Source organism: Macrotis lagotis, chromosome 4 (assembly GCF_037893015.1).
Source record: "Macrotis lagotis isolate mMagLag1 chromosome 4, bilby.v1.9.chrom.fasta, whole genome shotgun sequence".
NCBI classification, from domain to species: domain Eukaryota; kingdom Metazoa; phylum Chordata; class Mammalia; order Peramelemorphia; family Peramelidae; genus Macrotis; species Macrotis lagotis.
In genome coordinates, this window is record NC_133661.1 from 240,480,955 (window position 1) to 241,634,387 (window position 1,153,433).

The window sequence follows — 1,153,433 nt, forward strand, 5'->3', positions numbered from 1 at the left end:
GGAGCTATGAATTATTTGGTCCCAACCTGATAATACTGTAGGTAATATCTCTATCTGTTTCTAATCAAAAATATTCTTCCCAGCCACTTTATTGTGCCTATCTTCTCATCTAGGTGAAATATAATCTCTCCTCTGTAACACTGAAAAGATTATACAATTAAATTAGTCAAACCTCTCCTCCCCTAGAGTTCCTATAAATAATTGTATAAGCATCCACCCTACCTTGAATTTTAAGAAATTATTGAAACAAAACCCCTGGATTCATATCCTGCCTTATTCCCTGTGTGACCTTGAATGATCATCTCATCTCTCAGGACCTCAATTTCCTTATCTGTAATATGAGGAAGTTGGTTTAGATGATTTCCACAGGTCCCTTAGAGCTCAAGATCTAAAAATCCAATGACTATAATGGGGCATTTTTATCAATGATACGTTAAATTCCTCATTCCTGAGAAATAGGAAAATACAGTGTATAGTCTTACAAAAATGAGCTGGATAATAAAATTAGTCACAATCCATACTGAAACAAGATACTCTATTCTCCTTCACAAAGTTGTAACAACAAACACTTATATGTTGCTGATTTAACTTTTATTCATACCCAAGTTCCACAACAAGCTGATCTTGCTGAGGGTGAAACATGTCTCCTATACATTCTTTTCAACGGTCCCCAAGGATCATATTTAATCACTTAATGCTTGTATTAAGATGTCTGATTAAGACAGGGTCTCAACCTTTTTATGTCATAAACCCGTTTGGCATACTGTTTGGAGTCTATAGAGCCCTCCTCTGTATATCTTTAAATACCTAAAATAAAACCTATAGGATTTTAATGAAACTAAATAATTTCAGTAAGAAAAATGTATCTTTTCAAGTTCAAGGACCCCAGGTTACGAATCCCTAGATTGAGGTCTAAAAAGCAATTAGATCATCCTGAGTCCTGAAAGGTTTGAATCACTCACCTGTAACTATAAATGAGCCCTCCTGTTCAACCCCACCCCTTTCCTCCCTTTAGAGTTCTTATAAATATTTAAATAAGTATTCCCCTCTAACCTACAATTTAAGAAAATGTTACTGTGACTATTGCAACTGCAAAGGCAAAACCCCTATTTGGGAAATTCCACACATTAGGTGAACTGCATCTATAATTTTTGCTTGCTTGCAATATTTCTGAACAATATTTCTCAAGGGCCCCATCCTACATGTTTGCCAAGGCCATACAGGCTTAGGCTATTTGCCAAGAAACCATCCCACAAGCAAACCTGTGACCTATCCAAAACAAAAAACAAACACAAATCCTAAGGAGCTTTAAGAAGCAAGGAAATTTTTTCTAAAGCAAAATCTAGAAAGTCTTAATCAGGGCTCTGAGATAACACTCTAGAAGGAAATATAAAAAGTCAAAGATGGTACTCAAATTGTACCATCTTCATCCACAGATCTTTTTTTCTTTGTTTCAGCACATGCTAATGTATGGGGAACAGATAAAAGCAATTTATTTGGAATTATGAGATCTGTTGTTGGGGCATGAATGAATGATGAAAGACATTATAGTAAGAAATTTAAGGAAGGAGGTGGAAGGATGGGAAGAAGGAAAGTAAAAAAGGAGTAAAGAAAGGAAGGGAGGGAAGTAAAGAAAATAAGGAGGAGAGGAAAAGGGAAGAAAGGAATGAGGGAAGGAGAGAGGAAGAGGGAAGATTTAGAGATAGCAGATAAACACCAATGAGTCAACTGGTCTGACTTAAAGGGTTCATATTGAACAATAGTCATAGACAGGAATTAGTGAGATTGTTTTTGGCTTTGGAGACCAGGCTAAGAAATCTGGATTTGATACATCTTGATATAAGATAGAAGAGGTATTAAAAAGACAGAAAATAATCATTCACTGAACAACACCTGAGGATTTTAATGAGTTTCAAGCACAATCAATTTAAGTGTGATGTCATTCAGCTGTATTCTGCTGTCTATGCCGTCTAGCCTACTCAAATCTACTGTGTTGTGGATAGGTCAGTGCTTCACATTTTAGGAAGGATTTTGATTAGCTGGTAATCTTTGAAACTATGCTATATTAGTATCAACTGATGAAACTCAGGATGTTGACCCAAGAGAGGAAAAAACTTGAGAAGCCAATGATAGCTGTTTTCACATTCTTGAAGGGCTATTATGTGGAAGAAGGAATAGACTCATTTTGTTTGGTCCCTAAAGGTAGAAGTAGCAATGGTAGCAAGTTATAAAGAGGCAAATTTAAAATTTTCTAGCAAGGCTTTCCAAAAGAACAATGGATTGCCTTGGGAAGTAATAGCTACCCTTCATTGGAAGCCTTCAAGCAAAGGTTGGGTGATCACTTGTCAGACATATTGTATAGGATTTAATGTGTATTCTTTTTCAGGCAATGATTTGGTCAGCTTAAATTATAGAGAAAACTTGAAAATAAATGGTTATATATGTATATTTTATATATCTATATCTATATAGATATAGATATATATAATCAATACTGAATAGCTGGAAGGCAATGTTATAAGGTGAGACACTTATGTTACAGGAGTTGGGAAAGAAATTCTGAAATTTTTCTTTCAAGGATGAGCCTTGGAGGAGCCCAGAAATTCTAAGAAGCAGAGAGAAGAGACAATTCTAGACACAAGAGAGTGTAGAGATGACCTCTAAAATTCCTTACCATTCTGAAATTATGTGCTTCCTTTATAGAGAACTACTGTTTTTCTGTCCTTTATGCTTGAAGAGGACTATGACATTAGGAAGATGATGCCATGACTTGTAAGATGAATTAACATGGTGATTGAATCTTAATAAATACTCTATCCATTTATCCATCCATCCATCTATCCTTCTACCTTCCATCTTTCTCTCTGTCTTTTAACTTCTCCCATCTCACTCTCTAGAACTAGTGCTGCTAAATAAACCAAACTAAATAAATCCAATTCTTCTCACACATCACAGATTGTTATCCCTCTCCCAGTTAAACTCTACCAATTTATTCAACTATTAGAAATTGTTAGAAGCAGCACTGGTCAGGAATGCAGCATCTTCTGGAGAAGGCCATAGTTCACTTCAGTTTCTGGAGAAATTTGTGCCCCTTTTAAGATTGAGAGTTGTTTTAATTGAAACAATTAACATCTAGCCCTGGAGTTGAAATAGCTCAGGATTTATTTTACAAACCTGCAAGGTTTGCAGATTAAAACCTTTCTCTGAAAAGCCAGATTATAAGCAGTTTGAGGACAAGGTGAATAACAAAGGACTAAACTAGGTGAAAGAGAGAGAGAGAGAGAGACAGAGACAGAGACAGAGACAGAGACAGAGACAGAGACAGAGACAGAGACAGAGACAGAGACAGAGACAGAGAGAAACATCCATAAGAGCTGACTTAGACTCAAGTGAGTCTGACCACATGGAGGCCCATAGTTTTTCATTGGCCTAGACTGGGAGCATGTGGCTCTAGCTTAGAGAAAGACAGTATATCTGTCTTGAAAGGGGAAGGTGGGAAAGAGAGTTTCTCTTCCAGGTCTCTGAGCTTACCAGATTTCCTCATGTATAAGACACATCTTTTTTCCAAAAAATTTGGTATCTAGGAACTTGGAGTGTCCTATATAGTGCTTGTAGACTTTTTTAACTTACATTTCCTGCTTTTATACTCTTCTTGTCTTTGTGCTTATTGTTTAGCATTTGTTAAGGGTATATTGACTTATGTTTTGCCACCTTCTGTCCAGAAATGGCTCAGGAAGATTTTTATCCAGTGCTGAATTCAAGTTCATACTTGTGGTCAGCCCCAGACCAGAACCCAGGCAGGAGAGCAGGCAGAGCCTTTCCTTAAGACAGTGATTCGTCATCAAATACAGATGAGGACGAGTTCATGCATGGGAGTTTTGACAATGATGAAGAGTTGAATGAATTTTATGATGAATAAAACTTGAGTTCAATAACTTTATGTAATACATTTAAAAAAAATTTCAGGCCCCAAAATTAATGTATGTTTTATACATGGGGAAATATGGTTAATGAATCTCCAAAGTGGTTTGGACAGGGGTGGTGCTTGGGGAGTGATTTAGTGATTTAGCACCTAACTCCAGGTACTCTACAATAAGTCCTTTGAGGAGGGGGGCAGGACAGCACTCATTGCGCATGAGCGACTCAAGGACACAACAATTCTTCCTATCCCAAAGTTGGTGACCTTCAAGTCCAACACATCTCTTCTTGAGGTTCAAGATGACTGTTGCACCTACATAAGCTTGGCCAAGTTCAGAGTAAAAGTCAAAAGGAATTCCCTGCATTGATGCATATTTTCTTTGCATCTCAACCTCAGAGACTTGAATGCACAGTGATCTCTAATAAAAGTCATGTATCAATGCTCTCTCTAAAAAAAGAAAGAAAGAAAGAAAGGAATTCCCTTCATCAATTGTATTTTTGAATCAAGGGAGTCTGGTTTCACATAGGCAGGAATTTTGAAATCTAGACCTCTAATTACTCATACCCACACAGTTCTCTTAATTCTAGCAAAATGATGGTTGAGCCATGACTAGTGGAATTCAGGAAAATTTGTTCCACTTTGTGCTGTTCTACTCACTAACTGAATGACCTTGGACTAGTCATTACACACTTTTAGGGCCTCATCTGGAAAATGAATGAGTCACTAGATGGAGTCTCTTCTAGCATTTGTAGACTATGACTCATTTAACTTTGCCTCCCTAACCTAATCATGATATTGAAGATACAATGATGGCTATTAGCTAATCAATGAGGAGGTTGTTTCAAGGCTTCCTGGTCAGCTATATTTGACAATATAAAAGACATCATAACATTACATCAAGCTACTTGGAACTGGGGCATGTGGGACATAGAATAGGCTCTTCCTCCCCCCACCCAGCTCCATCTATTACAATAGGTCTCAGTGGTCCCCAACAAATCATGAGTTCATGGTGTAGTTTTCTGATCATTATTAGGGCAGGACCTTGATTCCAAACTATGGTCTTCAGAGAATTGAGGGGGCAGACTTCTGTTTGTTAGTGGAGTAAGACCTCCTTGATTGAGAATTGACTCCCTCCTTGGAAAAGGCCACCACCTAAGTTGAGCTTCAGAGCTAGTAAAATTTGAATTGTAGAAGAAATTGTAGAAGAAAAAAGAAACATTGCCTCACAATTGGGGGAGGAGTTGAGCAGTAGATCAAGATCCTAGCAATAAAGAACATGCCTGGGAACATGTGACCTGATAAATTAGTAATAGGTAGAACTTTAGGGCACAGGTCCCCTGATCTTGTTCTTTCCTCTCCCAATCTATCTGGGGAAGAGCATCTTCTCAGTTTAGTCCATCCTCTCCTTAAGTAGATTAAGGGATCAAAAACTTTGGGGTATTCCTCTCCCTGTCCCCTGGAGTTAGAAGCAGCGGGGAGTACAGTGGCACCTTTGTGCAGAGGTAGAAGACTACTTAGAACACCAACCATCAAACTTTTTTTTACTGGTTCCCTCTTTCACTCTCCATTTCCTAGGATTTAGGAAGTCCACATGGTCTCAAATCAGGTTAGCCCCAACTAGAAGGGATGTTTGCCTCAGCCTCTGCTCCTAGCTAGCATTACAAGCGTCAACCACCATGCCTAGTTACTTTCATCCTCTCCTTTCAGAAGGAGAGGTCTGTGGTTGGTTGACATTGTATACACTTTCATATTAGTTAATATTTTGGTTAGATTTGCTGAACTGCTTTTCCCTCTCTTTTTTATGTATGTGAGGAATGGCAATTTAAGTAGGGGAGGGAGAAGGGATATATATTTTTGAACAAGGGTGATATTAAAATAAAAGATATCAATAAAATTTTAAAAATTAATTCTGGTTTAATATATTGGACCTGAAGGAGCAGTTACTACAAAATATAGGAACATGGTCTTAGTAATATATGTGAAATAACTCTAGTCAGACCAGGTAGCACATTTTCTGCCATTATTTATCTAACCTCATTATTGACATTTATTGGGTAAGATTCTGTGGTAGGCATTATGGATGTAAATGTGCATAAAACTCAATTCCAGTTCTCAAGAGGCTTACATTCTAATTGGTCAGACAACACAAATACATGAAAAGGTAATAGCAATATAAGATAGCATATAGAATCATTGTATTTTAGAACTGAAAGGTAAATGAGAGATTATGGAATCCAATCTCATTTCATAGATGAGGAAACTTAGGTTAAATGCCAAATGACTAGGTATGGACTATGGAAGGTAAGTAAGGAAGAGGTCATTAATGGGTGGAGTTTTCAGTAACTCATTCATTTATTAAGGAAGGGGTGGGATTTCAACTGTGCCTAGATGGAAGCATAAGACTAAATAATAAGACAAATGTAAATGAAAATAGTTCAGAGAATTGACCTCCCATTCATTAAATTGGCAAAGATTAATTTATTCTAACAAGCTTTGTTAAGCAACCACAATGTACAAGGTACTTGGAATACAAAGACAAAACAAAAAGAATCTGGGTCATTAAAGGGCTTATGGTTTTACTGGGGACACTGAATACAGATAAGTTAACTTAGAGTTTATAGGAGAGAGAAAGCATAAATAATAATTGAGAAAAGGTGAGGCTTCTTGGAAACAATGGCAGCCAGGCTTAGCACTGGAAGACAGTTGAGAATTCAAAGAGGAAGTGGGGAGAAGGAAAAGTGCAAAGGAGGTTCACTTATTTTCCAAATTACTTCATATTATTCTAACACAGGGTATGTTTTAGACAAACTGACCTACTTGCTGTTCCCTGAATTTGATGTATCATTTCTTATCTTTGTGCATTTACACTTGTACATGCAAAAATATTTATTAAACTTCTTTTTGTGGTGGCAAAGAATTGGAAGTTCAGTACCCAAAAACTAAGGAATGACTGAACAAGTTACGGTATATGAATGTGACATAGGATTATTTAAGGTACTATAAGAAATGATGAAGGGAATGGTTTCAGAGAAGCCTAAGAAAACTTTTTTCAACTTATTCATAGTAAAATGAATAGAAGAAGAATTTCTACAATAAAACTAGTACTATAGAGAGAAAAATAATTTTCTTCATTTAATATTTATTTATTCTCATTTTTTACAAATAATGTTTTTATACATTAATAAGATATTCTTGTCTAAGAGTAAACAAAATACCCCCACCTCCCCAAAAATTATAGACTCACTTGAGCAATAAAATAAAGGAGAGAGAAAAAAATTAAAATTAAAATTAAAAAATAATAGTAAGAATTGTAGGTATGGCCAGGTGGCACAGTGGATGGAGCACCAACCCTGGAGCCAGGAGCACCTGAGCCCACATCTGGCCCCGTACACCCAACAGTCACCCAGCTGTGTGATATGCAAGCCACCCCAACCCCACTGCCCTGCAAAAAACCAAAAAAAGAAAAAAAAAGACCCAAAATAAAATAAAATAGTAATAATAGTAGGGGTGGCTGGGTGGCAGACAGAGCACTGGCCTTTGAGTCAGGAGTACCTGGGTCCAAATCCAGCCTCAGACAACCAATGATCACCCTGCTATGCGGCCCCAGGTAGGCTGCCCAATCCCATTTGCCCTGCACCCCCCCAAAAAATAAAAATAATAATAATAAATGTGCTTCTGTCTGTGTTCGAACACCACCAACTCTGTCATGGGTGGATCACATTCTTTCTGATAAGTCCATCACAAAATTTACTTCCATATTTTTCCACCATTGCCACTGCTGATCGCAACCCCCTCCTTTCATATTTCTCCACTACCATGTACTATATTTTCTCTCTCCTTTCACTCTGACTCTGCTGTAGGGTAGCTGAGTGGCGCAGCAGACAGATCCCTGGCCCTGGGGCCAAGAGGCCCCAAGCCCACATACCACCCCTTAGGCCCAGCATCTACCTGGCCCTATGGTCCTGGACAGGCCATCCAATCCCAGCCCCTTCCAAGCAGTAAAAAAGAAAATGTGTTATATCTGACCACTCTCCCTCCATGGTCCATCCTCTCCTCCATCACTCACATCACCCCCCTTCCCCCTGTCCCCCCTTCCTTCTTACTCCAGATGTCTATACCCCATTGAGTATATATGCTGTTTCCTCTCCTAGCCACCTCTGATGAGAGTGAAGATTCCCTCATTCCCCCTTGCCTCCCCCCCTTCCATATCATTGCAATAGCTCATTGTAATAAAGAAAAATATTATTATATGAAATATCTTGGCCTATTCTCCCTCTCTTTTTTCTTTCTCCCATTACATTTCCCTTTTTTCTATTGACTCTATTTTTACACTATATTTTATCTTCAAATACAGCTTTCTCCTGTGCTTCATCTATAAAAGCTCCTTCTACCTGCTCTATTAACTGAGGTTCATATGAGTATTATCAGTGTCATTTTTCTATGCAGGAGTACATGCAGTTCATCATCATTAAGTCCCTCATATTTTCCCCTTCTCCTCCAATCTCCATGCTTCACCTCAGTCCTGTATTTGAAGATCAAACCTTCTATTCAGCTCTGGCCATTCCAACAGGAACATTTGAAATTCCCCTGGTTCATTGAAAGTCCATCTTTTTCCCTGGAAGAGTACATTCAGTTTTGCTGGGTAGTTGATTCTTGGTTGCATTCTAAGCTCTTTTGTCTGCTGGCATATTATATTCCAAGCCCTATGAGCTTTTAATGTAGTTGCTGCTAAGTCCTATGAGATCCTGATTGCAGCTCCACAGTATTTGAATTGTGTTCTTCTGGCTGCTTGTAATATTTTCTCTTTAACTTGGGAGTTCTGGAACTTGGCTATAATATTCCTAGGGGTTGGTCTTTTGGGATCTCTTTCTTGGGGGGATTGGTGGATTCTCTCCATTTCTATTTTGCCCTCTGCTTCTAGAATATCAGGGCAATTTTCCTGTAGTAATTCTTTGAAAATGATGTCAAGGCTCCTTTCCTGATCATGACTTTCAGGTATTCCAATAATTTTTAAATTATCTTTCCTAAATCTGTTTTCCATATCAGTTGCTTTTTCAATGAGATGTTTCACATTTTCTTCTAATTTTTCATTCTTTTGGTTTTGAAGTATTGAGTCCTGATTTCTTGTAAATTTAGCAATCTCCCTGAGTTCTATTCTTTGTCTGAAGGATTTATTTTCCTCAGAGAGCTTTCTTACCTCTTTTTCCATCTGGCCAATTCTGCTTTTTAAAGCATTCTTCTCCTCAATAACTTTTTGAACTGTTTTATCCATTTGACCTAAGCTGGTTTTTAGCATGCTATTTTCTTCAGCATTTTTTTGGATTTCCTTGACTAAGCTGCTGACTTCATTTTCATGTTTTTCCTACATCTCTCTCATTTCTTTTCCCAGTTTTTCTTCTATCTCCCTCATTTGATTTTCAAAGTCTTTTTTGAGCTCTGTCATAGCCTGAGCCCAATTTCTGTTTTTCTTGGAGTCTTTAGATGCTGGAGCTTGTGCTTCCTCATCTTCAGACTGAGTATTTTGATCCTTCTTTGGCTCATAGGCAAAATATTTCTCAATGGTATTCCTCTTTTTTCTCTGCTTGCTCATTTTCCCAGCCTAAGCCTGCTTTTGGGGTGCTTCCTGAGCTTTTGGGACACTCCCACAAGGATCTCAGTGTTTGAGGCTCTGTCCTCCCTCCTGGTCTGTGAATGACTATAAGCACCCCCGCTTTGCCACAGAGCTGAGGTGGAGGGGCCTGCTGTTCTATTGGGGGGGGGGCTAGACTGCAATCAGGATCTGAATGTGGTCAGAACCCCAGAGTCCTGTTCCAGGGACAAAGGACAGAGCTCTGCAGTCTCTCTCCACTCCCCTCCCTAAGCTCAGCTCATGCCCTGGGGGCTCCTGCTTACCAGCTCTGCCTGCTTCAGTTTCCTGGATCTAGACTGCCTTGGCCATGCTGCTTGCTGTGTGCCCCGAGGGCTGGGCCTCACATGCTCGCTCTGGCAGAGGTCCCCCTGTGCTGTTCCCCCAAGTTGTGCCTGGTCCTCCCCAGGACATAGATCAGAAAACTCTCCCTCAGCTGTGAGCCAGCTCCCAGCACCCTTGGGCTGCCTCCAGGAGGCTGAAGTTCTTTCGCTCTGGAGGGCCACCCCTCCAACCCCAGGGAGCAGAGCCTTTCTGCTCTTTTCCAGGTTACCTTGAGTAGGAAAACTGCCTCACTGGGTCCCTCTGTGGGTTCTGTCTCTCGAAAATTTAGTTAGAGTCCTTAGTTTATAAGTTTTATGAGAGAGCACCTAAGACACGATCCTCTCTTGTTGGCATCTTGGCTCCGCCCATGAGACAAAAATCTTTGAAAGACTTAGGAATTCTGATCAACATAACTAACCATAATTCCAAATGTCTTAAAATGAGCCATGTTACTCTGATAGAGAGAGAGATGGTGAACTTGAGTAAAAATTGAGACAAGTATCTTTGGACATAGCCAAAGCAAGAAATTATTTCACCTGCTATACATGTTTGTAGTAGAGGTGTTGTTTTTCTAGTTTTCTCAGTGGTGGAGATGCAGGTGGGGGTGAGGCAAAGGTGGCATGGGAGAGGGAGACATGGAACTAAAATAAAATAAATATCAAAATTATGTATACATGTGTATGCATATGTGTGTGTGTGTGTGTGTGTGTGTGTACGTATACACACAAAATTCTTCATACCCTTTTTACCCAGAGATCCTACTATTCAATTTATATCTCAAATATGTTAATAACTACATTTATTATTGTATTATTGTTGAGCTAAAAGTTAGAAACTAGAAACATAATAAATATCCAATTGCAGTATATCAGAATCATTAAAAAATGTAACAGTATTACTGTGACATTAGGAATGACAAATATAAAGAATTATGAGAACTTTTATTTTTAAGTGATAGAGAATAAAGAAAATTAAACCAAAAGAACAATGACTATTATAATGTACTATAAACAAACAAAACATCTAAAATACAATGGCAAATGTTGATACCAAACCATCAACATTAAAATATAAGTCTGTTTTCATGGAATGGTTTTGTGGGTGTATTTCAAGCATATCTGCTGTATATAAAGGTATCAATAAAAAAGATTGAGCTTTTCAAAAAGTAAAGAATAAGAAAGGAGAAGAGGAAGAACAACATGAGCAAAGGCAAAAATATGCACAATATGCATATGGATGTTTATACTTATTCAAAATGATAAGAGAATAAAGCTGAGCCATTATAATGTACTAAAACTATGCTATAATATATTATATATGCATATATTTATATATATGTATGTATATGTATATAAATATACTAGATATGTGCATATGTAGGTATATATGTGTTCTCAATGGAGGAGTGTCATGGGAGTGAGAGAATACATATCTGAAAATAAAATACAATTTTTAAATTCCTTTTTTTTAATTTTTGCTTTTTTTGCAAAGCAATGAGGCTAAATGGCTTGCCCAAGGTCACACAGTTAAGTAATTATTAAGTGTCTGAGACAGACTTTGAACTCAGGTCCTCCTGACTCCAGGGCCAGTGCTCTATCCACTGTGCCACCTAACCACCCCTATACTAAATTGTTTATATACCTCTTTTCACCCAGAGATCCTATTCCTCTTGTACCCCCAAATAGATTATCACTACCATAAAAGACTTATATAAATAAAATATTCACCATAGCATTACTGATAACTAGAAGCTCGAACACAGTGCCCAGTGATTAAGGAAGGTCTGAATCAAATGTCATATATAAATGTAATGGGATATGTATGCATATGTACATATGCAAGTATACAGATAATATATGTGCATGCATATATGTATATGTGTGTGGTATATGTATATGTGTATGTCTATATATGGATGTGTGTATGTATAGTGTCCCAAATGTCTTAGTGTAGTTTAATAGCTTAAATAGCTGTTAAAGATTAAAACTGCTCCAAGACTTTTGGGACCTCCTGGATATGTATCATCAGCCCCTTGCACAGGCATTATGGATAATCTCTCTTCTTTAAGAGGTAATAGAATATTGAGATACTGGAAAACTAACTTTCATTCTGGAGTCTGTTTTAATTGGCTAAAGAGATACTGAGAGGGCAGAGAGTAAGACCAAGAAAATATCATCCCAGAGGAAACCGTCTTGACTCTATTCTTATAAAGAAATGTTCTGAAGATTATTATTGAGAAAAGAATTTAGATAACAACCTAAAATAGATAATGTTGTTTCCAAAATGGAGAGAAATTCAGAGTAGTATTGATGGTTAGAGGCAACTCTGTGCTCTGTCTTAAAGAGACTACTTTATAAATAATTGTTTTATAATTTGTCATACCAATAATAAGTTACCTTGACGTTTATTTAAGCCTAGGAAATGAAAGGCTTTAAAAGAGAGAAAAATAAGTTAAAGTTTATGTATAAAATGGTTTCTTGAATAAATTATATTTAAAGAACTGAGGTAGGCTGAGAACCAATTGATTTTTTTTAAGAAAGATTTTATTTATTTTGAGTTTTCCCCAATCTTGCTTCCCTCCCCCCACCCCACCCCACAGAAGGCAGTCTGTTAGACTTTACATTGTTTCTATGGCATACATTGATCCAAATTGACCGTGTTGGGAGAGAAATCATATCCTTAAGGAAAAAAAATTAAGTATAAGAGATAACAAAATTACATAATAAGATAGTTTTTTTTAATTAAAGGTAATAGTTTTTGGTCTGTGTTCAAGCTCCATAATTCCTTCTCTGGATACAGATGGTATTCTCCATGGCAGATATCCCAAAATTGTGCCTGATTGTTGCACTGATGGATGAGCAATTCCATTAAGGTTGATCATCACCCCCATGTTGCTGTTAAGGGTATACAATGTTTTTCTGCTTCTGCTCATCTCAGAGAGCCAATTGATTAATGAGAGTTATTGCAATTTTAAATAATTTATGAGGAAATAACCATGCCCCTTAATTTTAGAACCAGAGAAGAAAATAAACAAGAAAATGAACCAGTAGCAGAGAGAGGGTTGAGCTTTCCACCTGCACTATATATGGAGTTGGGGATGGGATGTTAGCCCTAGATCTTGCTACCATTGGAACATAATGAATTAAGTAAATTTAACTGAAATAGCTGAATGCTAGGTAAAGGAAGCTGAAAGCATAGGTAGGGAACCAGATTATAGAAGGCCTTGAATGCCAGGATAAAAAGTTTGGAGTTTAATTTATAGAAAACTGGTAGCCTTTGCTAAAGTCATTAACCAAACTTTTTTGCCTTGTGTGAGACATGTGTCATGATTTTGTACAAGATAAAATGTGAAGAGGTTAGTTGGAAAGTGGTGAGTAAGTTTGATGAGTGAAACTAATTCTTTTAAACCCTGAAATGGGAACTCATTATAGAATTAGAATCATATCTAATCTAATTCTCTCCAGAGAAGGAAAGTGACTGAGCAAGGGTCACACAACCAGCACAGGAGTATAGCTTAGACCTCCTGACTCCGGTCTAGTGCTTTTTCTACTACATCACAACCAACATAACCATTGTTTCAAGAATGTTCACATAACACTAAGGTCTTAAATATACTTTAGGACAGGGATTCTTAAAAAAAAGTAAAGGTAGTTTAATTTAATTGGATTCCTTTGAAATCCTGTTTTTTTAAAGCATTTTGTAAAAGTTCCATAGACTACTAGACTGCCAAAGGAATCCATGATACAAAAAGAAGTTAAGAACTCTTGTTTTATTGGATTTTTTCAGTTCTATAGTCTGTTGCCTCCATCCAATATAGATAATTTGAGAACTGAACTGGCACCACTCAGTCTGTTGTCTTTCTTTTAATAATTCATTTTTATTTTTTCAATAAGCAAGCATTTAAAAGTTAATACAGAGGGGCAGCTAGGTGGCACAGTGGATAGAGCACTGGCCCTGGAGTCAGGAGGAGCTGAGTTCAAGTTCAACCTTAGACATTTAATAATTGCCTAGTTGTGTGACCTTGGCCAAGTCACTGAAACCCCATTCCTTAAATAAATAAAAATTAAAAAAAATAAAAGTTAATATAACCTCTCATAACTCCTGAAAAATAAAGCCCTTGGTATGTATAGGATATCTACCATCATCCATAATGTTCTTTAACATTTGTAAAATTTTTTTCTTTTAAGTCTCACAACCCTCCAAGGTAGGTGCTTTTGTTATCCCCATTTTATAAATGAGAAAAACTGACATTAAGAGACTTGCCCAGGATCACACAGCTGATGTTTAAGTTTCCATTTGAACTCAAGTTTTCCTGAATCTCAGTCTAACACTCTTAGCCACTGTACCACATAGCCATATAATTCAGCAAAATAAATTCACACATTGGTCATGTCTGAAAATGTCTGTCTGTAATTTGAGTTCATCACTTCTTTCAGGAGGCAAGTGGTTTATTTCATTTTCATTTGTTTACCATTTGTTGATCAGAGTTGTAAAACTTTCAAAGTTGTTTTCCTCTGTTATCACTTATAAATTGTTCACTTTGTATCAGTTCATAAAAGTCTCCCCAGTTTCCATTGAAATTGTTCATTTCGGGGCAGCTAGGTGGCACAGTGGATAGAGAACCAGCCCTGGAGTCAGGAGTACCAGAGTTCAAATCCGGCCTCAGACACTTAATAATTACCTTATTATGTGACCTTGGGCAAGCCACTTAACCCCATTGCCTTGCAAAAACCTAAAAAAAATTGTTCATTTCTAGATTATTACTGTGATCTACAAAATGACAAACATGACTAAAGAGAAACATAAAGATCTATATGAAGTGGAGCTAAGAAAATATATACAACTTCAACAAAGTAAACCAAAAGATAATTCACCAAAAAATGAATTATAAAATTGCAAAGAACAATATATATCAAAAGAAGACATATGATAAGACAGCCCCATTCCCCATTACCCTTTTCAGATATGGGAGGTTCATGAGTATGGTGTAATATATATATATATATTTTTTTTTAAGAAAATTTTTATATATATATTGATCAATTTTGTGATATTTTTCTTTTTTATTTTCAAAAATAGAATTATATGGAATTGACTAGTAGATAATGGGAAGTTATTAAAATAATAGAAGTCATCTAAAAATTTTCTATTTTTTATTTTTATAGCACAATAATATTTGATTACATTCATATCACACCGCTTATTTAGCTGTTCCCCAACAGGTCATTTGCTTAGTTTCCAATTTAGGGCTATCATGAAAAAATTCTGTAAGTATAGCCCTTTTTCTACTTCTTGGATTTCTTTGGGGACATTGGTTTAGTAGTGGTATATAGTTGGATTGAAGGGTATACACAGTTTAGCAACATTCTAGGCATAATTCCAGATTGGTTTCCAGAATAGATGGACCAATTCATAGCTCCACCAACAGTGCACTAGTATATTTGTTTCCCACAGACCATCAATGTGTTGTCACTAATTTCCCTTAAAGCTCAAAGAATGAGCAGGTTTGTTTAAAGGACAATGACTACATTCATTTCCTAGCATAGGCTCCTCTGATACTTTACATAGTCTCGTTAAGCTTGCAATTACTCAGCATATGACCTTGGTCCCTTTTACTATCCTGCCCAAATGTTCTACACCTTCAGTTTTCTCATCTCCCAATAGATGGTGTCTCATATCTTCTGAATACATTCAACCTTCAATGACCCAGATAAAGACAAATCTTATAACTCCCTGGGTTATTCAAAGTTCCCTTGTTTGGTCCTCCATATAACTAATGCAACTAGAGATATTTCAAAAAAAGGGACTGAAATTGGATCTCTTTTTTGCACTACAACTTTGCAAAACTCTGACCTCACAGAATATGTCCAGTAGTCAAAAGCATACATCTCCTCTGGCCTACAAACTCCCTCCTTCAAAATTATGCTAATGTGCCTCCAGCCCCATCAACCTCTCCCATAAATCTAGATAACTCAAAAAAATTTCATTCACCTACTCTCCATTATCTTTTCAGACTACAAGGGAAGGGTTACTTCTTGTGCCTTTCAGTGGGGAATGTCATAATTGAGAGTCAAGCACTCAAAAACACCAAGAAAGAATACAATTTTACTGTCCCCACAACATTAATAAGTGTAGAAAAGGGAATGTTTGGCTTCCCACAAATTGTTCTGTTTAGACAATTGTACCCTAAAAGATGAATTTCTACATTCATAGGATAAAGTTATCTTTAGTGGTAATACATTAGTAATAAAGTGGTAAAATGCACTAAGGAGAAATTAAATGCCACTTCAGAACTTGTTATTCCCTAGCTTTGTCATTTATCTTGGCCCAGTCACATTTGCTATTTTTGTAGCAAAATAATAGTATTAAATGTTGCTCATATGCTTGAGAGGAAAATATTGCAAGTTCACTTTATTAGGTAAAGAGAAGGAAAATCAGTCTAAAGTAGTTTTATCACAAAGTCCTGTTTTCATACAAAGTAATTTCCATCTAATTAGAGGTTTCTGAGGAATAGAAATTCAATTTATACTTAACAAATTATTATTTTATATGTTATATTCTCATTGTTTCAAAATGCCCAAGTCCTTTCAGAAAGGAAAAGGAGAAAACATACCAATTTCAACTTGTGGAATCATTTTTCTTCTCTATTTATATCTCAAAGGTAGACTTCTAAACACCTGAGCACTGAGAATATGGCCATAATTAAAGAGGCTGCTATACTCCTTTCTGATTGTGAGGAATAAGATTCTTTCTCATTCACCTATTTGTTTCTTAAGTATCCACCAATTTTCTAATATCAAAGGTTGATTTAGTTGGTAAATATTTTTTCCTCAGGAGTTATTCTATCAAGATTTTTTTTAGGTTTTTGCAAGGCAATGGGGTTAAGTGGCTTGCCCAAGGCCACACAGCTAGGTACTTATTAAGTGTCTGAGACCGGATTTGAACCCAGGTACTCCTGACTCCAAGGCCGGTGCTTTATCCACTACACCACCTAGCTGCCCCTTCTATCAAGATTTAAAGATGGGAAGGGCAGCTAGATGGCACCAACACTGTAGTCAGGAGGACCTGAGTTCAAATCTGACCTCAGACACTTAATAATTACCTAGCTGTGTGACCTTGGACAAGTCACTTAACTCCATTGCTTTGCCAAAAAAAAGAATTAAAGATGAAGCATAGGCACAGGCTAGTTGCCTGAAAATCTCCTAGCAGGGCCAGGAGCAGGAATTCAGAGCTCCAAGCTAAGCCAGCAAACATGGGAGCATTTAAAACTGATCTTGGACTTATCTTCTGCCCCACCTCACCTAGAAGTATGGAGTATTCTCAAGGACACTGGAGTATGAATTTTGTGACACCCCCTCAAACAAGAGATCATCCATGGCGTGTTCTCAGTTCAAGGGAGTAGTCTCTGGGATTGCAGTTTCAGGTCCCATGGCTCTCAGCTAGGATTTGCCTAGAGCAGATCTCTGAAAGAATAAATAAATAAAAAGAGCTATAATGATACCAGATTTGCCCAAGACATAAATTCCAAAGAAAAATAATTTCAAAATCCCTATGTAATACAAGGGAGTCCAGCTGAAATACATCATCCCTAAAGATATAGTTTTAGAAAACAATTTGCTACTCACAAGAAAAAAATGAAAACAATTTGCTAGCAGAACTAGATTTGATATGTGACCTCAATGTCCATAGTAGGTATGGCATGGGGGAAGGGGAAGAGGAGTGCAATCCAAACTCCAAAGTCTCAGAAACCCTCAGGGTTCAAACACATATGTAGTCTAAGACAAAGAGTCAGTATGATATCAGCGGGGAACAGACCTGTTAACTATAGGACAAGTAAAGTCAGAATATTTTCTAAATTATTTAATAAGGAATGAAAAATACAGAGCAAGGAAGTAGAAATGAGGAGTAGGGAAGTAGAAAACTTAACCCTAACATTACCATTTCAGAAAGAAACTGAAAGCAGGAAAGAGATTAGGACCATACCAGTCCAACTGGTTTTCACTTAATCATAACGTACAGACAAAGCCTCATTGAAAAACACAACTCTGCCTGAAGATTAATTATAATTTCTAGCAGAAATAAGGCAGGTTTTTTTAAGAGTGAAAAATTATATTTTAAGTTAAGTGGTAAAATAGAGAAAAGAATTCTAAAATATAGGCAATCTAAGGAAAAGAGACTAGAGATTTAACCACCTAGAGCAAGCAATATAACAGAAATTAAAGAATCTGTGGGACAATAAGAAATATTAAATCAAACAACAGACCTGGAAAACATATTAATTTTATTAATTATTATTTGAAAGACATGACCCAAAAAAGAGTCTGGATTTCATATTTCAAGGAATCATGAAAGAAAATTGTATAGACCCAAAAGGAAAAGTCAAAATATATAGAACCACTAGTCATCTCCTGAAACACCAAATTGAAAAATCCCATGAATGTCATAGCCAAACAGGTTAATTTTTTTTCCTTCAAGCAACCAGAAAGAAAAACTTTTAAGTATTGAGGAGTCATAGATAGGCTCACACAAGATTTCACAGTTGCTACACAGAAGAGTGAAAAAAAAACATGGAATGCAATATTCTAACAGGCAAAAGATAGAGGATTACAACCAAGAAGAGCTTATCCAGAAAAACCAAATACAATCCTACAGAGGGAAAAAAATGAACCTTTGGAAGACTTCTAAACATTCCTGATAGAAAGATCAGAGATCAATAAAAATTTTGAAATATAAACATGAGAGACCTTGGGTTCTAATCCTGGTTCAGGCTACCAACTTGCTGATTTCTCCTTATGAAATCCTTTTTTCCCTCTCAGAGAACCATGTTTATGATCTGATATAGCATATCCACTTTCCCCCTGTTGTAAGGTTGCCTTCCAAAGGGACAGGGTGGCAGAGTTAGGGAAGGAGAAAAGGATTTTAAACAAAAATGAAGAGACTGGAAGCAAGGTGGAAGTCCCAGAGATCAAATCATTGACTTTAGAGGGACAGAAGATATGGGTCATAAGTCCCAGCACCTAGAAAGAAGGACCTCAGAGTCATGTTATATATAAGGTTCTTCCTTACCAGAATCAATTCTTATGTACATTTTGACAGCTTCACAGATGATGAGAAGCAAATAGTATCCCAGGCTCATAAAATGAGAGTTAAAAGGGACTTCAGTCCCTGCCAACAAAGAAAAAAAACAACAGTCAGAGGAATTTCTGTTTTCTACTGAGTACCCTGGAGTCTGAGTTCATCTCTGGACCAAATAAAAAAGATGTATCCAGAGTTCTTTAGATTTAACTACAAATTGATCCATCTAGAATCATGAGTTGGCTATTGATTAATATGGCCCAAAAGAGAGGTTATAGATGTAGAATGTAGATTGAGATTTTTCTTTTCTTTTTTTGGGGGGGGTGAGGAGTGAGGTGAATATGTAATGAAGGAATTTGTTTTGTTTGATTACATTTGTTTGTAATAGAGGTTTTGTTTTCTTCCTTTCTCAGTGCTAGGGGACAGAGTTGGGTATGGAGGTAGATCAGAGTGACAGAGGTTGTATTTTTGTAGATTGAAAAAGATATTAATTTTGAAAAATCATTTGGTATATTTCCTACACTCCTCACAGGAGGAGAGACCACTTTGGGATTTGGGCAGGCCTGGAAATTCTGCCTTTGAAGCAATATATGTGTGTTTCCTGGAAACTTCCCATGTCTCCTCAGACATCTCATCTCTCATCTGGCTATATTCATTTTGAACTTCTTTGACTTTGCTGCATTCATTTTCAAATCCTTTGGCTTCTCCACCAAGCCTTCTTTTGTATAATGTCTTCCCTACTAGATTTTAAGCTTTCTGAGGGCAGAAACCACTTTTCTTTTTCATATTTATGTCCCTAGCACCTGAAAGAGTGCCTGGCATGTTGTTCAGTCATTTTCCAGGTGTATCCAACTCTTTGTGACTCCATTTGGTATTTTCTTGGCAAAGATACTGGAATAGTTTACCATTTCCTTCCCTAGCTCATTTAACAGATGAGTAAACTGAGGCAAACAAGGTTAAGTGACTTGTCCAGGGTCACATGAAGTGTCTGAGGTCATATATGAACTCAAGGAGATGAATTTTCCTTACTTCATACCCAGCACTCTATCCATTGCTCAACCTAGCTGCCTCTAATCTATGCCTGGCATTAATAAATGTTTATTGATTATTGATAAGGAAAGCTGTGGGTCCACAGGTACAAGTAGATGTATTATTACATATTGTCATTACTTTTATTGAATCTATACTAATAATAAAACTATATTTAGACATAAAATGAAAAGTTTACAATGGACCATAGAGGCAATCTAATTAAAATCCCTTATTTTACAGATTGGGAAACTGAGTTCCACAGAGGTTGAGTGAATTATGGAAGGTCCATAATCAGCAAGTCTGCAATAGGATTTGAACCTGGATCTGTTAGACTATAAGTCTGTTTCATGGAATAATAGTACCGTTATACCAAGATTATATGATTTGGGGCAGCTAGGTAGCACAGTGGATAGAGCACCAGTCTTGGACTCAGGAGGATCTGAGCTCAAATCTGGCTCATATACTTAATAATTATCCAACTGTGCGACCTTGGCCAAGTCACTTATCCCCATTGCCTGGCCAAAAAGAGAGAGAGATTATATGGCTAACATTCTGTGAAAAAGCAAGTTGAGAAGATGGGAGTTCAAAGCCGATTCTGATTGAGTAAATCTACATTTGACTACACAATCTGAGAATAAGAGAGAACTCAAAAAGAGTAAGAGTTAAGAAAAAGTTTCTACTCTGTGAAAACCATTTCCTTTTCTCTTTTTCTCAGTGGATAATGTCATAACTACTTGGAAGAGTGTGGAACTCTAAGTCCTTGATCATTCCCTACTGGAGGAATTATAGATAGGTAGCCTTGGAGTCAAGAAAACCTAGATTCATATCCCACCTTAGATATTTGCTAGGTATTTGCCAATGGGCAAGTCTCTTAACTTAATTCCTTTTAGTCTCATTTTCCTGATCTATAAAAGTGAAGGATTAGACTTCAAGGACCTTTAAGGTGTCTTATAGCTCTAAATCTATGTTCCTATGAATAAAATCAGGTTAGTGGCTAACAGAGCTCTCTGGTGAGTAAAGGAAAAAGAAATTGAACTAGTTTTTTTTTTCTAGTATCAAGACTCTTATGACAAAAGTTAGAGGTAGATAGTATCTAGACAGAGGTAGATAGTATCTAGAAGCTAGCCAGTAGTGGGAGTGGAAAATTTTAAAAAGAAATGTTTAGAACTTGTAAATTTACATAAGACTCAAAAACATGTAGCCTTACTCTCAAACCATATCCACTCTATCAGAAACTAGGATTCCAACTCTGGCTCCTCTGATTCTGATAAGTAAATAGTTTCTTCCTTCCTTTTATTTTTTCTTTTTTCCTTCTCCTCTTTTCTTTCTTTTTTCTTTCTTCTTTTCTTTCCTTATCACTTGATCCAGGAAGTGAACTGAACTAACTGTATGTTAACTTTCATTTCCCTGTGGTGTGCTTGCCTACCATCTCTACGCCATCTAAAACTTCAGCTCCACCTCTGGTTCTGACAGGTGAACCTTTTGCTTTCTCTTGTCCAAGTCCATTTCTCCACATAACTTCCTATATTCTATTCATCATACTCCCACTTGGGTACCCTCTTTCCACCTGCCCCACCACTTTCCAACATCCCTTTATGTGCTGTTTTCTTCCATTAGAGTAAAATTTTCTCAAAGACAAAAATTATCTTACTTGCTTATAGTTGTATCATCAGCTTAGCACAGTGTCTGGAACAAAGTAAATGTTTAACAACTACTCTATCTGATTGTCTGTCTTATTGCCTGCCTGCTTCCATCTCTCTATCTATTGATCTATCTATCATCTATTTAACTAAGAGTAGCTATAATTTACAGTAAAGCTTAGCAAAAACAAGATAATTTTAAACCAAATGCGCTTGAACAGGGGAGGAAGTAATACTGAGAGGGAGGAAAAATGTTAAGGAAAGCCCCAATAAGATAAGCTTCCTCTAGCCCAGAGGAGCTAGAAGATCACTGAAAAAGGAAGAAGGGTAAAGTTCTGAAAACTTGTCAGAGATAAAAGGGGAAAAGAGAAAAGAGTTAAGGAATGCTTAGAAATTGGACTTCTATATGACTTTTTTTTCCCCACAGCATGACTACCCTACATGACAAGCCTTAGACAACACCTGAGAGAATGTTCTGTTTTCATTAGGGTTGACTTAGGAATCTGTTAATGATAGATTGAACCTACTGTAGAATGCCAGTAAGTAGTGGTCTATCTCAGGAAAAGTCAAGGAAAAGGCTGCTATAGATAAAGCTTCATTCAAGAGACCTCAGACACCAAGCATACCATCTTACTTCCTTTAGCAAATAGTATGGCCTGGCCCTTAGCCATGAAAATTGGCCACAAAAAAGATAGAAAACTGAGACTCTTAATTCCAGTAATTTTTCTTTCCAATGACCTGCAGAAAACACACCTTGTTTGAATTTTTACCAGTGTTAAGTAACTACATGTGCACAAAATGGAAATTGATAGAGAAGGCAAAAAAACTAGAAGAATGACTCTTTAGTCTCCATTTTATAGGGATATGCTTTAGAAAATCTTTCAAAGAGAAAACAATGAGGAAAAGAGTTTGAAGAAGCAGTGAGTTCTCCTAACCTAGATATATATGAAGGAGACAAACTACAGTGAGAGCAATTTTATTGTTATCCTTTTTAAGAGTACCAACCTGATATGTAAGGTTGAAAGATATGCTAACTTTCCAGGACATATAATTGGTACACAACAGAGAGTCTTCTGAAGTATGTCAAACTCAGAGTCCTATAACCATCTCTGTTGAAAGGCAGTATTATAGAGTTGTTAGAGAGTCAAGCTTAGAACTCATCAAGATGATCTGGTTTCAAATATTACTCTTGATAAATGTTGACTGACTGTGTGACCTTGGGCAAGTCCCTTAAACTCTGGGCAACTTTATAAAATTGTAAATTTCAGGGAAGGAGATAAGCTGCACAGGTAGATTGAGTTTCTGTATCTAGGAATTTTCCATGCCAATTAAATCCGATCCAACATATAGAAATGAATGAGACCAACAGAAAGAACCTAGAAAATGTTGCTAAGAAAACCTAATGGGGGGCAGAGCCAAGATGGAAGCATGAGACAGGCTTTCCCAGGAGCTCTCTCCAAAATATTTCAAGAAATAATTAAAATTATGGCTCTAACTAAATTACCAGGAGACAGAACCCACAGAAAGATCCAGTGAGACAATTCTCCAGCCCAAGGCAACCTGGAAGACCATGGGAAGGCTCTGTTCCACAGGATTGGAGGGGGCAGCAGTGCCACTAGGACAACCCAGACAGAGCAACAGAGTTCCAGCCCTCTGGGAACAGCCCATGGGGTGCCTGGGTCTCTGGGAGTGCCAGCTCCTGTCAGCAGAAGCAGTTTGCTGACTTGCCACCCCAGGGAACACCAAGCACAACTTGAAAGATCAGCAGGGAGACCTCTCCCAGAGCAAGTGCCAAGCCAGTGTGGCTCTCCTCAGCATGGCTGCAGCCCTCAGTGCAGCCCAGATCCCAGGAAATGAAAGCAGGCCTGTGGACCCATCAAGCAGGAGTTGCTTGACAGCTGCTCTCTAAGGGCTCAGCCCATGTTAGCTAAGGGAGTGGGGGGAGCTGCTGAGGTCTGTCCTCAGTCCCTGGGATAGGACTTTGGGCTTTGACAACATTCAGACCCTAGCCGTGGTCTGGGGCCCTAGAGAAGTGAACTTGTGGCAATTCAACAGACCAGGAGAACAGTCAAAGCTTCACATACTGAGGTCCTTGCAGGAGTCTCCCAATAATACTCAAAAACTCAGGAAGCACCCCAAAACCCCAGGTACAGGCTGGGAAAATGAGTAAACAGGAAAAAAAAGGAACCTGATCATAGACAGTACTTTGGTCCCATGGAAGATCAATGCACACAATCTGAAGATGAAAAAGTCCAAGCTTCTTCATCTAAAGACTCCAAAAAGTATAGAAGTTGGGTTAGGTCTATGGCAGACTCAAAAAAGATTTTGAAAATCAAGTAAGGGAGATAGAGGAAAAATTGGGAAGAGAAATGAGAGATGCAAAAAAAAAACATGAAAGCCAAATCAGCAGCTTAGTCAAGGAGATCAAAAAAAAATGGTGAAGAAAATGGCATGTTAAAAACCAGTTTAGGTCAAATGGATAAAACAATCCAAAAAGTCAATGAGGAGAATACCTTAAAAAGCAGAATTGGCCAGATGGAAAAGGACATAAGAAAGCTCTCTGAGGAAAATAAATCCTTCAAATGTAGAATGGAGCTAAAGGAAACTGATGACTTTGCTAGAAATCAAGACACAATAAAACAATTTCAAAAAATTGAAAAGCTAGAAGAAAATGTAAATATCTCATTGAAAAAAAAACACTGGATCTGGAAAACAGATCCAGAAGAGATAATTTAAATATTATTGGACTACCTGAAAGTCAGGATCAGAAAAAGAGCCTTGACTTCATTTTTAAAGAATTTCTATAGAAACTGAGAGAATCTACCAATCTCCTGAAAGAGACCCCCAAAACTCCCCAAAAAAACCAAAACAACCCCCAGGAATATTATAGCCAAGTTTCAGACCTCCCAAGTCAAAGAGAAAATATTACAAGCAGCCAGAAGGAAAAAATTCAAATATCATGGAGCTACAGTCAGGATAATACAGGATTTAGCAGCAACTACATTAAGGGTTCATAGGGCTTGGAATATAATATTCCAGAAGGCAAAAGAGTTTGGAATGCAACCAAGAATCATCTACCCAGAAAAACTGAACATCCTCTTCCAAGAGAAAAGATGGACTTTCAATGAAAATGGGGAATTTCAAATGTTGCTGTTGAAATGGCCAGAACCAAACAGAAAGTTTGATCTCCAAGTACAGGACTCAGGTGAAGCATAGAGATAGTAGAAAAGAAGGGTAAATTATGAGGGATTTAATAATGATGAACTTTATGTATTCTTGCATGGGAAGATGATACTGATAATATTCATATGAACCTTCTCATTTATTAGAGCAGTTTGAAGGAGCTTTTATAGACAAGACACAGGAGAGAGCTGAATATAAAGCTATAATATATTGTAAAAATAGAGTCAGTGGGTGAAAGGGAAATGTACTTGGACAAAGGGAAAGGAGAGGTAGAATAGACTGAGATATTTCATGTAAAAGAGTCAAGAAATATCTTTTGCAATGGTTTGGAAGAGGGAAAGAGGGAGTCTTCATTCTCATTGGAAATAGCTCAGAGACGAAACAGCATACTACTTAATAGGGCATAGAAATCTAGAGGAAAAAGGAGAGAAGGGGGAGAGGGGGAGAGGAGAGGGGATGGAGGTGATAGAGGAGAGAGTAGATCATGGGAGAAGATAGTCAGATATAATATAACACATTTTCTTTTTTTACTTTTTGCAAGTTGCTGGGATGGGGGGGCCTTTCTGGGATCATGGGGCTGAGTGGGTGCTGGGTCCTGGTCACAGGGTCAGTGCTCTATCTGCTGTGCCACTCAGCTGCCCCATAGCACACTTTTGAAGAGGGACAGAATGAAAGGAAAGAGAAAATATAATAAATGGGAGTGTGAAGGAATGGATGGAGGGAATTAAAATCAGTAACTGCAACTGTGGAAAAATATGGAAGTAACTTCTCTTACTTAACGATAAAAAAAGTGATCCACTCCAGAGACAGAGCTAATAGTATCAGAACATAGACGAAGCACATTTTTTTCTCTTTCTTTCACTTTATTTCTTGTGAGGATTTTTATTTTTGTGGGGGGAAGGGGGATTATGTTTAGTCTTACAACAAGAATATTTTTGAATGTGTAAATAAATAAAAATGTAAATTAAAAATAAAAAAATAATTAAAAAAGAAAACCTGGTAAAGAAACTGTCCTTGTAAGAAAGGCAGATTTGGAAAGTGTTCAAGAAGATGGTTTGTGAGAAAGGAATGTGGATTTAAGGACCATAGCTGTAGATAGAAGAATGATGGGTTCCTGACTGGGGATAGAATTCAGCTAAAGAAGATCAGAAAAATAATATTTGCTTGGAGATTTGTGAACCTAATCAAAAAGGTTTTAAACTGAAAAATAGAAGGGGAAGAGAAGACTGTCCATCACTTTCTCTGAAAGTTAACACAGAGAATAACAAGAATCATATAGAAAGAAGAATATCAGAAGAAAAGATAGCCAAGAAGAGCAGCTATGAAAAGCTCATGGCCTCAGATGCCCTAAAGCAATACAAAGAATGTATAAAAATCAAGGTCAATTAAAGATCTTAACACAAGGAGGTAAAATTAACCTCTTTGGTATCACTTAGTGAGATATGACACAGGACTTAAATATGACCTAACTCAGAAACAATAAATTAGGTAGAAAACTGTCTGATCGATTAAGATAATATACACTTTTAAGGAAATCTATTAATTAGAACAAAGAAAGGACAACCAAATGATACAGAGGGTAGAGTGCTGGGCCTGAAATCAAGAAAACTAATCTTCCTGCATTCAAATTAGCTATTTGACCCTGAGCAAGTCACTTAACCCTGTTGGTCTCAATTTCCTCAACTGGAAAATGAAATGGCAAACTGTTCCAGTATCTTTGTCAATAAAACTTCAAACGGGATCATGAAGAGTGGGACACAACTAGACAACAACAATAAAAACTTTCAAGCCAGTCAAGACTTTTTTGGATCCTCATTTATCATATGCTATATTTGCTATCCCTTCCAGTTTTGTGTCATCAGCAGATTTGATAACCATGTGGTAACTAATCACATTCAACTCATTGATTAAAATATTAATCAGCACAGGGCCAAGGAGACATCTCTACTGTGCATGGTAGTAGCTATTTGAGTAGAGGGAAGGAGATAACTTTAAGATGGAGATCTCCATCAGTGCTGACATAAATGAACTTTTTGGTTTGAGTCAGTTAATCATTTCTGAATTCTCTTAGTTATACTATTGTCTAGGCTAGTAAGTGATCTTAAAACTTTTTTGATCATGAACTCCATTCAGCAAAATTTTTTACCAAATACATAAGTAACATATAAAAAGTTCATGAGACATAATTTATGGGTAATTTCATCATCTGATTTATTTTAGCTAGTGAATAATTAATAATAGGGTCTTTTATAAATCAAAGATTGGATCATGGTGGCTTCTTGACATTTATATGACTTTGGAAGAGCAGATGTTGTTCCTTATAGATGGCAATCAACTCTGATTGAATGTTTAATAGAAAAGTGAATATTATAATGAGAAGTGGATTTATTCTAATGAGAGGGTGAGGGTATGACTGATCTTCTCACTCCCAGACCACTTTGGGCTATCTGGACAAAGGTTTTATCTCCACCAAAGCCTGAGTAGAACACCATGGGGTTCCCCACTTGGGTGGGATATCAATAAGATTGAGGAGAAAGTTAATCCAATCTCATTATCAATACTGTCCTTCAGAGGCTGGTTGAATAGCCTATAATGGGCTAATTTCTAGGGCAGCTAGGTAGTACAGTGAACAGAGTACCAGTCCTGGAGTCAGGACCTGAGTTCAAATCCAGACTCATACACTTAATACATTGCCTGATTGTGTGACCTTGGGCAAGCCACTTAACACCATTGCCTTGCAAAAAAACTAAAAACTAAAAAACAAACAAATAAATAAATAAATAAAATTTAATAGAATGGACAGTAGTACCAGATACAAATAACTATGTATATTATAAAATTTACAAAAAAAGAAGTAAAAAGTGAGAAAAAAATGAAACGATATTGATCCTGGCCAACTGTGGGCCATTGCATTTTATTGAGAAAGAAAGGGACGTGGTCCCATCTTCCTTTTAGACAAATCACTTTGGCAGCTATATAGTATAAGAATTGGAAAGAGTACTGGCCAGATATGAATCAAGACAACTAGAGATGGCCCTGGATGCAAGTCAATCAAGGTTAAGTGACTTGGCCAAGATCACACACCTAGTAAGTGTCAAGAGTCTGAGGCTGAATTTGAATTCCTGTCTTCCTAACTCCAATGCTCACAGGTAGCACCAACCCTGGGTTCAGAAATTTCCTAGCTGTGTGACTTTGACTTTACTTAACCCTGATTGCTTCACATCCTAATTACCTAGCTGTGTGGCCTTGGGCAAGCCACTTGACCCCGTTTGCCTTGCAAAAAAAAAAACCTAAAAAAGAAAAGGACAAACATCAGGTAGGGAGTAAAGCTATTAGAATATGATCTACTGGAGGACAGGGATTTTTGTTTTGTTTTGTTTTTGTATCCTCACAGTGCTTTGAACATTGTAGGTATTATAGCTAGTTGTTAAGTTGAATTAAATTGAATCAAAGTCATTCTCTCTAGCCTACATAACATCTAATCTATACTCTCTTTTTTGAAAACTGGGACACTTGTTCTTCTCCAGTCTTCTGACAAATACCGTCTTCTCTGAAATCTTTCAAAGATCACTGACAGGTCAATTATAACATTTTCCAACTCTTTTAGTACCTAGGAATATAATTCATCTTGACCTGGTGACTTAAACAACTCAAGAATAGTTATGTGCTCTGTTATTACCTCCTATTTATCTTGTATTTTCATTCCCAATGGACCGTTTTTGTTCTGTCCTTTTTAGTCCAAATATCTTTTTCTTTGACAAAGAAGACAGAAGTAACATAAAAGAAACTTAAATGATTCTTCTTTCACTCAGCTATCCAGTTATGTGAATTGCCAGTTATCTAGGCCTTTCTATTTTTTATTATTACCAGCTATCTAGTCCTACTGTTATACTCTGCAAACTCATGGGCATTACCATCTGTTCTGTTGATGAACCCTAAGGACCACTGGGTCTCTCTATCCATTCTGCAGAAAAATCTCTATGTGTGACCTTCCCCAATTACACTGTAAACCCCTTGACAGCAGGAACTATCTTGTTTTCTATTTGTATCCATTGTTTTTTACACAGTGTAAGTATATAGTGATTAATAAATTTCCTTCTTTTATTCCTTCCTGCTTTTCTTCCTTCCTTTAGCATATCTTGATTTAAAAAAAGCATTCTCCCTTTTTTTGATCCCATTCTTTCCTTGATCCTTCTATTTTCATAATATAGCTTTAAGTACACAAATACACACATATGTACACATCCCAAATCTTTTTGACATTCTTAGCATTCTTCCCTAGCCTCAGCTCATTCTACTTTAAGATTTCTTTTATTTTTGGGGACTGTTATATATTTGTATCTATTCTCCATTATTTGTATTCATTCTCCATATTTGTATCCATTCTTCATTTTTAAAATAGAAGTTGTTTATCCACACTGGTCTATTTAAATAGCCCCCCACCTCATTTTTCATCATTAAAATTATTTCTGTTAGTACTTTTAGAATTTAATACTGAGTTTTCTACTTCTCCTAAGTTGGCATCCCCTCTAGAATTTTAGGTCAGGGGATCTTTCCTATTTTTTTCTCTGAAATTTACTCTCCCAAAAGTTAGGGTTTATGTCAGAGTAGATTTTTTCTCTCCTTTTTCAATCACAAATTTTAAAATATAATAGTTGCTTTCTCTCTCCTACCTCATCCAAACAATGTTAGTTCAGAATAGCCATTCTCTTCACTTCCTCCACTTTTGAAGGATGAAATTATTATTATTATTATTATTATTATTATTATTATTATTATTATTATGGCAAATCAAGAAGGCATTGGCTGCTCTGCTTTTGTCAGAGAGATTCTCAACAGATGTCTGGAGATTGAAAATCCCACATCTTGTCTCTTTGCCATACTTGTAACCTGTTCCCCAAACTCCTCATCCATTTCACTCCGGGGAGTTTATAGTAATAAATTCCCAAGGCACTATCACTTGTGTTTTTCTCTTCATTGATTTTGATGTTATCTGATGTTAACAGATATGATGTTACTGGACTCTTAACTTTTTAAACTATTCTGAGTTTTTTTGAATGAATATAACCTAGAGTATTGCTCCAGAAATGTCTTATCTCATCATCTTAATTAAACTAAATTTTTCTCTTTGTGTTGATTGTTATTCATGATTTTTAAAATATAGACATCATAGACATTTCTATAGAGGTCATGTATTTTATTGCTGGATTTTTTTTCGATTTCATCTTCCATGAAATACTAGGCTTCTCTTTTGTGGGGGGGGGTCATTTTTGCAAGGCAATGAAGTTAAGTGACTTGCCCAAGGTCACACAGTTAGGTAATTATTAAGTGCCTGGTGCTGAATTTGAACTCAGCACCTCCTGACTCCAGAGCCAGTGCTCTAGCCACTGTTTTACCTAGCTGCCCAAGGCATCTCTATTATTACTGCATTGTAATTCTTTTCTTTTCAACCACTAATTTGGTTGGTGTGCAGAGCCAATTTTTCCACTCTGTCCCTTTTCAATTAATAGATAATTGAAATCCAAGATACATGAGGAGAGAAAAAGAAGGTATGCATCTGCCTTCAGTGAGTTTTGTTTTTCAGGCATAGATAAACTATATCCTAAGATACTGAAAAAAAAATTGCAGATGTGACAGCAGAAGAGTTTCCACAGCAAGAGAAATGGACAAATGTTTTCCATATTTTCAAAATAGGGAAAAGGATAGAATCCACCTATAGAACAGTAGGGTAGAAGGTTAAAAGTCTATTGAAAATTTCAGTGAAAATTAATTACCAATTAATAACTTGAAAAGATTGATATCTCCTGTATTTATGTATTCATATCCCATTGAAAATGATAAAGTCTCAAGGTATGATTTCATTGCTATTAACTGTTGCTACCTCTTTGAATCAAGAAGTTCTTTCTATGTCAGGAGCTTAAGGGACTGAGATCATCCTTTATATATCCAAGGGATTTCTGGTGATCTATCTGCCCCTTTTTATAAAGAGCATAAAATAGTTGCTCCATTGAGTCCATTGAGTCAATCAAATCATGCTCAGGATGGATAATCATTCACCTTCAACAAGGTGTAAATAGACCAACAACTACCCAGGCTCAAGAGATGTACCCATTCTCTTCATTAGGGATAAATGGGCATGTTCACATTTGAGGGCCTTGGTTTCCTCATTCCCAAATTGATGTTGTTGTATTAAATGATCTATAAATTATCTTCCACCTGTAAATCCTATAAATGCATTTTGAGGAATACTGTTCTACCCCAAAAAGAAAAAACACAAGCATAAAAAATAAAAACAAAAATCTCCAATTGTTTTAAAATACTCTTTAGAATCTTCCTCTTTTAAAATATTTAAACTTCCTTTCAAGCATTTGTGAAATACCATGTATAATCTATGCAAATTTAATGGTAAATTCAGTTGGGGATCTACAATAGCATATTTCCTAAAATATAGATTGAATTTATTGCTATAACCTTGTTAAGAGTAACTCAATGAATAAAAATTTTCTAGATATTGCAGAGACATTACAAAGAAACTTTTCTAAGTACTCTTAAGAACTCAGAAATGGCAGAGCTTCTGCCAAGTTTCTGATGGAGACAGTGGTCTAATTGAAAGACAATTAGATTTGGAATGACAGGAGATGAGATTGAATTCTGACTCTTGGATTTACTATTGGTGAAACCTTAGAGCAGTTACCTAACTTCCCTGAAGTTCACTTTTCTTATCTGTAAAATAACCAGGTTTTCCATATTATGTCTAAGAGCCCACCAATTCTAAATCCTATGACTGACTCATATCTGTAATAAAATAATCTATCTGAGCTATTTATACTTTCTTGAGTTAATGAAAAAAAGGTCAACCTTATATTGTTAGTCAGTTCTCCCATCTATTTTCATACTACCATTTCAGGAGAGATTCTCATAGTTGTCACCAAAAAAACAAAAACAAAAAAACAAACAAAAAAATCAAATCAATCATACATTTCAGGAAGCTGTTTACACTTTCCAACTGTAAAGAAAATTAGCATTAAAATATTACGGTAATCTCTCATTCTTCCAACTAATAACATCCTGAGTGAATAGCATATTGGGTAGAGGGCTGACTTGAAAACCAGGAAGACTGGGGTTCAAGTCCTGTTTCTGATAAATGCTAGTGACATGATCATGAGTCATTTAATATCTCAGGGTTCCAGAAAACTAAGACTAAGCTGTAGCCAGCTGGTCTCCATGAAAGAAGTTTTTTTAAATAAACAAGTTTCCTATCCAGATCAATCGCAGGTCCTGATCAAGAAAACCAACTTCTCCCTCAGAGGCTTATTAAAAAGATCAGATGGAAGAAGCATAGTATTATGGGGGGGAAAAGGTTGATTAGGGCGACCCACAGATTTGGGGTTTGTGCCATTACATCCTTGGTCATTCTTGAGCCTTGGGATTAGAATATATCCAAATTCCTTTACAGTTTCACAATCCTTTGGTTCTATTAGTAGGGATATTGTATGATAACAAAGTCTAGCTGAAAGTAGAATTCACACAAAGTCCAACTGCTCAAATGAAATCCCTCTATCAATACTCTAGATATTTTTAGAACTCTCAGATTTTTCCATTCTTTATTATAGTCATTTTTTGGTGGGGTGGAAGGAAGGAGGATTGTTTCTTTAAACTTTTTGTATAAATATTACTGAGTTATTTATCAACATGATAGTTTTCTCCAATTATTGGAAGGCTAGTTAAATTGAAAAGGGATTTTAACATAAAGCTTTCCCCTCCTTCAGCTTACCTTGTCTATGGACTTCCATATGCACTTGTACCCTGCAAGAGAATTCAAATTCAAGACAGAGACTTAATCATTTTTGTCTTTATATCTGCAGCACCTAACACAATGTCTAACATACAGGAGACTTTTAATAAATACTTGCTTACTGATTGATTTTATTTTTTTTTAGGTTTTTTGCAAGGCAAATGGGGTTAAGTGGCTTGCCCAAGGCCACACAGTTAGGTAATTATTACGTGTCTGAGACTGGATTTGAACCCAGGTACTCCTGACTCCAGGGCTGGTGCTTTATCCATTGCACCACCTAGCCGTCCCTACGGATTGATTTTAAAATAAATGTTACATTCCCCATATTCCAGAATAAGAATAAGGATTTCACAAAAGCATAAAATATTCTAAATCAGAATTTGAATTTACAGTTCTCTTTACTGACCTGTAGAGCCACATAAGCTTTAAATTCTAACTCATAGCTTAATCAGTAAGTCGAGTAAGCACAGAGTAATCTATATCTATTTATCTATCTATCTATCTATATACATATATATACATACATATATATATATATATATATATGTTTTTGCAAGGCAAATGGGGTTAAGTGGCTTGCTCAAGGCCACATAGCTAGGTAATTATTAAGTGTCTGAGACTAGATTTGAACCCAGGTACTCCTGACTCCAAGGCCGGTGCTTTATCCACTACGCCACCTAGCAGCCCTATCTATATATTTCTTAACAAAGATGATTCTACCACTTGTTTAACATCTTTTATGGCAAAAGTTTCTGTGTATAACATGAAGAATTGCCCTCCAATCTTTTTGAGGAGTCAACAATCATCTAAGGATTGCATATTGCTATTTCTTAGAGGCCCTTAGCATACAGCAAAACCTACAGAATACAAATCATAAAGCTAGACATAAATAATTATACAGTATTTGGTTGAAAAATGTTTTGTTGGCAACTAAAATGAATTAGTAGGTGTTATTTGGACCAGGAATTCAATAATGTTCTGCTGGCATTAAGCACAGAATAGAGTTTATCATCAATAGGTTCACAAAAGGGGTGTGTGGGGGATGTTCAAGGCCCTGATATAAGGTCTTGCCAAGCCCTTTTCAGGGCTGCTCATTCACATTAGTGTCCACCTGTTACCCAACTCTTACCTATGGCTCCAAGAAGCTATAGCATGCACATTTCAGTAGACAGGCTAAATCAAGTTGTGAGTAACCCACAAACCTGTTGGTGAGCTGAGATGTCAGCAGCAAGTATGTGAAGACTTCCTGAGGCACAATGAGTGGATGAGAACAAGGCAGCTGAAGCAGATACTCTGTAATTCTTGGAGCTAGGCAGACATCAAAGATGTCATGGTCCTCCAATGTATTCTAGGCCATTACCAATCTTCTTGACTTTTATCTTGCCACTGGACCTCAATGGCTCTGAAAGAAAGAGTGAGGTTGATGACTTTGTGCTGACTCTACCTCACTTAAATCTAATTCACCCCCAAGTCAAGGCATCATCCCATGATGTCATTGGTTCTCTTAAAAAACGAGGAATATTTTTGATCAAAAAATACTTTTTGATGATACTTGTATATAGCCACAAGTACATTTAATTTGGTCAAAGTCTCTGTGGCTGTGATTTTTCTTTTTTATGTATATATACAAATGTATATACAATACATAATACATATGTATTATATACATGCATATAGATATGTGTGTATAACATATTAAGTTCTATTATTTCAGCTAACACCTCAATTTACCTTTGTTTGAATCTTCTGGTTAATTCTCAGTCAGGTAGAGAAATTCAAACTCCCATTTCCCCTTCTATTATTCTCTCTTATTTACCGATGGCTATTTCTCTAGACTTTTTCTTTTAAGAAAACCTCAAATAGCTAAACCAATATGTCTGCTCTGTTTTTACTTTTTTCAAAATAACCTCTGTAAGAGAAAGTCCTTTGTGAGACATAGTTACACACCAGTAACTCTACTAGTTCTCTGCAATACTCTGTCACAATCTGTCACAATCTCCATGAATCACAAAGGAAACTTAGTTAATTAAATATAGCATTAATATGAATTAGAGTCATACCATAGCCCAAATTTTGCCCAGAATCAAAAAGTATTATTCAGTGCCTTCTGTGAGGTAGGGACTATGCTAGGTACTGGATAGAGAAATACTAAAGTGAGACATTTTTGCTTTTGTAACTTACCATTTATTAAAAGAAAGGACAAACATATTTTATAAGTTACTTATATTAGTTATAGAGTTTGTTCATCTGTCCCCTAATTGCATGGTACACAGTTTCTTATTTTTTGCTATTACAAATAGTGTTGCTATGTGTATTTTTTTTTATAGAAAGGACTTTTATTGTTATCCATAACTTCCTTGGGATATAAAATCAATTGCCAGGACAAAATTGGAATAGAGAGGATAGATAATAATATTATAATTTTTCTTGAATAATTCTAAATTGTTTCAGAAAATGATTGGACTAACTTAAATTACAATAGCAACAGCATAGTGCACTAGTTTTCAGAATATAGTTTGATGATCACCAAGAACTTTTCGGGGGTCTGTGAGATCAAAGCAATTTTTATAATAATACAGAAACTCAATTTCTACTTTTGTAAATATTGGTAGATATCACTCACATGCACAAAAATTCTTTGAGGGAATCCACTTTGCATGTTCTGGTTTCAACTTCATGGAACAAGATGCCTTTCCTAGCATAAATTCATCACTTCTAGACTAACCACCTTGCATTTAGCTCAAGCTCAACCATAATTAACTCCACCTCCCTTATTCTCCTCTCTCAGACTGGAGGATTGAAAGGCAACCTTCTCCCAATAACTTCCTTAATGGAGGGCAGAAACTGGACTATCAATTCACTTCATTTGGCATCTGCTGTCCTGCCTAGAGACTCCTCCCTCAGCCCCCAGTCAGGTGGTCCCAGCTGTCCTGTCCCCCTTTCCTTGCCCCACACCTTTCCTGCCACCTTTTATGTGTTGTTTTACCTTTGAAATTGTAAGCTTCTACCGGACAAGGACTTTCTTTTTTTAAAATTAGTTATATCTCCTTCTATTAGCACAGTAACTGGTACATAGCTGGTACATAAATGTTTACTGGATTGGATTGGGTTCAATAATTTTTAAGATGTGTAAAAGAGTCTAAAGACCAAAAAGTTTGAGAACACCTGGCTTAGTGTGACTTTTCCTTGATCAAGATCATCCTTCAATTTTTTCATCATTTACTATTTATGACAATTTGATTTTTATAACATTTTTCTGATAGTAACAGTTTTAAGTAATTTTTAGATGATTGTTGATAGTTTGAATTTCTTCTTCTGAGAATAGTTTCTTCCTGTGTTTTGGCAAATTATCAACCAAGAAGTGAATAGCTTTTAATCTTACAGATTTTTGTTGATTCCCTAAACATTTTGCTTATCAGTTTCTTATCAATGAAGGGCTGTTATTTTGTTTTTATGGCAATGATTTTCCTAATTTTCTTTCTATTCTAGATCCTTATTTTATTTGTGCAAAAGCTTTTTTATTTATATATAATTGATGTCATCTATTTTGACTATCTATGTAGTGTTCTACATGATAGCTGACTGTAAATTCATTTCTTTTCATTAGGTATGAACAATAGAACCATCTGTATCTTCTAACTTATAAATAGAAGAACTATTTTATATTTAGTTTGATTATCTATTCAATTGAATTCAACAAATCTTTATTAAGCACCATATTTTGCACAGTATATTTATTAATGTGTGATCCCAAAGAATTTTATTTCATTTTTAAAAGGTGAATACATAATATTTATTGAATATCTAGACATAAGACATTATGTTATTTGTATTTATGAAACTAAAGATCTTAAAAGATAAATTTTTTAAAAAATTAATAACCAAACTTTTAAAAAAAGAAACTTTGCAAGGGTCTCATTTTAACCAAACTTTTCTCCTTACCCTAAAATACAAAACAACTTTTCAGCCTTAATTTTTTGGCTAAATATTTTTTTCCTTCAAGACCTGGCTCCCTTTGCCATGATTAAGAATTAATACCAGGGGCAGCTAGGTGGTGCAGTGGATAGAGCACTGGCCCTGGAGTCAGGACTACCTGAGTTCAAATTCGACCTCAGACACTTAATAATTACCCAGCTGTGTGACCTTGGGTAAGCCACTTAAACCCATTTGCCTTGCAAAAAAAAAAAAAAATAAGAATTAATTACCAGAGGTACATTCAATTAAAATTTTAACTTTTTTGTTTTTCTTGTCCATAACAAACAGAGACCTGAGGCTGAACATGATGAATTGAATCATGGAAAACAAATTAGACAGAGAAAGAGGATTAAAAATACCTAATAGACTGTTCCCTGATCAAGTTGCAGTCCACTCAGACTGAAGTGGTGTCCTATCCTAGTAGAAACCTGGTTCTACCCAGTGGCTATGCTTGCTCAGAGTATGGAAGCGAATTGTAGAGGGAACCAAGTAACTAATCAGTAATCAATCATTGTATTGATTATGCAATTATTGTGTTCTGGAGAGTGTGCTAAATTAAGTTAGGGATACCAAGAAAGGCAAAAACCAAGTTCCTGACTTCAAAGAGGACATGCTTAATGGAGGAGACAACATGGAAATGACTATATACATGTAAAATACATACAATATGAATAGAAGTTAATCTCAGAGGGAAGGTATATTAGAGAAGGAATGGAAAAGCCAAGAAATACTTCTAGAAGATGGTAAGGCAAAGAAGCTAGGAGGAAGAAAGGAGAGCATTCTAAGAATCATTAATATCATTATTATATCTAACATTTATGGTGATTAGTACCCATATGTCAGATACTATGCTATGAACTTTATAATTATTATCTCTGATCCTAACAGAAACCCTGGGGGTGGGGGGTTTCTAGTAATACCCTCAAATTATAGATGGGGAAACTAAGACAAATAGAGATTAAGTAACTTGACCAGGATCATACTAGTGAATGTCTAAGGCAGGATTTGAACTTAGATTTTCCTGACTCCAGGCTTATACCCAGCTGCCCCCATCATCATCACTACCAATATCATCAGTATTATTTCCATTATGGGGATGAGGAAATGGAACCTCAGAGAGGTTAAGTAATGAAAAATTTACAGTTTAAAGAATAAGGAAGTATCCTTTGGTTCTAAAATTAAATGTTAAGTTTGAGATGTTTACTGGTCATTTAGTTCAGCTGGCTATGTGAAAACGCAACTCAGAAGAGAGCCTAGGATTGGCAATACATCAATTCAGGAGTTATCTGTATAGGTTTGATAATTGAGCCCATGATATGTGATAAAGTTGGCAAGTGAGAAAGTAGAGAGAAAAGAACCCAAGATATCATCCTAGGGGATACCTATGGTCAGGTACATAGATGATGATGATACAGCAAAGAACATTAACCAGGAAAGGCCAATCAGCTAGATGGAAGAGGGACCAAGAGAGAACAATGTCACAAAAGTTGAGGAAGATGAGAATATCTAGGAGGAAAAGAGGGTGATCAGTGTCAAATGTTGTGGAGACCAAAAGCAAAGACTGTGAAAAGGTCATGGGATTTTACAATCAAAAGACTATAACCTGAGACATCATATTCAACTGAGTACTGGGTCAGAAGCTGACATTACAAAGAATTGAGAATTGAGTAATAAAAAGGAAGTTAGCTTTATCTTCTTGGGGATACTCGTCATTTATCTATTTGGGTATGACTCTGGTTCATATAAATTTGAACCAATTTCCTATATATACTAGATATTAGAGAATAACCAATATTTATTCATTGTAAAGAAGTTTACAGTTTATAGTTTCCCTCCTAATTTTAGTCATATTAATAATACAAAATCATTTCAATTTCATGTACTCAAAATTGTTCACTTTATTCCTCTAATCCTTCCTGTCCTATGTTTAGTTAATGGTTCTTCTCCTATCCGTAGTTGTGAAAAGTGTCTAATTTCCCAGATCCTCAAATTTGTTTCTTGTAACCTTTTATATCTAGATGGGGCAGCTAGGTGGGGCAGTGGATAGAGCCTTGGAGTCAGGAGAGCGGTTTGAATCCAGCCTCAGACACTTGACAATAGCTGTGTGACCTTAGGCAAGTCACTTAACCCTGAATGCCTGACATCCAGGGCAATTTCTAGTCATTCTGATTTATATCTGGCCACTGGACCCAGATGTCTCTGGAGGAGAAAGTGAGGCTGGGGACTTAACACAGCAAGCCCCCCTCCCTCCTTCAAATCCAATTCACATGCTTGTCATAGTATCACCTAACTGATGTCATGGTCTTCACTGAGAATAAAAGACAAACATCATCATCTAGGTCAACCATGGTGTGCAATGGTCAAAACCTACTTTCTTCAGACTACTAGTTTTCCTAGCAGGTTTCACCAAATAATCCATATCTCATTAGTTGAGGTCTTTAGGTTTACCAAGTTCTTTGCTATTATGAAGCATGAAGTTTCTAGATCTTGTCTTTCTAATCTGTCTCACTGATCAACTTTTCTATTTTTTAACTAATATAGAATAATTTTGATAATTAATATTTTATAATATAGCTTGAGCTACACTATTAGATCTTCCCAGTTTTCCTTTGAGATTCTTTGAGATTCCTTTGAGATTCTTTTATTCCCTCAGATGAATTTGTTAATTTTTTTCAAGTTCAAAAAAGCAACCTTTGGGTGTCTTGATTGGTATTGCACTGAATAAGTAAATCAACTTAGGTTGCCTTGTAACTTCATTATATTGGCATTGCCCAACTGGGGGAATTGTGGGGATTGAGTGAACCACATTGACTCCATTTTGTGACTCAATTCTAAATCTATCTCAATTCTCTTTCTATTCAATTAAGCATCTAGTTCAATTTCTGTCTTCTGAGAAAACTTTATTCAATCATGGGAATTGTGAGAAAACTCATTGCATTGTTTAAATCTAGTCCTGAGTAGTTGGAAAACTGGATTACCTCTACCTATTGCTTAGAAACCCTTAATTTAGGACTATGCTGCCCAGAAACCCAGGCATATCTGAAGATTGATGCAAGAATTTTCTCACTTTTATACATCTCAGGAAACCATATGTCTTACCTGAAAACTGGCACCATCCTGGTTAGTTTTTGTTTCCTTTTTCCTCTGAATGACTATGAACACTTGAGAGGCACCTTATTTTTTTATTTCTTATAATTGCACATGTTTACCCTCCTCCCTTCAATTTGGAAAGTCCTTAAATTGCTTCCAGTTAGAAATCAGATTACTTAATCTTGTATCCTGGTATATAACCATTGTTTTCTTTTAATGCATAATTTGCTTACCCCTATATTTGGATTTCAGTTCCAAGCTGAGGAAGCTTGGTCTCAATTTGTTATGTAATTGGTGTTCATTGATTAATAAATCAATATACTTGAAAGTTTAAACCTTTGATTCTTTAGTTATTTCAGATTTCATCAATCATACAACCATGAGCAATTAATATTTTGTCAGTTATTAAAGTCTGTCTTTATTTCTGTAAAAGTTAAATAGTTGCATTTATATAGTTCTATGTGTGGCTGGGTGGACTCCCAAAGATTTTTTCCCTCTTTCTATTTCTTTCTGCTGGTTTTGCTAGAATATAGAAACAGCGAATATTTGTGTAGGCTTATTTTATATCTTATTATTGTTAAAAATTATTGCTTCAATTAATTTTTAATTGAATCTATAGGGTTCTCTAACTGAGTCATTATATTATCAGCAAAAAGCAATAATTTTTTCCCTCTTTACCTATACTTATTTTTCATTTTGTTGCTACAGTCAGACTTTCTAGAACTATGCCAAGTAAAGCGGTGATAATTGGCATTCCTACTTTACCTTGATTTTAATAGAAATGTCTCTTATGTCTCTCTGTTACATATGGTCTTGGTTTTAAATAGATACCATCATATTAAGGAAAGGAACATTTATGCATATATTTCTTAATAATTTTAGCAGAAATGTTTTCAAAACTATTGTTTTATCAAAAACTTTATTTCTGCATTTCTTGTCATAATCATGATTTTTTCTAATTTTTGTTTATTAATATGAACTATTATGTTTTTCTTTTCCAGATACTGATCCAACCTTGAATTCCCAATATAAATACAAGCTGAATATAGTGTACAATGTTCTTATTGTGTTTTTGCAGTTTCTTTGTTAAATACTTTATTCTATATTTTTCAAGTCAATATTTATTAGGAGTAGTGAACTATAGTTTTCTTTCTCTGATTAGTCTTTTTCTGGGCTAGGGATCAATATGTTATTTGTATCTTTAGCATAGGCTCAGGCACCACAAATTCAACTTTCCCTTAGAATTTTCAAGTTGGATCCCATTTAGGTTTAGGAACAATCCAGAGGGACTAGAAGATAGTTTCTCTAGAGAATGGGGGGAACAGCTTTTCTAGTGCTGGAGTTTGATGTGTTTTTTTTCCAGATTATCTGTTGGTATCAATTAGTTTTTAGAAATGGGTATAAACTGATTTTCCAGGATGGAGTCAAAATGGTGGTATGACTCTAACATGCTTCCAGGATTTTCCCTGACCCAACTTTAAATGAAACCTCTACATAGACCTTAAAGCTAAAGATTCAATGAAAAAAAACAAGTTCTCAACTCAAAATATCATGGAGGACCTTCAGGAAATATCTGTAAAGGGGAAACAAAAGGGAAATATGGTCCAGTGTAGGTGGGAGAGCAGGAAAGCCAATGAGAGACTCTCAGCCACAGTACAGTCCAGGTTCCAGCTCAGCAAACCAGCTTGATAGCAAGCCAGCAGGGAAGGTCCCAACTCCAGACAAAGTCTGAGCCCTGAAAATGCTGGAGTCACAAATGGGACAAGGTTGGGAACAAACCACTGCTTATGAGAAGCCTGGGCATAAAGGAGGAAACAAATCTCTGCATAGGTAACACCTGGGCTGCCTAAGCAACACCTTAGCAAGTGATAAGCCAGGAATCAGATCCTAGCCCCAGCACAAAAAGTTTGGAACTACAACTTTCAAGTATATTGGTTTATTGAGCAGAGATCAATATTCACAATAAGCAAAACAATAAAAATAAAAAGAACATTAACCATAGAAAGTTACTTTTCAGATAGGGATAATTAAAATGCCATCTCAGAAGAAGAAAGCAGTGATAAATTGAGTTTATGAATTGTCCTCAAATCCAAAACTCATGGAAGAGCTTGAAAAGGAATGTAAAAGCCAAAGAAGAAGGGAATTAGAAAAATGGGGAAAAAAATAGAAATGAGAGCCAAGCAGGAGAATTATGAAAAATTGACTGAAGAAATCAACTCCTTTAAAAGTAAAAATGACCAGAGTAGCCAGGTGGCGCAATGGATACAGTATTGGCTCTGGGGTCAGGAGTACCTGAGTTCAAATGAGGCCTCAGACACTTAATAATTACCTAGCTGTGTGGCCTTGGGCAAGCTACTTAACCCCATTGCCTTGCAAAGCAAACAAAAAAAAAAACAACTAAAAAAAGAGTAAAAATGATCAACTGGATAAAGAATGTAATTCATCAGAAAATAAAGTTGACCAACCAGAAAAAAAGAATATAACTCATCAAAAAGTAAAATTAATCAACTGAAAAAGGAAACACAAAAGCTAACTGAAGAAAATTATTGGGAGCTAGGATCTCTAAGCTGTTTGGCACAGTGGCGGCAAGAAGACTCAAGGCAGTCACACCACCTGATGGAACAACATTTCCTTCTTCAATATATATATACATATATATATATATATATATATATATATATATATATATGGATTCCATGTATACCCATATTTATAGGTCTATTACTGATTGCAAAACTTACTCATCCTAATAGTGGAATGACTATAAGGGAAGGATTTCAGAGAAATTCCTTGAATAAAACAGATTGTGAACTATGTCCAAATTTAACAGGATTGCCTCTCCCTGAGACATACAAAAGGCTTCAACATTATGAAATCTTTGGAAAATACAGCACTTGGAGTTCCAGGGAGATGTCAGAATATATACAGGGAAAACAGATACAAGATGGGTCAGATAGAATTCCAGGGAAATTAACAGTTTTGCCCCCCCTTATCATATACAGGAATATATGATGAAAATGGTGAGAGAATAGTTAGTGTAGGTGACCAATATGTGAACTCTAACAGCCTTAGTTTATTGGGAAAGAATAAAATGTCATAGAAACCATAGAGTCTGCCAACAACGGCTGAAAGGAAAATTGGTTATTGAAGGAGTCAACGGATGGGTGGACAAACATAACTACCCTAACTATAGGTTGTCAAGGGAGCATATCGAAAAACACTACATATATGGCACAAAAACATAAAAGCATTCCATTAAACAAATTATATTAAAGATTATTATAAGGAAAGTTCTGTTTAATTAATAGCTTTACTATGCAGCAACAAACTAGGCAACAGGCAGGTTGAGGTCATCACGGTCTGAGCAGGGACAAGAAAATTAACTACATGATTGATAATCACACTTGTAACTATTACATGATCAAACTTGTAACCATATGAACTATATGATTAATGATAAAAATTGTACACTTTTGTAACCAAGGAAATGATTTTAGTTTGCTTGTTTGATATGATTCTGAGACTATAAACATAAATCTAAGCAGCTGACAGTCAGTCAACCTGCTCCTGCCTTTAGCCACTTGTTGACTCAACTCATTTTTCTGACTCTATCCCTCCTGTCAGGTTCTAAGGATCCTGTGGAGGCTGGACCCCCGCAGAAAATAAAGGTCTAAAAAATTAGATTTGGACAAGTAGAAACTAATGACTCTATGAAACACCAAGATTCCATCAAACAAAACCAAAAAACTGGAAAAATAGAAGAAAATTTAAAGTGTCTTTTAGGAAAAATGAATGATCTGGAAAATAGATCCAGGAGAGATATTTTATGAATTATTAGAGTACCTAAAAGCCTCCATCAAAAAAAAGAGCCTGGAAAATATCTTTCAGGAAATTATCATGGAAAACTGTTCTAAAATCCTAGAACAAGAAGACAAAATACTCCTTGTAAGAGTCCACAGAACACCTCCAGAAAGAGGTAGATATAGAATAAAAATGGGTATAAACTAAGGAGGCATAGTATGAAGAGTTGGTACAAAACATTCTTCCTTATTAAGGGTACACCTTTCTGCAAGTACATATAGAGAGAGTCTAGGGAAAAGTGGGCTCAAGTTTAGAGCATTATAATATAACAAAAGGTTAAGTCATTACTCCTGAAGTTATTTTTTTCCAAAGTCCTCTATCCTTCATGACATCCTAACAAAATTGCCCTTAAGTGTGGTATAGTTTTGTGCTATGCCCCTTGTAGAATTCTACAGCTGTCTTTTCTCAGTGTGTGTAATTTGTCCTTACCTCCTAAAGTGGATACTACAATCATTGCATGGATACTCATGGGAGGTCTAAGTCTTTTGGACCATTTGAAGTTTGAAATGTCTTCCTCTGTTCAAGGACAAGGTGGTAAAAAGACAGATCTCTCCCTTTTTACCCCGTTCTCCAAGTGATTTCCTCTCAAGGGTTTGGCCAGAGTAGCTTTTATCACCGAGCTGGTCAAGCAATATAATGCTTGGGATTTCAAACTAACTTGGAATTGTATATAAAATATATAGGGCATGAGCAAATTTTTATTTATTCTCTTCCAATATACTATCTTTTCTTTCTCCCCCACTCCCAGAGACAATTGGGGTTAAGTGACATATCCAAGGACACACAGCTAGAAGGTGTCTGAGATCAAATTTGAACTCAGTTCCTCTTAACTCCAGGTCCAATGTTCTATCCTCTGCTCCACTTAGCTGTCATTTAATTTCTTGTAATGACCAAAAGCATTCTATGTCTTTCCAACTTAATCAAGTAAGCTGTTTGTAATTTATTGTCCTTGAGTTTCTGATGGGTTTAATAAGAGATATTTTCACCTGACAGTGGTATCAGGGCAAAAGTATTTGATTAAGTAATGTGAGTGACTGATTTGTTGATTCATTTGATACCCACACTTATCCGTCATATAAGGAATTCAATTGGATACCTTCCTTGATATACATACACACACAAACATATATACAGACACATACATATTCATATATACATACATATACACACATATATTTTAAAGATAAGGAGTAAGTGAATAATTTGTTAAAGATTACATAGTAATTAGTGGAAGACATGGGACTATAACATAGCAGATAAAAGCATGGTGTGGTGAAAAGAACTCAGAAGACCTGAGTTCAAATTTCAGCCCTACTATATTTCCTACACTCTGGGCACTGGGAAAGTCGCTTAAAATCTCTGGGTCTCTCTTTTGTTATCTCTGTCAGTGATGGTGCTTGGATTAGATCAGGGGTTCTTATTCAGGAGTTTGTGAACTTGTTTTCATTTTTGTTTTTAATATTTTGATAATTATTTCAAAATAATTGGTCACCATTTTATTTTTATGAATTTAAAAACATTATTCTGAGAAGGGATTCATAGGTTTCACCAAACTGGTAATGGGATCCCCTGAAACAATAAAAAAAAAGGTTTACACACGCACACACACACACACACACACACACACACACACACACACAGAACTCTGAGGTCCTTTAGAGTCAGGGATACACAAGTAAATGTTAATAGTTCTTCAAAAAGCAGGGCATATTGAAAAGTCAATCTATATAGTAACATTTTCCCCATCATTTTCCTAAATCTAGCAAATTTACAAAACAATAAAGCCCTGATTTGTAGTTTTTTGTGGATTTAAAAAGTTAATGATCACACTGAAAATTTAACAATTGGCTTTCAGCCAATTGTTGTGCTGATTCCAGCACACTTCTGCTTACAACTTTAAATGCCTGGATTCTCTCATAGTTTCTAGTTCAATGCTCATCTTATTATGTCATACTACTTCTGTACCAACTTACTTATTTTTGTTAATCTGACAACTGTGGCAAACTTTCTTTATTGTCTGTGAGAAACAATCCCAAATCAGCTTTGAAAAAATGCATAGTGTCTTACTTTGAAAAAGCTCATATGGTATTATGGTACTCCTTTTTTTCTGGGCTTTTATGGAATGTAAACTATCCCTCCAGCTGTCAGTTCCTTATTCTGCCAACTCTTTTTTTCTTTACTAAAAGAAAAAAAGGAAGGAAAAAAGAAAGCACTAGATATGGAAGGCTATAATTAGTGTAAAGACCAAAGAAAGGAAGAGAAATTAAACATTAAATTTAATTGTAGTGGTAGAGCTGAAGAAACCAAAAGTTTAAGTAGTTTAAATGCTTGTTGAAAAGAATTGAATTACAATAATTTTTAATCTGTGCTGTAGGACACAAAGTTTTTAAAGTACAAAGATTAGTTGGTATGGTGCCTTTATCTTGAGGCCAAGAAGCTTTCATTTTAACTTATTGTACATATTAGTTCATAGGTGCTCTCAATAATATTTAAATGGGTCAGTAAAATTAACTTTATTTTATAAAGTCAAGAAAATAGGAGCACAAGGGAGGTCAAAAATAAGTGATATCTTAAGATACACCTCCTAGAACTAGTTTGAATAATTTGCACTTCCTAAGGAAGAATACTGTTTACAAAATATCTCTGTCAACCCAAAAATCAATAATTCATTTAATCATGTGGTTTTGAAATTGATTACTGCCAATCTTTAAGTAATTTGCTGCAAAATTCAGCATATTCTTTCAGGAAAAAAGATGGACATTTAATAAAACAGGTGATTTTCAAACATAACTGATAGACCAGAATGAAAGAACAGAAAGTTTGATCTTCAAATACAAGATTCAAGAGATATGAAAAAAGGTATATGGAAAGAAAAAAATATTAGTCAATAATACCAAACTGCTTACATCCCTATGTGGGAAAATGATACTTGTAACTCTTGAGAGTTATATTTCTATTAGGAGTTGAAAGGAGTATATTTAGAGACAGGGTGAGGGTGTAAGTTGATTATGATATGATGATATTTGTAGCTTGAGTATTTCTATTAGGACAGTTGAAAGGAGTGTATTTAGACAGAGGATTTGGTAAATAGGTATGAAACAATTAAAACATTAAAAAGGATTATACTGGGAGAAGAAAAGGGAGACAGAAGAGGGTATATAACTTCAAGTGAAGAAGCTCAATGGATCTGTTATAGTAGAAGAAAAGAAGGGGAGGATGTGAGTAAAGTGAATATTACTTTCAACGTATTTGGCCCAAAGCAGGAATAACAAGCATTCCCACTTGGGTATAGAAATTTATCCTACCCTACAGGAAGAAGGAGAGGAAAGGGGAAAGAAAGGAGAAGGAGGGATTGATAGAAGTAAGGGCAGAAGGAAGGGTAAAAAAGCAGGAGGGGAAAGGGGGAAGAAGAAGAATGAGGGCAGATTGAGGGAGGCAGTGATCAGAAGAAAACTACTTGTTAGACTTCCCTTATTTGATTCATTTGCTATTGCAAATGATTCAGAATATAAAATTAAAAAAAAGATTATTTCCTTCCTTCAAATGCAAAGTTTTAGTGGTGAGGAAGAAGAATGGTAATTGACCTAAGGAGAAATTAATTCCATTTTCTCAGAGAAAGAGAGAGAGAGAGAGAGAGAGAATATCTGGTTCTCTACAAAGTGCTCCCAACTTGAGAAAGACAACTGAGAAGGTAGATTTGATACTGTCAGAAAATGTCAATAAGAAAACTAAGGTCCTAATCCTTCAAGGCCACACTAAACCAGATTCTCGAGGAACAATACTATTTGGGGTTTAGTCTAAAGAGTAGAAGTAAAAATGTACTCAGAATACAAATATGAATGAGGTATGACCCAGGAAGTTTTATGTCCATACAAGAAATGAAATCTTAGATGAAAACTACCCTTACATGTAGCTGGAAAAACATATGAATACAATATTTAAATATTTTTAAAAGAAATGAAATTTTAGTATGATTATACTTATTATTATTATAGCATAATATAGTAATGATATGATATAATATAGTATTATTATAATTAGCTGAGAGTCAAAACGTTGTTGGGACATTTGGAACAAGGCTTCTTATGAGTTATTTTACATTTTATCTCAATGCTATGTGGGCTCTTTCTTTTTCATGATTTCTCTTTATCTGAGTGGCTCTGTCCCTCTTGGCAGATCTATCTCAGGTACTATTTTTGCCACAATTGCTTCAGTAACCAATCCTCCCCCTTTAGGTGCCTAAGGACTAGAAAGCTTCCAGTTACCTTTTGAAATCTCAAAAGGTCTTATATCAAAAGAAAGAAAACACAAACATAAACTGGCCCCATTCCAGACACAGCCATGAATTCACAGCTTGTGGTTTATACTTGGATCTGAGACTATAATACAGCTAGAGATTATAGGGTTGCTAAGATAACTAGCATATCTTAGTTGCAGAGTCCTAACAGAAACTCAGCAGAAAGTCTCTTAGAATGGGATGAGTGAATATGATTAGAATAGGAAGAAAATTTAGTGATATCCTCAAGAGCATGAATGAAAAAATAAAGCATTTATTAAATACTCATTGTACAAAGATAGCTAAACATTAGGAATACAAATGGAAAATTAAGGCAGTCCTTGCTAGGAAGAGTGATTATTTGCTCCCTAGAAATCCTATAAATCTGTTTAAGATCTAGAAAAAAAAATGACAACTATCAGGTGAGTTTAGGTTTTCCCCATCCCCCAAAATGGGGGTGGGGGGAGTACAGTTTTAGTTACAGATCCAAAAAGTTCAACCCATCTCCCTGGAGGAACAGAGCAATGGAAAAGTATTGAACCCCAGGGCAATGCATGGAAAAGGAGGGAGAATATGATTAATTAGAACTGGAATCAAATCACTCCCACTTCTTCATGGGAATGGAGGAATAGAACAGTTTAAATTATCAGAAGTTAGAAGAAAGATTTCAAAAAACAATCTGTTTTTTTTTTTATTTTTGTGTCCCAAAACCTGCCAGGTAGAATCTTATCTCTGCAACTAACTGCATATTATTGGTTACCACATTGATGGAATGTGTTGTACTGATTAATCTCTAAGGTCCCTTCCTGATTTAGTGTTCTATTATTTAAAATACCCCTTACAGGGTTATGTGAGGTGCAGAGTTCACGTAACAGAGTTGGAAAAGGGTTGAGTTTTCAACTAGCCATTAGAGGCAAGAATGACAGAAACATGAGTTTTTAAACTGGATTTTAGAACTAAGTGATTTTCAAATGTATTTAAAATTATCATCTTTCAGTGTGTTTAGGGAAGAAATAACCTTTATGCAAGTCACTTAAGCTCCAAACCTCAGTTTCCTCATCTGTCAAATGAGAAGGTTGGAATAGATAACCCTTAAGATTCCCTCCTTCTAGACCTATGACCCTATTATAATCTTATTTCTAAATGAAATATCTAATAATTTCCTAGGTATTTTTGATAAAATTTTGATCATTCTGATAAACATTTTCAGGGCTTCATATTTTCATCTGGTATATGATACAGATAAAAATTCCCCCTTTCCCCATTTGTTGATTGATCTTTGGTCCTGTTACAGCCAGGCTGTGATAAAATGAAAATCTGTGAGAGAAAGAATTCTTTCTATAGGAGAGAGTTTAGGTGAGACCCTAGGAGAATTCTTTGTAATGTGAAAATCCAACTCTGGAAGTGGGTTACCTGTCTTCTTGAGGGGAAGCAGAGGAGAGAAGATGAATCCATTGGGATTAGAGTGGTAGTGGTAGCACAAAAATAAGAATAGAAATAAATAATTGAAGAGATTTTAAGAAATAGTCATGAAATATACTCAGAATAAAAGTTAGTTCCAGAGACTTCTAAAGGAAGGCTCCAGAGGTACAATTCTAAAATAAGGTTTAGAATGTTTCAGGTAGAGCAGTTTTGATTTTAAGGCAGTAGCAATAGGATCCAGTTTCTCCAAGGAAATGTTCAACCTGGGAATCCAAAGAGCTGGAAGAAGAAACAGGAGGACCCAGGACTTATCCAACTGGGAGGTAAAATAAGAGAGTGTCTTGGAAGAGACTGATTAAGGTTTTAAGCCTGTGCTGTGTTAATTGAGTAACATGAGATTGTATACCTATACCTAACCTTTTTTACATATAATGTATGTGCAGCGGTCTTTCTTCTACTGTAGCCAATTATGAATTGAATGTATACTGTGTACAGTAGTGGAGATGAAAAATCTGGGTTCCCCATCCCAGTCCAGGACATCTATGGAGGGAGAGAACCTGGCTCATCTCTTGAGTACCGGCAGCAGAGAGTTTCTCAATAACACAGCTGCCATGGGAACTGGACCTGGGAGCCCTATTTGGTAACTCTCTTGGGGAAACCTGTTTCATCACCTATAATAAAAATATTAAACTTTTCTTTAATTTTTTTAGGGAAAAGGTCCAAAGGGAGAAGGAAAGGGGTGTAAACCTCAGATACCTAATTCAGACAGAACTGGATCCCTCAGGACAGGAATAAAAACTCTTATTTTTTATTGTCGTTAAATTTGATGGTAAAAATGACACAGGTCACAGATGATGAACATGCTTTTTGTTTTGCTAATGTACTCAAATTTTCCAATACAGGCAAAAATAAGATAAAACATATATAATCTAATAAATCTAATTTTACATTGTCTAAGTAGGATGATATTTTTTGTTTAATTTTTCCAAAATATTTTTACATCACTTGTTTCATTATATTCTCCCAACATTTTTGTGAGGCCTACAATCAAACATAGCAGAATTTCTAAACTATAATCTCTCAAACTTTACCTGTTTACTCTTAAAAATTTTCCTAGGTTATCAAGTGGCTATGATCCTTTCTCCTCTCACTCTGAACTTTTCATATCAACTGCCTGATTTTCTGGAGGCTTGTCCTAGTTCAAATGACTATAAGACTGGAATAGCTGGACACAATGAGATTTTAACTGGTATCATTATATACATTTGACTTGACTTTTCATCTTTTCTCCTCATTACTATTCATATATATATTCTCTCTTATGATGCTCCCAGTTATGACATTCTAAGGGACCTCACATTAATGAACAATAAAAACAGAGAAATTAGCAATATAGAAATAAAATCAATCTACATTTGTACACAAATTTTTTCCCATTTCTTTATTTTTCCAACTATATGTAGTAGAAGTTTTCAACAATCTTTTTTATACTTATTTTCCCTCTCTCCTTTGCCCCTTTACCACAAATCAATCCAATATAGATTCTATATCTTTAACCATGCTAAATATCGATCCATATTAATCATGTTATGAAAGAAGAATCACATCCAAACATAAAAGAAAAAATTAGAGAGAGAAACAACATAATTCATAAGCAACGATTTTTTTTTAAATTGAGGATAGTAAACTTTGTTCTACATTTAAACTCCACAATTTCTTTTCCTGGATATGGAAGTTATTCTCCATCACAAGTCTTTTAGTATTGTTTCTGATTATTGTCCTGTAGAAATGATCAAATCCACCATAGTTGATCATCATCCCATGTTGCTGTTAGTGTGTATAATGTTCTTCTGGTTCTGCTCCCTTCATTCAGCATCAGTTTGTATTCTGAAATCCTATTTCTCATGGTTTCTTATAGAACAATAGAACCCCATCACATTTATATACCAGCCATTCCCCAATTGATAGGCATCCTTTCAATTTCCAAATTTTTCCACTACAAAAAGAGCTACTATAAATATTTTTGTACATAAATTTTTGATGACTCTCCTTCTAGAGACTACTGTGCTGTGCCTCTCAAAATTCAAGACTAAAAACCATAACCGATATAAAATAAGCTTATTACTCAATTTAATTATAATATCATAACAAAAGATAGGTGATTTTCCTGGGGAAATGATGGTTAAAAACTACCTAATATTTGTGCTTTAATTAACATAGACCTTTAAAGTTGCAAGGCACTTTTATAAAAGCCTAATAGTAGAGCCCAGGTAGCCCTGGGGAATGTCAAATTTTTCTGCCTCATTTCTCCTACTCAGATAATATAGGAACTTGAACATCTGATCTAACCCTCCAGGGGTATAGTCACTAATTCCCATTACAGTAGGTTGACAAAGTGCAAGATTATTTACATGGTTAGAAGAAATAAATAGAATTAATTTCAGAATTTAAAGAAAACAATAATATCCACCTGTGAGCATCTTGCCCCCAAAGTCTGTACTGTTTAAGCCAAAAGTTTAACACTTTTGTTTTAACTATATGGAAACATGCAACCTATGGACCTGTGGACCAGTGAACCTCTCACAGAGTGTAGAACATTACTGAATGTGGCCAGATTAAAATATAATTGGGAAATATTTAACAAATAAATAAAAATATGAGTCATCCACAGTCCCAATTGTGCAACTAAAATGATTTTCTTAAAGTTCAGTTCTAACCACATTACCTTCTACTCAATAACCTCCACTGGCTCCCTATCAGCTCTATTTAGCATTCAAAGCAGTCTTTCATAACTAGCCACCTGAAAGAAATTATTATTAATACCAATGATTTAGGTGAACCAGAGTTCCCCCCTTTTTTCTAAAATCCTGATTTCAAAATTTCAGTCTCTCAGAATTGAATTTTAAGAAAATCAGTTTAGTGGCTAAATGGAGGATGGATCAGAGTGGGCAAGAGTTTTAACCAGGCTCAATTAGTGGCCTATTGCAATAGTCCAGGCATGTGGTGAGGACTTGTGTCAGAGTGGTAGCAATATCAGAGGAGAGAAGGAAGTATGTACAAGAATAATTGCGGGGCGGCTAGGTGGCACAGTGGATAGAGCACCGGTTCTGGAGTCAGGAGTACCTGAGTTCAAATCCAACCTCAGGCACTTAATAATTACCTAGCTGTGTGGCCTTGGGCAAGCCACTTAACCCCATTGCCTTGCAAAAAAAAAAAGAATAATTGCAAAAGGTGAAATTAATAGGTCTTGACAACAGATTGGATATAGGTGAGAGGGAGGAATTGAAGATCGAACGTTATACACACTAAAAGTAGAACCAGAAGAACATTATATTCACTAACAGCAGCATTGGATGATGATCAGATATGATGGACTTGTTCACTTCAGCAGTACATTAATCAAACACAATTCTAAAAGACTTGTGATGGAAAATATCATTCATATCAGAGAAGGAACTGTGGAATATAGCTTATATAAGACTGCTTTCTCCCAGGGGGACAGAGAAGGGAAAGGAGGGAGGGAGAAAAATGTAAAACTCAAAACCTTGCAAAACATGATTGTTGAAAACTACTTTTGTATGTCGTTGGAAAAATAAATAAACAAACTATTTAAAAAAGAAATAAAACAGGCCATTGAATTTGGTAATTGAGAAATCAATAGTCATGTAAGTAACAAAAGGAAGGGACTAGACTTTTTTTGAACCTCACAACCTATCAAAATTCTCTAAAATATAAATTATGCACCAAAGATAAAGCAACTTCATCTATCTCCATGGTCTAAGACACTGAGAATCACAAACCTCAAAACCTAGGAATTGATGCTCACAGACCCTGAGCTCACTCACTGCCCCCTTCCCACCCTTCCATGCTATGCAGCAATGCTGCATTAGCTGAACCAAGGACTCAACTTCAGTTTACTACAAAACTCACTTCCTTTCCATCTTTTGTTTTTTAGGTTTTTTTTGCAAGGCAAATGGAGTTAAGTGGCTTGCCCAAGGCCACACAGCTAGGTAATTATTAAATGTCTGAGGCCGCATTTGAACTCATGTACTCCTGACTCCAGGGCCGGTGCTCTATCCACTGCACCATCTAACCGCCCCCTTTCCATCTTTTCAATGTATGGAAACCTAGATCCAGTGGAAGTTTGTGGGGCCTCTCATATGGCCTGCAGCTCTTCAGAAGCAAATGTCCTGTGTGTGGGGGTTGTGAGATGGTGAGGTGGTGTGGGGGGCAGGATTAAATCTCATAACTCCAGTACTACAAACTTCTGAACTACTCATGCTGGGGCAGACAACTTTGCAGTAGTGAAGAGAAAGGCCTGGGGTATTATGGGCAGAATCTGACAACACCTTGTTTAAGGGTGAATCTATATTTTTGGTAAGGACTACATTACATCATGGGAGGGTATGTGAAAGTGGTGGGGGGGATAGAAATATAGGATCAAATCAAGGGCTTACAATGAGAGAAAGTGACTCTTGTGGTTTCAGAAAGAGAAGAGCTTCCTTGCTTGGATAGTGGGAGGAGGTTCCACCAATCCATGCTCTAATGGGTGAAGAGAGATGTTCTGTGACAGGAGATGTGGTCCTTGCACTCGGTATGGCTCAGGGTATTTGATGATTGAAAAGTCTACTCCTCCTGGAGTGGGAAGAAGTGGAGTTAAAGTGCAGGGGCCAAAAGGCACCTGGAAGAGTTAAAGACCAAGGACATAGTAAGGAGAATTTTGAGGAAAATAAGGAAAGAGAGTAAATTAGAAGCCAGCATAGTTTAATGGTAGGCTGCAAAATCAGCAAGATGGAGAGGAAGGAGCCCTACCGTGAGACTGTTCTCTCTGATTGGCTTTATTTTAGGAATGAAGAACAATGGAAAGGGGAATACACAAGCTATGGCAGAACCCACAAGTAAGTGGTAGAAACTGCCTAGAAGAAAATCTAACAAAATATCTTGGAAGTTCTGATTGCATGAAAAATATATAGAAAAGAGAGAGATCAGAAAATTGTAGGGATCATGAAGCGGGAAACAAAGGTCTTAAGTAGGTAGAAAAAGAAGATGGATAATAAAGAAAGTGAAAGAAAGCCCTTTTGAAAAGGGGTGCAAAAATGAAATTAAAAAAAACTGAGGAGAAGCAATCACACTATTTGAAACCTACATTCAAAAAATTTAAAAAAGAGGTAAACAAGAAAACTAAATTATGTTCCAAATGCTTTAGCATCCAAATTAATAAAGGAAACATTATCTGAGCTACAAGAAGACTTAGACTGTAATACAACAAAAACAGGAAGACTTCAATATCCCTTTCTCGGTTTTGCAAAAGTCTAACAGAAAGATAAACAAAAAGGAAAATATGGAACTGAACAAATTGCTGAGGAAACTAGAGTGAAAAGACATGAAATCTTCCAAATGGAATGGTAAAATAATATACATATTTTGGTATCATGAACTTTTAACAAAAAACTGATCCTGTCCAAGGGAACAAATATATTGTAAATAAATGTAAAGAAAGGCAAAAAATAGTTATTATAGATCATAGATTATCATTATATCATTATAGACCATAATGCAATTAGAAAGAGTAATTGGTTTGGGGACCTTAAACCAAAGATACAGGCCCAAATGGATGCTTATAATGAAATCCTAAATAATGAGCAGGTCAAAGAATAAATCATGGAAACATTTAAAAATATGTAAAAGAAAATGACAATAATGAAAAAAATACCAAAATTTCTGTGATACAGGGGGAAAATAATATCCATACAAATATGTTAACATACAAAAAGAGGATTAATGAATTGAACACACATTTTTAAAAATTAGGAGGTCAACAAAAAAAAAAACCTAAGTCCAAAAGAGAAGATAATAAAAATTATTGGGGGAAATAAACTGGAAATAAGATAAAATAAGAAAAAAAACCATAGAAATGATAAATATCATAACAAAATGCAAGAAGCAATAATAGAAAGGAAAACCCCAATTTAGATACCTACCAAACGCATAAAATATCTGGGAATCAAGCTACCCAAGCACAGAAAAAACTTATAAGGATTCTATTAAAAGAAAGATGAACTTTTAGTGCTCACAGCTAATACCAATATAATGAAATTGACAATATTACCAAAATTAACTTAAACTTTTAATGCTATACAAATCAAATTCTTAAAGATTTATTTTATAGAACTCCATAAAATAATAACAAAATTTATTTTGAAAAAGAAAAGATCTAAAATATCAAGGGAGACAATAAAAAAAAAGGAGGGAAGAAGAGAATAGAATATTTGGACTGCAAACTATATTACAAAGAAACAGTCATTAAAACCATCTGGTTTTGGAGTAGACTGGACAAGAGAGATTCAGAAACAATAGAACTTAGTAACCTCATTTGATTAGATGGAAAACATAAATTAACTAGGTAAAAAATATACATATTTGGTAAAAACTTTGGGAAAACTGTAAAGAAGTCTGGCAGAAAATATTTTAAATAAACATGTTTTACCATATTCCACAGAATAGTCTAAAAGACACATGCCATTAATATTAAATATCACACTATTAAAAAATTAGAATAGAAATAGAGTATATATGCCTCCCATTACTATGGATAGTATGTCTTAACCAAACAAGAAAAAGGGCCAATTGCAAAAGATAAATAACTTATTTACTTGAAACTGAAAAACTTTTGAGCAGACAAAATTTATATACTAGTGTAAGAACATATAAGTTTATACTGATTTGGGGTTGTTGTCTATAGTTCCTTTCAGCATAATATACTAGCGTAAGAATTTATATAATATTGTAAATGACTAAAATCCATTTTCCCAAAGTCTAAGTGGTCAAAAGATATGAAAAATTGCAAGTATTCACAACTGTATGAAAGAATGCTCTAGGGGTGGATAGGTGGGGACAGTGGATAGCAAAGGCTTAATAATTACTTAGCTGTGTGGCCTTGGGCAAGCCACTTAACCCCATTTGCCTTGCAAAAACTTTTTACAAAAAGAATGCTCTAAATCACTAATAACAAGAGAAATACAAATTGAAATGACACTAAAATTTTATCTTATACTTTGCAAATTGACATTCAGTGTTGGAAATATTGTATAATAATATGCACACTAATATATTTTTGGTGGAGCTATGACTATTTTGGAAAACAATTTTGAATTATACAAATAACATAACTAAAATATCCATATACTTTGAATCAGAATCTCCATTCCTAGGTTTATAATCCAAGGAAGTCATTAATAAGAAAAAAGTCCCCATATATTCAAAAATGTTTAGAGCAGCACTTCTTGTGAGAGCTAGGAGTTTTAAATAAAGCAGATTTTCATCAAATGGGGACTGGCTAAAAAATTGCGTTACATGAATGTAATGGAATATTACCATATCGACATATGTGATGAATACAAAGAAACATGGAAAGATCTATATATACACTGATGCAGTTTGAAGTAAGCAGAACCAAGTAAACAACTAGACACCAAAAAAATCAAAAGTAATTGTAACAAAATTATAATGAGCAAGTAATTCTTGAATGAAGAGATATGAGAGGACCCATGGAGATGGGATGGTCACAGGTATTAGAAGACATTGCACTGTTTTCAGACTTTCATTTTACCTATCAGTCATGTTGATTTTTTTCTCTCTTAAAACAATGCTTTTTTTAAATATGAGGTGGCTCTAGTAAGAAGAAAGGGAAAGATACTTGAGATAGCTATGATGATATAAGAAAGAGAAGATATCAATAAAATCTCAAAAAAGGGTGGGGGGTGATCATTGATAACTTTGCTCTTTCCTAATCTCTCTCTTCTCTAGAGACATTTAGTCTTTCCTTTGATTCATATATACTCCAGTTTCTAGAATTCATAAACTCAGAAACTATTCTCCAATTGACTGAGATAGCTTCTCCTTTATACAAAGTGCACTGTATTTGATCCACTGTCTCACATAAGGCCTTTGATTTAATGAAGTGTACAGTTCAAAATTGTGGTATATGGATGTTATGGAACACTATTGTTCTATTAGAAGCCAGAAGGGATGGGATTTCAGAGAAGCCTGGAAATACTTGCATGAGTTGATGCTGAGTGAGATGAGCAGAACCAGAACAATTGCACATCCTAACAGCAACATGGGGGTGTGATGATCAACCTTAATGGACTTGCTCAATCAGTGCAATAATCAGGGACAGTTTTAGGGTATCTGCAATGGAGTATACCATCTGTATCCAAAGAAAGAATTGTGGAGTTTAAACAAAGACTAAAGATTATTACCTTTAATTTTAAAAAAAAAAAGCTATCTTATGTATTACATAATGTTGCTTTATATATTTTTTTTCCTTAAGCATATGATTTTTCTCTCAACACAGTCAATTTTGACCAATGTATAGCATGGAAACAATGTAAAGACTTCCAGTCTGCCTTCTGAGGGGGTGGGGGGAGGGAAGTAAGGTTGGGGAAAAAATATAAAATTTAAAAATATATAAAAATATATAAATTTTTTAAATGTTCAGTTAAATAATACATGAACTGATTATAAAAAAAGAGGATACAGTTCTAATTGTTTTGATTAAAGCAGCTGGGTGGGGTAGCGGATAGACTACTGGACCTGAGGTAAGTTAGCAGTACTGGTAGCAGTAGTAAAAAAAATGTTTGTACCCTAGTCAAGGCATCAGAACCAAATGGAATGATCTATATTTCACTGTTATACTATTATAAACTCTTAAAGAATATTCAAATATAAAAATATAATCAATTTTTGGTACTTGTAGTACAATGTTGAATATATATTACTAGGCCTTCTACAAATGCTTACAGAAGTTATTAAGGGGCATATTTAAATTTAAGTAAATAGAAAGAAACTGCTCTATCAATAATTTTAATTCTGTTGAGGGAAATTTGGTTGTGTCTATTTACTTACTGGGTTTTGGGGCACCTCTTCTTCAAAGAGCTTAAGTATTAAAAAATAATTTTAACTGTATTCATGTGTGCCTGAGCCACTGGAATTTTTTAATTCTCCTCTTCAAGTTGTTTGACTTGCTCATGAACGAAATTTGAGGCAGAGCCATCAGCCTCCCTCTCTCCTCCAGTCATTGGAGTAGTGGCAAGACAAAGTTCAGACAACTGGCAACAGCCCCCTAAGATCATAGATTTAGAGTTGGAAGGGATTTTAAGTCTCAACCCCTTATTTTGCAATTAGGGAAACAGAGGCCAGAGAGATCCAGTGACTTTATATACAGCTAATAAATATGGGGGGGGGGGGGTCAGTAAAGTGATATAGTGGATAGAGCACTGAGTTTGGAATCATCTGAGTTCAATTTGGCTTCAGACACTCACTAGCTTTGTATCAAATCACTTAACCTTCTTTGCCTCTGTTCCTCACTTATAAAATGAACTCTAGAAGATAATGGAAAACCACTGCAATATCTTTGTCAAGAAAATTCCAAATGGGGCTGGGAAGAATCAGAAATGATGCAATAACAAAAAGTATTTGAGTCAAGATTCAAACTTGAATCTTCCTGGCTTATTCCTTACTCTACATCACACCTAGTTACCTCTAAAAATGATTTAACCCCGAAGGGATTATCAAATGATTTTTAAATGTTATATATTCTGAACCTGTGGTATGTTGTTGAGAGCAATGGACTTGGATTCTAATTGTAATTCTGCTATTTATTACTTTATGACCCTGGGAACTCACTTCATTGTTTCATTTTCCTCACCTACCAAATGAGAGGGTATTACTTTAGAACTCTAAGGTTCCTCCCACTGTAAGTGCTATGATCTTATAATTGAAAGAAATGCTATGTTCTGGATAACTTGCTACTCTAATTAACTGAAATTAGAACACAATAAAACTCATATGATTATTCTTTTTTTAAAATTTTTATTAGGTTTAAAAAATTTTTTTTTTTTGCAAATGAGGTTAAGTGGTTTGCCCAAGGCCACATAGTTAGGTAATTAAATGTCTGAGGCTAGAATTGAACTCAGATCCTCCTGATTCCAAGGCTGGTGCTCTATCCATTGCGCCACCTAGCTGCCCCCTCATTTGTTTATTCTTAGATGATAGATGGGACCCACGCTTTTAGGGAGTTCTGCTTTCGTGTCTGCTTTGCTGACCCACCACATTTAGGTGGGTCATTTAGGGAGACATTTGGAGAGAGTGATAAGCTCTTGATTCATTTGAACTTGATCTCATTTCTATAAAACTGTCATTTCAGCCTTGTTCATTGCAAAATACGATCCTTCCCCCAATTCCCTAGATCTACTAATTGTACATTTCAGAATCATACACAATGATTAATAATATGATGTCCAGTTATGCAATTGTGAAAAAACTTCTGAGTTTGGTGGCTTTCTGGTATTTCGCATTCTGGTTCAATGGGGCCTTTGACTTCTCAACTTTAGATGGAAGGTTAAAATCAGGGGGTGTACTTCTACTTTATTTTTTTTAGGTTTTTTTGCAAGGCAATGAGGTTAAGTGGCTTGCCCAAGGCCACACAGGTGATTATTAAGTGTCTGAGGTCGAATTTGAACTCAGGTCCTCCTGACTCCAGGGCTGGGGCTTTATGCACTGCACCACCTAGCAACCCCTGTACTTTCTACTTTAAACACTGTATTTTAGAATTTTTACATAATGCCATTGTTTTCTTAAGTAACAACAAATAATATAAACCTATTGATTATGAGAAAATTCAGGACTTAAGCTACTACTTAATAAGAATACCAATTCATGAGACAATGTTCCTTCACATACAGTAGATTAAAAATGAATATTTGGGGGGGGGGGCGGCTAGGTGGCGTAGTGGATAGAGCACCAGCCCTGGAGTCAGGAGGACCTGGGTTTAAATCCTGTCTCAGACACTTAATAATTACCTAGCTGTGTGGCCTTGGGCAAGCCACTTAACCCCATTTGCCTTGCAAAAAAAAACCCCTAAAAAAATGAATCCGGCAAAAAAACATTTATTAAATGCCTATATACCAGTTCATGGAAGAAAAAAGGGCCCTTGCTTTCAACATCACAATCTAATGAGGAAGACAATATGCAAGCAATTATGAACAAACAAGCTTCATACAGGAAATATTAAGGAAAGGCTTCCTGCGTAGAATGTGAGCCAGGGAAGCCAGAGAAACCAGGAGACAAAACGATGAGGGACTGAATTGCAGACATGGAGGACTGGTCAAGGTCCCAGAATCGCCTGTTTTGGGATGGGGGGGTGGAGTTAGAAGATGTAAAGAGGGAACAAGAAGAGCTTTGAATGCCAAAGTTTTTTATTAAGCACTTGATACAGGACAAGCACAGCGTTAATTAGATAAATTAAAAAAAAAACCCAAACCTATCCTTTTAAAGAGTTTAAAACGGTGGAGGAACTTCGGTCGGCCTAGTCAGCGATGCAGAGTGGTTCCAGAATTTGAAGGGGGGAAGTTGAGGCTGCTTAACTTGGCTTTTTTGTTGAGTAGAGATTAATTGGGGTGTAAATTCTACAAATAATAAAACCGGTCAAGGTTGATTTTGTGTATTCTTTATAATGTCGGAGCACCGAGGACTTAATTAATATTGCAAGCCAAATGAGCGGGCAGAGAAGCTGAGTGACTCTAAAATGATGTTGCTATTTCTACCTCCTCCGCCTGATTTAAAACTTCTCCCTCCATCGGCGCCGAAAGCAGAGCCCTCATTTCCTTGTGCGGGAGCGAACACCGCAGCAGCTCCTTCCGGGGAAGCGTCACGCGGGGCCGCGGGGCCGCGGGCCCGGCGGCGGCGAGAAGTCCCGCCGGGTGCCTCGCTTTGGGCAGCGATGACTCCGCAGATCGAAACTTAAGCCGCCGGCGGCCCACTCGCTGGGACGGGAAGGGGCGTCACGTGATCTCCGGCCTACCCCAAGGCCGGAGCTAAACGAGGCTGCCGGCGCGCGGCACTTCTGAAATGCCGCCCAGCTCCCTCGGCGCGCCCCCGGGGGACTAGCGAACGGGTGACCGCCCCTAGGTGCGCTAACCGCTTCGATTGAAGCTCCCGCCTTTCCCTTCAGCCGCTTTAGCCGGGTTTGGGTTTGTTTGTTTTTTTTTGTTTAACTCTTATCTTTCCAAAGTCAAGGGACGCGGAGAGAAACTTCCGCCCGGGTCGCGGCGGAGGCGGACCACGTGACCCCGGCACGAGAGGCGATTGGAGCGGGGGGGGGGGCGGGAGTAAGTCGGTCCATTTCCCAGCTCCCCAGCCCCGCTTCCCTTCCCACCTTCACCCCGTGCGGAGACGTCGGCCGAGCGCGAGTCGCTCCGGCAGTCTCGCGCGCCCCCACGCGTGCGTGCGCCCGGCCGCTCTCGCGGTGTCTCGCGCCGCCCCCTCCCACTCGGCTCCTTCCCTCCTCCCCTTCCCTCCCCTCCCCTCCCCTTCCTCCTGCCCCTGTCTCCGGACGGTGGTGGCTCGCGCAGCTCGTTGGCTCACTATATAAAGGAGCGAAGCGGGCGGAGAAGACGGCTGGTGGCTGCAGCCCGTGCGGCGGCGGCGGTAGCGGCGGCGCGGGGGGCGGCGACCGGTGGCGGTTTCGCTCCTTGGCCCCGGGCGGGGGGCGGGGAACGCTCCCCTGGACCCCCGAAGGGTCGATTTTTTTTTTTTAAGGGCGATTCTCGAGGATATCAGCTCCCGGAGGAAACCCCCCCCCCTTCACCGCCCCCCCCTTCCCCTACTCCACCTTCGGGACTCGATATCTTTTTTTTTTCATTTTTTTTTAAATCTCGGTGATTTGGTTACAGTCGGGGTCTTTTTTTATTTTTGTTTTTATTTCTTTTTTTTAAATTTTTTTTTTTGTTGTTGTGTTGTGTGTGGAAATGGCGAACTCGGCAAATACAAACCCCGTGGTAAGGATGTGACTCGGTGACCGGCGGCGGCCACGGCCGGAGCTGGGTGGCGGCGGGGGCGGGCGCGGGCCGGGGGCCCGGGAGCCCCCTCCCCACCCCCACCCCAGCCTCCGCCGTCGCCGCCGCCACCTCTTCCCGCCGAAGGGAAGACCTGGGCCGAGGGCGGGGGAGGGGGCCGGGGCGGAGGCAAGAACGGGGGGCTCCGGGCGGCGCAGGGTGGGGACCTGTGCCCCGTCCCTGGGAGGAGGGAAGGGGCTCGAGAGGGGTGGGGAGAAGCGGGCAGCCGAGCGGAGGTGGAGGGCTCCGCCGGGCTGCTCAGATTAGTCACCACTGGAGCCAAAGAAGAGGCTGCAAACTTGGGGAAGGGAGGGCAGGAGGGCAGGGACCCCCTGCGCTCCCCCCAAACCGCCTGCAAATGGCTTTGGTGGAAAGAGGAGAGTTGGTTTTGTTTAAAAAGGTGGTGGTTGGGGGGGCTGGTGGTAGAGGGAGGAGTTTAGGAAGGAGTCTGATCCTCGGGGCAACCAGGCTCCAGACAAGTAGGGCGAGAGAAGTGGCACCGGGAGCCCCAGAGTCCCCGGAGCGGGCCCGGCCCGGCCCGGCCCGCTTGGCAGCGCACTCCTGCTTCCTTAGGAGCCAGGGGGAGAAATCCGGGTCTTGGGAAGAAGCTTAATCTCTCAGACCCCGCCCCGATCCAGTTTGCTGGGGGTGGAGGGAGTTATTTCTTTTATTTCTTTTTCCTTTTTTTCCTTTTTTCTTTCTTTTTTTTGAACGAGGCGCGAAGTGTGAGGCGACCCTTGAGTTTTGTGGTGATTAGTTTCTTTGGAGCTGGATGGGGCCATTTTACGGTTTGAAAAGGTTGAAAAGCACTTGTCCCATCTCCTTTAGAATCGTTAAAATGGCGAAGGGGAAACAAAATCCCGTCATACCTTCTACTAGCAAGAGGAAAAAAAATTACAGTAACCTAAGGCACTCCCTTTGCCTTAAACGCTGCCTTATTCTCCCCCCCCCTCCATCCCCAACCATCCCCGTGTCCTTTTATTTTTTTGTTACTTGCAGTCACATAGGTTTGCAAAAAGCAGTCACATAAATAACCTTTGCAGTCACCAGTGCAATGTGATCCTCGATCCACCCGATTCTCCTTTATTATAAGACTAATAACAATAAAAAATGACATTCCCCACCCCAAATGCCGCAAACAAACCCTCTCTGCCCAGGACCGTACCGTGGAGACTTGGCCCCCTTGTTTGCGACTCTCAGAGAGAGATCGATCCATCATGGCTGCCGCAGCTTCCCCTGCTTTTCAGTCCCTGCTCCTTGTGGTCCTCCTCCCTTTGGCTGCCCTGTTTATATAGAGCCATTGCGCTCTCTAATATAGACTCTGCCAGGATGGGAAGGTGCTTTTCAGTCCTACGTCACCGGCTCTCCATTTAAACACCAGATCAGGCTTTAAATAGTGAGAGCTGCGGAGAGCGAGCCTGGGAGGTGCATGCTCTGGAGTGAGAAACTGATTCGTGCACAGCATAGTGTTTTTTTCCCCTATGTGGTCTCTTCTTGCACTTTAATTTTGCAGTTCTTGGGTCCACTCTACATAGCTCGTCAACGCTGGCTTTTTGCTGCAGTAACTTGCTTTTCTTTCTGCTTTTTAAACAATAGGAGTCTGTGGTATTTATTGATGACTTTGTGTGTGTGTGTGTGTGTGTGAGAGAATTCAAAGCAGAAAAAAAGTAAGAGGCCTCCTTTCTTTTTCCTTCTGAGTACACTCAAGTTTTTCGGGATATTTGGAAGTGGGAAATAGACCACATTTGTTGGAATGTCAGTGGAAAATATAGAACAGTTTTTGTCCAGTATTGATATTTTATAGCATGTTTGATTACAGATAACTTTAAAACACTTTAAAAAATAAAGCTTCCCAGTTTATTGAAAATTTTTAAAACTGTAGAAAATACTCTTGAAATGTGTAATATATCCTAAGTTCTTGTGTTAAATCTTAAATTAATTTGCCTTCCATCTTGAGAAAAAATAGTAGTATCTATTGAATTTTTATTGTGCATAGAGAGAGGCTTTGGAGTACCAATACTGGATTTAAAAGAAAAGTTAACAGACTTGCATTGGTGAATTGATAGATATTTACGTTATCCTCCTGTTACAGAAGCAATTCGAATTTATTTTGCATTGTATTTGTATACAGTGTAGAAACAGATTTTAAGAATCTGTCATTTGCTTCCCCTAAAATTTGAATGGACCATATAGGTATTTTATTGCTTTATTTGATACTTGAGTGTACCAACAACTGTATATATAGCATTTTTTGTAAATGGAACAAATTATACACATTGGGGAATAAGAAGAACTTTTTAATAATCCTTGACAATTATGTAACTAACTACATGTATTATTTAATTTGCTCTTTATGACTCCTGTCAGGAAGTATAAATATTTGGGCTGTTTTATTGATGAGAAAACTAAAGGCCAGGTTGTATTGCTAAATAGTTGAATGGTTTGGGATTTGGAGACAAGATGAAGTGTTTCAAATCACACCTTTGCTACTTAGTATAACTGCAACTAGTCCTCTTGTCTCTTCATCAGTAAAAGGAAGAGTTGGACTACATGGCCAATAAGGGACCTTCCACTTGTAAATCTTTGATCCAATACAGCTGCCTCCCTTCTGTAGTAAGTTATTTGGTAATGGAAATATTCACAGTCTAATTTATCCAGTTATAAAGTTTGGTTTTTAAATGTCCTGTTTTCCTAAATTATGTGTATCTCTGTATTTGCCTAAAGCTGTTTGTGTGATTGTTTGGTATAGTTTGTAGCTTTCACTCAAAAACTACTAGGAAATGTTTTTAGAAATGATTCTTAATCTGAATGATCTCTGAAGTACCTGAACACTGATATTTAAAGAAACCTCTTCAGCATATGAACAAAGACGGCTAAATTGTTCCATATTCATATGCTTTATGAAAAAAATTATTGCATCTATAAGAACAAAGGTCATATGTCGTTTAAGTCCTTTAACATAAGATAAAAATTTCATCAGGGACAGGACAAGTGTCCTTTTCCCCCTCCACCTCCCCCACAAAATTAGATTCATTAAATATGTATCAGAACAAAGAAGTTCCTTATAGTAGTGAAGAAAATTTGTACTGTGTAGTACTTGAAGAATTGGAACTATTTCTAGGTGCCTATAAATTACCTAGTTCTATAAGCTAAAAATTCCTATATTGATTTATAATCTGGGGTAATTGTAACAATTTATAATTTAGCATACAGCTTAGTTTTTCTTCATAGGATCTTAAATAGCCTCATTGCCATAATCTTTAATGAGATTTTATGGTGAAACCAGCCTGGGGAGCAAAGAAGGCTACTATAAAAGAAATGAAATCTTCATATATGTGCATAATAATACAGTAGAAGTAGTTCCCTGGTTAAATTCTTTTGTGAGGATATATTTATGTTGAACCAGTCCATGTCCTTATCAAAGAAGTTTTTTTCCTAGATTGAGGGTACTTAATCATTTTTTAGTCATGGACTACCTTAGCAGTCTTGTGAAGCCTATAGACTTTTCAGAATGTTTCTAAATTCAAAAAATATAGAATTATAAAGGAAGCCAGTTATATTGAAAGTTTTTTTTTTAATTCTTTTTTTAAATTCAAAGAACCTATTTTAACTCTCCTAGATGCTCTTGTGACCAGTGCTATTTGTGATTATACCATTAATAGGAATCTTTCTGAAAGATCCAGGTTGCTCTAGGAGTTGTAAATGAGATAAAACTCCTGACCTTAGCATCATCAATTTCATGTTTTTACTAATTTCTTCTTAAATTAAAAACAATGAAAAGCTATTTTCAAAAGAGAACCTTACAGGAAGTTTAACAAATTCCTTTTGAAAACTGTGGAATATGTTATGATGAGACAATTCTGTTTCACATATATAGAGCTGGAAGAGATGAGATTTCCAGGGTCATCTTCTCTAACCCTTTCATTTACTGTTTGAGGAAAATGAGATCCTTACTCAGCTATAGTTATAGGAAATTCTACAGCTAAGCCAGTAATCCAACCTTGCATTCCAGGTGTAGTACTTTAATGCTTATTTCTTTTTTTAATTTTAAGGGTTTTTTTTTTTGCAAGGCAAATGGGGTTAAGTGGCTTGCCCAAGGCCACACAGCTAGGTAATTATTAAGTGTCTGAGACCGAATTTGAACCCAGGTACTCCTGACTCCAAGGCCGGTGCTTTATCCACTGTGCCACCTAGCCGCCCCTTTAATGCTTCTTTTGATCTGATTTGGCTGTTTATATTAAAATATAAAAGAACCTTCTACCCCATACCCTGTGTTTCTTCTTTGAGCTTTTGATTCTACATTTGCTATGTAGGAATGAAAAAAGCAATCCTTAAGTGCTTAATGTATGCAAAACTATATGCAGTCATTAAGTGCAGGGTGCTGGAGAGACAAACCACAGTAAGACCATCCCCTGTGTCAAGGATTGCGGAGATGTTTGTGGAAAGGCTCCATAGTTTTTAAGAGATTGCAAGAAAAAGATGATAATGCCTTTTTTTTTTTTGGTTTTTGCCAGGCAGTGGAGTTATGTGACTTGCCCAAGATCTCACAGCTAAGCAATTATTAAGTGAGGCCAGATTTAACTCAGGTTGTCTAATAATATTATCAATTTTTAGATGTTGAACTAGTTGACAATGCCCAGGATTTTTGATGGCCAACACTTTCTATTCTGGTTCTTTAATAGCTATGCCTGTAGCACCTTGTGGGAGCAATTGCCCAACTACATCTCCATATGAGTTGCTTCCCAGGATGATGACTGGGCAGTGGGCTACTATTCTCAAGGGTCTTAAGGGAGGTGGTGGTTTGACTTGCATAGTACATGGTAATTCCCATCTCTCCTTCTGGCTGCTTTGCTGCTTTAGCTAGGGACTGGCTTGCTTACCCGTTGGGGAAGTTGGATAGTAGATAATTGGAAAGGACTGTTCTGTTCTCCACAGGAATTGCTTCCCTGGATATGATACTTTGTAAGGACCAGTTATCTCAAGAAAACTTAAGAACAAGACTAGGTTTTGTTATGTTTTATCTTTCTTTGAATCCCTAGTGCTCAGCATAGTGCCTCACATATGGTAGCACCCCTTTGCGTGACAGTTGGGTGGTAGGTAGTTGATGGTGGTGGGAGTGAGGAAGAAAGGAAGGCCCCTTCTCATGGTTTCTAAAACCCTCAGTGCTTAGAAGTTGTAGCCTGTACGCAGACTATTCCCAAGGCTCTTTGGTTCAGGGTACTGGGAGCAGTAGATATTTCGAATCTGAGGGCATATGTTGGTCAAAGTATGGCAGTGATGTGTCTTGCCTGGTTGATGGCTTCATTCCATCTCTTCCTCAGGCTACCTACCTTCCTGCTTCAGTTAGTAACCTCTTTTTATCCTAGATATAACTTTTCTCTCCTCTCTTTTACAAATGGGAAAACTGAAGCATAAAGTTTGTAGTAAGCTAGCTATCCACTTGTCCAGATTTAAAACTCAAGTGTTCCTTGTTGTCTATTATCCTGGCTTTGAGCCAATGCTGGGTTGAGTTTATTCTGTTTTGTGATTTCAAAATGGAACTTCAGTGTGGATAAATTTGATTCCATGGATTACTTTAGTACATTAAAAATAATTTAAAAATTCATTGTAGATGCTAAATGAAACTTCATAAAGCAAATGTTATGTTTTAACTGCGAAATAAGTTCCTGATCTTTTTTTGAATTGCACATATCCTTGCCGTGTTCTGTGTTTGGGAATACAAAAAAAAAAATAAATAAAGCATCCTTATACCTTGCCCTTCAGGGAAGATTGGACCTTTAGTAATTTACAACCTAGTTGGAGATATATAGCCTATAAACTTAAAAAGTAACAATGTGAGGTTGAACATGTTTTGTCTGATTAGTAGTATACAGTTTAGCATTTCCTAGCCCTTTCCCTCATCTTTAAAATGATTTTCCAAACCTAAATTTATTGATTTTTACATAGTAGACAAAGGGTAGTCTGAGGTAGTTAATAGTGACCTGCCTCAAAACCAGAAAGACCTGGGTTCAAGTCTCAGCTCTATTACATCCTGGCTTTGTGATCCAGGGCAAGTCACTTGGTCTCCCAGTGTTGTAGAAAATGGAAACTGAATTTAAGTTTCAAAGTATCTGCTCTCCTGTAATGGTAGAGGGAGTTTCTTTATCTTGGAATACACTACTTCACAGGTTCAAGTCCCTATTCCTATCCTTACACAGTAGAAAATCAGAATTGCCCATTATCACTCAGGATTTGTTTTCTAGAGTATTGGAACAATTTGGTAGAAAATATGCTTGTATTCTTAGATTATAATACTGTGTCATTCCCCCACCCACCCATGATCCTCCTCCAAGTGGAGGAGGAAAGTAGAATTGATTTTGGGGGTTATGTAGAAAAGAGGCATGGCATATACCCCTCTGAACACAAATGGGGGGGGGGGAAGGCTTAAGAGTGTGGAATCTAAACCAGAATGCCAAATGGAAATGACTGTGAGAAGTCAGCCTAAGGCTATCCAGAAACAGGAGTCAAATGATTATACTTTTCAGGTCCTAGGTCTGAAACCCAAAGGTCAGACTGACAAAGCCTGGCAGGGAAGCTTTGGAAGGTTTGTTGGTGGTGGGGGGGCGGTGTGGGGAGGAGCTGGGAAAGTGTCAAAATAAAGTAGAGTAGTGACAGAGACCAAATCTGAGCAATTTGGAAATATGTTTTTGATCACAAGAATTAGTATTTGATATTGAGATGCTAGAATTTGTATTGCTTATTCTGGTATGCAGATTTTTATGTGACAATGAATTGTTTCAATTTAACTGAAGGATTCAGTAAGTGAATAATCTGTGGATATAGAATTTACCCATTATCTTAGAAATATTTATTGTTTTAAGCTAATCAATCAAATTGACATAACTCTCCAATCTTTATGGTAATGTTTCCCAAACTAATCAGATATTTTGTAAAATGACAGCTACATTAATTATTAAATCCAATATATGTACTAAATGAATTCATTCTTTTCATTTTCTTTTTTCTTTACAGCCCAAACTATATAGGTCTGTGATGGAAGATGTCCTCAATGATGTCAGGGAAGTTTTTCTGGATGATGGAGTAGATGAACAAGTCCTTATGGAATTAAAAACAGTGAGTTGTCATTTGTTCTAAAGCATTTACAATCATACTATTGCTTGCCAAACATGTTAAGACAAATCTTTACATGTTTAAAGATTTATATTATAAATGTTAAAATCATAATCTGTCCCAAATATAACTTTGAGAAATTGCTTTAGTTTTCTGAAGATTAGATTGACATTATGGTGTATTAAAGTGTTATAGTGTGAATAACATCTCATAATTTTGATTACAAGTCTTTTCCATTTTTTAACCTACCTCTTTTTTCTAAGGTTTTATGAGGGTCAAGTGATAGGTTTTTCATGTCTCTGTTTTATTTAGTATCTCTAAAGTGAAGATCGTGATTATGTCTGGGAATTTCCTTAAATTTGGATAATTAATATTAAAATATTTTGATTCAACATTTGTATCATCCTGTTGGTTGGTATGGTGATATGTTACGAAGTGCAATTTTTTTTGCATTATTATTTGTAATTCATTATATGTAATCCAGTAACAAAATTATAAATTAGGACTTGGCTAACTGGTGAATGATGATCTTGATTATGATGTTTAAACTTCAAATCTGTACTCTCTTTTAATACCTTTGTCTTGTTATATAACAATTCAATTCAGCAAGTAAATTTATTCAGTGTCTGTTATTCAGTACACGTAGGAAGTACAAAAATAATTGACATTGATAACTGTCCTAGTCTATATTATATGGCAAGTGATGAAGAGAGGCCACAATTAATTTTTTTCCCTATAAGATGAATCTTATTTTTATGGGACCGTAAAACTTGTGTGTTAATCAACAAGCATTTAAGCGCCTTCTGTGTGCTAGGAAGTACTGGATATATGAAGAATGAAACAGTTCCTACTCTCCCCAGACTTTTTTTGTGTTTTTTTGCAAGGCAATGGGGTTAAGTGGCTTGCCCAAGACCACACAGCTAGGCAATTATTAAGTATCTGATGTCAGATTTGAACTCAGGTACTCCTGACTCCAGGGCCAGTGCTTTATCCACTCTGCCACCTAGCCGCCCCAACAGTTCCTACTCTCAAGGAACTTTTGTTCTATCAAATGAGATAATAATAGTAAAGTGCTTGGCATATCTGGCACAGAGTAAGTGCTATATAAATGATGAAGAAAGTCTGTCTGCATTTAAATATAGATGGAATAAATATAAAGAGAATGAATACAGATGAGTACAAGATAAGAAGATTACTAGCTATTGGAGCAATCAGAAAAGGCTTCTAGAGGATTCCATGAAGTAAAGGTGAGAAAGGAATGAATTAAAGAGCCAATGTAAAGGCCCAGAGAAAGGAGATGCAGCATTTATGTATCACATGGGAAGGGGAGTAAAGAGTTTTAAAGGCTAAAGGAGTATATATTTTATTCTAGAAGCAGTAGGGAATTTATTGAGAAGGAGAATGATATAGGCAAATTCACCTTTAAGGAAAATGACTTTGGCATCTCTGGAAGTTTTGAATGGAGTCCATGAATTTAAGGCTAGGAGGCTGTTAAAATTAACTAGGTTAGAAGTGATGAGTAGAGAGAAAGGATGAAGTAAGAATGATATATATAGTAGAGGTGGAAAGATTTGGCAAATAATTGGGTATGTGGTTTGAGGGAGTTGATAATGCCAAGGTTATACACTTTGGAGATTGGAAGAAAGTGGTGCATTCTACAGTGTTAGGAAAATTTGGAAGACTGAGTTTTGTTTTGAAGATGTTGAACAATATATATGAACAATAGTACATATCATAGTACTTGTGGGCTGCCTTTTCTATAAGAGTTCATGTTTCATGCACTTTTAATCAAGGAACTGGTCATTTTGAGTCTTTGGTCTGCTAAGGGAAATTATAGTATGTCTGGCTCTATCCCACTTGAGCTTCAGAGTTGGAGTGATCAAACTTGCCTATGAAGGGATCAGAAAAGGCTGCTGAAAGGACTTGCTCTTGGGTATACATTGCCTATATGTCTTTTCTCTGCCCACACATTAACTTTGGCAAGCAGGAGAAATTGAGTTTAAATTGAGGAATAGTTTTATCATACCATAAAATAGTCAGCTTCATGAGCCAGCAAATTCTGAACTCTTGAACTCATCTGGACCTTTTGTAGGAGCAAGAGGACAGAGAGAGAGAGTGAGTGTGAGAGTAAAACTGGGGAGAATTCTTACTGGTTTTATGTATAAGTAACAGCCAAAGATTCAGCTTAACTGGAAACTGGAAGCATCGTGCCACGTAGAGCAGTGAGTCCTGCAGAGCAGTGCCCCTAGTCAACACATCTCATCCAGAGAGGAGCAGCCTAGGGAAATCATAGGAAGACAAATCTGAGCTTTCTATATCATGTGCTTCCCCTTGTGAGGACCTCAGCTTGTGGGATCCCTGTACTCATTTAGTTTCCTCCTTAATGATGTTAGTAATATTGTTGCAGTAATGTGTCTCCTAAGTTTATGATGGGCAGCACATCCTTTTTACTGTACTGCTTCATTAACAACTGACATTGAAATAATTTTATCTTCTGGTTGATTATTTAATGAAAGGTAAATATGGCAGTATGTCTGTCAACATGAGTTGGGACTAGACTGGTAAGGTCTTTAAAGGGATAGCAAATGCTCAATTATCAGGCAGATACTTAGTGACCTGGATAAAGACAGAATTGGCCTGTTTAAACTTCTTTAAATATTAGCTCTGTTGTAGCAGTAGGCTTACTTTTGCATTTTATAGATAAATTTTTTTAGGCTTGAGTTTTTTTGAAGTAACTTAATATAGCCTTTTGCCACATCTTTTTTGTGAAGCCAAGGAATTAACTACTTCTCAATTGGATTAAGGAATTTCTCTTAAACAACAAGAACTCATGTTTTAGACTAGTGATACTCCAACTAAATATCAATCAGCAAGCTCCAGCCTCTGAGGATATAGGCTTAAATGAATCCCATTTAGGAAGCAAAATTATCTGGCCTCCTTTTTCCCCCCTTCAAGTCTAAAGCAGTAGTACTTGAAACTATCTTCAAAACTGCTATAATAATACTGACTTACTATAGATGTGTTTGAGAAGCTAGTATGTTCTGCTTTAATAAAGAAATTATAGGTATTAAAAAGCTACCGTCTTATTTAATCTGTGTGTCTTTACATGTGAACGTGTTTCATGTTATAGGATATAAATTCCTTGAGGGAAGGGATTATTTCTTGTAAGACTATATCCTCAGAGATTAGAGATGCAGCATTGTACAGTGAACAGCTATTGATAGCTCCTTGTATAGGATACACACAACTTTTATAGGATTCAATACAACTGTAAAATGTGAACTATGACTTTGATACTTGGATATCAGTAGTACTTAAAACCTAGAGCTATCATATGATATCTATCATAAATATTTCCTTACCTCTAGAACCACCCACCCAATATAGAGGTCTCATTTGATTTATCTTCCTGAGTCATCCTCTTCTTAGTTTTTGCTTTTTTCCCTTTAATGCCTCACTCTGCTCTTTAATCTTCATTCTCTTGTCCAAGAATTCATCCCCTCTGGGCCAAGACTTCCAGTGACTATTGAATAAGGCCCTTCTGGAGATGTGATTATTTTGTATTTAGAATTAGTCATATTCATACACTTTAATGAAAAATGTATTCCTTCAAAAAGTTGAGAGCAACCAGGAACCTCCACAAAGGCTTACTTAGATGCTTTTTCATGGGCTTTTCAATGCTGTGAGTGCAAGTTGTCAAAGATTCTGTCATAGTTGAGAGGACTTTGAATTGCACCTGATGATAGCTTTTCTCTGTGGATCAACCTAGCTAATTATTGCAACGGCTTTTTCCACACACACAAAAAAAACACCATAAAATTCCAAAATGATCCACAGACCAGACAACTGAGAATTGTAGAGTTCTTAAGTTGCCTATAAATGTTAATTTAAGTTTTGCTGCCTAGAGTGAGATTTTTGTTGTATTGATGAACATGTTTATATACTGTTGAAATAATTGAATTAACAGTATTCCTGATTTGATTGCTATACAGCTATAAATAATTTGTGTCATTTAAATGGAAGAATAGTTTAGACTTCCCTGTCATCAGAGGTGAATAAAGGATTTCACATTATTTTATGGATTTGTCTTGCCCAGAATTTCTTGTATGAGTAAGATAGTAGACATTGCCACAATAGATGAATAAGTAGAGGTCTAGGAAGAACTTAACAAATCCCTCTAAATTAAACCATATTTATTTTAATACTTGGTGATTTCAGTGAGAGGATTGTATTTGGATGTGGTGAATATAATATTAAGATTTCAAATAGATAATATATTCCATTTCCAAGCCAGCTGCCCCCCATGTAGGCTAATCATTAATATCATTTTTTTTTAAAAGATGAATATTGGGGCAGCTAGGTGACGAGTGGATAGAGCACCGGCCTGGAGTCAGGAGTACCTGAGTTCAAATCTGGCCTCAGACACTTAATAATTACCTAGCTGTGTGGCCTTGGGCAAGCCACTTAACTCCATTTGCCTTGCAAAAAAAAAAAAGCCCTAAAAAAAAATCAAAAAGGATAAATATTGAAAACTGAATTACCCACAACTATAGCAGGGTGACCTAATTAAAAAAGATGTGAACCAATCTCATAAACAATTCTTTCTATTCGATGATTCATTTGGACATATTCATTTAATTTAAGGTTACACAGAATATGATTAAAAAAGGAAGATAGATTACTAATGGACAACTGGAAAGAGATACTTAATATGTTTCTTTATCAAGGAAATATTAAATAAAATTAAATAAAATATTAAAACTGATAAAAATAGAACAAACACGTTTAAGAGGGAATTGAAGCTCAGATAAATTTTTTCACTTCCTTACTACTTTGAATATATTTTAATTATGTTAAATAGTTGTCATAGCAAGTAGTCCACAGTATCATTAGAAATGATCCCCTCATGCAAATACCAATCTTGCTGAGTAGAGAGTCAGAAATCAAAAGCAATGGCCCAAAATTACAGGAGATAGTAGAAGATTGAATTAGTGGTATTACCTTTAATTAAACAGTGTAAAGCTGATTGAGGTTAAACTGATGTTTACAATCAATAAATATTAAGTACCTACTAAATTCAAGGCCCTTGGACAGAGCTTGACATGAGACCCAGTCAGTTCAGCCAAATCATTTTGAGAATATTTGTTAATAAAACTAAAGGGATAGGGAGAAATTAGCATGAAAAGGAGTAGATCTGCTTTTCTATCTATAACTATTTTTATTAATGACACTAGTGGAACATATTTAGAATTTAATTACCTCAGTACTCAGTATACTGTGTGTTTAGCCAGATCTCCTCTATGTCTTTTAAATTTCATCACTTAATTTTAACCCATCGTTGTAAGTGTGGTCTTTTGGATCTCATTGTTTTCACCTCTTCTATTAGCTGTTTCTCCTAATTTTGACATTTGTATTTTTGATGAAAATGCCATTAAAAACTTTGTCAAAGCTATGTGGGGCAGAAGGTAGACCTAAATGACATGTCTTAGACAAGTTCCTTTGGGTGGATACCAGTGACTCAGTAATCTTCTGGAACAGTTTAGCTAGCTAGCAGTCTACTGTACTAATTTTATTCATTCCACATTTATCCATCTTATTCACAAGGAAATCATGAGAAATGATGTCAAATGTTTGCTGTTTATTTATATGAAGACTGTAATATTTCCCTGCCTGCTAACCCAGCAGAAAAAGAAATGAAATTAATTTGGTATGATTTGTTCTTGATAAACCAATATTAACTCCTAATTTTCAGGCTTTATTTTGTAAATTTTCACACACCTGTTAGAAAATTTTTGCCAGTCAGGGCAGCTAGGTGGCATAGTGGATAAAACACTGGCCCTGGAGTCAGGAGTACCTGGGTTCAAATCCAGTCTCAGACACTTGGTAATTGCCTAGCTGTATGGCCTTGGGCAAGCCACTTAACCCTGTTTGCCTTGCAAAAAATCTAAAGAAAAAAAATTTGCCAGTCACTAAGAAGAATTGGGACAATGTTTATTCATTTCTAGACCTTAAGCACCTCCATTCTCATGATACCCCCCCCAAAAAAATTGCCTTGTCTGTAAGATCTCTGGAATGTAGTTTGTCCATGTCAAGGATATTTGAATATATTCAAAATAATCAGATAAGAAACTAAAAAAGAGAAAACACCTGAAGCTTCAGTTTTAGCATTGTTTCCCTCAATAGAGTAGAAAGATAAATGTTAAATGGTCCTGTTTTCTTTCTGTTGTTTAACATATCCTGGGGTATAACCTTCTGTAATCCTTTAAAAAAAAAGATTTTTTTTTGTCCTTAACACCAAATAAAATATATTTCCATATACATACTAGGATAGAAAAGGGGAATTATACATGTAACTGATATTTCTATCATGCACAATTTGCTTTTCCTAAGTATATAATTTGTCTTCTGCTTTCAAAACTATCCTGCTTGTGTTTCTTTCTGCTCTTTCATGTCTTTTTTTTTTAACTACACTACTGCCATTCTCATTGCAAAGAAAAGGAATAGGGGGTGGAATCAAGATGGCGACCTAAAGGAAGGAATTTCTGGAAACTCGTTCCCCCAAAAACTACAAAATTTGTCAAATTATGACTAGCCAAAATTTAGATGGTCAACCCACAGAAAAACTGAGTGGTACGATTTCCCAGTCCAAGACAACTTGTAAGTTCTGCAAGTCTGTTCCCCCAGGACTGGGGGTTGGAAAAAGCTGCAGTCACAGCATAGCACAATTGGGCCAGGTGCCTGGGTATGTGGCAGAGGGGATAGTTTCTAGACTTCTTGGCCAAGGGATCAATTGCGTCAGCTAGAAGGGGAGGTGAGAGAACTCTGCTGTGGCAGATTGAGTGCAGAGCAGAGGGAAGCGCCAGCCTCAGAGCAGCCCTGTGGGGAGAACCTGCAGCAGGTGTCAGCAGAGCCACCCACCTTGTCCAGGCTCCCAGCCCATAGACGGTAAGGGGTCAGGGAGAATCCAGAGGTCTCTCTGCTCTCCCTCGGAAGAACTCAGTTGTTTTCCCACACTCAGATTCAGGTGGCAGTTTGGGCTTCTGTACTACCATAGCCAAGCAGTAACTATCCTCACAGCTCCAGGGTAGAGGGAGAGCACCTGTGGTCATCAATATATCAAAGCACAGACAAGAAAGCAGTCAGAACCTCTCGTAAGACCTTGGAAGAATTAAGGTCCCTGATGGGATGTCCCAAAAAACCCCCAAAGCCTTAGAAGTGCAGTAAATCAGTCATAGTCTCAGGAAATGAGCAAACAAAAGAAAAAAATCTGACCATAGAAAATTACTTTGGCCCCATGGAAGATTCAGAAGATGACAAAATCGAAACTTTTGTACCCAAAACCTCCCAGAGAAATAGAAAATGGGCTTAGGTTATGGATGAGCTCAAAAAAGACTTTGAAAAGCAATTAAGGGAGGTAGAGGAAAAATTAGGAGAAAAAATGCAAATAAAGCATGAAAACCAAATCAGCAACTTGGTGTGAAAGAAATAGAAAAAAATACTGAAGAAAATAAAATGTTAAAAACCAGTTTAGGCCACATGGAAAGAGCAACACAGAAGGCAAATGATGAGAAGAATGCCTTAAAAAAGCAGAATTGGCCTGCTGGGAAAGGAGATTAAAAAAAGCTCTCTGAAGAAAATAACTCCTTCAATTGCAACAAAAACTGATGACTTTGCGAGAAATCAGGAAGAAATAAAACTATTCCAAAAAAAAATTAGAAATAAGTGTGAAATATCTCATTGGAAAAAAAGCAAACCAACCTTGAAAACAGATTCAGAAGAGAGAATTTAAAAATTATTGGGCTACCTGAAATTCACGATCAGGCAAAGAGCCTAGACTTCATTTTTCTTTTCTTTTTTTTTTTTATTTAAAAAGACCTTTATTAACAGGTGCTTGCAGTTTGTGGATTTTTGAAAAAATTAGGTGTACTTTTATACAAATTAAAAATGAGGTTCTTAAAAATCTCAACTTGACCAGATATGAAACAATTTAAAAACCTTTAAAGGTGTATTGAGAAAACCAGGCTTTTTAAAAAACATGTTTGTCATTCCCCAAAAGAGACTTTTTTTAGGTAAAAATAATAAAAACCCCATGCTGCATAGATAATGCAGAGAGTTCTAGTTATCTGGTCAATTAGCAAAAAGCAAGCACTTAGGTCTTCCGTTCCAAATCTTTTGTTCATTTCTTATTGCTGGAATTTCATATTCTTTATTCTTGTATGATGACTAAACCAGATGATGGTAGAGATGGTAAGCCGGCATTTACTGAGCCCCGCCCTGCTTAGCCTTGGGAGCTGATGTATTCTTAGCTGGTAGTTTGGCTGCTTTTGTCTTGTGGTTTAGGGTTCTCTGGGCGTCTGCATTGGTAATTGAAGTTACAGCGATAACCAGTACCGATGTTGAGGTGGCTGCTGACCCTGCGTCTCATCTCCTTGATTCTCTTTGTCTTCTTCATTACCTTCCTCTCTAGGCTTTCTTTTGACAAGGAGGGCCCCTGCAGAATCGTGGTCTATAACCCCAATACATATTCTGTCTCACTGGTCTACCTTGTTCTCCTGCACCCTGGTTGTCAGCTCCCTCCATGACTTCTCCCTGCACAGGAGGATTGGATTACTGTGGTCGAAGCCCATAGGGTCTCCGCATGTAGTAAGGCGGGAACCGTCGCCTGCGGTAGGGACGACGTTGTTGAGGCTGGCCTTCTGGAGTGCTCTCTGATCCCTCTTTCTTTTCCCCACTCTCACTGTTCTGGTGATTCTGCTGGTAGTTCCATGGAGGACCCCTACGATGTGGATGATGTCTGTAATGGTTACGGTCAGCTGCATATTTACTGCCTTGTACTGGAACACCACCAGGGCCTGTAACATTAGCTGCCTCTGCACCCTTTTCTCCTTAAACAACATCAAACTCCACAGTCTCTCCCTCTCCTACACTGCGAAGGTACTTCCTGGGTTTATTCTTCTTTATGGCAGTCTGGTGTACAAATACATCTTCCTTGGTGTCATTCCTGTTGATGAAACCATAGCCATTTCTTACATTGAACCGTTCTATTGTTCCCAAAACCTTCGTTGCGATGACCTTCTTGTCCCCACCAGCGAGCACCGCTGATGTGAGGCTGCCGGGGCTGCCGCTCTCTCCACCGCTGCCAGTGATGCCGGGCTTGGTCTCGGCGGTGCTGAGGGCAGGGGCGGGGGGGTGGGGGGGACGGGCAGCTGCTGGGTCTCGGCCTCACTGCTCATGGTTGCGATGATGGTGACTGGGGCCTGCTGTGGCAGCGGCAGCTCCTCCCGGGATGTGATGGTGACTAGGCCGGCGGTGGAGATGGGTCCGCTCTCCACTCCCGCTACTGATCGAACTCTAGACTTCATTTTTCAAGAAATAAATAATACAACAAATTTTCTCTGAGATCCTAGAAGCAGAGGATAAAATAGAAATTGAGGGAATTCACCAATCACCTCCTGAAAGAGATCCCAAAAGAAAAACTTCAAAGAATATTATAGTGAAACTCCAAAACTCCCTCAAAGAGAAAATACTAAAAGCTGCCAGAAAACAATTCAACTACACAGGATTATACAGTATGTGGCAGCATCTACATTAAGGGCTTGGAATATGATATTCCAGAAGACTAAAGATCTTGGTTTAGATCTGAGAATCAAGTACCCAGCAAAGCTGAACATCTCTTTCAGGGGAAAAGATGAACTTCCAAATGAAATGGGACTTTCAAACTTTCCTATTGAAACATCCAGAGCTGAGAGTTTGATCTACAAGTACAGGACTTGGGGGAACCATGGAGTGGATGAGAAGGATAAACTATGAGGAGCTTAATGATTTTGAACTACTTGTATTCCTACATGGGAAGAAGAAGCTGATAAATTATATGAGCTTCCTCAGTTAGAATGAACATATATGAACAAGGCACAGAAAGGAGCTGAATATAATGGTGTAACAAAAAAAGATTGAGTCAGTGGGTGATAAAGGAAAGTACTGGGAGGAAGAGAAAGGAGAGGAAGAAGGGGCTAAGGTATTTCACATAAGAGTCAAGAAAAAGCTTTTATAATGGAATGGGGGGATGCATGAGCCTTCATTCTCATCAGAAATGACTCTGAGAGTAAAATAGTATATACACTTTATAGGGTATAGAAATCTTCTTACCCTAGAGAAAAATGAGAGGAAAGGGATGGGATAAGGGGGAATTAGGGGGGGTGGGAAGGGGAGGGAGTAGGTGATAGAAGAGAAGGAAGTTGGTGGGAGAGGGTACTCGGGTAAAACACATGATAGAACGAAATAGATGAGAGTGGGCAGGTATAGAGTGGAGGCACATACAGCTAGTGATAGCAACTGTGGGAAAAATATTACAGCAACCTCTTTGGTGGCTATGATGGGGAACGCAACTCATCCCAGAGCCATTGGAATCTGTACATAGATTGAAGTACACTTTTTTTCCTCTCACTATTCGTGAGGTTTTTCATCTTTTTGGGATGGGGGGGTTATGATTACTCTCAGAAGATTATTATAATATAAAATTAAAAAAAGAAAAAGAATAGTAATACTTTCATAATAAATATACCTCATTAAGCAAAACAGATTTCCACATTGTCTTACTATTTGTGCATCTTGAGTCCATCAGCTTCTCTATCCAGAGATGGGGGAGGGAGGGTAGCATGATCCATCATCGTTCCTTTGAGATCATAATCCGTCATTGCACTGATCAGTGTTCTCAAGTCTTTCGAATTTGTTTTTCTGTATAATGTTATTACGATTATATAAATTGTTCTAGTTCTGCTCACTTCACTATCAGGTATAACACATCTTCCTAGTTTCCTTATATCATTCATACACACACACATACACACACACACACACACACACACACACACACATATTTTGATTAGCCATTCTGCAATAGACTGGCACCCCATAGTTTCCAATTATTTGCTGCAACAGAAAAAGCCATATGCTAAATTTATTTTTGTATATGAGGTTGCTTTCCCTCTTTCTTTGTTTTTAGCATATACACCTGTTAGAGGGATAGCTAACTCAAAGAGTACTCGCAGTTTAATAGGTTTGAGGATATACTTCTAAATTGCTTTCCAGAGTGACTGGACTAATTTCTAATGGGATTAATAATCCAATAGCATGTTTGCTTCCCTAGAACCCTTTCAGTAATTATATTTTCCTTGTTTGTCATCTTTACCAAGGCTAACCTTTCCTTAAAGAATGATTGGTCACAGACAACTTCATGGCACAGTAGATGAAACATCAGGCCTGGAGTCACTTACAGAACTCAGAGATCCAACCTTCCTAGTTTTGTGACCTGAATAAGTTACTTGACCTGTTTGCTTTGGTTTTCTCGACTATTTTTTTTAGGGTGTTTTTGTTGTTGTTGTTGTTTTGTTTTTGGCAATGGAGTTAAGTGACTTAAGGTCATATAGTTAGGTAACTATTAAGTGTGTGAAGTTAGATTTAAACTCAGGGCTGGTGCTCTATCCGTTGTGCCACTTAGCTGCCCTAATTTCTTCAGTTTTTAAATGGGGAAAATAATAGCACCTACTTTGAAGGACTGTGTACAGAACAAATGAGATCCTAGTTATAAAGTACTTGGCATAGTGTATGGCACAGAGTAGATACCATACAATGCTTATTCCCTTTTCCCTCTTCTGTTTCCTTGCTCTGTACATAAAACACACGTCCTTTTTTAGTGCTTCTAGCGCTTTTGGACTCTTCTATTCCTAAATATTCATAATGGTAACTTTCTCTGACATTTAACTTTACTTAAGTGTTATTAATCGGTTTTCTTTGCCTACAGAAACAAGATGGTAATATCAAATTCAGGGAATTGGGGGTTTTGTTTTTAGTAAGCATGTAAAAAATTCATTTTATACTTGTTACTTTTTTCAGAAATTAATTCTGGAATTAATTTGGAAAATTGAATAAAATATTTTTACTAAAGCAGGAAGGAGAGGGAGGGAAATGAAATGATCTTTAGTCAAGGTTATTTTTGGACACTGTGTGATTCTATATTGATGCCAAACAAAAACTTTAACTTTTATTTAAATATTAAGCTTATTTGTATGAAATTCAGATTTTGCAAAATTAACCAGCAAATCAGTGACTTGTCTCCCAAGGATATAAAGCCTTTACAGGAACTATTAGGCCATCATTCCTTTCCCTAAAAAATGCTCTCCTTCCTAGCCATTTCTTTTTTCCAGAGGGAATCCCCTTTACTTGGACTGCCCCTCTTCTACCCATTTATGATCTTGAACAAATCCTTCTCTCTGGATCTCATATTTTCTCGTGAAATGAAGGGACAGAATGAGATAATCTCTAAACTTTCTTTCAATTCTAAATCCTTGATCCTAGAAGTGGAAATTTCTCACAGAAAAAAAAATATTTTTAAATAACAATGATGGCTCTAATTTTATGTAGTTTTCACAGCTTTCAAAAGATGACTACAAAATGAATAGTAGTTGTACTTTCATATTTCAATAGAATTTGGATCTTGTTGATGTGAGACCCCTTTCATCTCAGGTTCATTTTTTAATTTCTCTATTCCTTCTCATTTGATGCTATAGTTTTATCTATATCTTTCTATAAATTTTCCATACTGGATCTCCCAGTCTCCTAGAGTATTAAGAATGGAGAACTTTCTATGGTTTATCTATTTAATTATACTCAGAAATGTCTCTTGTGTTTTCTCTTAGCTAGCTCTGAGCCTGGAATCAGGGAAATCAAGAATGCAAATCCAGCTTCAGACACTTACTGGCCAAGTCATTTAACTTGTCTGCCTCAGTTTCTTCAATTGTAAATGGAAATACCAAAAGCCTCTACCTGTCAGGATGGTTGTGAGATTAAATTAAATAATAATGTGTCATGTGGTGTTAGCACAGTGCCTTACACATATTAAGTACTTAATAAATGCTTGATTTCTAATCTTTCCCCTTCTCATCTGCAAATCATTGTTAATACCCTTTAGATTCCTTACGATGTTTGTTTCAGTGGTCCTTTTGAATCATCTGCAATGCTGATCGTTTTGTGATGATAGTAATATGGTTTTGCAAGGTATAGAATTGCTCAGAATACATTGCTACTTTAAAAATAGTTTTTGTGAAAGGGATCCTATGAAAGCATTGTGAAGTTTTCCAAATGTATTCCAGTTAAGTAGATTGGGTTCACCTTTTGATTATCATGCCTGTGTCTGTTAGTCTCTTATGTGCACTCTCTCCTTAATTCAATTGGTTGTCTATCCAACCGCATTTCACATTTTATCACTATAGTACGTAATTGGTGCTTAATAAAAAAATACTGATGAATTCCTCTTAACATTTGGATGTCTAGGGGCGGCTAGGTGGCTTAGTGGATAAAGCACCCCCTGGAGTCAGGAGTACCTGGGTTCAAATCTGGTCTCAGACACTTAATAATTACCTAGCTGTGTGGCCTTGGGCAAGCCACTTAACCCCATTTGCCTTGCAAAAAACCTAAAAAACAAACAACAAAAACAGTTGGATGTCTTTCTGTATCTTAAAGTATGTGTCCAAGAACAAAGATGCAAAGGTATAATGAAATAAATTATCTAACGAATATTGCTTCTGAGAGTAATGAATCACTAGTGTGATAAAGCAATCAAAAAAATTTGTCATCTTAGACTGCATTGAAAGGCATAGCCTTCAGGATTTGAGGATTGATTACTATCTTGGTTATATCACATCTATAATACTGTATTCAGTTTTAAGCTCCACATTTGAAAAAGGACTTTGATGTGCTGGGGAAGTTATTAGTCAGAATGGTGAAGAGCTTGAGGATATTTTGAAGCAATTGAGGATGCCTGAAGCAAGAAGACTTTGGGAGAGATTACAGTTGTCCATTCAGCTCATTGCTACATTGTCATGTAGACTAGGGTTTGGACTTGTTCTACTTACCTCTGAAGGCAGTAGGAATAGTAACTCAAGAATTGCCAAGAGGCAGATTTAGGCTTGATTTTCATGGGGGCAATTTGTAAAAGTTAGAGCTAACCTGAAATGGATTGGGCTGCCTTGGAAGACAATTTTCTAGTAAACTTGAGTTTTCAAGCTCATTGACCCCAGGATAAGAATAACTGGTCTAGACTCATAAAGATTTTATAGCTAGTGCTAGGACAGTAGGCAGGTAGACTTACTGATGTTATTTCCGTGTGTGTGTGTGTGTGTGTGTGTGTGTGTGTGTGTGTGTAATGCATTGTTTTTACTGCCTCCAGAATAAAATAAATTTCATGTATTTGGGTAATCCAGTCACTCTTAAAACTGGGCCATTCTTGTATTAATTTCCAATTTATCTTTTGGTTTTATTTATAATAAGAATATTAATGAATAATTAAATAATTAAAGAATATTAATTAATATTTCCCTATAGTCTCATCACCACCACCTTAGTGATTTAAAGATCATGATTAAAAATATTAACATTTTAAATTATTTTAAATGATCTTGAAATTGTGATTATTAATATCTTCATCTCATTTTTCTGCCACTAAATCATAATCTCTGTGAAAACAAAAGTTTGGGGGGAGGCACATAAAATGGTGGACTGTGTTTTATGTTTATTAGGATGGTGGTTTATTGTGGTCAAACTCTGGTGAATTGGTATATTTATAGTCAGGCTGGCCTCAGCAAATGTGTTTTGCTACTGTAAGCTTTCCTAGCTTGGTAGAACCTGCAGGCCTGTATGCTGCAGAATCCTGCAGTCACACCTCCTGTATTACGATAAATCCTTTGAGTTGGTCTTTGATGGAGGACAAGCACTGTTAACCTTCATCTCATAGATGAAGAAAACTATATTCAGCAGTGGCAAATTGACTTTGCTAAAATGACAGAGCTAGTAGAGTTCAGCTTATTGAGTCCAAGTCTAACACTGTTTTACCTGATCCAAATTGTTTCCTTATGCCAAAGGGTAACTATTACTGTGAATGACAAAGACTTGTGCTGGTTGGCCTTAAATTAAAGCACCCAATGATAATACTATTCCTTGAGGCTGATTACCCTCAGGACAGAACTTGATCCAAAATTGGAGATTAGTGGTATACATATTCCTTAGTCATTATGCTTACAGTGATAGATATCTTGTTACAATTTCCAACATTCAATAATTTTTTTTGTTGTTTGCAAGGTAATGAGATTAAGTGACTTCCCCAAGATCACACAGCTAGGTAATTATTAAGTGTCTGAGGTCAAATTTGAACTCAAGTCCTCCTGACTTCAGGGCTGGTTCTCTATCCACTTCCCCATCTAGCTGCCCCTCAATTGTATATTGGTAATTTTTTGATATGATTTTTAATATTCTTCCTTAATCTGTAGCATCTTAAAAAGTTGATTGCTTTGGGCAGGTTTTTGCAGATAATTCTTTTTTTTCTTTTACAAAGTAATGAACTTTTTTTTATTTATTTTTTACTTTTTTTTAGGTTTTTGCAAGGCAAATGGGGTTAAGTGGCTTGCCCAAGGTTACACAGCTAGGTGATTATTAAGTGTCTGAGCCCAGATTTGAACCCAGGTACTCCTGACTCCAGGGCCAATGCTCTATCCACTGTGCCACCTAACCACCCCCTTTTTTAATATTTTTATTATTTCTTTTTTGCTATTTTAAAGATTTTATTTTGAGTTTTACAATTCCCCCCATCTTACCTCCCTCCCTCACCCCCCCACAGAAGGCAATTTGCCAGTCTTTACATTGTTTCAATGGTATACATTGATCCAAATTGAATGTGATAAGAGAAATCATATCCTTTAGGAAGAGACATAAAGTATAAGAGATAACAAGATCAGACAATAAGATATCAGGGTTTTTTTTCCTAAATTAAAGTTAACAGTCCTTGGTCTTCATTCAGACTCCACAGTTTTTTCTGGATGCAGATGGTAGTCTCCATTGCAGACAACTCCAAATTGTCCCTGATTGTTGCACCAATGGAATGAGCGAGTCCATCAAGGTTGATCATCGCCTCCCATGTTGCAATAGCTGCTTTCTCCAGAGTCCCCAATCTGATATATTTTATAGAAATTCTAGCAATGGAATGAAAAAGAAATTAAAAGCATAAAGAGGGAGACTATTCTATTTGAAATGAATGGTTTTCAGCCATCTGAAGCAGAGCTATGACTTGAGGAGGAAAAATTCTGATTCCAGTCTTGACTTGATTCTTGCTGCTCACTCTTCCCTCATTCCTTATAGGAGAGTTTGTCTAGAGCCAAATCAAAAGCATGTGAAAGGAAGTTGTATGTCACCTCATGACTAGAAGTCTGGAAACAGTTTGTTAAGGTTTTTAAATGTCAGACGCAGAGGGGGTGGCTAGGTGGCACAGTGGATAGAGCATTGGCCCTGAAGTCAGGAGGACCTGAGTTCAAATCTGGCCTCAGACACTTAATAATTAGCTAGCTGTGTGACCTTGGGCAAGTCACTTAACCCCATTGCCTTGCAAAAAAAACAATCAGACACAGAGGAGTTATATCTTAATTCTAAAAATAGTAGGGACTCACTAGTGCTTCTTGAACAGGAGAGTTATAGGGTCAGACCTTTGCTTAACAAATGTTTTAGCAGCTACATAGGGGATGGATTGGAGAGGGGAGAAACTAGATTAGAAGACATCTGTGAAGACACTTCAATTGGGTTGACCAAAATTTGTTGTTAGAGTGGACACAGATGTGGAAGGTGGAAGGGTGTTTCATAAGAAGCTTATAGGTGCCTGGACTAATGTAAAGTCGAAAGATGGTAATGTTTTGTGAAATTAGAGTAAAAACACATGATGCTTTATGAATCATCTTACAATCTACTTGTAGGTTTCCTTGTTTTTCTATTCTCCTGTCCTATCCTTCCTCTCTGCCTCCTGTTAATGAGGGTAGAGACTACATAGCATCTAAATGTACTGTCTCTCCATTCATCTAAGTATTTTGTACTTAGTATGTCAGAAAACAGAAACAGAAAGTTTACCCTGTAATAAACTCCTGATGCCATAATTGTATTGAGGCATAATATAGTGACTGATAATATCATTACTTTTTTAGCATCAAGAGGTTTTTACATATTAAATGTATTGTATTTAAAGAGTAAGAAAATTATGCAGTCTTATTTAAATTTTTGTATTAAAATTGTTAATACATGTTACTTATATATTTGAGTTACTTATGTATAATGGTTGAATAGATGGGATGCCAGCTTTTAATAGTATAGTTGAAGTTTTTTTTTAGAGGGAGTGACTAAGCATATTATCATTATGCCTAAAGTAGAAAAAAATAAAGTTATCTCTTTTATCATTAATAATCGAGGATTTAAAAACTCTGTGAGGAACCTGGGAGTTCATAGAGCCCAATCTATTTCTTTGATAGATGAGTTTCTCTTTTATCTCCATTTATTTAGTAAGTATAAATCTGTAGTGTGATTTATATTTACTGTTGATATTGACAACATACAGAATTTTTATTTCTGCTTATCTGTATTTAGCTCTGTTTTTCTTTTACCTTAGTTATGGGAGAATAAGCTGATGCAGTCTAAGGCAGTGGATGGATTTCACTCAGAAGAACAATATTTAATACAAGTGCAGCAGCAGCAGCAACAGCAGCAACAGCAACAGCAACATCACCATCATCACCACCATCAGCAAGCACAACCCCAACAGACTGTGCAGCAGCAATCTCAAACCCAACAGGTCCTTATCCCTGCATCACAACAAGGTTTGTATGAAATTGGTTTCAGACATTTAGATGTCTCTTTTCTTTTTCTTGAAGGAGAGATTAAATTTGAAAGAGTTAAACCAATCATGGTTAAATAGTGCTTAGTGAAACTAAAAAGTGGCATGAAATATTAATGTTGGCTGATGGCCCAGTTTCTTTCTTTTGGCTCAGTAATGTGCATATTCATTTACTCCTCCAAGATTAGTCTAACAAGGGAGCTACTATCATAATACTTTGCTCTTGGTGGGTACTTAAATATTTGTTGAATCAAATTAATGCCTAGTCTCATTTCAATAGGATCAAGATTTAGAGGTGGAAAGGACCTTAAAGATAATCTATCATTATCCAAAGGTAATATTTATTAGCTCAGCCCCTTCACTTTATAGAGGAGAAAACTGAAACCTGGAAGAGTTCATAACGGAACTGGAATTTAAGCCTATGTCTTCTAATTTGAAACTAACAGATGAAGTCTGAAATATCTGAGGATACAAAGGTTCAAGCTTCTCATCATGGAGATTTTAAGTCAGTGTAAACCAATTGCATAACAAATTGGGATCAAGCCTCCTCCTTTTACTGGACCCCCAGATACAGGGGGACATTTTTATGCATTAAATGAAAACAAAAGGATAACCAGGTTACACAAGATTAGATTTCTAATTAGAGGAAAGATTAGGGAATTTCCAAGTTGGGAGGAGGAGAGTAATCAGGTACAACTCCCAGAAATTTAAAAAAAATTGTCCCCACACGTTTCCAAGTGTCTATTCAATTAAGGAATAAGGATGCAGTAACTGATTGACAACTTGGGTTGTTTAAGATGTATTATTGTGAGAAAACTCCTTCCCACTATTTTTGGATCTGATCCTGCTACTAGTCAGCATAAGTTAGGTCCTTAGTTAAGGGACTCAAAGCAAATAGGTAGAAGTAGTCCTCCTTGCCAGCCAGATCTAGATTGAAACAATGCAATAAAATTTTCTTACAGAACAAAAATTGGACTAGACCCATAATTGAATAGAAAGGGAACTGAGCTAGCTCCAGAGTTGTCACAAGGTGGAGTAGTCAGTATGATTGATTTAATTCCCATACTGCCCACAAAATTAAATGCGCATTCCATTATTCTTTGCTCTTAACTATCTGTGAAAATAACAAATTATATTTCACAATTGAAAAATACCTTCTATGTCAAAAGTTAAGACAGAAATAGTTTTTTAATTTTTCCTTGGAGAAAGATTTGTTCTATAATAGTTAAGTCAGTTACCTGTGTTGAGTTGCAAAATGAGTGGGTTGAATTATATGCTGATTAATAAGCTGTTTCAGCTTTAAGAATTGTGATTCTAATCATTTGACAATATGACTAAGAAATTTATTTCATTTTGTAAAGAACCTTTATCATTTGAAACATCACTTATGAATTTCTTTATAAGTTCAATTATTTTCCAGTATGTGGTTTCCATAAGATGGGCTAAACTTGAATAACAAGAAATATCCTAGTTAATTTTATGCCCTTGATTTTTGTGTAAACAGAAAAGGCATACAAATTTATAAACACTTGTGAAGTAGTATGGTAACTGCACTTTGGAAATGTGATGATTTCATCAGTTTTAGGTAATGATTTAAATCACAGCACTTGTGATTTTTTAGTCTTGAGTCAGCTTTTTTGAGTTGCTGTGACTGAAAAAAAATTTCACCTGGTGACCCATCTTTTGTTGATGAATCTGACCCCAGTTGTCTAGCCTGGTCTTCAAATAGCGGTTTAGGTTGGGTTTTACTCTCCTGGCATAACCTTACTTCCATACCAAATGATGCTAGGACTTTCAGTGAAGTGTAAATAAATAGTATTTGATGTAATAAGTTGACATAAATATTGTTAGATATTGGAGAATTTTACTCTTAGTTTACTTAGAGATGGAGGGGATTTTTTTTTCCATTAAACAAGTAATTTTCATTTGATAATCTTGAAAGACATTTTCTCCTTTCCGGTTTGATGACTGTTCCTCCTATTGCCTAGAGCTCTGGCATTAGGATTTTAAGTCATCATACATTAAAATTTGACTTTCTTCACTCAGAGAATATTTGGGATAAATGGGTTATCCTTTTCTTCTCTGAAATTTGCGGAGTCAAACACTTAAGTATTATACACTATTGGGGCAGCTAGGTAGCACAATGGGAATAGAGCACCAGCCCTGGAGTCAGGAGGATCTGAGTTCAAATTTGTCCTCAGATACTTAATCAGTTATGTGACCTTAGGTAAGTCATTTGCCTTAGCCAAAAGAAAAGTATTATACACTGTCTGCTATATATATAAAAAGTAATTTTTTTAAGGAGAAAAAAGAAAAATCGGCATAATTAAGCAGTACAATAAAGTCAGAAAATATGTGCATTGGTCAGTATCTCTTCTTTTGAGCATTCTCATTCTTTATAATTTTGCAGCATTCACATATACAGAGAGAGAGACATTCATTTTGAAATAATGAAATGTCTTTAATACCTTTTAAGGTTCCCAACTCTTTGTAAAGTTCTCACATATGAGTTCTTAAAACATTTGTTTTCGTTTTGTTTTCAGCAGCACCACCTCAAGTTATTGTACCAGAGTCTAAGTTGTTACAACATATGAATCCCTCAAGTATGGTAAGAATCATAATTTAACATTTTGATCAATTGTACCTTAACTTCATTCTAAATAGAATTTTTATTTATTGAAAGTTGGTACTTCATAGGAATTCTTCTTTCTAGCTAGCCTTACTAGCTATTCTTGATCCCTTCTATCAGTGCTTTCAAGTTGATGTAGCTTTTTAGAAATGGTGGTTTTTAAGTGAAATAAATGGGGAGAGGTTAATTATAATAGTTTGTACATACATTAAACACTCCATAAATATTAACTTATTGATTATTTTTTTCCCCTACCTCTATTCCTCTTTCAAATGTGATCCCCTTGAGAATAAAGATTCTGTTTTTGCTTTTCATTGTGTCTCTCATGCTTAGCTGGCATTTATAAGAACTTAATATATGGATTGTTGACTAGATTGTTAACATCCTCTTGGCTAATACCTAAATAACCGTTGTAAAGTTGATTAAGACTTCTGATATTTTTAATCTATTTCCTTCTTGAAATTTATAGGAAAAGGATTATTTCTAATATTTTGTGATGTAGATCTCAATTATATTTCTAATATTCATTAGTTTAGCCACTCCTTGAGTTATAAACCCTGTCTTACTCTTGAAAATACAGAAACTAAATGCCATTCTACTTGTCCACCATACTATTTTTATAACTACCAGGTTTTTTGTTGTGTTCATACTGCTAACTATTTTGTGGATCCATTTTTTAAGAATTTTATGTGACTTTAAAATAAACTATTGTAATACAGATCTTAAAATACCCTAAAAATTTGCTGGCCCAAGGTGAACTAGACCTTCCTTTCTAACTCTTCTTTGCTCTTTATCCTTCCCTTTTTTCCCCTCAGGAAAGAGAAATTTTAGATGTTTTGAAGTATAGTTATCTATATTAAAGATCCTCTGTCATAAATTTAAATTCTTTGGGAGTGTCCAAAGCTTTCTGGTGTCCTAGCTAAGATCCTTGACTATCATTTTCCTCTTTTTTCTAGAAGTAATCTTCAAGATAGCTTTAACCTTGCCCATTTTTTCTAATTTTGTTTTTTTTTGTTTGAAATTGCTTTTTCTGTTGTTTGGTTCAGTATTTATATTTGAGATCTGATTTTATTTTTACCTACTCCCCCTAGAGTGCTGCTGCCACTGCTGCTACCTTGGCACTGCCTGCTGGCGTCACTCCTGTTCAGCAGATAATTACTAATTCAGGTAATTCAGGTAATTCAAAATGATAGGTCTATTTGACATCTCAAAAATTAACACTATCACTCAGTCTTGATTAATAAATTTATGGTTTCATTTAATTAGGAGGCTGAAAGTAATTGAGTTTTTAGTGCCTATTTTGTGCATTCACTATAACTTTTTATTATTTCTCAATATAAATTCTGTTCATGTAAATATCAGAGGAGAATGTATACAGTGATATTGAGCACTAAGATCTGAACTTGACCATAGTTTAACCATGTTCCATATTATTATTATCATCTTGCTTAAATGGTCTGAAAGGAAAAAACTTTAGTGTCCGTCAGAGACAATTTATATAAATATACATATATTAAAATTATGTCTGTATATATTTATAAGTATTAGAAGTTTCCCCTGTAAGTTAAAATCCTGATCCAGGTTAAGGCCTTGTTGCATTTTCCTGGCACACTGAGAGTCAGATAGTACAGCAAATTAAATATTGAACCTGGAGTCAGGAATATTGAATTCCAAGTCATATTGTTTAAGAAACAAAGCATGTTCATTTACCAAGGTAAGTCAAAATACAAAGTATAGGATAAGGTTTTTAATTTGTCAAGCAGAAAAATATTTTAGAAGTATTCCCTTGGAGATGATTTCTTCTTCAAAACTAAGATCATATCTAGGGAATAACATAAGGATCACTTTTTTTTTTTTTTTTTTTTTTTGGCTGTATAGCTTTAAAGAATAAATGCTCTGATTAGTATGCCATGCAGCATTGAATAGACCTTCTTGGTCAGAAGGACTTAGATTCAGATCCCATCCCTTGTATTTTCAATGACTATCCAAAGTCATTAACCTCTTGTACACTGGACAACCTGGTAAGACTGTAAGTTGCGGAACAGCTGCCAAATCTACTCTACTCAGGGATTTCTTGGTGAGGCAAATATTCCTGACTATTGCAATCACTTTTTCGATAAATTAAATGTAACTATGTTGGTGTGTATACACACAAACAGGTATAATTTCTAAGGTTCTTAAATGAACATTTTCAATAGTCTGGCCCTTTGATTTTGCTGTTAATTTACTTTGGTTATTTACTGTAAAATTAATTTAGCTATTCCTTGAGGTTTAAATCCTATCTTACTCTTGTAAATACAAAGACCAACTACCCATTCTACTTATCCACTATACTATCACTTAAATGTCAGTCTGTTAGGCTATTAGGATTCCATTTTGAATGAAGCAATCTTTCCACTCAACCTCTAGTAGTCTGAAAAAATGTCTAAACGTAATGCAAGTAGGATCATGGGATTTAGAGCAGGGATTCAAAAGCCTTTAGATTTCTTCCCAGACTGATCTTTTCCAAATGTTGTATTGGAATGCTGTTATCATAATATACATATTTTTGAAGTTAACACCCTTAAGATTAAGATTAAGAATCCCTGATTTAGACACTACCTAGTCCAGCTTTCTCACTTTTTCAGATAAGGAAACTGAGGCTCAGAGGAGTTGTTATAAATTAGCAGAGAGAGATCGGATTTTAAAGTCCCAATTTCCTACTCACTCTAGATTCATCCTCTTAATAATTAACTAATAGAATCATTCTCTGTATTTCAGTCAGCAGATTGAATACTGTAATCAGATCAATTTGACTAGAATTTGGACAAAATTAGAGAAGGGAAAAAATATAAGAGAGAAGAGTCTAGAAGAGTATATTAAGTATAGATGATAACACTGAATTCAATTTTTAGATCTATTAACTAACTAGCATATTCTGAGAGCTTTTCTGTGAAGCCTATTCAATCTTAACTTCATAGGATATACACATCATGGCTTAAAAGGTAACTTGAATAACTTTTTCTTGTTGTTATAGGCCAGATTCTACAGGTTGTCAGAACTGCCACTGGAGCGCAGTACATCCTTCAGCCACAGCAGTCAGTGGTTTTGCAGCAGCAGGTTATACCACAGATGCAACCTGGGGGAGTACAAGCTCCTGTTATACAACAGGTAATAGAATCTTCAATGATAAGGAATACCATGTCTGTATATGGCACCTACAAGTGGTGTTAATTCTCACTGGTGTTAATATTGATTTTAATTAGTTATGGTTAGTGATGTTAATTCTTAGAATTTAAAGATTATAATAGTTGTCCTTCCTCATTTGGCATAAAAAACTACGACCTGTTCTGCCAAAGACCTTCCTTAAGTAAAACTAAGTGGTTGTAGCAGAGGTAGAACTAGCTTGCCAGGTGTCTAAGAAATCTTTTTGATTTGTGTAGTATCTCTCCATCCAGAGTATTAATTGGCAGAATGGGATTCTCACTGGCAGAAAGGATACTGAGAGTCTCCTGGCTTTCTTTTTTTTTCAGACTTGTTTCAGCTTCTAGAAAAAGACTTCTTTTCACAAAGAAAATTAGTGCTTATAACTTGGCATTTTGAAAATCTTACTATGTACTGAAACATTGAAAGTTCTGAGATTCAAAAATACTTAATATTCAAGTCAAATAAATCTTAAAAACCATCTCCAGGGAATTGTGTTAGGTTCTGTGCACACAAAGATGAAGCTTGGAGAGAGAATAAATGTATTCAAAGTAATTATAATACAATTTAAAATAGACCAACCACGTGGTGTGTGTCTATGTGTATGTTTACAGAGAATAAATCACTACTAATTGAGGAGATCTTGGAAAATTTCAGAGAATCTAGGACCTTTGTTGGTCCTTAAAATATACAGGAAGATTTCACAGGATAAGGAAGTTAAGAGTTTGAGCTGAGTAGAAATTAGGTTTATGATATAAAGGCCAAAAGGACTACTTCCATTTTCAAACTGTTCTTTGGCTTGAAGTACCCACAATTTCTGGTTGTTTTCTTCAGATTGCATGCATCTGCTTATATTATGGTGGTAACAACCTCTTAATTGGTCTCCCTGCCTAAAATTTCTCACCACTCCAGTCCAGCCTACTGTCTGTCTTGCTGCCATCATTACTGCCAAAGTAATTTTGGTTCCCTTAATTGACTTAATTAAATTTGGTTTTCTATTGCTACCAGGATAAAATGAAAATCCCTTGATTTGACTTTTAAACCCCTACATAACATGGTTCCAGCCTTATCATTTTATCTTCGTGGAATATTACTCTGCCTCCTGTACTCTGATTCTTCCAAATTGGTCTTTTCTTTGTTTCTCACTTAAAGCACTCCATCGCCTTTCTCCACGCCTTTGCCCTGACCATCCCCTATGTCTGTAACATAATTTCAACAAGCAGCAGAAATGTTTCAAGGTTTAATTTTCCTCGTTTCATCTTATTTACAACTTACATGCTTATTTGATTTATAATCTGTCATGTTGCTTTCTTCTGTATTTTTCTCTTTGGTTTTGTAAAACAGTTTGAGACTACAAGTTTATAGATCATATTTTAAAAAGGGAGGAAAAATACTCCAGGTGATATCTGAATTCTGAAAACATTTCTACAATTCTGCTCAATAGCTGTCTGTTGAAGCTGGTATTTTTTCAAGTCTTTGTTGAAAATATGAATGAAGTGTACATAGACTGGTGGGTTGAATTTGGGGCCATTTATGTTACTGTTTTTAAAAAACAAAACAAAAAAAACTCTAAGATACAGCTTAAGCACCCTCTTCTTCGTGAAGTGTTTCCTGATTTCCCTCAATTGCCAATGCCCTCCTTATAAAAAAACAACCTTGGGGGCAGATAGGTGGTACAGTAGATAGAGCACTGACCTTGAAGTCAGGAGGACCTGAGTTCAGATTTGGCCTCAGACACACACTTAATACTTACTTAGCTTTGTGACCTTGGACAAATCTCCTAACCCCATTGCTTTAAAACAAACAAACAAAAAATAAACTTTGTATTTAATTGCTTACGATATATTTGTATTTGTTTTGAATGTAAGCTCTGTAGGTACTTTACATCTTTTCCATTAGAATATAAGCTTTTTGCAAGTAGTTTAAATTTTTTTATACTTGATCTCCAATACCCAGAAAAGAGTAGGAGCTTACTTGTTGTCCAGGTGTTGAAGCCAGCCAAAGTCATCTTTAGGTAACCTTTTAAGCCCATACCCTTGTCCCAGGAGTTTCCTCTTACATTTTGTGGCCAAATGGTCAGATATTATGATGGGAAAGTCTGTCTGGATCTAGCAGTATTTTGAGCATTGTTGTACAAAATTGTGTGTGTATACATTCACACACACCCCCCCCCCCAAAGCTACCCCATGAAGAAAGTGGTTTTTTCCTACCTTTTTTTTCTACTGGCCAATTTGCTTAATAAAAGTAGGCAATTCTTACCTGCTAAAATGAATAAATGGTTTTTAATTTCACAACAAGTGTATGAAGAATGATTTGGAGTGGGGGGAGACAGTGGCATCAAAAAAGCAGTCAGGAAGCTATTTTGTAGTTTCAATGAGAATAATGAGGGTTTACCCTAGGGCTGAAGAGGTGGAAAGAAGCCAAGTAGATAAGAGAAGAATTAAATCCTGAGGTATTCAGCAGTTGATAGATAATGACAAATGCCAGATGAGTCAAAAGACTAAAGAATCATTGATGACTGGAAGAATAGTGATATAATTAAAAGAAAGACTGCATTAATGTCAATCATGAGGACATTTAGTAGAGTTAATCCTGTACTGTACAACATTTTTATCAGTTACTTGGATGAAGGTATAAAATGGTATGTTTATCAAATTTGTAGGTTCATAAGACTGAGGAAAATAGTTTAAAGCATTGACTGTGATCATATCCAAAAAGATCTTAACATGTTAGAATTATGTACAAAATTTAATATAATGGAAAATAATTAAGGATCATTATTATAAAGTCTTTAGCAGATTAAAAAAAATTTGTAAATATAGGACAGGAAAAGGGAGTGTGATGAATAGAATGCCAGGCCTGCATTCAGAAAGACTCATCTTTCTGAGTTCATATCTGGTTTCAAACATTTACTATTGGTGCTGGGTTGACAGTATGCTAGTTGTTTGACCTTATTTGCCTCAGTTTTTTTATCTGTAAAATGATCTGGAGAAGAAATGGCAAACCATTCCTGTATCTCTGTTAAGAAAACACTAAATGGAATCATGAAGATTTGGACATGACAGAAAAAAAGACTGAACAACAACAATGAAGGACAGGAGAAACATGACTTGAAAATATTTGCTGTGAGAAAAATAATAGGGACTTAAGGAACTGCAATCTTAGTCTGTTAAATAATATATGATAGCTAGAAAGGGAATAATGTTTAAATGCACATATAAATGAATAAAGTCCAAAGTAAGGTAGGTTGTTAAAGTCTCACTGTCCTTTACTACAGTATGTGCATGTCATTTTTAAGTACCACATTTTAGAAACCAAAAAATAATTGGAATTCACAAATTGTACTCTGATTTACATGGCAAGGTAGTTGCTTAGGGTCAAGCCCTTCTCCATCTGAAGCCGTGAACCAGGACTAGAAATTGAATCTAGAATAGTGATTAAAGTTCTATGCACTGCTGCAATCTATTATTTTGATCCATTTCTGGGGGTCTTAGTGAATTCCTTGGTTCATGCAGTCACTCACCAGGAAGTCCTTGGCTCTAGGCCTTGTCCCCCTAAAGCTGCTTAGATAAATTTAAACTAACTTCAGACCTGTCTTCTGGAAATTGGCTGAGTTTCCTTATTACATCACTACCACAAGGTGATTTTTGTCCCCTAGAGTATCTAGACTTGAGTTAGCACTGACCTCAATCCAGTCTTGTTTCCTGGATCCTCTGGCATTATTTTATGGGGAAAAGGATCTCATTGGTATTTCTCTTTATTTTTGGTGGTACTCTTTAGTGTTACATTTTTCTTCATCATGTGATACAGTTTGTGCCCATGTGAATCACCAATGTGGATCTTAGTGACTTTTGACAAATTTATTTGGCGTTTTCTCCATCTAAGTGTCCTGGAAGGATAACAAACTTTACTCTATTGTCATTCTAGAACTTGACAAATTCCCAAGTTTTAACTTAAAAAAATGATGCAAGTAAACCTTGAAAATAGAGAATGGAGAAAAAAGAAAAGAAAGCTGAGACTAGTCATGTGAAATATCCATGTGAAACTAGGAAGAACAATCACTGAAGAAAACTGAGGACAGTGTAATAGTTTTAAATTGTTAAACTTGAGGTGAAAAGACTATAGGAAAGTTTGCTTAGGATAATAGAAATAGCATATTTGTAAAAAATAAATAAAGAATCAGTAGAGAGATAGAGATTCAAGAGGAAAGAGAATGGGAATGATAGAAAAAACTTATCAGAGGAGACCAGAAGAGATTAAAACATGAGTGCAAGTGGCCAGGTTTGCCTTTGCAAGGAAGAGGACAACATAATTAAAATATAACTCTAATTTTCCTTCCAAATTACCATCTCCCTAGCTTGCCTGTTTCATTTAAATGGACCACTGTTTTCAGTCAGCTAGGTGTCATCCTCAATTCTTCACTCCCACTAATCCATTCCATGTCAAATCAATTGCCAAGCCTTGTTAGTTCCTTATTTTGTCCCCTTTTAGTTACACTACAGCTATTTTATTACAGGTCTTCATCATCCATACTGCTGAAATAACCTCTTGCTGAATCTCCCTGAATCCTAATTTCTTCCCTTTTAATCCATCTTCCACATTGCTGACTAATAGATTTTCAGGTCCAATCGTGTCATTTTCATGTTCATAAAACCTCAGGGGCTTCTTGGTTGGTTGACCTTTTTTCTCAAAGAGGACCAAAATGACATGACTATGTTAGTCTTATGTGTGTCTGACTGTGGTTGATCAGACCAGTATGACCTTTGGGTATACATAGTTCATGTGAATGCCTGGGTAGATTCTCTAAACTTGTGCATCACAAATTTCCTTTGAACTATTTCAATTGTTTGTTCATTGAGCACAGCATCCTCTTTGATGAGGGCATGCCATACTATGCCAGTGTCTCCCATGTTGCTTCTTTACTACCTTTGTTTTTGTTTTTTTGCAAGGCAATGGGGTTAAGTGACTTTCCCAAGGCCACACAGCTAGGCAATTAGTAAGTGTGTGAGGTCAGATTTGATGCTTCTTACTACCTTAATAAAATATAAATCCCTCTTAGGCATTTCTAGTATTAAAGGTCTTGATAATCTGACTCCAGGCTATTTTTCTTTTCCCATATTACTTTAATAAATAATTATTGTTCCTCATATAGAACTTTCCATTTCTTCCTTCTCATACCTTGTATTCCCTGTGCCTGGAAGGCTTCCTTTCCTACCTCCTCCTACCTCTTTTAGTAATCTGTGGCTTCCTTCAAAGTTCCATCCCTTAGTGTAGAATCCCTACACTGGTTGTAGAATTCTCTATATTTATTTTGTATCTATTGAATTTATTTATCTGTGAATATATTAATGTTTGATAGACTAAAGCAGAATGAGAGGAATTAAGGGAGTTTTGTATAATAGGAAGGGAGGGCAATGAGGGAGTTCTGGGAGCTTTTAATCTTTCCTGTAAAGTTGTCTCAGTAGTTCACTGAGATAAAAAGGGGTAAAGCAACAGAGCAAAGGGAAAATAGAGAGGAGGTTTGGGTCTTGTTAAGTTTTTTGATAGAAGAAATGTTTTAAAAGGTTTCCATATAGTGCTGAGGAAGAAATTGAGGATAGCGTAAGTTTTTTTTATGAACTCAGTTATCATGAATGATATGATATGATGAATAAGTACCAATGAGATTTTAATATTCCATTTCCTTTTGTGTCAGGTTTTGGCTCCTATCCCTGGAGGGATACCACCACCAACAGGTGTCATTATACAACCTCAGCAGATCTTATTTACAGGAAACAAGACGCAAGTCATTCCTACCACAGTGGCAGCTTCCACTGCAGCACAAGCACAGATCACTGCAGCTGGTCAACAACAACCACAGCAGCAACCTGCCCAGCCACAAGCTCCTTTGGTGCTACAAGTAGATGGGGCTGGGGATACTTCATCTGAAGAAGATGAAGACGAAGAGGAAGATTATGATGATGAAGAGGAAGATGATAAAGAAAAAGATGGAGGAGAAGATGGACAAGTTGAAGAGGTAAGTTTGGGGAAAATTTGGAATTGAAAAACTTCTTAGAAAAAGTTGAAATTGAAAAAGTTCTTCATTTATCTTAACTGCAGGATAGAGCTTGAACTAGCTAAAGTGAAAATATTTAATACATACATTTCTTTTTAGTTTAAGGTCCTATTCTGTAGATTTGTAGATTCAGTGATTATAGTGAATAGTGATAAGATTTATGGCAGTTAAGTCATAGCACTTAGGTCTATAGGGATAGTTAAAATATATCAATTTCCACACTTGAACTCCTAGAATAGAACTAAATATGCAGCTTCTTTGATATTGCAGACAGATTGTCAGTACATTTTTTCTTGATGTTACTACATATAATTAAGAATATTGAAAAATGAAAATCAATCCTAGATAAGCAAATTATCTTTCAGATAAAGAATTTTTCTAAGTCTCTCAAATTGTTGATTTTAGCAATTAAAATTGGAAATGGTAAATTATGCTACCATTATATTCATGTGTATACTTTCAGAGAACTTCGGTAGCGTTTGATGCTAATTATAGTTGAATTTATTGTTAGTAAATTAATGTGTGTCTTTTCTAGGAACCCCTGAATAGTGAGGATGACGTGAGTGATGAAGAAGGACAGGAACTGTTTGATACAGAGAATGTTGTTGTGTGCCAATATGATAAGGTAAGGAGTTTAACAAACTGTAGAAGTCATTGATTGAAATTTATATTCTTGGCCTTCTTCCTACTACAAATGCTCACCCATTTGATTTTAAGAATGAAAGTAAAAAACCTTTTAAATGGGTATTGCAGTAGAATAAGCAGAATGAGGAGCATGTATGAAGAAAGGTGGCAATTGGAATATTGAGGAAATTTAGTAGAAGTGGAATTAAAGACCCATTTAACTGGATAGAAGAGGAAAATGAGAGAAGAAAGTACTAAAGGTTACTTTTGGATGAATAATGGGAGATTAAGTGTGTGCTATAGAACAATAATAATAATAGTATATTGAAGAAGATGAGTAGATTTTGTTGTTGATTTTCCAGATCCTACTAGACCTTCCAGGTAGAAATCTCTTGGATACAGATAAAAGTACAGATCTGGATGATTCAGGGGTTAATGTGCATATGAATGAAAATGAAACCTTGAAAGTGGATTGTGTGTAAAGGAAGAAAGAAGAAAATTGTTGGGGAATACATTAAAAGATCAAGAAAAGATTTAAGAGGCAGCATCCAAGATAGAAAAAGCATTGGAATGGTAGAACAGAATAATGTTCTGTCCCTGAAGCTGATGGGATAAAAAAAAAAAGTATATACAGGAAGCAATTATCAATTGAGTCAGATGCTATTGAGAAGTCAGAAGCTATTGGATGAGACTTCTGAAGTATTTAGAAACCTTTGAGAGAGTACTATGGCGAGTGAGGAGCTAGATAATCAGCATTTATTTAGGGCTGATTCTTGTGCTAGACACTAGGAAAAACATGAAAGAAAAAAGGTGAATGGTATTTGGATGTAGAGTCAAAGGAAAGCCAGTTTGTAAACAGCAGAATAGGGAAAGAGAAATGCAAAATAGATTTTAAAAAAAAAAAGATAGCAGGAATAAGATCCTGGAGGACATGGAAGGGAATGGGATCCAGGGAGTAGGTGGGTAATCATTAGCCTGATTAAAGAGTACCATCAGCAAGGAGACCAAGTGACCTGGGGGGAAGAATGTTGGATTTGGAGTGGAGACATCCTGGGTCCAGGTCTAACCTTTGATAGCTGTGTGACCTATAGGCAGGCATATCACCTTTCCAATCTTCGCCTTTCTGTAGGTGGAAATAATGCCTCCAATACCTTCTTCATAGGGCTATAATGATGCTCACATGAAATACTGCATCCAAAATACTTGGCGAAATTTTAAAGTGGCATAGATGACAATTCTGTGACTTGTAGGATGGAGGAGCTAATGGGGGGGGAACTGAGGTATGAGGACTATAGTTGAGTTGAAGAGGAATAGGAAAGCAATACTGTTCTTAATTCTTCTCAGTTCAAAGCATGTGTATTGTGCATTTCAGAAACAAAAAACTAAACTTGAAGTTAGTTGCAGAATAAAAGTATTTACAGCTTATTGTGATAAAGTATTGGATTTGAATTTAAAAGTCAGATTTGAATTCTACTTTTTGCTTACTACCAATCACTTTATGAAAAATTCTTTCTTTCTGATACTTTATGAAAAATCTTGCCTTCACACCTAAAATGGGGAGGGGGGAGTTGATCACTTCTAGTTTCAGATGATGATTATTTCAATATGTTTCGCTGTGCTTTTAAGTTAGGTTACTTTCTTTCACAAATAGGAATAATGTATCCCCTACCTTTAGCCATTTTACTGATTTCTCCACCAGAGGGCACCCAAAAGAAGTAGATGAAAGACCGAGCTCTAAAATACACTAAAGTACTTAGTATCATTCATTATATCACAGCAATAAATTAAACTTCTGATATCAAAAGTCTCTAAGTGTATCATTTAGGTGTATGACATTCATCTCCGTATGTTTTGCTCTGCTTTAAGTTAATTAGGATACTTTCACAGTTGTCAATCACTATATCTGCAAATGTATGCATATTAATATATACTTACAACTGGAATACAAATTGATATGAGAGGATATAATAATAGAGAACATCTATCTGAAGGATTGTCATGTATAAGAGAAATTAGATAGTCTGAAGTTCAAGGAAAGAACTCTAGACCTATTGAGTAGAATTCCTTCCATTGACTTTTTTCCATAACAGTGTCATATTGGAAGAGGATATTTTACAATGCTAGTATAATTCTGAATTGGAGTGAGCTCAAAAGGATTTTTAGATTTGAAAAAGATATTCCATAAATTGAATTAGCTAGCTAGGGAGATTGTTTGGAATCATCAAGATATATTGTTTAACTTAGGTGGTGGCAGCAATGGAAATAAAATTAATAAAGGACCTATTGAAAGAAAAATGGATAGAATTTGGTGACATTTTTGAGGTACAAAAGAAAGGTAAGTAGTTTGGTAGGAAATCATAGTATTTAGAAGTAGGAGGAAGCTTAAAGATGGTTTGGTTCAATTTCTGCATTTGCAGTTGAGAAGATGTTAGGTGACATAGAATCAGATTTTGACATCAGGTCATTTGGCTCAAATTCAGTCTTTTTTTCCCCCCACGTGATGACACTATAGCAAGAGTTTTGTGAGAAAGGTGGGGAGAGAGTCCACAGGTTTTATCAGACTGGCAAATGATGGCCATTGGCATGAGGAAAAAGTAAAAAGTATGAAGATTATAAGTACCCCCAAAAATTGTGAAGAAATTTTGTGATAAACTTGAATTAGAAGTGATTTGTTTTTATTATGACTCTTAGATTAGGCATTAGGGACAAGGAAGTAAAATAGTATGGATAATGGAGATCTGTTTAAGTTTTAAAGTTTTACATTTCTACTTCCTTTCCCATCAAAATTTTTATATAAAGTATAGTTAGAATTAGTTGGGTTTAGTTTTTCTTTCATTTTCCTTCTCTGCTGAAAAAGTCATAAAAGATGAAGAAAAGTAAATCCTCTTTATTTCTTAGCTTTATTGTTTAAATTTGAAGGTAGCTATAATTGGCAGGAATTTAATAAAATTCATCCAAATGAGGCAGCTTAAGACTTAGTAAATAGATGCCTTATTCTGTATTTAGGTTACACACACACACACACACACACACCCCTATTTCAGTGTATAAGATAATATGTAAGAAAGCATTTGTAGGACAGAGATAATACAGTTGGTAGATAGCTTAAGATTTGAACAATAAGTTAAAAACTCATAACTATAAAATAAAGATAATTTTTACATTATTGACTTTTTTAAAGACCTACTGTTCCTTTTTGTATTTATACCACACTAATTTCTTCCCTCATAGCTTTATGTTTAGTAGATTTGTGCCTGGGGCTAATCACTTGACCTCTGAGCTTCACTTTTCCATTTCTTTAAATGGAGGTTATAGTGTCTCACAGGATAGTTGTAAAGAAAGCTTTTGTAAACTTTAAAATACTGAAATATTACTTTATTGTAGCTCTTAGATTATGTATAATGAGATAGTGAAGATCTATTTAGTTTAATTTTTAAAATTTACATTTCCTACTCCATTAAAATTCTTAGAAAAAGTTGTTTTAGATTTGCTCTTTTATTTTCCATTCTTATTCTCTGGTAATGTAATCATAATAAAGAACTCCCTAACCCCTACTGAATCCTTTCTTGTTTAAAAAAAGAAAGGTGGGGGGGGAGGGGACATTAAGCAAAAAAATCAACTAGACACAGTGACCATGTTTGACAACATATATTTAATTCTGCATTCATAATTTCATTCTCTTTCCCTTTTTTCCCTTCCCCCCCATAACACACACACTGGAAAAGGGGTGAGATAGATTTGTTTTTGGTTTTCTGGGGACCTAAATTATTTATGATTTACAATTTACAGTTCATCATGATTTACTGGAATATAGTGTCTAATTTCTTAATTTAAAAAAAATTCTTACTGTTTTTGTACCTTTTTTATTTGTTTAGATCCACAGAAGTAAAAACAAATGGAAGTTTCACCTCAAAGATGGCATTATGAATCTTAATGGAAGAGATTATGTATTTTCCAAAGCCATTGGAGATGCTGAATGGTGAAGAATTGCCTTTTTTTAAAAAAAAAAAAAAAGAAAACATTAAAAAAAAGGATTTCTTAAATCTGGACTGGTTGAAAACTTAGGACATATACTTCAACCAAAATTTACTTCTGCATGACAGAAAAGTATGGTAGAAGCAAAGCTACTGGAACAAAGATTGACCATGACAACGTAGACACTACTTCAGACTGGCAGGCCATGGAACTGTAGCACCTGGCGTTGTTGAGAGCTGAGTTTTGTTAGGAATACCATAATTATCACTTCAAAATACAGGTACCTACAGCCAGTAATTAGCATGTAAGGCTTTGTTGCCATCTTTCTCCCTCTAACGTGTTAAATCAGAAAATATTTCTTGGAACAAATTGAAAGAACTCTTCCCTTTTGATAGACTTACCTGGAACTTCTTGTGTGTGGTCATTATATTGATTAAATTTGTGTGGGGACTTTTTACAAAAGGGAAAGAATTATGGTGTTGAATTAAAATTCTCTTGTATAAGGAAAAGATTTAAAATTCTATTTGATAGGTCTTAAGTAATTTTATTTGCCATTCTCCCTCAGAGATATTCCTTCTATACCCCTACCCCTTCCCTTTCTCAGCATCTGTTTAATAGGGAAAAGATTATAATCAATGATAATGTTCATAGGATCATAGACTTAGAGCTGGAAGGGACTTCAGAGGTCATCTTAATCAGAACCTCATTTTATAGATGCCGGAATTTGAACCTAGGTCCTTTGCTGGATTTTGGACTCACTCTTATTATACCATATTGCTTCCCAATTAAAATTCATTTTTGGAGACCACGTCTTTATTTGACCTAAAATTTTATACCTCAAAATTAAGTTTTTAAAAGTCTGTTCAGTAATTGAAAAACATTTTATAGAAGTTGAGAGAAAATAACAATGGTAAGTTTAATTTCCTTAAAGAGGGCTTGTCTCCCTTTCCTCATCCTTTCCCCCTTTTTTAAAGCCAAATTGGCTCCTCAGGAATAGTTCTATTTCAAAGGTACCATCTGATTGAAGTTGTATATACATGTGCATATACATTGATTTATTCCTATAATTAGACTGAAATTTGTCTTGGTGAACTTACTCTCCAAGCTTTTATTATATAGTTGAGGGTGAGGACACTGATTTTATTAAACAACTTAGTTACTATAACTAAGTTTTCTTCTGCTTATTGGGAAAGAATAACAAAATTTGACAGCAAAAATCTAATTCGTCAAATTAAGTTTTTTGGCAAGTGACTTTTAGGTAAAACCTTTGTGTAAATGTCCTTGTTTACATGATGACCCTCCTTTTAAAACCAGGCAATAGACAATGTAAATATCTACTCCAGTTTGTTTAGAAAGGCACTGGGGTGTTGGGGCTAGATAGCAGTCACAGTTCAGTGACTCAAGAACCATGTAGCTGTAGTACTGTAATGTTTACTATGTCAGCTACTTGGGAGAGGATCAATTACTATTGATTAGCTAACTGAAAGGACTTCTTAGTCTCTGCTCCTTCTGAATAATTAAAATTTTGTCATGGTTTTGATCGACAAATTTCAAGTATATTTAACTTCCTGTATATTTATTAACAGCTTTTCTTTTCCCTCTCCCATCATAGTCTTCCTTTTACTTGCCTCTCAGAATGTTTGCCGCAGTAGCTTACGGGAAAATCTTAAAGTACGTTGCAAGGAAGAAAACTGTGATGAGCCATTATATGGGTTTTTTACACCACTTAGATCTCTAAAATTGTCTACTCACCAGAGAGCCTAATCAAGTTACTGCCCCTCTTGTCCTTGCTTATATGTTATAAACCTCATTATAAAGTTGGTTTCCAGTCACATTAATAATAATGAAGTACTGTTTTGATGTAAAAATTTTGAGTATGATTTTTATTTTGATTTGTCTTAATTTAGGATATAATCTAAGTCTTTTTTAGAAAAAAAGTTTGTTTTTAATTACCACTATGCTAAAAGCACATGCAATTTTTTTGGAGGTCATTTATATGCTGGGGTGGGGTGGGGGAACCAGACTCGTTGTTACCCTAACTTTTTTTGAATTGTCAGGTAGTAAGCTGCCAAATAGGTTTGTTTACCCAAAAAGAATCAATCATCTACCTTGAAAAGTTTAGCAATGCTGCACACAATTGAACAAATGAAACCTTTTAGCTACTTTGCAATTTTTACTACTGGAACCCATGATACAATATACTTATTCTCTTTAATGTCTTGGGTCCTCTGTGGTAGGCAGATATCTTTTTTGTTCATACAGCAGCATTATAAACTGACCTGTCACTATACAATATTTTGTGATATGAATAACCACTGCGTTCAAAGTAATTTTTGGATTATTTTGAAGCAGCTTAATAACCATTTGTATTTGCACCTGTGTCTTACATATTAATTATGGCATGCTTGGCAAATGAGGGATTTTGTTTTAATTACCTGTGAAGTTTTTTGAAAGCCAGTCAAACAAAATGACTTACCAAATTGTGCTCTTACATATTGCTACTTCAAGTGTTCCTTTTAAATCAAACTTTTCAATTTTATTTTGTAGCAATTTGCTGTAAGAATGTAGCTTGCTTACCTTTTATTGTACTTGAATTTTTAATCATGGTTTTAAATATTGTAATTGAACAGACCATTTCATTAGGTTCCATAGAAATTGTCATTCCTTTGAAGAGGACAAAGAATTCCCACTTTAATTTTTAAAATTAATATAACTTGTTTATTTGAAGTAGAAGGAATAGTTCAGTATTAATATTACGGAGATGAGAGGTTTCAAAAGTGGTAAGTTTAGATTTGCACAGATGGTAACAGCACCTTTTAACTTGAAAGAATGGGGAAATATCTTTAACATTAATCATCAGCGCTAATGGACATTTGCATAGCAACTGGATAAAGTGTAGAAATTTGTGCCTTTCAGTATACAGATTCTTGGTTGGTGGTCATTTGAATAAAATGGACCACTTGAATTCCTGAGAGCACGTTTAATTTTTGCAGAGTTCCAAATGTATATTAAAAACTCTTAATGTGCAATTAATTTCTAAAATCAAATAAAAAAATGTCTGCTATTGAGGGGAATAGACATATAAGGAACTTTATATTGGACTGTTATATTTTTAATGTTCAATTTTTTTGTTATTGCTGAGTAATTAAATTTCATCCTAATGTTACATCCATGTTGTCCCTTGCATTGAAATCATAGGCCACATTGACATAGTCCTAAGTAATACATCATGATTTCAAAAGTACATGGTGATTTTACAGTGTGTTTTTTGAGAAGCATAGTTCTAATATTCACTGTTCTTAGAAAGCAGCATGAAAACATGATGCATACATGTTTTCCTTTGATAGAGTGTAAAATGAAAAAATCAAGGTTTGGGCTTTCTTTTTTTCCTTTTTTTTTGTTTTTGATCTTTTTTGGGGGGATGGGGGGGATGTGGATTCCCCTCTGTTGAAAGTATTTCATGAATACCCAATAGCAATAATGTCACCACAAACTACTTCCAAAGGGGAAATATTCATAATCCCAGTACAGGTAAATAGACTAAATACACTTCCATAGGAGTTTCCTTTTAAAAAATTGGTAATTTCTTCCACTTGAAAAAAGTTCCTTCATTTGCAGATCGATTTCACACTGAATTTTTTTTATTATTTTAAAGTTGTTTTACAGTGTTAATTGACACTTTTATTGGCATTTAAATTTTTTTTTGGCAGAAACTCCTCATCCCCTGCACCAGTTTCACAATAACCCATTGCAGATTTTCAGATTCAGTGGTTAAATATAGGATTCTCTCTCTCCCTCTCTCTCTCTCTCTCCCTCTCTCTCCCTCTCCCTCTCCCTCTCCCTCTTCCCTCTCTCCCCCCTCCCTCCCTCGATTCTTATCCACTATTATGCCAGGGAATTGATAATTTAAATTTTATGTTCATTTTTACATAAAGTTGTTCTCATTTACCTTTGGTCAATTGCTTTGGCTTTCAAAAAAGTTATTTTGGCTTTTGAGAAACAAAAGGAACTTTTTATGGGAGAAACTATTTTGGGTTATTTACACCTCAAGTCCAGTGGTATCAAGATACCAATGGATTGCTACAATATTTTTTTGATGGGGGGGAGAGCTAATACCCTTTTTTTTTTTTGGCTGTTCTGAGCTACAATTGTCAACTGCTGTTGTACATACTATTATGTGTACGGGGTAAATATATTTATTATGTTTGTAAAAGTCATTCTGTACAATTACAGATCAAGGTTGCTCTTCTGTGATATACAGGATATTATGTTTCAAAGGCCATGCTTGGAATACAATTAGAGAACTTAGTATTTTGATGTACTAAGACCTATTTTAAGTTTAATATTTTGCCTTTGCAAAAACTTTAATTAAAGATGTTATTTAAAAAAAACAAGTTTTTTTATTTTTATTTAATAATAAATTTTATTTTAGCACAAAGATTACTACATGAAGTTATTTCCTGTGGTAAATTAGGCAAATTCTTCAAATAATAGTAATTGGAGCAAACTGATTCATGATGGAAAATTATTATAATTTTAATTAGTGAGAGAGAATATTAATCTGAATAAATACATTTCTAAATATTGAATAATTTTTGTGTCTTCAAGTACATGTAGCAAGTAGTATTGAATTTTAAAAATAAGACCATAATTAACGAATAAAGCTTAAAGTCAAGATTTAGAACTGAAAGAGGAACCTACAAAGGGATCTAGTGTATTCCTCTTTTTTGTAGATGAGTAGAGGTCTGAAGAGGGAAAATGACCTTTCCCAATGTTTCACAGACATATTGGCAGAGCTTGGATTTGAAACAAGGTAGGTTTTTTTTTTAAAAGAAAGAAATTGATTTTTTTTATCCTTACATTTCTTGTTGATTTCTTTCCTTACTCCCTACCAACAAGCCATGCTTTAAATTAGACCCAACTAATATATCAAATAAATCGGATGTTATAATATGTGGTATTCTTCCATAATCCACCCTGGCTAATGCAAAGGAATGGGTGAGTGAGAGGCATCTGTGAGGGAAGAATGAGAACATTTTCTATCTCCCTCCCCAAAACAACTTGTCTTGCATAGAAAACTTGTTTAAAAAGCTAATAAAACACTTCTATTAACCTTTTTGTGGGTTGTTAGCCTTACCTCTTACTTTTACAATAAAAATCACAGGGTAAATTAGGGTTAGTCTCAGAGGGTGAGTAATGTAATAAGCAGCAAGAAAAACTTTTTGCAGAAAGTGGGTCTTTACCTGAAACTTGAAGGAAGTCAAAGAAAGTAGAAGGTGAAGATGAGAGGGGAGTTCCAAGCATGCAGGAAAGCCCGTGAAAATTTCTGGAGTCAGGAGTGTGTTGTTGAAGGAATAATTAGATGTGTCACTAAATCACAGTTCATGTAAGAGTTAAGTATAAGAAGACTGGAAAGGTAGGGAGGACGAGCCAGGTTATACAGGACTTTAAAAGCCAAACAAGATGATGATTTTGGAGATAATAACAAATCAGTAATTTATTGTAGGTAGGGGAGTAACATTTTCAGGTGACTTTAGGAAGATCAATTTAATACTTCTGTGAAGTATGTACTAGATTGAGGAGACTGAGCAGGTGGACCATCTACTGGGTTATTGCAGCAGTTAAAATTTAAGATGTGGGCCTCTGCTAGTAGTGGCAGTGTCAGAAGAGGGAATGGGATTTATATGAGATGTTCTGAAGGTTGAAACTATAGAACTAGGGAAGTGATCAAGGAGGGGTGTGTGAGAGGGAAGAGTTGATGATGCTTAAGTTGCAAGAGACTGGGTAATATGAAAGCTGGAAGTATCTTTGAAACAAATAGGGATATTGAAGGGGGGAAGTTCTTGGAGAGGGAGAGAGAAAGAATTGAGTGTTAAGCATAATTAAGTTTAAGATGTCTTATGTGTCACCCAGTTCAAGTTGGAGATGCAAAATGAGATAAGGAAAGAAAAATGTAGAGAGAGGAGGGTAATTGAAGGTATCAAAGACTGCAGAAAGGTCAAGAAGGGTGAGATTTGAGAAAAGGTTCTTAGATTTGGCAATTAGCTCTAGTAACTTAAGAGAAAATAGTTTCAGTTATTCAATGAGGTCTGGAGCCAGACTAAGTTAAGAAGAGAATGAGATAAAAGAAACTGGAGGTACTGCTTTTAGTTTTGTCGTGAAAGAAGAGGTGTAAGGTTAGGAATGGATTGGGTCAAATGAGAATTTAATGAAGATAGGGGAAACCCGTGGCCATGCTTTATAAGCAGTAGGAAGTAACCAGTAGACAAGGAGTAATTGAAGTGAGAGAATGAAGTTAGTGGGGGGGGGGGGGGCAATTTGCTAGAGAAGATAGGAAAGAAAGGCCTCACTTGGGCAAGTAGAGGGGTTTTGCTTTTACATTGAAAAGGGTCACCTCTTCGTAGGAGATGGGTGAAAGCAGAGGTAGTAGACCTGAGTGATGTGAGATAAGTGGAATAACAAGCCTATGGTGAATGTCCTCTTTTTTTTTTTTTCAGTAAATAGGCAAGTGTCTCAGCTGAGAGTGTGAGGGGACCTGAAAAGCACCTACCAAAGTGCCAGAATACAATTAATAAAAGAACAGTGCCAGCTGTCAATGAAGTTAAAAATATAAAGTGGGAGATAACACACAAAAGGAGGACAGAAAGTAGGGGACAGGATAGCAGGGGATACTTGGTGTGGGTTAATCTTGTTCTTTAGGGCAGAAGATGTAAGATAAGAGTGATCTGAGAGTCTGCTTTCTATCCTTGCAGATGAAAGATCTGAAGTTTAGGTCATACAGGTAGTCAGCAGCAGAGCCAGTATTTTGATGTGCTTCTACTAATTCTAAATTCAGTGCTCTTTTTAACAGTCTTTTGATGTAAAAAAAAAAATAGAAATTCTAGTCATTCTGAAACTTTTTGTTGTCTCCTTTTCATTTTTTGAAAAATTTCACCTCTTAATACATGCAGGTTTTTTTTTCCTCCAGTAACCTCTGACACTGTTATTATTGTTTCAGAGGTAGTTCAACATAAATATTCTGAAAAAATAAGTTCATGCAATTTCAAAATAATGGAGGACTAGAGAGAGCTACAGTTTTTTTTTCCCTTGGCTATCAGAATGACTAGAGAATTTTCATTATTTTTACATCAACAAAAGACTGAAAAAATTTTATTAAATTGGACAAAGGGAGAGATGTTATACTGACAAGAACTACTATTTTTTTAATTAGAGAAAGGATCAAAAAGGAATTCTTTAATTTCAAAGAGCAAAATAAATTTTAGGCACAATTAAAAATGAACAATACTGACAATTCAGTAAAATCAAATTAAAACTTTTTTAGAGTTTATTCTCTGAGTATTCATATTAAGGGAAAAGAATATTAATAAGTTGAGTGTGAATCTTTTTAAAAATGAAAACAAATTAATATACCCAAGATGAGCACAAAAGGATTGCTAAAATCAAATGGGAAATTAACAATAAAACTTAAAACCAGTAAGCCATTAATTAAATTTATTTATTTGTTTATTAGGCTTTTCAAGGCAATGGGGTTTAAGTGGCTTTGCCCAAGGCCACACAGCTAGGTAATTATTAAGTGTCTGAGGTCGGATTTGAACCCAGGTATACCTGACTCCAAGGCCGGTGCTCTATCCACTGTGCCACCTAGTCACCCCCGTTAATTAAATTTAAGAAGAAGAAAAATCATATAATCAGAATCTAAAAAAGAGAAGGGAGAAATTACAGCAAATAAAATTATGAAGAAATGGACAAAAGTAAAGAAAGAGCTACTGATCAGTATCCTGGATTAAAAAAACAAAATATTGGCAAACAAAATACATGTCAAAAACCACCTGTGTGACTTTGGACAAATCACAATTTTCTTAGACTTCAGTTTTTTATAGAATTATAAAAGAAAATTGGACTAGATTTAATGTTCATGACTAGATCAAATTAATACAAAGAGATGATAATTTACGAATCTATAGATTTGACTGCTGATCAAAATGCTAACAGTATATAATTTATGTTCTTATGGAGGAACAAAATATCAGGATTATCCATGGAAATTAGAGGAAAAAGGAAGTGGGAATGATTTCATTTCCACATTTTAAATTATACTATGAATGGCCTGCTGTTCATATAGTCCTTTAAGGTTTAAAGTATTTTACAAATATTATCTCAATTTATCCTATAATAATCCTGAGAGGTAGGAATTTATCCCCCTTTTTAAAGATGAGGACATTGAGATTGTGTCCAGGATCACATAGCTAGTAATTTTATGATGCAGGATTTGAATTTTTAGTTTTCTTATCTACTATTCCACCTAACTGGTAACCAGGAAAAAAAGATAGAGCAGTGGAATGAGTTAAATGAGAGTGAAGTAGAACCAAATACACAAAACAGAAAAAGCATTGTAAAACAAAACTGAATAGTTTCAACAAAAATAGGAAGACAAAGATTTCATAGTTTCTTTGTTTATAGCAAAACAAAATCATAATCTAAAAAAATTGTTTTATTTTTCATACTGGCAAAGGGACATAGTTTTAATAAGATGTTACTTAAAAGAAATTGAATCAAAATGGATGAATGTACTTTTATAAAAACTTGTGTAACAAGAAGCAGTGAACTCTAGAAGGAAAGAAAAACGTTGAAGGAAAGGTCTTTACTCATTTCTGTTGTCTGGCACCCAAAATTTTTAAAATTAACAAATTTATGAGTCTTCCATAATAATCATAGAACATGAATCATCTGATTTTCTAAAGAGTCAGTCAATAAGCTTTTATTAAGCATTGTAGTGAATAAAACTTTTGAGAGACAGTTTCCAGCTGAAAAATTGAGTGAGACAGAGCAGGTAAGAGACAGTGTCAGTAATTAGGTAGCAGTTTAATTAACTTTATTGTAAGGAAACTATTTGTAGATCATGGGATTTCTCCTGATTGGAAGTCCACCTTGTAGTTCAGACAGAGAATATATACCTGATCTTCAGTGGGAAGGAGTAAGGAAAGTGGATCATAGAGCAATCAGTTTGGGGGCTTCCCAGGACAAATACAACAGTCATAACAGCTGTGATATAGGTGTTCTTGATTGTACAGTCATGAGGGTACATAATATTTTTGTTTGGGTACAATATACAGTTCTTTGATTCACTTCACTTAACATGGGCAAGCGCAGTTCAGAGAAAGAATGAAGACTTGTCATGATTAAGGAATCTCCAGGCTGCTAAAAATTTAAATAATTATTAAATTCATTATGAATATTTCAATATAAATAATCATTCTCTTGACATTATAAATTGATGATCAGTGATTTCTCTTGGTGACCAAAGACACCAAAGGGAGACTCTAAAATGCAGTCTGATAGGGAACTTCCCTGATGGAGGAGGTAGGCTAAAATTCTTCAGCTCCTTATGCGGAGAACATGTCTTGAACTTGAGTTTTGGCAGCTACAAATCATCTGGGCTATAGGGAGTCATTTCCATCTAGAATATTCTGGCTAGTTTTTCATGAGCTGGGTGGTGCTAAACTCAAATGGGGGGGGGGGGGGGTCCAAGGACAAGAAAAGCTCTAGCTAAAAGCTGTATTTGTTTTTAATACAATGGACAAGTTCACTTACCTTGGCAGTGTACTTTCCAAGGAAGTACATACATATTGATGATGAAGTTGACATACATTGCCAGGGCTAGCTCAGTGTTTGGAAGACTGAAAGAGCCTGAGAGAGAAGAGTTATTAGACTTATCAAACTGAAGGTTCACAGAGCCATTGTGTGTAAAATTGCTGTGAAACCTGGCCTGTCTGCCAGCACCATGTCAGGAAATTGAATTATTTCCATTTATATTGTCTTAAGAAGATTCTGAAGATCATTTGGCAAGACATTTGGGTCCTTTCTTGAGCTAAATTGCGAAGCATTCAAACATTCATGCAGAGAATCAACTACTCTTGCCAAAAAGAACCTACACAGGGCAGGCACTCACAAGGGGGTCAGAAGAAGCAATACTGAGACACCCTGAAGGTCTCTCTTAGAACTTTAGAATTAACTGCAGTTTGGGAAACACTGGCACAGTCTTGACCAGCAAGGTGTGCATGCATCAGAGAAGGAGGGTACTACTGCATTCTATCAGCAAGGCAGAATTGAAGCTACTCAAAAGAGCCATGAGATGCAAAAGTTTAGAGTAAATACCCCAGCTGATCCCATGGACTGTTTGTGCCTGACTGGTTGAACATTCTGAGTTCATATTGGTCTGATAAACCACAGAAATTTGTCTCTATAGTGATGTCATTTTGATCTTCTTTGATGATAAAGGACGAGAACCAAACAAACAAAAAGTATGGCTTCCTGCCCAAGTAGATGCATTGGGACTGGGAAATTACTTTACACCCTTCTAAAACTGCCTGACTTTTCAGGAATTGGGCCTTAACAGAAATAGGAGGAAAGGGATTGCTCACAAATTAAAAGTTAGCATTAGTAGGTGCTGAGAGGAATATTATACTAAGTGCTTAGTACTTTACTAGATGTTATATAAACACAAACACAAATGACTAAGAGAACTTGTATTCTAAAGAGGAAGAAGCAGGTACATTTATCAGTATTACAAACTAGTGACCCAGGATCTAAGTGCTATTATTCTGTGGAGAGGTCTCAGTTCTGGGCTCATGTAAAACAGATCATGTCCTTTGAAGGTTAACTTCAAAATCAAGGAGAATCTGGCTCTTATGTTTGGATCATTATGTCCCTACCCCAGAGTAGGAGTGATTCATATCTAAGGTCTACACCAAAAGGAATTAAGTCTCTTCCAGAAAACTACTCAATATACAAAGTAGCTAAGCAATAGAACAACCACTTAATTCCTTTACCTTAAAAGAAATGCTTAAAACAGAAAAGATTCATGAGCTCCCAATGACAAATACTTAAAATATGATACAGTAACCTGACTTTCATTATGCTCTCCAAAGAAGTAAGGAATACCAGAAAACTTGGGATTTTTAAACAAAATTTTCGTGGCTTTTGTCTGTACCAGTTGCACAATCCACAAGTTGAGATGTATTAGCAAGCCATTGCAAGATTTGGGCAGTTTTCATCTTCATCTTTAGCATTCTCTTGGTAACAGTCATTTCCCCTGAAAAGTTCCCTTCTGAAATCAGCAGGAATCTGAATACATGAAAGGCACTCATCTTGGAATGGTTTATGCTCAGGGAAAGAAATACGAAGCAGAAGAGATAATTGGGAATTTTACATGTGCTTTAAGCAAGCCCATATTCTCACTGTCACGAATGTATAGTCACCTTTGCATTTGGGGTAGGAAGGGAGAGAGATCTCCTTCCTCCAATCACTGGAATTCTGAAGGAGGTATCTAATGCTTGAGTTATGACTGAATAAATTATGCTTTGTAAATGTAATGGAACATGTCATAATATTGAAGTCTCAAAATTATGAAGAACAGTACACCAAAAAAATAAAATAAAAAGCACCGAAAAGAACAGTAAAACACAATCACTACAAGACCAAAACCAAAGACAAAAATAACAGCAAAAGATTCATTTTATATTGAGAGTAAAAGAAAATAGTCATAAAATAAAAGGAAAGCAAAGATGATGTGGGTACCATTATGATTAAGTCAATATATCTTTTTTTGGGTTCAAGTTTAATCTGCTTAGGAAAATAGTCACAGCCCCAGAAGATTATTACTCATTTATTTTAGATTATCTGCATTTTGTTTTCTTTTACTCATTTGTTTAATTGGATAGCCAGTTTTCAAAAAAGTTTAAATTGTTTTTCTAATTACATGTAAAAAATAATTTTTAACATTTTAAAAAAAATTGAGTTCCAAATTTTCTCCTTTACTCCCTTTCCTCTTCCTTGAGATGGCAAGCAATTTGGTATGTTTATACATGTGCAATCATGCAAAAACTTTTCCATATTAGTGATGTTGTACAAGAAAACATAGATCTCCTTTCTTCCACCTTCTCTTCCACAAAAATAAAATTGAAAAACAGGTTTTGTTCTGTATTAAGATTTCAGCAGTTCTTGCATTGGAAACAGTATTTTTCATCATGAATCATTTGGAATTGTCTTGAATTGTTATATTGCTAAGAATAGCTAAGTCATTCATAATTGATCATTGAACAATATTGCTGTTACTGTGTTTGATCTAATTCTGCTCAGTTCACTTTGCATCAGTTCATGGAAGTATTTCCAGGTTTTTTTTAATCATCCTGCTCATTTCTTTTTTTTGTTTTGTTTTGTTTTTGCAAGGCAGTGGTTATTAAGTGACTTGTACAAGATCACATAGCTAGGTAATAACTGTGTGAGGCCGAATTTGAACTCAGTCCTTCTGACTCCAGGGCCGATGCTCTATCCACTTTGCCCCCTGCTCATCATTTTTTAAAAGTATAATAGTTGTCCATTACAATCATATGGTTGTTTAACCATTCCCAAATTGATGAGAATCCCCTCAATTTTCAGTGCTTTGCCACCATAAAAAAAGAACTTTTGTAAAAAATAGGTTCTTTTCCTTTTTTTTCTTTCTTTGGAAATAAGATCTAATAAGATTGCTGGTCAAAGGGCTTGCACATTTTTATAAATTTTGACCAAAGTTCCAAAGGTCTCTAAATGGCTGGCTTAGTTCACATAATTCCTCTATCCAGTTGGATTAGTGTCCCAATTTTCCCACACCCCCCTCTAATATTTATAATTTTCTTTTTCTTTTATATTAACCAATCTAATAGGTATGAAATGGGTATTTCCAGTTTTCTAATGAATAGTAAGTAATTTAGAACATTTTTATTTGATTTTGATAGCTTTGATTTCTTCATCTAAAAAAATGCCTGTTCATATCCTATGACCATTTATAAATTGGGGAATGATTTATTTTCTTATAAATTTTACTCAGTTCTTTACATATTTGAGAAGTATGACCTTTATCAGAGATAACTTGTAAAATTTTCCCCAAACTTTCTACTTTGGTTGCATTAGTTTTATTTGTGCAAAAACCCTTTTAATATAATCAGAAACATCCATGTTACTTCTAGTAATGTTCTCTGATTCTTGTTTGGTCATAAATTCTTCCCTTCTCCATAAATCTTGAATCTTGACAGTTAACCTATTTATGCTCTTCTAATTTGCTCATGATATCACTCTTGTTATATGGTATGAAATATTGGTCTATACCTAGTTTCTGCCAAACTGTTTTCTAGCTTTCCTACCAGTTTTGTTAGCAATGCTTCTTGATGAAAACCTCTATAAATTTATATTTGAAAAGAATTTCAAGGTGCTATTATATAGGTGACATCATAAAATTATGTCATAAAAATGAACATGACCATGCTTTAATAGGTCAGAAGCAATTTCTGTTAGCATTGTTGTCACTTCTGAGTCTGCTGCCTTGGTGCAGCCAATTTATCTTTTAGGTAGGGCATAATTAAATTAAATACCACATTTAAAAGAAAGGATAAAGATGAGAAGTCAGTATATGTGATTGTAGTAGTTCCAGCCTAACTTTCATAACAGGCTTATATTGCTTGTAAGTTTGGGCATGAACCTTATGTCTTTCTCTGGGTTCTAATAAAATGGATCACAAAAGGAACTCAAACTCAATTGTGTTGGGAAGGTTTATGAATTCTTGTTCAGTACTAACTCATATGTGTGTTTCTTCAAGTTCTGCTTCTGGAATGTTTCAAATTAATAGAGAGGACCTGTTTAATCTTAACATAAATGTACAAACATTCCCAGGTAACAAAAAGGAATTTTCCCAACTTGAATGACTAACATAGACTTTGGCTTCAGATTTACTTATGATTTCATCATTCTCCCCAACAAAGCTTTCCTTTTAGTCACTCACTATTACCTGTCTTTCTTTTCTCCCAGTTTATCTAAAAAACCCTATAGAAGTCTCATCTAGTTCGGATGAATTTCTAATTTTCTTTTTCTAAATAAAGAGCAAGAGGACACCTAAAAGTGAAAAAACTACCCAAGAAGCAGTTTTCTTTTAAAATTCTTCTACCCCAGATAGGTTTGATTCCAGGGCTCTAAACTTTAAAAGGCTAAAAAAAAGTTTGGCTTTGTAGCAAGGTTGAATTGCAGTTAAATGACTTGGTACAGAGATGTCAGAGTCAAATAGAAATGAGACCCAAGCCCTAAGAAAGCATTCCTGACCAGCATATTGACTTAGAAAACCATAAAAAAACCATGAACTGGGGCAGCTAAGTGGTCAGTGGATAGAGCACTGACCCAGGAGTCAGGAGTACTTGAGTTCAAATCTGGCCTCAGACACTTAATAATTACCTAGCTGTGTGGCCAGCCACTTAACCCTATTTGCCTTGCAAAAACCTTTTAAAAAAAAAAGAATAAAAACCATGAACTATATTTTAAATTATTTTGTTAAATATTTCCTGACTACATCTTAACCTGGTTGAAGTCACTTTCAAGCATGTTAAGGGTCACAATGCCCCCTCTTCCCCACCCCCCACAACCACCCAGTGCTGTGTGACACTTCTGGTATAGTGGATAGAGTGCTGGACCTGAGTTTAAACCCTCTGTCAATTAGTAGCTGTGTACCACATGATTCTGGACAAGTCACTTAACTTCTTTCCATCTCAGTTCTCTCATCTGTAAATAGGGATAATAATGTTAGCACCTATCTCATAGGTTGTGAGAATCAAATGGGATAAAGTGTATTGCAAACCTTAAAAGTACTATATAAATAGCAACCATTAATTTTCTAATCGAGAGCATGTTTATAACTGTGATTTCTGCTTCTGGTTGACATGTGGTGACCTAAAGAAAAAAGAATTTTGCATTTTGATATGATGTGGCAGACACTGAATTGTCCCTTAATGCTCCCCTAACCCTGTCATAGACAGGTATGAGAGAGGGGTGCCAGGTCAAGATAGCTTCCAGTTCAGTACCTCTTTTTTAAAACTTTCTAAGTATCATAATACCAAAACTTTCAGTAAGGGCTGGGGACATTTTGCCCCCAACATCATGGAGATTGTGCCTATGTGGTAGCAAATTCATGGGACCAATTAGGTGAATTACAAAAATTACCTGAGTTTCTAGCCTTTTTTGTTTGGAAGTTTAGATGAAATTAGATGAAATCTTCTATTATAAGATGGGCATGATCAAGCCTGGAAGTGATTTTGTGAGTTCTTGAATAAGAGGTCTAGGTTTGTACTTTGAATAATTGGGGGGGAAGGAGTCTCTTGCAAGTGCAACACACTTATGGAAAATAGCTACTAACAAAAGAATTGGTTTGGCCCTGAACATTTTTCCAGATATATGTTAGTAGGAGTGGACCCAAAATAGCAGAGAAAATCTAGGAACTTCCTTATGCTCTCCTGGTCTTCCCTCAGGAGTAGCATTAATCAAGCTTCTAAACAGATTCTGGAATGACAGAATCCACAAAAGAAACAGATTGTAACATTTTTCAAATTGTTAGTATCTGGAAAGTACTTCAGAAAAGGTCAGTCTCACTAGGATAGAGGGGAAGGCCTGGTTCAGCACAGGTTGTAGAGTGGAACACAGCACAGGGAGCTGAGACCAGCTTAGATGGGGTGCAGAGGAGTCTAGCCTGAGACTCTCAGCCATAAGCAGAGATTGTAGTATAAGTTCCTGGATTTGGCTCAGCAGGCCTGCTGGAAGGGCTCCAACATAGGTACCCCAGATCCCCTGTTCAACCAGTATGACTGGATTGGATGTCCCCTGCCCAGTGAGCAAGTTACTAGCATTCCCAACACAGAAGGTCTGCAAGCAGCCCATCCCCTCAAAAGAAGCTTTGGATGAGTAAGAAAAGTCAGAGAAAAACTTCTGATAGAAATCCACCTTTTAAAGATAAGAGCAAAAACATCATTTCAGAAGAGTATAGCAGAAAAAATAGCACCAGAGAGGAACATGAATTGATCTCCAACCTAAAAAAAGATTTCTTGGAAGAGCTCAAAAAGAATTTTAAAAATCAAGTAGAAAAACTGGGGGGAAATGCAAGGAGAAATTCAAGATCTTGTAATAGGAAATACAAATATGAATTGAAGAAAATAAATTATTTAAAAAATATAATTGGGCAAAATGGACAAAGAAAAGAACTCTAAAAAATAGGACTGAACCAAACTGAAAAGATTCAAAAACTAACTGAAGAAAATAATTACTTGAAAAATAGAATTGGACAAGTTGAAACTAATGCCTCTTGACATCAAGAATCAGTCAAGTTGAGCAGTTAAGTGACTCAGCAGATAGTAATGTTCTCTGATTCTTGTTTGGTCATAAATTCTTCCCTTCTCTATAAATCTTGAATCTTGACAGTTAACCTGTTTATACTCTTCTAATTTGCTCATGATATCACTCTTGTTATATGGTATGAAATGTTGGTCTATACCTAGTTTCTGCCAAACTGTTTTCTAGCTTTCCTACCAGTTTTGTTAGCAATGCTTCTTGATGAAAACCTCTATAAATTTATATTTGAAAAGAGAATTTCAAGCTGCTATATAGGTGAGCACCAAAGGACATCATAAAAATGAACGTGACCATGCTTTAATAGGTCAGAAGCAATTTCTGTTAGCTGGAAATTTCTGGAAATTAAGTAAATATCCTTCAATTGGGGAATGGCTTAACAAACTGGTATATATCTGTCATGGAACACTATTGGTCTATTAGAAACCAGGAGGGATTTCTGGGAAGCCTGGAAGATTTCGCATGAACTGATGCTGAGTCATGGAGTCAGGAGGACTTGAGTTCAAATTTAGCCTCAGACACTTAATAATTACCTAATTGTGTGACCTCTGGCAAGTCACCTAACCCCCATTGCCTTGCAAGCACATTCCCCCCCAAAAAAGAACCAGTCAAGTAAACAATTTTTAATGAAATAGAAGAAAATGTAAAATTTTAAGCTTATTGGAAAAGGAGAGAGATAATTTAAGAATTATTGTACTACCTGAAAGTCATGATCAAAAAAGAGCCTGGACAACATATTTCTTGAAGTCATCAAGGAAAACTGCCTTGATATCTTAGAATCAGAGAATTAAAATAATCATTGAAAGAGTTCTTCAATTACCTCTTAAAAGGTGATCTCAAAAATGAGAATATCAAGAAATATTGTAGTCAGATTCTGGAATTATCAATTCAAGGACAAAATACTGTAGTCAGTCAGAAAGAAACAATTCAGATACCAAGGAGCCACAATCAGAATTATGCAGGACTGATAGATATATAGTAATATTTCATTAAGTGTAGAACCAAGGAGAAATGGAAAATACCCAATTAGAAATATTTTGATGAGGTTAAAATAACAGTCTCCCAGCAGATTGTAACAATACTTATGTTACTAAATTCTGTTCTAAATTGTTCTGCTAATGTATAATATGATTCTTTATGCTTAGCATTTCAGAAATTACCTATTCCATACTTGCTTCATATTTTCTTCTTTTGGGGAAACCCTAGATATGAGCCATAGTTTTAAATCATAATTTTTTATCCAGAGTGCCAAGATAAAGGATTATTTATATGAAGAGAGTGAATTTAAAAAGGGAGCCTACCACTTCTCTAAAGACTAGGTTCCCCCAGGATTAAACTCAGTTCATCCACATGCCTGGGTCCAGAGTGGAGATAACCATTATTGGAGAATGAGTGGAAGTGGGGCCCAGCAATAGGTCTTGAATATTAGAAGTGAATGAACCCTAGGTTGTCACCCAGCAGATCATATTTTACTCTGTTCTATGTTTACAATATTCATTCCAATTTTTATAAAGGACTTTTCTAGTAAAGATGACGAAGTAAAAAATTTGAAGGGAAGCACACATTTCTTTTTAAAAGTAACAACATAATCACAAAAGAGGGGGAAAAGGATTTTAAAAGCATATACAATAAAATAATCTAAAATAAAAATGAGCAAAACAACAACAAATTACCAATACAGTGGAAAAATATTATGAACAACTAAAACTTGTGTTGTCATCAGAAATGACTCAGCTGGAAAATGAAAAGAATGTAAGAGGCAGTGTTTGATAGGAAAATATAGTACACCCTCTGGGAGAGGGGGGTGTTCCTGAAAACAGCTGCAAAAACCCTCAAAAGCTTGGGACAGTGCCTACTCCACCTGGGAAGCACAGCCCCACCTTAACAAAGAGTTAAAATCAAATCATAGTACCACCTCACACCTCTCAGACTGGCCAATATGACCAGAAAGGACAATGATCAATGTTGAAAGGGATGTGAGAAATCTGGGACACTAAATGCATTGTTGGTGGAGCTGTGAACTCATTCAACCTTTCTGGAGAGCAGTTTGGGATTATGACCAAAGGGCAACAAAAATGTGCATACCCTTTGATCCAGCAATACCACTACTGGCTGAAGAGATGATGAAAAAGGGTAAAGACAGCACTTGTACAAAAATATTTATAGCAGGGGTGGCTAGGTGGTGTAGTGGATAAAGCACCGGCCTTGGAGTCAGGAGTACCTGGGTTCAAATCCGGTCTCAGACACTTAATAATTACCTAGCTGTGTGGCCTTGGGCAAGCCACTTAACCCCATTTGCCTTGCAAAAAAAACCTAAAAAAAATATTTATATCAGCCCTGTTTGTGGTGGCAAAAAATTGGAAATTAGTGAATGTCCTTCAACTGGGGAATGGCTTAGCAAACTGTGGTATATGTATGTCATGGAACACTTGTTCTATTAGAAACTAGGAGGGATGGGAATTCAGGGAAGCCTGGAAGGATTTGCATAAACTGAGGCTGAGCGAGATGAACAGAACCAGAATAACATTGTACACCGTAACAGCAATGTGGGAGTGATGATCAACATTAATTGACTTGCTCATTCCATCAGTGCAACAACCAACGACAATTTGGGGCTATCTGCAATGGAGAATACCATCTGTATCCAGAGAAAGAATTATGGACCTTGAGCAAAGACTATTATCTTCAAATTAGAAAAAAAAAACATTTTATTTTGTAATTTTACTGTCTCATACTATATTTTTCTTCCTTAAGGATATGATTTCTCTCTCATCACATTCAACTGAGATCAATGTATACCATGGAACCAATGTAAAGACTGCCTTCTGTGGGGGGTGGGGGGAGGGAAGCGAGATTGGGGGAAAATTGTAAAATTAAAAATAAATAAAAATATTTTTACATATAATTAGAGAAAATAAAATATTATTTTAAAAATATTTTTAAATGTTAATGTCCAAAAGATATCTCTAACTCTTTATAGAACTCATTTGGGAGAAGGGGACAGCTAAATGGAAGAGTGGATAGAGCACTGGCCAGGGAGTCAAGAGGACCCTCTTTCAAATGTGAACTCAGGCCCTTAATAGCTGTGTGACCCTGGGTAAATCACTTAACTCTGCCTCCAAAAATTTAAATAAAAAAGAGCAAATTAATCCCCCCCCCCCCCAACTCATTCCTCTTTCCTAACTTCCCTGTTTCTTTGGAGGACCCACCATCCTTCCAGTTAATTCCTCACTTGAATTCTTCCATATTCAGTCTGTTGCCAAGTCTTGTAATTTCTTCTTTCATGATAATTCTTATGTAGATGCCCTTCTTTCCACTCTCACAGTTGCTATTCTGATACAGATTCTCATCATCTCAAAACCAGACTACTTGCAGTAACTTTCTGGTTAGTCTCCTTATCTCAAGTCTATCCCCATTCCAGTCCATTCTCTCCACAAGTTGTCAGATCTTACTGCATTCTTCCATCTTCTGTAATTCCATAGCCATCATCTCTGGTTATGGAATTGCTGATAAAAAAGTAGATAACTGATTAGTGCTAGAAAAAGAGATTTAGAACTGGAAAAAAAAGACTAGAGATCATCTAATCCAAGTCTATTTATTTTTCATAATCTTTAAACAAATTTTTTGTTAAGTTTCAAACTCTCTCCTGTCTCTCCTCTACCAAGAAGGCAATAAATATGATATTAATTATACAAGTGAGATAATATAAAATATTTCTATATTAGCCAAATTGCAAAAAAAAAAAGGAAAAGAGAAAATCTTTAATTTACACTCATAGTTCATCAATTCTCTCTCTCTGGAGCTTGATAGCATCTTTCATCCTGAGTCCTTTGGAATTATTTTGGATTATTGTTTTAATCAAAGTAGCTAAGTCTTTCATAGTTCAACATCATTACAGTATTGCTGGTATATTGATCATTCTTCTGCACACCTCATTTTGCATAAGTGCATATAGGTCTTCCCATGTTTTTTTCTGAAACCATCTCCCTCATCATTTCATGTAGCACAAAGTATTCCATCTCAATCATATGCCACAACTTGTTCAGCCATTCCTCAATGAGGGACATCCCCTCAATTTCTAATTTTTTTGCCACAACAAAAAGAGTTTTTATAAAGATTTTTGTACATATAAGTCCTTTTCCTTTGAACTCTGTGGTATAGGCCAAATAGTGGTATGGCTGATTCAAAAGGTATGCATAATTTTGTAGCCCTTTGGGAATAGTTCCAAATTGTTCTCTAGAATGGTTGGTTGGACCAGTTCATAACTCATTCAGTGTACCTATTTTCCCTTAGCCCTTCCAGCATTTGTTATTTCTGTTAGGTGTGTGGTACTTTAAAGTGGTTTTAATTTAATTTAATTCAATTAATTTTAATATTAATTTAATTTAATTTCTCTAATTAATAGCGATTTAGATCATTTTCTTCATATAACTATGTATAACTTTGATTTCTTCTGAAAGCTACCTGTTCATATACTTGACAAATTATCAGTTGAGGAATGGCTCTCATTTTTATAAATTTGACTCATTTCCCTATATATTTGAGGAAAAAATGCCTTTATCTGAGAAACTTGCTAAATTTGTTTTTATATAATCTCATGGTCTACCTTTTAGCATAATGTAGGTTCTCTAATTATCGCTTTTATTTAGAACTATTTTTGCTTTCTTTTTATGAGATCACAATTGCTAATCCCTGCTTTTTTTACTTCAACTGAAGCAGATTAGATTCTGCACCAGCCCTTTACTTTAACTGTGTATATGTGACTTTTGGTTTCATGTGTATCTCTTGTAAACTATACATTGTTGAATTCTGATTTCTAATTCATTCTGCTATCTTCTTCCATTTTATGGGTGAGCCACATACACATTCACATACATATATCTGATTTCCCTTCATCCTATTTTCTTCTGTTTATCTTTGTTTTAATTCTGTTCTTCCTGAAAAATCTGTTTTGCTTCTGCCTAATACCTCCCTTAATACACTATCACTTTTATCATCCTCTCTCCTTTTTCTTATCCCCTTTTTTCTCCTATTTCTCAGTTGGTAGGATAGACTCAACCCAGTGTGAGTGTCTATCTGTGTGTGTGTGTGTGTGTGTGTGTGTGTGTGTGTGTGTGTGTGTGTATGTGTATTCTTCCCTCTTTGACCTGGTTCTGATGAATGAGGTTCAAGCATTGCCTATCCCCCCCCCCCCAATTTTCCCCTCAACTGTAAAAGCTATTTCTTGGGGGGGGGTAGATAATTTTCCCCATTCTGTCTCTCCTTTCCTCCTTTTCTCAGTACATTCCTCTTTCTCACCCCTTCATTTTTTTTAACATCATTCCAAAATAATTGACACAAATCCATGCCCTCTGTTTATGGAGACTACTTCTAACTTCCCTAATAATGATAAAGTTCTTAGGAATTACATGTATTATCTTCCCATATAGGAATGTAAACAATTTAACTTCATTGAGTCTCTTATAATTTCTCTTTTACAAAACCTTTTAGAAACCTTTTGTTTCAAAGTTATATTTTCTATTCAGCTCTGGTGTTTTCATTTCTCTGTATCCATTTTTCCCCTGAAAGATTATACTTAATTTTTCTGAGTAAGTTATCCTTGATAACATATTTGGCTTCTGGGATATCGTATTCCAAGTCCTTCATTCCTTTAACATGAAAGTTGCTAAATCTTGTATGACCCTAACTGTGGTTCTAGAGAATTATCAACTATCAATATCAATTAACAAGATTAATTGTAATATTAATTATCAATATCAACTATCTAGTAAGAATATTTAATTAAACCTAATTCCTTTTTTTTGGTCTCAAAAACAAAAAAGAAACCTTCACTTAGTAATATTTGAATTTAAATTGTGTTCCCTAGGCATTAAGTGTCTATAATGGGAATCAAAAGACAAAAAAAAATAGTTCCTGATCTCAAGGAGCTTGAACTCTGCTGGTGAAAAAAGGAATAGAGATAGAGAAAATATATACACCATGTACAGACATGTATGCATATGTTTGTATATATTTGCATATGTATGCCTATATATTTACTGTATACTAGATATAATACCAGATGCAGGTACTATATATACATATATATATATATATACATATATATATATATATGTATTTATGCTGTTTGCTATTGTGCTATATATATTTTTATAGTACTGTAGATGTACTATACACTATAGTATTATATATAATACTAGTTAACTGTACTACACACACACACACACACACACACACACACATACACAATATTTATTTATCTCTATTCAGATTACTTTTACCTTGAAGGAGAATCAAATTCCTTAAGGTCAGGAACCTTTTTTTAAAAAAATTTTTAATTCTCAGTAAATTGTATACCATGAGTAATTTATTTCTGGGAACTTAAATTCAAATATTACTTAGTGTTTGAAGGCTTTCTTGGGTTGGAATTAAATGGTATACACATACACATATACATGTATATATATATATATATATATATATATATATATATACACATACACATATTCACACACAGAAAATATCTCTCTCAGACCCATTTTTCCTCTCTGTAAAATGAGGTTAGGTTAAATTAAATTAAATACAGATTATTTTTTTTCCTAAATCTAAAATTCTATGACTGTAACTATTTCCCTGCCTCAAAGCCCATTTTTAAGCATATTCCTCTCTCAACTCTTACTCCCACTGGTAAGTCTGGTCCATAAAGTGAAGCTAGTTAGCTCTGTCCCAGCGTAGCAAACCTTGAGAGTGGGGAGGTGAAGGGCATGGTTTTAGACACACCTATGCTTTTAACAGCAAGTTTTGGATTTGTTTTTCTTTTATAGTTTTCCTCATTTATCAACTTGACTGAGCAGAATTTAGTAAAGGCTTAATTTTCCCAACTTTCTTTTTTGAAATTTCTTATTTATGTTTAAGAGAGTGGAGGATACTCTGAGTAAAAAGTGCACATGGGTTAAATTAGAGAGTCATAGCCAATCTGTTTAGGATGAAGGGCTTCAAAGGAACTGTTCAGGACTCTCATGTGGAGGGAGACTGAAGTCAAGCCAGGGCTTTAGTAGGGGAAAATGGGTGAAATCAGGTAACATGTTAGCTCACCAGACTGCACTGAATTTAGAAAAAAGGGGGACAACATAGCTGTTCAAAGTAGTAGGTTCAAGTCTCTGCCCTAGTCTGTGATCCTCTTCAACATGGTTGATTATTTGCTGGGGAGATGAATATCTCGGGCCTTCCTGATGAACTCTAAAACACCTGGTGTGATTCACTTGCCCCTGGCAGCAGGGGAGTTATTTTGCAAAAAACTGGGCAAATTAAACTAGATTGATGTCATCTCTTCTTTCCTCTCCCTGGAAGAACAAAACAAACTATCAGTTATACCAGTCACAACTCTTCTAGCAAAGTATTAGCTAGAATACTCTGTTTATCCATAAAATGAGTTACAACCATTGGTTAAAGAGAGCTTGAGAGACCGAGAGAGCTTGGATGCTGAAAGACTGCCTAGACTGATGTCATTGTTATGTAACAGTGCCACGTACAGGAGAGGCTATGTGGTACAGTGAATGGAGAGGCTTGCCTTTGGCACTTATTGGCGTGGCACCCTGGCAAGTTACTTGTGGCTGTAAATTGCAGGTACCAATCTATATTGTTAAAATGGCCAGATTGATTTAGGATAAATATCCATTTTGAGTATATTATGGAATATAATGTAAGGTGTTGGTATAAATATAATTTCTGCCAAACTGCTTTCCAGTTTTCCCAATAGGTCTCTTCAAGTAGGAAGTTCTTAAACATAACATTTTTGTTCTTAAATTCATTGAAGGGGGCAGCTACAGTGGATAGAGCACCAGCCCTAAAGTCAGGAGGACCTGAGTTCAAACCCAGCCTCAGACATATAATACTCACATAGCTGTGTGATCTTAGGCAGATCATTTAACCCCATTGCCTTGAAAAAAAAAACAAGCAAATTTATTGAACATGGGGTATTGAGTTTGTTTCTGATCTTTTGCTTAATTTTGCCTATTTCCATGGATCATTTTTTATTGTAAATTTTATTTTTTTGCATTATTATAATAGTCTTGTAAAAGTAAACATAATCCCTCCTCCCACAAAGAAAGAGAAACTCAAGAACATAATGTGAGAAGAAAAAAGAATGTGCTTCAGGCTGTATTCAGATACCATCAGCTCTATCTTTGGGATGGGTAGCATTCTTTAACATAAGGTCATTAGAGAAATTGCTTCAATTTTTTGCCCCCAGTTGCTATTGCTAGCTGTATTTCCCTTCATTCTATTCTACGCCATCCCCTATTCTTTCTCTCTCCTTTCCATCCTATCCTTCCTCAACAGTGTGCTCTATCTGACCACCCTTTCCCATGCTCTTCCCTCTCTTCACCCCCTCCCTTCCACCTGTCCCCTTTATCCCATACCTTTTCTCTCCTATTTTTCTCTAGGATAAGATAGATTTCTATAGCCAATTGAGTGTGCATGCTATTTCCTCTCTGAGCCACTTCCTATGAGAATGAACACTCACTCATTCCTCCTCACCTCCCTCTCTTCCATTCCACTGCTAAATCTTTTTCTTGCTTCTTTTATGTGAAATAACCCATTCTATTTCTTACCCTTTCTTCCAGTACATTACTTTTCCTCCCATTAACTCCATATTTATAATTATTATACCTTCATATTCAAAATGTTCCTGCGCTTGTCTACATATGCTCCTTCTAACTGCCCTAATAAATGAGAAGGTTCATAATAAGTTTCATTTTCCCATGCAGGAATACAAGATGTTCAACATCATTAAATCCCTCATAATTAGTCCTCCCTGTCCACCCTCACTGTGTTTCACCTGCGTTCTATACTTGAAGATCAAACTTTGTGGTTGTTTTAACAGGAAAATTTGAAAGTCCCCTGTTTCACTGAATGTTCATCTTTTCCCCTAAAAGAATATGTTCAGTTTTATTGTAATCCAAGTTCTTTTGCCTTTCAGAATATTATATTCCAAGCCCTATCAGCCCTTAAGGTAGATGCTGCTAAGTCCTGTATTATCATGATTGGAGTTATATGATATTTGAATTGTTTCTTTATAGCTGCTTGTAATAGTTTCCTCCTTGATTTTGGAATTCTAGAATATAGCTATAATATTCCTGGGAGTTTTTATTTTGGCATCTCAGGCAGTAATCAGTGGGTTCCCTCAATTTCTATTTTACCCTCTGCTTCAGGATATCAGGGCAGTTTCATGGATTATTTCTTCAAAAATGAAGTCTGGGGCAGCTAGGTGGTACAGTGGATAGAGCACTGGCCCTGGAGTCAGGAGTGCCTGAGTTCAAATCTGACCTCAGACACTTAATAATTACCTAGCTGTGTGCCTTGGGCAAGCCACTTAACCCCATTTCCTTTCAAAAACCTTAAAAAAAAAGAAGCCTAGGCTCTTTTCCTGGTCATGACTTTCAGGTAGCCTAATAATTTTTAAATTATTTCTTCTGAATCTGTTTTCCAGGTCAGTTGTTTTTCAATGAAATATTTCTTTTCATTTTTCATTCTTTTTTTTAATTTAATTTTATTGTTTCTTGATTTGCCACAAAATCATCTGCTTCCCTTAGCTCCATTCTACATTTGAAGGAATTATTTTCTTCAGAGAGCTTTCCATCTGCCAGTTCTATTTTTAGGGCATTCTTCTCATTGACCTTTTGGACTGCTTTTTCCATTTTACCTAAACTGATTTTTAAGATGTTATTTTCATTAGTATATTTTGGTATCTTCTTCATCAAACTGCTGGCTTTGTTTTCATGATTTTCCCTAATAGCTCTCATCTCTCTTCCCAATTTTTCCTTTCCCTCTCTTGTTTGTTTTCAAAATCTTTTTTGAGTTCTTCCATAGCCTGTAAGACTAAGTCTTATTATTCTTGGAGGCTTTGGATACATAAACTAGGACTTTATTATCTTCTGAGTGTGTGTTTTGATCCTCCATAGGACCAAAGTAATTGTCTGTGATCAGATTCTTTTTCTTCTTTTGCTTGCTCATTTACAACCTATGACTTAATTTTAACTCTGTTAAAGTAGAGTTCTGCTTCCAGAGTGGATGGTGCACTGTCCCAAACTTTTTTTTTCATTTTTAACATTTTATTTGTTTTCCAATTATATACAATAGTAATATGTACCAATCTTTTTTTCAAGGCCCTGAATTCCACAATTCCCCCACACAAACAGAAGGTTGTCTGATAGTCTTTACATGGTTTCCATGCCATACATTGATATAAATAGAATGTGTTATAAGAGAAAACATAAGAGTAAGCATAAACCCCCTCACCCCCCCCAAAGAAGATGAGAAACCTCAAGAATGGAGAGAGAGGAAAAAATTGTACTTCAGTCTATGTTCAGATTTCAATGGCTCTGTCTCTGGGGTATGTTGCTTTCTTTATCCTAAGTCCACCAAAGAAGTTGTTTCAATATTTTTCTCACAGTTGCTATTACTAGCTGTACCTCCACTCTATTTCTACCCGCTCTTGTTTATTCTATTCTCTCTCTCTCTCTCTCCTTTCATCCTGGCCCTGTCCAAAAGTGTTGAATCTGAGTAGCCTTTCCCTCCATCTCTCTCTTCTATCACCTTTCCCCCCCCCTTCCCTCCCTCCCATTCCCCCTTATCCCATCCCTTTCTTCTCATTTTTCTCTAGGGTAAGATAGATTTCCTCATCCTATTAAGTGTGTATGTTATTTCCTCTCTGAGCCATTTCTGATGAGAATGAAGGCTCACTCATTCCCCCTTGCCTTCTCACTTTCCACTTCATTGAAAAAGCTTTTTCTTGACTCTTATGTGAAATTTCTTAGCTTCCTCTTCATCTCCTTTTCCTTCCTCCCAGTACTTTCCTTTATTACCCATTGACTCAACTTTTTTATTATATTATTTATTCTGCTCCTTCTTAAGTGCTGTCTATATAAGCTCCTTCTAACAGCTCTTATAAATGAGAAAGTTCATATGAGTTATCAATATCTTCTTCCCATGCAGGAATACAAACAGTTCAATATCATTAAGCTCCTCATAGTTAGTCCTTCTCTTCCACTCCCTTTATGGTTCACCAGAGTCCTGTACTTGGAGATCAAACTTTCTGTTCAGCTCTGGTTGTTTCAATAGGTAAGTTTGAAAGTCCCCTATTTCATTGAGAGTCCATCTTTTCCCCTGAAAGAGAATGTTCAGTTTTGCTGGGTAGTTGATTGTTGCTTGTAAACCAAGATCTTTTGTCTTCCAGAATATCATATTCCAATACCTGCGAGCCCTTAATGTAGATGCTGCCAGATCCTATGTAATCCTGACTATGGATCCTCAGTAGTTGAATTGTTTGTTTCTGGAAGCTTTTAGAATTTTCTCTTTGATTTCGGAGTTTGGAAATTTGGCTATAATATTCCTTAAGTTTTTCTTTTGAAATCTCTTTCAGGAGGTAACCGATGAATTCTCTCGATTTCTATTTTACCCTCTGCTTCTAGGATTTCAGGGAAATTTTGCTGTATTATTTCTTGAAAAATGAAGTCTAGGCTCTTTTCTTAGTTGTGGCTTTCAGGTAGCCCAATAATTTTCAAATGATTTCTTCTGGATCTGTTTTCAAGTTTAGTTGTTTTTCCAATAAGATATTTCACATTTTCTTCTAATTTTTGCCCCTTTTTTGGAAGAATTTTATTTTTTCTTGCAAAGTCATCAGCTTCTTTTAGTTCCATTCTGCATTTGAAGCAGTTATTTTCTTCAGAGAGCTTTTTTTATCTCCTTTCCTATCCCCTGGCCAATTTTGCTTTGTAAGGCATTCTTCTCCTCATTTGTCTTTAGTTTTGCTTTTTCCATTAGGCCTAAACTGTCTTTTAATATATTGTTTTCTTCAGTATTTTTTTAATATCTTTCACCAAGCTTTTGATTTGGTTTTCATGATTTTTCTGCATTGCTCTCATTTCTCCTCCCAATTTTTCCTCCATCTCCCTTAATTGCTTTTAAAAGTCTTTTTTGAGCCCATCCATAGTCTGAGCCCACTTTCTATTTCTCTTGGAGGTTTTGCATACGGAAACTTCAATTTTGTCATCATCTGAGTATGTGTTTTGATCTTCCATGGAGCTAAAGTAATTCTCTGTGGTCAGATTCTTCTTTTTCTGTTGTTTCCTCAGCATTTCCAAGGCCTTAAATGTTTTTTGTGGGGGGGAACACCCCACTAGGACCTTTATTCCTCCAAGGTCTTATGCTCTTTTGCATGTGCTTTGATATGTAGATGGACCTAGCCCTACCCTTTGCCCTGGGGCTATAAGAAGGGATGCAGCTATGTCAGTATGGAAGCCCACGCTTCAACCTAGATCTGAGTGTAGGCAAACAGCAGAGTCCTACTGTGAGGGAGAGCAGAGAAATCCCTGCAGTCTTCCCTTATCGTCTCTGGGGGCGCAGTCTGCTTTCTCCAGATTCTCGCTCCAGATTTTGTGTCTGTGCTCCTCACTCCACACTCATTCTGGTGGAGCACAGTTCTCTCACTGCCCCTTCAAGCTGTTGCTAGTGATCTCTGGGCTGTGCTGGGCTGGACTGGGCTGGGCTGCCCTGGGATGAGTGAAACACACCTTTCTTGCCTCACTTCTAAGTTATCTTGGACTGGAAAAATATATCACTCAGTCTTCCTGTGGGTTCTGCCCCTCTAAATTTGGGCTGGAGCCATCATTTGTTTGTTTGGTTTTTTTGAGCAAGATACAGTAGGAAGAGCTAGAAAGAGAAATCCCATTCAAAGTAACTTCAGACAATATAAAATACCTGGGAGTCTATTTGCCAAGACAGAGTCAGAAACTTTTTGAAAACAATTATAAAACACTTCTCACACAAATTAAATCAGATTTAAATAACTGGGCAAATATCAACTGCTCATGGATAGGGAGAGCTAATATAATAAAAATGACAATTCTACCAAAACTAAACTACCTGTTTAGTGCCCTACCAATCAAAATTCCAAAAAATTACTTTGATGAGTTTGCAAAAGTTATAAGTAAATTCATATGGAGAAATAAGAAGTCAAGAATTTCCAGGAGCTTAATGAAAAAAAGTGCAAAAGAAGGTGGCTTAGCCCTATCTGATCTAAAATTATATTATAAAGCATCAGTCATCAGAACTGTTTGGTCTTGGATAAGAAACAGAGTGGTGGATCAGTGGAAAAGACTAGGTGCAATAGCAGGAAACAATTATAGTAATCTGCTGTTTGATAAACCCAAAGAGTCCAGCTATTGGGATAAAAACTCTCTCTTTGATAAAAACTGCTGGTAAAATTGGAAGTTAGTATGGAAGAAACTTAGATTAGACCAACACTTCACACCCTTTACCAAGATAAGATCCAAATGGATACAGGATTTAGACATGAAAAACAAAAGCAAATCAGAAGATCAAAGACTAGTTTACCTGTCAGATCTATGGAAAAGGGAGCAGTTTATGACTAAGTAAGAGATGGAGAACATTACCAAAAAACCATTTAGATGATTTCGATTACATTAAATTAAAAAGCTTTTACACAGATAAAACCACTGTAACCAAGATCAAAAGAAATGTAGTAAATTGGGAAACAATCTTTACAACTAATGATTCTGACAAAGGATTCATTTCTAAAATATACAGAGAACTGAGTCATATTTTTTTTTAAAAAGCCATTCCCCAATTGACAAATGGTTAAAGGATATATGCAAAGGCAATTTACAGATGAGATCAAAGCAATCCATAGCCATATGAAAAATTGCTCTAATCATTAATTATTAGAGAAATGCAAATTAAAGATTTTCTGAGGTACCACCTCACACCTCTCAGACTGGCCAATATGACCAGAAAGGATAATGATCATTGTTGGAAGGGTTGTGGGAAATCTGGAACAATAATGCACTGTTGGTGGAGCTGTGAACTCATCCAACCTTGCTGCAGAGAAACTTGGAACTATGTGCAAAGGGAAACAAAAATGAGCATACCCTTTGACCCAGCAATACCACTACTGGGTCTATACCCTGAAGAGATGATGAAAAAGGGTAAAAATGTCACTTGTACAAAAATGTTCATAGCAGCCCTGTTTGTGGTGGCAAAGAATTGGAAATCAAGTAAATGTCCTTCAATTGGGGAATGGCTTAGCAAACTGTGGTATAGGTATGTCATGGAACACTATTGTTCTATTAGAAAACAGGAGGGACGGGATTTCAGGGAAGCCTGGAGGGATTTGCATGAACTGATGCTGAGTGAGATGAGCAGAACCAGAAAAACACTGTACACCCTAACAGCAATGGGGTTGATGTTCAACCTTGATGGACTTGCTTGTTCCATCAGTGTAACAATCAGGGACAGTTTTAGGCTGTCTGCAATGGAGAATACCATCTGTATCCAAGTAAGGAGCTGTGGAATTTGAACAAAGTTCAAAAACTATTCCCTTTAATTTAGGAAAAAAACCCAGATATCTTATTGTCTGATCTTGTTATCTCTTATAGTTTTTGTTTCTTCCATAAGGATATGATTTCTCTCTCATCACACTCCATTTGGACCAATGTACAACATGGAAACAAATTAAAGACTGACAGATTGCTTTCTGGGGGGGGGGCTGGGGGGAGAGAAGCAAGATTGGGGGAAAATTGTAAGACTGAAATAAAATCTTTAATAAAAGGGAAAAATGTGAATAAATAAATAAATAAATAGAAAAGGAAAAACTACTAGAAATAATTAGCAATGATAGCAAGGTTGCAGCATATAAAATAAACTCTCATAAGTCCTCAACATTTCTATATATGACTAGCAAGATGCAGCAGAAAGAGCTAGAAAGAGAAATCCCATTCAAAGTATCTTCAGACAATATAAAATATCTGGGAGTCTATTTGCCAAGGCAGGTTCAGAAACTTTCTGAAAACAATTACAAAACACTTCTCACACAAATAAAATCAGATTTAAATAACTGGGCAAATATTAACTGCTCATGGATAGGCCGAGCTAATAAAAATCACAATGCTACTAATATTAAACTACTTGTTTAGTACTCTACCAATCAAAATTCCAAAAAAATTACTTTAAGAGGGAGAAAAAACTAAGTAAATTCATATGAAGAAATAAAAAGTCAAGAATCTCCAAGGATTTAATGAAAAGAAAATGCAAAAGAAGGTGGCTTAGCCCTACCAGACCTAAAATTTTATTACAAAGATTCAGTCATCAAAACTGTCTGGTGGGGTGGCTAGGTGGCGCAGTGAATAGAGCACCAGCTTTGGAGTCAGAAGTACCTGGGTTCAAATCCAACCTCAGACACTTAATAATTACCTAGCCATGTGGCCTTGGGTAAGCCACTTAACCCTATTGCCTTGAAAAATCTAAAAACAAACAAACAAACAAAAAACTGTCTGGTACTGGGGTGGCTAGGTGGCACAGTTGATAAAGCATTGGCCCTGGAGTCAGGAGTACTTGAGTTCAAATCTGGCCTCACACACTTAATAATTATCTAGCTGTGGCCTTGGGCAAGCCACTTAACCCCATTTGCCTTGCAAAAACCTTAAAAAAACTGTCTGGTTCCTGGCTAAGAAATAGAATGCTGGATCAGTGGAAAAGACTAGGTGCAATAGCAGGAAATGATTGTGGTAATCTATTGTTTGATAAACCCAAAGAATCCAGCTATTGGGATTAAAAACTCTCTCTTAGATAAAAACTGCTGGGGAAATTGAAAGTTAGTATGAAAGAAACTTAGATAAGAACAACACTTCACACCCTATAGCAAGATAAGATCAAAATGAATACAGGATTTAGACATAAAAAACAATATTATAAACAAGTTAGGAGATCGAGGAAGTTTACCTGTCAGATCTATGGAAAGAGAAGCAGTGAGGAGCCAAGATGACAACAAGAACGGATCCTGTCTTAAGGACTCTAACTAAACTTCTGAGAGACAGAACCCACAGTGGGACCCAAGGAGGCAGTTCTCCTACTCAAGGTAACCTGGAAAAGAGCAGAAGGGCTCTGCTCCCTGGGGTCGGAGGAGTGGCCTGCCAGAGGGGTGGCCTGGCAGAGCGAAAGAACTTCAGCCTCCCAGAAGCAGCCCCAGGTGTCTGGGAGCCCTGGCTCACAGCAGTGGGGGAGTCTCCTGAGCGACACCCTGGAGACCACTGGGCACAAAGTGGGGGAACAGCAATGGACCTCTGCCAGAGCCAGCATGCGAAATTCAGCCCTCAGGGCATGTAGCAAGCAATGTGGTCTTTCTGCAGCCCAGATTTAGGAAACAGAAGCAGGTGGATCCAGTAAGCAGGAGCCCCCAGGGCATGAGCCCATTGAACCTAGGGAGGGAAGTGAAGAGAGAGACTGTCCAGCTCTGTTCTATGCCCATGGAACAGGACTCTGGGGCTCTGACCACATTCAGATCCTGATCACAGTCTAGGCCTCCACTATAGAACAGCGGGCCCACCCCACCTCAGCCCCATGGCAGAAGGGGGCGCATATGGTCATTCACAGACCAGGAGGGAGGACAGAGCCTCATACACTGAGATCCTTGTGGGAGTGTCTGAAAAGCTCAGGAAGCACCCCAAAACCAGGCTCAGGCTGGGAAAATGAGCAAGCAGAAAAGTAAGAGGAACACCATTGAGAAATATTTTGCATACAAGCCCAAGAAGGATCAAAATACTCAGTCTGAAGATGAGGAAGCACAAGCTCCTACATCTAAAGACTCGAAGGAAAAAACAGAAATTGGGCTCAGGCTATGACAGAGCTCAAAAAAGACTTTGAAAATCAAATGAGGAAATTACAAGAAAAACTGGGAAAAGAAATGAGAGAGATGTAGGAAAAACATGAAAATGAAGTCAGCAGCCTAGTCAAGTAAATCCAAAAAAAATGCTGAAGAAAATAGCATGCTAAAAACCAGCTTAGGTCAAATGGATAAAACAGTTCAAAAAGTTATGGATTGCTTTCATCTCCTCATCTGTAAATTGCCTTTGCATATCCTTTGACCATTTGTGAATAGGGTAATGGCTTTTTGTTTTAAAAATGTGACTCAGTTCTCTGTATATTTTAGAAATGAGTCCTTTGTCAGACTCATTAGTTGTAAAGGTTGTTTCCCAATTTACTACATTTCTTTTGATCTTGGTTACAGTGGTTTTATCTGTGCAGAAGCTTTTTAATTTAATGTAATTGAAATCATCTAATTGGTTTTTGGTGATGTTCTCCAACTCTTCCTTAGTCATAAACTGCTCCCCTTTCCATAGGTCTGACAGGTAAACTAGTCCTTGATCTTCTAATTTGCTTATAGTATTGTTTTTTTATGTCTGTCCTGTAACCATTTGGATCTTATATTGGTAAAGGGTATTAGGTGTTGGTCTAATCTAAGTTTCTTCCATAGTAACTTCCAATTATCCCAGCAGTATTTATCAAAGCATTTTATCCCAATAGCTGGACTCTTTGGGTTTATCAAACAGCAGATTACTATAATCATTTCCTGCTAATGCACCTAGTCTATTCCACTGATTCACCCCTCTATTTCTTATCCAATACCAAACCATTTTAATGACTGATGCTTTATAGTATAATTTTAGATCAGATAGGGCTAAGCCACCTTCTTTTGCACTTTTTTTTATTAAGCTCCTGGAAATTCTTGACTTCTTATTTCTCCATATGAATTTACTTATAACTTTTGCAAACTCATTAAAGTAATTTTTTGGAATTTTGATTGGTAGGGCACTAAACAGGTAGTTTAGTTTTGGTAGAATTGTCATTTTTATTATATTAGCTCTCCCTATCCATAAGCAGTTGATATTTGCCCAGTTATTTAAATCTGATTTAATTTGTGTGAGAGGTGTTTTATAATTGTTTTCAAAAAGTTTCTGACTCTGTCTTGGCAAATAGACTCCCAGGTATTTTATATTGTCTGAAGTTACTTTGAATGGGATTTCTCTTTCTAGCTCTTCCTGCTGTGTCTTGCTAGACATATATAGAAAAATTGAGGATTTATGAGGGTTTATTTTATAACCTGCAACTTTGCTAAAATTGCTAATTATTTCCAGTATCTTTTTGGATTATTTCTTGGGATTCTCTAGGTAGACCATCATGTCATCTGCAAAGAGTGAGAGTTTTGTCTCTTCCTTTCCAATTCTAATTCCTTCAATTTCTTTTTCTTCTCTAATTGCTGAAGCTAACATTTCTAATACAATATTGAATAGTAGTGGTGATAATGGGCACCCTTGTTTCACCCTTAATCTTATGGGCAATGCCTCTCCCCTCTCCCCATTGAATATAATGCTTATTGATGGTTTCAGATAGATACTGCTAATTTTCCTAAGGAACAATCCATTTATTCCTACACTCTCTAATGTTTTTAGTAGGAATGGATGCTGTATTTTGTCAAAAGCTTTTTCAGCATCTATTGATATGATCATATAATTTCTGATTAGTTTATTGTTGTTATAATTGAGTATACTAACAGTTTTCCTAGTATTGAACCAACCCTGCATTCCTGGAATAAATTCTACTTGATCATAATGTATTATCCTAGTGATAACTTGTAATCATTTCACTAAGATTTTATTTAAGATTTTTGCATCTATATTCATCAGGGAGATATGTCTATAATTTTCTTTCCCTGTTTGAACTCTTCCTGGTTTAGGTAACAGCATCATATTGGTTTCATAGAAAGAGTTAGGCAGAGTTCCATCTTTCCCTATTTTTCCAAAGAGTTTATATAGAATTGGAACCAATTGTTCCTTAAATGTTTGGTAGAATTTACTTGTGAATCCATCAGGCCCTGGAGATTTTTTCTTAGGGAGTTCAATGATGGCTTGTTGAATTTCTTTTTCTGAGATAGGGTTATTTAGGTATTTAATCTTCTCTCCATTTAACCTGGACAACTTATATTTTTGTAAATATTCATCCATTTCATTTAGATTATCAAATTTATTACCATAGAGTTGGGCAAAATAATTCAGAATTATTACTTTAATTTCTTCCTCATTGGTTGTGATTTACCCTTTTTCATTTATGATACTAGCAATTTGGTTTTCTTCTTTCTTTTTTTTTAATCAAATTGACCAAAGGTTTCTCAATTTTTTGTTTGTTTGTTTGTTTGTTTAGTTTTTGCAAGGCAATGGGTTAAGTGTCTCGCCCATGTCCACAGCTAGGTAATTATTAAGTCTCTGAGGCCAGATTTGAACTCAGGTACTCCTGACTCCAGGACCAGTGCTATATCCACTGCGCCACCTAGCTGCCCCTTTTTTGTTTTTTTTTTTCATAAAACCAGTCTTTGGTTTTATTTATTAGTTTTCTTGCTTTTGATTTTTATTATTTTCTTCTTTAATTTTTAGAATTTCTAATTTGATATTTAATTGGGGGTTTTTAATTTGTTTTTTCTCTAATTTTTTTAGTTGTATATTTTGTTCATTGATTTCCTCTTTCTCTAATTTATTCATATAAGTGTTTTAAAGATATAATATATCCCCTGACAACTGTCTTGAGTGTATCCCATAGGATTTGTATGTTGTTTAACTATTGTCATTATGTAGGATGAAATAATTAATTTTTTCTATGGTTTGTTGTTTTGTCCACTCATTCTTCAAAATGAGGTTATTTAATTTTCATTTAGTTTTGGCTCTATATCTCCCTGGCCCTATATTGCATGTGATTTTTATTGCATTTTGATCTGAGAAAGATGTATTCACTATTTCTGCCTTTCTACAATTGTTTTTAAGTTTTTATGTCCATGATATCAGGGCAGTTTACACAATTGTTGTGTATGTGCCATGTACTGAAGAAAAGAAAGTATATTCTTTTCTATCCCCATTCACTTTCCTCCATAAGTCTATCATGTCTAGGTTTTCTAATAATCTATTTACATCCTTAACTTCCATCTTGTTTATTTTATGGTTAGATTTCTCTAAATCTGAGAATGGGAGGTTATAGTGTCCCACTAGTAGAGTTTTGCTGTCTATGTCTTCCTGTAGCTCCTTCAACTTCTCCTCCAAGAATTTGAATGCTATACCATTGGGTACATACATATTTAGTATTGAAATTACTTTATTGTCTAGGGTATCTTTTAGGAGGATATAGTTTCCTTCCTTATCTTTCTCTGCTTCAAATGAGTTTCTTGTAAGCAGCATATTGTAGGATTCTGGTTTTTAATCCACTCTGCTATTCATTTATGTTTTAAGGGAGAGTTCTTCCCCTTCCCATTCAAAGTTATTATTACTAACTCTTTATTACCCTCCATGTTATCTTCCCTATGTTTGTATTTCCCTCCCTTTCTCCTTTATCCATATTCCCCAGTATTTTGTTTCTGAATACTACCATGTTCAGTGTGTTTGCCCTCTTATATCCAACTCCCCTTCCCTTTTCTTCCCCTTTCTCTTTGCCCCTTCTTCCCTCCCTTTCTTCTGTTGATTCTCCCTTTCCTCCACCTTTCCTTTCACCCTTTTAACACTTGAAAGGTAAGATAAGTTTCTTAACTTAACTGAGTGTATGTATGTTAATTTTAAGCCAATCTGATGAGAGTAAGTTTCAGGTGGTTCTCACCTCCTCCCTTCTTTCCCTCTATTGCAACAAGTCCTTTGTACCTCTTAATATAATGAGAATTACCCCATTCAGTCTCCTCCATCCTCCCATCTCTTTACTGTCCTCCTTTTTAAGGAGGTATTGTTTTAAAATCATCTTATCTGAGTCACAGAAAGGTTAGGAGTGTCCATCACTTCTGGCTAATTAAATTCTCTTTAATAGAGTTACAATTCTCTAGTTAATAAAGTCTTTCTCTGAGGTTTCATCTTATTTTATAACAGTTCCCCCCCACATTATTTTACCTTTTCATATGTCTCTTGAGTCTCCTGTTTGAAGTCCAAACTTTCTATTAAGTTCTGGTCTTTTCATCAGGAAAAGTTGGAAGTGTCCTATTTCATTAAATGTCCATCTTTTGCCCTGGAAGAGAGGCCTTAATTTTGCCAGATAATGGATTCTTGGCTGCATTCCAAGCTCCCTTGCTTTTCAGAATATTGCATTCCAGGCCCTTTGATCCTTTAATGTTGATACTGCCAGGTACTGTGTAATCTTTACTGTGGTTCCTTGGTATATAAATTGTTCTTTCTGGCTACTTGCAGGATTTTCTCTTTTATCTGATAGTTCTGGAATTTGGCTACAATATTCTTTGGCATTTTCATTTGAGGATCCCTTTCCAGAGTGGATGAATGTGTTGTTTCAATAACTATTTTGTCCTCTGGTTCCATGATATTAGGGCAGTTTTCCATCACTAAATCCTGTAATATTGAGTCCAAGCTTTTTTTCTCTTCAATGGTTTCAGGAAGACCAATAATTTTTAGGTTATTTCTTCTCAATCTATTCTTGAGGTCATTGGTTTTGCTGATGAGATATTTTACATTTTTTTAATATTTTTTTCAATTTTTTTGATTCTTGCTGTTTCATGAAGTCATTGGTTTCCACAGACTCCCTAATTTTTTTAGGGAAGAATTTTCTTCATTTCCCTTTTGCAACTCCTTTTCCAATTGGTCAATTCTGTTTTTGTAAGAGTTTTCCATTTGATCAATTGATATTTTGAGAAAATTATTTTCTTTTTGCATTTTCCAGTTGTATTTTCCAAGGATTTGTTTTCTTGTTGTGAGTTTTAATCTTTTCTTGGGTTTCTTTTCCCACATTTTCCAATTGATTTTTAAACTCCTTCCTGATTTCTTCAAGGAAGTCTTTCTATGCTGGAGACCAATTCATATTCTCTTCAGAGGTTCTACAACTCTCTGAGTTAGGGTCTTTTCTTTCTAGGAATTTTTCTATGGACCCTCCTTTCTGCTGACTTTTCTTCATTTTCCTAAGATCTTGAATTGGGGGAGGGGCTGGCTCACAAAAATTTGGTTTTGGGATCCCTAGGGGCTTTACTTACTGGGTTCAGTAACTCCACAAGGGCCATTCAGTAGGGGTACTAGAGGCTTCGCTCACTTGAGTGTACTATCTCATCCTGGACAGTAAGGGGTGCTAAGAGCCTGGAATTTACCCTCCAGCCCTTCCAGTCCCAGACCATCAGTCCCACTGCCATGCCTCCACTCTCTGGTTGTTTCTTGGAGACGTTTCCAGAGAGAAAGTCTCTGGAGCTAATCTTAGGTTAGTCTGGCTCTCACCCCACCCCCACTGGCTGTCTGCTCTCTGTGCTCACCACACCCCCACCCCCCATCCCCAAAGACAGACCTTGAGGTAGGTGTTTTTCTCCTAGCTTCTCATTCAGGATTTTGTCAATTGGATTTCCATTAAGGGGTTTGTTTCATATGAGGGAAGACCAAGGGACCTTAGCACTGGGCTGGGCTTCTCTCTGCCATCTTGGCCAGAAGTCCATTGATCGCTTTTTTTTAAATATACCAAATAATTTTGAAGATCAAAAAAATATTCACAATGGAAATTCTCTATACTACAATAGCACCCCCGTCTTTCCTACCCTTTATTCTGAAGATCTCCCAAATTATATGCATAATAATATTTGTGTAAGGAGAGGAATCAAATGAGTCAATTATTCCATCTCACTTAATTTCTGATAACTTTATTAAGTGATTAAACTAATTTTGAATCAATCAGTCAATCAAAGGTGTGGGTATTATATAAAATAGCAAACCATTTCAGACCCCAATGTTGGATTCTCTGGAAGCTTACAGGAGAGAGTAGCTCCAGCCAAGCCTCTGAGAGGGGGATTGCTTGGGGCTAAAGACTGGGAGAGGACCTTGTGAACTTTTAAAGTTGAGAGTATTTGGACTTCACATCCTCAACGCACCCCAAACCAGCTGCTGGCAGTGTCTGTATTGGAGGATGATCAGTATGGGCATGAGGATGAAGAGAGCTGACTTTTATATAGCACTTACTGTGTTCTAAGCACTGTACATTTATCTAGTTTCATTCTCACAGCCACTCCATGCTGTGGGTGTTGTCATTCTTCTCATTTTACAGATGAAGAAAATGAGGGAGACATAGGTTAAATGACTTAAATGACTAAAGTCATACAGCTGGTAAGTAGAAAGTCAGATTTGAACAGTGTTTTTTTTTCATGATTCCAGGGCCAGAGAACTTTATCCACAGCATTACCTAGATCCTCCTTGAAGAAAACTGCTTTAGAATTCTACCAAGAGCCCAGCAGACAGCCACCCCTGGCCTAAGGGAAGCTTTAGGAGTGCTTCCCAAAAGGGAGACAAAGACTGAATGACCACCTTTCCAGAGGCCACCATGCTTGAGCCACTCTCCCCTGAATTCTGTCCTGGTGGCAGAATGTGTCATAGGAAGAATTTTGTATCAGTTGACCTTAGCAAATAACCTTTTCTAAAAGCTCATTGAGTTGGCCTCACTAATGGATGTCAACTCACTGTGGCAAGCAGAAGTTGCCGGGAGAACGCAATGCTCTCCTCCATGCTGCATTTAGCTGTCAAGAGGATTATGATTTTCATGTTGATGAATATATTTGTAATGAATATATTAATAATTTCAATTTTTCAGAGCTTCCTTTTTCATAGGTAGCTCCAGGTCTGGGAAAACTGGAAAAACAAAGTAGCAGAAGTAATCTGTCTATCATGTCACATCCTGCCTTATTCCCTGACCAGCACTTGCCTGTGTCAAGTGAAGTGGACTAATGTAACCTGTCATGTTCTGCAGAATTATGGGGAACTCACAAGACTATACAATCAGCTTAACCATTCCCAAAGAGCAGAAGAACTGCTTTGTTGTCCTACTTGGATGGCCAAGACCTGATGAAATCTTTGTATTGTCCTAAATGGTGGACTTGTCTGAAGATCATCCAAGCCCCGAATCTGATTGTTCTATGAGCCACCTTCCCCCTCATGATCATGTAGATATTCTCTGTCTGAACTACAGCAAGATGGAGCTCCAAGGAAGGAGTAATCCCATGAGTTGCAAATTGGTTCCTTGCAAAGAAAGTAATTAATTAACTGCTACCTGATCTACTGGCACTTGTTTCTGGTCTGCTTTGTCATGCCCAGATTAGAAATGGCTCAGTAGAAACTTGGTTAACAGTTGGTGTAAAGTAAACCATCTGGCCAGAATTGGAAAATGAATCTCACTTAATCACAATGGTCCAACTTGACCATACTAATAGAATATGTTTTATAATCAAGGCTGGCATATAGTTGATGATACTTATGTCAGTTTGAGACTTGACATGATTCTGGCTTTGTTCTAGACCCCCTTAATTGTCCAGGCTAGGATACAGTCCATACATGAGTTGGACTTTCCAACCTGATGGGCTCATCATCTGATGCCATCTCCTTTATCATTTTTTAAAGTTTTTTCAAGGCAGATGGGGTTAAGTGGATTGCCCAAGGCCACATTGCTAGGTAATTATTAAGTGTCTGAGGCCAGACCTGAACTCAGGTGCTCCTGACTCCAGGGTCGGCACTCTATCCACTGCACCACCTAGCTTCCCTCTTTATCATTATTTTTGATATTTTCTTGCCAAAGATACTGGAGTGATTTGCTATTCCTTCTCCAAATGGAAAATTGGTATCAGAAGATAATAATATTAAAAGTAAAATTGTAGCAGCCGCAGTAAACTTTATATATCACTATGTGCCAGACACTTTGCTAAGTCCTTTGTAATTATTTTAAATCCCATAACTGAGTATATCCCAGTGCCAATTCCCTGACTCCTTCATAGGACCCCCAATAGAATAGAATATTGAGTACACCTAAACTAACTTACGTTTAGACCAATGAGAACATATCCCAGCCCTAATTCCCTAACTTTTCTTTAGGATCCCATTAGAATACAATAGCCAGCATAACTAAATTAACTCCTGTGTAGACCTGCCAGGGATGTGGACCCAGAGCCCTGGACCATAAATTACAGAAGGAGCTTTCCTTTGAGCAACCCATGTGCACCACCCTTAGGTGAAAGAAATCAGGTTAATTGTCATACCATTATCATATGTTAATACCACTCTAAGTGGACTTTTCTGTATGCATTCTAGGTAACCACTAACCACAGCACAGTTCCACCAAGCTTATTTTGCCCCCTCATAGAAATAATCCTCCCCTGCCACCACCTGTTGAAAACAAGGCCTTTGAGCCCTTTAAAATCCTTGCATTGCTTCAGTAAGTTGCTAACTTCTCATGCCAGGAGTCTAGCCTGATTGTCATTAATAAAAGTTGAGTCTTCTTTAGAGGCAGGGACAAATGCTCAAAACTTATCACATCAACCTTGGGAGGTAGGTGAAATTGTTATCCCCATTTTATGGAAAAGGAAACAAAGGCAGAGGTAAAGTGACTTGTCCAAGGTCACACAGCCAAGAAGTGTAGGAGGCTGCCTTTGAACTCAAGTCTTTCTGTCCCCATGTTCTATCCACAGTGGCACTTATGATCCTTAAGGGACTTGTTCAGACTGAACAGAGCAAAGGTAAAGTGACTGTTTAGCAATCCTGAAAAATGTTTCCTGTTTTAAATATCAAATCCCTTTGGAGAATATAATAGGAGTTTTAGGTCACTTAGTCTTGTTTTTAAGTCTTCAGCATTGTACTTTCTTGAGTTTACATTGTAAGCTTTTCTTTTATTTGGAGGAAATAACTACCTACCTACGGTGGATTTGTTTTCTACGCTGAGTATCTTTCTGATATCTGTTAGTGAGAAGTAACTTGAGTCAAACCTAAACTTTCTTAAAATGATTTTCCCTAAAACTGTGTGGGGATATAATGAGCCAGGGAATGAAGGAGTTTGGATCTCCTCTGCTGGTCCAAGACTGAACCTCAAATTGGTATGAAGTTTGGGTGACTTTCAGTGAAAGAGAGTACCCAGAGCTCTGGGCTGGTATCGGTCTTCTGTTAAATCTACCCCTATTCCATTTGGCTTTGTATTCACCATCCCTCGATCAGTTGCTATCCTGTGAGAAGGAAGAGTAGGAAGAATTCCTCATTGCTTTTCAGCTGCTTAGAAATAAGTCTCTGCAATCAAATATTTAAAAAACCCAAAACAAAACAACTTGAAACTACATTACTTTATCAATGAACAATACTTGAATATAATAATGCCAAAATCCTTTCATTAGGAGATTCCAATGACCACTGTTTAAGTGTTATTTCATTGTCATTGAACCTTTTGGATGTTCAGTTTCTTCATCTTAAAACTGAGATAATAATATTCATTATATGTACCTCCCAGAATTGTTAGATATTTGTACTATACGAAAAATATTTTGTCAACATAAAAATCATTTTGGGGAGAAATTTTATTGATTTCTCATGTGTATTTCTAACATAGCAAAGCAGGTTTCTTCATTAAAGAAGGCAGTCAACACCAAGAAGAGATTAGCCTGGTTAACCAGAGACATGAACTTGGAGGAATAATGCAGAGCCTATTTAGTGCCTTTTTAGGAGTTCCATGAAGTATTTCATATTCTGATGTTTAAGTCCCAAGCTCCTAGCAAAGTATAATAATAGGTTGTATGAGTAGTTTTATGTTACTGACTTCTGATTTAAGTCTTTCTGTCAATGTGAGTTTGTGAGAGCCTTTTATGTGTAGGAAATAAATTCTTGTCCAATATTTGAGTTATATAGTTCCGTACCAGACAAGCGTCAAAATTAAATGTTAAATAATTAACTCCTGTGTATAGGGATGGATAGGGGAGGGGGGCTGGAAACTAGTGCATCAAAGATTGAGAGGAAAAGTTATATAACTTATTGAAAGTCTAATAGTTTTAAACCCTGTTCTGATTCCAAGTCCAATTTTTTTTTTCCCGACTATACGAAGTTGTAGTAGAAAGCTTTGGATTTCTTGCTTGGCCATCTCTACTAAATTTAAATACAAACACACTTTCCATCTCTGTTTCAGAAGTCTAATCTAGAGAAATAAAACACTGTCTCAATGTCTGACACATAATAGTCACTTAATATTTATTGACAGGTTGGGAATGTACATTTGTTCACTAAAAATTGAAGGCTAACCTGGTTGGTTCAAGCAATATTAGCCTATTCCCATCTTGTAGAATAAAGTCAACTAAAAAGAGGAACAGCCTATGCTTAGCACTATTGCTTTCTGAATGAGCCTGCAGAATCTGAGTGTGATGTTGACTAGGAATCTTTAAAATGATGGGGGGAGAGAGAGGAAGAGAGGGGGGCAGGAGGGAAGGGAAGAGAGAGAGAGAGAGAAGGAAAAGGAGAGAGACAGGGATGTAGTCTTTCAGGGGAGGACTTTTAGGGCCTTTAGAACACTGATGAGTGAGAATTGGCAGGTCTGACACCTACCAGTGAGAACCACCCCTACCCCCTTCCTCAGTGTACTGGAAAGTCAAACAAGGGAGCTGAATGCATTTCACAAATTGTAAGTGGAACTATGTTTCACATCTTAAACTACTTAATATGTTTTTCCCCCAAGTTCCACTCCTTGATAATGACCCTTCAGTTCGTAAATGCTTACTCAACCTCTAGAAGCACAGACTCTCAGACTGACTGGACTGATTTTTGCTGAGATAGGGCCAGCAATAAGTACCCTGTGATGCAGGTATGCTTTCTTGTCCCCTTTAAAAGGTCATGTGCCCTTTAACTTAGCTATATACACTGTTGAGTCTAGACGCAATAGAAATTAAAGAAAGAAGAAATGAACCTTTATGTACAAGAGTAGTTATAGCAGTGACTAAAAACTGGAAACTAATATGTATTAACAGTTGAGGATGGGTTAAGTGGTGGCACATGAAAGAGATGGAACATTATCTTGCTATAAGAAATAAACAGATGAGGGGCAGCTAGAAGGTGCAGTGGATAGAGTATTGGCCCTGAAGTCAGGAGTTCCCGAGTTCAGATCTGATCTTGATACTTACTAGCTTTGTGACTTTGAGCAAGTCACTTAACTCTATTGACTCACAGAAATAAGGAAAAAAGAAAAAAATGAACAGATGATTTAAAAAAGAAATTAAAATATATGAAGCAGAATCAGGAGAAAAATTTCTACTACAACATTAATATAAAAATGAACAATGTTGAGGATGTTTATAAAGTAATGAATGAAATGTGCAGAACCAGGAGAATAATTTATACAATAACTACAATACCAGAAAAACAAAACCAGGAAAATAGGGGTTTTTTGCAAGGCAATGGAGTTAAATGACTTGTCCAAGGTCACACAGCTAAGTAATTATTACGTGTCTGAGCTGGATTTGAACTCAGGTCCTTCTGACTCTAGGGTTAATATTTTATCCACTACATTACCTAGCTAATCCTAGCAGAATAATTTATACAATAACCATAATAATAGGAATATAATACAGCTTCAAAGTTGTAAGAACTATGATCAATACAAAGACTATTTATGATTCTGGACTGATTATGAAGCATGTTAAATATTACAGAGAGGTGACATATATATGGTGCAGAATGAGGCATGCATACATACAAATATACACATACACACATATTCGTATTCTAGAATTGAGGGAATTTGTTGTGCTTGATTGCTTCTTTGTCACAAGAAATGTGGTTTTTTTCTTCTCAGTGGGATAAAGGGTGGGAGGGAGAAAAATAGATTTATGTTCATTTTTTTAAAAAAATAGAGAGATGGAGTGGTGTTATAGATTTGAAATGCTACATGAATTTTCCAATGAAGACAATGAAGTTTTACTTCATTATGAGATACTGCATAAAGTGAGAGTAATCTGAAAATGTAATGTAAAAATATTTTTACATCTCTGGGTCAAAGGTTGCTAGATCTCTTGTTCATGTGCTGCCAAAGAAAAGAAACATCTGATCTATTTTGGGCTGCTTCAGCTATTTGGAACTTAACTCCGGGTAATTTAGAATGAAACCTAAAACAGGAAATAGATAATATAGGCCTTAGTGCATAGGAGACATCAAAATTCCATGCATTAAAGTTCTTCATTCCATAACTCAGATCCTGTTTACTTTTATTTTAGATATAATTCTAACACCAGTGGTTATTTGTTTTCTAAACCCCAAATAATTTTAAAGTAATGAATTAGAAGGGAGGAGAGGGCTAGTACAGGCTGGCTTATAGATAGCAGAAAGAAGTGACAGTTGCCAAATTGAAAAAACAAAAAACTTTAATTAGTTATAATCTTGAATTGTTAGGGAAAGGTTTATTTAGATTCATTGTAATCTCTTTAATGAGGTTTCCATCAAAGTAGTTTAAAACTAGTGATTGAAGTCTTGGAAAATGTGACTGTTTCTTGGCATCTTTTATTTTGAATTTATATTTAAATACCTCAATAGTTATGTTAGGTTGAGTGAGAAACCAGGAGTCATAAAAGACTTCCTAATATATAATGAGGTTGAGTAGTCTGCTCTTGCAGCATCTTGATTTTTTTTTTTTTTTGAAACTGGGTCTCTCTGTCTCTCATTTCCAATACTGCTTAGCCCAGAAGCATTGGTCTGCTCTGTTTTTCTGACCTAGGTTGGCTTATCTCTTCTTAGACAGCTTGACTGCCTTCGGCTATTTACCATATTGATGCCAGACTTAGCGTGGACCTAATAGCTGTGTTACCTTTAAGAAGATAGTTTGAATGTATGAGGGGCAGGTCCTTACCTAGCAAAGACCACAGCCACAATTTTTGGAGCTCAAGCCATGGAAAAAGAAACTCTCCTTAGTAATTGTTGATGGCATATAGTCATTTCTCCTCCATGAGGACAGATCCTTGGCTAGTATCTGGGAGCTGACTTCTAATAAATGAAAATAGTCCAGAAGACATACAAACTCAAATGACTTTATGTTGTAGCTTAGGCCATAGGAAAGTCCAAGCACATGCCGGAGGTGCATGCTCATTGTTTCCATTCCTTCTTCAGGGAGAAGTTGCAAATGGTAAAAACAGGTAAATGGTCTAATATCTATTCCTTGGTCTGGACCAAAGAAAGAACTTCAACATTTGTTGAAACTATTAGCACTTCTCCTACCCTGGCTCCTTCTCTGCCAGAGCACTTAAGGGACAATTGATAAATCAGAGAACTATCTCAGGAGCAGTGATTCCATCTTTGTCAGGGGGTAAAGTTGGAGAACCTCACATTTTTACCCTCACATAGCTTCTTATTTGAGTAGCTTACCTAGATAATGCTTATGGTGACCAACTCTGACCACCACTTTGAATCCATCAGGATATATGTCTCCTGCTAAGATGCATTAGAATGCTTGAACCTGCTGCTGGCCAAAGAGTAAACATGAAAGTTTTTATTTTTAAAAATGTGGTCTTAAATAGTACCTATAGAAAGGGGTATATATTGGAGGAATGTATCAGTGTAATAGAAAATCAGCCATCCTTGGAGAAATTGTAATTACAAGTGACACATGGCTGCCTCCCAGCACTTTAGAATTGGGGCTAATGGAGTGGGGCAGAATGATTCCCCTCCAACCCCACCCCACCCCACACGCCTGTTAGGACAGGGAGCCCCAGGAAGGGGCACTGAGAGTGACATCACTGAATGGGCGAAGGGCTGTCAGCTGTTTGTCATCATCAAAACTGACTTTCTGGGTTTCAGTGCTGATCTAACCCACACAACACACATACACACACACACACACACACACACACACACACACACACACACATATGCACATGCGTGATTGAATCCTCTCTGCTAGCCTTTCCTGCCTGAATCGTGGCTCTCAGGTGGACAGGGGCCTACACTGAGAAGATGACTTTTGTAATTGCAGAATAGAATCTTTTAGGCTCAAAACAGCTTGTCCCTTGAAAAGGGTGTTTGGACAAGGGGGACTTGCAGATCCAGCCTGCAGCATGGCCCTCAGGGCAGGGGTTGTCACTGTGCCCTCAGGCAGCTGGGAATGCTGCTTGGTGGGTGGCCCAAGAGTGTTGTTGCTATGACAGTAGTGGCCAGTCCTACAGTTGTTTTTGTTCAGTCATGTCCAGCTCTTCCTGGTCCCATCTGGGGCTTTCTTGAGCGAAAGTGAATGATTTACCATTTCCTTCCCCAGCTCATTTTACAGATGAGGAACTGAGGTGAATAGGGTTAAGTGACTTGCCCAGGGTTACACTGCTAGGAAGTGGAGGTTGGACTTACTCAGGTCTTCCTGACTTTAAGCCAGGTCCTCTGTCTACTGTATCACCTTGCTGCTGATGCATGTCTGAATAACAAAAACAACACTATTATTATTGTGAGGCTTAAAGTAGTACAGGTCTTATAGGAGACTCATCCTTCTTTCTATCTCTGGTCTTACTAGGAGGGCAAAAAGGTGGTGCAGTGTCTAGAGCCCTGGCCTTGGAGTCAGGAGGATGGGAGTTCAAATCTGGTCTCAGAAACTTATCTTTTACTGTGTGACCTTGAGCAAGTCACTTAACCCCTGATTGCCTCATATCCAGGGCTATCTCCAGTTATCCTGATTCATATCTGGCCACTAGACCCAGATGCCTGTGGAGGAGAAAATAACGTTGGTGACTTAGCACAGCCCCTCCTCCTTCACTCAAATCCAGTTCATGAGTTTATCATGGCATCACCTCCCTGATGTCATGGTCTTCTTCAAAAATGAAGGACAGGGGTATCTAGGTGGCATAGTGGATAAAGCACTGGCCCTGGAGTCAGGAGGACCTGAGTTCAAATCGGGCCTCAGACACTTAATTACCTATCTGTGTGGCCTTGGGCAAGCCACTTAACCCCACTTGCCTTGCAAAAATAAAAATGAAGGACAAACATTATTATTGAACTCTATTTAGCTTCTCTTTCCAAGGAACTGGCAAATATCAGTGTCCTTGTTGAAGTCAACCAATGTATATAAAATACTGCTAAGAGTTATCTCAATCTAACTTGATTGAAGAGAAAAAATAGATATGACTACCTATGTTCTTCCTATTCTTTTTTCCCTCAAGGAATACAATTGTACTTCCACTAGATATGATAGATCTCTGTAGATTATGGAATAGGAAAGAAAAATTTTCAACTGCAGGAAGCACCTCACAAAAATTGACAATGCATTAGGTATAAAAATCTCATAAGGACAGACAAGCAGAAATATTAAAAAATTATGTATCATAGTAGAATAAAAATTTAATAATGATAATACTATTGAAATGTATTTATTCAATGCCATCTTAATAAATTATTAGGTGATTGATTTATAGAGCTAGGAAAAATTGGTAGCAAAATTTCATCTGGAGAAATAAAAGGTCAAAAATCTCATGGCCATTAATTTTGTAAAAGGGGAGGAGTGGAAACCTTCCAGTGCCAGATCACAAATGTTAATCATCAAAACAATTACATACTTGTGAAGAAATAGAGGTTGATCAATGGACAGATTAACTACATAATATAAAAAAGCAAGCACACTAGCCTTTGATAAGTATAAAGATTTCATCTATTGGGGCAAGAACTATTTGATAAAATCTATGGAGAAAATTAGAAAATAGACTAGCAGAAACTAGGCAGTATATCAGACCATTTGCCAAGATAAGCTCCAAATGAGTGCATTTAGTTAGACATAAAAGTTGACATCATAAACAAACTCAAGAACAAGGAAGAAATTACCTTTTAGAGCTGTGTGGATAGAGGAATAATTTAGGAACCAACAAAAGATAGAAAAGATCACAGAAATTAATATAGACAATATGATTATACAAAATTTAAAAGGTTTTGAATAAAAACAGTGCAGACACAAATAGAAGAGAGAAAAGGGGGGGGTGGAACCAAGGTGGAGGCCAGAACCTACAGAAAGACTGAATGATACAATTTCCCAGTCTACAATAACTTAGAAGTTCCAGGGGAAAGGTGTGTTTCACTGGAACCGGGAGTTGGAAAAAGCCCCAGCAGCAGCATAGCTCAGCTCAGCCCAGCCCAGCCCAGGGATCACTGGGAACAGCTTAAAGGGATGGTGAGAGAACTCTGCTGCACCAGAATGTGGAATAAGAAGCGCTGACCTCAGAGCAGCCCTGCAGTGAGAACTTGCAACAGGAATCAGGGGAAACCAGCCTGCACCTCCAGAGCACAGCCCACAGATGGTAAGGGGGTTGGTGGAGACTGAAGAAATCTCTCTGCTCTCCCTGGGGAAGGACTCTGCTGTTTTCCTACACTCAGATCCAGATTGCAGTTTAGCCTTCCATACTAAGATAGCAGGGCTCCTCCTCACAGCTCCAGGGCAGAGGGGAGCGCCTGTGGTCATCCACATATCAAAGCACAGGCAAGAGAGCATAAGACCTTGGAGGAATAAAGGTCCCAGTAAGGTGTCCCAAAAAAACCCCAAAACCTTGGAAGTGCTGTGAATTAGTCTTGGGCTGAGGATAGGAGAAAATAACAGAAAAAGAAGAATCTGACCATAGAAAATTACTTTGGTCCCATGGATGATCAAACACATACTTAGGTGACAACAAAATTGAAGCTTCTGTATCCAAAACTTCCAAGAGAAATAGAAAATGGGCTCAGGCTATGGACGAGTTCAAAAAAGATTTTGAAAAGCAATTAAGAGAGGTTGAGGAAAAACTGGGAGGGGAAAAATGAGTGATGGAAGATAAATCATGAAAACTAAATCAGCAGCTTGGTGAAAGAAATACAAAAAATACTGAAGAAAAAATATGTTAAAAAACAGTTTAGGCAAAATGGAAAAAGCAAAAAAAAGGCAAATGAGAAGAATGCCTTAAAAAGCAGAATTGGCCAGCTAAAAAAGGAGATAAAAAAAGCTCTCTGAAGAAAATAACTACTTCAAATGCAGGATGGAACTAAAGGAAGCTCATGACTTTGAAAGAAATCAGGAAGAAATAAAACTTCCAAAAAAGTAAAAAATTAGAAGAAAATATGAAATATCTCATTGGAAAAATAACCAACTTCGAAAACAGATACAGAAGAAATAGTTTAAAAATTATTGGGCTATCTGAAAGCCACTATCAGAAAAATACCCTAGACTTCATTTTTCAAGTAATAATACAGCAAAATTGCACTAAGATCCTAAAATCAGAGGGTAAAATAGAAATTGAGAGAATTCACCAGTCACCTCCTGAAAAAGATCCCAAAAGAAAAATTTCCAGGAATATTATAGCCAAATTCCAAAACTCCCAAGTCAAAGAGAAAATTCTAAAAAGATGCCACAAATAAACAGTTCAACTACCGAGGATCCATAGTCAGGATTACACAGGATGTGGCAGCATCTACATTAAGGGCTTGTAGGGCTGGAATATGATATTCCGGAAGGCAAAAATCTTGGTATACAACTAAGAATCAAGTACCCAGCAAAACTGAACATCCTCTTTCAGGAGAAAAGATGGGCTTTCAATGAAACAGGGGACTTTCAGACTTTCCTATTGAATCAACCAGAGCTGTACAGGAAGTTTGATCTTCAAGTACAGGACCCTGGTGAGCCACAGAGAGGGTGGACAAGAAGGACTAACTATGAGGAATTAATGATATTGAACTGTTTGTATTCCTGCATGGGAAGGAAGAGAAAGGAAAGGAAGAAGGAGCTAACATATTTCACATAAGAGTCAAGAAAAAGCTTTTTCAATGGAGTGGAATGGGGGAAGGTGAGGGGGAATGAGTGAGCCTTCATTCTCATCAGAAATGGCTCAGAAAGGAAATAACATGCACACTTAATAGGGTAAAAAATCTATCTTATCACAGAGAAAAATGAGAAGAAAAGGATGGGATGGGGGGAATGGGGGAGGGAAAGGGGGGAATAGGTGAGAGAAGAGAGGGAAGATTGAGGGAGAGGATACTCAGAATCAACACCCTTTTGGACAGGGCCAGGATGAAAGGAGAGAAAGAATAGAATAAATGAGAGTGGGGAGGAATAGAGTAGAGGGAAATACAACTAGTAATAGCAACTGTGGGAAAAATATTGAAGCAACTTCTCTAGTGAGCTTATGATAAAGAAGGCAGCTCACCCCATAGAGCCATTGGAATCTGCACACAGACCGAAGTACATTTTTTTCTCTCTCACACACTATTCTTTAGATTTCTCATCGTCTTGGGGGGGAGGGGAGTTTATGTTTACTCTTATAATAAAATTATTGTAATAATATAAAATAAGTCAAAAAGACAAAAAAGAAAAGAAACCAGGAGGGATGGAAATTCAGAGAAGCCTAGAATGATTTACATGAACTGATGTTTGGTGAGTGAGATGAGCAGAACCAGAGGAACACTGTACACCTTAACAGCAACATGGGATTGATGATCAATCTTTTTTTCTTTTTTTTGTAAGGCAAACAGGGTTAAGTGGTTTGCCCAAGGCCACACAGCTAGGTAATTATTAAGTGTCTGAGACCAGATTTGAACCCAGGTACTCCTGATTCCAGGGCCGGTGCTTTATCCGCTATGCCACCTAGCTGCCCCATTGATGATCAATCTTAATGGACTTGCTCATTCCATCAGTGCAACAATCAGGGACAATTTTAGTGTATCCAAAGGAAAAACTGTGAAGTTTAAAGAAAGGCCAAAGACTATTGCCTTTATTTTTTAAATTATCTTATTATGTAATTTTGCTTTTTTGGTTTTTTTCACTTAGTATATGATTTTTCTCTCAACACATTCAATTTTGATCAGTGTATTGCATGGATACAATGTAAAAACTATCAGACTGCCTTCTATGAGAGGTGGGGGGAGGTAAGCAAGATTAGGGGAAAATTGTAAAATTCAATGAAAATAAAATTTTAAAAACTGAAAAAAAGGAGAGAGAAGCACATAAATAGAAAAAAATTTTCAGTAAATTTTTCTGATACAAATTTAAATAGGAAATTGATTCATATCTGTAGGCATAAAAACCATTTCCCAACTGATAAATCATCAAAGGATATGAAGAAACAGTTTTCTGAGGAAGCAATCCAAGTTTTAAATGGCCACATGAGTAAATTATCTCAATCACTATTAGAGAAATAAAAAATAAAATAATTGAAGTTTCACTTCACATCCATCACATTAGCAAGGTTGAAACAAAAGGGAAATGGCAAATGCTACAGGTTATGGGAAAACATATATTAGTATACATTAGTGTATTAGTGTTTGGGGAAACATATATTAGTACACATTAGACTATGAACTGGTCCAGCAATTCTGGAAAGCAAGTTGGTTGAACTCTGCCCCAAAATAAATATGTGTATACACACACACACACACACACACACACACACACACACACACACATATTGTCATTACTAAGGCAATAGCCCTAAGATATAGATCGATAGAGGAAAAGGACCCATATAATTAAAGGAGAAAAGGGTTTAGGACAGTGGAATTTGTATGTGTCTGTGGTGTGTGTGTGTATGTGTGTGTGTGTGTGTGTATTGGCATGGAATTGGAAACTGAGGTGTGACCATCAATTGACCAAACAAATTATGGTGGAGATAAGGAAGGAGAGCATGCCAAGCACAAGAGATAGAGAAAATGCCCAGAGCTGAGAGCTTGTTTCAGAAATAGCAAGGAGGACAGTATCACTGGATTGAAGAGTGTATGGTAGGAATTAAGGTTTAGGAAGACTGAAAAGAGAGGGAGCTGGTATATAAAAGGCTTTGAATATAAAAGACTTCTGAATGAACAGAGGATTTTATATTTGATCCTGGAGGTGACAGGAAATCATTGGAGTTTTTTGAGTAGGAGAGTGATGTGGTTGGACCTGTTCTATATGAGAATCATTTTGGTGTTGAATGGAGGATGAATTGGATAAGAGAACTGAGATAGACAGACTCAATATCAGGCTATTGCAATAGCCCATTAATGAAATAAGTGATGAGGGTTTGAACCAGAGGGGGCAGGAGCATCAGAAGGGAGAAGGGGGAGTATTTGAGTTGTTGCAACAGATCAGATGTTGGGGGGAAGTGGGGAGAGATAATTTAGGAATGGAGGATGACATATAGGTTGTGAGTCTGAGGAACTTGGCAATGGTATTGCCCTTAGGGAAGTTAGGGGCTTGGGAGGGTTTAGGGAGAGAGATAAATTCAATTTTGGACACATTTTATGGAATAGACAATTCAGTATGCCTGAAAGTCAATTAGAGATGCAAGATCGGAGGTCAGCAAAGAGGTTAGGCAAGATAGGAAGATTTGAGAACTATCAGTGTAAAGGTGGTAATTCATGAAAACCAACCCCTAGACTTTTACCCTTGATCCTATCCCCTCACACTTCTTTAGCAGAACTATCATCCCTTTCCTCTTATATCCAAACTCTCCCTTTCTACTGGTTCCATTCATAGTGCCTACACTCAAAAATTACTTCTAAGTCCTTAAAAAAGTTCTTACTAGTCATTACTATCCTCGCTAGCTATCATTCTATATTTCTCCCCCCCATAAAAAAGCTTTCTGTATGCATTGCCTTAATTTCCACAACACTCTTTGTCTTCTAAACCCTCCACAATGTGGCTTCTGACCTCGTCACTCACTTGAAACTTATGCCCCAAATTACCAAAGATCTATTAAATTGCCTTTCTCAATTCTTATCTATCATGTCCCCTCTGGAGCATTTGAAACTGTTGACCAAACTCTCCTTGTGAAATTATCTTTTTCTCTGAATTTTTGGTATTCCATTCTCTCTATTCTCCTTCTACATATCTGGCTGCAGCCTTCTTTGCAGGATCATAATCCATCTCATGTCCCCAATTGGTATATTCTTGAGATCCCTTTTCTTCTCCCTTTCTACTCTCTTACTTGACAATATTATCTTCTCCCTAGGGGTTTGATTAGTCTCTACGCAAATGACTCTCAGAAACACATATACACATACATACATACTTATATGTGTGTGTGTATATATATATATATACATATATATATATATATATATATATATATGTATATCTTAACCTCAGTTTTTTTCCTGAACTCCAGTCCAATGTCAACAAGAAATTAGTGTACATTTTTACCAGAATGTTCATAGATACCTTAAACTCTACATGTCCATAATAGAAGTCATTACATCTATCCTTAAAATCACCCTATTTCTGTTGAGAAGATCATTGTCTTTCCAGTCTTCCAGGTTTACAACTTTGGTGTCATCCTTTATTACTCACTCATCCCATAAATAAGATCAATTGTCAAATCTCACCAGCTTTCTCTCTGCCTCTTTCAAATCTATCCCCTTCACTCCTATAGCCAAACCTATAATTCAGACTATTGTAATAGCTTTCTGTTGTAAGAGAAGCCAACCCTGTAATTCAGACTATTGTAATAGTGATCTGTTTGTCTCATGTTTCTTTCCACTCAAACCCAATTCAAACACACTCACAAAAATAATTTTCCTAAAGTGTAGCTTTGATTATGTCAACCCCCACAACAAGAGAAACTATAAAATCAAGTAAGAACTCCTTTACTTTGATTTTGAGTTCCAAAGTTCTTGAGTTCTTTTCTCTTAAGAATGGTTAGATCAGTTCACAACTCGATCAACAATGCTTTAGTGTCCCAATTTTCCCACATTTTTTTAGTAGTTATCATTTTTCTTTTCTGTCATATTAGGCAATCTGATAGGTGAGAGATAGTAAGTACTTCAGTTTTAATTTGCATTTCTCTAATCAATAGTGATTTACAGCAATTTTCTTAATATATGACTATAGATAATTTTGATTTCTTCATCTAAAAGCTGGTTGTTCATATCCCTTGATCATTTGTCAATTGGGGAATGATTTTTCTTCTAATAAATTTGACTCATTTCTCTATATATTTGAGAAATGAGGCCTTTATCAGAAACACTTGCTATAAAAATAATTTTCCAGTTTTCTTCTTTCTTTCTAATCTTACTATATTGGTTTTCTTTGTATTAAAAACTTACAAATTTTATACAGTTAAAAGTATCCATTTTACATTTAGTAATACTCTCTATCTCTTCTTTGTAATAAATTATTCCCTTCTCCCAAGATCTGACAAGTAAACTATTCCTTGTTCTCCTAATTTGCTTATGATATCACCCATTATGTCTAAATTATGTACCCATCTTTATCTTATCATGCTATGTAGGGTGAGGTGTTGGTCTATACCTTGTTTCTATTGCATTGTTTTCCAGTTTTCCCATCAGTTTTTGCCAAATAGTGAGTTCTTATCCCTGAAGACATATGAAGTCTTTGAGCTTATCAAGATTATTATAGCCATTTACTCTTGTGTCTTGTGTACTTATTCCATTTCTTGTATATCTATTCCACTAATCTACCACTCTATTTCTTTTTTTTAGGTTTTGGGGTTCTTTTGTTTGTTTGTTTTTTTGGCAAGGCAAATGGGGTTTAGTGGCTTGCCCAAGGCCACACAGCTAGGTAATTATTAAGCGTCTGAGGTCATATTTGAACTCAGGTACTCCTGACTCCAGGTCTGGTGCTCTATCCACTGTACCACCTAGCTGCCCCCACCACTCTATTTCTTAACCATTATCAGATAATTTTGATGATTACTGCTTTAAAATATAGTCAAAGTGAATTTCTTAAAGCACAAGCCTGGCCATGTCATACCCCTATTCAATAAGTATCAGTGGATTCCTATTACCTTCAAGATCAAATAAAAAATCCTGTTTGGCATTTAAAGCCCTTTACAACTCCATCCCTTTCCTCCCTTTCATCTTCTGAAACTTTAATATCTTCCATGTGGTCTACATTATAGCTACACTGGCCCACTTAGTGTTCCTTGCCCACATACTTCTACACTGAATTGTCCTTTGCCCTCTGAGATTATTTTCAATCAACTCTCTATATATCATGTATGTACATAGTTATTTTTATAGTTTATCTTACTAGAATGTGTTCCTTGAAGGACTTTCTTTGTATCCCCTGGGCAAAATAGCGTATGGCCCATAATAAATGCTGAGTGATTATGAGAATCATTAATAAAGCCATTCTCATTATTTTATAGCCATAACTCATTTATTCATTAGGATTCTTTTTACAGTTCCATTGTCCACACCTTCATAAGCTCATCAGAAAAACAATATGTAATTTACATTCTGTCAATGTTTTCACAAAATGACATTTATAAGTTAAGCATAAGGTCTCTCGCTAACAATGGATTATCATTTACAATAGAAATAGGCAAGATCCTCATTGGCAAAGGTATTCATTCTTCTTCTAGTTGGACATTCACCCCTGTGGTCTTTAGTTATAAAACATACATTAGACACAAAAAAAGAACCTTGGAGTTAGAGAGGGGGAGATTGTACACAATCAAGGCAATACTTTTTTTAGGAAAAAGGGAATTTAAAGCATGAAAAAAATGTATCATATTCATTTTTAGTAAAGATTCTGCTGTAGTCACATTTTTCTAGGGCTATGCTTTAAAAGCACTGATTCATATATTCACATGAAAGCATGTTATTTTATTGAGACAAGATATTGTAAAATGTCACAGACAAACACACAACACAGAATAGTAATAAATTCAATAAATTTTATTTACTTACTGTCAACTTGGAAGGTATTTAGAATTTTTCTATTCAAATGTGAAAGTCTTTAAATAATCTGGCACTATGAAAGTTGTAGTCATATTTGATAGTTGAAATAGTTTCATTTGGCACACTACCTTGACACAATACAGTCTGAGAACAACAAAAAAGCTTACATTTTGTGCAGAGTTAACGAGCACAGAGAAAAAGATGACTTCTGTGCTTGGGATCTTTCAGCAGAGAATGAGTGCCTATGTACAGGTCAACAAATGAAAGCATTTGTTGATAAAGATCCCTAAATTACTGGCAATTATAGAATCTTGGTAAAGAAAAGGAGGATTTTTATATAAAGTTCAACTATACCTGATGGAATTTTCAGATTCTAAGGAAAAATTAACACCTATGTACAGATTTTTTGACATCATGGTTTTAGGTGGAATTGTTTATCTACCTTTCTGTTGCTTCGTGATTTGGTTCAAATTTTGCTTAGTGAAAGGATCAATTCTTGAGAATGTATTAGCTACTTGAACTGGGTTTTGTTGTTTTTGTTCATTCTTCTTTCTTGAAGGGGACCATGGCCTTAGGGATGTGATGCCATGACATGCAAGTGAATTGGATTTAAGGGAGGGGAGGACTATGCAAAATCCTCAGACTCACTTTTTCCTCTGGAGACATCTAGGTTTAGGGGTCAGATATGGATTGAAATGACTGGAAATAGCCCTGGATATAATGACCTTTTTAAGCTAAGATCTTTAACAGATCTCATTTTGTCTGAAGCACTGCACATTCAGTGATTAGGCTAGGTAAGAAAAAAATGAAAAAAGTAAAGAATGATAGGATGGGAAAGCTTTGAGTATCCACTCAAATAGTAATATACTATTATTCTTTACAATTCACATTATTCAATTATATGAATAATTTAGGCCAAAATATTTTGTAGGATTTCTTTTTTGTCATAACAATCTCCAAGCAATTGTCTTACATGGTCTAGTTGCTAACAATTAAGATTCAGCCCAACTCATTATTAGAATATTCCCTATCTGGTTTAGTAATCTTAAGAACCCTGTGACTGAGGTAGAGTGGGTGGAAACTTGTACTCACCTGTCCAGGGTCCTCTGAGAAATAGAGGGTAGGTCTAAAGTAAATAGGAAATTCTCTCTTGGAATTCTAATGGAAATTGGTATCTATAGGAGTCCTATCATAGAGTCTTAAGATTCATCCAGTCTAAATCCCTCATTTTAATAATGAGGAAACCTTGGGCCAGAGATCACACCACCTGAGAGTGGTAGTGTGAGACTAGAACTAGAGTCTCTTGACTCCCAATTCAGCACAATTGTTTCAGAAAACAATACTTTAATGTTCCCTTAATCTAGGAAAAGGAGAAGCAGTAAAAAACAGGGCTAAGGAGAGATGGCATTAGTAAAATTTAGTGAACTTTATCTTGTAGAAACTTAAAAAAACTTTTCCTAGAAATAATAAATAAGGAAAACTATATATTACCTAAAGGGTCAAAGTGGTACTTTTGTGAGCACCATAACAGACACTTGTGCTAACCAGATATGATTTCTATAATTCCATTATTTTTACTAAAACCCTCATTGGAAAGTTAGGCTTTTAGTCATAGAAGCAAACCTGCAGAGCCTTCTGGACAACCCAAAATGACTGGATTCCTGGTAGGTCCTTGAATAGAGGATTAAGTGGTTTCAAGATGCAACTAAAGTCAGAAAAAAAATCTTAAAAAAGTCACTCTCTTCATAGTCTTATTTTTTGACCTTGGATTCAAGTCAACTTCAGTTCTTTGTGATGGAACCAAGCACTGCAAAGTTAAACAACTCAAAGGAGCATATAATGCACTGTGTGGCATCAACCATGTCCTTGGAGAATGTCTGAGTGCAGACTCCACATGATGATCGGTGGCCTCATAAATGGGAGGATCTCCGCTCTCATAGTTCTACTGACTTCTTATGGCCCCTTTAGAGAATTTGTCTTGGGGGAACAAATTAGTTGGGAAATCTGCCTCAGAAGATGGATCATTTTGCTGTCACCTAAGTTTGAGGTGCAGTCTTGTCATGATAATATTTCTTTATTTTTCCTAAGGGTGTTATCTTATGAGGAAAGATTAAGTTAAAGTCATTCATGTGCAAAATATATTTATTTTGTCATTGTAAGAAATGAAGAAACAAAAGGGAGACTAAAAAAGTGTGGCTTAGAATGAGAATGCTTCATTTAGGAAATCAGGATTCTGTCAGTTGGTTTATCATTTCTAGATGTTTTAGAATAAAGGGTGAGCTTATAAAACTGTCAGTTTGCAGTCTACCTTGAGTTGGTCCTGCTTGTCTTTGTCTAGGTGAAAGTTTTCAAATAGTTCATAATCATCCTGCACATTGGCAAGAGCCTTCCCTGCTCCTCGACAACCTTTCTGGCCATTCATACCAATGCTATTCTTTGGAGAGATTGTCTGCCCTCGGTAGACTTGAGCCTGGTGCTTACAGATGCCAAACTTACTCAGCAGAATGAAAACATCTCTCCGGAAGGCCTTGGTGAATATTGCATAGAGGAAGGGATTGGCACATGAGTTAAGTGGGTAGAAAAGGACCAGTAGGATTTTTGAGTTGCTAATAGTGATAAGGGGTTTGTTCATGACTGCTGACAAAGCATAGAAGGAAATCGGTGCCATGCACATGAAATCTGTAAAGATGAGTACAGCCATCCTCTTGGCAATCTTGGTATCTTTGTCACCCGGGCTGTACTGGGGATTTCGGACAGTGATGTAAATTTTTACATAGCAAGCACAGATGATGATAAAAGCAACGATGTTCAGCAGCAGGACCACAATGATGTAGGTGAGAGCGAGGGGCGTTTCTGTGTCCATGGGAAGGCAGATGCTAACTTTGACATAACTGCTGACCCCCACCAGTGGAAGCAGGGCTAGGAAGAAACAGCAAACCCACCCACCTAACATAATGATATATGCATGACGAAGGCGGATCTTCCTGTCCAGGCGCATGGCAAAAGTGATGGCATACCAGCGTTCTAGTGTGATAATGGTCAGTGTGTAGACAGAGAGCTCGCTGGCAAAAACGGTGAAAAATCCAGCTGTGTTGCAACCAGAGCCAGTCTGCCAGTCGATGGCATGGTTGTAGTACTCAGAGCGGGTATAGAGGTCAACAGAAGCAATAAGGAGCAAGTAGATCCCCATACAGAAGTCAGCAAAAGCCAAGTTGCACATGAGAAAACGTGGGACTGTAAGTTTGTAATGACTGGTGAGAATAATGAAGAGGACAAAGAAATTGCCAAGGAGAGCCAGCAGGTTGACAAACCACACTATAATTCTAAGAAATTTATATCCCATTATATCTTCACAGGGGTTGAATTCATCTGGCTCTGGGGAGCAAGCCACATCCTCATTGCCTCCACACACAGTGTAGTCATAATGGCTATCAAAGGCCTGCAGAATGAATTCTTGAGGGTTTTTAAGTTCTTGGCCAAATCCAATATTCTCATCCTCCTGATCTTCAAAGAAGACATAATAATGGGAATTGCTGTGGAACTCCTGACCTGTGGAGTCACCCTCATATGCTGCATCTGTGTGGTTCCGTTCCTCTGAATAGTCTTGGTAGACTGGACCATTCAAGGCACCAACAGACTTCTTCTGACGCAAGCTCTGAAAGCTGCTCTGGTTGCACATTAGTGACTCTAGGATTCTGAAAGGCAACAGAGTTCAGTGACTTGATTCCTGCAAGGAATCCTGACAGGAAGCAGAATTCCAAACTAAACCCAAGCATCCTAACAACTAGCACTATTTTCATTTTGTCTCATCTCTAAATCTGAGGTCAACTAATTTTCATGATATATAGAATAAAATATCTAGAAGCTTGGTTTTTGCTATCTATGTTGGAATTGAGGAAGAGCAACATGATTTATATTTGGGATCATCTCTCCCAAATATCACACACTAACTAAATACATTTTCCTGATCTCTCCAGTTTTCCTGCTGCTATTAGCAGTTAGATAGGTCTTCCCTGCACTACTTTTCATTTTTCTTTTTGACCTTGCCCCCATAGTTGGGTTCAGGTTTATTACCAACAAGATAGATCTGTGCAGGAAGAAGATAGATATTTAGAGATAGGGCAGGTAGTGAACGCAGACAGAGATAAGGAATCGTGGAAAGGAAGTAAGGGAGTGTGAGAGGTATAATGTGGATGGGAGGAGAGGAGGATAATCAAGCTGGGAAGGATGGGGAGAGATTCACTCTTTTGAAGAGTGACACAAGGCATCACTTGGTGAAAGCTGCTTAACCTGCCTTGAGGAATTAATACAAGTTGTTTGGGCATTCTTCATCATGATGACTCATCTAAATATAAGACAAGTAAGGGACAGGGACCATGTCTATTTAACTTGCTTTGCAAATGTCTGCTGAATCCAGTGATGCTAATAAAACAAACAACTTTCAATTGTCATGATAATTATAGGGCAATCACAAAGACCTGGACCTTTGATATCTAAATCAAAGATGAGCTGATAGTCCAAATGTGTTTATTTCTGATCCTTATGTTCTCTCTTCTACCCATCGAGCACAATTGTAGTATCATAGCTTTAGACCTAGAAGAAGCCTTAGTTTGTCTAGTTAAACCCCCTCTTTCTTCAGATAAGAAACCTGGAGGCTAGATTCATGGCACACTTACCCCTTGTTTTTCTTTCTATTCTTGAAAGCACAGCAGTGACTTGGATAGGAAAGGTCAGCCCGTGTCAGGTGAAGGAAGCTCAAAGAAAAGGGAAGCTTCTTAAGAGTCCAAGTATTTCTTGCTATTAGTTCTTTCAGATGCTCCAGACCCTTAGGTGGTAGGGTAGTAATACTAGTGTAGGAGACATCCCTGTGAGTTTAAAAGCATATCAGTAAGGAAGCATACTTAGCAGGGAGATTATGTGTGTATGTGGGTATCCATATGTTTAAATTTTTTTTAAAAAATTAAGCATTTGGGGTGGCTAGGTGGCGTAGTGGATAGAGCACTGGCCTTGGAGTCAGGAATACCTGAGTTCAAATCCGGCCTCAGACACTTAATAATTACCTAGCCGTGTGGCCTTGGGGGAAGCCACTTAACCCCATTGCCTTGAGAAAAAAAAAATCTAAAAATAAATAAATAATAAAAATAAAAATTAAGCATTTAACAACCAATAAAAGAGAATATTTTCATGTACAAAGTACAATAGAAAAAGAGGAATAGAGAATAGAAAGATTATATGTGAAACCATGAATCTTTATTATTTGTAGCTTGATTTCATATATATGTGTTCATGTATATTCACAGAAGTGGTCAGAAATGAGACTAGAATTTAGGTCAGATTTCAGGTTTTTCAAAATATGTTTCCCTAGATTTCAAAGCTAATCTTCAGAATTATAGGATCAGTCAGGGATTTCCTTTCTACTGCCCCTAATTCTTAGGCTAATCACTCTCAGTTCATTGGTCAAAATTTTGAAAAGTCCATGTCGGCTCTACTCTCAAACTTTTGATTTAAACCCCAATACTGACAGAAAGAAGTTCCCTGTATTTCCATTTTACCTGTCTCTCAGCTATTGAGATCCCAAATTCTACAAGTTGGATCTTTTAGACACTTTAGTTTTGAGGGACTCCCTCTTCACCCCATGCTGGCACACTTAAACCTTTTGTTGAGTCATTTCAGGCCTGTTTGACTCTCCATGACTCTTTGGGGTTTTCTTGGCAAAGATACTGGAGTATCTCCAACTCTTTTTACAGAGGAAGATCTCAGACAAATAGGGTTAACTTGCCAAGGGTCACACAGCTAGTAAAACTGGATTTGAACTTAAGTTCTCCTGACCTCAGAGCTGACACTATCCACTATACCACCTAGACCTCTTTCCTCTGAGGCTATTTCCTCCAGACTAACTTGTTCAATTTGTTATTCTGTTTAGAAGACTTGTGTTTTCAGATGGTCTCACCTCTATCTTCTTAATCACTGGCTGATGGGGGCAGAGCCAAGATGGTAGGTGAAATCAGCATTTCCTAACAACTCCAACTCCCCAAATCCCCCAAAAACAAAGAATGGCTCTAGTCAAAATTTAGAGTGACAGAACCCACAGAAAGACTGAGTGATACATTTTCCCAGTCCAAGATAATTTAGAAGTTTCATGGGAAAGGTGTGCTTCACCAGGATCAGGGTTGGAAAAAAAGCCACAGTGCAGCCCAGCCCAGGGAAGCCCAACCCAGCCCAGCCCAGAGATCACAACAGCTTGAAGGGGTGGTGAGAGAACTCTGCTGCACTTGGGTGAGTGTGGAGTGAGGAGCACTGGCCAGAGAAACCGCAGTGAGAATCGGGAGAAAGCAGCCTGTACCCCTAGAAATGGTAAGGGAAGTCTGCAGAGATTTCTCTGCTCTCCCTGGGGTAGGACTCTGCTGTTTGCCTACACTTAGACCCAGGGTGCAGTTTGGGCTTCCATACTAAGATAGCTGGATCCCACCTTATAGCCCCAGGGCAGAGGGCAGTGCTATGGTCATCTACATATCAAAGAGAGAGAGAGAGAATAAGAGAAAGCATAAGACCTTGGAGGAATAAAGGTCCCAGTGGCACATCCCCCCACAAAAAAACAAACCCAAAGCCTTGAAAGTGCTGTAAATTAGTCTTGGATTGAGGAAATGAGTAAACAACAGAAAAAGAAGGATCTGACCTTAGAGAATTACTTCAGTCCTATGGAAGATCAAAACACATACTCTGATGATGACAAAATTGAAGCTTCTGTATCCAAAACCTCTGAGAGAAATAGATAATGGGCTCAGATTGTGGATGAGCTCAAAAAAGACTTTGAAAAGCAATTAAGGGAGATGGAGGAAAAATTGGGAGGAGAAATGAGAGCAATGCAGAAAAATCATGAAAACCAAATCAAAAGCTTGGTGAAAGAAATACAAAAAAAAAAATACTGAAGACAATAATATGGTTAAAAAACAGTTTAGGCCTAATGGGAAAAGCAAAACAAAAGGCAAATGAGAAGAATGCCTTAAAAAGCAGAACTGGCCAGCTGGAAAAGGAGATAAAAAAAATCTCTCTGAAGAAAAAAACTCCTTCAAATGCAAAACGGAACTAAAGGAAGCTTTTGCAAGAAAGCAGGAAGAAATAAAACTCTTCCAAAAAAGCCAAAAATTAGAAGACTATGTGAAATATCTCATTGGAAAAACAACTGACCTTGAAAACAGATCCAGAAGAAATAATTTGAAAATTATTGGACTGAAAGCCATGACCAGGAGAAAAGCCTAGACTTCATTTTTCAAGAAATAATACAGCAAAATTTCCCTGAGATCCTAGAAGCAGAAGGTAAAATAGAAATTGAGAGAATTCACCAATCACCCCCTGAAAGGGATCCCAAAAGAAAAACTTCCAGGAATATTATAGCCAAATTCTAAAACTCCCAAATCAAAGAGAAAATTCTAAAAGCTGCCAGAAACAGACACTTCAACTACCGAGGCTCCATAGTCAGGATTACACAGGATCTGGCAGCATCTACATTAAGGGCTCATAGGGATGGGAATATGATATTCCAGAAGGCAAAAGATCTTGGTTTACAACCAAGAATCAACTACCCAGCAAAACTGAACATCTTCTTTCAGGGGAAAAGAGATTTTCAATGAAACGGGACTTTCAAACTTTCCTAACAAGATGACCAGAGCTGAACAGAAAGTTTGATCTCCAAGTACAGGATGCTGGTGAACCATAGAGAGTGGAAGAGAGGAACTATGAGGAACTTGATGATGTTAAACTGTTTGTATTCCTGCATAGGAAGATATTGATAACTCATATGAACTCTCATTTATGAGCTGTTAGAAGGAGCATATATAAACAAGACATAGGAAAGTGCAAAATATAATGGTATGATGTGGTAAAGGGATGGAGTCAATGGGTAATGGGAGGAAGGAAAAGGAGATGAAGAAGAAACTGAGAGATTTCACATAAGAGCCAAAAAAAAAAAGCTTTTTCAATGGAGTGGAGGGGGTGAAGGCAAGGGGGAATGAGTGAGCCTTCATTCTCATCAGAAATGGCTCAGGGAAGAAATGACATACACACTTAATAGGGTGAGGAAATCTGTCTTGCCCTGGAGAAGGATGGGAGGAAAGGGATGGGATAAGGGGAAATGGGGGAGGGAAGGGGGGGGAATTGGTGATAAAAGAGAGGGAAGATCAAGGGAGAGGGTACTCAGATGCAATACACTTTTGGACAGGGCCAGGATGAAAGGAGACAGAATAGAATAAATGAGAGTGGGGAGCAATAGAGTGGAGGTACAGTTAGTAATAGCAACTGAGGGAAAAATATTGAAGCAACTTCTCTGGTGGACTTCTGATAAAGGAAGCAATTCACCCCAGAGATAGAACGATTGAAATCTGAACACAGACTATATATTTTTTTCTCTCTCTATTCTTGAGGTTTCCAATTTTCTTGGGGGGAGGGGGTTCATGTTTATTCTTATGTCTACTCTTATAACATTCAATTTACACCAATGTATGGCATGGAAACAATGTAGAGATTGTCAGACAGCCTTGGGGGGGGGAGGGAAGGAGTGGGGGAGGGAAGGAAGAAGGGGGGGGAAATTTGTAGAATTCAGAGCCTTGCAAAAAATGATGGGTACATATTACTATTGTATATTATTGGAAAACAAATAAAATGTTTTAAAAAATCACTGACTGATCTAATTGATAGATGGTACCTTCTCCCCAATAATTTACTACAGGTGTCATAGTTATGTCCCATACACCAGAGTTTTTTTTTTTAAGCAGATAAGTCCTTCATTGAAGCCAATAATCTCTGTGCCTCACTATATTCCTGTCAAGTCGGTCTGTCCATGACTTAGTTGCTTAAGATACTACTCTTGGCTAGAGAATTTGATCAATCAGTACTTCTGTTAATATATTATCCCTTTCAGGTACCATATTTGCATTTTTTATTAAATATTTTATTAATTTATTTTTCCAACTACTTGTAATGGTAGTTTTTATCAATTATTTTTTGCAAGGTTTTGAGTTTTACATTTTTCTCCTTCTTTCCCTTCCCTCTCTTCTCCCCTTGACAGAAAGCAATCTTATATAAGCTATACATATATAACCATGCTAAACACAGATCATATTAATCATGTTATGAAACCAGAATCAAATCCAAATTGGGAAAAAAAAACATTAGAGAGAAAAAAAGACATAATACATAAGACAACTTTTAAAAATTAAAGATAGTGAACTTTGGGTTTACATTTAAACTCCACAATTCCTTCTCTGGATATGGATGGTATTTTCCAACCCAAGTTTTTTTAGAATTGTCTTTGATTATTATATTGCTGAAGTGAGCAAGTCCATCTGATTATCACTCAATGTTGCAGTTAGTGTGTGTAATGTTCTCTGGTTCTGCTCACTTCATTCAGCATCAATTCATACAAGTCTTCCCAGGCTCTCCTGAAGTCCTATCCCTCATGATTTCTTATAGAACAAAAGTGTTCCATCACACTCATATACCACAGTTTTTTTCAGCTATTCCCTGATTGATGGGCCTTCCCTCAATTTCTGATTCTTTGCCACTATTAAAAAAATGCTATAAATATTTTTGCACCATGGGGTTTCTACCCTCTTTTGTGATCTCTTTGGAATACAGACCTAGTAGTGGTATTGCTGGGTCAAAGGGTATGCAGTTTTGTTACCCTTTGGGTGCAGTTCCAAATTGTTCTCCAGAAGAGTTGTATCAGTTCACAACTCTAGTATCAGTGCACTAGTGGCCCAGTTTTCCCACATCCCCTCTAACATTGATCATTTTACTTTTTTAGTCATATTGACCAATGTGAGCTGGTACCACAGAGTTATTTTAATTTTCATTTCTCTAATCAATATGATTTAGAGCATATTCATATGACTATAGATAGTTTTAATTTCTTCATCTGAAAACTCCTGCTCATATCCTTTGATCCATTGAGAAATGACTTGTATTCTTATAAATCTGACTCATAGAAATGAGTCCTTTGTAAGAAACACTAGTTTTAAAAATTGTTTCCCAAATTGCTACCTGCCTTTTAATCTTGGTTCATTTTATTTATTCAAAAGCTTTTCAATTTAATGTAATCAAAATTATTCATTTTGTATTTTATAATGTTCTCTATCTCTTCTTTGGTTCATATTTGCATTTTAGCAAAAAAGTCTTTGATTCAAATCCTAACTTTATTAGCTATGTAGCCATGGACAAATAACTTAACCTCTCTGAGACTTGTTACTTTATAAAATAAGGACAATGATATCTGTTCTATCAGCTTCACAGAGTTTCCTATAACCATGCAAATAAGAACAATACTATATAAGGGCTAATTATGTTAAGCAGCATTTTTAGAGGCAGTACCTCTATTCTCTGCCTCAGTTTCCTCCCCTGTAAAATGAGAGCTTGGTCCAGATTACTTTGTAAGTTGTTTTTAGCTCTAAATCTATAATTCCATGATCCTGTGAATTTAATGGCAGTCTGGAGCAAAAGTCATTTTGGACAAGTCATCTTTTGCTTCCTCCAGTGATTATTCTATAAACATATGATTCTTTTAGGAATGATCTTACCAAAGCATGTAAAGGACAGTTGGTATCCCCTTTTTATAGAATCAGTAATTGTTTCCTGAATGCCTACTATATGCACAGATCTGTGCTAAGAAATAAAGACAAAATTGAAACAATTTCTGCCCTCAAAGAATTTACATTCATTTTGCGGAAATGACAGAAACACTGATAATACAAAAAAGCTAATGAGAGAATAAGTAGTCTGCTCACATAGTAAATCAGTAATGGAGAGAGCCATCACAAGAACCTGAGATTTGGGTTCTCTGGTTCAGTATTCTAAGGCAGTTCATTCTTAAAAACCTCCCATCAAACACTCAAAGTCATCTAACTGGGATAGATCCTTGTGTATTAGCTCACTGAACCTCAATAAGAATTGTATAAATTGTGATTAATCATATAGTCAACTCTTGAATTTCTGCAACTTATCTTTGTTATACAGTATCTGTGACTTTCTTCTCTTGGGAAGAAGTCTCTTCTAACTATAGAGGTCATAGAGCTCATTTGTAGGGTCACTGGTATCTCTGGCTTTTCTATGTTCTCTTTGTACGATAAAACCAAAAGACTGATTTTAGAGAGTCCGTGGATTGGGGCTGAATATTTAAAAGTATGTTATTGATACTTAATGAAGAATACACAAAAATGACAATCAAATTCAACTGGATATTCATAGTGGCCTCCCATTTTGTGTATTGACTCTGGAGTATAACATTAGATCACACATTATATTTAATTTTTTACATTCTTATGATCTTCTAGCAATATCCTGGGGGAAATGATGCAAGACAAAAGTATGGGAAAGGAATTCTTAATTAAATATATAACAAATTACCTAATGCTCTTGAAAAGAGCATTAGATTTAGAATCAAAGGAGTTTGGTTTGAATGATGCCTCTATAATATTGTACTCATTTGGGAAACTCCTTTACCTTTCATTGATCAAATGAGGGAGGTCTGAACTGGGTACTGTGCTAAGAGTTGGGGATACCAATACAAAAAAACAAGATGAATCTTCCTTCAAGAAACTTACATTGAATGGTGTGATGATAAATGCTTGACAGTCATCTCTTCCCCCTCCCTCCCCAAAATTATGCTAACATACTTTTAAAGTTTCATTTGTACTATTAACATTTTTTCTATTACTTTCTTAAGATGAAGCATTCAGCAAAACAATATATTAAGCCTTGATTTGTAGCATTTATGAGGTGTAAATGTTTACACTGGAAATATGAGATGTGCCTCCAGCACATCCCTGCCTATATTCTAATTGAAAGGAAGTAGTGGCTAAGAAAGGGTGTTTTGATTTTAGGAGTTAGAGGGATATTAATAGAATAATAGGGCAATCCACTGAAATGTTATTTCCAGAAGTAATAATAATAATAATAATAATAATAATAATAATATTGATTTGATTACAGTTCTATAATCAAAGAAGCAGAGATTATGTTATTTTTCAACTTTGTATCTCTAATATTTAATATATGTAGCTTTTGTGTGTGTGTGCTCCAAAACAGAGACTTGTTTTCATTTTTATTTTTGTCTTTGTATCTCCAATGTCCAACATAGAATCTAGCACAGTTAATACTTTTGAAATTTGACTTTTTGAATTTTGTATTTTATTTTTCTCCAATTACATACTAAAACAAATTTTAAACATTTTTTAAAAGTTTTGAGTTCCTGTGCCCAAAGAGCAATAAATCTATGCATACCTTTTGATCTAGCAATACCTCTACTAGGTCTGTATCCCAAAGAGATCACAAGAAGGAAAGAAGATACATATATACAAGAATACTCATAGGCACTCTTTTGTGGTGGTAAAGAATGGGAAATTGAGGTAATGCCCATCAATTAGGGAATGACTGAACAAATTGTGGTATATGAATATAATGGAATATTAATGCTGTATAAGAAATATTGAGCAGTCAGATTTCAGAAAGTCCTGGAAAGACTTATATGAAATGATGTTGAGTGAAGGGAACAGAACAAGGAGAACATTGTACACCTTAACAACAACATTGTGCAATGATCAAGTATGATAGACTTAGCTCTTCTTGCAATACAGTGATCAAAGACAAATCTAAAAGACCTGCAATGGAAAATGTCAACCACATCCAGAGAAATAACTATGGAGCCTGAATGCATATCAAAGAATATTATTTTCACATTTTTAAATTGTTTTTTGCTTTTTTCCTTCTCATGGTTTTTCCCTTTTTTGTTCTGATTCTTCTTTTATAGCATGACTAATATGGAAATATGCGTAATTCAATTGTACATGTATAATCTATATCAGATTACTTACTATTCTAGGGTGGGGGGAGGCAAGGGTGGAAAGGAGAAAACTTTACAAAATTGAATGTTGAAAATTATCTTTAAGGGGTGGCTAGGTGGCGTAGTGGATAAAGCACTGGTTTTGGAGCCAGGGTTCAAATCCAGTCTCAGACACTTAATAATTACTTAGCTGTGTGGCTTTGGACAAGCCACTTAACCCCATTGCCTTGCAAAAAAAAACCTAAAAAAAAGAAAAACAAAGAAAATTATCTTTAAATATAATTGGGAAAGTACATTTTTAAAAAATTTACGTTTTGAGTTCCAAATTCTATTTCTCTTCCTTTCCCTTCTTTCTCCCTAAAACAGTAAGCAATTCAATATAGTTTATACTTATGCAATCATGTAAAACATTTCCATATTAGTCATTTTGTACAAGAAGATTCAAATGAAAAAAGAATGAAAGAGAAAAATAGTATTCTTCAGTCTGCCTTGAATTTTGTATTTTCAAAAAAATGCACTGATCATCTTTCTGCTTGCTCTTATAATTCCATCTAAGTATTTATTATTAAACTCAATTATTCAGATGATTCAGAGAGGTCAAGAAGTTGAGAAAAGTTATGGAGTCTTGGCAATAAAGTCATTAATGACTTGGAGAGAGGAGCTTCTTTCAGTGCAATGGTCCACATAAAAGCCCAATTGCAGGAATACAAGGCATGAGTGGGTGGGGAAGAAGTGGAAACAACAAGCAAGTGCATGATATTTTTTCTTAAATATTGGGTAGTGAAGGAGAAGAGGGAAAAAGGATAATAGCTTGGGGGAGATAGCTGGGTCAAGGGAAGTTTTTTAAAAAAATATTTTAATTACAGGATGCAGAAAAAGAGCTTTGTACTCCATGAGAGTTTGCCTTAAAGAGTATTATGTGCATAAGAAACAAAAATCCATCTAAGCACAGTTCTTTCAGATGGATTGTAGTTTAGTGCATAGGTCATGGGAACCATCTCAAGTTGTATTGATTTGAAGTGACTAATATTGTATTTTTTGTAGAGTAAAAGACTTACAAATATGCAAGGACATGATTGTCACTCCTGAATACTGTAGGGGGAAATTACCTGTTCATTTTTATTTTTCAAGTCAGTGTTAATGAGTACAAAAAATTCCTCAGGTAATGCAGAGTAAATTTTTAATAACTTAGCTAAAATATTTTTGGAAATTAAATATCCTACAAAATAGAATATATTTCGGGTAGGCTAGGTGGCACAGTGGATAGAGTAGATAGATAGATAGAGTGGCCACTCCAGTGGCCCTGGAGTCAGGAGGACCTGAGTTCAAATCCAGCCTCAGAAACTTAATAATTACCTAGCTGTGTGACCTTGGGCAAGGAACTTAACCCCATTGCCTTGCAAAAGAAAAAAAAATAGAATATATTTCATTCCAAATAATTTTTTTGTTCATCTATTGTACAGTTTGGGGTTTCTATGTCACTACTTTCATTTTTAGCACAAATAATTGGTAGTTGATTTATGTGGTATGTTCTTTCATATCAAAACAATTCTTGAGAACATAATACAAGCAAGGCACTGTGCTATATGATTTGGAGGATAAATAGAATGATTATTGTGCATTTTGATCTTACAGTCTAGCATGGGAGATGGAGAGAAAAAACTATCTAAAAGAAATGATGTGTGCATGTAATAACAGAGAAAATTGGAGGCAATGTGAAATAATTAAAGGATGTTGATTTGTAGGCACAGGACATCTAACTTCAAATCCTGGTTCTGTTCATTGCCTACCATGTTACCTTGGGCAAGTCACTTAATTCCTCTGGACCTCAGTTTTCTTAGCGATAAATGTAGAGGTTGGACTAGTTGACTTCCAAGGTTCTTCTACCTCTAGCTCTACTATGTTCAGTGAAGGGAGATACCTCCATTTGGGAAAAAAGGCAGGACTCATGAAAGACCTGCTACTGAGCTGGAGAGCCAAAGAATTGAACTTGTTTTTCCCTTTTTAATATCAATCAAGTAAATATTTATTATGTACTTACTATGTGTTGGATATTGTATTAAGCATTTGGGACATAAAGAAAGGTAAAACCTGTGTCTCCCTTCAAGAAACTTAACATAGAAATAATCAGGTACATACAAAATATAAACAAAGAAGGTACTGGTAATATCACTGGTCTTAAAGAGTCAGGAACCTAGGTTGTCATCTTGTCTCCAGTATTTATTAGACATGTGACCTTCATTTCTCTTAGCCTCAGTTTCTTCTCTGGCAAAATAATAATATTGCTTATACTACTTAGATCATAGGGCTGTTTTGATATTTTCAAGTACTTAGTAAACTTTAAAGTGCCATAGAAATAATAACAACTCTAATAGCTATTTATATGAAGTGCTTTATAATAATTCATTTTTTGTTTAGAAATGAGATCTATTTAATGTGAGCTACCTTGTGACCTTCAGCAAGTCCTTCTGCTTCTTTGGTCTCCTGGACAAGGTTATCTGATGTCCCTTTAGATCTAAATCTCTCCTCCTGGTGAAGATCATCTCATTAGCTCCTAGACCTCTCATTCCCCATCCCTTGTCCTAAGCCACTGCTCACCTCCATCCCCTGACTTTGGAAGGTATGTTCAGAGCCAAAAGGGATGGCAGAGTTACACCGTATATTAAGATATAACTACCAAAAAATAAAAAAAAAGATATAACTATTGGACAGACAGCAGCTAGGTATTGCAGTGAATAGGGCACTGAGCTTGGAGTCAGGGAGACTTATCTTCCTCAGTTCAAATCTGGCCTCAAATACTAGCTGTGTGACCCTGGGCAAGTCACTTGATCTCTGTTTGTCTCAGTTTCCTCATCTTTAAAATGACCTGGAGAAGGAAATAGCAAACTACTCCAGTATACTCTTTGCTATGAAAAAAACCTTAAATCATTTCTTATCTGTCAGTTATTAAATGACTAGCCAGTGGGTGGGTACTCACTTGCATAAAATATTACACTTATTCAACTCCAATATTCAAAAGATTGTTCAATAAGTTATAATGGCAAGCTTTATATTTATATATCATAGCAGCCTTAGGATTTTGGTACCCTTCCTCCAAGATTCATTGGTTGCTTTAATTGTCCTATAGCCAGGAAAACTCATATTTGAATCATTCAGTTCAGATATCATGACTATATATTCCTTGTGGCAATATGTTGTCAAAACAAGATTTCTGTGTGCTACTGTGGACTTCCCCTACTTTTAAAATATTTCTGAAAAACAGTATTTTTATGCATACTCTTAGCTATGTATTCTACTGTTTTGTAATTAATGTTATTCAATTTTTATAGTAATGTTTGACTCTTCATGACCCTTGTATGGTTTTCCTCTCAAAAATACTACAATGATTTGCCATTTTATTCTCCATTTCATTTTTACAGATGAAAAAACTAGGACAAAGAGAGTTAAGTGACTTGCCCAGGATAACACAGCTAGGGAGTGTCTGAGGTCAGATTTAAATTCATGAAGATGAGTTTTTCTGCTCCAGGCCCTGCATTCTATCCATTGTACCATTTACCTGAAATTACTCTATAGAATCGCCTCAATCTCTGTGGCAGCTGTGTGGAGCTCTGACAGGTGTGTGTGTGTGTGTGTGTGTGTGTTTGTATGTACACATGTGTGAGCATGTGAATGTGTGTGCCCGTGTGTGTGTGTGTGTGTGTGTGTGTGTGTGTGGTTTAAGTGTCTGATTTCTTTTGGGCTGAAATACTCTAGTTAAATTCTGAGCAGCATTATTCACTAGCCATCTACCGTGCTTGGTGCCAGAGATGTTCGAAGAATGAGGTCTCTTGGGTGGTGAACAGGGTGGTTGGGGCAGCCAAAACTACTTTGTGTGTTCCTCCAGCAGGGACATCTGCCTTTCTTTCCCTTCCCACCACAGCTGCTCTGAGTACTCAGCTTGATGTGCATGGAAAAGAAGCATAGAATTATATTAAATCAAATTGAAAGAGTACTTTGGTTTAAGGTTTTTTCCCCTTTGTGTGTGGTCTTTGCCTTAAATGACTAGGTAAAATGAGGATAAACACAATAGGGATGCTGAGTTAAAGAAGCTGATGCTCAATTCAATTTTTTTTTAAACAGGACAATGTATTGTTAATGGAGCTGCAAATTTGTCCAGCCAATGACACTTAGTCACCAAACTGTGCATTCTCTTGACCCAGTGACAAAACCACTACACTCCTATTCCAAAAAAAAATTTTAAAAAGAGAACAATGACCCACATACTCAAAAACATGGGGCAGCTAGGTGGTGCAGATATATCCCTGGGTCTGAACTCAGAAAGACTCACCTTAGCTCCAGTCACCCACCAACAGAGTTATCCAGGGCAAGTAGACAACACTCTTTGCCTGTATTTCCTCATCTGTAAAATGAACTGGAGAAGGAAATGGCAAACAATTCCAACATCTTTGCCAAGAAAATCCCAAATGGGATCAAAAAGAGCCAGACTAAACTTTAAAAAAAGTAACAAAAATGTTCAAAATACTTATGGCAGCTCCTCCCATGGTGGCAAAGAACCAGAAGCCAAAGGGGTGTCCATCAATGCTGAACACATTATGATATACCAATATAATCAATATTTGTCTTAAAAAAAATGACCAAAGGGACAGTTCAGAGAAACTTGAGAAGACTCACAGGACCTGATGCAGAATGAAGTGAGTAGAACCAAGAGAACAACCTATACAATAACAACATTGCAAATAGAAACTGTGAAATTGTGAAAGACTTAAGAATACCTATCAATATAATTACCAATCATGATTCCAGAGGATGAGCCCTGAAACTTGATACCCATTTCCTAATAGAAAAGCGAGTTTCAGTATACAAGGGGAGAAAAACATCTGTGAACACATCCAATTTATTTGACTTGACATATTTATTAAAAATGTCTTTCTCCCATCACCCTTTACTCCCCCTCCCTTTTTTGGCAAATAATATTTTATTACTTCCAATTATAGGTAAAGATTGTTTTCATGTTCTTTTTTTTTTACAGGGCTATGGGGTTGAGTAACTTGCCTAAGTTTACACAACTAAGTGTCTGAAGCTGGATTTGTGTCCTACTGACTCCAAGGCCAGTGCTTTATCCACTGTGCCACCTAGCTGTCCCCAATATTTATTTTTTATAATATTTTGAGTTTCAAATTTTTTCTCCCTCCTTCCTTCCTATTCCCCCTATCCCAAGATGGCAAGCAATCTGATATGGATTACACATGTGCAATCATGTAAACATAAGTCATGTTGCGAAAAAATAAACATAACAAGAGAGAAAATCCACAAAAAAGTGAAAATAATAAACTTCAATCTATGTTCAGACTCCATAGTTCTTTCACTGATGTGTATTATATTTTCCATTATGAGTCCCCTGGACTTATTTGCCGAGAAGAGCTAAACCTATCACAGTTGACCATCACACAATGTTGCTGATACTTTGTATAATGCTCCCCTGGCTCTGCTCCCTTCACTTAGCATCAGTCCATTTTCTTTCATAGCACAATAGTATTCTATTACATTCATTTACCACAACTTTTTTAGCCATTTCCCAATTGATGGACATTCCTTCCCCCAATTCTTTGCCAACCAAAATAGCTGCCATAATCAATATTTCCCATGTAGTTCCTTTCTCCCTTCCCATGATCTCTCTGGGAAAACTGCACAGTTTTATAACCCTTTGGACATAGTTTGAAATTGCCCTCCAGAAACACTGTATCAGTTCACAACTTCATCAACAATGCATCAGTGTCCCAATTTTCTCACATCTTCTCCAATATTTATCACTTTTTCTTTTTTTGGTTGAATTAGCTAACCTAATCAGTGTGAGGTGGTACTTCAAGGTTGTTTTAATGTGCATTTTTCTGATTAATAGGGATTTACAGATATATAATATAGATCATGTATAATATAGATTTAATTTCTTCATCTGAAAACTGCCTCTTCATATCCTTTGACAATTTATCAATTGGGGAATGATATGTATTTTTGTAATTTGACTCAGTTCTCTCTATATAATTGAGAAATGAGGCCTTTATCAGACACTTGCTATAAAAATTATTTCCTGTCTTTCTGTTTTCTTTCTAATGTTGGATGCATTGGTTTTGTTTCTGCAAAACCATTTTAATTTAATGTAATCAAAATTGTCTCTTTTGCTTTTCATAATGTTCTCTATCTCTAGTTCTGTCATAAATTCTTCCCCTCTTTACAGATCTAACAGGTAAACTATTCATTGTCCTCCTAATTTGGTTATGATATCACTCTTCATGTATAAATCATGTAACCATTTTGACCTTATCTTGGTCATTTATTTGTAGTGTTTTTAATAGGAATGGGTGATAGATTTTGTGAAAAGCTTTTTCCTAATATAAAGCTAATAGTTTTTCTAATACTGAATTATCCCTGCCTTCCTGGTATAAACCTCACCTGGTCAAAGTATATTATCCTCATGATGAATTACTATAATTTCTTTGCTAATATTTTATGTATAATTTTTGTATCAATATTCATTAGCGAAACTGATCTTTAATTTTCTTTTCCTGTATTGACTCTTTCTTATTTAGGTATCAGCACTATATTTATTTCATAAAAGAAATTTGATAGAATTCCTTCTTTGTCTTTTTTCCCCAAATAGTTTAAATGGTGTTGCAAATAATTGTTTTTTAAATGCTTGGTAGAGTTCATTTGTAAATCCATCTGGACCTGGATATTTTTTCTTATATCCACACCCTCTTCCTAAGTATACTGCAGCTAATTGCCCTAATAGCAATAACAGCGCTATAACTATCATCTTCCCATGGAAGGATATAAACAGTTTAACTTTATTGAATAACATGTTTTTGTTGTTGTTTTCTCCCCTTTTATTACATGTAATTTTTATTACATCATGGTTTGAAAAGGCTAAATTTAATATTTCTGCATTTGATTGTGAGGTTTTTATGCCCTAATATATGGTCAGTTTTTGTGTGTAAGTTCCAAGTACCGCTGAGAAAAAGATATATTCCTTTCTATCCCATTCATTTTTCTCCAGAAGTCTACCATATCTTACTTTTCTAAAATTCTATACACCTCCTTAACTTCTTTCTTGTTTATTTTGTTATTAAATTTATCTTGTTCTGACAGAGGAGATTGAGATCCCCTACTAGTATAGTTTTGGTATCTATTTCTTCTTATAGCTCACTTAGCTTTTCTAAGAATTTAGATGCCATACTACTTTATGCATATATGTTTAATATTGATATTACTTAATTATCTACAATACCTTTTTACAGGATGTTTCCTTCCTTGTCTCTTTTAATTAGATCTATTTTTTCTTTTGCTTTGTCTGGAATCAGAATTGTTACCCTTACTTTCTTTTAATTTAAGCCAAAGCCTAATATATTCTGCACCAGCATTTTATCTTTAATTTGTATGCTTTTCTCTGCTTCAAATGTGTTTCTTATAAACAGCATATTGTAGGATTCTGGTTTTTAATCCACTCTGCTATTCACTTTCATTTTAGGGGACAGTTCATTCCATTCACAATGATAGTTAAGGTTGTTACAGTGTATTTCCCTCTATTCTATTTTTCCTCCTTTTTTTATACTTTTCTTTCTCCTTTCACCCTCTCCCTCCTCACCAGTCCCTGACCTCTGCCTCCATCAATTTGCCCTCCTTTCTATTAGCCCCCCTCCCTTTTCTTTTCTCTTTCCCTCTTCCTTATAGGATAAGATAGATTACTAAACTGTGTTCCTTCTTTGAGCCAAATCCCATGAGAGTAAGGTTCAAACAATGCTCACTTATTCCCTTCTTTTCCTCTACTGAAATATATCTTTCATGCCTCTTCATTCTGTCTTTCCTTTCTTCTTCTCCCAGTATAGTCCCGTTTTTCACTCCTTATTTTTTTAATTTTCACATCAAAGTCAAATTATATCCACGCCCTCTTCCTAAGTATACTGCAGCTAATTGCCCTAATAGCAATAACAGTGCTATAACTATCATCTTCCCATGGAGGGATATAAACAGTTTAACTTTATTGAATACCATGTTTTTGTTGTTGTTTTCTCCCCTTTTACCTTTTTATGCTTCTCTTGAGTCTTGTATTTAGAGGTCAGATTAACTGTTCAGTTCTGGTTTTGTCATCAGGAAAGTTTGAAAGGCCCCTTCTCCTTTGAATGGCCTTCTTTTCACCTGAAAGATTATGCTCAATTTTGCTGAGTAGTTGATCTTGGTTATATCCAAAATCTTTTGCTTTCTAAATTTTCATATTCCAAGTCCTTCAAGATTCTTTAATATAGGAGTTGCTAAATCCTGTGTAATTCTGACTGTGGCTCCTTGATATTCGATTTTTTTACTTGCTGCTTGTAATATTTCCTTCTTGATCTAAGAGTTCTAGAATTTAGGTACAATATTCCATGGGCTTTTTTCCCTTAATAATTTTTTGAAATATAATGTCTAGACTCTCTCTCTCTCTCTCTCTCTCTCTCTCTCTCTCTCTCTCTCTCTCAATCATGGCTTTCAAATGGCCCAATAATTTTTAGATTATCTCTCCTGGATCTATTTTCCAGGTCAGTTGTTTTTTCCAATAAAGTATTTATGTTTTCTTCCAGTTTTTATTCTTTTGATTTTGTTTGACTGATTCTTGATTTCAATAGCTTCCACTTGCCCAATGCTAATTTTTTTTTGGAATTATTTTCTTCAGTTGGCTTTTAAATCTCCTTTTCTATTTGGCCAATTTTGCTTTTAAAGGATCTGTTTTCTTCAATGGATCCCCCCTACCCCCATTTGACCAGTGCTATTTTTAAGGCATTATTTTCTTCAGTAAATTTTTGTTCTTTTACAAGCTGTTGACTCTTTTTTTCTAATTTTTTTAAATTAAATTTTTTTTTGCAAGGCAATGGAGTTAAGTGGCTTGCCCAAGGCCATACAGCTAGGTAACTATTAACTGTCTGAGGCTGGATTTGAACTCAGGTACTCCTGACTCCAGGGCCAGTGCTCTATTCATTGTGCCACCTAGCCGCCCCTGTTGACTCTTTTTTTCATAATTCTCTTGTATAATTCATTTTTCTTCCTGATTTTTCTTCTTCGTCTCTTCTCTCTTCCTCTCTTATTTGATTTTTAAAATCATTTTTTGAGCTCTTATAAGAGGATGTTTTGGGCTTGAGCTAATTCATATTTTCTTTTGTGACTTCACATGTAGACATTTTGACATTGTTGTCCTCTTCTGAGTTTATATTTTGATCTTTCCTGTCACCATAGTAACTTCCTTTGGTCAGGGTTCTTTTTTGTATTTTTGCTCATTTTTAAAAATTAAACTCTTCCCCTGAGATATAGAGGACACCAACCCAAGCTACTTGTGTTGGGGTCAGGAGCTTGGTCACTGACTTTCTGCACTGGGTCCTCTGGGCTTGTGACTTGCCCACTGCTCTGGGGGTCTGGCCTAGTCACCCCTTTTATATCCTGGATTCAGGGGGTGCAGTTTGCTTGCTGCACTGGGGTTGGAGGCCTGTGGCCTTGGCTGCTGATTTGGGCTATGACTTAGAGCCTCCTATTAGTTTACTTGAACACCACCTCCCCTGGGCTGTGCTCCTCTTTTACCTAAGTGGGACAGACATTTCTTGAAGTGCTTCTAAGTTATCTTGGGCTAAAAAATTATTTCATTCTGGCTTTCTGTAAATTCTATCCTTCCAGAATATTTTAGAGGCTTGATTTAATTCTGTTTCCAAGGGAAAATGAGGAAAGCTTAGGCAACTTCCTGGCTTCTCTCTGCCATCTTGGCTCCACCTTTTGCTCAATTCAATTCAGCATTTATTTGGAACCTACTCAGAAGGTACTGTTTCATCCTACTGGCTTTATTAGTTATAATACTCTAGTTATTTATATAGTCAGGACTGGTCCTAATAGAGGTTAATGACTTGCCCAGGGTTACACAGTTCAATGTCTTGAGACCTGAGTTGAACTCATCTAGCTGCCTCCATATGGACTATTTGTACCCTCTGTGGTAGAGCCTTACAAGCTTGTATTGATGTGATCAGCCTCAGCCAGACAACTCTACCTTGACCCTGACATAGTGATACCATTTTGGTCATCTTCAAGCACAAAGGACAACCACCAACCAATTGGTCCTAAACAGAGGTAGAAGAATATTTTACAATTAAGGATGTATCACTTGCTTCCCCTCTCCAAGTATCCTTTTCCCATTGATTTCCTATGAGGAATGAAATCCCCCCATATTATGTCTGTGTATCACTACCACTGTGAAAATATGTATGTATGTATGTATTTATTTATTTATTTGAACTAAGGGAAAAAAATAACCCAGATTGGAGAGCTAATTATTTTCTTGAGACTTTACTTTTACTTTTTAGGAAACATCTAAAGTAGTGAGTTGAAATAACAAAGATTAATTTCAAGTTAAATCAGGTATGTTATTTTGAGACTTACAGACATAAGATTATGAGAAAGTGAATATGATGTGAAAAAATAACAATATAGTACATAAAAAAAACTTTCCTGAAAGTGAGGAGGTCCTGGTTCCAAGTAGGATTCTGATATACAGGTTAGGTGATTTTGGGCAAAAATCATTTAAATTCATAGTATTTAAAGAAACTTACTGAGATCATAAGCTTAAGAACAAATACTGATTTCCATTAGTTGAGGGAATTTCTTCATTGGAAATTCTTTATACCATTAAGATTATAAGTCCAGGGCTATTTACCTACCTATCTCTGCCCCCCCATCATGGTATCTTGGAAGAAGTACTAGACTGGTATAATTCTTGTCCCTCAAATTTCTTTACCAAACTTTCACAGGGACTATAATAACCAATGCTGGGCATCATCCCTGCAGAGTAGAGAGGAAATGCTTCCAAAAATCCAGAGTTTGTATAGAATGAAGTATGAAACAGATGAATGACAATAGTGGAAGGCAAAAGAGAGAGGCAGGAGGAGCATAAGCCCTGAGTGGAGGTGACTGCTGAAGACTAAAAAGGCTTTCATTTATTATTTCACACTTTTGCCTTGGGAAAGCTATGAGTAGAAGCTATTTCCCAAATAATAATGTTAGCATTCATATGGTTCTTTAAAGTTTGCAAGTCATTTTATGGACATAGTATTTTCTTCTCAAAACCACCCTGTTGTTTTGTCATTGTTATCTCCATTTTACAAATGAAGAAACCAAGGTTTCTTTACAGTGACTTTATACAGTCACAGAGCCGATAAAGAATCTGAAACCAAATTCGAATTCAGGTCTACCTGATTCCATAATAGTACCTAGCTGCTTAATATACAAAGTTTTCTTCCAAGGGTAATAGGAAATCTCTGAAGGATTTAATTATAATTTAGCTTTGTAAATAAATTTTTGGAATCAGACAAGTTTGACATGGAAGGATTGAAAAGAATAGAACAAGGGGCATCATTTATTTGAGAAGCCAATACTTTGAGATCCAGGATTTTCAAATTAGTCCTCAGCAGATAAAATGAAGTAAAACAATGTATCTCTAACAGAAGAATAAAGGGCACGATTCTGCAGATGGTTTGTCAAATTAGGTTTGTATTTTGGAATTTTCAGAATTCCAGTTATTACTAAGGCAGAATAATATGATGAAAAAGAACATAGAAAAGTCAAAAAACCTAGGTTTAAGTCATTTCTCTGCCCTTTATTAATCATGTCACTTTAAGCCTTGGTTTCTTTATTTTTGAAAAAGGAGTGGTAATACCTATGATAAAAATGAATCAGATACAATGAGAATGTCATGAAAATGTAACAACATTCTAGAAGGTGAGAGTGTTGTTATAAAAGACTCTTTCAATGTGTTTTGGTAGCAACAACAAATGCTTCATGTTCAGAAGAAAAACATTTTACTAAAAACTAAGTGAAAACTGGTTTGTTTATGAAACTTTAAAAAAGTACTAGACAAAAGTAGTGGGAAAAAATGGCATCAAACTCCCAAGTCAAATTAGAGGCTTTGTTTTGATAAATAAAATTAGACCTCAGATCTCTCTGCTCTAACATTGGCATCTGCTTTAAATTAGGCTCTGTTTTCAAGAAATGACCTTAAAAATGTTTTAAACCAAAAAGTGAAAATTTAGCTATTTTTGTTTATTTTAAGAAATGACTGTGATGTTCTGTCCTCTTCACCGGATAATAAGGAATAAGACACAATTTCCCACTTCTCTTTTCCCTTAGAAGGAATTTGAGATTTTATTCAGTGGGATTTTAACTACTGAGGATGATTATTTCTCATATAGCCACTTAAAAAGTCTGATTCAAATCAACAGATTTTTTTTTCAACTTTTTACATGTAAAAGATTTAGATGCCATGGGAGATATAAAGAAATATTACATATAGTCCATGCTCTCAAGGAACTTGTCTCATTAGAAAGACAAGGTATAAACTTGTGAAAACTTACTGAAATGTATAAAAACAAATTTGAAGATTTGTAATTTCTGTAATTTAATTAGTGTATATGTAGATCTTCTAGCCATAAACATCACAACCACCTCTATAATCTTTCCTATAGGAATTGCTGAGGGCAAAAATTTCATCACCCTTCTGCCTATTAGGTTATGGGCCTCTCTAAGTCTTGGTAGACTGGTGCTTAATCAATAGACACATATATGCATACATATGTCATATACCTCATATATATGTATGTATATACAGATGTATTTCCTTGTTAGTTCTGTATTTGAAGTATTTTCCACTGTTTGAATCCTATCTACAATATGTGCACAATACTTGCCTCAAGACTTCCAGATTTAGATAGCCTATTCTATTTCTAAACAACTCTAGATAATAGGAAGTATATTATTTTTTACACTGAGCATTCAGATATGCCTTAAATCTTCTCATTTTCGGGTTAAGCTTCCTCTGTTTTTCCAACCTACACTTTCTTAGAACAGCATTGATTTTCTTCCCCATCCAGGTTACTTTCTTTTTTATATATTCCTCCAAATTGTCAATGTCCTTCTTAACAATTTTATCCCCCTGCCTCAGTTTCTCTATCTATAAAATGGGAATAATAATAATGTCCCCCTCCTTTCCATGTTTGTTGAGAAGATAAAATGAAATATTATTTTTAATCACTTTGCTAACTTTAAAGTACTATACAAATGTGAGTTATTATTGTCATTATTATAATATTTGACACCAAAAATAGGTCATTATGTTCCAGATATGATCCAGTCAGGGAAAATTACATCATCTTCCTTGTTCTGGAAACTTTCATTCTATTGATGCTTACATGGATATCATGAGAGATTTTGTCAGATGTCTTACTGAAATCCAGGAAAACAATGTCTGAAATACTTCTCTAATATACCCCTTTGGTCTTCCTATCAAAAAATAATATGAAGGAAATCTAGTTTGACCTGTTCTTAATACACCAATTTAAGCTTATGATTGGTTTTACTTCTCTTGCTCAGTGCCTCCAAGTGCTATCTTAACAAGATATTCTAGAATTTTTCCAGACTCAATGATCAGCTTATAAACCTATAGTTCCATAGTCAATCAATGATCAGCTCATAACCACCACCCCCAGTTTTGAGAATAAAAACTTTATCCTATTTCCAGTCTTCTTGCAGATCCTCTGGGCATTGCTCTTTATCTAAGATCATAGAAAGTGGTTCAACAATAATATTTGTAGGTTCTTTCAGTTCCCTGCAATAAAATTCAACCAGGGCAGATATCTCAGATTCATCAAGGTCAGCTACATGCTTTCTTCCCTCACAATGGATTTTTTTAAAAAATGTCTTCAAATTTATTTTTTATTTCAATTTTATTTTCAGTTCTGAGTTTTCTCCCTCCCTCTTTCTCCTCCCCTAACTCATTGAGAAAAACAAAACTCATTACAAAGAATACTTTGGATTTCAGTTCCATGTAACCATTTTTATTCTGTCCTCATTCTTAAGATGACTATCTTTGATAGACAAAATACAAACAAAATAAGACTTGAGAATTTCTGTTTTCTTTGTGTCATCTATTATTATCATCCACCATTTTTTCCTCTTGGTTTCTCTGGCTTCCTACAAGGCCCAGCTAAAATCTTAGCTTTAACAGGAAGTCTTTCCTAATACCTCTTAATTCCAGTTTCTTCCCTCTTTTGAAAGTTTCTAATTTATCCTATATCTAGCTTGTTTACATATTGTCTCCCCATTAGACAATGGGCTCTTTGAGATCAGTGACTGGTTTTTGTCTTTCTTGGTATCCTCCAAACATTATCACATATTTGGTGGAATTATAAATCAATGCTTATTGACTGACTGAGCCTAAGCACCAATTCTAGCTAAAACAGCATAAAACTTTTAAAGTCCTTATTATTTAGCTCAGTTCATTTTGAAGTTCATTTGTAGTTTACTTGCTTTTATTTTTATATTCTGTATAGTTTTGTTGTTGTTGTTGGACAGTAGATATGTGATTTTATTGGTGTAGGGAGCTTCCAGGGAGAAAAAAAATTGCCAGTCATAACCCAATCTATAGTATAAGAAGAGACCTGGCAAAGTGAGAGTCTAAGTGATTTTCTAGAGGCTTCATGATCTGTATGTATCAGATGCAGTCCCTGGAGCTAGGTTTTCCTGACTAGAAAACTTGGTCCCTATTCACATAATCATATTTATTGGAAAATCTCATCAATGAGTCCTCTATGTAGCCAAATTGATTTCTTTAGAAATATCATTAGCATCTTATCTATTATCAGATTTAATTCTTGAAAGCCCCACATCCCTTGAGAAGACTTCTCTTATAGAGCTCAGGTTCTGACTATAGTTTACTGGAATTCTCCCATATGCATTCTCTTAAAATGTCAGTTAAAGAAAAGACTATTTCCAGCAGTCTTCTCTTTATTTATCAAAGAAAAGTAGAAACATAAGATTTATAACTGGAAGAAACCTTGGAGATGATTTAGATCAATTCTTTTATTGGAAACAGGAGGAAATTCAACTCAGAACCAAAGATTTAGAACTGGATTGGACCTTGAAGCAGTAATTCTTTTTTTTAATTATTATTTTTTAAAATTTAAGGCAAGGGGGTTTCATGACTTGCCCAAGGTCACTCACCTAAGTAATTATTAAGTGTCTGAGGTTGAATTTGAACTCAGGTCCTCCTGACTCCAGGGCCAGTGCTCTACCCACTGTACTGCCTAGCTGCCCCAGAAGCAGCAATTCTTAATCTTTTCTGTGTCATGGACCACTTTGGCAGTCTTATGAACCCTTCTCAGAAGGGTTTAAAATGTTTAAAATAAAATACATAGGATTACAAAGGAAACCAATTTACATTAAAACACAGTTTTCAAAAAAGCTAGAAAAACAAATTCACAGATCTCAGATGAAGAACATCTGACTGAAAGAATTTTTAATACAAACTCTTCATTTCACAGATGAATAATCTGAGGCATACAGAAGCTAAGTGGTTTGTCCAAAGTTGCACACATGTAAGTAACAAAGCCAGGACTCAAATCTAGTCTGTCTGACTCCAAATCTCTAGCTCTTCCCATCATACTCTGCTTGCTAAGTGACTTGTCCAAATTCTTTTAGGTTAAAAAAATGGCAAAAACTTGACCCTCTGCCTCCAAATCTCCTGCTCTTTGATTTTTTAAGATGGCATAGTCCTTCCATAGTTGCTATTATTTTCACTTCAACTAATTCTTATATAATGGTCAGAATCATGTCAAGAATAGCAATTCTCCCCTCCACCAATTTTCTTCTATTGATTGAAAAATGATGTTATTGGGACAATTTTAAAATTTTAGATTTTCTGTTTTTAGCAGAAACCTTTAGCATTTGTCAAGATAATTTAAGTACTCCATAATGACTATATGTAGCCTCTGTACCAATAACCAACAAATATCTATTAAATGCTAAATATTTGCTAGTCACTACTACAAGCTTCACAATATGCAACAGGGACTGGTCATTTCTGGCCAGCATATAATATTTCCAACCATTTCCTCTTCAATTGGTTCCTATTCAAATGACCTATCCCATGTTAAGGCCTCTAGGAGTTGCAAGAGATAGCAGGATTTAGGAAGACTCTTCTTCCTGACTCCAAATCTGGCTTCAGGCACTTACTAGTTCCTTCAGGAACACTGGGCAAGTTTACACTTAACCTAATTGTCTCAGTTTCTCAACTGGAAAGTGTTCTGGAGAAGGAAATGGTGAACTACTCCAATATCTTTACCAAGAAAACCCTAATCAGAGGTCATGAAGAGTCTAACCCAACTGAAAAATGACTGAACAACAGCAACATGTTGCCCCACTTTAGTTCATGAATTTCCAGACAAATAATCCTTTTGATGAATAATGATACACCACAATCCCTTTCTTCTAAACTATTTCTTTTAAAGAAGGCATCACTTTCCATGGAGTTTTCTAAGGTTCAGTCTCTATGTGATCATATTAACTTTCAATATCAAGAGCTCACTTTATTACTAGTGCCTATAAATTATTACATAGATGGATAAGGAAAATAGCATGATATCTGCCCTTCTTCCACGATTGTGTTGCATGAATTTCTGGGCACCTCTACTGCTCTCTTTTTTGTCATAATGTTTATCCTTTATGACATTGGTTCCCAATTTAGTGATCTGTGAACTCTTGAGGATTTGTGTTAAAAGAGTCATAGTAAATTTTAGTAATAGATTATATTTATATATTATTAAATTATATTATATATTAATAAAAAAGTAATAAATAGTTATAGACTATTATTAATAGTATATTAAATTACCCTAAGGGTTAACAACACATTTGGTTGTTGTTAAAAGGAGTTCATGAAATAACAAATACTTCTGCTCCATGGTATTGAAGTCTAGCAATTTTGCTAAAACAAAACAAAACAAAACAAAACACAAAAAAACCCCAAAGTGATTCTCTCCATTACCTATCTGAAACAAAGAGATTGGATTCAAATCCTTCTTGTGACACATAATGGCTGCATTGTATTAGTTAAATTATAAAACCCTCAGTTTCTAAAGACTATATTAGCTGCAGAGTAATTGCTGATCTGCTTTGGTAGATGGAGTTTTCTCCCCATGGAGTTTTATATATCAATGATCAAAAACAAACAAACAAGCAAATAAAAGTCATTCCTGCATCATAAGATAATTGTCTAGAAAGTAAAGTTTTTTTCTTCATCATCTTCTTCATCAACTGTCCACTTCCTATATCCTACTATTTCTTCTAAACTCCTTGCCTTCCCTCAGTAGCCATGAGGAAAAACACCCCTCATGCCCCTAATAGCTTCAGGTTTTTGGCTGGAATTTCATTATTCCCAGTTTCCTTCTGTCAATACCATTTTATCCAACAGAAACGATAACTTTATAGATTTAAAGCTAGAATGGACCTGAGGGGTCATCTAGTCCAACCTTTCATTTGATGGATGAAGAAACTGAGACCTGGAGTAGTTAAGTGAGTTGTAGTTAAGTGAGTTACAGTTAAAGTCCAATTCCTCCCATTGCAAATTCAGTGTGTACTTTCCCATGAGTAACTCAGGTTTGACCATTTATTCATTTCTTTGAAGAGAATCTATGAATCATCCCTCCTTTTAGATGCAATTGCTTTGTCTTCTGAATTTATTTATAATAAGACTATTTATATGCACAGGCATATACATACATATATAAACATATGAGACAAAATCATGTGGTATCTCTATATATAATATATGAGTGTATATATCTTTTTATATACCCATACATATTTGGTTCAGATCATTCAGTAATGAACCAGTTGGTTATTGTTTTGACCTTAGTTTTAAAATTGTAGATAATTAAAAAATTAATATAGGTCTTGACAACCTTGGTTTTCTTTTGTACTACTGCGTCTATGGAAATTGAAATGGGATGCAAAGATCTGAAGTCTTTGAATCTTGATATGCTTTATGGATTGTTGTTATATTTTTAGTTGTTCAGTCATGGCTGACTCCTTATGACCCTGTGGACAGCATCACACCAATATTGTCCGTGGGGTTTTGTGGCAAAGATCTTGGAGAGGTTTGCTATTTTCCGCTCCAGTGGATTAAGTTATATAGAGGTTACATGACTTGCTTGGGGTCACACAGCTAGTAAATGTCTGAGGTAGGAATTGAACCCAGGTCTTCCTGACTCCAAGCTCAGCACTCAATCTATAGAACTACCTAGCTGCCTCTGAAGCCACTGCTAAGAATCCATCACATAATCTGGTGGTATTGACTTGTCTGCCATTATACACTTCTAAAAATGACTGCTCTAATCAAAATCATGCAATTAAAAACCAAAGGGCTTATGAGAAAAATGGTGTTGGGGCACAATCAAAAACTTTATCTGACATAACAAAAATGTCACCTTCTACCCTGCCTCCTACCCCCCCCCCAATTTATTCTATTCTCTGTCTCCTTTCACCCTGTTCCTCCTCAAAAGTATTGGTAAAAGAAAAAGTATTTTGGTTCTGAATATCACACCCCATCCCATCCCCCTTCATTTCCTACTTTCCTGTAGGATAAGATAGAATTCTATTCTAAATTGATATTTTTTCTCTATATATTCTATACCAGTATGATTTATTTTTCTCTTTGAGCCAATTCTGATAAGAGTAAAGTTCACTAATTCCCCCTCACATCCCACTTCTTCCCCTCCAAAGTAAAAGCTTTATCTTGTCTCTTTTATGTGAGATAATTTACCCCATTCTACTTCTCCCTTTTCCTTTCTCCCAGAACATTACTCTCACCCCTTAATTTTTTTAAGATATCATCCCTTCATATTCACCTCAAGCACCTTGTGCTCTCTCTGTAAAGTCCTCCTAATTGCCCTAATGAGAAAATTTTCATGAGTTACCAGTATCAACTTCCCATGTAGGACTATAAACAGTTTCACATCATTAAGTCCTTTATAATTTCCCTTTCCTGTTTATCTTTTAATGCTTCTTTGAGTCTTGTAATTGAAATTCAAATTTTCTGTTTAGCTCTGGACTTTTCATCAGGTAAGTTGGAAAGTCCTCTATCTCACTGAATGTCCATTTTTTTTTCTCCTGATAGAAGATACTCAGTTTTGCTGGGTAGTTGATTTGTGGTTGTAATCCAAGATCTTTTGCCTTCTAGAAAATCATATTCTAAGTCCTCCAATTCTTTAATATAGAAGCTGTTAAATCTTGTGCTAGACTGACTGTCTAAGATATTTGGATTATTTCTCTCTGACACCTTGCACTAATTTCTCCTTGACCTGGAAAATCCAGAATTTGACTATAATGTTCTTGGGTATTTTCATTTTAGGATCTCCTTCATGAGGTGATTGTTGGATTCTTTCCATTTCTATTTTACTCTTTGGTTTTCCTTGGTAATTTCTTGCAGAATGATGTCTATGCTCATTTTTAGGATCATGACTTTCAGGTAGTTCAATAATTTTTAAATGACCTTTCTTGGATCTATTTTCCAGGTCAATTGTTTTTCCAATATATATTTCATATTATCTTCTATCTTTTCATTCTTTTGGCTTGGTTCTATAGTTTCTTGATTTCTCATAAAGTCATTATCTTCCATTTGCTCAATTATAATTTTTAAAGGAATTATTTTTAAGGAATTATTAATTTTTAAGGAATAATAAATAATAAATTTTTAAGGAATTATTTTTCTTCAGTGAGCTTTTGTACCTCCTTTTCTGTTTGACCAATGCTATTTTTTAAAGAGTTTTTCCTTTGGTGTATGTTTTATGCCTCTTTTACCAGTTGACCTAGTTTGTTTTTTCTTGAGTATTTTTTGGGGGAGGGGTCCCCTTTTCTAAGTTGCTGATTCATTTTTCATGATTTTCTTGTATTATTTCTCTTCCCAAATTTTCCTCTACCTCTCTTTCTTGATTGTCAAAATCCTTTTTGAACTCTTCCATGACCTGAGATCAATTCATATTTTTCTTGGAGGTTTTGGATGTCAGAGTTCTGACTTTGTTATCTTCTTCTGAGTATGTGTTTTAATTTTTCTTGTCATCATATTAACTTTTTTTTAGTTTAGCTTTTTTTTTTTTTGCAAGGCAATGGGGTTAAGTTACTTGCTTGAGGTCACACAGCTAGGTAATTATTAAGTGTCTGAGGTCTGATTTGAACTCATGTCCTCCTGACTCCAAGGCCCATGCTTTCATATTAACTTTTTATAGTCAATTAATTTTTCTATTATTTCTCATTTCTCTAGCCTATGACTTGATTTTAACTCCTTGTCAAATAAGGGCTCTGCTTCTAGGGTGTAGGGCACACTGTCCCAAGCATCTGAGGTTTTATAACAGTGTTTTTTCAGAGATACTTCTAAGAATCTATAAGTTTTCAGTTCTTTCAAAGTGATATTATCTATTCTCTGGGCCTGTGCTCTGGTCTGTGAGGTACCTGCCCTGGAATTTTGAGAAAGGGTCCTTGTTCCCCTGTAGCCACAAGCTCTGGTATGCTAGTGCTTTTTCCTCATTCTTGGATGGCCAACCAAAGACAGCAATCAGGATTTTGCAAAGCAAGAGAGTCCTGCCTTAGGGCCTACAAAGAGACCCCTTTAATCTCCTTTTAACCTAGTGTTTTATCCCCTTCCTGTCAGCTGAGAATTCTGGAATCAGCTTCTGCTTCTGTTGCTCCTGATTCAGTGGCTCCCAAGACCACCAAGGTCTTGGTTTGTGGGGGCCAGGGTTATACTGCTGAGGCCTGCTCTGTACTGTTATCTCTCTTACCACGGTGCAGCAGATCTTCCCATTGACTTACTAAGTTATCTTGGACTGAAAAATTGTTTCACTCTAACTTTTTAATGTCTTTTGCCATTCTAGAATTTGTTTAGAGTCATTATTTAAGGATATTTGGAGGGATTAGGGAGAGCTCAAGAAAGTCTTTGCCTTTATTCTGCCATCCTAGCTCCACCAGAGATAACATATTTTTGAATAATCATGTCAGATTAACTTATTTTATCCAGATATTCAATAACACATGAAACATTATCCAAGAAAAGAATAATAGAAATCTACTTGTCCTGGGATTGTTTCTATCTGAACTCCATTTATTGTAAGACTAGAAGAATGATTATAGTAGTGATATTCAAATTTATATAAAACTTCAAGATTTATAAAATACTTTATATTCAACCATTCAGAATAAAATAATTTTAGATTTAGAATTGAGCTCATTGACCATTTAGTCCCCTGTTACCCTCCCTCCCTCCCTAAGAAATTTCACTATAGCCTAAGAAACATGGTGGATAGATAGTTGGTCTCAGAGCCAAGAAGACCTGAATTCAAGTTAGTGAGTTCCTGGACAAGTCACCTCAAATGCTCAGCACTCTACCAGACAGTTCTTTATTAATGGAAGCTCCATTGGTAGAGGGAATTTCCTTCTCTGGAAATTCCCTACACTCAGGTCTGGTCCCTATCCCCATCCCCACTACAATATATCCCAAAGTTGTTACATAACTTCTTGATTCTCCCAGTAGGGGAGTTAACCCACTACCTTCCACGGCATCCATTCCACTTTTAGATAACTCTGTATTATGAGAAAATTTTCCTTAATATCAAGCTTAAATTCATCCCTTGCTCTTGGTCCTTCCTTCTAGGATTTAAATAACATGTCAAATCCCTTTTCCCCATATTAGTCTTTAAATTATTTGAAGATGGCTACTATGGCTACTATGTCCCTCCTTGTTTCTTCCCTACTTCAGACTAAACAGTAACAATTATTTCAACCAATTCTCTTATATTTGTGATAACTTTCCTCTGGAGACCTATCAGCTTATCAATGTCCTTCCAAAAACAGAGCATCTAGAACTGACCTTAAAAATCCAAACATAGGGGCAGCTAGGTGGCACAGTGGATAGATCACTGGCCCTGGAGTCAGGAGTACCTGAGTTCAAATCTGACCTTAGACATTTAATAATAATTACTTAGCTGTGTGACCTTGGGCAAGTCACTTAACCCCATTGCCTTGAAAAAAAAAGAAAAGAAAAATCCAAACATAAATTGATCAATGCAGAATACAAAAGCACAAAATCATCTTCTGATTCTTGGAAGCTAGGATTCTCTTCATGACAGCAAGATCATATTAGCATTTTTTGCTGCCACATCACATTAATGAATACCATTGCTCTGACTGTCCAGTAATTATTTCCTCATCCCTCAATCTTTTTCAGAAAAAAATCTATTACCTAACTTTGTCTCTTCCATCTAGTAATTATGAAATTGATTTTTTTGAACCAACCATGAGGTTTTACATTTATTCCAAAAATATTCACTTAGTATTATTAAGTGGGCCATGTAAATATTATTTCATATCATACCCAAGAAACCTGAGATTTATAAAGAATAAGTGCCTTGCCCATGATCTAAAATATTTTCTCATTTCCAGTATCTAGCTAATAGCATAAAGGTAATATATACTATCTCTTTATATATGTGCTCGATCCCTAAAATTAACCTCCATAATGGCAAGGAATACAGCCTAAACTTTTTAAAAACTTTTATTCCTGGGCACAGGCTGCCATGTTTTATTCCTGACCACAGCATGTGGCAACTATGGGCAATGATATAGAGGCAGCTAGGTGCCACAGTGGATGGAGCACTGGCCTTGGAGTTAGGATAACCTGGATTCAAATTTGGTCTCAGAAACTTATTAGCTGTGGGTCTGTCTATATCAGTTTCATCAACTGTAAAATGAGGATAATATATCACCTATCTCCCAGGGTTGTTGTGATGATCAAAAGAAATAATACTTGTAAAGAACTGGCACCATAGTAAGAACTTCATAAATATTTTTTCCCCTCCTTTCCCTTGAATCCACATGACTGGAGTGGCTTGATCAGGTTCTACAGCAGAGAATTAGGAAACTCTCAATCTTAGCACTCTAGGATAGGGTTTCTTCAAGGAATATAGCTCTCCTGAAGAAACAATGCCCTTGGTCATCTAGAGAGTATGGAGTACTGGACTTGAAACCAGGAAGACTCATCTTTCAGAGTTCAAATTGACACTTACTGTATGTGTGACTCTGGGCAAATAACTTAAACCTTTTTTGCCTTGGTTTCTCTTCTGTAAAATGAATTGGACAGGGAAATGGCAAACCACTCTAATATCTTTGCCAAGAAAACTTCCAAAAATGGGGCCATGAAAAGACAGGCAGAACAGAAATGATTCAACAACACAGCAAACACATTGAAGTATGACAACAGTTCACTATACAACATAGAATAGCAGTAATTTACCCTTAAATATCACACATAAAAATTAAAAAAAAAGAAAAGAAACAATACTCCTGCCCAGCATTTTGAACCAGATTACCTTTCCTTTGTTTTACTTACAGCAGGGTAGGTCCACTAAATACTCCCAAAAAAGCATCTTCATCAATGACAGTCAGATATTTGTTCTTATTTAAGTATCTAAGGGGGGGAAAAAAGATGTGTATCAGGACAAAGGTTATGTAATTGCACCAAAACTATAGCAAAGGACATGGGATAAAATGTTCTCTCTCTTTACTGATGGATACTAGAAGCTTTTATCTTTGCACAGCAAGACCCATAGTACTTTCTCTTTTGAAAAACCTTCATACTTCTGAGGAGAAAAAAAATGAAGAATTTAAAAGCAATTAAAATTTTTCTTAAAGTGGGGGGGGAGGAGCATTTGAAGCAAAAATTTTACTCCCTATTTTTGATGCTGAAGCTTTTAAGACTGCCAAAGAAGGTTTGACTTTCTTGATGTTGAAATAAACTGAAAGGGAAGAAAAATATGTACATATTCCCATTACAAGTGAATTTGGAATTGAGGAACTAAAGGGAATATAGATTTTTTTCAGTGAATTCAATTTAAATTTTTTTGATATCTCTTTTTACATCATCTTCCTTTCTGAGTATGTCCCTCCTTCAACATTCCACAGAGACCCATTCCTTGTAATAAAGAACAATGACACTGGTAGAAAGAACTTAAAGTGTTGCCAAAGGTTATGAGGTCTTAGTCAAGAAATAGTATCATTGGAGGATAGTTTATATTTTCCCTACTACTACCCATTGACAGGATTATTAAAAAAAAAAGTCAATTTTGGATGTAAATATCTAGCTAAGAAGATGGAATTAGATGGCAGCATGTATAGAGTACTGAGCCTGGAGTATGGAAGACTCATCTTAAAAGAGTTCAAATCTAGGCTCAGGAACTTAATAACTGAGTGACCATTGGCAAGTCACTTAATCTTGCTTGCCTTACTTTTTTCTTATATAAAATGTTTGGATACCTAGATGGCATAGGAGATAGAGTGCTGGGCCAGGAGTCAGGAAAATGCACCTTTCTGAGTTCAAATCTGGCTTTAGACATTTATTGTGTGTCTCTGGGCAAGCCACTTAAACCTATTTGTCTCAGTTTCTTCATCTGTGAAATTAGCTGGAGAAAGAAATGGCAAACTACTCTAGTAATCTTTGCCAAGAAAATTCCAAAATAGGGTCATGAAAAGTTGGAAACAACTGAAAAATTATTCAAAAATAACAAGAAAAGAAGATAGAGAACAAGATTGGGATTCAGGTTTCTAGATCTTAAAAAATTTAGGAATTGCAGAATCCTGCTAAGGATGGAGCATATTTAACAAGGATGATAAAAAAAGTATTTGCCTGGAATGTTTAAAATATATTCAAAAGTTTTTAAATTTTCAAAGATTGGTAAGGAAGAAAAATGTGTTTTTGCTTATCTACAGAGTTATTTTTCAGAGATTAGTTATAACAAGGAAAAAATAGTAACTGAGATACACATAAGTTAATAGAAGACAAGAGCAAGGAAAAATCTGCATGTCTATAAACAAACACTAAGTTTAATCAACAAACAGGAAATAGAGATTCTAATACGAGGAAGCAAATTCAACTTCATAGGAATCACTAAGACTTTGCAGGATAAAACTCAAGATTGGCTTATGGCTCTGGAAATGAATATTTTAAAGAAACAGGCTAGGTAAAAGAAGAGTGGGATAAGTTAGGGTAGCACTGCATATAAAGAATGTATTCTCATGGAGGCAGAGCTAAGACGGTGGAATAAGGTGAGGCACTCTCCTGAGCTCTCCTCCAAACTCCTGCAAATAACTTTTAAATAATGACTCCAAACAATTTGTGACAGAACCCACAAAAAAAAAAGATGGAACCGATGAAAAAAGATGGAAAAGAAACAATTTTTCAGTCCAAGACAACTTAGAAGTTCAGCAGGAATGGTATGTTGTACCAGGGTGAGAGAGGAGCCCAGACCAGCACAGGCTATGCCAGGACTGAAACTGGCCCCAACAAACCAAGAGCAGCTCTTGGATGCCACTGAAATCATCATCATCATCAGCAGCAGCAGCAGCAGCTGCTGTTTCCAGAGTCAGTCCCACAGACAGTAAAAGGTTTGAAATAACTGGTCAGAAGGAGGTTACAGGGGTCTCTTTGCTAGCACTGAGCCAGAATTCTATTGCTTTGCCTATAATCAAATCTGAGTAGTGGTCCCAAGACAAAGAGAAACACTAGCACACCAGAGTTTGCAGCCTCATGGGAACAATTCCCTAGAAGTATCTCCAAGAATAACTGCACAAAAACTCTGAAACTTGGCATGGACTGGATGTCCTTCACCTTGAAAACAGGACTTTATTTTGACATAGTTAAAAGTCAAGTAATAGGCTAGGAAAATGAGCCAACAGGAAAATTATCTAACCGTAGAAAGTCACAAGGGTGACAAGGAAGATTAAAACCCACACCCAGAAGATAAAGTCTAAACTACTACATCTAAAGCCTCCATGAAAAATATGAATTGGTCTCAGATAAGAGTTCAAAAAGGATTTTGAAAATCAAGTAAGAGAGGTGGGTGAAAAATTGGAAAGAGAAATGGAAGTGATACAAGAAAAGGGGGTCAAAATTTGGAAAAGGAGAAGCAAAAAAAATAACACCTGAAAAACAGACTGGACCAAATGGTAAAAGATGTTCAAAAAAACCAATGAGGAGAAAAATGCCTTAAAAAGTAGAATTGGTCAAATGGAAAGGGAGATACCAAAGTTCACTGAAGAAAATATTTCCTTAAAAATTAGAATTAAGCAAATGGAAGCTAGTGACTTTATAAGAAATCAAGAAACAATAAAGCAAAGTTAAAAGACTGAAAAAATAGAACCTGAAATATCTTGTTGGAAAAATAACTGACCTGGAAAATAGATTCAAAAAGAAAATTTAAAAATTAACAGATTCCCTAAAAGCCAATATCAAAAAACAAGCCTAGACAACATCTTTCAAGAAATCATCTGATATGTAGAACTCAAGGGTAAGATAGATATTGAAAAAATCCAACAATCACTTCCTGAAAGAAATTCTAAAATGAAAACTCCTACAAGTATCACAGTCAAATTCCAGATTTCTCAAGATCAAGGAGAAATTATTGCAAGTAGCCAGAAAGAAACAATTTAAATATTGTGGAGTCATGGTCAGGATAACAAAAGATTTAGCAGCTTCTACAATAAGGGATTTGTGGGGGGGCTTGAAATATGATATTCTCAAGGGTGAAGGAGTTTGAACTACAACCAAAAACCAGCTATCCAGCATAACTGAATATCCTCTTTCAGGAGAAAAGATAGATATTTAATGAAATAGGGGACTTAGAAATCTTCCTGATTAAAAAGATCAGAGTTAAACAGAGAATTTGAATTTCAAAATTGGGACTCAAGAAAAGCATTAAAAGGCAAACTGGAAAGGGAAATCATAAAGGACTTAATGATATGGAACTGTTTATATACCTACATGGAAAGATGATACAGGTAACTCAAAAGAACTTTTTCATTATTAGGGCAATTAGGAGTATAGAGAAAGAAAGGGCACAGGATTGAGTTGAATATGAAGGGATAACATTTTTTAAAAAAGTAAGAAATGAGATAGGAATATACTAGGAGAAAGGGAAAGAAAAAAGTCAAAATGGGGTAAATTACCTCACACAAAAGAAGCAAGAAAAAATTGTTGCATTGAAGAGGAAGAGGAATGGGGAGACAGGAAATGAGTGAACCTTACTCTCATCAGAATTGTTCAAAGAGGAAATAACAAATACACTCAATTGGATATAGAAATCTGTGGAGAGAAAGAAGATGAGAGAAAGGGTGGTACTGATAGAAGGGTGGGAAGATTAGGGGAGAGATAGAAGCAAAACACTTTTTGAGGAGGGACAAGATAAAAGGAGAAAGATGATAGAAAAATAGGAAGGAAGGCAATTAATAAATGTGAACAAAATTGAAGCAAGTTTCTCTTTTAAAGGTTTCATTTCTCAAAAATAGAGAGTCAAATTTCTAAAAATAAGAGCCATTCTTTAATTGTTAAATGATCAAAAGATATGAACTCAGATTAAGTAACACAAAATTATCCATAGCTTTATGAAAAAAATGCTCTAACTCACTATTGAATGGAGAATACAAATTAAAACAATACTGAGGTACTATCTTATGCCTATTACATTGACTATTAAGACAGAAAAAGAAAATGAGAAAAAATGAAACATTAATGCAATGTTAGTGGAATACTATTGCTAGATCTGTAAACCAAAAGAAAAAAAAAACAAAAAAAGGAAAAGTATCTTTACATACAAAAATATTTATAGTAGCTCTTTTTTGGTGACAAAGATTTGGAAACTGAGGGGATGCCCATCAATTGGGGAACAGATGAACAAATTGTGGTATGTGATGATGATGGAATACTATTCTGCTGTTAAAAATGATAAGCAGTGGGGCAGCTAGGTGGTGCAGTGATAGAGCATCGGTCCTGGAGTCAGGAGTACCTGAGTTCAAATCCGGCCTCAGACACTTAATAATTACCTAGCTGTGTGGCCTTGGGCAAGCCACTTAACCCCATTGCCTTGCAAAAACCTAAAAAAAAATGATAAGCAGGATGCTCTCAGAAAAACCTGGAAAGACTTATAGGTGCTGATACAAAATGAAAAATACTCTGTATTAAAGTAACAACAATATTGTAAGATGATCAGTTATTAATGATTTATTTAATCTCAGCAATATAATGATTCAAGACAACTCTGAAGGATTTATGATGAAAAATGTTATCCATTCCCAGAGAAAGAACTGATGGTATCTGAATACAGATTAAAGTATACTTTTTTTACTGTCTTTATTTTCCTTTTTCTTTCACAGTATGACTATTAAGAAAATGTTTTACATGACTACACATATATATATATATAGCTTTTATCAAATTGCTTGCCTTTTCCATGGAAGTGGGGGTGAAGACAGAAGGGAGAGAATTTGGAATGAAAAGTTTTAAAAATGAATATTAAAAATTATTTTTACATTTATCTGGAGAAAAAGTAACAAATTATTTTTACATTTATCTGGAGAAAAAGTAACATACTTTTTTAACTTTTTTTTTGTTTTTTTGTAAGGCAAATGGGGTTAAGTGGCTTGCCCAAGGCCACACAGCTAGGTAATTATTAAGTGTCTGAGGTCGGATTTGAACTCAGGTACTCCTGACTCCAGGGCCGGTGCTTTATCCACTACGCCACCTAGCTGCCCCAAAAAGTAACATACCAAATCAACTTTTACCCCCATCACACACACAAACACACACACACACACACACACACACACACACACAAAGAATGTATACTCATTTGAGAAAACTCAAGAACCAGGGTGGATAACCATGGTAGAGAGCATCTGGATGAAAATCAGTGGAGGGAGAAATGAGTGATTTTTATCATTATAGAATACTACATTTTTAAATTAATTTTTATTAAAGATATTATTTGAGTTTTACAATTTTCCCCCCAATCTTACTTTGCTCCCCCCCCCCCCCCCCACGGAAAGCAATCTGTCAGTCTTTACTTTGTTTCCATGTTGTACCTTGATCCAAATTGGGTGTGATGAGACAGAAATCATATCCTTCGAGAAGAGACAAGAATTCTAAGAGGTAACAAGATCAGACAATACGATATCTGTTTTTTTTCCTATATTAAAGGGAATAGTCCTTGTACTTTGTTCAAACTCCACAGCTACTTATCTGGATACAGATGGTACTCTCCTTTGCAGACAGCCCAAAATTGCTCCCAATTGTTGCACTGATGGAATGAGCAAGCCCTTCATGGTTGATCATCACTCCCATGTTGCTATTACAGTGTTTTTCTAGTTCTGCTCTCTCACTCAGCATCAGTTCATGCAAATCCCTCCAGGCTTTCCTGAAATCCCATCTCTCCTGGTTGAATACTACATTTAAAAATGAAATTTCCAGGAGAGTATTCTGGGACAATGGTGAAGTAGATCAGAAAAATTTAGACTTTCCAAATTTCCTACACAAAAAGACAGAGCATTGCCTCAGATGGCATGTACAGCATTGGAAATAAACAAAAATCTGGATAAAGTAGAACCCAGGAAAGAACTGACTCTAGGGCAGGATTTCAGTCTGAATAATGAGCAATGGTATTCCACCAACAATGCATTAATGTTTCATTTTTTTCCCACTTCCCCTTGAACATTTGTCACTTCCTTTTCTGTCTTTATAAGTCAATGTAATAGGCATAAGATAGTACCTCGGTATTGTTTTAATTCATATTCTCCAATCAATAATGAGTTAGAGCATTTTTTATAAAGCTGTGGATAACTTTGGTTACTCAATCTGAAAACTGTTCATATCTTTTGATCATTTAGCAAGGTTAACTCTGAGGAATCAACAGGCAAGAAACTTGAAGGTGATTGGGGTTGGGAGGCGGGCTCATGGACTTTGTGGGAGTCTGAAGGCTGAGTTGAAGAAGATTGAAGGACCTTCTATTGTCAAGAGACCCCAAGCACAAATGTGTTAATCAGACATATCCTGGCCTGGGCTGTCACTGTGGGGGAAGGAAGGAGAAGGAACTATCACACACCAGGTAAATGTAGTAGCAGAGGGATGGGGACGGTGCTTTCTGTGGACACCTGCAGGAGAGCAGAGTGCCAGGTTTCAGTTTTGGGGAAGAGAGGACTGTTATAGTTTGCAGGTACCAGAGGGATTGCAGGAAGAAACAGTGTGCCTGGGGACTCTAGCTTTGACTTAGAAAGTGGAGAGGAGAGCTGAAGGTTGAGCTCTGGGACTGACCTCAGGGAAAAAAACCCCAGAAAGATCAGGGTCTGGGGCATTAATTCTCATAACCAGGACTGGAACTTGATCAGACTAATAACTGCTAAAAACAAAATAAAAAAAAATATAAAACAAAGGAGAAAGAACCCAATCATAATTAACTACTATGGAGATATCGAAGATCTGGGTTCATATTCAGAGGAAGATAATGGAATAGAAAAAGCAATTCATTTTTCAATGAAAATATCAAATTGTCATAAGCACAGAAAGATTTCTTAGAATTAAAAAGGATTTTTAAAATCAGATAAGAGAGACTGAAGAAAATAAAAAATAAAGGAAAGTTAAACAATGAATTAAAAACTTAAGGAAGAAAATAACTACCTGGAAACTAGAATCAGACAAGGGGAAATAATATTGTTTGAAGACACAAAGTAAAAATAGAGCAAATTCAAAAGAATGAAGAGGAATAATATGAAATGTCTTATCAGAAAACAAGGATCTTAAGAAAATATTGAGGAGAAATAACAGAATAGTTGGATTGACTGAGGATTATGATAAAAAAGGAATCTTGATATAATATTTGAAACTATCAATATTAGAAACTATCAAATATTGCCTTAAAATTCTACATTAGGAAGGCAAAGCAGAAATAGAAAAAAAATCCATGATGACCATTTAAAAGAGATCCCAGTAGGAAAACTTGCAGGAATATCATAATCAAGTTTCTTTTTTTTTCTTTTTTTTTTTTTTTAGGTTTTTTGCAAGGTAATGGGTTTAAGTGGCTTGCTCAAGGCCACACAGCTAGGTAATTATTAAGTGACTGAGACCGGATTTGAACCCAGGTACTCCTGACTCCAGGGCTGGTGCTTTATCCACTGCACCACCTAGCCTCCCCATAGTCAAGTTTCAAAAACTCCCAGGTTAAGTAGAAAATTTTGGAAGCAATAAGAAAAAAAGAATTCAAATATCATGGAGGAACAATAAGGATTTCACAAGGATTACACAACACAACACAAAGATTACACGAGACCTAACAGCTATAATGTTGAAGGACCCTGGAATATTATAGGTCTTAGAATACTCTATTTCATAAAGCAAAAGAGATAGGGTTATGACCCATCATAACCTACCCAACAATATAATCCTGAATGGGGATAAAATGGACTTTTAATGAAGTGAAAGAGGAAAAACAAATAGACAAATGAATTAAAATAAATTTGCCAGCATTTTTCTGTAGTGATCTAGCAATAGTAGTAACAGAAATAATAATGGAACTACATTTGGATTTTGACATCTTGCTATCTAACATGGTATGTACGAAAGTAGAAATAGCCCTAAAAAGGAGAATTGGACAAATGGAAAAGAAAGCAAAAAATTTCACTGAAGAAAATAATTCTTTAATGATTAGAAGTGGGCACATGGAATCTAATAACTCCATGAGACATCAAGAATGAGTCAAGCAAAGTCAAAAGAAGGAAAAAGTAGAAAGAAATGTAAAATAACTCAATTAAAAAAACTGACCTAGAAAATAGATCCAGGAGAGGTAATTTAAGAATTACTGGACCACTTAACTTTCACAATCAGAAAAAAGAGTCTGCGAAGCTTCTTGCAAGAAATTATGATGGAAAACTGTCCTGATATACATAGAAACATAGGGTAAAAGAGTCATTAAAAGAATTCACCTATTACCTCCTGAAAGATATCCCAAAATGAAAACAACAAGGAATATTATAACGAAATTCCAGATTTCTCAGGTCAAGGAAAAAATACTGCAAACAATGGGGAGGAAACAATTCAAGTATCAAAAAGCCATAGCTAGGTTGGAACAGAACTTTGCAACTTCTGAAAATGATGTTCTAGAAAGTTAAAAAAAAAAACTTGGATTGCAACCAAGAATCAATTGCCTAGGAAAATTGAGTATAATCTTTCAGGGGAAAAGATGGATATTCAGTGAAATAGAATACTTTTATACTTTCCTGAAGAAAAGACCAGAACTAAACTGAAAATTCAATTTCAAATACAAGAGTAAAAAAAAGTATAAAAAGTATAAAAAGGTAAGCAGGAAAGAGAAAAAGACATATTATTCAATCAGGTCAAACTATTTACATGTCTATGTGAGAAGATGACTTTGTAAAAAATTGTATCTCTATTAGGACAGTTGGAAAGAATAGACATGGTGAGTAAAGGTATAAGTGGACTTTGATGTGGTATTAAAAACATAATTAAGGGATGAATAAAAGGATTGTACTGGGAGAAGAGGAAAGGGGAGGCAGAATGGGGTAAATTATATCACATAAAGAGGCATGAAAGACTTATTACAGTAGAGGAAAAGAAGGTAGGTGATGAACATTGTTTGAATATTACTTTCACCAGATTTGACTGAAAGAGAGAATAACATATATACTCAATTGCAATTGGATATAGAAATCTATCTTACCCTATTGTGAAGTAGGAGGGGAAGGAGAAAAGAAAAGAGGAGTTGATAGAAGGGAGAGTGTATTGAAGGAGGTGCTGATCAGAAGCAAATACTGGTGAGGAGAGGGAGAAAAAAGTGGTAAAAATAGGATTGAGGGAAATGCACAATTAGGAGTAATAACTATTAAAGTAAATGGGATTAACTCTCCTATAAATCAGAAGTGCATTGCAGAGTGGACTAAAAAAACAGAATCCTATAATATGTTGTTTCAAGAAGTACATTTTAAACAGAGAGACACAGAATAAATATAAATGGCTTCAATGAAAGTAAAAGAAAAACAGGGTTAGCAATCATGATCTCAAACAAAACAAAAGCAAAACCAGTTTTAATTAAAAAACAATGAAGGAAACTATATCTTGCTAAAAGGTATGAAGGCAATGAAGTAATAGCAATATTAAACATATATGCACAAAATGGCATAGCATCCAAATTTCTAAAGGAGAAGTTAAATGAGGAAATAGAAAAATGAAACCTTTCAGAACTAGATAAATCTAAACACAAAATAAGAAAGAAGTTAAGGAGGTGAATAGAATTTTAGAAAATTTTAGATATACTGGAACTCTGCAGAAAATTAAATGGGAAAGCAAAGGAACATTCATTTTTTTTTTCCTCAAAAGTGTCAGATATGGCACTGATCTTGTCTTAGGGCATAAAAACCTCACAGTTAAGTGCAGAAAGGCAGAGATATTAAATGTACCCTTTTCAGATCATGCTGCAATAAAAATTACACTTATTAAAGGACCATAGAAAGGTAGATAAAAATTAATTAGAAACTAAATAATTTAATGCTAAATAATGAACAGATCAAATAAAACAACCAGTAAAACAACATAGAAACAACCAAAAATTTCATTGAAGAAAATGACATTGAGACCACATACCAAAATTTATGGGATATAGCCAAAACAGTGCTCAGAGAAAATTTCATGAATCGATAAAATAGAGAAAAAAGCAGATCAAAGGATTGTGTATGCAACTAAAAAGGTTATAAAAATAAGTTAAAAATCTCCAATTAAGCATCAAATTAGAAATTCTAAAAAAATTATCAAAAAGATTAATAAAATTAAAAATAATAAAATGAATTAATAAATAAAATTAAGAGCTGGTTTTATAAAAATAGTTAATTTGATTTAAAAAAGGAAGATGCTAGGGGTGTCTAGGTGGTGCAGTGGCTAGAGCACCAGCCCTGAGTTCAAATCTGGCCTCAGACACTTAATAATAACCTAGCTGTGTGGCCTTGGGCAAGCCACTTAACCCCATTGCCTTGCAAAGAAAGAAAGAAAGAAAGAAAGAAAGAAAGAAAGAAAGAAAGAAAGAAAGAAAGAAAGAAAGAAAGAAAGAAAGATGCTAAGGTAAAAATGGGTATATAATTTAGACATAAAGTGTGATACCATAAGCAAATTAGAAGAGCAAGTAATAGTTTACCTGTCATATCTATAGAGAAGGGAAGAATTTATACTCAAATAAGAGATCAAGAACTTTACTAGATGTAAATGGATAATTGTGATTATGTTAAGCTGAAAAAAATTTTTTTTGCAAATGCAAATTGCAACTAAAATTAGCAAAAAAGCAGAAAACTCAGAAACAATTTTTTGTAGCATGTCTCTGATACAGGCCTCATTTCTCAAATTTATAGAGAATACAAATCATTCTCCGATTGATAAATAAAGGATATGAATAGACAATTTTCAAATGACTGAATCAAAACTATCTGTAGATATAAGAAAAATTCTCTAAATCACCTGGGGCTCTCACTCATTTTAAGAGGTTGGGCTATGGTAATGTGCTGTGGTAATCAAATGAATACATTTCTGATGCAAGGAACCCTGACCTAAGATAAATTTCATTTATATTTTCTTTTGTGATTTGTGTGGCTAGAGTTTCTTTGTCAAATGAGAGTTGAAGTTTAAAAGAAGATATCTTGGAAGAAACAAAAATTGAATAGGAGATATTATAAAGAATAATTTTGGAGGAAAAAAATACCCAACCCAACCAAACAGAGCTCCAGTATAACTGTTGCACAGTCTTGTTTTCCCTATTGTAATTTTTGGGTTATGCAGTTTACAGATCACATTCTGTTCCTGGGTTACTTCAAATCAGACAAAAGAAAGTGATTTCATCATGGGTTGCTCTCTTCATTTCGAAAGCAATAAATAAAAAAAAAAACTGCTTGTTTTTTGTAGGTCTAAAAGCCTTTGACTCACTCAATAAAAACCTGACCTGGCACAAATTAGCTTGCATTAACATTTTTAATAATTTGCTTTCCTAATTCACTAGAAATCATTGTAGACCTAAATAATTGCTTGTCCAATTTAGCCTCATTTTCCTCTGACATTTAAGATGCCCTGGGGATAATGAAACTAGGTGATAAGAATTCTAGTCTGCCAGAAACACTGAGGAATACTTCAAATTGAAGAGCCAGCCAGAGTCCAGTAGAAGATAACAAATTCCATTAGGAGGTGGTAGCCAATTTTAACAGAGAGAAGTCCAACCATCAAGATCCTGGATCTCCAGAGATCAATTCATTTGAATCATTTAAGTTCATTACCTTCCCAAATTAATTTGGTAATTTAAATTAAAAATGAATCAATGTAACTGCTTCTGACTTGAGTCCTGAGGAGTCTCTCCTTTCTGTTATTCCACATTCAATTTTTGGAAACTTACAGAGCAAAGAAATATTTACCCACACCCAAACACCTTATCAATAAGAAAAATTATGTAAAATTAGGGAGAAAATCCTCATAACATGGCAACTTCTGCACTGATATTTGGCAGTATCTCTTTTTTAAAAAAAAATTCACATTATTTAAATTTCAGGCCTAAATTTTCTCCTTTTCTCACTCCCCTTTCTCCCCCGTCCAACATCAAGAAAGCAAGAAAAACAATCCATTACAAATATGTATAGTCAAGTAAAATTAATTTCTGCAGTGTTTATGTCCAAATATATCTAGGTCCATTTATGTTTCAATTTGCAGAGTTCATTACCTCTCCATCTATAAGTAGCATGCTTCATTGTGAGCCTTCTGGAATTGTGACTGGTTGTTGAGGTCAAAATTCCTAAGTTCTTCAAAGTTGTTTGTCTTTAATATTGTTTTATTGTAAATTTTTTTCCTTGTTCTGTTCATTTCACTTTGTAAAAGTTCATTCTTAATCACCTTTTCTTATAATAGGATTATATCTCATCACATTCTTAAATATAACTTGTTCAGCCATTCTTCAGTTGATAGGTTTTTCAGTTATCAGTTCTTTATAACCACAAAAAAAAGAGCTCCTACAAAAATTTTTGAATATATTCATCCTTTCTTGGATCTCTTTGGAGTATAAATCTGCTAATAAGGTCATTGGGTCAAAGATTATGAACAGTTCAATAACCTTTGATCTGCCAGTACTTCTCAGTTTTCATATGCTTCCAGAACATGATTGACTTCTAGAAATTCCAAATCTAATTAAAACTGTGGGTGAATCTCTCACCTAGTCACATATTCCTCTGGAATCTCTATCAGCTATTATTAATTTTTATGAATTAGAAATCTTAGCAGACTATATGGACAACCTAGAACACCACTACTAGGTCTGTATCCCAAAGAGATCATTTAAAAAAAAAAGAAAAAGGATGTACATGTACAAAAATATTTATACCAACTCTTTTTTTGTGGTGGAAAAGAATTGGAAACTGAGGGGATGCCCATCAATTAGGCAATGGCTGAACAGTTGTGGTATATGAATATAATGGAATACTATTGCTATATAAGAAATAGTAAGCAGGTTTTTAACAGAGGAGGATAGTGACTATCTGCTTATATTCAGCTCTATTAGGGACAGGACAAGGAAAAAACAGGTTTAAATTCTAGCATTAGGGTCAGAGATCATATCTATAAGTAAGACTTTCCAGAAAGTGAGAATCCTTTGTGCATAGAAATAGGCTTGTGGGAAAAAAACTGTTATATTCTTATTCCATTTTTAAATATGATGTTCCCAAAAGATATGCATAGATGGTTTAGGCTAATACTTCCTAAATTCATGCTTTTGTGATTGAATTAAATTGATGGCAGTTATAAATTCTGATGGGGAGATAGGTCAGAATTAGAAAAATGAAAGCCTGTTTTTCTAAACAATTTTTGCATGTTTACTAAACAATTATTGCAATACATAAACATCACATTTTATTTTGTTTTTTTACAATTACATATGTAAATAATTTAATATTCATTTTTTGTAAGATTTTTGATCTCCATATTTTTTCTCCTTCCCTTCTTCTCCTTCTCCTTCTCCTTCCCCTGATCTGGGTTAAAAATGTACAATGTATTTTCATATTATTCATGTTGTAAAAAGAAGAATCAGAACAAAAGAGAAAAAACCATGAGAAAGAAAAAAAATTTTAAAAGGTGAAAAGAGGTCTGTGTTTAGGCTTCATAATTCTTTCTCTGGATATGGATAGCATTTTCCATCAAAATTCTTTTGGGGGGAGGATAGGTGGCACAGTAGATAGAGCACCGGCCCTGGAATCAGGAGTACCTGAGTTCAAATCTGGTTTCAGACCCTTAATAATTACCTAGCTGTGTGGTCTTGGGCAAACCACTTAACCCCATTTGCCTTGCAAAAACCTAAAATAAAAATTCTTTTGGAACTGTCTTTGGTCACTGTATTACTGAGAAGAGCCAAATTGAACACAGTAGATCATCACACAATATTGTTGTTGCTGTATGGAATGTTTTTCGGGTACTGTCCACTTAGCTTCAGTTAATGTAAGTCTTTCCAGGTTTTTCTGAAATCCTGATTTCTGACATAATAATAGTATTCCATCACATTCATAAACCACAACTTGTTCAGCCATTCCCCAATTGATGGACATCCCCTCTGTTTCCAATTCTTTTCTACCACAAAAAAAAGAGCTGCTATAAATATTTTTGTACATGTGCATCCTTTACCTTTTTTTAATGATCTCTTTGGGAATAAGATCTAGTAGTGGTGTTCTGGATCAAAGGGTATGAACAGTTTTATAGTTCTTTGGGCATAGTTTCAAATTGTCCTCAGGAATAGTTGGATCAATTCACAACTTCACCACTAATGCATTAGTGTTCCAACTTCTTACATTTATCATTTTCTTTTTCTGTCATATTAACCAATCTAATAGGTGTGAGGTGGTACCTCAGAACTGTTTTAATTTGCATTTCTCCAATCAATAACATCACAACATTTTATTTAAAAAAAAAAACCCTATCACTGGAATTGACAATTTTCTCATGGAATCCTAGTCTTTTCTTTGGACTTTCCAGAATGGTCTGTAAAGTGCTAGTTAGGTATAGTCTTTTTGATAGTGTCAATGAATAGTATAATTAGATTGTAAAGTGCCTTGAAAGTAGAGACCATATTGGTTTTACTCTTTACAATCTTATCAGCACAATATTTTTGCACATAGAATCATTGGATTAGAGCAGGAAGGGTCCTGAGAAGTAATCTAAGCCCAATTTCTTAATTTTACAAATGAGGAAACAGTAACCATGAGAGGTTAAGGGACTTGCCTGAAATCACATTAATAGAAAGTGATGGAGTCAGGGGTTATGAGTTTGAATCTTGACTTCGACTAACCTAACTCTAGTCCCTCTTGCTTATACTCTTTAATTGCCAATTTTAAAAGTCAAATAATTCAGGAGGTATCTATATAAGGTAGTATCTCTTTATTAAGTTTCATGAAATAGTTGAGCTTGAGTTATTTTTTAGACATGGAGAAGTTTTCAAGAGAAATTTCAAATCCAAAATGGAATTACAGAATGTTCCCTTTGATTGTGAACTTGGACTGGCATCTGTATCAAACATGAGCCAAGGAAGGTTACTGAGGTTTCTCATGAGAAAGCTGATTATTTTGAATGTAAAAGACACCTCCATTTTCCTTAATGTAGTCTGAAGTAAAACTGAACTATTGACTGGAAATTTATATTATGGCAGCAGAAATCAGATAACCTGTGTGGAAACACTACCCAATAGCGTGGAAGAAATGGGGAACAAATGCTTCAAGTTTTGATGTTTTGAAAAAACTTAAGATTTTTAAAGTTAGTATCTGAAAAGACATCTTTAGAGTATGCCCAAAGATATTTTGAAAAATGTAGATTTCCCAGGTGTGTACTGTTCTCTTCTTTCTTCTTACTAGTGGTCAAAACTGGGATATTTTGCTTCAGAATCTGACAATAACCAGGGAAATAATTACTATGCTCACTGTTTTGTTCCTAATCTAATGGTTTGTTATTTAATGGATAGTTTGTGCCCTATTAGCACATCAAAATGGTGTTAGAGCTTTCCAAAATGTTGATGTCAGTAATTAAATGTTTGTGCCAGATACTCTGCTGAGTCCTGGGGTACAAACAGGAGATTGTAAGTCATTAACCGTGTGCAGGAATTTAGCAATAACGCCATCAGGAAGTCAGACTAGAGAAATAGAGACAAGATAGTGGGTGGGAGTCACAAAGCCTATTAACTTTATGGGCTCGGAAATTATTTTTCTGGAGAGTCAATCTGCTATGAGTTATGAATTAAGTTAGTTTAACTCAGGTGAATGAATTTCATTATTATTATTATTGTTGTTATTGTTATTGTTATTAATTTCACATCTGAGAGATGGCAGTGTATGTGATTCCATGGAAAACTAAGCAAGATGATCTTGGTTCTTAACCCATCTGCAATAATTTTCAGGAATATTCTCCCTAATCATCCTGCTGCTTAGGAGACAGAACTTGTAGTTCATATAGAATTTGTTTAGCTTTTGCTACCAATGAGTTCTTATTCTAGAAAAGTGGGTATAAATTACACCAGACCTACCCATTTCAGTAAACTGGCATTAAAATGATTCTTCTTTTGGATGCTACATTGTTTAAATATTACATCAAATTAAGACATATATATATATATATATATATATACATGTATACATATAAATACAATATATAAATTACAATAATTTACAGCCAAAAATAATAATGATGCAGTAAAAACATCAAGTGACACATGTATCATTCCTTTCTTATTTCCTTTTCTGTTGCTTTCTCACCTATCCCAATTCCTGACTTCCTCTTGGTTTATAAAGTGCTTTTTTAAAAGTTGTTATTGAAGTGCTCAAATTTACACAAACACAATGTATCGAAAACTGGAAATTTGGAGTTTGATCAAAGATACCACAGTTGGATCCAAAATATTGATGGAAACAAAAATGACCTTCCATGTTTCCTATAATCAACCTGACATTTTTAATCTCTGAATTTTTTTGAGAGTGAGGGACAATTGGAGTTAAGTGACTTGTTCAGGGTCACACATCTAGTAAGTGTCAAGTGTCTGAGGTCATATTTGAACTCAGTTCTTCCTGACTCCAAGGCCAGTGTTCTATCTACGAGATCACCCAGCTACCCAGAAATTCTTATTTAATCATAAATTATCACCTTCACAGAATGGTCTCTCTTTTAGATCAAGACTCTATTATCTCATCTAAGACATTTAGATTTGTCAAACTTTGGTTGGGTTCTTAAAATTTTGGCATAAAAGTGAAATTATGCTTATAAATCTGGTCAAATATTTCATAAGCATAACTTCTCTATATGTTACCCAGCTTAATGAGAGAAGGACATTATCTTCATAAGGGGTTGGAATAATCACTGGCTCACTTTTGGGAGGAAAGAGGGAGGTAGTTGACCTCTAGAGCAGAAAGCTGCTGATCTGACAAGAAAAAACAAGTACAGCTAACTTGAATTTGAGTGTATATGTGTGTGTTTGGGGACTGATCCATTTTCTAGTTATTTTGTAATAAGAATAAGAATAAGAATAACTCATATTTATATAGTTCTTAATATGTACCAGGAACTCTAATTACTTTATAATTATTATCTCATTTGATTCTTACAATAATCCCTCCTGGAAGATAAGTGCTATTATTTCCATTTTACCAATAAAGAAACTGAGGTGAACAGAGGTTAAGTGACTTGTTTAAGGTCACAGAACTAGCAAGTGTCTGAGGCTGGATTGGAACTCAGGTCTTCCTGACTCCAGGTCCAGGACTCTATGCACTGCACCACCTAGCTGTTCCCAGTAGAGAATTCCTGAGTGACATCGGAATAGACAGGGTATTTCCTTACTGTTGAGTAGTGAGGTAGACTGACCCATGCCAGGGGCAGAGCTGTTGTTTTTGGGTCTCTGGTCAATACCAATCATGGTTAGGGTGTATGAGTCTGTGGCCTGCCAGAATCAGCATTACCCTGAGACTTAAAGAGATAGAGTTGGTAGCACAGCTTCTCTCTAATCTCCTCCCCCGCTACTTTTAATGTAGATTGTGAAGGTGTGGGGAGCTCCCCAGGAGGAATTCCACTGAAGCAGATGCTTTGAGGTAGGCAAAACTTGAACACAATTTTTCCTGACTCTAAGGGCCAATATGCTATATTGACTCTTAGTACAGTATCTGGGTGCATGGAAGGAAGAGGCAATTGAAATTATCTACTTCATTGAATATAAAAATATATGAATTAAGTGAATACTGGCTTACAGGCTGTTTGCAGTCCAACTCCATCACTTACTAACTGGGTGACAAAGGACAGTCTCCATTATCTCATCTATAAAATGAGAGGGTTGGACCAGATAACCTTTCAGCTGTAAATTAGTGATCCTGGTGAACTTAATTCAGGGCCAACAGCAGTAAATCAGAGCAGGCTTAGATATTTCATTTACTTTTGGTAGGGAAACAAACCTAATACGCTACAGGCAACTTTAGAAGAATGGAAATGCTTACCTTGGAACCTTGGCTCCCATATATGGATTTTAAAATATGCACTAATTTAATATAAATTTATCTAGACCTTAATGATGTTGGAGAGAAACAATGTAGTATTGTAGGTAGAGTAATAGCTCAGAGGTTAGGAAGACCTGAGTTTAAATCCTGCCTTTTGACACATACTATAGGTGACCTTGGATTAAAAATATTCAATTTTAGTGATTCAGGTAGTTCTATAAATTGTAAAGCAGGCGCTGATCTGCATTGGTAGAGGAAGTTTACTGATGTGGAATTCTCTTTAGCAGTAACATCACAGGTTCTTTCCAGCAACAACTGCATGCTAGTTACTTTGAGGACATAAATATGCATAAGTCACAGTCGTTGCCTTCAAGGAGTTGCATACAAGTCCTTTTCTTTCAAGAAACTCTTCATTTGGACTTTGATTAATTCAAAGCAAGCTGTGTGTGTGTGTGTGTGTGTGTGTGTTCTTGAAATAAAATTAGCCAATTAACTTGTAGAGTGGTAGCTTAATTATTCTATGGAAGCCATCCCAGGGAGCATGTACCTGGAGCTCTCCAGGGACATGGTGACTCAATTTTTGGACCATTAGGGAATGGGGATCTTCTTGTCTGCTTCCAGTCAAATGATGGCTCAAAGTGAGATGGTTAGACATTCCCTGTATAGGGCTCTGAGCAGAAAGAAGTGATGATAGAGATATAAAAGGGATTGACCAGTCCCTTAAAATTCTCTTCTTTTCTAGCCCAGGATCAGGACTGTTACGAGCTGCATCCTAAGGAGAGGCTCCTCTTCATTCCCACTGCCTTCATAATTTATATATACATATATATATAAATATACACACAGAGACCTTAACATGCATACTTACACATGTATAGCTATTCCCTTGAAATCAAGAAGTTGGCCAACAACTCACTATTAGAATACTGTGATATGCATTCATGACAACTTAGAATTAGAGACCTGGTAAATTTTCTTAACCCATATGACATGGTCTCTAGCACAGAGAGAGAGAGAGAGAGAGAGAGAGAGAGAGAGAGAGAGAGAGAGAGAGAGAGAGAAGCTTCTGACTAACTCAATTCTCATCCCATTGCCATGGTTCATTCATGGCAGAAAAAAACACGCCTAGCCTAGGTGAGCACGAGCCTCTTGTTTGTTCTTCTCTGACCTTAGACAAGTGAGGATGTCAGGGTCCAGGGTTGAATGTGACCTGTTGAATCTGAAAAGTCTGGAGATTCTGGATCTTTTTTTTTTTAACTTTTTAAAAAATTTACGGCAATGGGGTTAAGTGACTTGCCTAAGGTCCCACAGTTAGGCAATTATTAAGTGTCTGAGGCTGCATTTGAACTCGGGTACTCCTGACTCCAGGGTCAGTGCTCTATCCATTGAACCACCCAGTTGTCCCTGATTCTGGATCTTTTTGATCAGAGCTGACTAGTGGCCTGGGGAGGACTTCTTGGAAGTTGACTTAGCATTCTTGAAGATGACTACAAACCAGTGAATAAGATCAAGTGTTGGGCTAGTTTACTGGACTGCATAAACCTTGTTGAAGACAAGGCCTGACTGAGGTGAAATGGAAAAATACCCAATCGGCAGTTTTGCCAATCCTTGCTTTATGTTTTGAAGTTTAAGTAGCAACCTTGCCAAAGTAATTGTAACAATAGTTATAAACTACTGAATTCTATTTTAAGTAATTTGGTCAACCCACACTGAATCTTTTGTCTTTTAGAATGTCTTTTATGTGTATGAAATAAAGACCTATCCCTGTACCATTCCTGATTTATATTGTAGATTAAGTACCTTTTTGCTTTCCACTTAGGGGAGATCTACAAATGAGCCACAATTTAACTTCAAATAATTTGTTCTTGGGGCACCAAGGTGATGGTTTAGTTAGCTGAAGAGCAGAAGAAAAGGGTGCCTACCCTGGCTTCTCATTAGAGGCCAGGTTTCTCCCAGGACTGAACTCAGTCCAGACCTCATTCCTGGGTTCAGAGCTAAGTAGCTCCTTAGAGAAGACAGCGGGAACAGTGCCCCAGGCCTCCCAGGCCCCGTAATGGTTGATCAATGAAAGACTTGTATTAATTCAATGAAAAGCAAAATATTTTGTTTATTTGAGGGTATTATGTTTCCAGCTTGGAACCTTGAAACATGCATCATATTCCACGTGGTCACTGCTTCAAAGGATCAAAAAAAGGGGTGAATACGAAGTGTATAGCTGAATGAATCTTCTTATTTGCAACCCTGGCTGGAACCCATTTGTTTTTTTGAGGAGGATGGGAAGTAGTCATCGTCATTTTGGAGTGAATCAAATTTAAAAGGTCTACCTTCCTGAAAATGTGTCATGAAAGAATAAATAAGAAACTTCAACATTCAACCTACTTAATACTTAGTTGATGCTCCTCTTCCTTGTACCTGAAGGGATCCTAGATCTAGAATTAGAAGAGACACCAGAGGCCACCAATTCCAATCATCTCACTTTACAATTGATCAAACAAGGGGCCAAGAAGATTAAGTGTTATGCCCAAATCCATGTCAGAATCATGATTTGAACTCAGGTTCTCTGCCTCTTGGACTTGTGATCTTTCCATTGTACCATACTCTGCTTCATTCCCACCCCCTTCTTTCTATATATACACAGACATTTACATACTTATATATAAATAAATATTACTTTGAGATAATGGAAGTTAGCTAGTATTTCACTATTGGAGCATTGTGATATGTATTCATGTACAGTCAGAATTAGGGATAGGATAATCAATCACTTTTAGTGGAATTTGTCAGTGAATCTTAACTAGACGCTGTATGTTACGTTCCCCAATATGTAATGATATCATCATCTTATCTTCCATTAATTCTAGATGACCTTGACTGAAGGAAAACAAAAACTGCATTATTCCTCCGATAGCTAGTGTTGAAGCTCTGACTTAAACATTCAGAGCCATGAATAAATAGAATGGGTTGCTGTTTGTTGTTGTTATTAGTCTGAGGCATTGTGATTTCACTTCTTGTTTGACTTCAGATCTTGTGTTTAGCTGCTTTATTTGGAAACTTTTGATCTTCTTTTCTCTCTATAAATCCTTCTCTTCTGACCCTATTCAAATTCTTGACTCCCATTTTTGTCCATATTTTATTTATTAGCTTATTATAAACTTGACTTTTCCTAACAGTTTATAAAGAAAACTTTAAATTATATTCACCATTCTAAGTTACTCTTCTCCTTATTTGGGGACAGTTATCATGGATATAATTTTACTTACACAGCATCCAACTTGGTTCCATTGAAAGCATGTCCTTGGACCCAGGTAAAGCCATTATTATAAAGTTTCCTGCAAGTCATAAAGGAAAGAAATTAATGACCTGTGACATGTCAAATTGGTCATTTTCTGAAGGTTTAGTCTTTATTTCTCCAAGGTCAGAAAAATATAGAATGACTTTCAGGGCTTATGGGTCATTCAAGAAAATTGATTTCCTTTCTTCATAGTCATGCTCACTTTTTTAACTAAAAAAAGCAACTTGATTACCCCCTTTTTTCTTCAGTCTTGGCTTTGAATAATCTTATTCTCAAAGGATGAAGATTTATCATCACTGAGGATAGTCAAAAGAGCATGTGAAGGAATTGAAGATAGTTTCAAAAGAGAGTTTATCAAAATGTTTTGAATACTGGAAATAATCCTGATGTAATAATCCCCAGCAAATGGCTAACTGGCCAAAACCTTCCCTCCTCTGGGGTTTTAAATTCTAGTTTGGAAAGAGAGAAAACTAATGGGAGATCATCCCTCTGACTGAGCAAGGGCAAGAGGAATAAAACAGGTTTTCACAAAGAGGATTGGCAGTGGGAATTGTGGAGGAGAGGAAAAAGGAGAGGCGGCAGTGGTCCTATGGGAGCCCCATGATTGGAAGAAGCAGCTGATGTCTGCCACAATTATAATTCTTTTCTTTAGGATTATGAGAGATGACTTCTATATAAATGGAAAAACTGTACTTTTTATTCAGTGATTGCCTAAGAGAAACAGGCTAGCTGGAGTCTATCCCACCCCACGTTACTTTTATTTCTGTTTTTCTTAAACTTACTCTGTCAAATAATACCTTGATTATCATGATTGATCCTGTTCTTATGTTTTTGAGTGTTCCTTTGTTTGTCATAAGGACACAATGAGGGGCCTTTGCTAGTACAGGGTTGGGACCCTCATCCCCAGTCCATTGCTACAGAATTTTGCTCTCTAACTGGGGGCATACATGGAAACCATTTAAAAACTACCCTTCCAAGTATAGAATTAATATGAATTAGGACCCTATTTTATAAATTTGTCTCAAACACAAATCAGTATTACCTCAAAATAAGTAAAGGGTGAAACAATATTTTTAATACACATAAGTTTTTGCGTATTTGTTTATTTTTACTGAGACAGAGGGAATTTCAAAGATCTAGCCCTACTCAAAGCATGAATATTATCTACTATATTCCTAACAAGAGGGATGCATTGTCCATTTGATGACATCCATTGGAAAGGAACTCACTACTTTTTTAAAAAGTTAACCTATAATCACCTTACAGAAAAACAATTTAAAAAGTAGTGATCACAGGATTTGAATCTGGGACCTGAGGTGAGCCATCTTAGGGAATACTATTTATTCTTAGCCTTTATATGGATTAAAAAAATTTTTTAAGTTACATGACTTTTAAATGAGTTTATAGAATATGTAACAACTCAGAAAGTCTCATCTGCATTATTATTTTCCCATTTCATAGGTGAGGAAATTGAAGCATGAAAGGGATTTGTTTGAAACAATGAAATTTGTTTCAGTGTCAGAGTAAATATTTATTCTTTGTTGCTTCAAATTCAATATATCTTCCTTGAATGTCACAGAGCTATTTTGGATGGGTGGGAATAATATTTTGGTTTTTTGTCTGTTTTGCTTTGTTCTCTAAATTCTACATAGAGGATGGTCAAGTTGATGACAAGAGTATAGGTTTAAATATGAACAGGGTTTCAGTTTCCTTATTAGCAGAATGGAAAGGATAAATTAATTCCCTCTAAGGTTTATTCTGTCTCTAAAACCCATGGTCTTAAGGTATATATTTTCACTATGTTCCGGAAGTGAGTCATATTTTAGTAATTTATCTCCAACACTACTGTTGCTATCAGTATCAAATATGAACCTCCCTGTGATATCAAAGATCTCTAGGTGGCTCCAACATCCTGGAGGAGGGAGAATTCACATGTTTCATGGAGGTCTGTAGCATAACTGATAAGGCACAAAAATCCCAAGTTGGGAGGCGACATTCCCTTCTAGCACATTCCTCCTAGGAATGTCTGCCATCTGGTTTCATTCTGTGGTGAGGGCATCTTCCTTCATGGACAAGCTAGAAGCAGCTTCTTCAGATCCTGCCTTCTGATAGAGGAATTGATTAAGAATCACTCTCTAAAATTCCAATTTGAGGTTCAGTTTGAGGCCCCCCGCCCCTGCACACCCACATAATTAGCAAGCTTAGAGAAATTTTAATAAACATGTATGTTAGCCTAAAATTGTTTGTTCTTTCTTGAGACCATACTCTAGAGGCTAATGTTTATCTCTTATTAGGATTAACTCTGGAGATTAATACCATGTTTAATTTAATTCTTTGCTAGATGGCCAAATTCATGGATGGCATCACAATGAAGAGAAGAGGAGGTTCCTGGGCATTTGACTCAAACAGACAAGTAGGACAATAGTAAAAATGACCAACATTTGTATAGTGTTTTAAGGTCTGCAAAGTGTTCTCTATAGGATATCTCATTTGATCCTCACACTAGTCCTATGATATAGGTACTAATATTATTCCCTTTTTACAGATGAAGAAACTGATGTTATCGGAGATAGAATGACTTTTCTGGGTCACATAGTTGGTTAGCACTCTGGTCTTTCTGACTCCAAGTCCAACACTCTCTTCACTGTGCCACTGAGTAATAACAGAAACGAAAGGAAAGGGATTTTACAAGTAAAGAAATAGGGGAAAGGGTAGGAAGTTAGAAATTTCTATTTTACTAGAACCATGATTTGGTTCTTGTATGCTTTTTTCTCCAGATGGTTATAATTCTTGATTTCCCTTCCATTGATAGAGAGAAAGGATGAAAGGAAGGAAGGAAGTAGGGAAAGGGAGATAAGAGAAGAGAAGAAGCAGCAGAAGAAAAAACAAACAATAGAAGCAAAGAGGAGGAGAATGGCAACAATGACAAACAGATATTAATGGCTGAAACTTCCAGGCCTAGATTGGGTTCAGGTAAAAGGCATGGACTGCTAAAGCACTTAATGCTTCTGTGGAGGAGCATTTTCAAGTCATAGGAGTGTATACTACTCTAAAAACACAAAGAGCTGTTATTTCCCCCTCAATTAGAGGGAGGAATTTATTTATTTCCTCAATTAGAAATTCTGAATTTCCCAGTTTTCAGGAGAATTTATAAAAAAAAAATCTGTCTTTGATAATATACAGTTGAATCTAGTCATTTTAAATTAGGAATAGGCTTGTTGAGCTAGACTACTGGGCCCATACAATCCATACCCTTTCAGAAGCTTAACATATTTCACTGAGGAAATGTGCCTTTGAGTTAATGAGCTCAAGGGTAAAGAGGATGCAAAAATCATTTTTATTTTGGTCTATGAGAAATGTGGTAAAAAATTGAATTGAGGGGCAGCCAGGTGGCGCAGTGGATAGAGCACTGGCCCTGGAGTCAGGAGTAGCTGAGTTCAAATCCAGCCTCAGATACTTCATAATTACCTAGCTGTGTGGCCTTGGGCAAGCCACTTAAATTGCCTTGCAAAAAAAAAAAAAAAGGTATCTAAAAAAAAGAATTGAATTGAAAGTTAGCAAAACAGAAATTCAGCAGGCAGGACTTACAAGGTTAAGGTCTCATTGCACAACCCTTGGAAAGCATTCACGGGAACTGAAGTTATAAAAGGGTTATCTGTAATTTCACTGCAATAAAGAGAAAAAGAAAAATGATCATAAGAAAAAAGTAAAAACATTGAATTAACCTAGTCAAGGTTTTTTGCTACATCAGTCCCCTTTCAGAGAAATGTTATCACAAGCTAAATCTAAATTCATGTCTATTTTAGTCCCTTGGAACCTCTGAAGTCAGGTGGCTTGCTTGTTGGATGTCTAGGAGATTGATCAGCACAGATGGATCAATAATTTAAAATGAAAAAGTGTGCATTCCTTGATTGTATGATAGAGTCATCAACAGGCAAATTATCTAAGAAAGACCAATGTTAGTAAAAATTGAAATTTTCCAACTGTGCAACAGCAATAAAAAAGGATTAGAGAAAGACAATTAAAATTTTCAAGAGTTAACAGAAAAGTATTTTATTGACATCACTTTGCTGAATACATGGATATTTGAAATTCTTCTAAATCAATGAGAATTCTTGAAAAATGACTTGTCTCTTTATCTGGATAGTGCCATCCTGTGTTCCATTAGTTCAAACAGAAACCTTGGAGTTGGCACTTTTGGCAACATCTTCAACTATAGCATGCTAGCGCTTCTTTAAAAACTTGACCTGTGGATTTCTCTGTAACTGACTTTTCCAATTGATACATTGATAATTAGAACTATAAAATACAAGATAAGGTTATAAAGAAAGACAATATAAGGTAGGACCGAAATCTGAAGACATAAATAGTCAATAAATACATTTTGTTTGGATAAAAGAATTTAATCTCAGTTCCACTAGATAGATGATAGGATTTAAATTGGGAAGGGATCCTTGAGATTACCCAACTCAATTCACTCTTTTTACAGAAGAGAAGACTGATATCCAGAGTGGGTCAGTGATTTACCAAAGGTCACATATCAGTAAGAGAGAAGAAAATGGAAAAACACCCTAGGATCTTTGCCAAAAGAAACCCCCAATGGTGATGTGAAGAGTTGGATATGACTGAAAGGTCTAAACAACAACAAAGGCATTAATATGGTGTATAAAGGGTTAGGAAACACTTTATCATCCCGTTTGAGCCAACTCTATGTGAGAGATATGGAATCAGTAGAATTTGAGTTTAAATCTGACCTCAGACACTTATTAGCTGTGTGACCCTGGGGAAGTCACCTTACTTTGCCTCAGTTTCCTCAAATGTAAAATAAGCTGAAAGAAGGAAATAGCAAACTACTCCAGTTTCTTTGCCAAGAAAACCCCAAAAGAGGTCACAAAGAGTTGTATACAATTGAAATGACCTGAACAGCAACATTGGTAATAAATAGAAGAACCAGGATTTGAATCTGGATCCCTTGACTTTGAAACCAGTGCTGTTTCAACAATGCTACATTGCCTCTTACAGTCAAGGAAGTGCAGGGTGAGAAAAGTCAAGGAATTTCCCCAACTAGTATAGAGTAGAACTAGGACTAAACTTTAGATTTTCTTTCATTCAACAAATTTCTGAGTGTATAAATCTTCTGGTCCAGGGTTCTAGCTGCTACCTTATTCACTCTCTTTAAAGTTTATGAGATGGGGAACAGGATAGCTAGGTGATGCAGTGGATAGAGCACCAGCCTGGCAGTCAAGGGGACCTGAGTTCAAATGTTACCTCAGACACTTAATGATAATTACCTAGCTATGTGACCTTGGGCAAGTCACTCAACCCCATTACCTTGCAAAGACCTAAACAAACAAATAAATAAATAAATAGCTTCTATGAGACACAGTCAGTTAGTAGCCCCAAACTACAAAAAAGAGAGAGACAGAGAAAAAAGAAAGAGGATTGGCTCAAATTTTCCGAGAAAATTTGTTGTTGTTTCATCATTTTTCAGTTATGTCTTACTCTTCATGACCCCATTTGGGGTTTTCTTGGCAAAGATATTGAAGTGATTTGCTATTTCTTTCTCCAATTCATTTTATAGATGAGAAAATTGAGGCAAATAGGATTAAGTGACACAGCTAGTAAGGTCTGAGGTCAAATTTGAACTCAGGTCTTCCTGAGTTTGAACTCCAAGCCCAGTTCTCTATCTACTGTTCCACCTAGCTGTCCCAAGATTAAGTCAAACAAAACATGTATGTATAACTAGTCTATCAAAGTTAAACTATTATTACAATTACTGCTACAATCATTACTATCAAAAATATAGAAAACATCTATAAATAGAGGTCTATAGAGTGCTAGACTTGCCTCCAAAAAATTCTAACAAATGATAGGCATACTACTATTTGTATTGGAGAAGGAAGTTCCTACTCTCAGATGTCCCTTCACTAATGAAATCACAGCTTCCTTGTATATTTGTTATTAGGAATAATAACAAATAGACATCATGCAAATTCTGATCTTGAAAAGTGTGATCCTGGAGTAAAAAGCTTTGTCATATGAGGTGCAAAGTACCAATACAAGTTTGCTAAACAAATGTGATTTTTTTAAATAGAATTTTGAATTTCAGGGTTTCCCAGACATTTTCAGTATCTTTGGGGAGGAGGAAAATGAATCCTAAAATTGTTATCTTTGGAGTCAGTAGCATTGAAAAATGTTATGCATACTTACAGTATAAAGAACACATCAGCTGAATCAATTTTGGTCAGGTCAGGAAATATTTTAAGTCCTGTATTGAAAATCCCACTAAATTATGTAGTCAAAGAAACAAAGAGATAGGTTAGGTTTAAGAAAGCTTCACAAATATGCCTTAAATATATTCTATCATTACTGAATTATTTATCTGTTGAGTTTTGTTATGCAGATTTCTCAAAAATGTGACATTTCTTCATGCTTGCTTTTTTTCCTCATCACTTCAGGATGTTTCCCCTCTTCCTTCTAAATGAATATTCTACTTCCTAAACTGGCTATATAATCTTTGACCTATGAATGCTTTCTGTCAGATAATTTCTGTTACTAGCCTTCTTGCTGTTTTTTTTGTAGACAAAATTCTATCTACCTCATGCTTGGTATATACTCCCTTCTGAATAGAGACATATTTCACCAAGTATTTAATAAACAACAAATATTTATTAGTATAATAATAATATAGATTTAGAAAAAAGTATAACTATAGACTATTTAAAAATAATAATGTATGTATATATGGTAATTTTACAGCATTAACCTAAATGTTTTATTAACTGTAAAATCTTGCTCCTGATTCATGATAACTGAAAGGAAAATTAATCTTTATATATACTGTATGGTCAGTATTCAATAGCTTTTTCACACACTGAAACTGAGCAAACTTGATATTTTAAGGTAGGATTCTTCATTAAGAAATTCCATTTTAAGTTTTTTACTGAATTCTGAATTACTCCATCAATACCCAAGAACAATTTCTTTGTACATGGAAAGTACTTTCTACATGTTTGTTGGTCAGTTATGGTATATATATGTGTATATATATATGACATTTTTATCTCATAATAACCTGCATTATAGTTTATGTTTTGTCTTGATGTGTTTTAGGGACATAAAGGAGAGTTCTAATGAAGGAAGAATTATTTCTGATCAGAGGATCAGGGAAATTTCATGGAGGAGCTGATATTTGAATTCTAAAGGATGAGTAAGATTTTAAAAGGTAGAGATAGAAGCCAAATATTTCTAGTCATCCAGATGGTACAGGTAATTATATAAAAGTGGGAAGGCACTAGACATATTCATAGAACAATGTGTACTCTAATTTGACTAAAAAAGCATAATTATGAAAAGACAGGTAGGAATGCTAAAAGGCCACAATGGGCTTTTAGTGTATGGGAGGAGGAGGAGAGTTGAGAAAGGTCAAGTATCATTGAAGTAATTACAAGGCTTTGAGCAGAAGAATGAGATGACTAGATTAATCTTTCCACAGTTTGAAGATTGAATTAGAGGTGGATCAAACTGAAGAATGTAACAGAAGGGTAATTTAAATATTAAGAGAAATTGACTGATTTTTTAAAATTATTTTTTTTATTTCATATATTTTTCCATGGACTGTCTTTTTCTATAATACAATGTCTCTTAGGGATGGAGGATCTTATTAATTCCCACCTCCCTTACTTCTTGTCTTAGAAGAAAGAAAGCTTGAGAAATTCTGACCTTATAATTACCAAGAATAGTTTTAGATATATCAAAGAAAAGGAAAACAACAGCTCCCATCATTAGATGATAACAACTCTATGACTGGCCCTGTAAGAGGTTCCTATGCTATTACAGAGAACAGCTGAGCAGGGAATGAGCACACTATTTCCCCCATGCACTCTGTAGGTTCTTAATTGAAGGTTTATTGAATTGGGTTGAAAGAAGTGCTTCCACCATCTGGACTAGAAATAAAAACATCTAAGGCAAAGGTTCTGGACCTAGAATCTATGGACCTCCAAAGGGTCTGTATAGGAATTTCCTTCAGCCAGCTCCAAGCACTTGGTAATTTCAGTGTAAATATTTACAACTTGGAAATTGGCAAATCAAAGCTTAAATTTGTTTGATTGATTGTCTAGACTCTAAAAAATGATGGAGAAATGTTAATGGTACAGATTACATTTTAAAAAATATATGTGTACATTTTTTTCCCAGAGAGCAGATTGTTAAATATTTACTAATATTCCCTTGAATCATCTATGGATAGATTTCAGGGGGATCTGTGATCTTGGATGGGAAAAATATTACATTTTTATTTTCACTATGCTCTAAGTGAAGTTTAGCATGGAGCATATACATATATATATGCACCTGCGTATATGTGTGTACATATACACATACATGTACACATACATGTATTTATGTGGGGGGAGAGAGAGATTAGGAACAATTATTAACTTCTAAATAGATACACATGTGTGTATCCCTGCACAAACACAGCCACATACACACATGCACACACACACACACACACACACATCAACCTATAAAGCATTCGCAAAGGGACTAGAACTACCCTTCTCCCCTTCTACATACATTCCCTTCAGGCTTCATGTTGTCCATCTGTGGCTTCTTTTCCCTTCAAGAGTGGCCTTAATGCTCATTTGAACCTGCTTTCATCTGAGTAAAAATGATCAGTGTTATTGGGGGGAGGGGAGCAAGGTGTCATGTGATTTGTCCCAGGCCTGTCCCTAGGGACAACTCTGACCAAATGACAACATGGTCCTTCACCTGTAAAGTACAGAGTTTGCAATACTTACAGGAATTTTAAGAGAGGCAGGTCTTTTAGGGCATCAGGATCTATGTAAGTTAAGCTCCTAGTATTTCGAATTTCTCTGCAAAAGTTAAAAAGAACAAGTTTATAGGCTGAAAAATATTGTGCTAAATAAAATACCTGAGCTCTTTCTTCATTATCCACAAAATTCAAAGATTCAAGACATTAAAAGAACTCCAGAGAAAAAAAATAATTGAGTTTGAATTAGAAGATAAGAATAACTACTGGCAGAAGTGCAACAACAAATTAATTGCTCTCAGCTCAGGGAAGAGAGGCCTGCTCATTCTTTGCTTCCTATGGTAACTAGGCTGCTTCTTGGACCTCAATGGCCAGCTTTGACCTGATTCTAGCTAAACTATGTTAATGGGGGACCTTTGCTTTGGTTGTACTCACAGGTACTTTTTTGTTTCTCTTTAGGCCTAATTAAAACACACACACACACACACACACACACACACACACACACACCCCTTTATTGTTATTTAGAATAGCATAAACCATTATTGTCATTTATAATAGCAAGAATAAAAAGCAAAACAGCTCGTTCAGGATTAGAAGGGCAAGTGGTCCCATTTAGTATAGTCTGATTTCTGTAATTTTCTTACTAAATGCATAATGAATAAGTCTGAAAGGTATTGACTTTAGAAATGCTGCTAATAGATCCCTTGGTAATAGAAATAGATGAAAGAAAGAAAAAGAAAGAAAGAAAGAAAGAAAGAAAGAAAGAAAGAAAGAAAGAAAGAAAGAAAGAAAGAAAGAAAGAAAGAAAGAGAAAGAGAGAGAGAGAAAGAGAGAGAGAGAAAGAGAGAAAAGAGAGAAAAGAAAAAAGAGAAAGAGAGAAGAAAAAGAAAAAAGAAAGAGAAATTTGAGTTCATTTGTGGAAAATGTTTGGAGAGACATCTGACTTTTAATTCTGTAGAATCTGATTAGCCACTTTGTAGATTATTCAGGTCCTTTAGAATCTACTTTTAGCTCTTTTTCCTATTCTTCAGTACCACAAGCAGAAGGAAACTCTACAAGAAGGAACTCAAAGTGATAAATCTGCAGCCAGTCAATCACTCTGGGAAAGAATTTCCATAATACTTGATAATCAAAAGTGAATTGTAAAGATCCATTCTTTGTGAACTGGCAATATGCTTAGAAAAATAATGGACTCATTGCACACTTATTTCTGGATTTTGACACTGTTGATCACTCTTTTCTTGAAACTCTGCTCTTTTTAGGTTTCCATGACACTATTCTCTCCTGGTTCCTGTCTATTGACCATTCCTCAATCTCTAATGCTGGATTTTTTTTCCAAGTCATTCCTTTTAGGGGTAAATATCAACCAGGGCTCTTTTCTAGGCTCTATTCATTTACCCCTCTATACTATTTTGATTGGTGAGATCATCAACTCATATGGATTTAATTATTATTTCTGCTGAAGAGTCTCAGATTACATATCTAGCCCTAATTTCCTAATCTGATGAGTCTCTGGAACTGTCCCTTTCAAACTGAATGTCTTAAAGACATCTTAAACTCAGCATGTTCAAAGTCAAACTTTCTACTCTTCCAAATTTCCCTGTTATTCTTGAGGACATCTCCATCTGCCCAGTCACCCTAAAATCCTGGGTGTCACCCTCAACTCCTCCCTCTCTCATCTCCCATATTTGGTCTATTGCTAAATACTATCAATTTTACCTTCAGAATATCTCTCCTATAGACTATCTTCTTTCCTTGGATACTGCAACAACTCTGGTGCAGGCTTTCATCACCTCATACCTGGTTATTGAAATTGCCTGTTGACTGGTCTCTCTGATTCAATTTTCTTCCCACTTGAATCCTTCCCTCAATTGTCACATTGATCTTCCTAAATTGCAGTTCTGACTTTGTCAATTACCAATTCAATAATCTTCAGTGACTCCCTATCAACTCAAGAATCAAATGAAAAAATCCCGTTTGACTTTTAAAACCTTCAATTTCCTACTTTTCCACTCTCCTTAAACTTTACTTTCTAATGACTTGACCTCCTGACTGTTTCTTATATAGATTTCCATCTCCATCTCCGGACATCTTCACTGGCTGACCCCTATGCCTAGAATTCTCTCTCTCTTCATCCCTATCTCTTGTCTTAGCTTCAAGACCCAACTAAAAATTTATCTTCTACAAATAGTCTTTTCAGATCTTCTTTAATTCTAGTACCTTCCCTTTGTTGGTTATTTCCAATTTATCCTTTATATATCTTGTTTTTATATAGGTTTGTCAGCCTTTTTAAATTGCCAGCTCCTTAAGAACAGGGATTGTCCTTTGCTTTCTGTGTATACCTAGTATTTAGTGAGAGAAATGATTATGTCTCTCATATTAATAAATCATTAATATCAGGAGATATTCCTGATATCAATCAGGAGAAATTTCCCCTTCCTATTTCCTCATTCTCTACTAGGTCAAATCATCCAAGTTTAGTTCATAGAAATTTAGTTCTGATTAGAGAGTAAAAAGAATCTAATCTAGATAAATTTAATCTACTGTGTTCTATTTAGGCAAGTTTGGGTGAGGAGTAAGAGGCATAATCAAAGTCATGTCCTCCAGGCCTTTAGTAGAATAGGTACAAAAATATTTATTCTCTTATTAATTGTTCACCAATCAGAGTTGATTGCCTTCTTTTGGGAATACACACTCTACCAAAGACATATAAGCATTGAGAGGCTTCCATGATTTGTCTTTAGTTTATGAGAGAAAGCCAAATGACCCTCCTTTTGTTAATTATTCACTAGTCATAATTAATAAAAATGACTAATATCCAGAAATTATGCCTCTTTAACTTTTTACATGTCACACAGTATATACTAAGTATCAAATAAATGCATATTGACTGATTGACTGGAGGAAAGAAATTTGCTACAATTGTGTTATCTTTCAAGGGGGATATAGGGGAAGAGGAACACAAGGAAAGAGAGTAGGAAATTTAAAAAAAAAAACACTTTTGCATACTCCCATGCATCAAATAAGAGCTCTCTGTTCAAGGGGAGGTTTGTTATGAAATTGTTTCAAATAGGTTAAGTGAACTAACTGTTGCTCACATTTCAAATTCTACATGTCTGTATTGAAAAACTGTGGTAAAGAAAATGCCTTTCTGAATATCAACAGTTCATGGATAAGTCAAGCTAATATAATAAAAAAGACAATTCTACCAAAATTAAACTACTTATTTAGTGCCCTACCAATCAAAGTTCCAAAAAAATACTTTAATGAATTAGAAAAAAATATAAGTAAATTCATATGGAGAAATAAAAAGTTGAAAATTTCCAGGAATTCAATGAAAAAAAAGTACAAAATAAGGTGGCTTAGTCCTACCAGATCTAAAATTATATTATAAAGCATCAGTCATCAAAACTGTCTGGTATTGGCTAAGAGAGGTGGATCAGTGGAATAGACTAGGTGAAAAAGTAGGAAATGATTATAGTAATCTGCTATTTTATAAACCCAAAGAGTCCAGCTATTGGGATAAAAACTCTCTCCAATAAAAACTGCTGGGAAAATTGGAAGTTAGTATGGAAGAAACTTAGATTAGACCATCACCTCACACCCTATACCAAGGTAACACTCTTTGGTCTTTGTTCAAACTCCACAATTCTTTCTCTGGATACAGATGTTCTTCATTGCAGATAGCCCAAAATTGTCCCTGATTGGGTGGCCAGGTGGTACAGTGGATAGAGCCCCGGTTTAGACATAAAAAACAATATTATAAGCAAACTAGGAGCTCAAGGAATAGTTTACCTGTCAGATCTATGGAAAGGGAAGCAGTTTATGACCAAGGAAGAGATGGAGAACATCATTAAAAACTAGTCAATTCTGATTACATTAAATTAAAAAATTTTTGCATAGACAAAACCACTGTGACCAAGATCAAAAGAAATGTAGTAAATTGGGAAACGATTTTTACAACTAGTATTTCTGACAAAGGACTCATTTCTAAAATATACAGAGAACTGAGTCAAATTTTCAAAAACCAAGCCATTCCCCAATTGACAAATGGTCAAAGGATATGCAAAGGCAATTTATAGATGAGGAAATCAAAGTGATCCATAGTCATATGAAAACTTGTTCTAAATCACTACTTATTAGAGAAATGCAAATCAAAGCATCTCTGAGGTATTATCTCCCACCTCTCAGACTGTCTAATATGACCAAAAAGGACAATGATCAATGTTGGAAGGGATGTGGGAAATCTGGGACACTAATACATGGTTGGTGGAGCTCTGAGCTCATCCAGCCTTTCTGGAGAGCAATTTGGAACTACGCCCAAAGGGCAACAAAAATGTGCATACCCTTTGATCCAGCTATACCCCTATTGGGTCTATACCCTGAACAGATTATGAAAAAAGGGTAAAAACATAGAAAAATATTCATAGCAGCCCTGTTAGTGGTGGCAAAGAATTGGAAATTAAGTGAATGTCCTTCAGTTGGGGAATGGCTTAATTTATTGTGGTATATGTATGTTATGAAACACTATTGTTCTATTAGAAACCAGGAGGGATGGGAATTCAGGGAAGCCCAGAAGGTTTTGCCTGAACTGATGCTGAGCAAGGTGAGCAGAACCAGAAGAACACTGTATACCCTAACAGCAACATTTTTTTTACAAGGCAAATGGGGTTAAGTGGCTTGCCCAAGGCCACACAGCTAGGTAATTATTAAGTGTCTGAGGCTGAATTTGAACTCAGGTACTGCTGACTCCAGGGCCGGTGCTCTATCTACTGTGCCACCTGGCCGCCCAATCAGGAACAATTTTAGGCTATCTGCAATGAAGAACATCTGTATCCAGAGAAAGAATTGTGGAGTTTGAACAAAGACCAAAAACTATTACCTTTAATTTAAAAAAAAAAAACCTTTCTTATTATGTAATTTTGATATCTCTTATACTTTATTTTTCTTCCTTAAGGATATGATTTCTCTCTCATTACATTTAACTTAGATCAATGTATACCATGGAAACAATGTAAAGACTAACAGACTGCCTTCTGTGGGAGGTGGGGGGAGGGAAGCAAGATTAGGTGGAAAATTGTAGAATTCAAAATAAATAAAATATTTCTTTTATTAAAAAAAGAATTACTTTCTGAAGAAAGAAAATGTTTATAAATGGAATGGTACAATTTGCACAAAAAGTGGTAGCAACCTTGAACTATTGGATGAGGAAATAAAAGTTAAAGCCAAGAAATTATTATGTTAATCCCAAAATGATAGATGAAAGTGAAGACTTTTAAGAAATCCATTTTCATGGATTAATATGTTCCTGAATCTCTGTTAATCCCATAGTCAAGAAAGTGAAGACTTTTAAGAAGACAGAAGAAATAGAATGAACTTTTAAAAAAAATCACATGAAATATTTTGTATAGTTGCTCATTAAGTATATAGTTTCCAGTCTTAAGAGGAACAATACCTGTCTAAGAAATGTTTAAAATTTGTTTTTTCTGTTTTAGTATCCACAGTCTGAAAATTGTACTTGAATTTGTAACAAAAGAATTCAAATCAATTATAGCTTGACTTGGTTTGATGGAATATGAATTTTAATTAGAACAATAGAAAGTCTATCATAAGCATACTACTGCTCTCAACTCTTCAAAAAGAAACTACTGTTATCTCTTCCACACTGTGACTTTCCCCATTGTGGTTTTGGTATATCATGGATTGGCATAAGTAATTAAATGGGAATTTTAGAGGAGTTTTTATAAGCTATGGATTACATGTGAAAGCCAGCAGATGACACAAAAAAAATTCAGAAACTCAGAATTGCATAAAATTTATGGATAGTATAAACTATCAACATATTTTATGTTTTACTCCTATAATAATTCAAACCTCTAGTATGAAGGGAGGGTCAACAAATTTTATAAGGCAGTACAATTTCCCTTGTTTCCCCTCACCCTAATGTGGAAAGAATAACTGTATTTTGAATTTTTTTTTCCTCTATCGTCTATCTACTCTGATTCCCTGCTTCAATATCATAGAACAGGCCTGGTTCTAAATAAATTATGTTAGTGTAGCTCTAGGTTTTTCCCCCTTTGGTGATCTTTGAAAGGATTAATACCTTATAGTTCTTTGGAGTAGAGAGGGGGGGGATCATTATTAAGAATAAAAACTGGGGTGGCTAGGTGGTATAGGGGATAAAGCACCGGCCCTGGAGTCAGGAGTACCTGGGTTCAAATCTGGCCTCAGACACTTAATAATTACCTAGCTGTGTGGCCTTGGGAAAGCCACTTAACCCCGTTTGCCTTGCAAAAACCTAAAAAAAAAAAGAATAAAAAACAAAATTAGTTTATCCAGGGACAGGGAAAGAGAAGAGAAAAAAACCCTTTTTACACACTCCTATGAGTCAGGTCAGCTCTAAGGTCTAATGTACTTAAATAGTACCTGTGTACCTTCCTGTGTGTTTATGGGATTTTTATTATTTTTAAAAAGGAGCAAAACCAAAAAGAATTTATCATCTTGAGAACAATGACTGTGGAATAACAGAGATTCAGGAACATATTAATCCATGAAATTCTAAAGGATCTTTTAGAAGTAAGGTGAAATAGATAAAGAGAAAAAAGATGAAAATTTGAATCAATTAGTCATAAGTCTTAAGTCTAGATCTTGCCTAGAACAGAGATGTGGCAACCAAGGATGTTATTGGTTTAGAATAATTGCTTATTTGAAAAACAGAAAAGAATAATGGAAGATTATAGGTGCCAGTATCACTTCAAAAAAAGAGTAAAAAAAAAAAGAAGTTGAGAAGAAAATGAATCTGCAGTTTGGTGAAAGATTCTTCTAAGTCTGACTATAACTGGAGTGTTATGTTTAGTTTTGGATGCTATATTTTAGGAAGGATATTGACAAACTGGAATATATACAGAGGAGAGGGATTAGGATAGAGAGAGAGAAGAGGGAACTATGCCATATAAGGATTAGTTGAAGGAATGGGAATGGAGTTTATGCTGGAGAAAAGAAACATTGAGGAAATATGATAACCACCTTCCAGTATTTGAAAGGCTGCTTTGAAGAAGAAAATTTAAATTTGTTCTGGTTGGATTCATAGCATAGAACTAGGAACTAAAGAATGAAAGCAATGGAATTTTAGGGAAAACATAATAATGAGTATTTTCAAAAGTAGGATGAGTTAATTATTTACTAGACATTTTCAAGTGATCAACCATTTGTTAGGGATGTTGTAAGGATTAGACCAGATCTTACTTAGTTCCTTCCATCTCCAATACCATAAGATTCTTTTGTCTCCTTATACCTATATTGATGTTCTTTACTCTACAGAGGCCAGAAAAGAGGTGCCTGCATTCAAATCTTGCTCTATAGTCAAGTAGCTCAAAGAATTTGGTTTTTTAAAAATAATATCTTGATAACTGTATTTCAATACATATAATTGGCTTCCATTGTAATCCTACATATTTTATTTTGTATATTTCAAACCATTATTCTGAAAATGGGTCTGGAGGTTTAACTAGAATGCTGAAAGTGTCCAAAACATAAAAAAGATGAACAACACCTGTCTATGTCCAACATCCCAAACCATCTCAATTCCCTTATCCCTCTTCAGAACTTCAACCCAACATAGAAGAACTATATACATAAAGAACAAAGCTTAAAGATCTCATTTAAATTGCATCATCTTCCTTTCTCAATAAAAAATAAGCAATTTCTGGTTCAGCCATTTATATCCAGTCTTGATTTCACAACTTTCCTACTCTCTTCATGGTTCTTTTAACTCCTTCACTCCAAACCATTTACCTAGTATAAAGAGTTGGAAGGTGGCAGAAACATACAATCTATTTTTTATATTTCTATCTATGTTACTGAGCTCCTACATGCCTACATGCTATAAAAGACAAAAGAATTAGAAAACATGGGCCCTCTATTTAAGTACATTAGAAAGAAAACTGTACTTGAAGTTTTAAGACTTCTTGAACCAAATGATTAATACTGGTTATTGGCTTATGCATCACAACCTTCCACGAACCTTGGATTATTCATTTGCAAACTGAGAACATTGGAGTAGATAATCTCCAAGATACCTTCTCACTAAAACAATAACAATAATGATTATGATTATTATAATTATTGTCATATAATTGCCATCATCATTATTGTTATTTATTATATTGCTTTAAAGTTTTCAAAGCTCTTTATATACATTCTCATATTTGACTTTCACAATAACATTATGGGGTTATTATTTTTTTACCCCCATTTTACTTATGAGAAAACTCAGGCTGAAAGAGATTCAATAATTTACTCAGGGTAACATATTCAGATCTTCTTGACTCAAAGTTAGTACTCTATGTACTGTGCTATCTATACCTTTAATATTACTTAATTCTAAACTACGACAACTCTGAAGAAAGCACTTGCTTGATCACTTGTGCTATACTTTATTTATCGTTTTCCATTATTTCCCTATCTTCTTATTCTGAAAAAAAGAGATCTTTGTACAATAACTTTTTAATATGTTACTCTTTAATTTTTCATTAAATTTAAAATAAAATAGAAATTCAGATTGAATGTGGTACTGTTCACTGCCTAATGGGCAGGGTTACTGCAAATCAGCAGACTAATTTGGCATATTTTGTTGATTTAATCAAACATCAGAGTCTACAGTCTCTTTTTCTTTCCAAATATCCATCCTAAACCCCAGGAAGAGCCAGGAAAAGGTCTCTTGAGAAATCTACTTGCCCAATGAAATCAGTATTGTGGCAGAAGCATAAATTCATCAAACCTGATGGTAAATGGAGTTGGTGAGAAAATAAGGGGAATTAAATAGATAGGAAAGGAGTAGAAAGAAGAGGTAGAGAACTAGAAATCATTAGCTAGGGGTATAGCAATTAAGAAAAATGTTCTCTAGTGAAATTATTCCTCTAAAATATTTAGTTGACCCTGAATTGTTCCACTTGAGTTTGGCTTGTGTTACTAAATTGATGGAAATAATGAAGTTGAACTAAGATTCCAGGCAAGGGTGGAGGTGAATTGACAGAGAAACTGTAACTAAAGAAAATTTCAGCACAAGACAGAACACACAGGGACAACTCTGGGTTAAGAGAAACTTGAATAGCACCTGCTCAAATGGAGCAATCATTCTCAAACCTTCATAAGCACTAGATAATCTTATACTATTTTAAGGGGAAAAAATTAAAAATGACTTTGGAAGTTGTTTTAAAAAAGAAATTCAGTCAATGAAAAACTCATTAACTACAAAACGAACTCCAAAATCATTAATCAGATGTTGTAGTTCTCAAACTGACATACTTTGTTTTCTTTTAAAAGTGTTCTATTTAGAATAGTGGGGATGTTAGTCTGACTTTCAATATTCAATGATGATGATGATGATGATGATGATGATGATGATAATGAGTTTTGTCCTTCGTTCTCAAAGACAACATCAGGAAGATGATGCCATGATAAGCACATGAACTGGATTTGAGTGAGGGAGCTGTGCTAAGTCACCAGTCTCACTTTACCCTCCAGAGTCATCTGGGTCCAGTGACCAGATATCAATCAGGATGACTGGAGATGGCCCTGGATGGGAGGTAGTCAGGATCAAGTGACTTGCCCAAGGTCACACAGCTAGGAAGTGTCAAGTGCCTGAGACTAGTGCCACCTTGCTGCCCCAAGTTATTTTACTTCTTAAAGTTATCTCCATATATATATATATATATATATATATATATATATATATATATATATATACACATACATATATATATTCAAAGAAAGAGAATAATCATATTGAACTTCTTGGTTCTTAGTTCTTAGAATTACCTGATAAAATAAAGAGCTTTCTGAGTTTTGGCACTTGTTAAAGAATAAATAATGACTAACATATGAATATAATTTTCCAAGTGATGATATGTGTGTGCTTATACATATATCCAGTCATAGCTATAGGAAAAAATTTGAATTATAGAATCTTTGCTTTGATAATAGGAATAGCACAGTATGACAATATAACATAATATAATTGAATAATAAATGATATATTATATAATAGTATAATATAAAGCTATGTTAATTATTTAGTAGGTCAGGTAGACTTGTGTCAGACATGTTTTGGCATAATCTGACTATTTGGCAAGTCAGTTGACCTATCCATTTCAAGCAATTTTCCAAATTGTAGAGAGGATGCTGACCTGCATGGAGAGAAGAAATATACTTTCCTGAGAGTTCCCTTTATAAACGAAATCCTTATCTGTGTGTGTATATATATATGTGTGTGTGTGTGTGTGTGTGTGTGTGTGTGTGTGTGTGTGTATAATATATACACATATATATAAACATATATATGTGTGTGTAGATATAAACACACACTATATATACACATGTGTGTTGTGTCTATCAATCAATTAACTTTTGCATATTAAAGGACTTGATCCATTATAAACTTATTATAATTTGCAATTTTTCATTAAATTATGTCACTTTACTTAATACCATTTTACTTTGGTTTATTGTGTCATATAATAGCTATAACAAAAAAATTACAGTAAGCAATAATGAATTAAAAATCATTTAACAAACAGAAATTAATTGCTTAAGTCAATTTAATATATATTCAAAGAATTTTTTAGTTTCTGAAGTCCTGGGTTTTAAAGAGTTACTGATTTTTTGAGGGTTAAATTTCCCTTATTTCCCACTAAGATTTTTGAAAATTCAAAAAAAACCCCAAGACATATTGTCTGAATTATCACAGATTTTGATAATTAGTAGGGTTTTATGGTACTTTGATATTCACCACTGAATGTTTATTTTGCCACCAAGACTCCAAAAACATTGTGTAACAAGAGAAGAGAAAATAATCATATAAACAAAGAAAGTATTTATATCCTAGCATCTTGTGCTTTTTATATAAACATAACAATTTTCAGTTCAGGGAAGTTTACAAATCTCTGGGTTTGGAAAAAAGATTCAAGAAAACACTTGCATTGCAGACCACATCATGAGATAGATTGTGTTTTAAAGTTCTATAATTCTGAGCTCTCTAGGAGACAGTCACATTTTCACATTAAAAAATCTACTGGAACTAAGTTTTATATTTATTTTCAATAAATCAATAAATATTTATTAACTGTTTACTATATCCTAGACCTCAGTCCAACCTGAATCTTAGTCCTCAGTTTTAAGACATTCAGCTTATTTACTCTAGATAACCACAACGGTTCTATATTGTATGACATGATGTATTCATTTCAATGACCTAAAAAGTTATAAATCTCCTATTTATTTATGCTTTTTAAAAGTCCATTCTAAAGCTGTTCCTGAGAGCAGTACCTTTTATTTCAATAGAATTCATTGGAATTGGGGTGTCTAGGTGTTGTAGTAGATAGAGCACCGGCCCTGGAGTCAGGAGGACCTGTGTTCAAATCCAGTCTCAGACATTTAATAATTACCTAGCTGTGCAGCCTTGGGCAAATCACTTAACCCTATTGCTTTGCAAAAAATAAATTTAAAAAAATTTTTAAAAGAATTCATTAGAATTATTTCATTCATTATATAAATATAATTAAATCTTTAAAATATTGGACCTTTCAAAGTTTCATAGATTAGCAGATATAATTTCCCAATTTTTAATGACTAAACTCAAAGTATGGTGAAGCCTCCCCTTTTATACTCACAAACTTTTATTCCTAAGCTATTCTAAGCCTGGATATAACTTCCTTGGGAACTCCAACAAACATCTTCTTATTAATTAAAAGAATTGTTAAGTTCTTTACTTTATACAAATGCCCATTTTATTTGCCTTTCTTTATTTGATGCATAAACACCAGGATAGCGATGGAAAAACATTAGCAATTTAAAAAATGCTAGTAGTTCAAGGAATAATCAGAACCCCAAAATTTGGAGTCAGAGAGATTTGAAAAAGGGCTGAAGCAATGTTTGGAAGAGGCAAAAAACAAAACAAAACCAACCCAACAAACAGCTAAGGCAAATAAAGAAATTTTATAAAACATGCTGTAAATAATAGTTAATAAATATTAACTATTATCCTAAGTACTTTACAATTATTACCTCATTTTATCCTTACAACAATCTTGGGAGGTAGATGCTATTATTGCCCCATTTTATAGTTGAGGAAACTGAGGCATGCCAGGGATGAGATTTGCCCACACAACTAGGAAGCATCTGAGACCATATTTGAATGAAGATCATCCCAACTCCAGTCCCCATCTTCTATCCACTGAGCCTCCTAGTTATCTCAAAAAAGGGTACATAAAGTAGCTTGGATTTGGAGCTTAAGCACTTGGATTTGAATACCAGCTCTGTTCCCTCTAAAATAGGTTTCTTTGTACAAATCATTTAATTTATCTGAGACTCAATTTCTCAACCTGCAAATAAAGAATTGGCCTAAATAAATACTTAAATATCCTTTCCAGATCTAACTCCTATGCTTCTAATGAGGATAAATTAAAGTGATTTTTAAAGTGACTAAACTAATCCAAATGATGAAAGTTAAAATTCTAGAATCACTTACCTTCCCATCCCTAGAGAACAATATTTCATAAAGATTCCCTTCCCATAATAGGTATCTTTGCAATGGAAACAACTGCTGTCCAGACTAAACTTTTGTTTCTTTGATTCTATAAGCAGTCTTGTAATTGAACATTAAAAGAACATTAAATGATTTTGACATTTTGAGTCAGGTGTCACAAGAAGTCTGTCTATGCCCTTAATTGAACATCTAGATACCTTCACACACAAACACACACACACACATACACACACACACACACACACACACACACACACACACACACACTCCAGTTAAAAGTTATTTCTCTCTCCAATTTTTGATGTTATAGAACATGGATTATATCATAGCTGACAGAATTTGAGAATATGGTTGTCTCAGATCCCAAAGTAATCTAAACTCTTTTAACCTAATGTACAGTTTTTTCTGGTACTATTTGTCATTTGTCATTTATTCTGAGAGATAATTATCCTACATAGTGGGGGGATACCCAAGGGATCCTAGATTGAGGGGTGCAAAGTCTCCAGAGATCAGCACATTCAGTATTTTCATTTTACATATGAGGAAATTAAGGCTTTTAAAGGTTATGATTTTAAAATTAAAAAGAAAAACATTGACAATTTTTCCCTGTGGGATCTTTAAGAGAAGTGATAGAAAAAGAAACAGTAAGCTATTCATAATACCAGCAATAAACATGTAGAGTTTTATTTAATCTTGCTCTTTTAGATAACTTTTGACCCTCCAATCCTGGTAATCTCATTATGCCAGTCAGGCATGGAGAGTTAAGTTGGAAATTATGCCCCAGAGAATAATTGCTTATTCCCTAGGACTTCATGTTATGAATGTTAAGTAGAGATGAGACTGAATAAATCATAGAAATAACTATTACCCAAGCATAAGTTGCATTATCAGAAGAGACACCATCTCTTTGCTAGATTTCTAAAAATTTTGCTTCAAGAAATGTTAAACTTACCATATGATGCTCTGAAAGGCCCTACTGAATTTGAGATCTGTCATCAGAGGACTAACCTGGTAGAGTACAGAGGGTTAATTGCAGGTAAAAAAATTCAGCCAGGTGAAGAATTTGGGTTTTTTGGCCATAACTGTTATGTCCTAAAGAAGAATACTAAACTACTAAGTCAGAGAGCCTAGAAATATTTCTTTTGCATTTATGTAAAATATTTCCATATTTGTCATTTTGTACAAGAAAACTTCAATAAAAGAAAAATAAAGTATAAAATGAGGTGCTTCAGTCTATTCAAGCAATATCAGTTCTTTCTCTGGGAGTGGATAGTAAGCTCAGCATTAGTCCTTTTTGTCTTGGATTAATATATTGCTAAGAATAGCTAAGTCATTCATAGTTGCTCATCATACAATATTACTGTTCCTGTGTATAACCTTCTCCTGGTTCAGTTCACTTAACTATGCATCAGTTCATGAAAGTCTTTCCAGGTTTTTCTGAAACCATCTTGCTTATCATTTCTTATAACACAATGATATTCAATTACAATCATATTCCTAGGAGGGCAGCTAGGTGACACAATGGATAGAGCACTTGCCCTGGAGTCAGGAGGACCTGAGTTCAAATTCAGCCTCAGACACTTAATAATTACCTAGCTGTGTGACCTTGGGCAAATCACTTAACCCCATTGCCTTGCAAAAAAAAAAAACCCCAAATCATATTCCACCCCACGCTTAACTGTTTCCCAATCAATTTTGAATTCTTAACCATAATAAAAAAGGTGCTGTAAGCACTTTTTTACAAATAGGTCCTTTCTTCCTCTTTTGGATGTCTTTGTGTTATAGACCTAACAGTAGTATTACTAAATCAAAGGGTGTGTACAGATTTATAGCCCTTTGAACAGAGTTCCAAATTGTTTTGCAGAATGGTAGGGTCAGTTCAAAATTTCACCAACAATGTATTAGTGTTCCCACATCTCCTCCAAAATTCAACATTTTCTTCTTTTGTCATATTAGCTACTCTGATAGATGTGAGATGGTACCTCAGACTATAGATAGCTTTGATTTTTTTTGTCTGAAAACTACCTGTTCATATCCTTGACCATTTATCAATTGGAGAATGACTTGTATTTTTATAAATCTGATTCAGTCCTTTATATATTTGAGAAATGAGACCGTTATTAGTGATATTTGTTGCAAAAATTTTCCCCAGTTTTCTGCTTTCCTTATAATTTTTGTTGTATTGCTTTTGTTTATGTAAAAACTTTTTAATTTTATATAATCAAAACTATCATTTTACATTTTATAATGCTCTCTATATCTTCTTTGGTCCTAAATTCTTCTCTTATCCATAAATCTGACAGATAAACTATTCCATGCTCTCTTTATTTGCTTATGGTATCACCCTTTATTTGTAAGTCATGTGCCCATTTTGACCTTATCTTGGTATACATTAGGAAATATTGTTTTATACTCAGTTTGTGCCATACTGTTTTCCAGTCTTCCTAGCAGTTTTTCTTAAATGAATTTTTGTCCAAAAGCTTGAATCTTTGAGTTTATCATTTACTAGATTACTATGGTCATTTACTATAATGTAATTTGTACCTAATCTGTTTCACTGATCCACCAATTCTATTTCTTAGCCAGTCACAAATTGCTTTGATAATTAGTACTTATAATATAGTTTGAGATTTGGTACAGTTAGATCATCTTTCACTTTTTTTCCATTGAATTCCTTAATATCCTTGAGCTTTTGTTCTTCCAGATGAAGTTTATTATACTTTTTGATTGATTGGTATGGTGCTGAATAAATAGATTAATTTAGGTACAGTTGTCCTTTTAACTATATTGACTCAGGTTACCCATGAGTAATTAATATTTTTTCAGCTGTTTAGATTTGACTTTATTTGTGTAAAAAGTGTTTTGTAATTATATTCATATGGTTCCTGGGTTTGTTTTGGCAGGTAGACTAAGAAAGATTTTATATTGTCTACAATTATTTTTAAATGAAATTTCTCTTTCTATCTCTTCCTGCTGGACTTTGTTAGTAATATATAGAAATGGTGTTAATTTATGTGGGCTTATTTTGCATCCTGCAACTTTGCTAAAGATGTTAATAATTTCAAATGGTTTTTTAGTTGATTCTTTGGGATTTTTTTATGTATAACATCATATCTGCAGAGAGTGATAGTTTTGTTTCCTCATTGCCTATTCTAATTCCTTTATCTTTCTTCTCTTAATGCTATAAATAACATTTCTAGTACCATATTAAATGTTAGAGGTGATAATAGACAACCGTGCTTGATGCATGAATGCTTTGGGAAAGTTTCTAACTTAACCTTATTACACATAATGTTTGCTGATGGTTTTAGATAAATGCTACTTCTCATTTTAAGGTAAGCTCCATTTATTCCTTTGCTCTCTAGTATGTTTTAATAGGAATAGGTGCTATATATTTTCAGAGTCTGGAAATACGGAAATACTTAAATTAATTGTGTGTCTATGTATGTATAAAACAAAATATGGATTAATGATGCTCACCATAGCTTGAGACATTATTCCTATTAAATATTCGAGTTTGTGTTTTTTTTTGTTATACTTACATATGAGTCATCTTACTCAAATTGTAGAATGAATGGGCCTCCAGACTTTGTAGAGTTACATCTATGGATAAGTAGCTAAACACCACAAAAATATAAGACAAAAAGGAAAATTAATAGTTATGAAATTTAAAACATACTATTAATTTATGGGCAACCCATAACCCAAGAACTCCAGATATTATAACATTACAACTTTAATATGTTTGTATGTATACATACATACATAAATACATAGACACAAACTTTCCTTAGTAATACCATGATCCCTTATGCCAAAACCATATTCAGGTCTCATGAAGCACTTTTTCTAATCTAAAACATTTACTATTTCTCAATGAGGGATGTATGAGATGGATGGGGGGGAGTTAATTGGAAGGAAAGGAGAGAAGGGAAAGAATATGACCTATAAATAAAAGAATTTTTTAAAAAATCCTCTCATTATGTAATATAATAAATTCTGTATTCTATCTGTATTACTCCAAATCTCTCTACTAGAGAGTAAATTATCTAACTTTGTATCTCCTTCAGTGCTAAATTTTATACAGGTGATCTTTGATGAATATTTGCTATTGTCTTTTATTTGTATATATATATATATCATATTCTTATTTTATCTTATTTTCAATTTACAGAACAAAGCAAGCATTTCCATAACAGTAATTGAAATTTTAATTCTACCATGTAAGTTCCAGCAGGTCCTTCAAGTGCAGACTTTGTGATATCTGTCCACTGAGGACTGGTCTATCAAAATTCAGAGAAGTTGACTCATCACCAGAAAGTTAACCACTGGGGTAATGATTTTTGGCCTTAGCAACTGAGAACAGTTTTCATCTGAACTGAAGAGCATGAGTGTCTATATGAGGCAGCTAGGTGGCCCAGAAAATAAGAGTGCTGAACCTGGGGTCAGGAAGATCTGAATTCAAATCTAGCCTCAGACACTTTTGTGTGGTCCTGGGCAAATCAATCAACCTCTCTCATCCTCGGTTTCTTCATCTGTAAATTAGGAATAATTATAGTATCTTCCTCTCAGAGTTATAGTTATAATTGAGATAATATTTATAATGCATTTTGTGAACCTTAGAGAACTGTATAAATGCTAGTTATTATTATGTTAGATAGATAGAGGACTGGCCTTAAAAATTAGGAAGATCTGGGTTCAAATTATGTCTCTTTGTATACTGGCTGTGGTTCTCCAGTTAAATCATTTATCCTCTCAGTATCACTCACACAATTTGCTAAGATTCTAAATTAAAGACTCTAATAAATAGTTAAACTGCATCAATGGAAGTAGTTTAATACCAAGGATATGCTATACCAATGAAATCTAGAACAATCTATATTACCCAATGCACTCCCTCCCAAAGTCATCATAATAAGAAATAGGAAACTTTATTAAAGGAAATCAAAATCAAGGGTGCAGTGTTTAAAATGAGACCCATTATGTCTTAGCAAACATATGATCTTAGAATAAGGATGACTTGGGGTCTAAGTACCACCTCTGATACATACTAGCTGTACCCAAAGAGCAATAAAACTGAGCATACTCTTTGATTCAGTAATACTACTATTGGGTCTGCATCCCAAAGAGATCATAAAAAATGGAAAAGGCCCACATGTACAAAAATATAGTAGTTCTTTTTGTGGAAGCAAAGAACTGAAAATTGAGGGCATGCCTATCATTTGGGAATGACTGAACAAGTTGTGGCAAATGAATATAATGGAATTCTATTGTTTATAAGAAATAATAAGTAGGCATATTTCAGAAAATCTAGGAATGACTTATATGATGGCTGCTAAGTGAAGGGAGCAGAAATGGAAGAACACTGTACATAGTAATAGCATCATTGTGTAATGATCAGCTAATGACTTAGCTCTTCTCAGCAACATACTGATTAAGACAATTCTAAAAGACTCATTATGGAAAATGCTATTCACATCCAGAGAAAGAACTATGGAATCCAAATACATATAAAAGCATACTCTTTTCACTTTTTTTCTTGTTTTTTCTTTTCCTCTTTTGTTTGAATTCTTCTTTCATAACATGACTAATGTGGAAATATGATTAATATGATTATACTCTTTGATATCTTGGGGAGGGAGAAAGGGAGGGAAGTAAAGAAAGAAAAATTTGGAACTTAAAAATCTTATAAAAGTGAATTTTGAAAATTAAAATAAACAAAAATAGCAGCAAAAAAAAAGAATTAAATACCATGTGGAGAGTCAGTGGAGAAAACATGATGAAAGGAGGGGTATTAAAACAAAGTAATTTCACTGGATATGGATAGAATTTAGTTTTGGGGTTGTCTGGGTGCTTTTGCACTGGAGCTATCATTTAATTGGAAGAAAGGAATTGCTTCACCAATGTAGAGTGACATCTATTCTACAACTTTTTGTTTGAGAGAATTAGCCAGAATTAAACAACTTTGCCGAGGGTCCCATAGCCCATGTGTCAGGGACAGGACTTTAGTGGCTTGCCCAAGGCCACACAGCTTGGCTCTCTATCTTTTACCTTTTTGAAGTAAGAAAAAAAATTGAGTAGTACGGTGTCTTTTTAAAGGGCAAAAATGTATCTCCCTAGATGGGCATATTGGCTTTACTGCTACAGTATCTTGTTTAGCATTCTGACAGAATGGAAAGAACATTACATTTGGAGTTAGAGACCTTGTGTCCAACCTCTAATTCTGTCATTTACTCTTGGTTCCACTTGGAGCAATTCACTTTATCTCTCTACACTTCATTTTTTTTTTAATTTGGAAAATTAAGGAGGTTGAATTAGCTGAACTTAGAGGTTTCTTCTAACTCTGATCTTTTATCCTATAGTTCTCAAAAGCATTCCTAAAAAATAGAGAACCAATATACTAGTTCAGCAAACACTGATTGTCCTTATGAGTTCTCATGAGTTCAATTATAAACTTTAGATATGATTCTCAGCTTTAGGTTTTTTTTATTTTTTTATTTTTATTTTTATTTTCTTAATTTATTTTTTTTATTCTCATTTTGTACAAATGTTTTTTTACATTAATAAAATATTCTTGTTTACAAGTAAACAAAATACTCCTCCTCCCCCATGAATATAGAGACTTGTTTGAGCAAAAAAAGTAAGGGGAGAGAAAAAATTAAAATAAAAAATAATAATAGTAATAATTGTAGGTATGGCCAGGTGGCACAATGGACGAAGCACCAGCCCTGGAGCCACGAGCACCCGAGTCCATATCCAGCCTCATAAACCCAACAATCACCCAGCTGTGTGACATGCAAGCCACTGCCCTGCAAAAACCAAAAAAAAAGAAAGAAAAAAAAGACCCAAAATAAAATAAAATAGTAATAATAGTAGGGGTGGCTGGGTGGCAGACAGAGCATTGGCCCTTGAGCCAGGAGCACCTGGGTCCGAATCCGGCCCCAGACACCCAAAGATTACTCCGCTATGTGGCCCCAGGCAGGCCATCCAGCCCTACTTGCCCTGCACCCTCCCACAAATAATCATAAAAAAAAATGTGCTTGAGTCTTTGTTCCAACACCAACAACTCTGTCATGGGTGGATCTCATTCTTTATGATAAGTCCATCACAAAAGTTATTTCAATATTTTTCCACTGTTGCCATTGCTGATCGCAGCTCCCTCCTTTCTTATTTCTCCACTACCATGTACTCTATTTTCTCTCTCCTTTCACTCTGACTCTGCTGTAGGGTCGCTGAGTGGCACAGCAGACAGATCCCTGGTCCTGGGGCCAAGAAGCCCTGAGCCCCCATACCACCCCTTAGGCCCAGAATCCACCTGGCCCTGTGGTCCTGGGCAGGCCTTCCATTCCCAGCCCCTTGCAAGAAGTAAGAAAGAAAATGTGCTATATCTGGCCACTCTCCCCCCATGGTCCATCCTCTCCTCTTTTATTCACATCTGCACCCCTTCCGCCTGCTCCCCGCTCCTTCTTACTCCAGATGTCTATACCCCATTGAGTATATTTGCTCTTTCCTCTCCTAGCCATCTCTGATGAGAGCAAATTATCCCTCATTCCCCCTTGCCTCCCCCCCCCTTCCATATCATTGCAATAGCTCATTGTAATAAAAAAAAAACCTTATGTGAAATATCTTGGACTATTCCCCCTCTCCTTTTTCTTTCTCCCATTCCATTTCCCTTTTTTTTCTGTTGACTCCATTTTTACACCATATTTTATCTTCAAATTCAGCTTTCTCCTGTGCTTCAACTATAAAAGCTCTCTCTACCTGCTCTATTAACTGAGAAGGTTCATATGAGTATTATCAGTGTCATTTTTCTATGCAGGAATACATGCAGTTCATCCTCAAGTCCCTCATATTTCCCCCCTCTCCTCCAATCTCCATGCTTCACCTGAGTCCTGTATCTGAAGATCAAACCTTCTGTTCAGCTCTGGCCATTCCAAAAGGAACATTTGAAATTTCCCTGCTTCATTCAAAGTCCATCTTTTTCCCTGGAAGAGGACATTCAGCCTTGCTGGGTAGTTCATTCTTGGCTGCATTCTAAGCTCTCTTGCCTTCCGGTATATTGGATTCCAAGCTCTACAAGCTTCCAATGTAGCTGCTGCTAAGTCCTGTGTGATCCTGACTGCAGCTCCACGATATTTGAACTGTGTCCTTCTGGCTGCTTGTAATATTTTCTCTTTGACTTGGGAGTTCTGGAACTTGGCTATAATATTCCTAGGGGTTGCTTTTTTTGGGATCTCTTTCTCTGGGGGATTGGTGGATTCTCTCCATTTCTATTTTGCCCTCTGCTTCTAGAACATCAGGGCAATTTTCCTGTAGTAATTCTTTGAAAATGATGTCAAGGCTCTTTTCCTGATCATGACTTTCAGGTATTCCAATAATTTTTAAATTATCTTTCATAAGTCTGTTTTCCATATCAGTTGTTTTTTTCAATGAGATATTTCACATTTTCTTCTAATTTTTCATTTTTTTGGTTTTGAAGTATTGATTCCTGATTTCTGTTAAATTCATCAATCTCCCTGAATTCTATTCTTTGTCTGAAGGATTTGTTCTCCTCAGAGAGTTTTCTTATCTTTTTTTCCATCTGGCCAATTTTGCTTTTTAAAGCATTCTTCTCCTCAATAACTTTTTGAACTGTTTTATCCATTTGACCTAAGCTGGTTTTTAGCATGCTATTTTCTTCAGCATTTTTTTGGATTTCCTTGACTAAGCTGCTGACTTCATTTTCATGTTTTTCCTGCATCTCACTCCTTTCTTTTCCCAGTTTTTCTTCCAACTCCCTCATTTGATTTTAAAAGTCTTTTTTGAGCTCTGTCATAGCCTGAGCCCAATTTCTGTTTTTTCTTGGAGTCTTTAGATGCAGGAGCTTGTGCTTCCTCATCTTCAGACTGAGTATTTTGGTCCTTCTTGGGCTCATTTGCAAAATATTTCTCAATGGTGTTCCTCTTGTTTCTCTGCTTGCTCATTTTCCCAGGCTTAGCCTGTTTTGGGGGTGCTTCCCGAGCCTTTCGGACACTCCCACAAGGGTCTCAGTGTGTGAGGCTCTGTCCTCCCTTCTGGTCTGTGAATGACCATAAGCACCCCCCCTCTGCCATGGGGCTGAGGTGAGGGGGGGGGGCTCTGCTGTTCTATTGGGGGGGGGGCCTAGACTGCAATCCAGATCTGAATGTGGTCAGAGCCCCTGAGTCCTGTTTCAGGGGCAGAGGACAGAGCTAGGCAGTCTCTCTTCACTCCCCTTCCTCAGCTCAATGGGCTCATGCCCTGGGGGCTCCTGCTTACCGGCTCCACCTGCTTCTGTTTCCTGGATCAGGGCTGGGGAAAGAGGATGCTGCTTGCTGTGTGCCCTGAGGTCTGGGCTCCACGTGCTTGCTCTGGCAGAGGTCCCCCGCTGTTCTCCCACTTTGTGCCGGGTGCTCCTCGGGGTGCAGCTCAGGAGACTCCCCTGCTGCTGTGAGCTGAGACTCCCAGCACCCTGGGGCTGCCTCCGGGAGGCTGAGGTTCTTTGGCTCTGGTGGGTCACCCCTCTGGCAGGCTGCCTCTCCGACCCAGGGGAGCAGAGCCTTTCTGCTCTTTTCCCAGTTACCTTGAGTAGGAAAACTGCCTCACTGGGTCCCTTTGTGGCTTCTCTCAGCTTTAGTTTTGAGAGAGATCCTAGTCTCTCTAGTCTCACATCACCGACTGCCTTTTGGATATTTGGAAAAGGATGTCCTAAAACAGGCATCTCAGATTCCAGTGACTCTTTATTATTTTCAGGATCAAATATGATGCCATCTCTTTGGCATTTCAAGCACTTCAAAACCTGGCCCCTTCCCAACATTTCCAGTTTTCTAACATATAATTCTCCTTGCCATACCTTCTGATCTAGCTATAACCATCTCTGTGCCTTTACCCTGGCTGCCCCTCCCTCTCCAAACCTGGAATATTCTCCCTTGCATCTGCCCCTTAGTTTTCTGGCTTCTTTTTAAGTTTCTGATCAAATCTCATCTCCAGCAGGGAGATTTTTCTTGATCCCCCCAATTGCTCTTTGAGCTACCTTTTATCTATTCTATATAGGCTTGTGCATATTTAGTTATTTACATATTGTCTTTCCAATTAGAATTTAAACTCTTGGAGAGCAGGGAACCATATAATTGCCTTTCTTGGCATCCTCAGCACTTAACATGTATCCTGGTATACAGTAAAAGCACAGTAAACGTTCTTTGATTCTTTGATAGTTTCTATAGAAGTTCTCTAATAAAAAGAACATAGAACTACATATATCCCTAGCAGAGTTTAGAGTAGAGAATTCCAAATCAGGAAGATGATGGAGATTCTGACACTAATCCCTCTAGAAAGGAAAAAAAATCAGTTCATAGTCTTTTCCACAGTGGATCGAGAGTTAGGAAGTCCTGGGTTTAAAATTCTTCTCTAGGGGATAGCATTGCCCCTGGAGTCAGGAGTACCTGAGTTCAAATCTGACCTCAGACACTTAATAATTACCTAACTGTGTGGCCTTGGGCAAGCCACTTAACCCCATTGCCTTGCAAAAAAAAATTCATCTCTGAAGTATTCTGATGATATGACTCTGGGTAAATCACTTTACCTCTCAGCCCTTTCTCCTTTCTTCTCCCTGAAAAATCTTCTTTTTGTTTTTTGTTTTTTTGCAAGGCAATGGGGTTAAGTGACTTGCCCAAGGTCACACAGCTAGATCATTATTAAATGTCTCAGGTCTGATTTGAAATCAGGTCCTCCTGACTCCAGGGCCGGTGCTCTTTCCATTGAGCCACCTAGCTGCCCCTGCCTGAAAAATCTTAAGAATTTTAGGTGCAGATTTCCATTTTTAATCTCTTGCTTCAGATCAGTCCTGACCATGAGACATATTATAAAATTCTTATAATAAGAATGAAAAAATAGGTCCTTCTCCATGTCAAAGTAAGCAAATGAAGTCAGGACAACTGTTAAGATTTAAGAACTGTGATTCTTTTCAAAAAAAATTCTTGCTTTTGAATTTAAAGCAAATTTAAAGCATAACTTAATGAAAAGAAATTGTTTATCTTTTGAAACATAACTTTTGCTTGGGAAACTGCTTGGATATGATTTGGATAACTAGTTTACAGGACTATACAGATACCAATTTTATTTGTTTACTTGAGTGAATTTGTACCCTTGTTGCCAAAAGTTGCCAAATTGGAAATTTTCTTCTTGGTTCCTACCATAAAATAAAAAGAGCTGAACAAGTATGAATTAAATCCTGGTGATAGCAATCAGAATCTTTGTGCTCTTGTAATCTTTGGTTAATTGACTGAATTAGTAAAGGTTGCCACAACATGGCAACTCAACAGAGCTACTAAGAACTTTATATTAGGGGGTTTTTTGAGCACTTAAAATTATCATTATAAAACTATAAGTTTTGTAGTCTTTTCATATATTGCTGTGATCTTTAATTTTGTTTATTCATTTATATAAGCTAAAGGTTAGAGTGAAATTTAAATCTCTAAATAAACTAAAAACTAAATATACTTAAAAACAAAATGGAAAAAATGTGTAATTTCTAGATGATGATTGTAGAAGGAAAGCAAGGAGAAACCTGATTGGAAGAAGCGAATTGCTTTACCAATGTAGAGTGACATCTCAATCTATTTTCAGCTCAATCTGAAAATTTGGGAATGGCAAGCCAAGTACCACCTAAGTACTAACAAGTACTTCTGAGACTATCTTTTTGAGACATAGGAATACCCTTCTTGAAATTAAATTGGTTAGGAAGCTTTCTCCCTCTTACAGGAGAGAGAAAGCTATTTCATTCTCCTCCTTTCTGTTCTCTTCTCCTTTTTCTTCTCTTCTTTTCCCTCTTTAATCTTACAACCACTTTGCCCTTTCTCTTCCTCTAGGTTTTCTTCTTATTGTTGAGGAGGGGGTAGAGGGAAGGGAATTATAACCTGCATAGTTGGGACAGGAAAAAAGTATGCAACTTTATTGGAATTGCCTTATTCCATTCCTCTATCCCTCTCACCTCTCACACATATTCAGCATCTCATTTCTTCCCCCCCCCCCCCATTATTTAAGGATATTTTTGAATTTGGGGCTTGGAGATAGAGAAGAAGAAACAAGCATTTCCCAAGTATCTATTATGTATCACTTTACAAATGGTATCATTTGTTCCTCAAAACCACTCTAGGAGATAGGTGTTATTATTATCCTCTGCTGTTGAAGAAATTTAGGCAGACAGAGGTTAAGTAATTTATTCAGGTCCTATAGATATTGTCTGAGGCTGAATCTGAACTAAGGTTTAGTGCTCTATCCATTGGGCTATCTAGCTACATCCTAGGAATTAGATTAAGCTGAAAAGAACTTCAGGGCTATCTGGTCTACCCCCTCATTTTTACAGCAGAGGAATCTGAGGCCCAAGAAAGTTGAGTGTCCTTGTTGAAGATGACAGATTTAATTCAATCCTCTGCCATCAAAGGTAACACTGGGTCAATAGATTCATAAGCCTAAGAGTCTTATCTTTTGTTAGTAGATGGAGAGAACTTGGGGTGATTTTCTTTAGATTTCAGTTCAATCTCAAAAGGTCTAGAAATTATCATATAGTCTTGTCTGATTAGACCTCATCAATGACCCTAATCTGAGGGACTCTCTACCCTCTCACCAGGATGATATGCTGAGTGCAGTGACCTCTAGAGGTATGAAATAGAATAGATTCTGTGATATTTTGGGATGGTGTGATTTACAGGGTATTGATCATGAATTTAGAGGAGAAAACAAATGCTAGGGTTTGTTCAATCAAGCATCAATCTACTCCTTTACTAAATAGGTGAGTCCTTTAAAAGGAAGTAAAATGTTGCTTTCGAGGCTAAGAGCTTTATATGAGTTATATTTTAATTAGCATTTTTTTTACAACATAACATTACCTTCTTGCTTTCTTTTTTTTTTTTAGGTTTTTGCAAGGCAATGGGGTTAAGTGGCTTGCCCAAGGCCACACAGCTAGGTAATTATTAAGTGTCTGAGGTCAAATTTGAACCCAGGTACTCCTGACTCCAAGGCCGGTGCTCTTTCCATTGACCTTGCTTTCTTACAGTGCATCCTGTGCCTTCTATATCACCTCTAACTCTAGTAACAAAGATTCTTCATGGAAAATAAGAAGGGTGGAGGGCAATGGATCATTTCACTCCATTTAATATAACTAATGTAATACTCTGAATTAAATGATAGCTTTATCAGGTGAGAACATCTCTATTGAATCAAACAATCAAAGACATGAAACTTTACATCCTTGTCATACCTTGTGGATCTACTATAAAATAGCTAGTCAGTTTAGAACCCAAATTTAGGGATCTGGCAGGCAATCTCAGATTGGAAAACTTAGATTGTAAACTCCATAAGACCAGGGACTGTCTTTCCCCCTTTTTTTGTATCCCTATCACTTTGGAGAGCACTTGGCACATGGTTGGTGCTTAATTTTTTGAAGTGATTTGAATAAAGGAGAGTAGCTAGGTGCAAAACAAATGTGATCTGGTGTCTTGATATTTTTGTCATTGTATTGTTCATTTGTGTCTGATTTTTCATGACTCCCCTGGGGGTTTTCTTGGCAAAGATAATGAAGTAGTTTGCCATTTCCTTCTTCAGTTTCTTTCTTTCTTTCTTTCTTTCTTTCTTTCTTTCTTTCTTTCTTTCTTTCTTTTTTATTTGCAAATTTTTTACTTCCTCCACTAAATTCTCTTTCTGATGTCTCATTGTGAACTGGAGGAGAACCTGGTTTTCAAAGTCTATATCAATGATTCTGGGCTTTTATGGATTCTATCAGAAAGAACATCAAATAAGGGCCTAGTGATTAATCTGTCTTTCATTGGAAGATCAATGTAGCTTAGCTCAGAGATACTTGTTATCAAGTTGATCAATGACAGAGGAACTTTTTGGCCATAGGATGGGCTTGCTGCATTGGTGGAAGGAATGCTGACATAAATAAAAATTACCTAATAGAAATTTCAGTATAATGTTAAAAGTTAGCCTTGTTAAAATTTTGCCTTTTTTTTTCATTGAAATTTTACTGAGGCTTTGATTGGAATATGAGAGATGAATAAAAGGGTAGAAAATCTCTTTAAGTGATAGATAAAGATATGAAAAGAATTGGAATGATAGGAGGTATATAGATATGTTGTAGGTCCATGGAATTTGGGTCATAAATAACAGGGATCAAACAAATTTGCTGTGGAACAGAACAAGTTTAAAAACTGTATTATGATAAGAATGGTTCATTTAGGAGTGATAATTTAGGAAAGGGTCATATTAGCCTTGTTTTGTATAATATTTTCAGTTATTTCACAACATATTGTATTTGATCTCTTTATAGGTAGATTGGATAAATATTTTCATCCTCATTTCATAGATGAAGGGTCAGAGTTATCCAGTTAGTTATTAAGTCAGGACTTCTAACTTCGAGTTCAACATTCTTTTTACAAGGTATTCTCTCTTCTACTGGAAAGCCTGAGGCCTCTGAAATTAATTTACTATTGAATACTATTTGATTCTATTCATTTATCTGGGAAATTCCATTCATTTTTAAGGGATGTTATGAAAAATCTAAGGACTAAACAAATTTGGATTAATTTTTAATTTTCAAAGTTTAGTTAATTACAACTTTAAAAAAACATTAGAACTGCCATTTCTAGTCAGAAAAGAAAAGTTAGGAATGTGGCGATAGGCAAGTATTGTTAGATTTTCACAACTTTTAAACCAATAGAAATAAATTTTATGGAGTACGTTATATAACTAATAACTTCTTTGGATGTTACACAACTTTTTAAAGATGATAAATGAAAGCTTTTTCATTTAATATTAAAGTATAACTTACATCCTGGAAATGTTGGGCAGATTTGCAAATGCATCACTGGGTATGGTTTTCAGATGAGTTTCTGTGAACTTCCTATGGGGTAAAAAAAGCAGTTGATCAGTTATAATTTTAATTCAACTGAGTTGTTAAAGAAACATTTGTTAAGCATAGTAGACTGTGATCAAGTCATTGCATATAGAATATTCTATGACCCTACTTACAAAAATGTTAATAAATGTTTTGTTATCATATTTTGTTAGCATGTCTAGACTTGGTGTTGAATTAATTACTAAGTCTAACCTTTTGAGTTCTTAAAATAGCATCCATTACAGAGAATTTAATGTAAGGCACTATTCAAAAGGGTATTAATCTACAAACATTCTCTTGGATATCTAATAATAGCTGCTTTCATACATACTATTTCATTCTATTCTCATGGCAACTTTCGAATTAAGTTGAAATAAAAGATTCCATATAATGCCATTTTATTCAATGATCAAATTCAACAAGTATTAAAAACAGGGGTAGGGAACTTTTTTTTCTGCCAATTGCTAATTGTCTAACTTAAAAAGTTAGACCTTAGCCATGGAAAAACTCAGAAAGGATTTTGAAAATCAGATAAGAGAGGAAAATTTGGGAAGAGAAATGAGAATGATGCAAAAAAGTCATGAAAAATGAGTCGGTAAAGGAAACACAAAAAATACTGAAGAAAATAACACCTTAAAAACAGACTAGGCCAAATAGCAAAAGAGGTAAAAAAAAAAAAAAGCCTGTGAGGAAAAGAATGTCTTAAAAAGCAAAGTTAGGATGTAGAACAGTCACAGCTCAGTTTTTCTGACTCCACATTCAATGTTCTTCTTACGAGATCAGTTATCTTCAAACATTTTTGATTGTATACCTCTATCATCCAAAAATTATTGTGCACTCACTCCCAATATGTATGTATTAATATTTGTATAAAAATTATGTAATTTATATTCCTATAAATTGCAATGCATGGTTTCATAGATACCAGTGTTTTTAAAAGACTTGTTGAAGTCCTACCTCTGACATCCTATCTATATGACATTGGGCAAGTCTCTTAACCTCTCAGTGCACTGGTAGGTTCTCAAGATTTAAGTGTTACAGCAACATTATGCAAGGAGCAACTATGATTGACTTAGCTCTTCTAAGCAATGCAATGATTCAAGGCAAGTTCAAAAGACTCGTGATGGAAAATGCTATCCATCAGAAAGAATTGATGGTCTGAATTCAGATCAAGTTATACTATTTTCAATTGCTTAATTTTTTTCATGTTTTTTTCTTTTTGTCTGTTTTATCCACAACATGACTAATATGGAAATATGTTTTTCATGATTGCACATATATAACCTATATCAAATTGCTTACCATCTTAGGAAGAGGAGGGAGAAAATTTGCAACTCAAGAATTTTATAAAAATTTAAAATTGTTTTTATGTGTAATTGAAAAAATAAATTACTGTTTTTAAAAAAAGCTTCTAAGTTACAAAGAAAGTATTGAATTGAGAGGGTGAATTTCTTCATTCAGTAGTTCCCAGTACTAATGAAATCACAGGACCAGTCCAGACCCACTCCCTGTTTTATGAATTAAGTATAAGTAGTATTGTTTTAATAATTATGCACCTTATTAAAACTCACACAAAAATAGAAATAAGGTTGAAATTAAATTATTAAAGTAAGTTGACCTTTGAAGCACCTGACACTAGTGCCTGTGTTTCATTAGGTTAAACCTCCTTGAAGAACCAACATCTGGGATAAAAGGAGGCCAGTGGCAACAGGGGGTCTACTAGAGGAGTCTTGACCTACTAATGAATAAAGGGGGTTGGATGTGACTTTGTTTGGGACAAGTTTATAATTGGCTATTTTAGGAAGGGTGGGATGTGACCCATGTTCCCACTCTCTCAGATCAAATATTTTCTAGACACAGACCTTGGCTTTACTTACGCACTTGACAGCACTCCACTGTGTAAGAAAAGCTATATATAATCAGACTCTAGGGTACTCATTTCATTGTGAAATTGCCAGCAAAATGCAGTTCTTACTGCCTAGACAAAGTTTGGGTTTAGTCTCTGCATAATAATGATTAACACAGATGGTCAGAACCTAATATCCAAACAAAGAGGGAAAGAGTAGAAGGAGGTGACAAAGTTAGCCTGGAATTTGGAACTGGAGCTGAAAAGTTTCTTAAATTCTATTTGAGGCTTATAGTTCTAATAATGTTTATATTCTATCTTTTAAGGTACCAATTTTTCCTGTATATAACTTGTTGGCCAAAATAAGCTCACACCACTAACTAGGAATTTTTTAACCTGGGCCAGGAGGCAGGAAAGGTGTCCTAAGTTGCTAGGAGAGCCAGGGGGCCTTGGGATCCTAGTGTGAAAAATCATTACTTTATCAGGAAGAATCTCTCCTGAGCTTACCTTTCTTTTATACACTGCCCTCTAGCCATAGGGGACCTCAAGTCTGTCCTGAGACCACTTTACTTTCTCCTCATGAACTGACTCTCTTGGTGAACTTATTATAATAGTGTCAATCATCATATGACTCCTAAATCTATACATAGTAGGGCATTTGATAGCAATGTCTGTTGGTGGTTATGAAATCCCTAATGCCTGTTTATGTAAGCCCTGGAAATGAATCTCTCCTTAAAATAATAAGACAGAACTCCAACTTCCATCAGAAAAGGAGAAGACATCAGTGGAGAGATATGAGCAATGAAACACACTCCAGAGAGGAGAGGAGAGGAACTGAGAGAAACAGAGAGATACAGAGACAGACAGAGACAAGAACTTGGGGTTGGGAGAGAGATAGAAAGAAAAGAGCTCCAGTGGATGGGTGCCATCACTGCTATTGTTGTCACCACCATTGCTTCCCAATCAGAGAGGTTAAATTAAGTAGAAAATGCTAATGTATAAATGAAGATAGCTGTTTTTGTTTGGAGAGCAATAATAGTGACACTTCACCTATCACTTTCCCTGACCTTCCCTTTTCTCCACCCTCCAGAAATTTGTTACTTAGCTTGATTCTATTTATTTAAAAGCTTATATTTTCCATTGCTATTCACCTAGTCTGGTATTAAGATAAGATTGGCTTAACTCAAAGTATTATTTGTATTTAGCTTCCTTAGAAGGAGTTGAGAGGGAGGCTATGGTCAACTGCACACCAAGTATAATGGAAACTTTATTTTTAATTTCTAGAGGGTTTCCCTGACTGGAGGCTCAAATTCAAAGTTTTGCTTGTTTGTTTTTAAATTGTTAAATGGTATTATAAAATCCAAAAGCAGAGAAAGGACCAAGCCATTTGAAATCCCCCTGGGAAAGGAGTTAGAAAAGAGTGACTATCCCTAGAGGGGCCAGACAAGAAGTTTAGTGGTTAGTTTTCATCCACTGTTTCTTTGTATAGGCTTTCCCTCCTCACTGCTTCTTAGCCTTCCCAGTGTAAGAGAGATGATCCTTGAAAGTCAAGAATTTGATCATAGAAATGGGATTGATGAGATATGAGTTAAAAATGCAGCCATACCACATCCCTTTATGAAGTGCAAATAAATCCCTTGAGTGGATTAGAAAGTGAGAAACATGATAGGATGAACAATGAAAACCAAGGTCTCCAGTGACCTTTAAACTTTAGATCAGGAAAAAGTAGAAGTGGAACTCAGCTACTGATGAGCTCTATAGATGTTACGTGGACCAGTAAGAGAGGTCATGAGAAGATATATGGACTTAGGACAATGGAAGCACAAGCAGAACAGCTTTCATAATGAAGGGTCCAGGACTCTGTGACTGAGGGATATAGGGAGCATCAGGACAGATGTTAGTTTGCTGAAACTACTCCACCTTGACTCCTTGCTGTAGATACTATGATAAGCAAATCAGAGGAGTATTGGGGAGGGAAAATTATCCATCAGATCTATATATCAGGAAAGTGTTTATAACCATACAAGAGATAAAGTGACTCATGAGGGGTAAAAATAGATCATTTTCATTACATTAAATTTTAAAGTTTTTAACCAAAACCAAATGGTCAAAATTTTAAGGAAAGTAGGAAATTCGGGGAGGAAATTTATAGTAACGTTCTCATTTCTCAAATAAAAGGGAACTGAGGCAAATTTAAAAAATAAGAATCATTTCCTGATTGATAAAGGGTGAAAGGATAAGAGCAGACAGCTTTCAGAAGAAAAAAATCATGTCTTATCAATCATATAAAAAACTCTGAATCACTAAAAATTACAGAAATGTATATTAAAACAACTCTGGGGATGTGAAAAAATAGGTACACAAATCCACTGTTTATAGAACTGTGAACTAGTCAGACCATTCTGGAGAACAATTTGGAGCAATGTCTAAAGGCTATAAAACCACACATACATTTTGAAAGCAATATCTCTACTAGATCTACATCCCAAAGAAATCAATTGAAAATTATAGCACTCTATTTGTGATGGCAAAGAATCAAAAACTGGAGGAGATATCCATCAATCGGGGAATGGTTGACACAACTGTTAGTGATAGTAGTGATGGAATACTACTGTGTTTTAAGAAATGATGTAGGATGGTTTCAGAAAAACATGACATTACTTATATGAACTACTGCAAAGTGAAATTAGTAGAAGGAGAATATTATAGAGAGTAACAGCAATATTGTAATGATAATCAACTGTGGAAGATAAAGTAACTATGATCAATATAATCCAAAGGACATAAAATGAAAATGCTATCAGTCTGGAGAGAGAGAGAGAGAGAGAGAGAGAGAGAGAGAGAGAGAGAGAGAGAGCTGATGAACTAAATGCAAATTGAAGCACACCTTTTCATTTTCATTTTCTTTCTTTTTTTGCAACATGATTGAAAATGGAAATATGGTTTACACAACTTCATATTTATAATGGGTATCTCATTGTTTGCATTATCAGTGGAGGTGAGGACTAAGAGAAGGAGAGAATTAGGAACTGAAAATAAAGATTAAAAAAAGAAAAAAATCAGATGTTATATGATTTCCAAAGTGAAATCAAAGTGACTTTAGCTGGGGCTCAGAGCTAAAACAATACATTCAATATAGCTTCTCAGAGCAAAGGAGTGGGTTTTTTGTTTATTTGTTTTTACCAAAAACCCGTTTGGATAATGAATAATAGGAGTAGATGAACAATGCTACTCACCACAGCTCTATCACTGCTCTGATTAAGTTACCACCAGGTGGGGCTAATGTGCAATAGGCGCTCTCCTTTCTACCTCACACTTGAGAGATTTAGGGAACCTTTCTATTCCAGGTAATGCAGATTGAGGGGGGGGGGGGAAACTGAGTTTCAAATAGAGTTATGGAACAGTACCCCAGATTTGTTGCCCTCTCCCTCTCTTGCAGACCCTAAGAGATTTGAAGGAAGGCATTATAGGTCTAAGAGTGTTCTGACCCTGTTCTGCCACACCTTTACTGCTTTAGTAGAACCTTTACCCAAGTAGTTATTCTGGCTAAAAGGTTCAAAGATTAGGAGCCATTCCCACAATTGTTCTTTCCTTTTCATTCCCCTTGCTTTGGAATTAAGCAGGCATTGTCCTGGGTATTGAACTTGCTACCATGAGCAGGAAGAGGACACCAGAAGTAACTGGTGGCAGCAATGCCAGCCTGTGATTAGCAAACTAGAGTAAGTGAAGAAGCAGGGAAAGGTAGTAGAACAATATTCCCTGTCATCATCCTCCCTTGCATAGATAGGAGTAGGGAGGGTTAGGTTTTGACCTGAGCCTTCTAAATTTGGTATTCTCTACCAGGTTTAGTATTCTTAAAATGTGATGTCCCCTAAGTAAAATTCTTATTTTGCCCTGTCTGTTTTTCTGTCTTCCCCTATTTCCCGCCATCTGTCTGTCTCTCTCTCATGTACACACACACACACACACACACACACACACACACAACACAATATTTTAAATTAAAAGACAAATCATTCTCATGCATTAGTTGGCATAGGATTTGGCAATAAGTCTTTTAAAAAGTCATAGAGGAGAAAAGATGGAGTCTCTTTTTATTCCAATATCCATGATGTCCTTTGCAGAAGATTTCACATCAAATGATATGGCTAGTGATATACCAAATCCAACAGAATTGTGTGGATTTTGATAGAGCAGCTACTTGAACAATTTCAGTATTTGAATGATATATCCTGAACAAAAGAGGAAGGGGAAATGCCAAGGATCCTAATCTAAACTGTTGGATGAAACTAATTAATCTAATGCTTATTATGATGCAGCTGGGGACAGCTGTATAATTCCAATAAAGTTAATGGAATTAACTATTTAAATAACCCCTGAGGGACAGATAGGTGGAGCAATGGATAGATCACTGGCCCTGGAATCAAGAGGATAGAGTTCAAATTTGACCTCAGTCACTTAATAATTGCCTAGACCTTGGGCAAGTCACTTAACCCCATTGCCTTGCAAAGACCAATAAATAAATAAATAGCTCCTGACTTTATTGGCTACATTTTGGCAGTTCACATTCTTTACTTAGGTTTACTAAAATTCAGATAATCTATAATGAAACCCAGGATTGAAGGGGGAAGATTTTTGTTTGGGCCTAATTGATATAAATTGACTGTTGACATGAATCTTTTAAGAATAATTTAAGCTCCTCTTTCTTTGTTCAGAATAGATCTGGCTCTTAGGTATTAGTCATTCAGATCAGATTTAATATCATGCAGGGTAGAGGTAGAATTCAGGAAGGATTTTTTTTCAAGCTTCATGATTTTATTAATACACAAAATGACTGACACAGACAAGATTTATCCAGTAAAGTAAGGAATATACCTTATTTATTTTCATGATATTTTTCTCTTGAAAGAATGCTTAGATTTGGAATTAGAAAAAACTGAGTTTTAATCTTGCCTGTGTCACTTATACCCTATAATCTTAAATTATTGAATCTCTTTGGACCTCAGTTTCTTCAATTGTAAAATTAGGATTCCTGAGATCCTTGTCAGCTCTAAAAAGATGATAACTTTCATTCTAAGACCAAAGAAAAGGAAAGAGAGGTTGAAAGTCTCTGGTTTGAGAAGAAACTAGTTGGTCAGATTATGATTCTTTCCTCAGAGAGAGGAAATAGGGTTACTAGATGGCAAAAGTGATGGACACAATCCATAATTCTAAGAATCAAAAGAATAATATAAATTCCTGTATGTATCTTTCTTTAGTTTCCTGGAGAAAAATGATGGATACAGATTGATACATACAAAGATATCTGACCTAACCTGAGCTTTCTCCTTAAAAGGAGGTTTGGTTATCATGCCCTGCCCCACCCCCCAGCTATCCAGAGAAGCAGATGGCAGTGATTTTGCATTGTCTTCCCTGACAAAGTGCAAAACTTATTCTATTTAGAGAAATCTTCATTAGCCATGTGGTTAGGATTGTAGACTTGGGGAAAGAGTTCAATCAATAATGGAATAGAATTACTCAAAAGTGATCTCTTCATTTTGGAAATCCCCTTCCCTTGCTACAACTGATGGAGATTGCAATCCATCTTTGCCTGCTTATCATATGTGGTTGTTTTTTATTTTTTTAGGGAAAGGGATTGTAAATTAATTTTTATTACAAACTTAAATACAAAATGAGAAATAAAAAAATACTGCTATGTCCACAACAGATCATAAGAGAGAATTCAATTATAAAACAATAAATTTCCATGTCAAGAAAACCTAATATTTCATATTGTTTTCAAAGCTGCCCAGAATCTCTTTGCTTCCTTGTTAGTTTTCTTTTGTTCTCTGCTGCACTTTTTAACTTTATTTTCCTCCCTCATTTCCCTCCAAAGAAGGTTACAATTAAGCATAGAGATATAGATATAGATATAAATACATACACACACCATACTATGCTTATTTCTACCTGTCCTCTGTTTCTCTGAAGGTAGATAGAATCTTCCTTCATAGATTTTTCCCATGTTTTTCTAAATTGACCAGTTCATCATTTTTCTACCCCACAGCAATATTCTAATCCAATCACAAGCTATTTGACAAATTGTCTATGAAAGTTTATTCCCAATTTTCTATATTCCTTCTGTTCTTGGCTACAAAGGTTTTATTTATACAAGAAAATTTTAATTTAAAAGGATTGAAATTATCCTTTTTACACTTCAACAAGACTCTCCCTTATAATATAGTTTAAGGTCTAATACTACTAAATCTACTTCCTTTTTCCCTAGTTGCTTTGAAGTTCTTGGCCTTTTGTTCTTCCAAAGAACTTTATCATTTTTTTTCTAACTCAGTAAAATAATTTTTTAGTAATTTAATTATGATGACTTTGAATAATTAGATTACGTAAAATTGTCATTTAAAAAATTATATTGGTTTTACATACCTGTGAGAATTATGGGGGTGTTTGAGTTCCACAAGAATGTGAAGGGAGAAGTGTGAGTTTATATTACAAAGACTTGGGTCTACCTGTATTGTTGCCTATGGGCAGGTATGTGAGCTAAAACAAAAGATTTAACCTCAATCTGATCGAACTAAGATTAGGCCAGTTCTGCCCCACCTAGTTCTAAATAAACCTGGGGTCTTGGACTTCTCCTTTGCACATGCTCAATGAGGTAGCTGTTCTATCTCATTAGAATAATAAGCAGGGTGGGGAGATTGTGACCCCAGCCAATGATTGGCATGAAGGGGCAGGAACAAAGCCTTTCAAAGTGCATAAATGACCTAACATTTCTGGGACTCCTCATCCCTCTCCCACCTTTAGAGTGGTGTGTCTTTTTAAAACCATTTTAATCACTCTGGACTGAGTATTCATGAGCCATTTATAACATACCTATGAACAATAAATATTACTTCAATTATTTAGTTCTGAATTTATTTGTATAAAAAGTAGTTTATCATTATATTCATATAATCCCTATGTCTGTTTTGACAGGTATTTTATACTGTCGAGGTATTTTAGATGATCTAAACATTGAATAATATTGCTGAGACAATGTAGCTCCTTTATTTTTTACTTTTGATTAAATCTATTTTAACTTTAACTTTGAGGTCATGATTACTATTGGCTTCTTTTACATAATAAATTCTACTTCTGTCCTTTTTTAACCTTTCTGTGTAACTCTCATTTTTATAATGTTTCCTAAAGTAACATGGTTGAATTCAGATCTTCAATCTGCTATCCATTTCCATTTTATGACTAAATTTGCCCCTTTCACATTCTAAGCTACAATTACTTGTTGCATATTTTCCTCCTTATTCTTCCTCTCTATCCTTGTCATCCTATTCATCCTATCTCTTCTCATTCCTGTTTTACTTCTACCATTACCTTGCCCTCCTATTCATTTACTTACTCACCCCTCCAAAAATTCCTTCCTTATTCTTCCCCTCACCCTATCCCCTAGACCTCTTATCTCTTTCTGAATTTAGAAGACTCATTTCCCTCTTTAACCCATTTCTGATTAAGAGTAAGGTTCCAGTACTACCTATCCTCCCCCTAACTTTTTCCATTATCAGTTTTTCCTTTTATGCCTCATTTGTATAAGGTAATTACTTTATCTCTTCCTACAAAGTTAAATTTTTTTAGAATCACCTCTTCAAATTCAGTTCAGTCCAAGACTTTCTTTCAAACAATCTAAATAATACAATTATAAGAGTACTGCTAATATGTTCACATATATGAAATAAATAATTTGACTTTATTGAGTCTCATATAATTGGTCAATAATGTTTATCTTTATGTCTTTCTCCTAAATATTATATGTTTAGTTTTCCCTTAAGTTCTTTGGGGAGTTATCACAGGATACTTAACCTGGTGGATATGTTATTCTAGATCATAACCCCAGTTTTTTTGTTCTAGGGAATTTAGTATTCCAAGATTCCTATGATCCTTCAGCATAGTAGCTGCTAGGTCTTGTGTAATCCTATTATAGCTCCAAGATATTTGAAATGAGGAATAAGGAGGAATAAGGAGGAAAATATGCAACGATTGTTGCTTCCAATATTTTCTTCTTAATCTGAGAACTTTGAAATTTGGTAATTATATTCCTAGAAGCTTTCATCCTGGGATCTCTTTCAAGTGGTGGTGATTGGGGGATTTTTTTTTATTTCTTTTTTGCCTTCTTTTTCTAGATATTCAGGGCAATTGTCTTGATAATTTCTTGTAATATTGTATCAAGATTCTTTTTTTAATCATTATTTTCATTTTGTCTGACTATTCTATATTGTGTTTCCTCTCTGTTCTCCAAATCAGTTGTTTTTTTTAAAGAGATGTTTCAGTTTCTTTTCTATTTTTTCAATTTTGTTTTATGATTTCTTTGTTTCTTAGAACATCATTAGCTTCTCCAGTTCTAGTTTTCAAGGAATTATTTTCTTAAGTTTTTGACTCTCCATTTCAAATTGGTTGATTTTTTTCATAACTTTCTTTGATTTTCTTAGATTGCTCTTATTTTTTCCTAATTTTTCCTCAATCTCTCTCTTAGGATTTTTTAAAGTCCTTTTAAAGTTTTTCTAAGAATTCTTTTTGGACTTGGAACCATTTGACATTTCTCATTGAAAAAAGAGTAGCATTTTTAGCTCCATTATCTTCCTCTGAATATGAACCCAGATCTTCTCTATTCCCATATGAAGTGTATATCTATGATAGGTTCTTTCTCCATTGCTTTCTCATTTTTATTTATTCATTTATTATTTTCTTCTGTTTTTAGCAGCTATTAATGTAATCAAGTTGTATTCTTGAAGTATGGAGAATGAAACTCCAAGTCTCAGGTCCCTCTCACTATTATTTTCTGAGGTCTGTCTCAGGGCCCAACTTTGGGTTCTTCTTTAGGGCTCCCAGTCATACTATTCTGAAAAAATATCGCAGCCTGTTATTCCTCTGGTGGCTGCAAACTACAACTGTCCTCTCTTCCTTGGATTTGAAACCAAGGTCTCTGCTCTCCTGCAAATGCCCACAGTTTTCAGGGTTCCTGTCTCTTGCCACTGTACCAATTATTCATCTCTCTAGTCATAGATTGAAATGCATCTGGTCAGTATATCTGTGCTTGGCATCCCTGGACAATGAAAGATCCTTCAGTCTTCTATTTTACTGTCAAACACACACAGACTGCAAAAAAAAGAAAGTTTCTAAGGTCTAGTCTGCCTCTTAACCCAACTGCCCCTAGGGCTTATTATTTGTTGATTTTAGCAATCAGCCTAGAGGTGTTTGCACTTCAATCAAGCCAACCTCCACCCCTAATTAATGGGATCTTTCCTGGGGGATCTTCTCAAATTGTCTTAGGAGGACAACAGCTTTGCCCTGTATTTATTTCTGCTTCTCCAAGTGGAAATTCTGTCTTTTTTTTTTTTTTGGCAGAGGAAATTTGGAGAGTTGAAAGTCCTTGATTTATTTCACCATCTTCCTAGAATCCTCTCCCCATCCTATGTAATAGCAAGCATATTAATGGGACACTGGGGCTGTCATCTCTTATTCATTGCCCTCCCCACCTGACCACCCTATCTTCTACTTTCGAATGATATCTACTCTACTATGATATCCTCTACTACTATTCTTCCTCAGAATTCAGACCATTTTCCATGTGAATTTCCATTGCCCTCTCTGTAGTATTTATTTTTAGTTTTTCCAAGGCAGGTTTTGCTGCCATGGAACAAGACTAGTAAAATGTTTCTGATTAAATGATGGGTTTTTGCTTTTATGGGAAGCCATTTCCAAAAAGCAATTGATTCCTCTTTAATTCTGCACCCATATTTTACATCTGTATTGTCTATCCTGGAATACATACTGTTGGATAAATTCTTTTCCTCAATTGCATGGACAATGAACATTCTCCATTCATTTGACCTTTTCTGTGTGGATATGCAGGCTAAAGTCCCCTAAGTGATTGCAATTCTCTTCCAGAAGCTACAGTCTGTAAAGAGATATGTCTTGAGAACTTTACCATCCACAGGGAATTCCTATTCAACCTGGACTTTGGACTTACGTAATATATAAAATGCTTTAGTAATTTTTTCCTCAAAATAATAAAATAAATTAATGAAGCATTTATTAATCACTTTCCTATGTTCAGGGGGGGGGGAATACAGAGAAGGCAAAAGGGGTTCCAGTATTCAAAGAGTTCATATTTTAATGAAAAAATAGAAAAATTGTTCTTATAAAATTAATAGATTTAAATGGAGTAATCTTAGAGGAAAATCAGAGCCCCAGTGAAACTCCAGAAGAGGGTGATATTTAAGCTGGATCCTGAAGAAATCTAAGGAATCCAGGAAGTGGAGGTGAGAAAGAATGGCATGAAGGATAGCCAGTGAAAGGGCACAGAGGGAAGAGATGGAATGTTGTGAGAAGGAAGAGCTGAGGTAACTAAATTTTAGAACACATGGAAAGAGGTAAAATCAAAGAAGAAATGAGAGTTAGAAGGGTGTCAAGTCAAGGAGGGTTGGAAAAGTCAAATAAGAGATTTTTATATTTGATCCCAGGGCAAGGGAGCCAGTGACTTTTATTGAGAAGTGGGTAATATGGTTAGACTTGTGCTTTAAAAGTGACACCTTAACAACTGAAATGGAGTGGGGAAAAGATAGACCAACCAGAAGTTTATTGCCATAGTTCACCCTTGAGATGATGAAAACTTGAACTAGGGTAGTGAGTAGAGAAAAGGGGATATGCATGAATGATATTATAAGGATAGAAAACAACAGACATGGCAACAGACTTAATATGAGGGAGTGAGTTAGAAGTTGAGGAAGACACCAAAGATTCAAGCCTGGGTGTCAAGGAGGATGGTAGAACACTTGAAAATAAAACAAGTTCAGAAGAGAAGAAAATTTGACTGAGAAATATAAAATTAGTTTTGTTTTGAAAATGTTGTCTTTGAGATATCTACAGGACATCTAGTTCAAGATATCAAAGAGGCAGTTTGTGATGGAATTCTAGAGACCAGGAGAAAGTTTAGAAATGGATTTATAGATCTGATCCATGTGCATAAAGATGATATTTGAAACTATGGGAACTGATGAGATCACCCAGCAAGACAGTTTAGAGGAAGAACAGGATAGTTCCTAAGTCAGAACTTTGGGGGATGCCATACATGAATGGAGATGAACTGAAAAAAGATCCAAAAGGAGAATGAGAAAAAGCAAATGTACTGAAAGACACAAGAACTATGAAATATTATTTTTCTTATTTTATTGACATAGACTTTAACTCTCCAGTGGATCCATGGATCCTACTCAGTCCTAGAGATATTCCCTTCAACAGTGTAAACCAGAAGCCACCCATACATTCTCATCCTGTACAATTCTTATTCATGTCCAAATGAAATTCCATAGAGGATCTATCCCTGACAAAAGATGACTTCTAGGGTTTTCAATATTTCATTGCTGGATATCACTCAGTTTTCCCTCTGCTATCCTTCATTCTCACTGCATTACTAGCCCAGGCACTTTCCTAATGATACATTTCCATAATGATTTTCTTTTTCTTCACCTTTTTAATGCAAGTCATTTTTGGTAAAATATTGTAATATGCTTAGCATGTGCTGGGCCTTTTGTTCATTGCAGTTTGAATCAGTTTTGATTCTTCAGATATTGTATTCCATAATATTCTCAAATGTAATTCAAATAATCATCTTCCTATTCAACTTTGGGCCTAGCTTACCTGTGCAGCTAGGTGGTGCAGTGAATAAAATGATGGATCTCATGTTAGGAAGACCTGAGTTCATATCCATTCTCAGACACTTATTGTTTATGTAACCCTGGGCAAGTGTAAAATGGGGATAATAGCAACAAATTCTTAGGACTATGTGAATTAAAGGAGATATTTGTGAAGTTTTGAACAACCTTAAAATGCTTTATAAATGTTAACTATTTTTGTTTTGTGTACTTGCAGCAGCCAGTTATTCTCAGATTTATTTTGAGGGAGCAGAGTTATAAAATATAGTAATTCTTCCCTTAAAATTATAGTTATGAAATGACTTGTTCCTATGCTCCTAGTTAGCAAAAGTCTCTAATAATGGGTTGGGGAGGATTGGGGGGTGGGGTGCCCTGATCTAGAAAAGGTCCTCTCTTCTGTGGCTCTTATGATACAATCCAAGGAACACAAGATAATATAAAGACAAGACCTCTAACAGGTATTTTTGAGAATTAGCATTAAATCTGACAAATGCATTCTTTTAATAGAATTTTTAAAATACCCAAGAGTTGAGTAGCTAGGTGGTGCAGTGGATAGAGCACAGTGGGTTTGTTTCTCCAGGAGCTCCCAGCACTAAAGCAAATCTCTGCTTTGAAAAAAATGTAATCAATTTAGAATTCATCTCTTGTGGTCTTGAAGAAAGTAACAGGCATAGTTGGCATAGTGGATAGAGCACTGACTCTGGAATCAGGAGGACCTCAGTTCAAATTTGATACTTACTAGCTATATACCCTTGGGCAAGTTACTTAACTCCATTGCCCCACAAAAAAACCCCAAAATGTAGCTGCCTATGTAACAGACACTAGTTTTGGGGGCAGCTAGGTGGTACAGTGGATAAAGCACCAGCCCTTGAGTCAGGAGTACCTGGGTTCAAATCTGGTCTCAGACACTTAATAATTACCTAGCTGTGTGGCCTTGGGCAAGCCACTTAACCCCATTTGCCTTGCAAAAACCTAAAAAAAAAATTTTGTATCAACAGACACTAGTTGCTGTCACAGTCAGGTTGTTATCATGAGAAATTGCCTCTACTTTCATCTGCACACCTGAGAGTCCCCATACTCCCATGACAGATATGTAGGTGATCTTACATTAATTTCTTCTTTCTCCAAATGGAAAGAGCTACAAATCCTATAGTTTTTATGGCAAGTCCTCTCTTTGCCAGAGGATAGACTAGTCAATGAGCTGCCTATCCAAATGCATGCCATAGTCTGGACAATAGGCATTCTTCATCTTTATTACAATAAAAATTAGTATGTCTCATGAAATTCTTTCTAAGGAAATATATCACTTTCCCTTTGCTTTGTAGAAGAATTTTAAGACTCTAGAAAAAGTGTTGTTTATTCGTTCTAATATATAATAAAAATAAGTCACATTTCAAAAAATTTTATTATTAATGGTGAAGGCATTATTAAAGATTTGGAAAAATAAAAATTCATAATTACAGTTGTGTAATTGAAGTATGTATCCTTATTCTAAACAAAAAAAAGTTGATATGAAAATTATAAATATAAATATTCAACCCAGTGATGTAAATTTTAGTTTTTTTTCTGACCAATTCCTTTTGATCAAGAACAAGCAGGGAGGATATGACTTACAGTCAAAATGTTTTATTTGGGTTCCATTGAGGAAATCAGTGTATTTCTCAAATGTCTGGATTTGTAAGACTTAATACAGAAATAAAGAGCCTACTTGCATAACTTTCACTGATTTCACAGATGGGAAAATAGAATCTTTTTTGTTTTACAATTCTAACAGGAAAGGGAAGGGGTACTTGGTTATTATTAGGGAAGTCAGCAAATAGGGGTTTCCAATGAGAACAAATGGAGCAAACTATTATGAGCATGCTCCTTTTTTTTTCACAGCACCTTGCACAAAGTGCAGTTTCATTTTGCTGAACCTACATTAAAATATACTTTCCCCCAATATCATTGTCTAAAAAATAGGAGCAGCTAAGGTGGCATCATGGATAGAACACTGGCCTGGGAATCAGGAGGATGGGAGTTCGAATCCAGCTTCAGACACTTGCCACTTAGTAACTGTGTGACCTTGCTCAGGAGAAAGTGAGACTGGTGACTTAGCATAGCACCCCCTTACTCAAATCCAGTTCATATATTTGTCATGGCATCACCTTCCTGATGTCATGGTCTTCTTCGGGAATGAAGGACAAATATCAAGTCTAAAAAAAACAGGTTTTCATAAGATTTCTGAAATCCTCAGCATATTAGACTTTTGTCTTAAATCATGGTTCCAGTTTGGAACTTGACATTATGAGCATAATGTACTAGATGGAAAAACCTTAGTTAAATTTACTTGTCACAGAGCAGAGACACCTATTCTATTATTTGCCAACTTTTCAAATGGATCCCTGTGCTTCAGCTAACTAAAATTTGTGACCCTGCATCATAGGATCTGTTTCATTGATTTCCTTTGGTCTTTAATATTTTTTCTCAATGACCAAACAAAAATTTGAGCCCCTGCCATAATTCCCTGAGCAAGGAACTGATAGAAGGATGCAGAGAGACAAGGAAGCATAAGATATTATTTCTGCCTTCAAGGTACATACCATTTAAAAACATATTCATAAAATTCTACATAAAAATAAAACCACTTCTATTATACAGGGACCTTTCACCTGAATCTTTTCAATGATTTTCTTACTCATCTTTCTGATTGCATGCTGTCTCCTGTCCAGTCTGCCCTTCATGATAATACCAGATTAAATTCTTTTAAAGCATAGCTCTTATCAAATAATTCCTTTACTCAAAATACTGGTAAAATGCACATGGATTTGGAGCCAGAGGACCAAGGTTTGAATCATGGTTTTGTCTCTTACTGCTTTGTGACCTTGGGCATGTTGTCTGACTTGAACATCTTTGAATAGATGATCTTAAGGGGTTCTTCGAATTCTAAACCTGTGCTTTATACTCCTATTTTCACTTGGTGATACTTCCTATCAAAGAAAATGTTCAATATGGAACTCAAGAAAGAGAAATTAGGCTCCTTAAGAGAAATCCAGAAATTACTAAATTTTATTATTATATTTCCATTGCCCAACAACAGTGAGTCTGCCATATTGACTCAATAAATGCTTGTTCATTTATTCAACATCCTCTACAATCTGACTCCCACCTAAATTTTTAGCTTTACCTCTTTCCTACTGCTGAACCCAAGGAAGCATGATGGAGACCAAGTTATGAATTTTGGGGAAGTACATTTTATTACCAATGACTATGCGGGGATACCTCCTCAAAGCACATAGCACCGAGTGTCCAGAGAACAAGATTTTTATAGTATTGGGGGGGGGGGTGTATTGTGAGCAAGCAGGATACAGAAGCAGAGATAGCAGTTACATGTATTTCCTTGTCAGACTATTACAAACACATGCAAATATATGGCCTTGTATAGATCTTGCTTTATGTCTTTTTTTTTTTTTTTTGGCAAGGCAATGGGGTTAAGTGGCTTGCCCAAGGCTACACAGCTAAGTAATTATTAACTGTCTGAGGCCGGGTTTGAACTTAGGTACTCCTGACTCCAGGGCCAGTGCTCTATCCACTGTGCCACCTAGCCGCCCCTTGCTTTATGTCTTAACATGTTTCTCAAGACAGAGGGAGTCACATATTCACGGGCTTCCCACAGGTTCAAGGCAAGTGGAATTTACTATCTTATGGTTCTAGCTGCATCTGGGGGGAGAGAAAGCAGTCTTGAGAGAAAGCAGGAATTTTACAGATACAGCAAAATGATTAGGTTAACAAGAGTGTTTTGTGTATCTCAGACAAATTTATGTTATATCTTGTGACACCCAGAGTCAAGCATTTGAGTCCTGTCAGATTATTCTCAGACCCTAAGGTGCCTCACTAAAGTTATATTTCTGAGGGGTTTCTTGGGGCCCAGAAAGGTGTCAAGGACCCCTTCTATACAGGGATTACACAAATATTGATAATGTACTTCACTACTACTTTACTTTAGGTCACTATATTGAATACTTCTAATTCTCTGGACATGAATTTCACTTTCCCATCACTGTGCTTTCAATCTGTATTGTATTGTATTCATTTTGTATGTCCACAATTCCCTTTAATCTGTTTCAACCCTATCTAGTTTTCAAGGTCTATCTCAAATGCCTTTTCTGCGAAAAATCTCATGTGAAAATTTCCTATCATAGATCTTCACATATATTTGCCATATAGTAGATGCTTTATAAATGTTGACTTGAATTGACCATGAGTACAGGACACTGAATATAATGATAGGCTTCCTAGATATGCTGGCTACTTTTGCTGAAAAAGTTTTTCTTCTTTATTTATAACTATGGTCTTTGGAATGGAGTAAGAGGATTAGAATGGAAAATGTAGATGACATAAATATAAAAGGTATCAATAAAATTTTTTGGTTTTTTAAATTTTTTTTTATTTAAGGCAATGGGGTTAAGTGACTTGCCCAAGGTCACACAACTAAGTAATGATTAAGTGTCTGAGGCTGAATTTGAATTCAGGTTCTCCCGACTCCAGGGCTGGTACTCTATCCACTGAGTCACCTAGTTGACCTGTCAGTAAAGTTTTAAATGAAAAATTAAAAAATGACAACATAGATATTATTTTCTTGATCATCAATTTTTCCTATGATGTAATATCACAAAATGTAGTTGGTATGATGCACAGAGGTTCATTCTGATGACTGATAAAGGATAGAATTGGCATTTCTGGGTTGTTCAAGATAAACTCAACTGTCCAAGACAAAAGCTCAATTGAACTTTTCAATCCCATATAATTCATTCATGCTCATAAAGTCAAACTAAAACTATATATTCCTGGTATTTTATTTCCCTAATTAGGTTGTAATTTCCTTATGGCTAGGGAGTTGCCTTATATTTCTTTCCTATTCCATTCTTTCCTATTCCTGTTCCTCAAATGGGCTTGGTCTCCTATTAGAATGTAAATTCCTAGAAAGAAGTTATTGTCTCACTTTCCTGATGGCATCTCTAGTGGTGTTATACTACTTTGCATGTAGTGAGTACTCAAATGCTTTTCCTTTCATTCATTTACTCATACAAAGTTTTTGCACATAAAATTCTTATTATCTAATTACATAAATAAGTTATATGGAGCCACAAAAATATTTATTTGGGCATATGAATATTAATATAAGTTAAGAAAGATTGAGTCGACCAAAAACAAAAAACAAAAGAGGTTTTGAATATCTATTACATGCAAGTAAGGTACTGTGCCAGGTAGTGTGAGGCATGCAAAGGAGAAAAATAGTTTATATTGAAATTTACAATATAACAATATATTTATATTAGAGATTTACAAGGTCCTCATATACATTAACTCATTTGGTCTTCAAAATAACTTTATGAGATAGGAGCTATTATGATCACCATTTTATGATTGAGAAAAATGAGAACTAATATTCACAACCTATAACTTGCTTAGACATTTTCCAAGTGAAGGAAATCTATTTTATTTCCATTTCTTTGATATCACAGAAAATGTTCTTATGAATATTTTTGATGTATATACTTCCTTAGCAAAATTCCAAAATAGACCAGTTCACAGCTAAAAGAACGTTTGTGTACCTATCTTTTTGTAGCTCCTCCAATCCTGACAAAGCTACTTTTTGTAATCTTTACCATTTCACTGGGTGTAAAGTAAAACTCAGAGGAATTGTAAATTCAAAGAGTATTTCTCTGATTAAAAAACATATCATTGAAACAAGACTATAATGTGAGGAATAACTGACTATGTAGAGCTCCTGTCCCTAGGCCCTGTTGGTCATTTCCCTCAGGTTGAAACAATTGTTTTAATGTTGTTAATATGAAATCCTTCTCTTGCATATTTATTCCACTGGTCTTTTATATTCATATTAATTCCCTGTCCTAGTTGTACTGACATCATTTGTGTGAAAACTTTCAATTTCATGTAATTAAAATTATTTTATTTTTTCTTTTATGATTATCTCTATTTTTGCCCATGATCCCTCTCTCCTATCACTCTCCCTCCCTCCAAAAAAAAAAAAAACCTCAGCAGGCTGGGTCCTCGCCTTCAAGTAGCTTACAGCATAATAAGGAAAGTAGTGCTACAGTGCTTGGGGCTAAAGTCAGGAAATCTCACCTTCCTGAGTTCAATTCTGACCTCACACAGTTACTGTGTGACCCAGAAAGTCATTTAACCCTCTTTGCCTTAGTTTCCTCATCTGTGAAATGAGTTGGAGAAGAAAATGGCAAATCACTCAAGAATTTCTGCCAAGAAAATCCCAAATGTTACAATACAACAAAACCCACATTTTGTTTAATATACATTGATGTTCAATATATTTTGAAACTACAATGATACATATCTGCACATATATCTATAGATATATATACACCAAGTTGTGCATATATATGTATAATTGATGATAAATTAATTATATAAAGGGACAGAATGAATATACATATTCAATCAAAAAACTCAAAGTCCAGGTCCAGTGTGTTTACTAATTGGGTTTTAGGAACTGATTATCCAAATTCTTATTCCACTTTGTGCTTGATTTTCCCCCTAGGAAATAAAGTTAAATGTTGCTCTCAAGGAAAATAGACAGTAAATACACTAGATTAGGAATCAAAAGACCTATGTTCTAGTACTAGCTAAGATATTACTTGTAGGACCAATTAATTTCTCTGTCAATGTCCTCATTTGACAAATAAGTGTTTGTTCAGATAATCTCTAAAATTCCTTTCATCTCTACATTTCAGTTGGATAGTTCATTCACTTGATGGTATTATTTGTATTAGATCTTGAGATTGTGTCTAAAAGTATGATCTCCAAATATCCAAAATAGATTTATAGGTATCTTTCACTTCCCCCAATGTCTGGATACTAAGATACTGAATAAGATACCATGTCTAGATTGTGTTTTCTGTTTTAACTGAAAAAGCCAACAAAACTAATTGTAATTGCTTGCACAAAAAAATTACCAGAGATATTCAAATGTTTTACAATATGAATATGCACTATGAACTACAATTAAGTGATTTGTCATGGCTAAACACAAGAGCAGGGGCAACTAGGTGACATAGGGGATAGAGCACTGGCCCTGGAATCAGTAGGACCTGAGTTCAAATCCAGTTTCAGACACTTAATAATTACCTAGCTGTGTGATCTTGGGCAAGTCACTTAATCCCATTGCCTTGCAAAAAACAAACTAAACACAAGAGTGAACATTATTTTTAAATGTACATATAAGAATTAAATTAAAAGAGACAAAAATCCAAGAAAGCAAAATGAACTAGAGGTCCTAATACAAGAAGGTAAATTTTACTTTACTAAAAGTTGTTGGTATGATTTGTAAGAATGTACTTTATTCAAAAACATACTCTAGTGGATCTGTGATCTCATGAATGTGAATATTTCCTTCAGTGCTGCTGATAGCAGCCCATTGATACCTTTTCATTTTTGGTGTCCTATAATTCCTTCATAGAAGATCCACCCAATATGCTGTGGGCCTTCTTCTTGATCTCTTAACAGATCAATTGTTATTTGCTATTGTTGTTTGTCACTCACTGTGGAAGAAGACCTTGGCATAAGGAAGGGCATGACTTGCAAGTGAATTGAATTTAAGTGATGGAGGGCTATGCAAAGTCATCAGTCTCACTCTCTCCCCTGAAATCATCTGGTTATAGATTGTCCTGATCTGCAGCAGGTGGTACTATGTGGATGGAAACTGGAGTAAGAATACTATACATAAATTATCCCTTGCTTTCATTACATGCCTAGTCCATCCCTTTCTCTAGTCATACATATAATGTATGACTATTTACACTGCTCCTCCTAAGCATTTCTTTGTTGGTTGTATATCATCCAATGAGTATTTATTAAGCCCTTACTATTGGCCTTTTGTCAGCCTACTCACAACATGCCTTCTCATTTGTCCTTTTAGTGACCTACAATTTTAATTCTTTGAAAACTGATATTCCATGATTCACAATCATACAATATTGCCAGAAAAATGTTCCTGTTAAAAAAAATGGGCCTTCTTTTAGGCAGAAATTCAGGATCATTTACAGAATTGCACAATTTCTTAAATGCAACCCACACCAGTTTTCTTCTATTCAACTTTGGACTCAGCTCATTAACCATCCATGGTGCCTACCCGAATTATATGTATTAATGGACCAGCTCAACAGTTTGTCTAACAAACTACATGTGATAGTTTGAACAACAGAATTCTTCATTCATCTGGATTTTTTCTAGAGGGATACTTAGGTCAAACTCTTGAGTGATTCTGTACCTCCTTTAGTTGGTCTCTCATGATCCAGTGCCTGAGGAATTAAGGACAATGTGACCCACAAACAGAAGCATCTGTAAAACCTTATCGGTCCATCTTTGATTCAACTGATTCCATTTCAGCAAATATTATTTATAAGATACTTGTTATATTTAAGGCACTATTAGGTGCTAGAAATAGGACAAAAAATTAAAAAGTCCTTGGAAGGTGTTTGCATTCTACTGGAAGGAAACCATAAATGTGCAGATGAGTAGTTCTAAACCTGTGCTAAATACCATGTCTAAACACTAAATACCATGACAGAAGCAACCAACTCTGCTAAGCATCCATATGCTTTTCTATGAGTTAAGTAGATACTGATAATTAGAGTTTTCTAATCACATTATTTCATTGGTGCAACTGTCCTGTCTTTAACATTAGCACTGAAGAAAATGTGTTAGAGAAATTAAATGACATTTTGCTCTACTTAATCAAAAGTTTTTTTTAGTCTATAATTAATAAAGACAGTAGATCTAATATAAATTTCAGTTTTCAAGAAATTCTGTGACTGCAAAGATGCACTGTACTATTATCATTTCTGAACACTTGTCTCTTTCCTTCTAAGACTCCAATGATTAAAGTTGTCCCAGAGTAGAATGGGGCAGCTAGGTGGCTCAGGGGATAGAGAGTGGGACCTGCTCCACACAATAGTGGGCATTATTTTTAAATGTATTTAAAGATTCATCTTCCTGAGTTCAAATATGGCCTCAGACACTTACTAGCTGTGTCTAGTTTCCTTATCTCTCTAAAATGAACTGGAGATGGAAATGGCAAAGTACTCTAGTATTTACCAAGAAACTCCAAATAAGGTCACAAAAATTTAGACATGTCTGAAAATAACTGGACAATAACTAAGTAGAATAAACTGACTTAGAGAGTTATGGAAATGTAAACCAATGAAATTTTAAGTCAAGTTGCTGTGACCCTTGAGTGTACATTTTAAATGAAGAACTTTCTTACTGGAGGAATTTCAGGCCTCAATGTTCAAGGTGGGAAAAGATTCCTACTATTTTTCTAAAATTTCTCTTGAAAATAGTCCCATTAAAACAATGTAAAGATTGACAAATTGCTTTCTGGGGGGGGGGGGAGTGAGATTGGGGGAAAATTGTAAAACTCAAAATAGATAAAATATTTAATTAAAAAAAGAAAATAGTCCCTTTAACTGCCCACTCCAACTATGTGTAAGACCATTCTTTGATAAAATGATGGCTATAAATTGATTTGCCATCAATGAATAATTCTAAGTTTGAATAATTTTTAAATCATTGATTAATAACAACAATTTCATAAAAGATGAAGTCATAAGAAACAAATTTAAAACTTTTTCTAAAGAATTGCCAACTATTAACAATCACAGAGAAATGAAAATAAAAACACCTCTGTGGTTTTACCTCACAACCAGAAAATTGGCAAAATTGTCAAAAATTAGTCCATTCAATATTGGAGACCATGGGAAGACAGACATACTAATGAATAGTTGTTGGACTACGAATTGGTCCAATCATTCTGGATAATGATTTGGAATTATGCAAGATATATGACTAATCTATTTATATTATTCATACTCTTCAACTAGAAACAAAAGTATAATATCCTAAAATATTATTCAGTTGGAAAATGGTTGAACAAACCATGATATAGCAAAATAATAGAATATTACTATATATAGTAGGAAATAAGGAATTCAGATAAACATGGAGTTTATATGTGAAGTGATGCAGAGTGAAGTTAGCAGGATCAAGAGAACAATTTATACAAAGATGTCAAAATTATAAATTTGAAAGACATTAGAACTCTGATCAATACAATGATCAACCAGATCCCCAAAAGACCTATGATGAAGCATTTTCTTTACTGCCTAACAGAAAAGTAATGGACACAAGGTGCAGAAAGAGATATTTTGGGCTATGGCCCATTTATTTTGTTCAACTATTTCAAAAAGCCTGAGGAGGTGGAATTCCCATCAGAATCAGAAGCAGTATCTATTGAAACTAGAAGTAGTGTCATCAGAGATGCAGTGTCTCATGGTACTGCTTGCATTAGGAACTAAGAAATGCATTAAGAACTAAACATACCTAAAAAAAAGGAAACTTTAGGTCTCCCAAGGGGATCACTTCTCTGAGTGCTACAGAGAAATAGTTCAAAAGGGAAACCTCATGAGGAATCCCCATAATAACAAGAGTTATGAGTTTGCCTTTTGGTCATATATGCTAAATTTGAGCCCAATCTTCCCAGGAATCTTGTGAATGTGGGGGGATAATCCTGCTTTAGGAACATACCTGGCTTAGGAAGAGTTTCCTGAACAACTATTCACATCATAATAATGATTATTAAATATTCTTTCTAAAATGTAATTAATTTTGCTTGATAATCAAGAAGGACCATATCAGTGGGGATTCACACACAATACACTAAAACACACATTCCTTTAGGTTTTCACCTGAACTCTGATTAGGTATAATAGCCACTTCTAAGGGTAGTCAGGTGGCACAGTGGATAGAGTACTGGGTCTGGAGCCAGGAAGACTCAACTGGCCTTAGACACTTACTAGCTGTATGACGTTGGGCAAGTTACTTAAGTTTGCATCAGTTTTTTCATCAGTAAAATGAACTGGAAAAGGAAATGGCAAATCATTCAAATATCTTTGCCAAGAAAACCCCCCAAAATGGACTCAGATATGATTGAAAAGAATTCAATAACAATTACTCTTAGGAAATATACTTTCTGCAAGAGGGCTTTGTGTGTGTTTATGTGTGTGTGTGTGTGTGTGTGTGTGTGTGTGTTTTAAGAGTTGAAAGTATTGATGATGATATATGTTAGAAACTGTTATATCAAAATAATACATTTCAATGAATTTAACAATAATCATATGACTTCTTATTTAAAGCTAGACAAAGGAAATGGTTTGTTTATGTGGTCAGTCAACTGAGAAGTGCATTGTATCCATGAAATATCAAGAGAAACAGAGGAAAACTTAATAAATACATCTTCCATGGAGGATTTCTAAAAGTATGTAACATTACTTAGACAAAATGTAGCATACTTGAACCAAAACACTGAATTCAAGTGCTTCCATTTTAGTAGATGAACCATAATTTTACTTAAGAATAAGAATTTTAGTTGAGCTAGAAAAGACAAATGAAAATGCAGTTGCTGCTTTTTTTTTTTTTTTATTAAAAGAGCAAGCCATAGCATTGTGGCACTGGAAAATAAATCTAAATTGGAAAAACTAAAATAGACATAACCATTTAAGATTGCCATTGAAACATTCAAGAGGAAACATGACAACAAATATAGCTGAAGGACAAGTTTAATGTTTAAACCTAATAAATATGACCAATATGGAATCAGGAGAATTGCACCAAGAACCACAAAGGGAAAAGATGTTAATCTTCAGACATTTATTATTATCCTGATCTCACAATAACATGAGAACTGGTATAACAGCAGGGAGAAAGAACACATAGAGAAGTCATAATACTGGAATAATATTTCATTATCTGGTATTATAGCACCCATATAGGTTGCAAGATTATAGAGTTAGAGTTGAAAGGGACCTTAGAGATTATTTTACATATGAGGAAGATAATGTCCAGCGAGACAAAGACTTGTTCACAATCGCACAGAAAGCATGTGGCAGAGTTGATATGATTCTAGATAAATAGGATTTGGGAGTAAGATCTGTCCACTATAAGTCATAGTTTCATGCTTCCAAGGAAGAAGGGTATATTTATATAAACACATGCAAATTATATATCGCCATCTAGCTATTTAAATAATAACTTTCACAATTGAACTGAAAAGGCTAGTAAGACATATATAATATATAGAGATATGTATGTATATATTAGATATAGATGTAGATATGTAATACTATCTATATCGATCTAGTTATATCTATATACAATCTATACATTATATATACATTATATATATCGATATTTATCATTATATTTGTTTATCTATATCTAGTTTCCTTATCACAATTTTGAAAGTTATTATTTGCCAAGAGAAATATAGTGGCTCAGGTCTTCTCTGCCATATGATGAGTTGTCTTAAAGGGATTATTTTTGCAGCAGAAATCTCAAAAACTCATCTAAGTTGTTAGCTATGATAAAGTAACCTCAAATGGAACTAAAAAGGATCATCTACTGCTAAATGAAATCATTTACATGAATCTAATTGAGCTCCTATCATCTCCTGGAGCACAAGTATTTTTACTAAGGTCCCCAGGTTTTCTTTAACAACTACACTGTCAAATATATAGGAGTCAGCTCCTACTGACTTGCAAAAACCTTTTGTTAAAATTTTAGCATAAGTATGTACACCTTGGAAATGCAAACACAATAAATCAGAGCTTATATTTATTATTTTGTTAATTGTATAAACTGAGGCTCATACTGGAGATGAGAAGCTTTCCTTAAGAACTTTTGAATTCATGAACTTCTCCTTACTCTTCAGAAAGCAATAATCCATTTGATTTGTTTTTTCCTATCTCCAGGGAAACAAGGTTATCAATTATAGGGGTGTGTTACCAACTTACACTACAAGATACAGAAGACAAGGTGATAGGATGGCATACTTAGAGAATCAATGAAAAAAATTACTTGGAAATAATTAACAACTTTAGCAAAGTTGCAGGATATAAAATAAATCCAAATAAATCATCAATATTTCTGTTTATTACTAACAAAGTCCAGTAGCAAGAGATAGAAAGAGAAATTCCATTTAAAATAACTGTAAACTATATAAATTATTTGGCAGTTGACTTGCCAAGACAAACCCAGGAACTATATGAACTTGATTACAAAAGAATTTTCACCAAATAAAGTCAGATCTAAACAATTGAGAAATATCAATTGCTCATGGGTAGGCTCAAAAAAGATAACAAAAAATGACAATTGTACCTAAATTAATTTACTTATTCAGTGCCATATCAAACTACCAAAATATATTTTATAGAGCTAGAAAAAATAACAACAAAATTCACCTAGAAGAGCAAAAGTCAAGAATATCAATCATCAAAACTATTTGGTATTGGCTAAGAGATAGAGTGGTGGATTTGTGGAAAAAATTAGGTACACAAGACAGTAGTAAATGAATAGAAATCTATGATTTGATAAACCCAAAGACTCTGTCTTCTGGGATAAGAACTCACCAGTTGATACTGCTGGGATAACTAGAAAATGGTATGGCAGAAACTAAGCATATACCAACATCTTACACCATATACCATGATAAGGTCAAAATGGGTACATGGTTTAGATATAAAAGTTGATACTATAAGCAAATTAAGAGAGCAAAGAATAGTTTATCTCTCAGATCTGTGGAGAAGGGAAGAATTTATGACCAAACAAGAGAGTGAGAACATTATGAAATGCAAAACGAATAATTTTGTTTACATCAAATTAAGAAGGTTTTGCACAAAGAAAGCCAACACAACCAAGTTTAGATGAAAAGTAGAAAGTTAGGAATCAGTTTCTACAGCAAGTGATTCTGATAAAGGCCTCATTTCTCAAATATATAGAAAACTGAATCAAATTTCTAACAAGTCATATCCCAATTGGTAAATGGTCAAAGGAATAAATAGGCAGTTTTCAAATGAAGAAATCTATAGTCCTATTAAAATGCTCAAAATCATTATCAATTAGAAAAATGTAAATTAAAACAACTCTGAGATATTATCTCACACTTATCAGATTGGTTAAAATGACAGAAAGTGAAAATAATAAATGTTGGAGAAAATGTGAGAAAATTGGAGTACTGATGCATTATTGATGAAATTGTGAATGATTTTAGCCATTCTGGAGAAAATTTGGAACTATGCCCAAAGGGGAATCAAATTGTGTATACCCTTTGATCTAGCAATACCACAACTAGATCTGTATCCCCAAGATATCTTAAAAAAAAGAATAAGACCCACATGTATAAAAATATTTATAGCAGTTCTTTTTGTGATGGCAAAGAATTGGAAATTAAGGGGATACCCCCAAACTGGGTAATAGATTAACAAGTTGTTTTAGGAATATAATGGAATACTACTGTGCTAGAAAAAATGATGAGCAGACAGATTTCAAAAAACCTGGAAACACTCACATGAACTGCTGCTGAGTAAAGTGAGCAGAATCAGGAGAACATTGTCTACAATAACAGCAGCACTGTGCAATGATCAACTATGGTTGACTTAGCTCTTCTCAGCAATACAGTGATCTAAGACAATTCCAAAAGACCGGTGATGGAAAATGCTATCCACATCCAGAGAAAGAATTATGAAGTCTGAATGCAGATCAAAGCATACTATTTTTACTTTTTTTGTTTTTTGTTTTTTCTGGCTTTTTATTTTTGTTCTGTTTCTTCCTTCACAACATGATTAATGTGGAAATTTGTAGCCATGATTGCACATTGTTAATCTATATCAGATTGCTGTTGTCTTGGGGAGATGGAAAGAAAAGGAGGAGAAAAAAAATTGGAACAAAATTTTATAAAAACTGAATGTTGAAAACTATATATGAAATTGGAAAAAATTTTAAAAAGAGAAGATCAGACTGATAACTATTTCATTTTTAAAGTAAATGTTCCTCTCAGAAATAAGAAAGGACATAATGATGGTTATTGTTTTTGTTTTTGACTAAAAATGTTATTTCTTCCTCAAGCCTGTATGCTACTTCTGTAATATTCTTTTTTCCCTAATTTAATATTTATTCTCATTTTGTACAATGTTTTTTTATACATTAATAAAATATTCTTGTTTAAGAGTAAACAAAATACCCCCTCCCCCCCAAAATAGACTCACTTGAGCGATAAAGTAAAGGGGAGAGAAAAAAAATTAAAATTAAAATTAAAAAATAATAGTAATAATTGTAGGTATGGCCAGGTGGCGCAGTGGATGGAGTACCAGCCCTGGAGCCAGGAGCACCCAAGCCCATATCCAGCCCCGTACACCCAACAATCACCCAGCTGTGTGACATGCAAGCCACCCCAACCCCACTGCCCTCCATAAACCAAAAAAAAAGGGGGGGGAAATAAACCTAAAATGAAATAAAATAGTAATAGTAGTAGGGGCAGCTGGGTGGCAGACAAAGCACTGGCCCTTGAGCCAGGAGCACCCGGGTCCAAATCCGGCCTCAGACACCCAACAATCACCCTGCTATGCGGCCCCAGGCAGGCCACCCAGCCCCATTTGCCCTGCACCCCCACCCCAATAATAATAATAATAATAATAATAATAATAATAACAACAACAACAACAAATGTGCTTCAGTCTTTGTTCCAACACCATCAACTCTGTTGTGAGTGGATCACATTCTTTATGATAAGTCCATCACAAAAGTTACTTCCATATTTTCCCACCATTGCCATTGCTGATCGCAGCTCCCTCCTTTCGTATTTCTCCACTACCATGTACTATATTTTCTCTCTCCTTTCACTCTGACTCTGCTGTAGGGCAGCTGAGTGGCGCAGCAGACAGATCCCTGGTCCTGGGGCCAAGAGGCCCTGAGCCCCCCCTACCACCCCTTAGGCCCAGCATCCACCTGGCCCTATGGTCCCGGACAGGCCTTCCAATCCCAGCCCCTTGCAAGAAGTAAAAAAGAAAATGTGTTATATCTGACCACTCTCCCCCCATGGTCCATCCTCCCCTCCTTCATTCACATCACCCCTCTTCTCCCTGTCCCCCCTTCTTACTCCAGGTGTCTATACCTCATTGAGTATATATGCTGTTTCCTCTCCTAGCCACCTCTGATGCAAGTGAAGATTCCCTCATTCCTCCTTGCCTTTCCCCCTTCCATACCATTGAAATAGCTCATTGTAATAAAAATCTATTATAAGAAATATCTTGGCCTATTCCTCCTGTCCTTTTTGTTTCTCCCATTACATCTCCCTTTTTTCTATTGACTCCATTTTTACACCATATTTTATCTTCAAATTCAGCTTTCTCCTGTGCTTCAACTATAAAAGCTCCTTCTACCTGCTCTATTAACTGAGAAGGTTCATATGAGTATTATCAGTGTCATTTTTCTATGTAGGAATACATGCAGTTCATCATCAAGTCCCTCATATTTTCCCCTTCTCCTCCAATCTCTATGCTTCACCTGAGTCCTGTATCTGAAGATCAAACCTTCTGTTTAGCTCTGGCCATTCCAACAGGAACATTTGAAATTCTCCTGGTTCATTGAAAATCCATCTTTTTCCCTGGAAGAGGACTTTCAGTTTTGCTGGGTAGTTGATTCTTGGTTGCATTCTAAGCTCTTTTGCCTTCTGGTATATTATATTCCAAGCCCTATGAGCTTTTAATGTAGTTGCTGCTAAGTCCTGTGAGATCCTGATTGCAGCTCCACGGTATTTGAACTGTGTCCTTCTGGCTGCTTGTAATATTTTCTCTTTGACTTGGGAGTTCTGGAACTTAGCTGTAATATTCCTGGGGGTTGGTTTTTTGGGATCTCTTTCTCGGGGGGAATGGGTGGATTCTCTCCATTTCTATTTTGCCCTCTGCTTCTAGAATATCAGGGCAATTTTCCTTTAGTAATTCTTTGAAAATGATGTCAAGGCTCCTTTCCTGATCATGACTTTCAGGTATTCCAATAATTTTCAAATTATCTTTCATAAGTCTGTTTTCCATATCAGTTGTTTTTTCAGTGAGATGTTTCACATTTTCTTCTAATTTTTCATTCTTTTGGTGTTGCAGTATTGATTCCTGATTTCTCATAGATTCATCAATCTCCCTGAGTTCTGTTCTTTGTCTGAAGGATTTGTTTTCCTCAGAGAGCTTTATTATCTCTTTTTCCATCTGGCTAATTCTGCTTTTTAAAGCATTCTTATCCTCAATAACTTTTTGAATTGTTTTATCCATTTGACCTAAACTGGTTTTTAGCATGCTATTTTCTTCAGCATTTTTTTGGATTTCCTTGACTAGGCTGCTGACTTCATTTTCATGTTTTTCCTGCATCTCTCTCATTTCTTTTCCCAGTTTTTCTTCTAACTCCCTCATTTGATTTTTCAAAGTCTTTTTTGAGCTCTGTCATAGCCTGAGCCCAATTTCTGTTTTTCTTGGAGTCTTTAGATGCAGGAGCTTGTGCTTCCTCATCTTCAGACTGAGTGTTTTGATCCTTCTTGGGCTAACAGGCAAAATATTTCTCAATGGTGTTCCTCTTGTTTCTCTGCTTGCTCATTTTCCCAGCCTTAGCCTGTTTTGGGGGGTGCTTCCCAAGCCTTTTGGACACTCCCACAAGGGTCTCAGTGTGAGAGGCTCTGTCCTCCCTCCTGGTCTGTGAATGACCATATGTGCCCCCCTCTGCTAAGGGGCTGAGGTGGGGGGGGCTACTGTTCTATGGCGGGGCCTAGACTGCTATCCCAATCTGAATGTGGTCAGAACCCCAAGGTCCTGTTCCAGGGGCAGAGCTCGGCAGTCTCTCTCTCTTCACTCCCCTCCCTAGGTTCAATGGGCTCATGCCCTGAGGGCTCCTGCTTACTGGCTCTGCCTGCTTCTGTTTGCTGGATCTGGACTGCTTTGGCCACCCTGATGCTAGCTGCTTGCTGTGTGCCCTGAGGGCTGGGTTTCACGTGCTCACTCTTGCAGAGGTTCCTCACTGTTCCCCCGATTTGTGCCTGGTTCTCCCCATGGCATAGGTCAGGAAACTCCCTCGTTGTGGCTCCCAGCACCCTGGGGCTGCCTCCAGGAGGCTGAAGTTCTTTCACTCTGGCAGGCCACCCCTCTGGAGGGCCACCCCTTCAACCCCGGGGGAGCAGAGCCTTTCTGCTCTTTTCCAGGTTACCTTGAGTAGGAGAACTGCCTCACTGGGTCCCACTGTGGGTTCTGTTTCTTGAAAATTTAGTTAGAGTCCTTAGTTTAGAAGTTTTATGAGAGAGCACCCAAGACAAGATCCACTGTTGTTGCCATCTTGGCTCCACCCCTGTAATATTCTTTAGTGAGACATTTCTGGCAAAAAAGCATACAAGGACAAGCACTTTGAAGGATTTAGCCAGACAAAAAAAACTGATAACTGAGCTAGACACATTTTCAGAATTAGTTTCATATTCTTTATGTTTTTAGCATACTTTCCCCCTATTTTTCTTTTGTTACCACCAATCAGAAGAGGAAAAAATTAATGTTATATTTTGACGCTGCACCACATTTAAATCTGGTAGTAAATTTGAATTAAGGCTAGATGGATCTTAAGTACAACTTGATATTTTCCTCTGAGAATAAGCTGCTTTGATGGCAGATGTTAGTGTCCCATGTGAATCAACCACAGAAGGGTTGGTTTTCTATTCAAAGAATAGTGAATATTGAAGCAAAGTGAAGTGATAAGAAACTTCCTTTTCACATCTAGAAAGGAAATTTTGTTCTTTCTTCAGGGAATATAATAAAATCCTGGTATTAGGAGTTCATAAATTTGCGGTGTTGCGGAGCTAGCTCCTGATGTTTGAGAAAGAGAGAGTTAATCATGACAATTTTAATGAGAATGTTTATACTTCAAAAATCAACAAAAACTACTTTTCATAACTTAATTTGTCATTTTTTAAATGTCTAGACTTAAGAAAGTGAGAGGGTATGTTGATACAAGTGTTTCCTGCCTATATTGTTTTTCTTTCAGAGGGCTGATTATTAAACATTTACCAATACATCCTTGGATATTTCCATAATAAAGCACTTCCAAGCTCTTAAAAAGTTTTAGTTTTAACTTTTTTAAAAAATAAATGTAAACCAAAGGAAAATCAAAAAAATTATAAGTTTCTGACATGATATTCTCAAGCCCTTTGAATCTGTAATAACACATGATAGTGTTCTGTGTAAGCAAAGTAGAAATGACTAAGAAACATATGAAAAGAATTTTCTTTAAAATACACATGAATTTCCAAATGAAAGAAAAATATGCTTTGCACAAAACTTACTTGCCAAAACCAAAAAAGCACTTAAGAAATTTAAAAAATAGGATAAAGACTTTCATAGGTGTCTGAAAGGTCTTATTTTGGCTTGGACAGCCTGGAACTATGTCTGTACTCAACACAGGGAAGTGAGATTTATCAGCTCCATGACTACTGATTTGATCAGTGTAGATAACTAAATCAGATAATTTAAGCTCAAAAGATACTTTATCTCTCACACACATAGAACTCTTATCCACTATTGTAAATATAAATCCAAACTCTTAAAACCATTCAGATAATAAGCCTGAGAAATATATATCATTTTTTGGGGAGGATGGGGAATATTAGGTTTCCCTATCTTGCTTGGACTGGAAGTGAAGAGGCCATCACCATGGTAGCTTTGAACTGTTCTATTTCCCAATCTGGGTCAGTTGATCCCTCCCTAGAGAGCCTGGTGGCCCTTACTCCCAAGGTTCACCAGATCGGTACCAAACAATTTGGATACTGGATTGGCCTTAGCTCAAACTCAAGTGATCCACCAATCTCAATCTTCTTAGCAAAGAGGACTTTGTCTGGAATATATAACACTTTTAAACTAAAATGCTGGTTTTATAAATGTTTAAAAGTATACAGTATATAATAGGGAGGTCAAGGAGAAATGGGTGCATTTTATTTCTCAAAATAATAAAAATTGTAACTAGCAAAAATTATAAAGAGCTTTTACAAATAATTTATAATTTTAGCAATCATCACATAATTTACATTTATATAATTTACCTGCTTTTGGAAAAGCAACACTGGATAATAGAAAGAATTCTAATCTTAGAGTCAAAATTCAAGTCTATCTCTTATACTTACTATCCAAGTGACCATGAACAAATCACTTAAGCTTTCTGAGGTTCAGTTTCCTTACATTTAAAAAGGGAATGAAAAAGATGATTATATTCATGTAACAGGGTTGTTGGGAGGATCAAATGAATGGTATATATATTATATATATATATATGTATATGTATATATATATATACATATATATATGGCTTTAGAAACTTTCGAGTGCTGCATAAATATCAATTCTATTGTATGCAATGCTTTTGTATACTTTATTTCATCTGATCTTTATAAAACTCTGATAATTTGATATTGCAAGTATTATTATACTTGTTTTAAAGATAAGCAAACTAGGGCTCAGAGAGCTTATAGGACTTGGGTAAGATTACCCAGTCAAGTGATGATAGAGTCAGGATTCCAAGCCAGGTCTTCTAACTTCAAACTCATTGCTCCTTCTACATATCACATGATATTTATTCTTAGATAATTTTCAACTTTTATTTGAAATCTGTTATTGTTAATAATCCAAATTATAAACAAAAGAGGAATTTTCCTCATACACACACACATACACACACACTTTATTTCTGAAATAAAGGGAATGATTATTTTGTTCTTTCATCTAAGAGGTTAAAAAATGGTCATAAAGATTAGGTTTTCTATCCATCAGAAAGCACTCAATTGGACTTTTACCATGAAGTGACTTTTTTCCCCTTCTGAGGGTTCTTCACTTGTCACACTAGAATGCTAGTGCCTGCCACTCATTTGCAAAGACTTGGCATCAGTAGGCTCCCAACCAAATTCTATGATAAGGCATCCATGCCTTAGGCTCCACATTTCCAGAGTCTTTCGTATCCTCAAACAACTCAGTGGATTATAGTTTGCAAGAGAAAGATTCCACAAAGCTTAAATTCTAAACGTTTACAGTATTTATCTCCACCATAGATATCCCAGGCAATGGGCATTAATCCTCTTTCAAAATTCAAGTATTAAAAAAAATTCAAGTATTTAGGATCTGTCAATAGCTATAGAGAAAACAGTTGTTACACTTAAATATTGTAAATAACTGTTGGTAGAACCACAAAAAGGAGAAGAAACTCCATAAAATAGTTCAAGCAAACTATTTTGATGCTAAACCCCTAGATTGGTAGTTTTCGGGGAACCACCATTTCTCTCTATCTTCATCACCTCTTGGGGAAAATAAAAATCAAAAAAACTCCATTTACTTTTTAGATCACTGAGCATCAACCAGTCTTCTTCTCAAATCCTCTGACCTTAGACTACCTCCATAGAATTGCCCATATTTATTTCACCAAATGGGAAGATAATCTTTTGACAAAAGAATTTCTACAAGGGCAGAATCAATGAACTTAGTTTGTTCTGCTTGGGGCTCTCTCAAAAACAAACCTCTCTTCTCTACACTTTGTGATAGACCCTCGACTTCTGCTTTATGTCCCTTCCAGCTCTTGTTACATAAGTCTATGATTCCCTTCAGTCCCACTATTTTTATAATGAGTCAGTGTTGTTACATAACTGTGAGACAAGGAATTCAACAGCCTCTGAACTAATGAAAAAGAATGCTACAGAGTACAATGGAGAAGTATATGGTAAGTAGAGCAGATTTCAATATATTTCAAAGAGGGACATTGAAGAACAACAGTAGAAGATGTATTCAGGGAAATATATGATAGAAGAAACTGGACTGGTTACATGGTGGATTATGATAAATTTAATGTTCTACTGATATCCCAAGTTGTCAGGAAAACTGAGGAAAACTCCTAAACCAGTACTTTGGGTATAGTGAACTCATGGAAAAATATGAAGCAGATTTACACAGGATGGAGCAGGTATGGATGAGTTACACATAATACAATAAGGGAACCACGGAAAACAATAAGATAACAGATCCACTTGAGCATTCTTCTATTTGATTCAGGCTTTGTCTAAGTGACAAAAAACCATAAAGCCTTTACAAGGTGGGATTCAGAATTTTTATAGCTGAGTATTAGACATTGCAAGAGAAAGACTCTGCAAAGTTTGAATTCTAATCTTTTACTACTTATCTCCATTATAGATACCCCAGACAATGGGCAATAATCCTATTTCAAAATTCAAATATTTAGGATCTGTCAATAGCTATACAGAAAACATTTGTTACACTCAAATATTAACTATTTTCTTTTAGATTTTTGCAAGGCAATGGGGTTAAGTGGCTTGCCCAAGGCCACACAGCTAGGTAATTATTAAGTGTCTGAGACCGGATTTGAACCCAGGTACTCCTGACTTCAGGGCTAGTGCTTTATCCACTACACCACCTAGCTGCCCCTCTAACACTCATATATTGTAAATGACTCCTTTGTGGCTTGCCACAAAAAGGAGAAGAATCTCCATAAAATAGTAAAGGTAAAGAAAGCTGAATCAGTCAATTTAAATTGTTCATATTAGCAGATAATTGAATAAATGAATAATTGTATGACTTCAACCAGGAATTTTTCTGATAGTAATTTTTGCTTCTTCTCAAGGTCTTCATTAGATGGAAAAGTTTGCAACATTTTAAGGGAGAAAAAACTACTTATTGTGATTATTTTTTGGGTTTTTTTGCAAGGCAATGGGGTTAAGTGACTTGCCCAAGGTCACACAGATAGGTAATTATTAAGTGTCTGAGGCTGAATTTGAACTCAGGTCCCCCTGAATCCAGGGCCAGCATTCCATCCACTGCACTACCTGACTGCCCCTATTGTGACTATTTTAAAAATAACATTCTTGAGGAGCCAAACCCCCACAAATTATGGAATGCAAATGTCTATGAAGAATCGGTATATTGTGAACACAAATGGTTTTAAATAAATTACAAAAATAATTATACAAGAGTAGTGTAAAATGTGCTATCAGATAAATATAGGAATGGAAAATGTGGATTAGTCATATAAAATGAATGAGGAATAACAGGACAGTCATGTGATCCATTGATAGACATATAATGTCAAATCCTCTAGAAAAATGACCCCAGCATAATAGAAAACTCCTTGCAGATAATTTCTGGAGAGATTTGGATAAGAATAGCTCAGAATTTAGAAGTTATGGATGGACTTCACTCTGCATTATTGGAGGGAGATCACAGAACTATTGTATCACCAAAGATTTATTAAGATACATACAAATATACACATTTTCTCCCCTAAAATATTATTATAAAATGATGCCTCATTATAACTTTGATGTGACCCTGGATTCTCAAGGTTTATGATAGTGTACCTTGAGCTCTTTCAGTTCTTGTCAAGTTGAAAAGATTTCAGAGTATAGGACCCACTTTGGCTTTTATCTGAGGGATAATCCAGTTAAGTCTTAAAAGCCTCATCTAATTACCTTTAGAGAAATGTTAATTTATCTTAAAATATTAGTACTCTCATTAGTCGAGATTGGTTTACACATCTATTAGTGACCCATCTGATTAGAGAAGTTAGAGCTAGGGACATGAGAGATCAATTAGTCTATACTCTTCATTTTAGAGAAAGAAACTGAGGCCCAGAGAGAGAGAGAGAGAGAATGATTTGTCTGTAGTCAGGTAGGAGAGCCAGAATTCAACCCTGAGATCTACTGACTTCAAAGCTTAAACTCTTTCTATCCCACAACTTAGTTTTACACCCCCTCAAAGTGATTTCAAAATTATACACACTACCCTGATTTACAACTTTTCTCATTAGATTTCACATAAGAGAAAAAACCCCAAACACTTTTTTAAAGATAAGGAACACATTTGTCCTAATTGTCCCCCTCAATAGCTGCAATTTCTAAGTCTACAGTTCACTGATTATAAGAGACATGCATGCTAAGAAGCACTATTAAATTGTGTACAAAATTGGAGCGGGTTTTTTTGGACAAAATGTCTCTGCAAATTTGTGGAACATTTAAGTGGTTCTCTTTTGAAATATAAGGCTTTACTGACATGTGCATATACTCCTTTTTTGTTATTGCCAGTCAAGTTTCATATTTTACACACTAAAAAGGTTTGTTGAATGTTTTCAATTAGATACAACCATTATTGGAAAAGAAGTCTCAAAGCAACAAAAAATATGGTACTGAACTCTGGATGACCTATATGATGTTAAAGTACATTTTGGTAGGTGAAGGGGGCAAGGAAATTTAAGCTTACAGCATCTGAAATATCTTAGAGAAATGATCTATGACATAACATTTGTTATAATATCATCTTTTATGGGGGTGGCTAGGTGGTGTAGTGGATAGAGCATGGGCCCTAGAGTCAAGAGTACCTGAATTCAAATCCAGCCTCAGACACTTAATAATTTACCTTGCTAGGTGGCCTTGGGCAAGCTACTTAACCCCATTGCCTTGCAAAAAACCTTTAAAAAAATTATCTTTTATAACTGCAGCCTCATAGTATGAAATAATGGACAGAGAACTGGCTTTGAAGCCAGGAGGATCTGGTTTCAAGTCCCACCTATGACATATACTGGCTTTGTGAGTCTATGCCAATCATTTATTCTCTCAAGGCTCTAGGAAACTCTGAGTATAAATAAAAGAGAAACTTCTCCATTTATAAATGGAATTCCCTATATCAATGAAATCACTGATTTAACTCTTATGCCTTTTTGGAGGAGAGGGAAAAAAATGGATCTAAACTTATCATTTCATCAATGTAAGTATATCCTGCAATGAAAACTTTCTCCATTACATGAAGATTTTCAATTTATTTGAAATTTAAGGTGTTAGAAGATTGTCTGAGGGCAGTATGAAATTAAGTGGCTTTACCTTGAGATTTTGTAGGCATTTAAAGAGTTTGGCTAATAAAGGCAAAGCTATAAAAGATAATAGTAGAGTGTATGATCTACTAATGATTTTTGGGGACCAAAGCATGTTTGAAGATAGGAACCAATAGAGAGGTAGAGATTGAATATTAGAAATAGAGAGGAAATAATCATAGGCTTAATCTATTGGAAAAGATAAGAGGAAATGAGAACTATCATAAATGCAGCTAAGTTGACCTTGTTGAAGAGAAAGATCTTTTCATCATGAAGTGAAATAAAAGGAAATTATGGATTTGATGTCAAAGTAACATGAGATGACAGGTTTTCTAAGTAAACGTATATGAAGTGAGGTCTTTAAGTTACAGAGTAAGGAAGGATTTGTGTGAGAGGAAAAGAAAGGAAAGTTTCTGTTTGAATAGCCAATCATGACTGGACTAGAGAATCAATTAGGAAGGAAATGAAGAATTGTTTTGTAGCTGTGAGAATTCAATTGAAATAAGAGAACATAAATTTGTAGGGGACACAATTAATATAGTTGTGTTACTTCCTCCAACTCCATTCAACAGTATAAGTGTGAATAACACAGGGTTGAGGTTTGACTGAGATAGGACAAAAGATCAAGGAATTTGAGAATAGAAAATAATTGCTGTTGTGAAAATGGAGCAGAAGCAATGGACAGAGAAAATAATGAGGAGCAGAAGGATTGGAAATCCCAGTGAGACAAAGAATAGGTTTCAGAGGATAATATATAGGAAAAGATAGAATGATAAAAGAAGATGATTGGATGAAGGAATTTCAGAATTCATAACTATAGAAGTTAAATACTTGTATGTGATGGCAAAATCAAAGGTATGACCATCCCTGAATGTAGCTGATGTTGAGTGAGTTGAGTAGATTGAGGAATTTTTAATGGTTCTGGGAATTTTCACTTGTTGAGGGAATTTGAGGGAATCTTCATTTGTTTGGAAGATCCTTAGTTATAAGGGTGGGAATTGGTGTAGAGCATGGGTGAGGAACCTTTTTTCTGCCAAGGACATTTGGATATTTTTGACATCATTCTCAGCATACACAATTATCAACCCCCAAAAATCTAACCTTTAAATAATCCTAGATTTATTGGATTTCAGGTCCTGCCTGCAAACACCTTGGCAGTGCCATACCAAATGATTCTGGTGTAGAAAAAGCAACTGTGAGGTAGGTACTGAACTTATAAAGAGGGGAAAATGTGCTGGGGGCCAATAAATAAGCCACCAGGATGTATACTGGTTGATAAATGTGAGTAGGGTAAGACTGAAAGACAATAAGTGATTTTATGGAGTAAGGAGTAATCTAAGTGGTCTTCTAGGACCAGAGGGGGTGGTATTAGAGAAGGTGCCATCAGTGTTAGACAGGATAATCAATCATCTGAGAAGATCACATCTCTGTATGCTAGAAGATGGGGGGAAAATTGAGAGAAAGAGATGATTATAAGAAAATGGAGGATTGTTTAATTAAGAATGAGAGTTCCATGGGTGGCTAGGTAGTGCAGTGGATAGAGCACCAGCCCTGGAGTTAGGAGAATCTGAGTTCAAATCCAGCCTCAGACACTTAATAATTACCTAGCTGTGTGGCCTTGGGCAAGCCACTTAACCCCATTGCCTTGCAAAAACCTAAAAAAAAAAAATGAGAGTTCCAGAAGACACAGTGGCAGATATGAACATGTATGAAGTGGAACATTAGAAAGGTAATGATAAATGAGAGGGCAGAAGGGGTTCAGGAGTGAAAGACTCTTAGTAATTTAGAGATTCATTATCAATGGTATTTAGAAGATTGAGAGGAGAAGCATGTTTGCTAACAGCTGGAAAATGAGTCCTGGAAGACTATCAGTTGATGGGATATCAGTTCATAAGCATTTATTAAATACTAATTATGTTTGTGGCATTGCACTAAGTGCTGGTGATAACAAAGAAAGGTGAAAAAACAGTTCCAACCTTCAAGGAATATATCTTCCAAAAGGAGAGACAATCTGTAATTACCTAAGTATATACATGACCAAATTGCTTTCCAATCTACTCTACCTTCACAGTAGCTGCATTTCCCCTCCCTTCTACACCTTTCCAGCTCCCCTTTATGTTTTGTCTTCTCCTACTAGCTTATCAAAAGTAAGAACTGTCTTATTTTCTTGCTTTTATATCCCTAGAGCCAAGCATAGAGTTACGGATTTAACAAATCATCTTTTTTTTCTTTTCCTTCCTTCTTTCCTTCCTTCCTTCCTTCCTTCCTTCCTTCCTTCCTTCCTTCCTTCCTTCCTTCCTTCCTTCCTTCCTTCCTTTTTCTTTCTTCCTTCTTTTCTTTTTCTTTCTTTCTTTTTTCTTTCTTTTTTCTTCCTTCCTTTCTTTCTTTCTTTTTTTCTTTCTTTCTTTCCTTCTCTTGCATAGAGGGAATATACCCTCAGGCAAAAGGGACTTAAAAAAATTGGGGTTAAAAACTCACCATTCTGATTTAGGAAAGTAAGAAAGGTTAGATTTTAATTGAAAGGCTGCACAAACAGTTTATAACCCCTTCTCCAAGCCCACCTCTTTTAAATTAGACAAAAATTAGACTCATGGCCAGTCTTCTCAAATTATCCTTCTCCTTCCCTAGGGGATTCACAGTGTGAATTTTGGGAGGGTGATTTGTCATAGCAAATGGAATGCCATTTTTGCTAGATAACCAAATTTTTATTAGTTGGGTATCTTTTCTGGGTGGAATAGTATTTTTTAGGTTTTTTTCCTGGGTGGTGAGGACCACAAAAGGAGATTCAGCTCTCAGTTGGAGTTTAAAGGATTCCCCCTTCCCTATCAGTGAGAAGGTTTATTTTAGCTCTTGGTAAGAGCTTACAAGACCCTACCCTCAGGCTATAGGTTAATTAGTGTGAAGGCTTATTTATTTTTTGTTTGTTTTTGATTTGGTCTTGTTTGAACACATTGTTAGAATTAGTACCATAAGCAAAAGTTAATTAGTGATCAGAGCTTAGAGATGGAATATTTTTTCCCTACTGAATTCCAGCTTCTTCTTCCAAGTCAACAGCCTAAAGTATGTAGCACCCCCAAGGGAAGTTAGCAGGAACCCTCCTTTCCTTTTTTCCCCCCAGTGGCTGATGGTGCAGGACAAAAAGACTCTCTTTGTTCTCTTGAAAAATAAGAGTTTTTATCAAATTTTTTAAAATTATCTTCCCTGCCTTCATCTCTGTCCTAATTTAACCAAATCTGTTCTGCTTTTCTTCTACTTACCTCTCATTTGCTTCTATGATTTTTTTTCTAGCTGTAAAATGAGGGAAAATTGAATTTCTCTCTTAGAATCCACAGTCTAGGCACCAAGATCATATTATTCCAAGGACTGCAGTTTTTAGGAGAGAGCCTTATATTCTCCATTCCTAGTTCTAAGTTTGAGTCAAACTCTCATGGCCCATCATTTCTTAAATCTTGCTCTCTCTCAGATAACTCTCTTTAGCTGCTGTTTTGAAACTCAATTCTTGTTAAGAAATTGGGACTAAAAATTATAGAATTAAATTTACATTGGGTATTTTTTATTATTTATTTGTTTGTTTGTTTGCAAGGCATTGGGGTTAAGTGGCTTGCCTAAGGCTACACAGCTAGGTAATTATTAAGTGTCTGAGGTCACATTTGAACTCAGTACTCCTGACTCCAGGGCTGGTGCTCTATCCACTGTGCCACCTAGCTGCCCCAAATTGAACTACAAATTAAGGATTGGTTAGTATAAAATGTACTGTGGATTTTGAAAGATACACTGAGGAGAAAAACTAATAATTTTCCTGAAAATTTGGCTATATTTTACATTTTAAGAAAAGTCTTAGTCTTCATTATACAAGGCAGGAAGTAACTTGAAAGTGTTGTGCTTGTGAACAATCTGAATAGATTATGAGAATTTTTGTAATTTTATTTTAAAGGTAAATTTAAATATATAATTTAAATTGCTAAATTATTCTTCTAAAATTCTATTTGATAATGTTTGGGGAAAATAAGTTCTGTGGGCAACTGAGTTCAATTTCTACTCCTAGTTTAAATGAAACAAACTTTCTAAAATGTAAATTATTTCTATTTATTTGTTTGGGTTTCAAATATAAATGTTTAATTAGCTCTGAATGGAAAAAAAATAAGGAACAAGGATATCTATTAAAAGAAAAAGGTAATTGGTCTTGAAATGTATTTTTTGGTGTGTGTGTTGTCTGATGTGATATATAATGGGTCTAAGAGCAATATGTGCTTAAAACCATAAAAGACTATATCAGGTACCAAAGCAATTAAATTGACAATAAAATTATTTTTTGATCAGTCTTTATATATATATATATATATATATATATATATATATATATATATATATATATTTTTTTTTTTTTTTTTTTTTTCAAGGCAATGGGGTTAAGTGGCTTGCCCAAGGCCACACAGCTAGGTAATTATTAAGTGTCTGAGGCTGGATTTGAACTCAGGTACTTCTGACTCCAAGGCCGCTGCTCTATCTACTGTGCCACCTAGCTGCCCCACTGTGCCACCTAGCTGTCCCTTGATCAGTCTTAATTAGCATGATCCCAAAGAAATTTTAATCAGAGGTTTATGTGTGTTGCTTCTCCTTAGCTGCTCTTCTCTTTTCTCCTTTGGTTCATAGAACTGAGAAAAGGTTGCTGACTTTTGGAGGGGAGTTGGGAGTTGGTCACAACCCCCAGTTCATCACACAGTATAATAGTGTACAAGCTTTGCTTTTCTGACTTAGTGAGATTTGTCTCTGAAGTATGGGTACTTTAAGATTAATTGTCTACATTGGAAAGTTTTAGTGTTTTTGCATAGTAGAATAACTTATTTAATACTTGTTTTATCCCAATTGACAAATGGTCAAAGGATATGCAAAGGCAATTTACAGATGAGGAGATCAAAGCAATGCATAGCCATATGAAAAATTGCTCTAAATCATTAATTATTAGAGAAATGCAAATTAAAGCTTCTCTGAGATACCACCTCACACCTCTCAGACTGGCCAGTATGACCAGGAAGGATAATGATTATTGTTGGAAGGGATGTGGGAAATCTGGGACACTATTACACTATTGGTGGAGCTGTGAACTCATGCAACCCTTCTGGAGAGCTATTTGGAACTACGCCCAAAGGGCAACAAAAATGAGCATACCCTTTGACCCAGCAATACCATTACTGGTTCTATACCCTGAAGAGATGAGGGAAAAGGGTTAAAACATCACTTGTACAAAAATATTTATAGCAGCCCTGTTTGTGGTGGCAAAGAATTGGAAATCAAGTAAATGTCCTTCAATTGGGGAATGGCTTAGCAAACTGTGGTATATGTATGCCATGGAACACTATTGTTCTATTAGAAACCAGGAGGGACGGGATTTCAGGGAAGCCTGGAGGGATTTGCATGAACTGATGCTGAGTAAGATGAGCAGAACCAGAAAAACACTGTATACCCTAACAGCAACATGGGAGTGATGTTCAACCTTGAAGGACTTGCTCATTCTATCAGTGCAACAATCAGGAACAATTTTGGGCTGTCTGCAAAAGAGAGTGCCATCTGTATCCAGATAAGGAGCTGTGGAGTTTGAAAAAAGTTCAAGGACTATTGCCTTTAACTTAGGAAAAAAACCCAGATATCTTATGGTCTGATCTTGTTATCTCCTAGACTTTTTGTCTCTTCCTTAAGAATATGATTTCTCTCATCACACTCAATTTGGATCAATGTACAACATGGAAACAAAGTAAAGACTGACAGATTGCTTTCCATGGGGGGGGGGGGAGTAATATTGGAGGGGAAATTGTAAAACTCAAATAATATCTTTAATTAAAAAAAAAGGAAAAAATACTTGTTTTATGATGATAATATAAACTGAGGAAAATTTATCTATTTGAAATTTTAATAGGGTGATTCTATCCCATCTCTATTTTTCAGGGTTTTAAAGGTAATAATTTACGTTTAGTTAATAGATAAAAGTATCTAAATTACTATCAGTAGAAATAATTTTTGCTGCTTTTCCTCTGAATTTTTTTCCATTTCTGTGAAATAGGTAAGTATTATGTTAATGTTGATTTTATCACAGGTATTTAATTCAAATTTCTTAAGAATCTCATTTTCTTTTTAAGAATAATATGAGTATATTTGGGTAGAAATAAACTTATAATGTCTATGTAAAGTCATTACATTTGTAAGGATAAAGTTAAGGAAGCCTCTACTGATTTGACTGTTGTTCTAAGAGATAAGATTTGAGTATGAAAACAGTATGTTTAATGAAATATAATAATTTATATGTTACCCTTTTTGGAAATCTAATTTGTTCTTGTGACTGTTTTGCTACATTTGAAATTCGTAACAACTGTTGAAATTTTAAAGTCAACTAAGATGTTCTAATTGTTTAAAGGAATTCTAAAAGTATTTATATCTATTTTTAAGCATGGTTAATAACAACATATTCTACTTTAAAATTATTTTTTATGAAGTCTGGTTCTAAATGTAGTTTGGGATTATTGAATTTTTGTGATTTTATTTCATATACTGCTATTTTCCTAAAATTATTATTTCAAGTAACTTTTTAATTTAATCTCTAGGATTTTCCAAGAGTATCATCCGCAAAAAGAGATAGCTTTATTACTTCATTGCCTATTCTGATTTCTTCAATTTCTTTTTCTTCTCTTATTGTTATTGTGAGCATTTCTAATACAATATTAAATAATATTGGTGATAATGGCATCCTTGTTTCACTCCTGGGAAGGTTCCTAGTTTATCTACATTACAAATAAACTTACAATGGTTTTATGTGGATGCTTCTTATCATTTTAAGGAAAAATCACTTTATAACTATGCTTGCAAATGTTTTTAGTAGGAATGAGTATTGTATTTTGTCAAAAACTTTTTCTGTATCTATTTATAAAATCATAAGATTTTGTTACTTTTATTATTGGTATAATCAATTATGTTAATAAATTTCCTCATGTTAGACTATTTCTGTATTCCTGGGATAACTGGTCACAATGTATAATCTTTGTGATATATTTTTTAATATATTTTTTTCAAGGCAATAGGGTTAAATGGCTTGCCCAAGGCCACACAGCCAGGTAATCATTAAGGTCGGATTTGAACCCAGGCATTCCTGACTCCAAGGCTGGTGTTTTATCTACTGCACCACCTAGCTGCCCTGTGATATATTGTTATAGTTTCCTGGATAATATTTTATTTAGGATTTTTGCATCCATATTCATTAATGAAATTGATCTATAATTTTCTTTCTCTGTTTTTACTCTTTTAGGTATCAGTATCATCTTTGTTTAATATAAGGAGTTTTGTTGGCCTTTTTACTCTTTTAGGTGTCAGTATCATATTTGTTTCATATGAGGAGTTTTGTTAGATTTTTTTCTTTCCTTATTATCCGAGATAATTGACCCAATATTGAAATTAGTTAATCTATAAATGCTTTAAAATTATTTTATTTTATAAATTTTTGGATCTTTCCCCAATTGGTTGACTTTCTTTTCATAATGTTCTTGATTTTCTTGCATTACTCTTATTCTTTTTTCTAAAATTTTCCTCAACCTCTTATTTGATTTTTCTTTTAGGTTTTTTTTTTTTTTTGCAAGGCAATGGCATTAAGTGACTTGCTCAAGGCCACTCAGCTAGGTAATTATTAAGTGTCTGAGGCTGGATTTGAACTCAGGTGCTACTGACTCCAGGGCTGGTGCTCTATCCACTGTGCCACCTAACCCCCTCCTTATTTGATTTTTAAAACATCTTTTAAGCTCTTCTAAGAACTTTTTTGGGCTTGGGACATTTAACATTTTTCTTTGAAGTAGAAGTAGCTGTTTTGACTTTACTGTCTTCTGAGTTTGTACCTTGATCTTTTCTATCACCCTAGTGATAGCTATCTATGGATGGGTTCTTTCTCTTTTGCTTATTGATCTTTTAACAGCTTTTTTTCTTAGCTGATAACTTTGTGGTAAAGTTGGCTCTAATCCCAAGGTATGAGAGTTAATGTCTCAGGCTTACAACAACACTGTCATTGCAAAGGCAAATGTTCTTACTTCCTGCTCACACTTTTGAGGCTTAAACTTCAATTTGCCATTCTGCCCCAGAATCAAAACCAGGGACTCCACTATCCTACAAGAAACCATTGCTAGCAGGGCTCACCCCTCTGCAATCATCACTGCGATGTGCTTGCTCATCTTTCCCCACAGCCATAGCCTGGCATCTGATCAGCATACCTGGGCCCCAGGTCTAGTGCATTCTTGCCCTGAAGTTGAGACTGACAAGGCTATCCCTAGGGCTTCTTTGTTGATTCAGGAACATCTACAAGAAGGTTATCTATACTTCTATCAAGCAGAAGATAGCTATCTATTATCCTAAATAAGAAAGCCTATTTAGGGAATTATTAATCAGCCTTTTAAAATTTTATATGGAAAAGAAAACTGTCTATTATTCCCAGAATAATTATAATGTGCAAGAGACCTTGAATTAGCAAAAAAGGAAGGAAATTCTAAAATAATTCATGAAAATAAAAACCACTCCAACAATAATAAGATTTGTAGTGCTTAACTTAGAACAGACTAGTCAAGATCCATTCAAATTTTATTCCATATATTCAAGTTGAGAGTTATTTGAGAATAATAAAGAGCCAGCCTTGAGTCATGAAGACCTAGGTCCAAGTGCCACTTCTGGGGAGATGGGGAAGAAGAAGCTTCTTTCATTGACTAGATAACCGTAGGCAATTCTCTAAAACTATGATTTTCAGAGAAAATGCCAAGCTGCTATCAGGAATGTCAGAATTTCCCAGCATTTATAAAATCACAGGGATCAGCTACAAAGAGATCAAAAAAGAAATACTTGTTAGTGGAATTGTTATGTTACAGACATTGGATTGTTGTTGTTATTGTTTAGTCATTTTCTTGCCATGTTGGACTCTCTGTGATTTCATTTGGAGTTTTCTTGCAAAATTGCTTGAGAAGTTTGCCATTTCCTTCTCCAACTCATTTTACAGATGTAGAAACTGAGGCAAACAAAGTTGTGCCTTGGTCAGTCACACACACACACACACACACACACACACACACACACACACACACACACACACACACAGCTAGTAGGTGTCTGAGGCCAGATTTGAACTCAGGAAGTCCTGACTCCAGTGCTGGTACTCTATCCATTGTGCTACCTAGCACCTAGTTGCCCATCCAGTGGATACTTATTTATTGAATTGAATCATAGAGACTAAAAAAATCCCTAGAATGTATAAAAGCAACCTAAGTGGCTGTTAGGGATCTGCAGAATGTAGAAGTCAAATATCTATAAATTAGGGAAACACGCAGAGAACCATGGAAATTAGGGGGAATGATGTAGTTTATTTAATGATAAAACTGAAAGACTGGCACTCTATAAGTGCTGAATTTTTTTACTTCAGAATTTACCATAAAATTAAAATATTTTAAAGAATTGTTTCATAACAGTATTGGTTGCCTACTTTTCATTGACTTCAAATTATCTTTTAAGAAGCTGAATATGAAGATGCCCATTACTGTCTAATTTTCATTGAATTATAGAAATGGAAAAGACATTTGAAAAAATTTGTTCCCAACTAAATTATTTATAAATAAGGAAATTTAAAGTCTAGAAAAGATAAATATGGTATTCAAGGACAAGAACTAGTCAGTTGAAGAGTTAAAAATTAGATTCTAGTACCTCTGAAAAAAACATTATTCTTTCCACCTCAGTATTCTGATTTTCTTTGGATTTATATATCCACATAAAAATAACCTTCAGAGTTATTGAATGATGAATAATAATAAAGGATAAGATTTCAATAGCATAAGAAACTTCCAAATGAGGAAATCCCCTCTCTTACCCACAGCTTGGTACCTTCTCTCCAATTTATTATTTTAGAGAGTAGCTTAGGGCATGGAAAGAATAAGTAACTTGCAATTCAATCAGCATGGATTAGATGCAAAATCTGAAAGAAGGTCATCCTGGGTTTGAGGCCAACTCTATCTACCTTTCTAATAATAATAAAAAATGAGTAAACAGGTATATATTTGGAGGACTTTTGAGTAAATCCATATTCATTTATTACTCATTCAATAAACATTTATTAAGTGCCTACTCTGTACCTGCAACTGTGCTGTTCTGTGGATAGGAAAAGAAAGAAGTCAGTTCCTGACCTCAAGTAGCTTACAATCTAATGGGAGAGACAGTATGCAAACAAATACACAAAAATAAAAAATATATAAAAATAAAAAATATATAAAGTATAATTAGGAAATAATTAAAAGAGACAAAGCACTGAATTTAAGAGGGATTCCTATAGAAGGTAGGATTTTAGATGGTACCTGAAGGAAGCCAGGGAAGTTGGTAGTTGGAATTGAGAAGGTAGAGTATTCCAAAGTTTGGGGACAGCCAGAGAAAAATGTCCAAAGCTGAAAGATGGAGTCTCTGGTTTTGGAAACATCCAAGAAGTCAGTATATTGGATTAATGAGTATGTGCTGAGGAGTAAGGTGTAAGAGGTTTGAAAAGGGAGGAGGTGGTTAGATTATGAAGAGTTCGAATGTCAAACAGAGCATTCTGTATCTTGCAGGCAATAGGAAACCACTTGAATTTATTGAGTGTGGGAAGGGGGGAGTGGGAGGGGGTGTGACATAATCAGAAGTAAGTTTTAGGAAAATAATTTTATTGGTTCTAGGGAGAATGGATTAGAAGAGGGGAAGACTCAAGACAGACTGACCCACCAGCAAGCTACTGATGAGAACCTGTACTAGAATGGTCACAGTATCAAAGGAGAAAAGTGGGCATCTTCAAGTGAAGTTGCAAAGTGAAATCAACAGGCCTTGGCAATAGTTTAGATTAGGGGGATACTAGATAGTGAGGAATTCAGGATGATTCCTAGGTTGTCTGCCTGAGGGAATGGAGGCGTGGTTTTGTCCTTCACAGTCCAGAGCAGGGGAAGATAGCGTATGTGGACTGTGGTGGTACAGTCAGCTAGCCTTAAACAAAATTAATCTAGCACACTTAATTGATGCTGCCTTGTAGACAGATATTAATGATGATTGGTTAGATAAATGACTGATTCATATTACTTTTATGTACCCAAATTAATACTAGATTTAGTCATGAGGAATAAACAAAGAAATTGGCCATTAGAGCTGGAAACTTCTCTGGAGCTGTTTTAAATATTCCCTGATCCCAAACCCCAGGAAATTTAGGCAACCTAACATCAGCTCCTCTATCTTAGAGTCTATCTAAAACCCCAAAAGGACCTCTATTATAGAGGTATTATTAGTGCTGCCTTTTAAAACATTATTGTTTAAAATTCTGAACTTAGCAAGCAATAGCAACAAAAAACCTATTCTATATATAAAGTAAAACAGAAAAAAGTTTGTGTGAAAGCAAAAAATATTATATATAGCTTGCTTTAAAAAGTATATAATAATTTTAATGTGTTGCTTTCCAAGCTGCCCTGCTTGACTGTTTTACCTCTGAACTTCTGCTCTCTTCTGCGCATTTTAAAAATGATGCCAAGACTCTTATTTCATTTCTTCTTTTCTTCTTTTTGGCTTGCTAATCTCCTTCTTTTTTCCTTCTCCCTCCCATAAAAAAAATGGATAACACAATCCTTGCAATGAATAAGCGTAGTCTGGCAAAAACAAATTCACACAGTGCCATGTTCAAAATTCTATGTTTTAATCTGCAATTTGAGTCCATCACCTGTCTGTCAGGTGTGAGTAGCACTTGATCACTGGTCTTCTAGTCATTGCCAAATGTTCCCTAGGGTCAACCGAAACTTTTTTTAAAATTAAAACAGAAATTACCAAGCTTTATCACCCATCTTGCTTAACCAAATTTGGTATCAAGTAAATTTTGACAGTTTCTAAAAATTAAGCCTACCTTCCAATGAATGAGACTTTCCACTATTGAAAGGTATTCATAAGGATGCACTACAGACTCTGAAGATTTCAAGAGATTCATTATTGACACCATTGATAGAATAAGTATAGAGCCTCCTAGTGTGACTTCTTTAAATGTAACAAGATTCACTTAGATATGAGTTCTACTTTGTTTAAAACACATGTGCAAATCATCTTGTTTCCCTATATTCATACTTCATATGATTAATATTTAACCAGGGCATTTAATCTTGGGGCAAATAGAACTAGATCTAGTATCAGGAAGACTCAATTTTCTGAGTTCAAATCTGGCCTCGGATTTGACCCTGGGCAAGTCATTTAACCTTGTTTGCCTCAGATTCTTCAACTCTAAAATGAGGTGGAGAAGGAAATGACAGTCTAGTATCTTTGCCAAAAAAAAAACCTACATGGGATCCCAGAGTCAGTCACCAGTGAAAAATGTTTGAACAATAAAATTCTATCTTGCCTCAAGTCCTTGCTGTTTTTTAACTAGTTTTCTTCGTCAACATTGGACGTGTTTTCTGAATGATTTAATAGCAATTGTGTCCTAATAAAAAATATTTTCTCCCCATTTGAGCTGAAATTTTACAAGCTGGAGATTTTGCTGGAAACTATTTGATTTAACCCTGAAACCAATTGTGTAACAGTTGCCATCTTATTAAACTTAAAAGCAATAATGTTGGTATTCAGACTTTGATTTTTGGATTAATTATCATCCTTTTTATCCAAACCACTCAAGATAATGCTGCCTAAATAGGACCCAATTACACTTGGAAGAGTGAAGACAAAGAACAGAAGAAGCAGGAATTTTTTGTTTGTTTTCTTACAATGTCTTCAGTAGCTGTATTCTAGAAGAAAGAAAAATCTCATAACATTTTTATTATATTCCCTACACAATCAAGGTAAAACTAAACATCCAATTTTAAAACTCTTTGAATTGTCTGCTACTAAAAATAAAATTAATAATCTTTGACAAACAAATAATAACCATGGAATCTATGAGATTTTATTCTTTTTTATTTTCCCCATTCTGTGAAGGTAGAACCAGATACGTTGTTTATTGTAGTGGGATAGCAAGAATGGTGGTTGTTTTCCCAATTTTTGCTATTCTTGGAAAGAATTGTCTAAATTCTTTACTTAAACCTTTGTTTGTTACCGTGGGATGATCAACTATAATTGACTTAGCTTTCTCAGCAATACAAAAATCCAAGACAATTCCTAAAGACTCATGAAGGAAAATGCTATCCTCGTCCAGAGAAATGAAGTCTGAATGTAGATTGAAGCACATTATCTGTACTTTTTTGTGTGTGGTTTTTCCATTTTGTTCTCTTTCTTCTTTTACAACATAATTAATGTGGAAATATATTTCATGATTGCACATGTATAAACTATATCAGATTGCTTGGGGAGGAGAGAGGAAAGAGAAGAAAAGAGAGGGAAGGAGAAAAATTTGGGAGCAAAATCATATAAATGAATGTTGAAAGTTCTTTACATATAATTGTAAAAAATAAAATGCTATTTCAAAAATAAGAATAAAATAAATTAATAAACAGCCAAAAAAACCACTTTTGTTGCTTTTGTTATTGTTCTTTGTTGTTTTTGTTATTGTTACAATTGTGTCTGTCTCTTTGTTAACCCCATTTAGGGTTTTCTTGGCAGAGATAATGGAGTGGTTTTCTTTTCCTTCTGCAGTTCATTTTATAAATGAGGATGCGGACACAGAGTTCAAGTGACTTGCCCAAGTTGTGTCTGAGGCCAGATTTAAACTTAGGAATTTGAGTCTTCCTGACTCCAGGCCTGGCCCTCTATCCACTACTCTATCTAGCTACTCCTTTCTTAAAACCTATTTAATTCAATTCAACAAATAGTTGCTTTGGTTGGAAATAGAGATATAAAAACAAGTAAACAAATAAAAAGCAACCTCTGCCTAAGGGATTTATATTTCATAGTAGGAATACCACAACCACACATATAGGTATAATATGATGTCAAGAGGTCAGCTGAGAAGGAATAGATTAATAATAACTGATGGCCATCAGAAATGGCTCCTTGGCATCCACTGGGATAAACTCTTTACATTCCAGTGAATCTTTCACTTCAGTAGCATCCTTTATAATCCTTCCAATATTCCTAATATCACTCTGATCTAGGTTCTACCTGGAAGATAAAAGTACTTTAGGGTTATCCAACAAACAATAACTTTTTCCATGAGACCTGTATTGTTCAAAGAACTAATTGGCATTCCACTCTCTAAACCTCTGGTCTCTGATCTTGGCTCAGTATGAGTATGGGTATCTTCTATGTGTTCCTGCCTCCCAAAAAGTCATTTTCAATTACTGGAAAAAGGCTTCTCTCCTTCCAGGACAACTCCCTACTCTTCTTGTATTTCTTTCTTTTAGGCAGGAAAAGTTGTATAACAAGTATGATCTTAACTTACTATTCCAGAACCTAGTTAGCCATATCACCTCTTAGGACTCCAGGGATACTTCTGAAGAGTGGAATGTCTTCTCTAATGCCTTTTATGAGCTCTAAAGCCCCAATTCTAATGTGGTAACCCATTTTTTTTGAAGTATTCAGAAATATTTATTCTTCCAACTGGAGCCCTCCCCCAAAATGTAATCCATTATTTTTATTCCCTACAATATCTTTTCATTAGATACTTAAAAGTAGGAAATAAGGGACTGGACCTGACACCAATACATCCACCAAGGAAAAAAAGGGGAAAGGAGATGGTACAAGTTGGACATTCCAACTGATATACAGTCCTTTTCAATTATTATAGTCTAATATCAAAATACAACTTGTTTGGTTAAGGAGTCTTTTCCATTCAAAACAACATGGCAAGCAAAACTGTTTTAATTAGGTAGTCACATACAGTATACATACTTTCCTGCCTAAAGAGAAAGCATTCACTTTCATACAGAAACAGAAAGATACTCAATAAACATGCAACGCATTCTCTCAGAGATTACATTCTGCTTTCATACATTGGCTTTGAGGAGATATAGTAATAGGAGGAGGCATTCCTTAATAGTTTATGATTAAACTTGCCTAATAAGGTTCATTTTGTGGGTGGTTCACAACAGCACCATTTTGTGAAACAACTGGGAAGCTGAGAATGAGACTTCAGAGGGTTCCCGGTCCTTCTGTCTGAGCTACAATTTCTTAGTAGGACAGTCTCCTTGGCTGATCCTTCTGGACAAGATTGTAGCATCCTACTATCTCTGAAACCTTTTCAAAGGGTGAAAGCAGAGGAACTGCATTTTTTTTTTTTATGTTATTAAGACCATTTAGTGATCTCTCCTTCAGGGGAAGGAAGGCAAGGAAGAAACTCCTCCTAACTAAATCAAAAAGTTGTTACTTCCTTTTAAAAAAAGGTAACAAAACCCACTTAGCTTCAATAAATCTCTTACCTAATGCTTAACAGTAATCAGCTTCTGCTTTCCATGCACTGTGCAGATAGGCAAAGCAAACCATATAAAATGTTTAAAAGGCCTTTTCTTTTAACCTATTTTTTGCACTTTACTGAAAAGCAATCCAGTCGTTTCCCAATGAGTCTTAAGTTTATTCATTTTTTACTGAGTTCCCTCCTGTCAGTTAAGAAACCTGAAATTTTAAATATAAAAACTAGGTTTTATTTTAAAAATATTTTCTCCTCATTTTCTTACCCCACCCCATGCCAACCCCCCAATAATTTTCCCCAAAAAAAATCTAGCTTCAGGACTTCATATTTATTATATTTCTTCTTAATACCAGATTCAAGAAATATATATATATATATATATATATATATATATATATACCTAAAACTTCTCAGTACTGATATCAACTTCAGCATATTTATTCACATTAAGATGTGATTTAAGATAGAAGTGCAAAAACGCCAATACAACAGAACTCAAAAGAAGGCAACTGCCTAAGATGCAGGCCAAAAATTTCTTGTAATACCAGCACACCTGTCAGTGAGGTCAGAGCTGAGGAATATACACCATTAACTGCTGTTTCAATGGATGAACTAGATTGAACCTCTGGAAATAAATTTGTTTTTTTTGGCATTATTTATGAACATTTTGCCTTAAAATTCCATTTAACAAAGGCTTTTTTAAGGGAAAATAAAAACTTACTCTGTGAATATAAAATGTGAGATTAACTTTGGAACTCAAGTCACTTCTTGCCAGTTGTGCCTTTTATCACTATTTTTCTGCAAAGCTAAAATGGATAAACTATCAAAATGCAATCTTTCATTTTCCAGAAATTCTTCGAAAGTTGTAACAGAACTTCTAGATTTTTGGTTCATCTAATTAATCTCTTCATGCAAAACAGTATTTGTAGTAATTACATGCCCACTGCCTCTGATTACTCCTTAGGACATATAAATATCTATTTCTGAGGTCCCATTCTCTAACAACTGAAAACCTTAGTTCCATTCATTCTCCCATTAATTTTAGATATGGATAGAAATGAACAGGTGTTACAAACAGAGGGTGTGTAGATCCTGCCTACATCAAGCTTTCATTTTCTTTTCTTTAAGGCTACAGAAAATTTGGACACAGGGAAAGGCAGTTCATTGTCGCTTAGACAACCTCCCTTGACCCCCCCCCAAAAAAAAAAAGCAGTTGTCTCCAGTGAGGGTTCCACAGAGAACTTATATTGTATGACATTTTATTTGGATTCCATGCATTTATTTTCCTGTGTTGCCTCAAGGTTGAAATCCTTTCTTCCTGGAAACTCCAGTTTCTCACAGACCGCCTCCTTTATAGGTAGGTATTGTGATATTTCATTAGGCTCTGTAAAGAGGGCTGGTGGAACATGCATTAAATTTGCTATTTTGCTCTCTCTTGAAGTGTATTCTCTTAACATATAAGTCTTGTCAGCCTCATGGTAGAATCTTGTGTCATTCATCCTGATGAGCACACCATCAATTCTTAAGAAAAATCTCAACAGCAGGAAAAAGCTAGAAGGCATCACTCTAATTTTCACACTTAAGCTTGAAACTCCATGATCATGAAGTTCATCTTCAAACAACAGAACTTCCTCAAAAAATTTAATCTGTTCCCTGGCTTTCAATTTCTCTGTATCTATATGATCTGTTGTAGGCACAACCTTTAATTTAAATGCTTCACCAAGCAATGTTCCCTTGTAATCTGTTGTATAGGTCCAGTCATAGGGTTTAATAATCTCTTTGGAGTGTTCACTCTCCGTTCTGCTCTCTTGCCATTCTTCAGCGCATGCAACCTCTTAAGCATACCCTGGTCGTTGTTTACACATTTTAAAGCATCAGTCGCATTGAACTCAATTCCAAAGCCAGAAACATGTTGGATTCTTAAAACGTTGTCTCCAAACATCATTTCAGGAAGAGATGGCATGTGCAGCTCACCAGCTAATTTCTCCACATCGGCCGACTTCATGATGTGCGTCTTGGCCGCCGTCAGCTTCCAGGGCCCGAAGGAGAAGTCCTTGGCGGCTGCTCTGGAAGCCGTGGATCATCATGGCCAAGGTGGCGGCGCGGAACCAGCGCGGGCGGCGGCGGCGGCCTCCCTGCTCCCCCATCCCCACCTCCCCCAGCCCCGCCCCGCCCCCGTGGTAACCCATTTTAAACCACCATTTTAAACTCTCATTCCATTTAGCTCATTAACATCAATTAGCTTTTACACAATGTCATTTACTAAAAGATAGTAAAAATACAGCAAGAACAGGAGAATAAATATTTCCTCCCATACTTCCATTATTGTAGGGTCACCATTTCCTTTAAAGTACTTCTCTGTCTGGAGAGAATGGCTTTAGATTTAGCTTAGTTTCTGCATAGCATTGGTCATACAAAGTTGATGTCTATGTATAATTTTGCTGTAGGATGAGCCTTTGTTATTGCTGGGTTAGGTCCTAAAGTTGTCCCTCTCTTAGTAAATGTTAGTTGACTGGCTAAAAATGGGCAATCTAAGTAAGTCTCAGGAATCTCTTCATTATATTCTTTAAATTAAGAGATAAACATTTACTGAACAGATCAGAAGAAAGGTAAAGATACAATATGATGACACATTTGCAAAAGTTAGATTTTAGAGGGAGACAATCAGCAACTCATCACTGTATAACACTTCTACTTAACCCTACTGAACTAAATAGAATTCTTCTAAAAATCTCAGTGCTACTTTTTTTGTTTGTTTGTTTGCTATATTCTGAGAAGCAATTTACTGATGCCAAGATAGAGAAGAGGCTGTCTGGCATAGTTGATAGAAGGTTCATCTCAAAACCAAGCAGAATTCCATTCAAATTTAACCTCTATAAACCTGCAATATCACTTTTAGAAATCTATTTACTTTCTCATTGTTCTCAACAAATGTTTAAGATTAGAAGGTGCTAAGTACAGGTCTAATTTGTATCTATCTAGCTAATATTGTTAGGAATTGCAGTTTCTTTTTTGTTTTGTTTTTTATTTTGTTTTGCTTCCACTCCCTCTTATTCTCCCCCAACCCAGTATACCTGACTGGGTGGAGGAGGGTGTGTGTGTTTGTGTCTGTTTGTGTGTGTGTGTGTGTGGGTGTGGGTGTGGGTGTGTGTGTCTGATTGGTGTTGGTCCAGGGCTCATTCTAGTTGTAGGAGTGTTGAGGGAAAACTTGATGGGAGGAAAGGGAGCTTCCAACCCCATACTTGTCTTTTTATTACTATTGTTGTTATTCCGTCCTTCAGTGAAGTTCAACTATTTGTGACCCTGTTTCCTATATTGTCTATGGGGGTTTTCTTGCAAAGATGCTGGAGTGGTTTACCATTTTCTTCCCCAGAGGATTTCTGCCTTCTATTTAATTGAGTACTTTTTTTAAAAAAACTTGTTAGAAAAACTACATTTATTGGATTTTTATTATTGATTTTATAGTAAATGCCTTTGACTGTCCTTGTCTTTAAGCTGTTTGGTACTCTTTGCTACTTGAGGGTATAAAAGACCAATGGAAACCAGAGGAGAACAATATCCTTTCTTGGTACAGTTGGAGTTATGTTTTCTAATTGGAAGCATTAGCACAAGTCCTTTCTTAAGGATAGTCACTAAAATTGGGCCCTATTGCATAAATTTACCTCATGACCCAAGGTTAAATATATATTTGTGTTTAAATATATGCACAAATGGGTGTACATGTGTGAGATTTACATATAATCACATGAATATGTATATTCATGCATACACATGCCATACCTTTGGCATGTGTTTTAAGGTAAATTTATATAAAAGAAGTCAAATTTGGACTATTTGCTTGGATTTATATGTATTCAGATCTAAGATAAATGATATGTGTGTGTGTGTATACATAATCTCTATCTGTATATCTACTTCTGTGTAATTATGTATGTATATATGTATATTTATATTTAACATTGGATCATATCTATGAGGTATATTTATGCAAAAAATATATGCATATTCATGTATCCTTATATTATGTGTATTTAATTACTTGTAATCTAAAATTTGTTCCAATGACCATTGAGGTGGTACATTACTGGAGCGACTGGATGAAAACTGAGTTTTTATTCTCATTACTAGTGAAACCAGAAGGACACACATATTAGAAATCCATGTAGGGCTTTATTGGTGCCATTTTATACACTAAAAACTTACCTCACATAAAAACTTGACCTTATCATATATTTGACTGATGATTCCTTTTCTGAAATTCCCTTTGTAAGGTAACATATGATCTTCTCCAGAAATATATTAATTTATTTTAAAGAAAAAAAGAAACACATAAACTATCACCAATAGGTTTTTGAGTGATTTATATCTCTGAAAATGAGTTATCTTGGATTTTATATAACAAGCCTAAAACTAAATACAAACCTAGTCTAGTCCTTTTCATAGATGATCCAGGAAAAGAAATCCTAGAGTTAATTCTTCTCCAGATAATTTGAGATGCTTTTTACCAACATCCCTTAATCTTTTCCCTCTATAAACACCCTGGCATAATAATTGTAATTTCAGAGAAAGTCTTATTTTATAAAAGTTTTACTAGCCTTAAGTGTTTTGTTTTGTTTGTTTGGGGGTTTTTTTGGTCCAGGAAATGCATACTAGAGTAGCATGGGTAATGAAGTCTGTCACTTTCTTCTTTATTATTTAAATAGTTCTTTCCTACTGAAAATGTTAATATCTTGGATCAAGACAAAATGTGCAAATATGCACTTTACCAAATGTGCAAATGAAACCAAACTGGGAAAGAGAGCTAGTAGGTTAAACAACCGAATTGGGATCCAGAAAAATAGTTAAGACCATGTGATTAATGAATGACTGATATTCTATCAATTAACAATTGAAATTAATAATCTGAAATTTAAAAGGCATAAATAAATAAATAACAATTGAAATTAATAATCTGAAATTTAAAAGGCATAAATAAATAAAAGGTTTGGTGTTTAAGTTTAAAGGGGGAGCTAGTTCAGGGGATAGAGTTCCGGATCTAGAGTCAGGATGGTACAACTTACTGAGTTCAAATCTGACTTCAAACACTTATTAGCTTTGTTACTCTAATTAAACCACTTAACCCTGTCTACCTCAGTTTCCTCATTTATAAAATAAACTGGAGAAGAAAATGGAAGACCACTCCAGTACCTTTGTGTAGAGTCAGATATGACTGAAAGAAATGAACAACAATAACTTAGGTTTCAAAAACAACTATACAAATAGAGAATGAAGAAGATATATTTATTCAATTCTTGTGGGGAGAAAAAAAACATGCAAGGGTAACCAGAATAGTAAAAGGTTTGGAATACATGTTATATGAATAATAACCAAAGGAATCAAGATTGCTTAACTTAGGGAAGGGGGAGGAGAGGCTTTATGAGGGAACAAAATAGCTAATTTAACATACCTGATGATAAATCATGTAAAAAGTGATTGGACATTTTTATCTAGCTCTGAGGGGAAGAGTAATGACAGAGGGTTACAGTATATTTAATTAATATAAGAGAAAACTTTCTAATAATGTGGGCTGCTCAAAAATGTGAGGAAGGAGGAAGAAGAAGAAGAAGAAGGAAAAAAGAAGAAAGAAGACAAAAGAAAAAAGAAGGAAGAAGAAAATGAAAGAAGGAAGAAAAAGAAGGAAGAAGGAAGAAGAAGGAAGAAGAAAGGAAAAAAGGAGGAGGAAGAAGAAGAGAAGGAAGAAGAAGAAGAAAGAAGAAAAGGAAGAAAAAGAAGAGAAGGAAGAAGGAAGAAGAGAAGAAAAAGAAGAAAGAAGAAGAAAGAAGGAAGAAAGAAGAAAAGGAAGAAGAAAAAAGGAAAAAGGAAGAAGAAAAGAAAAAAGAAGGAAGAAGAAGAAGAAGAAAACAAGAAAAATTATGATACGGTAGGAAGAATATCAATTTTGGAATCAGAGGATCCAGGTTCTAATTCTGACTATAAACTGAGAAATGTTGGAAACGTAATACTATTCATTGGCTTTAATTTTCTGATCTGTAAATAGTTTTGGACTAGAAGATCTCTATGGAACTCCTAGCTTTTGTTGTTCATTTGTTTTTTTGGTCTTGTCCAACTCTTTATGACCCCATTTGGAGTTTTCTTGACAAAAGGTACTGCTATTTCTCCAGGTCATTTTACAGATGAGAAAAACAGCATAAAGGGTTAAATGACTTGTCTCAGGGTCACATAGCTAATAAATATCTGAGACCAGATTTGAACTCAAGATGAATCTTTCTGATTTCAAATCCAGCACTCTATCCATTGTGCTGCCAACTTTAAATCTTATCAGAGTATAAAGAGATAATAAATTTCCTATACCTGAAAAGGTTCAGAAATAGATGATTATATGTCAAGGATGATTCTACAAAGGATTATTGAATTGAGTGAAAGGTTATTTAAATCCCTTTCAACTTTAAAATTCTATGAAAATCCTAATTCTTTCACCTCATTTTTTTAAAGACAATCATCAAAGACAAAGCATAATATATTTTAAAAAGTTGTCAAAATAGAATTTAAGTGCAGGCCCCAGTTATTCCTTAAGACTGAAATAATTTTTAAAAATTCTTTTCAGGAAAAAACAAAAACTTAAATTAAAAAGAAAGATAAAATTCTTTTCAGGAAACTAACCAACCTGGGGTTGCCTTAGTCAGTAAAACCAAAGTTTGTAGCAGGCAAAATTCAATCCAAAAATGTAACTTTCTAGCACTATATGATTATGAGAAAGAAAAAAGAAATTGCAATGGCTAAAAAAAGAAGTTAGCAGGATTCATTATTATAAATCAGATACTATGATCACGAACTCCCTTCTTTTCACTATTATGAATGCAATATATCTTGAGCTGAGGAGAGATAAGTAGGCCTGGAATGATGTAATTTAATTCATAATTCCTTTAAGTAGGAGAAAGAGAGGATGAGAGCCAAGATGTAACTATACTCCTCTTTCCTTAGAATACTTACTATTTAAGAGATTAAAATTTTTCATTGTCAGATATCACTTGGTTCTTCTAGTATGCTATTAGGCTTTAAGGTGGTTTTTTAACTTCTTTGTTTAGAGTAGGTGAAAGTACAGTATGTATCTGCTATATGAATGAGTACACATATACTTAAAATAGTGATAAAACTGATATTCTAGATGTGAGAAACATTATAAAAATAAGAGCAATCTGGCTATTTTGTTTGGCAAATCATGCACTTAAAACTGCTGAACCATTAGGTACATACACAGCCTAATGTGTTCTCTGGGACAAAAAATAATAGGCTCATAAGATCATAAGAGAGCATTATACAGAGTAACTGGAATATTATAATAAGAATCAACTGTGTAGGATTTAGATACTCTGATAAAGACAGTGGTCCAAGACAATGCCAAGGACTTGTTAAAAAAAAACAAAACTCTACCTCCAGAGAGACAACTGATGAACTCTGAGTATAGATTGAAGCATATTTTTAATAATATTTTTGTCTTTTTTTTGCAACATGGTTAATATGGAAATATGTTTTGAAGGCCTTCACATGTATAATGAGTATCATATTGCTTGCCTTCTCAAAGATGGGGGCTGGAGAAAAGGGAGATTTGGAATTCAAAAATGAATGAATTTAAAAGTAAGCAAACATTAATTTTTAAAAATGATGAGGAAATTTAGGTCCAGAGGACTTATCCACCATCAAGAAGATTGAAAGTGCTATAATAATAATAATAATAATAATAATAATAATAATAATAATAATAATAATAATCAAAGTAGTCAAAGAATAGGTAATCTCATTGTAGGACATTCTGCCTAAGACTCAGTTTTGTACTGTCAGATGGTTTATCTTCATATACACATATTTTTATCCCTATTATACTGAGGCTCAAAGAGGACTACAATTATATACTACTACTAAGTGATAATACTTGAATACTTCATCCTAATTCACTGTTTAATCTCTTATAATTTGAATGAATAAATCAATGAATAAAAAAGTATTTATTAAATACTTATGTATTGGGAACTGTGGCAGGTAATGGAGATTAATATATAAAGTGAGTCAGTCCTTGCTTTCAAGATGGTTACATTTTTATAGGAGCAGACAACACATAAAACGGGGTAGTGTCCAGAAAAGGGAGTTTGATCTGCAAACTATGAATGCTGCCATAAGGAAATAAATAACATACCTTTTCTAGTAAAATTGATAGTACTGATTGGGATACCATTCCCAGAGCAAGAGATGGAAAACAGGGGAGGAGGAGAGGTATTATGTTAAGAAGCTTAGATAGATTCTAATTTATTGTGGAAGGATGTGAAACATGTTTTGGGGGTAGACAGATCTATTGGACGGAGTGAGTTTGTTCACCAGTCAGTCTCATTCACCAATCAGGACAGTTTGAGTATAGGATTAATCTCCATTTATTCTCAAATGGTTTCCATTTACCCATCCATAAAATGAGCACAATAATATAATATCTATCTCACAGGGTTGTTGGGAAGAAAGCACTTTGTAAACTATAAAAATATGTATTAGTATTATTATTGTTGTTGTTGATATAATAGGATTTGAGAGGTAGTGTCAAGTAATAGATAAAATACTGACCTTAGAGAAAAACCTGGATTCAAATCCAACCTCTAATACTAGTTGTATGATCCTGACTTAACCTAAGGGCATTTAATAGTACCCACTTCATAGAATTACCTGATAATTAAATGAGAGGCAGCTAGGTGACCTGGACCTAGAGTTAGGGAGACCTGAGTTCAAATCCTATCACTCCTTAGCTGTGTGGCACTGGATAAATCACTTAATCTCTTCTGAGACCCTTATAAATGAGTATCTCATTTGTAAAATGATGACATTGGACTTAATGGCAACTCAAGGTCCTTTCTAGCTCTAAATCTATAATCTTATATTATCCAAGAGATCAGTAATGAAGGACAGAATTCAAAAAATTCATGCAAAAATATGAATGCAAAAAAAAGGTATATTTCCAAAAACCAGTAGAATACTTAATGACTAATTGAAAGTAGGTTACCCCTACATGGCATGATTTTAGTCGTCTTGGAGAACTACTATACCTTTCTAGTCATTATACTTTTCACCCCCAAAATCCTTGGCATGAATCTGCAACTATATTCTATAACAACTTGGGGACTGTGGAATTACAGAATGCTAGGGTAGAAAGAGTGCCAAAACAAGTCAAAGAAATGTTACTGTTGTTTAATCGTGTTTGACTCTTCATGATCCCATTTGGGGTTTTCTTGGCAAAGATACTGTAGGGGTTTACCATTCCTTTCTCCAGCTCATTTTAGAGGTGAAGAAATTGAAGCAAACAGGTTAAAGTGGCTTGCCCAGGGTTGCACAGTCTGAGTGTCTGTCTGAGACCAGATTTGAATTCAGGAAGAGTCTTCCTGATTTTAGGACCAGCACTTTATCTACCACTCCACCTAGAAACCTCAGAAATCTTCTAATCTAATCACCTGATTTTGTAGATGAGAAACATGCAGAAGAAGTAACTTGCTCAAGATCACATTGGGAGGAAATAACAAAGATAAGACTTGAGCCTGGGTCACCTAATTCCAAGACATTATTCTTTCTATTCCATCAAACTGCTCTTGTTTTTATTACAGGGACACTGAGAATTTTATGAAAAGTTCAGAATTTAAGGTTTGTCATGATAAAAACTTTGGTCCTTCAATTCCTAATACAGCATTTCTTTCTAACAAGAGTAAAGGTAGAGTTTCTGGGAATTGTTTTTGATCAGTTACTGCAGTTATTAAGATTCTGGCTGCTAGGATATCTTGCGGTAGGATTAGTCGATTCTCTTTATATTCCCTCTGCTGAAAAAATAAAAACTTTCTGCAGCAGCATAAAAATCATCCACCCTCCAATAGATAATTCACATAATTTCTAGGCAACTGAATTGTAATAATTTTAATAGATCAGAATTTTCTAGAATAAAAAAGATCTCAAAGTTAACTTGCATTATGAGATATTCTGGATCCAGCAAGGGAGACTCAATTATTATGCTTTCACTGTGAACATTTTTATACCTCTAAAATCAGTGAATACTATAAATCAGGACTTCAATTATTGTTGATTGTTTAGTCTTAAGAAAGTGATGAAGAAAATGTTAATAATGCTTATTAAACTTAAATGCAAGGGGCCGCTAGGTGGTGTAGTGGATAAAGCACCGGCCTTGGAGTCAGGAGTACCTGGGTTCAAATCCCATCTCAGTCACTTAATAATTACCTAGCTGTGTGGCCTTGGGCAAGCCACTTAACCCCATTTGCCTTGCAAAAAACCTAAAAAAAAAAAACCACTTAAATGTATGCTGTGTGTACTTTTTTTTTTTTGAGAACTGGCTATTAAACATTTGCCAGCACACTCCCTCCTCTGCCCCCTGGGATAAATAAAGACAGAAAGTCTTTGAACAGATTTTTCCAAGTGTGTGAATGCAGAAGATAGAAAATATCTTTTGCAAATCCAAACAAGAGAAATGAGTTTATCTTGGAGGATTAAGCATCATCTGAAATGTGGAATAAGAGAATCAATGGTCACTGACAGCAGATTGACAGAGAATATGACATTTTGGAAATAAACCTCAGAATTAGGAAGACCCTTCAAGTCTTAAGACTTGATGTATATTTGTGAACATTAACTTCAGTAATATAGGCGGCAAATGATTGTCCATCAGTATTAGGGGATTCCTTATATTGAGTTCCTTGTATCCATAAACTTACAAAATTTAGATTGGAAAACACAAAGGATAGTTCTTTTATGTTTCTTAAATGAATAACATAAACCCAAAGTTACAGGTCTATAAGTTCCCCTCCTCCTTTTAAAGGAGAAATATGTGTACCTTGAGGATTTTTGTTGTTGTGATCTTCATTGTTTCAAGATAAAAGCAGAGAAATCAAAATCTTTTTTTCATCTCTTTTTCATATAGAAAAAAAGTGGAAGAAATTTGAAGAGCAGAAATTCCTTGAAAAGTTCTTAAAATGCTTTTTTTTTTAGGTTTTTGCAAGGCAAATGGGGTTAAGTGGCTTTCCCAAGGCCACACAGCTAGGTAATTATTAAGTGACTGAGATCGGATTTGAACCCAGGTACTCCTGACTCCAGGGCCGGTGCTTTATCCACTGCACCACCTAGCCACCCCTTAAAATGCTTTTTAAAGAAAACTTTTACCTTGACTGTTGCTGCTCAATTATGTTTAACTCTTTGTGGCTACCATGAAGTTTTCTTGGCAAATATGCTGGAGTGATTTGCTATTCCTTCTCTAGTTTTATACAGATAGGAGTTAAGTGACTTGCTTAGTCTCACAGAGCTAGCAAATATATGAAGTCATGTGGAGTCTTTCTGACTCCAAGCCCAGTACTTTATCCACTGCATCACCTGACTGATCAGGACTGCATCTACATAAACAACATGGAACAGAATTTAGTTACTTAGACAAAGGTCAGAAGGGAAAAAGACAGATACTTGCTGGGAATATGTTTTTAATTCTTATGGTCTTTTTAAAAGAAAATTGGTTCTGTTACCAGATGCAGCAAAACAATTATTTCTCTTTACATTAAACACAGTAAGAATTAGTAAATATTTATTGAGAGATACTGAACTGTGCTGTAGGTCTCATCCAAACAGTCAACTTGAGTTCATTTTCCTGTCTTGTTACCAATGTTGAGAAAAGAATACCTCTAAATAATGGATGAGGGAAATAAGAAAGGCTGAAACCTTGGGACAAGGAGATGTATTAGGAGCATGAGCTATAGGACCTATTCGTTTTTTTGCTCTGAGATTTTGGCACAACTATTCCAAGAGAAATGGAAAATGTAGAGATATGGAAGAAAAAATGGAAGGAGTAGGGAAGGGTGAGACAAGGGTTATAATCTAAAATTATAAACAATATTAATCATTTATTCAAGATATTTTCCAGAAAAATAACAAGCTCATTCAACATCTAGATCCTTTTTCCATACACTTTGTCTCAAAATCCCTTAAACCTACTATTCCTCCTTCCTTTTCCCAGTCTCTTTCAAAATAACCCTTCTATTCATCAAGGCCAAACGTTTTTCATGTGCATTGGATTCCGTTTTCTTCCATCTTTTCCACCATACTATATCTTCAGTCATTTCCTCTCTTTCTCAATTTTTCAACCTCTTTCTATCAACTAGTCCCCCCCCACAACCTTCAAAAATGCCCAAGTCTCCTCCATCTTTAAAACAAAACAAAAGCTTTCTCTAGACCCCATGATTTCTTGAAGCTATTGTCTTCTATTTTTTTCCTCCATTTTTCAGCTAAACTCCTTGAAAAAGCTTTACTCAACTATCTCCATTTCTTTTTCTCTCACTAATTCTTCAATTCCTTGCAATTTGACTTCTGACCTCATCATTCAACTAAAACTGCTCTGACCAGTGATACCCAGACTTGTAATCAAGATGACCTGAATTCAAAACTGATCTTAAATACTTAGTATCTGTGTGACCTTGGGAAAGTCATTTAAACTACAGATTCAGTTTCCTCATCTTTAAAATGGGGACAATACTAGCACTAGGGGTTGTTGTGTGGATCAGATAAGATCTTTGTAAAGTTCATAGCATAATTAAGTGCTATATAAATGCTAGTTATTATTATATATTTGTATTATTGCTAATAACTAGTACTATGTAATATATCATAATTATAAATATTTATGATAAAATATAGATGTCATATAAATTATATACTTGATATTAATGCATAGATATTATCAATTATAAACATATTATAAATCAGATAATCTCTTAGTTGACGAATCTGATAATCAATTCTCAGTGCTCATCTTTCTCAATCTATCTATTGCATTTCACACTACTGACCACACTCTCCTCTCTGAATTTTCATGACACCATGCTTTCTTTGTTCTTCTCCCACTTACCTTACTAGTCTTTCTTCAACCTCTTTGGTTGATTACATATCATGATTCATAATTGTGGATATCACCCAAAGTTCAATCTCTCCTAAGCCCTCTGCTATTCTCTCCTTTTCCCTTTCTCTCTTTCCCTTCCTTTCCCTCCCCCTTCTAACTCATTTCCCATTCATGTAACAATCATCTCTATGCACATGATCCCTAGATCTAAATATGCACCCAGAGCTTCAGGTCCCCCCGCCCCAACCAAATAGCTATGGGACATGCCTACTTGGGTTATCTTTTGGGACTTACCAAAGTCCTCATGTCCAAAACTGAATTCATCTTCCCATCAAAACCTTTCCCTCTTCCAAATTTCCCTATTCTCGTTGAAGGGACTACCATACTTTCAGTGGCTCATTGTGAACCTCCACTCCTCATTCTCCCTCAATCCAAACAATTGCTAAATCTTGCTGATGCTACTTTTCCAGTAATCCTCATATCCAACATTTTTTCAACCTCTCACAGTACCACTTTGAAGCCTTCATCACCTGTCACCTAAATGATTACAACAGCCTCCTAATTTGTCTCCCTGCATCAAGTCTCTTATCATTCAGGGTCAATAGACGAGGTCAGGAAAATGTGACTGGCATCCAACTATTCAAACTCTTTAATTTTAATTTTGCTTGGTCCCAGAGGGTAAAGCTAGAAATTGATTGGGGGGAAAAAAGGAGGGGGGGGGGAAGTAAATTTTTGCTTGATAAAGAAAAACTTGCTAATAGTCAGAGTTCACCTAGCATAAAGTAGCCATTTCCTTACTACTAAAGGTCTTCAAGTTAGAGATTTATGATTACTTCCCAATATTGTAAAGGAGAGTCTTGCCCAGCTGTGGGTTGGACTAAACTCTGAGACCAATTCCAATTTCAAGATTATATGATTCTCTAAGAGTCATTGTATTAGGAGTTGTGACAAGGAAATAAGGGACTGGAACAGGGAAGAAGAAACAGTTTCTTCAGTTATGAATTCAAGGCCACAGTCAAGATTATCAAAATTTGAGCTGTTTGGTTAAAGGAGGAAAAGAGCTGTCCAATCCCTAGACTCTCCTATCTACAGTCAAGGTCCAGAGAAATGGTTCCCAAGATAAAACCAGGTAGCCAAATTATTATGCTAGTCAAATATTTGGCTTAGAAATCAAAGCTAGATTAATGTCTAGTGTCAAGACTGAATTGAAGGTGTGGTAGAACTAAGAGGTGCAGGCTGAATTCTTATAGTTGGAGTTCGTTGTTGATGTCATTTCAGTTATTTCTGACTCTTCCGGACTTATTTGGGGGTTTTATTAGCAAATACTAGAGTGGTATGCCATTTTCTTCTCTGTTCATTTTACAGACAAGGAAACTGAAGCAAAGAAAGTTAAGTGACTTGATTTTTGGCATTCTGCCTCTGGCCTGCTCTGTCATGCCAAGGTTAGAGACTGGCTCAGAAAAAATTCTGTTTACCAAGTTAAAAAAAACTAAGATATTTAGCAATTGAGAGAAGACATTTTAGGAAATAACAATTGGTAGCCTAACATTATATCCTTTTCATTTTCAACACATTTGTTTATCTTTTCCCAGAAATCTCATCTGAATTTTTTTTGTACAACTATATATAATCAACAATATATTAAAATGGTAGATTCTCTTTAAATATGGTAATGATAGTTATTAATTTATGAAGACATTCATTTTTCAAAATGCCTACAATGAGGTTCAATCATTTTGCTATGTGAGAAAAAGCTTTTAAAAAAATTTTAGAGGTGTATAAAACAATTACATGGTCTACTTCACACTGAGATTGAAATTAGTTTGTTCACCCACAATAAATAGCTCTAGCTATTCCAAGCTTATATTTTCAAGTCTTTAAAGGAATTAGTTCTTGGAGCACAGATCAGAATTATATACATGAAAAACAGTGCAATTGTATTTATTTTAAAAATCTGCTCACCATAGAATCAGGACCAGAAAATAATACCTTTGATCACCAAAAGATACAATATATTAATGTTTTAAATAAACCTTAAAAACATTGGAAACAAAATATGCATTGATTGGGAAATGATTGAATAAATTGTATATATATGTAACAAATTTTTTAAAATAGAAATGATTCTATAAGAAGATGAGTCATTCTCCAATTGATTGATAGTCAAAGGTCTTGAACAGTCGGTTTTTAGATGAAGAAATCAAAACAATTTACAGTGATATGATTAGAGAAATGTAAATTTAAAAAAACCTTGAGTTAATTTTATATATATTATATTGGCTAAAACAATTGAAGGGGAAAGCAACAAATGTTGGAAGGGATGTGGAAAAATTTGGACACTAATTCATTGTTGGTGGAATAGTGAATTAATCTAATCATTTTGGAGGGCAAACTAGAATTATGCCCAAAGAGTTATTAAATTTGTTAATTAAAGTTATTAATTTGACCCAGAAATACCACTACTAGATCTTTTTCCAAAGATGATTAGGGGAAAAAAGAAAAGAACCCATATGTTCTAAAATATTTACAGCCGGTCTCTTTGTGGTGCCAAAACAATGGAAATAGTGGGGATGCCTGTCACTTGGAGAATGGCTAAACAAGTTGTAATATATGCTTGTGATAGAATACTGCTGTGCTATAAGAAATGATGAGCTTGTTGATTTTAGCAAAGCATGGAAAGTCTTGAACGAAATAATGAAGAGCAAAATGACTAGAACTAGAGAACATTGTGTACAGTAACAGCAATATTGTTTTAATAATAACTGAATAATTTTGACTATTACAAATACTCAAATTAACAAAAGACATGAGGGAAGATGAACTGAAGGAATTCAAGAATCATGGGAAAATTTGTATGAACTGATTTAGATACTGTATGTACTATTTTTGCATGTCCTTCTCCCCCCCCAATTAAAATATGAACTCCTTGAAGATTTTTGCTTAGCACATATTAAGTGCTTTACTGACTCAATAATTACAAGGTAAAAATGAAAATATCATTAAAAAGAAACCAAGCTTTGAGTCTATGAAAAAAACAATGATTATTGAGAATAAATTTCCCTTTTCCAAGAAAAGGGGAGGGCAACTAGCACAGGACATTGTACACACTTGTTTATTGAATATATTTATCAAGTGTGTTTGAACAATGGCTTTTCTTTTTTACAAGTGGAGTTTTAAATTGGGGCTATGGTAGGAGGTGTCTGGCAGAGTATGTTTTCAGAATTGACTGTGATATACAAACAAAAGATGTCAATAAAATTTACTTGGAAAAAAATGAAACAGACCCAATACATTTTATAAGTAGTATTAGTGTTAATAAAAGAAGACAAAAGCTTAAAAAAATCAACATCAATTGCTTTCAATTTCACTCTATTTGATGAAACCAGTTTCTTTTTTCACCTTTTCTCTTAAATCAAACTTATGTTATTGAACTTCTGAGCTGAAATCTCTAAAGAAAAATATGCAGGAGCTCTTGAAGTGTATCTAAAATCTCAAGGCTTTTGGTAAGTAGGTTAAGCCACTTGTTTGAAAAATAAGTATTTCTTCCTCACACTTCAGTGATCCTTGCTATGTTCAGTGTTTTACAGCTTTGGTTAAGTGTTTGCATCTAGATGAGAGAATAGGGTAAAAGTTTAACAGCCCTGAGCATGTTGGAAGACTTCACTATTTCTGCAGAATAATTTCACAGAAAAGCTCATTCCCTTAAACAAGTTCATCATATGTCTTTTGGTTTATGCTAACATTTGGTATTGCTTGGGAAAATATTATGATTTATTGAGCAAAAAAAGCAACACATACTTTTAAAAAATTATCTTTGAGTTTAGATAAAGACTTCTTTTTTTTTTAGGTTTTTGCAAGGCAAATGAGGTTAAGTGGCTTGCCCAAGACCACACAGCTAGGTAATTATTAAGTGTCTGAGGCTGGAGATTGGAACTCAGGTACTTCTGACTCCAGGGCTAGTGGTCTATCCACTGTACCACCTAGGTGCCCTGACATTTTTAACCTACATGGAAAATTCCACAGTTTGTGGATATCTCACAAACAGTCCAGATTATGAGATTATCCAGCAGCCTTTTCACCATGGAGGATCCCTCTACCTCTGTAGTCTTCTAATGCTAGAAGCTTCCTGTGGCCCCTTTCTCTGGTCCTTTCCTTCTAGACCTTCATTTTTAAGAAGCAGTTATGTTCACTCTCTTATTCCTCTCTGAGCTATGTTCCTGACTTGGGATCTCCCTTGTGCCAGGTTCTTCTTTCCTTCCATCCCCTTTTCATATTTCTATTATATGCTATAATCTTCCTCAGAAAAAGCTCACCACCAAGAAATTCGTCATCCTAAAGAATGTATTCATCCCTCCTTGGTAGGATTGGAGGATTAGAGAGAAAAGCAAAAAACTCCTATGCTTCATTTAAAGAGAGCTCAAAGCCCAGTCATTTTCCAACAGTTATACTCCTTGGATTTGACTCCTATCATCATCATCCTCAAGTTGAGTATCTTTCTCTCCCCCCCCACCATCCTTGCCTTTCAGCAGTCTTTTCCCATTAGATCTTAAACTCCTTAAGAGAAGGGATTCTCTTTGTTCCTTATTTATATAGTTGAATTGATTTGAATATATTGTTTCCCCTTATTAGAATATAATCTCCTTGAAGTCAAGGACTGTTTCTGTTTGTATCCCAGTGCTGGTTGTACTACCTGGGAGAAAGTAAATACTTAATAAATGCTTGTTCATCTAACTTACATGATAAAAGAAAATTAAAACTTGCTTTAGGCCTCCTTACAGAATTTGAAAGTCATATTCTTTATTTATAATGCATCAAATTGTTTTGAAGAATAAATATTTATTAAGCAGTTTGTCTGTGTGATCAACTGATGATAGAAATAGAAAATTGAGACAGTTTCTACTCTCCATGAAGCTGTTGTTTTTTGTTGTTCGTACTTTGTTCTCTACCAAAAACATCATAGGGGTGATGTCTTGACTTATGTGAATTGGATTTAAGTAAGGCAGAGTTTTGAAAAGTCTTCAGCCCCACTCTCTTCTCCAGAGTCACATGGAAGTCCAGAGACAAAATAAAAATCAAAATGGCATGAGTTCATATTCTAATGAAAAAGAAAATATGGAGAGGAGGGTTTGACCACAGATTAGATGGCAAAAACCATTCATCCTTGAGATACAGAAAAGGGATAGATAATAGGGGTCAGTGGCTGAGTTGTGAGCTCATTCCTTTGCCTGCACTTTGTTTTTGAAGACAAGATCTCCTTCATTATAGGCTTTATATATCAGGAAATTGCCTGAGAGGGCTTCACAGTGCAGGACTGATTCTGCTGCTCTCAAAGCTTCCAGCTCCCATTGAGGAGTGAGTCATGACAGCTAACAGATGATAGGCTGACCTGGTTGCTGCCACTGCTACATCCTAGATAATGGACAGGATGACAGGCTGCCATTACTCCCACCAGCTGCCATGTGATATGACCCTCAATAAGTGATAATTATTTAACACATTGGGAGTGACATCCATAGTTGTCAATAAAAAGAAAGGTTTTTCTATAGACAGATTTGCTGCACTCCTTTATTTATAAGGTATTCTATTAAGTGGAAATTTCTGTTAATCAATCTTATTCAAGGTACATTCAATGATATTTAACATTCATGATGAAGACACAAATGTATTATAAAATTCTCATTGCCTTCTAAACCAGCAATTTTTTTTAGGTTTTTGGTAAGGCAAATGGGGTTAAGTGGCTTGCCCAAGGCCACACAGCTAGGTAATTATTAAGTACCTGAGACCGGATTTGAACCCAGGTACTCCTGACTCCAAGCCAGTGCTTTATCCACTACTCCACCTAGCTGCCCCAAACCAGCAAATTTTTAATAAAGTTTTAGTGCTAAATTTTTTTTGTTGATAATAATGATGATGAACAAAGGTATAAAGGAGCTTCCTATGAGGCATTCATCAGTAGGGATCGAGACCAACTTATAGGCTTGTCTTAGATTGTCTGGGCACTAGAGAGTTAGGCAATTTGCCCAGGCACATTCATTATATACCAAAGGCAGAATCTGAACCCAAATCTTCCTGGGCTCTTGCCTTAGTGGCAAATAGATGGTGCAATGAATAGAGAGCCCTGGGCCTGGAATCAGGAAGCCCAGCCTAAGTTCAAATCCAGTCTCATGCACTGACTAGTTGTATGACTCTTGGCAAATCACCTAGTCTCTGCCTGCCTCAGATCAAAGGTGATTTAATAGTACCTCCTAGGTTTTATGAAGAGAATAAGAGATATTTAAATGTGCTTCTTACAGTGTCTGGTACATAGTAGGAACATAATAAACAGCTTATTCCCTCCTGACTCCAAGGCCAGCTCTCCAGACTGGTAAACTTTTTTGCATTTTTTCAAAATAAAATTTGATATTTTACTTATGGAAATTACTTTATTTAGAACTTTATACGTAGTAGATGTTTAATAAATATTTGTGAAATACTTTAAAATTTTTAAGGAGCTCTGTAAACTTGTATTATTTGAAAATGAATTTGGAAGAGAATAATAAATTGATCCAACTTTTTTCCAACCATGCTAGATAGCAGAAAATTTCCTGTAGCTTTGATTTTGGAGTCACTTTTTTCTCAGAAGAACTAAAAATTCTCTTTCTTCACTACAGCCCTTTAATAAAGATAGGGGAGAACAAGTTTTTTAGGGTTTTTTTTGCAAGGCAAATGGGATTAAGTGGCTTGCCCATGGCCACACAGCTAGGTAATTATTAAGTGTCTGAGACTGGATTTGAACCCAGGTACTCACAACTCCAAGGCTGGTGCTTTATCCACTGTGCCACCTAGCCACCCCCAGGGGAGAACAATTTTATGCTCATTTTGTGGATTAAAAAATGCAATGATTTGCCCAAAGTCAGATGATGAATTAGATTAGTCTAAAATTAGAGTCACCTAATTTGCAATGCAGAATTGAAGCAACATTTTACATATATTATATATAAAATTTCTATTCACATAGTAGTAAAAGAGTCAGTTTAGTGTAACAGTACAGTGTAACAGACTAGGAACAGTTTATTCTATGTAGTCTCAAGAATTTATTTTTCCTTTCCTACAATTTTCTTCCTTCCCAGGATAAAGGAGAAAGTCACTTTTTTTACCTGATGTAGATACAATTTAAGAGAAGAAAACAAAACTCAAAACTATACTGTTTGGCAACTACTTTGTTTTCCCTTGAACTGCCTGGTTTCTTTTCCATAGAATTCTACATTGTTTAAACACCTTCCATTGTCAGAGAAACCTGTAAAGACCAAGGTTTTGTGGAATTCTTTTGTTTTTCATGTGATACATTTCAGAATTGTTGACTTTACTGTCTTGGATTCCAAGCACTAGGAATGGTTTTGAAATGGCAGCATCATTCTGCTCCTTGGGAAAGCCAGCCAGCATTTGATACAGGGATCTGGGATGTCAGGAAACCCTGCCAGACCTTTCAGCCAAATTTTGACACAACACAGATATGTTTTTGGTAAAAATTTTATGGGATTTTTTGAGACAGATTCCTATTTGGTTCCTAGCCTCTTCACTGTAGTGATGACAACTTCATGGGGGAGAAAAATCCCTACAAGAAGCTAAGAAATTATATTTAAAAACAACAAACATTTGGAAAGTGCCCTGTTCTCTCGATCAAATTTATAATCCTCAAACTGAACAGCTGTTTTCCTGGTCACTGCTTGGATTTCTGCCCTTTACAAATTGATGTAATAAGCACACCAGGGCTTAAAATCAAGACAAGTCTCACAGAATCTCAGATCTATTACTAAGGAGTGAGGAAAAAGCAATTGCAAAGTATCTATCCTCTTGGTTGATATGAGATGAAGTGTCTTTTGGGTTTTTTTGTTTTGTTCCCACCAGGTTTGTTCCTCACTGGTTTCATGAGGCAACCAGTCTCTACTTCCTTGCCTTTAATGGGAATGTAGTCTCTATTAGAAGAATAATCTCTACCAGACAGGCAGTATCTGATAAACATTACTTGACACTAACTCCATAGTTACTGGTGCTCTCTTCCATGTACTTTGTATATGGGTATGGAATTTCTTCCTACTCTCCCTTCTAGCTTCAGTTGCAGTGCTATCAAGAGTAAGTTTGACCATTGTTCTTAAAAACACATCTTTTAGAAAAATGAAAACTCCAACACAGCTAGTCAACAGACTAAGGGAAAAAGTCTTCAGTGAAGGAGCAGAAGTAGAGAGACCTATTATAGATGACTTTCTTGAGTAATTTACTCATGAAGGGAAAGAGAGATAAAGAACAATAGCTATGGATATAGGTATAGATATAGAGAAAGGATTTATTTTTTAGGGAAGGGGATTATATGGATTAGTTAATAATAATAATAATAATAATAATTAATAATAATAGCAATCAATATTTATATTGGGTTTATGTGACAGACACTTGATAAATGCTTAATTGTTTCATTTGATCCTCATAATAATCCTGGGGAGAAGATGCAATTGTCATCCTCATTTTACAGTTGAGAAAACTGAGACAAACAGGCTAAGTGACTCAACCAGGGTGATGTAGATAGAGTCTGAAGTCATATTTGATCTCAAGTCTTTCTGACTCCAAGGAGTCAGTATGAGTAGGGCACAGGTGTGAAGGAGCACACACATAAGAATCGTGTGTGTGTGTGTTGAGGGGCAATACCATTCTAATCCTACAGAACTGCAAGTTATCTGCCAAGTAGGTGGTCTCTGATGGATTGTAGAAATGGTATATAGTATATACTTATACTGGTTTTGTGTCATCATTGATAGATGGTGTTTTGTTGATCCAAGGGTCACAAATGGCTGCTGTCATGTTTGGCATCACTAGACCTAAGACTAACACTGCAAAGATGCCTAGCTCAGTGGCTCAATGAATAAGAGCACTGGACCCTCATCTAGTCAGGAAGAGCTGAGTTTAAATATGTCTTCAGATACTGTTTTTCCTCAGGCAAGTCACTTAGCCTTCATCTGCCTCAGTTTCCTTAACTATAAAATGAATGAAAATAATAATAGCATTTACCTCATAGAATTGCTGTGAGGGATGCTCATCATGTGTCTGGCACACAGTAGGCAGTTCATAAATACTTGTTTTCTTCCTCCCTTCTCTCTACTTCCCACTTTATGGCTTCAGTTAGAATTCTCAGATGAAGTACACCTTTTTTTTTCATAAAAAGAAGAATGGATTCTACCATTTCTCTTTTACTTATGACTGAGAGACTTGTGAAATCCTTTTTTTTTTCTCTGCATGAGGAGCATTTTCATTTGTTAGTTGTTAAACAACATTAGTTGTTAGAGAGGTTTTTCTCTCCAAAGGAAAGTCTTACTCTTAGGTGCCAAATTCTTTGCCACACAGTAGTTTAAATGACAGCCTTAGTCATTCAGTCTATTAGTGTCTGAAGCCTTTATTTTTGTTAACTCTCTGCTTAATATCTGATTACCAAACTCCATTCATTCAGCATCATTTTAGAGGGTACCCCTCCAATCAACTTGAGAGGCATATTAGGGTTTCAGCATCTCCCTCTCCCCTTCTCACATTTGCACTTTGTTTCTCAACCCAACCAGGTTGAGTACCAGAACTGGAATTAGGAAGACATCTTCTTGAGTTCAAATGTGGTCTCAGCCAGTTACCAACAGTGACCTTGAGTGAGGCACTTAACCCTTTTTATCTCAGTTTTCTCATCTGTAGAATGAGCTGGAGAAGGAAATGGCAAATTAATCCAATATCTTTGCTAAGAAAATCCCAAAATGAAGTCATTAAGAGTCAAATATGACTGAACAACAAGATTCTCAACCCGAGATTCTTTTAACCTCTTCTAGGTGAAAAAAGGAAAAAGGAAAGATGGAGTAACAAAAAGTCTCAGATAGAAACTTTGATGTTTTGCCCTTTCCTTCAAAATTTTGTTTCAAAATCTTCAGGCTTAGAGTAAACCTTACAAGTGTTTGGACTTGAACCCTAAAAGCAGACAGATAAGAGTTTAAAAAATTGGGTTAATACTACAGGATATAGGTAACAAAACACTTGATAAAAATCAATTTTTGAATTATTTATTTGAAAAATGGTGCATATATATGTTATATATATATGAAGTACTTATTCAAGGCATAGAACAAATATCAGATAATCATAACAATACAAAAAAAATTTCCTGCTAGATATCTGGATAATAGTTGAGATATAACTATATATCAGCTGCCATCCTTGAGTCATTTCCTTCTCATTTAAATTTTCACCAAAATAATTGGCCAAAAACCTAAAATAAACTCCTCCATACTCAAGCTAAAATTACTCACATACTTTTAAAAAAATCTTTTAAACTAGAAAATGCAATTGGTTTATTGTTTTACATTTTTAGTAGTTTTTAATCAATCTTGTTTTCTCATTTGCTAAATTTCCACCTATATTTTTCTCCTTCTCCATTCCAGAGAGATGTCCCTTAAATATTTTTTAAAGAGAAGAAAAAAGATGGAAAAAAATTACACAAAACTTTCCTCTATATTCTTATAATCTACTTCATTCTTTAGCACTTCAATTATGTCCCTATCTCTAGTTTACCACACTGAGTCTTTAAGAGAGTTTTTAAGACTTTGAATACATAGTTTGGGGAACTTCTAAAAGGATAGTGACCAGAAGCCCAACTTGAACCTAAACAAATATTCCCCCTAAACTAGCAATAATAAGGGGTGAAGGGGAAGAGAGCTATAATTCTGGGATAGCTGGAGTAGCAGATTTCTAGGTTTGGAGTCAGGAAGACTCATATTGATGAATTCAAATCTGACCTCAGAGACTTAACTAGCTGTGTGACCTCAGGCAAATCACTTTAATCCTGTTTGCCTCAGTTTTCTCATCTATAAAATGAATTGGAGAAGGAAATGACTAGTGTTTTTGCCAAGAAAATCTCAAATGGATTCACAAAGAATCAGACACTACTAAAATGACTTAACAACAGATTGTTTTTTTTGGGGGGGGCAAGGCAATGGGGTTAAAGTGAGTCACCCACCAGGTAATTATTAAGTGTCTGAGGTTGAACTCAGTTCCTCCTGACTCCAGGGCTGGTACTCCATCTCCTGAGCCACCTAGCTGCCCCTTAACAATAGCTTTAATTCCAGCCTGGTCACCACTTTTTGAGGAGGACAAAATAACCAGCCTGGAGATTTCAAACTCTTGTTTCCTTCTAGGAAAAAAATTAAATCTCCCTTAGAGAGGAGTGTGTAGAAGAGACTAGAGAAAGCTATTCATACTTCCTTGTTAATCCCATCTCATACATGTGTCCATATAGGCAGCCTACATCCTACACAAAGAAGGAGACTAGGTCAGGTAATTCTACATTCCTCTTTGGGCCCCATTCCTTATTTTCAAATTTAGCCAAGACTTCCAAGTGATTTAATCCAACACTGTTACTACAAGCACTTGATATGCAGTTAGGAGATAATTAGAGAATGAGGGGAACAAGGAGTAGAAGAAGAAAGAGGAGGAGAAGGAGAAAGGAGGAGGGAGAGGATAGGGAAGGGAAGGGGAAGGGAGAGGGGGTATGGAGGGGGAGGGGAGGGAGGAAAAGGAAGAGGAGGAGGAGAGGAGGAGGAGGAGGGGAAGGAAGAGATAATGGCTAGCATGCTGGTTCCTCTCTATTCTCTTTCATCTAAAAGAGAAATCCCAGGTTACGATGCCTTTAATGGCATCTGATTTCCTGGAAGCAAGAAATAAGGTCAAATTCCCTGGATACAAGATTATCAAAATACCTAGATAAAAGTGAAAAAAATCAATAATCTAAATAATTTTTCTACAAAATGTCAAATACTTTGTCTATTTGAAATTTGAAGTACTAGTTCAGCCTTTCATTGTTCAAATAAATACTAATCTTGCATAAATGTTGTTACTGTTCAATCCTTTCAGTTGTGTCTGATTCTTCATAACGCTATTTTGGGTTTTCTTGACAAAGATGCTGGAGTGGTTTGCTATTTCCTTCTCCAGCTCATATAACTAATGAGGAAACTGAGGCAAACAGAGTTAAGTGACTTGCCCAGGGTCACAATGCTAGTAAGTATCTGACTCCAGATCCAGAACTCTATCCACTATACCATCTAATTGTGCCCCACACCCACCCCAATACCCTACCTGTTTAACTGCTAAACTTAATCCTGGGTAAAGGGATTTGTAAACAGAAAATGGTATAAAAAGTAAGTGGACTGGTTGTATAGCAAGACAGATAACAAAACAGTCAAAACACTATATTCTCCTGCTATCTCAGTCTGTTAAAATATCTAGAAGGAATTTTTTTACCTTTCTTTTTTTTAAGGGGGAGTTTAAAACTGTGTGCTTCAAGCCTGGGAAATCCCTTCTCTGAATAATGTTTTTAATGTATAAAATAAAATACAGGAGATTATAAGAAAATCTATTATATTGAAAAATGCTTATCAATTTTTTTGAAATTTTCAGACCCACGATTAAGAATCCCTACTCTAAAGCAAGATCTATAACATGTTAAGGCTTATGGGTGAATGTAGACAAGAATCACACAACATTGAGAAGGGGTAGCTGAGTTGCAGTGTACACTATAGAAGGGAGGACCAATATCAAAGATCCATTAAAATATTAGAATATCAGAGACTTGACTTGTTTGGGGGATCTTGTCTAGGTCTGAGATTCCCAGCTCCCCTCCTCAAATCTTCAAAAGTATTTTAGGTTATCAAGAGCCATAAAGAGTAGACTTATTGTCTCAGGCTAGAGTACTTGAGCCTACTCTATACTGAAATTTCTATTTTATTCTACTTCCTATATGTGTTGCTGATTCTAGATCTGTGGACCAGCCTGTATTCATAGAAGATGCATTATTAGGGGAAATGAGGGGAAGCTCTTTTCTCTATTATCTTTGATTTTATATGTTATATATATATATATATATATATATATATATATAAAATCTAAAACAATTTGGGCAAGAAAACATGACTAAAATACTGATAAAAATTTCAAATAGAGTAAACTCCATTTAATTGGAAAAACTGGCAAACTCTTGACTAAATTTCTTTTTTTTTTTTTTTTGCAAGGCAAATGGGATTAAGTGGCTTGCCCATGGCCACACAGCTAGATAATTATTAAGTGTCTGAGTCCGTATTTGAACCCAGGTACTCCTGACTCCAAGGCCAGTGCTTTATCCACTACACCACCTAGCCTCCCCTTGACTAAATTTCTTCCCAAAATGGAAAATAGTTTGAATTCAACATTTTAACTAGGATGCATCACCATTCCTATGATTACCCATAACATCTAGCACAATAAAGACTTAATAATTGTTTGTTGAATTGAATTGATAGATGTTCATCTATTTAAACTAAAATACAAATCCCTTATTGCTTCTTTTTTATGACAGATCTTCAGTCACCACTTTATAACTCCATCTTGACAGCCAAATTTCAGATTGGATATTCACTTTTATTAAAGGACCCAAGATTTTTAAGGACATGTCTAAAATATTCAAAATTCTGAACTTTCAGAGATCAATCCTCAAGGATTTGCTATGTAATGTAATATTATATTTTTTCAAACCAATGAAGTTCACTTTTCTTCATGGTATTTTGATAGTAGAAGTCACATTGGATAAAATCTTCACTACTAGCAAAAATCTTAAGGACTGATAATATTAAAAAAAAACACTTCACTAAAAACCATTGCCCTATTTATTTCCTAACCTCATATCAAGTGCTTATATCATTAGAGTTGGATTAAGTCATTTGGAAGCCTTGGCTAAATTTGAAAATCACACTCTTTATGTATTATTGTCTACTTTAGGTTTAAAGGAATAGAGTCAGAAAGATGTGGATTCAAATCCCACCTCTGACTTTTGTTACTTGTGTGGATAAACTATTCAATTTCTTCTTCTTTAAAATGGGAAAAATACCTGGGATGACTCAAATAAAATAATGGATATAATGAGTGTTTTACAGATCTTTAAATGTCAGTTATGATGATTCACCATAATGTTTTTTGTTCTTCATTTTTTTTTAAGAAGAATCAAGACTATTGAAGATGGGCCTGGATGTGAGGCAATCAGGGTTAAGTGACTTGCCCAAGGTCACACAGCTAGTGAGAGACAAGTGTCTGAGGCCAAATTTGAACTCTCATCCTCCTGAATCCAAAGTCAGTGTTCTATCTTGCATGCAGGGCTCTCTCCAATAGTCCTGATTCATATGTGGCCACTGGACCCAGATGGCTCTGGAGAAGAAAGTGAGACTGATGTTTCAGTACAACAGCCCCTCATTCAGTTCAAATCCACGTGCTTGTCATGGCATCACCTCCCTGATGTTGTGGTCTTAGAAGGGGATTCATCATAATGTATAAGTTAACTGATCACAAAATAAATACCTATATATAAAGAAAAAAGTAATTTTCTAATGTGAAGCTATAACTACCCCATATAAAATACTTTAAGGTTTGCAAAGTACCTTACATAAATTGCCTATTCCAAAAACATATGACAAACCACTCCAGTGTCTTTTCCAAGGGAAAGACCAAATGGAGTCACCAAGAGTTGGATAGACTGAAATGACTGGACCATAACAAAATATTTTTGGAACATACTGTATTGCTTCATTTGATACTAATTAAATCCCATACGAAGCATGCAGTACCATTTTTATTAGCTCCATTTTACGAGTTAGGAAAATCAGGACCAGTGAAAGTTAAATGATTTGTTTATGAACACATAACATTAGGGTAAAATTTAAATATAAATTCCACCTGGCTTCAGGGCTAGTGTTTTTTTTAACTATATAATACTTTATATACATGTATACAAAGTATTATTAAAATAAGTACCTTGGCACAACTTCTTAACTGTCATATCCTGAGCAGTTCCAGCACTGTTGGACCTTCAAATATAATTGAAAATTTAAAAAATACAGAAAAAACCTATCAAAATAGTTTCATATTCAAATTTTACTTTTAGACAACCAAAATATCAAAGCCATCACAAATTCATGATCTTTATGAATATTTGTGAATTTTTCCTATAAAAACTTTTCTGAGTGATAAGCTTTATTATTTGTTATTGTTAAAATATTATTATTGTTAAAAAAATACCCACTACAAACCCAACTATTTTCCCTCAACACAAAACATTGAATCCAAACCAATTTTAGAAATTGGTGGGTTTTCTTTTTTTAGCCACTAAAAACTTCTGTTTTCAAGGGCTAGTCTTCATATAACATTTTGACATTTTTATTCATTGTTTTGAATTGCTGTCAAAGAACTGCTGGATATTTTCCAAACAGATTAAACATGTCTATCATCATGTTTCTAATTCAGTAATTTTTTACATATGGGTACCAGATGCATTCTACCCCCCTGCTTCCATTTCATGTCTTTAGAATTGTAAAGCAACCTGTAACCTGAACCAAGAAAAGATTTAAATGCAGCTGCTTAGTAGACATATCTTTATCGGGGGCGGCATTAGAGAGCATCCTCTCCTAAACACAATAGGTTTTCATGTTCATCCACACCCTCAAAAATTAAAGATATATTAACAATAGTGGAATTTATCCATTAAATGTATTTTGGTACAATAGAACATGGAAGCTAGTGAGATCAAAAATCAAGACTGAGAGCAAGTAAACAAACCCCACATTTTTGTTCATTAGAAAGCACGTTTCTACTTCCACTTAAATAGTATTTTTGCCTGATATTCTATTGCTGATACTCAAATTACAAACCTGAAAACTAGGGTATCAACATTTAACAAAGCCTCTTGATAGTTAGACATTCTATGAGTATTGGGTGTTTCTCTAGAATTCATTTGTTTCCAAGTGTTCAAGTGCAATTTTGAAAATCAATAGCCTGGTTATCCTTGAAAGTTTGGGTTTTGACAAACCCCCTCCTTATTTGACCCCCTCATAAGAGATGTCCCTGCTTTGTTTCTGATTCCTTCCATTGGGAAATAGTCTTTCCATTATTCCCCATTTTTCCAGTTGTTTCTAATACCAGAGTTGTCCTTCTCCCATGTCCCAAATACTCACAACGTCTGGGTGTTCTGAGGAAGGCTGGGAATGAAGTGGATGTCCTTGCAGATAACTCGGAAATCGCCCTCCGGGTAGCACTCGCATAGCTGGGAAGGACACTGCTTGCCTCCCAGGATTGTCCGCAAAATCACCAGCAGCACCAGAAGCCACAACTGGGACTTCCCCATTTTCCACTGCTACCTCTATTTTTTCATCCCACTACTCTTCTTCAGCCGAATGAGAAAGCGGACACAGTGCAGAGGGAAAGAGAAGGAAGAAGAGGAGAGAAGAAAAGTTGAGAAAGGGTCTCTGGCAGAGGTGAGGAAGTTGCTATTCTCAGGATTTTGCCTCCCTGGGCAGCTATCTCTCAAACTAAAGATTTCGTACTTGCTCTCCTTTAGACTCAGAGCACCACCAGTCCTCCCTCTTCTCACTGCCCTCAATCTCCCACACAAGCTCCAAAATCCTCCTTCCACCTTTAGATATCCCTTGCTCTTTTTTCGAATTTTCATTCATCCCTCTTTTCAAAGACCCCCTCAAACTCTCTACAAACCTAGACTTTTCTCCTTTTCTTCCTTGTCTTCACGGCCCCAATTCCCTCCCTAGGTACCTCTTTCCTATAAATTGTCACACCCTAGTCCCAGCGAGCATCTTTCCTCATCTTCTGAACTCCCTTGTACACCCTCCTGGTGGAATTCATCCACACTCTCTGCTACTAAAGGGGGGAAAAAAACCCTTACCTGATTTCCGAGATGCCTCAGTGCAGTGGGGAGCCAGGCGGTACCTTGACCAGGGATGCTAATTGATTTCTTGAATGAAAATGTTCGTGTTTTGCTTTTCCTGACTTTCTCAGAGAAATATCTTCTTGGAGCTGGCAATGTCCTGGGCTACCAGTTTGGGAAAGCACTGCATTCAGAAGAGGGACAAGACTGTTTTAAGCGCGCATCCTGACCTAATCAGAACTTCCCAAACGGGAGTAGACTGTGAAGCTAGCTGTTCTAAGTAAAGCGGGATGAGCCGTTGAGTGATGTTCGGCCAACAATGCAAGTTGTAGAGACTGTTAGGAAACTGGGGTTCTGGTGCCACTTGTAGGCAGAAACTGGAAATGCATAAACCCTGGCATGCAAAATCTGAATCCCTAGGATCCCTGAATTTAGAATTTGGAAATACAATGAAACTTTGAGATTGTAGCTCATTTTTATCGATGAGGAAATTGAGATCTTGTGGCCTGTTACTCAAATCTAGTGACTTTTCATGTATTCAATCAATCATTCAGGCATGATTGAAAAAGTACTGGATTTGAAGAGGATTTAAGGTTCACAACTGTTCTGTATCTTGTTATCTGGGGCCTTCAGCGAACTCTCTAGGTCTCAATTAATTCAATAAATGAAGAGCAGAATGGGATAAGCTCTCAGATTCCTTCCAGCTTTAAATTTATCATTTGATGGTTCTAGCTCCTGGAGTCTGCTATTAAATCCAGGATCCTTCATTATGTCTGCTTCTAGCAGTTTGGAACTCAGTCTCTAGACCCTAAAAGTCCCACATTCTAAGTAATAAACCCAAGCATTACCAAACAACTGTAACAGAATTAATAGGGATGGATGTTTGGTTATCAGGAACATTAGTTACTAACTTGAATAGCCCTCACCCCTGCCTTTCAGCTATCCCTTAGCAACAACTTCTCTCACATCAGGGTCAAATGAACCCACCATAAGAGTCTACAAATAGAATGTAAAATTTCCTGAAACAAATTGCCTCTGAGGGAACATCTTGATCTTTACTCACCAAGACTCTTTTCTACCACTTAAAACCACTTACTCATGGTTGAGGCCTTTGTTATGGGAAAACCCCAGATTCTGCTATTTTTTTTAATCCTCCTTTGGAAATCATATAAGAACAGGATGACTTATTAGGTGTTTTTCACTTTTGACCCAGGATTTGTAAATCAGTAAGATTCTCTATCACTTAATTCTAGAGCCCCTGGTTTAGATGACCTTACAATTCTGAGAGGTCCATGCTCTTAATATTTCCCAATCTGCAGAGTTTTCTAGCCACTGCCCTTCTCTGTGACTTACCATTCACTATTCTTCTTTATAGTGGATGAATGAATAAACCTTTGAATGAACTTTGACATACACAATCATGAAGAATAATGTTTTGGCAGTCAATATTATTTAACAAAATTTAAATAGAGAAAAACTGTAGATTTAACATTTAATCTCTCAGTAAGTGAAAGTGAAAAGAAACAGGCAAACATCACCATTTCTATGATTCTTCTCACAGGAGTCTGGTAATAATTAGACATGCTTCTTACACAGTCTTAGGATGCTCTATCAGGCCAAGACAGAGAGATGTGTTAATGCCTTCTCTAAATCTGACTCCCAATTTCAGTCTTCATCTTGTTTCTTATTCCATCTTCTCCTAGCTCTAGGGTCCTTCTTGACCTTTATGTCCAAAGTTATGTAAAACTTTGATCATCACATAATGATATGCACTGGGTATGATTGTTCCCTGGTACTATGTATGGGCTGACAATCAGTTCCACAGCTCCAACTTCTGTCATTGTCTTACAAGTAAGATACCTTTAATGGACCAGCACTTGCTTATAGGCATCTATATGGATCTTGAATGTAGGTCCGGTTTTTTTTAATGGTACCCACAATCCTGTCATTATGGTATTCCAGGGTTTCTTTCTTTTAGATCCCACATGGAGTCTACTGATTCTTTCCACAAAATAATTCATCATCTTGCCCTGTTTACTGTGGGTGTCAGACTTTTAGAAACTCAGTTGTATACTTGGCCTATATCTCTATATAGCCCTACCTTTTATGTTTATCTCAGTGGGGTTCAGCTTCAGCTTCAATACAGGTGAACTATCTCTCTCCAACCCAGGGCCTTGTCACAACTGAACTAGTTTTCTCTGATATAATATATTTAGCCTGGTCCATTGTATAGATGACATTCCTTGCTCTGAGTTGGGGGGTCCAGACCTCTGTCTAATCATGGAAAGAACTTGTATTTCTGGCATAAACAATGTGAAGTCAGTATTATCCTATGGAATATGTCATTCCGATGACTAGAATCATACCTCAACTTTCCTGTAGTGCAGTCAGATCATTTTCTGGTTTCCTGTGATAAGGCTTAGATTTTCCTAAAATGCAATAAAGCTGTCCCTGGAATCTAATTCCTCTCTTACATAGTTTTCTGGTCACTAAGGATACAAAAAATAGCTTCCCCCCCACCCCCAACTTGGTAAATTAATGAAGACCACTACAGTCATCATTTTCTATTCTGCTTAATACTACTACTACTACTACCACCACCACCACTATCACCACCACCAAGCATTTTTTATACTAATATAATTTATTTAAACATTCAATTTAAAAAATTTTATGTTCCAAATTAACTCCCTCTTGAACCCATCCCCTATCCATTGATATATGTATATATATCAGTATATCAGTATCATCAATTATGCATGTGGAATCATGCAAAATATATTTTTATATTAGCTATGTTGCAAAAATAGCAAGAAAAATAAAGTGGAAAATATATGCCTCATTAAGAGCTAGCATTTATTTAGAACTTACTACAGAGAATTTTTCAAAGTGCTTTATAAACATAAAGGCATTTGATTCTCACAACAACACTGGGAAGTATATAGTTATTATGCCCATTTTACAGTTTGGGAAACTGAGGCAAATAGATATTAAGTCAGAGTCACATGGCAGGTAGGTGTCTGAGACTGAATTTGAACTCAGATCTGGCAAGTCCACATCTCTTTCTACTTGTATAAGGAAACAACGAGGCAGCACCAAGCGAAGTTATTGTTTGGGCAAAATGAACTTGCTTTTGTCAACTGTTCAATGATTTACTAGTGCCTCATTTGATCCCAGGGCAGTTGGATGGCACAGTGGATAGAGTACAGGCCTGATATCAAGAAGACATCTTCCTAAGTTCACATCTGTTCTCAGAGTCTAGCTGTGTGACCCTGGGCAAGTCATTTAACCTTGTTTGTCTCAGTTTCACTATCTGTAAAATGAGCTGGAGAAGGAAATGGCAAACCATTCCAGTATCTTTTGTTAAGAAAACCCCAAATTAGGTCACAAAGACTCAGCTACACCTGAAATGACTGAACACCACCAACATTTGACCCCATATCAAACCTAAACAGGATGCTAGTATTCAGCCTTTCCCTAAGAATAAGGGAGTACCTACTTAAATGTATGTCTAAACTAACTCTTGAACTCTGTTACTTTTTTTCAGTGTCACAACTTTTCTTTTTCTTTTTTTTCTGTTTTGCAAGGCAATGGGGTTAAGTGACCTGCCCAAGTTCACACAGCTAGGTAATTATTAAGTGATTGAGGTCAAATTTGAACTCAGGTCTTCCTGACTTCAGGGTTGGTTCTCTATCCACTGCACCATTCATCTGTCCCTATGTTTCAACTTTTCTATAGTCTTCCTCCACTTCCAAGAGAGGATTCTAAACCAGATTCCAAGTACTATCCACATCTGGAATTTTTCAGGGATTTTTAAGTGATCAAGTAGGCCTGCTAATCCTTATAGGATTCTCTTGACTTGCCCCATTATACATTATTCTATAATTCTCTACCTCTTTTACTGCTTCTTTAGGACTTCTATAATATTGTCTAGCCAAAAGATTAGTGATCCTCTGTGAACCTGAATGCTGATAATGTGATATTCTTTTCAATTACAACACTCATATTTTCAAAACACTGGTGTATATGCTTAAATTTGATTGATCACCAACTAGACATGAAATTTTTATATTTTATAGACAACATTATTGTGGTATGCTTCATTTTGGAAGAAAACCAATGCTATCACAGGGTGATATCTTGACTTGCATGTGAATTGGATTTATTGGATTTAAGCAAGGCAGTTGCACAATGTTGTTAGCCTCATTTTCTCCTTCAGAATCATTGAAGCAAGACCAAAGTCAAGAAGACTGACAGTGTTCTAGGATGCAGTGAATGACTTTGACTTTTCTAAATTAAGGTCTTCCCTGGTCTTAGTTTGTCTGAGGCAACATACATTCTATGACTAAAGGCTAGATAAGAATTGAAACAAAAACTGGCATAATTTACCACCACAAAACATCATGAAGCAACACTCTAAAACAATTGACATATAGCTTTATCAGTCATAATGACAATATTCTATTTGTACATCAACAAGCAACTTAATAGCAGTGTCACAATGACCATAATAAGCAGTCATTTACTAATGCAATCAGAAATGAAGTAGATTACTTCATTGAAAGATTGAAAATACAAATACAAAAGAAAAACAAAAGAAAACCAAACCTAGAAACATCATTCAAAGTAAAAATCAAATAAATCTTCAGTGAAATGAAGAAAAATAAAATAACAGAAAGGAAAAAATGCATCAAAAAGGAAATAAAATTGAAAGTCAAAATTATAATTTAAGTGAGCAGCAAATTAAAGCTATAAAATTCAATAATATTTACATAGCACTTTGAGATTTACAAAGTTCTGTTCATATGTTATTTCATTCAATCCTTGGAACAACCTTGGAAGATAAGGGTTAATACACTCTCCAGTACATATTAGGAAACTGACTCAAGTTAAGTGACTTGAAGAGAAGGATAAGGGAATGGATTAAATATTTAAACAGATTCTAAGGGCTGCTAGATGATGCCATAGCACATAGAGTCCTGGATATGGAAAAGTGCATGGGTCAGCAAGAATAATCTTCCTGAGTTCGAATCTGACCTCGGACACTTATTAGGTAAGCCAGTCTTTTAGCCCTGTTTACCTCAGTTTTCTTATTTTTAAAAATGATCTGGAGAAGAAAATGGCACTGCCAATATCTCTGCCAAGAAAACCTCACATGAATGAACAACTACTAAGTGCCAAGCACTAAACTAAGTGCTTTTCATATTACTTTATTTGAACTTTACAGACCTATGAGGTCAGTGTTATTTATTACCATCAAGATTTTACAGTTAAAGAAACTGAGGCAGAAAATGGTAAAATGACTTGCCTAGGGTTAAAGTGTCAAAGACTGGATTTCAACTCAAGTCTTTCTGATTTTAGGCCCAGTGTTCTATCTGCTGAGTCACCTATCCTCTGAGTAAGCAACTTCCCCCCCCCCCCAAAAAAAAGTAATAAAATGTTTAAATAAATTCAACTCTAAATTCAAAACAGTCAAGAAAAAAAATGAAATAATACAAAGATGAAATTCAAAACTGATCAAAATTAAAATGTTTAGTATTAGCATCTGATGATATTTATCCTTTATTCTCAAAGAAGACCATGCCAGCAGGGAGGTGATGTCATGATAAGCACATTAATTGAATTTGTATGAAGGGGTGCTGTACTGAGTCACCAGCCTCACTTTCTCCTCAGAGACCAGATATGAATGAGTCCAGTGACCAGATATGAATCAGGATGATTGAGATGGACTTGGATGTGAGGGCATCAGAGTTAAGTGACTTGCCCAAGGTCACAAAGCTAATAAAGTCTGAGATCAAATTCGAACTCCCATCCTCCTGTCTCCAAGGCTCATGCTCTATCCATTGTACCATCTAGCTGCCCTTACATAAGTAAATATACAAGTATCTGCAATGCATACAGCAGTAATACAGGTGATCAAAGTAAGGGAAATGAATTAAAACAGTATGCTAACTCCCAATGGGGAAGGATAATTTTTATTTTTTTATATTATTTTTGTTTTGAGTTTTACAATTTTTCCCCCAATCTCACTTCCCTCCCCCCCCCACCCCAGAGAAGGCAGTTTGCTAGTCTTTTTTTTTTGCAAGGCAAATGGCTTGCCCAAGGCCACACAGCTAGGTAATTATTAATTGTCTGAGACCGGATTTGAACCCAGGTACTCCTGACTCCAGGGCCAGTGCTTTCCGGTGCTTTATCCACTGCGCCACCTAGCCACTCCGCTAGTCTTTACATTATTCCCATAGTATGCATTGATCTAAATTGAATGTGATGACAGAGAAATCATATTCTTTTTTTTTTTGCAAGGCAACGGGGTTAAGTGACTTGCCCAAGGCCACACAGCTAGGTAATTAAGTGTCTGAGGCCGAATTTGAACTCAAGTACTCCTGACTCCAGGGCTGGTGCTCTATCCACTGAGCCATCTAGCTGCCCCAAGAGAGAAACCATATTCTTAAGGAAGAAACATATAGTATGAGATATAGTAGAATTATATAAGACAATACTTTTTTTTTTTAGATTAAAGATAATCCTTGGTCTTTGTTCAAACTCCACAATTCTTTTTTTTTCTTTTTTAAAGATTTTATTTATTTTGAGTTTTACAATTTTTCCCCCTAATCTTACTTCCCTCCCCCTCCACACATATACAGAAGACAGTCTGTTAGTCTTTACATTGTTTCCATGGTATACATTGATCCAAATTGAATGTGATGAGACAGAAATCATATCCTTAAGGAAGAAATATAGAGTATAAGAGATAGCAAGATCAGACAATAAGGTATCAGTGTTTTTTCCCCTAAACTCCACAGTTCTTTCTCTGGATACAAATGGTATTCTCTGTCACAGATACCCCAAATTATCCCTGATTGTTGCACTGATGGAATGAGTAAGTCCATCAAGGTTGATTATCACCCCCCCATGCTGCTGTTAGGGTGTACAGTGTTTTTCTGGTTCTGCTCATCTTGCTCAGTATCAGGTCATGAAAATCCCTCTAGGCTTCCCTGAATTCCCATCCCTCCTGGTTTCTAATAGAACAATAGTGTTCTATGACATACATAGACACAGTTTACTAAGCCATTCCCCAAATGAAGGATATTTACTTGATTTCCAATTCTTTGGTACCACAAATAGGGCTGCTATGAATATTTTTGTACAAGTGATGTTTTTACACTTTTTTCATCATCTCTTCAGGGTATAGGCCCAGTAGTGGTATTGCTGGATCAAAGGGTATGCACATTTTTGTTGTCCTTTGGGCATAGTTCCAGACTGCTCTCCAGAAAGGTTGGATGAAAACTCCACAATTCTTTCTCAGGATACAGACAGCATTCTCTGTCACAGATACCCCAAAGTTGTGCCTGATTATTGCCCTGTTGGTATGAGCAAGTCCATCAAGGTTGATCATCACTCCCATGTTGCTGTTAGGGTGTACAATGTTCTGGTTCTGTTCATCTAGCTCGGCATCAGTTGGAAGGATAATTAAAAAAAATAATCAAAAGAATAGGATCCACATGTTGCTTCTATTTTCATATGCTGACCTGCTCTAGGACAGAGGGGTGAGATTCTCTGTTCCTCCCCTCTGGTCCCCATCTTTAGAATGTGGTCTTTTTCAGTCACTCTCCTCCTCCCACCAGAAGTGATCTGGAAGGGATGAATATCCATCAGCTTCCCCAGTTACAACAATGAACTCTATAAATCAGAAACTGCTTTTATCTATCAAAGGTGGACAGTCAATACTAATTAAACAGAAGTGTAAACAAATTCTAAAGAAAAGAGATAAGCTTAGAATTTAACATATGCTTTTCTAGTGAGAAAAGATGGAGAAAGGGCAGCCAGGTCTATATCGGTTCACTCAAAAGACTGTCCTGTTCCATCAGGTTCTGGTGGGTGATAGCTGTAGCAGAACTCCTTGGCTCAATCTCATTTTCTAGTCTAGCCTCTGTCTTCATCTCTGTCTATTGTCATTTCTCCTTTTTTGTGTTTTGTGTATCAGTATCTCCCCATCTTTTTTTCTGCTTGTCTGTGTCTGTCTCTCTTTTTCTCTCTGGGTGACTTTCTCAATATCTTTGTTTTTCCTTTTGTCTACCATGCCTAATTTCTCCTTCCTCTTCCCTTTTGGATTCAAGAGAAGACCAGAGGATTGCATAGAAAAGCTGGGGTCTTTTATTCATCCAAGAGAAACTGATCTCCTATGTCCTGCTATACATACATACACATATATGTATATACATATATAATATGTGCATAAACAAAATCAACTTGAGTAACCTTAAGGTTAGAATATTGTTACTTCTGTTTTTATATAAGGGTAAATAGAACTTTTTTTTTCACTTTGTCAACTTTATGAAGCATTCCACATTTAGGTTACTGTGCTAAGCACACGCACAAAGAAAGAATTACATATTCTCTGTCATCAAGAAGTTTAGTGTATGTTTAGGGAAGAAGATATGGCCTATACATAGATAGGTTGGCATAGTATTATGTGGACTGTGTTAGAGACAAAGAAGATCCAGGCAAAGTCCTATGGAAAAGAGTTGGAGGAAGAGAATTTATCAGAGGAAAGCTTTATGGGAGAAGAGACATGTGATTTGGTACTTGAAGAAAGGGGACAAATCTCAATGGGTGACAGTAATCAATGGGGGCTCTGATGTAATCTGTTGTGAAAAAATAGGAATTACAAAAGCAGCAAGGCCTGGAGTATGCTAAGAATAATAGAAAAGAGACTGAGAAAGAACAGAGAACAATGTAATGATTCAATTTTACTGAATTTTCTCACTTAAATCCAATTAATGTTTGAGTCAAAAGGTATCACCTGTTTTACTCTACTAACCTACCTCAAAAAAGTGATGAAATAGTAGGTGAAGACAGAGCTGTGGTCACAAAGCTGCTCACAGGCAATCCAGGACATGGAGCTGTCTTCTAATTATAGTGAAGTAATAGGGGGATTAAGCAACCCCTAGGTGTCTGAGCAGCATTTCCTGACATGAGGAAGGGACTATAAAAGGTGCCCTAAAAATTGTTTCATCTAAACTAACCTTGGTTAGAGTTATTATGCCTGACCTGTGATAGTTTTCTGAACTTCTTTGGTCTGGTCAAGCACAGCCCAATACACTGTACATTGACCCCCAAGGTAGTAATGTTAGGTTTGGACCTCTGTTAGTACAAAGGACAATAGCAATGTATATTTGTTGATGGGATAGGCAGTAATAAAGATTCCATTTCTTTCAAAGGAACAGAAAGACCTGTATTTTGAAAAAAAAATCTTTCTGCAGAGTTTCCCCTAAAGTTTCCCAAAGTCTACATTTTAAAGATATTAAAGCTTAAAGCTGTTCTGTTTTATTGTTATTTATAAAACTACACTAAGTGTATTAATCTAAACTAGATTAAAACTGAACTAAAACTTTGGGGATGCTATATAGTTTGCTATTGCTAGAAATATTAAGTATCAGAGTAAACCTATAATATAGAGTGCCAGCGTCCCCAGTTTTATTGGATTTTTTCAATGCCTTTAATACGAATATATTTCTATTAATATGAATACTATGTATTAAACCTCTTTATATTTTGGACCATCAAAGAATATATGTATTTATAGATTAATTACAAAACAGTAGATGAGTTCTAAATATATTATAAAATGTTATGTTATTTTAAGGTAAAGTTCTCTACTTGAAAAATTTCAGAACTATGTATTAAGCATGTAGTATAGCCTTTTTGTATGATACAAACATTAAGCAAGATCCAGTTGCTGCTTATATAACAGCTCATATTTTCATGGAGCACAATATTATAATTTTCTTCTTAATAATAGTTTGAGTAAGGTAGTACATGTACTTTTGTCCACATTTTTGAGATTAGGAAACTGGGTCTCAGGGAGACTAAAGAACTTGTCCATTGTCACAGAGCTAACATCAGAGTACTTTTCAAAACCAAATCTACCAACTCCAAGTGCATGAACATTTCATACAAAATATTACATTAACTTATAATTTAATAAGGAGAGGAGACAGTACATATGAGATAATTAAGTTTCCTGGGAGAAGACTTTTTGTTGGTTGATCTGGGCTATAGGGAAAATAGGGAAAATTTTAGTAACTCTCTCTCTCTCTCTCTCTCTCTCTCTCTCTCTCTCTCTCTCTCCTCCCCTCTCTTTTCCTCTCCTGTCATCCTCCCCCTCCCCTCCATTCCCCTCCCTTCCCCACCTTGCCCTTCTCTTCCCCTCCCCTCTTCTTTCTCTCTGTCTCTGTCTGTCTGTCTCTCTCTTTCTCTCTCTGTCTCTCTGCCTCTGTCTCTGTCTCTCTCTCTCCTCCCTTCTCTTTCCCTCTCCTGTCATCCTCCCCCTCCCCTCCATTCCCCTCCCTTCCCCTCCTCCTCCTCACCCTTCTCTTCCCCTCCCCTCTTCTCTCTCTCTGTCTCTGTCTGTCTGTCTGTCTGTCTGTCTGTCTCTCTCTCTCTCTCTCTCTCCTCCCCTCTCTTTTCCTCTCCTGTCATCCTCCCCTCCCCTCCATTCCCCCCATTCCCCTCCTCCTCCTCACCCTTCTCTTCCCCTCACCTCCTCTCTCTCTCTCTCTCTCTCTCTCTCTCTCTCTCTCTCTCACACACACACACACACACACACACACACACACACACACACACACACACACACATTTTTCACATTTCACAACATAAGCATCTGTCATAGTCTTATTGCTACTTGGTTTTGTTTCACTGAGGGAGAATATGTTAGGGTATATATCATACTAAAATCTGTTCAACCTTGTTGAAGGGAAAGGGCACGATCATAAATGTTTTATGAATGACCAGTGCAGCACATGAAGATGCTCATAGTAATATACACTTTTGTTCTCTATTCAAACCAGCCAGATGCTGTTTTCTGGATCAAAAATATTACTAAATCAATAAACCCTAGGATAGCATTGACTTTCTTAATGAAGTTGAAGGCTAGACCATTTGCTTGCTAAGAATGTAGGGAATGAAAGTGTGGACAAGGATCAAATTCAGAGGGTAAGATTTGAAATTGTGGAAAATCAGATAGGGATTCTATGAAAATTGAATACAAAGATTGATAAGCAACACTGAAAACTCAGCTGATAAATTTGGAGTAGGTAAAATGAGCACAATTTTAAAATTTGCTTCATATATACTTAGCACATCAGAAACAGAGTGTAGGAGCAAGTGACTTTAGAGTGCTATTAAGAAAGTCATTGAACTGGCAAACTATAGACTCAAGACTATGTATGAAAGCAATATTATTTAATGAATTGATGACTCTTTGAGCACATCAAGAGTAAACTGATTTATCCCATTTCATCCTCTGTGACTCTTCCCTTATGCCCCTTTGAACACACACACACACACACACACACACACACACACACACAAAACTTTCCAGTTTTTTTTTTAATGATACATTAGAAGATTAGCACTTGGGCTACTCTGTTATCCCTTGATATCACAAAATGACTTAGCTGGTTTAATTTACCAGGTATACACTTCCCTAGATCTTATGTTTTAGACTATTTTTTGTGAATATAATCAATTGTAATATGCTCTTGCTTATTTTTGTCTTATAAGCATAGGATCATATATTGACAACTGGAATAGACTTCAGAGGTTATTTAGTCCAACTCTCTAATTACATAGATGAGGAAACTGAACTCTGGAGAAATTAAGTGACTTGCTAAAATGACTCAATTAGCTAGTGGGGATTTGATTCAGTCAGTTAACTTGCTGAATTTTCTGACTCCAAATCTAGTGCTTGTTCCTCTATAAATTCTAGATCTCTTTCCTATTCCCAAATTTTATAGATTTCTTTCGTACCCCCATATCTTATATCCTAAGGGCCCTTTCCTCATCCAGTCTCCAATGTTCTAGTTTCCCATGAAATTCCCAGGCAAAATGTTTCCCATTTAGGACAGTAAAAAGTGCTAACTGATGCTGCTAAAGCCCTCCATTCATTATCTTTTTCTCTTAGCATCCAAGTCTAAGACAAAGACACCCAGATGCACTCATTTGCTGAAGCCAGCTTTGACCTGCGAAGTTACACTTTAGTGGCCAATCTATAAGTGATCTTCATCTCTCTTGGTATAAAAACCAGATACAACTCATTTCTTATATGAGTTATAACTTGCCCTTAGCCACATGTAATGTGATTAAACTCATGTATAATGTATGATATAAGACTTTTATAAGATATATAAGACTGATATAAGACATTTCAGGTTGGTAGAAACATATATAGGAGGGCCAGGGAACCTCCAACCTATGGGCCATATAAGGCCCTCAAAAATCCTTTGTTCTGGTGCTGCCAAAGCAACTGCAGGCAAGACTCAAAATTCAATAAATCTAGGAGTTTTTAAGGGGTGAAATTTTTAAGTTTATAATTGTGTATGACTTGCGAATGAGATTATAAATATTCAGATGATCCACCACTGGTCTAGAGTCTATACTCTGCTTATGTAACCTTCCTGAAGCTTCTATATTATGGTGTCAAAATAGGATTCCTGTGGAGGAAATATAGCTAAAATAAGACATGAGAATTAAGTGATATGGTAGATAGAGCTCTGAACCTGGAGAAAGGAGTTCAAATCAATCCTCAGACAGTTGCTAGCTATGTGATCCTGGGCAAGTCATTTAACCCTGTTTACCTCAGTTTCCTCATCTGTAAAATGAGCTGGAGAACCGCTCCGGTATCTTTGCTGAGAAAATCCCCAAATGGGGTCATCAAGAGACACTACTAAAAAGAAGTTATAAAAAAAGGTTTGTTATTCTTATTTTATCCAACTAGTATCTATTTGGACATTTTAATGATAAAACCAGAAATTTACATTTATTTTAGAGTGCTATCTCTTGTTGAATACATAGTAAATCTTTCTCCTCATGCCAGGGGGAAAATGTAAGGCATTATCTTTGGTCCTAATCCCCAGGGATGACATTAAATCAACAAGAATTAATTAAACATCTATCACGTTAAAACCTGTTCTACAAGTTGGGGATAAAAAGAGAGACAAAAATAATTCATGCTCTTCAAGAATAGGAGAGAAAACATGCAAACTAATAGAAGAGACAACATGCAAACAATTATATACAAACAAAACATATACAGGATAATTTGTGGAGATAATGTCAGAGAGAAGTATTATCATAAGTGGAAAAGAAAGGGTATTTGTTTTTGAATTGCTGATATCTGCTTAACAAGGTATAAATATTCCTCTACAAGATGAGTTGTGTACTATCTTTTCCTGGGATCTTATTTCTCCATTGATACCACACTTGAGCTACACTTTATACTTGGAGTTTGAGTTAAAAGAAGAAAGATTTGCTTAGAATTTGCCACAATTCTCTGTCTCTAAAGAAAAGGAACAATACTCCATTTGAAACTACATTTCCCTCAAATATATATGCAGCCAAACTCCATAATTTCTTTTTGCCCAAAGAAATCCATCTCTAAAAGCTTGTTATCTTCTGTTAAGTTATTCTAATTGTTGAGCATATTAGTTAGGAATAGATTTGCTTCTTTAATTTTTTTTTTTTAGTTTTGTGCAAAGCAATAGGGTTAAGAGACTTGTCCAAGGTCACATCACATAACTGGGCAATTATTAAGTGTCTGAGTCCAAATTTAAACTCAGCCTAGCTGCCCCTAGATTTGCTTCTTAAACCATGTTCCAACAGTCTTATTTCCAAAAGGTCTTATTTCCTAAAACATATTACCTTAAAAATCTTTTTCTTTCCTTTATGTCCAATTCTTCTCTTCTTCCTGCTGCTCCATCCTTTTTCTTGTCTTATTCTCACCTTTGTGATTTCTGATTTCCACAAGCTCCGGATAGCTGCCCAACAGTGGTACACTGCTTTGATGTAGAGATTTTATATATTTTATTCTCTGCAATATAAGCTGAGTTGGGAAATTCTATTTTATACTCCTCTTTCCTATTCTCCCCCATTCCTAGCAATTTAAAATACACATGTTTAAAATTGGAGCTATTTTCCCTTCTTTCCCCATTTCCCACTTCCTACAACCTGGAATACTAATAAGCAGAAAAAAAACCAAAACAAATGTTCTACTCATTTCTAAAATTAACAATTGCCAAAGTTACACACCATTTCCTAAGGAAATAAGATTAATACTAAGCTGAAACAGCTGCTAAATACCAAGTTATTGGTCTCAAATGCTTATTTCTCCTGAATGTGAAGTCTAACCAAAGCAAAACTACTACAGACCAATAAGAATGGACCATAGAAGAAAAGTATGTGTTAAAGAAGCAGATGGTGTAAAATGAGAACCAAGTACAAATTTCTGCTTCAGTGAAACTAAAGTCTCTCAATGTCTTGAGCACAGCAGATATCCTGATAGGAATTGTGTTCTCTTGCAGTAGCTAGCAGATTTTGATTCATAGGAGAGAATTTTACAATCTTAAAACTGGAAAATTAGAAGTTTTATAGGGTCATCTATTCTTTATGGATATATTCTATAACATTCCTCAGAAATTGTCAGAGAGTCTCTGTTTGAATACGTGTGTGTGTGTGTGTGTGTGTGTGTGTGTGTGTCTGTTGGGGAAACATAAGACCCCACAAGAAAAGGAGACCCCCTGATGGGTATGTGGTGTCAAAAGGCTTATAAACACTGGGCAAGGTTAGTAGGCCAACTGTAACCAGGCCAAAGTAAATAAATGCACAATTGCTCTATTCTACAATACTCTGGTTATGTGCTCATTTCCTTGTTAATCCTCTCTCTAAGTTCAAGAGTCTGAATAGAACAAAATTTTCAGAGCTTCACTCTAATTGGATCACTATGCACCCATTCCAGACTCTTAGAGAAAATCTGTTTTCTCTAGTTCTCAAACCATGTACTCACAGAGATAATAATCATGTTAAATGACTTTCTAATTTGAAAAGATAAAGAAATATTCCTTATTTTATTTCCCCTCCTGCAAGTTATTTGATATAGTTTAAAAATGTGTAGTCATGAAAAACATTACCATAATAGTCATTTTATAAAAATAAAAATACCCCCCCAAAAAAGAAACCTCAAGAAAAAAATAAAGTTTAAAGAAGTATGCTTCAACCTGCATTCAGATACCATCAGCTCTATCTTTGGGATGGTTTGTGTTCTTTATTATAAGTCCTTCAGAGTTCTCTTGGATCACAGCATTACTGAGAAAAGGTAATTCATTTACAACCAACCATCCTACCACATTGCTGTTACTTTGTATATAGTACATTTTCAATTACCTTTGCTCATGCATGTTTTTTTACTGAGGACTTCCTGTTTACTATTTCTTATAAAAGAATAGCATTTCATATTAATCAGATACCACTATTTGTTCAGCCATTCCCCAGCCATTCCCCAACCATTACCCTCTAGCTCCCTGCCACCAGAAAAGAACTGCTATAAATATCCATAAATATATATATCCTTTTCTTTCTTGCTTTCATCTCTTCTTGGCTATGACCTAGTAGTAGCACCGCTACATCAAAAGTGAGACATGGTTTTATAACCCTGATGTCATAGTACCAAATTACTCTATAGATTTGTTGGATCCTTTCACAACTCCCCCAACAATGCATTAATGTCTCATTTTCTCTACATTCCTTCCAACATTTGTCATTTTCTCTTTCTGTCATATTATCCAGTTCAATAAATATAAGGTAGTACCTCAGAATTGTTCCAATCCACATTTCTCCTATCAATAGTGAGTTAGGACACTTTTAAATGATTTAAATAATAAGTATTGATAACCTCATCTAAAAACTGTTCATATCTTTTGATCATTAATCAATTGGATAATTTTAAAATTTTTAATAAATTTGATTCAGTTATTTAAGTTTGAGAAATTAAGCCTTTATCAGAGAAACTTGTTTTAATATTTTCCCTACAGTTGCTACTGTTAACTATATTTCCCTCCATCCTTTTCCTCCACCCCTCTTTATTCTCTCTCTCTCTCTCTCTCTCTCTCTCTCTCTCTCTCTCTCTCTCTCTCTCTCTCTCTCTCTCTCTCTATTTCACCCTGCCCCTCCTCAAAAGTGTTTTGTATCTGACTATTCACTCCCACAATCTTCCCTCTCTTTTATCACCTACCCCCTCTCTCCCCCTTTTCCCATCCCTTTCCTCTAAGATAAGATAAATTTCTGTACCCAATCGAGTGCATATGTTATTCTCTCTCTGAGTCAGTTCTGATGAGAGTAAGGTTCACTCAGTTCTTTTCAATCCCCCCTTTCACCCCACTGCTAAAGCTTTTTTCTTGCCTCTTTTATGTGGAATAATTATTCTACCTCTCCCTTTTCCTTTCTTCCAGTCCATTTATCTCTCACTCATAAATTTCAGCTTTTTTATTATTCCTTCAAATTCAACTCCCATGTGTGCTTTGTCTATGTAAGTTCTTTCTAACTGTCTTAATAAATGAGAGAGTTCATTTGAATTATCGGTATCATCCCATGCAGGAATATAAGCAGTTCAACATCATTAAGTCCATTATGATTTACCTTTCTTGTTTAACTTTTTATGTTTCTTTTGAATCTTGTATATGAAAATCAAATTTTCTGTTCAGCTCTGACTTTATCAGGAAAGAATGAAAGTCCCTTATTTCATTGAATGCTCATATTTTCCCCTGAAAGAGTATGTTCAGTTATGTTGGATAGGTGATTCTTTGTTGGTAACTCAAGCTCTTTTGCCCTTTGGAATATCATATTCCAAGCCCTATGATCCTTTAATTTATAAACTACTAAATCTTGTGTTATTCTGTCTGTGGCTCCATGATATTTGAATTGCTTCTTTTTGGCTACTTGAAATATTTTCTCCAAATACTGACTTGGGAACTTTGAAATTTGGTTATAATACTTCCTGGCAATTTTTGTTTGTTTTTTTTCCACTAATCTTTCTTTTCCTTACAGTTTTCATTTTGGGATATCTTTCAGGAGATAATTGATAGATTCTTTCAATTTCTATTTCACTCTCTTCCTCCAGAATATCAGGGTAGTTTTCCTAGATAATTTCTTGAAAAATGATGTCTAGGTTCTTTTTTTTTGTCATGGCTTTCATATAATTCAATAATATTTAAATTTTCTTTCTTGGATCTGTTTTCCAGGTCTGTTGTGTTTCCAAGAGATAATTCTCATTTTCTTATAGCGTTTCATTTTTTTGGATTTGTTTTATTGTTTCTTGAATTCTCACAAAATCATAAGCTTCCCTGTGCTCAATTCTAGATTTTAAACAATTATTTTCTATGGTGAACTTTTGTATCTTCTTTTCTATTTAGCCAATTCTACTTTTGCAAAGTATTCTTCTGGAGCAGCTTGATGGTGTAGTGGATATAGCACTGGTCCTGGAGTCAGGAGGACCTGAGTTCAAATTTGATCTCAGTCATATAATAATTACCTAGCTGTGTGACCTTTGGCAAGTCACTTAACCCCATTGCCTTGCCAAAAAAAATGTATTCTTCCCCTTATTGGTTTTTTTTTTTTTACCTATTTTTCCATTTAGCCCACTCTGGTTTTTGAGATGTTGTTTTCTTCACTATTTTTTGTATCTCCTTCACTAAACTGCTGACTTGGTTTTCAAGATTTTCCTGCATCACTCCCATTTCTCTTCCTCTACCTCCCTTCCTTGATTTTCAAAATCCTTTTTGAGTTCTTCCATGGTCTGAGACCAATTCAATATTTTTCTTGGAAGCTTGAAATATAGAAGTTTTATCCCTGTTATCTTTTTATGAATGTGTATTTTGATCTTCCATATGACCATAGTAACTGTCTATGGTTGGATTTTTTTTCCTCTGTTGTTTGCTCGAGTCTATGGCTGGATTTTAACTCTTTGTTAAGTGGGAATGTGCTTTCAGGGTGGAGGGTGAACTGTCCCAAGCTTTTGAGAGTTTTTACAGCTGTTTTCAGAGATTCTTCTAGGGATCTGAAAGTTTTCAATTCTTCAAAAGTCTTATGATATAGGGAGAGGTTTGTCCTACTCTCCTGGCCCTGTGCTCTGGTCTGTGGGTGGTAATCAAAAGCACTCCACCCTGCCCTGGAACTGTGAGGAGGATCCTTGCCCCACTGTGGCACTGAGCTCTGTTGTGCTCTGCTCCCCTTCATGAGAGTGGGGCCCTAGACTGTGACCCAGATCTGAGTGTGGGCAAAGCAACACAGTCCTGTCTCAGTGTTAGCAAGGAGACCTCTGTAATCTTCCTTACTGTTAGTGGACTTTGAGCTCTAGAAGCAGCTGCTGCTGCTGCTGATTCAAAGGCTCCTAAGACCTGTTTCTGGCCTCTGGGGTTGGGTCTATACTGCTGAGGCCTGTGCTGGTCCATGCTCCACTCTAACCCCAGTGTGGCAGAATTTTCCTGCCAACCCTCCAAGTTGTCCTTTGCGATCTCTGCGCTGAGAGGTCTGGAAACCACCACTGCCATTGACTAGTCACCCCGCAGTCTGTTCCTGGATTGCTGGGGCCAGTTCTCTCTGGTGAGCCCCACACTGCCTTGTGCTTCCCTCTCAACCTAGTGTAGCAGACCCTTCTCATAAATCTTCCTAGTCCTCTTGGACAGGAAGATTATTTCACTCAGTCTTTTTGAGGATTCTGCCACTCTAGAAAGTATTTAGAGTCATTTTTAAAAGGTATTTGGAGTGATTTGGGGGAGATCTCAGGTGAGTCCTGTTTTTACTCCACTATCTTGGCTCTGTCCAAGAGGCTAAGAAATGAAAGAAATTTAAGGGGAGTAGAGAGAGAGAGACAATCTTACTGAGAGAAAAAAGAGGGGGGGAAGGGCTACATAAAAGGAGGAAAGAAAAAAGAATTAATAAGTTAATTAGAATTCCAAAGCTAGAGAAATAACTAACAAACAGGTAAGGGTTGAGCTTGAGAGTGAGGGTAAGAGAGCCTGGGAGCATAGATTACCTTAAAGTAGCAAACTATAAAATAAACTTGAAGAGAAAAGGTGTTTAAGACAACAGTGTTTATCTTAACAGAGGAAGAACAACAAGAAAAATTCTTTAACTTTGAATGAGAATGGGTTTACACAATTCAATCAGATGAAAGTGCCACACTCCATAAGAAAATGAAAACCTCACAATCTGCTTCCAATTTAAAGGACAGAGATGTTCATAGATCAAATATGAAATGCTGGAACAAAATTTAAATATATCAACTATATCCCATAAAAGAGTTGCATTAATGTTATCAGACAAAGCAAAAATAAAATTCAAGACATAAACAAAGGAATCTCATTATGCTGAAAGTAGTCATAGACAATAAAATATCTTATATTCTTTTAATACCTTAGTACTTAAATGTATAAAAAATTAACTGATTATGAGACATAGACAAGAGAACAACAATAGTGCTGTTGTACAGTTGTGTCTGAATCTCCTTGACACTGTTTGAGATTTTCTTGGCAAAGATAATGAAATGGTTTGCCATTTCCTTCTTCTGCTCATGTTACAAATGAGGAAATTGAAGCAAGCTGGATTAAATGACTTGCCCAGGGTCAAACAGTTAGTAAGTATCCAAGCTTAGACTTTAACTCAGGAAAATGAGTCTTCCTGACTACAGGCCCGCTCTATCCACTTCATCACTTAACTGTCACAATAATTGTAGGACATTTTAATGTCTTTCTCATTTTAGGATAAATCTAATAGAAAGGAGAATATATCAAATCGAACAAATTTCTAGCTGGAGAAAGTAGAGCTAAAAGACTTATGAAATCTTCTGATGGGATTGCTAAAGTATATGTTTCTCAACACCACTGTGAAGCTTTACATAAATTGACTATGTAATAGGGTCCAGAGATACAGCAGAAACTTTCCCACAAATATAGGAGTTCAGCAAGGATACTTAGTCTCATCACTGTTGTTTGCTGTAGTTCCAGGAATACTAACAAAAGTAATGAATTAAGAAAAAGAAATTAAACACAAAGAAATCTAAGAGGAGTTTAAAGTATTTCTTTTTCTGATGACATGTTGGCTTATTTAGAAAATATTAGGGAATCAGCAGTTTAAAGTATTTCTTTTTCTGATGACATGTTGGCTTATTTAGAAAATATTAGGGAATCAGCAAAGATATTAACTAAGGTAATTAATAGTTTTTCAAAGTTGCAAGCTACAAAATAAATCTATGAAAACCAGTAGCATACTTCTATATAGTAATAACAAGATCCAAGAGGCAATAATAATAATAATAATTAAAAGGGACATCCATTGCAAAAACAACAAAATGCTTATAATTTGAAGGATAAACCTACAGAAGCACACACATTGTTTATAGTTACAATTACAAGATGTTCCTTATAAGTAACTACTTGAATAACTGGAGGAATATTTAGTGTTCATGACTTCAATATGTTAATAGAAAGTACTACACAAGCAACATTAACTCCTAGTTTTATGGTATACTAATTAAACTATCAAAGGAATATGTTGCAGAACTTGATAAGATATTAACAAAAATCCAGTTGGGGAATATCAAGAGAAATGATACAGATATAAAGATAGGATGAAAAAGTAATAGAACTTTAAGATTTCAAATTATTATAGTCTAGTAACCATCAAAACTATTTGATATTGTTTAACAAAAATAGAGAAGCAAATTAAAGGAAGACAAAGAAGAATAGAAACAACAGAATTCAACAGGTCACTTTTTGATAACATAAAGTAATGTTTGTCCTTAATTTTTAGAAAAAGACCATGATATCAGGGAATTGATGCCATGACAAGTATGTGAATTAGATTTGAGTAAGGCAGGAGTGCTGTGCTAAGTCACCAGCCTTGCTTTCTCCTCTGGAGCCATCTGGGTCCAGTGGGCAGATATGAATCAGGATGACTGGAGGTGGTAAGTGGCAAGTGTCTGAGACTGGATTCCAACTCTCATCCTCCTGAATCCAAAGCCAGTGCTCTATCTACTGCACCACCTAGCAGTCCCTGATAAAAGTACTTAGGAAAGAATTACTATTTGATAACAACCACTGGGATAGCTAGAAAGTAATCTAGTAGAAATTAGACTTAGACCAATATCTTATATTATGCTCCATAATAAAATCTAAATAGATTATGTTACTTTAATATCAAAGATGATACCATATATATTTTTGTAGCTATGCATAAGAGATGTATTCTTGACCAATTAAGGGAAAGAGAAAATTACTAAAGATAAAATAATTTTGATTACTTGAGATTGAAAAGTTTCTTCACAAACAACATACATCTAGTATAAGCATGGAATCAGTAGAATAGGCAATAAAAATTTTTATATCAAATTTCTCAGTTAAGAGTCTGATATCCAAATAATGAAGACAACTAGCATAAAATACATTTCTATAGTCAAAAATCATTACCTAATAGATGAGCAAAGGATAGAAACAAACTGTTCTTGAAAGAGGAGTTGTCTATTACTAATAACTACTGAAAGATCACTCCAAGTAACTAATAATAATAACTAATAACTAATGTAAATCATAACAATCTGAGATTTTGACATCCATCAAAATGACAGATTACTAAAGATGGAAGTTGTTAATATTGGAGGGAATGTAGGAAAATTGATGTACTAGGATATTGTTAGTAGGACTGTGAATTAGAATAACCATTTCAGAAAGAAATGTAAAAATATAGAAATAAAATGACTAAAATGTAGAATATGCCTATTCATTGTGAAAAGGCTAATCAAATTGTGGTATATAAATGAAATGGGAATATTATTAACACATAATAAATGATGAAAATGATGAATTCAGAGAAATAAGTTAAGATTTACCAGAACAGAGTAAAGTACGTAGAGTCAAGAAAACAACATACACAGTGACTAATGGAAAAAATAGTCACAAATCAATTAAAAGAAAATGTTTATAAAACTGCAAAGAATAAGCATGGTCCCAAAGATAAAACATGAAATGATAACTCCACCCCATTCCTTTGCAGAGGTGGAAGGTTAACTGGTGTTCTATATTAAATATATTGCAGATTATTACAGAGTAATGATAATTTTGTGTGTATTGATTATTTCAGTGTATTGATTGGTATATTGCTGTAAGAGGAATAATGGAGAAAAAGTCTGGAGATGGAAAAAACACAAAAAATCAATAAAATTACCTTAAAAAAACCTTTGGACATATAGTTTAATAGAAGCTTCTTTTACATGTGTTTTGCAAAGGAATATGTCTCCTAAATATTGGCTGCAATGATTTCATCAATGAAAGTAGAGGGATGGGATAGAAATAGATACATTTACCCCACAAACACATTTCCTTCCCCTGGCCAGAGGAGAAACAAGAAGTGAAGGATTAAATGAGAAAAATGAATGAGATATAATGATATCTTTGGAAAAAGCTACAGGAAAGGAGGGTTGAAGCAAAGAAGAACATGACTGGATCTCAGGTATATCCCTAACCATGTGTCTGATATTCATACCCATTGGGCTTTCCATTCTATTAGATAGTCCCAGTCTATCTGTATTGTCTGCACATGGTATCCCTGGCCAACATGGAATCCCAGGGCAGTGCTCTATCTACCCTGTGTGGCTATTTGATTATCCCTTCAAAATCTCTTTTTAAAAACTGGGAAGACTCATATGAACTAATGCAAAATTAAATGAGAAGAACCAGAACATTGTACACAGTAATAGCAATATTATAATGTGGGTCAATTGTGAAAGACTTAGCTACTTAGTACAAGATATTTCCAAAGGATCAATGATAAAAAAAAATACTATGTATCTCCAGAGAGAAAACTGATGAACTCTGAATGAAAATTGAAGCATATTTTTTTGATTTTCTTTATTTTTCTGATTTTTTAAAATTCTTTTTGTGTTGCAACATGGGTAATAGGAAAATGTTTTGTTAACTTCACTTGTAAAATTGAAATCATATTGCTTGTCTTTTCAATATATGAGGGAAGGTCAGGTGGGAGGGAGAGAATTTGGAATTCAAAATTAAGTTAAAATAAATTATCTTTAAAACACTTTTTTTTCCAAGATCAAAAGAAACCCCAAACCTTTTCAGTGCAATCTTTATGCCTCTAGCTCTAAGACTTCTGGTCTTACTGTCTACATCTCTGGAGGAGGAGTTATACTCTCAGTGATGGAGAAATCACATTCTTCTAACCAGAGTAACTACAGTACTACTGCTACTGCTACTGCTGCTACTACTACTATTTTATTACTGCTAAATTAATTTGTCACTTAAAGTTTTTCAAGATTACAAAAATATAAATAAAATTATAATCTTTCCATGCTACTTTAAAAAAGGCAAATTGCTATAGTTACAAAAAAAAAGACTTGATATCTTAAGACTCTCTTAAATTAGCAATGTTGGTCCTCCTATGACAGATCCATACTTGAAGTTCTTTTAATTTTTTAGGACTTGGCAGAACTTGTATTCTTTTTACATAGCCTTTGCTTATTGCAGTGAGAACAGGTATTTACCAAGGTCTTACAGTTTAGCTACTAGATTAGCTCTCTTTTCTTGACAAGTTTTGAAGTCATCCTCTGGGTTTGATTGGTTTGGGGAACTAAAGACTCAAAGTGTTGAAATAGCTTCCAAGTTGCTTGCCTATCAAAGGACCTCTGGCTTTGCCCTCACTGATCAAACTTTTATAGAATAATCCAGGGAGGTTATAGTTGACTGAATTAATGTTAGGTAAGGTAATCTAGATGAATATCCTTTCCCCTGCTATGCCTAAGCAAACCTTCTTTTGTTAATAGATGGGCCATGAGTGCCTTTATTTCATTCCAGTATCAACACTGAGATCTTTGACCAGGCTCCATCAAACTTGATCTACCACACTGATAAAGGATCATTTTTATATCATAGTAACTGAAGTTGAATTTTAGTGGAAAAATTTTCATTTACATAGAGCTTATGCTTATAAACTTTTATATACATTATTTAATTGGGATATTCAGTCTTTTTTCTAGAGGAACTTTAAAAATTATTATTTTACCCAGCTCTAGAAAGCATGATTTTTCAAAGATGATTTAATTAAAATGTCTTCTACATATCTGAGCATTGAATGTTTCAATTTTACCCACAAGTTAATCATGTGATATTCTAGTAATCTGCAGAACAAATTGCTACGTTACCTAGAAACCAATTCCCAGCCTCTCCACCTCCAATTACATATCTTTTATACTGTGGCAAGTACTGAAAGAAGAAGAGAGAATGAATTATTTTAAGCACAGCTGAGTGTTTTTCTGTACTTGAATTGACCCTAACACAAATATTCCTTTGGATGTAAGTAACAACACACAAATAGAAATGACTTTGGACTATTAAATTCTGCTCCTTATATTTGAATCATTAAGGGTAATGTGACAGAAAACATTGTATGTGCCTTATTAATGGCTCTGTTTTTTTAAAAGGCACTTGGAAAAAAAAAGTGTGGCTCAATCTTTTTCCCTTTTTTATCTGAGTCTTTCAGATGAGCAAAATTGTTTCTATTGATGCTATGAACAGTGACTTGGTAGCAGGATAGTTAAAGAGAGAAATATGTATTAGGAACTTTAGGGCAAAGATATTTTTAGAAGGAACATGGGTGTAGCAGAGGCAGGATTCAATGTGAAGTTAAATGAAGAAATCAGAGATAAGTTGATAGTGTAGGCTGACTGATAATCCTATTTACAGATATGGTTTTTTGACCCCCCTGAGAGGACCAAAATGACATTACTGTATCAAGGTCAAGGTATGGTGTGTTCAACTGTGTGACTGATCAGACCAATATTAGCTTTAAAAATTCTAACACACATCAAGCAAAATAGTGCATATGAACATTCGGAGTGGAGTTTGACTCTAAATTTGTACATCTCACATTTTTTTTTGAGCTACTGCAATTCTTTTTTGCTCACAGAGCACATCTTTTTTGATGTGAGCATCACTGGGCAGTCCTATGCCAATGTCTTTCATATTTCACAATTGATTCCAAAATTCTTCAGAAAGAACTTGAGATTGTCCTTGTATCATTTCTTCTGACTTCTATGTGAGTGTTTGCTTTGTGTGAGTTCTTTGTAACAGGTTTTTAGGCAAATCTATGTTTGACATTCAAAAGAAATGACCATCCCTTAGGAGTACTACTCTCCAGTAGAATTTTTATTCTTCTTTAAAAATTTTTTCCCAATTACATGCAGAAATAGTTTTCAACATTCATCATTTTGCAAGCTTTTGAATTCCACATTTTCCTACCATCCCCTATTTCATCTCCCCTCCCAATGACAGCAAACAATCTAATATAGGTTGTACATGTACAATTGTGTTTAACATATTTCCATACTGAGTATGTTGTGAAAGAAGAATTAGCACTAAGGGGGGGGCGGGAATCATGAGAGAGAACGAAACAACATAAAAAAACTTTTTAAAAAGTGTTCATAATAGGGAGCCAAGATGGCGACATGAAGGGATCTTTATGTCTCAGGAGCTCTCTGATAAAAACTCATAAACTAAGGACTCTAACTAAACTTTCGAGAGACAGAACCCACAAAGGGACCCAGTGAGGCAGTTCTCCTACTCAAGGTAAGCTGGAAAAGAGCAGAAAGACTCTGCTCCCTGGGGCCAGAGAGGCCGCCCATCAGAGGGGTGGCCCGCCAGAGCCAAAGAACTTCAGCCTCCTGGAGGCAGCCCCAGGGTGCTGGGAGCCTCAGCTCGCAGCAGCGGGGTCGTTGCCTGAGCTGCACCCCGGGGAGCACTGGCACAAAGTGGGGGAACAGCGGGGGGACCTCTGCCAGAGCAAGCACGTGGAGCCCAGACCTCAGGGCACACAGCTAGCAGTATGGTCTTTCCCCAGCCCTGATCCAGGAAACAGAAGCAGGCGGAGCCGGTAAGCAGGAGCCCCCAGGGCATGAGCCCATAGAGCTGAGGGAGGGGAGTGAAGAGAGACTGCAGAGCTCTGTCCTCTGCCCCTGGAACAGGACTCTGGAGCTCTGACCACATTCAGATCCTGATCACAGTCTAGGCCCCCCCCCCCCCCCCCCCCGCCCCATAGAACAGCAGGGCCCCCCCCCCACCTCAGCCCCCATAGCAGAGGCGGGGCGCTTAAGGTCATTCACAGACCAGGAGGGAGGACAGAGCCTCACACACTGAGACCCTTGTGGGAGTGTCCCAAAAGCTCAGGAAGCACCCCCAAAAAACAGGCTTAGGCTGGGAAAATGAACAAAGAAACAAGAGGAAGACCATTGAGAAATATTTTGCAAATGAGCCCAAGAAGGATTAAAATACTCAGTCTGAAGATGAGGAAGCACAAGCTCCTGCATCTGAAGACTCCAAGAAAAAACAGAAATTGGGCTCAGGCTATGATAGAGCTCAAAAAAGACTTTGAAAATCAAATGAGGGAGTTAGAAGAAAAACTGGGAAAAGAAAGGAGAGAGATGCAGGAAAAACATGAAAATGAAGTCAGCAGCTTAGTCAAGGAAGTCTAAAAAAATGCTGAAGAAAATAGCATGCTAAAAACCAGCTTAGGTCAAATGGATAAAACAGTTCAAAAAGTTACTGAGGAGAAGAATGCCTTAAAAAGCAAAATTGGCCAGAAGGAAAAAGAGATAAGAAAACTCTCTGAGGAGAATAAATCCTTCAGACAAAGAATAGAATTCAAGGAGACTGATGAATTTACCAAAAATCAGGAATCAATACTTCAAAACCAAAAAAATGAAAATTAGAAGAAAATGTGAAATATCTCATTGAAAAAACAACTGATATGGAAAACAGACTTAGGAAAGATAATTTGAAAATTATTGGAATACCTGAAAGTCATGATCAGGAAAAGAGCCTTGGCATCATTTTCAAAGAATTACTACAGGAAAATTGCCCTGATATTCTAGAAGCAGAGGGCAAAATAGAAATGGAGAGAATCCACCGACCCCCCAGAGAAAGAGATCCCAAAAAACCAACCCCCAGGAATGTTATAGTCAAGTTCCAGAACTCCCAAGTCAAAGAGAAAATATTACAAGCAGCCAGAAGGACACAGTTCAAATATCGTGGAGCTGCAGTCAGGATCACACAGGACTTAGCAGCAGCTACACTGGAAGCTCGTAGGGCTTGGAATACAATATACCAGAAGGCAAGAGAGCTTAGAATGCAGCTAAGAATGAACTACCCAGCAAGGCTGAATGTCCTCTTCCAGGGAAAAAGATGGACTTTCAATGAACCAGGGGAATTTCAAAGGTTCCTTTTGGAATGGCCAGAGCTGAACAGAAGGTTTGATCTTCAGATGCAGGACTCAGGTGAAGCATGGAGATTGGAGGAGAGGGGGTAAATACGAGGGACTTAAGGAGGATGAACTGCATGTATAGAAAAATGATACTGATAATATTCATATGAGCTATCTCAGTTAATAGAGCAGGTAGAGGGAGCTTTTATAGTTGAAGCACAAGAGAAAGCTGAAGTCGAAGATAAAATATGGTGTAAAAATGGAGTCAATAAGAAAAAAAGGGAAATGGAATGGGAGAAAGAAAAAAGGAGAGGGGGAATAGTCCAAGCTATTTCACATAATAAGATTTTTTTATTACAATGAGCTATTGCAATGATATGGAAGGGGGGAGGCAAGGGGCAATGAGGGAACCTTTGCTCTCATCAGAGATGGCTAGGAGAGGAAACAGCAAATATACTCAATGGGGTATAGACAACTGGAGCAAGAAGGAGGGGGGAGCAGGGGGAAGGGGTGGGGATGTGAATAAAGGAGGAGAGGATGGACCATGGGGGGACAGTGGTCAGATATAACACATTTTCTTTTTTTTGCTTCTTGCAAGGGGCTGGGATTGGAAGGCCTGCCCAGGACCATAGGGCCAGGTGGATTCTGGGCCTAAGGGGTGGTATGGGGGCTCAGGGCTTCTTGGCCCCAGGACCAGGGATCTGTCTGCTGCGCCACTCAGCGACCCTACAGCAGAGTCATAGTGAGAGGAGAGAGAAAATATAGTACATGGTAGTGGAGAAATAAGAAAGGAGGGAGTTGCAATCAGCAATGGCAACGTTGGAAAAATATGGAAGTAACTTTTGTGATGGACTTATCATAAAGAATGTGATCCACCCATGACAGAGTTGATGGTGTTGGAACAAAGACTGAAACACATTTTTTGTTATTATTATTTGGGGGAGGGTGCAGGGCAAGTGGGGCTGGGTGGCCTGCCTGGGGCCACATAGCAGGGTGATCATTGGGTGTCGGGGGCCGGATTCCGACCCGGGTGCTCCTGGCTCAATGGCCAATGCTCTGTCTGCCACCCAGCCACCCCTACTATTATTACTATTTTATTTTAGGCCTTTTTTTCCCTTCTTTTTGGTTTTTGCAGGGCAGTGGGGATCGGGTGGCTTGCATGTCACATGGCTGGGTGATTGTTCGGTTTATGAGGCTGGTTATGGACTCGGGTGCTCGTGACTCCAGGGCTGGTGCTTCATCCATTGCACCACCTGGCCATACCTACAATTATTACTATTATTTTTTTTAATTTTAATTTTTTTCTCCCCCCCTTTACTTTTTTGCCCAAGCAAGTCTATCTATATTCATGGGGGGAGGGGTATTTTGTTTACTTGTAAGCAAGTACATTTTATTAATGTAAAGAAAAACATTTGTACAAAATGAGAATAAAAAATAAATTAAAAAAAATAAAAAATAAAAAAAATAAAAGTGTTCATAATATACTTTACTCTGCATTCAGATTCCACCAGACTTCTCTGGTTGTGGTTGTCTGTTTCCATAATAGGTCTCTCAGGATTGTCCTCTATCACTGAACTGCTGAGAGAAGCTGCATCCATCATAGTTGAACATCTCACAATATCACTTTATTTTTTTCCTTCTTTTTTATATTTATTTATTCTCTTTTTGTACAAATAATGTTTTTATACATTAAGAAAATATTCTTGTTTAAGGGTAAACAGAATACCCCCCCCCAAAATATAGACTTGCTTGAGTGGTAAAGGGGAGAGAAAAAAATTAAAATTAAAAAAATAATAGTAATAATTGTAGGTATGGCTAGTTGGCTCAATGGATGGAGCCCCAGCCTTGGAGCCAGGAGCACCCGAGCCCATATCCAGCCCCATACACCCAACAATCATCCAGCCATGTGTCATGCAAGCCACCCCAACCCCAATGCCCTACAAAAACCAAAAAAGGAAAAAAAAGACCCAAAATAAAATAAAATAGTAATAATAGTAGGGGTGGCTGGGTGGCTGACAGAGCATTGGCCCTTGAGCCAGGAGCACCCGGGTCCAATTCTGACCTCAAACACCCAAAGATCACCCTGCTATGCGGGTCCAGGCAGGCCACCCAGCCCCATTTGCCCCGCACCCCCCCCACAATATTGCTTTAAATGTATACAATGTTCTTCTGATGCTATACTTCATTCAGCATCAGTTTATGCAAATCTTTTCAAGCTTTTCTAAAGTCCATCTGTTCATTATTTCTTACAGAACAATAATATTACATAGCATTCATATACTATAACTTGTTCAACCATTCCCTCATTGATAGGCATCCATCCAATTTGTCATTACAAAAAAAAGAGCTGCTATAAATATTTTTGCATGTCTGAATATTTCCCCCTTTTTTATGATTTCTTTGGGATAGAAACCTAGTAGTGGAATTGCTGGATCAAAGAGTATGCACAATTTTTTGCCCTTTGGATATGGTTCCAAATAGCTGTCCAGAATTCAATACTTAGTTCACCATTCCACCTTTTTTGTCATTTTTAGCCAATCTGATAGGTTTGAGATGGTACAAATTTTAATTTGCATTTTTCTGATCACTAATGATTTAAAGCATTTTTCATATGATTATTGATAACTTTAGTTTCTTCATCTGAAAATTACCTGTTTTCATTTTCATTGAAGATGTCCAACAACATCACTGAAAACATCACAATAAAAAGCATGGGAGGAAACACAAAGCCCTGTTTCACTCCATTGGTTATTGGAAAGGTGCAAGAGCATCATCTATTATCCAGAACCTGTGCAAGCATGCTATCATGGAACTTTATAGAAGTATAATATTATGAATGAGAAACACTTAGGCACAGTGTTGGAGTAACACTTGGTTTCAAGTCCTGTTTCTGACACATATTAGATATTTTTTGTGAAAGTTGGTTAATAGCTTTTCAGTGCTCCAGGTAACTCCAGAAATATTTTGTAAAGTTCAGATGCCAAACAGGGGCTCTATAGCCTCCCTACATTACTCCTGCATGCTATAGAATGAAATTGAAATGTAATTGGGAAATATTTAACAGATTAATTAAAAATAAAACATTTAAATTTTTTTTTTTTAGATTTTTCAAGGCAATGGGGTTAAGTGGCTTGCTCAAGGCCACACGGCTAGGTAATTATTAAGTGTCTGAGGCCAGATTTGAACTCAGGTACTCCTGACTCCAAGGCCAGTGCTCTATCCACTGCACCACCTAGCTGCCCCACATTTAAAAATTTTTAATTTTTATTTTCAGTTCCACATTCCCTCCTTCCCTCCCTCTTCTCTCACACTCATTGAGAAACAAGAAATAGATTACTTATTACATTTTTAATTTTTATATATAATTTTCTAAGTCAATATGTGACCCACAAGAATCCTTATGTATAGTTTAGCCCTGTTTTTAACACCACTGTTGTGAATCACTTCCTCATCTGTATTGACTGAGGAAGTTAGTTTCCTCATTGAAAACTACTTTTGCCAATTAAACTATAGGTTCAGAACCCATCTCCCCAAATCTTAAGGATAATACGATATTTTCTGAGGATTGACTTCAAATTCCATTTAAAAAAAGTTTAGCCACTATTTTTTTTAATATATCCTGGATAACTTAGAGTGAATGGTGGAAGACATTTTTTGATTGAAGAAAAACACTAGCTCAGTACTTTTTTTTCTGGCCCCCATCTTTATGTGGGCAGACCCATTCTATTCCCAACTCTTCCCTTCACTTACAGCGTTCCTTCTAGTTGTTGAAGTGAAAGAATTATTTCAAATTTTCTCTAGAAGGAGAAGTTACCCAAGAGATTTTCTCCCACTTCTCCTTTAAGTCAGCTTTCTCTAGAAGAGTGCTGACTCATTTGGGCCAGTAGATTTCTGATTTAGTTATCCTTTTTTTTATGTTTGGGGAACTTTAGTAATAGCCCTAGATGGTTAAAAAAAATCCCATCAAATCATAAAGAAAAATCTCCTCTCTGTGTATGTAGCTGAGCAAAAACTTGCCATCTTGGTAGAAGGATCTAGAGCATAGAGATGGTGGCCTGTAATGCACACAGAACGTTGTTTTCCATACACAATTTAGCAATGATCCCTTTTGTTCAATAGGGTTGCAAGTCCCTTTCAGATACTTTTGTCCATTTTTCAACACATATATATTTAAATCACATGAAAATTCTCTGTCTCTCTCTCTCTCTCTCTCTCTCTCTCTCTCTCTCTCTCTCTCTCTCTCTTTTTCCCTTTCTCCCTTTCAAAATGCATTGAGAGGAGAATTGAGATTTTTCTGGGGCATACAGAGTCCCAGTGATCTTTGGATCAGGATATGCTGAGCATTTCTGTCCCATCCTGATGACATGCATTTTAATTGTATTCTAATTCTTTGCCCAAAGGAGGCCATATAATAAAGACAGTTAAGTGAAATTTTTTTCTCAATTGATATTTTATTTTTCCAATTACATGTTATGAAAGATTTTCAATATTCACCTACATGCATATTTATAAGTTATATAATTTTTGCCCATCCTCCCTTCCCATCCTCTCCCTTTAGAGGAAAACAGTCTAGTGAATATTGTACATATACATTTGTGTTTAACATGTTTACAGATTGGACATTTTCTGTATGAAGAATTAGGACTAAGGGAAAAGAAAAAAAACACACGGGAATAGAAAGAAAAAGCATAAAAGAAACTTTAAAAAAGTGAACACAGTATTCATTCAGATTCTGTAGGGTTTTTTTTTTCTTCCTCTGGATGTGGATAGCATTGTCCATAACAGAACTCCCAGGGTTGTCCTGAATTGTCTCTGAATTTCTGAGCAGAACTACATCCATCAAAGTTAATCAATTCATAATGTTCTTGTTAAAGTGTGCAATGTATTTTTGGTTCTGCTCCTTTCACTTAGCCAGGAATTCTTTCTTTTTTTGTTTTTTGAAGTTTTTAAAATATTTATTCTCCTTTTGTACAAATAATTTTTTTATACATTAATAAAATATTCTTGTTTAAGAGTAAATGAAATACCCCCTCCCCCCATAAATATTGACTCGCTTGAGTGATAAAGTAAAGGGGAGAGAAAAAAATTAAAATTAAAAAATAGCAATAATTGTAGGTATGGCCGGGTGGCACAATGGACGGAGCACTAGCTCTGGAGCCATGAGCACCCAAGCCCACATCTGGCCCCGTACACCTAACAATCAACCAGCTGTGTGACATGCAAGCCACCTGAACCCCACTGCCCTGCAAAAACCAAAGAAAAAGAAAAAAAAGACTCAAAATAAAATAAAATAGTAACAATAGTAGGGGTGGCTCGGTGGAGGACAGAGCATTGGCCCTTGAGCCGGAAGCACCCGGGTCTAAACATGGCCTCAGACACCCAATGATCACCCTGCTATGCAACCCCAGGCATGCCACCCAGCCCCATTTGCCCTACACCCCCTCCAAAATAATACTAATAAAAAATGTGCTTGAGTCTTTGTTCCAACACCACCAACTCTGTCACGGGTGGATCACATTCTTTATGATAAGTCCATCACAAAAGTTACTTCCATATTTTTCCACCATTGCCATTGCTGATCTCAACTCCCTCCTTACTTATTTCTCCACTACAATGTACTCTATTTTCTCTCTCCTTTCACTATGACTCTGCTGTAGGGTAGCTGAGTGGCACAGCAGACAGATCCCGGTTCTGGAGCCAAGAGGCCCTGAGCCCCCATACCACCCCTTAGGCCCAGCATCCACCTGGCCCTATGGTCCCAGACAGGCCTTCCAATCCCAGCACCTTGCAAAGAAGTAAAAAAGAAAATGTGTTATATCTGACCACTCTCCCCCCATGGTCCATTCTCTCCTCCATCACTCACATCATCCCCCTTCCCCCTGTCCTCCCTTTCCTTCTTACTCCAGATGCCTATACCCCATTGAGTATAAATGCTGTTTCCTCTCCTAGCAACTTCTGATGAGAGCGAAGATTCCCTCATTTCCCCTTGCCTTCCCCCCCCTTCCATATCATTGCAATAGCTCATTGTAATAAAGAAAAATCTTATTATTTGAGATATCTTGGCCTATTCCCCTCTCCTTTTTCTTTCTCCCATTACATTTCCCTTTTTTTCTATTGACTCCATTTTTACACCATATTTTATCTTCAAATTCAGCTTTCTGCTTCTAGAATATCAGGGCAATTTTCCTTAGGAATTCTTTGAAAATGATGTCAAGGCTCTTTTCCTGATCATGACTTTCAGGTATTCCAATAATTTTTAAATTATCTTTCCTAAGTCTGTTTTCCATATCAGTTGTTTTTTCAATGAGATATTTCACATTTTCTTCTAATTTTTCTTTTTTTTTTTTTTTGGTTTTGAAGTAGTGAGTCCTGGTTTCTCATAAATGCATCAATCTCCTTGAATTCTATTCTTTGTCTGAAGGATTTGTTCTCCTCAGAGAGTTTTCTTATCTCTTTTTCCATCTGGCCAATTTTGCTTTTTAAAGTATTCTTCTCCTCAATAACTTATTGAACTGTTTTATCCATTTGACCTAAGCTGGTTTTTAGCATGCTATTTTCTTCAGCATTATTTTGGACTTCCTTGACTAGGCTGCTGACTTCATTTTCATGTTTTTCCTGCATCTCTCTCAATTCTTTTCCCAGTTTTTCTTCTAACTATCTCATTTGATTTTCAAAGTCTATTTTGAACTCTGTCATAGCCTGAGCCCAATTTCTGTTTTTCTTGGAGTCTTTAGATGCAGGAGCTTGTGCTTCCTCATCTTCAGACCCAGTGTTTTGATCCTTCTTGGGCTCACAGGCAAAATATTTCTCAGTGGTGTTCCTCTTGTTTCTCTGCTTGCTCATTTTCCCAGCTTGAGCCTGGTTTTGGGGTGCTTCCTGAGCTTTTGGGACACTCCCACAAGGGTCTCAGTGTGTGAGGCTCTGTCCTCCCTCCTGGTCTGTGAATGACCATATACACCCCCCTCTGCCACTGGGCTGAGGTGGAGGGGGCCCCTGCTGTTCTATGGGGGGCCTAGACTGCAATCAGCATCTGAATGTGGTCAGAGCCCCAGAGTCCTGTTCCAGGGACAGAGGACAGTCTCTCTGCAGTCTCTCTCTCTTCACTCCCCTCCCTAGGTTCAATGGGCTCATGCCCTGGGGGCTCCTGCTTACCAGTTCTTCCTGCTTCTGTTTCCTGGAACTCGGCTGCACTGGCCATGCTGCTTGCTATGTGCCCTGAGGTCTGGGCTTCATGTGCCCGCTCTGGCAGAGGTTCCCCACTGTTCCCCCAATTTGTGCCTGGTGCTCCCCAGGGTGTAGTTCAGGGAACACCCTGGCTGAGCCCCAGCTCCCAGTGCCCTGGGGCTGCCTCCAGGAGGGTGAAGTTCTTTCTCTCTGGCGGTCCACCCCTCTGGCAGGCTGCCCCTCCAACCCCAGGGAGCAGAGCCTTTCTGCTCTTTTCTAGGTTACCTTGAGTAGGAGAACTGCCTCATTGGTTCCCTCTGTGGGTTCTGTCTCTTGAAATTTAGTTAGAGTCCTTAGCTTATAAGTTTTATGAGAGAGCACCTAAGACATGATCCTCTCTTGTTGCCATCTTGGCTCTGCCCAGGAATTCTTTCTTTCCAATAATACTTCGTAACATTCATATGCCATAACTTTTTCAGCCATTCCCCAATTGAAGGATATCCCTCCCTCAATGTCCAGTTCTTTGCCATGTGGTATTTTATATGATTTTTTTCTGGATTATAGGTTTAGTATTGGTATTGAAGGGCCAAAAGATATGATGAGTTTTATCACTCTTGGCGCATAATTCCATATTGCATTCCAGAATGGTTGGATTAGTTCACAACTCTACCAACAGTAAATCAATGTCCCAATTCTCCCACAACCTCTCCAATATTGATTGTTTTCCCTTTTTGTCATTTTAGCCAATCTGATAGGAGTGAGGTGGTACCTTATAGTTATTTTAAGTTGCATTTTTCTAATCAGTAAGAATTTGAAGGATTTTTGCCACACTATTTTCCAGTTTTCTCAACAATTTTTGTTGAATAGTGAATTCTTATCCCAGTAACTAATGTCTTTGGGTTTGTCAAGCATTAGATTACCATGATCATTTACCACTCTCTATTTTGTACCTATTCCAATACCTTAGTCTATTGTGCTACTTCTTTTTTAATAAAAATTTTTTTAGGTTTTTTTTTATTTGCAAGGCAATAGGGTTAAGTGGCTTGCCCAAGGCCACACATAGCTAGGTAATTATTAAGTGTCTGAGATCAGATTTGAATTCAGGTACTCCTGACTCCAGGGCCCGTGCTCTATCTACTGGGCCACCTAGCCACTCCAATTGTGCTATTTCTTAACCAGTACCAAGCAGTTTTGATGCCTGCCACTTTATAGTAAAGTTTTAGATCTGGTAGAGCTAGATGACTTCTTTTAAATTTTTCATTATTCCCCTTGATATTCTTGACTTTTGCAGCTCCAGATGAATTTTGTTACTATTTTTTTCCCTAGCTGGGTAAAAAGTTATTTGGTAATTTGATTGGTAGAGCACTGAATAAGTAATTTAAATTGGGTAGAATTGGGTAGAAATTCTAGCATATTAGCTCAACCTAACCATGAGCAATTGACATTTTTCCAATTATTTAGATCTGACTTTATTTTTGTGAAAAGTGCTTTGTATTGTAATATAGTTTCTGGATTTGTCTTGGGAGGTAGATTCCTAAGTATTTTATGTTGTCTGCGGTTACACTAAATGGAATTTTTCTTTCTATCTCTTGCCCTTGGGTTTTGTTGTTCACATATAGAAATGCTGATTTATGTGGGTTTATTTTATATCCTGATAATTTGCTGAATTTGTTAATTATTTCAAGTAGTTTTTAAGATGGTTTTCTTTTGATTTTTTTTAATTGAGGTGTTTTTCTAGGGTTCTCCAAGTATACCATCATATGATCTGCAATGAAAGTTTTGTTTCCTCATTGCTAATTTTAATCATTTCTATTTCTTTATCTTCTCTTATTGCTAAAGTTAACATTTCTAATTCTATATTGAACAGTAATGGTGATAATGGGTATCCTTGTTTCACTCCTGATCTTATTGGAAATACTTCTAGTTTATCTCCATTACATATAATATTTATTGATAGTTTTTAGACAGAAACTCATTATTTTAAGGAAAACTCCATTTATTCCTACACTAATGCTTTTTTTATAGTAATGGATGTTGTATTGTGTCAGACTTTTTCAGCATCTATTGTTAATAATCAATGATTTCTGTTGGTTTTGTTTTTGATGTATTCAATTATATTGAATGCTTTCCTAATGTTGAACCATCCCTGTCTACCTGGTATAAATTCTACCTGATCATGTTGTATTGTCCTAATAATCACTTCCTGAAATCTCTCTCTCTCTCTCTCTCTCTCTCTCTCTCTCTCTCTCTCTCTCTTTTAGTTTTTTTCAAGGCAATGGGGTTAAGTGACTTGCCCAAGGTCACACAGGTAAGTAATTAGTAAGTGTCTGAGGCCAAATTTGAACTCAGGTCCTCCTGACTCTAGGGCTAGTACTCTATCCACTGTGTCACCTGTAATCTCTTTGATAATATTTTACCTAAGATTTTTACATCAATGTTCATTATTGAGATGGGTCTATAATGTCCTTTGTCTGTTTTGATTCTTTCTGGTCTAGGTGTCAGCACCATATTGGTGTCATAAAAGGAATTTGTCAGAGCTCTTTCTTCTCTTATTGATAATAATCATTTCTGTAGAATTGAAATTAATTGTTCCTTAAATGTTTGGTGTAAATCCATTTGGACCTGGAGACTTGTTCTTAGGGAGTTTATTGATGGTTTCTTCAATTTCTTTTTCTGAAATGGGGTTATTTAAGAATTTTATTTCCTCTTCTGTTAATCTGTGTAGTTTGTATTTTTGTAAATATTCATCCATTTCACCCCAGTTACCAAATTCTTTGACCTATAGTTGGACAAAATAGCTTTAAATTATCTCTTTAATTTCCTCCTCATTGGTGGTGAGTTTACGCTTTTCATTTTTGATACTCGTAATTTGGTATTATTCTTTCTTTTTTTAAATCAGATTAACCAAAGGTTTATCTAACTCTTAGTTTTATTAGATTAATGATTTTCTTTCTTTCAATTTTTATTAATCTCTCCTTTGATTTTCAGAATGTCTAATTTGGTATTTAATTGGAGAGCTTTAATTTGTTATTTTTCTATCTTTTTTCAGTTGCATATGCAATTCATTGATCTCTTCTTTCTCTATTTTATTCATATTTAGAGATATAAAATTTCCCCCCCCCTAAAAACTACTTTGCATCCCAGAAATTTTGGTATGATATCTCATTGTTATTTTCTTGAATGAAATGATTATTTTCATGGTTTGATCCACTCATTCTTTAAAGTTATTTAGTTTCCAATTAATTATTAGTTTATCTTTTGATAGCCTTTTGTTATGTATAATTTTTATTGCATCATGAAATGAAAAGTATTTATTATTTCTGCCTTTCTGCATTTGAATGTGAGGTTTTTATATCCTAATACAAGGTCAATTTAGGTATAGGTGCTAGGTACTGCAGAGGAAAAAGTATATTCTTTTCTCTTCCCATTCAGTTTTCTCCAGAGGTTGATCATATCCATGTTTTCTAAGATTTTATTCACCTTCTTAACTTCCATCCAATTTATTTTGTTGTTAGATTTATCTAGTTCTGAGAGAGGGAGTTTGAGGTCCCTCACTATTATAGTTTTGTTGTCTATGTCTCCTCATCATTTATGCAGCTTTTCCTCTAAGAATTTGAATGCTAAAGTTTATCCATTTCTAAGAAGGCAGCATTTAATTCCATCAAAACTAAAGTACAAATTAACTTAGAGAGATGCAGGACTCTTGGCTCAGTAAGAAGGCAGACGAAATTAAATTTTATGCAAACAGTAACAAACTAAAATGCTTTTATGATGCCCTTAAGATTATTTATGAACCAAAGATATTATGGTGCATCTCAACTATTCAGTACTGATGGATTCACATTGATTAATGATAAGGACATGATACTAGAGAGATGGGCTGAACACTTCCAAGGTGGGGTACTTAACAGACCACCATCAATCAATGCCGAAGTCATTGACTGTTTACCTCAAGTAAAAATCAATCAGTTCCTAGCTGAAGAATTGGTTTTGAATGCCATTAGGGTCCTTTCAAGTGGCAAAGCACCTGGTGCTGATTCTAGTCCATTTGAAATCTAAAAGGTGGGAGTCCATTGCTTATCCAAAAACTGACTGAAATTTTCCAGGTTAAATGGCATGATAAGGTTATTCCCTAAGAATTCAAGGATGTCTATACTGTCTATCTCTATAAGGATAAAGGAAATAGATTGTCCTGTGACAATCACAGGGCTATTTCTATTTTGATCATTGTTGGCAAGATTCTTGTCAGGGTTCTTCTCAATAGGCTGATTCTTCACCCAGAAAGATGGTCACCTCCCTGAGAGCCAGTGTGGCTTCAGAAAGTGTAAAGGAACAATCAATATGGTGTTTGCTACCAGATAATTCTAGGAAATAATATCAGGAACAAAACAGAGATCTGTATACAACATTTGTATATCTGACTAAAGCCTTTGATACTATCAGTCATGAGGGCTTATGGAAAATTATGTCAGAATTTGGTTCCCAGAGAAGTTCATCAGTCTTGTACATAAATTTCAATAGGGCATGCATGCCTGGGTTCTAGATAGTGGACAATGTTCTCAAGATTTCCCAGTCACCAATGGGTGAAATAAGGATGTGTTCTTCCTCCCATACTTTTTAGCATGATGCTTTCAGTCATGTCATTAAATGTCTTTACTGAGGGTGAACATGGCCTCAAGGTCAGCTACTGCACTGATGGCAAATTATTCAACTTGAAAAGGCTACAAGCGAAGACGAAAGTAGAGGGAGTGTTGGTACATGATCTTCTGTTTGCAGATGATTGTGTATTCAATGCAGTCTCTGACATTGAGATGCAACAAAATAGGGATTGATTCTCTGCTGCCTGTGCTAATTTTGGTCTCATAATTAACAACAAGCTCCATCAATAAATGAAGAAGTTTTGGGTATTGTGGACAAGTCCACTTACTTTGGCAGTATCCTTTCCAAGGAGGTACACATTGACAATGAAGTTGACATAGGCTTTGCCAGAGTTAACTCAGCATTTTGGAGGCTCCAAAAGAAGACATGGGAGAGACAACATAGACTACCAAACTGTAGGACTCCAGAACTGCTGACCTCATTGCTATATGCCTGTTAAACCTACCAGCACCATGTCAGGAAACTGAATTGCTTCCATTTAAATTGTCTTAGGAAGTTTCTGAAGATCACTCAGCAGGAGAAGATAGCATATATTAAGGTCTTTTCTCAAGCTAAACTAACTAGCTTTCCAACATTACCACAGCAAGTGCAACTACAATGGACTAGACATGTTGTTAGAATACCAGAAGTACACTTGCCAAAAGAAAAAACTATTTTATGGAGAACTCACACAGGGTGTCAGAAGAAGCAATACCAAGACACTCTGAAGGTCTCACTGAAGAACTTTAGAATTGATTGTACAACATGGGAGACACAGGCACAGGACACCCCAGCATGGTTTGCCCTCATCAGTGTGGGTGCTGAAAGAACTGAAGCAGCTCAAAGGAAAAGTGCCATATGTAAGTTTAGAGTATCCACCCCAAGTGGTCACATGGATTATTGTTGCCTGACCTGTGGCAGTGCGTTCCAAGTTAGTATTGTTCTGATCAGACACACTATAATTTGTCTCAAACATAGTGATGTCATTTTGTTCTTCTTTGATAATGAAGAACAAGAACCAACTTCACTGCTTTTAGTGTCTTTTAGGAAGATATAGTTTCCTTCCTTATCCCTTTTCATGAGATCTATTTTTGCTTTTGCTTTTGTTGAGGTCAGGATCACTACCCTTGATTTTTTTTTACTTCTTCTGAAGCATAATATATTTTGCTCCAGCCTTTTACATTTACCTGTGTGTATCTTTCTGTTTCAAATGTGTTTCTTGTTTACAAGAAACAACATATTGTAGGATTATGGTTTTTAATCCATTCTGCTATCCACTTCTGTTTTATGGAAGAGTTCATCCCATACACTTTTACAGTTGGGAGTTCTAACTCTTTTATTTCCTTTCATTTTATCTTTTCCCATTTGTACTTTTCTCTTTCCTTTCCTCTTATTCCTCCTCACCAATGCTCCCTTTCCCCTTTAACTTTTCTTTTAAATTTAAATTTTATTTTCATTTATACAGTTCCTTCCCTTTTTCTGTCCTGTCACCTTCCCCTCCTCCTCCCCATATCCCTTTAGGGTAGAATAGATTTTTAAAGTTAATTGGGGGGGTGGCTAGGTGGTGCAGTGGATAAAGAACTGGCCCTGGAGTCAGGAGTACCTGAGTTCAAATCCAGCCTCAGACACTTAATAATTACCTAGCTGTGTGGCCTTGGGCAAGCCACTTAACCCTATCGCTTTACAAAAAAACTTTAAAAAAAAGTTAATTGGGAATGTATCTTATTCCCTCTTTGGGCCAGACCTATGGAATAGCATTTACTCAGTGTTCACACCCTCCCTTCATTCTCTATACTAAAATAGGTTTTTGTGCCTCTTCACTTGTGTTATATATCCACTAATGACAAGCCTTCTCCTAGTATAGTCTTTCTTTTTAAGTTTTCACTCTTTTAATCCTGTCTTATGCTTACATCACCTTTGTCAAAATATACTCTTATCAATCAAAGGTTATTTGCTTGCTTGCTTGATAAGCAGCATTGCCTCATATTCATGAAATACCCACACTTCTTCTGTCTCATTAGAAATATACTACTCTATTAGAAATGTTAGCTTCAGCAATTAGAGAAGAAAAAGAAATTGAAGGAATTAGAATTGGGAAGGAAGAGACAAAACTCTCACTATTCGCAGATGACATGATGGTCTACCTAGAGAACCCCAAGAAATCATCCAAAAAAATACTGGAAACAATTAGCAATTTTAGCAAAGTTGCAGGTTATAAAATAAACCCTCATAAATCCTCAACTTTTCTATATATATATGTCTAGCAAGAAACAGCAGGAAGAGCTAGAAAGAGAAATGACATTCAAAGTAACCTCAGACCATATAAAATACTCGGGAGTGTATTTGCCAAGACAGACTCAGAATCTTTTTGAAAACAATTATAAAACACTTCTCACACAAATTAAATCAGATTTAAATAACTAGGCAAATATCGACTACTCATGGATAGGTAGAGCTAATATAATAAAAACGACAGTTCTACCAAAATTAACTATCTGTTTAGTGCCCTACCAATCAAAATTCCAAAAAATTACTTTAATGAGTTAGAAAAAATTGTAAGTAAATTCATATGGAGAAATAAAAAGTCAAGAATTGCCAGGAGCTTAATGAAAAAAAAGTGCAAAAGAAGGTGGCTTAGCCCTACCTGATCTAAAATTATATTATAAAGCATCAGTCATGAAAACTGTTTGGTATTGGCTAAGAAATAGAGTGGTGGACCAGTGGAATAGACTAGGTGTAAAAGCAGGCGATGATTATAATAATCTGCTGTTTGATAAACCCAAAGAGTCCAGCCATTGGGATAAAAACTCCCTCTTGGATAAAAACTGCTGGGATAATTGGAAGTTAGTATGGAAGAAACTTAGATTAGACCAACACCTAACACCTTTTACCAAGATAAGATCCAAATGGTTACAGGACTTAGACATAAAAAACAATACTATGCAAATTAGAAGATCAAGGACTAGTTTACCTGTCAGATCTATGGAAAGGAGAGCAGTTTATGACTAAGGAAGAGTTGGAGAACATCACCAAAAACCAATTAGATGATTTTGATTACATTAAATTAAAAAGCTTTTGCACAGATAAAACCAATGTAACCAAGATTAAAAGAAACGTAGTAAATTGGGAAACAATCTTTACAACTAATGATTCTGACAAAGGACTCATTTCTAAAATATACAGAGAACTAAGTCATATTTTTAAAACAAAAAGCCATTCCCCAATTGACAAATTGTCAAAGGATATGCAAAGGCAATTTACAGATGAGGAGATCAAAGCAATCCATAGCCATATGAAAAAAAATGCTCTAAATCATTAATTACTAGAGAAATGCAAATTAAAGCTTCTCTGAGGTACCACCTCACACTTCTCAGATTGGCCAATATGACCAGAAAGGATAATGATCATTGTTGGAAGGGTTGTGGGAAATTTGGGGCACTATTACAGTGTTGGTGGAGCTGTGAACTCATCCAACCCTTCTGGAGAGCTATTTGGAACTATGCACAAAGGGCAACAAAAATGTGCATACCCTTTGACCCAGCAATACCACTACTGGGTCTATATCCTGAAGAGATGAAAAAAAAGGGTAAAAACATTACTTGTACTAAAATATTTATAGCAGCCCTGTTTGTGGTGGCAAAGAATTGGAAATTAAGTAAATGTCCTTCAGTTGAGGAATGGCTTAGCAAACTGTGGTATATGTATGTCATGGAATACTATTGTTCTATTAGAAACCAGGAGGAACAGGATTTCAGGGAAGTCTGGAGGGATTTGCATGAACTGATGCTGAGTGAGATGAGCAGAACCAGAAAAACACTGTATACCCTAACAGCAACATGGCAGTGATGATCAACCTTGAAGGACTTGCTCATTCCATCAGTGCAATAATCAGGAGTAATTTTGGGCTGTCTGCAAAAGAGAGTGCCATCTGTATCCAGTTAAGGAGCTGTGGAGTTTGAACAAAGTTCAAGGAGTATTCCCTTTAATTTAATGTAATTGGTTTTTTTTGGGGGGGGGGTTAAGGCAAATGGGGTTAAGTGGCTTGCCCAAGGCCACACAGCTAGGTAATTATTAAGTGTCTGAGACCGTATTTGAACACTACGCCAACTAGCCGCCCCTTATTCCCTTTAATTTAGGAAAAAAAACATATCTTATTGTCTGATCTTGTTACCTCTTAGAATTCTTGTCTCTTCTTTAAGGATATGATTTCTCTCTCATCACACCCAGTTTGGATCAAGGTACAACATGGAAACAAAGTAAAGACTGACAGATTGCTTTCCATGGGGGGGGGGGGAGCGAAGTAAGAATGGGGGGAAAATGGTAAAACTCAAATAATATCTTTAATAAAAATTAATAAAGAAAATACAAAGAAATATCTGAAGATGGAAAAAAAGAAATATACTACTCAAGTCATGAATCACATTAAATTAAAATCACTTTATATCTTATTCCCTTTTTAAGTACCATCCATGGACACACAATCCTCATGAACCAAAATATCTTGCAAAGCCAAATCATTTCATGGACCATTTGTACCTCCCTTCCCACCCTCAAGCATACTTCTTCCCATTGTAGCCAAAACTTAAATCAAAGGATATCTCTTCATGATGCTTTCGTGTCCAGTCCCCCTAAGTATATTCTTTCCCTCCACCTCTGTAGCACTCTAACCATATTCCTTTAGCCCTCCCCAACCACAGTAACAGCTACACTTTCTCCCACTATCCTTTTAGCCCCCCAACCATGATACTAAAACCCTCTTTAACTAAAGAATGTATTAAAATAAAATCACTTCCTAATCTCTTTATGTTCAAACTTTTTAGTACAATCCCACCCTCAATCCTGATTTAATTATGTATAGACCCTCTAAGTACTGGGATACATTGTATAGTTCTCTCTTAAGAACTTTAGCATTGATTGTAAGGCATAGGAGACACTGGCACAGGACCACACAGCATGTGGTACCCTCATCTGAAGTGTTAAACTCTATGAGCAAAGCAGAATTCAAGTAACTCAAAAGAAATGTGAGATATAAGATTAGAATCAACACTCCAAGGGGCGGCTAGGTGGCGCAGTATATAAAGCACCGGCCCTGGAGTCAGGAGTACCTGGGTTCAAATCCGGTCTCAGACACTTAATAATTACCTAGCTGTGTGGCCTTGGGCAAGCCACTTAACACCAATTTGCCTTGCAAAAAAACCTAAAAAAAAAAAGAATCAACAGTCCAAGTATTTGTTCCTGTCCTGAACTTGTATTGGTCTGATCAGCCACATTGGAATATACTGTAATTTGTGTCTAACATAGTGATGTCATTTTGGTCTTTTATATCCAAGGACAAGAACCAACCATTTTCAAATCCTCTAAGTACAATCTTTTCAACCTTGTTCAACTTTTTTTTAAACGTTTTTGAAAGGCAATGGGGTTAAGTGGCTTGGCCAAGGCCACACAGCTAGGTAATTATTAAGTGTCTGAGGCAGGATTTGAACTCAGGTACTCCTGACTCCAGGGCCGGTGCTCTATTCACTGCACCACCTAGCTGCTCCCTTGTTCAACTCTTTAGCTAACCTAAGAGAAGTATAGTTCTCAAGAGCTGGCCAAGCCACTTAACCCCTTTGTAGGGTTGTATAAAATTTAATGTTCTTGACTAACATTTGTTTTCCTTTCCATTTATCTTTTTATGCATTTCAAGTCTTGCATTAGAAAATTGAATTCTTTGTTCAGTGTTGGTATTTTTATCAGGAAATTTTGGAAGTCCTCTATGGCATTAAACATTTTATCTTTTCCCCTGACAGAACATGCTAAATTTTGCAAGGAAGTAATTCTTGCTTGTAATCCAAAGTTCTTTGCCCTCTGAAAATATGTTCTAGGCCTTCAGATCCTTTAATGCTGAAGTCTGTTGTAATTCTGATTGTGCTTCCTTTGTATTTAAATAGCTTATTTTTTGCCTCCTTGTAGTATTTTTTCTCCTTTATTTTTGAATTATGGGATTTGGCTATGATAATCCTTGGAGTTTTTATCCTGCTGTTTCTTTCTGAAGGTGTTCTATGTATTCTTTCAATCACAATTTTGTCTTCTTGATCTACCGTATTTGGACAGTTTTCCCTGATAATTTCCTGAAAGATGTTTTCCAGTCGCTTTTTTTTGATCTATGTTTTCTGGTAGATCAATAATTTGTAAATTATCTCTCTTGAATCTATTTCCCAGGTCATTTGTTTTTTTCTAAAAAGTACTTTAGACTTTCTTCCAATTTTTTTCAGCCTTTTGCCTGATGGAATCTTGGTGACTCATAGATTCATTGTTTTTTTTTTTTAAGGTTTTTGCAAGGCTATAGGGTTAAGTGGCTTGCCCAAGGCCACACAGCTAGATAATTATTAAGTCTCTGAGGTCTGATTTGAACTCTGGTACTCCTGACTCCAGGGCTGGTGCTCTATCCACTGCATCACTGAGCCACCCCTATTCATTGGTTTCTATTTGTCCAATTCTAATTTTTTAAGACTTTATTTTTTTTGTGTGTTTTCTTTTCCAGTTGGTAAATTTTACGTTTTTCTGGATTGCATTCCCTTTCCAGTTGGTCAATTTTACTTTTTGAAGCTACTTTTTTTCCAGTTCCATTCTTTTTACTTTTAAAAGAGTTGATTTCTTTGATCAATTTTCCATAATTTACCTGCATGACTCTCATTTCTTTTTTCTACTTTTCTTCTTCCTCTCTTCTTTGGTTTTTAACATTTTTTTTAGGTTTTTTTGCAAGGCAAATGGGGTTAAGTGGCTTGCCCAAGGCCACTCAGCTGCATAATTATTAAGTGTCTGAGGTTGGATTTGAACTCAGGTACTCCTGACTCCTGGGCAGGCTCCTCTATCCACTGCACCACCCAGCTGCCCCTAAATTCTTTTTAAAGCTCTTCTATGAGGTTTTGGGTTTGAGTCCAATTCAGAGACTCCTTTGAGGCTTCCCATGTAATTTGCCATTGCTTTCTTCTTCTGAGATGACATTTTTATCATCTCTATAATTAGCACTAATTTGGGGTGGGTTTTTTTGGCTTATTTTGATTGTTTCAGCTCTGCTCCTGGGGCATATAGTCCCAAGTTTTTTGTACTGGGACTGGTATCTGATCCCTGATTTATCACATGTCAAGATGTTGCTTTTGCAAGCCAGGTGTTGCCTATGGAGTGGTTTTCCCCAGCCCAATCCTATCTTTTGCCCCAGTGTTCCCAGGGTTCAGACTTTGTCTGAGGTTAGGATTCTCCTTGCTGGCTTGCTATTTGTATTGTTGTCTAGCTGCAGGAAGCTTCTGCACTGTAGCTAAAACCCTCCCACTAGCTTTCCTACTCTCCAGTCTAGTTGGGCTGCACTTCCCCTATTGCTCTTAAAGAGACAGATCTTCACTAAAGATCTTCCATGATGTCTACAGTTTAAAATTTGTTTCAATATTTTCTATCTTTAGTGGGATCTATAGCTTTAATGTCTGTGTAGAGTTGGGTAGGGAAAAGCTCCAGGAGCGTGTTAGCTTCTTCCTACCATCTTGGTTCCATCCCAGAAGTCCCAGTTAAGCAAAATTAACTGATTAAAGAAAAAATACCAAACCTGAGATTGACAGCATATATATAGCATTCTGCTTCCAAAATCCACCAGCTCTCCATCAGGAACAGACTAAGGTGTTTTCTCTCTATTCTTTAAGATTGAGATTGATTACTGATATTAATGAATGTTCAATTCCTTTTCAGTTTGCTTTCAATTATATTATTAATGTCATTGTATTTGTTGTTCCCCTGGTTCTGCTTACATCACTCTGTATAAGTTCATACAGATTTTCACTTGCTTGTCTGAAATCCTTATATTCCTCATTTACTGTAATAGAATTCCATTATTGTCATATATCTTAGTTTATTCAGCCATTTTATAATCAGAATATCAACTTTATTTCTATTTATTTCTTTGAAAGATGCTCAAAAAGTATGAATATTTTGCAATAGTTGAGGTCTTTTTTTTCTGTTTTGACCTTGTTGGGCCATATATCTAGTTATACAATCATTGGATATATAGGCATTAAGAATTTAGGAATTTTTCTCATATATTTCCACATTGGTGGATTTTACAATTTAGGTGGATTTCATATAGTTCCATGTTGGTGACTTTTAGGAGAGAATTTGACCTTCAGACTAGGTCTGACCACATATTAAGTAATCAAAGATTTAAGAACAAAACCCATTGTTCAGGTACAGAAATGGAGAAGAAATGGAAGAACTTTTAGCATCTCAAGAGTGAGAGGGATTTTGATGTGCAAAATACCAAAACAAATTCTCCTAAGAGATGCAGATAAAACTGCTCAAGGAGTAAATTATATTTTTCTTTTTAAAGTCAGATCTTTAAGTCTGGACAAATTTGTACTATACTACTGCTTTATTTTCTTCTTTGTCATCTGTTAAAATTAACACGCACCCTAATGCAGTGACCTTCTTTTGTCTTTTTTCATGATCTGAGCATAAGGAAATTGAATCTTTTAAGTTCCTCTTAGCTTTGGGCTTTTGGAAGTTGGTCAGTTTGAGGTAGGGATCCTTAGATCATTTTGAACAATTGTATTATGTTATTCTTAGGTTTTAGTCCACTTTCAGTTGAAACATTTAAAAAGAAATTTAAATGAAAGTTTCCTTAGAGATGATAAGGTTCTCCAGAATATCAGCTTATAAACTGTACTGATGGTATTAATCCCCAGAATACTATAGTGCTTCTTCCTTAATAAAGTTCATGGCCACTCAAATCAGATTAGTATGGTAATCCTTGTAGGTTAAACCAGATGTATGAGGAATATATAATGCTTAGATTATGAAATATGATTGGATAGGCAGCCAACTGAATTAAATTAATGGACAAATGGAATGAAGTAACATGGATGACAATTGGGAAAATGCTTAGTATTTTCAGTGATCCTAACCTGCTCCTGCATCCAAAGGACAACTTTGTCACATAAGTCTTTTTCTTATACTGTCTAAGTCATAATTTCAGAGGAAGAAAAAAAAGAGGTGATCCAAAGGATAATTGAAAGGAGTATAGAGGATAACAGTACTCTGCAAATAGCAATTTACATGCAACAAGAAGCATAAAAGACAACATCAAGGACAAGTATTACTTTTGGAAAAGAAGGTGGGGTAGAACCATAATCCTATTGACAAGGACATGCTGGGATAGTTGAATATATCCAAAAGAACCCTGAACAGAAATTGGAGGCCCTGGATTCTAGCCTTGTTAGATTTGCTATTAGCTGTGTGACTTTGGGCAAATCTTTTACCCTCTCTGTACCTCAGTTTTATCATTTGTAAGAACTCCTCAGTGAAAAGTGAGACCAACATGGATTATTATATTTTGTAAACTTTCTAAAGCAGAGCAAGCTTGAATCCAAGCTTTTCCCTTCATGAGAACCTGAGACATGAGAAGGCAACTTTTAAGCGATGGAAAAAAGCTGGCTGAATAAAGGGGAAATTTCTAGATTTCCCCAAATATATGTAAGAGTTCCCCTAATGCTTCTATTTGAAAATTTCATAGTAACCTGTGCACAGCTCCATGAGAACTGAAGCCAACTTGAAACTGAAGTACATGACAATAGTAGACATAAATATTTACATACATATATATATATATGTAGCTGAAAGGAGAGACCCTGAGAGTGGGCTTTTTCAATTTAACAGAAGATACAAACTGGGTTACTATGAAATTTTCAACAGAAGCATTAGGCAGAAGCAGAATATGTTTTCCCAGCCAACTTGAGAGGAGAATCTCAATTTTGTGCTTAATGAGTAATTCCAAATTAAAGGGTTCTTGAGTTTAAGTGTTCTGTTTCATAAAGCCTATCCTTGTTGAATATTGTCTTTTGTGACTTTTTTGTTAACTTTTGAATAACCTATGGATGTCTCACTCTGTTCCAATATCAAATATAAACTCTGACCATAGCCTCATGAATGGCCTGAGTTGGGCCCAGCCCACTGCAGGTGGTGTGTATGTGTTGGGGGGGGGTGGCCATGGGGTTAAGTGACTGGCCGAAGGTCACAAATTTGAACTAGTTCATACATGTGCAATCTTTCAAAACATTTCTACATTAGTCGTGTTGTGAAAGAAGATACAGACCCGAAGGGGGCAAACATAAGGGAAAAAAAATAAGCCAGTGAAAAATAGCACGCTTTGATCTGCCCTCGGACACATCCGCTGTTTCTCTGGAGACGGAGGGGGGCATTTTCTTGGGCATTTCCTCGGGCGGGTGTCTCCCTGAGCCCAGCGAGGAGGTTCAGAGGGGATCGCCGTAGCACGGGGCAGTCACCGCGTTCAGGGTTCCGCTTTGTACCAGGCCGGTCCCGTTGGAGCTGAATTTAAGGCTGCCGCATCCTCAGGAGTCGGGGTACATGGAAGGGGACGATTCCCGCGGTTTCTGCACCGGGCCCGCGCCAGGCTCCGGGGCGGGAGTCGGGCGAGCCTGGGTGGGACACCGGAAGAAGATCTGATTGGTGGAAAAGAAAGTGTATGAGGGACATTAATACTTCACTAAATGCTGGCTATTAAAGGACCGATCTATCCTACGAACCACGGGGAGTGGCTGAAGACGGAATCTGGTGTTAAAGAGCTGGTGCACCGGTAAAAGACTTCCCGCGTCCGCCACGCCCCGCACACCACCTGTCGGTATTGCTCCGAGTAACGTCCCCGCTCGGGCTGCTGGCCCTTTAAACCAAAGGAGAAGGAGGGGGAAGGGGAAGAGCCGCCGCCCGGACAATAGCGAGACGCCCTACGAGGTCCTGGGAAGCGGGTACGGACTTCTAAGCTCCTTCCGGGAGAGCCGCCGGGCGGCTCCCCCGCAACCCTCCCTGGGACTTGCAGTCCATTTCCCCTCCCCCTCGCCTTCTCTCTGCGGCTGGCCCGCCGCCGCCTGCGGGGCGCACGGACTACATCTCCCAGAAGGCCATGGGGCAACTGCGGGTGGGCTCTGCCGCCGCCTCCCGGGCTGGGCGGCTAGTTCAAGTTGCCATAGCTGCGGAGTCTGGACGAGGGAAGAGTCCGTTGCGCCGGCCGCGTCCGGTCAGTTGCAGCTTTTGCTGGACCCGAGTCCGGGATGATTCGGCGCTGAGGGCCTCCGGCCCTCTCCTTTCTTAGGTAAGTGCCGCTCCCCTTCCCCACCGGCCTCCGGGCCCGGGTTCTCCAGGTACTGGCGCAGGTGGAGTCGGGGGGAGGGGGTCCTCGGGGCCGGCTGTCAACCGCATCACCCGGTTTGGTCGCAGCTTAGGGAAACGGCCGGGAATTTGTTGTTTAGACTCACCGAGGCAGACAGAGCGGTAGCCGCCGAGAACTGCGCCCTTGTCCTCGGTGACACCCTCAACGCCTATGCTGGTTCCCCTTCTGGGTGTCTCATTGCAAAAAAGGACTTGGCCCGGAGGAGGGCAAGAGGCAGCTGCTGCTGGCCCGGAGCCCCTGCCCTAGCAGGTTCGCTGGATGATTGCAGGCTTCGCCTCTTTTGAAGAACTGTTATGTCGAATAGATAGTGAACAAGTATTTGTGAAACGTCTGCTATGTGTTTGGCAATGTGGGGATATCTGGGGATAGAAAGAAAGACCAAAATAAACAAACAACCAAAACACCCAACGGCAGGTAAATGTGGTCTTTGCCCTGAAGGAGCTCAAGGGTTTGTTTGTTTTTTTGACGGGGGCAATCAAACGGGTTAAGTGACCTGCCGAAGGTCGCACAGATTGTAAGTAGCAAGAGTCTGAGAGCATATTTGAACTTGGGTCCACGACCGGTACTCTATCGGTCCCCAAAGAGCTCACATTCTAATGGAAGGGCTCAGTGTTTGAAAAAAGCTGTACCTATAAGATATACGGGTTCTCCCAAAAGGTTTAGTGCAGTCTTAATACTATTAAGACTAATCACAGTTGGGCTTCAGGTCCATTTAAAGCAAGATTAAAAAGATCTTGCCTTTGAAGGTTAAATTCAGTATAATTGGACACAACGTGGTGCTGTTTGTACGGTATTACCTTACGCTTAAAACCGGCCCTAAGACTTTTTCGACATCCTGTATGCTATGCCAGAGGTAGCTCTAGCAGTGGGAGGGGAGGATGAGCAGTAGAGAGGCATCAAGGATGGATTTCAAATGAAATCGAATTAGTGTTCTTTTTGGCTCCAGTAGGTAAAACTATACCTTTTTAAGATTTAGAGCCAAATGGGATCTTGGGGATCAAGGAACCTGAGACCCAGTTTGCCCAAGGTCACATATGTAGAATGTGTCAGATTTGATCCTTTTATTCTATAATCGGCACTCTTTTCATTACACCTCTTCTCATTATCCAAGTCCGTGGAATCTTTCCATGATACTGTGGAATCTTTCCATGATACCATGGAGATCTGGTTGAACATTGCAAAAATACTTCCAGGCTTAACGTAAGGAGAAGCTTCCCATAATTAGGATTTTCCAGAATGAAAATGAGTAATCTGGTGGTCATCAAGACCTCCCTGAGAATGTTATAGAAAATTTTCAGACATGTATTTTTAGGTGTAAGTATGTATGTATGTGTATTTGGGGAAGATTTCAGGCTCAATGGACTCTCCATTGAGAAAGTCACTGTGTAAGGCAAACACTTCCAGTATTTGGATGTGAAAGTCATCAGAATTGGGCTGTACATAAATATACATACATATATATATATATGTATATATATATATATATACACACACTATAGAAACAGCTAAATATTAATGGAGAAGACATTTATTTGAATTATTTTTCATTTTTCCAGAGGTGAGGGAAGGGAGGCATATTAGCTATATTATTGGATTTCATTTGACCAGTTGTTTCCTGAAAAGAAGTGTGAAAATTGTTGATTCTTTCTCTGAACTTATTTATTTTTTAGTCCCCAATTAGTGAACCTATAGTTTATATCATGAATGTATTAAGTGAATGAAATTTGCATGGGCTACATTTTTTGTCTTTTTGTAACCTAGGGTACCTCTAACCATTTGCCTTTTATTTTATTTTATTTTATTTTATTTTATTTTTTAGGATTTTGCAAGGCAAATAGGATTAAGTGGCTTGCCCAAGGCCACACAGCTAGGTAATTAATGAGTGTCTGAGGCAGGATTTGAACTCAGGTACTCCTGATTCCAGGGCTGGTGCTTTATCCACTGTGCCACCTAGCTGCCCCAGTTTGCCACCATTCCTCATTTCAGAATAGGTTGCAAATATGATTTTTTGATTTTTGTGCAGGCACCTTTCAGGGATATTGTATTAGACTTCTTGCTGATTTTAGTCCTAGAAATAAGCAATGTTAATTCAGTGAGAAATTAGAAAAGATTCATAGGTTGAGAAACCTACAATTAAGAAGGTCAGATTTAAGAGGAGTTAGATTTTGCTGATTTCAGGAAAAATAAAAAATTCGACCTGCAGTTCAGTATTGTATTTATTTCGTACACTGCTGGGAAGCATCTAGAACCAGTCATCTTATAAATATTTTTTTTTCACTTAAACCTGGGATGGAGTGGGGATGTATGGTTAGTTGGCAAAACTTTTATATTATTGAAGTGCATGATTTCAAGAATAAGTCAAGATCTCAAAATCAGAAGGATCATTCATATACATTTGCAGTATTGATTTTCTTTAAACACAAGATTGACATATAGTATAATGGTGCTGAATGTACCACTGTACTTTATGGATGTGCTACAGTAATTACTATATGATATTAAAGGAAACTGAACAGGCTGCAGATATTGCAAGTATGTATCATGAATGTGTAATTTGACCTAGGTACTTGTAGATAAACACTTACTGGCCAAACTGGTTGTGTACTTGTATGGTTTCAATATTCTTTCTGATCTTTGATTTTTCATTTTTAATAAATATTTATTATTTACATACTATATGCAAAAGCACTATGATAGGAACTGGTGAGGAGTAAGGGATGGGGAGGTTAGGAAATGTATGCATCTGTGAAGGAGATAAGGGTCCTACTCTCATGAAACTTATAATATGTCATGTATATTAAGAGAGTAAGCTAACTCTAGTTTATTATTTTAAAACATTCAAGTTATATTAGTCTTTACCTCTTGTTTTATTTATCTGTAGGTGGTTTGGGAAAAGTAAAGGGGCAGCCAAAATTCATCAAACATACTGAATAGGCTGTTTTCCCCGAAACCCCATGGTCCTGACGAAATGATAGAAAGTAAAGGTATGTTTATAAGGAAAGTACTGATCTCAGAGAACAGTAATGAATTTTGGGAGTTTGCCTTGTAAGTATGTTTTCTCTTTGAGTTTCTGAGATGTTTATTAATAACAAGACATGTATTTGAGAGAAAGCAGTAGAAAGTGAACCTTGGGAATACAATTATTTGAGCTTAAGAATAATTTTATTCACAGATGAGACTTGCTAAAAGAAAAATCTACTCCACAAAAATCCAGACCTTTAGAAATGAAACATTTTCCATAAAAAAGGATTATTTACTTTTCACTACTGTGCTTATTTGAACATTGGGTTTATATTACAGATATAATGGTATAGTGGAAAGAGTAATGGACTTGAAGTCAGGAAACAGGATCAGATCTTGTCTTAGATACTTTATAACCATGTGATCTTAGTTGTTACAACTTCTTGGTGCTTCAGACTCCTTTTTAGTAAAATGGGGATAAAACATGAACTATTTTGAGGAACATACTTTTATAAATCATGTCTTGGTAAATGTGTTATTTCTTAAAATATTACTTAACTTTTTAAGAATATAGCAAAAAAATTAAGCTATATGGATGTAAATGACTATCATTTCTCTCACTTATTTTCAAAAGCTCTCTTTGAGCTATTAGCACTATTAATCTTTAAATTCTCTTTGGGTATTATCCTTAAGATGAGTAAATGTGGAAAGAATTTGAGGTATTTATACAATGATTAAATTTAACATGAACCACAAACACAAGAACTTTAAATAGGAAATCTACTTTTGTCTAGGCTTATTGTGATACTTTTTTTTAAGTTGGTGATGATATAACTAGTAGTATAAAGTAGTATAAGGATATAGCCAGTAGTATGAAGGGGATTCAAATATACATAGACCATCTTTGGGCCTTTCTTATAATCCCATCTTTGAGGTTATATAGAAGACCCCAATCCTTCTGGCTCATGATGCTCATTAGCAGTTGTATTACACCTCTATCTAAGTTTCTCAAAGTCAACTCAAACTCAGCCATATCTATAAAGAAATGTAAAATATTTTCCCTGAAAACCTGCCTTTTCTTCAGTTTCCTTATTTTTGTCCATGACATCATCATCTTTCTCGTTGAATGTATTTACAACCTTAGAGTCATCCTCTACTCTTCACTCTCCTTCCACTAATTTATTAGTTTTCAATCTTGTCTATTCTACTTTATAGTATTTCTCACATCAATCTCCTTTTCTCTGGCCATGTGGCTACCATTCTAGTTAACATTCTCATCACCTTTCATCTTGATTATTGCCTCCAGATTGTTCTTCCCATTTCAGATATTTTTCTTTCCATTACATCCTCCATATAGCTACAGAATATTTTTCATAAGTAACTGATAAGACTCTGATATTCCCCCGTTCAAGAATCTTTAGTGGTTTCCTGTTATGCAATATAACGTAATCTCTTTAGTTTGACATTTGAATTCCTTTAGACTTAAGACAACCTTTAAATTTAGATGCAGACAATCTTTGTAGTTTATTTCACATAACATCCTTTTATGTACTCTGAGGTTCATGGGAGTAAAATGATTTGTTTAAGATCATACAATAAGATGCCAGAAGATAAATTTGAACCCAGATCCCTGGACTTTTAGTGTTCTTATATTGTACAACATTAACTTAACTAGATGTCCATTAGTAGGAACATCAATTCAACAAGCATTTATTATACATCCACTATGTCCGAGGCAGCATCGTGCACTGGAAAATGTACTGACTGTGTTGTACTGGGATTCAAATCCTGCTTCTGGCACTTTATTCTAGGGCTAATAATAATAACAATAATAATAATAATAATAGTAGTAGTAGTGACTAGCATTTTTATATAACATTTTAAGGTTTACAAAGAGCTTGATAAGCATTATATTATGTATTCTCTGTAGAACAAGCCTGGGAAGTAGATGCTATTGTTATCCTCATGTTATAGATGGGAAGTTGAGGTAGATAGTGATTAGTCCAGGGTCACAAAGCTAATAAGTTTCTAAGACTGGATTTGAATTTAGGTCTTCTTGATTTCAGATCTGATGCTCAATCTTACTAACCTACTTAACTTTTTTAATCTTCCTGGGTCCAAGTTTCCTTCTCTAAAAAATGAAATGTTTGTACTAGATGGCCTCTGAAATTTCTTCAGCTTTTGATTTGTGATCTTGTGTCCTATGCATTTTGTTAGGCATTGGCCACACAAAGCCAACAATTCCAAAGTTTCTCTCTTAAGTTCTACTGGATGGAAACAATGTGTACAAAGATAAGTCAATACAAAGTAATTGCAAAGTGATTTTGAGCAAGAGGAAGTGCTTACAATGTGAGGATCTGGAAAGACTGCAAAGAAGATGTATTATTTGAACTAGCCTAAAAATTTCACTAGGGAGGGAGTGATGAAGGAGAGCAGTCCATAGCCTGGGCAGTGACAGGGAGACAGGCATTGGAGTGTCATTAATAGGGAGCAGTAAACCATTCTGTTTGCTGGAATGGAAAATGTCAATAGAAATAACATCAGGAAAAACAGACTGAAGCTAGGTAGTAAAGGGCTTTTAGTGACTAACAGAAATAATTGGTGTTTGAACTAAGAGGCAGTAGGGAGCCACTCGAGCATTTAGAGTAGAGAGGAGTAAAATAGTCAGATTTTTGCTTTCAGATTATTTTTGGTAGCTGTGTAGAGAGAGAGAATTAGATAGGGATTAGGATGAATTGGAATAGATAAACTGAGGACCAGGGAAATTAAATACCCAAATAGGGTGTGTGAAACAAGGGGGAATGGTTGTATCCAAGAAAGGTTGATTCTACCTCTACAACAAGATTTGGCAATGGAATAGATATGGGGAGCAAGGGAGATGGAAGAATCAGAAATGAGACTAAGGATATAAAACTAATTTGATAGTTACCCAAAACAAAAATAGGAAAGTCAGGAAAAGAGGCTGATTTAGAAAGAAATATGAGTTCTATGGTGAGTATGTTTACACTGAGGTCCCTTTGGAATAAGTAAATAGAAATATCCATCAGACATTTGCCTCCCTATAAATGCATAAGGTTTCTGCATTTGGACCTTAGCATGTATATATTTGTGTTGTAGAGAAGTTATATTAAAATGCATTGCTGAACCATGCTTTTCTTAAGGAAATGCTTCATTGAGAAGGTATATTTAGGGGAGTGGAGCCAAGATGGCAACAGGAGAGGATCATCTCTTAGGTGCTCTCTCTCTGATATTTCCAAACTTATAAAAAAAGGACTCTAAATGAATTTTTGAGAGACAGAACCCACAGAGGGATCCAGTGGGGCAGTTCTCCAGCCCAAGTAACCTGGAAAAGAGCAGAAAGGCTCTGCTCCACAGGGTTAGAGTGAAGGCCAGAGTGAAGGAACTTCAGCTTCTCGGAGGCAGCCCCAGTGTGCTGGGAGCAACGGCTCACAGCAGTGGGGGCAATTTCCTGACCTACACCTCGGGGAGCACCAGGCACAACTTGGAGGACCAGCGGGGGACCTCTGCCAGAGCCAGTGTGTGAAGCCCAGCCCTCAGGACACTCAGCCAGCTGTGTGGCCAGCAGCCCAGATCCAGAAACTGGAAGCAGTTAGAGCTGGTAAGCAGGAGCCCTCAGGCATGAGTGTTGAGCCTAGGTAGGTGAGTGAAGAGAGACTTCTAAGGTCTGTCCTCTGTACCTGGAACAGGACTCTGGGCCTCTGACCACATTCAGATCCCCCCCCCCCCCCCCAGCCCCATGGCAGAGGGTGCGCTTATGGTCATTCACAGACTAGGAGGGAAGACAGAGCCTCACACATGGAGATCCTTGTGGGGGAGTATGTGTCCCAATAATACTCAAAAGCTCAGGAAGCACCCCCAAACCAGGCACAGGCTGGAGAAATGAGTAAGCAGAGAGGAAAAAAAGAGGAACACCATTGAGAAATACTTTGTCTATGATCCCAAGAAGCATCAAAATACTCAATTTGAAGTTGAGGAAGTACATGCTCCTGCATCTAAAGACTCCAAGAAAAACAGAAATTGGGCTCAGGCTATGACAGAGCTCAAAAAAGACTTTGAAAATCAAGTGAGGGAGATAGAAGAAAAATTGGGAAAAGAAATGAGAGAGATGCAGGAAAAACATGAATAAAAGTCAGCAACTTTGTTATGGAGATCCAAAAAAATGCTGAAGAAAATAACATGTTAAAAACCAGCATAGGTCAAATGGATAAAACAGTACAAAAAAGTTATTGAGGAGAAGAATGCTTTAAAAAGCAGAATTAGCCAGATGGAAAAAAGAGATAAGAAAGCTCTCTGAGGAAAACAAGTCCTTCAGATGTAGAATGGAACTGAAGGAGGCTGCTGATTTTATGACAAATCAAGACACATTATTTCAAAATGAAAAGAATGAAAAATTAGAAGAAAATGTGAGCCATTTCATTGGAAAAACAACTGATCTGGAAAACAAATTCAGGAAAGATAATTTAAAAATTACTGGAATACTTTAAAGTCATGATCAGGAAAAGAACCTTGACATCATTTTCAAAGAATTACTACAGAAAAATTGCCCTGATATCCTAGAAGCAGAGGGCAAAATAGAAATTGAGAGATTCTACTGATCTTCCCGAGGAAGAGATCCAAAAAAAAAAAAAAACAACCCCCAGGAATATTATAGTTAAGTTGCAGAACTAGCAAGTCAAAGAGAAAATATTACAAGCAGCCAGAAGGACACAATTCAAATATTGTGGAGCTGCAGTCAGAATCACAGAGGACTTAGCAGCAACTACATTAAAAGCTTGTAGGGCTTGGAATATAATATTCCAGAAGGCAAAAGAGTTTGGAATCCAACCGAGAATCAACTACCCAGCAAAACTGAACACCCTCTTTCAGGGAAAAAGATGGGACTTTCAGTGAACTAGGGGAATTTCAAATGTTCCTATTGGAATGGTCAGAGCTGAACAGAAAGTTTGATCTTCAAATACAGGACTCAGGTGAAGCATAGAGAATGGAGGAGAAGGGGAAACTATGAGGGACTTAATGATGATGAACTACAGTATTTCTACATAGAAAAATGATACTGAGAATACTCATGTGAACTTTCTCATTTAATAGAGCAAGTAGAAGGAGCTTTTAATAGATGAAGCACAGGAGAGAGCTGAATTAGAAGATACAATATAGTGTAAAAATCGAGTCAATGGCTAAAAGGGAAATGTAATGGGAGACAGAAAAAGGAGAGGTGGAATAGGCTAAGATATATCATATCATAAGATTTTTTTTATTACAGTGTGCTATTGCAATGATATGGGAGGAGGGAAGGCGAGGGGGAATGAGGGAACCTTCGCTATCATCAGAGGTGGCTAGGAGAGGAAACAGCATATATACTCAATGGGGTATAGACATCTAGAGTAACAAGGAGAGAAGGGGGATGGGGGAGAGGGGGGGATGTGAGTGATGGAGGAGAGGATGGTCCATGGGGGGAGAGTGGTCAGATATAACACATTTTTTTTTTTTTTTTACTTCTTGCAAGGGGCTGGGATTGGATGGCCTGTCCGGGACCATAGAACTGGGTGGATGCTGGGTCTAAGGGGTGGTATGTGGGCCTTTGGACCCAGGGCCAGGGATCTCGCTGCTGCACCACTCAGCTACCCTACAGCACATTTAAGAAGAGAGACAGGGTGAAAGGAGAGAGAAAATATAGTATATGGTAGTGGGGAAGTACGAATGGGGGGAGTTGCGATCGGCAATGGCAATGGTGGAAAAATATGGAAGTAGCTTTTGTGATGGGCTTATTATAAAGAATGTGATCCACCTGTGACAGAGCTGGAAGTGTCGGAACACAGACTGAAGCATATTTTTTATTATTATTGTTTTTTTGGGGGGGGTTTGCAGGGCAAATGGGGCTGGGTGGCTTGCCTGGGGCAACACAGCCAGGTGATTGTTGGGTGTCTGGGGCCAGATTTGGACCCAGGTGTTCCTGGCTCCAAGGCCCGTGGGTGTTCTGTCCACTGTGCCACCTGGCTGCCCATATTATTATTATTATTATTATTATTATTATTGTTGTTGTTGTTGTTGTTATTGTTATTTTCAATTTTAATTTTAATTTTTTTCTCTTTCATTTTCTTTATTGCTCATGCAGGCCTACATTTATTTTTTTGGGGGGAGGAGGTATTATGTTTACTTTTAAACAAGAATATTTTAGTAATGTATAAAAATCATTTGTAAAAAAAAAGAATAAAAAATAAAGAATAATCATAAAAAAGAGAAAGTATATTTATTTTCACATGCAAAAGATTGGATAACTGGTGGGAAGCTATACAGATTTGACCAAAACCTTAATGGTATGAGAATAAAGATGTTTGCCTTGATGGAGGAAAAGGCACATCTGTGACAGTATTGATGATAGGACCAGTTGGTAGAGTATTTGGCTAAATTATGATTGAAGGAATTACAGTGTAAATGAATAATAGAAGTGGTAGGGTAAATGCCAATGACTATATGTAATCAAATGGATCTATGATCCCATGAAATATTTATTAACTTCATTTATGACCCAGGACACAAATGATCAAGTATTTTTATTACTGTTGTAAAACTGAAGTCATTTCTTTTTTGAAAATTTATTTTTATTAAAGATATTATTTGAGTTTTACAATTTTCCCCCAATCTTGCTCCCCCCCCCCACAGATAGCACTCTGTCAGTCTTTATTTTGTTTCCATGTTGTACCTTGATCCAAATTGGGTGTGATGAGAGAGAAATCATATCCTTAAAGAGAAGAGAAGTCTAAAGAGGTAACAAAATCAGACAATAAGATATCTGGTTTTTTTTTTCCTAAATTAAAGTCCTTGTACTTTGTTCAAACACCACAGCTCCTTATCTGGATACAGATGGTACTCTCCTTTGCAGACAGCCCCAAATTGTTCCTGATTGTTGCACTGATGGAATGAGGCAGTCCTTCAGGGTTGAACATCACCCCCATGTTGCTGTTAGGGTATACAGTGTTCTGGTTCTGCTCATCTCACTCAGCATCAGTTCATGCAAATCCCTCCAGGCTTCCCTGAAATCCCATCCCTCCTGGTTTCTAATAGAACAATAGTATTCCATGACATACATATACCACAGTTTGCTAAGCCATTCCCCAACTGAAGGACATTTACTTGATTTCCAATTCTTTGCCACCACAAACAGGGCTGCTTTAAATATTTTAGTACAAGTAATGTTTTTACCCTTTTTTTTCATCTCTTCAGGATATAGACCCAGTAGTGGTATTGCTGGGTCAAAGGGTATGCACATTTTTGTTGCCCTTTGTGCATGGTTCCAAATAGCTCTCCAGAAGGATTGGATGAGTTCACAGCTCCACCAACACTGTAATAGTGCCCCAAATTTTCCACAACCCTTCCAACAATGATCATTATCCTTTCTGGTCATATTGGCCAATCTGAGAGGTGTGAGGTGGTACCTCAGAGAAGCTTTAATTTGCATTTCTCTAATAATTAATGATTTAGAGCATTTTTTTCATATGGCTATGGATTGCTTTGATCTCCTCATCTGTAAATTACCTTTGCATATCCTTTGACAATTTGTCAATTGGGGAATGGCTTTTTGTTTAAAAATATGACTCAGTTCTCTGTATATTTTAGAAATGAGTCCTTTGTCAGAATCATTAGTTGTAAAGATTATTTCCCAATTTACTACATTTCTTTTGATCTTGGTTACATTGGTTTTATCTGTGCAAAAGCTTTTTAATTTAATGTTATCAAAATCATCTAATTGATTTTTGGTTATGTTCTCTAACTCTTCCTTAGTCATAAACTGTTCCCCTTTCCATAGATCTGACAGGTGGACTAGTCATTGATCTTCTAATTTGCTTATAGTATTGTTTTTTATGTCTATGTCCTGTAACCATTTGGATCTTATCTTGGTAAAGGGTGTGAGGTTCTGGTCTAATCTAAGTTTCTTCCATACTAACTTCCAATTATCCCAGCAGTTTTTATCCAAGAGGGAGTTTTTATCCCAATGGCCAGACTCTTTGGGTTTATCAAACAGCAGATTACTATAATCATCTGCTTTTTACGTCTAGTCTATTCCACTGGTCCACCACTCTATTTCTTAGCCAATACCAAACAGTTTTGATGACTGATGCTTTATAATATAATTTTAGATCAGGTAGGGCTAAGCCACCTTCTTTTGCACTTTTTTTCATTAAGCTCCTGGCAATTCTTGACTTTTTATTTCTCCATATGAATTTACTTACAATTTTTTCTAACTCATTAAAGTAATTTTTTTGGAATTTTGATTGGTAGGGCACTTTAACAGTTTAGTTTTGGTAGAATTGTCATTTTTATTATATTAGCTCTACCTATCATGAGCAGTTGATATTTGCCCAGTTATTTAAATCTAATTTAATTTGTATGAGAATTGTTTTATAATTGTTTTCAAAAAGATTCTGAGTCTCTCTTGGCAAATAGACTCCCAAATATTTTATATTGTCTGAGGTTACTTTGGAAGGGGTTTCTTTCTAGCTCTTCCTGCTGTTTCTTGCTAGACATATATAGAAAAGTTGAGGATTTATGAGGGTTTATTTTATAACCTGCAACTTTGCTGAAATTGCTAATTGTTTCCAGTAGTTTTTTAGATGATTTCTTGGGATTCTCTAGGTAGACCATCATGTCATCTGCAAAGAGTGAGAGTTTTGTCTCTTCCTTCCCAATTCTAATTCTTTCAATTTCTTTTTTCTTCTCTAATTGCTGATGCTAACATTTCTAATACAGTATTGAATAGTAGTGGTTATAATGGGCACCCTTGTTTCACCCCTGATCTTATTGGGAATGCTTCTAGCCTCTCCCCATTGAATATAATGCTTGTCGATGGTTTTAGATAGATACTGCTAATTATTTTTAGGAACAGTCCATTTATTCCTACAATCTAGTGTTTTTAATAGGAATGGATGCTGTATTTTGTCAAAAGCTTTTTCAGCATCTATTGATATGATCATATAATTTCTGATTGGTTTGTTGTTGATATAATTGAGTATACTAACAGTTTTCCTAGTATTGAACCAACCCTGCATTCCTGGAATAAATCCTACTTGATCATAATGTATTATCCTAGTGATGACTTGTTGTAATCGTTTTGCTAAGATTTTATTTAGGATTTTTGCATCTATATTCATCAGGGAAATAGGTCTATAATTTTCTTTCTTTGTTTTATCTCTTCCTGGTTTAGGTAACAGTACCATATTGGTTTCATAGAAAGAGTTAGGCACATTTCCATCTTTCTCTATTTTTCCAAAGAATTTATATAGTATTGGAACCAATTGTTCCTTAAATGTTTGGTAGAATTCACTTGTGAATCCATCAGGCCCTGGAGATTTTGTTTTAGGGAGTTCAGTAATGGCTTGTTGAATTTCTTTTTCTGAGATAGGGTTGTTTAGGTAATCTCTTCTTCATTTATCCTGGGCAACTTATATTTTTTTAAATATTCATCCATTTCGCTTAGATTATCAAATTTATTGGCATAGAGTTGGGCAAAATAATTTTGAATTATTACTTTAATTTCCTTCTCATTGGTGGTGACTTCACCTTTTTCATTTATGATACTAGCTATTTGGTTTCTTCTTTCTTTTTTTTAATCATATTGACCAGAGGTTTATCAATTTTATTGGTTTTTTTCATAATACCAACTTTTGGTTTTATTTATTAATTCATTAGTTTTTTTGGTTTCTATTTTATTAATTTCTCCTTTAATTTTTAAAATTTCAAATTTAGTATTTTATTGGGGATTTTTGATTTTTTCATTCTCTAATTTTTTTAGCAGCATGTTTAGTTCATTGATTTCCTCTTTCTCCAATTTATTCATGTAAGCATTTAGAGCTATAATATATCCCCTGAGAGTCGCTTTGAATGAATCCCATAGGTTTTGGTATGTTGTTTCATTATTATCATTATCTAGGATAAAATGGTTAATACTTTCTATTATTTGTTTTTTGGTCCACTCATTTTTTGGGTTTTTTTTTTAGGTTTTTACAAGGCAAATGGGGTTAAGTGGCTTGCCCAACGCCACACAGCTAGGTAATTATTAAATGTCTGAGACCAGATTTGAACCCAGGTACTCCTGACTCCAAGGCCAGTGCTTTATCCACTATGCCACCTAGCCGCCCCCACTCATTTTTTAAAATGAGGTTATTCAGTGTCCAATTTGCTCTGGGTCTATATCTCCTTGGCCCAGTATTGCATATGACTTTTATTGCATTGTGATCTGAGAAAGATGTATTCACTATTTCTGCCTTTCTGCAGTTGATCATTAGGTTTTTATGTCCTAGTACATGGTCAGTTTTTGTATAAGTTCCATGTACTGCAGAGAAAAAGGTATATTCCTTTCTATCCCCATTCAGTTTCCTCCATAAGTCTACCATATCTAATTTTTCTTTTTTTTTTTTAGGTTTTTCCAAGGCAGATGGGGTTAAGTGGCTTGCCTAAGGCCACACAGCTAGGTAATTATTAAGTGTCTGAGACCGGATTTGAACCCAGGTACTTCTGACTCCAGGGCCAGTACTTTATCCACTGCGCCACCTAGCCGCCCCCCCATATCTAATTTTTCTAACAATCTATTTACCTCCTTAACTTCTTTCTTGTTTATTTTATGGTTCAATTTATCTAGATCTGATAGAGGGAGGTTGCGGTCTCCCACTAGTAGAGTTTTGCTGTCTATGTCTTCCTGTAGTTCTTTCAGCTTGTCCTCTATGAATTTGGGTGCAGTCCCACTGGGTGCATATGTATTTAATATTGAAATGACTTTATTGACTATGGTACCTTTTAGGAGGATAGTTTCCTTCCTTGTCTCTTTTAACACTATCTATTTTTGCTGCTGCTTTGTCTGAGATAAGGATTGCTACCCCTGCTTTTTTTTTTTTACTTCAGCTGAAGCAAAATATATTTTGCTCCAACCTTTTACCTTTACTCTATATGTATCTCTCTGCTTCAAATGAGTTTCTTGTAAGCAGCATATTGTAGGATTCTGGTTTTCAATCCACTCTGCTATTTTAAGGGAGAGTTCATCCCATTCACATTCAAGGTCATGATTACTAATTCTTTATTGCCCTCCGTGCTATCTTCCCTCCATTTGTATTTTTCCCCCTTTCTCCCCCCTTTATCCATATTCCCCAGTATTTGTTTCTAAATACCACCCCCTTCAGTGTGTTTGCCCTCCTGTATCACACCCTCCCCTTTCTTTCCCCTTTCCCCTTTCCCTTTTTCCCTTTTCCCCTTCCCTTCCTTTTGTTATTCCCCTTCCCCCCCCCACTCCCCTTCCCTTTCTCTGCTCCCCCTTTTCCCCTTTTAATACTTGAAAGCTTAGATGTTTTATAAGTTAACTGTGTATGTGTATGTTGACTTTAAGCCAAGTCTGATGAGAAGATTCAGGTGTTTCTGCTCTGCTCCCTTCTTCCCCCCTATTACCATACTTTTTTTGTACCTCTTAGTGTAATGAGATTTACCCTATTCCCTCCCCTCCCTCCTCCAGTCTCTTTCCTGTCTCCCCTTTTTAAGGAGGGAATGTTTTTTAGATCATTCTATCTAAGTCATAGAAAATTGTGAGTGTCTGTCCATTCTAATTCAGTGTATTCTATTGAATAGAGTCAAAATTCCTGGGAGTTATTAGGGTCTTTCTCCCAAGTAGGGTTAAAGCCAGTTACATCTATTTAGAAAGCAGTCTCATGGATAGGTCATGAATGTCCATCATTTCTGGCTAGGTATATTCTCTCTGTTAGAGTTACAATTCTCAAGATATATGAGAATCTTTTTTCCCCAATGCTAGGATATAGCCAGTTTCAACTTATTGGATTGCATTTTTTTTCCTTTTACCACCACTTTTTTTTTTTTACCTTTTCATGTGTCTCTTGAACTTCCTGTTTGATGTCCAAATTTTCTCTTTAGCTCTGGTCTTTTCTTCAGAAATTTTTGGAATTCTTCCATTTCGTTAAATGTCCATCTTTTTCCCTTGAAGAGAAGGCTAAGCTTTGCGGGAAAGTAGATTCTTGGCTGCATTCCAAGCTCCCTTGCTCTTCGAAATATCTCATTCCAGGCCCTTCGATCCCTTAATGTTGATGCAGCCAGGTCCTGCGTGATCCTTACTGTGGCTCCTTGATATTTAAATTGTTTCTTTCTGGCTGCTTGCAGGATTTTCTCTTTTATCTGATAGTTCTGGAGTTTGGCCACAACATTCCTTGGTGTTTTCTTTTTAGGATCTTTTTCCTGGTGGGGATCGATGTACTCTTTCAATAACTACTTTGTCCTCCGATTCCATGATATCAGGGCAGTTTTCCATCACTAGATCCTGTAATATTAAGTCCAGGCTTTTTTTTCTCTTCAATGTTTTCAGGAAGTCCTATAATTTTCAGGTTGCCCCTCCTCGATCTATTCTCGAGGTCAGTGGTTTTGTTGATGAGGTATTTTACATTTGCTTCTATTTTTTCTATTTTTTTGATTTTGTTTAACTGAATCTTGCTGTCTCATGGAGTCATTAGTTTCTGTAGACTCCATTCTTTTTTTAGGGGAGGAGTTTTCTTCATTAACCTTTTGCAACTCCTTTTCCAATTGGTCAATTCTACTTTTGAAAGAGCTTTCCATTTGACCAATTGATGTTTTGAGAGAATTAATTTCTTTTTGCATTTGCCCATTTGAAGATCTGAGAGATTTATTCTCATTTTGTATTTGTCCAATTTCTAAGGTTTTGTTTTCTTGTTGCAAGGTATTAATTGTCTCTCCCAAATTTTCCAGTTGATTTTTAAACTCCTTCCTTATTTCTTCAAGGAAGTCTTTGTGTGCTGAAGACCAGATTGTATTCTCCTCAGAGGTTCCAGGTCTCTCTGATTTAGGGTCTTTCCCTTCCAGGAATTTTTCTATGGATCCACCTTTCCACTGACCCTTCTTCATTTTGCTAAGACCTGAGTTGGGGAGGGGCTGGTTCCCTGGGCTTGGGATCACTAAAAGACTTTTAATCACTGGATGCAGTTTCTCTGACTGGCCAGTAGGAGGTGCTGCTTGCTTTCTCTGGAGTGTTTGTGATCTTGGCTGAGGCCTTCTCCCTTTCCTTGAATGGAGGAATTGGAGCTATTGAATTCTTTTGCTTTCAATCTGTGGTGGGCTTTACCCTGGCCTGAAGTCATTCCTCAGCTGGGCTGGTTCTTCTGCTTACACACCTGGGCCTGAGGCAGAAGTCGTTTGCATTTGTTTGTAAGGGAAGAAGTCTGAGTTGTAATGGGAGTCAGACCAGAGGGGCCCAGGGATGGTGTCAGAAGCCTTCTTGCTCTGGAACTCTCCCTCCAGCCCTGTCCAGGATCTCCCAGGGGACAGCTTCAACACCAGCACCTCTGCTCTCCTGCTGACTCACGCCCCCGCAGTCCAGCCCCACCGGTGATCCAGCAAGTCTGGCTCTTGGGCCCTCAGACTCCTGGTTCCAATTTAGCTGTTGATCTGGCTGATCCGGGGCTGATCCTCCTTCTGAGGCCAGACTCGCCCACCCAAGTTCTGCCAAAATTGCTGCTGAGACAAATCCTGAGATAGATGTTCTTTCTCCTGGCTTTTCTTTCTGGGTTTTGTGGGTCAGACTTCTTTTGTCAGGTTTGTTTCATGTGATAGATGGGGAAGAGATCAGGAGACTTTAGAACTGTGCCTGTCTTCTCTCTGCCATCTTGGCCAGAAGTATGAAGTCATTTCTTTTGGAAACAATTAGCTTAGAAAATTTTATCTAGGCCAAATGCTCAAAAGATGAGTTCATTTTAGAAACAAATACTTTTTGAATTTCTCCTAAGGGCAAAACACTTTGATAACCTCTCTGGGAGACATACAATGTCAAAGTAGTTATCCTTTTAAAAAATTACAGCAACAGAATACATGAACACAAATAATCATAATACAAGGTATTACATAGTTTTGATATATTAGATGAGTTATATGAAAAAAGTATAGCAGTTCACAGAAAGGAGTCCTGTAAGACTTTAAGTTCATTTTTGACTGAGGCAATCTGATAAGGCTTCATAAAGAAGCTGGCATTTGAGCAATGCTTTGAAGGATCAATAGGATTTCATAAATAGTGATTCCAGGCATACAGAATAATGGAGGTATGGAATAGAAGAATAGAGATATAAAGGTATTGCTTTCTAGAATGGTCAGTGAATTAGATTGTCTAGATTGTAAGATTAATGGGGCCTGGATTGTGAAGAGCTTTGAATATCCAGTTGAGGGGATTGGACTTTATTTTGTAGACTGCAAGGACCCTAATTACAAAATGAAGTGAGCAGAACCAAGAGAACAATTTAAACAAGGTCAGAATCATTGTGTAGGAAAAATCCATCTTAAGAACTCTGATTATAGCAGTCGCTGACTATGTCCCCAGAAGACATATGATAAAGCATGTTACTCACATCCTTATAGAGAGGTATTAGATAGAAGGTGCAGAAATAGATCTATATTTTTAGCTATGGTTATTGTGTGGTTTTTGTTTTGCTTGACAATGCTTTTTAAAATTTTTCCTTCTTTTCATTTTAAATTGGGAATAGGCTATGAGAGAGACTAGCAACAGTGATGCCAAAAAATGGATTTTGGCAGAATCTCTGCTTTTCCTATTTTTATAATAATATATAGTATATCAGTTAAAAAAATCAAAAGAGAATAGTAAGAAGTTCAGAAGGAAACAGAAACAAGCAGGACAGGTTTGGAAGTAATGTGTAGTATTTTTTGTACATTTTAAAATAGTAGGTGGTATAAAATGGTTTATAGTTTCATTTAAAATCCTGTTTTTGTTCTCTGTATATGAAAATAGAACTTTTGCTGATTAATTAATAATTAATAATAATAATAATAAAATAATTTAAAAAGTAAATTCAAAGAGTCTAGATATTTTAATCTTAAGTAATTGATGAATCAGAAAGAATAAATTTTAGAAACAATAGATAATTTATCAAAGCAAAGTACACCATAAAAATCATATGTGAAAAAATTTGAAGGCCCACCAAAGCAGTTCTCAGTGGAAAATTTATATCTCTAAGTAGTTTCTTTTTCTTTTTTTTATTTTTACAAGGCAGTGGGGTTAAGTGACTTGCCCAAGATCACACAACTAGACAATTATCAAGTGTCTAAGATCAGATTTGAACATGGATCCTCCTGACTCCAGGGCTGGTGCTCTATCTAGTGCACCACCTAGTTGCCCTCTCTAAGCAATTTCAATAACCAAAAAAGAAAAAAAAGACAGATCAGTGAATTGATAATACAACTAAAAAACCCAAAGCAAAAGTTTAAAAGCAACAAGCAAAAAGTTCTAATTAATACAAAAGTAGATGTTCTGGTAAATAAAGAGATAAAAAAAATATGATTTTGAATTGATAAGTAAAAGAAATTGATTTTTGAAAAAACAAATCAAATTGATAAATTTTAATTACTTTGATTAAAAAGAGAAAACAAATTATCACTATCAAAAATGTCAAAAGGAAAAATAAAGAAATATGAAGAAATGATTAGAAATTATTTTGTTCATTTATGTGTATTAAAATAGAGAAGAACATATGAAATGAAAGAATATTTTAAAAATATAAAATACTTAGAATAATCAGAGAAATAGAAAATGAAACCCTGTTTTGTATGTATGTTCCAGGCCATTTAGATCTAGTTAAAGTACATTAAAGGTTTGAAGAATCTTAATATGTCATTATCAAAGATAGAAAGAAAGGATTCTGCCAAATTCCTTTTTCTTTTTTGAAAAAAGTATTGTCTTTATACCTTAACCAGAGAGAGGCAAAACAGAGAAAGAAAACTATAGACCAGAAATGTTTAACTCAAGGATGACAAAACTTTTTCCTGATTAAAGTATAATTCAGAAATATTTCACAAAATAAAAATAATATTAGATTATGTTAATTTGTGACTTTCTCAGACCAAATGTTTCAGCAGGAATCCTTTTCTATTAGAATTTAACACCATTGTTATAAATTATTATCCTAAATTAACAATAGTGTAAATATGCAGGAAAAAGAGGCTATAGCAATGTAATGGAAAAATTATCTACTAAGACCAGGCTGAACTTGCACCACAAATCTAGTATTGGTTCAACTATAAACATAAACCATATTGAAGGGCTCTTTTGGGGAGAGGAGTAACAGTTATGGAGAACTATTAATGGTGATGTCCATCAGTTCAAATTTCTTTACATGCATCTCTGCTCATATTTATCATTTCTTATTCTATTTTGGTTATATGCCACACTTTCAAAAATCCCTAGTGGATGGGTGCCTGCTTAATTCTGATTCTTTGCACCAAAAAAGAAAAAAAGATGCTAAAATAATTTGGTATATATGTAGACAAGAAAAAAATTATTTGTATAAAATTTTTTTGAACAGCACTATTTGTTTTTTTAAAGATTTATTTATTTTGAGTTTCACAATTTTCCCCCTAATCTTACTTCCCTCCCCCACCCCTCACAGAATGCAATTTTCCAGTCTTTACATTGTTTCCATGGTACACATTGATCCAAATTGAATGTGATGAGAGAGAAACCATATCCGTAAGGAAGAAACATGAAGCATAACAGATAGCAAGATCAGACAATAACATATCAGTTTTTTTCTAAATTAAAGGTAATAGTCCTTGGTCTTTGTTCAAACTCCTCAATTCTTTTTCTGGATACTGATGGTATTCTCCATTGCAGACAATCCCAAATTGTCCCTGATTGTTGCACTGATGGAATGAGCAAGTCCATCAAGGTTGATCATCACCCCCATGTTGCTGTTAAGGGTGTACAATGTTTTTCTGGTTCTTCTCATTTCACTCACCATCATTTCATGCAAATCCCTCCAGGCTTCCCTGAATTCCCATCCCTCCTGTTTTCTAATAGAACAATAGTGTTTCATGCATACATATACCACAGTTTGCTAAGACATTCCCCAATTGGAGGATATTTACTTGATTTCCAATTCTTTGCCACCACAAACATGGCTGCTGTGAATATTTTTGTACAAGTGATATTTTTGCCCTTTTTTTATCATCTCTTCAGGGTATAGGCCCAGTAGTGGTATTGCTGGCTCAAAGGGTATGCACATTTTTGTTGCCCTTTGGGCATATGAACAGCACTATTTGTAATAGCATAAACTTTAAACACTTAAGTGTTTATTTGTTGGATATTGACTGAACAAATTAAGGTAATTGAACTTAATAGAATATTATTGTACCGTAGGAAACTAAGAATGTGAGTAATGCAGAGAAATATGAGAAAATGTATTTAAATAATGGTAAATTAAAGGAGAACCAAAAGAACATATGCACTGATTGCAATAGTGTAGCCAAAGACAACTACAGCAATAATTCATACTAAATATGTAAAAATGTAAAAGCATTGGGGAAAATCACAACATCAAGATCAACATAAATCTTGATATGTTATTAGTGGTTAGATTTCTAATATTTAAATATAATTTTATTCATTGCAATGTATTTTTTGAGATTAATGGTTTCAAGATAGATTTAGAAAGTAAAAGAGTAATTACTTAACTCAGACTGTCTCAACCTTTCTGAATTATTACTCTCTTGTTTGTATAAAACTTATCTATGATAGATTAGCTTCTAATTGTTTAAAAATGGCATCTGAGAATAAATTGCTTTTCTTCCATATAAATGTGTGTCATTATAATTGATCCAATCTAATGATTTTTTAGCTTAGAACATAAAAGAAGTTGATTTGAGTTCATCAGATGGAGATCACTGTTAGTTCTGAGACAAAATTTGATGATAATCTCATTTTCTCTGGTCACTGTGATCAGGGTTATGTGGATATTAGAGTTAAGTTCTTAGAAATTCATTATTTGAACTGGAGGATATATGTCATCTCTGTAAAATTAATTTAGAGTATAGCAGTATTTATGACATTAAAATACAAATCTCTTCAGCAGTTGAACAAAATTTTCTTTTAGCATTTTGTTGTATGTTTGCCTTTAATCCCTGGAATTTCCCAAAAGACCCTAGAAAACTTAGAAATGAGTGACCTTGGAATGCATGCCATTTTCCTAAACTTTATAAGTTGTTTCATTCTTCTATTATCATCCATCTTTCTTTCTTTCTTGTTTTCCTTTTTCCTTTCCTTTCCTTTCCTTTCCTTTCCTTTCCTTTCCTTTCCTTTCCTTTCCTTTCCTTTCCTTTCCTTTCCTTTCCTTTCCTTTCCTTTCCTTTCCTTTCCTTTCCTTTCCTTTCCTTTCCTTTCCTTTCCTTTCCTTTCCTTTCCTTTCCTTTCCTTTCCTTTCCTTTCCTTTCCTTTCCTTTCCTTTCCTTTCCTTTCCTTTCCTTTCCTTTCCTTTCCTTTTTCCTTGCCCTGCCCTTCCCCCTTCCCCTTTCCCCTTTCCTTTTCCCTTTCCTCTTTCCCCTTCCCTTTCTCTTCTCTTTCCCCTTTTCCTTTCCCTTTACTTCCCTTCCCTTCTCCCTTTTTCCCTTTTCCTCTCTCCCTCCTTCCCTCCTCCCTCCCTTTTCTTCCTCCCTCCCTTCCTCTTTCTACTTTTCCCCCTCAATTTGTATAGTTGACATGATTTTAAAATTATGTAAAAAATCCTAATCTCATATAATCATTCTCACTAAAGATAATAATAAAATAATAAAAATTTAATTCTTTTTGTAATGGAATGGATTTTTTTTATTATTAGATCTCTTTGGTATATTAAGTGATGATTTGTTTTGAGTCTTTTCTCCTTCCTCCCTGCCTATCTCCTTTTCGAGGGTTTAGATAAAAGTATGAAATTCTCCAATTAGGTACTAATTTCATGATTTATTAAGAGAATAAAGGAACTGGTGAAGTTGAATTCATGTAGCAAAGGGCAGCAGTAAATATCTTTTTATGGAAAATATGGTCATGTTGCCTTGCCTTGTTTATGATGAGTTTAGGTAAAGGGATCACATAGATTGTAGTGAATTGAAGTTCATTTTAAACCATTGCAGAGAATGAAGTAGAGTCTAAAAAATTTTACATGAGATTCTAAATCAGGTCAATTCATTACCTGATACTCTGGGAATTCAGTATAAAGGTGGACAAGCAAGAGGATAGAAAGAAATTTTAGAAATTGTTTGGTTTGTAGGAAATACTGCAATGGACCTGTGATCTCAATGAAGTGGGTATTCCCTTCTGCTATGCAGACTGTAACCCATCTGTGTCCATCCATTCTAGGCAACTCTAGCCCAGGTCCCATAGATACATACAGACATACACTATTTAGCTAGGGTCTTCTTTGCATTATCTTGACATTGATATTGTTATTTTTTAGTTTTTAGTTTTTTTGCAAGGCAGATGGGGTTAAGTGGCTTGCCCAAGGCCACACAGCTAGGTAATTAGATTAAGTGTCTGAGGGCAGATTTGAACTCAGGTATTCCTGACTCCAGGGCGGGTACTCTATCCACTGTGCCACCTAGCTGCCCGACATTTGATATTATTAAGAGTATCAGTAGAGTTGTCTGTTGATCATACATCATTCTTGCCATGTGATCAGTCTATTTTCTAATCATCTCTGTTTTTGATGTCCTATACTGCTTCTCATTTGTAATTCCTTGGTTGTAATATGTTGAATTCTGCTCATTATTACAGTCTATTGGGGAAATATCATGAGATAATCAATAGAGGGAAGGCACTGGCATTAATGGGAATTAGGAGAGGCTTCCTGTTGAAAAAAGATTTTATCTGGGGCTTAAAATAAATCCAGAATTTGAAGATGAAGAGGGAGGGTAGTTAAAAATGCCTGAAATTGAAGATATTTTTGTACAAGAAGACCAGTGTCATTAGATTGTAAAGAACTTAGAAGAGAGTAGAGTGAAAGAATACTGGAAGGAGGGGACCAGGTTGTGAAAGATTTTGAATGACAAAGAAAATTTTATAATCATATTTACATTTTTTGCTAAATCTGAAAATATGTTTTATTCTGTATCTTGAGTCCTTTACCTCTCTGTCAGGATGTAGGTATAATGCTTCATCTTTGTCCTCAGAAGTATGGTTAGTCATTGGATTCATCAGAGTTCATAAGTCTTTTAAAGTTGTTTGTGTTTACTGTGTTTTTGTAAATTGATTGTAAATTGTTTATGTAAATTGTTTTGATTCTGCTCACTACACTTTGTATCACTTCATGCAACTCTTCCCAGGTTTCTTTGAAACCATTTCCTTTGACATTTCTTATAGCACAGTAGTACTCCCTACACCATAATTTGTTTAGGCATTCTCCCATTAATGGAGATTTTAGTATCTAGTTTTTTGTCATCACAAAATGAGTTGCTATAAACTTTAGCCTTTTTTTAGTTAAAAAAAAATTAATGACTTGGACAAATACCAGCAAATATAAATACACTATATTTGTGGAAAAAAGTAAAAGACCCAGTAAAAGAGGGTTAGATATATATGTCTGAGTATAATTCTGCATCTATTATATACAGCTTTTAAAAATATAAAATTTAAGGTAATAAAATCAGCACTACTTTCTGTTTTTGTGGACCTCTGAACTGCTTTCTCTCTCTTGTTTGTTTTAAAAATGTTTCATTGATGCATTGATACCTTCTTACCCACTTTTTCTTTTCCTTTTTTGTATCACTATCATTGCTTTCTGGGTCTAGATGACTAGTATTTTTAATCTGGGTATTCCAATTTACCTGATAGTGTTTAAAAACCAAAAACTTAGAAGAAAACTCCTTGGTTCAATACAGACAATGTGGACATCTATGTTGCTCCCAGTACTTATCTTGTTACTGTTCCTGAATCCTTGATGGTCTTGGTAGCACATTGTTTGTGAAACTTTTTAGGAAAATTAGATCTTGGCACTAATAATTCCTATTTTAGTTGTGTTTGAGTTCTTAGGGCATGAATCTTATGTGCTTAAAAGTACTATAATGTTTTCTGAATGTTCCATATACTTGGTACCCTTTATTTCCCATCTTTATTTTATCTTTATACTTGACTTTTCTCTATATGTATACCATCAGATCCGGGAGATTGAACATCCTTCATTTGTTGCTCCAGTTTTTGGAATTAACAGTTGCACACATTTTAAATGCATACTGGGGGATGTCTCATGCTGGAAATCATGATTCTTCCTTACTAAAAGTATGTAGACTTTAGTTGTGTGATTAAAATTTTAAACATTTTTCTGTTTGTTGCATATAACTTCAATATTTGCCTAGCATCTTAAACCTAATTAATGTTATTAAGTTTATAATCTGTTTTACAATATAAAAATAATAAAATAATTTAAAGTATAGAATAAAAAGATTCTTGGATGAATACTTTTATATTTCAGTTATAGCACTAAAAAGATTGCACGGTAGGATTTTAGCTTTAGAACTGGTTGGAGGATTCAGATAAATGTGTGTGTGTCCATTGTGTGCTAGACAAGAGCTGATTATTGTTAAAAAAAAATTGCTGCCTCATGGAAAAACCAAAGTAACCCAAAGATGGTAATTATGATTATCATATTCACTATCAATAGTTACAATAAAAAGTTTTCCCCCTCTACCTATTTCTTGAAATGACTTTAATTCTTAGAATTGTCTTTTATTGAAATAAATAAAAGTTATTGTTTGTCAGTAGGGCCATGTTTTGTCAAAAATGATCCAAGATCTCATCACCATATTTATTAAAATAGAAAGACTAGTATCATTGACTTTTTATTATTAAAACCTAACAAGATAACATCCAGGATTTTTGTATTGTCTAAAAAAAGGTATAATATTATTACTTGAATAAATCCCTGTGTTTTTAAGTTAAAACAGAGCTTAAATGGGTGTATATGTAAAATTATAGATTACATACAGGTTCATATCTTCCATATTCATCAACTTTTATTATTCTTTAAGATTTAGTTCCATTTTTACTGACGTTATCCTGACTGTGGTGTTAATAGAGAACTAAAAGTCAAAGCTAAATGGAATTTCAATTTAAGATTTTTTTCCCTTAGCATTTTCCCCTTAAGCATTTTCTCAAAGATGATTTTAGATGATGTTGTACATGCTTATTGGAGAGTGGCCATAAAGGAAGAGAGACAATTTTTGAGGCATTATACTATTAAATATAGCATTTCTTTTCCTTTCAATTTGCTTGTTTAGCGCTTTAAGCACTTTTGTAACCTTCTGGGGAAGAACTTAGTAAATATAGCTCCTGAATTTAGTGTAATGCTTCCCACTAAGCATTAAGGATCTATTGAGGTGTCTATAATCCTGTACTGCCTTGAGGAATGTAGGAGATAGGTCAGAGACAATAATTGACCTAGCAAAACCGAACCAAAACAAAAGAAGAATATTATATTTAGAGTAGATTTGTTTGCAGCACAATTTGCCATCTTAAGGCCATTTTTTAAAAAGGTAGAAACATAAGATTTAGAATTTGAAGGTATCTTAGACTAACATTGACTACCACCTTATTTTATGATTGAGGAACTGAAGACCAGAGAGGGAAAATGATTTACTAAGTATTGAACAACTAATAAATGTCAGAGATGGGATTTGAACTCAGTTCCTACTCAATTCCTCTGAGTCTAATGTTTCTTGTAACACAATTTGCTATTGTTCTACGAGAAATTATGTGGTGCACATTTTTGTTTTTTTTCCTCAAAATTTATGTGTTATCAGAATATTTAAAAAGGACTATATGCATTTTTTAAATTTGGTAAGAAGGGGGAAGAGGATAGAATGTATCTTTTAATCTAATATTCTACTATCTCTAAATTCCTTAGAATTTGGTTGTCCTTGTTGATTTTTTTCTAGATATTTCTTAGATATAATTTTTCAGTCACTTAGCAGTAACATACAAATCTAATATCAACTTTATGTGATTGAATCAATTTTAAAATTAATGACTAATTTTATGAGTAAACTTTTTTGTTGATTTTGTTTATTTTCGTATCACCTTGGTCTTTGAACATAACCCTGCTGACTGAATCATTTTTGTTACGAAGGAAAAAAGAGAAAAAATTAGGCAGGTTAGCAAAACTAAATGACATATCAACTGAGTTTGACAATATATGTAATGCTTGAGTTTCTCAACTCTTTAAGGGAGAGAGTAAGGTGCAGTTTCTATTTCTGAGGCCAAACTTGGACATTACAATTACACAAAATTCAGCTTTATTTTTTATTTTTGCGTTTATATAATTGTATTCATTTACATATATGTATAAAGTTATATGTATATTTAGATATTTACATACATATATATATATATTTTGGCTTTTTTCTGTTCATAAAAGTCTTCCTATGCTTTTCTCAAAATTTTATGTTTGTTTCTTGTTACTCCATTTCTTGCAGCACGGTAATATTCTTTTATAGTCATGTCCCATAATTTACTTAGCCATTTTACAATTGATAGATATCTACAGTGTTTTCTTTCTAGTTCTTTGCTACCACTTTTTTTGCTACCACTGCTTTTAAAAATTTTACTCTTTATTCCACCATTTAGACATATTTTTGTGTTCTTTCTCTATCCTTGACTTAATTAATTAAATACCTAGCAGTGGGCCCTTCATGACAAGGAGAATGGAGATTTTAGTTACTTTCTTAGGATAATTCCATGATTCTAGAAAGTTTGGACCATTTCATAGTTGCACTAATAATTGCTGAATTAGTATCCTTTGTTTTTAAAGTCTCTCCAACATTGACTATTTCTATTTTTTATTAACTTTGCCAATTTGCTGGGTATGAGGGGAAACCTCAAGAGTTTTTTGATTTATATTTCTCTCATTGCTAGTGATATGGAACAATCATTCATACATACCTTAATAGTTTGCCATTCTTTTGATAAGTTTGTTCATATTCTTTACTTCTTATTAGTTATGGAATGGTTTTTGGTCTTAATGTTTGTGGTATATATATATATATATATGTATATATATATGTACGTACACACACACATACTTTTTTTAATTTTGGCAATCATTTGATTTACTCAAGGTATACACTTAGGGAAGAGCTGAGGCTGGTACCTCCTAGGGCTAAATTCATTCACCAGTGTTGCTCATTGGCCCAGGCTTTAAAAGCCTTAAGATCCTGAAGTTCTAGAGGTCTGCAAATCTCCAGCTTGGGTACAAGAAACTTGAACTGATAAGTACTAAGTATACTTCTCACACCCTGATCCATCAGATTCACAAACACTGTACTTCATCCAGGGCATGAGCCTGACCTTTGGATAACTGTAATGTTTTTGGTCTACTAGCAAGTAACTGACCTTTAGAATCACTGTCCTTACCATTCCTCTCCCCTTTATATAAACACAGGTAGATGTACTTCCAGGGGAGACCTATATTGGGACTGGGGACAGTCTGAGCCCCAGTTACTATGCCAGGCAGGATTGAGCAGGTCTCCTTCCTTGTCTGAACTAGGTTTATGAGGTTGGGGCCAGTAGGATAAGTGGGGAAACCCTGGGGGGACTTCCTATGTTCTTTCTGCAGGGAACTAGCCACAGCCAATGCCCCTTCCTGCACAAACCTTACAAAGCTATCTCCCGCCAGGGTCCCCATGACCCAAAGACCCCCCTCTGTTGGTGTTCTGCTAGGTTCCTATTTATTTTAGGTATCAGACATTTAATAAGAGATATTTGATGCAAGGATTTTTCTAGTCAACAACTTCCCTTCTTATCCTTTTTTTTTTATATTCAAAGCTTTTTATTATATTACACAAGGAGGTGTGTGGGCTGGGGATTGTGGTGGTGGGAAAGATGGAATTGCTGTGGTCAGATGGCCATAAATGTCCTGAACGTACCCCGACTCTGCATCGTGGTTTTGCCAATTCCGCCCATCAGCTCCCGGCTCCGCATCCTGATCCTGAGGCACGAGAAGGTGCCGAACAGCGCCCGGCTGCCATGCCCATGGCGCAGCCCATCACGAAGCCCATCTTCACACGGTCGAAGCAGGTGGGCTGGGACTGTCTGTAGGGATCCATGGCTACTGGTATCTCGCTTTCGGCCTCAGTCTCTCGGCTTTATGTCTTGGGAGGCGGGGAATTTCTTATCCTCTTAAAACTTAATAATTTTCTTCTTCCATGTCTTTCTTCTCTTCTTCTCCTTTTCCACTACCACTTCCTTTCCCTCCTTTTTAGAAAGAGTTTCAAGATAACAATGGCAGATTCATCCAGTGAATCAGAATACTATCATCATGGTCGATTGGACAGGCAGAAGTCTCGCACCCAACGACATAATGCTGCAGATGTTACTTCAAAGATTCACACCTTAACAAGTACTTTGCAGGTAAGTTTTCAAAGATGAGTCTAAAAGTTTATTTTATTTAAAAATACAGCACAATGAAAAAAAGGGCTAGCAGATACTCATACAACTTTTAATTTGGAGTTGAGGTTTTTAATTTTTTTTTTTTAGTAAAACAGCCCATAGACAGCCTTTTTTTAAATTTATTTTTTATTCTCATTTTGTACAAATGTTTTTTTACATTAATAAAATATTCTTGTTTACAAGTAAACAAAATACCCCTCCCCCCATGAATATAGATAGACTTTCTTGGGCGAAAAAAAGTAAAGGGGAGAGAAAAAAAATTAAAATTAAAAAAAACAATAGTAATAATTGTAGGTATGGCCAGGTGGCGCAATGGATGAAGCACCAGCCCTGGAGCCACGAGCACCCGAGCCCATATCCAGCCTCGTAAACCCAACAATCACCCAGCCATGTGACATGCAAGCCACCCGATCCCCATTGCCCTGCAAAAACCAAAAAGAAGAAGAAAAAAAGACCCAAAATAAAATGAAACAGCAACAATAGTAGGGGTGGCTGGGTGGCAGACAGAGCATTGGCCCCTGAGCCAGGAGCACCTGGGTCCAAATCCGGCCCCAGACACCCAAAGATCACCCCACTATGCGGCCCCAGGCAGGCCACCCAGCCCCACTTGCCCTGCACCCTCCCCCAAATAATAATAACAAAAAATGTGCTTCAGTCTTTGTTCCAACACCAACAACTCTGTCATGGGTGGATCACATTCTTTATGATAAGTCCATCACAAAAGTTACTTCCATATTTTTCCAAGGTTGCCATTGCTGATTGCAACTCCCTCCTTTCTTATTTCTCCACTACCATGTACTATATTTTCTCTCTCCTTTCACTCTGATTCTGCTGTAGGGTCATTGAGTAGCACAGCAGACAGATCCCTCGTCCTGGGGCCAAGAAGCTCTGAGCCCCCATACCACCCCTTAGGCCCAGAATCCACCTGGCTCTATGGTCCTGGGCAGGCCTTCCAATCCCAGACCCTTGCAAGAAGTAAAAAAGAAAATGTGTTATAATATCTGACCACTCTCCCCCCCATGGTCCATCCTCTCCTTTATTCACATCCCCCCCTTTCCCCTTGCTCTCCCCTCCTTACTCCAGATGTCTATACCCCATTGAGTATATTTGCTGTTTCCTCTCCTAGCCATCTCTGATGAGAGCAAAAGTTCCCTCATTCCCCCTTGCCTCCCCCCTTCCATATCATTGCAATAGCTCATTGTAATAAAAAAAAAATCTTGTTATGTGAAATATCTCGGACTATTCCCCCTCTCCTTTTTCTTTCTCCCATTCCATTTCCCTTCTTTTCTATTGACTCCATTTTTACACCATATTTTATCTTCGAATTCAGCTTTCCCCTGTGCTTCAACTATAAAAGCTCCCTCTACCTGCTCTATTAACTGAGAAGGTTCATATGAATATTGTCAGTATCATTTTTCTATATATGCAGTTCATCCTCATTAAGTCCCTCATATTTCCCCCCTCTCCTTCAATCTCCATGCTTCACCTGAGTCCTATATCTGAAGATCAAACCTTCTGTTCAGCTCTGGCCATTCCAAAAGGAACCTTTGAAATTCCCCTGGTTCATTGAAAGTCCATCTTTTTCCCTGGAAGAGGACATTCAGCCTTGCTGGGTAGTTCATTCTTGGCTGCATTCTAAGCTCTCTTGCCTTCTGGTATATTGTATTCCAAGCCCTATGAGCTTCCAATGTAGCTGCTGCTAAGTCCTGTGTGATCCTGACTGCAGCTCCATGATATTTGAACTGTGTCCTTCTGGCTGCTTGTAATATTTTCTCTTTGACTTGGGAGTTCTGGAACTTGGCTGTGATATTCCTAGGGGTTGTTTTTTTGGGATCTCTTTCTCTAGGGGATCGGTAGATTCTCTCCATTTCTATTTTGCCCTCTGCTTCTAGAATATCAGGGCAATTTTCCTTTAGTAATTCTTTGAAAATGCTGTCAAGGCTCTTTTCCTGATCATGACTTTCAGGTATTCCAATAATTTTTAAATTATCTTTCCTAAGTCTGTTTTCCATATCAGTTGTTTTTTCAATGAGATGTTTCACATTTTCTTCTAAATTTTCATTTTTTTGGTTTTGAAGTATTGATTCCTGATTTCTGTTAAATTCATCAATCTCCCTGAATTCTATTCTTTGTCTGAAGGATTTATTCTCCTCAGAGAGTTTTCTTATCTCTTTTTCCATCTGGCCAATTTTGCTTTTTAAAGCGTTCTTCTCCTCAATAACTTTTTGAACTGTTTTATCCATTTGACCTAAGCTGTTTTTTAGCATGCTATTTTCTTCAGCATTTTTTTGGATTTCCTTGACTAAGCTGCTGACTTCATTTTCAGGTTTTTCCTACATCTCTCTCCTTTCTTTTCCCAGTTTTTCTTCCAACTCTCTCATTTGATTTTCAAAGTCTTTTTTGAGCTCTGTCATAGCCTGAGCCCAGTTTCTGTTTTTCTTGGAGTCTTTAGATGCAGGAGCTTGTGCTTCCTCATCTTCAGACTGAGTATTTTGATCCTTCTTGGGCTCATTTGCAAAATATTTCTCAATAGTCTTCCTCTTATTTCTCTGCTTGCTCATTTTACCAGCCTTAGCCTGTTTTTGGGGTGCTTCCTGAGCTTTTGGGACACTCCCACAAGGGTCTCAGTGTGTGAGGCTCTGTCCTCCCTCCTGGTCTGTGAATGACCATAAGCACCCCCTCTGCCAAGGGGGCCGAGTGGGAGGTCCCTGCTGTTCTATGGGGGAGGGGCTAGACTGGGATCAGGATCTGAATGTGGTCAGAGCCCCAGAGTCTTGTTCCAGGGGCAGAGGACAGAGCTTGGCAGTCTCTTTCTCTTCACTCCCCTCCTTCAGCTCAATGGGCTCATGCCCTGGGGGCTCCTGCTTACTGGCTCTGCCAGCTTCTGTTTCCGGGTCTGGGCTGCTGAAAGACCAAGCTGCACGCTGTGTGCCCTGAGGGCTGGGCTCCACATGCTCACTCTGGCAGAGGTCCCCCGCTGTTTCCCCACTTTGTGCCTGGTGCTCCCCGGGGTGCAGCTCAGGAGACTCCCCCGCTGCTGTGAGCATGGCTCCCAGTGCCCTGGGGCTGCCTCTAGGAGGCTGAAGTTCTTTCACTCTGGCAGGCCACCCCTCTGGAGGCCACCCCTCCGATCCCTGGGAGCAGAGCCTTTCTGTTCTTTTCCACTTTAGTAGGAGAACTGCCTCACTGGGTCCCTTTGTGGTTTCTGTCTCTCAAAAGTTTAGTTAGAGTCCTTAGCTTATGAGTTTTATCAGAGAGCTCCTAAGACTGGATCCCTTCATGTCGCCATCTTGGCTCCACCCCCGACAGCTTTTTTTTAGTAGTATGAACATTTACTGGAATGATATGGTATGATAGGATGTATGAATATAGACTGAATTATGGTGAGGAATCTGGCCAGTAATACCAATATTGTTATTAGGCTTAAGCAAGCTTTTTGTCCTTCTTTGAGAAAAAAGAATGGGAAATAACTGAAAGGATGGCAGGATGACAAAGCCAAAGAGAAAAGAAAGGATGTGATAATTATAATTTATTCTCATTATCCCATTACTCTTACCCTTTTTTTAAAAGAAATGAGTTTTCACTTTTTTTAGTTGTTTATACTTTTGCATATTGTTTAAATAAATATTTAAGTATGGTTCAGATACTGTGTTAGGTTTTGAAGACAATTTAAGCATGATTAAGACATAGTCCCAGCCTTTTAAGGAGGCTCGTTTAGAGACAAAACATCCTTCAAGGATCATTGATTTTATTGGTATGGATACTTCTTCTTCAGAGACAGTAGGAATTCCCTACTGTACGTAGAACCCTTCTATTTTCTTTGCCCTAAAATTTCATCATCCAATAGCCAAGCTTTTGATGAATGAACCTTTCTGATCTTAGACTGGTCCTCGAATGGCAGACATACAGACTGTCGCTGGATATGTAGTCTAACCAATTCTAATTTGATAGGCTCTGTCATAGTGTCTGTACTCTCCTGGCATCATAGCATTCAAGAGCATAGGGTCTTGGAACAGACTTTATTGGAAGGTGGAATAGCAGCTTAATTTGTGAATATGAAAATGTCTCTTTACTAAACCTTCAGAACAGACATGTTGGATTTAAATGGGCTCTGTTGGGATTAAAAAAAAACCCTTTTGGTAGAAATATAATATTTAAGGGAGGACAATATCATATGAGAGCAGGCCTTGGAGTCAGAAGGACCTAAGTTCTAATTATTTCTGATGCATCCTTTCTCTGATTCTAAGCAAATAATTTTACTTTTCATTGCTACAGATTGCTCTCTAAGACTATGCTCCAGAGCAGGTGCTGATTTTCAGTGATATATATTGTTTTTTCCCTGGAATTCTCTATATCAATGTAATCACAAATCAAATCCCCCCAAAATAATGGAGAGTATTTGTATTTGGAGGAAAAAGGATTTGTGTAAGGATCTTAGCTCTGTCACACATATACTCCTCAGTGATCTTTCCCAGTGTGCCAGAATTCCCTAGGCTCCTGTCCTTATCTGTAGGAGGATCTCTACATTCATGGTCCTGTAGTCTAACACCTTTTTCTGGAAGAAATGGTTTTTGGTATTAACTCAGGCAGCTTTAACTGTTAGGTAGTGGGTAAAAGTTAAAACCTTTTTTTGGTTCTCCTAACTGAAGTCATGAAAAAAGGTTAAATTTTTATGTGACTAACATTTACCTTTATTTCTGCTATATATAATTAAATGGGTTTGATCTTTGATAATGGATTAATGCTGAGGGATCAAAGTATTTATAGCTAGGGTGCTTAAGTTCTATTGAAAGCTTAGTTATTAATTTGGTAAATAAATTTGAATGGGAATTTAAAATCTGGATCTGGTTCTTAATCATTAAAGGGGATAAACATTTTTATCTCAGACTAAAATTAATGTTTTTAAATAGTTTGATGTAAATAATGTGAAAATGCATACTATATATAATTTTCGTCATCCTGTAGCATTTGTCATGCTACAAGATACATGTAGGAGTCAGGGGGTATGTAATAGTATTTGCAAACAATTAATGCCATATAATTTCTTTCTGAAGGACACCAATCGAAACCTCCGACAAGTTGACCAGATGCTGGGACAATATAGAGATTATAGCAATGAACAGACAGAAGCCATAGAAAATGTGAGCAGTATTTAGCATTCTTAATGTTTATGCCTCTTTTTCTGCTGCACTTTTTTATATGCTTAGTTTTTATCAAAAAATCCAAAACAAAACATACTTGGTAAAATATAATAGCAATTTTTCAGAATATATTTTAATATTTGCTTGAATTTAGATGAATGTTTTAGATATTTTTTAACTAACTTGGATGGTTTATATATTTTGGGAATTTTTTTAAAGCAAGGAGGGTTGAATTTAGGACATAAATAAATTTGAGATATGCATTTGTAATAATAGGATTCTTTACTTGAGTACTTAAGGAAAAAATGATTTACAGGGTTCCTTGGTAAATAAAGTCCTTTTGTTTTAGTGCTTTGCTTAGTCTGTCTTTGGACTTGTTCCATCTGAAATTTACTAATGTATCTTTGGCAAGTTATTCAATTTCTAATTAAATATGTTCTTCATTGTTCACTATGTTGCTTCTATATTGCATTAGAAAGATTAATATCATTTAAATATTAGCTGTCCTTTATATATCTGTTCTGCTCTGAATTGTCTTTTAATACATAAAGAATAAGTCATACCCTGTTATTTTCTATCTGGAAAAAGCAATAAAAAACCCATCATTTTTCTTCAGTAATTTGGGAGCTAATTGTATCCTGGAAAGCTAGTCTAAATTCACCAATAACTTAAAAAATACTTTCATTTAGAAAATAAACCTAGACTATTATGTGTTTACAAGGTTCTCTATTTATAATTTTATTGTCAGAGGGACCTATAAACCATTATACATTTTAGATGGTTAATAATGTTTAAAAGGTTTAATTACTTTATTAATGATGTGACCTGGTTATTTGCTTTTCTATTTATTAAGGAAAAATGAGGACATTTGCATTAGTTGTTGTACTGCAGAACCACTTTTCTTCATTGCATGGTTCTTTAATTAAATGTTAGCTTATTTTTGTGGCAACCTATTTATTTTGAATTGGGAATTAGAATAAGATGATGTGGGAATATTTTTTTCAGTTACAATAAGTTGTGATAGATATGTTCAGCAGTTCTGAGTTTTATATTTATTGGCTATTTAATGACTTATCCCTTCTGACTCTATTCATCATATTTAAAATGGTGGTAACAATATTCCATTACCTACTTTTATTTTTATTTATTTATCCAATTTTATGTAGAGATACTTTTCAATATTCATTTTTGTAAAGTTTTTTTCCTTCTCTCCTTCCTTCCCCCCACTCTAAGATAGCAGACAATCTGATAAAAGTTATGTATGTACAATCATGTTATTTCCATATTAATGATACTGGAGGAGAAGAATCAAAACAAAGGGAAAAAATCATGAGAAATTGGAAATGAAAATTAAACATTTCATTAGAAACATTATTAAACATCAATTCAAACAACAGTGCTTCATTAATTATTTTAATTTGAATTAATTCATTTTGCTGTCTAAAGTCACATGCCACTTCTTAATTTCTCTGTCTCTGTCAAGATCCTTTGTCTAATAATTTTCATTCATGCTTCCTCGAATTTTCAATAATTATATTTTATTTTTGTTCTGCTTTTTTATTTGCATTATTTCCATGTATTTCCAGATTTGTGTATTCCTGATTCTTGTTCATCTTAATTTCTTTGAACAGTTACCACTTATTTAACCATTTTCCTATTACTAATTTTTATTGTTTATAGTTTTGTAGTAATTACATATAATTGAGATTGATATTAATTTTGAAAATACTCTTATGTTGCTAATAATGGAATTATTACAAAAGAAGTGTGTGGATATTTTTATAACCTTTTCATTTACTGTCAAAATGCTCTTCAAAAAAAGATCATAGTAGTTTGCAATTCTATTGAATCTCTTTCCATGTAACCCCACCAGCATTATTTTGTTGGTTTTTATTATTTTTTGTAAATTGGATGCATATAATGGGGTATGTTAAATTTATTTTAATTTGCATCTCTGATTATTGTCTAAACTAAGCTAAACTTTTCTTAAAGTTTTTTGGAATGTACAAGTTGACAACTTGATCTAAAATATACAACTGAAAATTAAAGAAATACAGCAAATGTTACAGAAATAGTATTTATGAAAACAATTCAAATTAGAAAAATATGGAAAGGAGTATTATGTATTGGTAAGAGTGAAAAATGTATAAGAGTTTTCTATTTTTATGTATCTAATAATTTGTTAGTTAAATCTATAAAGAAAAGGTAATCAGAAGGAATAGAATTAATAATGATAGTAGGAAATCTCATAATACCTTATGTTCCACCAAATGGTATACATAGTTTTATAGCCCTTTGGGCAGAATTTCAAATGACTCTCTAAAATGGTTGAATCATTTCACAATTCTACAATAATGCATTATTGTCCCAGTTTTTCCACATTCCTCCAACACCCATTTCACTTTTCTGACATCAGTCTGATAAATGTGGGGTAGTTTTTAATTTTTTTAATTTTAATTTTTCTAATCAATAATGATTTAGAATAGAGCTTTTTTTGGTATGATTATATTATAGCTTTAACTTTTTTTTTATCTATAAGCCCATTCATATTCTTTGACCATTTATCAATTGGGGAATGATATAAATTTGATTCAGTTTTCTATATAAGAGAGATTTGCCATAATTCCAAGGTTTTCCATCTCCTCCAGTCCCCAGTTTTTTGTTTTTCTTTTAATTTTGACTGCATTAATTTTGTTTGTGCAAAATTTTCTTAATTTAATGAAATCAAAGTTATCATTTTTGTATCCCATAATTCTCTCCATCTCTGTTTGATCATTTGGTCATTTCCTTATTCATAGATCTGACTGGTAAACTATTGTTGCTTATTGTATCACTCCTTTTGTCTAAATCATGCAACCATTTTGACCTTATCTTGGTATACAGTGTGAGACGTTATCTAGTTATTGTCAAATTCTGTGAAACTGTTCTCCTAGTTGTTTTTCTCAGATTTGTGAGTTCTTATCCCAAAAACTTGATACTTGAGTTTATCAAGCACCAGATTACTATGGTTGCCAATTCTTTTTCTGCTCCACTGTTGTCAATTGTGTGTTGGCTCAGCTTTTTCTTCAAGTTAGAAACAAACTGTTTTTGCATTTTGGGTCTCTCAGAGAGATAGTCTAATCTCTTGACATTAATTCTTCTACTAGTCATTTTGCCTTGGGGCCACTGCTTTGGTTGAATGTGAATGCTTAGTTTGGAAAGGATGAGTCTGTGAGCAGTCCAACACTCTCACCCCACACATTGCCTTCATCACTCTCTTCCATTCTGTCTCTTCTCTTTACAATCACATAGTTTATTAGATGCAAGTGGTTGCTGTGAGAACATTCAGGAAGTTTTATTCTGTTTAGATAAATGGAAGAAAGGTTTATGATGAGAAGGTCATGAGATGCACAAGCCTTTAGTAGTAGGTGACCATTGTTATTGTTTTCAGCTCCATTCCTCCCAAGTTCTCCCTGCCATATCTGGACATCTGAGCCTACTCTAGCATTAAAGTCACCTAGAATTATAAGGTTGTCTTCTTTTGGTATGTTGATGATGAGGGTCTCCAGGTCTTCATAAAATTTTTCTTTGACTTTATCAAGATTCGTCATAGTGGGATGATAGCCATTGATGATGGTGGCATGGCATTTTCCTATATGTGACAATCTCATTGTCATGAGCCTGTCATTCATTCCTTTTGGTAGGCATTCAAGACTGTTGACTAGATTAGTTTTGACTGCAAAACCTACTCCAGCTTCATGATGCTCCCCTTCACTGCAGCCACTCCAGAAAAATGTGTATCCATGACTTCAGTAAACTGACCTTCATTTGCCAGCCATGTTTCACTCAGAGCTGCTATTTGGATATACCTGCTAAGTTCTCTTGCAATAAGAGCTATTTGTCTTTCTGGTCTATTGGATCTTGTGTTGTCTGTGAGTGTGTGCACTCCATGCACCAATGGTGAGTGGCACCTTTTTTGAAGAAGTTGTACATTTTTTTGTGGTTCTTGACTGCCAGGGGGGATCCCACCTGCCATAGTCAGGGTTGGGTAAGCAGACCTTTTCTAGGTCCTTCTTCACATCAGGAGATGAGCAGTGTGATCCTTCAAAGGGCTGCTCAGAAGCCTAGGGACTACTGAATCCCACTGCTGCTTTCAGTGGACAAGTGACCCTAAGACCTAGACTCCCCATGTGTAAAATTGTGACTAGAGTTTCCAGCATATCCACACCTGCTGCTTTGTCACTTACCTGTTGCCAGTGATGTCTTTTGATCTGTGCATAATTTTGATTTAAGTTAGGCAGAAGTCATTGACCTCTCTCTCTCCCAAAGTCATCATAACTCAGTGGTAAGACAGAATCAAGACAACTGGTGATGAGTTTAGATGCTGTGGATGACCCTGGCAACTTTGATGTTTCACAAATCTCTAAGTGCTCCACAACCCCTGTTTCAGCCGCCTTCATGACTTTTGGTATGAAGTGTTTTCATCTGCCCATTCTAGCAGTTAAAGACTTCGCATGCTTTGGGTAAACACCCCCCCACCCCCCGCCTCCCCAAACACACTGATGAATTTGAGACTCCCTCAGTTACCCTCAGCCTGATTTAGCCTGTCTATTGAAATTGCTTACCAGGGTGTGACTGCTGTGTTTGATTCAGCTTCTTGGAGGCACAGGTGAGAATTAGGTGACTCAGGTGGACCTCAAAGGTGGAAAGCAACCCTGAAAAGGACTTGGTCACCCTCACACCAGAGGTGCTAGTCTTTCTTCAACATACCTTGTACCCCAGCTTTCAGAGATTTAGTATAAAGCACTGCATTTGCTTATCTGGGTCAGAACACAAACATCGACTGGTTTGATGAAAATGATGGGGAAATATAGAAGTTGCTCAATGACAGGGTTTATCAGCAGGACAGTTCATCTATTTCTACAAAGACAGCATTTAATGCCATCAAAAGCAAAATACAAGCAAAGTTTAGAGAGTTGCAGGACTCTTTGCTCAGTAAGAAGACAGATAAAATTCAGTTTTATGCAGATAGTAGTAATAGCTCAAAGTGCTTTTATGATGCCCTGAAGGCTATATATGGGCCAAAGACATAGGGTGCATCTCAACTACTCAGTGCTGATGGAAATACATTAATTAATAATGTAGAGATGGGCTGAATATGCCATCATCAATCAATGCAGAAGTTACTGTTTACCTCAAGTTGAAATCAATCTATCCCAAGCTGAAGTTCAAACTGAAGAAGAGGTTTTAAATGCTATTAGATTTCTTTCATGTGGCAAAGCACCTGTTGCTGATTCTATTCCAACTGAGATTTACAAGGTGGGGAGCACATTGCTTATCTGAAAGCTGACTGAACTACTCCAGGTTGTATGGCATGAAGAATTCAAGGATGCCATTGTCCACCTCTATAAAGGTAAAGGGAATAGATTGTCCTATGACAATCATAGGAGAGTTTCTCTTTTAGTCATTGGTGGTAAGATTCTTGCAGAGTCCTTCTCAAATAGACTGATCCTTCACCTGGAAGATAGTTACTTCCCTGTGTGGCTTCAGAAAGGGTCAAGGAACAGTCAATATGGTGTTTGCTGCCTGACAAGTCCAGGAAAAATTTCATTTGTAGATCTGACCAAGGCCTTTGATATCATCAGTTATGAGGGTTTATGAAGAATTATGTCAAAATTTTGTTGTCTAGAGTTCATCAGTATTGTATGTCAGTTCCATGGTGGCTTATAAGCCTGGGTTTTGGATAGTGGATCTCGGAGTCACCAATGGAGTGAAACAAGGATCTGTCCTTATTCCCTTGCCTTTTAGATGTTTTCAGCTATGTTATTAAACTCCTTCACTGAGGACAAACATGGCCTCAAGGTCAGTTACTGCACTGACGGCAAATTTTTCAACTTGAAAAGGCTACAGGCCAAGACGAAAGTGAGGAGAGTGACAGTGTATGATCTGTTTGCAGATCACTGTGCCTCAGTGCACTGAAGCTAGGATGCAACAAAGTATGGATCAACTCTCTGCTGCTTGTGCTAATGTTGGTCTAACAATTGACACTCAAAAAACCCATCCATATGTAGAACCATGGATTACAGCAAATGGAGAAGTTTTTGAGCACTGTGGACAAGTTCATTTACCTTTCTAAGGAGGTACACATTGACAATGAGATTGACACTTGCATTGCCAGAGCTGGTTTGAGTATTTGGGAAGCTCTAAAAGAAAGTGGGAGAGAAGACATATTGACTGACTACAAAACTGTAAGACTTTAGAGCTATTGTGCTGATCTCATTGCTGCATGCCTGTAAAACTTGGACAGTTAACCAGCAACATGCCAGTAAACTGAATCACTTTCATTTAAATTGTCTTAATAAGATTCTGAAGATCACCTGGCAGAAGAAGATAACTGACACTGAGGTCCTTTCTCAAGCTAAATTTCCTAACATTCCAACATCACCTATAGAGAGTACAATGCAACTATGATGGGTTTGTCATGTTAGGAGGACAAACTTGCCAAAAAGTTATGGAGAACTCACACAGGAGGGTGTCAGAAGAAGTGATACTGGGAAATCCTGAAGGTCTCTTTTAAGAATTTTAGAATTGGGGTAATTAGGTGGCACAGTAGAGTCAGGAGTATCCGAGTTCATCTGGTCTCAGACACTTAATAATTACTTAGCTGTGTGGTTTTGGGCAAACCACTTAACCCCATTTGCCTTGCAAAAACCTAAAAAACAAAAAGAATTTTATTTATTTTTTTAAATTTATTTTTTATTCTCATTTTGTACAAATGTTTTTTTACTTTAATAAAATATTCTTGTTTACAAGTAAACAAAATACCCCTCCTCCCCCATGAATATAGATAGACTTGCTTGGGCAAAAAAAGTAAAAGGGATAGAAAAAAATTAAAATAAAAAAAAATAATACTAATAATTGTAGGTATGGCCAGGTGGCGCAATGACGAAGCACCAGCCCTGGAGCCACGAGCACCCGAGTCCATATCCAGCCTCGTAAATCCAACAATCACCCAGCCATGTGACATGCAAGCCACCCGATCCCCACTGCCCTGCAAAAACCAAAAAAAAGAAAGAAAAGAAAAGACCCAAAATAAAATAAAATAGTAATAATAGTAGGGGTGGCTGGGTGGCAGAAAGAGCATTGGCCCTTGAGCCAGGAGTACCTGGGTCCAAATCCGGCCCCAGACACTCAAAGATCACCCCACTATGTGGCCCCAGGCAGGCCATCCAGCCCCACTTGCCCTGTACTCTCCCCCAAATAATAATAACAAAAAATGTGCTTGAGTCTTTGTTCTAACACCAACAACTCTGTCATGGGTGGATCACATTCTTTATGATAAGTCCATCACAAAAGTTATTTCTATATTTTTTCCACTGTTGCCATTGCTGATCGCAACTCCCTCCTTTCTTATTTCTCCACTACCACGTACTCTATTTTCTCTCTCCTTTCACTCTGACTCTGCTGTAGGGTGGCTGAGTGGCGCAGCAGACAGATCCCTGGTCCTGGGGCCAAGAAGCTCTGAGCCCCCATACCACCCCTTAGGCCCAGAATCCACCTGGCTCTATGGTCCTGGGCAGGCCTTCCAATCCCAGACCCTTGCAAGAAGTAAAAAAGAAAATGTGTTATAATATCTGACCACTCTCCCCCCATGGTCCATCCTCTCCTTTATTCACATCCCCACCCCTTCCCCCTGCTCCCCGCTCCTTCTTACTCCAGATGTCTATACCCCATTGAGTATATATGCGGTTTCCTCTCCTAGCCATCTCTGATGAGAGCAAAGGTTCCCTCATTCCCCCTTGCCTCCCCACTTCCATATCACTGCAATAGCTCATTGTAATAAAAAAAATCTTATGTGAAATATCTTGGACTATTCCCCCTCTCCTTTTTCTTTCTCCCATTCCATTTCCCTTTTCTATTGACTCCATTTTTACACCATATTTTATCTTCGAATTCAGCTTTCTCCTGTGCTTCAACTATAAAAGCTCTCTCTACCTGCTTTATTAACTGAGAAGGTTCATATGAGTATTATTAGTGTCATTTTTCTATGCAGGAATACATGCAGTTCATTCTCATTAAGTCCCTCATATTTCCCCCCTCTCCTTCAATCTCCATGCTTCACCTGAGTCCTGTATCTGAAGATCAAACCTTCTGTTCAGCTCTGGCCATTCCAAAAGGAACCTTTGAAATTCCCCTGGTTCATTGAAAGTCCATCTTTTTCCCTGGAAGAGGACATTCAGCCTTGCTGGGTAGTTCATTCTTGGCTGCATTCTAAGCTCTCTTGCCTTCTGGTATATTGTATTCCAAGCCCTATGAGCTTCCAATGTAGCTGCTGCTAAGTCCTGTGTGATCCTGACTGCAGCTCCACAATATTTGAACTGTGTCCTTCTGGCTGCTTGTAATATTTTCTCTTTGACTTGGGAGTTCTGGAACTTGGCTATGATATTCCTAGGGGTTGTTTTTTTGGGATCTCTTTCTCTAGGGGATCAGTAGATTCTCTCCATTTCTATTTTGCCCTCTGCTTCTAGAATATCAGGGCAATTTTCCTTTAGTAATTCTCTGAAAATGCTGTCAAGGCTCTTTTCCTGATCATGACTTTCAGGTATTCCAATAATTTTTAAATTATCTTTCCTAAGTCTGTTTTCCATATCAGTTGTTTTTTCAATGAGATATTTCACATTTTCTTCTAATTTTTCATTTTTTTTGGTTTTGAAGTATTGATTCCTGATTTCTGTTAAATTCATCAATCTCCCTGAATTCTATTCTTTGTCTGAAGGATTTGTTCTCCTCAGAGAGTTTTCTTATCTCTTTTTCCATCTGGCCAATTTTGCTTTTTAAGGCATTCTTCTCCTCAATAACTTTTTGAACTGTTTTATCCATTTGACCTAAGCTGGTTTTTAGCATGCTATTTTCTTCAGCATTTTTTTGGATTTCCTTGACTAAGCTGCTGACTTCATTTTCAGGTTTTTCTTGCATCTCTCTCCTTTCTTTTCCCAGTTTTTCTTCCAGCTCCCTCATTTGATTTTCAAAGTCTTTTTTGAGCTGTCATAGCCTGAGCCCAATTTCTGTTTTTCTTGGAGTCTTTAGATGCAGGAGCTTGTGCTTCCTCATCTTCAGACTGAGTATTTTGATCCTTCTTGGGCTTATGAGCAAAATATTTCTCAATAGTCTTCCTTTTGATTCTTTGCTTGCTCATTTTCCCAGCCTGGGCCTGGTTTGGGGGTGCTTCCTGAGCTTTTGGGACACTCCCACAAGGGTCTCAGTGTGTGAGGCTCTGTCCTCCCTCCTGGTCTGTGAATGACCATAAGCACCTCCCTCTGCCACAGGGCTGAGGTGGGGCGGGCCCTGCTGTTCTATGGTGGGGCCTAGACTGGGATCAGGATCTGAATGTGGTCAGAGACCCAGAGTCCTGTTCCAGGGGCAGAGGACAGAGCTCTGCAGTCTCTCTCTTCACTCCCCTCCCTCAGCTCAATGGGCTCATGCCCTGGGGCTCCTGGTTACAAGCTCCACCTGCTTCTGTTTCCTGGATCAGAGCTGGGGAAAGACCATGTTGCTGGCTGTGTGCCCTGAGGGCTGGGCTCCATGTGCTCACTCCAGCAGAGGTCCCCCGCTGTTCCCCCGCTTTGTGCCTGGTGCTCCTCGGGGTGCAGCTCAGGAGACTCCCCCGCTGCTGTGAGCTGAGACTCCCAGGGCCTTGGGGCTGCCTCCGGAAGGCTGAAGTTCTTTCGCTCTGGCAGGCCACCCCTCTGGCAGGCCGCCTCTCCGATCCCGGGGAGCAGAGCCTTTCTGCTCTTTTCCAGGTTACCTTGAGTAGGAGAACTGCCTCACTGGGTCCCTTTGTGGGTTCTGTCTCTCGAAAGTTTAGTTAGAGTCCTTAGCTGATGAATTTTATCAGAGCTCCTAAGACTGGATCCCTTCTTGTCGCCATCTTGGCCCCGCCCCCAAAAAGAATTTTAGAAATGATGGTGCAGCAAAGGAGATATAGGCATAGGACTGCCCAGCATGTTGTGTCCTCTTCAGAGACAGAGCTGTATTCTGTGAGGAAGGCAGAACTGAAGCAGCTCAAAGGAAATATGACATACCCCAGTTTAGGATAAGCTGAACACCCCAGGTGTTCATATGGACCATTTGTACCTGACCTGTGGAAGAGCCTTCCGAGCTCCTATTGGTCTGTTGTCAGCCTTGTTGGCCACACTGTAACTATCTCTAACAGTGTTGTCATTTTGGTCTTCTTTGATATTGAAGGATAAGAACCAACCAGATGACTATGGCAATTTATTATTGTATATTGTGTACTTAATCTATTTCACGGATCCAAAGCTGTTGCAGTATCATTTGAGATCTGGCATGGCTAGATCATCTTCACATTTTTTCCGTTGATTCCTTTGATATTTTTGACCTTTTGTTCCTTCAGATGTATTTTGTTAATTTTTTTTTCTATCTCTATTAAATTTTTTTTGGTAGTTTGAATGACATGGCATTGAATAAGGAACTTAATTTAGGAAAAATTGTCATTTTCATTATATTGGCCCAGTCTCCTCATGAGCAATTTCTTTGTATTGTGTTCTGGTTATAGCTAATATTTCGAGTACTGTATTAAATAACAATAATGCTATGGTGAATCCTCGATTCAAGCCTGATCATCCTGGAAAGGCTATAGATTCATACTCATTACAGATAATGCATACTCTCAGTTTTAGATAGATACTTCTTATCATTTTTAGAAAATTTCCATTTATTTCTTTTCTTTCTAGTACTTTTTAATGAAAACGGATGTGTTTTATCAAAAGCCTTTTCTGCATCTATTGAGATAATCATGAATTTTTGTTTTTATTTGTGACATGGTCAATTAATATTGAATTGATCCTGCATTCTTGGCATAAATTCAGTTTGGTCATAGTGTATGATTTTTTGTGATACACCCTTATAATCTCCTTGTTCCTTAAAATTTTTGTGCCAATATTCATCAAGAAAATTAGTTTTAATACCTGGTTTAGACATTAAAACCCCATATTTTATTGTAAAAGGAATATGATAGGGCTCATTTTTAACTTATCTTTCCAAATTGTTTATATAGTATTGGAATTGATTGCTCTTTAAATGTTTGGTAGAATTCACTTGGGAATCATTCTGATCCTGGTGATTTTTTTTCTCAGGGAACATATTGATGGCTAGTACAATCTGTTTTTCTAAGATAAGGTTATTTGAATATTCTATTTCCTCTTAAGTTAATCTGGGCAATATATATTTTTGTACATATGCATCAATTTTACTTAGATTGTTAGATTTATAATTGACATATAATTGGTATTGTTTAGTTCTTTTTTAGGTTTTTGCAAGGCAATGGGGTTAAGTGGCTTGCCCAAGGCCACACGGCTAAGTAATTACTAAGTGTCTGAGACCAGATTTGAACCCAGGTACTCCTGACTCCAGAGCCTGTGTTTTATCCACTGTGCCACCTAGCTGCCCCATAATTGACATATAATTGGGCAAAATAGCTCCTAATTATTGCTTTAATTTTATCTTCATTTGTGGTGAATTGACCCTTTTCATTTTTGATACTGGTAAAATCTTTTTTTAAAAAAAATCAACGACTTGGCTATCCCCCCCTCTGAAAAAATCCCCTAATTTTTTACATAATAGTGCAATGTCTTTCTTACTTTCAGTTTTATTAATCTCTTCTTTGATTTTTAGAACTTAGAATTTGGTATTTAATTGGGAATTTTTAATTTGCTTTTTCTATTTTGGTTGTTTTTGTTGTATACCTAATTCGTTGATCCTTTATTTTATAGGTATAAATATACATTTCCCCTAAGTTAAATAGAATTTAGTACTGCCTGGCTGCATCCCATAAATTTTGGTATTATCTCATTGTTGTCATGTTCTTTAATGAAAATATTTATTGTTCCTTTGATTTATTGTTTGACTCATTCATTTTTTAGAACTGGATTATTTAGTTCCCAGTTAATTTTTAACCTATGTTTCCAAAGTCCTTTTTTAATGGAACTTTTTTGCATTATGATCTGAAAAGGGTACATTTAATATTAGAGCTTTTCTGCATTTCGTTGTGAGGTTTTAATGTCTAAAAACTTGATCAATTTTTTGAGTGGGTGCTATGTGTGACTGAGAAAAGGTTTCTTTTTTTTCTATTCCCATTCAGTTTTTTTTCAGAGGTCTATCACATCTAAATTTTCTAAATTTCTCTTCATCTCCTTAACTTCTTTCCTGTTAATTTTGGTTAGATTTGTCTAGCTCTGAGAGGGAAAAGTTTTTATTCTCCCACTCACATAGTTTTACCATCTATTTCGTTCTGTAATTCAATTAACTTTTCCTTTAAGAATTTGCATACTATGCCATTTGGTGCATATATGTTGTTTAGTATTGATGTCACTTCTTTGTCTTTGGTATCTTTTACCAAAATGTAATTTCCCTGCTTATCTCTTTTTTAATTAGATCTATTTTTGCCTTTTTAAAAATTTATTTATTTATTTTTGAATTTGCAAATTTTTCCCCTTATCTCCCTTCCTCCCCCCCCACCCCCAGGGCAGTCTCTTAGTCTTTACATTGTTTCCCTGCTATGCATGGATCTAAGTTGAATGTGTTGAGAGATCAATCATTTCCTTATTTAAAAAATAAAATAGAAGAGATTGTTTTTGCTTTTGCTTTATCTGAGCTCATCATTGTTACCCATGCTTTTTTTTTTTTTACCTTCAGCTGAAGTATAGTAGATTCTGCTTCAGCCCTTTACCTTTTTAACCTTGTGTGGATGTCTCTCTGCTTTAAGTGTGTTTCTTGTAAGCCACATATTATAGCATCATTTGAAAAAAATACATTGTCATCTACTTCCATTTCACATTCACTGTTATGATTACCATGTATTTCTCTCCAACCTATTTTACCTCCATTTATCCTTTTCTCTCTCTCTTCTTTCTTTTTTTTAGATTGATGAAAGATTTTATTTGAGTTTTACAAATTTACTCCTATTCTTGCTTCCCTCCACCCACCCCCCACAGAAGGCAGTGTGTTAGTCTTTACATTGTTTCCATGGAATGCATTGATCTAAGTTGAATGTGATGATAGAGAAATCATATCCTTAGGGAAGAAAAATAAAGTATAAGAGATAGCAAAATTACATAATACGATTTTTTTTTCTAAATTGAAGGTAATAGTCTTTGGTCTTTGTTCAAACTCCACAGCTTTTTCTCTGGATACAGATGGTATTCTCCATGCAGATAGCCCAAAATTGTCCCTGATTGTTGCACTGATGGAATGAGCAAGTCCATCAAGGATGACGATCACCCCCATGTTGCTGTTAGAGTGTACAATGTTTTTCTGGTTCTGCTTATCTCGCTCAGCATTGGTTCATGGAAATCCTTCCATGCTTCCCTGAATTCCCATCCCTCCTGGTTTCTTTCTTTCTTTTTTTATGTTAATATGATACTCTACATTTTTATACTCTACATTTATACTCTACATTTACATAACCAATTACATAAGCGTTTTAGCAAGCATTTTTTTTACATGCATATCCTTGTGCATGTCTTAGGTGATTGTTTTGAGAACCAAACAGTGATTTGATAAACAGAGTGCAGAAGGTAATTATCTCAGAATGTGCTATCTATCTGAGCCTGAGAATACACCTTGTTAGCTCAGACATGCAGCTACTCCCTTATCTAAGCTCTGAAGTACATCTTGCTGGTTAAAGCACATAACTATTTCTGTGTTAACCCTTCATAGCTCTTAGCCTGGAATACATATGACACAACACTCCTCCCCCACAAAAATATAGAATCTCATAAGAAATAAAGTAAAAGGAAGAGAAAAAAATGTGTTTCAGTCTTATACCATCAGCTCTGTCTCAGGTGGATCAAATTCTTTATCATAAATCCATCACAGAAGTTACTTCCTTATTTTTCCACAGTTGCTGTTGCTGATTGTAATTCCCTCCATCCATTCCTCCCCACTACCATATATTATATTTTTTCTCTCCTTTTACTCTGTCCCTCTTCTAAAATGTGCTATAAGGTAGCTGAGTGGCACAGTGGACAGAGCACTGGCCCTGGGGCCAAAAGGCCCCAAGCCCACATACCACCCCTGAGACCCAGCAACCACCTGGCCCCGTGGTCCCAGATGGGCCACCCAATTCTACTATCTTGCAAAAAAGTTAAAAAGAAAATGTGTTATATCTGACTATTGTCTCCTATGATCTACCCTCTCCTTTATCCCCACATCCCCTTCCCCCTTCCCCTTGTCCCCCTTCTCTCCTTTTTACTCTAGATGTCTATACCCTATTGAGTGTTTATGATGTTGCCTTTCTGAGCCATTTCTGATGAGAGTGAAGACTCCTTCATTCTCCCTTGCCTTCCCTGCTTCCATATCATTGCAAAAAAAAATCTTTTATATGAAATATCTCCCTGGGGTGCAGGTTAGGGAACTGCTTCTGCTGCTGGGAGCCATGGCTCCCAGGTGCCCTGGAGCTGTTCCTGGAGGCTGAAGTTTCTTCATTCTGGTGGGTCTGCCCTTCTAACCCTGTGGAACAGGGGTTAGAATTGCCTCACTGGATCTTTCTATGGGTTGTCTCTTGAAAATTTAGTTAGAGTCAATATTTTGGAGAACACCTAGGAAAGGCTCTTCTCCTGCCACCATCTTGGCTCTGCCCCCCCCCCCCCTTTCACCCTGTTCCTCCCTAAAAGTGCTTCGTCTCTAGCCATTATATCTCCCAGTACTCTGTCCCTTCTATTAGCCCCATTCTTCTCTTCCCCTTCTTCCTTTTTTCCCTGAAAATTAAGATAAATTTCTCTCCCCAACAGAATATTTCTGTTATTCTCTCTTTGAGCCAAATCTGATGAGAATAATGTTCAGATGTTGCTTGCTACCTTCCCCCTTTATCTTTTCTCTTTCATAAATGCTCTTTTGCATTTCTTTAATATAAGATAATTTGCCCCATTCTATTTCTCCTTTCCTTTTCTCCAAGTCAATCGATTTTTAAAAATTCATCCCAAAATGATGCAAAGAATGCTTATCCCTGTGTCTTCTGTCTATGTATACTTTTTTTTTTAGGTTTTTGCAAGGCAAATGGGGTTAAGTGGCTTGCCCAAGGCCACACAGCTAGGTAATTATTAAGTGTCTGAGACCGGATTTGAACCCAGGTACTCCTGACTCCAAGGCTGGTGCTTTATCCACTATGCCACCTAGCCACCCTGACTATGCCACCTAGCCGCCCCATGTATACTTTAAAACAATTTTTTTTGTCTATGTGTATTTCTAACTGCCTCAAAAAGGATAAAATTCTTAAGCATTACAAGAATGATCTTTCCATATATACTGTGAACAGCCTAACTTTATTTAAATGACTTATCATTTCTCTTGTTTACCTTTTTATGATTCCCTTTAGTCTTGCGTTTGAATGCAAAAATTTTTATGCAGCTCTGGTCTTTTCATGATGAAAATTTGAAAGTTTTTTTTTTATTTAATTAAATATCGCTTTTCCTTCTCCCACCCCCCCCCAAAGGTTTATTCTCAGTTTTACTAAATAGGCTATTCTTCTTCATTGTAATCCTAATTCCTTTGCTTATGGAATATCATATTTCAAGACCTCTGCTTCTTTAATGGGTTAGCTGCTAAATCTTATGTTATCCTGACTATGGTTTTAATGGAATTTGAATGATTTCTTTCTGACTGCTTGAAATATTTTCTCCTTGACCTGGGGGGAGCTTTGGAATTTGGCTATAATATTCCTGGGGATTTTTATTTTAGGATCTCTTTCAGGAGGTGGTCAATGAATTCTTTCACTTTCTATTTTGTCCTCAGATTCTAAAATATCAAAGCAGTTTTCCTTGATAATTTCTTGAAAGATGATGTCTAGATTCTTTTATTGATCATGGCTTTCAGATAGTCCCATAATTTTTTAATAGTTTCACTTCTATTTTCCAGATTCGTTGTTTTTCCACTGTCATACTTCACATTTTCAATCTTTTAAAAATTCTTTTTATTTTATTTTATTTTTTTGATGTCTCATGAGGTCATTAGCTTCTATTTCCAATTCCATTTTTCAAGGAGTCTTTTTTCTTCAGTGTGCTTTTTATGCCTCCCCCCCCCCCCCCCAGTTTCACCAATTCTACTATTTAGAGTTCTCCTTTCTAGTTAATTTTTCTACATCTTTTCCCATTTGGTCAATTTTGCTTTTTAAGTATTTTGTCTCTTTTTTCCATTTGATCTATTTTTTAGGTGTTATTTTCTTCAATTTTTTGTACTTCCTTTATTAAGCTGTTGATTTTTTTAAAAAAGGTTATTTTACATATTACTATCATTTCTTTGTTCAATTGCCCCTCCACCCACTTCTTCCAGGAATCCTTTTTGTACCTGAGATCAGTGCTCATTTTTCTTTGTGTGTGTCATTGGTACAACTCCAGTGCATGAGGATCAGGTAGTAGAGAAGTTATTGTGAATGTCAGGGGGTGTCAAGGATGTGATCAGCAAGGGAGGGATACAGCAGCAGGTGGTCTTGCTGGAGCCTCAAGTGGCCTTCTTCTACATCAAAACCATTGAGGCATCTCATCTGGGAGGCACTGTGGGGGGGGGGGGGTTTGTAGTGCTCCCTGCCCGCCTTCCTGGGAGTGCTCTGTGACATGGACCCAGATTTGTCAGGAGTCTGACGATGCATTTTCCCAGAGCTGTGCCATTGGTTGACTATGGGCATTGGGGGAAGCTGAGGTGGGAGGGTGGACCAGGGGTTTTTTGGCTTTGCCCTGCCATCGAGTAGGAGGCACATTGATAGAAGATGTGTCCCCCTGGAGCAGGGAGTGCAGGTCATTCTCAAACACAAACTGAACCATGCATGACATCAGACCTCTGCCTGGTCTCTCTTTGTCCTTTGCTGGCACTGCTTCCTCCTCTGCCCCTGCAGCCCCTGTAATCTCATTCTGACCAGTTGTCTAACCTCATTTTTACCTGTGGCACTATTCTCTTTATAAATTTTACCTCTGTCGGCTAAGGATTCTGGAAGCTACCCTGCTGATTGAGTTGCCCCAAGGCTTCTTGGTCCCTGGGTCATAGTCTGAAATTTGTTTCACTTTTACCCCAGGAAGACAGTTCATTTTGCCTATCTTCTAATTTGTCTTGGGCTGGAAAATTATTTTACCCTGTACATGTTGGCTCTGCCCCTCCTTTTATCAGGCAATTTTAGAAGCAGACTTAGGACTATGTTTAGGTCAGGGTGAAAAGAATTACATCTGTACAATTAAGGGAATATTTGAAATTAGACCTGGAATAAGTAGTGTTTCATTGTTTTAATTAATTCTTTTCTTTTAATCACAGACCAGGCCATCATGGCTAACATTCTTGAATGCTTAGTTAACTATTGTAATTTTTGGAAATCTGATATTCTTGTTTTAGGTACCTTTTAACTCTAGACTGACAGTAAAGGAATTCTGTGCTGTGCGTTTCTTTTTAGAGAAACATTTCATATGTTTAGTAAGTTCATGAGGCAATGTTTATATTTCAAGAATTTCTATTGTACCTTTAATGGATAATCCTTACAGTTACTAAAAACTATGCAGTTAAGAAATATGATTCAAATTGTTTCTGCTGGTCCTGATTCTGAGTGATTTAAGTGATTTAGCTTAATGCAATTGATAAGTATATTTGTAGGACCATAAAAAATTTAACTAAGGGAACAATGTATATTCTTTGGTCCTTAGGAAAGAAACATATAAACCTAAAATATTAAGCTTGTTTCTTTTGCAAAGGAAATTTGAGCTCTTACTGATGTTTTAAATGTTAAAAAATCCAGTATTCTTTATTCAGTTTTTGATTTAGTTCATTGTAAAGACAAAAGTTGACCAAAATAGTGTAATGTGAAAAAATTAAAATCTTTGATTTGGATTTCTATTTTGAGCAGCTGGATTATACCTTCCCGGTGTAAAAACTTTCGAGAGAATATTTAATGTTAAACTATAAATCCAAATGTTTCTTTTTATGTAATGGATTTTGTGGTGAAATATATTTTTGGTGACACAATAATAATTATCTGTGATACTGAATAGTGGTAGGTGAAGAAAAATACCATCTATCTCTGAAGTTAAGTATTATCATATGTACTAAAAATGAACATTTCTGTGCATTGTACAAAATCATTTTATTTTATTTTTATTTTATTTGTTTAAGGCAATGGGGTTAAGTGATTTGCCCAAGGTCACACAGCTAGGCAATTGTTAAGTTTCTGAGGTTAGATTTGAACTCAGGTACTCCTGACTCCAGGGCTGGTGCTCTATCCCCTGCACCACCTGGTTGCCCCCAAAGTCATTTTAGGTAACAAATATATGGGCAAAATATAAATCAAATTAAACATCTTTTTATTCTGGTAATAATTTCTTAATAGTGAAAAATACTTCAGATCTTTGAAAGCATTCCTGACAATTTTCTAACTTTATTTAAAAATAATAACTTGTATTTTTAGCACTTTGAATTGCAAAATACTTTACAAATATTGCCTCATTTGAATCCCCACAACAATCCTATGAATTAATGCTACTATATCCATTTTATAGATGAGGAAACTGAGGCTGAAAGTGGTTAAGTGATTTGCTTAGGGTCACAAAACTAGTATCTGAGGCCAAATTTGGACTGTGGTTATCCTGATTCAAGGTCCAGCACTCTATAAATTATACCTCCTTGGTATCTCCATTTGCTTGATATTTTGTAAGTCCACAGAAGTTGTTACCAACCTGAATCTAAAAGCCTGTTTTATGGAATTCTATATTTAATTCATTGATCTTTTTCTTTATTAAATACTGTTATATATTACCATTTGTAAATGGTAGTTGTAACATAAATCTTTTTTATTTTAAAACAAATTTCATTTTTCAAAATTAAATTTCATTTATCTATTCAACAGAACCCAAATCCTTGTTACAAATATAGATAATTAAGGAAAATAATTGGTGTAGCCTCCAGTGACTAACATGTTGGACTGCCAAGGACACCAGGGCACAGCCTTGACTGTGCCCCCATGCTATCTCTATCTATCTGGAAATAATATACACACATGCATAGACACACACAAATATGTGTATGTATTTTGTATATACATATATGTGTATTTACATGTATGTGACATGTCTATGTCTATGTCTATATCTCTCTAATATATCTCATTCTTTACTGGATATTGCACTGTATCAAAAAGTGCATAGGTTTTACATGCTTTGGAATTGTGATCGATCATTATTGACCAGAGTTCCTAAGTCTTTCAAATTAGTTTGTCTTTACCATACTTATCATTGTATAACTTGTTCTTATAGTTGTGTTCACTTCACTCTACATCAGTTCACGTAAGTCTTCCTAGGATTTTCTGAAATCATTCCCTACATAATTTCATTACTGCATTTATTTTCCATTCCATATTACATATTCTCTCAAATTCCAGTTCTTTGATACTTTATGTTTCTTTTGATTTCTCTTATAACTAAAAGGTTGCTGGACTTTTCACTAGAAACCTTTGAAGATCCTTTATTTCATTTAAGATCTAATTTTTTTTTCCTTGTAAGATTATACTCAGCTCTTTGCCTTCTCTCCATTCCTTTATAGTAGTACCTGCTAGATAATTAGTGATCCCAAGAATGACTTTTAGGTACTTGAGTTCTTTTTTTTTTTTTAAGGTTTTTTTTTTGCAAGGCAAACAGGGTTAAGTGGCTTACCTAAGGCCACACAGCTAGGTAATTATTAAGTGTCTGAGACCGGATTTGAACCCAGGTACTCCTGACTCCAAGGCTGGTGCTTTAGCCACTATGCCACCTAGCCGCCCCTGTATTTGAGTTCTTTTTAGCAACTTGTCATATATTTTCTTTTGACTTGAAAGCCTTAGCTATAATAATCATAGGAGTTTTCCTTGTGGGGTTTCTTTTAGGAAGTGGATTATTTTTCTTTCTACTTTGTCCTTTGTTTTAAGATGTCTTGGAATGTTAAGATTTTGTGAAATAGCATATCTAGCCTTTTTATTTTTAATGTGGCATTCAGATAATCCAGTGATTCTTGATTCTTAAATTTTTTTCCCTCTTCAATCTGTTTTCCGGTTCAGGTTTTTTAAATTTCCTTTCTTTTTGCTATACTATATCTTATGTTTTCATCTATATTTTTTGTCTTTTGGTTTTGGTTTAATGTTTCTTCTTGTATTATGGAATCATTGACTTCTATTTGGGCCATTTATATTTTTGAGGAATTTGTTGCTGGATAAAGCTCTGTATCTTGTACCGAGCTGTTAATTTCTTTCCATTTCTTCTATAGCTCTCATTTCTTTTTCCATTTTCTTCCTCTAGAGCTTTCATATCATTTGTAAAATCAAATGAATAAGAAAAATTTGAACTCTTTCTTTAAAGTCTTGCTTTATTTTCTCAGGTATAAGTGGTTGAATTTGTGTTCTAACTGTTTTTCTCTGAGACTTTGTTTTCAGATATTTTGGAGCAATTCTCTTTTCTGGATTTGTATCTCGAGTGTCTCTGTCACAGTAGTAGCTTTTTGAGATGGATACTTATTTTCTTTTCTCGTTCTTTCACCCTACTTTTTGACTTCATATTTGATGTTGGGCTAGACTATGTACTTCTAGAAAAAAATATCTGGACTGATCCTATTACTGCTGTCTTGGGCTGTTGAATATTATTTCAAAATTTCAGGTCCCTGACCTGGGTTTGGTTCTGAGCAACAGGTCTATGAATTTGCCCATTTGGAGTTTTATTAGCTTGCTGCTCAATGCCGGCACCATCAGCCGAAAAAGTTTGTAAGTTTAGTGTTGGAACTGAGGATTCTCCATTTGTCTAGGACTCCTTCTTTGATTTTTCTTCTTGCAGTTTCAGACTGAAACTGAGACCTCATTATGCTCCTTGGCTGCTTGTTCTTGAACTTGCTTCTTGCTGTGTATATAGCCTAGCCTTGAATCCATCACTCTGCAGGAAGCAATACCTAGTTGAAGGTCCCTTTATTCTACTTTAGATCTATCACTAGGGAACTGGATAGTGAACAAGAAAACTGAATCCTACACAAGTTTAGTTTAGATCTGGAACCACTTATGGTACTAGAGCACACACTACCACTCTCTGTTAGAAATACAAATTATAGTCTATAACAAATTATAGGATATAATCTGGGATGGAAAGAAAGATGACTCACTGTGATTGTTTTTTACCTTGGATTCCCAATCAGGATTCAGTTTGTTGCATTTTCCAGATATGCATTCAGAATTTGAGAGAGGGTAGCTTACGTTTTTTTCTGTTTTGCTTTCAACTTGGTTCCAAAACATTTTTGTTCATTCATATTTTAGTTGTGTCTGACTTTTCATGACCCCCATTTAGATATTTTTTCATGATAAAAATACTGGTTTGCCATTTCTTTCTCCAGCTCATTTTATGAGGAAGTGAGGTACACAGGATTGAATGCCTTGCTCAGGATCACATCAGTAAGTGTCTGAGACCAGATTTGAATTGAGGAAAATGAGTCTTCCTGATTCCAAACTCAGTACTCAATCCACTGTACTACCTAGCTGTCCACAAAACATATTTACTTTAAAGTACATGTGAAATTTGACAAATAAACCAAAATATGCTTAGGTTGTTTTTTGAGTAGTCTGATTTAATTAGCAATATTGCTGCATTTCTAGGCTAATGCAATACTTTGTAAAAAAAAAATTTCCATTTAGCATGTATTGTTTGTTTAATGACCATTAAAAATCTTTTGTGGAGATATTTCTGAATTGTCATAAAACATGTGAATATAAATTTTGTGAGATATACCTAAAACTTGGATATATGGATTTCCATAAAGAAGGGTAAAACTGACCTGAAAATCTAACACACTATTGGGAAAGAAGTTAATTAAGTTTAGGAAATATATTTGTGTGTTTGTTTTTACAAACCAGAATATGAATGGAATTTTATGCATAAAAGCAGGAGTCACTGATCTTTTAATAAATCAAATAGCAACAACCATTGTTTACTGTATTTTAGTAACAGATGGTGGGATAAGAATGTGCTAGAAATCATGATCTTTCATTCTCGTTTCATTTCATGAAAAGTTAGTATTATGAACTTTTTTCTTAGTTTTAAAAGGAAAGAAAAATAGATTGTAAGGAATAAAAATAATACCTATAAAATTAACTTTTCCATCAGTTTCTTCTAAAATCTTTTGCCAGATTAAACTTTTGTATTTAGTAGAGAAATAGACAGTGAAAGGGAGCTTAAAAAGGTAAACATGAATGAACAGTGATAAAAGATTAAAGAAGGATAAACTGCTTTCATTCAAGTATAGTAAAAATCATGCATGTGTCTTCTCTTATCCTATTGTCATGAGTCATAGAGGGAGAAACAACATAAAAGTAGTTCCTTTTTTATCTTGAAGATCTTGAAAGAAGAATTTTAGGAGAAAGAAAGAGGAATAAACTGGGAAGGGAGGAAGGATAAGGAAAGGAATCTTAGGGAAAACTATATTACATAGAATATGAAGAAAGAAATAGATACAAATGAGGAGGTGGGGTAGCTATGAGGGTAGCAGACGTTTTAGTTTCACTTTCATCTCAATTAATCAAAATAAGGAAGGATAAACATACAGGAATGGGCACAGGAATGCATATAATTCAGTTAAAATAGGAGGAAAAAGGAAGGGGGAGAGAGGGAGAATTAGAGGGAGGGTAGATTACAAGAAGGATTAAAGGAAGGAATTCTAAGTGAAGCAAAAACTTTAAAAATAAAAAAATTATAGCTCTTTTTGAGGTGGTAATGAATGAAAATCTGAGGGTGGGACTATTAATTGGAGAATATATTAACAAATTATAGTATATAAATGTGATAGTAATGTTATTTTGTTGAATTATTATATGTATAATGAGTTAAACATGATTCCAGAGGACTAATGATGAAACATATTACCCACCTCTTGAAAAAGAGATTAAGGACTAAGAAGAATACAGAATGAGACAAATAGTTTTTGGCTATGGTCAATGTGAAAATTTGTTTTCTGTTGATTTTTTTGGGCTGTGTAGTAGTATTGCTGAGTCAAAGGGTAATGCATAGTTGATAACTTTTGAGGCATAGTTCCAAATTGCTTGCCAGAATAACTGGATTAGTTCACAACTCGACTAATGGTGTATCTTTTTGCCCATATCCCAGCCAGCATTTGTCATTTTCTTTTTCTATTATCTCAGCAAATTTTATGAGTGTGAAGTAATACCCTAATTTGCTTTTCTCTAATGACAAGTGATTTAGAGCATTTTAAAAATATGCTTATGCCTTTTTTTCCCTTTGAAAATTACTTGTCCATATCACTTTACCATTTGTCAGTCAAGGAATTATATATATTTATTATATTATACATATTTATATATATCAGGGAATTATATATATTTATATAAATATAAATTTTGCTCAGTGCTTATATATTTGAGAAATGAGATCTTTATCAGAGAATTGTGTTGCAAAGATTTCCCCTCCCTGCCCCCCCCAGATTCTTCCTTTTCTTTTAATTTTAGGTTCATTATTTGTTCTTTTGGAGTCAGTGGGGGTAAGTGCCTTATATAAGGTCATATAGCCAGTAAGTGTCTAAGGTCAGTTTTGATCCAGGAGCAGTGGTTTTGTTTGTGCAAAACCTTTAAAATTTTATGTAATCAAAAATATCCTATTTTATCTTCTATGAATCTTTCTCTTATTTAATCATGAACTCCTCTTCCTTTAGATTTGACAGGTCATTTTTTCTATACTCCACTGATTTGCTTTTGATAGCAACCTTTGGTTCTAAATTATGTAACTATTTTGAACTTGTCTTGTTATATCATGTGAAATGTTAGTTTGTGATTAATTTCAACTGCTTTCCAGTTTTCTCCAATAATAGTTGGGTTTATCTAGGTCTGGGGGGGGGTAAATTGAGTTACCTTACTATTATTATAGTCCTACTCTTTTTCTCTTTGTTTTTATGAATCAGTTAGTCAATAAACATTTGTTAAGCACCCAGAAATGGAATTAATTGTTGGGTATACAAAAACAGGTAACATAGTCCCTATCTCAAGGAACTTACAATCAAATGGGTGAGAAAATAAGCAAATGAATACGTACAAACAAACCATATACAAAATAACTAGTAAATAATTAAAAGTGGGAAGGAACTAGTATTGGGAAAGACTTCTTGTAGATGGGCTTCAGTTGGGATTTAAAGAAAGCTCAATAGCAAAGATGAGAGGGAAGAACATTCCAGGCATGGGAAACAGCCAAAGAAAATATTGGAACAAAAAGTTGGATTATCTTGTTCATGGATCAAAAAGGAGGTTAGCATCATTGGATCAAAGAGAACAATGATGAAAAGTGAGGTATAAGAAGGCTCACAAGGTAGGTGGAGTCTAGGTTATATAGGGTTTTCAATACCAAGACAAAACAAACAAAAAACCCCCAACCCAAGAGAACAAAAAACCCAGTAATACACACACAAACCTCAAAACCAAACAAAACCTCCCATTACCCTGAATATTACAAATGAGCATAAAAGTAGTATTAGAAAGAAAAATCTATTGGAGAGAAGGAACGCCTTAAGTTTGTCTATTGCGTGTAATGTGAAAGAGAATCATCTAACATTAGGTGATCTAAAAACACCTAGGAATTTCTTTAGAATTCCCATTAAAAGTCTCCATCTTTGTACCTCCTCAGCTATTTGATTTTTTTCCTTTCCTTAATTTTTTGGAGGTAGTTATTTCTGAGAATTTTTTATTGTAAATACATAGTGTTTCATTCATTCAGTCAGTAAGCACTTAAGAGCCTACTATGTGCCAGGAACTGAATAAAAGTACAGAGAATGAAACAGTCTCTATTCTGAAGTTCCTTACATTCTTTTTGTGAAGACAGCAAGTGCATCTCTAAGCTTATACATAAAACTATATAAGCACAGGTAGTTTGAGAGGGAAAGTACTAGCAATTGGAAAAGATGAGGAAAGACTTTATGTAGAAGCCAATGTTTGAGATGCATCTTCACAGAGGTTGGTCAATGGAACATCTTGTAGAGGTCAGGAGCAGAGATGGCCATCTTGACTGGATCTGAGTTCAGGATGGCAAGTAACAGATGATAGTACTAGAAAGAAAGATTATATTAGAAGCTGTAAAGAATCACTGGATAATTACCTAGCTATGTAGCCTTGCGCAAGTCACTTAACCCCATTGCCTTGCAAAAACTTAAAAAAAAAAGAGTCATGGAATTTATTGTCTAGGGAGTTGGCATGCTCAGCTTTGTGCTTATGGAAGATTCCTTTGTAGTGTGGGGGAGATTCTGGAACAGGGAGACATTTGAAACAGGGAGACCATATAGACTGTTGGAATAAACTAGGCGGCAGGTGTTGAGAGCCAGAATTAAGGTGGGAGTTGTCTAAGTAACAAAAAGGAATTGAACATATGCATATATGTACATGTATAAAAATGTACATAGTATATATATGTACATATATATGCATAAATATATATATATATATATAATTTTTAGATCTTGAATACTAAACACTTATCAAAGAAATTTGATAGTGAGATTCTTGTTTCTCCCACACCCCCATTTGATTACTTCCCTTCTTATCCTTGGTACATTAATTTTGTCACTGTATAGGCTTTCAGTTTCATATAATACAAGTTATTTATTTTGTCTTTTGTTATTGCTTCTATGGTTTGTTTGATCAAGAATACATCTCCTACCCATAACTAAGAGAAGTTTATGTTTTCTTTCTCTTCTAATTTTTTATACAATAATTTTTTAGTATTAATGTTGAATAGAATATACTATGGAATATGGAATAAACTATTGATCTAAGCCTGATTTTTGTTTCCGAGTTTTTCCAATAGTTTTTTTAAACCAAATAAGAGTTTCTCCCCTCCGGTAATTTATCCTTTCTTGTTTTTCAAATATTCGATTATTGAATTCTATTGCTTCTAATTCCCCTTTATCTGCTGTGTTCTAGCTTTTTCTTTTTTTCTTTTCTTTTTCTCTTTTTTTTAAAACCAGTGCCAGATGGTTTTGATGGCTGCTATATATATATTCTAATATAATTTGGGTTCTGAAAGTGTGATTCATTTTCAGTTTTACTTTTTTCCCCATCATTTCCCTTGTTTTGTTTTTCCAATATTTATCAAGTTCAATAAAATATTATGTAATTTGTTTGGTATGGCATTAAAATGTAAATTGATTTTCTTAGTATTGTCATTGCAATTGATTCTTTTCAATGTCTAGTTAAAAAAATTCAGTGCCATTCTTTTGGAATTTTTTAGTTTATTGGAAATAGTGAGGATCCTAAATATTAAGAAAGGTAAAAGAAAGATATATATTTTTTGGGGAGCAGATTGGAAAGAAACAATCTTTACCAATGTCTAATAATATTTACTAATACATTTTCAATAATTTGGCATTAGTTTTTAAAGACTTTCTAGTAGATATTCTTATTTCTTGTAGTATAACATTTATTTGAAAAATTTTTTTGACTTCACATTTTCTCAAGAATTAAGGTACTTCACAAATAGCTAATTAAATATCTAGTCTATTCTAGCTTGTGTTGGTAAGTTATTTAAAAGGAAATAAAATCAACTTTATTCTTTAATGCAGTTAAGAGACACTTTGGAGCAATCAATAGGGCAATTAAGGAGTCAACGTTTATTCAGAAACTCTGGAGTAAGAAGTACTTCTCTTTCAAGTTTGTATGTAAGTGACCTGGATGGCCCCAGTGTAACAGGTAAAAAATTCAAGTAGTTCTAAAAAGTCAGGTTAAAATTTAATATTGTTCTAAGTCAAGGAAAACTCTCTTGGAATATAATCATATAAAAATGGTATAGCTCAAGTATCAGATGATGCTGTTGCTGCTAGTTCTAGAGATTTTTTCTGCAGTGCATTATGGAATATATTTAATTGGGACTGTTATGATTCTGTGAACATGATTATTATAATTTCCCTACTGCACAGAATTATATACCTTGTAGAACTAGAAATACAAGTCTGCCCCTGCCTGCTACCTTCCACCCCCAAAATAATCCCAAATCTTACATAATCTAAAAGCTAGTACTTGAAGACTTTTTTGGGTATGGAATCTTTTCTACCAGCATGGTAGAATGTGAGGGAAATTAGTCTGTTAGAGATTAGTTATGGCAGCTTCCATATACATATATGCACACATATGGTTTAATATGCCTCTAATTGTTCTTTAAATATTATTTTTGGTATGAAATTGAGCTCCAATGAAGACTGGAGTTATCTTTGATGAGTAGAGATGGCTGTCATTACTTCCTAATGATGTTATTGCCTCTTTTCAACATTACAACAAGAATAAGGGCGGCTGGGTAGCACCATAAGATAGAGCACTGGCCCTGGAGTCAGGAGTACCTGAGTTCAAATCCAGTCTCAGACACTTAATAATTACCTAGCTGTGTGGCCTTGGGCAAGCCACTTAACCCCATTGCCTTTCAAAAACCTAAAAAGCCCCCCAAAAACATTACAACAAGAATAGAGGCAAGGTTTAATAACCTACATCTAAGCAATGGAGTTGTTTAATTTTAAAATTGTAATTATAGCTGGGTTACTGCCTTGCTGTGGGTGATGACTTTCATTGGTTATTTTTACAAGCCTCTACTCTTATTGTTATTTTTATTATTTTTTTGGAAAGGGAACCAGTCAATGTCAATGTCTAAGGTTTTAACTGGACTAATGAATTTAATATTTGTTGAATCATATTTTAAGAAAAATAAAAGTGATTTTTACTTCATTTTTAATTTGTATCATTTTTAGAACATTTTAAAAGAAAACCAGGTTTATTCCAGGGAATTCTAATTCTGAAGTATCTATCTGTGACTGATATCTTTTTAGAAAAAATTGCAAATTTATTTTGTATGGTGCTACTGTTTTATTAGGAGAATGTTGAAACTGGAATATAAACAAAACTTGATTAAGAATATATGTGTAAGGGGCGGCTAGGTGGTGCAGTGGATAGAACACTGGCTGTAGAGTCAGGAGTACCTGAGTTCAAATCTGGCCTCAGACACTTAATAATTACCTAGCTGTGTGGCCTTGGGCAAGTCACTTAACCCCATTGCATTGCAAAAAAAAAATGTATGCTTGCACGATCACCTCTATGTGTATATGTTTATGTCTACATGAATATGTTGATTAAATTTCAGAGTGCTTGTGTTCATGTTACTTTTTTTCTCTTTCTTTTTCCTTTCAATTGTAAAGATCACCCTTTACAACCTTCTTCACCACTCAGGGACTCCAGAGAACTACAGGGTCCTAGACTACCCAGGTCTAGATCAAGTTGTGTCCGGTTTCTTGATGAACCAGATGATTTGGTCCAGGTATTATGTTTTAGAGAGTATTCTCTGTCCCAGTATTTCTTCTTATCTCCACACAAACAATTAAAAGTTGGGCTTTACTAATGGTGAATCCTAGGTGACTTTTTTCTCTGAACCATGCATTGATTTTTCTGTCTCTCTTTTTGATTCTTGGAGATAAATTCCATTGGATATATTATTTTCTTTTTCTCAAGTAATTTCTCTTTAACTCCAGCCAAACAAGTTGCCCCACATTAACCTTGGTTTATTACTCTCAGAAAGTTATTTCTTTTATACTCACTTCAATTTTTAATTTTTTCCCCTGAGCTTTGAATCAATGGAAATGGCAATAGATGATAAAATCTTTTCTTTGCCCTGAATTCAAGTAGGGATGGATAGGAGGCTACCTACTTAATGAAAATGAGAAGATATATGACTTTTACAAAGTCTCTTTTGATTTCTTTCATTCTGTCCATTTTCATTCTGTCCCTTAAATTTAGTGTTCCCTTGGTAGCTAAAGTAATTAAGTAAAAATGGTGAGGAAAGGCTGTATCTGTCTTTTTTGAGATATTTGTCATTAGAATCTTGTGAATCTTGGCTATGAATTTATCTCAAGCTTGGGTGTTAAAAACCCCGGGACCCAGTAGACAAGATAAGACATAAAGTTACTCATAAGAACTATTCCTATACTACACAGTTTTTGACTTTATTAGAATGAAATGTAAAATACATATGTAGGTATACAGACACACACACACACATACACACACACACACACACACACACACACACACACACAGAGTTATCCCATGACATTTGTGGGAGTTGGGATGAAATCACTTCTTAGAATGTAAAAAATAAAATAATTCTTGTGCCCACCTCAAACCTTTATTTTTTAATAATTTGATCATTTTAATTTTGATAGTATTTTATTTTTTGCACTTACATGCAAAGACAATTTTTGGCATTAATTTTTGCAAGATTTTGAATTCCAAATTTTTCTTCCTCCTTGCTCTCCTCTCCTCTCTTCCAAAAATGGTAGGCAGTTTAACATAGGTTATAAATGTTCTGTTATGTAAAATGTATTTCTATAATTGTCACAGTTATGAAAGAATAAACAGAACAAAAGTGAAAAAACCACAAAAAATATGTTGTGATCTACATTCAGAGTCCATTAGTTCTTTATTGAAGTATGGATAACATTTTCCTTCTTTAGTATTTGTCTTGGATCATTGTGTTTCTGAGAAGAAACTTAATGGTGCTGAATCTATGTACAGTGTTTTCCTGGTTTCTTCTCATTTTGCTTTACATCAGTTCATTTTCTAGGTTTTTCTGAAATTTGCCTGTTCTAATTGCACAGTAGTATTCTATTACATTCATATTCTGTAACTTGTTTAGCCATTCCTCGATTGATGGACCTCCCCTCAATTTCCAATATTTTGCAGCTGTAGGTCCTTTTTGCTTTTTTTTAATGATCTCCTTGGGATACAGACTTAGTAGTGGTATTGCTGGATCAAAGGGAATTCATGGTCTGGTTGCCCTTTGGGTTCCAAATTGCTTTTCAGAATGTTTAGATCAGTTCACAACTCTAACAAAGTGTTAGTCCTAATTTCCCCATATTTTCTCCAGCATTTATCATTTTCCTTTTCTGTCATATTAACCAAACTGATAGGTATGAGGTAGTACCTCAGAGTTGTTTAGTTTGCATTTCTCTAATCATTAATGTTCATATGCCTACATAACAGCTTTGATTTCTTCATCTGAAAACTGCTTATATATATCTTTTTATCATTTATCTACTGGGGAAGGATATGCTGCTCATATTTATTAATACATTAAACAACCAAAACTATACATTGGCCTCAAAAAAGTTTCTCTGTGGGAGAAAATCATGTGAATGAGTCTTGATGGTAGACAGCAGAGACATTTTCAAAGAGAGTGCATAGCCTATAGTTCTTTAGTACATTGAAACTTTTAACATAATTTTATAAAAATTTTATGTATGTATTCTTATGTTAATAAATGATAAAATAGATTAATAACATACAATTTTTATATAGAAGTCAGGAAGGTGACACATGAATAGAAGACCTGGAGTCTAAGAATATTTTCTTCCTGAGTTTAAATCTAGCCTCAGACACTAAGTGTATGATCCTAGGCAGGTCACTTAATCCTGTTTGCCTCAGTTTGTTCATCTGCATAATGAGGTAGAGAAGAAATTGGCAAACCATTCTAGTGTCTTTGCCAAATACCCAAAATGGGGTTATGAAAAATCTGACATGACTAGAAAATTGCTGATATAACAGGATGATAAAATTTTAGAGGTTGATTACATATGGGTGCTACCTGCAATTTTCCATAGTACATGGAATAGTACATCAAATAGTACATCAAATCTCTGGAAATTCCTGTTTAATTACAGATGGCCTACCCGTGAATAACCCAAACCACAAATGTGAAACCTGCAGAATGTCAAGGAATGACTGTGTGTGTGTGTGTGTGTGTGTGTATATATATATATATATATATATATATATATATATATATATATATATATATATATATAAAACTATAAAGAATCATTTTTCTTATATTACCATGAAAAACAGCAAGTTTGGGTTATGCCCTTTCCCCCCCAAAAAGCAACAATCAAAATATTGGCTTTGGAATCTTGCTTCTGCCACTACTTTTCTATATGGTTTGCAAGTGTTTGGATTGTGCTCTATTCAAAAAAACAAAACAAAACAAAACAACAATCATAATATTGGCTTTGGAATCTTGCTTCTGTCACTACTTTGCATGTGGCTTTGCACAAGTCACCCTATATCTCAGGTTCTACATCTGCCAAGTTAAAAAAAGGACAAGATAAGCTCTAAGGTCCCATTTCTATTCATATGAATTTTTGACTGTTTTGCTTTTTATTTTCCTTTTTTAATCTTAAATCTATCCTTAGAATTTAATAAATGACTTCTCAGTTTTTAAGGCTGAAAGTAACTCTTGTCCAAAAAATATAGTAATGGCTCAAGTAAACCATGAAAACATTTTAGTTTTGATTTCAATTTTTAAAATAAAATATTTTCATGTTCATTTTGTTAAGAATTTTTTGACTACTGAATTGACTGTTGTTTGCCCCTTAGGACTTTTAAAAGCTGTTTTACTTAGTGTTTCATTTCTTCTTTGCAATATGGAAGTTTAGTACTTAATACTCATCTTTCTTGAAGATGAATATTATTATCTTTAAACATCTTTAAATAGTATACCATTTATTTTTGCATTTAGCGAATCTGCAAGGGTGAAAAACTGATGAGAATTTTTTTGTTTTGTTTGGTTTTGCTTTGTTTTGTTTCAGCTTCATTCATTGCACCAATCCCTCAGAGATCTCAGTAATGAACAGGCTCGTCTTGGAGATGATCTCAACAGAGAACTTTCAAGAAGAAACAGGTAAAAGCAGAATTTACCTTTTAGGTTTATGCAAGGCAAATGGGGTTAAGTGGCTTGCCCAAGGCCACACAGCTAGGTAATTATTAAGTGTCTGAGACTGGATTTGAACCCAGGTACTCCTGACTCCAAGGCCAGTGCTTTATCCACTATGCCACCTAGCCACCCCAGAATTTACTTTTTTATTTTGGACATAACTCTTTGGAGAAATAAAATAGACAAAATAATGGACACATCGCACTGATTTTTGAAATCTATTGTATTTTAATAACTAATAGCTAGTTCTTTGTAGTAGTTGAGTAATTCATAGGGCAGCTAGATGGCACAGAAAAATAGAGACTGGCCTTGGGATCAGGAGTACAGGAGTTTAAATCTGACCTCAGACACTTGGTATTTGCTAGCTGTGTGACCTTGGGCAAGTCACTTAACCCCATTGCTTTGCAAAAAAAAAATTAAAAAAGCAAAAAAAAAATCAGTGAACATTTATTAAGTATGTCTTCCATGCTAGGTATTATGCTAGGTGTTGGGGGATACAAAGACAAGAACAAAATCATTTCTGTCCTCAAGGAGTTTGCAGTCTAAACAGGAGAGATTAAATAGATATATACATACATACATACAATACAAATAAATACATATAAACATACATACAAGATAGATTAAAGGTGATGAGGTTGCGGGGAGATATTGGAGGATTGAAGGAATCAGGAAAAACTTTAATGTGAGGTGTCACTTGAACTGTGTCTTACAAGAAATGAGGGATCCTGAGAGATGGAAGGAGTTCCTTTCAGGTATGAGAGCTAGCCTAGTGCAAAGGCACATTGTCAGGATATGGAAGGTATATGGAGGGGCAATAAGAACACACACACACACACACACACACACATGTATATAGGGAATCTCCTTCAAGTTAGATTAGCAATCATTCTGTAATTTATATTCTTCTATGGGGCATCTGCAGTTTAAGTGAGTAGCTTAGGGTCATATACCCATGATGTATCAGAAGAGAGTGATGGGACCCGTGTCTTCTTTTTTTTTTTTACCAAGGTTGTAGGGTTAAGTGACTTGCCCAAGGTCATACAGCTCAGTAATTAATATGTGCCTGAGACCAGAATTGAACTCAGGTCCTTCTGACTCCAGGGCTGGTGCTCTATCCACTGCGATACCTAGCTACCCCCCCCCCCCCCCAATATCTTCTTGACTACAAAACTGGCTCCTTATCCACTAGGCTGTACTAAATTGTATTAATACTTAACATAATTATAATGTCTTTCTTTTAAATCAGGAAAGGGAAGATAGTTTAATAATGAGACTTAGATTATTGACATGTATACCTATATATCTATAAGTATAGACATATATATTTAAAGGGACTGGAAAAATAAAAAAAACACCATTGAATTACATTTTCTAAGTTTCTAAGATTCGCAAAAGAGATGACCCATTTTTTTCCTCCTGATTTCTCTTCCTAGATTGAGAGAATCAAGACTTTGAATTCCAGTGTAATATATTCTTGGCCCAGAATTTTATTATAGTCTTTCTTTTAAATATGTTGAAAGAAAGTAATAATATAATAAATAAATATAAAGATTTGGGGAACATCTGGTCTAATTTTAGGTATAGTTAGATAAGCTGAGTTTCAGAAATCATTTAGATTCCCTCACCTATGGGAGTAGAAGGATCCAACTCTTAAAAATCTTTTGAGCAGTGAAACCTTTTCTTACTAGAATTTAAAAGCAAATTTCTTTTGAAATATAGTGAGTGAATTTTTGGGGTGAGTTGAAATCTAATCCCTATTTAGACTTTATTTACATCACAAGTTTTTGTCCTTTTGAGATTGTTTCAGATTATTATTTTTCATTCACAAAGAATTGAATTGAATTCTCATTTGATGCCTAAGTTTTGATTATGATTGAGTTTGCTGACAAAATTGAATACTCTGACATGATTATAAGAAATACAATTAGAGTGATCTAAGTTAAAATTCATATATTTAATAACTTATTTTTCTTAGCCTTAAAAGTGCATAAGAGAAAGATGTTTGTACAAAATGATTTTTCTTTACATGCAACATGAGATTTTTTTCCTTCTATTCAAGGTCAGATGCTCAAACTAAAAAGACTCTTGAAGAATTATCTGTGAGACTTGATGAATCTCAGAGACAAGATACAGTAAGAACACTTTTGTTTGAGGAGTGGGCTAAAGAGAGAGGATTGTACTTTTAGTGCATGACTTAAAAACAGATTATTGAAGTAAAACATAGGCTCCTAATATAAATTCTACAAAATCTTAATATAGACTCTGTGACTGTTTTTGAAGGAATTAAATTTTTCAGGAAATGAAAACCTGCCTTCTCTCCTTCCATTGGAGAAAGAAAAACCAAACCAAACCCCTTTAGTTCTGTGATGTTGATTCCAGTTGAGATTAATATGGAGATTTTGTAACTATTATATGTTCTTGTTCATTATTTAGAAAGTTACCAAGGAAGAAGATCCAGTTTTATTACTGGAGTTAGTAGTTTTGTTTATAATGCTTTTTGTCACTAAATGAAATGTTTTAAAGAATATTGGAAATATTTTTCTTTGATAATTTAAAGTCCTGCCATTCAATTTCTTATTCGCTTGAAAACAGTTTTTTAAGTTATTTTCAGTTTCATTTCTGTGAGAATATAAAATGTTCCAAAGCCTTAAGACAATGAGTACAGACACATTTGTAAGACCTCATAATTTATAGAGAATTCCTTTTCTGTTTATAGACTTCCATAGGCATTACATTCCCTGCCTAGCATAATGCTTAGTACAAATTAGGCACTTTACAAATGCTCCTTGATTCTCTATCAATTGACCTGTCCAATGTCACATGCCTACTAAGTGTTTGAACTAGATTTTGAACCCATAACTCTCCTGATCCTAACTCTCTTTCTAGAGTGAGAGCATGATTTAGTGCATTGGACTCAGATTCAAATTCCAATTTATCTTTAGATACTAACTAGCTATGATCTTAGACAAGTTCCTTTGTTTCTTTAAATTCTTCATTCATGATTATCCTGAGAATAATATTAGAACCTAACTACAAGCTTCTTAATGAGAATCAAATGATGCACTTGGCAAATCATTAAACACTATATAAATGTTAGCTGTTACACCATTGGTTGCCCTTTTAAGTATAAGCTTCTTGTTAGAGCAAAGTCTTAGGATATATGGCACCTTGCTTTACATCATATTTTTTAATGAACAATTAATTATTTGTGGTAATTAATAAACAATATTTTGTAGTTCTGATCCCACAGAGGAAATTTTAGTTCAATAGTTGCCTAGATTTTACCCAGTATAGTGGAAAATGAGTCCACATTAAGCTTGATCATTCATGGATGAAAGCAAAAATCAATGTTTTTTGAGTTTTCTTCAAGAGAGGTCACCCTTTAAATTAAAAATACTAAAATCAAAATCAACTATACTATTTCTGGAAGGGTCAGTCATTAGCAGACCCTTAAGAATGATGTCAATTCTACTTTGACAGATAATGTTGTGGGGGGGAGATTAGAGCAGCAGGGTATAGAATAAATATTTTTTTAAATGTTTATATCAGCAGGTTTTGTTTAAAACATGCTGAAAAACTAGAATACAATCCAATAAACAGAATGCTGCTTTTGAAGTTTAATCCTATGAAAATAGTTGCCTATTTTGTATTCATTTTACTGCATGTCATTAAAAAGCAGCTCCTTTATTAATATCTTTAGATGCTTTATTTTGGTATTTGTAAAACCATGTGAAAAGATTTATAGCTATTATTCTGAATTAATAACCCTAACTAATAGTTCCTTCATAGAAAGATGTTCTAAAATATGACACTATTTTCATTTTGAACATTTCTTACTTGAACATTTTTTAGAAATTCACAAAACAAACAGGTAAAAAGAGACTTATATGGGACGGCTAGGTAGCACAGTGAATATAGTACTGGCCCTGGAGTCAGGAGGATCTGAGTTCAAGTCCGACCTGAGACACCTAATAATTACCTAGCTGTGTGACCTTGGGCAAGTCACTTAACCCCATTGCCTTGTAAAAACAAAAAACAAACAAAAAATGGACGGCTAGGTGGTACAGTGGATAGAGCACGGGCCCTGGAGTCAGGGGTACCTGAGTTCAAATCCAACCTCAGATACTTTATAATTACCTGTGTGGCCTTGGGCAAGCCACTTAACCCCATTTGCCTTGCAAAAACTTTAAAAAAAAAAAGACTTTTGAGAAAGACTTCTTACTTTTTTTGAAGTTAGTATTTTAGAGCAGGGGTTAGCATATTATATCAAAGACAGCCTAGCTAAGAATGGGTTTTTGCATTTTTAAGTTTATTTTCAAATGTAAAAAACTTAGAGGAATCTCCTGGATTTGGCCTTTGGTTTGTAGTTTGCCAACTTCTGTAATATTTGAAATGTCATGGAGGCCTGAGTTAAGCATCCTCTATCTTTGACTATTTGTTTTTGGTACACTCATTGGATATTTTAAATTTCATCAGTGCAAGTATCTTATTTAAAATTGCAGTTCATTATTCTAGTCAAAGACTTCATTACTGTGGAAATCACTACCATTGCAATTTTCCCAGGTCTCCACCCTGGTATCATTTGCGACTGACTTCTCATTCTTACTCACTTCCTATATCTGTTCATTTGTCAGATTTTGCCATTCCTATTTGCTGAACTTTTCTCACATTCCATTTCTATAGCCTTAGCAGGCACCCTCAACCACTAGCTTAGACTGTTGCACTAAAGTACTCATTGTCTTTTCTGACTTTTTTCTCCCTGCTCCCCCTTCCATTGTTGTCCAAATGGTTTTCCTAAAACACATATTCATCTGGCCCTGTGGCTATGTTTCTCCATAATCTCCAATAGTTTTGTATTATCTCTAGCATCAGATACACATTCCTTTTTTTAATATTTAAAGCCCTTTGTGACCTGGTTCCAGTCTGCCTCTCAGAGCCTTATCACTTTCCTTTGAACACTGTAGTCTCTTCATTCCAGCTGCCTTATTGCTTCTCACACTGGGCCATCCCTTTTCAGTCTCTTTACTTTGGCAGTGGCCATCTCCTGTGTCTAGAATGCACTAGTCCCTCACCCTGAATTGTTCTCCAAAACTTAGCTGTTAAACCAACTTCTCCATAAAGGTAGGTCCTGATTCCCCCCAACCACTAGTGCTCTGTTTTGTTCTATCCCAAATCACCTGTTATCTTTTTTTTGTTATTGAATATGCTTTTAGAATTATAAATATAAAGTTGGAAGTCACCGGAAAGGTCATCAGATCCAACAACTTCATATTGCAGATGAAATTGAGGCTTATAGAACTTAAGTGACTAAATGAATGTTTGCTTGATTAATGAATTTTAATAGAAAAATTAAGTAATTTAATAAATGAAAGCTGGTTGGACTTAGAAGTGGATCTCATTTTGAATCTTGCCTCATATACTTCCTGTGCTATGTGATCATGGATAACATCTTATCACCTCAGTTTCTTTTTATTTGTATTCCATGGGTTGCTTTGAGGAAAACACTTTGAAAAACTTAAAGTAATATATCAATATGAACAACATTAGTTGTTAAATATCTTGATTTGTCATTGATATTCTTGGAACTGAAGTGGTTCTTTGAACAACATAAAGGAATAGTTATAACTATTATAAATAATTATAAATAATAGTTATAAAGGCATAAAATGGGTCTATCAAATAGCTGTATTTTAGTCTTAATTAAGAGTAGCTCATATGTTGTTTTTATTATACTTTTTTTGAACACTGATCAGTAATGTCCTTATTAATATCTCTACCCTTCTCCCTTGTGGGAAATTCCCTCTCCTCCCTTGCTTTCAATCCTCTCTTTTTAGCACCTATTAGACTATAAGGTTCTTGAAAGCAAGGACTGTCTTTCTGTTTGTTGAAAATATTTTTTCTTTGATAATTAAAGATACTGATAGTCCTGTTAATCAGTTAATTTTTTTCCAGTTTTTACAAGGCATTGGGGTTAAGTGACTTGCCCAAGGTCACACAGCTAGGTAATGAATAAGTGTCAGAGGTCAAATTTGAATTCAGGATCGGTGTTCTATACACTGTGCCACCTAGCTGCCCCATTATTCAATTTCATATTAGTCTGAAAAATAGAGTTTTTTTATATACTTGGTTTTTCCTCTGTGGATAGTTATGGCAAACTCTGATTAATAATCAGTCTCATTTAGGTGAGAGTATAAAATGTCTTTTTCAACCCCCATTAGAGTACAAGGTCCTTCAAAGCAGGTACTATCTGCTTTTATTGGTATTCCTAACTTTTAGCACCAGTGCCTGACATGGAGTGCTTTACTAGATGCAAGCTGACTTCCACAGATAATGCCAAAATAAAGAACCTGGGTAACAGACCAAATTCATATGACTTTTTTTTAAAATTACAGGTAATTAGATGTACAGATCAATGAGATACTACAGATTTTGTTTATTTAAATTTTTAACAGAGCATTTAATAAAACTTATACCTGTTGAAAAAATGGAGAAATATGGGATAGATGAAAAATATTAAATTCAGATCTTATTTAATATATGACCCTAAGATTGAGCATGAATAGTACAATATCATTTTGGAAGGAAGAATCAGGCAGAATACTTCAATCAATTTTAGATAAATTTATTGATGGCATTGTTTATCCAACTTGCAGTTTACAAATCTTAGTCAAGAATCAAAATGATCTTGATAAGTGAGAATATTGGACTGACTACTAGGATGAAATTTAATAAGATAAATGTAAAATCTCACATTCATGTTAAAAATGAAAATGCACCTTTCACAGGTTTAAGATAGAGGAGTTATAGCTTCATAGTAGTTCATCAGAAAAAGATCTGGAGTTTTTGGTAGATTGAAAATTCAATATGTCAACAGTATTTTCTAGCTGCCAGGAAAATTAATGTGCATATAGTCTGCATTAGGCAAGACATGGCTTCTCGAATTGAGAAGATGATAGTGCCACTGCATTCTGCCCTTGTTCTGGTCACATCTAGAGTATTTGGTTCATTTCTAAGCTTCACCTTTTAGTGAAGACATTGATATGCATGCCGGAGAGTATTCTGAGGTGTGAAACCTTGAGCTCATACTTGAGAAATGGTTGAAGGAAGTGATGATGGTTATACCAGAGAAAAGAAGGCTTAAGGAGATATGCTTCAAGTATTTAAAAGTTTGTCTTTTGGAATTGGGGATTAGTCTTATTATTATTTTTTTTTAGGTTATTGCAAGGCAAATGGGGTTAAGTGGGCTGCCCAAGGCCACACAGCTAGGTCATTATTAAGTGTCTGAGACCAGATTTGAACCCAGGTACTCCTGACTCCAAGGCTGGTGCTTTATCCACTATGCCACCTAGCTGCCCCAGTCCTATTCTTCTTAATCCTAGAGGATAGAATGAGGAATAATGTATGAAAGTTGAAAGGAAGCAATTTTAGTTACAATACAAGGGAAAACTTCCAGTTCAAGCTATCCAAAAGTGGAATGGCTGCCTTGGAAAGCAGTGGAAAGTAGTCTCTGCAATAAGAATTTCTTTTTGCTAACAGTCTCCTAATAAAGACTGATGGTTACTTGTTCAGTATTTTGTAAATGTAATTTTAGTGGGGCACAAGTTGGATTATAGACTATCACTGAGATCTTTCAGTTCTGTGATTTGCTCTTCCTCATAATTGGGTGTGTATTTAAAATAGGTATCAAATTCAATTTAGAAATTGTTTGTCCCTTTCTGACATTTTGAAGACATGGTTGATGCATGGAGTTGAATACTATTTTGTATTTTTATCTATTTTAGTTAGAGTTCTATTTTCTCAATGCTATTACATGAACCTGGGAAGTATAATTCCCAATATAATCTTAGAAGAATCAAAATTGCAAGTGATCCAGAGCATAATTAAGGGGAAAACATTCGGGGAAAGACATAGTGCATTTAAGTAGGCTCTAGACTATTATAAATGCTGTTTTGAGGGTAAGAAGTGGCCAAAAAAACCCCCATCAACGGCATAATCTATCCAGAGTTAAACAGAATGGATAGATAGCCCAGGCGTTAACTGGTATTCATGAAATATTTATCATATAAGATAAGAAAGAAGGGTTGGATTGTCCTACTGGACGGATGAAATTAGTGATATATCAATGTATTGAAATATCCTAATAGGGCTTATTTAAAACAAAAGACATTGTACTGTAGAAAAACATAATTCACATCTATTATTTCAGGATTTTAAGGTCTTGGAATGAAGTATCAAAATAAGTATACCCCTTCCTTAGCCTATTTATTTTAATTTTTTTATTAGCTCAGTCATAACAAACCAGGCATATAAATGTGCAAAGAACAAAAAGAGGGTACATCTGAAAGTATAAAGTTCAGTAGTTTATTTTTTAAAATGTATGTTAAAGTTAACAAGATAGTAACAAAATTGTCCCTTCTGAGTCTCCTTGTATTTTTCAGAATACTTTTTTGATGTCCTTTCTCCCTCCCTCCTACCCCCTTTCCTCTCTCCCTTCCTTCCTTCCTCTCTCCCTCTCTCCCTTCCTTCCTCCCTTCCTCTCCCTTTCCTCTTTCTCCTTTCCCTTCCCCCTTTTCCATTTTCTCTTTCCCCTTTTCCTTCCCTTTTCACCCTTTCCCCCTTTTCCCCTTTTCCTTCTCCCTTTCCTTCCCCCTTTTCCCTTTTCCTTCCTTTTTTCCCTTCCCCCCTTTCCTTCCCTTTTTCCCTTTTCCCTTCCCTTTTTTCTTTCCCTTTCTCCTTTTTTTCTTTCCTCTTTACCTCCCCCCTTCTTTCCTTCCCCCTCCTCCTCTTTCCTCTCCCCTTTGCTCTCTCCTCTCCCCTCCCCTCCCCTCCTCGTTCCTTATAACAGACAAATATAGTTAAACAAAACAGATTAACATGTTGGCCATATCAGGTTTTTGAAGTCTTGATACAGCAAATAGAGTTCACTAGTGATCCAAATCACTCATTTTTTTGTTTAGTTCTTCTCATATTCAACAAAAGTATCAAACATTATACTGAGTACTGTGGACTAGGAGGAAAAGTAAGCAACATTGCTTATCCTTAAAGAACTCACTGTTGAATAGGGGAGGCAGTATGTAAGCACTATTTATATATATATAAGATATAGCAAGAATAAACTCTAGAAAGATCTCAGAGGGATGGTGTTAGCATTAACAGGATCAGGAAAGACTTCTTATATATATAGAAGATGGAATTTTAGTTGAGACTTCACAGAAGTTACAAAGTGGAAATAGGGAGGGAAAGAAGGGACCAGATTTAAAAAAAGTTTTAAAAGGCAACTAGAGGATTTTATATTTGATTCTGGAGTTTGTTGAATGGGGGTGACATAGTCAAAGCTGTGTTTGAGGAACTTTTTTCTTTATGTGATCATACATATTTTCCTGAATTTTTCTTAATCCTTCATATTTGTTATCTCTTATGACCTGACAACAGTTTCATTATATTCATATGCCCCGGTTTGTTCAGATGAGTTCCCATTTTTGTTTCCAGTTCTTTGCTACAAATGTTTTTATAGATATGACTATTTCTAGAGGGGATAATTTAGAAATTAACTAAAAATTCCAAAACAACCACCAGCAAATCATACCTATAAAGCAAAATCACTAGAGGACAAAAACTTGTACACTTGATATGAGTGTCTTATTTGTGAATTGTATGCCAGCCATTATGTGAATAATACACATTATTTCTAATTTGTGGTTACTTAAAAATTTTTAAATTTGGCATACTTTACAGTCTCCTTCCACAGGAAGTCAGTCAGGGTGGGAAATGAGCTGAATAAGTGGGAGTTCAGAGTTGATTTGAAATCTTGTAGAATGATGAGCTTCAGGAGGTCATGAAGTTTGGGGAAGTTGTCCAGTAAGAAGAAACAGAATTCTCTCTCTCTCAAAAATGGAGATAGTAAGGGAGGTGTGAGTTTTTGATATCATCTTATGAAATAATGAATTTCTGGAGATCATGAAGTCCAGGAAAGTAGCCAAATGAGAAGTGAGGAGGTGAATTTTTGGGTGATATTGCATTTAAAGGGATCATGATGAAACTCCTCCATCTAGCAATATGAATCAGAACCTTCTTTACAGTTAGAACTTTAGAATGTTACTAAATGATGTAATTTTTTTACTTTTACTTTTTATTTTTTAATAGGAGGCTGAACAGTGATGCCAGTGCAATGAAAGTAAATTGGTATCACCTCTAGTGAGGAAAGATTGGAATTAGAGAAGAAGGAGACTTGCTATATCTTAAATGGGCAGCTAGGCCAACCATTTCAATATCTTTGCCAAGAAAACCCCAATGGGTCATGAAGAATTGGACATGGCTGAAATAATAAAACATCACAATTAAACCCATTTCACTTTAACCTTTCAAAGTAGTCTGCTTTTTGCCCTTATATTTTTATTGTTAACAAATCTGTAAAAAAGAAATTGATGGGATTACAGTTTATTATGATGCTACATTGCTCATAATTATCATTTAGAGACCTAACCTGGTCATTTATGCTCAAGGATAATGAAGATAACTGCATGCAACAAAATGGCCCAGTGGAAAAAGCTCTGTACTTGGCATCAGGGAGAACTGAGTTTAAATCCAGTCTTAGACAGTAGATATATGACCCTGGGCAAATCATTTAATCTGTTTGCCTCAGTTCCTCATTTGTAAAAATAGAGATGTTAATAGCACCTACCTAACCTGGATTGTTGTGAGGATTAAATGAGAAAATATTTGTAAAGTGTTTAGCACAGTGCCTGGTACATAGTAGGTTCTATATAAAGGCTATAATAGCAATAAATAATATTGGGTATAATTTTATTATATAGTATTTATTATTTTAATTATATTGTAATGAACTTATTATAAAATATAGTTTTATATTATATAATTGTATAAAGCAATTAGTACCTTTTGATAACATTGATCTTAATAGCAAATTCAGTTATTTTTTTCAAATTCACTAGGGGGAGCTCTTTCCTAGTGTATTGCATGGAATTGTTGACTCATCTTTGCTATGATTTAATTTCTGAATAATTTTTATTTTTGTAATCCATATTTAGAGTTAACATTAATAACTTACTTTGATAACTTTTAGTAAATTTTTTATTAGTCTTTTTTGGGAAGAGTAATTTAGAAGTTAGTATCATATATACTTAGGTTTTCATTTTCATTTAATAGCATGTTTGTGGCATAATTTATAAAATACATAGAACATAAAATCTTTGTGTGTCACCAATCCTGTTTATTGATGTCTAGGTTACAGAACGGGTAGAGAAACGACTTCAAGAAATAGAGAGAGTGATACATAATGAAAGACAGTTGGGAGAAATGCGTCAGGAACAACTGGGGCTCATGTCCTTACAGTTTCAGGAGGTATGTGAAAAATATTTCATTCTAAGTAAATTTGTTCTTGTTTGATTGTCAGGACATAGTTGTTACCATTTGTTTTTGAGGCATTATATATTGTATGTGTGTATCACAGTAGTTCATATGGAATTCCAGATATTCAACTAGCCGTGTGTCCCTGGGAAAACCATTTTAATGTCTTCCTGCCTCAGTTTCCTCATCTTAAAATGGGAATAATAATAGCACCTATCTCCTAGGGTTGTTGTAAGGATCAAATGATATAATGTGTGTGTCACATACATATATTTGCACACACACACACACACATGCACATAAATGTGTTATATAAATGTTTAAAAAATTCTGCTGTTTTGGTTCTGTTAAGGATGATCAATCTTAAACTAGTCTCAATAATTAATGCATAGTTTCTTAATACCAACTTAGATAATGAAATTGCTTGCTAAGTGTTTTTAAAAACCCATTTCTGTTTATGAAATAGAAAAAGTGTAACAATTTCTTCTTCATTAAAAGTGATTTTTTTACTGAATTTTTTAAAATAGTAATATGCAGTTAGGCATTGAATACTTAATTCTAACCACATAGAAAGATATGGAGGCCAATAAACTATTTTTAAGTATTATGAGACACTTCCAATTGAAGATCAATCAGAAGTGACAATAAAATCTCATGAAATTACATTTGTAAGTCAGTGGAAAAATTTGACTTTGGTTCTTAAAATTCATTTACTTGTAAAACCTTTGTGAAGCACATCCATTTCATAAAACGCAGAGTTAACAGTTTCATCTGAAAGGCTATTTTGTTGAATAATTAAACACAGCACATGGGTTAGCCTGTTTTTATACGAAACCAATTAGATCTGGTAAGCTGTGTGAATAAGCTGAGGAGACAATTGTTCTTAACGCAAAAGAAAATTAGAGAAAATTTCTCCTACTTATTTTCTTTGCTCTTTGGAGATTGCTTAAAATTACAAGAGAAAGACAGAGAAGGATTGATTCCATCCTTACATTTTGAAACCAATGAGACTGAATATTTGTATTATAATTGTCAATTTGACCAGCCCTTGAGCTATGGAAACCCATCTCTGACAGTATAATAGTGGATCACTGTTGATAATAAATGTTTAATTTCATATTTTGTCACTTTAAAATAAGTAGTGACCTATCTCCACTTTCTGAAGGTGGTTTTGAATTATACAGTACAGTAGAAGCTGAGGATTAAATTAGACTGATGTGTTTTTATGACTGTTAAGGAAATAGGCTCATACTGCTTCAGAAAGGTTATATTTAAGGAGAGTAAATACTGCTTTTCAAATATAAAACATAAAATGATAACTTCTAAAAACATTTATACATGTATATAGATATTAATGACAGTACATATTGTATTTTTCCATCTGTTACTGATGGAGCACAGAAGGGGAAATATGTTTTCAAGTGAGTAAAGGGAGAAGTCTTCAATATTTGGTTCTGTTGTTGTTTATATAGCTTAAAGACCATGTAAAATGTTAGGATAGAAATGGAGGCTGAATTTCTTTGTCCATTTTCCATGTGACTGTGGAAGTAAGTAATATTTAATGTAAGCCTGTGGGGACATTTAACCAGCATCTAAGTAGTAAGATCATAGCAATCAGTGATAGCAGGACATCTTTCCTATACTTGAAACAATATTCAGATCATATTGAGATAAAAGGAAAGATAATGTTTTGGGGTTTTTTTTTGGCAAGGCAATGGGGTTAAGGTCATACAGCTAGATAATTATTAAGTGTCTGAAACTGAATTTGAACTTGGGTTCTCCTGACTAACTCTAAGACTGGTGCTCTATCCACTGCACCACCTACCCTGGTTTTCTTCTTGGAATGTTACTAATCAAACGTCATACAAATGATGACAAAAATGGAGATAGGTCAAGAAATGTACCGTGAGTAATGAAAATATGTCACTAGACTTAACCTTCTTTTGCATGAGTGTGAGATAAGCCTATAATGTTATAATCCAGCCTCATTTGGCAAATAAGTATTTGCCAGGTACATAAATTTAAAAGGAAATAATCTATTAGCCTTGTCACAGAAGTTGTATGTTTAGACAGAATGGATTTGAGATGTTTAATTGTGCCTTAATACAAATTAATACATTTATTTCTTTTAAGAAGATTTATTAATGTTCAAGTAGGAAGTGTTTGAAGTCACATAGAGAAGATGACTTTATGAATATTTGGAATGAGAAAGGGCAGTGAGGTGGCACAATGGATAGAGCACTGGACCAAGGGAGTCAAATGTGAGCTCAGATACTAAGTAGCTGTGTTATCTTGGGCAAGTCACTTAATGCTGTTTGCCTCAGTTCCTCATGTGTAAAATGAACTGGAGAAGGAAAAGGCAAGCCACTCTAGTAGCTTTGCCAAGAAAACCCACAATGGGATCATGGAGAGTTGAACATGACTGAAATGACTCAACAACAACAATGCATTTCCAAAAATAAGAAACTGATTTTTTTTCCCTCTTTGGTATATTTGATATAAAAATTCATGGAATACAAACTTTTATTGAGTTGTGGTGATTTAAGGATATTAGTAAGATATTAGAAATTTTGATTAGACATTTGAGAGAAAAATATTGCTAATAAGAGAATTGCATGGATAAAGTTTGTGAAAGTGGACTGAATGACAAAACAAAAGGCAATAGTCCATTTTAGCTCCTCTTTTTTTTTGTCTTAAGTTGAAACATTTTAATAATGTAACCAATGTTTTAGGATTTCTTAAGCAGAAAGAAGTTACCAATTTAAGTGGTTTAGTTAATTTTCTATTAATTCTTTATTACATATGCTTTCACTCCTTTGACTGTTCAAAGGGAACTGATATTTTGTCATTCTAGTCTCACCCTTGTTTATATAGACTCCTAACATGCACCTTAATTATATAAATTCCCTCAACCTTCTCCCCCAGCTTGGGAATGAACTTGAACTCTTTCTGTGGTTTACTTTTCCCTTTTACCTGGAAATTCTGGAGTTTTCATTTTGGGGTTTATTTTATAAGATGATCAGTTTTTTTTTTCTGTTTTCACTTTATCTTGTTCAAATGTTGCTTGAGAGTTTTCTTTTATAATTACTTGAAATATGATATCCAGGATTTTTTTTTTTGGCCAAGAATTTTGAGTAGTTCAATGAATCTTTAATGATCTTTCTTGATCTGTTTTCTAGGTTAGTTGTTTTTGATATGAAATATTTTACATTTTCTTCTATTTTTTCAGTCTTTTGACTTTGTTTCAATTTTATTATCTCAAAGAATCCTTGATTTCTCTTTGATTCATTCTAATTTTCAGAGAGACTGTTACTTGAAAGTTTTTCTTCCTTTTGGGGGCTAAACTGTTAATTTTTCTTTTGAATCCTGTCCGCTTTTTCTCTCATTTCTTTTCTAACTTTTTCCTCAGGTACTATCATTTAGAAAATAATTTAAAACTCTTCACTCCTCCTTGCTCCTGCCCCTAAATGCTTTCATTGGTCTGATGTCTAAGCTACATTTTTCTTTTTAGCTTTGCTTGTTGATATTTTCTTCTCTTGGGTTTGTGTTTTGAACATACTTGCTATCATAATAGCTCAGTAGCTTTTTTGTTCTCAACATCTTACTTCCCAGATTAAGATTTTTTTGTTAGGTCTAGACTTGGTGGTACACTTTTGGTAGGACTGTCATAACCTTGCATGATTCTGCTCTGTCCCATCTTGAGTTCTGACATATTTGCATTCTATGTTCTTTAAGTGTGGCTTAAGCCAAGAATTTGTAAATATTTATCAGACCTATCTAGTCAGATGAAAGGTGATCATGATCTATTGCAATCCTACTGGGCTTCCTAGTCCTCCACAGTTTCAGATTTGAACAAAGTGGAGCTCCTGTAAACATCTACAGCCCCGTCAGAATCTAGCCCCATCAGAGACTTGGAAAGTTCTACAGGTTCAGAGTGATCCGCATTTTCACCCTCTCCGAGTCGGATAGTAGATGATTCTTTGTGATTTCTTCTTAGATTTGCCAATCACTTATTCAAGTATGTTTTCTGAGAATGTTACTGGAATAGTTTGGGGCAGCTGAGTTGTACTGATTCTCTTTCTACTCTAGTATTTTGATGAGACTCACCTACTGTTGTCATTCCATTTTTATATACTGATTTTCCAAGAAGAGAATGGCAGAAGTTTAAAAGTTCAGGATTAAGATCATTGAATTATAGGTTTAATGAAAACTTGACAGGAATGTTGTAGGTGGGCTAATTCTAATAATTTACATATATATAGTGTTTTGAGGCTCTGAAAACAACTTTCTTACCACTTTTATGAAATAGAAGTATTATTCTCAATTTACAAATAAGGAAACTGAAACTCAGAAAGCTGAGGTGATTTGACTGCAGTCATCTATTTATGATTTCATAACTGTAATCTATGCAGTTCTATGCACAGTATGCAGTCCATGTTCTTTCCACTTTGCCAAAGCTTCCTCATATATTATTTTATTTGCTCTTCACAATAACCAATTGACTGTAAGGTCTCTTTATTCAAAGAATTTTTGATTCTCTAAAAACAGTGAGTAGGATTCTAATGATGGGCAGGGACAATTTTAGAAATGGGGAAAATGTTTTCTTAGCCTTTTGTTTTAAAAAATTTCTTCTGGGGGGGTGGTTAGGTGGCGCAGTGGATAGAGCAATGGCCCAGGATTCAGGAGGACCTGAGTTCAAATTTGGACTCAGACACTTAATAATTACCTAGCTGTATGACCTTGGGCAAGTCACTTAACCCCATTGCCTTCTTCTTAGGAAAAAAAACAAATAGGAAATTATTAATTTTGAATAGATGTCTTTGGATATGATATTGGAGTGTGAACCATGTTAGGATTCTTTCTGATTCTTTACATCCTTTATTTGTGATTTACTTCAAATAACACTTCACTATGATTTTCTTAATTAAATATAGTAAATTTAATCTCAAAATACGTATTCACAAGGTAGTGATGACTCTTAATATGTATTATTGACACTCAAAATTTTATGACTTAAGGTTTGAAATGTTTAGATTAAAAATATAAATGCACACTTCCAGCCAAGATGGCAGAGAGAAGCCAGGCACCGTGTTAAGGTCTCCTGGATTTCCCTCAGAAATAATATGAAAGAAACCTCTTAACAGAAATTCAATGGACAAAACCCAGAAAAAGAAGTTAGGAGAACATTTGCCAACAAGTTCTGTCTCAGGGGATGCTAGATGAATTGGGAGTAGAGCAGAGAGCCAGCCCAGGGACAGGTGGGGTGAAGCTGGAGGAAGCTGAGGAGGTTGTGACTGTGGGAGCAGAGGTCTGAGGAGCCCCAGTGGGGCTGGAGGGTGAGTTCCAGCACAGAGAGTTGCAGAGTGCAACTGGACATTGATCTGCTCGACTCTGCCTTGAGCTCCTTACTTTTATTTTAAAGTCATCTTCCCAGAACAAACACAGTGACAACAGCACTCTCCCTCCCCCCCCCTCCCCCTAGGCTCAGGCATGGGAAGCAGTGCTCCCTCAGCAGAATAGGGAGAGAGATAACAGTATCCAGAGCTCCATCCACTCCCTCCAGGCTAGGGAGAGGGCCTCAAATCAAGATCAGAGACACTCTAGAAAAAGCAATTAGCACCCCTACTGACTGGCCCACTTGGAGTTACTAAACACAGTGAGCAAAGCCTCTGGGGATCTCAACACCAAACCTCTGTGAACTAGCCTCCCAACACAAGATCTTAGGAAAATGAAGAAAGGCCAACAGAAAGGGGGGGGTCCATAGAAAACTTCCTTGAAGACAAAGATCCTAACCCAGAGATTTAGAACTTCTGAGGAGAATATGAATTGGTCTCCAGCCCAGAAAAACTTCCTTGAAAAAATCCGGAAGGAGTTTAAAAATCAATTGGAAAAGAAGCTTAAGAGAAAATTACCACCTTGCAAGAGAAAATTAGCATCTTGCAACAAGAAAACAAATACTTAGAAAATACAATTGGACAAATGAAAAAGGAAATAATTCTCTCAAAACCTCAATTGGGCAAATGGAAAACTCCTTCAAAAATAGAATTGACCAATTGGAAAAGGAGTTGCAAAAGATAAAAGAAGAAAATTCTTCTCTAAAAAAAAGAATGGAATCTGTGGAAACTAATGACTTCATGAGACGACAAGAATCTGTTAAACAAAACCAAAAAGTTGAAAAAAATAGAAGAAAAAGTAAAATACTTTATTAGCAATATCACTGACCTCAAGAATAGATCCAGGAGAGACAACTTAAGAATCATGGGCTTCTTGAAAATGTTGAAGAGAAAAAAGTCTGGACTCAGTATTACAGGATTTAGTGATTTAGTAATGGAAAATTGCCCTGATATCATTGAAATAGAGGGCAAAATAGTTATTGAAAGAATATATCAATCCCCTCCAGAAAGGGATCCTAAAATGAAAACACCAAGGAATGTTGTGGCCAAATTCCAGAACTATCAGATAAAGAGAAAATCCTGCAAGCAGCCAGAAAGAAACAATTTAGATACCAAGGAGCCACAATAAGGATTACCCAGGACCTGGCTGAATCAACCTTAAAGGGATCAACAGGCTTGTAATATGATATAATGAAGAGCAAGGGAGCTTGGAATGCAGCCAAGAATTTATTAACTGGCAAAACTGAACCTTTTCTTCCAGGGGAAAAGATAAACATTTAATGAAATAGGAGACTTCCAACTTTTCCTGATGAGAAGACCATAACCAAGTAGAAAATTTGGACTTCAAACAGGAGACTCAAGGGATACATGAAAAAGTTAAAAAAAAGGGTAAAGAAAAATAACTGCTATCCTATAAGATGAAACTGAATATATTCCCACCTGGGAGAAAGATTCTCATAACTCCCGAGAGCTGTAATTCTATTAGAGAGAATATACTTAGCCAGAAGTGATGGACACACATGACTTTTCCATGAGGGGGAACAGTAAAGAGACAGGAGGATGGAGGAGATTGAATGGGATGAATCACATTACATAAAGAGGTACAAAGGATCTATTGCAATAGAGGAGAAAAAGGGAGGAGGTGAGAGCCACCTGAATCTTACTCTCATCATATTAGGCCTAAAGTTAATACACATACTCAGTTAAGTTGAGAAACTTATCTTAACTTTAAAATATTAAAAGGGGAAAGGGGGAGGGGAGAGGAAAAGAGGAACTGACAGAAGGAAGAAGGGCTCAAAGGGAAAGGGGAAAGAAAGGGCTGGTTGGATATAAGGGGATAAACACACTGAAGGTGGTGTTATTCAGAAATAAAATACTGGAGAACATGGATAAAGCACAAAAAGGAGAAAAATACAAACAGAGGGAAGATAGCATGGAGGGCAATAAAGAGTTAGTAATTATAACTTTGAATGTGAATGGGATGATCTCTCCCATAAAACATAAGCGAATAGCAGTGGATTAAAAACCAGAATCCTACAATATGCTGTTTACAAAAAATTCATTTGAATGAGAGAGATACATACAGATTAAAGGTAAAAGTTTGGTAACAAAATATATTTTGCTTCAGCTGAAGTGAAAAAAGCAGGGGTAGCAATCCTTTTCTCAAATAAATCAGTTGCAAAAATATATCTCATTAAAAGAGATAAGGAAATATATCCTCCTAAAATGTACCATAGACAATGAAGCGGTTTCAATACTAAATATATATGCACCAATTGGTATAACATCCAGATTCTTAGAGGAGAAGATGAATGAATTACAGGAAGGCATAGACAGAAAAACTCTACTGATGGGAGTCCTCAACCTCCTCTCAGATTTAGATAAATCTAACCATAAAATAAACAAGAATGAGGTTAAAGAGGTAAATAGAATTTTAGAAAACCTAGACATGATAGACCTTTGGAGAAAGTTGAATGACCATAGAAAGGAATATAATTTTTTTTTCTGCAGTACATGGCATTTACAGAACTGACCATCTACTAGGGCATAAAAACCTAATAAGCAATTGCAGAAAGTCAGAAATAGTGAATACATCCTTCTCAGATCATAATGCAATAAAAATCACATGCAATATTGGGCCAGGGAGAGATAGACCTAAAACTAATTGGATATTATATAACCTCATTTTAAAGAATGAGTGGACCAAACAGCAAATCATGGAAAGAATTAATGATTTCATCCAACAATAATGAGACAACATGCAAAAATTTAAGGGATATAGCCAAGGCAATTGTCAGGGAATATATTATATCTTTAAATGTTTACATGAATAAATTGGAGAAAGAGGAAATCAATGAACTAAACATGCAACTAAAAAAATTAGAGAATGATCAAATTAAAAACCCCCAATTAAATACTAAATTAGAAATTCTAAGTATTAAAGGAGAAATTAATAAAATCTAAAGCAAAAAACCCTTTTGAATTAATAAATAAATCCAAGAGTTGATTTTATGAAAAAAACAATAAAATTGATAAACCTTTGGTCAATTTGATTTAAAAAAAAGAAAGAAGAAAATCAAATTGCTAGTATCATAAATGAAAAAGGTGAACTCATCACCAATGAGGATGAAATTAATAATTCAGAATTATTTTGCCCAGCCCTATGCCAATAAATTTGATAATCTAAGTGAAATGGATGAATATTTACAAAAATGTAAGTTGCCTAGGTTAAATGAAGAGGAAATTAATTACTTAAATAACCCTATCTCAGAAAAAGAAATTCAACAAGGCATTATTTAATTCCTTAAGAAAAAATCTCCAGGACCTAGTGGATTCACAAGTGAATTCCATCTAACATTTAAGAAAAAATTGGTTCCAATTCCATATAAACTCTTTGGAAAAATAGGTGAAGATGGATCTCTGTCTAACTCTTTCTATGACACCAATATGGTGCTGATAACTAAACCAGGAAAAGTCAAAATAGAAAAGAAAATTATAGACCTATGTCCCTGATGAATATAGATGCTAAAATCTTAAATAAAATCTTAGCAAAGCGATTACAGCAAATGATCATTAGGAAAATACACTATGACCAAGCAGGATTTATCCCAGGAATGCAGGGTTGGTTCCATATTAGGAAAGCTGTTAGGTTACCTATCAGAAATCATATGATTATATCAATAGATGATAAAAAAGCATTTGACAAAATACAGCACCCATTCCTACTAAAAACACTAGGGAGGAGCATAGGAATAAATGGATTTTTTCCTTAGAATGATAAGCAGTATCTATCTGAAACCATCAACAACATTATATGCAATAGGGATAAGCTAGAGGCATTCTCAATAAGATCACTACCACTATTAAATATTGTGTTAGAAATGTAAGCTTCAGCAGTATAAGAAAAAGAAATTGAAGGAATTAGAATTGGTAAGGAAGAGGCAAAACTCTCACTCTTGTCAGATGACATGATGGCATACCTAGAGAATCCCAAAAAATCATCTAAAAAGCCACTAGAAATAATTAGCAACTTTAGCAGAGTTGCAGGATATAAAATAAACTCTCATAAATCCTCACCATTCTATTTATGACTAGCAAGATTCAGCAGCAAGAGCTAGAAAGAGAAATCCCATTCAAAATAACTTCAGACAATATAAAATACCTCGGAGTCTACCTGCTAAGGCAGACTCAAACTTTTTGAAAACAATTACAAAATACTTCTCATACAAATAAAATCAAATTTAAATAACTGGGCAAATATCAACTGCTCATGGATAGGCCAAGCTAATATAATAAAAATGATAATTCTACCTAAATTAAATACCTTATTTTTTGCCCTACCAATCAAAATTCCAAAATATTACTTTATCAAATTAGAAAAAAATTGTAGGGGCGGCTAGGTGGCACAGTGGATAAAGCACTGGCCTTGCAGTCAGGAGTACCTGGGTTCAAATATGGTCTCAAACACTTAATAATTACCTAGCTGTATGGCCTTGGGCAAGCCACTTAACCCCATTTGCCTTGCAAAAACCTAAAAATAATTGTAAGTAAATTCTTATGGAGAAATAAAAAGTCGAGAATTTCCTGGGATTTAATGGAAAAAAGTCCAAAAGAAAGTGGCTTAGCCCTACCAGATCTAAAATTATCAGTCATCAAAACTGTCTGCTATTGGCTAAGAAATAAAGTGGTGGATTAGTAGAATAGACTAGGTGAAAAAGAAATAGTAGGAAATGATTATAGTATAACCTGTTTGATAAATGAAATAGACCAACTTTTGGGATAAAACTTTCTCTTTGATAAAAACTGTTGGGGAAAATTGGAAGTTTGTATGGCAGAAACTTGGATTACAACAACATCTCACACCTGAATCCAAGATAAGATCAAAATGGGTACAGGATTTACACATAAAAGACAGTATTATAAGCAAATTAGGAGATCAAGGAATAATTTACCTGTCAAATCTATGAAAGGGAAGCAGTTTATGATCAAGGAAGAGAGATTGAGAACATCCTTAAAAACACACTAGATAATTTAGATTACATTAAATTAAAAAACTTTTGCACAGATAAAACCACTGTAACCAATATCAAAAGAAATGTAGCAAATTGGGAAACAATTTTTAAAACTATTCTTTCTGATAGAGGACTCATTTCTAACATATAGAGAACTGAGTTAAATTTAAAAAAAAAAACCAAGCCATTCCCCAATTGAAAATTGGGCAGATGATATGCAGAGGCAATTTGCAGGTGATGAAATCAAAGTGATCCATAGCCATATGAAAAATTGCTCTGAATCATTACTGATTAGGGAAGTTCAAATTAAAACATCTCTGAGGTTCCATCTCACACCTCTCAGACTGGCCAATATGACCAGAAAGGACAATGAGCAATCTTGAAAGGGATGTGGGAAATCTGGGACACTAATACATTTTTGGTGGAGCTATGAACTCATCCAACCTTTCTGGAGAGCACTTTGGAATTACACCCAAAGGGCAACAAAAATGTGCATACTCTTTGGTCCAGCAATACCACTACTGGGTCTATACCCTGAAGAGCTCATGAAAAAAAAGGGTAAAAACATCATTTGTACATAAAATATTCATAGCAGCCCTGTTTGTGGTGGCAAAGAATTGGAAATTGAGTGAATGTCCATCAATTGAGGGAATAGTTGAGCAAATTGTGTTATAGGTAGGTTATGGACCACTATTGTTCTTTTAGAAACCAGGAGGGATGGAGATTCACAGAAGCTTGAAAGGATTTGCATGAACTGATGCTGAGCCTGATCAGCAGAACCCGAAGAACATTGATACACCATCACAGCAACATGGGGTTGATGATCAATCTTAATGGACTTGCTCATTTCATCAGTGCAGCAATCAGGGACAATTTTAGGTCATCTGTAATGGATAATACCATCTGTATCTTAAGAAAGTATTGTGGAGTTTAAACAAAAAAACAAAGACTATTACTTTTAATTTTTTTAAAAAAGGTATCTTATATAATTTTGCTATTTCTTATATTTTATTTTTCCTTAATGATATGATTTCTTTCTTAACACATTCAAATTTGATCAATGTGTAGTATGGAAACAATGTAAAGACTATCAGACTGCCTTTTGTGGGGGAGTGGGGGGGAAGGAGATTAAGGGAAAAATTATAAAATTCCAAAAATAATAAAAATGGATAAAAATACATATATATGAAAAATATTATTTTTTCTTATAGACTTCTTCTGTGAATAGATAAATACTAAATATATATATGCTTCAAGGCACTTTGGATCAGATGGACTTTTTTTTTAAAGGTTTTTTGCAAGGCAAATGGGATTAAGTGGCTTGCCCAAGGCCACACAGCTAGGTAATTATTAAGTGAGTCTGAGACCGGATTTGAACCCAGGTACTCCTGACTCCAAGGCCAGTGCTTTATCCACTACGCCACCTAGCCACCCTGGACTTTTTAAATCTTTAATGTGAAATGAATAAAACAATTGGAACCCCAGGCATTCTATGACTTTTATTTTAGCCAAATTTTTAAACCTATTGTTTTTAAGGAATTTTTTCTTATGTTTCCTTTTTCTAGCTAAAATAAATTTTGTTAACTCTTCAGCTCTACTTTCAAATCCATTTCATTATTTGAAGATTTTTTTATTTTAAGGAGAAGCAACAACTGGATAAAAGCCTCTCAGTTTGATGAGCACTGGATTGGAATCTTGCCTTCCATATTTATTGCCTGTTAACTATAGGATATCAATTTTTCTTCCTCATCTTAGATTTCCTAATGTTAAATGTGGATAATAATATCACTATTAACCTTACTAAGTGGTTATGAGCCTCAAATGAGGTAATATATTTTATAAATCTTAAAGTGCTTCATAAATGTCATTTGCTATTGTTGTTATTAACAATTGCAATATTAAATATCATTTGGACTCAACAAACCTGAAATCTTAAAGTCTGGCAATGAAAAATAGAGAGTGAAAGTTTTGAGCTTGAGTCTGGATGCCAACTTGAACTTACAGATAAAGGGATTACTTCTACCTTGGTCTCTTCTTTATGTCAAGAGCCTTTGTGGTATCCTGAAATTAAATGTAAATGAAAAATTAAAGTTCATTTTTCAAGTTATTCATTTTCAAGTAATTAGCCATTATACACTCCTTTTCTTAAACATGCACTTGGAACTGTAATGGACTCTAAGAAATTGAGAAAGCATCTGACAAAAACTTGTGCCAAGCTGACGAAATATAGGACTATATATATAGTTCTATAGTCTATTAGAAGGATGAATATTACAGGTTTAAAACTTGCAGAAATACTTTTAGATTTTACTTCATTGAGCAATAGAAATGTTGACAATAGGTACATATCATTAGTCCTGTTGAATGTTATGTGAAATGTGTGAAATAACCTTATTATTTAATTCTTTGCCACCACAAACAGATCTGCCATAGATCTTTTTTTTAATGTATGGATCCTTTTCTTATTTTATTTGATCTTTTGGGATCATAGAACTTTTAGTGGAATCTTGAGATCAAAGAGCATGCACAGTCTTAGTTTTTTGCTTCCAAAGGATAGGTAAATCAATTCAGAGTTCCACCAGTACTACATTCAAGCACATTGAAATTTTCTTTATCCTTAAAAACCTTCCTTAGAATCATGACACCTCCAAGCTATCATCCCATATCTCTCTTTACATTCAAAATCATAACTTAAAGTAAAAGTTATCTGTATTTAATTTTCCTTTTTTTCTGCTTCTCACTAACTCTTCAATACATTACAATCTGGATTCTAACCTTAACAGTAAAATGAAACTTTTTTTTTTCAAAATTGCCAAAAATTTCTTACTTACCAAATCAGGTCTCTCAGTCCCTGTTGTTTTTTGACCTCTCTATTATATTTGAAACTTTTAACTACTCTCTCTTTCTCTCTCTTCTCAGATAAATCCCTAATATCATTCTTTCTAAGATCTTCCCTTCTCAGTTTCCTTTGATGACTTTTCATCCATTTTTAGTTCTGTAATTCTGATTGTACTTGAAATATGAGTCCTGGGTTTTCTTTCTTTCTCAACTTTCTTATTTGATGACCTCATTAGTTACCATGGATTTAATTTTCATTATTATGCAGATTACTCAGAAATCTATGTGAACCAGAGCTTTCCTGGGCTTGAGTTCTGTATCATTGCTTGCCTATTGGACATTTCTATCTAGATGTTTTGCCAGCATACAGACTCAGAATATTAATAATACATTATGGGGGGCTGCTAGGTGGCGCAGTGGATTAAAGCACCGGCCCTGGAGTCAGGAGTACCTTGGTTCAAATCTGGTCTCAAGACACTTAATAATTACCTAGCTGTGTGGCCTTGGGCAAGCCACTTAATCCCATTTGCCTTGCAAAAATCTAAAAAAAAAAAAAAATTATGGATCTTTCCCTCCAAAACTTCCTGTCTCTACATATTATTCTATTTCTGTCGAACTATTATACTTATAAATTCCCAGGTTTCTAACCTCAGTATTCTCATTGATATCCCATTCTTTTCCCCATAGATCCAATTTATTGACAAATCTTATCCTTTTTACTACTATAGCGTGTCTATTTCAAGTCCTTAGCCCATCTCAGAACTATTGTAATAGCCTACTGATTGATCTTCTTGCCTTAGTCTCTCCTCTCTCCAGTATATTCTTTATACATTTGCCAAAATGGTTTTCCATAATTGCATATTCAATCTCATTATTCTCCTATTGCCTCTTAGGTAAAGTATATTCTCCCTATTTAGCTTTTAAAGTCCTTCACAATTTGAACCCAGGCTAGGTTTCTAGCTTTATTTGTCTTCTTCTCATGCAGTATAGACAACTAAACTGACTGTCTCTTTAATCCCTTTGATTCCTTTGAACTTTCTATTCCAAGTTATTGTAATGTACTCTCCTTACTTTTACCTCATAGAATAATCTCTCCTTCATGATGGAGTTAAAACTCTGCCTTCTACTTACTTTTTTTCCCCTCCTTATTTGATTAGCTCCCTAATTTAAAAAAAAACCTAATTTTTATTATGTATATAGTTTTATATATATAATATATATGTTTCTTAATGTACTTATATATGTGTGTGGATTTTTGTCCATAATAAGCTATATGTAGACAAATATTATTTAGTTTTCTTAATCTTTACATCTCCACCTCTTAACAGTGCCTGGCACTTAGTAGTTGCTTGAAGAATGTTTGTTGATTGTTTAGTTTTTCCTTTAACTGTTTAAATGCTTTTGTTACTCTTCTTCTATATTGAAGTATAAGCAAATTTCAGATGGACAGAAAAAAAATTAAAACTCTAATGTTCACATATCTAGGTAAAACAAAATATGCAAACTTTTTTGAATCACATGATTTGGGGTTGTACCTGACTCTTGTGCAAAATATTTCCAAAAGAAAGAACATTTATAAATACATAATGACCTTCTGAATAATAAGTCAGTGAACCTGCTTTCAACAAATGCTTTTTTTTAGGAGGAGAAGGGGATGGATTCATATGGATATATGGAGAGAGAGAGAATATTCTCTCTTCATTATTACTGATTTTACCTCTATATTTGAAACTAGTTTATAAGTAAATCTAATTTATATTTTGAAGAAATTCTTCTGAAAATCCAAGACTTCTTGAAGAGGTAGTATCCTTCTTATCAATGCAAACCCATTTATTTGAACACTTGAATCCCATCCTTTGCATCTTCTATATCATATTGCCACCTCAACCATCCCTTCTCTGTGTAATCTTTTAGTTTTTTTTAACCAGTTGTTTTTTTCCAGCTATCTACTAATGGGACCATATTTCTTCATCTTCTTTTACATGCTACCACCATCCACAGAAGTTATCATTCTATACTTCCCTTCCCTTTCTTACTCAAATTCCTTTGAAACAGTCATCTCTGGACCACCACTTCTCTTTCACTTTATTCTATTTCTTTTTATGTTTTTGCAAGGCAATGGGATTAAGTGGCTTGCCCAAGGTCACACAGCTAGGTAATTATTAAGGGTCTGATTTAAGGGATTTGAACTCAGGTACTCCTGACTCCAGGGCTGGTGCTCTATCCACTGTGCCACCTAGCTGCCCTCTTTCACTTTATTCTAATAGAAACTCTTTTACAATCTGACTTCTGACCATATCACTCAACTGAAACTGCTCACTCTCATGTTAACTATGATCTCTTAATTGCCAAATGCTATGGCCTCATCTTAATGCCTATCTTTTTTTTTTTTAGGTTTTTGCAAGGCAAATGGGGTTAAGTGTCTTGCCCAAGGCCACACAGCTAGGTAATTATTAAGTGTCTGAGGCCGGATTTGAACTCAGGTACTCCTGATTCCAGGGCTGGTGCTCTATCCACTGTGCCACCTAGCCACCCCAATGCCTATCTTTTTCGACCTTTGCAGCATTTGAAATTAAGTATTCTCTTCTCTTACATAGTTTCTACTCTTTTATAACCTATACATATGAAGCTGTGCAAAAACATTTTCATATTAGCCATATCACCAAAAAAGCATTAAAAAAATAAAGAAAATAAGAAAGTTATACTTCAATTTGTACTCAAAGTTCATGTGTTCTTTTTCTGGAGATTGTTCATTCTGAGTTATTAAAAAATTTCTTGGCTTATAATTTTTTTTTTTTTTTTTTTTTTTTTAGTTTTTGGAAGGCACCACCTAGCTGCCCCAGCTTATTGTTTTGATCTGAATAGCCAAGTCTTTTACAGTTGGTCATCATTGCAGCATTGCTGTTATTACTGTCCTGGTTCTTCTCACTTCACTTTCCATCAGTTCACATAGGTCTTCTCATTTTTTTTCTGAAACCAATTTCCTTGTCATTTCTTTTTTTTTAATTAAACAAAATTTTACCCCAGTTACATGCAAAAACAAGTTTCAACATTTACTTCCAAATTCTTTCCTCACCCCCCTCCCCACTCCACCACATTGAGAAAGCAGGTTACTTGGTGCAGTCATAAAAACCACAAAAAAATGTGTAGCCATAAAACACATTGCTACAATGGTCATGTTGTAAAAGCAAGCATACCCCCCACCCCCAACACCACAAAGAAAGAGAAACCTCAAGAAAAATAAAGTGAGAAAAATAGTGCTTCAGTATGTATTCAGATAGCATCAACTCTTTCTTTGGATGGATAGCATTATTTATCATAAGACCATCAGAGAAATTGCTTCGACATACTGTCCTTCAAAACTGTATCTGACTACTCTCTCCTAATATTTTCCATTTCTTCTGTGATTTAAATCCTCTATCCCCTCCCTCTGTTCCCTTCCATTAATCCCTTTCTTCCCTTATTTTCTTCTACGGTAAGATATTTTCTATCTGTGTTTGTGTGAGTGTGTGTGTGTGTGTGTGTGTGTGTGTGTGTGTGTGTGTGTGTGTGTTATTTCTTCTCTGAGCCACTTCCAATAAGTGTCTGTGCTGAGGCTTAAGCTCAACTGGGCTCACTCTGGTGTGGTAGAGTTTTCCTACTGACTTTCCTAGTTGTCCTTGGCAATCCCTAGACTGAGAGGTCTGGAAAATGCCATTGCTACCTAGGACCCAGGTGATCCCAGGGACCCAGACATCCCACGAGCTGTTCCTCAATGGGTAGATATGGTTCTCTCTGGTGCAGCACTGTGGATCCTTTTTATCCCTGATGTAACAGGTTCTTACCACAAATTTTTCAAGTTGTTTTGGACTGGAAAATTATTTTACTCAGTCTTTTTATGGGTTCTGCCACTCTTGAATTTGATTAGAGTCATTATTTAAAAGTATTTGGAATAGTCTGAGGGAGAGCTTGTGGGAGTTCCTACCTTTATTCCACTATTTTGACTCTACCCCTTGCTATTTCTTTATTTCTTTTTTTTTAAGGATTTTTTTCAAGGCAATGGGGTTAAGTGGTTTGCCCAAGGCCATGCAACTAGGTAATCATTAAGTGTCTGAGGTCCGTTTTGAACCCAGGTACTCCCGGGCTGGTGCTCTATCCACTGCACCACCTAGCTGCCCCCTCAATATTTCTTATGGTACAATGGTATTCCATCACAATCATATACCACAACTTGTTCAACTATTCTTCAATTGATGGACATGTCTTCAATTTCTAATTCTTTACCACAACAAAAAAGAGCTGCTATAAATATTTTTGTATATATAGATATTTTTCTTTTTTCTTTAATATTTTTGGTATACAGACCTAATAGTATTGCTGGATCAGTTTTATAATCCCTTGGTCATAGTTCCATGTTGTTCTTCAAAATGATTGAATTAGTTCATCACTTTACCATTTTCTATTTATTAGGATATCTATTTTCCCTCTTCCAGCATTTGTCATTTTTTTTTTGTTTCCATGTTGTACCTTGTTCCAAATTGGGTGTGATGAGAGAGAAATCATATCTTTAAAGAGAAGTCTAAGATGTAACAAGATCAGACAATAAGCTATCTTTTTTTTTTTCTATATTAAAGGTAATAGTCCTTGCACTTTGTTCAAACTCCACAGTTCCTTATCTGGACGCAGATGGTACTCTCCTTTGCAGACATCCCAAAATTTTTCCTGATTGTTGCACTGATGGAATGAGCAAGTCCAAGGTTGAACATCACTCCCATGTTGCTGTTAGGGTGTATAGTGTTTTTCTGGTTCTGCTCATCTCACTCAGCATCAGTTCATGCAAATCCCTCCAGGTTTCCCTGAAATCCCATCCCTCCTGGTTTCTAATAGAACAATAGTGTTCCATGACATACATATACCACAGTATGCTAAGCCATTCCCCAACCGAAGGACATTTATGGATTTCCAATTCTTTGCCACCACAAACAGGGCTGCTGTAAATATTTTTGTACAAGTAATGTTTTTACTCTTTTCCGTCATCTCTTCAGGGTATAGACCCAGTAGTGGTATTGCTGGGTCAAGTATGCACATTTTTGTTGCCCTTTGGGCATAGTTCCAAATAGCTCTCCAGAAGGGTTGGATGAGTTCACAGCTCCACCAACAGTGTAATAGTGTCCCAGATTTCCTACATTCCTTCCAACAATGATCATTATCCTTCCTGGTCATACTGAGAGGTGTGAAGTGGTACCTCAGAGAAGCTTTAATTAACATTTCTCTAATAATTAATGATTTAGAGCATTTTTTCATATGGCTATGGATTACTTTGATCTCCTCATCTGTAAATTGCCTTTGCATATCCTTTGACCATTTGTCAATTCGGGAATGGCTTTTTGTTTTAAAAATATGACTCAGTTCTCTGTATGTTTTAGAAATAAGTCCTTTGTCAGAATCATTAGTTGTAAAAATTGTTTCCCAATTTACTACATTTCTTTTGATCTTGGTTACATTGGTTTTATCTGTGCAAAAGCTTTTTAATTTAATGTAATCAAAATCATCTAGTTGGTTTTTGGTGATGTTCTCCAACTCTTCCTTAGTCATAAACTGTTCCCCTTTTCATAGATCTGACAGGTAGACTAGTCATTGATCTTCTAATTTTCTTATAGTATTGTTTTTTATGTCTATGTCCTGTAACCATTTGGATCTTATCTAGGTAAAGGGTATGAGGTGTTGATCTAATCTAAGTTTCTTCCATATTAACTTCCAATTATCCCAGCAATTTTTATCAAAGAGGGAGTTTTTATCCTAATGGCCAGATTCTTTGGGTTTATCAAACAGCAGATTACTATAATCATCTCCTGCTTTTTACACCTAGTCTATTCCACTGGTCCACCACTCTATTTTTTAGCCAATACCAAACAGTTTTCATGACTGATGCTTTATAATATAATTTTAGATCAGATAGGGCTAAGCCACCTTCTTTTGCACTTTTTTTTCATTAAGCTCTTGGAAATTCTTGACTTCTTATTTCTCCATATAAATTTACTTATAACTTTTGCAAACTCATTAAAGTAATTTTTTGGAATTTTGATTGGTAGGGCACTAAACAGGTAGTTTAGTTTTGGTAGAACTGTCATTTTTATTTTATTAGCTTTACCTATCCATGAGCAGTTGATATTTGCCCAGTTATTTAAATCTAATTTAATTTGTGTGAGAAGTGTTTTATAATTGTTTTCAAAAAGATTCTGAGTCTGTCTTGGCAAATAGACTCCCAAATATTTTATATGGTCTGAGGTTACTTTGAATGGGATTTCTCTTTCTAGCTCTTCCTGCTGTTTCTTGCTAGGCATATATAGAAAAGTTCAGGATTTGTGAGGGTTTATTTTATAACCTGCAACTTTGCTAAAATTGCTAATTGTTTCCAGTAGTTTTTTAGATGATTTCTTGGGATTCTCTAGGTAGATCATCATGTCATCTGCAAAGAGTGAGAGTTTTGTCTCTTCCTTCCCAATTCTAATTCCTTTAATTTCTTTTTCTTCTCTAATTGCTGATGCTAACATTTCTAATATAATATTGAATAGTAGTGGTGATAATGGGCACCCTTGTTTCACCCCTGATCTTATTGGGAGTGCCTCTAGCCTCTCCCCATTGAGTATAATGCTTGTTGATGGTTTCAGATAGATACTGCTAATTATTTTAAGGAACAGTCCCTTTATTCCTACACTCTAGTGTTAATAGGAATGGATGCTGTATTTTGTCAAAAGCTTTTTTAGCATCTATTGATATGATCATATGATTTCTGATAGGTTTGTTGTTGATATAATTGAGTATACTAATAGCTTTCCTAATATTGAACCAACCCTGCATTCCTGGAATAAAACCTACTTGATCATAATGTATTATCCTAGTGATGACTTGTTGTAATCGTTTTTCTAAGATTTTTATTTAAGATTTTTGCATCTATATTCATCAGGGAGATAGGTCTATAATTTTCTTTCTCTGTTTTAACTCTTCCTGGTTTAGGTAACAGTACCATATTGGTTTCATAAAGAGAGTTAGAGAGAGTTCCATCTTTCCCTATTTTCCAAAGAATTTATATAGAATTGGAACCAATTGTTCCTTAAATGTTTGGTAGAATTCACTTGTGAATCCATCAGGCCCTGGAGATTTCTTTTTAGAGACTTCAGTAATGGCTTGTTGAATTTCTGTTTCTGAGATAGTGTTTTTTAGGTGTTTAATCTCTTCTTCATTTAACCTGGGCAACTTATATTTTTGTAAATATTCATCCATTTCACTTAGTTTATCATATTTATTGGCATAGAGTTGGGTAAAATAATTTTGAATTATTACTTTAATTTCCTCCTCATTGGTGGTGAGTTCACCTTTTTCATTTATAATACTAGCTATTTGGTTTTCTTCTTTTTTTTAATCAAATTGACCAGAGGTTTATCAATTTTATTGTTTTTTTCATAATACCAACTTTTGGTTTTATTTATTAATTCAATAGTTTTTTTGCTTTCAATTTTATTAATTTCTCCTTTAATTTTTAGAATTTCTAATTTGGTACTTAATTGGGGATTTTTGATTTGTTCTTTAATCTTTTTACTTGCATGTTTAGTTCATTGATTTCCTCTTTCTCCAATTTATTCATATAAGCATTTAGAGCTATAATATATCCCCTGAGAGTTGCTTTGAATGAATCCCATAGGTTTTGGTATGTTGTTTCATTATTATAATTATCGAGGATAAAATGGTTAATGCTTTCTATAATTTGTTTTTTGGTCCACTCATTTTTTAAAATGAGGTTATTCAGTTTCCAGTTTGTTCTGGGTCTATATCTCCTTGGCCCAGTATTGCATATGACTTTTATTTCATTGTGATCTGAGAAAGATGTATTCACTATTTCTGCCTTTCTGCAGTTGATCTTTAGGTTTTTATGTCCTAGTACATGGTCAAGTTTTGTATAAGTTCCATGTACTGCAGAGAAAAAGGTATATTCCTTTCTATCCCCATTCAGTTTCCTCCATAATTCTACCATATCTGATTTTTCTAACAATCTATTTACCTCCCTAATTTCTTTCTTGTTTGTTTTATGATTCGATTTATCTAGATCTGATAGCGGGAGTTTGAGGTCTCCCACTAGTAGAGTTTTGCTGTCTATGTCTTCCTGTAATTCTTTCAGCTTCTCCTCTAAGAATTTGGATGCTGTTGGGTGTGTGTGTGTGTGTGTGTGTGTGTGTGTGTGTATATATGTATATATATATATATTCAATATTGAAATGACTTTATTGTCTATGGTACCTTTTAGGAGGATATAGTTTCCTTCCTTATCTCTTTTAAGGCTATCTATTTTTGCTGCTGCTTTGTCTGAGATAAGGATTGCTACCCCTGCTTTTTTTACTTCAGCTAAAGCAAAATATATTTTGCTCCAACCTTTTACCTTTACTCTATATGTGTCTCTCTGCTTCTAATGAGTTTCTTGTAAGCAGCATATTGTAGGATTCTGGTTTTTAATTCACTCTGCTATTTGCTTACGTTTTAAGGGAGAGTTCATCCCATTCACATTTAAGGTTATGATTAGTAATTCTTTATTGCCCTCTGTGCTATCTTCCCTCTGTTTGTATTTTTCCCCCTTTCCCCCCTTTTATCCATATTCTCCAGTCTTTTGTTTCTGAAAACCACCCCCTTCAGTGTGTTTGCCCTTCTATATCACATCCTCCCCTTTCTTTCCCCTTTCCCTTTTTCCCTTTTCCCTTCCCTTCTTTTTATTATTTCCCCTTATTTCCCCCACTTCCCTTCCCTTTCTCCATTGCCCCTCCCTTTTTCCCCTTTTAATACTTGAAAGGTTAGATGTTTTATAAGTTGAGTATGTTTAGGTTGACTTTAAGCCAAGTCTGATGAGAAGAAGATTCAGGTGTTTCTCCTCTGCTCCCTTCTTCCCCACTATTACCATAGGTTTTTTGGTACCTCTTAGTGTAATGAGATTTACCCCATTCAATCCCCTCCCTCCTCCCGTCTCTTTCCTGTCCCCCTTTTTAGGGTGGTAGTGTTTTTTTTTAGACCATTCTATCTAAGTCAGAAAATTCTGAGTGTCCCTTCTAGTTCTGTATATTCTATCAAATAGAGTCAAAATTCCTGAGAGTTATTAGAGTCTTTCTCCCAAATGGGGTTAAAGTCAGTTACATTCCATTAGATAGTAGTCTCATGGACAGGTCATGAATGTCCATCATTTCTGGCAAGGTGTATTCTCTCTGTTAGAGTTACATTTCTCAAGGTTTATGAGAATCTTTTTTTTTTACCCCCATCCTGGGATATAGCCAGTTTCAACTAACTTACTGGATTGCATTTTTTTTCTTTTACTGGCCCCCCCTTTTTTTTACCTTTTCATGTGTCTCTTGAACTTCCTGTTTGATGTCCAAATTCTCTGTTTAGCTCTGGTCTTTTCATCAGAAAATTTTGGAATTCTTCCATTTTGTTAAATGTCCATCTTTTTCCCTGGAAGAGAAGGCTCAGCTTTGCTGGAAAGTAGATTCTTGGCTGCATTCCAAGCTCCCGTACTCTTCAAAATATCTCCTTTCAGGCCCTTCAATCCCTTAATGTTGATGCAGCCAGGTCCTGCGTGATTCTTACTGTGGCTCCCTGATACTTAAATTGTTTTTTTCTGGCTGCTTACAGGATTTTCTCTTTTATCTGATAGTTCTGGAGTTTGGCCACAACATTCCTTGGTGTTTTCTTTTTAGGATCTTTTTCTGGTGGGGATCGTTGTACTCTTTCAATAACTACTTTGTCCTCCGATTCCATGATATCAGGGCAGTTTTCCATCACTAGATCCTGTAATATTAAGTCCAGGCTTTTTTTCTCTTCAATGTTTTCAGGAAGTCCTATAATTTTCAGGTTGCCCCTCCTCGATCTATTCTTAAGGTCAGTGGTTTTGTTGATGAGGTATTTTACATTTTCTTCTATTTTTTTCTATTTTTTGATTCTGTTTAACTGACTCTTGCTGTCTCGTGGAGTCATTAGTTTCTGTAGACTCCATCCTTTTTGGGGGGGAGGAGTTTTCTTCATTAACCTTTTGCAACTCCTTTTCTAATTGGTCAATTCTACTTTTGAAAGAGCTTTCCATTTGACTAATTGAGCTTTTGAGAGAATTAATTTCTTTTTGCATTTGCTCATTTGAGGATCTGAGAGAATTATTCTCATTTTGTAATTGTCCAATTGATGATCTGAGAGATTTATTCTCCTTTTGTGTTTGTCCAATTCTACTTTCTAAGGTTTTGTTTTCTTGTTGCAAGGTATTAATTGTCTCTCCAAAATTTTTAAGCTCCTTCCTTATTTCTTCGAGGAAGTCTTTCTATGCTGGAGACCAGATTTTATTCTCCTTAGATGTTCCAGGTCTCTTTGAGTTGAGGTCTTTCCCTTCCAGGAATTTTTCTATGGATCCACCTTTCCGCTGACCCTTCTTCATTATGCTAAGACCTTGAGTTGGGGGGGGGAGCTGGTTCACCTGCGCTTGGGATCGCTAAAGGCTTTACTGAGTGAAGTTTCTCTGGCTGGCCAGTAGGAGGTGCTGGTTGCCCTCTCTGGAGTGTCTGTGACCTGGGGTGAGAGGCCTTCTGCCTTTGCCTGAAGGGAGGAGTTGGAACTATTGAATTCTTTTGCCTTCAATCAATGGTGGGCTTTACCCTGGCCTGAGGCCATTCCTCAGCTGGACTGGTTCTTAGGCTCACACACCTGGGCCTGAGGCAGAAGTAGTTTGCAATTGTTTGTTTGGAAGAAGGCCTCAGTGTGTGGACTCAGAGTTTCTCAGACCGGAGGAGCCCAGGGATGGTGTCTGCAGCTCTCCTGTACCAGACCTCTCCCCGCAGCCCCGTCCCCAAGCTCCAGAGGGACAGTACCAACAGCAGTGCTGACCCAAGCCCCTTTCGTCCAGCTCCACCGCTGATCCAGCAGGTCCCACTCTCTGGCCCTCAGACTCCTGGTTCCAATTCAGCTGTTAATCTGGCTGATCCAGGGCTGATCCTCCCTCTGAGCCCAGACTCACCTGCCCGAATTCTACCAAAGCTGCTGTGGGAGACAAATCCTGAGGTAGATGTTCTTTCTCCTGTCTTTTCTCTCTGGGTTCCATGAGTTGGACTTCCTCTAAGAGGTTTGTTTCATGTGATAGATGGGGAAGAGATCAGGAGACTCTAGAACTGTGCCTGTCTTCTCTCCGCCATCTTGTTGTGTGGTGGTATCCCAGAGTCTTATTTTTTATTTTGCTTTGTTTGAGATCATGATCATTACTTCTGCTTTTTTTTTTAACTTTAGTTGAAGCACAATAAATAGATGCTGTTCCAGCCATTTATTTTAACTCTCTGTGTGTCCTACTATTTTAAATATGTCTAATATGCAACATTTTGTTGGATTCTGGTTTCTGATCCATTCTGCTATCCATTTCTCTTTTATGAGTGAGTTCATTCTATTTATATTCACAGTGAAGATTGCTGTATATTTTCCATCCTATTTTCATGTTTTTCCTTCTCTCTCTTTTTTTATCCTGCTCCACTCTGTTTTACTTCTGATCACTGTTTGCTTTAATCCCCTCCACTTTATTATTCCCTCCCTTAGCTCTTTTAGGAATTCTTATATGGCTTGGGTCTATTTAGCATTTTTCTTTGAGGCTTTGCTTATAGCTGTTTTTAACTGTCTTCTGTGTTTATGTGTTGATCTTCCCTACTACTCTAGTGACCTTTTTATGGTCAGGTTTTTTTTTTTTTTGGTGTTTGCTCATTTTTCTAACCTTTTACTTGTCTTTGAGCTTTATGTTCCAAACTATCCCTTTTTTGTGCTCTGTTTTCAGAGATTTTTCTGCAAGTTTTTAGTATTTTCTAATTTGGTATGGTGTGGGAAGAACTCCTTTCCTGGTCTTTATTCTTGTCTTTATCCAGGAAGGGCCCATAAGCACTAGTGCTCCTCTCTACCTTGGAGCTGTGACCAGGGCTCCTGCATCTTTGTGAGTGACCACAGATTCTTCTTTCCTCCTGGAACTGTGAGTCAGAACTACTTGTGGACACCAGAGCTTCTGATCAGTGCCAGCTGCACTTTGTGCCTGCAAAGACTCTCCTGTAACCTCTTTCTAACTAGTTGATTGACCCTTTTATTCTCTCTGGACTAAGAACTCCTGAACCTGCTCCTTCTGTTGCTATGCAACTACCATGTTAGTGCACTGCCCTGTTGTCACACATCTCTCCTAGTGACCTTCCAAATTATCTTAAGCTGGAAAAATGTCTCACCCTAACCTTTTATTGACTCTGCTGCTGAAAAATTTGATTTGAGGTTTTATTTTAAAGTTGTTTAGAGGGAATCGTTGGGAGAATTCAGCTGTTTTATACTACTTGCACTCTGCCATATTACACCACTCATCGTTCTAGTAAATTAAATTCATAACCTCAGGGTCTTCCTTATTATTCACTCATCCTATATAATAACCAGGCCTTGTTTCTATCTCAATAACATCTCTTACATGTCTTTCTCTTATTTACTCATTCTCCTCTTCAGGTCAGCCCCTCTTCACCTCTTCCACGATCTATTGCAGTAGCTTCTTGTTTGGTGTGTTTTCCTCAAGTCTCTCCTTTTCCACTATGCTTTATCCACATAACTTTCAGAGTGATTTTTCTAAAGCACCATTCTGATCATGCCACTCCCTTTCTCAGTATGCTACACTAGCTCCCTATTACTTTTATCAAATATAAACATCTTTCCCAATGTTTAAAGCTTATTACAACTTGGCCTCTTTCTATCTTTCCTAGGCTTCTTACATATTCCTACTTTCTAGGTACTCAGTGGTCCAACTTTGGAGATGTTTTTATTATTACCATATGATATTATCCTGATCTCATATTCTTGCCTTTGCATCATTGACTATCTTTCCATACCTAGAATGATCTACTTTGTCACCTTTGACTTGTGGAATATTGAGTTATCTTAAGAAATGAATTCAAACCCTTCCTTCTATATGAAGTCTTTACTGAGTTTCCCTCCCTAAATTCTGAATTTTCTATATGTAATACATTTGTACACATTCAAATAAATAAACACACATTACATATGAATTTATACATGTTTACACATATACACACACACTTATGTATATGTATTCTCTATTAGGATATAAATGTGAGAATAGGGACTGTTTAAATTTCAGTTATTGGAACATATTAGGGGACAGATACATGCTGATTATTTTTTCTAAATTTTCATTTCATATTTCATTGAAAAAATTATAAAGGGTAAATAGAAAAGTAGAATTACTATATATTTGGCCACTAGTCGTCAGTATGAAACCATAAGATTTGACTCAGAAAGAGTTTAGTAAGGTATCTGTGTGGTTATAAACCTGAGTTGTAAGATGTGTTCTCATAATTAATGCATATTTTTAGATCCTTAAGTATTTGGGAATTCTTTTGAGAGCAATGTAAGTATAAGTTCTAACATTTTAAGGAGCTATTTAAAACATTGACATTTAAAAATTTCTATAGCAGTTATATTTTATTATTTTAAAAGATATAATATAAAACTATATTTCATCTTGAAACTGTTTTTACTCTAACAGTTGAACTATAATTTTCAAATAGAAGTGTTCAAAATTTGAAGAAAAGTCTTGTTTCTCTCTCTTGGTTGACAGAATATTTTCTTTGTCTTGGTCACTAATTGGCTTCTTAAAAAAATGCTGCCCCCCCACCTCCCACCACTATTTCAATGGCTGTTTCACAGTTCCTGAAAGAGGGATTCATAACCTAGGGTTAAGAATGTGAAACCCTTTGAAAAGAAAAACAACATTTTGATATTCCCTGACTTTGTTATTACTTCTCTACTTTTAAATGAATTTTCTTTGAGATAGGAGCATGTAATACCATCTGAGACTGTATTAAGTAAACATTTTTGAAGTTTTAAAAATTATTTTCAATTATATGTATTAAATTTGGTGTGACTAGGATGTTATATTTTGACAGATAGTGTTTGAGAGTTGTGAGTATTGAGGATTTCAGGATAATTAGAATTTTTGAGGAATTGTAGAGCTTCTGAATGGTTTGTGCCCCTTGCCATATGTATGAAAATTTATCAACATTTATTAAGAACTTTATTGTATTGAACATGGTGCTAATCTAGTGCTTTGACATTGGGAGGGAGAGAATGTGAGATATTTATAGGCCATCTAACAATTACAAAAGGAAACTGATTTAGCAAAACGATGGGAGGGATTGCTTTTCCTTCCTCCTTTTAATGCCTCCTTTTATGAAAGACAGTCCTTACTCTCTTTTTATTAATTGTATTTCCAGGACTTGGCACTGTGTTTGATACATAATAGGTGTTTAATAAATATTTATTGTATCACATTGGAAACTGTTATGCATCATTGATTTAGCTGAGTGCAATTTACCTACCTCTACATTGGTACAAGTCAGTAGCCTGTGTCAAGATGGAACAGCTGATGTCTCCTGAGGTGAAGGTCCTTAGGTTACCAGGAAGCTGGTCATATTCTCCTGGTCCAAATAAGTTTTGAGGATGGTTTCAATGCCTTTTAAGGAAAAATCAACCTTTATAGGTAGAATTATAGAAACTAGGAATGTAAAATTTAGATGATGTGAGCCTACCATACGTTTTCAGTTATTTATTTGTACATGTGCATAAAAGAAACTCGAATTGCTATGTTATATTTATGGAGGGAAAGTTCCTTACTGACTGCAGTAATTAAGGAATGCTTCATCGTGGAATTTGAATGTCATATGAATTGTATTTAAAGGAAAGGTAGGAAAGGGAAAGAAGCCATTTCAGCCACTTGGAACAGTGTAAGCAAAAGGATGAAAATATGCAAGTTCAGTACTTATTTGAGGGGACAGAGTATAATTTAGTTTGACTTGAAGTTAGTACATGAAAGAAATATCAAATAAGACTGAAAAGGAGGGTGGCATGTGGTTATGAAAGACCTCAATTGTCAGGTAAAGGGGAGTCAAATTACTGAAAAGACCGTTTATTATCTCAAATTGCATTTACTCTGATTTTATCAATTTACCACCTATTCAAAAGTATATCATTGAATGTATTTTGTTATATGTACTCATTTATTCATGGCACAATTCAAAAATAATTGTAAAATATCCTGTGCAAATTATAAACCTTGCAAGCTTTAATAGTTGATCTTCATAAGATCCTCTGGTTAGAAAATCTATTTAACTGGTGGTGAACTTTGTGGTCATTGAGCTTTAAATTTTGACTTTTAGGAAAGTCAAATGAGAGATGAAGAAACATTTATAGCTTTGACTTGTCCTTAGAGGATATACACATAGTTTTTATCTGAGTTCATACTTGAAGTCTTCTAATAGTGAAATGCTTCTGTTTTTTTAAAAATCAACTAATATTTATTAAAAAATTTTTTTACATCTGGTACTACTCCTCTGCTATAATCTGAGAAACCTTAATCACCTCCACTATTCTATTCTATTCTATTCTATTCTATTCTATTCTATTCTATTCTATTCTATTCTATTCTATAGTATTCTATTATTTATTTTTTTTAGGTTTTTGCAAGGCAAATGGGGTTAAGTGGCTTGCCCAAGGCCACACAGCTAGGTAATTATTAAGTGTTTGAGGCCAAATTTGAACTCAGGTACTCCTGACTCCATGGCCTGTGATCTATCCACTGTGCCACCTAACTGCCCCTATTTTATTGTATTTAAAAAAAGTTAAGTTTAATTTTTCTAATTACAGGAAAAATAATTTTTAAAACTTTTTAAAATTTCACTTTGCAAATTTTCTTCCTGTTTGCCTTTTTCCCCTTCCCCATCCTCGAGAAGGCAATTTGATGTACATGCGAAGTCATGCAAAACATATTTCCATGTTAGCCATTTTGTGAAATAAAACAGACAAAAAACTCAAGAAAAATGAAGAAATTAAACAAATATGCTTGGATCTGCATTCAGCCTCATTTTTTCCCTCTGGAGCTTCTTTGGAATTGTTTTGGATCACTGAATTGCTGAGAATAGCTAATTCTTAGTTAATCATGTTGCAGTATTGTCATTCTCTTGTTTCTTTTGGTTCTGTTCACTTCACCTTATGTACTTCATGTGAGTTTTTCTAAATTTTGAAGAAAGCATCCTCATCATTTATTATAATAAAATAATATTCCATCATAATCATATACCACAACTTTTTCAGCCATTTCCCCAATTGATGAATATCCCTTCAATTTCTAGTTCTTTGCACCTTTGCCACTTTGGTGGAAGCCTTATACTAATGTCAGCATTCATTTACCTCAACCATATCTTAGGGATGCTTTCTGTATAGCATCATATGTAAATGATGATTATTATTTTTTATGAAAGATTTTATTTACTTTTGACTTTTACAGTTTTTCCCCATTCTTGCTTCCCTCCCCCCAGAAGGCATTCTGTTAGTCTTTACATTGGTTTCATGTTATACATTGATTTCAGTTAAATGTGAATGAATGTCCATCATATCCTTAAGGATGAAAAATAAAGTATGAGATTGTAAAATTACATAATAATATAACTTTTTTTCTAATTTGATGGTAAATAGTCTTTGGTCTTGGTTCAAAGTCCATAATTCTTTCTCTGGATACAGATAGTATTCTCTATTGCAGATAGCCCAAAATTTTTCCCTGGTTGTTGCACTGAAGGGATGAGCAAGTCCATCAAGGTTGATCATCACCCCCATCTTGCTGTTAGGGTGTGCAATGTTTTTCCAGTTCTGCTCATTTTGCTCAGCATCAGTTCATGCAAATCCTTCCAGGCTTCCCTGAATTTCCATCCCTCCTGGTTTCTAATAGAACAATAGTGTTCCATGGCATACATATACCACAGTTTGTTAAGCCATTCCCCAATTGAAGGACATTCACTTTATTTCCAATTTTTTGATATCACAAACAGGGCTGCTATAAATATTTTTGTACAAGTGATGTTTTGTAAATGATTATTTTAATGTTGTTAATGATAAATCATTGATGAAAACACATACTGCCTTTCTTGAACAATAGAATGAATTTATTGAATTGAATTCATGTTTTTCCCGAAATAATAAAATGTTTTTCTCTACCTTAAGTACACCCATGGGAAAATTTTGTCTTACTATTGTCTTACTATTGATTATAAATTATTATTCATTGAACAGCTTTGGAGTGAATAGTAGCATAAACACAAAGAAGTACTTTCCACAAGTATACTTATTTATTGGCTTAGTATTGTTTTATTAACAAGTAGTAAACAAAGAAAAGTAATAAAGTCTCTTCTTCTGACTGAACAATGAAAGATGTATTATGGGAATTTTGATTAAAAGACTGAGAACTTGAAAAGTTCTAAATTACATTTCCATAATCATTTTTTAAAAATGTGAAATTCTATAATTCAAATTTCTTTTTGCCTGATGTTTCACAGCCAAGTAGCATGTTACCCTAAAACATTTCTAACAGAGGGTGAATCTTTTTTTTCGAGATTGAAAACTAATGGAATACCCCCAGGGGTGCTGGGCTAACACTTTTTTAAATTATTATTTTGATTTTTTTACAATTTTTCCCCTAATCTTGCTTCTCTCCCCCTCCCCCCAAAGTCTATTAGTCTTTACATTGTTTCCATGTTATACATGAACTAAGTTGAATATGATGAGAGAGAAATCATATCCTTAAGGAAAAAATAAAGTATAAGAAACAGCAAAATTACATAATAAGATAACACTTTTTTTTAAAAAAAAATTAAAGGTAATAGTCTGTGGTCTTTGTTTAAACTCCAAAATTCTTTGGAGATAGATTGCAGATACTCCAAAATTGTTCCTTATTGTTGAACTGATAGAATGAGCAAGTCTACTAAGGATGATCATCACCCCCATGTTGCTGTTGGAGTGTATAATGTTCTGGTTCTACTCATCTCACTCAGTATCAGTTCATACAAATTCTTCCAGCTTCCCTGAATTCCCATCCCTTCTGATTTCTAATAGAACAATAGTGTTCCATGACACACATATACCACAGTTTGTTAAGGCATTCCCCAATTGATGGACATTCACTCAATTTCCAATTCTTTGCCACTACAAACAGGGCTGCTATGAATATTTTTGTGCAAGTGATGTTTTTACCCTTTTTCATGATCTCTTCAGGGTATAGACCCAGAAGTGGTATTGCTGCATCAAATTGTATGTACATTTTGTTACCCTTTGAGCATAATTCCAAATTGCTCTCTAGAAAGGTTGGATGAGTTCACAGCTCCACCAACAATGTGTTAGTGTCCCTGATTTCCCACATCCCTTCCAACACTGATCATTGTCCTTTCTGGTCATATTGGCCAGTCTGAGAGGTGTGAGGTGGTACCTCAGAGATGCTTTAATTTGCATTTCTCTAATAGTGATTTAGAGCAATTTTTTCATAGGACTGTGGATCATTTTGATTTCCTCATCTGTAAATTGCCTTTGCATATCCTTTGACCATTTGTGAATTGGGGAATAGTTTTTTTTAAATTTGACTCAGTTTTCTGTATATTTTAGAAATGAATCTTTTGTTAGAAATACTAGTTATAAAAATTCTTTCCCAATTTTTACTACATTTCTTTTGATCTTGGTTACAGTGGTTTTGTCTATGCAAAAACCTTTTTAATTTAATGTAATCTAAATTATTTAGTTTGTTTTCAGTGATGTTCTCCATCTCTTCCTTGGACATAACCTGCTTCTCTTTCCATAGATCTGACAGATAAACTATTCCTTGATCTCCTAGTTTGCTTATAATATTTTTGATGTCTAAATCCTGTATACATTTTGATCTTATTTTGGTATAGGGTATGAGGTGTTGGTCTAATCCAAGTTTCTGCCATACTAACTTCCAGTTTTCCCAACAGTTTTTATCAAAGAGAGTTTTTATTCCAGAAGCTGGACTCTTTGGGTTTATCAAACAGCAGATTACTACAATCATTTCCTGCTATTGCACCTGGTCTATTCTACTAATCCACCACTCTATTTCTTAGCCAGTACAAGACAGTTTTGATGATTGATGCTTTATAATATAATTTTAGATCTGGTAGGGCTAGGTCACCTTCTTTTGCACTTTTTTTTCATTAAATCCCTGGAAATTCTTGACGTTTTATTTCTCCATATTAATTTACTTATAACTTTTTCTAGCTCATTAAAGTAATATTTTGGAATTTTCATTGGTTGGGCACTAAATAAGTAGTTTAATTTAAGTGGAATTGTCATTTTTATTATATTAGCTTGGCCTATCCATGAGCAGTTGATATTTGCCCAGTTATTTAAATGTGATTTTATTTATGTGAGAAGTGTTTTGTAATTGTTTTCAAAAAGTTTCTGAGTCTGCCTTGGCAGGTAGACTCCCACGTATTTTATATTGTCTGAAGTTACTTTGAATGGGATTTCTCTTTCTTGTTCTTTCTGCTGCATCTAACTAGTCATATATAGAATGATTGAGGATTTATGAGAGTTTATTTTGGGGGGATTCTCTAGGTATGCTATCATGTCATCTGCCAGGAGGGAGAGTTTTGTCTCTTCCTTACCAATTCTAATTCCTTCAATTCCTAATTCTTCTCTTATTGCTGAAGTTAACATTTCTAATATGATATTCAATAGTAATGGTGATAATGGGCATCCTTATTTCACCCTGATCTTTGTGGGAATGACTCTAGTCTATCCTCATTGAATATAATGCTTGTTGATTGTTTCAGATAGATACTGCTTATTATTCTAAGAAACACTCCATTTATTCCTATGATTGCCAGTGTTTTTAGTAGGAATGGTTGCTGTATTTTGTCAAAAGCTTTTTCAGCATCTATTGATATAATCATATGATTTCTGATAGGTTTGTTATTGATATAGTTAATTAAACTAACAGCTTTCCTAATATGGAACCAACTGTGCATTCCTGGGATAAATCCTACTTGGTTATAATGCATTATCCTAGTGATTACTTGTTGTAATCATTTTGCTAAGATTTTATTTAAGATTTTTGCTTCTATATTCATCAAGGAGATAGGCCTATAATCTTATTTCTCTATTTTTAACTCTTCCTGGTTTAGATATCAACACTATATTGGTGTCATTGAAAGAGGGAAGAGTTCTGTCTTCACCTATTTTTCCAAAGAGTTCATATAGAATTGGAACCAGTTGTTCCTTAAATGTTTGATAGAATTCCTTTGTGAATACATCTGACCCTGGAGATTTTGTCTTAGGGAGTTCACTGATGGCTTGTTGAATTTCCTTTTCTGAGATAGGGTCATTTAGGTATTTAATCTCCTCTTCATTTAATATGGGAAATTTATATATTTGTAAATATTCATCCATTTCATTTAGCTTGTCAAATTTATTGAGTTGGGCAAAATAATTCTGAATTATTACTTTAATTTCCTCATTAGTGGTGAGTTCACCTTTTTCATTTATGATACTAGCAATTTGGCTTTCTTTCTTTTTTTTAATCAAATTGACCAGAGATTTATCAATTTTATTGTTTTTTTCATAAAACCAACTCTTGGTTTTATTTATTAATTGAATAGTTTTCTTGCTTTCTAATTTATTGATTTCTCCTTTAATTTTTTAGATTTTTCTAATTTGGTATTTCAATGTGTGTTTTTAATTGTTATTTCTTTAATTTTTTAGTTGCATATTTTGTTCATTGATTTCCTCTTTCTCTAATTTATTTGTGTAAACATTTAAAGATATAATATATCTCCTGACAACTGCCTTGGCAGTATCCCATAAGTTTTGGTATGTTGTTTCATTATTGTCTTTATTTTAGATGAAATCATTATTTCTTTCCACAATTTGTTGTTTGCTCCACTCATTCTTTAAAATGGGGTTATTTAGTTTCCAATTAGTTTTGGGTCTATATCTCCCTGGCCTATTATTGCATGTGATTTTTATTGCATTATGATCTGAGAAAGATGTATTCACTATTTCTGCCTTTCTGCAATTGATTATTAGGTTTTTATGCCCTAATACATGGTCAGTTTTTGTCTAAGTGCCTTGTAATATAGAAAAAAAAAGTATATTCCTTTTTTATCCACATTCAGTTTCCTCTATAGATCTGTCAAGTGTAGGTTTTCTAACAATCTATTTACCTCCTTAATTTCCTTGTTTATTTATCTAACTCTGAGAGCAGGAGGATCAGGTCTGCCAGTAGTAGAGTTTTGATATCTATTTCTTTCTATAACTTCTTCAACTTCTCTAAGAATTTGGATGCTATACCATTTGGTACGTACATATTTAATGTTGAAATTACTTTACTGTCTATGGTACCTTTTAGGAGGATATAGTTTCCTTTCTTTTCTCTTTTAATGATATCTGTTTTTGTAGCTACTTTGTCTGACAAGAATTGCTTTTACTGCTTTTTTCGCTTCAGCTGAAGCAAAATATATTTGGTCTAACCTTTTACCTTTACTCTGTCTGTATCTCTCTGCTTCAAATGAGTTTCTTGTAAACAGCATATTGTAGGATTCTGTTTTTTAATCCATTGCTTTTTGCTTTTGTTTTAAGGGAGAGTTAATCCCATTCACATTCAACGTTATAATTACTAACTCTTTATTGCCCTCCATGCTATTTATATTTTTCCCCCTTTTCCACTTTATCGATATTCTGCAGTATTTTGCTTCTGAATACCACCACCTGCAGTATTTGCCCTCCTATATTCAGTAACTCTCCCCTTTCTTTTCTCTTTCCATTTTCCCCTTTTTATTTTCCTTTCTTCTGTTAGTTCCCCTTCTCTTCCCCCCTCCTCTTTTCCCCTTTTAATACTTGAGAGGTAAGATAAGTTTCTTAACTGAGTGTACATATTTTAACTTTAAGCCAAATCTGATGAGAGTAAGATTCAGGTTGTTTTCACCTCCTCCCCTTTCCCTCTCTATTGCAATTGGTCTTTTGTATCTCTTAATGTAATGAGATTTACCCCATTCAATCTCCTCCATCCTCCCTTCTCTTTACTGCCCCCCCTTTAAGGTGGTATTGTTTTTAAATCATTCTATCTGAGTTACAGAAAAGTCATGATTGTCCATCACTTCTGGCTAAGTATAGTTTCTCCAATGGAGTTATAATTCTTGAGAGTTATTAGAGTCTTTCTCCCAGGTAGGGCTATAGCCAGTTTTATCTCATTGGATAGCAGTTCCCCTCCCCCTTTTTTAATCTTTTCATATGTCTCTTGAGTATCCTGTTTGAAGTCCAAATTTTCTATTAAGTTCTGGTCTTTTCATCAGGAAAAGTTGGAAGTCTCCTATTTCATTAAATGTCCATCTTTTCCCCTGGAAGAGAATGCTCAGTTTTGCCAGATAGTGAATTCTTGTCTGCATTCCAGGTTCCCTTGCTGTTTGGAACATTGCATTCCAATTCCTTTGATCCCTTAATGCTGAAGCCAGGTCCTATGTAATCCTTACTGTTGCTCCTTGATATCTAAATTATTTCTTTCTGGCTGCTTGCAGGATTTTCCATTTTATCTGATAGTTCTGGAATTTGGCCTCAGTATTCCTTGGTGTTTTTTTATTTTGGGATATCTTTCCATAGGGGATTGATGTATTCTTTCAATAACTATTTTGCCCTCTGGCTCCATCATATTCCTGCAGTTTTCCATCACTTAATCCTGTAATATTAAGTCCAGGCTTTTTTACTCTTCAATATTTTCAGGAAGCCCATTGATTTTTAGGTTGTCTGTCCTCATTCTTGAGGTCAGTGGTTTTGCCAATATGTTATTTATATTTTCTATTATGTTTCTTCTATTTTTTGGATATTTTTTGGTTTTATTTAATAGATTCTTGTTGTTTCATGAAGTCATTAGTTTCCACAGACTCCATTCTTTTTTTTTTTAAGAGAATAATTTTATTCATTTCCTTTTTGCAACTCCTTTTCCAGGTGGTCAGTTCTGTTTTTGAAAGAGTTTTCTATTTGACCAATTGAGGTTTTGAGAGAATTATTTCCTTTTTCCATTTGTCCAATTGTATCTTCCAAGGATTTGTTTTCTTGTTGCAAGGTGTTAATTTCCTCTCCCAAATTTTCCAATTGATTTTTAATATCTCTTCTGATTTCTTCAGGGAATTTTTTCTGGATTGGAGAGCAAATCAAATTCTCAGAGATTCTAGATCTCTCTGAGTTAGGATCTTTAACTTCTAGGTACTTTTCTATGGACCCCGCCCCCTTTCTGCTGGTCTTTCTTCATTTTCCTGAGATCTTGTGTTGGGGAGGGGCTGGTTCACAGAGGTTTGGTGTTGAGATCCCTGGAGGCTTTACTTACTTAGTTTAACAACTCCATGTGGGCTGGCCAATAAGGGGTACTGATTGCTTTTTCTGGAGTGTCTGTGACCTTAATTTGGGGCCCTTTCCCTTATCCTGGATGGGGTGCATGGCATTGTGCTACTGGATACTTTTATCTTTGCACATTGTGGGTTATGCCATGGGGAAAGATAATTACTCTCCCTATTCAGCCCAGGGAGTTCTGCTGCCCACACCTCAGCCTGGGGGTGAGGTGGGCTGTCACTGTTTTTGTTCTGGGAAGAGGACTCCTCTGAAGTGAAAGTATGGAGTCTGAGGTCCTCCAGACCAGCGGAGCCCAGTGGATGATGTCTGCACTGGAACTTGCCCTCCAGCCCTGTGGGAGTGCCCCAGACTGTCAGTCCCAGTTGGGAACCAACTGGGGCTCCCGCAGTTAATGCCTTCGTGCTGGTCCTAGGTTAGTCCTGCTCTCAGGCTCTCATCCCCCCCACCCTTGAGCTGGCTCTCTGCCCTCTTCCCCTGGCTAACCCATGATCTCTGAAGACAGACCTTGAAGTAGATGTTCTTCTAGCTTCTTTTTCTGGGTTGTATTGATTGAATTTCTGTTAAGAGATTTCTTTCATATACATATATATATATATATATATATATATATATATATATATATATGTATATATATATAATGAGGGAAGGTCAGGAGATCTTAGCAAAGGGCCTTTTCCCCCTCTCTGAATCTTAGCCAGAAATGATTGTAAAAGTTTTTTAAAGAATTTTTAAAAAAATGATCAGACCAAGGCACCTTATTGGACTCTCATTTAATTTTAGTTACAAAAATTCTTAGTGTATAAATAGTGTTTTTCCCTTAACGATCAATTATAGTTTACATAATATTGTTACTTATTAATAATATTAATATTACCACCTTTAAATGGAAGATGTTGTAATACTTGGCATATAATAATTAGTTTCATAGTTGTCTATTTTACAAATTGACAAAGTGAATACTCTCCTACTGTCTTTTATACATAAGGATCAACATACTGGCAAAATATGAATAAGGCATATGCTTTTGAGCTGTTTTTCCAGTAGTAATAATAATGGATCTTTGCTGATTCATTCATGTTCTCTGGACTGATTCTCTTTATGGGACTACATTTAAGGCAGTAAACTTGTGGCTAAGGAACAGAACAAATGTAATTGTCCCACAAAGGGATTTACCTCTAACCATATCCTTCTTAACATGGTCCTCAAACCAACTTAGATAACAAACTATAAACTTGTTAAATAAATAGAATAGTGGAACATTGTTGAAAATTATACATTCATTTAGTTATGGGAGGTGAATAATATTTGAATTTGGTACTATTCTCTGTAATCATAAGATTTGCTATGAATAATGACTTAGCTTAGAGATACTTAGACAAAAAATGTCTAATATCAAAAGGATAATGGAATTTAAACTTCTTAAAAAATATTTAGACCAGATGTATCTAATCCATGACCTGGGTTACATGAATCCCTCAAAATCAAATCATGTAACATATTGCATTTTCCTATTAAGCTTATTGGTATTATGAGTTACATTGTAGTCATATATAAATAGTAAATTATATATGTGTCCCTAAACTAAAAGATTGGACATCCATGATTTAGTCTTCTAGTAGGCCTTAGAAAACATCATTAAAGAAAATAGTTAAACATTAGAAGCACCCATGGTCTCTAAACTCTAATAATACTACTATAATATGTGATTTTATATAATTCCTGATCTTGAAATATCTATAAGAATATAAGTTGTATCTTGCTAGTCATAGATTATTCACATCCCTATGGAGAATAATTTCAACCCAGATATCAGAAATCCTAGTAGGATTCTCTTTCTACTTTAATACATCCAAATTCTTTTGATGGTAGTAATCAGTTCTTGGTTACACATGGACTCTTATTACATAATTTTGCTTTTACCTACTATTTTCTTTCAACTTCTATTGGCATGATATTTTTCTTCCATGGTCTTGGCTCAAAGATAACTTTCTTTGGACAATTTCAGTAAAAGCGACTCAGCTGTTTTTAAGTTAGATATGGGTTCAGGAGATTGGAGAGAATGTGTTTTCTGCTCTAAAGAACAACATATTTTTTTTTGTTTTATTTTGGTTTTTGTTGGCGCAAATGAATTTAAACTGGATGAACTTTAAAGGCTGAAATTTTCCGTGATTTTAGCCCTTACTTGAGGGAACTATCACCTGACCTGACTTAGGGAAAATATGTCATTTAAAAATTTTTAGAACTTGAGAGCAGCAAATACACATAGAATCATAGATTCTTGATATTTTAAAGGATCTTATTGAGGATATCTAGTCCAATGCTTGACCAAATTCAGGAATTCCTTTTACACCAATATCATTTACTATAGTACCAATTTAAATATATTAAATCCTGGCAAAGATTAAATAAATATATGTAATGCTCATGGTAACATAACTATGTTTTACATGTTTGATAACTTTATAACTGTGATAATGTTCCAACATTTTAGAGATATATGAATATATCTCTCTAAATATGCCTGCTTTTTTCCTTCCCTCTCTCATTCTCTGCAGTTTGCCTTTCCTCCCTCCATGCTCTCCCTTTCTTTCCTCTCTCCTTCTTTTCCTCATTCCCTCCCTAATTCTCCTCCCCCTCTCCTTCCCTCCTTCCTGCCTTTTCCCCCTCTTTCCCTCCCCTCCTCTTCCCTCTTCCTCCCTCCCTCCTTCCCTCCCTCCCTTCCTCCCTCCCTTCCTTCCTCCCTCCCTCCCTTCCTTCCTTCCCCCTTCCTTCTTTCCTTTCCTTTCCTTTCTTCCTTTTCTCTTTTGAATCAAGTAGAGAAGGTGTCTAAACCAAATTACTATTATTTTGATACTCAATACCTTCAATGCAAAGTTGGGCACAAGGGATGGTAGTGAAACTTCGACTGGAAGATATAGTTTAAACTTGAGAAATAGGAATAGGAGACCAAAGATTTAGGAACCTCATCAAGATAATTTTGCTTTCTAAAGGGAAGATTTGGGATATGATGGAGATATTTGGGATATGCTCACTGAAGAACACAAGAAATGGAAATTATCTACATATTAAGAGATGGAAAAGCTGATTATTGATAAGGCATTCACAGTAGAATCAACTATGTACTTACTAGTGATCTTTGCTGCTGTCAATGAAGAAGTTTTCTAGAAGATCCAAAATTGTAGAATATTTCCTTCTAGATGGTGAGGACCTAAAAGTATACCTATTCATTGATGACAGATTGTTGATTGCATCAAACTCTAGAACAGCAGAGTCTCTTTAGTTAGATTTTTGATTATGCAGAATAGCTTTGCTTATAGAAAAAAAACCATGCATATGGGGAAAAAACTCATTAGAAAATAACTATTGTTCAAACTAAAACATTCAGTTGAGTTGCTATGGTAACACATATCAGATACAAGCACAGCACATGAACAATAAGCTAGTTCCAGAATTGCACAGGAGGAAGAAACTAGGCTAGATTGCATTTAGAAAATTATGTAGCATTTTTAAAGTTTAGAAATTACCCCATTCAAAATAGCATCTTTTTAAAGACATATATTTCACATGTTTGTGAATCTTGGGACTGCCATTCCTTTTAAAAAAAATTGAAATTGTTCATAAACCAAAAGACCTTAGACGAATTTACATTCTACTTTATGAAAGTTACTCAGGTGAGCCATATTTTCATTCCTCTCTAGACCCCCTCCCTAACTTTCTCCCTCCTGCTATAATATTCTTATCATCCTAAAATTTCATTTTGCATCTTTGACTTCCTTATTTTAAAATTCCTCCTGACTGGAAGTTTACATTCCTTGTTCTAGTTGCTTGGTTTCTTCTAGAATCTGTGTTTTATTATTTTTTCTTTCAAATTTCACAATTTTAGCATTGATTTTTTTTGAAATTTTGAGTTCTAAATTCTCTCTCTCTCTCTCTCTCTCTCTCTCTCTCTCTCTCTCTCTCTCTCTCTCTCTCTCCTCTTCCCCTACTTAAAAAAAGCAAGCATTTTTTGGTTAGGTTATACATTTTTTTAGGTTTTATTTTTTGTAAGGCAAACAGGGTTAAGTGGCTTTCTCAAGGCCACACAGTTCAGTAATTATTAAGTGTCTGAGACTGGATTTGAACCCAGGTACTCCTGACTCCAGGGCTGGTGCTTTATCCATTACACCACCTAGCCACTCCTAGGTTATACATTTTTACAATAGTTATGTTATGAAATAAAATACAGACCAAAAAATAAAAAAAACAAACAAAAAAGTATACTTGGATCTCCATATAAATTTCATCAATTCTTTCTCTGGAGGTAGATACAATTTTTTCATCATCAGTCCTTAGGAATTTCCTTGCATCTTTATATTGCCAGAAATAGTTAAGTCATTTAGTTTATCATCAGACTGATACTATGTACAGTGTTCTTCTGGTTCTGTTCTTCTCCATTTGCATCAGTTTTTTCTAGGTTTCTCTGAAAGCATCCTGGTCATTGTTTTTTATAGCACAATAGTATTCTATCATAATCATATATCATAACTTGTTCAGCCATTCCCCAGTTGATGGGTATCCCCTCAATTTCTAATTCTTTGCCACAACAAAAACCTGCTACAAATATTTTTGTACCTGTAGGTCCTTTTTCTTCTCTTTTTGATAAGGTAGGGAAATCTCTATAGAATACAAACCTAGTAGTGGTATTACTTGGACAAAGGATGTGCATATTAAATTTGTGTGTGTGTGTATGTGTGTGTGTGTGTGTGTGTGTATTTCCCCCAATTATAGTAAAAACTATTTTTAAGCATTTTTTTAAGTTTTGAGTTCCAGAATTTATCATTCCTTCCTCTTTGCCCTCCCTGAGATGGCATGCAATCAGATATAGATTATATATGTATAGTCATGGAGAACATTTCCTAGTTATTTTGTATTAGAAGACTAATAAAAATGAAAGAAAGTGAAAAATAGTATGATTGATTTTAATCAATATCAATTATGCTTTATCATTAGTCTCTTACATTTATCTTGGATCATTATAATCCTGAGAATGGCTAAGTTATTCACAGTTTCTCATCCTACAATAATGATGTTACTGTCTGCAATGTTTTCCAAGTTCTGTTCACTTCACTTTACATCAGTTCATATAAGGTTTTCCAGGTTTTTCTGAAATCATCCTGTTTGTTGTTTCTTGTAGCACATTACTGTTCTGTAACAGTCATATACAATTATCTTCTTTACTGATGGACATTCCTTTAATTCCAATTCTTAGCCATCACAAAAAGAACTGCTATAAATATTTGTGTATATATTGGTTCTCATTCCTCTCTTTTTTTCAACTGTCTTTGGGATATAGTGCACTGGATATGATGTACGGAATCAAAAGGCATGCATAGTTTTACAGCTCTTTGAACATAGTTAATTACACTCCAGAATGGTTGAATCAGTTCATAACTTCACCAGCAGTGCCTTAGTGACCCAATTTTCCCACATCCTTCCCAATATTTATCATTTTTCATTTCAGTCATATTAGCCAATCTGAGAGGTGTAAAGTGGTACCTCAAAGTTATTTAATTTGAATATTCAAATCAGTAGTGATTTAGAGCATTTTTTTATATAACCATAGATATATTCAATTTCTTTCTCTGAAAACTGCCTGTTCTATTGTTGGAGTATCAATTGGGAAATGATTTGTATTCTTATAAATTTGACTCAATAAACTTCATTTTAAAGAAAGTGCCCAAGGCAACCCTAAAAGTTTAAGTAACTTGATCAGTGTCACATAACCAGTATATAAAAGAGTTTTGCTTTGAACTTAGTTTCAGCAACCTGGTTTCAACATTAGCTCTTTATCCACTGTGTCATGCTTTGTGTGTGTGTGTGTGTGTGTGTGTGTGTGTGTGTGTGTGTGTCTGTGTGTGTCTGTGTGTGTCTGTGTGTCTGTGTGTGTGTGTGTGTGTTGTCTTAGATTTTTTAACATGCTGTTTTGACTTATTGTCAAATATTCTTTGTTTACTAATAATGATAATGATTTTTCTTTGCATAGACTTTGTCAGAGATCAAATACCATGTATTTTTATTGTAATAGAGAAAAACAGGTATAAATGGTAATAAAGTACTTGAACATATTAGACCATCAGGATATTGTATAATCTGAGCAATTATAGGCATTCAGATGGCAAGAAGAGATCTTTGAACCTTATCTTTCCCTTTTCTCTTCCATTTGTTCTTTTAAATTTAGAGAGAAGTCATGATATTCTTAGATTACACATGTTTGTAAGGTTTCAAATTTATTTACCTCCATCATTTGGTCTTTTTTTTTTAATGGAAATGAGAACAATTTTTCTTTTAAGATTTAAATGTTCTTAGGGGATTTTCCTTTTAAGGCACTATTCTGTCCTATGATTTTAAGTTGTTTTTTTTTTTTTAGATTTTTCAAAGGCAATGGAGTTAAGTGGCTTGCCCAAGGCCACACAGCTAGGTAATTATCAAGTGTCTGAGGTCAGATTTGAACTCAGGTAGTCCTGATTCCAAGGCCACTGCTCTATCCACTGTGCTACCTAGCTGCCCCTGATTTTAAGTGTTTTTAAAGACTATAATACCAGGGCGTCTAGGTGACATAGTGGATAGAGCACTGGCCTTGGAGTCAGGAGTACCTGGGTTCAAATCTGGTCTCAGACACTTAATAATTACCTAGCTGTGTGGCCTTGGGCATGCCACTTAGCCCTGTTTGCCTTACAAAAAAAAACCCCTAAAAAACGACTATAATACTTTACCAGAGCTCATAATAACTTTCTTTCTAAATAGCTTTTAGAAAAAAAAAGGAATTCTAAAAGGTAAAAGAACAGAGAAATAGATTCATTGATGTTTCTTTCCATAACATCCTTTTTAAAAAATGCTTTTATTAGGTCAGTTTTTAATATAAATTCTTGATATAGCTTGATCTCAAGAAATGGGTTCCAAAGCCCATTTACCAGTACATCTATTTCCCATGAGAAAGATAGTAAATCAAATAAGATTTCTAAGATAATGAACTGTATTTTCTGTTTAATGTCTTTAAGGCTTCTTCTTGATACCTGTTATTTTGTGAAGTTGCATAGCCCCCATTTTACCTCTGCAATATCCTGTGTTAGATTTGATTTTCTTTTTTCTCTTTAATATAAGATAAAAATAAATATTGTAGATTGAACATTATGAAGTTGGCATGTATATGTATGGAGTTATATTAAACAGTAGCTGTGATTTTTTTTCTACTGAGCCTGCAAGAAATTTACTATCTTCAGTGTTTTTTCCTTTAGTACCTAGTATTGAGTGCTGTGTATACAATTATTTTCATGAATTATTGATTCTTTTATGACTAACATGGTAAGTAGTGGTACATCTGGACCAAGATGGTGGAGAGAAGACAGGCACAGTTCTAAAATCTCCTGATCTTTCCCCATATATGATATGAAACAAGCCTTTTAACAGAAATCCGATCAACAAAATCCAGAAAGAAAAGCCAGGAGAAAGAACATCTTTCTCAGGATTTGTCTTCAGCAATCATGGGTGAGTCTGGACTCTGCCAGGAGCACTGGACCAGGGACAGCCTGGGAGCCTGGATTAGCCATAGATTAGCCTGATTAGTGGTGGGGCTGGAGCCTGGGAGCCTGAGGACCTGAGAACCTGACTGGCTTGATCAGTGGTGGTGTTAGAGTCTGGTCAACCACAGGGGTTTGGGTTATCTAGGTAGCAGAGGCATTGGTGTTGGCACTGACCCTTGGGATCTTGCTGGCAGGGCTAGAGGGAGAGTTCTGGTGCCGGAGAGCTGCAGAAGTCATCCCTGGGCTCCTCTGGTCAGGAGGAACTCAGAGTCCATGCCACCATTTTAGCTGAAACCTCTTCCCAGAACATACACTATTACAGACTACCTCTGCCCCAGGCTAAGGCCAAGCAGTAGAACCACCTCAGCTGACAATAGGAAGAGTGATTACCTGGCCCACTATTGATCAAAGACAAAAATATCTAACAGTTTCAGTCACTCCCTCCAGGCCAAGGGAGAGGGCCTCAATCAAGGTCACAGACATTCCAGAGAAAGCAACCAGTAGTTGTACATCTAATTAAAAAAAGGAGATTTTAATTTTTTCAAGTGTTAAGTCATGTTTTGGGGTGAGGAGAAAACTTAGATATTGTAGTGTAACATGTTCCAAGCTGGTTCTTGTTTGTATTCTGCATAATATTGATTTAGTCTACAAAGAAAATGCTGATGCTAGTGATTTTTTTTCCCTTCTAAAATTCATTATGTATTAGAAGTACTTAATGTGTATGACAGTTTGGAAATATATAAAAACCTACTTAATTTCTTTTAGTTTCCTTCAAAATTTTCCTGATTTCTTTGATTTCTGGGATATTCCTAGACTTCTCACCTCTCATCAGAGCAACATTTGTAGGATCTTCAAATATGTTTTAAGTAGGGAGGTATTCTGTCCTAAATTAATTTGAAAAATTGTGAGTATGGTAGCCTCCTTGCTATTCTACAAATCAGACATGCTGTCTCTTGACTGCAAGCATTTTCTCTGTCCTTCCCTGGATATGTGAAATGCTTTTCCTCTTCATTTCTGTCTACTGTTGTCCCTTGCTTTTTTCACATTTAAATTTAAAATCTCATCTACTTCAGGAGGCCTTTCATAATCCTGCTTAATTTCAGTTTGTACCTTCCCTTTTTTTAAAAAAAAATCTTTAAATTTTTCCTGTAACTGGCTTGTTTGTACATATTTCCTGTTGTTTTCCCCATCAAATTGTGGAGTTCCTAAATACAGGGACTGCCTTGTGACTCTTTTTTGTATCTTCAGCTTTTAACATAGTATCTGGCACAAAATAGATACTTAATAAGTGTTTATTAACTTTATTTTAAAAAGGATCAGAAGGATGGAAGAATATAGATAGATAGAAACATAGATAGATAGATAGAAACATAGATAGATGGATATTAAGTGCTTACTATATACTAGTGATATATTAAGCACTGTGGAATAGTGGTACATCTATGTGAGACAGTCCAAGATCTCAAGGAATTTACATTCTTTTTTTTTTATAATAGCACTTACAGTACTTTTAAGAAAGTAGGTACTGTTATTATTTTATTTTTTATTTATTTAGATTTTTCAAGGCAGTGAGGTTAAGTGGCTTGCCCAAGGCCACACGGCTAGGTAATTATTAAGTGTCTGAGGCTGGATTTGAACTCAGGTACTCCTGACACCAAGGCCAGTGCTCTATCCACCGTGCCACCTAGCCACCCCCCGGAATTTACATTCTAATAAAAGAAGAGAGAATAAAAGGATCAAGAGGAGGGGGTGACCTACTAGGGAGACTCAAGGGATATAAGAAATTGAAATATTATTAGATTAGATAGTAAAATACTAGGAAGAACAAAATATCAGGGGTATGAAAATCCATATTTTCTAAGTTATAGATCGGGAAGTGATTGTGTTTTTTTTTAAAAAAAGAATTCCTGGAAATGAAGGGCTATTCCAAGTAACCTTTATAGAATATTCTACTTATCCAAAGATAAATTGTGGGGAAAAGAAAAGATTCTATCTCCCCTGAAACAAATGTCTACCATTCTCCATTCAGTAATTTCTTCAGTTTTTTAGGACAGAGATATCTATTCCCATGTTGTCTGTGTCAAGGATCCCTTTGGCGATTTGCTAACATTTATGGTACTCTTTTTAGATGTTTTTGATTTCAGGTAGGGATAATGAAAATAAAGATATGTTTTTTTTCTTATCCAATTTAACAAATACTCTGAAATTTGTCCACACTCCATCTATGAACCATGGTTTAAGAGTCCTTGCCTTTTCCTCTTTTATCTCTTTAGTTCTGATTTTCTTGACTGTGTCGTTATTCAGTTATATCATTTGGAGTTTTCTTGGCCAAGATGCTGGAGTGGTTTGCCATTTCCTTCTCCAGCTCTTTTTACAGATGAGGAAACTGAGGCCATCAGGGTTAAGTGACTTGCCCATGGTCATCCAGCTATTACATGTCTAAGGCCACATTTAAATTTATTTCTTCCTGACTCCAGGCCTATCATATCCACTGTGCCACCTAACTGTGCCCTGACTTTTGTACCCATGTTCTATTTCTGAATGGACTCTGGGTGACTATTGAGCTAGCTTAAGATATTAATACTATAAAGTAGACTTACATTATCCTGGTTGACACTGGCATTTTATCACATTTCCAATGACAAAATAGAAGTCATTGATTCTAATGGTATATATCACCACAAATGAGGTTGCAAAATTTTATTGAGAGCTTGGTGAAGTCAACAGAGTGAGGACAGTGGGCAAGAAGAGAACTTTCTTACAATTATATTGGTTATTAAGTTGCCTTTTCTACTCACCCATAAATGTGGAAGCACTGACCATGAAAAGAAAGATACTCTGTATATAAGGATTTTGAATGTTTTAACTGTTTCTCCTTAATGCTTGTGCCTTGAAGATTATCTTCAGTTTATTCTATCTCTTTTGTTTTGCATTTAGTTGTTTGATGTTGTCACCCTCATTGTACTATGACCTCCTTGAGAGAAGGGACTGTTTTTTGGCCTTTTAAAAAAAAAATTATCACTCAGCATTTAGCATAGTGCCTGACCTATAGTAAATGCTTTAATAAGTGTTCACTGATATTTGACTCCTTAAGTAAATATTTATTAAATACATACTGTGTCCACAGTATTACACTGAACACTAGGATGAAGGTGAAGATTATGGAATTTCAAAAATCAAGAATGTTGCTGCTGTCCTATTTTGTAGCTCTTAGATGAGACATACACATAAAGCAGCTAGGGGATGCTGATTGTATTGTACATATAAACACTGGCATGCTCCCCAAAAGACTTAACTCTAGCTCTGCTTAAGGTGAGTGTGTGTGCACACACACAGCCATGGTTCTCTAACAGCTACATTTACTGTGTACTCTTACTGTGACCACAACTGGCTCCTCACCATCACTCTTTTTAGTAATTTGAGTGAAAGTCTTTAAAAATTTCTGCTTCTGACTTGTTCCCTTTTTGTGACTTCAGCTTCTAATATAACTATTGGATTTTGTAAGTTCTATGAATCATTGATTTGGTATTGGTTTCTCTTTTTTCTTTTGTTTGAACTAGTAAACTTGTAAACTTACCTTTCTTTTTTCCAGACTTCCTAGTTTTGAACTGTACCAGTCTTTTGACAACCAAAGGAACTGAACAATTTTAAATGAAGAGCTGACAAACATCTACATCCTTCCCACCTGAGACATCCCTAAGCTATGATATGTCCAGTGACTTTTTGTTGCTCTTTTTCAACCACTCCCTACCCAAACCCTCTGGGGGCCAAAGGTTTTGACTCAAAACACTGGGATTCCAAGTTGTAGATGAGCTAGGGGAAAATGAAAACCCAGCCACAGGCAACAAGGAAATACTGTTGATAAACTCTATATCCTGAGGATCATAGGATCAACAGTTTAGAGCTGGAAGTGATCTTAGTGTTCATCTAATCTAAGTCTTCTAATTTTATGAGAAACTGAAAAAGAGCTGAAATAAATTGCCTGAGTTTCTGTATTGAATGGTATATTTATGGTATATTCTGTATTAAATGGTATATTTTGAAATTGAAGTCAGGTGTACTAACTTCCAATCTTGGTTAGTTTTCTTCTTGATTATTATTTCCTCCACAGCTAAGTAACAACTTTTTTTTTAGTTTTTTTGCAAGGCAGTGGGGTTAAGTGACTTGCCCAAGGCCACACAGCTAGGTAATTATTAAGTGACTGAGGCTGGATTTGAACTCAGATACTCCTGACTCCAGAGTCAGTGCTCTATCCACTGTGCCACCTAGCCACCCCTTAATACCACCTAGTCGCCCCTTAAAAACTTCTTTTTTATACCAACTTCAGACAACCACATCCTGGAGAAATTACTAACCTTTAGCTTTGTTCTCCTTATTAGTGACTGCCTCTCCTATAACACTATTCCAGGAAAGGTCCATCCTTACTCTGGCCTTGATGTGGCACCACTTAGCTACCTCTTTGGGTATGGTATTGTTACCGAATTCCCCATTCTTATTAGTATTCCACCTGAATTGTTCCTGTATTCTTTTCTCAGCCTTTTTGGTCTTTGTTGGGAAAAAAAAAGACTATGGGAAACACTTAGAGGGTGGAAAAGATGGGATGATTAATAGTTCCCACTTATTGAAAAGTTCTGTTTTCCCTAAAGTTATAATAGTCTCTTTGTTGGCAGCATTATTGATTTGAGAAAGTACTGTGCTTAAGAGCAGAAAAATGCAGAGTTCATATCTTGCCTTTGATACATTGTTTCTCATGGACAAGTAAATAATTTACTCTCCATTAGTTTCAAATTCCTCATCTAAAAATGTGACTTAATATTACTCAAGTGTTTGATGGCATTATTTTGAGGATCAAATGAGATACAATGCTACACGATTGTCTTTGCTATTATTTCTGTGCCCTGGACTCTGTATTTCTTGAGAAACAGCTGATGGAACACAACTCGTGGATGTTTCATATCTGACTAAAGAGTCCAGTGAACTTTGCTATTCAGAGATGGTGAAGAACCTTTATTCATAAAAGAAAAGAAAAATATTACTTAGTTGTAACTTCTCTTAGGAATATCAAAAAATCAGAAAGAACATTGTATGTGAAATTGTGAATCTATTACTCCATTTCATATATCTATATACACATACTGATATATAGATACACATGTATATATATATTTTAGTTTGTTTAATATGGTAGTGCCATTGTTAATCATAATTCTGCTTGTTTTGCGTCCCCTTCTGAATGTTTTTTTTTAAAAAATTTAATTTTTCCAATTGCATGCAAAGCTAGTTTACAACATTCATCCATTTGAAAGTTTATGAGTTCCACAACTTTTCTACTACCCCCCTCCCTTTCCCCATGGAAATGAGCAGTCTGGTAAAAGCTGTACATGTACACCCATGTTTTACATATTTCCATATCAGCCATGGTGTGAAAGAGGAATTAGAGCTAAAAAATAATAAGAATGAAAGAAAAGACACAAAAGAGGATTTAAAAAGTGAACATAGTATGCTTTGCTTTGCATTCAGATTTCTTAGTTTTTTTCCTCTAGGAATAGATTACATTTTCCATAATAGGTCTCTCAGAACTGTCCTTGATCATTGAACTGCTGAAAGGAACTGCATCCATCACAGTTGATCATCACATAATGTTGCTGTTAATGTGTAGTATTCTCTTGGTTCTGCTTACTTCGCTCAGCATCAGTTAATACAATTCTTTCCATAATTTTCTAAAGTCTGTCCACTTACGATTTATTAGAATAGTACTCTATAACATTCATATCCCATAACTTTTTCAGCCATTCCTCAATTGATGGGCATCCCCTCAATTTACAATTCTTTGTCACTAGATAAAGCACTGGCCCTGGAGTCAGGAGTACCTGGGTCCAAATCCAGTCTCAGACACTTAATAATTACCTAGCTGTGTGGCCTTGGGCAAGCCACTTAACCCCATTTGCCTTGCAAAAACCTAAAAAAAAAAAAAAAACAAAAAACAAAAAACAAAACCAATTCTTTGTCACTACAAAAAGACCTGCTATAAATATTTTTGTATAAGTTGAATTTTTCCTGTTTTTATGATCTCTTTGGGATATAGTGCTAGTAGTGGTATTGCTCTATCAAAGAGTGTGAATAGTATTATCACCCTTTGGATGTAGTTCCAAATTGCTCTCCAAATAGTTGGATCAGGTCACAACTATACCAGCAGTGGATTTGTGTTCCAACATCCTGTCTTAGACTTTTCTTTTTTTGCCATTTTAATCAGTCTGATAGATATGAGGTGGTATTTCAGAGTTATTTTAATTTGCATTTCTCTAATTGATAATGATGTGGAGCATTTTTCCAGATGAAATAGCTTCAGTTTCTTCATCTGAAAAGAGCCTGTTCATATTCTTTGACTATCAATTTGAGAATGATTGTAATCTTAGAAATCTGATTCAGTTCTCTATAGATTTTAGAAATGAGTCCTTTATCAAGAAACACTATCTGTGAAAATTGTTTCCTACCATTTCTTCTAATCTTGACTGCATTGGTTTTATTTGTGCAAAAACTTTGTAATTTAATATAGTCTAAATCATTCATTTTACAATTGATAATGTTCTCTATGTCTTATTGGACACAAACTTCTTCCTTCTCCACAGAACTGAAAGATAGAGTATTTTTTTGTTCTTTTAGTTGGTCTGTGGGATTATCTTTCATGTTTTAAGTCCTGTCCCCATTTTACCCTCTTTTGGTATAGGGTGTGAGACATGGGTTTATGCCAAATTTTTGCCATGCTATTTACCAGTTTTCCCAACAGTTTTTGTCAAATACTGAATGCTTATCTCAGAAGCTAGTATCTTTGGGTTTATCAAACAATGGATTGCCAGTCATTATTTTTTTTTTTTACTTTTAAATTAATTTTTTATTAAAGATATTATTTGAGTTTTACAATTCCCCCCCCCATCTTACTTCCCTCCCCCCCCTCCACGGAAAGCAATCTGTCAGTATTTACTTTGTTTCCATGTTGTACCTTGATCCAAATTGGGTGTGATGAAAGAGAAATAATATCCTTAGAGAAGAGACAAGAAGTCTAAGAGGTAACAAGATCAGACAATAAGATATCTGTGTTTTTCTAAATTGAAGGGAATAGTCCTTGAACTTTGTTCAAACTCCACAGCTCCTTATCTGGATAAAGATGGCACTCTCCTTTGCAGACAGCCCAAAATTGCTCCCCCGATTGTAGCACTGATGGGATGAGCGAGTCCTTCAAGGTAGATCATCACCCCTATGTTGCTGTTAGGGTATACAGTGTTCTGGTTCTGCTTATCTCACTCAGCATCAGTTCATGCAAATCCCTCCAGGCTTCCCTGAAATGCCGTCCCTCCTGGTTTCTAATAGAACAATAGTGTTCCATGACATACATATACCACAGTTTGCTAAGCCATTCCCCAATTGAAGGACATTTACTGGATTTCCAATTCTTTGCCACCACAAATAGGGCTGCTATAAATATTTTTGTACAAGTAATGTTTTTACCTTTTTTTCATCATCTCTTCAGGATTTAGACCCAGTAGTGGTATTGCTGGGTCAAAGGGTATGCACATTTTTGTTGCTCTTTGGGCATACCTCCAAATAGCTCTCCAGAAGGGTTGGATGAGTTCACAGCTCCACCAACAGTGTAATAGTGTCCCAGATTTCCCACAACCCTTCCAACAATGATCATTATCCTTTCTGGTCATATTGGCCAATCTGAGAAGTGTGAGGTGGTACCTCAGAGAAGCTCTAATTTGCATTTCTCTAATAATTAATGATTTAGAGAATTTTTTCATATGGCTATGAATTGCTTTGATCTCCTAATCTGTAAATTTTATATTGTCTGAGATTACTTTGAATGGGATTTCTCTTTCTAGCTCTTCCTGCTGTTTCTTGCTAGACATATATAGAAAAGTTGAGGATTTATGAGGGTTTATTTTATAACCTGCAACTTTGCTAAAATTGCTAATTGTTTCCAGTAGTTTTTGGATGATTTCTTGGGATTTTCTAGGTAGACCGTCATGTCATCTGCAAAGAGTGAGAGTTTTATCTCTTCCTTCCCAATTCTAATTCCTTCAATTTCTTTTTCTTCTCTAATTGCTGAAGCTAACATTTCTAATACAATATTGAATAGTAGTGGTGATAATGGGCACCCTTGTTTCACCCCTGATCTTATTGGGAATGCCTCTAGCCTCTCCCCATTGAATATAATGCTTGTCAATGGTTTCAGACAGATACTGCTAATTATTTTAAGGAACAGTCCATTTATTCCTACACTCTCTAGTGTTTTTTAATAGGAATGGATGCTGTATTTTGTCAAAAGCTTTTTCAGCATCTATTGATAGGATCATATGATTTCTGATAGGTTTGTTGTTGATATAATTGAATATACTAACAGTTTTCCTAATATTGAACCAACCCCGCATTCCTGGAATAAATCTTACTTGATCATAATGTATTTTCATAGTGATAACTTGTTGTAATCATTTTGCTACCATTTTATGTAAGATTTTTGCATCTATATTCATCAGGGAAATAGGTCTATAATTTTCTTTCTCTGTTTTAACTCTTCCTGGTTTAGGTAACAGCACCATATTGGTTTCATAGAAAGAGTTAGGCAGAGTCTGGCTTTCCCTATTTTTCCAAAGAGTTTATATAGAATTGGAACCAATTGTTCCTTAAATGTTTGGTAGAATTCAATTGTGAATCCTAGGCCCTGGAGATTTTTTTTTTAGGGAATTCAATGATTGCTTGTTGAATTTCTTTTTCTGAGATAGTGTTTTTTAGGTATTTAATCTCTTCTTCATTTAATCTGGGCAATGTGTATTTTTGTAAATTCTTCAATTCACTTAGATTATTAAATTTATTGGCATAGAGTTGGGCAAAATAATTTTGAATTATTACTTTAATTTCCTCCTCATTGGTGGTGAGTTCACCTTTTTCATTTTTGATACTAGCAATTTGGTTTTCTTCTTTCTTTTTTTTAAATCAAATTGACCAGAGGTTTATCGATTTTATTGTTTTTTTTCATAATACCAACTTTTGGTTTTATTTATTAATTAAGTAGTTTTTTTGCTTTCAATTTTATTGATTTCTCCTTTAATTTTTAGAATTTCTAATTTGGTATTTAATTGGGGATTTTTGATTTGTTCTTTCTCTAATTTTTTTAGTTGCATATTTAATTTATTGATTTCCTCTTTCTCCAATTTATTCATGTAAGCATTTAAAGCTATGATATATCCCCTGAGAGTCGCTTTGAATGAATCCCATAGGTTTCGGTATGTTGTTTCATTATTATCATTATCTAGGGTAAAATGGTTAATTCTTTCTATAATTTGTTTTTTGTCCGCTCATTTATTAAAATGAGGTTATTCAGTTTCCAATTTGTTCTGGGTCTATTTCTCCTTGGCCCAATATTGCATATGACTTTTATTGCATTGTGATCTGAGAAAGATGTATTCACTATTTCTGCCTTTCTGCATTTGATCATTAGGTTTTTATGTCCTAGTACATGGTCAATTTTTGTATAAGTTCCATGTACTGCAGAGAAAAAGGTATATATTCCTTTCTATCCCCGTTCAGTTTCCTCCTAAAGTCTACCATATCTAATTTTTCTAACAATCTATTTACCTCCTTAACTTCTTTTTTGTTTATTTTATGTTTTGATTTATCTAGATCTGATAGTGGGAGGTTGAGGTCTCCCACTAGCAGAATTTTGCTGTCTATGTCTTCCTGTAGTTCTTTCAGCTTCTCCTCTAAGAATTTGGGTGCTGTCCTACTGGGTGCATATATATTCAGTATTGAAATGACTTTATTGTCTATGGTACATTTTAGGAGTATAAAGTTTCCTTCCTTATCTGTTTTAATGCTATTTTTGCTGCTTCTTTGTCAGAGATAAGGATTGCTACTCCTGCTTTTTTTACTTCAGCTGAAGCAAAACATATTTTGCTCGAACCTTTTACCTTTACACTTGCTTTTTTTTTTTTTTGGCAAGGCAAACGGGATTAAGTGGCTTGCCCAAGGCCACACAGCTAGGTAAATATTAAGTGTCTGAGGCTGGATTTGAACCCAAGTACTCCTGACTCCAAGGTCGGTGCTTTATCCACTATGCCACCTAGCTGCCCCTACTACGCCTCCTAGCTGCCCCTTACCTTTACTCTATATGTATCTCTCTGCTTCAGATGAGTTTCTTGTAAGCAGCATATTGTAGGATTCTGGTTTTTAATCCACTGTGCTGTTTTCTTACATTTTAAGGGAGAGTTCATCCCATTCACATTCAAAGTTATGATTACTAATTCTTTATTTCCCTTCACGCTATCTTCTCTTTCTTTGTATTTTCCCCCCTTATCCATGTTCCTGATATTTTGTTTTTGAATACCACATCGTTCAGTGTGTTTGCCCTCCTATATTACAACCTCCCCTTTCTTTCCACTTTCCCCTTTTCCCTTTTTTTCCCTTTTCCCTTCCTTTTGTTATTTCCCCTTTTCTCCCCACTCCCCTTCCCTTTCTCTGCCCACCCCTCCCCTTTTCCCCTTTTAATACTTGAAAGGTTAGATATTTTATAAGTTAACTGAGTATGTGTAGGTTGACTTTAAGCCAAGTCTGATGAGAAGATTCAGGTATTTCTCACCTGCTCCCTTCTACCCCTCTATTACCATAGGTTTTTTGTACCTCTTAGTGTAATGAGATTTACCCCATTCAATCCCCTCCATCCTCTTGTCTCTTTCCTGTCCCCCCTTTTAAGGAGGTATTGTTTTTTTGATCATTCTATGTAAGTCACAGAAAATTCTGATTGTCTGTCCCTTCTAGTTCAGTATATTCTATGGAATAGAGTGAAAATTCCTGAGAGTTATTAGAGTCTTTCTCCCAAGTGGAGTTAAAGCCAGTTACATCACTTTAGATAGCAGTCTCATGGATAGGTCATGAATGTCCTTCATTTCTGGCTAGGTATATTCTCTCTGTTAGAGTTACAGTTCTCAAGATTTATGAGAATCTGTTTCCCCATGCTGGGATATAGCCAGTTTCAACTTACTGGATCAATTTTTTTTCCTTTTACTGCCCCCCCCCTTTTTTTAACCTTTTCATGTGTCTCTTGAACCTCCTGTTTGATGGCCAAATTTTCTGTTTTGCTCTGATCTTTTCATTAGGAATTTTTGGAATTGTTTCATTTCATTAAATGCCTATCCTTTTACCTGGAAGAGAAGGCTCAGCTTTGTGGGAAAGTAGATTCTTGGCTGTATTCCAAGCTCCCTTGCTCTTCGAAATATCTCCTTCTGGGCCCTTCGATCCTTTAATGTTGATGCAGCCAGGTCCTGTGTGATCCTTACTGTGGCTCCTTGATATTTAAATTGTTTCTTTCTGGCTGCTTGCAGGGTTTTCTCTTTTACTTGATAGTTCTGGAATTTGGCCACAACATTCCTTGGTGTTTTCATTTTAGGATCTTTTTCTGGTGGGGATCGATGTACTCTTTCCGATTCCATGATATCCGGGCAGTTTTCCATCACTAGATCCTGTAATATTAAGTCCAGGATTTTTTTCTCTTCAGTGTTTTCAGGAAGTCCTATAATTTTTGTTTGCCCCTCCTCGATCTAATCTCGAGGTCAGTGGTTTTGTTTATGAGGTATTTTACATTTACTTCTATTTTTTCTATTTTTTGATTTTGTGTAACTGACTCTTGCTGTCTCATGGAGTCATTAGTTTCTGCAGACTCCATTGTTTTTTTTGGGGGAGGAGTTTTCTTCATTAACCTTTTGCAACTCCTTTTCCAATTGGTCAGTTCTACTTTTGAAAGAGCTTTCCATTTGACCAATTGAGGTTTTGAGAGAATTGTTCTCATTTTGTAATTGTCCAATTGATGATCTGAGAGATTTATTCTCCTTTTGTATTTGTCCAATTGTACTTTCTGAGGTTTTATTTTCTTGTTGCAAGGTATTAATTGTCTCTTCCAAATTTTCCAGTTGATTTTTAAGCTCCTTCCTTATTTCTTCAAGGAAGTCTTTCTTTGCTGAAGACCAGATTGTATTCTCCTCAGAGGTTCCAGGTCTTTCTGAGTTAGGGTCTTTCCGTTCCAAGAATTATTCTATGGATCTACCTTTCCTCTAACCATTCTTCATTTTGCTAAGACCTTGAGTTGGGGAGGGGCTGGTTCACAGGGGCTTGGGATTGCTGAAGGCTTTACTCACTGAGTGCAGTTTTTCTGGCTGGCCAGTAGGAGGTGTTGGTTGCTTTCTCTGGATTGTCTGTGACCTTGATTGAGGCCTTCTCCCTTTGCTTGAAGGGAGGAGTTGGAGCTATTGAATTCTTTTGCCTTCAATCAATGGTGCTCTTTACCCTGGACTGAGGTCATTCCTCAGCTGGGCTGGTTCTTCTGCTCACACACCTGCCCTGAGGCAGAAGTAGTTTGCAAATGTTTGTTCAGGGAAGAGTTCTGAGCTGTAAAGGGACTCTGCATTCCTCAGACCACAGGAGCCTAGGGATGGTGTCAGCAGCTCTCCTGCACCAGAACTGTTCCCCCCCTGGGGGACAGCACCAACCCCAGTGCCTCTGCTCCTTAGTTGACTCAAGCCCCTGCTGTCTAGCCCCACCGCTGATCCAGCAGGTACGGCTCTTGGGCCCTCAGACTCCTGACTCCAATGTTAATTGCAGTTAATTTGGTTGATCCGGGGCTGATCCTCCCTCTGAGCGCAGACTCACCTGCCCAAATTCGGCCAATGCTGCTGGGGGAGACAAATCCTGAGGTAGATGTTCTTTCTCCTGGCTTTTCTTTCTGGGTTTTGTAGGTCAGATTTGTTTTAAGAGGTTTGTTTCATGTGATAGATGGGGAAAGATCAGGAGACTTTAGAACTGTGCCTGTCTTCTCTCCCCGCCATCTTGTGCCAGTCATTTATTACTATTTCTTTTGTATCTAATCTAATTCACTGATCCATTTTTCTGTTTCCTATCTAGAATCAGGCAATTTTGATGACTTCCAGTTTTTAAAATATAGTTTTAGATCTGGTACAACTAGGTGACAATTGCATTTTTTAAATTAATTCACTTAATATCCTTGACCTTTTGTTACTATTTTTTCTATTTCTGTAATATAGTTTCTTGGTAACTTTATTGGTGTGGCATTGAGTAGGTAATTTAATTTGTTTGGAATTTTCATTTTTATTATATTAGCTTGGTCTAAGCATGAGCATTTGATATTTTTCTAGATTTTTCAATCTGACTTTATTTGTGTGAACAGTATTTTGAAATTGTGTGATATGGTCATCTTGGGAGGTAAATTCCTAAGTATTTTATGTTTTTTACAGCTACTTTAAATAGAATTTATCTTTCTATCTCCTGCTGTTGGGGGCTTTATTGGTCAAATATAGAAATGGTGATTTATATGGGTTTTTTGGTGAAGTTTGTTTCAAGTGGTTGGTTTTCTAGGATTCTACCATCATATCATCTTCAAAGAGAGAAAGATCCTCATTACCTATTCTCTTAGTGCTAATGCTTACATTTCTTAATTCAATATTGAATAGTAGTTGAGATAATGGGAATCCTTGTTTTCTTGATCTTATAGGAAATGGTGCTGGTTTATCTTTATTACATAAAATGTATGCTGCTGATTTTATTTTAGATAGGTGCTGTTTACCAATTTAAATATAATTACACTTATTCTTTTAATTTCCTGTGTTTTTAATATCAATAGGTACTGTATTTTGTCAAAAGCTTTTTTAGCAACTGTTGACATTATCATATGATTTCTGATAATTTTGTTTTTAATATGGTCAATTATGTTGATTGTTTCCTAATATTGAGTCATTCCTACATGCTAGTATAAATCGTGATTATGGTGTGTTATCTTAGTAATAATTTTTTGTAATCTCTTTGCAAATTTTTGCATAAATATTCATTAGGGAAATTAGTTTGTAGTTTTGTTTTGACTCTTCCTCATTCAAGTTAATATTGATGTCATAGACGGAATTTGACAGAACTCCTTCTTCATCTATTATTAAAACTACTTTATGTAGAATTGAAATTAATTGTTCCTTAACTGTTTGGTAAAATTCATTTGTAAATCCATCTGGCCCTTGAAATTTTTTCCTAGGGATTTTTTTTTTAGGTTTTTTTGCAAGGCAATGGGGTTAAGTGGCTTGCCCAAGACCACACACCTAGGTAATCATTGAGTGTCTGAGGCTGGATTTGAACTCAGGTACTCTTGACTCCAGGGTTGGTGCTCTATCCACTGAGCAACCTAGCTGCCTCATCTTTGGGAATTTATTGATGGTTTCTTCAGTTTCTTTTTTATTTAATTATTTTATTTCCTCTTCTGTTAATCTAGATGATTCATATTTTTATAAATATTTATCCATTTCACTTATTTTATCATATTTGCTGGCACAGACTTGAGCAAAATAGCCCTAAATTATTGCTTTGATTTCCTCCTTATTAGTGGTGAGTTCACCGTTTTCATTTTTGATACTGGTAATTTGATTTTCGTCTTTCTCTCTTTTTTAATTGAAAGCATTATTTTTTTCCCACAAAATCACTCTTAATTTTATTTATTTGTTTAATAGTTTTTGTGCTTTCAATTTTATTAATTTATCCTTTGATTTTAATATTTTCTAATTTGATATTTAAATGGGGATTTTTAATTTGTTCTTTTTTTCTAGCTTTTTTAGCAGCAAGTCCAATTCCTTACTCTCCTCTTTCTCTGTTTTATTCATATAAGCATTTAGAGATACACAATTTCCCTAAAAACTGCTTTAGTTGCATCCCACAAGTTTTGGTATGATATTTCAATGTCATCATTTGTTGGATAAAATTGTTGATTATTTATGATTCATTGTTTTATCTACTCATTCTTTAAAATTAGGTTATTTCAATTAATTTTTAGTTCATCTTTCCATGTTCCTTTATTACATGTAGTTTTTATTGTGTCATGATCTGAAGGGTATGCATTTAATATTTCTGCCCTTCTGCATTTGAGTATGAAGTTTTTTTAAAATGCCATAATACATGGTCAGTTTTTTAGTATGTGCTACATACTACAGAGAAAAAGGTACATTTCTTTCTATCTCTATTTAGCTTTCTCTAGAGGTCTAGCATATCTAAGTTTTCTAAAATTCTTTTTCAACTTCATGTTTATTTTGTGGATAGAGTTATCTAATTCTGAGAGAGGGAGTTTGAGACCCCCCATTATTATAGTTTTGTCATCAATGTCTCCCTGAAATTCTTTTATCTTCTGCTTTAAGAATTTGGATACTAATATACTTGGTGCCCTTAGATTAATATTGCTATTATTTCATATGGTTAACCTGTTTAATGAGATCTATTTTTGCTTTTGCTTTTTCTGATATTAGGTTTGCCACCCCTGTTTTTTTAACTTCAGCTCAAGCATATGTTCTGCTCCAGTCTTTTATCTTTACCCTGTGTGAATGACTCTGCTTCAAATGTGTTTCTTATAAACAACATATTGTAGCATTCTGTTTTTTAACCTATTCTCCTATCTGCTTCCATTTTATGGGAGAGTTCATTTCATTTATATTTACAGTTATTACTATCTGTTCATTTCCATCCTTGCTCTGTCTTCTTCCATTTATACTTTTTTTTCTTTTCCCTTTTTATCTCTTCTTACCAAAGTTTCTGACTGCTACCACTTGATCTACCCTTCTATCAGCCCATTTCTTTTTCCTTCTACCTTTCCCCTTTTGCTTTTCTTTTCAACTTTAACTTTACCTTTATTTTATTTTTGTCTCCCTTTTATCAGTCCCTTCTTCCCCTATCTTTCCTTTTCTACTCCCTATTTCCCAGTAGGGTAGGATAAATTTCTAAACTCAATTGGGAATGTATGTTATTCCTTCTTTGGGCCAAATATGTTAGGTAAGATTTACTCAGTGCTCAAACCCTCCCTTCTTTCTCTCTGCTACAATAGGTCTTTTTGCCTCATCTTGTTGTGTTACTTATCCTCTAACATCTTGCTTCTTCTAGTATAATCTTTCTTTTCATGATTTGTTTTAAATCGCTTGTATCTACAATCTCTGCCAAGACATACTCCTTTTATATATTAATTATATTGTGCATATATATAAATACATACATACATACATACATATATATATATATATATTCTGATAAAAGAACAATTCTCAAGGTTTGAATGATTGGTTGATTGATTTATAAACATCATTATTTCATTTTTATTTTATATACACAACCTCTGTCCATATACACTCCCCTAAACTGTCCTAATAGAAATGCAGTTCTCTTCCACCAGGGTTGGGAAAGGGTGGCAGTGCAACCCGAGCTTTGCTGGCTGGAGCAAATCAGCTCCAGCTTTCCAGGAACAACCCACAGGACACCTGAGCCCCTTGGGTGCTTAGATTTAAGACAGTGGTTTCCAGACCTCTCAGCTAGATCCTCTTAGCTCTGTGATTGCCAAGGACAACTTGGAAGGTAAACAGAAAAACTCTGCCACACCTACATTGAGTGCTGAGCCCAGGCCAGCTGAGACCTCAGGGCAGCCCCAGCCTAGGAACCAGAAGCAGGTCCAAGGAGCCACCCAGTAGCTGCTTCCAGAACCCTCAGCCCACAGATGGTAAGGGGGTTGGGGAGACTGTAGAAGTCTCTCCAGTATCCCTGGACAGGGCTCTGTTGCTTTGGTCATATTCAGACCTTGGTCTCAGTCTACCCATAGTGGAGCAGGAACCCTTCTCATAACTCCAAGGCGGAAGGGAGTGCTTGTGGTCATTCACAGATCAGAGCACAGTCCAGGAAAAAGACCTTGAAGGAACTGAAGTCCCAGTTGGGATATCCCTGAAAACACCCTCAAATGTATTCTCCACCCTAGAAGTAGAGCCCCACCTTAACAAAGAGTTAAAATTAAATCATAGGCTGGGGGAAATGAGCAAACAACAGAAGAAAATAACCTGACTATAGACAAATTATTTTGGTCCCAAGGAGGATCAAAATACACATTCAGAAGATAACAAAGTCAAAACTTCTGCATCCAAAGCTTTCAAGAAAAATAGGAATTGGACTCAGGCTATGGAAGGACTCAAAAACATTTTGAAAATCAAATAAGGGAAGTAGAAGAAAAATTGGGAAGAAAAATAAGAGTGATATGGGAAAATCATGAAAACCAAGTTAGCAGCTTGGTGAAAGAGATACCAAAAAATACTAAAGAAAATAACATCTTAAAAACCAGTTTAGGTCAAATGGAAAAAAGCAGTTCACAAGGCCAATGAGGAGAAGAATGCCTTAAAAAGTAGAATTGGCTAGATGGAAAATACAAAAAGCTCTCTGAAGAAAATGATTCCTTAAATTGTAGAATGGAACTAAGGGAAGCTGATGACTTTGTGAGAAACCAAGATCCCATAAAACAAAATCAAAAGAATGAAAAACCAGGAGAAAATGTGAAATATCTCATTGGAAAAACAACTAACCAGAAAGATAATTTAAAAATTATTGAGCTACTTGAAACTCATGACTAGGAAAAGAGCCTAGACTTCCTTTTTTCAAGGAATAATCCAGGACAAATTGCCCTGATATCCTAGAAGCAGAGGGGAAAATAGAAATTGAGGTAATCAGCTATTACCTCCTGAAAGAGATCCCAAAATAAAATCTCCCAGGAATATTATAGCCAAATTCCAGAACTCCCAAGTCAAGGAGAAAATATTACAAGCAACTAGAAAGAAACAATTCTCATATTTTTTATTTGATTTAATTTCTATTATACATCTGGAAATCTAGATTGTATCTAAGTTGTGAAGGCCTTGAAATATTGAGACAGAAGAATTTGTATGCCATCTTAAAGTAATAGGGAGTGACTAGAATTTTTTGAGCAGAGGAGTGGTTTGACCTTTTAGGTCATCTTAACAACTGTGTAGAGGGTGAATTAGAGAAGGGAGATATTAAAGACACTGTAATCATTTAGGAGGCTATTACTAGGTTTAAGTGAGATAAGAATGGTGATGGTGTTAATTGAGCAGTGGAAAATGCATTAGATGATATGAAAGTTGGAATGGCAAGATATGGCAAATAATTGATTACATGACGTGAGTGAGAAGGATAATCAAGGCTGATTGAAGTTGTGAAGGTAGATTCTTCAAGAGACATAGGCAAGTTCAGAAGAGGTATGGGTTTTGGATGACAATGAATTCTGTTTTGGACATGTTGATAATGAAATGTTTACATAGGTAGGTGGAAAGGCAGGACTGGTGCTTAGTTTAGAGACAGTATATAAATGTAGGAGAGATAATCAAACCAATGGAATATATAAGGTCACTAAGAGACAGAGAGAGAGAGAGAGAGAGAGGGAGAGAGTGAATCTTCTAGCCTGTTATTTTATTTTTTCCTTTTGGATCCTGATTCTTTCAACCACTGTGTTAGCTATGCTTCTAAATTTTGTGCTGTCTGTAAATTTGATAAGGCAGTTTCTAGTTTTGCCTTTATCCAACTCATTGTCACAAACATCACAATCAGGACCAATCATATGTATCTGAAGAACTCCATCAGAGATGTCTTCCGTTTTGGAACAAACCATTAATAAGCATTTACTGGACATTCAACCAGTTCCAAATACTCTAAATGTATTTTAATCTACTCATATCTCTTTATCTTTTCTAAAAGAATAGCAATAGATGCTGTATAGAAATTCGGTTGCTTTGTATGTACAGGATTCCTGATATATTCCTGATCTATCAGTTTTTTAAACTGTTAAAAAAGGACATAAGATTTACCTGTTTTTGAAGAACTAGTTTTTTGTGATGTCTGTCTTTTTTTTTAAGTTCTTCACTGACCATCCCTTAAATAATATATTTTAGAATGTTGTTTGGAATTGAAGTCACATTCACTGAACTGTAGTTTAAAGATTTTTCTCTTTTCTGTCTCTATTTTTAATCTGTCTCATTTTTTTTGCAAATTGAGACATATTTTCCTCCCAAGTCTTAAGGAACCTTTTCCATTTTACAGGATATCTCAAAAATGACTGACATTAGATCAGCAATCCCTTGTGCCAGTTAGGTCGGTGAAGAAAGGTGCATCACAGAAACTTCATTTACAAGTTTTACTTTGTCTAGTATTGTTTTTCAGTTACATGATAATATGGGTAGATTATATTGGAAGGAAACAGAAATGTTTAATATTTAATCATCTATATATGTGACATCTTACTAGAATTAGAGTCAATATGACCTGAATTTAGATCCCTCTTTAGACACTGTAGACAAATAATTTAATCTTTCTGAGTCTTTGTTTACTCATCAGTGAAGTGGGGATAATAATAACCTATCTCATGGGATTATTATGAAGATCAAAATGAAATAACATATTTAAAGTGATTTATGAACCTTACAAGCTAACTGCTGTTATTTGTTGTTATTATCATCATTATTATATATTATTATTATATTTGTTTAAATTATCTAGTTTTTGAACCCCTTCCTTCCTGACTTATTTTTCCACTCTTGCCTTTGCTGATTGATTCTGGAGGGATTCAGAATAATGATCATTGTATGGAAAAGTTTATTAGAAAATACTTTATGGAGGAGGAATGTGTTGAAATAGTCTTTAAAGTATTTGGATTAGCAGAAAGGGAGGTTCAAAGAAATAAGATCAAGGCATGGAGGAAGAAACCATCTAGCTGATTATGTGAAGGAGACTGATAAATTTGACCTGTTAGAGGGGAGGCTTTAAGTTAAGGGGTAAAAACTATGGGATAGGGCCAGTTGATGGAAGGCTTTAAATGAATAAGTATAGTAATTGATGAATTACTAGAATGAATCATAGTTTACTGGATTTATAATTCATGACAGTTAATTTTAAGGGGAAAAAACTGAAATGGAGTTGAGAAACCAGGAATATCTTATTGTCAGTGATCATAAACTCCTTGACTTGATTGCATTAAAAAGAATGGAGTCTAAATAATGCAAGAAAAACAGGTTACGGCTGAAGAAGCATGATAAATAGGTAAAAATAGGAGAAGCCTGCTTGTTTATAGTTTAGTATGCAAGTAGATGCACATTAATGCAAAAATATATGTGAGAAAGTGCTCAAAGATTTAAGTTCAAAAGTTTTTTTTGTAGGAAATAGAAAAGAAAAAGATAAGCAAAACTAGGTTATTTATGTGATCTGAAAAATGTAAGAAATAACAAGAATCAGAATAATTTAATGCTATTCCAAAATTATAAGGGGCTAGGAAAGGCTTTTTATTCAGGCATTTGAAGGGTAACATGTAGTTCCCCTTTGTCTTTTGTTTTGTTTATTTATGGAAACTTTGATTTTAATTCTTTTCTTCTTTAAAATGTACTCTATAATTACTTGCTTTGAAAAATCTCTACTCCTTTAAAAATCTAATTCCCTTTTGAATAGATCTTTTCCCTTGCTCACTCAGTAATCCTTTCTTTGTAACAAAGATTTAAACAAAAAGAAAGGAGAAAAAAAAGCTTACCCAGACCAACATGACTGTATCTACATGCCCATAGTCACCCACTTCTGTAGTAGAGAGAGGAGCCACATTTTCTCAACTCTTCTCTGAAACTGAGTTTGATATTATAACTGCACTGCAGTAAATTTTGCCTTATTGTTTTTTTCCACTTTTTTGTTATTGTAGGAATAAGAATTGGATTGGTTTAGGGAACTCCAGGTCAGGAAATTCCCTCTACTATTGCAGGTTGACCTCTGCTACTTGCAGTCTTTAAGAACTTTACCTCAGTTTCCTCATCTGTAAAATTGGGAATATAACAAAGCCTACCTGCCAGGGTGTTATGAGGATCAAATGAGATAATCTTATTAAAGCACTTGTCATAGTGCCTGGCACATATTAAATAGATACTTATGTGTACACACATTTATATGGTTGGCACTGTGCTTTTTATCAAACAAAGATGGCTGAAGTTTACATTGTAACACCATTCCTTCCTAACCTTCCCAATCTTTTCCCACCTGACTTTTATGACAAATACTATTGCCTTGGTTCCTCTAGAGTAGAGTGGTGTTGAACTCATACTAACATAGGACCATGGAGCTGTATATCAAAATCTGCTATTTATTGACTTAGAAAACCACATATTAATGTTATCTGTGTTCTATCTTATTTTAATTTCATTTATTTATTTATTTTGGGTAGTTGGGAATTATATTAATATAGTATGAACCAATAAAAATTGACTTAAAGGAAAGTCAAAAGTGATGACTACTATATCTGACTTAAAAAAGAGGGTTACAGTGTCACTATTGTGATAGCAAGGATGGTGCAGATATTGTAAGCTAGTGTTATATGTGGTACTGTGTTTGTTACTACAACATATCTAAATAGGCATTATAAATAAAAAATAGCTGAATCAGAAAAGATTCTGTGAGGATGAAGGGAGTAAAGTTTGGTAGCTCTTGCTGAAAGGAGGTTATCTATGCTATATAACTAAATGCCAAATTTAGTCATTATAATGGCTTTTGGGTCCCATTACATCTCCTACTTACACCCTTCAGTCTACTTCTTTGGTCTATGCTTTCATCAATTATATGTCTTCATCAATCAACCTTTGGTTTATCTGCAGTTGAAGTTACTTTTATCTCTACCAGCACCAGGGATTAAAATAAAATAGTGCATATCTTTAACACATCAATGTTTTTCCTGTGTTCTTTTAATGTTCTTCCAGGCAGCCAGCTCTTCTTATTAAGTTATTCACTAGGCCATTTTTCACACACACACACACACACACACACATATATATATATATATATATATATATATATATATATATATATACATATATACATATGTGTGTGTATATATTATATACATATATACATGTATATATATATATATATCCATATATAAAACATAACACCTTGAATCTACCATATTGAATATACAATATATTGGTTAGAAAAGTTTTTGTTTTTCCTCCCCATTTTATATCTCTAACTTTAATTCCTTCTAACTCTGTGAAATTACAGAAAATTTTCTCTTTCTTTAAGATAACACATCCCTGATTACCCTCTCTAGTGCTGGAATTTCTTTTTTCACTTTCAGTCCCTAATACCTGGGAGTTGGGATGGGGTAGAAGAGGTTGGCATGTTTCTTGTTCCTTATTATCATTTTCAGGTCCTTTATTTTTATTCAATTACCGCTCCTTTGAGGTTTACTCCATTCACAAATATAACCTTTTGCAGATTCTCAGACCTCTCTTCTTTCTTAAGGAGTTCAGTATAGATCATAATCATTTTTATCCCAACTCTTAATCTGTATTTCTGGAATTCAATTTACTCTTGATGTCCCTACAATATTCTTGTATCCCACTTTAACAATTTCAGTTCTAAAGATCTGTACCTTTATGTTACCTACCTTAGGCACATACAGAGATGGTCCTATCTTTGATCATGTCATCACCCACAAGGATTCCACTTCTATAGTTCATATCTCTGAAATGCTTTCCTCTTATCTTGATCTTCTGTGCTCTCTGAATTTTTATTCAATTTTTACTACAGACTCTTGCTGTTTTGCCAGGCTCTAGATTTATTTTCCTTTCTTTAAATCTTGACCCTTTAATTAAACAGTTCAAATTTACACTGTCTTTGACATTTGAAACCCTTGTCCCATTGTCTCTTTGTCAATCATCTTTTTGTAAACTCTTCTCCGGAGTTGCTCCCACAATCCAACCTGCCAGTTCTGCTTGAATGTTGCTAAACCTGCTTCATGGTATCACTGTGTTGCCTGGATCCACTAACAATTTTTTTCCTAGTCTCCCAATTATATATCAGCTTGCAAATGACTCTGCATCTACATTCCTAGTCCTATATCTCCAACTGTCTGCTAGTTATCTTCACCAGCATGTTCACAGGCTTCTCAAATTCAGCAGGCTTTAAATAGAAACCCCCCCCACACACTCTCTCTCACCACACACATACACACACACATGCACATACACATAGACACACCACATACACAATCACTCAAACACACCTTACACACAGTCAACACACAATACATACTCACGTACACACACACTGCATACACAGTCAACACACATACATACACACACACACACATATACACACACACCATCCTAATTACTCTGTTTTTCATGAGCATAACACCATCCTTCTGGTCATCCATATTTACATCCTTAACCTATTTCACATGTTTTTTTAAACAACCTCATGTACTCCACATTCCAGCCTTTCTTACTATTTCTCTGTGCCTTTCCATAGGTGATATCCCCCCATGCCAAGAATGGTCTTTTCCTTCCATTTCCATCTCTTCAAAGTCCTAGTTTTCTTGAAGGCTGAGCTAAACTGCCATGTCTTTTAAAAGTCCATTACTGTTTCTTCAACTTTTAGTTCTCTTTTCCCATTTTCATCATACCACTAGTCCTTGTGAGATCATTTTGCTTTTTAAATATGCATATTTAAATTGCATTTTTAAAATCTAAGAGCAAGTTGTATAATAATATGTTTCTTGAGGAGAGGACTTATATTACATCTCTTAGATATTTGTAGCATATAGGAGGTACTCAGTCACTGTGTATGTTTGCAGATTTGTTTTCCAGATTCCAGTTTTCTTTCTTATCCTATTTGCACTGATTTTATTCCTACATTAAAAAATTTCATATCCAAATTATGTTTTATCTTTGTATTTGATTTTTATTATCTTTGGTTAGAAACTTAACTGTTAGTCAAAGTTTTCAGATTTTTTAGTCACATTAGGTGACTAAAAAAATCACTTCTATTTATTTTCCTTCCATTTTTAAGTGCTCTTTTATGTTTAAACAGAATATTCATCTGTAAGATAAAGGGACTAATTCCATGACTAAATGGGGGACAAAAGGAATTTCTTGTGGTATAGAATATAAATTTTGGTCAAATTTCTTTCCTTATTAAAGTTCTTATTAAATAGCATGCCCTTCACCAGGCAATTTTTGTTATTACACTCATCAAATTCAGGGTTAGTAATCTTACATTTTTCTTTATCTAGTCTTTTCTCTTTAAAGCAAGAAACATTTTTCTTTAAACAAGTATTTTTTTCAGAAATGAGAATTACTTCATATTACCTAAAAGCTTGAAAGCTGTAATAGCTTCAATATCATTTAATAAATTCTTATTTATGCACAGCACACTATATTGCAGCAGAGATATCTGTGCACACAATCTCATAGAAGTAATAGGTAAGACATAGATAAATACTTATAAGAAATTCATAGCAGAGATACAAACCAGTGACTTCTTGATGTCCAAGGACTGAAAAGATTTTCTGACTTAAGGGGACAAAGGAAATGCTTTATTGTGAAGGAGGCATTTCAGCCAACACATCTATGATTTCAGCAGTAGATGGGTGGTGGTCAAGATGGTGGGGGTTGGGGGAGGGTGGTCATTCTGATTGAATGACTGTGTGAACAAAGACATAATGGGATAATAGCAAAAAATCTACTTTTACTGGAATGAGATTTATATGAAAGGGGAATCATGTGAGAAATTAAGGATGGACCTAATTGAAGACTTTAAATAGTAGGTGATTGAGTCTGGACACAGAGAAGGAGAGTAGAGGAAGAGACTATGTAGTGAGATTGAGAAGACAGAAATAACATTTGAAACTGATTTTGGGTGGGGAAGTAAGTGAGTTTTAAATAAGAATGTAAAATCAAGGTTAATAGATGTAGCATTTAATAAGTGTTTATTCTGTGTCATGCACTTGACTAAGCCAGTGCCAAGGTTATGAACATGGATTGCCTGAATAAACAGTAGAACTATTCTAGAGGTATCTCTGATTCAGGAAAATGAGAAGATTGGGAAATCTTTTTTAAATGAACTAAAGGAAGAGAAGATCAGAGAATTCTTGTAAAATCATGGTTTATTATATTTTCTGGATGAATGATTATATGATATTTAATAAAAATTATTAGAGCTATTTTCTATTCTGTTTTTTAAAAATTATGGAACAAAATTATGGAGAGCAAACATGAATAAACTATTCAGCTACCCAAGCAACTTTAATTCTTTATTTTGTATCTTTTAAAGGGAAGTTCATTAGGAAATGATTCTTATGGAGCAAAAAGTAAAGTATACATAAATTTACATGGTTAGATGTCATAGAGGAGGTGGTATTGTCTTAACTGTTAAATGTATTACAAAGGCCACTTGCTCTTTAATATCCTGATAAAGGAGAATGCTAATCTTCTTTCCTTTCATATATAGGATGCTCAGGGATGACTAAAACCTCTGGTGTGAGGGCTTGCTGAGCAATTTTCAGGATTGTTTATCCACCTTTGGAATCCACCTCTCAGCTAATTCTCACCTGTGACTCTGTTGTGGCCACACACTATTAATACCATCTCAGCAGGCTAAACTAGGTTGAGGGTAACCAAGACCTGAACATGTGAAGACTTCTCCTGGCATAATGAGCAGATGAGAACATTTTGTTCCCATAATGTCAAATTAACTGCCAACTAACTATTGTTTTCTTTGAGTTCACCCTACCACAGAAAAATATAGTATGTATTACCAGTCCAATAAGAAGATAACATGTTATTAATTCAACTCTATAGAAGGAAAGAACTTAATCTGAAGTGAAAAGTGTCAGAAATGACACTTATTAATACCATAAATACTGTTGCATGTTTAATTTCTTTTTACAATGAAAATAGCAAAAAGTTAAAATCAGTTATGGAAAAGTGATAAGATGTTTGGAAAAGACAATGAGGAATTTGCAGACTTGAAGGTAATGGAATGATAAAAAGACAATATAAAGGAAAATGAATGGCATATTGTAGATGCTGTTATGTTTTTCAAAATGAACAAATTTTAAACAGCAAAGTCTTCGAAAAGTCTTCTGAAAGCTTTAAAATGTTTTGATATGTATGCTAACAATTCTGTCTATTAAGACAGAATATGCTTAAAATATTACTTATTGTGATTTTATCTGGTCAGGTTGCTTTTATGTTCGTTTACAACTATTTATACATGATTTTTTTCAAGTGGGTTCTCTTATTTATAAAATATGTATGTGAAAGATAAAAATATAATTTTTAAACCAATACAAATTGAGAACACTTGGGATCTGTTTATTTAAATGAGCAAGCAGAAGAGATCTGACCTTGACAAAATCATTTATTATTATACTTCCTGTAGTGTAATTTCAAATTGTTATTTGTTATTGAAGACCTACCATATTTCCCCATGTATAAGATGCACATTAATTTTGGGGTTTGAAATTTGCAAAAAAATGTATTACATAAAGTTATTGAACTCAAGCTTTATTTACCATAAAATTCAGACAATTCCTCATCACTGTCAAAACTCCTATCCATTAGCTTGTCCTCATCTATGCTTGATGATGAATGTCTTAGGGAGAGGCTCTGTCCGCTCTCCTGCCTGGTCTGTGGTTGAATACAAGCACTCCCTGAGCATGTCCGGTGTGTGGACACATGCTTAGTCCATTCCATTTCATGAACCTGAAGCACCAATGATATCCTCCTTTGAAATCAGAGCTTCTTTTTTTTTATCAACAATTCTTCTTGCCTCCTGCTGAACCATCTTTGTAGACACAGGAATTCCATTGGCCCTTTGCTCTTCAATCCATATCTTCAATTCCCTCTCTTAGGCCATTTGACTGATTTGCCTCTCATGGCATTCTTCTGCTGGGGTATTTTCAGTAGGGTTCTTCTTCCCATAGCCAGTCTCAGATTGTTTTTTCAGTTGGAGGAAACCAAACTGACCTTTAGCAGCACAATTTCCATTCACTTTTGCAAACCAGATCACTTTGAACTTGAATTTAGCACTGTACAAAAATCTTTTCTGAGTCATTTCTGGGCAGAGTGTGGCAAAATGTAACCTAGCATACTGGTAACAAATGTGAAATAATGAGTACAAAAGACAACAAGCTCAAAAAAAAAGCAGGAAATGGAAGTAAAAAAACTACAATCACTGTATATATAAGACATTCCCAGTTTTTAGACCCCCCCAACCTTTTGGAAAAGGGTACAACTTATACATGGGTAAGTATAGTAATTTCTTTAGAATTTATTTCTTTTGAATTTTCTTCATGTATAAGATCTCTATATGGTGAAATGGTGACCATCAATAATTAGGAATACTAAAATTGTCAAACATTTTTCTTGTAGGAAGAGAATACTTGTCATATATTTTGGAAGATTGTTTCAAATGCTATGTTTTTTTTTTAGTACTTTCTATTCTGAATAATATTATATTTACTTTTTTGAGGCAGCTTGATGGCATAGTGAATAGAGTACTAGACTTGGAATCTGGATGCCTCATTTTCCCAAGTTCAAATCTGGCCTCAAATACTTACTAGCTGAATGACTGGTCAAATATCTTAAGCCTGTTAACCTCACCTTGAAAATAAGTTGGAGAAGGAAAAGGCAGGCCACTTCAGTATCTCTGCCAAGAAAACCCCTAAAAGGGGTCACAAAGAGTTAGAAATGACTGAGTAGGAATAAGAGCATTTATCTTTGTTTTCTTTAATCTTTCTGAACATCAACTATAAAATGAAGACACTGGACTTTTTGATCTTGACAATCCCTTCTAACTCTCTACCTGGGCTTATATGATTCTGTTACAATAATGTGAACTCCAAAAGAATGTGCGTGCATGTGCATATATACATACATTCAACATACATGTATGTATATATGCACGCATACGCACATACTCACACACATCTTTTTTCAATTGTTCCCAGATTACAGATTGTAGTATATGTTGCAAACCACATAGAAGTGTGGCAAACCACATGCAGCATTTCTATTATATTGTATTGATATTTTAATATTAACAGCATGTATTTGTTGAGTATGTTCTAAATACTAAGGACACCTCCAGTACTTCATTATGGCATAATGGGGACATAGGTTCTTGAAGGCTATGCTGGTAGAGCACAGGTTCTAGTAGAGCCTACCATGCAAGAAAGTTTCCCTAATCCATGTCTGTTTGCACTCATTCATTACCCATTGGCTGAGGACTATTCTAGTTAAATTTGGAGAATCACATCACCAGGAAGTTGGTTATCTATTTCCTTTCATTAATATTAATTAATAAACCATTAAGTACCTATTATAGTCAGAATTAAGAATTATTTAAGGCTTAGATATGACATTTTCAGTGGGGGATACATTTTATATATACACATATAGAAGCATGAGTGTGTTGTGGGCACACATATATATATACACACACACACAAGCATATATATATATATATGTATGTATGTATGTATGTATACATATACATACATACTCATACTTCCAAACACACATGTATATATATATATATATATATATATATATATATATATATATATATATATATATATATATATATGTATATGTGTGTTTGGAAGTATGAGTATGTATGTATATGTATATATATATGTATATGTATATATGTGTGTATATATATATATATATATATATATATATATATATATACCTATATGTATATGTGTATACAGTATGTATATATATGCATATATATGTGTGGCTATAGCATCTCTTAAAAATACAATAATGCTGTAAAAGTTGTGGGTAAGAGTATTCACCCTTGAAATCTGAAATTGTGAAGTATGTCTAAATTGCTTGCAAGAAAAGATAGACAATATAACATTTTGTTTTAATTATTTAAGTAGTGTTTAAGCTTAGTTCAATTTATGTAACATCTGTTCTGTATTCACTGAATGTATAACTTAACGTTGAAATAATTTCCAAAGAAGAAAAATAAATGATAAAGATACAGGTCAGAAAGGGTTGTTTCTGATGACTTCATCTCTTAGAACTGAAAGAAAGTTATTCACTGTTTACAGATCCAATACAATATAAATATCCATTTTATTCCTAATCATCCTAATCATTTTTCTTGGCAAATACTTTTTAATGCTTGAATATATATGTATGAACCCCATAATACAATAAAAAATTATTTTTCTCCTTCAATTCAAGGCTCTGAAGAAACAGGATACGAAAGCTAGTGAAAATGAGGGATTGATGAAAACTAAATTAAGACAATCTGAAAGTGAAAAGATTCAAGTAAGAATTTTAAAACATTTTTTAATCTTTTCAAGAGTGATAACAATTTGATGAAAGAATTTCTGTTGAGGACCTTAAAACTTATGTGCTTATTGGCTAGAAGAAAGCACAGCTCTTATTTAGGTGTTGATGGTATTTCACTTGTTAATTTTCAATGTCTCTAGTTTGAAGAGTTGTCATAGTCTGCCAAGCTTATAGTTATCTGTGGCTGATTCTCTGTCTTTTTTTTGTGGTTGAATTAAACATTATCATTGTATAGTCAATAGGGAATTATCAAAGAGTGACTACCACAGATATAGAAATGACTATTTTGAAAATTTGGGTGCTTTATGTGCATTTTTAAAGTATGCAAGGAAGTTCATTTAATTATGAAAATAGAGCAAAAATTCTCAGGAAACATTAATAGCATTTTATATTGAATTCCAAAAAGAAAAAGGAATTAATTGAGGACCTACTATGTACAGGACAGTATTCCCAGATACTAGAGATACAAAGAAAAAATTAAAAAAGCAGTCCATGCCTCTAAGGAGCTTTCATTATGCTGGGGTTGATTGTAATAACTTGGGAACACATATATTCTTATTACCTACTGAATTTCTTAGTTTGAAAAAGAATAAAGCTGTTCATACTGGTAAACTCTTTGTTCTTGAAGATTCAGTTGCCTTCATGGTAGCCTATCTTAGTGCTTTGGGCTATATTTATGGGTGTTTGGGTGATATTACTAAGAATATCTGAAAACAATAGCAATTTTTACTTTGAACAGATTGCACTTTTACCATTTTTATGATGATAATTTATAGAAAGGAGGAAATTAAAGAAAATGCATATAAATAGATTAGTTATGTTAGCTTTTATTCTAGTATTGTTCCATGTGATTAAATTTTTAAAAGTCTTAAATATTTTTAGTAACCAATTATTCATATTTCTTGCAAGCAACTTGGTCTTACATACTAGATTTTCAGGTTTTTTCCCTCCTCTTAAACTGTGCCAACAGTGGTTTCAAAATTTCTCTGCAGTTACACTGAATCTTCAAATTTCTTTTTTATCCCTTATTGAAACCTTAGCTTGAGCAGGAGTTGGAAACATCCCGAAGGCTTTTGTCACAGTCAGAAAGCAGTCGAGAATCACTTTTACTTCAGGTAAATCCATTTAAGCTATGAAAATATTTTATACTGAACTCTGAGTTTCTCTGTACTATTAAGTTCTTTAAAATAGGTGAACAAAACACACTTGGTATTTTTAGACTCCCCTCCCCTCATCAAATGTCTTAACATATATAAGCTTTTAATGGTTCAAGAAAATTCAGATTAAATTAGCTAAAGGCATAAGTTCCCACTGAGACAATGTTTCTTGCTGATTACTACTCACATTTCTACTTTATATTTCTTCTTGGGATGGGAAATGTAAAAGTAGACTAGATCTATAAACTTTTCCTAGGATCTTAGTTTTATTTCAAGAGACAGTGAAGAATGAAGGAGGAAGTAAAAGATCTAAAATTCAACTTTTCAGGAGTCACTTGCCCTCTTTTAAGGAAAGATAAACCTTAATTTTTAAACATTATATTTTCTCATCCATTTTTTCCACAATGAAAATTGGGTTCTTTTTTATATTTAAAATTCATTAACTTTACATAGCTGTCTTAAATCCATTGAATAAAACAAAGTATTACTCTAATTGCCTTTCTGTCTGAATTTAATACGAATGGTAATTATACTGTATTGTGGTTTTATATATCTATATATCTATATATATCTATATCTATCTATCTATATATATATATATATATATATATATTCCATATATGTTCCATAATGCTTGGTAGATATTGATGCCAGATACCATCCCCTTAGGAGAGGATTGTTATATCTAGCAGAATACCTGAAAAAAAGTAGTACAGATCCTGTCATGGTGGACAGAGGTAAAATAACAATTGATGTTTCTGACTTACAAAGACCGTATAGAACTAGTTATTTTATTTGAAATTGAAAAAATGCTCCTTCCAGTCCCTCTTTATTCCCTTTCTTGTTTCATCTGCTTAGAGATAATAATTGAATCCATAGGAGACTTGGAGCATAGTTCATCTAGTTCATGGTCGCATTATGGAAGATGTTCAGACAAAGGAGCTAAAAAAAAAGAGTGATTAGACAAGTAGAACCAAGAAAATAACAAACTAAAGGTTACATACATTTATTTGTTATACACATAAAATTTATGAATATATCTATACATTCACATATAATATGTATACATATACATTTTAGTAAATATATTTTTAGCAAGCAATTTGTTCTTACTGTATGGCTTGACATATGGTTTCTTTGCTTTATCTCATTTATATTTCCTAAAAAAAATCCTATAAACTAAGTAAAAAGGTATTTATTGTTCCTTTTTTTTTTATAGATGATGGAATTGAGATTCAGAAAGATTGGGTGATTCATCCAAGATCATACAGTTACAGATTCAGGAATGGAACTCAGGTCCCCTAAGTTTAGGTCTAGTGTATTCTTTCTACTGCATCATTTGAAGTGCATCCACATTGAAAATGAACTATAATGTGGTCTATAATAGATGTCTTAATTTGTAATCACTTGCTTTATTCAGAGCAATGTTTCTAGAAGCTTAAGGGAAGAGATTGGAGAGATTAATCTTTGGATTCAAAATGCTTAAAAGTTAAATAGCCAGAACATCTACAAACGTATGAAGAAAAGTAAGAAAATACAGACAAAAGTCTCATGTGGGAAAGAATATTGAAGAAATAGACAAAGTTTAAATGGCATAATGGACATAGATTGTCAAAAAGGAAGGAAAAAGGCAGTCTTTTCTGGCAAAAGTATGGAAGTCAGACAACATAGTGTTAGGAGATTGAAGAGATCTCATAGTGAATATTGAGAAAGGAGCCTAAGTACCTTTTATATGATGAGTTGGTAAAAAATTATAAATTTAATCAATTTCTTTTCTGATTATGGAGTTTAATAAAATATATTCTTATTTTTGTTGCCTGAATTTAGATGGAAGACCTGCGTTCTCAACTCATGACGTATCAATCACAACAGATTTCTAGGCAACAGATAAACCATCAGAATGAACTTGAAGATGAAAGGAGATTTAAAAGAGGTATATTTGTAATTTAAAACCATTTGTTAGGAATGTTTGGAAAATAATCTCTGTTCTTTCATTATGATTATTTTTTGTCTCTCAATTCTTCTCTCAACTGCCACCAATAGGCAGGTAAATCCAAGAATTCTGGGAGGGTTTTCACTACCCTAAATGCTTGCAGCTAACTCCACCAACTGCCACTTCCAGGGCAGATCATGCAGCCTAGCTGACATAAGAAGACACACTGAGGGAGAGAGGCAGAGGAAATAAGATGTGCCAGTAGTTTTAACTACCACTTCCTTGAAGAGTCTAATGGAGACAGTCTTGGGAATAGGAGTAGCTATTGCCCAGATGTGGTAGCCATCACTGGGGAAGGAACACCTGTGGGGGCATGGGCTGCCAACTGCTTTTGTGGATCTGGGAATCACAGATCTGAAGCCTCAGAAATGCAGATTTTTGACACCAAGTCAAAATGGTATCACATCAGTGATGGATATAGTTTTATCAGTGGATCTGGCATTATTAGAGGTATCTAATGTACTTTCTCTGTGTTTTCTCATCCCTTAGGATGTGAATTCCTTAAAAGTAGGAACTATATTTTCTGTAATATTCCCAGTTCTTAACATAATGCTTTATAGTATTTAATAAATGCTTTTTCATTCATTCATTCATTCATTCATTCTCTTATCAATTTTAGGTACTAGGTTCTCCAAAAGATTATGAATTACAAATCTATTTTGAAATCTCAGCTAAATGGTCTCCAAGTTGATTCACTTTAACATGACATTTTTGTCCTTTGGGATTCCTATTGAGGAAAGCAACATAACCAGTCATGAAGACTTCATCTCTCCTTGTTCAATTATTTGAACTCTCTATAAGGCCATTTGTAAAATGATCCTTCCTTCATATCATTCTTCCTCATTTCCCATTTCCAACCATCTCTCTCACTATTACTAAGAGATTATATAAGAACTAGTGGAAATCCAAAGTAGCCTTTTCTTCAGGAAATATTTGGGTACCTCTGTCTATTAAAAACATTAAACCACCATGAAGATGATTGCAGATTATGAATGCATCAATATTTGTTACAAAGGAGAAGGAGATAAATTGTGCGGGGGGAAAAAAGTAACCTGGAAAGGTTCCCCCCCTCCCAAATGACATATGCAAAATAAGTGCATGAAGCATGTCTGTTGTCTGGATTATATGTAGTTCGTAGTCTGTTGAATTAGTTTACAAAATTTTTTTTTAAATTTAAGGCAATGGGGTTAAGTGACTTGCCCAAGGTCATACACAGCTAGGCAATCATTAATTGTCTGAGGATGGATTTGAACTCAGGTTCTCCTGACTCCAGGGTCTGTGCTTTATTCACTGAGCCACCTAGGTGCCCCTTGAATTAGTTCTTAAATCAGTTATTATATCTTGGACAACATTGCTGATACATAGAATAGGAGGAAGAGAATGGATTGAATTACATTTGGAAAATATCAGACTTGAAATTCTGAATAAAAACCACCACCACAACATTCAATAATAGGGAACTTCAATAGTAGTTCCTTGGGTTGGATTTTATTCAACTTAATAGGTTAAAAAAAAGCCACAAGAGAGATTAAAGTTTTGCTATTAGAAATCCTATTAGAGAAATTTTAACTTTCATGGTTTTAGTAGCATAATGTTTCTCAAACTGTACTGCAGGGAATCCTGAAACAATGTAATCTTTTTTACTTAAAAATTTAGACTTTATTAATAGGCATTAAAACATTAATTTTAGAGAATTTTAGTTTAAAATTTTGCCAAAATCGTGTTTAAATGGAAGTGTTCTGCCACTATGGCAAAGTTTGATAACCAAGAATGCACATATTCTTCCATTGCACTCCTTGAAGAGATAAAAACTCCTAAATGGAAACACCTAAAAAAATCAGTTTGGGATAAATGATGACTAAATTAAGCTTTGAAATACAGAAGTTGGAATAATTCTTGGAATGCAGTTGTTCCTCATTTATTCCTTATAGATTTCTTCCCTTCCTTCAAGGCACAACATGGTTGTCTATATGAATCTTTCTTGAGAGCCCTAATGGGCTTTCTGACTATCCTATACTGGAGGTAGCTAGATGGCTAGATACAGCACTTAGACCTGAGTTCAAATCCAGCCTCAGATGCTTTCTATTTGTTTGAACCTTTCCAAGTCACTTAACTTGTTCTCTTCAGTTTGCTTATCTGTAAAATGGGGATAATAGCACCTACCTCCCAGGGTTGTTGTGAAGATCAATCCAAGTAATATTTATATAATGATTTGTACAGTCTCTGACACATATCAGAGAGCTATATAAATGTTAGTTGTTATTACTACTACAACTACTACTACTACTATGAATGCTACAACTACTACTATTATTGCTCTATATCTGTTCTGTATTTATTCCACATATCTTTATTATGTAAGTGTTGTCTTCCTCTCTAGGCATTAGTTGACTTTGAGAACTGGGTCTGTTATCTTATTTATGTCCTGGTATATTCTGGATCCCCACACTTGTTTCTTGATGGATGATAATTGCATCTCATTCTTTTGTGCATAAAGGATCTGTATGTTACATTAGTGCTATATTTATGTGCATATTACTTGTATAATTAATTCTTTTTTATCTTAAAAGGGGCAGAGAGGTCTGATCAAGAGAAGCAAGAACTGGATAAACAGATCTTAGAACTGAAAGCCAAGTTGAATCACAATGCTATGATGTCTGAGGTACAGGAATTGAAGCGATGCATTGAGAGAAAAGACAAGGAAAAAGTACATTTAGAAGAACAGACAGAGGTAACTTTGATATTTTAAATTTAATCTCCAGAACCACAGCTGTGTTCCATAAAATTATCTGATAGACTCAACAAAAATAGGAAATGAGGCAAAAGAAGCTAAAACTTTGTCTTCACCTGTTTCATAACTGAGCAGCCTTTCTTTAATTACTTTTAACTTTGAAGGTCTAAGTGACCCCTTCCATTGAGAAACTAGGTGGGTGCCAATACTATAACATTTTCAGGTTTCCTTCAAACCCAAATCTCTTTCCACACTAAAGCTAATTGAGCCTAATGGATTTGAAAAGCATCCTTAAATTTGGAGTCATACTCTGATCCATCATAAATTAGATCTACCATATTCCATTATACAGACTTGTTGTTTAAGCTTTAATAACTTCAGGTGATTAAAACTTAAAATTTCACTAGACTTTTGGGATACCCTGTATTAATTCTTTATTGCTAGGATAGATAAATTTATTATAAAAATATTAAAATCAAAATAAGAGAAGGAAATTTGAAACTTTCATTTTTTATTGCAAACCTTGGTGTTCTATTCAGAGAAGCATTCATCTAACTTAGTATATATTTATAATAACAAATTTTTTCTCTGTAATTTTATTGAGATGCCAAACTGAGGGATTTTGAAATTGGAAATGAACAGTTAGATATCCTGGGACTTATTAAATATTGAAAAGAAGTTAATTTAATGAAATTAGAAAGAAATATTTTTGTTATCATCCTTAGAGTTTTCAGTTTTCTTCTGTACTATAAAGGAATATTAGAAAATATCTTTTGCATTGTGATTAGGAGTCATTTTAAAGATAATGAAATATTTTTGTGCCTATGTTTTTCAATCTGTTTAATAAATATCTTTTTAGAACTATACTTAGATCAGTGGTGTCTTTCCAGAACTGGTGTTCTATCCATTGCACCATCTACCTGCCAGTTCCTGGAGTCAGGAGGATCTGAGTTTAAATCCATCCTCAAACACCTGATACTTTTTAGCTGGGTGACCTGGACAAGTCACTTAATCCTGATGGCCTCATATCCAGCACCATCTCCAGTTGTTCTGATTCATATCTGATCAGTGGACCCAGATGGCTTTGGAGGAGAAAGTGAGGCTGGTGACTTAGAACAGCCCCCTTAACCCCCACTCAAATCCAATACACTGCATGCCATAGCATTACTTACCTCCCTGATGTCATGGTCTTGTTCTAGAACTGAGGACAACAGTCATCATTATCAGATCAGTGGCAGACCCAAAGTATTTTAAATTGTCTTTTGTAATTTTACCTTTTGTATAGCTAAGAAAAATAGTGGATTGTAAGAATGTAGTTAGTTTTTCTGAAGTAAAAAGTTTGTAAAAAATAAGTTAGAGATCTTCCAAGCATGGATAACTCCCTTTGCCTCTTGTTCAGAACCATGTACTGCTTTTTCTTTCTTTCTGTGAGGATTGCATCACCTGATTTTCTGCATGTGGAATGAGCTAAAAAACACCCTTGAGCTGTCTGTTCTTTGATTTTTCACGTGGTTATTCTAGCCACATGATTGTCTTCTTATTTACTGACACTGGATTTTTCTTCTGCCTCTTGCTTAATTATCCTTTGACTTGTAAGGATAGGAAGAAGTGTTGGGGTCATAATGAGAGACTTTAGTTTGAGATATTGGATGTTGAGCTTTAATGACTTTCTTTTATTATACATAAGACTTGGGAACTTTTGCCATATTTTTTGCATTGAGCTTAAAACCTTTTCAAAGATATTTTTCTTGGAAGAAGATGAAAATAAACTTTTCTGAGAAGTTTATCATTCATTTTTTCAAAGGAATTTTTTTTAAAAAAAATCACTTGGGATTGTTATCTCCTTTTTTTACAAGCTTATCTTTTAAATAGTGTGAACAACTTTTTAAATAGTATAAAGTAGATAAAATTCATGAAATAGCATATTGTCAATTGAAATATTAGTTGACCCCTTTCCAACTTGTACTTCTACTTCTAGTGACATTCTGGTTAGACATCCGCTGACAGCTATCATTTCTTTTCTTAAGTCTTTTCTTCTTTCAACCAATTAGATTCACCATGTAAACTAAGTGTTCTCTGGTTTATAATAGATAACAATTATATGAAACTTTAAGGTTTTTAAAATACTGTTCATATATTATTTTGTTTGATTTTCACAAAGGCCCTTGTAGGTGGGTGTGATCTTATTATTCCAATTTTACAGTTGAAGAAAATGAGGCTGGCAGAGGTGAAATATCTAACCCAATGTCACACAGCTATTAAGTGTCTGAGACAGATTTTGAACTCAGGTCTTTCTGATGTCAAGTTGGTCCAGAGTTCTACCCACCATACCACCCATTGCTTCTAATTTTTTTATCAATGTTCTTTCTAAAATGGTGGTGCCTAGAACTGAAAATAGGGCTTCAGAGATAGTCTTATTAGACAGGATGCATTGAGGCTGCGTTCTTATTCTTGACCACTGTGTAATTTTTAATGCATTCCAAGACCTTGATAGTTCTTTTTTCCCTGCCATAACACCATGTCATTTATAACTTAGCACAGGGAATGGATAGGCTAAAAAAGTTCTAATTTATTTGATCTTTATATCCCAAATATAACAGCTAACTTCTTTGTATAGTAGATGCTTGAATAATTATTGGAAATAAGATATTCATTCATTTGAGAAATATATATATTATATATATATATATATATATATATATATATATATATATATATAGTATATTGTATACCTTTGTATCTATAGTAAGATATTTTGGGTAATTAGTGGGTTTTGTTAAATTGACATGGATTTCTAGAAAAATTGAAAATTTTTAAAAGAAACTTTCCTCAGTTACTACTCATAGTAGTTTTGTTTAGCCTCAAATACATAGTAATATGAACAATCATTTCACAATAGTGAGGACTATGAAAATAAAAGTGAAACATATCTTTGAGTTTGCATAATTTACTTTTGGAAATTTATTTAAGCCCTTAAATCAGTGACTAGATGAACATATCAGATACATTACTCCCCTTACTTTTAACTCAAGTTGAACCTCATTAACCTTGATAGGCTATTTGTATTCCAAAGAATTCCAGGCATCCTTGATCAATGGTTCTGTTCTGATTTAATCTCTCTTGTCTTCTTACATTCATTTAGTCAGCCTTCCTGAAATAAACTGATATTTGACTTTTAGGTTCATTGAAGAATTCTAAAGGAATATGAGCCATAATTTAAACTAAATGAGAAGTGATAATTAAATGACAATTGACATGCTTATTCATCAATAGAGGCTTATTGTTCACTTTTCAGAAGCTGGTCCTAAGAAAATTAGAGAGTAACAGGGAAAAGAAATAATATGAAATAATATATATAATAACTGATTTTGGTCATTAATACAGCGAAAGAATTTAGGCCAAATGTTTACCACTAATTTTTTCTTTCATGCAGAAGCAATTTTTTCCTTAGTGATATCTTTTATTTTGTAATCTGATTTATTGGCTGCTTTATCTTATACCACATTTAAATTATCTTGTATTTTGGCACTAAAGAATCATTTTGGAATTTAAGATAGTGATTCTATAAAAATATACATGGATAAATGTTTGAATATATGTATTTTAATATCTACAAAATATTTCCTTTTCCTGTGCATTTTAATTAACTTTGAACATCAATACAAATAATCAAACCTGCTTAGTAACTTATATTTACAGTATAACTAATCAGTGTCAGATATATAATGTGTTTTATATTATTATGTATTAAAACCTTTCTAGTCCCTATAATCTCCCATTAAACTAAAATGTGGTAGAAGAAAATATTGAGAACCACATCTATTGTCAAAGGGTTTTTACATTGTTGAATTTAAATGTCTTAAGATCAGTAGCTGACAAGCAACACATAAGCAAGACAATGTCTGCCATGATGAAAACTACAAAAAAAGCAGCTAAATTTAATTGTAATGAAAAATTTTGTTTTTCTTTTATCAGCAGAGAAATCAGATAAAAGTCACTTAGTTGTTTTACTATTTTTCTTGGTTATATGGTATAATTAATTTTTGAATGAAGATGAGGAGATAAAAGATAAAAATGACTAAGAGGAATGACTGATATAAAGTGATTAAAAACAAAAGGCAGCAATCAAATTTAAAAGTAAGACCTTCCTAGAGACACTATTTTAGTTGCAAAGGCATTATTATGTTCTCTTTTTCTTTGAAAAACACACTGATGCTCTCTTTTTCTTTTAAAAACACACAAAACAAATGAATTGCCACTTTATTTAGATACATGTTTTGAAATTTGTTAATAAGAGTAATTTATAGATGAAAATAAGAAAAAATAACAATAGCAATGCATAGATAGATTCTAAAAGATGACATCTAGGTGCTTTATTATCTTTGAAAAAAATTTGTTATATTTAACTCTTTGTTTCAAGGTCATCTATAAGACTGATGACAGGAATTCTATGAAAAATGGTCAAAATTAAGAAATTTTGGTTGATTTCAGCAGGCTAATTTTTGGACAAAGAGGGTGGGGAGGTCCTCTTCTGTGCTTCATATATGTGGTGGTTCATATATATGGTGGTTCATATATGTGTGGTTCATATGAAATATCAGAAAGCGGAGCTGGACTGAATATTTTTATTTTGTTTTTAATGTGACTTTAAATTTTAATAAAGGTTTTACTCCTTATTAGTCAATATACTAAGCACTTGAAGATAAATCTGCAATTATCTCTTCAGTTTTCCTTTCTATTTTGCCACTGAATTGTAAATTCTGAATTATTTCTATTCTATGCTTTTTATTTTTTGATATATGTATACATATACATATACATACATATATATATATATAAACTGACTTTTAAAGACTTTTACCTTATTTAATTTTCTGAGGACAGTTTACTCTTTAGTAAAACAATGGAATATTTATACTTTTTAAATTTAACAGTAAGTAATGGTAGTTTTTAAATAGTTTTCTATAAAGTTGAAATTTACCTGGAAAAATATTATTGAAGGACTTGCTAGGAGAAAAACAATCATGCTATGAAACAAAATAATGATTTTTCAGTATTTAAGAAACTGATAATTACTAATTTCTTGGCTACCAAAGATATCATTAAAGGAAGTGGAATAGTTTTTGTAATAAATAGGATTTAATTGTTCATGCAATATTTTGGCAGACTTTATATAGCTAACTTATCTTCAGAGTGATTTTAGTTTGCTAGCATATCATCTTAATTGGGAAATTAAATTGTTTTCTTTGTATTTGTCTTTAGGCAGTTTTCCACTCCAGCATAAAAAGAAATGAGATTTTATATATCATATAGTCAATGAATCCATTTTCCCAACTAAGCAAATGACTTGTGATTTCTTCAGTGTAGGAAACTCTTTGTACCTACCCACTACTATGACTCATAAAAATGACCTAGGGAGTTATCTGAGGATCATAAAGGTTTATCCAAAGTCATGTAGACCCTACATGATTCTACATGACTCTAATCCCAACTTTCCCTCCTACATTCTAATTATATACTAAATTATAATCCTCTTGTTATTCACATATGCTGTGTGTGTGTGTGTGTGTGTGTGTGTGTTTGTGTGTGTGTTTGTGTGTGTGTGTGTGTGTGTGTGTCCCCGTCCCCTTCCCTTTGGACACTGCAGAACCCAAATTCACCCTAATGGGCTTCCTGATTCCAAAGAAAAGGGATGTCAGTCATTTCTTGCATTCTCTTCCCTTTTATACCTCTACTGTAGAGTTTTGGAGAAAATTTGTATTAGGAAAATTATGTTTAGAGTCTCTCTAAAATGACAGGGTCTCTTCTAGAATAAGAACTCAATGGATAAAATATTAGGTCTTTCACAAAAGAAATTCCTTAAAACAGAAAAAGACTCATAAGGGCACATTAATAAATGCTTAAAATGTAAAATTATCACACATTTTATTTATTGTAAGATCCCTGAAATGTTTGTAGGGCTGCTACTTTTCCCTCAGACTCTTACTACTTCTGAACAACTTAATAAGATTTGACTATTGTCCAATCAGTATTTGCCTTGGGTTTTCTCAGTTGCAATATTCCCAAGAAAACTCATCTTTGCCCCTGAGCTTGGGATAATAGTAGGAAGCAGGAAGCTCTCTAGGAGCCAGCTCATGCTTAGGAACCAGGGATCTCAAACTTGGTAGGCATCACAACTAGAAATTTCTTATTTGCCAGAACTGACGTTTAGTGATCCAGGTAGGAAGAAAGAACTACTCAAACAGAAGAGACAGTTGGAAACTTGAGCTTCAGTTGTAGGTGTAACCAGATAAATGCATGTTTTAATTGCCACCTGCTGGCACAGTTCCAAGTAACTGTCTCATAAAAGAGGAAGAGAAGCAAAACTTTTCTGTGAATCTAACAACAGTAACAAGAGCAAGAAGAAGCATTGATGTAATGCTTTGAAGTTTCAATACAATCTAATTTGATCCTTTCACCAACCTTGGAAGATTGGTGTTATTATTAGTCCCATTTTGTAACTGAAGAAACTGAGACACAGAGACTTGCCCAGTGCCACCCAGCTATTAAGTGTCTGAGGCAGAATTTGAATTCAAATTTTCTTGACTCTAGGTTTAGCACACCTGATCTTGCAAGTCTGCTGAAGGGGACAGCTCAATTTGGCTTAGTTATCAATATATTTTTGTTGCAACTCTCAGTCAAGGGGACAAATGGGGAACAGTTAGGTACTGCTAGTCATACATGTTCTTTAATAAGAATTTAGCTCATATTTTGTACTAAAAGAGTGCCTACCCAACTTCATGGGATATGAACCCTCACTACACTTCTTTTTCAATTCCATTCACTTGTTGTTCAGATTTGTATGGAAATTTTGCTATTAACTTTCTGTCTGTCTTGATATCACAATCAATTATTCTTATATATTACTTAGAAGGTATTATATTTTCACAGTTTTATCAAGTAAATAGGATTCAAATCCTATTAATACTTTTATTTAAAAACTTTTCTTTTTAAAAACAGTTTAGAAGATTACATATCCAAATTGTTGTGCAGATATGGGGATCATATGAAAGTTGTGAAACTTTTATACTATCTGAAAGTCATTATGCATTTAGGCTATGTCAATTGTTAACAATGTTAGATTACATAATTTTCTTGATGTAAATAATTTGGAGAACTATTCATTACTCATGGTTAGGCTGGACCAATGTAATCAGACTAACTGAATTAAAGGTTTAGTGTTATGTATTAGTTATAAAATAATAACAAAGTACATTCCAGGGAGCAAATTATCTGGAATCTGAACAGAGTAGGAATGAAAAAGTGGTACTACTTCCAGACCACATACTATATCTTAAAATAGTTAAAATTATCAAGACTATTTGGTGCTGTTAAAAAAATATATAAAAGTAAGATAATGGAACAACTGAATTTAATAACTTGGTATTTGATAAAGCTGAGAGTACAAACTACTTGGGGAAGGTGGGGTGGAAGAATACTTTTTGACAATTTCTGGGAAAACTGGAAAATAATCTGGCATAATTAGAGCAGTATCTTGTAATGTATATCACAAGAATCTTGAAATTTGAATGTAGCATTAATTTAAAAGCTTGCCTCCTTGGGGAAAAAAAGAAGAGATCCAATGAGGTGCCTTTCACAGTTATGGCAAAGGGAAGTATTCTTTTTTTTTGCTGTTTATGATTTTTAAATTTGCTTTCTTATATTTCTACCTGATGAAAACACTCTGTTTTTTTGTTGTTTAGGTTTTTGCAAGGCAAATGGGGTTAAGTGGCTTGCCCAAGGCCACACATCTAGGTAATTATTAAGTGTCTGAGGCTGGCTTTGAACCCAGGTACTCCTGACTCCAGGGCCGGTGCTTTATCCACTGAGCCACCTAGCTGCCCCCAAAACACTCTATTTTTAAAAAAAAATTAAAAAAAATTAATTTATTTTTCCAACTATATGCAGTTAGTTTTTACCATTTTTTGAAAGGTTTTGAGATTTACATTTTTCTCCCTCCTTTTCTTCCTTCCCCTGTCAGAAAGTAGTCTGATATAAGTTGTATATTTATAATCATGCTAAATAATAGATCTATATTGATCGTGTTGTAAAGAGGTAAGAGTCAACCATATGGAAGAAAGAAAACATTAGAGAGGGAAAAATGACATAATACATAAAATTGAAGATAATAAGTTTTAGTCATTTAAACTTCACAGTTCCTTCTCTGGATATGGATGGTATTTTCCATCATAAGTTTTATGAAATTGTCTTTGATTATTGTATTGCTGAAATGAGCAAGTCCATCATTGTTGATCATCACCCCATGTTGTTAGCATAAATTATGTTCTTCTGGTTCTGTTCATTTTCCTCAACATCAATTAATGCAATTTTTTCCAAGCTTTTCAGAAATCCTGTTCCTTCATGATTTCTTGTAGAACTGTTGTGTTTCATCACATACATATACCACAATTTGTTTAACCATTCCCCAGTTGATGGGCATTCCCTCAATTTCCAATTCTTTGCCATTACAAAAAGAGTTGCTATGAATATTTTTGTACATGTGAGAGTTTTACTATTTTTCTTGATCTCTTCAGAGTCTAGACCCAGTAGTGGTATTTCTGGATCAAAGAGTAAGCCATTTTTATTGCCCAAATTGCTCTCCAGTTCACAACTCCACCAACAGTGCATTAGGGTCCGTTTTCCCACATCCCCTCCAACAATGATCATTTTCCTTTCCAGTCATATTGGCCAATCTGATTGATATGAGTGGTACGTCAGGGAATGTTTTAATTTGCATTCCTCTAATCAATAATAATTTAGAACAATTTTTCATATGACTATAGATAGCTTTGATTTCTTCATCTGAGAATTGCATTCCCAAATTCTTTGATGAATGTTCAAATTATATTTGCCTCAGTTCAATAAATATTTTAGAAATTAATCCTTTGTCAGAATCACAAGTTGCAAAAATTGTTTCCCAACTCATTACATTCCTTTTAATCTTGTTTGCAATGGTTTTGTTTGTACAAACCCTTTTAATATAATCAAAATTATCCAGTTTTTTTATGGTGTTCTCTATGTCTTCTTTGCTCATAAACTACTCTCCTTTCCATAGTTCCAACAGGTAATACTTTTACTTGTTCTTCTAATTGACTTATATTACTTTTTATGTTTAAATACTGTATCCATTTCGACTTTAACTTGTTATAGAGTGTGAGATGTTAGTCTCTGCCTAATTTTTGTATATAATCTTCTTGTTTTCCCAGCAGTTTTTATCTAAGAGTGAGTTCTTATCCCAGAGCTGGAATCTTTGGGTTTATTAAATAGCAGAATACTATAGCCATTTACTGCTGTTTCTTTTATACCAAATCTATTCCACTGATCTACCACTCTGTTTCTCAGCCACTACCAAACAGTTTTGATGACTGATGCTTTAATAATATAATTTTAGATCTGGTATGGCTAAGCTGCCTTCCTTTGCAGTTTTTTAAATTAATTCAAAGGGAATTGTTCTTAACCAAATAAGGGATAGAAGATATCACAAAAGAAAAATAGACAGCTTCAGTTATATGAAATTAAAAAACTTATGGATGAACAAAACCAATGCAGCTGTTATAAGGGGAGGCTCTCAATTAGTGAAAAAAATTGTACCAAATACCACTAATAAGAAATTAGCCATATATACACTATTTAGTCATCTTTTATTCCTGTGCTTCTTTTTTAGATTTTTGAGTATATTTTAACTCTGTCTTTTGATATATTGATGTAAATTTTGTTATTTTTATTTTTAATGTTATTAATTTTGTTAATCAGTTATCTTAATATTGGGTTTAATGTTTCATCCCTTAAATAAGTTGAATGTGATCATAGGGAATAATGAGGAGAGAATGGGATATGATGCAATTGGTTTGGTACTTCACTTTCTCTACTTTATCTCTCCCTAATTTAGTTATTGGAAACATATTTGTTTCAAAAGAAGTTTAGTAGTTTTTTCTCAATTATTGAAAATAATTTTGTAACATAAGTGTAAGTCATAAATATTCAATCTCTGGGACAGCTAGGTGGTGCAGTAGATAGAATAGCAGCCCTGGAGTCAGAAGGACCTCAGTTCAAATTTGACCTCAGACACTTAATACTTAACTTGTTTGATCTTGGGCAAATGACTTAATCCCATTGCCTTGAAAAAACAGAAACAACAACAAAAAAAACCAAAAAATATTCAATTTCCAATTATCTAATAACTTTTTTCCTCTTGCCAAAAATATGCCCAAAGCTTTTCTCCCATTAAAATACTCTCATATGAACTTTTCCTTGCCTTAGGTGATCATTTTTACAACCAAATCCATGAACAATTTCATTATCTACCTTAATTTCCTCTTATGTCCTCTTCTTCATTACTCAGTGACTTCTGATGGAGGTGATTAGAATTTTTTCCCCTGGGATTCTATGTTTGAATGCTAAATTGTATTTTATTGGGGAGGAGAAAATAAGATTCTAATTCAGAAAATCTTTTCATGGGTTAAAGACCCCAATCATGAATATTATGATATACAATATTGTATATGAATTAGATATCTTTAGCAAACATTATTTCATTTCTATTTCCCATAATAAAAACCTGTGCTTTTGGTTACAAAATTCTAAGAAGCAAGCATATCTTTATACACATAAAAATAAACGTAAAAAACACCACAAAACAGGAACTATGAAATGATTTTTGTTAGTTATATTTTAATATGCCCTATAATATTATGTGGAGGATAATGGAGAGGAGAGAGACTTGGGCTATGGAGAACCTAACAATATTCTCAATGTAGTACTCGTATATTGTCTCTAATAAGAGATTGAAATGTACTTTCTCCTCTCTTTGTGATGGTTTAGTTTGATCACTTATACTCATAAAATTTAATTTCATTTTGTTTTTTTGTATTTTCATTTACCCTATTTTTGTTGTTTTTCTAGTTTAGCTAACTTCATTTGTATCAATTCATAATTTGACTTCCCCTGAATCATTGTATTCTTCATAGTTATCGTCTTTTTATAGCACAATAGTATTCCATTACATTCATATGTACATCCATCCATTCATCCATCCACACACATCCATGTTTAAAACTATAATTTGTTTCTCTTCTCTCCAGTCAGTGGGCACCTATTAAGTTTCTAGTTTATTATACCATAAAGGTACTGCCATAAACGTTAAGGTTTCTCTAGGACCTATCTTTCTATCTTTTGAATTCTTGGGGTACATGTCTAGCAGGGGATCTCTGAGTCACAGTATATATGGACATTTTTGTCACTGTCTAAGCATTAGATATCTCAATATCTCAAAGAATGCTTCCACTTGTTTGGTGGTCTTCATTTCCTCCAGGTAAGTGATCCTGATCTCTTTCCTCTAAGTTATGTCTCATGTAATCGGACAAAGGACAAGAACTACAGTATTTTCCTCTGAGAAGTCATTTTCACTCATTTTATTAAAATATTATGGAAAGCTGCTCTCTTAGCTTAACCTAATAATCACAAAACAATAAATCTTTGCTAATTCTCTTTCCCCACTCCCTTTTGAACTGGATAGGGCATCAAAGAACTGATGGGCAACTTGCCCATATTTGGAGGAATACCAGGCAACCAGGCAGACTTTAAAGCCAGTGCCTATGACAAGCTCAAACAGGATGAAAAAAAAATGTATGTGTATCTTTTTGGGGTCCCTTTTGTGAGGAGGTGAACTGCAAACCTCATATTGAGTTCAGCAGGCCAGATGATTTAGGAATGTGTCCTAGGGTAAGAATTTTCTGAAGATTAAGTGTGTGAATAGATTTTTTCCCCCCTTGGGCTTCTGATGTCATTGAAGAGGGAAACTCCCTCTAAAGTGTAGATAAGCACCTGTCTTGGTTTATAGTCTTAATTTCCTAGAGCACTGAAAGATTGATTTATAGTGTTTCTTGCCTTAGTTTCTTTAAAGCACTGAGAAATTATGTGATTTGCAAAGGATTTCACTGCCAGTATATGTTAAAGACAGGACCAGAACTCAGGTCTTTCTGACCTCCAAACCAACTCTGTATCTATCACATCAGTTATGAAGGGATGGACTCTTTTAGAAAGTAACAGGGACAATATAGCTTTGAACATAGTAGTTTATAATTGAGATTTACATTATGACAGCATCTGGTATATGATTAATGAGATGTTTTCAGCTCCATCAAAAATAGCTTGCCAACAACCTCATCCAATCAGAACAGTTTTGGAGACTGAATAACTCCAGAATCTCTCATTGTGTTTATCACAATTAAAAATCAAAGTTGAAGGAAAAGTCATAATTAGAAAATATGAGAATATAAAAGCATTTGAAATCCTTGTGCATCAGTCCTATTTTTGATTGTGAGAAGTGGAATCATAAATGTTTATTATATATTCCTTCCTGTTTTGTTTGGTTTTTGTCCTTTATTATTGAAGAAGATCAAAATGATATCCCTATATCTGAGACAAATTACAGTGTGCCTGACTGTGACTGATCAGACCAATATGAGCTTGGAATGCTTTACCACAGGTTGGGCACAAATAGTCCTTGTGAAAATCTAGGGTGGGTACTCTACACTTATGGATGTCACATTTCCTTTGAGCTGCTTCCATTCTTCCTTCCTCATAGAGTGCAGCCTCCTAATTGATGAGGGCATGCCATGCTGGGCGGTTCTGTGCCAGGTTGTCCTATGCTATATAATCAATTCTAAAGTTCTTCAGTGAGACCTTTGAGGTGTCTCAGTATCACTTCTTCTGATCCCCTCATGAGCACTTGCCCTGTGTGAGTTCTCTAAAATAATTTTTTTGGCAAGCGTGTATATGGCATTCTAACAATGTGTCCAGCCCATCGTAGTTTCACTGTCTGTGTTGGAATGCTGGGCAGTTTAGCTCAAGAAAGGACCTCAGTTTTTGGTATCTTCTCTTGCCAGGTGATCTTCAGAATCTTCCTCAGACAATTTAAATGGAAATGATTTAGTTTCCTGACATGGTGCTAGTAGATTCTCCAGGTTTCACAGGCATAGAACAATGAGGTCAGCAAAATGGCTTTGTAGACCTTTAATTTGGAAATCAGTCTATAGCTCTTCTTTCCCATACTTTCTTTCTGAGTCTCCCAAATACTAAGCTAGCTCAGGCAATGCAAATCTCAACCTCATTGTCAATGTGTCCTCCCTGGAAAGAACACTGTCAAGGTAAGTGAACTTGTCCACAAAAAATATTTTGGCCATTTTTTTTAAGTTTTAAGTTTAACATAAAGAATAAATGTGTATTAAAATGCTCTGTAATAGTGAGCATCATATTTATGAAAATGAATCTATTTTATTAAAAATGATATGAATGTGTTAAACATTATTTTCTGTACTTTTGTATAATTTTTCATTAAGAAATGTAGAGAGACTGTACTTGTTCTCCCAGAATTTATATAGAATAATCATTTGTAAGGACCAAGAGAGGCTACAAAACTCATTATTTGGAACATATATCCTTTGTGTATCTCCTGGAGGCAGTAAATGATAGATATATGTATAATTCAAAGTGACAGATACATGTATATTCAAAATCAATGCAATAGAAAAGTTAAAAGATTCTACATTAAAGGTACACTTTTTATGAAATGGTACACATAATGATTTCTGGTGTTTTCTCAGGCTGCTTTGTACCATGTTTTAGAGTTTGAATCCATCTTAGAGTTTATTTAATTTTTATCTTAATTAAGTTGAAGCGAATTCGACTTTGTTTAAAACAGCTAATGAACTTAATATATTATTCTGAATTAAACCTAAGCATCTTCTTTTCCTTCTCTGCCACATATCCAATCAGTTGTCAAGTTTTATTGATTTTATATCCCTAATACCTTTCTCTCTATTCAGAGGGCCTGTTCAGGACATCCTTATCTTCTGTTCTATTGTATCATTCTCAGACTGAATTGCTAGTTCTCTAGTCTATCCTACAGATAGCCAGCAAATTAATATCTCTAATACACAATTTTGAATATCATTTCTATGCTCATAATTTTTCAATAGTACCCTATTACCTCTAGGATAAAATATGTACTCAACTTGGCATTTTATGTCCTCCACATTTTGATTCCCATCTATCCTTTAAGGATTATTTTATGTTCTCTACTTTCACTTAGTTGCAGTCACATTGGCCAGCTAGCTCTTCTCAGTGCTTTGCAGAGGCTGGAATTAAAATCATCTTTAAATTCCTTTGCTTTTTACATAGCTCAAATTAAATTTCTCTTCTATGAAAACATTTCCTGATTTCCCCTTGTTGTTAGTTCTCCCTTCCCAAATTAATTTGCATATAGTTATCTCTGTAAGTGTTATTTTTCCCCATTGTCTTTTCCCCCCTGCTCTTAGCAGCAAGCGGAGTTCTTTGGTGGTAGGGGCTGTTTTTCATTTTAAGCTTTCTTTCTTCAGTACCTAATACATAGTGGATGCTTACAAGTTATTTGTGGAATTGATATGAGCTGAAGAAAGGAGAATTTACATGTCTCTTGTTTTTGTTGATTTTTTTTGTTTCATAAGAAAGGCTTTCCATGGAAAGAAAAGGCTTATTTTTGACTTTCTATACTTGAAGTACATACTAGACTTTGTTCAAGCAATAACTCACAAAATACTTCTATAAATTAAGTTAAAGTGTTCTATCAAGAGTATCCTTCCTATTGTAGAGCTGAGACTGTGGGAATTATTTAAGGTATCTTACTTGAAATCAGTTGGTGTTTTTTTTTTTTGCTTAGGAAAAACAATCATTTTTTTTTTTATAAATGCTTCTTTCCATATTTCTTTTTTCCCTTCACATCATTTACTATGCCTACAATATCCTGTTTCTGCTTCTTGAAATCATTCTTACTTTTTTCTGTCTCTGTATCTGTTTATATTAATTGATACATTGAGTCATTCAACTCAATATACTCAAACCCAATAAAAGATAATTCTTGAAAATGGTTTAGCAAAACTAGTTAAAAGAGAAAAGAAGGTATGCAAGCCACCTTTTCTTTGTTTTTTTTTTTTTTTTGATGTTTCTTAGCATAAAGGAGAGATGGGCATATTCTTTAATTTTAATGAATTTTTAGCAATTTTTCAATTATATTTGGCTGGACTCTTTTTTTTTCACTTAATGCTATAAGCTTATATTGTTATTAAAATGTTACTTTTCCCTGAGTATAAAGAACTTACATCAGGTAAAATATCTTTAAAGCAATTCCCACAATTTTAATTCTACAATAGAACGAACTTGACAGAACCTTGAAACTCAATTAATAGAGATGTTCTGTGTATTGATGCAAGAGCAAAATCTAATTAAGCACCTCAAGGCAAATCTTTTCTTTTTTTTTGTTAAATGGGTGTTCCCATTAAAAAAAAGGTCATTAGTTTGTCTGTGTGTGTGTGTGTGTGTGTGTGTGTGTGTGTGTATGCATGCATATGTATATATTTATTTTGGTTCTGTTTTCCTTCATACAATTTTGTATTTCTCTGAGTTCTTCATAATTTTCAAGCATTCTGATCTCATTTTACCTCAAAAAGTTTCATTGATATCCCCTCTTTTTTTACATCCATGCTAGTTACTAATGGCTCCATTTCCCTTCACAGCCTTCCCTTGTACAATTGAACAAAAGAATTCAAGTATTGACTGTGACAAAGTAGGCCTCATTACACACCTAGACTTAATTGTCAATCCTCTGAAGTCACTATCCTTTCACTGTTCCAAGACAGACCACAGAGGACAGCTCCTCTCCGAAGCCTTTCTGGATTCCCAAACCAGAAATGACTTCTCTTAGAAGTTGTTCATGCCTCTTCTTTTTTGTGATTGTGAAAGATGCTTGAAAGTAGGGACTCCCCCCCCCCTTTTCTTTGTACCTCCAGTGCTTAGAACAGTACCTGGTACATAGGAGATACTTAATAAAATAATTTGGACGATTTTGTTTACATGCCTTTTCTTCCTTACTAGATTATGAGGCTGGAAGCAAGTTTTGATTTTGTTTTCTTCTTCTCCTCCTCCTCCTCCTCCTCCTCCTCCTCCTCCTCCTCCTCCTCCTCCTCCTCCTCCCCCCCTCCCCCCCCCCTCCTCCTCCTCCTTTCTCTTTTTTAAAATTTTTTTTGGGGGGTTGTGAGTTAAGTGACTTGCCTAAGGTTATACAGTTGGTATCAAGTGTCTGAGGCTATGTTAGAACTTAGGTCCTTTTGACTTCCCCCCCTTCCCTCTCTCTCTCTCCCCCACCTTCTCCCCCAATTACCCCCCTTCTCCTCCTCTTTCCAGTGCACTACTGCCCCTTGTTTATTTTTATTACCTGTCCTAATGCCTAGTATTCATAACTCACATATGTGTATATTTGTACTCATTAACAGTTACTGAACTTTGTAACTAAATTACTTCTTTGTCATCACCAGATACTATCTGAATAATGACTACTAGTCTTCCCTACTGTTTGTAGTTGACTAAAGGTTGTTAAAAGAACTAATAGCTTAATTATATTTATTATAGGAACATATAATCATCAACATATTTAAACTATTTTTACTAGTTCAGTCTTTAGTAAAATTATTCAGTAGTCTTACATTTGACATTAAATATTATATTTCTATCCACTAAAATGATTTTTGGCTTTCTCTATATTATTTGACTTAAAATATATGACTTGGATGATTTTTGTATCAGTGACTTCTTGGAAACTGATATAAAATGAATCATTGGTCCTTTCCCCTCATGATAGCAGTATTTTCATTAGAATTTATATCAGGAGCAAGATCTTTCTATCAAAGAAATCATAGACATAAATAATATATGATAAAATGTGTAAAACCTGAATTCCCTATATCTGTCTAAAGTTTCAAGGTCTGTTCTTTACTTTTAAATAATTGACACAAAAGATCTAGATGCAATGATTACAAAGTATGTTCTTACTACAAAATGGATATAGTACCAAAAAGTCAGCCTTACTCTTATCACAAATATGACCTCTCCAAAATGATTGTTTTTGGAATAGACATTAATTATTTTTCTTCCTCTTTTAGAAACTGAATATTTGGGATTTCCCAGGTTTCTTTGAAAATAAATCAAAACAGATCTGTAGGAATGTTTGAACTTTTTCCTTTCCTATTAATTTTCTTTAGCAAGAGAAATTGAAAATCATTACACCAATTTTGGAAATTTACTGAAATACAGAATTATATTTAAAAAAATTATTCTAGCATATATATATATATATATAATAAATCAAAACAGATCTGTAGGAAAGGTTGAACTTGTTCTTTTTCTGTTAGTTTTCTTTAGCAGAGAAATTGGAAATCATTGCATCAGTTTTGGAGATTTACTGAAATACAGAATTTTTAAAAAATCTATTCTAGCATATATATGTATATACACACACACACACACACACACACACACACACACACACATATATATATATATATATATATATATATATATAATGGTATGGAAGTTATGTATATAATATAGCATCTAAGTCTTAGTTAAGAATTTTGCTGTGAATAGAGAACTGACCCTGAAGTCAGGAGGACCTGGTTCAAATCCGACCTCAGAGATTTAATACTTAGCTGTGTGACTTTGGACAAGTCACTTAACCCCATTGCCTTGAAAACTGCTGCCCCACTCTCCCTGCCAAAAAAGACTTTTGGTCTTATGAATTTCTAGAAGAGGCCCTCCAATCTGGTTCTCATTTCTTTTCTTTGTTCTACCCATATCCTTGAAGCAATACCACGGGCAGCATAAAGGCAAGAATATCATGAAATTAGGCTAAAGTGAAGGTTGAAGAGGGAGGGTGTTTATGATTTTAGCATATAGATAAAAGCAGAACAATTTTAGCATGATCTCCTGAGTCTCTCTTTTGTCTAATTCTGAGTCACTCCCTCCATGTAGCAGGACTTGAGGCTTTTCATTTGTTTTGTGACATAATCAGCTTCCCCCTTAAGAGAAACAAGAAGTAAGAAGTGTAGCAGAGATGTAACTAAGCAGTGAATTTTTTTAAAAAGAAATTTCAAATGAGATGTTTTGAGTGAGGAATACTTACCTCTTCCATCCTCTGAAGGACTGAGCAAAAAACAAGAGCTTTCAATTATGCCTAATTTGGCATTTTTCTATCAAAATTAGATTCATTGATCCTTATTACTTAAATTGAATTCAGATTTAAAAATACTCAGTTTGGGGCAGCTAGGTGGCGCAGTGGATAGAGCATTGGCCCTAGGAGTACCTGTGTTCAAATCCAGCCTCAGACACTTAATAATTACCTAGCTGTTGTACCTTGGGCAAGCTACTTAACCTCATTTCCTTGCAAAAATCTAAAAGAAAAAAGAAAAATACTCAGTCTAAAAGTTATCTTACTCCTTAACAATGTATGATCTCTGGTTACTTTTTGTTTTGTCCAAATAGGTTAAATTACTGGTTTCATTTTTTTCTGATTAAGATGTCATGTTTCACTCTCATTTTCAAAATGGTACCAGGAAGTATACCAGAGTCTTGTAATTATTCTTTTGCCTCTTGTATTTGCTCTATTGAAATAATATATTTACAAACAAAACAATAATTTTATTTAAAAACCTCTTCAAAAATGTCACCTAATTATGCTCAGTTGAAGACAAAAAGAAATATGATACTCCTTTAAATCTTCAAGTGTCTCCAATCAGTTGTACACATTTTTAGACCATTGATATAATGACAGTTTATTTTAATAGACAGATCTCTTGATTTGGAATCAGAATATCTGGATATTATCCCTGGTTCTGACACTGAATGACTGTTTGGCTTTTGGTAAGCCATTTAGCTACTTTGAGCCCCAATTTCTCAATCTGCAGAATAGGTATGATAATATATTATGTATCTTGAGGCTTACTGTAATGATGATTTTTATGTAGTGTTCCATAGCTTCCAAAATGTCTTAACCATCACATATTATCTTAAATATACTCCTCTAATTTTTCCATACATAATATCCTATGTCAAAAACATATAAGATTTCTTGATGAAATTAAAATAGAGAGATATTTGCTTGCCAAAGGTATTTGCCACTGTCATGGAAGGTATCCAGTTGAGAGAACAAACTGTAAAGACAGTGAAGGCTTCTAGATGTTTGCAGATTTCCACAATTTGCAGATCATCCAAGTTAGAAAATGTCTAGTAGCTTGAAAGATTCTGAATTAGGAAAGTCAGAAAAAATCAAGTGGAATAATAGTAATAATAATATTTGACATTTACATAGAACTCTAAGGCTTGCTAAGAACACACTCACACACACACACACACACACACACGTGTATAAAATCACATTATATCATCACAAAAGCACTGGAAGTAAAATGTGACTTGAGAATGGTCCAGTGCCTTACTCAGGGTCACTTAGCTTTAAGTATCTGAGATGAGATTTTTCTACCCTTTTTCCTGATTCCTGATTTAGTTTTCTATTGAGACTATGGTATTCATTTAAATGGACAAATTATAGAGCTTGTAAATCTTTGTATTTATCTTTGAAATTCACTGCAATTGGGCTCTGATCTGGGTTCATTTGAAAGAGGAAGAAAGCAAGAGGGACTATTTTAATTACCCCAACCATTTTCTTGAAACAAAAACCTAAGTTTAACATAAGTGTTCTGGCTCTGTTGTATTGTTGAAAGTCATGGAATGTTGTGGTTTTTGAAGAATTTAAATTGAATTTGAAATTTAAATTAACCCCAAACTTAATGGTGTTTTTTTCATGATGGCCTTCTGAGTTAATTCGACATAGTTTATTAAGAGCATGAAGTTTTTTTTTAATCTACCAATGCAAATTTTTCCTCATGTGTTATAGCAGTTGGAACACTTGGAATCTGGAATAATCATATTCATATTCCTGGGTTCAGATCCAGTCTCAGATACTAGTGATGTGACCTTGTGCCAGTTACTTAACCCAGTTTGCCTCAGTTTCCTCAACTCTAAAATGAACTGAAGAAGGAAAAAGCAAACCACTGCAGTATCTCTACCTAGAAAATCCCAATGTGGTTACAAAGAGTTGGATAGGACTGAAAATGACTGATCAATAGCAATCACTAACAAGGAGTGTTACTAACATTTTTTTTTATTATCTAGTCCAGCTATGTGATATGTAGTAGTAAAAGTAATTATCTACAATAGTTATTTACATTATAACTTTATAAAAAAATCTTTCTACACAAACAGACTAGATGTCAGTTGATGAACTATTCTTATGTCACTGATGTCTTCTGATAAAGAAATTATGGAAAGCATTTGGAATAATGGCTTGATAGTCAATTATATCATATTACAGAACCCCACAAAATGTTGAATGTTTTATTAAATATAAATACTTTTAACCTTTCATTTTAAATTTTTTCATCTTGACAACTGTTTTTTGATTTTTCTATTTCCCTTGAGTAAGTAAATGATCGAATCATCTCTTCCAAGGCTTGGATTAGTTTAAGCAAACTCACTTAACATAAATTTAATGCTTAGAAAATGTATCTTATCTTCAGGGAATTAATTTCTCATTTAATTCCATTAAAATCCAAAGTATCATTTTAATCACAAGGAAAAGTATATTAAAAATGTTTTTTCTAAGAAATCTTAAGTGACAGCTAAAGTAGCATAGACTTAAGCTTTCTGGACAGAGAAATGCGGTAAATACTATCATGTGTCAGAGGCCCCATTCAACGTAGACAATATTTGTTGAATACATTATTATATAACATTATGTTGAACAGCATATTTTTATATTTATGGTATCCTTTTAATTTTAATATGGTTATTTTTTCTTGTTTATTAATATGTTATAAAAAAGTATCAACTTCATACTTTCCCAATTCTTTGCAAATACTAAAGATTCTAGACATGATTTAATAATGATGTTATATGCAAATGTGGCTCTCAACTGGAATAAAAGAAATCTGATAATATGAAGAAAAAATTTATTCTAATGTAATGAGAATAATAGTCAAAATGTATTTGAGAGGGGCCGGAGCCAAGATGGCCACAAGAAAGGATCCAGTCTTAGGAACTCTCTGATAAACTGCTCCCCGGGTGGAGGGGCGGCCCGCCAGAGGGGTGGCCCACCAGAGCCCAAAGAACCTCAGCCTCCCGGAGGCAGCCCCAGGGGGAGCCTCTGAGCTGCACCCCAAGGAGCACCGGGCACAAAGTGGGGGAATAGCAGGGGACCTCTGCTGGAGCAAGCACATGGAGCCCAGCCCTCAGGGCACACAGCTTCTTCTTTCCATGGCCCTGATCCAGGAAACAGAAGCAGGTGGAGCCCCTAAGCAGGAGCCCCCAGGGCATGAGCCCATTGAGCTGAGGGAGGGGAGTGAAGAGAGAGAGACTGCTGAGTTCTGTCCTCTGCCCCTGGAACAGGACTCTGGGGCTCTGAACACATTCAGATCCTGATCCCAGTCTAGGGCCCCCCATAGAACAACAGGGCCCCCCCCACCTCGGCCCCGTGGCAGAGGGGGGCTCTTATGGTCATTCACAGACAAGGAGGGAGGACAGAGCCTCACACACTGACACCCTTGTGGGAGTGTCCCAAAAGCTCAAGAAACACCCCAAACCAGGCCCAGGCTGGGAAAATGAACAAGCAGAGAAACAAAAAGAAGACTATTGAGAAATATTTTGCAAATGAGCCCAAGAAGGACCAAAATACTCAGTCTGAAGATGAGGAAGCACAAGCTCCTGCATCTAAAGACTCCAAGAAAAACAGAAATTGGACTCAGGCTATGACAGAGCTCAAAAAAGACTTTTAAAATCAAATGAGGGAGTTGGAAGAAAAACTGAAAAAGAAAGGAGAGAGATGCAGGAAAAACATGAAAATGAAGTCAGCAGCTTAGTCAAAGAAATCCAAAAAAATGCTGAAGAAAATAGCATGCTAAAAAACAGCTTAGGTCAAATGGATAAAACAGTTCAAAAAAGTTATTGAGGAGAAGAATGCTTTAAAAAGCAAAATTGGCCAGATGGAAAAAGAGATAAGAAAACTCTCTGAGGAGAACAAATCCTTCAGACAAAGAATAGAATTCAGGGAGATTGATGAATTTAACAGAAATCAGGAATCAATACTTCAAAACAAAAAAAATAAAAAATTAGAAGAAAATGTGAAATATCTCATTGAAAAAACAACTGATATGGAAAACAGACTTAGGAAAGATAATTTAAAAATTATTGGAATACCTGAAAGTCATGATCAGGAAAAGAGCCTTGACATCATTTTCAAAGAATTACTACAGCAAAATTGCCCTGATATTCTAGAAGCAGAGGGCAAAATAGAAATGGAGAGAATCCACCGATCCCCCCCGAGAAAGAGATCCCAAAAAACCAACCCCTAGGAATATTATAGCCAAGTTCCAGAACTCCCAAGTCAAAGAGAAAATATTACAAGCAGCCAGAAGGACACAATTCAAATATCGTGGAGCTGCAGTCAGGATCACACAGGACTTAGCAGCAGCTACATTGGAAGCTCATAGGGCTTGGAATACAATATACCAGAAGGCAAGAGAGCTTAGAATGCAGCCAAGAATGAACTACCCAGCAAGGCTGAATGTCCACTTCCAGGGAAAAAGATGGACTTTCAATGAACCAGGGGAATTTCAAAGGTTCCTTTTGGAATGGCCAGAGCTGAACAGAAGGTTTGATCTTCAGATACAAAACCTAGGTGAAGCATGGAGATTGGAGGAGAGGGGGGAAATATGAGGGACTTAATGAGGATGAACTGCATGTATTCCTGCATAGAAAAATGACACTGATAATACTCATATGAACCTTCTCAGTTAATAAAGCAGGTAGAAGGAGCTTTTATAGTTGAAGCACAGGAGAAAGCTGAATTCGAAGATATAAAATGGTGTAAAAATGGAGTCAATAGAAAAAAAGGGAAATGGAATGGGAGAGAAAGAAAAAGGAGAGGGGGAATAGTCCAAGATATTTCACATAAGATTTTTTTTTATTACAATGAGCTATTGCAATGATATGGAAGGGGGGAGGCAAGGGGGAATGAGGGAACCTTTGCTCTCATCAGAGATGGCTAGGAGAGGAAACAGCAAATATACTCAATGGGGTATAGACATCTGGAGTAAGAAGGAGGGGGGAGCAGGGGGAAGGGGTGGGGATGTGAATAAAGGAGGAGAGGATGGCCCATGGGGGGAGAGTGGCCAGATATAACACATTTTCTTTCTTCTTGCAAGGGTCTGGGATTGGAAGGCCTTCCCAGGACCACAGGGCCAGGTGGATTCTGGGCCTAAGGGGTGGTATGGGGGCTCAGGGCTTCCTGGCCCTGGGACCAGGGATCTGTCTGCTGCACCACTCAGCTACCCTACAGCAGAGTCATAGTGAAAGGAGAGAGAAAATAGAGTATATGGTAGTGGAGAAATAAGTAAGGAGGGAGTTGAGATCAGCAATGGCAAGGGTGGAAAAATATGGAAATAACTTTTGTGATGGACTTATCATAAAGAATGAGATCCACCCATGAGAGTTGTTGGTGTTGGAACAAAGACTCAAGCACATTTTTTGTTATGATTATTTGGGGGAGGGTGCTGGGCAAGTAGGGCTGGATGGCCTGCCTGAGGCCACATAGCAGGGTGATCTTTGGGTGTCTGGGGCTGGATTTGGACCCAGGTGCTCCTGGCTCAAGGGCCAATGCTCTGTCACCCAGCCACCCCTACTATTATTACTATTTTATTTTATTTTGGGTCTTTTTTTTCTTTCCTTTTTTTTTTTTTTTGGTTTTTGCAGGGCAATGGGGATCGGGTGGCTTGCATGTCACACCACTGGGTGATTGTTGGGTTTAGGAGGCTGGATGTGGACTCGGGTGCTCGTGGCTCCAGGGCTGTTGCTTCGTCCATTGCGCCACCTGGCCATACCTACAATTATTACTATTATTATTTTTTTATTTTAATTTTTTTCCTCTCCCCTTTACTTTTTTCGCCCAAACAAGTCTATCTATATTCATGGGGGAGGAGGAGGGGTATTTTGTTTACTTGTAAACAAGAATATTTTATTAATGTAAAAAAAAACATTTGTACAAAATGAGAATAAAAAAAATAAATTTAAAAAATGTATTTGAATACATTTATTTATTAAATTTATTAAAATAGCCATACTATTACAAACCAACAATTTGTATGTTTCAGGTTGCTTCAATTTAATTTTGAATAACCAAAGTTATAAATAAGTTTCAAAATGAGCATTTTAATGGTCTTTAAAGTATAATGATACTATTATAATCATTTGTCACTTTATAGCTTTTAAAGATTTTTATTTAATTTTAGTGGAAACTTATGTTTGCCCAGAATGTCAGTAAAACAGTTGGTCAGTCTGACAAACTCTGTAACACTGGGTACACACCTGGGTATAAAGCTTAAGTTTTTGTTTTTTGGGTTTTTTTTTTGTTTTTTAGCTTTTTTGCAAGGCAAATGGGGCTAAGTGGCTTGCCCAAGGCCACACATCTAGGTAATTATTAGGTGTCTGAGGCCGGATTTAAACTGGGACACTCCTGACTCCATGGCCAGTACTCTATCCACTGTACCACCTAGCCACCCCAAGCTTAAGGTTCTTTAACAACACATTTTTTTTTATTTTTATTTTTTAAAAATCTTGTTTTAGTCAAGCCTCATTTGGAGGCACATGCATTTTAATTTTTTCCTCTTAAGTATAATAGAGAACTTAGATTATTACTCCTATAAAGTAATAATTCTTATAAAAATATACTAAGAATAGTTAGAAAGATTTATATTATCTAAAATGTCTGAAAGTGAAACTGAACAGATAAAATTTCCATTTCTTACTGTTAAATAATAAATTTTTACATGATAATTTATTGAAAAAACTCTTATTGTTGTTTAACTTTTTAATTACCAGGCTTTAGCATCTGATTTAGAGAAGAGGGAGAAACAGCAAGTACGGATGTTGGAGCAACTTACAGAGATTCAGAAACGCTATGAGGAATGTGAGAATGAAAGGACTCTTGCTAATTCCCAAGTCAGAGAGTTGGTCCAACAAGCAGAGGAATCTACCAAAGAAGCAGAGAGATATCTCAGTGAATTCCAGCGTTCAGAGGCCTTGAGGCAGGAGTCAGAGAAGAAGAAAGAAGAGTTGAGAACAAAGGCTCAGGAATCTATTAGACAGTGGAAGCTCAAATATAAGGCTTCAGAACGAGAGCTGGAGAAACAGAATGAGTCAGTTCTTCATCTTACAGAAAAGAACAATCAGGTAAAAGGAAATAATTCCCTTGTTTTTAAACCTTTCAATTTTTATTGCTATATTTTCTTCTTACGTTACCTTCTTTGCCCATTCCCATATATCTCAAGTTCTTAAAAAAATGAACAACTAAAAGAGTAATTTGACAAATGTATCATAGTCTCCATCCTTTTCAAGGGAAGTAAAGCAGTTTATTCTTATATCTTTCATTTGAGATCAAGTTTTTGGTCTTTATAATTTCAGAGTTCAGTTTTGATTTTGTTGGTATTGTTCTTTCCATTTACATTTTTTATGGTTTTACTTGATTCACTTTGCATCAGTTCATATATCTTCCATATTTTTCTGTATTATTCGTAGTCATTATTCCTATCAGTGAAATAATATTCCATTGTATTATGTCCCATAATTTATTTAACCAGAGGATGAATCCCTTAGGAGAAAGTTTTCTCCTTTCTTGGACTGATTCAAAGCATTAATCATTTTATGTTTCTTTTAACAACTTGTTATTGACTTATTTTGTAGTAAGCTTAAAAAAATTTATTCCCCATTCAACTTTAAACCAAAACTCAAAAAAATTCCTAAATCCTGTACATATGAAATTTTCCTCTTATATTTAAAAAAATGGTTAGGTTGTATACCAGAGGTTCTTAAATGTGAACAATCTCTGAATTTGTATTTTGGGTTTTTTTAGTTTTTTCAAGGCATTGGGGTTAAGTCGTTTGCCCAAGGTCACAAGTGCCTGAAGCTGGATTTGAAATCAAGTCCTCCTGACTCCAGAGCTGTTGCTCTATCCACTGTGCCACCTAGCCGCCCCATTTGAATTTGTTTTTTAAAAAGTATTTTAATAACTATCCATAATTGGATTCCTTTGTAATTCTCTCAATTATTTTTTGCACTTAAAATATCCTATAAAGGGTTCTTTGGGCTTCACCTTAATGCTGGATAGGTCCATGATACAAAAAAAAAGTTTAAAAAATTCTTAAGAAAACTTCACAAATTGATTGGAAAAATATTTTTTAGTTGTACTGTTTACTTCTGAGCTTTTCCTGGCAGCAGATACTATGACTTGTATAAAATGTGTATATGACATTAGCAGTCTGACTGACTAGCCAACAATTTCAGAAAATAAACCTCCTTAAATGTTTTAATGCTATTTTTACAATATTAAAATAAATATTTATTGTTTAATATATACACATAATATTTTTTCTTCTTGTAAAATAATTTATTTCAAATCTATTTTATTCTATTTTCTCTCACAATTATATATTTGGAGCAAATTGAATCCAGATGTTTAGCACAAAGACAAGAAAATCATGATTGATTCATATACAGATTTAATATTCTAACTTAGCCTTTGGATTTCCTTATGACTTATGTCAAGCACTCTGTTTAGTCTAAGAGAGCGATTGATTATCTGAATTTGTTTTAGAGTAAAACAGATTCCATCTGTAACTCTATGGGATTAAATGCTAATTAAAAAAAACTGAGAAGTGCTCCTTGCTAGTGTGAGCTTTCAAGGAATATCCAACAAAATATTCATTAGCTGTTGAAGGGGTAGAGTTTTTTAAGTTTTTAATCAAAATTTCCCAAAGAGAATTAAGGCAATAAATGTAATGATTTGGCAAAAATCATAAAGTACTTAAATGGCCCCCTACCCTTTTGTGATTTGATGAATTCAGTATACATTTGGAAAGTGATTTTCCTCAAGTTTTTTTTTTTATCTGCAACTGTAAGTCCTCTTCCAAGATGCCCAAGTAAATTTAAGGAATCACAGTGTCAACTGAACAGGGCTCCAGTGATATAGATCAATCTTGAGAATTCTACTGTGGTCTAATTCTACTGTGGCCTAATAGTTTCTTCAGACAATCCTGAACTTTGTGTCAAGGAAGAGAAAGAAAGTTGAACCCAAAGCCCTGTAGGCATTTTAGCTGTTGGAAGTAGTTTTAAAAGGTATACTCTCACCAATCCAAATGCCTGTTTTTTTAAAAATGAAAATTACAAACAACTATTTTTCTAACACTACTGCTGTGTTTTTTATATTTCTGGTTTTCAAATGATATAGAAAAGAAGTATTAAATAAATATCAGAGATGGGAAGTGCCAAAATTATCAAAGTAAGTTGTATAACTTCTCTTTGGAACCTTCAGATGTTTGAAGAGAGTCATCATGTTGAGATCTAGATTTTTCATTTGCTCTTTATGTGACATGGACTCGGGTTCCTTCATCACATTATGTCTGTCCTCTTCTACCCTCTTTATAGTTTATCAGCATCCTTCATAAAATGTGGTACCCAGAATTGAAAATAGATTGTAGTAAATAAGCTTGATGGAGTATTATTATGTTGTAAGAATTGAGGAAATAGATGATTTCAAAGAGACATGGAAGGACTTATTTTTTAAATGTTAACATATGTAAAGACAATTTTCAACTTTTATTTTTTAAAAATTTATTAATTTATTCATTTTTTCACATTAATATAATAATCTTGTTGTAAAAGTAAACATAATGCCTTCCCCCCCACCCCAAAGATAGAGAAACCTCAAGAAAAATGAGAGGGAAAAAAGTGTGTTTCAGTCTGTATTTAGATACATTAACTTTGTCTCTGAGATGGATAACATTCTTTATTAAAAATCCATCAGAGAAATTACTTCAATATTTTTTCTCACAGTTGCTATTACTAGCTGTATTTCCCTCTAACCTATTCCCCTACCTCCATTTATTCTATTTTCTCTCTCTCTCTCCTTTCACCCTGTCCCTCCCATGATCTTCCTTCTTATATCACTTACACCTCTTCCCTTCCCCAGACCCCTTTCTCCAATTCCTTTCTTCTCTTATTTTCAACTAGAGAAAGGTAGATTTCTAGACCCTATTGAGTATGTATGTTATTTCCTCTCTGAGTCACTTCCCATGAGAATGAGGACTCACTCATTCCTCCTCTTCCTCTCCATTGCAAAAGTTTTTTCTTGCCTCTTTTATGTGAATTCTACCCATTCTACCTTCCCCCCTTACTTCCAGTACATTTCTTTCTCCTCATTGACTCCATCTTTATAATATATTATACTTTAATATTCAGCTCCTTCCTGTGCCTTGTCTACATACATACATATATATATATATATATATATATATATATATATATATATATATATATGTACTCCTTCTAACTTCCCTAATAAATGAGAAGGTTCATATGAGTTATCAGTAGTTTCTTCCCATGCAGGAATATATGCAGTTCAACCTCATTAAATTCCTCATCATTAGCCCATTCCATCTACCCTCTCTATGCTTGATCTGAGTCCTGTACTTGGAGGTCAAACTTTCTGTTCAACTCTGGCCGTTTCAACAGGAAAGTTTGAAATTCATTTATTTCATTGAATATTCATTATTTCCATTCAAAGAGGATGTTCATTTTGCTGAGTAGCTGATTATCAGTTGTAATCCAAGATCTTTTGCCTTCTGGGATATCATATTCCAAGCCCTGTGAGCCCTTAATGTAGAAGTTGCTAAATCTTGTGTTAGCTTGACTGTAACTCCACAACATTTGAATTATTTCGTTCTAGCTGCTTGTAATATTTTCTCATTTACTTGGGAGTTCTCCTGGATCTCTTTTTAGGAGGTGATTGGTAGATTACCTCAATTTCTATTTTACCCTCTGCTTCTAGGATATCAGGACAATGTTCCTGGAGAAATTCTTGAAAAATGAAGTCTAGGTTCTTTTTCTGGTCACGTTCAGGTGGCTCAATAATTTTTAAATTCTCTCTCCTGCTCCTCTGGTTAAAAGTAAGTTGTTTTTTCAGTGAGGTATTTCACATTTTCTTCTAGTTTTTCATTCTTTTGGTTTTGTTTTATTCTTTCCTGATTTCTCACAAAGTCATCAGCTTCCCTTAGTTCCATTCGACATTTGAAAGAGTTGTTGTTTTTTTTTCAGAGAGCTTTTGAATATCCTTTTCCTTCTGATCAATTCTGCTTTTTTAAGGCATTCTTCTCCTCATTGACCTTTTGGACTACCTTTTCCATGACCCAAATTGGTTTTTAAGATGTCTTTTTCTTTAGTATTTTTTTGTATCTCTTTAACCAAACCTGCTGACTCAGGTTTTCATGATTTTCTTACATCACTCTCATTTCTTTTCCCAATTTTTCCTCTACCTCCCTTACTTGATTTTCAAAATCTTTTTTTGAGCTTTGAGTTTGTCATCTTATGAGTGTGTATTTTGATCCTCCATGTAGCTAAAGTAATTGTCTATGGTCACATTTTTTTTTCCGTCCGTTTGCTCATTTCCAGCCTATGACTTGATTTTTAACTCTTTGTTAAGGTGGGTTTCTGCTTCCTGGGTGGAAAATGCACTATGCCAAGCTTTTGAGGTTCATTTTGCATCTGTTTTCAGGGATTATACCCCCTCCAGGAACTTCAATTCCTTCACAGTCTTATGAGACACTCTGACTGCCCTCCTGCCTGTGCTCTGGTCTGTGGATGACCACAACTACTCCCCTCAGCCCTGGAGTCATGAGAATGGACCCTGCTCCACTAGGGCACTATGGGGCTCCAGACTGCAACCTGGATCTGAGGGTGGGCAATCATAGGTTCTTTATAGTTAATTAGTTCTCTAATTTTTTTCCCTCTGTTGAATAGATTTTTTAATCTTTTCCATAACAATTGTTATTTTCTAATCTTTCTGTTTCCTTCCAGAACTGATTGGGAAAAAAAAACCTTTGCAACAAATATTCATCTAAAACCATTACATCCCACATTGGCCATGTTAATATTTACCTACGTTTCATTCTGTTCTTGGCCTCCCAGGCAGGAGTTGGATTGCATACTTAATCAGCTATCTTTTATAATCAGAGTTGATCTTTCAGATTTCAGATTTGAGTTTCTCAGAGCTATTTGTTTTTATAATACTATTGTCATTTTTTAAATCACTGTTCTGGTTCTGATCTTTTCAGTTTGCTTCAGTTTCAAACAGTCTTATTAAGTTTCTCTTAAGCTGTCCCTTTTCATCATTTCTTGGTACACACTAGTATTCCATTACACATTTATATGCCAGAATTTATTCAGTCATTCCTTAGTTGATGAGTATCTATTAGTTTCCAGTTTTTTGCCACTACAAAAAAACTGATTACATATATATATATATTACATACATATGTATATTTGCAGTTGAACCCTTTTATTTTTTCTCTTTTAAGCAAATGTGATTAGAATTTCTGTTGCATTTGAAAGTTTGAGTTGAGGATTTTATTTCATATTCATTAGTATTATAATCTTGCTTCTTCTATTGTAATGGCCAGTATAATGTTATCTATGCTTCTAAGAAATGCTTAGATGCATGTAAATTGTCTGGAAAAATAGTTACTTTTAATTTGATTGACTTTATGAAGTACAGGGTTGTAACTCTAGCTAGGCACTATCTCAAATATAGACCTTTTGTAAGCTATAGCAGTAGGTCACAGACCCTTTATGAGTGGACCTATTATTCTGAAGGTGGGAGGCATTTTCTAGAACATAGATATGTGTATTATTGGTTTGGGGTTCATCCCTAGTCTCCAGAAGGACCATAAGAAAGGAATCCACATCCTAAAATTTAATCACATGTCATAACACAGTGACAATTTAGTAATGAATCCCCTGAAAGTAAAACTTTGGGTTAAAAATTTCAAATTTAAAAAAAATCTTAAATTATGCACAATAGTTTTTCACATTTAGAGCTCTGTAACAGTGCCTTAGTTCCCTATGTGAACTAAAGAACTTCCTTTCTCTTAGTGCTTCCATTCATTTTAGTTCAGTTGAAGATAAATGGGTTCAAGATCAAGATATGAAAAGTACAATAAGGAGAGATAGGGAATTGTCATTCTTTATAATATAGCTTTCTCTCACTATTTCTCTCCCCTATATTCCAACACTAACATATAATCTAACCCCATCCTTCAATTCCTTCCAATACTTTTGCTGCTATTTTTAGGCTTTATTTATTTATTTGTTTGTTTTTTAGTTTTTGCAAGGCAGTGGGGGTTAAGTGGCTTGCCCAAGGCCACATGGCTAGGTAATTGTTATGTGTCTGAGGCCTGATTTAAACTCAGGTACTCCTGACTCCAGGGCCTATGCACTATCCACTGAGCCACCTAGCCACCCCAAGGCTTTATTTTTTTAATGATGTTAACTTCTTCTCTCCTCCTAACAAATGAATCTCTTCTATAGTGCTTTTGTATTTGATGATGCTCTTGATAAGGAAGTATTCCACTGAAAATGTCCTCTTCAGTAATAAAACAATCGTGATTCCTCTTTTCTCCTTAAGTCTTTAGCTGATTAATTTATCTTTATTGCAGAAGTTAAGTTTACTACAGGGAAGTACCATATTTGGTAATAAGTTTAGGACAAAGTTGAAATCTTATGGGTAAATGTAATATTGAATTTTCTTCACAAATTCATTCTTTAAAATTTTCCACTCTAGGTTTTCTTTTTGGTAATAAACACTTTCTCCCATAAATTGTCACTTCTGGTTATAATAAAATGCATAATTGTTATGACATCTTTAAAAAAAAGTAATGGAAGAAGAAATGTTATCCCATGACCAAATGATATTGTAGCCATAGAATTATGTAGAATTCAGAACTTTCTAAATAACTTCAGTAATGTTATTACTCTAACCTTGAATGAATGAATGAAAAATATTAATATGAAACATTCACTCTGTACAAAATAGTGGGAATACAAGCTTCTGATATTCAGTTCTTTTAAGTCACCTGATTAAATATTTTTTGTGATTAAAAAATGAATTATACTCAATTATCCAAATGGCTAATGTGTTCTAAGTGTGTTTGAAATTTATTGCTGAGCAGTTTCCAGTATTTTCAAATTTTACTAGATGATTTCTGGAAGTCATGCTAGTTTTGAGGAGTAATTCAAGAGTGGCATCATCATATTTTCCCAGCAAAGTTGAAGATGAGGACTGATTTTCTTTTGGCAACTACCTCAGCCAGTTCATCAATAAGAGTTGCTAGTTTACCTAAGCAAGGGATTAAATATATAACTAACAGCAACACCTCTAGGTAATAAGTATACAAATTAAACTTTACTCAGTTCAGAAACTAGCATATTCATACTTCTGGGACCTGTTATTAATTATGCACATAATTAATTATTAATGAATAATGTGCTACTAGCAAGAGATTAAAGCCAAGATGGTTGATATTAAGTAACCCAGTTGAACTGTAAAGGCAGTTCAAACAAAGCCTCAAAGAAGAATGCTGATTGAACCTAAGCCAAGCAAGAATTCTTGGAAGAGTTAAAGAAACAGATAAGAGTAGCAGGGAAAAAATTGAGGAATGAAATAGGATTAATTCAGTAAAATTATGAAAAGAGAATTAGCAATTTGGTAAAAGAGACACAAAAAATTCTGAAGAAAATAACACCTTAAAAATGGATTGGCCTGCTAAACAATTTGTAGTATATGAGTATGATGGAATTTTCTTGTTCTGTAAGAAACCATAAGCAGTTGGACTTCAGAAAATCCTGGAAAGACAATGAACTGATGCTGAGTGAAATGAGCAGAATCAAGAGAACGTTGTAGGGCGGCTAGGTGGCATAGTGTTGGGTGGCTAGGTGGTGTAGTGGATAAAGCACCGGCCTTGGAGTCAGGAGTACCTGGGTTCAAATTCGGTCTCAGACACTTAATAATTACCTAGCTGTGTGGCCTTGGGCAAGCCACTTAACCCCATTTGCCTTGCAAAAAAAACAAAAAAAAAAGAGAGAACGTTGTATATATTAATAGCAACATTGTGTGATAATCTACTATGATGGACTTAACTCTTTTCAGCAGTTCAGTGATCAAGGACAATTCTACAAGACTTGTGATGGAAAATGCCATACAAATCTAGAGAAAAACTGGAATCTGAATACAGACCAAAGCATTCTATTTTCACCTTTTGAAGTTTCTTTTATGTTTTTTCTCTTATTTAGTTCTGATTCTTCTTTCACAACTTGATTAATATGGAAATATGTTAAACATGATTGTACAAGTATAACTTTATCAGATTACTCATTGCCATGGGGAAGGTGGAGGGAAGAGGAAAGAGGAAAGTAGAAAAATGTGGAATGTGAAATCTTACCAAAAAAGTGAATGTTGTACACTATCTTTCCATGTAAACTGGAAAAAATAAAATAACATTAAGAAAATGAATTGGCCTAATAGTGAAAGAGGCACATAATTACTGAAGGTAACTCCTTAAAAAGCAGTATTGGTCAAATGAAAAAGGAGGTACAAAAGTTACTGAAGAAAAGAATTAATGATTAAAAGTTAGTAATTGGGAAAAGAACTGACCTGGAAAACAGATCAAGGAGAGATAATTTAAGAATTATTGTACAGCCTAAAGTCAATGATCCAAAGAAGATTATTAGACAGCATATTTCAAAAAATATTGTAAAGGAAATCTCCCATTAGCTTAGATCTGTGTAACACCTCCTGAAAGAGATCCCAAAATGAAAACTCCTAGGAATGTTATAGTCAAATTCTAGAACTCCCAGGTCAAAGAGGAAATGTATTAAGAGTTGCCTGTGAATGTAGGGAAAGAAGGAATGTGGGAGCCAGATAGGCAGGACGATGGAAGGAGGGAACATGGTGGCACATAAAGGCTAGAGACTGGGGTTAGCCAGGTGGGGACTAGTCCTGAACTAAAAGGAAGGGGGCAGACAAGTGGAGGCAGATATGGACACAGATAGAAGAGGACAATGATCTGTGGGAGCTGCTGTCAGACTTAGAATATAATTGAGCATGGATGAGACATGCAGGTGCATAGAATAAAGCAAAGTCTCCTTTATTGGTTCTAGAGGTCTCAGGCTACTGCATTCAGAGGCAGTAGTGGTTTCTCTGTAAATCTATTCCTCTGCTTTCACTTGGAAGTTTGTTTGTTTTTTTAATAGAAGGATGAGTAGGAGACTGCAGAATGACTCATCTGAGGAGCAGGAACAGAAAGAGAAAGAATACAGTATTGTATGGTAAAATTAACAGATTATTTTTGAAATGCAAATTTCTTCTTTATGTAAAGTCAAAGTTGCATGATGCAAATTTATGTAAAGTGAGAACTGTGTATATCCTGTGTATAAATGAGTCAAATTTATAAAAATGAGTCATTGGTTAATAGGTAGTCAAAGAATATAACAGGTAGTTTTCAAAAGAAATTATATGACTTTAGACATATGAAGGCAAAATAAAACAACTTTGAGATATCTTTCAGCAATGACAAATACAGGGCAGCTAGGTGGAACACTTAATAATTACCTAGACTGTGGGCAAGTCATTAAATGCCACTGCCTTGTAAAAACTAAAAAATAAAATGACAAATACTGGAGAGGATAAGGGAAAAACAGCTACATTAATGATATTTTGATGGATGAGTGAACTGGTCTAGCCATTCTGGAAAACATTTTGGAACTAGACAAAAAAGACTATAAAATGTCTTCCTTTTGCTCCTAAAATACCACTACTAGGTCTTTTTCCCAAAGAGATGATAGGAAAAAGAAAAGGACATATATATATATATATATATATATATATATATATATATATATATATATATATATATACATATATACATATATACATATATACACATACAAAAATATTTATAGCAGCTCTTTTTGTGGTGACGAATAATTGGAAATTTAGGGGATACTCATTAATTGGGGAATGGTTGAACAAGTTGTAGCATATTACTATGATGGAGTTCTATAAGAAATGATGATGGCTGGTTTCAGAAAAAAAAAAACACAAAACATGGAAAAAATTCAAAAGAACTGATACAAAGTGAAGTGAGAACCAGGAGTTTATTTTTCACAGTAGCATAAATGTTGTAATGATGATGAACTGTGAAAGACTTGGCTACTCTGATCAATACAGCGATATGATTCAAGTCCAAAGTGCTTGTTGAAAAATGCCATTCATACCTAGAGAGATAACTAATGAACTCTGAGTGCAAAGTGAAATATAATTTTCTCCTTTATTTTTCTTGCTTTTTAAAAAAATATAAGGATAATATGTAAATTTAACATTGTATAATTGCTATCATATTGCTTACTTTCTCAGTGGATAAGAGAAGGTGTGGGAGATGGCAGGGAATTTGGAGCTTTTAAAAAAAGAAAGGAATGCTAAAAGTAATAAATTTTTTAAATGTATGATTAGAATTTTTCTTTTGCTTAAAAATTTGGTGCTTTCCAATTTGGAACTATACCCAATGTGCAATTAAACTGTACATAGTCTTTGATCTAGCAATATCGGTACTAGCTTTATACTGCAGAGATCATAAAAAGGACCTACACATATAATAATATTTATAGTAGTTCTTTTTTATAGAGGCAAAGAATAGACATTGAAGAAATGCTAATCAATCGAGGAATGACTGAACAAAATATGATGTTTGAATGTAATGGAATAGTATTATCCTAGAAGCAAGAAGATTTCAGCAAAATCTAGAAAAACTGATGCAAAGTGAAATGAAGAGAACCTGGAAAACATTGTACCCAGGAACTGCAATGTTATGTGATAATTAGCTATGAATAACTTAGTTCTTAGTTCTTCCCAGGAATACAATAATCTAAGACAATGCCAAAGGACTCATGATGGAAAATGCTATCTACATTCAGAAAAAGAACTGATAAAATCTGAATGTAGACTGAAGCATTTTATTTTCATTTTGTTTTTTCCAGGATTTTTTCCTTTTTAACATGACTAATATGGAAAGATTCTTGCATTTTTAGGGAGGGGCAGGAGATGGAAGGAAGAAATTTGGATCTAAAATTATTTTTAAATTGATATTAAACATTGTCTTTACATGTAATGTAAAAAAAACTAGAGTTTTCAAGATGGTATTTTCAGTTGATTTTAAAATGACTTTAACAATCACAATGAGCTATAAATGTTTTACTATTTCTGAGCATAGATAAACTGTAACTCAGATGCTGCTGAAAATTTTGACAAATCCCTAATTTAATGGAGTTCTTTTTCTTTTTGTAAGGCAAAAGTTAAGTGACTTGCCCAAAGTTCACACAGCTGGGTAATTAGTAAGTGTCTGAGTTGAGATTTGAACTCAGGTCCTCCTTGACTCCAGGGCCAGAGCTCCAGGGCCAGAGCTCTATCTACTGCACCACCTAGCTGCCCCTGGAGTTCTAATTAAAGAGATTTCTTCATTTGCTCAGTGTGTTTGATTCATATAACTTTTTCAGTTTCAGTGATCACTAATGTCAGGCTATGGCTGAATCAATTTTTTTTTGTATCTCTCTCATTTTTATTAAAAAATTCTTGCATCAGCAAATAATAGTGTTGTAAGTAGGAGGAGACAGGGAACAACTCTAAAGCATTTTTTAAAGTGAATATTCAATACTCTGGGGATAAATTTAATTTTGTTATAAAATAGCCTCTATAGAAAAATCAAATCAATTTTGTAATATTTTTTCTTTGTTTTAAATTTGTTAGATTCTGAAAGAAAAAGATGAGTTGAAGGGTCAACTTCACTTAGCTTCATGTCGGATTGAAAATCTTCGACAGGAACTGAATGACATCATATCCAAACGTGCTAATCAGGAAGAGGAGCTTCATTGTAAGGAGAGGAAACTTAGTGAAATGAAATGTAAGCAAATGGACCTAGAGCAAGAAGTCAGGACCCTCAGAGACACAATAAATCAATTAGAAAATGAATTGCAAAAGCACACTAGGGTGCATTACCAGATAGCTATTGAAAAACAGTGCCTAGAGAAGGAAATTGCTGACATAAAAATTTCCCAAGAAAAAGACAAGGAAAAGCTCTTTGAGTTCCAAGAGACCATCAAGAACCTCAACTCATCTCGAGCAGAGCTTGTTAACAAAGTAGCTGAAGAAGAGAAAGCCAAGAAGGAGGTGCTTAAAAACCTTTCTGATCTCAAGAAAATGGAGGCATCTAACCAGGAGGAAAGAAGTTCAGTAATTAGACAGTTAAAAGTAGAAAGAGATATTCATCAGAGAGAGCTGGAAGATCTCCAGATAGAATTGCAGAACATGAAAACTAAGCATGATCGCAATATTCAAGAGTTGAAGCTGCAATTTAAACAAGAACAGAATGAAGTTGAGAGCCACTTTAAATCCCTGAAGGTACTGGTGCAGAATTAGTGTGATGATTCTAATAAGAATTTTTAGTAGATCATGATTAGAGATCATTCTCTATTCAAAACAATGACGAAAAGATGAAATTAACAATCAAGATGATTTATTCTTATCTTTTAAGCTAGAGTTAATATGAGTTATAGCAGCCACTTGGGAACAATTTCTACAGAATACAAAAACCTTTAAAAGGATGTTTAGCTATTTCAGTAGTTCAGGAAAGGTAGAGGTGACAGTAAGAGGTGGAACCTGAAATATGGCCTCATTCAACATTTATGGCCTCTTAAATGAAAAAATATCAAAGACTTGTCAAGTTCATAGCTCCTATATCTATATTCCTTATTAATGTAGTAGTAACCATAGGAAATCAACCTATATAGATTTTGTGGAAGAGATAATTAGAACAAGCTCATTGAATTTTATCTTTCAAAATGTTGCTTTATTGTGAGATTACAGATTACAGATATTTCCATCAGTCAGCTATGGCAAAGAATGATTTCAGAACATGAATCTAATTAGGCTGATTAATTTGCAGAAGTGAACTTTTAAACTGCTTTTTTAAATTGTAAAGCCTTTTAAAAATTAGTATTTTATGAAAGAAGACTTCCATGTATTATTTTGTATACAGTACAAATTTAAATGAAAACAAAAGTCAAAAAACACTTTGTTAATTCCCACAATTTTATTTAATTTAAGAGGAAGATGTCTTGTAATCATGGAATTGAATTAATTTGGAAAAAATGTTGAAAAATTGAGCAACTAACATGGTTATTTATGAGGAGTTAGAAACTCTGAAAAGCTGTTAATCCTTAATTCAAGCTTGCATTGGAGTGAGATCTTTTACTTATTATATACAATCTGCAAAGTTCACTATTACATAAATCTTTTAAAATAAAATCACTAAGCTACCTATTTGAGGCAATAACTTCATAAAAGTAAGAATTATTTTTTAAAATTAATTTTTAGAACCCAGAGAACCCTGGCTTTGTAATCTACTTGATAACTTAGTATTTCTTTCTGTTTTACAATATGTTGTGAATTCATGTGAAATGAAAAGATGGTAAAATACTTAGAAATTTAAATAAGAGAGAAATGATCTACATAGCATTATAATTTGAAAGTAGTTTTTGTGTCTTCCATGAGCTTCTTAAGGGTTTTGAAATGGAAACCTGTGACTTGAGGGCATGGTACAGTTCAGAATACCAGTGTGACAACTGAAAACTGAACCAGAGTGAGAATTTCCAGTTTTGTTTTTTTTTTCAAAACATTCATTAGATGTCTGTTTCTTCTAAGTAACTACTCTTCCCCCTCTATATCTTCATTATTATTTATGAAATTAATGGGAAAGGAATAGAGAGCACAGATACTGTTGGAGATTTATATGTTGATATGCAAAAGAACTTTGGGTAGGAAACTATATAAAGTGTTTCTTATAATCTTTTCTTTTTGGAGGATTCTGGTGGGGGCATTCCCATGTTGCATTTTCATTGTAATTACTGGAAAATGGAACCTTGTTAAGGCTTGCAAATTGTGATTACTTAATCATCTCTATTTTAGCAGATTGAAATTATTTTAATGTCTTTCTTTGATTTTTTTAAGTCTCAGTGAAATGCTCCATTCAGTTAAAGTTAATTAAAAATCAATCAAGATCAAGTCATGATTTCTCTTTTGCCTTTACTAAAATACTGCCTCATCAAACTATATGACTGCCATTTAACCTACATGGAGGCAATTAGGTGGTACAGTCACCAGCCCTAGAGTCAGGAGAAACTCAGTCCGACCTCAGACACTTAGAAGCTGTTTGATCTTGTGCAAGTCACTTAATTCTGATTACCTCACATCTAGGGCCATCTCCAGTCATCCTGATTCATTTCTGGCCACTATAGCTGGATGGTTCTGGAGGAGAAAATGAGACTTAAATCCAATTGATGTGCTTGTCATGGCATCTCCTCCCTGATAGCATGGTCTTCTTCAAGAATGAAGAACAAACAATTACTCTCCATAAATTGGGAGAAGGTTATGTATCAATCATAGGACTGACTGCCACATGATAGATTTCTGGTCCCCTTGTGAAGTTTGACTTTTGAAACATAGAGGGCTTTTAATAAATGTTGGTGGAAAGAATGGACCCTTAAAATTTTGAAGTACAGTATCAGTCTTTCAACTGTCTCCAATTTGTCTTCAACAAAATAATCAATATAATTGAAGAAAAATATGGCATCATATTGTTCATAAACTTCTTATAGAGCTTATTAAAAGTAAAAATGTGAATATAAACTTGAAAATGATATTGGCTTTTTGCTAATGTCTCCTATTTGTAAGTTTATCTTTGTTTATCATTCTGTCTCTGTCTATTGATCTATTGATCTATTTGATTTGTATCATAAAGATTAAAGTTTCAAAGCTTGTACAAGTTTTAGTGCACTTTTTACAATGCCATGTTTATCTTTTACTGTGTGTGTCTGTGTGTGTGGTGTGTGTGTGTGTGTACTTTAAGAAATAAATAAAGGCCTTTAGCTTCTTTGACCATGGTATAGTTTTTAAATATGATTGCTGTATATATTTTAAAAACTGACTTGCATTATTTTGAAATTATTTACCTATTGATGGTGCTCTTACTCTTATTCTCCTTTCATTAGTCAGAAAGCTTGGAAGACAAGAATATGGCTAAAATCCATCGTTGGCAGGCAGAAAAGATGAAAATTCAATGTGAAAAGATGGCAGGAGACTTAGCCCACCAGGAGGATGAGAACTCAAAACTCAAGCGAAAATATCATCTTGTGAAACAGCATTTGGAAGATAAGGTAATGAGAAGTCTGTACTCCACTCATCAAAACCAAGTTGCCTTTTTCTTTGGTATAGATGGTGGATTAAATGATTGAGTTCTTAACTTTAGAAAAACAGTTGTGGATCCAGGGGAGATAAGTTTTATTGGACTTATGATTTTGTACTTTTTAACCACCAGTCAGTTTCTTTTAGAGTATTCAATTTAACTTTCTATTGCCTTTTGAAATGTAGACATGAAGACATGTAGAAGTCCTGTTGTATGAGATCCCATGAATGAGCTAGGTACTCTGAGTAAATGCTGTAATATAACTGTTCATATACATCTATTCAATGTAACATAAAAAAACCTATAAATGAATGTATATTGGATGTACTATCTGCCTCAGGCATTGTGGGAAATATAAGACTTAATTTTTGCCTTCATGGAATTTATAATCTAATTGGGACAATGAGAGGTATGAAAAATTAGCTAACATTATAAAGCAATACATGAGAAAGGAGTAGTAATTTGTAATGACAATAAATGCTACAAAATTTTAATGTAAAAAGGAAGCCCTTTATTTTATACTATGTTCAAAATTCTTGTAAAGCATCTATTTTATTACTTACCATATTTTCTATTCTTAATCTCACCTTTCATGTTCTCCTAATCTATTAATCTGTCATTAAAGTCAAGGAAATAAGGTATTAGGTTCATGTTTTAGAGACAGTACTGTTCAGAAATCATTATGATAGTAAATGTAATTTACTGTATCATACTTTGTTTTACTATGTCTGTTGCTTACAGCTATCTAAATACATATGTTATTGTAGTAATAATACTAACTTTCTGATTTTCTCAAAATTAAAGTGCTAGCCAAAAATTTTGTTTGCCTTTTTAAAAAATGCCATTTCTTTGTTTAAGAGAGAAAAAAAAAAGATATCTGTAAGATTAAAAGTACAGCTTACCATTGCTGAAGTAAATGTTTTATCACTGATTTCCAATTTTGATGTTACAGATATATTACTTTTTATACATATTTTAATGGGAAGTTTTATCTGCACAGAATTTTAAGAATTAAACATTTTGGGGTGACTAGGTGGCGCATTGGATAGAGCACTGGCCCTTGAGTCAGGAGTACCTGAGTTCAAATTGGCCTCAGGCACTTAATAATTACCTAGCTGTGTGGCCTTGGGTAAGCCACTTAACCCTATTGCCTTGCAAAAATCTTAAAAAAAAAAGAATTAAGCATTTGTCATAAGCCACTTTTAGGCTTTCAAATCTATATGGTTTGATCTTGATTATCTTTGTAAATGGAGTTGTTAGGGTTATATATAGAATAATAATTAGTAGACATTCTAGAAATCATTTTTATCTGGGATATTATTCATATATTTGCATGTATATATGCATGTAAAGCAGGATGAAGTTATATGTATCTGGAATTAACTGTATAATTTATGCATGTAAATTTTATAATTGAAAATAAAATGCCATGTATATTTTATATGTACTTTTGACAGATTTATATTTGTGACAATATTATATTTACCCTCATATTAATTTACATTCTATGAAAACATGCTAACTGACTGAACAGTCAATTAATGATAACTAGGGAGAGGTAGGAATCACTGATTGCATTGAGTTTGTTAACCTGAATCACTAGAAGGATGATGCTTTCTTCAACATTAACAGGGAAGTTTAGAAGAGGAGTGAGTTAGGGGAAAAGATAATGAATTCTGTTTTAGACATGCTGATTTTAAAATGACTCTTGGATATCTAGTTTGAAATACCAGTAGGTAGAGCATGGTGATGTCTAAACCTGGAGATCATCTCTAAAATATAATAAATGAACCCACAGGAATTCATGAGAGAAAAAGGGGAGTCTGGAACAGAGTCTTAGGTTACACTCACATTTAGTGGAGACATGAATAAAGATTCAGAAAAGGTGGTAAAAAAAGCATGAATCAACTAAATAGGACAACTAGCAGATTAGGGTATTGAAAATTGATAAAGGAGAGGAATTATCCCAGAAGAGGTGATCCAAAGTGTCAAATGATACAGAGATCAAGAAGGATGAGAATTGAAAGTCTTTAGATTTTTAGTAAAAGTAATTAATAGCTTTGAAGAACACACTTTAATTTGAAACATTAGGTTGGATTTTTTAGCAGCTAGGTAGAGCAGTAAATTAAACATGGACTTGGAAACAGGAAGACCTGGATTCTAATGCTGTCTTAGTTCCTTACTAGCTGTGTAACTCTGGGTAAGTCATTAATCTCTGATCCTCAGAGTCTGCATCTGTAAGATATAAAAGATAATAGCACCTAATTCAAAATTTTGTTGAGAGACAGTATATGTAAAATCCTTTGCAAACCTCAAAGTAGCATATTAAAATGCACTGATTATCAATAATAGTCCAAATGGAATGCAATTCAGAAGATGGTTAGAAGAGAAGATGTGAAGGCACCAAGGGTAATCAAGTATTTCAAGGAGGTTAGATGAGATGTCCTAACTAATGGGGATGGTGCTAGTGAATTATTTCCTAAGATTTCTAAGGATGAAGAAGCTTGTAGGTGGCAGACAGCACGGAAGGAACCTTCTTCCCTCCCATCCTCTTTAACTCACTCCTTCTACTTTCAACTTTCTTCCTTTCCTCCCTCCTCTGTCCTTGCTCGCTTCCTTTCTTCCACTATTTTTTTTTAGATTTTCCGAGGCAATCAGGTTAAGTGGCTTGCCTAAGGCCACACGGCTAGGTAATTATTAAGTGTCTGAGACCGGATTTGAACCCAGATACTCCTGACTCCAAGGCTGGTGCTCTATCCACTGCGCCACCTAGCCGCCCCTTCTTCCACTTATTTTTGACCAGGCTGCAAGTGCTGTGTCTACTCATGGGACCAATTTCACTGCAGAGTAGCATGGAAACTTTGGCCACTTTAATGTATGAATTGGACTGGTTCACACCTTTTTAAGTAACTTGATGCCCTTCATCTCAATATCTTACCATATAAATGCCAACTCAATGTTGACAACTGATTTCTACCATACCTAGTCTCATAAATTTTCAAACTGAGTATTTCCCTGGCCGGTTCTCTATATATGTTATCTTCTGTTAGAATGTTAGGTTTTTGAAGGCAGCAGTTGTATTTACTTTTGTATTTTTTATTTTCCAGTGTTTCAGTTTACTTGGCACATGATAAATAAGTATGTTTTCATTCATTCCCTCAGTTCACTTATTTATTCATTCATATGTTGGGTAGTAAAACTTAAATGATGGGAATTTGCATAATTCAGTAATCACTACAAAGGAACAGAGGATCACTGAAAACTCCTACACTTCTCCATTTTTGGAGGATTCATGCAGAAGTTAGATGCTTCTGCCTCACAGAGATTTTGGCAGTGATTCTTGTCAGAAAGAGGCTAGATCACATTATACCTGAGGTTAGATCACCTTATCCCTCTTGCAGTTTTGAAGTTCAAGGAACCTCAAAACAGGAACTCTTGAAATTAATTTTTAATTAAAAAATTTTTCCAATCTTGTAAAAGAAATACAAAGAATTTGAATTCAAAGAATAGTTAAAAAAATGTTCTGTTTCAAAAGAAGGGAGAATCATGAGTTTGTGATTTTTAATGTTGGCTGTTTAATGGGAAAAACTACTCAGGAAATGATACCGAGGTTTTCTCCCATCATTAAAAATGTGTTCAACTCATATTTCTTAAGCTTAGAATAAAAGGAAAACATCCCAGAAGCTGAATCTTTTTGATTAATGCAGACAATATCATTCTCCTCTTCATGTTTTGACTCTTTCAGAGGACATTCCTTGAAGATTTATATACCACTTTTTTTGGTGCCAAAAGCATTGCATAGTTTAGTGATTTTGATTTGAAGTGAGAATGTCAGGTTTTATTCTCTCAGCCACTGTCAAGTCATTTCGTCTTTCTGAGTCTTAGTTTTCTTATCTGTAATTGGAATTATTATGTTTACTCTACCTACTCCAATAAGGATATTGTGAGGAAAGTGCTTTTGAAACTAAAGGTCCCATATAAATTAATTTATTGACAAAATTTTAAAAATTAAAAATTGTTTCTCCAGTAAATGTAGTACAGGTAAAATGCCACCAAAAATAGTGTGTCCTAGATTTGTGGTTTTTGAGAACACTATGACTTAATAAAAATAATTTTGAACTATATATCTTGTCATTTATTTGCATAGTTTAGCATATTCTCTTTTATAAAATGCAAATTGTATGCTGCAATAGCATATTTTTAAAATAAGACAAATCAGAATTCAGAAGTGAAGAAACTAATATTTCTGATTAGTTTTGTTTTAAATGTAACCTTAGCATTTTAAAGATTTCTATTATTTTGAGTGTGGGGGGAACCTACCCATTTGACTTTCTTGGGAGCATTTGAAAATCAAAAGTTTTTCATTGAATTAATTCTCAAATAAAGATATCTATGTGTAGTCACCAGACCACTAAAGATTTAAAATTTCTAAAAGAATTAGCAGAAAAAGAAAAAGAAAGAGAGAGGGAGGGAGGGAGAGAGAGAGAGAGAGAGAGAGAGAGAGGCTAATACCAAACGTTCATTTGAAAGTTGTCTTCTAGATTCTTTCTAGACTTTTTCGTACCTTGGTTGTGCATATTAAGAGGTTATTTGGGAATCAGATTTTCTTCTTTTATGGAAATTTCACTAAAATTTGAAATTTTGCTAGTATGTGGAATTTCCTTTTGATTTCTTATCATCAAAAGATGAAACCTTTTAAAATCCCAACTAGTTTGTACATATTATGGTTGTATCATTTATAGGAAAGTCATCCTGTCATCCTCTATAGAATAGAGGGTTGACTTTTGATTCAGGAAGACCTGGGTTCAAGTCCTATCTTGCATGTATGCTATCTGTGTGATATGGACAAAGTAATCTCTCAACTTTTCAAGATAATTCTCTAAGGCTTTAAATTACATTTTGCCCATCAATTTTGAGGAAAATATGAACCAGAGCAAGCCACTCTGAAGCAGGGCTCATTTTTGCTCCCAATATAGTATACATGATTAATAAAAATGTTTTACTATACATCTTGTCATTTATTTAAATAGTTTATAAAATGCAAATTGTATGCTGCATTGGCATATTTAGATAAGAAAAGACAACCTAGAATTCAGAAGTGAGGTGATTCTCATCTGGGCAGTGTTTTACTGTGGACCACTCACACCGTAGGGCAAGGAATTCTACTTTGACCCACTGCTTCTCTGTCCTAACTTGAAACCTTTCCAACAGACTACTTAGTAATCCCTTCCCATTGCCTAAATTTCTCCCACCCAGGGAGGGAAAATGAAATAAAAATCAGAGCTGGGACCTGAAGCACAATTTCTCTTCCTTACTGGTGTAATGAACTCCTTGTGGTCTTGGGGTTTTTGTGGAAGGTTGTGTGTGGGACTCAGATTTTAAATGATTTAAAGTGACATAGATGTACCGTGTTCCCTCTATGGGGGAGGGGGCCTGAGGCAGCATGTGCAAGAGGCTTTACCACTAAGCCAAGAGGAGCAGCCCACGCAGTAAACTTGAAAGGGAGAAACAGTTTTTGCTCTCAGTCTTTGCTTTCCTCTGTCTGTAACATGCCTTTATAGAACCCTTTCTCCGGGACCTCTTGTGATGATGATGGAGGTTGTATTCCCATGAGCTACCTTGGCAAGCCCAGGTCCCAGGAGGCTCTTTTGCTTTGTGTTTCTTTCCCTGACCGTAGGTGAACAGTGATCCTGAGAGGAGTATTGCCTCCTGAGGGGGAGATCAGGAGCTGCTCAGCCCCTCTGGATCAGAGGCATTGAAGGAGGTGTCCCTGCAGTCAATGCAGTGCTTCTCAGAGATTATCACCCTGTCTTTCCTGACGACATGGACTTTGAGAGAGTTGGTCACATAGGGCAGAACCAAGGTGAAGCAAAATATCAATGTAAACATCCCAATTAATGTCCTGTATATTCATGTTTTTAATATCCAAATGCCTAGAAAGTAAAATAGGAGTTGTAAGACATTTTACTTAAGTCCTTGTCAATACATAACTTTTGAATCATTTTTGTCTTGAGCATTTCTTTTGAATACATGGGGAAAATGCCACTTTGTACATTGAGTGCATTTCTACCTTCTTTTAGAGATTCCAAGTCAATTTTTTCAGTAGTTCTCCCTTGGCATGAGCATAAAGAGACAGAGAATATGAGAAAAAGGATCTCACTCCAATGCCTTCCCTCCCATTAACCTCCCCTGCCTTCGTTGGACTGAGCCTATGTTCTCAAACATGTGTCTAGAACCTCTTATTCGAGGAGGATTAGTGTCCTAGTTTCCCTGGGTCAGCAGTGGAATCTACTTAGAAAGCTACAATACTCCCTCTTTTTTTTTTCCTTTGGATGCCAGTGATTGGAAGTTGAAGGCTGTATAAGTAAAAATTTTTTTTCAGCTCCTTCATTCCCATTCCCCTTCACCCAGCCCTTTCTGCTTCTCTCTCCTTTGCTGCCTTTCACTTCAAACACATATCTTTTAACCCATTCTATTGATAATTAACTGACTTGATATTAGATCTCTTCCTCTTATACCCCTTGGATATTATAATACCAGCAACTTTTTTCCAGTTCTGTTCCTACTTTGTCTCATGATCAGTAGTCAGAATGAGAAGTAGGTCTATACTTTGTTCCTTAAACTTGCAGATCTAGCCCTGGCTCCACAACTCTTCATCCTGACATATCTGGGACCTCTTGTGATGGTGATGGAGGTTATTTGCCCATGAACTGCCTTGGCAAGCCCAGGTACCTGGCTGCTCTTTTGCTCTGTGATTCTTTTCCTGACCATAGGTGAACAGTGATCCTGAGGAGGAGTACTGCCTCCTGAGAGGCATCCTCATGCAGTGGAGAGATCAGGAACTACTCAGCTACTCAGTGTCAGTGGCAACTCCATTTGCTAGTGGCATTTACTTCCCAGGCTGCTGCTGCTGCTGCTGCTGCTGCTGCTGCTTTTCCTCCTCCTCCTCCTCCTCCTTCTCCCTCCCCCTTCTCCTCCTCCTTCTTCTTCTATGTACCATGTACATAGAAAAGAAAATAGAAAATATATGCTACATATTTTTCTTTTTTTTCAATGAGTAATTCTTAGGGCAAGAATACTGATTATTGGGTTATCAGGATAGACTTCCTGTAGAAGACTTCATGAACTGACCTTTGAAGAAAAGTAGGGATTCTTCAAGGCAGAAACATCACAATGTAATTTCATATTTGGGGAATAGCAAGCTGAACAATTCATCTAAAAATCAAGTCAGTTAAGTTATCTACAGTATATTTTTCAAGAGATTTTTAAATTCTTTAGCCTGCTTTGTTTATGTGAATTCTGCCCATCTTTAATTAATTCAGATTTTATTTGTCTCATATTTTTTAAAATTGTATTTCTTTCCCTCCCCACCTTGTAGGATGTACATACTTCAACATTATAAAGTTCCTTCCAATTATGGAAATATATTCACATACTTTTTTGATTCCTGTTTGCATTTGAAAATTTTTTCATTCTATTCTGTCCTTTTCACAGGAATGCTAGGAATCCCTCTCTTCTGTCAGGAACTTTTGACCTTTGGAAAGATTATATGGGTGAATTTAGAATAGAAATAACATATAAAACATACTTAAGCAGACACTGGAAAAAGTTTATATTTTATTTAGTTTTGTTAAAGAATTTTTTCTTTCCTCAATCAACATCTATAATTGTGCCATTTTTAAAATTATTTTAAAAAGGCTGCTAACAAATAAATAACAAGAAACATCCCTGATTGGTCTAATCAGTTTAACGAAGTAAGAATTATTGCACTAAAATTTAATCAATATTCTCCAATTTCCCATAGATTCTTAAGAACTTATGAAGAAACACTAACTTTATACAAGCATAATCATTTCAATAAAAAAAAAATCACTTGTCCAAAGTGATGTCTGTTCAATGAAAGTTTTCACATTTCCTTTGAGATCTTAAGTGCTCCAGAAGCACCACTTTATTTTCAATACAAGCATTAAATTAAATGAAAACTTTTTTTACACACCTTTACAAACACATTATATTAAATAAGATACACTCATACTATTGACTATATATAGAAGAAGCTGCTTCTTCTCCCCCACTGAAAACTAACTTGGAAAAAAGGCAACATTTCACTTAGTACAACTTCACACCCTCTGCTATTCATTATACTAAAGATAGGAGTTTAGAGCCAAGATGTAGGGGCAGCATTAAAATAAAGGTTAAGAACTACAATAGACCCAAAATAAAATAATTCAAAATTATTTTTGAACCCTCTGATAATATAGTAAGCCCAAAACTTGCACATATCATCAGAAAATTTTGGTGAAATTATTTTAGAAAATAAAAAACTTCATTTATAAATTTTAAATCCATAATGTTAACTTCAAAAGGCAAATTATCTTGAAAAAAATACTATCAAGGACTCATTTACCTAACCAGCTGAAGAATATTCATATTACAACTGAGCATTAGGTGACTTGTCTTCTAGGAAGGTATAGTATTAATGCACGCCGTATATAAACTGAATTACTAGTTATTTCTTAGGTAAAGGAGAGATTGGCATATAATGCAGTTTAAAGATCTAATAAAGATTTAATATAAAAAATTAGCACTCATACAATTCAAAGGGATTCAAACAACAGGTTTGAGGGCAGGTACCATGTACATATTGCCACTTTTTATTTAGACTTATTAAGAGATATTAGGTCTTTTCAAAGATTTGTCTTTTAGTAATGAGAGGATGATATTATGTAAAATCAAATAAACTGCAAAAGCCATCTTGTGAAGGTCTACATTTGTTGTTGTTTAGTTGTTTTTTTAGTTGCATGCGATTCTTTGTGGGGTTTTCTTGGCAAAGATACTAGAGTGGTTTGCCATTTTCCTTCTCCCAATTCCTTTTACAGATGAGGAAATCATCTGTAAATCAAATAGATTTAAGTGATTTACTCAGGGTAACACATCTATTAAGTCTTTGAACAAGGATTTAAACAAGGAAGATTCTTCGTACCCCAGGCCTTGCTGTGTTGCTGCACTCCAGTTCCATCTACTGGCATCTAAACCAAAGAAAACTGATAGTTTCTCAAGAGTTTATTTGAGCAATTACTCAATTACTCAACTATTTACAAATTCTCTTGACCCTCTCATAATCAATTGCTAAGTTTTTCATTAGATATCTACAGTTGCTTAGTAGATGAACAACATATGCTAAGATTACTAGTTAAAGTTCTCCAATCATTCATGCATGGTATGATGCTAAGTGGTTTTATGCCTCACTTTACTCAAAAATAACAGGCCTCCAGCATGTGTCTCCTAATTCACTAATAATTGTGAGAAATGTTCTCACACTAATGTCGTGAGAAAAGAAAGAAATAAAAATACCTCAGTCTTTTGAAAGAAATGAGGAACATAAAGCTAAGCTACTCCTAAAAATTTAACTCTTGCTTATATACTTGAAGAGCTGTAAATCAATTATAATTTAAAAAAAATCAAATAGATTGATAGTTTCAACCACAAAAATAAATATATTATGGAATCCTGTTTTCATTAAATAATGTCTTGAGCATTAAAGTGTTATGTCTCCCAAATAGAAATCCTTTGAAGAAAATGAGGGACTGTTGTCCAAACTGGCAAGGTGATAGAAAGGGCTTCCTAACATTCCTGATGAAAAAGGCCAGAATAGAATAGATATTTTGAAATACAAAAATAAAAGTCAAAGAACATAAGTAAATATACTTATATTTGTACAATTGGAAAGGACTTTTTTTTTAAGTTTTTGCAAGGCAAATGGGGTTAAGTGGCTTGCCCAAGGCCACACAGCTACGTAATTATTAAGTGTCAGAGGCAGGATTTGAACCCAGGTACTCCTGACTCCAAGGCCGGTGTGTGAGGCTCTGTCCCTCATGGTCTGTGAATGACCATATGCGACCCCCTCTGCCACGGGGCTGAGGTGGGGTGGGCCCTGCTGCTCTTTGGGGGGGGGGCACCTAGATTGGGATCAGGATCTGAATGTGATCAGAGCCCCAGAGTCCTGTTCCAGGGGCAGAGGACAGAGCTCTGTAGTCTCTCTCTCTCTTCACTCCCCTCCCTAGGTTCAATGGGCTCATGCCCTGGGGCCTCCTGCTTACTGGCTCCACCTGCTTCTGTTCTTGGATCAGTGCTGCAGAAAGACCAAGTTGCTTGCTGTGTGCCCTGAGGGCTGGGCTCCATGTGCTCGCTCTGGCAGAGGTCCCCCGCTGTTCCCCCACTTTGTGCCTGGTGCTCCCCGGGGCGTAGCTCAGGGAACTCCCCTACTGCTGTGAGCTGTGGCTCCCAGTGCCCTGGGGCTGCCTCCAGAAGGCTGAAGTTCTTTTGCTCCCTGTGGGCCACCCCTCTGTCGGGCTGCCCCTCCAACCCCGGGGAGCAGAGCCTTTCTGCTCTTTTCCAGGTTACCTTGAGTAGGAAAATTGCCTCATTGGGACCCTCTGTGGGTTCTGTCTCTGGAAAGTTTAGTTAGAGTCCTTAGCTTAGGTGTTTTATCAGAGAGCGCCTAAGACTCGATCCTTTCTTGTCACCATCTTGGCTCCCCCTATCCCTTTTAATGAGATTTTATTTTTGGCTTTATTTTTTTGGAGAGTAGCTAGGTGGCACAATGGATAGAGTACTGGCCTTGGAGTCAAGAGGACACGTGTTCAAATATAGCCATAGCCATTTGACACATACTAGCTATGTGACCTTGAGCAAGTCACTTAACCCTAATTGCCATAAATCCAGCACCAACTCTGGTTGTCCTGATTCTCATCTGACCATTAGATCCAAATGGCTCAAGAGGAGAAAGTGAGGCTGGTGACTTAGCACAGCATCCCCTCACTCAAATCCAGTTCACATGCTTGTCATGGCATTACCTCCCTAATGTTGTAGTCTTCTTTAAGAATGAAAGACAAAAACAACAAAAAACGACAAAAAACAAACCAAAAAAGAATGAAAGACAAATATCAGATCATTTTTGCTTTTGTTTTATCTGAGATTAACATTGCTCCCTCTGATTTTTTTTTACTTCCACTGAAGCATATTTTGATTCAGTCTTTTACCTTTACCCTTATGTGTATCTCTCATTATAGTATAGGATTCTGGTTTTTAACTCATTCTTCTGTCTGCTTCCATTTTATGGGAGAATTTATCCCATTTACATTTACAGTTAAGATCACTAATTCTGTATTTCCCTCTTTTCTATCATTTCCTGTTTATACTTTTCTCTTTCCTTTCTCTTATCTCTCCTCACCAATGTTTTACTTTCTTTCCTCTTTAACTTTTCTTGTAAATTTTGACTTTATCTTGTCTTTTACTTTTACCTTCACCTTCCCTTTTATTAGTCCCTTCTTCCTATTTTTTTACCCTCCCCCCTTTCCTTCCTGTAGGGTAGGATAGATTTTTAATCCCAATTGAGGATATATGTTATTCCCTCTTTGGGACACATCTGTTGATAGTGGTATTTACTCAGTGCCCATACCTTCACTTTCCTTCTACTATAATAGATCTTTGTGCCTCTTCAGTGGTATTATTTCTCCTCTAATGTCTAAACTTCTCCTAGCATAATCTTTCTTTTCATGTCTTTATTGTTTTAGCCCAGTCTTGTACCTACCACCCCTCTGCCAAAACATACTCCTTTTATCTATCCTGATAGAAATACCTTTCCCAAAGTTTGATTGATGGATTAATAAATAACATTATCTTATAGTGACTAAGTACACTCCCCATTTCTAGAATACACTTCTTGAGAGTCTTAAATCACATCAAACTGAAATTAATTTATACCACACTCTCTTTTCAAATACCCTTTATTAACAGACAATTCTCATAAATTTTGAAACCTCCCCCCCCACACACATACACACATGCCATCCCCAAGGAACCAAGCCTGTACCTAAATTAGTGAATGAATACAAATTTATCATGTTTGGGCTATTCCATTTTGTTAAAAAAAATAAAATAATGACACTATTACTTAGACTTATCCATTTCTACCATACCAATCAAATGACCAAAGGATTATTGTAAAGATCAAGGAATAATTTTTTCTTGACAAGACTTTGCAGATAGTGGTCTCCTGTGGTTTTTTTTTTTTACAGCACAGGAATTAAGAATGGTTTTAAATTTGTAAATAAAGTTTTATTACATTTTTAAAATTAAATTTATTTATTTATACATTATTTAAATAGTCTTATTGTAGGAATAAACATTATCCCCCCTCCCCCAACAAAATTAGAAAAACTTCATGAAAAATAAAGTGAGAGAAAAAGAAAACGAAAATTGTGATTCAGTCTGTGTTCAGAAACCATTAGTTCTAAGTACATCAGAAGTTGCTTCAATATTTTTTTTTCCCACAGTTGGTATTGCTAATTGTATTTCCCTCCATCCATTCCTTCCCACTCCCATTTATTCTATTTTTCTTTCTTTTCACTTCATCTGTCCTTAAAAGTGTGTTGTGGGGCAACCAAGTGGCACAGCAGACAGAGCACTGACCCTAGAACCAAATCACATCCCAGGCAGGCCACCGCAACCCCATCACCTTGCAAAAAAAAGTGTGCTGTATCTAGCTATCGTCTAACACAATCTTCCCTCTTCTCTATCACCTACAACACCCTCCCTTCCCTTTCCCAACAACCTTTCTCCTATCCCCTTCCTCTCCTTCCTCTCCTTTTTCCTCTGGGTTGAGATAAATTTCTATATCCTATTAAGATGTATGTTGTTTCCTCTCTGAGCCATTTCCGATGAGAATGAAAGCTCCCTCATTCCCCCTCACCTTCCCCCTTTCCATACCATTGCAAAAGCTATTTCTTGACTATTTTACATGAAATATCTTAGCCTATTCTACCTTTTCTTTATTTTTCTCCTAGTACATTCCCCTTTCACCCATTGACTCCATTTTTACAATATATTATATCTTTAAATTCAGCTCTCTCCTGTTCTTTGTCTACTCCTTCACTTTAATAAATGAGAAGGTTCATATGAGTATTAGTAGTATCATCTTCTCATGCAGGAATACACACAGTTCATCATCATTAAGTCCCTCATAATTTACCCTTCAACCCTCTCTATGCTTCACCTGAGTCCTGTACTTGAAGATCAAACTTTCTGTTCAGCTCTGGTCATTTCAACAGGAACATTTGAAATTCCCCTGGTTCATTGAAAGACCATCTTTTCCCCTGGAAGAGATTGTTCGATTTTGCTGGGTAGTTGATTCCTGGTTGCATTCCAAGCCCTTTGAGCCCTTATTGTGGATGCTGCTAAGTCCTGTGTGATCCTGACTGTAGTTCCATGATATTTGAATTGTTTACTTCAGAAGGAAAATTAAGTGAAAAATATTTTTTCAGAAATGTTTTCTGACAAAGACTTGTTATCCAAAATATGTAAGAAATTATTAACTATTTCTTAATAAAAATGTTAAAATGATAATTATAATAATGATGATAGGCAGTTCTTAAAAGATGAAAAACAAATCACATGAAAATAAAAGATATAGTTGTTGGATGGATCATAGGAAACTGTATATCCTAAAACAATCTGGTAGAGCTGTGGAGTGGTTCAGGTATTCTTGAACACAATTTGGAACCATTCCTCAGAAGTAAAACAGAAACTAAATAGTAAAGCTTAACCATTACTTAGTGCAAACCCATGGAAAGGAAAAGAATTTTGGTACTTCAAGTTGTATTTGTGAACAGGAAGCAAAGTAGTTTTCTAACTGTTGGTAAATATATAAGCAAAGTATGGTATGTGAAGGAATAATGTAAGGGATATTATTGTGTTTTTTTAAAAAAACAACTACAAAAAAGACAGAATCAGAGAAACCTTGATACAAAATGGAGTAGTATAAGATAAAAATGTATACAGTGACTACAGTTATTAAAGGAAAACTACTATGAAAGACTTAAGATTTGATTAATGAATACAGTGCTCTGTCAAGAATCTTGGAAGGCTAAAAAGAAAGCATACTATTTCTTAGCAGAGAAGTGATGGACAGTTATATTTTCATTCATGACCAACACAAGAATTTGTTTTGATTTCTTATTTATTATAAGGGGCAGCCTGATGATCAAGGAGAAAGGGGAACCTTGTTTGGGGGAAAGATTGTGGGGCAGTGACAGTGTTGCAAAAAAAATGAAAAAAGTTTGAATGAAATATTAAAAATATTTGGAGAAGAGACTTCTAAGTTGAGAAAGCAGACATAGACAAGCACAGCAGAGTTGGTAGTATTAAATATATTTATATATACTTATAAAAACAATTGTACATAATAAAGAATTGAAGTTTCATATGAAGATGTGTTCAATTATTTTGCCACCCATGAAAAACTTTTATCTTATTTGACTATTGATGGGAATTTAAAGTAATCATCATGGATGCTGAAATCGTGAAACATGAAAAAATTAGCAAAAAATTAGAAAAGAAGCGAAAAAAAGTCAAAAGAAAGGAATGTAGTAAATTTCAGGAAGCTATATTGCAGAATTTGTGGTAGAGAGCTTTCTGCTTACCATCTACTTTTTTTGACTTATTTAGCATTCAGCAGGACTAGTTACCATTTCAGATGCCAGTAGAGATGAAGAAGCAGTAGCAAATGAAAGAGAACAACTTGGAGGAATTTTGTTTAGGGGTAAATAGTCCTTTGGTCTTCAGTGATATATGACCCATCCTCTAATTGTACTTGACTAGAGAAATGAGTTGTAATATGGCAGTAGTCTGGGCACATTTATTATAGAAGCATTTCCATAAACTTTATTGATATATTGCATGATATAATGAATTAATTTTAATGATAGCAATAATAGCTACCATTGATTACAACATTTTTTAAGGTTTGTAAAGAATGTATAAATATCTAATTTGGTCATCATAGTAACAATTTTGGGAAGTAGGTGCTATAAATAACCCCCTTTAATAGATTAAACAGATATGATTTGCTCTGGGCTGCACAAATAAGTAAGTATCTGAGGCTGTATTTGAGCTCAAGACCTTCTAGGTGCAGTTCTATATGACTTAGATCTCAAGTAATCAAGAAAAGCTCTATGTCCAATATTGTACTTGCTAAGGTAGGATAGCATCTAAAATTAGATTTCCACAAAATAGTTATTTTATCTGGATAGCTTTAATATTAATAAATTAATTAATAAATAATTAATAAATAAATTAATAGATTCTTATTCTTAGATACAATTCCTCAAGTTAGAGTTTACATGTATAACAGAGCAACTGGGTAGCACAGCAAATAGAGAACTGAATCTGATGTCAAGAAGATTTAACTTCCCTGAGTTCAAATCCAACCTCAAACACACTTTCTGGCTGGGTAACCCTGGGCAAGTTATTTGGTCTTGCAAAATGACCATCTATAAAATGAACTGGAGGAGAAAGAGGCAAACCACTCTAGGATCTTTGCCAATCAAACCCCAAATAGGGTCTTGAAAAACCAGTCAATGCTGAAAAACAAAAAGACTAAACCAGCATGTCAGGTTGGTGGTTCAGCCCTAGAGGCAGGAAGACCTGAGCTTGAATCCACTCTCAGATACTTCCTACTTTGTTAGACATTGGACAAGTCATTTAAATTTATTTGCCTCAGTTTCCTCATCTGGAAAATGAGCTGAAGAAGGAAGTGACAAACCACTCCTGTATCTTTTCCCACAAAACACCAAATGGAGTCATGAAGAGTCAGATATGACTGAAATTGATGGAATAACTTCAACGACCTCTGAATCTGTAGTAGAAGAACTAGGTTTGAATTTTGTTATTTTAATACAAGGTGTTTGACCCTAGGTAAGTCATTTAACTGGGAGCTTCAGATTCCTAAACTTTTAAAAAGGATAATCATATATACACAACAGAGTTTTTGTCAGAAAAGTCTTTTGTTAACCTTAAAGTATCATATGAATGTAACTTTTATTATTTTTTATTAATAACCCTTATACTTGTGTCCCATCTGAAGTAGGCATTTTGAAAGTGTTATTGGGGGGGGGGGTTGGCTTTTCTCATAGAGCAGGCAGTTTTTTTGAACATTTGGTCACTATCTTATTTTTTAATACTATCCTGAAAATGCTGATCGGTTGTGTAAATGCAGTGTATGCTTAGTAAGTGCTGCCTGAATGAAGAAATCTAGAAATGAAAGTCTAAAAATGCCACAAGAGTGAAATCCAAAGATGGATCAGTTCAGGTATTACATTAAAACTTAAAAGAATTTGTAGTTGGAAGAATATAGTTGAAGCTGGATCTTACTTAAGAAATAACTCAAAGTAACAGTAGTTGGTTGGCAATACAATCAATGTTTTGACCTTATCACCTAAGAAGTTCTTGAAATGATTATTCTATTTGGCTTTTAGTTAGAGATGAAGCCTTGGAAAATATGCTGTCTTGCAGGGCCAAAGGCCATTCTGTTGTCAGAAACTATAATGGTAGACTATTTTCAATGGGCAGCAGGTCGTCCAAGTCAAAACATGATTACGTTTGTGACAAGTAGTGATGCTAAGAGGAATGTAATCACGACGAAGTCTTGGCAGGCCAAAACATAGACCTGCCTGCCAGATGGCAGTTCATTTATGTCATTGTTACTCTGCCTTTTCCAGTTTCCCACTGGCTTTGGAGTTCAACCTCTTGGTTTCCTCAACCATGCTCTTATTCACTCCACTCATCTCTGCCTCTATTTTTGATTTGTTTGTCTGATAGAAGATGATGGCTCACAAATTTAGTATTTAAAGATATGTTAGATCATGTTTCTCAGGCTATTATTGTTACAATTCCTTTCCTCATTGAAAGAACACCTAATTTATCTCTCCCTTTGACCATCTCAGATAGATAGAATCAACTAAACAGAAAAGTGGCCATGTTTCATCTGTTTCATCAATGATGACAGCTCTTTGTTTTGATGTTCACATGAAAGTAAATGGGCTTTTGTAAATTCAGATGAAATCAAATATTGCTTAAAGATCAACAACAATAAAAATATTTTAGTCTAGGATTTACTGCTCTCCACTCTCAAGTCTTTCATTCTACCTTTTTAACATTTCTTCATTTCATGCATTCACCCTTTTTTTACCACTCACATGACTACTAACTGGTTATGGTATCATATCATTTCTTCTTTGAAGTATTTTAATAGCTTAAGAACTTTTTTCTTTTTCTTTTCTGGAGTAATTTTGTTTTCATTATGTTCTTTATATTTACCTATTTAAAAGTATGTGTTTTTTTAGCAGGGAGAATGGAGACATTATAATTAACCTTCTTAGTATGTGGTGTTTTTAAATAAAATAATCTGTTCAGTTCTTCAAAAGACCTTTCATAAATGGTTAGGCTTTGGTTCACAAGGTACATTATCATGGATTACATCTTGATCCTTTGAACTTTGAAACATAATTACAGTTTATGGTAGATGAAAAATAATCTTATGTTCTTGATATTTTTCCCTATTACACTTTATGGTAGGTGAAGAAGAAGTTTATGTTCTTGATATTTCCCCCCTTATATTCAAAGGTCTTCCTCCTAGTTACCTGTAGATTTTGTTATTTGTCATTGGAATTGTTATTCAATTCGAGTCTTGTAATTTGCAACATAGTCCCCCCCCATGACCTATATATTAAATCACATATTAACGCATTGTTCCCTGTGTTCAGAAGCTCTGGACAGTTCCTTTTTATTATTTCATACATTATAGAATTCAAGTTTTTGTCTTGTCATATCCTGGCAAACCGATATTCATTAAATTGTCTATATATAGCCTGTCTTCAAGATCAATATATTTTGCTTGAATTGAAATCTTGTTTCTTTTTAACATTATTGCTTTTTGCTTCTCTTCCTTTGGCATTTGTTTCTGGGTGTTTTCTCTCTTTATTACTGTTTACTATTCTGATGATTTACTCTTTCTTATTTCTTTGGTAAGTAATACCATAGATTTAATGAGGTATTCTTTGGTAAGGTAATACTATGGATTCAAGTTTTTCTTTTCTGCCAATTATTTCTGCTGTTCAGGCCATAAATTCTGCTTTCACAATTCTTATTTATCTTTTAAACTATTCAGAAACAATTTTGCTGTGATTCCATGCTCTTTTGGGATTCATAGCATCCTCCGCCTTCTCATTGATTCAGTTTATTCTTATATCTTACAATATTTATCTTTATCTGAACTAAATTTGCTGATCTAGAAAGCCGGGGAAGGAGACAGAATTGAAATTTGTTCCAGTTCTGCTAACACATGGTGACTGATGGTAGATGGGATGCTAATGTGTTAGGGATTGGAGATTAACTTTCTCAGCCCTTAGTTCATTGGGTTCTAGCTTTCTTAGGTCTCTTAGGGTACTATTGGACCCTGGAAGAATCCAAAATTGCTTTATTTCTTTTGGAAAGGATTGAGAGGTTGTAAAAGTATAGTGTTCTAGCTTGTTGATCACTTAGTCTGGAAATCCACAGTACCTTTTTTGATTTGATCTCCCAACTTATATTCTTTTTCCCTCTCCAATCCATCCTCCCCACATCTGCCAAAAATTTGGAAGTATAATATCTGATCACATCATTCACTTATGTTACCTCTAAGGGTAAACTACAGAGTCCTATTTTTGTCATTTAATGTCTTGTATATTCTGTCCCTAGCCTACTTTCTGAATAGTGCACGTGGTAATCACTTAAATGCATTTTGATTGATTAACATTAAATAAATATGGAGAGGCAATATGATCTGGGATTAGTTAAATATAGTAAGGTGAGAAGAGTCTTTACTCCACCCACTTATATTCTTGAAACTTATTAGTTTAACTTCCATGCTGTCTACAATATTCCACCTCTTACTACTATACTTTTACATAAAATCTTCTCTATCACTCTTAATTTCCTTTATCTCATTGAATCCATAGTATCTGCAACATAGCTCAATTTGAGTGGCATACCTAATGTTTAACTCTTATCTTTTCCTTTCCACCTATTCCCAAATTACTTCGTTTTTAATTATCTGTATATAGTTGTGTTCTTCACCACTCCCCACAGCCCCCCCATATCAATGAATCACTGACTGTTTTGTAAAATATCAGCTTTATGCTAAACCCAATGTTAGGCACTGGAAATATAAAGAAAAAAGCACAATAGTCCTTGCCCTCAATTGACTTGCTTTCCATTCTAACAGGATAAACAATGTGTATCTAGGTATGTTCAAAACACAACTAAAACTGATTCAAGGTAACTTGACTGGGAAGGTATTAGCTGTGGAAAACACCAGGAAGGGTCTTATGCAGAAAGAGGCACTTGAGCAGAACCTTGAAAGAAGGTGAGGTAGAAAGTACATTATAAGCATGGGGGTGGAGGTTGGGTGTAGCTAATGCAAAAGCAAAGAGAAATATTGACATCAAAAAGTCTGTTTTTTTTTTTTGTTTTATACTGTTGGAATGAATATGAGTAGGAAATTAAATAAGACTGACAAGGTTGGATAAGGTCAGGTTGAGAAGACTTTTTCATTATCAGACAAAGTAGTCTATATATTATCCTAAAAGAAATGCTTAACTACAGGTGTTTATTGGAGAAAGGCATGATAATTGTGCTTTAGGAAAATCACTTTGGTTGCTATATAGAGGCCTAATTGGCATGGAGAGAAAATTGAGGCAGGGAGACCAAATAAACTCTTAACAATTTTCCAGGCTGCCTGAGAAAAAAAAAGATATGAATTAGGGTAATACCTTTGTGAGTAGAGACAAGAGGATGAATGTGAGATATGTGGTAGAGATAGAAATGGCAAGATTTGGAACTGAAGAGTTATATAGGCTTTATGAGTGTAAAGCATGTTAGTGCTGTTTGTAGTCCTTAGGTAACTGCCTTCAATAGAAATAGGGAGATTCAAAGGAGGGATGAGATTGGAGAGAAAAGGTGAGTTCATTTACTAGGCATGTGCTAGGCACTGTGCTAAGCTCTGGAAATATAAAGCCAAAAAAGAAATTAGTCCCAAGGAATTTAGATTCCAATCTGGGAAGATAACACACAAAAATGAGTTGAAAAGCTATAAGGTATTTTAAGAGTGGAGGAAAATGGTGAATTTGAGATTTCTATCAGCCTTTCAGTTCAAAATGTCCAATAGTTACTTCATGGAAAGCTCTTTCCTTAAGATAACTTTCTGAATTTACATTACTGTACTGGTTCCATCACATTCCCATGACCTAAAAAGTATTTATAGGATTTCTATATTTGAGAGTTTAATTGAACTTTTCTGTTTTTCACAGCTTTGATGAGATAAAAATGGTCATTTATTTTCTGGAGGTTTGGGAGCTAAACATACAAGCTTGTTTAGTATATTTGTTTCCCCTTTTGTCTATTTTACCCAATCTCCTAGGTTTTAGAGATTTTTTTTGTAACTTTAAAGCCTATTTTATGGTATTGGCTTTTGTTCTGATCCATTAATGGAAATGTGATTTTAATATGGTACAGAATTTCCTTTCAACTGTTCTCCTTTCCCCAGATTATATTGCTACTGCACCAGATACTCAGTTCACCAATTGCAAACTGTCCTACTGTTGCACTCTCAAGAATTTTTTTTATCAAATACTGAATAGGTAGTAAATTTATTTTAGTGTGGTAATGAGAACAGTGATTTTCTTTCCATCCTATTTGTAGGTTTCATGCCATTTCACAAGTGTTTTTTGCTGTCATTTAATAAGTAACTTTTGTTTTTATTCCTTTTCTCCCTTAGGAAAAGCAACTATGCAATGATAAAGAAAATTTAAGGAGAATGGAAGAAACTAAGCTGCAACTCAAGGACCAACTGCTTTCTATGGAGACAGAACAGGAATCCATTTTTAACACGTTAGGAAAGGAAATTGATGCAGCTTGTGAAATCTTCTCCAGGGATTCTTTAGATAAATTCAAAGTAATTATAATTTCTTATTGTATGCCTTAGCTTTTATCTTTATTTTCTGTTGAATGATTAAACTCAGATTTATATTCATTGTTGTATATTAATCCAAAAATATTTTTGAAGACAGTTCATGAGGAAAACCAAACCAGGAGCCATTAATTTTTTTAAATTAATTGACATATCTTTTTGTAACCTCACAAAATATGCTGTCTCTTTCTCTCTTGAGTTAAGAGGAAATGCATAATTATGTCATTTAGTTCCAATACTTTAACATAAAAAGAATTGTGATTCCTTTCTCCTTTTGACTTGACCTTCAGTAGTGGCAGTAGTACAAGCCAACAGAGAAAAAAACTCCTTGGGACTCAGAAAATCTTAAGTTCTAGGGGCAGCTAGTTGGCATAGTAGATAATTGAGCAGACCCTTGAGTCAGGAGGACTAGAGTTCAAATTTGGCCTCAGACACTTGATATTTAGCAACTGTGTGACCTCGGGCAAGTCATTTAACCAATTGCTTGTAAAAAGTGAAAGAAAAAAGGAACCTGTGTTCTGATCCTGATTCTGCAATTTGAGTGGTCACAAGCAGTGAACTTCAGTTCCATTGTGCTTTTTTAATAGTCATAAAAAATCATCATGTAACATAATCATGTTGTAAAACCCTTGGGAAAATGATAGAAGTTATTTGAAGAAAATATGCTATGTTGTTCCCAAGTATCATTATTATTGTATATAGCAAAGTGCATTGTGTTTATTATGATTGTTGTTGACCATTGTACTTTTCTAATTTAATTGGCTAACAGAATTGTAGATAAAATTGGAAAGGAGGTTGAAGATTATCTAATATAATCACCTCATTTAATGAACAGTTTGAGGATTTGATGATAATGAGAAAAATAATGAGTCTTATGTTTCAGTGCAACTTCTGTCCTTTCCTTTTTTTTTTTTTTTTTGGTATAATCACTGAAGTACAGATTTGAAAGGAATAGCAGAGGTCATATAGTCAACCTACCTAAATTATGAATGCTAATCTATGATATCACCATTGACCAGTTATCCCATTTCTGCTTTGAAGACCTCAAGTACAAAGAGAACTCAATACCTCTGAGATAGCTGATTCTAAACTTTTTACCAAATTTCAGTTGTCTGAAAAATTGTCTTGTTGTTGAACTGAATTCTTTCACCTGCTGGGCTTAATTTACTTACTGGAGCCAAGCAGAACAAATGTAAACTCACTTTCACAAGACAGTCTTTCAACTATTAAAAATTGCTACCACATCCCTTGTAAGTTTTCTCTAGACTGAACATCTACAAGTTCCTTAAAAATTCCTCACATAACATAGTTTATTATCTTATTCAGTCCTTTTCTGAAATGTTCTAATTGATCCATATTTCTTCTAAAATATAGTGCCCAGAACTGAATGTTATGCACTTTTATTTAACTTTTGTCTTTTCTTTCCTTTCTTTCTTTTTTCTGTCCTTCCTCCCATTTTTTCTTCTATAAGAATTAATGGTTCAGGGAAAATATAAATTCAGTTTTCCTGCATTGAAAGATAATTTAGTTTGTGGAGAAATAATTCAACATGCTTTATCAAAACATTATTTTTCTTTTTAAAAGACATTTGCAAAAGTAAATAATCTATTCTCCTTTGGGAAATATTTTTATGGTAAATTAATATATGTTAATTCAGGTGGAATAATGATTAGGCTTATTATAATTGTCTTTATTTGAGACATCTGTTATCCTAAACATATGTTCCAATTAATATAATATATTAATGATATCATTCTTGTTTATTTTTAATTATTGGAATTTTGAGGTTTACCATGCACCAAATATTTCTAAGATATTTAAAACTTAATAATAAATATTAGCCATCATGTAGACATATCACTCTAGAGTTAGAAAGCTCTTAGGTCATCAAGTACAATCTTTACACATGAGAAAAACAGATTCAAAAAGAATAAGTGACTTGCTTATTAGGTCACTCAGGTAGGAAGTGGCAGAACCAGGATTTGTGCTCATTTCTTTTTGACCCAAGTTCAACAGAGGTTGAAGACTGAACAAATGTCAAATGGGAAGAAAAGGAAAGAAAAACACAGCTGTGTACTTGGAACAACAACAACAAAAATAAGTTCTCCCTAAAGAAGAGGAACCGCCTCTTATCCTCAACAGATTTATAAATTAGACCTACAAAAGCCATCAGTGAAGATTCATTTGTAGAAGACAAGCAGAAGACTCCCTAACCAGGACTGCTGAGGCAGCTCATAAAGTGAGATGTTTAAGGGACTTTAGAGAATGTATAAACTAATTCACTTTGTAGGTGAGGAAACTTACTTTAAGGAAGGTTAGGTTGCTTTTCTAATGTTTTGTAGTTCTGTGCACATAACAGAGAAACTACTAAGATGTCCTGATTGCACAAATGATACAATTAGAAAGAATCAAGATTGTACTGCCAAAGATTATAAAATTTTAGTCAAGAGCTAAAAACCATTGGGTCAGTGATTGTGCTCTCCTTGCAGTTCTATATTGAAAGCAAGGCTTACAGAAGATAAAAATTGAATTGGTAAGTTAATTATTGGCTGAGCTATTTATTAAAATTGTTTAACTTGATAAAGTATGAAATATTTTACCAGACAAAATTGTCTTAAATTTACTTGGTTTTCAGATATTATTGTAGCTTCTTAACTCCTGCAGGCAAAGGTCATATCTAAGTTATTACTGAATGTAAATTAGAAAGAATGGAAACAATAAAATGTCTTATTAGCCAGTTTCATCAGTCATCTTTTATGGTATGTTTCTAGTAAACTTGAAAAAAAAAGTATCCCTAACTTTTGTTCTAGATCATTAAAAAAAATAAGTATAATTCTTTGTGTTTCCGTTCTGGATTGATGTAATATGGGAGAAAGCTCAATGGAATTTTTAGAGGAAAGGAATTTCTTTCTTTAACTTCAAGTAATCCTTTGTAGTTGATTCAGGTGGTGTTGAAATCTTCAGTCATTTTATATATTAAAGAGATAGTTATTGTGATCTGGAATAGATGAAAAACAAATGAGTTGAGAACAGTTCTGCATATGTAATCTTGTTTTTTCTTCCATTCTTATGTCTCTAGCTCCCCATGTTGGTTATTTATTCTACTTTGCTAAATGCACCTTGTATCTGAAAAACCTCAGGGCACATATAACAGTAAACAGTTATCATTATAACACAATTGGGCAGATCTCTGAATTAAAGATTTGTAATTCTTGTGGGCTAAAACTTCTTTGAAGATAATGCAAAAACCACATATTAATAGATGAGTTTTGTATCCTGTTTTACTATATATACTCTTCTCTATCCACTTGTCTGAATCATTAGCCAAATGCTACTTTGTATTGGTAGTTATTTTCCATACATGTACACTTCCTCCAATGAGAATGTAAATCCTTAGCTGTTAAGAGATGTATCTAAATCTCTTTATAGACTCAGCATGTAGGCTTTATTATTATTATTGATGATAATTCCTTGATTAGCTGTTGAACTTCTATAAAAATCATAAAATAATCATACCTATGGACAATTTATTTTTCTAACTTCAGTACTAGAGATTGTTACTAGTTTTCTTAAGTAATTGATTAATTAGCATGGTATATTGAGGGTATTTTTTTCTTTATTATATTCGCTATGATACTAACTAATTCCTGTTTCTCAAATAGCAAATAATTGAAACTTAACTTGCATTTATTTTGAAATTTAAACTTAGGAATTCTATATGAAATGGGAGCCCCCATTTATTAGGGCCTCCAGAGAAAGATATAATGTATCAATATGGCATAGTAGAAGTGGCAATATGAAGTGGTAAAGAACAGTACAATAGTCTACTATTGTGGCTAATTCTATATGAACCAGATTGTTTTTCTTAAAGATAATTTTCTGAATTGTTTCCTTTCTTTATCAGTAGAATTACTCAAATGACATATTTGAGTGACCAAAGCTTTTGAAACTGTTTTGCTTATATTATATGATTTCTATAAAGATCCCTAAACCTCTGGAAGAAAGTACAGCGTAGAAGCTATAGTATTAATTGAATGTACTGTATTTATTCACTTAGAATGTTGTTTATATTCTAAGGCAAATTATATCTCACTTTGATTTACTCAGTATTACTCCATCACTATTCTCCTCTTTGAGTTGTCACCAGTTTTTTAACAATACCTAATTAGAATAGGACTAAATCCTTGTATAAACCAACCATTCTCTTCAGCTATAAATCATTTGCTATAGTTTATTTACATGATATAACACAGATCACTTTACTTTATTTTCTATTTATGGATTCTGATTATGATCTAGTTTTAACCCAGACGAAAGAAAGCAATTATAAGTATGTGCATTGGAATCCTTTATTTCTAAAAATATTTATATTTTCTCCTATTAAGTAGATTGTCAAAGGTTATTTTCCTAGCTTATGAATTTTTTTATATTACTCTTACCTGGTACTTTACATATAGTTTTAAAAGGATGTCCTTATTTAAAGCCTGAAATTCTTAAGTTTTTTTTTTTTTACTGGGGGAGCACAGTTAGGTAGCACCGTGGATAGAGCACTGACTCTCTGGAGTCAGTAGTATCTGAGTTCAAATTTGGCCTCAGACACTTAATAATTACCTAGCTGTGTGGCCTTGGGCAAGCCACTTAACCTCATTGCCTTGCAAAAAAAAAAAAAAGCAAAAAAAGTTTTTTTACTGGGAATACGCAGAATACATTTCTTCTATTCCCCTCCCTTTTCTTCTCTCATTCTTATTTAGCTTTTTCTGTGTCCTTTCTTGCTTTCTGATGAAAAGAAACAACTCCTACCATATATCTTTAACATCACAGAAATCAGCATATAGATTAATAAAATCAAGAAAGTTTTTTTAAAAGTAGTATTGCAGTCTTTATCCTTCCAAAAGGACATTTCATTCATTTAATAATAACTTTTGCCTGAAGTATTTTTATTTTTCTTTTAAAAAAATCACTCCTATTGAACTTCTATAGTCCATCAACTTCTAAAACATTTCCAAGTGAATACTTTATAATCCCTAAGTAATACTGTTCTTGGAGTATGCCTTGTGAAAGCTGATATTATGATAGTTAAAGGTTTGTATTCAGGTCTTCAGCAACTAAAATACATGGAAACTATTAGCTAGATTTTCTTTCCTCTGTTTGATAGGAATGGTATCCATGGGTTATAGGAATTGTTTAAGTCATTTTGTTAACTGATCTAAACTCAGTTCTTCTAAAATAATCCTTACATCTAAATCTAAGGCTTTTGATATTAAAGATGGCTCTAATTAATTTGTTTATTTTTTAAGGGAAACATGAACAAACCATCTAATCTGCTTTTTTCCCCTTCTAGGCTATTTCTACTAAAATTGATATACACCATGATGTGCATCATGACCCACACCGTTGGCTAGCAGAAAGTAAGGTAATTGCTAGTTTAATAAAGTTAATTGATATCCCAAAGTTAAATACTGCCATGCTTAAAACGTTCAAAGCATGGAGATACTGTCTTGTTATCATTCTGTTATATTACTTCACATTTGAATACCATTATTCCTAGCTATTTTGAAAAAGTTCTGGCCTTTGAGAACATTAAAAGAAGGTTCTCCTTTGCTGGAAAGATGGGAGAGCATGGGCATAGAATATTGCCTATATTGTCAGATGCTTTGGATATAATGGTTCATTTTACTTGCCTTTTAAAAATATTTTTTAAAAATTGGAGAAATTTTGGCATTAGATAAAAATCTCAACTCAGAGACTGAAAAATCTCAAGTCTTCTCTTTGACACTTATTGACTGTGGCTCAACATAAGTCACTTAGACTCTTTGTGCCCCAACAAGCTCACTGTGATGATAAATGGTAAGGGAGTTATCTCATTGGGAGTTCACTGTATCAATGAAATAGCAGGTTAGACTCCTACATCTCTATCACAAAACTTTATTATGAGGGAGAGCAGAATAAAGTAAAGTATATTTAGAATTGAATGTGAAATAAAGACAAAAAGATAGCAATAAAACTTTTTGTAAAAGAACAAAGTTAGCATTATGTTACATTTTTAAAGTTTGTTGATCTTTCTATAATTTTTAGAGTACACTAAATGTTAATAGTTGGTTGTAAGTCCAGGTTTAGGGTAGTAGTATATCATCATTGTCTTTAAAGTACCACACTTCTCTCATATCAGTTCTTAAAATTAAGGGTCAAATACTTTTGAATTTTCATTTAGGAGACTTCAAATAAAAATAGAAGTAAAGATTGAAAATGATAGTTTGGGGATTATATAATATTTGACTTTGGTGGAATCTTTTGAATTAACTTCATTACTACATCATGGTTATACATAAAGGGGGGATAAAGGTATTTCAACATTCCAACTTTATAACAATTGAAGAGGCATTTCTCCTATTCTTTTTCTCTAAATCAATTTGAATTGAAAATGTAACTAATTTGAAATTAGTTACAGGCACTAGCCTCATTTCACTCTTGCCTTTTACTTTATAGTACTAATTAAAAATCATTTAAATCTTTCATGAATGTTCTAATTATATATGAATTCTTTGCAAAATTGTTTATATCTCATATTAACCATTTTCCTTAGAAATTTAGAAGACCTTTTAAATTCATATTTTTAAGTTTTCTCAATATCAATTATAAGTGATCTATTGTGTAATAATGTTAAAGTTAAGAAAAATTTGTCTTTATTGCTTACATTTTTAGGATTTCTTTTCATTTCTTCCATGAAATTTCTTTATCATGATATTGAAATGACCTTGGGGGTCATAGTATCATATATAATGGATTTAGAGTCAGTAGGGATATGGAGTCATGAAAAGTCAGACAACAAAGGAATAGTTGAGGTCTCTATTTTACTGATAAAGAAATTTGGGAATAGACTTCAAGTGACTTGCCTGGGACTATACAGTGGTGTCTGATTTGGGATCTGAGTCTGAGTTTTTCTTATCCCATGTCAACTATCCTATATTCTTTAGGGATGTGCGAATAGAGTATGAGGTCCAGTAGATCCTGTGTTGGGAAAATTTCAGATGTGGACCCAGTCACTATAATAGATTAGCTAATAAGAGTTTGCTACTAGATAGTAGAATTAGAAAAGTTTTTTTTTCCATAGCAACTCATTAAACAGTCTACAAAGCTATGCAAAAATTCTAGATCCTTGAAATATTCATGTATAAAATATGTTATTTTGATCATCTGCAGAATTCTTGCAAGTTTTGTATGATTGTAAAAAATTGCCTTTTCTACATTGTCCTCAAATTGTTGATTGCAATAACATGAACACATTTACCATATAATTTGTTTTGAGTTATAACCTTTCACATTTTGGAATAGAAAGCTTTCACTGATATTATTTATTGAAATGTTAAGATGAGGTGACTGTGATCAGTATATGTTTTTTTTTTATTTTGAGAACTGTGTAAGCAGCTTTTTATCTAATATCTTTTAATAGGATTGAACATCCTGATATCAAAGTATTTTTAATGCTGCATAAAATGAAACTGTTTCTCTACAGTATGAAAAGGTCATGACAGGCAAGAAAACCTTAATCCGATGACTAAGAAAGAATTGAATCTGTTTACTAGAAATATAGGTTTAGGTTATTGATAGGTTATTTTGTAATTCCTGTTAACTATAAATGAATAGCACTATAAATATTAGAGATAAGATTTCAAATCAGAGGACAAAAACTGTATAGGAAGTACACTCACCATTCAGAGAGTCAGTGTTGACATCCTGCATTATTAGAAGGACCTTTGAGGCAGTTCAGTAATTGTTTTCATAAATCTGCCAAATGAATTCTTTCTTTTAGTGATAAGGTTGGATAAGCTGGAGGGAGTTAGTGTCAGAGTTGAATTGTGGATATTCATAGAATAAGTTAGACCTACAAGAGGTAGATTTGGCTGTAAGACACAATGGGTAGAGCAGTGTATTATTTGAAAATTATATAACTAGTGGTGGAGAGGGAAGGTAACAAATTTATATAGATTAAAGGATCACGAGTGGCTGTGAGCACTGAAGAACTCAATATTTCAATATGGAAGATGATGGCAAGGTTTGATTTTCAGATAACCAAGTTAAGTGAGATAGTATTGATAGAAGCAGGAAAGGAAATACATATATATATATATACATATATATATATGTATATATATATATATATATATATAGTTGTTATTCGTCCTTCATTTTTGAGGAAGACCAATGACATCATGAATTGATGTTTTGACTTGCCTGTGAATTGGATTTAAATGAGTCAAAATTACTCCAATTTGTCAGCCTCATTCTTTCTTCATGAGTCATTGTAGTTCAGTGGCAAGACAAAAGTCAAGACTACTGGTGATAGACCAAGGTGCCATGGATAACTTTGGCATGTTCAATATCAGACCAGCTCTTTAACTTTGAGCATCCTCTTCAGCGCCTTTATGGCTTAGCTTGTTTTCATTAGCCCATTCTTCATATGCTCAGGTTACATCCCCCTATACCACCAATGGGTCACGTTCACCTTAGTTTAGCCTCACTGCCAAAATGGTTTTATAGCTATATAAAAAAGGATTGTGAAGTAAGGATTATTTTCCTTTCAGAAGTCCAGATTGGGCTATAAGGAAGTAGAGATAAATGTAGACTAGGAAAATAAGAATTGCATGTAATCATATCCATACAATGTGACTGATTATTGATTTTAGTATAGGTGCTGCTGTTTTCCTTTTTCCTAATTCTAAAAAGATAGAAGCTAGAAGTTGTAGGGTTCTTTGACTATGATGCAAAGTTGTGATTGTTAGGTCTTCTTTAGACTGCTTACATTTCTTATAATCAGGAATACTACAATGTCTTCTGATCTGCCATTTAAAAAAAATTAAATTTATTTAAGGTAACAGGATTAAGTGACTTGCCCAAGGTCACACAGCTAGGCAATATTAAGTGTCTGAGGCCAGATTTGAACTCAGATACTCCTGACTCCAGGACTGGTGCTCTATCCACTGTACCACCTAGCTGCCCTTGATCTGCCATTTTTAACCTGAGGGTGGGCGATAGTATTAAGAAGACAAAGGAAAGTCAATCAATCTGATGTCTATAGTTCCTCAGGTCATTTATTATCTCATATCAAGCAATATTGTCAGTCAGGAAACATTTATTAACTACCAACTATATACAAGATTCTGTTTTGTTTAATACAAAGAAGGACAAAGGCAGTTTCTGAACTTGAGAAGTTCACAATCTATTGAGGAAGACAATAAACAAACAACTATGTTCAAGTATTATACAGAATAAATAGAAAAAAACAAGGAATTTTAAAAGATGGAACTTTAGATGTAACTTAAGGGAATCTAGGAAAGGCAGAGATGGGGAAGGAAGACATTCAAGGCATGGAGCATAGCTTGAGAAAATACCTAGAGCTGAGACATAGTTTCTTGTTTATGGATTAACAAGAAAGCCAGTATCACTGAATTGAGGAGTACATGGCAAGGGAGAAAGTTTGGAGAAAATGGGAGAGAATGGAGGATATTAGATTATGTGGGGTTTTGAACATCAAAATGAGAATTTTGTATTTGATTCTGCAGGTGATAGGGAGTGTTGGGATAGAAATTGTGGAAACCTGTATTCCATTCAAAAGCAATTTATTGGTAAGGCTACCATGACAGCAGTGGTCTCTCAAGAACTAAAGACAAACTGAGAGTTTACAGAGCTTAACTTTATTCTTTAAAACTGAGGAACAGTAAGCTACTGGTTTGAGAAACTTGTTCTGATTGGTTTTTGATTGACTAGAGCAGGTCAGAAGCTTGTAGTTAGATTAGGCATATCCTGGAATGTCTTGTGATTAGCTAGAGCTTGTGGTTAGTACTTGGGTTGCTGACATGTTGGGGGAATGTCAGTTTAGTTATAATATTATAACAGTTAATCTTGATATAATGGAATTATTGAGCCAGTTGGAAGATGAGGGAAATGATTGAGTGTTAACTTGACTTACCACAATGGTAGGAGCTCAGCTCTGCAAAAAGAACTTAATCTTTATTTTTTGTAATTATAAATCTCTTAATCTAAACAGTATCAGAATTAGGCCATATAAACTAAAAATAAATCAAAATACTTAAGATTTCTTTCTTTTAAATCCCCCTTGTTTCTTGAGGAAATGAATTTCTTGTGGATCACTTAAGCAAACTATTAAATTCCTTCAACTCATCTTAGGTCTTTATAACTATTTGTCCCAAAATGTCCCTTTGACTCTGTGTTCATGGCTAGGATCAGCTGTCCAATCTCCATTAACAGATCTTTGGATGTTTGTAATGAAGTATTGTAACAAAGGCATCAACTTCTAAGGTCAGTGATTGGTCTTCATCTAAAATATTTAGTGGTAATCCTAGTCTAACTCTCTTATACCAATCTGGAAAATTTTCTTAAGGTGATATTCTGAGCAAACTGTCCTACTAATTTTGTCTCTCATGCAACTATTATATTTTGAAGTCTATTCCTTTTCCATTATTTTTTTTTTTTAGTTTTTTTGCAGTTTTTTGCAAGGCAAATGGGGTTAAGTAGCTTGCCCAAGGCAACACAGCTAGGTAATTATTAAGTGTCCGAGACCGGATTTGAACCCAGGTACTCCTGACTCCAGGGCCGGTGCTTATCCACTGTGCCACCTAGCCACCCTCCATTATGTTCTTATAACGAAAACCTTGCAGGTGACAGAGATAATGACTCTATAGTCAAAACCCAAAGTAATGTCTTGACAAATTTCACATCTCACTGTGAGTTCGGATCTTTGTGGTGGGTAGTTTGAAGATGGAATTTCAGGCTTAGAAGGCCTTAGAAGGCAAGTTTTCTATTAGATGGCCTAATTGAATAGAAGAGGCCCATTTGTATTGGAGGCTGAAAAACTCAGAGAAGTGTCTTCAAACAGGGACATACTTTGATGTATATTCTAGGAGAGTGGGGAGACATGATTAAATGGTTGTTAAAGAAACACTAGCAAAAAAATGAACCTTATATTCATAAAGCTTGTAAGGATAAAATTAACTAGCTTAAAAAATTAGACAGAGGTTATGACATGGTGATCCTGAGGTAATCACATACATAGAGATCTAATAAAACATCATAATTTTCTTAGGAGTCATTTTAATGAAGGATGTATTTATAAAGGCTATAACTGTGATTGATGCAAATCCATTTTAGGAGTATACACCCTAGAGCCAGAAGAACCCATTCTAAAGATACCTCCTTCAGAAAAACCAAGATCCTATCCAAGATAACCAAGAAGAGGGATCCCATCACAAGCCCAATTGCTGTCACATGAGTTTCATATGGCTGAACTGGAATGACTTCCTATGGATTATCATGAAGTTGATGGAACTTTTCATACACTCAACATCCATAGGGTACAGTGACTAGTATTATATGAAATTTGACTCTTGTTACCATAAGAGTCAGTGATAGAACTATAACTTGCCACTTAACAATAAGGTAGCTTTGCTAAAATTATTAATATACAATAGGGAGGTTTGCATGCCAGTATGATACAGAATAATTTTATTTGTATGATAATGCCTTCAATTAGGGTCTCCAAGCTTTTTATCCAAGGAATTATTCTAAAAGGATAGGAATAGGGGTTGGGGGAAAATTATGAGCTTCTTCTTGTAGCAATGACAATGAATCCCATTGTTTGAGATAGGGTTTGTTTTGTATTCCCAACTCCTGTAAAATCATCAGTGATTTGTATAGTTACTCTAATAGAATATTCTCATATTATTGGTGGATTTAACTACCAAACAATTCCTCTCCTTGTATTTGAGCTGCTTCTTGTGTTGTCTTTATGTTTTACCTGAGGAGACCTTCCAATTTTACAGACAAGTATTATGCTTCCATATCCTACTTGTGTTGGTTGATATATACCACTGTCTCTACTTTGGTGTTGGGGTTGGATATGACTAGAGAGCTTAGTAATACTGCTTGCTGAAATTGAGTAACCACTACTTTAGCCAATTTTTGCACAAGTGCCAGTTTATCTTGTGTAAAAATCTCTGCCTCTGCCACAATAAAACAGGTCAGACATTGGTTGAAAGCCTGGAGAATTAACAGGCAGTAGCAGTAAAATGGAGGATCTAAGTGAAAGAGCTACTTTTTTTTCTAATTTTTTATAATAAAATTTTACTTGTATTCTTTAATTTTATATCACCTAAATTTCAATCTTATCCCTTCAAGAGAGTCATCCCTTATAACAAAGCATTTTATTAGGAAAAAGGGGGGGGGAATCATAAATCCAAATAATACATCAAAAATATCTGGCAATATAGACTCATTTCTATTTCCTCTCAAACCTTCTTTGATTTGTCAAGTTTTATTTGATTTATTGATTCCTTTTTTCTCTCTTCCTTTTATTTACTTGTCCTCCCCCCCTTTTCTTTTGCTTTTCAACTGTAAAATGAGGATAATAACTGCATATACCCCATAGTTTTTTGTTTGTCTTTTTAATACTTTGTGTCCTAGAGTTTGAACATTTGAAACATAGGTAGTTAATTTAAAATTTTCCCATCTTGCATGCCCTCCAATTTTTTCTCATTTTTAATTTTTTTTCTTTTTCAGCATCTTTTCTCAAAAGGACTTTTTAAACTTTATTCTCTTTATTTATTCTCTCTCTCCCATCTACTCTAATTTTCATTCTTTATTTCATGGTATTTATAGCCATTCTTTAGTTTCTTTGTATTCCTCATGGAATTAAAAAGTTTCTTATACATCAGATTTACATTTCCTATTCTTGTAGATCTTGTTGTCTTGCCTTTTTCTTTCTTTCCTTCCTTCCTTTTTCTTCTTTCTTTCTTTCTTTCTTTCTTTCTTTCTTTCTTTCTTTCTTTCTTTCTTTCTTTCTTTCTTTCTTTCTTTCTTTCTTTTCCTTCCTTCCTTCCTTCCTTCCTTCCTTCCTTCCTTCCTTCCTTCCTTCCTTCCTTCCTTCCTTCCTTCCTGGCTTCTCTTAGTACTATCATTTCCAAGGGGACATAATGAGATAGAAGCATTGCACCATGGTCGAAATTCTCTTGTATCCAACATCATTCACTCTCATTTTACCCCCTGCTCTTTCCTTAATCATTTCCTTTCCCATGTGCCTGAGAATCTCCAACCTTGAGTTTTGCCCTCCCACCCTTCTCCATGACAGCTGCTTCCTGGAGTGTTAGTTTCACTTTTCCTGAGATATGATGTCTCTGGAGTCACAACTCTCGCTCTCTTTTTTTTAATTAAAGATATTATTTGAGTTTTACAATTTTCTCCCAATCTTGCTTCCCTCCCCCCACCCCCACCCTACAGATAGCACTCCGTCAGTCTTTACTTTGTTTCCATGTTGTACCTTGATCCAAATTGGGTGTGATGAGAGAGAAATCATATCCTTAAAGAGAACAGAATTCTCAGAGGTAACCAGACCAGACAATAAGATATCTGTTTGTTTTTTTTTCCAAATTAAAGGGAATAGTCCTTGTACTTTGTTCAAACTCCACAGCTCCTTATCTGGATACAGATGGCACTCTCCTTTGCAGACAGCCCAAAATTGTTCCCAATTGTTGCACTGATGGAATGAGCACAACTCTCTCTTAGAGGAAGTGATTCATTCCTCTGAATACCAAATACCAACAGATTAAAACCCTTGTTAGTCCCTCTCTCCCATTATGGCATCTCTCTTTCCTTCTTGGGAGTGTCCCTACCTTTTTAACACTGATTTGGAAATTTCTCCTTTTCCCTTGTTTTTCCTTTGCCACATCACTTATTGTATCAAAGCCACTCTTCATTTTGTTGTTTATCATGCACTTCATTAGGATCTGTCACATTCTTCATTATTACTCTTCTCTCTTCTTCCATTTAATGCAACTTAATCATTCTGTAATTCCATTCAAAATTACAGATCAAGTTTTATAAAATTAATTCACTCACTCATAGTGGGAGGTACTGGCTTTAATCTATGATGTTTCAGGCCTGATCCTTCATTATCACTTCTCATTTCTTCTTTATTCTCTTATGTACTCTTATAAAGAAATCTTTTAATGGTTCCTCTTTTTATTTTTTCTTAAACTAATAGATGTCTTTTTCAGTTTAAAAAAATTATTCTCTAGAAAGGTTAACTGGTACTTTCTTTGTTGTACTTAATTACATTTTTGCATTTCTGTTTGGAGAGTTTGCAAATTGAATAATTTTTCTTTTTTTGTAAGAATGCTTTAGATGTCTCTAGTTTTTGAATATCAGTCTTTTTATATTGATAATTAAGTTCAGTTTTTTTTAGGTTTTTGTAAGGCAAATGGGGTTAAGTGGCTTGCCCAAGGCCACACAGCTAGGTAATTATTAAGTGTCTGAGACCGGATTTGAACCCAGGTACTCCTGACTCCAAGGCTGGTGCTTTATCCACTACGCCACCTAGCCACCCCTTAATTAAGTTCAGTTTTACAGAATATTTTATTTTGGTTTCGCCAGGGGTTTCTTTGATTTTTTGTGATATATATTTTTATTCCATTCCCTTCTGTAATTTCTGGTGGGTACATAATAATCTTGTATTATTTGAATTTATTGTCTTTATATTTAAAGATCTTTTTTTCTGGTCACCTGCAACATTTCTTGTTTGTCTTTATAATACTTTGTTTCCTAGAGTTTGAACATTTGAAACATAGGTTTTCTGGAAGCAATTTTAATTTATTCAATTGAATCTTTGTTTTTACTATTTAGAAATTCTGGGCAGTTTTCTTTGGTTATTTTTTCCTTTTTTGGCAGTTTGACTTGTCTTGGTCTTCTTTGAATTATTTCTTCACATCTTCACTTTTCAATCAATGTATTTTGCTTGAATAGAGATCATGTGTTTGCTTATTCAACATATTTTTGTCCTCTCTTGGTCCCTAAAATTCAAACTTTTATAATTTGCTATTTGTTTCTGCTCTGTCCAACTTCTCTGAAATTTCTCTTGAACCATTTTGGAAAATACTTCTGTGGTCCCACATTCTCTTGGGAATCCACAGCATTCTGTTGCACCAGGTATTTCAAATTCCTCCATTTTCCTTTCTTGCTTTACTAACTGTCCTATTCATTTATATGCTTGTGCTCTGGATTTTTAAAGTGAGTTTTCTTCCTTTTGAGATTCAGATTTTTGCTTCCTCTACTCTGGTAGTTTACTTTCTCACTCCTTCACTTCTGATTATAACTTTATCCCAGGACTAAGACAAAACCTGTAAACTATCTCTTGTACAAAAATATTCGTGGCAGCCCTATTTGTGGTGGCAAAGAATTGGTAATCAAATAAATGTCCTTCAATTGGGGAATGGCTTAGCAAACTGTGGTATATGTATGTCATGGAACACTACTTTTCTATTAGAAACCAGAAGGGATGGGAATTCAGGGAAACCTAGAAGGATTTGCATGAACTGATGCCCAAGTGAGATGAGCAGAACCAGAAAAACACTGTACACCTTTTGGATACATGTTTTTGATTCCCTCTTCTTGGCTTTTAAATTCCTTTATAAGCAGACCCCTTTATCCTTTTCCAGCCTTCTTACACTTTATTCTTGTACTTGGTGATCTGATGATGCTTGTCTCCTTGTTGTTCTCTCACAAAATACTCTCTCTCCAAACTCCAGGAATTTTCACTCACTCTCTACCATACCTGGACTGCTCTTCTTCCTTCTGTCTACCTTTTACAGGAAGTTTTCCCCAAAGTTTTTCAATTCTAGCACCTTTCCTCTAAGGTTCTTTTCTTTTCTTTTTTTTGTTTACTTAAAGATTTTATTTATTTTGAGTTTTACAATTTCGCCTTAATCTTACTTCCCTCCTCCCACCCCTCACAGAAGGCAATTTGTCAGTCTTTACATTGTTTCCATGGTATACATTGATCCAAATTGAATGTGATGAGAGAGAAATCATATCCTTGAGGAAGAAACATAAAGTACAAGAGATAGCAAGATCAGTCAACAAGATATCAGTTTGTTTCTTTTTTTGCTTTTTTTATTAAAGATATTATTTGAGTTTTACAATTTCCCCCAATTTTATTTCCCTCCCCCCACCCCACCCCCACAGAAAGCAATCTGTCAGTCTTTACTTTATTTCCAGGTAGTACATTGATCCAAATTGAGTGTGATGAGAGAGAAATCATATCCTTAAGGAAGAGACAAGAAGTCTAAGAGGTGACAAGATCAGACAATAAGATATCTGGCTTCTTTTCTAAATTAAAGGGAATAGTCCTTGAACTTTGTTCAAACTCGACAGCTCTTTATCTAGATACAGATGGCATTCTCCTTTTCAAACAGCCCAAAATTGTTCCAGATTGTTGCACTGATGCAATGGGTGAGTCCTTCAAGGTTGAACATCACCCCCATGTTGCTGTTAGGGTTTACAGTGCTTTTCTGATTCTGCTCATCTCACTCAGGCATCAGTTCATGCAAATACTTCTAGGCTTCCCTGAATTCCCATCCCTCCTCCTTTCTAATACAACAATAGTGTTCCATGACATACATATACGACAGTTTGCTAAGCCATTCTCCAACTGAGGGCCATTTACTTGATTTCCAATTCTTTGCCACCACAAACAAGGCTGTTATGAATATTTTTGTACAAGTGATGTTTTTACCCTTTTTCATCATCTCTTCACTCTTCAGGGTATAGATCCAGTAGTGGTATTGCTGGATCAAAGGGTATGCACATTTTTGTTGCCTTTTGGCATAGCTCCAAATTGCTCTCCAGAAAGGCTGGATGAGTTCACAGATCCATCAACAATGTAATAGTGTCCCAGATCTCCCACAACTCTTCCAACAATGATCAATATCCTTTCTGGTCATATTGGCCAATCTGAGAGGTGTGAGGTGGTACCTCACAGAAACTTTAATTTGCATTTCTCTAATAAGTAATGATTTAGAGCAATTTTTCATATGACTATGGATTGCTTTGATCTCCTCATCTGTAAATTACCTTTGCATATCCTTTGATCATTTGTCAATTGGGGAATGACTTTTTTTAAAAAATATGACTCAGTTCTCTGTATATTTTAGAAATGAGTCCATTATCAGAAATATTAGTTGTAAAGATTATTTCCCAGTTTACTACATTTCTTTTGATCTTGTTACAGTGGTTTTGTCTGTGCAAAAGCTTTTTATTTAATGTAATCAAAATCATCTAGTTTGTTTTTAGTGACGTTCTCCATCTCTTCCTTTGTCATAAACTGCTTCCTTTTCCATAGATCTGACAGGTAAACTACTACTTGATCTTCTAGTTTGCTTATAGTATTGTTTTTTTGCCTAAATCCTGTATCCATTTGGTTCTTACCTTGGTAAAAGGTGTGAGTTGTTGGTCTAATCTAAGTTTCTTCAGTACTAACTTCCAATTTTCCCAACAGTTTTTATCAAACAGAGAGTTTTTATCCCAATAGCTGGATTCTTTGGATTTATCAAACAGCAGATTACTATAATCGTTTCCTTCTATTGCACCTAGTCTATTCCAGTGATCCACCACTTTATTTCTTAGCCAATACCAGACAGTTTTGGTGACTGATCTTTATAATATAATTTTAGATCAGGTAGGGCGAAGCCACCTCTAAGGTTACTTTCAATTTATCTTGTCAATATCTTGTTTGTATGCATTTGTTTGCATATTTTTATTCCCATTCAAATTTGGGTTCCATGATGGCAGAAGTAATTATTATTATTATTATTATTATTATTATTATTATTATTATTATTATTATTATTATTTTGCTTTTTATCTCTTACCACACACCCTGGAAAACTGTAGGTGCTTAATAAGTGCTTGTTGATTCAACTTCTACTTAAATGAAGTCTGAAAATTTCACAAGGATGCCTTTTATACTTCCATCAAAGTTTCTTGAAAAATAATGAAAACACAAGAAAATTGACAGAGGTTACTGGCACTCTGTTAAAGTCCTTCTTCCAAGTTGAAATCTTGGCTTTAAAGAATTGCTTAAATAATTAAATGAAACTGAAGTAGACTATATCATATTCTCCTTGTCTGTCAGTTTTGTTAGATTCTTTATGATAGGAATAACTTTTATTGCACAAATACCTAATATATTCCTTTCTAGGAAAGAAGGAAATAGTTGATTTAAAGCAGAGGTGTCAAACACAGAGCTGGTGGATGATACTCCCAATTGTAGCCCAACCAGATTAAAATATTATTGGAAAATATTTAACAAAGTTCATAAAAATAAAATAGAAAATCAAAATATTAACATATATTTCTTGAAATAAATATGGCAACTCCAGTTATCCTTATGTACAGTTTAGTTATCCATGTCTATTTGAGTTTGACATTATTAGTCTACAAGACTAAGACTATTTAAAAAAAACAAAACAAAACAACTGAACCAGCAGAAAAATTGGTTTCTGAGACTTAGCAGAATTTTCATTATATTTTAAGAAGGGCTTTTTGACTCAGCATTGGTACACTGTTAAATGCAGAATTGAAAGGGTAGATGTGTCTATATTTCCCAATTCCATTCTTGTAATTTTTATAAGGAAAATCACTTTTATTTAATTTTAATGGTACAAAATTATTTCATTGTATTCTATTCCCAAACCTAAATGACTGGCCTAGCCTTAGTTAGACCTGTATTGAAATACTATGCCAGAAAAAGGAAATGAGCTTCATCTGACAAACTATCTTATTGATACAAGATTTTTTTAAATTATTTAAGGCAGTGGAGTTGTGACTTGCCCAAGGTCACGCAACTAGGCAATTCTTAAGTGTCTAAGGTCGAATCTGAACTCAGCCCCTTCTTACTCCAGGGCTGGTGCTCTATCCATCGTGCCACCTAGCTGCCCTGTCTTTGTATTTTTTTTAATGACTCTTTCCTTTTCTAGTTTTATTCTATAATTTGGCTAGAAATAGAAGCCTACTGATTTCCTTTTTTATTTTTTGAAAACGGGGACAGTATCAGCTCTTTTATATAATATTGTTCTATTTCTTCTGTTCTCCAAGCTCTTTCAAAGATCAGTAATCATATATGCTTGTTTTTTCAAGATCCATGGAAGTTGTTCATCCAGTCTTGGTTATTTGAATATACTAAGGGAAGCTACAACTGTTACCATTTCCTTATTTGTTGTGATATTTTACTCTTTGCTGTCATTTGGGTAACTACCTGGCTCATTAAATAAAACACTGGACCTGGATTTAGAAAGACTGATATTCATCAAATCTGGCCTCAATGACTAATGATGGGACCTGGGAAAGTCTCAACCCTGTTTCCCTTGGTTTCCTCATCTTTTAAATGAGCTGGAGAAAGAAATGTGAAACCACTCCAGTATTTTTGCCAAGAAAACCCCAAATGGGATCACAAAGAGTTGAAAATGATGGAACAACAACGAAAACTACTCATTTGTGTTCTGTTGTTCCATCAATAAACCCTCATAAATCCTACAGAAGTAAATAAGATCTTAGTTCAAAGCAGTCTCATTCAAAAACATTTATTAAATACCTACTGTCTTCAAGATACTATTCTATTGTGAGGAGATGTAATGACAAAATAGAAAAAAAAAGTTCCAGCTATCACAGAGCTTACATTCTGGGGGATACATTAAACAGATAAGTAAATACAAGAGACTTAAAAGTAAATTCTCACTGTATTCTACTGTGACTTACTTTATCCATCTACCCTCAGAAACAGATCTGTCTTTTTCTTTTTGCTTTCCTTTTTGTTTAAGGTCTTTCTCTTGCTCCTAACAGAGCTTTAAAAAAATTCTTTATATTGTCCATAGAATTCATCACCATTTTAGGCTTTGATGTTATCAACACAATTGTTCAGTGCTTCATTTTATATATCTTATTTTGTATGTTGTGTATTCTTTGTGTATATATATATATTCATATATATTCATATATCTGCATGCTATTTCTAGTTTTGATTATTTTTCTCTATCTATACATATCTGTATATGTGTTAAAAATAAGATTTGATCAGTTAATTCCTTCTGCACAAATTTTAGTTCCTTTTGGAAGCTCCCATTTTTCTTCCTCAATAGAACAATTTCTGATTGAATCTTCATCATTCTTTTTTTCTTTTAGATTTTTGCAAGGCAAATAAGGTTAAGTGGATTGCCCAAGGCCACACAGCTAGGTAATTATTAAGTGTCTGAGACCGGATTTGAACCCAGGTACTCCTAACTCCAAGGCTGGTGCTTTATCCACTACGGCACCTAGCCGCCCCTTCATCATTCTTTAATTAAGTTTCCATTTTCTTTTGGATCATCTTTCCATTCAAAACATTAGTCTATTGGGTTCTTCCTCTTTTAATGATTTTTTTGCAATTGATTCTATTTGAATCTAATTTTTGAGTTGCATTAAACTCAGTTTTTGTTTTCACCTCTACATTGATATATCTCTTTTATATATCTTATGAATTTTGTCTTATCATTTTTCCTATAGTATCTTTCTCTCCCCCCCTTTTCCTGGCCTTTGATTTCACCAAATAGTCCATACTACTCAGGCTTTTGCTAGATGCTTCTTTGTTGACATACTGTTTGCTTTCATCTGGATGTCACCCTTAGAAGACTTCTTTTGTTCTACCCTCTAGCTGATTATAGTATCCATCTTGAGATAAACCATTCACTAGAGTGTATTTGCTAGCATCCTTGACAGGTGAAGTGCTGTCTATTCCAAATTTAGTTCTGAATGATTTTGATTTTTTATCACGTGTTTTGTTTTATTAATATTATATAGATTTTTATTAAAATTGATTTCATATAGATGTTAATTGATCTAAGCATGTACTCCCCATTCACCTGTGATTTCAGATTTCCATGCTTAACCTATTCAACATTCTTCTTAATATAGGCATAGATTTCTCTCTGTATAATGAGTTGACATGACTTAAAGAATCAAATTCAAAGCTTTTAGACTTCAATTTTTGGCATATGTTATTTACCAAGTCTAACAAACATTCCACAAATTGGGAGTCATTTTCATTTTATTTTCTTTCTTTTTTGTGGAACTTGATGTAAATAAAATGTTTCCATCTGAGTCCTTTAATTTGTATGTTGTGCTTCATTTAATTTAAGAGAGATAATAATGAATTTAATTAAGGTTAGAGAATATCATTCTTTTTATCTTGTTCATTGGATCTTAGCCAGCAATGGTCTTAGTACAATTTGCTTTCTTGTTACTTGGTTATATTTAAAGTTTTGTAGATTTTCATGCATGTATGTAACGTGTTTTAGTAGTTTAATTAAAATTCCAAAAGTTATCTTATCTTCTGTGCTCTCACTGAAAGCATCTTTAGAATAGCTCTGCTAGTAGATAGTATGCCAAGGCTGATATATATTTCATCCTATTTCTTCTTCATTTTGAAAATCTTTGTGTTTTGAAATCTTTATGCTCCATGAAACTGGTAGAATAATATTTGTATGTCATCGCCTATTATAAGCATCGTTCTTCAGTTTATATGGATCAATGCTATATCTAGTCAATTATGAGCAACAATTCAGTGTATAATTATGTTCCAGTTCCATTAGAGTTTATCGATTGAGTTCTCAAGGGATCTTTCTCTCTCAGTACATGAAGACATCAAACTTCTAATGAGTAATTCTAGTTATCATTTTTCTTGCTAGGTGCTAAATTTTTATAGTTAAATTCTGTTGCACAATTTCTCACATTTCTGAACATAATCTAAATTAATCACTAAATCTATGTCCCCCCTACCCCCCAAGAAAACCTTCCTATAACTTTTGGCGTCAACAACCTTTTTCTTGAATTTTCATTCTTATTGTGACAACTATTTTGCAGTGGTAAAAGCACTAAGAAATGGTAATGGAGTCAGAGCCTTCCCTTTTTTCCATTTCTGATTTTCCAGAAAACTGCAACTTCTTCCAACATATTTTGCTTCAGCTATTTTAATGAATATCATCTCTCTTGATCTATTGATGAGATATGAAGTAAAATATCATATAGTCTTAGAAAAAGGAGATAGCCTATTTGAAAATTTAATTATTTCAGTCTTATTTGATTGTAAAATTGTAGTTATTCATCTGTCAATTTTGAAAAGTAATCATGACATCCAATTTACTTAAGAAAATGTAAATATATAGAGAAAGGAAGGGACCTTGAAGGATAGTGGGGGCTCTATTTAATAATTAATTTTGGTAAAATACCAACTATGATGTTTTACTTATGAAAATGCTTAATAATATTGGTTTTATCATTTTTGATTGTACTTGAAATTTTCCTAATTTTATATAAAATTACATTTCAAAGTTTTTAGCTATAGCTGACACCTACACAATATATCTGTGAGTATTCAAATAGCATTCACAAAGGTTATAGCAAATTGACTTTTAAAGAGTTAAATTGTGAGGATCGGGGTGAAAGAAGGGTGCCCATTATCACCAGTACTATTCAATATTGTATTAGAAGTGTTAGCTTCAGCAATTAGAGAAGAAAAAGAAATTGAAGGAATTAGAATTGGGTAGGAAGAGACAAAACTCTCACTCTTTGCAGATGACATGATGGTATACCTAGAGAAACCTAAGAAATCATCCAAAAAACTACTGGAAACAATTAGTAATTTTAACAAAGTTGCAGGATTTAAAATAAACCCTCATAAATCCTCAACTTTTCTATATATGACTAGCAAGATACAGCAGGAAGAGCTAGAAAGAAAAATCCCATTCAAAGTAACGTCAGACAATATAAAATACCTGGGAGTCTATTTACCAAGGCAGACTCAGAAAATTTTGAAAACAATTATAAAACACTTGTCACACAAATTATATCAGATTTAAATAACTGAGCAAACATCAACTGCTCTTGGATAGGTCGAGCTAATATAATAAAAATGACATTTCTACCAAAGCTAAACTATCTGTTTAGTGCCCTACCAATCAAAATTCCAAAAAAATTACTTTAAAGAGTTAGAAAAAGTTGTAAGTTGGGGCGGCTGGGTGGCGCAGTGGATAAAGCACCAGCCCTGGAGTCAAGAATACCTGGGTTTAAATCTGGTCTCAGACACTTAATAATTACCTAGCTGTGTGGCCTTGGGCAAGCCACTTAACCCCATTTGCCTTGCAAAAAGACCTAAAAAAAATAAGTTGTAAGTGAATTCATATGGAGAAATAAAAAAAGTCAAATATTTCCAGGGATTTAATGAAAAAAAAAGTGCAAAAGAAGGTAGCTTAGCCCTACCTGATCTAAAATTATATTATAAAACATCAGTCAGGGGCAGCTAGGTGGTGCAGTGTGTAGAGCACCAGCCTTGGAGTCAGGAGTACCTGGGTTCAAATCTGACCTCAGACACTTAATAATTACCTAGCCGTGTGGCCTTGGGCAAGCCACTTAAGCCCATTGCCTTGAAAAACCTTAAAAAAAATCAGTCATCAGAACTGTCTGGTATTGGCTAAGAAATAAAGTGGTGGATCAGTGGAATAGACTAGGTGCAATAGCAGGAAATGATTATAGTAATCTGCTGTTATATAAATCCAAAGAGTCCAGCTATTGGGATAAAAACTCTCTCTGATAAAAACTGTTGGGAAAATTGGAAGTTAGTACTGAAGAAACTTAGATTAGACCAACACCTCACACCCTATACCAAGATAAGATCCAAATGGATACAGGATTTAGACAAAAAACAATACTATAAGCAAACTAGAAGATCAAGTAGTAGTTTACCTGTCAGATCTATGGAAAAGGAAGCAGTTTATGACTAAGGAAGAGATGGAGAACGTCACTAAAAACAAACTAGATGATTTTGATTACATTAAATAAAAAGCTTTTGCACAGACAAAACCACTGTAACCAAGATCAAAAGAAATGTAATAAACTGGGAAACAATCTTTACAACTAATGTTTCTGATAATGGACTCATTTCTAAAATATACAGAGAACTGAGTCATATTTTTTAAAAAAAAATCATTCCCCAATTGACAAATGATCAAAGGATATGCAAAGGTAATTTACAGATGAGGAGATCAAAGCAATCCATAGTCATATGAAAAATTGCTCTAAATCATTACTTATTAGAGAAATGCAAATTAAAGTTTCTGTGAGGTACCACCTCACACCTCTCAGATTGGCCAATATGACCAGAAAGGATATTGATCATTGTTGGAAGAGTTGTGGGAGATCTGGGACACTATTACATTGTTGATGGATCTGTGAGCTCATCCAACCTTTCTGGAGAGCAATTTGGAGCTATGCCAAAAGGCAACAAAAATGTGCATACCCTTTGATCCAGCAATACCACTACTGGATCTATACCCTGAAGAGATGATGAAAAAGGGTAAAAACATCACTTGTACAAAAATATTCGTGGCAGCCCTATTTGTGGTGGCAAAGAATTGGTAATCAAATAAATGTCCTTCAATTGGGGAATGGCTTAGCAAACTGTGGTATATGTATGTCATGGAACACTACTTTTCTATTAGAAACCAGAAGGGATGGGAATTCAGGGAAGCCTAGAAGGATTTGCATGAACTGATGCCCAAGTGAGATGAGCAGAACCAGAAAAACACTGTACACCCTAAGAGCAACATGGGAGCGATGATGGATTCTCTAATTCCATCAGTGCAATAATCAGGGACAATTTGGGGCTTTCTGCAATGGAGAATACCATCTGTATTCAGAGAAAGAACTGTGGAGTTTGAACAAAGACTAAGGACTATTACCTTTAATTTAGGGGAAAAAAACTGATATCTTCTCTGATCTTGCTATCTCTTGTACTTCATGTTTCTTCCTTAAGGATATGATTTCTCTCTCATCACATTCAATTTGGACCAATGTATAGCCTGGAAACAATGTAAAGACTGACAAATTGCCTTTGTGGAGGGAGGGAAGTAAGATTATGAAAAAAAATTACAAAACTCAAAATAAGTAACATCTTAAAAAAAATAAAATAAAAACATTTGTTGACAAAAAAGAGTTAAATTGTGGTTATTCTCATCCTAAGTAAGATGGTGCAATTAGGTTCACAAATAATATACTGTTTCTTGACAAGGGAAATTTTGGTACTGATAACTCTATGGAACATGAAATGCTAAGTTCAATAGTCCTGATTTCCTCATTAAAAACTCCTTGGTTTATGAAATAAACAAATGTAAAGTAGAAATCCAAGACCTGTACCCATTGTGTTTCTGTGTTTAAGTTTTCAGGTTATTAATTTGTTTTCTTTTTTAAAAAATAAAATTACTAAGTTTTGTTACTTTTTTGTTCAAGTCAGCATGGTTGTATTAACTTTTTTCCAAATTTTTAAAAATGTTATTACTTTTTAGTGTATTTTCCTGATTATTTATACTTATCTTTTCAAGACTAAACTTCAGTGGCTCTGTGAAGAGGCGAAAGAGAGAGAGAACAGAGAAAAAAAGCTGAGGCAGCAGCTGTTATCGTATAGACATCAATTGAAGGACATGACTCAACTAAAGGAGTCTGAGCAGCAGTCTCTGTTTGACCAGATAGAAAAACAGGATCAACTTCTTGAAGAAATTCATCGAGAAAAGAAAGGTAAGTTGCTGGTTCTAATGGTAAAGAGATATACAGTCATATTCATAGAATCTTAGGATGAGAAGTAAATTGAGGAAGCTATTTTCATCATTTCTCTGCCTCCACTTAGGAATTTAAAAATTTTATTAATTATCTGTGTATCTTTCCTTGATTTATTGGTAGATCCATAAACTTATTTGCATGGGATACTCCCTTCGTCATGAAGATTATATGCTAAGTATAACTTCTGAACCTTGTCCATTCTTTTTCAGAGCTTTTCATAAATCAACCAGAAATGATCTACCTCCTGCCTTGGAGGGTTTCTCTAATATTTAGGACCGCTGCTACATATATAGGCTACCCTTTTGATTTTGCTTTGTAATTTAGTGAAATAAATACCGGAACACCATTTCTGTTGTCATATGGTCTTGATGATGTCTGATATACCACATCTCATTTCCCATTCATTTAAAGGAGTAGATGTTCACCAATTGTGTCTTTTTTCATTCTCCTTTTAGGCACCTACCAATTTATTTCTTTCTAAATAGCGGCATTTTATATGATTCATGACACTGGAGCATTTTGGAGATAGTACTAGTCTTAAAGAGATATTAGTGATTGTCTTAGGATCTTTGAAACTCTTTGAAATGCAATCAAGTCTGACCTTTTTATCAGGATGTGATTTATTGTCTGTCTGTAGTATATGTGTAAGATAAAAATCCTGAAGAACTAATTCAATTTCCCAGCTATTTAGTTGCATGTTGTAATTTAGGCAGCAAGCATTTCCATTCATTTTCTATTTTTTTCAGCATAGACTGATCTCTTTGAAAAACTGAATTTCACTGAAGAAACTTTATATTCTTCCAAGGATCATTGTGATTCTACATTACCTACATACATAAACACATGTGTACATATTTTACATGTGTGTATGTATGTGTGTCTGTGTGTGTATAGGAACATTTAGGGAACTTCCTCTTGTATAGGAATTCCTCTTTGGAATTTACACAGTTTATGACACTGGATGTGAGCATATAAATCAGTACTCCTCATGACATTGAACAAAGTTATTTTGCTCTTTGTAACTGTCATGAAATTCTTATAATCTTTGCCTTTGTGAGATATGCTTTAATTTTTAAGGCACTTAAAGTTATATTTTTTCCCTCCCAAATCAGACTTTTTAAAACTAGCAATTAAAAAGCAAAACAAAACAAAAAGATACCTAAAACTCTAAATACAAAGGAATCATACATTTCTCCATACTTCCTTTAAATTAAATATTTATGTATATATATATATATATATACATATATAATTATATGCACTGTGATAGGAAGACAAATTATAAAATGAATATCTGCGCCCTCAAATGACTTATCATATATTGGGTTGTTGTAATATACAGATAAATACAAAATAATTTGGGTAGAAAATAGTTAAAGCTGGGGTGGCTAGGTGGCATAGCATTGGCATTGGAGTCAGGAGTACCTGGGTTCAAATCTGGTCTCAGACGCTTAATAATTACCTAGCTGTGTGGCCTTGGGCAAGCCACTTAACCCCATTTGCCTTGCAAAAACCTAAAAAAAAATACTTAAAGCTGGAGTGATGAGGAAAGGTTTTTAATTATGCAATAATTCCCAGGATAAGCCTGGAAGATAAAGATTTCACAAGGTAGGACTGAAGTGGGAGAGCACATTCCAGTATGGCAAATAGCTTATGGTAATATATAGAGGAAAGGAGATGAAATGCTGAGTCTGATGAATAGTTAATATTCCATTTTGACCAAAATATAGAGTATGTGAAGGAGGGGGAAAAATGTGAAATAAGGCTAGAAGTAAAGGTTGAAGCCTGATTGTGGATACCCTTAAAAGTCAGACTGAAGAGTTTTTCTTTTATATTAGAGGTAATAGGAAGTCATTGAAGATTTTTGCTTTGGGGAATGACATTCTTAGACCTGTGTCTTTGGAAGATTATTTTGGAAGAAATATCTATGATGGAATGAAAAAACATGGCTGAAGACAAGAATACCAACCAATTAAGATGCTATTATAATAGGCAAAGAGACAGGTAATTTGAGTTTGAATTGGGATTGTGACTGTGTGAGTGGAGAGAAGAGGATAGATTTGAGAGATGTAATGGGTATGGAATAGAATCAATAAGATGTGGCAAATGGTTTTAGAGACTGAAACAGAGATGAGTTGAGGATAACTCTGAAATTGTGACTTGATTTTGAGTGAAAATTGTATGGCTCTCAAATGAAAAAAGGGAGATATGAATGATGGATGGTTTAGGATGAAAGATGTAATTCACCATATAGTCTGTTTTATTTAAGGTACTATTGATACCTCTTTATAGAAATGTTTAGCAGGATGTTGGTAATTTGAAAAGTAGAGATGTTAGGACTTGATTTATAGGTTTGGGAATCATTTGTGTAATGATGATAACTGAAACCATATTAGCTGATGAAAAGGAAGACTGAGAAGAACAAAGGCCTCTTGAGAGGTAGAAGATGAAAATCACTCAATAAAAGATTCTAGAAGGTATAGTCAGGTTGGGGAAGTCAGGAAGTTAAGAGGAGAAAGTATTTAGGAGAAGCCATAATTAAAAGTCACCTATACATCAAAAAAGGAAGAAAAGATATTTGGATTAAGAAATTAAGTTAATCTTGGCAAGAATGGTTTCAAAGAAAATAGAGTCTTGAAATAGGTGGAAGAAATAGTGAAATAGTGAGGAAGAGAGGTACTAAGAGTAGACATTTCTGTTTTGTTTTTTTTTTTAGCAACTTAGTAGTTAGATGAAGCAGAGAGGAAAGAGACGCCAGAAGAATGATAATTTAGATTAGACAGAGTTAAAGAGAATAGAAGTCACCATGACAGTGAAGTAGGAGTGAGAGATAGGAGGATAGAGGATTATGATCAGAAGGAAATTTCAGAATTCAAAATCATGGAGATTAAACAGTTTGTGTGTGTGTGTGTGTGTGTGTGTGTGTGTGTATGAATGTAGGAATGAGTTCTAAAATATGATTATTCCTGTGACTTGGCAGAGATAGAATGAATATATGTGCTCTTTTTGAAATGATATACTAGTAATTCTTATATTCTCTCTCCTTGACTGTTTTCCAGAACAGTTGATTGTGATAGTAGATACTTTAAATTTTCTACTGTTTTTAAAGTCTTGGTTTTACAGTCATTTATTTCTGTTCAGTCCATCCTAGTTTCCTGAGAATCTATTATAACAGTTGGTAAGGACTTATAAGACTTGTATTATGCTAACTATTTTGTTTCTCATTCTTTGCCCAAAAGTTCACATTTCATACAATTCTTTTAATATACTGTGGTTTCATAATAATTTATAGTATTGTTTTATAACTCTTGCTTCAATATTTTTTTCAGGATTTCTATCAGATATTGTGGCTAAACTCAGCTTTTATTTGAGACTGCTTTATACATTTGATGTGGAGTTCTTTTAGTCATCTAAATTTGTGTCATGGACATATTTATTTATCCCCTGTGTCTACAAGCTACCTTAACTGAGCCTTTTATATTAGGGTGCACTATGCACTCTGGAAGGATTGATTGATACTTGATTGTGTATATCTGAAGTCTTAACTCTCTTATGGATAGCAAGTGCTATGTTTTCCATGGAAGAATATGAAGTTGCATGCTCCTATCTAGGCTGTGATCTAAGCTTTTTCCTCCTGGTTTTTCAGACTCCTGACCCTAGTCTTAAAGGTTAGAGCACTCTCATCTTTTCAATTTTAACATACAGTTTCAGACTCTCTATCTCCCTGTTGTGGTCCTAGTCTGTATACTGGAAGGTTTCTGTGTGTTACACCCCTTTAATTATGTTTTTCTGATAGAACCCCTTCCCTTGAGCACCCATGCTTCTTGATAGTTCTTTGTATAGACCTGGGTTAAAAAGAGAACTTGACTATAGTTTTCCTTGTGTTTCTTGTTTACATAACTTGGTACTCTCTTTTGATCTTTATTGGAATTGTTGAAAATATGACTTTTTTTTCATTCTCCCTACCAACTAAATTTGTGTGAAAATGTTAGGTTGTGGGAGGTTAAAGAGGTTGATGAATTATGAGATCAGGCTATTTGAAGTAATATACCTATCATTCAAGTGCCTGGCTGAATGTGTGCTTATTTCAATTTTTAGTTTTCTTTAAAGATATCTTTGATTTTGTTATAGATCAATCTTTTGAATATTTTGGAGAAATGGAAGGAATATATAGGTTCATTGTTGCTGATATATTATCGTCTCATCTTTGTATTAGTAAAAGCATCATCAGGGCTTTCTTCTAGTATTTTGTAATTTTCTATTTTTTTAAAGACATGTTGAAAAGCAATTTCTGAATGCCTTTAAATTTGTATTACTTCCTGCATGGATTTCTTCTATTTGTCTAACATTTCATTACATAACGCATTCATTAAATACTAAAGAAGAAAAATTTAAAAGACATGATTTAATTATACTCCCTAGTCAGATCATTAAAGGAATGATAGATTTTTTTTATCAGTTTCATGTCAGTTTGTTTTATTTCAGTCACATCTACAAGTTAATGTTGAGATAATTTAGCTAAACTGGATCTCACTCCAAGTTCTTTGCATAACACATCTCTCTTCAAGTGCTCCTTTTTATTATTTAGGGAACAATACTACTTGTAACATCTTAATAATTAATTTATTTTATATTTTTCAATAAACAAGAATACATTTATTTTGCTATGATCTCTCTCCCCTGCTAGGAAATAAAAAGGAAAAGAGAAATAAAACACTTGTAAAAATCTGCACAGTGAATGGAAACAAATTTCCATATTGACTTCATTCTTTATTTACCCTGAGTCTAGCACCTCTGTTATGATATAGGCATCATACTTCCCCATTCCTCTCAAATTATGGTTTTTGAGTTGATTAATTGATCCAAGTTGTCTTTACAGTATTTTTTTTTTTTAGGTTTTTGCAAGGCAAATGGGGTTAAGTGGTTTGCGCAAGGCCACACAGCTAGGTAATTAAGTGTCTGAGACTGGATTTGAACTCAGGTACTCCTGACTCCAGGGCCGGTGCTTTATCCACTGTGCCACCTAGCCGCCCCTACAGTATTTTTGATATATACATTTTTCTCTTTATTCTGCACACTGTACTCTGCATCAGTTTTATCTGAAACCATCTCATAATTTCTTACAGGATAATAATATTCCAATATATCCATCTATTGTAACTTGTTTATATATATTCACTAATTATTGGCTACCCCACCCCATACTTGCCATTTTATTCTCATCCCAAAAAGAATCACTATGTATGTATAAATGTTTTGTATAAAAAAGAACCATTTCCTTTCTCTTTAATCTCTTTGGGTTATAGGCTTAGTAGGCATATTGCTTCGTCAAAGAATATGTACAGCTTAGTAAATTTTGGAACATAGTTCAAATTACTTTCCAGAGTTACTGAACCAATTCATTGTTCAAATAATAGCTCATTGAAGTAATGATTTTCACAGCCCCTCCAGCATTTGTCTTTTTCCTTGTTTTTTAATTCTCCAATTTTGCCTGTCAATGTTGTAGTCAACTAGTAGTGTCCTATCATGCTTTGCAGATAAGATTTTACTTTTAATTTGAGATTCCTTTGAGTTCCATATGGAATTTCACTGTTTCTGGTTGAGGCATATCTAAGAACTCTGATCAATTTCATGACCATTCATGGGGAACACGTATGAAATATATTATCAATTTCAGAGAGCTGATCAATTTGAAATGCAGATGGAGCCATCTATGTTTTTGTATATAGTCACTGAGGGATAATTTTTTTTTTGCTTAACTGTGCCTATTTGTTGTAAGAATTCTGTTTTTTAAGGTGAGTAGGAAGTTGGAGGGATAAAACATTTCTATAATTTTTTTTTAGGTTTTTGCAAGGCAAATAGGGTTAAGTGGCTTGCCCAAGGCCACAGGACTAGGTAATTATTAAGTGTCTGAGGCCGGATTTGAACTCAGGTACTCCTGACTCCAAGGACAGTGCTCTATCTACTGCACCACCTAGCCACCCTGTAATTTTTTTTAAGAAAGATTTATTTATTTTGAGTTTGAACAATTTTTCCCCCATTCTTGCTTCCTTCCCCCACCCCCCACAGAAGGCATTCTGTTAGTTTTTACATTGGTTCCATGTTATACATTGATCTCAGTTGAATGTGATGACAGAGAAATCATACCTTTAAGGAAGAAAAAGTATGAGATAGTAAAATTACATAATAATATAGTTTTTTCCCCTAATTTAACAATAATAATAGTCTTCGGTTTTTGTTCAAAGTCCATAATTCTTTCTCTGGATAAAGATGGTATTCTCCATTGCAAAATTGTCCCTGCTTGTTTCCCTGAAGGGATGAGCAAGTCCATCAAGGTTGATCATCACCCCCATGTTGCTTTTAGGGTATACATTATTTTTCTGGTTCTGCTCATCTCAGCAAATCTTTCCAGGCTTCCCTGAATTCTCATCCTTCCTGGTTTCTAATAGAACAATAGTGTTCTATGACATACATATACCACAGTTTGTTAAGCCATTCCCCAATTGAAGTTCTCTTAATTTCCAATTTTTTTGCCACCATAAACAGGGCTGCTATAAATATTTTTGTACAAGTGATATTTTTACCCCTTTTCATAATCTCTTCAGGGTATAGACCCAGTAGTGGTATTGTTGTGTCAAAGGGTATGCACATCTTTGTTGCCCTTTGGGCATAATTCCAAATTGCTCTCCAGAAAGACTGGATGAGTTCACAGCTCCACCAACAATGTATTAGTGTCCCAGATTTCCTGCATCCCTTCCAACATTGATCATTGTCCTTTCTGGTCATATTGGCCAGTCTGAGAGGTATGAGGTGGTATCTCAGAGAGATGCTTTAATTTGCATTTCTCTAATAAGTAATGATTTGGAGCAATTTTTCACATGACTATGGATTACTTTGATTTCTTCATCTGTAAATTGCCTTTGCATATCCTTTGACCAATTATTGTCAATTGGGGAATGGCTTGTTTTTTTGGAAATTTGATTCAATTCTCTTTATATTTTAGAAATGAGTCCTTTGTCAGAAATACTAGTTGCAAAAATTGATCTTGGTTACAGTGGTTTTGTCTGTGAAAAGCTTTTTAATTTAATGTAGTCAAATTTATCTAGTTTGTTTTGAATGATGTTCTCTATCTCTTCCTTGATCATAAACTGTTTCCCTTTCCATAGATCTGACAGATAAACTACTCCTTGATCTTCTAGTTTGCTTATAGTATTTTTTTTATACCTAAATCCTGTATCCATTTGGATCTTATCTTGGTATAGGGTGTAATTTTTTTTGAATTTAAAATTTCTGTACAGGTTGCTACAAATGAGAAATGTTGCATGCATTTTAAACAAGGTTATTGCATTGCTAGTTTTACCTTGTTGCAAGATACCCTCTCATTAAAATGGAAGTAATCTGTAAATATTTGTAATGTAAAAACAAAATGAATCATTATCTTCAGGCACCTGAATGGTATTTAAAGAAAATATTCTGTTGGTACTTTAAAAGATTGATCTGAGCCTGGAATAGAATATGCATACTTAGAACACATTATCATAATTAAAAAGCACTTTGAAGCAAAATATACCAGCACATGAATTATGTCGGGTAGCATATGTATAGTTCATTCTTCTTTTGTAGTTCACTCTCTCATGAGAGGAGAGAACCATCACCATCAGTTTTCTACAATCATAATTGTCAATGCATTGATTTGAATTTTGTTACTTGATTTGTTGTTTTCTTTACAGTATTGTATGTGCAATTCTCTTGGCTCTCCTGACTTCATTTTGCATCAGTTCACATGTTTTCCTAATTCTTCATTTTCTCTGTATATTTTCATAATATATCCAGTCATTCTTCACTTGACAGAAATCTTTCTTCAATCTGATTCTTACTAGCAAATAGTATTATAGCATTTTTGGATGGGTGTTTTTATAAAACTTGTAAAAGGCATTGAAAAATAGCTTAATTGAAATTTTTATTATTAAACAATCTTTGTGTATTACCTCATTTGATTCAATGCTCTCTGAATCAAATAGTTATCTGTTAATATTAACTTGGAAAACATATTTTGTTAATTTTTTTTTGTTCCTTTGGCCAAATTAACTAATCTTGCGTTTTAGTTCACTTAAATTTCTGAGGTGTTAAGTTGAATATTCAACATAATTGGTTTTTAACTTTTTAATATCTGAGGTACATAATAATTCATTCTATTTTGTTTGCCTTTGTCAAGTGATTGCTGGGCAATCTCAGATGAAGAAAGTGTCAAATATTAGCGTTCTATTGAGGAAAATATAAGATGAGTTTTTATATTTCATATATTAGCACTGGAGTCAAAAATGCAATACACTCACAAAAAAAATACCCAAATGGTGAATGTTAGAATATTCCTTATGTTTCATTGTCAAAATGAAATGGCATCTGAGGTTTTTTAACAAAATGTTATATAATTTCGATACAATAGTACCAGTTTAAAAGCAATTATTATTAATTATATTTGCAAACTAAAAGGTAAAAAAGGGACTGCTTTGGACTCAGAAAGGCTTGGGTTTATGTCTTGATTTAGGTTATTACAGCTTCTGACATAGCTATTTGATTATGAGCAAGTAGATCACTTATTCACTTAGTTTCCCAGGCAGCTCTATAAGTCATAGATCTTTTGCTTATTTACCTTTTTTTCACACTGTGAATGAAAACCCACACAAATGAAAACAAATATCTAGAGTAAATAAGGATGATATTTGCATCCTATATTTTTAACATCTTCATTTTAAATTGCTTTTCATGTAAAACAATCAAACAGTTGGACTTGAATATTTAGAATATATAAAATGCTCAGTGAGAAAAATGACTAAAAGACTATTTAATTTTTTTGATATTTATAATCACATGTAATTTTGCAAAATAGTTTGAAATTTCAAAGTAGTTATGGTTCATTGGCTCCTATTATTTTAAATATTAGTGAGTTAAAGAGCATTTATTAAATTCCTACTATAAGCTATGTTCAATTCACTGGGAATATATAAAGAAAAAGCAAAAAAACCCTGTGTTCAATTTCACAATCTGATGGAGGAAGAAGGCAAGCAAACCAAAAACAAAAAAATCAAAGCTATGTAATGTACAGAATAATGGGAAACAATTAACAGGGAGAAGATAGAAAATTAAGGGGCAGTGGAAAGGCTTCATGTTTAGAAGGCGGGACTTGAACCACATAGTGAAGGTTGTCAAGAGGCAGAGCTGAGGATGGAGGGGATAGCCAGAGAAAATACAGAGTGCCAGGTGAATTGCCTTATGGGAGAACAGCTAAGGAGGCAGAATTACATCTCACATATCAGTTTATCATCAGTAGAAGGTCACGATACTCTAAAAAAGGCCTGGGCTTATGTGAATTACCACAATATATCTTTTTACTGTTTTCAAATACTGTTTACAAAACCCACCTGCATTGTACTAGTCATTTTAGTAACTACTTTTCAGAAAATTGAACAAGACATAGAGAGGACAGGAAGAAAAGCAAGGGTGAGGAATTTAAGGTTAAACATTAGGAAACTATAAGATGACTCATCATAACTAAAAGTGCAGCTCTTTCAGAAATTGCAAGGTGATAAAGTATTATTTTATTGCAACTTTTGAAATATATATTTTACATAATAGGAGATTCATCTTGTAATATATGACAGTCAAGTTTACTCTTTGCCAGAAGTGCCATTCTCAGCTCTGTAGCATTCTAGCACACTCTTCTACCATAAGGCTTACTGGCCTATGATAACTGCCCCTGGCCATATTATTTGCACCTGTTCTCAGTAGCAGATTTGTTGGTTTGGAATGCTCAGATGCCTTGAATTCTATTATATCTGAGCTTCTCTGAATTTCTAATTTTAGGCTATTATATTCAATGGTATAATATTTTTACCTGAGAACTTTAGGTAGTATTCTTTGTCAGATGAATTCTTATAAATAAATATACAATTTTCTCCATTATGAAGGGAGAAACAAAATGAAATGGATTTAAAACATATCTGGGAGGAGTTAGGTGAGACTTAAAACTTTTAAACTCTAAGAAACTTCAGCAACTGAAATAATTTTCTATGAAAATCAGAGGGTTTACTTTCATTGAAACTGTTCAAAAGAAAGAAAAAGATCTAAGATAGTTTATTATGGAATAAATGATGCTTAACAAATGGGGGAAGATTGCTTTTTAAAAATAATATCTTTACTTAATTATAATTTTTATAGATAGCAGTATCTCCACTCTGATCTATAGAGTCATAAATGGAAGAAGGCTGGATAGACAATGGGGCTTTGAAATCAATATAGACAAGAATTGCATAAGAGGGGTAGGTATGGATTCCATGTTACTTGTGTCATCTGGGGAACTTCTAGATTGATGAGATTAGATACTTTTAGTAGAATATTTGAATAGTTGTAGAGGTTGGACTCACCCTCTTAATTAAATCATATATCCCCCCTGAAAGCAGGGACACTTAAGTCAACTAGTGTCAAACAGTGCTTGAGCCTAGAAGATGACTCCAGAACCTAGCCTTTTAAAGCACATTCAATAAACCCTTTGATTTACCCATTACCATCAATATTCTCCTCTCTAAAATGGATCACAACCCCTCCATAGTTAATGAGTTGCACTTCCCTGGTGTAATGGATAAAGTACCATAGGTGGAGCTAAAATACCTTAGTTTCAATTTTGCTTAACTAGATGTGACTATGGACAAATCATTTTACAGCTCTGGCACTCAAATTTTCTCGTCTTTAAAATGAAGATAATGACACTTGAAATATCTACCTCACAGGGAATTTGTGGGAGAAATCTCTTTGAAAAGTTTAAACTTGGATAAAGTGGTATATGTGTGATAGACCCCTTAAAGAATTAGGCTTGCTTTAAGGTGGATGAAGGATTGAGAGCCCAACCAGTTTCCCAGTTGTTTACTCATTTATCCCACTTGTTTGAATATAGGAAACAAAAGTATGGCCAGTCTCCCTACCCTTAATAACAAATCTAACCCTGTTATCAGTGGTATATGACACATATACCGTTTTATAAGATCATAATGCCAATTTAGTAATGGTAAACACCCTGATGAAAGTGGTTCACACTTTCTTTTCTGTAATGGACACCCCTCCCCCCCACTCCTTCAACTGGTTTTCTAATATCCAGGACTTTGTTTCCACCCTTCTTTTGGATTATCTCTTTGCCTTTATAAGTATTTGGAGACCTGTCCTGTAGTCTCTCAGTGTAGCACTATGAACAGTAATGGAAACTGAAGAGACATAATTGTCACATAAAAATTAAAGTTATCCAAAAGTGGACTGGTCTGTCTCTTGCAGTGGTATATTCTTCCCCTGAGTTTTTCAGACAAAGGCTCAATGACTGTATCTTGGACAATATAAATGGGGTTCTTGTTCAGATATAGATTGAACTAGATGTTTTTTGTGTTTCCTTCCAACTCTTAGATTCTTTGATTTTGAAACTTACCTCTTTAAGTAGTCATTGCACTGATATAGGAGCTTAGAACTTCCTAGTATCACACCAAAATTCAGATGTCCTGTCTTAGTTGAAGAATGAGCTTCTGAAGCTATAAATAGTTAAGGAATATTGTATTCCTTAAAGCAGAATTTAAAACTAGATTAACAAATTACATGTTTTTTGGAGAATATGAATGCCTGATGAGGCTGTTTTGGATTATTTTTATTTTTTACATATCCACCTCTCAACCTAGAAAAACTTTCCAAAATGAAATTTAACTGAATTATGTAATTGGAAGTGTAGATGATTTTAATTTTCTTCTTTCCTGAGGGCAATCTGGACCTAGTATCAGGGAGAACCACCTTAATTTGTATTTGGTTAAATGGATATGCCCTAAAATTGAAACATAGTCATGAATAAATGTGATGCTGGATATTACAATTAACATATAATCTTCAATATATTAAGAGAATATCTTCTCTAAACTATCATTTAGTTTTATGAACAACCAAATTAATCAGAGAAAGCTGTTCTTTTTTTTTTTTAATTCTTTACTTAGATATTTTGATGGCTCTGTGACCTCATTGACAGGCCTATTCTCTTCATTATGAAGGAAGCAAACCATTCCTGCTCCTCTTATCCTATGTGACTCTCTCTCTCTCTCTCTCTCTCTCTCACACACACACACACACACACACACACACACACTCTCAGTCTCTCTCTCTCTACATATATATATATATGATACATATCTCTTAGTAAATCAAGTTCTTAATCACTTTCTTAATTCTTAGACATTAATTCATTTATCTTATAGGCAGTAAATAAAAAAATTCCTTGTTTATTTTCAATATCTATTTGATATAATAGTAATAATATCTGACATTTATGTAACACTAAGTTTTACAATATACAGTATGTAAAAGTAAATATTTATCTCTTTTCTGAATTTCATGAGTTACAGACAAGTTTAGTTCTACCCTCCCACACTTTACCTGAACATAAAAAATATTAAAAATGTTAGTATATTGAAAAGAAATATTAAAACTGTGGTTAATGTAGGAGAAACTCTGTCCACATGCAGATCTCATAAAACACTAGAAGAAAAGAAAAACTTCTAACTGAATTTGAAGTTATCTAGAGAGCATGACTTCACATATTGATTTTCAAAAGTCTTTTGGCCTACCATCCATTTTCCTATTAGAAAATCTAGTAGGACATCTATAAACTCTCTTGTGATAAAATAACAAATCAGTAAGTGGTAGAAGCAGTTTGAATAATGTTGTTAGAGTTGATTGCATTTTGTTGAGGGCATTCTGGGATTAGGTAAATATATTTGTCTTTGCTAATATTATATTTATGTATTCTATTTTACAGTAGCAGTATTTAAACCTATTAGTTTTTCCCTCATCCTACAGTAGTTGTCTCTAAGTGCTTACCTATTTGTTTTGGGACCCTATAATACTCTAGTAGAGATTCCACTCCCCCTTTTGCTATTATTAGAATGTTTTTTCTAGTGTGCCTCGTGGAAAATTAAAGAAAAATTTAAACAACTTAAACTTTGAAAGCTAAAATCATAAACCAAACAACCAAATAATGTAGCATCAAACCACCTGGATGGGAGGGAAAAGTTCAGCCATAGGTAGCTCCAAATTGCTGTCACCTATTTACTGTATAAATCAGGGTTTTCCATATATTACTGATATGTGGAGAACAGATATGTTGCATTGAGATATTAATAGCAATAGGGAAGAAAAATATGACAGTCATTATTTTGAATTATAATCATGTTGTAGGTATAGGGTTTCAGCAAACATTTAGAGGAAGTTGCCTCTCCTTAGAGGGAAAGAGGTGATTTTTTAAAAAAGTTATCAAATAGGGGCAGCTAGGTGGCACAGTGGATAGAGCACCAGCTCTGGAGTCAGGAGTACCTGAGTTCAAATCCGGTCTCAGACACTTAATAATTACCTAGCTGTGTGGCCTTGGGCAAGCCACTTAACCCATTTGCCTTGCAAAAACCTAAAAAAAAAAAGTTGTCAAATCCTCTTAAACCATTTTAAATTGCTCATATTTTCCATACACCAAGATAAGTTAGAGGTAATGACTGAAAGTAAAACTAATTCCAGATAAGGTATTCAGGGGGTCTTTGTAATCAGAAGGTCTCAGTAAGAGCCAGAAGATTGAAGTAGAGAAGGACAAGATTTAGGATAAAAGCAAGTTTGTTACCTATTGAAGCAAACTTTCGGACATATTGAAAAAATAGACTGAGACTATTGGAAGCTAGTGGTTAAAAGGGGTGGAAAAGGGAGTAGTCATTGAGAATAGAGAATGAGATTTTAAGAATAACAGTAAGGGATCAGAAGGAAGCAAGGAGAAATTGGGTAGCTCTGAAAAACAATGTGTAGTATTATGTAGGTTTCTTAAAATGAAAAATTATTTTACATTGAATCCTCTCTTGTGTTATGCATACATGGAAATCTCGTTTTTTCCTTTTTTTCTCATTTTGTATTTAAGTTTAAAATAAAATTTAAAATTTACAAAAGAAAAGAAAATATTGTGATATAGAGGAAAGAGAAAGCTGCTGATACTTAGAGCAAATCAGATTTTTTAAAACTGCATGGAAACTGCAAGCAAGGGGAAATAGTTAGGGATGAATATAAGAGGAAAAACATGTTTTTATAATAATTAGGCACTTGTATTTAATCTCTGAAGGAAATGAACATGGCTTTTAAGTGGATCCTCCATTGTCACCTTAGGATCCTTCATACATATCTGTCACCCAAACTGAATTCTTGTAGGTGTTCTTTTTTTTTTAAGAAAGATTTTATTTATTTTGAGTTTTACAATTTTCCCCCCTTTCTTGATTCCCTCCCCCCACCCCCCACAGAAGGAATTCTGTTAGTCTTTACATTGGTTCCATGTTATGCACTGATCTCAGTTGATGTGATGACAGAGAAATCATATCCTTAAGGAAGAAAAATAATGTATAAGAGATAGCAAAATTATATAATAAGATAATGATTTTTTTTCTTAATTAAAGGTAATTAAAGACAAAGACCTTAATTAAAGGTCTTTTTTTTTCAAATTCCACAATTCTTTCTCTGGATACAGATGCTATTCTCCATCACAGATACCCCAAAATTGTCCCTGATTGCTGCACTGATGGAATGAGCAAGTCCATCAAGGTTGATCATCACCCCCATGTTGCTGTTAGGGTGTACAATGTTTTTCTGGTTCTGCTCATTTTGCTCAGTATCAGTCCATGCAAATCCCTCCAGGCTTCCCTGAATTCCCATCCCTCCTGGTCTCTAATAGAACAATGGTGTTCCATGACATACATATTCTTGTAGGTGTTCTTTACTGACCTCTAGGACCACCCTCCCTTTCTATCCTCAGTGAGTTCAGGTTGGGTTCCCAGTCTTTCTCTCCTTCACAACTCCTGCCCATACTAGGGGATTTTAATATACATTTTGCTATTATTTCAAATCCTCTAACCTCCTAGTTCTTTAACTTACTCATTTACCATCATCTCCTCTGTCATACCTCAGCTGCATTTAGAGTTAGTCAAACCTTCAATCTTGCCATCACCCACAAATGCACCATTTTCATGTACATAAGCTTTGAAATTCCCTTATCTAAGTCTGTTGTCATTCTACCTCTCCCTCAGTTTTTCAACCCTAAAACCTTTTCTTCTTCCTCATGTAGACAGATAACTTATATCAAATAGAAATTCTCTCATAGATCATCATCTTTACACTATAATGTCCTCTATTTTATTCCCTGGTAAAGCAGTTCAACTTTATACTATCCTCTTCTCTTGAGTTCTTTGTTCCTTTTGCTCATTGAAGCTCTTGCCCTGCAAAGCATCAGCTGCTTTCACTTTTACTCATGTGCTACTGAATGGAGATGGAGAAAAATCATGAAACCATGCTGCCTGAAATTACTATAAATTTATATAAACTAACTTGGGCCCTCATTACATTGATGCAATCCTTTTAAACTTATCTAATTGACTTATTCTCCACTTACCTTGCATCCCTTTTCCTACTCTTTCAGCTGAAAATTGTTTCAGATTTTACTGAAAAATTGAGTCCATCACTTCGTTTTCTTTTTTCTCTTATTTTTCAGATGTCTTCTGCTACCATCTTGTCTTTAATTCCACTTCCTCATGAAGTAGCCCTTATTGCCAAGACAACCTTTTATATATGTATGACTGATCTCATTCGATTCCATCTTTTTTTCATCCGATGTATGCTGTTCTACTGCCCTTTCCTATCTTCTCTCTTAAACTCTAGTCTCATATCTCCAACTGCCTATTAAAACATCTTTAACTAGATGTCTTAAAGATATCTTAAACTCAACATATCCCAACTGAACTCAAAAATCTCCTCTCTTCTTAACTTGTCTTTTACTGTCCAGGGGACCATAATCCTCTTTGTAACTTAGGCTTTCAAACTAACTTCTCACTTTCATATCTCTAATATCCAATCTGTTGCCAAGTACTAGGGATTTTGCCTTTGTAATATCTTTAATATATACCCTCTTCTCTCCTCTGAAACTGTCAACACCTTTATATAGTCTCTCATAACATCATACTATTGCAATAGCCTTTTGATTGGGCCCCCTGTCTCAAGTGTCTGCATTTCAGCCCATCCTCCATTTACTGGTCAAATTGATATTCCTAAAACATGTCTTACCATGTCACTTCCCATCTTAACCCAATGGTTCCCTGTTGCTCTGGAATCAAATATAAGACCCTTTCCTTGATTTTAAAAATCTCTTTAAAAATCATCTAGCTTTCTTACACATTATTCACACTCATATACTCTGTTAAGCAATAACACTGACCTCAGTATTCCTCACACAGGACATTCCATCTACCAGCTCTGGTCATGTTCATTAGCTATCTCCTTTGACTAGAATTCTCTCCCTTTCCCTCTTCTCTGTTTCCTATCTTCACTGACTTCCTTCATATCTCTGCTAAAATTCATCTTCTTGGAAAAAAGCATTTCCTAATCTTTTTTAATGTTGTTAGTACTTTCCCTCTGTTGTATCTTCAACTTATTCTGTAAACTGTATGGGTGGAAGAACTTCATTGCAACTCCAGTGTTTGGTATAATGCTTGGCACATAGTAGGAGTTTAATAAATGATTAATGATTGAATATTGGCTTTTGCCTATTTTTCTTTGTTCCCTTTGACATTTTCCTTTGAGGAATTCATAATCTTGTTGATATGATATGATTGATTTGATTTGATGTGATGTGATTTTTCTCTTCACTGGGGCAGGAAAATAGCTTTCCTAAAATCTAGTTTGCCTGTCAGATTGTGCCTGACAGAAGAGTCTACTTTTCTACAAAGTTCTTATTATTTCTACCTCAGTAACCATTTCCTTGATTTCTATAAAAAATCCTTTGTTGCTTTTTGTTTTTAGCACCTTTTAATGATTGAGACTATCATTAAGGAAAATGATGTTTTCTGTTTTAAGGAGAAAGAGAAAGGGGAGAGAGAAATATTGAGAGAGGGAGAGGGTGGTAGGAAGACACATAGGAGAGGAGAGAGAGAGAAAGAGGAAGAGAGAGAGAGAGAGAGAGAGAGAGAGAGAGAGAGAGAGAGAGAGAGAGACGAAGAGACAGAGAGACAGATGGAGACAAGGTTGAGGGAAGAGAGAGTATCTTGCCTATTTGCCCTAATCATCTAGTGTAAAACCAGGTTTTCTATCTTCATGTTTAGTACTACATTTGTCTTGCCTGAGACACTTAGCAATTGTGTAACCTTTAATAAGACATTCCATTCCATTTAACTCCACAAACATCTATTACCACTTAATAGGCAAACTGGGCTTAGCTGTGTGCTGGGAAAACAGAGGTGAAAAATTATAGTCTTTGCCATTAAACTTCCCAAAACTCATTTTCATTTTCTTCTTCTCTTCTAGTCTGAAAGACTTGCTTGGCATATGGAAAGATTCAGGGACTTGACCCACTAGCATGAATTAGACACAACACTTGTCTACTTTGTATAACATTTTTCTTACAATAACCCTGTAGTCAGCAGAAATATGTAAGACTTAAGAACAAAGCAAAATAAAATTCTTTATTTCTGTGAAATTTGTATTAAAAAAAACACCCTGCTACTTTGAACTGTTTAGTTATTGGGAATATGCAGTTATCAAGAGGTAGAGTGATTTGACTGTGACCACACCTCTGGCAAGTGTGTAAAGTGCTATTTGACCTGGTTCTTCTCAATTTTTGTCCAATAACAGTCCATCTACTCTACCATACCACCCTACTTATAGGACCATGGTGAGTATCAAAATGCATATATATATATATATATATATCAATTAAAAGTACATTATTATGTTATGAGATAGGGGATTCACATTGTACCATGAAAAAGAATTCTGGATTTGAATTTAGAGTACCTGAGTTTAAATCTTATCTCTGTCATTTATTCTCTTGTGAGATCTAGAACTAGTCAGTTAACCACTGTATTCATAGATAACCTTTAAGACCTCTTCCAGATCTAAATCTGTGATGTGTTATCCTGGGTGATAATGCCTTTTAAAAATTTTCTTTAGGTACCTACTGGTATTAATACAGGCTAGTATGATAGATATAGATAGACATAGGCATTAGAGACTAAATTACATGCTTAAAATTCAAATATTTCCTCTGTCAAAAGAAATGGTCATATTTGAAAAACATCTTTATATGACTTGTCTTCATCAAATGAGGGCAAAAGAAGGATGCAAAAAATGGCAGAAGTAGTTACTTTAATTCTTTCCTTTTTTAAACTATAATTTTTCTATGGTCAAATGGACTTAGAAGAAAACTGTGTTATACACCTTAGACAAGTTTTATATTTTCATCTTAATAAATACCATTCAAGCTATTATAGCAATATGGGTGTAGGCCAATGGCTCTTCCTTGGCAATGAGCTTAATTCTTCACCAGAGAATAAAGAAACTCTACTTTTATTTGCTCTTTCAACAAGTCCAAGATTTCTAGTTGTATGGTCAATCTTAGCTGGCATATGTACAGGAATGGGGCATTCCCTTTTGACTGAACCTGGTTTATAGCTCATGAGAGAAAACATATGAAAATTAGAGCTACTATGAAGGAATTTATTAAGAAGTAGAAAACAGGGGTGGCTAGGTGGCTAGGTGGCACAGTGCATAGAACACCAGCCCTGGAGTCACGAGGACCTGAGTTCAAATTTGACCCTAGACACTTAATAATTACCTAGCTGTGTGGCCTTGGGCAAGCCACTTAACCCCATTTGCCTTGAAAAAATCCTAAAAAAAAACCAAAACAAGAAGTAGAAAACAGGGCGGACATGTGGCATAGTGGATAAAGCACCGGCCCTGGAGTCAGGAGTACCTGGGTTCAAATCCGGTCTCAGACACTTAATAATTACCTAGCTGTGTGGCCTTGGGCAAGCTACTTAACCCCATTTGCCTTGCAAAAACCTAAAAAAAAAAAAAAAAGAAAAAGAAAGAAAGAAAGAAAGAAAGAAAGAAAGAAAGAAAGAAAGAAAGAAAGAAAGAGAAGACGCTCCAGTTGAATAAACCTGAATGTACAACTCCCTGTCAGCCTGTTAATTTTTGGAAAGAAGCAGCTAAAGTAGTTGCTGAAGTGATAATTCTGTCTTCTATTGGTCTATGTGGAAAATAAATGAAAGAAGTACTAGGTAAGATTTTAAGTCCTAATCAATCAATTTTTATTTCAGCATATTTTTATAGGAAATTCACCTGGTAGTTGAGTACTATTAGTACCATTCCTTAGCTACCAAGTTACCAAGGAAATATCAGAAAAATTAAATGAAAATAAAACAAAGCAAAAACCCAATGACAGGAATTAATTGGTCCAAGGAAAGGAGAAAAAAATAAGTAAAGGAGTGGAGTTTAATTGATGAAGAGTTAAATTGGAAGAGGTAACATTTTTCTAGTTGATAGAAATGTGTCCACATTTGTTTTGGAGTGACAACTGTTATATTATACCAGGTTAATTTCCTCTAAAGCAGACAAAGAGATTTTACTTGATTTTCATGGACCTCTGACGATCTCAGACTCAAATGATTTTTTTCTCTTCCTTATCTCTTGAGGCATTAAAGGCTCAGCTTGGAGGAAATTCTGTTCCCTTGGGGAGATGCCTTTTGGACCCAGAATTGGCAATTGCTCTGGTGATCAGAAGTAATGTATTATTTGAATGTGTTAGGAATTTATAAATTATAATCTTTTTATTCATTTGTACATTTGCTTTTGCATTTTTAATCTATGATACTTTATTGCATCACAAGTCTAAATCTCTGGATTTGCCTGAACTAGGACTGAATTTGAGGAGGAAGGATGAGAAGAGGGGGGGGAAATATCTATCAGATATATACATACACACATAGGCCTCAGCTATCATGGAGGTTATGGGGAGAAGAAATTATACCTGGAGGATACCTGAGGCCTTTTCTGACATCTCCCTAAAACTTTCTCTGCTGTTTAGTAAATGTTTGTTGATTGACTGATCTATGAATCAGGAACTAGTCTTAAATGAGATGATAATCTCTTCTAACTTCTTGAACTTTAGTCTAAATTCTTTGTTCCCACCAGATCCTGTAGTACAGAATGACATATCTCAAAATCATCTATTGCCTACATGGAATTATCCAAGGATGGTAAAGGCACTAATTGTAGGTTTAACTTTTTTAGCTTCAATTTAATGTTCAGTGTGATAAAAGGAGGATTACTATATAATATTAATATCCATTAATTTAATAACTTTTTGATTAAGATTCATCAGGAATCTAGAAATCACAAGGTTAAAAATATTGATAATATAGAAGTATCCTAGGAACTGGGCAACTAAGTGGTACAGGGTTTATAGTGCCAGCCTTGGAATTAGGAATTTTGCATTCAAATCTGGCCTCAGATACTATGACTGTGGACAAATCAATTATCCCTGTTTATCTCAGTTTCCTCCTCTGTAAAATGAACCAGAGAAGGAAATGGCAAATCATGCTAATATATTTGCCAAGAAAATCCCAATATGCAGAGAGTTGGACACAACTGAAACAACTGAACACAAAATCCTACTAATTACCCATTGGAAGGATCAGTGGATCAATTGCTAGGTGGAGAGAGCTACATTTGTTTTTCATATTTATAAAGTTTTTCCAGAATATATAGTTTTCCATGGTAATTTTTTGGTTTTTTTTATTAGAACTTTCCTCATAAAAATCTATTGTTATATGTCTATCTGTTGTCTAAGGATTGGCATGGCTGTAGTTTGTTTACAGTGTGATGATTTTTTTTTCCTTTTTGAATCACCAAAACTCCTGAAGCATGTCTGTTAAGTTATAGATGAGTTGAGATCTTTGTTGGCAGATGTAGTACTTAAATAAATGAGATTATAAATCCTTTGAGTGGTTATGGATCAGTCTGGAAAGTGTTTGAATGCTTGAATATTGATCAAGAAACTGACAGTATAAACTAGCATAAGTAGAAATCACAGCATGGAGAATGATGTTTTATGTACAGAAGTATATAACAGGCTAGTTTAATAAGAATAAACTTGATTTGAGTTCTACCAAGGTGCATGAGACCTTTTGCATCTTTCTTAATCTCTCTGGCCTCTTTTTTGTTTGTAAATTGAGAGATTTGAAATAATTACTTAGGGTCCTGATGATTTAGTTTCCCTGATTAACTGTTCAGAAAGTATTTTGATATTTTGAAAATTCTAGGTCTGCATAAGGTGTTAGTAGATCATCTTGACTAAAAACTTATGGCTTGTATGTGGCCAGTTTACCTTCAATATAAAGCATATCTATTGATTCATTCACTTTTTTGGGGTAACTGACCCAGAGATGAGTGAAGGGTGGCCAACATAGTAGTAAACTGCAGAGAAATCTCAGAAGGAGCTTGAATATTTCATGTATATCTGTTTTATGAAAATGATAGGGTCAGTAGTTTGTTCTTCCTCTTCTAAACTCTCCTTAACCTGGATCCCAGCTTTCAGTAGGCTTAACTAGATTTGCTGATGAGAGTATTAGCAATAAATCCGGAGTAAATGACTGAGGAAACTTCATTTTATATAAACTAAGGGTCATCATTATACAAAGAATCTTGTTCATAGGCTTCAACAATCAGAAAAAAAGTCTTTATGACAGATTTCTGTTGGGCTAGAAGCCTCATATCTGTTGCAAAGTAAAGTATAATAAATTGGGAATTCTAATATTTGATGCTTATTTCTGAATTAGTCTAGTAGAAACATTAAAAAGGACTAGTTGAATATGAAGCTTATGTTCTTTTATTTTTACTCTCAAAAGCTATTTTTTCTCACTTTCACTTTAAATTATATTTTGATAGCAATGAGTAACTTTAAATTCATTAAAAATTTGCCATAAGTTCTTGTTATATAAAATAATAATCTTTCACAAATAACTATAAATATAAACAAACTTCTGCTTACTGTCAGGTAATTTGCACATTAAATAAAAAAGGGCCATTGCAGTTTTATCACTATTTCTACAAGTTCTTACAGACTATTTCTCTCCTCAAACCTTCCCCTCTCTATATGTATATGTATAAATAGTGGACAGATAGCTAACTATACATATATATATATATATATATATATACACACACATAGATATAGATATAAGCATAAATGTGTTCATAATATATAAATCTCTAAATCTAGAGGCCACCTCTTTGTGGTGATTAGTTAAGATAACACAAAGCCCATAGAAAACCTTTTCTTGAAATTTCAAAAGTATTCATCTCAAAAGATATCACTAGGCTAAAGCAAGAATTTTTGTTTACTTACATTTTGATAAGTGTATATTTACATATGAATGAATGGACAAAATTTAAATTGTTTTATATGCAGAGAGCACAGTGCCAAGTGCTGGGAAAACAAAGGTACTAATAGGAATTCTTTTTCTCATTAATTTCTCATTATAATGGAAAAGAAAACATATCTATATATGTTTTTTCCATATGTGCAAGTATATACATGTACATATATTCCAATATATTATAGCTTCTCAGAAAGCTCTGTAGGATTGAAGCAAACACTTCTAGTTAGCTTTTTTCATCTGTCCTCAAACAAGTTTGGCAATTTTTCTCTCCTCTATGAAGTGGGCTTTGTAGGCCCTTCCATTGCCTCAGCCAATTAAGATCTTAAAATTAGTCTTTGGGAAACTCTGGTCATGATTCCAGGAACATAAGGGCCCCACTTTCATTTAAGGAGATGAGAAATGTTTCAGTTTGGCCAATGAACAAAGCTAGTGTGTAAACAAGTGCTAAAATCATAATTAACCCAGAATATTTGAATACAAAATGGATGTCAGTGTTTTGTATGCTTCTCTATTATTATGCTAGATTTTCCTCTATGTCTTAAAAGTTATAGTTGATAGCATTTATTTGTTATTGAAATTTGTTAGTGCTTGGTTCAAAAACTATATATTGAAAAATCCATGACAAAGATGAGATGTTATTTTGATTCAGGGATTGTCTACCCTCACTATCTCAGGGTTCAAACATACTGTTAGTGGCTCTAATATGATGACAGTTCAGATTTTAAATTCTTAGTTTAGAGAAAAGATTATTTTTAGGGGGGGGTTTATCACTTGTGTTTTAAAACAATACTCTCTTTTCTTTAGTTTTTTTCCTCCTATTTGAAAACTATCATAGCATTCCCTCCAGATTGTATTGTAAACAGGCTTTAGCCATTCTGAAATGCAATTCTGAATTGGCAGTGTTATGTGTACTTTTAAAGAAAAAATGAAAAATTCTATATTTGATTATTTCTTTACAAAACGGTTTTGTCCTCTTAGTTTACCCTAGCTAGGAAATTGATCAGAATGACAGAAATGGCATTCCTGTTCCAAAGAAAAAGGTGTTTAGGAATTGATTTTCTATTTTTTCTCTTATTTTCCCATATTTCTTGAATTTCTTTTTCCTTTCAAAAACAGAGCTTCTGGAGTCAGACTGAGGAGAACAGTTATTGCTGAAATATTATTAGAATACAGCATTGTACAAAGGAACATAGACTGCTAATTTGGGTTCTGGTATTGATTGCTGATATCACTAGAAGAGTTTAGCTTTCAGATTTGAGACTTTTAAATTACCCTTGGCTTTTAGAGCCTGAATCTGAATTTTTTTCATTTTTAGGTTTTTGAAAGGCAATGGGGTTACGTGGCTTGCCCAAGGCCACACAGCTAGGTAATTATTAAGTATCTGAGGTTAGATTTGAACTCAGGTACTCCTGACTTCAGGGCTGGATTCTTTATCCACTGCACCACCTAACCACCCCTCGAATCTGACACTTTTGAGAAGCCTTTATAAATGCTGCCATTTCTTCTAAGCCCCTAGGCTGGCTATATTTTTCTCATCTTCTTGACAGTTTCCTGGCTGTATTTTACATATATAGAAATTGGCCATTTCTTCTTCTTGGCTCTCTAATAAAATTAATAGAACTATCTGTGTAGTATTCTTTAGCAATGATAGATGTTTTCTTCTAATATCTTTTAATTCTTTAAAGATAATATTTCCTTCCAATTTTCTAAGGCCTTTGACACTTCATTCTTACTCTAAATATTTTGTGACTGGGGATGGAAGAAGGGATCAGTCATTAGGAAGTACCTTATTTTTCTATTTTTTAATGTCATTTGTTACCTTTTAGTGAACTTAGAAGATCTTCCTTTTTTCAAAAAAAAATTAGCTTGTCCATTTTAGAAAATGGACAATCTATTTTTGCCTGGTCAGATCCTTATATTCAGAACAAAGTTACTCAAGAATTCTACATTTTGCTTCAAATTCACACATAAGCTTTGAATTCTCCAACTTCTAGAAGGCAATATTAGTACTCAACTCTCAATTCTCAACACCCTTTTTAAAAAAACCATTATATATCTATCAGATATCTATATATCAGATAAGATCTTTGTAGTCAGAGCAAAATCCCAAGGGAATTCAGCTTTACGTTACAAATTCATACATATCCCTTACTTGTAGAAGACATTATTAATAATTCTGAATTTCCAACCCTCAACAACGTTCTTAAAAACATCATCATGACACAAAAATAGTTTTTAATAAAAAAGGGCAGAAATGAATGAATTTGAATGAAATAATCCTCCTTCCTTCCTTTATTAGACACAGGTTGCCTAACTCCTTTGAAGAAGCAACTCTAGATACTTGTTTCGCCTTCTGTTTCTGTTTCTATAGACATGATCTAGTCACAAGAAAACTCGTGACATTATACTTAGCCTTTTCTATTCTGCATTCCTGAAGTAGCTTGTTTTTCATCTTCATCATCCTCATCTTCATTGTTTATATTGTTAAAAGTACATATTAATATACTCTCATCTCTTAATTGACTTTTCTTGACTCTCATTTCAAACTTTATTTTTGCCACATGAAATGTCCTCAAATGTCTCTTGTCCTCATGTATTAAAAATTACAAAGACCTTATTATTTGTGGTTATTCACTGGTGGTACCAGTTTACCTACCTAGCTAACCTTTTCTCCCATTACTTGCCAACATAAACTTTGTTAGGTTGGTCTTTAAGCTGTACTTGATTTTGTCTCCTGAATTACTGCATATACCATACTCATTTTTCAAATACCTTAATTCAATTCTTCCACGTAGAATATGCTTCTTTATCCTTTCTGCCAGTTCTAATTTCTACACTTACCACAAAGCCTAGCTCAAGACCAATATTCCTTTATAAAGATTTTAATTTTACTTTACCACCTTCGTACTAGAGTGATCTTATTCCTAAATTCCTTTAGCATATGTTGTTTGTAGCACATAACTCTAATATATAATCATATGCTGTATTGTTTACCTGATCTTTTAAAAATATGTATGCTTTATGTATCCAAGTAATTTCTAAGCTTATGGACAGAGTATTCTCTTATGTTTTCCTCAGGATGCTAAGCTCATTATAGTGACAAAGCAATTTTTGAATCCTCTCATTCTATGTAATGTGAATAGGGATTTTGTAAGAAAATTTTCAGTCTTAGTGATATTTTCCCTTTAAAAGGTTAAATATAAACTTATAATCTATATGAAATACTTATTACATATGACATTTTTAAAAAATAGGAAACTAGACATCATTATCTTTTTTTTTTGCTTCAAAGTTAGCCCAAATAGCAATTTTAACCAGGTTTATTCCATATGCTCAGACCACTATATATCTTCATTTTTAGATTTTCTCAGCATATTTTGAGCTTCAGATTGCCACATGCATAAATTAATATAGGAAATACTGATAATCAATGATAATTGACCTTTAGAAACCTTACATACAGAAGCTCGACACTGAGTTACATTGCGCCTTCAGTAGACACCATCTTTGCCATGAAGAAACACATATAGATATAGATATAGATATCTTTCTATTTATCTATCTATCTATCTATCTATCTATCTATCATCTATCTATTTTTTTTTTTTGCAGAGTAGTAGGGTTAAGTGACTTGCCTGAGGTCACACAGCTAGGAAATTATTAAGTATCTGAGACTAGATTTGAACTTGTCTCCCCCTTACTCCAGGGCCAGTGCTCTACCCTCTGTGGCACCTAACTTTTGCAGTAAATATATTTTTAAAATCCATATTATCATTGCTATATTTTTTAAGATTGTTCATACCATTCTTCTCCCTCCAATACAGCTTAGTTTTTACTTCTTTTTTTTTATTACTGTTTCCTTTTTGGAATTGCTAAAAAGGATAAATGTTTGTTCATAATACAAATGCAGATAAGGTGTGTTTCTTGAATTTTCATTTGTAAACCCTCTTATTTTTATGCCAGTCATTACAATTGCTTGGCATTTTTCTTTTGATAAATATTTTTATTAATCAATAAGTCAATAAAAATTTATTAAATATCTCCTGAGGGTCAGTTCTTGGGGATAGAAATTCAAAATGCAAGTTCCTGTCCTCAAGAAAATTGAATTCTTTCAGGTAAAATTGAACATACACATCTAAGCAAATACAAAAATATATGAATACAAGATAATTTCAGTTAGAAGAGGGATGCTCACTAAAGCTGGAAGGATCAGAAAAGGCCATATGTAGAAACTTATGCCTGAGCTGAACTTAAAGGAATCTAAATGCTTAATGAGGAAGGACAGTGCCTTCCCTTTTCGAGGAATAGCCCCTTATTTTCGTTGACAGAATGTGAATGGAATAAAGATTTGTTAGTCAGAGATCTTCCCTTAGTACCAAACTCAGTTTGATCCCAGCAGCTGCTACTGAATACCTTGTTTTCTTCAGCATTAAAGTTATGCTCCATATATTGGGATCAGGGAGATTCCTAAAAAGAAGATGCAACACTTGGTCATGTTTAGGCCAGCATTCTGATTTTGGCAATGCAGTATTACCAAATGGTGTTTTCTGATATAGTATCAGTATATATATGATCTCTGAATCTTTGTTTACCTCATTAACATAAGTGATTGTCCTGTTTGGCAACAAGTTTCCTATACTTACTGCTATTTGAGAGCAGTATCTCCTTCAAACTTCAAGGAGATATCTTAAAATCCAAGCTATTAAAGAAATTTTATGAATCCTAATATATCATAGATTGTGTTTGCATATTATTTCCACAGAACTTTGTTTTGCCAAACTTTGTTTTGGAATAGTTTTCATATTTTTATTCTATTTTCAAATAGAAGCTTGTCTTTTGTTTTGATTTTATATATATATCCCCCCCCCCTTTGGGGAGTTTCTTCCAGCACCATTTTCTGTCTTGAAATTTGGTCACAAGAGGTACACATTTTACTTTAGATGAAAACTAATCATAGCTTTGTAGAGGAACAAGGCTATAGTTTCTTATAATGGTACAGATAAAACCCATTCTTAGTAGTGTCCTAAGAAAATCTACTTCTGTGCAAAAATCTATTTCCATGAACTGGTTAATAGAACATTATAGTAGTACTTTGTAATAATAAAGTCTTTATAGGAAAAATCTTATAAATATCTATTTTAAAAATTTATTTAAATATGACATATAATCATTACCTGTTACCTGTATGGTAAAATGTCACTGTATGTTATCTCTTTGAATAACTGTAATTTTAAATTTGTCAGAGGATCATGTCCCTAATATTACAAGAGATCTTGGAAGCCATTGCATCTAATCTGCTTTTATAGATAAGGAGATTGACACTTAGTGGTTGAATGAGTTGTTCAAAGTAAGAGTAGCAGTAGCAACATTGAGAGGATTTGAACCCGATTTTACTATCTTCAGAGCCAGTGCTTTTTCTATTATAACAGACTTCCAGTTTTTCAACGTTGTTTTAGTTATGTGTCAGTTTGCATGTAAGTTTTCTAATGCTGAGGATCAGTTTTATTTATTTTCCACTTAAATAACTCATTGATTTTATTTGTTTTTGAAGTCTCTTGATGTAGTTTGTTTTTATGTTGTAGCCATTTATGAATATGCTGCTCCCTCCCCTAACATGTTACATTCTCTTGTAACAAGTTTAAAAGGAAAAAAAAGTCAAACAAAACTAACATATCAAGTGATGGTGTCTGATAATATATGCAACATCCCCTCCATTCTATAACAAAAAGAAGATCATTTTTCCTTCGTAAAAATTTGAATCAAACTAAAACATTTTCACACAGTTTCTAAGATTGCATCACCTCTAAAAATCAATGACTTGAATACTTAAAAATTATATTTGTCCCATCAGGGTTGCTTTAGGTGTGGCTAAATTTTGGAATAATAAAACAAGGTTTTGCTTTTGATTTTTATAAAACTGCTAATGTTTTTGACTCAAAAGCTTTCTTACCTTGGTAACAGCAGGCTCCATCATTATGTATTTTCATATTATAGTAAGCATAAATAAGCTTTAGACTAGAGATCTTAAATATGTTACTTAAGATTATAAAAGAAGTTAAGTTATAGATTGGAGAGATTAGTGTGGCACAATAGATCTGGAAAGCCACAATTCCAGACCTAATTCTAATGCATACTTGCTTTTTCTTCCTGGGTAAGTCTCTGAAGCTCTCAGTGACTCCAGGCAAACTTCTAAGATTGTGAACTGCACAGAGCAGGTGTGGACCAACTTTGATAGAGGAAATTCTTTATTACAAGTTCCCTATACCCATGAAATCACTCCTCTAGTTGAAAACAAAGATTATAATAAGATTGTTTTTCTTTCTCTGATGAGATAGAGGGTCATATTCAAATAATGCATTATAGATTAAGTTTGTACAATAAAAATACTTAATTGAGCATTAAGCAATTTTTTATTCTGGTTCATCTTTTTCTTGATATTGATTATTCAGGCATTCATCAGAAAAAAGTAGTGGATATTTTTCTTTTCTTTTTCTGTCTTTGCTCCAGATTCCCAGGATCTTTTGCACCTGAAGATTAGAACCAGACAGGGCCAAACAATCAATGCATAATTTCACTCTACCCTGTGAGTTTTCTCAATAGCCAGTAGTATAGCTCTATTTACTACCTCTCTGTCAAGGGGTTACTGGGAGTTGGCTACTTTCACATTTTCAAAGTTTGGATTCCTATATGACTCCTCTCCCTGTCAGTTCTGTGGGCAAAGTTTTGCTTACAGAAAGATGTGTACATGCACCATAATAAACATGGTACTATTTTTTTAAAGAAAGATTTCATTTATTTTGAATTTTGCAGTTTTCCCCTTAATCTTGCTTCCCTCCCCCCATCCCACACAGAAGGCACTCTGTTAGTCTTTATATTATTTCCATGCTATACACTGATCTAAGTTGAATTTGATGAGAGAGATTATATCCTTAATGAAGAAACATAAAGTAATGAGAGATGGCAAAATTACATAATAAGATAATAGATTTTTTTTTTAAATTGATGGTAATAGTCTTTGTTCTTTGTTCCAGCTCTACAATTCTTTCTCTGGATACAGATGGTATTCTCCATCACAGATAACCCCCAAATTGTGCCTGATTATTGCACTGATGGGGAATAAGCAAGTCCACTAAGGTTGACCATCAACCCGCATGCTGCTGTTAGGGTGTACAGTGTTTTGGTTCTGCTCATTTCACTCAGCATCAGTTCGTGCAAATCCTTCTAGTCTTCCCTGAATTCCCATCCCTCCTGGTTTCTAATAGAACAATAGTGTTCTTTGCATCACCAGTGAAGGAACTACCCTGATCTTAATTGGGGGGGGGGGGAGAAAAAGAAAACAGATATTTATAAAGGATATTTCCAATGTGATGTCATGAGGCTAATTTAGAAATATCATGTAGAAACTTTAGCTGAAACAGTTTTCATTTTTAAGATTAGGTACATTGTACAAATATGTGCTAACAAGTTACTTTTTATTCTTTTAAAATTTTTTTTTCAAATAAAACCTAGGAGTTCTTACAAATAGCTTCGTTTTTTCACAGAATAGTAAAATTGGATCCCATGTAGTACTTCTCAAACATTGGATCCTCAATAATACTCACGGAATTGAACTTTGACTTTCCACTGCCCAACAGAGCAAGAGAGATAAACATTTGCTGCTGAGAAATAAAAATGGTAAATGTAGCAATGAGTGGTTAAACTCCAATTGCTTTTGCAAGATTTAACAAGATTTTCTTTGTAGTCAAGTGTTAATTTTTTTTCTTCATAAATAGGCTAAACACAGGATAACTAATAAGATCCTGTGAGCATTTTCAGTTTCCTTTAATTAACACTTGTAAAAGATGCTGAATAGAAGTACATTTATAATTAATAGTATTTGACAGCCTTTTTCTTCCTCTTGTTATTCTTTAGTCATTTTTCAATCATGTCCAACTCTTTGTGACCCCTCTTGAAGTTTTCTTGTCAAAGATTTTGGAGTGGTTTGACTTTTTCTTCTCCAACTCATCTTACAGATGAAGAAATTGAGGCAAATTAGGTTAAGTGACTAGCCCAAGGATATACAGTAAGTGTCTGAGGCCAGATTGGGATTCAGGTCTATCTTCCTGACTCCAGGTCTGCTGCTCTGTTTACAGTACTACCTTTCTGCTCAATTTTTTTTTATTTACACCATGTTGTTCACCAGACAGCATAAATTTCCCCATCATTCACCTTCTTATTTTCAACTAGATTTTGTTACAGTCTTTAATATTTTCTTATTAATATTGACAACTTGGAATCACTCTTTTAGCATAATAAAAATGGTCATTTTTTAATATAATTGCTTTGCATCAAATTGAGATTTGGCTTTTAGATTGTTTCCAGGTTGGTTTAGATGTGAACTGGCAAAATTTGTGGATAATTCAACATTTTAATTACACTGATTGAAAACAGGGAACTGTTAATGTGGGACTAGGAGTTTTTCTGTTGATCATAAATGTGATGGATACATAAAGTTTTGGGGTGATTCCAAGTCTGAGAAAAAAGTACACTATGGTTGTCTTATTTTGTAGTATTTTGACAGCACTGTCTGTATGAGATATTAAAATTTTAAAAAGATAAGATGTTTCTGGCTGAAGTAGGTTGATTGGTAGGGTTTTTTGAGATGTTGAGAAACTGATGATTAGGATTATCATTTAATATGGTTTAAAAAAATTTCAATATTGAAATTTCTAAGATATTGCTGCAGAAAATTGATAACCAATAAATAAACCATGCAAGGAATGTACCCATTGTATTTTTGGTAGCTTACTTAAATCATAATTCTGCTATGCTATAATTCTGTGTGGTTTGTTTATATTATATAGTGTCTGAAAGTAATTTATAAATACAAAGGGATTCTTCATAATACCGTCATTAAGGTGGTGGCAGGTCCTAAAGTGAGAGTTATTTTTCCTCATTTTCTTATTCTCTAAATTTAGAAACTTTTAAGTTATGATGATAAAGATCCTAAGTTTATTACTAGAAAGTATTCTTGAGAATTATTGAATTATGATGTTAAATGGTAATTCCTAAAGATTACTAATGTTAAAGTGTTTGGATTTGGTGGATCAAAATGAATTCCCTGAGCTGTGATATATTTAAAATATATTTGTGATCAAATTAGATGATCAACAGTGAAATATATCCATAGGCAAATAAATGAGATTAGAATTACTGTGTTGTTTTCATTCTTTTTCTAGTATAGCATATTTCAGAGCTGTAGCTGCCACTGTAACTCCATTATTAGTTTGCTGTTCAGATAGTCTTTTAACGTATTTTTCTATAGTAGAACTAATTTCTTCATATGTCATAATTCTGTTCTACTGGCATTGTTGTTTTTATTGATAATTCTCAAAAAGGACCATTGACATCAGGAGGGTGATTAATCATCTTGACTTTCAAGTTAATTGGATGCAGAGCTATGTCATTCGTCCATCAAAGTCCAGTGGGAAGACAGAGGTCAAGACAATTGGCAATATCACAGAATTCTGTGGGAGACTTTGGCCTTTTAAAGCTAAGATTTATCCAACGTTTCTGTTTGTCTGAAGCAATGCTCATTCTGTAGTTAAAGAAGTGAGGCAAAATATGGCCTACTTTGCCTTCACGAAAGAATCCATCAGTGAGGGGAAGATCCTCAGAGTTTCTCCATTTATTGTGCTGAAGCACTCTTGTGATATCACATACATCAGGCTTTAGTACATATTTTTAAATTGTAATTTTCTCTTGATTAGAAAGAAAAAAATAGCAGATAGTAAAGTATTGGTGCAGTATGGCCATATAAAGAATCTGCTAAGCAGATTCACTGGTTTTATAAATACTTTTAGGATACATTTAATGTTATCCACGAAAAATTAGAAAAGCAAATCTTGAGAGGATAAAACTATATACAAGCAGGTAGTTTCATCAGAGAACTGTTTTCTTCTCAACTAATTCACTTTGTTCCACCAGAGAGAATGGATATTTATTGTATTTGGTGATTATTGAGATTTATTTTAATGTGTCAGAGTGAGTAAAGTTTTGTTTTCTAGCCTTCAATTTAGTAACACTTTAGAGTAAATCATTTGTGTAGTTAAGATGTTCAAATGTCCAATTGGCATAATCACCTTAGGACATGGAAATTTCTCTACATAGAAAGTTAGTGAAATTTTACATGCTGTCAGTTCTAGTTATTCCATATCATTTTGTGGAATTTTAAAATTCTGTTTAAGACTAAAATCCAATTAATAGACATTGTTTACTAGGCTCCCAGAAGACCTTTTAAGAAGATTAATCAGTTGGTATCTTTGGGGAAAAATAAATCTCAAAATCATAAGTGATTTTCTTTGCAATAAACCAAGAATAGGCACTGTTATATTCTTTAAAGTATAGTGGAATTTTTATTCAGAGTTACTGAGTTTGAATCCCAGGTCTGTCATTGACTCTTTTAAGACCTTGGACAAATGACTTAAAGGCCTTGTTACCCTCCCAATCTTACAGTTCTTTAAGTCTAAGGAAATTATGTGGACTGGAAAATTGAGGAGATTCTCATTTTGAGAACATAATGTTGAAATTTTCTTAATATGGTAAAAATAACAATCTATGCTATTTATTGCTATGATTATGAAAAATTGTTATAAATTTATTATGAGCATAAATTGTATTTTTGAAATATCAACAGATGAATTGTTTTCTTGTATAATTTCGGAGTTAGAGGTTTGAATTGCTGTGTCTTATAATGTTAAAATATATTTAGTTCCTTTCAGAGTAAATGTTTTAATTTTTATCAAACTACAGATAATTTAATTTAAGGGAATGTACAGATAATTCTGATGTCCTTCCCTGCCCTATAAACTTTTACAGATGAGAGAACTGAGACCCAGGGAGGTCCCTTGATATGCCCAAATTGACTAAGCCACCAGTTAGTTGCAGGACTGGGTCTAGAACCCATACTTCTTCAGTATCAAATCATTGTTGCCTAAAACCCTGATATTATCTCTGTTCTTGTATTAACTGTATCATATGGATTATAAAGGAATTAAAATCATTAGCATGGTAAATAGTGACAACCATCTCTTTCAGCACAATGACAAGGAAATGATATCCCCATATCAATGCATTTTTTCATAGATAAACCTCACCAGTATAGTTGACTATGATGGTTAGCACTGTAGACTGGAATGATTTAAAATTTCCTGGAAAAGGTAGAATTTGTAAAAGATGACTAAGATTTATATAGATAAAGAGGAGCAGGTATAAAATGCAACATGTTTCTTCTCCTTCTCCTATACCATGTGTATCAGACACACATTCAGGTTCCCAGCAATACCAAACAAAAGGAGTTCAAATGAATTTCTCAATTTTTGTTCCTTGGCAGAATATCTAATCTGTGCCTTCATCAATCTATTTGACCAACCAAAAAGTCTTATTGTCTATTTTTTCTTTGTCCTTTATATCATAATTTACAGCAGTTTTCTATGGCTCCTAGTACATTTGAAACCAATGTTCTAGAGAAAATCCTAAGTAATCATATTCCCTTACATAAAGTGCTTTATGAACTATAAAGAATCATATAAATGTTAGCATTAATAACAATAATAGTAATTGGATGGTAATTTTTGGAGGACCCACCTCTTAACTAGAGCGCTTATTTTCTTGCTCAGTCAACAATGATTTATTAATCCCTCTAGAGTCAAAGATGACTCCCAAAGAAAATGCTACATCCCTTTGAGAAGTTTCCAAGAGCACAAAAGTTAAAACAATCAAAATGTTTGGTAATTTTATCAGACTTAATAAGTCTTATGCATAGTTTAAGCTGCTGCGTTCCTAATGGCAGCAAAAATCACGATAGAGAAATGTTTTGGATGATCTAGTCTTGGATTCAAGAATGTGAATGAACTCCCTGAAATGCCTAACTTTTGACCCAGAACAAAGGATAAAAATGATTTATTCTATTAAGTTAACAAAGGAAGTGATTGTGAAAAGTAATGGAAGTTTAGTAAGGTTAATTAGGAACAGTTAGAACAGTTGGTGATGAGTAGCAGCCCAGCAGGAATAGGCAGCATTAGGAGAGCAAACTAATGCAAGTTGCAAAGTGCCTGCAGCTGAGATGGATCAGCAGCCAACAGGTGATGGTGGTAGAATTTATATGGGGAAGCAGCATGTGGTATACATGCTGGGAAGGGAAGAGTTAGGGGATGGAGATGGGGTGATTCCTATTATTTTAGTAGAATTACATCTCAGTACCTATTTGTGATGAGACAGCCTTTGAGGCACTAACATCAAGTAGTTGGGATAATTCCTATAGTTCATTACTTTTACATCTCAGGAGTGATACCCTTTAGGGGTCCCATGTCAAGATCTTTATCTGAATATTAAAATATAGTGGTAACTTTTGGTGTGTAGGCTCTGAGTAGCCCTGTAACAATGGGAGCTATTCTAGATAACAGCAAAATGGAAATCAGAGCATACAGGATCTGGAAGGCCAATACAGAAGGAAATAATATTTGACATTATATTTTTCTGTGTGATATTTCCTCTACTATCCTCCTATTTCAGAGAGGTTTTTCAAATATTATTTTAAAAACTGTTTTAGAAGATATTGGTTTTGAGGTATTTAGACTACAGTGTACTGAAGAAATAAAATAGTTAAACTAATCAAAGCATTAAAGTTGGATTTTCTTAATTCTTGATTTCTAATTGTGATTCTTGATACTGTTGATTCAGTATTTAAGTGGGAAAGGGAATTGAATGAATTCCTAAAATCTGATACGTGACAAATAAAACTTTATATTCTTTGAACAACAGTGGATTTTCTAATCACAGTTTAAAACTTGGCTTTTGAATTTTGAGCAACTTAAGACTTATCTAGGTCCTATAAGGTATAAAAGTCTTAGTTATTCTACTGAACATAAGTCTATGAATACTTATACAATGTGTATGGACAGTACTGTACTATACTATTATCCTAGGTAAAATAAAAGCCAGCATTTGTATTTTCCTCAGGCATCTAAATAAGATTAAAAATTTTAAAATGCTTAAAATTCTACAATCTAAACTATAGAGATCAAATTTTGTTCTGATTCCTTAGAAGGTGGTTACTGTAATGTTTATATCTCTTACAGGTAAATTGATCCTCATAAAGAGTACAAATGACACTCTTTAAATTCCTTAACAAGATTAAATAAATCAACAAAATGTATAAAATATGTTTTAGTTTTATTGAAACATTTTTTAAGTTTGCTAATTTGAATCTTTGGGCATTGAATTAATACTACAATCTAAATACAAGGATATTTTTTAAATAATTCTGTTTTCTAGTAAATGTTTTCTTAACAATCTTTGTTAAAGAAAGCAAAAAGCTACCATATCTAAAACTTGAGACAATTGCACTTTAGCCATAAAAAAATTTGGCAGAATTTTTATAATATATGCAATGGGTTAGCAAAAAAAAGCTTGTAATTTTTAAAAAATAGCTAGTTTTAGATAATTCCTTAGTCTTATTTGAGGACATTGGTTTAAGAAATAGCTGTTGGAGGGCAGCTAAGTGGTGCAGTAGATAGACTGCATTTAATAAATTGCCTAGTTGTGTGACCCATTGCCTTGTAAAAAAAACAAAAACAAAAAATAACTCTTAAATGTTAAATTAGAATACCCAGTACTTAATTTTTGGTGCTGCTATCCATTTTATTGTGTAACAAAAACAAGAATCCAATTAATCAATTAGGATGCTTTTATGTATAATTTAAGAAAAATCATTGTAAAGCATGGTACTTCTGTAGAAGTCATCATAATTAGTAAAAAGACCTTTATAATTTTATTTTAGGAAATTTTTGGACTTTGTGAAATTCAGCTGCCATCATTCCTTAAATTGATCCATGAAACTTAATTATAATGACCTAAATTCAAAGACATTATGGAAGGGCAGAGGAATGGGAGTTTTAAAGCTTTGACCTATCCAAAAGCACAGATTCAGCCAGTTTGTCATAAGAGTACTAATAATCATCACAATAACTAATTTATTGATTGCTTTACATTAAAAATCAAACAAACAAAATTTCTAAAACACTTTCTCATACCTTAGATACTCTTAGCAGACTTCTGAACAGTACCTGAAGTCAGGAAATCCTGAGTTCAGATTTGGCCTTAGACAGTTACTGGTTCCTTGGGCAAGTCCCTCTCAGGTCCATCATCTGTAAAATGATAGCAACTCCTTCCCAGGGTTGTTGTGAGGATAATAATTCATAAAGTGCTATATAAATGTTAGCTACTAATAATTATTAGTAAGAGCTAACATTTTATTCCTGCTTACTATGTATCAGGCATTGGGCTGAGTACTTTATTTTGTTATCTCATTTCATCCTGAGAACAGCCCTATTAATCCCAATTTGTAGATGAAGAAGGAGGCACACAGAGGTTAAGTGACATTATTATCCCTAGTTTACAGATGAGGAAATGAGGTTAAGTGTCTGAGACAAGATTTGAACTCAAGTCTTCTGACTTTAGGCCTGACACTCTTAATTTTACACTTGAGTCCATCATCATTACCATTTTCAACTCCTTTATTTTTTTTGTTGTTGTTATTGTCATCACCATTAAAATTATTCCCATTACAGAGAAGAGGAAATGGAATCTCAGAAAATTTAAGTGATAAAGAACTTGAAAGCTTAATGAATAACCAAGTATCATTGGATATGAAATTGAATCTTACCAGAAAGGGCTTCAATAATAACTTTAATAGATACAGGAGATATAGTCAAGGCCTTCATTTCCTTGATTTCATACCTTTGCAGTTAAATTTTTCTCTCTTGTAAGTATATTTTTGTGTTTTGAAAATTTGAAAATTCCTGCCTAGATTGGTTTAGTTCAACCAATATTTGTTGCAAAACCATGTCCAAAGAAGGCAAAAATAGTACTTTACCTCAAGGGATTGACTTTCTAATTGGAAGTTTAAGAATAGAATAAAAAAATTAAGTAAATTTAGAAAAGAAATGCCAGTTTTATAAGAGGAGAGAGGAAATGACAGGAATATTTAGGTGGAGAGAATGAGAAGCATAGAAAAGTGGAGAGGAGAGAGGGGAAGATAGAAAGAGACCCAAACCTTCTACACAAAGGGAGTGACTTTGAAAATGAATGTGTAAAATTTCAGCAATCTCAGTTAGGCAAGAAAAGTATTCTGGCCTTCTGGAAAAGTCTGTACACAAACATGAAGTTTTTCAATGTATGGTGAATGCTACTACTAGATTCAGAATGTAGAGGACTTTCTATTAGACAGTAAACAGAAGTTTTACTTTTATCTGGTAGGAACTTTGATGTGAAGTTATTTGAGAAGGGCCATAGGAATCATGGGATTATTGTAGATATAGCTGTAGAAGCAGCCTTAGGCCATGAGGTTCAACCCACTCAAATGAAGAAACTGAGGCAGCAAGTAGTTAAATTTATTGCCCAATAACACACAATAAATGTCTGAAACAGGATTTGACTTAAAATCTAATATCCAAACAATATGTATCCTGCCTCTGTGAAATCATCAGAGCTCTGAATTAAGATTAATTATGAAAAATGGAAAGGAAAATAGAATTTTGTAAAATGATAGAGTGTAGAGAGTGACTAGAGGATTAAATTAAAATTAAGAGAATATTCATTACAAGAGTCAATTCAATTATACTGGCCTTGTGAGGCTATTGTATGTTAGGATATAGTTTAAGTAGTTATAAATATTCAACTCATAAAGGATTCACCACATATTTTAGGTGGCATAGTCGATAGAGTTGTTATAAGAAATTTTAAATAAATAATTACTATAAATTATTATTTAGTAAAAATTTTGTTTTGGGGGTCGTAGGCAATTAGGACCATTTCTTCTAGTTAGTGGGCTATTGGGCTGGTTAAAACCTATTCCATTGGTTGTGAAAATATTCTTATAGTCTTAAACATTCCTCGAGAAATTTGACTTAATTTATTTAAGGAAGAGATTCTTTTCTGTAAGCATTAAAATTTCCTCTTGCAATGACTATTATGAATCTTTTAAATGTAGTTTGAGCCATAACATGAACTAATTTACTTACATAATCTGTTGAATTAGATTTGTTTTCTTAGGGGTTGTATAAGATTATGATTCTGTTCCAAGTTTTTTATGACACTGAAGGAAGTACAGGATTATGAATCTTAAAAAAATTAATAGCCTAAAAGACCATATAAAAGTATGATATGTAAAGGAATTTGTTTCTATGTTACTGACATAATTTCATCTTTAGAAACCTAATCTTTGTTCAAGATTTTTTTCTACCCCCTGAACCTGTACTTAAGCATAATTCAAGCTAGGTTTTTGCCTCTATTATTATCTGTATTATGGTAGATTTATTTTGGAATCAGTAGTCTCCAACCTTGCAAAGAGGAGATATCTCTGCCTTAACAGAGTATTGGGCTTGGACTCAGGAAGACTGGCTTCAAAAACTTATTAGCTGAATGACCTTGGGCACTTAACCTGTTTGCATCAGTATCTTCATATGGAAATATGATAGTAATCTTGCCCACCTCTCAGTGTGGTTGGTAAGATCAAATGAGATAATAATTGTACAATGCTTGGCATATTGTAAGTGCTATGTAGATCTTAGTTAGATTCTCCCACTAACTCAGCATTTCTAAAACAGAACTCATTATCTACATTTCCTTTATACCTCCTACAAATATGGAACAACTCTCTTCTAAACATTCTTATCATCTTTTGGTTAGACTACTTTAATAGTTTGTCTACTAACTTGTCTCTGTGTCCTTTCAAATTCATCTTCCACACAGCTCTAATTGTATTTTTTCCTTCTTGTTCAGTCATTTCAGTTGTGTTCAAATCTCTATGATCCCATTTGAGGTTGTCTTGGCAAAGATACTAGAAAGGTTTGCCATTTCCTTCTCCAGCTCATTTTACAGATGAGGAAGCTAAGGCATATAGGGTTAAGTGACTTGGCCAGAATTATATGAATAATAAGGTCTGAGGTCAGATTTGAAGTAGGTCTACCTGAGTCAAGGAATGTTTTATTCAGCATCTCACCTAGCTTGATCCTTTAATCATGTCACTCCCTGTTGGCCCCTTACTTAAAGAAAAAATTATACTTGATATCCCATTGCCACTAAGATGAAATAGACTCCTCTACTTGGCATTTAATTATATCCACATATGATTCAATCTATCTTCCTCATTTGTTTCTTGTTGGAACCTACAATCATAAGTCTAGAGCTGAAGGGACCTTATAGACCATCTAGGTTGGTCCCTTTTCTTTTATAGATGGGGAAACTGGGGGCCCACTGAGGTTTTAACTGCTCAGGACCACATATTTAGTGGGAGAATATCCTCTGTGCATACCATATTCTAGTAAGACTAAACTGCTAGTTCTTCCCCAAAGTTGCAATTTCATTTTTCCACATGTCAATTTAGGCTGTTTTTTCCTTAAAATTGAATTTTTCCTTTCAATTTAATTCCTCCATTTGATGTCAAATGCCACTCAAAATGAGTTATTTTTTTTTTTTTAGTAAATCATTGGGAGTCTCAGAAAGAAAGTCTACACATAAAATTTACATAACCAAATGGGATTTGCTGAATGATATTCTTAACAGCCAACCATGACCATAAGGAGGACTGGAAATGGTGTGTCACTAAGATTCCATCTTTTTCCAGTTTTACAGGAATAGCTCTTTTATTACATGTACTGATCAACTTTTTTTCCTTCATTTTTTGGATATTTTATGGCAGTGATTATTACATTTTTACCTTTTTTGAATCTCTTACAGCCTTTCTATTTTTCTACTCACATAGACATTATACTAGTTCAGGTATAGGGTTATAAATCTAGAGTAAAAAGGCACTTTAGAGATCATCTATTCTATTCTTTCTCCCAGTAGAAAATTGAGGACCTGGGATTTTAAGGGACTTCCCAAGGTCACATCCCATCCCCTTCTGTTCAAGTTATATTAATCCTATTACCCCTGTTGGGCCTGTATGTGTCTTCTCTGAGTCATCCTCCCTATAGGGAGTCAAAGTATAATGTTATTTCCACTTCTAGACCTATGCTCTGAGAATTTTCGAAGTGTTATAATTGTTTGACAAGTTGAGGGAAGGAGAAAGAGAAAAGGGAGAGTCTCACTTATCATTCATGACTTTGAGACTGTTTTCTCAGAGAACCTTGACTCCCATGGCCTGGATTGGTCTCTGACAATTTTTTTTTTCCACAAAGAGATATTGTCATGAGCTCATACAAAGACAGTGATGCCAAAGTTTGCTCCTGACCTGATTTTTCTATTTTAACTAAACTCTCTTAAACCAGTCTCAAAACTCTTAAAGCTTACTATGGGATTAGTAGACATACTAACCATCTCTTAGGGATTTTGATTGAGTGTTTAATATTTGTCTTGCACCTACAAGATGGGTCAGCAGTCATAACATTCCTGACATATATTCCTTTGTCATTTTTGCCTTTTACAGTTCTGATCTTTCATCAGTGTTTCATTAGCTCAGGTTATAAGTTAATTCATAAATTCTTTGATCCATCCACTTAACTATTCAGGCTTTCTGCATCCTCAAAGTGTCTTTACAACCTTTGCTTGTCTCCCACCCCTAGCAATCTTCCAGTAGATTGAAATCACCTAGTCAACAAGAACTGTTTCCATTGTCTTTTTTTATTTTAAAATTTATTTATTTTCATCCATTCGTACATGCTCACAAAATTTCCCTCCACCCTCCCTTCCCACTCCCCTCATCAGGGAACAGTCAGGTTAGCATATATGTTTTGTTAAGCATATTTACAAATTAGTTATCTATGGCATGAGGAATTTGGATTAAGGGAAAGAGATACATAAGAGATAATTTTTATAAAGTTTTCATCAGATTTGGAAGGGTTGGTTTTGTCTGTGTGTGTGTGTGTGTGTGTGTGTGTGTGTGTGTGTGTGTGTGTGTGTTTTGTTTTTCTTCCTCTGTTTGAAGATAATATAATCCATAACCAGTCAAATACAGTCGTCCTCACTCTCTGGACTGTCAGGAGAAGCTGCTTCCATCAAGGTTGTTCATCTCATAATGTTATTGAGGTGTACACTGTTCTCTTGACTCTACTCCCTAAGCTCAGCATCAGATCCTATAAGTCATTCCATGCTTCTCTTGAGTCCAACCATTTATAGTTTCTTATAGAACATTAATATTCCATAGTATTCATGTCCCATAATTTGTTTAGCCATTCCCCAATTGATGGGCATCTCCTCATCTTCAAATTCTTTGCTACTACAAAATAAGTTGCTATGAATATTTTGGAACATATGGAACTTTTCCCATTTTTTACAATTTCTTCTGGATATGGACATAGAATTGGAATTGTTGGATCAAAGAGTATGCTCTTTGGTCATAGTTCCTTATTATTCTCTAGAATGGTTGTATCTATTCACAACTCCACCAGCAATGCATCAATGTCCAAATTCTCCCACAATCTCTCCAACATTGATCATCTTCCCTTTTTCTCATCTTTGCCAGTCTGATAGGTGTGAGATGATACTTCATTGTTGTTTTAAATTGCATTTCTCTAATCAATAGTGATTTGGAGCATATTTTCATTTAATTATATATAGCTTTAATTTCTTCATTTGAAAACTGTCTGTTCATATCCTTTGACCATTTATCAATTGGGGAATGACTTGTGACCTTATTAATTTGATGCAATTCTCTATATATTTAATAAATGAAACCTTTATCAGAACTCCTAGTTGTGAAGATTGTTTCCCAGCTTTCAGCTTTCCTTTTCATTTTGGCAGCATTGTTAGTGAAAAACCTTTTTTAATTTAATATAGTCAGGGGTGGCTAGGTGGCACAGTGGATAAAGCACCAGCCCTGGAGTCAGGAGTACCTGGGTTCAAGTCTGGTCTCAGACACTTAATATTGGCCTTGGGCAAGCCACTTAACTCCATTTGCCTTACAAAAACCTAAAAAAAATTTAATATAGTCAAAATCATTCATTTTACAGTTTATAATGTGCTCTAATTCTTGTTTAGTCATAAATTTATCCCATTTCCATAGATCAGATAGGGTATTTTTTGATCTATTTTTGATCTATTAATTTATCTATGGTATTGCTCTTTATGTCTAAATCCTGTACCCATTTTGATATTGTTTTGGCATAGTCTTATCAGAGCCTTGCATAGTGCCTTATATTTGAAAGGTACTTAATAATGTATAGTTGAATTAAGTTTGGGTTAAATTAGCTTTTATAGACTATCCTGAGAATTTTCTTTCATATGTGTTTTTGGGAGAACATATGTTCCAAATTTCAAAGAACTGACTGTGAAATCAGTGTTTATAACAGAATCTCTTTGTAAGTTAGGAGTTGTCTGTATTCTACTGATACTTCCTTTCTTCTGAATATATTTGTGTTTGTGTATGTTTGTATGTAAACAATGGGAGATCTCTTAATTCTTATTTTGTAAACACATTAAAACTTTTGGTGAATTTGCTTTTCTTTCAAATGTTAGAAATGATGAAACTTATTTTATGTTTAATGATCAGAAAGAAATCCCATATAGCAAAATTGGTTTTCAATTGAGCTTTCCAATATGACTTTAGGTCTTATTAAGTGCTACTGTCATTTTAAAAAAATGTATAAAGCTCCAATGTCAATAATGTTCCATTGGAGCAGAACATGACCATTTACTATTCATTTTATGCTATTTTCAGGAAAAACTGTAACATAGATGTAATATAGAGGTGTGGTTTGTCCCCTCTGATCCTGCTAAATGATAACTATAAATGCTCTTTATGATATGACAAGAAGAAGAGTGGTCGCATAAAGGCATATCGATCATTTGGATAGTTATGTAGGACTTGAAAATGAGATTGAGTAAATTAGTAAGCTGGTTCTTTTGAGAAAAGAAAGGAGTGGCTATATGACAAAGGTCTATGTGTGTAATATTCTTACATTTTTTAATAGCATCTGGAAAATCTTTGAAAAATGTGTGTTTTTGCTGTAACTTTGTCAGATAAGTTACTGTTCTAAGTTTATCAAACTAATGTGTGTGAACTAACTGAAATGGTGTCATTGATGTGGCCACATTCTTATTCTTAGAATCATAGATTTAGTGCTAAAGTACTAAAAATCTAAATTCAGCAAATTTTTTGCCTTGTTTTTGTATAGCCATGAGTTAAGAATGGTTTTTAACATTTTAAAATACAATAAAAATTCATTTTTCTATTTTGACTTGTACAAAAATAGGAACCTGGCTGGATCTGTCCTGTGGAATTTTCTAACCCTTGATAGACTAAAACCCAGATTTCCTGATTCTTTAGCTCTTTCCTCTGCTTTACTTGGCTTATTTATTTCTCTCTGCCTTTCCCATTGATGGCAACATATTTTGAAATGGGGAAGAGATATAGAATTTACCACTTAAATTTTACCTATAGAAAGTACCTCAGAAGGTTTTTCTTCCAAACCACATTAGAAACCAAACTTTTTCTTTCATTTTGCATTTACCAAGTGGTATGTTTATAGGAAGTAGAAGTAAGCTAAAAATTAAAAAGAAACATTAAAATAGTTTTAAAAGTCATTTTCCTAGACTATAAGCATCATGAGATCAAGCAATATAGCTAATTCAACACTAAATCTTCCTTAGCTTGGTAGTCTTTACATAGTTTGAACTTGTGGATCTCCCTTTATTAGAATGCCATACATTGTCATTTTGTACTTTTCAATTACTTAAATGTATTTACTTTTCTAGGTCTTTATTGATTTCATTGTTACTGTAGCAATGTTTCTATTCAATTTTAATCTTTTAATTAGTAATTTTAAAGTCATTATTATATTAAAGGTCCATTTCCCATCATTTTGTGTGATACTCAGTTTTGCAGGTGAAATTATCATTGTGAGTCAAGATTTTCCACCTTGTTGAATATTATATTTGAAGATTTTTTTTGATTATTTTAGTTGCTGCTAAACCTTTTGTGATAATGATTATGATTTTGGTACTTGAAGTGAAAGTTCTGAATTTTGGCACTTGCACTTTGAATGTTTTCAGTTTGAAATTTCTTTGGGAAGGGTATCAGTCAATTCTTTTTTTTTCCACATTGCCCTATAGTTCTAATCTGGGTCCTTTGCTTCTATGGTTTCTTGAAAATTGATGTCCAGATTTTATGTTTGGTTCTGATTTTCAGGTTTATTTCTCATCAGCATGTTTTCCAGGTCAGTTATTTTTCTTCTTTTTTATCAAATTTTCAATTTTCTTTTAATATTTCCTGTCATTTTATGGAGTCATTTGAATATAGAAATTTACTCTTCTGGTTTTTCAAGGAGTCTGCTTGTGGTTATGTTTTCCAACTCTTTTATAAGGTATTGATTTTCCTTTAATTTTTTTTCTCTTGAACTCTCATTTCATTAATATTTTTATTTTTTAAAATAGTCTCGTTATTCTTGTGATCAAATAATTTATTTTTCCTCCTAAGCTTTGCTTGCTGTTGCAGGGTTACTCTGGATTTGCCTCTTGGGTTCCTTTTAATCTATGGCATATTTTCATCGTGTTCGATATTTGTTTTCAGCATTAATTGTCAATTTGAACTTTTGCTCTGGAACTTTTCCCCTCCATCACTCTGGAAACATGGGTAGACCTTGTTTGGTCTTACTCCTGCTGTAGTCTGAATATTATTACTGCTGATGATCTTGGTGAGATGGCTAGTATTAGGCCCAATATTCTGTCTCATTTCCAAGTTTATAATCTTGGTTTCCTGATAGTCAACTGGGTTCTAGTCTCAAAAGAGACTAGATCTCTATGATTCTCAATTTGAAATTGGTTTAATCTCTATGGTGCTGACATGCCCCAGTGTTATACAGAGATGAATTTTGAATCAGGCCTGTTGCTGAGCACCTTGGCTTTGGCTCCCAGGTGCTGAATTGACTCCTTTGACTCCTGAGCACAGGTAGACCTTTAATCACCCTGTGCTTTCACATATGGAAGTTCTGTCCCCAGGTTCTGTTCTGGCATATAGAGCTTCAATTCCCCAGTATCAAGAAGTCACATCTTGATTGAGAATATGGGTTGACTTTGTCTATTTGTAGAAGCTCATGTTGACTCAACTGTCAAAATGACTCCCTTCATCTTGCTGATTTTCATGTTTACATGAGTATGTCTATGACAAGGCTCTTTTCTGCACCTTCTTCTCTCTTACTGTATAGCTCTTGGCAGGATTGAGAAGATTAATTTTATTTCTTTTCATTTTTTTTTAATCAAAGGTTTTTCAAGGATCATTTTGAGCTAATTTTCCTGGCCTTCGTGTAGAGATTCATGAAGTTTATTGCTTTGTCATGGTTTTGTTCTGTCTTATTTTTAAGAGAATAGAGAAAAAGGGGAAATAAAAGGAATAATATACTAGGTATTAAATGAGAAATAATTTGGATAGTAAATTTCATCCTTTTCCCTTATTCACTTAAATGGAATTTATCCACAGAAGAATAAACAAAATTGGAGAGATGGATATCTACTAATTTCATTCTTATATAAACAGAAAGGAGGGTTGAGCTTACATACATATATATACATATGTGTAAAGTTTAGTGAAGAAATGAACTCAAAAGGAAAACAGAAATGGATAGGGATAAAGGTAAAGGGGAAGTATTAGACTGAGAAAAATGCAGAAATGCAAAAAACTTCATAGTCAATAAAACGATGAGAAAAGGAGTACTACAGTATAATCTCAAAAATGATGGAATAACATCTGTTTGAATCCAAGGCAAACCATTCAAATCAGTTATGTTGTAACCACTGGTGTCAAAGAAGTTAATCAATTTTATGAAGACCTACAACATCTTATAGAAATAACATCAATAAATGATGTCACATTCATTATAGGGTATTGGAATGCTAAAGTAGGAAATTAAGAGATAATTGGAAAAAACCTGGCAAGTTTGTCCTTGGAGTACAAAATTACCAGCACAGAAACTAGTAGAGTATTATCAAGATAACTTACTGTTCATAGCAAACATTCTTTTTTCAAAACCCCCCAAAGCACTTCTATACATGGATATCACCAGATGGTCAATATTGAAACCAGAATGATTATATACTTTGCAGCCAAAAACGTGGAGAAACTTTTATACAGTCAGTTAAAACAAAACCTGGCACTGACTGTGGATCAGCTTCTTATTGCAAAATTCAGGCTTAAATTGAAGAAAATGGGGAAAATCATCAGACCTTATATAGGTATGACCTAAATAATATCCTTTATAAATATGAAGATGAAGTGATGAATAGTTTTAAGGAATTATCTGGTAGATAGAGTGCTGAGGTTTGCAATATTGTACAGGAGGTAACAACAAAAAAACATGCCAAAGAAAAAGAAGTGCAAGAGAGCAAAATGGCTGTTTGATGAGGCTTTGCATATAACAAGAAAGAAGGAAAGGCAAAGGAGAATGGGAAAAATATACCCCAAATCTTGGCAACTTTTCCATCATTTCCTGGCAAACAGAAGAAAAGAAGAAAGGGAAGCAGTGTCAGATTTAACATTTTTGTGCTCAAAGATCACTGCAGATGGTGACTGCAGTCTGGAAGGAAAGCTGTGGCAAATCAAGACAGTGTACTGAAAAGCAGAGATATCACCTCACCAACAAAAGTTGGTATAGTCAAGGCTATACCAAACTATACTAGTTTTTCCAGTTGTAATGTATGGTTGTAAGAGTTAGACTATATGGAAAACTGAAAGCTCCTTCTTAGATGACCTGCAAGTGATGCCCACAGAATCAATGCTTTTGAACTGTGGTACTTCAGAAGACTTTTTTTTCAGGTTTTTGCAAGGTAAATGGGGTTAAGTGGCTTGCCCAAGGCCACACAGCTAGGTAATTATTAAGTGTCTGAGGCTGGATTTGAACTCAGGTACTCCTGACTCTGGGGCTGGTGCTCTATTCACTGCGCCACCTAGCCGCCCCTTCAGAAGACTTTTGAGAATCTCTTAGACAACAAAGAGATAAAAGAAATTAATTCAGACTTTTCACTGGAAATCAAATACTGAAGGTGAAACTTAAATGCTTAGGCAATATAAAGAGAAGACAAGCTTATTAGAAAAGAACCTGATGTTGGGAAAGATTGAAAGTAGAAGAAAAAGGGAACAGTAGAGAATGAGAAAAATAGTGTCATGGAAACAACGAACATGAGCTTGGATAAACTTCGAGAGAGTGGTCGATTGAAGGGCCTAGCATGTTGTAGTCTATAGAGTCACAAACAGTTAGACAAAAATGAATGACTGAACAATAGCAGAGTTGTAGAGGTAACAGCCTTGAGCAAGACAAACTATTGGAGATTAGATCATAATGGGTAATGTGGAAATTAAATGAGAATAAGAAATTATAAGAACTAGAGTTCAGGTACTGAGATTGATGAAAAGGGGCAAGTGAATAAGAATAAACCTCTTGTGATAATTTTGATACCCCTATTTAATTTAATCAACATTTATTTAGTTCATTGTGATTTGACTATGTCAATGATTGTATTAGTTAATTAAGCAATTAGATTTAAGAGTAAGATAATTATGTTAGTTCTGTTAGTATAAGAATTATGAATCATTAATCTACCATGTATTGATGATTATAACAATTGTATTTGATTAAGCAGAGACATTCATACAGTTAGCTAGGTCAATCCTAACAAAGGTAATAAGAATATAATTGCTATGCTATTAACATACCCCCTACTTTAAGCATAGTACTTATATTAAGGATTATTTGCCTCTCTACCTTTATGAATCATTACTGCTCACTGTCTTCTAGACCTTTGCTTCAAAACCACAACTTGAACCCTAGGATATTGTTGGTCAAGCATTATGGTCTTATGATCTGTGGAAGTCCCTGAGATGTTATTAGCAAGGTTCTATTTAACCTTTAGAAAGTCCTATCTGAGATGTCCAGCAATTGATAGTGTTTACTTCATGACTTGATTCTAATAACCTGTGAAGGCCTGCTGGCCAAGTGATAGTGATTGCTGAGTGTTTTTCCTAACCTAACCATAAGATTTCCCTGCTTCTGGAATTGACCAGTCATGGAATTATATACTGTCTTATTCTATTTTTGTGCTACCTCAATGGCTATAAAAGCACTTTTCCCCTTAGTTATCCTTGGCCCCGAGGAAGGTCTTGGACCCAAATGATTAAGAAGATCAGTATCAGGGAGCAGCTTAGGTGGTGCAGTGAAAAGAGTACTGGCCCTGTAGTCAGGAGGATCTGAATTCAAATGTGACCTCAGACACTTAATAATTGCCTAGCTGTGTAATCTTGGGCAAGTCATTTAACCCCATTGCTTTGCAAAAAAAAATTTTTTTTAAGTTAATAAAAAAGCAAAGTAGCAATTAACAATCTCAGAAAAGACATTAAAATAGGTATGTTAAAATAGTCAGAGAAGCAATACTATGCTAACTGCATCATAGATAACAAAATAATATCTATGTATAATGCATGTGGTAATGGTGCATCTAAGTACATGAAGGAAACTGAGACACAGAAAGATTAAATAACTTATTCAGGGTCATACAGATAACTAAATGCCGAGGTGGTATTTGAAGATAGATTTTCCTGATTCTAAGTTTGATCCTCTTTTGTAATGCATATGTTCCTATTAAACTTTTTTTTCCTATTAAACTTTTTATGAAGGGTTGAAAGTGGTCAAAGATAATGTTATATTTTTCTACTCTTATTATTTTTCTCTACTTGTTTTGACTTTAGCATTTTCTCTATCCAGTGTTATAATCTCCAAGTGGGTTCCTGTGATTCCAAAAGAACACATCTTTTTCAGGACCCCAGATCTTTTATCAGGACCCTTTGCTTTTTCCTTTATCTATTCCCTCATACCCAACTTTTTCCCTTTGTCTTTTGAGTCCATTTCTATCTGACATTTTCTCTGGATTGTCACTTGTGACTAAAAACTTCTAGACTTTTCATCTTGGTAGAATTTCTCCCTTATCCAACCATCCCACCACCACTATAGTCCCCTCTCACAACTTTTGTTTTAGCTTATGATATTATGCCATTTTCTTTTAACTGGATCTCAGATTTTATCAGCGTAGGAAACTCCCTGTGAGGAATTGTAATACCAGTTCAGACTGGCAACTTATTAATGTTAAGGCTAGTTTACTTATCCCTTAGACTATAGTACCTTATTGCCTTTATGTTGGTTCAATATCATTACATTTTATAGATATCTTTATTATATTTATTTACATTATTTTCATTTACTATCAGGATTTTCTTTGAATACTTATCTTTGTGATATTATTTTCTCTGTTGTCAGCTCTCTCCAATAATATGCTTTTGTGACCACTATACATACTTAATTTATGTATTTTAAATTATTTTTTTATTCAAATCACAGTAACTAAACAGCTTTGGATTCCTAGTTCCTTTGTGGCTCCCTTGAAGTTATTAAATATTTCAGTTTAAATATTTTAATTTTAAAATATGCTTAATATCAGTACCCCTCAGCCTTAAATTCAAGCACAACAGAAACTCAAGTATATGAAATTATATCAAGTTTAGAGGTATGGTTCTCAATCTCTGATTTTCTAAAAAGAAGTTATGACAGTGAATGGATATTTTTTTATCCATCTTGATGAAATTCCCTAAAAAGCCAGATAGTTTTTTCAAAGGCTTAATGAAAATGTTTTTGTGTTCTTATCCTTTAAAATCATCTTTAAGCACTTTTGTCTCAGTGTCATTTTTGCCCTTTTTTCTTGTTTCTACTACATTTTTAAAAAATAGCTCTTATGCATATGAGTGATTTGTACTATTTTAGCTCTGCAAAGGCTAGAAGTTTCAGAACTTATTAGACTCTTTTAATTTGAAAATACTAATATGAATACTTTTGAGTTTTATAAAATGTATGTTTATTGGTAATTTGAAATTGAGATATTATTAGAAAATAGTTTTAGGTAACAGAAGGTAATCTCACTTAGAATGTAACAACAAGCTTTAGGATCATAAACTGTCATTTGTTTTAATAGGCAACTGCAATTCAAATTCTATTACTGCCACCTTGATTTTGGACAAGTTATTTGATCTCTCTGGGTCTCCATTTTCTCATGTATGAGATGAGATTGATCCTAGATCAATCTGTAGAAGTTCACTTCTGGATCTACATGTGTGATATTATAATGAAGAGTGTACTGGTAAATGTTTAACAACTAGCTAGCTTAAAAAATAGTATGTACAAAATTCTTATCAGCTTCATCTACATTAGTAACATTTTCTCCATTACAAAGTCTAAGCAATCAACAAAACAAATAAATCATGCAAATCCCAAATTATAGGTTTTATCAATTTCTGACATAAAAATGTTCACATTAAAAATACCTCTAGCACCCTGCTTGGTTTTAGACCTGTGATTTTTTTTTATAGCATTTTTTTCTAATAGGAATGGAAAATGTACATTATATTAGGTATTAGTTTGTGTATGCCAATATTGGTGTTTTCATTTCTTCGTGGAAAATTTAAACTATAGATAACATCAAATTGACTCATCAGAGTAGAGAGATAGACTTGTTGATATCTAATCTCACTTGGGAGTCTTATGTTTTACAATTCTATAATTAAATTTATTTCTATATATGTATACATGCAAAATAGATAGAGCTCTGGACTTGGAATCAGGAAGATTCATCTTCACTAGTTCATTCTGACCTCAGATACTTCCTAGCTGTGTAATCCCAGGCAAGTGATCCTGTTCAAGTCACCCTGTTTGTCTCAGTTTCTTCATCTTTAAAGTGAGTTTAAGAAGGAAATGGCAAGCCACCCCAGTATCTTTGCCAAGAAAACTCCAAATGGGGCATGAGAGTCAGATACCACTGAAACAAAAATTATGTACTATGCTTTAGGGTACAATCACAGTAAAAAAATAACAATGTAATCAAACTTGATATTAAAATAAAGAAGCAAGGGGTGACTAGGTGGTGTAGTGGATAAAGCACTGGCTTTGGAGTCAGGAGTACCTGGGTTCAAATCTGGTCTCAGACACTTAATAATTACCTAGCTGTGTGGCCTTGGGCAAGCCACTTCACCCCATTTGCCTTGCAAAAAAATAAAAAAGAGGCTATTGAGAACAATGATGGAAAATGGAATGCAGCAAAACAGGTATTATCTCACTGAGATTTAAGAAATAAAAGAATGTTTAATTCGTTAAGTTGGTCAATAAGACATCATCTTGAGGTATAGTCTATTTTATATTGATCTAATAATCAAGGTACATGAGCAGAAATCTTGAAAGTCCATTTATATTCAGAAGCATTTTATAAGAAAACAAGTTATGGTTAAATTCTGGTTTTCAGTTATTTCTACTTGATTTTAAAAAGTCATTAAATGTTTGTGTAATTTGTCTATGTAAGGGACAACAATAACAGTGACTTTTTTCTCAAAAAGTTGAGACCAGCTGACAACTCTATTTATTTTTCTTTATTGGATCTGAATTGAAAATTATTAACTGAGCATAAAAACTACATTAAGTGAGATTAATTTAAATAATTTTATCTTACATATTGTTTTAATGTCAAAGTTTTTGTCTTAACTAAATTACTCAACAATATTGTTTCAAACTTTTCTATCTTCCTGAAAATATTGAGGAATAATTGGTCTCTGTGAATAGAACTAGAAAAAAGTTTGATAGCATAGGAGAGATATATTTAGAGGAGAAATAAAATAATAAATATTTTCAAGATGTGCAGAGCTAAAAGGAATAATGTTGACCCTGGGACGGATCAAAAAACTCCATGGAAAAAGGCTTCATCAAACAGCACTCCCCTGACTCCAGGGCCAGTGCACTATCCATTACACCACCTAGTTGCTCCCTTAAGGAAAATTGGAAGTAAATATGGTTTTTAGAATGGCACTCTCAAATATTACATTAGACAGGATAAAACATGAATCAAGTCCATAGTCCATATTTAAAAGATGCCAGTGATTATTCTTAGAGGATAATAGGAAAACATGAAATTTGGCAGGTATGCCACTTGTTTTTTTTCTTGACATATTATCTATTACTTGATTCAGGTAGATCAGAAGAATTGTATCATTGATGGAAATGAAAGAGGCAAATATTTATAAAATAAGAAATGTATAAAAACTCTAGGAGCAAGTGTGTGTGTGTGTGTGTGTGTGTGTGTGTGTGTATGTGTGTGTGTGTGTGTGTGTGTGTATTTCTTGGTATATCTGTGTGTGCATGTATGCAGGTGCTGGGGTGTGTTTTGTGTGTGTGTGTGTGTGTGTGTGTGTGTTTCAAGAATCCATTTGTGGTGGGGAAGCTGGGTGGCATAGTGGATAAAGCGCCAGCCCTGGAGTCAGGAGTACCTGGGTTCAAATCCGGTCTCAGACACTTAATAATTACCTAGCTGTGTGGCCTTGGGCAAGCCATTTAACCCCATTTGCCTTGCAAAAACCCAAAAAAAAAGAATCCATTTATGATTTGTTTATTTTTTTCATGATGACACAATTACCACAGAGGCCTTAAAAAATCATCACCAGATAAAGGGGGTGGAACCAAGATGGCAACAAGAGAGGATCCTGTCTTAGGCACTCTCTCATAAAACTTATAAACTAAGGACTCTAAATAAATTTCCAAGAGACAGAACCCACAGAGGGATGCAGTGAGGCAGTTCTCCTACTCAAGGTAACCTGGAAAAGAGCAGAAAGGCTCTGCTCCCCAGGGTTGGAGGGGCGGCCCATCAGAGGGGTAGCTGGCCAGAGTAAAAGAACTTCAGCCTCCCGGAAGCAGTCCCAGGGCACTGGGAGCCATGGCTCCCAGCAGCGAAGGAGTTTCCTGACCTACGCCCTCGGGGTCACCGGGCACAAATTGGGGAAACAGCAGGGAACCTCTGCCAGAGCAAGCTCAAGCAGCATGGCCAAGGCAGTCCAGATCCAGGAAACAGAAGCAGGCGGAACTGGTAAGCAGGAGCCCCCAGGACATGAGCCCATTGAACCTAGGGAGAGGAGTGAAGAGAAAGACTGCCTAGCTCTGCCCCTGGAACAGGACTCTGGGGTTCTGACCACATTCAGATCCTGATCACAATCTAGGCCCCCCCCTAGAACATCAGGGCCCCCCCACCTCAGCCCTGTGGCAGCGGGGTCACTTATGGTCATTCACAGACCAGGAGGGAGGACAGAGCCTCACACACCGAGACGCTTGTGGGAGTGTCCCAAAAGCTCAGGAAGCACCCCCAAAACAGGCTAAGGCTGGTAAAATGAGCAAGCAGAGAAACAAGAGGAACACCATTGAGAAATATTTTGCCTGTGAGCCCAAGAAGGATCAAAACACTCAGTTTGAAGATGAGGAAGCACAAGCTCCAGCATCTAAAGACTCCAAGAAAAACAGAAATTGGGCTCAGGCTATGACAGTGCTCGAAAAAGACTTTGAAAATCAAATGAGGAAGAAAAACTGGGAAAAGAAATGAGAGAGATACAGGAAAAACAAGAAAATGAAGTCAGCAGCTTAGTCAAGGAAATCCAAAAAATTGCTGAAGAAAATAGCATGCTTAAAACCAGCTTAGGTCAAATGGATAAAACAGTTCAAAAAGATATTGAGGAGAAGAATGCTTTAAAAAGTGTAATTGGCCAGATGGAAAAAGAGATAAGAAAGCTCTCTGAGGAAAACAAATACTGCAGACAAACAAAAGAATTCAGGGAGATTGATGAATTTACCAGAAATCAGGAATCAGTACTTCAAAACCAAAAGAATGAAAAATTAGAAGAAAATGTGAAACATCTCATTGAAAAAACAACTGATGTGGAAAACAGACTTAGGAAAGATAATTTAAAAATTATTGGAATACCTGAAAGTCATGATCAGGAAAAGAGCCTTGACATCATTTTCAAAGAATTACTACAGGAAAATTGCCCTGATATCCTAGAAGCAGAGGGCAAAATAGAAATGGAGAGAATCCACAGATCCCCCCGAGAAAAAGATCCCAAAAAACAAACCCCAGGAATATTATAACCAAGTTCCAGAACTCCCAAGTCAAAGAGAAAATATTACAAGCATCCAGAAGGACACAATTCAAATACCATGGGGCTGCAATCAGGATCACACAGGACTTAGCAGCAACTACATTAAAAGATAGGGCTTGGAATATAATATACCGGAAGGCAAAAGAGCTTAGAATGCAACCAAGAATCAACTACCCAGCAAAAATGAATGTCATTTCAATGAATCAGGAGAATTTCAAATGTACCTGTTGGAATGACCAGAGCTGAACAGAAGGTTTGATCTTCAGATATAGGACTCGGGTGACCCATAGAGATTGAAGGAGAAGGGGAAAATATGAGGGACTTAATGATGATGAACTGCTTATATTCCTGTATAGAAAAATGACACTGATAATACTCATATGAACCTTCTCAGTTAACAGAGCAGGTAGAAGGATCTTTTATAGATGAAGCACAGGAGAAAGCTGAATTTGAAGATAAAATATGGTATAAAATGGAGTCAATAGAAAAAAGGGAAATGTAATGGGAGAAAGAAAAAGGAGAAGGGGAATAGGCCAAGATATTTCATATAATAAGATTTTCTTTATTACAATGAGCTATTGCAATGATATGGAAGGGGAGAAGGCAAGGGGGAATGAGGGAATCTTCGCTCTCATCAGAGGTGGCTAGGAGAGGAAACAGCATATACACTCAATGGGGTATAGACATCTGGAGTAAGAAGGAGTGGGGGGGACGGGGGAAGGGTTGGGGACGTGAATGAAGGAGGAGAGGATGGACCATGCATTTAATGCATATAATGCATTTTCTTTTTTACTTCTTGCAAGGGGCTGGGATTGGATGGCCTGTCTGGGACCATAGGGCCAGGTAGATGCTGGGCCTAAGGGGTGGTATGGGGGCTCAAGGCCTCTTGGCCCCAGGACCAGGGATCTGTCTGCTGCACCACTCAGCTACCCTACAGCAGAGTCAGAGTGAAAGGAGAGAGAAAATATAGTACATGGTAGTGGAGAAATATGGGAGGAGGGAGTTGCGATCAGTAATGGCAATGGTGGAAAAATACGGAAGTAACTTTTGTGATGGAGTTATAAAGAATGTGATCCATCTGCAACAGAGTTGGTGGTGTCGAAACACAGACCGAAGCACATTTCTTATTATTATTCTTATTATTTTTGGAGGGGTGCAGGGCAAATGGGGCTGGGTGGCCTTCCTGGGGCCTCATAGCAGGGTGATCATTGGGTGTCTGAGGCCGGATTGGGACCTGGGTACTCCTGGCTCAAGGGCCATTGCTCTGTCTGCCACCCAGCTGCCCCTACTATTATTACTATTTTATTTCATTTTAGGTCTTTTTGCTTCTTTTTCTTGGATTTATGCAGGGCAGTGGGTTTGGGGTGGCTTGCATGTCACACAGCTGGGTGATTGTTGGGTGTACGGGGCCCAGATATAGGCTTGGGAGCTCCTGGCTCCAGGGCTGGTGCTCCATCTGCTGCACCACCTGGACATGCCTACAATTATTACTATTATTTAAAAAAAATCATCACCAATTGGCCAGATTTCTGTTAGTAAGTCCCTCTTAGTTATCTAATCTTGAAGAAAGACATTGTTTATCACTTGGGCCCCAAATGAAACTTTTCTTATTGCCAATGTTTGCCCACCAATCAGTTGATTTCAGTCCATAAGAATGAGTCTGTATTTGTACAGATTTGGACTTTTGTAGTGGAGGAGACAGACAAACATGTAATATAAGCAATACATATATGTACATAGAATATGTATCTTTCATAGGTTTAAAAGTTTTATACTTCTTGGGAAAATGGTTCTAAAAGATAAAAAGTCATCTTTTTTGTCTCATGACACAGTATTTCTTTATATAACTTTTCCTATTTTTTTATTAGTAGTAGAATAATCTTTTCCAAGACCAATTCAAGTTTTTAATTTAATAAAAGCACAAGGTATGTTAAATCATAAATTATTGAAGGAGGAAACATTTTGGGAAGTGGGAATGGTAGTAATAAAGATCTGACTTTTTTAAAAATATAAAAAGTCACTGATAAGCAAGCTCTTCTGATAACCAACCAAGAAACAAAAATAAATAAAACTACTTTTTCAGAACTCTTTTTATTTAATTATTTCCTCAATAGACTTATCTTGTGGGTTCTTTAGGATTTGTCAATCAGAAACAATTTCTGTGGCTTTAAAAAAGAATAATATTCTCTCTTTCTCTCTTTTTTAAAATCCTCACTTTGCAGTTGGCCTATAATACTTTTGGATTGATCAGTTACTTTCCAGGAATTTGAAGCAACTGATTCTTTATGATAATCTGTTGCTTTCTTGACCCCAAAAGAAAGAACTTCTCCAAACTGTGATTGTCTTTTAGGAATAAAAGAGATAGTTTGGGATATTTTCCTTGCCATTTAATTTTTTTTAAATTGAAAAGTATGTCTTTTTCCCTCTTCAATCCTTATTAAAGTAAAAAAAAGTATATTAATATTTTAGAGCTACATTTCCATGTAAACATTTCCTTTTGTTGAAGATAATTTCCTCAGCTGTTTTGTTTGACTCTATATTCTTCCACAGTCTTATAAATAGTACTAAATATTCACCTAAATATTGTCTGCACCCACACACATGCAGAAGCTTCTCTTTTCTGTGCCCCAGTTGGATAGAGCCTCCATTTCTCTGACTCATTCCTTTATTTTCAAATTTCATGTGATGCAATGTTACTAAATTATTCAAATGTGTACAAAATATTGTGTATTAATGAATTAATATATTCAGTTATCATATATGTTTGTATAACTCAATTATTTCATTACTGATATAAAGACCTTAAAAATGTAGCTTTGCATGATGCATGAAGTGTTAGATTTGAAGTTGGGAAGATGTGAGTTATGATTCCCCTTCTAAGACTAATCAGTTCAGTGACCCTAGGCAATTCATTTAAATACTGTATTTTAAATTACTGTGATCTATGGAATTTCTACAGGATGTGTTCTCCTTCATTTCTAACAAATTAGCAGATGTTTTATGTATTAGAATAAAGATTGGAGATTAATTTCAAGTGAAGAACAAGAAAAAACTTATGGATTTCTTTAAAGGTAGTTTTCAGACAAAAGTTCCTGTAGCTTTGATTGTTCAGTTTATAATAAATCCTAAAGATTTGCTGAATGAATATATGGTAAGCAGAATACTCTTGCAATTAACTTTCCCAGTATGAAGCCATACTTTATTATTGGCCATCACAATATATCAAGGTCAGAATTTATGTGTCATCTCTTTGAAATAAATCTCTTGTTTTTGCCTTTACCAAATGAGGATTGTGAAAGGTGCTTTCAAACCTCAAGTACCTGTCAACTTTGATATGTGAGGATAATTTTGAGGATTTAAAATTCTCCTTATTCTGTGCCTCTCCTGCTCTTTCCCCAAAAGTCAGAGGGGGAAAAGATTACTATATGGATAATACAATAAAGAGATCAGTGGTTTGTGAACAGTAAACTACCAAGTGACAACCTGTATAATCAATCAGACTTTCTTCATGCCTCATTAAATTAAAACATCCAATTTGCCCAGCTTGCAAAAAAGATAAGTGAATTTCAGTTAGAACTTTTTTAATTTAGATTATTTCTGGTTTGTTATTGTGAGATTGCTGGCTTTGTTTTGTTTATTTTTTGTATTTTGTTTTTAGTGTGAAGTTTTTTTAATAAAAATAAATTTGATTAATAGTTGTATTTGATCAGAAAATAACTGTGTTTTCTTCTGAGAGAGATGATTATTTTTGCATGTTTTGACTACATCAACTTGGAAAGTTGCTAAATTGGTAAAGGATTGGTATTCTATTCTAATCCTAATTTCTTTAATTTTCTGCTTATTGGACTCTTTTTTCTAAATGTTGGTCAGGGGAGGACCCACTTAAAGTTGATATGCACTTGTCTATCATGACAAGCTCCTTTAAGTTAGATTTGTTGTCCTGTGTTTGTTATCTATAGAAAAAGTTAAATTTATTATTTTTTCTAGAGCTTTATTCAATAGTCTTATTGTCATCGCAGATCCTCCTCTTCATTCTGAGTTGTGTAACACTAGAATGACTTCTTTCCTTATAATCCTTATGTCCTGATGTGAAATTAGTTGAAATTTTACTTATTTGTTCTTTAACCTGGAAAAATATAAAAAATCAATTGAATTTATATTTTTCTTAGAATATAGACTCAATAAAACAAACAGAAATTGGAAGTCAGTTCCTCACTAGTAACTTGATTGGTACTGTTGTCTATCCCTTAAGATATTAGATCACCAAGATATCTTAATTAATGGGATTGTTGAAAAAAATAAGCAATTTACATTGTGTCTTATTTATCTAAGTATACATCTCAAGTATATATACATGCCATAATTGGTAGTTGTAAATGCTGAGTTGATAGTTATCTTTGAAAGATTATATAGAAATGGAAAAGGAAATGCACTGATTTTCTTTTATTTTAGGTGTTTTTTTTTTTTTTTGCAAGGCAAATGGAGTTAAGTGGCTTGCCCAAGACCACACAGCTAGGTAATTATTAAGTGTCTGAGACCGGATTTGATGCCAGGTACTCCTGACTCCAGGGCCAGTGCTTTATCCACTGCTCCATCTAGCTGCCTCACATTGATTTTCCAAAAAAAGGGGAAAGGAATCTTCAAACTGCAGATTCTAGATCTGGCTTTAATTTCTGAAAAGATTTTAAGACTTATTATTCAGGAGATGCTTTCTGAACATTTAGAAAGGCAATCAATGAGCAGTGGAAGTTAGCAGATTGTAGTTTTGTACTCTCTTATTTATTCTCTTCTTTAAAACCTTCATATACAGAAGGAATGCTACTTTAAATAATGTTTATATTTCATTACTTTCACTAAATATTAACTTAATTAGGAAATTTAAGTTTAATAAGGAAAGTTATGCCCTATACTTTGTTTTAAAAAATCAACTACATCAAGAACAAAGCATTATAAGAATAACTAGAAGACAGTTTTAGTGGGAAAAAACCCAAGGTTTTGTTGAATTGCAACCCAAATATGAGTCAAGAGACTGGCAAAGAAAAATTGGTATATAATCTTAAGATGCCTTTATCAAGATCTTAATAGAATACTGCATCAGTGACATTAATAGACCAAGGGAAGTAGTATTTTCTATGTGCCAGGAATTCTTAATCTTTTTTGTTATGATCTCTTTTGATAGACTTGTCTAAACTCTTCATAGAACAATGTTTTGGTGTTTTTTTTTATTTTTGCAAGGCAAATGGGGTTAAGTGGCTTGCCCAAGCCCACACAGCTAGGTAATTATTAAGTGTCTGAGACAAGATTTGAACTCAGGTACTCCTGACTGACTCCAAGGCCGGTGCTTTATCCACTATGCCACCTAGCTGCCCCTGAACAATGTTTTTAAATGCACAAAATACATGCATAAGACTACAAAGGAAATTATATTGAAATATATTTTTTTAAACAAACTAGTTAATGAAGCTCAGGTTACAAACCTGCTCTTTATTTATGTTTGGTTAGAGCATCTAATGGAAGGTGACCAAGATCATTATAAAAACTTTGGAACCTATGCCATGCAGTGATTGGTTTACAGAACTGAACACCTAAAGGGCCTCAGTGAAAAGATTTGGATTTTGTTGCTGTTGTTAATTGGGGGAAGAAGTATATATCTTATACTACTGGTGTTAAACAGACATTTAATGAGCAAAACTCACAGATTATAAGAATAATTATTTTCATTAACATAATTTTTCTTACAAGTTTCATATAGTTTTTAATAAGGATATGATAAAAACCTCCCAGTACATTCATGTGTCTATTTATATATCTCTAGCTATTTGAAAGGGAGAGAAGCATATAGCAAATAAAATTTATATCTGTTGGGCCCTTCAATTGAAGTTCTATTCAAAAAAGAGACAAAATATCTCTGAAATATAAATGTAAAATGATGAGAAAATAGTTTTCAATTATATACATAAATATCTGGAATGCTTCATTTACTTACTATTTACCTTGATGTTACTGTTTTCCTAGGAGACATATTATAACTGTTGAATGCAATAAGTATATATTAATGGATAATTGGGGACAGAACAGATTCCCTGTCTTCCTTAAAACATAATCCAACCTTTCCATATTCTTCCCCTCACTTAAATGCTTATAGCCTTCCTCACTGATTATCTTGTATTTACTTTATATATATATATATATATATATATATATATATATTTATATTTGTCATATACATGGATATATATCTTCATACATTTTTTATATCTTCCTGTTAGATGAGTGATTAGGAGTCATTCATTCTTTGTACTTAGGCAGCTAGGTGGTGCTTGGAGACAGGCTGACCTGAGTTCATATTCTACCTCAGATACTTGTCTCTTCCTAGCTCTGTAACCTTGGGCAAGTCATTTAAACCTGATTGCCTGGCATCCAGGACCATCTCCATTCATCCTGATTCATATCTGACCACTGGACCCACATGACTCAGGAGGAGAAAGTGAGACTGGAGACTTAGCACAGCACTCCCTCATTCAAATACAGTTCATGTGCTTGTCATGTCATCCCCTCCCCAATGAAATATATCCATGTGTATGACACATATAAAGTAATAAATACATAACTATTAAGTAAATACAAGACCATCAACGAGGAAGGCTATAAGCATTTAAGTGAGGGGAAGAATATGGAAAAGTTGGGTTTATATTTTAAGGAAGAGAGGTCCTCTTCAAGAATGAAGGACAAATATCATCATCATCATCATCATCATCCTTAGAACCTGAAAACTTTTAGACAGTAAATAAATATCTTGCTTGCTTGATACTTACATAGAGAGAAAAACAAAGTTTAAATAAAAGAGGATCTTGTTCTTATCAGATCTAGGAGAAATTAAATGGATTTATCTGGAATTGGGAGGTGGGGGACACACAAAAATGGGTTCTAGCTTAATGTGTTTTTCTGTATAACTGAATTAATGTTTTAAAGGACCATATTTTCATGCTACCATTTTTCAAGATAATCTTTCTTAGATTTAGCAATAGCATTGTAGTATGGTAGAAAGAGTATTGGATTTGAAATCAGACCAAGAAGGAAGTGCTCGAATTCAGCTCTGCTATTTATCCCCTGTATCCTAAGAAAAGTCATTTTTATCTCTTTTCAAAAAGCTGGAACAGTTTGCATTATTGTCCTGTGCAGTTTTCATTTATGATTTCTGGAAATAAAGTTCTGAAAAATATAGGCTCTAAAAAAAAAACCCAAACTGTTGTGTTTCAAATGGAGTTGCTTAACTATACCTTTTCAACCAATAACTGCCTTCATCCCAGTCTCTGTGGCTCTTGGGTTTTGATGACTTAGACTGAATGTAAATAGCAATTGTTTTCTTTTCCGGCAAAACAGCCTTCTAAATTGTTAGTTTTGTGATGATATATTGGGTCATCTTTTGTCTCAATTCTTATGCAGCTGTTTAGTCACTCAGTGATCTTTGTGGCAGACAAACTGAGGCCTGGACCATTGTCAATAATCTTGACTTTTGTTTTATCAGGGGACTTTGATGACTGGAAGAGAGAGTGAGGCTGATAACTTTGCACAGCTCTATCTCACTTAAATGCAATTCATATTCAAGTCAAGCCATCAGTCTCCTGATATCATAAGTCCTTTTCCAGATTGAAGGACATACAGGAATAAGAAAAATCACTTTACTTCAGTTTTTTATCTCATTTTAGAGATGAATCTAAATGATGAGTCTAAGATCTTTTCAAGTTCAAATCTAAGATTCCCAGAAATGGGTTTGAATCTTGGTTCTGTTGCTACTATCATCATGAAGTAATCACTTCACTAAAACTTAATTTGTTTATCTGTAAAATCAGAGGATTGGACTAAATAAAAATATTAAGTAAAAATTTTTAAAAGTCCCTATTCTAAAGTCTAAGTTCTCCTTTTGTATGACTCATTTTAATGTTGATTTGCTGGATGATTTAACACATTGCAAGTGGTCCAAAAATTTAGCTACATAGCACATATGACAACATATAATTGAACCCATACCCTAAGCCTTTCTGGCTTTGTAGTATCTTCTAAAGGAATTAATGGAAGGGCACCAACAGGAGTGGAGGAACCTGAGGCTTAATTTGACTCACTATAGGAAACCCCACCCAGACCTGGAAAGGTTTTTTTGTTTTGTTTTGTTTTGTTTTTAGGTTTTTGCAAGGCAAACAATGTTAAGTGGCTTGCCCAAGGCCATACAGCTAGGTAATTATTAAGTGTCTGAGACCAAATTTGAACCCAGGTACTCCAGACTCCAAGGCTGGTGCTTTATCCACTGCGCCACCTAGCTGCCCCCCTAGAAAGGTTTGACAGACTAAATTGATAGTTCTTTCTTGATTCTGTGGTTGTTGGTACATGGCCATTCTTAGTTAATGTAGTGATTTGTCTGATTAATTTGATAATAAGTGAAACTCTAGCATGCTAACTAGTTATGAGATCCCAGAGTGGTCAGTGTTTGAACTTCTTAGAGGAATGAGAAACTTTCAGCCACCTGAGATTGAGCAATAACAAATCTCTAATGCCCTTAGATGTCCGGGTCTGCACTTGTGCCACACTGACTGGTTCAGTCTCCCCTTTAGTGTTGGAGTAACCCTTCATTGAAACCCATTTGTGATGGGGAGAGGGGAATTGCAGTTATTTCCCATGAATGAGCAATTCCTAGTAAATATCAGTCAAAAGCTTGCATTGAGAAGCTGGCGGGGGTCCTGGGGAGAGTTCTGATTATAGACCTATGAATGGCAAACTTCCATTATCCTAGTGTCAAAGCTGTTTTCAATCATGTCTGAGAATGTCTGAGAGGAAAGACCATACTGATGATTCGTCCATAGAGAGACAGCTTAGGATTTATTGGGTCATTGCATTCTGTCACCAAATATCACATGCTGGTGCTTGCCTGGCATTTGTGCACCTTACTGATTCAGGTATACTGATGAGTAGCTCATACGTGGAAGGTCTGAGAGGACAGATGAGAAAAGACTATACTGATGATTTGTCCATCTAAAGACAGATTAGGACTTAATGGGTTGGCCCACTCTGTCACCAAACATCACATTGTGATGATTGCCCAATATTGATGAAGTGCTCTGATGCCTTACTGATACCAGAGGAAGTGAAACCAATTAAAGCCAAGAGACTCCTGCATAGTCAGGCCAATTCCAATAATTCTGTTTCCCATAAATCAGGCCAAGGGATAGAATGACTCTGGTAAAAGCAAGTGAGAACAATGCTTCCACAACATACTTCTCACTATGATAAATATAATTGTGCAATTTTTACCACCAATCAGTTAATTGGTTTGTGTTGTTCTCTTTGGTACTGAAAAATAGTAATCTTCTAATCCACTAACAAAATCTTCAGGAACCATGAGATGACCTTGAAGCTTGAAAGAGACACCAGAATAATACTTTTATGGTGAAGTTAATCACATATAGAGAAAAATAATTCAGGTCATTGTTATTTTTGATATTTAATTGTAAATAGACAAATAAATTAGTCACCACTAATCTTGACTCAGTTTTCTCATCTCTAAAATTAGGCAATTGAAATTTAGCTCAGTACCAAATTCTGTAACTCTACAATGGTACAAAAATATTGTAGAAGCAATTAAAAAGAAGCATCTTTGTGCATTTATAAACTGTAAATATATGGCATTTTTAAAAATTCTACAAGAAATAAAATTTTCCATTCACAAAAAAAAACTTTACTTGAGAAAAATCTGTAGCCTTTTGTAATTCACAAGTATTTTTTAAAATACTTTCTATGTGCTAGGCACTATACTAAGCTCTGGAGAAATAATGAAAGGTGAGGGGAAAAAAAAAAGAAGCCCTTGATCTCAAAGTCTATTGGGGAAGACAAATTGCAAGCAATCTTGTACAAACAAAGGAAATACAATGCTAGTAATAAGAATTGGAAACAGGAAGTGTTCATATACTTTATCCTGGAAGGATGTAAGAGCTTACCAGTACCTGCCATGATAGAATTTAGGAAGTGTTTAATTAGCCAAATATTGATTAAATAACTGCTATGTGCAAGAAACTGCCAAAATTTGACATTTCATTTACTTCCCAAATATTTCTATAGTGCCATTGATGTTTGTGTAAACATAAAATTGGATTCTTCTAATTCTGAAATTCTAGAACTAATGACATTTAGAGGTGATTTCTTTGAAAGAAGAACAAAATTGTGCTGCTTTTTAATATTCTATTGTTTTAAGCAACTATATGAGAACTACGTTTAATTGAAATTTCATATCTACTCATCAGAAAATATACATAATTGTAAACTATTTTTAACTATAACAAATATTTTCTAATATTGTTGAATATATGCTTGTTATTATGGTAACTAGAAGTTACACACAGAAATTTTTAAAAATCTCTTGTTTCTGGTGTCATATAGAAGGAGTCAATAGAACAGTAAAGAATGCTAGGCTTGAGCTCATATAGTACTTGGTTCAAGACCTGGCTCCAGCATTTTTTATTCATTCCCTTGGAAAAATGACAAATTCTCTAAGATTCCATTTCTTCATCTATAAAAAGAGATGATGTTCATTACCAAAGCATATTTGCTTGTATTCCTAAATACTGGTATATTCTATACTTGTATTCATAGTCCCATCTCACTGTCCACCTCAGACCTTTCTACTTCAATTATCCTCTTTCTCTTGTATATTCATTTTGTCATTTCATAGATTCTCCACACTAGGTTTTATGGGTCTCTGCTTCTAATCCCTGTCATTGATTCTTCAAATCTATTTGTTGCTCTTTGGTCTTTTTTAAAAATTTCTTACTCTTCTTTTTTCTTGATTCTACTAGCAAACTTACACTTCTCATTATTGAATGGTTTTATAAAAAGATCATTTTTTCTAATTGTGGGATGATCCTCTGAATTAATCAATTATATTATACAGAATATAATATTTAGTTTTTAGGGGTTTTTTTTGGCTATTCCTTCTCTTTCCTCTACCATAGGAATTGAGCCTGTGAGTTCACTGGTATAGGTATTTCCTGGTGAGGGACTTCAGTCAATGCATATCAGTACCTTCTTTGAGATTTAGGGGCTTAGAGTCAATTTTTTATTACATAAATATTTTATTTGTTTTTCTAATTACAAACAATAATAGTTTCTATCATTTTTTAGAAAGGTTTAGAATTTTACACTTCCCCCCACCTCCCACAGAGGGCAGTCTGATAATCTTTTACATTGTTTCCATGCTAGGCATTGATCAAAATTGAACATGTTGAAAGAAAAAGCATATCCTTGAGGAAGAAATAAAATATTAGAGATAGCAAAAATTATGTAGTATATAAGACAACCTTTTTCTTAAATAATTGAAGGTAATAGTCTTTGGTCTTTATTTAAACTCCACACTTCTTTCTTTGGATACAGATGGTATTCTCCATTGCAGATACTCTAAAATTGTCCCTGATTATTGTACCGATAGAATGAGCAAGTCCATTAAGGTTGATCATCACACCCATGTTGTTGTTAGGGTGTACAACGTTTTTCTGTTTCTGCTCATCTCACTCAGCATCAGTTCATGCAAGTCTTTTCAAGCTTCTCTGAAATCTCATCCCTTCTGGTTTCTATAGAACATATATAGAGAGTCAAAAGTTCTTAAAATGAGGTTTGTGAACTTTTAAAAAATACTTTTTTTCACAAGTGTATTTCAGTATAATTAGTTTCCTTTGTAATCAAAAATATTTTGTACATTTAAAATGGTATTCTAAGATGGGACTTATTAGCTTTCTCAGATTTCCAAAAGACTCCAATACACCAATACACAAAAAAGGTTAAGAACCCTTGTTTTAAGAGTTTTTTGGGGTTGGGGTGGACTTAAGATATAAGTAAGTATACATATATATATATATTAGAGATGTGACTTGACCTCAGATCTTCCTGACTCTGAGATGGCCCTTTACTGTGCCACCTCTCATGTACACTATAAGGAAATTTTTTATAAAAGTAATGGGGTTTGGTGCTGTTGTCTATGAGTGACATTATTGGAAGACTAACCTGTGGGTGGGTGAGGCATTGCTATATTGTATAAAGTATGATAAAACACATTTTCCTTAAATAGATCTTTACAGCATTAAAATGCAATGTGTGTTTTTTTAAAGGTAAGGATAGGGACAGCTAGGTGGTGCAGTAGATAGAGCAGCAGCCCTGGAGTCAGGAGTACCTGAGTTCAAATCTGGCCTCAGACACTTAATAATTACCTAGCTGTATGGTCTTGGGCAAGCCACTTAACCCCATTTGCCTTGCAAAATCCTAAAATAAAAAAAAAAGGTAAGGGTAAAACATTATGTAGTTACTGGTTAACTTGGAATATGAATTATTCTTGGAATGAGTATTCAAGTTCAGGAATTCAAATTTTCCATGTATCTATAATGGAACATTTTAATTATTAAATAATACTTGTGCACTGGCAGTGGATAGAGCACTGGCCCTGTAGTCAGGACTACCTGAGTTCAACTTTGACCTCAGACACTTACTAGCTGTGTGGCCTTGGGCAAGCCACTTAACCCCATTTGCCTTGCAAAAACCTAAAAACAAAAATGCTTGTGAAGCTACAGCAACTTTTTGTTGTATTATTAAAGTAAATCTAGCTTACAAAATTTTCATCTGGGTCATCTAGTTTGAAATCTTTCTTCTATGTTAGCAAACATACCAAAAGACTTGTTCAGGTACCTGATGACAGTACAATGATTATAAATCAGTTTCAAGTAGATTATAGTCAGTTTTCTATTTTCCATACAAAAGGTGAGTAACAACAACAAGAGTAGAATCTTGAAATGCTATGTTTCAGCCATAAGGCTTACAAAATAAACAAGCAATTAAGTAACTCAGAGTTTGGGAGTTTATTATCATCCAGATGGTTATTAAGGCTTACCTAAAACTCTCTCTTCCCTTTATCCTCTCCCTCATAAAGCAAGATCTTTTTTTTCCTTGTAAGAAACATTTCTCTAAGAGTGTCAGCTATCTATCCCTTTTCTCAACTTGCATGTTAACCTCCTTAGTTGACTCCTTAGTTAACCACCTCAGACCTTCCCTACTCTTTTGGACTCTAGATTTCACCATTTCCCAAATCCTTCGAAAAGTCCTGCTTTTATACCCACTGAAGTAGTCAATGTTTAAGGGATTCAGCACCCTCATCATCATCATCATCTCCAAAGTTAAACACCATGAACTTCTACTGCTTATAGATTGAGAAAGTGGGTTTTAGTGGGTTTTTTACTACTCATGCTGCTTGGTTTTCTGTCCATATTTGAAACCAGACTTTAAAGTCAAGATGGTATAAACTAATGAAAGAAGATTAAAAATACATAAGGGAATCTAATTTTTCAGTAATATGGATGAGAATAGACATCCAAGGACCTCCTTACTGAAGATAGACATGGATAGGCATCTGAATTATGACTTGTAAGGTTTTTAGAAGGGTAATAAAAGAGTTAGTCAACCAGCTGAACAACTGGCAGCTTCACTTAGAGAGGACTATCTGAGATATTATTCTCTTCAAGGTTGCCTTGACTCTCTCATTAAGTGATTAATTGAAGTGGCCACAACTTATAATGGAAATCAGGACTGTTTCTCAAGATAGGACTTTTGAGTTTCTAGCTGGTTTTCCCAATTTTCATGGAAGATTTCTCACCAAAGTAGAGCTACCTTAAGTAAGTAACCTGTCACCATAGGCACTCCCACATGTGTACAAATATCTTGAAATTAAAATGCTTTAAACATATCAATTAAAGTAAGTTTGTTTTCTCAACTAGCTTAAGATTTCATCTTTAAAATGCTGCTATTGTATAAAATCAAAGGAGAGAGATAATATCAATGATACTGAAGCATAAAAGCAAATAACTATTAAAGTTATGTGCCCTGAACTTATTAACTGAGTAATTACATCAAAGTATTTAGTTCATATTTTAAACTGTAGCCATTCTATTGATAGAATATCAACAATTTTGGAGGGTCAAATAATAGAGATTAAGGAAAAAGATGTGGAAATGCAGTGTGCCCTCATCTCAGTTATTAAAGTAATAAATTTAGTTGGGATTTTATTATATCTTATGGCATTACTTTTTCTCCCCCACCATTTGTTGGGGTATATGCTTGATTACAAACTATCAATCTAAAACCTGGTTGGATACATCTGGAAAACTAATTTAAATGTCCTTGCAAATACTGCCCCCTTACTGCAGGAAGTGAGAAAAATATGGATACTTGTCCAGATTTCTCTTTTCAAATTCTTGCACAGAACAAAGTTTTTTTATGTTGTTGATGAGGACAATGGTATAATTGATATTGGTTTTTCTAGAGCTGAATTTTAAGAGGTGTGGGAAATTCCTTGGCATGAAAAAACTCTTTCCCAATTCAGACTGGCTAATCATCAGTAACAGGATTTGAGGTTCATAGATTTAGAGACAGAAGGGGTGTTTTCTTAATTTTCTTAATTCAGCCTCCACTATTTTCAGATTAGAAAATGAAGATTCAAGAAATTAGGATCACATAGTTAATAAATTTCAAAGTTGGGATCTGAACTCAGGTCTTCCTGACTCTATGTCCAGCACTGTCTCTAGATTACTGAACTCCTCTAAAACCCACTTTCCAAATCTATAATTGTGGGTTGGATAAAATAAACTCCTATGGTTTCTTTCATTTCTAAGTTTATGATTCTCTGATCTTGTAATCTTATGCCTTTTTTTCACATGAAGCTTAGTTTGGTCATATTCCATAGTAGCACACAATCTCAAAGATAGAAAGAACCATGTAAATTATATTCTAATTTCATGTCTAACATATGAATCCCTTTTGCAAGTGGTCTTCAAGTCTCTGCTATTATTTGATCAAGTCCATTATTTTGACTACTCTGATCTAAAAGAGTTTCCTTAATTAGATTGAAGTCCATTTTCCTAGAACATCCTTGCATTTGTCTTAATTTTGCCCTGTTGGAAACCTTGAAGAAACTTCTTTCAGGAAGACTTCAAATATTTTTTCTAATAAGCTATTATAACTTCTCTGATCAATTTACTTTCTGCATAAAATTTTCTAATTCTATGGTCTAATCTAACCCTCAGATCCTTCCTCCAGGTTGACATAGATCCATTCAGTAGTCACAATTTTGGGTTTTATTTAAACACATCTACCTATAAACCTAAATGATTCAACTATTTTATCTACAAAGAGAAACTTTGTCAGATGTCTTCCGGAAATCTAAATGCTCTGTGTAGGCTTTCCTTTAAAAAAAAAAAAACCTACTATTCCCCTCTCCCAACCTCACCTGATAGCTTTAGACATTACCTGCTTTTGGAAGCCACATTGTCTTTTAAGTGAACATTGATTCTCCTTTTTCCCCTAGTTTCAGCTCTTAATTTGTTATATTACAGTTCCCTTTGAAAATTCTTTATCACTTTTTTTTAGGTTTTTGCAAGGCAAACGGGGTTAAGTGACTTGCCCAAGGCCACACAAGCTGGTAATTATTAAGTGTCTGAGTTCAGATTTGAACTCAGGTACTCCTGACTCCAGGGCTGGTGCTCTATCTACTGTGCCACCTACCTGCCCCCTTTATCACTTATTCTTAAAAATTAATTTATTGATATATTTTTCTTGATAAATCATATACCTTCCAGTAAAGACCTTGTCAGACCTGTATAATATGCATGCACTGAGAAAAGAATTTGATTATTATCAACAGAAGAAAAAAAGTAACATTTAATTTTAGCAGTATGCTACCAACCAATGCCATTAAAATTTACCAGAAATGTATTGTCTTTCTATGTTAACTTAATGTTGTTATAATTATCATGTGACTTTGATTCAATTTTCCTCACCCAGCATCCTTTCATCCAAGTCTTTCCATCTTTTTTTTCTGCATTTTTTTATATTTTTACTTACCTATAGCATTACTGGTTCAGTCATCTTTAATTTTTGTACATATTTTTGTCATCATAAATAATGCAATCATGAGCATTTTTATATACATAAATCTTTTTTTGTTATCTTTAACCTCTGTGAATTATATAGTCCTAGGAGTAGGATTTTTAGCTCAGAGTAGGATTAATTTCATAACTTTTCTTAACATAATTTCAAATTGATTCCAGAATAGCTGAACCAAATCACAACTCTACCAATAGTGACCACTGACCACTTTCAGTTTTTTTTTATCCATTTCTGGTGGATGAATGCTACGTTTTAATATGGCTTAAATCTGATAACTCTAAACCCATCTCATTTTCTCTTTTATTCTTAATATCCCTTGATAATCTTGACTTTATATTATTATAAATGAATTTTACTATTATTTTGTCTAATTTGATTAAGTTCCTCCTTCTTAATATGATTGGTGTGCCCTAAATCTATAGATTAATTTGGGTAGTGTACTATTACGACTATATTGACTTGGTGTAGACATGGACATTGGACATATTATGATACATGATTATGGAAGTTTCTCTGAATATTTAGGAGTTTTATTTTGATAAAAATTGTAGTTATTTTTCTCTTTTATGTGTCTTGGTAAGTTCATTCCCACATATATTTTCCCTATTAATTCCAATATTTGTTAATTACCAATTAATATTTTTTATCATCTGAAATAGAATTTCTTTTCTTTCCTTCTGAATTTTATTAGTAATATGCAAAAAGGGTGATGTGTTGATAGATTTTTGGTACCCTACTACTTTCCTAAAGTTATTAATTATATCAGTTAATTTTTGTTTATTCTCTGAAATTCCAATAATAAATCATCATGTTTTTTGAAAGTAGAGATAGGTTTGTCTCTCATGGGTCTGTTATTCCCTTGATTCCTTTTTCTTATCTTATTGTAATAGTTACTATTTTTAGCATTGTGTTCAATAAATTAGAAAGAATGGACAATCTTTGTGCTTTTTTTTCCTCAATCTTATTTGGAAAGCTTAGAGTCAGTTGCAAATAATTCTTGGTATTAAATGTAGGATTTTGATCTTATTAAGATGTATACTTTTTAGTGTTTTAAATATAAATGAAGGTCATATTTTCTTAAAGGCTTTTTTGCATCTGTTGTATAATCTTGTTATTTTAAATATTTTTTGTTATCACTATGATTAACCACATTGAATATTCTAATATTGAAACATCCTTAAATTTTTTGGACCATAGATGAACAGATATCAGTATAACTAGGTGTTGCAGTGAATAGAGTCAAAAAGACCTGAGTTCAGATATAGTTTCAGGTACTAGCTACATATAACTCTGGGCAATTCACTTAATTTCTAGGTTCCTGAGTTTTCCTCAACTATAAAACTGGAATAATATTATTGTCTACCTCACAGAGTTGTTGTGAGGATAAAATGAGATAATATTCATAAAACACTTAGCACAATACCTGATCCACACTAATAAATGATTGCTCTTTTTCCCCTTCCCCATAAGGAATGAAGAATATGCCGAATTCAGAAAAATATAGAAAGACCTGGATGAAATGATAAAGAGAGAGAATCAAAAGACCAGTATACACAATGACTACAACAGTGTAAATAAATATATAAATCCAATCTGGTCCTACTGGATGTTTTTTTTTTAATATATATTGCTATAGCCTCTTTTCTAAAGTTATCAATATTCTTTTATTTATAGATTTCTTTCTCTGCTTTACTTTTCTTGGTTTGACTATGAGTTTCATAATTGCCTCATAGAAAGAGTTTGGTAACATTGCCCCCTTTTTCTGAATCTGAACACTTTAAAGTTATTAACTTTCCCTTCACTTATACCTTCACAACATCTTTCATATATATTCCCTTTACTCTCTGTAAGCACCACCTTGAACTTTGGTTTTCTGTTGGTCTTCCAGCCTCAGTTAAATCTTTCCCAATTTCAATCCATCCTTTACTCAGCTGCCAAAGCAATTTCCCCTCAGTAAATTCCACTGACACCCTATTAGCCCAAAGATAAAATATTAAATCCTTGGTCTGGCATTTAAATCCCTCCTCAATACTGTCAGTTTCCTGCTGTTCTGGTGGTCTTACACTTTACTTCATGTACTCTGTAATTTGGCAACATCAGCTATCTTGCTCTTTCTCACACATCACATTGTATCTCTTAACACTCTTTTCACATACTGTTTGTTCCCTATGGCTGGAATGCTCTCCCTCTTCACAGTTGTATCCTAGGGTTCCCTGACTCCCTTCAATACTGAGATCAGATCCAACTTTTTACAAGAGGCCATTCCAAAATTCTCTTCTCCATACTCTCTACTTATGGTGCTTCCCTTGGAGATCACCTTCCATCTATTTTGTATGTACATAGCTGTTTGCATGTTGTCTCCACAATTAGGATGTGAACTACTTGAAGACAGGGATTGTGCACAGTGTCTGCCACATGAGACTCATTTAAGAAATACTTAACTGACTGACTTGTAGATTCATCCTGACCAAAGGTTTGAGTCCACTACTCTGCTACCCAACTCCTCACTGCCTCACCCCTGCTTTGGGGGGGGGGGTATTTATGACTTACTGAATTTCATTTTCTATAATCAGTTTCTTTAGATTATTTATGTCCTTTTTCTTCTGCTAATTTGGGGATTTAACATTTTTCTAAATATTTATTAACTTTTAGATTTGTTGACATATAATTGTAACATTTTAGTGTCTAAATAATTTTCTTTTTTTTCCTCTCCATTCATTTTGAATGTCCTCTTATTTTTAATTTTGATTTTGATACTCTGGATTATATGTATCTGTGTGTTTAATAAAATTAGATAATGATTTAACTATTTTCTGGGTATTTTCACATAACCAGCTCTTAGTTTAATTTATTAAGTTATTTTATCTTATTTTTAGTTTTAGAATTTTCTATAATTGTACTTCTTTGGGGATTATTAAGTTGCTATTCTAGATTTTTTGTTGCATGTTCAATTAATCGTCTTTATTCTTTTGTTACTATAAAATTTTAGAGATTTACATATTCTCTAAAGTCCTCTTTTGACTCCATTTCACAAATTTTTATTTATTTTTGCATATGTATAAGTATATTGTTTATGTATATACACATATATACCTATGCATGTGTGTGCATACATGTTACATACAATATATAGATGTATGCACATGATATATATTATATATATATATTTTTTTTTAATACGCAAAACATTTTCAGGGAGGTTAAATAAGATCTAAGTTATTTTTCCTCCCATGCCCTCCTTATTTTTTTCTCCTATATTTACTTTACTTATTGATTTCTCTACAGTTTCACAGTTATATGTCCTATAGCATGAATTTCCTCTAGATATACTTGGTACAACATGTGGTAGTTGCATTTTTTCCTCCCTTGATCCATTCTGGAACTGTGATGTTAAGAGTGCAAGTGCAAGAACTCCACTGTCCTTGATGGAAAAATGTTTGTCATTTTTTCATATTACCTTAGTTTTCTTCTCTTTCTTGCCCTTCTTTCATTTTCTTTCTTAAATACCCAAGTAAGGAGTTGGCTTAGTTGGATTTCTTGCCCGGTTTTCTTTAAATTGATTTTATACTCTACTGCTTCTCTGTTTTATGAAATGATATTAATCTTCCTAAACTTCCATCATCCTTAACTTTAAGATTCTATAATGTTTGTGAGCAGCTAAGTGGCCCAAAGGATAGAGTGCAGGGCCTGGAATCAGAAAGACTCATCTTTCAGAGTTCAAATTTGGCCTCAGACCCTTATTAGCTAAGTGATCCTGGGCAAGCCACTTAACCCTATTTGTCTCAGTTTCCTAATCTATGAAATAAACTGGAAAAGGAAATGGCAAACCATTCCAGTATCTATCAAGAAAACCTAAAATGGGTTCACAGAGCTGGATGGGTACAACTGGAAAAATGACTAAATTATACCAAATAATGTATATATATTTTAAATCAATATTATTGTTGGGTGCAATCTTTTGTTGATTGGCAAGTTCAGCATATATTTGTGCACCAAGGCCTTTTCTGCACTCTTTTGGTTGAGTTGTAGTTAATTGCTTATTATATTAGATTAATATTATTTCTTATATCTGTTTTTGATGACTCACTGCTGAATGCATATTTGAATAGTTCAGGACTTACGTCTTTGAATTTTATTCCATATTTTTTCTTCTTGCTTTTTATTCATTTTTGATAGATCACTGATTTTTCAGGGAAAGCAAACCATATATTTCTTTGGATATCACTTTGATTTATACTATATTATACATATGTGTGTTTATATGTATATATATAGATATAGTTTTGACATAGATATAGATATTCCATATATATCCACATTATCCAAATATATAAGAAAGATACTGTGCCTGTAACTTCATTGTTACAGTGAGAACTCCAATATGAGGAAACACTCTTGATCAAAGCAGGTCTACACCTTCTCTGCAACTTAGAGTCTTAGAGAATTATATAGAGCACAAAGAGATAAAGTAAGATTATATAATCAAGAAAAAGAATGTGAAGCATGTGTTTGTGGCTTTAATATAGACCAGCTTTTTAACTACTGTTCTCTGGTGTGTGTGTGTGTGTGTGTGTGTGTGTGTGTGTGTGTGTGTGTCTATACAGACATTCATAACCTCCATGTTTATGCACATATACATGTAAGTGCTACTTTTTATCAGACCTAAGATTTCATTGTTATAGAGAACTCCCAGTAAGGAAACTTCCTCTACCAATGCAGATGTGCTTTACTTTATAGTGTTCAAGAACTTTGGGGAACACTGAGAAGTATTCAGAATTATATCATCGTTACTTTTCAAAAGTAGGACTTGAACCTAGGTAATCCTGTCCCTGAAACTAATTTTTTTCTTTACTGCATAGTCATCTGTGTCTGTGTATTATATATGTGTGTGTATGTGTGTATACATATCTACATAAATTAAGCTGAATTCATCATCTTAAAATCTAGGAAATATACATCTTTCATTTTCTTTTTCAAAAAAAAGGATTGTAGTTGGATAAACTTACTCATTTCTCTTAATTTATGGATATAGCATGGTTAGTACTATTCCTGTGCTTGAAGCAATTAGTACATTATCATTTGCAAATTGGAACATTTGGGGTGTTTGTCAGAGAGGAATATCATTTTCCAATTGGACAGTAGGAAGTTCTCTCTAATTCTGGGGAAAATATTAGGTATGTACCTGTATCCCTGTCATGCTTGTTTGATATCTGTCATATTCAGTAAATCCTTGAATAATTTTAGTCATATCCACTATGAAATAATTTTAATATATATTTGATACTTTAATATGAGAATGTAAATACAAATTATTAGAATTTGTGAGCAAGAGTGAAAATTTAAATAATTTCTTTAGAAGTGCTAATGTCACTAATAACTGGGGGAATCACTTTTCACTGAGACCCCCTAAAACATAATATCATGAATAGAGACCATCCAAAATCTCTGGAAGCTCTCTTCCTCATCTCCGCCCCTCCCCATTCCCAATTAATCCACTTTGCTTTTGGATGTTCCCTGGAATAGAGCTACCCTAGCCATTGATTGGAAGGTGAGTTAGTGAAACCTCGCCTCAGTTCTCTCTAACTAGATAGTCATAGTCTGAATTTCATCATAACCAGCCATTCTACTATGACACCAGGGCTTAATATAGGCATCTTGCTTTTTGCCCTGCTCTACTCACATAACATTCTTTCCCCATCCTTCCCTTGCCCATCATCATTTCTCAGGCAGCAGTAACCAAATCAGTGTTACCACTTCTTCTAGAAAGGGCATGATTCTGTGATTCTGAATTGGAGGCTGCCTATCATTCTCTCTTAATTCATTCCCTCCCTATTTACCTTACTCCTCCAGAAGAGGATTTTAGCTCCTGCTATTGAAACACCTGTCTCTTGAAACTCCTGGCTCTCTTTAAGATAGAGCAGGGGAAGTATCCTTTAAGAAGCTTCTTCTCATCTCCACAGTTGTTAGTGTCTCTTGATCACAACTTATTTAATTTGCTTCTGTCCAATGTTTATTTCTCTCTAAATATCTTGAATCCCCTGGTATACTGGGCAGTGTTTGTCTTCAGGTGAGAGACTATGTTACTTTTGTAGTTAGTTGTATCCTTGGTACCTAGCTCAACATGTCACTTAACTGTCACTTAACCTGTTTGTGAATTGTTTGAATCTTCCCAAAAGCCCAACTTTGTGACTAGGTTCTGTGGGGCTTAGAAGGAATGTCTCTTGATTGTTTTCTCAAAAGAAAGTATGTATGACCCAGTAGATTGAGAGTATTAAAAAAATGGGGGTGGCTAGGTGGCACAGTGGAGCACCGGCCCTGGAGTCAAGGGTACCTGAGTTCAAATACAGCCTCAGACACTTAATAATAACCTGTGTGGCCTTGGGCAAGCCACTTAACCCCATTGCCTTGCAAAAACTAAAAAAAAAAAAATCAAAGGATATATGATTGATTAGGACCTTCATATCAAAGATAGATTTTCATTGATGCTTTAATAACAAAGCCCCCTTTATGGCAGAGATGTGTGAGCATTCCAGGGAACTCAATTTACATTAGTAAATTTCATTACTAATTCCATTGATAATTATTAACCTAGTAGTTTAAGATGTTTAAACTTTTAAAGACCAGTACTCCTAATTACTGAAATCATATGCTTCTCATTAAACACATAATAAAAATATTTTATTTTAAAATATTTGTTTTCTTTTTTCTCCAGGAGTTTTGAAGTAGCATTTTTCCTGAATAGTTACTGGCTTTCACTTTGAAACAGTATGCTTCTTTGCTGTGATTTTTGAATATATAAAGTCAGTTTTTTTATAATGGCATCAGATTATCTTATATTAACCTATATATTTGTTTTTGGTCGTGGTGTAGGTAGATTTATGCTACTTCTTATCTAAACAACCCTGTGTGTAATTAATTATGAATCTTAGAATCTCTGTAAGTCATACCTCTCTCAATGTTCATTTTAATGTGATATTTAATAAATAAATTAGAGCAGTTTCTTATTATCATTAAACAATGGAAACACCAAAGTCTTTTTAGAAAACAGTCTAACAGAGTTCTGCTTTAATTTTAGAAGAATGATTATTAGTATCCTAAAAATTATGTCTCATTTATAGGAAATAGCACAAGCCTGCAACATAAGAGTAACAGGCTGGTGGTGCTGTCGTGTTAGAATTATAGCATTTGTGCAGAATTAATTTAATTTGTAGCTTATGAGATAGGGGCTGCAAGCAGAATTCTAATATTATTCTTACTAAGCTAGAAATTGCATGAAATAATAGGTAATGTTATTCTGGTTATCTTTCCAAAAATTTCTTCATGTCACAAGGTCAATTTTTCTTCTGTGTGCGAGAGAAAGAAGATAAATTAAGCACTTACTCTCACACCAGACTTTGAAAATAGACATCTTCATTATTTAAAAGTTTCCTAACACACATTCTCATAAACACACACACACACACACACACACACACACACATACACACACATACAACCCGACCCTCAAATATAACACATCTATACATACATAAATACATATATATGGTATAGTTTTCATTAGTAATTTTCATTACTATTAGTAATTTTTAGAAATTTACTAATCAGAAATTTACATTAGTAAATTTCATTACTAATTTCATTAGTAATTATTAACCTAGTAGTTTAAGATGTTTAAACTTTTAAAGACCAGTACTCCTAATTATTGAAATCATACGCTTCTCATTAAATACATAATAAAAATATTTTATTTTAAAATATTTGTTTCTTTTTTCTTCAGGAATTTTGAAGTAGCATTTTTCCTGAGTAGTCATTGGCTTTTACTTTGAAACAGTATACTTCTTTGCTGTGATTTTTGAATATATAACCAAATACATGAAATTTATTTTAGCATATGATATGAAATAGTTTTCATATGTATTAAGGAAACGAATTTTATTAGGCATCTGTTATATATTGTGCCTAAATCTGGTGTTGGATTTATAAGATAAAAGATATATATATATATATATATATATACACAAATATATTCATACTTAAATATGTACAAATATACACATGCCTATATATGTACAAATATACATATAAACCTGTATGTGTTCACATATGCACAAACTTTATATTTTTTACAAAATACTTGCAAAATAGAGGCAGGATAATTTTAGGTGGAAGGCAGTGACCATGGGGTAGGGGGTGGGGTTATCAAATGGAACCAAGAAAAGTCACATACAGTAGGAGATATTTTAATTGAATTTAGAAGGAAATCAGAATTTCCAAAAGGTAGAGTCTAGAAGGGAGTACAATCTAGGAAGCAGCTAATACAATGCCTGTAGATGGGAGGTGGAATGCCTTGTGTAACATCAGGTTGGCCAGTAGGATTGGGTTTTAGAGTATGCCTGAGAAACCAGAAAAAGTAAAATGTGGCTAAGTTGTGAAGAACTTCAACTCCTACAGATTGATAGGCCCCAATGAAGGTTATGGAGTAATGAGGTGACATGGTATAACTAGCACTTTAGAAAATTTATTTGGAGACTGCATTAAGGAGAAAGACTTGAAGCAATTACAACACTATTGTAATTGTTTGACTGAGAAGTGATGAAGGCTTGAACTGTGGTTATTATATTGTGACTATAGAGAAGGATTTGGGAAAGCTCTTATAAAAATAGAAATAGTAAGACTTGATACCTGATTGGAGAATTGGGGTGAGTTAGTATAAAGGGTTGAGGATAATGAAATACAAGTTGCAAACATGAGTAACTGAAAGAATGATGGTATCCTTGACAATAATAGGGAAGTTCAGAAGAGGAATGGCTTACTGGAAAAAGATAATGAATTATGTTTTGAATATGTTGAGTTTGCGATGCCTATCACACATTGTTTGAAACATCTAATGGATAATTGATGATAATCTCGGGAGGTAGACTAGGGTGTAATACTTTTTATTAGGGGATCATTTGTATAGAAATAAGTCTGCCCATTAGAACTAAAGAGGTTACCAAATGGGAAAGTTTACAGAGAAAAGAGAAGGCCCATGAAAGAGATTTATGGTATATCCACAGTTAGTGGAAGTGATATGCATCTCGCTAAGTTGTCTGCAAAGGAACAGTCAGATAAGTAGGAAAAGAACTAATTACACAAAAAGCTGGAAAGGAGAGGGTAACCAGGACGGGTCATAAGTGTCAAATATTAGAGAAGGAAAAGACCACTGGATTCTAAATAGATATACTTACTCACTCTACCAACTATCTATATGTGTCAATGTATGATGCTTATATGAATTATTAGAAAAATTTTAAAATATATTTATTAAGTGCCTTTTGGGTTCAAATACCAGTTCCCCCTCTTCATTAATAGTTATTTAGCAAGTCAGCTTCTGGAACCCCAGGGTCTTTACTTAAAATAAGAATAATAAAAATTTGACTCTATACCTCCAAGAATTATCATTAAGAACATACTTTTTAATGTTAAAATGAGATGCTAAATAGTATTTGTGGTTTTAAAAACTGACACTTTACTATATGATAGCGATGTTGTGATTTTTATGTCTACAACCCCAATATTTAACTAGGGCATAGTGACTGGGACTTTATCTTAGGGTAGGAACAGTTCAAGCCAACATCTAAACTCATTTAGAACTGTAGGAAACACTGATGGACTTAAATAGCAAGCTGCCAAGTGATATACTTCTTTACTCTATCCTACCACAGTGACTCTTATAGTTACATACTAAGTCAACTCTCATGGGCCCAGCTCTACTATATTTCCCTCTACTGATATTTGAGTAATGGTATCCCTGTGTTCCAGTGTCTTTATCTCCTGGGAACAGGGTGATATTTCTACTTCTTATTCAATTATCTACCCCTATTCCAGTAACATATCCAAAATTTAAATTAGTGCATATTTCATTCTGTCTTTTTTCTAATTAAAACAAATAAACAGTTTGACCTTTCTCTCGGATCTATACTCAATTCCTTAAGTGAGAATGTCTAAACAGTGAATTTTATCCACCTAATTTTTTTCCTAATTTTAAATTTGGTGGTTTTCTTTAACTTTTCTGATATCTCTCCTGATGTGTATTGCTATCTCAAGTACAATATTAAAGCTAATGGAATGGTTTTACTTTTGTATCCCTATTACCAATGCCTAACATGACAATAGATAGTGATTGATTAATGATTCTTTTAAAAATCTTTCCTTTCCCTTCACTCTTTGGGCCCATTGCTATCCCCACCATTTTCTCAGTCTTCTTGCCATAAAGTGTTCTTCCATTTCTCCTAAATTAGCAAATTGTTGCTAAATTTTGCCACAGTTTTCTCAAGAACATGTCTTCAGCTAAACAGTTATTGATAATCTCTGTCAGAGATTATCTTTTCTTATCTTTGTCCTGTCAAGTAAATTTTCAGTATTTTTCTATGTTATCTGTACTCAGATGTTTCTGTATACTTTATGTTATTAATTTCAAACATTGTTGTACACTTCTTATCACCTGCTGGGCCAGCTATTTTAGACCAGTTTTTTATTGAGACTAAATATAAATTTGATCCACCTTTAACACTATTAATTTCTGATACAGAAAAATCATTTAACCACAGATTTACTCTGTAAGCCTCATGTATATATGATTTTTCCCCAAAGGCATGCCAGAGAAGAAAGAAAAATCCCACAACTCAAAAAGCCTTAGTTTCACAGTATTATCATTATACACCATGAATAGAACAAGTTGAATGAGAATACACATAAACATACACAAACACAGACACACTCAGACATGCACTTGCAAATATACATGCACAGTGTACTGAGACCCACACTCAGACACATTCCTTCCATGATGTCCCTTGTGCCAGTACAAGGTTTCTATTCAACACCTGGCCTCTGATAGTTTTCCCTCAGTACGTTCAGATTATCCATCAGTCCCATGGGTTTCATTTTACCACTCTATGTCTTGACTATAGTTAATCTGATTTCTCAGACGACACTTTGTTGACCTTTGTCTATGTAGGTGTATGTATGTATGCACTTGTAGGTATATATCACATTGCTTATCAGAGAAGATGCAAAAGTGAAAATTCTATTACTATCTGCCCTCAGATATCGGGTCACATTAGCAATTACCTTTCTTTTAATTGTTGTTATTGGATGGTAGTAGAAGTTAATTTAAAAATAAATACATAAATAATGAACTGTCTGTGTCCAAGAATGACACACTGAATCTCTTAAACAGACAAAGCTGACAACTCTTCTTGAAGTCAGATTATGGTGCTAAGCAAACGATTTTCTTTGATATATTCTTGATTCTTTAGGGAGTATAGATGAACAGCTGTCTTTCTTACGTAGCCAAGAGGAAATCTGCTGACAAGTATAAATATAAGTAGAGCAATAAAAAAGCATGTAAACAAAAAAAATGTTGATTCAAAAGTTTGAGTCAAATTCAATTTCCTGTCTCTATCATTTTCTATATCCCTTAGCATAATTCTTCCATAGTAGCCATGCCCATAAGCAGTGTCAGACCCACAATGACAAATTACATTTTAAAAGTTATAGTAGGTGAATTGGAAACAAATTAAGTTTTAATTTCTTTCCTTCGTTCTCTTGCAAGATCTAAATTATCCATTTAAAGTACTGTGCCTTGGTGATAGCTATTAAAAACTTGGAATATAAACAAGTAAGGAGACAGGATATTCAATGAGACTTCCATCTTAGCTTGGGCTTCTCAAGAGACCTTGTCTTCAAAAAAGATTTTTATAGGTACCTTTTATTGTCCTGCATACTATTAGGACATGTCACCTGTTATTCTTCTAGATTACAAAAGGCCTTTGTTCTTTCTCAGAAATGACCCTTGGCTGCCTTAATGAAAAACGTTTCAGGCATCTTCCCCCCTTCCTTCCTCCTGTAAGCTTTTTAAAGGTTTGTTCTCCATTATTAATGTATAAATTACACACTCTGAGAGGAGATCTTTTTGTATCATTTCTCTGGAAGAACTTCAATATTTTTAATAGTCAAGAAAAATATCATAGAGATAGATTTCCTTAGTTTGATAAAAAAAGATTTTGCCATTAAAAAAATTCTACTTATTTTTATTAAATGAATTGGTTTCCAGCTAGTCAATTTTGGGTGGATAATCTATTCAGTATATCTGGTTCAGTTCTATTTGTACCACATTAGGGTGAGACCAGGACAGCTCAAAACAGGAAAAGTTTGTATAGTATGCTTTGGTGAGACCCAGATCCAGTAAAAAGAAATGGGGATCTGGATGGGAGGTGACGGCCAGTTTGAGGGGAATTTAGTAATACTATAAATATTAATTCTGGTCTTTTTCTTGGTCAGAAGAAGTAACAGTTGAATTTGCTTTTCTTTTGATTTTGTTTTTAAAATGCTAATTTTCAAATTTCCTTTTAGATTCAGGTACAGTATGACTAAATTTAATATGCTCCAGAGAGAACTTACGGCTTTCAATATTTAGTTTTGAATAGTTCCAGGGTTAGAAGGGATTCAACTTCATAGTAGTAGGAAAGAGTGAGAAATCTAGTTTCTCAAGGATTTTGAGGTCAGGGGCATGAGGCTCCAGTCCAGATATCTTAAATTGGTGTCAATGACTTACTTTTCTTCCAAGTTGATTAAAAACAACCTGTAGTTAACTTTATGGAGAAAGAAGATTGAAAAATAGACTTGACATGAGTGAATTTACTTCTTCGAACTAAATTTTGTCAGTATTTTCAGAGTCTTCTACATTACAATCTTCATTTTCCTCTTAAATTCTCAACAGCTGCTTATTAACCATGAAATCTAACTCTGACCTGTATAAACATTTAAATGAAAGTTATATATTTAATGACTGTTAAATATTTCAGAAAGTTTTAAGATGGTCTAGGGGTCTTCTTGTTCTAGATCCCATTAATTGAATAGCTATAAAATAAATCAGAAGTATTTAAAGTTATCACATTGATGACTGTTTCACTACTATTACAAATTGATCGGTAAATATGTATCAGCTCAGAAAAAGGCTTATGGAAGGCACGCAGACTTGGGAACTTGCTACCACAGAAGCCTCTGACTAGGGGTAGGGGGTTGGGGGTTGGGGGGGAGAAGAACTATCTATAGAAGGCCAGTTGTGACTGAGACTATTCTAGTATCTCAGGTTTGAGTAGAATGAAAAGATAGCTTTCTTGTTCCTCATCTGTTGATCAGAAGACTCCTCAATGAAGATCTAGAACTCTTTGTGTCCTGACCCTTTTGGCTTTCTTTGACCAGAGGAAATTCCAATTTAATATTTTTTCATTTGAATTTGAAATGAGACAGAAAAAAATTGTTTATTAAAGTAATATTCCAATTTAAGTGTGTTTTGATTATAATTTTATTCTTTTAGTAGTAAATCGTTTTCCACTGCAGTACCCTGATATTTTATCATCATCATTTAAAGGCTATTTTGAGTTTTGAAAGGATATGCTAGCTCTCACAGGTCCTAGAAACCAGAAGAGCCTAGAATAATGGCCTAGTAAATAGATGAATTATTTATCTATTTTCTAAGGACCAGACTAACTCATTTAGAAAGACCCATTACTAGGCCGTCCTCATAATGCTAAAAGTCTTAACCATGGCTTTTCAGAACTCCCATTTACAAGTCATAAAAGGGCTGCAATCTTCTTGCAGTTGACACATTGCTCAAGCAATGAAATCAAAAGAACACTGATTTATAATAATTATAACTATGTTACAATCATGATTGGTTGTCATCATACATATGAGAAGTTAAATCAAAGGGGTCAGTAAAAAAGACTATAATTCCCAAAATATTGTACTAGCCAATAGGGAGACACTGAAGGTTAGAAACTGAGGACAATGGTGAGGGATAATCTACTTGAGAAGATGGGAGGAGATGAGGTCAAAGATACAGGTAGAGGGCTTTAATTTGGCAAGGGGAGGGGCCAAGTTTTAGAAGCAAGAATGAAGGAGATAGTGGAGGAAATATTGAGGTGATGGGAAATGAGGAGGAGCAGAGAAGAGGAAAATATTAGCTTCATTGTTTTCATTGAAGTTTGGGGCTATATCCTCAGTTGAGAGGGTAGGAAAGGACTCTGTAGAAGATTTGAGTAGGGACAAAACATTTGGATGGTTGCTGTGGTAACTAGAATAAGGAATTAATTAGGAAGGTGTAAAATGATTACTTTGCTGCAGTGAGGACCTAATTGAAATTATGTAACATCAATTTGTAGTCAGCATGATTTCTATGAACTTTCCTATTTTCCCCTGAGCATTACATGAATAGGAATAAAGGAAAATAGTGGTGGGAATGATCCAACCTTGAGAGCTGACAAAGTAAATTCTGGAGTCAGACATGGATCAAGGAATGTGTGAATATAGGTTAGTATATAGTTGAAATGATTCACCAAAGAGATTGAGGAAAGGGGAGAGAATGGAGGGGTGATAGCTTGCAATAGAAATGAGTGGTGAAAAAACTGGAGGGCTAGTGTCAATAAAGGATCAATCAGATTTAATAACTGAAAGGGACTTTGAAGTCACCCTAGGTCACTCTCATACTCTTAAAGATGGAGAAATTATGAAATTGTGATCTGGAGGCTTGCCATGGTCACAGAAAGATAGTAAGTAGCAGTCAGGATTTGAATTCCTGTCCTTTCATTCCAATTTCAGTGCTCTTTACTCCAAGTGTAGTGCCACTCAAAGCATGAAAGTAGAGAAATAAATTGATTTGGGCCAGAACATAGGATTAGTGAATGTATTAAATTAGGATGGAAGTCTGCATTGCAGCTAGATTATAGAGGATCCTTAAAGTACCATATATGGAGTATTCCTTTTGGGATTCTCTCTCTCACTTCCATTCACAGTGATGAGTCAGTCCTCAGAGAGTAGGTACTAACTGTTGTAGCTCCTGAGTCTCCATCAACATATCTGCATTTGACAGTCAGCCAGTGGGCATGAGGAGTTCTAGACAAAGACATTTCCTGAGTTGGCAGAGTGCAAACTGTGCCTGCAAAGCATCCCTCCCACCTCCAGTAAATCTTCTTCCCCAGTGAAGACAGTATTGGTGCGAATGATCATCACATGCATGGTCCTCTGATATGTAGGGAGGCTCACTTTCCTCCCTTCATGATCCTCAGCAAAATGAATATGTGGCTCCTCTCAATACTTGGTTGTCAATGGACTGAACTAACTATAGTTGAACTTTTGCTCTCCTCTGCTACAGAGACATTCCTTGAAACTGCTTCCAGACATTAGTCACTAGTAGTATCCATATCTGCCTTTAACTATGTTGAGTCCCTTTTCTGGACTCCCTTAATCTTCCTCAGAAGAAAGTAGGTAAGTGACTTGCCCAGGATCATAGAACTAAGCATCTGAGGCTGGATTTGACCTCAGGCCTTTCTAATTCAAGCTCTAATACTCATGGCTACGTCAACTGAGTTGGAGGGTGGAGGACAATCCCCACACAAATAAATCAATAGATCTATATGTGTATATCTATTTCAATATAGAGAGAAATAGAGTTATACAATATGAAGTCTCATTTTTACCATTTTAAGTTTTCCCAGATTTATGGAGTTCTGATCCTTATCCCCCTGCATTTAAAAAGAAAACAAAACTTTTGGTTTTTATCAAGCACTACTCTTCATGGCTTTTAAATTCACAATATATTGGCTTCTATTTCTGAATTCTCTTTTTTTCTGAATTCCATTGATATATTTCTCTATTCTTTTTCCAAACCAGGCAGGTTTTGTAATTATTGTTTTAGAGTATATTTTGAGTTTTGGTGAGCCTATCTTCTTTTGCTGGTTTTCTTCTTCATAGTTCATTATATTCTTGTCTGGTTCCTTTTGAATTTTGTTATGGTTTTATTTAATTCTATGAAATAACTTACTGATATTTTGATTGGCATTGCATTGAATTTACTTTGGAAAGGATTGACATTGTTATTTTATTGGCTGAACCTAACAATGAACATGAATGTTGCTCCATATTTTGGGGTCTTAGTTTCTGTCACAATCACTCTGAAATTGTTTCTGTTGAACAATTTTGTGTATACATTAAATTACTGGAAAATTGGGATACAATTTCTAGTTTTTGTAAAGAGTTTTTCTATTTCTTAGTTTCATGTGATTATTTGAGTGGTATATCACAAGGTGTGTCATTTTGTGGCTTTCTCTTTAATTTATTACTTTTTTGTTACCATGATTATTGTAGATTTTAAATCTAGGCATAAAATGACATCTGTAAATGCATATATTTTAACTCTTCAAAGTCGGTACTTATTCTTTTAATTTCTTTTTTATGCTTTATTACCAGGGCTAAGATGATTAAAACTGTTATATAGGAATGACTAGATTGAGCATCCCTACTTAGCAATGTTTCAATGGGAATGCTTTTAATGTGCATCCACTGTATAAAATATTAGTTTAAGGATTCAAATAAATGTTTTTGGTCCTGGTATGTAAATAGCTTCCTGTTCCTATTTTTGAAAATATTTTTTATATATGAGTACTTTGTATTTTTATGAACAGATTGCTCTGAATTTTTTTATTTTTCCTTGTTTATATAATTTATTATGTTGATACCTTATAGTAAACATCCTTAAATGTTATGGATAAATTATATTTTGTCTTTATTCTCTATTTCATTTAGTATTTTTGTAACCATGTTCATTAGTAATATTGATCTATAACTTTCTTTTGGCTTTGGCTTTGTTTTAGAGATCAACATGACATAGGACTTGTAGAAGGAGTTGAAATGTGAATATCTTTATCCTTTATAATACTCTGTAATATAGGAGTTATTTGTTCTTCAGAACTTTGGTGAATCTTATGAAATTTGTTTTGAATTTTTTTATTTTTGTGCCTCTTTATTTAACATTTATTCTGAACTTAATAAATATCAAATGCAATGGGCATTTCCATATATATTATAGAGCAGAAAAAGATTGTATATGTAACTGTGACTATCCATTATTTAGAGATTAATTTTAAGGTCAGGATGTGATTTGCCAGTGTTGTCCTGCTTGTCTGTCATTTCTTCTGGCTTATCTTCTATTTTCCCTTTTTCAGGGAAGAATCTGAGGCAGGGAGCAGGGGAGATATTCTATAATATCCCCTTTCCCCTCTCATTTTCTCTGAACCTTTACCCATTTGGGGAAAAAAACACCAGAGAAAAGAAAATCTTTGAAGCATATAAAAACTGTCAAGTAAAACAAATTACCACATTGATCATATCCAGAAATGTATGTCTTATTCTGCATTGTCAGTCCAACATCTTTCTGTCAAGTAGTCAAGTGGTGCTTTGGCGTTGTGGTTAATCATTTCATTGATCAGAGCTCTTTTAAGTCTTTCAAAATTGTCTTTCTTTATGATGTTGTTATTATTATATGAATTGTTCTCCTGGTTCTATTTACTTTATTCTGATAGCTTTGCTAATATCTTTTTATGGGACAACTCTTTAATGATTTATCTGAACTTGTTTATGTAGGTTACTTGTTTCACATTTTGTTAATTTGAATATTATATATTTTATCTTTATTAAGAACATAATAATATCTAGCTTTTATATAATGCTTTAAAGTTTTCAAAGTTTACATATGTTGTTTTATTTGATCCTAACCTTGATCCTTAGCCTATCAGGTGGGCACTAGTATGATCCACATATTTTTTATATGAGGGAACTGAGGTTAGGAATAGTTAAATGACTTTCCCAAGACCATACAACTAGTCAGTATTTGAGGTAGAATCTCAATTTATAAGTCTATTCACTGTGCCACTGTCTTTAATAACCATCAGTATTTCTAAGATTCTCAAGTTGATTAACATACAAATGTGTTTCTGATAATCTTCTTATATTGTGTTCTTATTATTTCTCCTTTCACATCTTTAACTTTGGGACCTTGGTTTACCTCTTGTGTTGACTGTTTTAAAACACTATCATTTAATTGTTTTCTTATTTTCAATAGTCTGAAGTCTGTTAACTTGGTTATTTTTCCTTTAATTCTGAATTTGGGGGGGCTAGACATCAAGTAGTTTGCTCCATTTCTATGTTTTTTAAGTGTATATTCAATTTTTTAATTTTCTTTCATATCAATACTGATATTTGGGGCTATGAATTTGCTCTTGAAAATTGCTTTGTATTTCATAGATTTTTAATATGCATTATCTTTATCTGTATCATAATTATTATTGTATAATTTTCTCCTTTGCCATTTTTATTTCCTTCTGAATGTGTATTGTATTCATTGCATTATTTTTATTATTAGTTAAATATCATTATAATCAATATATGCATATATAATATATACATATAATTTTTGTTTTATTTCCTTAGGGGATCTAGAACATATTATGAAAGGGATATTTTGTGTATTTTTCTAGTCAATTCTCTACCTAGTTCTTTACTTAGCTGTAGTATTTGTCCAAGATAGATGACTGGACTGTCTGTCCATAAATTGTCCATCAGTTTAGTATCATGGTCAATGTAATAGTTGTTTTTAAACCATTTCTTTTCTAATGTGTGGTCAGTTAATATAGATTTATTTGAGTGATTATGAATCAAATTTGGGGACTTTTTTCAGGGTTTCGGGTCTTAATTTAAAGCACACAGTATTATTTGCAAACAAGTATTTGTGTCTAATCTGCTCTATGTCCTCCATGACAGTGGTAAACCACCACTGAACTATACCCAGAATTTAACATGGGAGGCTAAATTGGCCTTGGGAAATTGTATAATTCTTTTAATAATGCCAAGAGAAGACCATCTTTTAAACATTCTTCTGACAATGATGTATGGCTATGAGTCTTGAATTTTCTGTTTCAAAAAAATGAAGTTAAGAATCATCCCAAAAGCCACTGGAGAAATAGCATATAATAAACTTGATCAGAATACTAAGGTGATATTATTCAAAAGAACATTACTAAGGTGATATTATTTTAAAAAATAGTAAAGTACCTTAGTAGAAAAATGTATGGAAAAAGTGAAGCAAAAAGAGTAAAGCATTCAACCTATGGATAACTCACAAGTTCCACTGTTATAATGTTAAGACCCTTGGTTAATTAGGTGGACCCACGTGATGAATACATGGAAGGAATTGGTTCTGGATAGACAGAGATGGATAGCTATTATATTGCATTTTTTTAAAAAAAAATACATCACTAAAATCTCAATTTCATGGAAAAAGTATAAGAAGAATGTTTTTAGGAAAGAAAACATTAATCACTAAGAGCTAGCATAGATTCATAAGTGAGAGTCAAACCAGAATAATTTTATTTCCTTTTTTCCCCACAGCTTACTAAATGTGTATTTTAGAGTGCTCTCAACATAGATCATAGACATAGAATGTGTAGCACATTTTAGCTAGTCATTCACTACACTCTCTTTTGATATTCTTGTGGATAACATGGAGAGATATTGAATGAATTGGGTCAAGTAGATTTAGAATTTAATGAAATAATCATTTCTATATAATGATGTCATTGTTACTGATGGAAGGTCTTAGAATCTGTCTATGACTCTGTGTGCCCAACAATCTGTCTTTCACTTGGATGAAAATATAGATGGTATGCTTATCAAATTTATAAAAAAAGTTTAGAAAAAGTTTATATTGATAGTTAATACATTGATAAGACGATCATGACTCAGAGAGAGATCTCAACAGGTTAAAACATGGGTTCATTAGATTCAAAATTGGAAATGCTTACAAAAGATGTGGTCCAAACTAAGCTCAGAGAGGTCAAGTGGACTTATTAAGTGTTATACTTAATGTTTTGAATTCAGTTCCTCTGATCCCAACTTCAGTGCATTTATGTCATATTTACTCCAGTTTGGTTTGTTTCATCTTACAACATGAAATTTAGTAAGTATAAATTCTGTTTGTGGTTAAGAAAATGATTAGCAAAGTACAAGATCTAGAGACATGATTTATGTCAAAGATTTGTTTGTGTAGTTTGTGAATTTAGTGAATCAATCATTGTCCATGGCAGTCAAAATGCCTAAGGTTATATTAATAGAGGTCTAAGACAAAAGAAAAGATAATCTTGTAGTGTATTCTGCCTTGAGGAGATAACATCTTGAATATGATGTTCAATTCTGACCTTCATATGTTAAGAAGAGCATTGGAAATTGGTTTGCATTTGAAGGAGAGTCTTAAAAATCATGCTTTTGAAGACAAGCTGAATTGATTTAGTATGTTTATAATAAAGATTTTTTCCCCATCTTTATAACTTTCTTTATGTCTTTGAAAGACTGTTATTTAGAAGAAAGAATTTGAATTTGTTTAGATCCAGAAATTATAACTCAATGTTATAGGCAGATGATGAAGAGAGACAAATTTCAGCCCAAAATAAAAGGAAAACTTCCTAACATTGTTGCAAAAGGAAGGAAAATATAGCCAGGACCTGGGGATGTTGTTGCTCTGTGGGTAAATTATAATAGTTTGGAAGTCATTTCTCTTGTTCAAGACATTAGAGGTGAAAGCTCCAAGAAAGGAGGCCATAGCCCTCCTTTTGAAGAGAGAGAGAGAGTAAATTAAGAGCTTTGTAGAAATCAAAGAAAATTATTTTTAGAGTCTCCTCGCCTACTAAGCATAGAATAATGTAAAGAGGCACTAAAGAATCAAATGGGGGTGGCTGGGTGGTACAGTAGATAGAGCACTGGCCCTGGAGTCAGGAGTACCTGAGTTCAAATGTGGCCTCAGATACTTAATAATTATCTAGCTGTGTGGCTTTTGACAAGCCACTTAACCCTATTGCCTTACAAAAATCTTAAAAAAAAAAAAAAGTCAAGCATTAGTCTGAGAGGTTCAGTCTTTCAAAGCTAGACAGCACTTCCAGTCCCATCTCCAGTTCTTATAGCAGCAATAGGTTCAGTGGATTATTAAGAGACTTCTGGTGCCATCCAAAATTTCCAGTCCCTATATAGTCAGTTCTGCTACATTTTAATGTATATATTCCTAAAAGTCATTGAATTTTGCAAAAATCATGCAAAATCACAAAATTTAATCGAAAAATGGTGTTATGAGAATAGCACTCAAAATTTTTCTCAATAACACATTAGAAAAAGATAAGGATTTAATTAAAAACCATAGCATATTATGTGTTAAAAGGTTTAAAAAAAATACCTGAATACTACCATAAAATGCTAGTGACTATCTGTAGTCTTTCCCTGCTGCTTCTTATCCTGTTCCCACAAGACTCAGGTTAGCAAAATCAAAAGCTGCAGGCCCCAGTCCATTACCCTATAGTATGGGAGTGGAAGGTGTAATTTGTGCGTTGTAGATCAGTACTCTTCTGCCTCTACGACATCAGAATATATTAAACAGATATGGCACTCTACCTTGAAAAAAGATGTGGTTTGCTTTTATTTTTTTAAACATGTGATATGTCCTATGTACTAGGCACTGTACTGGGCATTTTGCAGTCGTTATCTCTATTTGATCCTCAAAAAAAACCCCTCCTTATTATCTTCATTTTTACAGTTGAAGAACCTGAGAGAAACAGTTTAGGTGACTCACTGTAGGTTGCATAGCTATTACTAAGTGAAGCCAAATTTGAATTCATTTTTCTGACTACAGGCCCAGTGGACATCAGAAGGGTTTCAGCTTGTGAGTTAATATGAAGTAGTATAGTTTTCTAAGTTCTATTTCAATTTGAATCCTACCATATCAAATTCATAGTTTCAAAACAAGAATTACAGCAAAACTGACTGTGTCAGAGCCCCTAATGCCATAGACATTGCAAATAAGCAACATTCCAACTACAAAGCCAAGGTCCTTAAAAGACATGAAAAGAAACAGAATAAAAAGTCCTTCACCAAAACACACTTGTGTAAATATTGGGTCTTTATTTTTAAGAATGTGACCAAGGATCAATCACATCACAAGAATATTTGCTGCTCATAGATTATGTATATTTGGAGTTTGATAAACAGGTGAAGCTGAGGAACAATGATACATATGGAAAGAGGACAGATTGATAATCTGGTGATTTAGTTCTTCTGGAGTGGCATGGATACCATTCTCAGATCGATACACCAGCGATACACATGAGAAGGTCCAAGAAATCCTGATCTCAAGACTGCTCACAACATTGCAGTTGTTCCAGTTCAGTTTCTTCCCAATAACAAAGACAGTTCTCAAGTTGAAACTTTAAATCTCATTGAACAAGATATTTTATTATTTCCATTATGGTGGGGTTGGAAGAGCAAAATGCAAACACTTCTTGGCCAAGGATTCACATATTGGACATCTCTTAGCCATTGCAGGCTTTTAGGGTAAAAATTAAGGCATTTCTCAGAGGTGAATTTTGGCAACAGCATATTATGAGTTCAGTATTTAAACCTAAATCTTTTTTTGCCTTGTTGAGAAAGTTTAGCACTTGCTGAAACTGTAAACCATTTATTTTCTAATGGCATGAATTTCCCAATGCTAAAATCCAGCCATCACTAAACATATAGTGCTTTTTTTAACCTCTTCTATAGATCTTTGACTAGTCTGGTGACCTTGTTAAATTCTTCCTTGATGTGTGGCTCTTTTAAAAGATATCAAGTAATGACTTTTCATAGTTTAGTCAATGAGAAAAAATGTTTAATTCTAAACTTAACAAGTATTAAGTAGAGTATTTCCATATATGTTATAACAAAAAAAGATTGTGCATTAAATTGCAAGTCTCTATTATGTATAACTTTGTAACAAATAGCATGTAACTTTTAGTTGTCTCATCTCTGTATGCTTCTTTGTGTTCTCTTCTGTACATATAAAAAATGCTGAGAAATGCCCTTTTTTTAAATGAGGGAAAATGCTATCACTACCTCCCTCTCCCTTCAACTTTACTTTAGGAAAAAAGAAAATAAAAATCCTTGTAGTATATATGAATAGTCAAGTAAAATAAAATTCCACATTGGCCCTTTCTGAAAATATATGTCTCATTCTGAATCTGGGGTGCATCAACTCTCTGTTTAGATCTGAGTAGCATTCATACTTTTCTACTTTTTGGAATTATGGTTGGTCATTGCACTGATTAGTTCTTAGGTTTTCCAAATTAATTTTTCTATGCAGTGTTACTGTTATTGTATATGTTGTTCAGCTGATTTTTCATAATTCACTCTGATTCAGTTCATAAAGATCATACCAGGTTTCTGTCTTCACTATTCCTTTTGTTATTTCTTTTGGTGTATTCATTTACCATAATTTGTCCAACCATTCTAAATTTATCATCTTTTCTTTAATTTGCAATGCTTTGATATAATAAAAAAAATCTATATTTTTTTGTAAAATGCTTCTTTTTCTTTTCTCTCTTTGAGTTATAGTGCTAAAATTAGTACACATAATTTGCTGACTCTTTGGATTCCTCTGAACACATATGTGACTCGGAGTAAATCACTTGACTTCTCTGGACTTATTTCTTGACCTGAGAAATAAAGGGGTTATACTCAATGGACTCTAAAATTCTTTCCAGATCTAAATATATGATTCTATGATCTGATGGCTATTCCATTTTTAAAAAATGAAAGCATGACATGTTTTTCTTTTTGGGACTGAATATCTGTTTCAACTACTTAAATTCATTAAAAAAAACACGAGTTGGAAGGAGAACTAGAAAATCACCTTAGGTTAAAAAGGAATTTTATTTCTGAAGTGACCATTTCTGTCCCCTTGAGTCATTTATAAAATACAGATAATCTTTGATATCTACCTCATATGTGAAGATAACATTGCATAAATCTTATGTAATAGAATAACTGAGGAAACAATCTAAGATATACAATTTATTAGCAAAAAGGGTATAATAAATTGGACAATGGATTCCTTGGTCAATCCAAGGATACTGAATTCAGAGTGAGCCAGATTTTTATGTATTAAAAACAATGAAGCAAATAAAACTAATTAATTAAAAGAAAGCAATTAGCCAGGATACAAAATCAGTAATTTGATTTCTAATTGAAGGAAATATTAGTGACTTTCCAAGTTGGGAGGGGCAGAGCGAAGAGATGCAATTTCCTGAAGTCAGAATAAGAGGTGTCCTAGTCTTCTGCAAGTGTCTGTATTCAATCAAAGAAAGATGGAAACAATAAATCATTGATCAATATGGGGTTACTTTTCACATGAGACATATGGGTGGCTTGAAATGTATATTTGCTAGAAAGCTCTTTGTAGCAATCTTTGGATCTGACTGGGTTTCTGTTCTGTGTAACCTAGGTCCTTAGTTAAGAGTTAATGGGTAGGGGTGGCTAGGTGGTGCAGTGGATAGAGCACCAGCCCTGGAGTCAGGAGTACCTGGGTTCAAATCCGGTCTCAGACACTTAATAATTACCTAGCTGTGTGGCCTTGGGCAAGCCACTTAACCCCATTTGCCTTGCAAAAAAAAAACCAAGCAAACCTAAAATAAAAAGTTAATGGGTAGAGGTGGTCCAGCTTCCCAGTCTTGCAGGACTAGGTTCAAGCAATGAAATAAAGTTTTCTCACAATTCCCACAACAGAATAAAATTTTCTCACAAGATAGAAATTGGACTTGACTCAATTGGACAAAAAGGGATTCAGAATTGAGTCACAATATGGAGTCAGTGTGTTTTACTCAGTTCCCACAATCTGTATAATATAAATGGGGGATATTGTTATTATGTTATTATGAAGTTACCTTTGAAGAGGAATTAGTAGCTGGAAAATCTGCCAAGATTTTACATATTAGGCCTTAGAAGATTCCTATATATGGAATAAAAGTTTGCCAAGAGCTGCTGAATGCTGCTGAGCCTTAATACTATTTTTAACCATTTTCTTAAAGTAAAAAAAGAAAAGTTAATATTCTTGCTTTTGATATAAGATATGATATTGAAATGTCCACTTCCAGAAATTAGCCAGAGGAATTTTAGTAAGGAGAGAGAGTATGGAATTGTGGAAAGTGTTGGCCTGGGAGTCAGACATGACTTGGCTTCAAATTCTTCCTCTTATAAAAAAAAAAAGATCATGTACAATATATAAACTCACATAAACTCTTCTGTCTCCTTATATATAAAATGGACATGATAATAGTAATCACCTTACAGGGCTGTTTTATGGGGCAAATGAAATAGAATTTTTTATATATTTTATTTTTTCCTAATTGCATTATGTTTTAAATTCCAAATTCTTTGCCTCCCTCATTTCTTCCCTTCTGAGATAGTAAGCAATCAAATATAGGTTATACACTTGCAGTGATGTAAAACATTTCCACATTAGTCATTTTGTTCAAGAGTAAAATGAAGGAAGGAAGGAAGAAAGGAAAGAAAGAGGGAGGGAGGGAGGGAAGAAGGAAGGAGTGAAAATATTTAAACTACATATATCAGTTCTTTCTCTGAAGCAGATAGTTTGCTTCACCATTCGTCCTTTGGGATTGTCTTGGATCCTTGCATTGCTGAGAATAGCTAAGTCATTCACAGTTCTTCATCAAATTATGTTGCTGTAACCGTGTACAACATTCTCCTGGCTCTGCTCACTTCACTTTGCATCGGTTCATGCAAGTCTTCCCAAGTTTTCCTGAAATCATGCTGCTTGTCATTTTTTGTAGCACAATAATATTCCATAATAATCATATACTACAACTTGTTCAGCCATTCCCCAAATAATGGACAGCCCTTCACTTTCTAGTTTCTTAACCACCAGAAACAGAACCATACATCATATTTTTGAATAAATAGTCCTCCTCCCCCACTGCTCTTTTTTTTTTTTTTAAATATCTTTGGGATATAGACCTAGCAGTGGTATTACTGGATCAAAGTGGCATATAAAGATTTATAGCATAGTTCCAACTTGCTCTCCAGAATAGTTAAATCAGTTCTCTGCTCCACTAACAGTACATTAATGTCTTAGTATGTAAAGCACTTTGCAGACTTTAAAGAACCATATTTAAGCATTCTTTATTAATATTATTCTAATTTTATGAGATGTAAACAATTCTTTATTTTGACAGTGTGAGAAGACTTAGAGTCTATCTTGAGTTTAAAATTTGAGCAGAAGTTGGCAAGCATTGAGTTCTAGCACTCAATACTAGAATGAAGTAATTTTTGAGGTAAAATAATTTCCTGTTATCATTTTCAACTTAAATGATTATCAAATGGTTCAAAGTGAATGTAGTTATAGTTACCCAGATAAGGTGAACACTGTGGAGCAATTGTCATTTGGATCTAAATATGAGTAAATAACTTTTCCATTTATTAATAGAAATTAGACTATCTATAATTGCTCTCATAGAATGCATGATCTGGATATTCAAGTACCCAAATCTAGAATCATTTTTAGACCTAGTGACTGTAATTGTACCTTAAAATATACTAATAAGCCTCAAGTAATTTCTCCAGTTTTTTTAAAATCTGAAAATAAAGAAGTACTCAGTGACCTCTAATGCCCCTTCCACATCTAAATATACAAAAGAGTTTACTTTTTCTTCAAAAAGTCACCAATATTCTTCATTTGTGGGTACATATTAATATACTAAAACATAGATTTGTGGATTTTGCAAATTGTTTGAACTTAATGAGTCTTCTTATGATTTTGCCTCAATTCCCTTTGAAATATTAACTTGCCCAGATTTCTAGGCTCTCCTATAATTGATAAACCAAGACACTGGGTAGGTACTTTGAATTGCCAAAGCATGGGACATGACCTCAGTCTATTTTCAAATTTTTGTTATATATTTTGAGAGGTAGACTGTCTCAAAATTTTTTTCCATAATTTTTGTTGCCTTTACAGGGTCACTCATGGAATTGTAGGAACCTTTATCACATGTTAACCTTCCTGTTTCTTGCCATCTTGCCACTTCATTTATGTATATGATGTATAAAAATGAACTTTTGGGAGGTTGGCAGGGGCAGATAGAGGGGGTGTTGAGAAGAGTAAGGCTTATTATTCCTTTTAGTCAAACATAAAATAGCTATCACAAGAGCAGAAAGAGCAATGAAGGGCTTATTATTGTATAATCAATAATACAAACCCTTTGGTTAAGGTATAAATGAAATTCCCCATAGACCTTGCCTATGTGTTACCATTTAGCATTTTTAGATTGTGATAATAAATGGGTTTGACTAAGCATTTTCCTTTTTAACTCAGGCAGCTATCCCTGGAGAAAGAGCCATAGAAAACCAATTTTCCCCATCCAGATTTACTACAGATGGAGCTTTGCTAAAATCATTGTCAGTCTTGGCATTCAAGTCTCTTTAAATTATGTCATCTAATGGATATATTTATAATATACATTTCAAAATGTTGTCAAATTGTTATAGACACTGAGGAGCTCAGAAGCTTAGTATTTGATTAGTAAAAAATTTATTGTGGATGGCTCATCTCAGTTATATATGACTTAAAGAATCTAAAACTTTGGGCATGGGAGAATTAATTTTTTTAAATCTATAACACAAGTAGAGTTTACATTCTCTTCCTTATCCAGAGAGATTCCTGAATAGGACTCCAAATAGAATCAGAGTAAATCAGTTTTCTTTTTTTAATGATGAAGATAATAATATTTCAAAGTAATTGTACTACCCAATAGGACCATGAATGGACAGGTATAAATCATGTGTCCTATAATATAGTGTATCAACTATATGCCTTGATGGGGATGGATTGGAGGAGAAACACAGGATTTCTGGTCTTTTTAGTCTTGTTCCCTTGGGGAGAGATTGAATAAATGTCTAGATGCTGATTGTTTTCTATACTTGGTGAGAATGTGCTTACATAAGCAAACAGGGTCAACCTGAAGGATCAGTGTCTTAGTAGAGAGAAAATTTTGAAAGAAATCTCAATTGGAGAGGATGTCCAATGACTTAGTGTCATCATTTACTTAAAATATCCACAAATGATAAAAGATTTATCATCAAGTGAAAATCTAGGAAAAGATGGGACAAGACATATTTAATGGAAAATGTGAAAATATTGTCATAGTATATGGAACCAAAACTACATTTAAGATTTGAGTCCTGAATGCTTTACATATTCAGTTTGCTTTGAAGTTTCCTCAACCTTAAGAAGATTTTAAAAGACCATATTCTCTTCAACTATCAATAGTCTTCATTTAAGGTTATATAATAATGTTATACCACAGCTCAGTTACATGTCTCCACTCCTCTCTCAATTTTTTCTTTTCTTAGGGGCTCTTATCAAATTAGGTTTGATTATAAAATGTTTAGTAATTGGCTTTGATCACTGCAAGTTCCACTCCAGTCCTTATTCATAGAGCTGCTGCCTTTGTCTTCCTACAATGGTTCTCCTTTGTCTCCTTTACAATCTACTCCCTTGGATATTTCTCTTCCTTTTTACAGACTTCTAAAAAATAAACTGTCCATTGTTGTTTCCCCCATTTCTTCTTTTATTCATTTCTCTAATCCTTATAATGTACATTACAACTTTATTGTTCCACAAATATTGCTCATCCAATATGACTGATTGTTAGAGGCAGCTCTAATATCAGTACTCTTACTTCTTGTTCAGTGCTGAGAAGGTATTAAACACCTTGAAAGGTTATTTTGCCCTGAATTACATGGGCTGATTAGTTCCCCAGGTCTAACTTTATCTTCTTTTAGTCTTTCCATGTCTTGGGTAGGAAGAAAGAAACTGATTTATTAAAAAAAAAATCTAGTTCTATTACATACCACCCTTTGGTGACAGTGTCTTCAGGAACTTTTATGTAGGTGTCAAGTTCACAGCACCATGCAGTCTGATCCAGATGAACAAGTATTTGGAAAATAATCAACAAAAAAAATACTGTATAATAAAGATAATGTTAATTTATGGTTTTCCATGTCAGCATGAGCATGTAAAAGTCTATTTCTTTTTGAGTCTAATTCCACTATTGAAGAAAAATCTTTCAGCACTTAGAAGCTTATGGAGCTTTTATTGGCCAGTCCTCTTTGCATGGGCAGTGTTAAGGAAAAAGGAAGAAAAAAAAAATACTGAAATGTGGTAGGACCAGCATTTTCCTGGAGGAGCTTTTTGCCTTTCCTGAAAAAAAAGACAAAGCTGCCCAAGGATGGGATTGACCCCTGCTTTCCTTTCACAGATTGCAAGTCACCTATGGGCATGTAAGACCCCAACAAGTAATGTCTAGATCTCTCAAAGTTGTAGATTTCTGAAACCATCCAGGTGATACAGCCCATAGATATAGGATAGAGTATAACAAACTGGTACCTAATCTATCAAATTCATTTCCTTTGAAAACTTTATGTACTCCTTTACAAATTCATCATCAGATTGTTGACTGTACTGGAAATTTATCTTTATGAGACCTGACATAACATATCTCAATGTGAACCTATAATGTTCACCTTATGGTTACTCCTAAAAATCTAGTTGATTCAATTAAACTATGTCCTCAGAGAGCTCCATGGAAGTCAGCTTTGGAATTCATCTAAGCCTTGGTTTCATTAGACTCTTTCATTATTCCAGTGACTCAATAGTTTTCTGTTTGCCACTACACCAGTTATTTCTTCCCTTCTGAGAACAGTGATAGGATAAATCTAGAACTTTCATATGGGTAGTAGGAGTTCTCAGATCTCTACCTATGTCAGTTCTCTCTTGTCTTTTGGCTAATATCAAAAGGAACTGGAATCATTAGAATCATCAACCTTAGGATAGATTCCTGTTGGAGATCTACTAGCTCCCAACCTATCAATGGAGATTCCTTCACTCATTCAGTCACCAACTCCATTAATTTCCCTGTGACTTTTCATTATGGAGTCTCTGTCTAGAGTTCAACTGCTGAATTCTCAGACCTAGTTTGCTTTAAGTCTCATTATACTAGTAGTCCAATTTATACAAAACATCCAACAGCAACCAGAGAATTATGGACTTGACTCCTAGACAGTCTTCTTGATTACCCATTGAGCTAATCATGCTGTCTAAGTGAGAGCCTGCTTGTTCCTTTTCTCATAGAGAGGACCCCTGGTAAAAAATCAAGATGACTTTTTTGACCAGGAATGATACAGTATCCTAACACTTGATCAAACCATCTTCTGTATTTACAAGGTTCTTTCCCACTTCAATCATGATGTAAATCTCAAGGTCATTTCATCTTCTCTCAAACTGCCAAAACTAATCCAGATGTTGGAGACAGCTTTAATACCAGCATTCTCTTGGTTCATATTTGATGTTGGAATGAAATAAGGCACTCACAAGTCATTAAACAATTAACAAAGGAAACTTTGCTACGCTACTATGCAGCAAAGATATGTGATAAGGGTACCATGGCAAGGTCTCCTCTTGTCTCTATATGGAAATATTTCTGTTAATCAGAGCATAATATTGTAAGGGGAAATGGAAACCTGAGGGGTCTTCAGAAATCGTCCAAGCCTTTAGAGGAGTAGACTATGTGTGACTGGTATGTTTTATGTCTTTAGATGGCCAAGAAGCTGAGTCACAGAAGCTTTGTTCAGTTAGATTCTAGAAGCAACTTTGTCTTCTTTTGCTTGCTCATTCTCAATCCACCCAAGTCCCCCCTAAATTCCCCTTCCCTCCATGTATCCAAAGGCTTTTTATTGGTCCCTCTTCTCTCTTTTGTCTCCCTTGGTGATCTTATCAGTTCTCATGGGTTCAGTTATCATCTCAATGTAGAATTTTCTCTTATGTACATACATTCCTAGGCTTTCTCCTGAACTTCAGTTCCATATCATCAGTTACTTAATTTAAATTTCTCTCAAGCATCTCATACATAACATAGAACTGATTTTTCCCTCATCTTAGGTACATGCGAGCCCCAAATAAAAATTTGGAGGCAAACACCATTACCACCATCACCAAAAAACAATATTCTTTTACTGATTTTTAAAATATTTAACAAAGATACATAAATAGTCAGCAAATATATGGAGGTGAATTTCTCCAAGTTTCTATCCCTAGACATGCAGCCTGGGCCAAAAACAATACCCTTTATAGGTTTAAACAATTCCTGCTATATGAAGTACTCTGCCTTATTAAATCTGTTTACATAATATTTTCCCTCAAAGCAAGCCTTAATGCATTCAGCCAATGCATGTTCCAGGTATCCAACATCTAAGAGTTATGCCTCTGTTTTAAATCATTAGCATCATATAGCCTAATTAGCCCCTTAGGACCCAAGGCACTGACAGAATGAATAACTCCTAAATAATACTCCCTAAAAAAATTCTACTTTCTAATTTTCCTATTTTCCTTGAGGGTGCCCTGTTTTCCAGTTTACAACCTCATATTCAGTCTGGATTCTTCATCTGTCATATCCAATCAGTTGCCTTGGTTCTTCCTCTTGATTCTTGATTCTTCCTCTCAGTTCTCTTGTCCTTCTAGTCTTACAGCTACCAACCAACTCTCATCATCTTTCTGATGAACTACTCTAATAACCTACTCTCTTGTCTCCTTGCTTTCTACCCTTTCAAGTCCATTTTTCAAATAGCTGTCAAAGTGATATTCCAAAAACACAAGTCTGAACAAGTAATTCCACCTCAAAAAATTCTAGTGGTTGCCAAGTACCTCTAGAATAAAATGCAGCTCCTTTTCTCTGACATTTTTAAACCCTTCACAATTTGGCTTTAGCCTCTTTCCTAAATGTATTACCTATAGTTCACTTTCACACATCATATAGTCCAGCCCTAGAGAAACTAGACTATTCATTGTTCTTCACATTCTACATTCCATCTGTTATCTCTGTGCCTTTGCTTAAGCTTTTCACTCTACCTACCCTTGAGTTCAGCTCAAATGTCAGCATCTGCTTGAATCCTTTTTCTCCTCAACTGTTAGTGCCACTTTCATGCTTTGCATATCTTTGATTCCTATTTTGTATTATATGTTTACATATTTCACCACCACTGCTATCAGTTCTCTCTCATAGAAAGAAAGCTTCAAGAAAACAGAAACTTTTATTTATGTCACATGTAGGTATTTTAATAAATGCTGGTAGATAGTTTGAAAAAGAGTGTAACATAGCAAAAAGTGATAACAGATAACATCTGCCCCATATAACCTTCTTGGAATGAGCCAAGTCCTCATGAGCTTTGCATTTGGAAGTCTGTTGTTCTATAATGAAAAGAACACGATTTGGCTTCATGAAACCTGTGTCAAATTGATAACTGAAAGAAGTCACTTAACCTTTCTGAGACTAGGTTTCCTTATCAGCAAAGTAGGGCTAATCATTATTAAACTACTTTCCTGAGAGCATTAAACTGTATATAAATGTGATTTATTCTTCCAGTATCTCTCAAGATGAGACAAGGTAATTAGGAAGAACTGAGCACTAGGAGCCTTTTTAAAGCCCTGCCTTGAGGAGTAGATCAGTTTATTTAAAGTTGTTCTAGAGGTGAATTGGTGTAATGGGAACTTCTGGACCTCCTCCTATTCAGCAGCCTGTTGTTGCTCTGGAATTGTTTCAGGCATGTCCAACTCTTCATGATGCCTTTTGGGGTTTTCTTGGAAGAGATAGTGGACTGGTTTGCCACGTCTTCCTCCAGATCATTTTTACAGATTAGGGTTAAATGTTTACAGAGGGTTAAGTAACTAGCAAGTAAATGTCAGAGGCCAGATTTGAACTCAGGAAGATGAGTCTTGCTGACTCCAGGTCCAGAATTCTATCCATTGCCACTAGTTATACGCAGCAATTCATTAGATATTTACTTGTGCATATTACTGTTAGGCATTGAGGATGTATAACATTTAGAAAAGTCATCATCCTTGCTTATGGTCTTAAGGGTCTGGTCAGTGCAAAGATCTTGTATTGTACAGTCTTCCACCAAACTTTTTAACAAGTATTGTATGATTATTTTCTAGAGTTGTCTCCCCTAGTTATGATTTTAGAGCTTGAAAGACTTTAGAGGTCCTATAACATCCTCTTGCTACAAATAAGGGAACTGAATTCCAAGAAAGTAACTAAGCAATTATAGAAATCAATTAATAGAAATGAAGAAATTAATACCCAGGTGGTCTAATTCCTAATTCTAGCTCAGTTCTTTAATGTCTGCATCCCTAAAAATACTGGCATGACTAAAGATTGATAGTTATGTATTTTAAAGGCAATGGATTGTAGTTTATGTATTTCTTAATTATAAAGAGAGAGCCATTCTGGACTGGAGAAAACAGTGCTCTTTAGCTCTCTCTCCTGAGCTAACTTTATCCTTGGGCATATTGATCTCTTCAGGGGAAATTTTAGCCTATGACTCTAGAGTTGCCAGGAACTATGACTTGGAATGTTATACTGCCAACCATCCCCAGGGAACTTTCTTGTAGTTCAAAAATATTTTTTGAACTGGAATAGAAGATCTACCTTAGGACAATGATCTTAGAATACAGGAAAGATACATACTATATTTGTAGAATGCAAGTTTCAGATGATTTCACATTTAAACTGTCCACTTAAAAATAGAGAATGAGTTCTCGTCTATTCATGGTTCCTAATTAAGCCTTCGTGTGGTGTTTAGTGGTATTAAGCATCCATATATTTCTCCTTGGCAATTTTTTTTCTGTGCTGATGAAACATTTTGTCAGCATATAACCATCTTGTGTTGACCTTCCTGTGAGAGGCTCTCAACCAAAATCAAGGTCTAGGTTACACTTTTCAGGCTTACATAGTCTCAATGTAGATAATCTGAGAAATTCAGTACATGACAGTACCCAGTTGTTTGTCATCAAGTTTCCTTGCAAACATACAATTAGTAATAGTAACAACAAAAACAGAAGCATATAGTGTATTGGAGTTCATAAAACACTTCACGAACATTACCTCATTTTTATCCTCACATCCATTGTAGGAGTTAGGTGCTATTGTTATTTTCAGACAGATCATTAAATTCAATTATTAAACATTAAGAACCTACTCTGGGTCAGGCACTGTGTTGTGAGGATGCAAAAAAAAGACAAAAGAAAATTCCTACCCTCAAGGAGATTATATTCTCATCAGGGAGACAAAGTGCACTTAAATACTTACAAAGCAAGCTATGTAAAGATGACAGATATGCTGGAAAATGTTTAACAACCAGATCTCTGGGGTTGGTGATGTGGGTAGTGATGTAGGCATGACACACTTTTAAATTTGATCCACATTAATAATATTTTCTTCATTGCTTTTTTCTAGATAATTGACAGCTCATTCAAATCTCAGCATCTGGTTTGAGCTGGCTCCAGCAAACCTCTAAAGCTTAGGCAGACTTCACTACTTAACAAAGTTGAATACTTTGCCCAGAGATACAGGTTTGGAAAGTGCCTGAGGCAACAATTTGAACTCATATTTTCCTGACTCCACTCTATCCATTGTACCTCTCAAAAAAATTCTGTGAAGAAAAATTTTATGGTTTAAAAAAAAGGAAAATAGAACTCTCATACTAAATCTTATGGAAAATGAATATACTCATGAGCATCCTTCTCCTGAGAGACTTGTATAGAGTCTAAGTCACTTTCAACTATGGTCTAGGATAGGTATATGCACCTGTTTTTCCATAACCCCTCAATAATGATTATTCCTTTATTTCATCATCTTTGTCGATTTGCTAATGGTGAAATGAAGCCTCAAAATTGTTTTAATTTGTATTTCTTTTTTTATTATTCTGATTATTAACATTTCCTTTGAGAATTTCTTTCTTTTTTGAATAGTTTGTTCATATTTCTTGACCTCCTGTCCATTAGGAAATGATTAAGTCATGGAGAAATGTATGAATTAGTTCCCTATATATTTTTAATAAGAATCCTTTATCAGAAATTTTTTATGCTAATATTTTCCTAATGAGGAGTCTTCCTTATCTTAGATAAGTATTTTGTTCATGTAGAAACATTTGTAATGACTCAATTTCATGGAATCAAAATTATCTTGTCTTTTGTGATTTTTCAGGAAGTATTTGAAAGTGTGTTATTCAATCAGGGAAGAATGAAAGGATTTCTGAGCTGCAATAACAGTCTAGCTTTGATTGAATGACATAAAATTAGTTCTTTGGGCTAGTTGTGTGATCTCCTCCACGGACATTTAAAACTCTCAACATTAGGGATGGTATATGGAGAAAGTAGATGATGGAAGTTTACCCTGGTTTTACTGTTGGCAAAGTTGAGTAGAGCATTGAACTGGTTAACCATAGGAACAAGACCTTGAAGAAAAAAATCAAAATAGATTTGACAAACTTGAGAAAATGTGGAGAAGTGGAGGGGCTAGAAGTCATAATGAGGAAGAAGAATAGAATTATAAGGAATCAGCAGAAGAAGAGATGGAATGCCAAGAGATAATAATCTGCGTAGAGAATTTCAAAGTTCAAGATGATAGAGTATTCAAAGTATGACTGAGGTGAATAGAGTACCACTTCAGAGTAGTTCAGAAAAACTAGGAGGTCAGAGTTTTGAAGCAGACATCAACATGAATTTTAAAGTTATTAAGGATAAAAACAAGTTTTCTAGACAGAAAGACTATTAGTCAGTTACTAGTCTAGTTGACAAAAGATTGAGAATGGTCAACCTATGTCCTGTCCTTGAGAGTTTGAAGTAAAAGAGTGGAAGACAGGTGTTTTCATCTCAGCAAATGGTGACTTGGAATCACAATGATAAGGAAATCTAGAGGAATGGAAGTTTGTCCAGCTACAGGACAGGGTAGGTTCTCCAAATCAAAATTAGCACAGGTAGATCTGTTCTGGTGACAGCTGGGAATTCTTAGTGGTTAAATTATCTACTAATCCTGAATGGGGGGGGGGGCAGGGTAAGACTCTTGCCTCTCCTTTATCTTTTCTCTGCTTGTGATGTCAGAGCTGGGAAAAATCATGTGGTAATGAAGGGCTGTAGTCCCAGGGAACAATTAAGCACTTTTCTGTAACTGTCTACTACAGTCGTATTTTTAAGGGACTGGAGAAATAGTTATAGAGTAGGAACTTTGTGGTTCTCTCCTTCAGGTGTAGGCACTAACTCTATCATCATCCTTTGTGACTCTACCTGCTTGGTTCATATAGTAGAAGAAGTCTGAGTAGATGCTGATTAAATAGGTGATAATGTTGGCCAGTTTGTGGTAATGGAGAGCAGGAAGTCAGCTAAAGGTTCAGGCAGAACATGAAAGAATTCATGTATATGACCACATCTGACCCAGAAAGAATTTTAGGGACCAAAAAAAGTATTGTAGTTAGCAGAAGCTAAGGGGAAGGAGAGACTAAAGAGCAGGAATCCACAGATCCCTAAACAACCCTAATCAACCTAAAACCACTATGAGAGGTTATTTGGGGAATGACATTCCCCCAAGAGCAGACTAACTTCCCAAAGGGAAAAAAGCAACTGAATTGAGGAGTGAGTAAGCTTTTAAGGAGGACTTAGGGAGAAGTAGAGAGAGATTGGTAGGGGTGGGTAGCTCAGAGCAGAGTGTGAGTTAATAAGGGATATGATGATGAGGGACTGTAACTCAGAACAAAGATGAGTTCCTTAGGGATATTTAGATGGAAATACAGACTGTCCTTTCAGGCCAAGGCAGGAATCCATTGTTTCACTGATAAGGGCTTGTCTTTTGCTGGGGTACAGGGATTTACTGAGTCCTTGCCAGGGAGGGTCAAGGTATTTTAGTACAAATTCATTGACCTCATCTCATAGTTTGGACAGTAGGATGGGGGGGGGTCAGTTTTGATATAAGTGAAGAAGAAATGGATTGATTATAAAATGTATTTTTTTGTCCAGTATCTTTCCCTACTTCATTCCCTAATCAAACAATGTAGGACCAAATTCACTTGGAAGTTGGGGCAAAGGTCTTTTTTCCTCTGAAGTTTTTTCCAGTTGAAAAAGGGATGTAAAGCTGTCATTGCTCAGCAGGTCCCATTTGAGGGGAAGTCAAAAGTACGCTTGAGCCACTAGATTGAGGTTTCACTTGTAATCTAGAGGAAATAAACCTCATAAGGAAGATTAAACTCTGCTCCCAGATTCAGATAGGGACCAGTAAGTAGAAAAGCAGGGATCCCAAGAAGAAGGACCTGTGCTGGAGTCAGAGTACAGTGTGTCCCACTGTGGCTGATCAGACCCATACAAACTTGGAAGGCTCTACCACAGATTGGGCATAAATGGTTCATATGAACACTTGGGAAGATGTCAGAAAGATATTGAGTGCCCCTTGTTTAATTTTCTGGTCACCATGTGAGCAGCTTCATTGGGTGAGTTCTCAATAAACTTAGCCTTTTAGGGAAATTTAGGTTTATCATTTGAATAATATGGCCAGCTCATCAGAATTAATGTAAGGTCAGCATAGAAGGAGATGAGATAATCAGGAATAAATAAATGAAGTATATAGCTCAAGGAGCTAAAAATGACATAACTAAGAACATGTAGATGAAGGCCCTTAGCTCAAAGACTTGATCCTTTTTAGGTTAAGACAAGAATTTATTGTTTTAATGATAGGGACAGGGATTTAGGAAGTTTCTTCTGGGGTAAAGTACTTCACAGAAGTTCAATGACTTTTTCACTACCACTTGACAACCCTCAGAAGTTTGAGGAGTAGAATATGTTTTTTTAATTATTTAAATATTTTATTTATTTTTTCCAGGTTTTGAGTTTTACATTTTTCTCCCTCTCTTTCCTCCACAGAAAGTAATTTAATATACATATATATATGTATATGTATATACATATATATATAATCATATAAACATAGAACCCTATTATTCATGTTGTGAAAGAAGAATCAGATTCAAATGGAAAAAAAATTAGAGAGTAAAAAGACATAATACATGGGATAACTTTTAAAACTTTAAGATGGTAAGCTTTGGTCTGCATTTAAACTCTACAGTTTCTTCTCTAGATCTGGATGGTATTTTCCAACACAAGTCTTTTAATAATTGTCCTTGATCTTTCTACTGTTGAAATGAACAAGTCCAGCAGAGTTGATCATCACCCAATGTGGTTGTTAATGTGTTCTTCTGGTGTTGCTTGCTTCACTCAGAATCAGTTCATGCAAGTCTTTCCAAACTTCTCTGATGTCCTGTCCCTCATGATTTCTTGTAAAACAAGTGTTCTATCACATTCATATACCATAATTTGTTCAATCAGTCCCAATTAATAGGTATTGAGTTGGATTTGTTTGAAGAATAATTTAAGTAAATATTCATTAAATCATTTAGAAATTGTATTAGGTCCATAAAATAGTGATACCTACAAATTTGGGGTATTTGTTTTTCTTGTCCTAAATTGGCAATTACATTGGGAGGGAAAGGGGAAGAGAGAAAAGGAGGAATTCCACAATGAGAAAATTCCATTTATCAATATACTTCCATCAACTCTGTTGATAACTATTGCCTTAGAGGCATCTAGGTGGCACAGTGGATAGAGCACCAATCCTGGAGTCAGGAAGACCTGAGTTGAAATCCAGCTTCAGATACTTCATAATCACCTAGCTGTGTGACCTTGGGCAAGTCACTAAAACCCATTGCCTTGCACAAAATAAACAAATAAAAAAACAAAAGTTTTTTAGAATTTCTTGAGCCACTCTTGGTGGTTAACATAAATACAATCTGCTAAAACCTGAAGAGAAATGTTATTTGATTTTAAGGATTATTACTTTTAAACCATATGCTATGCTTTTTATAAATAGATATAAAAATATAGATCTACACATCCATACATGTTACAACTCCCCTTATTGGTATATGTACCAATATCTGATTCTGGCCCTGGCTCTCAGGAGCAAACTTGTTATATTTAACCCCCTCATGTAATAGGGGAGATATTGGACAGAAAAGTATATTTTATAATTAATATAACCTTACCATTAGCATGGATTTACCCTTCCACTCCCAAACAAGTGAAGTTTTAGTAAATACCTTGGAGCAGCTAGATGACACAGTAAATAGAGCTCTTATCTGGGAGTCAGGAGGACCTGAGTTCAAATCCCTCTTCGGACACTTAATACTTGCTTAGCTTTGTGACCTTAGACTTGTCACTTAACCCCATTGCTTTGTAAAAGTCCCCCTCCCCTCCCCCAAAAGTACCCTGCTCCCCCCTAGCAAGAACACCAGGTAAATTCCTGCCCCCAGGCAAAAGACAAGCCCCAAGCCCCTTATCAACTAAACAATAAATCTCTGCCTTTGCCTGAAAGAATTAAGTCTTTGCTACTGCAGTTTATCTACATATCCCTAATTACTTTATCTCTGCTCACAGGAGTTACTGCCCCCATCAGTATATACCTAAATTATCTCATCTTCCCCTCCCTTTTAAAAGCTCACTCACTTCTCAGGTAAGTTGCTCTTCTTCCTTTGGGAGCATCAATGCCCCATATAACTCCTCACACCCTCATGCCCTACTTTATTACTATCCTACAGCCCACTCTGGGAAGTATGATGAATTTTTTAATTGATATTTTATTTTTCCAAATACATGTTATGGAAATTTTTCCAACATTTATCCATATGCCTATGTAAATATTTAAGTTACAAAATTTCCTTCCACCTTTCCTTCCCACCCCCCTCCCCTCAGAGATGAACAGTCATATTATTATTTTATATACGCATTTGTGCTAAACATGTTTATAGATTAGTCATTTTCTGTATGATGAATTAGGTATAGGATTAAGAAAATTAGGATTAAGGGAAAGAAATATATGATTTCTTTTTTTAAAGGGAATGTAGTGTTAATCAGATTCTGAAGAAATTGTTTTGTTTTGTTTTGTTTTTCTTCCTCTGGATGGGGATAGCATTGTCCATAGCCGGTTCAGTGCAGTTGTTCGAACTCTCTGAACTTCTGAAAGGATCTGCATCCATCAGGGTTGATCATCTTACAATGTTTTTGTTAATCGTTCCCTTGGTACTGTTCCCTTCACTCAGCATCAGATCCTGTAATTCATTCCATGCTTCTCTAGAGTCTGATCGTTTATGATTTCTTATAGAACAATAATATTACAAAATATGGCATTTGCCCCAGTAAATTCAGAATCATAAACCTGAAATAGTGTCCTTTTCTCAGGGCTTCAGAATGACCAGGCTTTCTCCAACTCCTAGGCACTCACATTTCTAGTTAGACACTTTGTTCCATAAAGGAAAAGGACAAAGCAAAAATTGAAAATGCCAGTCCAGGTCTTCAGTCTGTTCCCCACAAGTCTTCTAAGAAGATACCACCATCATAGGCAAATCTTAGCAAGGGTCAAACTCCAATTATATCTGTGTGTGTGTGTGTGTGTGTGTGTGTGTGTGTGTGTGTGTGTGTATTTGGGGCAGCTAAGTAGTACAATGGAGAACATTGGGCCTAAAGTCAGGAAGCATCATCTTAATGAATTCAAATTTGTCCTCAGACACTTACTTGCTATTATGACCCTGGACCTGTACTTAGTCCTATTTGTCTTAGCTCCTCATCTGTAAAATGAGCTAGAGATGGAAATGACAAACTATTCTAGTATTTTTGCTGAATGAGGTCATGGGGAATCAAACATAATTGAAATAACTGAAAAATAAATATAAAATATGTATTTCTGTTTTAATATACGATTTAGAGCTTATTGTGTCCATTTTATGAGTTGCTCTGTTTTGCCATCAAATTTTAACAGCCTTAAAGCCAAGAACCTGTAGTCCACAACTTTGCACATAATTGATATTCACTAAGCATTTGTTGACTGATTGATTTAAAAGCCCTAAAATGACATGCAATCTATATACAAGGATCACTTTGCTCTACACTGAAATGTAATCAACTAAAGATAAAAAATGCCACCTGTTTGTCAAATTAAAATATTAATACTCTTAGCCACAAGTCTGCCAGAAACAGTTTCTTGAAGGTAAAGTCATAATATGTTAAAAAAATATTTTGGAATTAGTATTACAGGACCAGATATATATTTAATCTTCAACTAAAACTACCTAATTGCTTCCTAGACCAAGGTCCCCTACATTTACAGAGCTTTCTCTCTGGTATCAGCAGCAGAATGTTTTTATTGTGGAATGAAAAAGAGGATTCTCTCTTAGGTGGGTTGTAGATCCTTCTCTTTTGGAAATAAAAGAATATGAACTTAATTAGAAGAGAAGGACTTTTTGTTGTGTGTTTTGATTTCCATCCTTAATCCTGTTGCTGTTGGAAGGTCTTTTATTCCTTACCTACTTCATACAATCTAAGTCATAAGACTTGAAAGGCTTTCTGGACTAGAAATATTTATTTCTTAAGTTCTCTCCTCTAAGGGTGAAGGGTTAAAGAACCCTCATGGCCATTGAATTCATCATCATCCTATAGTTGGCCCTTGGATAGTTTGCCTAATTTTTTACTGGACCATAATTGAAGCTTTTCTAACTTGTAGAGCCTGTCGAAGTTTTTTTTTTTGGGGGGGGGAGCTTAAATATTCTTTTTTTTCTTTTATTAAAGATTTTATTTGAGTTTTACAATTTTCCCCCAATCTTACTTCCCTCCCCCCATCCCCCCACAGAAAGCAATCTTTCAGTCTTTACTTTGTTTCCATGTGGTACATTGATCCAAATTGAGTGTGAGAGAGAAATCCTATCCTTAAGGAAGAAACAAAAAGTGTAAGAGATAACAAGATCAGACGATAAGATAACTGGGTTTTTTTTCCCTAAATTAAAGGGAATAGTCCTTGAACTTTGTTCAAACCCCATGGCTCTTTATCCGGATACAGATGGTATTCTCCATTGCAGACAGCCCCAAATTGTCCCTGATTTGTTGCACTGATGGAACAAGCAGGTCCATCAAGGTTGATCATCACTCCCATGTTGCTATTAGGGTATACAGTATTTTTCTGCTTCTGCTCATCTCACTCAGCATCAGTTCATGCAAATCCCTCCAAGCTTCCCTGAATTCCCATCCCTCCTGGTTTCTAATAGAACAATAGTGTTCCATGACAAACATACTACAGTTTGCTAAGCCATTTCCCAGTTGAAGGACATTTACTTGATTTCCAATTCTTTGCCACCACAAACAGAGTTGCTATAAATATTTTTGTACAAGTGATGTTTTTACCCTTTTTCATCATCTCTTCAGGGTATAGACCCAGTAGTGGTATTGCTGGGTCAAAGGGTATGCTCATTTTTGTTGCCCTTTGGGCGTAGTTCCAAATTTCTCTCCAGCAAGGTTGGATGAGTTCACAGCTCCACCAACAGTGTAATAGTGTCCCAGATTTCCCACAGCCCTTCCAACAATGATCATTATCCTTTCTGGTCATATTGGCCAGTCTGAGAGGTATGAGGTGGTACCTCAGAGAAGCTTTAATTTGCATTTCTCTAATAATTAATGATTTAGAGCAGTTTTTCATATGGCTATGGATTGCTTTGATCTCTTCATCTGTAAATTGCCTTTGCATATCCTTTGACCATTTGTCAATTGGGGAATGGCTTTTTTTTTTAATATGACTCAGTTCTCTGTATATTTTAGAAATGAGTCCTTTGTCAGAATCATTGGTTGTAAAGTTTGTTTCCCAATTTACTACATTTCTTTTGATCTTGGTAACAGTGGTTTTATCTGTACAAAAGCTTTTTCAATTTAATGTAATTGAAATCATCTAGTTTGTTTTTGGTGATGTTCTCCATCTCTTCCTTAGTCATTAACTGCTCCCCTTTCCATAGATCTGAAAGAGCCTGTCTCAGTTTTACTTTGCTGTTATAACCTTTAAAACCCCAGGGTCACCTCCATGCTATATTGGGAAATTATAGTATGATTTTGTGGATACCTAATGATTCACTCTTGGTAACCTTCAACACTTCCACTATCCTACCACTTGAGGACAGACATTATTATCAGGTGCCTAAACCCTTGCAGAATATTCCCAACTAGTCTGGTAGACACTTATCTTAATCCTCCAGTCTCTCCTTTACAATTATGCCAGGTTAATTTGGCTTCCAGATGCCCAATGGATAAAGCACCTGATCTGGAGTCAGGAAGACCTGACTCTTCCTATTTTAATCTCAGACACTTACTGTCTGTTGTGACTCTGATCAAATCACTTAATCTATTTGCCTCAATTTCCTCCTCTGTAAAAAATAAACCTGTGTCTAAAGCTTGTTAATAAGGATCAAGTAGATAATAATTGCAAAGTGTCGAACACAGTGACTATCATATAGACTTTTATTATTAATTTTCTTCCATATAGATTTGGTCATGTTAGTCCTGCATTTAAAGCTTTTTGGTAGTTCTCATTTGTTTCTAAACAAAGTTCATGTTTCTTAACCTGGCATTTGGTCCTCTCCACCATCTAACCACCCTTTACTTTTCATACTGTATTTCATCCCGTTTCCCTCTGTACTCTTTGTGTACTAGATGTACTCCAACCAAGCTGGACTGCTCTGTCTTCCATATATCCTTTCTAACTTTGTTGCCTCTTTTTCTTTGCTCATGTTGTTTCCTATACCTATAATACAACTATCTATCCTCACTTCATCTAATCCCCAACTATTGAAATATTTGTGGTTTAAATCTCATTTCAAATGTTACTTTTTTTCAGGAACGCTTCTTTGAATTTCCCCAGTTAGTTAATTTTTACTTGTACCTCATAATATTTTTCACCTCTATTTTAATTTATGATGATATTTTGTCCTTCATTTTCAAAGAAAACCATGACATTAGGAGGATGATGCCATGACAAGCATGTGAACTTGATTTGAGTGAGGGGGGCTGCTGTGCTAAGTCACCAGCCTCACTTTCTTCTCTTGAGTCATCTGCATCCAGTGGCCAGGTATGAATCAAGATGACTGGAGATGGCCTTGGATGGGAAGCAATCAGGCTTAAGTGACATTTTCATTTTAATTTATACTTTGTATGTTATATTCTCCACTAAATTATAAACTCTTTGAAGGTCAAAATTGTTCCTTTTTTTCAACTTTTTTTACATCACTAACACTTCTGTGTTCTGTCCTCTCCCAGTATTTAGGAATAGTTATCAAAAGAAAGGTAAAATCCCATTGCAAAGGACTATTTTAAAAAAGAATCTCTTATTTTTTTTTAGGGTTTTTTTTTTTGCAAGGCAAATGGGGTTAAGTGGCTTGCCCAAGGCTACACAGGTAGGTAATTATTAAGTGTCTGAGACCAGATTTGAACCCAGGTACTCCTGACTCCAAGGCTGGTGCTTTATCCACTATGCCACTTAGCTGCCCCTAGAAGAATCTTTATTAACAAAATTCTTCCTCTCTCCCAGAGAATGATCCTTAGAAACAATGTTTTGCTCTTTAGGGTATTTAATATAAATACGTACACATACATATACTTGTAAGTTTGTAAGAATGTCACTCAAAAATTTTATACAATTTTTTTTTATCTATGGCAGAATAATCTATAAAGAATAAATGATTCCACTTATTTGCTCTAAAATACTTTGTTGTCAGCATGAAATTTTTGAGGCAGACTGTTTATCTTTTATCCTCACAGATTGCAGGTGTTGTTTGTCCTTCATTTTTGAAGAAGACCCTGACATCAGGGAGATGATGACATGACAAATACATGAGTTGGATTTGAGTGAGGGGATGGTGTGCTATGTCACCAGTCTCAATTTCTCCTCTGGAGTCATCTGGGTCCAGTGGCCAGATAGAAATCAGGACAACTGGAGATGGTCCTGGATGCAAGGCAATCAGGGTCAAGTGACTTGGCCAAGGTCACATAACTAGTAAGTGGCCAGTGTCTGAGGCTGGATTCCAACTCAGGTCCTCTTGATTTCAGGGCCAGTACTCTACCTACTTTGCCACCTAACTGCCCTCCCAGATTCCAGGAATTTTTTTTTCAGCTCCATCCACTCATTCCCACTTGATTTACCAACCACCTTAATGGATCTCAACTAAACTCCAAAGCTACCTTGAAAGGAAAATAATAGTTCATTTGATAGTTTTATATGGTTTAGAAAGAATTCCTCTTTATCACAAGGTTCTAAGGTGGGCAATGCAAGCATTATTGTCTCCATTTTACAGATGAGGCAACCAAGACTTAGAAAATTAAATTACTTGCCTATGATCACACAGTTAATAAATGATGAAACCAGGATTTGAACTTGAATCTTCTGATTTCAAGCCTAACCAGTGTTTCTTCCATTATACCATGTAGCCTCCCCAAAATAATAACACTCAAAATTGAATACCAAGCTGCAAGGGGAGGTTTATGCATGATCCATATATTCTTCTCCCTCCCTCCATTAGATTCAGAAACCTTCTATCTATATGGTGAGTCACTATAGAAACACTGAGTATCATTTTCTTCATCTTCAAGTCCTACTTTAGGAGAATATGATATTGTACTCTTTTAAACAAATTTTATTCCCAAAAAGAATATGCAGTAATGATTAGTAAGTATTTTTAGAAGCCTTAATTAACAAATGTATATAAGAAAGACAAAATCAAATGTTAATTTTTTATTATAATAAATTATTATAAAATTATATGAATATGCCTCAGATCTTTATTAATGGGGGAAATTTTGCCTAATTTAATAATCTTAAATTTGGATGATCATCTTTTCTTATATATTTTTCTTTCTTCATCTTTTAAAATCCCATCTTGCTCTCAATGGAACATATTGGTGTTTCTTGCTTCAGCAATTCTCTTTTTGGTAACTTATCCCATATGTTTGTTAGCCTTTGCATAAAATTGTTTTGTCTGAACTCAGCTTCTGAACCATGACTTATGTGTATCTGCCAGAATGAAGATCATTTGAATGATGTTTGTACAGTAACTTCATAATTGTAAACACTTAAGTTATCACACAGCTTTATTTGAAGTTAAATAAGTTCAACTAAAGTTCTTGGAAATGGATAAAAGTTTATAATTTTAATATAGATTTGGTTCCTTTGTATAAAACCACTTTCTAGATCAGCCTTTTCCATTTCAAAAAGGAAAAATGAACATTATTCATATTAAAGAAGGTTGTATACATCTGAAAATGTGGAACTATATCCTGTTAACAGTTTTTCTTTTGGAGGAGTGGGCAGCTTGTCATTCAACCAACTGTTTCTTTCCTTTCCCTACATCATTTTTTTTTTTAAAAGTAGTCTTTCCAGCCTCTGCTGAAAGTAATAGAATTGAGGAAAAAACTGAAAAGTGCAAACCATTGCAGATTTGTTCTCAGTGATTTGGTAAATCAAACAAACTCAGATTATAGCTAACATTGTATTTCAGTGTCCACTTGGGTTGTAACCACTTATGGTTACTCTTAAGTCTTTCATCAAAATTCTCAGGTAGCAGTAGTGAGAGAACTTCAATGTTACCTGACTAACCTTCACTACATCTATCTTACTGTTGTCTTATAGATTATTGAAGTTCCTTCATTTTCCTTTCTCTAGAGTCTAATATGCTATATTTCTAAGCATTTTATTATCCACTCTATTTTGAGCCATTTAGATAAATTGTTCAGTTTAGTAAGTATTGAAAAAATTAAGGGACTGTTCTTTAGAAAACCCTAATTATATGCTCTTTTCTTTTCCCAATGAACTTGTATTTTTCAAAAGATTAACTGAACTTTATGTTCAACAATGTGCTAGGCATGTGGTACTGCTCTGTCCCCATTTTTTAATAAAATATGATTACTTTCCTTTTTAAATCAATATGCTAAGATACTTTTCTTACTCCATATTTTATTCAAGTAAAATTTAGAAGTTCAAAATAAAATTTTCAATTTAAAACTTTTACCATTCTAATAATATTATATATAACATATATAACATAATCTAACATCACACACACTTACATTTATAAATAAAACCATGGTAACATTATTAATGGGATGGATAGGTTTGTTTTATAATGCAAATTTTTTTTTTAGGTTTTTGCAAGGCAAACAGGGTTAAGTGGCTTGCCCAAAGCCACACACCTAGGTAATTATTAAGTGTCTGGGACCAGATTTGAACGCAGGCACTCCTGACTCCAGGGCAGGTGCTTTATCCACTACGCCACCTAGCCGCCCCTATAATGCAAAATTGATCAAAATATGGTGTCACTATTTTTGTTACTTCCAATTCTTCTTCAACTACTAATCAAGATCATTGCTTTATATTTATAACATTTATTATTTATTGTATATAGCAATAATTATTGTACAAAATCCTGTTTAACATATAATATTTTGAACTCTTATCCCAAGACAAGTCTATTAAACATTCCTGTTCAGTAGAGTTAGACCAATTATATCCTGGTTGGCTATGGCAAATAGTTTCTTATCCATTGATTTTTTTAGAAAAATAAAGATCACTAAAATTAAATAAGAATAACTTTTATATCCCAGTCAAATGATATAAAAATAGATTTTTGCTTTTGTCTATTTCATTTGCAAGACATATTAACTTTTATGTTAGGAAATACACTAAATATTGCTTTGTAAATTTGTTGTTGCTTTTTTCTAATTTTATCATAAGTGGAGGCACTTCATCTTTTGTGCTAAAGTTTGAGACCATTTCATAGATTGATTTATTTAGAATATTCAATTTAAAAATATTCGCCAAAGTATGAGTTCTCTATTGGAAATTTTTGTTATAAAATGAATTTGCTTCTTCTTTACTCTTTTCTCTAAGAAGAAAGGCAAGTTTTGCCTGTATTAGTACTTTGGTATAAAAAAAAAACCAATGGGTTTCGCAATAATATAGAAGTACCCTGTGCTCTGCCAGAGTATTGTCATAAAATTATACACAACTTGGTCTTTTGTAACATTTCCTCAACACTATTTCTCATTATGATTGTCAGTGAAGCATTCCATGTGTTCAGTAGACACTTAATGATTATTTGTTCAATTGCTCTTATTTGAATGATACCATAGGTCTTAAGATAAAAGAGATATCATGATCACCCATTCTATTCCTTTTCCTTTGTTCAGGTTAAACAGTATTATTCTTGATCTCTGTGCTCCAGAACATGTTTAGCACTTCCATCAACTATCACCCTAATGAATAGATTTGATCATGTGACTCCCCTATTCAGAAAATTTCAGTATTTTTATATTACCCTATTGGATAAAATTCAGACTCCTTAATCTGGCATTCTGTTGATCAGGATAGAAGAGTATGGCTCTAACTTGTGCATTATTATTTCATACTGCTCCCCTTCAAATACTCTATGTTCCTACAGAATTAATTTATTAATCATTTCCCAATCTCATCCTTTTCCTTCCTCCTATGACTCTATACACAGTAGACTTACCTGTAGAATGTTCTCCTTTTTTATGTCTACTTTTGGAAATTCTTCTCTTCTATCAAAGTGCCCAATTCAATGTCATTTTCTCTAGAAGGTCTTCCCTGATCCTTAAAGCTAGAAGTGATCTCTCATGCCTCTCCTCTTGACCTTGCCTGCCCAGTTTTCTGATACTACATTGCATTATATTTATTTATGAACTGATATTTTTTCTATTTATGTTTAATATATTGGCTTTCACATGGTACTTAAATGTTTATTGAATGAAAAAACGTCACTTAATGCTTATCCCTTAATATATTAGAAAATATGATTTGCTCCAGGTTATAGCCAAAAAGTGGTGAAAAGAGAATGGCTGAGAAGATCTGAGAAGGTCTTCTATTTGTTAGAATAGTGCTTTTATTTTTTGTTATGCTATAGTGGTCTAGGCTAGATCAGTAGGACTTAGTGAGTACTCCTAGAGGGTAGTGATGATGAGGCTGGTGTTTTGGGAAGATTAGTATTATCAGAGGAAGTAAAAAGATTAGAAGTAGGAACAATAGAAGACTTTTTTTTCAGAATTTAGTAAGAAGTTAGATTAGTGGAAATGAAAAAAAGATCAATATTATGAAGAATTGAGAGAACTTATTTGGTTAGAGATAGGACATACAGACACAAGCAGGATAGCATTTTTAAAGGCAATAAAAAGGTATGAATGTGTTTTGACCTTTACCAACTAGACTAAATGCTCATATTAATGAGATCACAAGTATATCAGAATAAAGGAGATTAACTTAGATGGGACAGAGAAGGGTTATTTCAGGAAATAAAACATGATGAGGTTGGAGAGTTGTTGGTCAGGATAGAAGAGTAATATATGTGATTTTACATAGTTCAATGAAAAGTATATCATTGATTAGGCAATAGGGAGGCATCATTGTTTCTTGAATAAATGTGATAGAAAATGTTTTGGAGAAATTATTTGACAGTTTAATGTGGAGTAAGAACTAAAGGCAATTAGGAGGTATTATATTAGTCCATATAGGAAATGATGAGTACCTGAAATATATTGTCTGTCATAGAAATTATTAAAAAGTGAACATAATAAACATTGCAGGAGAGACTATTTTATACAATTGACAACATTTAGGAAGTAGGAAATGTTAGTGAACTAAAACATAGGTTCAAGATCATGAGCTCTGATGACTAGTTATAAAATTAAAATAAAATAGTTGAAAAAGCTGAAAGGCAAATTACTATTTTAGAAATAATATAAAAAGTAATTGGTTAGTGTTATATTGTTTCATTTTATTTTTCTTATTTTTTCCTCTACATTTTTATTTTCTTTTTGTAAATAATATTTTATTTTTTTCCAAAAACATATAAAGATAGTTTTCAACATTCGTTTTTATAAGATTTTGAGTTCCAAACCTTTCTCCCTCTCTTCCTTTTTGTCATGTTGTGAAAGAAGATACAGAATAAAATGAAAAAGTCACACAAAAAAAGAAAAGAATGTGCTTCAGTCAACATTCAGATTTCATAATTCTCTGGTTGTGGATAGCATTTTCTGTCATGAGTCTTTTGGGATTGTCTTGGATCATTATATTGCTGATCATTTCACAGTGTTACTGTTACTGTGTACAGTGCTCTCCTGATTCTAGTCACTTCACTCAGCATCATTTATTCTTACTTTCTATACAAACATTTTTAGAGCAGATACTATTTGGAGCAATATGCCTTTTTTCCCTCTTTCTGGAAAACATTGATCAAACTCTTCAACAGGAATTTTATTGGCATCACAACCCCAAAATTGTTTCCAGCATGATAATGCCCAAGACATATATACAGCAAATACACCATCAGTATTCATAGCAGCATGGGTTTCCATTTGTTTTTCCCCATTTCATTGTTCTTTCCAAGGACATGGGAGATAGATCTATGTGAATCTTAAAGGACTGTTAATCATACCTTTTATTTCAAACAAAAGATTAGCTTTTACTTACCACTGTCCTGTTCAATACCTTGCTATCCTTTTATTACAGTAGTCAATTAGTCACTTGGAAATCTGCCTCCCAAGACGAACCCAGAAACTATATAAGCACAATTACAAAATACTTTTCACACAAATAAAGTCAAACCTAAACAAATGGAAAAGCATCAGTTGCTCATGGTTAGGCCAAGCTAATATAATAAAAATGACAATTCTATCAAATTATTCAGTGCCATATCAACCAAACTACTAAATATTTTACAGAGCTAGATAAAGTAGTAACAAAATTTATTTGGAGCAACAGAACATCAAAAATTCAAGGGAACTGATGAAAAAAATGCAAAAGAAGATGACCTAACTCTTACCAGATCTAAAAACTATATTATAAAGCAGCTGTCATCAAAATTGCCTGGTGCTAGTTAAGAAATAGAGTAATGTACCAGTGGATTGGGATAGGTACAAAAGAAACAATAATAAATGGCTATAGTAATCTACTATTTGGCAAACCCAAAGACATTAACTTCTGGGATAAGAACTCACTATTTGACAAAATCTCTTGGGAAAACTGGAAAATAGGATGGTGATACCAGAGACCAATTAAGAGATCAAGAAATACTCAGATCTATTGAAAGGAGACAAATTTATGATGAAACAAGAAATAGAGACTATTATAAATAGCAAAATAGATGACTTGACTGTATTAAATTTAAAAGTTTTTGCACTAATAAAACTAATGCAGCCAAGATTAGAAGGAAAACAGGAAACTGGGAAACAATTTCCACGATTAAAATTTCTGATAAAGGACTTATTTCTAAAAATATAGAGAGAATTAAATCTAATTTATAAGATTACAGTTATTTCCAATTGTTAAATGGTCAAAGAATCTTAAAGCTATATATATAGTCATATAGAAAAATGCTCCAAATCATTTTTGACTAGAGAAATGCAAATTAAAACAACTATGGATACCACCTCACACCCATCAGACTGGCTTAAGTTGACATAAAAGGAAAATGATCAGTGTTGGAAAGAATATGAGAAAATTGAGATATTAATGCATTGTTGATGGAGTTGTGAATTAAACCAACCCTTCTGGAGAGCAATATGAAACCACACCCAAAGAGCAATAAAATTGATCAGAACCTTTGACCCAACAATGCTAATACTAAGTCTATATCCAAAAGAAATCATTAATAAGGGGGGGGGGGAGTCTCACATGTTCAAAAACATTCATAGCAGCTATTTTTGTAGTGGCACAGAATTGAAAATTGAAGGGAGGCCCATCAATTGAGGAATAGCTGAACAAGTTATAGTATATGAATGTTATGGAATCCTATTGTTCTATAAGAAATCATGAGTGGGGGCAACTAGGTGGCACAGTGGATAAAGCACCAGCCCTGGAGTCAGGAGTATCTGGGTTCAAATCTGGTCTCAGACACTTAATTACCTAGCTGTGTGGCCTTGAGCAAGCCACTTAACACCATTTGACTTGCAAAAAAAAAGAAAGAAATCATGAGTGGTCCAACTTTAGAGAAGCATGTAAAGAATTACATGAACTAATGCTGAGTGAAGGGAGGAGAATCAAGAGAATATAAGTACAAATAACTTTGATTATGTTTTTCCTTCATATCTCATAGTTTTCTTTCTTTCTCATAGTCATGTAAGAGTAAATATTTGTCCTTGTCCTTCATTGTCAAAGAAGACCATAACACCAGGAAGGTGATGCCATGACAAGCACATGAATTGGATTCTAGTGAGGGAGTCTGTGCTAATTCACCAGCCTCACTTTCTCTTTCAGTCTTCTGGGTCCAGTGGGCAGATATGAATTAGGACAACTGAGATGGCCCTGTATATGAGGCAATCAGGGTTAAGTGACTTGACCAGGGTCACACAGCTAGTAAGAGTCAAGTGTTTATGGCTTAATGAATTCAAACTCATACCCCCCTGACTCCAAGACCAGTGCCCTATCCACTCTGCCAAATAATATGTTAAATATAAATGTACATGTACAACTTTTACCACCAGGAGGAGGAGTGAGGAAAGGGAGTGGGGTAGAAAAAACGTTTAAGGTATAAATTTGCAAATGGATGAATATTGTAAAACTATGATAGCATGTAATTGGAAAAATAAAATAAAATATCAATTTAATATCAATAGGCATGGGGCAGCTAGGTGGCACAGTGGATAAAGCACTGACCCTGAGGTCCAGAGTACCTGGGTTCAAATCCAGTCTCAGACACTTAATAATTACCTAGCTGTGTGGCCTTGGGCAAGCCACTTAACTCCATTTGCCTTGCAAAAACCTAAAAAAAAATATCAATAGGCATTTTTAAAGCACCTTCTTCTGTGCCTTATACTCATTATGCATAGAATAAAGAAAAACAAAAAGACAGTTCCTGACCTCAAGAAATTCATCATCTAACTGGAAACAAGAAACTACTATGTGTAGGCTACAGAATAAACAGGAAATCATCAACCAAGGGCTATGTTGAATTAAGAGGGATTAGGAAAAGCTTCCTTTAGAAAATGGGATTTTAACTGGGACTTGAAGGAAACCAGAAGTATAAAAAGGTGGAGAGGAAGAAAAGCAATCTAAACCTGAAGGACAATAAAAATGCCTGGAGCCAAGAGATAGAATGTTTTGTTCAAAACATAGCCAGTGGGTCATTGTATCAAAGAATATATTGGGCTGGGGCAAGGGCAGTGATGTGAAATTTAAGAAGATTGAAAAGTTGGGGATAGGGAATGAGACTTTGAAGGATTTTGAATATCAAATAGATGATCTTATATTGACTCCAAGAAAGCCACTGTATTCTGTTAAGAGAGGGTCTTTGTCTGTGTGTGTGTGTGTGTGTGTGTGTGTGTGTGTGTGTGTGTGTGTGTGTGTGAGAGAGAGAGAGAGAGAGAGAGAGAGAGAGAGAGTGAGAGAGAGAGAGAGAGAGAGAGAGAGAGAGAGAGAGTCAAGTTTTAGAAACAATTTTAGAAAAATCACTTTTAAATGTCCTGGAGTGGGGAGGTACTTGTGGCAGGCAAGCCAATCAACATCTTTTCTATACTACTATTATAGTAGTCCAGAAGTGAAAAATAAGAGCCTATTTTAGGGTGGTGGTAATATTAGCAAGAGAGAATGGAGTATATTCAAGAGATGTTACAAAGATAAAGTTGTTGATCCTTGGCAATTGGCTGGATATAAGGCTCTGAGAATAGTGAAGAACTGAGGATAACACCTAGGTTGTGAGACTGAGGGACTGAGGAACTTTGGAAAGGAGGAAGTACTTGGTGGGGAAAGATATTATAGTACATCCAGTTAGAAATATCTCAAGGACATTGGTAATAATATTGGGGGGAAAGAAGTTGAAATTATTGTTAATGTATTATAGCCTTTGGAATTTTTCTTAATATTTTTCTGAATTCTATTTTTGACTAACTGACTGCATTGTATGAGAAAATTCTTACATTTTTCCTGTTTCTCTACTAAGGAATTTCTGTGTTCTTTCCTCTCTTTCAGTTCAGAAGTTGTTTAGTACAAGAATATCCTGATTATAGTTAACTAGAGCATTGTGAAGGAATTCTTTACTCCTTTTTTAATTAAGTATGGTTACAGTTCGACAACAATAAAAAAATCTGTCATTGATTTATCAGTTAAAAGTAGAAAAAGTAGAAAAAAAACAGGAAAAAAAAAGCAAGCAAACTCCATTAATAAAATGTATGCTTGACTAAGAAAAATTTCAGGGTCATATCTGTTATAACCTTTACATTACCTTTTTATTTATGTTTTATTCACTAGGCAAGGTGATAAGACCCTACCTCCTCAGGAGAAGAACTTGCCTCTTGCTTCACTAATAAAATGGAGGCCATCTCTCATGAGATCATTCTCCTCTCCATGTCTATATTTTAACCCACCTCTATTCTTGTAGACTTGAATAAAAGTGTTCTTTCTTGCAGATGCTAACCTCTCTTGATCCCTTCCCTTTGGTCTCCTCCATAAATGTGCTACTTTTCTCATCCATACTTGCTACTTTTCAATTACTTTTTTAATCCATTGGTTCTGTCTGTACTGCTCACAAAGATGAACAGTTTCCCTAACCTTAAAAAATAATTATAATTTGACCATATTGTCACATTAATATTTGATCTCATCACTCTCCTTCCTTTGACAGCCAAATTCTTTTCATAAGTATTCCATTCTCCTTATTTCTACTTTCTTACCTGTTTTTATTTATGGCAGTCTAGCTTTATCTTCATCATTAAATTTAAACTGTCTTCCAAAGTTCTCAATCTGATATACTTTTCTTAATCTTTTTTATTGACCTTTCTGCATTATTTGGTACTCTTCTGGATACTTTCTCTTTCCTAGGTTTTCATTGCACTGCTCTTTCCTTATTCTCCCATTTTTCTGGTAAATTCTTTTCAGTTTCCATTGCTGGACTATCTTTGGTATAATTATGAGTATTTCATTCTTCTCTATCCTGGACCTTCTTTTCACACACTATACTTTCTCTTCCTGGTGACCTCATCAACTATCTAATTTCAACTCATCTCTTTGTAGAAGATTCTCATTTCTTTGTAAGAAGCCTTACTCTGTCTCCTACCATGTGTGGATCCACCATCTATTGGCCATCGCTAATTTGTTGTACTTTAGGCATCTCAATCTTAAGATATCTAAAAATAGAAAAACTTTTCTTTTCCTGTAAACTCCCCTCTCTTCCTCCTAATCTTGCTACTTTCTTGCTAATCTCTCCAGTCACCAAGATTTTCAATTTCACTTATATTTTCCTCATTTTATCCATTCAATTTCAAAGTTTTTTTTAATCAATTCTGTCTCTACAATAGATTTAATATTCATCTTCTCTCCACTCGTATATTCTAGTACCATCCTAGTACTCATCACTCATCACCTCATCCAAACTATTATAATAGCCTTCTTAACTGTCTCTCTGCCTCTATTTTCTCCCCTCTCCATTTTATCTTCTATATAGCTGCTAAATTGATATCCTCCTGTAGCAAAGTTCTGAGATTGTGATTCTTTTGCTCAAGGAGCTCCAATGATTCAATTTTGCTTCAAGGATGAGACCTTTAATGCCATTAACAATCTTGAGTAAATATTTTTTAATCAAGATGAAAGATAACTTTTCAGATAAATTGCATACTACCTTCCTTCATTTTGATATTTTAGCCAAACCAGTCTACTTGTGTGCATGCTACCTTCTCTCTAGATATCTGAAATGTTGCTATATGCAACATTATATCTTTCTCTCATCTCTGTCTTTTGTGTCTGTAATGTACTCTCTCTTTCAAATCCCTGGTTTTGTTTAAAATTCAACTCAAGCACCATTTCATACAGGAAGGCATCCTCCCATTTAAGAAGTTCCTTTTACCCTGAAGTCACTTTATAACTGCTTTCTATATGCTTTAACCTTGAATTTCTGTATAGAATTACATGTTCTTTTCTTCCCAAAAAAATGTAGCTTTCTCATGTGTGGTGCCATCTGAGCAAAATCAAAGCATGTAATTAAATGCAATAGAAGCAGTCTTTAAATAAGCCTCAACTTTTTGAGTCCCAGTGCCTGTTGTTTCCTTAGTATCCCCAACATATAATGCAATATTGGTCACCTAATAAATATTTGTTGAATAAATGAATGCAACATCTATTGCAAAATACGAGCCTGAAAAGATTGAGTATCAGCAACCTCAAGTTGTGGTTTTTGTTATTTACTCAATTTCTTACAAAAGCTGAGCTTTGAGGTTTTTTTAAGTGGATTTTTTCCCCTTTAATGTTGTGAAAGAGTACCTCAATGTAAGCAGATGTGCTGACAACTAGTAAATCATCACACAATCATAGGATCCAGAATTGGAAAGTAGCTTTAAAGATCATCTGTACAATTTCTTCATTTTACAGGTGAGGAAACCAAAGCTTAGAGCAGTCAAATGATTTACTCAACTTTAGCAGAATGGGATTGTAATTCAAATCTTGAATCTAAGTCTAGGGTTCCTTTGTCCTCTGTCATCTTGTCTTATAGTCCAGTCACTTCAAAGAGCTGAGTCATCTAAAGCCTACAGAAAGTTCTTGCCCAGCTGCACTTACTTAACCACAGAACAAATAGCTTTGTAACTGTTTTTTGTAGAGTTATCCTCATGATTTGGCCAAAATCATGGGCAAGATTATTTACAGGGAACTGCTCTGTAAATGAATATATTAACTGGATTAAATTTTCTTTTATAGTCTGGTGCCTCATAAAATGGTGCCTCATAAGTGGCCACTCTAGTTTGCTTGCAAAGGCATGGTGATTTTCCAGTATCCAATATATGGGCATGGGCATTATATTTAAACAACTGATTTTAGTTTTTCTGGCTCTATGGATCTCTGCCTAGTACAAACTTGTCAAAATCATGATGAGATATTCACCCTGAAGACAGTATGGAGAATTCTTTTTGATTGATTAGAGCAAGCACAAAGATTAGTGTGCACACAGGATTCATCTAAAGTTGGATTCAGTGTCAGAAGAAATACATATAATCTCATGACTCCTTGAAAATACTAAGATGTCCTTACAGGTTTACTGAATTCTTCAGAAACCTTTATGATTCTGTGAGGGTAAAAAGCAAACATGATTAATTATATTAGAAGCATTCTTGGATTGGTCTAAATGGATTGATTAAAATCAATTCAAACCTTTTGAACATTTACCAGAGTATATAATTTTATTATCATTTATAAGCAAAGAAATATCAGAGCCTAGGTTACAGTGAGATTGTACTAAAGGTACTTAGAAAAATATCTGATCACTTAAAAATATATACATATATTTATACATATATACATACATTTATGCATATATATAGTCTTCTTACTTTTATATTTTTATTGTGAATACACAGATATAGATGAGATATGTAGAGAGCTGGAAGAAAGATGGAAGAACTACCCAATCATTAGGCTTTATTCTCTATACCAATGTTTCTCATTTTTATCTAAAGACCATTTCAAACTCCTAAAAATTGTCAAGGATGTTCCATCTCCCCTCAAAAAGCTTTTGTTTTTGTGAGTTATATCTGTTGAAAATTACTTTATTAGATCAACATTAGTAACTTTTTTTAGGTTTTTTTTTTTTTGCAAGGCAAATGGGGTTAAATGGCTTTCCCAAGGCCACACAGCTAGGTGATTTATTAAATGTCTGAGACCTGATTTGATACTCCTGACTCCAGGGCCAGTGCTTTATCCACTACGCCACCTGCCACCCCTAATTACTTTATTAGAAAATAAACATCTTTAATATTATAATAAAAATAGTTTTGACCACACAGACTTCCTTAAAAGGATCTCTTGGGGTTTTCAGATCACACTTTATGAGAACTACTGCTTTAGGTTTCAGGTGACTATCTGTGGGACTTTTCCCTCACTTGATGATCTTAAAATAAGACCCATTGTCTTTGTGATGCTTCCAGATGTTTTTTTTCCTATAGACCTTGGAGGACCTGCATCTTGTATAGATAAAAAGAGACTTTATAAGGATTTTAGGAATTATCTTTGATTTTGAATCTGAGAAATTTTTCTATTATTCATTAAACTCTTTGTTATTTCTTTTGTGCAAAATGATATGCTAAGTAATATGGAAAGATAAAAAGATTAAAGCACAGACTCTGATTCATGGAGCTTAGGATTTAGAAAGAAGATAAATACACAAATAGCTATCATGTAAAATAATGCATTAAATCTTAAGAGTGAATCACAGAATCTTGTGTGGGACAGAGGACCACCAGCCCAATTAACTAAACAAGAAGGCTTCTCAAGGTAGAAACAGAAAGCAGTCAGCAAGTCTGGTAGAGTGAAGTGAAATGGAAGAAGCAAGACAGATTTTTATATGCTGCATTTCCTTACTCCCCTCCCCCTCCATCCTGTCTCCCTCAGGGGCTCACAATCTCACCCATCATGGTCTTTCCGCCCAGGAATTCACAGCTATTGATAAGGCCAGACTCAGTCCTTTCTTTGATAACCAGTCCTGTTTAGTTGTTGTTGTTGTTGTTTGTTTGTTTGTTTTTGCAAGACTGGGTAAGGTTATGCAGAGAAAAGCTGGGGGGGGGGGGTTGCTTCTATGAAGATAAGATCTTTATAATATCCTCAGGAAGGGGACAGTTTTACAATATTTCTAGAGTCATATCAGAGTCACTTTCCCAAGACCCTGAAAAGTCTTCACCCAGCAATTTCTTCATCTCTTTCAATACCCCCTTCTTATTTTACACACATTGAAGACTTCTCACACATTTTTGATACATCTCATCTACTCTTTCATGTATCTCTTCCTTGGGAACCAGTTTTCCTCTTCATCCTGGTTTACCAGCTCCCATCCTTTCCCTCTGAAAAGCCATCATCCATAATTGCCCTAGAACATTCTCTGCAATTCTGACCATCTTAGGGTCCTTTCCACTTCAGTGGTCACCATCTGTATCATTCATGGAAGGTAAACAGGAAGCAGAATCACCCCACTGTTGATAGAAAACTAAGGGGTTTTCAGAAACCAAAGGGGTTGTTTCTACCAGGTCCTTCCAAACCAAGACCACTAGGAGGAATTGAAGGGAGAGGCCTAAATTTGTATTGGGATATAGGCTAATTTCCTAATCCCTGCAGTGATCTCTTTAATCAGTTTATCATTGTCATCAATTTTCATACAGCAGCCAGACAGGTTCAATTTCCCACGTACAACTTCCTTCCTCTGCCAATAAGTAATCCAAGACCAACCTTGTTGAATAACAGCATCTCTGGTCTGGGTGGCTTAGTCTGTCATTAAATCCAGAGCTTTTTCTGTTTTATTAGTAATAATTTCCAATACTGCTTGGTGCCTGATGATTCTGTTTAATATATATATATATATATATATATATATATATATATATATGTATATATATATACATATATATATATATATATATATATATATATGTATATGCACACACACACACACACACACACACACACACACACACACACACATTGGGATCCTGAATCCCAAGCTCCCATCCTATGCCTAAGTGGCAGGTCCTTAAGTCTAGATAACAACTCCCTGACCAACCCTTTGGACAAATGGGTGTAGGCAGTAGTCCCACAAGTCCAATAATGTTCCATTAGAGCTGGTTGGTCTTCCAGGAATATAGTTTCCTAGTTTTCAAGAAATAGATAATACTATTCATCCTTACTTCCAAGGGGCCCTCCTAAATAAGCCATATGATCATCATGATAATAAATATACTTTCAAAGCTGCTATATCTCCTTCCCCTGGCAAGTTTTTATACCAGTGTCTTTAGGTAGGTCTACCTAGTTTCAGGTAGGTCTACCCTGATTTTTGTACCATTGAACTAATCCCAAGAATAGCTAATATATCTAGTGATGTTTCTTAAATTAGTTTTCTTTACAAGTGATCCAGGTACCATCATTACATCTCACACACGAGTCTCAGTCTGCCTATCTCCCTAAGTGGTACAGTCCATGCTTCTGGACATGTTTGTTTAAATCAGAGAAAGGACTTTTCCCTAGATAGGATATACAGACCCAATTGCCACCCAATAGTCTCCTTCCTTTTCTCTCAATGGAGAATATCTCACCCTGCCTCTTCTCTTCTTTTCCATAAGGAGAAAGACATGAGTAGTGGTGTCACACTTAGAGAATCAAGGAGAATAAGTTACAGATATAGATCCCGACTATTCAAAGTACACATAGCTGAGAGATGGTAGAGATGAACTAGTCCAGTGTCCCTCCTCTCTTCTCTTCTCCCCAGAGACATCCAACATCCTTCTGCATCTCCTGAATCAGTTCTAAAAAGTACTCTCCAGTTCTGGTGACTTGTTGAGGCCTTGTCTTCTGGTAAAGAAACTGCTTAACATTTTACTCAGATCAAAACACATATTTTCATCACAAAACTGTCATCAGCTGTCTCTAGATTCTGGAACTTATTACAATTTACATGCCATATTGATGAAAATACTTCACTTTAACACAATAAACTTCCATTAGTGTTTTACTGCATGAGCAAACTCCCAATGAAAATTATCACACTGACTTAAGCTTGTAATATATACATTCAACAATCATCTTAGTTCAAAGAATACTCAGCATATGGTTTCAAAATAAAAGAATCTTAGCCTTTGGTCTCATTATAATAATGACTCAAACATTCATAACAAAAGGAATTTCTTCCCCAAAATATTGCCAAATATACCATAGATTTTCCTTTTCCTGATATATTTATCTGACTCACATTCCTTTCCTTAAACTAGACCTTGAAACTGTAATTATCCTAAGAATTTCCCATTCTTCTTCTTACCTAAATATCCCCTCTGAATGAAAATTAAGGAAACAATTCCTATCTTAACATGTAGCTGATAGGAAGTATCAGAACCACATACCTAACGTATCTCTGACTATTAAATCCAGTTCACCTAAAACTTCTTTATTAGATTTGCTTATCATTTTCCTATAAAGATCCAGGACAGCAAAGGAAAATCCCTTTATAGATATAAGTATTTAATGTCAGTGTCCAGGCAGAGATCATGTGGGTAGTGTCAAATGGCTTAGGCCAGATTTATTCTTCCAGGTAAGACATTATCCAAATGTCATTTTGAGGAAATCAAGTCAAAAGGAAAGCCACCCCTTCAGCTCCATATCCCTGTCACCTGACATCTTTAGGCAATTGGCTTCCTTGGCTTTAAGAACATGGTATTTACCCAGTAACATTTCCTTTTTGCTTACCATCCTTGTATCTGACATAAAAAAAGAAAATTGATTAAAAGTCCCACGATCTAAAATAGTTGTTTTACCTAATTAGAACTTCCAGTGAGTACAATTCACTAAATTCTAATTGTAATCTTAATGAGGTCCCTATTAATGAAACCCCTACCTAAAATTCTGAGTGTCCTTCCTGGGTCTTTGCTAAAGGAATTCTAACTATAACTGGGCCTACATGCCTTATCTCTTACCTCTTATTAAAGACATCCCTTTGTCTGAAATCATATCTACTCTATCTCTATATAAAGATGATGTATCAGATTCCCCTTGGCTAGCCTGTTGTATTTTGTATTCCTTTTTCTAGCCTGTTGTATTATACAACAAATAAATGCCTCCTTTGACCAAGAGATTGCCTAAGCTAAATAGTCACAGAAAAATCTCAAATTATCTTTCCTGTGTTTATCTTTCTCATATTACCTAGATGCTTTTACTTCAAAGCAAACAATCACAGCTTTGGAATACATACATATATACATATAAATATATATGCGTATATTTATGTATATGTCCAAAATATTCTCAATTCACATATAAAGCTAGAAACTTCTATATATAAACTTGTTTAGCTACTAGCCATCTTTAACATGCAATTGTTATTTTTGTTTTTGCAAGGCATTTGGGGTTAAGTGACTTGCCCAAGGTCACATAGCTAGGTAATCACTAAGTATCTGAGGCCCAATTTGAACTCAGGTCCTCCTGACTCCAAGATAGGTGCTCTATCCATTGGGACACCTAGCTACCCCCTAACATACAAATTACCTTTAAGCCTTCTTTAAAACCATTAGAACATCTTAAGTATATTATTTCCAATATGTGTTATTAATTTCATTATAACAAAACAGCAATAAGAATAACAAACAAATTGCTATATTGTACAAAGCAATCCTTTCATTATTACATTATTCATGAACCCACAGATCTATCCCAGGTGGGATCATACTTTTTGATATTTCCCTTATTGCCCTTCAAAGCAATCACACATCAATGTCAGGCTTTAACAATATAGTATTTAAATAACATATATTCACAAGAGATAACTAAATATTGCAAATATAATCTCTTTGCAGTTACAAAAGAATATCACAAAACTGATAAATACATCTTATTCATCAATAAGTTACCTTACAGCATTAGTCAGAGCTCCCACTTCAGCTGTCTCTAGTTACCAAGAGAGGAATCCACTTTCCTGACTTCTTTAAAATTGAACATACATTGTTTATATATATATATATATATGTATATATATGTATATATGTATATACATATATATACATATATATATATATATATTTTTTTTTTTTTTTAGGTTTTTTGCAGGGCAATGGGGTTAAGTGGCTTGCCCAAGGCCACACAGCTAGGTATTATTATTAAGTATCTGAGGATGGATTTGAACACAGGTCCTCCAGATTCCATCCACTGGGCCGCCTACCTGTCCCGTTAATATATATTAAACATAAGATTCTTATTTAAACATCTCATTCCCCTTAGAACAACAGCAAGATGAATATCCCACTGTCTTTACAATTTTGTCCCTCAGACCTCTTTACCCAGAACCTCTGAAAATCAATCTCATACATATAATACATTTAAAACCCCCAAATGCATTTCTTATTTATGCTATAAATACTAGGCATTGTTAATACATTTTCTTATTTTTCAAAAAACAGATGTTAAGTAGATTGTTACTTTTCATTTTATTTATATATGTAAATTCAGATATATTTATACACACATACACACACACACACACACACACACACACATATAATGTTCCCTTCCACAAACATGTGATAAGACAAAATTATTATAAACTTTCTTCCTTTACCAACAAAAGGCCTTATGAGATTATTGACAATTATCAATCTCAATTTGACCTCAAAACAAATCAGATTACAAAATTTAGTACAATATTTCTCTTTCACAAATCAGGAAATATATATGATTCAGTATTCCCAAATTCCCTAACATACAATTTATCCCAATTATATTTTCCCTCTTAATAACATACACAAATTCCCAAGATTTGTTACAGAACTTTCAAAAGTGGCTAAATTACTCTCATTTAGCTCTCAGATAATTTTTTTAAACACAAGATGGTGACCTTTTCCTATGGAAGGCCTTCCCTCCCTCTTTTCAAACCCTCTTGAGGGCAGAAAGTCTACATTTACTAACCCTTAAAGTCTCTATTAACACAAGTTGAAAACAGCCTTCAATCAATATTAGGTTGATGAAAACTTAGCTCACAGCTGAGTTCATTTCATAAACTTTGCCACTTACAAACTTTCAATGGTTTAAGGGGATAGGCTCAGATCCCAACTTCATTAATTAATTTTAAATTAGATGCTTTTAAGTGATTAAATTCAAAACCCAAACTAAAAGAACATTTAACTCAGTCAGGTAGCTATTTCAGATCTGAATTACACACACACACACACAAAGAGGAGTTTAGACACAGACACAATTCTTTTGTATGAAGATTTCAAATTTACCAAAGTGAGATTTTTTTTTTTGATATCCTGGCTGGCACCAAATCTCAGAATATAGAAACATTTTCCTACCTCTCCAGGTCGATGATATCTAAGGACAGGTACCAGTCAGGGATTTTCCCAATAGTTCTTGGCCTTGACTGGGAGGTAAAGTTCCAAAGTGAGAGAAACACACAGTAACAGAAACCAGACAAAAGACTCCTATAGTGCTAAAAAGTGAAACTCTGGCACCAGTGGAGATCAGTCAAGTAAGTTATACTTGTATAACCCAAAGGTAAGCTGAACCAGGGTTCTGGAATCCTTACATTAGGAGTAAAAGTATTGATTCAGTGAAAGGGATGGCACTTAGTAGACTCTTTGGGTGACTGCTGGAAGGGGGCAACCCCTCCATAATTGGCCTGTGGGAAGGAGGCTTTCTGTGAAATTTTGAAAAGGGCAGTCAAAACTTGACACTCAGAATGTAAGCAGGTAGATAATCCCTTGGAGAATAGATTATAGAATTGGGGCGAGTTGTCAAAGTACAAAGGAAAAGATAAGAAGAAAATAATAAAATACTGCTGTTGTGTTTTGTGGGTTCATCTTTTAATTAAGCCTGAGCTAATAACTAATAGCTCTATAATAGAGTAACTGGATTTGAACTTTATAAAGTTACTTAAAAATGCATTCAATTTTAACTATTGATTGCTATTTCAAAGTCTTAATGAATATATATATATATACAATATACATATATATATATATAAATATCTATATGAGGTTCCTCAAGAAATTCTGATTGATTCTAAAAGTTAATTTTTTGATTGGTCTTAATTGGTACATTAAAAAATATATAATAAAAATATATGTGTGTATTTAAACATCAGTGAATCAGAAAAGCCCCTAAAAGTCTGTATGGGACAGACAACCACCAACCCAATTAATTAAACAAGAGGCTTCTCAAGGTAGAAACAGAAAGCAATTTTATTCCATTTCTGCAAAAATACAGCAGTTACCTTCATCAGCAAGTCTGGTAGAGTCAGGTGAAATGGAAGAAGCTAGACAGATATTTTATACACTGTGATAAGTTTTGACTGCATTTCCTCATTCCCCCCCCCCCAGGGGCTCACAATTTCACCCATAAGGGTCTTTCTGCCCAGGAATTCACAGCTGTTGATAAGGCAAGACTCAGTTCTTTCTCTGATAACCGGTCCAGTTTTCTTTTTTTTTTGTTTGTTTTGTTTTTGCAAGACTAGGTAAGTTTATCTTTACAGGGGTCTGCTTCTGTGAAGATAAGACCTTTACAATATCCTCAGGAAGGGGACAGTTTTACTGTATTGCTAGTCAGAGCAGAGTGGCTTTCCCAAGACACTGAGAAGTCTTCACCCAGCAATTTCTTCATCCCTCCTAATCAGAAGAAGGAAAGATCATTTCTACCATCTCTTCAAAGGGCAGAAGTGAACTGGACCCAGATAGATTTCTTTCTTTATTGATTTTGATGATGAATTTTAAGACATCTCCTGAGACAAGAAACTATCTCATGGTTTGGGCATAAAGGATGAGATTTGGAAGAGTCCAGGGAAAAATAATTGGAGGGGAGAAAAGAGGCCATCTCATAGAGTCTGGGGCATTGAAGCAGATAAAGACAACTGAAGACAATTTTGTTAATAGTAGTTTCCTCTCTTCAAGCAGGGTGAAAATTAGAGAATCAAGCTGTAAGATTGCTTTATAGTAGGTTTACTTGCTAACATGATTAGGGTGTCACTAAAATGAGCAGTCTGTTGGAGGGAATTTGAAGAAATTAATAGTCCTTTTCTCTTTTTTTCTTTACCTTGCCCCAGCTAGAGTATAACCCAAATTTGAGCCCCATTTATAACTGCCAAAGCTTGGATTTTATGTATTTAATCTTACTTCTCATAAAATTTTGTGGCTGACCTAGATGTGTATTTCCTGGTATTCATTGTTTTGAGGCATAAGGTTTCAGAGATAGATTTGGAAGTGACCCAGAAAGAATGAGGTTTTATAGCTGGAAAGCATCAATGAGGGTCAAGATGTGTCAACAAATCATCATGGTTTCATTCTACAGGGAAATCACTTAAAACTTCCAATTCTCTAATATTAGAAGAAAGTTACATAGATGATAGGAACTTTATTCTTACAAGTTTGGGTGTACGGGGTGGGTAGTTGGCGTAGTGGATAAAGCAGTGGCCCTGGAGTCAGGAATACCTGGGTTCAAGTCTGGTCTCAGACACTTAATGATTACCTAGCTGTGTGGCCTTGGACAAGCCATTTAACCTCATTTGCCTTGCAAAAAAACCCTAAAAACAAACAAAAAAACAAAAGTTTGGGTGTATTAGGTCCCTTAGAAATAATCAAGCTTTTTAAACTCAAACCTCCTGTAATTGAGAGCAATTAGAAAACTACTGAAATAATTCAGGTCAGAAGTGATAAAAACCAAAACTATTATGTAAATAGAGAGAACTGCTTGGAGAAATGCTGGGGTGGGTAGAATTTACAAAACTTGACTATTGAATGTTTATAAGCTTAGAAGAGTAAGAGTGACTGTGATTATGAGTAGAGGTATTTTGGTGTTGATGGAACAGGAACACCACTGGTGTTATAATACTGCAAAGAAATGACAGAAGAAGAATAATACTGAGAACAGTATTTAGTCCTTAAAGAGAGACTGTTTTTAGTCCTTAAAGAAATTCCTGATTACCTTTGAGGAATTGATTTCAGTAGAATAATAGGATCAAAAACCAGAAATTAAGGAAAAGTGAGATGAGGAGGAAGAAAATATATACTATTTCTTCTAGGTGTTTGGCAATCAAAATAAGGAATAATAGAGTAGTATGTTAGCTTGAGGGAAGGGTGATGTTTGTACACAGCAGAGAAAGAACTAATAGAGATTGAGTATGTGAGAGAGAGAGAGAGAGAGAGAGAGAGAGAGAGAGAGAGAGAGAGAGAGAGAAGTCAAGGAATTCTTCTGGCAATGATACTAGAGAGTAGGTTAAAGGTTATAGGTTATGAAGTTGATTAATAAAAAGGAAGGCCAGTTCTTTGAAAGACAGTGGAGAAGCAGAAATAGAAATATATAAAGAGGTATAGAGCATAGTACTCTGGAGAGAGCCCTGAATCTGTAGTTATCCTACCCCTGATGATTACTTCCTATAGGAAGTAATTGCCTTTAGGCAATCTCCTTATTTCCCTGAGCCTCCTCTGTGAAATCAGGGGCTTTCATTAGATGACCCTTGAAGTTCCTTCCAGGTCTAGGACATTATAAAGTGTTGGATAAAGTGGAGAAAACTGATTCAGAAATTGAGAAAAGAGTAAGAGTGATTTGTTGAGTTGTGTCTGATTCTTTATGATCCTATTTGGTGTTTTCTGGACAGAAATACAGGAGTAGTTTCCATTTCCTTCTCCAACTCATTTTACAAAATGAGAAAACTGAGGCAGATAGATTTAAGTGATTTGCCTAAGGTCACACAGTAAGTGAGTTCATATCTGAACTCAGGTCTTCCTGACTTTGGACTTGACATTCTGTCCATTGTCACTTCTTGGAAGTGACTTAGCAATTGTTCATTGATAGAAACAAAAATCTAGATCAGGTAATCTAAAAGAACAAAATTATCCTAAAGAAAGGAGAGCTGCCAGAGTGATGGCAAAAGAGAGAATGTCTAGAAGTGATGGTGGAGGAAATGAAGTATACTAATTTTTCATCTCCAAAATGGGGGAGGGAGGGGACTATAGAATTAATGACCTCTAAGAACTTTGCAAGCTCTAAAACTGTCACCCTATGAGTTGTGATGTTAAAATCTTCTCCTTAGACTAGTATGTATATGATAAGGGGAGGTAGCAGGGAAGAAGATTTTTGTGGTGTCTTCAGTGAAAGATAGTCTTTCCAAGTAACAGTAAGCCTAAGGATTTAGGAGAGCCTATAGAGGATCAAATAGAATTGAAGTTGCAGGGATAGTTAGTATGGATACAATTGAAACAATGGGGAAAGATACTAAGCGAGATCCCAGAGAGTAGTGGAGCAGGAGGTGGGATTTACTATAGGATGTGGGTATTATCAGTTGATCAGGGTTCCTACTCTCAAAGTTGTAGTGATGACAGAAGATATCATCAGTAAACACCATATATTAACATCTGTGACACATTCTTTCTCTTTCTCAACCTAGGGGTGGATGAAGAGAGAAGTTTAAGTTGACCTACCTGGCTTGTGGATACCTGGTGATCAGCTTCTCAATAGTAATAGGAAATAACAATTTTGTATGGGACCTACTATCTAGCCTCTGGTATTTAAATACATAGTTGATGCTGTTTATTCACTATAATCTTCACTGTAATTTGTTGGAGTTTTTCCCCCTAAAGTATTTTGCTTTTAAACTTAATATTCCCTATTTTAAAAAATAATATAATTTAATAAAATGCATATAAGCTGAAACATACAAATTTAAAAGCTGAAATTTTTTAAGTGCTAGAAATGAAGAAAATATTTGCAGTATACATTCTCTATTTAAAATGACAGATATCATTTCTGAATTTCTAAAAAAATGGAACACATGCCATCGAATCCTTCTGCTTATTATTCAAGTGGAAAGTTACTCTTTAAAGATTAGCTAGATCTGTCAAACCAGAATACAGCTTTGTAACAATATAAAGTTCTCAACATGTTTGATCTTTGCAGTATTTTTGTCAATTATCTTGCTCTTGAAAAGTGAACTGCATTTAGTAGTTCTATGCTTCATAGTCCTTGACCATAGTTTTAAAAGTACATGCATTCTAAAGAAGGTAAATATATTTGAATGACTTTAAAAAAAAGAAAATTGAGTCCAATTCTATATAGGAAACTCATTTTTTGCCTGGTGTGGTTAGCTCTTTTAAGTTCTATCTTGATTCTAAGTGAATAAAAACCTTTTTTCTGATTTTGCTTTTAGAACTTATTTGAAGAAATGGTGAACTTCTTTAAATTAATTAATTTATTTTTTCATGTATATTTTTAAGTTATAAAGTTTCCTTTCACCCTCCCTCCCCACCCCCACCAATGAAGTCATGTTAGCATCGTACATACTTATTTTTGATATACATGTTTGCATATTAGTCATTTTTCGGTATGAGTAATTAGGATTAAGGGAAAAGATACATAAAAGATAATTTTTATAAAGTGTTCTGAAGGGTTGATTTTTTTTGTTTTGTTTTACTTCCTCTGGATGCGGATAACTTTGTCCATAGCTGGTCATAGGTTATATTCTAGCTCTCTGAACTGCTGAGAGGAGCCGCTTCAATCAGGTTGATCATCTCATAATGTTGTTGTTAATGTGTACATTGTTCTCTTGGTTCTGCTCCCTTCACTCAACATCGGATCATGTAAGTCATTCCATGCTTCTCTAGAGTCTGACCATTTATGATTTCCTATAGAACAATAACATTCCATAGTATTCATGTACCATATCTTGTTTAGTCATTCCCCACTTGATGGGCATCCCCTTAATATCCAATTCTTTGCCACTACAAAAAGAGCTGCTATGAATATTTTGGAACATGTAGTACTTTTCTCAGAAATGGCGAAATTCTTGCTGGTGTTGTTACTTTTACATTTTTTTTTCTTTTTTCTCTTTTGCTTGTTTCTAAAATCCTCTCTTCTGAATTGAGCCTATCTTCTATAACTTTCTCTAAGGTATTTTTACATTATTCTTATATTTTACTCTAAATAAATAGTGTAAATGCATTAGCATAGCTATGTCTTCCTAACTTCCAATATTCTACAATAGGTCACATCTTTACTATCACAAAACTGACTAAAAGATATAGACAACATAATATCCTACTGTGCTGTGAATATTTTTAAAATTGGTTCCATAGAACAAAAAAATCTTAAAAGGATATCTTTCAGCAAGGCACTTCCCACGCATGTCACCTCTCTACTGCATCATGTTCTCTGTCATAAAACTTGATTCATAAATTTTTAATTATATTTGTATATTGATAAATGGTTCATGAACCTTGTTCATACCTTGTTCATTTGTTAGTCACAACTCTAAATTAGACTTGCACTACATAGTTTTATTATTTTATTTATAGTATGGAATGACAAGGGTAATCTTATTCTGAGAAATCATAACAATCTGGTTGCTATATAGAAATGCCACCTTACCCTTTTAACTCCATCTTCACCCATCACCTGCACATCCCACTCTGTCCTTTACCATGTTCTTCTGCCTGGATGGGGCTAAGTGAAGACAGAGGCTAATGCCTTTCCTCTCCCTCTGAGGAAGACCTCTTGACTCGATACAGGCCTCTGACCTCCATTTTTCCTGCACCCTTCAAAGAAGCTAAAGGATGAACTAAAGGTGTAGAGATTGAGTATTTTGAGGTGTGGAGCTAAAAGGAACATTGGGACATTGCTTGGGGTAAAGGAGAAAGGGAGAAGAGTCTCACTGGAGAGTTTTGAATCCAAGAAGTGAAGTCCAAAAAAGTCAGGAGAGGAAGGATCTCTAGGAGGTCAGAGCTTAGAATATATAGTTGAGCTCAGTAAAACTGCTGCTATCATTTTTTACTCCTACAACTGAATTTATTCTTTTAAGCTCCAATTCTAAGCAATTCATCACTTTCCTTCAGATAGCTTTCTATGGTTATTACAGTTTTTTTTTTATGAAATTAGTGTGCCATCATGGATCACAGATGTTTTGTCTTTAATTGTTAAAACATAGTATGGCAAATAGCCAAAACAGCCTTCCTCATAGTCTTGTTAGTGATTTGACCATCAAGTCTTTTAACCTCTCTATGCTTTAGTTTCCTCATTTGAAAAATGGAAGGGATGGACTATGCCACAAATTTATAATACTATTATTAAATTTTATTGTCTAAATCTGGAACAAATAATGTCTTAACACTAAAAGCATAGTCAAATAAAAAAGCCAAGGGGTGGGGGTGGGGCAGAAAGCATAAAGACATAATTCATCAGTTCTTTTGAAGTTCTATTTAATTGGGATAGTAGTCTTTTAAAAGTGAAAGAACATGACAGATCACCTAAATGGTATAAAAAATTCTTCCCATGTTTCTCCAGTTGAGAATCCTTTCCTAAGGTGACCCACAGCCAGAACAGCCATAGGAGCCAGAACACATTTGGCCTGTTAACCCAAAGCATGTACTTTGCTCTGTTTTATCTGTTTGCTTCATTATTGATGCTAGGTTTTTCTATTTCCATGACTTCTGTCCTAAAGTTGCTATCTTAGGAGAACTGAACATCCAGGGAGGGGAGATATCACAACATGTGAGTACCTGCCTATGAAACAGCTAAAAGTCAAGAGATCTAATTTTAGATTTCTTGCTTTGTGGTATCATAATAGTCACTGACAGGAATTGTTTCGGAATTAGTAAACAACATGTTATATGGTATATTTCATTTTAAAAAGGTTAACTTTTCATGTACTGTTGAATGAAAACTATCAGATTTAAATTTGACATAAGTGGAGGCCTTTGAAATGAAAACAATGACTATTTAAGGATATCTTGGAATTATCCTATATATTAATCTTGAGCATAAGTGAGTTTAAACCATTTTTTCATTCTCTTTACTCATTTATATGCACTATAGGAGTTTATTACTAAAACTCTACAATAATTTTCAGAAAAATGTGTTTGACCTAAAGGTTTTGCTTTGAATCTGGTCATTTTAGGAAGCATAAGCCCACTCCTTTTAAACCAAATAAACTGGGAGGATGATTATGTGTAAATTAGAGGGTACTCACCTGCAACTTGTTTTCCATTAGAGCTTTCATGGTTTCTTTTAGAATAGGTGTGTGTGTGTGTGTGTGTGTGTGTTTATGTGTGCTTATGTAATCTTGTGAAACCTATGAACCTCTTTTCAGATTAATTTTTCTAAATTCATTAAGTGAAATATATAGTATTCCAAAGGAAACCAATTGTATTGAAATACAGGTATCAAAACACTTTAAAGTTCATAATGTCCATCTTATAAATCCCTTTTCTAGAAGCTGGATACATTTAGCAAATGTGTCTTTTCTTTCTCTATTGCCAAATTAGGTAAAGCTTCGTTTATTTTATCAGACTTTTGGTTATAAAAAAATTCTAGATGTAAATAGTATTTTTTTTAGATTCCTAGCCAGTAAGTGGAACATTCTGGATGAAAACAGAAAAAAAAACTCTATTTCCATTTCTAGAGGTTAACTATATTATTAAACAGTGTAAAGTAATTGTCAAAGATGGGGGAAAAGACTATAAAACATAAACAAGAATATGCAAGGAAATAACACCATATTGAAGGTGGTCATTTCTCAAGGTATGTCAATATTTAATAAAAATTAAAATTCTATCCAAATTAAATTACTTATTCAGTGCCACACCAATCAATCCAAATAACTACCTTATCAAGCTAGAAAAAAAAATAGAAACAAAATTTATCTGGAGCAACAAAAAGGCAAGAATAGCAAGGGAACTGATAAAAAAAAAATGTAAAGGAAGGTGGCATAGCTTTACCAGATCTAAAACTATACTAAAAAGCGCAGTCATCAAAAGTGCCTGGTACTGGTTAAGAAATTAAGAAATAGAGTAATGGTGGGCAACTAGGTGGCACCGGCCCTGGAGTCAAGAGGACCTGAGTTCAGATCTGGCCTCAGATACTTAATAATTACCCAGCTGTGTGATCTTGGGCAAGTCACTTAACCCCATTGCCTTGAAAAAAAATCAACAAAAATCAACTAGAAATAGAGTAATGGATCTGTAGATTAGGATAGGTTCAAAAAAAAACTGCAGTAAATGAATACAGCAATCTACTATTTAACAAACCCAAAGACATCACCCTCTGGTATAAGAACTCACTATCTGACAAAAATTGTTGGGAAAACTGGAAAATAATATGGCAAAAACTAGGCATAGATCTACATCTCACCCTATACCAAAAGAAGATCAAAATGGGTATGATATTTAAACATAAAGTGATACCATGGATAAATTAATAGACCAAGAAATACTCTATCAGATCTATGAAAAAGGGATAAATTTATGACCAAACAAGAATTAGAACACATTATAAACTATAAAATGAATGATTTTGACTATATTAAATTTAAAAGGTTTTACACTAATAAAATCAATGATTCCAAAATAAGAAGGAAAGCAGAAAGCTGGGAAACAATCTTCACAACTAGGAGTTCTGATAAAGATCTCATTTCTAAAATATATAGATAATTGCATCAGATTAATAAGGTCACAAGTCATTCCCCAAGTGATAAAAGGTCAAAAGATATGAACAGTTTTAAAATGAAGAAATTAAAGCTATATGTAATCTAATGAAAAAATGTTCCAAATCATTATTGATTAGGAAATGAATCATCATTGATGATAAATGATACATAATAAATAAATAAATAAATAAACAAATAAATAAATAAATAAATGGAAATGATCAATGTTGGAGAGGCTGTGGAATGATTTGGACATTGATGCATTGCTGGTGGAGTTGTGAATAGATCCAACTTTTCTGGTGAGCAATATGGAACTGTGCTCAAGGAGCAATAAAACTATTCATACCCTTTGATCCAGCAATTCAAATTCTAGGACTATATCCAGAAGAAATCATAAAAAAGAGGTAAAAGTCCTACATGTTCCAAAACATTTATAGCAGCCCCTTTGAAGTGGCAAAGAATTGGAAATTGAGAGGATGCCCATCAATTAGGGAATGGCTAAACAAGTTATGGTACATTATTACTGTGGAATTCTGTTGTTCTATAAGAAACCATAAGTGACTGGACTCTAGAGAAGCATGGAATGACTTATGGGATCTGACGCTGAGCAAAGTGGGTAGAACCAAGAGAATAAAGGGACATATTAATAACATCATTGTAAGATGAACAAACTTGTTGGGAACAGCTCCTCTCAGCAGTTCAGAGACTTATGTTATTCCTATTCAGAGGCAGAAAAATAAAACAAAGTACATACCAAAACCCCAACCCTTTATAATCTGATGAGCACTTTATAAAAATTATCTCTTATATATCTTTTCCCTTAATCCTAATTCCTCATACCAAAAATAACTAATACTAATATATAAACATGTTTATCAAAATATATTAGGTACAATGCTAACCATACTGTTTGCCGCTAAGGGGAAGGGGAGGGGTGGAAGGAACTTAACTTAAAAATAAGCATTTGCTTATGGATGGAATAAAATAAAAAGTAACAAAAAAGAATGTGATCTAGAGAAATTAGGTTAGTTGCTTAAAAATATGCATTTGCTTATGGATGAAATAAATAAAAATAACAAAAAAGAATGAGTTCTAGAGAAATTAGGTTAGTTGCTCAAGGTTAGAAAGCAATTGCATGCAGAACCAGAAGTACTGCCCAACTCTCTTCAGTCCCAGATTAGTATTCTTCATTCTTAATGTGCAATTTTCTAAATATTTTTGAAATTATTCAGCATTTTGCTAACTTGTTCAACAAACATTAAGTTCTTACTATGTGTAGAATTCTATACTAGGGAGAGACAAAACCAAGAGAAGATATAATTTGTCCTTAGGGGCTTTAAAATTTAGTAACTGGAATAGAGAAATATTTTTTATTTTTTTTTAGGTTTTTGCAAGACAAATGGGGTTAAGTGGCTTGCCCAAGGCTACACAGCTAGGTAATTATTAAGTGTCTGAGACCGGATTTGAACTCAGGTACTCCTGATTCCAGGGCTGGTGCTTTATCCACTATGCCACCTAGCCGCCCCTGGAATAGAGAAATAAATGTAAATAACTATGATACACTATGTTATATAAAAGTAGAGTAGTGAATTGTGAAATGAAGTGGACTTTGAAAGGAAAGGGGAAAGGCAATTATGAACTGAGCAGTCAAGGACCTTTAGTGAACTTTTATTATCTGAGTCTTTTGATGATTTCATTATATATGTGTATGTGCTTTCGAAGTATGGTTATTGGCATATATTAATTTTTGGCTAAAAGTCTCAAGGACTTTCTTAGAAACTTTCAAGCCTATTGAAGTAAAAGTATTTCCAAAATTATAATATAGATGATTATCACTGAGTATGATGAAAGATGAGATAGGGAGGATGGCCCTCTGATTAATCAAATATTCTAGGAAGGAGAGAGAGCATCACATATCATCTTCCACTGAGATCCTTCATCAATACCCCATTGTGGTTTTCAGGTGAAACATACTATTTCTGTAATTCAGAGATCAATCTGTGAAATATATAGTGACTCATTGGAAAATGTCAAATTTATGGAATTTTCTGGCCACAACTCAGCAAGATTATTTGTTAAGTTAAAGAATGGTGATGATTTATATTAATAAAGGGAATATGATTTGAGAAAATCATGTATCCTTAAATGTATTTGACTGAGTACCTTGCATCATATATGGATTTACTAACTTTTAAACAATTAAACCTTATACAGTAAATACAGAACTAAAATTATATCCAATGTATTTTAAGACTGTGTACTCTGAGAAATAATGATTAGCCATCAAAGGTCATTTTGGCAGAGTACAAACTCTAAAAGATCCTACCAAGCTAAAAGAATGGGTCTCAGTATAGGCCTAAAATAAACTGCCAGGAATCTAAGGTCAACGAAGCACATTACTAGAAGTCTGACTACCAGGGCATGAAATTTTTTAATTGACAGTAATTCTTGAAAACTACCAAGGTGGAGAAGCTTGCAATGTAAATAGGTGGTAGTAGCTCCTGCTTCTTTGGAATGTTCCAGAACTTTGGAGCACTGAAGCATAAATGAGAAATACTAAATTCTTCATGGTCTTATCAGATTTTTGCTTCTGCCTGTTAAATGTCTGTCAATTCACTTAACTCCTGTTTGCTTCAGTTTTCTTTACTATAAAATTAGTTTGTGGTCACACAGTGCACAAGAGAGATGCAACTAGAATTAGGCCATATGATGTTATGTCCACTGTTCTGCTCTACCCCAATGCCTCTTAGCTAGCTTCCCTCCAGGGTTGTTAATAAGATTAAAATGAGATAATATTTCTTGGGTACATCTAAGTGCACTAGGTAATCAGGAAGATTTGAATTCACAATTGTCCTTGGACCTTTACTAGCTAAGTGACCCTGGGTCAAGTCATAAAACTTCTGCCAACCTTCATTTATTTCCCTCTAAAATGAGGATAATAATATCATCTACCTCACATTATTTGTTATGTGGAGCAAGCAAGATAATATTTGTACAACCTGATTAGCAACATGGGGGTGATGATCAACCTTGATGGACTTGTTCATTCCATCAGTGCAACTATCAGGGACAATTTGGGCTGTCTGTGATGGACAATACCATCTATATCCAGAGAAAGAATTGTGGAGTTTAAAAAAAAAGACCAAACTTAGAACTTAGAAAAAAAAACTATTCTCTTATTATGTAATTTTGCTATCTCGTATACTTTATTTTTCTTCCCTAAGGATATGATTGCTCTCTCATTACATTCAACTTATGTCAATGTATACCATGGAAACAATGTAAAGATGAACAGACTGCCTTCTGTGGGGGTGGGGAGAGGGAAGCAAGATTGGGGGAAAATCGTAAAACTCAAAATGAGTAAAATCTTTCTTAAAAAAGATAATATTTGTACAGGGCTTAGTACATTTTCATTGTTGTTGTTCAGTTATTTCAGTCATGACCAATCTTTCATGACTCCATTTGGGATTTTCTAAGCAGAGATACTAGAGTTGTTTGCCATCTCTTTCTCCACCTACATAGGAGACAATTAATAAATGCTTTTTCATTCCAAGTAATCATTCTTCAAAGATTTTAAAAATCATCTAATATACATTTGCCTTGTTTTACTCTCATAGGCATCCCTTCCCTTGTGAACTTCATATTTTGTTTCATTTTTCTGCCTAAGTATGCTAGATAGTCAGAGCAGTCTAGCTGAGAGGCATTGGGGTAGAGCAGAACAGTGACCATAACATTATATAGCCTAATTCTAGTTGCATCTCTCTTGTGTACTGTGTGACCACAAACAAATCATGTAACCATTCTCATTTGTCAAGTAGATTTAATAATATTCACTTTATAAGGTTGTAGTGAGAAAAACTTGGTAAGTCTTTAAGATGATATGTAAATGTGATTGAATAACAGTATTAGAAAAAGAATGTTAATATGATATTAATGTCATTCTATCTGAAATAAAAAATAAAGATAAAAAAATGGAATGACCCTGGAAGTTCTTACAAGTCTGGAGAGTAATAGCTTATTGATCCTGTGAAAGTTTACTTTATCTTACATCTTATTTCTAGACTTAGCTGAGGTTTTTTGAACTTCAGGTATCTGACCTTGATTTCCTTCCCACTTTCTCCTTTTATTATGTCAGTTGGAGATTTCCTTAAAAATAAAAGTTATAATTTTTTTAAAAAGCAATTAACTGAAACTGATGAGTATTTGACACAAAATTGCTTTTGTGTCAGAATATGTTGTAAAGAATATTAAAGTTTTATGGTTAGTACTATGCATAACTTCAAGATTAAAGGTCAATATTATTCTAGCAGGTATTTTTTATTTCAGTGCTTTTAAGAAAAATAATTCACTGGTTTTTGAGATCTTTTGAAAATTCAATATTCTCTTATCATTTAACTTTAAATAGTATTTGAATCTTGTCAAGCTGTTTTTATTTTTAAAGAATGATTATCCAAGATGCACTGAAATTAGCATTAAATTGAATTATCCATATATTTCATCTTGGCACTTTGTTCTAGATTTCACTGCTAATTGACTTGGCCAGAATCCATAATCTGTAATTAATTTTTCCTTTGCATTCACAACTCCAATACATTGGATTCTGTAGAAGGCAAAAACAAAGTATCACTTTGTCTTAATTAGAATATTGCCGGAATTTAAAAAAAAAACTTAATATGAGGCAAACGTATAGTATTAACTAATTTTTTTTTAATATTCACCATGATATATATCAAAACTGAACCTAAAAACAAAAGTGCAATCTGTTTAACACAAGGCCAGACACATTTAAAAAATGACAAGACTTTTCTTTTTATCTTTTTAGGTTTTATTAAGGTTTTGTTTTTTTTTTTGCAAGGCAATGGGGTTAAGAGGCTTGCCCAAGGTCACACAGCTAGGTAATTATTAAGTGTCTGAGGCTGGATTTGAACTCAGGTACCCCTGACTCCAGGGCCTGTGCTCTATCTACTATACCACCTAGCCACTCATAAAAAATGACAAGACTTTCCAGTATTACCTTGCCATCCAATGAATGTGCACAACTAATGAGAATGCCTTAGATGATCTTTGAAATATAGGTATGTTGAAATATTGAATACTGCACCTTTCAATCAGTATAGTCAGATAACCTGGGTGGTTTCTGATCCTTTCCTTTGCTCTTCTTTAAGTCTCTAGGTAGAATGATACCAAGCTCAGTTTTTGAACTTTTACTTTCTGTCTCCCAGGGTTGTAGCAATAATCAATGTGTATTTTCCATTGGCATATATCTATATGTGTGTGTGTGTGTGTGTGTGTGTGTGTGTGTGTGTGTGTGTATAGAGATATACACACACATATATATGCCTACTATGTATTGGGCACTACATTAATCCCCAGAAATACAAAAGAAAAGCAAAAGGAAGTTCCTAATATACCTCTTCCTTTGATAGATTCACATTAGCCTTATACAGTCTATCATAAAGATATTTTCCCTCTGAAGTCTTGCTTGAAGTTTCTTTTTTATTCCGCAGTTCCTAGGTATACTCTCTGAAAGTACTGTGTCCATCACTACTTCTAGCCAGGATCTTTTCTCTTTTCTTTCAGGTTCATTATCTTACAGAGGTACCACTATAGTCATTGAATAGCTTGTATCTTTTTTCTATATGTCTTAAGTAGCTATCTTTAGAAAGGAGGGCTATAGTACAATAATCAAAGACAATCATAAGATTGGAAAATATCATCCATATCCAGAGAAAGAACTGTGGAGTTCTTCCATTTGAATTTCGATCTTCTTTCACAACATGATCAATATGGATCTATGTTTAGCCTGGTTATACATATAGAGCCTATATTAGCTTACTTTCTGTCAGGGGAAGGGGGAGAAGTGAGAGAGGGAGAAAAATGTAAATCTCAAAACCTTGGAAAAATATGATTAGTGAAACCTACCATTGCTTGTAGTTGGAAAAACAAATAAAATATTTAAATTTTTTAAAAAGAAAGCTTTAAGAATGTTTTAAGAAAGTTTATTTAGAAATTTCATTTATAAATATATAATATACAATTCATGTATAATATAATTATATAGCATGCATATTATGTTATGATGCATGTAATAAACATAGTATAGCCTAGTATAACATAATAATACATGTATATATACATATATGAATCCATAGGTGATATATATATGTGTGTGTGTGTGTGTATATATATATATGTGTGTATATATATATATATATATATATATATATATATATATATATACTGGTCATATGAGAGATCACCACTGGATAACCTGCATTTTGTACAGTCCCAATGTTAAAAGAAAGTAAGGAAGGTCCCCCAGAATATTCAGTGAGGTCTTTGTAGTGAAATTTGATGCAGACATTGAAAGCTACTCTCAGACTCTTTGGGAATAGATAGGTTGCAGTTGTCATCACTGGAGAGAATATCCATACTATCATATTTGAATATTTTAAAAGTTTGAGTATTAAAATTGATTTAAAATCTTTCAAAGTCTTAATTAAATAGGATCAAAGAGTAGAGTTCTTCACTCCTGCATCCCTGCAATTAAAAAAAGATTGATTTAAATTCATTCATTTGTTTGTCCATTCTTTCCCTGGTTTGTTTATATCTCTTTAATAGACTAATTGCAGGTTTTTGTTCAAAAATTTCCAGTATCTCAGAGCATCTCATATTTTACATTTAAGTTTGCATCTGAAATTGTTCAAAAAGGTCATTGTTTGAGATTATGAACTTTTTATGTCTGTTATAAATTAAACCTGTCTAAACCTTAGGGATTAAGCAGCTCATAGAGTACATTCTGTTTCCCAAACAAAGATAACAGTTTCTACTTCAGGGAATCTAAACAATAAGCATTTCCCTTTCCTTTCCCTATTTTATAAGCCTAAACTCCCTTTTGCCTGTCAGTTATGATTATCTGTACTGCTCCAAAGTAATGCAAATAAAAGAAACTGCTGGTGGAGAAGGAAATTTTAAAGCATCTTCCAGAAATGTTGTGGCAACATGAAAATTGATTCAATCACAATGCTGGTGGTGGGTTAGAAAGTCTAGTGGCTTTGAATGTGAAGATGATTTATAAAAATACTATTCAATTCTACTTCTGTATTTTGCAGTTTGTGGAGACCACCCTAGCATATCTATAGGTGTTATTTCTGCACATTCTAAGAAGTGTTGCAAACTCAGAAACAAAGAAAAAAATCCTGTTTTATTCCCAAATTATGTCACTATATCCACAATGATGATCTCTGACAAAAAGGCCAAAGTTAATTAAATTCTGTGAAAGTGAACTGAGTAAATCTTTTAAAGTAGAGCTAATACAAGTGGCCAGTGTTAACATGACAATTTGTTAATTGAGTAGGCAGCTGTAATCAGTAAAAATTTCTTGAGTCTTTTTATGCTTTACAAGTTACTAATTAAAGAAAGCAATGACCTATGAGACTAGCCATGAAAACCATTTATCAATGAACATAGTAGCAAAGAAAACATTAGTTTTTAAAGGTTTCACTCACATATCTTAAGCTTACGCACTAGAAATTGTTTCATTTGAACATAACTTTCCCCCAATTCTGTCTGTTTGTTTCTTAATAGCTACATGAGACATGGATTTTTAATTATCATTAATAATATGAGAATTAACATCACTAAAATCTCATTTTGGCCTGTTCACCTGCAGAGTCCTGCTAGACTGATAGTTGGGGTTTTTTTTGAGCTCTGTCTTAATTATTTGGCCTTTGGAAAATCTTTTCTTTTAAAGAAATTTTTGTATCCCTTTTTAAAAAAATGTAAACTATCATAAAAATATTGAACAGAGAAACAAAAATCTTCATATCTGTAATTCATTTGTGTGAAGATTTTTATTATGCCATCTGCTGCTTTTCAAAGAAACAGCTTAATTTTTGTGCTGAAATTTAAAAAGTCTATAGATACAAATATAGTGGTATTATTATAATTTTCAAGGTTTGAACAAAAGAAGATTTGTAGTTGTCTTAAATATTTTCCTTTTGTATATAAAAAAAGGAAACAGATAAGAATGTTGAAAATGAAGGAGAATAAATTAATCTTATTCCTAAACATTTGCTTTGAAAAATTCCTGACAGTAAGAATAATTACTTTAAGATTAGGGAAGAATTTGATTGCGATCTTGGGAAAATATGTTTAAAATGAATCCTATTTTTTTGGTTTTTCTTTTTGTTTGTGATTTCATTGGCCTGGGAACTCATGGTGAGAAAATTCAATCTACCTAAGGAAACTGGCAATTGGTATAAAATCTATAGTCCTAGAGAATAGCCTAGGATACTTTCCTATGGTTACATAATCTATGTGTCAGAGGCTAAAACTGAATCAAGGTCTACTAGACTCAAAGACCATTCTTCATTACCCCTCACTGCTTCTATACCAGATATTTCAATTTGCAAGTCATTGGCATAAAAGTGACAATTAAATCCTTGAAAGATGATGTGGGTGAATTCACCAAGAGGAGTGCAGAGAAAGAGTGAGTTGGACCTGGGATAGAACCAGCAAAGAAGATGGAGCAGTCATTAGAGGAATAAAAGGATAACCAGGAAAACACATAGAACAGAAAGAACCAGGACAGAGAGTGGGTGACTGTCAGTATCAAATACATTAGATAGGGTGAGAAGTATGGATCCTGAAAAAAGACCATCAAATTTACAATTATTATCAATGTTAACTTAGCAGTTTTCATCAAATAATGAGGGTAGAAACCAAATTTCAAAGTATTGAAAAGAGAGAGAAGAAAGAAATGTAGGCAATGACTATTGACAGTTATTTCTAGGGAATTGCTTAAAACATAGAGGAGATATTTAGGACAATAACTTAAAAGGATGATAGTATAATAAAAGTTTTCCTTTGCTAGTACTGCTATTGTCATTGTTTGTATTTTAAAGTTGGGAAGATTCAGTTATGTGTGAAAGCAATAAAGAAGTAACCAATCAGCAGAGAAAGGATGAAGATGAAAAAAAGGAGCAAGTTCATTGATTGAACTTACAGTTTTTGGAGAAAATGGGAAAAGAGGGCCCAAAAAGAGGGGTTGGTCCTATGAAGGAGTTGGGGTAATATTCATTGGAGATTGAAGGTATGGGGCTAGTGGGAACTCATATCAAATAGTCTTAGTTTTCTTACTGTAAAAGACAAGGTCCTTAACAGAATTGGGGGGGGGAGAGTTGGGGAGAGACATGAAGAGGTGTGGGAGGATTAAGGAGAAGCTATGGAATTAAGGTGAGAAGCTTTGGAATAGCTTTTGTGGGGGTAAATAAGATAGAGAATAATTATAAGAATAAAAAGGATTGCCCTGCTTAATAGGATAGGGTCCTGTTAAGGCTAGATTACATGAACTCATATTGTACTAAGTTACTATGGTTCTGAGACTTCCTCCAGTTCTATTTAGCATCATGTGAGTAGGAGCAAGGTAGGCAGAAGATAAAAACAGTCTAGGATTAAAGCTTCACAATAGATGAATAGCAATATGGCAAGAGAATTGGTATTTGAGACTAGAGTTCAGTAGAAAATTGATTTGGCTAACTATTGAGTCAAAATTGAAGGGAAAGAAAATGAAATTAGAGCAAGGGTAATGACCTGAAAAAAGTAAAGAGAGATAGAAAGATTGGGGATCTCAATGAGGGAGAAAAATAAGCTTATGAGGGATGAAATACAGGGTTTTTTTTTTATTTTTACTGAATTTATCAAATACCTTTCCTTATTTATATACACTAAACATTGTAGACGAGGAAACAGAAGACATTCACTTAATATATATAATACAGAGATATTGAATGTAACTAAAAATCATTGACTTGTCCCATGTGCAATTTAGTTTCACATAAAGAGATAAAACATAATTATGGAGAAGTCACAGTACATTTTAAAGTATTTCTCAAATTGTTATGCAACATGATAAAAACAAATTCAGCATTGGAGGAAGAACAAATTAATTAGACCCGAGAAAAGATCTCTAGAGATTATTTGCATTGCTATATGAATCTACATGATTTTTAAAAAATAAGGCTCAGGGTTTGGCCAATCAATACAAGTCATCGAATCCAAGGCTAAAAACCCTACTTCCTACTCTGTAGTTCTTAAATCCTGTGTCACTGACTACATGCATTTAAAGACACTTGTGAGAGTCATTTGATATAGCTGAATTTTCATGTTTTTTATCCAGAATAGGTGTTTCATTTTTGCCCACTTCATAATTCATTGAATTAAAAAAATGAAAATAATTTGACCTTTTTTTGCTGGGAGATTTTTTTTATTTTCTTCTCCTTTTCCATAACTCAGATTTCTTCCCCCCATTATCTCCTTTATCTCCTTTATCACTGTCTTTTAGAAGACCTGACTTTTATCATTTCCAAGGTTTAAACCCTTTAACATACAACCTTGATTCCATTGAGTTCTAGCTTTTCCAGCAGATTTTTCCCTCTATCAAATCTCCACTTTCTTTATGCTTTAATCTGTCTTCCATATTGCCTAGAAACATACCCATGTCTTCACTATTCTTTAAAAAAAGGAAGTCATTTGTTCCTAATGTCCCATTTAGTTATTGTCCTTCTCCTCTAAGTTTCTTCTTTATCTCTTCACCTTATCTAACATTTATTGTTCAACTGAAACTGCTGATCATCAAGGTCACCAATAATTTCTCAAATGCCAGATCTAATGACCTTTTCCCAATTTTCCATCCTTTTTGACCTCAACAGCCTTTGACAATGTCATTCATTCTCTGCAGGATACTTAAGTTTTTATCTCCTACCTTGTTCGCTGTTGATTGTTCTTCTCTACCTGTTTTTTTTTCAGCCTCTTTTGCTGGACCTTTATTCAGAAAACATCCACTATCTATGGTTGTCCCTCAGCTTTTTGTCCTGGGCCTTTCTTTTTATATTCCTGTATTCAGATTCATCTGATGAGCTCACCAGCTCCTATGAGTTAAATGATCATCTTTATCAGATGAGTATCACATCCTCAGGTCTAGCCCCAAATTCTCTGCTGAGGTCTAATCTCAGTTGGATGTCCCATAAGCATCTCAAATTCAATATTTCCATAATTTAATTCCTTATCTCTTCCCTTTCCCTAAACAGTTTCCCTGTTTCTATGGAGGACAATACTATTCTTCTAGTCACTTGGGCTGTCAACTTTTACTCCTCAGTATCATCTCACATGTCTAGGCTTTTTCTAAATTTTGTTATTTTCACTTGTGTGATATACTCATATATATCCACTTCTCTTCACTGTCTTCTATTGCAGGCATTCATCATTTCATGCCTGACTTATTGTTACAATCTTCTATTTGTCTCCTTGCCTCATTTCTTCCTAATTTTGCTCTAATCCATCTACACCCAGCTGACAAAATGATTTTCCTAAAATGCAGATCTGAGTATATTTAAATGATTCGAAGCATTCTGTAAATTCTTGTTGGCTTACCCAATAAAATATAAAGTCTTTTCAGTTAGGGTATATTTCATTTGTGGTATTCTTATTCCTAGTACCTAGAATAGGGGCTAGTATATAGCATGAATTTATTAAATGCGTGATTAGTTAATTATTTAATAAATATTTCATGCCACTGATCATTCAATCCCCGCAACAACTGTGTAAGTGAAATACTACAGATCTTAATATTCTTTCCATTTTTAGGTGTGGAATCTGATATTAATAAGTGTTAGACATGAAGTTTTTGTCAGTTAATAAATAGGAACCCAATTTACCTGACTCCTATTCCATTACTCTCTCTGTAACTCAATTTATCTATATAATTACACTTCCTAAATTTCTTATTGATTAAATATTAAGAAACCCTAAAATGTAATATTAATAATATTATAGTGGAATATGCCAAGCATTTTATTGTTTCAGATTGACCATGGCAGTTCTTAGATTTTACTGCCAAATCCCAGATTTAAGATTATAATCTAATTTCTGACAGAAGTCACCCAACTTTATATTGTCTAATCTATCTGTGTATTTTCATATCTATCTTTTCTATCTAATCTATTTGTATCTTCTCTATCTAATCTATTTATATCTTGTCTATCCACTCTTGTCTCCAGGTATTCAGATGCAATTTTATTTCATTGCAGTGATATAGAGCATTTGGGATCTTTGTATTGTTTTTGTTTCTCTGTTTCTTTATTTGTTGTTTGACAGCACATTGGAACTGGGACAATCACAACTCCCAGTTACTTGGAGCCAACTCTCTTCTGAAGGACTTAAAACAAAGCCTCAGTCTCTTAGTACTGACTGTACTAATCCTAAGTACTCTTAAAATAAACTTATTTGCATTACAGAAAGACTATAACTCTTGTTTTTATCTACAGTATCCACAATAAGAACACACTGCTTTCACAATTGTACAAGGTTCTACTTCACTCAGATGTCTACAGTAATTGGAAAGGACTGGACTGCATCATTGATTATATGTACTGTATCCATTTGAAACAGGATACAATATTCAATGGAACAAGATACTTCTGTATTGAACTGGTGTTTTCTGCCTCAGCATTTTATCATTTAAGCATTAACACATGATATGCCAGTCTTTCAGATCAGAAAATAGCAATATTAAATATGTGTGTGTGTGTGTGTGTGTGTGTATAAAATAACATTTTCTCTATATCTGTGGTCAAAAAGCTAGCAATGATTTACATGTTTATATACATAGAGTGCATTTGGTTTCTACTGTTGATTTTATTATTTCTACAGAAGTTTTAGTACACAATCATTTTACAAAGGTTTCATAACTTAAATCGAGTTTAATAGCTAAAAACTGAAGATTTTGTGCTTTATACAATATATACAGTATATTATGAACTGTAATTAATTTAGTGAGGTAATTAATTTAGTGAGTGCTTTTATTTCTGAGTTGTGAGTGAAAATCTGGGCCTTTTGGTGGGCATTTTTATGTGACTTTCATGTGACCTTCAAGATTATTTTCATCATATAGTACAACAAGAATGCTGTCTTTTGCATAAAACAGCTCCCAGGTAACTGTTATGGAATTGAGACATGAATCTTGTAAATGGGAAGCTCTTATTTACTTCTATTCAGGTGATTTCCATTCAATAGCTGCATGCTAGATCAACCAAAATTTCTAAAAGAATGTGACCTAAGTTCACTGGTCATTAATTTCACTCCTAATAGAAAGTGGTAGTAGTGATGAGAAAGCAGTGGTTTTCAAGGGCTATCATAGCTGTACGATTGGTTGTAGTAGAGTCCATGGTGCCCTATTAAACTATAATCCTCATTATCACTGTAATGATGCAATATCATAAAATAGACTCAATCTTAACCAATTTATTTTAAATAGAAATTCTCAAAAGAAGCCCCAAAAGAGTTCTGATCGGTATAATTAAAATGTTTTTTTCTCTAAGAAACTGTAACTGACTTGAGTATAATCATCATGAATGCTTCCTTGAAATAAATGAAAATGCCCTCTAAAGTTTAAAGAGGTTACACACATGTAGCTATAGAATCATAGTCAGAGTTGAAGATTCCAAAAGATACCAAACTAAAACTATTCTCTACATTTCTAGCATGTAGTCTCCCAGAATTCTCTAGAAGACCTCAAATGATATAACTCATTTTGGACCCTCTTTACTTTAGGACTAAAATGTGTCTTTTTAAAACTTCTTCCCTTGGGTATAAAATATAAAATTCTACTTTCTTCCTGTGTGATAGCTCTTGAAAACCATTGCTCTCTCATCACCACTACCTCTTTCTCCTCCAGTGTAAAAATAGCACTAGATTTTTCAACTATTTTTCATATGGAATGAACTTGAGATCTTCCACTCCAATGTAAGTCTGCTTCTTATATGGAGTGATGAAATTTGAACATATTACTCCAAATGGGGGCTGACCAGGGAAGAATACAGAGAGACTATCACCTTCTTTCTGAGCAGTATGCTTCTTCTGAAAAAGCCTTAATTGTATGGCCCTTGTAGGAAAAACAACATTATTGAATTTGTATTCAGAGTGAGATTAATGGCCAAGTGAGTAATTTTGAGTAATTCTGCTTCTTAGTACTTTGACACTTCCATTGCAAATTTCAGAACCAGATTCATCAGATGCTTTGTAGGACCAATGAACTCATTCTTTTATATTGTTCTCCTTGTTATCCTCTGCTAGGTACACTATTGATATTCTATAATAAGCATTGTCAGATAATTCTGGACAGTATCTTACCAACATCTGAACCAAGTGAGATGTTATAGTCTTATTGACCCTTCATGAAGACAGCAATAATTCCTTATTATATCTTCTTGACTCATGTATATGCTAAAGAAAAGATCCTTAAGATGTTGTTTGTTATGCTTAAAAATGTTACCATTCTTCCTTCTTCTGACTACTGCAATAATATAAATGTGTTAAGAAATACCATAGTAGGTCAGTTATGCTTTAACCATCTCCATTTTTTTCTTCCTGATTGTAGCAACAATGGGTATTTATGGGATAGAATGTCTTTTACCAATAAAATATTGACCTCAGATGTTTACAGATGCACAGTGAGCATTCCAGTTTCTTTAGGCATCCTATTTTAAATAAGTATCCTCTATCAATTTATTTAAATGATAGGAATTTTTAAAATTTTCTTCACTAAATCTTGATAGAATTCCCATATGTTTTTATAATCTTTCTAGAGTCATGCTTGAATTAGTCAATTTATTCATTGAAATGTTATTACTATTTTTTCCATTATTCTTTTTTGTCCTTCAGTAATACCTTATTGTCAAGACACCTCCTCCCCTGCCCCTCATATGATAAGAGGTGAGGAGCTAACTTTCATTCTTTGTTGACTTAGTGAGGGAAAAACAGAAGAGATGAGATTTCCAATATTCAGGAAAGGGGGGAACGGGGAAGGAAGGCCAGGAAATACCAAAACTAATTGAAGAGGGAGGAAAGAAAATCAAGACAAATACTAATCAAAAGCAAAATAAGTGGGTTTGCCAGAATGAAGACAGACCAGGAGATGGAATCCAGCAGTCAGGAAGCCAGAAAATAATCAGAATACACAAAGTTTGAGTGTTATGAGTAACACAAGTAGTTGAGTGGTTTGTGGGGAGGGCTGGTGTTTGGGGAATGAGAAAGCTAACTTCTCATAATTTCTTTATTTCTTAATGAAGCTGTTCTGTAGGACCCTGGGATCCATACACACATATTCATTAATGTCTTTTACCCTCTTTTATTTAAAGTTATGATGCAACTTGATAGCATTCTAATTTTTTTCATTCATTGTAGGTCCTTCTTAGCTACATTTATCACTTTAGCATTATCTATATTCATCTCTTTTCTCTGGACCATGAGGGGCTGCAAGATTTTAAAAATGTATTCTTTTGTTTCTAGTCATTTCATTTCAAAGAAATGATTCTCATCAGACCTGTCTTGGCAGCGTAATTGACAAGTTCCTCTTGAATTGACTCTTGATCACTAAAAGTTCTCACTGTAATCATTAGTAGTAATCCATGAATGAAGAGGGAGGGGGGTAGGGAAAGACAAGCTATTCTCACAAATTTCTTTATAGATTTCTTCATTTTCCATAAGTGGTAACAGAGCTGCTTTTCACAACAATAGACTTTTCAAGAAAAACCAACCTCTTCCAAAACTACTGCAAGTAAGTTTAGTGATAATAACACCACCTTATGAAAGTCAGTAAATGTTAGAGAGTTAAATAAGTGTAATAGTTGATAGGTAGCTAAAAATGAATATGAATAAAGCTAAGAGACAATGGCAGGTATTGTGTTGAAACTCCATTCAAAAGTTATTTGTTGTTCTCATTTTTTTTTCTCATTGGATAATCTTTAAATAAGGCAACTATTTCTTTTGGCACAACTTATACCATGTCTAGTCAATGTTTACTACCATTTCCCATTATTAATAGCAGATAATGCTTCATTAATCTGCCTTAAGAATAATCTGCCATTTAATAGAATGTCTAACAGATACAAGCAAAACTAGTTTAGTTACTGAGTGACAGTCTCAGAGTGGTAGATCAGATTGTTTTTATTTCAATCTCTAAAATATTTTCACAAGAACCAGCTCAAATTTAGGTCCTTATCACATGTAACCTGAATGATGGGGATAACCTTATAATTGGTCTCCATACTTCCTGTCTTCTCTTTCATATCTGACCTCTGAATTGCCATATTACTCCCTTGTTCAAGAATCCTCAATGGCCTCTAGGACAAAAAAACCAACTCCGTAGCCCGACATTTAAAATACTTCACAATGTGATCCTACCTTATCTTTTGAGACTTATTTTACATGTCATACATTCCGTATTACAGTCTTGTTGTTTCCTGAAATCCACATGTCATTTCCAGCTTCTTACCATTTATAGGCTAACCCTCACCTCCACCTAAATGCATGATATTGAAATATTTTCCTCTAAGAAAACTTTCTTGGTTTCCTAGTTGTTAGTTTTCTTTCCCCCTTCAAGTAATCTTGTACTTATCTCTATGTTAAGATATATAAATTCCTTGGCTTCAGGGACTATATGTACATGAGGGTTGGGAGGAGGGAAGAAAGCATATTATTTGTATTTTGCTGGTACCTTGCACCTAGTAGGGAATTAATAAATATTTATTAATTTACCTGAATTGAATTGAGCTCATACTATTGAATCTATCTCTGATTTTGTTGGTAGATGCAGTTCCCTCATTTTCATATTCTATAAGACTCCATTTTTTTAAATCTAAATAAGCATTATCGTTCCCTCCCTCTGGTCATCCTTCATTTTAAGACCATCTCCTCTCTGGATATAACATTCTTCATCATTGGTCCAGGAATCACAGTTGATCATTACACTGATCAGAGCTAATCTTACTAAATTAATCCTTCATTTTAATTAACTTTACTATGAAGTTATCTCCAAGCCCGACATTTAAAATACTTCACAATGTGATCCTACCTTATCTTTTGAGACTTATTTTACATGTCATACATTCCGTATTACAGTCTTGTTGTTTCCTGAAATCCACATGTCATTTCCAGCTTCTTACCATTTATAGGCTAACCCTCACCTCCACCTAAATGCATGATATTGAAATATTTTCCTCTAAGAAAACTTTCTTGGTTTCCTAGTTGTTAGTTTTCTTTCCCCCTTCAAGTAATCTTGTACTTATCTCTATGTTAAGATATATAAATTCCTTGGCTTCAGGGACTATATGTACATGAGGGTTGGGAGGAGGGAAGAAAGCATATTATTTGTATTTTGCTGGTACCTTGCACCTAGTAGGGAATTAATAAATATTTATTAATTTACCTGAATTGAATTGAGCTCATACTATTGAATCTATCTCTGATTTTGTTGGTAGATGCAGTTCCCTCATTTTCATATTCTATAAGACTCCATTTTTTTAAATCTAAATAAGCATTATCGTTCCCTCCCTCTGGTCTCCACAATTGAACACTTAAAAAAGTAGTAAAAACTAAATATGTGTAGACAAGCAAAACAAATCTCTACATTAGACATGTCCAGAAATGAATGTTTCATCCTTCATTTTAAGACCATCTCCTCTCTGGATATAACATTCTTCATCATTGGTCCAGGAATCACAGTTGATCATTACACTGATCAGAGCTAATCTTACTAAATTAATCCTTCATTTTAATTAACTTTACTATGAAGTTATCTCCAACTTATGCTCTGTGTATTTTATTCATACATTTCTGGTTTGTATGTTGTCTCCTACAATAGGGTGTGAATTCTCATAGAGCAAGAACTGTTTTTTTTGCCTTTCTTTGTATCCCCAACATTTAGCACAGTGACAGGAATACAGTAGGCTTTTAATAAATGCTTGTTGCTTTGACTTTACCATTATATCTTTAAAAAGTGTTCGTTTTTATTAAATGAATTATTCTCCAGGATCTGCTCACTTCATTCTACATTAGTTCATACATGTCTTTTCTGCTTTCTCTGGAACTGTTCTCTTCATTATTTCTTATGGCATAATTTTATTCTATTATTTTCATGTCTGATAATCCCATAATTTATTTAAAACTATTTCCCTCAATTGATGGGCAATCCTTAGTTTTATTATTCTTTCCCATGACAGTTACTACAAATACTTTTCCTATTTCTTTGATTTCTTTGGGGATGAAGACCCAAAGGAAAGGGGATATTAGGACATAGGATATAGTGGGCTACTGTGGTATAGCTGTGTCAGAATTGTGTGATTTTAATACTTTTAGGAGTATAGTTTCAAATCACTTTCCAGAATGTCTCTTATCAGTTCACAGTTTCACTAACAGTATACCACAAAATTTCCACAAAATTTGTCATTATCTTTTTTTTTAATCATCTTTGCTAATATATGAAGTGGAACCTCAGAATTACTTTAAGGCACCATTTTGTTTACTGGTTTCCTAAAATCTGGTTTCTTATTTAATTTGGACTAAAAGTTGTAGCATAGTTATTTATAGTTATGCACTCAATTATAATAATTTTATGCCTACATGCTAAGGATATAAGAAATCAGAATGGACTAATGGAAAGAGTGAGTTTGAGAAATAAAAGGAGGGAAATATTATCATCCTATTCCTTTATTTTGTTATTCTGTAGAAATTTGTGCATGTGGAAAAACTGTGGGTTTATTTACTATGGTAAAATTTATTTATGTTCTCTTATTTAAAGGGCATGATAAATTATACAAAGTAATGATAGCCTATAATGAGTTAAGGTTTAGTTGTTTTATATGCATATATAACTTGAAAGCTTTTTAGAGTATATAACCACCAGTTTGTCCTATTTACTTTACTTTTTTAAAATTCCTGTAAATTCCTTATGTAGGACAGCTCTGACAGTATTGGCATCCTAAGTGACATCTCTAAATCCAGTCTCTCCACTCTCTAAAGCATATGTCACACAGCTTCGAAATTGTTATTCCAAAAATTAAAGAAGCTTCCAGGTCTCTTAATTTGCCCATGAAATTAAAAAAATATATATTCTCCTCTATTTGTATTTAAAGGTTTTCACATCGTGGTCCTAGCCTATCTTTCCAGACTGCATTACTTCCCTTCATTAATTCTATACTCCAGTTAACATTGTCTGCTTCCAACTACATACACATCTGTCTATCCCATATTTCCTGTCTTTGCACGGGCTTTGCACAGGCTCTTGCCCAGGCTTTTAATCCTGCCTCCTTGATCCAAGGTACTGTGTGCTAAGTGTTGGGGAATTCAAAGAAAGACAGAAAGTCATCCTGGGAATTCACAGTCTATTCAGGAAACATGTAAACCATCTATGTACAAATAAGATATATAGAGGATAAACTGGTTATAAAATTCAGTAAAGACGAAGTTAATAAGATTAACTCTCATCAGTGTTATGATCAACTATAATTCCATTGCCCCTCCCCTCCATGTATATATATGTATAGGTATGGATGTATTTACTTTTGAATATATTGGATGTCAACTTAAGTAAAATGTAAATTCCTTAATACATGCTTGTTGATTGACAGATTATTAATGCCCTTGCCTTATGGATAAGGAGATAGAGATTTAAGAGAATTTAAATGATTTATACAAATCATTCAGATAACAGTGAATAAAAATGGTATTATGACCCATCCCAGTCTTTAGTGAGTGATCTCATTGCAATGAAAGATAAAGTCATTGAAGAGCAAGGTATTTCTGATTTGGGAAGGCTTTGTTGAAGTTTGAGTTAAAATAATATGGCGATAAATCTGTATAAAGGTATCAAGGCAATTTTGCATATAACATGTGAACTTTAGGGGCAGCTTAGTATGAAATAGAAAACAAGCTTCAAAACTAGGAAGACCTCACTTCTAGTTCCATACCTAATACATGCTTGCTGTATAATCTTGAAAAAGTCACTTAACTTCTCAGTGGTCTAGGCAATTCTCTATGATAATAAACTGTCAAGAAGGCAGTACTAGTAGGGGAAGTTTATTCCTCTAGCAGTTCCCAGTATCAATGAATCCCAGGTACAGTCCATAGCCCTGTGCCTGAATTTAAATATTCAGAAAATAAGATTTTGTGATGTTGAACAGGTCTAATAAAATTTGAAAATGTTATTTTAAACTATACCTAATCCAAAATTCTTTCATTTCTACTGCTACTGAGTGACTTTATATGTATCTAGTTTTCGTATAGATAGATACAGATAAAGATAGAGATACACACACACACACACACACATATAAGATTTAGATATATGTATAATTTTTAAAACAAATACTGCTTCTGACATATAATCTGAATATAAACAAGTAGTTTAACCTCTTGATATCCCAGGAAAGTCTGTAAGATAATTGCTGATCTGCTTGAAGTAGAGAGTTTTCCCACTACACTATTGGAAATGACCAATTCACCCTCTCCCCTTCCACTGTCCCTCCCCACTCCTTCCACTAAGTATACTTGATTCATGACTGCTATAAAGCAGATGAACCACTAAGGATAATAAAGAGCAGAAATTTAAAATCTACTATTTTAGTCCTCTTTTTTTGAAAATTCTAGAATTTGGCTTTAATAGTTCTTGGAGTTTTTATCCTGGGATCTCTTTCTAGAGTAGTTCTGCATATTCTTTCATTGGATATTTTGTCTTGATCTGGCAGATTTGGACAATATTCCCTGATAATTTCCTAAAAAAAATATTTTCCAGACTCTCTTTTTTTAGTCTAGGCTTTTCAGTAGACCAATAATGAATAAATTATCTCTTCTGGATCTATTTTCTAGGACATTTGTTTTCCCTAAAAGGTACTTTATGTTTTCTTCAATTTTTTTCAGCCTTTTTACTTTGTTTGATGGAATCTTGGTATTTTATAGATCATTGGTTTCTTTTTTTAACCAATTCTAATTTTTAGGGTTTTATTTTCTTCAGGTAGATTTTGTGTTTCCTTTTCTAGTAGGTTAATACTTTTTGCTGAGTTTCATTCCTTTTCCAGTTGGTCAATTTTATTTTTTGAAGTTACATTGTTTTTTTCCAGTTCGTTATTTTAACTTTTAAAGGAGTTTATTTCTTTGGTCAATTTTTTTGTATTTTCCTGCATGGCTCTCATTTCTTTTTTCCATTTTTCTTCTCTTCTTTGGTTTTAAAATTCTTTTTAAGCCCTTCTGTGAATTTTTAAATTTGAGTCCAATTTATAAACTCTTTTGAGACTTCACATGTAAGTTATTTTTCACTGGTTTCTTCATCTGAGATAGCATTTTTATCATCTCTATCTGCATAGCAGTTTTCTATGGTTAGTGTTCTTATAGCTTTTTTGCTCATTTTCATTGTTTGAGCTCTGCTCCTGGGGTATAGGGAGTATAGACTTAAGCTTTTGTGATAGGACTGGGGGTCTGATCCCTGGCTTACCATTGTCTAAGATGTTGCCTATGCAGTCTACACTCTGCCTATGCAGTGGTTTGTTCCCATCCCAGTCCTGTCTTTTGCCCCAGTGTTCTCAGAGTTCAGACTTTGTCTGGTTATGGGACCCTCCCTGCTGACTTGTTATCTAGCTGCTAGGACCAGTGCTGTTGTCAAGCTCCTGGGTACCTGGAGTACACTTTGGCTAAAACCCTTCCACTGGCTTTCCTGCTTTCTTGCCTAGCTGGGCTTTAAGATCCTCCATGATTTCTACAGTTGAAAATTTGGTTCAAATTTGTCTCTTTTTCTTTGGTGTGATTTGACGCTTTAGTGTCTGTAGAGGCTTCATTTAACATTGTATAAGGAAAAGCTCCAGAAGCATGCTAACTTCACGTCCTCACCTTGGCTCTGCCCTGGAAGTTCCCATTTTATTCTTAAATAAATAATAAATCCTCTAAGATTACCCTCCCAACTGTGTCCATATACATTTCACAGTGCTTCCATTTATTTATTTTCTTGATAACACATGATGTGTTGGGCAAGGGGAGGGGTATGAATTAATAGTTAATTTATGAAATTAGAAACTTAGGACACACTTGATTCTTTGGGTACTCTCCAAGAAATACCACTATGGCAGCAATGAGCGAGGCTGTAATCATAGTTTAATAAGGCATGGATGGTACTGAAACAAATGGCACAGGCAGAACTTAGTTGTTTAGTCATATCTCTTTGTTACACCATTTAGCTTTCTTGGCAAAAAACACTGGAAGAGTTTGTCATTTCCTTCTCTAGCTCATTTTACAGATGAAGAAACCAAGATAATTGGGGTTGAGTTCCTGCAATCAGATTTGAACTCAGGTCTTCCTAACTCTGGTCCTGGTACTCTATACACTATGCCACCTAATTGCTGTAACAGTACAGAGATAAACAGTGAAAAAGGGTACAGTGATAGAGTCTGTGGGAACAGAGCAGTGTGGAGAAGGGAGGCAGGCTGTGTACAAAAGAGGTGATTGGAATTGGGAACCCTCCAGCAGTATGGTCTCTTAGAAAATGGAAGAGTGCTGGGGGGCAGTAGTTTGATGTCTCTTTTTAATTTTTTTTTTGGGGGGGAAACAAACTTACTCTTTTTTCCATTCTACCTTGAGATATATTCATAGCAGATCCACATCATCTCTCACTATTTGGTTATCTGATGGTTTTTACTGTGGATGTCTAGAATTTGTCTAAGATTTACATATTAGAAAACCAAAAGACATTAAAAGCAAAACCTAGATAGTTTCTTTGATTCAACACACATTACTGGGATATCATTTTTAATTAATATATCATATATTTTATAAATTATGCCCCTTCTAACATTTGTGCTGATTTGTGTATGACTTCTGGATTTTCTTTTGCAATCTTACTTTCTACTATATTGCTTTTTCATACTGACTGCTTCTAAAGTTACTTTACTGAATAGAAGAAGGGAGAATGGTAAGGGGAATCAGAACAAGATACAATTTTATCTTGTTTTCCAGTGGGTGGTACCAATTTATGTCATTCCTGTTTGCCTTTATATGCTAGAGTTAACATTGCACAGTCTTTTCATCAACACTATTGCAATTTCACTATCTAGCTTCAGATTTCCATTCAATTCAACAAGCCTTTACTGAAACCTACCATGAAGGCACTGTGGTAAGTGCTATGTATTTAAAGGCAAAAATTAAAATACTTCCTGTATTTTATATATAATATATATATGTATATATATATATATATATATATATATATATATATGTATCTTATAAATTCTTCATAAAAACCATTATGTTGAACCAGATTTCAATGTTGGCAGGAGAATGGAAATCACTGAGGTTGTCAAAATGGAATGTTTTATTAACATTTCATTTTACATCAACAAGAACTATTGCTTGTTGATTGATTGATTGCATGAAAGATCAAGTAATCAAACAAAATATCACCTTTATTTCCTTTTGGATTTATCCAGAAGCCACCAGACTTATTTGGAAAAGGAGAGCAATTCCAGAAATATCCTCACCAGTAGCTCCCTATATCAGTAATATCATAGATCCAGACTTGTGGAGGGAGAATGAGCAACAAAACCCTGCCACAGAATGCACACATATAAATTTGCACATTCTTTCTCAATTTCTCTATCTGTCTCTCTGTCTCTCTCTCTCTCTCTCTCTCTCTGTCTCTCTCTTACATATACACACATAAAGCTGCTCATAAGAAATGTATTACACAGTTTTTTACTTTTGCAAATGAAAAGTAAAATACATATGTAGGTATACATATACACACACAAATACACACACACACACAATTGAGGATGATCAAAATTGCCAAGGAAGAATTGGTGAGGGCTATATATTTGAGGTATTATATTGTTGGAAGATGGGAATAATAGGAGGGAAATTTACCTGTTCTGAGTCAGAAACAACCCTAAAAACAAGGTAGTTTTCTATTGGTCTTCTGACCTTTAGGGGATATGAATTAAGCCATATTTCCTAGTAGTATTCCCAAGCAGACACAATCTGTCAGTCTCAGTTTTAAAACTCACACCTTTGTAATGGGTTAAGGACTAACAACAGTCTCTCAGATATGGGGAGGAAGCCCCACGATTCCCACTGAATTTAGTTTATTGCCAACTTAAAATTGTGCTTGATTGGAAGAATCATATCCATGCTGGGAGTAGGAAAAGAGCAATGTTGTTTCATGAATGTATGATATCAAGTTCGTCATTGTGTCTGTCTCTTCTCATCATAATTTTGTCTCTTTGGTACTAAAAAATATCATAAAATGTTCCTTTGACCAAACTTGTGTTTGAAGGGCATTGACGTGGTTCCAAAAAAGTATGTTTCTACTTTCCTTGCCATGAACAGTGACAAAAGGTCAAATGGTTCTCAGAGATGAATTCTCATGCCACTTCAGCAGGAGGAAGTTAGTTGTATGGCATAGTTTACAGAATGCTGTCTTTCGTGTATAAGATTTGTTGGCAGGAGAATGTAAATTGCTAGGGTTGTCAAAATGGAATGTTTCACCAACATTCAATTAACATCAAATAAAACCATTGAAGAAAAAATAAAAGCGGTTCCTTTGAGTACCTGCACTTGGGGGCTTTACCACACACCCCAAAACAGACAGCAGGCTGTAAACTACTCATTTATTGGACAATTTGGGATGTGTCTGCAGACCAGCATGTTGTTTCAGTGTCTGAGACAAACCACATAGGATAACCATACTTTTGGAATGTTGTTTTTCCTTCTAACCTGTGTTTTTGGTGTGGGGGTTGGATCAGAAACTTGTAACTCACTATGGGAAGATTTGAAATATATCCAGTTCTGCACCAGTGGATGGCAGCAGAATGAGCTGAAACTAAAATGATCTTACTACTCGTAATAGTTAGAGGACTATAGAAGTTAATGGTAGAATATGAGGTTCTTGCCAAAAATATATTTTTTGAGTTCCATAATATGATTTTAAAATTTTCCATACAGTATTCTGATTTTATTGTTGATCTTGGGTGGTCATAAAACATAAAAGCCAAGACACATGATTTTTTTTAATACTTTGGACTTAAGCAAGGGTTTATTGTAATAGTATTTACTTTTTACTAGTCTAATAAAAGAGGAAGAAAATGTGCTGACAAATTTGATACTGTAGTTTAGAAATTCTTCCATTTCTACGGTTATCATCATACTTTTGTTCTATGTGCTGTATTAGAGTGGCAAGGTCTATTCTTTTCAAAAATATCAGACTTCACTGGAAGATCTGGGTTCAAGTTCTGTAGTTGTTAAAGTATTTATAATAAAAAAGGAATATGATTTGCTATTTTTGAACATACTTTGAAGGAGACCTTTTACCTTTTATTTTATTTGTCTAGAGACCAAATATGTTTGGTGCTACTTCTCATTACTAATCAATTTCATATGGTCACTCAATACCCTTAAGCCTTCTCATCAAATTTTGATTTTGCCATTGCATAATATACGTAAGTTAAGGGTTCCCTCTCCAGTTTTAGAAGACATTTATTTATTTCATGTAGAGTTTTAAATGATTTTCTCTTTCAAAGGAAAGTTGAAAGGGAAAAGATTACTTCCTAATTAGGTTTTCAGTGATCAAAGTTGAACATTGCTTTTAGTCAGAAGATGGAAATTCATTGCAAATGTTCTAGATAAATGCCTATACTGTCTTTTGTTATTGACTTGGTTCTCTATCATCCTCTGGACATATATGACCGGTAGGCACTTACTTATTAGATAAAATATTTTATGCAAAGATTTTAAGAAATTAAAACTTGTTCTCTATAATCTTCACCTTACCTTTCTTGCCTTATTTGGCATTATTAACTGTCTTATATTCTCTGTTCTAATACACTAGATATCTGATTGTTGTTTTCCTTCTCATCACTCCATACCCTTATTCAGAAAGTTTCCCTTGCCTAGAATGAACCCCAAGTATATTGTGCATACACTGTATCAGACCCCTTTAGATGGTGAAATCATTCTCTTTCTTTAAAGGCCAGCTTGGTCACTATTTTGTCCATGAAACTTCCATGAGTCTTCTAGCTAAAAATGATGTCTGCCTCCTCAGTTTTCTCATATCCTTTTGTGTCAGTAGCTCCTTTGTTTTTGTCATATTCTGATGTTTATAGTGACTATTTTATAGTCACCCTTTTAAAGTTTAAATTCCTTGAGAGCAAGAATTGTGTCATTCATCTTTTTTATATTTTATATAGAATGGGAGCTTAATACATGTTAATTGAATCTTTTTTTTAAGGGTTTTTTTTTGTAAGGCAAATGGGGTTAAGTGGCTTGCCCAAGGCCACACAGCTAGGTAATTATTAAGTGTCTGAGACCAGATTTGAACCCAGGTACTCCTGACTCCAGGGCCGGTGCTTTATCCACTACGCCACCTAGCCACCCCCATGTTAATTGAATCTTAATCAGATTTCATGGCCCTTGTGAGAGGAATATTCCAGCATCCCCAAAAGAAAGATAAAGGAAGGGCATAGATGCCACCACAAAGTCTAGGTTTCTTTCCAGTGCTCATTTTCTCAATCGGGGTGCCCATGCTGGAGCAGCTCTGTGTATATAGAATCATTGAAACTCCTTAGCTTCAGCTACTGACACAGCTAGGTGGCAGTGTGTCTGAAATCAGAAAGATCTTGAGTTCAAATTCAAATTTGACCAACTGTAGAATGAGGATGATAATAGAATCTACTTATCAGGGTTATGAGGATCAAGTGAGATAGTAAAGTGCTTAGAACAGTGCCTGGCACTAGTAAGAGCCATTCCTTAGAGTAGTCATATCTTATGGATAAGATAATGCTACAGGATGATTGGTGAGCTGCTCAATGAGAAAATTGAATTGAAGTTCTTGGACCTCAGTTCAGATACCTGATCTGCTTCTTATTACTTTGAGGAAGCTGCTTCTCTCACTGCTCTCTCTCTCTCTCTCTCTCTCTCTCTCTCTCTCTCTCTCTCTGTGTGTGTGTGTGTGTGTGTGTGTGTGTGTGTGTGTGTTTGTGTGTGTGTGTGTGTGTAGATGGTTAGTTTCCTCACCTATTATTTAATAAAAATCAAGAAACGTTCATTAAAAACCTGTTTAAACACATTTGCTAAGTGCCTAAAAATGAGGGAGTTGAATTAAATGATTTCTAAGGTCTCTTCCAGTCCCATTTTATTACTGTTTAATGCAGAAAACAGACCTGATTTCAAATCTTCAGACACTCACTAGCTGTGTGACCCTGAACAAGTAACAAACTCTGTTTGCCTCATCTATACCCATCTATAATGGACATAATAAGAGTATGTTCTTCCCAGGGCTGTTGTGAAGATTAAATGAGATAATATTTGTAAAGTACTTTATAATACTAAAAGGACTACATATATACTATTGTTATTATTATTATTGTTCCATAGCTTCCAACATTATATAAGTCCAGATCAAGTCCTTCTAACTACAGTTAATTTTCTGATAAAATAGATTTCTTTTCCTTAGTCCTTGACTTTGAATCAGCTCATTTTTCTTAATCTCCCTAAATACAGGAACCACCTAAAAGCTAGGCCAGTGATAGAACAGACAACATAAATTAATCAAGAAAGGCATTGGAAAAAAGCTTTTCCCAATATTCACCTCTTGAAATATTTGAAAACACATTGAAGTGACACACAAACTAGACCATTACTGATAAAGGTAGAATAAGCCAACACTAGTTCCTTTTCCTCTCCATGATATTAGTTACCTTTCCTTTTTCCTGTTCTGTTGCTGTTCCTGCTATCATTGATATGCCTGATTAACCTGTTCAAATAACATTCTCTCACCTCTTTAATTGGATCACAGATTACCATCTTCCATATTTTAAACTCTGCCTTCCAAAGGAAAAAAAAAACAAGTTGTTGGTTCAGGTATCCATTTGCATAGTAATTCTGGTTTTCCAATACCCACTTTTTTGGTTGCTGGTTGATAAGCATTCATCAGACACTATGCAATGATGGAGATACAAAGGCAAAAAAAAAAATCCCTGCTTTCAAGGAGCTTATGGTTCAATGGTAGAAACAATATTCAAATAATAATGTATTAATTAATATGAAAATTTTTTCATGATTGCACATTCATAATGTATCAAATTCCTTACTATTTTAAGGAGGGTGAAGAGGGAGATTTAGAATTCAAAATTTCAAAAAAAAGAATGTTAAAAATTGTTTTTACATATAATTGGGAAGATATTATTTTACAAATGTTATATACAAATATACATATATATATGATAAACTTGAGATAATTAGCTAATGAAAAGCACTAGCTTTAATAGGAATCAGGAAAGGCTTCTTGTAGAATGTGGAATTTTAAGAATTGAAGAAAGTCAAGAGAGTCAGGAGACAAAGATGAAGAGGGACAGAATTTCAATGAAAATATATACTTGGGAGATGGAGTATCCTGTGTGAAAAACAGCAGGAAGGCCATGTCACTAGATCCCACACTATGTGGGAAGAGAGATGTGAGGTGTAAGAAGACTGAAAAGGTAGAATAAAGCCAGATTACAATGGACTTTCAAAATCAAACAATTTTTTGTATTTGAACCTGGAGATATTAGGGGGCTACTGGAGTTTATTGAATAGAGAGATGGCATGGGTCACACTTGTGCTTTAGGATAAATAGTTTGATAATTGAGTACAGGATGGATAGGAGCAGTGAAAAATTCAAGGCAGAGAGATTAGATAGAAGCCCATCACAATAATTCAAGATGAGGCAATGAGGACATGCACAAGGGTAGTAGAAGGGTTAGGGAAAAAGGGGGAGTGGAAGCATATATGAAAAGCTCTAATAACAAAAATCAGCAGGCCTTCACAATAGATTGGATATGGAGGATGAGATCTAGTGAAAAATCTAGAATGACATCTCATTTGTGAATCTGTGTACTTAGCAAAATGGTGGTGCCTTTGTGAAACTTGAAATAAAGAAGGGCTTTAAGTCTACAATGAGTTCAATTTTAGATATATTGAATTTAAAGCAATTAGGTGGCACAGCGGGTAGAGTGCCAGCCTTCAAATCTGACCTCAGATACTAACTGAATGATCTTGGGCAAGTCACTTAACCCTGATGGCCTTGCATCCAAGACCATCTCTAGTCATCCTGATACATCTCTGACCTCTAGACCCAGAGCACTCTGGGGAAGAAAATGAGGCTGTTGACTTAGCACAGCTCCTTCTTCACTCAAATCCGATTCACATGCATGTCATGGCATCATCTCGCTGTTGTCAACAAAGAACAAGCATCCTCATCATCATCTATGGAATAGAAGGTAGAAGAAATAGAAGCAAGCAGTTGGAGATGTGATTGGAAGTAGGAGAGAGATAAAGACTAAATAAGTAAGTCTCAGAATAAGAGGACTGAGGAAAGGGATCAGATTAGTGGTTATGACTTGAACCAAAAATAGACTGAGAAATAATTTAGATTTGTCAATTCAGAGATTATTGGTAATTTTGAAGAGAGAAGTTTCAGTTGAGTGATGAGATCAGAAACCATATTTCAGAGAGTTAAGAGAGAGAAAAGTAAGTGAAGACACCGATTGTGTCCTTGAGAAATTTTAAAAGGGAGAAAGAGATAGGACAGTAGCTTATGGTGGTGGAGAGCTTTTTGAGAATGAGGAAGTCATTTCATGTTGGTATGCTGTAGTAAAGCAGCTATGGAGAAAATGAAAATTATTAATAGTCCTTAGAAAGTGAAAGATTTAAAGACCACAGAAAAAAATCATTTAAGAATGAGTCTAATGGTTGCAAATGCATTATTTTTTAATTAATATTTTATTTGTTTTCCAATTATATACAATAGTAGTTTCTATCCATCATTTTCTGTAAGGTTTTGAATTTTACAATCTTTTCCTCCACTCTCCCTTCCCTTTCCCATCCCCCACAGAAGACAGTCTGGTAATCTTTACATTGTTTCCATGCTATACACTGATCAAAATTGAATGTGTTGGGAGAGAAATCATATCCTTGAGGAGAAAATAAAATATTACAGATAGTAAATGTAGTACATAAGACTTTTTTTTTTAAAAAAATTGAAGGTAATAGACTTTGGTCTTTGTTTAAACTCCACAGTTCTTTCTCTGGATACAGATGGTATTCTCCATCACAGGTGCTCTAAAATTGTCCTTGATTATTGCATTGCTGGAATGAGCAAGTCCAATAAGATTGATCATCACCCCCATGTTGCTGTTAGGATGTACAATGTTCTTCTGGTTCTGATCATTTCACTCAGCATCAGTTCACAAATATATTATTCTTGTAGACTCTAATGGAAGCTCTTTTTAAGATTACTTTAGCCATATTAATATACTTGACATGCTAGAAATAGTAGAGAATTAAATGGAAATCAGTAGGACCCTCTAGTTTCCATCATTATGTCTCCCCATTTCTTTTTACATTAGACTTTTTTTTCCCTGAGAGCCATTTTGGATTAGCACCAATTTATTTCAAGTACTGGGTACTACCCAATGAAAATATAAAAGGCTATTGCCTTCCTAACCAAAACTCCTTTCATTAACAAATGTTGATGGAACCACATTTAGCCACACCAATTTTCATGGCCCTTGACTTAATGTTTGTATTGAGCAGCAAATCAGAAAGTAATCAAGAAAAGCATGCCAATAGGGAGCAAGAGAGGCAGCTCCTTAGCTTTTATGCAGCTTTCTTGCATTAAAGAATGTGATGAAGAACAAAATAAAACATTGTAACAAGTGGCATTAATTGTTATTTTTTTCCTATCACCTTGTTACATAAGCTCATCTGTACCCATAGAACACATCTGGGTCTCTTTTCTTTTGTTTCTCTGTTAAGTACCATATTTGCTTTTCAGCAATACCCTGTAGCTGAATTTCAGCAGCACAGATTAATAATACTTTACATCATTCCACATGTGTGCACCTGAATACTACACCTAGTAATTTAACAATTGCCCATAGCAATAATGCATTTGAAGAACATAGTTGTGAGGTGATGTTCATTTATTTAAACAGGAGCCACTTTCAACCCACATTTTTTTTTAGGTCCCTGAGGATCTGGTTCTATGGAAAGTAGGCCGAATTTGGAGTAAAAAGGACCTCTTTTCATAGTCTTTCTCTGCTACTTATTACTTATACCCTTGGGGAAGTCACTTTATCTTTCTTGGCTTTAGTTTCTTACCTGTTAATGAAAGTATTAAACAGAATACTTCCAAGTTCTCTTCCAACTCTAACTACATGTTCTTCCTGGGGAATGAGCTATGACTTAATATCTTTCCTTTTATGACTTATTATCTTCCACCTTCACACCTCCACTCAGACTATTCCCATACCTAAAATGTTACCATCCCCACCTCTTCCTCTTAGAATCCTTAGTTTCTATCAAGTTTCAACTTAGAAATAAGGATTCTTTGTTCTGTACACATCTGTCCTCTCTCATTTCTTATTCCTTAACTATTTTTTAACGTGTTTTCAGCTCCTTCACCTGTGCCTGCCTTTGCACTGGTGTCTCTGAATTGTTATCAAAATATAATTTGATTTAATGTGAAATGTCTTATTGAGTTCTTAGTTGAATTTCTACATCATATATAAATCTTTTCCTACTTTTATTGGGATTTTGATTGGGATTTCATTTCATATAAACCAGGATTGCTGAATCAGTGTAGATCAGCATTATTTCTGCAACTTCTAGCCCTAATGAGTTTCCTAGGCCATACCTTGGAAGATGAAGTGACTTGTCCAGAGTTACACAGTATCAGAGGTAAAATTGAAATCCAAGTATTCCTTCCTCAGATGCCAGCTATCTACTACTTCAAGCTCACCACATTTATTTTGTATTTGCTTTTGAGTATATGTGTCGTGTACTTTAGGAGCCTGCACACTTCTTGAGGGCAGGGGCTTGTTTTACCTTAGTCATTTTATCTACAGTACTTGGCATGTTATTTTTCCCATAGCAGGTACTTAATAAATGTTTATTGAACTGTTTAATTTATATGGCACAGTGCTATATATATGTGTGGAAGATACTAAGGATTATAAAACATATTCCTTGCCCTTGGAGAACTAGGGAGTCAAGATACACACATATGAAAAGTTTAGTAACAGTATGAAGAATGATTCTTTTTTTTAATGAGTATATTTAGAGTACAAAATTAAATCTTTAAAATATGACTACAATGAACATCTTTGTTTTGAAGAGATCCCTAAACTCTAGATGTCAAGATTATTATTTCAAACATTAATTGAATTTAGATATTTTTCTGGAGTTAGTTGTAATATATTTTAAAAATAAATTTATTTTTAATAAAAATTCTCCCTTCCATCTTTTCCCCTTTATTGAAAAGAAAAAGAAAAGAAAGAAGATACCTTGCAACTAATAAACCTAGTGAAGCAAAACCAATTCCCAAATTGGTCATGTCCAAAATACATCTCCTTTCCTACACCCTAAGTTTATCACTTCTCAGTCAGTAAGTAGATAGCATGTTTTGTCACTGATGCTCTAGGGTTGTGAATATCATTGAGTTAATCAGAGTTCTTACATCTTACAAGAGTTTTTGTCTTTTTATTAGAATTTGACCTTTATCACTTCCCCTTTTTTAACGATCTATTCATCATTTGAATTTGATTCTATCTTAAGGGAAAAGATAGAAGGATATTATGCTTTAAGATGCTTTAGTTCCCCAAGAGGAGATCTGTGATCTCTTCAGGTTGAATACTCACATCCTGTGATGCAGACCACACACATGCCCAATCTATTCAGTTCTTGTCTGTGTTCTTTGGTAAATATGACAATGATGATGACATTGTCGATGATGACTATAGTAATAAGAATATTTATAAAACTTTTGCTTTGTAATAGACACTGTGCTAAGTGTTTTATAATTATCTCATTTGCTCCCTCAACAATGCTGGGAGGTGCTATTATCGTTGTCATTTTACAGATGAGGTAACTGAGGCAGACAGAAGTTAAATGTCTTGCCAAGGGTCACACAGTTAGTGAGTGTCTGAGATCAGATTTGAACTCAGGAATTTCTGCCTCCAGTTCAGGCACTCTATTCACTGTGGCATCTAACTGCCCCTGATAATTCATCTCTCTGAACCTACAGATGTGTGTATGTGTGTATTTGTTCCAACCCAGCTGTTTTCTAATCTTTACTTTCTTTCAAGCCATTACATTTATTCAAGAAGCACATCCAGTTCAGACATGTCAGAATCCAAATATGGTGGCTCCCACTGTCCCTGATGATTCAAAAAAAGTATCATAAAATCCCTACTTATCTTTTCCACCTTTCTTTTGCTAGTTATCATTTAATTTCAACATTCAGTGTCCTCAGAATGACTTCCTTAATTTTGTTTTCTGACAAGTTTTCTTTAATCTTGTTTACTCTTCCCCTTTTCATAGCTTCTGTTTTATGTGTTCATAATATTCTATTATTCTTTTTCATAAATTTTTACAGACTAGATTATATTCCAAACCAAAGTCATCCTTTGACTCATACAATTTGGCAAGTAGATCAAGTGTTTATTGATTGAGGCAGATTTTAGACTCATCATGGCAATTGATATATATATATATATATATATGTATGTATATATATATATATATATATGCTAAACTTTTCTACAGAAGTACTATAATCAATGTTATCATCCTTTCATGTATCATTTTTCTTGGTTTTGGGGGGGAATTTTTTTTTTGGTGTCAGTAAATTGTTTAAATAGTTCACTTTGGAATGGTAACTAATTCTAGCCTTGGCAAGTCAGTTACATTTCTCAGCCTTATTTCCATTATCTGTGAAGTAGAAATAAATAACATCTTTGTTGTTTATAAAATAGTTGTTTTGATGATTAAGCATTTGAAATACTTTATAAACCTTAAAAGTATTAGAGGAAGATTAGTTATTATTATTTTGTGTTAATTTTTGAACTTCACTCTAACAACTCAGTAGTCTAACTATACATAGACAGCTTATTCAGAAATAACTTCTATATTATTAAGGTGTCTATTTGCTGTTCATTAAAATATACTTAATTTAATTTTTCAGTATTAATAAGTATTCACCATATCCAGAAATTCCCTAATTTCTCAGAAGCATCAATGATATATGAGGATGAGGATTCTTTGTTCTGTACACATCTGTCCTCTCTCATTTCTTATTCCTTAACCATTTTTAACGTGTTTTCAGCTCCTTCACCTGTGCCTGCCTTTGCACTGGTGTCTCTGAGTTGTTATCAAAATATAATTTGATTTAATGTGAAGTGTCTTATTGAGTTCTTAGTTGAATTTCTACATCATATATGGTGTTAATATAAAAACTAGAATTATTTTTCATGGTAGCCTTTTTTTTTGCAAATATTCATCTTAAGCACTGTGAAAATACCAAATAATCTTTATATTCCTTACTGCATTTGGACAGAAAATGATACCAATGCTGCCAACTCCTTTATTTGCTTCTCCAAGGAGAACCATCCTCTGTTAGTTCTAGCTGCCTTTTGTCTTCTGATTTAAAAATACCAGCTTTGAATAAAAGCCTAAGCTGATACTTTGCCATTGTTCCTGTTGAACACAACCAAAAAAGATGTTTCACTGCTAATAACTGATCTTTTAGGGTAATCTGGCTTTTCAGGACCTAGAAACAGCCTTTTAGACCTTGGAGTCCATTAACTATTTAATGAGAAGAGACTGAGAAGATAAGGTATAAAAATTTTTCATATTTCCTTCTCAGAAAGATTGTATTTTAGTGTAACCCAAGATTATTAGTGATTTGAGTTCAAATGAATGGAACATCCTTATACTCTTTACTCACTGACTAGCTTTTATCTGAAATTTCTGCATTTACTTATGGTGTTTAATAAGTGTTTATTGAACAATTGAAGTGTGGCTAAAAGTTGCATTAGTGGCTTAAACACAGTCATACATATTAAATTCAGCTCTCTTAGATTAATAAAGGATTATAACAAAGCCTCACCTTGAAAACATAAAAATATAGTTGGTACTTGTCTTTCACTTTTTCAACCACTTAAACCTCAGGATTATTTTCATGTCATGCCCTACAACAGACCATGCCACAGTGTTATTTACTTTACTTTTCTGATTGATAGAGGTTAGGGAACAAGGACTTCTTTTCTCTGCCTTCATGTTTGGTACCCCTATGTAGCTCTTTTAGTCAGAGAGTCTCAAAAAGTCATCTCCACTTCTGAACTGTATTTCTCCAGTAATTCTGTAATGTCATTTCTGGCATATGTTAGGGGTCATTATGACTGTCTGCTCAAACATTGAAGGTTGTCATATGAAAAAGATTTGTCCTCATTTGCCACAGAGGACAGGACAAGGGGTACTAAGCAGAAATTATAAAGGCAGATGTAAGTTGCCTTCCAGGAGAATTGGGAGGACAAATCTCCCAATACTTAAAACTCCCCTAGAATTTGATGGGTTACCTTCAGAGCTTCCACTTTGTTCAAGGTGATCACTTTTCAGCAATATTGTAGACAACATCTGAGATGACTCCCAACTCTAAATTTCTCTGTTTCTGTGAAATAAGCTATCTTTGGTATATTCTTTGCTGAATAGTATAACATTTCTTCACATAACTTTGCCATCCACTCAATTACTATTTCCTGCTACACATAGTGTGGTGCCCATAAAATGTTTTTGTATTCATTTTTCTGTGACATTTATTGAATTTTTGAAAGTTATATTTTTCTTTCGTGTGGCATAACATCTTGGTGAGCTATATCAATCAGCAGAGTAAGGTAAATGCTAATATTTTAATGTGTGCTGCCGGAGGTGCTTGTTGTCAGTTTCCATCCAAGTTCTGACTCAGATCAACCCTCCTTAGTTTGTGAGATCTAATAAGATCACAGCACCGGGTGGTGCAGCAAATACTCTGTGCCAAATACATTTTCCTTTATAGCAAGTTCATAATTGAATGTGGGGCACTGAATTACCATAGTCTTACCCATCCTTTTGGTTGAGTGATTTCCCTTTTTAACTACTGATTTCTATAAGATGTTGCCAACCAGTGATGCCTGCCTTTTTGATAGGAAGTGATAATTGTGACTCTGTTGTTAAAGTGTTGTTTCTTCTTCCATTAATACATTCATTTTCGCTCCCACCCATCATCCCAATGGGCTCTAATATGGTTATTTTAAAGAAATTGTTCTGGAATAGCACTTGACTATAGAAGTTGCATTTAATGAGGAAATGGTTTGTTTCTAATTTTCTTTAAAAGGGAACTTCCTTTTTTTCAAAAGAAACATTTAGAAACTAAGTAAATAAAACATTTATATTATTTAAAATCTGTAACTGATTTCTAGTATATTCCATGTTGTCTAGAGTCAAACAGCTTTCCCAGTATCATCCAGTGAATTTTTCATTCTTGATCCATTGAATTCAGTTCAGATATTTAAGTACCTACTATGTGTCAAGTTATATAAACATTAGATATTAAAGGCCAGAAAAATGACAGGTGCTATACTCAAGGAACATACTATGAGTGAGAGAAAAGGGGTAACAATACATAAATGTATTCATACATACATACCATATTTCCTTGTATAAGACATACCTTAATTTTGGGGTCTGAAATTTGAAAATAAAAAAATGTATTATATAAAGAGATTGAACTCAAGTTTTATTTATCATGAAATTCAAGGACCTTCTTCTCCTAGCCTTCAGGCATCCTTTGGGCAAGTCTGGTGAGTGGACACATGCTTAGTCTATTCCATTTCATGAACCTGAAGCACCACTTGTGTCCCCCTTTGAAATCAGTCACTTCTTTTTCATCAGCAATTCTTTTTACCTCCTGTTGAACCATCTTTGTGAACACAGAAATTCCACTGGCCCTTTTCTCTTCAATCCATCTCTTCACTTCCCTCTCTAACTCAGACCATCTGGCTGCCTTGTCTCTCATGGCCTTCTTCTTCCTGGATGTTTTCAGGAGGGTTTCTTCTTCCTTTAGCCAGTTTCAGATTGTTTTCTCAGTTGGAAGTGGATCAAAGTGACATTCAGCAGCATGATTTCTATTCATTTTTACAAAGTAGATCACTTTATACTTGTATTCAGTACTGTATGAGAATCTTTTCTGAGCCATTTTTGTGCAGAAGGTGACAAAACATAACCTAATATACTGTTAACAAATGTGAAACAATGAGCACAAAGACAACAAGTGCAAAAAAGTGGGAAATGCAAGTTAAAAAAATCTACAACCATTGTATAAGACTCTCCCAGTTTTTAGACTCCAAATTTTTCGAAAAAGGGCACATCTTATACATGAGGAAATCAGTACATATGTGCATATATACACTCATATCTGCTAGATGTATACTGATAAGTTTGATATTTTGGGAGAGACAGCTATCCCAAATCAAATAATGAAATCAGGAGGCAAGAGAGATGGAGAAGTGGAAAGAACACTGAGTCAGATACCCTTGTATTCAAATCCTGACTCATTTGTTACCTTTGTGACATTGGGGAAATCACTCCACTTTCAAAGGCCTTATTTTTTTCATTATAATGTCAAAGTGTTGGACTAATTGACCTAGTTTCACATCTAAATATATCAGTATAGGAAGGTCCTTATACAAGGAGTGGCACTTGAGCTGAGCCTTAAAGAAACTGAGCCTTGGGGTGGCTAGGTGGCATAGTGGATAAAGCACCGGCCTTGGAGTCAGAAGTACCTGGGTTGAAATCCGGTCTCAGACACTTAATAATTACCTAGCTGTGTGGGCTTGGGCAAGCCACTTAACCCCATTTGCCTTGAAAAAACCTAAAAAAAAAAGAAAAGAAAAGAAAAAAGAAACTGAGCCTTAAAGAAATATAAGGATTCCAAAAGACATACTTTTAAGTTGGGCAAGGCTCCTATGGCTATCATCATTTCACCAATTTTTGGACACCCATTACCCTCTTTCTTCCTCCCTAGCTTGACTTTTCTCATGTAGTGAATAAAATTGGATTGATAAGCAGGGCTAACAAAATTGTTATTTATGATTTGTTATAGATCTTCTGGAGAAGAGTCAGAAAAAAGATGAAGAAATGGAATATCTACAGGTAAAGTCACAAATCTGATAGTATCCTTCTTGCCAAATTACTTATGGTTAAAACTCATTATGTGTATCATTTTATTAGTGCTATCAAAGCTTTAGAAGATTTTTCTCAAACAATATACTATGGCAATATATTAAAAATTAGTGTGCTTGACACCACAAAATTGGGTTTCTTGCCATTTGAGGTCTACATAGGTGCAGAGAGTATTATGGTGGAGAGATAACCATGTGAGGTCTACGTAGGTGTAAGAGTCTGATCTCCAGTCTCTAGAGCAACACAAAGGTCTACCTGCTAGAAACATTTGTGATCTGCTTGCTAGAGGCAGCATTTATATTGAAGAAACTGTGATCCTTCAGATGTTGAAGTCCATATACATATGTGTATGTATAAAATATATAAATAGAAATTGGTGACATTGGAAAACAGGGATAATAGTGGGAGATAAAGCCTTAAAACTTAATTTGTTTGAGTAAGGACTCAATTATTTTGTCAGAGCTATGAGTGTGATGATCTTCTACTACTCAGTGTCTAAGAATGAAGAGGTATATGTGTATTTAATGACACATCCTGTAAAGTTTCTAAGTATACCATATATTTACTATAATTTCTTATACTGAACATTGTGGTTCTATAATCATCCAAGTCTCCTCAGAAATGTTAACAGAAGTTTTCAATAAAATGAATAAAGATGATATTAAAGAGTTCTCTCAAATCTCTTTCATTTTACTCTGATATCTCTTGCCTATGTCTATTAATGGAAACATAACAGACTACCCTCATATGATAAAAAAAAAAAACACAATGGTGTCATGTTGTGGATGCCTGAAGTCAGCCTGTACATTTAGAAAGAGGTTCTATAATGGTCCTCTCATTCTGAGCAATGACTGATGAGGTTGTTAAGAAACAAATCCTGAATCTGATGAATAAAATCAGATAGTGTATCATCAAAGAAAGCATGAGGTAATAATGGGAGTTTTGTCACATGATTGTTTTAGTGATATATCATCTTGAATATGTTTATGTGTAAGCTCAAGCAGAAGAGTATGGTTTTATTTAACTAGAAATAATAACTATTCAATCTTTTCTCTAATATAAAAAGATAAATTCTTTTCTGCAACTTGAATCAGAGCAAGTTAAAAAAAAACTCACTTAGCCAAGGACCTCATTCAATTCCTCTAATGACTGGAGGAATATCAAGAATATACCTGGACTTCGGGCCAAGATGGCAGAGAGAAGACAGGCACAGTTCTAAAATCTCCTGATCTTCCCCCATATATAATATGAAGCAAACCTCTTAACAGAAATCCAATCAACAAAACCCAGAAAGAAAAGCCAGGAGAAATAACATCTACCTCGGGATTTGTCTTCTGCAATTGTGGGTGAGTCCAGGTGCAGAGGGCGGACTCTGCCAGGAGCACAGCACAGGAATGCCTGGGAGCCTGGATTAATTGAAGATTAGCCTGGTTAGCAGCAGGGCTGGAGCCTGGGAGCATGAGTGTCTGAGAACGGGACTAGCTTAATCAGTGGCAGGGCTAGAGCCTGGTCGACCACCTGGGGCTTGGGTCAGCTAGGGAGCAGAGGCATTGGTGTTAGCTCTGACCCTCAGGAGCTTGCTGGCAGGGCTAGAGGGAGAATTCCTGTGCAGCTCTCCTGCAACATCCCTGAGGTCTTCTGATCAGGAGGGACTCAGAGTCTGAGCCTCCATTTCAGCTGAAGCCTCTAACCAGAACAAACACAATTACAGACCTTCCACCCTAGGCTAAGGCTGAGCAGCAGAACCACCTCAGCTGACAACAGGGAGAGGATTGACCTCCCAGGGTAGAGCCCACCATTGATCAAAGACTAAAGTATTTAACAGCTTCAACCACTCCCTCCAGGCCAAGGGAGAGGACCTCAATCAAGGTCACAGACACTCTAGAGAAAGCAACCAGCACCTCCTACTGGCTAGCTGGAGATATTACACTCAATGAGCAAATCCTCTAGCATCCCCTACTGGCCAGCTGGAGATATTACACTCAATAAGCAAATCTCTAGCATCCCCTACTGGCCAGCTGGAGATATTACACTCAGTCAGTAAAGCCTCTAGGGATCCCAATACCAAACCTCTGTGAATTGGCCCCTCCCCAACTCAAAGTATTAGTAAAATGAAGAAAGGCCAGGAGAAAGGAGGGTCCATAGAAAAATTCTTGGAAGGAAAAGACCCTAACTCAGAGAGATCTACCTCTGAGGATAATATGACCTGCTCTGCAGCACAGAAAGACTTCCTTGAAGAAATAAGGAAGAAGTTTAGAAATCATTTGGAAAATTTGGGAAAAGAAACCCAAGAGAAGATTAACACCTTGCAACAAGAAAACAAATCATTGGAAAATAAAATTGGACAAATACAAAATGAAGATAATTCTCTCAGATCCTCAATGGGTCAAATGGAAAGCTCTTTCAAAAATAGAATTGACCAATTGGAAAAGGAGTTGCAAAAGGTAAATGAAGAAAACTCTTCTCAAAAAAAATGAATGGAGTCTGTAGAAACTAATGACTTCATGAGACAGCAAGAGCTGGTTAAACAAAGCCAAAAAAATAGAAAAAAATAGGAGAAAATGTAAAATACCTCATCAACAAAACCACTGACCTTGAGAATAGATCAAGGAGGAACAACCTGAGAATTATAGGTCTTCCTGAAGAGAAAAAAAAAAGCCTGGACTTAATATTACAGAATTTAGTGATGGAAAATTGCCCTGAAATCATGGAACCAGAGGGCAAAATAGTTATTGAAAAAATACATTGCTCCCCTCTAGAAAGAGATCCTAAAATGAAAACATCAGGGAATGCTATGGCCAAATTCTAGAACTATCAGATAAAAAAGAAAATCCTTCAAGAAGTAAGAAAGGACATACCTGATTCTTAACACGCTTAAGAAATTAACATGAGTGATTTCTGTTGTTACAAATAAATAAAAAGGCTTTATTTATATCAGCACTATGTAACATAAAAAAGCATTCAAAAAGCATGTTTTGAAGGGCATTCTGGTTATGTTTAGAGCTAACCCTTGGAATGTCATACTTATTTTGCTGAATTTGATCCAGGTATCTCAACTAATTTAAAAGCCTATATTGTAGCTCAGATGTTCAGAGTCCTTGCCAGCAATGTATTTTGTAATGCCCATTAAGTAGACTAAATATCTGTTTAGTGTTATGGAACATCAATGCCCTGGACACATAATCCAGAGGCATTCACAGATGTGTAGCATCTATAGAAGTCAACTAACTACAGATTAGAAGCATTAAATGCTGACACTTAGTGTCAATTAGTGTTTGATGTTAATCTCATTAAGGAATTTTAAAATGTTAAGTAATCTAACAATTTTTAAAGTATTAAGGAACCTCCTAGAGTAGTTATATAACTTCTTACTAAGACAGCTTTTAAAAATAGGAGCTTTCTAGTCTTTAGACTTTTCATAGAAAGGTTTGTGCTTGTTAGGAACTTGTGTTTTCATTGGTATTATATTGTTGTTCAGTTGTTCTTTCATGTACTACTCTTCATGACCCATAGAGCTTAGCATGCCAGGTCTTTCTATCCTTCACTATCTTCCAACTTCATTGTTATAGGGAACTTTGATGAGATTTCTTTTTCCAAAGTCAGCTATTTTGTGAATTGAAATCTTAAAAGACAAGTCACAGAAACTACCTATGTTCTTGAGATACGTCTTCTGGATGTAGATATAAATATTAGACCTAATAATCATTTAAGTAATACATTTAATAATCTAATAATTGGGATCTATTTTTATCAGAATTGAAAGGGATATAAATTTTGGAAATTGGCATAGCAAATATGTTTGATTATGTATTTTTGTTATGACAGTTTTGTGTTTCCTTTTTCAATGGAGTAGAGAAGATGGATGGGAGAGATGAAGTTTTGTTCATTGAAAAAAAAGTTTTTAAAAAAGTTAGAATTATAGATTAAAGGTTGAAAAGTTTGAGATTTTCATCCTCTCTCACTGACTCAGAATAATCTTTGGTGACTTGATTAATTTTTGCTCTATTTGCTTTCTCAGCTGTATAATCAAAAGCATAAAACTGCCTTGCAAAAGCATTTAGTATGGATCAGGTTATCCCAAAAGCCTTAGCTAAATACTTTATCTTTATTTACAGTGTTGGCAAGCCTCTATTCTTCTATACCAAAGATGACTTTATTCACCCATTGTTATTTTTCCTTTTATCGAGCCCTTCTTGCATTAATGGCTTCAAACCTACTATGTATTTAATCCAAAAGTAAAGATTGATGTTTAATGAATTAATTTTTACATCATTTTCTTCTCCCCAAATATTCTTAGACTATGGATCCTACATTATTTGTCTAGTAAAAAAAATTCTAATCAAATCTTTTTTTGTTTTGTTTTTGTTTTGGGGGGGGTGGTTTGCAAGGCAACGGGGTTAAGTGGCTTGCCCAAGGCCACACAGCTAGGTTATTATTAAGTGTTTGAGGCTGGATTTGAACTCAGGTACTCCTGACTCCAGGGCCGGTGCTCTATCTACTGTGCCACCTAGCCGCCCCTAATCAAATCTTTTTATACTTCTTTGACAATGTTTATGCTTCACCATCACCACCATATTTTGTACCATGATCTGATAGATATAGCTATAGATATAATTAAATTCTCCTTCAAATATAACTGGTTTTTAAAATAAAAATTCATAGTAAAGGAAAAAAATTAGTAAGTGAATTTACTTGGTAAAAAATAATCTCCAGTCAACATTTTGGAGTGGGTAATGGGAATCACTGCTTGAAAACCTTTAAAGGAACAAATTGTGAAAAGAAAAAAAAGATATTTTTAATCTTCTGAGGCATCACAAACAATAGAGGCAAACAATAAACAGCAGAGTGATTTTACAATGATGCCTTTAATTACAAGAATTCTTCATTGGAACCCAGCATTGTCTGCTCATTTTTGTGACATTCATTTACAGTTATATTGTGAGTTTATTTCTCTTAGAATCTTATTATCCTTGATTATAAATGTGTTTTTGTGATATCAGAATCCCATTTGCATAAAAGTTTGAGATACATGATGAGAATATTTACCAAAAATGTGGACGGTTCCTTACTTGCGATTTTTTGTTAATTTTTCCAGGTTTGTCCAAATCAAGATCTAAAGTTATCACAGGTTTTGGCCTTAAGAAAGAGCAAAGCAAAATTAGATTAATGAGAATATTTAATGATATTTTTCTAAGTGCAGGCTTACTCTATCTACAATGCTTGGCAAGGCAGGAGGAGGGCTATGGGGAGCTAGACTCCCTATGTATGGGCTGCTACTCCATCATTAAATAGTCTTGTCCATTGGGAGATGTGATCTGAAACGCCTGGCTTGTCCAATCAAAGAAGGGTTCCACCCTTGAAGTAGGATAGGGTGGGGAACCCAGGAGAAGGGTTGGAAACTAGGCCTCACATACCCCTCATAAAGAGGTTTTCTGAAATAGGTGAATTTTCTAGCCACTTATTACAGAAATAAAGGTTTAAAAAAAATTAACCATATTCATACATAAGTATGGACATACATTTTATATATATACATACACACATACATATTCATTTCACTGTTAACAGTGGAAACCAGCAAATCCCTATATTAATCTACTAGATCATCAAACATGGAGAATATAACTTGAAAGGTGGTTCATTCCCTCTAAGTTTCTAATAAATGAAAATAAACACTGAATATTTTTTATTGTACACAGCATATGTTTATTTTTAAAACAAAATTTTATCTAATAAATAGTCTCTCTTTCCCCCAAAGTTACATGCATGGAAAACCCAACCAAAAGGGTCAGCATCATATTTAATTGGTGAAAAATGTCAACATGCCTATTGCTGACAGCCATTAAATATAGGGTGTCTGCAAAACACATTCAGTTTTTTGACAAAAAGGTTTGTCCCTCCTTTTATGCCAAAAGGTTTGTCCCTCCTTTTATGCCAATATGGCTCTCTCTTCCAGAGTTGTTTGAAGTAGGGATATAACTTTATGGTTATGAACACATTTTTCCCTTGCTCGTTTTCCTTTTGGACTAGTCCCTTTTGCTAGCTTTGGCCTAAATCACTCGCTACTCCATTCTGAAAATTTGACCGATAAAAAGGCCACATCCGAGTCCTGAGGGTTCCCATTTTAATAAAAACCCTAAACTTGGCTTTTCAGCAACATTTTGCAAAAGGGATATGTTTCTTTGGGCAGCTCCTGCCTCCAGCATGATAAAGGCAGGAGTATGTGTGAGGCATGACTCTGAAGCAATGAGACGGATTGATTTCACAAGGCACAACATGAAAAGAAATCAGGCTCATTGCTTTGGAGTCACAAGGAACAAGAAAACATTTCAGGCTTGGGACCCATAATTTGAATGCTGTATGGTTGCCTCTGCATTTTTTTCCCTCTTCATTTTACTTTTGCTAGTATTTTTGTTAGAAATGGGTAAGGAATACTTTGGTAACAGAAAAACAAGGTTCATATTTTAAGATATGCTAGTGGTTTTTAAAATCGTTACAGAAACTAAATTCTTCTTCAAGTAATTTTTTTTGTCCTGTTGATGAGCTATATTATATATATATATACATATATATATATATATATATATATATATATATATAATGTAACATGTAATACAAATATACAAATTGAGGTGTGAAAATCTAATTGGTTGAGACCTTGCTTAAACCCTGCTATAAGAATGCTGAGTTTCTTTCACCAACTTCAGATCTCATTCCAAATTTAAGACTTGGCAAGCTTCTTCACCTTTAGAAAAATTTTGTCTTTAAAGAAAACTAAGAGCCTTCCATTTTATAGGGTTTTGTTATATTATTTAGATTTATTATTATATATATATATATTAGAAATGTTAAAAAGAGAGAGAACAAAGGATTTCATGTAGTTTTTGTTTGATTTGAGCTCTAAGAAAATGGGGTAATTAATCAATAAATCAACAAGCATTTCTTAAGGGTCTACTTTGTTCCAAGAAATAGGCTCTGTACTAGGGAAACAAAAGGATGAGTGAATTAATTCCTGCCCTCAAAAGGGGATTACATTCTCTTGGAAGAAACAAAATTACAAATATGATTATGTACAAAAAAAAAGTTGATTTTGTAGAAGAGAGCAGTAGCAACTGGATTCAATCAAGAAAGACTTCACAAAGGAAGAAATTCTGAAGTCTTAAAGGTCCAACTAGGAGTCTAATAGATGATATGAGGAAGAAATATATACCAGTCATGGTGGCAGCTGTTGTAAATAGAGTGTAGTATATAAGAAATATTTTTAAAATGTCCATTCCCTATAAAAAAAAGGACTTATTTGGAAAGGTATCAGACTTATAGACTATTGTGATTCTTTGACTGATAGTATGTATCTTAACATAAGGTAAGTGGGTAAAGGAATTGGATTAATATTGTTAGGTGGAATAGTTCTACTATTGCAATGTTTCTGAATTTCTTGATATTTAGACAATGGCCAGAAATTAAAACTATTGGAAAGCCATTGTCTATGGTTTTGAAGCTGTCAGGCTATTGAGTGCCCCTAACCAGTATCCTGAAAACCCACCTGTTTCTGAGGATGCCAAGGACAGTGAATTGAAATCAGGGTTGAACTTAATCTAGAAGAAGACGTTAGAGGAGTGGAATCATTTTAATTTTGAGATCCAAAGGAATGTGAATTTGAGTAGGAAAATTCTGGGATTTCCTCAACATTCTTCTTTATAGAATCTCTTTGGGATCCTTATTCTGAGAAATTTGAAATGCCCAAAGTGAAAAACCTTCTTTAAGAGTTCATTCAGGGGGCAGCTAGGTGGTGCAGTGGATAGGGCACTGGCCCTGGAGTCAGGAGTACCTGAGTTCAAATCCGGCCTCAGACACTTAATAATTATCTAGCTGTGTGACCTTGGGCAAGCCACTTAACCCCATTGCCTTGCAAAAAAAAAAAACCTAAAAAAAGTTCATTCAGGTAGGAACAGATTCTCCAAGGTGAGTCACAGGTATTTCCTACCATGCTGGTCCAGACCTTTCTCTCTGACTGTAGTCCCAGAGATGTTAGGCCTCAATATTTGAATATAAATAGCTAGAGATTGTGCTTATAGAAACACATGTTGCTTTGAGATTGTGACTGTTGATTCAGGAAAACAAAATGGACAGTGGTTGTTACTTTGGCCTTTGGGCGAAGGGCTGGAATAGGTAACAGGATGTCAGATGTCAAGGCTAAGTGACTTAGTATCTTATTAAATCTCAAGTCTAGAAAGGTTAAGAAGCTTGCCAAGCCTTAAATTTGGTTTGAGATCTGAAGTGGGTGAAAGAAATTTAGCAATCTATAGCAGGGTCTAGCAGGGTCAAACATGGTCTCATCCAATTAGAGTTTCACACCTAAATTTACTACATCAGGATTCCTCAGTAGAACAAGAAATTGGACATAATAAAATGCATTTCACTTGAGGTTTTAGTGATCATTAAATTTTATTACCCAATTTTACCTGAAATTTGTAACTTAATTTTAAAGCAAAATTTATTGCAAAATAAAACTTGAAAATAGGAACCCTGAAAATATAGTATCCTTCTGCCTAAAAAATCAAGTTGAATAACTGAATTATTTGTAGCTGTTTTCTGTCCTTCCTTCTCAAAGGATACTATGGCATCAGAAATGTGATGCCATGTAAGTGCATTGGATTTAAGTGAGGAAGAACTGTGCAAGTCATCAATCTCACTTCTCCAAATCTATCTGGATTCAGTGGCAAGATATGGATGACTGGAGATGGCACTGGATGCAGTGGGAGATCTTGGCTAATGTCTTTAACAGGTCTCAGTTTGAGGCAATGCTCATTCAGTGATTAAGGTTAGGTAAGAAAGAAATAAGGCAAAGAATGACCTATTTACCTAGTCCAAAAGAAACAAACAAATTTAAAAATTCAACCTTGGAGAGGAAGATCATCTGCATTTCTGGCCAAAACAGAAACAATTGCTATTTACATTCACTCTGAGCCAATCAGAGTCCAAACAATAACCCAGCCAGTGGGCAACTCCTCACAGAGGTCGTTGTCTGTATAACAGACAGAATTTGTAGTGAATTATTTTTTATTAAGAATATAAAAGAAGCATAGAAATGTGGTTGATTGATTTTTTCTCTCCAAAATAAGAAGCAATATATTTTTGGATTGAGTATCCTTGTGTATTGTCTTGGTTTGATTTGATTAAAAATGCATTTGTTAAATGTTTCTTTAAAAACTTAACATTTATTGTTTGAGAATATTATAAACATCACTTGTTACTAATGATTAATTTTATCATATTCAATTGTAACCAGTGATAGAAGGCCCATTTGGAACTAGGGTAGGGTGAGCCATATTTATGCAAGGCAAGGAATTAAATGCCTATAAGTTTTGTCTCAGAAATTCCAACAATAGCATGATCCTATGGAGATCTTTGATAAAAAAAATTTCTTCTACATACACCAAAATATTTTTACTTGCACTTCTTGTGGTGGCAAAGATCTGGAAACAAGATGTCCATTGACTAGAGAATGACTAAACAAAATGTGCCATGTGAATGTCATGTTCTAGTACTGTGCTATAAAAATGATGAATATTAATTAGCATAAAAAACCTAAATGAATAGTTGTAAAGAGAATAAGGCATTATCAAGAAAATAACATATGTGCAATTCATAAAGAAGTATAAATGGAGAGAGCCATCACAAAAAAAATAGAAAATGGATGTGGTACATTGCATATAAAATTAGGAGGGTGGATTTTTCAGGGGGATATGTTCTTTTGTTTTTTTTAAATTCCTCTTTTTAAAAATTTTTTTTCAAAATTCTTTTAAAGTATCAGTTAGAGGGAAACAGGATAGATTTAAGAATGTACTAATATTGTTCAGATTATTTATATATTTTTAACTCCTCTCTATTCTACTTATATTTAATGTTTTTTCTTTTCTTTTTTCTTTTTTTTTAAATTATCTCTTCACCTCCTTCATTTCCCACCTCCAACTCCTCTTCTCAGAAAAAAAAAAGAGTCCTCTCCTGATAAATCAACATTGACAAACAAAGCAAATTCATGTATTGGCTGTCTGAAAATGTATGTCACCTCTCTATCAGATAGTGGATAATGTGCTCTGATATCATCACTTTCAAGCTATGGTTGATCACAGGATCGATCATAAGTTCTTAGCCTTTCAAACCTGTTTTTGTTTTGCAGTGTCTTAGTTATTTTTCCCTGGTTCCGCTTACTTCACTGTACCTCAGTTCATACTCTGCATCAGTTTCTTTGGTTTGCCCCTTTCATCACTTCTGGATCACATCCATATTTCCATAATTTGTTCAGCCATTTTCTAATTAATTGGCCCATATTTTGCTTCCAATTCCTTGCTACACACACAAAAAAAGAGTTTCTGTAACTATTTTTGTGAGGTATCTAGATGGCTCAAAGGATAAAGCAATGATCCTGGAATCAGGGAGACCACATACTGGACTTGGAGATCTCCTACATTTTACTGTGTGACCCTGGACAAGTCAATCTGTTTGCATTGAAGGCAGGTTAGGTGACTCAATGGATAGACCACTGGACCTTCAGTCAGGAAGACTTGAGTTGAAATGTCACCTCAGACATTTACTAGCTGTGTAACCCTGGACAGGTCACTTAATCTCTGCCTTAATCTCCTGGAGAAGGTGATGCCAAAGTATTCCAGTGTCTTTTCTAAGAAAAGCCCATGGTCAGGAGATATACATATACATATACATATATACATATATATGACATATATATGCATATGTGTGTGTGTATTATATGTATATAGTCTTCCCTTTCCCTTTGTTTTTGATCTCTCTGTGATAATATAAGCCTAATAGCAGGGTCACTACTATTGCAGATAAGCACTTTTTCAGCAACTTTAATCACAGAGTTACCTAGAGATTAAGAGAGCAAATAACTTGCTGAGGGTCTCCTAGCTAATATCAGTCAAAGGTAAGACTTGAATCTAGTTTTCCTAGCTTTGAGGGCAGCTCTTCACATACTGCTGTATCTCATCTTCTATATTGTATTAATTTCATGTATTTCTCTGTTCTTTACCAGTCCCAAGTCATTATCTCTGGATTTTATAATCTTTTTTAAAATTTTCTCCCTCTTGCCCCCTTGTTCTCACCCCTTTCCAGTTAAACATCTAAAGCTGAATTATTTTTAACTTGTTATTCCCTCCCTAATATCCTTGTTATATCACCCATCCCCTTTTCCTCCATCTGTTTTCCTGTTAATTTTATTATATTTCTACACCAGGGTCTTTGTGTATTTGTAAGTGTTCAGTCCTCCTTTAATTCAGAAAAAAAAGTAAGTTTATAATTGTTCCACTCCCTGCATCCTTTCTATGAATGCTCTTTTTTATGTTCTATTTCAACAAGTTCTTCCCCCTACTTTTTGTGTTCCCCCCTCCCTTTTCTTATCTCTTAAAACCTGAAAAAGTCAATTAAGATCCTATATTTTATTCCTTTGAAAATATTAGGATTCCTAACTCGTCTTTTCTCTAATAAGCATTTCATTACAACTCAACCCTTTCTATTTGCTCAAATAAATGTATTTACCTTTCAAATTTCTTTTGACTTCTGTGTTTGTATTTCAGTTTTTTCCTACTTTTCCTTAAGAATGCTTGTGATTCCTTTTCCTTGTTAAAGTTTCATTTTCCTTTTATAGGATTATATTGAGTTGAAGTTATTCTTGACTATAACCCTTCATCTTTTTACCTTTTGAACAGGCAGCCTAGTTGAAGGAGAGGATCGATAGTTGTCCTTAGATTCAGGAACACAGGTTCATATCCTACTTGAGGACATCAATTGATTCTGTATCATTTTATGATCAATTGTATTCCGTAATTGATCATATTCTGTATTATTGTCCTGTCTTGTGTGGTTGCTTAACCCACATTTCCTTTGTCTATAAGTTTAATAGTTTAGTCTTCCCCTCTGAGTTAGTTAACAATTTTTCTCTTTAATTATAACTTTAATCTGCCATGCCTCTTGCTTCTAGAAAAAATTGCAGGTCATCTTTTTTGTTATTTCTTTAAAGTCCTACAAGCCAGCCTGGTATACATTGTCTATCCTTGTCTGTCCTTGTACAATTAAGGAGAGTCTTATCTCACTCCTAGGAATCAGGGAGTCTGCTATCCATGGTCCATTATCAATAGCTTCAAGATGCAGATGCATCTCATAAATCACTGAAACAGGAACTAGTAGGTAGCACAATGGATAGAGTGCTGACCCTGGAATCAGGAGGACATGACCCTGAATTCCAGACACGTGGTACTTATTAGCTGGGTAACCCTGGGCAAGACATTTAAACCAGATTGCATCACACACACACACACACACACACACACACACACACACACACACGCACACACACACACACACACACACACACACACACACACACACACACACACACACACACACACACACACACCTGTTTCCCTCAATGTAACCAACTGCATTGTTTTGGCAACCTACCTATTCTATTGTTTCTTACTATTCCTATGGCTCCTTGGCCTAACTAAAGTATTCAAACCTTAGGTAATGCATTGATTTTTTTCATTTTGCCTTCTGACCATGCTGAAAATTTGTAAGACATATTATGGATAATGTAATAATAACTTATTAAAGTATAAAGGGTGAAAATTGGATACTTATATTTTAAAATATGCCTATCTTAGGTTTTAACAAAATAATAAAACAGGAAGTGAACATTTCTGGTTCTTTTGTTTTATAACTTTTTTTCCTGTGTTTTTCTTACGATCAGTATAAACATCTCAAAGGTTTCCTTTGAAAGGGAATGTATTTTCATTATCCCCAGATTATATCTTAATTCTATACGTCTGACTGATATTTGGGAGAGTGAAAAATCATTCTATGAGGCACGTAAAAATGATGGAATGAGTCTTAGTTTTAAAGTTCAAAATAAAAATCTACTGTATCATCCATTAGTCACTTAACAAATATTTATTAAGAATATGTAACTGTTTTTGCCTTTCTTTGTTTCTCCAGCACTTAGCACAGCCCACATAAGCAACACTTAATCTTGCTTGTTGGTTGATTGAAAATTTATTGACTCCAGGCCCAATTACACTTAAATTAACCCTAATAGATATGAAGGAGGACAACAAAATAAAGATTCAGAAAGTAAGATTCTGCTATATTTTACTTAGATTATTCCATTGTCTCATAAACCCTGGTAGTCAGGAAGTTCTTTAAAAATACATTTTTTGTTGTTTTTACTATTCTGAACTTGACAAAAATCATATAATATGAACATTTCCATATACAAATGACAGAAAAATGAATGATATAGAAAACTATGAATATTTTTACATATAGCTTACTTTTTAAAAGTATAGGCTGAATTTAACACTTTAATTTTAAAGCTGTATTGCCTCTTTGTCTTCCTCTGAACTTTTTTGTTCTATTCATTTAAATTTGTTTTCAGACTTTCATTCATTTATTTGACATCCCTATAGCTTTTCTCACTCTCAAATCTTTATGCAAATCTTCCTTTTATATAAATGACCATATTCAAACAAAGAATCCACACATAGCTGTGTCTGAAGATGTGCAACTCATTTAGAACACTGAGTCCATCACTTTTCTATCAGGAAATGAGCATCTAATCATAGTTCTTAAATCTGAAATTTCACAGTTGTTTTCCTTTGAAATGTGACAATGTGTAGATTATTCTAGTTTTTCATGCATCAATAAGTACTCAGTTTCTCCAATTCTACACTTGTCATCATATCTTTTTCTGGACCAGTAACATTGCATTACATTACTATACCATAATTTTTACAACTTCTTCCCATTGATAAGATTTTTTTTTGGTTTCCAGTTCTTTGTAAAAACAAAAAAGTAGCTTTTTTTCCACCTTTCCTCCTCCCCAAAGCCTGGGGCTGGTTATCTGGACCAGAGAGCAGCCACAGGAGACCCCTTCCCCAGAGGAACTGGAGCAGTTTGCCAAGGAGCTAAAGTGGAAGAGGATCACTCTGGGTTATACCCAGGCTGATGTGGGCATCACCTTGGGGGCACTCTTTGGAAAGGTTTTTAGCGAGACCACCATCTGTCGCTTTGAGGCCCTACAACTTAGCTTCAAGAATATGTGTAAGCTCCGACCTCTGCTACAGAAGTGGCTAGAAGCAGCTGATGACAATGACCACCTTCAGGAGATGTGCAAGGCTGAGACAGTCCTTCAACAAGCCAGAAAGAGGAAACGCACAAGCATTGAGAATGGAGTTCGGGGAAGCTTGGACATGTTTCTCCAGTGTCCCAAACCCACACTTCAGCAGATTAGCAATATTGCTGAGCAGTTGGGCCTTGACAAAGATGTTGTCCGGGTTTGGTTTTGTAACCGGCGCCAAAAGGGCAAGCGAAGCAACGGCAATTCACCCCGAGAGGATTTTGAGGCAACTAGCTCCTTCCCTGGGGGACCTATGGCTTTTCCCCCTACCTCCAGGCCCTCCTTTCAGTCATCCCAGCTACGGGGCCCCTCATTTCACTACTCTATTCCCCACCTCCTTTCACAGAGGGGGATGCGTTTTCCCCTCTCCCTGTTACCCCTTTAGGCTCTAACATGCATTCAAGCTGAATGGCTAGTCCATCCTTGGACAGAGAAGGTGAGAGAATAGAGATGAGTAACCCAACAAAATATAATGAGGTCTGGAAGTTGGTCAATTAAGTTCTCTAAATCCTGGGAGTATTTAGGAACAGGAAAGAATGAGATCAATATTTCAGAGATTCATAAACAGATTTTTGAGGGGGAATGGGTGGGGGGAAGTTGGAAAATTTGTTTATTAGTTCCACATCTTTATCATCCCTCAACTTTTAAATAAAACAATCTTAAGCAAGTCATATTGAATCAAAGCCCTTCAAATATTTAAAGACCTCTATTGGGTCCTCCCCTCTGACCCCTCCAAATTAAACATTTGCTTCAACCATTCAATATAAAATAGTTAATATTTAAAAAAATAAAATAAAAAAATAAAAACAAAAACAAAAAAGTACTGTGCTTCTAGAGATATTTTATTATATCGATATATGTACATATAAAACTACATATGTATATAATATATAATTATATATGTATCTGAATGTGTATAAATATGTATATAAATGTCATCTTCTGTCTGTCCATCTCCTTTTCCTCTCTATTTCATCTTCTTGTGTTCTAAGTCTGGTGGGGTATCACTGAATCAAAGGGCATGCTCAGATATCTAATTTAGTGACTTTTTGGTATAGTTCCAAATTCCCAAGTATGCTTGCAATGATGCACAGCTCCATCAGTAGTGCAATGTGCCTGCCTATCTTCAAAATTGTCACTTTTCTGTTGTTTTTGTCAATTGGTGGATGTTATATGGGACCCCATAATTATTTTAGAATACATTTCTTTTATTAATGATTTGGAGCATTTTTTCATATCAATGTGGATAGTTTGGTTTTTTTTTCATAAAAATCTTTCTGCTCATATTCTTTGACCATTTATCTATTGGGAGATGGCTTTCATTCTTTTCTTTTCTCTGTATATCATATTTCAGACTTTTCTCAAACAAATATGTTGGGTACATTGTGTTTAATTTCTCCTTGAGATTTTTAAGCTTTTATTCCTCTAGATGAATTGATATTTTTTTCTAGGTCTATAAAATTGTGCTTTGGCAGATATAGTAGAAAATAAATTTAGCTAATGTCATTTTTTTTCATGTTGGCACAGTCCAACTATGAATAATTAATATTTCTCCATCTATTTAAGTCTGTCTTTGAAAAGAATATTTTCTAGTTGAATTCATATGGTTTCTGTATTTGTCTTACTGGGAGTACTCTCAACCAAATATATTTCCTAATGCTATTTTTATTGGAATTTTTCTTTCTATCTCTTCTTACTAGATTTTGTTGGTAATCTCCAGAAAATTTAATTATTCATATGCATTTATTTTATATCTTTGATACTCTGCTAAATTTGATCCTTTTGTGCATTCTGAAACTTTGCCAAGTAACTTGTTTCAATTAATTTTAACTGAATCTCTAGAATTCTCTATGTAGACCATCATTTCAGGCATGTCTACTAATGTATACAAATAGCTCTCCTCCCATTAAACTTTAAACCAGTTTCCTCTTCTCTTGTCTGTTATAGAAAGGAAGAACCTCTTCATTATAAATCTTAGAATATATTTTCATGAGCTAAGAATGTTATTAAACTTTTCTCTACCTTTCATCCAGATTATTTTTATATATGTATGTGTATCTTTATCTATATACATATAGAGAGAAACCTTCTATTACCAGATTATGTATAGATTTTATAGATTATATATAGAGTTTTATATATAAAGTTATATATGAAGTTGAATATACACTGAAATGTTAATTAAAACTTTCTTAGAGAGGAGCAGAGTTTCTTTTTTTTAAAGCTTCTAAAAGCAGTTTGTTCATATTTAGAATAGTGACCCAAATATTAGTAATTTTTGGTTAATGTAGTATGACATATTCCTAAATGAAAATAGAGAAATGGACATATAAAACCTATAATATTTTTTGTATTCTTTTCTGTCAAGCATTTATTAAGTGCAAGGCACAATGAGAGGTGTTAGAGCCATAAAGGACAGAAAATGAAAAAGTCTCTGCCCTCAAAGACCTTACATTGCACCAAGGAATACACCCTGTAAGCAAATAAATAAGTACAAGATAATTTGAGAAGGGAGAGTGAACTAACCACTAGCTAGATCAGAAAGGCTTACTCTTGGAAATAGCACCTAAATTGAGTCCTGATAAAATTGAGGAATTCTTAAGCAGTAGAATTGAAGAGTGAGTGAGAGCCAAGTGGACAGCATTTGCTAAGGCAGAGATAGAATGTCAGGTTCAGGGAGCAGCTAATTGTCCAGTTTGATTGGAATGTGAAAAATGAGAATGGAGATAATATGAAATAATTCTGGAAATGTAGGCTGGAGTCAAATTTGGAAGTTATTAAAATATATTGGATTATCCTGAATGTTCTTGAGTAAGGGAATCAAAACTGTCAAAATTGTGTTTTAGAAAGGTTATTTTGGCACCAAATGGGGAAGCATTAGAGAGGGCAGAAGCTGGAAGGAGGGAGAGCAATTAGAAAGTTATAGTGATAGTAATTGCTTATAGCAATAAGCAGGAAGTGATGAGGGCTTGAACTAGGGCAGCTGCAGTGTTGAGTTATGTGGCTAGATGTGGGCATGTGTAAGACTTTGAAGTCTTGTTGGGAGAACATGTGTAATCCAGAATTCTTTTTTTTTAAAGCCTTTTAGAAAGAATGCTTTTTCCATTTTGTACCTTGATTTTCTTTCTGCTTATTCATCATATTTTTAATAAATAAAATGGAAAAAGTTATTAAGCCTTTTCTTTATGCTATAGTTTTTCACTAAATTCAAAATGTTTTACTAAAAGACCTAAAAATGCTTTCAGAAAATGAAAATTATAAAGCTATAAATGAAAAACTTCTAATTAATCTCCCCTTCATTCCTCTCATCATCATTACCATGAGAAAAACATTTTAACTGTCTGTTCATGGCACTGTACCAAACATTGTCAACATGTGATAGTTCCCTATAACCTATTCTTCTGGATATTTAAAAAGAATTTATCCCTAAAATCAGGTTTTACATTAAGTAGATAATTGCTAATTTAAATAGTTTAACTGGTAATCTGGTTAGTACTGATTTAAGATCCAAATTATTTATGATAGATAGATAGATAGATAGATAGATAGATAGATAGATAGATAGATAGATAGATAGATAGAGATGCATCCAAGTAAAATCCAAAAGCCTTAAGGAAGTTTTTGTTCTAAGAATAGATCAGGGAACTATCACATGTTGACAGTGTTTGGTACAGTGCCATGAACAGACAGAACCTAAAAATATTTTTGATGGTAAGTAATTATGCTAGTGAAGAGAATTTACAGGCATTTTTTTTTCAGTTTCTGTATTAAGATGAAGTTTAGAGCTGGTCCCAGGCAAAATTGTGAATCAGGACCCCTCTCTTTCCCGTTCTGTGTTGCTTCCTACTCACCTCCCTTCTTTAGTGGCCTACGTCTAACAAAGTCATTAAAAATAGGTATTTTGTAAGGTGGGGTGGGATGAGGGAGAGTGATCTTAAATCTGTGATGCATTGGTATATCTTGGAAAAGCACTTGATTTTAAATCCTTTCCCTGATACTTCCTGTGTAATACAGGACAACTTTCTTAATCTCACTAGATCTGTTTCTTCATTTGAAAAACGAAGGACTTGAAGTAAATGGCTTCATTTAATTCTGTTCCTTCTCTAGATCTCTGTACCTACTTTAAGTGCCAATTCAGTCATAGGTATACTGTTCAAGAATTTCCTGTGGGGTATTGATAGAGTCAGATACTGGAATATTCCCTTGGGTTCCTTTTTTTATAAGTTAAAATTAAAATGCAAACTAAAAATTAAAAAATTTCTAGTTCTGGGCATTTGATATTTGGTACATAGTAAGAAAATAACACATTTAAAAATGTAATTGTGACTTAGTGGTTGGAGTTGACTTTGAAGTCTTGGTGGACTTAGTCAGGGAGACCCACTTGTGACCCTCCACAATTCAGTTAACTTCTCAATACCCCTGATGATAATTCTCTAGCACCAATTTACATTAATAAAAGAAGTTTCCTCCAAGGGGTTTCTATATCTTGTGATAAAAATCATAGACCCAGACGTTGTCCCCTATCAAAAAAACAAACACACAAAGCCCCCACAAAGATTGTCTAATACAAGAATTCTTAAACTTTATTATGTCATGGACCTTTTGGAATCCTGATGAAACCTATAGACCTTTTCCAGAAATGATGGTTTAAAAGGCATGTAATAAAATATGTAGGATTCCAAAGAGAATCAGTTATATTGAATTACACTTATCAAAAATTATAAAGTTCACAGAGGCCATGCTAAGAACAACCATGTATGGTCTTTATGGTGATGGTAGTTAATTTTCAGTGGCATACCTAATTATATATAACTTTTCTTATTTCATATTTTTTAAAATTTAGCTCTAGTCCCTTCCAGCAATTATGATGAAAAGAAGAACACTGGAGGGTAATTTGAGTTAAATTTTTTGAATAAATAATTTGAGTCATAAGTAATTGAGTTAACGCCCAAAGGGCAACAAAAATGTGCATACCCTTTGATCCAGCAATAGCACTACTGGATCTATACCCTGAAAAGATGATGAAAAAGGGTAAAAGCATCACTTGTACAAAAATATTCATAGCAGCTCTGTTTGTGGTGGCAAAGAATTGGAAATCAAGTAACTGTCCTTCAATTGGGGAATGGCTTAGCAAACTATGGTATATGTATGTCTTGGAACACTACTGTTCTATTAGAAACCAGGAGGGATGGGAATTCGGGGAAGCCTGGAGGGATTTGCATGAACTGATGCTGAGTGAGATGAGCAAAACCAGAAAAACACTGTACACCCTTACACCCCCCATGGGGGCGATGATCAACCTTGATGGACTTGCTCATTCCATCAGTGCAACAATCAGGGACAATTTGGGGCTGTCTGCAATGGAGAATACCATCTGTATCCAGAGAAACAACTGTGGAGTTTGAACAAAAGACCAAGGACTATTAACTTTAATTTAGAAAAAAAAAATAATATCTTATTGTCTGATCTTGCTATCTTTTATACTTTATATTTCTTCCTTAAGGATGTGATTTCTCTCTCATTACATTCAATTTGGATCAATGTATACCATGGAAACAATGTAAAGACCGGTAAATTGCCTTCTGTGGGGGGTGGGGGGAGGGAAGTAAGATTAGGTGAAAAATTGTAAAACTCAAAATAAATAAAATCCTTAAAAAATAAATAAAATAAAGAGGGAAACCAGGAAAAAAATAAGTAATTGAGTTAAATACACCCATTACTTTTACTAGTAGGAATGAGGGAGGGGCAAATATTTCTAGCTAACCCAGAAGAATACATATATATATATATATATATATATATATATATATATATATGTGAAGATAGATTCATTTTAAAATTCAAAAGTAGACCCGATACTTTTTGAAAGAAGGATTTTGAAAATGTTTTGGCTTTTTTTATTTTGAAAATTGCTTGTGATTATCACATTATTTCCTCACCACCATGATTCAGCTGCCTTTTCACCCTGGAAGCTCTTTCAGTTGCCTATGATTTTCTCATTCTGGAGCAGATCTTTGTTCTTGTGATCCCTTCTTCTCTTGGGTGAGTTCTGCCTGAAACCTGCATTTTTGAAGGTCCTAGTTCAGCTATACTTTATTCCTCTGCTTTTCACTCTCTGAACTCCATATTATGGCCACTCATATGTATCTTCCTCTCCACCCCAATTTTTTCAGTTTCCTTTTATGAGTCTTCCACCTTTATAAATTATGCTCCTGAGGGAAGGATTTGTCTTTCTTTTTTAAGGTATTTGCATCCTCAGCAATTATCACACTCCCTCACATAGTGAATACTTAATAAATTCTTGTTGACTTGACTGAATATTGTCAATAAATGAATATTCATTAGATACCTACTATATGCTTTGAGAGACCTAACAGGTACATAATCTAGGAGTTTGCAATCTATTAAGAATGTTAAGATATGCATTTAAGAATGACTATAATGCACATTAAAATATGGTATAGATAAGAAGATCAAAACCAACAGAGGGAGATCACATGAAGGTGAATTCCCAAATAGAAAAATAAGGGAAGACCTCAGATGCTAATATAGATGTATTAGAAATTAGTATAGTCTTTTAAGTGCTTGTGTTTTGTTTAATAATTAGTATTTTTGACTATTTTTCAATAAAATAGCTCTTCCACCTTTTTTTTTTCTGGGTGCATCTCTAAAACAGCTGAAGCTACTGTTTAAACTTCCATCTTGGGAAGATGAGAATCAATCTCCTTTGATAAATGAAAATGAAGTTCAATTTGAAGATAAAGCAGTTAAGTATATTTAGGTAGGAATATATAGCATATTTAGATACTGAATATTTTAAAACATTCTTTTCCATTTCAGGGCTGGCAGGGTAAGTTGCTATTTATAGCTACATTAATAAGTATTTGGAGTCAAAGGACCTGTGTTCGAATCCCATCTCTGTCACTTAAAGCCTATATTGTTGAGACCCCTTCTGGACTCCCTCAATCTTCCTGGGCAAGCATTGGAGAGGTGGGAGACAAGGATGACAAGGGAGACAAGTACTCCATTAAGATCTCCAAGTGCTCTGTTTATTCACCAGAATACAAATGCTTAAATATCCTTCCCAGACCCTAATCTACTCCCACTCCTCTGGCACTTAGTAAAATAAGGTTTTGATACTCAAAGGCACCAGGTGATGGTAATCTACAGTTTTCCCATAGACCACAGTCCCTGACACTATATGACCCTGGACAAATTATTTTTACCTTTCTGGGCTTCCATTTTTTCAGTTGTAAAATGAGGAGAGGGTGGAAAAAATGGCTTTTCAAGTCCCCTCCAGCCCTAAAATCTGTGACCCTACTTATTTATATACTCACTTTCCTTTCCTCCTCTCTCTCCCTTCCTCTCCCCTTCCCTGTTTCTCTTCCCTTCCCTCTCCATCTTTTCCTCCTCCCCTTCCATCTCCATTCACCTCTCTACTCTCCCTCTTTTTCTTTCAAAAGAATGTATGGTCAGCTCTTGATTATTTGAATACAAGACATTTTTAAACCCTTGAAAACTTCACCCTCTCATTTTTCTCTCCTGTCCATCCATTTATGCTCATATATTTACAGAATGTAAATTATCCCTAAACCAAATTTCAGATTAAGGAAGAAAAAACTACTGCTACTTAAAAATGAAACAGAAAAGGCAATTGTGACTCATGTCTAAAGTAAATACAGATTATTTCAAAATCTGCTGTTTATCCATTAATGGTATGATTATCATTTTCCCCATTAAAGCAGATAATTGAGAGCTGGCAATGTTTTAGAAAAGTTTAGCCATAAAATGAGATGAGTTAGGAAAAATGAATAATTTAGGAAAGAGAGGTTAGTGAATCTAATGAAACTCTTGTCATAGCTGTGCTTCAGTTCCTGAAAATATTCCATAAACAACTCTGAATGTCAGTTACAAGATGATTTAATTCAGTTTTCCAAAGGTAAGCAATCTATTCTCAAAGAGTGTTTTATTCATGTGCCACTGGATGACCCTAAAGCATGGAGGGCAAAATACTTTAGTCTATAATACAGTATGGTAGATATATGAAAACTGGCCAGGGAATCAGAGAATAGATGTTCAAATCCTATCTGTGAACCTACATATCTAGCTGACCTCAAGAAAGTCACTTAACCTTCTAAATGGTTTCTGAGTTCCTTTCCAACTCAATGTCTCTGAACCTATGAAACTATTAATAATTCTACTTTTCATTAGGGATGGGGTGGAGAGAGAGTATAGAGTATGTTTTGGACATTTCTCCACAAAGAAACATGAAATATTCTTATTTTCTGTCTCTGTCTCTGTCTCTGTCTTCCTCTCTTTCCCTGGTCCTTTCTCTTTCTCCTCCCTCCACTCCTAGAGTATGAAGATGCTGAGAAGGTATTAGCTCCAGGGAGTCTTCCATGTAGCCAGCTGTTCAACCCCCTTGGTGAAAATCAGAGGAGTGTAGTTATGTCAACTTGAAAATGAAAATATACTCTATTGTATTTGCACATATTCATAAATCAGCACTAAATCATCATGGTATTGTGATCTGCATAGATTTTCAAGGTACATTTAGAAGATATATGTCTATACTCTCAATGTGAAAACATAATCTCTTCTAAAATAGAAATCCCTTTTGAAAGGGATGGTGTGTGTGTGTGTGTGTGTGTGTGTGTGTGTGTGTGTGTGTGTGTGTGTGTTCTCCAAAACTCCTGCTGCCCCTGCCAAGTGAAGCTATTCTTCTTGAGGCAGTCATTCTGCAGAATTGCTATGATTGTCACTTATATTGCCCCAACCACCATCACGGCCTTTTTATATTTGCAAATATTCTTTGCTTGTTCCCTAGTCCAGATGTCATTCATTTGAGAGAACACCCTTGAACAAGTGCCTGTTTGCCTATTACTGCCAGTACAGTTTCAGGGAGGAATTGGACATTTCCAAGAGAAAGGGAATTTTATGCTCTTTTACACTTCATTTTGTTTGAGGCTGAATCATGAGCACACACCTACACACCAGATGTTGCACATGGGCTTTGAAGGAGGAATCCTTGAAGTGATTCTGCTGTGTTAAAAGGAAAATGAAAATTCAGAGGACCCTTTCCCTCTGCCTTATGACCTAAAATAGCAAAGGATGCCTCTGATCTCTTTGGTGTTCAGTTGAAGTTTAGGTGTTCATGTGAACTTTAATTAAAGCTCTTTAAAGGCTTTGCCATCTTTCAGATCTCTCTAGTCATAGTGGTAGAGATTCATTTTCAATACCTTCCTCTACATTAAAACATTTGTTTTTAATACTTGATGAGATGCCCTTTCCCCTCTGGATCTCAGAGCCCAGGGAATGTTCTTCTGTTTCCCCCCCACCAAAAAAAAAATTCTTCAAATCTGAAAGTAATCGAAGGAGAAATCTCCAAAGCAGAATACATAGGGGGTTTTTTGTTTGTTTTTTTTGTTTGTTTGTTTGTTTGTTTTTGCCAGTATTAATGTCAAAGTGCTCAGAGCTGAAGGCCCATACTATGACTCCATTCTCTTCTCTTCTGGTATTTTTTTTTTTTTGCCTCTATATGTTGCTATCAAGGGCTGTTCTCACAGTAAAAGTGGAATCAGGCAAAGACATTGGAAAGTATACTAAGTGTTCACTTAGGTCCTGGGTATGAATCACTCTGTGGTTTTTTTTTTTTATCAAGTATTGAAAACTATCATGAATATCACAGAAAATTTAGAAGGATTTTTCAAATGATTAAATCCAACTTGTCTTTTAATCCTGAAAAAAAAAAGAGACAAGAGAGGTTAAATGACTAAGTAATCCATTTTACAATTAAATTTTATCTAGAGTAATCTACCATTACTAACCCTCTTTTTGTCCCTATCAATGTTTAAAAACATATATTAACTTGATTTAGGAATTTTATTGACTTCCTATGCTTAAAAAATTTGCTATTTGGATAAAGTAAATGAACATTTTTCATCATTTACTTTCACCCCCATTTAAAGAGCCCCTTCTCTGGGAATGCCTCAGTTTGTCCAACTGATAACTGTGGTTCTTTTATAGTTGGATTTTCTTTGTAAGGAAACAAAAGTAAGATTTTTCAACAAATGAAATTATTTATAGTTGTAGTTCTTATTTTTGATTTTTGTTAATTTCTATTTTACTTAGTAATGTTTTAATTTCATACTTGTACAAAGAAACAGTTTTTTGAAAGGTACAATTCTAAGAATTTAATAAGTATGAACAAGGTTGTGAAATGGGTCAGTAACCCACCAGATTCAAGGGTTGCTTAGTAGTTAGACAAAAATTATTTTAAAATTTGAGTATTGGGAGATTTTGAAAATGACTGCAATTTTAACTCAATCAAAGTTTCCATTTTAAGGATGATAAAAGGTTTTTCCTTTTAGTAGGTAAAAATCAATTTTGTGTATGGAACATTTACTGTTAACATAATGTTAAACCAGACTTTATTTTTAATCTCTCAGCAGAGAAATTCTTTTCAATATTTATAATTTCCTCAGAATTTTGACACAATCTGGGATTATCAAATTTTAAACTGATATTTTTTGTGATGGTAATTTCATATTTAAGATTCATACTTTTCAGAAAGTTTGAAAATAGTATTTGAATACTAAGTTTCATAACTGATGTTATTTTAAAAAAGATTTAGAAGTTGTATGATTATGAAAGTTCCTGGACTGTCCAACTAAAAGAATCTAATAACAGAAAGTGTGTATTGCCATTTTATTTTTGTATCATTTATATAGGACAAAGATGAGTAAAAGATGATTTTTATAGATGCTAAAGAGACAATTTAAGGGATGATATACAGCAACTGTCACTCATGGAGGTATAAATATATAATAGTTCTTTAAGATTCAATTGCAGTATAATAGATATTGATGTATGCTCCATGCAGAAAGTTTGCACCCTTCTAAAATGAATGCTGTTCAGCTTCTCTCATTGTTGATATTTCCTTTTTAATGTTAGTTAACTAATTAAGATCTTTACTCTTTATACAAGTTTCTACAATCCTCACATAACCAATTATGGAATTATGGAGTTTGAAGGAACATTAGCTTTCATTTAACCTTCTTTCAGTGATCTTTGCAATTTCCTTGACAAATGGTCACTCTTTGGACTCAAAGGTGACCATTATGAAGGAATTTTAATTGTTTAAAAAAAAGTTTTTACTTGTTTTTCCCCCAAATTGACCAATCTGCTTTTTTTGTCCTTGAAAGGTTTGCAAGATAGGGGTCTCTTCCTATCTGCAAGATAACCATTTAAGATAACTGAAAACAGTACTAATATGCCTCCCAAAGAACTTTCTTCTTCAAGTTACATATATCCCAGGCCAGAATAGACTGTCTCAAGGTGACCTTACTGAGGGCTTGCTTCAGCTGTCCCCTCTTGAAATTCCTTTTATCTGAAAAAGATGGAAGTTCTTGTTTCTTTTTTTCTGTTAATAGTTTCCCTTCTATTTGTTTGCATTCACAAAGTCTGTGACTGATTAATTTTCCTGCTTAGAGTAATCTGCCTGGATTTATAGATTCAGTTCTTAAAGAGACTATTTAGATTCACTTTGTCATCTGACTATAAACTGCATTTCTAACCTCAAGTCTGCAAATGTATGTCTTTAGTGTTATGGGGACCTAAGTGAGAGACTTCGAACAAATCAAGAAAAAGATCTTTTATCATTACCAGAAAAAGCATTTAAGAAGTATTGCCTATTATTGGTGGGTTACTGAATTTTTAATTTAATTTAAAATCAGCATTTTCTGATTACTTAAAGGTCCTGCCTAAAATAAACTAAAAAAAAAAAACTCTTTACTTAGACCAACTTGAGGGAAAGTCAGACTTAGTTCCTAAGTCTGTAAAATTTGTGTCTTTGGTAATAGTGAAGGATAACACTGAGAGGATTTGTTAGGTCCCTTCTTTTCTCCCTTATTTTGCAAAAGAAAGCCAAAGGTAATGTAGCCCAATAGATAAACTGACTCCCAAGTCCATTCTAAGTACTCTTTCTATTAGGTACTAAATGTACAGTCCTAGGCAAATCACTTAGCTCTGCCACACCCACAAACAAATAAGACTAAATTACAAAGTAGTTGCTAACCTCTATTTTTTTCATTTATAATCCTCCACCTTAGTTCCAAAACCTATTACATGAATAAATCACTTTGTTGTTATTGTTCACTTGTTTCAGTTATGTCTTATTCTTCATGATCCCATTTGAGGTTTTCTGGATAAAGTTACTAGAGTGGTTTACCATTTCCTTCTCCAGCTCATTTTAACATGAAGAAACTGAGGGGAAAAAATGATTACGTGACTTGCCCAAGGTCACCCTGCTAGTAAGAGTGGGAGGTCAGATTTGAACTCTTCTTGACCCTAGACCTAGTACTCTACCTACTACTCTATCATCTAGCTACCCCTAATGAAATCACTGATATAGGATTAAGGAAAAGGGGAAGAGGGAGGGGAGGAAACTACTGAAAACACTTTCAGATCTGTTGTCACAAGAGACAAATCATGGTTTCCATAGAAGGTGAACTATATGGTCTCAACAAGCTATAGAGATGGACCAATATGAATACTGTTTCTAACCATGTTTAATCAGTTATCTGGCACTCTCCCATTCATACTATATATGTATGTATAAATAAATATATATTTATATAAAACTTAGAACCTGAAGAAAAATATAGAAATTCTGAATAAAACCAGGCTTTTCAAAGTCTCCCTTTGTGCCCCCAAAATAAATTGGGAAGGGGGAATTTTCTCTTTCTTTCCCTCAACATGCACATTTTTTTTCTCCTAGAAAAGATCTATGTGGGGATCTCATACATTTCTTTTTTTAGTTTTTTTTTTGCAAGGCAAATGGGGTTAAGTGGCTTGCCCAGGTACTCCTGACTCCAAGGCTGGTGCTTTATCCACTGCGCCACCTAGCTGCCCTGATCTCATACATTTCTAATAGAAGCTTCTTTTAAATCAGCACTCCCTAAATGAAAGAATTTCATGTGCTTTATGATGGAGGTGTAAATTAAAGGACTTTTTAATGACAGAATTATACTTTTTTATAATAACACTGTCAACTGCTTTTGTTTTTCAACTCCAGTAAATAATTTATTAACTACCTACCATTGACAAGGCACTGCACTGGTTCCTGGGGGTATAAAGACAAAATGAAAAGCAGCCTTTGACTTCAGGAAACTTACTTTCTGTTGGAAGATGCAATAAATACCCAGATAAGTAAAAGCAAAGTATATCTAAAAGAAGAACATAAGTTTTCAAGTGGAAGGAACAGTAGAGGTCATCTTATTAAAGCTTTTTATTTTACAGATGGGGGACATAGATTCAGTGAGTTAAGTGATTCTCCCAAGGTCACATAAGCAACCACTTCTTAGGGCCTCTTAAAAAAGATGATAATAGTAAAAGTCTTTTCAACTCTTTTGAAAAGACTTCGTTTTTCTTCCCTACCTCCCTTCAGTATTGTTCATTTTCTTGTGAACCAGGACTAAATAAATGCCAAGCAAAACCAAAACAAAACAATGCAAACTTTTTGCTCACCAATAGACTCTGATAATAAAAAGCAATTAAAGAAGTAGAGTTGGGTACAAGAGGATGACAAAAAAAGATTGACTTTTGGATGTAGTTATAATTATGGGCATACCAAAAAAATTACATATTTATAATGTGATGAATGTAGTTCCTGAGCATATTGTCATATTATTTCTGTTCCTTTTACATGATCCTACAATAAATGGTGTACATATTTTGTTAAGTTCAACTACTCCTAATTTTATTCCCATAATTTGCCTACAAAGCAATATTCAACCTTAAATTTTGAAAATAATAGGTTTTTCTTTAAAACTTCAGTATTTTTTCTATTAAATACTTCAGTAAAAAAAATAGGATCAGAGAATCACACTGATTTGTATTATTCAGAAATCCATTGCTAAATGTATATTAGCATGAGATTTTAGGCTTATATATTTAAAAGCATGATGTGTATTCCTTTTTACAAAAATTAAATGAATGAATGAGTGAATGGATAAATAAATATGTAATTTAAACAAATTCTTAAATAATACCAATACTATGCATGTTACATTGTTTGACATTGTCTAAGCTATACTAAGAACTGCCAAATCATTTGTGAACTTTTTGAGGAAGGGAATAAGGAAAGAATCATTTAGTAAATTTCATAATTTTTATGGGCAAGTAGGTGGCACAGAGGAGAGAGTTCTGGATCTAGAGTCAGAAAGACTCACCTTTCTGAGTTGAATCTCACTTCAGACACTTACTAGCCTTATAACCCTGGGCAAGTCACTTAACATCTATTTCCTCATATATAAAATGGGAATACACCGGATAAGAAAATAACAAACCATTTCAAAGTCTTTGCAATGAAAACCCCAAGAACAAAGTTCATGTGATCACATAGAGTGAGATACAACTGAACAACAGCAATCATTTTTATACTGTATAAAAACACCTGTTTTGATCCATCCCGGACTTTCTATTTTATTTAATCTTGTCCTAAGAAACAAGAACATGAACCTTATCCTTGAGAGAGTTTAAAAGTTTAGAGCTACAATGAGGCCATGCATATTCTGGATCTTTCAAAATCATTATTTCCTATGAAAGTGTGTAGTACCCTGGAGATTTGTTTTGATCATTACTGAGCATTTAATGAATGGTTCTGATTCAGCCCACATAGGAGAATAAAGTAAGACCTCCACACAGATGCATTGTGAATAAGACCCCCTTTGACAACATCTAGAAATTCCCTTGAGGCATCATATACATTTATTGCAAAGCATTGAAATGCGACTTTATACAAATAACTAATGAAGTAGGTATTTTTATGACAATTAGGGTCAAGTTAGATTGGAAAAAAAGGACAGCACTCAAAAGTATAAACAATAGGAGGAAATCATTTTTAAAAATGCCTGTTAATCCATAGCTTTTCCTGATTTACTTGTAAATTTTAGCTATGTACCCATGCATGTAGATTTAGAGGAGTAATGTCTGGCTCCATTCTTTGATTTGTGCCTTGGAGATTAAATTTGGGGGTGGGAGAATAAAATATGTAGAAAGAACTGTCCATTCACTACCATTAGAAAGGACAGAGAGTTTAAGGCAATTGATCTTTAAAAGAATAAGCTAAGTGAATTTATAGTACCACTATTTCTGATCATCAGTCTTTTGTCCAGTGCTGTCACTTTAGACAATATTTTAGTAAGTGATTTCATAATTTCTTAGCCTACAGATTATTAAAGCTATATAAAGGAGAAGAAAACAACTATAGGTAGTCACAGTAACAATGGACAGTAGTAAAGGAGGATATAGAAAAAAGCAAAAGAACATAAAAAACTAACACAGGAACTCACACATTCCAAGAAGTCAAGGCCCATTTAGTCTAGTGGTGCATATAATTTAATGTGCCTGGAGGAAACTCCTCCTAGACCTCTTCATCAATTAATGTATATTTCAGCTCAGTAAAAATGATTACACTTGTCCAAAAGTAAAATGAGTACTCTGAGAGCTGATATCTTCAGGTGGAGATTGGATGACCACTTTGGCATTGCGGAGTGGGAATTATTCCTTCAGGTATGGGTTCCACTATATAACCTCCAGAGATTCTTCTAATTCTAATGATCTAATTTTTCTCTTGTTCTTTCTAAAATTTCCCCTAAGATCAAATAAATCTGTTTAAATAGATAAGATAAATCATTCATGCTTCCACAGGCCTTTTCTTAATATTTGAAAGGAAAGAAAAATAGAATGGGTTTAGACTTTACTGAAGAAAAAAAATAATATATGTAGAATTGTATCTTATCTTACTTATAAACTAGACTCCAGATCCTTCCTTGTTCTTTGGTTTCCTGTTGTTCTTTGGAAAATCAACTGTCTTATTTGTAACCATCAGTCCAACCCTAAAGAAATTGTATATATATAACTATTGAAAATATTCCTTTCTTGTTGTCATTTTAAACAATTTTATTATTTCTCCATAAACCATAATTTGAAAAACTTCATGTTGCCATTCATTGATTTATTAATGAGCTGATCAGCCACTTTCAAGTCTTGCCCACATATGAAGCATTACATTTATATCCTAAAGAGTGTATTTGTTGTAGTTTCCTGTGCTTTTCATTTGTTTATTTTCTTTGAGAAAGCTTCTATGTAACCTATAGACTCCTTAAAGTTCATAGTTCCTTTTGTATTTATACTACAGCACCTGAGACTTAATAAATCCTGGGATTTATTAAGCTAAGGCTTTTTTTCCTCCATTGGACCTTTGACTTTGGAACATTCATATTGTGTAATTACAAGTTGCTACTACCTTAATATGACCCTTATATGTGTATTATATTAAACATATTTATAATATGTATACAATGTATATAAATTTACATGTACTTCTAAATGAAAAAAATTATTAAATGGAGGAATTTATTCAACAAATATAATTAAATATATGGTTCTCAAAATTGAACCCTAAAATTAAACACTGAAGCTCTGAGAGAGTATCACTGAATTTATATCAAAGGATATAGGTAAGAATCTTGCTACTCATCAAATGTGTGATCTTGGGAAATCATTTAAACTATGTGAGCCTCTGTTTTCTCTTCCATAAAGTGATGAGGTTATTTTGTCTCAGTATTTTGTAATTCCTATGAGATTAGCTTAGTTTATTTGAATTAGTACTCGATTGTCTATGGTGGCAGTTTGAATATAATTTGGTTTTTTTTCTTCCCTTTTTAAAAAAACACATTTCAAATATTGAGATGGGGAAATAAAGAAATTAAATTTTTTATGCTTCTAATTATACATTATGCTTTTTTTTTTGCAGAACCGTGTATATGCTTTAGAAAAGGTAAGTAAATTTTCCTTCTTTCTATTTAAATTATTCCTACTTCTCGATATAGTTTTCAGAGTATTTACAAAAAGAGAAGAGGAAAATATTTCTAATGTTTCACCTAAGCAGCATTGGGGAAAGTGAGCTAGATTTAATTGAAAAGTATGTTGATACAGACTCATAAATTTAAGCATATTTGAGAATTTAGAGTCTTCTGAGGATTAATTATGCTGAAAATGTAAGTATTAAACTATAGAAGACATAATTGGTATTCTAAACATAGGAAGTTTCTTTCACACATTTATGTATCTCCAAACTTCCAAAGGATCTTGGTTGAATGGAAAATGAGATCAGATTTCATTGTATGGATAGATTAGCAATTCATTTTTCAAGAGTTTTTACTACTGATTCCAAAGGAGGCAAGGCAGGAGATAATCACACAAGTAAAATTGGTAGATCACAGAGTTGTTATTCAGAGATGTGTTAGATAATTTTTATTTTAAAAGTCAGTTACTTGTTTGTTATTAAAGTAAAACAAAGCCTGGTGGACCTAACAATCAGTGTTGCAATAATAGTATTTCATGCATAGTGGGGAAAAAATGAGAAAAAGAATAGCTTGCAAGTAGCAAAGTGAGCCTCAGTTGTAAGTGGATGAGAAATTTTAGTAGTAATTAGGTCTGGCCTTGCTGAGAAAATAACCTACTCATTGCATTTGTGATAGACCCTTGGAGGATGTTCTAGCTTTTGTAATTTTCTGTCTTTCTTAAAAGTATTGGGGTCCTTCAATATAGAAATATTCCCTTTAAAATTAGAGAGTATCATACTCAGCCTTTTATGAATTTGTTTTTAAAAACTTAAATAAAAATATTTAAAAGATATCATTTATAATTTAACATTTGCATGATAACAAGTTATTACCTTCAAGTAGAAATCAAGATCAGCCAACGAACCAGCCAAGTGGATGTGAAGATAATAATTTACTAGAGTCACTTCTTTGCCAGAAACAGGGGCAAAGAAAGATAAAGTCAAGAGGGTTTGAGATGAAGAGAATGTAAGAAGAAGGATTTCCAGTTCTTACCTGAGAGAGGAAATATGGTGTGGGAAGTTTAAAAAGGGAAGAGAAGACTTGGAACAACTTCTAAGAGAAATGAGATAGGGAGTTTATTTAGGGAAGACTTCCTTGTTGCACTAAGATCCAGTTAACTCTGGAAAAAAGAGTGAAGCTGACAACTTTATACAACTGCCTCACTTTAATCTAATTTACATGCCAGCAAAAATATCACCCCATGATGTCAAAGGTCCTCTTTGAAAACAGTACTGATAAGGATCCATAAGGTTAGATTATGTGACTTTGTAATGTACCCAGTCAGTAGAGTGGCAAGACCTCCTCAAGATGTTTACAGTAGTTGGTGAATACAAGCAGAAGAGGTATATGGTAAGAGAAATCCAGGGCTGAGATTTTAGTGAGGAAAACACCATGTAAAAAACTAAATTGACATTATTGTTCACCATTCTCTCTTACCTCTAATCAGAAGTGCTCCATTTTCTCTGAACATAACTTGTATAATTTTTACCTCTGTGTAATGTTTATGCCAGTCCCACCTCCTTATTTCCTATATGAATCCAATACTCCTTTCCTAAGTGGACTGCATTCCATTTCTTCCTTCAAGCCTTCTTGGCTACTCCTAAGCCCAGAGTGTTCCTTCTCTCTATTCAGCTACTATCCTTATTTATTATATGTATAATTTGGCATTTATCATATATTGCCTTGTTCTTTTAGTTTACTTTTTATACATTTTTTGTTTCATCAATGAATCTGCTTGTTCTTAGAAATAAAAGTTTATTTCTTAAAATTCTTTGTATTTCCCCTAACGATCTATCATAGTGTGTAATAAATATGTACAAACAATTTCCAATTATACTGTTTGATGAAGTGGGTCTCTCACACAGGAAATTTATCATTCCAAGTACAACTTGTTTGAATGGAGAGAATATTTATAGCTTGACTTCAGGTGTTTCTTTCCAGAAATGCTTTAATTAGTGACAGTTCCAGAAGTTAAGCCTAATTAAGTATTCAAATCTTTTAGATGTTTGGAAGGGGGAGAAAACAAGCATTTGTTAAAGAACTATTATAAGCTAGGCACTGTACTAAGAACTTTACAAATTTACCTCCAGTAATCCTCATGACAACTTTATGAGATAGGTTCTATTATTAACTCTTATTTTTTTAGTTGAAGAAACTGAGGAGACAAAGATAAAGTTACTTGCTCAGGGTCACACAACTATCTGAACTCAGATCTTCTGACTCTAGGTGCAGCTTTCTATCAACTCTATCACTTAGCTGCAGTAGATATTCTATGCCTTTCAGCTCTAAAGTCCCCAAGTTTGTTCCATTAAAAAAATAAGATCCTTACAAGTAGGGATTATTTCATTCCTTAAGTTTGTATTCCTAGTACCATGGATAGTACCTAGATGCTGGGGATACAAACAAGTAGGTAGTAGGTCTTTAATAAATGCCTATTGATATATATATATATATATATATATATATATATATATATATATATACACACACATATATATATAACTCAAGACAATATATATATATATATGTATAATATGTATATGTGGGTATATTCCCTACAAATTTACATTTTTTGTTCATAGGGTTGATCTCCCCATATTACTCTACATGGACTGGAGAATTAAGAAATGGAGAACTGAATTAATAAGTTTATTGGATCACACATATGGAACTGAAAGGGATTTCACAAGATACCTAATAGAATACAAGATTACAAATTTAGAGGTAGAGAAAGATCTAGTTCAATCCTCTCATTTTGCAGGTGAGAAAGACCCAGAGAAGTTGAGAGCAACTTGATTAAGATCATGCATATAAAGTAAATAAGTAGCAGAGGGAGAATTTGAACTAGGTTCTCCGATTCTAGAGACAGGACTCTTAATTCTGTACCTGATGAATGTCAATCTAGCTATCGGACTAGTAGCAGTTATGACATCTTTTCTTAGGAAAAATGCATTATAATGGTCCATCTATGAGTTGACCTAACTAACCATCAGTGATTGTAGCATTGGCTCAAATAGAACTTAGTTTATATGGAGAGGATGATCTTGCTTTTGTGAACTGTTATATCACAATGGTCTTCCTGGGCTACTTTTATGAGTTATCTCAATGGAAAGCTATTTCAACAGAGAAGGTAGTTTAAATTCCAGATTTTTATAGAGTTTTATTACTAAAGATTCTTAATTTTTTACTCCATCAACTTTGGTCTGAAGAATAAGCAACTTTTAATAATATTGACAACTTTTTTATACTTTTAATTATAGTGCTGCCAGAGGCCAATGAATAAACTTAATTTTAAGAACTTGTTGAGAACCTATTCAGGTCTGTGATTCTAGGAGCCATAAAATGCCTATCGTTCAGTTGAGTACAGTGTTAAATGAATTATGTATGTTTATTATTATGTCAAAGACAAATAATTTTATTATTCTAGAGCATTAAAATGATCATTTAACATTTTAATTTTTATGCTTTTGTTTAATTTTAATCATTGTTAATTAAAATATTCCATAATCCACTTAAATAATGTTATTTTTCTTATGGTAACTATTTAAGATCTTAATTAATCCCAAAGGACAGTTTTGAGAATAAGAATTTTAAATACCTCTTGACCCTAGCAATGATTGGCAAGCAAGAAAGACAAACATAAATCCTTTCCAAGGCCAATCCCTTTAGAAACAAATTTGTCCCATCCCCTCCTATTTTCTCTAGCACATCATATCCTCATTTATGTTCCTGTTAATCTCTCAGATCTTCAACCTTCTCCATCTACTGATTTCTTCCCTGATAGCATCAAAATTGCCCAAGATTTCCCCATCCTTAAACAAAACAAAACAAAATTTGCTAGAATGTAGTATCCCACTACCCTAGCTATCATCTTATGTCTCCTCCCTTTCTCAGTTAAACTCCTTGAAAAAACTGCCTACTTTTGCTGCTCTATTTTCTCCCTTGTCAGTCAACTCTTTGTAGTCCAGCTTCCATCCTCATCTTTCACCTGAAAGATTGCTGTCTTCAAAATTACTATTTATTTCTTAATTTCCAAATCTAACAGATTTTTCATTGTCTTCATCTCTTTTTGTCCTTTCTGCTGATTTCTCAGTGTTGACTACCCTCTCTTCCTTGATGTTATCTCTGCTCTGAGTTTTGGTGACATTGCTCTTGCTTTATTTTTCTCCTTATTCCTATTGTCTTATTCCTTCTCAGTCTCCTTTGCTAGCTCCTGGTCTCTATCACATCCTAAGATATTCCCTCAGATTCTTTTCTAGGTTGTTTTCTCTTCCCTCTCCACACACTCAATAAATTTACCAGTTCTCCTGTGTTTAACTATCATATCTATGCAGATGATTCACAGGTCTTTATATCTAGTTCCTTTCTCCCGAGCTTCAATCCCACATCATATTTGTTCATTGGACATTTCAAAGTGAATGCCCTTGAAGTAAAATTCAACATATATAAAACTGAACTTATTATTTTCCCCAAAAACCTTTTCTTTAATCTAGTCTACCTAGTCCATAATCTTGCCATTATCCTTGACTCCTCCCTTCTTCTCATCTTCTTTATCCAGTAAACTGCCAATCTTGCCTATTCTAACTCCAAGACAGCTTTCTTGTCTAATGTCTTTTCTGTACTAATAGCCACCACCTTAGTTCTAGCCTTCATTGCATCTAACCTGAATTATTCTTGCAGTAGCCTCATGATTGGTCTCTGCCCTGCATCTTTTACCATCCTGGATCTCCAGCACTTCTTAAAAAGTTATTTGCCAATTTTTACAGCAAACTTTCCTAATAAAGGATCTATTCCTAAACTATATAGAGAACTGAGTCAAATTTGTAAGAATGCAAGTCATTCCCCAATTGATAAATGGTCAAAGGATATGAATAAGCAGTTTTAAGATGAAGAAATTAAAGCCACCTATAGTCATATGAAAAAAATGCTCTAAATTATTCTTGATTAGAGAAATGCAAATTAAATAGCTCTGCTACCACCTGACATCTAGCAGATTGACTAATATGACAGCAAAAGAAAACGATCAGTGTCGGAGGGGATGTGATAAATGCACTGTTGGCAGAATTGTGAACTGACCCAACTTTTCTGGAAAGTAATTTTGAAATATTCCCAAAGGGCAATAAAACTGTGCATACCCTTTGAGCTAGTAGTACCATTACTAACTAGGTCTGTATCCCAAGAAGATTATAGAGAATGGAAAAGAACCCATATATACATAAAATTTATAGGAGATCTTTTTGTAGTGACAAAGAATTGGAAATTGAAAGGACACCCAACAATTGAGGAATAACTGAACAAATTATGGTATATGAATGTGATGGAATGCTATTGTTATGTAAGAAATCATGAGCAGACTGATTTCCCAAAAAACCTAGAAAGACTTACATGCTGAGTGAAGTAAGCAGAACCAGATTACTTTACACTTCAACAGCAACACTTTGTGATGATCTACTATGATGGACTTAGCTCTTCTCAGCAAGACAAGTGATCAAAGACAGTTCTAAGAGACTTGTGATTAAAACTTCCATCCTCATCCAGAGAAAGAACTAGGGAGTTCTAGGCACATAACAGATGCTTAATAAATTCTTCTAGATTAATTAATTGGTACAAAAACATAGGTTAGTAGAGACTACAAGTACTACTAGTTAAGTTTACAGATCAGAAAATTGAGGTTTAGAAAGAATAAGTGATATATATAGGGATATATAAAACACAGTAACTTAAGTTCCAGCTCTAGAACAAATAATGGGTGATAATTTTGGAAAGGGATACGCTGGGTCCAAATGATAATAGCAGATACTTAAATGGTGCTTTAAAGCTTATATCATTATGTCTTTTTATACTTATTGTGGTTTCTATGACTCTATATATTTCACTCATTTTTAAAATGAGAAAACTGAGGTTCAGAAATATTTAAGTGGCCTTCCAGTGGTGTCACACAATATCAAAGGTGGCATTCAAAACTAGGTCTTTCTGGGGGTGGCTAGGTGGTGCAGTGAATAGAGCACCAGCCCTAGAGTCAGTAGTACCTGAGTTCAAATCCAGCTTTAGATACTTAATAATTGCCTAGCTGTGTGACCTTGGGCAAGTCACTTAACCCCATTGTTATAAATAAATAAAATTTTTAAAATAAATGAAAATAAAATAAATTTTAACAAAAAGACCTTGGGCAAGTCACTTAGCCCCTTTGCCCTAAATCATTTTTAAATAAATACATAAATGAATGAATAAATAAAATAAAACAAATAAATAATTTTTAAAAAAGACCTTGTCAGACTTTGAGATAGTCCAGGCATAAGGTGGGGGTCAGGATTAGATTGATAATAGAAATGAGATAGAAGAAATATAAGATATGATATGAAAGAAAAATAAATAGAATTTGATTTTATTGGATGAATGACAACAAAGTTGACATGATAGTAGAGCCATAAAGAAATGGCAATTTTGTAGTGATAAGAAAGCACAAAGATTTGAGATTGGAAGTTTCATTGGAAGTCCCAATGAAAACCAGTTCTTTGGGCATGGAAAATAGAGAGGTGGTAGGTAAGAAGGCCAAAATAAACTTCAAAATCTTGGAATATCCATAGTCTGAACATGCTGCTAGGTAACTAAAGTAGACTGCAGGAAAATGTCAGTGGACTTGAAGTCAAGTAATTGTGAAGCCAGAATGTCAGATGAGTCATCAATATAAATGACATCACCAAGGATAATAACAGGAGACAAAGTAGACAAAAAGATATATAATCCATGAGCCATTATTGTTAAATCATAAGGAATAAAGAGAGAACCAGTGATTTCCTCATTGTAGGGAATTGTTCATATGAGAAAACTCCTTCCAATGCAAATCATTACATTCTTTACAATCTGTAATCTTAGATTGTTACCTAAATACTAACATGACAAGGGATCTTCCTAGGGTCAAGCAGTCAATATGTGTTGAGGACAGAACTTCAAATCAAGTCTTTCTGGTACTAAGGCCAGCCCTTCTTTATTGAAAAGAACTTTAGAAAACTAGTCTGGCAACTAATTGCAGGATTCAGTAATGACTTTTTTGACATTCTGAACACATTGTTTGAATATTTCCAGTTTTAGCCCATTTAAATGATAGACAATTGACAGGAAGTATTGCATGATGTTGAATAAGAATCTTACATTGGGGGTGGCTAGGTGGTGCAGTGGATAAAGCACTAGCCCTGGAGTCAGGAGTACCTGAGTTCAAATCCGGTCTCAGACACTTAATAATTACCTAGCTGTGTGGCCTTGGGCAAGCCACTTAACCCCATTTGCCTTGTTAAAAAAAACCCCAAAAGAATCTTACATTGACCAAAACTTCTGCCCATTGTTCTTAATTCTAAATTCTATGACTTGTTTTATCTTTGGCACAACACAGAAGCATCTGTATAATAGTCCTTCAAATATTTGAAATCACTGAAGATTAAAATACTTTTCAAATCCAGTGTGACTGGAAAGGCCCTGCATGACTAACCTTAAGAGAACTAAAACAGAAAATTATTTACTTCATTTTTCTGTTTACACTCTCTATGATACTTTGGTGAAAACACAATAGACTATGCTGATTTTTACAATAAAAATTATATGGCAAGATAGATTGGCCTAGGGGTTTCTATTTAAGCAACAGCAGATTCTGCCTTTTGCTTTGAATCAGATGAAACATTTTTTAAAGTATTTTTAAGAATTATATTTTCAAATGATGCATGTCTTTCTTTCTTAAAGTTATATTAAGTAATTTTTCATGATCCAGAACAAATGTATTATTTGTATTGTTTTGTTTTGCCTACTTTTTAAAATCAACTCCTTTAATCAGTGCTTCTAATTCAAGTCAAATCCTTTTAACTTTGATTGTTAATCAATGAATCATATAAGTTTTTCTGGATTTGAATGCTAACTTGTGATGGCATTTGGGGAAGAATTAGCAAATTTATAAGAATTATGAAGAATTGCCAAACATCAGAGGGAACACATGGGAAACTTTTTTCTTAATTAAAGAAGAGAAAAATTCAATGATATAAATGCCTTCTGAGACCTCAGCAAAAAGATTAGGAATATGGCTAAATAATAGAAATTCATTTACTAATTTTTTAAACTTCTTTACATGATTATTTGATTCTGTCAGTGTGAGAAGTGGAGAAATGAAATCAATAAACACCACAATAAATAGTTGATAACAATGCCTTTTTAGTCCTCTTATAGAAAACTTGATCTAAAAATCTCAGCAATGAACCAGGAAAATGACAGTGTACAGGGATTTGCCACAGAATTATACAAGGTAGACAGCTTTTTTAGAGTATATGAAATATGATTTGATAATAAAAAAGCAATGTTTAGGCAACATACCTATATAAAGCATTACAAGTACCTTCAGTGGCTATAACAGATCAATTCCAGTGGGAAGACAAAGTCATTTTTACCTCATTAGAAATATTTGTGGGCTTGCCGTTCAACCAGCGATTCAATTAGACCACAAAAACTTAATTCCTGCTTTCAACTTTTATTTGCACACCAATGTAGTATTACATATATCTGTCTTTTCACTTTTCCAACATGGCTTTTTGCTGACTATTTGGCAAAAGTCATTTTTTTCCTAGAACTGACTCAGGCACTTAGAAAGGATTGCTGACACTGCTTCTATCCCTATAAAACGTCAGATCCCAACAGTGCAAACTGTGAGAGATTCCTACAAATGTTACCAGTCTGTAGAAAGACAGCTGCGTAGGAAACTGCACAAAATTATGAAATTATAGCCTAAGGATAACAATGTGGAAACTTATCTCATTTGTCTAATTTAAAAGTTACTCAGTTTTTTTTTTTTAATAGGACCTTGACAAACACAGGTTCTTACCCTGTGGTCCACAGGGTGTTTGAATAGACTTCAGGATATCTTTTAATTTTTTATTAGTTTGTTAAGTGTATTTCAAATAATTGGTTTCTCTTATAACTTTATATATTTTATGCATTTTAAAACATTACTGTGAGAAAAGTTCCATTAAGTTAATAAGACTGCCAAAAGACTTCATTTCCCAAAGAAAAGTTAAGAATCCCTGACCTAGATTATTGTTGACCTTGTCTGCCAGATTCTGCTAAGTAAGCAACACTGTCTTGATGAATAAGTCACTAGAGAAGTAAAGTGAGTCTCTGATTGCTAGAACACTCTTCACTAAATTATTACTTCTTTACACTAAATAGTATGCTAATGGTCTGAGAGAATTAATTTCTACCTAGTGCCTGAGTTTATCTAAGAATAGTAATTTCTCAGGAACCAGTTCCTTAAATGTTAATAGTTTGGGATGTTTAGAAAAAAATGTTCCCCATGGTACAATTGTACTAGCAACTTAGAACAAAACTTCCATGCTAAGTGAAACTTGCCTTTATGTCTTTACAAACTCCAACTTTGGTGTTACAAAACCAAAGCCACGTTCATCACGTTTTCTCAAGTCTTCTGAACCCTTTCATTGAAGTTGTCTGAAAGGTACTGTCAAGTTGGCTATCCACCAGGTGAATGAAACTCAGTAGATTTTGCACAGTTTTGACCCAGAATCAGGTGAAGCTCAGCAGTTTTGGCTACACTTCATTGTAAAATTTTGGATTCGTTCAAACTTGACACTTCCTGGGAATCCATTCAAACTGAAACCGGAAAAGAGTTTTGCACAAACCCCATGCTCACCAAATCTGCCAAGTTTCCCACTGCTCTAATGTTAGTGTAACTTCTGTGTATTCGCATTGAGGGCAAACGGAAACATCCTCATGAATCTCTCATGAGGGATCTTGTTTGAAACAATCCGGACATTCTCCTTTTGCCACCTTGTCCCCAAATACAGAGACTGTATTCTGTATTTGAATGTATGAAAATGTGTGTATGCATTTGGGGGTAATAGGGTCATTTTCAAGGAGTTAATTTTCTAAATATTATCTAAGACATACTTTTTTTTGGCCAAATGAGAGCAAAGATGATCAAGTGAACTTTTTTTTACTTGGAGTTATGATGCTATAGCAAAATTTGATGACCTCTTTTAAAAATATGTCAATATTAATGGTTTCTTTTAACCTGAGAAAATGAATTGTTTCATCAAATACTGTCAGAATTCTCCTAGATTTGCTAGCAATAGAAAAGGTATCACTGAGAGATTATCTAATGAATTTAACTTCACCTGCAGAAGAGTTTAAAGTCATTCAATTGCTCAGTGTTTGGAGGTCAGTCTGACAGCTTCATATCTGGTAGTTGATAAGTAGCTCTGTTGCCTATCCAACTCCTTGGCTTGATGGTATGTTTTACGGTCTTGTTATAAACACTATTAATAACACTGTCTGTTCTCCAGGTAAAATGTTGCTATTTTGTATTTTGAGAGTACAGTAAGTGTTACAAGTCACAAAGTACAGAACCATTTTGGAATTACTACAAGGAAGGATGTTTCTTTTCTCTGAGAGAAAATATCTGATAACAATCCTCAGATTAATCTTTTGTAATATAAAGTGGAAGTATTATTAAATTGATACTTTTAGTAAGACTCCAGGCAATAAAGTTTAGCAAGTATTCATTAAAACCCAGATTTATGTATGGCCCTTTATGTATGGCTCTGAGGTCATAAAGATGAAAATCTTTTGTCCTCATGGAACCTATAGTTTAATGGTCCAAGCTTTGTACAAGTATATAGATGATGATGCAAGGTAGAAAGTAATGAGGGCAAGAGAAATCTGAAGAAGAAATGTTATAGGAAAATTTGAGGATGAAGGAATGGCTTTCAGATTAATTTTTAACAATTCCAAACTAATTCTTCCTGGAGAAAATGTTTGAAAGAATCATACATTGTCAGTTGAAGTCAATAGTAACTTAAATAGATCTGAGTCTTTATTATTAATGTGTGCACTCCCTCCAGCAGTACAGAGACTCCATCATAAGTCTTCCATGCTGTGTACTAAAATAGGACATTAGGCACAAAGGACAAAATGCTGGGCTTGGAGTCAGAAAGAGCTGAATTCAAATATAGCCCTAAGTACTTACTAGTTGTGTGACTGGGTAAATCACTTAATCTTTGTCTGTCTCAGTTTCTTCAACTAAAAAATTAAGATAACACTATCCTACATCACAGAAGGGTGAGGATTGAGTTAATTTTTGTAAAAACGTTTATCACAATGTTTGTTATCCTGTGCAACTCTTGTCTATATCTTCCTATAAATCTTCCATCTAATGTGCTGGGAACTTTGTCCACTTTTCTCAACATTATTGGGGTGTCATGAAGCCCATGGATTGGTGGTTGCTTACTTAAAAGGAAATGAAACCATCCTTTAATTTTAAATGCATGACTGACTCTTTATTAACTGTTCAAAAATCTGAGGCTTTACCTTCATAGAATTCTAGAAGATTAAAGGGATCCTGCTTATTTACTCTTCAGACCTCACCTTCATAGAATTATAGTTTATTAGTTAGAAGGGAGACCTGAGAAAGAGAATCTAGTGACTTCTTCCATTTTACAGTTGAGGAAACTGAGGCCCAGAAAGCCTAAATGACAAAAATTCACAGGACTAAAACAGATTTCTTGATTCTTAGGGTTGTGCTCTTTCCATCATGTGCTGCTGAGGATAAGAAGTTATTCAGAGAAATTGTACAATTAACCAGTGAATAAGTGGAAGGGAAGAAAATTAACCTCATTTGTAACTTGTAGTCAGAAGTCTAAAACAGTGGCAGGCACCACTCAGCTAAACCCTAAAAAATGAAAAGAATATACCCTGAAATGGTTTCCAAATGGACTTTAATACTCCAAATTCATTCTTGTGTATCTTTTTGATATCATTTAAGAAATGGTTAGGTGAGCCTATATCTCCAGCTCTAATGTGAATTCATTATATGACATTGAGCACCTCACATCTGCATCTGAACAATAGTTCTGATACCACTTACATGTGGGAGCTGTCAAGTTTATTTAGAGCTTTTAATCAACTTTGATCTTGGATGAAAAGCTAGAGAGAGTACAAATTGTCACTATTAGCATCATTAATAAAAATCTATATAAAGAGGTTTAATATTAATAATTAAGAGAAAAATTCTAAGCTGTCACTGTCCCAAAGGTTTTATACTTTACTATCAAATGCTGAAAGACTTAAAAACAAGTCTATCAAACTAGCCCTTTCCTCATTATTCACATTTAGGTCTTGTTTTTGAGATTATTTTTCTAACTTCATGGTCTCCCACAAATTATCTCCTGGAACTTCTCCAGCTTTTCCCATCATTAATCTTCTCCTGATCCTCGATCCCACCCATAGATATAAAATTATGACCTGAGACTTCTGGTATTCATTATATAATGGTTACACAGTTAGGTAGAATAGTGAAGAATGTGCTGGCCCCTAGAGACAGGAGGACCTAAATTCAGATCTAGCCTCAGACATTTACTAACATATGATCCTTGGTAAGTCACTTAACCCTCTTTGCCTCAGTTTCCTCATCTATAAAATGAACTGGAGAAGGAAATGGCAAAATACTCCAGTATCTTTGCCATGAAAATCCTATTGTGAAGAGTTAGACAAAACTGAACATCAAAAAAATCATTATATTCCCATTGGCAAACCTTATTTAGAGTCATTTTATATTTGTTGAATTGAACTGAACCAAAGAGAGTTTTGGCCAAATGAACACATTATGATATAATTTGTAAATCTGTAATTTGTAAATCAACATTAGATTGTAAAAGTCAATTCTTAAAGCACTTTAAATATTATTATATTTAATTTCCATATTGCCTAGGGATGAGGATTTCTACTTTCACATTTACCACCTCTTATAGCTTATATACTCTTCTTTAGGTTTCCTTTTTTTCCCCCAGTATATTATGGAGAGGCTAAACTAGAAAACTTCTTAGAAACCTTCTAGCTCTAAAGCATGTTTCTCAGTAATATCTGACTCTTTGTGACTATCTTCTGAAATTTGTCCAAGCTCCTGTTCATTGATTCCATGGTACTATTTATCATCTCATCCCCTACAATTCTTTTCCTTTTGTCTTCAAATATTTCCCAACATCAGAGTCTTTTCTAATATGTCTAGTCTTTTCACTATGTGGCCAAACTATTTAAGCTTCAGCTTCAGTATTTGACCTTCCACTTCATGACCTGAATCAATTTCCTTAAATATTGATTGATTGAGCTCCTTTTTGTCTGAGACACTTTTTTTTCATTTTCTTTTGCAAGACAACAGGGTTAAGTGACTTGCCCAAGGTTACTCAGAAAGGTAATTATTGTCTGAGGTCACATTTGAAATCAGATTCTCCTGACTCCAGGGCTGATGCTTTATCCACTTCACCTCCTAGCTGCCCCTAAGAGACTCTTAAAAGTCTTCTCTAGCATCTGTCCTGTAGCTCTCAGCTTTCCCTATAGTCAGAGTCATACACAGCTACTGAAACCAAAACAATAACATGACTTTGTCTATAAAGATGTGTATAAGCTTTGTCTCTGCTCTTTTGCTCTAAAGCTATAATTATTCTGGAGAGGGAAGTAGAGATATAACAATTAACACTACTTATATCTATTGAGTAAGGGCTTGCATTAACCACTTCCACTCCCTTTCCTTCTTGATTCCCCTTTTGATGGGGAGGAGTTGAGGTTTCATTAGGGAAAACATTTTTTCTAGTCTTCTATGAGTTATGTTATAGTAAAAATATCTCATCTCTGAATTCATGTGATATTCATGCCAAGATATATTTACCACATTGAAAAATTATAAAAGTAAAAATTGAAGTTTTATTATTATGCTCAAGCATAAGTTTCAGGCTTCAGAGAAAACAATAAACTTGAACCATCATTAGGATGTAATAATTCCTCTTACAGGCCAAATTACTGTACAGAGTGGCAGATAATAAATTCTTTTACATACTGCAATCTTATTCATTCTTCTTAGGCCTTAAAAATTAAAGAAAAGGTAGTTCTATTATCCCATATTTCCTTTATAAAAGTTGACGAACTCATCATAATCTCATTCCTAAGAAAACCTCATTAAACTAAGCCAAGAATATTTAAAGAGCTCACAAATAGGCTCATTGAAGGGGAAGATTTATATGTCCATTTATATGTTCCTGACCAAAGAAGTCCTCTGGTTTCTTATCAAGGAATGTTTTTTAAGGCTTTAAGTATTTTTTCACCACCCAAAGGACAGGTTTTGGGCAGGTCAGTCAATATTAAGAAGACAAACTTTCAGTTAACCAGTATTTGAAGATGAATAAAAGTAAGTCATTATTGTGTGATATTAATGACATCACTCAAAATATTTCTGAACCTACAGAGGAAAGCCTTATATTTACCCAGACATTCATGCTTGTATCCTACAATATAATTTCTGCCATTTCCTAGCCCAGCTCATTTTATCAATAAGGAAACTGAATCAAACAGGGTTAAGTGACTTGCTTAGGGTCACACAGTTACTGAGTATCTAAGACCAGATTTGAGCTCAGGAAAATGAAACTTCCTGACTCTTAGCTCATTCTGACATAGTTGATGAACAATAGAATGCCATCCTTTAAAACAGTGGATTGGAAAGCCTAATTCTTAGATTATTGATGATCTTCTATTTGATCTTCCAGGTAGAAGTACAAGGAGCAAAGGAAATTATTAATTGCATTTCAAGCTGCATATTTGAAGCTATATATATATATTTTTTTTAATCCAAAATTTATATTTTAATCTAGCCACAAATATGATTCATTACCTGGGTAAATTCTCCATGCTATTTGTTTGTAAATGTAAAACAATGATAATAATAAATATAATAATATTATTATTATTATTATTATATTTTATAACACTTTGTTTTACAAATGCTTTAAAAATGTATCACACCTCACCACAAACCTGGAGAGTGGATACAGCACATTTACCAAAGTCATACAACTAGTGTCTGAGGCAAAATTTGAACTCAGGGTCGACTGACTCTGGGTCTAGGACTTTATCCACTCTGCCATCTAACTTTCCTTAAAGTCTATGATGCCTTTTGCCTTGCCATTATGATACATAGACAAAAGAATTTGAGAAGCATTGTTCCAAAGGCTCCCTGCCCTTTGTACTTAAAATATTTTTAGCATTAACACAGTTGAAATATTTTTACAAGGCACTTAGATTGAATGGTGACACATGCCATGTACATAATAAATGAAAATTTCCAGTAGTCTTGTTCATATTATAGTTTGATGCCTTTCTTCTATCTGGTTGTAAAATTATCTATTGCAAAAGATTTTAATTATTAGAGGTGATAGATCTCTCCCCAATGTTCTTGAAGCCTTGGCTAAATCCTGACTTTTCAGAAGAACATGTAAGAGCTATTGTTCTGTTCTGGTTTTCAACCAACCTACCTACTACAAATTGAGCATTCAGATTCTCTTTAGTCTTACCATCTTTGCAATTAGTCATCAAACCCAGGGTTCTTCTGCATTGTATCTCATGGATTTCTCTCTCTCTCTCTCTCTCCCTCCCTCCCTCCCCTCCCCCCATTTTCACAAATGAAATTTCATGGTTATCTCCTAGTTGGTTTTCCAGCTTCCAGTATTCTGTTCTAAAATACTTTAAAAAAATCTATAAGAATACTTCTCCTCTAACACTGTTTTCTACCTTTTAAGAACTACAGCGTGATTCCTGTCTTATTACATCTAAACCCTCTGCTTAACATTTTGAGTACTTTTACTGCCTCCCTTCTCTTTTTAGCATCTTATATCAAGCTATCTTAGAGCATTTATTATGTGACTGATATATACAGAAGTCTCCTTGGTGCCAGGGCTACAAATAAAAGGAAAGAAATAACCTCTATTTGCAAAAGATTTTACATTCTAATGGAACAAATTTGGAGAATTTAGAAGTGAAAGATTTATATAATTTGTTAGAGTAATTTAAAAGAAGTCAGAAAGATGATTTCAAATCTGGTCTCAGACAATAGTTTTATGACCTTGATCAAGTTTTCATCAGTTTCTTCATTTATAAAACTTAACCTCAGGGTTGTAGTGAGGAATAATTAAGATAACATGCACATCACTTTTCTAATTTTAATGCACAATATAAATGCTAACTAGTATTATTATTATTACTTAATGGGGAAGCAAAAGAACAAATATCTTTTTCAACACAAATGGTACAAAAATAAGCTATGTCCTGGGTCACAGAGAAATAAGAAAATATAAAAAAATAATAAATATGCACAATGTAATAGTAAGGAAACTATGTAACATATGAATATAGCAATTCACACAATGAAATGAACACAATGAAAATAGTAATTAGTACAGTAAACATAAGCAAAAAATGAAAACCTAAGTAGAAACTTAATAATGGACAGATCCATAATGGAAATAATAACTATATGAAAATAATAATTGTAATAATACAGAACCAAAATTTCTAAGGTAGGACTAAAATAGTCCTTGGAGAAAAATTATCTCTGCAAAATGGGAAAAAAAGAGTATTAATGAACTGAATATGCAGTTAAAAAATGGAAAACCAACAACCAAAATAAGAACAAAGAAAGGAAAACTTGACAATTAGAATTTAGAGGCAATTAATGTGATATAAACTATAAATGCTATAAAATTCAGAGCAGAAGGAATCCTTTTCTGACTTGAATAAGAAAAAAAGTGACAGGGAAGAAACAAAATTTAAACTGGATTCTAAACAATAGATAAAACTTCAATGACTTTTCAGATAGAGAAATTGTCTGGGCAAAGGCAAATAGGCAAGGAAATGCAAAGCATTTTGAAGACATGATTCCAGACTTTTCATACACTCTAAACCAGCTAGATGGTGCAGTAGACAGAGTTCTAGTCCTGGAGTCAGGAAGACCTGAGTTCAAGTTTGGCCTTATACCTTTACTACTTGTGAGACAATGAACAAGTCACTTTAAAATATTTAAAATATTTTTTCACCCTCCCTGCTAGCAAAAAAAGGAAAGCAGATCTTCTTGGTCTGGTGTCTTATATTAATCTGATCAAAAATCCACAACTGTTTACTACCTTCAGCTCAAGCCACAGAGAACAAAGATATGGGCAGGGGGATATCAAAGAAAAAAAGCAACTGAGAAATATGATCATCAATAAATATATGTGTATATATAAAAGAAAAACTGAGAAAAAGGACCATCAATAATATAAAGATATAGATAGATAGATAGATAGATAGATAGATAGATAGATAGATAGATAGATAGACAGATGATAGATAGATAGATAGATAGATAGATAGATAGATAGATAGATAGATAGATAGAGATACAGGCCTAAAGAAATCCAAATATAAAAAGCACCCTCTCACATTCAGTAGAAAACTCATTTGTTTGAGCATTTGAGAAGGCTCAATAGTGTTGTCCTAACTCATCCTCATGTGGGGAGGATCTAGATAACTGAATAGGAGTCAAAATAAGAAAGAGTTGGAAAATGTTCCAGTTCTTTCTAAGTCAAGTTTTCTGAGAATGATTTCATTATTTTGTTTATTGAGAATGCCCAGAAACTGAACAGGAGCACAGTAATAAATTCCAGAGTCAAATGTAAATGGATTTTGGGTTTTTTTGATGTTTTCCATCATCCATATCATTGCTTCCCTCCAAGTGTACCATAATTGAGAGTCAACTATAGCATATTGCTCACTCAGGCAAATAATTTATTTTCATTTATTCATCCAGTGGATATTTTTAAACTGCTTTTATGAATGTCATCATAAAAATTAGTGATAATTTAATAGGACTTTTTTAATAGTGTATTATGGATTTATCTTGCACAAAGTAAGTATTCAATAAATATTGAATGAATGAATCATCCAGGAATAAAGAAATACAAAGATACTGAAATACTTGAGGGCATTGACCCATTTAGGAATGATCATGGACTAACCAGAATTTATCAACACTTCTTTCTCATCTGTTGTTCTATGCCTTATATCAATAGTATCTTGTAATTATTATGGGGATGCATTATTAAAGAATATTTTGTGCCAGCTCAGACATATATCCTGACTGATAATTCTCAAAGTTAAGATTTTGTGAAATCTTGTCTGACTTTAAGTACTGAGTATTACATGCTTTCTAGTGTTTTCTGTACAATTCTTTTTAATGCCCAAAGTCATGTGGTTTTTGGCCACTTCAAATTTCTTTGTGTCTAATAAAGCCTGCAGAAGCTTCCATTTTACTGAATTTGTTAAAATGCCTGAGTGTCCAAGTTCAAAGTTCTAAATTGTTTTGGCAAGGGCCAGCTCAGTTTCAGGCCAACAGTGAGGCCACAAAGCTTCATTGTTGTCCCTTTGGATGAGTGCATGGTTTCTACTTAGCAAAACTTTCTAGCAATTTAAATTGCAGGGAAAAAACAATTGATTGTTACAAATGTTAGATGATCTTGAGGATTGAATCCCTTTGTCAACTATTTTATTTCACCTACTCCTTTTCATAGTCATTCTCAAATAAAGGGTAATTGCTGAACTGACAGACTTTACTTAAAAGTATGCATATAGATATAGATAGATATATACACACACTCACCCAAATACACACACATATCCACACTTAAAATAATTTATGATCTGAATGCCTCTCAACCTCTACTATTTATTCAGTACATAACCCAACAGTTCATATTTTTTAAAAATACAGGTCACCTTTCACATTACTTAGAGATGAGGCTATAAGTAACTGCCTACAAAAATGTATCACTGGCACTTTATATTGTGTGTATTTTCAATATCTGAATATAACCCTTCAGTGGTGATTCCTGAACAAGAACTTATATTTTCTATAGTTAAAAAATTCTTCCATTTTACTGATGAGAATTTATTTAAGCTGTCGTAGAAAAGAAAGAAGTACTGTTCTAAAACCTCCCGAAGTATGTTTTGCTTGTTAAAAGTTATTAAATATGAAACCAAACTTTCAGTGTATATACAGAGTTGATTTGATTTATTTTTACATTTGGTCTCAAAGCCACAATGATAAAAATAAAATACATTGCCTGATTTTTATTTCAATCTCTTCCTCAGGACAACACTGTACTAACTGCCAATCACTGGGAACTCATACATAGGAGGATTAACTGTTCACATGCACTTTCAACATCAAAGTGCTGGGTATAGAGTAATGGAAAATGAGTAATTTGTTTTTATCATTCTCATTGAGGCAACAGAGAACATCTCTTAAAGTAAATAATCCTTCATTTCAAGACACAAGAGATTTATAGTCTTCACTACATAAAACAGCATGCTTTTAAGTAAATTAACACGAATCCTATCTCAGGCAGGAAAACTGGTGTTTCTTGCATTTATCAGTTTTTATCAGTGTGCTATATCAGTACCCTCTGTTCCCTGTTAAATAATGAGCAGACAGATATGATTGCTCTCTTCAGGATTACGAGTTCGCATTATGGCACATCATTTGCTGGTTTCTGAGAAATAATTAGCAGTACTTAATTGCACCCTGTGTCAGGTGTTCCCACCATCCTTTTGACTATTTTTGTTCTGCATGGCTAAACCTATGTCTTTTAATAAAGAAGAGCAGGCAGGGCTCTTAGTGATACAAATATGATACTTAATCCACAGCAAAGAGTAATTATACATGACAAACTATTTTTGCTCATATTTTCTTTATGGGTCAACTAAGCTTTTATTCCTCATGTTCCTTTCTGTAACTTAGTCATTAGTGTGTTTAACACTTCAGTTTCCTGTGCCTTCCTCTCATTCTTGCTTTCCTAGTTTTCTTTTATAAATAAATTTTATATATACTTGGAAAACATTTTCTACCACACATATGCCATGATTTTTTCTTTTTTTAATTCTTAGATGTTTTTATATCTTTTGTTTTCACATTTCCTAGGTTTCTCCCTGAATGTCTCACCTTCCCTATTTCCAAAGAGCCATCCATTCCTTGTAGAAAAACATTTTCAAAAAGGAATGAAGAAAAGAAAAGAAATTAGGGAAACTGATCAATTCATTGAAAAAATCTAAAGCTATTTTATGGTACTTCACACACATTCCAGACCCCACCACTTCTATAGAGGAATGAGGAGATATGACTTGCCTATTTTGGAACTGGCCAAGTTTCGAATTCATTGTCTCAGTATCTGTCACCTCATATTTATGATCTCTTATTTTTAATATCTTATCTTTGGAAGATTGCTATAGTATGATGATAGGCAAGCATTCCAAAGGAGCTTGGCACCTTTGGAGTTCTAAACTAACTTCTAGTTGTAGGTCTGGGCATGGATGGAAGATGGAACAGAAGGAGAAGAGGAGAGGGGACAGAGTGAAAGCGTGCCTGTCTTAACTGAAGTGTAAGCCAGGGGAAAAAATCAACAGGATGCTCTGTGCCTCTATTTAGAAATGCTTCTTTCAGAGACACAAAATGACATATAAATAGCATTTTTAATTTGACATGGCCCTCACCCAAGAAAACAAATATAGCCTTCATTTTGTTATTATTTTTCCTTCTAAAATCAATAGCTTTGCTGTCCTTCCTAAGGCAGGAGAACAATTTTTCTGCCCCATGTCAGTGCTCTTAAGTATTGCTAGTCATCAGGCTCCCTTTATTTGTTTTCCTACAGTTAACTTTCTCTTCAGGAAAACTGTTGTCTCTTTCATACACTTTTTGAATGCAGACAAATCCCAGTCACAGCCTGTGGTGAGGGAAAAATAATAAACCAAGTCACTCATCACATGTTGAGGGTTAGGGAAATTGTTATATGTTCAATGTTAAAGAAGTAAAAGACCTGAGATATAATCTAAACCCTGCATTTGGTAGATAAGGAAACTCAAGTCCAGAAAGATTTATATGCCCAAAGTTTGCACAGCTAGTTAGTGGCAAGAAAGAGACTAAATCTAGAACTCTGAACTCCTACATGAATGCTCTATACAATATTATCATGCAAAAAAAATTTGATGAGCACAGTAATACTATCTTGGTAGTTTTACAGTCAATAAACCCTTTCCAGGAACACAGAAAATACATAAGTACTAACTCTTGGCTGGACTGGAGCTAAGATAGATAACTTAAGGCAGGAAAGATTTAGTTGTCTCCCTTAGATCATTAAAGAATACCATAATGAACAAGTCTTAGAAAGAGAACTGGATGACAGGAATTTGTCAGCCAGTTAAATTTAAAATGAGAGGAAGAGAAAAGAGTCTTAATTGTTGCAGAGCAATTGAGATAACAGATGATAACTTTTTTGTTTTCCTAAATATTAGAGTTAAAGGATCTACCCTCTGCTATAATTGTCACTGAAACATAATGCCCTATCTTTGAATTTTCTTCAGACTTCAGAAGGTTTAGTGATTTTATTTTAAAATGCAGGTAATAAATTAACAAAATTAATGAAATGCAAGTTTTAGGCCTTCCTGTATTAATAATAACCATAGGCAACATTTGTAAAGAATGTATCACATACCAGACACTGTCACAAGTGCTTTTCAAACATTATCTCATTTATTTCTCAAGATAATCCTGGGAGGGGGCAGCTAGGTGGTGCAGTGGATAGAGCACTGGTCCTGCACTCAGGAGTACCTGGGTTCAAATCCAGTCTCATGATAATTACCTAGCTTTGTGGCCTTGGGCAAGCCACTTAACCCCATTTGCCTTGCAAAAACTTAAAAAAAAGAGAATCCTGGGAGGTAGGTGCTATTGGGGTGCAGTAGACAAAGTGCTGGAATTACAATCAGTAAGACCTGAATTCAAATCTAACCTCAAAAACTTTGTGAAGTTACCCAGTGAGGAAGGAAATGGCAAACCTATTTAGTGATCTAGCTGGACAAAAAATAAAATGACTAAACAATACAACAACAAATAAAAGATATTATTGTTTCTATTTTATGGTTGAAGCTGAAACAGAGACTAAATAACAGGGTTTCATAATTAATAAGAGGACAAATTTAAACTTGTCTTCCTGATTCTAGTCCTAGCTCTTTCTCCACTGTGCCAACTACCCCCTTAAAAAATTAATGTCATCAATATACTCTCATTTTAACCCTTGAACCCATGGTGTAATACATCCCACAACAATATTTTAAACATATACAGCAAGAATAACAATACTTTATATTTCAAACAATAAATAAAGCATTTATTACTCTACTATTTGTAATGAATACTGAAAATACTGAAAAAAAAATAAAGCAATCCTTGCATTCAAGGAACTTATATTCTTTCAGGAGACACACAAACACATACGAAGATGTACAAAATAAAGTAAATACAAAGTAACAGCAGCTAAAATGATTAGGAAAAGCTTCAAATAAGATTTTGTTAAAAGGAAGCTAGGGATTGATTTATTCTAGGAGGTGGAAGTAAGGGTAATTCTTCTGAGTTTGGGGGCAGTTTTCTGTAAAAGCAGACAGGAGAACAGAAATTACAATAGTTTGACTGTGACTTAGAGAAAATGGAAGTGGGAATGAGGGAGAGCATGTGTAGAGACTGGAGCAGAATTATAAAGGTCTTTTAATTCCAAAGAAGTTTGTAATTTTCCTGAGGCAATAGGTAGTCCCTGGAACTTTTTTAAGCAGGGGAATGATATGGTCAGACTTGTACCCTGGGACTATCCCTTCAGCAACTATTTGGAGGATGTATTGTAGGAAGGGTTGGTGATTTTAGGTAGAACTATTAGCAAGAAAGAGGTGAGAAGAATCTGAACTAGAGTGGTTGTGGTTTAACTATAGCGAAGGGAATGGATCCAAGAAATTATAGAAGTAGAATAGACAAGGCTGGGCACCTGATACAATAAAGAGGTTGAGAAAGAGAGAAAAGTTGAGAGGGTAGAAGGATGGTTGGTAGTTACTTCATTAGAGATAAGGAAATTAGAAAGAAGGTGGGGGATGAGTTTTCTTTTGGGACTTGTTAATCCAGTTGTAAATGGTCAAAAAATATATTTAAATAGATAGTTTTCAGAAGAAGAAATCCAAGCCACCAATTGCTATATGAAAAACACTCTTAGATTATTAATAAATATTTGTAAGTTAAAACAACTCTGAGGTACTGCCTCATACCCATCAGTTTGGGCAAAATGACCAAAAAAATGACAAATGCTGGAGGATTGAATATGGAGAAACAGGTACTCTACTTTGTACTCTTAGAGGATCTATGAACTAGTTCAATCATTCTGGAAAGGAATTTGAAACTATATCCCAAAATTAAATTAGGCATACCCTTTGGCTCAGCAATACTGCTCCTAAGTATATATTCCAGAGAGATCAAAGAAAGAGAAGTAGAAAAGTATATGTAGTGCTTCACACACACACACACACACACACACACACACACACACACACAAACGTGTGTGAGAGAGAGAGAGAGAGAGAGAGAGAGAGAGAGAGAGAGAGAGAGAGAGAGAACAAACTCTTTTGGCAAAGAATTGTAAATTGAAAAAATTGAAAGAATGTCCATCAAATGAGGAATGACTGAAAATAAGTTATGGAATATTAATGTCATGAAACACTTTTACTTTAAGAAATGATGAAAAAGATGGTTTCAGAAAAAAACTGGACAGATTTATATGTGTTGATTTAAAGTGGAGTAAACAGAACAGGAGAAAAAAAATTTTACAATGGCAATATTCTTTAAAGACTTGAAACCACGTAACAATTAACTCATAATAAAACATACTATCCAACACCAAATAAAAAGCTAGTGGACCTGCAGTATAAATTAAAGCATCTCCCTTCCTTTCCCTATCCTTCCATTCCCTCTTCTCTTCTCTTCCCTTCCCCCTTTCTTTCCCTCCTTTCCTTCTTCTCTTCACTCTTCCCTTCTCTTCCCTTTTCTCCCCCTCCCTTCTTATTTTTCCCCTTCCCTTCTCAAGGGGATAACAATAACTAGCATTAAAATAGTATTATAAGTTGTGTAAAGTATATTAGATAATCACCTATGAGATACGTGCTATTGCTATTTCTGTTTTATAGTTAAGGAAGGTGAGATTAGGGGAGATTTTAAGTGACTTTTATTGGGTAACCTAGCTGGTAAGTATGTAAGGCAGAATTTAAATATCCAGTGCACTAGTCACTGTCCTGCTTCTTTGTCTCAGTGTCTTTGAAGTAACTGACTTGGAAGTATCTACAAAAATGGTGGTGCCCTCTACAGAAAGAGAGAAATTTCCTTCCTGTTACTCTATCTTCTCTTAGAGGAGACAAGTAGAGAAAAATTAGAAAGACAAAAGAAATTCTTAAAGTAACTGTATAGAACCCTCAAAGTGGATAAACTCCTTACAATATCCTTATATTTCAAATTCATCTTTGTGTTCATCTTGTCTATCCCTTCACCCTATTATTTTTAAATTAAAAATAACATTCTAAATTAAAATAAAATGCATTATAGAATTTAAATTAAAAAATTAGAAAATAGAAATTGTTCATATTGCAGTTTGAATTTAAAATTCTGATTTATGTGTGATCTGTGATTTATTTGCCTATCACTTAAGGTGATAGTTGAATCCATTTATCATTTAATGGGATTACAGAATTGGAAGAGAACCTTAGGGTTGCTCTATGCCAGTCCCTTGTTGAACAGGAAGGAGTCCCTTCAGTTTTGGCTACATATCACCTTATAGATCTAGATTTAGATATAGATATATACTGTGAACCTAATAACTGTAAATCTTTAAAATAGAGAATTAAAATAAAACGACAGAAAATATAGGTTAGATATGAAGTTTTATTCTCTGGGGTTTTATAAGTAGAGACCTATGGTAACGACCACTCAGAACTGAGGAAGACACAGAAATATTTATCCAAAAACAAAGGATAGGGAAAATCTTCCTTGGTGACCAGACAATGAAGGTTGCACAATCTTAAATTGCCCGATTTCTCCTTCAAGACTACCATCCTTAATACCATCTGATTGTTATTCCTTTCTGAACTTTTTAAGCAACACCAGGGCAGAATAGTCTTCCAAAATGCTTACCGTTGTCTTCATGAGTTTGTTAATTAACAAAGGGGAAGATAGTTATTGATTGACTTCTTACCTACTATAAAGTGAAGACTGAATACTGTTCTAAAGAAATCAGCCTTTTTACCAGGAATAGAGTTGTAAAAAACTCATTGCTATCATCATCATCATTATTGCTGTTGTTATTTGACAATGCAAACGTTAGTAGAAGCTAAGTTCCTCAGTGAGGAAAAGCTCTCTTGTTTTGTCTTTGTATCACCAAAGGTATCTTAACACATTGTTAGCTTAATAAATGTTTTTTGGATTGAATAACAGCTATGAAGGCCTATTTTATTTAACCTTTTCTCCTTGCTTGGTATGTTTCATGCTCTCTCTTGCTTAATTCATTAGATTATAAGATCATAAATTTAGCGTACAGAACATCTATCAACCCTCTCATTTTCTGAATGACAAGCATTCTTAAATTTGACATTCAGTCCCATTTTTGAGGGAGCAGACTGAATGAGAAACCTTGTGTCCTCAGGAGAACATTTTTATTATGTAAACATTTCTTCTGAACATTGATCTAAAATTACATTGCAGTGTTTTATTGTTTGAAATTCTTTTTATACATTCTGATGCCTTATCAACTTGTTAGTAGATCTTTTTAGCAAACATTAAATATATGCATGCTTCATATTCTTATTCTCATATTCTAAATGGAAGACAGACTTTAGATCTCCCTTCTTTCACAGATCCAAAATACAAAAGGCAGCACTGAGAGAAATCATCATGAGCACTGAAGCAGTATTAGGGAACATGCACTAACAATACTGGTTTGCCAACCTGTTCCTTATGAATGCTTGGCTTGATTCCAGTAAATGTGTTGCATAGTTTGGTGAAAATAAGACCCCGTGGAGCTGATACAGCTGTGTTGTACTTAAATCAGCATTAACTAAAAAGGTATACAGTATATTCTCTTAATGACCTCATCCCTCTCCTCCCTGGAGATGTGTTTACTTAGGTCCCTTCACCACCTTTCCGTCATTTGTCAGGAAAGTTTTGCAACTGATCTCTCTCCAAATTAAACTCAAATGGATTTTGAAACTTAAATAAATAAACTAGTCCAGATCTTTGCTTACTTAATATCTGCATAGTATCTTAAAATATGCAATTTTTTAAAAAATGAATAAACCCTTGACTTTTCTTCTCAGACTTAAACCTCTGGACATAGTTGATTTCAGTATCACTGAGTATCGTGATGTAGTAATAGAAAATGAAATATATGAATATTTCTCCTTTGGCAAAAAGCAGTGTATTACCCAGAAATATCCTTGATCATGGTGATTATTTTGACTTGCTATACAAAAGGCAGAAAAATCAAAGATTTCCAGTATACCTCCCCCTAATTCCAAGCTGTCATTTTTTACATTGTTATGTCATATTTATTCACTTTGCTACCATCTGGGCACCAGAAAAGTCTAAGGGAAAAATCATGTTATGTCCCCCTCTGCACTTGTTGAGTTCTATAACAATTCAGTTTATGTTGACAACTGTAAAATAATGAGGCTGGAAGCTGCTTTTCTGCCATTGCTGATAGATATGCCTACCTCCTAGATCATCTTTGCCTTTAAAAATAAAGTAAAAATAACAAATCCTTCTCAAATTTTAATGTAATGCTAAAATATACACTAACTAAATTAGGCTAGAGCAGTCCAGAAGTAGCCATTATCTGCCTACTTGGAGATACTTAGTGAGTTGCTATGTATTCCTACAGTAATTTAAGACTCAATGGAAATGGTGTGCCTGTATTACCAAGAATTAAGTAATATGGAGTAAATAAATGGTGAAAGGGCTAACTTTTTTGAAGCATTCATTTTTTTTTCCAGTTGCTATACTTATCTAATGAAACCTAATAGAAAGATCACCAAACATCACCAGGGATGTTCTTAACTATTGGGGTAATGGTAGCATGGCTTATTATGTAAAGTGATGAACTTGGAGTCAGAAAGACATTGGTTTGACTCTAACTTTAGAAATTCAGTAGTTGTGTGACCCTAGACAAGTCTCTTAACCTCTTTGAGCTTCAGTTTTCTCATCTATAGAATGGAGATTATAATTTGTAAAATGGTGACAATAATTAGTTTTAATAGTTTAAAACATCCCTAAGACTTCTGGAATATTCTGTAAGTGTTCCTGTTAACTCACAGGGGCATTATGAGAATGGAATAAGAGAATGCATATCAAATCCTTTTCAAATCTTAGAGTGCAGTATAAATGGCATTCATCATTATTATCATCATTTGAGACTGCTTCTTAAGCATGACTAACAATAATTTTAGAATATGGATTCTCCTTGTCACGGATGAATATGAAAAAAACATTTGGCTAAAGAGCACACTTAGTGAAGAGATAACTACAGGTTGGGTATAATTAAAATTGTGCTATTATAAAATAAGCCTATGTTTTATTTTTTTAAAAAATACAAAAGATAAGAATATAAAAAACAGAGAACAAAAGATCTTTAAATGACTATTCTAAGAAGATTTTTGAATTTTGTTTCCTCTGGTGAATAAAAATTGCTTTTAAGAGGTCAGGTGGCAGGTCCCCCATGCTTAATGTTGTTAATTGTTCAGTTATTTTTCAGTCATGTCTCATTTTACATTAACCCCATTTGGGGATTTTGATCAAAGATATTAGTGTGGTTTGCTATTTCCTCTTCATTTTACAGATGCAGAACTGAGCTAAACAGGGTTAAGTAACTTGCCCAGGCCCACCCAGCTAGTGTCTAATGTGTCTAATAGCAGATTTCAACTCAGGACGATGAGTCCAGGTCCTTCATTCTATCCTCTGTGCCACACATAACTGCCCATTTAGTGCTGTAATGACATTCTTTTCTATAAAGAAGAGGACTTTAATATCCTCAGTGAGGTCAAGTAAGAAATGCAATTCCAGAAGTCATCACTTTATTAGATTTTTGATACTCAATTGCAGTTAGATGTTAACTGTGCCTTCATAGGTAGGTAAAGATCAATGAGATTTTGTATAGATTGAGTATAGATCTCCATGGATTGTTATATATCTGTTTCCAGCTACTTATTTTCCTCTGGGTTCATGTTGACTCCAGATCAAAACTTAATATGAAAAGAAATTCTTTTTCAAAGAATTTCTGAATAGAAAGGGCTCCCAGAGGTCATCTGGACCAACGCCTCTCTGAAAGCATGAGTAATATAAGAATCCTGTTTAATGTTCTAGTCCATGAAGTCCTCCACCCCAAGCATATAAAAGCCCTCATTTTAATGCCATTTTCTCTACCAAATATGTAACAGTGTGGACTTCATCACTATATTTTTTTAAAGCACTAAATTTGGAACCTTATTTCCTGTTTTAAATCCAGAAAGTTCAGAATTGGATATTTTTGTTTCCTTTTCTTCTAATCTGGGAACTTCACCTCTTAGAACATCTGAGTAGTTACATTAACCAAATATTATGGGGCAAAAGTCCATTTGTCCAGTCCTTTTCTTTATTTTCAGTTTTAATGAGAAGTTGTCTTGTAATAGTATGTGAAAGAGAAATATCTCAAATAAACCTTTAAACGTACTTGTGGATTATGGGGCTAGTCTATTCCTAGAATATTTTTAAAGACATGTACTTGCCTTTTCTTAGGATTTTCTTGAAATGAATTTCTTAGCTGTTTTTTTGGTTATTTCCAGAGAATCTTTAAGCAACTATCAGCAGAAGAGTTTATAGAAATATACCCATGTCTAGTTTTACTGTGTTCTCTGAATCTGCATTAGGAAGCTTGCCAGGTGAGCTAATATATACAAATCATCAGAGCACCTGTGAATTTCAACGACTCACTGATTTCAGACTTTACTTAGTTCCTAATGGATATTTTTTCTGGAGCACTTTTTGCTTTAGGGAAAAGGTAAACCTGAAACTTGCACGAGGTCTGATCAAAACTTTAACTCAACCCAAGACCCCTTGCCAAACTTTAATTAAAATTAAAGTTTATGATTTAAATGTGTCTGCCCTCAGGTTATAGACCAGAGTTGTATTAGTTAAACACCCTAAAAATATCATTGAAAAACAAATTTGTTTCAAGAGATATTTGTGATGGTGAGCTTTGAGATTAGATTCCCTTGGAACAACTTTTCATTGCAATTATGCTGATATACCCTAGTTAGTCCTGTCTTCTATGCTCCTGCCTGGTATTTTGCCATTTACTTGGATGCCCTGGCATTTATGTATATATTTTACTCAAATTAATTTACAGTTAATCCTTTATTTTATGTGCTCATTTGCCTTTTGTGTTTCTATTTGCCCAGTGTCCTTGGCTCAAAGGGAAGCTCCTTAAAGAAAGGAAAGATGGATGGGTAGATAGATAGATAAATAGATAGATGGATTGATACAGATATAGCCATAAACTTAGCCCAAGATCCCATGACCCCAAACTTTCATTTAAAAATTAGAATGTAGGACTTAAATGTCTGACCTCAGATTATAGGCCAAAGTTGTATAAACATTCTAAAATATATTGGAAAGCAAATTTTCTCCAAGAGCAAATGGTAAGTTCTGAGTCTGAAAATACACACACACACACACACACACACACACACACACACACACACACACACATATATACACATATATGTGTGTGTGTGTATTTTCAGCTCACCATATATATATATATATATATATATATATATATATACATATGTGTGTGTGTGTGTGTGTGTGTGTATGTTGTATTTGTGTCTGTGGTAGCATCTGGTGATGTACTTCTAAACAATGCGCAGATTGATTAAAAAATAGAGGAATGATTAAAGACATATTAGTACTAGTTTTGAAAATGCGGAAACACTTAGAATATTCAGCCAGTCAAAAAAAATTATTTCATGCCTAACCTGTGTGTACAATGAAAAGTAAAAGACGACCTGTTCTCAATGAGCTCACAGTCTAATGAGGGAGACAACAAGCAAAAACAATATATCAGTAAACTCTCTACAGAACAAATTAGAAATGGTCCATAGAGGAAGAGCACTGGAATTAAGAGCAATTGGGAAAGGCTTCCTTTAGAAGGTGGGACTTTAGCTTGGACTTGTTGGAAACCAGGAAACAGAGATGAGGAGAGAGAGCATTTCAGGAAAGGGGGATAGCTAGTGAAAGTGCCAAAGTCCTGCTACTTCAGTAGTGTATATACTGAAATTGGAATGGTACAGAAGAGATTATAAACTAGTCCCTGTGCAAGAATGATACATAGATTCATAAAGCTTTGCATGGGAAGGAAGGAAGGAAGGAAGGAAGGAAGGAAGGAAGAAGGGAGGGAGGGAGGGAGGAAGGAAGGAAGGAAGAAGGGGGAGGGAGGTGGAGTGTGTATTCAAGGAACAGCAAGGCAATCATTGTTACTGCAGTGAAGAATATGTGAGGGAGATAGGGGTATAAGAAAGGTTGGGTGACTGTGACATCTGAAACAAATAGCAAGTCTGAAAGTCAGTTGTAGAGACAGAGAAATAATTAGGTTTAATAGAAAAGGGATGGAGAGGTTTTTAAGGTTCACTAGAAAATGCAACTACTTAAACCCCAAAACAAAATATCATATATACAAACACACAAACAGAAGTATATAGAAACAATGATTAAATAAACATATATTCTGTTATCCATTGACCTAAAAATGTTTTAGAAAAATATGCTTAAGATGTATAGTGATTATAGGAGAGAAAAGGCCAAGGTTATTTTTCCATTATTCCGAGTAAAAGAAGACCTTGATTCATTCTGCAATACTTACTTAGTTCAAAATCACTTTTGTGCTAGGGAGAAAGAGTAGGATGAAGAAAAGGATTTCAGTTACTTTCAAGATATAGGACTCCTCCATTTATGAGGACCATATTATTAACTACTTCATTTCTCTTTTCAAATTCATATATAATTGCATCATTCACATGTAAACATACTTAAAAAACCACAGTTTTTATGAATCATCTAAATATAGCATACATAACATTACTGTTGTATTCAAAACAGTTTAACCTTACTCATTTGTATTTTATGTGACAATGCACATTCAGGAATTTGCCCAATAGATAAGAATCTGTGAAAATCCAGAAATTAATGCATTTCCAAACAGTTGGAATAGCATTATTAGTAATACATGTGTCATTTTCCCTCAGATTTGAATTCATTAGAATAAATAAAAGATTTAACCTCCAAAAGGGAATTCTTTCAAGAGTTTGGGAAGGAGCCTTTGGGTAAGAGCCATTTGATTATTTGTGAATGAGCCATAACATAATGGCTAATATCTAATACTCACATAGTATTTTAAAGTTTGCAAAGCATTTTACATATATTATTAAGCTTGATTCACACCATAATCCTGGAAGTTAGGTTCCGTTATCTCCATTTTACAGATCAATAAACTGGGGGTAAGAAAGGATAAATGATTTGCCCAGAATCACTGTCAGTATTTGAATTCTGGTCTTAATTCCAATTCCAGCATACTATCCAGTTTAGAGTGCTGCTTCATGTTTAATATGAAATAAATGTCTTTTTACAGATTAGATTATCACTTACCTAATTATCCATTTTTATTCCTAGGGAGTTGATATAATAATTTCAAGATGATGACTTTTTTGGTGCTGATAATTATTTATTGAGAAATTTTAAAGTAAATCCTAATTGTTGTTTTACATTATCTTTGAAATGACTTTCAGGTAATTTTTTTTCCAAATCATTCAGAAATTTGTGAAATTTGAACCCTAATTCTGTGAAAAATGGAAGACTTTATGTACTACCACCGATTTTAACAGTTACCTAATTCCTACGCCTTTTATTTTGGAAATGTTTCTTTTTTCTGATTTTTTTTTTTGTTTCTATCATATTATTGACAACCAAACAAAAGAAAACCCTTGATCTCTTTCTAGGCAACAATTGGTACTTAAAGAACCTGTAACGATCTCTAGAAATGAGTAACTGCAATCTCCTCTCTTTTTCAAGGATAGCTTTTGGTTTATATATGTTGGCCACCCATGATTACGGGTTTGTAAATTAATATTTAAAAGAAATGCTCTATAAATTTTGTTATGGCATATGAGCTAAAAGAAGGACTATATGATAGTCATATAAATTCATTAGGAACCTGAAAGAAAGGAAGTTTTTTTTCTGGTTAAAAGAATAACTATACATAATATATGTAGGGATAATGATTATTTCTAAAGCACTTCTTATCTACCAGTCTGATTATAACAGAATACATCATTTATTGACAATGGTAAAGCTGATATTTGGGACTTGAAAAGTATTTATCAAATTTTTATGTTTGGTTTCCTTACGTTTTATTTTTCAGAGTACCCAAGTGGCCTTGGACCATCTGGAGTCTGTTCCAGAAAAACTGAGCCTCCTGAAAGATTTCAAAGCCTTTGGAGTAAGAGAGTTTTGGCTTGTCTCTTTCAGTCTTTTACTCAGATAAAAATTCTTGACATCTTCCTGATGTGCAGAACAGATATGGGGAGGGATAGAAGGATGTGGAGGAGAGGGAGGAGCCAAGAGACCTTGGGAATAGAGATAATGAAATTTAGCCAACAGTACTCACACGTTAACTATGCTTCTTATTAAGGTTTTTTTTTTAGACATTCATAGACATAGGAATTATGAATTTTAATAAAATAGGCCTTGTATATGGGTGCATGTGCACACACACACGCATATATATACATATATATATGCATATATATATATATATATATATATATATATATATAATATAAAGTGTATGTATGTATAGCCACAAAAGTTGTTTTAGCTTTCAGGATCAGATACAGTGAGAATTCTCTAGGCCCAGATAGAAGGAGGTGGTTACAAGCTATTATTAACAGCAGGTAACTTTTTGAATACTGTTGGTAAATTCCAAGTTGACATTTTTAATTAAAGATAGGCAAGCTAATCTTTGTTTTAGTTATCTGATATTTAGGATTTCCCTGTAGTATGCTATGTGAAATAAGATGCACTTAGGACCCAGGATTTCATATGTCCCATGCCATTTTTGATAAGACTTTGACCACAAAGCTTTTAATTGTGAAGTAAATTATTTGTGTATATTTACCTATTAAAATTGGTTAAAAGATAATTAAAATAGAATGATGTAAAGAGGATAATCCTGTCAATCATCCTTAAGCTCCCAGTTTATACAATTTCTTTTTAGTCATATGTCTACATATGCAACCATAGCTGTTTTGTGATGACTTGGTAATGGGTGTTGCTGAGATTCACAATGAAGGATAATATTTTATTTGGCATCTTTTACTGTTGTAAGCATAACCAATCAAAACAGAATGGCATTGTTTAAGGATTCTTTAACTCTGATCAAGTATTTGTGGCCACCGTAGAAAAGAAATAAGCCCAAACACTCTCTTGTAAAAATATCAGAATTCAAATATAAAACTGTGTTCAAGGATCATGCTATAGTGAAACAACCTTAAGATCAAACCTTTTGGTATTTCAGGAACTAACCACTTTGAACGGGATCTTGGGTGATAACACCTTACACAGAAATCTATTCTGTTAAAGAATAGCATTAAATCACAGTTTTAAATCAGATACTTATGGTTTTCCTATTTTGATTATAAATCTTAAAAATAAAAATTCTTGTAAAATAATTTTTAGTAAAGATTTATTTTCAACCTAACTCCTGCCTGCCCAGAGAGCTTGTTAGAACTATATTTCTCCCCTTTTCCCCTTCTTAAGCATTAGAAAATGGTTTTGATACAACCAACCAGGCAAGGTTTTGGAGACCCATAGTATTTCAGTGTTAGATGTTTTTAGATATGTAGATAGATAGATGGGTAGATAGATAGATAGATAGATAGTTGTACAGATATGTCATATTATTGCCAACAATTATTACTGAGAATTGCTTATGGGAAGTTACTGTCTACAAGAATGTTTTATTAATTTATACAGAAATGTTCACATAAAAGCATTGCTCAGTCTATAATATTGTAGAACATATTATTCAGGATTAGTCTTCTAATTTTCTAATTTCAGCCAATAGAGTTAGAAGCTTTGAGTTTTTGTTGTTGTTCAGTTGTTTTTCAGTCATGTCCAACTCTTTGTTACCCTATTTTGGGTTTTCTTAGCAAAGACAATGGAGTGGTTTCCTTCTCCAACTCTTATTACAGACAAGGAAATTGAAGGAGACAGGGTTAAGTGACTTTCCAGGATCACACAACTAGTGTCTTAGGCCAGATTGGAATTCAGGAAGATGAGTTTTCCTGACTCTAGGCCCAGCATTTTCTCCACTGCACCACCCAGTTTCTCCAGTTTTGAGCTAGAGGGTTCTAAAGTACACTACATGATCTTTATTCTAAAAGTTATATACATACAATGCCCAGATAGCCTAATTTTAATGAGAAAAGAAAATAATTTGTTCTTTGGTATCATTAACTTACTACTGAAATATGGTAAATTGACAGGGTAATTCAAATAATCATTATGGTAAGAGTTACAGAGGTCTTTGTACATGTTATTTCACAGGATCCTTATAACATTCCAATATGGCAGGCAGTATTAGAATAATTGTCCCCATTTTACAAATGAGACTGGAACTAAAACTCTCTTCCATGCTCTTTCTATCACATGACAGTCCTTATTATAGGGTTTGGAATTAAACACTAAACTACCTTTTTCAAAGGGAAGTGACTATGAAGTTTGAAGCCACGATATTTTAACAAGAATAAATATATGCTCCCTCCCAAACAGGTTGAAAGAAGTTTGTGCTCACACAGGCACTTATGTATCTGATAATAACTATTTGGTACTAAAAGAAATGATATATTGAAATATATAGTTTGTTTCTGAGCCAATTCTTAGGGGGATTACAATATAATCTATATCTAATATGATGAGAGAAAAACAGAGACAGAAAGGCAGAAATATAAAGTGGTATGGAAAGGGCTTACTGGATTTGGAATGAGACCTAAATTACACTATAGTGGAAAGAGAAAAGATCAAGAAACCAGTTAACCATGAGTTGTAATCTTAGCTCTGTCCCTGATATCTTTGTGACTTGGAATATCTCACTTCCCCTCCCCCATCCTCAGTTCTCCCCTTTTTAATAATGAGAATATTGGGAGAATTAATCTAGAGATCCCTTCCAATGTTATTATTATTATTTTAATTAAAATCTGTTTCTTTTTTTAATACTCTATGCTCCTAAACTTTAAATATTGGATTTGATTCATCTGAAAATGAGTCAGACAGTGGTCTGAAAGGTCATTAAATTTGATTTATAAGGAAAAAAATATGATCCTACATTTTGATGTGGAAAACTTTTTTCATTAAATCAGTAATTGTTCAGTCCAGCTTCTAGAATCATTTGTCTTCTTTTTATTTAAGTTAGAAATTTCTAACCTTCTGAACTTTAATAGAGTTTCCTATGGTCTGTCCAAAGAAATGTAGGCAGAAATTGTTGTTATCTAGAAGTCACTCTCAACAATATTTCCTAATTCTCATTGCACTGATAGATGATATTTTATAATGATGTGAAGCTTTACTCTTACAAAACACCTTAAGTAATGTTATCTATTTTGACTCTTGCAACAGTCCAATAAGTTTGAAAAATTTAAGCTAGAAAAATTATAGTAGACTTGGACATTTCAGCCAACAGCTCAAGATTGTAGGTTGCAGAGCCAGTGCCTGTCCGCCTTGTTTAAAGAAAATTTCCTCAATGAAAGTTGCCAATCCCAAACACATCATATATCTAGTCCAAGAGGTTAGTATATGTGCATGCACGTCTCTGTGTGTGTGCATGTGTGTGTATGTGTTTTTCTCAATAAATGGGAAGAGGACAGAATGGATAGAGTTTTTTGCATTGGAGTCAGAGAGACCTGGTTTTAAGTCTTTTAAATCTTACTATAACCAACCTGAACAAATCATATAATTCTTCAATGACACAGGATTCCCTAAGATTACATTGGGAGTAGCCTACATCAAGATCATAGTTCTGGATCTGTTATTATTAGTGTTGTTTTAATCTATCAGAAGTATAGTTAGCATGATGCTAGAATATTATTTTAAAAAATAGCAAGACCATATGCCAAGTGATACTTTAATATTGTTAATAAACTTTGGATAAATCATTATTAGATATAAGACTGGAAAAGTTTTGTTTTTACATTTGAAAGATGGCAAGGGGCTCTCAAAAGTGATTATCTTTAGAGAAGATAGGTACCAGGTAAGTAATTCCTATTTTCTTTTCCACAGTGGCCTCCAAGGTGATAATTCCATTCTTCCTTTTTTTCTTAATTGAATAAGATTCTAATTCTAGGTGCAAATGCTCATGATTAGCATTTACATTTAATAAATATACTTTTTTGTCACATTTCCAGGTTCTTATTTTTCTTCCATGAGCTAGTTATTATCATCCAAAACGGTTCAGATTTTTTGCTGTATTTCCAGGATTCCTGCTGTCCAAGTAATGTGATTGAAGGGAGATAATGCTAGATACAAAGAACTTGTGGATTCTCTTCAGCATCAACTAGATGACTATGGTCACAGAATCAAAAAGTTGAAAGTAATGGCCACTTTTTTCCTTTTTAATTTTTGAGCATCATTTTTCTTAATTATGACTTCCATCCAAAGGGCTCCAACAATGTTTGGGTAGAAATTCCCCATAGTATACAAAAAAAAAGATAAAATAGGAAATAGGGGTGGGAAAGGAATTTACAGAATTGTGATTGAAGACTGAAACAAGCTTATGCCATCATTTGGGGATTGGATTATTGATTTTTGTATAGGAAGTCACAGAAGTCCTTGGAACAAGAGAAAATCTAATCCCTTAGTTAAGTAGTTTTAGCAGCAATAAGTGTCCCTATCCCCACCTACCTACCAAATTTCTGTCAAGTCAATGCATACCTGATCTTTGAGTAAATCTAAGTCCCGATGTCATTCATGATACTGCCTCTCAGAAATCTCATCTCTGTTATTGTTATTATTCCTTTGCACTGACTCTGTAGGTTAAACTGGGAAAATGTGATTTTTGTCTGCAGATACTTTTTTGTTTGTTTTTGATTTATTTATTTTATATTATTACAATAATCTTGTTATGAGAGTAAACATAAATCCCTCTCCACTAAGAATATAAGAAACCTCAAGAATAGTGAAAGAGAAAAAAAAATGTACTTCAGTCTGTGTTCAGATTCCAATGGCTCTGTCTCTGGGATGAGTTGCTTCTTTATCAAAGTTCACCAAAGAAGTTGCTTCAATATTTTTTCCACAGTTGCTATTACTAGTGGTATTTCCCTCCATTCTATTCCTTTCCACTCTCATTTATTGTATTCTCTCTCCTTTCACTCTGTTCCTATTCAAAAGTGTGTTGTATCTGTCTTCAAATAATCTTATCTTAACTTGCACCTAGAATGTGGGTGACTCTTTAGCATAGTGTGGTAGACTGGGTGTTTGACTTAGAGTTAAGAAGGTCATGGTTCCTATCCTGCCTTAGAGACTTACTGTGTGACTCTGAACCAGACACTTAGCTTCTCTTTGCCTCTCTTTCCTCAGCATGGACTCAAAGACCCCAAGGGTCCCTTTAAGCTCTAAATCCATGATTCTCTGATCAGCTTATGAGTCTTTTTACCTTAGCACATATGTGTGTATTTAGAGACCCTAAGTCATCTCAGAACTGCTCAGTCTCTTAAAATCTTGCAAGCCACCACATCCATATGTATGTTTAAAATATATACACTCATTCATTACAGTCTTAACAGAGTTATTACAATACTAGAAATTTTCTCCTTTTCTACTTTCAAACTGAACTCGGATTTATTGTTTTATGTCTAATTACAAGTTTCTTGTCCAAAATGTTGTCCAAAGCATTCCTAAGAAAAACTCACTGTTCCTCTTAAACCCCAATTGAAACCTAAAATGAATTACTACAAATGATTCATATAGTTATTAAGAAGGGGACCTGTAATCTTGTGTCCTGACAAAACCTACCTTAGTTTATATGGAAATCTGCAAAATTGTTCTCCAACACATTCCCTCAGTTATCTAAAGCTTACAATTATTTCTCCTTTTAAAATTAGTATTCTTCCCTCCAATATCTGTACCACTTGTGATGGAAATCCTCCCAAGACTCTCACCATCTCATTTGGTTTGAAATTCTCATAGATTCTAAGACTCAATCTTTAATCTGGAAAAATCTGGTTACTCCAAAAGACACACACATTACTACACAGCATCTTAAGTCAATGTAAATGTAACATTTAAAAATGAATTATTTTCCAGTAGTTATTTTTGAGCTCAGATGACTTAGTGTTATCTGGTGACACTCAGGTTGCTATAAATCAATGCAATTTCCATAACAACTTATGGAAAAGTTATGAATGTTGAACATCTTCAGCAAGTAGCGTAATCTTGACCAAGTTCCATTTTTAAATTAGGTTCACAGCTGATGAAAGGAATGTTGTGTGGTATATAAGAGAGACTGACATTTTGCAAAATGAAAAATAGTTGAAAATCCTACAAGTTGATTTGAAGGTCTGAGTGTAGGAAGAAAACATGAAGAAGATGATAGTTATATTTTCCCACCTTAACAATACTTAGGTGATTTTTCATTTTTGAACATCAATAATTAATAATTGGTACATGCTTTGTTTATCATTATGCTGTTAGAAATCTATTAGGCTTCTAACTTGTAACAAGTGAACACCACCAACATCAATAACTAATGTCAATTTTGTTACTACATGAGAGGAACATCATTATATTTCCTTGTTGCTGTTTATAATTACCCAATCAGCCTAAACCCATGTGTTTTTAAATCCAGATTGATTAAAAGGACAGCCAAAGAAGACACTATCTTTAAAAGATCTCTAATGCAGATGACACATCTTGCTGTCTTGGGTAAAGTCTAATAAGTACCTGCTATCCATAATCTAAGGAACATTATCTGAAGATAATCATTACCAATGCCAAGAAGCTAAGTCATAGCTAAGGTTTAATTACACTACTTCTGGAAAACAAAACAAAGAAGTTATCTGCTTGTAGAATTAGTTCATAAAAGATATTTCAAGATGTACCTATTTCTTTATATTAGGCTAGGATATGGGATCTGAGAAATGGGTAATTGAAAAGACTCTAGGTTGCTAGAATAATTCTAACTAAAGTATTTTCTGTTGTTTTATTTTAAAATGAAATTAGAAATATCAGTTCAGAGGTTAACCTCCATTCTTTTTCTTTTTTTTCTTTTAAAACAAGGCCATGATTTTGAAGTGAGAAACTGAGGACAGTGCATTTGCAGTTAGAGGATCTAGGATCAAATATTCACTCCTTTCCTTAGTAACTATGGAAGCTTAGGCAAATAAATTTCCCTTTCTTGGTCTCAGTTTCCTCATTTGCTAAATAAAGTGGTTGGCCTAGATGACTAATAAGGTTCCATACAATTCTAAATCCTGTGATCCTTTAAGGCTTTGAATCTTAACCTCTTGTTTCTTATGGGGAGTGGAAATTAACTACACAAAGACTTTTGGGTTACCTAGTATTTAAAGGTTATGGAACTAGAAGAGAAAAAAAAACGTTGTTTAAAATGACCAGACATGTCATAAGTAGAAGAAATTAATGGGAATACTTCCAGTAATTCACAGAAACAAATGATGGGAAAAAAATTGGTAGCAATTTTTAAGACCTTAGGGTCTAAATGACACTAAAAAGAATATGAAGTTTAATAAAATGATAAAATCAACTCAAAATTATAGGACAATACTAATTGGAATTCAACTTATTACTAGAATATGACAATGAGAAGAGGTTGCATTTTCTCATATAATAGAAATTCAAGGAAAATACAGGATAGGTCTAGATGTAGGAAACTATGCACTTGTATGAACACCCAAAAACTTGAGAGTGGAAGCAGGGCAGAGTATATTAAAGGAGAGAGGAATAAAAATGATGGTGCTATAGGAATATACTGCAATCCACCTGGCCAGATGTAAGATGTTAGTGATATTTTCCTAATAATGCTATAAAATGGAGAAAAGATGCTTCACTCGACTAAAAAGCTTAAATGTACTAAAAGCAAAAAAAAATTTGCTAAATTCTGTATTTCTTTCCAAAGTTTCATTTCTTATTAAAAAAGAATCCCTATTATAGACATAATTGATGGCATTTAATAGCCTTCAAAGACCCAGGTAACTGACCTAGTTGGTTTGGGGAAAACAAGTATGATTGAAGGAACAGTGGAATAAAATTCCAGTAAAATGTGTTTAGTTCTGAATGTCACTTAGCAGCTATGTAATCTTGGGCAAATAATTCTCTCTTGGCCTTAATATTTTTTTAACCTGCAAAATGATATGAGAACATTGGATCTCTGAGGTTCCTTACACTTCAGGCATTCATGACTTTTAAGTTGAGGCAGTGGGAACCTAGGGAGAAAATTTGATCATATAATTTTAGATTCTTAAAAGTTACAAAAAAGAATACTGGGCATAGCCACTTATGTATCCTAACTTCAGGAATGCATTTTTCTGACTGGGACACTCTAAAAGTAGAAAACCACTCAAGAAGAAATAGCTATCTCTCAGGAATAAAATTGGGATGAAATTAAAATTTATCCCAAGGACAAAATAAATCATGTCAGATTATGTTCTTTTTCATTTGTTTTCTTATCATATTTTATACATTAAAATCTTATGCTGTTATTATACTATTTCATTTTATAAGTTGAAGGTTATGATTTTGGAAGACAAAGTAAAATTTGTACCTTTTTTCCCCCAAGCATTACTCTACTGATAGATCAGGAGAATAACATTCACATACTATGAAAGTATTTTAGCCAAGCATTTGAAGATGTCTCTAACTATAGACAAAAATGGAAAGGTGTGGTTTAGTTGTCATTACCAAACTCAAACATTGGTAGTTAGTGTATCTATGTCAGCCTCATGGAGGAGGTTGCTATAAGATTTTCTCCTTGCTCTTGACTCTTTGACAGCCTCGGAGATGAAAGTAGAGGTGCCATGCTTGTCAACTGAACAGTTTATACAAATTGGATAGTTGATCCAATTGTTGACAAAATTTGGATTTTAAAAGTGTCTCAGTGGATAGTAGATTAATTCTGATATGTATTTCATCCATGATAAACTATAATGTCTTAAACCTTGGTTCAAAAATAAATTGAATAGGTATGGGAAGGAGAAGACAGCTGAATCCTAATCCATATGAAGAGAGCTATGACTTTTAGCAGACTTCAAACTTAACATTAATATTTATTTTTAACATTTTTTTAAATTTGGAGGTCTAAATTCTCTCACCTCCTCTAACCCCTACCTTGTCCATTGAGAATACAAGCAATATAATATCCATTATGTTTGTGAAATTATGCAAAACATATTTCCATATTAGCCATGTTGCAAAAGAAGGCAAGAAAAGTAGTGTTTTCATCATGTGTCCTTACAAGTAATCTTGGATCATATTGTTCATCAGAGTCTGTCTTTTATAATATTGCCTTTAATGTGTCCAATGATCTCTTGGTTTCGCTCACTTCACTTTTTATGATTTCACATACATCTTCTCAGGTTTTTCTGAACTCATTTCTTAAAGCACAATAATGCTGGATCACAGTATATACTATAACTTTTTTAGTCATTCTCCAGTTAGTGGGCATATTCTCAATTTCCAATTCTTTGCTGCCACAAATGGTTCTTAGAAATATTTTTGTCCTTATGAATACTTTGACTTTTTCTTTGATTTGGGAAAAAATGTGATATGGCTGGGGAAAAGAGTATGCACAATTTAATGACCCTCAGACATAGTTCTATTGTTCTCCAGAATGGAGAGAACCAGTTTACAATTTCACTGGGGTAACTCAAGTGTTATTTTAATGTGCAGTTCTCTAATAAATAGTGACTTAAAACATTTTTCATATAACTATAGATAACTGATTTCTTCTGAAAACTGACCTATCCTTTGAACATTTATCAACTAGAGAATGGCTCTTATTTTTATAAATTTGACTTAGATCCCTAAATATTTGAAAAAAATGAAACCTTTATGTGAGAAATTTACTATAAATTTTTTTATATTACTTCATTGTTTATGGTACCATTTAATCAAAGTGTAGCTTCACTGAATTTGCCTTGAAATAAGATCTACTTTTGCTTTTTCTTTGTCTGAGATTATGATTGCTAACCATGCCTTTTTTTTACTTCAGATGACATATATTAGATCCTGTTCTAGCCTGTTTTCAACTCTCTGTTGTCTTTCTGTTTTAAGTGTATTTTATAAACATAATGTTGGATTCTAATTGCTAATCCATTCTGCTAAACACTTCTGTTTGATGGGTGAGTTCATCCCATTTCTATTACAATTACTAATGTCATATTTCCTTCGAATTTAATTTTTCCTTCTCTCTTCTATCTTCTTCCTCCTCCAAAGTTGGTTTTCTTTCTGACCACTGCCTCCCTTAATTCACCCTCCCTTTTATTACCCTCCTACTCTTTTTCATACTCCTTTCCCTTCTGAGTAAGGTATATCTCTATAATCAACTGAGTGTGTGTATAAATTTTTCACTTTGAATCAATTTAGATGAGCGTGAGATTCAAGCATTTCTCATCTACTCCCCCACCATTTTCCCCTCCACTGTAAAAATTCTTACATACTACTTTTTTATGAAATAATTTTCCTCATTCTTCCTTCCCTTCTCCTAGTATATCCATCTTTTTCACTGCCTCATTTCTTTTGGATGAACCCAACACAATCAACTCTTACTACATAGACTTCTTCTAACTTCACTAATGATAAATATTTAGGAGTTAAATTTTCCCATGTTAGAATGTAATTATTGAGTTCCTAACAATTTCTTCTTCATGTTTGTCCTTTTATGCTTCTCTTGAGTCTTGTGCTTGAATAACAACTTTTCTATTCAGCTTTGATTTTTTTATCAGGGATTCTTGGAAGTCCTCTGTTTTATTAAATTTCCATTATTTCCTCCAAAGTATTTTACTGTTTTTCTGGGAAGGTTATTCTTGGTTGAAATCTTAGCTCTTTTGCCTTCTGCAGTAACATATTCTCAGCACTCTGTTACTTTAACATGGAAGCTGGTAAATTTTATGTGAGGCTCCAAAATATCTGAATAATGTCTTTCTGGCTGCTTGCAATATTTTCTCCTTTACCTGAGTGCTCTAGAATTTGACTTTAATATTCCCTGAGATTTTTCATTTTGGGATCTCTTTCGAGAGCAGATCTTTTCAGTTTCTGTTTTACTTTTTGAACCTAAGATATCAGGGCTTTAACCCCTTCTGTAATTTCTTGAAATATGATGTCTAAGCCCCCATTTTAAATGAGTTTCAGGTAGCCCAATACATCATATATTATCTCTATATTCTAAGTCATTTGTTTTTCTGATGAGATGGTTCACATTTTCTTCTATTTTAAAAAATTCTTTGGATGTTGTTTTTATTATTTCTTTATTTCCTGTAGAGCTATTGGCTTTGACTTGCCCAATTTTAATTTTTAAAGAATGATTTTCTAAAGTGAACTTTTGTTCCTCATTTTCCATTAAGCTAGTTTTGTTTTCAAGTGCTATTTTCTTTCCAATTTTTTGTTCCTTTTTCTTTTAAATTCTATTTATTTAAGGCAGTAGGGTTAAATGACTTGCCCAAGGGTGCCCGGCTAGGTCAAATTTTAACTCAGGTCCCTCCTGACTCCAGGACCACTGTGCTACCTAACTGCCCCCTTTTGTTCCATTTTTTAATCACGTTTTTTTTTCATAATTTTCTTGTACCTCTCTTGTATATTTACCCAATATTTTTTTTCTCTGCCATTCATAGCATTTTTTAAATCTTCTGGCAATTCTTGTTGGGTATATGTTTAATTATCATTTTGTTTAGGCTTTGTTTTCACATTGCTGTCTTCTGAGATTGTATCTTGGTCTTCCCATGCCACCATGGTAGCTTTTTATGGTCAAGTTCTTTTTTTTAACTTGTTTGCTCAGTTTTTTTTCCAGCCCATTTCTTGACTTTGAACTTTACATTTAAATTGAACTCTGTTCATCTGAGGGTAGTGAGGCACTGTCCCAAGCTTCAGGTTTTTCATGTTGCTGTTTTCAGAGCTAGTTATGGTAGTCTAAAAGTTTTCAGTGCTTTCAAGATGATATGATGTTGGTAAAGGAGTAGTCACTGTTCTCCTGGTCTGTTTGGTGGAAGTCCCCTTGTTCCTGTAATTTCAAGATCTTCATGATCCTGGAACTGTGACTAGGTCCCTTGTTCACCTGAAGCACAAGTTCTGGTCTTTTTCTCTGTCTTGGAACTCTGACCAAGACCCCTAATTCCTTGTGACCAGTCATGGCTCCTCAGAACAGAATATGAACAATCAGTACCTGCTGCATCCAGTATTTGCAGAGGCCTCAGGTCTCAGAGCTCCCAGAGGTGTTGCTGCTTCTGTTCCATAGCCTTTAAGGCCCATATCTGCTACTGTCATGCCTGCACTCCAACATTACATGTCTTATGTGGCAACCAAAAATTCAATTAGTTCATGGTTTTTGTTGGCATAAGGATAATGTCCAGAATAAGGGAGGTTATAATTCTACTATAGCCTTGGTGAGACTATGTTTAAACTTGAATGTTATGTTTAGGGCTAGGGTACTGTGTGTTAAAAGGAATGCTGGGCTGGAGCATGTTTAAAAGAGGCAGTCAAGATGATAGCTTCTGGAAGAGGAAATTTTAAGGATGGAGAAAATATTGTCTTCTAGTATCAAAAGTGCTGTCATATGGGAAAAGAATCATACTTCTATTGCTTGGCCCACAGGCCAGAACCAGATCTAAAATGTGAAAGATTCAGAGAGGCAAATCTTGGCTCAGTATGAGGAAAGTCTTCTAAATGATTCTGTTTTTAAAAAAACAAAATAAGATAGGCTCTGGAGGACCTTCCTAACTCTGAGACCTTTGATTTTCCTAAGTTGCAGAAATCTTTAATAATCTTAAGTCTATATAATTTCAAATTCCTACTAACATTAGAGTTGAAAAACAATCATCGTATTTTTATTGTTAGAGCAGTAGATGTTAGAATAGCTGAGCAGTTTTGGCAACCAACGTTGTTATGTTGTTGGTGTTGTAAGAAGCCGGTGAAACATTTGATCCAACCAGACTGCTTGTATAGTGAAGGGTGAGCAGGAAGTGAGTATTGAAATCTCTTTAGTTCATGAGTTAGAGTCAGTCTCCTGCTGTTTACTCCCATGGCAATCATCACAGCAAAAAATGATCAGATTTCTAGAAACCTGTTTAGATTCTGAATTGGGACCAAGGACCACAAGGCCTGAGAGCATAATACAATATTGTACCAAGTTGACCAGCTTGCTAAGCAAGCCTTATCTGAATGCCCATATTATGAATCAAAACAAAAAGCTGGATCTAATATAATATTTTCCATCTGTCTTTAGACAACAGTAGCATTTCACCACTTCTCTTTAGTCATTTTTGCACTACATTTACCATCTCCTTTGTGCCCTATTTCAAATAGAATCAAATATTAAGCATCCAATGCCTTTCCAGTCTGCCTTTTCTGATTTTTATATGCACAAAAGTACTATTTATTGTTCTAAATAAAAAAATTGAAAAGTTATTTTTTTCCTGCTCTATAAAGAAGGGAGACATACTATATACATAGAATATATCCTATCTCACCACATGTCTTCCTTCAAGCCCATCTGAGTTACTAAAGAATTAAACTTTACTTGATATTTTTAGGCATAAGTAAACCCAACATCTATAGATCATCTATACTATTTTATCTCTTATACTTTTAATTGTTCCATAACTTCCATACTTATCAAACCCCAACCTCACCTAAATTCCCTTAATTTCATTTAAATGAATTCACTTCCTGTTTTACATGAGAAAATATTAGACAATGTGAATGAACTTCTCCACTATCATCCTCCACACCTTAAAACAATTAAAGGTCTTTATCTCTCCTCTCATTTCTGTTGCTTCAGATAAAGGGTGGCACCTCTGCTGCTAAAGCTATCCTTTCTATGAGCCTCTGATTCTGTTCCCATCCCCTCACCTCCAGAACACTGTTCTGTTGATCCACTTTCTCTTGCATCATCTGTTGCTCTACCATTCCTATTCTCCTACAAACATGCTCAAGTTTCCATCTTCTCCACAGAAAGCAAAAACACTTTCCCTAATACAATCTCAGAGCATAGCCTCCTCTCATTCTTCTCTTTCATCATAAAAATTTTCTTTCCTTCCATTTCTCTATCTGCATTATTTATAAACTTCATTGTTCTTATCTAAACACTATATAGACGGTATTTTTTCAAATGTGACCAATAACTTCCTAGTTCTCAAATGAAATGGCCTTTTCTCAGTTCTTCTCCTTGACCTATCTGCAGTATTTGATTTTTCTGATTCTCTTTTCTTTTTTCCTTTCTTTTTTATAGTTTATTTATTTCCATATTATTACAATAATCTTCTTGTGAAAATAAACACAAAACCCCTTCTTCCAAAAGATAGAGAAATCTCAAGGGATATGAAGTGAGAGAGAAAATAAGTGTACTTCAGTCTGTGTTCAGATTCCATTGGCTCTGTCTCTGGGATGAGTTGCCTTCTTTATCATGTCCATCAGAGAAGTTACTTCAATATCTTTCCCAAAGTCACTATTTATTACTAGTTGAGTTTCCCTCCATCCTATTCTTCCCCACTCCCATGTATTCTATTCTCTCTCCTTTCACTATGTCCCTGCTCAGCAGTGTTTGTATCTGACTACCCTCTCCCACAATTTTCCCTCTCTTCTATCACCTACTCCCCTGTCCCCTTTATCCCATCCCTTTCATTTATTTGCTAGGGTAAGATAGATTTCTATACCCTATTGAGTGTGCATGTTATTTCTTCACTTAACCATTTCTGATGAGAATGAAGGCTTTCTCATTCCCACTCGCCTTGCCCCCTTCTACTCCAGTGCAAAAACTTTTTCCTGACTTTTTTAAAGTGAAATATCTTAGCCCATTTTCCATCTCCTTTCCCTTTCTCCTAGTACTTTTTCTTTATCACCCATTGACTACATCTTTATACTATATCATACCATTATATTCAACTCTCCCCTGTGCCTTGTCTATATATGCTCCTTCTAACTGCTGTTATAAATGAGGTTCATATGAGTTATCCATATTTTATTCCCATGCAGGAATACATGCAGTTCAACTTCCTTAAATTCCTCATAATTAGTCCTTCCCATTCACCCTTTCTGTGCTTCACCTGCATCCTGTACTTAGAGATCAAATTTTCTGTTCAGGTCTTGTTGTTTCAACAGGAAAGTTTGAATGTCCTCTGTTTCACTGAAAGCCCATCTTTTCCTCTGAAAGAGGATGTTCAGTTTTACTGAGGAATTGATTCTCAGTTGTAAACCAAGCTCTTTTGCCTTTCAGAAATCATATTCTAAGCTCTATGAGCCCTTATTATAGATGCTGCCAGATCCTGTGTGATGCTGACTTTAGTGCCTTGGTAGTTGAATTTTTTGTTTCTGGCAGCTTGTAGTATTTTCTCTTTAACTTGGGAGTTTTAAAATTTGGCTATAATATTCCTGAGAGGTTTTTGGGGGGCGATCTCTTTCAATAGATGATTGGTAAATTCCCTCAATTTCTATTTTACCCTCTGCTTCTGGGATCTCAGGGCAATTTTGCTGTATTATTATTTCTTCAAAAATGAAGCCTAGGCTCTTTTCCTGGTCATGACTTTCAGGGAGCCCAATAATGTTTAAATTATCTTTCCTGGATCTGTTTTCAAGGTCAGTTGTTTATCCAATGAGATATTTCACATTTCTTTCTAATTTTTTATTCTTTTATTATTGGCTTATTGTTTCTTGATTTCTTGCAAAGTCATCAGATTCCTTTAGTTCCATTCCACATTTGAAGGAGTTATTTTTTTAAAAGAGCTTTTTAAATCTTCTTTTCCCTTTGACCAATTCTACTTTTTAAGGCATTCTTCTCCTCATTTGCCTTGGTGTTGCTTTTTCCATTTGGCCTAAACCAGTTTTTAACATGTTTCTTTTTTCAGTATCTTTTTTAATATTTCTTTGACCAAGCTGCTGGCTTGGTTTTCATGATTTACCTATATCACTGTCATTTCTTTTCCCAATTTTTTCCTCTACTTCCCTTACTTGCTTTTCAAAGACTTTTCTGTGTTTGTCCATAGCCTGAGACCATTTTCTATTTCTCTTGGAGGCTTTGGGTATAGAAGCTCTGACTTTTTCATCTTCTGAGTGTATATTTTGATTATCCATGGGTCCAAAGTAATTTTCTATGATCAGGATTTTTTTCTGTTGTTTGCTCATTTTCCCAGGATTTGACTTCCAAGGCTTTAGGTGAGGTTTTAGGGACACCCCACAGGGACCTTAATTCCTCCAAGGTCTTATGAGAGGCTTTTGGCTCTACTCTGTTCTGTGGATAACCACAAACCCTCCCCCTCTGCCCTGGAGTGAGGAGGGTCACTGCTCCTCCATGGTGGTAGGGGCCCAGACTGCATCCTGGATCTGAGTGTGGGCAAACAGCAGAGTCCTGCCCCAGGGATAGCAGAGAGACCTCTGCAGGTTCCCAAAGAAGGTTCCTGCCACAGGGCTGCTCTGAGGCCAGTACTCCTCACTCTGGTGGGGCAGAGTTCTTTCACCATCCCTTCAAACCATCTCCGGAGATCCCTGGCCAAGAGGTCTGGAAACTGCCCCCTCTGTCTCAACCCCAGGGACCCAAAAGCCCTAAGGACTGTTCCTGGAAACCTGGATCTGGTTTGCTCCAACCGAGCTGTACTGTGACTCCTTCCAACCTCCCTGCCACCTACCCTGTGAAACAGACCTTTCCCAAGGATCTTGTAAATTGTATTGAACTGGGTAATTTTATCACTCAGTCTTTCTGAGTGTTTGACCTCTCTAAATTGTGGCTAGTGTCATATTTTGATTGCTTTGGGAGCTTTTGGGGGATGAGTTTCCAGTAATTCTTTCCTTCAAGGTACCATCTTGGCTCCACTCCCATTTCTCTTTTCTAATGGTATTTCCCCCACCTCTCTCCATGACTCCTTCTTTGTCTCCTTTTATACTTGTCTCCTCCCTAAAGTATAGACATTGTCTTAAAGTCATAACTTTGAATCCTATTTTCTTTTTTATACTCCCTCCCTTGACAATTGCATCTTCTATTTTCATTATATTATATCTGGCCTGGTGACTCTCAGATTGAAATCTTTAGTCCTGATCCCTTTACTAGGAGTCCTACAGACAAACTCAACTTGTCCACAATGAAACTGATCAACTTTCCAAAATAACTCCCCTCCCCTAACTTCCTCATTCTGTTCATGATGATTACAGTTACCCAAGTGGAAATTCTGCCTTTCTGTTACCTTTATTCTCTTCCTGATCCCAAAACCTTTACCAAGTCCTATATTTGTAAAATCTCTTAAATTGGTACCTTTTTCTTCTCCTATTGCAATCATATATAGTACTTTTGACTCAAAATATTACATAATACATAAAAAGGTGTTTCTGCCTTCATTTTCTCTCCCTCCAATTCATTCTTTGTAAGTCCTGGCATAATATATTATTTTAATATTGTAATTGTTCAAGTTATAAGTCTCCACATTGCCTGTGCAATAAAATTTGAATTAAATGTTGATGATCCATAACTCTCTAAAATCCTGACTCCAAACTACTTTTCTAGTCCTAACTTACTACCTCTTATCTATACTGCATGCCATAAAAAAACTTCTCCACTTCCATGTCTGTGTTTATGTTGTCCCCATTGGTAGAATGTTCTTTACTTCATTTCTTCTCTCCCTGCTCATTGAAATCCTACTTTGATAATCATAATCTCTGAGATCTCTCCCAGATTTAAATCTATCTAGTGAAACTTTTTCATTTTATAGTTAAAGAGAAATTAAATAACTTCTTCTAGTTTTAGGTGCTTAGTCCCTCCACGAAACCCTCCATTGCCCCCTTTCTTTTTAGGTATTTCCCTTTCAATTTCCCTTAGCTCTTTGTAACTTTCTCATATACTAATTTATTTTATTTTATTTTATATTTTATACCTGTCTTCCTTCCTTAATTAGAGTGTAAAGTTCCTTGATGGTATCATATTCACCTTTGTTATTTACTCACTTGTAACATAGGGTGTTTAATCTATAGTAGGAATTTAAGTGTTTATTGAATTGAATCAACTTCAACTTTTGACTTTTGGATAGTTTGCTACATTTGAAAAAAAATCAGCTATTTTGTAGACAAAAATGAATCATATATTTGAGCAAGTGCTGAAAAATTGCATTTGTAGTTCAGAAAAATCCTCCAGCATAGTTTGTCATCCTATATCCTATATGCATATATGTAGTACACACAGAAACATCTGTAACTACATTTCATAGCTTCTAACCAAATTATGATAAGTGGTTGGTTAGGTTTTTGGTTTTGTTTTGATTTGGGTTTTAGGGGCCATCTGAGAATAGTGAACTAATTTGGTAATTCTATAGTCTGGAGATTCCCACACTAAATTATAAAGTGTTTAAGACTATCCAGACAGCCATACTATGCCTTGCTTTTAAAACTAAAAATTGTCTGTATGACAGAATTTCCTCTGTTGTGAAGTTTGGCCCTATCAATTGGTAAAAAAAACATTTATTAAGGTTCCTACATGTATATGATGTTGAACTGTAATTTATTGCTAAGGCAATAAAGTAATGAAAGCCTTTATCTCAATAGCATTTTATATAGTAATGAATACACACACATTTGTGCTACTTCTCTCTTCCATTTCATGGTTTCACTTGATTCAATCTACCACAGCACTTCAAAAACATTTTAAGAATGTGTCACCAATGAATGTTTGCATCAAAATTATTATACTCTTGGCTTATCAAAAAAAGATGAAGATTGATATCAATACTCTCATTCAAAACTATATTGGGAGAAATTTGAGGTCTCTGAATGACCTAAGATTTATGAATAAATTAAACTATTAAATAAATATTAAATAACTATTAAATTCAATTCATATATCATTATTGGAATCTACTATTCCAAAAGGGTTCCTTGGACCTCTTTAAGTCTCTTTAGGCCACAATAGTCCAGGCTATTGTAGCTTGGATAGTCCCTTATTTTGCCAGTTTGGGAATGACTGAAGAGGGGGATAGGGAAAGCATTAAATGCTTATTATGCTTTCTAAGTGCTAGGGATCCACATAGAAAATGAAGACAATCTTTGTTCTTAAGGTCTTCACATTTTAATAAATTGCAATAACACATAGAATAGATCTTAACAAGAAGTCAGATGGAGCAGTCCCATGCTCCTTTGGGTAAAGCAACAAAGCAGATGACAGTGCATCTTATTTAATGTCATTTCAATTAAAAATTGCTATCTATTGTTGGAGTATTTAAAATGTACTTTGGTGGTGAGAAATTTTTTTTTCCAAGTCTTCAAGAGCTTTGGTTGCTAAGAAGGAAGGGAAGAAATCACCTGAAGAAAATGTTACTAGGTTGCATCTCCACATAAATTGCTTTCCTGGAGTGTGGTTGTAGAGGCCAGACTGAAAGCAGAGCCCATGATCTTTGGGATGCTACTATTACCAGGACTCTTGAATATATCTAACAATTGAATGTAGAAGGAATGCATGGCCCCCTTCTCTGCAAAGACTGTTTCCCTTGATAATGGCTGTAAGGGTGAAGTGAGAGGGGAGAACTGCAAATTCCCTAGGTTCCTGAACTTGGGGTCCTGGGTTAGCTCCACAGGAGTCTAAGGTGAGTGATGGTCAGTGGGATTTGACTCAACTGGCAAATGCTACCTCTTTCTCCCTCAGAGTGCCTTGCTGCTAGGCTGATTTGCCTGCTTCCTTAGCAGTAGGTAATGCTGGTAGTCAGTCAAAGGCCCCTTTTCCCACAAGTGTTCCTCCTCTTTGATTTCTCCGGAAGCTGGTGGTCCCAAAGGTTCTATTGTTCTATTGTTGGGATCAACTGCCTTTTGGTAACAATTGTTAAGAACCCTAACTTGGAAATTAGCCCTGAACAAAGCAGAATAATTTTCTCCTTTAAATGAGATTTAGCTTATTGATAAGATGCTTCATTTCCCATATAGTGGCATTAGAAACATGAGTTACTCTGATTTTTTTAAAAAATAAAATGAAAACTGAATTATTTATGCATCATCAATATTTCCAGAACATCTCCATGTGTAGAGCTTCACTTTTACCTTGTGTGTGTGACTGATTATTAAGGTCACACGTTTCAATTCACTGAACATAAATTGCATCAAGGATGCTCACTGAAAAGGAATATGAAGGGGGGAAATGACATTACTATTCTAAAGCAGCACTTTTTTAAAGGAGTATGACAACACATTATACTTATAGGAAAGATAAGATATTTGTAACTTCAGTAGTAAATTAGAGAAGCAGAATAAATTTTAGGCTTTTAGCAGGATGGAATTTTTTTATCTTCAGAAAAGAAACATTGATTCAATTGTATAAATATCCTTTATAATTTTAGATTAGCTATATTGAGATATTAATTTAAAACATTTCTAAAATCATCTATTATGTGTGTTTGTATAAAGGTTGTGATGAAAAGAGTCAGAATTTCTTTGAATTTTCAAAGATTTATATGTATTCCAGAAAAAGAGAGGATCAGTCTAAGTTTATTATGGTTTTAAAACCAAGCATTATTAGAAGCAAAGTCACAGTGAATGACCATTTCTCTAAATAGAGAAAAAAAGGTTAATAGAGAGCTGCCCCTCAGCTGTCATTAGGACTAGATTTATTGACTACTTAAGAGAAGGAGTGACTAAACAGTTGTCTGATGACTGTTGAATTTGTTTCCATTAGTAAGTGTAAGTACCCAGAGGATCGAAGGAAAGTCCAGAAGGAATTTATCTCATTATAAAATCTAACAAGATTAATAGTGGGGAGGATATGACCCTATCTCCAAACCTCAGTAAGCAGCTGAAGCTTGTAAAATGTGTAAAGGAATTTATATCAAACTTAAATCCTGGTTTCATTATTGTTTTGGGAAGAGAGGGATTGTTCACTCTTGTATCTTTTGCCTTTTTTGAGTGATAGGCTGTTGCTCATCAGAGTAGGAAGATGAGCTGGTAAAGGAAGTTGTTACACCACATACCCTGTCACCATCACCTGCCATCTCTTCAGTACCACCTGTCATCTTACTACCTTTAATCTACTTTCTTTCACAGATGAATGGTACTCAGTGAATAAGATTTGCCTTCTGAGCTAACAAAATACTGAGTCTTAGATTTGAAGCCAGAAAAGACCATAATCTTACCCTCTTCCTCTTCATTTTATAGATAAGAAAATAGAGATATAGAGTATAAGTGATTTGCTTAATGTCACATGGTTAAGGTGGCTAAGCTAGAATTCTGACCCATGCCTTCTGAATTTAAATCTTCCTCTCCTTGCCAGGTTAAAATGTTATGATATGTTTCTTTAATAGAGTTATGTCTAAAGTCCAAACTCAAGCCTAATATATAAACTAGGCTCTTTCCCAGAGAGTAATCATAGGTGTACTTTTGGTCTCTCATTGTGGACTAAAACTTTAAAAGGCTGGGAGAAAACCACAATCACTTTGTGTCCCTAGAAATTATGACACTGAGGAAATTTCACCTGCCATTTTTGTAAAGATACCTGACTCACCGGTAACTAGAAAATATATCTTAAATTTCTACCTAAGGGAAAGTCATTTGCCCAAGGTATATTTTTTATTAAGGAAGCTTAAGAAAAGAAAGGTTTCAGATAAATTGTGTTGTAATAGAGGTACAGCTGAAGTTAATTTTGATTTTCTTCAGTCCTATCAAATTCCCTCCATATGCACACAAAATAAATTGTGTGACTATACTTACTGCAACTGGGTCTTTGTTTTTAAATTATGTACCAGAACTTATATATGTAAATCAGCTTTTTCCCTTTGCACATAGCCACCTTGGAAAGATTTATGTGATGCCACCCTTATTTAGAGTGTTTCTAGATGTTCTCTTTTTGAAACTGCATAGCATACTTTTTTTCAATATATTGTGTTCATTTTTTTTTTAGTTTTTGCAAGGCAATGAGGTTAAGTGGCTTGCCCAAGGCCACACAGCTAGGTAATTATTAAATGTCTGAGGTCGGATTTGAACTCAGGTACTCCTGATTCCAGGGCCGGTGCTCTATCCACTGCGCCACCTAGCTGTCCCCAGTCATTTTTCAAACTGGGTAACACTGGGGGTTTTTTTTTTGGTCAAAAACTAGACTGTTAAGTAGTATGTCAACTTTTTTGTTCTCCATGGAGCATTCATTATCTATAATATACTAGCTATTGAGTTAAATAAGCATAGTCCCTCATTTTATTTCAGAAGCAGTCCTATAATACATAATATGCCTATAATATATAAATCAAGACAATATCGAATCATAGTTGAACTCTTGTTAAATGACCACTCTTCACTACAGAGAACTTCTATTAGGGTTTAAGTTTAGGAGGAATGCAAATAAAATGTGCTATCAGTTACAGTCATATTGATTTATTTTGCTTAACTTTTTTTTTCTTTATTATGAGAGTATTTAATATGGGGAGGAAGATTCCTTTTATTTTTTGCAAACAAAGATCAAATCTTCAATAATAATAATAATAAAAGCAATGCTGAATGACAAGTTTCATAACAGTTGTGAACAAGAGAAGAATTATTGGATTATACATGTAACCTCCCTGGGTAATTTTCCTACTTAGAAACAGACAACACTTAGATTTATAAGTCCTTATTTTGAAAAAAAAAGCTTCATTGCATTGTAGTCCAAGACTACATAAATTCATACGTATATATACATATATGTATATGAGTATGTACATGAATATATGTATATAAATGTCTATATATATGTATGTATGTATATATATATATATATTTATATACATATAACTTGACCTGGAAAAAAAACCTTCAAATGTATGTTTTATTAATTGTGACTTAATGTTGTTGTGTGTTCTTCCTTTAGGACATTTATAATTACCCTTAACTATTTTATCTAGAAGCCAAAAATGCCATGACTCATGTTAGAAATCCAACTGGCAATTTAACAATACTTTTAGTATTTCCATATGAATGCATTCTTATATATGTATTGGTAACTCTTGAATAAAAAGTATTTGCTTTTGGAGAGGTGTTCACTTTATGTGGGATTTACTCTGTCCTCTAGTCACATGTTGATCACAAGAGGGCTGAGCTAGAGTGTATGGATTTGATCAGGAGAAATCCATCAGTATAAAACAATTCAGCATTTACATTACTTCAACTTGATCCCAAAACATTCTTCTTTGTTTTAGTGTATATGGTGAACAGCATTTGTCGTGTGTTTATGGAATTGCTGAGTGAATTTGCATTTGGGGTGTGTGGCAAAAATGCATTTGGAGGTCTCATATATGAAGTAGTAAAAAAAAAAAGGCCTGTTTAGATAGATTGGAATTATAAAATATTAATCCCAGCAGGAATTTCATAGCTCTGATTCAAGTCCCTTAATTCTACAGATTAGGAAATTCCCATGGGCTTAATTGGCTTATTTAGGGTTACACAGTGAATTAGTGGTAGACCTGATATTAGAACCCAAGACTTGCGTAGCATACATATATTCCATCTGCTAGACTATATGACCTTATTAGATATGTATGAAACAAGAAATTTGAGTTAAAGAAAGACTAAGAATGAAACAAGTGAGAAAAATTCAAAGTTGTGGTCAGACTTGAATCTTTTAATTCCTGTGTTCTTTTATTACTAGTGGTTAATGCTACATTTGTAACTTTTACATTTCATACCAGGACATTTATCTTGTCAGTAATTAAACTCTAGTGGCTTCCATGCTTTTACAGGATGAAAACCAATGAAATGGGTGGTATGAGTGAATGTTGTTTTAATTGAGAAGAAACAAATATTTTGCATTTTCTGAGATGATTTTTGAATATACAGATTGCCAAACACCCTTGTGTGAGATAGCTGTTCCAAGAGTTTTTTTAAACGTCCATTTTAAAACAAACAAAAGTTTATTTTCAGAAGTAAAGCTGCAATATATTCTGCAAATGCTTCATAGGGATTAATGTGTGTATTTCTCCTTAGGGTCAGTAGGCACAACTGCTCTTATTTTTGTTTAATTGTGGGAACTAACAAGAACAATGGAATTACAGGAAATTCCTTAGAAAAATCCCATCAGCTTGCCTCTGAGAACATATATTCTAGTTAATATAAACCATTACTACTTAGAATATAATCATCATCAGCCATCTTTAAAAATCAGGCAAGGACCCAATGTAATTTTTTTATTTTGTTTTAGAAATTATGATTGATTTTTTTTTAACAAGGGCATGTAGGCCATGACCATTTTGGTATCCTTATCATTTGACAGATACTGTTCACACATCTTCATTCATCACCATTTATTTACCCAGAGCAAAAGCGCAAAAATCACTGGTTTAAGAATCAGATGGCTCAGGTTCTAGTTTTGTCTCTAGTTCTTGAGGTCATAAGTCAGGTCATATTCCTTCCCTAAATCCATTTTTTCATTTGTAAAATAAGGGATTTGAGTTAAATGATCTCTGAGATCCACATTTTTGACTTGTATTAAATTTAAATATACATTTCTATATCTCAAGTCCCACATTTTCAGTTTCAAGGGTGTAGACTTCAGAGTCAGAGAACTTTGGTTCACATCTTACCTCTAATTCTTACCAGCTGTGTGACCTTGGACAAATAAATGCCCCAGGCCTTAGTTTGCTCATCTGGAAAGTGATGTGGTGGGACTAGATGGTTTTTGCAACATCTTCCAGCAGGGGAATAATTATTGAACCTTTATTTCCCCTTTTACATAATTCTGTCTCTTTATTTTTCCATAATCATCTATCTTCTCAGTCTCCTAGAACTGAATGCTTGGGCTCATTTGTCACTCCTTTCTTCTTTATCTTCCTCCCACCAACATACACCGTCTATCATTCGGCTTTAACCTTCTTGGCAACTAATTTCCCTCTTGTTTTTCATCTCTATAATAATAAATGTGCCAGACCAGGCTATCACATCTTCATACATCTAGACATCTCAGCAGTAGCTTCCTTGCTTCTATTTCTCCTAATTCAACCATTTGAGAAAGGCTACTACCTCAAACTTGTTGGGCACCTCCTTTATTTCCTGGTTACTATGTATCCTTACAATATGTTGCTTATTAAGATTCTAAGTCTTTTTATGCACTATGTTTCAATCCTAGGTGTATCAAATATTCCACATTGGCTAGGAATTCATTTTATATTTCTATTGTTCCTCTTATCCCAGTGCAATGATTTATATATAAAGCAAATTTAAATATTTTGACTCATTATATCAAGTATAATTAAGTTTCAACTGATTGCATTTAATTAAATTTGACAAGTAATTATGTAAAGCACCTTCTTTACGCATGGTACAGTTCTAGTGACTAGAAATTTTAATCTGCCTTTAGTTCTAGGAAATTGAAATTAAAAAAAAGTTTTTTAAGGGAAGAATACAATATAAAAATGCAAAATACTATAAGTTTAATATAACAATGCTGACTGTCAATTTAACACAAGAACTAAAATTCTCAAGGCTCATATTTTTAGAATTTAAAGAATACAACTAATAAACCTAAAATCCTTTACTGTACATGAAATCTTATAATCCAGGTCCACCTAGATTAGCCAAAGTGAGGACACTTTTATTTTTAAACAAAATGTGTAAAATGTAAACATTTTATAATAATATATATTTATATTTATTTATAAATATATTATATATTTATAATAAAAATACCTACTTGCTCATCTTATGGAAAAGGAATAATGCAGCTAGAATTCTTTTATACCACTGATGCTAAAAGCTAAGGTTAAAACCTGATTTATAGACTAATCACGCTGTATCAGGTTTTGACTGTATGTGGTTGTTATCTTTAGGAGAACATAATTTTCCCCTTAGTATATTTGAATCTCCATGATTTAAAAGCTCATCTTATAACAGAATTCTGCTGTGCTATGCATATAAAACAAGGTTCATTTTTAATCTTGGTAGTCTGAAAGAAATTCAAGTACTTTAAATTTTGTAATTATTTATCTGAAATTGGACTCTGCTGCTTTCTCTTAGGATAAGAAAATGAATGTGAGTTCTCCCAGTGATAGTGGGGAATGTTTTCTCTCCAGTTGGAAAGAATGTAGCAGCACCTTCAAGCACAGTTCAAGTCTTTCACAGGCGGGCTGTAAGTAATAAAGAATTATATATGTATCTCCAGCTTTGTGAAAATTCAATATGTAGAATTCTAAAATTGATAAATTGATAAATTAGAAATCAGTTATTCATATCATCAAAAATCTTTGATTTGTCAATTAATTTGCAACTGCTTTCCTATATATTGTCAATTCCCATGGTACTAAAAAAAGTAATAAAAATATTCAGTTTACAAAAATTCTGCCAGTTTCTTTTTTAAGTTGTATTACATACCTCCCAAAATTTTTTTAAAAGGATTGCTTTACATCAGTCATCAAAACTATCTGGTATTGGCTAAGAAATAGAGTGTTGGATTAGTGGATTAGTGGATTAGTGGAATAGACTAGGTTCAATAGCAAGAAATGATTATAGTAATCTGCTGTTTGATAAATCCAAAGAGTCCAGCTATAGGGACTCCCTCTTTGATTAAAAAAAAAACTGTCGGGAAAATTGGAAGTTAGTATGGCAGAAACTTGGATTAGACCAATACCCTACACCCTATACTAAGATAAGATCAAAATGGATAGAGGATTTAGACATAAAAAACCAATATTTTAAGCAAACTAGGAGATCAAGAAATAGTTTACCTGTCAGATCTGAAAGGAAGCAATTTATGACCGACCAAGGAAGAAATAGAAAACATCATTAAAAACAAACTAGATAATTTCGATTACATTAAATTAAAAAACTTTTGCATAGACAAAATCACTGTAACCAAGATCAAAAGAAATGTAGTAAATTGGGAAATAATTTTTACAATTAATATTTCTGACAAAGGACTCATTTCTAAAATATATAGAGAACTGGGTCAAATTAAAAAAAAAACATTCCCCAATTGACAAAAAGTCAAAGGCTATACAAAGGCAATTTACAGATGAGGAAATCAAAGCGATCCATAGTCATATGAAAAATTGCTCTAAATCACTAGAAATGCAAATTAAAGCATCTCTCTGAGATACCACCTCCACCTCATACCTCTCAGACTGGCCAATATGACCAGAAAGGACAATGATCAATGTTGGAAGGGATTCGGAAAATCTGGGACACTAATACATTGTTGGTGGAGCTGTGAACTCATCCAACCTTTCTGGAAAGCAATTTGGGATTATGCCCAAAGGACAACAAAAATGTGCATACCCTTTGATCCAGCAATACCACTACTGGGTCTGTACCTGAAGAGATTATGAAAAAAAAAGGTAAAAACATCACTTGTGCAAAAATATTCATATAGCAGCCCTGTTTATGGTGGCAAAGAATTGGAAATTAAGTGAATGTCCATCAATTGGGGAATGGCTTAATAAACTATGGTGTATGTATGTGATGGAACACTATTATTCTATTAGAAATCAGGAGGGATGGGAATTCAGGGAAGTCTAGAAGGACTTGCATGAACTGATGGTGAGCAAGATGAGCAGAACCAGAAAAATATTGTACACCCTAATAGCAACATGGGGGGTGATGATCAACCTTAATGGACTTGCTTATTCATCAGTACAACAATCAGGCACAATTTTGGGCAATCTACAATGAAGAACACCATCTGTATCCAGAGAAAGAATTGTGGAGTTTGAACAAAGACCAAAGACTATTACCTTTAATTTAAAAAAAAATACATTATCTTATTATGTAATTTTGCTCTCTTATACTTTATTTTTCTTCCTTAAGGATATGATTTCTCTCTCATCACATTAAATTAGATCATTGTATACCATGGAAACAATGTAAATACTAACAGACTGCCTTCTGTGTGGGGGTAGGGAAGTGAGATTAGGGAAAAATTATAAAATTCAAAATTAATTTTTAAAAAATATTAAAAGGATTGCTTTAAGGGAAACTCTCACTGTAAATGATGGTCAGAGATGGTTCAGTCACCTGATAAAGGTATTAGGAAAGGCAATATTCAACAATTTTGAATGATCTGAACATGAAACTATAAAGCACTGAAACATACATACTTTTATTTATAAGTGAATTGGGAATCAGTAGCCCTTGCTCAATAACTAACTAGTTGTGTGGCCTTAGTATAATCCACCCAATCACTTCAGGCTTCCCTTTGGTCATTTGTAAAATTAGAGATTTAGTAGAGATCATCTTTAAAGGTAAATTGAAGGGCTGGCTAGGTGGCATAGTGGATAAAGCACCAGCCCTGGAGTCAGGAGTACTTGGGTCTCAGGCACTTAATAATTACCTAGCTGTGTGGCCTTGGGCAAGCCACTTAACCCCGTTTGCCTTGCAAAAAGCTGAAAGAAAAAAGGTATATTGAGTTTCTGAAATTCAATGAATCTGTCTTTTGCCCAGAGGGGACTATAGATTCAGTGTTGTATATATTCTAAAAGTAGTTACTTTGTAGTTAGTTTTGCTTGTTTCAAAAGTTTTGCTTCTTATAGTTTCCACCATAAGCTGAGATATATCAGAAAATGACTCCCCTGTTTAAAAATAGCAAAAGCAGTAGTTAAAAATTAAAAAATGAATTTAAAGCTCTTCAAAATGCATTTTAAATTTTTTTTTAAATTCTGATTTTATTCAAATCATCACTAAGCAAGTTTTTATTTTGAATAGATTCCAGAGTATTTCACTTCAGACTGTGACAAAGGGTTATTAATACACTATTACAGATAATCAACTCTGGCAATTTAAAATGGATTTTTTCATAACTTGCTGGCAAATCAAATCTGATTTTTTTTTTAAAAATTAGCATTTTATAGGAAATCAAGATGAATTTGCAGCTCCTCTCAGCAGTTCAAAGAGCCAGGACAAACTTGTTCTGTGTTCCATGCCTTAATAACCTGAGTCTCTCATTTTAAAAAAAAAATCAAATTATTTATTCATTTATATTACCAACTAAATGTAAAGAAAGTGTTCAACAACCATTTTTATAAGGTTTTGAGTTCCATATTTTCTCCCTCTCTCTTCCCTCCCCATTCCCCCGACAGAAAGAAATCAAATATAGATTATACATATGCAACTATATTATACACATTTCCATATCAATCATGTTGAGAAAGAAGAATAAAAAAGATAAAAAAGTAAGAGGAGAAAAAATAAAGAATATTTCAAAAACTGAAAAATGGTAAATGGTCTGTATTCAGACTCCACAGTTCCCTCTCTGGATGAGAATGGCTCTCTCCAACTCAAGTCCTTTACAATTGTCTTTGATTATTGAACTTCTGAAATGAGCAAGTCCATCATGTTGATCATCACATAATGTTGCTGTTAGTGTGTAAAATGTTGTTCTAGTTCTGCTCATTTCACTCAGCATAAGTTCATGCAAGTCTTTCTAGGCTTTTTTGAAGTCTTGCCCTTTATGATTTTTTTGTAGAACAACATTGTTCCATCACATTCATATACCACAATTTTTTCAACCATTCCCTATTTTGGGGCATCCCCTCAATTTCCAATGCTTTACCACTACAAAAAGAGCTACTATAAATATTTTTGTACAAGTAAGCTTTTTACACTTTCTTGTAATATCTTTGGGATACAGATCTAGTAGTGTTATTGCTGGATCAAAGGGTATGCACAGTTTTATTGCTCTTTGGGTACAGTTCCAAATTACTGTCCAAAAATGTTAGTTCAGTTCACAATGCTACTAACAATGCAGTCATGTCCTAGTTTTCCCACAGACCCCCCCCACATTGATCTTTTTTTCTTTTTGTCATATTGGCCAGTGTGATAGGTATAAGGTTGTATCTCAAAGTTTTAACCTGGGTTTCTTTCAAGAGATCTTTGGCCCATAGGAATTATAGACAAACCCAATTTTGATATTACCAGAATTCTCTGCAGATGGAGGGGAGGGGTGGAAGAAAGAAGAAGGATGAACCAAAGAGTATTAATTATTTTAAAAGACCTCCAAAATTGAACCGGGATCTATTTGAAACCAGAATTTCAGTCCTAGGTCACATGTAACTCATACAAAGTACTTTTTAAAACCTTAATGTATCATATAAATGTTAGCTATAATAAAAGTTATCATTATAGCCATGAAATGAAAATCAGTTCAATAAAGAGTGCCAACTCTAGGCCAGATCCTATTTTGGTCACTGGAACACCTTTAAGCATAAGCTTGGGAAATGTACATTCTTTAAATTTTATGGTCATTGAAAATTTTTTTTTTATGTTTTTGCAAGGCAAATGGGGTTAAGTAGCTTGCCTAAGGCCACACAGTTAGGTAATTATTAAGTGTCTGAGATCGGATTTGAACCCAGGTACTCCTGACTCCAGGGCTGGTGCTGCATCCACTGCGCTACCTAGCTGCCCCGAAATTGCTTTTTAAATAAATATATAGTCTACCTTCATTAATACTTTAACTTTCCACAAGTAAAAGTATCAAATTTAATCTGTAGGTGCCATAATAACACATTCCTGGATTATGAAGAAACATATGTAAAAGGAAAATGCTTATGTAATATTTGATATTTTTCTTTGTGCTCTTTATGTACTATACTTAAAGCATTTTATTTTTCAATAATTAAACTTCTCAATATCTCTTTGAGATAGACATCTTTATTAAATTCATTATGCATCTTTGTAAACTGAAGCACAAATCTGTAAAAGGAAGGGATCAAACAAGATGTTATTCACATCTCTTCACCCTATGAGCCCATAAATTTTTTAGGACAAATGACTTGAGCTCCCTACAAACATTCTCTAACTACTCCCACATTAGAACTATCTTCTTGGAAAAGCAGAGGACTAATTTAAAAAATGTCTTCACTGGGGCTTTGAAAGTATTTTTGTTATACAATTATTGGTGTTGCAATAGAATATGAGTTGTATTTAAATAAGAATATAGACATACTACTTTCCCCTAATTCCTAGTGTTTGAATTATGAATCTGTAGAGTATAGAAAGGTCTGAAAACAAAGAAGAAACATAACAATAAGACCAGAGATGTCAGCAGTGCAGTTGTTAACCATAGCTAGAAAAGCTTTATGTGATGAAAGCCTGAATGTTGAATGTATTGAAAGTGTAATTGGAATAGTTAAAGGATTCTACCTGTAGCAAAATAAAGTATTTAAAAATTACTTAATATCAGTTTTGTTGTGTAAGAAGATAATTGTCTTGGGGACAGATAGTTTCTTTACAAGAGATAGTTTTATTTGTTTAGAAAACAGTATTTCTTAGCAATTATGTTAGTAGTGCTCAGGGAATATACAGACAATGGAATTAAATAGAAGACTCAAAGAAATTACTTTGCTAGAGATTTAAATAGGCAGCAACATAGAGTAGTGGATAGAGTGTTAGCCCTAGAATCATAAAGTTGTCATTTAGTGCATGTCTCACTTGACTCTTTGTGACTCCATTTGGAGTTTATTTGGCAAAAACATATAGGAGCATTTGCCATTTCCTTCTCCAATTCATTTTCCAGATAAGAAAATTGAGGCAACGGATTGTGTCTTGTCCAGGGTCATTAGAAGGTGACTACCACCAGACCCAACAACCTATCTACTCGGCCATTTTCTGAGTTCAAAGCTAACCTCAGACCCTTAGAAACTCTGAGACCCTGGGCAATTCACTTAACTCAATTTGTCTCAGTTTCCTCATTTGAAAAATGAGCCAGAGAAGAAAATGGCAAACCATTCCAATATCTTTGCCAAGAAATCCTCAACTCATGAAGGTTAGACATGATTGAAATATGAATAAACAAATTCTCTTTCAACCATCCAGGATCTGCATGCTTTCTCTGTCACCAGAATTATAGTTTTTATTTGGATAATATTGAGGTCAATACATCAAGATTTAAACTGGGGAAATGTCTATCAAAAGTTCAAGCTGTGACCTAATTATTTACCTAAGCAAAGGAATTTCATTTTTCCAATGGAATGAATAGTGATTTCTTTCCAACACTATATATAAACATACTTTATCTTGGAAAAATTAAATAATATTACTTTCCATTCCCTTATTTCTAAATTTATAGTCTCTAGAAGTCATTTTAGATGAGATGTGCTTAAAATTTAAACTTCAAATGATACAGTATTTTCTTTTGGATATCCTTAATGGTGACAAATCTTTGTCTTTTGGAGGAAAATTTTGATTTTTGGACAGAGCAGAGTCAGTTTTAACTGAGACTTTAGAATAAGGTGGGTGAGCAAGTTGAAGAATACCAATTGTGATCTAAAATTAGATACTTTAAAATTTTGCCAAGATGGCTTGAATTGGATCTTTATTTGCAATAAGTGGTTAGATGCTGTTAAGGTACTTTAGAAGAAAAAAACTAAGATTTTTTTTATTTATAGGCAAAACAATAACAGTATTTTACTTTTTGCTTAATGGATCCATTTCATGACTTTCTTCATGGATCTGTGATCATTTCTATAATTAAGATATATTTTCCACAGGCAACCATTTAGAAGGTACCTTGAGAATAAGTTTCCTGTACTAAATCTATGCCCTCAAAAGGAAAGAAATTTAAATGAGAGGAAGGAAAAAATAGAAGTGAGAGTATAATTTGGACAAGAAGGCATTTATTATATTGTGAAGTCAAACTGAAGAATTTAGCTTAAAAAACTACTTCTTTTTATTAATTTAATTATACCACAGTCACAACTATAAATTATATTTCTCTTTCTTTTGACCTATTCATCTTAGTATTTTTTTTCCCCTTGAAAGTTGCATGTTGGCTATCTTAATTCAAACACAGATTTCTTGTTTATATTGCTTATCATTCCAAGATCTGGAATTGAAATTGCTCCTAGAAATTTTATTGCTTTGAGGATTAACCCTGAGTTACATTTGAGAATGAGAAACAGAATTGCTTCTGGAGCAAAGGGAAAAAAGCAATCTGTTTTTAACATGTCATATATTTAACAATACAGCATTCACAAGATGAGTTTTGAGGTTTTTGTGTGGTTAAGTATGGCAAACCAGGTTGAACAAAATTGGAATCTCATAGAATACATATTTACGTCCTTAAATGGAAATAATGTTATCTGATTAATAAACTGATTAGTTTAAGATCTTCACTTTCTGGTTCTAACAATCTTCCAGCTTCCTCTAATATATTCATTGGTTGGTAGGGCCCAAGTTTCTTCAAAACCACTGCCTAAATCTCTAAAACTAGCCCCTCAGTACTTGTATATATAATTGAGGCACAATTAATATTTAATTAATTAATATAAAAATAAGATTTTTCTATTGAGATGTGTGAATTTTCCCCAAATCATAAAAATGAACATGCCAATTGAGCATCATGGACTCCAAATGGAATTTATACTACAAAAGAATATCTAGTCCAAAAGTTTACCTGACTCCTAGAATTCCTTCCAATCAGTGGTTTGCACTTTAACTCAGAAGTCTTCTTTTCAGGAGAACCTACAATTTTCTGATACAGCCCATTCCATTTCTAGATAGCCCTCATTCTTAGGAAGGTATTCTTCATTGCAAGCCTAATCTTATCACTATGCAACATTCAATCCTTTCTCTTAGTTCTTCCTATTGAAATGAAACAGAAAATTCTCATCTGTCTTTCATGTGACAATGTTTCAAGAATTATGTAAGACTGTTAGGATGAATACTTCATTTCTCCCTAGTTTCTTTTGATATATTTTGGATTCCAGATGAAAGCAAGACTCCATTTCATACCACTTTTTTTTTTAGGTTTTTGCAAGGCAAACAGGGTTAAGTGGCTTGCCCAAGGCCACACAGCTAGGTAATTATTAAGTGTCTGAGACCAGATTTGAACCCAGGTACTCCTGACTCCAAGGCCGGTGCTTTATCCACTACACCACCTAGCCGCCCCATACCACTTTTTTAAAGAAAGATTTTATTTATTTTGAGTTTTACAATTCCCCCCCATTCTTGCTTTCCTCCCCCACCCCCCACAGAAGGCATTCTATTAGACTTTACATTGTTTCCATGGTATACATTGATCTCAGTTGAATGTGATGACAGAGAAATCATATCCTTAAGGAAGAAAAATAAAATATAAGAGATAGCAAAATTACATAACAAGATAACAGATTATTTTTTCTAATTTGAAGGTAATAGTCTTTGGTCTTTGTTCAAAGTCCGCAATCCTTTCTCTGGATACAGATGGTATTCTCCATTGCAGATAGCCCAAAATTGTCCCTGGTTGTTGTACTGATGGAATGAGCAAGTCAATCAAGGTTGATTATCACCCACATGTTGCAGTTAGGGTGTACAATGTTTTTCTGGTTCTGCTCTTCTCATTCAGCATCAGTTCATGCAAGTCCTTCCAGGCTTCCCTTAACTCCCATCCTTCTTGGTTTCTAATAGAACAATAGTGTTCCATGATATACATATACTACAGTTTGTTAAGCCATTCCGCAAATGATGGACATTCACTTAATTTCCAATTTTTTGTCACCACAAACAGGGCTGCTATAAATATTTTTGTACAAGTGATGTTTTTACCCTTTTTTATCATCTCTTCAGGGTATAGACCCAGTAGTGGTATTGCTGGATAAAAGGGTATGCACATTTTTGTTGCCCTTTGGGCATAGTTCCAAATTGCTCCCCAGAAAGGTTGGATGAGTTCACAACTCCACCAACAATGTATTAGCGTTCTAGATTTCCCACATCCCTTCCAACATTGATCATTGTCCTTTCTGGTTATATTGGCCAGTCTGAGAAGTGTGAGGTGGTATCTCAGAGAAGCTTTAATTTGCATTTGTCTAATAGGTAATGATTTGAAGCAATTTTTCACATGACTATGGATTACTTTGATTTCCTCATCTGTAAATTGCCTTTGCATGTCCTTTGACCATTTGTCAATTGGGGAATGTTTTTTTTTTAATTTGACTCAGTTCTCTCTATATTTTAGAAATGAGTCCTTTGTCAGAAATATTAGTTGCAAAAATTGTTTCCCAATTTACTACATTTCTTTTGATCTTGGTTACAGTGGTTTTGTCTATGCAAAAGTGTTTTAATTTAATGTAATCTAAATTATCTAGTTTGTTTTTAATGATGTTCTCCATCTCTTCCTTGGTCATAAACTGCTTCCCTTTCCATAGATGTGACAGGTAAACTACTCCTTGATCTTTTAGTTTGCTTATAATATTATTTTTTATGTCTAAATCTTGTATCCATTTTGATCTTATCTTGGTATGGGGTGTGAGGTATTGATCTAATCTAAGTTTCTTCCATACTACCTTCCAGTTTTCCCAACAGTTTTTATGGAAGAGAGAATTTTTATCCCAATAGCTGGACTCTTTGGGTTTATCAAACAGCAGATTACTATAATCATTTCCTGTTATTGCACCTAGATTATTCCACTGATTCACAACTCTATTTCTTAGCCAGTACCAGACAGTTTTTATGACTGATGCTTTATAATATAATTTTAGATCAGTATGGCTAAGCCACCTTCTTTTGTACTTTTTTTTTCATTGAATCCCTGGAAATTCTTGACTTTTTATTTCTCCAGATAAATTTACTTGCAATTTTTTCTGACTCATTAAAGTAATTTTTTGGAATTTTGATTGGTAGGGCACTAAACATATAGTTAGTTTTGGTAAAATTGTCATTTTTATTATATTAGCTCAACCTATCCATTAACAGTTGATATTTGCCCAGGAATTTAAATCTGATTTTATTTGTGTGAGAAGTGTTTTGTAATTGTTTTCAAAAAGTTTTTGAGTCTGCCTTGACAGGTAGACTCCCAGGTATTTTACTTTGTCTAAGATTGCTTTGAATGGTATTTCTCTTTCTAGCTCTTTCTGCTGTATCTTGCTAGTCATATATAGAAATGTTGAGGATTTATGAGGGTTTATTTTTATATCCTGCTACTTTGCTAAGGTTGTTTATTATTTCTAGTAGGTTTTTTTTAGGTTTTTGCAAGGCAAATGGGGTTAAGTGGCTTGCCCAAAGCCACACAACTAGGTAATTATTAAGTGTTTGAGACCAGATTTGAACCCAGGTACTCCTGACTCCAGGGCTGATGCTTAATCCACTGCACCACCTAGCCACCCCTATTTCTAGTAGTTTTTAGGTGATTTTTGGGGATTCTCTAGGTATACTATCATGTCTTCTGTAAAGAGTGAGAGTTTTGTCTCCTCCTTCCCTTTTTTAATTCCTTCAATTTTTTTTTTTACTCTCATTGCTGAGGCTAACATTTCTAATAAAATATTGAATAGTAGTGGTGATAATGGACATCCTTGTTTCACCCCTGATCTTATTGGGGATGCTTCTAACTTATCCTGTTGCATATAATGCTTGTTGATGGTTTTGGATAGATATTGCTTATTATGCTAAGGAATAAATCATTTATTCCTATATTCTCTAGTGTTTTTATTATGAATGAGTGCTATATTTTGTCAAAAGCTTTTCCAGCATCTATTGATATGATCATATGATTTCTGATAGGTATGTTATTGATATAATTAATTATATTAGCAGTTTTCCTAATATTGAACCAACCCTACATTCCTGGAATAAATCTTACTTGATCATAATGTATTATCGTAGTGATAACTTGTTGTAATCATTTTGCTAAGATTTTAAGTTTTTTGCATCTTTATTCATCAGGGAGATAGGTCTATAATTTTCTTTCTCTGTTTTTAACTCTTCCTGTTTTAGATATCAGCACCATATTGGTGTCATAGAAAGAGTTAGGCAGAGTTCTGTCTTCACCTATTTTTCCAAAGAGTTTATATAGAATTGGAACCAATTGTTCCTTAAATGTTTGATTGAATTCACTTGTGAATCCATCTGGCCCTGGAGATTTTTTCTTAGAGAGTTCAGTAATGGCTTTTTGAATTTCTTTTACTGAGATAGGGTTATTTAGGTTTTAAATTTCTTCTTCATTTAATCTGGACAATTTATATTTTGTAAATATTTATCAATTTCACTTAGATTGCCAAATTTTTAGAGTTGAGCAAAATTATTCCAAATTATTGCTTTAATTTCCTCCTCATTTGTGGAGAGTTCACCTTTTTCATTTATGATACTAGCATTTTGGTTTCCTTCTTTCTTTTTTTAATCAAATTGACCAGGGGGTTATCAATTTTATTTGTTTTTTCATAAAACCAGCTCTTGGTTTTATTTATTAGTTCAGTAGTTTTCTTGCTTTCAATTTTATTAATTTCTCCTTTAATTTTTAGAATTTCTAATTTGATTTTTAATTGGGGGTTTTATTCATTCTTTCTCTAATTTTTTAGTTGTATATGTAGTTCATTGATTTTTTTCTTTCTCTAATTTATTTATGTAAATATTTAAAGATATAATATGTCCCCTGACAGCTGCCTTGAGTGTATCCCATAGGTTTTGGTATGTTGTTTCATTATTGTCATTATGTAGGATGAAATAATTAATTTTTTCTATAATTTGTTGCTTGATCCATTCATTCTTTAAAAAGAGGTTATTTAGTTTCCAATTAGTTCTGGGTCTGTATCTCCCTGGCCCAATATTGCATATGACTTTTATTGCATTATGATCTGAGAAAGATGTTTTCACCATTTCTGCCTTTCTGCAATTGATCATTAGGTTTTTATGTCCTAGTACATGGTCAATTTTTGTGTAAGTTCCATGTACTGCAGGAAAAAAAGTATTTTCCTTTTCTATCCCCATTCAGTTTCCTCCATAGGTCTATCATATCTAGGTTTTCTAACAATCTATTTACCTCCTTAACTTCCTTCTTGTTGTAAATTTTATGATTAGATTTATCTTAATCTGAGAGGGGAGGTTGAAGTCTCCCACTAGTAGAGTTTTGCTATCTATGTCTTCCTGTAGCTCTTTCAACTTCTCCTCTAAGAATATGGATGCTGTACCATTGGGTGCATACATATTTAGTATTGAAATTACTTTATTGTCTATGGTACCTTTTGGGAGGATATCATTTCCTTCCTTATCTCTTTTAACGCGATCTATTTTTGCACCTGCTTTGTCTGAAATAAGGATTGCTACCCCTGCTTTTTTCACTTCAGCTGAAGCAAAATATATTTTGCTCCAACCTTTTACCTTACTCTTTATGTATCTCTCTGTTTCAAATGAGTTTCTTGTAAGCAGCATATTGTAGGATTCTTGTTTTTAATCTACTCTGCTATATCACTTACATTTTAAAGGAGAGTTCATCCGATTCACATTCAAAGTTATAATTACGAACTCTTTATTGCCCTCCATGCTATCTTCCTTCTGTTTGTATTTTGCCCCTTTTTCCCTTTATCCATATTCCCCAGTGTTTTGTTTCTGAATACCACCACCTTCAGTGTTTTCCCCTTTGTATCCAACCCCTCCCCTTTCTTTCCCCTTTCCCTTTTCCCCTTCTATTTTTCTGTTACTTCCCCATTTTCTTCCCCTCCCTGTCCCCCCCTCCCCTTTCCCCTTTTTAATGCTTGAAATGTAAGATAAGTTTCTTAACTAAGTGTATCTAAGTTAACTTTAAGCCAAGTCTGATGAGATGAAGATTCAGGTGGTTCTTACCTCCTCCCTTCTTCCCCTCAATTATAGTAGGTCTTTTGTACCTCTTGATGTAATGAGATTTACCCCATTCAGTCTCCTTCCATCCTCCCTTCTCCTTACTGTTCCCCTTGTTAAGGAGGTATTGTTTTTAAATCATTCTATCTGAGTCACAGAAAAGTTATGAGCATCCATCACTTCTGGCTATGTATATTCTCTCTAATAAACTTACAATTCTCAAGAGTTATGAGACTCTTTCTCCCAAGTGGGTATATAGCCAGTTTCATCTTAGGATAGCAGTTTGTTTGTTTGTTATTACCTCTTCATGTGTCTCTTGAGCATCCCGTTTGATCTCCAAATTTTCTATTTTGCTCTGGTCTTTTCATCATGAAATCTTGGAAGTCTCCCATTTCATTAAAAATATCCATCTTTTTCCCTGGAGGAGAAGGCTCAGTTTTGTGGGATAGTGGATTCTTGGCTGTATTCCAAGCTCCCTTGCTCTCCAGGAATATCTCATTCCAGGCCCTTCAATCCCTTTATGATTCTGCAGCCAGGTCCTATGTAATCCTTATTGTGGCTCCTTGGTATTTAAATTTTTTCTTTCTGGCTGCTTGCAGGATTTTTTCTTTTATCTGATAGTTCTGAAATTTGGCCACAACATTCCTTGATGTTTTCATTTTAAGATCTCTTTCCGGAGTGGATTGATATATTCTTTCAATAACTATTTTGCCCTTTTGTTCCATGATATCAGGGCAATTTTCCATCACGAAATCTTGTAACATTGAGTCCAGGCTTTTTTTTTTCTCTTCAATGTTTTCAGGAAGTCCTATGATTCTCAGGTTGTCACTTCTTGCTTGATTCTTGAGGTCAGTGATTTTGCTGACAAGGTATTTTACATTTTCTTCTATATTTTTGGTCTTTTGTTTTTGTTTAATACAATCTTGCTGTCTCATGATGTCATTAGTTTCTGCCAATTCCATACTTTTTTTAGAGTTTTTTCTTCATTTATCTTTTGCAATTCCTTTTCCAGTTGGTTAATTCTGTTTCTGAAGGAGTTTTCCATTTGCCTAAGTATAGTTTTGAGAGAATCATTTTCATTTTGCATTTGTCCAATTGAATATCTGAGAGGGTTAGTCTCATTTTGTATTTGTCCAATTGTATTTTCCAAGATTTGTTTTCTTGTTGCCAGATGTTAATTTTCTCTTGCAATGTGTTAATTCTCTCTCTCAATTTTCCCAATTGATATTTAAACGCCTACCTGATTTCAAGGAAGTCATTTTGGGCTGGAGACCAATTCATATTCTCCTCAGCAGTGCTAGATCTCTCTGGGTTAGAATCTATTTCTTCTAAATATTTCTTCATGGGCCCCCCTTTCTCTGACCTTTTCTCATCTTTTTAGGATCTTGTTTGGGGGGTGGGCAGAGCTGGTTCTCAGAAGTTTGTTTTTGAAGATCCTAGAGGCTTTGTTCACTTAGCTTGGTAATTCCAAGGGACAGCCAGTAGGAGACACTGGCTGCTTTTTCTGGAGTGTTTGAGGTCCTCAGCAGCAGGGTCTGAGTTGATCTTGAACACTGGGCTAGGCCCTGGGGAAGGGAGGTAATCTCTTTCCCTTGAGTGAACTCTGTTTGCCCTAAGGGGGTTGGGGGGGAGTTATTTCTTGTTTGTTCTGGGCAAAGGGCTCTGCTGAAAGTATGTAGCTCAGGTCCCCAGCCCAGCTGGTTGTTCTCCAGGCCTGCTCTGAGACTCTGTGCTGGGACTCACCCTCCCATAGTTCCTCTCCCCCTGGCCAAAGACTTTGCAGCTGAAGTTGGATCTCACACTTGCTGCTCACTGAAGTCTCTACAGCTGAGGCTGGCTCTCTGGCTTCCCCCAGCTGCTGTCCCTAAGCAGATCCTGTTTTCATCTCCCGGTTCACCCACTGTCCCCCAAGACAGACTTTCTTTGTAGGTAGTGTTCTCCTAGCTTCTCTTTCTGGGTTTTGTTGATTGAATTTCTGTTAAGATGTTTCTCTCAAGTTGTTTTTGAGGGGAAAGAGGAGCACTTATCCCACTTATTTCTCCGCCATCTTGGCCAGAAGTCTCCATACCACTTTTATTTTTCTACAGAAAAAAAGTAAATCACAAATATGTTATTTTCAAAACTATCCTACTTGTCCATGCTTCCTTCTGAGTTTGCTTCTGTTATTCTGTGTATTTTTTAAAAAGCTTCAATGTCCCTTTTTTTTAAATATCACTATTATTAACCCTCTCCTCCTTCAAAACTCACCCAATTAAAGGCATCAGCAAGTATTTAGCTGAGTATTTATAATGTGCCAAGCACTGAAAATATAGATAAAGGTAAACCCTCAAATACCAAGAGATAAAAGGAAAGAACAAAATCTTGTAACATAAAGTTCCCTCCACTGAAACAAATGCTTCTTATGGTTAGTGAAGTATTCATCTGCATAGTCACATCGTGGTCATTTCAGAAATGTCTATGTCTCTCAGTCTGGAGATGAGTGAAATAGGTCCTTCTTCACAGGTCTTCTGACAACCTAATTGGTCATTGCACTGAGTTGTTTAGAGTTGTTTTTGTCCATATTTTTGCTTTCTTGTATAAAATTGTTTCCCTGGTTCTGCTCATATCTTTCTATCTGTTTATAATACTCAGAATTCTCTAAAATAGTCTCTTTTGTCATTTCATATAGGTAAAATCTTCCATTATATTCATATATGACAGTTTTTTGACAATTCCCCCAGTTGTCTAAGAAGCACTCTAAGATACTCCTGTAAATTCTGTTCTTTTTCTCCCTTTTAATCCCTCCTAATTAGGATCAAGAAGTTTGTTCAGTTTGGGATCTCCTCAATTCCATCTCCAGTTAATCTGACCTCTTCACCTCTCATATTTCCTCTTGAGTTTGATAGATTGCTACATCAAATACTTTGTAGGTATAAGGAGGTGTGTAGGTGTACTTGTTCAACTCTACTTTGTTATACAAAAGATAAGGGTTCATCTAATACCTGCTCTACCTATCTCTTTCTCTTTGTTCGTAGACTCTTCTTTTCATACACCCCAGTTTGAAAAGTAAGTTCCACCCTGTTCTGTGTCCTTTCTACTCCACTGCATTTCTCTTTTCACTTTTTCTCTCTTCTCTTAAAATCTTCAGAAAAGGAGCCTGTTTACAAGGAATTCTGGATTGTTGTTTTTTAAATTTTTTTGTTTTTTCATTTTACCTTCTCAGTACCCCCCCTTTTTCTAGGGTTTTTTTTGCAAGGCAATGGGGTTAAGTGCTTTGCACAAGGACACAAAGATAGGTAATTACTAAGTGTCTGAGGCTGGATTTGAACTCAGATACCAGGGCATGTGCTCTATACCCTTTGAAAGCATGAAAGATCTGAAAGGGTACATTGCTTCTCCCATTAATATTATTATGTTATACAAACCCTTGCATTTCCTCAAATAAATTGCCTTTCTAGGTTTCTTTTGACTCTTGTGTTTGTATTTCAAAGTTTTAGCTCAGCTCTGGTCTTTTTATCAGAAACATTTAAGATCATATTTTATAAAGGTTCCATTTTGTAAGCTGTAATATTATATTCAGCTTTGTGTAGGGTAGGCTATCTTACCCTCTTGGTTATAAGTACTTTTTAAAAAATGAACTTGATTGTATTTTGTTGTTTCATGAGCCACTTCTTTATGCTTACAGTGATTTTTATTTTACTTAGGCAATGTGTATTTGGGTTATAACCTTCCTAGGATTTTTTCCTTGAGCATTAATTCCCAAAGATAGAGTCTTCACTTTGTCATTAGTTTCTAATAGATCTGTTCACTTTTCATTTATGATTTTTCAAAACGATGTCTGAGATTTTTAAAAAATATAATAGTTTTCAGAGACTTAATAATTCATAAATTCTCTCCTCAGTTTTTTTTAATATGCTACTTTACATTTTATTTTTTCAGGTAATATGGTGTGCTGACTCCAGAAGTCATTGATCTTGGTTTGATTTATTGTAATTTTCAAGCAGTCTGTTATCTGCTTATGGTTTACCTCTCTTTTTAAAGCTATTTTTCTTTCTAATTCTTTCTTCTGGAGTTTTATTTGATTTTTTCCCATCATTCATATATATATATATATAAAATCATTTGGAAAATTCATTTTTGACTTGGGGTACTTGACTAGGTTGTTCTACTAACCCCGGCATTCAAGGATTGGATGCCCCAGTATTGTTGAAATTCAGAACACTGAATTTTCAGGGCCCTTATGACATCTTAAGACAGCACTGGGAACCTTGGAGCTCCTAGGTTTAGGCAGGCCTATAACATAGCTATGCCACTGGGGTTGCTTGTATTCCCAAAGTTTCCTACATATGTGCTTTGACAGTATGTATCCCTTTGACCATTTTTAGGGAGAAACTTCAGCTCTGCTCCTCCAAATTCAGAGCCTTGAAGTCTATACACACTACAGGTCCATCTTTGATTGGACTAGGATTTTTTTCAGTTTTTAAAGTTAGATACCTGAAAATACATGATATTTATCTTAGTTGTTGAATGTTCACAGTTTAATTTTCTTATCTGACAATTCAGTTTTTCTAGCATCATTAATAGTAAAATGAAATGAACTGAGCATCTTTATCTTCTCTGTTAACATCCTTTCAGACCCAATAAATTGATACCACCTGCATTCTTTCTCCTGAAGTGCTGCTTCCTCTACATTGTCTTTTTCCTTACTTCAACCATAAGACTCAAAGTTTCATTCTGATCCATTGCTACCAACTATTTCAAAGTTGTTTTTTATCTGCTTCATTTAAAAGTCACTATTCAACTATTGTTTTCTCCAAAAGAATGCATGAAACTCATTAATCTTTTTTAGAATCCTATTTTCCTTTATAAGATTAGGGTCCTCATTTTTTTTTCTTTTTCTTTTTTTTTTTTTTAACTTATTTTAGGATACTGGAGTGGTTTGGCATTTCCTCCTCCAGATCAATTTTACAAGTGATGAACTAAGGCTAACAGGATTAAATGACCTGCCCAGGGTCACAGCTATTAAGTGATTCGAACTTCATCCATTGAGTCACCTAGATGCCTCTAGGATAAATTCAACTGGTAGTTTCATTAGTTTTCTTTTTATTTCAGTATTTCAGTTTTTTTCCTTTCATTTTTTTTGAGTAGCGACTTTATTTTTTTTATCCATATGCACATGTTTATTTTTAAATTATAAAATTTCCTTCCACCCTTCCTTCCACTCCCCTGCTCAGTGGCCAACAGTCAGGTTAGTATTGTATTTACACAATTGTGTTAAGCATATTAACAGGTTAGCCATTTTCAGTATGAGGGATTAGGATTAAGGGAAAGAAATACATAAAGTGTTCATCAGAATCTGAAGGGCTAGGGTTTTTTGCTGTTATTTTGCTTTGCTTTGTTTTGTTTTGTTTTGTTTTTCTTCCTCTGGATGGGGATAACATTGTCCATAGCCAGTCTAATACATTTGTCCTATCTCTCTGAACTGCCAAGAGGAGCTGCTTCCTTCAAGGTTGATCATCTCACAATGTTGTTAATGTGCCCATTTTTCTCTTGGTTCTGCTCTCTTCACTCAGCATCAGATCCTGTTTCTCGTTCCATGTTTCTCTATAGAGTCTGACCATTTATGATTTCTTATAGAACAATAATATTCCATAATATTCATGGACCATAACTTGTTTAGCCATTCCCCTATTGATAAACATCCCCTCAATTTCTAATTATTTGCCACTACAACTCCCATTTTTATGCTTTCTTCTACATACAGACATAGAATTGGAATTGCTGGGTCAAAGGGTATGAACACTTTCATCACTCTTTGGGCATAGTTCTATATTGCTCTCCAGAATGTTTGGATTTGTCCACCAGCAATGCATCATTGTCCCAAACCTTCCACAACCTCTCTGGCATTAATTGTTTTCCCTTTTTCTCATCTTGGCCAATTTGATAGGTGGGAGGTGATACCTCATAGGTGTTTTAATTTGCATTTGTCTGATATATAATGATTTGGAGCATTTTTTCATATGATTTTATATATATATATATATATATCTTTAATTTCTTCATTTGAAAACTGTCTATCCATATCTTTTGACCATTTAAAATTGGGGAATGACTTGTGACCTTATAAATTTGATGCAATTCTCAATGTATTTTAGAAATGAGGCCTTTATCCTAGTTGTGAAGATTGTTTCCCAGCTTTCTGTTTTCCTTCTAATTTTGGCAGCATTGATTTTATTAGTGCAAACTCTTTTTAATGTAATATAATCAGAATCATTCATTTTTCAGTTTATAATGTATTCCAATTCTTTTTTAGTCATAAATTTATCCCCTTTCCATAGATCTGATAGATCTATTTTTGATTTATGAATTTATCTATGGTGTCATCCTTTATATCTAAATCCTATACCCATTTTGACCTTCTTTTGGTATAGGGTGTGAGCTATGGTTCTATGCCTAGTTTTTGCCATACTATTTTCCAGTTTTCCCACAATTTTTCTCAAATAGTGAGTTCTTATCCCAGAAACTGATATTTTGGGTTTGTCAAAGTGGATTGCTTTAGTCATTTGCTGCAGTTTCTTTTGAACCTGTCCTAATCCACTGATGCATTACTTTATTTCTTTTTTAGGATTTTTCAAGGCAAATGGCATTAAGTGGCTTGCCCAATGCCACACAGCTGGGTGATTATTAAGTGTCTGAGGCTGTATTTGAACTCAGGTACTCCTGACTCCAGGGCTAATGCTCTATCCACTGCACCACCTAGCTGCCCCATTACTCTATTTCTTAACCATTACCAGGCAGTTTTGATGACTGCTGCTTTGTAGTATAGTTTGAGATCACCTTCTTTTACATTTTTTTTTATCCATTCCCTTGGCCTTTTGTTGCTCCAGATGAATTTTGCTACTATTTTTCCTAGCTCAGTAAGGTAGTTATTTGGTAGATTGATTGGTATGACACTGAATAAGTAATTTAATTTGGGTAGAATTGTCATTTTGATTCTATTAGCTTGACCTTTCCATGAGAAATAGACATTTTTCCAATTATTTAGACTGTCTTTATTTGGGTGAGAAGTGTTCATGCAGTTTCTGGGTTTGTCTTGGGAGGTAAATTCCCAAATATTTAATGTTATCTACAGTTACTTTAAATGGATTTTCTCTTTCTATGTCTTGTTCTTGAACTTTGTTGTTCATATATAGAAATGCTGATAATTTGTTGGTTTATTTTATATCCTGCGACTTTGCTGAATTTATTAATTGTTTCAAGGAGTTTTTTAGATGATTTTCTCTGGTTCTCTAAGTATACCATCATATCAAATGCAAAGAGTGAAAGCTTTGCTTCCTCATTGCCATTTCTAATTCCTTCAATTTCTTTTTCTTCTCTTATTCTTACAGCTAGCATTTCTAAAACTGTATTGAATAGTAATGGTGATAATGGGCATCTTTGTTTCACCTCTGATTTTATTAGAAAAGCTCTGAGTTTATTCCCATTACATATAATATTTGTCGATGTTTTAGATAGATACTATTTATTATTTTAAAGAAAACTCCATTTATTCCTAAACTTTCTAGTGTTTTTAATAGGAATGGGTGTTGTATTTTATCACATGCTTTCTCAGTATCTATTGAGTCTATTGACTCAGTATCTATTGATTTCTGTTGGTTTTCCTACTTATACATTCAATTATATTGAGTATTTTCCTAATATTAAAACATCCCTGCCTACCTGGTATAAATCCTATCTGATCATGGTGCATTATCCTCCTAATAACTTGCTGTAATCTCATTGCTAAAATTTTATTTAAGGTTTTTGCATCAATATTCATTAGGGAGATTGGTATATAATTTTCATTCTTTTGATTCTTCCTGGTTTACTTTTCAGTACCATGTTGATGTCATAAAAGGAGTTTGACAGAACTCCTTCCTCTCCTATTTTTAAAAATAGTTTTTGTAGAATAGGAATTAATTGTTCCTTAAATGTTTGGTAGAATTCACTTATAAATCCATCTGGACCTGAAGATGTTTTCTTTTTTTTTTCTTTATTTTTTTAAAGATCTTTGCATGGCAAATGGGGTTAAGTAGCTTGCCCAAGGCCATACAGCTAGGTAATTATTGAGTGTCTGATTTGAACTCAGGTACTCCTGACTCCAGGGCTGGTGCTCTATCTACTGTGCCACCTAGCCACCCCATGGAGTTGTTTTCTCATGGAGTTTACTGATTGTTTCTTCAATTTCTTTTTCTGAAATGGTGTTAAGTAATTCATCTCCTCTTCTGTTAATCTGGACAGTTAATTTTTGTAAATATTTATCCATTTCACTTAGGTTATCCAATTTATTGGCATACAGTCCAGCAAAGTAGCTCCGAATTATCTTTTTAATTTCTTCCTCAACAGGTGGTTAATTCACCATTTTCATTTTTGATAATGTTAATTTGGTTATCTTTCTTTTTTTAATCAGATTAACCAAAGATTTGTCTATTTTATTGTTTATTTTTCATAAAACCAACTCAGTTTTATTTATGAGATCAATAATTTTCTTGCTTTCAATTTTATTAATCCCCTTGATTTTCAGAATTTTTAATTTGTTATTTAATTGGGGATCTTTAATTTTATTTTCCTAGCTTTTTTTAGTTGTATACCCAATTCATTGATGTTCTCTTTCTCTATTTTATTCATATAGGCATTTAGAGATATAACATTTCCCCTCAAAACTTCTTGGCTACATCCTATAAATTTTGGTATGATATTTCATTAAGTATCATTTTCTTGGATATAATTATTGATTATTTATATCATTTGCTGGTTGATCCACCCATTATTTAAGATGAAGTTATTGAATTTTCAATTAATTTTTGGTTTGTCTTTCCATGATCTTTTGTTACATGACCCTTTCATTTCTTTTTAATGAGGAATAGTTGTCTGAAATTCAGATTGAAGGTCTCTTCCTGACTTATTGTATAATTTCTTTTGTAACTTTTTACATGAGCTAAACTTGGGGTTCATTGATATTGACATTTTTATGAATTCCATCAATCTGTTCTTTGTTATCTCCTTTCAATACTTCACAGCAATTTTCTTTTGTGATTTCCTGAAACTTGATATTCAGGTTTAGTGTTCCATTGAGTTGGGTTTTTTTAGGTTTTTTTTTTTTGTAAGGCAAATGGGGTTAAGTGGCTTGCCCAAGGCCACACAGCTAGGTAATTATTAAGTGTCTGAGACCAGATTTGAACTCAGGTACTCCTGACTCCAGGGCTGGTGCTTTATTCACTACACCACCTAGCCACCCCTCCATTGAGTTTTTCTAGGGCACTAATTCTTAGAATTTCTCTTCAAGTCCTGATTTCTAGTCAACTGTTTGATTAAAAAAAAATAATTCATATTTTCTTACAGCTTTCCTATATTTTACTTTTGCTTTGTTTTATTTTCTCTCCTTCATTTTTTTTCTTGGAATGTCTATGGCTTTGCTAAATTTTCTGACTTTTAATCTAAGACATTTCACAAAGAAGTAATTAAAGATGCTAAAAAACTGTAGATTATGCAGAACCCTTAAAACTTTTGGATCAATAACATTTTCTTCAAGAACGATAATTGCAGTTACTAGACAAGAGGAATATCAAATAACATCACAAAAATGAAATAGATTTTAATATACAGGAAAAGATTTGCTATAGAGATGTGTGAGTTTTCCCCAAATCAGAAGTTATCTGAGTACCAGGAAATCATAAACTTGTTAGAGGTAAGATCAGAATTAACAAAGAAGAAAAATATAATAATATCTGTGATTAAAATAACTCAGTTCTGAACTATTTAAATAAGTGATTAATAAAATAAAGTAGGAAATGGATAACATATTGACATTGACATTGCTCACTGACACAGCAGACACAGCTGCCCAAAGACAATACTAATTTAAATTAATAAACTTATTTCTAAAATTGTACAAAGGATGATGGATGATTACAAGCAGAAAGGCAATAATGAGGGAAAATAATTTAAAGAAAATTTGGCAATATATCTAATGAAACCAAACCATGTCAAGAGCATTTAAAAAATAAAAATTGAAGAGCAACAAACAGGACACAATGGAAAACATTTCAAAATGATTGTAACAAATGTTATTCTCATCATGGCCAAGGGGACTGCCACACTTGGGATCTAATACCACAGTCTTAGATGCACTTACATGGGAGGTAGAAATAACACTAATGATAACAGACAAAAAAAATAGATTCTACCAAGTATAGATAAAGTAGAATCTATGCTAGTGACAATATAATTGTGAAGGCATTGAGGGATTGTTGTGTAAAGTACTTAAAGGAAAAGAAGATACCACAAGTATGGGGGGAGAGGAAGGAGAATCTAAGAATTTATTAATATTGAACAAAGGTGTCAGAGAAAACATTGACAACTATTGACCTCTAACTGCCTATTATCTCATCTATTCCAAATCTTTATGTGAATCATCTTGACATTAATTGAATTCATTTTCAGTGAGGGCAATAAGTATGGAGAAAGCAAGTATAGTAAACGACAAGCTATACCTTTACCAATTCATAATTGGTAAATATAAGTTAAAATTTAAAATATATATCTATATCCATATCTACATCTACATCTACATCTATATCTATATCTATCTATCCATCTATCTATTGAGATATATATATATATATATAAATTTCCACTGTGCCTTTCTAGATATTTGGTTCAATGGAGCAAAATGCCACCTTGTGAGTTCTTTTTCCCAAAAATGCCTCTTCCATACGTAAAAATCTTTCAAGATTGCTTTATATATATAACAAAGAAATAACTTTGTTGAATAACTCTGTTCTTAGACATTATGCAAGTTACAAGACAGGAAGATTACCTTACCAAAAAAATTTCAGTGCTTTGATGGAGAAGATGACATTGTACTAATTTTATCAAGCCTTAGGACAAAGCTGACCTTCCTGGAAGAGATCTGTAATCATTCAAATGAGTTTGTTCATATAAGAAAGACCAAATATGTTCATATAAGAAAGACCAAATGAATGGATAACACTATCGTACAGATAAAAACCTGCACTTGGATGGACAACATATAGAATTTAACATCATGTTTATTTGGAACAGATAATACAGATAGGCAGAAATTTTGGCTCATAATTGAACAAGAGGAAAAAGGACCTCTTTTTGGGAAATTCCAAATCTCTTTTAATCAGAGATTGTCATAAAAGTAAATGCTAATCTCTTTAATGCAAACATTCTACTAGTATTGTTATATGACAGCAAAACAAGAAATATAAATGTCTCTGAGAATTAAAAAATAAATGAATAGGTTGTAACATATGACCAATAAAAAAGTGTGTGTCTTTGTGTGTGTGTGTGTGTGTGTGTGTGTGTGTGTGTGTGTGTTGTAAGGAGTAAAAGATATCATTAGGGAATCATATAATAGGAAGAAAAAAGAGGTTAATCATAGATCTCATAGGGAAGGACAAGTAGACCACCAAAATGATGTTAGGATCAAGGTCTCCAAAACATTGAGCAGATCCCCTGTAGTGAATTTGCAGAAAGTTGTAGGCAATAGTCATACAGGATGGGTAAGCATGAATTGATAACTATGGTACCACTTGAAGGGACTTACATACTGAACAGATCACAAATCCATCTGAATGATTTAATTCTAAACTGTGATTCCTTTTTCTAGTTTCTCATTAAAAACTCTAATGTTACTTTCTGTGTTGTCCTTCAATAATTTTATTAATTCTTCTAACCATTTTTAGAGTTCTTCTGCCAATTAAATTCTTTTCTCCTGGGTTTTAATTATATTGTAATGTTATTATAAAAAAGAGAATCAGCCTTTTTTTCTGGAGGTTTCTCCTAGTGGTTTCCTGCCAAATTATATATTTTTATTATATTAGAAGATCCCTAATTTTCCTAAAATGTTTCTTCCTCATGTTCTCTACTGCTTTTTCTATTATTTCTTTATGGAAATTTCCTTTTTTGTTCTTTTTGAATTGTTATTTTACTTGAGGGAGGGGTTATATTTTAAACTTTTTTGAGGTAGTGAATGCTAGATTTATCTACAACCCAACTCAACTGTTTGATAAAAGTTCACATAATATGTTTGGAATAAACCCATACATGCAAAGTGGTTTTTAACAATTCTGGTTTCCCTTTCTAATTGTCAGCAAACTATCTTCTTAATTTTACATTCTACAATTTTGCTAGGAGTATAAAGAAAATTCTCTAGTTTGTAGTTATTAAAATAATGTTCTTCTCTTTATTAAAAAATCAGGATATTTTCCTTTGTCTAATCCTTTAACACTTCTTCAATTATCTAGAATCTTTAAAAAATCATTAAATATCATTTATCTATTCTTTTATTACTCTGAAATATCATTCATTTATGTAGTAACTTGAATCTTGTTTGAGGATAGCAAGATTCTACCTAACTTTCCTCACTTAGTTTAGTTTATTTCTCTAAGAATTTTTTTTGTTGTCACTCTGTCTTTACAAAGAATTTTTTTTGAAAGGGAAAGGGAGAAAACAATGTATCATTTTAGTACTTCAGCATTCTCATCATTGACCATTTTCATTATCCCAATCATTCTTAGCTGTGAGGTTTTATTTAAAAAAAAATTCAGAAAAGACTAAGCTTTCTAGGTTCACAAACTCTTTCTTCCTGTATTTCTCAAGCTTTTCCATTCCATTTTCTCCCCTCCCCTAATATCCAATCTTTTGTCAAATCTTTTCCAATTTTACCTTTGCAGTATCTGTCATATGACCCCTTTCTTTCCTCTGCAATGTCACAACCATAGTAGAGACCCTCATCACCTTGAACCATTATAATAACTTATTTATTGACCTCACTGCTTCAAGACTCTCCTTATTCCTTTCCATTCTCCCCTGAACTTTCAACTTAATCTTTCTAAAGCACAGTTATGAAAATGTCACCCACAATTCAACAAACTCAAAGGGCTCCATTTCACCTCCAGGATTAAATATAAAATCTTTTGGGGGAATTTGATGTCCTTTACCACCTGGCTTCCTCCTACCTTACACCTTACTCCTTTCTGAATATGCTTTAATCAAAGGGCACAGGCCTCCTTTCTGTTTCTTTGCAGAAAACATTCCATCTCTAAAGTTTAGGCATTTCCTTTTGTTTTAGGTTTTTGCAGGGCAAATAGGGTTAAGTGGCTTGCCCAAGGCCACACAGCTAGGTAATTATTAAGTGTCCGAGTCTGGATTTGAACTCAGGTACTCCTGGCTCTAGGGCTGGTGCTAAATGCCCCAAGTTTAGGCATTTTCATTGACTAGTCTCCCGTACCTGGTCTGCTCTCTTTTCTGGCTTCACTGACTTTTTTCAAGTCCCACCTAAGATTCCTTAATCTACAAGAAGCCTTTCATGATCCTCCTTAATTCTAGTGCCTTCCTTCTGTTGATTATCTATAATTTATCCTGCATATATTTTGTTTTACATAATTTTCATATTGTCTTAATCATTAGACTGTGAGCTCCTTGAGAGCTGGGACTGACTTTAGCCTTTCTTTTTGTAACCTGAGTCCTAGGCAGTATCTGACATAGAGCCAACCCTTAGTAGTTAAGGCTTATTGACTGGCTGACTTTTAAATTCTTTCTCATTTTGGGAAATCCTACAACCTGCAAAAGGTAAAAAAGTAATTACTATGTCATTTTCTCCTAGACTGGAGACTGAACCAGCCTTGGTACATATCCTCCCAGCTCTGCCTTGCATACATACATCTGGAAAAAAGTGGGGCTATCTTGTTCATGTGAACATCAGTGGACAGAGAACTCTTGGTTTGTCTTTGGGTAGATACAAACCCTCAAATCAAACGGGCCCTCTTGTATGTCTTCCTAACCACAGCAGGTCTCTTTATTCTACTTAGAATCCTGACCAAACAAGGCTCTTTTAACTAGGAAATTAATTCACCCTTCTGTCTTAAGTCTCTTGTCAAACTGTAACCACATTGAAGAATGGAATCTATGACCATTGGAGATACAAAGGAAATAGGAAAATACTGAATAATTTGTGGTCTCTGAAGTGATCCAACATTAATGAAAGTTTGTTTTAAAAAGCCATTTATGTCAGGTTTGTGTAGCTCAGGTCAGTTCAAGAAAAGGTAGGGTCTTCTTGCCAGTGTGAGAGGAAGAAATGTAAAAATTTTTAGTTTATATTGCCATTGGAAATATGAACACAGAAATCCATTATTTTGAGCCATAATCACTACCAAATTTATCCTGGCTGGTTCGAAGGTATGGCCTGAGCTCAGGACACTATTTTAGGAAGGTTTGGATTCCCATACCTTCAGGTTTTAGACACTGGGAGCATAGTAAGGGGAGACATATAATGTCAGCTTTTGAGACTGTCATATTTAGCTTTTATATGTGGAGACTAACCTCTGGCCTCTGTGCATAGCTCCTTTCAGGCAACCAGGAGGCAACAAGAACCCAGAACAGGAACTAAAACATTCTTCAATGGGACTAGTCTCTGCCTAAGTGAAGTCTGTGGTTGTCTGATGACTTTTGGGGTCCCTGGAGATTGAAATCCTTTTACAGTGAAGCTCTTGGTTTCACAAAAGCAGGCCTTTTTTTTATGAAGCTGGAAGAAAGAAGCTATATTTTACATGAAGGAGGGGTTTTGCCTAAAGGTTACTAGAGTAGAAATAAAGGGGGCAGCAATCTCTTGTACTTCACTTTGACATTTTAAAATAATAACATTAGAGAAGGGCTTTATTTTTGTGCATGCCTTAATTTACATAGCTGTAGAATGGGGGAGGGGAGAAATGTAAATACCATCTGTAGCTTTGCTTTGAATAGCACTTTCCTTGACTCAAATGAAAAATGTCTTTGAAGCGTCTAGGCAAACATACTTCTTTGCATTCTGTCCATGACTTCCAGGTTCACAACAATAATTGGCTATAAATAGAGATAATTTACCTTTCTCCCTATCAGTGGCATGTACTCTCAAAATTGTTTTTTTGGGGAAGCAGTGAGTGGTGATATTGACAAAGTATGGCTTTCAAAGGATTGGAATAAAAACCTCTTTTCTTACAATTAAAAAGTTCAAATTGTTCAATATAGATACAGAAGCTTTTTTATAATCTCATATAACTATTTTTATTATCTTTCCAACTTCTATACCAATTTATGTATCTATGTGGTAAAATGTTTTATTCTGATTTATTTTTATAAGTATCTATCCCCCCTTCCTTAAAAGATTGTGATCTTGTCTGTGTAGTAACTCTCATTATAGTCTCAGTACCAATGATAGTGTGATGGTGCTTAGTAAATGTTAAAATTAAATTACTTGTTGAGAAGAGCCTGGGACCTGATTCTTTGTGACTAGTTGTAGAAAATTCTTACAAGAATACATTCTTACAATTCCAAGCAATATAGTTTATGTAGGGAGAGATGTTCATTTATGGGAAATAGCACTGGATAGAGGAGTTGAAGATATCATTCCTAGTCCTAACTTTGACATTATCTAGTTAAGTCACATCATATCCCTGAGCCTCTGTTTCCCCATCTATGAATAATGTTTATTTATAAATCATTCACTAATGATTTCTGAACTTCTCCTAGCTCTAACATGCCATCATTCTTTCTCTGTATCATATTTGTCACTGTATAACAGCCAAGCATAAATTCATTCTTCCAGTCTCAGAAACTTTAAAGAATGATCACATAAATAATAAGTGTACTAAATCATATTGTGAGCTGATTAAATTAAATTAATCCATATGTTGAAGGATCATTAGGAAGGTAAAGTTCTTTCTATAGGAAAATGAGCTTAATTTTTTGTTTAATCAATCCCTTGATTATGAGTGGTGTTTCAGTTTTTCATGTTTTTTCACCTAGGTTTATTTTTTGTCTTTTCTTCCAGCGCACATCAAAAAAATGATTCCTTTGGACTCAATTTCAAACAAGGAAGATACCACAAATGTCATTATGAATGGGATTAGATCACGAGCCAGAAAGGAGAAATTTGACAGCAACAAAAATAAAATGGAATCTAGCTCCTCTCATTGAGGGACCAGTGTTTTAAAAATAATAACATAGTTATTCTGGCTACAGTCCGGCCCAGCTGCAAACAGACCAACCTGCAACTTCAGCTCCTCAACAATTGCCAAACACTGACTGAAATTACAGCACAGTTGGTTCTTGGGAATGACATAAGTTTAACCAAACAAAACAATATGTACCATTTTGGCTGATGGATGGGGTGAAACTCCACGGCAAACCTTTGCTCTTTCTCTTATGTTTTCTTTGTTAAGGTTTGGTCAGATCACATTTCCCTGGCCAAAGCTTGGAATTACAATAGAGTTCTTTCAAAGGTTATAAGCTAAAGAGGAGGAAGTCCACTTGGGTCAGCACTTACCACTAATTTTAATTCAGATAACATTTTTACAAAAAATGATTTTAAAAAAAATGCTTTCTCCCTAATAAATTATCATGTGTTCTAACATGTTATGGAGATAGGCATATATCAAGAAGTCTATTAGTAAATGCTCTATAACTATGTCATGTATCATCTTGGCAATCTTTTACAATAAACATCTTTACAAGAATTTTTGATACAATTGTCAAATCATCCATTTTTAATATCATTAAAAAATTTAAACAATCCTGGATTATAATGCATTGTATGAATTCATGGTGCAATTCTTTACTTACTCATAATGTTGCCAAATATTCCATTGTAATTATTTTGGTCATTTCTCGTCCTTAATTTAATCATCAAACTAGCCGTTTGTACCTAAGGGGATCTACTTTGCACAAATTCTACTTGAGTTTGGTGGTATCTGACTTATTTTGAGCAATTCCAACCATAGTCAACACCAAAATATTTTCAAGAGCACCACTTCAGTGTCCAAATTTCCTAGGAAATAGTAAAGATGCTGTATGAGCTCTTCCAACATGAAATAGTGATCACCTTTACTTACTGATATACCAGTGGAGATACTTTGTGGCATTAAAGGCTACTTAAAAGATCACATCTAGGAATAATTTTCCAGATGATTCTTCACAAAAGCAAAGAAAATAAAGCAACATAGTAGTAATGTTACTTTATAGTCTTGTTTTTTTCTTTTCATTCATATTAATTTTCCTTTTGCATTTGAATATACTGAAGGTGGTACTAGTACTAGCCATCAATGAACTTAAATGGGTCAATCACTACCATGGAAAACTAAAGACTTTGTATCAGAAAAAAAATCCAGTATTTGAAATGATTTGTGTATGTGTTAACATGATAAATATCTACATTTGTTTATTATATATATATAATTTATACATACAAATACATGCATATACATTATACATTCATAATGCTTTAAATTACACAAAGAATTTTACATATGTATATGGCAATAGGCATCAAGAGAGGTATATTGATATTTGTTAGATGTTTAGAAAGCAGCAAAAGTATCTCTTTGGATCTCCATACACAGCAGGGGAAAAGGGGTTGAGGAACTGTCCCTGAGGGAAATATATGGAAAGCCCATTTTTTGACCTAGAAAATGAAAAATTAGTGAAGCTGCAATCTTCTCCTGTGACTAATATGAAGTTTGAAAGTCATAAAATTGACTATTATTGATATCGTTAAATCCACTGAATTCACAATAATTTTGGGAATCTATTATTTTAAACCAAAGCAGGCCATTTAATGTGAAACATTAAAGCACTTAGGATCATAGATTTAAAACTCAAAATGTCAGCTGGTCTAGTCCTTAAGTTTTATACAAGAGACAACTGAGTCCCAGAGATGAAAGTAACTTGCCTTCAGTCTCATAATCAGCAAATAGCAGTACCATTAGTTAGTTTGATTGACAGAATCTTGAAAATTCAGAAAATACTCTTTAAAGATATTTTGGCATTACTGGGCCATGTAACTAATGATTATTATAGTGAGAACCCTTCAGTAGAATGTTTTTTAAGGTACAAAATCAGTACATTATGTTAGTGAAATGCTTCAGATGAATGAAAGTGTGAGACCTTGAGTCTGGAACATACAACTTCAAAGTTAACATCAACAGTGTAAGTAAAATTTTGTCAGAAATGTTTTGGCCCTCTGTCTTTACAGAAGTGAGTCCAGGAACCTGTCTCCTCTGAGGATTTTTCCTATCTCTTTCAGTTACCATAAGCTTCAGTAGGAAATCACAAAGGAATGCTAAGGACACATTAATAGTTTGATTTATATATTTCAAAGCCAGAGAATTTTTCCTTGACTCACCCCCTTTGGCACCAGAGCCTAAATTACACATAATATCAGTCTCTTCTTAGTTTTTGCTAACAGTCATATTACTTGCATTAATGGGGTAAAAAAAGGGATTAACCTGCAATGCATGTATTGCAAGTTGCATATTGAAAACTGACCTTTTTGATTGGACAATTTGGATGCTCTGGGCCATCTTCCTGAGTATGCCGAACTCTCAGTGAAGATGCTAAGAGCAACAGAAAGGGGGTGGAAAACACAGCTGGGAGAAATCTGGCCTGATTTTTTTTTCCCATTGGCAGAGGTTGCATTGTTTCCTTTGACTAGTGTCTGACTTGAAGGTTGAAACCCAATTGGTTATATAACATTTTATGCTTCCAATTTCACAGAGACATCAGCTTGCTTTCTTTCCTTCTTTTCTTTCTCCTTAATTTTTCTAGCTTTCAATTTTTTTCTTTTTTATCTTTATTTTTTTATCTTTATCCTTTTCTCTTTTTCCCTTTATCTTTCTTTAGTTATAATTGCTAAGTTTTAAACTCAACACTAATCTAAGCCAAATACTATATAGCATAATAGAATTTTTATGTCATTTTGATTTAAAGATTACTCGGGTATCAATTACTCCATCCATACACTTAAGGATAAAAATGACTTGATTTTTCTTCATTTCTGATCCTGTCAGCTATGGAATGTATCTTGTTTCCTTTCTGAATTTCAATTCAATAGTATTCAAATAGCTACTGCTTTCTTAAAGCAAAAGAGAGATTCTTATTCATAATAATTTTACTCTTTTCATCAAGCTGCTCAGTTAAACTGTAGTGTTTAAATGAAATCAAACACAGATGCTAAATGAATGAATGAACAACAAAGCTATTAAGTATTAATTATATACCAAGCATTATACTATATACTGGCAATACAAATACAAAAATAAGATGGCACCTATCTTCTGGGAATGTTGGAGACAAAATATACACGGGAGTAATGGACAAGGAAGGTAGTCATCAGGAAGATGAGTTGGCCCATAGAATAACCTATCAACATGCCCTTCCCAGAATCAATAGTTATTGTTGACTTTATTACTTTTGCCAGAGCAAAAAGCAAAAAGTCAAATGGTTTGTAACAGATGACATTTTAAGAGGTTAAATATAGAATTATTTTATCCTGAAACTGTACTGTAAGTCTCTTTATATATCTAAAACTTTCCAAGAATATGGATGACCACTGAAAGATTTCCTTTTCTGGAACCCTTGGAGGATTTACATGGCCTTTCCTAAATAAATCTTTCTGTATTGTCCTTGTAGTATAAACAGAAATAAATACATTGTGCTCCCCCCAAGTCTTTATCAAAATTAAATTAAGCAACTTAATATGTGACAGCATTTCTCACTATATATATATATATATATATATTTATATATACATATAAAATACATGGTCCCTTATTTTAAAAATAATGCTTTAAACCAAGGACATTTCTACTAAATATAAAAATTACCCATTAAGATTGGACCAAAATATATCAGAGGCAGTTTCACAAACTGAAAAGCCTTAATATTTTAATCAACGGATAGGCCTTAAATAATTGTTAGTATGTGCCAAGCATTATAGTTCATCAAGAATAGGTGAGGATACAAAGATAAGAATTAAACAAGGAGCTTACATTTTAATCAAGAATAAAAGGTGCATAAATATGCATATGCAAGTATATTTGTAAGTAGGCAACCATGTATATGTATGCATAATTTATGCAAAATGAAGATAGTTTTGAAAAGAAAAATTTGAAGTGACTAGGAAAGATTTCCTGTAGAAGAACCTGGAAGGATTCAAAGAGGTTAGGAAGAATTGCCTTACAAGCATGTTTTGGAACAAAACAGACTAAAATGTTTTGGAGAGATCAGCCCTTTCATAAGTTCAGGATGTATAATACTAGAAAGGCCATTAGTGATCATTGTTGGTTCTCTCATTTTACAGAAATGGACATCCATAAAGATTGTGACCTGTCCCAATTCAGACAAGTAACAATTAGCAAAACTTGTATTCAGCTCCAGGTTTTTTGTCTACAATCTAGGAATCTTCTCTCTATATTGTGCCATCCATTATTTTCATTTTTGTTGATGGGAATGGGACTGGACTTATGTTTGTTGGGTTTTTATTTTCAATGCATTATATATGAATCCATCAATTACATTTAAAAATTACAACTTACAATAACATCATTCCCTAAGATAGCTTTCCAGGGAGGTATGGAAATGGAAGGAAATTTATATAAGGCTTTACATGAATGACTTTCCTCAAGCCCTATTCAAGACAGTATTATGGTTGTTTTAGGGCAACCTTTATGTTTATCTTTGCACTATGTTTAAATTCATACAAATGAAGTAGCTATTTGGATTTTGCAACCTATGCAATTCTTGTAGGACAAAGTAATTGGAAAGGAAAGCCAGTGACATGGGTTCTTTACATTCCCTCAGTGTTAAAAAAAAAAACCCCAACAAAACCCAAACTTGAGGCCACACATCCAAAAGCTAGAGATCATTTTTTCCCTTGATCCAGCTTGCTGCAGACTGGTACCAGTTCATGTGATAATGGCAGATGTGAACCTGCTGTATTAGTCTCTGCAAGTATAAACTATATTTTCAAGCATAGCAAAATGCTACTACTGTTGCAGGAGAATAGTGGAATCTATATATAATCAGATAACCCTCATCTTTCAGACTATAGAAAAGACAATGCCTTTGAGCACGTTGGCAGTGAAAATGAATAAAAGAATGCTACTGTGGTCAAAAATATGGAGATACGCAGCGTTTATCATCTGTGTAAGAGTAACAAGCTATGATTTTAAAAGTTTGCACTATGTAACTGTTACTTCCTAGTGTTGCAGAATGAGATGCTATTTTTTAAATTGTGCATATGATACGTGTGTGTGTGTGTGTGTTTCTCTCCCAACTTATAGATGTCAAAATTTCGTTGTCATAAGAAGCTAGAATTGTTGATCCTATTAAGCTAGAATATGTTGATCCTAGCTATGAATAGTTGATCCTAAATATGCAAAGTATATACTCCATCATCTTTCTACAGATTTCACCTTGAACATTCTCTGATTTTTTTTTGTTCTTGAAGTAAAATATTCCTGACATGCATAATTTACACAAAAAGAACAATTTTAAGAGATTTTTAAAAGAAAAAGTTAAGCTCTATATACCCTCCCAGCTGTAGAGCTTTAACAACAAGGGAAAACAAAATGCAGGCCTGAAGCAATATTGTTTTTAACAGCCTTTGAGGATATTAAGTTGCTAACAGGTCAAGCATTACAATTGAAGAATAACACAAACATTCTGTGGGAGAAGAGAGTAAAATTAGATGTTTGTCAGTTGGTCTAGAAATTTAGAAAGAACAGATGAGTAGCTCATTTTCTCTGTCTCCTAAGAAAAAGATGTTTGTGTTACTTTTCAATTGTAAAGCTTAACCAGAACTCTACACTGGCTGAGGGAACACCCACGTGGATGAAATCACAAATCTTTTGAAGTGTCTTTTGGTCACTAAATAAAGTTCCCACTTGAGGGCTGATTTAATTTTTTTCTTAAAAACTAGTTGCCTTTTCAAGTAAAATAAGTCAAAAATAGCAAAGACTTTGATCAGGCCATTAAAGAGCTTGATTTTTAATTAAATCACATTCCCATCTTTTTTTCAGACTCATAGGATTTAGAGCAAAAAGGGACTGAAAGGTTAGGCAGGAGAGGTAAAATGATTTGCCAGGGTCATCCAGGTCATAAACAACAGATCTGAGATTTATATCCAAATCAGCCCTGGTGCCTTTGCAAGAAACCTTGAATTTAGCAACCAGGTATACCTGTGAACCAGTTAACCCCATTAATTCTCTAATGTGACTATTACAAGCAAAAACTTATTCTGCGATATTTGGGAAAATAACTAACTACAAATCCCTAGTCTTACTTCCTCAGTACTGCACTTCTGTTGCAAGTTTTTTCCCTCCTCTTTCACCATTCCACTTTCTTTTTCTCTGCTTCATTAAAATGTTATTTATTGAGGGGCAGCTAGGTGGTGTAGTGTATAAAGCACCTGCCCTGGAGTCAGGAGTACCTGGGTTCAAATTTGGTCTCAGACACTTAATAATTACCTAGCTGTATGGCCTTGGTCAAGCCACTTAACCCTGTTTGCCTTGCAAAAAAAAAACCTAAAAAAATGTTATTTATTGGCCAAGTCTTCGATAGGGTTGCCATATTATTTTTATTGATGTTTTACTTTTCTAAATACATGTTATGAAAGCTTCTTTTTAAACATTAAAACATCCATCCATATACCTATATATGTGTTTGTGTGTGTGTGTAAACATATAGATATGTGTATGTATTTAAGTTACAAAATTTCCTTCCACATTCCCTTCCCATCTCCCTCCCCTCAGCATTGAACAGTCAAGTTAATGTTGTATTTAGACATTTGTGTTAAGTATGTTTACAGGTTAGCCATTTTTGGTATGAGGAATTAGGATTAAGGGAAAGAAATACATTTGAATGGTAGTGTTCCTCAGATTCTGAAGAATTTTTGTTTGGTTTGGATTTTCTTCCTCTGGGGATTGCATTATCCATAGCCAGTCTAATAAGGTCATCCTAGCTCTCTGAACTGCTGAGAGGAGCTGCTTTCATCAAGCTTGATCACCTCACAATGTTGTTAAAGTGTATATTGTTGTCTTGGTTCTACTCCCTTCACTCAGGATCAGATCCTGTAAACCATTCTATTTCTAGAGTCTGATCATTTATGGTTTCTTATAGAACAATAGTATTCCATAATATTCATGTACTATAACTTGTTTTTAACCATTCCCCAAATGATGGGCAGCCCCTCAATTTCCAATTCTTTGCCACTACAAAAAGAGCTGCTATGAATATTTTGGAACATGTGGAATTTTTCCCATTTTTTATGATTTCTTCAGGGTATAGACCTAGAATTGGAATTGCTGGGTCAAAGGGTATGAAGTTTTATTGCTCTTTGGGCATACTTCCATATTGCTCTCCAGAATGGTTGGATCAGTTCACAACTCCACTAGCAGTGCAATCTCCCCACAACCTTGCCAACATTGATCATTTTACCTTTTTCTCATCTTAGCCAATCTGATAGTGCAAGGTGGTATGTCATAATTGACTTACTTTCTCTAATCAATAATGATTTGGAGCATTTTTTCATATGATTTTATATGTGTGTATATATATATATATATATATATATATATGTCTTTAATTTTTTCATTTGAAAATTGTCTTCACATCCTTTGACCTTTATCAACTGGGGATAAGATTGCATATTAAAAAATATAACTAGTCAAAAAATCAAGCAATGTGGTCATGGTAATTGTGAAGAATACTTCCAAATGGTTTACCCCTTTTAATCTTTTATCCTGCTATGTCAGAAGTCATTCCTATTACCAACTTCATTTCCAAAGAGTCATCCCAAAAATGTCCATTGGCAGGTAGGATTGGAACAATATCTTTTTCCTGGCTTTTGGTATTTTTTTAATTCTTCATATTAATTATGAGATCACACTACATATTATTCAGTCTTATCCCTAGGGTAACAGTAATTGTGGTTTAGATTTTGTTTGTTTGTCCATTGTTGCTGAGCACTTAACTGGATAAAGGAATGATGGCAAAGGTTCTGTAAAATGATATCATAAAGACAGAAATGTCTGTGTTGCCTTCAAATTTTTTAACTGCTTCCTTGTAGGAAAAAAAACATGGTATCACTCGTTTTGCCTGCTTCATAATCCTGGACACAAACATTAGTAGAAACACTGTACTTATTTAACTTGATATAAAATAGAAATATATATATATGTGTGTATGTATGTATATGTATATATTTGTGCATGAATATATATTTTTTTCAGATGAATGTTGCCTTAATCCTTAACTAATCTGAACTACTCACTGGCAGCTGAAATCTTTTGCAAAATGATTTCATTTCAGATAACTTTTCATTCTGAGTTTTTCATCTCTATCATTTGGGTTTCCATTTTAGCAATATTATTATTAAACTGGTCCTCAGCAAAAATAGGAACGGATTTATGATTTACCATCCAGAATCTTCCCATCATCTCTTACTTCTCATGAATCCCATGAAATGAGTTTCCAGAAGACAAACAGCCTTCTAATAAAACCCTAAGGAAATCCCCCAAGACAGTGGCTTGGGAGAATGCTTTTTGAGAAAAGTTGGTCTGCAATCAACCAGAAGTAGAAGGACTTATCACCTTTCAAAGATTTTGCTGGGCTGAACAAAATGGATTCATTAGTTCTAATGAGGCACTTCCTGCCCAAAGCATCACTGGCAACACTGCCTCATCACAACAGCTGCAGGCTTGAAAAACTTCATAGTGTTGGCCAAGGTTCACTTTGTGCTTTGACTAATACAGCAACCAATGAACCAAATTGTGCATGGATGGTGGAAAAATTGTATCCGTCTTTCTTCAGTGGAGAAAGCTTTTGTGAGATTGGACTAAATATATTCAACCAGGCACCTCTCGGTTTCAGTTTATAATTGTATATCGGCTATTGATTGATTTCCCATCAGAGGAAACTGGTGGAGCACCCAATGGAGTCTTGCCCTAGAGTAAGGAATTTCAGTGTTCAAATTTAACTTAAGATTCCTACTAGCTATGTGAGCCTGGGCAAGTCATTTTAACCTCTGTTTCCCTCTGTTTCCTCACCTGTAAGATGGAAGTAATATTAATACCTTACTCTTGGAATTTTGAAAATCAAAGGAGATAATATTTGTAAAAGCACTTTGTATTGTGACTGGCACATAGTAGGTTTTATATGAAATACTTATTCCCCCCTCCCTCCCTATCTGACCAAAACAAAATGTGTTTAATATGAGTGGAAAAAGGAGACATAAGTAACACTCATGTGCTGTGTACAATTCATCATTTGATCATATAATTTCAGCATATTTTACCCAGGGTTAAAACTGTTTGCTCAAATACTTTGCTTTTGCTTTGACATTATATTTAAATTTTGTCATTTATATTTGGTACTCTTTCCCTATTGTGCCTAAGTTATTTCAGGCTTCCTAGATAGATAGCCAAGAGATGATTCAAAGTACATCCTAAGAAACCTGATTTTCCACCACAGTAGATCACTTGACTGCTTTTATTGTTCAGTCATTTTTTCAATCATGTCTAACCTTTCCATGTCCCATCCCTTTGAGGTTTTCTCAGCAAAGATATTGGGTTTGTTTGCCATTTTCTTCTCCAGTTCATTTTAGAGATGAGGAAACTGAGGCAAATGGATTTAAGTGATTTGCCCAGGGTCTCGGAGCTACTGTCTGAGGCTGAATTTGAACTCAAGAAGGTAAGTCTTCCTTATTGCTAGTCTAGTGCTCATTGTGCCACCTAACTGCTCCCTACTTTGCTTCCAGTTTCAAGTAATTTACTTACTAGGAGATTTTACCCTGTTAATGGTAGTGACATGATCAGTAATTAGAAACAGGATCTGGAATTGTGTATTTTCCACACATTCCACATAGTTACTTTAGCTTCTGATTAGCTGGAAGGTGTAATCTTCATTCTTGCTGTCTACTTATATCCCTGAGGAATTTAGATCCCTTCCAAATGAGTGTTTCTTTTTTAAAAAGTACTAAATTTATATCTTCTGTTTATGCCAAAGGCTTTCATTTTTTTCCCTAGTACCTCATTTTCATTGAGATTTGATGAGGATGTTATAATTTACATCTCATTCAGTTTTGCTTTACTCCATATCAAGGGTTTATAGCACCCACACCTCTCTCTGGCCTGATAATTTCTGTGTGCAGATCTATTTGGAATTATATTTTAAATGTATTGAATTTTCTACTTGCAGTCAGAATTAACAAAGTTCAAATTATTTCTTAGAAATTAAGTTATCCTCCCAGTTTAGTGCAAACCAATGCTAGTACCAATATATCTTAACTATACTGAAAGTAATCAAAAACGTATCTCCATTTCTAACAGTACGTTTTTTTTATAGAACAGAGAAACTTTAATATCTTCCCTGCTACAGAGTTCTTGATCATTATTTATTGAGAATGGTATGATAGGTCTCATTTAGAGAGTATGTGGTCCTTACTCTCTGCTTGCTTAAATCCTGACTTAAGGCAAACCAAAAAGGGATGGGAGGAGAGAGTGCAGGAGATAAATGGTCTTCCTCCTTGGTTGGAAAGTGAGTAAATTATTTTGGTTCTCTTGAAAGTATATGTTAAAAAAATTATTGCTTTATGATTTGGGGCTGTATGTTTTCTAAATGGGGATTGAGATAATTACTTACAGCTTATGTAATCATACAAAGAAATTTTATACACATATAAATGTCCACTTTATAAAGTCTCCATGATGTTGAATCATAAGTTATGCCTACTATCATTTAAATAAATATACTTTCAAGTGCCTGTAATTTTGGCTTAGAAATATTTTCAGAATACATGTTAAATGATGACTTAATAATCTTGTCATTTTTAAAGAATATAAACATAAATATCCCATATGCAATTTACTCTTACAGTTCCTTGATCAAACATATACATTTAAATAAGTATCTGCTTGGTAATTCCCAGTTACCAGTTGTACTAATGGATTTCACAGTTTGAAATTGATGCAAATAACTAATTCATGCTAAAATTTCATTACCCTTCAACAGTTTGATGTCTGTTGCTCTTTTCTGAGGATCTATTAAAAATGAACCAAAAGGAAAGTAAGCACTAAAAAAATTATGTATATTTAGATGACATTAAAGCATACAAGAAGATAAATCATTTGTTGGCATTACTATATTTGGTCTCTTCATGGATACTGAAATACAGAGATGCCTAGGAAAAATAAACCCAAACCACTCTATGGCAAAAGGAACTAATGCTTAACTTTTATTTGGACAAGGCTATGAAATAAGAATCAATGAAACTTATACCTACATTACATCTATTGTAATATAATAGATAAAATTAATTTATGTTAGGTAGGAAAAATATATTATAGTTAATGATATTTAATATTTAATGATAATATGCAAAGTATTAAATGAATGTTATGTATATGTAATAAATAATAAAAAATGATTGCATATAATATATTGTATATATTATGTATATTATAATATATTTATATGGTGTATATATATAATATAATAACATGCTTTTATAAATTATATATATATAATAAGTTACTTTTCTGTTCAGAAGTATACCTATATACATGTATGTGAATAGTCAAATATACAAGGGGGAATTGTCTGGGGTGTGTGTTTATCTGAGTTGATAATAGCTAGGAAGACTATGTCTCAGGTCCTATTTCTGACAAAAATTAGTTGTGTGATCCAAAGTAAATAACTTTACTTTTCAGTGATCTAGTTAGGTTTATATGAATATAAATTGCAAAAAAAATGTCATTCTGTTTTGTTAAAGGGAATTTCTTCAGCTGAGAATTCTCTATACCAATGAAATCAATGGTCTTCTTCCTATCCTACACACATATTGTATATTTATATGACATAGCTCAACTCAATATGATTGGATAGGATTCTTACTATCCAATTAAATCATTCAATTAAATTTGCATCTTCTGGTCAACTTGCCCACAACTACTAAATGGATGAATTATGATGTTTCTAGTCACATTAATCTTTACAAATATAATATTGGTTTGTTTGGTTTTTATTTTTTGTTTTTGTCTGAATATTCACTTTAAACATGATCCTAAGAAAGACTTTATCTTAACATTGTGACTACTAATTCATATAAGCAATTTCAAAGTTCAGAATTTATCCAGAAATTCTTTTGAATGAAATATTCACTGTTTAGGTTCTTTTTTCTTTCCTATACTGCCTTGAGTTTAATGACATTTATGCTTTACCATGTCAATTAGTATCTTCTTTCTGAAATTCTCCCTTTAGGCCCATAAGTCTTATTTGTAAATTTATGAATGATCAGTACAAAGATCATCTAGGATTTTTTTTACTACTGTTTTACTTAATATCTGTTTTCCTATTTGGTTTACACTAAAATAGTTTTTTTAAAAAAAGCAACTTTTGTTCCATGGATCCCTTTATCATTGTGATGAAACCTACAGACCCCTTCTCAATATAATGTTTTTAAGTGCATAAAATACATAGGATTTCAAAAGAAACCAATTATGTTGATATGTAGTTTAGGGAAAGAAGGATCAGGTAGCTGCTGCAGCACTTCCTTATTTCTCAGATCTTTGCACAAGGTTGAAGGTATACTGAGGAACCAAAATCTCCATCCTCTCAGAACAGGGCAAAAAAAGGGGGGAAAAGAACTAAAGAGAAACTAAAAAGAAAAGGAATTACACAAGCATAGAAGGGGAATATGTATTCCACCCTCTTCCCCCAATCCTAGTAAGTGGCAAGAAGCCAGCTCCTTTAAATTTCTGTCTGCCCTAGCAAAGACAAAGTATATTCTGCTTAGGAAAACCTCTGCCTAAATTATAGTGGTTTCTGTTTTAAATCAGAAAAACAACAGTAGTTAGTTAGCAGTAAGTAATGGGCCTAGGGAAGGGAAAAGATTAAACAGGGAAACATTTCTTGTTACTCTCCTTTTGAAATCATTTCTTAGGAGCAAAAATTCTCAGAGGATACTAACATTTAAATGGGGAATAAATCCTTAGTGCAAGTAAATTAGCCTTTTGCCCACAGCTTCAGAGGCAGGGTTGGCTCTTTGGATGAGGAAAAAAAATTGAAGACTTCTAGAAGGTTCCAGTGGATTATAAAGCATGTTATCAACAAACATGGAAACAATCTGTGATTTACCAGGTTCTCTCACTTGATAAATGTAAATCAGCTGGATCTTTTACATGTTGAAAATTCTGTGAGTCAGTAGGTTTTATAGGCTTTTTTGATATAAATCATTATCTTAAGCTAATTAAAATAATAACTGAAGCCTGAGGGACATGTTTATGAGGATACCCCTTCACATATTAAATACACAGGTAAAAGGCTAGGTGGGTGGTGCATTTCCATTTTATGGAACTGTTTCTTGGAGTTGTTCCTTCAAAATAGGTAAGCTTTCTAAAACAGCCAGGAAAAATGACTGCCTCTATCAAGTGACCTGACTTAATGAGTAACCAACTGTCCAGGTCCAAAAGCTGTTACTTGTAGAAAGTGGGGGGGGGGGGGGAGTTTATATAGACCATGAAACCATAGCATTTTTCCAGTGTGGGGAAGGCAATAAATTTGAAAGTAATGTAGCATTGGAATAAATGGTTTTTAATAAGTGCAGCTGTTATTTTCATAAGACAGTATATCAAATTCTAGTTTTCTGTTTTGGAAATGTGTTAATTAGTTCACTTGTTTTGTTTAATTTGTGTCTACACTGTATTTGTTTATGATTCTTCAACTGTATGATGGGGTTTTCTATTAACCATCTTTACATGATGGAAATGATAACAATGTGCTTTTTGTCTTAGGATTTTTTTAAAATGTCTATTAAAATGTGAAATAATGCTAGATGCTTGCAAACAATTGCATGTCCTTGACTAGATTCTTTGGTGCCTAATTTAAGTCTGTAATAGTTAGCATCTGTGATAAGTATGCAGGCTTCATTCCCTCAGATGGTGGAAATGAGGCTTATTTTCCTATTGCTGCAATTGATTTAGTACAGTTTGTCAATATAAAATATATTCCATTTTTTAAAAAGATCACTTTAGGATCAAATGTAAAAGAAATTAAAAACCAAGTATCACATTGTAGGTAATTTTTGTAACTTTAAGGACAAAATCTGTATGGATCACCAGGCCTTTGTTTACTCTTTAGTTACCTAGAAAACTTGGAAAAGTAAATTTTTTAGTTATTTGATTGGATAATCCCATTTTATTTCACAATTTGTGATTGAAAAACCTTTCAAAAATTCAATAGTCCACTCTTTGGTTGAATACCATGTGGTGAATATTATCAAATTTTTCTATGATGATCCAGGACTTGGGATGTAGTAGAATGAATACTGATCTTAGAGGCATTGGCTCTAGGTTCAAGTCTTCACCTTGACTCTTATTAACTATCCTGGGAAAGCTCTGACCTACGCCATAGATAAAAATTAGTCAAGAAATATTTATGAAGTACTCTGGCACTGTGCTAAGGACTGGAATGTTTTATGAAGTTTAAAATATTAACGAAATTAAGAAATTTTTGAGAGCCAACATAACATAATAGATGAAGGGCAAACGTTGGACCCAGGGAAGAATGAAATCAAGATCTATCTTTGAAACATACTGGCAAGTCACCTAAAATTTTTTAATGCCCCTAGGCTACTCTCTAAGACTATAAATGTCAGACAAGTGCAACAAGTACAGACTTTCCATGTTAGGAGTTTCTAGGGCCAATGAAATGAAAGGTTTGAACAATTCAAAAAATATTACTTTTTGCACTATAAAATCAGTTCATATGTACTTTAATCGATATAGACTCTATAGGAGTTTTAGATGTATCTGTGCTGACCTCAGAATGTGAATCTATCAATAAACAACACATTAATGAGAATTTCTTTATTGTCTCATCTTTTGAGTCACTTTGAAACATAATATAAGACATGGAACTGGAAATCAAATTTCAGAGTCAAAATTAGCACCTGAGAGGAAATTAAATAGTAATTAAGAATCAATTGTGCTCCTCACCATTAGTACAATAGAAATACTAAGAAAAAGATCAGTGTGTGCTGAAATATTTCAAGATAGAAATTGACATGGCCATTATAGGTTAGGTAAGATTTATCTGGTTTGAGGAAAAGGAGAGGCTTCATTTTAGGCAAATGTGATAATGTGACCAAATTTATGGATACAAGAAGAAATCTGGTTTGTGTAAGATTTGAAGGAGGAGGTGTGAGGTAGGGAGTAGTGTGAAAAATGACCAATATACTTAGTGGATTGACTATTACAATAGTTCAGTTCAGAAACATTAAAGGTCAGAATGGAGGGGGAGGACAATATGAATGGACAGGAAGAAATGAATATGAGATATATGTGAGGTAAAACCAATAGAATTGAGATACTGATCAAAACTTGTAGGAGGCAAGAGATGTAGGGTGGATTGGAAGGAATAATAAGAAAGAGTTAAAGGAAACTCAGAGAATTTGATCTTGACTGACTGGTAAAAATGACAGTCTCACAAATAAAACTTATCAATACAGAAGTAAAAATGGTTTTTGTCATGTTGTAGGTTGTGTTGGGGTTCGTATTTGGATGAGAGTTTGGATCATGAGCTCAATTTTAGATACTTTGAGTTTCAGGTATGAGTCACAAATTCAGAAGACAAATTATAGGAGATAAAAAGAAATATAAGACTAGAGATCTGGTAAGAGATTAAGGATGAAAATACACATTTTGGGGGTCATCTGCATAACGATAGTAATTGGAGCCATAGAAGTAAATGCCAAGGAAGAAAAGGTAGAGTGATAAGCAGGTGGAAGACAAGAGTCTTGAGAAGCACTTCTATTAAGGAGCAAGAGAATGAACTAGTATGAGTAGAGTGGAAGGAGGAGAACGAACACAGTGAAATGGAAAGAGGGGTGATCAAAGTGTCAAGTTCTAAGAACAGATGAAGTATAAAAATCATTGTATGCTCTAATTAGTTTGCTAAAGACGTTGCAAAGAGTGTTAGTAGAAAAATCAGATGCAAGGAGTCGAGGTATGAGTGGGTAGAGAGTAAGTGGAGACTTGTAGAGATGTTCCTTTCTAGAAATTCAGAAGGAGAAAGAGAAAAGGATGAAAGTTTTAACACCCAACAGAATCGAGAGTATGTTTGTGTGTCTTTGATTTTGTAGGCTAGACAAGATTGTAGCTTTAGTTGTATGAGTGTGTGTAGAAAAGCCAGTGTCAGTGTCAAGGCAAGAGTGGAGTCCAACCTCAAAAATGCACACCCTGTTTCCTTAGATGCTTGTGCCATATAAAGAAACTTCCTAGAATGTCCATGAATATTCTCTTGTTTGAGTTTTTTTCTAATAGAGTTAGTAGATAAAAAGTGACCCTGTGTGACACTACCAAAGATCTCTCCTCCTTTTGCTTTGATTTGGCAAAATATTTCAGGAAGAGGAAGGTTGGTAAGGCCATCTGAATGACTCATTTATGGACCAAGAAACATTGATATTAAAAAGAGAGAGAAATGTTTTGAACATTGTTTCCTGATGCAGTATGGTAGAGTGAAAAGAGTTATGTCTAAGGAGCATAAGAGTAGGATGAAGTCCCTCTTCTCACACTAATTACATTTTATGATCCAGGGTCAGTCAATTTTCTTTGAGCCTCAGTTTCCTCATCTGTGAAATGAGGATTCTTGATTTAAGTCAAATATTTAAGCAACATTACATCATCACTCAGATTCTCTCTTTAATGCAGTATGTTATGTAATGGCCTAAAAGCTGTAACACAAGTCTCCCACTTGCCTCCCCAAATACCGAAAAGAATACAGGCATGACCATTAGCTAGAATCTTTGAACTGTGTCTCAGCACTGGTCTCTGTGTGAATCTTCATCTAAATACTTTCTCTTTTCTGACTCCTGTGGACAGTTTCCAGAGCTTATCTCTAATACAGGTCTTTAGCACCTGTTGCTAACAATTTTGAAATTATCTTGTATTCCTCACTGCCCCTTAATCTTTATTTACTTACCAAATCTTCTAGGTGATGTAGTAGATAGAGTGCCAGATCTAACTTCAAATCCAATTTCTGATACTAACTGTGGGACCTGAGCAAGTGATTTAACTTCTGTTTGCCTCAGTTTTCTCATCTGTAAAATGGATGATATAACAGTACCTACTTCTCAGGGTTATTGTGAGGATCAAAAGAGATAATAATTGTAAAATGTTTAGTCTGGAATCTGACACATAAGGGAGCATTACATAAATGTTTGTCATTATCACTTTATTTTTATTATTATTTATTATTGTTACTAATAATCCTACCTTTGCAACATCTTTTGAAACAGATTCCTCACAGCTCACCATTAAGTCCTTCATCCGCTTTCATTAGGAATTTTGCAATAGCCTCCTTGTCTAAAATTTCTCCCTCTTCAACCCATCTCCCTCATAGTTGCTAGAAAAACAATTCAAGGGTATTCCAATAAACCACTGCTTTCAGGTTGACATCAAACTATTCATCTGATATTTGAGTCTATCAATGAACTGATTCCAATGGACTTAATATATGTTAATGCATTTCTAATGCCTTATTGAAATCTTGCTAGTCATAGAATTCCATATATATATATATATATATATATATATATATACATATATATATACATACTATATATAGTTATCTGTTAAAAAAAGAACTATTTTGACATTATTTTTATTGAGTTCACACCAGCTATTATCAATTTTTGTTTGTTCCTAAGTATTCACAAACCTTTAATAGTCTATTATAGAATTTTTCTGAGTATTTATGCCAAGTTCACAGTTCTATGTTATTAAAAATTAGAGTTGGAGATAGAAAAAACCTAGATTTGTATCCTTCATCAATTATTTACTAAATGTGTAAGCTTCAATATAGCTTTTGCCTTCTTTCAGCTTTAGTTTCTTCATCTATAAAATGAGGAAATTGAACTAAATGACTCTGAGTTCCCCTCTTGCTCTAAATTACTGATCTTTTGGTTTTACTATTTTTTTTTGAATATCAAACTTGCTGATCTACTGTGCACTTTCTCCATTCTAGAAAATCCTTGAGCATCAATATCAAACAATATATTTGTAGCATTCATATCCATAATTATTTAAGTGATCAATTTCCTTATTTTAAAATATAATTCATCCAAAAGATAAACCATGGATTCCATATTGGTCTATTAAGGAAAATGAAGCTTGAGGTACATACATGACTTTTTTGACAACTGTGATATTCAAATACATTTTTGGTTCCACTGTCAGAGATAGAATTCCCATTAAGATTCAGAAATGAGTAATTTTACACAAAGTTAAATAGATATAGACAGAAATATAATTCTTGTAAACCACATTTCAAAACCTTGCAAATATCAGATATCAGAGAACCTTCAAGTTTTGATTCACTCTAAAGTGAACTAAAACTGGCAGCCCAGTTATAGAAACAAAGATTATTCTGTCTACTGTGTGTGATGGAGCATGACCTTACAAGGTCACTGGCAACTAAAGAGAGAAGTGGAAAAAAAGGTGTTCATATCTAGTAGCCTTACTGAGAATCTGGGTCACAGTGTGAAGAAATTCCAAAGGTAATGTGATAATATGTCATGTCTACTCAAGGGCAATCAGTGGAAAGGTTCTGGATCAAAAATAACTACATAGTTGAGAACTCTGAGAGGACATTCAGTACACCCCCACCCAGACAAACTTCTCAGAAGGAATGAGTTGGTAGTGTGTCAGGAACTCAAAAGATACAACTTAATATTTCACTATCTTAAAGCTGTATTTCATTACACTTTCTAATTTACTAAAGGGAATAAGAACAAATTCAAGGTATTTTTTTATTCAAAAAAGTAACTGGACTTTAATTGTTTTGGTTTCCTTTAGTCAATATGAGAGCTCTCTAAACTCAACTAAATGCAGATAGAGAACACTTAAACTAGAAACATTAATTGAATATGGGACCTGGAATGCAGGTTAATTCTATTCCAGTAAATACCACTTGAATAGGAAAATCTCTACATAATCAAGACTGCTAAACCTCATCAGACTACTCTTCTGTCTTAAGTGACATTGACTAAAACAAAATTTCATCCCATCAAAGGAATGAGAACAGTTCTGTGGTCTATTCTAACAGAATTTGACATCCATTTGTATACTCAGCAAGCAAATATGATATAAAAAAACTCAAAATTTTTCCAGTTACTTTCTTTGCAAATAGCATGTGTTTATTCCATATGCCAATGTGAAAAGTTAGAAACAACATTTTTTCCCCCAGGGAAGAAAAAAGCAGTTTTAAGGTGTGCCAGAAAAAAAAAAAAGTTGAGACAGAGGAAGAAAAGAAGAAAGGAGGAAAAAATGAAAGATGAAAAGAAAGGGAAAAGGAGGGAGAGACCAGATAATTTCTCTCACTAGAATTTGAGTAGAAGTGTAGGGGAAAAAGGCCCAAACTGGAATTTATAATTCTTTTAAGATTCTTAGTCTAATGGAAAGCCTTGAGGGAGTCAGGACACCTGAATTTTCAAATTGACTTTGGTCTCTCTCTGCAGCAAGTTGTGGTCTGATGCTGGGTGAATCAGTTCGGGTTCCAGACTTCTTTATGGCCTGTAAAATTCAGCCTGTCCCCCTAGAATTCAACCAGTCAATAATTCATAGCTGGAGGGAGTAGGAAATTTGCCAAAATATTTTAGTATAGCTAGCTACATAGAGACAGAGTGAGAGAGAAGTCACCAGGAAATGCAACTAAAAGAAGTTACTCCTCACAGTCAGGTTGGGTCAATGTAAAGACACACACACACACACACACACACACACACACACACACACACACACACACACAAACACAAAGACACACAGAGGCTCATACACGCTCCTACTCGCACACACGCACACACATGCACGAATAGACACTTTTGGGGAACGGAGATCCCAACCCAGTCTGAGAGCGGCTGCTGTGCGGAGAACTCTTCAAAGACAAGGGGCAGTGAGGTAACCAGGAGCCAATCAGCGTGAAGGTGGATATTTGAACAGAGGGAGAGGGGGCATAAAAAGACTAAGGATTTTTGGCTTCTCGGTATCCTGCCTGCGTCTTGAGAGAAGGGGGAACTGGCTTTCGTTGGGCTGACTGCCTCCTACCAATCGGGGCAGGTATTTTTCAAAAGCAAGAAAACCTGAGAGGTCAGTGAGGAATGGGGGTCAAGTACACAGAGGTCATTTGCATTTTTTCAATTTCAGGATTTTTAGTGGGGGAGCAAATGAAATGCTAAGCCTGTGGTCCGCAGGGGTGTGCTTAATTTACATTCCACTATGTTCCACTTGTTTGTGCTACACCTGCTCTAAGGGTCTGCAACTGATAACCTGATCTCACAATAAAAATGAATGGAATGTAAGGCAGTCCCTCCTGGGTTACCGCCCTTTCCCCACCCCTTGATATTCTGGGACTAATGAGCTGGGAGTGACTCGTGCCACTCTGTCCCGCCATTCTCAATACTCTCTGCTCCCTATCTCCTTGGCTGGGGTACAGTGAATTAAGGGAGATGCTGGATCTGAAAAATGCCTTGGGCTCTTTCTGAGGGGAATCACTCTACAAATGAATGGCAGTAACTTATTTCTACTCTTCTTATCATTCATTCATTTTATCCAAGAACCTATTTTTAATGGAGGATGAGAAAAATAGAACTGTCTTCTGCTTCTTCCCAACTTTCTTGTCCTCCCCATTCCACCCCACAATCAACCAGAAGAGATATCCAGCTTTTCAAATCCTCTTCTATCAGCTTCAAGTTCTCAAACTTATTTGGCTAATGACACATTCATTAATTCCTATAGGGAAGCTTTAAATTGGATGTACATGCTAGCCATAGAAAGTAGGGCAAAAATAGGAATGGCATCAGATTACTAAATCTTCTCTCTCTCTCTCTCTCTCTCTCTCTCTCTCTCTCTCTCTCTCTCTCTCTCTCTCTCACCTGCCAGGGAGGAAAAAAAGTATGAATTATAGCAAATGCCATCAATTTGAGGTCCAGTGCTAATCCCTGCTGAGAACTTCATAGTGCAATTTGATTAGAGTCAATGATTAGCTGAAAATGGGTGATGGTCACACACAACAGTTTACTGGAAAGTAACAGCATCTCCGCATTTAGATGATGTCGTGTGAATGTTGAGACTATGATGTGATATGATTAGCTGCTGGATTCAGATATATTTGTTAGAATATGAATGACTACTTGACTTAGTTCTGTGTTGACTGAATCTGTATGTTTCTTGAGTTTAGTTGAATTTGCACTCTCCTAGACAGTGTCTAATGATCTCAAGTTACTGATTTCAAATCTCTGCTTTCCTTTGATCATTCTCAAATTTCATAGTGACTATTCCTTAAAATGCCCTACATTGAGCTTTATGTGGAGAATATTAAGAAATAAATATCAGATGACAATGGTCTAAGTAGAGGAGAAGGAGATGATAAAGACATTGATAATTATATTATGGTTTATTATTATTTATTCTATATAATATTTAATTATATTATGATTTATTATTTAAATAAATATATTATGGTTAAATATTTCTTATAACACAGATAGTACCTGATTTATACAGACACTTGTTAGAAATAAGTTCATTGTGCAAACAGGGTACAGGAGGAGGGGATGGGAGGGGGACAGGGGGAATGGCCCAAAGAAGAAAGAGCTTCCTTCCCAACTTCTACTATTTAGTATTTCTGTGATTCTCTTCCTTCTTGTTCCCTGTCTATTTGACTGCTCCTTGGGACTACATAATCACTTTGGATCAGGAGGGATTGATAAATCCCTATAGCTAGCTGCTTGTATCTCACACCACCTCTGCCCCATGTTATCCAGAACTGGTCTTCAGTCAACTTGGTTTCTTCATTTCCCATCCTACTCTGTCCAGGACCCAGTTTCTTTGACTCAGTATTGGGGTAACCCAAGTGAGATTTTCTTCTGAAATGTAGCTAAATCTAACTTTAGTTCTTTGTACACAAAGGCCCACTCTTTAGGGCCTCTCATGACTGTTTTTCCTCTGCTTGTGTAAAGGATAAAAATAAAATGGGTAAGGAAACCTCTTCTTAGTCACTGTTGGTTTATCCTTTGTTTACCAGTAGTAAAAGAGAAAGAAAAGCTCAAAGGAGCTCTGTAGGAGATTATATTTGGGTTTTGCTATGATTAGGGAAGGAAAGAAACTTAAGTTTGGTCAAAAACAACAAGTGATGGCAATAGAAAGGGAAGTTGGCAGCCAATCCCTATAACCTTCCCATAAAAGCAAGCAGGTAATAAGGAGCCTGCTAGAAAGTCTCAATCTGCTAATTCTCTCAATCTAGCCCAGCTCCCTCACCCCACTTTCAGAAGATGAGAGAAATATAAAATTGCAAGAATCCTTAGATACTTTTTGATCCAACTTCTTCATTTATTTTCTAATTGAATTTTATTTTTTTAAATATACTTTAATGGATATTTCTCCCAACTGCAGGAAAAAAATAAATAAGAAATAAAATCTTTGCAACAAATACTCTAATTGACCATGCCCCCAAATATATGTTCCATTAGGCATAATTACATTTCTGTCAGGTTATAGATAACATTTATTTTTGGTCTTCTGGAATTGGTTGGTTATTATGTTTGTTTTAGAACTGGAAACCAATTTGGAGTGGGAGCATCATTTGAAGAATGGCTAATCGAAATATAGTATATGAATAGAATGAAATATAATTGTGTCATAAGATATGATGAAATTAATGGTTTCAGAGGAACTTCTGAAGACATATGAACTGCTGAAAAGTGAAATAAGTAGAATCAAAGGAATAATTTTATATTATAATAATATTGTAAAAACAACTTTGAAAGACTTAAGAACAATCAATTCAACCCTTTAATTTTGCTGATGAAAATATTGAGTTCCAAAGAGATAAAATTGCTTTCCTAAGACCCTACCTTCCTGAAATAGTGCTAGAATGGGGAATTTAGGCTGGCTAGAACTCTACCACAAGACCAAGGACTACTATCATGCTACTGATTAGATGACAGGAATAGGGGAGAGAGAGAGGAAAAATGATGGTATTAATATAGAGGAAGATCTGCTCCAGTACTTAGCAGATAAACGTAGGGGAGTGGGAGAGGGAAGTGTGCTGAATTTCCTGAATTAGAATTCTGACACTATTCTTGATAGTCAAAACTTATATCAACAGTGTCCTGTTCTACTTCAAGTACATTACAGGTGAAATAGGATTTTGTAGGCTGATCTGAAAAATCTAGCCAGCACATATTAGATCAGTTCTAGAGAGAAATGTATTATGAATTCTGAACAATTGATTTATAAAATGTACTTTGGAAATAGAGCTTAGTTCATAAATTGGGCACTGACTGTACACAGAAGTAGTGTATTTAGTTTTGTGCAAATACCCCTAGACTTTAAGTGAAGAGATTTGAGTCACAGTTCTAATGCTATTACAAATTATCGATGTTGCTAGATATATGCTGCCTACCTCCAAATGACAATTCCAATTTTAAGAAATTATCCTGTTAAAGGAAGGAAACTTTGCAAAAGGAGCACCCTTTGTCAGACCTTGTGGCCCAATTTTCATTTAGAAAAATATGACCAACACAGCTGTAAGACCCCTCCCAGCTTTTTTATCTTTAGGATGTGAGCATTTGAACAGACTAGTGACTCTTGTCTGCCTATTTGACTCTATTATGATATCTAGATGGGTTAGAATCTCCCAAATAGACTACTCCCTGAGAAAAAAGTTCACTTACTTTTTCTAATCCTCCCCTGGAAGTACTCTCTAAAAGAGGTCTATTTATTTAGAGACACCATAATATAAATTAAAAAAAAAAAACTTTCTGAAGAGGTGGGGGACTACCAGGGCAGAAAGTTGTATATAGTTTCAGATTTGATAGTTCCAATGATTTTGCTGAATTGTTTATTTTTTATGGAGAAGGAATAAGAAGTAGACTGCCAAAGCAAAAATAGTCGTGAAGTAATGGCCCACGAAACTCCATAGTGCAGTTAAACCATATTAAAATGTAATTGTTGAATGTTCAATAACTACAAATATAATACAACACAGATAATAGAAATTGGTGATTTTCTGAGTTAATATACTCCCACAGAGATCCACTTCTATTGGAGTTTAACATCACTGGTAGATTAAAAATTTGTTGTTGTCATGTCTGACTCTTTGTGATATGAATATGTGAGATCTCTCAAGTCTTCTTTGCACCATTGCTCCACCTCCTTAGCAAGAAGAGTGCATTGCAAGCTTCACGGGCTTGGAAGGGACCTATGTTTCTCCCCAGTAAATACTGAGTTAACATAATTTGATGGTTTCTTAAAGTATCAGAGGATGTAATCAAGTCCCTCAATCAATTTGAACAAACTTTCTGGAATATCTAGGGAAATGTTTTGGTCTTGTTCAAAATTAGATAAGTTCTCACCTGATAATTATTATAGGGTTATGTTGAGATATATTTTCACTTAATAAACGTGTCAATGCTAAAGAGGGTTCTGTGACCTTACACAATTACAAAACATTTATGATAATAAGAATAATAATCTTTTCATGCTCACAGTTGTCTCTATACACAGATTCATTGGTTCATAGATGTAAAACTGGGAAGTAACATGGAGGTCATCTATCCCAGTCTTCTAATTTGATAGTCCAGCTTCATGATCTATTCACTTATCAAGATACTTGCCCAAGATAACATATTATACTTGACAAGATTTGAACACAGGTTATCAACTCCATCATGCTTTCCTACTTATATATCTTAATGCACCTATAACAGGAATTGTTTAGTCATTTTGGTGAGATCTAACTCCTCATGACTCATGGGACTTTCTTGGCAGAGTTACTGGAGTGATTTGCCATTTCCTTTTCTAGCTCATTTCATATATGAGGAAACTGAAGGAAATAGGGTAAAGTAACTTGCCTGTGCTACACAGATAGTAAATAGTGTCAGAGGTTGCATTTGAACTTGGGAAATGAGGCGTTATGACTTTAGGCCTGATGCTTTATCTATTTTTCCACATCTATCCATCTATTAAGGCATGATTACATAATTACATCTATATATACCATCAACCTATATATAGAGAGAGAGGATGAAAAATTATATATTGCAGTATTTCAGATCTATGCCTCCCTGCTTCCAAAAGGGTTTGAAGCATTTTACAGGTGAATCTATAGTTCAAAGTTATAATAAGACATTAAGTTATATATTGCAAAAAGGTCCCATCTAAAAGGAACTTTCCTTCACTTAAGTTGAATTTCAATAAGGAAAGGGGATCCTCAGAAGATATCATTGTTAGAAAAGCAATAGCGACTCACTTGCAAGGAGATACTGTGCTGTAATATAATAAATTCTAGACTCAAAGTCAAGAGATTTGAGATTGAATTTTGTCTCTAGCACTTACTAGCTGTACCCATAGGCAAATCATTTAACCCCTAACAGTCTCAGTTTCTCATCTACAAAATGGTGAAAGCAATATATACCTCCTACATCATGGGATTATTATGAGACAAATTCTTTCTAAACTTTCAGGATGGCATAAAATGAGTTGTAGTTGTTGTGTACTCAAACAGACCTATCTACAAGATACAGAGTATTTGCTCAAAATTAAATTGCATACTCTTAGAAGATGAATGCAGATGTATTTTTTTCAAAACTTTAATTGATTCTTTAGGGAAAAAACCCCAAACAATATCCTTCCTCTTCCCCTTAACACCTGCACTGAAAGATTGTTTTTTTTTTTAAATTTCATATCGACCCTTTTGGGGAACTGCAGGTGCTTTTAGATCCATTTTATAGATGAGGCACAGAAAAATTAAAGGACTAGCCTAAGGTCATACAGTTATTAGTAGATGACAGAGCCTCTAATAAGAAAGTAGTTTCCTGATTACTAACCAAGAATTCTTTCCATTGGAATAGGTATTTAGTGTTCACTGGCAGAGCAAAGTGAAGAAGCTAAGTTGGCTCTTCTTAAGAAGAGAATGGTAGATAGTGACTAATATTAAAGATGAAACTATTTTCCAGATCAGTTGACCCAGGACAAACTTGTTTCTTCCCTAACCAATTTTATCTCTGCTTGATTAAGATATGTTGTGTAAGTGGCTGGGTATGATAACCTTGAGATGCTCTGTGCAACATGTTTTTTCCACTCGTCATGAAGTTCTTTGGTGCATTCACACTACGAGTCTTTTTTACGCACTGTTTATTTTTGACTTCTCATTTATCTCTCAGGTATTTACTCAGTATATAAATATTAAAGGATCCAAGGTGCAATGTGACCGACAGCAGGCAGTAGGAGAAACTTGCATACTGTTTATCCCTAAATTGACAAATAATATGAAAAAAATTATTATAAGCAAATGCTATAGACATCAGAATTTTTAGTGAAGAATTTGTGATTATAGTATTATCAACAGCATGATTATTCCTAGATTGCAATTTTGTGATCCATTTCTCTTTCAGTGAACTTCATTGAGAATCCCTTCCCTTTATTTGGTTTATGGTCTATTCAGTAAAAGAATAAAGAAAGCTCTGAGTTTCCTTTATTACTCAACCAATATGCATAGTAAAGGAAATTATGTGGTACATTGAATAGAGCACTTGACTGAGAATCAGAAAGACTCATTTTCCTCAGATCAAATTAAGTTCAGATACTTACTTAACTGGGTGATCCTATGCAAGTCACTTAATCCTGTTTGTCTCAATTCCTCATCTGAAAATGAGTTGGATAAGGATAGGGCAAACAATTCTACTATCTTTGCCAAGAAAACAAGTAGAATTACAAAGAGTCAGATCAGACTGAAAAATTGACTGGAGGACAAAAATAAGATTAGTCAGTCAAATCAGCAAAACAAGAATGGGAAAGTCAATTTGTTATTTGCTATTTGCATCCAAAGAACCAAATTTTAAAAATAATAATTTTATTACTGAAATTATTGAGATTACTGAAATATACCTCTTATTTGAAAACTCCCTCCGCTACTGACAAAAAACCCCACTGAAGCAAAACTGATCAACCAAAGACTTCAAATAGTTAATGCAACATTTCACACCTGTAGACCCTGGTGCCGACCCCCTCCAACCCCCCCCCCCCCATGCAAGAAGAAAGTATGCTGCATTTTCTTTTCTATTGGATCAAGATTGGTCACTGCAGTTAATTTGAGTTTTGCTGCTTTTTAGAAGTATTGTATTCATTTGCATTATTGAAGTCATTGCTTACATAATGCTTATTTTGTTCAGTAACAATTCATACAAAATCTTCCCTTATTTCTTTGAATTTCTCATATTTAAGTTCAAAGAACAAAATACACATAATTAAATTCAGCAGTTCAGAAAACTTGGTCTCAAAAATATTTTTTTAAAAGAGATAATATTTTAGAAAGGATGATTTGGAAAGATAGCATCTTAAACTACACTTTTAAATTATGCTATTTAAATTTTTAAATGGGAATTACTTTTATTTCTTATTCCTTCTAAAAATTTGAGGTAATGTCTAAAAATATTAGGCAAATTGTCTTTTATAAGGTCAACAAAGAAATTGTACAAAGATCTTTGGAAGAATTAGAATTACACTTAATTAATTTTAGAACTTTCAATTATTTGATAATAAAATACAGGGTGAACAACATTCACCTCTCACTTTTCACTGTTAAAAGACCCCATTGGAATTGGAGAGAAGATTTTCATTGTTTCTGATGACAACCAAATTTAAGTCAGTGGTTTCAAACTTAATTAGAAATCAGGATCACTGAACCATAAGTAAGGCTAGCATGATCATATGCTGATATATTAAAAACCATTTATTTACATTATTTTTATTTAGTTTGTTCACTGTTTCTGAACATCTGATTCAGGTTGGGTGAGTCTCATATTTGATACCCTCTGCTTTAGGTTAGAGAAGCATCTTTGTAAATCTGATATTTCTAAGATATACTTCAAAATTGAACTTTGTTGATAACCAAGCTTACCCAGATTCAAATTCAATAAGTCATTTTAAGGGTCTATCTGCTCTATTCAAGGCATTATGCTAGGCATTGGAGGAACAAAGCTGCAAAGAAAATCAACCATTTACTATCCTCAAAGAGCTTACAGTCTAATGGGAGAGGGGAGTGCAATACAAAATCTGTCTCTACATCTGTCTCTGTCTCTCTATGTCTTTCTATATACATATATGATAGATGATAACAGAGTGCATTAAAGTTTACAAAGTTGGATTCATTATTTTATTTGAGTCTCATCAACAATTCTGTGATGTAGGAACCATTATATAAATAGGAAACAAACCCAGATTAAAACATTTACTTATAGTCAAATGTCAAAGGTGAGTTTAGATTTACAAACAAGTTTTCTTAATTTTTTTTTTAGGTGTTTTTATTTTGCAAGGCAAATGGGGTTAAGTGGCTTGTCCAAAGCCACACAGCTAGGTAATTATTAAGTGTCTGAGGGTGGATTTGAACTAAGGTACTCCTGACTCCAGGGCTGGTGCATTATCCACTGAGCCGCCTAGCTGCCCAAGTTTTCTTAGTTCTATTTCCAATCCTTCCATTATGCCATGCTGCCTCTCTATCTATGTATGGGGTGGGGAGCCAGACAATGGAAAATGGTCAAATCATTTGGGAAGTAGAAGGAGGGTTAAAAAAGGTTTCATGAGCAATAGTATGTAATTTAGGATTGCACAGCTGGAAATGACAGGAGATGAAAAAGTCAATTCTAAATGTGGAGAGCCAAATAAAGAGCAGAAAAATATCATAGAATATGTGAAGGGGATAGGTGAGAGACAGATTGATTGTCTTACATTATGAATATCTAGATACATATATGTTAAAATATTTTAATACCAAGCCAATGTTTAAATAGTCAAATATTTGCATGTACAGAGAAAGACAATAACATAGAAATGCAGTTTTAGATGCAAAAAGATCTGGGTTCAAGTCCCACACCTAACACAAACTGGCTGTGACCTTGTACAAGTCATTTATTCTTCCAATGTTCCAAGCAACTTGCTAAACCTAGAAAATGCTAACCTTCATTAGAAAGGTGAGTTTTCTTATCAGAGTTCAATGTACTAGTGAAATCCTAGGTATGATCCTTATCTCTAATCGTGTTATATACTCTCAGTAGGATGTATGCTCCTTGAGAAAAGGAATATTTCATTTCATTTTTATCTTTCCTGACCCTTCTCCTCCCCCCATAATCATTGTACTTCATATTTAATAAATGTATATCAAATTGATAAGGAGACTTTGAAGATAATTGACACTTACTGGCTACTTTTTACTAATAGTACTACATTACATTTTTTCCCTATAACAATCTTCAGTTCATACTGTGGAATAAGCATGATTAGGAACTGGGTCCTTGTCCTTTAGTAATAAACTTTTTGGAGTCATCATCCATGAAAGACTGCTGTCAATTCTGTACTGAATAATGTTATTGCAAATTTCTAGTGTATTAAGGAAAAATGTATAACTTCATTAAGTTGAATCAAAGGGACAGATATGGCGTGTTCTTTTGATATCTAAACCTTAGCATAAATGGTCTACCTACAATTATCAATTATTCTAATTCTGATTCTTTAGCAACTCAGTTTATATCATTTTACAGAATGAATAGATGTTTTGTTTAATTTGATAGGACTTAAAATTTCAAAGTTAGAATTTTTTTCACTTTTGAAGAGCCCAAACCACTGTCTTTCTCACAGTGAATGAATGTGCAAGCACACAACACACGTATATACACAGCTACATCTTTCTTTCTCTATACAAGGTCCCTAAAGATGTGATTTGGTTGCATGTATCTTAAAACTGCAACTAATTTTATTGGACTCTCCATATAGCTATGTCTACTTGTAGTCCCTCCCCTTTGCCTTAGTCTATGGTTTTCTTGAGTTTTTGTGACCAGATACTTCATTTTCTGGTGGGCACCCCCATGCTGAACATGTTCAAACAGTTAGATTGACCCTTGAATGATAGACCCACCAATCTGTTGTGTCTAACCATGACCTCTTCATACTCAGTGGCTCTTATCATCTCTAGGATCAAATAAAGAATCCTCTGTTTGCCAATCAAAGCCCTTTTTGAATTCCTTCTTGAATTTTTTTTGGTTTTCTCTACCTTATACTATCCCCTTTCACCCCTCTCTCTCCATACAAGTTAATCAGTGACATTAATATCCTTACTCTTCCTCAAAGAAGACATTCCATTTCTTAGCTCTTGGTGCTTTCTCTGAGTATGTCTCATGCTTGGAATCTTTTCCCCCTTATTTCTCAATGTTCAAAGCTTTCTTCAAGACCCAAACTCTGCTTCACATCACAACTAAAATCTCACCTCATAAAGAAGACCTGTCCCAAACCCTCTTAATTATACTTCCTTTTCTCTGTTAATTATTTTGTATTTATCCTGTGTATACTTTTTTGGTACAAATTTGTTTACTTGTTTCCTCCATTAGATTATGAGCTCTTTGAGGGGACTGCCTTTCACCTTCTTTCTGTATCCTCCAGTGCCTGGCACTTAATAGCAATTTAATAAATACTTATTGACTGATTTGAATGAGAAGTCTAATATGCTAGGACTTTTGCTTTTATGAAATTAAGAACCCAGAGTCAAAAATGCATCATGTTGAGACATTTGTGACACTCTAGTAGAGAAAAATGAAGAATTTTTCTTTCTTAATTACAAAAAGGGAACAGAAATTCATAGCTCTTAAACTGACTTTTCAATTATGAAACTCAAGAAAACTTTTCTTCTTAAAGCACTTATCTGTCCATGAGTGTTTAGAATAGGACTAAAAAATATTAAAATATTTTTATTGATAGTCTTTTTATCCTTATTACCTCCAAATCATGTCACTTGTTCATCAGATTCATGAAATAATTTGAGTAGTTTCTCTATAGTTTTAAAGAAAGTCACATATCATCACTGAACTTATCACTAGAATTTACTAGGCCTCATATCTTGAATCACATAAAGTGATCTCAGAATCAGAAAGTACAAGAGTTTGAGCCTTGGAAGGGACCTAACTGGCACAGCCCACACATGAAAGGAATGAATGCCCACCAAAACATACCAAAGAAATGATCATCTAACCTCCATTTGCAGATCTCTAAGGACCTCTAAAAAGAACTTATCATTTCCTAAGGAAAATCTAAATCAGACTAATAATGAATTTTGTACTCTTCTATAAAGGAAAATCCTTAACAATCCTGCATACCTTTTAAAGCAACTTTTCAACTGTGACCTTTTGTGTGTATAAGGTAAATAGCCAACATAAGTTGAGTTTCTGTTCGCACACTTCCAAATGTTTGGAAGATGAGTTGGAAAGGGCAAGAATACAGCAAACTCCCCCTTAAAAAATATGTCCTACTTTAAGGCAGTTCTGTATGATCCTTGTTTTTTTTTTTAATTTAATATGTTGTGGGTTGCCTGGTATTTTTAAATCGTGGTAGGAGAAACAAACATTTCTGATGGAAAGATTTCAGCAACATTGCCAATTTTAATGCTAGCTTACCTTCCTTTGTTTTTGCAATGAAGCACAATCAACTTGATTATTTGAATCTGGGTTAACTGTTTGATAGATTATGTGTAGGATTTTAAAATCATGCTAAATTAGTCTGTGGTATAACAGAGAACTCTCAACTGGGGTTTTAAAAATGGGTCTAATTCATTGTGGCATCTTGGTCAGTTCATTTAACCTCTTTAAACCTCAGTTTCTTAAAATGAAAAAATGAAGTATTTAAACTAAACAATCTCTAAGGTTCTTTCCAGGCCCAAGCATTCTTTTTTTCTATGATTCTCTACTTGTAGAAAGGCATTTACTTTGGATTTAGAGGACTGGGAACCTAATCATAATTCTTCTCCTTTCTACCTAAATGACTCGAATGTAAACTACTTGAGGACAGGGACTGTCTTTTGCTCTTTTAGTTTCCCCCCAGTGTCTGACACCCAGAGGGCACTCAATTAAATGTTGCCTGATTGACCTCATTTTTCCTCAATAAAATGGGAGAGGGGAGGAAAATTAGACAATCTCTAAATTCCCTTCTTCCAGATTTAATCTATGGTTCTATGATCTTAAGAGTTGCTATGAATTAAAATTACCTTGTATATTCACCAAAGGTAGTTAGTTAGGTGGCATGTTGGGTCTAGAGCTAGGAAAACCTCAATTCAAATTCAGTTTCAGACATTTACTAGCTGTGTGACCCAGATAATCATTTAACCCTAAATGATGTGTTGAAGGAAATGGCAAACCACTCTGGGATCTTTGTCAAGAAAACACCAAATGGTGTCAAGAAGAGTTGGGTATGACTGAAACAACTGAACAACACCAAAGACAGAACAATAACATTAGAAAGGTTGGTTTCTATAGCAATATTCTATAGCAAAAGTGTTTAACTTAGAGTCTATAAATGCTAAATTTTTTTTAGTTAATAGTTCAATATAATTGGTTTTTCTTGGTAATCCTATGTATTTTATGCATACAAAAATCTTATGAGATGGGAACCATGAGTTTCGCCAACTTATCCAAAGGTCCATAAGATTGATTTTCAAGAAATGATTATACAAAAATTAAACCAAAATTAAATGAGTAGGTGTATAATTGAGTCTACTGCATGGCTCCTTGAAAGAATAAGGAGAAGAGCATAGATTGAGATGACAAAGAAATAGCAACCCACTCCTTTTTTTTGGACCCAGACATCTAGGTCAGCACTCAGTTTAGCATTTGGGTTTGAATCCTGCTCTCATCCATTTCAGCTATGCAAGGCAAATTTATTATTCATCCCTGACTGACTTTCTATCACACTCCTGGCAGCACCTGCTCCAAATCTTTTCTTTTCAAGCCTACAAAAAGATACACTTCCTACTCACTGTCAGTGAAGAACTTCCCCTGTTTTGCTGAGAAAGAAGTGGCTCATCTTCTCTCTTTTCCTCTTTAAAACTACTCCTCCTCCATTCTAGCCTCCCAAAAAAGAGGTCTGTCCCCATCAAATGCAGTCTTGCCGATGGGTGGGGGTGGGTGACTTTCCCTCCATTGAGTGTCTTGCATTCCCCCATTATAGGAAACAACTCCTCACTCCTTGGGAGAGATGTAGGAAGAAGCAGGGAAATTTGGGGTGTGGCTGTGGGAGAAGACACAGGACCCAATGGCAGCAAGGTATGATAGCAATGGACTCTTCTAGGGTAGATCTCTCCCCTTTTTCAGTCACACTCCTTGAAATAGATTTCTATTCTCATTACTTAAACCTCTTCACTTTCTACATTTCTACCTACACCCTTTTTATCTCACTTCCTTCTAATTTTTTTTTTCACTCTGACTTCCAGATCTATCACTGACTGATAGTGTCCAGAGACAGCTGGGAGCAAAGTCAATAGAATTCTAGGTCGAGTCAGGAAGAACTGAGTTTGAATCTGGACTCTAACACTTACTGGCTGTGTGATCATGGGCAAATCTGCCTCAGTTTCCTCAGTTGTAAAATGGGGATAATAATATTTACCTCACAGGGTTGTTTTGACAATCAAATGAGATATTTGCCGAAAACAATGACAAAATATTTAGTCCAGTGTCCTGCTGATTCCTTTTCATTTCCTTCCAAGGTTATCATGGACATCTAACTGCCATAATCCAAAAGCACTTATCTCATTGGACCTCCTAGTATCTTTTGACTCTGTTGACCCTCTTCTCTTTTCCTTTGGTTTCTGTGATGCTGATTTCTCTTGGTTCTAAACTTACCTCTAAGAATTCTTTCTCAGCTTTTTTGCTGGACTATCATCAATCTCCTCCACCTTGAATATGAATATCACCAAAGCTCTGTTGTTTGTTATCTTCTGTCTCTAATAATTCTTAGTAGCAATACAAGGTTCTGTTATGATTTCTAAAGAGCAGTGCAATCAAATTCTCCAAAATTGTTATTTCATTTCCAAAGAGTATTTTTGTTTCTTTCAAATAACTTTCATGTTTTAAATCTCAAACTCTAGAAATTAGAAAATTTTACAAATGTATTATCGATTTTTCTAATTATTTTTATGCCATTACATCAGCCAACTTAATGTTTCCACAAAATTTCCAAAAATATTACATTCTAGCTGTCCCCCCTAAATTCAGTAGACAACTTTTCATAACTTCTCTTTACCTGGCCTACCCTTTTCTTTTCTCTGAGATATTTTAGTTTTCTCTACTTATTCTTTTTTTTTTTTAGGTTTTTGCAAGGCAAATGGGGTTAAGTGGCTTGCCCAAGGCCACACAGCTAGGTAATTATTAAGTGTCTGAGATAGGATTTGAACCCAGGTACTCCTGACTCCAGGGCTGGTGCTTTATCCACTGCACCACCTAGCCTCCCCTTTCTCTAATTATTCTTTTAAATCATTTATATATATATATATATATATATATATATATATATATATATTTAAAGATTTAGCATTGTTTCTATAGTATCTTTTTTTACTACAATCCTATGACTTTTTTCTTCCTTGTTTACCTTTTATTTCTACTTTACCTTTTTCCCAAACATATCTAACTTTTGCTCTGCTTATGAACTTCCTTTAAATTTAAAAGTCTATGATAACTTTGTAATTTGATATTGGAAAGTGATTCATTCGTACTTCCCTCCCATACCCCTTATTTCCCTTTTGATCTTCTCATGAATTTTGTTATAGTATTGCCTAGTTCTGTAAAGAATTCTTTTAGTAGTTTATGTAGCACTGAATCTGGAAGATTATAATTTTTGTTATATTAGCAATAAATCAATTAATACTTATTAAGCACCTACTATGTGCCAAAACTGTGCTAAGCCCCAGGAATCTAAAAGGAGTCTAAAGACAGTCCCTGTCCTCAAGGTCTGACCCAAATTAATATTTCTCAAATTATTTCTCAAATTATTTATTTATATTTTTCAAATTATTTGCCATTCTTTATTTCTTTAAAGAATATTTTGTAATTGTATTTGTATGACTTAACTGTGTATAACAAACAAATCAACTCTCAGATGTTCTGTGCATTTTCTTTTTTGAAAGGGGTTTTTCATTTAAGTGATTTATCCAGGGTCATAGTTAATTATATAGGTTGGATTTGAATTCTGTTATTCCTATCCCCAAGACCATTTCTTTATCTACCATGCCCACCTAGTGTCTAGTCTTATTTCTACTGGAATATCTGAAGACAACTGAAAGCTTTTTGAACAAGGAAATGATTTGGCCAGACTGTAGATTTTGGCAACTGTGTGTAGGATGACTTTGATAAGGGAGAGAATAAAGGTAAAGATATTAGTTTAGAAGTTAGCATAATTGTTCAAGGGAGAGCTAAAGGACTAAACTCCTGATATTGGCTATGGGAGGGTAGAGAAAGGGGCAGATGGGAATAATGAAATAGAAGTAGAATTTAAACAGAATTTGACAATTAATTGGATTAGGAAAGAAGAGAATGCTGATGACAAGGGAAGAATTCAAGATGACTCTGAGGTTGAAAGAGTTGGTCACTAAGAAAATGGTGTTGCCAAAAAACAGAAATTGGGAGAAAGATAAGATTTAGGAGGAAATAAGAAGTTTCAGTTAGGTCTGGGAGACATCTGCATAGAAGTGATAATTGAATCCATGGGAATGAATGAGATCATTAAGGGAGAAAAGAGATGACCTCTGAGAGCATAGCTTTGACAGGCACTCATAGTGAAAGAGGAAGTGAAATAATAAAGAAAATGAATAAAAGGAGAACTAGGAAAGAGAAATTTCATGTTAGCCAAGAGAGAGGAGGAAGTATAAAAGAAGGAATGGAGAGTAGATAAATAGCCAATTTATTATATGCCTACTCTGTGCTGTGAGCATGTGAAACACTGGAAATATAAAGACAAAAATGAAACAATCCTTGTCTTTTTCCACATTCTATCATGATTTTGTCATGGAAGCAATATATATATATGCAATAAATATAAAGTATTTGTTGTGGAGTGGGCAGTCGCAACTAAAGTAATCAGGAAAGGCTTTGCTCAGAAGATAGTAATTGAGCTAGGATTTGAAAAAAAAAAGGTTAGACATTTGTAGAGGAAGAGCTGAAGTAGGAATGAATACATCCAAGGCTTAGGGAATAACCTGTCTAGAGAACAGAAAGGGAGACAGAATGTCATATAAAGGGAATTAGTTCATGCGGTTCAATTTTGCCAGATTGTGGAATATGTGAAGTTGAGTAGAGAGAGAGACTGCAGGCATATTCTGAAGGACTTTAAATGTTAATCAGAGTTCATATTTTAGTGCATAGGAATGACATGATGACTTTGGTAGCAATGTGGAAGATGACTTGGAGAAGGAAGAGATTCAAGACAAGAAGAACTTTGAGGAAGTTATTGCAATAGTCCAAGTGAGTGGTGGTAAAGATCTGAACAAGAGGGGTGGCTATGTGAATGGAAGAGAAAAAGGTAATGAAAGTGAGAGAATCTACTTGCAGTACATTTCATAAGATCTGGGAAGAGGTTGGATATAGAAAAAGAAGGGTTAAGGATGTGTACTTGGATGATTTAGAAAGATGGTGGAATACTGAGCTAAGGGAAATGATGAGCTCACTTGCAGGAAAAAATGAAGAGTGAAATGAGCAGAAGGAGGAGAATGTTGTCTATGTAGTAATATCAACATTGTTTTAAGAACAGCTTTGAGCAAATAAGTCATTCTATTATGAATACTCGAATTAATTGCAAAGGACATATAAGGAAGATACTATCTGCATCTAGAAAGAGAACAGTTAAATATAAGTATGCAAAGAAAAAAAATATATATATATACATATATTTATGTATGTGTGTATATATGTGTGTAATGGCAGCCATCTCTAGGGTAAGGGAGGAGGGAGAGAAAAAAATAAATTTACATGATAAGTTTATTATATATTTAAAAGGAATAACAGTTATTGTAAAAGTTATATTATTATAAAGATATATATGTTATATTATTATAGAAGTTATAAATAATAGATAAGAAGTTCAATGTGTAATTTTATTTTACTATATTTTAAAAATTCTAGCTTTATTTCATAAATTAAAAATTAAAAATTTTAAAAAGAAGAAAAAAGATATGTGGTATTTGATAGGAATAGGGCAGTTAGACAAAAAAGGATGGGATAGGATGGGAGAGATAAATTGTATTTTGGACATGTTGAATTTGAGATGGTTGGGGGCCATTGGTGTTTCAGAACTAGGATTTCAGTGATTAGAGCTCACTATCTTAATGATATAAGATACAGAAGATAAAGACTGAGAGAAAAAATTAAAAGATTTTAGAATTAAGTGATCACTAGCAAACTTGATGGTAATAGTTTCAGTATTATTCCAGTTAGATGGTTGTCCAGTTTTTCTAGATTGACTCTAGAGCTATTAAAAGATAGAAAAATTGCTTTATCAATAGAAAAAAATAACTACTAGCTTAATTTTTTTAATTAAAAAATAAAATGCTCTGTGTTTAGCCAGTTAACTCAGAACTTTTTTTAGGATTTTTATATTTCTAGCTCATCTGAAGCATGATAGTTGGCCCTTAATTTTAAGTTTCAATGGTAGCATAGGCACTATAAAAAAAGAAACAAACCTTAAAATCAAGTGATTTATTGGGCAATGGGGGAAAAACCCCCAATGAATTTGGAATCAGAGTACCCATGTCCGAATATCAATTCTAAAATCTAATAGCTGTGTGATCTTACCAAGTTGCTTTCTGAACTCAGTTTACTCAATTGTGAAATGAGAATAATGAACTACCTTCTTGACAAGGTAATGGACCAGACTTGTCAGGCACTGCAGATATAAAGATAAATAATGAATCAGTCTCTGCCAAAAGGAATTTGTATTCTATGTTTATATTCTATCCTTTCAAGGAAATACAAAAAACAATACCAAGGCATTTTTTTGGCCAAGAGGGAGAGGAATGTAGAAGAGATACTCGCAATTGAGGGCATAGGAAAAGGCCTTATGAAAGAGATGATGTTTGGTTTATTTTTGAAGGAAGCTGAGCATTCTAAGAGGTGTGGATGAGGAGGAAGTAGTTTCTTGGTTGGGAGGTAACTTGTATAAAGGCAGAGATGAGTGGAAGAATGTTGTGCTTGGAAAACAGCAAGATGTAAATTTAGTTGAAACAGAGAGAGTGAAAAGATGCAATATGTAATAAACCTGGAAAAGTAGAATGGAGTTAGATTGTGAAGAGCTATGTGTGCAAAATAGAACTTCTTTCCTACTCTGGGGACAAGGGAGGGGGGAGATAGTGAAACTTTTGGAGCAGAGTTCCTTTATGAGAATCCCTTTGGCAAAGAATAGTTTTGAAAAAGGGAAGAGATGAGGCAAGAAGACCAAGTAGGAAGCTGTTATAATAGATCAAGCACTCTCCTCTGTTGTTCTGTTTCTTCTTTCACAACATGACTAATAAGGAAATATGTTTACATAATGTTTTCACACGTATAACTTATATCAGATAGCTTGTCATCTTGGGGAGTGGTGATAGGAAGGAGAAGGAGAAAAAATTTGAAATTCAAAATCTTATAAAAATGAATGTTGAAAACTATCTTTACATGTAAAAGGAAAGAATAAAATATTATTTGCCCAAATTAAAAAAAGAAAATTAAAAAAATTAGAGCAAGAAAGCAACTATAATAAACACCTATCATAGTTACCAATTCTAGAACAGTCTCATCTATGTAGTAATCAGACAAAAAAAGATAATGCTTATTGGTTACTTGTGAAAAACTTGTATATTTTTCTTTTTTTAAATAAATACTGTATTGATGTATTTTTATATTTCTCTCACTTTCTAATGACATTGCATACATAGAATTCTTTTGTATTAAAGAAAGATAGTTCAGCAAAACCTGTACAGTAGCCATGGAAAGCAATCTACACCTCATTCTATGCCCAAAGTCCATTGCTTTTCTGTCAAGAAGGCAGAGGGAGACATGCTTCATTATCATTTTTTTGAACTTAAGATTGGTGATTATAGTTCTGATGTCTTTCATTACTTGTCTTTTTTATTCTTGTGGTCATTATATAAATGTTTCTTTATTATATTTACTTTAGACTGTGTCAGTTCAGATAAGCTTTATCAAGTATTTTCTTTGATATATTCAACATTTCTTAGACCACAATAATATTTCCTTATATTAATATGCCATCATTTTTGATATTCTTCAATTAATGGACATCTTTTTTTGTTTCTGAGTCTTTACCACTAAAAAACTGCTGTAATTTTTTTTTGTTTATTTGGAGTCTTTTTCTTTGTTTTTGTCCTCCTTGCATATAGATCCAGTAGAGGTATTTCTGGGTCAAATTGTATTTGTTCAGTCCTTTTCCAGTTGTGTCCAATTATTGATGACCTCTTGTCAAAGATAGTTTGCCAAATGGTTTCCCATTTCCTTCTTTATCTCAAGGAAACTGAGGCAAACATGGTTAAGTGACTTGCTGAAGGACACACAGATAGTAAATGTCTAAGGCTGGTTTTGAACCCAGATCTTTTTGATCATCTCTGGTCTGGTACTCTATCATAGTGTCATCTAACTGCCCTATTTTTCTAATAATTCATTAGTTGTACCTTTCTTCCTAAAGTTCCTACATTTACAATTTTTGCATTTTTCCAACTTTACTCCTCTGAGAGGTTTGAAGCAAGACCTCAGATTTGTCTTAATTTGAATTTTTCTTATAATTAGTTATTTGAGGCATTATTTCATGATTAGTAATTTGCTTCTCTTTTGACACTACATACAAAAAAAAGTATATCTGCCCTATTTTTAGAGTATCAGACCTTGATCAGAGATATTTGCTTTGAAGAATTTTTCCTCTCCAAAATTGTTTCTTTTTGTTTTAGCTGCATTGATTTTACTTGCATAAAAGCTCTTTAATTTTAGGTAAAAGAAATTGTAAATATTTTTTTAATGATCTTCTCTATCCTTTGTTTGGTAGAAAATTCTTTCTATTTGTGTGGAAGGTACATCCTCCAAGTCTTTATTTTACAAAACAACAAATGTTTTTTTTTTCTATTTTCACCATGTATCTGTTTAGAGTTTTCTGTACTCCATGGTATAAGAAGTTGGTGGAAAACAAATTTGTGCAAAACCGCTTCCCATGTTTCTCAGAAGTCCTTTTCAAATAATGGGTCCTTATTTGATATATTTTTAGGTGGGGTGGGATCCCCCAGGTGGGATATATACAACTTTTATTTCCAGCTCCTCATTTCATTTAGCCTGAGGATTGATCTTTGTATTGAACCTCTGAAAGTTCTCTTTCATTGATGTTTGGATGTGAAATTAGGTGATTTAAAGATTCATTTCCGAAGTGTGAGATATATTCCAGGGCTCAAAATGATATACTTTGGGACATAAAATGATTTCTAGTGGTCAGACAAAAACAATGCTGTCATAAATGAGTCTAAGCAAGATAGTTGGAGAATAATTGTGTTTTCCTTAGTGCATACTGATGCTTTTTCTTTTCCTTTGCTTTTTTTGGAACCTAATCTAAAGGCAGGAAACTATCTACATATTGACTGTGTACTAATTATGGCATGACCACTGTCTAAATTATTCAACATGTTATAAATTGCTTTCATCAGTTCAAGGACCACATTCTTCTCTCTCTTTTTTTCCTAAAGTAGTTTTGCATGAATATGTTGTGCTAAAAATAAATATAAAACCTCTGGTGGATTTTTGGTAGAATTGGCTTTCAATTATCCATGGTAATGGGGTAGAAAAGGAAACAGTCAGCCCTTGAACATCCAGTTTCAAAGAAGAGGAGCACTGGAGTATATGATGATTGAAAAAAAAGTGTGGATAATTCACCCAGGTAACAGAAGCCTGACTAGGAATCCATCTTCAGTCTGGATAACCTGGAGCAGACTGTATTTTCAGAGTGATTTCCCTCAATAACTTTTATCTGAACTATCAAATAGAAAAATGGAGGTGGGGGGGAGGAAGACTGAACTTTACCTCCTCTGGTTCTTCTTATCCCTTATTTGAGTTTTTAGGCCAGCAGTAAAATGGTCAGAAAGTGGCAAGAGAAGCCAGGAAGCAAAACAGCGGATCTGGGTTAATTTACAAACTGAATAATCAGTCCCTCAATAAATAGGAAATTGGCAAAGAGATCTTGGAGGTGCCATGATTCCTTCAGCTCCATTGTGGCGGCAGCATTTGAGCTTGGCTTGGGGGACTTCCACATACTATGGATAAACACAGTCATTTCCCAGTAGCTCCCATTTAACACTATAATTTAAGATTACACAGCCCTACTTGCCCTGCATACATCCTCCTCTGTGTTGAGTCTACAGCTTTGCTTGAGGCCCTGCCAACATTCTCTCTGAATGGTGTGTTAGTACAGTGTCTTACATTCTGTGACACGTTTGTGAACTTGTAAATTTGCCTCAGGAAAAAGCCTGTCTTCTCTCTTTCAGTCTGCACAACTCTGTCCCCACTCTGATTACCCTCACCCCATGACCCCCACCTTCTCCAGCTTTCTTTCCTCACTTCATCCCTGTCCATTAGTGGCACCCGGGGCAGGAGTGGAATAGAGGATCTAAGGAGCACATAGGTTTGCATAGTAAGAACCTAATCCCTCCCTGAGAGATCAGAGAAATCCAAATTCTAATAGGGAGTAAGAAGTTCACCAGAGAGCCAGAACTGCTGAAAGGCACTGTGTCAGTCTTTTCCCTGAGGAGTTAATTAGCAATTTCCATCTCTAGTTGCTATCGAAAGATATGCGATTTCTCTGTGAAGGGGCCAGCATCCAAAGTGAATAGAGAGGCCCTGTGATTCATTTATTGTGGGAGGGCTTTCTGATTTATGAACCCTTGAAGTACGGATGAGATGAATGAGAATCTACTTCATACAAAAAGCACCACCCCTCTGTGTGTTGGAGGTTCCATCCTTACCCTTCTTATTCCCCACTCTCCGACCCATTGCTTTCATGCTAGTAGCCCCTTTGGATTCATCCATGAATTGTGAAGCTGCCGTATACAGAAAATTATTTAAATGCTATTCGACATGTCAGAAAACTTTTGTATGTATTTTATAGAAGGGTGCTGAGCAGTGGAAAAGACTTTTTGGTGCCAGAGGTTCAAATCATAGCTCTGTCATTTACCTTGGGCAAATTTCCTCACTTCAAAAATTAGGGATCCTCTAATATTCTTTTCAACTCTAATAAGTAGTCTTTTTCTTTGGGGCCCCAAGTCTTCCCCTCTGGGAGTGTGTCCCTGATGTTATGTCAGGGGAAAAAGTGATTCATTTTGCAAGAATTCATTCACAGAGAGCTTCCTATTTGATTTCCAAACATCAAATGCTGTCTTCTGTCTTGACATACTATGATCAAATACTTATGTTCATTAATGTGATTATGGTTTGGAAGAAGTCTGTGGATGCTGGGTGGTAACAACCCCTTTTCTTCCAGTTAAACTTTGATTCAGATTCTTTAAAATCATGTAGTCTATAAATCAAGGAAACTCACCAGTTGGTTGTATGTGTACTGGCTTGTGAACACATGTTATTTGTAATAACACCTTCTATTTACAGCACCTTTCATCTAAGGCTCAGAAAAGTACTTTAAACTCTTCACTTGTTAATCCACACTGCTCTTTTAGGGAGCTGACAAGGATTAATCCTTGGTTGCAAATGGGGAGACCAAGGCAAAGAGATGAAGATAACTAGGTCAAGGTGATAATGTGTCACAGGTAATTCTGGAAACAGAATTCACTAAACCCCAAACTTGAGTGAGGAGAATAAGAAAAAAGTGCTGTTGTTCAGTTGTTTATCAGTCCTGTCTGACTTTGTGACCCCATTTGGTGTTTATGTGGAAAAGATACTGGACTGACTTCCCATTTCCTTTTCTAACTCATTTTACAAATAAGGAAACTGAGGTAAATGGTGTTAAGTGACTTGCCCAGGGTCACATTTGAACTCAGGAAGATGAATATTCCTGAACCTACTGCATCACTTAATAGACTTTACAAAATGCTCTTCACCTAGAATTCCTTTCTTGTTTCTTTTAGTATTTGTTTTGGATTTCAGTATGTCTCTGATCAATTTTGCATCTGCTTAATCCAATGAGGTGTGAATCACCTAGTTGAAATAAATTTTACCTCAGACTCTTGGATTGGGTCAAATTAAAGGATCATACATTTAGAGATGGAAGGGACCTTCCCAAGACATTTATCTCATTCTTATTTTCCAGATGAGGAACTGAGATTCAATTTAATCCAGAAAGGTTCTGACTTGCTTAATGAGACCCAGGGACTAAGATTTTATAGATAAGATTTGAAGTCAGATCCTTTAACTTTAGATTTAGAAAGTTTTCTTTCTATTGTATCATATAGTTTATGAAATAGGTCAATAACAATTTTACTTAACAACTAAAAAATGAAGCAAGTGCTATTTATTAAATCTATTTATAGATACATAATTATTACCAGTGAGTTCTATGTTTCCTTTCCTTAAATAAATATGAAGTTAATTTAGAATATAATGAAAGGTGAATTGGACATGGTTTATTTAAAAAAAATGTGGCTAGATCATGAGTCAGAGATTATGGAATTTATTGCTAGAGATCTTGAAAAAGAAAAAAAAGATAAGTTGACGATGTTGATGGTTTAGTAATTACCTGCCTGGTGATTTCAAGGTTTCTATCAGTTCTAAGATTCTGTAATTCAAGCCATGTATGCCAATTAAAATCTAAAACTGATAAATTTGTAACCTAAAGTTAAGGCTTTATCAATTAGCCACATGTTTGAAAAAGAAATGTGAAGTTTCCCTTAATAAGGGGAGAAGGATGATTGGAAGAGTTATCTTTAAGTTGTTTTTTCTGTTTCTATTGGGAATGCATGCTCCAAGAATATAGGAATTGGTATACAGAAGGAAGAGTAAAGTCACTTGGAATAAAGTTAATATGTAATTCCTTTGGTGATAATACTACTTTTTTTTCCATGAATATATGTGTGCTTTAGGTGATAATAGTAGATGGAGTGCCAGGCCTGGGGTCAGAAATATCTGAGTTTGAATCCGACATCAGACACTTAGTATCAGTGTGGTCCTGAGCATGTCGCTTAACCCTGTTTACCTCAGTTTCCTCATATATAAAATGAGACAGATAGAGAAGGAAATGGCAGTTCACTACAGTATTTTTGCCAATAAAATTCCAAATGGATAAAGAGTTGGACACAATTGACTTGAACAACAATAATTGCATAATGTTTTGAATTGATCTATAATTGTATTTTAAGTGGTAATGAAACATGAAGTCATTTATGAAGTGCCATGACCTCCTGAGGACTTCTTGCTAGTCTAATATATCAATATATTATGTTTTTTGATTGAAGGATCATAACTGATCATGGCATAGAATTTGCATAGAAAATTGGGACCTGATAGAAGGTTACAGGTAAAGAGAGAATGCACTTGTCCCACCTTTTACTATAGCTGTTTCAGCTGTCTTTGTATATTGTTGATTCATTTTATTCCTAGGACATATATCTTTCTTTATTGTATAATAGCCTAGCTAAAAATGTCTTTCATTGGCCACTTGTATTGACAATTTCAGAGTATTGAGAGACGGTTGGTATAATGGGAAAGCAATGGAGTTGAATCAGTAACCTGGGTTTGCCTCTCAACTCATACTTCTTTCTTATGTGATCATGGACAAAACGCTATCTCTCTGTGGCTCATTTTCCTCATTCAGAAGAGGAAGAGGTTAGATTCAATGAACCCTTGGATCCCTTCCAACTGTATGACTATGAATATATGATCATTGGTATAAATAGTACAATAGAGAAGAATAATATTCTTTGTTTCATTCTTTTAATTCCCAGCAACAGGAGACTGTCTACCATACAGCACTCAACCCTTTTTTATCCAGAATTCCATGGTCAGGCATTCAAATGTTATCTTTACCATTTGGCACGGTGGGTAAAGCACTGGCCTTGGATTCAGGAGGATAGAAGTTCAAATCCAACCTCAGACACTTGCCACCCACTTACTAGTTATGTGATCTTGGGCAAGTCACTTAATCTTGATTGCCTCACATCCAGGGATCTTCTCTAGTCATCATGATTTATATCTGGCCACTGGACCCAGATGGCTCTGGAGGAGAAAGTGAGACTGGAGACTTAGCACAGCAATACCCTAACTCAAATCCAATTCATGTGCTTGTCATGGCATTGCCTTCCTGTGTCAGGTCTTCCTCAGAAATGAAGGACAAACATTAATTAATCCTGTATTCTTATGCTCCTTTCATCTTGTCCTACATCAGTTAACAACTATGGACAATTCTCTGAGCTTGTCTAGAACAAATGAAACCATGATGAAGACCTAGTCTACCACAAATAAATGCTATCCAATTTTAGCTTGCTGCTGCTCAACAAATTTTTATTGTTCACATTAATTCAACCACTCGACAAATAATTAGATAAGGGCAGGGAAGAATGTTGAAAAGTACAGCAATAGAAAGAGTCAGCCACTCTAAGCTAGACTTAAAAAGGAAAGTTAAATTATAAAACAGAATACACCCAAATCTGACATTTTATGACAAAGAATTATCCCTTCCATATTGTGACTTTCCTTCAAACACTGTTTTGATATATTGTGGGTTGGCATAAGAAATTAAATGGGAATTTTGGGGAGTTTTGTAGAAGTCACAGATGACATAGAAAAGAATTTAGAAATTAAGAAATGAATAAAATATATGTATAGTATTATTTTATGTATGTATAGTCTTTTATGTCTGTAGAGACTATTTTATGTATCTTTTATATATGTATAGTCTATCTTTTAATATCATATTAATTCAGATTTTTTTGGTACAAAGGGAAAGCCAAAAAATTTTATGTGAATTTTCCAGATTGAGGGATTATTGTGTCCCTAGCCCCTGCTATGTGGAAGGGATAACTGGACACAAGCTGGGAGGGGAGGAAAAGGATAGGACAATACCTTTGGGCAAAGAGCACAGTTTAGGAAATTTAATCAATTACTCAGTTTTGGAGATAAAATTACAAAGAATGAAATAATTCTTACTAGCAAAGATGAACAGTCACAGGTCTATGAAGATCTCTTCAATACATTGTGACTATTTTAAAAGGAAAATAACTAAAGATTTTAATGATAAAAATAACATGATTAGGAAGTAAATGGTGTTAAGGCTCATTTTTTTTCTTTTCTCTCTCTCTCTCTCTCTCTCTCTCTCTTTCTCTTTATTTCCTTCTCGCCTTCTCTTTTTGTTTTATTGAGGCAAATGGGGTTAAATGACTTGTCCAGGATCATACCACTAATAAATTAAAGGTCATATTTGAACCCAGGTGGTGTTCTACTTTGTTACCTATCCACCCCACTAAGGCTCATTATTGAATATAAATGTTTCAAATAATTCATCTTCCAGTCTAGCAGAGAGAACTTCCCATATGCCCTTAACACCAACAAAGGCCCTTCAAAACTTTTAATTTTTGCTTTAGTATCATGACATACTTAGGATTCCATTTTAAACATATGGGGCATAGATTGAATATGTAATTGAGTTCAATTGTGATGCCAAACTATAATGTTTGTTTGAAGTATATAGGGAATCTTTAGCATATAGGGAAGTGGTTCTCCAACTTATTTGGTTGACTAATTATTTCAGCAGGACCAAAAACTACAAGGCTTGAAAACCTACTGCCCGTGAGTCAAATTACAAATACCAAATTTAACAGAAATAGTAGCATTTTTGAAAACAAAAAGGAACATTTAACAAAATATTATTGACTTCTAATTATAATATTTGTTAAGCATAATAAAAAATTAACTTATGTCACAAATGGTTGATAGTTATCAAAGTGTTACTGATTTCTAACTGGAGTCATCAAGTCTAACATCCTCATTTTTTTTTATTTTTAAAAACTTTAAGGGGGCGGCTAGGTGGTGTAGTGGATAAAGCACCGGCTTTGGAGTCAGGAGTACCTGGGTTCAAATCCAGTCTCAGACACTTAATAATTACTTAGCTGTGTGGCCTTGGGCAAGCCACTTAACCCCATTTGCCTTGCAAAAACCTAAAAAAACCCCAAAACCTTTAAGAACATTTAAAAAATCATTTCTGCATGTAATTCATTTCAGTGACTTACTTTTTTTAAACCAAAAAATATAATTAAAAAAATCAACAAACACTGACCATTTCTGATAATTTATATAACATTGCATGCCCATGGTCCTCTGCCTCTCCAAAGAAAGGAAAGAAACATATGTATATATGTGTGTATATACATACACACACACACACACACACACACACACATATATATATATATATATATATATATATATATATATATATATATATATATATTCATTTCTTTCTGGGTCCAAGATTAGCATTGCAATTATATGACATTCAACTTCATTTTAGTGCTCTTTCAATTCATTATATTGTAGTTACATAGTGTGTATCCCCCCTCCCGATTTCACTTCATTCCATATCAGTACCTAAGTTTTCCATGTTACTTTGTAATTCTCATATTTGTCACTTTTTTTTTAGATTTTTCAAGGCAATGGGGTTAAGAGGCTTGCCCAAGATCACACAGTTAGGTAATTATTAAGTGTCTGAGGTCGGATTTGAACCCAGGTACTCCTGACTCCAAGGCCAGTGCTCTATCCACTGTGTCACCTGGCTGCCCTATCACTTCTTATCTTGTAATAATATCACATTATGTTCATATAATAATTTTTCAGCCATTTCCTACTCAACAGGTATGTTCTTTGTTTTCATTTTTTTTAATGATTATTTTGTTACACATGGGATCTTTCTATCTTTGAGAATACAGACCTATAGGGGAATTTTGTATCAAAGTATGTGATTGGTATAGCTGCTTTTCTCTCATAATTCCAAATCATTTTCCTGAGTAGGAAGTAGCAGATTCTGGATCTGGAGTAGAATCTTTTCCCATAATCTCTAAATCTATTCTGCTTTGCACAAAACCACCATGTTCTCACTTATTTGCATTAATGCTAATAACACAAGAGACTGGCCTGGACACAGTTCTCCAGTAGTTCTTTGATAACTTTTATACCTAGAATGACTACTACCAATTGGTCAGAGAAGCTTGATTAAATATCTAGATTCTTGCTATATAATAAAGGAAATCCCCTCAAAATATCCTATCAAGACTTTTGGTACATCTTTATAAGCTTCTATGGCCTAATCAGAGGAGGGAAGGTTGAGATGATCAAAAATGCCTCTCAAAAAACTTTTGTCATATAGGTGCTTACAAATGGCAAATGGTTTTAAGCTCCCTTGTCTAAGTACTTCCTTTTCCATAAGGTTGTATTCTCTTTCAGTTACTAAGAAACAAAAACGCCTTGGGAGAGCAAAGACTCACACCTTGGTGTCCTTCACCAGCTGCTAAGTGCTAAGTAGCCCAGGGTGTCCCCTTACACTTGTATAAGGAGCAGCTCAAGTCAGACTAAGGCATTGGGACAAGAATTTGTGACATCAGAGTGGAAAAGGTCATTTCATTTTGTCCTGAGTTGAAAAGGGAAGTGAAGAGAATTTAACCAAGAGAAAATCTGATTCAGTTTTATGAGTAACAGGTGACCCTTAATCTAATTGGAGCCGAAGGCAAAACCCAAAGCATTCATTTTTGTTAAGTTGTGGGGGAATCAGACATTTTTCTTGACAATCAACATGGGGTTCATGATATATTTGTGAGCAATCTTTCCAGATTTTCTTAACTTTGAAAATTCCATAGAGTCATAGGGAGGTCTTCTGTATTTCCCTCCTCATGCCCTTGCCTGGTGAGAAGTTTGTATGTGTGTGTGTGTGTGTGTGTGTGTGTGTGTGTATGCACATGTGCCTTGGCAACATCCCAGGCACCCTCTTAAACCATTGCAGTGAAGTCTTTTATTATATAATGTACTGAGAAAAGTAGAAGAAACAGGAGTTGGCTGATTTGAACATAATGAGTCTGAAAATGTTGATCAGAGAGTAAAACTGTTGTCAGATTATACCATTGAAATGAAAAGGAACATAGTGAGAACAAATTTTTCTCCAGATTAAAATAATTAGGTTTTCTTTCTCTCTTTTAAGGCTAGAAGTTTTTAAAACAGAATGTACCTATATCAAGTGATATAGTTTAAATCCACGCACTTAGTTTCAACAATGGCCATTTATTAAGGCTGTGGAAAACTTTCTGGAAGGCATGGGATGAGTTACACATAATGCATAAGCAGGGATGAATGAGGCAACTTCAAATTATAAGATTTGAAATTTTCAAGCAATCAACTCAATGGATGGAAAAATATTCTGTCCACTGCTGTGTTACTTTTCTAGTAAAGGGTATGTTTTTTTGTAGCTGAATTTTAACTGTGATGTGTGGAGATGACCATTGCACAAAGTGGAGGACTTACTCTCTGAGTTGTTTTATCCTCTCAATAGTAATATTGTTGTTTGTTTTGATAGAACCATAGTTAATTGTATGGTTAATTTTAAATTATACATGAGCTAACTAACTTCATTATCTTGTTTGTCCTAGAGATCAGTGTATTTTAACCAATTAACTAGTCATAGACTATGTAAGCAAGGATGATTTATTGGTGTGTGGAATCCCAGGGTACTCAATCTGTTTCCATTATCCTACATTCATAGGGGAACATGCCATGTACACTACCCATGAGTTGGTTGAGGGCTGGTCAAATAAGTTCTTAAGAGGAGGCATTTAAGAAGAAGGACACCTAGGTTGCTCAGTGGATAGAGTGCCAGACCTGGCATCAGGAAGACTCATCTTGAGTTCAAATCTGACCTCAGACAATAGCTCTATGACTCTGGGCAAGTTAATTTAATACTCTTTGCTTCAGTTTCAACATCTATAAAATGAAATGGAGATGGAAATAGCAAGCCATTCCAGTATCTTTGCCAAGAAAATCCTAAATGGGGTCCCAAGGGTTGGACCTGTCTGTAGTGAACAAAAAACAAAATGAGAAGATGGTAGGAAAGAAAGTGTTAGGATCATACATTTTGAGATGGAAGGGATTTTGAAGGTCTTCTAATCCAATTCCCTTTTTACAAATGAGGAAACTGAAACCCAAAGAAGTTAATTGACCTGACCTGATAAATCTCTAGAATCAGAGCCCCAAGCTCTGGTAATTGAAACCAGGAAGGACTCGTGCTTGTATTCTTTTTATTTTTTATTCTTTTTTGTCAATTCCATGCAAAGATAGTTTTCAGCATTCATCTTTTATAAGCTTTTGAGTTCCATAGTTTTCTACTTCCCTCCCATCCCTATTACCATGACAGGGAATAATTTGCTAATGGTTATACATGTATAAATTATCTTTAACATATTTCCATATTAGTCATGTTATGAAAGAAGAATCAGAACTAAAGGTGGAAAAAAATTTATACAGTGAAAATAGTATGCTTTGGTCTGTATTCAATCTCCATAGTTTTTTCTCTGGATGTGAATGGCATCCTCCATCACAAGTCTTTTAGAATTGTCCTTGATTACTGAATTACTAAGAGTAGCTAAGTTCATCATAGATAACCAGCACACAATTTTGCTATTAATGTGTACATTGTTCTCATGGTTCTGCTCACTTCACTCAACATCAGTTCATATAAGTTTTTCCAGGCTTTTCTGAAGTCCACCCACTCATGATTTCTTACAGAACAATAATAGTACTCTATTACAGACATATACCATAATTTGTTCATCCATTCTCCAAATTATGATCAGTCCTTCAATTTCCAATTCTTTGCCACTATAAGAAGAGCTGCTACAAATATTTTTATATGTTTGGATCTTTTTTTCTTTTTTTTATGATATTTTTGGAAGAGAGACCCAAGAGTGGTAATGCTAGTTCAAAGGATATGCACAGTTTTCTTGCTTATTGGGCATAGTTCCAAATTACTTTCTAGAATGATTGAATCAGTACACCAGTGTCCCAATTTTCCCATATCTCCTACAATATTGATCATTTTTCTTTTTTGTAATTTTAGCCAATCTGAAAGGTGTGAGACTACTATAATCATATGTACATGAAGTACATGAAGTTGACTCCAAAAATTCTGTTTGAAAGAGAGAAGCAGTGTGTATAAAGAGGAAAGAGAAAAGTCTACAGGGAGTTCAAATCTCTTCTCTCATGCTAACTACCTTGACAACACATTTATCTCTGTGGTCTTCAGTTTTCCTTATTCTTAAAATGATTATGTTGTTCCTTCTAACTCTGTTACTATGAATGCTAAAAATATAACTTAAGACCTTACAAAAATATGTCTCATGCCAGATCATGTATAAGGATTTGTTTTCCATTTGATGTTTATTGTGTTACTGTTAGGTTATTATCCTTATATTGCCTTTTCCATTAGGCTGATACCATCTCTACAGATAGAAAACTCTGTATGCAGGGCTCACTATTGTTATCATGTCACTGTGAATCACTATCCAGAACACTTGCAACTGAGTACCTACTGGTGTGGGTGTCAAGATCCAATGACCTTTGATACAGACACTTGAGAGAATAGAAAAGGTCTCAGGATGCAGGTGTCACTGATGTTGTAACATAGATATATCATGACCTGAATCCTTTGATATCCTCTGGTTCCAAGACTTCAGGTAACTAGAAATATTGCCTAGTACATATAATTTACCCACATATGAGACAGGAAAAATTACCTAGGAACATCAGACCCATTCTGCTCTTTTGCTCTAGACTTATTTTGAATTGTGAATTTTGATTAATATTTTTTAAGCAAATAGTAATTCTGGAAGACTCAGTTTAATCTCTTTATTGTACAGTAACTACTCCCTTTTCAAGGAGCTTCAGAAACATATTGTTAAGCACATATTGAACTGACAGAATACTGGACTAGGTTTCATTGCTGCTTAATCCAATTATGATCTGACAATTATGATGCTGTCAGGGGATATGAGTAATCTTCAGTTTATCTCTTTTGTCCAAAGATGAAAAATGACTGTATCTTCCCTGGATACCTTAGGTCATATTTAGGAACTGGGAAAAACACATAAAATGCACAAGTAAACAAAAAGGTGGAGAACAAGGTAAAGGAATATGGACATGTGGATCAGAGATAACCTCGTGTTTCTGAATACCCTAGGCTTTGAATTGTAAATGTTGGCCCTGGCACAACAGAGCAAGAAGTCTCAATCAATAGTGTTATCTCTTTTCCTGGCATTATTCCAAGATTGGGACTTTTTTGTTCAGGAAAGAGTGAAAATGATGTCAATTGCAGTGGCACAGGGAAATACTGCACTTGCATCTTTTATCTTCCTCTCTCTTTAGTAATGGCAGCTCTAGATGATGGCTAATTATATAGTTGGCATGACTTTATTTGACTTCATGTAGTGAAATGGACACTGTCTGCTTCTTCTAAATTTAGTCAGTATATAAACATTTATTAAATATCTACTGTGTACCAAGCATAATGTTAAACACTGGATAAAAAAATTAAAAAATCAAAGTCTCTGCCCTCAGTGCAATTCACAAACAAATGAAGGAAACACCAAACAACCATCTGCATACAAATAAGATTGTATGTATATTTGTGTATTTGTACATACATAAACACACATACAATACATTGGAGATAATCAAGAGGGATTGGGAAAGATTTCTTATAGAAGATAGGTTTAGAATTGAAGGAAGTCAAGAAAGCCAGGAGATAACAATGAAGAAAGAGAGAAAATAAAGGGATGACCCCATAGAGTTGGGAGACTGGATGTTTTGTATGAGAATAACAAGGAGTCTCTGGATCTTGGAGTACATGGCAAAGGGTAGTGGCTGGGGATCATAATGGGAAAGATTTCTTATAGAAGATAGGTTTAGAATTGAAAGAAGTCAAGAAAGCCAGGAGATAACAATGAAGAAAGAGAGAAAATAAAGGGATGACCCCATAGAGTTGGGAGACTGGATGTTTTGTATGAGAATAACAAGGAGTCTCTGGATCTTGGAGTACATGGCAAAGGGTAGTGGCTGGGGATCATAAAGGGGAAAAGATGGATTGGAAAGGAAGAAAAGATCCTGACTAGGAAGGACTACAGAGAATTTTGTATTTGTTCTTAGAGGTAATAAAGAGCAATTGGAGTTCATTTATTGGGGTCAGAGGATGCTATGTTCAGATTTACTTTTGGAAACAATCCTTTTAATAGTTGAGGGAGGATGAATTAGAGTAGTGAAAGACATGAAGCTGAGAGACCAACCAGAAATTTATGATGGTCATTCAGGAATGAGGTCATTCAGGTTTGAGGAGCTGTATTAGTGTGGTGTTAGTTTCAGAGGAGAAAAAAGTTTGTATACAAGATATATTTTGAAAATAGAATCAATAGACTTGGCAAAAGATAAGCTGAGAAGCAGGGAGAGAGAGTGATATGTTGAAGATGACATCTAGGTTATAAGCTTGGATCACTGGGAAGATGGTGGCACCCTTGATAGTAATAGGAAAGTTAAGTTAAAAAAAAGAATAGTGGGTTTGGGGGAGAACATTTGCAATTCTTATTATGTTTAATTTAAAATACTTATGTACATCCAGTTCAAAATGTCCAATATTCAATTGGAGATGCCATACAGAAAATAAAGAGAGGAGTTAGGGATATCAACTTAGAATTGATAATTGATTCCAAGGGAGCCAATAAGATCTCCAAATAAAGTAGTAGAGAGGGAGATGAGAAGAGGGCCCAGGAAAAACAGAAACAGTTTTGGTGAATATTCATACCTGGTTTGAGGTTTCTAAACCTTTTCATCCCTCTCAAAATGTCTCAAAGCGAATTGATTAGGAAGCTATAAAAGGATTACCTTGAAGCAGTTACAACTTAATGGAGATTATGTAGCATAAATTTGTAGTGAAATCAGTAGAATGTTATGATTTTCTATAATCTTCTTGAGAAGCATGAGAGTAAGAGTGAAGGCAGAAAGTTGTGAGAGCAATCTAAGGTTGGGCTTTTAGCAGGGCAATATCAGTCATAGGATAAGGGGAGCAAAAAGACTCAAAAGAAGAGAATAATGTGGAGTTGAACTGTATCACTAAAAAAGTCAAAATGGGGAAGGGAGAAGCCAGCATTGGAGTGATGGTGTAAGAAAGAACTGAGGGACCAAGAAATTGGAGATTAGCTTGAGAATGAACAAGAGTTTGGCATTGCAAGGTGAAGTAATAGATTATGATCATGCAATGGAATCCAATATGATCATAGAGTGGAATCTGAGTTTGTGACTAAAAAAATGTTAAGTAGTCTATTTTCCGCACTAGAGAAGGTATACTTGGTACTCTGAACCTCACTGAATATTGTTTGAGAGAAGTATTTTAATAAGAATGAAGTATCAGTGAAATTTCTAGTTCAATTTGCAAATAAAACAACCATGAAAATGTTCCAAGGTAAATAGGACTTTTCTGAAAATAGAATGGAAATGGAATTAAAAAATTAATATCTGTCCTAAACCATCAAAAACTTCTCATATAGCCACCAGGAAAAAATGGAAGTGCCTAAAGAGTACTCCTAGGAAGGAACTTGAGAGAATAAGAAACAAAACCACTCAATATCCAAGTCTTTAAGCCCTGGCTACTTCGTCCATCCTATTCTTGTCATTTGTCCTGTTTAATCTACTCTCTTTATAATTTGAAAGAAAATCATACCTTCTACATTCCGAGCTTCATGGATCATATCTGAAAGTCACTTGGATGTGTTGTTCTTTCCTTTTCAATTTGGAATCATGATGGTTCTTCTTATTAACAGTCCCTCAGTCCAGCCCAATGTGAATCAATGAGACCCACTTGTAGTTTTACTGAGCCTGAGTGAAAGAGCCCAGTTATTCTGCCTTCTGTACCCTCCCCATCCATTCCTATTAGACATAACCTGGTGGAATATTATAGCAGAATGGAATGGTCAAAAGAAAGGAGTCTCTTTAGAATTAGAGAAATATGAGCATTTTATAGACAGATGGAAAAGAGCAAGTATTGAGAGAAAGATTTAAGATTCTTAAAAGACAAGGAACCCAACACTCTGGATCTTTAAATCTAATTTTTATTATACTGTTTTGTCCCTTATTGTTTTTCATTTTGAATTCAAATATGATTGTTTTTGATTACTTGATTTCCACCTTTAAATGCAAAAGCTCTTGGCTTTCATGACAATGCAACATCTAAAATGTATATTTTAAAAATAAACCTTTTAATTTAACTTGATTTTATATATATTGTGCCTTCAAAGAGTCTGAGGTTGAGGCAGGGTGGGGAGGAATGTCCTGATGTTAAGACCTAGCCCTGTAATAATAAATAATTCAAACTGATGCAGCCTTGTGGTCAAAGGTTTCAGTTTCCTTTGAGTTAATAATGGTGACCTAGTGAATCTCTCAGTTTGTCTTTATAATCATCAGAGTGAGTCATATTAAAATTTGGCAACTGTGTATACAGAAATAGGCCAGTCTGTGAGGTATGATGAGTAGAGAGTTAGAGCAGGTGGAAAGGGGAGGGGGCATGGGGAGAGTCAGAGAAGGGAGGCCCTTTGCCAGAATGAGACAACTAAGAGAGTCTTGATGATAAATTTTGCATACTAGAACAGACAGGAGCAGGCAGTGGGATGGAGAGCTGCAAGCTGTGGTTTGGATATCACTGTCTGAAGGGACAAATTGGATTGGGATTTAAAATCAAAGAAATAGGAAAGGGTCTAAGCATTCCAATAGTGCCCAGGCACTATGCTAAATGCCCTTAAACATATTATCTCATTTAATCCTAACAGACCTGAAAGGAAGATGGTGATGTTATCTCCATTTTACAGTTGAGGAAACTGAGGCAAACAGGGATTAAAAGTGATTTACTCTGGGTCAGTAAGTGTCTGAGGCTAGATTTGAGGTCAAGTATTCTTGACTCCATCCCAGAATATTATCACTGTTACCTAACTGCTTCACAAAGATTAAGGATGCTATTCATATTATGTTTTTATTTGTGTTTGAAGATACTCTCCTTTACTTTAAAATTTTACCTATGTGCCTACTATTTCTCTGAGCCAGATTTATAATGTTCTAAAATTTGTGGCCAATTCTGCCATTCCTATGTACTCTAATTGGTATATACCCACCTCATTTCAGAGGTCATTTCTTTGAAAACTTCATGTTGTTTAAAAATAAGAAATTCTCTGAAAGATCAAGATATCTAAATCTACATTTATGGTCCATAAGCCATTCTGCAATAATCAGTTAGAATATAAATCTGCCAAAGGAAACTATTCAATAAGTTCTTAGGAGTGAAATATATAGGGAACTGTTGCTTAAACACTTGAAGTAGAAGACAGGGAAGCAAGTGGGAAGAAGGCAAAGGGGGTGGTGGTGGTGGTGGTGGTGGTGGTGGTGGTGGTGGTGGTGGTGGTGGTGGTGGTGGTGGTGGTATGGAAAGAGAAGTGATCCCTATACTTGAGGAGTTCACAATCCAGATGGGGAGGCAAGAGCTTAAATATGTAACCAAGACAAGTGCATCATAAAGTGAGATAACTGAACTTACCACAACTCTATTTTTGTGTGAATGTCTAAATGAAAAAGCATTTATCCAGATTTTAGCACAGGTTCTGTGTTAAGAGTTGGTACCAACATGAAAAGCACAACAGATCTCTTCAAGTAGCTTATATTCTAATACCTTCCTAATCATGGTTTTTCTAACTATTACATAATGATCTTTAAGTGAAGTACAAGCATTAACAATTTTCATTAGTCATGTGTTCTATTTCTTAGATGTCTCTGAAATCAAAGACTATGTCATAATTCTTTTTAGCTGGGGCTAGAGTGTTCCATAAATGCTTATTGATTGGTTAATTAAACTCGAAAGTCAGATAGAAGCCAAATAAAGTGTCAAAAACAATGAAAAATAAGGGAAATACAGTGGAGTGACTAAAGTCAGAACAGCTTCTTGGAAATGATAGATTCATAGAATTAGAGCTAGGATGAAACTCGGAAGCCATCTAGTTCACAAAGACCTTTAAAAAAATCATTTCTTTAAAGACTTGAAGTAGTCTAGTTCAAAAGAATATTTAGGAGTGGTATTGTTTAGTCTATTTGTACAGTTATACGATAAGGACAGAGTATAGATACTTAGAGCCCACCAGCTACAGAGTATCAAATTTTAATTTTACCCATAAATTTTTTTCCTTCATAAACCTAGTATGAATGAAAAATGGAGTTCACCCAGGGACAGAAATGTGAAAGTCTTCTGACCTGAGACGGTGCCATTTTTTTTTAAAAAAAGCAACTTATTAATTACCTCCTTTCCATTTCCATCCATTTCCAAAGTTTTGATATTGCAATCTGCAACAGATGATTTCATTAAAAAGATATCATCCTTCTATTTAAAATTCAAGTTTGATTTAGTCCCTTTTCCAATCTCCAGATTGACTTCTAAGAGATTGTGAAGCCATCTGTTTGTCCCCAGAAAAAGGTAACAGTCACAACAGTACAACCTGCCCATGGGCTGTTTGACCTCTGGCTTTCATACATGACCTGGTTGGAGGTCACTGACTTTACCAATTAGTTACAATTCCTTGCCCAAAGACACGTTGATATCTTCCTGGGAACTGGCAACAAGGAAATAAATTGTTTTCATATTTCCTTTAGTGAATGGATCTGCCAACATTGAAACAGGCTGAAGCAGAGAATTCATTACATCTAAGTCACAAACAGGTTATTTTAGCTATTTCTTATTTCTATCAAGTTAAGGTACAGTTATACCACAGGAAAGACTGGAATATCAGTCACTGTTGCTTGTCCCTCATTCTCGAAGAAGACCATGACATCAGGTGATGCCATGACAAGCAGAAGAATTGGATTTGAGTGAGGGGGTGCTGTGCTAAGTCACCAGTCTCACTTTCTCTTCCAGAATCATCTGGGTACAATGGCCAGATATGTATCAGGATGACTGAAGATGACCCTGGAATATCAGTGTGGTACAGTGAAAAGAAGAGTGAATTTGGAGTCAAAAGAATCTGGGTTCAAATCCCACCACTGCCATTTGCTACTTTTTGTGACTTTAGACACATTACCTCAGTTTCTCTATTTAGCAAATTGAGGGAAGAGTCTAAGTCACCTCTAGGGTCCCTTCCAGCTCTAAAACTATAATTTTATGACCTCAGAGTTAATTCTGGTCCTGGCAAAAATTTGATTTTAGGGGAATTGATTTTAGGAGATTAGGGGGAAGGGTGGGATTGCAAAACCAAGTATTCCAGGTCAGATCTCTATCCACCTCTCTTAACTTGATTGGTTATAACTAATGAGGTCATAGTTATGGATTTTGTTTCCCCTGCAATAATACATTGCTTTGACCACTAGCTATACTTGTAAACTTGGTCTACCACATTTTGAATATGAATCAACTTGTTATGATGCAAAAATGTACTGGATTTAGTGTAGGAGGTTGTTCAGTCATTTTAGTCCTGTCCATCAGTTAAGTGTCTAAACTGGATTTGAACTCAAGAAGTTGAGTTTTCCTGGCTCTCTATCTGTTCCTCCATCTAATAGTACCCTTGTAACTTTGGGGTAAACCATTTAATTTCTGAACTAGCTTCAATTTCCTTATCTGAAAAGTGTGGCCCTTTATGGTCTCTTCTAGCTCTAGCTAGATCTTTGTTCTTATGATCCTATTTTCTATCATTTAGTCCTAAGGGTAAACCAGGAGGGAAAGCAGACAAACTCATGAAAATCCTTCAGCATTATTGAAAGCACACTCCACATACAAACTTACTGATGGTGGCTCAGTAGCATCTTCATGTTTATGTATGAAAGACAACATGAGAAATACCCAGGTTATGGGGAATCAATATTTACTCTGAGCACCTATTATTTTGAACGATTCTTTCTGCAAACCAGTTATGAAGGTTGATCTTAGTATATGCTTTCTTTTGAGTGCCGCACAGTTTGGAGATGGCATTTTGAGAGATGGCAGGGTAATTCCATTCCCAGAACCCTGTAAGAAAAAAAATGACCATTTGTATAGTAAGCATTTGTTGTTTAACCAGTCTCAGACACCCCCATTCATCTAATTATTCCAAGTCTGGGGATTACTGTGCAGCAAACCTCCTTCATGTTATGAAACTAACTCTGACACTTGGATGTCTACTCCTGGATGAGTGGTAAGTTATGAAAGACTATTGGTTCTATGGATTGTACTTCTGGAACAAAGCCTGGACTTCTGGGATCTTTTTAGTTTATTTGTCTTTCCAGGGCAAATTTTCCAATAAGCCAACATAATCAAATTACATGCAGCTTGAAAGACATTTCACCACACAGTTTGACATTTTAATTAGAACTTTAAAGAGATAATAATCATTGCCCACAAATTCCCTAATGTTACCTAGAAATGGGTCAGCTAATTAGAATCTCCAAAAGCCACTGCCTGCACTGCTTTTAAATTGTTTTTCCAAACTACCATCACCACATCTTTCGGCCTTCAAGTAGACCAAATCAAACAAACAGTAGGGAAGGTTCCATTCTCTTTAGGCTACAGAAAACCCAAGAGTGCAGGGCAATAAATCTATGCAGATCATTTTAAATGCATGTTTTCATCCCAAATAAGGTGTTTTTAAATTTCATTTAAAGATTATTAATGAAAGGCATATTCTAGTTTAGCTCATCTGGGTAATTCATTAGGATTCAGTTCACCTGGTCCTTTTGATTTTATTTTTCCAACCCTATCTTCTATTTCTTTCCCTTTTTTCTTTACTGAGGACTTTGTAAACAGTTATTAATGAGAAGCCCCACCAAGGTATTTTTAGAAGTACCCCAACAGCATTAAATCTTTCTAAATGGATCTTTACAATTGGAAGGAAAAAAGATTCCATGTATTATTGAGAAACAAAGGGACCTAGGGTGTGATAGCAATTCATGAAATAAAGCCTGCTCTATTGGGAGGATTATGTGTAACAGGATGCTAACTCGCCTCTCCATGCCTTGCCCCTCCCTCTCCCTTGGGTCAATATACAAAAGTGAATATGTGGTAAATGTTTGAGTCGTTTGTACAAAACATCTATGTTTTGACACATTCAAGAGGGAGAGGTTATTACTCTAGTCCAGAAGACATTTAGGAAGCACAACAACATGCCATCCTTCCACTTTACAAAAGAGGTTCTCTTTTTTTCTCAGTTTTGGACCCAGTGATCCAGATAAACTGACATTTTCACTGTTCCTCACATACCACATTCCATTTCTCATTTCCAAACTTTTATAATATCTGTCATATGCTTGGAATGTACTCCTTCCTCAGCTCTACCTCAAGGGACCTTTTCTTCCTTTCACCCCCAACCAAGCATCATTTGCATGAAGCTTTTCCTAATCCTTCCCTGCCCTTTACCTGTTAGCACCTGTCCTCTAAAACTGCCAACTGTTAGCATTCTCCTTTAAATATATTTGTACTTATTCAGACCTGGCTCCCCCATGATGATTTAGTATCCTCTGGCCATCTTTATTTTAAATTTTAGATAGGTTTTATTTATTCTGAATTTTGCAATTCCCCCCCTCCCATCTTGCTTCCCTCCCCTACCCCCCTACAGAAGTCAGTTTGTTAGTCTTTACATCATTCCCATAGTATGCATTGATCTAAATTGAATGTGATGAGAGAGAAATCATATCCTCAAGAAAGAAACATATAGTATGAAATATAGCAGAATTACATAATAAGACAATTTTTTTAAAAAAAAATTAAAGGTATGTAGAAAGTCTTTGGTCTTTGGTCAAACTCCACAATTCTTTCTCAAGATACAGATGGCATTCTCCATCGAAGACATCCCAAAATTGTGCCTGATTGTTGCCTTGTTGGTATGAGCAAGTCCATTAAGGTTGATCATCACTCCCATGATGCTGTTAGGATGTACCATGTTCTTCTGATTCTGCTTATCTCACTCAGCATCAGTTCATGCAAATTATTCCAGGTTTCCCTGATTTCCCATCCCTCCTGGTTTCTAATAGAACAATAGTGTCATACATATACCACAGTTTGTTAAGCCATTCCCCAATTGATGGACATTCCCTCAATTTCCATTTCTTTGCCACCACAAACAGAGCCGCTATCCTCTGGCCATCTTTACCAGAATAAATTACACTTTCACTTGTATTCCTCAACTCACTCCTTGTCATGGAGAATTTGGTTATTCCTTCCTCCCAATTGCCATTTCCAAGCTCTCTACCACCATCACTCAGTAATCTTTTTCTTTTCATAATTTTCATTCAATCCAAATGTATCATTCAAATCAGTTTTTGATAGTTATTATAACTTCCAGAATATTCTCTATTTAAAAATTCAGTTCTTAGTTCACAGTCCTGATCTCTTATTAGCAGGTATCAACCTATATATTGGTAGCCCTGCAAACACTTTTATTCCCCAGGTCTTCTACTTACTCATTTCCTATGATCTGTTCCTCCAGGCCACCTCAGATATATACAGAAATGCTCATACAATTGATTTTTCTATTCATATTTATGAACTCTGAAATCCCTTTCTTTAATCACAGTCTTTTGTCATTTTGTCTTTATCCTTTGTCTTCACCTTCCTTGTGATCTCCAATCCTTTAAGCTTTTCAGGCCATCATCTCTGCACTGGCTGTGCTTTTCAGCCTTCATTGACTGAATTTCTTTCATAATACACATGTAGATATATGCATGCACATACACATTCATGTCTGCACATACTCATGTTTGTATATGTGTGCATAAACTTGCATGCATATAGATGTATATGAACACACTATATTTGTGTATATAATAGGGTAATTAATATACTAACTGAAAGTTAATTCCTCCAAAATATACCTTTTGAGGTTCTTGTTCTTTGGGGAAAATGTATCAAGTATTCCCCACTTTAAAAAACAACAAACCCATGACCTTGTCATAGTATATGTTTTCATGGAATAATGGAGGAGAATTAGTGAAAATATAGTTTGGGCCATTGCTGATCTAGGAATGGATTATAAAGGAGGAGAGTATTAGATAAATTTTCAAGGAGGAGAAGGAAGAGGATACTAGAGGAAGGACTGAGTTCTCATTCACCTTCACAATGTGTTTCTGACTCTCTGGACTCAGGTTTTCTCATCTTAGAACATTCTTCCACCATATTGAGCCCCTTATACCATTGATGACCTCCTTTTAGTACCTACATTTGGGGGAGTATCTATGTTTCTTTTCTTTCTCCATTCCTTTCAACCACCTGATAAGTGCTGTCTTCTCCCATGGGAATATAATTGCCTTTCTTTTCTATTATATTTGCATTCTCAACACTTAGCACATTGCCTGACACCTGTTAAAGTGCTTAATAAAGTGCTTCTCAAGGGTAGAAACTATGTCACTTAAAATATTTGTAACTTCACTGTCTCCTCAGAAACTGGCAAATACTAAACACTTAATAAATGTTTTTGATTGTCTTTTAAAATTGAACCTGTTTAATTGAGTACTTAATTTTTGGCATTGGTTATTTGATCAAGAGGTCAATATGGTAAAAAAATTTCTTTAGAATAAATTTTCAAAGGACTTTGCAGTTCTTTTGTTCTTTTACTTTTTTTCTTTCTTTTTTTTAGTATTGGATCTTAGAGGTTATACAGAGACAAGTCTTTTGCTCCCTAGTTGATCAGTTTGAATAGTTCTTTATCATATTCTTTAAACCTAATCCTATAGTTGAAAATAGATGAAAATACATGCATACATATATATGTATATATATATATATTTACAGATACTATATATGTATATATACATATATAATATATATATATATATATATATATATATATATATATATTTAGTGTGTGGTATAGTGGATACATTATAGGACTTGGAGTCATGGTGTCTTGAATTCAAATACAACTTCAAACACTAGCTATATGACTTTGAATAAATTATTTAGCCTTTATTTGCCTTGGTTTCCTCACCTGCAAAATGAAGATAATGATAATAAGCATCTATCTCTCAAGTTTGCTGTGAGGGCCAAAAAAAGAGATATTTGTCAAGTGTTTTGACTTTAAAGTGCTACAGTAACCATGTCACTCCTCTGTTAGAGAAGTTTTAATGACTGCCTAACACCTCCAGACTTAAATACAAACTCCTTAATGAACTTCATAATCTTACTACAACCTTTTTATCCAAAGTGATTTCTTTTAATTTCCCAACTTGGAGTTTCAGCTAAACTGGCCTAGTTGTGGTTCCCTATATATAATGCTACTTTTCCCAACTCCATTTCTTGGTAAAGCTTTTCCCCTGTCACCTCGAAGGATCTCCCACATACCTTTGCCTCTTAGTTCCATTGACCAAGAAGATGGAATGCTACCATTTGCAGGAGATTTTTTCTAACATCAGAGTAGATCCCTCCACCCAGAAATAACTTTCAATTTATTTGGAAGACATTTTCTATTTACTCATGATATTAAATTGTTTCTCCCTGAGAAATATAGGCTCCTTGAGGAAAGATATTTCATAGTTGTATTTTTTCTATCAGTGATTAAAAAACTGCCTGGCACATGATAAGTATATACTTAATATTTGTTATTGTTCTTCAGTCAGTTCAGCCATATCTGAAACATGCTGTGACCCCATTTGGGGTTTTCTTGACAAAGATGTGGAGTGTTGCCATTTCCTTCTACAGTTTATTTTTCAGATGAAGACCCTAAGGTAAACAGGGTTAAGTAACTTGCCTAGGGCCATGTGCTAATAAGTGTCTGAGAATGGATTTGAACTCAGATCTCCCTGACTGCAGGCCTGGACTCTATTCACTGTGCCCCCTAGCTTCCCACATGAAAAAAAAATGTTATTTAAACTAAATAGAATTGAAGGGTCTCTGGTTAGGGCAAGCTAGATTTTATATCAGAAAAGACAAGATTTCACATAGTAGGTCTACAACATAAGTAGGGCAAATAATCATCATTTCTTAAGTGTAGAAGTGATTTTTATTTGATCTAGTCTAGAGGTAGCCTAAATTAAAGTCAAAATATTGACTTGGAAAGATTAAGAGAAACTCATTCTTAGCACAGTCAAACCTCTCCTAAGCTAATGTCACAGAATTGAGTATCACTTGTATTCAGAGAAATACTTGACAGCAACATTTCAGGAGATGATAAGGGTTGAAAAAGCATCTGGAGCATTTGGCTTTGGTATGACAAGCCATATTAACTATGAAAAATTTCTAATAGTTATATTTTCCTTTTATTGATTTTTAGCTCTTTCCATATTCCCTCTCATGGGCGAGATCCATTAGGAATTTTCTTAGGCATATAATATAATTAGACAATACAGGTGCAGTGCAGCATAAATGTTCATGTTATTTGCGTAGGGTTTCCATTTTCCTACCCAGACTATAACCCAAGAAAATTTTATTTTTGTTTTATGAAAAACAGAGTCTTATACTGGAAAGAACATGATAAGAGTTGTATTTTTGTATTGGAAAGGGGACTGAGAAAAACCTGGATTCTAGTCTCCATTCTGCTTCTTCCTTGCTTAAGTGATTGATTTGGAAGAAGTCACTTAAACTTCTTTAGGTCTCAATTTCCTCCTCTGGGAGTTATATTTTTCTGAATAGTCATATATCTAAAGCTATTTTTATTTATAAAAGTTCTTAAATGCTAGTTTTTAAAAAAAATTCTCAATTTCCTTATTGTTTAGCAAATCAGAAAGAAGAAGCATAAAGATTTGGACCATGGGTGAATGGATGAACAGAGAACTTCAGTTAATTTAAGAATTTTAGAAAGACATGATTACTTTCAAAATATACTGCACTTGGATCAGCTAAGTGGCCTAGACGAGTGCCAGGGTCTATAATCTGGAAGACTTATTTTCCTGAGTTCAAACCTGGACTCAGATACTTAGTTGTGCGATCCTAGGCAAGTCACTTAAATTATTTGTTCCATTTCCTTAAATGTAAAATGAGCTGGAGAAGAAAATGGCAAATCACTCTAGTATCTTTGCCAAGAAAATCGCAAATGGGTTGGACAAGACTGAAAAAAATGAATGAACAGCAACAAAGTTATGCTCATTCCCTTGGATAGGCATTGAACAATAAAACTGGTTAAATGACACATTTTCTTGACTATATCCTTGTTTACATTAAGTATTACCAATTCTGAGATCCTGTAGTTGTTAAATCCTCTAAGTTACCAAGAAAATCACTACTTCAATTCCTAGGAATATGGAAGGAGATAGTTAGGATATATGCCTATCTAAAGACATAAAATTATTTTACTGACCTTTCTAACTTTCATCATATTCTTTCATGGTATTCAGGATCCTATTTAAGCTAACTCCAGTTTCTGAGGTCACAAATATTTTGTTTCTTCTTTGGGTCTTCAGGCACTAAAAGTTATTTCTCTCTCTCTCTCTCTCTTTTAAATATGTATATATATATATATATATATATATATATACATATATGTATATATATACACACATACATATATATGGTATATAATAAATGCCTATTAGCCACCATTTATTAAACACCTACTATCTGCAATTCATTATGCTAGATGCAGGAAGAAGTAGAAAGGAAAATTAGTTATACTTCTCCCTTTACTGAATTCGTTATGTAAAAGGGGTGATGAGACACTCAAATAAGTAGAAATGAAAATTAGGACTTGCTATAAATGGAAATACCAGAAAAATTGCTCTCTTTATTATCTTATTTTTTGAATTTTCTCAAACACTCCTACTTTGGTTGTATCATCTTACTTGTTGAGAGACAACTCTTTTCTCTCTCATCTCCATTTTTCTCATTGAGACTCATTATCCAACATTCCTTTAGGCTAAATGGCCCGGATCCTCTCTATAGCATACCTTGCTATATCATGGTCTTTGTTTCAAAAGAAGAGTCTCTTTAGGAGCACATTCTTTGGGGATTAATTCTGGAGGATACAGATAAGACTTGTAACAAAATTTTCCCTGTAACACAGTCCTGAGGTAAGGGATCCTGAGGCCATTTTTATATGGAAGCTTCAGTGTGTTTCCTAAAATAGAAATCTTTTCTTTTGGGTTATTCATCTGGGTGCAGAAATGAAATTACATGACTATGTAACCTGAAGGCATTTTGTCAGCTACACATCAGGACCATCCTACCTATAAAATGTATAGAATAAAATGCTATTTGTTAAGCAGATGGTTGGAATTCAGGGTGAGTTATAAATTTTCTTCAGATGTGATATGAGGGATTCCTCCCTTTGAAAAACAATATAATTTGCCAAATGATTTGTTAAAAGTATCTATTGAATCCTTGTCTTCATGTATTTTCTTTTTTTAAACATTGAAATTGATTTTTTTTTGTATTTTATTCTGTTTTATTTTTCCCCAGTCACAAACAAAAGCAAGTTTCAATATTCACTTTTAAAACCTTGAGTTCCAAATTCTCTCCCTTCTTCTGACCCCAATCCCTGTCATTGATTAAGCAAGTTATTTGACATAGGTTAAAAAATAGAGGATAATGAAAAACTATCACAATAGACATGTAAAAGTAAACATAACCCCTCTCCCCCTAAAAAGAAAAATAAAATTTAAAAATATGCTTCATGCTATATTCAGATACCATCAGCTCTATCTTTGGGATGGACAGAATTCTTTATCATAAGTCCTTCAGAGTTCTTTTTGGGTCATAGGATTTCTGAGAAAAGTTGTCATTCATTCTTATCTCATCTTAAGCTGATCATTCTATAATATTGCTGTTACTTATTGTATTTAGAACATTTTCCTTTGCATCTGCTCAAGTAAGTTTTTATCTTTTCTTTTTTTATAAAAGAATAGCATTTCATCTTAATCACATACCATAATTTGTTCAACCATTCCTCAACTGATAGGTATCCCCTCAATTTTTGATTCCTGACTACCAGAAAAGAGTTCCTATAAATATCCTTATTCATAAAGGTACTTTTCTATCCTGTTTTTCATCTCTTCTGGAATATAGACCTGGTAGAGGCATTATTAGGTCAATAGGTAGGCATGTTTTATAGCCCTTTGGGCATAGTTCCAAATTGCTTTATGGAATTATTGAATGTTTTCACAACTCCTTTAACAGTGCATTAATGTCTCGTTTTTCCTATATTTCTTCCAGCATTTGTAATTTTCTCTTTCTGTCCTTTTAGTCAATTCCATAGTTGTAAAGTTTACCTCCAAATTATTTCAACGCACATTTCAAGTGAGCTATGATATTTAAGAAAAATGATTTAAATCGATAACATTGATAAACTTATCTGAAAACTGTTTATATATTTTTATCATTTATCAATTTGGGAATGACTTGGTTTTTTCTAAATTTGACTCAGTTGTCATTGTTTGAGAAATGAAGTCTTTATTAGAGAAACTTGTTTCAACATTTTTTTCCTAGTTGGTACTGCTAACTGTATTTTCCTCCATCCTATTCCCCTACCCCTATTTATTTTATTCTCTCTTTTCTTAAATGTATTTGCATCTGACTACTTCCTCTCTTCTATTACCTATCTCTTTCTCCCACCCCTTTCCTATCCTACTTTCCTTTAGGGTAAGCTAGTTTCTTTACCCTCTTTGAGCCAATTCTGATGAGAGTAGAATTGCAGCTGAATTTTAAAAAAAAATTTATTTCATGTTTATTTCCAAAGATATAATTCTTTTTCTCCCAGTAGCAAACAATACATATTAAAAAAAAATAAGAATCAGTTTAACAAAACTAACCAATCAGCTCATTATGTATGTGTAGTACTCTGCATAACATATTTTCCCACTTCTTTAGTGAAGATAGGAAAATGCATTTTCTTGACGTTTTAGAGAAGTTAGTTAATTCAGTTAAACTTAAAAAAAATTTTTTTCTTTACTTTGTAGTCATATGTATATTTTTTTCTGTATACATTACTTTCAAAATAATTTAAAATGAACTCTATCTTTGGTAGGAGATGCAAAGTAGAGGAATTTGGTCATCTCAATCATTGCCAAGCAAAAGTTGTAACTGCAGCTTCTGCTGTATCTAAAAATAAAGACCAATGTTACTGCCTACTTTGTTCTCTCCCTGGCAGGCCATCCAGCAACTCTACAGCTAAAGATTATTCCTTAGGGAAATGAAATCTCACTGTCTCTTTCAAGATTCTGGCTCCAAACTCACCTGTGGGAAAATCTTTCATGTGATTAGAGATGCAATTATAATGTAACTTGACACAAAAATAAGATACAGTCTCCATTGCAATGTTGAAGGTTGAGGTCAATGGATTTCCTTCTCTCCAAGTTTCTTGGGGCAGCTTTTTTGGTAGCTAGCTACATCATTTGGCACCAAACTGACATGCTTGTAATTGCAAGAATCAGGAGGATGCTTAAGAGTGATGTTTCAACTACAAAGTGCAGAGGTGCAATTAGTTTTGTTAGCTGTTTTTTTCCTTCTTTAGGCAAGAGCCTTTGTACCTTTTGAATCTTCATCTTCATTTTCTTTCCATGTCCATATAAATTCTACCCTTACCCATCAACCAGTGTGTTTGCACACACTTAATAAAATAGGTTCATATGCAAACTCTACCTGCCCTTTACAGGGACATTATTTTTTTGCCATTTACAGTAGTTTCCTTTCCCTTGAAATGTTTCTTTTCTGTTCAGACTTGCAGTCATATTCTCCTATCGCTTACCTTTATTTCTTATTCTCAACCCCCTTTTCACCACCCCTCAGGTCTCAGGCTTATTAATGGATTAACTCTCAGCAAAGTTCTTAGATATCCTAAACTTAGAATGAAGGGAGGTCATTTGTTCATGTCTTCCTTGTTTCTTCCCTTTCTTCCTCCCTCCCTCCTTTTTTCCCTTTCTTCCTTTCCTTCTTTTCTTTCTTCTTGCTTTCCTTCTTTTCTCTCATCTTTCTTCCTCCCTCTCTTCCTTATCTACAAAGGCATGGTAGATTTGCCAAATTGGTAAAGAGAGAGTTATCACCCTGATGAAATAGCACAAATTTTGAAATGTTAAAGTCCAATATGTTAGGGATGCATTGATCACCCCTAAATTCCCTTCTAGGGTTTCAAATTCTTTCTAAACCAATACAGTGTCAATTTTCCTAATGTTCCAATTGTGCTAAAATGGCTACCTGAAGTAGTAGTCATTTTTCTTTACTTTTCTACTTTGAAGAATCCATGATTTTTTTTAGTATAGATTCTTCCTCCTCTCATGCAGATTGTAATTTAAATTATACCATTATATGTTGTGATTTGTAGCCATTGCCAGAAGAATTATTCTATGTTTTCAAAGTAAAATAAGTTAAATAAAGAGTTATAAGAATCTATTTTTTAAATGGACTTCTGTAAATTTGAGAAATTAAGGATCACAGAAAGCATTGCACAATTTCACAGATGTGCTCCAAATAGATCTTAACTATTTAATGTTAAACTTTGTAGCAACTATATATAATAATTGCATAAACATATATCAATATACATTACATACATGCATATGTAGTATGTGTATACACACATATGCAACACACACATTTCTGACCCAATCATCAAGCTGTATATCATAATCAGCACAATCATCCACTTTGATTCTCTTGTATGGATAAGAAACACTTTAGTGATTTCATATACACATTTTCCTTGACAAATAGATGGGTGTGGTAGCCAAGGACAAATTTTTGTAGGCTGCCAAATTTGCTTAAAATAAACTACAAATACCACCACCGAGGATATGATACAAATTTTGTCAGCAGCATTGCCTCTAAACACTGAAAAGCAGGTTAGGAGAAAAGAAACTGGAAGAGAATTTTATGTGAGACCTAGCTAAGCCACTATTTCCCAAAGGATTCGTACAAAACTGGATGGAGAACCAGATATATAAAATGGAACAGGTTTGCCAAATTTTAATGGCCATTAATTTTCATCAATAGTAATAGTAAAACCACCACACTTGGACCCTATTACTTTATTATTCATTGTGGGGAACTCTAACTTCATATGATTAATGTCTGTTACTGTATATAGACAAATAAATACTGGAGATGATACTAATTTAAAGGTATTTAGGAAGGTAGGAGGAGGTGGGAAAGTTAGATGGTTCAGTAGATAGAGTGGTAGGCTTAAAGTAAGAAAGACTCATCTTTATCAGTTCAAATCTGACTTCAGATACTTATTAACTCTATGACCCTGGACAAATCACTTAGTTCTGTATGCTTCAGTTTCTCACCTGCAAAAGGAAGATAGTAATGGCAAACCATTCCATTATCTTTGCCAAGAAAATTCCCAATGGAGTCACAAAGAATCAGACATGACTAAACAGCAAAGGAATATGCTTTTAAAATTGTACTCAAAAAAGAAAAGTAAGGACATGATAAATACCAATAATTTCTGATCCACATGCATGTATTCTCATCTCCACACAATTCTTAGGTAATTTGTCTAAGAATACATGAGAAAGGAAGAAGATTTTCACAATTAATTTTGTAGAGCATAATTATGCTCACCCTATTGACTGAACTACATAGACTATAAAATATTTGGGTTTTTTTTAGGATTGGGTTTTTTTTGTCTAAAAGACTGTTTTCTGTCCTAAACCTGGCTGCTTCTACTTCCTTGTTGGTGCTTTTTCCTTTTGTTCCTTTTTTTTGAAATTCCTTATATCTTAAATCTTCTATGCCCTTAACCTATCCTCCTCCCTCCTTGAATACTTGTTTACATTGATAATCTTGTTCAGTGATCCACTATGTATTTATGTCAAGTGAAGTGTTACAAAGGAAGACATATTTTCATCAGACACACTTTTCACTGTCATAAAACATATATCTTGCATGAGGTTCAAATAAAAGGAGGATTTCCATTGATGGTGAGGTTTTCTAAATTTTTTTTCTAGTAGATACTATACTAATTACATTAAGCCTTGGAACACTAATCCTAAAATGCTTCTGCAATGAAATCCACAGTGATGTTAAGGAAATCAATCTAATCTTGTATTTTTTTCCCTGTGTCAAGTTAAAATTTCTTTTCTCATCTGGAATATGTTAAAATGAATAGAACATTGGTCTTGGAAGCAGAAAGACAGATTCAAGCTTTCTTTCTATATAAAACATACTAGCAGTAGTACTGTGAAATCACAGTGACTTCAAGTAATTCTCTTTGACTCTCATTTTGCATCAATTAAAAGAATTTCCATATAGGAAGTTCCACATATTGTTGAAACTTCAGGTTCATATTTAAAAAACTTGAAATCCTTTAGAATTTAGAAATCTTAGCCTTCATTTTTATAACTAGTTAAGATGTCATAAAGTACACTTTAAAAAAGTACTATAAGCAAACAAATTAGTAATGACTAAGCCAGCAATATAACATTGTAGAGATTGCTATCTCATTTTGTCACTTGATTGTGCTAAATAATCTTCATAGTGATTCTGGAAGAGCAGAAAACTGAAAGTAAATCTATGGTAAAGATCCTATTTGGAAAAATCCTCCCCTCCAAATTTTCAGAATCCAGTTCCTAAAGAAATTAGAGTTAACATGGTGACAAGTTCAATAAATTTACTATCAGAGATATAATCCCTATAGAAAATGGATCCCTAAGCACAACTCAAAGAAGTGAGAACCAAATTAGTCACTGTTGATGACTAGCATCCAGAATCAATGTGTCACCTAATAGTTCCACACAGGTTCTTACAGGCTGCTTAGATTCTTTTGTGGCAATTTCCTCTTACTAATATGGTATGCTGATGTCCTACCCTTCCTCATTTCTGGAGGAATTGATTGATAATGAATTCAGAACCTCTCAATAACTTTCTGTTGGTCTTGAGCCTCTCACTTTGCATGTGGTCAGTCATAGAATACCAGGCATAAGTATAACTTCTTATTGCTCCATAGGTTTAGCAAGAGGACAGCAACAGGGATGATGCAACTTCTGGGTGTGCCAATTCACTGCAAGTCTGTACAGTTTCATCCATAATGCACACAGAAAATTCAAGAAAACAATTTGGTTAAGTTTATGGGAGAGCCTACAATTCAAGTGTTTTGCAGCAGTAGCAGTGTTTATTGAATGCTGTAATTAGGCTATATGGGCAAATAAAGGGATAAGGACTAGACCTTTGATTTCTTTGGTGTAAGAAACTCCAGATGAAGAAGCCATTCTACCAATGCAAGTTAGCATCTTGTCTGCAGCAATCTTAGAGTAGGGATCAGCAAATTCCTGCAAAGGTTCAAATTCTACCCTTTCCCTTGTGTTTATACTCTCAGGAACTAAGAATGGTTTTACCTTTTTAAATGTATTAAAACATTATAAAATAAAATATAAAAAATTTTAAAATGTAAACACTATCCTTGAAAGTCATACAAAAATAGGCTGTGGATTAGATTTGACTTTGGGCTTGTCACATAGTCATAAGAGAGATTAAGTATTGAGAGATTAAATGATTTATTCTAGGTCATTTCAGCCAGTATGTGTCAGAAAAGTGGTAAGGTTTAAGCTCTAAAACCTGATTTCTCTATCTACTTCACCAAAGACATCAAGATGGTATAGTTCTTGTTGGATCTGCAATCAAAAAGAATTGAGTTCAAATGTGATCTCAGATATGTGATAGCTGTTCAATCTTGGGCAAGTCAATGTCTCAATATTATCATCTATAAAATGAGGATGATAAATAGCACATCTTCCCAGGTTTGTTATAAGGAAAAAATGAGATGATATTAATAAAACCCATTTTGCAAACTTTAAACTGTTAGTTACTTTATTATTGATTATTATTACACCAACCATGCTGAGACCACTGTGCTCCATAATTCAGTTATAAGGAACTAATGGATGAATCTTGGTGTTATGTACATTTTCACATCACAGAAGTCCTTGGGAACATGGAAAATACTATGTAATTTCTTAAGTGCCTTCCAACCTGCTCTTTTACTCCTTTTTTTTTTGACCCAGTTCATTGACCCATTGCAAGATAGATGTACTGAATAACTAACCCAATCTGCTATTCATTCAGTTTGCCTTAATCCAGGCAGTAAACATCTGTCATTTACGTCATCTCTGGCCAGGGCAAGTCACTTAATTTCTCTTTGTTTTGGTTTCTTCACCTATAAAATTAGGGATCTGAACTACATTTCTTCTCAGATCTCTTTCTTTGCATCATAACTCTGATCTTTAAGATTATGCAAGTAAAAGAATTATTAGACCAATTTCTTTTTTCTTTTTTTAAGTTTATTTTTGAATTTTACAATTTTTCCCCTAATCTCACTAGACCAATCTCATTTGAGTGCCTATATTGCTTACTGAGTAGGACCTGCAATTTTCTGGGATTTGATGCAATAGATATATGGTTATTCACAGATGGGACCAGAGCATATATCTTTAGAGAATCTTTCTTTATTTGGACTGTTGTACTAAGCATTTTCCAAGACAATGACAAACACCATTGGCAAGTGTTTCTGTTTTATGCATTTATTAATGATCAACTTGGAGGGTCAACTTGATTTGAGTACAATATGGTACAGTGTTGAGAGAAGCTATGATAGTTAACTTTTAATTTGTTAACTAGTTTTTTATTGTTACTTGGCCCAGAGCTGTGATTACATTGTTGAAGGGAAGAGGATATCCTCTCTGTTAAAGCAAATGTACAACTGTTTTTTGCCACTTTGGAGTCTTAGATTATTGCTTCTGAACCTAGGATCTATGACCTTAAAAAAATAGTTGGTTGACAGCATTTCTTTTTTTTCCCCTCAAGTTTTTTTTTTGTTTGCTTATTTATTTATTTATTTATATTTTTCAGCCATTTGCACATGTATATTTTTAAGTTACAAAATTTCCTTCCACTCTCCCTTTACACTCCTTCCCCTCAGTGGCAAACAGTCAGGTTAGCACTGTATATACATATTTTTGATAAACATGTTTACAGATTAGTTATTTTCAGAATGAGAAATTAAGATTAAGGGAAAGCGGTACATAAGAGATAATTTTTTATAAAGATTTTGAAGGATTGTTCTATTTTAGTTTTGTTTTTCTTCCTCTGGATGGGGATAAGATTGTCCATAGACAGTCTAATACAGTTATACTGGCTCTTTGAACTGCTGAGAGGAGCTGCTGCCATCAAGGTTGTTCATCTCCCAATGTTGTGTTTAATGTGTACAATGTTCTCTTGTTTCTGCTCCCTTTTCTCAGCATTAGAAGCTATAATTAATTCCATGTTTCTCTGGAATCTGAACATTTATGGTTTCTTAAGGAATGATAATGGTCTATAGTATTCATGTACCATAACTTGTTCAATCATTCTCCAATTGATGGGCAGGCCCTCAATTCCAATTCTTTGCCATTACAAAAAGGAACTGCTATGACTATTTTGGAACATGTAGGACTTGCCCCTTTTTTATAATTTCTTCTGAATATAGGCCTAGAATTAGAATTGCTGGGTCTAAGGGAATGAACAGTTTTATTGCTTTGGGGCATAGTTCCATATTGTTCTCCAGAATAGTTGGGCCCTATGAGCCCTTAATGTAGATGCTGCCAGATCCTGTGTCATCTTGACTATAGAGCCATGATAGTTGTATTGCTTGTTTCTGGCAGCTTTTAGTATTTTCTCTTTGAGTTGGGAGTTTTGGAGTTTGGTTACAATATTCCTGGAAGTTTTTTTGGGGGGGGAATCTCTTTCAGGAAGCAACTGGTGGATTCTCTCAATTACTATTGTATCCTCTGCTTCTAGGATCTCAGGGCAATTTTGCTGCATTATTTCTTGAAAAATGAAGTCCAGGCTCTTTTCCTGGTCATGACTTTCAGGTAGCCCAATAATTTTAAAATTCTCTCTTCTGAATCCGTTTTCAAGGTCAGTTTTTTCCCCAATGAGATTGTTCACATTTTCTTCTGTTTATTTTTAGTATAGTTTTATTTCTTCCTGAGATTTAGCAAAGTCATCAACTTTCTTTATTTTCTTCAGAGAGCTTTTTTATCTCCTTTTCCAGCTGGACCATTTTGCTGTTTAAGGCATTCTTCTCCTCATTTGCCTTTTGTGTTGCTTTTTCCATTTGGCCTAAACTGTTTTTTTAGAAAGATTTTTTTTATTTTGAATTTTATAATTTTTCCCCTAATTTTTGTTCCCTCCCCTCCCCCAAGAAGGCAGTTTGTTAGTCTTTACATTGTTTTCATAGTATGCATTGATCTAAGTTGAATGTGATGAGAGAGAAATCGTATATCTAAGGAAGAAACATGAAGTATGATATATAGCAGAATTACATAATAAGATAATATTTTTAAAAAATTAATAGTAATAGTCTTTGGTCTTTGTTCAAACCCCGCAATTCTTTCTCAGGATACAGATGGCATTCTCTGTCTCAGATACCCCCAAATTATGCCTAATTGTTGCCATGATGGTATGAACAAGTCCATTAAGGTTGATAATTACTCCCATGTTGCTGTTAGAGTATACAATGTTCTTCTTCTGCTGCTCATCTTTCTCAGCTTCATAAACTGGTTTTTAATATGTTATTTTCTTCAGTATTTTTTGTATTTCTTTCACCAAGTTGCTGACTTGATTTTCATGATTTATCTGCATTGCTCTCATTTCTCTTCCTAATTTTTCCTCTACCTCCCTTAATTGTTTTTCAAAGTCTTTTTTGAGCTTATCCATAGCCTGGACCCATTTTCTATTTCTCTTGGAGGTTTTGGATATAGAAGCTTCAACTTTCTCATCTTCTGGGACCAAAGCAATTTTCTATGATCAGATTCTTCTTTTTCTTTTGTTTGCTCTTTTCCTCAGCCTATGACTGATTTACCTCACTTCCAAGACTTTGTGGGGGGTGGTTTGTGACAACCAATAGGGACCTTAATTCCTCCAAGGTCTTATGAGAGGCTCTGACTGCTCTCTAGCCTGTGTTCAGGTGCTCCTCTGAGGAGGGTACCTGCTCAGCTCAGCTATGGTGGTGTTATGGGGGCCCAAACTTCAACTTGTATCTGAGTATGGGCAAACATCTGAGTCCTGCCCCGGGGAGAACAGAGAGACCTCTGCAGTCACCCCTGACCCCTTTACCATCTAAGGGCTGAGAACCCTGGATGCGCTGGGTGGCTCTGCCGACTCCTGCTGTAGTTTCTCACCACAGGGCTTCTTTGAGGCTGGAACTTCACTCTACACTCACTGTGGTGTGGCAGAGTTCTCTCACCACCCCTTCCAGCTGTCTCCACTGATCCCTGGGACAAGAGGTCTGAAAGCCACCCCATCTGCCATGGACCCAGGGGCCTGGCACAACTGTGCTGCGCAGTGGCTGAAGCTGTGTCTGTGCTGCGACTTTTTCCAACACCCAGTCCCAGTGGAACAGACCTTTCCTGTGGAACTTCTAAGTTGTCATGGACTGGAAAAATTGTATCACTCAGTCTTTTTGTGGGTTCTTCCCCCTCTAAATTTTGGCTAGAGTTAAAATTTGATGGCTTTTGGAGTTTTTTGAGGAATGAGTTTCTGGGAATTCCTGACTTCACACCACCATCTTGGCTCCACCCTCCATTACTCTATTTCTTAAGCAATTTTGATAACTTACACTTTATAGTAGAGTTTTAGATCTGATAGAGCTAGGTTACCTTCCTTTACCTTTTTTCTCATCAGTTCCCTTGCTATTCTTGACAGTTTGTTGCTCCAAATGAATTTTCTTACTAATTTCTAGCTCAGTAAAATAGTTACTTGGTAGTTTGATTGGTATGGCACTAAATAAGTAATTTAAGTTGGGTAGAATTGTTCATTTTTATTATATTAGCTTGACCTAACCATGAGCAATTGATATTTTTCCAGTTATTTAGATCTGTCTTTATTTGGGTGAGAAGTGCTTTATAATTCTATTCATATAGTTTCTGGATTTATCTTAGGAGGTGACTGTGTTTCAATATAATCAAACATATTTGACTTGAAGCATTTGAAAAATATTATTCTATAAAGGGTTTCCATAGACTCAGTATGTTATATAAGTGGAATATGACAATAGATCTTCCTGATTCTGAGGTTGGTTATATATTATGCTATCCTGCTTCTTGGACAGCTAATTTATGAAAACTAAACCTGCAAATTTATATATCACATTCTTAGTTTAAGATGAAAAGTTTCTCTGTTTTAGAGGTTTGAGTTCCTGCTTCTTATTATCATCTTCTTTCAGTTTCCTACAATACCCCTTCCCCCACCCTGTGCTCCCAAGCTTTCTTTTCTTTTTCTTTGTTATGTAATGCTTTTAAATCTGTGTGTCAGTGAGGGGAAGGTCATGACTTCAATCCTATACAGGCTTTCTATTTTTTTGTGTGTTCCAAGTTCACAGTTGTAGCTTCTGTAGAGTATTTCTCAGTACAAATCCATCATCACTACCAGAAAAAAAACAACTCAAAGAGCATGCCCTTATGACAGGTACGTCAGTAGTAGTTTCTGTACATACAAAGGACAACATAACTTTACTATTTACTAGAAGCATGATGACTACAAAAGATGATTTATATGGGAAATTGGCAGAGATGGAGACTTTGCCTCATGGCTTTCATAAGCATTAGATTTAAAAATCCTCAAGCTGTAGATTTAGGAGGATATGTAAAAAAAATAGTTACCTAACAGTTCTTGGCAAAAAGTAAAATTCGTTGGTCACACCCATTCTATTCTATATTTATTCTTAGTGCACAGGGCTAATGAGATAATCATACCCCAGGGTATTACTGGTTGGGATCTGCTAATCTCCTAAATGTGTAATTACCTCACAATAACTCTTCTGTTCAATATTACATAAACATCATTAGAACATGTTTTTTATTGTTCATGTTATACCAAAAATATGCATTTTTCTATTGAAAGCAAAGTTGGCAAGAAGAAAGCCAGACATTCTGTTTTAACTATATGTTCAAATTGGGTGATCAAAAATGGACCTCAGTACTTATGAACTCACATCACCCATCTTTCTTCTTTTAATTTCCATGCCTTCAGAGAAAGGACCACCTCTAAGGACCTGTCAGTGCAAAATGATGGAAATAGTTTGCTTCAGAGTTAGGACTTTGCTAATGTTAACTCCTGTATTCAGCAAATGCTGAAAAATATGCCTTCGTTAGACAGAGGAAATATCATGTTATGTAAAAACAATGTGATTTCATTAATGCAAGGACTTTCTTCATGCCTTACCAGATAATTTAATCAACAGTCTTTTTTTTAAGACAGTGGGGTTAAGTGTCTTGCCTAAGATCACATAGCTAGTTAATTATTAATTGTCTGAGGTCTGATTTGAATTCAGGTCCTCCTGACTCCATTGCCAGTGCTACCTAGCTGCCCTCAAACAGTTTTTTTAAAATCAGGCTCTACCTTAAGCTTTGGATACAAATACAAAAGCAAAATAGTCCTGGCACTCAAAGGACTTGCCTTTCTGTATTTTTTTTTTGCTATTTTATTTTTCCAACTACATGTCATGAAAGCCTTTCAATATTCATCCACCTGCATATTCATATTACCCATTTTTCCACCACCCTCCTTTCTACTACCCCTAGCCCCCCAGCTCAGCAGCAAGTAGTCTGGTAAAAGTGGTATATGTACACCCTTGTTCAACATGCCCACATTTTAGTCATTTTGTGTAAGAGGAATTAGGACTAAGAGAAAAGAAAGAAAACCGTGACATAGGAAGAAAAAACATCAGAGAAGTTTTTTTTTTCAAAAAGTGAACATAGTATCCGTTTAGATTTTTGTGGGGGATTTGATTTTTTTCCTTCTCTGGCTGTTGATGGCATTGTCCATAACACATCTAGGAAGCAAAAACATCAGAGAAATTTTTAAAAAGTGAACATAGTGTCCATTCAGATTTTGTGGGGGATTTTTTTGTTAATTTTTGTCTTAGATCTCTGAACTGCTGGGATGAGAGTCATCCATCATAGTTGATCAACTCACAATGCTATTAATGTGTACATTGTTCTTTTGATTCTGCTCCCTTCACATAACATCAGTTCATGTAAGCTTTTCCATTCGTATTTTAAGTCCAATCATTCATGGTTTCTTATAGAATAATAGTACTCCAGGGGGTGACTAGGTGGCGCAGTGGATAGAACATCAGCCTTGGAGTCGGGAGGACCTGGGTTCAAATCTGACCTCAGACACTTAATAATTACCTAGCTGTGTGGCCTTGGGCAAGCCACTTAACCTCATTGCCTTGAAAAACATTAAAAAAAATAATAGTACTCCATAATATTCATGTACCTTAACTTGTTCAACTATTCCCCAATTGATGGGCATCCCCTCAATTTTCAATTCTTTCACAATAAAAAAGTTGCAAAAATATTTTTGAACATATGGAGCTTTTCCCATTTTTATGATTTCTTTTAGAAATAGGTCAAGCATTGGCATTACTGGGTCAAAAGGTATGATCAGTTTTATTGCTCTTTGAGTGTAGTTCCATATTGCTCTCCAGAATGGTTGACTCAGTTCATAACTCCACCAATATCATGTCTCAATATTCCTGCATCCTCTCCAACATTGATCATTTCCCCCTTTTGCCATCTTAGACAGGACAGTCTAATCACATTTGTTTTAATTTGCTTTTCTGTAATCAATAATGGTTTGGAAAATTTTTTCGTGTGTGTGTGTGTGTGTGTGTGTGTGTGTGTGTGTGTGTGTGTGTGTATAGCTTTAATTTCTTCATTTGAAAACTGCCTGTTCATATCCTTTGACCATTTATCAATTCAAATTTCTATTTATTTTAGAAAAGAGACTTTTATCAGAGTCCCTAGCTGTGAAAATCATTTCCCAGCTTTCTGTTTTTCTTCTAATCTTGACTGCATTGACTTTATTGGTGTAAAAACTTTTTAATATAATATACTCAAAAATCATCCATTTTGCATTTTATAATGTACCCTATTTCTTGTTTGGTCATAAATTTTTCCCCATTCCATAGACATGATAGAGTATTTCTTGATCTCTTCACTGATATATGGTATCATCCTCTATAGCTAAATCCTGTACCCATTTTGAACCTTATATTTGAAATAAAGATGTGGGTCTATGCCTAGTTTTTACCATACTATTTTCTAGTTTTCCCAGCAGTTTTATTAAATAATCAGTTAACTCAGAAGTTAATACCTTTGTGAAACAATAGATTACTTTGTCATTTACTACTGTTTCTTTTGTACCAGTTCTAATCTATTTCTCAACCAGTATCACACAGTTTTGATGACTGCTGCTTTATAGTATAGTTTTAGGTCTGGTATATTTAGATTACCTTCCTTTGCATTTTTTTTCATCAATTCCCTTGATATTCTTGACTTCTTGCTGCTGTAGATGAATTTTGTTACTATTTTTTCTAGTTCAGGGAAATAGTTTTTTGATAGTTTGATTAGATTTACACTTAATAAATAATTTAATTTAGGTAAAATTGTCATTTTATTACATTAGCTTGGATGAACCATGAGTAATTGATGTTTTTCCAGTTGTTTAGATCTGAGTTTATTTGTGAAAAGTATTTTGCATTTTTGTTCATATTATTTCTAGGTTTGTCTTGGGAGGTAGATATCCAAGTATTTTATGTTGTCTACAAGTTATTTTAGAGTCCCCCCCCCATCTCTTGCCCTTAGACTTTGTTGTTCATATTTAGAAATGCTGATGGTTTATGTGGATTTATTTTATATTCTACCACTTTGCTGAAGCTGTTAATTGTTTCAAGAAGTTTTTTAGTTGATTTTATAGGATTCTCTAAGTATACCCTCATATCTGCAAGGAGTGAAAGTTTTACTTCCTCATTACCAATTCTAATTCCTTCTATTTCCTTTCCTTCTCTTTGCTAAAGAAGAACTTACATTCTAATAATAAGAACTTACATTCTAATAGATTGGTATGTATATAAAACAGATACATGGTACCTAGGTGGTAGAGGGGGGGAGGATCCTAGGAGCTGGGGGAAACCAGGAAAGGTATTATAAAAGATGGTATTTGCACTCAGCCTTGAAGGAAATCAGTAATTTCAAAAGGCAGAGAAAAACAAGATAGAAGTTAATACATGATAGCTAAGGGAACTGACCAGGGTAAAAGCAAAGAAAACAGAGAGGGAATATTGTGCATTAGGAACAATGAGAAGTGTAATTTGCTACTAATGAGTCTTTCTTTATCCTTTCAAATTTGCCACTCCCCATGTAGCACTTTCTACATTCTAAATGCTCAATAAACATTAATTAAATTTCTTAAGTCACTAGGTGGCCAGCCATTGGTGAATTTAGCTTGCCTTGTCCTCAGAGACAAAATGTACAGGTTGTCATTACACTTGCCCTTGAAACTTTTGTAGCTTGGTAAAGATCTGTTAGAACTTGTGTTCTTTTGATTTGACTCATTATCATGAAAACAATAAAACATGGAAAGTTGACTTTAGTAGAGGACATATTAAATATTTGTATTGCCTTTGGATATGGTAACCCCCCTACCCCATCATGACTATATATACTTAAATATATTTAAACACATGTACATTTGTCTTTATCTGTACATTCATATATGTACACATGTATAATTATATACTCAGAGTGAATTTATTTATTTAAATTATATAACATATAATAATATATTATATTATATCAATTTAAAATTACCTCAGGTTAAAAGCTCATGTGGCTCTAAATATAAATAGAAACTGTATCTACCAGACTTTTGCTTGCTAATTGATGGTGTCGATATACATTGCAGAAAGTAGAAGATGAAGATTTAAAGTGCTGGTGTTTGCTGCTAGACATTCCTACATCAACCAAGGTGATTTTATCCAGAACATCTTCTGGTCATGAGACTAATGAGGCTCATGTTCCAAAATTGCTTCATTTTCCCCTGTACTATTCTGGATTCTGATTTTCTCGGTGTTTGATATCTGAATGAGAAGGATCTCTAAAAGATAGAGTATATAAAACTATAGTGTGAATAATTTACCCTCTTTCCTCCTACCTTACCCACATCAGAGACCTGTTTGCAAAAGAGACTGTACATGTGAATATCTAATTGGTAGCATTTCAGGCATTGTTGGGCAGTTGAAATTTGGGGGTGAAAAGATATTTGCAGAATTTTTTAAAAGGTTTTTGTAAGGCAATGGGGTTAAGTGGCTTGCCCAAGGCCACACAGCTAGGTAATTATTAAGTGTCTGAGGTCAGATTTGAACTCAGGTTCTCCTGAGTCCAGGGCCAGTGCTCTATCCACTGCACCACCTAGCCGCCCCCTAGAATTTTTTTAGATAATATTTGACTACCTCAGTTTATCATGGTTTTAGGAATCTAGGTACTTAGGATCCCAGTATCATAGAATTTAGAGCTGGAAGAGACAGATAGATGACAATTTATGAACTATGGGACAACAAATAAGATTAGTGCTTTTAGCTCCCTCATTTTAAAGATGAAGCAGCTGAGGTTTAAAAACGATAAGTGACTTGCTTTTAAGTCACACAGGTTAAAAAAAACAACAACCAAATATTAATAGCCTCCTGTCCCATCTATTCACTCCCCTTTGCTTCCCACAGTTGACTTGAGAAATGACTTTTAATTCCTTCCCTTGAGAAACCTCTTTCTTTATGCCAAATCCCTTTTGTTCTCCTATAGCATGGGCTATGACTCACCGGTGTTGAGCTCAGGCACGGATTTCTATATTATGACCAGATTTAAAGCAGTGAGTCCTAGGAGCCCAACTATAGTATACTAATTCTGGCTACTAGTATCAGCCTGGATAGTTGACAGTTGACCAAGTGTACTATTTCTTGCAAGCTGCAGTTGGGTTAGAGGAGGTAATCTTTCTATCTCTATGTAAACCACCAACTAAGCTCCATTATATATATATATAATAGCTTTGGTGAAAAGTATTCAGTAATTTGACTCATGACTCAGGATACCCTCAAAAACCAGGCTCCTGTGGGCCATTTCTTTCCTTTTTTTTCATTTACTAGTATTTTTCTAGTTACATGTAAAGATAGTTTTCAACATTCATTTTTATAAGATTTTGAATTCCAAATTTTTTCCCCCTCTCTTCTAAACCCTCCTCAAGACAGCAAGCAGTCTGAAATAGGCTATGCATGTACAATCATGTTAAACATATTTTCACATTAGTCATATTATGAAAGAAAAATAAAAAAAGGAAAAACTGCAAAGAAAGAAATGAAAATAGGCTTCAATCTGCATTCAGAGTCCACAAGTCTCTTGTGAAGTTGATAACATTTTCCATCCTGAGTCCTTTGGAATTGTCTTGGACCATTGTCTTGCTGAGAGGAGCTAAATCTTTCATAGTTAATCATCACATAATGTTGCTGTTACTGTAATATTCTCCTGGTTCTGATCACTTCACTCAACATCAGTTCATGTAAGTCTTTCCAGGTTTTTCTTAAGTCCAGTACAGTTAATTTTAAAGGAGTTTCCTCTATCTTGTGCTGCTAGACTTTGTAAATGATAAATAAAAATGTTGGAGGGTTTGTTTTATATCCTGCAATTTTGCTAAGGTAGTTAATTTTTCATATAGTTTTAGTTGATTCCCTAGGATTCTCTAATTTTACTATCATATAATTTGTAAAGAGTGATAGCTTTGTGTGCTCAATGCCAATTCTGATTCCTTCAATTTCTTTTTCTTTTCTTACTGCTAAAGCTAACATTTCTAGTACTATTTTGAAATGAATAATAATGGTGATAATGAGTATACTTGTTTCACCTGTAATTTTATTGGTAAAGTTTCTCCCTTATCACCATTACAGAAAATGCTTTCTGGTAGTTTTAAAGTAGATACCTCTTATCATTTTAAGGAACACATCACCCATTCTTCTACTATCTAGTGTTTTTAATAAGAATAGGGGTGATATTTTGTCAAAAGTTTTTTCTGCATCTATTGAAATTATGATATGGTTTCTGTTGATTTTATTACTGATATGGTCAAGTATGCTTATCATTTTCCTCATATTGAACCAGTCTTACTTTCCTAGGATTTCCTATAAATCTCACCTTATCATAGTGTGTTAGTCTGATGATAAATTGTAATTTCATTGCTAATATTTTATTCAAAATACTTGCATTCATTAGGAAAATTGGGCTGTATTTTTTCCTCTGTTTTGACTCTTCCTGGTTATGCTATAAAAAGAATTTGGGAGGATTCCTTCTTCACCTATTTTTCCAAATAGTTTATGTAATATTGGTAGTAATTATTTAAATATTTGGAAGAAAACATGAATAGATTTTTCCTTAGGGTATTCACTGATGACTTGTTCAATTACTTTTTCTAAAATAGGACTCAGTATTTTATTTTCTTTGCTGATAATCTGGGCAATTTATATTTTTATTAATATATAGACTGTCAGATTTTTATAAATAGCTAGACTGCCAGATTTAATGGCATATAGTTAGGCAAAATACCTCATAATAATTGTTTTAATTTTCTCTTCACTAGGCATGAATTCTCCCTTTTCACTTTTGGTATTAGCAATTTGTTTTTCTTCTTTCTTTAATCAAATTGATCACATTTATTTATTTTTAAATTAAAAAAAACAGGTCTTAGTTTTATTTATTAGTTCATTGGTTTTCTTATTTTAAATTTTATTAATCTCTCTTTTGATTTTCAGAATTTCTAATTTGATATTTAATTGCGGATTTAAAAAGTTTTCTTTTTCTAACTTTTTTTAGTTGCACGCCCAATTCTTTGATCTGTTCTTTTCTATTTTATTCATACAAATATTTAGAGAAATAAAAGATCCCCTAAGTAATGCTTTGGCCATATCCCTAAATGTTGGTATATTATCTTGATAATATCATTCTCTTTGATGAAATTATTGATTGTTTCTATGATTTGTTATTTGACCCATTTATTCTTTTTCTTTTAGAGTAAACACCACTGCTTTTCATCAGGGTTTTTTGTCTCAAACATAGTGATGTCATCTTGGCTCTCTTCAATGGAGAAACAAGATTCCCATATCCTCAAAGTCCAATCTCTTCAATTATATTTGACTCTTCAGATGTCCTAAGAGTAGTACAATTCTCAAGATTTATAATGCTGTATCTTCTCTTTTAGGGTTCTATACAATTTGATGGTCTTGACTAACATTTGTTTTGATTTGTTTTACCCTTCCCTTTTCATTTACCTTTTCATTCATCTCTTTGGTTGTGTATTTGAATTCTCTGTTCAGTTCTAGTCTTTTTGTCAGGAAATTTTGGAATTCCTCTGTTTTGTTGAACATCTATTTTTTCCCCTGACAGTACATGCTAAATTTTGCAGGGTAGTAAATTGGTCCACCTATTCTTTAGGATTAGGCTATGTCATTCACAATTAATTTTTAGTCATTCTTTCCATGGTCCTTTATCTCATATAATTTTTATTGCATCATGATCTGAAAAGGATGTATCTAATATTTCTGACCTTTTGCATTTGATTTTGAGGATTTTATGCCCTAAAACATGGTCAGTTTCTGTGTAGGTGTCTACTACTACTGCTACTAAGAAAAAGGTATATTCCTTTCTATACCCATTCAATTTGTCTACAAAATTCCTTGGAGTTTTCATTTTGATATCTCTTTCAGGAGGTGATCACTGGGTTATTTCAATGACTTACCCTCTGATTTTAAGAAATTTAAGAAAATTTAAGAAATTTTAAGAAATCTGATCCTTGATAACATTTTGACAAGTCTATCCAGGCCCTTTTTTGATCTTGGCTTTCTACAAATTCTTAATTATCTCTTCTCAATCAGTTTTCCAAGTCATTTGTTTTTCAAATGAGTTATTTTACATTTTCTTCTATTTTTTTCATTCTTTTAATTTTGCTTAATTGAATCTTGATGTCTTTTAGAGTCAGATTCCACTAGCTCAATTCTAATTTTTAAGGAATTATCTTCTTCAGGATTGTTTTTGTACCCTCTTTTCCATTTGGTCAATTCTACTTTTTGTTTTAAGCAAAGGTTTACATTTTAATTCACAGGTTACTTACAAAAGTTTAAGTTAATTCACAGAGTTAATTAGCAAGGTAAAGAAAGAAAGTTTTTAAGAAAATAGTAAATTTAAGCAAAGAAGAAACAACTGAAAGCTGGGCTGGTAAGATCACCAAAGATAGTCGAGAAAGGAAAAAAAGGAAAGGAAAGGAAACATCCATGAGATAGGTAATTGTGCTAGGATAACAGAAGCTGCCAATTCTACTTTTTTTAAGGTGTTATATTCATTGGATTTTTCCTCCATTTTGCCAATTGTGTTTTTTAAGGAATTGTTTTCTTCAGTTAATTTTTATCTTTCCTTATCTAAACTGTTGACTCTTTCTCTTTTGCATAATTCTCATTTCTTTCCCAGTTTTTCCTCTAATTTGATTTTTAAAATCTTTCTTGAATCCTTCTAATAAGATCTTTGGGGTCATCTCCTGTTAGACTTTGCATTTAGGCAGTTTGACATTGTTGTTCTCATCTGAGTTTATGTTTTGATCTTCCCTGTAATATGAAGAACTTTCTATGATCAGAACTCTTTTCTGGCTGTTGTTCATTTTCTTAAAGTTGAGCTTTGCTCCTGGGGCATAGGGGATGCTATTTCAAGCTTCTCATACTGGAATATGGCTTTCTACATTACAGCATCTGAGGCTGGAAGCTTGCCTAGGTATTGGGGAGGTCACACCTGCTGTACCAGGGATTCCTGGGTTGGCAGTTTACCTTCTATGCTGGGGATGGAGTCCTCATAGCTGACCTATTGTGCTACTTGTCTGCTGAGTCTTGGATCATGGAGCCTTGGTTGCTGCTCTATACTGTGGTTAAACCCTCAAGCTGGTTGGCCTATTCACTGTCTGTACTGGGCTGCACTCCCCTTTTAACCAGGTTATCCCTTTCTTTCTAAGTTATCCTTGGCTAGGAAATTATTTCACTTGTCTTTTTTTTATAATTTCAAATGCTACAGAATCCATTTAAAGGCTTAATTTAATATTTCTGATAAAAACTGGGGAGATCTTAGACAACTTTCTGGGTTTTTTCCTGCTGTCTTGGCTTTGCCTTTTTTCTTTTTTTTTAAGTTAAAAATTTTTTTCAACCAAAAAAATCCCACCTGTTTTTTTCCTTTTGAGCTCTCTTTCCTACTTTGAGAAAGAACAACAAAATTTTTATTACAAATGTATGCTTGAACAAATGAATTGCTAGGTTGTGTGGAGATAGGGATCTACAAGTAGATATAGAAAAATTCATGTCTAGAAATCTATGTCTTTATAGATGGACATCTTTTTCTAGACATAGCCAAGCTATGCAGATCTATAGATATATCTGATGCTGCTGGTGATGTTTGGACAAACAACTTTGAGATCTAGCTCTCTATCTATGCTATCTCTCTTGTTCATGAGGTAACATGTTTCATCATGAGACCTCTGGCATTACAGTTTGTCATTGTGTTGATCATTGTGTTTTTAAGTCTTTCAAGTGGTTTGTCTTTATTGTTTTGTTCTTTTTGTATAGTTTGCCTGTTTCTGCTCAAATCACTCTAAATTAGTTCATACCAACTTCATTTCCCTATAATATACCCTTTCATAGTTCTTTTAGCATTGTATGTTGCATCACATTCATATATGATACCTTGTTCAACCATTCTCAGTTGATAGGCATCCCTTCAATTTCTACCTTTTTGGCATACAAACAAATACATAAAACTGCTATCAATATTTTTGTACAATATCGGTCCTTTTATATCTCTTTGGGGTATAAACCTCATTGTGCTATAGATGGGTTACATAGTTGAATGATTTATATGTATACTTTCCAAATTATTCCAAAATGCTGAACAAGTTCACAGTTTTATCTAAATGTATTAATGTACCTGTTTCTGACAGTCCCTCCAACATTTGCTTCGTTCCTTTGTTGTTAACTAATACATATAAGCTAACTAATGCTTATAAATTGGCATTCTTTTAGTTGACATTTCTATAATTATCATTTATTCAGAGTATTTTTTCATATGTCTATTGATAGCCTGGGCAGCTAGATGGTGTAGTAGATAAAGTGCCAGACCTAGAGTTAGGAAGACTCATCTTTCTGAGTATAAATCTGACCTCAGAAACTCACTTGGGCAAGTCACTGAACCCTGTTTACCTTAGTTTCTAAATCTTTAAAAAAAACGGAGGAAGGAAACTTTAAATAGTTGCCTTGAAAGTCCTCATGCAGTTTTAGACTATTAAACAGTTAAATTAAAACTTCCCTAAAGCATTTGGAATGCTGTATTTGCTTGTGTACCTAGTTGGTGCAGTAAATGTTGGAGTCGGGAAGACTCAATCTCAGACTCTTAGAGGCTGAGTGATCCTGGGCAAGTCACTTTAAACCTATTTGTCCAGTTACCTCATCTGAAAAATGGAGCTCCTCATAACCCCTGCCTCCAAGGGTTGTCGTGAGAATTGAAAAAGATAATCATTTTAAAGCACTTAGCACAGTAGCTGGAACGTAGTAAACTTTGTATAGATGTTAGCTGTTATAATTGTTATTCATTATTATTGTTACCCTAGAGACAATAAAAAATACTACCACCTATTGAACTGGAGAGAGACACAACCTGTTCTGAACAAAACAAAAAAAAAAATTGGCCTTAGTACACAGAATGATTTGTGGTTGTGACAAACTTGAAGAAGGAAGACCAATTAAAAAGTTATTCCAATAATCTAGATGAGAAGAGATAAGGGCTGAACTAAGATTGAAGGCTATATGAATAGATAAGGGGTCAGATACAAGAGTTATAAAACAGATATACTAATATTTGTAATTAATTGGATATGTGGGATGATGGAGATTGATGATTTTTAAGATAATATTAAGATTACAAATCCAGAGGACAGGAAGGTTAGTGATGCCTTTGACAGAAACTGGGAAACTTGGAAGAGGATGGGTTTTGGGGAAAAGATGATAATATCATGATGTTTTTTGGATATGTTGAATTTGAAATGTCTCTAGTTTGGAATTGGCAATATAAGACTGAAATGTAGGAAGAATCTGGGATTGAATATGTCCATCTATGAGGCATATACATGAAGAAAATAATTAGACTCAGACAAGGTCACAAAAAGGGAGAAGAAAAGTTGACCATAAAAATGTCTTGGGCACTTAGGAAAAATAAGTAGACAGAATTTGAGGCCAGAGAGAGTAAAATGATAAAAACTCAAGTGGAGAAAAAGAATCCAGGAGGAGAGAAAACATAGTTGATAGTGCCAAATAAATCATATAGATCAAGAAAAGACCATTAAATTTAACAGATCATTGTTAATTTTGAAAAGAATAGTTCATTTCAATAGTGATTGCTAAAGGTTGAGGAGTGAGAAGAAATAGAAGCAACAGGTATAATATTTTCTAGCAATTTGGCATAGAAAAGGAAGAGAGAGATATAGAAAGAGGATAGATACTATTATGGAAAACACATCTCCCCTTTGAGTTCAGTTGTTGTTGTATCAAGAATATCACAATACAGAAATTATAGAGGTTTTAAAAACTCTAGGTTTTATGATATTTAATCATAGATACTTTTAAAGTTTTTATCAAACCTTAAAATGAAAGGACTTTCATAAATGCTTACTTAATGATAGAATGTTATAGTCAGAGGATTGTCAGCTTTTAATTAATAAACTGCAATACCTTTGAGTAATGGTGAATGCCTGCAAGGCTGAGATAGAGTGAGGGTGAAGATAATGGAATGAGGAATTAGTTGATTAGGGAGTTAGTAGCATCAACATGAATGTTGAAGTCCTGTGCTTAAGAGTAGGTGTTTAGGAATAGAAGACATGAGATAAGAATAATCTCTTATTGCAGTTCAGTAGGTCTCAAATTATTTTTAAAAGTCTGGCTTTAATTTTAGAGTATAGATATACAATCTCATAGATCTAGATGAACAATGAAGAATTCACGCAAAGCTTTGTGTATTTCTAGTGGTTTGATAGTATTCATATCTTTGAAATCATCTTAAATGTTTATATGATTTAATATTATGTCTTTTTCATTTCAGTACTTTGATGCTGTTCAGACCAACAGCAATTCTTTGGTTGTCCAGTTGAAGTTGTTTTGAGACTCAACTTTCATTTACACTTTGTGCATAAGAAGTGTTAAATAACAATAATAATGTTTGTTTTAATTCTGCCAACTTCAAATTGCAGCCCAAATGACTGCATTAGGACAGTGGGCTCACTTTTGTATTGTTCAAACCCTCAAGCTAGCCAGTTGCATTCTATTTTCCATTTAGGTACTGTTGTTAAACTTCTAAGACTTAGAAGGATTTCCTCTGGCAATGAATGTCTTTTGTCTTGATGGCATGAATATCTAAACCATTTTATCACTTTGATCCAATTGCCATTTAATCCTCAAAATGGGAAGCAATTGGCTACTGTGTAATCTGCTCTATTTCCCATTGCTATAAAATCCATTTCCCTTGTTTTGCTTTTTTCTTCTGCTCCACAGTAGGGTTTAAACCTTTGAATTGCAGTTATAGGCATTGGAGACAGCCATCTCACCATCCTGAATGCCATGTAGATTTGAGGTTTGCCCCACTAAGCAGGCAACAATGGCTTTACTGTAACTGGGTTAACTAGAACTTGGCAAACAGCTATCAGAGTAGGGTGATGCCCTCCCCCTTCCCTTCCAGGATGTTGGCCTGATCTCACTTTATTTGTGCAGTTGGAGCATCCCTAGTACACAGTCCCTCGTCACCCAAGCAAGAGGAAGTAGGGGGGTGGTGAAGTCTCCCAGGGTCAGGTTGTTCTGTTATAACTGTTTTCACATCACATCTTTTCTCTGACGTAAAATGGATTATAGGATGGTTGATTTTCTTTTGCTGTTTCAAATTAGGAGTTTGAGGGCTCTGTTCTGGATAATTTGTACTTAGAAGAGATGACTGTCATTGTTTTAAAGTGATGGCAATCAAACTCAGTAGAGCAAAAGTAATTTCCCAAAGTTCATAGTATTGGGTCTTTTTCTTTTTTTCTTCCCTGAGAAATGTTCTGATTGTTTTAGAGTTTGGAACATTCCATTCTGAAATGAATAAGGATGTCACAGAACCTGGTGTGAAAAAAGAAGGGACAGGGATGCTTGTGAAAGTATGTGATAATTTGGGGGGGGATAGAAAAGTAAAACAACATATAAAACAAACCCTTAACTATAATATTTGGTGAATTTTGTCTTTTTTCAAGATTTCTGGCATAACTATTTGCATAAATCCTTAAAATATTTTTGTTTCTGCCGGACGTTCTTATCCACTTTTAACTAGAGTTTTTCTTTTAGTATCAAATAGTATCTTTCCTTTGAAAAAGTAAGTAGTTCATAAAATATCTTTGTTAACACAGGGGAACTTTTACAAAAGGAACATTTATTTCAGAGGATTTTTCTTATCAAAGGATAACACTTATCCCCAAAACATGAGAAACTAAGTCTCCCAACTTACCCAAATTGAACCACTTTCTGGCATAAGGAAGGAGATTAGATTCAGAGTTTAGTTTGGTTCCTGTGGAACAGAAGCCCAGGTCTCAGTCCTGGCTGACTAGACCACCTAGCCTGTGAACCTGGCAATAAGATGACTTTGGATTGAAAGCCCAAGTCTCTGTGGAGACTGGCACCTGATGACAAACAAGACAGAATAGAAACTAACACCACCCAGTTCCATTTTTCTAAGCAGGGGTTAAAGAGAAAGAGAAAGGATAGTCTTCCCTTTACACCTTATAGCCTCTGAGAAGATGGTAGAAAGAATAGCTGAATTTGGGTGGAGCCAAGATGGCAGAGAAAAATGAGGAAATTACCTGAACTCTATCCAGTTCACCTTGGAAACTAACTTGGGCTTCTAAGCAGATTCTGGAGCAACAGAATCCAAAAAAGATAGAGTGAAAAAATTTTACAGCTTAAGATCACTTAGAAGGTCTTCAAGTAAGGTCTACCTCACTTGGGAAAAGGAGTAATGTGGTGTCCAGATAAGTCAGTGGGAGACTCTTGGCCACAGCACAGATCCACAACCAAGGTCCCTCAGCTGACATAGCCAGCCAGCCGTGAAGCCTCCAGCCCCAGAAGAGAAGCAAGATTCCAACCCAGGAACCACTGGCACAACAGGTGTGACTAGGTCAGGCCACCTGGCACAGTGAGTAAGCTGCCAACTTCAGGTACCTTGATGCAGAGGGCATTTTTTTCTGTAACTCAATGTCTTCAAGAATTTGGATGCTATATCATTTGGTGGTATCTAAGTTTAGTTTCATTATTTCTTCATTGTCAAAGGGACTTTTTAGCAAGTAAGTTTCCTTCCTTGTCTCTTTTAATTAGGTCTATGTATGCTTTTGCTTTGTCTGAGTTCAGAATTGCTAGTTCTGTTTTTTTACTTCAACTGAAGCATAAAATATTCTGCTCCAGTCTTTTATCTTTACTATGCATGTGTCTCTCTTCTTCTAATATGTTTCCTTCAAATATGTGCCCTTCCATCCATCATTTCCCTTTTCTTTCCCCTTTCCCTTCCTACTTTCCTGTAAGGTGAAAATAATTTCTATATTCAATTGAATATATATGTTATTCCCTCTCTGAGTCAAATCTAGTGAAAATAAATTTTAAGCAATACTCACCCCCTCCTTTGTTTCCCTTTATTATAAAAGGTTTTTTGTACCTTCTCTATCTTGTATCCTGTTCTTCCCCCTTTACTTTTCTCCTAGTATAACCATTTATTTCATTCCTTAATTTTTTATATTCTCATATCAAAGTTAACTTATACCCACACTCACTATATATACTCTTTTAAACTATCCTAACAGAGATAGAATTCTTATGAGTTATAGATATCATTTTCCCATGTAATAATGTAAACAGTTTAACCTTATTGAATACTTTTTTCTTTCTTATTTACTTTTTTATGCTTTCCTTGAGTCTTATATTTGAAGATCATATTTGAAGATCATTCTGGTCTTTTCTTCAGGAATGTTGAAAGTATGCTCAATTTTTCTGGGTAGTTGATTCTTGGTTGTAATCCAAGCTCCTTTCACTTCTCAAGCATCTTATTCCAAGCCCTCTGAATGGGTACATAAAGGGTAGTGTTCAAAGAATAGTTTATCTTTCAGATCTATGAAGAGGGGAAGAATTTTTGAGCAAACAAGAAAGAGAGAACATTATAGAATGCTAATTTTTTTAGTTTTTTTTTTTGCAAGGCAAATGGGGTCAAGTGACTTGCCCAAGGTCACACAGCTAGGTAATTATTAAGTGTCTGAGGCTGGATTTGAACTCAGGTACTCCTGACTCCAGGGCTGGTGTCACTGCGCCACCTAGCTGCCCCCCAAAATGCATAATTTTGATTACATTAAATTAAAAAGGTATTGCACAAACAAACCAATGCAACCAAGATTAGAAGGAATACAAGAAACTGGGAAACACTTTTTGTAGTCAATGTTTCTGATAATGACCTCATTTCTTACATATAGAAAGAATTAGGTCAAATTTATAAGAATATGTCATTCTCCAAGTAATAAATAATTGAATGATATGAACAGGCAGTTTTCAAATGAAGAAATTGAAGTTATCTAAAAATCATATGTGAAAAATTGTGCTAAATCACTATTGCTTAGAGAAATGTAAATTTACCTATTAGATTGACTAATATGACTGAAAAGGAAAATGATAGATGTTGGAGAAGATGAGGGAATATTAGAACACTAATGCATTGTTGGTGGAGTTATGAACTGACCCAATCATTCTGGAGAGCAATTTGGAGCTATGTCCAAACTGCATACCTTTTGAGCAATATCATTATTAGATCTGTATCACAAGGAAATCATAATAAATGGAAAAAGACCCATATATACAAAAATATTTATAGCAGCTCTTTTTGTAGGGAATTGGAAATCCAGGGGATGATCATTAATTGGCAAATTACTGAACAAGTTGTGGTATATGAATTTAATGGAATGCTATTATGCTTTAAGAAATGGTAAGTCTGTGGATTTCAGAAAAAGTATCAAAGGACTTATATGAACTGATGCAGAGTGAAATGATTAGAACCAGGAGAACATTGTACTCAGTAACAGCAATATTATATGATGATCAATTCCAAAAGATTTGTGATAGAAAATGCTATTCACAAAAGAGAAAGAACTATGGAATCTGAATGCATATTGAATCATACTATTTTCACTTTAATTTTTTGTTTTTCTTTTTTTTCCCTTATACTCCCCCCCCCCTTTTTGATTCTTCTTTTTTTTCAAGGCAATGGGGTTAAGTGGCTCGCCCAAGGCCACACAGCTAGGTAATTATTAAGTGTCTGAGGCCGGATTTGAACACAGGTACTCCTGACTCCAAGGCCGGTGCTCTATCCACTGCGCCACCTAGCCGCCCCTTTGATTCTTCTTTTACAACTTGACTAATGTGGAATTATATTTAACATGATTGTACATGTATAACCTTTATCAGACTGCTTAGTATCTTGGGGAGGGGACAAGAGATGGAAGGAGAAAAATTTACAACTCAAGGTCTTATAGAAATTGATATTGAAAACTATCTTTACATGTAATTGGAAAAATAAAATACTATTAAGTGGGGGGGGGGAGAATAGATGAAAAAGCATAGATGGGGATAAAGGAAGAGCAATTGCTCATTCAGTTTGAAAGACATAGGCAGTCAATCAAAGGAAGCTACCCCACCCATGTGGAAAGGGACACAACAGGTTCCATGTCAGTCTAGTTTTTCTCAAAAGTCACCTCTACATGCCCCTCTGCCGGAATTGAGAGTTCTCAGAAGACCTTGCTACAATCTGTTTTTGACTTATATGATTCCCTATATTCTCATTTATTTATCATTGGTCTGTAGACACCAGAAAGTCTCCACCTCATGGGAAGAAACTTTAATACATAATTAAATCTATTTTGGAAATCCATTTTACCCATGCTATTCAAATGAGACCCCATTTTTATTCTTGCACAACACAAAAACATTTTCTTAAACAGATACTACAAAAGAGATAAGAAGATTCATTTTCTCATTGCTGAATCCATATAGAAATCTAGAACTGCCAAACTTCAAGTTTCAGTGTCAAAAAAAGTGCTATCGGTTATTTTAATAATTTCCCATGAAGGAGCCATGCTCTTATTAGGCTCTAATACTGCCTAATAAACCTAATGAACAAGTTAATTATTAATACATATTAAAATTAAATTTCTCATATCATCTTTTCCATAAGATATGTATATTTAGCATTATGGGAAAGATTGCTTTTCTTCATTATATTTTCTGCTTTGAGAAAAAAATGAACAGCTTCCATCAATTTTCATATATATTGATTACACTTAACCTCTTGTAAATAGTGCTTCCTCCAAAGAAGAGAATTTTCTTTTTATTCACTGACTCTATTGTATAATTTATTAAATTTTTTCAGTTTTCTCTCTCTCTCTCTCTCTCTCATTTTTCCCTTCCCCCTGTTATTGCAAAAATAAGAAAAACAAAAAAAAAACCCCAAACCCTTATTGCAAATATATAGTTGTAAAACAAATCCTCACATTGACAAAAACAATAGCAAAAATAAACAAACAAAATTCCCAAAAGCCACATTTGAATTATCTATTATCTCTCTACTTGGACAGTGGTAGTACTCCATGAGTCCTCTGAAATTGTGGAGGAGCATTGTCTTGTTCAGAGTTACTAAGTCTTTCAAAATTGTTTGTTTTTTTATTACTTTGTTATTGTTTAAATTGTTTTAATTCTATTCAATTCATTCTTCATAGTTTGTAGACGTCTTCTCAGGTTTCTTTGAAGCTGTATCCATTATTTCCCTATATATGGTGTATATTCATCTATTATACTTTGTTTAGTCATTTTCCAGTTCATAGATGCTCTCTCAGTTTCCAATTCATAAACACTGTAAAAAGAGCTACTATAAACATTTATATACCTATGAATTCTTTTTCTTTTTTTGATCCTTTAGTTATAGACTTCGTAGTAATATGATTGACCTAATGTACAATTTCTTAACAAGGACTGGTTATATATTGGGCATGGCCCAATTATAAAACAGTAATACTATCATACTATAGTATATAAAATGTACTACTATAACTATTCTAATGCTAAAGTATTATGATGAAATGCTAGATATTTTGTTTTTTTATCATTCCCTCTCCATCTCTCATTTGCATAACTTTTTGACTATTTTTGCTAAAATTTGGAGTTATTTTTAAAAAACATAGTCTATCATTCCAAACACAGTTTTGGTGGCCAGGGTTTTGTAATGTACATGGTAAGTCCTTTTTAAAATTTTTTTAAAAAATTTATTTATTTTCATCCATATGCATATATATATATATATTAGATTTTTCAAGGCAATGGGGTTATGTGGCTTGCCCAAGGCCACACAGCTAGGTAATTATTAAGTGTCTGAGGTCGGATTTGAACCCAGGTACTCCTGACTCCAAGGCCGGTGCTCTATCCACTGCGCCATCTAGCCGCCCCCACATGTATATTTTTAAGTTACAAAATTTCCTTCCTCCCTCCCTTCCCACCCCTCCTCCCCTCAGCATCAAACAGTTAAGTTAGCATTGTACATACACATTTTGTTAAACATGTTAACAAATTAGTAATTTTTGGTATAAGGATTTAGAATTAAGGGAAAAATATACATAAGAGATAATTTTTATAAAGTGTTCATCAGATTCTGAAGGGTTTGTGTGTGTGTGTGTGTGTGTGTGTGTGTGTGTGTGTGTGTGTTTTGTTTTGCTTTTCTTCCTCTGGTTGGGATAAGTCCTTTTTAAAAATTTTAAAATTTGTGCTTTATGACTATATTTCAGAATTTTCTCCTTTTGCTAGACATGGATTTTTTTTTCTCTTGTCCCAATTGTGTTTCTATCTTGATGATCTTTATACTATTGGCCAAAGAGTATAACTGATATGGTATCTTCTTTCCATACTTCTCAGCAAGCCAATATGTTACTTCTTACCTTAGTATAGTTCAAAAACAGTTGGTGAACTTTCTATTCGTATTGTTTCGATAAAAGGTGGGATATCTAATATACAAATACATTTTTTTTATGTTTTTGCAAAGCAAACAGGGTTAAGTGGCTTGCCCAAGGCCACACAGCTAGGCAATTATTAAGTGTCTGAGGCCAGATTTGAACTCAGGTACTCCTGACTCCAGGGCCGGTGCTTTATCCACTGCGCCACCTAGCCGCCCCTCTGCAAATATATTTTCTAACAAAACATTAAAAAAGTTTCCAAATGGTTCTTTTAATAAAAATTTTACTGTAAAAAACATGATGAGAAACTCAATCTACTTTCACTCAAAAGGGATACTCCCCCCCCCCCCCCCCCCGTGCAGAATGAATATTTCATGGGTGGGGGGAAGATGACAACTTTGGAACTGTGTCTGCAACATGTTTTTGTTAATACATCATAACCTTCACTTGAAGGGATCTCATTTTTGGTCTATAGAGCAGTCCATTATCAAATGATTACTCTTCAATTTTTCTTAATATGCTGAATATAACAAATAAGCTTTTGGGATTTCTATCATATATGGTATTTTGAATTCACTTTTAATAGATCTTTGAATATCTGAATGGCCTGATTTGTTTCTATAAAACAATGAAAATGTTCTTTCTTTTATGTAATTCATTATTTCAGTTAAAATTAGGTCATATATCTTTTAAATGTCAAATTGATAAAAAACAGTATTAGATATATTTTAAAAAAGCTTGGGAAAAAATCTGTGAGTGTGGATTAAGATGAATTCAGGAACTCTCACTGAATAAGTTCCTCCATTGTGTTACTAATTACTTATTTGCTGTAAATGGTTTGTTTAATTTTTCTATACCTTCTTCTTGTCATCCACAAAGAAGGCCTAATTAAATTGAACTCTTGGAATCCCCCCCAAAAATTATAGAGGCAAAGGAGCTAGACCGCTGATTTCCTTACTATAGATATCTTCAGAGGGGAAAATGTGTCCTACCAGGATGATTTGATACTTTCTTTGCCACCTGTAGTCTTGAGGAATCTAGAGAGGTTAAGTAAAGAGGTTAAATGTCTGAATAATATGGAATGCTATTGTTCTATAAGAAACCATAAATGATTGGACTCTAGAGAAGTATGGAATGAATTACAGGATCTGATGGTGATTGGAGGGAGTAGAACCAAGAGAACATTGTACACATTAATAACAACATTGTGAGATGATCAGTCTTGATGGTTACAGCTGCTCTGAGCAGTTCAGAGACCTAGGACAATCCTATTAGACTAGCTCTGGACAATGCTATCCCCATCCAGAGGAAGAAAAACAAAATAAAATAAAATAAAACAAAAAATCTTTCAAAATCTGATAAATACTACATTCACTTTTTAAAAAAATCTCTTGTGCATTTCTTTCCCTTAATCCTAATTCCTCATACCAAAAAATGACTAATCTGTAAACATATTTAACATAAATGTATATGTACAATATTAACATGACTGCTGCTGAAGGGAGGGGGTGGGAAGGGGGGTGGAAGGAAATTTTATAACCTAAAAATATACATATATATATATATATATTATATATATATATATATATATGGATGAATGTTGAAAAACTTTAATAACACATATTTTGAAAAATAAAATATCAATTAAAAACTAAAAGAAGCTAAGGTTCACCCATCCAATACTGTTAGAAGTGGAACTTAATTTCAGGTCTTGCTGACTTGAAGGGCTTGTTCTTTATCTACTTTATCAATTATTGATTCAAAGGTACTAAAGCAGTGGTAATATGTTGCTGTGTGATTAATGATTAAAGTGGGGAAAATGGCTCAGATAAGCATTGAAATGGACAGGTGTCACTGAGGTGAAATGGCAATATTTTAGGAGCTTTAGGGCAGATATTTAGGAACTTTATTATCCATTCCAAATGTATTACATTTTTTTCTATGTTACATGTTGAATTTATTATACACTTAAAAAGAAAAGCTAGATATATAACAGAGATGCATAGCTTTTTGCACAATTCTCTTTCTATTCTGTTGTGTATCTAGAAGTGACTAATATATTTATATAACCATATTTTAAGCTATTAGCTCTTAAAGAGAAAAGAAAAGAGAAATTTTATCTATACTTTTGAAATATCTTTTGTCTCACCATAAAACTATTGTTCAATGGTTTTTAGGTCATTTTTAAATAGGGGAAAAGACTAGTAAGTGAACAATAATCTGACTTTGTCCTATGCCCTAACAACTATCACTCTTCTTTTTCCTTTTCCATATAATTTTATAACATCAGCACAACTATGGTACTCTCTACCTGAAGTAGAATAAACAATTACACTGACTTACAGAGAGTAATGATATCTACTGTTGGATTTTTCTGTTTTAAAATTAGTATAATCCTAACAATATAGAAAATGTCAGGAAGTTGAAATCATTATAATGCCAGAGATATAATGCCAATTCCAACTGGAGAGGAAGCCAATTGTTAAATTTCTTTGTGAGTATTTACACATTATAAATAGACAAATGCTACAAATTCTAGCTGGATCTAATTGATTTTTTTTTAGCCTTAAGAAAGTGGCTAATAAAGCAAATTCAATGTGAAATTATAGCATGCATGCATTTTTGCCCAGAGGGCTGGTTGTTAAACCTTTACCAGCATATACTGAATAAAACTATGCTCAGGTAAAATTTTGGTTTAAGATAATTGAGGGAAGCTCAACAAAAATCAACTTTTCTTATTTTTATTTGTATTGGTTTTTATGGATTTGATGCCCATGAACAAATGCATAACAAACCAATTTGTTGCCTCCAGAATAGTGGAAGAATGAATTCAGGTTTTAGGATTCTATCTGAAAAGAATATAGTTCCCATTAACCCATTCTATTTATCTTTATTTTGTTTCTTAAGAAGTGTTCCAAACCCCAAACAAACCAGAAGCCTACATGGGATTCTTGTCCTTTAGCCATGTAAGCTAAATAAGGAAAACAATATGGACAGGATAAAAAAGAGACCATAAAACTATTGTTCTATTAGAAACCAGGAGGGATGGGAATTCAGGTAAGCCTGGAGGGATTTGCATTAATTGATGCTGAGTGAGATGAGCAGAACCAGAAAAACACTCTACACCCTAACAGCAACATGGGAGTGATGATCAACCTTGATGGACTTGCTCCTTCCAATAGTGCAATAATCAGAGACAATTTTGGGCTGTCTGCAATGGAGAGTACCATCTGTATCCAGATAAAGAGCTGTGGAGTTTGAACAAAGTTCAAGGACTATTCCCTTTAATTAAAAAAAACAGATATCATATTGTCAGATCTTGTTATTTCTTATACTTTTTGTTTCTTCCTTAAGGATATGATTTTTCTCTCATCACACTCAATTTGGATCAATGTACAACATGGAAACAAAGTAAAGACTGACAGATTGCTTTCTGTGGGGGGATGGGGGAAGGGAAGTAAGATTGGGGGAAAATTGTAAAACTCAAATAAAATCTTTAATTAAAAAACAAACAAAAAAGAATAAAACAAAATTCTATGAAAAAATAAATAAAAAAGAGATCATAAAAATGGGTAGATATAACTCCAAAAAATGAAGGGATGTTATTTCCATGTTATTTTTTTCCTTCTCTTTTTTGATCCTCTCCTTTCTCCCCAGAAGTTTTTACTTAATTTATTTATTTTTTTCCATCCAAATGCACATGTATATTTTTTAAGTTATAAAATTTCCTTCTACCCTTCCTTCCCACTGCCCTCCCCTCAGCAGTGAACAGTCAGGTTAATATTATAGATATTTTCATATCTTTGATAAACATGTTTACAGGTTAGTCATTTTAGGTATGAGGATTAGGTTTAAGGGAAAGAGATACATAGGAGATAATTTTTATGAAGTGTTCATCAGATTCTGAAGGGTTTTTTTTGTTTGTTTATTTGTTTTTGTTTTGTTTTGTTTTTCTTCCCCTGGATGGGGATAACATTGTGCATAGCTGGTTTAATACAGTTGTCCTAGCTCTCTGAACTACTGAGAGGAGTTGATTACGTCAAGGTTGATCATCTCACAATGTTGTTGTTAATATGTATATTGTTCTGTTAGTTTTGCTCCCTTTACTCAGCATCAGATCCCGTAAGTCATTCCATTCTTTTCCAGAGTCCAACCATTTATGTTTTCTTATAAAACAATAATATTCTGTAGCATTCCTGTACCATAACTTGTTTAGCCATTCCCCAATTGATGGGCATCCCCTCAATTTCCCATATTTTTATTACTGTAAAAAGAGCTGCTGTGAATATTTTGTAATATGTGGGACTTTTCCTGTTCTTTTAAAAATTCTTCTGGATATAGACCTAGAATTGGAATTGCTGGGTAAAAGGGTATGAACATTTTTATTGCTCTTTGGGCAAAGTTCCATATTGCTCTCCAGAATAGTTGGATCTGTTCACAACTCCACCAGCAATGCATTAATGTTCCAGTCCTCCCACAACTTCTCTAAGATTGATCATTTTCCCTTTTTCTCATCTTTATCAATCTGATAGGTATGAAGTGATACCTTATAGTTGTTTTAGTTTGTATTTCTCTAATCAATAATTATTTGGAGTGATCCTCCCTTTTCTCAAGAGAAAATCCATACCACAATAGTGGATCTAAGTTCTTAGATGAATTAACAATAACAGCTCTTGTTTATGTAGTGCTTTGCTATTAGATAGAGTCAATAATATTGTCCTCATTCTCTACCTGTGAGGAAAATGAGGCCCCCAAATTTTAACCTATCCCAGGTCACAAAACTCATGTAAATCAAATTCTGATTTAAAATCTAGGTTATCTCTTTCCAAGTCTTTCCATGTCTATACCATGCCTTCTCTCCCTTGAAAATGAAGTCATGTCAATTTAAATCTAGAGTTTTTAGTAGATCATACAGTGATTTGGGTAGATACCTGTATGACTAGATTAAAAAGAAATCTATCTGAAGGCAGTAATGGCTTTCTTTTTTGTCTTTGAATCCTCAATATCTAGCATATTGCCTGGCAGATAAAATTTTTTAATGAATGTTTACTGAATTGAATTGTTATAGGAATTCATTTTTCTGCTCATAGTTATTTAATTGGATTGAAATTTTAATAGTGGCAGTGGTCAGCTTGAATAAGAAAGAATCCTCCTCTTAGACTTAAAAAGCAGAAAACTCTGTACTTTGTGTTTAAAACTTGTATCTCTCTTAGTCCCTAATGTAATACTTTGTGTATTAAGTATTCCTTAAATATTTATTTTGTTGAGAACAAAGAGAAAGAACTGGCCAGAAGACAATTGTACTACAAATGAAAGAAACTATCTGGGAGACAAAAAGTAGGAATTTCCCTTGTAACTAGGCAGGTAGTGTATTTTGAGTCCAAAGACCCTGGTTCTATTGCCAACCATGAAACTTGCTGGGTGACACTGAGAAAAATCACTTCACTTCTCTGGTTCGCAGACCCTTCAGCTCTGGAGTACCCCTCAGCAATAATGTTTTGTGATTCTGAAAACTGAGTCCTTAATGGTCCACAGAGCTGTTTAGGAACCTTCAACACAGGAATTTCAGATTACTTTCTAAAATAAATTAGAAAAATAACGCAAGCTACATATGGAATGAAATATGACTTGACTTCAGATGTGTAGCAAGAATTCATCCTGACCATTCCAACAAATATGCATTTTTATTCCCTGCTAGACTCACTATGGATGATGATATCTTTCTATAACTTTTCTGCTCTATTTTTTTTGAGTTAAACTTACATAGACACTTAAAATATGAATGGAGGTATCATTGATATTAAGAGATGGCTATTGTTTGAGATTCTGAAACTAGTGTAGGTAGATTGTTTGGGTTTTATTTTTGTCCCCAGAAGAGAGAGACAGGGATAACAGGCATGACAACAGCTATGGTGGAGAGATCAGGAGGAAAGAGCAATGAATGTTAAATCATGGTAGAACGGGCAGGGAAGATGCTGCAGTAATGTTCTCTCCACACCTGAAGTGCCGAGGCTTGCTTTTTGGGAGATTGTAAAAGGAAATCTGTTTAATAGGAGAGCAACGAGGTGGACAGTCTTAGCCATATTTTTATTAACATGTGCACCTCACAAAATGCATTTCTGAAAATGCTGGCAGATAGATTTTTTTTTAAATAAAGAGAATAAAAACTGTAGAGAGCAGTTTTTGGCAGCAGCAGATTTTAAATTGTACTACAGATTAGCTCCAAGTTACAAAGAACCCTTCCTGAGTCAGCTAAATAGTGGAATAAAGTTCAACAGAGTTGGTTTAGTCCTAGTGGGTAACATAATAACTCAGGGAAAGTTGATTTAATACATTTGGGCGATAGGACAAATGTTTTGATTTCACCTTCCTATTTTAATAGGGTAGCTGTGTAAGGGCCTGCTGTGATTAACTGCTTTTGTTGTGCTTGTAGGAAGCCCTGCTTTTGGCAAAAATCCAATGTCCTTGGGAAAAATGATCTTCTCATAATTCCCCTTAAACAAAAGTAAGTGGGGTCTTTGGTTTGAATGGATGCTGCATTTCTAGTTTACTCCCACCCCTACACCTAGGGGCAGCATGATTAAGCAGTACTAGCTAGATCTTATCCTAGGTCTGCCATTAACTTGCTGTGGGGTCTTGGGCTAGTTAGACCATTGAGTAATTGGACCTCCCAGGACTTAACATATACTTTCCTACTGGAGTTCTCTGAGTAGGGGTGCTTATGATATTTTTTTGGGGGGGAGGTCAGATAACTTAATCAGAACTGTGATTGCATTGTTTTAGATAACTCCTACCAATGCTGAAGGGCATTTGTCTTGAAACATATCACCTTATAGAGTTATTTGAAGATTCTGAAAATTTAAGTGACTTGTCCAGGATCTCTAGCCAGGATGATGTCCAAAATGGCACTTGAATACATGTTGTCTTAACTGCTCTCTGCCTAGACTTTCTATACACATCTTGTTGTGTCTTATTTCACATTCTAAAGTAATGAAAAAATAAAATCTGTTCATTTCAAAGATTTTAGTGCTACTATTGACTTGATCAGTATTTCCTTGCCTTTGAACAAAAGAATAGAATAATCTGGACATTTTTCATATCAAATATTTTGAAAATAATTGAACTCAGCTTTCAGTTGAATAAGGTACTGTCACAGGATCACAGAATTAAGAGTTGAAAGGGACCTTGGAAAGTGTGTAGTTGAAATATCTTCTTTAAAAGTTGAGGAAATTGTGGCCAAAAGAGATTGAGAAGATAGTTTTGAGGAATGAAGAGGTGATGGTCTTACTGCATTTTGTTCTAGCCAGGTCATATTTGGAGTATTTTATTCAGTTCTAGGTACAATATTTTAGGAAAGATATTGCAAAGATGTGCCAAGTACCAAGATGGTCAAGAGTCGTGATATCTTGACACATGAAAACTGCATATATTTGACCTGAACAGGAGAAGGCTCCATGGGCAGAAGATAACTTCCTTCCAGTGTTTTAATGAGGACTTTAAGCAAAAGAGTTTAGACTGGTTTTGATTCAGTCAAGTAGACTGAACTGAGGATAATGAATGTAAATGGCAGGGGATAATTTAGGTTTGATATACAGAAAAAAATTATTAACAATTAGTTAAATAGTTGATTCAGGAGAGAGTGAATTTCCCCTTATTGAGGGCTTTCAATAAAAGACTAAATTACTACTAGTTAGATGTGGTATATTGGGTATCTTTTGGCAGATAGTATGGGTTAAATAGATGACCTCTGTGGTGTCTTCCAATTCTAAAAATTCTGTTATTCCTTGATTTGGTGAAGTGATATGCCTAAGATATTTCCACAGCCCAGTGAATTAAGTAGTGTAAGTATTATTGCCATTTTATAGATGAGGAAATTAAAGCTTAGGCATTAAATGACTTGCTTTTAGTTACACAACCATTAGTATTCAGGCATGAAATCAAATCTTTTAACTCCAAATAAACATTCTTCAAGCAAGGTTGATCCTTGCCTGTACCTTCACAGTGGTCATTGTTCTCAAGAAGATATGTTTTAGTAGTCTATCTGTGATTTGTACTTAACTTGTAGAATTCTAATTCCAGAAATATTCCAAAGTGTATACAGTCACTCATAGGATGACAAAGAGTCCTCTTAACAATGCATGAGATCTTTTGGAAGTCCGCTAGATGGTGCTAGAGCCTACTTTTGTGTACTGGTACATCAAGGTGACTGGATCACAATCCAGTTTCTACTGTTTGGAATTAAACAAAATACCAACTTTAATGGTTGGAGTAATTTGAATTTGCTTTATTTTTAGCCCAAAATTTCATTTTTGAAGTGTTTATCTTCCCTAATTTATATTCCTTCTAACTGTGTAGACACCATTCAGAGGGATGAAAATTAGGGAGGTACTCACCAGCAAATCTCCACCTTCATCATAGCATGAGTAATGCAATTTTCAATGGGCTTAGGATCATTTTTATTTGTGGAAAGCCCTTTAATTCACTAAATGTGGTTGAAAGCACAGCGGACAGGAGACTTGGTTTCTTTCTATCTTTAGTTCCACTACTGATTGATTCACTATGGGGAAAGGCACGTAACTGCTCTGTGCCCTAGTTTTTCCATTTAAAAAATAAAAATAAAATGTGGGCCACTTTACTTCAAAAGGGCTCTCAGAAGATGAATGGGTTAGTGTCTTTAAAAATGCCATGTGATTGCTGGGGAAATAGGGCTATATTAGTTTCACCAACTAGGTTTAAAAAGTCATGAGGCCCACAGATTCTCCATGGCCCACAAAATTGGCATCATTGACCATTCCGTGCATTACTATACTTACCTTGTAGTTCTTTTTTACTATTTGCCAATTCCTGTTCAGCTTCTACTGATCTCTATCTCAATAAGTTAAGATTTAAAAACTAACATTGTAGAAAGGAATAGATATTTATGGGCACAGTCATAAGTTTCTTAAAATAGGAATTGATTCTATCTTCCAAGTTGTTTCCTTTAAATGGTTGTTCAAACTAAGTGTATGTTTTATCGTGATGAGAGAATGTTTATAGACAAAAGACTGGTAGTCAGTAGGTATTAATTAAGGGGTTGGTTTAGAAGGTCTTTAAATTCCTTTGACTGCTAAACACTGTAATCCTAAGGTAAGGTCCCAAACTTCTTTTTCTTCATTGGTTCACTTAGCTCTAATTATGCTCCCTCACTTGGTTCAGTTCAAATCCCATGCATACCTTCTCATTGTGTGTGATTCTCGTCCATGCCCTCAAATAAATTCTTCTTTTAAGAATCTAGAAATCTCCTGTACCTTCCTCTAGGATAGGGATCAGAATGTCCATGGGCCATTTGGTTTGGTGTACAAGTCAGGATTTGAAATTCAATAAATCTAGGAGCTTTTAGGGGTGAATTAATTAAAATTTTGACTAAATATAGTAGCTGAGTGATGTAAAAAATATCCAAATAACCCTTAGCCATGTGGCCCTTTGAAAAAAAAGGTTCCCCATCCCTGCTCTAGTAGTCCAATGGATAGTATAGTTAGGTGGCGCAGTGGATAGAGAGCACTGGTCAGGAGGTTGGGAGTTCAAATCTGTCATCAGACACTTGATACTACTGTGTGACCTTGGGTAAGTCATTTAACCCTGATTGCCTCCATCCAAAGCTATCTCCACTCTTCCTGATTTACTTCTGGCCAGTGGACCCAGATGACTCTAGAGGAGAAAGTGAAGACCCCTTCTACCCTGCTCAAATCTAATTCAGGTGCTTGTCATGGCAGCATCTCCCTTTATGTCATGGTCTTCTTTGAAAACGAAGGACAAGTATCATCATCATCACCATCCTCCTCCTTCTCCTCCTCAAATTAGAATGCTGGACTTGGAATCAGGAAGATCTGAAATCAAAATCAGCCTCAGACATTTACTAGCTATAGTCAAATCACTTCACCCCTACTGGTCTTAGTTTGCTCAGCTATACATACATATATATATATATATATAGCAACCTGGCTCATGTTACTATTTCCAACTCTTTGTGACTTGATGGGCAATAGCCTGGCCTGCCAGGTCCTTCTATCCTTCCTTTCTTTGGGTAGAGTGTAATTTACTCTTGCTTTCTTTTCTCTTTATAACTAGCTTGTTACCAAAGCCTTGTTTTTTTTTTTATTCTAATTATATTTTTTTAATATCCAAGTTTCCCTCTTCGTCAGCACTGTCAAAGCTCGACTACTTGTATATTTTCTTCTCCATGCTCTCTGAGAAGAATGCAGGATTTCAATATGAAAGCTCCAAGTTCAAACCTTCTCTCTCTCTCTCTCTCTCTCTCTCTCTCTCTCTCTCTCTCTCTCTCTCTCACATACACACACACACACACACACACAGTTAACTAATGATGTAATTCTGGACAGATCAATTACCCTCTTTAAACTTCATTTTCACTATCTGCAAAATGAGGATGATAATATCCATAAAATCTATCTCATGAGATTGGTACATAGCTTAAAGTAGATGATTGATGTTGTTGTTGTTATTCAAAAGCTTTCTCCCTTATTCAATTTCTGTCCTTCATCTTTTTCAACTGTCATCTTAAACTTTCTATAATATTTGCCTGTCTTTCCATACTCTCTTAATTCAAATACACAATTTAATCAAGGTATGAGTTCAAGTCAAGAAACATTTGTTAAAAAAAACTTACCTGTTCAAGACAAAGGAAATAGAGATGAAAAAATGATATAGTCCTTGCTCTTATGAATTTGCAGTCTAAGTAGTAAATAGACAGATATATAAGATGGATATGAAAGGGGAAAAGGAGATAGACAGACACAGTATCCTCTAGGAGAATCTGAGGAGTTAGGTAGTATTTTGAACTAGAAGTGATCATGGAAGGCTTCCTAGAGGAAGTGGTCTAAGCTAAGTGATAAAGAAGGAAAAGAATCATTTAACAGATGGAGATAAGGAGCTATATAAAGTCAAGGAAGCAACAGAGGTTAGGTAAGAATCAAGGAACAGTCATTGTCTAGTCTGACTGGTATATAAAATGAGCAAAGATAAAAGAAGACTGGAAAGATAGACTTACCAAGATTATAGAGGACCATACTGCCAGACAAAAGCACTATTAAAGTATGTATATACCAGGGCAACTAGTGGCACAGCTTGGCCTGGAGTCACGAAGTCTCATCTTTCTTTGTTTAATTCTGGCCTCAGACACTTATGGGCTGTATGACTTAACCCTGTTTGCCTTAGTTTCCACAAAAGGAAAATGATTGGCAGAAGGAATTGACAATCTTTTCTAGTTTCTTTGCTGAGAAAATCCAAGTTGTGTCACAAAGCATTGGACACAAGTGAATATCAACAAGAATTATGTGCTACGCACTCTCCTAGGCAATGAAAATATAAATAAAAAGAAACAATTTCAATTTAAGGAGTTTATGGCCTATTGAGGGAATTCTATATACATATATAGAGAGAGATTATGTACATTATGTATAGAATAAATGAAAAGAGAATAAATACAAATAAATGCAAAGCAGTTAAGTAAAAGGTCACCAGGTGGGGTACACTAGTATGTGAAAAAGATAGGGAGAAAAGATAAGTGGACAAACATTTATTAAGTAAATACCATGTACTAGTTAACACTGTGTGCTAAAAGCTTTACAAATGTCTCATTTGGTCCTCACAATAACCCTAGGAGATAGGTCCTGTTATTGTTCTCACTCTACAGTTGGGGAAACTGATGCAGACAAAAGTTAGATGACTTGCCCAGGGTCACATTGCTATTAAGTTTAGATTTGAATTTAAATCCTTCTGACTTCATATTCAGCATTCTATCCACTTCCTGTGAGGAAAGTATATTTAGAAAGTAGTGCTTCAACTATATCTCAGTGAATAATAAGCATTCTATGAGGTGGAGATGAAAGGGGTGTACCAAGAATAGTATCAATTAGTACAAAGGTGCTGAGATAGGTGACAGGGTCACTTAGAAGGAAGAGAAAAATGGCCAAATTTGCTGAACAGCAAAGTGCAGAAGGGGGAGTGACAATGAAGCCAGAAAGATAGATGGAAGCCAGGTTGTAAAGGGTTTTAAAACAAAACAGAAGAGTTTATGTTTGATTCTAGAAGCAATAGGAAGCCAATTTGTATTTAGTTCCTGACAGCACCTGGCACATATGGGAACCATTATACATGAGGAGGAGAAGGAGTTTAATAATGATGAACATTGAGAGCCTGGACTTCAGAAGTGAAATAGGTTCATCTTTACCAGATTTTAACATTCTCTTGCCACATGAGATTTTATGTTTTGAAGCAGATTTAGGTCATCCAATGGTTGACCTTTGCTGTGTTAAAATAAAAAAAAATCAGGTCTATAATAAAAGAAAAAAGCTATGTAATTTCTTAAGATGATTGTGTTTGTTCAGAATAGTATGCTGATAGAATGAGTAAAAGCAAGACACATGGATTAAATTTATCTTTGAAATACACAATTTAACTTTTAAATGAAGGGGAAAAATGCTTGGGGCGGAATGTGTTTTTGGTTTGGTTAAAGCCTAAACACCATGATCTTCTCTCACTCCTTCTAAGGCCCATATGCATTTGGTATATCCATGAATTGCAAAATGAAAACTGACAGAGCAGGACAGGATTGTATAAGTTAACAGAATTGTTCAAAATTGCTCTCTTGGTGGGTCAGCAGCTTTGACCACCAACAGCTGCCAATTTCCTGGCAACCCAGATGAGGTATGTTAAAGAGTGGTCATTGCATAGTCTAGAATAATTCTTCTTCTTTATTTTTTTTTTAGGTTTTTGCAAGGCAAACAGGGTTAAGTGGCTTGCCCAGGGCCACACAGCTAGGTAATTATTAAGTGTCTGAGACTGGATTTGAACCCAGGTACTCCTGACTCCAGGGCCGGTGCTTTATCCACTACGCCACCTAGCCACCCCTATAATTATTCTTCTTAAACCTTTACTAAACAGATCTGCAAAAATTATGACAAAATTTTTGCAAAGGGAATTGGTATACAGGATTGTTGTGACCAAAAGAGCTACATGAAAAAACTGGGAGAAAATGGTAAATTGAGATTATGCCCAATATATCCTTAGAAGCTAGAAGTTAAAAGAGACAATTAAATCAAAGTTGGGTCAGCTGTCAAAAGGCAAGAATCCTCTTTCACAGAAGTCTGAAGGTCAAGAAAAAAGTCTATTCAAGCTAGTCAAACATGACGAAAGAAGTTAGAGAAGACCTTGAAACATAGGGAAAGCTTGCTTAAACAATGAAGCCTCGATACATTCTTTTTTTAAATAAAAGAAATATTTTATTTATTTTGAATTTTACAATTTTCCCCCTCATCTTGCTTCCCTCCCCCACCCCCCACAGAAGGCAGTCTGATAGTCTTTACCTTGTTTCCATGGTCTAAGTTAAATGTGACAAGAGAGAACTCATATCTTTAAGGAAGAAAAATAAAGTATAAGAGATGACAAAATTATATAATAAGATAACAAGTTTTTTAAATTAAAGGTAATAGTCTTTGTTCAAACTCCACAATTCTTTCTCTGGATACAGATGGTATTCTTCATCACAGATTGCCCAAAATTGTGCCTTATTGTTGCACTGATGAGCAAGTCCATCAAGGTTGATCATAAGCCCCATGTTGCTATTAGGGTCAGTACATTCTTCTTAATGTGTTAGGAACCAGTGATTGACTTTTTTGGATATAGCCCATCCAGAGCCTAAAGACCCAGGCTTCTACAATATACATAAGTTTCTTTTTCTTAACACATTTAAATATGATTTAACTAGATAGGTGGAAAAAACAAAAATGGCAGGAACACATTTCAAAGTGTTCCTCTGTGTTGAATTTAGGAATATTATGACTATCATTTTGTACTTAAGCACAAAAAAAGAGAGAACATTTTTACATATACTCAGGAAAAGAAAAAGAGGATTCTATATTAAATTGTCAATCTCTATTTTATACCTATTTTTTAATAAAAGTAAGCAATACATTATACATATGTAACTGCATTACTTAACCTGTGCTTTCTGAACTTTATATGTAAACAAATGTTATAATGGCCTTTTTTATTTTGGGATGTGGCATTACTATTACTTAGACTTTTCCAATCAACCCTCCTATTAAAAACAATAATATAACAAAGAAAAAGAAACTCTTGTAGCAAGCATAGTTAGACAAATGGAATACATAAGGCCATATCTAAAAAATGTACACATCTGTGTTTTGTGTACATATTCCTCTCTGTCAATAGGCGAATGACAGGTTCTCTAGAGAGATAATCATTCTGATTTGATTTCCTTCTCTCTCATTTAAAAAAAATTAGATTAAAAATAACTTTATTTAAAAAACCCTACTTTTTCATTTATTTTAGGGCTTTTATGCTTTCAGTTTTATCTTTCTGTGTTTCATATTTGCCTTTTGTGATAATATATTTTTTTATTCTTAAATTTTTTTATATTTTTAGGAAAATCTATTTGGTTACAAGTCAAATTCATTGATGTTAACTTTTTTTTAATTGAAAGGTTTGGAATTATAATGGGTTATTTAGGGCTGTATGCCCCCAAATTTGGTATGTTGTGTCATAATTTTCTTTAATGAGATTATCTCATGTTTTCTTTTTCCTTTGACCCACCAATCTGTTAGGATGAAATTATTTAGCTTCCAGTTGAGCTTGAATCCTTTCTTCAAATCCTTTTTTTATTATAGTTATAATGCTTTCTTCTATGTAAATAATTTAATAGTTTTGCTTTTCTTATTATTTTGAGGATTTTGTGCTCTCTCACAAGTTCTCTTTTTGTGAAGATATCACATGGATTTAGAAATCTGTACTTTTCTTTCTATAGTAGGTGGGGAGCAATGAGGCATATACAAGATCTAGGCAAATGTTGCTGGTGGAATCTTTACTGCCCTGCAGAGTGACTTTCTAACCTCATGTTGCTGATTGCCATTATAAATGTATTTGCAAAGGGGAGCAATATTTTATTTAAATCATTATCTTTGGAACAACTAGGCAGCAAAGTGGATAAAGCACCAGTCCTTGAGTCAAGAGGGTCTGAGTTCAAATTTGACCTCAGACACTTGATAATTACCAGCTTGTGATTTCAGACAAATTACTTAACCCCCTTACCTTGCAAAAAACAAACAAAAAAACATTATATTTTAAAATTTAAATAATTGTATCTTTTAATCTTTTCTCATTGGTAAAGGCATTTCATTGTATCTTTCATTATATTTCATTGCATTCCCTCTGAGATTATTTCCCATTTAACTGTATGTATTTTGTGCACAGTAGTTTATGTGCTGCCTTCTTCATATGAATATAAACTTCTTGAGGCTAGTATCATAATATTGCTTTTCTTTTTGTTTCCAGGACTTAGCATAATGCCAGGCTTATAGTAACTCTTAAAGGTAGACTTGTTGTTTGATTAACTGCTCCATCTACCCAGGGTAGAAATGATGTAAGGTATTTCATTTGATTCACATTCAACTATATGTCATTTTTCTAAAATTCTTTTCAGGTTCTTAACTATTTTTGTTTTGGTTGTGATTATCTTTTTATTAGATTTATTTAGTTCTTAAAAGAGTCAAAAAGAGACCTATTACAGATTTACTATTTTTCCCTTTAATGTGATTTACTTTTCCTTTAAGTATTTAGAAGCTATACCATTAGGTATATGAATATTAAATATTGATATAATTTTATTCTCTATGATGCATTTAAGTATAATATAATTTCCACACTCATCTTTTCTTTATTCATTTTTATTTTTACATTTTCTTGTCTGAGACCTCCATTTTTTTTTGTTTGCCTAAAGCATAATAAATCCTATTCCAGTCCTTAATTTCAACTCTGTGTGACTCTATGGAAGAAGTATGCATTTTGAAAGTAATATATTGTTGGATTCTACATTTTAATCCATTCTGCTACCTCCTGATGTTTTATGAGGGAGATCATCTCTTTCTCATTCACATTTATAATTTCTTTTCATTGCCAATTTTCTTTCTCTTTACAGTGAAAATAAAGGCGTTGAAAAGGGAACAAAAGTGAATGACATTTGTAAACCAAGGTGGAAGTAGTCTTCTCTTACTCCTTGTGAACTTCCTCTCTTTGTCTAGGCTTTGTTGATGGATTCTTACACTTTCTTTAGTTTTAATCTCTTTTTTGTTTGATTTTCTTGGATCTATTCCCTCCTTAATTTTATCTTCCCTCTTTAACTTTTTTTTTCTTTTCTCATTTTCAGGGCCTGTTTCATTGTTTATTATAATATTTTTCTATGGCAAAGGGTAGTTTAAGAGAGTGTACAAAATGTAAGTACGTTTGAGTATGTTCAATCCTCCTTCATTCAATTCAGATGAAAATGATGTTTACAAGAAATCTGTTCCCCTCATTGTATCATTTTTTCTTGAATACTTCAATTATGAGGCAGCTCCTTTTGCTTCTTGTTCTTTTATTTCCTAGTATGCTTCTTTTCCCTTCCTTTTCCTTTCCTTTCTTAAATATAAAATAGTTAATACAATTAATACAAAACAGCTCAAGTTCCTTTGTTTTTCCTTGAGTTTCAAAGATTCTACCCAGACCTGCTTTTTTCATCTGCAATCCCTGATAATCTGTTTTTCTATTAACTTGCCTCTTTATGATTACACTTTATATTTTAAGTGGTTTATTTTGGGGGGTACTAACCTTTTTTCTTTTACCTTGTAGAATGCTATATTCTGAGATTTTTACCTTTTTTTTATTTGTTGTACCATAGACGTGTGTGATTGTGACTATGATTCCTAGGAACTAGAATGTATCTTTTCTCACTATTGCAGCAATTTTTTTCCATGACTGGTGGCTTTGGAATTTGACTGTGATAATGAAGGTGACCAGTAAATTCTTTTTTTTTTTTTTATTTTTTTCATTTTGACTTCTTGTTCCAATAGACAGGAATTTTTCTTTTATGATTCCTCAAAATAATGGCATTCATATTTATTCATGCATGTATTTCAGGGAATCTGACTTCTCAAATAATCTCTATTTGATCTGTTTTTCAGGGAAGTTGCTTTTTACAGAGGATTTGTATTCTCATTCTCTCTCTCTCTCTCTCTCTCTCTCTCTCTCTCTCTCTCTCTCCCTCCCTCCCTCCCTCCATCCATCCCTCCTTCCCTTTCTCTTTCTTTTTCATCTTTTGACTTTGTTGTTATGTGTATATATATATATATATAATCTTCTTGTTTCCTAGAGCTATTTACTTCTGATTTACTCCATTCTAATTTTTAAGGGAATCCACCGTTTGGGTAAAGGATTGTATCTTCTGTTCTATGACTCTTTAATTCTATATTTTACATCCTGTTTCATTTCTTCTACGTACCTTTGTACTATAGTCTTTGTAGTACCATTTCTCCCTCTGAGACTCTGCTTGCCCTTGTTGTAGAATGATTCCAGTCTTCTGACTTTGTTCTGGGTTTACCACTTCATTGTCTATTAAATAACAATATTTCTTCATTGTGTTCAGTGTTTTATTTTCTTTATTCTTATCTCTTTCTTGCTTTGGAACTTGGTTCCAGGGATAGGTTCTATTTCTTCCTGTACTCTTGAATTTGGTAGTTGGGCATTGTTTAGTCCTATACCAACTTTCTATAATGCTTACTTTTGGTTTTCTTCTCCCTTGAACACAACTTAAATACCTTAGAGGAAGGTGTCCATTGTCTATTTAAAAAAATATTTTGATAACTGATTTTCAGTATAACTGGTTTTCCTTTTAATTGTATGTATTTTATTTTATACATTTAAATGAATAATGGATCTATAGACTTTACCAGACTTCCAGGGGTATGCATGATTCAAAAATGATGATAAAATCTTGCCTTAAAGCCCTTGATGAAGGAGTTTGCTACTGTTTATCTTTAAATTTATTGGTTATTCTTCATTCAGTTTTTTAAAAGATATTTCTTGGAGTATATGAGGGAGAACTGGGCTCCTCAATGATTTTTCATATCACCATTTTAACTAGAAGTGAATAGCAGGTTTTTGGGAGTAATATTCCACAACAGAGTATATATTTGCTGTTGCATAATGAAATAAAAGATGAAAATAATGTTCTTTTCTCTGTTTCACGTATTTTATGTCACATCCATATATCACAAGATTCCTTGAAAGATATGACAACCTTGTTTAATGACTATCTCATCATAAATATCAGCTCAGGACATAAAGTGAGGCAATCTAAAAAGTATTTGATATTGTCATGGAGAAGTAACAAAGTAGATGAAAGGGGATTCCCTGTGGATAGTGAGGTCCTCCATGATGTTGAGAACATCATGCTGGTTGCACCAAACCCCAGAATATTGCAAAATCTCAAGGAGATTCACAGTCATTCAATAGAAAGCATCTTTATATGAGTCACACAATAACAGAATTTTAAAGTTATAAGGAATGTCATATTCTATCAGGTCCAACTAGTACCTAAATCGTGCAGTTTCTGTTTGAAGATTTTGAATGAGGGAGAATCTGCCAACTCAGAAAGTAGCTCATTCTTTTTTGAATAGTTCTAATTGCTATCATATTTTCTGAAATTAAAAGCCTAAATTTGTTTCTTTGCACCTTGTGAATTCCTCTTGTGTCCTCCTAATATTTAAACAGTTGCCATGATGCTTAAATCATCTTTTCTTTTTGCTAAACACTATTTGTTTCTTTAACCAAACCTTTAGATATCATGAACTTGTGTGGATGAACAATTGAACATTTCCTTCTGAACATTGTACCCTGAACTGATTATAGTGTTCCAGATGTGGTCTGCCCAAGTACTATCACCTCTTTACTCCTGGAAAATATGCTCTTAATGTAGACCAATTATCACGTTAACTTTTTTGATCCCTATACCCATTACTCACTTATATTGAGGTTTCAGTGCAGCAAAACCCAGATCTTTTTCAAATTAGCTAAAACATGCCTTCCTGATCTTGTATTTGTGATGGTGACTTTTTGAACCCAAGTGTAAGGCTTTACATTATTTATATTTAACTTTATTTGATTAAATTCAGTCCAATTCTAGCCTGTCAAGATCTCTCTGGATTCTGACTCTGTCCTCCATTGTTGTCAGCCAACTTTCCCAGATTTGTGTCATCTGCAAATTGATGATTATACTATCAATGGTTCTACCTATGGTATAACTAAAAATGTTGAAACAGCACAGGACCAAGCATGGATGCCTGGACATTCCATTTGGAATAACCAAGGGGTGAAGAATGTTATCTTTAAAGCATGAAGTAAATAGACAATTTATGGAATTTGTCCAGCAGAAAATATACTTAAACAATGATCTGGTTCAAGACTTAAAAATGAAGAGGAGAGTGGGCTAGATTGACTTTCAAGAAATTTCAGTTTCTTTAAGTGATTCACAAACTTCTTTGAGAAATAAAAATCCATTTAAAATACATATATATATATATATATATATATATATATATATATATATACACATTTTACTAATGGGCACTGAATGGCTTCATGGTCAAACATTCTCTTCTCCTTCATACTTTCTTTTCACTAGATTTTTATGATACTACTATCCTTATTCTCCTACCTATCCAACCACTCTTCATTCTCCTTTGCTGAAATTTTATCCTTGACTTGTTCACTATGAGCATCCTGCAAGACTCTGTACTGGACTGTCCTCTCCTCCCTCATCAACTGTTTTATTTGGTAATCTCATCAACTCCCATGATTTCAATTATTATTATTATCTCTCTGTTGTTGATTTTCAGATCTAATTTTCCACTCCTAACCTTTCTCTTGTCCTCCTAATTCACACATTCAATTGCTTATTAAATGTCTCAAATTGATAGCCTGTAAACTTAAGGAAACTCAGCTTGCCTAAAAATTGATTAATTATTCCTTCTCATATCTTCAATGCTCACTTTTTTCATAAATTTCCTATTAGAGTTGAGAGCAACACTATCCTCTCAGTCACCCAGATTCAAAATCTAGGTATGCCAAGTTCAGTTGTTTCTCCATTAACAAATAACTCTCTTATTCATCTCACCCCCCCTTCCCTGCTCAACCCTCCTCTGATATCACTTTATCACCTTCAAGCCTGCTGATTGATTTCCCCCTCTCTCCCCATATCAGTCCATCATCCACTCAGATATCAAATTGTTTTTTCTTAAAATTGAGGTCTAGCCATGCTCTGCCCTGCCTTCCTCAAATACAAGGAAGGGGAATGAAGCAATTATTTTGAAGACATAGAGATATAGTGCTATATGTGAAGAACAAAGAAGAAACCAGTTTAACTGAATCACAGAGTGAAGAAAGGTGAATAATGTCCAGTGAGGCTAGAAATAGAGATTGAACTAGAATGAGTAGAGTTTTAATGTTACTCTAAAGTCAATAGAAAGCTACTAGAATTAATCAATTAGGGAGTCACATAGATTTGGGTTCTTTTTTCCAAAACAATGGAGTTATGACTTGCTCAGGGTCACACAGTTGGGTAAGTATCAAGTATCTGGGGCCAAATTTGAATGTGGGTCCTGCTGATTCCAGGGCTGGTATTCTATCTACTGTGCCACCTAACTGCCCCTAGATCTGTTTTTAAGGAAAATTAATCTGGCAGCAGTGTGTAATATGGGCAGGAGTTGTATCAGACTTGAGGTCGAGAGATAAATTAATAAACTTGAAAAAACCTGTGAGAGTTGATTACAGCATGAATAAAGGTGATATTTATGTAAAAGGAGAAAAATGTGAAAGATATGGGAATAGAAATAAGATTCAGCAATTTTTGATGTGGGATGAGTGAGATTGAAGAGTCAAAGGGGATACCATGTTTGCAATCCTTGGTGACTTGAAGGATGGTAGCACCCCCAACAGAAATAGGAGAATTTTGAAGAGAATTGGGTCTAGAAGGAAAAAAGAAACAATGATTCCTCTTTTGAACATGCTGAATTCTAATAGGAAATAGATATGGTTACTAGGTGGTTACTAATGTAAAACTAGAATTTAGGAGACCAACTAGGATTAGATATATAGATTTGGCAGACATGTAGAAAGAGGGAATAATTAATCTCATGGCAACTGATATCAAATAAAAGAATAGGTGGAGAGAGGAGAGTAGAAGGGCCATAATAGAGAAAGCCTTGGGATCCACCTACTAATGACATGAATAATGTTCCAGGTATTATAAAAATAATACCTTACTTTGCATTTAATCAGAAATCCACAAGAGACAGTTTTATTAATTTAAAATTTAATATTCTAAATCCAAACATTGCTATCTTTTAAATGACCAAACCAGTATATTGGCAAGTTGAGATAACATTTACAAGAAGAATCTTGAACGAGAGAAAAGTCATAGTTCTCTTAAAAATATTTTGGAGTTAGCATTTTACTTTATAAAATAGGCCAATACTCAATAACTTTTCAATTGCTTTCTTGACTATTCCTTCATGGGTCCTCTAGAGTAATTAGAAGGGATCAATACTTTAATCTTTTCTGAATAGAGATGAGAATCCTGGCCTAGGTAGATCATAGACCAGACACGTCAAGTTGTAGGGAAGAGGTTCATTTAACTAGACAGAAGTACTCTTTGTTCTAAATTTGGTTTCCAAAATAAGTCCCTCAGTCTAGGTCTTTACTTCTTCCTAAAGGGTAAAGTCTGGAAAGTATTTTAGAATAGAGAAAATGTCATATTTTAAGTTGTACTAAGAAGGAGGTATTTAAAGTGTTTCCACACAGCAAAGGAAACTTGCTAGAAGTTAACAGACATGTAGGAAAACTAAAAGATGGCAGTGTCATGAAAACCTAGATGAGAGTATATTCAGGAGGCTAGGATGGTCAACAGTGAATTTCAAGTCTTGCAGAGAATTAAAAAAAATGAAGATTGAGAAAAGACCAGTAGATAAGGCAAATAAGAGATTTCCAATTTTGGAGAGAGCAATTTCTGAGTGATGGGATCAGAAACTAGATTCTAGAAAGTATTGAAAAGAGTAAGAGAAGAACTGGATGCAATGTGTATCTCTAGGTATTTGGCTGAAAAAGGAAGGAGATATCAAGGATGCTGGCTAATAGGAATGGGACCTAATGAGGGTTTGTTTGCTTCTTTTAGGTTGAAGGGGAGGCATGAGTATGTTTCTAGGTGGTAGGAAACTAGTAGTTAGAGAGATTTTCTCTCTATTAGAAGATTATAGAAAAAAAGGTTGTAAAAGTTATAGAAGGAAATATCTACCAGAGACTATGGTAAGAGACTCTTACTTGTAAGAGGGGTTGACAAAGAGAAGGCCCACTTTTTATCAGAAATTGGAGTAAAGGAAAAGTTAATAGAGGATAATGTTCAGGGGTAATGAGATAAGGAAAAGGAAGAAGAGGCTCTTATGGTGAATGACCTCAATTTTCTTGGTAAAATATGAGGCAATATTCTCATCTAAAAGGGTAGGAGAAAGGGATAATAGGGGAGGACTGAGGAGAGAAGAAAAGATTTAGAATAATCTCTGTGGTCAGTGGGATTAAAAAAATAAATTAGATAGTAAATTTGCATTGCTGCTGTGAAAATCCTACTAAGATTAGATAATACATCTGCAATGCTCCCAGTTTACTTCAGCTCTCCTCAGCAACAAGTGTGAAGGAAGCAAATGGTGGAATTAATTCAGGCCTGGGTTTCACAAAATATGAAGGACAAGAGGAAAAGGGAGAAAGGGATTCAGAGTAGAAAATATTTTAGCTGAATTAAGGCTTTGAGAATGGGAAGGGAAAAGAAAGGAGCCTACCTTTCTAGTCTTATAATTTACTCCCCTCGATTCAATCCAGTTTCATGGGCCTATCTGTTGTTCCTCAAAAACAATGCTACATTTACTTGACTGCCTTTTCGCTGGCTGTGACCCATTCTTAAAAATGATTTAATTTCTTATCTCTGCCTTCTTATTTTCTGGTTGTTCTTCCTTCTTTCTCAAAGAGGAGTGATGACATCAGCAGAGTGATGTCTTGACTTGCAAATTGGATTGAAATGAAACAGAGCTGTTCAGTCATCAGTCGCACTCTCCTCCAGAGTTATCGCAGTCTAAAGCAAGATATAAGTTAAGAGGACTGGCAATGGCCCCAGGAGCAGAGGGAAACCTTGGTCTTTTAAAGTTAAAGTCTTCCCCAGGTTTCAATTTGTCTGAGAAAATGACTATTCAGTAATTAAGTTTAGGTAGGAATTGAGGCCTCTCACTTCCTATTCTTCCTTCAAGAATTAGCTCTAAACCCATCTCTAACTTCCTTAAATAGCTTTAAAATACCTAGTTACTTATAAATCTCTCCTTCTTGAGAGGCAGCTAGACGATGCTGTGGATAAAATGACAGAACTGTAATCGGGAAGACTCATTTTCACATCTGACCTCAGACAATTATTAACTGTGTGATCTTGGACAAGTTACTTAACCTGTTTGCCTCAGTTTCCTCATCTGTAAGATGAACTGGAAGGAAATGGAAAACCGCTCCAGTGTTCTTGCCAAGAAAACCCCAAATGGCATCATAAAGAATCTGACGCATGAAGAGTTAGACATCGCTAAAAATTAATGAACTACAGCAGCTCTATTTAGAATGAGAAATCCTTTAGAAGAGGGATTGTAGGGGTGGCTAGGTGGCACAGTAAATAGAGCACTGGCCCTGAAGTCAGGAGTACCTGAGTTCAAATCTGGCCTCAGACACTTAATAATTACCTAGCTGTGTGGCCTTGGGCAAGCCACTTAATCCCATTGCCTTGCAAAAAACAAAACAAAACAGGGATTGTGTTTGTATCTTAAACAGTTGCTGAAGTTCCTTTAATGAATAAGTACTTAATAAATACTTGTCTGAGACTGAGTGGCAGGATTGACTAACACTTCCAAAATTGCTGTTTGATTATCTACCCCTTTAAAATATCCACAAACCACATGTTAGTAAGACAGGCAGGAGCTCAGAAGAAAATCCAAACTTAGGTTGGTCTCCTGGACATAGTCACTATGATGAGGAGGTGAAAAAGCACCAGCCCTTCTCCATCCCTCACTGGAAATTTACATGATGATGCCTTTGCCATATTCATAGGATCACTTGGGGGTGCCACATTTCACCTACCTACATGTCTACTCCTCTAACACATAGCTAGAAGAAGCCCCAAAGTTCCCCAGTTATCTACGGGAACCTAGAAGGGCAATTCAGAGAATGAATTTGTTAAAATATGTGGATAAAATAATAAAAATGACAAATAAAAAACTGAATGTTATAGATTATGAGACCAATTTTTTTTTCCCAGTAGTAGTTTGAAATAGTACCTCCCTTGTCCCAGAGTAGTAATATGAGATAGTACCTCCCTCCCTTCACTGTAGATGAAGAAGTTCAGGTATGGCATACTGCTTATGTTATTGTATTTGACTGATTTGTTCATTACTTTTGCTGAACTGTTTTCCTTTTCTTTTTTCTTATTTAACATTAAAGGTCTCTATGGATAGAGGTAGGGATATATTAGTAAATGAAAATGTTGTAAAAACAAAGATATCAAATTTTGTAAAGGAACATCAAACTTTTAAAATTAATTTTAATATATATTATTATGATAATAAATACTAACTAGAAGAGGTTTATTTCATATAGTTTCTAATAACTATTTTTCTTAAGTTGTATTCTCAGTTTATTCAGTGGAACTTGAAAGAAAATATTTACTGGGCACCAGCTATCAGAGGTTCCTGAGATATAAAGTTGTGCAAGAAAAAATAGGCTCATTTAGGAATTCTTGAGTTCATATCTGTTCTATCATTTTAAATAGTCTATCTACTTTGAAAATGTTCCCTCTTCACATCTAAAATGTGTAATAAGTATTGGGAGGTTGTTCTGATGATAGCCATTGTATGTGTAGTTAGGAGAACACTAGGAGATTTAATTAAATTAATATTTATTAAGGTCCTACTAAGACATTCTATCTCCTGACTTGGCATTTTCACTCCCTCATGCTTGGAATGTCCCCCATCCCACTTTAATTTTTCTTCCTGATTCCTTGGCTTCCTTCAAGTCACAGATAACATCTCACCGTTTCCCAGGCACTTTTCCTTATTTCTCCTCAATGATAGTGCCTTCTTTCTAAGATTGTCTGATTTTTTTTCTGTATATTTCTTGTTTATACATAGTTGTTTGCATTTTGTCTTCCTCCACCTCCCAAAAAACCTATAAGGTCTTTGTGAACAAGGACTATGTTTTGCTTTTCTTCATAGCCAGTGCCTTAACACAGTGCTTACTGTATTTGTTGTTATTGTTAAGTAATGTCTGTACCTTCATGACTGTGGATCTAACATTCCAGGCCATTCTAATCTCCAATATTCCTGAGTCTATCCAAATTGATATTTGTTGCTTCCATGATACTATCTATCCATGTCATCCTCTGCTATCTCCTTTTCTTTATTCCTTCCATTTCCCCCAAATTCAGGGTTTTTTTCCCTAATAAGTCCTATTTTGGGAGTGGCTAGGTGGCACAGTGGATAAAGCACCGGCCCTGGAGTCAGGAGTACCTGAGTTCAAATTTGGCCTCAGACACTTAATTACCTAGCTGTGTGGCCTTGGGCAAGCCACTTAACCCCATTTGCCTTGCAAAAACAAAACAACAAACTCCAATAAGTCCTACTTTGCTCATTATGTGACCAAAGCATTTAATCTGCAGCTTCCATTTGACCTTCCACAGAACAGCCCGAATTGATTTAAGAATTGATTGATGTGATCTCCTTGCTGTTCAAGGGACTCTCAAAAGCCTTCTTCAGCACCACAATTCAAAATCATTGATTCGGTGGGATTCAGCTTTCCTTATAATCTAACTCCTTATACTTTAATTCAATATATAACCATACATTGCTACTGGAAAAAACATAGCACTGGCTATGTGAATCGTTGTGGGCAAATATGCTGTCCAGATTTGCCATAACTTTCTTTCCAAGGAGCAAGCAGCTTTTAATTTCTTGGCTCCATTTACAAACTGATGAAAATCTGACACCACTTCCATTTCTTCTTCCTCTATTTGCCAGAGAGTGATGGGATCAGCTGTCAAGATCTTAGATGTTAAGTTTCAAGCTAGCTTTAACACTCTTCTCTTCCATCCTTATTTTTTTTTTTGGCAAGGCAATGGAGTTAAGTGACTTGCCCAAGGTCACACAGCTAGGTAATTATTAAGTGTCTGAGTCCACATTTGAACTCTGAACCTCCTGACTCCAGGGACAATGCTCTATCCACTGTGCCACCTAGTTTCCCCTGTTTCATCCTTATTAAAAGATTTCTTAATTCCCCTTTACCTCCTGCTATCAATACTGTATCATCTATATTTCTGAGATTGCTGATATTTATCTTGACAACTTTAATTCCAGCTTTTGATTCACTTTGCATGATGAATTCTGCATATAAGTCAAAGAAAAAATATAGTCTTGTTTTGCTTCTTTTTAAATCTTAAACCAATATTTTCCATGTTTGGCTCTAACTGATGTTTCTTGGTCTGCAATACAGGTTCCTCAGGAGATGATCTGGTCCTCTTATCCCTTTGAGGACTTGTCACATTTTGTTATGTCCACACAAAGACTTTAGTGCAGTCAATGAATCAGAAGTAGATGTATTTCTGGAACCCCCCTTGTTCTTTCCATAATCCAGGGAAAATTTGAAATTTGATCACTAGTTCTATGCTTCCTTGAAAGTCAGTCTTCTAGTTATTCTCTGGGGAAGCCTAGCTTGAAGGATAATCTTATTGTTCAGTAATCTGAACAATTCTTGGCATTGTCCTTTTTTAAAATTGGGATGTAAAGTGATCTTTTCCAGTCCTATGGACACTGTTGTATTTTCCAAATTTACTGGCATATTGAGTGCTGCACTGTAACAGCAGCATCTTTTAGGATTTTAAATAGCTCACCTGGAATTCTATTACTTTGCTAGTCTTATTGTTAGTAAGCCTCCCTAATCTACTTGATTTTTTTCTCTAGGATATCTGACAGCAGATTATTAACCACACCACCAAGGCTATTATGATGTTAGGATCATTCTTGTATAATTCTTTTGTTTAGTTTTGCCACCTCTTTTTAATCTGTTTTGCTTCTGTTAAATCCTTACCATTTTTGTCTTTTATCATGCTTAATTTTGTGTGAAATTTACCCTTGATTATTGTTTTCTTAAGAGATCTCTCATCTTTCCAAGTCTATTGTTTTCTACTATTTCTTTGCATTGATCATTTAAGAAAACCTTACTTCTCCTTGCTTTTCTGTGGAATTCTGCCTTATGAATCTTTCCCTTTCCCTTTATTCTCAATTATTTGTAAAGTTTCATCAGATAGCCATTTTGTTTCCTTACTCATCATGTACAGTATTATTAATCTTCTAATTCTTCAGGCCCTATTTCAACCAGATATAATCTCTTTAATCTATTTATTACCTTTATGTCATATTCATAGGGGTTTTTTTAGTTTTTTTTTTTTTTTTTTTGCAAGGCAAATGGGGTTAAGTGGCTTGCCCAAGGCCACACAGCTAGGTAATTATTAATTGTCTGAGATCGGATTTGAACTCAGGCACTCCTGACTCCAGGGTTAGTGCCACCTAGCAGCCCCGGGGATGTTATTTAAGTCATAATATATTGTCTATTGGTTTTCCTACTTTCAATTTAAGGCTGAATTTTGCAATAAGAAGTTGTTTTAACTGACAATATAGAGTTTTAGCTCTATATACCTTTGGCTGCAAATTAGATAATCTATCTGATTTCAGCATTGACTATCTGGTGATGTTTATGTGTTGGGTTGCTGGAAAAAAGATTGCTTTTTGGGGTTTGTTGTAAAAAGATTGCTATATCCAGCTAATTATATTTTAACATAACTCTAGTAGCCTCTGCCCTGTTTCATTTTGTATTCCAAGGCCAAACTTTCCTGTTATTCCAATTATCTTTTTTTAGGTTTTTTTTTTGTTTGTTTGTTTTTTTGCAAAGCAATGGGGTTAAGTGGCTTGTCCAAGGCCACACAACTAGGTAATTATTAAGTGTCTGAGGCTGGATTTGAACTCAGGTACTCTTGACTCTAGGGCCAGTGCTCTATCCACTGTGCCACCTAGCCACCCCTTCCAATTATCTTTTTATTTCATATGTTAGTATTCTATTCTCCTATGATGGAATTTTATATCTTTTGCTGGTGTTAATTTTATAATGTCTTCACAGAACTATACAGTTTTTCCCTTTTTGGCATCAGGGGTTAAAACATAGATTTGAATTATTTTGAGATGAAAACTGCTCCATTTCTTTTAAGAGATTCTTGTCCACAACATAATATGTAGTGATCAACTGAATTAAACTTACCCATTCCCATCCATTTTAGTTCACTGACACCCAAGATGTCAATGTTTAATCTTTCCATTTCCTCTTTGGCCATATACATTTTACCCTGGTTTATAGATCTTAGTTGTCCTTCAGTTTTTCCCTGTGGCATATAGGACACATTCTTTCCTGAGGACTCCTCTTCTAATGTCATCCCTTTTACCATTTTAATACTGTCCATGATCCTGGCAAAGACACTGGAGTGGTGTGCCATTTCCTTCTTCAGTGGATCACCTCTTATCCGAATTCTCCACTATGACTTGTCTGTCTTGGTTAACTGCACAGTACAACTCATAGTTTAATTCAGCCATACAAGTTATTCTACCATGACAAGCCAGTGATCCAAGAAGAAGGGTTAGGACATAGTAAATGTGTGATAAATGCTTGTTGATTATTAGGTGTACAATGTTATCTTCTGGGAACAGATACTAATTGAACTGTATTTGCCTTTAAGGAATTTATCTTCTCCTGAGGAGGGTACAATATGTTTATTGGTAAGAAAATACAACATATATATAAAGTTACATAAAATAATTTCAAAAAGGAAGTAACATGGGGGGGCATGGGGTGTAGTAAAGGGATTAGGAAAAGATTTATGTAGGAGTTTTTCACCTGAGCTATTCTCTAGAGTAGTAATACTTATTCTTTTTTACCTCAGGACCTTGTTATAATCTTAAAAATACTTGAAGACCCCAAAGAATTTCAATTGATATTTACTATATTAGAAATTAAAATGTCATTATTATTTTGAAAATAATTTTGACCTTGAAGATAGCAGAAAGGATCTGTCTATTGAACCACACTTTATGAAACTGATGCTTTGGAGGAAGCAAGGAATTCTAAGAGTTGGAGATTGGAAGATCATAGGAGAATAGAGGTGAAGTCTTGTTCAGAAAGGCTTAGAGATAGGACTTTGAATGTTGTATTTGAGAAATAGCTGACAGAATAGTTTCTCTAGAACAAAAAGTATGTGAAGGAAATAAGGAGGAAGGACATGAACATTTGTTAAATGCCTTCTAAGTGAAAGGCACTGTCCTAACATTCTTTACAGATATAATCCAACTTGATCTTCATAACAGCTCAGGGAGGTTGGGGCTGTTGTTATTTCCATTTTACAGTAATTTACAGGAAACTGAGGCAAGCAGATGTTAAGTCACTTGCCTAGAATCACACAGAGTAAGTACAAGGACAGTTTTGAATTCAGGGCTTCCTAACTCCAGGCTTCTCTTGTGCCACCTAAGCTGTCCAAAGGGGTATAGTAAGGAATAAAGCTATTGAGTTGAGTGGGATTTATTTGACAGGCTATGAATTGAATAGTTTTAATCCAAAGACTGTAGGGAGCTAGGGAAGATTTTTCAATATTGGACAGATCTGTGATTTCTGAACATCAATTTGTTAACTGTGGAAAGATGAATCTGAAAGTGGAGAAACTGGAAACAGGGAGGCCAAATAAGAGAAAATTATATTAGTCCAAATGAGAGATAATGGAATACTGAAACATGGTTTAGGTCTTGGTCATGGAGGGAAGATGGCGGAAATGAGACATGTCAAAGAACTGACCACATTTGACAACTAATTGGTTATATGATGACTGGGGATGGGAGGTATGTAAGACAAGGTGAAGAAGAGGGAAGAGTCAAGATTCCTAACCTGAATAAGAAGGCTGAAGACACCTTCAGCATAAATAGGAAGGTTTTACAGGTAGAGGTGGTTGAGAGGAAGAAGCTGAGATTACTATATGAAATACAGATAGAAATGTGAAATAGGTAGAAATTGGGCTCTCAAAATATTTGGAAATGATCTATATAGAGATACTAGTCAGGGCCATGGGAACAAATAATATGACTGAGAAAGTATAAAGAGAGAGAGAGACAGAATAGAGCTCAAAATAGAACATTGGGGAGCTTCTGTGGTTAGGGGGTGGGAGATGGTTGATGAGAGAGTGATCAGATAGGTCAGAGAACCAAGAAGAGGAAGAAATATCATGGCAGTAAATGAAGAAGAGATTGTTTGGGAGATTGTATCAAAAGCTTCAGAGAAGTGAGAATGAAAACAATTATTTAGAAAGGGGAGAGGGTGGAATATTAGTGGAGACATCTGTACAAATGGATGAAAATTAAAAAAACAAATTAAAAAATGAATGATACTTGAAAAGGAGGTAAGGTAAAAATAATTATAGTTACAAAAAACTAGTGGAGATAGCTTGAAGATGACTAGAGGGTAGCTGGTAGTAGAGTGTGTCTGTATTGGGCTAATTATGAAGAGCCCTCATCAATTAGGAATGTAGGGGCTCACTGCTGGAAATGACATCTACAAAATATATCAAACAATTGTCTCAGACATGCACTTTTATTTATCAAAATGGCATTTATGTTAGCAATGCAGGACCTGGTCATTGCCACCTGAAATTATAGCATATCATTCTTCATGATCCTATATTTATTGATCAATGTAGATTATTCAAAGAAATGTTTGAAAGTATGTAATACATTATTGCAGATTTCAATTCAACAAGACAGGTCCTGGTGTCTAGAATCTTCCTCTCTTCAGAAACTAACACTGCAAATTTCCATTGTATTTATTTCATTTGTATTTTTATGTACATATATATATATACATATATTTTCTTATACAAAAGAATGTAACTCTGAGGACAAGGGCTATTTGTTTTGGATCTTTAGTACTTAGTAGGTGCACAAATGCTGGTTGATTAATTAATAATTCAGATGCAATTTGGGAATACAAGTACAAAAGTGAAATAGATGTTGCCCTATGAACTTACAGTGTAATGGTGAATTAAGAAGCCCTTAATAAAACCTATAATTGCAACTCCATGGTAATCATTTTGGTAATGATTTTAACTTTACAATACTTTCTCAGATACTTTGCAAACAGTTCAAAAAGAATGATTTTTGCCAAGTAGGTAGCTTCTTTTTTTTTTTCTTCTCTAGAAGATAGTTTCTTAAGAAATGATACAATCAAGATATTGGAGTTAGCTGTGATTTTTAAGGACAAACCCATAAAAGCATATGGATAGATATTTCACATATCTATCACTGGCTGGTGCTAGAGAAAGATCTTTTTTAGCACTGTCTATTAGTGTAAGGAGAAGTGTAGCCTTAGGAAATGAATAAGAGTTATTTTGTTTTTTTTAGGTTTTTTTTTTTTTTGCGCAAGGCAAATGGGGTTAAGTGGCTTGCCCAAGGCCACACAGCTAGGTAATTATTAAGTGTCTGAGAGCAGATTTGAACCCAGGTACTCTTGACTCCAGGGCCGGTGCTTTATCCACTACGCCATCTAGCCACCCCAAGAGTTGATCTTTCTTCTAATTATGAACCACTAGTATGATATCACTGGTTTCTAAATCTAAAGGTTTTTGAATAATTGCTATCAGCTTTTTGTTGATTAAACATACTCATCACATGAACTCAGTGCTGTTTCCTAAGAACCTCTGAAGACACTAGGAAACATTGTTGAAAAGTAAATAAAAAATAGTAATGGAGCAAGAATTTTGCCATGTTTAATGCTATTTGTTACAGTAAATGCCTTTGACGTTTCTCTCTTTTACCATCTTTTCCTTGTCCAATAAGTAAATGATGTTTATACAATTCCTCTGGATGAACCATCCATGGAATTTTCTCCATTTCTGCTCAGTTAATAGAGTGAAATACTTTGCTTAAGTACTCAAAAACAAAACAGTAGTTGTGGATCAATTCTTGTCAATTCTCTTATGTAAAAAAGACAAAATATCATGTTTACCATGCTATAATAGTCAGGAAAGCCCTACTGACTTTGGGTTAACACATCTTATGAAGACTATTGAATTTTACAGATGAAACAATTGGTAGAAATATTTAATAACAAAATTAGGAACCAAAAAGTTATCTATGGTATAGAACAAGGATTCTTAATTTAATATTTTAACTTATTTAATATTTAATATTTTAACTTAAAATATTGATAACTTCATTTCAATATCACTGATTTTCTTTTAAATTTTATGTATTAAATTCTATGTATTTAAAAACATTATTCTGAGAAGGAATTTCCAGGTTTTAGCTAGAATGGGGTCCACAACACCAAAATATAAAGACTCTTGATCTAGAACAATGGGTTGAATCTAATAAGATGAAATATGATAAAAGTATAAGGAAAAATATGACTGGTCATCAATTTGCACAGGAAAAATCTTATCATTTTAGTGGATTTGATAGGCCTGGTAAGTCTGTGCCATAGCAGCCAGAAGTAGTTAACATGAGCTCAGGTTGCCTTTACAAAGGCTAATTTAAAAAAAAAAATAGAGGAAGTGATCATCCCAATTTGTTCTTTAGAATGAATACCTTTTAGAATATTATGTTAGGATCATTTTCAGTTCATTTTAAAAAGAACAGTGGTCACCTGGGAGGTTTTCAAAGGGAAGACACTGGTTTGTGAATGGTTCTGAGGCCATGGCCTATAAAAGTTAATTTAAGGTACTGAGAAGGTGTAAGTAAACAAGAGTTTATTTAGAGACCTGTCATATGGAAGAATGATGACACATTCTATTTGGCCTTAGAGAGCCTGAAGTAGTAGTGATCAGTAGAAGAAGCAGATTTAGGGTCCATTTAAGGAAAATATTCTTAAAAACTTAAAACTGCACCAAAGAAAATGAGTTGCACTGAGTTATGGTGAGTTTCCCCTCACTAGATATACTAAAGTGTTGGCAACTTGATGGCTAAGCTGGTAAGGGGTTTCTTATTGAGGTCTAGATTGGACTGAATAGCCTCCCTTATACCTTTAAGCTTTGTGATTTCTTTTTTTGAGTATGATTTCTTCTAATATCTTTCCTGTGATGTTCTATTCAGTATAACTTTACTGTTAAGTGCATTTTAACATAATTCTTCAAAAATTGACAGTTCGTGTGTGATATATATAGTAACTCAATTAAATAAAAGTGCCACTTATAATTCTGCAACTAATCTGTAGCCAAAATTTGCTGCTCTATAATGTGGCTTTTAAAATTGGGTTAGAGGCAGCTGGGTGGTATAATAATAATAATAATAATAATAATAATAATAATAATAACCATAATAATAACGGTTGTATTTCCTTAGAGATTTAAGATTCACAAAGCATTTTAGCAAAATATTATTTAATCTTCTAAAGACTTTAGGGAAATAGGAGCTCTTATGATTCTCAAATTACAATGAGTAGCCTGAGACATAGAGTTTTGTGATTGCCTAAGGCAGCACAGTGAGTAAATATATGAGACTGGATTTGAACTTCAGGATTTTTTAACTCCATATTAAGCTTTCTATTGCACTACTTAGTGTGTCCAGTACCAGACTTAAAGACAGGAATCATTTTCTAGTCATAGCCTACTCTTCATGATCCTATTTAGAGTCTTCTTGGAAAAGATACTGGAATGGTTTGGAATTTCATTCTCCAGATCATTTGCCTGAGGAAACTGAGGCAAAGTGCATTAAGTGACTTGTCCAGGTCACACAGCTAGTAAATATCTGAGACTAGATTTGATCCTAGAAAGATGAGTTTTCCTGATTCCAGGTCCAGTACTCTATCCCCTGTAACATCCAGCTGCTGAAAGCAGGAAGACTTGAGTTCAAATTTTGCCCCTGTAACTAATGTATGTGACAACTTTGTTTCTTCATCTATAAATTGGTATTATGATATTAATACTTGACTTATAGAATTGTTTAGAATGATCAAATGAAATATTAGAAGTTCTTTTAAAACTCTAAATTTCTATAGAAGTGATAGCTATTATCATCCATGCTAATACCATTATAGTTTTATAACATATCATATCATATACTATATTTGTTGCACTTGAAGAGAGGAAGCATGGTTTGGTGGTCAGAGTATTGTATTAGGAGTTAATTAGACCTGAATTTAGATCCTGCCATTTATACTTACATGTGATCATGGGCATACCTTTGTGAATCTGTTTTCTTGTCTACAAAAAAGATTATATTAATTACCTCACAGACTACAATTAAGGTATGTAAAATGTTTTTCTAAATCTTAAAAGTACTATATAAATGTCATTGATTAGTATTAATATTAATGTTTTAGGAAGCACAATATGATCTGTACTATATCCAAATCCATGAAGTAAACATCTTAAGAGAACAGCAGATTTCTAGATTATGGGAGAACAGCAAAGTAAGTATTCAATTCAGTATTTATCAAACAACTGCAATATGCATGGTATTGTGTTAGAGAAATGGAAAAATGACTTAATTATTACCCCCAGAGAGCTTATAGCCTAGGTGGGAGACTGAAGCACAGTAGTTAAAAATGTAAAAATAATATGAATGTTATTTAAAGTAAAAGATAACATTGTGTTATGGAAGATCTGCAGAGAAAGGAATAACTTTTCTAAAGAAACAAGGGAAGATTTTATATAATAATTGATATCTGCAATGGGTCCTGAAGGAAGAGGAACAGTTAAATTAAGTATTAGAAGAATCTGTTCGGGTATAGAGATAATTGGTTCAGATGTTCCATGAAATTCATGATAGTGGAGACAGTATATATTCACAAGTGATATCTATATTTAAATAACAATAACAATTAAGAACCATGATTAATAATACAGCCTATTTGAGGACTTAATTGATCAGGGAATGTTATGGGGGTCCCAAAAAACCTTAGGGAAATTTTAACCTTTAATTGCTAAAGATTAACTAAATTTAAAAATAATTCAGAGATTTTATCTAAGGTACAAATGTGGAAAGTGATAAAATAGGTTTAGGTGCTCACTATAAAGTATAACTTTACTTTGTAACTATGCATAATTATAAACTGCTGTAGCACTCAGGAGATACCTTAACATAGATATTAAATAATGGGGATCTGAACTATACTGAGGACAGGAAGATTAGAAAGGGGAGCATACTTATAAGCACTTTAAAGGAAGATATAATAAAACTTTTTTCATTGTTTGACCTTTTCCTCTTCTTTACCCCCCCCATATGCAAAAATGGTGCTAATTACAAACTTAGATGAATGAGAGAACTTAGTGGAAAAGACACATAAAAATATATGGAAAAGAGAGTCATTAGGGAAGGGAAGAGGGTTTTGTTGAGAATAGGTTAATAAGAAGTTATCTAAAAAGAACAATCCAGAAAGTACCTAAGATGGACTGTGGCAAGATATTTCAAAGCTGATTAGGTAATATGGTATTAAAGTCATAATTGAAGCCATGAGGATGCAAAAGTTTTCACTTTTGTTCAGAAAGGTAAGAACCAGAGAGGCTAGGGCTAAGGCTTGGGGATCTCTTCAAAAAGAAGTGAATTGTAAGGAAGAGGAAAGAAGTCAATGAGAGAGGGAAGAAGTCAAATTAATAAGAGGCAGAGTGGTATATTGCGTAGTGTATTAAAAGAAGAGTTTGAAATAGGGAATGGCTAACAAGTCAAATATTACAGAAAGTCTTAACAAAATGAAAATTGATTAAAAAAGTCATTAGGTTGTTCAGAATGATGACTATCTGTAAATTTTGAACAAGTTTCAGAAGGAAATATATGCAGTAAGCAGATTACAAGGAACTTAAGGGGAAATAGATAATGGGAAAATTTATTTTAAAAGTTTAGAAGTAAAAGTTACAAAGGATTGGTATTGTGACTAGAGAGGAAAGCATGGATAAAGAATGTTTGGACAAAGATTTTTTCCTTTCAAAGATGAGAAAAGTATCTGAGTTTAGGTAAAGGGTAAAGGAAAAAGGAAAATTCTGGACATACTGCTCTGTGTGTGTGTGTGTGTGTGTGTGTGTGTGTGTGTGTGTGTGTGTGTGCAAATGGGCCACTGAATTAATTATATGCTGAATTATAATAAAATGATATTATGGCTGCATGTGATAGATTTACAACTTCATATAATGCTCTTTGGTATTTTTTTGGTATATGTAAATGTTCATATTTATTGATGTTTAAGTTTATAATACAAGTTCAGAATGCAAGTACATAATACAAGTACATAATACAAAAAGAAAATTAAGAAAATAGAAGTATTATTCACTAAATGAATAATAATATAAGCATGCAAATGAAATAAGTTGCATATAAGTGTAACTAATATTATAGTTATATAGGTATTCTAAAGATTTTCTAAACTATGGGTTATATTGTATAGTAGACTGTCTATGAAATTATACAGAAATTTCCCAAAACTTGAATCATAATGTACAGTTTCAATAGCATAAAGCTCTTTCTCAACTTTTCTTTAGTTGATGTTAAAATCTATTTTGAAAGTATTTGTATCAAGGAGTAAGGGTTGGGGGCAGACCATATGTAATTTAATATGACACTATGACTCTGATGCTAGTCATGTTGTTTATACTCAAAAAGTATAATAAAAATAGATGTTTTTTTCTAGTACAAAGGAGTTTATTTGGTTAAGAGAATTTTCTCATCTCGGAGAACTCATTTAGAAGTTCTCTATTACCAATGAAATTGCAGTTTGTATGCCCCATCCCGATCCTATCTTCTTAATGAATGAGGATGGATGTTTAAACTGAGATCACAAGCAACAAGTAAATGGAATGTCTACTCATTGAGAAATTTGTAAAATTGATTAAATAAAGGAATTGAATAATGTTCATCTAGAGTCCATCACACATTTCCTTAGCAAACTTTATTGTATTTATACATGGTCTAGCTCTAAAAATGCCTGCCATGCAGTAAACTCTCTATATACATAATTTAAATGTTTGTTTTAAATTATTTACAGTAAATTTCTCCTAGATTATTGTAAGTAAAAGTCTCTCAAAAGACTGAAAGTAAAAGTCTTCTAAAAGACAAAGTTTTTGGTCACTTTATACTGTCTTTGATGCTGACTGGTCATACAGGGTTATACTAAAAGATCATTAGGCTGAGAACAGAATTACAGGCCCAGTCATCTATGTAGGCAATAATCGAAATAATCATGTAGGATTTCCTTAGGGCAGAGAGAAGAGATACTGAAAATCAGGAGGGATATGTTGCCATGTTTTGAGGATAAAGAGGTCTAATTAAATAAGTCACTGTAATGTTTATCAAATAATATGGCCTGCTATATATAAAGACAATGTTGAACTACTATTTCCTTAGAGTTTAGATCAAATACAAAGGGAAAAAAATATTTTTTGCTTATTCCACGTGGCTGGCTATCTGTACAACTGAACAGTACTATAAACAAACTGTTGTATATGGATGTAATGGAGTATTATTGTTCTATAACAAGTGAGGAAAGGCATATATTTACTGATGAACTTCTCTTCCCCCTTCCTTTCTCCTTTCCATCCTTCCTTCCCTTTTCTTTCTCTTCTTCCTCCTTTTCTCTTCTCTTTCCACTTCTCTTCCTTTTTCCCTTCCCTCTTCCATATCTTCCCTGATGCTTTCTGCTAATGGGTTGGAGGAAGGAGGGAAAATAAATTTATTTCTGTTAATTAAAAATATTAAAAAGTACTAGGTATTAAAACACTGTCAGTTTTTTGGAACTTCTTTAAAAACTCAATTATAGCACTAAAGTGGTCTTAAAAGGGTTGCACTTAAAAGTTTTTCAGTTGGAAGGTTTACTTCTCTGTACTCTCCCTCTCCCATTACTTGATGATGGTTTCAATCTGCCCCCTATTCTGTGTTGGCTATTTTTTTTCTGTTCTGATGCACTGGTGATATGATGAATCATGAAAGTCAGGACATGTAGTAAAATGTCCTTGAGTCCTGCATAAGCACAAGGAAATCATTAAGATGGTTAGGAAAAATAAACAAAGTGAAAAAACTTCTTCCAGCTTTACCATGTCAGAATAATTTCCTAGTGTCACTGAGTGAAAAATCTAGAAATGATGTTTTCCTTACAAAAATCATTTTCAATTACTGAGTTTTATTGGAGAAATCTAGCATGGCAATTAGCATCTCTGTTTTCTTTAAACAGATGTGATTGTGTATGTTCATAATTGTTGGCAGAAGTACCTATGTGATGTACAGGCATTTAAAAAATGACTTGTGTATTAGATTCTCCCTTCCTCTGATGTTAGCAAAAACTGGTAAACTTCTGAGGCTGAAGAAGCAGCAAAATGGTAAGTTCTACATTGCTTCTAGGAGTCTCAAGACTTGCTTCCTTGGTAATTCTTGTCTAGTCTAACATTGGACCTCCAAATGAAACCTTCTAGATTAGTAGAACCTACAAAAGCTTGTACCTCGTACAGCTTTTGAAAATCCAACATCACTTCTGTTCCATAATAAGGCATCAGAAAAGGACCTTGATTCACTTTTATGTGTTTTGTAAGTAATAAGGACTTCTACTAATTCAGGCAATTAATTCAAAAGATACCAAGAAAATATAGCATATTTCAGGCCAGAAAATATAGAGAGGTTTCTTAAATTAATGAAAACCTGTAGGGGCAACTAGGTGGCACAGTGGATAGAGCACCAGACCTGGAGTCAGGAGTACCTGAGTTCAAATCTGGTCTCAGACACTTAATAATTACCTAGGTGTGTGATCTTGGGCAAGCCACTTAACCCTATTGTCTTGCAAGAGAAAGAAAAGAAAACCTGCGTGTATGTATACATACATACACACACACACACACACACACACACACACATACACACATACACACAGACAATCACATATATTTCTTTTCCTAGTTATTCTTTCTTCTCCTTCCTTTTCACAGATAACTCCTTCACATTATTTCCTTTTTGTCCTCTCTCACTACCTTCTTTTTCCCCATTTCTATTTCCCTTTTTTTTTCAGAAGGAGGTAAGAGTAGTGATTACACAGCATCCCATTTACCCTTTCACTCTACACCAGTAATTATGGAGTAAAAGCAATGATTAAGGACTGATTAGGAAAAGGGAATGTGGGAGAATAGCTATTTAATCATGACCTTTTTAAGATTCTAAAGAATCTGAAATATATTGAAAAAGTCAAGCCTGATGTACAGAATACACAATAAATTTGTGTAAGTTATTGATGAATAGTTTGATAAAATTCATGTCAGGAGATAAAGAGCTTTGATAAGTGCTTTGAAAATGATAAGTGTTTAACTCTTTTTCATGCTGGTATTTTCCTTATTAAAATGATTGTGGGCATCCAAGCACACATTTATAGGTAGTATAAAAAGATTTTTTAAAAAAATGTTTTTATATTACTACAATAGACCTATTGTAAAAGTAAACATAACCACTCCTTCCCCCTCAAAGATAGAGAAATCTCAAAAAAAATAAACTGAGAGGAAAAATAAATGTACTTCAGTCTGAATTCAGATACCATCAACTCTGTCTTTGGGATGGATAGCATTCTTTATCATAAGTCCATCAGGGAAGTTGCTTCATTATTTTTTTCTCACACAATTGCTCTTGCTAATTGCATCTCCCTCCATCCTACTCCTCCCTACTGCAATTTATTCTATTCTCTCTCCTTTCACCCTGTCCCTCCTCAAAAGTGTGTTGTGTCTCACAAACCTTTCCCATGCTCTTCCTCTCTTCTATCACTCACACCAGCTTGTCCCCTCCCCTTATCCCCTTTCTTCCATCCCTTTCTTCTCCTCTACCCCCCAGTATAAGATAGATTTCTATACTCTATTGAGTGTATATGTTATTTTCTCTGTGAGCAACTTCTGATGAGAAAGGTTTCCTCATCCTCCCTCAACTTCCCCCTTCTACTCCATTGCAAAAACTTTTTCTTGACTCTTTTCCTAGAAATATCTTAGCCCCTTCTACCTTTCCTTTCCCCTTTTCCCAGTACATTCCTTTCTTGCCATTATAACCTATTATAATACATAATACATTATACCTTCTTATTCAACTCCCTCCTGTGTTTTGTCTCTATATATGCTTCTTCTTACTGAAAGTTCATATGAATTATCAGTATCATCTTCCCAAGCAGGAATACATGTAGTTACACATCATTAAATTCCTCATAATTTGCTCTTTCTGTCTATCCTCTTTATGCTTTATCTGAGACCTGTCCTTGAAGATCAAATTTTCTGTTCATCTCTGGTCATTTCAATAGGAAAGTTTGGAAGTCTCCTATTTCATTGAATATCCATCTTTTCCCTCTCCTATTTCATTGAATATCCATCTTTCCCCCCTGGAATTTGGCCATAATATTCTTGGGAATTTTTATTTTGGGATCTCTTTCAGGATGTGGGTCAGTGGATTCCCTTAATTACTATTTTACCCTCTACTTCTAGGATATTAGGGCAAGTTTGTTGTATTATTACTTGAAAAATGAAGTCTAGGCTCTTTTCCTGGTAACGACTTTCAGGCAGCTCAATGGTTTTTAATTATCTCTCCTGGATCTGTTTTCTAGGTCAATTGTTTTTCCAATTAGATATTTCACATTTTCTTCTAATTTTTTATTCCTTTGGTTTTGTTTTAATGTTTCTTGATTTCTCACAAAGTCATAAGCTTTCCTTAGCTCCATTGTACATTTGAGAACATTGTTTTCTTCAGAAAACTTTTAGATCTCCTTTACCATCTAGCCAATTCTGCTTTTAAAAGCATTCTTCTCCTCATTGATCTTTTGGGCTTCTTTTTCCATTTGACCTAAACTTGTTTTACAGTTGTTATTTTCTTCAGCAATTTTTTGTATTTCCTTCACCAAGCTGCTGACTTGGTTTTCATGATTTTTCTGCATCATTCTTCTCTTCCCATTTTTTTCCTCTACCACCTTTATTTGATTTTCAAAATCTTTTTTGAGCTCTTCCATAGTCTGTATTTTTCTTGTAGGCTTGGATATAGAAACTTTGACTTTGTCGTCTTCTAAATGTGAATTTTGATCCTTGGGACAAGTAACTGTCTATGGTCAGATTCTTTTTCTTCTGATGTTTGCTCATTTCCCCAGTCTATGACTTGATTTTAACTCTTTGTTAAGGTGGGGCTCTGCTTCCAGAGTGGAGGATGCACTTTCCCATACTTTTGGGAGTTTTTGCAGTTGTTTTCAGACCCCCACTCCCCCCCTGACCTCAATTCCCTCAAGGTCTTATGAATGACTCTGAATGGTCTCCTTGTCTGTGTATTGGCTTGTGGATGACCATAAGTACTCCCCTCTGTCCTGGAACTGTGAGGAGGGTCCCTGCTCCATATGGAAATATGGGACCCAAGATTGTGACCAGGATCCATGTTTGGGCAAAGCAGCAGAGTCCTGTCCCAGGTTTAGAGAAGGGATCTCTGCAGCCTCCTCTAACCCCTTTACTGTCCATAGGCTGAGCACTGTGGAAGCAGTTACTGGGTTGCTCCACAGCCTTGCTTCTGGTTCCCAGGGCTGGGACTGTGCTGAAGCATGCACTGGCCTGGGATCTTCACTCATTGTGGTGTGTCAGAATTTTCCTGCTGACCTTCCAAGCTGTCCTTGACAATCCCTGGGCTGAAAGATCTGAAAACTGCCCTGCTGCCATGGACCCAAGTGCCCCCCCAGGAATTGAGGTACCTCACAGGCTATTCCTGGATGATTGGAGCTGGTTTGCTTCCCTGATCAGCTACTCAGACTGTGCTGTAGCCCTTTCCAACTGGTGGAACAGACCCTTCCAGCTGATCTTCCAAGTTCTCCTGCATCACAAAATTGTTTCACTCAGTCTTTATGTGAGTTCTGCCACTCTAGAATTTGGCTAGAATCACAATTTAAAGGCATTTGGAGTGATCTGGGGGAGAGCTTCTATAATTTCCTGCTTTCACTCTGCCATCTTGGCTCCATCCTCAAAAATAATTTTTTAAAACAGTACTTAAAGATATGCATCATTTTTGGAGAAATTCCAAATTTATGTTGCTTCTATTTACACCTAGTTTAGTATTCCTGGAAAAAAAGACTTGGGACTGTATCTAGAATATATATAGGTAATAAAGCCAAATGCTTATATAAACAAAAATACCTTATGTTCACCCACATATTTATTTTTTTTATTAAAGAAAAATTTTATTTATTTTGAATTTTATAATTTTCCCCTAATCTTCCCCCCCCCCCAGAAGGCAGTCTGTTAGTTTTTACATTGTTTCCATGGTATACATTGATCTAAGTTGAATGTGATGATGAGGGAGAAATCATATCCTTAAGGAAGAAAAGTAAAGTATCAGAGATAGCAGAATTACATGGTAAGACACCATTTTTGTTTTGTTTAAATTAAAGGTTTTGGTTTTTGTTCAAACTCCACAATTCTTTCTCTGGATACAGATGATATTCTCCATTGCCCACATATTTATTTTCATATGGCAGTTAGGTGATGCAGTGAATAGAACATTGGATCTTGAGTTAGGAAGACCTAAATTAAAACCTATCTTCAGATATTTACTAACTTTGTGACTCTGGGCAAGTAAGTTAATCTTTCTATATCAGTTTCCTCATCTGTGAAATGGCAATAATAATATTTACCTCCCCAGGTTGTTTTGGATATTAAATGTGACTGAGATAATGATGCAAAATGCTTAGCAGAATGTATACCACATATTAAGCACTATATGAATGTTAATTATTATTTTTATATACAGAAATGTAAATAGATTCTCTTGTTTTGAAGTTTGTATGGTGGGGAGGGAAAAATTAGAAGAAAAAAGACAAAATGCATGAACTTCACTTATAAACCATTCTTATTGGTTCTGCATCTAGGTGGTTGACTCAAATATAAAACTCCCTTGGTATTTTGTTTGAAATCTAAAATTTCAACTTTTGAGACATGTGATGTTATTCATAGGACATAAAGGATGAAATTAATTTAAACTTGGAAATTTCCTTTCATTGTTTATTTTTCTGTAGACCAATATCAATGGCATGTTTTTGTGTATAACAAGGAGTAATTCTTGGTACACTATGGGACTGGACAAATGTGGGTCTCATTTTTATCATCTTAGAAATGGGACTCTCATATTTTCCAGATATCACATTACTAAAATAGCTCAGAGGACTGTGGTTATGGTTAATGAGTCAGTATAAGGGAGTGCTTCAGATGAAAGTCATTCTGTAAAATGAAATGTATTTTAGGATCTATTTAAGATCTTTAAACCAAAACTTTCAAAGGGTTCCTTTCTTCATTCCTAGTTTCTTTCTGTCCTTCCTTCCTTCTTCCTGTCTTCTCTCTCTCTCTCTCTCTCTCTCTCTTTCTCTTTTCCCTCTCATTTTTCCTTTTTCTTCCCTTCTTGCTTTAGTTATCTTTTTACCCCTTTTTTAGTTTATCTTTTTCCTCTCTTCTCTCCTCCCTTATTCTTTTCCTTCTTTCATTGTCTCTGTCTCTCTTCTCTCTCCATCTCTCTTCTCTTCTCTGTCTGGCTCTCTGTTTCTCTCTCTGTGTCTCTGTCTCTCTGTCTCTCTCTCTCTCTCCTCTCTCTTCTCCCTCTTACTGTCTTACTGTAATTCCCCCCTAATTACTTGGTATTCAAATTTTGTGACTTAAAACAAAGGCTCAGTAGCACCAAGGGAAGGAAAAATGTGTTACAGTTCACACTTTCCCACAAGTGAAGAATTCTACTCATGTTTTCCAAAGATACTTTTGCATTTTATTTTTGCACAACATATTCTACTGTTGGCAACCATTATAAAAGGTTATATGAAGCATGTTTCTTCTTGATAGTTCTTTTATACCTAGATCAATTTTCTTTTCTATGGATGGGCTATTTAAATTTCTTTCTGGTCTTCTGATGCTTTGAATAGTTTATAGTTTTGAAATAATTTCTCTATTTTGTCTGTGTTTTCACTTCTATTAGCATGTAACTGTATATAATAGGTTCTAATTTTTCCTTTTTTTAATTTTTTAAAATTTTTGTTGTGATTTCCATTTTTCCCTTGCTAGTTTGCTGATTTGATTTTCTGCTCCCTTCTTTTTAATCAGATTAGCTATTTTTTAATTTGATTTATTAATTGGTTTATTAATTTCATTAGTATTTTCAAAGAACCCATTAATTTGCCATTAAGCTTCTTCCCAATGAAATGAATTTAGGTGGCATAATGGATAAAACACAGAGCTAAGAAGATAATGTAAAATTTAGTCTCAGATAGTTCATAGCTGTGTGATCCTAGGCAAGTCACATAACTTCTGTCTGTTCCAGTTTCTATATCAATAAAATGAAGATAATGGTAGGAATCATATTTGTATACCCTATTGTGGGTTTGTCTCATTATCAAGTATAATAAGAAATCCAGTTAGATTTTTTTAGCAATTTTGATGTCTAGCGATGACTTAATGCATTTTTCAATTTAGATCTCAGGATGGTCACTGAATGTTTTAAAAGGAAAGAAAAATGCTTTGGTAGTATTACCACAGTGGTGCCACAAGAGTGATATTTATCCTATATCTTTATGCTCCAGATACTGTGATTTCAGTCATAGTGTTAAAAACCTTGTAGATCCAACTTCTGAACTAGGAAATATCTTGACATCCCAAAAAGCAGGGTATCCACGAAGTGCCAGAAAATTAAAGAACAAAGTACAAAATAAATGTACTCAACTAGGAATGCCCATCATGATAACTATTTGGATATCTCTAGTAGAACTACTGATGATCAGCAACTTTTCATGACAGGTACAGTTAAGATTTTCAAAATATTTTTTCCAAATCTTTTGAAGATATGAATAGCAAAAATGTGATTGACTTTTAGCACTTGACTTTGAGGCCTAAGTAAATCCTTATTAACAATACACAATTCCACTTTTAATAATGGATTACCCTACTGATTCAAAGATACTTTGTGTATGCAAGAAAGTATTGATCATGTCACCCTTGATCAGTTGAGACCTGATACTAGAGAATGTCAAGGGCAAGTAAAAGCTACATAATGATATATAAGATACATAAGATGATAAGATTTTTTTAACCACATTTAGAATTTTAAGAGATCATTTTTCACTTAGTTAAAAGTAGTGCCTTAGGGGTGGCTAGGTGGTATGGTGGATAAAGCACCTGCCCTGGAGTCAGGAGTACCTGGGTTCAAATTCAGTCTCAGACACTTAATAATTACCTAGCTGTGTGGCCTCGGGCAAGCCACTTAACCCCATTTGCCTTGCAAAAACCTAAAAAAAAAGTAGTGCCTTATGAAACTCATACTCTGAGTGATCTATTTGAAGATTTTACTGGGTGAGAAATTGGGCGAAGTCCTTTCAGAGACTGTAAAAAATGTGTTTTTTTTTTCCTTCCTTTTTTTAGGAGGCTCCTCAATTAAATTTGGTGGAATTAAAAAACAACTAGCTATTGGCTGACTGAAAGACTAGCTAAGTCCCAGTGACAGATAAAAAAATGTATTAGCTAGATATGCAGAGACCAATTATAGAATAAGCATTATCTTTGGACAGTATTATTCTTCACTTTTTTCTTGTGAGGTGATAAGGAGGTGAATTTCTTTCTCCTCTCAATTCCCCCATCTACAGTGTTATCTTTTTAAGAAAGATTTTATTTGAGTTTTACAAATTTTCCCCCATTCCTGCTTCCCTTCCTCCACCCACAGAAGCCATTCTGTTAGTGTTTACATTGGTTCCATGATATATATTGATTGATCTCATTTGAATGTGATGACAGAGAAATCATATCCTTATGGAAGAAAAATAAAATATGAGATAGTAAAATAACATAATGATATAACTTTTTTTTCCTAATTTGATGGTAATAGTCTTTGGTCTTTGTTCAAAGTCCATAATTATTTCTCTGGATACAGATGGTATTCTCCATTGCAGATAGCCCAGAATTGTCCCTCATTGTTGCACTGAAGGGATGAGCAAGTCCATCAAGGTTGATTATCACTTCCATGTTGCAGTTAGGGTATGCAATGTTTTTCTGGTTCTGCTCATCTTGCTCAGCATCAGTTCATGCAAATCCTTCCAGGCTTCCCTGAATTCCTATCCTTCCTGGTTTCTAATAGAATAGTGTTCCATGACATCCATATACCACAGTTTGTTAAGCCATTCCCTAAATGAAGGACATTCACTTAATTTCCAATTTTTTTGCCACCACAAACAGGGCTGCTATAAATATTTTTGTACAAGAGATGTTTTTATCTTTTTCATAATCTCTTCAGGGTATAGACCCAGTAGTGGTTTTGTTGCCCTTTGGGCATAATCCCAAATTGCCCTTCAGAAAGGTTGGATGAGTTCACAGCTCCACCAACAAGTTATTAATGTCCCAGGTTTCCTGCATCCCTTCCAACATTGATCATTGTCCTTTCTGGTCATATTGGCCAGTCTGAGAGATGTGAAGTGGTATCTCAGAGATGCTTTAATTTGCATTTCTCTAAGAAGTAATGATTTGGAGCAATTTTTCATATGACTATGGATTGCTTTGGTTTCCTCAGCTGTAAATTGCCTTTGCATATCCTTTGACCATTTGTCAATTGAGGAATGGCTTGTTTTTTTGAAAATTTGACTCAATTCTCTGTATATTTTAGAAATGAGTCCTTTGTCAGAAATACTAGTTGCAAAAATTGTTTCCCAATTTACTACATTTCTTTTGATCTTGGTTACAGTGGTTTTGTCTGTGCAAAAGCTTTTTAATTTAATGTAGTCAAAATTATCTAGTTTATTTTGAATGGTGTTCCCTTGCTCTTCCTTGGTCATAAACTGTTTCCCTTTCCATAGACTGACAGGTAAACTACTCCTTGATCTTCTAGTTTGCTTATAATATTGTTTTTTTTATGTCTAAATCCTGTATCCATTTGGACCATATCTTGGTATAGGGTATGAGGTATTGATCTAATCTAAGTTTCTTTTATACTAACTTCCAATTTTCCCAACAGATTTTATTGAAGAGAGAGTTTTTAATCCCAATAGGTGGACTCTTTGAGTTTATCAAACAGTGGATTACTATAATCATTTCCTGCACCTAGTCTATACTACTGATCCATGACTATTTCTTATCCAATACCAGACAGTTTTCAGGATGCTTTATAATATAAAATAAAATAAAATAATAATATAATATAATATAACAATATAACAAAATATAACATAATATAATATAATATATATAATAAATTTTAGATCTGGTAAGCCTAAGCTACCTTCTTTTACACTTTTTTTCATTGAATTCCTAGGAATTCTTGACTTTTTATTTCTCCATATAAATTTACTTACAACTTTTTCCAACTCATTAAAGTAATTTTTTTGGAATTTTGATTGGTAGGGCACTAAACAAATAGTTTAGTTTTGGTAGAATTGTCATTTTTATTATATTAGCTCAACCTATCCATGAACAGCTGATGTTTGCCCAGGTATTTAAATCTGATTTTATTTGTGTGAGAAGAGTTTTGTAATTGTTTTCAAAAAGTTTTTGAGTCTGCTTTGGCAGGTAGACTCCCAGGTATTTTATTTTGTCTGAGGTTACTTTGAATGGGAGTTTTCTTTATAGTTCTTTCCTGCAGCATTATCTTGCATTGCTATCTTGAAGAGGCTCACTCCGTGGAGAAATGCTATTATACTAAAAGGATAAGATTCTGAAGTCAGTTGAATCTCAGGGTGTTCCAATTAGTACTGTAATGGGGGTTAAGGTTGGTCTCAAAATGAATGTTTAGGGGCGGCTAGGTGGCGTAGTGGATAAAGCACTGGCCTTGGAGTCAGGAGTACCTGGGTTCAAATCCAGTCTCAGACACTTAATAATTACCTAGCTGTGTGGCCTTGGGTAAGCCACTTAACCCCATTTGCCTTGCAAAAACCTAAAAAAAAATGACTGTTTAGGGAGAAGAGGCAAGGCAGTGCATGAATGCCCTTCTGAATATCTGAAAATAGTGCTTTTAATAGAGCAGAGGACAGTGTCCACCAGATCTCATTGTTTCCCCAAGGAGCCCATACTGGGAAGCTCTGCATATATCTGTGATATATGATCTGAAGTTGTTAGGGCGGTATGGGAGAAAGAATGAAATCTTGGATGGTGATTGTGGAAAAAAGAAGAAAGACATGGGACTGAGGCTTATATGAGTTGTGATCCTTCAGAAGACAGAGGAAGAAGCCAGACACTAGTGAAGAAGAGTATCTGACCTCTGAACTGCCCTGGGGATAGAATTAGGCAAGAATTTCTCACCTCATTCATGGTCAAGGAAGGATTAGAAAATGATTCTAATCTAAAAACTGCAGATGTGAAGAAACAGAAGAAAATTCCAAAAACAATAAAGCATCACTTAGGCTTAAGAGAAACCCCAAAAGTAAACCTAGAAGAAGAGGATAATACTATAATAAATGAAAGTAGAAATTTGGGTTGGGGGGGCAAATTATGGCTTGTCCTCAAGAACTACAAGAATATTTCAAGAAATAAATGCTTATTAACTGACTGATTCAAGGTACTAAAAAAATGAAATAACTAGAACTTTTTTGTGGATTCAAACAATGATGAAATGAAGCCTATGTGGGGAAAAGTGATGCATCCTATTTCCATTGTCAGGGAAGATAATTTATTAAATGCCCATCATGTCAGGCATTTTTGCAAATATCACATTTGATCCTTCTGACAATCCTGGGAAATAGGTGCTATCATTATCCCTATTTTACAATTGAGGAAACTGAGGCAGACAGAAGTTAAGTAACATTCAACATTACACTTTTAGTGTTTGAGGTAGGAATTGAACACAGTTCTTCCAGCTTCAGTATTCTATCTACTGTATTACCTAGCTGCTAATGGTGACCTGCAATATAAAAATTGGAATGAAAAATAACATCAAGAACATTTATGACCAGAAAAGTAGGTTGCCAGAACACATTTGTATGAAGGTGTTAGATGTTTGATATCTTCAAGATAGTAAATGAATCAGAGACTGACCTCCCATGAATCTTTTGGATCTGTGAATGATTTGTAGTAAGAAATGCATGAAAATGGCAGAAGACTTCTTGACTTATGTGATAAGATCAAAGATTAGATATTTTTTGTCTTCTCCAAGACCTTTCAAATATTTCCAAAACAGAAATCATGTTTCAAAGGTAAAACAACTTCAGCTGTCTTCATAGTCTAGAACACCCAAATTTCAAAATAAGGTTAAAAAAACGCAAATAAAAAACTCATGAACTAACAAGTATCCTGAGCTCACTCTGTTCTCCCCCTGCTCCCAGGTACCTTTAGTGAACCAGAAGTGAGACTAAATTTGTTGAGCTTGCAAAAAAACAAAACAGCAATAACAACAAAAAAACAAACCTCAAGAATTTGACAAATTGGCTCATAGCAAAACCTGTCCACACACTCTGGTTCTACTCCCTCCCTCCAAGATCATAGAAATCCTGGCTCCAGGCTGTGTAAGTTTGTTCACGCCACAGCAGACAGCTAGTGCCATGATAATGCTCCATGGGTAAGAAGGGTGGGGCTACAACAGGCAGCCAGTGCCACAGTGGGCAGCAGTCTGTGCTACAAAGAAAATCTCTACAGAGGAAAGGTCAGGGCATGAGTCTGGGTTTGAAGTAGAGATTAATACCACCACTCCCTCTCCCACCCTAAGCTTGGAGACCCAAATTACAGAAATCAACCCCGTAGTCACCAGGGTGGCAACACTCTGAACTTCCAAATGCCCAATTGGAAAACTGAGAAACAGAGGTACAGGAAAATATGTATTTCCTCTGCTAAGCCCAAGGAAAAGATCTTAGCATCCTGCTGGGGCCAGTTCTGTTCTCTTAAAGGTTGCTTGGGACACAGACATAGGGCGATGAATTATGAATTGTTGGGAAGGGAAGGAGACCAAAATGTTTCGAGATTCACCCCTCAAGGAAACCATCAGTGGAGAGTAAGGATTTGGAAGGTGAGGAACATGGGGGGTGGGGGGAGACTGAAGTTGCCAGAGATCTCAGAAAGGCAAAACCTCAAGGATTATGGCCATAAATATATAAATCAACTCATAGAATATTGTTCAAAGAAGGAAACATGGTTTCCTGATCTAGTAAATAATGAGGATAATGTATGAATAAAAAAAAGAAAAGAGAAAACAATCCACCACTTGATGAGACAGAGTATGCTGTTCCTTAGTAGTTCAAAAGAAAAATAAGAATTGTAAGATCAGAAATCATGATATATAGATCAAAATAATGGGTAGAATAGGAAAACCAGTATCTGGGATGGCAAATCTCACCAAAAAAATAAAATAAATAACAATAGATGTATAATTCAAATTGCAAAAAGTAAAGGGAAATCTAAAAGAAAGAAAGGCCAAAATCCCAAAATTAAATTTGTTAACTATCCAAACAAATATACCTATCTCAAAGAATGTGTAGAGCAACCTAAGGATTATTGGTTTTCCTAGAAGAAATGAGAAGATGAAAAACCTGAGCACAAAAATTTATGAAATAATACATGAGAACTGCCCAGAGCCTCTGAGCACAGAAAATGAGATACCAACCAAAAGAATTCATAGGTTGCCTCCAGAAAGAAAACCACAAGACTTAGAAATCCAAGACTAATAGTGGTTAAATTGAATGATTCAATTTAGAAACAAGTAATCTGCAAATGATCTGGAGAAAAGAACTTCTAATAACAAAAGACTAATATGCATCCACCAGAAAATATTGTAGGGAATGTAAAAATGTGTTGTGAAGAGTGATGGGCTAGGATGAAGCCCAAGACGACCTATCCTGCAACTCTGGCATTAACCATAAATGAAAAGTAGTGTTTATATGATAATAATGTAGTATTTCAATCATTCTTAGAAAGAAAAGGGATTGTTTGCTTCTTTGAACAACCCAGACAACAGAAATGAAGGAAATGTGAATAAATAGATACTAATTGTTGTTAGAAATGATTCATCTAAATAAAGACAACCTTAGAAAGCTCTATATGAATTGATTCAGAGAACCATATATATATATATATATATATATATATATATATATATGATTGCATATATGAAATTGCAAATCTTATTATGTATACACTTCCTATTACTTTTAAATATATAATAAACTTATCATGCAGATTTCATTCTTTCCCTTTATTTTCTTCCCTTCCCTTACCCTACCCTACCCTAGAGATGGCTACCATTAGACTCAGATAGGTGAGTGTGTGTGTCTGTGTGTCTGTGTGTGTGTGTGTGTGTACACACACAAAAACACTGTAAAAATAATATATATATTATTTTTATAATGTTTTCAAGTTCTTTTAGTGTTGTGCTGAATTTTTTTTCCTTTTTAAAAATGGGATGGTTCTCTGTGAGAGATAGGTAAGAGATACTTAGGATAATTATGATTATTTAAGAAACAGAAGATATTAGTAAAACATTTTTTAAAAAGTAAACAACCTAGGATAGGAATATATGGGGTAAGGGTAAAAAATGCAGCAGTGGAGGGAGTACCTCTTTAAAGAGCAAAGATCATTCATGTCTTCACATATTCTCATGTGACTTATATTCTTAACCTAAGTTACATTTCTTTTTTTAAAAAATCATTAATTTATTTTTCCATTTACATGCAATGGCAGGTTTTACCATTCATTTTGTTTTTGTAAGGTTTTAAGTTTTACATTTTTCTTCCTCCCTCCCTTCCCTCTCCCTCCCCCTGACAGAAAGCAATGTTTCTACATTTATAACCATACTAAACATATTCATATTGATCTTGTTTGAGAGAAGAATCAGTTCTGAATGGATGAAAGAAAACATTAAAAGAAAAAACGACATAATACATAAAAATAGGAGATATTAAGTTTTGGTCTTCATTTAAACTCCACAGTTCCTTTTCTTGAAATGAATGATATATTGCATCATAAGTCTTTTAAAATTGTCTTTGGTTATTGTACTGCTGAAATGAACGAGTCCATTATATTGATCATCACCCCATATTGTTATTACTGTGTTTAATGTTCTGGTCTGCTCATTTCACTCAGCATCAATTCATGGAAATCTTTCCAGGCTTTTCTGAAACATGTCCCTCATGATTTCTTATAGAGCAATAGTGTTCCATCACACACACATACACACACACACACACACACACACACACACACGCCACAATTTATTCAGTCATTCCGCAATTGATGGGTATCCCCTTAATTTCTAATTCTTTGACACTACAAAAAGGACTGCTATGAATATTTTTGTACATGTGGGATTTTTATCCGTTTTCATGATCTCTTCAGGATATAGACACAATGGTGGTATTGCTGGATCAAAGGAAATACACATTTTTATTGGCCTTTGTGCATAATTCCAAATTGCTCTTCAGAAAGACTGGATCAGTTCACAACTCCACCAACAGTGCATTAGTATCCCAGTTTTGCCATATCCCTTAACAACATTGATCATTTTCCTTTCTAGTCATATTGACCAATCTGGCACCTTGGAAGTGTTTTAATTTGCATTTATCTAACCAAAAATGCGCAATTTTTCATATGACTATAGATAGCTTTGATTTCTTCATTAGAGAGTTGTCTTTCCATATCCTTTGACCATTTATCTATTGAGGAATGACTTCATTTTTATAATTTTGACTCAGTTCTCTATCTATTTTAAATACAAGTCCTTTGTCAGAAATACTAGTTATAAAAATTGCTTCTCAACTTACTAAATTCTTATGCATTTTAGTTGCAGTGGTTAGGTTTGTTAAAAACTTTTTAATTTAATGTAGTCAAAATTATTCTGTTTGTTTTTTTGTAATATTCTCTATCTCTTTTGTCATAAACCAATCTCCTTTTCATAGATCTGACAGGTAAACTATTCCTTGTTCTCCTAATAGGCTTATAATAATAGTACCCTTTATGTCTAAATCCTGCACCTATTTCAGCCTTATCTTGGTATAAGAATCTTTGGATTTATCAAAGAGAAGATTACTATAATCATTCACCGCTTTCTCTTTTGCCCATAATATTTGCCCACTGATCCACCACTCTATTTCTTAGATGGCAGTAAACAGTTTTGATGACTAATGCTTTATAATATTATTTTAGATCTGGTATGGCTAGGTTGCCTTCCTTTGCAATTTTTTTTCATTAATTCCCTTGATATTCTTGACCAGTTCTTCATATGAATTTAGTTATTATATTTTCTAGCTCACTAAAGTAATTTATTGGAAGTTTGATTGGTATGACAATAAATAAATAATTTAAGTAGAATTGTCATTGTTATTATATTAGCTCAACCTACCCATGGGCAATTGACATTTGCTCAGTTATTTAGATCTGATTTTATTTGTATGAAAAGTGTTTTATAGCTACTTTCATCAAGTTTCTGAGTCTAGCTTGGCAGGTAGACTCCCAAGTATTTTATGTTTTCTGAAGTTTGATTTTTTTAAAATTTATTTACAGCAATGGGGTTAAGTGACTTGCCCAAGGTCAAATAGCTAGGTAATTATTAAATGTCTGAGACTGGATTTGAACCCAGGTACTCCTGACTCCAGGATTGGTGCTCTATCTACTGTGCCACCTGGCTGCCTAACATCTGTCTTTCATTTTTTGTTTTTTTGTTTTAGTTTGTTTTACTTGCCCAAGATCACACAGCTAGGCAATTATTAAGTGTCTGAAGCCAGATTTGAACTCAGGTATTCCTGATTCCAGGGATGGTGCTCTATCCACTGCACCACCTAACTGCTCTCTGAAGTTTTTTAAATGGGATTTCTCTTTCTGTTTATTTTTAGTAATATATAGAAATGCTGAGGATTTTTGAGTATTTTTATATCCTATGACTTTGCTAGTTACTGATTGTTTTCAGTTGTTTTTAGATGATTTTTTAGGGTTCTCTAGATATTCCAGTATATCATCTGTAAAGAGTGAGAGTTTTGTTTTTTCATTACCAATTCTAATTTCTTTTTTTCCTCTTATTGCTAAAGCTAGCATTTCTAATAAGGATATTGAATAATAGAGATGAAGAAACAAGAGATCAATATACATATTTACAACAACATTATGAGATGATCAGCTCTGATGGATGCAGCTGCTCTCAATAGTTCAGAACACCAGCTATGGACAATGCTGTCCCTATGCAGATGAAGAAAAACAAGACCAAAAAAATCCTTCAGAATATGAGGAACACTGCATTCACTTTTTAAAAATATATATTTCTTATGTATTTCTTTCCCTTAATCTTAATTTCTTATAACCTATAAGCATGCTTAATCCAAATGTGTAAAAACAATATTAACCTGGCTGTTGGCCGCTGAGGGAGGGGGTTGGGAAGGGGGGATGGAAGGTAATTTTATACCTTAGAAACATGCATAAGCATATGGATGAATGTTAAAAAAACAACTTTTAAAACATGTATTTGGAAAAAAGAAAGACAGCAATAAAAATAAAATTAAATAAAATTAAAAATTAGAAAAAGAATAATAGTGGTAAGAATGGGTATCCTTGTTTCACCCCTGATCTTACTGGGAATGATTCTAGCTTATTCCCCTTATTGATGGTTTTAGATAGACATTTCATTATTTTAAGGAACATTCTTTTTATTCCTATGCTCTCTAGTGGTTTTTTTTGCAAGGTAGTGGGGTTAAGTGACTTGCTCAAGGTCACAAAGCAAGGTAATTATTATGTATCTGAGGCCAAATTTGTACTCAGGTCCTTCTGAATTCAGTGCTGGTACTCCATCCACTGCATCACCTAGCTGCCCCTCTTTAGTGTTTTTAATCGGAATGTGAACTGTATTTTGTCAAAAGCTTTTTTGTCATAATCATATGATTTTTTATGTTTAATATTGTTGTGGTCAATTATAACTGGTCATTTTTCCTAACATTGAACCTTCATTTAGGTATCAGCTTTAGGTATGAGCTGCTTTAGGTATCAGCACCATATTGATGCCTTGAAGGAATTTGGTAGATCTCCTTCTTTACCTATTTTGTCAAATAGTTTATATAGAATTGGAATTAATTGTTCCTTGAATGTTTCACTTGTGAATGCAGCCAACCCTGGAGATATTTTCTTACAGCTTGTTCATTTTCTTTTTTGGAGATGGGTTTATTTAAGTATTTAATTTTCTCTTCTTTTTTTTTTAGAAAGATTTTATCTATTTTGAATTTTAGAATTTTCCCCCCAACCTTGCCTCCCTCCCCCCCCATAGAAGGCAGTTAGTTAGTCTCCACACTGTTTCTGTGGTATTCATTGATCTAAGTTGAATGTGATGAAAGAGAAAGCATATCCTTAAGAAAGAAACATAAAGTATGAGATATAGCAGAATTACATAATAAGATAACATTAAAAAAATTAAAGGTAATCAGATCTAAAATTATATTATAAAGCATTGGTCCTCAAAACTGTCTGGTATTGGCTAAGAAATAGTCATGGATCAGTAGTATAGACTAGGTGCAGGAAACAATTATAGTAATCCACTGTTTGATGAACTCAAAGAGTCTAACTATTGGGATTAAAAACTCTCTCTTTGATAAAAACTGTTGGGAAAATTGGAAGTCAGTATGGAAGAAACTTAGATTAGACCAACACCTCACACCCTATACCAAGATAAGATCCAAATGGGTATAGGATTTAGACATAAAAAACAATATTATAAGCAAACTAGAAGATCAAGGAGTAGTTTACCTGTCACTCTATGGAAAGGGAAACAGTTTATGACCAAGGAAGAGAAAGAGAACATCATTCAAAACAAACTAGATAATTTTGACTACATTAAATTAAAAATCTTTTGCACAGACAAAACCACTGTAACCAAGATCAAAAGAAATGTAGTAAATTGGGAAACAATTTTTGCAATTAGTATTTCTGACAAAGGACTCATTTCTAAAATACACAGAGAACTGAGTCAAATTTTCAAAAAAAACAAGCCATTCCCCAGTTGGCAAATGGTCAAAGGATATGCAAAGGCAATTTACAGCTGAGGAAACCAAAGCAATCCATAGTCATATGAAAAATTGCTCCAAATCATTACTTCTTAGAGAAATGCAAATTAAAGCATCTCTGAGATACCACTTCACATCTCTCAGACTGGCCAATATGACCAGAAAGGACAATGATCAATGTTGGAAGGGATGCAGGAAACCTGGGACACTAATACATTGTTGGTAGAGCTGTGAACTCATCCAGTCTTTCTGGAAAGCAATTTGGCATTATGCCCAAAAGGCAACAAAAATGTGCATACCCTTTGACCCAGCAATACCACTACAGGGTCTATACCCTGAAGAGATGATTTAAAAAAAAGGTTAAAACATCATTTGCGCAAAAATATTTATAGCAGCCCTGTTTGTGGTGGCCAAAAACTGGAACTTAAGTGAATGTCCTTCAATTGGGGAATGGCTTAACAAACTGTGGTATATGTAGGTCATGGAGCACTATTGTTCTATTAGAAACCAGGAGGGATAGGAATTCAGGGAAACCTGGATGGATTTGCATGAACTAATGAACGAGATGAGAAGAACCAGAAAAACATTGTACACCCTAACAGTAACATGGGGGTGATGATCAACCCTGAGGGACTTGCTCATCCCTTCAGTGCAGCAACCAGGGACAATTTTGAGTTATCTGCAATGGAGAATACCATTTGTATCCAGAGAAAGAATTATGGACTTTGAACAAAGACCAAAGACTATCAAATTAGAAAAAAAGCATTATATTATAATGTAATTTTACTATCTCATACTATAGATTTTTCCTTAAGTATATGATTTCTCTGTCATCCCATTCAACTGAGATCAATGTATAACATGGAACTAATGTAAACACTAACAGAATGCCTTCTGTGGGGGGTGGGGGGAGGGAAGCAAGAATGGGGGAAAATTTGTAAAACTCAAAATAAATAAAATATTTCTTTAAAAAATTAAATTAAATTAAAGGTAATGGTCTTTGGTCTTTGTTCAAACTCCACAATTCGTTCTCAGGATACAGATGGCATTCTTCGTTGAAGATACCCAGGAATTGTGCCTGATTGTTGCCCTGTTGGTATGAGCAAGTCTATTAGGGTTGATCATCACTCCTATGATGCTGTTAGGGTGTACCATGTTCTTCTGGTTCTGCTCATCTCACTCAGCATCAGTTCATGCAAATCCTTCCAGGCCTCCCTGAATTCCCATCCCTTCTGGTTTCTAATAGTTCCATTACAGACATATACCACAGTTTATTAAGCCATTCCCCAATTGATGGACATTCACTCAGTTTCCAATTCTTTGCCACCACAAACAGAGCTTCTATGAATATTTCTGTACAAATGATGTTTTTAACCTTTTTCATAATTTCTTTAGGGTATAGATCCAATAGTGGTATTGCTGGATCAAAGTATATGCACATTTTTGTTGCCTTTTGCTCATAATTCCAAATTGCTCTCCAGAAAGGTTGGATGACAAATTTTGATTACATTAAATTAAAAAGCTTTTTCACAGACAAAACCACTGTAACCAAGATCAAAAGAAATGTAGTAAACTGGGAAATAATTTTTCTGACTAGTATTTCTGAGAATTTTCTTTTTTTTAACCTGGGCAGTTTATTTTTGTAAATATTCATTCATTTCACTTAGATTATCAAATTTATTGACAACTAATTGGGCAAAATAGTTCTGAATTATTGCGTTAATTTCCTCCTCATTGGTGGTGAATTCACCTTTTCCATTTTTGTTACTAGTAATTTGATTTTCTTCTTCTTTTTAAATAAAGTTAACCACAGGTTGATCTATTTTATTGTTTTTTCATAAAATCAACAAGTTAATAGTTTTCTTGCTTTTGATTTCATCTTTAGTTTTTAGAATTTCTAATTTGATATTTAGTTGGGTATTTTTAATATACTCTTTCTCTAACTTTTTTAGTTGTACACTCAGTTCATTGATCTCTTTCTCTATTTTATTCATGTAAACATTTTTTTTTTGCAAGGCAAATGGGGTTAAGTGGCTTGCCCAAGGCCACACAACTAGGTGATTATTAAGTGTCTGAGACTGGATTTGAACCCAGGTACTCCTGACTCCAGGGCCAGTGCTTTATCCACTACACCACCTAGCCTCCCCTTATTCATGTAAACATTTAGAGATATAGTATTACCCCTGCTTTGGCTGTAACCCATAAATTTTGGTATGTTGTCTCGTTATTTTCATTGTCTGGGATAAAATCATCAATCCCTTTTTTGATGTGTTGTTTGATCCAATCATTCTTTGAAATTGAGTTATTTAGTTTCCAACTGGTTTTAGCTATATCTCTGAATAGTCTTTTATTGTGATTTTTATTGCATCATGATCTAAAAGGATTCATTCAATATTTCTGCCTTTCTGCATTTCATTATGATGTTTTAATGCTCTAATGTTTGATCAATTTTTGTGTATGCCATATACCCAAGAAAAAAAGGTATATTCCCTTCTATCTCCATTTAATTTCTCTAGAAGTCTATCATATCTAAGTTTTCTACCATTCTGTTCACCTCCTTAGCTTCTTTCTTATTCACTTTATGATTGGATTTGTCTAATTCTGAGAGAGGGAAGTTGAGGTCCCCTACCAGTAGAGTTTTTGTTGTCTGTGTCTTCCTGTAACTCATTTAGCTTCTCCTTTAATCCTGCTAATTTGGATCTGCCATTTAGTATTGAAATTACTTCATTATAGTATCTTTTAGGAGGATGTAATTTTCTCCATTATCACTTTTAATGAGATCTATTTTTGCAGCTGCTTTGTAAGAAATAAAGTTTTCTACCCATGCTTTTTTCACTCCAGTTGAAGCATAATATATTCTGTTTCAGTATTTTACCTTGATTTGTGTCTATCTTTATGTCTCAAATGTTTTTCACGTAAGCAACATATTGTAGGATTTGGGTTTTTTAATCCACTTTACTATCTACTTCAATTTTAAAGGAGAGTTCATTTCATTGACATTCACATTATTATCTATTGCCCTCCCTGATATCTCCTCTTTGTATTTTTCCCCTCCTTTCACCTTATTCCTCCTCTTCTATGTTTTGCTTCTGAATTCCACCTCCCTCAATGTTTCCCCACTTCTATCCACCACCCTCCTTTTTCTTTCCCCTTTCCCTTTTCTCTTTCTTCCTTCCCTCCCTTCTATCAGTACCCCCATTCCCTCTTGCTGCCTTTCCCTTACTTGAAAGGTAAGATAAATTTCTAAATTTATGGGTTCTGTCACTTCAAAATCTGTTAAGAGGTTAGATTATGGTCAGTTCTGAAGGAAAGCCAGTAGAGCCTAAAATTGTGCCTGGCTTCTCTCCGCCATCTTGACTGGAACTCCTAAACTATATTTCTTAATCTAATCCCTTTCTTAATCCAAATTTCTAAAATTTATAGGTATAACCAGATTCAAATTATCACAGATATTTATGACAACTGTCACAATTCCTATAGTATTCTAACATGTCCTGCCATCAATTTTTTTGTGAGGCTTTAATTTCATTTGAATAAATGATGTCATTTTAGTTCATGTTACAAGAACTTCTTTTTTTTTCAAGGCAAACGGGGTTAAGTGGCTTGCCCAAGGCCACACAGCTAGGTAATTTTTAAGTGTCTGAGACTGGATTTGAACCCAAGTACTCCTGACTCCAAGGCCGGTGCTTTATCCACTATGCCACCTAGCCACCCCTAAGAACTTCTTTATTGTTATGGGTGTATTATGATTCATTTTCTTTTTTTAAATTTTATTTAATTAAGGCAATGAGGATAAGTGACTTGCCCCAGGTTCCACAGTTGGACAATTATTAAGTTTCTGAGGTCAGATTTGAACTCAGGTCCTCCTGACTCCAGGGCTGGTGCTCTATCCACTGCTCCACCTAGCTGCTCCCAATGATTCATTTTCAATAGAATTTCAATTCAATTTCTAAAGGAGGGGTAGTATTACATAATAGAGAGAACCTTTGGCTTGGAGTTATATTCAGTGTCTCATAGTAGCTATTTAACCTCAGCAGCTTACTTAACTTCATATCTAGATAGACTTCAATCTGCATTATTGAAGGGAATTTTCAATATCAGGAGATTCTCAACCTGATGAAATCGTACATCATGCATATTGTGACATATGTAGTAGTTCCTTTCTTGAAAGAATGCACTCTGTATTATTAAATTTACAAACAGAACTTTGGTGGCCCTTAAATAGATATGCTTGGTATAATTTACATATATTATGAAAAGATATTTTCCTACTTTCTGCTGATTGTGCGGATACTTAATAGTTATTGATTCATTGGATCATAATATCATAGATTTGGAGCTCAAAAGGAGTTCGGAAATCATCAAGTCCAAGTGAAGTACAGAGAATGTAAGTTAATAATCACACTAGTGGTAAATATCAGGGATGAGATCCTAGTGGAATTACATTAAAAGCAGTTCTTTTAATTATTAGTCCTCTCATAAGCCCTGAAGGAGCCAATTTAATGGCAAATTCTTGGAGAGAAGGCATACTAAATTACTTAACAGTAGTACTATATAGTATAGTACCTGAATTTCATTAACCTGAATAATCTTTAACCTTAACCAGCCTCAAAAACAAAAAATGGTGGTATGTCAAATACTGATGAAAATAAGTTGAAGTTATTTTTACTGAGGATGGTATTAGGAGATAGAGCACTTAACTTTAATTTCCTAAAGATCTGAGTTCAAATCCCGTCTCAGATACTTACAAACTTGGTGACCTTGGGCAATTCACCTAATTTCTGTCTCAATTTTGTCATGTGTAAAATGGAGATAATATTACTTGCCTTCCAGAGTGGTTATGAATGAACAAAAATCCCAAAAGCATTAACCTGACTTATAGTACCATTAAAAAAAATAAACAGACTATACAGGTGAATCAGTTTTAGTTTAAAACACAAATCAAGGGAAAGCTAGGTGGCATAGCAGATAGAGTACCAGCCCTGAGTCAGGAGGACCTGCGTTCAAATTCAGCTGCAGATACTTGATTCTTACTAGTTGTGTGACCATGGTCAAGTCACTTAACTCCATTTCCTCACAAAAACCAAGGAAAGCAAAGAGACAAACACAAATCAAAAAGAATAGTGTTCCCCATACCATGTGATTTGTCTTAAAATTATTCCTGTCCCTTGCTCCAGTGATTGATCCTCACCTATTATACTAAGCAAAGCAGTTCATGATGTTTGGGATGAATTAAGTATCAACTGTCACTTTTACTCCTACACCACTAAGCATAACATTGGCAAGAAGAAAAGAGTGGTGATACACTTTCCCTCCTGGAAACATAGTGAAACCAAGGAGAATAATCAGAAAATTTTAGCCAGAGCATTGATAAAAATATCAGTAAACCTTCTTCCTTGTCTTGTTAGGTGCTTATTTTCAGAGGAGGTTTTGATTATCAAAGAATGTTAGGGCTAAAAAGGATCCTCAAGACCAATTAAAGTGTTTCATTGATGGCAATTGATGACAAAATCACAGAACTGAAGATCTGAGAAGGACCTTAGTGGACATGTAGCCTGACCCATATATGAAATGAAATTACAATATTCCCCCAAAATGATCATCCAACTTCCTATTGAAGATCTCCAAAGAAAAGAAAATTACCATCTCCTTTGACCACTTCCCAAAGCACTGTTGGCAGATTGTTTTTTTCCCCTGATATCAAGGCTAAATTTGTTTCTTTTTAACTTCTAACCATCTTGATTCTTCCCTTTGGGATCAAGCAAAAGAAGTTTTATCCCTCCTCCAGAAAACAACTCTTCTTTTACTTGAAGACAGCTATCATAATCTTCTTTACACTTTTCTTTTTCAGGTTAAATATTCCAGTTTCCATTCACAGATCATTATATGTTATAGAATGAAGGCCATTTGCCAGCAGGTTTCCTTCCTCTGAACACACTTGAGTTTATCAATGTCTTCCTTAAATTATTTCTCCCAGAATTGTGATTACTATTCTAGATGTAATGTCATGAGGGCACAGTGAATTCAGATTATCATTTCCCCATTTCTGTAATCAATTCCTCTCTTACCCAATCAAGATCATATAGTTATTTGATAGCAAAACAGAGACTAGACCAGAGTTACTGATTTCCAGTCTAGAGTTCTTTTTATTATATAGAGCTACCTTAATTTAAAAGCTATATAGAAAGCCAGAGCCAGTAATCTTAATGAAAATTGTGAATTATAAATATTCTCTTAATCTTTCCCAAATGGGTTCCTCTGTCTATTTATATGTCTTCATTTTCCCAAGCATTCAGTGCCCTTAAATGACCCTGAACAAGTCTACCTTGGTTTGTTATTTCACTTTTCTCCATCCTTATTAAAACCTGTTTTCTTTTGTTTCTTCCTTTGGGTACTCTCTTCTCAGTTAGAGGACTGATGAAGGAATTAATGTTAATGTGATCACAGATAATGATGGAGCCATGTGCCATACCTCCAAGCTAGTCATGAATTTTAATAGGAATTTTGGAGCTATATCTATTAATTGAAAAGAAATGCAAGGGTGGGGACCTTCTTTCACCCTTCAGATATATGTAGTGATTACTACCTCTGTTTTCACATAGAGTGATCCCTAAATGAAGTTCTTCTATTTGTATATTCAATATATACTATAGTAGCTCTGTGTCTATGCTTTTTTACAAATGTCTGCCATAATCTGTTACAAAGGAAGGACTAGTTAGTGGAAAACCTTAAATGCCAGGAAAAAGGAACATATAATTTGTTTGGTAGGCAATGAGGAATCAGTGAAAATTGTTTCCCTTTCAACTCCAATCTCTCACAGGAGAAACAGGATTACTTTGGTATATATAATGCCTTAGGAAAGAGGTTATAAAGTTCTCACTTGGGTAGTTGCAATGGAAATGGAATCACAGACTCTCTGCATTGGAATGTGTGATGGGGTCATCTAGTTCAACCTATATTGAAAAAGGAATCTTCTCTACACTAAGTAGTAATCCAGCTCCAGTAATGGTACACTAGTTGTTAAAGTAAGCTGTACTTATGATTTTTTTTAACCTGAAGTCTTTCAACAACTTTTACCCATTATTGATAGATCTATTTTGTACAAAGTAGAATAAACCTTTCAAATATTTTAAGAATGCCATCAACTCACAAACTCTAAAAGCTGCAAAGAATCTCTGAGACTATTTAGCCCAGGCTGTATCTGATTAAGTATCCTTTTAGCTTTCTCAGTTAATGTGTAAAGATATACCCATGCCACTTTGGGATGTTTCTGATAGTTTGGATGCTTTTCTTTACATCAAGTCTATAATTCTTCTGTAATTTTCGTTCATCACTCCTTGTTCTGCCTTTTGGTGCTACTATAATTATCCTTCCTCATGACAGCCTTTCAAATATTTGGAGACAGCTATTATGTCTCTTCTAAATCTTTCTTTCTCTAGGCAAAACTTCCTTAATCCCTTCTATTAATCATTATTTTCTATGTTCTCCAGTGTTATTACCATCTGGATTGCCCTAAGAACATGCTCTAGTTTTCTATATCTTTTTGAAATGTGAATCCCAAAATTAAATAAGCTCCAAATGTAGCCTGACCAGGGCAAAATATAGCTGAAATATTGCAACTCTCATTTTGACAAGCATAGTTTAATTTATTTTTAATTATTTATTATACACAATATAGAATATCAGTATAACTAATTAAAATCATTGTGAACCTATTTATAAGTAAATTAATTATAGTGCATAAAATGCCATTGCTTTTTAGTCATCATGAGACTTTTTATTTGTGCCTTTTGTCATACATTTTTTTATAATTTTAAATTTTTAGTTATTCTGAACTTGAAAAGCAATAATAAATTTTAATATTTCCACATTGGTTGTTATCCTTTATTTTTAAAGGGGGCCAAAATGACATCACCTGTGTTAGAATAAAGTTACAGTGTGTCTGACTATGCCTGATCAGACCAATATGAACTTGGAATTATCTACCACAAGTCAAGTACAAACAGGCTATGTGAACATTTGGGGTAGATTCTTTAATTATGTACATCTTGTGTTTCTTTTAATTTACTACAATTTTGCTTTGCTCATAGAACATACAGCACCTTCACTGATGAGGTCATGCTATGCTGAACGATTTGGTGCCAGGGCTTTCCCTGTGTGAGTTCTTTACAAAAGAGTCTTTTTAGTATGTGCATCATTGGCATTGGAGCAACCATAGGAGCTGAGCTCACTGTTGCAGACTTTAAATACTTAGCAATTTAGTTCAAGAAAGGACATCGGTGTCTGTTATCTTCTGCCAGGTGATCTTCAGAATCATTCTAAGGCAATTCGAATGGAAGTGATTTAATTTTCTGGCATGGCACTGGTAGACTGTTTAGGTTTCACTAACATAGAACAATGAGATCAGCACATTGGCTCTGTAACCTTCAGTTTGATAGAAAGCTTAATACCTCTTCTCTCTCACACCTTCCTTCAGAGCCTCCCAAATATTTGACCAGCTCTGTCAATGCATGTGTCAATCTTATTATCAATGTGTGCCTCCCTGGAAAGTATATTGACAAGGTATGTGAACTTATCCACAGTATTCAAAATGTCTCCATTTGCTACAATGACTCCACATATTTGCTGATAGAGTTCCTGTGTTTTCTTGTTATTAATTGTTAGATCAAAATTAGAACAAGCAGCAGAGAATCGATCCATATTTTGTTGAATTTCATCTTTGGAGACTTCTTTGAGTGTACAATAATCTGCAAAAAAAAATCTTGCACCAGATCTTCCCTCCACTTTAGTCTTGACTTGTAGCCTTTCCAAGTTGAAAATTTATCATCAGTGTGGTAGCTGATCTTGATGTAGTGTTCATCCTCATTGTTGAAGTTTGACAATATAGATGAAAAAACATCATATTAAAAAGCATAGGAGCAAGTACATAGTACTGTTTCACTCCATTGGTGCCTGGAAAAGTGCAAACACAGGCAGGCATGAAATTGTTGTACTATATATTGATGCAATCAAATTTTGACACAATTTTCCAATAAGCCCTTGGGACTAATAGTATCAAAGGCCTTGAAGAACTGCAAATATTGTGTACAAACTTCTGTTCTGACCCTGGCATTTCTCTTGAAGGAATGTTCCTCAACCCTTTCTGAAGTCACACTGGTTCTCAGGTAGATGACCATCTTCCCTTCCAGGTGAAGGATCAGTTCATTATTTATTTATTTATTTGTTTGTTTGTTTGTTTGTTTATTTATTTTTAGGGTTTTTTTGCAAGGCAAATGGGGTTAAGTGGCTTGCCCAAGGCCACACAGCTAGGTAATTATTAAGTGTCTGAGACCGGATTTGAATCCAGGTACTCCTGACTCCAGGGCCGGTGCTTTATCTACTACGCCACCTAGCTGCCCCAAAGGATCAGTTTATTAAAGAGGACTCTGGCAAGAATCCTTCCAGCAATGATTGAGAGAGAGAGAACTCCCCTTATAATTGTCAAGGACATTCTTTTTCTTTTACCTTTATAGACATGGACAATGGAGATGTCCTTGAACTCCTGGGAGATGACCTCCTCTTGCCATATAATCTGTAAAATTTAAGGCAGCTTTTGTATGAGCAATTGACACCTTTTAAATCTTAGCTGGAATAGAATCAAGCCTCAAATGCTTTGCCACAGGAAAGAAACCTGATGACCTTCAAAACTTCTTTTCCATTTGTAATTTCAGATAGAGAGGGATTGACTTCAACCTTAGAAATAAAATCAATGACTTAAGCATTGATTAATTATGGACTGTTGGAAACTCTATGAAAGTATTCAATCCATCTCTTTAGGACTATGTACTTATCACTCATCAATGTGACTCCATCAGCATTGAGTGGTTGAAATGCAGCATAGGTTTTTGGTTCATAAATAGCTTTCAGGGCATTATAAAAGTACTTTGGATTGTTGCCATGAGCATACATTGAATTTCATGTGCCTTCTTACTGAGCCAAGAATCCAGTCTCTCTCTAAGTTTTATTTGTATTTTACTTTTGAAGGAATTGAAATCTGCCTTCTTAGATATGGATGAATTATCTGACTGATAGATACTTTTAAGTTTTCCTTTTTTTGTTTAGCAGTTACTTAATTTCTGTATCACTTTTGGCAAACCAGATTTGATGTTTCTGAATCAGAAGAACAAATACAGCCCTGTACACCAAATCACTGAAAGTTACACACTCCTTTCTGTTCCACTGTTGCTAATGTTGACTCAACTTTCCCTTCAAGTTAGCAACAAACTGTTCCTGTTCAGAAAAGTGGTCTCTATCTGTTGACACTGATTCTTCTGGTAATCATTTTGCCTTGGGGTTGTCGCTTTTGTTGAATGTGACTATTTAGTTTGAAGGAAATAAGTCTGTAATCAGTTCAACCCTCTACACCATCATCGATTTCACATCCTGTCTGTCTCTTCTTACAATCATAAAGTCTTTTAGATGTCAATGTTTACTGTGAGGGGTGCATCCATGAAGTTTTATTGTTCTAGGTAAATGAAAGATAGTATTGGTGATGAAAAGGTTATGAGATCCAAGAGTCTTCAGTAATAAGTGATCTTTGCTGTTGCTATTTCTAACTCCATTCCTCCCAAGGACTCCATACCATTTCCAGTTGCTTGAGCTTACTCTAGCATTAAAATCACACAAATATTTTAAGATTGTCTTCTTTTGGCACACTGATGATAAAACATCTCCAAGATTTTCTTAAAATTTTTCTTTGATCTTATCAGGGTTTTTCAGGGTGGGGAAACAGGCACTGATGATGATGGTGGGACATTTTTTTTTCAAATGGCTATTGCATTGTCCTAAGGTTGCCAATTCTCTCCTTTTGAAAGGAATCCAAATCTCTTAACTAGATTAGTTTATTTGTTTGTTGTGGCCAGGCAATGGGGCTAAAGTTAATGGGGTTAAGACTTGCCTAAGATCACACAATTAAGTAATTGTTAAGTGTCTGAGGGAAAATTTGAACTCAGTTCCTCCTGATTATGCTATGTCACTGCACACCTATCTGCCCCAACTAGATTAGTTTTGATTGCAAATCCCATACCCGATTTACAGTACTCCCCTTCACTGTGTCCATCCACTCCAGATAATGGTATTTCCAGATCCAATTTCAGTAAACTCTTCATTTGCCAGGCTTGTTTCCCTCAGGGCTGCTATTTGGATGTGATGCCTCTTGAATTCTCTTGCAACAAGAGCTGTTCATCTTTCAAATCTATTGGATTTTGTTTTGTCTTCTGAGTGTGTGAACATTCTATGGACCAATGGTGAGTGGAATCATCTTTACATTTTTGTGATTGTGTTTTGACTGCAGGGTACAGTAATCAGACCAGGGATGAGTAAAAGCAGACAATTTTTAGGGCACCTTTTCTAGCCCTTTTCTCACATCAGGAGGTGAGCAGTGTAATCCTTAAAAGGCTGCTCAGAAACCTAGGGGACTGCTGAATCCTACTGCTGCTTCTAGTGAGAAGGTAACTATAGCCTGAGCTGCCCATGTGTAGGGCTGTAACTACAACTCTCTTGAATCTGCACCTGCTGATTTGTTTCTTGCCTATCACCACAGGGCTTTGAGACAGGTAAAAATGTTAAAAATGGTTGAGTATTATATTTTTATTTGTTAGTAAATTGAATTTAAATGAAGTGGAGTTGCATGAAGTTTTTGGCCTCACGCTCTCTTCCAGAGTCATCACAGCCCAGGGGAAGACAGAGTCAAGACAACTGGTGTTGGCACACCAGTGGATGAACTTGGCATCTTCAGTATCTAGGCAAGTTCTAAATTGTCCACAACACCTGCTTCAGCTGCTGGCATGGCTGTCTGAACAGATTATTCTCATCCACCCATTCCACCAGGAGAAGTCTTCAAATGTTTGAGGTAGTCACCATTCTAACTCATCTATGAGTTTGATATCCCTGGGTTACCCTCAACCTGGTTTAGCCTGTCTGCCAAGACAGTTTACCAGGGTGTGACTGCTATGCATGCTACATGTTCTTGAAGACACAGGTGAGAGTTTGGTGAACCTGGCAGACACCAGAGGTAGATGAATTTCTCTGAAAAGGATTTGGTAGCCTTCACACCAGAGGTACTAGTCTTTCCTGAACACACTCTACACTCCAATATTTCCATATACAAAGAACATAAAAAGGCTACATTTATCTCCATATATATGTATATATCACACATGTATTTATTTACATACACACTTTCTTACATTAGTTTCAAGTGTCTCATTTTATTGTCTCATCCTCTGAACCCCTTTTAGATCTCTTCTACATTGTATTTTTATATCTTCACTAAAGCTATTTTTTGTTGTTTTTATCATCACCATGCCTGGACCCTTCCCCACCAAAAACATTGTTAACATAATCAAGTAGATTAACAACAACATTGTGAGATGATCAACCCTCAGCAGTTCTGAGAGCCAGGATAACCCTATTAGACCAGCTATGGACAATGCTATCCCCATTCAGAGAAAGAAAAACAAAACAAAACAAAGCAAAAAGCCTTCAGAATCTGATGAACATAGTTCACTTTTTTAAAAAAATATCTTTTATATATTTCCCTTAATCCTAATTCTTCCTACTGAAAGTGACTAATTGATAAATATGTTTAAAACAAATATGTATGTACAATATTAACCTGATGGTTCACTACTGAAAGAAGGGGGGATGGGAAGGGAGTATACTACTTAAAAATATTCAAAGCCATATGGTTAAATGTTGAAAAACTTTCAAAGCATGTATTTGGAAAAATAAAATATCAATAAAAATATAATCAAGTAGAATAATTCTATAAATTGGTTATTTAAATCCAAAATGTTTGCCTGATCTGGAACCTCTACTTCATTATCTATCAGGAGGAAGAAACCAAACTTCATGGTCTATCTTCTGGAAGCATGATTGGCTATTGCACTGATCAGAATACTTGTCTTTTATATTTTTTTTAATAATTTTTGTACATTGTGTACATTTTGCTCATTTCACCCTGTATCAGTTCATAAAAGTATTACAAATTTCTTTGAATCTGTCTCTTTCATAATATTTTAAAATGTGATAATATTCCATAGCATTTTATGCAGTAATTTGTTCAACCTTTCCCCATAATGGTCAACTTTTTTGTTACAATTCAGTTACAATTTTAGTTATAATTTAGTTACAATTCTTTGTTGGGCCAAAAAGTATGTATCGTCTAATGATTTGGGAATCTAATTAAAAACTGATTTCTAGAATGACTGGACCAATTCACAGCTCCACTAGTAATGTTTTTATTAGTGCTCTTCCTTTCACATCCTCCCCAAAAATTTTTCTTTCCTTTTTTGTCATCTTTGTTGATATGATGGATATGAGTATTTCTCTTAGTAATTTGGAGCATTTTTAAAAAATTTTTTATTAAAGATATTATTTGAGTTTTACAGTTTTCCCCCAATCTTGCTTCCCTCCCCCACCCCCACCCCACAGATAGCCCTCTGTCAGTCTTTACTTTGTTTCCATGTTGTACCTGGATCCAAATTGGGTATGATATGAGAGAGAAATCATATCCTTAAAGAAAACAGAATTCTCAGAGGTAACCAGATCAAACCATAATACATCTGGGTTTTTTTTTTCCGAATTAAAGGGAATAGTCCTTGTACTTTGTTCAAACTCCACAGCTCCTTATCTGGATACAGATGGTACTCTCCTTTGCAGACAGCCTAAAATTGTTCCCAATTGTTGCGCTGATGGAATGAGCAAGTCCTTCAAGGTTGAACATCACTCCCATGTTGCTGTTAGGTGTACAGTGTTTTTCCGGTTCTGCTCATCTCACTCAGCATCAGTTCATGCAAATCCCTCCAGGTTTCCCTGAAATCCCATCCCTCCTGGTTTCTAATAGAACAATAGTGTTCCATGACATACATATGCCACAGTTTGCTAAACCATTCCCCAGTTGAAGGACATTTACTAGATTTCCAATTCTTTGCCACCACAAACAGGGCTGCTATAAATATTTTTGTACAAGTAATGTTTTTACCCTTTTCCCTCATCTCTTCAGGGTATAGACCCAGTAGTGGTATTGCTGGGTCAAAGGGTATGCACATTTTTGTTGCCCTTTGGGCATAGTTCCAAATAGCTCTCCAGAAGGGTTGGATGAGTTCACAGCTCCACCAACAGTGTAATAGTGTCCCAGATTTCCCACATCCCTTCCAACAATGATCATTATCCTTTCTGGTCATACTGGCCAATCTGAGAGGTGTGAGGTGGTACCTCAGCAAAGCTTTAATTTCCATTTCTCTAACAATTAATGATTTAGAGCATTTTTTCATATGGCTATGTATTGCTTTGATCTCCTCATCTGTAAATTGCCTTTGCATATCCTTTGACCATTTGTCAATTCAGGAATGGCTTTTTGTTTTAAAAATATGACTCAGTTCTCTGTATATTTTAGAAATGGGTCCTTTGTCAGAGTCATTAGTTGTAAAGATTGTTTCCAAATTTACTTCTTTTCTTTTGATCTTGATTACATTGGTTTTATCTGTGCAAAAGCTTTTTAATTTAATGTAATCGAAATCATCTAATTGGTTTTTAGTGATGTTCTCCAACTCTTCCTTAGTCATAAACTGCTCCCCTTTCCATAGATCTGACAGGTAGACTAGTCCTTGATCTTCTAATTTGCTTATAGTATTGTTTTTTGTCTATGTCCTGTAACCATTTGGATCTTATGTTGGTAAAGGGTGTGAGGTGTTGGTCTAATCTAAGTTTCTTCCATACTAACTTCCAATTATCCCAGCAGTTTTTATCAAAGAGGGAGTTTTTATCCCTGTGGCCTGACTCTTTGGGTTTATCAAACAGCAGATTACTATAATCATCTCCTGCTTTTACACCTAGTCTATTCCACTGGTCCACCACTCTATTTCTTAGCCAGTACCAAACAGTTTTGATGACTGATGCTTTATAATATAATTTTAGAACGGGTAGTGCTAAGCCACCTTCGTTTGCTCTTTTTTTCATTAAGCTCCTGGCAATTCTTGACTTTTTATTTCTCCATATGAATTTACTTACAATTTTTTCCAGCTCATTAAAGTAATTTTTTGGAATTTTGATTGGTAGGGCACTAAACAGATAGTTTAGTTTTGGTAGAATTGTCATTTTTATTATATTAGCTCTCCCTATGCATGAGTAGTTGATATTTGCCCAGTTATTTAAATCTGATTTAATTTGTATGAGAAGTGCTTTATAATTGTTTTCAAAAAGATTCTGAGTCCGTCTTGGCAAACAGACTCCCAAGTATTTTACACTGTCTGAGGTTACTTTGAATGGAATTTCTCTTTCTAGCTCTTCCTGCTGTTTCTTGCTAGTCATATATAGGAAAGTTGAGGATTTATGGGGGTTTATTTTATAACCTGCAACTTTGTTAAAATTGCTAATTGTTTCCAGTAGTTTTTTAGATGATTTCTTGGGATTCTCTAGGTAGACCATCATGTCATCTGTGAATAGTGAGAGTTTTGTCTCTTCCTTCCCAATTCTAATTCCTTTAATTTCTTTTTCTTCTCTAATTGCTGATGCTAACATTTCTAATACAATATTGAATAGTAGTGGTGATAATGGGCACCCTTGTTTAACCCCTGATCTTATTGGGAATGCCTCTAGCCTCTCCCCATTTAGTATAATGCTTGTTGATGGTTTCAGATAGATACTGCTAATTATTTTAAGGAACAGTCCATTTATTCCTACACTCTCTAGTGTTTTTAATAGGAATGGATGCTGTATTTTGTCAAAAGCTTTTTCAGCATCTATTGATATGATCATATGGTTTCTGATAGGTTTGTCATTGATATAATTGAGTATACTAACAGTTATCCTAATATTGAACCAACCCTGCATTCCTGGAATAAATCCTACTTGATCATAATGTATTATCCTAGTGATGACTTGTTGTAGTCGTTTTGCTAAGATTTTATTTAGGATTTTTGCATCTATATTCACCAGGGAAATAGGTCTATAATTTTCTTTCTCTGTTTTAACTCTTCCTGGTTTAGGTAACAGTACCATATTGGTTTCATAGAAAGAGTTAGGCAGAGTTCCATCTTTCCCTATTTTTCCAAAGAGTTTATATAGGATTGGAACCAATTGTTCCTTAAATGTTTGGTAGAATTCACTTGTGAATCCATCAGGCCCTGGAGATTTCTTTTTAGGGAGTTCAATAATGGCTTGTTGAATTTCCTTTTCTGAGATAGGGTTGTTCAGGTATTTAATCTCTTCTTCATTGAACCTGGGCAACTTATATTTTTGTAAATATTCATCCATTTCACTTAGATTATCAAATTTATTGGCATAAAGTTGGGTAAAATAATTTCAAATTATTACTTTAATTTCCTCCTCATTGGTGGTGAGTTCGCCTTTTTCATTTATAATACTGGCAATTTGGTTTTCTTCTTTCTTTTTTTTAATCAAATTGACCAGAGGTTTATCAATTTTATTGTTTTTTTTCATAATACCAACTTTTGGTTTTATTTATTAATTCAATAGTTTTTTTTGCTTTCAATTTTATTAATTTCTCCTTTAATTTTTAAAATTTCTAATTTGGCATTTGGGGATTTTTGATTTGTTCTTTCTCTAATTTTTTTAGTTGCATGTTTAGTTCATTGATTTCCTCTTTCTCCAATTTATTCATATAAGCATTTAGAGCTATAATATATCCCCCTGAGAGTTGCTTTGAATGAATCCCATAGGTTTTGGTATGTTGTTTCATTACTATCATTATCTAGGATAAAATGGTTAATTCTTTCTATAATTTGTTTTTTGGTCCACTCATTTTTTAAGATGAGGTTATTCAGTTTCCAATTTGCTCTGGATCTATATCTCCTTGGCCCAATATTGCATATGACTTTTATTGCATTGTGATCTGAGAAAGATGTATTCACTATTTCTGCTTTTCTGCAGTTGATCATTAGGTTTTTATGTCCTAATACATGGTCAATTTTTGTATAAGTTCCATGTACTGCAAAGAAAAAGGTATATTCCTTCCTATCCCCATTCAGTTTCCTCCATAAGTCTACCATATCTAATTTTTCTAACAATCTATTTACCTCCCTAATTTCTTTCTTGTTTGTTTGATGATTTGATTTATCTAGATCTGATAGTGGGAGGTTGAGGTCTCCTACTAGTAGAGTTTTGCTGTCTATGTCTTCCTGTAATTCTTTCAGCTTCTCCTCTAAGAATTTGGGTGCTGTCCCACTGGGTGCATATATTTTCAATACTGAAATGACTTTATTGTCTATGGTACCTTTTAGGAGGATAAAGTTTCTTCCTTATCTCTTTTAAAGCTATCTATTTTTGCTGCTGCTTTGTCTGAGGTAAGGATTGTTACCCCTGCTTTTTTTACTTCAGCTGAAGCAAAATATATTTTGCTCCAGCCTTTTACCTTCACTCTATATGTATCACTCTGCTTCAAATGAGTTTCTTGTAAGCAGCATATTGTAGGATTCTGGTTTTTAATCCACTCTGCTATTTGCTTACGTTTTAAGGGAGAGTTCATCCAATTCACATTCAAGGTTATGATTACTAATTCTTTATTGCCCTCTGTGCTATCTTCCCTCTGTTTGTATTTCCCCCCTTCCCCCCCCCTTTTATCCATATTCCCCAGTATTTTGTTTTTGAATACAACCCCCTTCAGTGTGTTTGCCCTCCTATATCACACCCTCCCCTTTCTTTCCCCTTTCCCTGTTCCCTTCCCTTCCTTTTGTTATTTCCCCTTATTTCCTCCCCTCCCCTTCCCTTTCTCCATCCCCCCTCCCCTTTTCCCCTTTTACTTCTTGAAAGGTTAGATGTTTTATAAGTTAACTGTGTATGTGTAGGTTGACTTTAAGCCAAGTCTGATGAGAAGAAGATTCAGGTGTTTCTCCTCTACTCCCTTCTTCCCCTCTATTACCATAGGTTTTTTGTAACTCTTAGTGTAATGAGATTTGTCCCATTCAATCCCCTCCCTCCTCCCATCTCTTTCCTGTGCCCCTTTTTAGGGAGGTAGTGTATTTTTTTTTAGATCATTCTATCTAAGTCATAGAAAATTCTGAGTGTCTGTCCCTTCTAGTTCAGTATATTCTGTTGAATAGAGTCCAAATTCCTGAGAGTTATTAGAGTCTTTCTCCCCGGTGGAGTTAAAGCCAGTTACATCCCATTAGATAGCAGTCTCATGGATAGGTCATGGATGTCCATCATTTCTGGCTAGGTATATTCTCTCTGTTAGAGTTACATTTCTCAGGATTTATGAGAGTCTCTACCCCCCCCTCCCCATGCTGGGATATAGCCAGTTTCAACTTGCTGGATTGCATTTTTTTCCTTTTACCCCCCCCCCCCCTTTTTTTTACGTTTTCATGTGTCTCTTGAACCTCCTGTTTGATATCCAAATTTTCTGTTTAGCTCTGGTCTTTTCATTAGAAATTTTTGGAATTCTTCCATTTCATTAAATGTCCATCTGTTTCCCTGGAAGAGAAGGCTCAGCTTTTCAGGAAAGTAGATTCTTGGCTGCATTCCAAGCTCCCGTGCTCTTTGAAATATCTCATTCCAGGCCCTTCGATCCCTTAAAGTTGACGCAGCCAGGTCCTGTGTGATCCTTACTGTGGATCCTTGATATTTAAATTGTATTTTTTGGCTGCTTGCAGGATTTTCTCTTTTATCTGATAGTTCTGGAGTTTGGCCACAACATTCCTTGGTGTTTTCATTTTAGGATCTTTTTCTGGTGGGGATCGATGTACTCTTTCAATAACTACTTTGCCCTCTGATTCGATGATGTCAGGGAAGTTTTCCATCACTAGATCCTGTAATATTAAGTCCAGGTTTTTTTTCTCTTCAATGTTTTCAGGAAGTCCTATAATTTTCAGGTTTCCCCTCCTCGATCTATTCTCGAGGTCAGTGGTTTTGTTGATGAGGTATTTCACATTTGCTTCTATTTTTTCTATTTTTTGATTTTGTTCAACTGACTCTTGCTGTCTCGTGGAGTCATTAGTTTCTGTAGACTCCATTATTTTTTGCAGGGAGGAGTTTTCTTCATTAACGTTTTCCAATTGGTCAATTGTACTTTTGAAGGAGCTTTCCATTTGACCAATTGAGGTTTTGAGAGAATTAATTTCTTTTTGCATTTGCTCATTTGAGGATCTGAGTGAACTATTCTCATTTTGTAATTGTCCAATTGATGATCTGAGATGATTTATTCTCCTTTTGTGTTTGTCCAGTTCTACTTTCTAAGGTTTTGTTTTCTTTTTGCAAGGTATTAATTGTCTCCCCCAAATTTTCCAGTTGATTTTTAAACTCCTTCCTTATTTCTTCAAGGAAGTCTTTCTGTGCTGGAGACCAGATTGTATTCTCCTCAGATGTTCCAGGTCTCTCTGGGTTGGGGTCTTTCCCTTCCAGGAATTTTTCTATGGATCCACCTTTCTGCTGACCCTTCTTCATTATGCTAAGACCTTGAGTTGGGTGGGGCTGGTTCATCTAGGCTTGGGATCTCTAAAGGCTTTACTGAGTGCAGTTTCTCTGGCTGGCCAGTAGGAGGTGCTGGTTGCCCTCTCTGGGGTGTCTGTGACCTTGGTTGTGAGGCCTTCTCCCTTTGCTCGAGGGAGGGAATTGGAGCTATTGAATTCTTTTGCCTTCAATCAATGGTGGGCTTTACCTTGGCCTGAGGTGATTCCTCAGCTGGGCTGGTTCTTTTGCTCACACACCTGGGCCTGAGGCAGAAGTAGTTTGCATTTGTTTGGGAGGAGGCCTCAGTGCAATGGAGGCGTGGGCTCAGAGTTTCTCAGACCTGAAGAGCCCAGGGATGGAGTCCACAGCTCTCCCTGCAGCCCTGTCCCCAAGCTCCAGGGGGACAGCACCAACACCAGCGCCTCTGCTTCCCCGCGGACCCAAGCCCCCTTCATCCAGCCCCACCGCTGATCCAGCAGGTCCAGCTCTTGGGCCCTCAGACTCCTGGTTCTGATTCAGCTGTTGGTCTGGCTGATCTTCCCTCGGAGCTCAGACTCACCTGCACGTACTCAGCCAAGGCTGCTGCGGGAGACAAATCCTGAGGTAGATTTTCCTCTCCCGGCTTTTCTTTCTGGGTTTCCTGGTTTGGATTTCTTTTAAGAGGTTTGTTTCATGTGATAGATAGAGAAGAGATCAGGAAACCTTAGAACTGTGCCTGTCTTCTCTCCGCCATCTTGACCGGAAGTCTCTGGAGCATTTTTTAAAATGGTTGTTGATAACTTGCTTTTCATCTTTTGAGATTTGACTGCTAATGATCTTGGACTGTTTAGCTATTTGGAATGGCATTTCTTATATAATGGAAATATATATTTATATAGTTAATATTTGTATATATAATCATATCTTTTAGATATCATAGGTATGAGATTGCTATTATAGAAGTGATATAAACTTTTCCCATTTGACTATTTCTCTGATAATTTAAACTCCATTGATTGTTTTACAAAATCTTTTAGATTTTCTGTAATGAAAACAGTCCATTAAATCTCCTGTGTTCCTTTCTGTTCTTTAGAATTATCCTTCCCCTACTTTTTTTCCTTATTCTTTTGATATCTAGTATATTTATATCTAGTATATTCATCTATTTAGAAATTATTTTGCCATATATTATGAGATTACTTTTCTAGGCCTACTTTCTGCCAGTCTATTTTCCATTGTTTCCAACTCCAGCAGTTTTAACAGAATTATGAATCTTTACTGCAATAGTTGATATATGTGGGTGTATTGACCTCTGTTTACCCTTCAAGGACACTGTAAAAATCTCTTGGAGGAACTTTGATATTGATTATCACACATGTGAAATACTGGCATAGGATTATCTAGAATGACATACTCACATTAAGGAGGGAAGGTGCTGTGTCCTATGAGCAAAGCAGAATTGAGATAGCTCAAAAGAATTGTAAGATGCACAAATAGCCCTATGAACAATTTGTTCCTGACCTGCTATATAGAGCCTTGTATTGGTGTGATCATCCAGAGATGAACATATTGTATGTTGACCCTGAAATCATGATGTCATTATAGTCCTCTTCAAGCTTTAAGTACAAACAACCTTTATTCCTTTGGATGTGATTGTGGCAGAATGATTTAATTGAGGTATAGTACCCATCTGAACAGAGGGAATGGAGTTGCAGTGCAAAACCTGGAATCATTTATTGGGCAAATCCAGCACATAGGCATGTGGGAAACAGTAGAACTTTCAAAACAAAGGGAGATAGGAGAACAGGAGGAATGCAGAATATCTTGAACCAGGATGATTGTGCAAGCTCTGTCTGTTTGTGGTTGGTATAACCCAGTTTGAGCCAGCTGTGTGGTTTCTGACACAGTGAAGTGTTCTGAGTTCACCCAGTGGGACACTGCAAAAGATCAATGGTGGTCAAACAAAAGCAATACTCATTCTATCTCTGGATTGCTGAATTTGATTCCTAGGTTATTTCAGTCTCTCCTGGATAATAGGGAGCTCACGCAAATCAAAGCATTTAGTAATCACATTCATTTCATTTCTATATATGTTATGTACCTTAGCTAATATTTCCTAATATTTTAATCAGCACTGAATAGTTTGATGATTATTGTTTTGTGTAAAAGTTTTAGATAAAACAATTTTGAGTAACTTGAGGGCAATACTTAACACAATGTCTTTCACATAATTAAATACCTAGAAATTGCTTATTGACTCACCAGTGGACTTACTGATACTTCTAACTCTACTTTCCTATTATTTTTTTTTCATTATATTACTTAAGATTCTTGATTTGGAGGTGGCTAGGTGGTGCAGTGGATACAGCACCGGCCCTGAAGTCAGGAGTACCTGAGTGCAAATCCAACCTCAAAGACAGTTAATAATTACCTAGCTGTATGGCCTTGGGTAAGACTTAACCCCATTGCCTAGTAAAAAAAAAAGCGATTCTTGACTTTGTCTCCATGCAGATGAGTTTAAAGTAATCCTATATGAAAGTCTGATATAGCTCTAAATAATTAAATTAATTTAGGTTGTGTGGACATTTAAATAATTTATTGGCCTGGTTACACATGATAGCATGTGTAATCAATATTTCTTCAGTAAACCTATATATGTAATTTTGTAATTTCATTTAGTTTCTCTATGCACTCTGGTAGATGAACTTCCAAATACTTTATATACCATAGTTATTTCTACCTCTTCCTGATGGCTCTTGTTCATAATATAAAATATTCATAAAAATATCATGCAATTATTTTATGTCTTACTACTTTGATGGAGTTATACATTAGGGTTCTCTAAGTAGACCATCATTTCATCTGTAAAACCCCCAAAACAAAACAAAATTCTATGCCTATGGTTATTCCCATGATTTGTTTTCTTGTATTATTTATATAACTTAACATTACTAAAATTATACCAAATAACAATGGTGATTATGTACATCCTTATTTTTAACCTCATGCTACTGGATTCATCTCTGGTATTTCTACATTTTAGATAAATCTAGCTCTTAGTTTTAGATAATTATCATCCTAGGGAAAGGTCTATTTATTTCAATACTCTCAAGTATTTTTTAAAACAGAAATGACTTTGCATTTAATTGTAAGGTTTTCTATGCCCATTGAGACAACTGAGATATTTCTAATTATTATTAATAATATCATACATTATTTTCATAATTTTATTAATATCAAACCAACTTTGTATTTGTGTTATAAATCTAATGTGCTCACAGTGTATGTAGAATCTTTTTATAATGAACTATTGTAGTACTTTTGTTAGTATTTTATTTAATATGTTTCTATCAGTATTAGGGACATTTGTCTTTATTTTTTTATAGAAGGAATTTGTTGAATTCACTATTTTTTTTTCTTTTGCAAATAGCTTATGTGGTGCTGGAATGAACTGTTTTTTCTATATTTTATGCAATTCACATGTGATACTGGACCTTTTTTTTCCTTTTGGTGTTTATGATTCTAGCTACGATTCATGGTAATTTGACATCTTTCTTTCTTATTAATTGAAATATTTCTTTGAGAATCTCTAGATTTTAGCTATGACATTCCTGGAAGTTTTCATTTTGGTATTCATTTCTCTGAGTGATCAGTATGGCTAATGGATTCTTTCTGTCTTTACTTTGTCTTCTGATTCTAATAAGTTTGGCCTCTTTTGAATTGTGATTTCTTGATATATATCTAGTCTTTTTAAAAAATTATAGTTTTCAGGGGCAGCTAGGTGGAGCAGTGGATAAAGCACCGGGCCCTGGAGTCAGGAGTACCTGGGTTCAAATCTGGTCTCAGACATTTAATAATTGCCTAGCTGTGTGGCCTTGGGCAAGCCACTTAACCCCATTTGTCTTGCAAAAAACCTAAAAAAAAATTATAGCTTTCAGATGGCTCATTATTTGTGAATGATCTTCAACCTGTTTATTATTCATTTATTCTCCTAATCCTTTTCTCTAAACTCATTTCATTTATAATTTTTATCACTTTATTAATTTTATCCATTTTTAAAGGCATGACTGAGGCAAATTTTTTTCTGAGATTTTGATTATAATTGTGAAGTTTCTTTCTTCTGGGTTTATAGTTCATGAATCCCTTGACTTATAATATTTTTTCAAGTGTTCATTTTCTTTTATTATATTTCCAAACTTTGTGACTGATTAACATTGTTATACTAATTCTAGTCTCTGTACCCTTCTATCCTAAATGGGATAGTCATGCCTTGTTTGTTCCTGACCTAGATTTCCTGAGGATGCTTTGTCCTTGATTCCCAAAGAAGACACTGACATCAGGAAGGTGATACCCTGACAAGCACATGAATAAGATTTGAGTGAGGGGGTGCTGGGGGGGGTGCAAAGTCACCAGTCTCACTTTTTCCTCCAGAGCCATCTGGGTCCAGTGGCCAGACATGGATCAGGATGACTGGAAATAATCTTACATGCAAGGCAATCAGGGTTAAGTGACTTGCCCAAATAAATGGCAAGTACCTGAGGCCAAATTTGAATTCCTATCCTCCTAACTCCAAGATCAGTGCTCTCTCCACTTCACCATCTGACTATCCAGCTCTGTCTTCCACTCCTGCCATGACTATCTTCACAGATATAATGCCTACTTTGCTGTGCCTTCTGTGGTCTAGGTGTTGCTTCAAACACATCTTAAATGATTTCCCCTGGTCCATATGTTTCTATGGTCTTCTGTCTACCCCCTCCTCCCTCCTCCACCAACCTCCTGTTCATCTTGGTTCAAGCTGTCTTTCTTGGAAAGATGCTTGCTCTATAGCTCAACACTTGGCTATCTTTTCCTTCAATTCTGGCCTGGGTAAAAAGCTTACCACTGTGTCTGTTTGGATTTCTTTATCATTATTTGATCTGGTTTTTTTCTTTTTTTAAGATCATTGCTAGTATGTATGTAGAGGAGTTGGACCCCTCTGTGGCTGCTCATATTGCCTTCTAAACTGCTCATTCTTTTTTCCACTTTTATGGTATACTGAACACTCCTTTGTCTTATGTTATTTCATTAAAGGCCTTTAAAGATTTCTTTATATTCCTTGTACTTATCAGTCTTATTTGCACTATATGAATGTATCACAATTTATTTAGATATTTCTTGCTGTTGGAAATTGAGATTTTTTCCAGAGTTTTTGCAAATATAAATAATGTTGCTATGAGAATACTTGAATAAATAGTTTTTTGGGGTTTGAACAAATAGCTTATTTTTGACAATGCTTCCAGGAATATTCCCCAGAATGGAATTATTGAGTCAAACAGTATAATTACTTTTTGTTCTTCAAAACAAAAAATTGCAAGTTTTCAATTCCACCAGCAATGACTAAGTGTTCCTGTTTATCCACAACTGTAACAATCTTTCATTTTATTTCTTTTAGTTATTTTTGGCAATTTATGGGTTTGATGTATTACCTCATGATTTAAAAAAAAATGTTCTCCGATAGTGAAATTGATAATTTTTAAATGATTGCCAAGATTTTCTATTGCTTCTTTTGAGAATTATTTCTACATTTATTTTAAACATTTATCCCTTGTACAATGAGAATTTCATTAGTAAAATTTAAGGAGTTTTACATTTATATTTTAAGATTTTATCTGTTCTTTTTCAAAGATTTTCTAGCAGCTATAATTTTTAGTTTCCTTTTAATTATATATGCACATGTGTAAATATTTTATAGGTACATATTTATGTATGTATACATATATACATGTTTGTCAATGTACACCTATGTACATGTTTGTTTGTGCATGTATGTGTACTATCTATATATTTTTTGGAGAGAAAGATCCTTTTTTTATCTATTTTTCAATTTATTTCCTAATCAACAAAATTACTTCTGTTTTTTGCTTCATTTATGGAAGAAGTTATATACTTTACCATGGTGTTTCTTCTCATAAGGGAAGAATACAAAGAAGGTACCCAAGATTCCATATCTATTATAAGACATAGCTCACCAAGTTTCAGTGAGATCCAGGAGGCTACTTGCGAAAACTTTAATTTTCTGTTTTTATCCATTTTTTGCACATTCATTTACAGACATCTGAGATCATGGACTTTATTACAGGTTTATCCTTCATCTTAGTTACTGCTTTATATTTGTTACTGACCTTCTCTATTAAACATATTTTCTATGCCATATATACTCCTTTTGTGATATTTGTTTCAGTGGATATATATGGGAAAAGAGCAGGCATTAGATAAGAAAAATATTGTGGAAGTAAGGAATATTATGGGGAGGAAAAAATTTAAGGTAATTTAAGATAATTTTTTTTTAGATTTTTCTTTTTGGTCTCAGAATCCCTGTACAGTGTTTTTTTTTTTTTAAGGTTTTTTTGCAAGGCAAATGGGGTTAAGTGGCTTGCCCAAGGCCACACAGCTAGGTAATTATTAAGTGTCTGAGACCAGATTTGAACCCAGGTACTCCTGACTCCAAGGCCAGTGCTTTATCCACTATGCCACCTAGCTGCCCCGAATCTCTTTACAATCTTAAAAGAACTTTTATTGATGTAGGCTTTTATGATTGCTTTTTAATATGTTAGAAATTTAAATGGGTAATTAAAAAAATCAGTTCATTTGCAAACAATACTAACAACCATATTAATACATAAGCATATTAACATAGCATCTTAAGGGAAAATAATTATATTTTCTAAAATAAAAAATTAGTGAGAATAGTGGACTTTGTTTTACATATTTTTGCAAATGACTTTAATGTCTGGCAGTATAATAACTAGGTTTTCATGGCTGCTTCTGCATTGTTTTGTGAAATTTTTTTGGTTGAAAGATATGAAGAGAATACAGCTTCACATAGATATATAGTTGGAAAAGTATGAGTATTTTATTAGAAGAATAATAATATTATTATGAAAATAATTTTGACCTCACAAATCCCCAAAGGATTCTTTTCATACTTTCCAAACCCCCAAAGATTGATAGAAGCTGATTTAAAAAACTCCTATCTCAAATGATTATGCATGTGTATTGTGTGTGTGCACACACTCGCATGAGGAGAGAGAGAGAGAGAGAGAGAGAGAGAGAGAGAGAGAGAAAGAGAGAGAGAGAGAGAAAATATGGATTTGGAGTTCCATTAAGCCACTCTGTGGAGATATCCAAATGCTAGTTGGAAATATGATTCTAAGTGATTTACAGCAAATTAATATGGTAAGGAAAAGATAACTGAAACCACAGGAGTGAATGAATTTGCATGGAAAGAGAGCAGAAAGTAGAGGAGAAAGATTAAAGTAGTACCTTTACTGTCATCTATATTTAAGGGATAGAAGCTGGATAAGGAGTTAGAAGAGAAAACAGAAGTAGCCACAGAAGAAGTAGAACTGTGAGATTGTAGTGTCTTAAAAACCAAAGGAGGGGTAGCTAGGTGGCACATTGAATAGAGCACTGGTCCTGGAGTCAGGAGGACCTGAGTTAAAATCCGGCTTCAGACACTTACTAATTATGTAGCTATGTGATCTTGAGCAAGTCACTTAACCCCATTACCTTGCAAAAACCTAAAAATAAATAAATAAACAAACAAACAAACAAGCAGATAGATAAATAGATAAACAAACAAACAAACAAAAATATATATAAAAGCCAGAGGAAGTAAGAGTATCAAGAAGTAAGGGAAGGTGTTGCCTAGGTGGCACAGTGGATAGAGCGCTGGCCCTGGAGTCAGGAATACCTGAGTTCAAATCTGGCCTCAGACACTTAATAATGACCTAGCTGTGTGGCCTTGGGCAAGCCACTTAACCCCATTTGCCTTGCAAAAACCTAAAAAAAAAAGTAAGGGATGATCCAATATGTTAATCAATGTAGAAAATTCAAGAAGAACAAGGATAAGACAAAGAACTGGAGAGGTTTAGTACAGTAAATATTCAAATGAGAAATTCCATCAAATAAGCCCTTTCTCTATCAGATTGTGAGAGTGTATGTGTGTGTGTGTGTGTGTGTGTGTGTTTGTGTGTATATTTTTCTTTAGTGAAGCAATTTGGATTAAATAACTTGCCCAGGGTCACAGTTTCAAGTGTCTAAGGCCAGATTTGAACTCAGGTTCTCCTTACTCCAGGCTTCTTCATCCTCTGTGCCACTTAATATTTATCCTCTTAATATGTGGTCTTAATGAGTTGTCTTAAGCACTGAGAGACTAAGTAATATGCTTTCACATTGACTATTGACACAATGACACTTGAGCTAGTATATGAATCAAAGTCTTCTCAACTCCAAAACCAGCTCTTTGTCCATGGCACCATATTGCCTTTCAAGTGGATTTTTAGATAAAGCAAATATTTGGTACCTTAGAACACCTTCAATAGAATGGGAGAAATGGAAGCCTGATTACAAAGGATCAAGTATATAGAAGCATTCAATGTAGACTTGTTTTTAAAGACGTTTGGCAAGAAACGATTAGGGAAAACAGAGAAGAGGTGTGTCAAAAGAAGGTAATATTGGGGTATATTAGCTTTTTACCCTTCCCCCAACTTGAACCTTCTCCTGCCCCCTTAGGTCCTGTTTAGTTGACATTGCAGGAAAAGCTTGGAGTGAGTTTACCTGAGGAGATGGACTGCTGAGAATTGAATATGTTTGTAGAGAAAATGGAAAGAGCTGGAAGAGAAGACATATTGAAGTTGCAGAGAGAAATCATGAGATGATTAAAGGTGAGCTAGCTAAAGGGATGGAGATGTGGAATGGAACAAAGAGCAAAGATAGAAGAGTTAGCTTTGACTTATTAGAGAGCCACCTCCTCTAATACAGGAGAAAAATGGAAATGATCAGTAAGGATGTGAGACTTTGGAAAGAAAGAGATGCTATGAAAAAAGTTACATGGTTTCAGTAAAGTCATTTTGTTCATTATGAAAGAAGTAAAGTAAGATAAAGATAAGAGTAAGTGCAGCTGTGAAGGTCCAGTTGGGATTAGATAATGGATATTTGCCATTGATGCTATCAACCTGATTTTGTGATTTCTTCTAGATATATTCAGGCATTCAGAGTTAGGTGCAAGGAAAGTAGGTTGTAAGATTTGTCCAGGTCTGGGGTAATAGACAAGGGAAAACATGAAAGTTCTTGATGGACTCTTGATTTATTTTTCCCTTCATATGCACTTCATTATTATTTTTTCTGTTTTTTTTGAAAGTAATCCTTTTACTTTGCCAGGGCATAGATTAAGTAATTATTTTAGGTAATATTGTCATTTTTATTATATTGGCTTATCCAATAGGAATAACTCATCATGTACAATAACTTATCATGAACAATTGGTTCATCATGAACAATAGAAATAAAAAGATCTCAAACCATATTAACAAAGCAATAATTATTAAAACAATTTGTAATAGAGAGATAGGAATAGAATCAAGATGGTAGCAAAAAGGCAGGGACCCATCTGAGCTCTCCCACAAACCCTTCAGAATATCATTAAATAATGCTTTAAAACAAATTCACGAGCAGTAAAACCCACAAAAGGATTAAGTGAAAAAAAATTCCTGTCTTAAGACAACTTAGATCAGCAGGTAAGGTGTGCTGGATGAGGGTGAGAGAGAACAGTCTAGAATAGGCTGTTCTAGTGCAAACCTAGCAAACCCATAGCAGGTCTTGGAAGCGACTCATTGGCAGTGGCATCCACTGCTTCCAGATCTCTGAGCACACAAACAGGAAGGGGTTCAACAACTAATCAGAAGAAATTTACAGAGAGGTCTCTTCTGGTGCTAGGGGCAGGATTCTGTTGCTTTGCCCATGTTCAGATTTGGGTAACAGTCCTGCATGGCAGTACCAGGACAGGGAAGACACCAGAGCTTGTGGGTGCAGTGGAGAAGGGCCCTCATCACAATTCCAGGGCAACAAAGAGTGCTTGTGGTTACTCATAAGCTAGAGGACAGAAGATTAATACTCCTCTTCAAACATCTCACCTTGGAAGAACTGAAAACTTACACATCTCTAGAAGTATCTCTGAAAACAGCTGCAAAAAATCCCTGAAACTTGGGACAGTAAACCCTTCACCCCTGAAATAGAGCTCCACTTTAATAAAAAATTAAGTCAAGAAATAGACTAGAAGAATGAGCAAACCAGAAAAATATTCTGCCTGTAGAAAGTTACTATAGTGACAAGGAAGATCAAAACACTCAGAAGAAGAAAAGCAAAGTCAAGGTTCCTACATCTAAAGCCTCAAAAAAGAAATAAGAATTAGTCTGAAGCCACAGGAAAAAACCCTCAAAATGGATTTTGAAAATAAAGCAAGAGAAGTAAAGAAAAAGTTGAGGAGAAAAATAAGAATGATGCAAGAAACTCTTGAAAAATGAAACCACTTGGTAAAGGAGACCAAAAAAAATTATTTAAAAGCAGACTAGATTAAAAAAACCCAAACTAGACAAGGTCAAATGGTAAAAGAGGTACATTTAATGAGGACAAGAATGAATTGAAAAGCAGAATTGATCAAAAGGGAAAAGATGCACAAAAAATTCACTGAAGAAAAGAACTACTTAAAAAGTAGAATTATCCAAATGGAAAATGAAGTTAAAAAAAAAAGCTCAGTGAAAAAAATAATTCCTTAAAAATTAGAATTGAGAGTAGAGTCAGTGCCTAAAAATTAGGACTCTACATTCCCCAATTGATAAATGGTCAAAGGATATGAATAGACAGTTTTCAAATGAAGAAATTAAAGCTATATATAATCATATCAAAACTGATATTGATTAAAGAAATGCAAATTAAAACTATGAGGTATTACCTCACACCTATCAGATTGGTTGAGATGACAAAAAGGGAAAAATCATCAGTATTGGAGAGGTGGGAGGATTAGGACATTAATACATTGCTGTTGGAGTTGCGAAATAACTGACCATTCTGGAGAGCAATATGGAACTATGCCCAAAGAGTAATATAACTGTTCATACCCTTTGATCCAGCTCTTCTGATATTAGACATAGACAGAAGAAATAATAAAATATGAGAAAATTCCCACATGTTCCAAAATATTCATAGCAGCTCTTTTTGTAGTGGCAAAAAATTGGAAATTGAGGGGATACCCATCAATTGGGGAATGGCTAAACAAATTATGGTACATGAATGCTATGGAATATTATTTTTATAAGAAATCATAGTGGAGCAGCTAGGTGGCACAGTGGATAGAGCAGCAGCCCTGGAGTCAGAAGTACCTGAGTTCAAATCTGGCCTCAGACACTTAATAATTACCTAGCTGTGTGGCCTTGGGCAAGCCACTTAACCCCATTGCCTTGCAAAAAACTAAAAAAAAAAATCATAAATGGTCAGACTTTAGAGATACATGGAATGAATTAAAAGATCTGCTGCTAAGTGAAGGGAACAGAACCAAGAAAACAATGTACACGTTAACAACATTATGAGATGATCATCTTTTTTTTTTTTTTTTTGCAAGGCAAATAGGGTTAAGTGGCTTGCCCAAGGCCACACAGCTAGGTAATTAAGTGTCTGAGGCCAGATTTGAACTCAGGTACTCCTGACTCCAGGACCGGTGCTCTTATCCATTGTGCCACCTAGCCACCTCTGAAATGATGATCCTTGATGGATGCAGCTCCTCTCAGCAGTACAGAGAGCTGGACAACCCTATTAGACCATCTATGGACAATGTTATCCCCATCCAAAGGAAGAAAAACAAAACAGAACAAAACAAAAAACCCTTTAGAACCTGATGAATACTACATTCACTTTTTAAAAAATTTGTTTTGGGGCGGCTAGGTGGCACAGTGGATAAAGCACCAGCCCTGGTGTCAGGAGTACGTGGGTTCAAATCTGATATCAGACACTTAATAGTTACCTAGCTGTATGGCCTTGGGCAAGACACTTAACCCCATTTGCCTTGCAAAAACTTAAAAAAAAAATTTGTTTTGCATTTCTTTTCTATGTCATTGTTTTCTCTCTTTTCTCTTAATCCTAATTCCTCTTACTGAAAATGACTAGTCTGTAACCATGTTTAACACAAATGTGCATGTACAATATTCACCAGACTGTTTACCACTGAAAGGTCAGGGGGTGGGAAGAGGGTAGTAGAGGAAATTATATAACTTAAAAATATGCATATGCATATGGATGAATGTTGGAAACTTTTATAACATGTATCTGGAAAAATAAAATATCAATTAAAAAGATTCTAGAGTGGCAGAACCCAAAGAAAGATAGAGTCCTTGGAGTCAGGAGTACCTGGGTTCAAATCCGGTCTCAGACACTTAATAATCACCTAGCTGTGTGGCCTTGGGGAAGCCACTTAACCCCATTTGCCTTGCAAAAACCTAAAAAAAAAAAGAGTGAAACAATCTTCCAGACCACAGCAACTTGGAAGATTCACAGGAAGGGTCTGTTCCACTAGAATTCAAAAGGACTGAAGCACAAGCTGGGCCACACCAGCTGCAGAGCAACTGGTTCCTGGAGGTGCTTGGGTCAGTAGCAGCAGGATGATTTCCAGACCTATCAACCCAGGGATCACCAAAGGACAACTTGGGAAAACTCTGACATTCTGGTGTGAATGTGGAACTCAGGGCAGTACAGCCCTCAATCTCAGAAATCTGGAGCCATCCAGCTCTGCTTCCAGAGTACTCAGCCCACATTGCTAAGGGAGTCAGGGGAGACTGCAGAGGTCTCTCCACTATCCTTGGGACAGAACTCTGTTGCTTTGCTCATATTTAAATACAGGTTGCAGTCTGGGGCCCCATACTGCCATGACAGAGCACAGACTTTCCTCACACCAGGGCAGAGGGTAGTGCTTATGCTTGTTCACAGACAAGAGCACAGGCCAAGAGAGCAGTCTGAGCCTTTCATAAAATCTTGAAGGAATTGAGAATCCTCCTCTACCCTAGAAGCATAATTTCCACCTTAACAAAGAATTAAAATCAAGTCAAAGGCTGGGGAAATGAAGAAACAATAGAAGAAAAAGAATCTGACCAAAGAGAATTAATTTGGTCTCTTGGAGGATAAAAATACATACTAAGAAGATGACAAAGTCAAATCTTCTATATCCAAAACATCCAAGAGAATTATGAATTGGTCTGTGGAAGAGTTCAAAACAGATTTTGAAAATCAAATAAGTTGGCAGCTAGGTGGCGCAGTGGATAAAGCACTGGCCCTGGAGTCAGGAGAACCTGGGTTCAAATCCGTTCTCAGACACTTAATAATTACCTAGCTGTGTGGCCTTGGGCAAGCAACTTAACCCCATTGCCTTGCAAAAAAAAAAAGAAAAAGAAAATCAAATAAGGGAGGTAGAGGAAAAATTGGAAAGAGAAATGAGAACAATGCATAAAAATCATGAATACCAAGTCAGCAATTTGGTTAAAGAAGATACAAAAAAAATACTGAAGGAAATAAGATCTTACAAACCAGTTTAGGTCAAATGGAAAAAGAAGTCCAAAATGTCAATTAGGAGAAGAATACCTTAAAAAACAGAATTGGCCATATGGGAAAGGAGATACAAAAGCTCTCTGAAGAAAGTAATGCCTTCAAATATAGAACAGAACTAAGAAAAGTTGATAACTTTGTGAGGAAATCAAAAAACAATAAAAGAAAATCATAAGAATGAAAAAATAGAAATAAATGTGAAATATCTCATTGGAAAAAGAACTAACCTGGAAACAGATCAAGAAGAGATAATTTGAAAATTATTGGGCTACCTGAAAGTTGTAGCCAGGAAAAGAGCCTAGATTTCATTTTTCAAGAAATTTTCCAGAAAAATTACTTTGATACCCAGAAGCAGAGAGTAAAATAGAAATTGACCAAGAGATTCCCAGTCACCTCCAGAAAGAGATCCCAAAATAAAAACTCCCAGGGATATTAGAGCCAAATGCCAGGACTCTCAAGACAAGGAGAAAATATTACAAGTAGCCAGAAAGAAATAATTCAAATATTGTAGAGATACATTCAGTATTACACAGGATTTAGCAGTGTCTACATTAAGGCCTTACTGTAAGGCTTGGAATATGATAATCTAGAAGGCAAAAGATCTTGGATTACAACTGAGAATCAACTACCCATCAAAAATGGTTAGTTATTCTCTTTCAGGGGAAAAGATGGACATTTAATGAAATAGGGGACTTTCAAACTTTTCTTTTGAAATTGGCCAGAGTTGAACAAAAAGTTTAATCTTCAAGTATGGGATTCAGGTAAAGCATAGAAAGGGTGAACAGGAAGAGCAAATTATGATGGATTTAATGAGATGGGACTGATTGTATTTCTTCATGGAAAGATGATCCTGATAACTCATATGAACCTTCTCATTTATCAGAGCAGTTAAAAGGAGCATATATAGACAAGGAACAGGAGAGAGCTGAATATGAAGGTTTAATACATTATAAAGATGAAGTGAATGGATGAGAAAGGAATGTCCTAGGAGAAAGGGAAAGGAGAGGTAGAGTAGGGTAATTGTTTCTCAGTATAGAGGCAAGAAAAAGCTTTTGCAATAGAGTGGCAGTGGGGGAAAGGTGAGGATGTGGCTCAGAAGTGGCTCAGAGAGGAAATTGCATACACATTCAATTGCATACAGAAATCTATCTTACCCTAGAGGAAAAAAGGAGAGGGAAAAGAATAGGAGAAAAGAGATGGACACAGGATGGGTTGTAGGTGATAGAAGAGAGGGAAGATTGTGGGAGAGGGTAGTCAGATACAACCCACTTTTGAGGAGAGACTGGGTGAAAGGAGAGAGAGAGAATAGAGTAAATGGGAGGTAAGGAGTATCAGATGGAGGAAAATACAGCTAGAAGTAAAAAGAGCCATTACACAATTGATAATGGTCTTAGGATATGGTCAGATAATTCTAAAGGGAATAAGCTATTTATAGCTATATGAAGAAATTCTCCAAATCACTAAGCAATTCTGAGATTCCCTCTTGAAATTCATCGGAGTAAAAAAGGGAAAATGATAGATGTTGGAAAACAGGCACATTGATACATCTTGATAGACCTGTGAATTGTTTATAACTATTCTGAAAAGCTCTTTGGAATTATACACAAAAAGTTATTAGAAAGTACATGTTCTTTGGCCCAGCTCTCACCACTCACTTCTAAGGCCATATATACAAAAGGCATCAATGAAATAGGGAAAACTCCTATATATGTAAAGATATTTATAGTACTTCTTTTTATGTGACCCTAGTTGGAAACTAATGGAAAGTCCTCGTCAATTTATGAATGACTGAAAAAAATGGTGACATATTAATGTGTTAGAGCACTATTGTACTTATGATAAATGAAAAAAATAGATTTTAAAAAGACAGGAAAAGATTCATATGACCTGATACAGGGTGAAGTGAGCAGAATCCAGAGAATAATTTTTATTATAACATCAGTATAATTATAATATATAATTATAATATATAACAGTGAAGGATTTTGAGGACTTCTATTAAAAAGATGGGAAAAGATTAAGCAGAACAAGGAGAATAATATCTCTACATCTATATGTATATAAATAGATACAGATATATAAATCTTCTTGCATGTATGTGTATATATATCACACATACTGCTGTATAATAGGATACAGATATCTCTCAACACTATTAAAAGAAACAATTTTGAAGACTGTGAGAACCATCATCAATTCAATGATTATTCATGAATCCAGAGGATCCATGTTTCATCATAATGATTGATTTAGGGTGCTAAGTTAGACATACACACACACACATGCATCCACATATATGTGTGAATGCATACATTCATATATATTCACATGTCTACCTTGTATATAATCATTATGCAAATTTGTTTTTATTAAACTATGTTCATTTGTTGTAATAAATTAGTTTTTTTATAGTCTATGGAATAGGAAGGGAAAGAATATAGTTTTCAACTAATACTAATTAAAAATATAATGAGGTAGAGGGAATGCTATAGATGTGAAACATTGCATGTCACTTTTAGATGAGATCACTGTTTTATTAATTTTACTTAAAACTTTTACTTCATTTACAGGAAAGCTTACAAAATGGGACTAATTTGTATGTGTTTATAATATAAAAGCAAAGCACCAGTAAAATAAAATTTTAAAAGGAAAAATTCTTGATCAGGGAGGATTCAAGTGTAGGGCAAGAGCACATTGTTAAAATATGTTATTATTGGATTAAGACAGGATAGAGGGACACAGTGGATAGAGCACCAACTCTGGAAACAGGATTACCTGAGTTGAGATATACACTTGGCACTGAATGGCCCAGTATCCCTGAGCAATTCATTTAATTGTGATCACCTTCCAAGGCTCTCCTCCACTCCACCCCACCCCTTAAGGACTGCATAGAGGAGATGAAAAAGTCCCAAGAAGAGAGAGCTTTTTGTCTTCACAGATCTTATATTTAAATAGTGGAAGACTATACAAAGAGAAACTACAATAGAAAACTGGGATTAGTTTGGGGCAGAATGAAAAGTATGCAATAGCCTGGAGGCTGAGCTAGATCAGAACTCATGGTACCAAGGGCAGAATTCTTAGTTTTAGTGGGAATAGCAGAAGATCATATTGTGGACACCATGTAATAGAGATGTCTAAGAACTGCAAATAAGAGCAAATTTAAGTTTTTAAAAGAATATAAAACAGGACAGGAAACTGGTATAGGAATTAGTAAAGAACTGGAAATTATGGTAAGAGAAGAACTGTATAACTTATCCTATGATTCAAAGAATTTCAGATTCCAAAATCTTAGAATATTTTGGTAAAATCATGTGAGCAAAACCTTAGTTGAAGTAGAGAAGAAATAAAAGTCATAGGAGTTGAAGGGTCCTACAGTCCAGGATATTTTGAATCATCATTGTAGAAATGTAAATATCTGAGATGTTAAGGGAGGTATTAGAGAGAAATACTGAATTAGTTTTTGAAGTAATTGAGAAAGGCCAGATAAACTTTGTGGTTAACCTCAGGTGCCCTTAAGATTAGTAGATGTCAGTGACCAAAGTTCACGAAAGTGTGGCAAAGTCACATGGCATTAATGTCAAAGAGTTGTTGAGTGATTCTGGCTGAACAAGAAATCTATAATGAGGATTGGTGGTGGGGAGTAAGCAGTACTTTGATTTTTTTTAGCAAGTATAAGTGGTCAACATTGAAGAAGGTTAGAAGAGATAAGGACTCCTGAAGAGAAATGCTGGGTGGTTTAAGCTAATCCAAGGTGGTGGAAGAAGGGAAGGAGGATGAAAGAAGGTAGCATATTTAATAATGATAGAGTTACAAAATGAATGCTAATGGGAGTAGAGACTGGGAAGGATTCGGAGTGGGATGAATATAGATGACAATATGGGGGAGTTGCAGCTGGAAGGGGTTTGTGCAGAGAGGGTGGTGAGTCTCTCCAGTCTGCCAAACTGATTTGGGAATTTTTTTTTACTTTTAAAAGTTTTTATTCAAACAATAGACAATGTATTTTGATGTGCCATTTTATTTTTACAAATACATGTTATGAAATTTTTTCAATATTCATCCATATGCCAATGAATATTTTTAAGTTACAAAATTTTCTTCCATCCTTCCTTCTCACCCCTCTCCCCTAAGCAGGGGAACAGTCAGGTTAATATTGTACATACATATTTGTGTTAAACATTTTTATGAATTAGTTATTCTCAGTATGAGGAATTAGGATTAAGGGAAAGAAGTGCATGAGATATTTTTTTAAAAAAGTGAATGTAATGTTCGTCAGATTCAGAAGGATTTTTTGTTTTGTTTTGTTTTGTTTTTCTTCCTCTGGATGAGGATAGCTTTGTCCATAGTTGATCTAAAAGGGTTGTCCTAGCTCTCTGAACTGCTGAGAGGAACTGCATCCATCAGGGTTGATCATCTCACAGTATTTTTGTTAATGTGTACATTGTTGTCTTGGTTATGCTCCCTTCACTCAGCATCAGATCCTGTAATTCATTCCATGCTTCTCTAGAGTCCGACCATTTATGGTTTCTTATAGAACAGTAGTATTCCATGATATTCATCATATTACCACTACCCATTAGCCACCCTTTTCATTTTGTAACTCTATCATTATTAAATATGCTACCTTCTTTCATCCTCCTTCCCTTCTTCCACCACCTTGCATTAGCTTAAACCACCCAGCATTTCTCTTGAGTCCTTATCTCTTCTAACCTTCTTCAATGTTGACCACTTATACTTGCTGAAACTTGTTTAACTATTTCCCCAATTGATGGGCATCCCCTCAATTTCCAATTCTTTGCCAAAACAAAGAGCTGCTATGAATATTTTGGAGCATGTGGGACTTTTGCCATTGTTTATAATTTCTTCTGGATATAGACCTAGAATGAGAATTGCTGGGTTCAAGGGGATGAACAGTTTTATTGCTCTTTGGGCATATTTTCCTATTACTTTCCAATTATAATTACACCAGAAATGCAATAATGTCCCAATCCTCCCATAACCTCTCTAACATTGATCATTTTCCCTTTTTGTTATCTTAGCCAATCTGATAGGTGTGAAATGATACCTCATAGTAATTTAATTTGAATTTCTCAAATCAATAATGATTTGGAGCATTTTTTCATATGTTATATATAGCTTTAATTTCTTCATTTGAAAACTGTCTATTCATATCCTTTGACCATTTATCAATTGGAGAATAACTCACAACCTTGTAAATTTGATGTAGTTCTCTCTATATTTTAGAAATGAAACCTTTACCAGAATTCCTAGCTGTGAAGATTGTTTCCAGCTTTCTGCTTTCCTTCATCAGCACTGATTTTATTAGTATAAACACTTTTAAAATTTAATATAGAAAAAATCATCCATTTTGTAGTTTATAATATATTCTATTTCTTATTTTGTCATAAATTTGTCCCCTTTCCATAGATCTGTTAGAGTACTTCTTGATCTATTAATTTATCTATAGTGTTATCATTTATGTCTAAATACTGTAACCATTTTGACCTTATTTTTTTTTTTGTAAGGCAAACAGGATTAAGTGGTTCACCTAAGGCCACATAGCTAGGTAATTATTAAGTCTGAGATCAGATTTGAACCCAGGTACTCCTGACTCCAGGGCCAGTGCTTTATCCACTGCGCCACCTAGCTGCCTCTTTGACCTTATTTTTTTATAGAGTGTGAGATATCCATGCCTAGTTTTTGCCATACTATTTTTCAGTTTTCCCAACAATTTTTGTGAAATAGTGAGTTCTTATTCCAGAAGCCAATGTCTTTGGATTTATTAGCAGATTGCTAGTAGTAGTAAGCATTTACTACTGTTTCTTTTGAATCTAATCTAATCCATTGATCCATAACTCTATTTCTTAACCTGTAGCAGACAGTTTTGATGACTACTGATTTATTATATAGTTTTAGATCTGGTAGAGCTAGGCCACCTTCCTTTGCATTTTTTTTTCATTCAGTTCTCTTGCTAATCTTGACCTTTTGTTGCTCCAGATGAATGTTGTTACTATTTTTTCTAGCTTGGTAAAATAATTTGGTAATTTGATTAGAAAGGTACTGAATAAGTAATTTAATTTGGGTGGAATTATCATTTCTATTATATGGACTTGATCAAATCATGAGCAATTGACATTTTTTCCAATTATTTAGATCTGACTATATTTAGGTGAGAAGTGCTTTGTAATTAGATTTAATGTTGTCTACAGTTACTTTAAATGGAATTTCTCTTTTATTTCTTGATCTTGGGCTTTGTTGTTCATGTAAAGAAATGCTGATGATTTGTGTGGGTTTATTTTGTATCCTACTACTTTGCTGAATTTGTTTATTGCTTCAATGAGTTTTTAAGATAATTTTCTCTGCTTCTCTAAGTTTATCATCATATCATCTGCAAAGAGTGAAAGCTTTGCTTCTTCATTGCCAATTCTGATTCCTTAAATTTCTTTTCCTTCTCACTGCTAAAGATAACATTTCTAAAACTATATTGAATAGTAATGGTGATAATGGACATACTTGTTTCATCCCTGATGTTATTGGAAATGCTCTGAGTTTGTCCCCATTTATTAAACTCCATTTATTCCTAAAGTTTCTAATGTTTTTATTAGGAATGGATATTGTATTTATCAAAGGCTTTTTCAGCATCTATTGAGATAAACACATAATTTCTATTGGTTTTGCTTTTGGTATGTTCAATTATGTTGTGTTTTCCTACCCTACCTGCCTATTTGATCTAAATCCTATCTGATTACGATGTATTATCTTAGTAATAACTTGCTGTAATCTCATTGCTAAAATGTTATTTAAGATTTTTGCATTAATGTTCATTGGGCAGATTGGTTTATAATTTTCTTTGTCAATTTTGGTTCTTCATGGTTAAGGTATCAGCACCAAGTTGGTGTCATAAAAAGAATTTGGCAGAACTCCTATTTTTTAAAATAGTTTCTGTAGAATAGGAATTAATTGTTTTTTAAATGTTTAGTAGAATTGTTTTGTGAATCATTTAAATCAAGTTTCTAGTATTTCCTGTTTTATTCAGATGATAAATTCTTTAAATATGATCTTCCTCACTTTCCTCCCCATCTGGAAAACAATTTTTTTCCTTTGGTTTTCTAATCCAAACTGGTATGAAAAGTTCAGTAGTTTAACTTCAACATTTGAAAATAGTTTTAAAGGAAAGAGAAAGTAAAGACCTGTTTTGTTTCTAGCAGATGGAATTTTAAAATTCCTAAAGTAGGATTTAGTTCAGTGGTTTGGGTCATTTCTTATTTCACCCAAACTGGGTCTTTCTGGTATAGCCATGCAATCCAGAAGAATCAAAAATATTCTAGGTGATAAAAATTCCATAGCAATAGAAAACTGCACCAAAATCTGCCCAAAGTTTTGTGCTCCTAAGTTTTGCTGATTTCAGCAAGAGTTAGTATATTAGTATTGAGGGCAGAGTTGGGTCTACTGACTTTATTTTCATTGAAGAGCAATGATATTTTGGGACTGCAAAATGGAAGTACTGTAAGGGATAATATAGAGGAGATGGATCCTTCATATCTGATAGAAACTTTAAATACAAATACATATAAGCCAGAAGATACAAGCATTCTGAAAGGACAGTGTAACACTTTTCAAAGAATAACCTTTTCATTCCTAAAGCAGTAGGGATACATCAATGGAAGTGCTTTGGGTAGATTATGGGGCAGAACTTTACTATGAGGTAGGAGGGAGAAGAAGTGTTGCAGTCTAATGGTGGAAAATGACAACAACAACGAAAGAATCCATTAACTTATAAGGTATGGCTAGATGGCGTAGTGGATAGAGCACTGGCCCTGGAGTCAGGAGGACCTGATTTCAAATCACTTAACCCAATTGCCTTGCAAAAAGAAAAACAAAACAAAACAAAAAGATAGCCTGTATGTAGCACAAAAGATATTTGTAAATGACATAAAAGTAGGAGAGGTGTTTAGCATATTAGATGATATTTAGCATAAAAGAAGATCTTGAAAGGCTAAAATGTTGATTAAGATCTAATATAGTACAACGTCCTTTGATCCATCAATACCACCACTGGGTCTATATCCTGAAGAGATCATGAAAAAGGGTAAAAATATCACTTGTACAAAAATATTCAGAGCAGCTCTGTTTGTGGTGGCAAATAATTGGAAATAGAATGAATGTCCATCAGTTGGGGAATAGCTGAACAAATTGTGGTATATGTATGTTATGGAACACTATTAATCTATTAGGAACCAGTAGGGATCGGAATTCAGAGAAGCCTGGAATGATTTGTATGAACTGATGCTGAGTGAGATGAACAGACCCAGAAGAACATTGTACACCCTAACAGCAACATGGGAGTGATAATCAACCCTAATGGACTTGCTCATTCCATCAGTACAAAAATCAGGGACAATTTGGGGATATCAGCAATGGAGAATACCATCTGTATCCAGAGAAATAATTGTGGAGTTTGAACAAAGACCAGAGACTATTACCTTGAATTTAAAAAAAAAAAACCATTATCTTATTATGTAATTTTGTTATCTCTTATATTTTATTTTTTTCTTAAGGATTTTATTTCTCTCTCTCAACACATTCAGTTTAGATCAGTCTATAGAATGGAAGCAATGTTAACACTATCAGACTGCCTTCTGTGGGGGGTGGGGGAGAGAAGCGAGATGGGGGGAATTGTAAAATTTGAAACTAAATAAATAAAAAAGATCTAATATGAAATAATGTAATAAGGCGAAATATAAAAGTCATAAAATCAGATCTTAGATATTCAAAATTAGAGGAGATACAGGAGAACATCTAGTCCAATCCATACTGAAACAAGGCTGTATCTACTGTTTGAAGCCCCTCTCAAATGATGATTCAGACTTTAAGACCTACAGTGAAAGGAAGCTCTCTACTCCACTAGGTACTCAGTTACACTTTTAGAAACTCTTTATGTTAGAAGTAGTTTCAGAAACAGACTATTGCAAGCAAATCATTTAACTTCACATTATTGCAAGCATAGTTCTAGAACTGTTAAAGACAGGTTGCAGATTTATAGTACCCTACACTGATGCAATTTCAGGTTCAGCCTGCCCTTCTTCCCCAAGATATATCCCAACAAAGTTGAAGGGTGACTTCATCTTAAAATTGGTGGAGGAAAGACTAGCATTAAAAGAAACACCTCTCATTTTCAGTACATATTACCACAATTCTCTCCAGGCTATATGCTACACATACATGCCGATACATGTACACATAAACATACATACATGCTCACACAGATTTGCAAAGATGTCTTAGAATTTCTCCAACCCCTCTCTAATCATCGTGGTAGGACTGTTCATTCAAGATTCATATAAAAATGTCTATATATACTATATATATATATATATATATATATGTATTTGCAAGAAATATAAGATATTTATGGATATACATTTTTGATGGGTACAAATATTATGTTTATTTTTGTATCATCCATATAAGTTAGCAATGGCGATAGACCTAAGACTAAAAACCACTGCATAAGCATGGCTTATTTTTAGATTGCTAATGTTCACTGCCATCATTTCCATCATCAACATTTTCCTGGCAAGTAGAAGACAGGCTAGTGAATATTTTGTGGGATAGGTGAAGACTTTGGGATTCTTGGCTAATTTTTATTATTTTTATTATTTTGATTTCTTCTTCATTTTCAAATATATCTTTTCCCCTTCCCCTGATCAGGGTACCAAAAAAGAAAGGGGACAAAAGTAGTTCAGCAAAACCAAACAACATATTAAAAGAATCTCGATGTATATAAAATTTCCCTTGGTTGAGTTTTAACTATTAGTGAAGCTTTTTTAGTCTGTTATGTATATTTTGAAGAAATTTGGAGGTAGAATGTTTAGAAATCATTGAAGGAAACCCCTTTGGTGGCACATGGTGGTGGAGAGAATCTGTATCCTGACAACTTAAGATGAAACAACTAGCAGCTGCCTGATCCTCTCCTGCAGAAAAGAAAAAAAGAGCCATAGATATCCCTGTAATTCTTGAGGGTGAGAGGAAAACAATGACACCTGACTTGCTATCATGTCATTTTTTTTAAACATCTGTTGAAGAAAAGTTCTCTAACAGGTCAATGATATAACTATTTATCCTTTTTCAAAATGTAAGCATTTTATTTACTTGTTTTTTGAACTACATGCAATGGTAGTTTTTACCAGTCTTTTTGGGGGCAAGATTTTGAATTTTATGCTTTTCTACCTTCCTCCCTTACCTCCCCTCTCTCCCCCTGAAAGAAAGCAACCTAATATAGGCACTACATTTATAACCATGATAAACATAGATCCATATTGATCATGTTGTGAAAGAAAAAATCAAATCCAAATGGAAGAAAAAAATCTTAAGAGAAAAAATGATATACATAAGACAAGTTTTAAAATGGAAGATTAGTTATTAATTCTTAAAGCTTTACTTGATGTTGGTGTCTACTGTTATGCCATGTACCATTATTCCCTCTATCTGTCCTTGTGCTATGTGTTGGGAATAGAATAGATTGTGTCTAATGACACAATTCTTACCTAGTCAGCAACTAGTATATCTGGATAACTAATATACCTGTGAACCCACTGGCATTACTGTCCAAAAAAAAAATCAAAAGAAAGAAAGAATGAATAGAAATATTTTTCATGGTAGAGAAACACATCATAATGTTTATAAATACAGGGGGAAATAGTCCATAATGGGATTGCTTTAATGGTATCAACATGAAAAATATTACAAATCATCATGTTCAAGGGAGATATTTAAGGGAATGTACATGTATTTCAAAGACTTAGTGGTTTGTGAATTGGATTGTCATTCTATATATGCCAACATTGCTCCCCAGCTTTCTTTCTACTAGCAGTATTTCCATCATACTAAGGAATCCCCCAAATGGGCTCATTGCAGTGAATTTTCTTCTTTGAAAGCAAAATGGCTGAGTTAATGCTTTATCCAGAAATATAGCCTAAATTTGTCCTACAAAAATCAAACTGTTATTCCATATTTGTTAAAATAATTTTACAGAAAAGTAACTACTCTTTAGTAGTATTGCATGACTCTTAAGTACTAACATAAGTGTGATCCCCTCCCCCTCCCATGCTCCAGTATGTATTCGACACTTCAGTAATAAGATCAATCACCATTTCAGCTACCAATGAGATTATAGAAATCACTGGTATCAGTAGATAGGTAGACAACAGATATGTATAAACAGTTATCCACCGAAGTACTGCAAACCATTAACAAGCATATGAAAGATTTCTGTGAAGCACTAAAAACAAGAAATCAAATCAAAACCAGTTTGGTTTCATGTTACCTGGAAAAAGGGTCAAAGATGTGAAAAAAAACATTGATAGTTAACATTGGAGATGTTGTGGAAAGATAGACATACAAATGAACTCTCAGGGTTATGACTTGCTCTAATCATTCTGGAAAACAATTTTAAATTGTGCTAAGAAGTGTTTAAAATTTCTATTCCTTTTCACCCCAAGATCCCTCCACTAGACATAATCCCCAAATGAAATCAAAGACAAAAAATATTACATACACACCCAATTATTTATAGAAACACTTTTTGTTGTGAGCAAAACCTGGAAACAAAGTAGATATATGTTAATTAGGAATGGTTAAGAAAATTGTGGGACATATATATATATAAGATGTCCCAAAAGTCACAATGAAATTTCATGCTCTTAAAGTTTAAAACTTACATGGTATCCCAGAATAGTAATCGAATAAATATCACCATAAGAAAAAGTGATGAAGAATTAACTAGAACATGGAAATAAAATTTGAATAGTTTTGTTTACTCTTTTCAGTTATGACCCCATTTGGGGTTTTGATGACAAAGATATTGGAGTGTTTGCCATTTTCTTCTCTAGCTCTTTTTATAGATGAAGATCTGAGGAAAACAGAATTAAATAACTTGCAGAGTCACACAACTAGTAAGTGAGGCCAGATTTGATCTCAAGCCTTTTCACTCTAATCCAGTGTTCTATCTATTCATAGTTACTATTGTAATATATCTAAAAAAGCACATGACATTTAATTCTTTGTTCTGTTATAATGATCAAATTTGGCCTTGGAGAAAAATGGAGGAAACGCACCTTTTTCCCCTTTACTGAAGAGTTAGAGGACTATATATGTGTCATACTGCAAGTGACCAATACAATATGATTGATATGTTACTGAACTGTTTTCCTTTTGATTTTTAGTCTTTGTTCCAAGCTTTTTGTTTTGTATATAGGATAGAGAAAGGAATGAATGTATTCAGAAATGAATCTAATGTAAAAAAAAAGAAAAAAACATGAAAAAACCACATTTAATTAAAATTATTGGATTTTACCTGGAAATTCATAACAAGCCTGAAACAGCTATATATATAATGCTTTCTTAATATCTTTTTGAGATGATGAATGTCTAGACAGTACAATGGAAATCTTAAAACTTGAGAACTGAGTTCATGACTTTGAGAGTTGAAGAATATACCACATCAAAGTTGTTCTCTTTTAATTAAATAAATTTTGGAAGGCGGAAAATATATTTTCCCATAACATCAAATATTATTTTTATAAAAATTATTAATCATGACTTTAAGAATTGGACAAATCTATAAGACCCTTAGTACATTGATTAGAATATAATTGAGACACAGAAAGTGGTTCATTTAGGGTACACACAAAGCCCTTCGTGTCTGTTGTTATATAGGAACACGAATATTGTGTGTGACCTACATTTATCTGAATTGGTAAAAAAATAAAATCCTTTTGCTGAGGAGTTTAAGCCAAGGATAGCCAAATATGATAGCATCCTTATCCTAGATTAGTTACCTTATAGTTTGTGCTTCTTAATATCAATTTATGCTATTTCAGAAAAATTGATCTCTAAATTTAATCTTTCTCAGAACCAAAAAGAATGCCACAAATATTTTTTAAATGCTCAGAGTAGTAGACTACTTTATCCTCCTTTGTCCTTGACACTTTTGTTGTTCATTGAGTGGATTTGGCCTTTGAATCAGTTCATGATGTACTTAACAAAATCATTCCATCAATTTTATAAGAATAGTGAGAAATTTTGTTCAAACTGTGGGAAAATCTAGATTAATGGATAATAGTACTTTTATTGATCTCTCTGGTATGCATTAAACATACTCTTCTTGTCTGGCCTAAACTCTATTTTAAATTAGCAGGTTGCTTAAAATTCTCCTTTAAGACCTTTGCAAGTAAAGACATAGTAACCTTTTATTAACAAATACCTATAATATTTATGCTAATAGACTCCTTAAGAAACTTTATGATTTAGGCAATAAACAGCTATTAATGATGATGTTGAGTTATATGGGAGATATGCAAATCTGGCAAGTATAAAAAAAAAATCCCTTTGTGCAGAATCAATTTTCAGGCTGTGGAAATACAAAGGAAAAGGATGTTGAAAAAAAAATCCTTTCTACCTGGGTCTGTTTTAGTCAAGATCAACTATACTAGCTTGATGGTATATTTCAAAAGCCTTATAATTACTAATATATCATCATCATCATCATCATCATCATCATCATTATTATTATTATTATTAGCAATATTGAAGAGTGGGTAGAAAATTTACTCCAGCATCAAAAAGACCTGTGTTCAAATCCCACCTCTATTATTCAGTGATTCTGAAACCTGAGCAACCTATAAGCACTCCAAGACAATTCTTAAAGAGTATAAATTAGAGTCCTCTACCAAGTGTGTGCTGATAAATATTTAACAACCAACATTCCAAAAACACAAGACACACCTTTTAAAATCTGTGTAGTCTGTATCACTTTAAGTCTAGACAATCAACAAAACCATAAAATTAACCATAATTTGTAGAATTTGCCAATTTTGGAAGTATAAATGCTCACAATGAAAATTTAACAATCAATTCTGAGTCAATCAGTATAAGCTGACTCCAGCACATGACTAACCTATACTAAATGTAATCACAAGTTTGGTGCAGAAATATAATTTATTTCATCATTTCCACTTTTCCTGCCTAATCCCATTTCTCCTTTTTGACTCTTCTTTTGCTGTCTCCCCAAATCCCAGAAGTTCATCTCAAAGCAAGATGACAGTCTTTATTTTGGGCTATTTCCTCATTTGAATCAGAACCTCCCTATGGAAAGGTAATTTTACTTCAGGAAGATATGTTTCTTTTGAAGAACTTTGAAATCAAATGTGATAGACTTAGAATTTTTTTCTCAAGATGAAAAAGAAGGAAAGAAAGAGTATCAAAAAGATAAATCTCATAAAAAGGAAAAGTAAATGATCTGTACTGATTCAGAGTAATTATAGAAAAGAATAGATATACAGTGTACCTCAAAAGTAAATTTACATGAACTTAATTGACAGTTATATTTGGTAAACTCACTTTGAGATATTATGTGATATAAGCACATCTATTTAATAAGCTTTTTATTGACTTTTAAAAAACATCATCTTGATCCCTTCCCTCTGTTCCTTTCCTCACCCTGGCTAAGAAACATTCCTTATAAAAAAAATTTTTAAAAAAAAGAAAAAAGAAGAAGATGAGAGAGGAAATCAGTGAAACCTACTGATGCATTGAAAAGACTGCTATAATCTTTTACTCCCATTGGGACATCCTCCTCTTAATCTCTATAAAGTTGTAGGGGAAGATTTTTTTCCCTTATCTTTTTTCTTTAACTTGTTCTTTATTATATTGTGGTATATATTTTTCAAATGTTTTGAGTGTGTGTTTTTTTAATGTACATTGCTGTAGACTTTGTGTGATGTTTAAATGTGTGATACATCAAGACTAACAGTATGATTAGAAACAAGTGAAGAAAAATTGATAGAAAATGAATTTAATGAGAGTCAAGAAAATAGCATGTGTTTATCTTGGGCCATTATTCCGGGGGAAAAAATGTTTTCAGTGATGTTTGAGGGTCAAATACTATCATTCCTTAGTTCTTCACTGATATAAAATCCCTCAATGTTGGAAACCACACTGTTTCTTGTCATCATGATTTCTGTATATGAAGTTTTTTTTAGTTGTGAATTTCTTTTCTAATGGATTTCTTTTTAAATTCAGTCAATTTTCTTAAAACTGGTGTCATCTCAGGCCATCAAGTCTTTGATAGAGGTTGCATTTTGTTTCCTTTGTATTTTCTTTTTTCTTTTTAAATTTTCTCATTTCTTTTGTGTGTCATTTCCCCTATGATTGAATCTGAAAGGAATTTGAGCCACTTTAATTATTATAGTCACCAGGAAGGTTCACAACTTTCTCCTCCCCAAAGACATGGAATCGCAGCTGGTGCTTACATGAAGTTCAGAGACAGTGAGATTCTCTCCTTTTCCTCTGACGGAATGTCCTGTTAGGAATTGTTTGTTTACCCTGAAAGTGAATGCCTAATCATAGTTAAGTGAAACCTGATGCAACAAAGATGAGATGGTCAAATTGATGCATTTGTCCTTTTTGTTTTTTTAGCCCAGTATGTGTTTCCCCAGTTTTTAAATTTCTATTTGGAGGTTGTAATTATATAGCTTTACTTTTGCAAATCTAAAGCAGGTAGTATTTTTTTTAAAGAAATCACCTCATTTTTGCAAGCAAATAAGGCTGCTGTGTAAAAAGAAAAAAAATCGAATTTTTTTCCTTATTTTTTAAGGTGAGATTTTTTTAAAATAATAAGCCTTGGATTTCCAGTGAACAGTCATTCTACAAAATGCATTTAGAAACTGAAGCATTTTTTTTAGAGGGGGCCCCTTTTTTGGCTGCTTATTCTGAGATCAAGAAGACATTCCTTCTGGACAGTTCTAATTTCTTGGTGACTCATCTAGACCTGGAGAATCTCATTCCTCAACCACCAATTAGTACTTAAAGACTGATGCAGCCAAGGGACCCAAAACAAATGTAAAGTTACATAATACTCCCTTTGCTAATCCTGGGAATATCACAAGTTGTAGTCAACACATTACTGTCAGGGACATACTTTCCTTTCTTTCCATTTAAAGTGGTGATACTCAAATTATAAATATTATTATATAAAAGAGATGAGTATTGGTAATAAGTTAGAACAAGTAATATATGGGAAGAGTTTGTTGTATTCATATTTTCTATCATTCTTTTTATATATATATATATATATATATATATATATATATATATATATATATATATATATATCCTATCTCCCCCCCAAAAAGCAAAATTGGGAGCAGTGACCAGAAAAATGCAAATGGTGGACCACTCAGCAAATGAATTACTATTAACATTACATTACATTACTCTTAATGGAAGTAGAATGCTATCATTAAAAGCATGTTGTATTGTCATAAGTCTTAGGTGTCTAGTCTTTAATGCTCCCAATCACTAACTATATAACTTGAACAAGCTACTAAATTTTTCCTTAACCATTCATTGCTCTGTAAATTAGAGTAGTAATAACTTTCTTACCTACTTCAGAGGGATATTCTGAGGATCAATTGAAAAAGTTTTAGTAAATGTGAAGCAATTTGTTATAACTTTTTTTAGCATTTTAAAGTTTGCAAAGTATTTTGTGTATAGTATTTCATTTGAGTGTCATGATAACCCTGTGTGGTATTATTATTCTCATTGTATCAATAACAGAACTGAGATTTAAGGACATATCCTTCCAAATTCATATTTAGAGGGTTAAGGGCATATTCCTCCAAATTCCTGTTTTAGTAAGCAACTCCATTCTAGGATAAAAATTCATTTATTTTGAAAGGCCTAGATTTGGGATCTATGTTGGAAGGGATAAGAATGCATCTTATCCAGTTCCTCTCTGACAGAGTATGCTTTCTAATATGTCCAACAGGTAGTCATTCCCCTCTCAAGGAGTTTATATTGTTTCTGAGCTAATACAATATGTATGTGAAAAAGTATTTAGAGAATAGATGCAAAATAAATATAAGGTTGTCTAGTAAAGGAGGATGCTTGTAGTTATGATACTTCGTCCTACTTCCTTCTCTTTTTTTTCCTCTTAATTCTTTTCAATTCCTTTACCTGTTCATGTTTTACTCACTCTGTTAGTAAGTATAATAGTTTCGTTGTCTCACCAAAGTGCTTTATGAAAAAAATTGTCTCATTTTCTAATAAATGTTTCCACTTGGGGAAGTTCTCATTATTTCTGAGAAGTCAAATCTTGGTATCTTTTGACTAATGGAAATATTTATAACTTTTGACTGGCACATTCTGAAGAATGTTCTGGAATATGCTAGAGAATATAAAAACCTGCTGTCCCTGTTTCCATTTCTTGATTAAGACATGACCTCAATGCTATGAACAATATGCTTAACATTTGAGACACCAAATAACTTTTATCTTAAAGGGCATCTATCTGTACTCTTAGAAATAAATAAAAAAAACAAGCCTGAATGAAGTCAAGTTAATAAGGATAAGAATGCTGAGGCATAGTGATAGATATAAAAGGAATGTTACCCTCCAGAATGCTGAAGTAATATGTCAGTGGAATATGTTATCATGTTAAACTTCATTGTTTTTAGTTAACCTTCTTTGCTAATCTCTTTGCTTTTAGCTACTCAGTATCCAGTGGTTCCTTTTTGCTACCCAAGAAATTCCTATCCTTACTCCTCTACTTTCCCCTCTTTAGTTACCTTACCCTTTCTATCCTTGACATTTGAAGTAGAATATCCCATGCCTGAAAACAAGTAATTAAAAATTATGTTAGAGATAAATAAACAAAATTGATTGAGAAATACTTTTAAGGAGTAATCTTATCAAGGAGATTTATTGGACAAGACTGTGAACAACATTGCTGGAAGGTAGGTATAAGGGAAGAGTTTGTTGTATTCATATTTTCTACCATTCTTTTTGTAGAGATATACATCCTGTCTCCCTCCCCCAAAAAGGAAAATTGGGACCAGTGATCAGAAATGCAAATACTTACAATTCCTAGTTCTAATAAAAATACTCAGTAAATAGATGCAGTCATTACTCTTAACTTAATGGAAGTAGAATGGTGTCATTAAAAGAATGTTGTGTTGAGTCATAAGACTTAGATGTCTAGTCTTTAATGCTGCCAATTATTAATTTATAACTTGAACAAGTTACTTAATGGCTATAGGATGAAAATAGTCCTTAGGCTTATGGAACAGTTATTGAATTGAAGACTTCCATAAGAGCAGAGAACCAACCAAAAAGAAAAAGAGTGAACGAATTTTTCAAGCACAGTTATATATATATATATATTATATATATATATATTATATATATATGTATATATGTATGTATGTATTGCAGATAAGAGACACTGAATAATTTTTATTGTTGAATTAATGAATGATCAAAGAGAATGGAAAAAAAGACAATTTCTTTTATAGGTACATATGCATATGATTTTATTGGTGTAGTGAATTCTAATTATGCCATCAACTCCTTTATCACTTACTATTTTAAAGAGTTGTCTGGGCCACTCTAAGAAGTTGAATGATTTGTCCATGGTATGTGTGATTGGTATGTGTGAAGGACAGAACATGAATCTTGGTCTTCCTGACTCCTAGGTAAATCCTATTTTTACTATGCCCCATTGCCTACAAACTGACATGATAAATTGGGGGAAAACAGGAGTACCTTGAAGGCCAGAATGAGGATGTAGATTGAATTCAAAGGTAATTTCTCCAAAGGGGTTTTAAAAGGTTTGTAGTTTGAATCTACAAATAATAGTGTGCAATAATATGAAAATTACTTTGGGATCTCACAATTAAAATATAGCATTGAGACCATTTATGTCTGAATATGAAAGGGATAGCAGATTTTTAACTGTTCTCCAGTAAATAGCTGCACATCACTAAAGAAAACCAACAATGATTTTTAGTTAGCCACTTTGGGGAGACAGTCAACATTTTATCTTATTTTCTAGGCAGACAGATGATGGCGTGAAATGCTACTGAGAGAACAAAGCTTGTTCTGTTGTGATCTTGAGCCACATTTCTGAATAGGGATTACAGTCAGCCAATGAGACCAAGCCAACTTCGGAATGATTGTTAGAGGAGGAAAAAAGGCACATCAGCCAATTTTCTTGGTAGCTACAGAATGAACACTGGGACTACTGGCTAGGAATGGGAATCAATATCCTTGTTAGTCAAAGGGGGTGGGAAGAAGGCTCTCCTTTGTCGGGGAGGCAGCGTCTTGAAGAGTTAGGTACACTTTGAATGAAGTCCTTACTTTAAACAAAGTTTCAAAGAACAGATGAAGTGGTCAGAATTTCAAAGGCACCAATTTGGCACACCTCAAGTTTTGTGTACTTCCTTGATTGGTCAGATCCGTTATGCACTTATATCTTGCCCATTAACTTTTTCTACACTAGAAAAATTGGATGATTGTAGATAAACATGAAAATTTTTAATTTATTTAATCAAGTAGACAACTAGTTGCATAAAATTGACTTGAAATGTGTAAAATTCTCATACAATGCAAACCTGCAGAGCTTAGCAAGATAAACTTGTAACTATGAAGAGAAGAGTAGGTATGTTTTATGTGTTACTGTTTTCATTGAGAAGCTATCTGATGATATAAATTTGTATGTGTGTGTGTGTGTGTGTGTGTGTGTGTGTGTAGGTATAAAACAACTAAGATAAATAGATGTAGAAAAATAAAATACAAGACAATAACTAGTACAGTTATGTCCAAAGTCCTGAGCTTATACTAGATATGACACCCTATACTCTAATCCAAGGGGAAAGGAGTTAAATGAGAACCTTACCCTATTTCAAAAGACCCAAATTATGGATACGTGACAGTGGCTAAAGGAACTGAAATAGCACAAATCAGTTGTTAAATCATAGTCAAATTTGTATCACATTCCTTTGTATATCTTTTGAGAGATTTTTGCCATTGGGGAAGAGGCAGAGAAGAGTTCTGTAAAATATTGGAAGTTTGATGGGTAGGGAAAAAATACCTCTGCCATTGTAGGATGAAATTGCTGCAAAGTGAAAAATGCCTACTCTTTTAAAAATCTCCCTGGTAATATGCTTGTTCTAGACTGTAGACTGTAGAATTCTCTCAAATCAGTTCTACTTTTGGAAATTAGAGGGTTGCTATGATCCTAAATTGGGATCTAGATCTCTTGTAATCTAGTTCTCATGGTCCCCATGGGACATTAGCCAAGGTAATTCTATTATCAAAAGAGTGATGCATAGGATCATGGGATAATAGGTTTAGAGCTAGAAGAAAACTTAGAGGTCATTAAATTTAACCCATCATTTAAAAATTTTTTTTACAAAAATGAGGTCTTGAAGTTACTCTACCCCATAGTCTTCCTCTACCATTCCCACATACAATGTATTCTCCTCTTTCCAGCTTCCATATATATATATATATATATATATATATATATATATATATATATATATATATATATATATATATATATATAATTTCCCCTATTAAAACTCCTTGATGGTATTCTACTGGTATTTATTATTCTTATTTCCAGTGTTTTGCATAGTACTTGGCATATAAATACTTAATCTGGGCTAGTTGACTGATTGACTTACCCAAGGATATCAATGTAGCAAGTGGCAAAGTCAGAATTTGAACCAAATTCTTCTGATTCTGATCAGATGATCTTTTCCCTGTATCATGATGCCCAGATTAGGGAAATCCCCCCCCCAAAATTAAAGTTTATTTATTAAGGACTAATCTTTAGAATTGTTTGGAAATTTTGTTTTAAACTGCAATTTAAGAAAGGAAGAGAGGTCAGTTCATTGTATCTACTTAAGGTGGCTCAAAACTGTATAGATTAGAGATCTATTTGAAATATTATCTGATCTTATTGAAATAAATTCTTGTCAAGCTATCACAAGTTCAAGGTCACTCAAAAGTAGAAAAAGAATTAGATTTTCATCTTAATGGTGGGTCCCGCTGGAACAGGCCTTAACCTGTGTCAGTAAAAATACCTCTCTTCCTAGTAAAACAAAAGAGATGAATTTGTGCAAGGCTCTTCATAATTCTCATCATTTGCTGGTGTCAGGCAGGTCTGGAAGTTTCCCACCCTCCTTATAAACACTATCTCCAGGAAGGAGAGAAATCTTGACTTTTACAATCATGATGTAGTCATGCCTTGAAATCATGTAAGAAGTGCTGCAGAAGCATAAAACATTATTACTATCATTCCAGCAGTAATGAGTATGATTATAATATGGTTTGGGGGAGCTGAGGTGGAATGGCTGTTAAGGCAAAATAAGCTTTACATTCTCTACAACTGAGTGAAAGTTTCATTATCAATAAGCCAAATGTATTTGTTTATGTGAATGGAGAGAAATGAATAGTGCAATATAACCCTTGAAAAATACAAATCCATTTTTAGTGAAAGTATATTCAGAAAATAGCATTCTGTTCTGGGCTATTTAAAACTCAGACACATTTTTGTATTGTTCCAATAATAATGTGTTGGTATGTGATATTCTTTCCCTGCATTAGACTCTGAGCAGGGCCATTCCTAGGGAAACTCATTATTAAATTATTGTGGGTCAAGCAATGGGGCGTGGTAAAGCTATTTTATCCTGTATATCATCCAAATTCTTTCAGGGAATAGTAACAATAACAATAATAGTAACAATAGTAACAACTGTTGTTGCTGTTGCAAAGAAGTTTATATATATTGTGTGTCTCCAAAGTCTTAATATAGTTTTAGGTTTTTAAAGTTTAAAACTACAGTAAGATTTTTTGGGTTCCTTGTATTTTTATTGATTCTTAAGAACAATTTTTGGGAGACAGGTATTATGAATATTCATTAACCTCATTTAAATATAAGGAAACTGATGCTCAGAGATTTAAGTTATTCTAACTCTAGTACCATGCACTATAATAAGCTACTTCTTAGCTCAGAGTAGAAAACGGAATGGTACAGATATAGTGGAATTAGAGGTAGCACTAGTCTCATCTCTTCTTCTTCACTTCCTTTTCCCTGTAAATCCCTCATTTCTACTTCTAAGTTTCTGAGGCAATACTCCCTTTATGGTATAAATAGCATTGCCCTAAGTTCAAGGATTTGGTTTTTTTTTTACTTGATTGAAGAAATGATGTCTCTTTTGATTGTTTCTCACCATTTAGTAGTAAACACTCTATAACTGGGAGTTAGTCAACTACTTTCCTAGTATAACAGAGAAGTAAAAAGTTAGTCTTTATACACACTTCTAAATGCTAATAAAATTTACTGAAGGTTATAAATCCACCTGTATTGGTCTTAGATGAAGAGTGACAGTTACAATATTATTTTGTGGTTCTCCTTTTGATCTGACCCTGGAAGAACATCTCATTACAATAAACAGTAAACACACAAGTACTATCATGGTGCAGTGGATAGAGCACCGGCCTTGGAGAAGGGAGGATGGAGTTCAAATCTGGTCTTAGATACTTGACACTTACTTACCTGTGACCTTGGTGAAGTCACTTAATCCCAACTGCCTCCCATCCCAGGGCCATCTCCAGTCTTCCTGATTCATACCCAGCCTCTGGATCCAGATGGCTCTGGAGGAGGCTGTTGACTTAGCACATCACCCACCCTCATTCAAATCCAATTCATGTGCTTTTTCATAGCATTACCTAACCTGATGTCATGGTCTTCAAGAATAAAGGACAAAAATATCAACATCATCCATGGAGTGACTGTAGAAAATATAGTCAATCTACTTTTGAAAAAAATTTAATATTCTTTTTTTTAATGGAGTTCCAAATTCTCTTTCTTCCATTGTCTTTCCCACCCATTAATAAGGCAAAAAGTATGATATCCAATGCACATATATAGTCATACAATACATATTTCTACATTGGCCATGTTGCAAAAAGATTTTAAAAGTATATTTCATTTTGCTCAGAGTTCATCAGTTCTTTTGATATGGATAGAATTTTTTCATCATAAGTCCTTTGGAATTCTCCTGGATGACTGTATTGATTAGAGTAGCTAAGTTTTTCCACAGTTGATCACCTTTACAATGTTAGTCTTGCTTTGTACAATATTCCTTTAGTTCTGCTCATTTCACTTTATATCAGTTTATATGTTTTCTTTTTTTTAAAGGTTTTTCATAAAGTATACCCTTTGTCATTTCTTACAAAATATTAAAATTCCATCACTATTATACACAATTTGGTCAGCTATTCCCCAACTGATTGGCATGCCCTCATTTTCAGTTTTTTGCCATCATAAAAAAATGCTGTTATAAATATTTTTGTACATATGGGTTCTTTGATGACAATTAAGAGGCATGGTAGATAGCATGTTACTACCCCTGCAAATAAAAGACTCATCTTCATGACTTGAAATGTGCACTCATATACTTACCAGTTGTGTGACACTGTTCAAGTTATTTAATTCTGTTCAATTCCTCATTTGCAAAATAAGCTAGAGAGGAAATTGGCAAACTATTCTTGTATCTCTATCAATAAAACCACAAATAAGATCATTGAAAGTCAGACACTGACTTGAAAACCCATTTCACATAGGCATAGTCCTTTCTCTTTTTCTTTAGTCTCTTTGGGATACAGACCTAGTGGTGGTATTGTGGAGTAAAGGGATATTACATGTTTCTAGCCTTAAATATAATTCCAAATTTTTTCCAGAATATTTTGAGTAGTTCACAACTCTATAAATAGTTCATCAGTGTCAGAATTTTTCCACGTACTCTGTAGAATTTGTCATTTTCATTTTCTGTCACTTTAGCCAGTCTTATAGGTATGATGATACCATCAGAACTGTTTTAATTTGTATTTCACTAATTAGTGATTGTTAGTGTATTTTTTCATATAACTATTGCTAGCTTGATTTCTTCTGAAAATTGTTTTCTCATATTCTTTCACCACTGATCAACTGAGGGATGGCTCTTATTTTTCTAAATTTGCTTCAGTTCCCTTTATATTTGAAAAATGAGACTTATAAGAGAATCTGATTTTTTTTTTAATTTCTTGCTTTTCTTCTAATTCTTTTTTATTTTTCCAATTTCATGTTTTAAAAGTTTTTCAACATTCCTCCACTTGCACATTTATGTTACATATTTTTCTACTACCCTCTCTTCCCTCAGCAGTGAACAGCCTAGTAAAAGTTGTAAGGAGTAGCTAAGTAGTGCAGTAGATAGAGTACCATCCCTGGAGTCAGCAGGACCTGAGTTCAAATCCAACCTCAGAGACTTAATAATTACCTAGCTGTATGATTTTGGACAAGTCACTTAGTCCCATTCCTTTGCAAAACAAGTTATACATATAAATTTGTATTTAATATGTTTATGTAGTAATCATTTTGTTTATGAAGATTTAGAACTAAGGGAGAATAAAGAAAATCATGGGATAGGAAGGAAAAATAGAAGTTTTTATTTTAAAAAAGTGAATATAGCATCCATTCAGTTTATGTCTAAAACTTATATGCATTTTGATCTTATTTTGGTATAGGTATGTGATGTGGGTCTATGCCAAGTTTTTGCCAAACTATTTTCCAGTTTTCCCAGCAGTTTTTGTCAATTAGTGACCTCTTATCCCAGAAACTTATATCTTTGGGTTTATGTCAAGCAATAGATTACAATAGTCATTTACCTATTCTAATTCATTGGTCCATTACTCTATTTTTTTTTTTTTTTTAGATTTTTCAAGGCAATGGGGTTAAGTGGCTTGCCCAAGGCCACATGGCTAGGTAATTATTAAGTATCTGAGGCTGGATTTGAACTCAGGTACTCCTGATTCCAAGGCCAGTGCTCTATCCACTGTGCCACCTAGCTGCCCCATCATTACTCTATTTCTTAACCAGTGCCAGGCAATTTTGATGACTGCTACTCTGTAGTATGGTTTTAGATCTGGTACAGCTAGGCCAACTTCTTTTGCATTTCTTTTCATCAATTCCCTTGATATTCCTTGACCTTCTGTTGCTCCATATAAGTTCTATTACTATTTTTTCTAGCTCTATAAAATAGGTTTTTGGTAGTTTGCTTGGTATGGTACTATATAAATAATTTAATTTGAATAGAATTGTCTTTTTAATTACATTGGCTCAGACTTATGAGAAATTGACATTTTTCTAATTGTTTAGATCTGACTTTATTTGTGTGTGAAAAGTATTTTGCAATTCTGTTCATATAGTTTCTATGTTTGTCTTGGGAGATAGATTCCTTATGTTGTCTACAGTTACTTTAAATGGAATTTATTCTTCTATCTCATGCCCTTGAATTTTTTTTTCATATATAGAAATGTTGATGAGTTATATGGGTTTATTTTATATCTTGATACTCTACTATTGTTTCAAGTAGCATTTTAGTTGCTTTTCTAGACTTCTCTAAGTAAACCATCATATCAACTGCAAATAGTGAAAGTTTTGGTTCCTCCTTGCCAATTCTAATTCCCACAATGTCTTTTCTTCTCTTATTGCTGAAGTTAACATTTCTAATACTATATTGAATGGTAGTGATGCTAATGGGCATTCTTGTTTCACCCCTGATCTCACTGGAAATGCTCCCTATTACGTATAATGTTTGCCAATGATTTTAAAAAGGTACTATTTATTATTTTAAGGAAAACTCCATTTATTCCTATATTCTCTAGTGTTTTTAACAGGAATGGATGTTGTATTTTACCAAAGATTTTTTTCCAGCATCTATTGAGATAATCATATGATTTCTGTTGATTTTATTTTTGATATGTTCAATTACATAGAGTGTTTTTTTGATATTGAACCATCCCTGCCTTCCTGCCGTAAATCCTCCCTGATCGTGGTGTATTATCCTAGTAATAGCTTGTTTAAATCTCTGCTAAAATATTTAAGATTTTTGCCTCAATGTTCATTGATTAGTCTATAATTTTCTTTCTCTGTTTGGGTTCTTCCTGGTTTAGATATCTGACATCATTGATTCCAGAAAAGGAATTTGGCAGAACTTCTATTTTTAAAAAGAATTTATGAAGAATTGGAATTAATTACTTGTAAATCTATGTGGACCTGGAGACTTTTTCTTTCAGAGTTTATTGATGATTTCTTCAATTTCCTTTTTTCTAAATTCAGGCTATTTTAGCATTTTATTTCCTGTTAATCTGGATAGTTTATATTTTTGTAAACAGTCAACCATTTCACTCAGGTTATCAAAATTATTGGCATACAGCTGGGCAAAATAGCTCTAAATTATCTCTTTAATTTCTCTGTCATTGGTGGTGATTTCAGTGATGTTGGTAATTTGGTTATCTTCTTTCTTTTTTAAAAATCAGATTAGCCAAGGTTTATATATTTTTTGGTTTTTTTTTATAAATCCAACTCTTAGTTTTACTTATTAGATCAATGTGCCTTTTTTTACTTTCAATTTTATTTATCTCTCCCTTGATTTTCAAATTTTTTCATTTGATATTTAATTGGTGATCTTTAATTTCTTCTTTTCCCAGCTTTTTTAGTTGAATGCCCAATTTATTGATCTCTTCTTTCTCTATTTTATTCATATAAGCAATTAAAGATATAAAATTTCCCCTAAAACTGCCTTGCTTGTTTAACCATAAAATTTGGTATAATGTTTCATTGTTGTCATTTTCTTGAAAGAAAAAGTTGATTATTTTTGTGATTTGTTTTTTAATCTACTCATTCTTTAATATTAGGTTATTTAGTTTTTGATTAATTTTTGATTTATCTTTCCATGACCCTTTATTACATGTAATTTTTATTGCATCGTGATCTGAAAAGTATGCATTTATTCCTTCTGGCTTTCTGCATTTGATTGTAAGGTTTTTATGCTCTTGAACATGGTCAGTTTTAGTTTAGGTGCTATGTACTAAAGAAAGAAAGAAATATTCTTTTCTATTCCTATTCGGTTTTCTTCAGAGAGCTATCATATCTAAAGTTTTCTAAGATTTTATTCACCTTCTTAACTTTTTCTTGTTTATTTTGTATTTAGATTTATCTAATTCTCAGAGAGGGAAGTTGAGGTCCTTCACTATTATAGTTTTGCTGTCTATGTCTCCTAAGAATTTAGATACTATACCACTTGGTACATATATGTTTAAGAATGACATAATTGCATTACCTATGGTATCTTTTAAGAAGATGTAGTTTCCTTCCTCATTCCTTAATGAGATCTGTTTTTGCTTTTGTGATCACTAGCCCTGATTTTTTTTTACTTCCCACTGAAGCATAATATATTTTGCTCCATTCTTTTCCCTTTTCTCTGTGTATATCTCTCTACTTCAAATATGTTTCTTGTAAACAACATATTGTAGGTTTCTGGTTTTTAATCCATTTCTGTTATCTGCTTCTGTTTTATGGGAGAGTTCATCCCATTTATATTTACAGTTAAGATTACAAATTCTATACTTCCCTTCATGCTATCTATCCCCCTTTATACTTTCCTCTCTCCTTTTCCTTTTATTCCTCCTTATTGATGTTTTACTCCCATTCCCCTTTAACTTTTAAATTTAAACTTTGTTTTTCTTTTGCCTTTGCCTTCCCTTTTCTCTTTCTTTCCCTTTACTCCCTACCTACCTGTAGGATAGGATAGATTTTTAAACTCAATTGAGAATATGTTATTCTCTCTCTGGGCCAAATCTATTGAGTAGGATTTACTCACTTCTTTCTCTCTACTATAATAAGTCTGTACCTCTTCACCTGATGTTATTAATCCACTAATGACTATCCTTCTCCTAGTATAGACCTTCTTTTTAGGTCTTTATTGGTTTAATGATGTCTTGCGCCTACAACCCCTCTCTCCATATTTTTCTCAAGATTATTGAGCTTATCATTTCTTATGACACAATAGTATTTCATCATGATCATATGCCAAAATTTGTTTAGCCATTCCCCAACTGAAGGGCATCCTGCAATTTCCAGTTTTTTGCCAGCACAAAGAGGACTTCTATAAATATTTTCGATCATGTAATTTATTTTCCTTTTGCCCTAATCATTTTTTTTTTTTGTTTTTGCAAGGCAATGGGGTTAAGTGGCTTGCCCAAGGCCACACAGTTAAGTAATTATTATGTGTCTGAGGCTGGATTTGAACTCAGGTACTCCTGACTCCAGGGCCAGTGCTCTATCCACTGCGCTAGCTGCCCTGCCCTAATCATTTTAGGAAACTGATCTAGTAGTGGTATTGTGGGGTCAAAGAATAGAGGAAGTTCAATAATTCTTTGGACTGAATTCCAGATTCTTCTCTAAAATGGTTAAATCAGTTCACAGTTTCAATAATAGTGTAGTAATGTCCCAATTTTTCCATGTACTCTCTAATATTTTTTGCTTTCCTCTCCTATCATTTTAACCAATCCAACAGGTATAAAATATTTCAAGGTTGTTTCTCTAATCAATAATTTGCATTTCTCTAATCAATAGTGATTTAGATCATTTTATATGACTATAATTTGTTTTGATATTTTCACTGGAAAACTGTTTGTTCATATCTTTGGACCATTTCTCTATAGGTGAATGGCCCATAGATTAGTCTAAGTTCTTTACATATTTGAGATATGAGACCTTTATCTGAGAATCAATCTATAAGTTTTTGCCAATTTCCTGATTTCCATCTTATCTTGACTCTATTTGGTTCTTTGTACAAAATCTTTTTAGTTTTCTGGAATCAAAATTATCCATTTTATCCTTTACTCTGTTCTCTATCTCTTATTTATTCATAAATTATTTACCTATTCATAAATCAGATAGGTAAGATGGTCCTGTTTTCAAATTTTTGTAATCTCTTTTCATATTTATAATATATCCTTTTGATTTTATCTTGGTAAATGATGTAAGGTAATGGTCTATGTTCAATTTCTTCCAGACTGCTTCCCAACTTTCCTAACAATTTTCTTTTTCATCAAATAACAAATTTTTATCCCTAAAACTTAAATCTTTACACTTGTCAAATACAAAGCTGCTACTTATTTATTGTTTTATGTCTATTTTTTTAAACTGATTATTCTATTTCTTAGCCAGTACCAATAGTTTTGATAATTACTACTCCTTCCTTAGTATTTTTTCATTAGTTTCTATGATATTATTGACTTTATTTTTTCTATTTTAGTGAAATAATTTTTTGTAATTTAATTGGGAAGGCATAGAATATATAAATTAGTTTATATAGAGTTGCCATTTTTCTTAAATTGGCCCTGCCTACCCATGAACAAATAAAATTTTCTCCAATTACTTAAATGCTATTTATATAAAAAAATTTTTTTTATAATTTTGTTTATATAGTTCCTGGATTTCTTTTGGCACTTATGGTCCCAGTTGTTTTATACTATTTAAAATAAGTGGGATCATTCCCACCATCTCTTCTTGCATGGTTTTGTTTGTGATATATATATATATATATATATATATATATATGAATGCTAATATTTATGTAATTTATATTATATTCTGATATTTTACTATAATTATTAATTGTTTCAACTAACTTTTCAGTTGAGTCCTTGGGATTTTTCAAGTAGGTCATCATAGTATCTGCAAAAAGATATACTTTTATTACCTCATTCCCTAGATTCCTTCTATTTATTTTTCTTCTCTTATTGCTAATGCTTGGATTTCCAATACCGTATTATATAATTTTCAAGACAGTGGGCATCCTTATTATATTCATGATCTTATTGGGAAGACTTCTAATTTATCCCCATTATAAATAATGCTTGCTGATTATTTTGGTATCCTTTTATCAATCTAAGAAAAAACCCCATCAAAAACTATACTTTCAAGTGGTTTTTATGGTAGAAATATGTGTTGTATTTTATGAAAAGCTTTTTTATATCTATTGATATAATTATAGAATATTTAAGCTTTTATTATTGATATGATCAATTATCTATTTTCCTTATGCAAAGCTATCCCTGAATTCCAGGTATAAATTCAACTTGGTCAAAATGTGTAATAGTTAGATAATATTGCAATCTTTTAGCTAGTATATTCACTAATGAAATTGGTCTATAATTTTTTTTCCTCTGTTTTTACTCTTCCTGGTTTAGGTATCAGTATCTCATTTGTTTAATAAAAGGAATTTGGAAAAAAGGAATTTGGTAAAATCCCTTCTTTGTCTATTATTTCAAATAATTTATTTAATATTGTAATTAGTTAATCTTTAGAAGTCTGATGGAATTCACCTGTAAATCTGTCTGGTCCTGGTGCTTTTTCATTACGAAGTTTATTCATATCTTTTTCTAAAATAAGTCTGTTTAGATATTCTATTTTATCTTCTATTAATCTAGGTAATTTTTGTAAATATTTTTCTACTTCACTTAACTTGTTAAATTTATTGGCATATGAGCAAAATTAACTTTTAATTTCATCTTTGTTAGAAGTATATTCATTGGGGCGGCTAGGTGGTGAGGCGGATAGAGCACCGACCCTGGAGTCAGGAGTACCTGAGTTCAAATCTGGCCTCAGACACTTAATGATTACCTAGCTGTGTGACCTTGGGCAAACCACTGAACCCCATTTGCCTTGCAAAAAACTAAAAGAAAAGTATATTCATCCTTTTCAGTTTTAATACTAGTAATTTGGTTTCCTTCTCTCCCTTTTAAAATCAAATTAACCAAAGGTCTATCTATTTTATTTTGTCATAAAACTGTCTTCTAGTTTTGTTTACTAATTCAATGGTTTTTATACTCAATTTTATTAATCTCGGCATTATTTTTTTTTAGGTTCTTGAGGATTTTATTTAAAAATGTATTTCCAGGGTATAGAGACAATATAGATTCAACCCTGAATTTCATTTACATACTCTAAAGAGGATTGAAATTTATAACGATGATCTTGGTTGAGACAAGATTTTGTGCCTTCAGAATCATCATTATCATAATCACTAACCCATATTACAGGGGTTCAAGGTGTAACACCAACAATCTGGAAAATCAGAGTAAAACTTGACCCTTCACACCAAAGAAGTCTGATTTTTTTATGGGGTGTTTAGGGTACTTTATTGTAAAATTGGGTTCAGTATTTTTTGTGTCGTCTGTTGGCTTTCTCATGTTGTTTCCACTAAAGTCCCATTTAAATTTACGTCAACCATTATATAGCAAAATCTTGATGGGGAAAGTTGTGGTGTGGAAGGAGTAAGTCTTATGCAGGAAGGCATATGATAGCTGTGATGCTTGTTGGAAATAGTCCATAATGCTTGGAAGTTTTATTTACTCCACTTTGTCTTGGGTCATCCCCTGTGCTAGAGGTAAAGCTTGATGAGTTCATCACTGACGGCTGAGGGTGTCAGCACCCCAGGTCTGTGAACAGTATTGTGATTAAGGAAGGTGGGGTATAGTCAATCCAGGGGTGTTCTTCTTTGAGATCTTGTCCAGTGCCAACAGACTTTAGTGTAGCTGCTTTGTACTTAAACTTATCTGGCACATCTTGCTGATTCAAAGGAAAGAGTCGGACAAACTTGAAACTCTCTGAGACTATGTAGAAGGGCTTGTTCTGTGCCTTGGCATACACGGCTACCTGGTTGGTACCAATCTTGTTAATAATGCCACCATTTTCAACAACTCCTTCTGCACCAACTATCACAAGATCCACTTTCTCCATGATGTAGCCAACAGTAGCGTCTAAAATCACAGTGACGGGCACGTTCCAACTGCTGAGAGCTTTTGCCATTTTCTTCCCAGATAAGTCAGGCTGGGTCTCCGTGATATACACACTGAATCGTTTCTTGGCCGCAGCTGCTTTCTCCAGGACTCTGAGCACCACTCGTGAGTAGGCATGAGTTAATATCCTAGCTCCACCTTTGATGAAAGTATGGCACAGGCCTGCAATTCTACTTCTGGAAAGTGAAATCCTCCTAAGAAAGAGTTCTCCTCGTTCAATCATGATTTTTTTTTTACACTTTAATTAATCTGGGTACTCCAGGGAGGTGAGACTGATGAATCGGAGTAAGAGTTCTCCACAGGAGGAGACTGCCATTGAAGAATCTACACTGCACAGGATTTTAATGGCATTTTTGAGGTTTGCTCTCAAGCCCTGAATTGTCGCCCCTTTGTCTCTCTTTAAAAACTCAAGCAAGGTCCAGATGGCTGCCACGGCAGAAGCCACGTCGGGATCTTCTTTCATTTGGGAATTAAAGTACTGGATCAACTCCGTGTGATTCATGATGGCCGCAGCATAGCAGCCGGAAACCTCCACCGAGCTCTCCGGGGCCGCTGAATGCCGGCCCGAGGCACGCACGAGCCGCCCACCGTGGGGCCATCGGCATTATTTTTTAGGAGTTTCAATTAGTGCTCAATTGGGGTTTTTTAGTTTATTATTTTTCTAATTTTTTAATTGCATACCTAATTCATGGGTCTGTTCTTTCTCTATTTTCCTGATGTAAGCATTTAGAGATATATAAATTTTCCTCTTTTTACTATTTTTGCCATATTGCATAGGTTTTGATATGTTGTCTCATTATTGACATTATCTTTGATGAAATTATTGATTGTTTCTTTGATTTATTCTTATAATGTTCTTTGACCCACTCATTCTTTAAGAATTTTTATTGTTTTGATAAAAAGAAATTTCTTATTTGAGAACTTGAAAAATAGTACTTCTAGCAATACTACTAAAAATGGAGATCAACATTTCATAATAAATACTGAAAAACATTTGATTAAAAACTTTTCTTGAAAACAAACCTGAAAGTCTTGAAAAATAAGCTTATTTTGCATTGATTTGGTTTCTTGCCTTCTCTCAGTCAGTGGTTGTTGTTGGAGGGTCAATCTCTTAATAACTCAAAAGATCTAAGACTTTAAAGGTATAGAGCAGGTTCTGATCTGCCTTGGCAGAGAAAATTTCATTATTGGTAATTTCTGCACCAAGAAATTAAATCATAGAGTTGGATGAACACAAAACTCAATCCTGTAATCTTGGCACTTGGGTAATGAATACTTGAATAATTAAAATCTTTTTTTGTGAATTTAAAATATTTCTAGATGAAACAAAGCTGGTAGAGACAGATGAAATACTGGATTTAAAAAAAGTCATTATTTAAAATGATCTTTACAGGTCAAACTAATAGTATAAATCAAATAATCTGAAACTTTATAGGGATACATGTAAAGTCCTATATTTTAATTTTTTTAAAATCATCTTTATAAATACAAAGAAAGGATAGAAGTGCAGAGAAAATAATTAATGTGAAAAATATGATAAAGTCTCAAGGAAAATCTGAAATGGATAAAAACAAGCATTTAAAATTGAAAATATAAACTAAATGAGAGCTCCAGAGGAAAGACTGAGAAAGGAAATGAGAGCCTTGGAGAAGTCAGAAAAAGGATTAATAGGTTAGTTCAGGAAATATAAATCCTTTCTTCAGTAATAGACTTCTTTAAAAGTAAGTTGGAGCAGACAGAGGTCAATTACTCTTTGAGATTTATAAAAATCCCAGAATGAATTCTGAAGACTTGGGGGAAAAGCACCATCAAAAATGGAAAGTAATACCTATTAAAATACAAGTGACTTGGAAAACAATGAATATGAGATAATTTAAAACAATGACATTATGTGAAAGCTTCATTAATAAAATGCCTACATAACATACGTAAAAAAATAATGAATAAAAAACTTTCTGAAACAATTAAAACCAATAAGAAGAGTAAAAATTGTATACTAATCACCTCCTGCAATAAAGACTTAAATGAAATTTCCAGAAATGTCATAGTGAAAATCAAGATATACCAGATGGGGGAAAAAAAAGATTCAGAGAGAGACAAAAGTGACAGCTAATGAACCAAGAAACTACAGTCAGGATAACACAAGACCTAGTAACCACTACTCAAATGTAGAGGAGAACTAAGGATGCGTTATTCCAAAAGAAGACCAAAAGGAGAGGCTAACAATCAAGAGCAACTTATCTAGCAAAATTAAGTAGAAACTCAGTAGAGGTAAAAATGATTAAACAGTGAAGCAGAAAACTTGCAAACATTCCTGTGAAGAAACCAGAACTGAATAAGTACATTGAAATGCAAACAACAAAGTCAAGAGAAACATTGAAATCTAAATACCTTTGTATCACTGGAAGGAAATATGTGATAAAATCTTTACATTCTAATAATGAGAGAAGAAACAAGAGCCTCCACAGCAACAAATGTCTCCAGTGATCATAGAAAGAGAAAATGAATGGTCTGGGAGAAGTTTCTTATATTTTGATGATCTTGAGAAAAATGAAAAGGTAAAAGGAATAAAATAAAGAAGAAGGAAATAAGTAGTGTTGAGAAATTATTATATCACATATATAAAGACATGGAAGAGAAGATGAGAAAGGAAGTTACACATGAACCTCAATTTTATGAAACCAAATAAAAAGGACAGACTTCCAAATGCACATGCACATACATTTACTTTTATGTAGAAATATGACACGCTTAACAGTGTTACATGGGGAAAGGTAGAGGGAGAAGGTGGATAGGAAGAAAAGCATATTCAGGGAAAGATTTGGCATTAGCAAAACAAACTCTAATTTCAGAGAATAGTTCCTAAATTAGGAAAGAAAGATGAGAATCTGCTGACTGGGTGAGAGGAGCAATAGAATAGAAAACTGCTCTAAATTTCTCAGACAATAAACTCATGGATAACAGGGACTTTGGGGTTTTTTTCCAAGGCAAATGGGGTTAAGTAGTTTGCCCAAGGCCACATGGCTAGGTAATTATTAAGTGTCTGAGAACGGATTTGAACCCAGGTATTCCTGACTCCAGGGCCAGTGCTTATCCACTGTGCCACCTAGCCACCCCTAACAGGGACCTTGCTTGTTTTTCTATAACTAAAACTTAGCACAGAACCTTTATAAAGCCTTTATAAATTCCTTTTCAGTTAATCATAAGTTTGAATTCTTGCTAAATATAAAGATGCGTATGTATGTGTCTGGGTAAATATAAACAAGGAAAGGATTTATTCCAATTATACACTTTCATTTATCATGGATCTATAACTCCAAGGAACCTTAAAGTGCATTTAGCACAATCCCTTCATTTCATAGATAAGGTATCCAAAGACTAGAGAAGCAAAGAGACCCACCCACCTTTATAAAGGTACTTGTTGTCAGAGGCAGTATGTAAACCCACATCATCTGATTCCAAAGATGGTGGTCTTTCCATTCAATAGTACAGAACATATAGCTTCCCAAATGTGGAAGATATATTGCATGCTGGCAGGAGGGGTTTCTTCTTTTCCTTTTCCCTAGGCAAAGCAGTCTATAGCATAACGAGGGCAGTGAGCAGATTCCTGTTGTTCTGAGTGATGTCTCCACCCAGAGATACCAAGGCTGCACACAGCTGTGACCTAGATGGCAACACCCCAACTTCTAGGTAATGAAACTAGGATTATAGCCTTCTCATGGTCCATAGAAATTTATATATTCCTTTTCAAAGATCTATTATTACAAGTAAGCTGTAATTGTTATTATCATTGCTATTAGTTTATTTCCTATTTTGGTTGAAGTAGATTCAGTTGACTATACTCTTAGATATCACCTATTACTAGTTCTTCCCATCATGGATAATGATGATTGTCATTTTTAAAGTATCTAAAAAAACCAGACTCCTTCATAAAGGAATACAGGAAAGCTTACCCACATTTTGTTTTGACTCCTGGGTTGGTGCTAGGCATTATTCATATGATCAAAGAACTGTAATTAGGTATAGGCAAATTTTTCTTTTTAAATGAGTGAATGCAGTAAGAGTTGAGGGACTATGTATACCAGTTGGGATATTTCAAGGTTTTTTTTTTAAATGTTGAAAATTTAGGGCGTTAACTATACATCAATTGGGGTCAGAGTTAAAAAAATACTCTATGAACATCATTGCACAATTGTATACTTGTAGGTGTGTCCTAGGGGCTTAGAGCTTTCTCTGAAATGCTTGGCATTATTTACTATGGAAAATAGGTGACTAGATTGAATAGACCACTCTTCTGTTCTAGGCTGACACTTTTATGTTATTTCTGGTTTCATCTGAATTTTCTTTGGCTTCCTTGAGACCAACATCATAATGATCAAAAAGATAATAGAGAAAGAGATTGCCCAAGAAAGAAGGTGAACAAGGCAGTTCATTTCTGTGTGTTGATTCAAACTGGAACGATGAGGTTCTGGAGTTGAGGGAAACTAGTAACTCATTTTCTGAGTGACAGCTTCTGGTACTCAGAAAACAATAAGGGTGTACTTGTTAAGACAAGTTGAATAAATAATTTCAAGGAGTTTTTCTCAGAACTGAATGTTTGTCTTTTATGTAGCCCAAGTATTTGCCAGTTTTTAACCAACCACAGGCCAGGATATCACAAAAGCCTACTGCACTAATTCTTTTCTCTGTATACCTTATTGTTTTCCCTTCACCAAGCAACTGAATAAATATGATGGAAGACTGAAATCTCAGCCAAGAGCAAGTCCTGTCATAAGCTGATCTGAAGAAGGAAGAAGGAATGATTAAGGGAAGCATGCTGAGGGATCACTGGTTCTGTTATAGTTATAGTTCCTCTTCTACTCCCCTGTGCAAATCTGATTTTTATTCATCCTGATATTATATTTAGAGAACAGGATTGGAAATACCAAACTAGGTTGACTTTTGTCTTCCCTTTAATCCTAGCAGCTAAGCTATTTTGAATTATATAGTATAATACCTGAAGCAGCCAAAGTTCCAGAATTGGTTCTGAACTTTATAAAACAAGTAAAGTATGATCTTTCTAAACATTCCTTGAATATTAAGTTCAAAATAAGAGTGGTTTTTGTTTTGGAAATGGGGAGCCTTCTGGAAGATATTGTCAAAGTATCAATACATTTCAGAGTACAAACATGATGTTAGGGGTGGCTAGGTGGTGCAGTGGATAAAGCACCGGCCTTGGAGTCAGAAGTACCTGGGTTCAAATCCGGTCTCAGACACTTAATATTTACCTAGCTGTGTGTCCTTGGGCAAGCCACTTAACCCCATTTGCCTTGCAAAAACCTAAAAAAAAAAACCCCCCAAAAAACCATGATGTTAGTATTCATGTAACATAGGACATTTACATGAAGAAATAAGTAGCTTATTCGAATGGTATCCACCCCTTCATTGATTCAGAATTTAGAAAGCAATAACTAAGGATATTTAGAATACAGTTACTAACTATTTTTTAAGCTACAATTTTCTTACAATTTTTTTTATGGAGCACATTGAGTCTCAGTTTCTCAGTACAAAGAATTATTGACAAAAATGTATGGCCCAGAGTCTATGGTATCCAGGACATCTCCAGTCATCCTGATCTGTATCTTGCCACTGAACCTAGATGGCTCTGGAAGAGAAAGTGAGGTTGGTGACTTTGCACAGCATCCCCTCACTTAAATCCAATTCACTTGCAAGTCATGACATGATGTCATGGTCCTCTTTGAGAATGAATGACAAACAATGAACAAATGATTACACAGAGACCTCTGTTGTAAACCAGTGCAAAATCTTTTTGACTAAGAGAGACTGGGAGGTATCTTTTTGTGTTTTTTTTTTTATACAGAAACAGTCTTGTGCCTATTCATTCCAAATGGACCTCACTTCCTGTATCTGAAGCACTATAGAGAATGAAAGATATACTAATAGCATTGGTAATATACCATAGGCTTGGTATCATCTCACTGTCAACATATTCATACATACTCACATTCAAAGTCTGATAAGGTTAAGCACATTTCACGCTATTATTCTTTTCTCAGACTAGATCAAATATTCCTTTACTTGAAGATCACTATTGAGTCACGTGAATGCCTTTACTTTCTTCATATTAAGTGTTATCTTTATCAATGACTTGATTAACACTAGAAATATTATGCTTTTCACATTTATAAATGGCACAAAGTTTAGGAAGATAGCTGATAAAACAGATGACAAAAGTCAGTCAGGATTTTATAAGTTTCTAACAGGTTGTATCATTAAGCAAAATTTAATTACTAAGTTGACAGAGATCAGTGTAAAGTCATATGTTTGGATTCACAAATTTAACTTCTCAACTATGAGATGTGAGAGATATGGTCATATTAGGAATTTATTTGAAAATGCCTACAGTGTTTTGCAGGCTGCTATCTCAATATATATATTTTTAAAAAGATATAACTATTAAGATTTTTTAGGCTGAATTGAAAAAAAAGAAGAGGAAGTGATAATCCAGCTGTGCAATGCCGTCCAGTGGAAGACAGTCAGGACAGTAAAGACTTGGAGTTCTTGTTCATATGAGAATAGTTAGAAAGGATAAGGGATGGAAAGCCAGGAAAAATTAAAGAAAACCCAATTCAGGAGACACATAATAATTTTCTTCAATTATGTGAAGGATTATAACATGGAACAGAGATCGAACTTGTTCACTTTGGTAGAGAGCAGGACCAACAGCAATGAGAAGTTGAAAAGAATCAGTTTAAGTTTGAGATAATGAAGAAATTCCTAAAAATTGGAACTATGCAAAAGTAGAATTGCCTTTAGAAGTGGTAGTTTCTTTCTTCTCAGAAGTTTTCAAGCAGAGGCTGGATGATCATATGTCCAATATAGACCAATAGATATTCCAATTGTGTGTAATTTGTTCTAAATGACTATTGAGATAACTTCCTACTATAAAATTCTGGAATACTGTGAGGGTTCCCTCCCTGAAATTGCTCCCTATCTACTGGCTTCCCTATGCCTCTAAATATGTCCAGTCTCTCCCATCCTTTAAAAACCTTCACTAATTTTAACATCTATACTAGCTGTCATCTTGTGTCTTTATGCCCCTCCTGGTGAAAGCCATTATTATTATTAGTAGTTACTTGAACTTCCAGTTTTCTGACTCCTAAATACTCTGAAAATCCATCCTCAAAATTCAGTTGAAACTATTCTCTCCAAATTCATGCATACACTCTAAATTGCAATATCTAATGGGAAGTTAAATATATATAGCATACACATATGTAATCCTATGATATATAAAAAGTTTGAGAAAAATAGTTTTTATTAATCATGCTAGCAATAATTTAAAAAAGGGGTCAGCAACACTCTCGAATGCCAGAGTCCCCTCATGGAACTCACTAAATGCTTACATACCCTTGAAAGAGTGGATGTTCCTGAGGATGGTCATTGACTGCTTGGTGAATAAGTAATGAGAAAAAAAATGAATATTATAATGAGAGGTAAAATGGTTGTAATGAGGGGTTAGGGTACATAATTTTGATGATGTCATTTGATTCCAAATCACTCCTAGACTAGGGCAATTGAAGAATTCTAAGCAAGGAATCTATCCCCACCCAAACCTTAAAAGAACACAATGAGCAACCCACCTGGGTGGGGTCTGAATGTGACTGAAGAGAAAGTTAATCTAGTCTCTTTATCAGAAGTATCTTTGAGATGCTGCCTTGGCCTAATAGAGAATAAGGTTTCAGAGGTGAGTAAATCTCCCATATCATTTCTCCCCTATATCAACAGTTAATTATTTAATATTCTTTTCTCTCAATCCGTAGTTTTTTCATGTTGTCTCCTCCATTAGATTATGATCTTCACAGAAGGGATTGTCGTTTTGCAATTATTTGTATTCCTAATTCTTAGTTCAATATCTGTCACATCTGAAGTACCTCAAAGGTTTATTGTCTACCTGAAAACATAATATGAGGCAACTAAGTGGCACAGTAGATAAGAGTTTTGGGATTGGAGTCAGGAAAATCTGAATACAAAATTGTCCCCAGATACTCACTAACTCTGTGAGCTTGGCCAAATTATAATCTCTGCTTGCCTCAGTCTTCTGTAAAAAAATGAGAATAATAACACTTACTTTTCAGGGTTTTGTGGCAAAAAAATGAGATAAGATTTGTTAAAATCCTGAGCAGAGTCCCATGGCATAAGCTAATATATATATAATAGGCAAGGCAGTAATTCACTTGTCATCTATAGGAATCTGTATATTTTTTTCAGTTGTTTTAAATCATGTCTGACCCCACCTGAGTTTGCCAATCTCTTTCTCCAGTTCATTTTACCTCCACCTCCTTTTAGATGAGATAACTTAAACAGCTGCACAGCTATTAAGTGTCTATGGCCAAATTTGAATGCAGGTTTTTCCTGACTTCAAACCCTTCTATTCTATTCATTCCACCACCTAAGAGGGATATCACACAGTATAGTTTTTTGTATTTATTTTTTTTATGATATTATCCGTGTGAGGGCTTACTGGTGTAGAAATTCTCTCCACTGATGCATATCCTCTCCTTTTCAGTTTACAACTTTAGCAAATTCCCTAGGGCAGTAAAAGGTTTAGAGAATTTCCTTGTTCACAAACCAAGTAAGTCTTAGAGCCAGGACTTGAATTCCATTCTCTCTGACTCCAAAGCTTGCCTTCTGTGTATAACACCACATTGTTTCTCTAATAAACCTCAACTGTACATGCTTTATAGGGGAACAGATCTTTCTAGGTAGTCAATTTCCTGAAGGTCAGATAAATTATTCTTATAAATATACGAACATTGATTTAATGTTAACCATTTTATTTAACTTCTTTCTAAAATATGTTAAATTTCCCTGCTTTCTTAACCTGAGTTTACAGTACTAAATTTGATCTTTTCTTAATGAATTTGGGTCATCATTTGTGTGCTGTTCTATAATATATTAAGGTCCTAAGAGTCTAGTAAGATATATTTACTCCTGGCTTACTTGTCTTCCTTTAAATCTCAACTGTCATATTTGTTGAATCTCTATTTTCTTACTGGTTTCCTTTCTCCTCTCTTGGAGACAAGTGGTCAATTGTTATATTTCCATGGTCTCAATTTTCATTGCTTATAATATACTGTGAACCAAGAAAGCAGAAAAACAAACCACATAATTGCATATGAATGCAGAATAAATAGGTTGACTTTAGACAAGAATTCCTTGTCATATCAATCAATCAAATAATGAGCCTTTATTAAGGATACTATGTGTCAGGATCTGTGCTAAACATTGGGGAAGATTCAGAAAACTTTTTTTTTTTTGTGGAGAAATCAGACAAGGACCCTGAAAGGGGAGTTGAGTGGATGTCTTAAGAACCTTGGGGAGGCCACCTTGCTTCTTCCTTTCCTTTTTTAAAAGTTATTTTATTTTTCCAAGTACATGTTATGAAGTTTTTCAACATTTATCCATATGCCTATGCATATTTTTATGTTACAACATTTCCTTCCACCCTCCCTTCCCACCCACCTCCCCTCAGCTGAAAACCGTCAGGTTAATATTGTGCATACACATTTGTGTTAAACATGCTTAAATATTACTCATTTTCTGTATGAGGAATTAGGATTAAGGGGGAAGAAATACATAAGAGATTTTTTAAAAAAGTGAATGTAGGGTTCATCAGATTTTGAAGGGTTTTTTGGTTTGTTTTTGTTTTGTTTTGTTTTGTTTTT

At 34.8% G+C, this 1,153,433-nt stretch overlaps 4 protein-coding genes, 1 long non-coding RNA gene, 2 other non-coding genes and 4 pseudogenes across 27 annotated transcripts in view; 5 read left to right on the forward strand and 6 right to left on the reverse strand.

Annotated features, from left to right (window-relative positions):
• Positions 1 to 14,984: 14,984 nt before the first annotated feature.
• Positions 14,985 to 63,385, reverse strand: LOC141522282 (uncharacterized). The gene is made up of 4 exons (XR_012478180.1): positions 63,280 to 63,385; positions 33,797 to 33,996; positions 32,574 to 32,605; positions 14,985 to 17,332 (listed from the first exon to the last, which is right to left on the reverse strand). It is a non-coding gene; the product is annotated as an uncharacterized LOC141522282 (long non-coding RNA).
• GTF2A1 (general transcription factor IIA subunit 1) lies at positions 61,132 to 107,842 on the forward strand. Of its 6 annotated transcripts, none has more exons than XM_074235595.1 (9): positions 61,132 to 61,188; positions 69,126 to 69,227; positions 86,698 to 86,905; positions 89,466 to 89,530; positions 90,643 to 90,727; positions 92,568 to 92,701; positions 98,430 to 98,750; positions 99,325 to 99,414; positions 103,289 to 107,841. In XM_074235595.1, the coding sequence occupies exons 2-9, from the start codon at positions 69,147 to 69,149 to the stop codon at positions 103,394 to 103,396; spliced, it is 1,092 nt and encodes a 363-aa protein (XP_074091696.1). In that variant the 5' UTR covers positions 61,132 to 61,188; positions 69,126 to 69,146; the 3' UTR covers positions 103,397 to 107,841. The 6 variants fall into 6 exon arrangements, with proteins under 6 accessions (XP_074091696.1, XP_074091694.1, XP_074091695.1 ...); XM_074235593.1 differs by lacking the exon at positions 61,132 to 61,188 and adding an exon at positions 61,620 to 62,057; XM_074235594.1 differs by lacking the exon at positions 61,132 to 61,188 and adding an exon at positions 61,622 to 62,057 and having other exon boundaries at positions 90,643 to 90,718; positions 103,289 to 107,840.
• Positions 77,469 to 78,457, reverse strand: LOC141522281 (Y-box-binding protein 1 pseudogene; annotated as a pseudogene).
• On the forward strand, positions 88,885 to 89,029 carry LOC141523203 (small nucleolar RNA SNORA79). The gene has a single exon (XR_012478394.1). It is a non-coding gene; the product is annotated as a small nucleolar RNA SNORA79 (small nucleolar RNA).
• A 53,912-nt stretch (positions 107,843 to 161,754) lies between the features above and the next one.
• On the reverse strand, positions 161,755 to 336,166 carry TSHR (thyroid stimulating hormone receptor). Its single transcript, XM_074232062.1, has 10 exons — positions 335,996 to 336,166; positions 253,330 to 253,401; positions 242,048 to 242,122; positions 225,987 to 226,061; positions 223,396 to 223,470; positions 220,774 to 220,851; positions 217,154 to 217,222; positions 195,925 to 196,002; positions 164,497 to 164,685; positions 161,755 to 163,515 (listed from the first exon to the last, which is right to left on the reverse strand). The coding sequence occupies exons 1-10, from the start codon at positions 336,163 to 336,165 to the stop codon at positions 162,102 to 162,104; spliced, it is 2,295 nt and encodes a 764-aa protein (XP_074088163.1). The 5' UTR covers position 336,166; the 3' UTR covers positions 161,755 to 162,101.
• Positions 308,280 to 309,138, reverse strand: LOC141520346 (TIP41-like protein; annotated as a pseudogene).
• Positions 336,167 to 386,535: 50,369 nt separating the features above from the next.
• On the forward strand, positions 386,536 to 927,976 carry CEP128 (centrosomal protein 128). Of its 13 annotated transcripts, XM_074235602.1 has the most exons (26): positions 386,536 to 386,722; positions 389,682 to 389,784; positions 400,197 to 400,248; positions 414,842 to 414,989; positions 420,083 to 420,169; positions 446,753 to 446,879; positions 448,370 to 448,488; positions 451,814 to 451,905; positions 454,001 to 454,073; positions 463,186 to 463,302; positions 536,286 to 536,372; positions 537,437 to 537,511; positions 539,381 to 539,486; positions 542,117 to 542,277; positions 567,115 to 567,465; positions 578,921 to 579,571; positions 582,220 to 582,384; positions 603,067 to 603,243; positions 608,600 to 608,671; positions 628,509 to 628,701; positions 809,225 to 809,274; positions 830,172 to 830,261; positions 840,315 to 840,338; positions 872,607 to 872,684; positions 898,388 to 898,499; positions 926,739 to 927,963. In XM_074235602.1, the coding sequence occupies exons 4-26, from the start codon at positions 414,861 to 414,863 to the stop codon at positions 926,882 to 926,884; spliced, it is 3,282 nt and encodes a 1,093-aa protein (XP_074091703.1). In that variant the 5' UTR covers positions 386,536 to 386,722; positions 389,682 to 389,784; positions 400,197 to 400,248; positions 414,842 to 414,860; the 3' UTR covers positions 926,885 to 927,963. The 13 variants fall into 13 exon arrangements, with proteins under 13 accessions (XP_074091703.1, XP_074091702.1, XP_074091701.1 ...); XM_074235601.1 differs by lacking the exon at positions 400,197 to 400,248; XM_074235600.1 differs by lacking the exons at positions 389,682 to 389,784; positions 400,197 to 400,248.
• Positions 532,404 to 532,531, reverse strand: LOC141523216 (U6atac minor spliceosomal RNA). The gene has a single exon (XR_012478403.1). It is a non-coding gene; the product is annotated as a U6atac minor spliceosomal RNA (small nuclear RNA).
• Positions 823,330 to 824,310, forward strand: LOC141520348 (POU domain, class 5, transcription factor 1 pseudogene; annotated as a pseudogene).
• An 18,803-nt stretch (positions 927,977 to 946,779) lies between the features above and the next one.
• Positions 946,780 to 1,153,433, forward strand: part of DIO2 (iodothyronine deiodinase 2) — a 361,142-nt gene continuing 154,488 nt past the window's right edge. For 2 of the 4 annotated variants that reach the window (XR_012478182.1, XM_074235610.1), the window contains exons 1-2: positions 946,781 to 946,884; positions 1,057,783 to 1,057,872. The gene's annotated coding sequence lies outside the window, so the exon portion shown is untranslated. Of the gene's footprint in view, positions 946,885 to 1,056,290; positions 1,056,378 to 1,057,782; positions 1,057,873 to 1,153,433 lie in introns of those variants that run through there. The other 2 variants (XM_074235614.1, XM_074235611.1) reach the window with 2 other exon arrangements.
• On the reverse strand, positions 1,143,288 to 1,144,207 carry LOC141522285 (translation initiation factor eIF2B subunit alpha pseudogene; annotated as a pseudogene).

What these genes read in the sequence shown, in the direction of transcription:
- CEP128 (XM_074235596.1), top strand. Translation starts at nt 414,481, where the DNA reads ATGGCCATAAATGTCCTGAACGTACCCCGACTCTGCATCGTGGTTTTG. An exon ending in TGTCCTTACAGTTTCAGGAG is followed by an intron (nt 463,303 to 536,285) that starts GTATGTGAAAAA and finishes CTTCAATTCAAG; the next exon opens with GCTCTGAAGAAACAGGATAC. An exon ending in GCCACTTTAAATCCCTGAAG is followed by an intron (nt 579,572 to 582,219) that starts GTACTGGTGCAG and finishes TCCTTTCATTAG; the next exon opens with TCAGAAAGCTTGGAAGACAA.
- TSHR (XM_074232062.1), bottom strand. Translation starts at nt 336,165, where the DNA reads ATGGGGAAGTCCCAGTTGTGGCTTCTGGTGCTGCTGGTGATTTTGCGG. An exon ending in CCTCAGAACACCCAGACGTT is followed by an intron (nt 253,402 to 335,995) that starts GTGAGTATTTGG and finishes TTTACCCCATAG; the next exon opens with GAAGTTCACAGAAACTCATC. An exon ending in GGAACCAAGTTGGATGCTGT is followed by an intron (nt 196,003 to 217,153) that starts GTAAGTAAAATT and finishes TCCCCCCCTTAG; the next exon opens with ATACTTAAATAAGAACAAAT.
- GTF2A1 (XM_074235590.1), top strand. Translation starts at nt 64,665, where the DNA reads ATGGCCAATAAGGGACCTTCCACTTGTAAATCTTTGATCCAATACAGC. An exon ending in TATCCCTGCATCACAACAAG is followed by an intron (nt 86,906 to 89,465) that starts GTTTGTATGAAA and finishes TTTTGTTTTCAG; the next exon opens with CAGCACCACCTCAAGTTATT. An exon ending in TTGTGTGCCAATATGATAAG is followed by an intron (nt 99,415 to 103,288) that starts GTAAGGAGTTTA and finishes TTATTTGTTTAG; the next exon opens with ATCCACAGAAGTAAAAACAA.